Source organism: Perognathus longimembris, chromosome 15 (genome assembly GCF_023159225.1).
Source record: "Perognathus longimembris pacificus isolate PPM17 chromosome 15, ASM2315922v1, whole genome shotgun sequence".
Classification (NCBI taxonomy): domain Eukaryota; kingdom Metazoa; phylum Chordata; class Mammalia; order Rodentia; family Heteromyidae; genus Perognathus; species Perognathus longimembris.
In genome coordinates, this window is record NC_063175.1 from 42931092 (window position 1) to 44084524 (window position 1153433).

At 36.9% G+C, this 1153433-nt stretch overlaps 1 protein-coding gene and 2 long non-coding RNA genes across 3 annotated transcripts; 2 read left to right on the plus strand and 1 right to left on the minus strand.

Annotated features, from left to right (window-relative positions):
• The first annotated feature begins 5627 nt into the window (after positions 1–5627).
• On the plus strand, positions 5628–966694 carry Dcc (DCC netrin 1 receptor). The gene is made up of 29 exons (XM_048363596.1): positions 5628–5882; positions 360354–360674; positions 461080–461364; positions 484059–484209; positions 485999–486135; positions 590918–591072; positions 594265–594385; positions 667169–667325; positions 676566–676720; positions 701286–701434; positions 703123–703261; positions 710087–710136; positions 790687–790828; positions 799166–799276; positions 822298–822492; positions 852684–852779; positions 858306–858538; positions 863445–863583; positions 869758–869865; positions 876437–876631; positions 882488–882520; positions 900002–900067; positions 909749–909911; positions 919001–919227; positions 925252–925368; positions 936234–936395; positions 943173–943385; positions 962941–963083; positions 966605–966694. The coding sequence occupies exons 1-29, from the start codon at positions 5792–5794 to the stop codon at positions 966692–966694; spliced, it is 4344 nt and encodes a 1447-aa protein (XP_048219553.1). The 5' UTR covers positions 5628–5791.
• On the minus strand, positions 65553–85954 carry LOC125364146. Its single transcript, XR_007213422.1, has 3 exons — positions 85825–85954; positions 67459–67464; positions 65553–65565 (listed from the first exon to the last, which is right to left on the minus strand). It is a non-coding gene; the product is annotated as an uncharacterized LOC125364146 (long non-coding RNA).
• On the plus strand, positions 224005–252218 carry LOC125364145. Its single transcript, XR_007213421.1, has 3 exons — positions 224005–224041; positions 240638–240770; positions 252208–252218. It is a non-coding gene; the product is annotated as an uncharacterized LOC125364145 (long non-coding RNA).
• Positions 966695–1153433: the final 186739 nt, after the last annotated feature.

A 1153433-nucleotide genomic window follows, 5' to 3' on the forward strand; every position in this document is an offset into this window, starting at 1 on the left:
TTAACCCTGCCAACCAAAAACCAGTTGGAAACCTGGAAAAAGCCAAACATTTCCTAGTGGGAAAATAAAATTAATAAAGAACAAATTTGTACTTTTTTTTTCTGTTAAAATCAGAGTTCAGCAGGAAGCCGATACTTGAAAGGGGTGGGTTGTGGTAGAAAGGAAAGGGGTGGATTAATGAAGAGAAGAGGGGGAAAATGCAGACAAGAATCCTGTGTATATCCTACAAAATTAAGAAGCGTGAAAGAAAGGGTGGGTAGGTGAGGAATGGGTGAGAATATTGAAAGTGGTGACACTTATCAAGATATATTGTATTCATAAACTGCTTTGTTAAATGGCAAGTCCTTTGTACACTATATAAGGATAACAATAATAAAAAGGGGAAAAGGGGGACACTCACCTTTGCCTATGTTTACTAATAGTATAATTAAACCTTGTAATCGGGAAATGTAAAGACAATGCTGACACCAAACAAATTGGCTTATTCCTCAGATAATGTTAATAAGACCTGGTTCATTCCTTCCTTTCATATACATTTTCCAGTTTCAACCTCATTTTCACATCCTGTATATTTTCTATTGTTGTTATAACAGATTACTTGAGAAATTTTTTAGTCATATATTGAGCTTTCACTTCAGAATCTGATTGTCTGCCCACCAATCTCTTAGTTTCTGTAGCTTTTTGCAAACTAAATAATCTGAGAGTTTCACCAGTGATCAAAGACTAGCTTTTTTCCCTTTTGTATAACAGTTCCTCATTTCTTCTTTTTGCTATTTTAGTATAAATGGAAGAGAGAAATCTGGCCATAGCTTTAAGTCTTCAACACATTGTTGGGAACTCTCCTTAGTGGATATCCAGATTCATCACTTGCAAGTTCTGCTTCCCACATAACTGTAAGGAACAACAATGTTACATTTTCTGCCTCTGTGCTACAAGGGTCTGTTTCCTTCATAAAATATACTGGAAAAACCTTTGGTTTCATATTTCTGCCAGTAATTGGTTCAAGGCAATCTAGTTTGTTTTTTAGTTTCTATCGTACTTCTTAAAATTTCCTCCAATTTCGGCCTATTGCCCAACTCCAAGGCCACATGCACATTTTTAAACGTTCGTTCCAACAGCCTCACACTTCGTGGTGCCAAAATCTACACTAGCTTCCTACCACAACAAACTATAAATTTATCACCATGTACTGCACATTCAGAGGCTTAAAATCACAACGTACAGCAAACTCGGTGGCTTAAAACCAATTTACAGTCTTATAATTTGGTCTATCACATACCCAAATATGGGAGTTCCATAGTTACAACCAAAGGACCAGCAGGGCCATATTCCTTATTCAGGCTTTGGACAGAACCTGATTTTAGTCTGCATTTGCTCATACTACCTCTACTCCTTGGCTCATGAGCCCTTCCAACAACAGCAGCAGTCTGCCCTGCATTTGTCATCATGTGTCCTCTGAATCTGACTTTCTACCTCATCCCATTTTGCAGGCATGGATTCACTGGACATCCCTGGATAATCAAGGAAAAATGTCTTCTTGAACTTGACATTTGTCACACCTGGAAGTCGCTTTTCCCACATGTCGTCACATATCGAAAAGTTGTGAGGATCAGGATGTACACATTTTGGAAAGTGGATAAGCATTATTCTGTTCCTCAGGGAGACCCAGGAAACCTCAGATTTTTTCTCATTGAGCCTGTTTATTGAAGCTAATATTCCTATACAATTCAGGTGTTAAAGATTTTCTAGCAATGCCGCCTTGACAACCCCAAAATCCTCATTCTGGGCAACCCAGAAAATGTCTCTGAAGTCATCATCCTGACTGGGAAGACAGATGCCACCCTTTATAGCAAAAGTGACTCCAGATCTGCTTCTCAATTTGGTGATTGAAAATGTGAAACAGTGTTGCCTTCATAGCAAACTATCACCAAAATAAAGGGAAAAAATGTTCTGAGTAATTCCTGTAAACACATACATTAAAAAATAACTAAAACCAGTACCAAATGTTAAATAAAATATACTTCATAGTTATAAATTAGCTAGGAGAAATAATTATCAGATTTATGTTTGCATACTTTATATAGATTATATACAGGCCAAATGTCCAACATAGTAATTGGCATTCTTAAATGTTAGATCAACACATTTTAATGTTCACATGATTTGATCTGCAGGATAGTCAAGTCCATAGTCTAATATGTATCATCTACTATGACTAGATATTATTGTTTTGCAAATAAATTCTTAAAATATCTTCTCAAAGGGATCCAGAATCAGATCATGATATTAGAAGACAAATGCATTAAGGTAAGTAATTTTTCCTTTTAAGGCAAGGCCTACACTGTTTTAGAATGAGAACTCTAAAAGGAATTTCATACAGTTAATTTGGCTTATGTTTTGGTGTTAAAGTCAGAAAAATTAGGGTTCTCGTTGACTCCCTCCCCACCCACAAACACATATAACCCACATAATTTACAACAGATGTATTCTGGAGAAATGAAAACACTGATAAATTTGTCTCTAAAGTACAAAAGTGTGTCCGAATTCCATATGTTTCTTTTTTTCAGCAGATGAAAACCCCAAAGGGGTTCTCAACACCAAATGATTTGAAGACTACATGAAGAAAATTCATGATACTGAACTATTTCCTACCAATCCCATTTCTTTCATCTTCCCGTCTTATATTTTGGTGGGCTTTTCTTTTCCTGTTGACTAAGTAGGATCTGAAATTATAAGAAGAGAAATAAAGGAGTGCTATGTTTCTCCATTGTAAGCCAACACGTTTTGGGTCAGAAAAATATCAAACTTTTTTCCAAGTGAGGCTTTGAAACCCAGATGATGACGTTAGCTGTCTAAGATGGAAAGAGTTCTTGGGGAGAGAACACAAGAAACTGTAGCTGCTGTCAGCTAAGGAACCAAATGATTATCTAGGAGGTAGAGAAGTCATTGACCTCCTGTAGATGCACATTGGTCTGTGGACTGAGGGCCTGGGCTACTGTGGACATGAGATCCAAAGGGCCATAGCCAAGGGGACTTGATGCTTGCAGCTGTTTTGTGAGTCTGAGTCGCATATCTCTAAAGAATCCTAAAGAATACTGTCTTCCTATTCTTCAAGGACATCACCTTTACTGACATAGAGAACATAGGACTCTCAAAAAGGGATTTTAATTTCTCCCTTCATCATTACTCTTTTAGCTCATAATCCATTACAATACTTAAGAGGGGGTCATGCTTGAGTTAAATTTGTGTAATTCATGGAAAGCAAAAATTCCCTCCCAATGGGGGAAAATGTGTGCTCGATGACTGGTCATCTTTCATAACATTTCTGCCTGTTGGTGAATTCCCTAGGGGTTGTCAGCAGGGGTCTTCCAGAATGATCCATGGAGCCAGTTCAGATTCTTTGTTGTAGTGGCCCAGCTCTCTTCCTTCCCAGGCTTCAACTTCAGCCAATGGGGGCGTGAATGCTCTGAGAAATATGAGTGTCTAATGTACTTCAGAAGGTTTTGATGTAGTCATCATGACTATTTCTCTCTTTGACTTTACAAGAAGGGAATGAGGCCCGTATCTAAAGACTTGAACACTCTTGTTGATTTTGGTAACACGTGTGTGTCCCTGGTAGTGATTTTATTCCCCTGTTCAGATGGCTATTTCTCTTTTATTCTTTCAGAGCCTGGTGGACTTTAGTGACACAAAAGGATGAGGCAGAGAGACAGGAGGAATCAATCATGTTTCCCTTTTAAGACCCAGAGAAACCTGCAGCTAAGCATCCCTTTAAGAGAAGGAGCTTGTTTTCTGGAGTTTTGCTTTTATTCACCACCCTTGCAGGGCAAAGTCATTGGTTTGCAAGTTCACTTACTCAGCTAAAATAGATTGGCATGTGAGTTATTCCAGGTCCTACTTAATGTCTGTGAGGGGTGCAAAGATGAGCGACATACAACTTCTCCTGTCAAAGGCACTTGGAGGTGTCACCATGGAGAGCAGTATGCAAATCAGCTCAGCTTAAAGCACTTTTCTGAAAGGGCTTTCCTGTTCAGCCTTAAGTTTCCTGCTGGGCGAAGGGGGTGGGGTGCTGGTAGGCTGGGCCAGAGCTAGACTTTGTGTCAACTGGCAAAGTGTCTTTCTTGCTTTCTCATTATGTCAACCATCATATTTACCATGGCATAATGATATTTTATAAGCCTCCCTTTATGCCTCTCTCCCAACTCGCACATAACAAAACATAACAAAACCAGAAACACAGCCCACCCACCCCACCTCCCCCCCAAAATCCTTAGGAATAGAGAAGGAACCTTACTAAATCTCTTCTGTTTCCCAGGTTGATCAGAAACCCCTGGATATGGTAAGCATTTGAAAATAGGTTGAATAAAGCAGCGAATGACATTTATAGAACAGTGAAAAACAGATTAAAAAAAAAAACCTGGCTACCCTTTTTCCCCCCCCACCTCACTCCCCAAAAAAAGATTATAGCTGTGCCAGGAAACAGTGGTCTGGCACTTGGCCGGTTGTGTGTTTCTGAACCTCAGTTTCCTGGCTTAGAAGAGTTGGATCTCAGGTGATTTCATTTGAATGAAAGAAAATTCCCTTTTAAACAGGTGAGAGGAAGGAGGAAGGAAGGAAAGAAGGAAGGAAAGAAAGAAGGAAGGAAGGAAGGAAGGAAGGAAGGAAGGAAGGAAGGAAGGAAGGAAGGAAGGAAGGAAGGAAGGAAGGAAGGAAGGAAGGAAGTAAACGCCTTGGCCATTTGTCCTAAGCTTCATCACCCACCTAAGCTATTCACCATCAAATAAAAATAATCTTCTGAACGTGGAGTGTCAAGAAAAAAAAATAATAATATCAAAGATCATTGCCAAGCTTGCGGATGTTTCTCGGTTCCATTGACAAAAGTGACTTCCCACGCTTGGCCCACAGAGGGCATCTCTGCGCGTCCGCGGCAGCCGGGGCGCAGGCTTCGGCAAGGAAAGCAGGCGGCTCGGTCCGCTCCTCGCCGCCGCCCGGGAGCCCAGGCGCTCCGTCCCCACCCCCTTGCGCGTGGAATCCTTTGCCTGATCCAGTTCGTTTCCCTCCGGTTTCCACATTTTCCCTCCCAGCCCTCCACTTCTCCGGATCAATGGATAGTACTGTTCCAAGTCTCAGCTCACACGCTGCTGGCGGACACCCCAGTAACAAGTGAGAGCGCAGCCCCCCGTCTTGCCTCCCTCCCCGAGTCCCCTCCGCTCTCCGTGGAAGCCAAACGAACAGCACCTCGCGGATGTGTGTGGGGTTTTTTTTTTTTTCTCTCCCCACCTCGCTCTCCAACTTTACCCAACCGACGACATGGATCCAGCCTCCACCTTTTAATGCCCAGTCAGCTCCGGGATCGCTTCGCCGTCGTTGGGTGCCTCCTGGATCTGGGGTGTATTGATGTCTCGCACGCCCCGCGGAGCGCCGGCTTCCCTTTGCTCTCTCCTCCTTGCGTTTCCTTGAGTTAGTTTTGCCAGGCATATTTTAAAACAAACCGGGGGGCTCTGGATCTCTTCGATTGAATGGAACTTTTTGCTGTCTCTTTCTGCTGCTGATTTTTGCCAGTGGACCAGGAAAAAGGCTTGGGAGACAGAAGAGGCACAGGGGAGGTGGAGAAAGAGGTGGAGGAAGAGGACGACGAGGAAGAGGAGGAGGAGGAAGCCGAAGGGGCTCGGCGCGCGTGCGTGCGTGTGTGTGTATGTGTGTGTGTGCATGTGTGCATGTGTGTGTGAGTGCATGTGTGTGAGTGTCGCCGCTGCCCAGGACCCCTGGCCCCGAAGGTGTTGGCTGAAATATGGAGAATAGTCTTGGATGTGTGTGGGTACCCAAGCTGGCTTTTGTACTCTTCGGAGCCTCACTGCTCAACGCGCATCTTCAAGTCACCGGTAAGAGGTTCTTTTCCTTTCTTCTCGCTGCTTCCCGGGAACCCCTTTCCTCTCTGCTTCCCTTTGGCCAGAGTGCAATTTGGATGGAGAGGAAATAAGATATTGGGCGACCGAAGCCCCCTGTTTCTTTTTGGATGATAAAAAGCCAGACGACTTTCTCCACCACCACCCCCTCCACCTCCTGGGGGCGGAGGGTGTCCGTGGCGGGGGAGAGAGAGAGCTGCGTCCCTTCGCGCTCGCTCGCTCGCTCTCTTTTTAAATCTAGTGCTTCTGGCATCTTTGCTTTTGCAAAGACTTGCTTGGGTCGGAGGAGGAGGACCGGGCTGGGGCAGGCGTTGGAGATGGGATTGAAAGGAATTGGGTTGCAAGTGGATGGGGGGCCCCGGGAGCCAGCGGCGATGACACTCGGGGGGGGGGGGGCTCTGAAGAAGTCTGTGTGGGCCGTAGCTGGCGGGGGTTGTTCGTGAATATCGACGCCTCTGAGATTGGATTTTTTTTGGGGGTGGGGGGGGTGGGAGGTGGTTGGAGCTTGCTGATGGATCATCCGGAAAGGGACAGTGCTTGTGTTTGGGCACTTGGGAGAAGGGCCCGTGATGTTTAAAGAGGCGCAGCATTGCCAGAAGGAGGCAAGTGGGCTGTTTTATTATTATTTTTCCCTAAAGCTGAATGCAGGGAGCACGCCAAGTCTCCAAATATCCAAAGGACACCTTTAAACTCCAAATGATTGATATTAGGGAAAACTGCTCCCACCCACCACCACCACCACCCCCGCCCCGCTCAGGCGCTGGCACACGCAGCTTCTAATTAAAAAAAAAAAATAGTAAAACTGTTTGTGGGTTGAATTAGGCTAAAAACAGGAGAAAGGAGGGACACGAGAAGGGTGCCCCCAAGCTCCTGCAGTTTCTGGGTACGGAACTGAGGGCTTCGATGTGCAAAAGAATTTTTAAAAAAGAGCAAAGTGACTCGGTCTAAGACGCACTGGGCTTGTGGGACCCCGCCACAAGTAGACAGGCGGGGTACAGGGGCAGGGAGTCGGCCCGATGGGGAGAGGGAAGACACTCAATTCTTTGAGCCTTCAAATTAATCCCTTCCCAAGAGACCTTTCCCTAAATTGAACAGAAAAGACCAGGGACCAGGTGTTGGGTAGGAGTGCCCCAACCTGCGCCTGGGAAATTAATTAGGAATAGAATTAAATCTCAGTGGCCAAGTCCTCAGCCTCCCCGGAGTCCTCAGTCCCCGCGGCTCCTGCTTTCCTGTCCCAGGGACTTGCTGAATGGCCCCGGGTTGCAAAAAAAGAGCTAAGAAAGGCGCCTCTTTCAGGCTTGCTCGCCCAGAGACCCAGGGCAGGGAAGTAGCAGAGCCGAGAGAGGCTCCCCAAAGCCTGGTGCGGTCACACGCGGGCAAGAGCGCATTGAAGCTTGTGGGTGGACTTCACTCTCCATCTTCCTTTAGCCAGGCAGAATGAACCAGTGTAAGAAGAGCGTGTGTGTGTGTGTGTGTGTGTGTGTGTGTGTGTGTGCGCGCGCGCGCATACACATACACATCGCCTTTGGTGCTCGCATCCTGCACCCATGCGCCTGGCTGCCTGTGTGCCAGATCCTCTCTCTTGGCCCAGTCCCCTCCTCCCTGCTCCCCTGTCTCTCCCAGAGCTTTGTCCTGGACAATTACTTCCGCAGAAGGTGGGCGGTAGGGAGGGAGGACACGGAACCCCCTCTCCTTAATGAATAGATGTCTCAAAAATAATAATAACACCTCCCTGCTGGAGATCCGAAGATACTAACATGCTGCAGGGAAGACCCTTCTTCTGCCCCAGGATCGACTTGGCCCCGGGGTGGCCCTCTGCTCTATTGAGCCCCGTGGACAGCAGACAAGGAGATGAAAAAAACATCCTTTGCAGAGTCTCAAGGCTTCAGCCTCCTGGGTGACTTACGCTTGTGGTTGAAAATATTGCACGAGGCAAACTGTGCAAATATGGACCATGATGTGTTGTCTATTACAGGGCAGTGTTTTAAATTCCTTCGAAGAGAGTGTTGTCTGGCAAAGTTTGGGTTAGATGAATGAAGAGGGATTCAGGATATGTTTTATTAATCTCTAATCGAATGTAATAACCTCTTCTTATTTAAATTTGTTGTTTAGAGGGTCAGAACTCTTTATCTGGAATTGTCTTGGTTCCTCAAAAATGTATTTATTTCCTAAAACATGTTCTCTTCATAGAAAATTTGTGACTGACAAAAGCAGACAGAACTGCATATACAAGGGATTTGCTGGTGGATAGTCTTGTGACTGTTTTAAACCACCCACATAAATCTTTTTAAAATTTGCAAATGAATTGCAGTGCAGTTTGCACAGATTTCAGGAAAGTGGAGGGTCCATTTTTTTAAATACTGATTATTTGGATCACTGTCTCAGGTTTCTAAGGACTACCGTTTGCTTAGTAGCAGTTGCGAGTCCTGGGGAACATGGCAAGGAATTGAAGATAAAGAAAACATAGTTCACTTTAAGAAAGGGCCAGTAGGAGGTGCCCTTAATAAGGCCAAGTGTCTAGTTCACCGGCAGTGAAATTCACGTTCCATAGAGTGTTTTAAAGACTTTGTTGATTGGTAACAAAGGATTGTGGAGCGGAGCACAAAAGCCCAGGGCCCTTCCCCGTCTAGGTAAAGTCTGAAGCTGCTGTGGGTTTGTAGGGGATTCTTATGAACTCACAAAGGCCCCTGGGGAATGGTGTCCCCTTAGGGTGAGGACTTGATGCCCAGGGGAAGGGTAGTGCCTTTTTACTTGGTTGTCTTCACCATGACATCAGCTACTGGCAGAGGCAACTAGTAGTTCTCAGGATCTCAGGTAAGGTGGAAATTGTAGACATTAGGTGTTATTGGATGAAATAGGAGGTATAGACCTTCATTCACTAGTTCTATATGTTTGGATTGCCTTCTGTGAGAGTTTGTGTAGATGGGTAGAGTGAGGAGAGCTGTTTATCCTTTCCTCTCATTTCTGACTCCCCCCAACCAAAACAGGTCAGGTCCTCACTCTAGGCTTCCTGTGGGGAGCAGAGAGCGTGTAGGGACCTGAGGGCACCCGGGCAGGCCACAAGGCCAGTAGTCTGGAAGTACAGCAGCATAAATCACCAGTGATCTGTCACAGTATCCATTTCCTACCCAGCAGCAGCTGCCCTCTGAGTTATGAAGCATGCGCAGCCACGGCCACACGTGTTATATGTGAATATATTAGGCTCAGTGCATTTGCTTTAATGCTCTTAAAAGCTGGGCTGGCGTGAGATGCTGGTAGGCTTTCTCTCCCCCTCTGGGGAAGAGATTTATGACATCTCAGTGTGTAGGACTTATATTTATTCTGGCAAGTTAACCTTTCCGCCAACTTCCTCATTGTTTCCATTGAGGAGGAAGTGCTTTCATCCTGTCTCAGGTCCTGAATGGCGCTCTCCACCTAGAGAAGGTCCCATCCAGTCAGTACAGTGTCATTGCTGGCTTTATGTATAGAAAGTATGACAAGGAATTGGGGGAGATGCTTGGTTTGAGGACAGGGGTATTGTGTTTCTCTAGGGAAGGAAAGAATGACCCTGCATCTTCTAAGGGAACCCCAGCATATTGTTATCTCAAAAAGCAATTTGATGAGAGCATATTTCCCTTCTCATTTTATGAATCTCATAGTCTGAGGCTCCGCAAAGGCTCATGATGTGTTCCCGTGAAGCAATCAACTGCGTGAGGTAGGAAGTCATCTGACCTACCATGAGCACTGTTTTCGAGACATAAACTCTAATTTTAATCTCCACTTTTTGGCCAAAATATATATTTTTTAATCTTCACTAGATACTACATGTTGAGTGGAAGTGTTTCAATGTTTATACTGACTTTCTTTCCATGAGAGACTGCTTGAAGATGACATTTTTTTTTAACACATATAGCTAGTCAAACTATTTCTTTGGAGACTTTGCCATCATAAACTTTGTATATGAAAAACATCTTCTACCCATCGGGATAAAATTGTAAAAAAAAAAAAAAAAAAAAGAAAGAAAATGAAGAAGAGGAGGCGGAGGAGGAAGAAAATGCAGTTGTTTGGGGCATTGTCTTAAGACAAAAATTTACACCTTCAAAGATGAGATGAACTCAACTTCTCCTCCTATACCTTCTCTTCAAAATATATACCTTGAGATGAATTACAATGACTATAATTGTGTATAGCATTCCTGGTTCTTTTGCCCTGGCCATTTTACTCCATGCTTCCATACATCGGATACGTGTTAAGATCATGAGATTCACTCATTCCAAATTAGAAACATGCAACTCTGTTTGGATCCTTTGACTCAAATACTAAACTTTTGCATGACAACTTTTTGATGGATCCATCCATCTTTGATGATTAATTCATAGATGAAGTATGTACGTACATTTTAGGAAAACTTAGCTCTGCTTCAGTGGAAAGAATTATGACATGGATCTTCTGAGGACTACTTCATTAATTAACTAAAGATTTAAAAAGAAGCCACTTGATTCTGGAAAAACAGCGTAATCCCTAAAGTAAAACAGGAAGTACTAAGCATATTTGCAATTCATAAAAATGTCCACGTGGTGTCTTCTCTTCCCCTCCCCCTCCCCATTTCCTTATGATGCAGCAGTGCATTTAAGAATTTCATGAGTTTTCACAACAGTTGTACTCTAATGAATCCTACTAGCTTGGGATCTCACTATCCCATGACTGAAACAGTGAAATAGAAGTCAACATCACAGCCAGGAACTTGCTTGGCAGACTTCTGTGGGCTGCTTGCCTCTCTCTAGTGTCACCCCTGAAGAATCTAGCTCTTCCTCTATGCTGGACACAGTACACAGTATCACTACTGCCTGCCTGATGATCATAGAAAGCTTTATTACTGGAACACCAGACCCCTGATTCACAGGCACTTCATTACACTTTGAAAAACTTTTATGAGTGTTTCTTATTTGTATTACCACCTTAATTGGACTCTTGCCAGTGGCCTCTTAGCCAATATGATTGAAGTGCTAGAGCCCACAAACCTTAAGAAGAGACAGGAGTGAAAATCCTAGGAGAGTAAGACATAGTAACCTCGGTGTGCTATCTGTCTTCAAAGGCTGCAATAGTGGGATTTGAAACTTTCTCAGCTTCCCTTGTCAGACACCAGAGCATTGTGTAACACCATTTGTTAATATGTGGCACTGACCCACAATATTTAAGATCTTTTCCTTCAGAAGATCTCAAGTAAAGCAAATATTGCCCCTAAGCAAAGACACATAATCCAGATTAGTTTTTTTTTTATGGGCAAGATTAAATGATATGTTACATATGCCACATAGCATATAGCAAAAATGCAAATTATTATGCACCTTTATAATTATAGCAGGCAGGTAAATTGCAGCACAATTTTATACCACATTTTTGCTGCTCTCAAATAAGCAAGCACATTGATTCCTTATATTTCTCACATTCAGCACTGTTCTAACATTAAGGAGTACAGGTTGGCTGATTGATCAAAATTGCTATAACTCTCTAAAAGTACTTTGACAGATTTAGCCTAAGGTTTTAAAAAAACAACAACAGTCCCTTTAACCGAGTTGTAGGGTAAAACTGTTTTCCTTTGTATCCTAGAAATGCCTTGACTTTGTCTAATGGAATGATTTAGAAATACATGTGATTAAATACACCTCTTTTTCACTATTGTTGGTAATTTATCAATGGTCATACCAGCTTCTACTGCTTTTTGTAAATAGTTTCAAACAGCCATATTATTCACAGCTTTCATTTCTTGGGGAAAAGCCAAGCCAGGAAACACAAATCATTTCATATTTGTTAATCATATTTTCAAGCCAATTATTATGACCTGAGTGGAAAAATTTCTCTTTTCTGCTAAATTTCTATAGCTCACTGCATATTACCTATTTCTAGTTTCTGTGATATCTTTTGGCTTAATCTCATGTATCTAAATTCCATGACTTCTTGCCTTAATTATTTCATAGTTTCCAGGGAGGAAGGCCCTTTAGACCATTGGTGATTATTACAGTAGAATTTAACAGAGGTATTTATTGCAATTTGGAGACTTCTTTCTTTTTCTTTGCTTTCCTTTAAATACTGGCTCTTGCCAGAGGGCTACTCATGAGACTCTCTAGGACAAAAATGTTCCATGGAATTAATTGAAACTGATATGTTTTAATGAAAATACAAAATGGCCTGAGAATTGTGGCCTAATACGTGGTCTCTGCAATACAACTTTATTCAGGATTATTGCTGGGCTAGATTTACCTCCCCTGGTGCGGGGATGTTAAGCTTACTCCCTTATCAGTGCTCCCCTTTTCACCCTCTCCCCTGGGCACCTGACCAGCAGGTGGCCAAGGTGGAGCGAGGGACACAGGCTAGCCTAAGGTGCACGTGGCCGAACGAGATCCCCTTTTCCTCCCTCCTGACCCACCAAGGAAGCCAAGTGCAGACGGATCTCAGAGACGCTTCGGAGAGAGCAATCCAATTTAATCGGGAGGGACTCACAGTAATATAGTAGTGATGACGAGGATTGAGCATGAGCTGGCGATAGGCCGGCGAGCTTGTCCATCCAAGCGCAGCTCCCAAGGACCTCCCTCATGGGCTAACGTCACTTCCCATAGTACCGCCCTCTGGGCAAAGCCCACCAAAAAGGGAGCACACGTGCTTGCTGGCGCAAGGTGGGGGATGGTCTCAAAGCTACCCCTTCTGGTTACGGACTCAGAAGGAGATAGGTGTAGCTCACTTCCACACTGCCCCAGGGCTGGGAGAAGGGCAGCGTCTCAGGAGAGCTCTCCTTGCCCTTCCCCTCTTAAGGCCAAGATGAATCCCCAACAGATTATCTAAAGTTTTCTTAAATCTCTATTTATGTTTTTGTAAGAGAATGAATTAAGTATGTAATATAAGTGAGATTAAGTTATGCCATTTGTCTTAGTAACTCAAGTTTCTTGTTAATCACCCACATTTTTACATTTCACCATCATTTCCATAGTCTTTCAGAAATGTTTCTCTCCCTCATCTTCCTTTTGTAAAATATGTAGAAACATGATTCCTTGGTTCTTTGCAGATCCAATGCTTCATGTGATCTCAGGTTTTATGTTATGTGACAGGGATACTTTCTGAAGTTATTACATCATATGGTACTGTGTACTCTTTGAAGTAGCTGCTCATATTTTATTTAAACTTTTATTCTGCAATATAAAATGTAATTTTGGAGTCTATTTCCTTATGTTCTCCTGAAATTCTTCCCTGTCTCTCTCTCTTTCTCACACACACACATACACACGTCACTCTCTATATAAGTCTATATACTTGAGTATGTCTATATGTACACATTTATACACATACATGTATTTGTGTATATATATATTTATATTTAACTTTTGATTTGCTTTGAAATAGAGACTGAGTTTTGTTTGGATTTGCCTAAAGTAAAAGAAGATATTCTAAATAAGAACTTGAGTCTCATGATAAAATAAACCCTCCTAGCTCATTTAGACAGATGGGTTTTGTGGCATGTCTGAAATGTGACATCAGTTTGAATGACACGTGGTCTTCAGACAATTTAATTTTCATTGGTAAATGAAAGAATGGACTAGATAATTGTGGTTGCATTACGTGTTTCACCATTAAATAATTCAGTTCAATTTGTAAACTGAACATACATGTTGGATCTGGTGCAATTAATAACAGTAATATTAATGATCATGATAACCATAGTAGTAAAATAAATAGCTGTGAACTCATTAGCAGTTCTCTGGATTTTATGTTCATTAATCAACTGATTTTTGTATCGTTTTGCCACAAACACATGTATATCAGTAATAAATTGTTTTGCCTCTTGTGATTGTAGTAAAAGAAATACCATCTATGTATTATGCTCTAACTCTCATTTTGGCTAAATTTTGAGCATTTATGATTCGTCTGTGTGGGTGTGCCTATGGCTATATTTCAGCCACCCTATTATTTGATATTTCTTGATACTGATTAAGTATAATTCATGTGGTTTACTGTTGGTAGATGTTTGAGAACCCAAACATTTGCAATTGTCAGTAGTGGTACTTTGAATGTTCAGAGTCCGTGTTTCCTAGTAAGACTATGCCACCATACCTGAGGTGCACAGAGTAGGAGTGGAATTGCTGAGTCATGAAAAGGATTCCTGGACTTTTGGGAAGCAAAAACACATCCTATCTATTAACACTCCCACCCCCCAGGAGTGGATGAAAATCTCTTTTGCTTCATGCCTCCACCCACACTTGGTATTTTCATTTGCTTCATTTGCCTTCATCTGCTCAATGTGAATTAGCATCTCATTATGGTTTTAATTTGAATTTCCCTGATTGCTAATACAATTGAACATTTTTTTCTCCATAACTTTGTTGGCCATTTGTGATTTCAGCAAGATAATTCTGTGAGTCAGTTTCTGCAGTGGAGCATCCATTTGCTTTTAGACATGGATAATATTGGTGATTATTGTGTTTCTGTATTCTTCAACATTTTACTTGGGGCATTGATGTTCTTAGTAGGGTGAGTTTTGGGAAGTGTTCCTTAATACGTATCATGTTTACTTTATTCTAGGCTTTACTTAAATACTTTCTCGTATGTATACTAATTTTGATCTAACAAAGACATCCTTTATCCCTGCCAGAACAACACTTGCCTTGTCAGTATCGCGACCCTTACCCCTTATTACATCTATGCAGCGAATCACTTACAGAGTAGCAGGATGCTGGAGCTGCAGCCTTCATCTGAGGCACATTAGGAATCCCTTGACTATGAGATGGAACCAAAGAACAATGGACTAACAGAGCCATAGTGGTAGATAACAAATCCCTGTTAAAAATCCTGGGCTGATCATTTGACCTGAAGTTTGGTTCCGACAGAGAAAAATGTCTGAGTCCAGTATCACCATTAAATTTATGGCATATATGCTTGTGGATCTCAAATAGACACTTTCACTTGCATGTGTGTTCCGTCCTTCAGTTTTTGTTTGGGTTCTCAATGGTTTCACAGCCTCCTGTGGGGCAGGCTAATGAAGGTCCCTGGGTGCAGTAAAGCATCGGATATGCTGGAGGTGGCTTGTCTTGCTTGCTGCCTTCTGTGCTGACTCATTAGAGATGTGAGCCAGGGTCGAGACATCTAAGCAAACCCCCTGCACCCAGAGTCTTCCCTCCATTGTTCGCACATCTTTGCTCAGCCTCATGGGACCCCAGAAGAATATAAATTAGAGAGAAAAACCCTCAAAGCTTTGCCTTTCATGTCTAATGCCTGGGCAGAGCTGTTCCCTAAAGGACAATTTCTAGTTATTTTCTCTAGGGATGCCTTGTTGACTGTTTCCCTCGGGAAATTTTGCAGCAGCATATCAGTTTTTGCTTTTGGAAACGTATCCCACAATGCACCTTAGATTGTAGTGTTGTAAATGTTCTTCTCAACACCTGTCATCTGGGTTCTGAGTCCCACATTTCCCTTTTACAGATACTTCTCTTCTTGCTGAGGCTTGGTAAATAATTCTAGCCATAAATCATTCCTGTTTTCCTACCCAGCCTTTCCTTAATCAGTCCATAAATATTTACTACATTTAATCTTTGTTTATACCCCTCCAGAAACTTTCATAATGTTAGGGTGTTTTGTTTTTCTAAAAATCACTCTAGGTTGTTCCTATCTTTTCAGGAATCAAGATGCCCTGGATTTAGGGAGAATGATGAAAGGGGTAACACTGATCAAGACACACAGTACTCATTGTATTACCTAAAGACAATAGGACAAAGTAAAAGCAAATTAAACATTATGAAAAAGAACCCCAAAGGTACTGTGCCTTTTTCAGTAAGATCTCCCCTGTCCTGCATTATAAAATACAGATTCAGTGTAGACATAACTTATGGTACAGGCAGGGGCACACATTTTATCTCTGAATGCACGTGTTCTCATTTTTTCTTCTGGTAAGACTTTCAACGCTTAACATAATCATTGACATATTATAAGGATCAAATAAGATTTAGAATTTGATTTTAGATAATAGTGACAGGGCATTTACCAAGGCTTCCAAAAAGATAAGTGAAAAGTTTCAAAGTATTTCTACCCTCAAGGGGCTAATTGTCAAGTGGCGGTGACAGACAAATACACAGCTAAATAGCAAAAAGCTGAACAAAGTACTCATTAAAAAGCAATGCAAACAAAGTGGGACCAATTGCGCATATCTACAGCAATGTTTATGCATTGTGTCATTAATATATTAATATTATCCAGATGAGCTGACAAAGTCAATTCTCCTGTCACTGCATCCTTAGATTGATTGAATAATATCAAAACCAGGCAAGAGAGTGTGTGTAGTTGTCAATCATGTTTAAACCAAACAATTGAGACAAATGGTTCTGAGAAGTAGGTAAGAACAAAGGCATTATAGTTTCCTATAGATCTTGGTAATGTGTTGCTTTAAACATCTGCTCCGAATCCTTTCCTCCATATTTGTTAAACATTCTAGGAACCATGTTAAGGTAGTGATGGTGTTTACAGACCAGAAATATAAACATAGTAATAAAATAAAAATATCAAAAATCCATCATTTCCAATGAAAGAGGGCTTTGAAGGTACGTTAGTACTGTAAGGGATCCAGAGAGCAGATTGAAGGCTTCCCTGAGAACATTGTGGTTAACATCTTGAGAATGAATTAACTTCATGAAGGAGAGAATGGTTTTGGAGAGCAGGGGATAGAAACTTAGGCAAAAAAAAGGAGGTGCAAAGTGCCTGTGGTAAGGGGAAAGCCAGTGAACTCCAAGAAGATCAATCTATCAGGGACCAGGAGACTAAGCATGGCAATCGCTTAGCTGAGGCTGCAAACACCTTAGCATTCTATCTTGCCATTAGTGGCTTCTGAGGCTCAGCAAATATTGGTTGAGTAAACCAAAATGAGTTTATATCAAGGAGGTTTTTCTAATCTCAACACAATCATTTCACAAATTTAAGCAAATTACATGGGTAACCCTGACCCTGACTTTCTCATGTGTCAGATGTGAACTTATGAGTCTATCTAGCCTATATACATAGCGAGAGGTTATGTGATCATACCTAATGTAGCCTGGGAAGAGATACTTCACAGAGTATAAACAGCTAGCAAATGCCAATAACTATTTTAGAAAACCACACATGCTTTCACTCTGAAAGCTATCCCTGGGCAGAGGGGAAGCAGGACTTCACCTGTCTGTGAGAATAGTATTGGCCTTTCTTCATCTGATGGACTCCAGGAGACCGTGTTTACTGATTGTTCTGAGTGAACTGAAGAGAAAATTATTCATTCGAAATTTAAGGTTACTCTTTGTGCAGTATGTTACATTTCTTTGTATGAGTATTTCATCACATAGGTTGTCTTTACTTCAAGCTGTAGGTCATTCAGGAACCATTGCCTAGTAAATCTTCCAAGTCATTGGGACCTGCTGCTGAGTCAGTCAGTCTTGTATCTGCTTGTGAACTTTGTAGAGGAACTGGCTATCTAATCCTCTGGTCTTTGGTCAGGATGAGAGAAATGGCATAACTTAAGGAGAAAAGCCTACCAGACAATGGACCTGGTGGGAGCACTTAGGCTCACCAAACCTCAACCCTCCCAAATGTAAAATGATCACAAAATCAACTTGTGCTTCCCAACTCAACTGGGGACTAAAACAATTCCAGTAAGTATGTAAAGTATCTATTCCAGCGCTTTATTAGCACCTAACGTATGTCATGTATACTATCTATTATTAGAATGACTCTCCTACGGGGTTTATTAATCCTGAAATAGTCTTTACAAATAAAAAATATACAGGCACAAACTGCCACTCTAAACCTGGTAATTTCTTTTTTAAGGTGATGTGCAGAGGGGTTACAGTTACATAAATCAGGGAATGAGTACGTTTCTTTTTCAACAGTGTCACTTCATCCTTCATTTTCTCCCAGTTTTTTTCTCCTGACTCTGCCCCTATAGAGTTCATTTCAACAGTGTATAGAGAATACTAATGCTACATTTGTTCACCCTTTGCCCCACGTTTTGTTTTCTGTGCTCCCACTTACATTCTCTAAGACAGATAAACTTAAAAAAAAGATACAGAAAACAAAAAGTGACAAAGGAAAAGCCCAAATCCAAAAAAACAATCCAAATGCAAAATCACAATAACCCTCTTATTTCCATTTCTTGGAGCTCATTTCAATGAACATCATTTTATATGATCATATGCATATAGCTATTGGGCCCTCGTGATCCTCTCCTAGGAATATCCTCCTTTGGCATCACTGTATGAATGTCCTGTATAATGTATTATGTCCAAGTGTATTTTTATCTCAGTTATTATTTTAAAGGCTTAGAAATAAAATGAGAGAGCCATACTCCCTGGGGAATTGTGGCATCAAACATATGGCTTAGTAGTGGCTGCGGGTCCATGTCTTTGTTGAATAGAAGATAATAGGTCCAGCTAATTGACTCTGATAAACTGTAATACTGATCAAACTTTATACCCCATCACCAACTCCTGTGAATTCTGCATTCCATCTTCTTTCCCTGATTAGCTCTTCTCTGAGTAGCAAACCTACTCAGTTTGAAGGCCTAGAAGCTAGTTCTTACTTACTTGGTTAACATACAGCACTAGTTATAATTTGTCCTAACACTCTTTGCTCTGGAGCACTGGTAGTCAGTCATCTTGATTGTGCAATTGATTTCCAGCTTTTCTTCCTGCCACTGAATTTAAAATCTGAGGATATTTTTCAAATCTGCAGGAGATTCCAATATGCAGTCAGAGTTGAGCGCCGTTGTTACATCTTGTTCTTGTGTCATCTGTGGACCAACATCATTCACATCACCTGGGCTCTTGTTAACAGTGCAGAAACTCAAATGAGTCTATAGACTTCCTGAGGTGGTCACTGGTGAAGGCTCACTGCCCTAGGGGACCCTGTGCTCCCTAGTCTTCACAATTGTAAGTACTCATCCAGCCAATGGGGAAAAAAGGTTCTATGCAGCCTCCTTCAGTCTTAGGTTTAAACCTCTTTGGAAGGTCTTCGTGTCAAGAGCTGGTCTTGCAGTGACACACTATGCTAATATCAAAGACGCCTCTGGTTTGAGGTTATGTGGCTGATTCGTTTCACAGAGGCCATCGAGTGTTACAGTCATCCTAACATCAAAACTTTTTGGGGTGTTCCATGTGTCTTTCCCCTTCTTTTCCAACCAATGCTCCAGATAAGAAGGCACATTTCAAAACGATATGCTGGATTTCATTTCACATTTTCCCCACCCTCCACTCTTCTCCCTTAAAACATACTCTGGTTTAGAGGAAAGGAAGGCACTTGAAAGAGACCCTGGTGCCCTGGGGCCTTTCTGCTCCCTCCCTCCTCTGTCTCCTCAGGTCTGAAGCTGACAGAACACACATGCTCAAAGTGAGACCCTGGTGGGGTGACCCCAGACTGAACCTCGCCTTTTGATTGGGATTGGTCTTCAGGGCATGAAACAGACCAAATCGTCGTTTTCCTGTGCTTCTATGGCAGGGGAGAAGGGGTGTAAGTGAGTTTTTGAAAGAAGAGTAAAGCTTTATGAGCAGAAAGCTAGCTCAGTGTGAGGTTGGGAAATGTTTGCTCTGCACTGCCTGAGCAGAGCTTTAACTGGCAGGCTCCAAACTCAAAGCCTAGCAGAAGAGGGCGTGGGGGCTCAGCTGTGCAGACGAAATCAATCTGAATGAAAATCACTAGTGTTCCCCCTGGTGAGAGAAGTTTCTGCTTAGCTCGTGAACTGCAGGCCCTTCTCTGGTCCTGGGAGAAAATGAGGAGAGCTTTTGTGAAAGGTTATGTAAGACTGCTGTTTTCTCCCCCCAAGAGTAAAATTCTATTTATAGGGAAGTGAACTGCCTCTCAAGGGGGAACATACATTTCCTAGGCTATAGCTTAGGAAAGAGAATGTAATCAACAGTCTGTAAAGAATTAAGGGAACAAGAGGGAGAATCAAATCCTAGGCAAGAGGTAGTAAGAAGTCTGGAAAGAAAATAAAGGGAGGAGAGGGCATGGATCCATTGGCACTGGTTGGAACATCAGTTAGAGGGTGACTAATTGTTCCTGGTTGTCTCCAGATAAGCGTTGCCTATGGATTGGGATTCATGTTGTCAATGACTGGACAGCCTCAGATAAATGTGAAGGGTGGTCCTCCTATATTAGGTACCTATGGTTGAGAATGAGGACATTCCTGAGGGGTTCCTGCATGGGAACGACTTCTGAGTACTACATCAGCCATATGGAGGGTCAATGGGTGATGATAAGGGAGCTTCTTAAGAGAGGCTTGTGGCTTTAACCACACAGCAAAGAGGAGTGCCTGATTGGAGAATTAGAAAGAACTTGTACCTCAACCATGTGCCTGGATCATTGAGTCCTTACCTTCTCATCCCATAGCAGAATCACCCAAGTTTGTGTCCAGAACTGGAGGCTCTTCAGTTTTAGCCCATTATTTATCCAAAAATGTCAGAAGCAGCTGATTTTCAATGTCAGGGTATTTTTAAAGGATGATATCTTTGGGAGATGCATTCATTTTGTGTTCCATTGTGCCTTGAAGAGATTCTTGATTTCCATATAATAATTATTCTTTGGCTTACACAGCATTTTAAGTTACCCTCGTATGTGAGCCTCACAAAGCTCAGGTAAAGATTGGGTGAATTTTTCATCGTTGCTGAGTTTTTAACTGCGGTGAGGTTTTTTTGTTTTTTTTTTTTTTTTTTTTTTTTATTCTTTTCACTCCACCTCTCCCTTCCTTTGGCTCCCCTCCACCCCATTGACATGCCACTAATAATAATTTTATTGGCAACATTCCAGAGTGCTTTTTAGAAATTCAAAATTAAGGAAATCCTGTAAATACTAAAATGCAAATGTGTAAAGTCTGGAATTTACCATACCCTTAAGCTCTGGTGCTAATGCATCTAGGGCATTTGCCAACTCACATGTCTGAATATGGAACAATATGAAGAGGTGAATAATTATTTCCCACATGATAATCCCAGAAATTCACTCTGCATTTGCCTTAGGAAAATCATCCCTAAGGACTTAGATGAATCAGAAAATTAAAATGTTATTTTTGTAGAAGTCTGGAAGCCAAGACCAAGAATGTGGAGATGAGAAAGGCACTTCCAATGAAAAGGACAAAACTTGTGTATCAATGCCCTGACCAAATGTTACAGGGCTTCAGCAGTTGTTTTTGATGACTTTCATAAGGTACCAATAAGAGTCCAAAGAAGTTGAGTAATTACAAACTAAGTATAGGCACCATGAGACTGTTGAATATGCCTGCATAAGGGTGGATGGCGAAATTCTTGGCTCTGTAGACATTTAACTGTATGATCCTCATGAGGATTCAGGAGCCTCATTCATAAATCTGGATAAACAATATTCAAATCAATCACCCTTAGAAGTTCATTCACTAAAGGGTGATTGCAGTTCTTGGCACATTGCAAGTATGAACCTTTGCCATTTTTATCCAACTTTGTCATAGGTAGTGGTCAGGGAAATGTTTTCTGTATGAGATGTGTTAACCCCAGTGGTGGATTTGAGAAATATGTAAATAAGCTACTCCTGCTCTATTAGGATGAATAACATGATTGGAACAAGTAAGACTTAAGTATTTTACATATGAATCCCCACTGCCACAAAAAGCAGAATCACCTACCTGGTCATGTGTTGTTATGCTATGAAGAATCACATGAGCAAAGGATGCAGGAAGAAGAAAATGGAATTCAAAAGGATTTTTGAATGTGAAAGGCATGAACAAAGTAACAGAAGAGGAAGGAAGGACGTCCCTATGTAGACACTGTCCTTTAGCTGTAGAGGCTGTGGACCACAAAGAAGAAAGATGGCAGTGCTTGATTGCTGAGTGCAAGGCACCCGCTCCACTGCTTTCCACCAGCTGCTGCCCTGTTCGCCAGTCTCTTCTCAAACAGATGTGTGATAAGGCTGGGAGAAAAAGGCAGTGAGAAATGACAAGGTCATCTGAGTAGTAACTGTGGCAGCATAAATAATGTAATTTTAGAATAAAGAGGCTTTTCCTGCAAGGCTTTCTCCTAATAATTTTAGGGAGGTCTCAAAAGAACAAATTGCTCAGAGGAAGACAGATGCTATCAGACAACATAATTCCAACTCCAATCTGGTAGCTGAGAAAGCAAATTTAGGCCCCTGCATTGCTGGGATAAGTTATCCGCTGGAAATTAATGTTTCTCTCCATTTCCCTTCTGCACAGCTTCAGAACGTATAGAAAAGTTTTGTTAGGGTTGTCAAATCCTTTTGCATGAAAGCGTCAAAGATGTTAATCTATTAACATTATTTTTTGTGTGTGTTTTAAGCCAAAGAGTGGTTATCCAAGTTCACAATTTGCTACATAGATAGCTCTTTGTCTTTTCTCCCCAAAACAGCCCTATAAGGTTAGGTTAATAACCCTAATAATAATTAATAATTGATGAATGGTAGAGGTAATGACAATGCTCTTTGGATGTCTGATACTTTTTTCTCTTCCAAGAGCTTTCAAGTCTGTTACCTAGATTAATCCCTCAATACCTCTAAGTGGACAGAATAACTCATTTGTCTTAGTGGTGTTTTTTTCTGTTTTCAAAAGGTTAATAAGGCTGGTGACCTGCTATTTGCCTGTTCTAGGAGGAAAAGCCAAGTGTGTTATTTATTCGGGAGGGTTGTTACCTATTGTGAAATGTATACTTAAATCTGGTTTCTTTTGTTTTTTTAAATTTTTGTGCAGAGGGGTTATAATTACATATAGAAGGCAGTGAGTACATTTCTTGTCAAACTTTTTACCTCCTCCCTCATTTTTCTGCCACCTTCCTTCCTCCCCCCTACACCCCCCCTCGAGTTATACAGTTGGTTAACAGCATAGTGTCCTGTAAGTATTGCTGCTGTGTTGGTTCTCCTTTTACCCTTTGATGTTCCCCTTCTCTTCCCTAGTTCAGATTAATGTATATACAATACCGGTACCAAAGCAAACACAGTGACAATAGGGGTAAAACCATAGGGAACAAAAACAAAAGAAAAAGGCATAATTTTACACTGTACATTGAAAATAACAATGGCAAACCACTTATTTCCATAACTTGGAATTCTTTTTGCTAAACATCATCTTATGTGATCATATGTTCATAGCTATTGGGATCATCTCCTAGGACTATCCTATACACATACTAATTATTACCAATGAGGGAGGTTCCTCAAAAGGCTACACATAGAGCTCCCTATGACCCAGAAACCACACTTTTGGGCATTTACCCAAAGGATCATAAGCAAGACCATACTAAAGCTACCAGCACAACCATGTTCATTTACCATAGCTAAAATATGAAACCAACCCAGATGCCCCTCAATAGATGATGTTTATTTCTTTTTTTTTTTTTTTTTGGCCAGTCCTGGGCCTTGGACTCAGGGCCTGAGCACTGTCCCTGGCTTCTTCCCGCTCAAGGCTAGCACTCTGCCATTTGAGCCACAGCGCCGCTTCTGGCCGTTTTCTGTATATGTGGTGCTGGGGAATCGAACCTAGGGCCTCGTGTATCCGAGGCAGGCACTCTTGCCACTAAGCTATATCCCCAGCCCTGATGTTTATTTCTTAAACTCACTAGTATATATTGAACACTTTTTAAAGCAAGGACATTCCACTATTTTGTCCTTCACAAATTTCTGAACTTAAGTTTCCCACACAGAATACTGATCTTTATTTCTAGTGATTCAGCCAAAGGAACCTGGTCTCCTTAAACAGCTGATTCTAGGTTTTAGGCAAAAAATATACTTGATAAACCTAGAATATTTTTCAGTGCTGGAAACTAAGGAAGAAAGGACCTTTAAGAATCCATTAATAGGGGCTGGGAATATGGCCTAGTGGCAAGAGTGCTTGTCTTGTATGCATTAAGCCCTAAGTTTAATTCCTCAACACCACATATATAGAAAAGGCCAGAAGTGGCTCAAATGGTAGAGTGCTAGCTTTGAGCAAAAAGAAGGCAGGGACAGTGCTCAGGCCCTGAATTCAAGACCCAGGACTGGCAAAAAAAAAAAAAAAAAGGATCCATTAATAGAGGAAGAAAAATCACTTATTATGATGAAGTATGTCAAGCAACACAAAAGAACTAAGGGGAAAGTTCTCAATGGTCAAATCTGGAACAATTTGAGGAAGAGAGTTAATTGTGTAAATTCTTAGTATAAAACAAAATATAATGTTAGTGTCCATATTGACAAAGTATATGAATGAATAAATAATTATATGGAAGATAAGAGACAAATGCATGCAGAAAAGTTGGAGATAACTTAAATATTTCACACGCAAGGAGTTAGAGTACAGCCCCCAGGTTTTGAAGTAGGTGCTGGGCTTGGTTGTTTCCTTCTGAAGAAGACATTAGTCAGGCTAAGAGAAGAAGAGTGTCTTTACGTGGAAACAGGACAAGTAAAATCTGCACCATGTGATCAAGGTCATTATCAGTAGAGAGAGATCAATCATGTCAATCGGGTGTCAACCTAAGATGAGAATGGCTCTTAGCACTGTTGTCTCCCTCTTTCAAGCCCATAAACTCTTTCTGCTGAGGTAGGGAAAAAGGCAAACCCCAAATGAGATTCTACAGATTCCTGAGATGTTAATCCTGAGAACTGTTAAAGTCTTCAAGAATAAGGAAAGTCTGAGAAACTCATTTATATGAAGATATTTACTTGTCAGGGTAAGACAGTAAGGGAGGGACTCTCACAAGATGAGAAAAGTGAGGTGATAGAATGTGATCCAGTTTCCCCATAGTTCTATGCTAGTACATTGCAGAGGCATGAATCAAATCCTAGTTCCAAACACATACACTTAGAACTATCTTCTAATTCCTAGATAAATTGTAGATGTTGTTATTGGGTTAATGTTGCATCTATGATATTCACTCCCTCCAAATAGATGGTATTTTCCTATGAGCTATTTATTATTTAGACACTTCTAGATTATTGAGCATCTAAATAAAAACTCAATTTTCTGTTAATCATTTTCAAATGTCACCATTTTTACTAACAAGTTAGAAGAGACAGCTTCATGCGCTTTAATTTCTCTGAAGAAGAAATCCACTGCCACCTTATAAAAGACTAACATTCCAACCACAGCTTTGGAATACTAATGCCCTGCCTTAACAACTCAGGCTCAGCTCTGTAATTCACATACGTGTTGCAATTTCTCTTCCATTGTAATGTAAGGGAATTTCACATAGTTTTGATAGATTGTGTAAATTAGGCCAACAAAGTGCTGTGCTATGTCTTCATTAAAATAGAAGACAGTAATAATGCAACCATGTAGCATGGTCTTGCAGGCCTTGAGTTATGAACATTCAATAGTGTCTCTTTACTTGTGCTTAAGTTGGCATTTGTGAGCAGCATATAATCAATTAATCAATAACCCAATTTTCTCTTAAAGAGATGGTGCATCATTTAAGAAAAGAGTCAGAGACTATTGTATGATTTTAGAAAAAGAGCTGTTTCAGCAAAGAAACTTGTTTGAAAAACATTGAAAGCCTTTTTCAGGGATGATGATTTTGCTTAACTAAGCCAAAGTGAAATTGGATACCAATGTTCAGTTCCTGAATCCATTTTATTATTTTGCAACTGCTGGAAAGGAAAGCACCAATTTTGGATTGCTAGTAAGAAGGCATTGTTTTTTTTTTTAAATTCATGATTAGAGATGGGCAAATGGATTCGTTTATGCATACACAAAAAGAAACGATTCCTAAAACTTACCATCTAAAAGCTCCAGATTTTGTCCTATTACTTACAAAATTTTGAGCTCAAAATTTATACTGTTGATGGTGGGTTTCATAGGATGCCACAGCAGTGAAAACCAATACTGCTAGGTTACCACAACGGACAGCCTGAGACTTCTCTAAATTTACACATATTTATTTCCTTGTCGTCATTATATTCTTTTCCTAAGAGTTAGATAGTTCTGATGTGAAAATTCAGGGACTATGGGATTGTGTGCATTAGAGAAGGAAAGTGAGTTCCCATCATCCTTTCATACCTATCATTGCTTTGGTTCAGTATTTTTACTTTTCTCTTTTTCTAGCTTCCACAAATTATGCTTGGAGAGAGCTTTTGTTTGTATTTTACATTGCAATATGATGCTGTGTTCTCTTTCTACTAAATAATCAGAGATACATATCAAAGAGGGAAAAAGCTTCTTTAAATAATTTCATTACCAAATGACATGATTAAGACAGAAATGGTAACTGGATTTATTGGTGCAGACCTGTAACCCCAGAATTTTTGAAGCAGGAGGATGGTGCATTATAGGCAAGCCCAGGCTATGTAAGTAAATAAGTAAATGGGTAAGTAAATAATAAAATAGAAATTTTCTCCAGAAAGTAGATTATGTCCAGGAGAGTCAAGTTCATTGTATATGGAGGGAAAGTATTCATTCTGATGCCTTAGCAATGTCCAATCATCCTTCAGTATCTTGCTGCTCAATGTGAAGCCTAAGGAGCTAAATCAACAACTTCCTATGGCAACTCTTTAGAAATGCAAACACTCTGGCTCTCTCTCAGAATCTGTGTTTTAACAACATCCTCCTGTGGTGTGTATGCAACTCAAACTGAAAAACACCACCCTTGTCCTAGCGTGTTTCCTACCATATTCTAAGACCTGTGAGTTGTCTATGACACTGTAGAAGGGTATCTTCTACTTCACTCCTGTAACTCCCACATGGACTACAAAGGACCCTGGGGGTTGTGTTCACAAAACAATGCCAGGATGATAATAGCCCACCCACAGGCAGTTAGTTACCCTTCCTCTTCACTGGAGTCTTCTTCATGTTCTCTTCTTGCTCCCTTCTGTATCTCGGAGTTCTCTGAAATCCCCAATGGCTTGAAGACTTTTAGCTGCTATTTCAACAATTAGCCACTAATCCCATTTAATTTGATGTTAATCTTCTAACACACATAAACACTGTCTTCAACTGTGTCTTGACCTGCAGTGAAGGAGATGACCACAAATATCTTTTCTTTATTCCAGTTCTTCATTTAGTACTTGGCTGTGCCGACGCGGTGGTTAACCATGGAAATGGTTATAACTCTCTGTCCTTGGAATGTGGTGAGAATGAGCATGGCTTGGAACTTTCTGCAAGGATGACATCACACAAAGAGATGAAGTCTAAGGTTCTATGAACTCTCTGCACACAGGAAAGCAAGACATGGTTCATTTTCTTTTCTTCTCTCATGGCCCTAGGTGCTATTGTGTCTTCACTTATCCTCAATTTTTAATCACATAGATTTTGAAGCATCAAAACACATTTCTTAGCCAGGTGCTAGTGATTCATGCCTGTAATCCTAGCTACCCAGAGGGCTGAGATGTGAGGATCGAGGTTCAAAGCCAGGCAGGGCAGGGAAAGTCCCTGAAACTCTTATATCCAATTAAGTACCTGAAAACCAGAAGTGGCACTGTACTCAAAGTGCTAGAGAACTAGCCTTGAGGAAAAGAGCTCAGGGACAAAACCCAGGCCCTGAGGTCAAGCCCCATGACTGACAAAAAACAAAACAAAAATAATTTCTTCTGCTAGCACCGTGATATTAATTCTGCTCCTCCATGGTACATCAACTTAGTCTTACTGGGTACTAGATAATCAGAATTGAGCTGAAACATCTACCTAAATATTATTAGATGAGGAGAAATAAACTTTACTGCATTACACATGAACTTCAGTGTATTCTCTCCATCCCAAACTCCATTTTTTTTCTGTTCACTAGATCCTTATCTTTATTCTAGTATTGAAATACATTGGATAACTACAAATGTTATTGACAACATTAAGTGAATAACTGTGAATGACTTCCTGAGAAATGTTTTCAGTTAAAACTTAGATCTCTTTAATTGTCTCGATGCTTTGGATTGTAGTTAAAAAAAAATCTATGATAAACCTAAAGTTTGAAAATTTTGTTTCAGAATTACAGATATGCTTGCAGAGTGGGAAGAGAAATGACAGCTCCTCATCTGTCATACAAACTCACTTGACCTGCAAAAATGAATGTCAGGAGTGGAGGGAGCTAGGAGACACTGAACTTTCTTCTAAATGAATCACAAGCTGAACTTTCTATGGCTAATGGATTTTTTCCCGTGTAAAAGTTTTAAGACTTAACTCTTCTTATCTTGAGATGTTTAGGTTGGCTCTTCAGTGGTATAAAAACTTTCCTTCTAGAAACAATGTGCTTAAGGTCTTTATTGAGTGAGGAAACAAGCCTTTGGCTATGGGTGGCATTTTGCCTCTGAAAGCCTTCTCCTAGTAGAGTGAAGATTATCAGTACCTGGATGGAAAAGTCATGTGGCAGCTCATGAATCAAAGTTGTTGTACCAGCCTCTGAGTTCCTTTCTTCCAGGATGGTGGCCATGTCTAAAGATGCCTGGTCATACCCATGAATGGGCTCCTGGTGGTTTAATTAGCTGTGTTAATGATTCTTATCCAACCATTTCCACCTCCCACTGATCTGTGTTTCATGGTTATATTCCTTGACAGGAGCTAGGAAGTCGCAGAATTCTTTCTTGAATTTATGTCAAGATGTCATGTTATTTCATCTCTCTTTGCTGTCCTTCCTAACATAGCTTGCTTATCCACCTGGAAACAAGATTAGGGGTGCAATTAGCAACTGCCCTTAGTTTTTCTGTAAAGGTGATATACAGAGGGGCTACAGTTATGTAAGTAAGGTCATGAGCAGATTTCTTTTTGAACAGTGTTACCTCTTCCCTTACTTTCTCCAGGTATCCACACCTCCAACTCTGTTTTCCCCCAAAGTTGTAAAGTTCATTTCCACCATAGTGTCTAGTGAGTACAGCTGTTGCATTGGTTTCCTCTTTGTCCCACTGTTTCTGTGATTCCCCTTCCTTTCTGCAAATCAGATAAACTTATATACAAGACAAAAGGTACAGAAATCACAAACAGTGACAACAGGGAATAAACTAAAGGAAAAAAAAAAGAAATAACTGCAAACAGTACAGAAAAGACATTTGAATTGTGTTATGGATTTTATCTTCTAGCCCATACATTTTATCTTTCTTCTTAGCTTCTAAAATCAATGCTTGAGGTTTTGATTTGGGTTGTGTTTTAACCCTTCAAACTAAGAATATCAGAGGAGCCTAAAAGGGAAGTGGCACTTTGTAACATTTTCAGATATTGAAGAAGAAAAGCTGAACCCTATCTTTATAATTCTCAGTATGGGTAGTTAGAGAGAAGAGACAAAAGTCAAATAAAATTTCTTTTTGTTCTTTTAGCTCCTACCAAAACCAAAAGAGCATTTTTTTTTCATGGGGGGCTGCATAATGGAAACCTTTTAAGGGATATATTTGGGTGGTTTGAAGTCGAATAGGAGATTCAGATCTCATCACCAATTCCATATTGAGATCAAATTTAGTTAGGACTAATTAATTCAATTAAATAATCAATTGTTTCTGTTTCTCTTTTGAGTTCTCTTCTATTTTGAAATGAGAATATGAAAGTGATGGTGAAGTTTGTGAGGTGACCTATTAAAACCCTTCCTTGCTCTTTTCTCTTCTATAGAACTGCCAGGGAAGAGTATGACATTTCCCTTTTTTTGAAAGGTACGCTGCAGCTATCTTGGGATACAGCACTTCCCTTGCCAATTACTTCTGGCCATATCTTCCTTGGCTCAGATGTTCTATGGCTATATGTATTTTTCAAGCATAAGTGTGATTCACAGGAAGTTGTAGAGCCAGAAGTCATGACAACCATTAGAGCACATCAAGAGAACTAAACTCCACTGACAGAATCAACAAATTATTATTATTATTTTTTTTGGCCAGTCCTGGGCCTTGGACTCAGGGCCCGAGCACCGTCCCTGGCTTCTTCCCGCTCAAGGCTAGCACTCTGCCACTTGAGCCACAGCGCCGCTTCTGGCCGTTTTTCTGTATATGTGGTGCTGGGGAATCGAACCTAGGGCCTCGTGTATCCGAGGCAGGCACTCTTGCCACTAGGCTATATCCCCAGCCCCTCAACAAATTATTGAAACCCACTAACATGGAGCATTATGGAAATTTCTTTCTTATAGTATTAAAAGGTTGATTCACTGGTTAACATATTTGATTTGAGGCTTCCTCATGAACTCTACCTCCTAGGAGACTTGATATTAATCAGATAACATCTCCCCATTTCTAAGATATCACCATTAGTGTCTTGGGAGTGCCACATGAACATTCAGTTCATCTTGGGAAATCCTGGCACCCTTTATGCCTTCAGATTGAGGGTTGGATGGTCCAATATGGCTTGCCTAGGTACTGGCTCCCAGTACCTTCTGGCCCTTCTTGTATTCTCTGCTTCTCTGGGGTGTGATACCTGAGCAGATGGCTGTTTCCTGAGTCACCTTCCGAACGCATCACTGATAACTGCAGGTCCAGGAACATCGGAGCAGTTCGAAGTCTGAGTATTTATTGGTAGTTAACGTTCAAGTGTCATTCCTGTGTGTTGCTTCTCTTGGGGCGGGAGGTGAGGGAATTATCTTTCTTAGAGCCAAAGATGTGTTCAAATAAATGGTAGCATATAATGGTTGGTTCTATGATTTCTCTAATGTATTTTTTAAATAAAAAGGCTTTTCTTGTTTTTTATCTTAATGATCAAAGTTATCATATATAATAAAGAAGTCATTTAAAAAGTTAAGTAAAAAAATCATAAAAATCCCTCATTGTTACATGACAGAGTGAATTATTAAAATTTTGGTATTTATTTTCTGGTTATGAATATATAATATATATGAATATGAATATATAATAGTAAATGGATACACAATTCTTTGTTTAAAAATGTAATCTGTTATGAACATCATTCCAAGATGCAAATATCGAGAAGGAATTTGGAAGTCAGTCAAGTTTCACCTTTGTGCAGTGGAATGAAAACTCTTAGCAATATATCTGCCAAAGACTAGCTTCCCCCTTGAAGTCATGGATGATGGAGGCGCACAGCCTTATTGTGCTTCTCCCTTTACATTTGGATTCTTATTTATTCTAGAACTTTCTGTATTCCTCAGTAATACAGGAAGTACTTATTACCATTGACTCAGTGATTATGGTGTGCTGTCCTTAGCTTGCATCAAGGGAGAGAGATGGTGAAACAGAAAGGACTTGCCTCAGAGTGGTGAGGAGCTGGCTGGGGTAAGGCAATGACCATAGTCTCTTATGAGCAAAATTGGACACAAGAGTTTTTTTGGATGATTTTTTTTGTCAGTTGTGGGGCTTGAACACAGGGCCTGGGTGCTGTACCTAAACTCTTCAGCTCAAGGCTAGCACTCTACCACTTGGAGCCACAGCTCCACTTCTGGTTTTTGAGTGGCTAATTGTAGATAAGAGTCTCATGGGGACATTTTTGCCTGGGTTGGCTTTGTAACATGATCCTCAGATCTCAGCCTCCTGAGCAGCTAGGATTACAAGCCTGAGCCACCAGCACCGGGCTTCTTTGATGAATCGGGATGTAGAAAGTTCAGAAGAAGTAAATCACTTTTACTTATTCTCTGCCTTTTTTGTGTGGAATAGAGTATTTCAGGGAGAATAGGAGAGTATGTGTTAGAAATCACATTGGATTGGAAAATACCTAGGGAATAGTTCATTATGGTATGATATGGTTAAACTTGTCCTCTTGTCATTTGTTTCCTACTCTGGAGAAAATTAACAAGATGATGATATTTAATGCTTGAGTGCTTGGAAGAGCAATACTCTACAGTTGTCGAACACAGGTGTTCCCCTTTGCAATCGTGGCTGACCACAGGCCAGTTCCCATTGTTGTACTCTATTAATTGACTCATGCCTTTATCAAGTGTGGAAAAAAGGAAGTTAAAATAGCAGATGACATGTACTATTCTGAAGATAAGCCTACTTATCAAATTAATAGCTACATAGTCAAATTTTTACTAACAATTCTGAAAGGAATGGCTTTTCTTGACTATCCAGATGTGGGGATGTTTGGGAGTTAGAATGAGAGTTGCTTGAGGAAGATTTAGGGTAAACAGAGAGTCTAGCTATAAGATTTCCACGCAGGATAAAATGGGGATGGAGGGAGGAGGCAGGATGATTCTAAATTGAGTTGTTGTGAATTCATATTTCTACACTGTAGTCAACATTACTATGTGTGAAAGAACTAATACTTCAATATTGTTGTATATTAGAGATTAGCAAACTTATTCGGCAAAGGGCCAGGTAGATAATATTTGAGGTTTTAAGGGCCACACGGTCTGTGTATTAACTCTCTAGATCTAACATCATAGTGTAAAACAACTCGATAATCTAAGTGATTGAAGTTGGGTAATTTCCAATAAATCCTATTTTAGAAAAAAAATAGTTTACAGCTGGCTGTACACCAGTTTGCCAAGCCACGTTCTAGATTCTTGCATCTGGTTCTCAAAGCTGTATTTAGAATATAAGGTTATTGCTTTATTGAGCAATATCTTGTTTAGAATATAGCCTGTTAAAAAATCTATGCACTACTTAAAATTTCGGCATTTTCATACTCTTTGTTGTTTCTATTGGTTTGGGGGTTTGGGGTAAAAGAGTGAGATTTCAGAATGAACTCAATGGAACATTTTGACTCCTGACTTTCCCTCTCTAAAGCACAATGTTAATATCATACAATAATAGGATTTCCTTTACAGAGGGTGCCTGGGAGATTTGATTCAAGCTCATCTTTTCTACAAACCTGCCTCCTATTCCTGTTATGTTGTTCTGTTATTTGTTGAGCTTTCTGAACACAGCTAATTTTTTTTTTTAATTTCTCAGCTCAGGAGAGATTGACGATGCCAGCTTGTGTGTCTCAGGCGTGCACAGCAAACTGGTGCCTAAGTGTGGCCACTTCTCTCTGCTCACACACGCTGCCTCTCAGAACATGGTATGGCACAGAGAACCTGAGAAAGTTCTTTGAATGTAAACCAGTGGGATTCTTGCCCTGAGGGAAGGAGGTAAAATTGACTGTACACAGTCAGGTTCTGTGAGTGTGACTGTGTAGGTCTTGCTCCTGCAGGAGCGAATCTCCCGTGCTGTGCTGTGTGGAGTCAGAGGTATTGACCGCACAGGCTTTGTTCCTCACGCCTTTTTCTTTGTAAAGTTTGTCCCCATCCAGATGGTGACACTTGCAAATTCACTAATAAGCAAACAGTGCTATGAACTTTGCAGTGTTTTTGGACCTTTTCCACTCAGAAAGACCCTGCTGATTGAGACAAGGTTAAGTCTGCTCTTGACTGAAGGCAGAAGAAAAAGATTTATGGTGGATGATGAAGCTCTTTATTCTGTGACTAGATGGTAAACATGCATACACACAATGAGGGAGTGTTCATAAGATGCAATTTGCTTAGCTTCTAGACTTATTTTTGAGTGTCTTGAATTATTTATCTCCACTCTTTTTGTTCTTTGTGGGTATACTCTTAATTCTCTTTATTCCTTTCAGTTTCATTTACAATTGGTAGGTAGTTGTTTTGCCAGCTTGTGGTCAATTGAGGCATTTGGGTAGGAAGAAATAAAAAAAGGCAGATCTATCTATCTGTCTATCTATCTATCTATCTATCTATCTATCTATCTATCTATCTATCTGTTATCTAACTTTTGGCAGTCCTTGGAATGAACTCAGAGCTCTGCACTTGTCAGGCAGGCACTATACCACTTGAACTATACATCTGGCACTACTTGCTCTGGTTATTTTTGCCTGCTGTAGCCTAGAATACAGTTTTCCTATTTATGCTTATCACCATAGATAAGGTAACAGGCACATGGCATCATGCCAAGCTTTTCTTCATGAACCTTTTTGTCTAGGCTTGTCTGAAACTATTACCCCCCTACCCATGTCTCTACCTCCATAATAGCTAAGATTAGAGATATGAGCCACTGGATTTTTTTTTCTTTTACTGGCACTAGGTCTTGAACTCAGGACCTTGTCCTTGCAAACCTGGCTTTCTTACTTGACAGGTGCTCTACCACTCGGGCCACAACTCCAGTCCAGACTTTTACTGGTTATTTTAGAGATGAAGTTTCAATGACTTTTCTGTCCTGGCTGCCTTTGAAGTTTGATCCTCCAAATCTCGTCAGCCTCCTGAATGGCCTGGATTATAACCATGAACCAATAAAGCCCAGCTCTGGCTTTTATTTTTAACCTCAATGGAGGATGTCTGTGCCATTGATGCTTGTTCTCCCAACTGAGAAAAATCATCAGGTTTCCATCTTTATTCTTAGCTCCCTATTTTTCTCCTACGGGAACAAATAGTTCTGTCCTGTGGAAGTGCCTGAGAAAGAAATAAAGAGACTCTAAGACTTAAAAGTGGTGCTTGTAATAGTGACATGTGACATTTCTTCTATGATTTCAGGTATGGTAACTGAGTTGCTTAAACATTAGGCAGTTTGAAAAGTAAGAATGTTCTTTCTCCAAAGTTTCCTCCTGTTCCTTCTCTGGAAGGCAGTGTTAAATAATTAGAGGTAGCTGGTTGAGAAGACTATTCTCAGTACAAAGAGACACTATGTAACTCAAGAGACAGATTCACAATTTCGCAGGTCTGGTCATTATACTTGTGCCTTGAAGTGTCACACTGTACCTTGTAAATACACACAATTACTAAGGGTCAATTATTAAAGCTCTTGAAAATAAGACAAGGACAGATATTAACATAAATTAATACAAATAAGTTACAGCAATAGGAAAATTGGTAGGTCAATTAAATAACTGTGTTGTATTGAATCACAGACATGCACAGACCTTTTTCTAATGACAACAGTGACCAAAGCCATGATAAAACCATAAGAATGTACTTTAGGTGCTTCTGGATTCTGTCTATATTCTAGTTCTAGGGTTCTTTTTTTGTGAGGGAGGCTACTCAGATTTGATACTTCAATGTACTATTTATTAGTTGGTATTTCCCCTTGGAATCTCAATCATCAGTAAACTGAAAATGGCTGAATCACATTCAAAAGGAAGTGTACATTTACCATTTGTGTTGCGTGAACATGTGGGAAACAGAAGACTGAACGGAGGGAATACAAGATCACAGCAAGAAGTGCGGGTATCATCTCTATAGCCAATGACAGCACAGACTTTGAAAATGTGGGAAATCATCAGGCCATAGGCTGGAGACCTTCCTCTCACCCCTTGTTATAGTTACATTTCTCTTTAACACCCTGTGCTGGAAAATGAGATCTGTACAAGAATATCGCTGCAGTATTTATACCCTAAATATTATTGCTCCCAACATTCCTTCATGAAGCTGTACAGAATCGGCCCTGCCTATCTATATCCCAGTGACCTTTGACTTTAATCTCTCACATATATAGTGTTTCTGTGGCACACATATGCCTGGTATAACATTGGCATCAGCATGACTAAGATTGGGATTGAAGATTCATAGAATTGGAGTCATGATCTGGTCTGACGTCAGTTCCTTCATTTTATCCTCAGTTGTAGGAGCTAATTATGAAAAGGCAAATCTTCCTAAAATATAAAACGTTTAAAATTTGAAATGCAATTGATAGGATTAAAACCAGACCTGAACTTATGGAGATGAGGAATGATGGTCCAAGAAAAACCTTGAAGAGTAAGAGTCAGAAATCGCTTATCTATTTTGAAAATTTCTCTGTTGAATGAGGAGGAACAAAAAAAGATGGCAGAAGGAAACTGCAGCTTGTGTGGTGTTTTTTGTTTTTTCTTGAGATTTTTGTACAGTAATAACTTTAGAGCAACCCAATTTGAAAGGAGACAACAGAACATGATTTGGTTAAACAAACAAACAAAGGGCATTCTAGAATTTGGTAAGAATGGGAATTCACAAGTCAGCAGAGTACAGCTACTCCAGACTGGCCACCTCTTCAATGACTGCCATTTGGTGTACTAGAGGGAACACTAGGCTGAATAACTGTTCACCTTACTACAGTACCTGCCTTTGACCCAGGCAATACTTACGTTCTTATTCCTAGTGATTAGAGCAGTGCCCACATGCTAAGCCATTTGTGTATGGTTGTATAATGAGTGCATCATTATACACAGTGACGGACGACAAGTGTTTTTGCCTGTGGATTAAAGATAATCAAAGTGCTGTTTTTATGTTCAACTTTTATTTTTTAATACTCTCTCCATCATATATACATATACATATAAATACACTTATATATGCAGGTATAGTTGACTATTTTATCTATAAATATAATATGTCTAAGTAAGGAAGAACTTCAGATATCCTAAAATATAAAACTTAATTTTTTGAAAGGAGATGTAGTGAACCACTGCTAAGAGTGTGGAGGAAGAGAAATGCTCTATTCATTGCCATTTCTATTCTGTTCGCCCTTTTCCACTTTCTTAAGTTCTTGGAGTTGCTTAGCAGCCCCGGGAAAATGGCTGCCTAACCAGAACCCCTCTTTCTTCTCCCCACTTGCTGTCCGGATGTGCATGGAAACACATCTAGTTCATTTATCATGGGGAAGTCAAATTGATCTGATAGGAGTCTTTGAATAAGCCTAAGAGGTTTCTCCGTGCTTTGTACTAGTTTCCTTAGAGTTACATTTTTAACTTGATGGGTTTTCAGGACCTAGAGAACAGTACCTTCTTTAATTTTATAGCCTTGGACTAGCCCATCTTGGTGTGACCAAGCTGCAGTTCCTTTTTAGTTTGTTTTCTCTGATCATATATCATTTATGACTTGTTGGGATTTGTTGTTGTTGTTGCAGAGTTTTACTACATTCTGCACAATGGGATAGAGAGAATGCTTAACAATTTCTTATGCTCTAAGACAGTGAGTACTGCTCACATAGTACGTTACCTATGTTCTTTTTTTTTTTTTTTTTGTCCCAGCTGTCAACAGGGCTTGAGATATCTGGATGGATGTCCCATTCTGATGGTTGGAGTTCATAACAGTTATTCTCTAAACAGAATAGGGATTTTTTTATACCTGTATTTATATGGTCGTATAAACTTCCTCTTAGATGGTGGTGAGTTTGAATATGCATTTATGGTTATGTCGGTATGCATGCAACAAAACTTTTTGGCATTTATTAACATTGAGGTGAAACACAATGCACCTGTGTAATTTATTTATGAATCGATGAGAGCCTAGATGTGATGTGTTTACTTCATCCTCTCTTTCTCTCTCCATCCCTATTCTCACTTATTGCTTCAAATATCAAAATATTACTGAAGCAATGTAGCTGTTGCAGGTGCACTGAATTTAATTTGTGTAGCTCAGGGCAGCTTTGGGATCACTTAGAGGATGGAATGACAAAAAGCCGAGAAGGCAGAGGAGGCAACCATTGGAAACAATCCGTTGTTTGGATGAAAAGTGCAATGCATTTTATACTAAAAACCTGTACTTAACACCATTATCTTGTTAGGGATGCAGGAGCCTCTATTCCCATACCGGGTTTGATTTTGTTGACAACACACCTGTGGCTTATAATCAAAGACCCGGCTCTCTCTAGCAGTAGAGGTTTACTGTTCAGAAAGAGAATTTTAAAAAATAAACACAGGCAGAGGAAGAGTTTAATAGGAGAAGAGAGATGAATCACTGTGGATTGAGTAAGCTTTGTTTGCCCAAAGTCATGCAAGTCTTATAGTAATGATATTAAGAAGATGGAGACTTTATCCAGCCTTAGTGTTTAATTGCAGAGTGTTTAGAAGAAATAGAGTTGGTCTTTAGAACAGATTCTTCCATGACTGAATCTCGGTGGCAGTATAAGGAGAGGGAGAGGTGGTGCATGTGTGCGAGTGAGTGAACGAGAGAGAGAGAGAGAGAGAGAGAGAGAGAGAGAGAGAGAGAGAGAGAGAGAGAGAGAGAGAGAGAGAGAGAGGGTTCCTGCTGAAGTGTGAGGCAGCCAGCAACTCCTTTCCAGTCTCCTGTGTTCTATTTGGACTCCCAGACTCCAGAATGGAGAGGAAACCAAATGGCATCTCACTCATATCTTTATTACAGTAATGTAAAGGTGGGTAATAATGAATTCATTCTAAGCGACAACCTAGCTCAGGAGGTGGATTGTGTGTGTCCTAAGTCCTCCAAATATGATGATAACTAAAAGTACTTGTATTTGCTTAAACTGAAAATTTTAATATGTGTGTGCGTGTGTATATACATATATATTAAAAATTAAGAATCAGTGAAAGGTAAGCCAGAGACATAAAAATACAGGGTAATCCAATAATTTTATGCTATACAGTGACTATGAGAAAAATATTGCTGGCCTTTCTTTGGTGTATGCAGTTCTATATCTGAGGACATTTTCATAAATGAGTGGCGCCCACAATGTACGGGATTTTCATCTGCATGTTGGGAGTACAGAGATGATACCTTTCAACGTGTAATTATTTGTTGGCTTTTTTCATGGTGATCAGTAGTTTTGAAATCGACAGTTTCTTCTGTGATATACACATCAACAATTCCGTCTTCCTTTCTGACTCAGAACTTGGACTCCATTTCTCTCACTTCTGCGCCTTTAAAGGGAGAAAACAGGCGTGAGCCAGCAGATCCCAGCTTCTCATCACTCTTCACCTTTTTAAACTTTCTCCCTGTCTCCTCCGATAGGTTACAGGCTTTTAAAATAAGAAACCAGTCGCCAGAGGTCAATGACGCACATTTGTTTGCATCACATTTTCTTTTTTGTGTCATAGTTTTAAAACCTGTGGAGTTTCACTAAAGGACCTAAGAATGAACACATGGTTTCAAATAACATTAGCATCTCTAATGAGCATCTTCTTTGTTTGCTATTTTTTTTTTGTGGCAAGAGGATTGGAACCTTGAACATAGAGGGCAAGTACGTTACTACTTGAGCCATGCCCCATACCTGAATATTGAGATTTGCTTCTCATCGCAAGCTAGACATCATTGGCGTCTTTGCTCTAAACTCTTTAGCTCCATGAGAAGCTCCTTAAGGATAGACATTTTCATTTACCATGTTCATTGTCTAGCCTCTTAAATGTGTAACAGTTTGGGGAATAGTCTAAGTACTCATGTTTATCTGAACGGAATAGTTTAAATGCTGTGTATAGATGTGTTTGTATGTATCTAGATAGATAGACAGTTTGATGTATTTGTGTGACTTGATTTAATTATCAGTGAAAGAGGGAAAGACAAATTCCTAAATATAGACTAGCTGAGATTAATCTCTTGAAACCAACGAAACTATTGATGTGCCTGTTGTTTAAAAAGCAAAAGAGTAAAAAGCAGTCAGTAACTTCACATTAGCTTTGAACTCACTTTTATGAACTGTTTTGATTGAGTAGCCTAAGACTCCCCGGACACAAGAGTCTTGAGGCAGATCCAATTCTTTAATGTGGTCAGGAAAGAACAATATAAAGAATGTCTTGTTACCTAGAATCTCAATTTTATCTAGCATGTAGGGAGGTTTAAATGAGTGAAGAAAAGCTGAAAGGCAGAAACAAGTATGCTATAATATTTTCTTTCTTTTTCCCCCCCTTATTGACATCAGCCATCTGAGATTGTTGAGATTGTTGTACCTGAAATTATCAGTCAGAGATAGACTAACAGTGGTTGCAGGAGCATCTTGGACTTATTTGCTCCTTTATGTCTTATTTTTATAATGTTAGTGATTGAATCCAGGGCAGGCTACAAAAAATGTTCTTCCTTTTGTGGCACATGACTACCCTTTGCCAGAATTACTAGGACATGAGTTAAAAAACAAATCTTGATTCCTAGCTTTATATACTAGTCCTGAGTTCTACACAGACAGAAACCATGGCAATGGCATGAAGATTGTAAAGTTCTTTACTGTGAGAGGACACCAGGTATTAGAGAAGTCACAAGGCTGAATCGGTTTAGAACATACCCACGGTAAGACTACATTACACATATTACAGTTATATCCAAGATTGAACAAATTAGGAAACCAAACTTTCTCTGTATGTTTTATTAATAATAGAGGCAAGTAATAAATTGCTAAGCTTAGCCTAAGTCTTTGGAGACATGTACTAATCCTATCATATAATTAATCTTCATAATCGTCATAAAATTTCAAATAACTCTTCAGAAGTAAGATTGTCAGAACGAATCTTGACACTTCTGTGTAACTGAAAGGTACATTTCTCAATGGGCCGATCATGGATGTCATCTTTTATCTTATATTCTTTTCTTGGTTTGGAAAGTAAAGTCTTGTCTTACAAATCTAAATGGAGTTGTAGTGGTTAAAAATCCATGCATCTAGCCTTTCTAGGAAAATCCAGGGTGTCTTGAGACTTCCAGTGGCTAAGTCCATGAGATGATGAGGTCATGGAAACTTCTAGGTTTGCTTGCTTTCTTAGGGAAACCGGGTTGGATCCTGACTCCAATATGGCGAAAATTTTGTGTGATTGGTTTGGTTTTTAGGACATGAAGTCAGTAAGACGGATGGTAAAGGCTGAGACTGCTACAGAATTCCAGAGCAAAGTTGAGATTCCCTTGCTTTGTAGAAGTTAATCACAGGTAATCATTGCTGACTCCTAGTCCAGAAATTCTAGAGGCCAAAGCCCACTGGGTATTCAGTTATGACTTTTGGCAAAATTTTCCTCCTCTTTGGCTTTCTTTCCTTCATCTGTAGGATAATGGCTTGGAATAATATGTTAGCTATTATAAAGTATTATTATAAAACACCTCTGGAGCCTGGTGCTGGTGGCTCATACCTATAATTCTAGCTGCTTGGGTTCTTGAGATATGGAGGATTGGGGCTTGAAGCCTGCCTGGGCAGAAATGTCTCTGAGATTCCACCTCCAAGGCAAACAGCAGGGCTAGAGATGTCTCTATGTCAACTTAGAAAGTATGAGGCCCTGAGTTCTAACTTCAGTGCCACCAAAAAATAAAGAAATAACTCTTGTATCATAATACACTTTCTTATTGTAGGTCCAACTTGTATTTGGAATTTCAGAGCACATTGATAAATGGCTTGTCCTGAAATCTCTAACTAGAAACATGCAGAAAATACCATATAGGCTGTGTCTATGAATACATAAAACCATCTTGACTCATTAACAATATTGAACTTTCCAGTAGGTGTGCAAATTCTTTAAGGATGGAGGAATGGTTTCATTTGCCTCTGAAGATTGACATTGCATAGTCAAAATAGGTAGAATTGATTTCTTTCAGCACCGCTTGTGTTTCACATATGGATTTGCAGTAGTTCAGTCTGACAATCTTGTTTCTATAGATAAAATTCAGTTCAAAAATAATAAGTCTAGGGCTGGGGAAATAAATCAGTGGTAGAATTATTTGCTCAGTATGTGCCAAGTCTTGAGAACAATCCAGTATCACAAAAATTAAAAAGAAAAAAGTCACTTCTGTAACTTTTCCAACAATTTTTAATCTTTATGATTTTGTCCGTGATTTTTTTCTATTTATACATTATTCTCCTTTGGTAACTAGATTCCTTGTGAAATATTTAGCCAATAACCCTGTGTCTACCCTTCTAGGCACTATGTATACATACATATATATATTCATAGTTATATACAGTTATATATAGAGTTCTATATATAATTACACACACACACACACACACACACACACACACACACACATACACATATATAATTTGTCCTCATTCTGAGGCTTGAACTTAGGGCCCATGCTCTTTCTCTGAACTTATTTGCTCAAGGCCAGTGCTCTACCATTTGAGCCATGGCTCCATTTATAGCTTTATTTGTAGTTGATTGGAGGTGAGGTTTGCAAGGACTATCCTACTTTGGCTGACTTGGAAGCACAATCCTCAGTTCTCAGCCCCCTGAGTAGCTGGGATTGCAGTGTGAGCCACCAGTGCCCAGTAGCTCTTTTAATTATATACCTTGCTATTCTCTTCAGAAAATAGGACATACTGTCAGGAATATAGTCTTAGCTAAAAATTCATCAGAGTAAATAAAATAGGAAGTAATAAGACAGGCAGAGGGCTGGGGATATGGCCTAGTGGCAAGAGTGCTTGCCTTGTATACATGAGGCCCTGGGTTCGATTCCCCAGCACCACATATACAGAAAACGTCCAGAAGTGGCGCTGTGGCTCAAAAAAAAAAAAAAGACAGGCAGGAATTCAGAAAAGTAGAGGAGGCAGTTTGAACAAAGGGTGTGGTCAGCAATGTTGTACACCCAAAACCACTAGAGAATTCTGAAGGTTAGATTCTTCCTTCCAGACCTTCTCACACCAATTATATAAGAGGCTAGGTAGACCATGTCTTCTTCCTTTCCAGAGCTCACGGTCTGTGTTTAGGCATACAATCCCTTCGAGGAAATTTACGGCAGTAATCTTTGAGGAATTTCACTCAGAGAAAATTTTTAAACAAGTGCTTCATCTCCATCTTCCATTTCTCTAATTGGTCTAAATGTGAAATTAAATTAGTTACTAATGAATAGTTACTCTGCTGCTAAGGTTGTGATTATTTTTTTCCAAAAGAAAAACACCAGCATCCATTACTGTCCTTGGCATATTTTATTCAAAGCTTTAATGGATCGCTTAGACACGTGCTCAGTTTGTCTTTTCTTAATGTTGACAAGTAAAATGCACATCAGCCCGTGATCAGAGGAGTTTATTTATGATTCTTCTACAGGTTAACATTCACTTAAGTAATTTTTCTCATGAATCTTCGGGAATGGCCATGAACTATCACACTGCAATTTTTTTTCCCTACTATTAGGAAGCTCCTGAAAGAAGACAGAAAAGCAGTGTGATTTAATGCAGGCATTTCAGTATTGTTGTCTTTCATTTTAAGCCATGGGACCTATTTAAAACATTCTTCTCCCTTTAAATAATAATACAGGCAGTGCCTTTGTCACTCATGGCAGAATCCTTGTTTTTGTTTAGAGAAACTGGAAGAGCTAAACAAAGAGAACAAAAAAATATTGTATATCCTACCCTTCCTTTCTTTTTCCTTCTTTCTTTCCCTCCTTCTCTTTATCTTTCTTTCCTTCCATTCCTCCCTCCTTCTGTCCTTTCTTACCTCTCTCCTGACAGCCTTCCTTCTGTCATTCCCTCCCTCTGTGTCCTTCCCTTGCTCCCATCCTCCTTCTCTTTCCTCCCTTCCTTTTGTCCCTGGCTAGTTGGATTTCTGCAGGAATTCGTACCAAGAATTTTGGTAATTAGATTTTTTTTTGTATATACTGTGAATCAAGTTCCAAGTATTGTAACATTTTACTTTCTTTTTTTTTGGTCTTTTTCTTTTCTTAGAAAGGCAGATCTAAGCTACTCTTGCTGATTTAGGAAGTTGAATGTCCTTATTTATTTTCATAATTATTTCATGAAACAATGAACTCAGTTTGATTAGCAATACAACCACCTACCAAGATAGTATTTGGAAAAAATGTAGACTTTTACATGGAGGGGCTTTGGGAAAGTTATTTAATGCCATTACTGAAGTGTTAATAGATTTTAATTCAACAAGCTTTTATGAGTACTTACTATCAATGCAGGAAATCTAATTGATATAAGACAAATATGTCCAATGGAATCAATAGTTGAGAAGTTGTAGTCACACTTGCAGGGCAAGATGTAACAATAAGCATTTGTGTGTGTGTGTGTGTGTGTGTGTGTGTGTATTTGTAGTATGTTGATTGAGTCTCTTTCCAATGGAGGCATGAATATTCTTATGTACTATCATATTATAGTAGGATCATTCTGTAAACAATGGGGTTAACCATATATATTCAATGTCACATTCTCTTGCTAAACTTTTTTTTTTTTGCCAGTCCTAGGGCTTGGACTCAGGGCCTGAGCACTGTCCCTGGCTTTGCTCAAGGCTAGCACTCTGCCACTTGAGCCACAGTGCCACTTCTGGCTGTTTTCTGTATATGTGGTACTGGGGAATTGAACCCAGGGCTTCATGTATATAAGGCAAGCACTCTTGCCACTAGGCCATATTCCCAGCCCCTCTTGCTAAACTTTTACATACATGTTCTTGTAGGAAAGGTAAAGTGTGTGCATAAAAATGTTTATTTGTAGTCACAGAAATGCATAACATTTATAAAGGATTGCATACCTTATTACTACTGTCATCAAATATTGTGCAGCAAATGTTCTTTCTGAAATTCTAGTTTCTTTACACTTATTCCACTGTTGCACTTGTCTCCATTTTTCCTTAGGGTAATTTGAGATGTACTTCCCCACCCAGCTGTGAGAACACAGATTGTGCTGTTCTTATTGTTGCCAAATAGCACATTGAATAAATGCTCATTGCTGAGTGAGAAATCATTGTATAGTGCAGAATGTTGAAACTTGGACATCTGAAGAAGCTGGATTTAGATTTTGTCTCAGTGCTTGTTGGTTTTCAGTTCTTGCTATCATTCCTGTCCCATTATATCATTTCATTAGTCTACAACACTTATTGCCAAGTGTTTAATTTGTTATGTTGTTCAACACCCATCCTCACTGGTCTACTTATTGACTGGTTGAGGCTACAATCATTGTTAGTAGAAATGGCCCTCCTCTAACTCACTTTCCCAACTGCAAAGACTTCAACTAGTGTTTGTACGTTTCCTAAAGTCTTTTCAATAGTTTTATATCTTTTCAACCTCTTGTGGTATAGGGGATTAGCACGTAACTAAAAGTCAAGAGTTGTTTCTCGTCTCAGCATTTGTTACTAGCTCTCAGGATGACTTTGAGACACATTTTTATTTTCTTTGTTCAGGCAAGCATCTATAAATATAAAGTGGCAGCATTAGAGCTGTAAGCATAAATGACTAAGGTTCTCCTCAGCACTTTGATTGGTAAAAGAAAGGAAAGACAGGGAGACAAGAAGGAGAGGAGGAAGGAGGGGGAGAGAGGGAAGGAGAGGAGGGAAAGAGGAAGCAAGGAAAAGAGGTGAGGAGAGAGGGAGGGAAAGAGAAGACAGTACATAGAGAGAAGGAAGAGAAAGAAGAAGCAAGGAGGGGAGAAAGGAAGGGAGAGGAGCAGAGAAGGGAAGACAGTGGCAGAGGAGGAAGTAGAGGGAAGAGAATGGGGGAGGGGCAAGATATAGAGGGGAGGAGGAGAGAGAGAGTTAAAGGAGCTGGGTACAGTAGCTCTGGTTGCTGCTCAAAGTCTAGAAAGGAAGCATGAGTGAAGATCAAGGTTTTGGAAGGCAATGTAGACCTGGTTATGATCTGAATCTCTATCTAGAATCCTTGGATTTGAGCTTTCAGCTTTGAAGAATATATAATACCCCCAGTAAATAAATTTTCTGCTCTTTCATGTATGTGAGAATTTTGTTCAAAACTAGCCATTTGGGAAGAGAACTTAAAATTAAGTTTCTAGCTTGACAATCTCTAGTATATTATGTGATTCAATAAACCGAATGGCTCCTTTAAGGTGATATTTAGGGTACCTGCACACTAAAGCAATAGACATATGGTCCCCATACATTTAAGCAAGAGACAGGGAAAATTGCTAAATTGTCATAACCCCCTGAAAAGAAAATTCTCTCAATTGTGTATTTTAACAATATTAATCATCAGTGGCCACTCCAGATAGCTGAATTGATTCAATGGTAGAATATCTCAGATTTTGAGATGTAACCACAAACTTGATAACTTTTTCTTCCAATATCTGTTCTTAAGTCTTAGTTTCTTTCTCTATAAAATGAGAATATGCAGTCATATAAAAGAGAAAACAACTTGAAAGATCCTTTGAGAAATAAAATTATGGGAGTCTATGATATGCATAGATTCATGTACCTGATGTATGAAGTAGTTCTATCAATTTTTCCCCATCTTATCCATATGGGGCAGGCCAATGGAGTGTGGTTATTCTTCAGAAGAGAAGAAGTGGAGGATTTTTTTCCTTGAACATCTTTCTGTGTGAAGGCAATAAATTCCAGGCTCACCAGACATAAAGAAGCTATTCTAAAGCAATATACCTGCTATTAGGGAACACATACCTATCAATTAAAAAAAAATCACAAAGCACAACTTGATACTTTAACCCTTTCTAGCAGCTTGAATACAACTTATTAATTAGACAATGAAGAAGGTGGCCACTAATTATTTCTTAAATGGAATAATTAGTGTTGCTGAATTTATTAGTTAATGGGCTTCATTAAGAAAGGAAAATCTTGCTTGAACTGTAGTGATACTACTGTGAAATAAATAAATTGCTTTTTGAAGACTGTACTTTGATCCTACAGTAATTGAGAAATTTCTGTTTTAGAGCATTTTTGGTTTACTTAAGGGATACATGAAGGTGATATAGCATTGTAGGAGCAAACATTGTTTGAGGCTCTGAGGCTAGAATCTTGAAATAGTGAAATAAAACTTTATCAAGTAATACATAGCCTCTAAGGATAAAGCCTTATGTAGACTTATATGTATTTCCCTAGGCACAAGATAAAAATGCAACATCAAAGTTGTTCAAAGTTCAGAAAGGCTTGCATGAGTAGCATTAAAGAAGTTAATCGGGTTAGAGGTGTGATTTTTTTATGCCTATTGTATTCAACATAATTACATCCAGTCATATTCAGATACAATTATGACACAGAATTCATTTACCCCCTTCTCCCGCCTCCTGTGGTGGTTTAGCCTCTGGTTTAAACACCAGTGACTCCAAAACAGGAGCTGGACCAGTATTCGCAGATCCTGAACTCCTTTTGTTTGGCACCATCTATTTTCTTTGTGTTGCTTATGGCGCTTGAAATCTGGGCCTGGCACTGTGCTTGAGCTCTTCAGCTCAAGGGTAGCGCTCTATCACTTTAGTTGCAGCGCGTGTTCTATTGGTTTCTCTTGGTTAACTGGACATAAAAGTCTCACAGGCTTTCCTTCTCAGGGCTGGCTTTGAACTACCATCCTCAGATCTCAGCCTCCTGAATAGCGAGTAGTACAGGTGTGAGCCCAGCTGCACCCAGCGGAGTATATTTTCACTGTAGCTGTTATTTCTTGTGTTTTATTTCTCTTCTGCCAAGAAAGTTTATGCTTCAGACCTGAATCTTATTACTGGGTCTCAGTATGTGGTGTAGAAAATTTCTACACAAAGTATTAAAACTTCCCAGAATCATAGGGTGGAACTTCATTATAAAATTTGGGGGTTAGAGTTGATAAATAATGTTTTCAAATCTTGAAATAAAGCTGTTTCCCTAGACCATGTTTTTAGGACCAATTTTTTTTAGGGTAAAAACAAATAAAAAACAAACAGACAAGCACAGTGTTTGTAACTGGCTTTACTGGACTCACTTGCCTTTGGATGGAGAGCTAAGAATGACCCCCTGGTGACCAAAGCAGTGACCGCATGCCACAGACCTGCACATACCACTCACCATGCATTGAGTGGCCTAATTTTTTGTGTATTTCAGGTGTAGGTATAGACAGACATGTGAAAATAAACAGAAAATATTTCTTGTTTTCTTATACTACATGGCTAGTATATGAAACTGACAAGTGGACACACAAGGACATATGTGTTACAATGATTTACAAAATACTGAGGAATTCAAAAGAGAAGGGTGCATTCACAATTCTGAATAGAAACAACTCACATATCACTGAAAGAAAAATACTGCACAGCATTATTTATCATACTTGTACCAAGTAACTGATATTTTTATTCTGAAATTCATAATTCGGCCTCAATGGCTTACCCCTGTAATCCTAGCTATTCAGGAGGCTGAGATCTAAGGATCACAATTCAAAGCCAGTGTGGGCAGGAAAGTCTCCAACTAACCACCAGAAAAACTGGAAGTAGTTCTGTGGCTCACAGTGGTAGAATGCTAACATTGAGCAGAAAAGCTCAGAGATAGCTATCCCAGGCCCTGAGTTCAAGCCCCGTGACTGACAAAATACATAAATAAAAAAGAATAATAAAATTTATGCTATGGACTGGAACATTATTTGCTGACCTAATAGATCACCACCTATAATTTAGATGTCCTGGGAACAGAAGATACTGAGTTTTTGAAGCTTACCTACGAAGGAGCTAAGAAGAATTCAATATCCTGGGTGCATTTTTTTTCTTTCTTACAGTAATAAATCCAATTCTATAAATTATAACATTTTTATTCTCATTGTAGGAAAAATATATTGGCCTTGAAAAGATGAAGAGAGTTTGGAATGGTAGGAACAGCCTGAAATAGCCACAGGATTATTTACCAAGTTAAACATTTTCAAACTTGATTCTATGACAGAAGACCCTTAAATGACTTGAGTAGGAATGCATATTTTTATTTTATGGAGAATTAGGGCCCACTATGTCTATCTTCTAGGTGGATTTTTACTAAAACCTGAGGTCACTGGGGAGTATTTCAAATATGTACAATGTTTTCCTGGAAATGATCCAATATTCTGGTGTTAGCATGGTCATAGTGACAAATGGGAGAGTTTCTGAAGGCAGCCAACAGTGACCGATTTTGCCTGAAATGTGATAGAAATTAAAAAATTGAAGATGACATCCAGGAGTGTGGCCTGGGTCTGTGGGTAGATAGATGGTGACTTTAAAAGAGACAGAAAGCATTCTATAGGAAGTGGATCCTGTATTCAGCATTTACATAATATGTAGTTCTTTGCAATCCATGAAGCAATGTTTGCAAACAATATTTGATTGTTTCTTAATATTCTCTCACATGCGGTATATCATAATTTGTTCAGTAATTTTCCCAATTTATTTCAGGTTCTCTACTATATCAAACATGGAATTACCATGAAAATCTGTCCCACATCTACTTTTACACCTGGACCATTTGTTAGGGTTATGATAGCTTGTCAAAGATAAAATTGCTAAGAAAATAAGGGATATACCAAGGGCTTACATGCAGACACACACACACACACACACACACACACACACACACACGTAGATAATGGTCCCTCAGAAAATAATATACAACTGTATAATGTACTTACTAAACTAATAGAATTTTCCATCTTGCTGTGTTCCACCTAGACACAAGTGTTAACCTGATATAGTCTGGTGAAAAATTCTGTAATGTTTTCAACTGACTGTCTTTTTATATATAAGAATGAGTGTTTTATAACAACAGTATTTTTCAGATCTCAGGCAATTGCATGTGTATGACTTCTATTATTCACCTTGCCAGTCTTTTTCCATTTATATTTTATCTCATTAAATATTACATATCATTACAAACCATTATTTTTATTATTTGTTATATGTGGTATATTCTGTAGCATTATACACACATATACACACATATGGAGACAGAGATGCTATTTTGTTATATGTTAGTGCCAAATAGGTTTTCCACTTCCAGTTCTTGTTCTGTATTCTTTTTTATTTTATTTTATTTTTTGTGGGTCATGGGGCTAGAACTTGGTGCCTGGGTGCTGTCGCTGAGCTCTTTACTTGAAAGCTAGCACTTTACCGCTTTGAGCCACAGCACCAGATCTGCTCTTATGGTGATTAATGGGAGATAAGAGTCTCATAGACTTTCCTTCGTGCGCTGGCTTGGAACCGTGATCCTCAAATCTCTACCTCCTGAGTAGCTAGGGATTATAGGCATGAATCACCAGCATCTGGCTAAGTCTTCTTTTATTTAGGCCATTTTTTTTTCCTTTTTACTATGGAGTTTTAAAATTTTCCAGCTTCCTTACGCTTCACGTGGTTTTTGCATGGCAATCTTTTCTGTGTTTATCTTTTCAATACTAAGTTCCAATCGGTTTATAACATATCATTTTGAACTGCATTTTGCAATCTCTCCTACCCATCCATTAGTCTCTAGGCTACTGTGCATGTATCACAGAAATTTTCACCTTAGTAAACCTCCGTCTTGTTTTTCCTTCACCTGGGTTGACATGAACCCATCATTCTATATGGATCTGAGCAAATCCAGGCAAATCTGATCTATCTGTCATGTAGTGCTTTCTATGACAGTTATTTTTTAAAGAAAATTTGAAATTTCTCCATTCTTAATCACATCACATCTTTTCTTCTTGAAGATGTCTTTTTTTTACTAGTATTATTTTACTGGTGATATTTTAAAATGTCTTAATTATTATTTACTGATTATCTTCACAATTACCTACATGTTTCAGAGAGCAAAGATAACATAGTGTACTTGTTTTTAAACCCCTCACTGGTAGCTCAATGCCGAGCATACAGGGAAAGCCAGCACCACAGGATCTATACCTGATGCTGATTGATTGATACTGTGTGGTCCCCACGATTAGCAGGAACTACTGTGAACTCATGAACATCAGTTCACACAGAGCCTCATTTTAGAACTGAGGTTGGAATTCTCATATGCCTTGCTAAGTGTCTTTGGAAGAATCCATTTGTTCCTTTATCCCAGTGATAATTTGAACCTCTACAACATTTAAATGAATGTTTATTCATGTGACCCCAAAATATGATGGCATGGTTCTATTTATCACTGTGCTTGCATGTATGTGGTGTGAGAAGAATCCACAGGCTTTCCTAAGATAAAATGATATATGTATATCCATATGTATGTATGCATATATAATGCTTATATCACCTGATACATTTACCATGATCCCTCAAATAAACGTTTCTTTCTACAAGTAAGATAGCTTACAGAGATAATAGTAGCAACATGGATAGGTAATTTTTAAAAGGAAAACAACTGTCCTCAAAAATGACTTTCAGGGGTTGGGGATATGGACTAGTGGCAAGAGTGCTTGCCTCGCATATATGAAGCCCTGGGTTCAATTCCCCAGCACCACATATGCAGAAAATGGCCAGAAGTGGCACTGTGGCTCAAGTGGCAGAGTACTAGCCTTGAGCAAAAAGAAGCCAGGGACAGTGCTCAGGCCCTGAGTCTACGACCCAGGACTGGCAACAAAAACAAAACAAAACAAAAAATGACTTTCAATTATGACCCCCCCCCCCATGATGGAAGCTCATAAGGAGAGTTTCAAAATGCTCATATTAGTTTTTCAGTCAGCTTTCCCAAGTTAAAATTACAAACCCAAAACAAAAACCATGGGAGGTATAAAGGTCTCCTAGGGTCCTGTTGGTGTTGCCTGGCACTGGGTTGTAAGTGGATGGGAGAGAACAGACTGTTCTGGACTGTTCTAGAAGTGTACATGGAGCAATTTTGAGGAGACCAGGTATTCTTTCTATGCCTACTTCTGTGTGCTGGATTCAAAGAAATTAACTCATTCAAGTCTGTCTGAAAAAAATAGCAAAAATGAGAGTTACAGAACAAAACACAATACATGTTTGGATCATCTACTCTGACTATAGAGTTTGTTCTACAGCAGTCTTAAAAAAAAAACAAAAAAACTAAGATCCTTCCCATTCACAAGGGAATGAGCCCACTTTCCTTGTAATATAGACAAGCAATAAGATTAATGAAAAGGGAGACATATACCACAGTTTACAATATCATAAAGAACCAATTTAATTAATGAATTCTGGAAATAATTAGTTTGTGGAACACTCTCAGCGCAGAGATGAAACACACAACGGAGTGGCAGAATTATTGAACGGGAGGTTTATTTTCTAGAAGCTTGGATGCCTTCTAGGATGATAAATGGTGTGTAGAGCAAAAGAAAATTAAATGTAAATGATTCAGAACCATTGCTGAAATTTCCCTGAAGAAGCAAATGGAGAGGCCAATGGAGAATGCACTTGGCAGTGTGCTTGTTTTTCTTGTCCCAGGAGAGTGGATGCGCCACACAACATTGCCACAAGTCTTCCATTTCAAATGATGGGCTCTTGGAGCAGCAAGCACTTCCCAACTTCTAAAAAAAAAAAAAAAAGAGAGTCCCTCTGAGAAATAGTTCCAACATATGCAGAAGATTGAGTGCTTCTAGATAAACCATTAGTGGTAGTAGGTTGAGAAGCAGGTGGGTTTTCTCCAGCTGTGGATCGCTTGAACTCAAGCTTGAGTCTACATCTAACCTAGTTACTACTCAATGAGTTCATGCTCTTGTTCTGTAGTGCTTGGTTTCTGTGATAGGGTTGGGAAGGAGAGGAAACATGATCAAAAGGTTGACATTCATCAAGATGCATTGCACATATAAAAGTTGCATTGCCCATATAAACTCAATTGTTGAACCCCTTTGTACAATTGCTTAAAGATAATAGAAATGCAAGGTATAAAAAGAAGACACATTTATTTGATGAATTATGCTAGACATATCTAGTTGAACTTGAGATGTACCTGTGTTTATACCTTTGTAAATGTGTGTAGCATGTTTTGTTTCTTTTACGTTTTTGGTGCTGAAGAGCAAACCCAAGACTCCACACATGCTGGACATGGAAATGTTCTTCAATGAGCTACACTCTCAGCCCTCTATTAGATTCTTTCTTCTTTTCCACTCATCACTACACACACTTAAGTTGCTTCTAGATGCCTGGAATATGCTCAACCATGATATTAATCAATATGAATCATGTCATATTCCCACTTTACAGATGGAAAAAATAAAGGCTTAAGCAGCAGCTTTCAAAGCTGACAGAACAGCATTCCAATGCAAGTGTGTCTGAACTACTGTCTTAGACTACCTTCCACCAGGTACCCTAACAAAGAATTCGGTATTTCCCATATTTTAATGAACTGCATTCAAATTCCAGTGCTAAGATGTTAACAGAGATATAACTTCCAGGATTTTCTGCAAAAATAATTTTAAATTTAGGCCCTGTCATGGAAGGTCATGAGGGGATATTTCAAAGTGCTTGTATTAGTTTTTCAATCAGCAAGTGATGTGTTTCCTGCAGTGATATTCCCCAGTCATTTATTTTCATTCCTCTTCTGTTGATCTAACAGGTCTCTTTCAGTGAATAATGAATTTTGAAAGAAATGGAGTGATATATTAATTAACCAGGCTAATTAGCTTGAAGAGCCTTGAATTTGAAATCCCAAAGTGTATACATTATTTCTGGATAATGTGTTGAGAGATTGTCGTTGAGATGCTTGTCTGTGAGGAAAGACAATCAAGTGATAACTCCATCGGAGAAGCAACACTTGTTTTCAGAAATTAAGGAAGGCGATTTTTGGACATCAGATTTCCTCAGCTGTCTTTCATTTTCCACGTTCATTTTCTGATATAACATAAATTCATACATGGTACTTACATGACATGGACTATATCGTGAAAACTTTCTTTCACTACAAGCTCCATGTTCTCAATGAAACTCACTATCCAAGCTAGTAGTTACCACTGATTACATTTTGGGTATGTCATAAATTGTAGGTAGCTAATTAAAAATCCAATTTGAAAAATATAATAAAACAGAATGTTGTTGGATGCACATAGCTTGTGCCTGTAGTCGTTGCTTCTCATGGGTCTGAGATCTAAGGATTTGGGTTTCAATCTAGCCTGACCAGGAAAGTCTGTGAAACTCTTATATTCAATTAACAACTAAAATTAACAACTGGTGCTCAAGTGGGAGAGCATCAGACTTAAGCAAAGAAGCTAGGAAACAGTACCGAGGCTTTGAGTTCCAGTCTCAATACTAACATAAATGAGAGAGAAAGAGAGAGAGAGAGACAGAGAGACAGAGAGACAGAGAGACAGAGAGAGAGAGGAGAAAAGAAAGTGAGGAGTAATGAGTGTGAGATGTATTATTTGTGACAGATTATATCAAATAGAAGGAAGGTTATTAAAGTGTGAGATCTATTGACCATTTTCTTATTCCTAGTCTAATGTATCTGTCCAATGTGACTTGGAGCCTGGCAGCAGACATGGCTCTGCCCTCCGGAGCCTGCCTACCTTCCATAGAACTTCATGAGTTTCTGCAAACAAATGCTGATGAAATCACAAAGAGCAGGCAGGTGAAGAATGTGGGAACAGAAGGAAGTATAAAAACATTACAGGAGACACAGAGGGGGCCTGGACCATTGCATATTTCAGCCTCTTCTATGTGGAAAAACTGTGTATTTCATTTTGTATATGTTAAAGCTGGAGGAACTGCCCAAGGTATTGCTGTATGTTTGGATGTGAGTACAGCTATCAGGATGAAAAGTAGCTGTGCTGTAATATTTGCATCATTGTGCTCAAACACCAGACAGAAACAATTTGAGAGAAATATTTTTATTTTTCTCCGTCCATAATCCTTGGATCCATTGAATCCTTGTCGAAAGCAGAACATCATAGAGTTGGAGTAGGTAGAAGAGGGTACTGACTTTATGATAGACAGGAAACAGAGAGATGAACCAGGGCAGGAACAAAATTTTAGCTCCAAAGGGAACATATCCAGTGATCTACTTAGGACCCACCCCCTTATTTCTCTAGAACTTTCCAAAATAGCACTACCAGCCAGAAACCAAGCATTCCTCCCACGAACCCACTGAGAAAATTTCATATTCGAACCATAACTTATTTTATGATCTTTCTAATGTAAGAGGATCTTCCTATCTTTAAGCCTCATTGAAGTATAATTGACAGAGGAAGATGATATGTATTTAGCAGGTGCAATGAAATGCCTCATCTACATTTTCTTTTGATTTTGTTCTTCCAAGTTCACAGAAATATTAGAGAAGGTCCTGGACAGTTCTGGATGGTATTCTTCAAGGGACATTTTGATGAGAGTCACTGCTGTATGCACTACGTGGTCATCTATGCTGAGGCTCTCACTGAGCCTGAGAGGGTTCTCTCTACCCTTTTCTGCATTGTTGGGCATGGAATCCTAGAACAATTCTAACATCAGTGTACCAAGGGAGGAGCTTTGGAGGTCCTTTATGTCTGTCATCAACTTGCTTTATGGCTTCAAGTGGGTCACTGAAGCCTCTGCAGAAGACAACTATGTATTAGAAGAAGAATTTGGAAAAGAGATTTCTAAACTCTTTAAATTTTTTTTATCAATACACTGTACATCTTTCTGTCCAATGCTTTTGCATTCATAGTCTCTCATTCAGCAGGCTGTCACCTTGTTCTCAAGATTCTATAACCTAACAAGAGAATTGCCTCTGACTGTTCTTTACCAATTATCCTCTCCTGGTTACAAATAAAACTACTGCCACAGAAGCATTTTCCTTTACAAATGGTACCCATTTCACACTGAAATCCACACTGTATTTTGCATAGCTTGCTCCTGTACATTTAGAATATGTTAAAAACAGCCCCTTTGGTAAGAATGTTTCAGCAAAGCTTTCATTTGGGCTGTCAAGTTTCTGTCACCTTTCTGCAAGTGAACTGGATAAAGAAAGGGAGAATGTATTATCTGGGCTTTTTTCCTTCAAAGACTTCATGATTTGCTTTTAGCGATCGCCTTAAGTACAAGTAAAAATAGGCAGGGATGACTGAATTCCTTCTTTGGAGGAACTACATTTTCAAGGTATTTATTGTTTTGTGTGCAGAAGTGTGTGATCTGCAGATAGACATAGATGGCAGTGTGGTATATAAATCTAAAAATATTCTGACATCTTTGAATAAAAATGTCCAAACACTGTGGAAGTTAGATTAAGTTAATAACTATTATTAGCCGGCAGTCATTTACTACTGAAGTAGCCATTTGTCATGTACTGTGTTGTCTCTTGGACATTAGTGTATATACTCTGCCCTAAGTATATAAGGAAGAGCATGTGGTTCCACCATCACGGAGAATGGTTCAGTTCTGATTGGATACACACAGGATTAGCCACCTCCCACCCCCAGTGTTTCCACATCACTTTCTTGCTGATCCCCCCATTGCAGTGGCTCATACAAAACAATAGTTTGCCACCCCCCCACGCACACACACTCATGGTGAGCATATTGCAATATCTGCAGATGTTTTGTGCTGTCACACTGAGGGGATGCCCGAATTTTAATGTATCTCAAATATCACCTGGTATCTACTTATAATCATTTTTATTACTTACCTGAACTTCAAGTTTAACCAGATGTTTGTTCCATATGGCATCTCTACAGCGATGATGTAGATGTGGACTGGGGAGGGTGCTAAGTATCTTGAAGGGCACAAGACATCAAAGACTCATCCAGACTGGCTTGTCTCTCTAGAATGAAACTGAGAAACCCCAAGGGTGCTAAGACTTTATACGATGACATGAGAACCATCATGAAGTATGGATTTTTAAAAGCAAACTAGTGACACTTATAAAGGAAAATTCTTCTGTGGTAGGAGGCTAGGAAACAGAATAACTTATCAGAATGCCAAAAATATAAGTTAGAAATCAAATTCTCTTATTATACTACTCAATCTTGGGGACTGTGTTCGACTTCTTGTGCCTTTCACCATTTGATCTATTTCATGAGGGCCTACAGCCCTTTTACCTCATGAAAGGTTAGTATCAGTGCTCATCTGATTAACTCAATTGATTAATTCAATGAATCAAATGCCAACACTTGTGCCAAAAACTTAGTAGGTGATGACCTCTGAACAATCACACCAATGTTCCCAATCTAAACATGGTGATGATTTTCCAGAGGTTTTAGATAGAAAGGCCAGAAGTCACACTAGAGCATGCCTTAAGTCAGAGCACTAGCAGTACATGACAGAAATGGGATGGTTCTTTCTCCCAGTTTCTATGTCTTTATTTCCACCAGACATAGATAGCTCAGGCAGCAAACTGTCTTAACAGAAGAATTGTCTTCTCTCTGGGAGGTTCTGATGTCAGATCTTCAAATTGCTGACTCTCCAGCAGATTGTTATTTTGTGAGTTTATTTCTACTCTTTCACAGTTTCTCCGTAGTGAGAGGTGACTGCAGATTCATTGGAGGTAGGCGGATCTATTTCCAAACCAATACCTGCTGGGAGACACCCCATCTTCTCCTCTGTCAGTCCTTATGGGAGCATGCCAGGGTGGAACTGGGAAGAAACCATGTGAGTTCCAGGCTCTTGGGGAGCAAGGCAGAGGCTAACCCAGCCCACAGATATTCTAATTTAGTTGCAATCATTGTGCCTTTTCTTTCCTTGAGAATTGTAAAATGAAGAAGATTGCATGATTTGCTTTAATTTGTGTATCCGATTTCACACTGTAATCATTTGCTTTTGCTGATGAGCAGGTTAGTTTTTATCCTTTATAGCACTGTATACCCTGCAGAGATCTAGGTTGGCATTGCCTCTTTATCACATTCAGCAGGAGGCCAGGGACTTCAAGACGGATGCCCTTTTAGCGTGATGGTGGAAGAGGGGAAAAAAATAAACCAAACCAAACAAAACAGTATCTTCATTTCTGGTTAACTCCTTAGTGACTGTATAAATGGCTACCTGTTACAAGTGGCAAAGTACTCGTTCTTCTTCATAGCCCTGTTTCTGGCTGCATGGATTTAGGAATTATCCAGTTGTATTTATTATATTTTCCTCAGCATAACCTAGTATTGCTGATGTTGTAAGCAACCAGTGTCACTGCCATTGAAATTTCCCCTCCTCATTTTAAGAAATCATATCTCCTTCTTCACCCAATGTCTTGCCATAGCTAGCCTTTCAGATCTAAGAGAGGAAAGGCTTATCTTACTATTCGTGCATTTGCATATAATATTATACATACTCTCAGGCTTCTGTGTTTCACAGATGCTGTCATTTGAGTCTCAAACCAATACTAGAAAGTAATACTTCCATTTTGAAGATGAAGCAGCAGAAGCTGGGGGATACAAACAGACATATTCCAAGGTGCAATTGTCAAAGAAAAGAGGAGTCAATTTGGAACTTGTAATCTCTCGAGTTCCTTCCCAGGAAATTATTTTTTTCCTCTGCCACCAGCGAAGGAATTATTTGAAGGACTCTGAAATGTCACTTCACCATTCGGAATCTCAGTCTCCAAATGCAGTCTGTGCTCATTTTTAAGGAATGCCAACAAGTACACAAGTAGGGGGGAAAGATAAACCCCACTTTTTGTCTCAGAACCATCTAATTTAAATATATAGTTTGAGCACCAAAAAAAAAATGATTGATTGGAGGGAGAAGGTTAAACAGGAGACATTAGGATGTGGGCTCAGCAAAGATGAGGAATCCAGTTTGTTTTTCCTTCTGAGATATGAAGAGAGACATGCAGGGCCTTTGATTCTCTTTACATTTTAGTTGAAAGTAATGTTAACATCTGGTCCTACGCAGACTTTCCTATAGACTGAATTACTACCCCAGCTACAGGAGACTGGAAAGGAGTAAAATAATGAAGGTGTTTACCAAGGACACTGGTCAAATGTCAATGGGTACCATATTGCAATTGAGTACAATATTATGATTAGGCAACTCTGCTCTATTTGGATATTTCTCTGGATCTATTGGGGGTGGGGAACTGGAAATACATTTAACGAGCTTGTACCTCCATATGGTCTAGTGCTTTCTCACCAAATCTTTAGAACGTATCTTACAGATATATGGCTGGGGAAGTGTCAGAAGACTGCTCCGGAGGGACAGTTAATGTCAGACACAAATCTGTGTGTCACTTTTGAGGCTGCCAACATGATACTATGTGTCAGCTATTCAACAACCCAAATTCTTGGCATAAACCCCAATAAGTCAAAATGAAATCTGCTTTATGAGGCATACAGAGTGCCTGACTGTTAGAGCACACATGCTCATTCAGCTATGTGTGAATAAGAATCTGCTGGGTCTATTACTTATGCTTCAGACTCAGGATGAAGCCCTAGGTAAGTGGCAGGGAGAAGATGGATAGCTGCCTGATAAAAATAGCACAATCTTACTGGCATTCTTCATATGCAATTTGGTAAGTTGCAATATGAAATTATTTAGCTTAATAACAGAAATTCCTTCATCTGTGCTATATTGAAGTAGCAGTTGGGTGAGTCACTGTCATGAACAGTTGTGCGAAAATAAATCCAACAGGCAATTTAACCAATTAGAGAGCTTGGATGCGACATTGACACATGTAAGTGCTCTTCATGGAATGGAGGGCTGCCCATGATTTGGCTGAAGGATTATGTCTGAGTTTTCTGGTAACAGAGTTAGACAAAGTAAGAAAGGACAGTAGATGTATGAGCCTAATTTATATTTATTTTGCATGCAATGTTATTTTGTGAGACAAGAAGGAAACAGCACAATTGGGTAGTGCATTCCTCAATATCAGGCTTGAGTGTTTTTGTGTATATATGTGATGAGAGAGGCAACTTGTACTACTGTGCTAAAATTAGCAGATGTGGCCTTAGAAAGTAATTTCTAAGTTCAGGTATCAGTAAGGCTTGGGCCAAATGGATTTCCATCCTCTTTGTCATGGTATTTCTTGCCTGTGGTGAATGTCACATGATGTTGACACTTCTGTGTCCCTTGCTGCATTTCTTGGTGATATATTATTTACTGTGGTATGTCCCGTTTAGTCAGCCAACATAACAATGTTCATTTTGTATGGAAAAGTAGTTACAATGGAAGAATATAAAATGAAGAGAAGCAGAAGACCATGAAGTTGGCTTCTGCCAGGTGATCATTTACATAATTGGAATCAAACTATATATTATCAACAGCATCCTGCTCCTGATATGAAAATGTGGGGAAATGATATTATCTCTCGTTAGGCTCTTCTTCAATATGGTGTAGGAACTAGAGGTTTTTTGTTGTTGTTGTTGCAATTTTAGAAAGATTTTTATTCTTTTATGCATTCTCCATGGTGATGTCAGAACCAACTCTAGGAAAAAAATTAAGAAGTAATTACCTTAGTCATCAGCTTAGTGACTTTCCCCTCTCTCTGTTCTCAGAACTCAGATCAGGGCTTTTATTATGAGATCGGATATGTGGTAGTCATTGACCAGATTAATTCCCCCAAACCTGTGTACTTAATTTCAATTCATGTCCATTTTTAACCTCCAAATCCTTAACCATAAAACAAAGGCTGACACAACCATTCATTAAAAAAGATTTCCTATACCAATGTTTTCTTTCTTTGGCCCTGTAAGTTTGACAGAAGGGCAGAGGTGATGATGTTGATGTTGTGCTAAAAACCATTTTGGAGTTCAGGGTTCTAAACTACATTTCCTCATCTTTGAATGAGCTAGGTTAGTGGCTCTCACACTTCGAAGCCAACTGGAAACCTACTGATATGCAAACTTTGAATTGGGAACTCTTAAGGGGTGGAGCATAATCTATTCTGAACCTTGATATTATCTCCTTTTTATACACAAGGAAGTTTGCAGACCATTGGCTCAGATTGTGGAACTAAGGGCATGGTCCTCATGCTGCTCTGTCTAGCTTTGTCAGGAGCTTGTTACAATTCCAAATTCATGCTTCTAAACCAAGACCGATGATTTCAGAATTTCTATGGTTAAATCCCAGAACTGTACATTTCCACAAAGTCTGCAGGAAATTCTAAAATATGTGGAAGTTTTGAGAAAATCACTGTTCTAGAAAAGTGGTTCTCAAAATGAACTGCATGCTAAAATCACCTGAGGGAGGTTTTAAACAATATAGCTGGCTAAGCCCCAGTTGCAGAGCAATTTTCTAGCTTCTAATACACAGCCAAGCTTGAGAATTACTGGACTAGATTATGTTTAAATCCTTGCTGATTCAGTTCCCATGATTTTCCTTTGTATATGTTGTTTCTTAAATGTATATTTTGGCCCTAGCTCTCTGTCTATAGCTTAATTATTAATCCATACTATAATTCTTTTGTGTCATCACAGCCCACTCTGATGGTAAGCATCTAAGAAATCCTCACTGGGTTTTAGAAGACCTTTTAGAAGACTATGAGCTAAAATCAGTAAGACTTAATGCAAATGGGTCTCCATTTCTTTCAAGGTGTCTCTGTCTTTGGGTCACTGTGTTGAATGGCATTAGATTTTTACATTTTATTTCTTCCAATTCTGTTTTGCAATGAATGTGGAATTGTTTGCACTGATGCTTGCATTAAATTTAGTGCTCTAGTCAGCGAGCAACACAGTTTGGAGGATAGGCCCTAGGAATTATTTCTGGAACTTTCCTTGTTCCTTGTTGTAATGATACATGCCAGTGTTAAGCTTAGTCAAATTGACACTGTTGCCCAATAAACTCTTGTTTTCAGGGAAAACTCAAGATCTCTTATCTACAGGTTTTTAACCTAAGGTTTGCCAAGGCAGGGAGCTAAAACACGTGTGGAAGTGAAGGTTTGTCTTAAAAATAGTTAACGAAAAACTTAGAGAGCTGTTGGGCTGTCTGACAGATTGGCAACTCACTTTGAGAAACAGACCGTCCTCTTTCCAATTCCCAGACACAGCCTGAGGGCAAGTCATCAGAAATAAAATAAACAGGAAAACAGGAGAGAGAATAACAGCACTCTAGGACATCTATCAGTGGTGTGAGCCAAGGCTATTGATGCAGTTACACAGACAACAGTTCTTGGTGCTTATTTTCTATTCATCAAGGTTGCCAACCCCAGCTTTGTGAAGACTAACACCACAATTAAAGGCAGACATGTTCTGGGGAGCTTAGTGAATTAGAGATCAAAGCTGAGTATTTTGATGCTTAGATTGAAATTTACTATTGGCTAGGAAAGGGTATATTTATTGCACCTGAAGACAATAGTATTGTTCTACATCCAGCAATTATGGTCACAAAGCTGCTGAGACAAAGCAGCAGGTTGTTTCAGTGAAAGAAAAAAGCCCAAGGCTTTGCCCACAGCATTGCCTAGCTATGGAGGCTCTGGTTTTCGGGGGCTTAGTGTGTGGCGGGCTTTGGAACTATTATCAAAGTGATAAAGGAACTTTTAAGCTATTTCAAGATTGATAAAATGAGACCCTCTCATTCCTTCTGGAAAGCCACAGAAAGTAAAACCAGTCAAATAAAGTTAGGATTTATTTACTAAATGTAGAGCCCACTAACCAGAACACATTTTCTCTGTACAGTTCTATGCAAATGTCATGTCTGGTTTGTAAACCAATCTAACTGGGAATTCTCAGGCTTCTCTACCCACCTAGCAAAATCCAATCTATCCAGGGTCCAGGATTTCTCTTATGATTCTGGAAAATTAGAATCAAAATCAAAATCTCAAATTTTGGCTGCTGTATATCACAGCTCTTCTAAACTCAAAGGTCCTTTGTTGCTGTGTTCTATGCTGTTTTCTTACCTAGATATCTACTTTCTCTTTAATACAATCTATCCACAACTTGGAGTGTTTTTGTTCTTTTTCATTTTTCTCATAGAACATGTAGTATTTCTAGACACATTAATAAATTCACTTAAGTCAGAGAATATCTCCAGGTAGGAAATGTTATGTTGCATTCCATAATCCCTAATGAGGGCAAATCAACTATGGAGAATGACGAGGTCTCTTTTCAATTGTTCTTAGAAAGGAAAAATGGGTCACCTCTGAACTCAGGAATCAGATGATATCATATAACTATAAATACCAGTACTGAGGCTGTAAAATTGTATGTTTCCATGCCAGTTGTGAGCCCTTTCTCAGATTCTCTATGTATTCATCTTTATAAGAAAAATGCAAATAAATGCTACCATATTTGCATGTTATTTCATTTAGCCACACCTATCTGTTTTAGGCAATAAAGTGCTACACAGTCTACTGATTTGTAAATTTTCATCCTGAGCTGATGCCCCTAAAAGATGTGACACACAAGGGTCAGAAGAAGCTAAGACTTCTGGAAAATCAAGGGGAAATAGAGAAAAAAAAATCTTAAAAAATGGAGCACCGTCCATTTTCCCTGACAATTGAGTGACTCACACATGATGATCTTCAGGTCTAGGTTCCTCCTACTCATTCCTCCAAACTTCATTAGTAATCATTCCACAAAGGAAGCCCAGAAGTTAATTAATACATTATTGTTAGTTCTTGAAAGTCACCCATGATTTAATTCTGAGATAGCCTCAGCACCCCCCATTCTTGAGTGGAAAAGGCTATGTGGTTCGATATTAATTCTTGTAGCACTTACAACTCCCATTGGGATTAATATTTAATCAACAGAGTGGTTGCCTTTTTGATTTCATTATGGAAAAGTTTCAATAATACAGAATAGGGCATGATATTGCAATGAATGACAAGCACTATCAAATTTTCATTTAAAATCAGTTAAGTTGAACCAGGCAGCTGTTTCATAACTGATAGGTCATCTCAATTTAATGAACAATAACTGAAAACATGCAAAACAAATGTCTGAGATGAGATGAAGAACAGAAGCACAGCAGGGGACTAACTATTAACACTCTAGTCTGTACAATCCCCAAAGACAGACCTGTGATTTGTTCATTTTCCCTAGCCAACCAGTAGAACAATACCGAACACATAGTGGGTGCTCAATAAAGCCTAATAGTCAATACTGAACTCATAGTGGGCACTCAGGGATTGAATTAATATTAATTGAAAAATTAATTTCCCTCCTTAGGGAGGGAAATGTATACTGTACTTATTGTAGTTCTCTCTTCCTGAGTGGTAATTATCACAAGTAATTGTGTGCTTGTTCTGCTTCTTTTACAACTTTTATGGGAATCTTTCTCAAAGTTAAGCTTGAGCTTATATCTGAATTACCTGGGAGAGCATAAAGCCAAGATTTGTGGGCCCTAGTTCCAGAGTTTCTGATTCAGTATGCTGGTCTAGGGAGCCCAGAATTTATATGTTCTCAGGTGATCTGATGCTCCATTCTAGATAATTCACTAAGAATTATTGGCTTATAGTAGGTATTTATCTACAGATACTATAAGCCAGTAGAAGTTTCTACTTGTTATTTGTGTACAGATGAATTCTTCTCTTGCGCAGGTCCTCCCATATAGAAAACTTTCCAGGGAATTTTTGCTGACTACACAATTTCAACCTGGATAGTTGAGTGTAAATCCATGCTATTGTGGGCTTCAGTGGCTTTGGTCAATAGAGACCCTTCACCATGAAGGGAAACAGGTCACTTTTGCTGTTAGATTATTTTTCTTTATTTCTCCCTTATGGGATGAACTGTAGTTAGGAGTCTGTTCTTGACACATATTCCTTTCCTTGAGGAATCTCACGTTGACTGTTGGTGGTGCTGCCTATAGGATCATGGCTCTATGATTTTTCATGCAGGTAGAAATTGCTAGTATATTAGGAAGTCCTGGTATTGAAACAAGTGAGTAGTATTAACTCTGACCTCTGCATTTGAGTTTATGCAATTCTGTTTTCCCTTGCTTTTAGTTATTCTCATCCCAGACATTCTTCCTTTTATATTCATGCCCCATCGTCCATATTATTATCTTTATTAGCTCTAATATAATCATCATCATTATCATCCCCACCATCATCCATATCATGATTATCACCCTCATTTTGGGATTGTATTCAATGAATTAGTGATAATATGCAATATTGACTTATTTCAGTTTACATGCTGGTCTCCACTATAATTTTCCTGCAAATGTCATAATTTCATTTCTAAACTGAATATTATCCCATGGTGCATCATATATATATCTGTATATATGACATCAATTTCATAAAATATTATATATGTGTATTATTTTATTTTTAACTGCTAACTTATTGTAACTAAATTTATGTTTAACTAATATTCAAGAAAGAAGAATTATATGCTGGTAGATGGTTATGTTAAATAAGCCTAATATTTACTTTAATCCACATAGCCTTCAACTGTTTTCACCTAAACAACTTTTCCCCCTTTTTAAAATTTGACTCATTATCAAGGAAAGAAAAAAAAACTTTATTTCTCACTCCTCAGTGTTTTTCCCCACCATGATCCCTCCAGACTTCCCACCTCATCTCAGGCCCTTCATGGCCTACTTACTACTTTGTGACATCTTGTGCATGGTTATTTCACTTTTAATGTGAATACATTTTGACTCCTCTGTTAGAAAACGTATTCAATTATGTTTTAGTTCATATTGATTCGGCATCTACTCTGCACAAACACATGAGTGTTATATATGCTCTCATAATCTGTGTCTTCTGGAATTTATGCTCTAGTCATGGGACCAAATTGTGCTCAATCCCATTCACTGACCATAAAATAAAAACAAAACTTTATCAGTTAGTGGTGATAGCATCTGAACAATTAATTCTTTGATTTTATTCTAGACTCACATATTGCTTTACAATCATAGGGATTGAGTGCACATTTTTTTTCATAATTACTTAAGTAAAGTGTGCCGTTTTCTTCTTTTGTTTTTTTTGGAGAGTGGAAGACTCATCAACCTGAGATCCAGTGTCATCTTCCATCCCTACCACCTTACTCTCGATTACATGGAACCCCCAATGACCCAATGTTTCTGATCTGTTGCTATAGCCTGAAGCACAATTTTTGAGTCACACTTGGCTCTTCTTGCCAAAAGAATCTCTGCTTCATCTTAAAAGTCCATCTTAAATGCCAAACTTTTGAGAAATTTTCCTAAACATCTTGAAACATATTAATTCTTATTTTTCTGTATTGTCATAACTTAATGTGATTGTGTCAGTTGTATGTGTCTTTTTTTCACTGCAGAGCAATTAATCATGACTGTTATGCTCATTGGACTCTGAGTTATCAGAGGGTAAGGAGCCAGTTATAGTTATATTAATACATCAAGGAGCCAGTTATAGTTATATTAATACATCAAGAAAGTTCTAACACAATATGCCTGCCCCATAATTGCTGAGCTATATATTTATTAAATGAAAAAAATGAATAAATGAGGGGATACAACTGATCTCAAAAGCAATTAGTGACTCTTTATGGGACAAATGAATAGATAGCAAGTACATACAACCTGTAACAAAAGCCATTCTATAAGCTGCTGTTATCATATTTTTTGTGTTGTGATTTATATATATTTGGAAATGACATACTTATTCAATATAGTTCCTTGCTCAACCCAACTAAATGAAGTTAAATCTAAAGGAAAATATGCCTACTTAGGTTTTGGCACATCCCAAAGCAAATATAGAGGTAGCTATAGCAACCTTATTTCAATTGGTAAGGATAGCAAGAATGATTAAAAATAAAGAAATACATTGTGTTAAAAATGGTAACTTAGAAATAAGTAGACATCAAAGAAGTAGGTATGACATCTCTAATATGTTAAAGTTCCTAAAATTTCTTCCAAAGTCATATTTTAAAGACTCAGTCAAAAATCATAAAGTGTTACAAACATATGGGTCAATGTAAATAATCTATGTCACCCCAAAGTGAATAAATTCTAATGTCCCTTGTAGTTCAAGTGAAAATATTATTGTTTAGGTTTGGAAAAGTTCAACAGAACATGAATCATATGCTTTCCAAAAAAGCACTTATAACTCTTGACTACATTTATTTGGTGCTTTGTGTCAGAATTTGCATGATGTAAAAAAAACGATATACATTTCCCCCATTGGTCTACTTTTAAGCATTTATAGCAGCAGCTACTTAGCCATTGACTCAGAGCTTCTTGCTTCTGTAATGCCCAGAACATGTTGACAATCTGACCAATTTATGGCTCTGAACAGAGCTGCCTTTCTCAAGCCAGCTGACAATGTTTATAGGTTATTCACATGCCCAAAGGAAGGTCATACCAAGCTTGCAACTTTCTAATCATTACTGATTTAGCTGACTCAGTCTTTCAAGAATGACATTTACCAAGGAAAGTACAAGTGTTCTTCAATTAAAACTTCATTACATTCCATATTAAGAAGACTAACAACAAAACTGTCCCAGGCTGAAGAGTTTCTAAAGAAAACTATTTCTGTTTTGAAAAACTATCTTTAAGTAATTGAACAAAGGAGTTGCCTGTTTAACAAAGCAGTTAATGATCAATGTTTATAATCAATGTCATCTCTTTCAACATTCTCACCCATCCTTCCCATCTACCCCTCCCCTCACTTTTTGTAATTTGAGTGGATATGCATTGAACTCTTGACTGATTCTCATCTTCTTCTTCTCTTCATTAATCTTCTCCTTTTCCTTGACCTCATTCCATCCCCTTTCAAGTAACTGTTCTTTGTATTTATTTTGTCAAATTTTGACTGCTTTTCTAAGGAATTACACTGTTTGAGTTCTCCCTTGAATCTACCATATTGCAGTTAATTCATTTGTGCACACTTGCATACAACCCAACCTATTTGTGTTTATAAGCTAATTCTGTCTTCCACGTATGAGGGAAAACATGCATCCATCGTCTCTTTGTATTTGACTTACTTCATTTAATTTTTTCAAGTCCTCCCATTTCTTTACAAATGATATAATATTCTGTCTAAAGTCTGAATAACATTTCCTTGTGTGTGTACATATTTGTATATCTATACATATATCATATTTTATCAATCCATTCATGCACTGATGGGGGGCCTGGGCTGCTTCACTACCTTGGATACAGTGAGTAGTACTGCAGTGAACATAGTTATACTGGTGACTTTCCTGGTTTGTAATCTTTTGAGTAAATACTGGATTATAGCAAAGTACTGTGTTTTGTTTTTTTTTAGGAATCTCCATACTGCTTTCCAGAATGTTTGAAGAAGGTTACATTCCCACCAACAGTGTATTAGGGTTCCTTTTTGGCCACATCCTGATCAGTATTTATTGTTTGTTTCCTTGTAATGGCCATTCTAACTGGGGTAGAATGTCAGTATAAAGAATAATATTTCTGATACATCTTTTTGTCATAAGTTCTCAAAGGAAATTCCAATTCATATCACCGTTGCATGCCATAAACTTAAAATGAAATGTTTTTTTGTTTTTATTTTTACCATGGTTACAACTGTCTTCTAGATAGCAAACATATTGCTTGTAAAATAGGCTGGCTGTTGAGGTATTGCATATGCCAGATGGAACATTAGTTTAGAAAGCCTTTTTTGTTTTTGAACTTTCCTATTGCATATTAGATGAAAATAGCCACCTAGTATAAAGGGTGTACATAACAGAGTTAAATATGACCTTAGCAGGGCAGAGTGCTAACTTATTTTGTAATTATTTAAAGTAGATTTTGGAACAAGCACCTGGCCTGGTTCGAGTGATTAGAATATTCCAGTCTTTAGGCAGGAATGCATTTGAGTAGGCAGTGTTCATGTGATGGGCCATGGTAGTCTATTCTGAACTTGCCAAAGTTCACTGTAATAATTAACTTAACCAATTGCATGTATTATTTCTGGCTTCCTCTCTGCTCTCTCCACCTTTTAAACACTGCAGAATCTACAGCACACTGTGACTTGAAATTTTCAAAAGATTATTATTCTACCTCTTTTTTTAAGAGTTGGCTGAAGTCCTAAATGTTTCTACAAAACGGTTTCTTCTTTTTCCCCCTTCTGTAGTTCTTTATATTCTCTTTAAGTTAAATGGGATTTTTTCCCCTATGGCATTTTACAGTTTGAAATAAGTAACTAATGAGACTCATTTCCTAATCTCTTTTCTATAGCATTTCTTTATATACTATATTTATGAGCTGGAATCATCATTAATTAGTTAATGTTTGTAAAGAGTTTGCAAGAATGAATTTGGTGATAATATGGAGAGCAGAGTAAACTTGGGCTGCTAGTGTTAGGAGGAATACTAATGAATGTTAATCAAGAATGCTCACATGGTATCCTTTGTCTTCCAAGGGCTAGAAAGAAACACTAATTAATCATCATCAGTCTATAGGATGATGACTGAAACTTATAATCAGAAGTTCTGTTGCTGAATTACAGGCTAGATGTATGTGTATTTTTTACAGTGAGAGTGATATAAGGCCATATTATTGGGTGGAGGGATTTAACTGGAATGGCATAGTTGATCATATGCGATCATATCTTTGGATACTACACAAAAGTAAAATGAAACATGGAGTGATAACCTATAAATAAATATTAGATCCTGAAGAATTACTCATTGGAAAGAAAGCTTTGCGTGTGAAGATAAAGCACTTCGCTATTTCTCATTGAGCATTTTACATAAACATTTAGTAAACATCTAGTACATTTTTTCTAGTAAATTTTAAGTAATGACTCTGGAAGCAACCCTCCTCCATAAGGATTGATATTGTAATGATGTGTTCCAGGTAGGCCAAATTAGGTAGCACTTTATCCCAGTCTTTTCTTCCTTTGTTCTTGCCTGTGTGGCATTGTCTCCTGATGCAGGTGGCAGAGCCAGATGCTTTGATACCTGCCATCCCCTGGTGCTCACCAATTCTATTATGGTACTTGTGAGCATTCACTCTTTCTGCCATATAGATGTCAGTCCACTCTGGCACCTGTAGAGGTTCTAGAATACTATTCTAAAGAAGCTGATAAACTCCCTCACTTGTGTTAAACCTCATAGAAGGAGTGTACTAGATAATATATCCTAAAGATCCAATGACCAGAAGACATGGAAACATTTTTCAAAGGCAGCAGCTTAGTTGATGACTTGTGAATTTGGTTTGGCATTCATTTCATTTCTTAAAACTATTTTTTTCTATTCTGTGTATTATTCATTTGATTTCATGGATGATAGGGCAAAGGATATAAAACAGAAAATTCTGCAGGAAAGATTAACTAAGTAGGGCCAAGGGGCAGAACAATGTCTCGGTAGATATTTTGTCCCTGGTGTTCAAAGCACACTGGTCTCTAAATAATGCATCTGCTGCTAATTCAATAGCACATTTCACATTTGAAAATCTTCTGGAGCAGCCACTTGATGCCAACCCTGTGTTTATGAAAGCAGGCCTCCTTGAATGTGTATCTGATGACTTCACTGTGCACTGCAATCTGAAACATTATTTGGAATTCTGTGTGTCACTACACATTACATGGTTTTTAGTCATGGACAATTAGTAAGTGTTGACCCTCACTGTGATTTGCACTGTATTTCATGGGCTTAGAATGACCACTTTCAGGAAGAACAGAAGTATATTCTAGCAGAGCAGATATTCTGATGATGGAGCATTTTCTCTAACTTTCAGACATATGATATGGGATCGTGAAAAAAAAAGAACATCCAATAATGTATGAACATATCAAAGAAAAATATGATGTCATTATCATTTCTGTAAATATGGAGGTATAATTTTTAAAATGGCAATTATGTTCATAGGATTTGAGTTTTTTATTTTTTTAAGATTTATTTGTCAAAGTGATGTACAGAGAGGTTACAGTTTCATACATTAGGCATTGGATACATTTCTTTTTTTAAGTTTTTATTATAAAACTGATGTACAGAGAGGTTACAGTTTCATACGTTAGGCATTGGATATATTTCTTGTACTGTTTATTACCTCCTCCCTCCTTCCCACCATCTCTCCCCCCATGAGTTGTTCGTTTGGTTTACATCAAACAGTTTTGCAAGTATTGCTTTTGTAGACGTTTGTCTTTTTATCCTGTGTTTTGAAGAATTAGGAAATGCAGGATACTTTCTCAAGTTCAGGTTGACTTCTTTTAAGATAGTAGGTCAGTACCACGGACAGCGGCTATTGTCCTAGATGGTGAACATTTAATGCTCAACTTGAATGAGAATGTAGAATAAATAATGACTGTGTCTGTTTCTTCTGCCAGAGTGAACACTATTGTGTCATGAAACATACTTAAATAACACTTTTGTAGCTATGGATTTGGTGAAGGGAGGAATGTTGCCCAACACAGGTCAAGAAAGAAAACCTGTGATAATTCTATTAGTTTTACATAATGTAGAAGTAGTAAGAAGTAACTGCCCCTAATCCTTACAAATGAATAGATTTCTACTTCAGCCAATAGTGGCATTGTCAGAATTTATTCACTAAAGCTATACCAGCACTATTGCTTATTGACGACTTTAGATCTTTCCACAGCCCAATACAGCTCTTTTATACACTGCCATTCTGATTACAGTAAACATTTAAAGATTAGAAAGGTGTTATGTAATTCTGTCATATCTTATCTCTCTCTTACAACTTGCATGTTTGCAAACTTCACATGGTCTTGTGAAATTTAACTAAAACATAAGTCGTGTTGTATAGTTTCCTATTGATATCCACTCTCCAAAGCCTCTAAAATCATTATGAGAGTGACTTAGTGTAGAAATACACCTAAGTGGACATACTGTGCTATACAAATGTCTGAACTCATGATTATTTTTTTCCTTTTGTACATCTATATGTACTTACATTTAATGTCATATTTTCCCCTCATTTTTATGTTAATGTTTTGATTGGGATTCCTTCCAGCCATTGAGAAATCACCATGTCTCTTGAGTTCTCCTACTAGATTGTAAACCCTGATTACTGTGTTCATTTCCAAATATCATTTCCACTATTTTTTTTCCTTTAGGAACATTTAGGGGCAGAGTTATTGGTACCTCAGCTGGGGGTTGATTACTAGCAACCAACTATTTTTACTCCATTGTTGTTGTTATCTAAATTCTCCGAAACTGGTACTGATCAGTCCTGCAGCCATCCTACAGTCAGGGCTACTTCCAACCTGATATTAAGAGAAACATGATTGGGACTTTGAAGTTGAAACGCTTTTGTTAGGCTAGTGGGTGAGAGTTAACTAACGGTGACACAATGAAAAAGGGGGGAACAATATAAAGTAATAGGTATCTTATAAGAGAAAAATGTGTATCTAGTATATGATCAGTTGTCTAGATCAAAAATATTTTGTCCCCATAATTCAATTTGAAATAATCTAGTTATACTCTTTCTTGTTGTTAATTTTCTGATTATATATATATATATATATATTATTCACTGCTTTGTAAAACCCTTCTAAAATAGGAATATTCTTTAATTAATTTAACTTTGAAGGTGTTCTTTCTGCTATATTGAAAAGGGAAGTAAGTCTTTGGGATAGAAATTCTTTACCATTTGGTATTCCCTCCCTCTGGAGCAATATTGGCTGAGAGGTTGAGTGGTGGCATGTGTGGTGATTTGTTCTGAATGCAAAAGAAAGGGTTGGTTGGAGTTTGTTTTTTTCCAAGAAAAATTGTAAATGTAGAATTTTCCACTCTATCTGGATGTTTTTCATTTTCTTTTTCTTTTTTAAGGAGAGTTACAGAGTAAAAAAAAATATTAGGATGAGGACCAGGGTTGTCCTTAGCCACTTTATCCCACATAACCCTACTATACAGTACATTTGAGTAGGAAACTTGCTTAATAAGTGGTGAGTGAGTTACTACATTGAATGCACACATTTCAAGGTAGTCTCCAAATCAATCCATGCTAAATTTATAGAAACAAATATTCTCCAGTTCTAGTCTAGTAATTTTATTCTGTATATTGCTTTCTTCTTTTCATCTTTTCATGCCAAATTTACCAAGTTTACATATGTAGGCTGTTGACATGAATAATCAGTGACATGAATAATCAGTGACATGAATAATAATAAAATTATTTCTAGCTTATTTTTCTTCTTGTCTTTCTTTATTCAGCACCACTTATGGTTTTCTATTCTCTTAATTTTACTGTGGTTAGGGCTTAAATCTAACTGGCTAATTCAAGCAAATTTTGTTCTTATTTGAAAATCTTTCCTTTTTTATGAGAAACTAAGCCTTCTGACTTACAAAAATACATTGTACATCCAGTTAAACTATGACAAGTGTATAAATGACTTTAGCCTTGTTAAAAATCACATATTCACATGTGATATGTAACAATAATTTAGATCATCTTTGTTTCAAAATCTAGAGATACATTTTATACCTGAAATGAAATTTGATTCAGTGCCATTGATTTACATATCAAAGTAGATAAAAGACATTTAATTTTCTTTAGAATATATTTTCCGAGGGAAACACTTTCAAAGAGAAGCTTTTCCTTCAATTTTCTTTGAAAGCATCTGCAACAACAAATGTATAATCCAAAGTGCATGAAGAATTATGAACTGAAATTATAAATTTAGAATTTCACTTTAGAAGTATGAGATATGTTTTTATGAGCTCCCTCCAGTAATTTAATTCCTGGTGTGGACCATAAAACAACTGGTGCTTGTAAATTAATTTATGTATAATTACACCCCAGGTTCTCTAGCCCTGAGTTCAGATGCAGAAGTTGACTGCACAATGATGTGGTTTAGATGGATAGTTTGCTATTTAGTATTTTTCTCTGAAGCATCAGGCATCAATAACTCCAGAGAATTCTATATGTGCCATGTCATACAATCTTAAAACAAACACAATTTTATCCTGTAAGCATTTTTTTAGCTTAGCTGATCATCACAGCCAGAATTGGATTTCTATTCATTTTTAAAATGCATTTTGTAATGGATTTGTAAAATTTCTTGTAAGAAATCATTTCATTTGAAAGTATTTATAGGACAGAGAAAATGATTTGTGTGGGTGTGGGACTGCTATTTATTTACATCAAGCTGGATAACAATTTGATCCTCCTGAGATGATTCTAAAAGCAGCTCACCTTTGTCCCATTAAGGTTAAATGAGTGCCCTTGGCAATAGCCCTAGAGGCAATCTTGACTTCCTACCAGCACAAAACAGTTCTTGCTATAGAGAGAAATATTTTGGTTCATTCTTTCAGGAAAAGTTGCCAAAACAACAACAACAAAAAATACATTCTACACACAACTGCAGTTTTCTGCATTCCCTGCACTGTTGGACTATATCATGCCTTTTATTTATATTATACTTCCCCTCATCATAGATGATAGTTTCAAATGAGCAAAAAAGCACATGGGCAAGTAACCTAGTATGATGGTGCAAGGGATGCTAAACTCTTGAGAATAAGACTGGGCTTTAAATGAGGCTAACTGGCCTTGACTTGAAAAGTGAATATCATACTGAGCCATATGAAATTTCTGATATGCAATACTCTTTTATTAACTTACAAAAAATGAAATTTCATGTAGTTTGAGTTAATACTTCCACATATATTATTTTCCGCAAAAAGGCCACCTGCCTATGGTTGAAGGCACATTAGATTTAGAGCTTGTGGCTTGGGTCTGTGTCCTGGTGATACTACTTGCCTGTTGGATGACCTTTGTGAATTCATTAGAGTTGGGACAGTGACACATGGGAGCAAAGATAAATCTAATTCACAGAGATTTAGTGGTATGGTTTTTTTTAAATTTTTCAGTTAAACTACATAGAGCAACTTCTCTGTGGTAGGGATGTAAAGGTTCAACACCCCAATGTATTAATAACTAATGAGCAGTTCAGATGCAACTATGTCTCAACTATGTCTCTATTGCTAATTATCACTAAGACTTTAACAAGAGGGAAGGCAAAGCACTGTTTTCTTTGTTTTCCAAACAGAGAAAATGAAAGTCAGGGAAGCTAACAAAAAGTAATGAAGCAGCAGATACCACCCAGTGCCAGGAGTGTTCAGTCTCGGATATTGTTCCCCTTTGCAGGGTACCCTCTGCAACCTCAGAGATTTGAGGTCTAGATCCATTTCATCACAGCAGCATCAGCAATCTATCTCCATCTGCCCCAAACCTGGCACTGAGAGGTCTCAACATTGGCTTGCAACATCTGGGGGATGCTTTGACTAGTTTTGTTTCCTGAAGACAGGAGGATGGATATTCTCGTATACCTGGATTACCTTTCACATATGATTCTATCCCAAGGTGGTCCAAGGGTACTCTTGCTAGGATTAGTAGCTATGCAAACATTACTCATTAATTTATTCATTATAGTAAGCAAAGTACTAAAGATTATGGATCCAGTGTCAAATTGTCTATGTTGCACTGTACATTAGTCAAAGCTTTTGGGGCAACCTGCTGGGCACTAGTGTCTCTTGCATCAGTTGAATGGGTATAAGAGCCTACCACATTGGTTCACATCACCCTGTTTCTGGGGGGAATTGTGTTTGAGAGTGAAACTTTTCACAAATAATTTTAGGAGGTCTGATTTATTCAGACTTAAATTACAAGTAGACTTGCATTTGTGAATAAGCATCTCCATCCTTAACATTAAATTTATTAAACATTATTTTGAATAACACATAGATTCTGACTTTAAGTGAGTATATTATTTGACATTTACCATCTCTACTGCTTTCAGTGGGCCTTGATAAGCATGTCTAATTTGTTTAGAAACTTTGAATTTCTATTCTGAATGATCATCTTCTTTGCTTCTGGGCTTTAAAATGATATATACAATGATTACTAGAGGAAATTGACAGAGTACTCAGGGATATTCATGCAGAGTATAATCTTACATGAAAACCTCATCTTAAGGTAATTTTTAAGGAAGCTTTCCTGTATGTATGAGAGACAAAAAAAAATTCAGGCACTAATTTTTTCAGTACTACCTACCTCTTTTCTTTTTCTAGCCATGTCCAGATGATTAAGACATTAATAAAAGAATAACATGGAATAACATTAAGTTGTGTAAAACTACTTTGATATCAATTTTTTATCTTTCTGTGTATCTATTATCCATCATGTCTTCTGATTTTAAGTTTGTGTAGAGAGAGATCTGCCATTATTTATGCCAAATGTTATTGAAAAGTTTTATTGTTTTCTTGGCATTTGCATATGGGATACTTATTTATTTTTGTTACTCATTTTGACAAAATTTATTGATTCAGCTATGCATATGGTGTTGCATCTTGTTAAAGGAGAGAGAAAATGATGCTCTTCTTTATAAGATGCTAATGTAAAGTCACCCTTAGAAGCTTTATGAGAAAGTACTTCTGCGTTTTTATATCATTTGTTTTTAGAAAAGTACTCTTGTAGGTTATAATTACATAATAATGCATAATGTATTTGTGCACATCCATCCATAAGGAATAGCTGGTAGGACAATGATCCTCAAATGGAATAATTTGTCTTTATGTACCACCCTGTGTATGTGTCACCGGGCTTAAAAGTATCCATTTGTGTTTATCACATACCTTTTATCCATTAGATACAGGAAAGTACTGACAATATGCCTGATGTTTAAATGCTTTTCTCTGCCTTGAAATGGACTTGAAATGACTTCTCTTTCCCTTTTGCCTTTAACCCGTCTCCATTGACCTGCTGCTCATTAGCACAGAATTCCCTCTTTACCCCAGGCCCTCAAATGGTCAGAGTAGATGGACAAGCTTCCTTTATTCATGAGGTCAGTAAGATTCTCCTCCTATTATCTCTAGCAGGAGAACAGAGTAGTAAGTTACCTGTGTAGGTAGTTAGGTGAAAAAACAAACAACAACACAAGATCTCAGGACCCCATCACATAGCCTACGAGTCTATGAGATTCATGTCAGCTGGTGAATCTTCATATGTTATGGTCATAGGAGCCTGAATGACTTATGAGTCGTTAGGGAATTCTGTATTCATTTTTATTAACTTTAATTATAGGAGCACTATAAAATTTTCTCATTCTGTGTTGCGTGAAAAATGCAAAAGTTAATTGCTCCTGACACTTAATTGGTTTATGCTTCTCCCTAACACAATCTTGTACTGCAAGAGACGGGAAAAACTAGTTGGCATGTTTCTGCGATTTCAGAGGATTATACACCAAAAAATTAGTCTTTTTGTTAGTTCTAACACTGAATTACAAATGCAGTTTTAGAAGTGCGGGTAGAGAAATAAAATCTGTGAGTCTACGTTCTCCATATGCTAAAAGACTGACAAGGGTTTCCCTGAACATTTACTATGCCTTTGACAGACTGACTGCGAATTTCCCATTATCATCATACAGGTTGAATAATGACATATAATTTATACTTGGGGAACATGCCAGGCTGTTTACGTCCTTGGTGTAAGCCATCTGTACCCTTCCTAACCTTTCCACATATTTTTTTCAAACATCATCTCATCTGGCATGCAAAAGCATAAGGTTGCTGGCTCTTACTATTAATACATGGTGGCTTGAGGATGCTGGGTTTTTCAGGAGGAAAGAGCACTTCTCATTGCAGGAATGGTGAGATGCTCTGGACAGCATCCATTTCCTGCGATGTGTTCCAAGCTCTAAGTGAGAAAATCACTAGAACACTACAAGAAAAAGCGTTGCTAATTTCTATGTGACACACTTATGAAGCAAGGACACATAAATGCAATGCAGACAACATACAAGTATTTCAGTATGCCAAAATGAAGGTGACAGACAAAAACAGCACCCACCCCAGGAAACTGTAATCCAGAGATGAAGGTGGCCCTATGTGACAGCTAAGTACAGATCAGCCTAGGAAATGCTTGAGGCTGAGAGCACACAGAGGGAGTGGAGTGAGAATTGCCATGGAGGGAAACGATTTGGCGGTGCTATGTTCTTGCCCCATGGTAAAGCAGAGCTGGGCTGACAGAGTGAGCAAAGGTCTTTGAGATGTAGAGCGTGGCTTGAGAAGACACAGCAGGGCTGTAGCACATCTAATAGGCATCATATAATTTGTGCTTCCTTTCAGGATTTTCAGAACTCTGGAAAAATCTGTCTGTCTGCCTGTCTGTCTGTCTATCCATCTATCATCTATCTATCAAACCCTAAATGGATTGAGTGCTTTTTTTAATCCACTAGTACTGAAATCCCTAGAACTGAAAAATCAACAAGTGACCAAGAAAGTTGTGAAAGGCGAAGTCCACTTATCCAAGCCTATTTTATTTATGAAAGACTCCTGGGTTAGCAATCATAGTACTGCAAGGTAAAGGAAGAAGAGACATATCCTAAACTCATTTGCATGAGTTGTTCAATAAAGACAAGCAAGTCACTAATATCCTCAGAGGATGTAGCTCTCTATCTATACTTAGTGAAAGTTCCTGAATCTCACACATAAAATTTTAAGTAATACTAGGCATGTAGTTCATGGTCCTCTTCCCTCAGAGTGTCAAGACCACAGTTAGAAATGTTACTGTCCAGGAGAGATCTTTCTGCATGAATAAGATATGGAAATTATGTAAAACAGTCAAGCCAAGTGCTTGACTTGTGCTGACAATCAAGGGATAGGGTACTGACACCTAGCCCATTTGGCTGTTGCCTAGAGACCTCACCTGCAGAGCAAAACAACCGTTGCTTGTTGCTGATATTCTTCTTTCAATCTTCTACCATATCAACCATCATTCTTTCCTCCAAACCATAATCCCTTTATACTTTATATATGATTCAACTATCTTGCTACTCTTCGGGTCTAATAGTCCCATTTCTCGAATGTGTAGGAACTGTTGTATGTTCTTATCTCTGTAAATAAAATACACATTCCTAGGTGTGACTCTATCCCTTATGATGGTACTTTGGAATACTTCCTTAAGAATGAATTTTAAGAATACTTAAATTCAAGATTTTCTCATTTAGATAATAAACTGCAACAGACACACACATATGTAAAATGCTAGAACATAGACATGGCCAAATTACCACGTGAACAATGTTAAACACGAGGAACATAGGATACATAGAAAAACTTGAAGAAGACAATGTCTTAGAAGATGTTAAGGATTTTATTTAGTGACAAGATATAAACACTATTCATAGGAAAAGGGACCTAAAATAAGACCCGAAGGTAGAGTGAAGTCAGTGAACATCATAGAGTAGGCCAAGAGCTAAAAATGACTTTTAATGAGGACTGGATTCAGAGAGAAGAGGAGTAGAAGCTGGTATGGATAGAATAAATGCGACATAGATGGGTTAAAGCAAGTTCAGCGTAAATTCTCTGTCAGATTCATCCATGAATTACAAGCTCCTAAATTAGTGAGTTTGAGGATTCTGAATTACATTTGCTACTATTGTATTGAATGGAGACACTACCTTGCAACATCTACGCTATGATGAGTCATGAGGGCAAAGCACAAGGATATTTTTCAATTGTGTAATGAAAGTCCTAAGCCACATCTGGGGAATTTGATACATAAGATCTGGTCAATTGCTCCAAAGAAAGCACACAGAAGTAGTAATGACTAGTTAAGGAAAGATTTAATCCAAGTGGCCACTTTGGGAAGACAGGAACTAAGCATTTCAGCTAATCTTCCCAATACTGACATGAGTTTTAGTTTATAACTAGGTCTGGTTGACCATCATCTTATTTCTGGTTCTGCAAGATGGCCCCTGAGATGTCCTTACTGTTAGAAGGGACAGTCTGTTTCTCATGCGATGATTGCTCCTGCTAGGGGTGACCTCTTTATGGGGTGATCTGTCTACCCAGCTCTGTTTTTCCTGGTTTGTGTTTACATAGCTTTTAAGCAGTCTGTAACAAGACATTGTAAAGCTTGACAGTTGATTCCTCAGTTACTCTTATCTTTGCACCTTCGGCCTTGAAGGGGATGAGATAGGCTAGTATTCAGCAGGTTTTAGACTGACAGTCCTTGAATGATTAACATGCCTATGTGAAGAGTTGGACCAAGAGTCTGAGCTAGGAGTCTGACCCAAAATAAAGGAGACAGATGCCAAATGGATGCAGGCTTATCAGGATTTCATTCTGCTTTTAATTACCTGGTAGACCCAGGTAAGGAGTTTGCTTTTTAGCAAAAGCAGCTTTTAAGTACTTGCTATAAATGTACTTTGTGCAGTTTGAATTTCATGTGACTGGGAGCTCCTGGAACTTTTCAGCTGAAATGATGAAGCAGGAGTCTGAAAAGAAAGGAGAAGGTAGATATTCTGAAGAATGACATGGACAGGCATTGCAGACACACAATCCAGGTAGGCGGACAGTGCTGTCTGTCTTTCTACTGGTCAGGGACAGTGAATCACAAGTCTGGTTACAGTCCTCCTGTCAGTGCTAATAACTATGACAAGTGGTTCTTGTAGCCTGTCCTTCAGAAGCCCCTTCCCAGAATCCACCTGCCAAAAGTCTCTTTGTAACAATCCCTGACTTTCTGCTCTTCTGACCAGTTTCAACTGTCTGGAGAGATAGAGTTCTTTGAGCTGAGTGTTGCATTTGCTACATATCCTTGAAGTCAACGTTGACATGGACTTGAGAGGGATTCAGCTAGTCTTGGCACTCCAGGCATGTAGAATTTGTTTTGAAAAGTTACCAAGTGGTTCAGACCCAAGAAATATGTCCCATGGATTCCTCAGCCTGGGGGTCCAGTGAGATTTTGAAAAACAGAAGAGGATGAGCCACAGGATGGTAAAAAAAATAACAAAAAACAAGACCAACAAAACCAAACAAACCTGTTTGTATTATTTTCTATTTAGCTATGTGGTGGCTTTTTCTCAGCTTCCAAATACCAAATAGCCACTTAGACTCTTTGTCAGATTCTTTCATGCACCTTTGCCTACCTCAAACCTCATTAATTATTAATGCTCTCATGAGAACCTACCATCCCTGGGAAAGCCATATTACTTTTCAAAGCTTTATGAAATGCCTTCTCCTAATCAGTTGGAATTGTGTTTTTTTAATACAGATAGCTTCATTAAAAAAAAAAACTTTGAGGAATGAAATGCGCAGTAAAAGTCTTTATTTTTCTACTGTTGTTTATCTATCAGGATGTATAGCAGCATGTACATTTTTTATTTGAATCTTGGTTTTGCTTTGTAAAACCAAGGAATAAACACAATTTTTATTTGAATCTTGGTTTTGCTTTGTAAACTTGAAGTAAGGAATAAACACAAAAGAGCAAATTAATAAATGAGCGGGCACAAATTCCAAATGGATGTTTGATTTCAATTCTTTAAGGCCACGTCAAAGTGATTGATTAGCTAATCTGAGAAAACAAATCACGTCACGATGTTTATGGTTGTTAACTCTATCCTGCTATGTTTGCTTTGAAAGCGATGAAGAAATAGTTCTACTCCTATCACAGGTAAAACATGTTTGCACAGCTTTGGGTGTTTTAATTCAATAATACCACATCAGTACTGTCTGCTCTGGTTTACTGAGTCAGTTGCCAAGAATATGGCCTAAGTTGGTGACTAACATTTCCCTTGCACCCTCCTTTATCATACTTCATCTGCAAGATGATATTTGGGATGTCTAGAGATAATTGTAGAGTGAGGGAAAAGCTCATGCTTGCTAAAATTATTCATACTCTTTCCAGGATAACTGAAAAGCCATTATTAACACATGCACAATCCACGGGCAAGTGCTCTGTGGCAGTGGAGGAAAATGGCTGCGGGCTGACGATAAGGGAACCGATGAGCTGGGTTAATTAACTAGAACAACTCGGATATCCTATCAAATGAAGTATGTGGAAAAGTTAGAAATGAGTCCAAGGCAGTCAGTCAGGATGTAAAGGCAAAGTGGTCATCAGCCTGTGCCAGGCTTGTTTGTCATCACAGAATTTTCAAAGTATGTTTGGAGGATCTGCCCATATGGTAGCAGAACCTTTTATTTGAAGATCTAGGATAGGTACAACAGAAGTGAAGCCTGAGGGGTTAAGTTTCTTCTTAATTTATTCAAGAAGCGGGGTTAGAAATTGAAAAACTCATCATATTATATAAGCTCCTTTTCCTGTACATGTAGATTCATCCACTCATTTCCTCAGATGATTAGAAATATCATTCTTGTTGTGGATTGGGCCCTTTATTCAATACTGTGGGGGAAAGGAAGGGCATATGTCGTAGTCTTCTTTGTAAGTTCAAATGTTCATAGGGGAAGAAGGCAGGGTCGTGCAAATATCACATGCAGGGGACTCTTGGCTATGTTCACAAGTGCAGAAACCCAGTGCTACATGACTCCATTAGAGAAAGATCTGCTTCCAGATCAGGAAGGTCATCACAGATGATGGTGTTTGAGGAAGGGATTCTGAGTGGATCTGGCCACTGGGTCATAAAACATGTGGGTCTTGAAGCCACTGCCTCAGGAGCCTCAGGACCACAGTGTGTGAACCGCCCCCCCCCCCCATGGGAACACAGGATTAGCTGTAGGATGGCTCCTCCTTCATATTCTTTTATGATGATTTTCCTGTTTTCAAGAAATAAATGATTTTTCCCCCAAATGGATGGGATGATAAAACAAATTCAGGCACAACAAATGACAGTTGACTTCTGTTTGTACATATGCACCATGAGTCATTTGGAAGTCAAATTCTGTGTGTGTCTTCAGCTGCTGTGGCTTATGACATTAATGGGAAAGAGTTTCTTTGAAAGGGGAAAAAAGAGGAATGCACAGCAGGGGAGTAAAATTGAAGTTTACTTTGAGCCTTTATCACATTTCTTGAATTGAGTTACATCCGGAACTACTTTTGTCATCTTTAAAAAAATACACAGACTTTGTGAAGACAGCAATACAGTGGTGACTTAAAAACAAGACACTGGCAATGCTGAAAATGGAACTTTTTTTTTCCCCTCTGAGACACTGCCTTTCCCCTCCAATCCAATCTAGTGTCGAAGACCAAAATTTGTTTCCTGCATTCCATTTCTGTAAAGTCAAAGACTTGCTTGCTGATGGTAAAACTTGAGCAGAGTCTTGCTCAGGCCCTTGTACGTTTTTATGAAGCTTCATGGCTATACAAATGCAATTAATTTATTCATCTTCTAATTGGATTCAAGCAACATTGGATCCTCTTATAGACCAAAATGCCCTTAATATTCCACATTATATTGAAGGCTACTTTTTATTTAGTATTCACTGTGTATCAAATACTTTGCTTACTTTGCATAATTCTTATTACCGCCCCTTGAAAACTGTACCAATGTACAGAATAGGCCCTTGCCTGTGTCCTTAGACTAGGAACAAAGCAGGGACTACAATGAACTAATGAACATCCTTCTGAAGTTTATTCTCCCAACTACTAGACCATGTTTCTCCTTACTCAATTCAATCTGTTACTTCTTTCCCCTAAGGAGAAGCATGGATATCAAACCACAAAAGCCAGGCATTACTGTAGGTATGTTAGGCTATCTACAATGAGTTTACAGTGGTGTAAGATAATTTTCCTCCCATCGTTTCCCGAGATGTGGATTACATGCGTCAACTCACATAAATGTAACTGACAGTAGAGTTAGATTGGACTTTGAATTCCTCCCGTCTAGTATGAAGTAGTCCTGTCCTGCTTAGCTTCCTACATCAGGCAAGGTCTCACATCTTCAAGATAGCATGACCATAAACTGGACCTTGAATTTGAATTTAAATCTCCAAGTAGAAAGATCTTATTTTTGATCTTATCCTTTTTAAATTGTTCAAAGCCACAAACGAGTTATCCCTGTTCACCTATAACGAGACTAGATGGTTGGGAAAATTTAAGTTTGAAGTAGATACTCCTGTTGGAATTCAGGCCCAGCCAATCAGTGTCATTGTCAAGCAATATTCTTTTGAATTTTTGTTATTTTTTTCTTATACATTTTCTAATTCTTCCCCATTTTTTCCTCCAAAACTTTGGTTAGTGTTGATAACTCATATCAGAACCTGAATATCTCTCTGTAGCTTTAATGAACTATTTGCTATGTTGGAAAAATATAATGTACTGCCAAGACTCATACAATTGTGGTGTTACTTGTTGATTCTCTACCAGAGAAATGCTGGTGAAACATGAAGACAATTGTGTCTAGTTTGATGTGTCTTCCCTTCCTGCTTCTTCTATAACTCTCAGAGCCCTGGTTGTTGAGTCTGCTGAGCTCAATGACGTCCTTGCCTGGACAGATCCCTTTCATAAGCCATAGCTGATGCTGACCTGCTTCCCTGAAGTTGATACATTTTTGTTGCTCCCCTGAATATGCACCATGTCAATCATTCTGCCTGGGCTGGCCTCAAACTGTGTTTCTCCCATTTTCAGCCTCCAAGATACTAGGATTAGAGGAGCAACTGCCATCTAGCTCTGACTGTTCTATATGAAGATTCAGAGAATGTGTCTACTCCGTTAGTGCAAAGAAAGTACAAAAGAATTTTCATTATGTCATAAGATTAGCAAAAACTGTAACAAAGCTGTTTATCCCAATTAAGAGGGAAATTCAAACTTTATAGCAGACAAGAAATAATGGTCTAGGGCTGAAGGGAGATGCATTTGAGTACAAAGAAAATTTATGTTTTAACAGGGAGGATTGGAGCCAAACAAAAATAAATTGTACACCTGCTTTTAGAGTTTAATAAATGATTTAATCAAATGTGCTTTTAATTGGACCAATTACTGTTGTAAATTATTATTGTCATCATTAGTGTTATTGTTAGCAAACTAGTTCAGAGTATGAATTTGGTAGTAGGTATTTTGTGTGAGAACAGAGGAAGCCATGGTAATTACAATTTTTTTAATCTTTATTTCACTGAAATAAAGCACTAAACAAATAAACAGAAGGTTCTGGCTCAGCAGGTAAATTAATCCCAGGACATTTTTCTTAACCCCTGGAAACACTTGTGTGACAAAAAGCTTGTGATGGAACAATGGGAAATTAGCATTGTAACTAGTAAACTTACCTTTGATAAACTTTCTTTGAAATACCTCTTGTCTGAATTGCTAATATTGCCCAAGACAAAATTTTGCCTTCACCCAGGCTTTACCTTCCATTGTTATAATCCTCACCTTGGATTTGGCATGTCAATTCTTCTAGATCAACATTCCAATGCCTTTCTGGAATATATCTCTATCTCTATCCATATCAATTTATATGTGTGTGTGCATGCGTGTGTGTGTGTGTGTGTGTGTGTGTGTGTGTATGTATAAGACAGAAAAGTGTCTGATTTTTACCTGTGTCCTTAAGGTGTGTTTGAGGGCTCATTTCATGAGTCCTAGCAAACTAATATGCATAGTACTTTATATACATTATTTCCCTTAAGCTTCTCATCATCTGATAAGCTGTCGTTATTATGTGTTTGACAATGAGGAAAATGAGGCTCAGTCAGTTAAATATGTTGCTGAAAAGCAAATGGCTAGAATGAAGAAGGTGAGATTCAGTCTGAGGTGTGTCTGAGGTGTGTGTGTGTGTGTGTGTGTGTGTGTGTGTGTGTGCGTTTGTGGCTTTCTATTACATATTACCCTTGAATTTTCTAAAACAACTCAACTGCTTTAAGGGACACTAAAGCTTTCCTTATTTTTATGTTACATAAGACCATATTAATGAATTTTTCTCTATTTTTTAAAATGTAATTGATGAGGCCTTGTGAAAATTTCCCTTGCAAGCAAGTGACGTTATTATAGCCTCCTTTGTATTTCTTGTTTGTAGGTCTGCAAAACATATCTCCCTGGAAGTTTCTGCTGGTTATTTTTTGATAAATAAAGCATAGAATAACTCACAGAAAAGCTATGTTCTTAAAGCTCTACTTAGCGCCTCCTGTCATCCCGTCAGAATAGCAGTCATTCAGACTGAGCCCCCATGACAAATCTTGATTAACTCCCAACCAACACAGTGCGGCATTTCTTTATAACTAATAATGCTTATAGTTATGCTGGGAATCAAAAAGCAATTAAAACCTGGTTCTTGCTCTTAAGAGGCTTACCAAGAAGGAAGAACAGATTTTGCATGAGCAAGTCAAAGGTGAGTAGGTGACTGGAGCTAGAGAGAACAGAAGGCTTTTTGAGCTAGGCCTGGAAGGATCAGCAGGATTTGAGAGATAGATGAGGTATGCATAATTATTTAGAAAGAAGGTAGAAGCTGCTCAGAATGTGAAGCAGATTATGAGAGCACAAAGTGTGCGTCAAATACACATGGAACGCAAGTTGTAGATGAAACAAAAATGAGCTTAGACCAGGTTGAACATGAGGAGAGCTTTATGAGACCCCAACAGAAGCAGCTCAACATTTATCTTCCTGAAAGAGGGAACTCAAGGCAGATTTTAGGCAAGAAGTAAAAGGAATCTGTTTCTTAAAAACACACAGTGCAGAGGGGAGAGAAAGTATGTGGATGTCGCATGTTCAGAAGTAGAGCCTAAAATGGCCAATGGGTGATGAGATGTGGGGAAAAGAGACTCAGTGTTTTTGCCTAAGGTACCTAAGCAGGTGCTGATCCTATTGGCTGAGGAAGAGAGAGGTAGAGACCTTGAGTGAGTCCAGTGGATGACGGATGTAGCTGGATGCCTTGGAATAGCAGAAGGCATCATAGGATGATAGTTCATTTCTTCATTATTGTATCTCCAATCTATACAGCCCTTGGTAAAGAGAAGCCATGCAAAACCTCTGCAAGAGAATCCAGTTTCTGTCTGATACTTCCCAGTTCTGTGATTTTTTTCAGTAGGGAACTTCTAGCTGGAGTAAAACACTGTTGTTCAGAAAGAAAACAATGCTGAAGAAGTTCACAGAATGATTTCAGCAATGGAGTGAAACATTCCCAGTAATAAGTCTTTCTATCTAGGAAAATCCTAGTCTACAATTTCCAACACAGTGCTGCCCCTGGACACGTAACAAATATATGCTATCCAATTTTTTGTCATCTTCTTTTTTCCCCCTTGTTTTGAACTCAGGGCCCAGGTGCTGTCCCCGAGCTTTTTTTACGCAAGGCTCTACTATTTGAGCCACAGCTCCATGGGTTCCTGCTTTTTTCTGCCCAGGATGGCTTTGAACTATGATCCTCAGATCTTAGCATCCTGAGTAGCTAGGAATACAGGCATGAGCCACTAGCCATAACTTCTGGTCATCTTTTAATACCCAAGTTCTTTTGGGAATGCACAAATTCCTTCATAGGTTTGACTACAGTGAGTACTGTAGGTTTATCCCCCACGACTAGAGACGTGAGCTAATCAAAAGATGGGCAAGTATTAATATCTAGTATATGAAGACATTACTATTTGCCATTAATACACTAGACACTGGCTTTCAAAATGTGGTTCTAGATCAGCATTCTAGATCATTATCAACAGACAGCTTATTAGATATTAAATCAAGGAACCTTGAACCTATGAAATCAATGCTTCTAGAGTTAGGACCCAGGAAACTGCACTTTTACCAGTTCACCAAGTAATTTCCATTCCTGCTGAAGTTTATGAATCAGTGGTCTGGTACTACAGATAAAAGTGGATGAAACAATGTACTGAAAGATAACAAAAAGGAAAAAATAAACATAACTTTAAAGAAAGTCAACGTGTGTGTGTTTGTGTGTGGGGGTGTGGATGCACATGTATAACAAGTTAATGAATACCTTTTGGAACTATAATAGTTTTGCCTTTATTAGCATGGTGGTGGTTCACCTCAATTATCCTTAGGAAGTATAACCTGAGAGGATCATGGGACACAGTCAGGGAAACAGTTACTGAGAGCCTCATCTCAATGGAGAAGCTGAGCATAGCATAGTGGCATATACCTGTAGTCATAGCTATGCTGGAGATGTAGTTGTGCATTCCAATTCTGGATCCAGATAAAAGCAAGATGGTAGGTGAAAAATACCTCTAAGTGGTATTCCAGTGGTAGAGTGCTTGCCTAGAAAACACGAGACTTTTGAGTTTGAATCCCAGCAGTTCTAGAACAAGTACAATACCGTTTTGCATAGATCCCTTTCAAAAGCCATTCAACAGCCACTTGTTTAGAATGAGCTTAGTGCCAGGAACTGAATTAGGTGTGTGTGGTATGTAGGTGCATTCTAAAGCCACAAAAGGCTTGATTCATCTTAAAGGTAAATAATACATAGTGGTTTCAGAGAATTAAGTGGACTTGAGTATTTATGATTCCATCACCAGTTGAAATGCTCACTTAACATTCGTGCAGTAAATAGAGTATGAGAACTGAGGTGGGCCCATGAATCCTGAATTGCTAGACCACCAATATTCCTGGGACTGTGGCCAATTTCCCTGGCACACCCATCACCCATCAAATATCTCATCAATAAGTTTCATATACCAGAGATATCAAGCCCTATTTGTTTCATCTTACCTGGCCCATTCTTGCTGAAGGGGAGATGGCTTTCTGTCTTTCCATCCATCTTACCTGATGGTCCCTGGGAGCTCAGCTAGAGAACTCATCTCTCAGACTCTGACATTGCTGTAACCCAAGGGCATCTCAGCAACGTGCTGGAAACATCAGAACTGCCTCTGCGGATGCCTCTTCCCCCTATTTTATCTCTAGCATGCACTTTGCTGCCATGTTTACCCTTTTATCTTTTCTTCTTGACAGCCCTTTTCTTTCTTACTTTCTTTGTGTTTTCTGAGCTTAGAAATTACTACCACTCAGTGTCCAGTCTCGTTTCCCTGTGTGGTCACTGACCTCCAGGCTCTCATTGACCATTGTTTATCTCCAACATGCATGTGTTGTGGCTTTAATAATGCATTGCTCTGGTGGGCAGACACAGAGGGTCTCAGGTCTGCCTCCCCATGCTGGAGGTTTAACTTGCTGGCTTGGGTCTCCTTTGATGTGTGAAGACATTTACAGCTCAGCAGCAGACTTTCAGCTTCTTTGATGTACGCTTCTTATTTTGATTTGCCTAGGCTATGTTTCTTTAATGTTCAAGAGGAGCCACAGAAAGAAATTTCCCTCCTGCTTCTCACACCTAATTTTTTTTTTTGCTGAAGTTCCTTGTGATGTTATTTATTCAAGGGAGTGGTTTTATACACAATGGATAGTATAACTTTTAAAGGGAAAACCAATAATATCAGACAGGCTGAATGGAGTCATTTCTAGGAAGCCCTGTGTCTTCCTCCTTTGCTTCACATTGCATTTTCATAAAGAGATTTTGTTTTGTGTTGTGTTTTTGGTTTTTTTTTTTTTGGCCAGTCCTGGGGCTTGAACTCAGGGTCTGAGCACTGTCCCTGGCTTCTTTTGCTCAAGGCTAGCACTCTACTACTTGAGCCACAATGCCACTTCCAGCTTTTTTTATATACGTGGTGCTGAGGAATAGAACCCAGGGCTTCATGTATACGAGTGAGCACTTTACCATTGGCCATATTCCCAGCCCCATAAAGAGATCTTTAAGACAAGCTACATGTAGATTAAAACATGTCAACGCTGGGCCTCAGTGGCTCATGCCTATAATCCTAGCTACTCAGCAGGCTGAGACTCAAGGATCCAGGTTCAAAGCCAACCAGTGGGAAAGTCCGTAAGACTCTTATCCCCAATTAACCAGCAAACAACAACAACAACAACAAAAGTTAAAATGGTGTTGTGGCTCAAAGTGGTTGGAAACAAAGCTCATGGACCCCAGGACTGGCACCAAAAAATGAAAAGTCAAATATTTAAATATTAAAGGAGATCTAATGCCTGATAATCACTTATGGACATTATGATTAAATGTACTAGTTATCTTTTTATAATGGTACAAATACTATGTTTGAGACCAAACTAAGTGCTATGGATGGTTTGGTCTTGAGTTGTACAGCAAACAAGAAGGCTGCTTGTGTGTTTCTTTGGTCCAGGTGTTGACTGCCTTAGTGATTTGATAGAAGGAATTAGACAAAGAGAATTCTACCCTGAACTTCCTGGCTCCCCCCACCCAGACATTCACTGTTCTGTAACATCTGGCCACGAACATCAGTCCTGACATTTCATCAGGGCAAAGGCAAATAAAAACACAAAAGAATCTTCCATGAATTGTATGTTTGTTACTTATTTTCTTTGATATTTACTGCTGAGAAAGTCAAATAAGCTTATTATTGTTGAGGCCATTATGATATAAGAGCGATTGGCAGCTGACTTGAAAAACTATGTTTTTAAGAAATATGGGCCAAGTGCTCATGGCTCATACCTATAGCATCCTAGCTGCTCAGGAGGCTGAGCTCTGAGGACTAAGATTTTAACTCAGCCCAGAACAGAAAGTCTTTCTGTGAGACTGTTATCTCCTATTAACTCCTATTAACTAGTAAGAAAGAAAGAAAAGTGGTGATCTGCTATGTGAATCATTTGCGGTAAATTCTTATTTAAACTTTATGCATATGTGTTTGAGATCCTCAACCAGAAAAGTTTTGATAATTTTTCTGACCAGAGATCCTTTGAAATGCAAAAAAAAATTTAGAACAGTTGTAATTTTGGGTTGCTTGTTTCTATTCCCTAAATGTGTTGATCAGTAATTTCTATTAAAATGAGAAACAGTTGATGTGTATGGCTTGTGTTAACAATGAATGTTCACCCAGTCAGGCCCTGCCACCCCTGCTCAGTTCTTTTCTCTGGAGCCTTCCTTGATTCTGCATTGGTGATAGAATTGACTGTGCTGTAGAACTTAGAGCATTCTTATGCTAATACAACTAGACATTCACCCATGTCTCCTACACATTGCAATCAAATTTATTATTGTTGTTACTGTTGCTTCATTTTTCTTCCCAGAGAATCAGAATGCCTTGCTAGGACTAAGGGATTTGGTCATGTGGTAAGTTTTCCATTTGGTTGTTAAGCTGTTCTCCAGCCTGAGTTTGTCTTTATGGTATAGTAGCTTCTTCCCCTGTGGACTCATAGTCAGGCCCCCAGAGGCTACTGTAAGTGCTGCTGCCTTTTCAGACCCATCTCTAATCTGCTCACCTTCCTGCCTGGCTAACCTGTCAAGCCTTTGCCATTTGTAATATTTCTCCTTTGACAGTTTTCTCTGCTACCTTGCTGATTGCTTTTCCACACCAAAAATCTCCCAGCCTGGCTTGCCTCTGAGTGTATATGTGTGTAAGAGAGAGACAGACAGAGAAAGAGAGACAGACAGACAGACAGACTGGCAGAGAGCAAGAAGGAGAAGATTTAGGAAGAGAGCAAGGAGGAAGAGAATGAGGAGGAGAAGGAGATAAGAGAGAAGGAAAGAAACAGGAGAGAAGAAAGAATGAGAGAGTCCTGTCTTCGCTCACCAGTTTCCCATCAGCCCCTGCTTTGGAGCAGTCTTTTCTGCAGTCTGAATGGGCAATGGGAACTCCATCTCTTCTGTCTGGCAGCTGCTCTGGCCCGCTCAGAGCGCCAGGTGGACTGCACCACACTCACGCTGGCACTGTGAAATCCTGCAGCTCTGTCACTGCTCAGAACTGCTCCATGCTTCTCCAGCCATGACTGGTTTCTCCACTCCCTCTTGGAGAGCCGAGCTACCCTTTCCATTTATCAGGACACTGATAGCGATCCACCTTCCTGGCCGTCCCTTTGGGCCACCTGCTTGGCTGCCAGCCTTTGAGATTGATACTTGCCATTTCTTCCACCACGTTTGTCCTGGTCTCCCTGGGCATGTTCACTAAAAGGAGCATCCATCTTTCTGCCCTGGGCCAGGGTAGGAAGCTCCATTATCAACTCTCATTTGATCTGTCTTCTGCCTCCTGTCTGAATTAGCTTCCATCGCTCTGGGGGTAGAGGTGGCTGCCCAAGGAAACTTCTCAGGAAGTGTCACCTCCAAAATAATATGCTCTTTTATGCTAGGAAAGGCCCTAGGAAAGTTAGTGGAGTCCCCAGAAACAATCATCCCAATACCCTACTGCTCTCTTTCTTTCTTCTTTCTATTCAGTCAGAATTGTATCTGGAAATAGGTGTGCTTACCATGCACATTTTATCCCCTCTCCTCAACTCTGTTAATTCAGCCTCTGATTCTCTGTTACCCACTCAAAGGGGCTAGCCTTGGAAAAGATGAGATGTGGACTGTGGGCTGAGGAAGGAAGAGAAGAGCTAGTGGGAATCCCCATGTAATATGTGTTAATTTTTTAAAAATAATGCATTCTGGAAAGCTTACTTTCACACATATTATTTACTTCAAAAAACTGGTTCAGTGTGCCTTGTGAAACATACATTATCAATGAAAACCACAGGGGAGGAATTCTTCTGAACTCTCGGGAACAGGAGCAATTGCGTGACAGGTGTCCCATACCACCCTCCCCATTCTTGCCACTTAGGGTCTCTGGCTCTTAGAATTGGCTCACAGGAGTTCTTGCTACAAATGCAGTTCTGGGATCCAGGATATCTTCATTGTAACAAGATTCAGGGTGCTTTGTATGCTTGCAGGAATGTTCTGCTATGTTGCTGCATTGAGTCCTTTGAACAACTCCATGAAGGAGACAGATTTGATAGGTGGTGAAGCTGAAGTGCTGCATGGTAAACTGAAATTGAAATCTACCTGACCAATGGCTGATAGAGTGTGCTCTTTCCCTCCAAGTGCTCTGCCCCTGGATGACTACTTACAATGAAGGCAGTGTTGCTTATGTTTCTAACATCATTTTAAATATTAGGAAAGAAAGTATTCTAGTCTCCTGAGATAACAAATTGCCACATGGAAAATACATTTCAGTAGGATGTAGGGTCTTAACAACTCAGCTGAGCAGAGGCATGAAATGAGTTTGCATTTGACTTGAGTTTTTTTTTGGGGGGGGGGAGAGGGGAGGGAAGAGTGGGGTTCATAGTCATGTGGCAGGATGGGGACACACTGGGGCACTGTAGAGACTGGCAGTCCAAAGATGGGCACAGCAAGATCAATTATGTGTTAAGGAGATAATTACCGTGGCCTTTTCTCTGAACGGCAGCTGGAACTAGGCAGGAACAGATGGAGGCAGAAATAGTGAAAAGTTCACCGGAGAGCCTCAAAGGGGACACAGGAGTCCTCAGAGCAATAGTTTAAATAGCAAGAGCTCCATGGATGGTGAAGGATGGGCCACTTACCTGGCAGATGTGATTACTGCAGGTCTTCTAACTTTTGCTCCAACTAGAGCTTTGAAGTTAGAAGAAGAAAAGGAGCCAATGAAATTCATCTTCCAATTTGGATTTGGGGTCACATGGGATTGATTTATATGTTTGTTTGTTTTTTTCTTGGTGTGTATCTTCTCAGGCAGTTAAGTGACAGAAGCTAGACTGTGTCTTCAGCCACAGGGGAAAAAGTACTAAAATTTTATTAGATACTAAAATGTTCTCTAAACATACAAAAGTTTTTCTAAAAAGTTGTTCTTATACAGATGATGTACAGAGGGATTACGCTTATGTAAGTCAGGTAGAGTACATTTCCTGACTCCCTCCCCCAAAAGTGCTATAGTTCATTTTCAACATAGTGTCTGGTGAGTATCACTGCTGAATTAAGTCACACTTTGTTTCACCATTTCTATGCTTCCCCTTATTCTCCTCCAAACAGACAAACTCACATACAAGACAAAAAGTACAGAAATCAAAAACAGCCCCCCCAAAAAAAGGTGGGGGAGGAGGACACACACATACACAGAAAAAGTAAAATAAATCTTTTGTTTTCATTTTCTGTTTTTTTTTTTTTTTTTTTTTTTTTTTTTTGCCAGTCCTGGGGCTTGGACTCAGGGCCTGAGCACTGTCCCTGGCTTCTTTTTGCTCAAGGCTAGCACTCTGCCACTTGAGCCACAGCGCCACTTCTGGCCATTTTCTGTATATGTGGTGCTGGGGAATCGAACCCAGGGCCTCATGTATATGAGGCAGGCACTCTTGCCACTAGGCCATATCCCCAGCCCCTTCATTTTCTGGAATTCATTTGGATAAATATTATTTCATATGATCCTATGCACATAGGTATTGTGCCTTTATGATCCTCTTTTAAGAATAGCCTCCTTTGATCTCACTATGTGTGAATGTCTAGAGACCTGTAGAACTTATCATGTCCCAGTGTATGTTTTTTCTTTTACTATTCATTGTGCTTAGTTGTAGATTTATAGGCACATTCCAGTTACCACAAATGAGAAAAACCATGGAACCTACGTTCCTTTGAGTCTGGCTTACCTTGCTTGATAAGATTTTTCCCATCTTTCCATAATATCATTCTTTCTTATGGATGAGTTGAATTCCATTGTATGTGTACACCATATTTTCTTGATCTATTCGTTCACTGAGGGGCATCTGGGTTGGTTCCATATCGTAGCTATGGTAAACAATCTAGTAATGAACATGGTTGTAAATTGCTCCACCACTCTGGAAAGCAGTATGGTGGTTCCCCAAAAGACAAAATGAAGCTTCCCTGTGACCCAGCAATTTCACTCCTGGGCATTTATCCACTATAAGACAAACTAGGTCACATTAAAGCTACCTGCACAACAAAAGTACCAAAGTACCTTTCTTGCTCTTACATTTAGAGTGGTAGCAAATAGGACTATGCCTTTAGAAGTATAGGAAGTTGTTTCTCTGAATTTTCACCTGATGAGCTTTAAGTAGTATTTATATGCCATATTGTAAGCCATACTGTCTCCTCCATTCTCTCCTCATCAATATTTATAGTAGGAGACAAATGGAAAAATGAAGGCTTCCTGGTAGGATGGTGTCAGGGCTGGACTCATTGCTTGGATCCAGTGATGTTACTGCTATTAAACATTCATAATTTCCAAAACCAGATTTCAGGAGCTACAGGCTCTTCTTGCTGTGTTCCCTGTTCTCCTCTCCCACCTGAAACACACACAGACAGACAGACACACACACACACACACACACACACACTTTACACTGCTTTTTTTCTGGGTTCTTGAGTGTGACAAAGTTGTTAATGAGTGATTACAACTTTACAATGTGTAAACTTCTCTTGAGTATGGCATTCTTCTGCTCTGGCTTTAATCAAAGTAACATCCATGTGATGTTTCAGCAGATATTATTTTGGGTTACTGATCGTCTAGTAAAAAAAAAAATAAGGCAGTTTAATGGCCTACCTAAAACAATGGAGGAGAGGTTTATTTTTCAGGTTAGCATAGTCTATGTAGTTCATTGATTATATTATTTTTGTAAAAAATGTCTGAAGCTTTCATCACATAGTTCAGAATGCTGTGCACCTGATCTCACTAAACAAAAGTTCCAAAATTAAGTAGAAATGGAACCTTTTGAAAGTTGCAGCTGAGCACTGATGCAAACAAAAGACTCTTCAAAAATCAATCTTCCTAAGAGATTGAAATATAAATTAAAATGCATATTCTTCACACCTAAGCAGAATAAAGCTACAGTAATAAAGCATTACAGTATATTTACTTAGCACTTTGGATTTTTCAACTGCCACCTCTATTTCATTATCACATTATGTACTTCACCTCAAAGCTCAGCAGACGGTCTTTTGCTAAAATGCCATAAAATGTATTATGCAGGCAGTGGGTTATGGGGGTACATTTAAGTAAATTACTCATGGTCTTGCGTGAATAGCAGTGACTCAAAGGGACTTGTAATTCCCACCTTTCAGAGGCCAGGAAGACTTGGAAAGATCAATTGGCAAGGTGTGAACAATGGCTAAACACTTTTCCACTTTTCAGCAGAATGGATAATGAAGTTTCTCTATATTTACTGAGTTCCTGTTGTTTTCTTCAATATGTGGATGCAGATGAGAGAGAAAAATTAGATTGAAAATTAATACATTTTTCCTCCCCTCACCCAAAATGGTTAGACAGCACAACAGGGAAAAGCCCAACAAAACACATCACTCTTAAATATTTTGAGCCTGATGATGGTGGCTCTTGCCTATAATTCTGGTGACTGAGGAGGCTGGGATTTGAGAATCATGATTTGAAGCTAGTTTAGGCAGAAGAATCCCTAAGACACTTATCTCCAGTTAACCAGCAAAAAAGTCAGAAGTGGAGATGTAATTCAAATGACAAAGTTTTGCTCAAAACACAAGCATTGAGAAAAAAAAAAGTCCAGTAAGAATGTGAGGTCCTAAATTCAAATCCTAGTACTGACACAGAAATTATATATATATATATATATATTTTTTTATTTGTTTATTAATTGAACATAACATTTTTTACAAGGTGTTGTGCAAAAAGGGTACAGTTACATAGTAGGGCAGTGTGTACATTTCTTGTGATATCTTACGTCCTGTTTTTCTATCCCTTGTCTAGTTCAGGTAAACATATATACAATATACAATGTATCAAGAACATATACAGTATTCACAGACTTGATCTCTACTGTCTCTCCGTCTCCCTTTGTTAACAGTCATATATCAGGGAGATCATGCCCCTTTGTTTTCTGTGTTCTAGGCTTGTCTCGTTCAACATTAGAAATTATATTTTTGGAACACATGACTCTTAATATTTTGGAAGATAACAGTATAAAAGGGTAATACATATCAGTAAGACTAAGTATATGTTCTGGAAGTTAAAAGCACATGGCTACAGTTCAGTTTTTGACATGGTATTTGATATCTTAATCCCCCACATTTTCTAACTGCTAGTTGATATATATACATGTGTATAATATGTGTGTGTGTGTGTGTGTGTGTGTGTGTGTGTGTGTGTACACCAGAATGAGCAATAGCCATTTTCTTCCTTAAGGCTCAGACCACTCTTGTATTTGCCTAGGTGTTTATAGAGTTTCCATGTTTTACCACCTGGGATATGGTGCTGTACCTTTACTGTGAAGGAAGGTACACAAAGGCTGACGATTGGCAGGAGAGATGGTGGGTGTTTTAGGGTCTGTGAAAGCTTTAACACACAGCTGGTCCCTAGTAGACAGTATACCTCTATGAAGTATTGCATTCTTTCACAGAGAGGAACTTCTTGAGTCTCTGTATTTTCTTTTGTTTTCTTTCTTTTTTTTTTTTTTGCCAGTCCTGGGCCTTGGACTCAGGGCCTGAGCACTGTCCCTAGCTTCCTTTTGCTCAAGGCTAGCACTCTGCCACTTGAGCCACAGTGCCACTTCTGGCCGTCTTCTATATATGTGGTGCTGGGGAATCGAAACCAGGGTTTCATGTATGCGAGGCAAGCACTCTTTCCACTAGGCCATATCCCCAGCCCCTTGAGTCTCTGTATTTGCAAAATGTGTCCGTTTTCATCAATACTTGTTCAGTTAGTGAGTGCACACATGCATAAATAATAGAAGAATTGGGGCATAGCTGTTTTGTTCCCCAGAAAACATGGAGTTTGGATGGGATAATTTTGGGGATGAGGAGCCCACAAGATTATGCAATCAGTATTGGATTGAAGAGAGGGTGGTATTGCCAAAGAGGCAGAATGTGGGCTATTTCAGACCGTGCTCAGAGCAGAGTTCTCAGCAGACCTCACTGTAAGGAACACACCCCTCTATCTCTGGGCTGTGTATCAGGGTGAGTTTTGAAGGATGAGATCTCAAAGGAATTCTATGAGGTAAGAGAATACATCTTCATTCTTTAACACTCTCCTGAGAAAGCATTCCTGTTTACATGCTTCAGATTTGTATCCACAAGAACAGATGTTAGCATCTTGGCAAGATGCAGTTTCATTTTCTCATTTTGTCTTTTTTGTTTTTAATAAGGGAGCTCCATATTTATAGTGTTTCTATATCCATTCATTCCGGGCTTGTGGAACAGACTCTTTACCTGCCCATTGTGTGTGAATTATAGGGCCAGCATTTAATGGTGCAGATTCTTTTGCTCCGTGCCTTTGACAATTTAGAGAGGAGTTAGAAGAAAGTGACAATACAGACACAGTAAATACCTCACACATGGGATTTCTCCCTTTTGATTGGATTCTCTTTTTTAATGCAAGGTTTGAAGAAAATAATACGTGGTCATTGACATGATTTGAAATTGCATGGTTAGAAGAACATTAAGTTTTTCATTTCACACATTCTTCGTCTTAAGCGTCATTGCTGTATAGGGAAATTTGTCATTTTCTGGTGATCCATGGACCTATTTTGTGCTGATCAGAAGTGACTACCACCATGCTAAAGCACTTCTTTCAAGAAACTTCATGGAGGGCATAGAGAAAGCAAGCCAAAAGTAAATCTTTTTATCTGTAACTACTCTGTGTAAATTTACAAGACATAAAGGCACAAGTAAGTTCACAGGACAATAGAAATCTACTTTGAACAGACTCTTGCTACAAACTATGAATACTGGGAGAGCCATCTAGGGATTGCTTGGTAGGGAGTTAATGACAAATATATGGGTCCATTTATCTGCCTCAACTTTGCCTTGAGGCTATGAACATAAGAAAACAGTAATATTGTCCCATGATTAACTTTCTATGAAAATTACTAAGAATCAGGAATCATTGATTTTTATCACTGGCTTTTGAGTAGCTGGAATTTAGAGATATTCATTTACTTGAGACCATTTATGTTAAGAAGTAGCAATTCTTACACATGATGCTGAATTGGGAATTAGAAGAATGAAAGGAAGGAAGGCAACAAAAAAGGGATCAATGGTTGCAATATTAGAAGTGAGAAATGTTTGCATCAATTCATGAACAAAATGCAGTCATTTGTCTATATTTTATTCTCTGTTTTTCCAGCCTCTCCTTTCCCAAGGTCCATGAACTATTGTCATGGATCAGCTCTTAATCTATTTTACTTGTAGTTTAATTGTTAATCTGGAGTATATTGTTATTTGAAATTCTACTAACATAAAACAATAAAATAAAACCAGGACACAATTCTTTCCCCTTGAATGATCCTGTCTTTTCTCTCCTAGTCAAAGCACTTCCTGTTGAATTTTAAACACTAGCATTTTCATTTCCTTCAGCCTGACATAGTCATTTTGGGAAATTTGGTCCATTGAGTTATTTTCTGGAGGGGTTTGATTTCATTATTCCTCTTCTTTCACCTTAAAGGATAGGAAAGGAAGTAGTCAGACAAGTAATAGCCAACTGAAGTTCATGAGAATCCAGATCTCACAAAGGCAAATTAAATGTATTATTCTCACAAAACAAGATTAGTGAATCATCTGTGAGCCCCAGCCACTCTTTCCTTCTTTTTATTCTAATGAGTTTACTATGCAATAATGATGGCCCAGGCTTCATTCGAATTCTGCTGGTGAAGGGGAATTCAAATGAGATCTGCACCATAAACCATAGTCATCCATCATAGAGAAGTAGCTTGTGCCTGATAAAAGGCTGTTTGGACAGAGTCAATCAAATGAGCATTATTAGAGCTTGCTATTACACTATCCTTTGGGTGATGGCGAAGGGATGTAATACAGTTATGAAATGTGATTTTCTTTTTATACCTCTGTCGCTTTTGGAAGTCTAAACTCTATTCTAACATGAACATTGCAGAGTGACATTCCTAATCTTCATTATAAAAAAAGAGACCCTCTCCTATTTCTCATCTGTCAAGAACAGTTAGAACCCATGTAGGGTTTTCATGATATAACGAACACTACAAAGAAATAGCCTTCTAGCTAAAATTACAGCTCATAGATGTTGCTTATTAATAAAAGATAGGCTAGGCTCTTGTGTGAACTAAATGAAAACTGACAAAAATAATTTAACTTTTAGTGTCCTTTGGCTGTGATTACAGATCCTAATCATAATAAAAGTCTTTAAGCTGATAGGTCATTTAAATACCTTCTGATTGAGTGGTTTTCTAACTCTTACTTAGTATTGAAGTCCATTTTTTTTCAGGCAGGTATTTCATGCCACCGGTATATAAAAAAATCATCAAAGTCTATGAGTTTTTATTCAAATGTAGGCAGTGCATCTTTTCCCTTAACTCTCAGCATTCATTTCTCTTAATCAGCATGTGGAAGATCTTGCAATACATTGAAATAGTCCATTTTTTAGTGTATTTTCAAGTTAAGAAACTATTTGGGGGAAAATAGTAATAGATCTACATAAAGCTGCAGAACTTGCCAATTGCAAAATAAACATAAGGATCCAGAAGTCCTCACTTCAGCGCAGATGTTTTCTACACTGGGCGAAGATCCTCTGTCATGCCACTCATTGTACATCATGGGTCACAAAGCTGAGGCCTGAGGGTCAGGAAGGAAGCAGGTGGTGAGTTGAGAAGCTCATATTGGGCATCAAAAGTGCAGATGTGCTTTCAAGAAAGACTTGGATCCCATGAGTTGGTTTCCTTCTTAGCATAATTTGCAAAATGAGAGCTCACATGTAGTAAGAAGAGTAACCCAACAGTTCAGTGGAGTCATCATAATACATTGTTACAAGTAATCCACAGTTATCCCCAGTTAAACAACTGATGTTGAGTTCAATGTTATACTGTTATGTTGTAAAGCATACTAAAATTTGTAACATTCTTATGCTTAGGCTTAAGAGATATGTCTGATTATCAGCCTTATAAATGACCTTTGACACAACTTCATGAATTTATTAAAAAAAAAACAAAACATTAAGCATCATCTTAGGGGATGTGTTTGGAGACTCCTCCTCTTGGATCTTCCAAGGTTTATTTCCAGTGGCGGAGACCACATGTAGTGGCCAAGAGGGACTTGCAAGAAGATGACATTACATGCTGGAGACACATCTAGGGTGGTGTGAGGCTATCAGAAATAAGAAAAAGACTTCTGTGGATTGGGGAGGGGGGAACACTTACCCTGGGGTGTTTGTGAGGCAAAAAAGAGAAAGTCCTAAGCAAGAGAGAACAGAAAACTGACAAAAAAAGAAGTTGAAGAAAATCCAAGGATTGACCCAAGACCTGCAAAGAATTTGGCATGGTTTGAAGGCATGGAGGATAGTGAGAAAAATGAAGAAGAGGGAGATTAGGGCAGACCTATTGATGAAATCCTGTGAAACTACAAACTAGACTCCATAAAACATCTTATAAACTATACTAAGGAGGAGTTTGGACTTTATTGTGTTGTTTTTGAGACAAACATTTACAGCTTGCAAATTAGATAAAGATACCAGATTTCTATTCTCAAATGATGATTTAGATGGGGAAGTTTAGGGAAAGGAAAAGAAAGGACCGATTACTGAAATTGCACAGTTTGTCATTATCTTACTGCAAATGCAGTAAGATTAGAAAAGCATGGCAGAGAGCAATTTGTGAAAGTATAAGTAACAGTATCCAAATGTGGATTGGTTAAGAAGGAGGCCAAGCAAAGAACTGAGAAGGAAAGAGGCTAACGTTTCTTCCTTGGGAGTCTGGACTGATTATGGCTGGTTTAGCCCAGGGGAGACCCCCAAGGGGCAGGTAGAGCTTCACCCCAGCACAGCTGCAGAGCCCAGATGCCAGTGCCACCAAGACTGGGAGATGGTCAAAGCCCTCGGCATGCAGTCACCCACCAGAGGATTTTACCACTCACATGAAGGGTTTTCTTCACTTTTCTCTGGCACATTTCAGACGTAGATTAAAGAAGGACTTTGAAAATCCTTAACATCATCATATGAATGAAAAGAAATACTAATCTAATTAGAAATAGTCCAGTCAGTGCATGAATCCATTGCCAAGAATCTTACATTTAACTAATTTTTTTAGTATAACACATTTTATGACTAAAAACAAACAATAGCAAAGCCAATAAATGCCTTCCAAACATGACCAGGAGTATTTCTCAGCTGGTTTAATAAGCACTGAGCTAGAAGGCTGAGACAAATGTGAACAAGTGCTTTTTTTCCCCAAAATACCAATTTAATATGTTGAACATTTTATCTCTCATTTGAATGTGAAATAGTTGACTTAGGTTTCAAGAAGGGAAAGGTTAAAATATATTTTCATTCCTCTCCTTCTGGCCTACTGTAATATTAAGCCACATTCTTCTCTTGTTGAACTGAGTCTTTTTCTTCTTGAAAGTGTCTCATAGATAGTCATCTCAAAAACTCATCAATGTTAAAGGGAGGGGGTGGATGAGTGAGGGAAGAAAGAGGAGAGAATACAGCTCTAATATTCAAAACATATCCAGTGAAACTACATAAATTGAGGAGAGGGATTGGGCTGGGAGGAATGAAGGGAAAATATAGAAAGAGGTGACACTGATAAAGACACATTGTACTTAAATATGACTTGTTGATTTGGTGAATGGTAACCCCTTTTTACAACTACTTAAAGATATTTAAAAGAAACAAAAAAATTTAAAAAACTAAAATTAAGTGCCTTGGTTTGGAGTCATTGGCTGACACCTGACAACCTAGCTACCAAACTCAGATGGGTGAGATCTGAGGACTGGTCCTTACAAAACAGCCCAGGTAGGAAAGAACATGGGACACTTATTTCTGGTTAACCACCAACAGGCCAGAAGTAGAACTGTGGCTCAAGAAGTAGAGCACCAGCTTTGAGTGAAAAAGCTATGACAGTGTCTAGGTCCTGAGTTCAAGCCCCATTACTGGGTGGCACAATAATTATGATGGTGATGATGATGATGATGATGATGATGATGATGATGATGATGACGACAACAACAAAAACATACCTATTTTACAGGCAATCTCCCTGTTTTGTTACAAAATAATGCTTTATAAGGAAGCATTTAAGAGAGGATGTGACATTCAAAGCAGAAACAAGATAGAATCTATTGAGCTTCTATAATAAAACTATATCAAGGTGAGTAAAGGAGAAAGAGAAGAATCTCACCTGATAACTTTCTGTGAAATCCCCAAGTTATAATTCATCTAAAGAGAATTTATGGCCCGTGATAAGTAGCAAATGACAGCATAGTACACTCAGCCTAAGAATAATAACACCTAGTAATAACCATCTCCAAAGAATGCTGTGGTTCTCCCAGCCTCTGATTTAAAATGTTGGTTTAGGAACAGCGGGAATATTACAAATGATATTTGATTTTCCAAGAGGATTACCCATAAAGAATCCTGCAGCTGCACTTATTTACCTCTCCCTTCATAGCATCATTATGCAGACACTGATACTGAGAAAAACACAGTAACGAAATTTAAGAGACTGCATAATTCTTCATAAACACACCCACTTTCTATATCCACATATATTGTGTGCTCTTCAAATGCAAATGCTAAATGTTGTTTATCTGGTACTTCTCTCCTTGTGTCTCTGTGTGTAGTCTCTCCTTAAGGTAATAATATATTTTCGATGTTGACTTTCTCTTACACAGGGACAGATTTTGAATGTGAGAGTTTGGGGAATTGTCAATGAAGAAAAAGGGCAACAGAGACCCAGATAAGTTTTATTATCTTGTTTGGGAATGAGTTAGCATTCAGAGTCACCTTCATTGTATATCTAGGACCCTTGGTTTACAGTAACTGACCACTTGTGTGGCAGTCTGGGGAGGGAAACAGGTTCTAGGACATGCTAACTCTTAAGATTCCCATAGAAGACTGTGCAGACAATAGCCACAGCCTCCTCAGTTCCTTTTATGACCTCAGCATCTCCATTACGCCTACACAACATCATCAGTGTTCATGTTTACCTCCATTAAAGAGGAAAGAAGACAAATTTTATAGGATATTTGAAACTGTGCACATGGATTACTTATAGCCCATATAACTCCCAAATCTACAATGCCTAGAGATATGAAAAACTCAGAAATACCACCTTCTTTCTTTTTTTCCCAACTTCAATCACTCAGAAGCTACTTCTAGAGTGCACACTGGATCCTACATTGATTTTTAGCCTTATATCTTATTGATGATGTTCTATAAGTGCATTCAGAGGTATGTTTTTCTTGTTTTGCACATAAATGTAAAGAATCATTTCTGGTAGGATTTTATCCTGTGGGCATGACTCGACAATCTCATTCTGTTATGTATTTGGCTGATTTGTGTTCATGTGTCATCTAGCATTCCCTACCACGTCGCACTGCAGCTACTTTGTACCTTGTTAGTAATGATGCTGTTGGGACAATATGTATATGAGTGTCACAAAATCCTCCTCCCCTTTTCATATTGTTGTCATCAAGATGGAAAGAGTGCTGATGTTAAGTCCCTAGGCCGCCCTGTATCCCTCGAAGTTTGTTTTGAGGACACTTGGGAAGAACCAATTTTAAATCTTAGGGTTATGTTAGATTCTGCATAATACCCAGAGAGACATTTGGATTCCATTGATTGCTCTGTGTGTGTGTGTGTGTGTGTGTGTGTGTGTGTGTTGGCATGTGTGTACTATATTCTCAGGAGCACTATTTGCTGGTTTTCATCCTCAGTTCTGTCTGAGTGGTTCTGAGAGAGTTACACTGCACTACAGTAATAATCTCAGAAACAATTTTAAAACAATTCTCTTCTCCATACTCTTAAAAGGGCCTCAAAGACTTCAGCCCTCCTGTGAACACAAAGTATTTCTCATGGATGGAAGAGATATAAGGGATATCTTAGTGTGTCTAAGGACTTCAAAGGAGGAAAATATTACACCTTTACAGGACAAATAACCCCTATTTTAGTCCATAATACTCACTCATCTTGCCCTTTGATATTATTATCAAATACTGTTGAACAAATAGCCAGTGTTAGAAGAAATGAAAGAACCACAGTTATAATTTGGATTCTGCCATCAAGAAAACTTTGCTATAGCTAGAAAGACCACACATAAAATGTAAAAGATTTAAATAAATACAGGGAAGTAATGTTAAATGTTAAAGATTCAGGGCCAGGCAAAGGTTATGATACAAATTGAAAAGTGCAGGACAAAAGTGTAATGTAGGTGGTTGAAACAGGCTTTAGAGAAGGTATCCCTTAACTAGGTCACAACTATAGGCTGGCAGAACTTGCATTAGGTCAGAGGCATTTGCGTCTGCACAATGGTAATGCTTTCAACTGTGCAGGTGAGATGATCATTTGATAAAATACTGTTTACATAGGGTAGGAATGTTCATAAAAGGAATATATTTATAGAAAAAGATTAACAACTGATTATATTATTACTCGAGGGGAATTGAAGATATTGGAAACTTCTCAGGAGAGAGGATTTCTAAGATCTTTTTGCCCAGAATTGATTTTAATGAGAAGGTAGGTGGAAGGGAGAAGACAAGGGGAAACATTTAATTAGTGGGCAGTATATTTCATTAGAGATTTTCAAGTCCATATTCAGATCAAAATGGTAGCAATAAAATTAGTATTCAAATTCATAGGAAACTTCCAGTTCCTAGAGACCCAGGTTGTTCCAAATCATGTAATAGTTCTTCGTACTTTACCTTCCCACCTAGTGTTTCTCCAGCTAACTGTCTGTCCCCAGGGTTTTGCCAAAGGTACCTAATGTGTTTGGGGATGTATTTCATTAAAAGTGGAATGGAAAGATTAACATTTGGCAGTTTTTTTTTTCCTTAGACTGAGAGTCTCAATTGCAAAGCCTTTTGGCTATTAGACAGAAAATCTTGGAATCTCCCCTAGAAGGGAAAAATGCATTCATAAGCAAAATTATACATGCAGTATCAGGAGTTGGGAGAGATCTTAAACACATTTGTGGAAGCTAACAGAAGAGTCATTATAAGCAATTTTTGGTCCATGGTGATTTGAGCATGCGCATTCTTCACTATGGGTAGAAGTGACAGTGGTAACATTTGCTGTCATTCAAAGGAAAAGGAAGCATGGAAGTGATGCTGCTTGGTCTGTCAAAGCATTAAAGGAAGGTCTGTTGAGAGTGTGCTTTTTTTTTTCCTGGGTGGGCAAAAGCCTTTTACAGAAGACACAACAATTTCAGAAGCAAGCCTCTCTCTCCAACGGAGGCTTAAGTAGGATAGAATCACTTCAGTTCATTCCATTTTCCTAAGTGATCTTTCAAGACTTTGGCCAACAGCCACATTATTTCTTCATTTTGCAGTAGGAGTAAGCAAGGCTTAATTAAACTTGCTTCATATGAGTGTAAGAGGGAAGAATTTGCTTATATTAATGACTTAGTGGCTCTTTTTATATTTTCAAAGATTTTTATTCTTTAGGTAGTTGTGCAAAGGAATTGCCATTCAACAAAGTTGATGGTTCATTTCATCTTTTCTCAATGAATTTAGTAAATATTTAATGGGCATTTTTTATGTACTGGACCTGTTTATGAGATGGCTGGTTTGTTCTTGGAAGTTCTAGAATTATGGCGATTGACTCAGTGCAAATATTGTTAATGTCACTCATTCATCTCATGCCTGTAATCTTACTTACTCTGGAGGATGACATCTGAGGGTTGTGGTTTGAAACCTGCCTGGGCAGGAAGTCTGTGTGACTACTTATCTCTAATTAACTAGCACAAAACCTAGAATTGAAGGTGTGACTCAAATGTGAGTGTGCCAACTTTGAACAGAGAAAGCTCAGGGCTAGCACCCAGATCCGTCCTTTAAGCCTCAGGAGCAGCATGAAGTCATGTGCAGAACCATAGGTACATGTGTGTGTGTGTCACACACACAGATAGTGTCTTGTTTTAAGCAATAAGTGATAGGGTTATTCTTGCCTTAGGCTTCATAGGGGGGGAAAATCACTACAGGGAGAAATTTTTTGTTTAACAGCCATCCCAGGGATTAATAACAGACTGTGTGGCAGAGCAGGTATAAGATAAAGATATGAGAAATAAAAAAGATTCCTGGAATAATACAAGACAGTTATTTTTTATCTGACTTGCTTACTCAACTGGTGCTCTACCACTTGAGTCAAGCATTTAGTTCTGTTTTATCTCACTATTTTGGGGATGGAGTCTCACAGACTTTTCTAGGCAGGTTGTGTTCGAGCCTCAGCCCTTCAGATCTCAGCCTTTTGAGTAGCTACGATTACAGGTGTAAGTCACTATCACCCAGGTCTGCTTACATTGTATTCAAGATTTTTCAGTTTTTATTCAAGATTTAAGTTTTCTTTAAGATTCAAGTTTTTAACTAAATAAAATGTAAAGGTATTAAAATGTTTTCCTTAGTTATTCAAGCTTGTGGGAACACTTAATACTGAAATAACCATGCAAAATATTAGAATTTCTCAGCGGGAATGTTGTAAGGCAGGGATTAAAAATCCACGAAGAGGGAAATTGGTGAGGAGCATTTTTGAACAGCACGAGTCAACGTATGTCTTTTCTCCCTTCCTTCTTTCCTTTAGTCAGAATTGTGCCATACAGAGATATCACATTGTGAGGAGGTGACCTAGGGTACATGAGCTGTATTCTTTCTTTACACAGAAATCCATCAAGCTTGGTTATCTTGTTTCCCAGTCCCCAGAAGATTAGAAGCAGAAAGTTGCAAAGAAAGCTGTTAGAGTCAAACAGATTTATGGTAATGGGAGAGATTGAGAAACCACAAAGAAGAGGCGAGGGATTCAAAACGCATCTTTTTTTTTCCTTTGCAGCCATTTGGGGAAGAGATAAAGAACCTTGCACACCTAGCCGCCCAGAAATACTCACTGTATTACACCAGCTCACAGTGGCTGTCAGTAATAATGGCCTTAGGCAATCAAGAAAAGGTTAAAAGTAGGTTTGTCATACTCTGTTCCATGAGAGGACATAGTTTATAACTCTTTTCAGGGAAACTGATGTTTTACTTGGGCACTCTTAATCGCAAGAACCGGATATATCCTAAAGAAATGTATGTGTATGTCTCTGTGTGTGTGTGTGCACACGCGTGTGCTTATGCAAGTGTGTGCAGTATACTTTGCAGAAGATGCCCAGTACTATTTATTTTTTAATGTGCTAACTCTGTTTTTATCAGAGTTGCATCCTTCCACATTTCAGTTCCTAACCCCTTCTTCTAGTTTTTTACTCTAGGACTTGCTTAAGTTTGAGCTGGAACTTCTGCTTCTGTCTTATTCTTTTGTTTCTCTTTTCTTTTTTGTGATTAAGATTCCCAGAGGGAAAATGCAGTGTTTCCAACTCTTTGAAGCACACTGGCGATCTCACACGTGCTGATGATCCTGTGTCCTGACAGCCATGTATCAGGCGCCAGTTCCTGTAGCCAATTGCAGATACAGGGCGGGGTGGATTTGGTTATCTGGTAGGATTCTGCTAATCCACTAAAGAGAAGCTGCAGACAGTCTGGTTGCTCAAGAACTTCACTACAGGCAATGCATTTGGATACCTAAGAAGAGTCCCAAATACATCAGCGGCCTACAGTGTTTTTGAGATTTAGCCTGAATTTCAGAAAATTTGCTTTATGTGGGAATTTATTTTTGTGAACGTTCTATAAATGAAGCCCTATTCTGCATTTGTTTTTTTTTCAAATTTTTATTATCAAAGTGATGTACAGAGAGGTTACAGTTTCATACGTTAGGCATTGGATACATTACTTGTACTGTTTGTTACCTCGTCCCTCATACCCCCCCTCCTCCCCCTTTCCCTTTCCCCCCATGAGGTGTTCAGTTCACTTAGACCAAACAGTTTTTGCATGTATTGCTTTTGTCGTTGTTTTTATTTTTTTTACCCTGTGTCTCTCAATTTTTGGTATTCCCTTTCAGTTTCCTAGTTCCAATACCAGTATACATGGTTTCCAATATACTCAGATAAGATTACAGAGATAGTGTAGGTGCAATCACAGGAAGGTGATACATGGCCTAGTGGCAAGAGTGCTTGCCTCTCTTGCCTACTCTGCATTTGTTTCAGGCAAATTCAGAGTTCTAGTTAAATTTTAATGTGGTTAGTATATATTCCATATTCCAGGGCATTTTATCCCCTGGACAATCTTTTTGTCTAAGTAATTCAAAATATTGCCAATAGCTGTCTTGCCCTACATCACTCATTTTTTTTTTATTTAAACTTTATCGTCAACGTGATATATAGAGGGAAAGTTACAGAAGTCAGGTAATGAGTTCATTTCTTTTTGAACAGTGTTATCCCTTCTCTCATTTTCTCCCACTATTTCCCCTCCCATTTCCGACATAGTGTCTAGTGAGTATCACCGTTGAATTGGTTCACCCTTTGTCCCACTGTTCCCATCACTCATTTGTAAGCACAGTTTTGGAATCCTCTTTGACGCTGCAAGGATAGGTGTGCTCTACCTGTGGTCCTTATTACTTCCTACTCTTCTACACAGAGCATCCCAGTGAGCAGGGAATTTCATGTAGGATCAGGTTGTTCACTGTTCCAGTAATAAAGTATAGTGAGCTGCTATAAGCACAAATACTGGGGCTTGTGATAAGAATACATGGAAGTGCTCAGCATAGTGATTCATGTTGTCATATGATTTAGGTTATATTTGAAGTAAGCTATGGGAGAATGGCTCACCTGCACCCAGTCACTACCCAACAATGATGCCATATGGCAGCAGCTCAGGAAGTTCCAGCTTAAAATACCAGCCAAACTAGAATAGAGACACAAAGTTAATGTTATTTATTTATTTGCTTTAAGTTTGTGCACCAGGTTCTCATGGCTCACATCTGTAATGTTAGCTATTCAGGAGGCTGAGGCTCAATTTTGAGTCAAAGCTAGCCTGGGCAGTGAAGTTGATGTGACTCTGTTCTCCAATGAATGCAGCAAAAAGCCTCCAGCAGAACTGGAGGTGTAACTCAAAGGATGGAGTGCCTGCCTACCTTGAATGCCCCAGAACTGACACATACATTAAACACACACACACACACATTTTGGCAAGTGTGTACATGTGTGTGTAAACTAAAACTTAAGTCATTACATGGAGAGGCTTTAAAGCTTGGATGGCTTTCTTTGTTGTTTTCCATGTAACTTTCAAAGTAAGTAAGAAGGGAGGTTGCCAGGATCTTAAATATCACAAGGACTGGCAAATCTTAGCTCACATTCACCGAGCACTCACTAGGGATTAAGGATTGATCTCAGTACTTCAACTATACTTGCTCATTTTAATCTTCCCAAAAAATGCTGTGGACTAGGGGTGTATGCCTAGCTTTTATAGCTGAAGTTAAACTGGCACATGGAGGTTAAATAAATGGCTTGGGATCATGGAGCCTCTAAGTGAAGAACACGGAGGTCCAACTTGCTTAGCTGACTGTCCCACAAAGGGCCCTGATCTGTGTGTGCCTCCATCTTGTTGTGTCACAGGGCATTCCAGGCCACAGGCCCTGTGTGATTCATTTAGAATCACAGAGTCTCCGTCAAACTTTCTCATTTTATACAAGCAGAAGTTTTTCCTCATAAAGGCAAAGATGTGCGCTTTAGTCATGGAGTTGGTTAGTAACAGAACTAGATCTGCAGGAGGCAAACAGAAGAAGAAAAGGATTCTTTGCAACAGTGGCAGGTCTTGAGTAAAATCCTAATGGTTCAGAAGTGAAATGGTTCTCTTCTGCCTTTGAAGGATCAGGGAAGAAAATGAGTAATGTGAATAAAGGAGTAAAGAGAAAAAGCTAAGATGTGAATGACAATAAATATACTGAAACAGAGATGGAAGTTCATGAAAAACAAATCAAAATGACAGAGACTAGCGTGACCTTTACATATGATAGTAATCTAAGTTTAAATAAACCAAAATGAGCTTAAGAATTATGACAGTGTTTATTTAATAAAAGGTTTTTAACTTTATATATTCTATTTTGGAATATAATTTATTGGTTAATGCTATAACTAAAAAGAAACTAAGGTGCAATGTAGCTGGGCGCCTGAGGCTCACACCTGTCCTTCTAGGTACTCAGGAGGCTGAGATCTGAGGATTGGGCTTTGAAACTAGCCTGTATAGGAAATTCTGTGAGACCCTTTCTTCCAATTAACCACCAAAGAGCTGGAAGTAAATCTGTGGCTCGAGTAGTAGATGGCCAGTCATGAGCAAAAAGCTAATGGTGAATGCTCACAGGGCCTGAGTTTGAGCCCCAGCACCAAGACACACACCCACACCCACCCACACACCCCCCCCACACACCAGGATAAATATCCTTGAAAACAAGTGCACTAATGCAAATGGAACATCTGACTATTCTAGTGGTATTTCAGTACATACAAGAATTTTATGCCATGCTACCCTGAACTAATACCAGCCACATGGCTGTTAGGATGGAAGTATAGACTATAAACTATAGAAATACTTCGTTCTTCATGGGGATTGACAACACTTATGGCAAGAGTCCGTTTCAAGATCCTTAAAAAATATACTAGAAATGGAATTAAACTGTTGCTTTGCCTGAGCTAAATGTCTTGTTAATGCTTCCATTGAAAAGCATAGAGAAGAATTAATAGCACACTCGTAATAAAAGACAGAAAAAATGCCAGTAAATGCAAGCAATAACATTACAAATAAAAGTATTTAATACAAGGTGAGGTCAAGCTCCTAATTTTATGTTAGTACAGTAAGTTGATGAACTGTACAGTGACCATTCAATAGAAGTAGAATTAATTTAACAACGTAATTATTCCTGCTACTGATCACAAAGTAAAAGTAGTTCACAGCAGAATTGGTGAGAAAAAATGTTTTGTTTCTGAAATACTTTCTGCTCCCATGAGATTAATCTTGGACACCTCATGATGTAACATAGCATTGATACACAGCTGGCTGGCTTTGCCAAAGTTATGCCCAAGGTGTGACAGTGAGCTGTGTTATCAGTCTTCCCATGCAATGGAAGTGGGTTTTAATCTTTACTTCTGTGTTTTGTGCTATCTGGAAAATATTTTTCTACCAGTTTTACTGAGGTTTGTTTTAGAACACTCTTGCTCCTAAACACTGTATGTGTGAGGGGAAAAAAATCAAAGCAAGAAAAGTTCCAGTTTTTCTTCATTGGAATATTTTCTAAGTTTTACAGCTGATGCTGTAAGAAGCTTGATTGTGTTCTCTGAAAACATTTAGAACTAGAACTAAAGGAGTGGGTACATGGCTAAGAAATGCTATTAGCACCTTCCCTCACCCCAGAAGAAAGGAAAAGCTGGGATATTCTGTGGAAAGTTCATTGATTCATTTCCTGTGTGTGACTCAGTGACTAAAGAATAAGAGGATTTCTAGTGACTTGTTCTGCAGTCTCCTCCTCTCCCCTAAGATGCAATACATCCCTTCCTTCCTGTGAGCACCATTGTTGCCATTATTGACTTTATCCAACTTCTGGGCTTATATATTTAAGGGTTGGGAACACATGGAATTTGAGATGATTGGACTATAGGAACTAAAAAACAAATTTATCACGACAGTTACGAAGCAAGAGTTTTGTGTTTTTTTGTTAAGAGGAAATAGCTCTTGTATGTGAAATTCAGTCAGCATTTAACAACACTTTAAGTTTTGTTGCTGTACCTTTTCAAAATAATAGGGAGTTGAAGACATGGAGTGGATGTAGAATCTATTCCTGAGGCACTGTGAGTTTGCATAGTTTAAAAAGCTACCAGCCATTTTATTCAATTACTTTGGTCCACAGAAATGCATGGTTAATTAATAAAGTCAGGCCATAATCATTTATCTTGTAATGAAAACCTTTTACAGATAACCACTAATGAAGATCAGACTTTGCCTTTCCAATCGGGCCTGTCACTTGGTGCAGAAGAAACCTGCATGGCAAAGGAGGAGTGTGGGGATGCTTTATGCTACATCATTTAGAGCTGTCATTAAACATCCACATATCAATTATGTTGCACCAAGGTTTATTAATGATGTACTTATCAAATATTCATTGTATGGCACTAACATTTAAAGAATGTGTTCTACGGAGCCTAATGGGTCTGTGCTTTGACTGCCTGGGTTATTTAGTGAATTAATTCCAGGGAACATTTTGAAATCCTGGAATCTGAGCTGATGTAATCTGTCATGTTCTACAAGAGCCTCGCTGCTCTCTTATTTGGGGATAATTATGTGTCTCGTCGATAGAGGGAAGGTAGGAGGTGTGCTGACACAGGAAGAGGGGACTGTGTCCGTGCGTGCAGGCAAGCTACTGCATGCACATTTGCTATGCACACACACACACACACACACATGCACACTTCCTACATACACATATGATGGCCACCAAACTAGGCTGCCAGTTATTAGTTCATTTAAACATGTCACGTGTTTCCATGTCTAGTCTAGTCATTATGCTAAAGCAATCCCAATGAGTAACAGCAATGAGAAGCTCTGTGAGAATTGTACTAATGTTCTCTTAGTTACTCTTGCTAGATCTTTATTCTTGGAGTTTAATAAAAGAGAATTACCACTTTGCCTGCTTCTTTGTTCAAAACAGATTTCGGATGAATATTTATTTAATATACTGTGGGTGTCTATTTATGAAAATAATACTTACCCAAAAAGCTTTGATATATTGCTGGAGGTTTTATTCCCAAGCTCAAGATTCCCATCCAGCAGTAATGGAAATGAATGAAAATCAAACATTAATTTTACTATAAAAATTCATCAATAATATATTATTTGTATAATATATTTATAATTCACTAATTTTTATAATAATTGTTATTGCTATTATTATTATCACATCATATTGCATTTGTCATAATCTATAAAAGGAAGTACCCAAGTGTGTATTAATGGATATTGTCAATTCTTGGTCACTTTCATACGAAACAAACGTAACAAAATAGTTATTTGTAATGGTAGTAATGGACAATAGACTCTTTTCCTTTTTATTGTCAAGATGATATAGAGAAGGGTTACAATTACATACCTAAGATAGTGAATGCATATACATTTCTTGTCATACTTGTTACCCCTTCCTCATGTTCTCCCTCCTTCCCTCCCCCAATACCCCCTCCCTTGTTTTCTTCATTCTTTAAAAAATCTTTCCCTTGATGGACATTATCAATCTAGTCTACAATGCTTATGATTTCTATGATTATTAACAATAAAACAATTCCTTCCAGATTGGGTGATACATACATCTACATTTCTTTCCTTTTGCTTAGTGTCATCTATTCCTTCTTTTTCTCTCATTTCTTCCTTCCTCCCCACTGCCCCTGAGTTGCTTAGTTTGCTCTCATTAGTATCCATTGCAGCTGAAGGCCCCAGTAGATTGTTTTCTTAGCATACATTTGATGTACAGTAAGGGTTATTTAAGATAGTAGATTTTCTTAAAACAATAACAAAGCTTGTACTCAGAGTGTGTGCTTTCTCAGCTGATATTCTACCACTTGCAACATGCCTCCAACTTTGCTTTTTGTTGGTTATATTGGTTGTGGTGACTCTCAGTCTTTTCTGCACTGACTAGCTACAAACCTCCAGATTCCTGCCTCCTGAGTGGCTAGGATTCTACAGGGACCACTGGCATCTGGTTAAAATACTAGATATTTTCATGAGAACTCATTAGCCTCATGACTTTGTTTGTGTTAGACGTTTGGTTTCTTAGGTTCATAAACCCAGTATATCTTCGGGGTTTGGAGAGAAAACATTTAAGCAAACGAGAAGATATCAAAGACCAATGGCTTATAGTTAGTGATGGTAGTCTGATGACGTGTAGAATATATGTATATGAATTTCGTGGAGTCATAGACCTTAACTTGACTGAAGAGCCATCTGGTCAGATTCCTTGTTTCACTGGTAGGCTGGAAGCTGTGAAATGGATTTGGGGTCCCTGTTTTCCCATATGGCAGTTCACTGTGTCACTTCCCTAATGTATTAGTCCTAGACAATTTAGCATCTTTATTTTCAGACTCTTAAAAGAACACCACCACAATATTCACTCTGCTTTGTATTGAAGTGACTAGAATCCCTATTATACAGCACTTTATGGAAATGCAACATGTAAAGAGCTCTTTGTGCTAGCTTTTCATTCCTGGTTCTCTTTGTCACAAAAAGCTCTTCCCTTTTGTAGTTGGAAGCATCAGTAATTATGAATTGTGGTTTTAAAAATTCATCAATGAAATTTTTGATTTAAAATGAGGTGTCAGACGAAACACAGAAGAGGAATGGGTGGAATTTAATGTAATGGGATAGCTGTAAAGAAGCCACAAAGCAAAGGCCCTTTACCTGAATGGCAGAGAAATGAAGGTACTGCCTTCAGTCATATTTTGGAATTTGTTATCACACTATATTTGATGGAGGAGTACACAGAACATACCTTGATGTCACATGATAAATATTTGTCACACCTTGAATAATCTGCTGTGTGGCTTAGAGGGGTTAGAAACAAGTGATTAATTACACAGTGACAGAGGACACACATCCATTCACTCAGTGTTTTGATTTTGTTTCCTATTGTTATTGTATTATTTCTAAACTGTAAAATAGGGATTTTTATGGGCATCATAATTATACCAATAGCTGTTGATAATATACGTATGTACATATATGCATACATACACACGCATATATATTTAAGTATGTATGTTTGGGGTCCATGTTGGGGCTTGAACTTGGGGCCTGGGTGCTCTCCCTGAGAGTTTTGCTCAAGGCTGACACTCTAGCACTGGAGCCACAACTCTACTTCCACCTTTTGTGGTAGTTCATTGGAGGTAAGCATTGCATGGCTTTTCCTGCTTGGGCTGTCTTAGATCCTTAATCCTCAGATCTCAGCCTTCTGGATAGGATTACAGGCATGAGCCACTGGCCTCTGGCATATATTTTAAAAAAATCAAAGAATGAGGACTGAATTAAGCACATATTTAAGATGGCCAGAGAGGAAAGAAAGTGTGCAGATACTTCCAAATGTAGATTTGGATGAATACTTTTCTTACGCAAAGCCTTCAGTTAATGACAGCCCATCAAGCTTATTTTACAATTAAGGTGAATATGATCATCCTGAGACGCTGAATAACACATCATCCTTCATGCTCCCATTGATTTATTCCTAGGAAACCAGAGCTGTCCTCGCACAGGTCTTGTCCATCCTCACACTCTCAAGTGATTTTTAAAACAAAGTCAAACAATTCATCCCAATGTGGATCTGTCCGGCTTTCAGAAGCAAATCTCTGGTAGCTCTTTAGTCTCATCTATTCAATGCTGCTAGAGCTTTTGGCTTTCTGCCATGTGGTGTCACCACAGGTAAAGTCTGTACTGGCACTGTCACATAGCAGTGGTGTATTTTATGGTCAAGTCTTGGGACTTTCTACCAAAAGCAAAGAAGGTGTATTCTGCGTCACGCCTCACACGGGCTGAGATTCCCCCTTCTCAATGCATTGTACCATCACAGGCATTGATCCTGATGATGTCCTCCTGTGATTCTCCAGGCCTTTTTTTTTTTTTTTCACTGAGCCAACCTCACCAACATAATGTCCTCCATGAATATTGTTTGAGAAGACTTGCTGACTCCAGGTTTCAGTGTTGTGTATCAACCTTCCCTGACTTGATTAGAGGCAACAGCAGTTAGGCGCTCGTTTTCATAGAACCTTTAGTAGTCTTTGCTCAGGTAGAGCCTCATTATTCCTTGAAACATCAGGAGGACAAGGAATATGTACAAGGTCATATATTCTTTCTGTTTTCCTATTTAACAACGGGTTCCTTCTTGACCTGAATTGTCATAATTCAAGGAAATAGCACAAGTGATTCCTTTGGAATAAACACTTCAAAGAAACATGGCAGCAATTCTCTGACAAGGAAGGATCTAATTTTAGATCACCGCTCCTCAGTGGTGAATCTTTTCTGCAAGATAGATCATGGGATGTACAGTCATTTTAAAAATAATTTTCTTTTGAGGAAGTTTAGAATTAGATTAACCTCATATGGCTTTTAAAATGGAGGAAGTGAATGTTAAAAATAAAAATAATAATTTCTATTATTGGTATCAGCTAGAATAATTGTGCTGCATAAGCCTTAAAAAGGCAAAGGGAATTTGAGACTTGACAACTTCTCTTATGCTGTGCTATATGATTTGCACGTCATGAAATGTGGTTCAGTGCTCATTCTTGAAGCATATCATAAATTAATCCTAATCTTTTCTTACACTGTGGTTACAGAAGTTTCACAATATCAAAGCCTTATCACATGTCTCTACCCAAAGAATTTCTCATGCTAACAAAAGCAACACCATCTTTGTTTGATCCTCCATCCTGTTCTAAATACTATATTATGTCTGCTGCTCTGTGCTTTATCATATTGGAAACATTTTCGTTTTGAATTCCTCTTATTTAAGGTTTTAAACCTCATTCTTTGCATCAAAAATAATGATATCCTCACTGACCTCTGTATGGCTGGCTATAACCAATGCTTGGTCCTTGAATATAATCCTAGCTGCTCTCTCTGAGAGCAGCTGGGTCACTGTTTCTTCCTTCACTTGGTTTCTCTGACAACAATCTCTGTGGCCATCATCCTTCCTCACTGTTGATTCTGATTTTATTACTGTCTTACTCTCTGGTATCCCAACATTGAACTTCTTCTCTGCTCAAGTTCATCCTTTAGGTGTGACCTATGCCCCATCACGATTTTGGGTGTGATTCAGAGGTTCTTAATTTTATCTCTAGCTCAGACCCTTGTCCCAAAGTCGAGGTTCTTGGTTCCAGCTCCTTTTTAAAATTTTTATTTGAAAATGCTAAAAACAGGGATGACAGTTACATAAGTTGGGAAAGGATTACATTTCCTTTTGGACAATGTCACCCGTTCCCTGGGTCTCTCGGGTTTTCCCTCCCATCTCATCCACAAGTTGTATAGCTCATTTCCAACATAGTGTGTATGACTTTTGTATTTGTTTACTCCTGGTTCCTTCATTTCTGTGCCCCCCTCTTATACTTCCAAAGACATACAGATAAACAAGACAAAAAGAAATGAAAACAAAAGCAGCAAAAAAGAAACACCTTCTTGTTTCCATTTCCAAGAGTTAATTTCAATAAATATTATTTTGTATGATCAGATGCCTATAAAAATTTTCCAGCTTCTTGAGTGTGTTGTGGACATATCCGATCTAATCTGTGCAAACCTGAAGAAATCTCCTCAACATGCTCCTTCTACAGACTTCTCTGAGTTAGGGGAAATTCTAGCCTTTCAATTACTTAGGGAACAACTTTCCTTTTGACACCTTTTTTCTTTATACCCTCCTTGTATCCATCAGTAAATGTTATTGTCTATAACCTCAACTTACACTTAGATTTCACTATCCAGTCCTTATCCTACTCTAGTGAACTATACCATCATCTCTTCTGGGAATTATCTCAGTAATTTCCCAATTTGCCTCTTGACTACAACCTTGGGTTCACAACAACATTTTTTGTGTTGCAAACCATGACTACACTGACCATTCAGGTGTTGTTCCATCATTTTATTTTTGAAACCCTCCAAAGGCGTCCCATCTCAATATGAGTAAACACTAAAGTTCTTCTGCCATGAACACACTACAGCCTTTAGTGCAATTTCTCTTTGAATACCAGATCTATAATTTTCACTTTAGCTAACCCTGCTCCTGATTTACTTATTCATTTTCAGTACTTAGTATTTGTTTTCTATTTGCCTATTCTCCTTCTCCTTCTCTTCCTCCTCCTCTTCTTGATACTGAAACATAGTATACTTTTGGCTTAAAAAATATTGGCAATACTAGAGTTGAAATGCAGGGCCTTATGCTTGCTAGGCAGTCATTTAAGCCTTACCCACAACCATTTCTGTTTGGTTGTTTTTTTAATAGAATCATTCACATTTTGTGCAAGCTAGTGTGGACCTTGATTCTTCTTCTTATGTCTCTAATGTAGCTGAGATCATAGTGTATAGTTAGCAGTCTTGTTAACTTTCTGTCCAGGATTTCCTCCAACTGTGATCATCTTAATTTCTACCTCGCAAGCAGCTGCAATTATAGGCAGGAGGCACTATATCCATCAACTTCTCTATTGCTCCAGGTCTTTGCTTAAATATCACTTTCCATCTGGAGACATTTCTGACCAATTTGTTTTCAAAACCATGTCCTTTCTCCTTGTCTCTATCTCCTGTCATTGCCCTGTAAGACTTGTTATCAACTTACCTGCCATATATTTGTTCATGTGTTTTATTATTTATCACAGGGATTTGGGCTTGTTTTACTTGCTCACTCTAAGTGCCTGGCGCCATTGCTGGCATTTTAATTAAATATTCTGAACTATTTATTGAGTGAACAAATGCCTGTTTGCTTCAGTCTTTCTTGCTCAACTCTCACAGGCTGTAATTGTCACCTTGCACACGGTCCCGAGATTCCTCCATCCTAACTGGTATTGAGTCCTTTGATTCTCAGGAATCACTGATTAGACAACTCTTCTGCTCTAATTGTTGGGTCCTTTTTCTGACTGAGAACCTGTGGGCCTGATTTTTCTGAATTGTGTCCAGTTTAAGGCACAGAACCTTTTCCTACTCTGTGAACTCTAACCTTCTTTGTCTGTTGGCCCCCGCCATGGAATTACTGTAAGAAAGCTAGAGCCAAAGAGTCTAAAAATATCACATGGATGAAGAAGTTGATGCCTTCTTTAGGGATACAACAATATGTGCTTGCATATATTTGGTATGTACCAAGAACTTCAACACTAGATATGAAGGGAATTGATATTTTAATGGGTTAACAATTAGTCCAAAGTCTCACCATGCATTCAGTGAGGAGTAGCTCTAGAATTTGGACCTTAGTAATTAGAACTCAGAACTATATCATCACAAGTACCATGTCCTTAGTTGAAGGGAACTGCTGGATGATTTGACTCAGTATTTTTCAACCATACATTTTCTTCCAGCACAGAGCTAAGGGTTGAGTATGTCACATTCAGCATGTGATATGGACTAAATGGGACATATTGTACTCAAAATAAAGCCATAACAATTGCTCATCAAACTCATCAAGAGTTTTTAGAATGAAAAGCTATAAATACAAGTCATCTTACATTTTCAGAGAGTTTGTTAATACTTTTTTCTGATTTTGTCTTTATATTTTTCCCTTCAGAATTAGGTCATGAAAACTTGTATGGTAGGTCCTCTTCAGGACTTCAATTTCTTTTAAATGATTAGTATTGAACACTTCATATAGTATGTGCAGATAATTGGTATGCATAACTCTGCTACATTATCGGCCCTATGAACACAAATATATACAACTTACTTCATTATCTATTCCCCTAGTTCTCTTAAGATTCTTAGTTCTTTTTTGCTTTAGACAGAATGCTCACCATATTCACTCACTGATTTCCTCTTAGGTAGGGACATGATATTTTAAATGGAAAGCTGAAGGCATCAATGGGTAGAGTAGTTTATTAAGAACCATGTAGTTGGCAGGAAATGAGAACATCTAAATCTCAGTGCACAGGACTGAAGTGTGTAGTTTCATCCCTGTTATCCTTAAGAAAGATATTCAGATGTCAGGAGTAGATATATTTTAGTACAAGTGGTGTAACTAAGCTCCCTGAATTAGCAGCTTAGCTTTGCAGAATTAAGCAAGTGTGTTCCTTAGGATCTATGGAGTGGTGAAGTGTCCATCAGATCTGTGCTGAGAAGGAGAAACCACACAGACGTGTGTTTTTTCATTTGCAGTGATCTACGTTACACATCCAGCAGATGAACATTCAGCTTCCCCACCAGAAGCAAGTGCTCAGATCTACCTTGGCAGTTCTAACACTTTAAACACAAAATATCACTTTCAACTGATGTTGGAAAGAATAGAGACATAGAGAAGCCAGAAGGAGGTTGTCTGTTCTCAGTCGGCACTGCCTGTGTTGTTGTTGTTGTTGATTCCCCTACTTGTGGAAATTTCATCTCTTATTCTTAGGTCTGCAGTGTAAAATGACTACTTTTTCCTGGAGCAACAGAAAACCTGTCTGTGTCATCTACACATGTCTATGAGGGCCATGGGGACTGAAGGTGACTTGTTTTCTGTGTTGGATTTTCTCCTTTCTTAATTGGTTCAGGTGAATCTAAAGGAATCTGTGGACTTTGAAGAAAAGCCATCTTTGATCTTAGTATTTAATCAACAATTAAAATAATTATTATTCTGAACGAGGAGCCATTGTGCGGGTTTCCCTCGGACTGAGGGCTCCTCTGAGACCCAGGACTGCTCCAGCGTTCAATTAACTGAGGAAGCAGTGGGCACATTGGAGTGAGCTGGGCTATGCTAGTCCGGCCTCTCTGCTAAGCTTTTGATAAGGTTAACCCACTCATTAGGAGGTAATGCTGCCCCGTATGTACTAGAACTATTTTAAATTAATCTACTTTGAGCTGAAGAGCATTTTTCTAGGAGTTAGTGTAGGACAAGGATTCCCAAAGACTGGGAGATTGAATCAAGTAACTCCCAACATATAAATACATACTGAGTGGCTGAGTCTGAACCAGGTTTCACTTGCTTAGTACATTTCCTGGCCATGTGTAAGAGACCAGGGAATATTTTCACAGTACATGTGCTCCTGCTGCTCTGCTCTCCTTCTCTCTACAGCCTGTATTTCCTTAGTCTCACAGTCATTAAGTGCACAATAGCCACCTCACATCTCTCAGATGCCTGAGGTTTGTGGAGATGTCCTCAGGGACTTGAGCAACACAATGGCTCCCCGAAGTGGCTGCCCCTTTATCCTGACAAAGGAGCATCTGTCCACGAGCCTTTTGCCTGAAGCGCATCTATTCAGGCCCAGGCTAGCCTTCCTGTTCAAGGCATTTCTTGCAAAGGCAAATACCTAAGTCCTTTAACTTTCCTGGCTTTTTTAGTGGGAGGACAGACCCTAGGCATTGCCACAATGACACTAGTTAGAATAACAACAGCACCCCTGTTACTAACTACTTAAATGTATATAATCTTCCTGCTCCTGTCTGTACTTGTCCAGTACTTGTTTCTCTTAGTATTTTGTTGACTTCTGAATGTGGACACAGGAGGAAAAAAGTGACAGCGGTCAATTATAAACATTTTAGAAATATAATGTGTTTGATTCTTCAAGCTCAGTGGTGCTGAGTTGTGATAACAATTAGTTCCCTGCTGATTGGTCAATTTCATTACCAGAATTGATGACTGGATTGTCTTACTGTTTAATATGCAAGTGGTTTCATAGTTTAAGTCAATAAAAGCAGCCTTCCAGAAGTTAGGCAGACGAGTGGCTAGTAGCGCATCTGTTTCTCAGCACCTCGCCCTTTATAGACTAATAGCGCTTTATAGACCTTTCTTCTGGCCCCGCTTCATGCTTTTCAAATAAGGATATACAGCAGGGGGCCATGAGGACACTGAATAATATGTCCATGGTTGGTCTCACATAAAAACAGCAGGGCTTCTTAATAACTACATTATTTTTATGTTAAATCAACCATGGACATGTTATGAAATAAGATGAAATTTCACATAAAATGGTAATACAGCTCCGTAAACTTCAAAGAACATTCAGATTTGCCTTTTCATGCTATCTCCTGTTGTTTGGGGGAGGTTGCAGTTTAGGGCTATTTTTGTGTTGGGGTGGTATGCTTCTGGGGGAACAGTTTAAAAAATCATTGGCTCCAGTCCAGTTCTGCCTCTTGCACACAGATGCCACAGTTAGTAGCTCTCAAAGGATTCACTGACCTTGATTGAGCTCGTAGTATTTATCTTGTCTGTAACAGCAATATTGGCTCTTTTACTGAAATAATAGCATTCACTGACCTTTCTTCTTCATGGTTTAAATGAGTCTAGATTTAGAATTATGTAGGTTTCAAATTAGAAAACATTGTACTGTGAGCCTTCAGAGTTTCTTCACAAAAAGAAGAAAATGGATCTGATATTTTTGGAGCAATTACTTTTGCTAAAAATTCCACAAAGCATTGTCCATTCATTCATTCATTCATTCATTTTGCTGGTGCTAGGGCTTGAAAACTCAGGACTTGGGCTCTGAGCCTGTGTTTAAGGTTAGCACTCTACCACTTGAGCCACAGTGCCACTTGGGCATTTTCTGAATACTTAATGGGAGATAAGAGGCTCATGGACTTTCCCACCCAAGTTGGCTTCCAATTCTGGTTCTTAAATCTCAGCCTCCTACCACTAAGATTTTATATACATTTTATATACATATTAAACTGCCTTTCTAAATCATCTTAATCTTGAAGATAACAAAACAAAAGCTTAAAAAATTTTAAAAATGTTTTAGGCTGAATTCGGATTCTAAACTTGGGAAGCCCAAGTTTAAGCCAAAATCTTATGTGACTCTTTTTTTTTTTTTTTTTTTTTTTTTTTTTGGCCAGTCCTGGGCCTTGGACTCAGGGCCTGAGCACTGTCCCTGGCTTCTTCCCGCTCAAGGCTAGCACTCTGCCTCTTGAGCCACAGCGTCACTTCTGGCCGTTTTCTGTATATGTGGTGCTGGGGAATCGAACCTAGGGCCTCGTGTATCCGAGGCAGGCACTCTTGCCACTAGGCTATATCCCCAGCCCATTATGTGACTCTTAATGTAAGAGTGTTTCAACAACATTTCCTATAGAGTAATAAGTAGTATCTGATGGTGGGCTATTTTGCTTTAATGGTACTTCTGCATGCATTTGTATTTACCATAAGTCAATTAGTACTTATAGTTTGCTCACTCACTGAAAATGTTTTGAATTGCCTATGTGAGGTGTTAGGAATGCACATCTATGTGTAAAGCAGTATCTCTAAGGTAGTTCTCAGTCTTGTGGTAGAGATGGTTACATAACAAAGTTATCAATAAAGTTAAAACTATAAAATAAGATTCCAAAGTCATCAAATCGTATCAGATAGAGATAATACATACTCTTAAGAGATGAACAGAGACTACAGCCCAGGAAAACGTTGCTCATGAACTTAGATTTAAACTAGGGAATCAAAATGATGCAGTGGCCATAGCATTTGTAACGTTTGTTTCTCATTAATTTCTTCACTTTTCCTAATGGCCAATTTGAAGGTCTACTACTAGTTTACGTGTTGAGCAATGTACACATTTGCATTATTGTAACAGATGCAAAATTACCATCCCAGCCAAGTACATTCATGATAAAGAGCAAAGAAAGAAATACCCTAGTAGAGTTGGATTGAGTTGTCCTCAGAGTACTAGTAGTAATCATTGTTTTCTCCTCCATCATTCTGGTCAGTACATATATTAAATTCTTTGGTTCAATTTTTCTTTTAATTCTTTCTTTCCTCCTACCCTCCCTCCCTCTCTCCCTCCCTCCCTCCCTCTCTCCCTCTCTCCCTCCCTTCCTTCCTACCTTCCTTCCTCCCTCCCTCCCTCCTTTCCTTCCTTCCTTCCTGCCTTCTTCTTTCCTACCTTAACTCCTTCCTTCCTTCCTTCCTTCCTTTTTCCCTTCCTTCTTTCCCTCCCTCCCTCCCTCCATCCCTCCCCCCTTGTTCTCCCTCCCACCCTACCTTCCTTCTTTCCTGCCTTCCTAATTTCCTAACAATGGGATTTGAATTCAGGAACTTGCACTTGCTTCACAGTTAACCACTATGCCATACCCCCAGCCCATTTTGCTTAAGTTATTTTTCAGACTTCTCTCATTTTCGCCTAAGCTCTTCCTTAGACCCCCACCTTCCTTAGATGCTCCTGTCTATGTCTCTTATATAGCTTGGATTTCAGGCCCATACTACCATATCTGGAAGTAACTTACGTTTACCTTTGGCTAAACTACATTTTTATATACTGAAATTAGTAAAGTACTTAATGTAGGAAGAATTTAGACTTTGGCTCGTGTTAGGAAAATATTTTAAGCTTTTTTAAAATGATGCTGCCATTAAATAATAGATAAAATAAACATGTTTGCCAAGAAAGGCAGCTTGCACATTCATATACACTTACAAAGAATGAGTCGAAAATAGAAGAGGTAGCTGGCATGGCTCACGCCTATAATCCTAGCTACCAGGAGTCTGAGATCTGAGGATCATAGTTCCAAGCTGCCAAGGCAGGAAAGTCCATGAGACTCTTATCTCCAGTTAACCACCAGAAAACCCAGAAGTAAAACTGTAGGTCAAATTGGTAGAGTCCTAGCCTTGAGCCAAAAGAACTCAGGGACAGTGCCTTGACTGAGTTCAAGCCCCATATCTGACAAAAAAAGAAGGGTGGGTTGACAACATAAATGACTAAGAAATACAGTCTCATTAATTTCAGTAATTCTACAAATAATGAAATTTAACATAAGTAGTGACATTTTACATTCAGTTAGATTCTCTTCTGACTTGGGAAGGTGCACTAATTAGGATATACTCATTGCTGTAGTGTATCAAACAAGACCTCTGTGAAGATTGTCAATCATTTATGTAAAACATGAGTCCAAAAAGTGACTCAGGGAACCTGCCATCTTCCTGCTAATGGCCATGTGTAACTAGTGCCTCACATTCCTCCGTCAATTCCTTGCCTAAAGCTAGCTGGTAAAGGAGATGAGCACAGGGGAAAAGACAAGCACTCCAACACCTTCACTGAATTCTCTGGTCACACTTTGGTAGCACGACAGGGTAATTAGGAAATATAGGTTTAAGCTCAAGAGGGAAACAAACTGACATTTGTTGATGACTATAGCCCTGCTCCTGTCACAATCACATTTGTGTGTGAGCTTGCAGACCCGGAATAAAAAGGGAAGATTCAGACATATGCATAAAATTGTGGAACTAGAAGACAAAATTCTCTTACAAAAGAGAATAGAACCAGTGAGGGATTCAATAGTATTTGGCATGCTAAAAGCAGGCCTGATTCTATTCTAACCTCTGAGTGTTTCTCAGCTCAGTTACATATATGTCTTTTGTGGGCTTATGGAAATATGTACAGAAGTGGCTTTCCAGCAGGGCTGCAAATAGCCTTTTCTGCTTTGCAGATTTGGGTCCCAGAGAATTTAAAGCAGAGAAACACATTGGGAAAAATGTTCACTCAAGAACTTAGAATATATCTGACAGCATCCCACTTTCTAGCCCATATTCTTGATTTTTCTATCTGACTTCCAAGTCTCCGTTAAAATAGAAAAGAGGATCTAGGGATTTTCACTTAGTTACTGTGACCTGAGATCCATCAGATGGGCAGTATGCCATAATAATGCCCACAGGGATGCAGGAGTACAGTTATAGAATTCTGTAATTGGATAAACACATTTCATCAGAGGTGTTTTCAATGGGAGACTTTCAACTGCACGTCAGGAAGCTCAGTGATTTCCCTATAAATGTCTCTTTGTGTAGGCTAAATCTCAGCACATGAAATATATGGTCCTCAGTGGAAGAAAAAAAATCCCATTTTCTGACAGGCTTAAAATAACACAAAGGTATGAATCATCTGTTGATCTTTCCTAGCACACTTATTGTCTTTAGAATTAGATATTGAGTGCTGGAGGGCAGGGGCTGTAACCTTCAAATCAAATTCTGTGTCACAGACACACTAAACTCTATAATGAACTGCCCATTTCTAGTATCATACGGGCAGATCTTGTCCTGAAGCATCCAAAAGGAAGACTTTCAGCTAATACTGACCTCCAAGTATTGAGGAAATCCTCAGAATGTGCCTCACATAGTTCACTCTTTAAGGCATATTCTTATAACTACACCCTGAGTAATGTATCTTCTTTCAGGCTTGTCTACCTACTGATTTTCACTTTGATGTTTTAAAGAGAACACATGCCAGTATGTAATTATTAAGGTTTTCAGTTTTGCTTCACATTTTCTTAGATGAAACAAATCATCTATACAGGTTACATTCTCTTGACCTCAGTAAATCTAAATAAAACCAAAAGCAATTTTACATCTGAAGAAATTCACTTCAGTAGCACCTAACTTTAGGTTACGGTGAGAATGTAAAAAAAAAAAAAATCATTCCTAAATCTAAAGTGCAACAAGAGGAGCAAGAAATTATGTAGGGTTGAAGGAAGTGAAACTGTAGTAAACATAGACCAGGATAATAACTAAGAATGAATATTTTTGTCACAGGTTTTTCTCAGCTGTGATCAAATGAAACTACAGAGCCCTACAGCCTCCCCCCACCCTCTTTTTTTAATCATGAGAAATACTAGTAAGAATTTGAAACTCTCCAAGGTTTGGTAACACTCTGGGTTACCATGTTGAAGCTTGAGTTTTCACAACTGTTTCACTCATAAGAAAATAGTCTCACCTTGTGCCTTACATGCAGGACAGAGAACAGAACACGTGCAACAGTGAAATCAGCCTTTACTGCTCAAAAATGGGCTCTACTTCCATAGGCCCCAGGAGAGAGGGCCTGTTAAGAGGAAGACTATTCTGGAAGTTTTTCCAAGACTCAAGGGGGAACACACAAAACAATCTCAGAGTCTTTGTCATCGATTCCATTGGCTCACTTTATTCGAGGCTGTGTGGATGAAATTTTGGAAAAATAAGACACGTTGTGCAAGTCTTTTTCAAGGACTTTGCTAGTATGATGAAATGTCCGGAGTATCCGGGAATTATGTTTGCCCTCTCTTGTTCTCTCTCAACTTCAGTTTCAGCTTTGAAGATCTCCTAATCCTAAGCCCCATCTGCACCACATGGCTTTTTACCTGGAGAGAAGCATTCCTGTCACTCTTTTATCCTATCAAAAATGAGTACTTTGAAGCCAGTGCCTGTGGCTCATGAGTATAATTCTAGTTACTCAGCAGGTTGAGATCTCAGCATCTTGGTTCGTGGCCAGCCAGAGCAGAAATGTCAGTGAGTCTGTGAAAAGTGCCTCTGGGACTGTTACAAACCACCATGACCTTCTGTCACATACACTATCACTTGGGAAATTCAGTTTCAGTTACTGACTCAGTAGATTGAATTAGAAGATGAAAGATTAGATGCCTAACATGAAATTCTACATTGAATTTCCAATCGTACTGACCTGATGCCAAATGGTGTATAATATCCATGAATCATTTATTCTTTAAGATAAGAGAAGTTCTTTGGGTGACTTGGCACCAACCATCAGATGAATGGCCTCCCTTTTCTTGGCTTAGGTTTAGGCTTGCAGTTTAACCATCTCAGGATACTCCATGATATATTTATGGTTAGGGATGGCATTTGTCACCACCTAGATGCATGACGAAAGCAGGGGGCCATCGAGCAGATGCCACTGTATTAGCAGCAGTAGTATGAGAAGGGAATCAACAAAATTTTCTTGATTATATGAGTTGTTCCCCTTTATGCCTGGCCTTATCTTCTAAAGTGAAAAACAACAGCCATTCCTATCATCATAGAAAGCCTACAAGTCCAATCTAAAATGTGGATTTTGAAATTTTTCTCTACATAAATTCCTACTGGTAAGGGAGTGAAATTTTGCAGAAGGAATGCTGACTTTTACAAGTACCTGTTGGTTGTAATCCACTAGATGGTACAGTTGCTTTTAGAAGAAAAAGAGACGTAGAAAAAGGACGTAGGACTCAGAACATCTGTGCTATGGAACCTAATACACAGCTCCCAGCCCAGCACTCCTAGCTCCTGGATTGTCCACATAGTAAGGGAAAACCAGGACAAGGTGACTTTCCATGTTGCTTCTTTTATTTAAACTCTAGAATAATAGACATGTGATTAAAATCTTCAGTCTCAGAAGATTTAACAAGTCAATTGGTAATTCCCACAATACACACTTTCCTAAATGCCTCATTCAAGGCCACTTTACTGACTCCACTGCCTTTATTTACTTTGCAACCAAGTCATTGACCATGGCCATTCCCTCCTATGGGTTAGCCTTGAAACTGGGTGTGGAGGGGCCACTAAAGGTCCTCTGCCTTGTGATGTCCTTTTCAGGCTCAGTCATGGCCCAGAACTCCAATTAGAGGAGATAGACACACACACACACACACACACACACACACACACACACACACACACACACATTGAGATAGAATTATAATCAAGCCTTTGCAGGGTCTTTTATCATACTAATCCTTCACAGGGGCTAACAACCATAGCCTAGCCTTAAGCTATATGGACAAGACAACTTAAGCAGGAGAAAAATCACTTTAACTTCCCATACTTCTAATAGGCTTGTCAGAAGGAAAAAAAAAAAAAAAAGGAAAACCATTCATACACTCTTACCATACTGGTTTATAGGTCCAGGCATGGTGGTAGTGAAGAAGGTATCATTGGTGTTAGGGAACTTAAAAGACCTATTTAGAAAGAGATAAAGGGAAAAGCATACAGGATTCCAACATTAACTTTTCATCCCACCTCCTCCGAGTCTTCCTTTCTGCTTTCAAATCTATGGGAATCCTCAGTTGAAAACAGCAGTAGATTTTAATGACAGGCCATGTTGTCTTTTGACCTGGGTTGCTCTGTGTCTGGGGATGGGAAGTAGAGACTTCTATCACAGACTGAACCCACGAGGCTGCCCCTCCAACCCTCACAACTGTAGAGGGTCATGACCTCTATTCGGAACCATCATTCACATACAGCCACAGAATTTTATAGGTGAGGAAATAGATGGCGTGGATAGAAGTGAAATAAATCCTCCATGGATTACATAGCTAGCCAGAGGCAGATGCAGGAAAGGAATGCCTATCTCTGCTCCTGTCTGTGTTCCTGTTGTGTCCCTGTGCCTCTGTCTTGGAGATCAGGAGAAAAGACTTGCTGTTTGATGAAGGATTTAGACTTAATGAGCTTCATTTTGAAAATTCTTCCCATTCCCTACCCTTGTGTCTGTCTAAAGTTTAGGACTAAGACAGATAGTTTCTGACATTCCTTAGAGCTTGCTCAGTTACAAGCAGATATAGGAAATTTAGGATTTCACTGGCCAATCAGATTTTAGTTCTCAGGATTCCACTCCCTCCCTCAGCCATCACATTGACAAGAGCCCCCAAGCCAATCACAGATATTTAGAATAGAAACCCTGACAAGGCTTCACCTGCTTCTACTTACCTTTCTTCATTCCTGGGGAGAGGTATTCCTTAAGCACTGTTATAGGCTATTTTAAATACCTTTTGCTCGTTTTCACATGGAAAATAGAATGTGCTTAAAATGCTCAAATTCAATAGGCGCCATCAGGGTAAAGCTAATAAGAACATTACTTCTTGCAAGAAAGCGAACACAAAGCTCCAGTAGGGGCAGAAATTAATGTGCATGATGTGTATAATAAATAATACCATTAAACCCTTGTACCATTCTCACTTTCTGTCAAGATAAAAAATGTGATATTTATTGCTGGGCCCATAATTACTTTTATGCTTGAAACAGGAAGAAAAGAGGTTGCTGATACAGCAAGGTATTAGTCTAGTGTTTGCCCCACGGGTTGGAATGTAGTTTACCTCTTTAAAGGAAAAGGAGTCAATTTTCCTAGCCACATAGGAGTCTAGAGATCTCAAGGATCATGATAAAATCCTAATTAACATTCAAGAAGCTAAGCTCGAGGTATGGCTCATGTTGTACAGGACCAGCCTAGCAAGGAAGATAAACAAATATGAGGATAAACATTAAAAATAAAAAGTACCACTTTCAAAAAAAAAAAAAAAAAGGAAAAGGAGTCATTCACATCAGTATCTTCTATCAACTAGCCTTCAAAGGATTTTGTCCTTTCTCCAGTATATTGGAATAGATTGATTCTCTGTCATTCTTTTTTTTTCCCAATTTAATTTCATTGTCAAGGTGATGTACAGAGGGGTTACAGTTACATACGCAAGGTACTGAGTACATTTCCTGTCAAACTCTTACACTTTTCCTCATTTTTCTCCCACTTTCCTTACCCCTCAACTCCCTCCTTGCAAGTTGTACAGTTTATTTCCAACATATTGTCTCGTGAGTATTGCTATTGACTTGGTTCACCCTCTGTCCTTTGTCTCACCATTTTGTTGTCCCCTTTCCCTTTCCTAATTCAGATAAACAATGCCCACGGGACCAAATTGTCATTGTGGTTATTATAGAAGACTGAAGAAGAATAAAAAAGGTTCAAGAAAGGTGTGGACAATGAGACAGATGAATGATTAATTTAAGGCCATAATTTCAAATTTTCAAAAGCAATGCATTTTGTCTAGTCAGATTGATTATTTGTTATTACTATAGCTATTTTAATCTTCATTTCAACCAGCATTATTAAACCTCTATTCTTGCTATTATAACTCTTCTCAACCTTCCATTATTTTCTATGTTTAAAGAAAATCATTTGCAATTTCAGCAAGAAGATTAGGCATTCCTCCCTGCCCCGCCCCCGGACACTAGAGAGCATCAGCATGGAGTATTGTAGAAAGAGCTTTTATATCATCTTCAATCATTTGAATGCTGAAACAATGTTAGCAAAGGTCCAGGTCAACAAGTTCAATGTAGCCAGCTCCCTTTCTATAGCATGAGCTTGGAAAAAAAAAATCTGGCTTAAAAATTTTTTTTCAAGGCGAAAGTAAGGTATTTATAACTTCAGCACCTGAGGGCTTACATTATATTTTATATTCTATGTATGTGACCACATTATCTCTTTTCTCTTTTGTTCTTTCTCATTTCTGACAGAAACCATTTGAAGTTTTATTCCATATCATCTGGCTGTGGGCATAATGAACATTAGATGCAGATTTGTGGTTGTTTAGGGGCATGTGTGTGTTTGTGTGGGAATTCATGTGAGTGTTTAATTAAACCGATATGAAATGCTGTGTGAGCCAAAGGCAGTGATTTTTCTTTTACTTATTTAGTGTTGCACGGATTACAGCAAGCTCTCCATTTATATAATCTTTCATATATACCGCTGCATTTTAAGCATGCTGGCTTAGTCAAAAGCTTTCATTTAGATGGGAATAAAAGTTTAATTATTCTCTTCCACCCTTACATATTTGGTACAAATTAAGGTAATGTCTTGAGGAGAAATACATTGCAACAGTAATTGCAACAGCTCCATCCTAGCATGGACTCTGTTTCTAGGTAGTTGTATGTGAGTTCACAGGTGTCACTTTCCATATTAAGGGAGGCCAACTGCCACTAAAAGCAAAGTCAAGCAGAACAGACATAAACACAAACAAGAAATCTCAAAAGTGCATGATGTTTCTCACTTCAGGAAGAGTCAAATTCAGACAGAAAGATCAGCTACTGATTGTTTATTTGCTCTGGGTTTCAGTTATGGGCACTAAAAGCCAGTTTCTATTGGTTGAAGAAAAGAAACCAGGAGCTTCTCTGGAGAGAAGCTTCACGCAGGAGACTGAGCTCTGAGGATTGACTCCAGCAGAAAAGTCTTTGAGACTCCTATTTCCAATTAACCAGCGAAAAGCTGGGACTGTGACTCAAGTAGTAGAGCAACAGCCTTGATTAAAAATGCCAAAGGAAAGTGAGAGGTTCTGAGTTCCAAACCCAAGAACAGAATAAGAGAGAGGAAGAGAGGGAGACAGAGACAGAGACAGAGAGACAAAGAGACAGAGGCAGAGACAAAGAGAGTCAGAGACAGACACACAGGATGAAAGGAGATGATAGAGGAAACAGAGATGGAGACAGAGAAGGAATTTATGAGACAATGATATCCAAGGTACTCTGAGCAACATGAAAACTAGGACAACCGGCCTCCTATTGGCTTAGTGAACAAGGACTAGTTATTTATATGACTATGTAGGATTATTTTCATTGTTCTCCTTTCCTCTTGCCATAGGATGGATTTATCTTCTCTCACCATCAATCAATTCCTTCTACCCTGATATGCAGAGACATAATTCTCATTGCCTCAACTTCTGCATCCTAAATCTCCACCTTCTGCACAGGAATTGACTTGACTATGGAGTTTCATTGTTTGAATCAGGTTAAAGAATGTATTCTGATATGGTTGAACATGATGTCCAATAGGCACCCACTGGTGGGCCCATCAGAGGTTCACTCTGTAACAATATATTGGGTGCTGTGGAGTTACTTGAGCAAAGTACAAGGGTTATCATTTTCTCCCTTATCAAAAGTATCATCTTCCTCAGTACATGCCCAAAGACCCTTGATACCCCATATTTATTCCCTCATCAGAAAATGTGCTGTGCTGTATTATTTTTTTCTTCCTCACATACATCAACTTTTTCTTCTTCCTTTCCCTAGCTCCTTAGATCCCCATTTTCTGCTACATTAATCTGACAAATTAATCCTTGTTGAGGTTTAATGACTAATTAATCCTCTTGGGTTCATTTTTATACAAATCTTCAGTGTTTTTGACTGTACAGGAAATCTCAGTGTTTACAAGCTACTTATTACATGCAAAGGCCTGTGGTAGGAAATATGATAGGAAATACAGAGACAATTGAGAAATGGCCTGTCATGTATAAGAAGGAAATTTGTCTCTGATGTTAGATTGCAAAAATGTTCACCTTTGCACCTGAACAAGTAGCTTGTAGGTTTTCTTTCTTTCTTTCTTTCTTCCTTTCTTTCTTTCTTTCTTTCTGTGCTTTCTACATTTGTGAAATGGTGCAAATAGTTCAAAACAAACAAAAAGCCCTACCTCTAAGATTGTTTATGCAAAGTAAATGATATGTAGAAATATCATTTAGATATGTAATATGTATTTGTAGAGCAATTATGTCATTGTAAAGGTCCAGTGCTTCTTATCTTTTAACATACTAAAATGTAGATTAGTTTTTCTTATGAAGACAGATTCTATTATTTTTTTGTTCCAACTGCATTTCTAGGCATACTTTTGTGTTAGCAGCTAATATAAGTCACTTTCCACCAACGACTCATTTTATCTTCTTAGAAAATCTATCTTAGCACTATGGGATCATTTTGTTCCTACTGCTTCAGTCTTTGATGGAAAATTCCAACTATAGTTTGTGTAGGCATGGTTTGGGGAATACCTCTGAACAATGAATGTTACTGGGGCCATCTGTCAAAATCTCTCCTCTCACCCACCTCCCAGTCATCTACTGACTTTCTTTCTCTTTATTCACTTCTTTCTCTGTCTCCCTCTCCCTCTTGCTCTCTTCCCTCCTGCCTCTGTCTTTCTAAATGAATTTTATTTCAAGAATGTTCTCTTCCACAGGCACTAATCCTAAAATTATGGTTGTTAACTAATCCATTCAAGTGTAATTTGAGGACAAATACTGGCGGCATTTTCTGTTAAATTCGATCATTCTCTACCAATGTGGCTAGGGGAAAAAATTCAATAAGAAACATGAAGAACTCTGCCCCCACGCTAAAGAAAACCTTTAAATATAACTTCCCTCCTTCCCCTCCCCCCTTCTCTCTCTGGTTCTGAGCTCTATTTTAACTACATTAGGGAAGAATGTTAAAAAGCATGCATCTTGTGGCTGGGAATATGGCCTAGTGGTAAGAGTGCTTGCCCCTATACATGAAGCCCTGATTTCGATTCCCCAGCACCACATATATAGAAAATGGCCAGAAGTGGCGCTGTGACTCAAGTGGCAGAGTGCGAGCCTTGAGCAAAGAGAAGCCAGGGACAGTGCTCAGGCCCTGAGTCCAAGGCCCAGGACTGGCAAAAAAAAAAAAAAAAAAAAAGAGCTTGCATCTTCACTAGTACTTCATAATGTCCCACCACTAACAACCAACAGGTTAAACATGCATGGAAAATCAATCTGTGCCACACAGTGCAAAACAAAAAAACAGAGAACAAAACCTTCTTATAATCAGTCATGTGCATTGTTAACACCTTTCTTTGACTATCATGAACTATTTGTGATTTTACACTTATTAAGAGGCTCACAGCCATCAGGCTTGTAATCAGAGTATTGGATGAGAATTGTGGAGAGGATATGGGAGAGGAAAACTGGTTCTCTCAAGATCCAGGAAGAAAAGAAAAAAAAAAAAAAGACACTGGGGCCCCACCATGCCTTTCAAGGGTACAAGGTCAATAACCTAAAGTGCTCCATCTAGGTTCGATCTTGTAATAATCCCATAATCTGCCCCAAGGACAAGACATTTAACACATTCAATAAGGAAAAGGGATAGCTAGGTATTCTTTTAGTTACCAGCCTGTTGTTGTTTTTAATAATTAGATGGTTGAAAATGAAGCTCCTTCTCATGTCTTGGGAAGTAAGGGGGAGATAGGGATAAGAGTGTGGGTGGCAGACACATAAGCCCCTGCATTGTGCATTTCCTTTAGGGAGGAACACTGCTTCAGATGCTTCTTTCGTGAACAAGAAAAGCTTTTCTTCAGTAGTTCCAGGGTGGACAGCTCAGGATCTGGAGCCACCCGTACAATTTGATGGTCCCACTGGGGTCCTTCATGCCACTTTCCTGTGTTTTCACAGGGTTGCTATCAATCATGCCAACCTCATAAGCTAGTGAGAAGTAAATGAGTTGGTTTAACTGTAGAGCAATTAGAATGGCATTTTGTTCCAATAGAGACACTCATAAAGTATTAACTATTTCAGTTATTAGAAAGACAAACAACAAGCATGCCTTTCAGCTTTCATGTTGAGTTTTCATCTTTGGCAGTGGTAGATCTAAAGGATAAGTAAATTTGGAAGTTGTAATCATTTAATTGTATTTGTTTTTCTGCCTTGGCATCCAAAGCAGCAAGTTTACTACGGATTTGAGATGTATGTCTATGCTTAAAATATAGCTGTTTTTTTAAAATCTATTTTTAGGCTCTAGTTATTGCCCCCTTTTCATGTACTTGTTCGCTTTTCCAGTCCTGGTGCTTGAACTGAGAGCCTAGACACTGACCTTGACCCTCTCTGTGCTCAAGGTTAGCACTCTACCTCTTGAGCCACAGTATGAATTCCAGATTTTTCTGAGTAGTTTATTGGAAATAAGAGTATCACAGACTTTCCTGCCCAGGCTGGCTTTGAACCATGATCCTCAGATCTCAGCCTCCTGAGTAGCTAGGATTACAGGTGTGAGCCACCAGCTCCTGCCTGTTTCTTGAAGTCCAAATAACAAGTACAATTTCTTTGAGATTACCAAAGAGTAATTCATTTCCCTTTTTAATACTTTTTATCAAAATATGCCATCCTATAGTTTAAATTTAAAATCTATTACTTTTAAGGAACATATCCCTGAATATTTCATCTTCTCATTTCCTATAGAATGGGGATAATTTCCCTATATAAAGTCAAGCACAACCAAAGAAAGCAAACATACTTATTGAGGTTTAAATATTTTGCTTCATTTTCATGCAAATTAATTTCTTCTAATTCTTAAACTTTCTTAGGCTAGCCCAGGTGCTGGTTCAGTTTATGGGAAGGAAATGTTCCTGGGAGAATTGCAAATATTGTAGAGGTGTGTTCTGGTCTGCCACAGGTAGTTACAAAGCTGCATTGCTCTTCTTTTTAGTCCTGCACACTTGTTGCCTGATGCCTCCCACTGCATTTCTAGGGGAGGTGTTTTGCATCTTCAGCAGTATTGTGTGTGTGTGTGTGTGTGTGTGTGTGTGTGTGTGTGTGTGTATGTACAGCCTCCAGTAGTAGGGCAGACTGATTATTTATATGTCCAGAGAAATTTCATCTCGTCTAATTCTGTATTTCAAAATGGCTCCACTCCCAAACATATTCTCATTGCTAGAAGAGTCAATACCAAAGATTAAATAGATTCCAGTAGTTTTGTACAAATGATATTATATGCATACATAATTTAAGAAGTTTGCTAGTTCTACAAAGCTTGTTAAACAATATGCCATCTTCCTTTGCAAATAACTTTCATTGAAATAAGAAAGGTTGAAGTGTATGTTGAGTACGTAGGTTCCACATCTACTACTGATCCTGTTGTGTAACAAGGTGGCCTCAGTGTCTCTACCAGTCAAATGAGGACAAAATCCCATTGCTGGAATATCCTGAATATCTGACATGTACTGTTATGAATACGATTCAAATTATTCACTTTTCATTATAGAATTATGATCACAGGATGAAGATGCAATAATTTACTTATCAGATGAGTACTGCTAATATCAAGAGGTAATGATTTTTGAATAATTTAGATGATTCTTTGTTATTTTCTACTTCATCCCTTAATGACCATGCTTCAATTGCTTTTACATTCATTTTTCAATTTTAAGGACTGGTTTGATGGACGATGAGGATGTTAGTCATTTTCCCCTTTCTTCCTCACTACATGTAGCTCTTGTACACACACACACACACACACACACACACACACACACACACACTCACTCATCACCCAACCTCCTGTGAATACAGATTACCATACTCTCTTTTGCTGTCCTTTGATCTGTGTATACTACTATCTGTGAGATTTTTTAATTTTGTCCCCCTGCTGTTTCTGCTAGTATGGTATTTTAATACCCAAGAGCTTCTTTTGCTCTTCAAAGATTCCCTTTTATAGCAGTGTATTGTTATTTAAAGGATACAATTTTTTTCTCTTATCTTCTTGGAAAGATATTTACCTTTTTCCCCCCTTAACTTTTCTTCTCTGTCTCAAATCCACCTGCTTTCTTTCTTCTCTCCTTTAAAATTGAATTCTAATTTCTCTTGTTTGAATGTAAGAACATCTTAGCCTGCTAATCTTTGAGTTTGGTGGAACATTGCCTAGAGTCATATTTATTGTGAGGGCATATTGGCATCTGCTTTGGGTTGGCCATTATGTCCTTCTACAATATTTTCAGTTTCACTGTGATTGTTTTGCCTGAGAGAAGTAGACATTATAAGTCCAATTGCTTCTCCAGGGAGAACTCGTATTTTTATTTTTTCCATTCAGTATTCCTTGGTCCACTTTGATTTTCGTACAGCTTAGTAGAAAAGTCCATGCACCACGTGTCAAGAAACAGGAAAATTGGCCAGATTCGGCTGTCTATCATCTTTGAGGAAGGAGAGCAAGTGATTTATCTTCATAACAGGTTGGACCTCTGCAAAGTATGAGGAGTGAACTAAATTGGACATTTCAGAGCTGAGTTAGGTTGTCAGTATGAGACTTCCTAAGCAGTTTTCTACCCAGGGCCAATAGGAAATAGCCTGACTCTCTGACTGCCTCTTCTTCTCCAGCCCATGTAGGCCTCTTTTATCTCTTTCCCCCCGAATTTCTAAGCTTTTATTGTTTGTGTGCTCCTTTTAGAAGATCCACATTCCCTATGCATTTGTTCCCCCACATTACCTGACCATGAAGATCTCCATTTTTATTTTTTGTCTTTGAAATCCAGTGCTTAGGTGTGAAAATATGGTCCTGAGCTTTGAAACTTGAAACATGGAAGTCCCACATGGCTACTTGCTGACGTGTTTTCTTCCACCTGGGAGCACAGAAACAATCCCTTTGATAGCGGCACATGCGGCTTCTTCCTTGGTTCTGGAATTAGTCTATGTATGGTGCTGAGGAGTCTGGGCAATCCACTTAAATTAATAAAGAAATATGGTCACAGATAGGAGGCCCATGCTGAAGGGTTCGAAAAGCTTATAAGGGCTCCAACTGGGTGGAAACGATTCTTAACTTTTTTTAAAACCATAGAATACCTCAGCAGGCAGATGCTTACAGATTAATAATCACTTTACAGCACTGTTGGAGATCAGTTATCCATCATCGCAATATGGACTCTGTTGCCAGAGAGAATTTTAGGAGGTTTAAATGCAGAATGCGCTGCAAAACACAGCACTAAAAGAGTTATTTCTTTCATCCTATGAAGTGTATTTTAGTCTAGCAGATAAATTGCATCATTAGACATTTTTATACACTGTCTGGCTGTGTACTGGCACCAATGGCATTTGCCCATTCCCTACCCCTTTTACAAAATAGGAGAGAACAAATGGTAAGCTTGTTGGGTAGAAGAAGACCTGGGGAACAGTAAAATATATCTAGCAGAATCTCTTCCCACTCTGATATTTGTATCCGAAAAGAGAAAAGAATGGGTTTCCATACTTCTTCCAACTAGCAAAAAGTAAAAGAATGCTCCAGAAATTAGGGAAATTGTTGAATAAATTATAAATATTTGATTTGTTACTTTATATTGGAATAAAATTTCAGAAAATTCAAAGGGATAGCAAAGGCAGATGATATAGCTTAAATTAAAAGAAATGGAATATGACTAAATATACTGCACTTTCTAATCACTTTCTAATCACGAGAATAATCTAAATAATCTAAATGTGGTATATAGTGTATACAATTAATGAAAATAGGACTGGTAATTTTTATTTGATAGTAACCATTGTTTATAATACACATGTAGTATCAAATGTGCAAAAGGAAGAAAAAATATGGTAATATCCATCCTCTTCTTGCTAATATTTATTGTATCCTCATATTTTACACAATGAAGATGAAGTTAGGTCAGTGATTCTCAAACATTATCAAGCTGGAAGAAATGATAAGTGTCATACCCAGGCTTTTTGATTCAGAGGCCTTGTCAGAATTTGGAATTGAATCTGTGTTTGGGTTCTGCTCCTAGTTTCTAAGATGTTCAAGTTCACGCCAGTGCTAAAGTCTCTCTGGCAGGCCACTTTGAGCAGCAGGGGTAGAGTTCAGCAATGGATCCTTGGCACTTGTATCCCCCTTATCTCCTCTACGTGGCCTTGGGAAATGATAAACAGTGGATCTCAAATAAAGTTATATTGCTTGCTATGGAAGATTGTGTGATAGCAAAGAAATAAACAATTAGTGGAGATATTTGTTTACATACCTTTTGAACATAGGTAATGGAGTTATATCACTGTGAAAACTAGAAAGACTGCTTATAGCCCTGGAACAACCCTCTCCCTCACTCATTTTCTTCCAGCAAGTTGTTTTCCTCATCATAAAGATAGAAGAATATAAGCCACAAATTTTGGAGACTTATGTCTGTTAATTATTGACTAAGAGAATGCTTTCCGGGAAATGGTGGGTTTCAGCTTTAATAAATAATGGGGTTGGTCTGCCCAATGACAGACGTGTGTAGTTCTCATTAAATTCAGTGGCAGTTACACAAATGAATCAAAGTAAAATGGTGTCTTTTACAGAATGTTCTGATTTAGTAAATTATTCACTATCTCTCAAACAGTAGAGACATATGCTATTGTTCTGTGGGGGCCAAGACAGATTCTGTAAAGGCAGGATGTAGCTGCAAATTTTAGACTTACAATATGCAGCTGAGAAAAGCGATTAAACAAAAAGGAGTTTTAATTGTTTTACAAGATCTTTCCAGATATTCTATGACAGACTGTGAGGGTTGGTGGATAACTGGAGATATATATACACACATATATATATATGTATATGTAAATGTATATATACATATATACTTATTTCTGGTTTATCTAGACATTAGATTGCTTCAGCAGTGTTTACCACACTGTGACAATAATGAACATCACAATAAATGACTAAAATGCTCAAAGAGAATCCCATTATTGTAAAAGGCAGGCAGACCTATGAAAGCTTTAACGTGCTGACAATTCCCAGTGAGTTAGGGACTGTTAAACTGAACTCTAGTCTTTGTTTAATCATTCAGATGCTCAGTCCCTGGATGGGCTTTCATTAACATACCTAGAAAATACCATGGGCCCACTCTTCCTCGCTGGGACTCTGTGATGAACAATAATGGAAAACGTGTTGAAATAATAGAAAGCATTAAATTAATTAGTCAAATAAATTTTGGAGGAAGCATTTGAGCACTCACTGTAAAAGCTCTTAGACAATTGCATAAACCTACCTTCTGATTGCAAGCTATTCAGAGAATGAATGTCCCTTAGAATGTTGACTCATTCAAACACAGATTTGATCACTAAAGAAGGAAGCAAAGGCTTCATTGGATGTGCATCTGAGCAGTTGTCTCCTTCCCAAACAAATGTTTCCTTAATTCTTAATTAGCAATTAAAGTCTGGGAACAGAAAGAATTCTTTTAAACACTAAATAGATGATGGTGCTGTGTGTCTATTTTTGGTTAGTTTGGATGCACTGAAAATTCAGCCAAGTATTCATGCATGGAAGGTGGCATGCTACCACCTGAGCTCCAGAACTTTCCTTGGAATTTTGTTTGTGAGATTGTGAGATAGGATCTTATTTTCTTTTCTTTTTAATACTGGTCATGGTCTGGATGCTGTCACTGAGTCTTTTTGCTTATGGCTATTACTCGTGAACACAGCTCCACTTCCCCGTTTTTAGTGGTTAATTGGAAAAAGAGTCATGGGACTTTAAAGTTTGGGCCGTGATCCTCAGATCTCTTCCACTTGAGACAGGCTCTTGATAACTTTGCCTAGTTTGGCTGACCTAAAAATCCCGGTCCTCCTCCCTTGATATGCTCCATCATCTCCTCCAGGCAGGAAGAGAAAATTCATGAACCAGAAAAGAATGGTTTTATTAGAAATGGTGTGATAGATAACAAAGAAACAAATAATCAGTAAATATTTGGTTCTGGAATTAGGCCATTTCTGTTCTTGACAAGGAGTCTTGACAATAGGCTTAAATTACTTTTGATCTAGTGGCATATTAGATAGGCCATGCCATCATTGTTTTCTGTAGAATGAGTCCTCACTTCCAAATATTCTTCTGTACTCAAATATATATATGTATATATATATTCCAATATACTTTAATTATATTTTGCTTACTAGCAAAAATTTTAACTGCAAATTACTGATTAAACACAACTCAGTCTTTTTCCAGTATCAACCTTAGCCCCTAATGGAGCAATGGTACTTGAAGGAAAAGTGGCAACAGTCACTGTGGGTAATTTTTTCTTCTCTAGTATTTTAGTATTCAGATCCTTTGGGAATGGGTGTGGTGGCACATGCCTGGAATCCCAGCCTCTTAGGAGGCAGAGATCAGGAGTCAGAAACTTATTAAGATACCCACCTCAACAAAGGAGCTGGAGGTGGTAGCACATAATTATAACCCAAGTTTACACAGGTGGCATAGGTTAGAGGATCTCTGTCTGAGGCTAGCTCAGACAAAAAGCCTATCCAAAAAAAAAAAAAAAAGAATTAATGTACAAAGGGCTAGAGACACAGCTCAGGTGTTAGATCGCCTGACTAGCTAGCAGGACCTGGGTTTATACCCTAGTGTCACTCCCCAGAAATATAAATATGATTTTGTATTCTGCTTAGAATATGATTTGATGTCAGAATGCAAGATGAGGATATAGGAATAAATATGAGGGTAAGAAGGAGAGAAAGTGTGTAAATGAAAATATGTTTGACTGCTGCTTTGCCATTTCCCTATAAGTATTCATGTGAAATGGCCTTGCATTGGCATCCGTTGGGAACCCTATAAACGTATTCTGAAATGCTGTAAAAAGTCTTACCTGTAGACAGCGTGACTTGATTATTTAAATGCAGAGTTTCCACACACAGTAAAACCACCCGCCACTTCTTACTGTTTCTAGGCAGGGGGGCATCTCAGATCTGTTTCATTGAAACAGGAAATTCCAGATCAAAGAAGTTTGTTGTGTTCTCTGCATGCCTCAGATCTGAAAAAAAAAATAGTTATCCACCATGAATTGATATCAGGTATTTAGCTCACTATAGAGGAATTTTGGAGAAGAAATTTGAAACATCACTTCAGTAAGCTATATATTTCCTCCTCTTCTGTCCTTTTTCTTCCTCATTATATATTTTGTTGTACTGATTAAAGTTCCAAGGTAGGCACCTTGATTTTCTGGTCTCTATTAACCCTCTAATTTAGTGTTTATCAAATGTCAATTTAACATGAATTCTCTAGGGGAATTAGGATTCTGAGACAGAATGGAATAGGAAGAGGCCCTACATTCAGAAATCTACAGACCATACAGGGGTATGAATTTTAGATTCATTGCAAGTTTTGGCTGGTATAGGTAGCTCAAAAAGATGTGAATTGAAAGATTCATATTCTGTCCTGCTGTCATTTTCTACAATTATTCATTCATGTGATAATCCTTCAGTTTAATGCCAAGTGAGGCTATGATAGTAAGTATGGAAGACTGAGTGGTTGCCGAAGGCCAAATAAAACTCAACATGTGAAGGGAAATAGAAATAAATTGACATTAGAAAAGAATTGACATTAGAAAAATTGCACTTGAAAGACTGATTCTTAACCATTTCCTAACTTGGAGGAGGGGACCAAAAATTCCTGGGCTTGATCTACTCACAGCTTTGGGTGACATTTGATTTTGTAGCTATTTTATCCCCAGTGGGTACTGCTGTTACTGAGTCTCCCATGCATGCTGCTTCAATGTAAATGAACGTTACCCCAGCTCTTCCAGGTACACATAGAGCACCTCTGTCGCACTGTTCCACAGAACTCACTGTAGAAGCTTTTTCTTGGTTACTGAGTCAAATACATGACATTCTTTTTTATCATAAGGAAACTTCTTCTGAACTCATTCTTTCACGTTTTAGGCGTTACTTCTTTAGCTAAAGTGCAACAGGAATACTTCCCTTGGTGTAAACAGGTATTGTGAGCACCATGAACATTTTCATGCACTATTCCCCCTTTATAAGTTTTCTGTAAATACAATTAGAGTAGCTATAAATCAAAATGATGCCAGTCCTTGTACAGTTTTTTGTAAGTTCCCAAGAGTGCTGTAGGGCTCTTTAATTGCTTACTAATGTAAAAATATCATTGTTAGTAAAGCATAAATCATGGCAATTTTGCCTCACTAGAGGCTAAAAGCAGCACAAGATGTGGTAATTAAGACATACTAATAGACCTGGCAATTTCTATAATAGGAGCTTTTAACAAGGTAGAAAAAAAAAAAGAATGTCATCTCTCATGCTACAGTGAAACAACAAAGAAAATACAAAATTTTCTTCCTGCAAATGAGATCACCTGCTCACAAAACAATAGCCAGACAGCAGGTAGGAGGATGTTAGTTCTTTCACATTGCTTTTGTGTATTCCCAGTCACATGGAAGCTTATGAATACATCTTTAGGTTAGAAATCAGCTTCATAAATTATAAGGGCTAAAAGAGTCTTTAGATAGCAAGTGGTTTCTTTTGTTTTCATGAGCAGGCAAGGGAGACTTAAGCATACAAATAGTTGATCTTAGCTACTTGGGAACAGAGCTGAGACTGCAAACACAACTGCTTCTTGGCAGAGGATTCTTTCTGATTAGACAGACTTGTCTTTCCTAAGGGACTGTAACCACTCTTTAGAATATCTAGGTCCTCCTCTTTATTGCTATGGCCCTTCTCCCTTTGATTTGGTATTGGGCAGATCTGATTTTAAGAATTTTTTGGAGTGGATCATCATTGGTAATTGGGTTGCATAACAGGAAGTGATATGATTTGGAGAAGTCATAGTAGTCCTTACTATTGAAGCCCTGCGACTAGTTTGAAGGATTAGAAAAATGACTAATGCCCAGATCATCACCAAAGCTTCCTCATGATTTCTAAAGTGAATACAGAAGTTATAATGAAATGAGTTGTAACTTCCCAACCTGACATTGAAGAGCTATACAACAACATGATCCATTTCCCCTTGACAGGTATTTAAGTCCAATTACTATTAATTAGAATTGTATACACAGAGGGAGGCAACTTCACTTCCACGTAATACCAGTCCACCCTTACATGGTGCTTTTCATCAGAGCTCCTAGGATATTTTTGAACTATGAATATTCATTTCCTATTTTATAATTTATTCCAATTTGGGGGGAAATCCTACTTCCATTGATCCTTTGGGCTGGAGTCCCTGCTATACATTACCTGACCTGTTCTTTGTCAGGTAATAAGGTTAGAAGATGATTCAGACATATTTTATCTTCTCTGGTGGGCTTTACAGTCTAATGGAGGAAAAAAGTCAGGAGTCAGACATGCAAAGAAATACATATATGATTTAAAACTTGGTTCCAAGCTACAGAAGTTAAGTCAAGTAATGAGAGAAAACTGGCTTAAATATTTTATGGAAGGGCCCAAGGGTAACAGGTTAGCTAGTGAGAGGCTACTTCAGATAAATTAATGAGCCTGGAAGAGAATAGGGGTGCCTACTTTGGGAATTGGAAGAGGCCAGTGAGGCTGGACGGTGGCCATAAGAGGCATAACATAGGTAAATAGTGGGCCTAGGGCAGAGCAGCAAGGAAACAAGATGTAGTTTAGCTAAAATAGGAAGCTAGTGGTGGAAAGGATTTTAAGCCAAGGAATCATAACCATCATTTTAATTTCAAATGGGTTTCTTCTTTGTACTAGTGGCTCCAGGAATCTGTGTGTGATTGAGCGCACCACATACACTCATGTTTCAATATCTATTTCATGGACTTAAAGCATAGGGTAGTAAGGTAAGATGTACTTGTTGGGGGAAATAGTGAAAGGATGGGCCAAGCTCTCAGTGTTATTTGTTCAGATTCCTGTACATCTCCCGTTACTTCAAAATAAAAGTAATTGGGGGGCCTGGGCACCAGTGGTTCATGCCTGTAATCCTAGCTACTCAAGAGGTTGAGATCTGAGGAACGCAGTTCAGAGCCAGCCCAAACAGGAAAGTCCGTGAGACTCTTATCTCCAATTAACCACCCAAAAATAAAAATAATTGGGGAAAAAAGTTCCTATTGTTTACAAAGAGTAAATAAATTTCAGTGCTATTATTTGATTTTATAAATTTTAAAAAATTAATTATTTTCTAACTAATCAAATTTTCTATTAATGTGCTACATACTCATTCACTGTATGTAGTGACTATCTTTAAAAGATCAGTACTTGTCTTTAATTCTTTACAATCAAATTAAAATAACATCATTAATGCTAGAATTAGCCATTCCTTTATGTCTTCTGATACTTGTTAAGCATTTTAATTCTAAATGTAATTTAAACCCACAAAATATTAATTTCCACTGACATAGAATGACTCATGTATCTACCCTGTATTTCCTCATTCCACCTGACATTTCCTAGCTTCTTCCTGCTTAATGAGTTGTCTTCAGAATTTTAAGTTCTAAATTTAGAAGTAACTTTAATGTAGGCTTGCTAGTAACAATTCTGTTTCCCTTTTATGATAATTTGTACATTATGCTTTCACTTTGATACGACTTTTTTCTGTGTAAAGAATACTAGAATTGAAAGAGTCTGTTTCTATCTTTTTTTATTTTAAGAAAAAGGCTGTGTATTTCAGCTTCCAGAACATGCTTCTTTGTGGTTTTTTCTTTTTAAAATATGTTTTCCTTGGTTTATCTTTCAGTTTGATTATGATGCAATATTTGTGGGGAGTACCTGTATATGTATATGTGTAGTGACATCTATCTTGGTGAGAGTTCAGTGAGAGTCGAGTTTTTGTATTTTAATCTGGGAGGGATTTTATTGATAAAATATAAAAGTCCTTCACCATTATGCATTGGGTTTGCTATGTTTTCTCTTTTCTAATAGTATTTCAATTTTCTGATCATTGGGTATTTATAACATGTACAACTATTTTATGAAATTTTCTATATTTTTCACTTTTAAAAGAAATGACTTTTCGGGGCTGGGGATATGGCCTAGTGGCAAGAGTGCTTGCCTCGTATACATGAGGCTCTGGGTTCAATTCCCCAGCACCACATATACAGAAAATGGCCAGAAGTGGCGCTGTGGCTCAAGTGGCAGAGTGCTAGCCTTGAGCAAAAATAAGCCAGGGACAGTGCTCAGGCCCTGAGGCCAAGCCCCAGGACTGGCCAAAAAAAAAAAAAAAAAAAAGAAAAGAAATGACTTTTCTACTCACTTTCTCCACTTTACCAATCCTACTTTATTCAGTGTCTGATAACTCACCTATTATAATCTTAATGTCAGTGTCTCTCTTGCAGGCTCCTGTATTGTGTTTTTTTAGTAATGAATGGAACCTGATGAAATCCAGTTGTGTTTCTGTCTTCTTCAAATTCCCTTCTATTTTCTTAGTAATTATAGTTCTGAGTAACTCCTTGTTTTCTGAGAAAGATTCTTGGCTCATTGACTATTTATTTGTAATGTCATTTTTTAAATTTGTATGGATAATAATTGTCCTACATAGTAGATTGTAATTGGATGTCAAATATTACTTATAAGATTTAAGAGTCTTGACAGTCTATCATGCTGACAAGTTTTGTCTTCATCCCCTGCTAAAATTATGGAGTGGGAACCGATCAGCTTACCTCAGTGAAGGACTAAGCTGAATGAAGACTAACCACTTACTTTGCTCCTGGGATATAATATTCACCATAAGGATGCAGTGATCTTTGGCTTCACGTGCTGGTGCTAGCAGCAGCAAATCTCCAACAGCAAAGGACTGTCAGGAAGCTCCATTTTGCTTCTCAGGTACTTTCTGAAAACCTTCTTTATTCATCCCAGTATAACTTCAGAATCTAGTAAAAGTCTTATGCAGGAAACTGGTAGCCATTTGGTTCTCATTCCATCTTTTCAATGGAATCTAGACTATTTAAGCCTCAACAAATAACCAAAACAACCACAAAACTACTAATCTTTCTGCCTTTGTACTGTAGGCCTCTGCCCATGTAAGGCTTACATTCTCAACGTTTTTTGTTTTATCTGTGAAATGTACCCCAGGAAAAACTTTCAAAATTTAGCTCACCTTCATGAAGTTCTTCCCTCGAAACTTGACCCTTTGGTTCTCATTGCCTCAGCAAATATCTGATGCCTTGAATCACTTTTTGTTGTAGCATTTTCTTGGCAGGAACGGTGCTTTATCATAAACTACTCTATCTTTCCCTAAAAAGTGGAAATCTCAAAACAATGCTTCTTATACAATAAATCATTCCAAGGTGTTTTGCCCTTAAATTGAGTGGGCTTGGGAGCTTATAAAGGCATTGAATGCTGACTACACTGATCAGCAATCTGGAGTTGTGTGATGCATTATTTCAAAATAGCATTATTAGTAGCTGAGATTAGTGAGTTCAGCATCAGACAAATCCAACTCTGGCTGTGACAGGTCAATGTACTAGCTCTTTATTTATGCAATGTTAGCCAAAGTACTAGCTCTTTAGATCTCATTATTACCAGTTATAAAGTATGGAGATCGCTGCACACACACACACATACACACACACACACACATTATAAAATCTGTAGATTCCTACACACACACACACACACACACACACACGTTATAAAATCTGGAGATACCTGCACACACACACACACACACACACACACACACACACACACAACCTCAGCATGGTAGTTACATGGTATATACTAATAATCCAATAAAGGATAGTAGCATATTACTCATCTTGATTTGAACCCAGACTTGGATTTTGTTTTACCAGTCACCTTAGGGTCTATTGTTAACCCCTACCCATTTAATTTCAGAAATATGGGCAATATAAGTAGATGCCAAATATGATTCTTTATGTAGCTTAAAACGTTCATATTTTTGTGTTGCACTTAGAAATAAAGTGTCAAAATAAAGAACGAAACAAAAACTAAAATCTATTTGTTCATAACTCCTATCATCAAAATAGTGCAAAAATATGCAGTGCATGTCCCCATATGTTTTTCTAAGCAATGCAGCTAGTGTAGGATTCAATAATCACTGTGAATACAACAATCAAACATAAACAACAACAAAAAATTAAAATCAGACAAGTCATTGAGACTAAAATGTAAAAATTTTAGGCCTCCTTTTTTGTTGTGTTTTTAGAGAAGAGAGTGGTGGTTAAGATGACATATTGGGTTGTGGCTGATGAACTAAAATCTAGGCAGTTGCACATGTATAGTTCACAGGTTTGGAGCCTGTAGCTTTGGGTTTCAGAAGCAATTCGGGTGGTATTTGCACTTCATTTCTGGCCCCATAGATCTGATTTGATGACATCTGTTAAAGAGACAGTGGAGGAAAGATATGCATATGAAATCTCAGTGAATACCGTCTGCATTTCAATGAGCCAAGGCTGCTGTTACCTTGCCATTTATTTTGTGGCCTGTGGGGCTTTGACAGGCAATACCCAATCTGTTTCTCATCAGGTTTAATCTCAATATTTACTTTTACACGTCTTACTTTACAAACCTTTTAAAAAATAGAAAACTGTGCTTGTCCATGCTATACAGAATTGACACACTCAAAAAAAAAAAAAGGAAGAGATTGGGATATAACATATCAAGTATCTCAAGGAGAGAAGAGCCACTTCCCATATGATGAGAAGACATGATCAAGACGAACAATATAAAAATACACCTAGGACTGAATCGCTACTTAACCTAAGCTATGCACGCTCAGTTTTGACATGTTTTCCTTCTTCAAGTGGTTTGCAATTGTTAACACATAAACTGGAGATTCCCTTTTCTGTTTTTGTGCTATTTGTCTCCTGATTTTTAAATTTTAGGACGAATCCCAAGAAAATTGCTGTTCTTACTAGCTGTTGATTACCTAATCACTAAGATCATTAAGGAAGACATTCCCCTGAATGAAAATCTTGGTCTCATATGTAGTGGATCTTGATCTCGAGCCTCCCTAATCAAGTGGTTGTCCAGGTACAGTAGCAGCACGTGCAACTCATTAGACATGCGGAATCACAAACCGCCAACATTTACTGGAGCAGAATCTGCATCTTAATGAGATCCTTAGTTGTTAAATATGAACCATAAAGACAGCAAAGCAACCCAGTGTGGACCGGAGGTTGACCTTGTTTTCCTTTTTCCCTGAAAAGGGACAGAGAATAAATATTGCAGATTTTATTGGCTGTAGAGTTTGTGTAACAGTTACCAAACTCTGCTGCTCCATTGTAAAAGGGAATATAGAAAATGGGTAAGACAATGACTATGGCCATGCCCTCGTAGAACTTTATTCATAGACATTGAAATTTGAAGTCCATGTGATTTTTTCACATATTACAAAATTTCTAGTGACTTTTTTCTTGATCATTAAAAATGTAAAAATAATAATAATTCCTAATTTACAGACCATATGGGACAAGAGGTGTTGGGTTGGTCTTGTGTGTTGACCTTTGACCTCCATGACAAGATTTTATTTACTTTCATAGAGATGGCATCTACTCTGACTACAATAACAAAAAAGAAAAAAAATCCCATAGACTGGTTGTTTAAGCAACCAGTCAATCTATCTTGCACATATATAGAAGCTGAGAGGTTCCACACACAAATATGCCAGCATAGTGGTATGTTAATTCTGATTTGTGGTCTTTTTCTGGCTTATGATAGGCTGTCTTTTTGTATACTAAAGCAACAGACATGGACTTCTGGTGTTTCTTTCTTGTTGTACTGAGGGTAACAGACTTACATAATCAGGGTTATAATGTGGCCTCATTTAAAATAAGCTACTCAAGAGGCCGAGATCTGAAGATCATGGTTTGAAGCCAGCCCAAGGCGGAAGGCGCATGAGACTCTTATCTCCATAAAACTACTCAGAGGAAGCCAGGAGTGACACTGTGACTCAAGTGGTAGGGTGTTAGTCCTGAGCACAGAGAAGTTGAAGGACAGCACCCAGGCCCCTAGTTCAAGCCCAGGACCAGTAAATGTAAATAAATAAATAAATAAGTAAGTAAAATATTATAAATTACATAAAGGCCCCCTCTGCAAATATAAACCCATTGTGGCTTGAAGGCTTTAATGTGTATATTTGGGAAAACAGTGCACTCATTTCCATAGCATTGTTTGGCATAATTTTCTGCCTCTGACATCTAGGAATGTGTGTGAGTTCCACCATGAGTGTGTGCACCTCCCACAATCTTCTCCATCTATCTTTGATGCCTCATTGTCCTTGTTAAGTCTGTCTCAACTGTGATGCTTAAACCTGACCTTTTAAATTTATGATAGCATATTCTGATCCTTCAGTTAAATTGCAAGCTCTCTGAGCATACACAGTGCTGATCAAGGATTGAGAGGGTCAAATAAGAAGCTTGATTTGCTGGGCTGAGTTTAGCAGTTAATGGTTGCCAACTAGAAATGACACAGACTGACCTTTCCAACTCTTGACTTGGATACTTTATATGATTTCAGGCTCTCTAAGAATTCTTTGGGATTATTTTCTTCATTTCTTAATTAGGGATAGAAGTCAGTCTAAAGATATGTACATCTCCTTTGAAGGGATTAAAAGGCATTCATTAAGCCAGACACTGTGGCTCAAGCCTATAATCCTAGCTACTTAGGAGGCTGAGATCTGAGGATCACTGTTGGAAGCCAGCCAAGGCACTAAAGTCTATGTGTCTCTTATCTCAAATTAATCGCAGAAAAAGACAGAAGTGTCACTGTGGCTCAAGTTTTTGCCTTAAGCAAAAGGATCCCAGGGACAACACCTAGGCCTAGAGTTCAAGCTCCAGAAGCAGAAAAAAAATAGTGATTCATTTGGACCCATTTGAAGAACCAGTTCTCTGTAGTATCTAACTCTTAGATTTCCTTAGTCCCTAGAATAGCCCTTGCTTTTACTGTTGCATTCACTTTTCTCATCTTGTAGAAACAGCAATTCTATTCCTCATCTTTAGATGGGAGAGTCTCTTGTGTCCCTCCCTACACTTCTCCTGTCAGACGCCTACAAGGTAAACATCATTAACAGGAGATCCATGTTGAACAAAGACCTCCTATTGTGTTTTATTTACCATTAATGCACTAACATTGTCTGCAGTCTATCTTAGATATGAGGTCACAGTGAGCAGGTTCCCTAGATGGCCATTCTGTTTTGTTTCCTGATGCATATTGTCTAGTCTTTTCCCCAGTCCCTTTTAAATGGCTCCTGTACAGTGTTTCCCAGACTTGCTTGGAGAATGTATGTATTAGGGATTCATGGTGCCCATAGACAGAGACTTGGGTAAAACTCCTGTAAGTCATTCACAATGGCTACCAATACCATAGTCACAATTGAAATCTGAAGGGAGTCAATGATGTGTGGATACATTCATATATTATGAAATCTGCTTTACTAAAATGGGATCGAAATTGGTATATTAACACTCTTTACTGCTTCTGTTCTTTTATACCTCAATATTTGTGGCTTGGGGTAGAGGCCCTGTTTCCTTTATGACCTTGGACACATGGGCCATTCTAGAAATAGGGCTGTTAGATTTCCTATAGATTTCCTATTCATACTAAGGTGAAATGCAGGTGAAAGGTCATGCTTGTTTTTGCTGTATTGCAAATACTCACCGCCGAGTGGGCTGTACCCTGCATTTCCTCCTGGAGGTGATCTCTTGTCAACTGCCTGCAAACAATGCAACATCAAGTCAGTGGTGCAAGATGAATGCAAAGAATTCATGAATGGTAAATGAAGACTGAACAGCAATTCTTTGAGCAAGAACCATTTATTAGCATCCAGAAAGTGTTCTCTTAGGGAAGAATTCACCTCTTGATTTTTTTTTCCCCATTCCATTTGGATTTATCATGTGCAAAAGCCAGCAGGCCTGTAAGATTTAATTTGGAATAAATAAGACAGAAACAATAGAGGCATTGTAATACTTGTTGCAGGCAGTGCCAAACAAGCTTCCTTTATTCTGCAATTATTTTCTTACTAATACACAAATCTCCAGAGCCCCTGGATCACTGTTGGATATTTCTTTCTCTCCCTTGTCTTTTCATAAAAACATTTTGGATGAATAGCATTTTCCTCTTAAAATTAATCTATGTCATTTAAAATTGGTATAAATTAACTCAAATAATATTCTTGTTATGTTAAAGCTCATGAAGGTTATTTTAAAACATTTGTTTCAGTAGGAGACGATGTTTTATGTTTGTAATCCAGTTGAAAGGAGAAAAGATAATAACATTTCTAAGTCATGTGCTCTTGAATCTTGGTCAAGTGACTTAGCCTTTTTGATTTTCAATTTCCTTAGCTAAAAGTGGGGAATCAAATATTTATTTCCCCAGGGACATGAAAGCTTTAAACAACTTTCACAAAACACAAGATAAAGTCACTGATAGAGGCCCATGTTTGATGTCCTACCATTTGTGATGGCTGCTACAGTTTTAAACAATTAAAAGCTATGATTGTTAATATTATAGTAATAGCCATCACTTCTAATAATGTGAAAGGATATTTTCCTAAATAACAGTGTAACATCAGGCAGAAGGAAAAAAGTCATTTTGTAGTGAAAGCACCTTTATTGAAAATCCTTGCACGTTGGTAATTTTGTATTAGACATTTTGTCCATCAGTTCCTGTTCAGTCAAGTGAATGGCTTTTGCACATTGTTGCTGAAATGATCAGCAGTATCTTTCTCATTCTTAAAGATTCTCTGCACCCTTTTATTAAAGATAGATCAGGGTAGTTGCAGAGAACTGGAGTATAGTAAATCAGCCAATGAATGGTATGCCAGTATCAATTTACTGCACTCTCCTAAATACCAAATATAATCACGTTCTCTGAAGTGGTTTTTACCATGAACCCCTAAGCACACCTTATATGCATGCCAAATGCCTTTATGGACTGCCTATAAGCAGAAGTTTAGGCCACAAAAGAAGTGGGGGGAGAGGGAGAGAGAGGAGTCAGGATGTTTCTCAAAATGAATTTCAGTCTTCTGAAATTTTACTCAGGAAAGGAGAGCAGATGGATTCAGCCTTATGTGTATCTGTGTACCTGGTTATTTCTGTAGACTTTTAACTGGCAAGGAAACTGAATCATAGCTAGCATGCTAAAAAAAGCTACTTGAGATTAGAGGAGTCAGCATTTAAAGCCGTATCTGTTTTCTCTGATGTCTATGTTTCTTCTCCATGTAATAACTGCTAGCAAAGTTGCTCAGTGAATATTTCTCCCATTTTCTCCTGGAGAAAATCATGTGATCAGATTGAGGTGTTTGCTTCTTTGGCCTGCTTTACATGAAGGTTTACATTGTCTTTGTATAGTCTGTGTTATCATGATTGTATGAATGGAACAATTAAAAGTTAGATCTACATACTATGTCCTCAAGACTTATAGTTGTCAGGAAAAGAAGAAACTTAAAAATTGTCAGAACATCTCATTCTTCAGAGTACAGGTTAGCAGATAAACAGGAATTTGCAATATGAGTCATTCTCAGATCCTGACCTATAGCTCTGCAGTTAGTTGTATATTTAGAAGTCATTGAGACTTAATAATTGAATTTTTATACTTGCAATGTGTAAAAATTTGTTTTTCACATATTTCAATGGGTTACTTAGTTCTAAGCATTTAGGCTTTGACAAGTTATAATTATAGATATTCTGATTACAAAGAGAAATATCAGTATAAGCACCGAGAAAATGTTCCATTCACCTCTGTGAAAACAGGAGCATTGATGATATCTCAAAAATGGTAAATCCTAGCCAGGTGCTGGTGATTCATGCCTACAATGCTAGCTACTCAGGAGGCTGAAATTTGAGGATTGTGTTTTGAGCCAACCTAGGTAAGTGTCTCATGTGACATTTATCTACACCTGGAAGTTGTACCATGGCTCAAGAAGTGGAGTGCCGATCATGAATGAAAAAACCCAGCAAGGGGGTAAGGCTCTGAGTTCAAGCCTCCGTACTGGTGTACATGTACCCACATATCCACACATACCCCCTACATCCTTCCCCCATACACTAAATTTTGGTTTCCCTACTGTCTGTGTTTAGTGCTAACTCATACACTCATAGATCCTAAAATTTGATTTATTACAGACATTATTTGTAAATGACTTGAATTTCCACACATGGTTGGGTAGGTTTCTTTTTAAGACTTTTTATTGTTTTAGGTAAAATGATGAGCTATACCAGGCCACTGCATAAGAGCTGATGGTTCCATTCACTGAGCCACAGTAAATGACATTTGTTTCACACCTGCAGAGAGCAGAATTACAAATAGCCATTCACTGTTGCTTCACATTTGGAAGCTTGACAAATACTTGCTTTACTGCTCTGCCACATGTGCAGTCTGTCTTTCTGCCTACCTAGCACAAGTCACTAACCTACATAATTCTTGCAGGATTTTTTAAAAAGCCTAAGGCAATAGTTCATACTGTATATATTTAGCATTCAGAACCTCATGTGAATGTGTGTTTGGTGACAGATTGGGAAGATTTCCAAATATTCTTTTGAAGTTCATCCACTTTACTTTGTGCTAGCCTACTACTGTTTGCCTTTGTTGTATGTTTGACATTTAAAATTTTGATTCAGTAATAGAGACTGCTGTATTTACACTGCTTCATTTCCTGTTGCATTTCACAAAGTGGAACAACCGAATCCATTGTCTCACATTCTCTTACTTCTTTTAGTTTTGTTTTGGATATAAAACTTAATTTCTGCTTTCAAAAGTCACTTTGAGGGCTGGGAATATGGCCTAGTGGTAAAGTGCTTGTCTCGTATACATGAAGCCCTAGGTTGGATTGCTCAGCACCACATATATAGAAAAAGTTGGAAGTGGTGCTGTGGCTCAAGTAGTAGAGTGCTAGCCTTGAGCAAAAAGAAGCCAGGGACAGTACTCAGGCCTTGAGTTCAAGCCCCAGGACTGGCAAAAAAACAAAACCAAAAACAAACAAAGAAACAGAATCACTTTGATTCTAAAGTAATGTACATTGCTAGTAAAATGATGAGAATAATAGAAGTTACAGGGTGAGGCCCTATATAATTAAATATTTATGACATTCATCAGTGAAAAGGTTGGCATTAATCATCTTACTGTGCTTGTTTCAGGCAAATTGGGGCTGAGCGCCACCCTTCTTACAGACTTGTCACATTGGTGATCTGAAAATGCATGACCAGGTTCTCAGAAAGAACACTAAGAAAAACTAAAAAAAAAAAACCAACCCCAAACCCTCTAATCCAATGTATAGTGTTAGTTTTAGCTGTTTAAAAACACATAGTAAGAGAAACATGAGAAGGTGTTTAGAAACCCAAACTGGAGGTCAGTTTATTTTGTGTTCCCTATAACTTCGGTGTCAAGAATTCTGTCCTTGTTTCTATCAGCAGATGGGAACTTGTACTGATGGGTCTTTCTGCTCTTGGCATTTGTGCCTACTCTATGCTGAAATCTTATGAGGGGACCTTGAGTGACTCAATTCAGCCTCTTGATTGAGAGACCCCATTTTAATCATGAGGAAACTCTTGGATCACTTGGGTTGATGTGTCATTTATGCCTCTCAGGGTCACTTGGAAAGATAAATCTGGTAAATTCCTGAGCCTTGTTAGGTTATTCTGGTTGCTCAAGGAAACTGGGATATGTATGTATGTATGTATGTATGTATGTATGTATGTATGTATTATGCATGCACGCATGCATGCATGTATGCTTGGGCATCCTATGCAATTGAGTCTGCTCTACTATTTTATGCTTTGGGGGACATGTTTAACTGCTTCAGATGGGAAGCTGAGCCAAACAACTCAATCTTCCATGTTCTAAATAAAAACTTTCCTGTTCTGCTCTCTTGACTCTCGCCTTTTTCACAGCTGACTCTTACCTTTTACACAGCCCTCTGTACCTTAATTTCAGAAAATCTCTGCCTACCATCTGCAGGGTAGGATTGGGAGGTGGTCAATAAGTGATGGGGATCCTTTTTGTTTTTGTTTTTTTTTAAATAGCAGGATAAGCCTACCTCTATGAAACCAAGAATTGGAAAACTTCATTTTCTAGTTTCCCCTTAACATAAGGGAGCTCATGAGTCTAGTAGTCTCAAAAAGAGGGCCACACAATAAACCCCAGTGACTTGAGAAGCAGAGGTTGGAAGATCATATCCTATGTTTGAGGCAGCCCAGGGCTGCACAGAAAAACCCTGTGTCCAAAACAAATAAGCAACAATATCACAAAATAAAACCCACACTAGGAAAATTTAACCCTTACTTATGTCTAATCATCCTCGTATTGTGTTCAAGCCCCCCAAAAGAGGGCACACATGATTTCCAGTGTATCCTTCACATAAATACACACTTTACCATGGCAGAGATTTGCTTTGCAAAATAACATCTACAAAAATAATAAAGCAGAAATTGGAAGAATAGCCCTGCCTGTTTGGCATAACTTATATTTCTCAAAGGTCATGGATTTTTTAATGAAAGAAATTCTGAAACAGCTGTGATATTTTTGGAGCACTTGTGAAGGCCTATCTGTTATGTGAAAGAGGTCACTTATAAAAATCTGCAAATTTTATTGAAATATTTCTTTTGGTGGTGAGAAACACATTTTCACATGTAGGGTTAAGGAAAGTGTGAATTTCTTAATATGATCCCAACACCACAATTTGTATTTCCTATAGTCCCCTAGGACTTTCCAAAGTCCCCTAGGAAAAGTATTAGAATAGTGTTTGTTTCCTCTGCTGTCGTGCTTTAGTCAATTTGATTCTCAATCATTGCAATTCAGTGGGTGAATTACTATGCGTAATTCTAGACTATGTGATATATGTTTAGGGACTAATTGACAAAAATAGAATACCTTCTTATTGTCCATAATTCAATTCAAAGGCTTTCATCTCTTAGTTTAGATTTATAATCTCTTAGATGTCTTTAAAATGTATTTGAGATTGCTATGTGGACATCCCAACCCATATAAACATTATTCATAGTATAATGGAGTTTGGCGGGATAGACTATAGTAATAAATAAAAGGCACACAAACACTTAGAATGCACGAGCATGAAATGGTGAGCTTATATTATGATCATTACTTTTATATTTGATTTTGGTTGTACGTTGTCAGAATTAATAAAAGACTAGCTACTGTCTGATATTAGAAAATTATTAAACCGATGGTGTTTGCCAGTGTTACTTGGATATTTGTCAAGGTGATGCATTGTGTATATTTTTTTCCTCCTCCAAAAGTCCATATTTCAGTTTAAAAACCTTTCCTCCTTCCCCCTTACCTCTCTCTGTGGAAGTAGACAATGTCTTTCCTACCAAAGAATAGTTAATTCAACATAGCTATTAATGAAACCATAATGACTAGATATTGCTATTTTATCATCTCAGCTGTCACTGGTGGCCAGAGATATAATTATTTCTCCATTTCTGTAAAACTTTTGAAGAACTATTATTAACAATTACGTATATGGGGAATTTAAAGTGACCATTGTTATAGGTGTCTCACTGATGTTTTAGATAATGGCATTCAAAGTTCAAATTGGTGATGGATTGTATTGATTAAAACGTGAGAGGCAGATGGAAATAGATCTCTTCAAAGACAGATTTGGAGTCAATCCAGAGGTAATATACTGCAGGAAGCAAGTGCACACCAAAGGGTTAAAAAGCTTAATATACCAAGGCTGTTTGTTAACTTGAGATAAGATGCAAATCCGTTGCAACTAATAGGAATTTCATATCCTCTTTTAGGCATCTTATTCTCTGTTGGGCTTTAGTATTTCATTTCTGTTGGGCTTTAGTATTTGCCTTATTATTATTAATATTATTATTATTATACTGAGCCAATCAAGGTTGAACTAATTAATTTCTGTCAAATGACGCAAAGTCTAGTGAACAAGAGAAAGATGTTATTTTTCTAATCACTTCAAATTTCCCAGAGTTAAATATATGAACACAGTGCTTGTGAGTATGTTAATATAGGTCTTGATTGCACTGACGATTTGTGAATAAAAAACTGTGCCTGTGAACAGATGAAGCATTTGCATTCTTTATATGCAAATCACAGATAAAAGATTGAATAGGACAATGGTGGAAACTAAGTGAGAGACAGTCCTTAAGAACAATGCTACAGCGGTTTCTTGGGCTGAATTAAAAACTTAACCTATCACTTGCCAAACTGGTAAGTCTAGCTACTGCTGATAAGAAATAAAGTGTTATATTTCTGAAGATTCAGGATAGGGACACAGAAGTGAAAATGACCCAAGACTATGTCTTCCCCCATCAGTATGTTTCCAAACTAGACTTTTCTGATTACTGTTATCAAATGAATAAAAACCTACCTGGTTTCTGGGGGGAAGGAATGCTCAGAGGATACTTTACATTGAAGGCAATTATTTCTTTTCAGCCTTTGATTTCACCAAAACCTATAGGAATCTTTGTCATTTTTGGTAGTACTTGGTTGAACTCAGCACTACTCACTTAGCTCTACTGGGGATCCATGCCTTCTGTCCTTTAAGGTGTGGACAGGGATGCCTTTTCTCTAGCTGGCTCCCGTGTGATAGATAAAAGGGACATCTCATTTTCTGTTATATTTTATTCTTAAGGAAATGCTTCAGGCCTGCTGATCATCTAAACTTCAATTTTCTTAGTTGCAATGCAGTTTCAAAGGTAGAGTGGGGAAATCGGCATGAAACAGACCGTGTTAGTAATAAAATGTTAGTGCAGTAGCTCAAGAATTAAAAATTTTTGAGAGTCTCTTTATGTAACATAGGCTAGGCTGGAACTCATGATTGCCCTGCTTAGCATCCCATTTTTTAAATATCAGTTGATATCAAATTGGCAATTAGTTGAATATACTGTGAAACAGATTAGTAGAAAATAATTCCTTTTTAACCTTTTTAAAATGTGTCAACTCCAAAACTTAAAAGTAAAAGTACATGCATGGTTCATATTGGGTGTTTTATTTCTCTTTGTAAAGGTATATCCAACAAGATACTAGAATATTTTAGTTTTACTATGAATCGGATTAAGTTGTTGATAGAAATTGAAACAAAAGGCAAATGGAAATCCCTTCAATTATTTGTTGGGTAAGCTATGGCCACTATGTCTCAACATAAATACAACAGTTAAAGTTTAAGCTACAGTCTAGAGAGATTTAACAGAGGAAAAACTGTAGCTAGAAGTCTTTAGGACAAGATTGGAAGGAAGAAAGAATATGATTCCCATATGTTGGCCATGCAGCTCTTCAATATGGAAGAGGAAGCAAGATATTCAAAGAGGAGAGTGATGTTACTCAGTAGCAAATAGTGGTTGTATACCCGGGGTACACATGCAATGTCTACAGATACTTTGGGGTCAGTCCCTGATTATCACCAGGATCCACTGGCACCAAACACACAAAGGCTAACATTGTGGGCATATTTTCTATGATGCACAAAACAGCCCCTTAGTCGAGATTTATCCAGCCCCTTGTGTCAGAGTTATCACTGTTTTAGAATTCACTTAGATTTTACTCTTACATATGAATGGGTTGGGAATCACCCATATTAAGTGTCTTATTTAAACTAATTAAAACTAATCAGGAATGTGAGTGGACCAGAACCAATGAGTCTCCCTCTTGGGGCTGGCTTTCTCATGCTTCAATGTATCTTCTCTCTACTGTCTGCCTGCTTTTCTGAATGTAGAAGATTCATGAAGCTAATGACAGTGTGAGGCATGTTTCCTGTGGGTTTTTTTTGTGGGATTATTATTAATTTTTTTGTTTCTTTGTTTTGGTGTTGGTCTGGGCGTAAACTCAGATCTGGGTGCCGCCTCTTTTTTGCTCATGGCTAAAGCTCTACACTTGAGCCACAGCACCACTTAGGGCATTTTTTTTTTTTTTGGTGGTATATAAAAGGTAAGAGTCACAGACTTTCCTGCCCTGGCTGGCTGGCTTAGAACTGAGATCCTCAGACTTCAGCTGCCCAAGAATCTAGTATTATAGACATGAGCCACTGATACCTGAATGTTTTCTATGTTTTTATATGATATGTAAAACTTCTGATTTCTATGAGAGTGAGTATCTTCAGGAACGTTCTCATTTGACAGTACTGGAAGGCTACAGGAGGTCTATATTTTCATGTCTGCTTTTGCATAAAGAAGCTGATGATCACATTGTGGAGAATGTTGCCAATGTTATGAAAGTATGTGTAACAGATTTAGAGCACAGGGCATATGATCCAAGGTATAGGGCTATTGTACTGCTTTGTTATTGTGATTATTTAGCCTTGTCTAGTGGAAATGTCTACACTTGTCCCTGTCCCCTATCTAGGCTTCATTAGCAGTTGCTATCTAACTGAAGAAATAACTTCTTTTGTTATCATTATCACAGTTTCCCACTTTCCTGCTTTCCTTCATCCTCTATGTAATCACACTATTTTAGATCCATAGAAGAAGGCTCAATTACCTGGACACCTGTTATTAGCTTCTTGCCTACCCATGTCCTTTCTTTGCTCCTTGTAGCTAGTTCTCAGGGCATCACAAAATACTTTCAAATATTATATTTTAATTAAAATATTACTTGCATGTTCTATTTAATTTTAGTTGTTTCCTGGTGTCTGTTATACTTAATATATTTATTGTCTATACTGAACATGTGCTGGATCAAAATTGCATGGACTTGAAATCACTCATATTTGAAAATATGCCTTATTTAAGGTATTAAAACTAATGAGGAATGTGATTGGGCCGGAGTACAGAAAGTAACTCTAGACAGGAATGAGGGTCCCTAGGAAAAGGTCCCATCATTCTGAAGTGTCCATTCTAGTGCAGGTACAGATAATTAGTAAGTAGCCATAAAGCAAGCACGGAGGCATTAACAGCTGGGTAGGCATAAGACCATGACTGAAACCCTCCTACTTTTGGTGGATGTTAGAAAACAGCAAGCAGAGGACCGGTGTCAGCAAAATGTAGTGCAGCAGGTGCACATGGATGCAGATGGAAAGAGCCCCGTTTGATGCATATTTCCTTCAGATCTCCCTTTTTTTCCCTCTTGCTCTGTTTAGGTCCTGCCTGAAAAATGGGGAGAGCTGGCCATTATTAAGATTGCTTTTTACTCATAAACTGAGAATGCTTGACAACAGAGATAAGGAACAGAAAAGTCACTGGAATCTTACAGTGTGTTTTGTACCTAGTTGCTATGTATATATATATATTTTTTTTACTTGCCCCTGCATGCTAGCTTTGGGTTTTCTCTCATCTTACCTTTCTTGTAGGCAAATTAAACATCTGTCTAAACATTGGATGTCCCGATGAGTTTGTGATCCTAAGGGAAGGCCACTGAACTTTAACCATGGCCCTAGAGTTGGCATGGTTCAGAGGGTAGATGAAAATCCATCTTGCTAATTATGTTTCTTTTTCTCTGGGTAACAGATGAAAATACTGTGCAGAAAGATTTTTTTCTTCAGATGATGAGATCTTTCTGAATGACAACTTTCTTGTTTATTAGCTCTACCTGCCTTTGAAAAGATCATTCGTGTGGGAGTGTTCTGGAATGTTCTTGGCAAATTGGGAGCTGACCTTATGGGAGCTCTTGCCTATCTACAGCTCAGTCTGCAGCTTTGCAAGATGTTTGTCCTGTTTCTGGTCTTTATGCATCAAGTAAAACCTTACATGCCCCAAGGAGTGGACTTCTTTGTAAATGTGAACTGCAGAGCACTGGGAATCTTTTTTATATGTATTAATTTTTAAAGAGAAGCCAATGAGAGGAGGAAGGGCCCCAGGGATTAGATGCTTCTATGGAAAGCTTGATGATAAAGGAAAAGAAAATATTCTGCACTTTAAAAGTCAGCAGCAATGGTACAATCATCTCGACAGCCTTCACTTATTTGGCATGTTCTGCACAAGTTGCAGAGAGATTCAGGCAGACACTTTGCGCTGGGCACTGGTAAGAAAGGTTCAGATAAAGCCAAGTGATCAGAGAGGAACAGAAAGAAAGAGGATCTGTTCACATTCATGTCTGCCTGGCGAACCTTCTGGCTGTACATCAGGTATTTTACAGGCTTATAAAGTGGGACTCTGTTGGGATCCACCATGGATTTTTATCATGCTGAGACTACATAATGTAGAACTCAAGATGGAAATAGGAGGGCTGACATCTGGCTAATTGCCATTGTGATTAGGGGATGCCTGGCAATTGAGTGGAAATTGCTTGGAGATGAAGAATTTTGCAGTAATACGTGATGGACAGCAATAGCTGAGCGGAGAGAAGGTATGGGGCTTGGGAGGAGAGAGGACAGGGAGAGATATCTTGCTGTCATTTTCCCTCATTTAGCTTCTCTTCCAGTTGGATCTCAATAGTAACAGATTCCTCATTTCGTGTGTAATTGTTTGCAAAAAGTAAATAGAATGATCAAGAGGCAGAGAGGAGTTTATTAGACTGCTACTGCAGTAACTTGCATACATTTTGCCTTTATCTAAAGACCACCTAGGCACCAGCCACCCAAGGGTCTTTTCCTGTCTGCGAGCTGTCCAGTCCCTGAGCTGTCAAAAAGTATCTCTTTTATGCTCTCCTCTACAATGGCAGCATCTAGAGCCAGAGAGGAAGCTTTCCTTGGGTGTCAAGAGCTATTTTATCCATGGATGGTTATTTCCGGGACACCTTATATCATATGTGGTTGTTACACCAATGACATGAATCTGCATTAACTTACCTAAAGAACATTTCTTCCTGAAAACCTTTATTGATCCTCCCAATGGAATCTTCATTGTTAAGTATATGTATATGTATATGTATGGCTTTTCACTATCACTATATGGAAACCATTGCAAATTGTTATCAGCACAGAATGCTGACTAACAAATGAAACTTTCCTTCTGTGTTGATCTACAGGGATATAAAATTTCATATTACTCATTACCAAGGTCCAGGCCTTTCTAGGCAAAACGAATTGCAGAGTTAGTGCTGCATTTTTATAAATGTTTGTAGGAACAATTAATGCATAATTGAAGCCAGATGTACTAAGCCTAAAAGAAATCTTAAAAAAAATCAGTCCTCAATCTTATCAAATGCATATTTTCTCTGTGTAACTTAATTTTCTAAGTACAAGCAATAAAGTATAAATTACCACGTTTTTGTTTTAGTTTTTTATTTAAGTTTTGTTTTCTGTGTAGTTCTTGGGGCTTGAATTCAGGGCTTCTACTGTCCTTAAGCTTCCCTTGCTCAAGATAAGCCTCTCACAGACATTCCTGCCCAGGCTTACTTCAAACTGTGATCTTCCGATCTCAGCCCCTCGAGAAGCTAGGAGGATAGGCATCAGCCAGGAGCACCTGACTTAAACAAATTTTGAGAAGTAGAAGACTCAAGAAACAAAAAGGAATGCAATGAAATGAGTAAATAATTATGCAGCATTCAGTAGTAGGACAGAGTGTTGGGTTACTAGCAGGTAACATGGCCCCCGGGCAATTTCCTATACATACATCTTGGTAATGTTTGCTTTCACATTTGATTGTGTGTTTAAAATAATTCCACAAGTATTTTCTAGGTCTGGATACCCTAGCAACACTGGACATATACAACATTAGATAAAATAGCCAAGCTGAGAGATGCTTTCTTTTACATACCCTCAATGTCCTGGTTGAGTAGCAGACTGACACACAGCACTACTTCAAGTCCCAAGCTTATGTGCTTCTATGTTCTCTCTCTCTCTCTCTCTCTCTCTCTCTCTCTCTCTCTCTCTCTCTCTCTCTCTCTCTCTCTCTCGGTCTATCTTTCTGTTTCTCTCTGTCTCTCTGTCTCTCTCTCTCTCAAAGAACATTCCGAGATCTAATACACTACACTTAGTTTCATATGAACAATTTTATCACAAAATATGCCCACTGTTACAATTACTCAAGTTTTATATTTTAATGAAAGTTTAAAAATGAAGAATCACTTCTACATTTATTATATTTTTTTAATTAACCACCTTCTTCCAATCCTATCTCAATTGCCATTTTATCACTGCATATAATTTGAGGAGCTCTTTCAATAGTAGGAGTTTATTTGAAAACACAACATCAATCTCAGCTACAAATGTCTAGTAGCTAGATTATGTACCAACATTAACATACATGTATTCAAGGGCTGGAAGCTATGATGTATGTCTGTCATCCCAGCCCTTCCAGAGGTGAAGGTGGAAAGTGGAAGTTGGGTTTCGACTCTAGAATCTTAGGAATGGGGCAGGATGGATGTTTTTCAGAAGTACACAAAGAAATCTCACGTTGGTAGCTTGAGGAACACAGCCTGGGAAAGTCAAATATTTGACTGCTTCCCATTTAATTCTTAAATGTACGTTTCATACAATATGCAGAAGAAACATGTACCTAGAGGTTCCAATGCATCTTATAACAAACCTACAAAATGCACACAGCCTGGTTTCAGAAACTGTCTATATGTTGTGAATGCCTCCAGTTACTTGTTTACTGGGCAAAAACTTAATCTAGAAATACTTTCATGAATTTTCATCATTTTTTTTCAACAAAGCCCTGTTGCAAATGGTGAATTATGCATTAACATATGTTCATGCTAATTTATATACCAGTGACAGATTTTTGGCATAAGATCAATAACTTGCAATTATATTTTTAAAAGTTCATTTATTTAATACCAGCCAGGAATTGGGACGACCATTTAGACAACAATGAGTCATCTGAACCCAGTGTTTTTAAAAAAAAAAAAAAGAAAAAGGAGCAAATTCTGCAGTTCTAAGATGTTGGCATGCTTGTCTAAAGAACAACAAATGAATCTGAAGCTAATGAGATAAATGGCTCCTGCTCCTCTCAATTAATAGTTTTATAGCCCTGCTGGATTGTCTAATGTTGGTGCCTTGCCATCAGACATAAAAGCAGGATGTTGTTACATGAGTTTCTCTAATGTTCAAATAATTATACACTAGCCTATTTAGGTCATAACACTTCAGGTAAAAATTACGATTTTGACTAGCCAATTCAGAAAATGTAATACAGCAGTTCTTTCTACATAACCTCCCAAGGAAAACACAAGTTCCCACGGCAAAGTAACAGCTACGATTTTTAAATTTTATTTTATTGTAATGGTGATATACATTGGCCTTATGGAGCTTCGTGTATGCTTATGTCTCTCCACAGTACTTTCATTTTAAAATGCAGGTTTTTAAGCAAAAACGTGTGTGTGTGTGTGTGTGTGTGTGTGTGTGTGTTTGTATGTGAAAGAAGGTGCATGCATATACATGTACCAGAATGGTGCTTAAACCCAGGGTCTCAAACGCTTTCATACATTTTTTTTGCTCAAGTTTAATTTCTACCACTTGACACACACCTCCACTTCTGGCTTTTTTCTAGCTAATTATAGAGAAGAGTTTCAGATTTTTCTACCCAGTCTAGCTTTGAACTGAGATTCTCAAATCTGACACTTTTGTGTAACTATTATTTCAGGCATTAGCCACAAGCACCTGGACAAAAATCTCTTTTGAGAAGCACTGGGGTATAAAATTTTTTTGACTAAGAGGATGAAGTTCATGACTTATAAGATTGAAAGAGATTCTGCTTTAAAAAATATAAGTATAAATCTCTTGAAGAAGCTTCTAACCTATTATACTGACTTTTCTTCCAATTCTGTGATAATCTTTTAGGTAGTTTATTCAGTAAATGGAGACTCATATTATCTATAGTTAGCGAGTATTTTATTGATATTACCATTTATTTGTACAGCCATATCAGCTACTTTATGGATTCATCCTATCCCAATATTATTTTGAACAAAATAAAGTTCCTAAGACAGGATCAATGATACACTCACTTTATCCATCCAGTGATTTGCAGTGGAGACAAAGAGATCTTGGGAACTTTGATTGTCTTGTGTTCATTCAGATCAACATCTCTGAGAATGCCCCTTGCTGGGTGATAGGAGAGATGGAAGAAAATGAAATAGTTTTCTAATGAGCAATTTTATATGCAATGCCACAATCTCATGGAAGGTCAAACAAAATTATTCCTACAGATAAGTCACTGAAAGAGTATTTCTGTTTTATACATCTTTTGCTTGATTTGATTTTAGAAGGAATATTGTTTTGCACTGTAAAGAAAAGCTGAATTGAGATCTTGGCTCTCTGAATTGTTGGTAGAGTTGTTATTATAACTTCTGTGAGTTATTCTTATCTTCAAAATAAACAGTAGCAGGCTCTTTCTATGGGTTATTTTTAAGGATATAGCAAAATTGTCTTTAAAAGTGTTCTAAGCCGTGTCTGGCATTTAGAAGGCAATTAGTCACCATGTAAATGAGCATTTCCTTCTACCATGACATAAGGAAGATTTTCTCCTGCTGCAGATTTGCAGCCAAAGTATTCTGTCTGCCCTACCCACCATGTGGATGTTTGGGGAATCTGCGATCAGTCTGTATTTGTTGGTAGATTGCTTTACCTTGTTTGCTAAAGGAATGCCAGCATCCAGACTAGCTCCATAGAAACGATAGCTTCTTGCATGCCTGATTTCTACCTTTTCCAACTCCACTTCTATTTACCTATAGGTATTTATTGCCCAGGTTAGCAAACTATGACCTGTGACCCAAACCCAGCTACCCAGACATTTTTTCAAATAACGTTTTATTTAGATATTCTACCAGTCACTAATTTATAGAGAGTTTATGGATGCTTTTTTAATTTTGTTGTGGTGTTTTTGTTTTGTTTTGCTTTGTTTTGTAATAAGGATGTTGTGGCCCTAAAAAGCTTAACTTTTTTTGTATTGTTTGGCCATTTCTAGGCCAGTACAGTACAGGTAAACTTTTTAAATGTAGTCTTTTTGAAATTAAGCACTTGTTAAATCTTTTTACTTTCCTACTAACATTGGTCATGGAGAAATAGTACCAGGGGAAAGAAAGAAAGCCATTCACTATCCTTCACTATTGAACCTTACTTGGGTTATAATACCTTTTTGAACCTCATTTTTATCATCTAATAAATGAAAATGTTCATTTTTGCCCAATGTAAATTCACACTGTCCAAAATTATGATAGCTTTATAGTATGTAACTGTTCTTTGGAACTTATGACCTGATTCAGATGTTTCCTGTGCAAACAGTTAAGAGTTCACTCATTCTTCTCTTTCAGAAGTTTCTGATGGAGTCTTACCCTTGGGGAAGAAATAGATTTACTTCAGCAAAGAGGAAGCAAGCACTGGAGGCAGTGTTTGGGGAGGCAGAAGACTTAGCCTGAACCAATGTTCTGAAAGGGCCCAGTAGAAAAAAAGCAGAGGTACAAATCAGAGAAGAGAGTGTAGTTCATGGACACAGAGGAGGCGCTAAGGGAGAATATAAGTGGCTATTGGCCTTGCAATTAGAATACTGTGTCTGGTGAATTTAGCTGTCCAGATTCAGGCCTTCTTCTACATATAGGAGACCAAAACGAGTTCTTCAGGTCCAATGGGGGCAAGTGAACCTGCAACTCAGTAAACAGCCTGCTTCTTTGAATGCTCCGAATAAGGATGCAAAAGACTTGGATTTGAAGCTAAGCTTTTCTGTTTCATGTCAACATAGACAACTATCAGAATCTTCATCTGTAGAGTTTCATAACTGTGTAATTCATAACAATTCAAAGAGGCTAATGTGCCTAGATATGTTTCAAAACATAGTTCAGTATAAGCCAGCATTGTTTATGATATCTGCAAAGGTAATAGGACATGGGTTTCAGCTATAGTTCCCTTAGCGGGTTGATGGATGTGTGTGGACGCAAATGTTCACACAGTTTTATTTCATAGAGCTATCTTTTCAGGTAATGTTTAACTAGAACATAGTGAGACCATCATGATACAAATATCAAGATAAATCACTGGTTTTCTGCTTTTGGTAGAAGTATGAACTCGCTAGGCAAAGCACTGGCCCTATTATCCTATATCTCCAAGCACTTTTTTTCTTTAGTTACTTTTTTAAGACAGTCATTTTGCTTTATGCCCCAGTACCATCTTCAGTGATCCTCGACCTGTTCCTCCCACGTACTGAAAATACCCACATGTTCTACCACACCAAGCTTGTTGGTTGAGATAAGACCTTACTTTTTGTCAAGCCTATCTAAACTATGATCCTTCTGGTGTCTGCCTATGGGATTACTGGCAAGAACTACTGCATCCAACCTCACTAGATACATTCATCTGTAGGTGGCAACATTTAAATATCTAATGTCACACATCAATATATTTTACCCAGTGAGCAAAAGAAAGCTCATGAAAATGCTTGTAAAATTGTAGGTTGGATACAGTATCATTTTGGCTAGTGTATAATCTAAGGTGTCTTACTGGATTTCCATCTACTAGGATTAGAGTAGAGCTCCACTGCAAATGTGTCTTTCTTCTCTGTGAAGGAAACCCTTCCTGTGAGGTGGCATCCTATAGACAAGTAGGCTTAGAGCAATTTTCCTGCCCTTTTTCATTCAACTGGACAGTAGTATATCCAAACACTGTGAAGGCTTCTGGGAAGGACCATGAGAAAGAAACAAACACAGCCTTTCTTTAAAGAAATGCTCTGTATTAATACAAAACAGTGGCTCTCTTCTTACAACAGAAGCCTACCTCTTGATTCCCACCGATGAACCTTTCCTTGGGAATGTTTTATTGGTCCTGATTTATGGATGACAAGTTTGAGTAATTATTAAGCTTAATTACACTTAAATGATGGTTATATTTTCTCTCCCAATAGTTTATCTTCAGGGCAAAGATGAAAGCAAATGCTTTAGAGAAATGTAGAGTTCACTGGCTGCTAAATGAGCTTATTAATGTTTACATATGTAACTATTTAGGCCATTAATATGGGATATTGGAAGGAGTTGACCCATTGTGTTAGTCGGCAGCAAGTCTTGCACAAAACCATCATTTTCTCTGCAGATAAACATACAGCCATTCCATCTCAATCACAAATTCAGGTTGTCCTGAGGTTAATCTGGGTCTATTTGTGGCTAGTAAAAGTATTTTCAAGGAAATGAACTTACTCTACCAACTTGGCATTCAGTAGGCTGTTAGGTCAAGAGCATCCAGCCTCAGCCGGCTCTGGAGAGGGAAGGAGATGACTGGGATCCTCTAGAGCTTTGCCTTATTTCCAAAGAATCATGTTCCAGGTAGCACGTTTTTACCTTTCATACCAGGGGTCAGCAAGACAAACATAGCTGCTTTGGCCAAAGCCTAGGAGGAAATACTGAATTTCTAAGGTCTAAAATCTTGTCCTTGTTCCTTATTATAGCTAATGGTGACATTGAATCTTGTTACAGACTTTATGGTCAAAGAGAATGTGGTTTCACATTCTCTTATAAAGATACTTGTGTAATGAGCTGATCGTGTGATAGGCTGGTTTGATTGCATGAACAAAAAACGGTAAAGATTTTTCCATTTCCCCCCTTTATTGCATTCATTCATGAATACATATTGTTTAACTTAAGTGGTAGATACACATATATTTAATATACATACCCACATATATGCATATATGTATTTATATATACATATATACACATATATATATATGCACACACATATGAGAGACATGTACATTTCATGATCAAGGTGCCCTACAAGTTTTTAGGGCTAGGAATCGGGATTAACTTACTTAGCTTTAGAAATAGGACATTTATGGCAAATATACTTGTAAAAATAAAGGTGCTATGGACTGTAACCTTGTGTCTGGGTTTCATACAGGAATTGAGAAAAAAATTTAAAAGGCCAGGTTTTAAAGTAGATAGAGTATGTTTAGTAGCCTGACCAATTTCCTAGAAACTGGAGCCTTGGCTCAGGAACTGGACATATGATCTGTGACTGTCCAACAGCTCTGCTGAACTGGTAAGCATATTGCCCTGTCCTGGAGAGCAGAAATTCCTGGCTCGCACTACAGGGCGTAACCAGTAGGGAAATACTTGCTGCATCTCTGCTCATGCTGTACTAAATGTTATTCTGATTCTTTTGCTTACTGCTATTTCCAGGATTCATTCTTAGGATCTTTGATGCTATGTGTTCTCTTAGTTTTCCAAGGTAGAAAATATGATTGGCACAGTCGGGGGGTTGTTTATGCCACTGGTTGACAACAAATGGGTCAGCCATTGGTGGCTGACACAGACTGACTGCTTGAGTTACATGTTGGAAATCAATTCCTCTTCTGTCAGGAAACCCTAGCAAACCATCAGCTACATTCACTAGCACCACTGCTTCCAGGAGTGTCTGTGGGCATCCTTGAGGCACAGCCTGTCACTGCAGTTTTTCAATGGACCATGATGACAACTAGGAATGCTAGTCTTTGGGTTTGATATTCCAGGATAAAAGAGGGCATATTTCCCTATAGTTTATCAATATTAAAAATGATTACCAATAAAACACATTTCTGTTCCCACTGTATTATAAATCTGTTTATGGTAGTAGCACAGTGCTAATTTCTCAGGACTTCAGCATCTTTCCATGCTATACCTGCTTCTTGGAGTTTCCAGTCCATAGTTTGTTGTGCATACTCACGCTCAAGACCTGTAGATCAGCCAAGCAGCAATGGCTCACGCCTGTAATCCTAGCAACTCAGAAGCTGAGATCTGAGGATTGTGGTTCAAAGCCAGCCCAGAGAGAAAAGTCTCAGTGAGACTCTAATCTCCATTTAACCTCTCAGTAACCAGAAGGGGCACTGTGGCTCAACTGGTAGAGTGCTAGTCTTGAGCATAAAGAGGCTCAGGGACAGTGCCTAGACCCTGCATTCAAGCCCCACAACCCCCCTGTATCCACCACAGAAGAACTGTAGATAAAAGAATCATTCCAGACTCTGAAAGCCCTGACCAGAAGAGATGTCCAGTCAGTAGCTTCTTTCTTATTAAGATCTCCTTTGGGATACAAAGATAACAGTATTTGCTTTCAGCAAACTTGTGCTGAGGTTCAGAGAAGACACAGCATCTGCCTATCTTATGGAGGAGTCAGACACTATCTCAACTCAAAATCTGAGCCCCTTTTAGGTGCCATTTAAGTTCTAGGAAAGGACTATGATTAATCCTTCTCTCTAATCAAATGGAAAATTTTAGCAAAGTTTTGTAACAAAACTTTAAAAGAGAACAATATAATCAAATTAAAACTCAAAATTTTTATGCAGCTAAAAAGCTACTGATATGTCTTAATAAGGTTAACATATATTGTGTAATTAGTACTATTAGATATATAATAGTAACAGATATTTCAAGAATTTTTAGTTTATAAAAGATTTCATGCACATTACAGTTTTATTATTGTGTCAAATGTTAAGTGGAAAAGAACCATCATATCTTCTCTGAGAAATGGCATATGCTACACAGAAAAAGAGAAGAGACAGTGGGAAAAGATGAAAGGAGAAGAAAGGAGAGGAGGGGAGATAGGGGGAAGAGAAGAGAAGAAAAGGAAGAGGAGAGAAGAGTTTTTTTGGATGAGGAGTTAAGTAGCTAGAATTAAGTGACCATCCAAATTTATTCAGCAATAAAAGCAGTAGGTTGGAATGACAGAACATATGCTTTTTATTGATAGGTCTCCAGGTTTCAATAATATCTTTATCACTTTCTAGGTGCAGATTGTGGTGTGGTAGATTTCAGCATTGTAAAGGAGTCTGTTTTCACACAGATGCAGGGTGAGGATTGTTGCCAAATTGTCCTAAAGACTCAGAACCAACGTATGTACAAGGCAAAGGGTGCCTAGGAGAGACTCACTAAAATGAAATAAAAGCTGAGCTTTGGTCTTCTGTGTTCTCTGCTCCACTATGTATCAAGAGTGACATCTCACTATTTCTCAGAGAAAAGGAATCAAGTTACCAAAAACTCTAAGACCTACAACTTCAGTCTCTTCTTCCAAAAGCATTCTCCTCATACCGGAAATCATATTTTACAGCAGAGAAGAAATAGCATAATAGTTTAACTTCTTCCTTTCTTGTGCAATGGGTGTGAAGGACCAAGATCTGAGCAACGTCTTGGGAGCATGCATTAGCTTTCCATGATACCAGTTTAGGTCATTTCCTGAGGCTTTAGTGAACTCCAGATACTCAGGCAGATTGTTCAGTATAAAAGACCTAGACACTGACATTTCATCAAAAGGGATTATAAGAAGTAAAAAAGACATTGTGGTCTCTAATGCCTTCCCTATTTATTTTCACTAATTACAGAGATATTGGGGTGATCTTTAGAGAGCTCACACATCTTTTCTGAATAGTCATTGCTTATAAACAGTCTCCTCTCTTCTGGGCTTTTGTGGAGGAAATCCCTTTGTCTCCTGGGCTGGCTTTCAGCAGATGAGTCCAGTTATTACAGAGTGTATTATTAATCCCACAAACTCACTCAGAGATGTATGATGCATACCAACAATAGAAACCTATCTAAGGCTTTGCTGTACAAGGATTCCTTATGTATTTTGCTGCAGAAGAGAAATAACCACTATAAATCCTGAAAAGCAGACTGAAAAAAAGACTGACATTCTATTCCAGTTTTCAAAAAAAAAATTTAGATCAACACCAGCCTTAAATAAAGAAATATGATAGTCAAAAGATAAAACAGTTGAAATATATTTAAAAGTAGGGCAATATATTCATTACAATATGGTTTGCATTTTGCATTTAAAATATCAAACTTATTTCCCAAGAGAGGTGCTTAATATATCATACTTCCTCCTTCCTACACGTTGACAAATGAAATATGTTTCTTCCTTGCTGATGTATAGTCTGTCTGTCTCCTCTGGCTTAATGAGTTTTCCTTTTTTCTTTCTCCCCTCTTTTCTTTCTTTTCTCTTTCATTTACTTTAACTCTTCCTGGCTGGTAACCTCACTCAGTACTATATTTTAACCATCTGCCCTAACATCTACTCTCTCTTTTGTTCTGGAACCTAAAAACCACACATGTATGAGGGAGGAGGTAACAAGTTGGATGAGGAATGTACTCATTGCCTATGTATAAAACTGTAACCCCTCTGTACAACATTTTGACAATAAAAAACTATATATGCAATAAGAAAAATAATTCAATCCCCCAAACAAACAAACTGTCTTCTGGAACCCTATATTTAATTGCCTCCATGGGTCCATCTGATCTCCATAGCTACTTCCAACTCTTTCACTTACATGATGCAAAAGGTAGAGTTGTGACTTTAATTTTTATTTTATTTTTGTGGTGATCTTGACAACCGTTATCAAATCTGTAGCTAGATCCTAGTGGTTTCTGGGTTTATGTAGGTATTGGAGGTTGTGTGCAAAGCTTATTCTAAATCCAAAAATTATTATTTAGCTTCTTCTATTAAAGAAAACATTCAATAATTTAGGGAGAAAGTTCACCAAAAGTGTGGTTGGTGAATGTATTCTGTATAAGATGAATGAGAGGAATTCGTCTTATACAGAATATGTTCACCTACCATACTTTTTTTTCTTAAACTTTGTTCCAAGGCTTAAACTCAGGGCCTGGGCACCATCCCTGAACTGGTTTTTCTGTGTTTTGTTTTGTTTATTTTTGTTTTTGGCTCAAGGCTAGTTCTCTACTAAGCTACTTTCCAGCTTTTATTTGTTTTTAAGTAGTTAATTGGAGACAAATGTCTCAGATACTTTGCTGCCTGGGCTGGCTTTGAACTGTGATTCTTCTATCTCAACTTCCTAAGTAGCTAGGTTTACAGACAGGAGCCACCATTGCTTGGCAATGGTTTTGTGTTCTTTTTTATAAATTGGTGGAAACTAGAGAGATCACAGGCAAAGTTCACCAAAATAACTTCAAGACACTGACTCATCATTGCAAAGTACTCAGTATAGTACTCATAGAAAGTGCAGATTAACAGTAACTTGGATTCAAATGATCTTTTGGGCAAGTGTTTGCCCAAAGTGTTTGACAGGTATCCTAGGAACTTGAGCTTCTATCCTCATACTCAAATGCTATTTACATAGTACTAGGAAGTATATTAAATGTCGATATATATTATCTCATCAAAGCTTATGATCTAAGGCATGGTGTGCAAACTAAGAATTCACACATTACATAAGGGCTTAGGAGGATGAATTTCAACTGGTCTTTCAACTCAGGTTATTTTATTTTTAATTTTAATTTTAATTTTATTTTTGGCCAGTCCTGGGCCTTGGACTCAGGGCCTGAGCACTGTCCCTGGCTTCTTTTTGCTCAAGGCTAGCACTCTGCCATTTGAGCCACAGCGCCACTTCTGGCCATTTTCTGTATATGTGGTGCTGGGGAATCGAACCCAGGGCCTCATGTATATGAGGCAGGCACTCTTGCCACTAGGACATATCCCCAGCCCCTCAACTCAGGTTATCAGGTGAGCATTCTACCACTTGAACCACACTCTCAGCCTTTTGTTTCTTTATTTTTCAGATGGGGTTTTGTACTTTGGCCAAGGGCCAAAGTAACATACTGATATTTCTATCTCTGCCTCCAGTAGTTGGGACTACAGGAATATATAAGGACTAGCTTGTGTCTGTAAACATAGTGTGTGTGTGTGTGTGTGTGTGTGTGTGTGTATGTATGTGTATGTGTGTGTGTGTGTGTATGTGTGTTGGATGGTCCTGAATTTTATTTCTGCCTATAAACAAAATCTTAATTCCTCCAATCCACAACAGACAACTCTCTATATTTTCTTTAGATGAGTTCATACACTTGGCATGCTTGTTCTAATGAGGAATTTGTGTTTGAGAGAACTAAGTTATTTTCTAAGTCATCTTGCCCATAAAGGAAGTAACATTCATTTACTCACTACACAAATATTTACTGAGAGCCTTATATATATTAGCCCTATGGTAGGTTCTATGATTATGAAAGGCTAATTGACTTAGCCCAGGTCACAAACTCAGCAAAAGCAATGATTAAATATTTCATTGCACATTGAGAGAAAAAATTCATCACTAATACTTATTACCTCTGGATCCTAATTAGAGCAATTGAGGGAAAATATTTTAAATTTAAGGTAATTCATTAGTGATATTTGACAGTATTTTTTAAAGGTAAGTTAACCAGTAAGCCTTGTTTTGAAAACATGATTTCCATTAGGCTTGTCAAATGCATTTAATTTTACTGGCAAAGAATCTGGTAGCTGACATATTGGCTTCTTATTGTAAGTTTTGTCCAACCTCATTATGTATAGCTGGAATGCAGATATTGAATGCAATATATCATTAAGTCACTAATAAACTTCAGTCACTCCTTGACTACTTTCTCCCATCCCCCACTGTCAATGAGTAATTTATCTTTCATGGCAATATGCATACATTGCCTTCAGAAGGAGGGACCAAGCACTATCAGTCACTGCATGGACGAGTTATAGCCAGCTCCATCATGGAAGAGAACAGATGATTACAATCAATAATCAATCAAAGAGCAAGTGACAGTAATCATACATCACCTTCCACTGTGGAATCTTCTCCCAAAGCATAATATTGCAAGATCTAATTTCTAGGTGGGTTGGGGCTTTGCCATTGTCTGAAATCTGCCCTTGGTTTGCAGTAAGACTGAAATGTGCAGCGTCTTTATTGGGGCTTCCATTGTTTCAGAAAGTTTGTATCAGTAAGGCAATATGCTATGTGACAGAAGAAAAGAAAGAGTTGTTTTGTGATTGTAAGTCCTTATTGCTCCTTGCACCCCAAACTGGGGGTATGGGAAAACTTGAGTTGGGCATGTCATCTATAGTACCTTGTTCATTAAGCCAATGCATTTTGTGCAAGTTGCTGGCACAATTTTTATAACTAGATGTTGGCAATCATGTCCAGCAAAATATACTGTCCAATAAAAAGGTATGATGCTCATAAAATTGGAATTAATTTGGGAAAATTGTCTGGGAGGCTTATTGGAAAATGAATGCTTTTGTAAAACATGGAAACAATTCTTCTGAGTGACAATATAAAAGTTCAAAATCCATTCCATTAGAAAACAAAAAGGAGATATTCCAGCAAAATTGGTGGACAGGAAATTTCTAAACTCATTCTCTAGAACTGAAACTTCTACAATATCTTATAAAATATGTTATGTAAGAATAAAACAAATTCCAGATTACAGGATGACAAATACTTAGTGCCGTGAGAGATCTTGTTCCAACCCCAAGATCTGACTGATAGTACCAGGAAGTAGGACAAAACACCATGGTACTTTCAAGTAACAATATGACCCAGGCTTGGAAAATGGAGAAAATGATGGGTATTTGGAAGAAGTGGTGAAATAGAAGCATACAAGTGTCTTGGAGCCAAATTGCAAAGGGCTTATACTCCACATGCTCCAAGAGGGAAGACAAAAATCGATCAGATTGGCACTTTAAGAAGTACTTACCTGTGTAAAGAGAAAAACGGAATGCCTTGGGGCAGGCAGACTAAGGAGTGAGCAATTGCTCCTACCTTGAATATTGTCACTCAATGCAATTTTTTAACTTTCTCCATCAAAGTGACTTAGAGATACACAGCACAGCAAATATAACTTCCTTCACAAATCTAAAGAAGAATTTATTGATTGGAAACAAGACACCATTGAATCAATTTAAAAAGAAAATCTTCGGGGCTGGGGATATAGCCTAGTGGCAAGAGTGCCTGTCTCGGATACACGAGGCCCTGGGTTCGATTCCCCAGCACCACATATACAGAAAACGGCCAGAAGCGGCGCTGTGGCTCAAGTGGCAGAGTGCTAGCCTTGAGCGGGAAGAAGCCAGGGACAGTGCTCAGGCCCTGAGTCCAAGGCCCAGGACTGGCCAAAAAAAAAAAGAAAATCTTCAGTAAATCTCAAAAGTTTCAATCAAATTAGAACTTGCTTGTTTTTTGGGAAAGATGGCTCTTATTCCACGATTCCAGAAATTTGACATGGCTTCCAAACTTGGGGGGACAAACAGACAAACAGAGAAAAGGCAAAACTTGCTGTACTATTTGGTTTAATCCTGTAACTATATCTTCTTCTAAAGTGTGCAGAAATTACTCCAGTTCCTGCCACTCCCCAGATATGCCTCCTTCCTTTCAAAATAGAATGACTTTTATGTCTTTTATTACTGATTTTTATTCTCTCTGAGGAAACATTTCCATGTTTTATGAAAAAAGCTTAATTCCCAAGAAAAACCTCAAGTATTTTTTTTACAGAGTTTGATGTTCAAATTCTGTATTGCTGACATTCAGGTCTTTTGACAGAACCAGGTTTGATGACCATTTTCTTCTTCCAAGGCTGAGATTCAGCATGGTGCCTCTGTGATTTTAATTGCCCTTAAGGAAATAGAAGGTATCAATAAGAGATTGCTGCTGCCTGCTCTCCTAAAATGTGAGATTAATGGGTTTAATCCTTCTCATATATATACAGTTATATACATATATGTACACACACATACACACACACACACACATACTGAGTTTCTTTCCAAGTCCTTATTATCAGAAAACGATCTCTAGTCTAGAGGACACACACAAATTTGAAAAATTTGAAACAATAAGTTGCTGTGCCTTTTACTTCAGGAAATAAACCAACAAAGAAATAAATGCAATTATAATAAGTAAATGAATGGAGAATGTAATAGTTAAAGTTTCCTTTAGGGTCTATTTAGACTTGGGTTGCAAGACATAGCAGGACTGTTGGAAAGAATTGGGAAAGGATTCGCTTTCATAGGGTCTGAAACTAAGGTGTTTAGTGGAGTGAAATTTTGGATATTCACTTTTTAAGTTTGATGTTTTCCATTCAATGTGGGAAAGTAAACACAGTGTCTGTGGAAGCTGTCACCTGCAGGCAAACACATAGTTAGCCGAAATCTTCCTGGATATAAATATCTCCCAGGATTTGTAACTTGGAGACTTCATGTCATGGTCTAGGGGAGGCAGGTGCAGTCAATAGCTGTCTACGTTTTTGTACCACCTATGGCCACCTCATTACACTAAAAGCTACAGAGAGAGAGGGAGAGAGAGACAGAGAGAGAGAGAAATAACACACAAAGAACAAAGACTTGGCTTCCTAAACACATGAAGAACACAGAGACTTGGATTCCTAAAGGCACTATCATATGGCTTTCATGTGTCTCTCAATATCAAGTGTTCTGTCACTCTTGAAAGAAACCGTGATTATGACTCATGCTAGTTTTTCAAGGCCAGTCAGTGGGCTTTGTAGGTTTGGAGCATCCCTGTCCCTACCCCATACACTTGAAGCCCTATATGCTGCTCTACAGTTACTTTCCATTACCCATGAATGTCAGGATTTTCTGTCTTCTTTTCTTAACTGTAGGATTCTGTTTTCTTGCCAACAATGAAAACCTTGTGTTTTCCTTAGGTTCTACTGATGTTCACTTTACTGAACCTCTTCTCCCAGATTCTATCAACCCTTCTTAAGGGGTTCTTCTTAAAACAGAACTAAGCAATTCATTCCAACAATTAACCGACTACTGGATTTAGCCATGATTTCTCTGTCCCCACAATGGCATGGAAACCCCACATGCCTCTTTCTGTCTCTCTTCCTTTCTCTCTCACTTTACCCTCTAAACTTTTCTGTTTTTCTCTCTCTGGTACATAATACACAAAGAACAAACAATAACACATGTATTAATTAGCTCTATTGTACAGCATTCATGTTCTAAAAAGATATGTCCATGATAAATATATGTGTTATATACATACATTATTTATTATTGATATTATATATAATTTTTATCAGTTAAAATAAGTAAATTTCTTTTTTTCTCTATGGTGGTGCTGCTATAATTTATGACCTTCTGTGTGGTAGACAGACAATCACATCTCCACCTCTTTTTATTACATTAATCTATTCATTTATTCTTACTGTAAAGGAGTTACAGTTATGTAACTCAGGTAATGAGTACATTCCTTTGTGAACAATGTCACCTCTTCTCTCATTTCTCCCAATTCTTCCCTCCCTATATCCCTCCCCTGCAAGTTGTGTAGTTCATTTCCAACACAGTGTCTATGGAGTACCACTGCTGAGTTAGTTCACCCTTGGTCCCACCATTCCTGTGCTTCCCTTTCACCTCCGCAAATCAGATATAGTTATATAGAAGACAAAGGGTACATAAATAAAAAAAAACAGGGACAAAAGGGGAAAAAACAGAAAAACATATACAAAAAGGAGGTAACAAACAGTACAAGAAATGTATCTAATGCCTAACGTATGAAACTGTAACCTCTCTGTACATAAGTTTGACAATTAAAAAAAATACAGAAAAACCCCACCTCCTTTTTCTGTTTCTCAGAGTTCATTTTAATAAGCATCATTTTACATGATCATATGCTCATTACTATTGAGCCATTGTGATCCTCTCTTAAAAAGAGAAAAACAACTACAAAAGCAATACTTGCAAAACTGTTTGGTGTAAGTGAACTGAACACCTCATGGGGGGAAAGGGAAAGGGGGAGGAGGGTGGGGGGGTACGAGGGAGGAGGTAACAAACAGTACAAGTAATGTATCCAATGCCTAACGTATGAAACTGTAACCTCTCTGTACATCAGTTTGATAATAAAAATTAGAAAAAAAAGAATATCCTCCTTTAATCTCACTGTGTGAATGTTTTGAGTCCTGTTTCATTTATCATGTTCAAGGGTAATATTTTTTTGTCTTTTACCATCCATTGTGTTTACTTGTGGATTATAGTCACAATCTAATTACTACACATGAGGTAAAACATACAACCTATGTTTCTTTGGGACTGGTTTATTTTACTTAATATAAGTTAGTAAATATTTTTAATAGAGCCTCTAGTTTCTTCACAGGATTTCCCTGGACAATGATCCTTTAGACCTCCACTTCCCAGTGGACAGACATGGGATTTAATGAAACGACCTACCATATGTATTCTCGCAAATAATTATCTTTAAAAATTCTAGTTCATTTAGGAACAAGTCAGTGGGAACCCCAAGAGTTTAAATCACAGATGCTCATCAATTCTTAAGGCTTGCTTGCAGTTCTTTCTAGTTCTTTTTTATGATGTTCACTGCTATTGTCTTGTTCGTGGTGGGATTTTTTTTTTTTTTGTATTAGAACCACACTGGGGTTTGTTCATTTTCTTCAACTGCACATCCTAAGAAGCTAATGTTTCCCTGGACTTTAAAGCTATGTCATTCCCTTTTATGTGATATTGCATTTTCCTTTTTAAAGGTCATTCAATTTTAGTGGCATTAAGGCATTTGCCTTCAAAGTATGGTGACTTCTCCTTTCCTAAGAGCTCACAATGGTTAGACAGATGCAATATCATTCCGTTAGTGGAGAGAAACAAGTATGCTCTGATTTGAAATATAAAATTACTTTACAAAGAGCTGATGATAAAAGAGTTAGAGCATATTGAAAGACAATCCTCCATCTTAAGAAGAAGATATTGGGAATTAATTATTTATTAAGGCTACCTTCCTTACCGTAATACTAACTCATCTAGGCCAGTGGTACTGTCATGACTAACCTAATGTCTTTCAGCACTTAACAGGGCCTTGTTCAATTGCATGGAATTTGTGTTGATGGAAAAGTTAGTTTTTAATAAATGAAAAACCACAGAAAATAGATACATGTGACAAAACGATGTGAAGATAAAAGAAAAGCAGGAGCTGTGATCTATTTTGTATCTTACCAGGAAAGAAGGTAGTCAATCATACACTTAGACATTATTGTGCAGTAGCAGGCAATGTGCCATGAAATGCAGAGAAAGGTGTGAACTACAGTAGCCAGGGAGTCTACCGTCTGGCAAAGTCAAATCGTGAATCCAGACTTCAAGGAGGTATAGAATTTCAATCAGCAGAGTGGAAAAGAGAGAGAAAGAGAAAGCAGTAAGTGAGGCTGTGCAAGTATGAGACAACATGGCTGCATGAAGGTTAAGAACCCCACCCTGATGGTGAAGAACAGGTGTACAGATTGAGAAGAACCACAAGATCAAGTTCACTATAAGGTCTGTTGTCTTTTCACTGAGGAGCCTTGAATGCCAATCCTGAACATGGACACTCAATAGAGCATAGCCCTCTCACCTTTAAATATACATTATTAGAGGTAAGGTTCTCATTGAGGTTATCTTTGTGAGCTATGTGAGAAATATTAGACACATTCTTCTATACACAGTGTGGAAGATTGTCTTTAAGTGAGAAAGCAACCAGGACTGGTGGGACTGTGTATGTGAGTGTGTGTGTGTGTGTATGTGTGTGTGTGTGTGTGAGAGAGAGGCTGAGAGAGAGAGCAACAGAGACAGAGAGCCAGAGACAGAGATCAAGACAAAGAAAGACAGACAGACAGCTGAGAGCCTTATCTCAGACTCAGAGTAGGTGGCTAAGCAAGCATTTTAAGACAGTTACTGGGGTTATGGAGGGAAGAAAGAACCAAGGCTTCTGATATTAGGAATAAAAATAAACATAGACAACAAAGATGGAGGAGTGTATTCTTGAAACCTGGAGAACTCTTTGCATGCTGTAAAGATTGTAGAGTCAAGTATACCTCCTGAAGAGTTTGAGTCTCATAGTTCTTCTCCACATTAGGCCTCCTTCAAGCACAGGCCATTGGAAGCTGGGCAGGCAGGGCTATAAAAGCAAAAGTCCACAAACGTGTCACCTCTTCTCCATAGTTGCATCATTGTCACACATTCTCTACTCTCAGGTTTCTGAGACACTGAAGGAGGCTTTATAAAGTAGTTCTTCTCTGACCCTGCCAGCCCTATACATTCTACAGATGGAATTTTTAATTTAGTAAATTAGAACTGTCATTCTGATTTTATCCTTTGGTTTAGATGTGTTAGTCTTATGCTCTCAATGAAATTACCATGGGATTCAGAAATGCTGGTTGAATTGAATTTGTTTCTCTGCTAATGTGTCCCATAAATTTAGTCAGGTGAAAATTATTATGATTAAGATGGCAAGTTAAAACCAGGGAGTGGTAGCTCTCATGCCTATAATCCTGGTTTCTCAGGAGGCTGAATGCTAAAGATCATAGCTTAAAGCTATCCCAGGCAGTAAACTTCATGAATTTCTTTTAGGTCCAATTAACTATCAAAAAGCCAGAAGTGGAGCTGAGGCTCAACTGGTAGAGTGCTAGCCTTGAGGGAAGAAAACTAAGAGACAGTATCTAGTCACTGAGTTCAAGCCCCAGCACACACACACACACACACACACACACACACACACACGCACGCACATGCACACATACACACACACACACACATACACACACACACTGGTGAGTAATGAGAGATGGAGGCACTTAATGTCAAAATGGTATAAAAATGAGAAGGTAGGAAACCTCAAAGTGGAGTTCCAGAACTCCTAAAAGTCTTTTCCTAATAAAAGTCTTCAGGCAGATCAAATAGTAATCTGAAGAAAATAGAATGTCTTTCTAGTCTTCCTGCTGTTGACATCAATCTACTTTGGCTCACTCATTAAATTTCATTTCAGCAATCCTATATTTTCCCATTATTGTTAACTCTTTTTTTGTGCCATCTTTCTTTGTCAGAGGATGAGGTGTGCATGTCTATGATGGATACCCATGGTATACATGGCTACAAAATGAAGAAAAATATTGATATTAAAGTGGGGCTAAGAGCCAAATCAAACTCTAATCTTGTTTATATCTAAACATACCTCCTGACCATTGTAATTTATTTATTCACATGTTAACTGTGCTGTGTGGATTATTACTCATCATTTGATTTTCATGAAAATTACTCGATTTCTTGTTTAAATGAAAATAAATTAGTGACATATTTCTGAGTCACATTCAGGATGTCTCTGGAGATTTTAGTCAGATATTTCTGTTATAAAGGGATGCTCTACTGCTTTGATTTTGTTGTTGTTAGGATGATTATCTGTCATGAGCTTGGCACCAACTGTAATTTTCATATTTCCTAAAAATTCTTCTTCTTGTAATATATTTGTGCTTGTGAGCTGCTAGACATTGTGACATTGGCTGAGACCTTTTCAAAGGAAAGATAGTGAAAATGGGCAAGGTTGATGGGAAAGATCGCTGGGGGTGGTCCTAGCAACACTGAAGTTTTAGAGTTGATGGTATAGTCTCCCTGAAATTGGACAGGAGATGTCAGATCAACAGCCTACACCTGAACCATGCTCTACTGTCCTGGAAGTCTTCAAAAGCATGATGTCATGTAGTCCCCATAAGCATCCACTAAGCTGAGCAGGGAAAGTCCCCATTCCCTGAAATGATAGGAAGATGGCTCTGTCTCTTCATGAGATGTGCCTGTATAATATATTGTACAAATGGAGACACCAAGAGGGAAGCTGAGCTTATTATTTCTAATGTAGCATCTTCCCACCATTCTCAGCCACCTCAGTGCAAACTCATTCTTCTTCAAGCACCATATGGCTTCCTCCTCCTGCTCTAGTGAGCAAGAGCAAGTGGGCTCAGAGCTGTGAAGATCATTTTAATTAAATCTCCTCATTATCCTCAAAACTGTTGGTGATCTCTTTAGTGCCAAAATAATAATGGTCCTGGTGGTGGTGGTGGTGATGATGATGATGATGATGATGATGATGATGATGATTGACTTGGATGGATTAAAATATTTAAGTTCCATTCTCTAAAATGCTGAGATAGAGCTTTTATACTCTTGAAGAGAGAAAATGTAAATTCTACTTCTTAAACTTCTATGTGCTGACACTGTTATCTTTGAAATGTGATTTCTTTTTTTTTTTTTTCAAATTTTTATTATCAAACTGATGTACAGAGAGGTTACACTTTCATACGTTAGGCATTGGATACATTTCTTGTACTGTTTGTTACCTTGTCCCTCATACCCCCTATCCTCCTCCCCCTTTCCCTTTCCCCCCTGAGGTGTTCAGTTCACTTACACCAAACAGTTTTGCAAGTATTGCTTTTGTAGTTCTTTGTCTTTTTTTACCCTGTGTCTCTCAATTTTGGTATTCCCTTTCAATTTCCTACTTCTAATACCAGTATACACGGTTTCCAATATACTCAGATAAGATTACAGAGATAGTGTAGGTACAACCACTGGAAGGTGATACAAGAACATCATCAATAATAAAAGCTACAGATACAGATGGGACGTTGAAAGTAGTTACAACTGTGATATAACAATTGTTTCCATAACATGGAGTTCATTTCACTTAGCATCATCTTATGTGTTCATAAGGGTATAGCTATTGGACTCTTGTGATGCTCTGCTTTGACTTGCCTAAATCTGTACTAATTATTCCCAATAAGGGAGACCATAGAGTCCATGTTTCTTTGGGTCTGGCTTACTTCACTTAGTATATTTTTTGAAATGTGATTTCTTTTTTGACTTTGAGTGAATTTGGAGAACCAAGGGTATGCACAGATGAGTGCAAAGATCCTTTCTAGCCTCAATATTTTCTAAAGTTTTCATTTTGCTTTGTATGTGTGACAGAGTGGTGGATTTTCCTTGGTCTTAATCCTTGCTTAGCAGCCATGATTTGGCCTTTTCATCCTTGACATTCTTGGTAAATGCCATCGGCAGCTCTCAGTGTGTGAACTTGACTCCTTCACGTTTTATAAGTGAGCCTGTGGCTTTGGTCATGTACCCAGACTCTCTGGATTGCTCCCATCCAGTAGTGTACTATGAGAGTGGTTTAAATGTCTCCCTGAGTCTTTTATGTCTAAAAATGTATATGTATTTTCCATTATAGAGCTCTACTTTCATACTCATTATGATATTATCATTATTGCATAAAGAAGGAAATATTACTTTGTTCAAGTAGGCTCTGGAGGAAAAAAGTGAAAGAAAACGCATAGTTCCCATGAGAGAGTGATTCAGCTCTCATATTGGGAGCAAACTGTGAAACTAGAAAACTTGAAACATGTTTACATCAATAGAATTCAATAAAAATTTTTGACTGAATAAGTGAACATAATTGCTTCATGAGCACACATTTAGAGTTCATGATGAAGGCCAGGGACATGTTATCATTTTTACAAATAAGAACTTTGTTTTTGAATTAATGAAAGAATACAACGTGAAGTAAAGGTATTCTGTGATAGTTCATTTTCCTTTGAGAGTGAATAGCACCTCAGCAACCTAAGTCTGTAATCTGACATTGGAGAATGTTTTGCTTTGGAAATGTGAATGTTTATAATTCTATTTAATTTATCATGTCCAAGTGTAATTTTTGACTATTCTCACCCACTGTGTTTACTTGTAGATTTATAGGCACATTCTAACGACTACAAATGAGGGAAAACAATGGAATCTCTGTTTATTTGATCAGGTTTACTTCGCTTAATATAAAAAATTTCCAAGTCTTTCCATTTCCTTATGAATGGGGTAATGCCATTCTTGCTGACTGATGAGTAGAATTCCATTGGGTATAATATATACAACATGTTTTTTTGATCCATTCATCCTCTGCGGGTCGATTTCATAGGTTAGCTCTGGTAAACAAGGCTGCAATGCACATGATTGTGCTGGTGGCTTTCGTATGGCCTTGTTTGTGTTCTGTTGGATAAATGCCCTGGAGTGTGATTGCTTGGTCACAGGGAAGCACTATGTTTAGCTTTTTGAGGAACCCCCATACTGCTTTCAAGAGTTGTGAAACAAGTTTACACTCCTACCAACAGTGTAGTAGTGCTCTCTTTTGGCCACATCCCCCACAGCACCTGTTATTGTTAGTTTTCTTGATAATGGCCCTTCTAAGTGGGATGAGGTGACATTTCAGTGTTGTACTTCTTTTATGGCCAGAGATGTTGAACATTTTTCTTTGTGTCTAATGGTTATTCTTACTTCTTCTGAGAGTCTCTCTTTAAGTCTTTAGCCCATTTATGTATTCACACAATGAAACCAAAGGATGACAGTCTTAGGAGAAGGCTCAGTAGCCATGTGCATATGATCATCAAATGTTTGTGGAAAATGAACTCCAAAAATATGGAAACAAGAGGATTTTTAATTTTTATGTTTCTCCACCTATGTTGCTGTTTTTTATTTCTGTGCTTTGTATCTTGTATGTAAGTTCATCTGTGTAGGGGAGAGTAAAAAATGGTGGGACAAAAGGCAAGCTAATGCATCAGTGATACTCATTAGACACTATTGAAAATGAACTACACAACTCGTTGGGTCAGGAGAGAGAACTGGTGGAAAAGGTGACACAGTTCAAAATGAAATGTACTCATTACCTTACTTATGTAACTGTAGCCTCTCTGTACATCACATTCATAATAAAAATTTATTAAAAAAAGAAAATGGAAAAGCAAAAAAAAAGATACATTGTATTCATAAACATCTTTGTTAAATGGCAGCTCCTTTTTACAACTACTTACAGATAATTTTAAAAATTACTAGGAAACTTAAAGGGAATACCAAAATCGAGGGACACAGGGTAAAAAAGACAAATGATTACAAAAGCAATACTTGCAAAGCTGTTTAATGTAAATCTACTGAACAACTCATGGGGGGAAAGTGAAAGGGCAAGGGGGGAGGGGGAAATGAGGCAGGTGGTAACAAACAGTACAAGAAATATATCCAATGCCTAAAGTATGAAACTGTAACCGCTCTGTATATCAGTTTGACAATAAAAAATTAATTAATTAATAGTAAAAAAAAAGAAAATGGTCCCTATGTTATCCAAATAAGAGTACTCTCTTGAATAGTAGCAATGTGTTTTAATGTTTGAATCACATTTTAAAATGAAATAAACATCACCAGACATTATCTAAATTCAACTACATATCCAACATATGGAGCCATAAAGTTAGTCACTTATACTGTTAAATCACAGAGATTAAAGTGTGTTTCTAATTAGGAAATATTGTAATGAATTAAGGATATTCAGGTACAGTTCAGAATCCATGATCTAAAACACCATGGATAAATAAAGAGCATCTAGATAAAGGATTATAATTTGTTATAGAGGGATGAATTGAAGATGTGAGTGTTTATCTTGGAGAAGTGACATGAAGAGCTGATAAATGTCATTGAATGTTTAAATTTTGCCAAGAATCTATTGAGCTTACTGATTTGTAGTTACATGAATCCATCCTAAAGGTTAAGGAGATCAAAAGACATATTCCAAATCCATATAGAGTTCATTGGTCATATTTGTTAGAAGGATAAATGGTCTTGCTGGGAAGGCAGAGTTCTTTGCCAGATAAGAGGCTGGGCTGAAGGGATTCCAGTAGAACTGCTCAATGTACATGGAGCAATATGTATTGTTCTAAAGTTTTTCTACAAGTGTATTGCAGAAAGCAAAAGAAACAGATGGTGCTTACTGCATTCTGATGCATGACATTACCACTTCCACATAGGATTAATAGATAAATATAAATAAAATATTTTATATTATCTGCTTTCTACCAAGTGTTTGCAAATCAGCATATATTTTATACTTTTTCCTCACCTCATTTTGGAGTAGCAACATGTCAAGCCCACAAGAGAGGCCTGTTGCTGGCTTATGTTGAATGGATAGTATGGTTTTGGAAGAAGAAATGATAAAGACAACCTTTGATTGCCACAACTCAGGAAGTTACTCTTATTTGTGTAACATAGGGACAGAATAGGGACCATTTTCCAAACAGAAGTTCCCCATGTCAGATTGGATATTTAAGCTGATGGTGTGTTTTTGTGTATGTGTGCACGTGTGTGAGAGTGTGTGTGAGTGTGTTTGTGTGTGTGTGAGCCCACGTGCCAGTCTTGAGGGCTTGGGTGCTGTCTATCAGCATTTTTGCTCAAGGCTAGCACCCTACTACTTGAGCCACAGTTCCACTTCTGGATTTCTTGGTAATTAATTGAAGATAAGAGTCTCCTGGACTTTCCTGCCCAAACTGGCTTTGAACTGTGATCCTCACAGCATAGGCTCCTGAGTAGCAAGGCTTACAGATGTGATCCATCAGTACTTGCCTTGATCGGGTACTTTTTAACCTCACAGAGGAAGATTAACTCTCACAGGATACATTTATTCTATGTTATACTCTGCTACTAATTCTTCAACAGAGGCCCTCCAGACAAATAAGAACTAAAACATCTCATGGCCTCTGTGCCACACCAGGAGGAGAGCTTAAGTAGAGTGCCGAGTGAAATCAGCCTCATTCTTGCCAGGGGGCTTGGATCCTCATGAGTTGCTTTCTGCCAACACTGTATATATGGCCTGCCAGGGACAGCTTCTGCAGTGACTACAAATTGAAATTGTTAGCAGTGATTTTGAAACTTTTATAGAGCACAGAATTTGAGGAGTGCCACAAACGTTTTGCCAACAAAAACTTGATAAAAATTCAGATTGGGGCTGAGAATATGGCCTAGTGGTAAAGTGCTCATCTCGTATACATGAAGCCCTGCGTTCCATTCCTCAGCACCACATATACAGAAAAAGTTGGAAGTGGCGCTGTGGCTCAAGTGGTAGAGTGCTAGCCTTGAGCAAAAAGAAGCCAGGGACAGTGCTCAGGCCCTGAGTTCAAGCCCCCGGACTGGCAAAAAAAAAAAAAAAACAAAACCAAACAAAAATTCAGATTGGCAGTGGTTGGACTACCTCTTAAAACATAAACATTTTGGAGTCTATGAATGTTTAATTAATAAAACTGGCCACAAATTCAGATGATTCTGTTTCTTATGAAGGCTTTCATTTGATTCTCTTGTCTGGAGGTTATGGAGGCAAAGGACAGGAAATGGCAAGAGGAAATGACATCTGTATTCTCCCTTTGCTTAAAATACCTTTCAGAGATGAGTCTAGCATTACCTGTTTCCCTTGTTTATTTTGCCAAATCGTCATTTTTTTTCCCTCTCTCTCAGCTCTTGGAGAATTTTCCTGTGCTGTCACTGGCTCTTCCCTGAAGTTCTCACCTTGTCGTGCTGGGGAAAGAGCACCTGGTGATAACTAAATTGAAGCCCTGAGTGTTTTGACACCAGCCAAGGCATAGGCAGGTCATTTGGTCTATTTTTAATGTCATCCCATTGGCATTTCTTTCCTACACTTTTTTTTTATATCTTGTGGCACCACAAGATGCTTTCTCCATGCTGTCTGCCTCCTGTGGTGCTAAATGCCAATGATCATACAGGTCACATTTTATATCAAGAACAATTGGCTCAGCATGCTGGGACTTTAGTTTACTCCCCTAGATCTTGCTCTGTTTGGCCCTTCTCTGCACATCAAGATGTTAGAACAGAAAAAGAGAAAGAAAACATGAGGTTTTTTTAGTCCTGGTGTAAGAAGTTTGCAATGTCATGTAGAAGAAAACACACACATACACACACACACACGCCACATATACACAAAATGTGAAATGTTCTTTCCTAAAAAATACAAAAGGCAACTTTAGTCTTTTGGATTGACTGAATATTGTCTGAAAAAGATAACATGTTGGCAAAAGGTAACAGATTGCTTTTTGCACTTGAATTATGACCATTCCAATCATCCATAAACCTAATGATGATGAAGTTATTGAGAGTGATACTGGACTATGTTATGCCTTTTAAATTGCTACCAGTGTTCAGTTGGTGATAGAAAAATTAAGAACTCATGTAAACCTACTTACCCATTCAGAGGTGTGTGATGAAGAATTTGAAAAGAAACCTCAAAGATTGAAATAGCACATTAAGTCTACAGATATGATGTTTTATTACATGTTAGACACAAAGACCTGTTTCACTGAGTATCATTTTATACCTAGAAAGAATGGCCTTGGAAAATTTAGTTTATAGATTTCAGAGCCAGATTATGGTACAAATGCACACAAACATACACACACACACAAATGTTTGTTTGTGTGGATGTATGCTCTCAGATAATTATAATAAGATTCATCTTTGGACAAAGGATTACTTCTTATTGCCCCACAAATAACTCCATAGGAATACTATTTGTATCTTGAGACCCTGGATCCTGTATTTTGTAACTTTGTACTTGAACAATGGACTCCCATATTATTTCTTCAAGTGAGTGAGCAATTCTAGAATAGAATAAGGTAACTCTTTGTTCTGCACTTGCCCATCCTGAATTCATTTGCATACTCTTTCTGACATCAGTGGTTGTTTACAATAAAAACATTTCCAATCCTATGTTATGTTGAATGAAGTCTGGAGTTAAGAAGTTCAGTAAATATCACCTCATGGCTGTCATTTAAATGTCCAACAAACATTACTTCTTTTCTGCTATGAATATAAGTAGAAGAATTTATTATGTCCTCTAAGGGATTTCTAAGAAAGCTAAACAAAATGATTCCTGCCCTCCTAGGGTAGAAGGAAGACTTTCCAAATGCTTGCATAAAAACATGATGGTATATGCCACAGAAAACCATATCAGAGAGCTACAGTGGTTATATACATATAAAATAGATCCTAAGTTAAGTCATCACAGAAAATAAGATAGGTTGGGATACATAGATCATTAGAGCTTGTTTGTTTATACCAAAGAACAAATGCTGTCTATGGAAAGCAGCCATGCCCAGGTGGTTCAGAACTGCTTAAGCAAGGCACCTTTCCTTTATCAAACTGCGCCTCCATCTGTCTGTCCTGGAGCGTGGAAACCTATCAGATTGATGCTCATTGCCTGGCATGGTAACAAGGTGCGAAGATCTTAATATTGTACCAGGGTGTGGTCACCATCCATGCCCATCCCTCATTTGCAAAAGAAATTAGAACTCAGAGAAGATATGTGTCTTGTTTACATTAATTAATAAAACTTAAATTAAAAATTGATTAAAATTATAAAGCTAGGATCAGAACCCCAGTATTCTTTCTTTTTTTTTTATTTTTGGCAGTTGTGGGGATTGGTTTCTGGGCTGGGTGCTGTCCCTAAGCTTTTTTACTCAAGGTTAGCATTCTATCACTTGTGCCACAATGCCACTTTCCATTTTCTGGTAGTTATTTGGAGCTAAGAGTCTCATGGACTTTCCTGCCCAGGATGGCTTTGAACAGTAATCCTCAGTTGCCTTAGATGAATATTTGAACATCAAGTTTTTCATCAGTATACTAATTGAATGTAGAATCCTTATAAAGAAACACTAACAAGTTGTAGGCTATAACCTTGACCCTAATTTATGAGCAGGGGGATATTTGTAGGGGAACAGGGAGCACATTCCCTTGGCCAAATTAGCAAGCTACTTTGCTACAGACTCTGGTGCTGGCGTTCATCCTTGTAATACTATATTTTATTGGAACATATTTTATTATTCTTAATCTTGTAAGTGAAGATGTTACTGCCCTGTCCTGTTCATGGAGTTATTACAAATTGAGAAGGACAGGAAAAGAACAAGTTTGAAGATTGCTGCTAGACATATATTTAATTTTAGCCAACTTATTCCATTTCTTCATTTACTTGAGTGCATGGCTTCTCTCAACACTTTTTTTAACTGAGCATCTACTCCTAAAGATTTATTAGAAATATTAGGAGATACAAGGATAAATTCTGCCTTGCAGGAGCTGAAAGGTTCAGGTGCTCAAAATCATGTATATAAATACCTAATACAGGGCTGGGGATATGGCCTAGTGGCAAGAGTGCTTGCCTTGTATACATGAGGCCCTGGATGGCCAGAAGGGGCGCTGTGGCTCAAGTGGCAGAGTGCTAGCCTTGAGCAAAAGGAAGCCAGGAACAGTGCTCAGGCCCTGAGTCCAAGCCCCAGGAGTGGCCAAAAATAAATAAATAATAAAAAAATTAAAAAAAATACCTAATACATAACAGATGAAGGATTAAGCCCTCTGGAAGACCAGTGGGAGAATATTTGCTCATAACCGGAAGCTTGATAGACTTCGGAGGCAAAATGGAGGTTTTCAGTACTTGTTGATTATGGAATGGTGAAAATAAAGAGAAGGATATTTTAAGTTGAATGAGTAACATACATAGAGAAACAAAGGCAAGGGTGCTGAAGAGATCTGTATGTGCTGATAGAAAGTTGAACAGCTTCTTTTTAAATAGAAGTTTGCCAATATTTTCTTGGTACAAAGCCAGGTAGTAAATGTTATCATTGTTTTCCATTCAAATCATCTCAGACACAACCAGTCAAATCTGCCATGTAGTGCAAAAGCAGACACACATGCATTAACAAATGTTCAGAACATCCATAACAAATGTTGTTATAATGCAACTTTATTTGCGCAAATAAGCAATAGGCTAGACTTGACCTTCAAAATATAACTTTCTGAACTTGGGTGTATGTAGAGAGAACAGAAGGAGTAGTTTAGAAAGGCTGACTTAGCCTTCTACTTCCTATCTTAATTTTAATATAATGCTATTAGTTTTCTCTTTTCTGTTAGACAGGTGATTCAAATTTCCAATTGATTGCCTCTTATAAACACAAGAATTGCCCCTTCCAAGATTATATAGCTAACACTTTTTCATCCAAACTTAATGTGGGTCAGTACATCACAGAACTTTTGAAAAACTGATTGACCCAAGGACATGTAAATAATTGATATATGTCCCCATTAAATGCATCAGTGCCAACATTTCTCTCAAGAGCTCTAGCAAGTTCCTTTCCTCAAAAGCAGTACTTCTATCTTAATACTCCTTCCTAATCCCTACTCCAGTATGCTTCTGCTTAGGCACGTAGCTTCTAAGCACAGCACATTTTTGTATCTGTAAGTGATTTTATTCATTCTATAACCTTGTCTTTGTGCTTCCTTCCCAAGACTTAGAAGAGGTCTTTATAGCTTGTTTTCCATTGAGGGGACCCAAACTTACATGCTGATCTCTATGCTCTCTTTCTTGCCACCCGTACTAGGACGAACACCTGGACATTAGATATATAAAGTGAACAACCACACTCTAGGATATTTATTGTAATGTCTAATTCCACCTTTGACTGAGAGCATCTTCTTTTTGATCTAATATTCTTGTTAACACAGAATTGCATCTTTACCACACACACATTGCCTGATATTTAAAATAAAGAAATGATGGCTTACACAGGTGACATTTGTCTTATAACATCTCTCTGTTCCAGGTGCAGCTCTTGTCCTTTACAGAGATTATCACATTTAATCTCCATGTCCTTATGTGTTATGTGTGATTACATTTCCCCTTCTGTAGGTGGAAAGAGAAGCTAGGTTATAGACAGCTTAACAGATCAAGTCATATATCACACAACAGCAGAGCCAAAATCTTAACTCAGCCGGGATGGTTGTTATAGTGTCTCCTGTTTTTAAATGGAATCACTCTGGACTCTGGCATTCAAATTACTCAGAGCCCCCAAGCACTTATTATAAGTGTCCCTTCTCATCCTGCCATCTATAGAAGGAGAGACATGATTGATAGTAAAGATTACAACCCGAACACTAATTTATTTCACCCTGTACAGATAGCGCAGAGGATACCACTGTCTCCCATCCCTGGTGTTTGGTGTGGGTGCTATACAAAGTAAATAACTTGTGAGCCCATACTGATGTTCATCGAATACACAGGTAGAGGAGAAGAGGCATATACCTCATGCAGATGAAATTTAAATAATTTGTATAGATATGGTCCTCTCTCCATGAAGTAGAACTCCACTCTCCACTTTTGAAGTGAAGCTAACTTCTAGAGAATCAAGGGTGAAACGAGTAGGGAAAGAGTCACTTTATAGGGGAGAAATCCGAACCATGCCAAGTCAGTTAAGTGGTGTGGATGGTCCTGCATAGTGGGAATTCTATGGAGAGGATGAACTTTCCACATAACTTGAGGAGAACGACATTCCTGGGATATTCCTCCCTCAAACTGAAACCCCAAGACAGTCATGAGAAACATATCAGAGAACTTTCAATTGAGCAAAACAATACCAAATACCTAACAATTACTTCCCAGCACTAGCACAGTCGTCCAGATGAAATATCTGAGAAACTGTCACAGGCACAAAAGACCTCAGGAGACCTGAGGCTGAAATTAAATGTGCCATACATAAACAGAATAGGGATATTAAATCATTAGTAATAACAAAACATAGGCTTTATTTAATGACAGCACATCAGAACTAGTTATTTGGGAGAAAAAGAATCACACTAATGTAAATAACAAGGAAGCTAGGCACATGGTATATAGAAACTGTATTACCATAGCAAAATTTGTAATGCTAAACCATTTTTAAAGTAGGGAAGCTTATTAATTTTCTTTTATAATGACAGTAAATGATATAGGTAATCTGGAATAAGAGGTACAGATGCAGGAGTTAGGGACAAATACATGTGTCACTGTGAATTAAATGTTTCTCCCTTTCAAATTCAGAAATAGTTCTGCTGTGTACAGCATAAAACAAGGTCAGAGGAAAGGAAACAATCCAACAAGGAAAGAATGTGGTCAGTAGCAAAAGTACTAGAACTTTGTGCCAATGACGAAGGTCACAGACTAGCGGACACCATGAGGACTTGGCAGGCATATTCTCCTAATTGAAATGTCAGCTCTGTTGGGTACGATCTATGTATGAAGGATCAGAATAGAAAAAGAAAGGTGGAGAGGTGGCATCATACCTCTGAAATATTAATAGTGACAATGAACTTCAACTTGACAACGAAGTGGATAGGAATGCATTTAGAAGAGGATACAGGAAATGAAGACAAGAAAAGCAAACCTCAGTGCAGTTCTCCTACAGATGGCAATAGTGATATAATTACCTTTGAGGAAGTAATCCGTGAATCACCAAAGGCGCCCCGTGAAACATAGGAATTAACAAGGTCAAAAGCACTTTTGTTGATTAGATAATGAGTCAGAAGTCCAAAGTAGAAAATGATGTTTGACTACATTTTTGGTCATAAGACTGAGCAGGCTTTGGAAAGTGTAAGTAGATACTCAAATTCATAAAATGATGAATTAGAAGACAATGTGAGTGGTCATGTGTTCCCTCTTTACAGTAGCCCTCCACCATACTTTTGTCACTGAAGATGTTTGAAGAGACATTGAAAATGGTGAGAAAGTCTGCTTTGATAATTTGTCCAGTTGGATTAGATATACACCAGTGGGCAGCACCTTCTATTCCAATGCTTAATTTGCAGAAAAAGCTTATAGTTTCCTTTTATTTCATTAAGCTACACAGAATTTGGAGAATTGAGGATTTGATGCATAGGATACTGATACACATAAGAGAAATAGACATGAAAATGTTCTATGCTGTATTTGTAGATATCAAAGCATCTAGGCTCAGAGAAATGTATCATTGAGAGAATGTCAAAAGAGAAACCAGCTCACCAAGTAGCTGGACATGAAATAATAAAGAAATAGGTCAAAACAGTACTAGATGGATGATTACACACTTGGTATAATGTGTTGCAGTCAAAGAAATTAGGCTTAACTACCAACGTTAGTAGAATGAAGACCTACAGGAATCAGAATTACAAAGCAAAGTGACCAAACATCCTTACAAGACATGGAAGTCTACACATAAGACCTAGTTTCCAAGAGAAAGAAAGATTATAGTAGGAAACTTACAGGATTCCTGCTATTTGAAACTGTTCTTTAGATGTTAAAAAAAAACAAACAACTCTGTCTTTTAAGTTGAGCCCATATCTTAAATAAAGGTTTACTAGAAACAAAACCAAACTGATTTGGAATTAAATAAATAGCATAGTAAAAAGTAAATATTTTTAGTGAAAAAATTAAGCTCTTTGTTGAAAACAAAACTAAACAGAAGTGTTTGCTTATCAAACTACATGGTACAGATTTTATTTTTGGAGATGATTTATAATAGTTCACGTTATTAAAAAGAAATAAACTCAAGTGAGTTTGACCACGTGACACATAAAAGAATGGACCATGAGGTCGGTGGACCACTTTCCAATGTGAATTACTGTTCCACTAACATTTGATTTGTTCCTCTAAGAGCGGAGCACTGTGTTAATTTTTGAGAATACAAGTGAGTAAGGAACACTTCAATATGAGCACATGCTATGGGAAGGAAACCAAAAATAGCAAACAATAATAATTCTGTGAAGAAGCTCACGAAGGTATGTGGAATCCCTTAATGACAAGCAGAAATGGAAGCCATGTACACTGGTAAAGGATGAGTAGGAATTTTTTAAATGGACCAGTGGAGCAAGTCATTTAAGACAAAACATCATTATCTAATAATGATAGTGCACTCAGGGACATAACACAACCCTTCGTGCAAAGACATATATATGTATACATATGAAAGCCCTGGTGGAACATATTCTGCAGTACCTCATTGGAGGTCATCATGTGATGCTGGCTATCACAGCAATGAAGAGCACAGGGTTGGAGGAAATAATTCAAAATTAAAGTCTCTTGCCACAGTTTACTGAATGGTCCATTACAGAACCTGATTTTTCCTGTCTTTAAAACAGAGCTAATAATAGACTAAGGCAAACCTCTATTTGATTTAAGTGAAATAGGTGCTCAGTAAATATGTTACTTTCATGAGAATTAAAGATGTGTGGCTAGATTACAAAATAGAAACAGCTTTAAGGTAAAAACAAAAACAAGTTGAACAAATAGAAACTGGAAAGTAAGATGGCTGTAATGTTAGTAAAAAGTGGCATCACACTTGTAATATATCAAATGTATTAATTAAATATCACTACAGAATCAATATGGAATACTCAGTATTTTCCACTTTGAGAGGACAGGATTTAGTGACATGTCACAGTTTTTTTTTTTTCTTAATCTTCTCTAACATTTCAGTCCATCTGGATGAAGGCTTATGAAATGTGCAGATGACATGAAATGTGAAGGGCTGGCTGTAATGATTCCAGTTTCATTTTTAAGGGGCCAATTATGGCTGATTGAATAGCTAACACATCATTTCTAGTTGACAAGATGAAATTTAAGTTTTAACATAACAATATGAAGTTTGTAGTTTGGGTTTACAAAATGTCTTGTGACAGTTTAAGAAAAGTCCTGATGAAGATGACCAGAAATTTAAGTGAATCTAAATAATTAGGGATGTTAGTGGCTGTCACACTCAATGTTGCTAGCAATCAGGAATTAATGTGATTTAGAACATATACAAGAAATGTATCCAATGCCTAACGTATGAAACTGTAACCTCTCTGTACATCAGTTTGATAATAAAAATTTGAAAAAAAATAGAACATATAAATAAAGTCGAAGTGGCATACCTAGACTGATAAAGTCAGGAGTCTCACTCTTCTCTGTTTTAGCCAGTACAGCTCCCTACTGCCAAATTCTAAGAAATATTTATGGATTCATTAACCTTAGTAAAGAAATATTTTTCTCCATTAAGAAATGTCTAACAGATATAAAAAGGAACAGACTGGCAGTGTAGTTTCTGCCCTTAAGCTTGTGACACATGGTCATAAAGCAAAGGAATTAAATAAACACGTTGACTTTAAAGGTAGAACTTAGATGATTGAATGTTGCACAAGAAATGTACCCCTGCCTTACATATGAAACTGTAACCCCTCTGTACATCACTTTGATAATAAATAAGTAATTATTAAAAAAAATAAAAGGCAAAAGACAGAATTGAAAGTGGGCCTCAGTAAATTTGAAGTTATCTGAGTTCACATGATGGAAGGTGGAGAGTGACGAGTAGAACATTTCAAGCAACATCTTGTTATACCAGGTAAACAACTAGTAGAAGCCACTGTTCCCTGGAGAGAATCAGCCTGCATGGCTTTTAAAGTTTCCAACTTGAAAAACATCAGATTCTGTGACAACTAACATCTTTGACTAAAGAACGCTAGCAAGCCACATAACAGCAAAAGCAGCTGTTTTCCATGTAGATGGAGCGTTGGCCCCAGAAAGTTTGACTTGAAATGTAAAGGAATACTAACAGTGATCAGAAAGATCACTTACCCTAGGAAGTCAAAACCTTTCTAGGTTCTTGTACCAAAGGAATTTTCAAATAAGGTTTGAATTCTAATACAATGTAATGTTTATTAATCTGAAGAATTGATAGCATGCATTCTAGAGTCAGTAGATGTTTCTTGATGTAGGGAATGCAAAAATAATAAAAATGCAATTAGCATTTTTTGTATTTTGCAATGCCAGCAGGGTTCTCCATGTTAAAAGTAAATGGAATGAGACGACCTACTTCTTGTTTGTGTCATTTAATCTTTGTGTGGTCACCACAGAGGATATAGTGAAGCCAATAGAATCATTATTTCTATATGGCCTGCTAGCACTATATGTGGGAAATAGAATACTCAAATTTGTCCTTTTTCATGGAGATTTTGGCTTCAGAATTTGACTCTAAGTAGATGTTGATTTTTTAAAAAAAATCTATTATCATTTAATTATATCCAACCAAAGAGTAGCATATGGTCTTGATTCATTTAACCTTAATGGAAAAGAACAAGTCATTGTATTAAGGAGTGTTTTATTGACTCTGCTATTTCTGGTATTTTTAGAAATCATTTAGTTCTCTTCAGACTGATGTGATATAATTATTCATTATGTAATTCTTCTTTGATGTCTCTGGAGTCATTCTATTACCACAGCCATCATGCATTGTTTGCTGAAATGTAATCTATAGCTCATTAAACCATTATACCTATTAGTATATAGCCTTTTCTTTAAGAATATTCTATTTATTTTGGACCAAGTCACATGAAATAGTTGGTGGTTATGAGGTGGAGATTGTTTCATAATCTATGATTCCAAAGTGGGAATATGGAGAAACTTCCCATGCAGTTGTTGCCCAAGCTACTTTAGCTGTTTATGGTATTGCAGCTAGATCAGTTTTACTACAGATGATCAATAGCCATAGATGAGAAGTCATAGAAACCAAAAGACCTCAGGGAGATTATTTTCTTAGAATACAGTATCTGGACTTAAAACCATCTCATTTTATTTACCCAACCCAGATCACTACCATGCCATTGCTTTGTACAATAACATTTACAGCATAGTAAAAATTTTGTTAAAAAACGGAGATCATCTCAAATGTTAAACTCTATTGTTATTTTGGTGCTCTTCCCCTGAGAGCTTAAATTAATATAATAACAAATATTTGATAAGTAATTCTAAATATTTCCCCATTTCTTACAAAAGGAAACAGGTACAAATTGTCCTTAAGCAAATACAATATATGAAGGTCATTTATAAAGCACTATGCCAGTGTGTATATTTATGTGTAGCACAAAAGGTCTTATTCAAAAGAGGACATAGATCAAAGTTGCTTTAAATGTGGAGCCTCCAACCCATTGTAAAATGAAAAATTAGAGGATTCAAACCTTAAAGAAGATACCTATTATGTAAATTAACATACATGTTTTTTACTTTAGTCATAACTTTGGTGAAAAGAATTAGTATGTGATTGACTTAGAAGTCTGGTTGGTAGGCAGGAGGCATGAAATCAAGAATTTCGAATCTTAGAGTTTATCTGCAGTACTATTACTTGCTTTGGTCAAATATTTTTAATAAATTATTTTATGATATAATTAAACTTAGGTACAATTTTTAAAATACTCTGGGAAGTTTAAAGTTTACTCTTTCACTTACATAGGCACTCTAATGAAGCTTATACAGGTAGAAAGAACACCTAACTATATCATATGCATGGAAATGTTATGATAGTAATTTAAAACATATAAAGCCATAGAGAATTGTAAGAAAATTTGTTTATGGTAATTATCTCTATGAAGTAATATTGTACTTCTAAGTTTACATTGTGTGTTGTTAGAATATAAAAGACAATGATTATGTAGTACTACTAAAGAAGAATTTTCTTCTTAATTTCTCCATGAAACTACATTTTAAACTTTCTTTTGAATTCAACATCAGACATTTTAGCATTTAGCTTTGCATTTAAATAACACTTTAAGAATAATATATACAGACCTTGTATTCTTATGTATATCTGTAGCATTTTAAATAATAAGCTTTGGGTCATGTTTAGATAAAATTTTTATGATTTTCATTTTACTAAGCACAGTATTTCAGATGTAATCACAAACATTTCTTTAAATATTATTAGATGCTTATACATATGTAAATTATTTAAGCAAGAATTTCTACTATAAATATATAGTTAATTAACATGAATATATATTCTCTTTATATCATACATGTACATTTAAGGTATTTGTCTTGCCTATTAAATGAAAGATTAGTATTCCTATAACTGCTAATGAGGTAGACTATCTCTTTTCCAGATTGTATATCTGAAAATTACATTACCAATATTTTGCTCATTTCATCATATGATTTACTAGGAACTTCCTAGAAGCTTAGGGAGACCAATAGAATCGAGCTCTTCCCTCCCATCAGCCATGTCTTCTTTAACCCAGATGTGAATATTGGATCAGGGGAAGAGGAGAAGACTCTAGGCCTTTTGATTCCTAGTTTATATCCATCAAAATTTACATGACCAATGAAAACCCTATAATCTAATCTTTAGTCAGTCTTTGTAGTCTGAAGTACAGCAGACATTTTACCCATAAGTAAACTGGAGGACACATCATGAGAACCAGAACACATCAAGATAAAAATTATAAAGCCAGGCTCATGCCTGTAATCTCAGACCAGGCAGAAATGTCGTTGAGACTCTTATCTCCAATCAACCAGCAAAATGCCTGAAATGGAGTTGTGACTCAAGTGGTAGAATGTCAGTCTTGAGTGAAAAAGCTAGGCCAAGTAATGGCACAAGAAAAAAAAAAGTACAATCCTATAAAATGGCAGGGAACCTTGATTAACTGCATTTGTCATTCGAGGATGAGGATGGAGATGTGGTTTGCTGAGGGCCAGGTAGTCAGTAAGCGCAGAACTAAGAGCAAAGGCTTTGATAACTGGCCTTTCTACTACCCCAAACAAGCTACTGTCTATGCATGTCTTCAACTTAAATACTAAGTTAGTTCATTATTAAGACAAGTTTTGTTTTGTTTTAGTTTTCTGGTCCTAGGACTTGAACTCTGGGCTTGAGCTCTTTCCCTGAGCTTCATTTGCTCAATGCTAGCACTCTACCACTTGAGCCACAGCATCTCTTTTGGTTTTTCTTTTCATAGGAGATAAGAGTCTGATGGACTTTCTTACCCTGACTGGCTTCAAACTAAGTCCCTCAGATCTCAGCCTCCTGGCTAGCTAGGATTGCAGGCATGAGCCATTGGGTGCCCAGGGAAAAAATTGTTTTTAATATATCGTTTTATCTCCATAAACTTATTGCAGATAGATTCTTATAGATATTCCCTTTCTCATTTTTAATGGCATAAAAGATTTAGACAGCCATAAAGTCTAGCATGCAATACTGACAAAATATATAAAAGAATCAAAATCAAATTAAGAGAAAAAGAAAACAAGTATGAAGCAATGTAAATCATGCACAGCAAACCTAAGAAAATAGAAATATCCTGTTCATGCTTGATGCTCTAATACAGTGCAAATTCAGGTCACAAATAACTTATCCTTAAAACAAAGACAGAACCCTACACTTGATTTATTTTCTCATCCTAATAAGGTTTAGAAAGCTGTCAAAGCTTTCACATATATTTCAAATATCTTCCCATATTTTGGTGATGAGAGAAAAAGAAGACTTCCTTATTAAGCTAATCAGGTGTAGGAGTAGTCAACATTTAACTTCTTTTATTTTATTCTAATGAGTTATGTTTTTTGGTCATAAACTATAGCCAGTCACTTTGGTGCCTGTACAACAGTCATTATTTTCTACATTTCAAATGAGGATTTCTGGAACTAGAGGCATGGCTTAAGTAGTAGAGAACCAGCCATGAGCAAAACAAAAAAGCCAAGAGCTCTGAGACCCTGAGTTCAAACTCTAGAACCAGAATGAGCAAATGAAGAAATAAAATAGTTCTTACTGCCCATCACTGATTTTTGTTAGGAATTTTTTTTTAATTTTTTTTTTTTTTTTAATTTTTTTTAATTTTTTTTTTATTATCAATTGAACATAAATTTTTTTTTTTACAAGGTGCTGTGCAAAGAGGGTGCAGTTACATAGTAGGGCATTGTGTACATTTCTTGTGATATCTTACAACCTGTTTTCCCATCCCTTGTCTAGGTCAGGTAGACCCATATGCAGTATACAATGTATCAAGCACATATACAGTGTTCACAGACTTGGTCTCTACTGTCTCTCCATCTCCTTTTGTTAACAGTCATATATCAGGGAGATCATGCCCCTTTGTTTTCTGTGTTCTAGGCTTGTCTCACTCAACATTATTTGTTCGAGTTCTGACCATTTCCCTGCAAATAACAATATTTCACCATTCCTAATCGCTATGTAGTATTCCATTGTGTATAAGTACCATATTTTTTGGATCCATTCATCTGTGGAGGGGCATCTGGGTTGTTTCCAAATTTTGGCTATTGTGAATTGTGCTGCGATAAACATGGAAGTACAAATGTCCTTTTGATATCTTGGGTTTTGCTGTTTAGGATAGATGCCTAGGAGTGGTATGGCTGGGTCATAGGGTAGGTCTATATTGAGCTTTTTGAGAAACCTCCATACTGTTCTCCAAAGTGGCTGTACTAATTTGCACTCCCACCAACAATGGAGAAGGGTTCCTCTTTCCCCACAGCCCCTCCAGCATTTGTTGTTTCCTGAGTTCAGAGTATAGGCCATTCTAACTGGGGTGAGGTGGTATCTCAGGGTTGTTTTTATTTGCATTTCCTTTACTAGCAGGGATGTTGAGCATTTCCTCATGTGTTTCTTTGCCATTTTTATATCTTCTCTTGTGAAGTCTCTCTTTAGCTCTTTTGCCCATTTCCTAATAGGTTTATTGGGCTTGGAGGGGCTTAGTTTTTTGAGTTCTCTGTAGATGACAGATATCAGGCCTTTGTCTGTTGCTGTGCTGGTAAATATCCTTTCCCATATCGTTGGCTGTCTTTCTATTTTGGTGGCTATGACCTTAGCTGTGCAGAAACTTTTTAATTTGTAGTAGTCCCATTTGTTGAGTCTTTCCCCTATTTGTTGTGCGCCTGGGACTCTATTCAGGAAGTTCCTTCCTGTGCCTATAAGTTCTAGTGTCTTTCCTACTCTGTCCTTCAGTAGTTTCAAGGATTCAGGTCTGATGTTGAGGTCCTTGATCCATTTTGAGTTGATCTTGGTGCATGGTGATAGGCTTGGGTCTACTTTGAGTTTTCTGCATATGGCTGCCCAGTTCTCCCAGCACCAGTAGTTGAAGAGGCTATGTTTATTCCATTGTATGTCTTTAGCTCCTTTGTCGAATATCAGTTGGCTGTAAGAGTGCGGTTTTATTTCTGGGTCTTCAATTCTAATCCACTGGTCTTCCGATCTGTTTTTATACCAATACCATGCTGTTTTTGTTATGATGGCCTTGTAGTAGAGCTTGAAGTCTGGTATGGTGATACCTCCTGCACTATGTTTTTTGCCTAGAATTGCTTTGGCTATTCTAGGTTTTTTGCTGTTCCATATGAATTTATGGATTGGTTTCTCTATTTCAGTGAAGAATGTGGCTGGGATTTTGATAGGTATTGCATTGAATTTGTATAACAATTTGGGCAGTATGGCCATTTTCACTATATTGATTCTGCCTACCCATGAGCATGGGAGGTCTTTCCATCTCCTTGTGTCTTCTTTGATTTCCCTTATTAGATTTTTGTAGTTTTCATTGAATAGGTCCGTCACGTCCTTGGTTAAGTTGATCCCTAGGTACTTTATTCTTTTTTTGGCTACTGTAAATGGAATCGTTTCCATAATTTCCTTTTCTGTTTGTCTATTGCTGGTGTACAGAAAAGCTGCTGACTTTTGTGGATTGATTTTGTATCCTGCTACTTTGCCAAATTGGTTTATTAGATGTAGGAGTTTGGGTACTGAGTTTTTTGGGTCCTTGAGATATAAGATCATGTCGTCTGCGAATAGGGATAACTTGATTTCTTCCTTGCCGATGTGGATCCCTTTGATGTCCTCCTCTTGCCTTATTGCTATGGCTAGGGATTCCAGTACTATGTTGAACAGAAGTGGGGAGAGTGGGCATCCTTGTCTTGTTCCTGTGTTTAGGGGGAATGATTTAAGTTTCTCTCCATTTAATATGATATTAGCAGTTGGTCTGTTGTATATGGCTTTTGTTGTTTTGAGGAATGTTCCATCTATTCCTGTTTTCTCCAAAGCTTTTAATAGGTATGGATGTTGTATTTTGTCAAAGGCTTTTTGGGCATCGACTGAGATAACAATGTGATTCTTGATTTTAGTTCTGTTTATGTGGTGAATTACATTGATTGATTTACGGATGTTGAACCATCCTTGTGACTGAGGGATGAAGCCTACTTGGTCATGATGTATGATATTCTTGATCACTTTCTGGATCCTGTTAGCTAATATTTTATTGAGGAGCTTTGCATCTGTGTTCATTAGTGATATTGGTCTGTAGTTCTCTTTTTTTGTTGGATCTTTGCCTGGTTTGGGGATGAGTATGATATTAGCTTCGTAGAATGAGTTCGGGATTTTTCCCTCCGTTTCTATTTCGCGGAAGAGTTTGAGGAGTATTGGAATTAGCTCCTCACTAAAGGTTTTGTAGAATTCATTGGTGAATCCATCTGGGCCTGGGCTTTTCTTAGTAGGGAGGTTCTTGATTACCTCCTGTATCTCACCGTAAGTTATTGGTTTATTTAGTTGATTTATTTCTTCTTGGTTCAGTTTGGGCAGTTTGTACTTCTCTAAGAATTGATCCATTTCTGTAAAATTATTGTTTTTTGTTGAGTAGAGGTTTTGGAAATAGCTCCTTATGATTGTTTGAATATCGTGTGTATTTGTTGTAATTTTTCCTGTGGAGTCCCTGATTTTACGAATATGAGTCTCTTCTCTTCTTTTTTTTGTGAGTCTTGCAAGGGGTCTGTCAATTTTGTTTATTTTCTCAAAGAACCAGCTTTTAGTCTTATTTATTTGTTGAATGGTCTTTCTATTTTCAATCAGATTTATCTCTTCTTTAATCTTTGTAATCTCTCCCCTCCTAGTCGTTTTAGATTCTGTCATTTCTTGTTTCTCCAGTTGTTTTAGTTTCATCGTGAGGGTATTCACCTGCTCTGCTTCCATTCTTTTAATGTGGGTACTGAGTGCAATGATCTTGCCCCTCAGTACTGCCTTAGCTGTGTCCCATAGGTTTCTTTGTGATGTGTTTTCTTTGTCATTGTGGCTTATGAATTCGTTGATTTCATCTTTAATTTGATCTGTGGCCCAAGTGTTGGATAGCAGCGTGGGGTTTAGCCTCCAAGAGTGTGTATAGGCTCTGTGGTATCCTTTGTTGTTGAGGGTTACCTTTAATCCACTGTGATCAGATATAATACATGGGATGATGTCAATTCTTTTGTATTTGCTGAGGTTCTTTGTGTGGGCTATGACGTGGTCTATTTTGGAATATGATCCATGGGCTGCTGAAAAGAAGGTGTATTGGGTCTCTGTAGGGTGGAAGGTTCTATATAGGTCTGTTAGATCCATTTGGGCAATGGTGTTATTTAGGTCCTCAGCTCCCTTACTAATCCTCTGGGTGTTGGATCTGTCTCTTGGAGAGAGAGGAGTATTAAAGTCACCCACTATGATTGTGTTTGCATCTATCTTGCTCTGTAATTCTGTGAGAATTTGCTTGACATATGTCGGGCCTCTTTTGTTCGGTGAGTATACATTTATCACCGTGATGTCTTGATTCTGGATTTTTCCTTGTGTCAATATGTAGTGTCCTTCTTTGTCTTTTTGAGTGGACTTTAAAGAGAAATCCAGCTTGTCTGAGATCAGGATGGCTACACCTGCCGTTTTGGTGGGTGCATTTGCTTGGTAGATCTTGCTCCATCCTTTCATTCGAAGCCTGTTTTTGTCCCTTGCTGTAAGGTGGGTCTCTTGTAGACAACAGATGTCAACTTTTTGCTTGCGGATCCATTCTGCCAGTCTGCTCCTCTTGATCGGGGAGTTTAAGCCATTTATATTTAAAGAGATCAAGGATAAGGGTGTTTTTTCTCCTTCCATTTTCTTGTTGGGCTGTTTTTTCCTGTTGTTTTTTTTTTTTCTTCTTGTCTTTAGTGAGCTTGTGTTTCTGCTGGACTTTGGCTATTGAAGTTTCTTTCTGAATCTGTCTGTGTGTCTTTTACGATCTCTGTTGGGTGGGCTTCCCCTCTTAATATTCGCTGTAGGGCTGGTTTTTTATTCACATACTCCTTTAGCTCCTCTTTGGTGTGGAAAGATCTGGTTCTCCCTTCGAATGTGAACTCCAGTTTCGCTGGATATTTGATCCGAGGTTGTAAATTGTTATTCTGAAGTACTTGGATGGTGTTCTTCCACTCACTTCGAGCTTGGTAAGTTTGTGTGGATAAGTCGGATGTTATTCGAATCCTCTTCCCATTGAAAAAAGTTTCCTTCTTCGCTTTGGCTGAATTCAGAATTTGCTCTTTAATCTTGAGGTCTGTAGTCTTGAATATTATGTGCCTTGGGGTGGTTTTCCTGGGGTCTGGCCTGCCAGGTGTCCTATAGGCTTCGGTTACCTGGATGGGGTCCCCTGTGAGATTGGGGAAGTTTTCTGCAATAACTTTATTGAGAACATGATTAAGCCCTCTGCTCTGATATTCGGCTCCTTCTTCTATTCCAATTATACGCAGATTATATCTCTTGTCTTTGTCCATTAGTTCCTGGAGTAATCTTCCCTGAAGCTTCACCTTTTCTTGGAGTGTGGTCATTTTCTGGTTGTTGTCAGCTGCTTCATCGTCCAGGCGAGAGATTCTGGATTCCATATGGTCCACTCTTTGTGTTATGGTTTCAATTGCGGAGTTTATGGATGTCAGAGAGCTATTCATGGTTGTCATATCAGCTCTGATCGTGGAAATTTCTTCCTTTAAAGAGTTGTATTTTAAATCTATTTTTTGATGCATTTCAATTCTCAGGGTGTGGAGATTTTCTTTAAAGGCGGCTTGCATTGTATCCATTTTTGCTTCCATTTCTTTAAACGAGGCTTGCATTGTATCCAGTTTTGCTTCCATTTCTTTCTTGGCTTCCTGGGTGTCCTTCCAGATTTCCGCTCTAAACTCCTGGAATTGTTTTCTGATTTCATTTCTGACGGTTTCGATCATTCCTGTTAACATGTCCTCATTTGCTTTTTTATTCTCCATCTCCTCTCCAGTCGTGCTGCTTTTTGGAGCTGGCGAGTTGGCTTGTCCTTTGATGAACTGAGTTATGTTTCTTTGTGATTTGCGCATCTGGAAGTCTGTGTAGTTCTTCCCTCCCTTCTGTGTAGGCGTGTCTGCGTCAGCAGGTGCTGTCGCTGTGGCCCCGCCCACCAGTGCAGGGCACGCCTATCAGAGCGGGCGCTTTCGCCGGGGCCCCGCCCTCCTGTGCACTGTGAGTCCCCTACAACAGGCACTTAAGTGGGGTCTGCCTCCCAGAGCGAGCCCTGGGTTGTTGGGTTGTGCTTGCGCCCTCCCGCGAGTCCATTGGGGGGGGGAAGCAGTATGTGTGGGGCCCAGTGGGATCGACTGTCCGGGTGTGGCTTGGCACCCTCAGACCTCGCCTCCGCTTCGAGGAGGGGGAACGAGATCAGGCTCAGGTGACCCTGCTGGGCTGGTATTGCCCACCAGCGCCTGTGATTTTAGTTGTAAGAGTCCGCAAGGTCTAGGCGCCTCGGGTGGGGCTTGCCCTGCCGGCCGTCCCTGGCCCCTGTTGGGAAGGGGACGGGGCCAGTTCTGCCAGATCAGGAACCTTTGGGGGCTTGGGGCTGTTCCGCCCTTCCCCTGCTAGACTGGCTTCCCAGCGCCTGCTGGGAGCTTCCCGCCTGATTTGGGGAATCTTTGTTCCCACGGGAGTGGGGAGGGGGAGGGAGGGAGATATATCGTCTTTGTCGGGCTTGCGTCTCCCGTTGGGGGAAGGGATTATGGGGGACTCACTTTTGCTGCTTTGTGTGTGTGTCCCGCACCGCCGTTGGCCCTTCAGGGGTTGGCGAAGTGTCGTGGTGGCTCCCCCGTTCCCTCTTTCTGCCGCGCTGGGTTCCCTTGTCCGAATCCGGTGTGGACCCGAACTTCTCGTCGCTGCTGGGTGTGTCTTGGTCCGCACCCTGCTTTGTGTCCGTGGGGTCTCCCGCTATATGGATTCTGCGCTCCTGGCAACCTGTCTGCCGATCGCCGGGTTTCCCTTTCCCAGCCTGACCCTGTTTGGGCCGGGGTCGGCTGGTGGGGGGAGGGTGCCCCGATTAATCTCCGGCTCCGTGTAGGTTTTCGGTTCTTCTTTTTTGCTCCTTTTTGTTTTCCTGCGTTTCTCCAGTGCTTCTGGATGCTGGTTTTGCTGGGTTCTTGGTGGAGTGTTGGGTGTTGGAGTTCCCAGCTCGCTATTCAGTTGGTGCGAGTCGGGGTGCCTCCCTATTGTCTCGGCGCCATCTTTCTCTTTTAATTTTTATTTTTGTCAGTACTGCAGCTTGGACTCAGTCAGGCCCTGAACCCTGTCCTTGGCTCAAGGCTAGCACTCTCCCATTTGAACCACAGCACTACTTCCAGCTTTTTCTGTTTATGTGGTGCTGAGGAATCAAACCCAGGGCTTCGTGCATGCTAGGCAAGCACTCTACCATAGGCTACATTCTCAGCCCCATGATTTTTGTAAGGAAGGTATTTTCAATGGCAAAAAAAATTCCAACTCTATTGTTTTATTTGCTTAAATGTGTGGTTAACTTTCTCTGTAGAGTCAGAATATAAATAGTTTGTATTTCCTGCAGTGGGGATATATGTCTCTATTGCCATGATCATATATGTTTCTTTTCATAGGCTTACAGCCATAGGAATATATGAACAAATGAATTTGATTATGCAACAATGAAATTTTCATTTTTAATCACTGATCTTGAATTTGATATTATTTTATATGTCACGAACTCTGGGTCTTTTGATTTGTTTTTCAGTTATTAAGATATAAGGGAAAGCAGAGTTACTGCCTGACTGTATGAAAGGAAATAGATCTGCCCAGAGGCCCTCATTAGCTTCTTATTAACCTGAATAACCTTACTGTAGGATTTTGTTGTCTTTCATGCTGGTCCCTTTAAGAAACAAGTGACCATGTCTGTAAACTATTTAGCTTCTCACAAATTATGTCACCTTAAATTCTTTTGTAGAACAGAGAAACACATGAAAGAGTTGTATGTGCCTTACAATTACTTCTTGACTTTGATCCTTCTTGAGTAGTTGTTGGGTGTATCACTTACCACTTATACCCTCTCTGTCTGATGCTATCATCTTTTTTCAGATGAACTGTCACTGTGCATCAGCTCTCTTGAAACTTAATCATTTCTGAACCTGGAAATGCTTTCTTAGGGCATAAAAATGTACCATAGTGTATATGAGAGAGTGATCTAATGTATGTGATCTGATATATATACTCAATACATATTACTATTGCTAAATAACCTAATATAAACACAGTTTTAACTTCCATTGCTTAACAGGGAGAATAAGCCAGATTTTTATATTTTACTTAATAGACTTCTGGACTGCTTTTTTAGTATCATGTTGTCCATGTATGAAAGCAAGCATCTGGATATTTGGAAACATATGGGAGGAAGAACATTTGCTTTTTATATCCAGATGTTTGGTGTTCTTCAAACCTATGATATAGAGGAAAATAATCTGCTGAGTTAACTTTGCTCCAGGTTTTATTAATTTAACTGCCCATAAAAATGATAATTTACAAACTTACAGATATTATCAAGCATTTAAATTTAGTTAAAGGTGATTTTTATGTGATGCACGCCTAGATAATGGTTTAGACTAAAACATCTATTCATATTTTAAAAAGAAACTAAGTCTTTGTAGTTATACATCCACATACCACTTCTGAGTTTGATATTTTCTTTCCCTATTTATACACTTATGTATGAATATGTTGAGTGTTTTGAGTGTTCCTGACTAAGTCAATATGGAAACACTAAATAAGTAAAAATTTTGGTTTCAAACCAATAACCATGCTAGGCATTCTAACACAAATGCTTTTTTCCAGCGATCAATCCAGGCCTTTCATTCCAAAGAACCTCGTACTTAAATCTAGGATGAAATTTTATGGTGCTATTCAGCAGGTGGTGGATTTTATATTAAATGAGAAAATGTGTGTGGTCATTGCTTTGTAAATTGAAACGGGCTCTACCAATAGTTTAGTGGCTATCTCTTCAACTTTCCTGAAACCATTCATTTCTCTTCTCCATTTTATTTCAGAAACTGTTTCTAAACCAGGATGTAAGTGTATTCATCATCACTGGCTTTCTTTTATTTACTAGGCTGTGGGGTTCATTACAATTTTTCTTATTTTACAATTATTACTTAAAATGATTTATGAAGGAATCAATCTTACCTCTACATGAAAGTACTGTGCAGAGCTCCTACATGTCAGAGCTGAGATTCTCCATAAGGGGAGGATGGTTACTTAGGGAAAGGAAACCAATGCACACTTGCACAACTCTGTGGTGTTGACTTCAGAGGAGGAATACAGTGTGTGGCAGCATCACATTCATGGATGAGTTAGGATTTTATCCTGACGTTGCAGGAGAGAAAGAGAGCTTTGGATAATGTCATCTGCATATAAATATTTAAATTTTGAGGCATTATCACAATTCCTTTATTATCACTCCTGAGGGAGCAAGCATGAATTTGATAAATGTGTCACAATTTGGTAATGATGTCACAGATAAAGGTGACATCATTATGGAGCTTAAACTAGCTTTGCTGCCAGTTAAAGGGAGGGACTATTCTGTGTGGGGTCCAGGTTTTCTATGGAAAGGGCTTATTAAGTTGCTGCTCTCATTTTATTTAGCCAGTTAACTTTTCATTTAAATGAAGAGAAAACAGAAAATTTAAAATGACCCAGGCACGTTTCAAAGAAATGCAGTGTTGCCCGACAATTGTCCTATGAATCTTCAATTTCCTTTTTACCTGTATTTGAACAAAATAACAATATATTTTTCAAGTCCAGACACTGCTGCTGCATGCCTTTTCTTACATATTGGCATGATTATGACAGAATAGAGGTATGTAAAAAATAGGTACAAGATATGTCTCTAAGTAGATTAGAGAGCAATAGAGGAGAATTCCATCATTTTCTTCAAATGAAAACAATAATGTGCATTAGGAACCCATTAGAGGTTCACATGAAAACTTGGAACATCATTTTAATATCTGTAACTAGCTCCAACCCTGGTTTATTAAAACAAAATTCACCTCTCATTTAAGTAGAAGTCTTCATTCCATCCTCAGTATTTGAAAATGAGTTATATAATGGGAAAAGAACATAAGCCAAAATTTAAATAAAGTAAAATACAAATTTTCTAAAATTAAATATATTTGGGTAATCAAATCATATATATATATATAATATGTATATAAATACATTTTGGCTTTCAATACTGACTTCTACTTTACAACAAATGTTAGTTTTATTTTAATTATATTCATCCCAATTGTCAATTCATTCAATTGTTCAGCCTTATGACATGAATATGGATATCAGGAATAAAAAATGCAAGCCTTCTTCAACTGTTTATCATGTCAGAAACCATAAGTATGAAAACTAGTACATTGTCTTTAAAAATTAATTGGCACTAGTGAGAGTTTAGCAAGTTCTTACTTAGGCATTTATGTAAATCTGTAGAAGAGGTGTGTCTAAATATTAGTAAAATTCCCACAGGGCCTTTCCTCATCAGTAACACATTTGAAGCATCTCTCCTTAAGTAGGCATACATTAGTAAAAGATATGAAAGGTGCCCTTTGGTATAAAGTTCTAGAATCTCCCAAGAATACTGAGTTTAAGGTCAGTTGTTCCCTGGTGAATTTGTCTTCAGCATGGAGACAAATTTAGAAAGAATTCAAAGGGCCGATTTGTCATTAAGTAGAGATTGAGTAGTTTTTCTATGTTGGCATTAAAACTCATTGAGTTTCTCTATGCCTATATTCGACCCTATTTTTACAATAATTTCATAGAATAATAATAATTGTATTAGCACTTTCTGTTCCCGAGTCTCATTTAGTAGGTTCCATTAAACTTATGTAATAGGGATCTTCCATCTATCAAAGAGCTCTGCACCAAAATCTCAGGGAATAAATCCCCGTGTTCTGAGTAATTGACTCATATAAGCAAAGCTTTGGGAATCCATGAGGAAAGGCAGAACAATGTCCCCATGAAGCGTACTCCTGACAGAAGAGAGAACAGGGAAGGGGAGTGCGGGCCGCTGCGTTTCAGGCCAATTTCCATCCACTCTGCAACCATTTTCTTTGCTTCTTGTGATCTGTTTGAAATCCTCCAGCCTGCCTATTAATGCCACTATCACTAGACCATGTTAAAAGTTTTCTCCTTGCAACTTTATTTTCCCCCAAGAATTCAGTTCTAAATATAGTAGAAAAACAACCACAGAAATTTCTGAAGAAGCCAGTGAGAGAATGGAATGAAACCATTGGCTTCACCCTCATTGTTCTGAGCTCTTTCCGAGGCAATGATGGGATTTGGGAAGAAACTAGTGCATGGACAATCACTAGCTCTTCTTCACATTTGCTAAATGTGAGGGTTTACACTACCTGCACATTAATAGTTTTCTTAATTTCTCATATTTTCAGTTGTGGTGATAATGCATACCTAAACTCATTACAGTGTCTTACAACTTGGATACACATTTCAGAAAATGACATACACACACATACACATACACAGACATATATTCATATATGTTTGCATGTGTGTGTGTGTTTCCATGTGTGTATTTGTGTCTGGTTCTTCCAACAAATATTAAGAATTCTCAAGTAGCAATAGTGCCATGAAAAAAAAAAATGTCTCCCAAGTTTCAATGACCTATCTTTCACAGATCCCCAGGGCCTGGGTTTGTTTTTCTTTTAAGTATTTTGGAAGAAGGTGATCTCTCTTGCTGTCTTTTGAAAGCCAAAAGGCACATTCAAGAAAGGTTTACATGTATACAAATGCAAGAAATATCCAAGGTTTTGTGGAATTCCTTCAGTTTATGCAGGACTAGGGAATCCAGTCAACAAACCTTTGCACTGTATTGGGGGAAAAAATCCTTTATATAGAAGCACAAAAACTTGGGGACCTTCTTGTAAGGCCAAGTGGTAAGGTTGTTAGAGAAAAGATCCTAGAGCTAGATCTCTGCTTTCGTATCCTACCTACCACACACTACAGCTGTCTATTAATTCCTATTTTCATAACGGCATATCTGAAAGCACAGGCATTAGATGAGGGCACTTTGAGTAGCCAAGTTCTCACTACTAGTTTTACAAAGTAAAAACGTGTGAGAATTAGATTTACCATATAAACCAGCAATTCTACTCATGAGTATTTTCTTAAAAAAATGAAATTTTATGTCCTACTCCTCTCAAAACTTGCAGATGACTGTAGCCATTCTAATAATAATCAAAACAAATTAGAAGCCACCAAAATGTCCATGAACAAGGGAATGGGTTTGCTCCCTGCACTATGTTCAGGCAGTGATAAGTGGCTTCATAATAGATATGAAAAAAATATTGATGACCAAAAATAAGTAAACAACTAAGTGAGAAAATGAAACAGTAGATCTTCACAGCATTCTTGTATTAACTAAATGTGGTTACATCATACAAGTAAAATCCTTGATTCTGACTTATAGTGAGTACTTTGTAATCAGCGGCTATTGTTTTTTGCTAAAAACATACGTTTCATTTCAGGCTCTAAAAGCTCAATTTCATTTTTTCTGAATTTCAAAAATGAGGATTTATATTTGTGTGTTTTTTTCTTTTCTTTCTTTTTTCTCTCTTTCTTTACCTCCCTCCCTCTCTTTCTCTTTCTTTCTTTTCTTCTTTCATCCTCCTTCCCTCCCTCCTTCCCTCTCTCCCTTCCTTTTTTTTTGCTAGAACTGGGGCTTTAATGTAGGCCTTTAAGTTTGCTATGCAAGATTTCTACTTGTTGAGTTATGCCTCCAGTTATTTTGGGGCAGTTTATTTTGGAACAGGGTCTCATTTTTTGCCAAGCTGCACAAAAATATTGTCACCTGTTTATGCTTCCTGGGATGACAGGCAAATGCCATGGTACCTTGCTATAGATTAAGATGTGTGTTTCATTAAAATTTTCCCAACTTGCCTTGAACCATGAACTACTCAATCTCTGCATCTCAAGTAAGGTAACAGATGTGGCCGCAGGCACCTGGATTGTGTGTATGTTTTTCATGTGTTTAGTTACTATGCATGTGAATCTACTCACAAACCCCTCCATCTTCATGTAAACATACACATAGGCACAAAGGGTGATCCAGTTCAACAGCATGCATTGAGGGTATACGATCTTTGTGCCCATGAGATTCCATTGAAAATGATATTTTATTTTTTAATTTTAAAATAAATGTTTGAATTTTCACTTTTATTATGGTATGGGGAAATTATCCTTATATTGGAATTTGCTTGGGCCATAGAAATACTGATGCATGTGTGTGTGTGTGTGAGAGAGAGAGAGAGAGAAAGAGAGAGAGAGAGAAAGGGAGAAAGAGAGAGAGGGAGAGAAAAAGAGAGAGAGAATTTCTCATCCTGCTATTGAGACCCTGGCAGAACTAACATTTACCATATGTGCTGACTGCGCAAAGTCAGCTTTTATGATGGAGTTGTTATATTTGGAAGAACATGCTTTGAATCATTTATAAGTCTGTGTAATAACAAGCTATATCATAGCAGGATTTACTGGACTTTTATTGCCAGTTACACAGCCAGCCAGCATTGATCCATCAGTATGTCCTGTGTGTGATGTGCTAGCTAGGTAAAAAAGTGTGTGACTTTTGAGTGCAGGATTTGTCGTAAGATTTGCCTTAGTTCAAATCCTGGCACTACCATTTGCCAGGTACACTCATCAATACTTCCCATCCTCCATTTCCTCATCCATTTGAATCAACACAGTATGGGTCATGAAAGAACCTTACCAGTAAACAGTGAGCTAGAGGATATATCCCAACATCCAGCATGGACAAAGTGCTCAGTAATGTTAGCTGTCTTCATTATGATGCATGCTATAATCGGGGGTGGGGGTGTGTGGGGAACATGATTTAGAGATTTAATGAGAAAGAATTACAAAGTAGAATGAAATTACATAATCTACACTTACATACAGAAGCCATAGGAAGTTTAGGAGAGCATTAGTTAAACTCTGGGATAGTTGCATTAAACTTCATAAGCAATATGGCCTTTCCTCTTGGTCTATAAGCACGTGACACATGGTGGAGTGAAATGGGCACATACTTCCTGAATCTGTGCTACCAAGTGAAGAATATGAGCAACAATTGATCAATGGAAGATGGAGTCAGAATGGGGTGTAGGTGACAGAAGAGGGATCTTAGATCAACAGTAACTAGGTTATAGCTACTTAGTTCATGGAGGTAGTGCTAGTTTTGAAAAATAGTGACCTCCTCTATCACCTATTGGTGCTGTTTGCACTTTCCAAGAAACAGGGACTAAATGTAATATGTTCATTTCATACATTCACATATACACATATGTTCCAGTTAAGTTTCAGAACAATGTTAATGTCTGTAATCTTAGAATCATAGTTGAACACAAAGAAGAAAAGCAGAGTGCACTGGGATAAAAGTCAAAATACTAGGCTGCTAAGAACTGGTGAATGGATCATTTCAGGGCCCTGGTACCTAGCTTCCTCAGTTATGTGCAAAACATGGTTTATATCCCCCCTCACACACACGCACACACACACACATACACACATTCACACACATTGGCAAATGCTTTTTTAATATCACTTAAGACAGTTCTACCAGCTTTTTTTTTTCCTACAAAATTTAACCAAGTAGTACTCATTGGACATTATTAATTTACTGTGACTTATTAAGCAAGTTTTCACTAATAATTTAAACTGAAAGCTCTATGGAATTAGCAGACCTCTCATGCATCTGGCAGATATTTTGAAGGAGCCATAATTAGACACATTCTGTGTATTGGCTTATCTGCTGTGGTTGCTAGATGGTTTGAAAGCAAACACTAAATGGTACTTAAATCAAAATCCCCATCGGTGCCCTTAGGTGAGAGCAGGTACTGCTCCTGCTTGTACAGAAATATTTAGCTACTAGGAAGCTGGGGAGATGTGGAGTTTAAAGTGACAATTTGATTTGTAGTGTTTCTGTGGCTTATTAGTTTTGCATAAAACTTTAATGTGAAACCAAATACTAAAGAGATTGTCCCTTGGTATTTCTGGGTGAAAATATACATTAAGTATATTAGTTCCTTTTCGTAAAACGATGCTTGGGTTCATTAGCAATGATAATGTAATGAGAATTTTTTAGGAGTACCTAAAGTTAAAACAAACCCTGTTACTATCATTTTTTCACATGTACACAAACTATTTTGGTGTCATGGCACTTAGAACAGAATAAAATATTGAATGCAAACAGCATTTATTTTCACAATACCAATCTCATTGAGAGATCACAGCAGACTGATTTATGAACATAAAATTTATGTATTTATAAAGATTAGATGGCTTGGCCTCTGTGTGTGTGTGTGTGTGTGTGTGTGTGTGTGTTGTGTGTATGTGTTTAAAATAATTGTCAGGAAATGAATAATTTTTCTTCTGTGTTTCTATACTTTGCAGTATGTGCCAAAGTGATTTGAATGCTATGTTTTGATTACAATTGTATTAGAGAATAAGATTAATTACAATTTTCCAGCTGATGTCTTAGATCTATAGTTCATTTGTACTTGTGTTGAGTTTTAACTCTGATTTTATGTCATGACTTGTTTTAAGATACATGAACAAAGTTTACTATGGTGAAGGGGAAAATATCAATTTCATTTGAAAGACACTAGGATAGCTGGAGGATGTGAAGAATATAAACCAGAACTGCCATCAACTTCACTCCACTCTAACAACTTCAATATGGGGCTTGGTTGAAAATTGAAAATGTTCAGGGGGAGATTGGTAGGGTCCTTCGTGTGGGAGAGCACATATCCAGCATGTATGAGGTTCTGAATTCAAACCCAAGAAGGAAAGCAAGGAAAGAAAAGGAAAGGGGAAGAATGGAAGGGAAAGGACGAACGGGAAGGGGAAGAAGGGAAGGAAAAGGATGAACGGGAAGAGAAAGAAGGGAAGGGGAAAGAGAAAGGGAAAGTAAAGGAGAAGGGAAAGGGGATATATAAAGGTTGGATGTGAATACCGTCCTCAATGACACGCATGCTGTGGGGAATTCTTCAGTATGGAATCAGAGAAAAGAGGATGGAAGTTTTGCTACTCTTAAATTCCCCTTGCACGGCCAGAAGGGGCGCTGTGGCTCAGGTGGCAGAGTGCTAGCCTTGAGCGGGAAGAAGCCAGGGATGGTGCTCAGGCCCTGAGTCCAAGACCCAGGACTGGCAAAAAAAAAAAAAAAAAAAGAATCCCATGTTCCCTTGGCCCAGTCTCATTTTTCACCTCTTTGCTTCTCTAACTCTGCCCAATGGATATTACAAGGCAGCAGGGCCCTGTCTTTACCTGATGCCCGAGGTCTGAGTGAACAACAGCCAATGTGAGTTCCCTCATTCCCTCACAGAACTCTGCCTTTGGAAGTGTAGACAGGGACTAAGAGCATCAGAGTCTCCTGTAATCAAGGGCTTTCACTAGACTGGTTCCCATGGGACCTGCTCTTAAAGATGTACTAAGGAGAAAGTTAATCAGGGAGCTATCTTAAATCTTAGGGAGGGAGCCAATATCCTTGGGTCCAATTAGAAATGCCAAAGAGAAGGGCAAGTTGTCTTCTTGGGAGCAATATGGGATGGATAGGGTGGGGGAGAGGCCAGGGCTCCTTACATTAGGAAGAATTGAATGTGGAGAATAATCCCTATTCCCCCAGGGCACATTTTAATAATGCAAGTGACGGATCCACTTAATGTCTCCCTGATTTGAACTGTGCATTGACTGGCTTTTCATTAATAATGAATCCACAGGTAAACAAATGCTTCCCATTAAATGCCTTTTAAAAGTGTTCAGTGTCTGCTGCCAGGAAACCTATTAAGCTCTGTGGTCTAGGAAAGGCAAAATTGAGCAGAAGCTGTGGGAGTTGTGGTGGAAACACTATTGTCCAGTTGACTTGCCATGGGAAATTCCCATATGCCCCTTCGTTGTGTGCTGTGAAAAGTTTCGCCAAATGTCTTATTGGCTGAACAATACAAATGTCATGTATAATAGCATATTAGTAACATTTTAATATCAATAGTAAATGAATTAAAACACATACTTCAGTACACCTGGCTAAATATCGTGAGTATAGAATGAGAATTGGGGGGAGGGGGGCACGTAACTCAGCTTGGCTATCTTGAGCCCATAAGGCACTTAAGTCACATGATCCTTGAAGTTATTTCAGCCAAAGTAAAACAAACTATGGAGAAATGTTTTAAGGACTTTTTAAAACCACATTTACTTAATATAGCCATGTTAATTAAGTTCTCACAGCCCAATTAAAAGGCAACTCTACTTAACAAATGTAAAAGTGTTCTAAAATCAGAAGCTTGGAATTCAGTTTTCTTAGAATTCCCATTCACTTGGGTTTCTTTCTTTCTTTCTTTCTTTCTTTCTTTCTTTCTTTCTTTCTTTCTTTCTTTTTTTCTTTCTTTTCTTCCTTCCTTCCTTCCCTTTCTTTCTTTTTAAATTGACTTTTCCAAAGGCTGAATTAACCTTTGAGGAAATAATCTTCTGACTCTTTCTGTTTAATTGACTGGCCTGGCCCTGCAACTCAGCTATCAAAAGAAGAGAATTTTCTAAATTTGGAAAAAAGGCCATGCAGATGATCTTTGCATAGTGTTCCTTCTTTTAAATCCATGAAGAAGGCAGTCCCATTAGGTTGTTTGTATCACAATAAGGTGTGTGTCAGAAGTTTTTGCATTCTGAGTTTCTAGATTTTGACTTCCATATCTTTCTCTCCTAGGAGTGACCATATCTTACCAGTTCAGCAGGAATTTCTTGACCTGTAATCCTGAAAGTTTTGTGTTTTCAGAAGCTCCTTGGTCTTGGACAAACCAAGATGGATGGTTGATATACTTAAACTAAGATGTCTATATTATCTGTAGATCCCCCTTTTCCTCTTGATTTCTAAGCAGTCTCTCATGGAATTTTAGAGCTTGGATAACCAGCAAATTTATTCATACATCCAATATGCATTTCTAAAGTGGGTTCCACTCTATACTTATTTTGAAATTCCTTTCATTCCTTTTTTTCCAGTCTGCAAATATTTAGGTATTGACAATGTTCAGTGTCATTTCATATCTTATTTAATCAAATTACTATAATGTTTAAGCATATATTGAGTGCCTCCCACTTTATTTCCTCTGTGTAATAACGCTTTTTATTTTTTAAATCCATCTTTATTTCACTAGCCATTTATGACAGGCACATGTGAGGATAGAAGCCTGTGTTTGAGAATGTGGGTGTGTATAAAATGAAAATGCACACTTTGGCATTGGAGACAAAACAAAATTTGATATGAGAGAATTCATAACAGCAGTGAGAATTCTAAGGCACTGTTAATATTAGCAATATTTCTTTCCAGTAACATACTTGTTCCTTAAGGCCACTGAAGCATAATATAAACTTTTTCATAAAGCTGTTAGGGTAGAGGTATGATATAGTTCTCTAGAACCAAATGTAGAAGAGTCCAGGATTTGAGAAATGAATTATAAAAGTAGACTGATTTAAGTGTAAGAAGAAATTGTGCCCAAATAAATTCAACCCACCGAATCGATGCAATCATAGGTTTAATGTAGTTTGAAACTATAAAACTTTTATAGTTTTAAGCTGTGAAAATAAGGAAGCAATTCCTCCAAAGAACTTTGTTGCTGTGTGTGTGTTTGCACGCATGTGTACCATGGCTCATTGTTTCAAAGTCACTTATTTTATCCCTTTCTGTCACCATGGTATATTAATATTTGTGTTGCCTAACATATGACTTAGCAAGTAAGAGTAAAATTTCACTGGGAGCGCAAGATTCAGCAACTTTTCTTATATGAATAGGCTTCTGTAACAATAAAGCACATTTAATATGTGTTTAGAGAATCATGTCCCCAGGCCCTCTGAAATTAGCTAGACTGTACTTAGTATATATGCCAACTTGATAAAGCTGCATAAATTCTCCAAGGCTCAGATGTTTGGTCCTGACTATGGCAGTAAAACTATTATGTATCCCATGGAGATTATTATGGGTTAGAAGAGCTACACATAACCAGCACACCTGGAATTTAGCAGCCCATTCTCTTTCTAAGTTGCTTTTAGTGTTAATATACAATTGTACAGAGGGTTACAATTACATAAGTCAGATAAAGAGTACCTGTCTTTTTGGACAATGTCATCCCTTCCCTCGCTCTCTCCCAGTTTTTCCTCCCATCCACAATATTTGTTCACCCTTGTCCCTCTGTGCCTCCTCTTATCCTCCCAAAGGCATAAGCAAACACACAAGATAAATGGAAGAGAAAACAAAAATAGCAAAAAAGGATTTTAAAAATCCTCTCGTTTCCATTTCCTGGTGTCCATTTCAGTAAATATTATTTTGAATGATCAGATGTATGTAGGCATTGCACCTTTGTGTTCCACTCCTTTCGTCTCAATGTGTGTGAATGCCTACAGACCAGTAAAGCATATTATGTCCTGATGTAGTTAAGATTTGTCTTCTGCATATGAGAGAGAACACATGCGCCATTTGTCTTCTGGGCATTAGCCCACCGTATAGCAACCCATTCTTATTTCCATATTTGTTGGTAGTTTTGAATGTTGTTAAGGTGGCTAGGTAAGTCAAGTCTCACTGAAGCTATATTTTTGGATCAATTCAATGTTGTTCTATTTCATAGAATTGATTTCCATTCTAGAGAAGAGCTAAAAACTTATTAGGTATTTTGGCCATTTTAAATAATCAAGTTACTACCTGATACCTCTGTGCTGATACTAAAGAGATTATACCACATAACAACTGAGGAAGCAAATTTCTGGAAACATGTTATCCTGTTGAGGAGAAATATCCATGGTACAGACTGTGCACAACTTAGTTCATTCAGGAGATCCACCTGTTTCCAGAAGGTTCTAGAATTAAAGTATTTTGTGGGCAATTCTGAACATCTATGAATTATCTCCACACAGATTTTTTTTAATTTCCTAAGATCCATTCCTAAGATTATATTTTTTCCTGTGACATAGAACCAATGAATTATGATTTCCATCTTTTCTTTTCATCATTTAAGTTAGTTCTTTTGTTGCCTTTTTTCTGCCCTTATTTAAAAAAAGAACCACACTTGCCTTGTAATTTTTAGAAGACTAATGATAATAAGTGCCTTAAAAAAGCAAAGAAATTTATGGTTTCCATAGTAATTCTCATGTGGTATCTCATTTGATAATCATAACCGCTCTGCGGAATAAAGGCTTGGTTGTGGTTCATTGTTTTAGGTGTGCACTAGGGTAACAGGTGTGAGACTGTGTCAGCCCTTACGGTATAGTTCAGTCCATTCTTTGCCTTCGAGCAGGTCAGTGAAGAAGTGTGGTAAAGGCAGTCGATATGAATCATAACACAGAATATTTCTAGTGATGGGCAAAAGCTAAAGTTGGCACTCATACTTGCCATTCACATGGGTATGCTAAGTAATATCCCTCCCCCAATTTCTTTATCACAGAGGTGGCTTTTATAAAGTACACTGTTCACATGTTTAACAACCTAGTCTTTTGTAGTTCTTCAGGATTTTTGTGGCCCAAGGCTCTTAAACATCAATCATTCCTCTTCAGCATGGATAAAGACATAGGGAATCAGTTTTTACTTACTAGAAGTCATTATACGATATGCTAAATGTACAAATCCTCACAACCCAATAACCAAATCAAAACTTAAAGGTATTGTGGACAAAAGGCAGCAGTCTTTTGGTCGTAGAGTTTTTTCTATCCCTTTGAAAACTGGCAAGGGGAATAAGGGACAGATCGAGATGGGTAACTTTTACATTGTGAGCTAGAGTATATCCAGAGAATGATTATAAAGAGAATAGCTACCGAATCCTATTGGGCCAGTAATTGGGGTACTTCCAACTTCCCAGGACCTACTGTATAATTTCTCTCAGCTGTAAGTTCAATTCATCTGCTTCATTCTTTCCACCCCCTGCCCAAAACAGTGATCTGTGTTTTATATGTTGTCTTCCCACTGCTTTTATTCACCATTATGCTTGTGAACTCTAGCACATTTTAATTTTACGTGTGTGTGTATGTGTATGTGTGTGTGTGCTAGTCTTGGGGCTTGGGACTCAGCTTGAGCACTGTTGCTGGCTTCTTTTTGCTCAAGACTAGAACGCTACCTCTTTTGCCACAGCTCTAGGCATATTTTGAAGGTCATGTTTTTTGTATCTTGTTGTCCAACTGTATATACCTGTATAATATTCCATTTTGTGATTATATTACAGTTCACCAAGGCATCCAAGTATTGTGTGTTGGTAGTTTACAGCTATTACAACTGTGTCGCTCTGAGTGTTTTTGAGCATGGATCAAGATGTATTTGGAATAGAGTTTCTTTAGTATACTCAAAAGATGTGGACAAAGTAGGCTACCTTCAGTTCCTCCTCATTTATATTCCATTAGGAAAGAATGGTAGTCCATAATGTTAAACATGCTCACCATCACCTGCATTGCCAGTCACTTTAATTTTTGCCAATCTAGTGGATGGTTAATTGTATCTCAAGATAATTTCTAATTTGCATGTAATCAACCACTAACAAGGTGGGATAGTCTCTCGTAAGCTTATCAAATTCCAGGATTTCTGCTTTTCCGGCTGAGCCTTTTTAAAATAATCCAGATATCTTCCCATTGGCTGCACAGAATTATCATTAAAAATTCAAATAAAATGCCATTTGAGAGTTTTCTGTGTTGACATTTACAATAGGGAGTTCATGCAGAATCCCAAAGATGAATTCTTAAGTTGATGGTTCAATAGTTATTTTTAACTGTCATATAATTGAGAACTTTTATTCCCTTCAAATCTCTTTTTCTAGATGAAGTCTTTGACAGTTCTTTTTCTCATTTTCTTATTCCCACTCCCCCCCTTAGATGAAGTAATGTAAGGTTTGTAATTTAGAGCTTAGAATAGGCTTGAAATAAAGAGCTTTCCTTTGCCCCTCAGTTCTGGGCAGGGAGTATTATTGTTTCAACTTCTTCAAACTATAGTTTAGGTCAGTGATGCCAAGAAGATGGACAGTGTTTGAGTGAACATGAAGAGCATAGTGACAGGTAAGAAGGAAGGAGTTGGTTTCTCCCACCAGTGCTAAAAATGGCTTAGGAATGATCTCATTATACCCCTGACTATCACCCAGGATCACCAAGGCAACGACTAGGATTCTTCACACATACCCTTCAAGCTTTCTATCCATCTTTTGAAGCAATCTTGCTTCAACCTGAGAGGAATGCATATGTTGATGGGACAGAATGTGCTAGCTACTTCCCTAGATACACATCCACATTTAAACTCATTACTAGTGCTCTGGAAACCTAGGGGCAAGTTTGCTCCATTATACTTAAGGTGCGCCATTTTGGTAGAAATATGGCCACCAATTTGTTCCTTTCATTTGCTAAAAGCAGAGCAATGATTCAGCCCTAGCTGTTATCTAGACCAGAGTCCTCCTTAGTTCTTGGCTTTTATTGCCTACATGTATCATTGTGCAGAAGAATTAAAGATGTCTTGGAAAAAATAATTTTTGTGGATTTGAGTTTCCTATCCTCTAATAAATATTTATTATATTTTCGTTGTTGCTTCTTGTATGAGCTGTGTGTGTATATGTGACATTCTTGTCTAAAACTCTTCATATCCATGATGCCCATCATTGCTTTTCATCTTGTATTCATTATTCTTTGTGCTTTTACTTGCTTCATTTCAGTTAAGCTGTTGTTGAAGTCTATGGCATTGGCCTTACAAAATTATTATTTGAAAGTACCCTGTGAAAGAAATTGCTCTAAAAGTATATTACCAACCAGAATTAGAAGAGAAACTGGGTGATCAAGCAACTGAACTTTATATAATTGAAGCAACAGCTTATGCATTTTCAAATTATCTTGCAATGGATGACAAAATACATTCACATGTTTATAACTTAATGTTTCCTTTTAACCTTCGCTCACATCCTTGAAAGAGAAACAAATAATTTTTAAGCAAAGTAGTTGTAATCATTATTTTATCAGGTGAAATAAAATATTTCATTTGCCTTCATGAATGTTTCAGGTAGATTTCTGATTTTATTTCCCATTGTTTGTTTGGAGGATTCTTTCATAAGAATGAAAACATACCAACCATTACCAAGGAGACTTCTGGAATAGGAACCTGGAGAATCATAGAGTATCCTGTTAAAATTGTCTTCCAGTGTTGCCTCCTGGATTTTGTTCCAAACATGTTTTACAGAGCATAGTAAGAACCAGAGCAAAGACTAGAAGGCTTTCTAGTTTCTTCTTATAGCTAGGAAAGTAGTGACACACATTTTATTCCATTGTTTACAAGTATGTTTGCATATTTACAAGTCACAGTCATCACTACCTTACATATGACACCGTAACCCCTCTGTATATCACCTTGATGATAAAAAAAATTTTAAGGACCCATATTTCATTAGTAAAGAATAGAAGCCTCAAGACAAAGACTGTGGTAGGAGCTTAAATCTTGAACTTGGACTGTTCTTTATTGAGTTCCTATTTAATCTAGTCCTAACAAATTTATGATCAATCTGTCTGGAAAGTATTCCAAAAATGTAAATTAAAGTCTGAAATAAAAAGAACAAGTTAAGAAGGTACAACTGACTTTAAACAAACAGGAACATCTCAGTAGTTTGACATAGAGAGAATTTTTTAAATCAGAATCACAAATTCAATACCAGAACATTTCTGGAAAATTGTAGCTGATCAGGAAAGAAAGGCAATGGTATATAAACACTGAGCATATTATAGAGAAGGACAGTAGATTGATAATCATCTCTGTGCTAATATTTTAGACATACATTCTCATCTCACAGGTGATAGTTGCTCTACTCTGGGTGCACGATGTTGGGAAACATTCTGCTTTCCTTCTAGAGAAACTGTGCCTCCTCCTCCAGCTCTTGACCTGTGTAGAGGAGATTGAGTTCAGTTTCCACAACAATATACCATATGGCTGTCCTAAGCCTATCATAGTCTCTTATACTCCTGGATATAATGATCAACTCATGGGTACTCTGTTATTCAACTACAATCAAAGGCACAATGAGAGCATTTTAGAGAAGGGAGGCTATTGACTCCTTGTGCTCTGGGAAGAGGGCTAGTTTGAGAATGGGAGATTTCATGAGACAGACAGACAGACAGACAGACACACACACACACACACACACACACACACACACATACAGAGAGAGAAATTCCACTGTAGTGTACAGGCCTAAGTTTGACCACTTAATGAAGCTATAGTTGAAGCCACATCTACTGTACAATTTGCAAATTGTGCAGAGAAGAGTAATGACCACTTTTATTTTGCTCAGGATTGTTCCATTTAACCATCATCTACATCTTTAATATATATTTTGTTTGTTTTTTTTGTTTTTTTTTTTTGCCAGTCCTGGGCCTTGGACTCAGGGCCTGAGCACTGTCCCTGGCTTCTTCCCGCTCAAGGCTAGCACTCTGCCACTTGAGCCACAGCGCCGCTTCTGGCCGTTTTCTGTATATGTGGTGCTGGGGAATCGAACCTAGGGCCTCGTGTATCCGAGGCAGGCACTCTTGCCACTAGGCTATATCCCCAGCCCATATATTTTGATATATATTCATTTGTTCTTAGTTTATATTCATGGTAACAAAAAGTCTTGCAACCATCAAGAAAAAAAGAATTATCCCTATTCCATAAAGGTTTACTGTATAACTTTGGAAAAAATAATCTAAACTATGAATTATGGCCAAATAATACCTAAATCACAAGATGACCATGAAGGTTAGGTAATTTGAGACAGAGCTTTGCTCCTACAAAACAGTCTACAAGGGCTGGGAATGTGGCTTAGTGGTAGAGTGCTTGCCAAGCATGCATGAAGCCCTGGGTTCGATTCCTCAGCACCACATAAACAGAAAAAGCTGGCAGTGGTGCTATGGCTCAAATGGTAGAGTGCTAGCTTTGAGCAAAAAGAAGCCAGGGACAGTGCTCAGGCCCTGAGTTCAAGCCCCAGGACTGGCAAAAAAAAAAAATCTACAAGAGATTATTGCATTTTTATCCCCTATTACAGTGAAGTTATGAATCTAGTTTCAACTTGGTAAATATTTATAGATTAGAATCAATATAGAATCAAGTGAGAACCAACTCACCTTACAAGTCATTCCTTTTTCTGTTTTTCTTTGGAAGGAGGCAATTACTGAAGCTTGATCTCCGGCTTTCACACTTGCAGAAAAAGTGCTCTACCACTTGAGTCACATCCCATTTTTGCTTTAGGTTATATTTTTCTTTCAGGTTTTATTTATTTACTTATTTAGCTTTGCCCTAGTCAAGCCTTGGCCTGAGATCTATGGTTTGGATGACAATAATAAACCAACACAATGAGCTTTTGATATCCTGGCCAGCCTCCTACTATGATCCCCCAGCTCTCTGCCTCCTAAATGGCTGAGATTATAATTACATGCCACTATACCACATTCACCTTTTTGCTTCTATTCTATTTTCTTTATTCCTGTTCTATTTTCCTTGTATTTCACCTGTAAGTTTTTCATAAAAGAACAACAGTAAATATTTCAAAAGCATGCTGATGTTCACAGGCTAGAGAGTTACAGTTTGCAAATTATTTCTTAACTATCACAGTGTGCTCAGACTGTCTCTAAAAGTTGTACTAAATTCTTTTTGACCTTCAGGGTAAATGCCTTTGTTCAGGAAATGGATGTCTCTAGCCAGAAACTACCAGCTAGGCATAGAATGGGAATCAACTGCTGATGCCATTAATCTACTTAATATACCAGGATTCAGACCAAAAGACTTCCTCCCATTAATTTCTACCACATGCAAATTTTTATTATTCCTTTTATAGTCCATCAAGATAATGCAATGTAAATAATCCTCTTGACATGAGTACATTTACAAAGCTCTGTTAATTTTTTATGAATGTACTTATGTGATGAGGCACTGTAGTTACTATCAGACATAGTTATTTTGTCTGGATCCTAAATATGTGTTGCTTAACTGAAACTCTTCAGACCAATTTTCGTCAAGTCCCGAGATTTGCAGTTATTCAAAGGTAACTAGTTATAGAAGTTTTCAACTGTCTCCCTATGTGCCCCTCCCACAATTGATTAATAAAACGGATGTTTCTCCCTCTCATGGGGGCCTGGTTTCCATTTGAGACTCTCTGACTATTGCTAATGAAAAATAACATACAAAATGGAGGCTCCATGGCATTTAGAAATGAAACTTTAGCCTGCCTACTCATCGTACTGTAGGTTATTTAGCCAGGAGCGTTCTTTTGAAATATGTGGTGCCTTGATTTATAGCGTCCACCAATAAGCTAATGCACCTGTGTTTGAAGTGGCTGGGCCTTGCGAGCACTCGTCATCAGCCCCAAAGCTTCAAATCAGAGAAAACGGCCTGTGCTTGGAATAGTGCCGGCTTTCTCTGCGTTTTTACTATCTAATTCTCTATCACTTTGTGGAAGCTAGATAAAAGATGACTTAGGACAGGGCCATTACTTTCTTTGACGGCTTTAATATATCAAAACAGGGCAGGCTTTCGTGTAAAGTTCCCTAAATGGGGACACTCTCTTTTATAGCTAACCACCAGCTGTGAAATTGAGACTAGTCAGGAAGTCAGTGAAGAGGGGAAAGTTTTAGGGTGGCCCTGGGAAAGGGAGGGAATGTAAAGAATGACAACTTTTCATCCTGATGTCTTTTATGGTTTGATACCTTCTCTTTTGTGGCACCTAAGAACTAGGCCTGAACATGCTGTGGATCCAAGGACCATGGCCAAGTCCAGTGCATGTGTTCCTAAACATGAGTTGTGAGTTTATAATCCACATTATAACCATCAATATCTAAGTAATGCAGATTTCAGGCGAAGACTTGTGGCTAATGGCTGCCCCTAAAATTTTTGTTAAAAATTAACAATTTTAGGTAGACATGGTATTTTTATAAGCTCAGGAGAATATGGGCTTGTTTCAGTGTACTTTTTTTTCGCTTGCCACATCTATGTTTCCAATAGCTGGCATAAAATAGGTGCTTTATAAATATATGTTCATCAATTTACAATGTAATATACCATTCTGGGGAGAAGTTGTTCATTTAATGGCTGCCTTCTGAATTGTTCAGAAGTATCTGGAGTAAAATTTCCAGAAATAAAGCAGTCTTCATTATATCAAGCATTCTTGAAGACGTCACAAAATCTCAAGTATTAACTAGAAGATGTTTTTATCAAATTAAAATTTTACTTTTTCAAACTTGAGCTATGTAGTTTAGATCTGTATCTTTCTGTATTTCTCTCTCTCTCTCTCTCTCTGTGTGTGTGTGTGTGTGTGTGTAAGAAAGATATTTCACTATGTCTTGATAATGTCCTGCTACTGTCAGGGACAGAAGAATGTTCCATGGTAAAATTTATTGTCATATTATTTCAGTTGAACAAGGATACTTTTAGTAATAATTTAGGATCATTGTTCTAAGACAGAATTAATGAAGAGCAGAGAACCAACTATGTAGAATTAGTATTATTTGTGGTAGTTACAGATCTCAGATTTCACAGTTGTCTGACTTATGTGTGTGAGGTTTGTGAAAAAAATGTTTATAACTTGAAAAACCCCCAACCAAATATCCAAATATAACTCACCTTGTATAGCAATGCCCCATTTCCATAACCTTAATTGCATTCTCTCTCTCTCTCTTTCTGTCTCTCTCTCTCTCTCTCTCTCTCTCTCTCTCTCTCTCCTTTCACTCCCTCGCAGCTTTGCATCATTCTTTCCGAGGTGTTTTGTTTTTCCATCAAAGGCCACCTACATTCTAGAGTTACTGCCTAGACACATATAATGAATGCCTCAAAATTTGTGTTTCTTTAAGCAGCATTGCTTCCTGGAAGAATTGCAATAATTTGAGAAGCTAATGCATCTGAAACTTGCAATAAACTAGGGGAGAAAAAAAGCTCCAGTTTCACTTGTTCAGCCTAGATGCTATCTATCCTATCAGGGCTAATTTGTTTTTATGTGCTGAGTTCTACAATATGAAAAATAGGTGAGGTCAATTGAACACTAGGAAAGGATATCTAAAAAGGTTTGTGGATTCCTGCCCAGTACTTGCTCTTATTTTTTCTAGAAGGACAGATATTTGTCAACCTACCAACCCATTTTGGAAAGAGTATCCATTGTATAGATGTAAATAGATGTAAATAAGAACATTAGACCTAGCCTTGAATAGGAATATATCAGTTTGGTCAAAAAAACAAAAACACAGAGAAGGGAAAGGGCAGAACTGAATTAAGTAAAACAAAATGACTACCAGTCTGTACATTTTAGGATTTTCTTTGCCACAGCTTGTGTGCTATGGTGGTTTAGATGCTAGCGCGATTATTAGTATAACAAGACAACCTTGTTCTGATTCCCAGTTTCTTTCTTTACTAGCAAGTTATTGCTCTTCAGTTTTGCCATTTCTAATAATGGCAAGAAAAGTGTGGCCCATGTAGTTTGTAACAGGATAATTAAATGCATTAATGCATGTAAAATATTTTAGTACCTGACACGCAATCAGAACTAATGGAAGATAAGATCCTGTTGCTATTTTTCCAGTTTGGCAGAGGTGCAGATTGTGGAGCACTCACTTCCAGGTTGGAAAGATAGAAAAGTCCATCAAAGGTCTGTGTTGATGGCCCTGGGGCAAGCTCTTTCTCCCTTTATCCCATGAGAGTAGCTGCAGTCTTTCTGTGAAATGAGTGTATCTCTCCCTATGGATTGGAGGAAATTGTTGGTGAGTTCCAACATTTCACATTGTTGGTGAGATTCAACATGGGGATGCTGGCAGGCAAAATTCCTTAGACACATGAAGCCCATAATAAACCCTATCAAAGGGTCAGTTCATACCCGACATCATCCTCTATGTGACCTGTCTATTAAGTACTACACAAGTTCACAAACTGTGACCCTTCTGTCAGCAGTTCTATCCCTCCCTCCATGAGCCTTACATCCTCCCAACTTTGCTCCCCTTCCATGTAGCCTGCAGGTTATTTCTATCAGGAAAGTGCAGAAGTCAGTGTGGCCTCTTCCCTGTAGGTAAAGGACAAAGGGCCCCTATCTCCCACTTTGTCTGACATCCCACAATCCAGTACACAGGATCTCTCCGTTCACTCTGCTTATCTGACCCCAAATTTCTCAATCATACCTTCAGTGAAGTAAAGGTTTGGTTGATCTTGGCTTCATAGTTCTTTCCTCCCAAGATAGCAATATTCATTAGAGACTTGTATTAACTAGTGGTTATGTCTTGGGGAAATACACACATGACAAAATATATATCCAGAATCTTCTAGATCCCCCTCAGACCAAACCTGGGCTAGACACATGATACATACTCTACAGGGCTGCTCAGAGTTGATGTAATTTAGTAGCCTAGAAAAACCGTACAATCTTCTGCTTCTCTGATATTCTCTATAGAGGTCTTCTTCCATTTACTCATGCTCAAGTTTCAGTAAGAAAAACAATGTGATCTTGTGTCTTCTCTCCCCATCATGGGTTATCCGTTCTATCTATAGTTCTAAAGACAATTCTGCTCTGTACACATCAAATACTTTCTGATTAAAATCATTTGAATTAATAGGATTCTTAAGTTTAAATCAGTTAACAAATCTAGTACATTGGTTACTATTTTATTCTGGTATTAAATCTTTCTGAAATGGGGTTTTTCTCAAGCTATTTGGCATATGACAATTTATTGATAAAGGCATAAAAAGAATTTTATGTGTCTGTGAATGTCCCATAAAATTTAGGATTTTGGCCAAGCATAGTGAAACAAATCTGTAATCCCAACAGATGAATTTGTAATCTCAGATGCAGAGACAGACAGGCCTTCAGTTTGAAGCTAAGCCAGAGCTCTATAGTTACAAACCATCCCCTAAAAATAATTACAGGGATTTTGTTAGTATATCATGAAAAGATTATTGTCTAGGAAAATTTTATATCTATGTACTATCTTTTATGCATATACACATATGTACTATGTAATCACAGAGTAAAAGATCATACTACATTTGAATTAATTTTGTATGTTTGAATTTCATAGACTTTCTTGTGTCAGATCATAATATATGAATAAACATAAACATGAGATAGAAAGCCAGACTGCCTAAGGCATGGAAATGTTAATGTATGTCACAGGGGAACTTTACCCACAGGGGACTCCTATGTCCTACCCAGACAAGACACTGTAAAAGTGTCCTTGTATTTTTTTCACACAAAGTAGGTATCAAATTCATAGGAAAAAAAAAGGTGTAGTGGTTGTCTTAAGCCTCAGTATTTGTGAGTTTCAGTGTGTGCCTGTGTGTGTGAGTCTTTTAGAATGTCAATAAAATGAGAACCTTTTGGTCACTGAAACCCAACAATATTACATTGCATCCATATGTCCATTCATATTATATATATATATATATACACACACACACACATACAGTGTGTATAGTGGTAGAGTAAGGTTTGAGCTCACACCCTTACACTTGGTAAACTGGCATTCTGCCACTTGAGCCACAACTCCAGCTATTATATAGAAGGTATTTTTTAATTAAACTGGTAGTTTATGGAGCCCTTATTACATATTAAACTTTGCAGTAAACACTTTGCATACATTATTTCACTTAATTCAGTTCAATAGGTACTATTAAGCCTGCTTATACAGGTGTTTATACAAATGGAATTAATAATAGTAAGCAAATAGTAAGACTCAGAGAGGTTAAATGATTGAGGCGATAACACAGTTAATAAATGCAGACTAGGAACCTGAGCTGAATCAAGCCTGATTTGAAAGTGCCTCACTACACACTGTTCACAATCAGCTCTGATTCCATCTCCCAGGGCTGAGGCATAACCTTGGATAAGAGGGTATAGTCAGAGTGTTTGTCAATGTTCTTAAGTACTCTTAAAACAAACACATAAGAAATATTAGAATTTTGGGATTTATTCGAGTAGGATGGCATCTTTTCCTAAAGATATTGAATAGGACTAGACAGCTATCCAGAGAAACTTTTACCAAGCACATGGTCCCTGCAAAGGTGTTTACTTCATTCTCTAATACATAGGAATAAATTGAACCTCAGCTTGGAGATCTACCTTACCATAGGGTCTGCTTTTTAAAACCATATTTTCTAATTGTCTTTAAGGAGTTGTACAAAGGAGTTGCCATTCAACAACACGGTGTATGAACACAGTGTGTCTTGATCATTGTCACCTCATTCAAGTTTCTTGGTAGACAGCACAGCACACAAACTTGCCACGTGAGGAAAGTTAGTTTTGATCAGAGTGGAATCAGAAGCCAAGGCAGTGAAGATGTTCAAGCTCTCTTATTCCTATATGTGGCCACACCCCAAAGCCTACATGGCTAGACAGAAACAGTAAGAATAAACCTTTTCTCTCAAGTTCATGGAATAACTGGTATCAGATAACATTCCTTTGGGGGGAAAAAGAGAATTCATGTGAAAAGTTGACATCTTCCTACCATAGCAGTAAAAATCATTAACAGTTGTACACATTTAAGCTGTGTTTTGGTTATCTTTCCACGGGAATGACTAATCACACTGTAGTTTAAAGGAAATCTATACATGAATGTCAATAAGGGAAATGTTGGCCAAAGATCGGCCTTGATGGGAATGCTAAGCAAATCAGTGTGAAAACATGCGTAATCTTTGCTGGACATATATGTCTAAATTGATGGCACTTTCTTCATCTTCTCTCTTCCAGTAGTTAAAATCAGTGAGAGAAATAACAGCAAACTAAAACCAAATTATTTTTCTTAGTGCTTTCTTCTACAACACAATGGGTAAATCAATACATTTTCATTGAACATAGGTAATCCAATATAAACAGTATTGATGAATGATTGACAAAATTAGTCATTATCTTACTCTATCCACCCGTAATGCTGTATTTCTATTTGAAATAACAATTCTTGGTTTTATTATGATTCACATTTCTGTTCCTAACTCAAATCAATAACAGCCTAAATTTTAACTATGTGATTTTTACCTTTCTTATTCTGTCACATGGACCTAATGTATGTGATTTAAGCATTTTTTTAATGGAAGGAAAAGCAAATCTACTCCATCATAAAATTCTGACTTTTTTCATGTTACAACTATGGATATCCATCACTCTGGTATCCCTGTCTGGGAAATGAATGAAAGTTCTTACTATAAAACTTGGAAAATTGATGTCCTTCCTGTTTTAGCTTAGAATCCAAACAAGGGACTTTTTGGTGCCAGTTCTGGGACTTGAACTCAGGGCCTTCCTGCTCTTCTCTTTTCTCTCAAGACAGGTACTCTACCACTTGAGCCACACTTCCACTTCTGACTTTTTATTGGTTAATTCAGGATAAGAGTCTCATGAATTGATCTGCCTGAGCTGGCTTTGAACCTTGATTCTCATATCTTAGCCTTCTGAATAGCTAGGATTGCAGGTGTGAGACACTAGATGCTGGCTCTACAAGAGAGATGGTTGCTTTTTTTTTTTTTTTTTTTTTTTAAAGAGAATGCCCCAAGATCTAACTTGGTTCAAGAGGATGAGTTTGGTGGGCATACAAAGTACATGTGGCTTGAATGCTGGGTGAGGAAGGTCACACAGTGCTGGGTTAACACAGTTGCAGGGACTGCACTCATCCATATATGGTTTCTGTCATTTGTCTAGTCACCATCCTGCAGGTCTGCTCTTCTTCACAGTCCTCATGTGTGTACGAAGTCATTCACTATGACATGAACCTTATTTCCTTGAGTTTATACAATGCTTAGGGTTTCCCACTATGGGATTGTTGTAGCTGGGAACAAAGTGAATATGTATTTTGTTTCATATCCATTTCCTATAAAACCTGATGGCAGAAGGTCCTTTAATAACTTATTAACACATACATAAGTGATTTTTTTTAGCTTTGTGGAGGTTAATTAAGTGGTAGCTCTATTGAAAGTCTGTCTTGAAGAAAGCTGTAGGTTTTATTCTCACTTTGAGTTCCCCCTTGAAACGATGCCTTCAAGAAAGCACAGAGCACAACTGACTTCTTTTGATTCAATAATTCAATAAATGTTATTGAATTACAGCAGATATGGTAGTCTGTGTTAGATACTGGACTTAACACTAGTGAATAAATGTCAGAATGCTGTCTATTCATATGCTTCTTAGAGCCTAATGAGGAAGAAACTATTATGCAAACAGTTACACCAATGAATGCATAATTACCAATAGTGACAGTTGCTAGAAAGGGGTACAGGTCTCTTCTTAAACTGGGAAACTTAAGCGAAGACTGCAAGAGTAGGTTTAGGGGGGGAAAATGTCCATGAAGAGGAGCAGATAGGAATAACATAGCAGCTTCACACTGTGGGAACAAGAAAACCTGAATACAAGGGACTTTTAAAACCTAGCCTTCACTCTAAAAGCAATGAGATGCCATTTCTTGTGAAAGAGATCAAACAGCCTGTTTTACTATTTTGAGTAATCAAAAATGCTCAACTTCCTGAGCTATTGCTGAGGGAATTGAGATGACATAATATTTCTCTCATTTTTATGGTAATTAAATCCAATAGAATAGCAATTTGGAGAGAGGTTTGACATTGAAAAGTGGATGTCCATGGAAGGACTTTGATTTGTATCTTTTTGTTTTAGTGGAAGTGATTTAACTGTAAAATACTTCTGATTATGCCAGTGATCCACAAAATTAATCCTAGCTACTCAGGAGGCAGAGAGATCTGAGGATCATGTCTCAAAGCCAGTCCAGGCAATAGAATTAACCAGCAAAAAAGCCAGAAGTGGAGCTGGGGCTCATAGGGTAGAGCACCCAGGCCCTGAGTTCAAGCCTCAGAACTGGCATGCACACACACAAGCTATTAGTGTTAATTCTGGGTAATTCCGGTATCTTCACTGGTGAACTACAAATGATCAGAACATCAAATCATTTTCTGCAATTTATAGAAGACTGTAAGGGTTGTATGTTTGTATGTATGTGTGTGTGTGTGTGTGTGTGTATGTCTGCATTTCTGCGTGTGTGTGTGCGTGCGTGTGTGTGTGTGTGTGTGTTTGTATGCTGGTTCTAGGGCTTGTAATCAGGGCCAAAGTATTGTCCTTGAGCTTTTATTTCCTTTCAAGGCTGTAGTTCTACTCTACTTGAGCCACAGCTCCACTTCAGGCATTTTTCTTATTTTTTGGTGCTTAATTAGAAATAGAAAGCTCATGGACTTTTCTGCCCAGGCTGACTTCTAAGAATGATCCTCAGATCTTAGCCTCTTGAGTAGCAAGGATTATAGGCATGAGCCACAATCACCTGGTTCATAAATGCTTTTCATTTGATATTAATAATAAATAAAAGATATTTCAGAAGCAAAATGGCCACAAGGACTTATATATATTGTTATAAAATGAGTGCAAAATGTTCTATGACATATTATAAATATTCCCAAGAATGATCACACTCTGTTTCTAACAAGCTCATTTTTTGAATTTCCCCAAAGCCCTTTATTTTGATATTTTCTGGAAAGACAGACTATGTGAAATATTTGGATGTGTTCTTAAGACACATGTATAGGCTTCATTTATTACTTGTCAGTCTGAGAAACAGAGAGGGATGAGCCAGCTTTGTGTTTGTTTAATCACGCCTCTCCGTAGGTTTTGCACAATCCTCTTCATTCTGCCTAATAACATGCTGCTAACATTTTACTTAATCTTAAATACAGCTCAGAAATAAAAGGACCATATAAGCCTTCTTGTGTTTATAGTGCCAATCAATTGGAGCCTTCAAGCCATTATTGACTAATTAATAGTTATCTTAGGGAAAACAGAGAACTTATTAGGGATTTATACATGGAATTAAGGCAAGTTCCCTTGTATAATCCTACTGCTGGAAGAGCAGCAAATCCTGGGATACTGCTCAAGGTTTATAAAAACAAGTTTTAGAAAATTTTATGAGAATAAAAGTAAGAAATCTTGAAGAATCTTTTCTTGTTGATCTATTGACACCATTCAAGGTTAAGAGTAAGCTTTGGGTAAAAGTCTATAGTATTGTTTTTAAAATAAATAGTCTGTAATAAAATACCCTGGTACACTGTGAATTGCTCAAAGATCATGCATGCTCTATTGAATGAAAGTGAAATAGAGAATTCTGATTTTTTGTTCTCTTTTTACTCTTTACTACATAAACTAATATGCCTTGGCTTAAATTATGCCTATGGCACGTGTGAATGTGGAACAATGAAGCCTATTGAGATTGGTGAAAGAGAGAGAGAGAGAGAGAGACAGAGACAGAGAGACAGAGAGAGACAGAGAGAGACAGAGAGAATGAGAAGGAGAAGGGATGAATTAGAGTGATGGAGGAGGTGAGCCTGGTCCAGACATATTCTATAAATACATGTACATTTCCCAATCAAACCCCCTTGGATGACTAATTGATGATAATAGAAAGTATGGCAAAGTTCACCCAAAGCCTACATGCATATTTTAATCTGGATAGAGATTAATTTGGTCCCATATTTTGGGTTTCACCTGTTAACAAGAACAACACAGGGGGACAGCAAAGGTCCTCAGAAGCATTCATCTAATTCGAGCCAAAGATTCGGACATCCCTGTTTGCTTTCATAAGTAGCAAAATCCCCACAATTCTTTGGCTGCTACATTTATACTGGGCCAACGGCTCACCAGAATAAGGGATAAAGAACTCACAAAATGTATTTGTGTCCTCCAACAGTGTATGAGAGGGAATGGTATCATAACTTCACACGTTAGGAGCTTCACAGGTGGTGGAATGAATGGAGTTGTCTCTTCACTACCTGTTTTGTCAGTGTAAGCAGGGTGTTAGTGCTGAGATGGCAAGATATGGAGTCTTGTAGCTGTGATTCTTAAGATACTTAAGCGTGGATGTGGCCTGGGCAGATGGATGTGGTCATTGACAATGCATAGAGCTTCTTTGCAGTACTTGCCTTCTTAACACTGATCACTGTACTTAGCACTGTGAAAGCCCCTGATAAATGCTTGTTTAATTAAGTTCTACAAAGTAAGATGCACAGATAAGTCTTTACTACTTGCAATTGACCAAACTTTATAATCTTAAGAGTTGCCTTTCTTCCTTGTTAAAAGACCATTAAACTATTAGAGTAATGGATTATATACTGTTGATTACCAGGAGATAAATATCTTCAAATAAGTTGTTCCTTTAAGAATCAATAGTGAATGCAATTTAGCCAGCATTGAATGCATTCTATAGTTGTATTGTTGAAAGCAAGAAAGATTCAGCCATACTTCCAGAAGAAATGTTTATTTCTTATTTTATTTTGGAAAATGTAGACTATTGTTTCCAATTGGATACATTAATTCTATCAAGAGGAAACACAATTTATATGTGCCAAGCTTCTGTGAGCTGAAAAGGTTACTGAATCTAAGAAACTTTCCTCGTGACAGATTTTAAAAATAATTTTTCTTTAAAACTAATGCAAAGTCATTATAGTAAGATGGGACACATCTTTGCATTAAAATTTAAAAATCTATTTTATTATCACTTAACACATTTCCTCATTTATAAAAATAATAAAATTTCCCATTGTATTGTGAATGTGTTAGAGTATACCTTCTAAGGCTTTGTAATGCATATGAAATAAAATTACAATTAAAATTCCATTTTCCGGACTGTTTTTCTTCACTTATTACATTGCTCTCACAATACAATTCTTTTTCTTTTTGGTGTTTTTGGGAATTGAACCCAAAGCTTTACACATATTAAGCAAAAACTCTACCACCTAGCTGTATTTCCAACCCCACCATTCCTGTTAACACTTAAAAGTGAATTATAGCCTCTAATTCTAAATTTTTCACTTTGAAATAATGAGGTTACAGTTCTTGCCTCTCTGCTCATATGATTAGAAAGTTATTAATATAACTTCATGAAAATGTAATTACTTGGTCAGTATGTCCACCCCTTTAAGGTCTCCATTGCACACTGGCAATTGACTCCTTTCACATTTTAAGCATGTTGTAGGCAGCCCCTGACTGTGACAAGGAAATGTTGTCATGGTGACATATTACTTGGATGAACAGAAATGGGAGTACATTTTTTATCTTCTAACCAAGTTTTTTTTTTAAAAAACAAAACAAAACAAAAATATAGTCATTTGTGGTTTTGGTTTTCATATCTGTCAATATTTAAATCTCCATGGGCAAAAGGGAAAATGTTTGAAATACAAGCAGGTTGAATCTCTAATTTTTCTGACTATTCTTTTTCCTTCTCATCCAGAAATGAAAATAGCCAAATTACTAGTTTCCTCTTACACTTCAGAAGGAACTTGCTTCAGAGAAAAACAGAGAGCGTCTTTCAGACGTCCTCAGAGCTGATTTGATGTAATTATTTAGCTGCTTCCACTTCTTCAAGATCTTGTGTCTAACCTGACTCAAAGAAACAGACATGCGTATTCCCCAGGTGAGCAGGGCTGTGACTTTGTGATAGAAGTCAGACACTGCCACTTAATGTTCTAGTGGAATTCACATCACACAGGCTCCTCTAATAACCCCTTGCTCCCAGTAAGATTGCAGAAACATTGACTTTGTCAGTGGCTTGAATAGAACAACTAAAGGAACTAGCGATCTGCAGAATTTAAACCTCTCCTTTGAGTTCCTTGGTGGATATAATAAGAAGAAAAGTTCACATAGAAATTGGGGAGAAGGCAATGTCTTCGCATGTCTGACATTGTCTGACTTGCCTAATGAGATACTGAAGGACACATTTTATTTCAGCAAACCAAGCTTGGCTCAGTCAGTGATACAGGAAAGCATTTTATGCTCCTAACTTCCTCCTTCACTGAAGTCCTTTGGCTTTAGTTATTGACCAAAGGTTTCTTCAGTCTTAGACTCAGGTGTGATCTAAGATTCATTTTTCTCTATTTACATGAACATGAACAAAATATTTTATTTTCATTCTGGGTAGGACTCATGCAACACATTTTTGAAACTGAAACGCTGGTCTAAGCTACTTTTCTGAAATCCATTTTTCCCATCATATTTTTTAACATATTTACATAGTTGTGCAAAAGTTGCCATTTAACAAAGCAATTTATGAATAGTATATCTTGCTCAAAGTCATCCTTTTCAGCATTCTTATTCATCCCATCCCTTCCCGACTCACCTTTTCCCTCACTTTTTTTTTAACTTGGAGGGATATACATTGAATTCTTGACGACATTCTCTCCCTCTTCTCCTCTTCATTTGCCTAGCCTTTTCTTCTTGACCCCACCTCACTCCTTGCATGTACCTCCTTCCTGGTGTTTACTTTGTTGAATTTGTCCATTCTGAGGAATTATACCATTTGAATTCTCCTTGAATCTACCGTATTTCAATTAATGTACTTATATATACTTGCATACCAGCCAATCTGTTTACTTCTAAATTATACATATAAGGGAAAACACATATCCTTTGCCTTTCTAGGCCTGACTTCCTTTGCTTAACATACTTTTTAAATTTTATTTCAATTTATTTACAAATGGCACAATATCATTCTAATAGATGGGTAAAATTCCACTGTGTATATTTGGATATATATATATATACATATATAAAACAATACACATATATATGCATACACATGGAATTATATATATAATATTTTCTTGTTTTTCCGGAAGCCAATGTCTGGTCAGTTTTCTAAAGGCCTTAGTCTGAATTGTGTCATCCAGACAAACTGATTATTCCCATGCTATGTTCTGTATCCTACCCACCTTATACCCTGTCAGTGCTAGAAATTTCCCAGCTCCAAGAACACAGATCACAAAGTGAAGACTTTGGGTTGAAGTCTATTAGGAAGAAATTCCTTCTCAAATGTGCAAGAACTGTGAACAGTTAATTCATTGGATATTTGTTTAGTAACACTTCTTTCCTTTGATGTTTTCCCTTTAGTTTTTAAAAGCATGATTTGATATCACTTCAATATTTTAAAAACTGATTTGTAAATACACCATCTCATCTCAGTGCATTCACTTCTTATTGTTGGTCCTAGGGCTTGAACTCAGGGCCTAGGCTCAGTCTCTGAGCTCTTTAGCTCAAGGATAATGCTTTATCACTTTGAGCCCTTTTTCCTCTCTCAGGGACTTTCACCCCTCTGGCCTGGCTCTGTATCATGATCCTCAGACTGCAGTCTTCTGAATAGCTAGGATTCTGTAATCCACAAGCACTGGGCTGCTTTGTAAACCAAAACTTTTTGACCTACCTATGGCAGGTCAGGGTACACATCAAATATTACATTCCTAGAAAAGCAAAGAGGAAGCACTTGAATAGGAGAGGACTACCATCCTTTTTATTATTGTTATGTTAATAAGTACATCCTCTCTTCAAAGAAAATGTGATGTTTCATCATATCTCTTAAAACACTCACAGAAAGTAGATACCCTAGATGTGAATAATGTAAAAGCTGTTTCTTTTGCAGGTTTTAGATCAGGAATTGACCAACATAAAACTGGCGCTTTAAAAATGGCTCAGATTAAGCACTTTGTTATCAGCAGAATGGTCTACATGAACATTGTAAGCTTCCACTTCTTCATTCTTGTCTCCTATTATGTTGCCTATTTCTCCCAGCGTGCATGCTCTTACTTTTTCCTCAGTATTGATGCTTCTCTTGCCTCTGTCTAGATCATATCTTAGTGACCTCCAGACATGGACCTTTCACAGCTGGTGGAAGATCAAACAGGCCCTGAAACCTGATTGTTCCCTGAGGTTACTGCCCTGGTCATGGGAACTTGGCCCAATTCTTCCTTTCCCTGGGAGACTAGACAGGGTTCTATGTCTCTTGCTTCTTTGAGATCTTCTTTGTTGGAGAACATATGAAGGTTCAAGAGCTAGTTTTTCTACGCTGTTTATATTACCATGTGACACACCGCTACGTTTTTCAATTCTTCCACAGGGTCGTACTGTCAGTATCTGCTGCCTCACAAGAAGGCATGGTCCTTCTTTGAGAAAGGTGAACAAGACAAAGTAGAAAACTTACAGGCACAGGGTTCATACATTATCTACTGAAAAGTATTGGTTAAGCAAATGATCTTCTCTTTTCAGCCCCTTTAAATTTAATCCCCAAAGAAGGCAGGTGCTCTTTCACAGACACCCTTTAGGAATGCACAGAGTCCTCAATGGAACTATTTCTTGAAATTGTTCATGCATTGTGGAGATGAAAAGTCTGCTAGTTTATGAGTGCTGCAACTTAGTCTTCATATAGAATGGGTGACCTTCTGGTCCTTATTAGAATAGCTTCTCTTTAGTTTATGGTGAAATCGTTGGGCAAAATTATCTTCTCTACTCCAGATTTTAAGCTCATCACGGATATGTTTATGATTCCTGCTGCACTGAAAATGCATAATGTCTTTGTTCAACGTCATAGATTCATTTGCAATATGCAGTGTCCCCATTTCCTTCCCCAAAGTAGCCCTTCACTTGGTATTCAGTCTCCCTCATGTGGAAGTCATCACTTTGTCCTGCCATCCCCACTCAGCTCTGTGACTTAGACTATTTTCAAAATAACTGCTGTCAGTCACATTGTCTTGGTTTTATCCCAATGCCTATGAGATCATTTTCCAGTCAACACATTTGCATGATTTTCCAGGGTAGATCTTCACAAACATGACATTTAGATGCATGTAAATCTCTAACCAGGAACAAAGTACAATTTTGTAGGACCAACGTATAGGTACAGATCTAGTGCCACAAGGTTTAGCCAGGACAAATATCAGTCTAGAAGTGTATTCTCCATTAATTTCTTGGATGCTTTTGTTATGAAGTCAACAGATTTAATACCGTCATTTCAATCCATATACAGGTACTTTATAAAAGATTACAACCTGCACAGACTAGAAACATTACAACATGATATGTGTTTTATAACTATTGGCTCCCATTTGCATTACTCAGCATTTACATTCTATTTTGGTGGTTTGTTCATTTCAATTATTTATAGTGTTCACCTAATAGTGACCTTCTTATTCATTACAATTTCTAAGTAATGGAATATTCCTATACTGGACTGTATCCACATTCACACACATCCACTACTGGACTGCACACACACACACACACACACACACACACAGACACACACTGCCTTACTATGAAACTGTAACCCCTCTGTACATCACTTTGACAATAAATAATTATTCAGAAAAAGAAACATGTTTTTAATATAATATGCTCAAATAAACCATCTATATTGCTACTCAAATTGATTGATTATTTGAACTATCTCACCTCCCTGGTCTGTCCATCCATGTTTCTAATACACAAAGAATCAGCAGAAACTTTACAGATAAACTATCTTGATAATTTTCCAAGTGTAATATTTCAACTAGTTCCCATCTCCTGAAACTTACTTGAGATGCAAATTGTGGCTGGCTCCTATACCATGAACTTGGGGCCAGACAATCTGAATATTAACCAGCTCTGAAGATAATTCTGATAATTCTGATGCAAACTTAGAACAATGAACTGATCCATTCTTATTACAGAGAGGAAACTAAAAACCAGAATAACTTAAGTGGTATATTGAAAGACAGGATTGAACCAGCTGATAATGATATAATGGAATGAGAATAAATCCCTAGATGGGCACTGGTGGCTCACAACTGTAATCCTTGCTACTCAGAAGGCTGAGATCTGAGGATTTTGGTGCAAAGCCAACTTGGACCAGAAAGATTATGAGACTCTTAGCTCTAATTAACTACCAAAAAACTTGAAGTAGTGGTGTAGTTCAAATGATACAACACCAGCCTTGAACAGAAAAGCTAAGTGATAATGCCCAGGTCCTGAGTTCAAGCCCCAGTACAGGTACGCACACACACACACACACACACACACACACACACACACACACACACACACACAGTCCTAATACATTTTAGGTCTTCTTCACCATTTCCATCATATTATTTTATACATATTTTACATACACATTTGTACATATGGAAAATTAAAATCGTCTAATTTTCAGCAGGCATAAGGTTGAGATCAATCATTTCATCCTACCTAAATTTGAATGTCATAAGCCACTCAAGAGCATCCTGGATTTATTTTAATCTTATACATTTGCTTTCCTTGTTTGGATATGTTGTTGAGCATAAAACCAAGTATATTCATCCGTTTATTAATCACCTCTCAGCTCTTTCTTTGTATGGAGATTTTGTAACTTTTCATTTCCTATTTTGTTTCATCAACTGTTCATTTTGAATCTGAATCACTATGAGTACCAAGAAAGAATTGGTGAGGTTTCTTTGTGTGTGTGTGTGTGTGTGTGTGTGTGTGTGTGTGTGTGTGTGTGTGTGTGGTGTGTATGGTCTGAAAAGTCAAGCTAAATGCAATCTCATCTCCTAAAGTCAATTTGCAGGAGGCATCTTTGAAACAACCTATGAAATTGTGAGCAAATGAAGTTTCATCTTGCTGTTAACGAGGTTGCCTTGCCAAACCTGTCAGCACTGAAGCTGACCCTTTGGTGTTAGAGTGTCTGCTCCAGCTGGTGCTATTGGCTGTTAATCAGAAGTGTTTATACTTTTTCATTCTCACTTGATTTCCTCTGGCCTGCTTGACTTGATATTCAGAGTTGGTTCATTACAGAGAATATTGCTGCAGCCCTGTCCTGACATTGCACTGTCAATCGGCAGTGATGGGTCAATATTGCTGCTTCTACTCTTCTCAAAGTAGAAAATATGCAATCACACCAATTAGGTGGTTTAAGCAATTTTATTTTTCTGCTCAGTCTTCCTTTTAGCTGCCAGATCTGATCTGGAATTGAAAGGGAGGAGAAGGAATTATTAGAGACCAAACCCTTGGCTTAGGGTACTGAAAAGATTAGTCTAGTGAAATACCAAAATCTTTAGGAGGGCAAACATCAAAGTCGGGAGCCTTGGGAATCTGCTGCAGATGGAGTGATCGATCTTTTGGAAACAGTCTGCAGGAACTCAAAGCTGCTTATCATTAATGATTTCAAAGTGGGACACTGAGCAAATGCTCAAGAGTCTGCTCAGTAGTCTTTTCTGGGATTCATGCTTGGGAGCTTGTTTGCAGAACTGAGGAATAATAAAGATATTCCAGAGTTTCTGAGCTTATTTGATTTTAGTAGCACTGAATAATTTGGATGTGCCCTTTTGTCTCTCAATGTAGCCCTTTGTTGTTGTTGTTTTGTCTGAGTATTTTTGCCTAGTTCTCACATCTGTACCTAGGGAAATTTTTTTAATTTCTTTATTGTCAGAGTGAAGTACAGAGGGGTTACAGTTTCATAACGTAAGGCAGTGAGTACATTTCTTATCCAACTTGTTACCTCCTCCCTCATTTTCCCCTGCCTCCCCCCTCCCTACTTCCCTCCTCCCCATGAGTTGTACAGTTGGTTTACACCATATAGTTGTGTAAGTATTCCTGTTGCATTGGTTTGTTCTTTTATCTGTGTCTCTCGGTTTTGATATTCCCTTTCCCTTCCTTAGTTCTGATACACGTATATACAATACCCAGGGCACTACAATCAGTTATAGTGATAGCAGGGAATTTTTAAAGCTATACTTTGGGCATACTGACATTGGAAAATGCAAATGTATGCAGTCAGTGAAAGCTCCTCAGTCATTTCACTGCCTTTGGTGGCCCTTAAGCAAGATACCCACCTTCTCTGAGTCTATTTGAATCTCATTGTTTAAAATTAAAAAAAAAAAATAATAATAGTTTGAGCACAGTTTATGGGGAATTTTGTTTGCTTGTTTGTTTTACTTTTGCTATGTGCCAAAACATTATTCTAAGTTCAGAAGTGAAGAGAATAAATTAAAGGGATGGTTGCTTAGCCAGAAGATTCAGAACTCAGAGAAAGGTTCTGTATTTCCATCAAAGAACTTTGATGTGGTTTCTTGATAAAAATGAGTCTCAAGAAAGTAATGAGGAAGGGAGGTTTTTAAAAAACTGAATAAAGATGCTATGGAGCTCGGAAATGCGTGGACACTCTGAAACAAGATGAGAATGCTAAACTACATAGCTGATATAGTTGTGTGGTAGGAGGGAAGAAGTGTCCATAAATATGTCTACTGATGTACTTTAAGTTGAAGTGCTCAGATTTATTCTTCTATGAAGTAGCAATGTAAATATGTAATTTCGTAGTTATAGACCAATTTGCATTTTGATGATGTGTTAGTTTGTCTTTTGCTACTGTAACAATATACTAGAAAATGTATAATTCCTAAAGAATGGAGATTCATTTTCTTACTGTTGTGGAAGCTTAGACATCAATGTGTGCTGTTGTCCGGTGGTGGTTGTTTTCTATTTCTAAGATTGCACTGTAATACTGTGTTTCCCGGCAAAGAGAAATACTGTGTCTTAACATGGTGACAGTCAGAAGGGCAAAAGAGACACACTTCTGTATGCCTCTAATATAGGAGGAACTCATCCCACTCAAAAAGGAGCCTTTATTGTCTAACCACTGCCGTAAAGTTCTACCTCCCTATGATGCTACTGTGAAGAGCAAATTTCAATAAGGAGACAAAAACACACAAAGCAAAGAAAATAAATTGCTTTGATGGCACTCTGAGTAGAACAGAGAGACTCAGAGGGAGAGATTTTGAGATTTTCTTTAATTAAAAAATTATTACAATTGGTTGCCTCCCTCATGTACCGAGTAGATGAATTAAAGGAGCAATGAAGTGCTTTCTAAATCCCATGGAGGACAACAACCTTTTTCTGTGGAACTATGTGTTTTTCTGGGGAACTATGGTTTTTATCATAACTACTCAACTCTGGACTTGAAGCCTAAAACAGATGGGGTCACTATGAACATGAATTAGCACAGCAGCAGTATTCCAAAGATCCAAATTTGAAATTCATGTGTATTTATAAGTGATATAAAGTAGTATTCCTTTGATTTGTTGTGTAAAACAACAGCAGCAGAAAAAAAAAGCTCAAATAAAAATCCATAACAATAAAACATTATCAGCTAAAGACCAATAACTTAGGAAATAGGCAGAGATTGCAGTTGGCCTGTGTGGTGGATTATTATCCCCATTCTCAGGATAATGTCCCCATTATCCTTAATAACCATGCCATTTCCCTTCCCCCTGTCCTGCAGTACTTGTGACCTGCTGTAGACTACCATGACATAAACTATCTCTTCAACTATACACAATATAGTTGTATACTTATATACAATGCCAAATTAGAAATTAGTATGCCAATTCATATTCTTCTAAGTGTTTAGCCAGTGTGGTCTTACTATTTGTTGGGATATGTTTAATGACCAAACTCACTTTTTGGAAACATTATGACTTGCTGAAAAGAGCATAGAATCTGGGGTTATTTTTTAAATTGAAACTCAAGTCATTCCTCTCCCTTTAAAAAGCTGTATCATAGTCATTGGCTTGCCATGCAACAGCTGAGATTTGTTTCCATTGTGCAGTCCTGGGCACAAGAATAAAACTTTATTAGGTTTGTTTGAGATATAAATGTAAAAATGCATACAAAAGTGTGCTGTAAACAATTAAGTACTATGCTGGAAAAAATAAGCACCGTTCTTAATATAATATTTCTTCAATTCTCAAAGAGAAATAGGCTAAAGTGACAGGTTTGCAAGAGGCAGTGGAAATTATTCTCCTAGTGTTATATGACATTTCTTTTAAAGTGGTACAACTAAACCAGGAAAGAGACAGCAATTACAACTAATAAGCTATTGCATTCGATTTGTTAGGCTTTCATGACTGCTTCTACAGTTGCTAAGATTAACTTGCCATTTGTTCCAATATTACTGTAGCAATGAGCAGCATAAATAGATGTGGCACTTCAGAAGAAATGTAGAACTCCAGATCAGAATAATAGGCACTACTCAATGAGGAATATGGAACACAGAGTAGAGCAAACTTATAAGTGGACAGTAGCCATCAGCCCTATTGATGTTCTGATGCAAAATGAAGAGTGGACTTCACCATATCTGATTGCAGTTGGCTATTGGTTGCTCTCCTTAATTCAACTCTTTTACTGTGCTTTTATTAGTAGTTTGGTTTTCTTTGGGATATCAAAGTGAATATTCACGGTGTAGGAATATCATTGATTAATGGTAATGGAAACAGAAACATCTTAATTCAGCACTCAGTCCTCCTTGGCTTTATTCTTAAGTCTAGCCAATGGATTTCAGCCTGACCAAGATGGTATGTGGTTGAAATCAGATACACAGGGATACTATCTTTTAAAGATAGTGGGGAAAAAGCTTACAGATTATGCTATCCAAACCAATTTTAATTCACTAAGGAATATAATCTTTACATTAAAAATGAGAGGATATAAGAAAATAATAATGCTTATCATAGATTTTTTTGAAAAATTTGTTGTGTCATTTGATTTTCAGGGAATATTTTAAAAACTGTTTAAATAGACAAGTGAATGTAGCATTTGTATAAAGTTCTTTGGCAGATTGAAAATACACTCCTGGAAAATTCCATAAGAATATAGGGATATATGTGTATGTGTCCATAAACATAAGTACATATAAGTATTTATCCATATATGGATACAAGAAAATGAGATGTGCTTCTTCTGTTTCAGCTCTTTTTTTTTTTCCTTCATTTCCTTAGTTACCTGTGACAATGGCTTAACAACAAAATTTTCTTATGGAGTGTCTTCCCCAGATCAGTACCTCCCTCCATGGTACCTGTTCCTTACACTAGATATAGTTTTCAGTGTTTTCCACAGTTAATTATCTAATGGCATCTCATTTCAACATGGGTTTCCATAATCATGATGATGGAGAAAAACATGCTGGAAATGTGGTCATGGGCAACTCATGAATTTAGATTTGAGCCATGGTTAAAGTAAGTCAAGGATATTCCTAAATTGAGAATTCCTTATGAGAAAACTGAATGCTTGAAAGCTAGTTGTACCTGTAATTGAAATATAAATGTCTATCCCTGATAATTTAAAAATTTTGTGGTAAATTCCTAATTCAGCAATTGAAGTAACATCTACAGCATCTCAGCTGGGATTAATTTGCCACCATGAATTACAGATACATTCAAATTGGACATCTAACACAATTAATCTCTCATCTTATGTGGTCAAGTGAAATCTATCTAGAAATTCCAAAGGATGTATAAATTTCATGACTTTAGAGAATTCAATAACAATCAAATTTTTTACTATAAAAATGAATTTTAAATGGTGACACTTAGAAGTAGTTGATGGGCTAGATATGTGACTATTACCTATTAATATCCTTTTACATCATTCAAATCTAATCTGAGCAAGAAAGTCCCTGAGATGATCTCTAATTAACCACCAAGGAACAAGACAAGGAGATGTGGCTCAAGTGGTAGAGCATTAGCTTTGAAGTAAAAAGCTTTTGGATAATTCCCAGGCCAAGACTAGCACACAAAAATTGTCTAGTTTTTTTTGGCCCTGACTGAGATATAGAAGATATGTTATGTAAGTAGAGTATTGGCAACAACAAACTGGACAGTCCATATTAACTAAAGTTAATCAGTGGAGAAATAATTGAAGAGTCAAGTAATAGCCAAGCTATCAGAGCTGCAATGATTTCTGATTTAGCTATTGTTTGAAATGTTCTTCTTTGTCAACTCATTTTGAAATTTGTGGGAATTAGGTAATGAGAGGAAGATGGGAACAGAACACTGTGTGAAACTATAATTTGTCATGCAAATGTTAAAGTAGATTTTTGCTCTTCTTGTCACAATGTCCTATGTTACTGTCAGTAGCTGATAAACAGCAAATCTCAGTAACTTTGCACAACAATGACAATGTGTGCAGAGTAGGTTACGAGTCACCTGGTTCTTGGTATCACTCAGGAGTATAAGCTGGAAGAGGCTTCTGGGAATCACAGACTTTGACAGAGAAAGAGATCACCACTCAGTCACTGACTCCCATATTGGCCCTTTGTTCAGGACTTGTCATTTAGTCCTTAACTGTGAAGCTCTTGTGTTTAACATATGATTAGGTAGCCATCTACTAGGGGCATTTGCAATCTTTGTAATATCTGGCTAGTAGAACCTGAAGACTAGATTTCCAAGACCAAATTAAGGTAAGTAAAGAAGAAGGGAGCAATGTTGTTGTTAGCACAATCATTTGTTTGCATTTTGGCATTACTTGCTAAGCCAGAGGTCTATAGCTCAAATCTGAAGCAGACAAATCCTTAGGACAAGCAGATGTTCCCTTCAGGGTCTTCTTAGGAATCCTGCATTTTGTTTGTCAGGACAGGAAATACAAGAGAAACATAAAAGTAGCCATCTCTTCTTCTCCTATGAAATATATAATATTGTGGCTGAAAAAGTGATTGTACTTGACAATATCTGTCCATAAATTCAATGTGAAATGATGTGTAAAATAATGTAAAGAACTCTGGAAATAAACAAACATGGGGAGACTGGACATATAGGTATTTGTGAAAACAGGAGATTTCCAGGCCATAACATTACTTAAGTTGGGCCTTGAAATTGGATGAGCAGCAGAAAAAGATGGATAATATTTTGGTGGGAGGCAAGCAATGTATGTTGTGGCATAAATGTTGGAATGACTATGAAATGCTCCATTGCGGAGCCTATTCATAGTTCCTGATCCTATTGTTGGAGATATTTCTACCTCTATTGTTAGGGGAACTTCATTATAGAGAAGTGACTTTTTATAGTGTATCTTATGAGCATCTACTCTCTCTTCTCTCTCTCTCTCCCACCCTTGATTTTACTTATAGATATCTTTGCATGTTATTGCTTGCCATTCTTTTTTACTAAATCATGAGTCATAATTTCCAGTGGACTAATAAGCAGCAAGAGTTCCATCCCATTAACATTAGTCACCACATGTATGTGAGAGGAAAGGAGGTTGGTAAATTAACAAAGCATACACTTCATTTTGAGTGTCTCAGAATCAGCTCAGGACAGTTTCTCTGATTTCAGCATATGCCAGTACAGGGGAAAAGTAGAGGACTTCTAGAGAAAACAGTCTTTACACTGATTTCTAAAGAAAGAGGAGGAATATTTCCACTTGGAAATATCTGGACTGGAAGAACTGTGTGAAGAGTCATAGAAGAGTGGAAGAAATCAAAGACAACACTAAAAGTTGACTTACCTGGCATTTGGTATTCCTCTTTGAGAGATAGTGAAGTAACTGATATTTGATAGCATAAATGGGAACTTAGATAACTTGAGTTTTTATCAGTTTTTTTAAAAAGTATAATTTCTGTCATTTCTGGAAAGCAGCTACTTCTGGCTTGGAACCCTTCATTGAGACATCATGAAGTACCATAAATACTTAAATTTTTCCTGAGGAGACATTTATAGAGGCATCGCAAGAACCAAATTGTGCTTTGTGAAGCTCTCTCCCACAAAATGCATTCCAGCTCATACTAATTGCATTACAGAAAATCCTACCAGCAAATGATTATCCCCATTTTCTCCAGCCATAAATTTATGATGGAACTCTGGAACTATAGCTAGGCTCACAGACCTCCAGCCAGTGGTAGAAGTACTCCTGTCAGACTAAGAGTCAGTGTCACATTTTTCAATAAGATAGGAATCCAGGCATGCACAGATTGAGACATGTTACTTACAAGTGTAAATAAATATAAAATACATTTTTCTATTTTTGACAGGAAGGAATATTTGATTCATATGTTTAATATGCTTTGCCTCTTTCACCTGGGTACAGACTCAGAGAATGCTATTCATCATACAGAAAAGTTTCAGAAACAGATTCGTTTTCATGAATCTGAACACAAATAAGAGAAAGGAAGGCAAACAACTGAATTGCATTTTTGTTAAGGGAGGAAATTTAACTGTGATGATAATTCTCTGTGTTTAGGGGTTTGGAAGAGTTTTAGAACTGAGATGATGAGGCAGAGGACTTGATGTTATTTCAACATAGCGTCTGATTTCCTGAGTGAATTGAGAAACCCACACTCTACACATCCAAGCTTTGGCAACAGGTCTGAATCGGGTCTGTGTGGCATTAGATGGAACCTAGCAACAGGAAAAGATTCTTTGCATAGCACCCGCAAAGACCAACTTTCACTAATTATAAATGCTAGATTGTCTGGGGCATGATAACTTAAACATCTTTCCCTATTGATTTTCCCCAAACCATTATTGCTTTATAATTTCCCATCTATTTTTTTCTTATTTATTGTCAAAGTGATGTACAGAGAGGTTACAGTTTCAAAAGTGTTAGGCCTTGGGTACATTTCTTGTACTGTTTGTTACCTCCTCCCTCATTCCCCCTCCCCCATCCCCCTTTTCCTCTCCCCCAATGAGTTGTTTAGTTGGTTTACAACAAATGGTTTTGCAAATATTGCTTTTGGAGTCGTTTGTCTTATTATCCTTTGTCTCTCGATTTTGATATTCACTTTCACTTCCCTAGTTCTTAATCTACTTAATCTTTGATAAAGGAGCTAAAAAAATAGGATGGAAGAAAGATAGCCTCTTTAACAAATGGTGGTGACAAAACTGGTTCAACACCTGCAACAAACTAAAACTAGATCCTTATATATCACCGTGCACCAAAATCAAGTCCAAAGGGATCAAAAACCTCAAAATTAAAACAGATACCCTGAAAACACTAAAGGAAGGAGTAGGAGAAACACTTGGGCTCCTTGGCACAGGACAGAACTTCCTTAACAAAGACCCAGCAATGCTACAAACCAAGGAAAGGATGGATAAATGGGACTGCATCAGACTGCAGAGCTTCTGCAGGGCAAAGGACATAACTCGCAAGATAAACAGAAAGCCCACAGATTGGGAAAAGATCTTTACCGGCCATACAATGGACAAAGGCCTCATATCTAAAATATATGCAAAACTAAAAAAATTAAATTCCTCCAAAACAAAACTGCAAAGAACCAACAGCCCCCTCAACAAGTGGGCTAAAGACTTAAAAAGAGACTTCTCTGATGAGGAAATGAAAATGGCCAAGAGACATATGAAAAAGTGCTCTACGTCACTGGCCACAAAATAAATGCAAATCTGATTTCCCATCTGATATATGAAAAAAAACTAAAAAAAATCTTTGTCAGATGATGTATTTTGAATTTTGGTTTGGTAGAAACAAAAGATAAAAATGCTAAAGCCTGTGCGTTTCAAAAGAACTGAAATCCCTTATAGATTGTAATCTGTGAAACAAGCAACAAGTGTCTTGGATGCTGGTTTCTTTTTCACTGTATCAAGTAAACATGATAGTCCTACTGTCTGAGTGTTAAAAAGAACTTCCATCATATCTAGATGCAAAATAAGTACATGTATTCTAAAGGAGATACCCAAATGCAAAGCAGATGGGTGTATTTCTAAAGGAGATACTAAGAGATATTTGTTTTCTTTATTTCTAAAATATGGTAGATCTTCTGTTATCTTCTGTGAAGATAGTAGATCCATATCGCATAAGATTGACCATAGTGCTGAAGATTAGGGAGTTATTAAAGGATTGAATCGAATTTCTTATTTCGCTCAAAGGAGCTGTATCACAAATCTCCTGAATCCTAGGATACAGAACTCCATTCGTGGGAAAAACATACAGCAGAGCCACTACTGGAGTTAACATGGGCCTTTACTAGGGCTTTTCCTAAAGCAGCTGAGAGAAACTTTTTAGGCTTCGCTGGGCACGCAGCCTTGGTTTCAAGTCACCAGCCCCTGCTTTTGCAATGTAAAAGCAACCAAATGCAAAGGCATGAGTGTGCCTATGACTCCATCAATAGCGTATTGACAGACTCTTACATTTGGATTTCATATAATTTTTACACAGCTCATGTTTTCTGCTTCATAATGATTTTCCCATTTATATGATTACCCAGGCTTTCATCAAAAAATGATGTATTCTAATACTCATTCCATTTATCCTCAGATTATATCAAGATCAAACTGGTGAAATTTATATTCATGGTTACTCCAAAACCTTATGTCTCTTTGTCTTTTGTTCAATACACATCTCACGGTGACGTTTCATAGGTTTTCAGCATGAATTATGAGTTTTTCAATTTGTTTTTCGGTATCTTGCATTGTCTTTCTTGCCCTCTTGATTCTAGGCAACAATACTTTCCTCTTGTTAGTTTTGAATCTGGAGTACTGACAGTTGCATTCCTTTTATATTATATACTAAGCATTCTTTAAATGAGCTTTGTAGTGGACTGTTTATTTTTCCTTTACAATATATAGACCTACAGTGTCTATGCATCCTTAAACATTTTACTGTTTTTACTTATATAATCTCTTTCATAGCACCTGGATAATTAGTGGACAACCTAATGACTAATTAGTACAGTTTATGAGAGAGTAAGACTCATTCTTCATATTTTAAGGTGTTTACCATTTAATTCCTTAATTCTTGTCATTTATTCTGTTGCTATTGCTAATATACAAAGAGTATGAAACAAATAATCCTCTGTCAAGTATCTCTTTCTCTTCTTTCTCTGCTTCTTATGGATAGATGGAATGATTTAGTGGTAGCCATCAGATCTCTAAACAAGTCTCCTCTGAAAAATTCAGTAATAATGATTTTATAGGCTTTTTATTCACACATCATATACCTCCTGGAATAATCACAACTACACAGTGATATTTAGGAAATTACTTCACCTAAAGGTGTGTGATAAGAGTTGTACGGTGTCTTACAACTGTAGGCATCTAGGAGACATCAAGCTAGCAGCCAGGTAGAATGAGAGCTGGTCTAATACTTTCCCACTTACACCTCTCAAGCCCTTCATCCTTTTGCTTTGTTCCCCCAACAGAACCAATAAGTTTCTTAGTCCAATAAACAAATAGTATTATCATACCCAGGGAGGAAGAAGCGTCTAAGCAAAAACAGAACAAAGGGACCCATTTAGCTCCTATCATGTCGTATCCAGAGCATATGGAATAGAGCACAATGCATTAGAATTCCAGTTAGAATGGGATTGTTGGGACCTGTGCTGGTATTTGTGGCAGGAGGGTAAAATCAGAGCAGATGAGTTTCCTACTCTTCCAGATTAGATTACCTACTACTACCACTTCACAAATGTATTCCTTGGTTTTTCTGACAGCCTTTTTGGAATCAGAGTGGAAAAATCTAGCAACCTTTGCTTTGATTGATTTCTAAACTTCTTTGGCATGAGATCAATTCCCCTTAGGTTTAATTCATATAATTTAATGTTATCATTAAGAGGAAAATGATGACTTTCAATGACTAAGAGAAAAAAAATGGTTCTGGACTATGGACTATGAGTTACTGAATTTGTAAAACTCTTTGTAGATGATTTATTTATTGTGTGACCTTCCCTTGGAGCTAAGACAGATGGCTGTTGCCCTCAAAAGCGCTCTAAAGAAGCAGATTGCATAATGTCCTCTAGCAACCTGCTTTTCTGAGAGTGAAGGAAAGGACACATAGTAGCCCATTCTTTCCAGTTGAGCCTAAAAATAGCAACGAGGTTTTTCTAACAACACTGATGGCTGTGCTAGCAATTCAGTGTAAGATATGCATTCTGACATTTACCTTGAGGATAATACCTCAGCCCTACATTGCTTGCAGAACTTGGAGTTGTGTTTTGTTCTTTGTACCTTTTTTTCTTTAAATATGTCAGAGAGAACGAAAAGGTATAAAAAACAATTGGCAAACATTTTCTCTGTCAATAATGAAAACATGACCATAAAGACAGTCCCATGGTGAATAAAGACCCTTGAATATAAAGCATGTTATACTTTATCTCAGATTTCAACAACACAATGACATAAGTGTTTCTATAATGTATCCTTGGCTGATAGTATCAAGGGACATAAGACATTTGAGAAAGGAGTAACAAAAATGAACATCAGGGCATGTCATTTATAGTGGCAACTGGGAGAATACTATTTGTGAGCAAGAAATGTTTCCTCTTTTTTTTTTTGTTAAACTCCATCTCTAACTCAGCATTGAATTAAAATGAAAGAAAAGGAAATAATTTCTTTTCCTTTCAGCAGAAAATGTCATGGAAATGTCAGAGTTCTTTCTATGTGATCACATCTCTCTTAAAAGTCGATAGCTGCAAATCATTGAAACACTAACTACATGGGGAAATATTAATTCCAAGAAAAGCACCATTTTCCATCAGATGTGGGCTGCCTCACAGGCTTTGGAATGGTGTTTCAGAATGGAGTATAGCCTGGAACCAATGAAATGCAAAGAACAGTCCTTAGATTCTGATGCAGCTATAAAATGCCAGATTTGTGCAGTTTTCTTTTGTTGTCCTGCCCTAGGGTTAAATCCTTTGAGTGTTTGAATCATTCCTCAGCTGGCTGCCATTTAGACACACTTACAGTTCTCTTTTGAAGTCATTTAGTGTTGGGCATGCCTTCTTTGGGAAACTACATTCATAGATACTGCAGAAATGAGCGAGGCACCTTGAGCAGCTGTGCAGTCCTCCTGGCTCTCGGTGGAATTGATCACATGTCATGCAAATCCACATCTCCTAGTACTTTAAAGACCCCTGTGTCAATGCCTTGATCTTCTTGTACATCGCAGGATCATGGTAGGTGAAGGATGCTGTCTGAACTTCCCTCTTCACTTTGGATCCCTAGCTGCCGATCTCTTATGTAACAGGGTGGTGAATTGTAGGAAGTTCTATAATTATCAAGGAAGTTTGGTTTTAATAAACCCTAAAGTGGAAGATATCTGGGGAAGAGCTCCCTAGACTATTAAGAAATACCCTGCTTGGACCCTTTAAACAGAACTGAATCCTAGCAAGAGTGGGTAGGGCAGGGGCAGAGCAAAGAATGGGTAGCTTGGACATAGAAGCCTAGATTAATATACACATATTTTGTGTATTTATAGATAATACAACATTTATAAAATTTAGCTGGGTATTTAGTGGCTCATGACTATAATCCTAGCTACTTGAGAGACAGACCTGAGGATCACAGTTCAAAGCCAGCATGGGTGGAAAACTCAAATTAGCCACTAAAAAGCCAGAAGTGGAAGTGTGGCTCAAAGATAGACCATTAGCCTTAAGGGGAATACAAAGCTCAGGAACAGTATCCAGGACCTGAGTTCAAGCCCCGGGATGGGACACACACACATACCCCCCCACACAAATATATATATATATATATATATGTACATCTACACACATGTAGATATATAACATATACTATTTAAATATATAAACATATACTATATAATATATAAAGCACATTTATGAGTAACTTCAGAAAAAGTGCAAAGATAGAATAGATTATGTCCATGTGCCCTTCCGCAAGGTTTCCTCATTAATGGTTAACCTTCTCTTACCAGGGTATAAAATACCACAATTTTGAAAAAAATGATGGTGACATAGGAAAATTCAATAATGATTAAACTCCAGGTTTATCTGGATTTCACCAGGGTCTTTCTCTTTCCTTAAGAATTCAAACGAGGGTACCACATTGCATTTAGTAAACATACCTTCCAATTCTCACTGGCCTGTGACATTTTCTCATTTCTTTCCTTTTGATATTATGAATTTATACAGTATTGTCCAGGTAGGATATCTCAGTTTTGTTTAGACCTGACTGTCATGTTTTCATACCTGAAAATGAATCCAAGTTGCTCACCAAAATGAGATTGCTCCTGTAACACAAAGAAACCTGAAAGTAATGAATGCCAGACATGATTTGAAGAGGAAATTTTGGGAGGTATAACTGAGTGGCTGAAGGTAATATTTAAGGAAGAAAGCTTTTCCTGTGTGTAAACTTCTTAAGCTTGATCTATTTAATTAGCTAATTATATTTGTGTTAGGGAAGGAAAAATACAATAACTATTCTGATTATCAATGCACAGGTACTTAATATTGATTAAAATCAAATAGTTTGGGACATCCAGAAACTGTTTATATTGGAAGAAACAAAGCACATCTTGAAAATTAAAACAGATAAAATCCTGAAGTAACTGACAAAGGTAGATGATTTTCTGTGGAGTGATTTAGAAAGCAAAGGTAATAAAAAAAAATAAGTAATGTCAATGGAGGTTGGGTGAATGGAGGAAGGGGGTATGTGATTCTAAACATGGGAAAAAAGAATGTTGGGCTTATCTTTGGAGGTAGAGAGGTAGCCCAGAATAAGAAGCATAAAGATAATTTGTAAGCCATGTGACTAGAAAGTCAATTAAGCAGAGGTTGAACTAAGGGCTCTAAATATCAAGCTGAGCTAATGATTTTTCTTTTTAAAATTTTATTTACTGTAAAGGTAACGAGCAAGGGGGTTATAGTTACGTAAGTAAGGTAATGCGTACATATGTTTTTAATCATTGTTACCCTTTCCCTCATTATCTCCCACTTACCCTTCACTATTCTCCTCTCCCAAGTTGTAAGGTTCATAGCCACATAGTGTCAAGTGAATGTCAATGCTGCATTGGTTTATCTTTGTCCTGCTGTTTCTGTGAGTCCCTTTCCCTTCTACAAATTTAATAATCTTATATACAAGATACAAGGTACAGAAAGCTGAGAAAAATGAAAATAAGACCAACTATATACAGGATATAATAAGGACCTCTTGTTTCTCTATATCAAAGTTCATTACATAAGGTCATTATATATGCTTCATTATATGTGGTCTTATGCTCTAAGCAATTGGGTTGAGATCCCCTGTTAAGAATATCAAAGACATATTCTAGTTCTTACAAATGAGGAAAATCATACAACTCACTTTTATTTGTGTCTGGCTTACTTCACTTAATATATTTTTCCCAAGTTGTTCCACTTCTTTATGAATAAGGCTATGTCATTCTTTCTAATGGAAGCATAGAACTCCATTGTGTATATAAACCACATCTTCTCATTCCCTTCATCTATTGCAGGGCATCTGGGTTGGTTCCATATTTTAGCTATGGTAAATAATGCTACAATGAACATGGTTGTGGTGGTAGCTTTAGTATGGCCTTGTTTGTGGTCATTTGAGTAAATGCCCAGGAGTGCACATTTTCAGTAGGCAAAGTCGGCCTGAATGAGATTAGTCTAAGTTCATGCCATGATCAGATAGATCTCAGGAAGGGGAATCTAGCAGGAATGTGAGTCACCACACTGTAGGTGGGACAGCATTAGCTCTCCTCATGCTACTCAGAATGGGAAAGAATTGGAGCTTCTGTATCGTTTACTTTTAGAGCTTTCATTTATACTTCGGAGAGTGGTTGACCATACTAAAACCACAGAAAGGCAAAACTGACAGAGTTCTAGTGACTCATGTCTGTTATCCTAGCTATGCAGGCGGTAAAGATCTGGGTTTGAAGCCAGCTTGGACAAAAAAAATCCATGAAACTCTTATCTCTATCTAATGAACAAAAAAACCGAGAAGTGTGTGTCAAGTGATAGAGAGTTCACCATGAGAGAAGAAGCCAACCAAGAATATGGGGTCCTTGAGTTCAAGCCCTACACACACACACACACACACACACACACACACACACACACACACACACACACACACAGAGAAAGCTAAGCTGTACATAAGTGAAACTGTCATAACTCTGTCTGCATGCCTACTTTTTATAAGATGCTCTCTTCCTAATCCAATTTTGGGAGAGAGGAAATAGGTTGTTTTTATTTCCTGTATTTTCTTTCTATGTGTTCTTTAAAAAATACTATTGAAACATACCAGTGGATTTTTAAAAAAAGAAATAAATAACAGGCATAAGTAGTGCCACAGATTTTCAATGAAGCATGAAAGGAAGCTTATTTTGCTTACTATTTTAGGCAGTTTTCAATTGTAGGATTTAATGGACTTGGTTTTAAAAAGCTGTTTGCTAGATCAAGTAGAATTTCTCATTCATTTGATAAGTTTCTATATAGCTTGAGGCCTGGTTCAAAGGTATAACAAAATACCTAAAATGAGAAATTTAATTTTATCATATAGTAAATCCATTCAGAGTATTAGATTAAACATTATGGGAAAATAATTTCAACTTCTACGTTAAAGATAATTTTCCACAAATACTTTATATTAGAGATTCCTCAGTCATTGAATTTGCAAGCTTGATTTCACTATACTTTCATAGGAAATTATCATTCACAGACTTTATTCCTCTAAATTCCCCTCTGTCTTATCATCCTTTAGAATAGAAAAATGTTACTTACAGAATCATAAAAAAAACTCCAATAGAAGAAACTTTACATACTGCAGAGTATGACCTTCTAAACAAATTAACAAAACTTTTGAATAAACTTCATGTTCAAAGCCTTATGATTACATGTGAGATATGTAGAATAAACTGTATATAACCCCTTTGATAACTGAAGACTCTAATCTTCAACAGCTTTCTTGTTTAACAGATGTCTGTCTCCAACTTCAATCCCTTTGTTGCAAGATCTCTTTGTGATACATACAAATAAATTTCACATCCTATAAAGCTCCTCACAAAACATGATAAAAAGAGCCCACATTCACTCCCTGAGCCATCTTTGCTGACTGTGTACTGTTACTCAAATGATAGTTTCCTTTTTCCCTACAATTCTGGGCATCTTGTTTGGGGTTATCTTTAATCTCTCAGGTGTCATATCAAAATTTCATACTAAAAAACTTACCTAACTCTCCTGTATACTAATACATTTTATACTCCAGGCTGTGTTTTATTTATGACAGATATCTTTGCAATATCTTTTTAGAAGCTCTCTCCAACTTTTAATTCAGGTACACTTTTGGATCAACAAATTGCCAGATAGTTTTCATTTCAACTGTTTTCAAAACAGTATTTTTCTGGTTACCTTCATCCAAACAATTAGCTTTAACTCTAAAAGAGACATCAAGCTAGATTTCATCTTCTTTTCTTATTTTCTCTTGAAATATTTCCTCTTGAGATATGCTTGAAATTTTTTCATGTTTTATTAAAAACATTTTGAGAATAGAGGTCCCTACTATACATGATACTATACATGAAAGACTTTATTTCTGCTTATTTACTTTTTGCCACCTAGTAACTTTTATCATGCTTGTCTTAAAACACTATACTTGGACACAACAAAATTCCAAATTCCACTCTTCTCCAGTAAACATGTTGCTGACTTTTATTTGTGTGTGTGCGAAAGAAAAGAATATTTTAATTATCTATATTTGGTTTGAAACTTTGAGTGCAGTGATCCCATCTACCAATATATTTTGAATATAGCTATTATCTAAATATAAACCCAAACCCAACTAACTTTACCAACATTGGTCTAAGACCTTCTGAAAATATAAAGATTTGCATAGTATTCGTATTACTCTGATACAGCCTTTTACAAAAAGAAATCTTATCCTTATCTTATCCTTATCAATAATGATGAATATACATCAGGAATGCCAGACCAAGTTTTTTTCCTACATCACAGACGTTTCTGTGACAACTTTCCTTCACTGACAAAGGTAATTTTTGTCAACAATCTGTTATAATAATCAGCTATAAAGCTGATTATAACAAACAGCTTTATAGCTGATTATTAACACTTCTGCACTCTGTGCCAGAAAGCAAGAATTTAGGAAACCTGGCAGTTTGAATTAAATAATTACTTCCCCCTCGAGCTGTAGAATCACCGGAAGGGCCATGTAGACTTTGCAAACTATGCTTGAAGAAGTTGCAAACCTTATTTCTTCTGAAGTTAAATGATTAGAAATTGTCAGAAATTATCCCCTCAATTCTGGTCCAGGTCCTTTTGATAAAATCCTTGAGTTTGGAGAGTGAATTTATTTCTTTATCTTACTGAACTTAGTTTGATGACTTGGGGCAATTTTTCACCTCTCAAACACTTTTTCTCATCTCTGGGGTGAAGGATTAGATAATTGTGATCCAAGCTTCCAGCTATAACTTTTTATTCATTGAAGGGAAGGGCAGGGGAGTTTCACTAACTACAAGTTTGGCTTGTTGAAATTTGTATTATTGTTCCAGAGAAAAGCTTACAGAGAGGTTCTGAAACTCAGACTCAGTAACTACTGAAGTGGGATGATGTTTTGTTATGTTTAAAGTCACTGAACTTCAGTATGTTCAGTAATAAAACTGTTCCCTAGGCAAATCTTCATAACTCTGTTAATGTTACAAACAGAAGGCACAATTTTGGGGTGAACAGAATTTTCTTAAAATATTTGTATCTGAGATGGATAGATTTTTACTCCCATTTTAACTTTGTCATTCTCCTTTATTGGAACATTTTGAGTTATTCTTTAATTACAGCAAGTGTAAGTGATATGACTCATAATGTAGTTTTTCCAGTATTTCCTTAAAGTGTTTTCCATCTTTCAAAAGTAGATACTTGGAAAAAATCATATTAACTGAAATGAGCCAGAACCAAAGAAACATAGATTCCATCGTTTCCAGCATTGGTAATTAGTACTTGTATAGGATAGTCCTAACAGAGGATCACAATAGTTCAATGATTATGTACATATGATCATATATGACGATGTTAAGTGAAATGAACTCCAAGATATGGAAACAAGGTTTTCTATTGTTGTTGTTATTTTTAATTTACTATGTGAATTTTTTTTTCTTTTTTCTTTCCTATGATTTATCCCTTGTTGTTACTGTATTTGATTTTGTTACCCTGGGTACCAAAGGTTATATATGTTTATCTGAATTAGGGAAGGGAAGGGGAACATCAAAATGGGGAGACAAAGGATAAAGGAAAAACTAATGTAATAGCAATCAATACTCATGAGACAATATGTTGGAAATTAACTGTGCAACTCAGGGGGGAGAGTTGATTGGGGGAAGGGAAGGTGGGAGAAAAATGAGGGGGGGGTAACAAGTATGACAAGAAATGTACTCACTACCTTATGTTTGTAACCTCTCTGTACATCACCTTGACAATGAACTTAAACTAAAAAAATGAGATTGATCATCAAAAAAGTAGATAATTTGATTTAAAAAAAAAACTACAGTGTGTGACTTCAGAAATTTCATAAGGAAGGGTATATAAAATGTTCTAGACAGGAAGTGAATGAATATAAGCATGGAATTCTTATTGCCCTCTTCAAGGTAAAATTTTCTAACTAGGGACATATTCCTCAGAACAATGACTTTTCTGTCTCAGCTGTTTTTATCCGCATGTTGTTGAGAAGGCTAGGTGAAAGATTTGTCACAGAGTCACTGCAAGAAAGCTGCAGGGCCCAACTTTTGGCATGCTTGTGGTTTGTGGGTGAAGCTTATAGGGCCTGGCTGATGGCTGCTAAAGCTACTCTTTCTCAAGCAGAGTTGACATTAACTACTTCTGCTTTTTTTGTTTCACTTAGTTAATGTGTTTTGACTCAGCTGGAGTCCAAATACTGGAAATCTAGCAAACTGAATTAATCGATTTTCCTCTAACTGCATTGTCCTGTAGAAATGGATATTGCCATACCATACTGCAAGCTACTTAACAACACAGCTGAAATAATTGCCCTGGTGATGAACTTGAGTTTGAAAGGGGGATTAGAACTCTGTGACTGAAGACTACCAAAGGAAGAGGCTGTTGCAGAGTTGGGATCTCAGGAGGACTCATTAGATGAAAGTTAAGTAGGCAGTCTCGTCTTTCTCGCCTCCTTCCTCACTGTGCCTTATTCCTCTCCACCCAAAGCTTACAGCCTTACTTTCATATACTTTCTGTGCTTCAGGGTTTGATCACAAGTAGAGCAATTGGGAAACTGGAAAGGGGACTACTTATTTTTTAGGGAGAAAAATCCTACTGAACATCTGATCACGTTGGAGAGAGAAAAGGCATTTGCAGTTGCTCACAAACCTCTCCTTATTGGGTCTCTAGGTGCTCCTTAGCAATTTTTTCTCATCTGGACACAATTCAAAGTGCGAACTTGGATGTTTACAGGTCTCTTTCCTTTGGGCCAAAGTTGTCTTGGAGCTGATAATTGCAATAGTGAGGCTATCTCACACTTTACTTTGGAAGAAGTACTCGAGTTCTATACTTGGGATTACTTTCAGTGAAATACAGGTGAAAACTAGCTCCTCTAGAATTGTATAGTTTCACGCTTGTTGATGTCTGATGTGCATTCTTTTATTAAATGGATTTACTTACCACATTTAACTATTGTTTGCTGTTGGTAAAATTTCATGTCTCATGATCTCACTCACAGGTGAGCCAGGATTAGATTAGAAAAGGATTAACCAGCAAAAAGAAAATCATTAAAGAATGGGCATATGTGGAATATATAATTTGTCTTCAAATATAAGTAGTCAGGAATTCAGGAGTACTTTTTAATTTTTCCTTGTTATTTGTTTTAAAAATGATTCATTTTATTAAACTTTTTTCTTTATTGTCAAAGTGTGGTACAGAGGGGTTACAGATTCATATGTAAGGCAGTGAGTACATTTCTTGTTCAACTTGTTACTCCTCCCTCATTTCCCTCTTCCCCCTCCCCCTTTCCGTCTCCCTCCAAGACTTGTGCAGTTGATTTACGACAAATGGTTTTGTAAGTATTGCTTTTGGCATGGTTTGTCTTTTTGTCCTTTGTGTCTCAATTTTGATATTCCCTTTCCTTTCCCCAATTCTAATACCTGTGTAAACAGTATCCAGGGTATTCAGATGAAATATAGTGGTAGCAGTGGTACAACCACAGGAAGGGAATACAAGAGAAACAAAACTAAACAAAACAATCAAACAAGCAAACAGACAAGAAAAAAATACAAAAAGTATGGTTTCACATGGAATGTTGAAAGTGTTTCATTTATTAATCCTTAAGGAGTTGTGCAAAGGCATGTACTTTAACAAAAGAGTCTGTGGGTACAATGAATCTTGATCTGTCACCCCTTTTATCACTCTCATCATTCTCAATCCCACTGCTTCCCTCGATGTTCTTAATTTTGTAGAATATGCATTGAATTTTAGAATTTTGTGGCTTCACTTCCCACTCCCTCGCTCTTTTCACCACACAATACTTTTCAATGAAATTTTCTGACACCATTTTAATTTGTGCTCGTGTTCCTGTCCTAAAGACCAAAACTTCTCCCCAGGAATGTACTAGAATGTGAAAGTGGTTACTGATACTCAACCGCTGAGAGAAATAGTAGTGTCTGTAGAATGAATAGTTGAATCTCAAATTCTTGTATTTCGAAGGAGCATTTGGAGGGCCTATAAAAACATAGATTTCTGGGCCCTAGTCACAACACATTTCATTTGGTTCATTAGGCCAAGGTGGCTATAGGAATCTGCATTTTCAGCAAGATCTCAAATGATATTTTTGCTATGGACACAGGGTCCAGCTAGGAGAGTGACCCTTCCCCCTGAATTAGCAGATGTAGTCATGGGGTTGCACCATGGGTCCAGTGGCTCATTTGGAGAACTGGAACCCATTCTATCATTGCCTCCTGTTTAATACACTTTCACTGTTACAGGTTTGACGTGATATAGAAAAAGGGAATCAGAGAAGGAATATTCATTCATGGCTATTCTCATATCCCATCATCCTGTACTTTTAGTGGCAAACCTATGAATTTATAAACTCATGAAGGATATGTGAATTCAAGAATAAAATATAAGGGCTCTCATTTTCATCTAACATGTCCCAAACTTGTTTCTATATCTCTTATACTCTAACCCAGGAGTCTGCAATGTATAGTCCACAAGCTGGCCATTGATTTGGGGAAAGTTGTGCTGCCCATGACAGATTTGAGTAGTGGTAACTAAGGAAAGAAAAATAAATTGCAGTTGAGATTGAGGAAGAAATAATAAATAGCTGAATTGTTTTTATCACACATATCTTTTAGGTACCAGGAAGAAGGCGACTCTAGAGCAAGAGAGAATTATCAGTAGAGTTTATCCTTCCCTGTAAGATCACATCATTCTTCCATCATAGTAAAAAGAGCATTAGGAACTGATCATGAAAGCAGATGCCCTATCTTCTGGTGTGCAGATGGGAGAAGCTGGGGTTTGGCATTTGCATTATGAGGAGGTCTTCTTTCCTAATTGTTTATTTCTGTGGGGTGGGGAAGAGAAGCTTAGATTATAATTATGCATTTCTTCTTTGTTTTACCTTTCCAACACTCAGTAGACAGCCATGTTTTCTTAGTAGGTTAATCTCATTACACAGTTGCTCTGTGACTAAAGCCTTAAACTAACAACGTAACAGGATTACACAGATTGGCTATTTTTCCAACATTTTCCAAACAAGGTTATTCAAGGATAATTACTTGGATAGTATTCTTGACCCTTATGTTCTGTTTTCTTTCCATTTTCAAAGGTTTCCATTTCATATTTTACCACATTGTCCTTCTATTTACTTCTAACCTTCATTTGAAGGTATTTTCTACAAGCAAAAGCATCTCTCTGTCTCTCTCTCTGCCTCTCATCTGTCTGTCTGTCTCTCTCTGGATTGCTCAAAAGCTTATGATAATGTGAAGCAAGGATTTATGAATTAATCAGCAATGCATATGTGAATATTGAATACATGGGAAAAGAGATTTATGACAATAAGCCAAATAAGGTTTCTTTTTCTTTCTGAATCTCAAAAAATAAAAGGCTATATGAGAGAATGGCAACCTCTCAACCATAATTCAATGGATTCACATTCAAGGGCTCATAGCAATGTCTACTGTAAATCACACAGATGAGAGCCTTCAGGAAAGCACTTTTTTCAGACACTGTATTAAGCAAGTACATCTTCGTAAATTGAAATAAAAATTGAATTAATCACAGGCTTATAATTAACATTTCATATATTAATTAACCTAAATATAAATCCCCAAATACAATTTAATTGTTCCCTTCCATGTTTTCACTCACCTTTAAAGAGAGGGTGAATAAATAATGCCTTTTTTTGTTATTTCATAGTTCACTTTAGAATGGATAGACTCATTACTTTTCAGAAGGGTGACAGGAATGGCTAGAGCTTCAACAGTCCTATAGTGAAGATGGGGCAAGATCGTAGTATTGATTTTAGCATATTTTTTAGTCACTGAAACAACTGGAGTTCTTGTATTCACTGAGGTCCTTATATCTACCTACCTATCAATCAGTCAATCAATCTATCTATCTATCTATCTTTCATCTATCTATTTTCTATTTGTCTGCTTTTTTCACTTATTTGTTCTCTAGATTTAAAGGTCAGTAGCTAGATAGTAGTTTCAGTGATGTTACAATTTTCACCTGTTGGTTTGTTTACCAGAATACATGTTTATTTCATCAATTGACTGGAGATAATGGGATATTAATAGTGGTATTTAAGGACAGGACCCAGGAACCTACTTTACAAATAAAGTCCTCTGTTAAACTTCTATTCTGCAGTGATAGCAGTGATGGGAGTCCTGGGAGTATGGGCGGAGCCTGTATCATCTCATTTAGGGGGAGAAATTACACATATGCCTAAAAGCATAAGTAGGGCAAAGAGATGGGCATGAATACAAGGAACTTATGGTAATAACATGACCTGAATTCAGAGAAGAGAAAAGCAGAAAAAACTGTTAGCATGATGTAAATTTTGAGATTTCTCCAATTAGTTAGATTGTAGGAAAGAAGCATTCACTTGAAAACCATGGGCTTTATTCAAGGTGTCTTGTACTTTGTGTTCCTTTGGGGTCTGCTTCCTGCTGCTATGAAGGCTGGCCTTCCACTTGGGAGCTGTAATCCTAAGAAGGTCTTCTGAATTCTCCAGTGACCTCTCTCACTATCAATAGATACTTTGGCTGTGTCCTTTATTAACTAAATAAATAGATAAAACCTCACACCCTAGTGCAAAGCTTCTTGAGGGAGCAGTCCTCTTGATCTCATCATTTCATTTTACACTCACTCTTAGCCTCCCTCCCCATCACATCTCTATCAAGATGGCAACACAACCATTATAGATCAGCATTGATTGGTGGAAGCCAATCACCTCTGAGAGATAAACCCCGAAGTCAATTCTCAGGTCCCATCCTGCCTCACATCCCAGCAGAGTGAAAAACTTTCATGGCTTCTCTCCTGTTACTCCTGTCATCTGCTGATTTCATCTCCCTACACAGAACTTGAAAGTGTTTGCCTTCCATCATTTTTCTTTCCTCACATTTTCTCTGCATGATCATCCAGCATTCTGGTATTTCATTTAGAAATGGATGACATAGTTAATGTTTCTCTCCAGCCCTGCCCTTCAGCTGCCAGTTTGGCAGCTCTACATGCATGCCTAATAAACATAACAATCTTTACCCTGAACACAATTCTTTGTTTCCTTTTGTTTTCTTTGCTTCTGTGGATCAGACCTAGGGTTTTGCTCACATTAGGTCCGCATTCTGACTATGAGCTGTGTCCTGTCACAGAGCACAATTCCTGCCTTCTCATCATGATAGACTCTTACTTCAAGTAGGTAACTAGGTCCTGTCCTACAATAGCATTATTTTGAAAAGACAGAATCTCTATTTCATCTTTTACTTCTGTCTTCCCACAATTCATTTCACAAGTAAATCCAAATCTCTATTTCATCTTTTACTTCTGTCTTCCCACAATTCATTTCACAAGTAAATCCTCCCAGCTCCAGCTCCAGCTGTAGAATATATTTCTACACCAACCTCTTTGTCAGTTTTAATGCTTAACCTGATACAAGCTGCTTACAAGTAGAAAGCTACTGAATATTACAGTAAACTTGTTGGTCAGTTCTTCACATTTGCTCACGTCATTGTGTCCATTCCCAGTCTTCGGTCCACATATTGGGCAATGATTTGTGGACAACCTAAATCAAATAATTGCTGTTTTAAAATCTTTCCATGATTTCCCACTGCAGATGAAAGCTCAACTGTTTGATAAAATCAACAGGATCTAGCAAATCCCTTGGACCTTTTCAAAGTAACACAAGTCATTTATTTCTCAGTCCTTTCCTCTAATTCTGGCCCTTTCTGTGTTCCTCAGACATGCAATGTTGGTTTATATTCCCGAGTCCTTAACTTGTGGAGATAATTTCTCACATGTTGACTTTTTGTGTTGTTTTACTATGTTTTAAATCTTTCTTCTGCATAGAGAAATTGTTTTTGCCCACATCATTTGTCAGAAATCCTAAGTGTTTTATTATGCTATTTCTTTCTGTGTCCTTGCTAGCATTTGCCGCACAATTTGAAATTACTCCGTCAATTCATTGAACTATTTCTTTTTCATCTCCTCTTTCCAACATTAAGGTCTACAATGCTAAAGGCCTCTTTCTTTTCTGGTTACTGCCTTATTCTGAGCACTTGGAACGGGGCCTAGAATGAGAGTACTAGTTAACTAACACCACATCTAGGTTGCCTGAGCACCACCCATGATTTGGTGATTCATGAGGTACTGGGGCTGTCTTCAGGTTATTGACAATGCAATAAAGGATGAACACATTTTCCATGTAGGTTCTCAGATCCCACACATGTAAAAGGCTTACAGTTTGATATGACATACTATATATAAAGATAGGAAACAACCAGGTATTGTGTCTTATAGAGTCCATGTTGTGCCATTGGGGTTCCTCATTTTAACTCCACAGAAAACAACCCTTTTTTTTCCTATAAAGAAAAATGAAATGCATCCAATTAGTTGCTCCTTGAAGGGCAGGAGGAAAGGCAGCAAATACTGCTCTTGTTTTGAAGATTACCGAGGCAGTCATCATCAACAATGGCAGTCTTTATACACATTCGTGTGAATGCAGCTTTGAGCCATACTTTGGAGCCTAGCTGATCGTCCACTGGATGTCACAACCTCACACCATCTGCCCACTCTGCCTCTAGTTGCTTTGACCACAGACATATATCCTGGTCTCAGCACCCAGCTGTCCTTGCTTTCCTCTGCTATTTTAGCAACTTTCTGGAGTTCCATACTTTTATCATTCCCTATGGCCTTCACTATCTGTTTGAAGACTTCAGTGTTCTAGATAATTTGGCAGCTGTGTCTTGTGAGGTATTTGATGTGCTTAAATAACTTTGTGGGAACAAAATTTGCCTTTAACCTTCCCAAGTTTCATTTCTCTTTCCCCCCATCTGAGATTGTATCAACAGTAGAAATGGCTTACATCTTTACTTTGTGTTTTTTTTTCTTGTGAATTCCTCTTAAATTAGAGCATTTCAATTAGGCTGACCTTGGAGGCTTATTTTCTTTTTTCCAAAGAACAGAATCTTTAAACTTCTCTGTCTTGTGCTTATAAAAAATTTAGCATTGTTAGAAGCTTTCTTTTATGAGGAAATCCCTAAGTAGAATTAGGATCATTATTAGGAAAATATTAAATAATCCAGTCATGGACAAGAGAACTCCCATCCTACTTATCTTGTAGTTATAATAAAGTCTTGTTTTAAGTATGCCCCAGTCTTTATGGCCACATTGTAAAGTATAGTGTTTATTTTGTCAACAAAGTAGGCAGCTGGCAGTAAGCAAGTGTCTGTCATAAACTTGTTCTCATTTATGTATATAGCCATTCATGTATTCATTTTTATCCACCGTCTGTTATTAAGTACAGCCTTACAAGTCTACTATGGCTTGTGAATATGCCATTGTGCCAAGTGATAACCATGCACCACCTCCACTTCTCAGCCTCAGTTTTCCAAAATAATGCTTGGGAGCCTTGGAAGAACAGTGATCTATGGGAGAAGAAGAAGTTGTACAGGTTGGAATATAAGGAAGGGGGCAACTTTATTATGGAATGGAATCTGATCCATATCATTCTCTCTGAGAGCTGATTTGAGCTACAGCTCCTTGCTCTCAACCAGTGTCACTCCATTACCCTTTACCCTGGAAGCTGCGGGTATTGGTTTTGATTAACCCAAATGAGATATCTATTTAACCTTTTTATTTTGACACTTTTAGTAACATCAGTTGGTCATAGAAATGGGTTACATTTTTAAAAGTTCATGTATGTATATGTGTGCCTTAATTATACTCTCTCCATCCCTACCTCAAGTGAATTTGAGACATACCTTCTTGTCAAGTTTCAAGAAACATACCCTTCGGAGAAAATATCTGCAATTTACAAACTTTTTTGTGTAGCTGGATCCTATGCCTATAGCACGCTGCTCCTAATAGTTTTTTTTTTTCAATAGGTAGCTATGCTGGAACCAAGAACAAGAGACCCTGTGGCAAAACATCCCTTTTCTTGCTGCCTCTTAGGTATTTTAGCCCACCAATCTCTAGCACTTATTTGTATGCTTATTTTTCTATTCAATTTTAGCCCATGGACAGTGAGCAATATGTTTATTTTAATAAAATGATTTAAAAATAAATGCATTCCTAGTTGAGGCGTCGTTTTCCAGTTGCTATTTATTATTGGTAACATGTAGTTGTTATTTAATTGTATGTTTATATTAAACATTTCCCATACTGACTGGATAGCCACAGGCTCGGCTAAAGAAAGGGAGAGGGAAAAGGGAGGAAGGAGGGAGGCAAAACTTTGAGAGAAGATGTGCCAATAAATGGAAATGAAATTGTTTATTTCAATAAAAGGCCCCAAATGGATAGTTTATGGATTAAAAAAAAAAAAACCATCACTCTATACAGCCTGTGTCTCATTCTTGGCTGAAATTCTTTTATACAGCAGCTGCTCTCAATACATTCATTCAACTAAGATTGAACTCAAGTCTTATACCAACTTTAAATTTATTCACCAAGTCTTACTAATTTAAGGAATCTTAACTAGGGGGAAAGGCCCATTCCTATTCTTGATTTTGAACTTTGGTGTCTCACCTATTTCTGCAAAACACAAAGGCTCCATGGGAGTTTAATATGCCCAGGTTTTTTCCACTATGGCTTTCAGGCTCAGTGTGGATGTTACTTATTTTGTCATATTGGTCTGAAATAGAAGAATGAGGATGACTTGCTTTTTAACTCAATGCAAATTAGTTTATGCTTTGAAATGTGCTGATCTTCTCACCTCAATTGGGAAAATGTCTGATTATATTGATTGGTCAAGCCAAGGACTCACTGAGGTCAACTGCATTTTAGATGCTTCTTAAATTGTCCTCAATCATTCCTCTTTGGAAAGCAAATCTCTGACAATAGCATTAGGATGAAGAAAGCACTGTGCTATGGCTCCTGACTCTATCTCTAGGAAAGTTTTTTTTTTTTTTTTTTTCCCTTCCTAGTACAAACCATTGCCCTTCCACAGGGTAAGAATCTCCGACAGAACTTTTTTTTGTTTTTTTATTTTTGTTTGTTTGTTGTTGTTTTTGTTTTTTGGCCAGTCCTGGGGCTTGGACTCAGGGCCTGAGCACTGTCCCTGGCTTCTTTTTCCTCAAGGCTAGCACTCTACCACTTGAGCCACAGCACCCCTTCTGGCCATTTTCTGTATATGTGGTGCTGGGGAATTGAACCCAGGGCTTCATGTATATGAGGCAGGCACTCTAGGCCATATCCCCAGCCCCTCTGACAGAACTTTTTTTCATAAACTTCTTCATTCCTTCAGAGAAATTTTACCCAATTCTCAGCCCACACTGATCATGCCCAAACCTTATCATAGAGCAGTGTTTCACTAAGAACAAATTATTATGCCTGTGGGTACACGTTCATCAGGATAACACTGCCTTCAATTTTATTTTACCTGTTTCCTAAAATACCATAAAGTTCTAAGAAAGTAGAGCTGTGTTCGGTTTTGCTCAACATTTTGTCTCTAGTAGTTGGTGGACTACATGGCAAAGTACAAACACTTAGCAAACATATTGAACAAAGGAGTCAACAATGCACTGGTTTTTAAAAATTAATTTCCTTTTGGGAAATTAGGAGTCAGAGAGAAACTGATCTTCACTGAGAAATTGTTTTAGTATGTAAGAAGCTCCTTACCATCTACCACTTCAAAGTCAAAATTCTTTTAAAAATAGGTAGCCCTCAATAAGTTCACAGTCAACTAAGATTTAATTCAAGTCTTCATTATTGGACATTCCCTCCTGTTTCCATTTTCTTCTCCATTTATTTTTTCTTTGTTGTTTGTTGGTTGCTTGGTTTGTTAGTATTGAGGTTTGAAGTCAGGGTCACATTTGCTCTTGACTGATGCTCTACAACTCGAGCCATACTTGACACTGGCTTTTACCCGATGGTTTTCACGGTTGGAATCTCCAGGACTTTTCTGTTTGTTGTTGTTGTTGTTGTTGTTGTTGTTGTTGTTTTCTTTTTGGCAGTCCTGGGCCTTGAACTCAGAGCCTGAGCACTGTCCCTGGCTTCTTTTTTTGCTCAAGGCTAGCACTCTGCCACTTGAGCCACAGCGCCACCTCTGGCCATTTTCTAATATGTGGTGCTGGGGAATCGAACCTAGGGCTTCATGTATACAAGGCAAGCACTCTCCAGGACTTTTCTGCCTGAGATAACATCAAATCACTACCTTCTAGATTTCTTCAGCAGCAAGGATAACCTCTTTTTCTCTCTTTCTCCTTCTTTTTCTTCTTTTCTTTTCTTCTTCAGTGGTGTTGGTGATAAACACAGCCAGGTCTTTGGTTCTTGGCCGTGTCTGGCAAGCATTCTAACACCAAGCTGACCCTGCTATTCTTCTAATCGAGAAAATATGGCCTGCCTTCTTTTAAATTTCTGCATTCTAATTATAAACATTTTTATAGTTTCACGCTTCTTTGTTCTGCTCTTTTGCTAATGATCCTTACAACTGTTTTGCACTTATTTTTACAGGCTGCCTAATCTTCTTTACTGTGTTGTTTATACTTCTAAAAAGCATCTGATTGATTGTCCTTCTCCTTGCATCCCTGCTAGGCGTAATGGTCTCCCTTGCCCTTTTCATTTCTAAAGTTTAACTGAGATGAATTTCAATTTCACTTTCAGGAACCAACTCAGAAATAGAGAGTTTTCTTTATTTCTCACAAAGATATTCCTTGGGGATAATTCTATTTAAAAAATAATTGGGAATTATAAGTCTTTCTGCAACTTGAAATAATACCTAAATGGAACAAAAAAACATTCGTTGTGGATAGAAGGATCAAATATTTCCTTCTGTTTTAAGTTTCTTTGTAATGAACTGTTTAGATGGCTGAAGAGACATTTGAATGTTTATCCTGGTTGAGCCCCATCAATAGGCTATAGTCATTTTGGCTATCCTTGACCAAGAAGAATCTCTTCTCCTACTAAGAAAAGATGATCAGCAACAGGCAATACAAGGACTGCTTATGGCTGTAGGACATATATTAGTTCTTAAGATGTCCAATTGTGACTGGCTGCTGGTGTTTTAAGCCTATATTCTCAGCTATTCAGAAGGTGGAGATCAAGAGGATCACAGTTACAGGCCACTAGAGAAAATAAATAACTAAATATATAAAAACAAAAATTGTGAGATCCTTTCTTGACAGGAGACTCTGGGTGTGCGTGTGCATACCTGTCCTCTCAGCTATGTAGCTACAATGGAAAGTTCAACCCTTTGGTACAGGTTTGTGTGAAGAAAAACAAGCAGTGCAAAAAAAAATGGCTGGAGGTATGGCACAAATGGTAGAGTTCCTGACCAGCAACTAGGAAGCCCTCAGCTAAAACTCCAGCATCATTAATAAAACAAAACAAAACAAACAAAAAAACACGAAAAGAAAAACTTTTCCTTTAAAGTCCTCATTGTCTTTTCTTTTCTTTTTAGAGAAAAGAAAATCGGCCAAATCCCGCTGGTCATAAGGAACTATCTCTTTGTCTCTGCACCTAATAACCCCCATTGAGAATGTTCCACTTTATATGGTTTCATTTGCCCATCAGTAAATTGAAGGGGCAAAATGACATTAATTCAAAGACTTCACAGTCTTAAGGATCCTAAGAATATTGATGAACCCCATGTTCTTGTTGAAATCAAATGCATGTTGCACCATTTGCAACAATATTCACTTATTTTACTGTCTAATTGTAGATCTGTAGGAAATGAAATCTGTGTTAAGAAAGTTCCACCCTGACATTCGGAGAGTTTTTCATTCGACTCCAGAGAATAGAAAAGACCCAATTTCCCAATCATACTGTAAAAAGTGCTTCAAGTGCACATAGCAGATAGATTAGAACGCCTTGCAAAACAGTAAGTCAATGGTGCCTAAATTATAAGGCACTAGATAATGTCAAACTAGAAACAGGACAGAGAGAAGAGAGCTACTGTTGACTTCAATGCTGGTATTGTACTTGCCTCTCAGAGGGAATTATCTACAAAAAGAGAGAAGGAGCCCCAGAAAGAGTAGAGGGCAGCTTCCCGCAGCAGGTGGATGTGGTGGAGACCCTTTGCCATACAAGACATCTGTGGAGATGAGACTGTGCTACTGGGGGATTCCTTTGTTTAGAAGAGTCATTCTATCTGGCATAAACATCTCATTAAGTGTCTTCCTTAATTTTACCAATGTCCAGGAGCTTTCTGAGATAATCTGAGCAGTCAGTGAACTGATGTGTCTGCCAGGGCATGAATTGCATAGATTGTTCAGTGTTTGCCCTAGGTCTATCAGCAGCAATAAATTTTAATCTGTTAGGCACTTTTCAAGCATACGACTATTTGCCAAACACTATTTTTGGCAGGCATCTGTAACAAAGCCTTATGCATTATGCATATTATTTCCACTGGTATTTCATTGTATTAGCACATGTAGTATTTGTGTGGAATATTTGCAAATTCATTACCAAAGTATTATCATATTAATGACTCTGGTTAAAAAGTATTAGAAAAAATATTAATATTCATAAGGAATATATATCCTATGATGAAGAAATGGGGATAATCTATTATCATTTGAATTTCAGAAAAACATTAGCATTGGGTATAGGAAAATAACTTATAAAAGTATGCAGCCAACATGAAAACATCCTAAAGTGCTTTCATGTTTCCTTGAAGACTGGATGTTTAATTTCAGAAATGTAATGAAAATCAAATAAGCTTAAATTATAGTAAAGGATTGGTTTTAGTGACAGATCTGGAAATGTTATTTCATTTATTTCTTGTTTTTGATATACTGATATGTTAAATTGTATTTTATCTTCTTCTTCCTTCTTTGTTTTCTTCCCTGAGGTCAGAGTGCTTAGGTGTTTGAACCTTGTTTAACTTTTCTTCTCTATCCTCCTAGGACAGAGAAAGAATATACCATGGTAAAAGTATCTCTCCTGACAGAAACTACCCCAGTAGTTCAATTCTCCAGGGGAGTAAAGGATCTAGCACTATTAAATGTCTCTTCACATCATGCGTGCCATTCTTATAATATGGGGCTATGGAAATTAGTAATGAATTATTTTCTCTATTCTACTGGAAATTGTATTATTTCTAGTGGTTCCTAGCACCTTGATTTGTCTCATTCCTCTAAATTTGACAAATAATGTCTAGAGCACTCTTCTTCTTAGAGACTATTTTACAACACAATAGTTTCTTACTGTCAGAAAATGTTATAACTACTCTTCTTTTCACAGGTTTTGATTCAGATAACACCTCTCTCCAAGGAGCTCAGAAATCTTTGCAAGTATTGCCTTTTCTAGCTTCACAATAGCCCTTTGATGCAGGGAGATGTGTTCTAACCAATATTTAAAAAGTGAACAACTTGCCCAACATGGCACTTGGATAGAAAGCATGTGACTAGAACACTCAGTTTACCTTCTAGGAACCCAATGCCAAAGCCACACATACCTGGTTAGTTAGGAATATAAAATGCTCCCACTCTACAGCATAGTATAAAATTTTTCCATAATTTAGAGCAAAAAAATGACTTTTAAGCAATATTTCCTGTTTATAAAAATACCCGTACATTTTATATGTGATTCAATTTTTTCATATTTTTGGAGTTTGAGCTTAGTGTCTTAAACTCTTGATACTCTACCATTTGAGCCATGGCTTCAGCTCTTCATACTTTTGGTAGTTACTCAGGTAGGATCTCACATTCTTGCTCACCTTGTACTTAGACCTTGATGGTTCTACTTACAACCTCCAAGGTAGCTGGGAGATTTTAAGTAGAGTGTTCAAGTTGTACTTAGGTCAGCCTGAAACATCACTCTCAACTTGTTTGTTGAAATGAGGTATCAATAACTTCTTGCCCCTGGCATTCGATCTTGAGTCTCCATCCTCTTGTTTTGTTCACATTTGAGTTGCACACACAAATGGAGTCTTCATTCCATCCCATTCATAGCTATACAGCTATGCAGTGCATATTTTTCTTTACTATTTTTATGTAGACATTTCTTCTTGCCTCATGTTCTATTCTGACTATAAAAAGATGAGCAATGAGGCCTTGACCTGTCACTCTTCTGTTTCATGTGCTAATTCTAAAGTAGAATTAAAATCCCTCTGGGATAGAAACCATTACTGCCTCAAGCTTCTGCCCCTCAAAGCTAGAAGTTAACACCTTGGGTACAAATAGGGCATCAGCCAAATAGTTTTGTTCATTTTGTTTTCAACTTTCTTAACTTGAAGAAAAAATATACTGAATTTTAATAACATTCCATAAGAAGACTTTCTTTATACTGGTTTCCTTTGAGGGAAAGGGAAATTAAATCAGTCAGGAACTGAAAATGGCTATTTACCCAAACCTCTCAAGGAAGTATGTTTTATAAACACTCAAAAGAGATTTCAATGTCAAAACAAAACAAAACAAAAGACTATTTTGTAGATGGATGGAAGGCTTCATAAGATAAGGGCGGAGGAATCAATATCCCAAGACCACTTGACATATAGCCTGAATATTTAGTTGTAATTTAAACGGAAAAGTTTCTGACAGGAAGGTTTTCTAACTGCCAAATTTCTAGGCTGTTGACCCAGTTACCACAGGTATACTGGGAAGCTTAATAGCTACCCTTCCCAAAGAAAATGTGGTAGTTGGTTTGAATCAGAAAATATGATACATTCTCCCTATGTTTTGATACACAAAGAATGAGCAAAGCCTTTGCTTAGAAAATAAGGGGTAAGGCACGTGCATGTGCGTACACACACACACACACACACACACACACACACACCAGACTATTTCTCCAGAACTTCATATTGAAGTGCTGACCATCAGGATCACAAAATGTGCCTGTGGTTTGAAATAGGTTAATTTTAAATATTGTAAGGTAAGATACACCAGAGTAGAGTTGCCCCTAATGCCATGTGGCTGGTATCTGTATAAAAGGGGGGAATTTGGACACAGATACACAGACAGGCAAAATGCCATATGAAGATGAACGCAGCGATCTGGTCGGTGCTTCTTTAAGCCAAAGACCATCAAAACACCAAAGAGCATCAGCCTATCATCAAGAAGGAAGGCATGGTATCAAGTATCACAGTCCTCACAGGAAACCCAACCTTGTTGGCACCTTGTCCATGGACTTCTAGACTCCACAACTGTGGACAATGAGTTGCTCATGGTGTAGCTACCCAGTTTGTGATGTGATTTTTAATAAACTAATATAAAAAGTTTGAAAAAAAAGAAAATAAGGGCAAAGAAAAATTAGAAAATACTTGGAAAAATATGGAATCTAGGGGAAAACATTCATTGAAGTCAACCTAAATGATTCTTCTCACATTTTCTCATTCTGATTATTCATTTCTAAAATTGTAATCATCATCTAATTTGGGTCTCCCAACACCCCACTGCTACAAATGATTGATGCTTTAAAAAAAATCAAAAGAAAATAGTATGTGTCCTGGGTCATAGACAGGTTTTGTTAGCTGGATCAAAGCATATATGGATTTATGAACTTCCCCTATGTTCCATGGGTGTGGAACTAAAACCCCAAAGAGGCCTTGAGTATCAGAAAATAGAAGAAAGAGCACTCCCAGCAAACACTACCCATTTCCTCCAACATTGGCGTGGTCAATATTTCCATAACAATGGTCCCAACAAGAATAAAGGGTTTGGGCTGGGAATATGGCCAAGTGGTAATGTGCTCGCCTCGTATACATGAAGCCCTGGGTTCGATTCCTCAGCACCACATATATAGAAAAAAGCCGGGGGCTGGGGATATGGCCCAGTGGCAAGAGAGCTTGTCTCGTATACATGAGGCCCTGGGTTCGATTCCCCAGCACCACATATACAGAAAATGGCCACAAGTGGCGCTGTGGCTCAAGTGGCAGAGTGCTAGCCTTGAGCTAAAGGAAGCCAGGGACAGTGCTCAGGCCCTGAGTCCAAGGCCCAGGACTGGCCAAAAAAAAAAAGAAAAAAGCCGGAAGTGGCGCTGTGGCTCAAGTGGCAGAGTGCTAGCTTTGAGCGAAAAGAAGCCAGGGACAGTGCTCAGGCCCTGAATTCAAGCCCCAGGACTGGCAAAAACAAAACAAAACAAACAAACAAACAAAAAACAGAGGGGGTGGAAAAAAGACTACAGGGTTACAGGGTTTGTTTGGCTCTTGCTATGATACATCATGGAAAATCACAAGGAAGTTTAAAGTGAAGAAAATGTTTCATTCTGGTCTGAGTTTCTACTTCTTTGACTGTCTCAGAGAATTGGAGAATGGACAGAGAAGGTTCGTTTGAAGGAGTAAGTCACAATGACATTACATGCTGGGTTTCCCAGGGACTCATTTGTTCAAAGATGCATTTGAGTCATAATCTGTATCTGCCTGAGGAAACATGGCAGGGGCACAGACAATGAAGATGAGTATTGCCTGCCCTCTTGAGCTGTGTCAAAGCCTAGGTCTTCCATCTATAGCATGAGACAGTAAGATAGCTCAACAGCCAAATGAATACAATTTGGTGAAAAGAACTGCTTGCTAGAACATATCAAAAACTTTACTCATAGCACTGGAGCCATAAACAGAGGGTTGTTCTTTGAATTCATTTTGTTTTCTATTGGGAAAAGAATGAACCTGAAAGGAGGATCTTGTATTCTTTTTATTTGTTTCAGTAAGAAGAACGTTTACTCCTTGATTTTGTTCTACCTTTAGTTTCCTTGAGACATGGCCTTTGATTTGCCTTTGAGTAGACAAAAAGGACTTCTAGATTGACATATTCAAGGGAGTTAAAAATGGAATATGGATTATAATTGAAGAAACAATTCAACAAGACAATGAGTTCTTACTAACATTATCAAAAGAATGCTCATGATTTCCAGGTTGGTTCTGAATCCACAGTAGAGAGTACAGTCCAACATCTACACATCTACACTAGGTACTTAGCATAGTAGGTCAGCCTCTTGGGAGCTGTTCTTTTGTATAGCATTTCAAAAACAGTAGTTGGTCTGGGATAGACAGTTACATGCCAGTGAATATCTTGTTATATATCACAGCAAGAGAACATTGATTGAAAAGATCCCCTTGGACCCTGGAAGTCTTTAGCCCTATAAATTTGGTTTTGAAAATCCAATAAAGCTGATGGAGGAAGCCATCCCTGAAATATTCTTGATGATCAAAAGGGGGTGAGAACCAGAGAAGACAACTAAATGTCTAAATGTGGTCTGGTGGCTACAACTAGTATTCAGAAATACAACAGACCGTGAATTATTGTAATTTATGTTACTGTCTGTATAATCTTATATCAAAGAACACATATATTATATTGGGGTATTAACTGATTACAAAAAGAAAATTATAAGAGATTTTCAAATATAAAGACTCCATATATTTCCTGGCTCTTAGAACATTTTTTTAAAAAACGGTGTTAGTTAGTGCTCTGGAGTTGCTGTTAGGTAGTTCCTGAAGTGCATGAAGACTCTGTTTATAACAAGTGAATGGACTCTGAGTATGAATTAATTTGATGGCAAATACTTGATTAAGGAAATTCATCACAGATGGTTGCTAAATACACAAAGTGGTCAGTGTAACTTTCAATTTATGTAATGAGTAATCATGTGAGAGTTGCTAGGTGTTGATTCAGAATTGAGGATAAAATGGCGAGCAAATATTCATGTAGTTTACTATAACACATTCCTATAGAAGGTGATAGAAGGCTGACAGGCTCATTGAACTGAAAAATGATTCTTAATAATACTTCTTTGTTTTTCATGAAATGCGATAGAAGAGACCTCCATTTGTTCAACAGACAGGAACCAAGTTTTTATTGCTTTAAATTTAAAAATATAAGAAGGAAAAGAATTTAATCACAAGCACATAGTGCTATACTAATTGAAAACCACGTGTTGCTTTTCAGCACACTGTACATCAATATTTTAAATTTAACTAGAGTAATAATTACTCTATAATGTGATAAAATCTATCAGTGGCATGCACAAAGGACTCTGGGAGTTCCAGGAGGTTTTGACAGAGATCTAGGAAGATGACTGATGAGTAGAAATATTTCCAGAGAAGAAAGAACATTCCAGGAAAAGTTAGAATTTTGTCTTTGTAATCATTTCCTTGTTTAATTATATTGCTGTAAGCCATTTGCCCCAGGACTTTTACCTTGACTGTTATTCCTGTAGAGATTCTGTTTATTAATTTATGATGCAATGTTGGACTAAAGATTTTTGTTTTCTTTTTTCTTTCTTTTTTTTTTTTTTTTGGCCAGTCCTGGGCCTTGGACTCCGGGCCTGAGCACTGTCCCTGGCTTCTTCCCGCTCAAGGCTAGCACTCTGCCACTTGAGCCACAGCGCCACTTCTGGCCGTTTTCTGTATATGTGGTGCTGGGGAATCGAACCTAGGGCCTCGTGTATCCGAGGCAGGCACTCTTGCCACTAGGCTATATCCCCAGCCCTGGACTAAAGATTTTTAACCAGGTAGATTTCTCTGCTTTTATGGACCAGAAAACTACATGCAGAACATAGTTTTAAATTTCTTGCATTTTTTTATCTATGTCTGTTTATGGTTTATAGCTCTAAGCCTTTGTATTCTCCTCCCCCTCCTTGTTGATAAAATTTAAGCTGCATTTTTTAATTTATTTTTTTCTGAATAATTACTTATTGTCAAAGTGATGTACAGAGGGGTTACAGTTTCATACGTAAGGCAGTGAGTACATTCCTTGTAAAATTTGTTACCTCTTCCCTCATTTTTAAAGCGATGCATCTATTCCATGAATCTCCTAGCTTACTTATACAGGTCTCCCCCTGCTGGACAAATTGATCCTTCAGAAACTTAATACATACCTTTATTGAGAAGCTTTGAGAGTCCTTAGTACCAGGTTGCATCAGTACAAGATGACATTTTCTATAGATGGTCAATAAAACAACAATGCAGATTCTTTCTTGCTACCTAGTACAGGCTATGTTCTACCCTGGGGGAATCCCACAGTCTGGTTAGGGAGAATCACAAGAAAAGTAAAGGTGAAGATGTTGGGGGGGGAGGGGGAAGGTTAACACAAGTAATTAGTTCAGTCACTACTGACACTGATAGGAGCCCATTGGCTTTGCATGGTAGACTGTTAGTGTAAGAATGTAGAGGAGAAAACCACCTCACACTAGTACAGCTGTTTTGGTTTCTGGGGCTGCCAAAGCAAAATACCACTGCTGACTGGATGACTTAAACTACAGAAGTTTATTTCGCCTCTGTAGTGGTGCCTGAAAGGCAGAGATGAAGGTATCAGAAGATCTGATTTCTTCTGAGGCCTCTGTATTTGGTTAATGCATAGCCACCTCCTCTTTGTGTCTTTAATATAAGGTGTTTCTCTCTCTCTCTCTCTCTCTCTCTCTCTCTCTCTCTCTCTCTCTGTGTGTGTGTGTGTGTGTGTGTTTGTGTGCATTTTCTATAAAATAACATGGTTTAGAATTGATTAAGGCCTACCCTAAGGCTTCATGTATTACTTATGTACCTCTTTAAGGACCGTAGCTATAGGGCTGGGGAATGTAGTTCAAGTTCACTTGCCTAATAATTGCATTGCCCTGAGTTCAAACCCAGTACCATCACCATTAATTATAATGAATAACAGTAAAAACATCTCCAAACACAATCACACTGGTAGCTACTGGGTATCACAATTCTCACTATGAATTGTGGTGTAGAGACACTCATTTCAGCTTATAACAAACCCTTCTTTCTGCATGAAGTAAGGAAGAGAATTGTGGAAGCCTCAGAACTTTATACCCCATACAAGTCACTTGAAAATGCTGCCTGTTGCTTCAAGATTGAGGACTATTCCTCAAGCCAAAGACTACTACTTTCATTGTTAAGCTACTGCTGCTGTAAATTCAGCACCTGGTCTTAAATCCTCCATGCATTACTATAAAATAAATGTATCCCTACTGAGTTTTGGAACAGAAATCTTCCTAACAGTAAATGTACCACTTTGGCTGGTTGAATCTACACCTACGCGCATTAACTCACCCACCCCTGCACTTTCAAGCAATCCTCTGCTTTTATTCATATGTTCTTCAAAGAAGGGGGAGGGGGGGAAACAAAGACCCAGAACATTACATTAAAGTTCATTCAAGCACAGTTGTTGTTGATGAAAAACACAGTTCTGCTTGGTTGAAATGAGACACCAGGGGCTTGTTAAGCCTTCTCTTTATGACTGAGCATTGAGAGTCAAGCTGTCTAAAGGGGAGGTAAGACCTATCCCATTTAATGCTTTGACAAATTCATAATGGAGTTAGGGAGAGTCTTACCTTGGTTGGAAACGATGAGGCATCAGTGGACTTGGGAACAGGATAGATTAAGTCTCTGTTGCTGATTTGTGTGAGCTTGGACAAATAGCTTCTCATTGTCTTCAGCTGAGCTCATCCCCTACTCTGAGAGAGGATAGAAATTGGATTGATCGTTTCTCCTTTGCCTATTTTAAAGAAGCTCCAAAATAGAAAAGCAACAAAAGCAAATTCAAAATGCTTGTTGTTACTTAATGCCGTGTTGAAAATGGCCTATAAACCTGTTTTTTATGTGCAGATTAAATAAGTAATGATATTTTAAAAGACCTAGAAAATGTTATTATGAATAAAAGCTTTAACATTTTTTCTCCAGTAAAATCTTAATAAAATTATCTACATTCTACCTCGGAGGGAAACAAACCAAAAAAAAATAGTCAATCCACTAAAATAAATGGAAGAAAACACCCCACAAATTCATTTAAATGGCTCCAATGATGGACTTTTAGTTACTTCCTAGGATTCTGACATAGAGGGACGTTGATGAGATCTTTTCTCTAATGAAGCATGTTTTTAATACTAAGAAAATTGCTCCTGCCTGAATTTTCCACTAAATGTTAATAAAGATTTCTATAGAGCTATGTCTTCATTCTTTCTTTAGAAATTCTTCCTTCTTTCTTTACATTTACTTAAATTCCACACAACACTGGAGAAGTGATACCTCGATTTCAATGTCCTACAGAAACATTCTCCCTACCTGGTAGGTGATAATATACATCTTTATTAATGAAATGCTGCTAAGACCTGACCTTACCTCTTTCTAGAAGTACACATGATGGTGCAGAAAAGTCCATTTTACTTAAATTTATTTCAACCTTGCCTTATTTACTTTATATACTAACATATTTATGTTTGTAGTATAACCGGGTTTTTAGACTCTGGAGTCTCACATTAGGTCCAGCCACCTCAATTAAATATGCCAAATACAGAGACATGGTGACAGGTAGTACAGGAAGATTTCTTACCTGGCAACTCATCTACAGTCATCTTCATGGGTAGAGAGATTGGCATTGGGTTAATAGGGAGAGTTGAGATACGAGTTGAGAAAGGTATGCATAGTTAAAACAGTCTTGAGCCATAGTTCTGGCCTGGTTGACCAGGAGCTCAGATTTTGCCTGGGGAAGCCGGCTGGGCTGTCTGTAGTGATTGGCCATTCCTTCAGGATGATGAGAAGGACTGTTTGCTTTTGTCTTCAGATGCTTCTCAGTGAATCCTGTTCTTCTGGGAGCCCAAAGTGATTGTAAAGTGACTACAGCATGGAATGGCTCAGATCAAAGAGCACAGATGTAAATGAGTGGGGAGGAATAGCCTGCTTTTCATTAATTCACAGGCCCAGCAAAAGAATCTTTTAGTTTGCTTTTTATACTAGGCACACACAGCTCCCACTAACGTAACTGAAGGGTCCCCCCAGAAGGATTTTCTGTTCTTCTCTTGTTGTCTTCAGGTCCCTGGAAACCTTACTACCACTTAACCTCAGTGCTGCTAAGAGGCTTCCTTCCTTTGTGGATTAATGATCAGGAAAAAGATTACTTGTACCATCTCATAATCCCTGAAACTCTCGTCTATACATTGCATTGTTATTTGGTCATGAGTCTTTTGCTATCCCTAGACAGTAAAGCAGCTTCCTCACAAAGGAGAAGAGGAATTGGAAGTGGTTTTCAGCATTGTCCCCTAACTCGGGCTAACAGTGAGACTTACTACAGTGCTGGGATGTAAAATCAGTTTGCTAAGAGCATACTGTGAATCAAGGCTAGGGTCCTTGATGTTGACACACATATGATTGCTATTTCTTTCTTGTTCTTTTCTTTTATCTTTGCTCTGAGTTATAAGTACTACCATTAACCTCATGAACTTCCCAAGAAGATTGTGTTTGAGAATGGCAATCTAAGTACAAATTCATCCTTACGACAAGAAAAAGAAAAAAAAAAGTACATCAGAATGCATGTCCTCATATATGATGGATCACAAATGTCTCTTTCTTATCTCTTGGACAGCACACTTTCCTGTGGTGACTTTTCTGGAGGGCCATTTAGAAACTCTATATTCTGTATTCTCTTTCTGAATAGAATATTTTCTATTCTACCATAGTCTTGAAGATGAAATGTGATTGCATTAGAGTTTGTTGTTCTTCCTGATGTTCTAAATGGAGAAACCACAGCATAGAGGATGCAAGGGAGTGCTCAAGATCCTACAGCAGAATCACATCTTTGCTGAGACAAAAACCAAGCTGTTCTCTGAGCCCAGTCCTCAACTCACTGTGCTGCGCTGTTCCTCTGCTCCTCAGAGTGGCTGTGCATACGTGACCATTGCAGATTCGTAGTCTGCACAAATGCTACAATTGGCTCTGTCCTTTCTCTTGCTGCCTTTCCTTATGAACAATTGTTGGTGGAATTTAAACTCCTGGGTTTTACCGCATGGCAGCGGGGTGTTTCAATGTTACCTAGAAAAGTTTAGGGGGAATTTTTGTTTGAGAGAATTTGCTGAGGGCCTCTTAGGAGGGGGTTGTCTCTTAAGAACAGGTGAGCAAAGTGTTTTATTTACAGTTGAGATTAATTTTACACAATAGGGCTTTGCTATTTCTCACAAGTAACGTGAAATATACTTGAACTGAGATTAAACGTTCTCTCACTATAATCTGAGTATCTTGCGTCCAAGAGATCTGATTCACTTTGAGCTGTTTTCAGTGTGTTGATGAAATCTAGGCTGATGTATGAGCTACTGGTAAGCTAATACATATCTGAATTCTATGGCATTGCAGAGACTACACTGCAATTACATGTTAGTACATTTGTTTATGCATGGGACAGTAACCACATCATATGTAAGAATCATCTCCTTCCTTGGTACACACATTTTTCCAAGCTCATAATTGTTACGTTTGATGACCACCTAGCCTTGTTCCATGTAAGGAATGAACATGGAGCTGGCTGATCACCTTCCTTTCACTGTTTTAATTCCACAATTCAACATTTTTATTTTTTATTTATTTATTTTTTTGGCCAGTCCTGGGGCTTGGACTCTGGGCCTGAGCACTGTCCCTGGCTTCTTTTTGCTCAAGGCTAGCACTCTGCCACTTGAGCCACAGCGCCACTTCTGGCCATTTTCTGTATATGTGGTGCTGGGGAATCGAACCCAGGGCCTCATGTTTATGAGGCAGGCACTCTTGCCACTAGGCCATATCCCCAGGCCACAATTCAACATTTTGATACCTGTGGTGCGGTGAAAGCTCTGGTTTTAGTTTTCAGCCAAGTAAGGGATGAGCATATTCTTTTATGAGAGATGAACACACTCTCATTTGCCATTTATATCTTGTGCTCAGAATTGAATTAGCCATTACAAACTGAAGGAACACTGAGTATTTTCCTTAGTGTCACTAAACAAATTTGTGAAATGTAGTTAGGGCAACAACTATCGTTGGTCTAGCTTTGCACTGCCTGTCTCCTAAGTTTTGAAAAAGTTCAAGAAGTGGTTAATTAACATAGAGTTTAGATTACAAAAATCTTTGCCTCATTTTTCTCTGAATAGATGATCCAGTAACCAATGTCTTACAAATGCTTCACATCTTAACTTAAATCTTTTTGTTTTTTAGTCTAAATAATGCTGGTTACGTTTTGGACCTTTCATTATCGTTGATTGAGTGATGTAAATAGTCACACTTGCAGCTAACTACTTTGAGTTGTGATCATTGATTTAGGACTTAAAAACAATTCTTAACCTATCCTATATTTTCTCTATACTTTCATGACTACAAAATATCATTGCAAGTTAATCTGATATACATGGCTGGAAGGTTAAAATTAAGAAGCTACATCTGTTCTGTCGATCTGTACATCTTTATTCCACTAGAAGAAACAGTAGCAGAGACTTCTTCTTTAACAAAAATTATAGGTTTTTCTATAATCGGGAAAGATGGGAGTTCTAAACAGTCACTGGGATCATCTGTTTTGTATGTTTCTGTTGGTATTTGTACACTTACGCAAAGCCTTAACTGTTGAAAACTACTTTCATGTAGTTTAACTTTTAGCCAGATGCCTTTCATTTCAATGGAGGTTAGAACAGTATTTGTCATTCATAATAACTATTTACTTTTCTCTAGATGAGTGGCTCCTTGTTAATTGAAAAGATACCTGGATAATTTAAAAATTGAAAGAAAGTTTTCTGAACTGACCATAATTTAGTCTGTGGCAATCACTTCTAAGAAATGCTCCAGCATTTTGCCATTTGTTCAAACCAGATTTACCTACCGTTTCCTACCCCCAGGATAAGAAAATACAGTAAGAAAGTTAAAACAGAACACTGAAGTGTTCAGAAAAAAATAAATATTCAAGATTAAATTTGTCTATGGAGTTATTATGAAATAATGAAATGCTATTTATGATTTTAAAAATAAGCCTTTTTTGGGCATAAAAGAAAATCTAAACTATCATGATGTCAGCCTCCAGAGTTATGTAGGAAGCACAGCAATAGGAGCCGAAGCCTAAGAATGTGATTTCAGGGAGAAGGGAGCCTGCTTTACCTTCCCTAGATGAAGCCTCCCCAGCTTTGCATTCAGGGAATCAGTGGAATCTCTTAACCCACTGATAAGGAAGCTCACTTACATTCTCTAATACCTCATTTTTATTTGTTTATGAAATGCTTCACTGGCTTAAGCTATTTAAAATTTTAATCTAAAAAGTCATCTTCATAAGAACTTATATAGCCAGTAAACAAATGTACCAGGCCAAAACAAGTGCTACTATTGAACGTGTGCTTCCTAAGCTTTGGAATGCATTAAATAATGTAGCTCAGCGATGATGTTCACTTATGCTTTAATGACAGCTACACAAAGCATTTCAATCGCTGAACCCCATGCATGTCCTGCTTTCAAGTAGATACTTTAAAACTTAAATTGAAGGTAAAATATTAAAAGGAGATGAATACTTGTGGCCCATGCTTGTAATCCTGGCTTCTCAGGAGGTTTTGTAATCTATCAGTCCCATTCTACAGATTAAAGTGCTCATCTTAAATGGTTCATACTTTCAGGTTGTGTCGACAGTGAAAGGAATCCAGAAGCTCTTATCTAAAAAACCTTGAGTTTTTCCTAGTCCCTCAATGTAGAAAGCTATTAGGAGTCAGGCCTCCAGAGATAGTCATGAGTTTTACTATGGTACATGTCACACTTCTGAGCCGTACAAACATGAGATTGGGAAAGCTAGGTCTCAATTAGATGGTCCCATCTCCTCCCCAACTTACAAATACCTATTTATGTAATTACAAATTTACTCCCAGAAACACATTGTATTTATGTGCTTGACTCGTTCCCACTCACTCTTTTTCTTTCCTTTTCTGTGATTAAATATGAAAAGAATTGTCATGGGGAGGGAAACTGGTAATCAATTCAAATACAAAGCACCAGAATAGGAAGCTATTAAGTAGAAGCACCATCCAATTTCCTGCCCTGTGGGCTAACTGGACTAGCACTGACTGTAGTAATGCATCTGGCCTGCAACACTCTGATTCAAATTTATAGCTCTTTGGGATATCAACCTAAAAGACATAAATGTATCTGGGGGTCACCCCTAGATTTAAAGTGGTGAGCTATAACTCACTGAAATCACAAATTAAAGGGGAAAATGTGCATTACTGCTTGCTTCTTTACTGGTCATTCCTATCTCTTTTATCTGAGCAAGGCTATATCTGGGGATGCTTGGTTCATTGGTGTAGCCTGGAAGATTAATTAGGTACTTGTTGTGGACATGTAATATTTGCTGCTCATTAAAAAATCCTTAAAGGAAAAAAAAAGACATAAAGGGAACTTAATATTGGGCACAGACAAATCAGGGCGGAAGAAGTATTTTGAGAGGAAGAAAAATCTAGATCCCTGATGAAGGTAGTAGGGTCTCAGTGGACTGAAGCAATCTGGAAAGCCACTTCCGACCACACTTTCTGTTGAGACATCCATGTGAGATGATAGAACTCCTCACTACAGTTTGCAAATTTGGCGAAAAAGTGTTATTGTTTCTCTTGCTGCTGCTGCTGCTGTTGTTGTTGTTGTTGTTGTTGTTGTTGTTGTTGTTCTTCTTCTTCTTCTTCTTCTTCTTCTTCTTCTTCTTCTTCTTCTTCTTCTTCCTCTTCTTCTATACTATATCTATTTAAAAAGTTACAGCTTTATACATAAAGTGTGTACAAATTCTTAACAGCAAAGTGTCCCACTGACAAAATCATACTCTATGGTTTGGCCATTAATTGAATGTGGCCACCATACACATGCAATTCCAAATGGTTAGATGCTATACCTCTGTCTTCCCTCCAGTATAGAAGCAGGATAGCCTCTCAGATGGCATTCATTTCCTCATTACATTTCTGATGAGACATGACTACAAAATGTGGAGTCTTTTTTTTGTGGTCTCCTTGGTAATTGACCATGTAAAATTATCAGAAAGACTATCTTGTGGTTGGACCTGCTTGAACCCTTTCCAATTTCCAACCAGCTGAAACCAAAGCTATTAACAACTAGATTGATGTGTGGTTTTTGGAAAGCAATGGCATCTCCAGAGCTGAGGACTGATGGGTTGCAATGTTGGGATTTGCTTTACCATTTAACAGCGATACTATTTTTGTTTTTAGGGTATGACTTGCTACTGTTATACGAAGAGCAGTGCTATGCTTTGGAAAAGCTATTTGTTGATGAAACACTAATTGTAAAATAGTTACCTTAGAGAACCCAAGTGTAATTTCATTAAGTTTAATTGCATATCATTAATTATATAAGATATTTAAATTATTATGTTGAATTGTGCTGCACTAGTTGCTTTACATTTTTGCTAGTGTGTGGAGCAGATGTGTTTGAGGAGTTTGGATGTCATCCAGAAGTTAGTGAATTGTCACTGTTTAATCAGAGCCTGTTTTATACTATGTATTGAAAAACAATAGATATTTTCGGTGATGCAATAATATTGGGCATAGTGAGGATGTGGCTTCTGCCTAGGTGGTTATTTTTGTTAATTATAGCTTATCACTAACTTGAAATTTAACTAAGTATAAGGAAGACGAATCCTACTTTCTCCTGTGGACCAAGAGCAGTGAAAAACATTTCCTATTTATGCTGGGAGAGAAATTTTCTCCCTGCCCAGGAAATAGACATTTTCTCTAGATTACTTGAATTGCCAGAGATCTAAGGTTCAATTACATGCCTTGTTTCCTTGAAGCTCAATTTACCATCCATTAAAAAATATTTTAAAAAATTTCATGAGTATCGAACTCACATTTGAAAATGTGACAAAGTTTGTATATAGAGAGGATAAAAATATAGTCATCTAAACAAACTGGAGATGTTGCTTTTCTAGTACATAAGTATAAAATGTAATATAAGATCTGCTACTGATAAATGCCATGATTGATCTTCAGTCTCTGTAAACAAACAGAAGTGCTGTAACTCCCTCTCTTAAGGAGTTTGCTTTCATATTTACATCCATTTGAAATAGAGCAGAAGAGAGAGAAACAGTCATTTAAACAAATGCTACTGAAAGGAAAAAAATATTTATGACTCTTCTTTCTGCCAATCAAATATGTAATATGACTTAAAGTATTGTTTTACTTCTCTCTATTGTCAGCCGTTCTTTTGCTCAATTCAACTCACTCTATTTTGACAAAATTTTCACAAAATTCGGAAAGCACAGAATGAACTTCTCTAAGAGAAGTAACTTGGATGCCTCACCAGCCATAAGTGACGAAATGTCACTCCTGCTCTTTTAAAGAGGATCCTTTTTTCAATAAAGTTCATTTGGGGAGGTGGGATAAACAGAGAAGTTCTATGTTCAGAATGAAGGCAAACCCCAGTGAAAGGAGGAACTGCCAGCAGGCTTGTGTTGGGCCAGATGTAAAGAAGTTCAAGTTTCCACACTGCCACCCTGCGGGGTTCCTAGGACTGAGACAACTGTGGCCTGAATACATGGACTGCTCCAAATCCTAACTTAAGGCCGAAATTCCTGCCTGCCATATCTATGACAATGTCCTCCAAGCAGCCTCTGCATAAATAAATACTCCAGGTGATTTATTAAACAGTTATGATTGTGGATGGATACTGTCTGTCATATCTATTTTGAACTAAAGTTTGCCTTCCAACCATAGCACCAGTTGTATGTTATTTCCTAAAACCTTGTGATGAGTTTGGTCTGCTCTAAACCTCTTCCTGGCTCAGGCCTGCCAGGAGACTTGAAGGCCTCTTTGTCTTCAAGCAACAACAGAGGCATCTCTGAGCTCATCTGAGAATCCCCTTTCCTCCTGGCTATGACAGTTTTAGGAAATAAGCACAATTTTTCTCTGACAGCTTCAGAAACACTATCTCCTAATTTATGCAGTACTTCTCTTGGATAATTGGGATCCAGTCATGTTCTGCATAAGGGGCTTGGGGAGGGCCCAGGCTTACCAACTGCTACCCCTGGAGGAGGAAGAGCCAGAGGGTGAGCAGATTGTGCCTTTTCAAAACAACAAGAAGAAATGAGGAGTAGCAAGGAGGTGGGGAGACAAAAGAAAGAGCTTTTGATAGGTCATCTGTCAGCAGGCCTTGGTAGAGGCTGGTAGAACAATGGAAACCCACTTCAAAGTGAACAATGCAATGCTGAGAATGTGCCAGTTTTATGGAACAAAGAAGACAGAAAACATGTCAGCTATTAAACACTGTTCATTAAGGGGGTGTCTTTGTAACTCCTTATTTGTTCTAATTTCTTTTTTGAATATTGTCTTTTTTAAATGAACGGATCTATCAAAGTAGGAGGAAAGTGTGAAGTTGGTAACTTACTAGAAAATGGAGCAGGATGTTTGCATGAATTAAATGTTTCCTGTTGGAGTGAAAGTTTTCTAGAAAATGCATAACTTCAGGTAACCTCATATATTAGAAAATTCTAATATGGGGGGAGCCCCCAATTGCTTTTCTATTATATCTGAAATGAGACCAGATTTAATTCATGATTTCAGGTTTAGAAGAATAAGCAAATGATATATTTAATATTTAAGCTGTAGAAGAAGACTAAAAGGCATTTTCACATCTTCTCAGGCTACATTTTTTGTGATAACTGAAAAAAAAAGCAAAAGAAAAATTTAATTAAGAGCTGTTAGTTTAGGAAATGATTTCTCATCTTCAAAGTGTCTGATGTGGTAGTTTATGCTATGAATATTGGATGAAAGTAGGAGTACCAAAACATAGTAAAAATGTTTCAGTATTCTAAGAAATATTTTTACTATCTAAGAATTTTCATGTGGGTTTAGAACAGTGATTAACCAACCCCAAAATCTATCTTTGACAGTGAAGCAAACTACAGATTTTCTTTTGAGTACTTTTCAATCATGGAAGGGTTGGTTAACAGAAATAGTCCAAATATCTGATATACTTGGCAAAGGTTTTTACTGGGTATCCAGGTAGAAATGGAGAACACTTCATTTTTCTGCCGTCCATGGGTGACTTTTAGCAGAAAACAAACTCTCTACTTCCATGAGACTTATTGTTATGGATCAAGGCTACAACAACTAATAGCAAGTAAATCCAGAAGAGAATGTAGGTAGCACGAAATGGTTTGAAGAAATAGAAAGTATTTTACTTTGTAGCTGATGTTCTCTTCATGTCTGATGATCAGGGCCAATCCCTTCATAGAAATAAGAATGGAAGAGTTACCTAAATGCGGTAAAGAAGTCACCTGCCCAAATATCTTGAAGAGAGAGTGTTGTCTCAAAGGAAAGAACAAGCACTGAGGCCCAGAGAGCATATGGCCAGATATATAAACAGCAGAGAGCCAGTGTCCTGTGCTTTCTGATCAAGGTGGGAGATGACAACAATTACATTCCCTGAGCCCTTAGATAAATGGGGAAAGATCTTAAATTTGTTAATTTACAAGATAATACCATCCACCTTACTGATCCTATTTTGGTCTTTGACATTTTGGACAGTTTGGGGACTGATTTCCTACGAGATGTATTTGCAATGAAAAGGTCTGATCCTTTCATTCATCCTATCTGCTATTCATGAGATTTATCAAAACCAAGTTAATTCATAGCTGAACAGGACAGAAACCTTCAAAAAGGATGGATTGAACCAAGAGAATGGTAACTTATTTTATCCACCCTCCCCCTCCAAAAAAAAAAAAAAGGCAAACTGACAGAGACCTCAATGAGATCAAAATCTGTCTAAATGAAGTGGTATGACCTCTATTGCACTCAAGATATTTAGTTACATAGAGTAAAATCACAGATAGAAAATCATTACTTATCTACTGCCAGCACTCTTTCCTATTTAAATATCAATATATCATATCATTTTAAAATATTTCACCAGACTTATCTACATGAGATTCTAAAAACTAAGACTTTTAGACTATCACCCCCAATTCTGTAAACATGACACGCTGCCAATAATGGCACTGACGTTTCAATTTTGACTCTGTGCAGAAAAATTACCTTTATGACTGAGAAACATTTTGTGATTTTTTTCCCAAAGCTCACCCAGCAGGGTCTTTAAAATTATTCTTTGTTTCCTTCCAGGTTTTCCATCGAAACAATGATTACATTTCATTACAGAACTGATATTTATCATTAGCTGAGTGACCCCTACTGGGGAGGCTTAAGATAATCATCTTTACATTGAAAGTTTGGTGTTTCCACAAAAAAAGAGTTTGCACCTCAAATGAAAGTTCCTCCTAACCCAGGGTCATTGGTTTTTCTCATCAGTCACCAGATCTTTTCACTGGAAATTTTCAGGGGGACCCTGTTTCCCTCAGGAGGGAGCAGACCTTGGCACATGACGTAAAGTGCTACCATTCAAAGAGGAATTAACACAGTTTTCCTGATATGTGTTTGCTTCCCCATGTCCTCAGCTCTTTTCTGTGCTATTCACCAAGCGACATTTCTTCATCTGTTTCTAGTATGCCTTTATTTAAAAAAAAAGAATCAGAAGGCGCAGATGATGCCATTTTCTATCAGAACTTTCTTCTCTCACCACAATAGCATGGTTCAGGATCATATGCTAGCCTTTCTCTCATCCCATTTGCAGAGCTAAACTGTTGAAAGAGAAGTCAACACCCCACAGAGCCAAGGCCTTGTCTTATTGTGTTCATGAATATTCCACGAGCCAGATGCACTTTTGTCAATGTGCATGCTTCCATTTACATATTGCCCCACAAGTGTTTAAACTATTCCCATCTACATTGCAGGCCACTCTGCTAAAACAAATACATTTAGATAAAGCAGTGAATTATACCCTCAACCCAACTTGAATCTTCATGTGCAAAGAAAACAGCAATGCTTTCACTGTGTTGATGTTTCAGGATATCCAAGGATAATGACAGAAAATAGGTGTTAGAGGATCTCTGATTTGCTAGAACTAACCTATCATATTAAATAATTACAAGAAAAAGTGAATAATTATAAAAATAGCGTGGGTCTCTATGTATATTTACATTTTAATTTGTAGACTAGTCAACCATAAGGCATCAACAGGTAAATCTTAATTAACTAGAATCTCAATTAACTAATGTTTCTCTGTAAATTCAATTTTAATGGAAAATCAGTGGAGGGGGAAATTTTGAACAAGACAATAAGCACAAAATTATTTGTCTCCTTACCTCCCTTTCTCCTTCTCTGTTCTACTTTTTGCTTCTTTCTCTCTTCCCCTTTCCTTCTTCTCTTCCTTCTTTCTTTCATCCCTCCCTCCTTCCCCTCCTTCTGTCCTTCCTTTTTCTCTTCCTCACTCCTTCCTTTCCTCCCTGGCCATCTTTTCCTAGTGAAGAAGACTTTAAATTTCTTAACAGTTGCACTTAACGTAATGTATTCTGTCTTTAGAATGTGGTAAAATCTTTCTGACTGTTCCATGTAATGATACTTCTCTAACTCTGAGTAGATAAAATAGGTTAAAGAAATTTTTCCCCCTATGGGTTAGAAAAAAGATAGTGGTAATTGTTATATGACAAAAGATTCTCCCAATTTTAAAGTAAAGTCAAGACTTCATTTAGATTTCACCAAGTTATCATTAAAGTCTTCTCTCTGTTTAAAGTTCAGTCTAGAATCTCAGATTGTTTTTCTTTGCTATGCCTCTTTAGCCTTCTTCGGTGATGATTTGTTTAGCTTTGTAGATTATTTTTAAATCTCCTCTTCTTGATCTTGTTGGTTTTAAAGGGTACATTCTGTTTAGAATCCATTTGCTCTATGAAGACAAATAGTAGAGAATGAAGTCTTTCTTATAATCTACCAGCAAAAGGACAAGTTATCATTACGATTTGTCACTAATGATGTTAATCTTTATCACTTACAGAAGTGTTTGCCAATATTCTCCAGAATAGAATTATTATTTTTTTTCTCTTTCCATACTCTAGTGTTTGAAAGTGGGTCACTGATATATCTCACACTGAAAAAGTGATGAGATAACCCCAGTTACAAGATGTGGGAGAGATACACCTTGATGGCTAGAAAGGAGTAGACAGGCAAATGCTGTATCCAGGTTTGGATCCCATTTGTTTCTTCATGGAGATTCCTGGAAAAAGGAATATTTCCCTCTTGACAGCTGACAGAACAAGAGCAAACCAACTCCACAAGATTGAGAAAACTCATCTACAGAGGTTTTTTTTAATTGATTTTTCATAGCCATAGGTAATGATGATACCAGGTTCTTGGAAATAGTGAGTTCTGGGTTCCACAGCTAAAGACGAATTCAGTTCTAGTAGCAATAGACAGCAGGACCATTGGCATGTCTCATCTGTAGGTAAACTTATCTAAAGAGCCAAGATTAGAATGTTCCACATGGGTAACACAGCTTTCTACAAAGAACAGATCTTGCTTGTGTCATACTTGCTAATTCAATATTGACTCAAGCAAATCCAAGCCCACAGCCAAGCAGGAGGTATTCTGTTAACTGCACACACTGCTTCAGTGAAACACGACAAAGCCTCCTTCTACAAAGAAACTTGGAAAATGTAGCTATATGTAGTTGGGGAGGAGGAGATGTTTGACATCTTTAAATTGATAACCTAGAAGAGCTGTTGGTATAGATTTTAGTCTAAGCTAGAAGGCCTGAGAATCAGGAACATGAAGGGCAAATTAATATTAGTATTTTAAGTCAAGTAGTCAGACAAGAAAGACAGTTGAATCTTCTTCAATTTAGTCCCTCACCAGATTTCATTCTGTTCAGCCATACTGCAGTGGGTGACCTGTTTTATGCAGACCACTAATTCAAAGCTCACCTCTTTCAGAAGTGCCTTTGTATACAAACCCACAAATAGTGCTTCATCGACACTTGGACATTCTATCATCCAGTCAAGCTGACATACAAAATTCCATCACAGAAACGCAAGGGAATGGCTTACTAGAATCTGTCTTACATAAATCCTTACATTTGCACAGCAATTAACTAATTTTACTCTCAGTAGATGACAAATAAGTTACAATTTAGGACCTTTTCCATTGTACCAGAGTCTAGCCAAGAAATGTATTTTATTCTTTTATCATGTTTACTGAAGCTATAGATACGCTGCTTCAGAAAAGGTTTTTAGCAACAGGGGTTGACACAGGAAGAACTTTCAACTTCCCCTTTTTGATAATTAGTGAATATAGTGAACAGTGTTGAACATTTTACTAGTTTAATATGTTAAAAATGGAGAAAACAATTAGTATAGCATTAATTAGTCTATGTATCATCTCTAGCTTTTTGACTGGGTAGCTGGATAACTTTCTACAAATGATTTATCCCTTGGGCCTTGCTTTAGTCTTAAATGGTCAATCGCCTTTAAATGTTAATTCACCCAGAAAGCCCTGTGAAATATTCTTTATTAGATTATGTCTTTTCTGTTAGCAACCCTTTCATTTAAAAGTACAAGCTTGAGATATCCAGGTAGATTCAAGAATGGAAAAATTAGCAGAGGTAGTGCTTCACAGGGATAAGACCCCATGGAAGTAGAAAGGGATTCAAGTCAATTCTCTTCCTATTTGCAGAATTTATGACCCTATTCCATAAAAGACTGTAAGGAATCCATCACCAGACACTTAGAGATGATGAAGACTTTCAGCAAAGTAGCAGACTACAAAATCAGCACACAAAAAATTGGTAGGATAGGAAGGAAATCAGGAAAAAGCATCGCTGTTCAACATATATGTATAAAAAAAAGCTTGACCAGGCAGTGAACTTGAACTTGAACCTGACCTGGGTACAAATAAGCCCTAGCTCTAATCAATGAAATGATTTCTACCACCGTTATTTCTGCTACTTACTTTTCAAATGAGTAAATGGAAACCGACACTTTTTGAGTCATGTGTCTCTGTGGAAGCACAGTCATTACTCCATGCCAAGTGTAGTGTAATTCCGCAGTGGCTTGCTGTGTTTTACTGCTTTCTTTTGGGGTTTCTTTCTGTTGGAAGCTGGCACAGCTTAATTCACAGAGATCAGAAGATAGAGGCAGATGTATTTTACTCACCCAATGATGTTTTTTTTTCTTAGAGGTGTTTCCTGGCATGAATTAAAACCATTGGGCGGTTATAAATTCTATCCATTGCACTAGACTGTTAAATACCTTGAGAACAGAGGCACCCTTTTGGATGTCTTTGTTTTTCCCAAGCATTTACTGTAGAAACTTGAACACAATACGTCCTCTAAAACTTTTTAATGTAGAAAGAGCTCCAAATAACAGAATGATGCAACAATAAATTTCCACAATGGACATTACATAATCCACATGACTTATGGGTGGTCTTTCCTTATTTCCTAATGCAAGGGTTATAAAAATCTATTCTTTGTTTAAAAAATATTGTAAAGGTGATGTACAGAGAGGTTACAGTTACCTGAGTCAGGTGATGACTACTTTTCCTTTTCAACAGTGTTACTCCCTCATTCATTCTCTTCGGTTCCCCCTTCCTGTTTTAGCCCATCCCCCAACTGCATAGTTCATTTCCAACATAGTGTCTAGTGGGTTTCACTCCTGAAATTCTGTTCTTAAATGAATTAATCACAAAGACTGCCCACCCTCTCTCTCATCCAGGTGACTCATTAGAGCTAATTCACCAATGGTAGAAGAAACATGGCCCCATAATTAGAAGGAAGTAGACATACACTTAAAAAAGGAGGTAAAAGGTAAATATGGAAAAGTCTGTATTTGATTCTGTTCAAAGGCTCAGAAAACTTGCTGGAGACTTCAGAGTCCATGCAACAGCAAAAAGTGAGAGCAATAGGTGCTATGTAGTTGGGTTGCTCTGCAATACTGCTTCTTTTTCTAATGATTATACTCTTTTTGGTATTATTTAAATGGAACTTAGTAATTCATCTGTCCTGTCCTCTTTCCACAAATTTAACTCAGCCTTCATTGGGGAAAAAAAAAAATCTTTTTTTTTTCTTTTTTGGTAATGAAACCACTAACAACAACTTCCCATGACAGCTGAAAGATGGAACCTCTCCCTCCCTTCTCCTGCCCCACCTTTCTTTCTTCCCTTTTCCTTTCCCTCCCTCCCTCCATCTCATTTTATTTCTGAAAATATAGAATAGAAAAAAAAATATCCCTGCCTGAAGAAGTGCTGCACTGTGTTGTTTTTGATTTTCCACATGAAGGAATCCTATTTAAGCACAGAAGGGCCTAAGTTACGCTGGCTTCTTGTTGAGCCAGTATGTTAATACTTTTTCTCCTACAACTTTTTCTCCTGATCAGCAGCAATTATTACAGCCACTGGCACACTCCAGAATTCTGAAAACAAATAAATCATGCACTTTCTAAAGTAAGGCTTAGACTAAATATACGACAAATAAAAGGCAGGCATTGACTACAGGCATTACCTTCTAGTAGAAATGTGTCTATAAACTACACATATGAGCAGAATAGGCTGACAGTGATAGAGACAGCATGTCACACCTCAAAAGGACCACATATTCTCGGTTACATTGATGAACATTTGCCTTTTAGACGGACACCAAAACTTCACTCTCCTCCTCAAGTCCCCTACCTGCTGGAATCTCTGGCATTATGGCAAGATTAATGTCAAAAAACACACAAAAGGCAGAAGACAAATAGTGCTTCTGGCATCTTCTTGGTTGGGTCTTCTGGGATGATCTGTAATCATTCTTCACCTTAGAAATCAGCCCTCATGCTCTTCAGAGCAGTATTGAAACTCCTGGGCCCTGTAGGTTTTGTCTCTTCCATTGTTTATAAAAGCTCATTTGTTTTGTCATTAATTTTAATAGGGATTTAAAGGAGTCTTTTTTGTTGTTGTTGTTCTTGCTGCTTTTGATTTTAAATTTTGGAGAAAATAAAGGAGAGTACTCAAAAGAGAAAACAAACTCTGACTCATATGATTTATTTGTGGGTCAGCAGTGTTAAAATGTTTTCTGTTTTATGTGTAAGAAGCTTAAAAAATAAATTATTGTCCTTGTTTTTGTTCATGCTCTAAACTGTCAATGTGGAAAGGGATGTTAAGAGAAAATCATTATCATCTCTGTGTGTTTACAAAGAACATGCATGACTATATACACGTGCAGTCAGAAAAGTAGTTTTTTAAGAATTCTATGCCATGAAAGATTTAATTAACCTTTTCACTAGGAAACCAATTCTGCTCACTGCCTTCATTATCCCTGTTTTCTGTTTCCATCCTGTGTCTCTCACACTTTTTTCCTTTCCTCTTTTATTCCCGTCTCCTTCCTACCCATTCTTCCATCAATGATTCTTTTGTTAAAATTTCCAGCTGGCATTGCTGCATCTTACACCCTTCCACCTCCAACAGCAACCACCTTCCTTCCACACTCCAGATTTAGCTCTTACGAGCTTAACTGCATCCTCCATTCCTTCTACATTTTTAATTGGCAAAAGGAAAAATACATAGAGTGTCCCTGAAGTATACAATCCACTGAAAACTTTGCTAGTATACTGAGGATAAAGCTTTGAAATAGCATCTATCCCACCGGCATTAACACTTTGACACAAATGTTCCATGAGAACAAAGGCAAGGGAAATCCACTATAAGGAGCAACATGTATTGAATGGTGTCAGGAAGGACTTTATTACTATAATTACCATGATCATTAGACTATTATTATTTATGTTTTCATATTAAGTTTCAGATAATAAAACAAAAGACCTAGGACTATAGGAAATGAAAGCTCTTAGCTAGCACTTGGACGGTGCAATTGCTTGTAGATCAGCTTTGTATTTTTTGATAATGTGCTCATTTTCAAGCAAACTTCCAGGAGTTATCCTTTTGTTGTTGTTAATGACTTGTGGCTGTTTCCCTCCCTACATTTCTCTCTAATCTGTTTTGAAAAGAGAGTGAGGATATATATTAATATGTAATGCTTGGACTTGTTGGTTGCTAGGTAACAGAATAGTGTGAGGGAAGCAGGGCTCATAGTATCTCTGAGCAGAAATGAAGAAATCTGCACGGGAGAGGAGTCTTCTGAAATTCTTTGCATTTTTTGCTGAACTAACCAGAATTATTGTTGCATGACCAAGTACCACTTAACTTTATGGAACTTCCTGGCAGTTTTAGTTTAATCATGGCTGTAAAGAATTCATAAGTCTTTCTTGGTTATTGCTACAAGATGGTGTGGTGGGTATACTTCACTAAATCAAAACTTCGTGATCCAGGATCCTGACCTTCCCAGGTTATATTACAGTTTATCTTATTAGTTACTTTAACTGAGGTGTTAATTACTGATGTCCTGCATTCTGGTAGTATTTAAAAATCCTTTTATTTTTAATCAATCATTTTATAGAGCGAGAATTTGAGTTAACATTGCCCTTGTATTTCACCACTAAAAGTTATCCACAGATACCTTCACTCCTGATCAAAATAAATGCATTATGCAAAAATCTTATGTCAAGGTTAGAGTGAGGTAGATGAATGTGGAAAACATGTCCCAGCAAAGAGAAAGCATCCTGACTTCCCAAGTGGAGAGAGAGCATGAGCACACACATACACCATGCTAATCGTTTAAGCAAAACCTAATGAGAATGTCTCTAGAGCCCAGCTGGAGCAGCAATCAAACAGGGCTCCAGGAGCTAGCTGATATTACAGGATGCATTTCCTAGGGACAGAGGCTAGTGATCATTGCTGCCTCCCCAAGTCTACTTGTACTCCTCCATTAACAAAATAACTACTTTGGAAGGAGGTCTTCCTTGATTTCTTTATCTTAGTGAGTTTCTCTGTTACATCTTCTCCCTGTTCCTTATGCCTTTCCTTCAGGTGACACCTCTCAGTTTATAATGATGTATTAAACAATATGATCTCATACTTTCCTTATAATGTGTACATTTCTCCATCATTATACTCACCTCTCACAAGGCAGTGACACAGGATTGTGTTCTCTTTGCCCCCATAGAACATATACTTGCTTGCACACAACACTCACCTAGCAAACGTGAACTTCTAAGTCATGTCAGGTAGGGAGCTGCCTTCCTGCTACCATAGGAAGAACAGTGGCCACACCTGTAAGTCCCTCTCTTGAGCATTGCTCAAGTACACTGCCATTTCTACCTCAATAGATTTAAGCATTTGACTCCTATCTATAACATGATAGAGTACACACTTAGATGAATCCTATAAATACATCAATGCAAAGAGTAAATACTAGTTAGATTTTGCATGGACCACACTAGAGTCTGAAGCCGTAAGTGAATTACTGTAGATGGAGGAAGAGTGGTGATGTTTCCTAGTGCTCTCTCCTCAACCTAAACCATCTCATTTAATTGCTACCCCAACAGTGTGATGATGGCATCCTATGAGTGTCATTACTGAGAAAACAACACCAAGTTCTAGACTAGATGCACCATATTTTCTAAGCTCCCTGTTAGTGATCAGCAAACCTGCATGTGTACCCCAAGTCAGTTTTTCCCTCAAGAATCTATTTTATTTCCACCACTACACATTTCCTCTCATCATCATTTAGTATCTGAAATCCTTATGACCTTGATTATTTTCAGAGTTCACATTTGCTGATCAGCTTCCATGATATCTGGGAGATGATGGGCCCCTTGAAAACACACAAAATATTTTAATTATATTCATTTATTTGAGTGGTAACTCCAAAATTTCCTTATTGTGAATAGGGTAGTTGCAGAGGAAGTTGACAAATTGTCTGGATGGATTAGTTGTTTGGGGAAGAAATCAGGCTTTAATGCCTCCTTGAAGTAAAGAACATTTCCAATTTGTCTCTTTCATTAGCATATGTTAAATATTGTGGAGTTGCTGCTAATTCTGACTTCTTTTGGGGAGCACCCTAGGGGTTCCCCTAGTAGTTGACTAGAAATGAATGCACTTGGATGAAATTACAATTAAGCCTTCCTTTCAGCCAATCTGTGCAGTAAAGTGATTACAATGTGAAGAGACAGTAGGCTTAAGTGCCACTTTTGTGTTGCTTCTAATATGAAAAACTTGACTCCTCTCCCAGTTTCAAAATAGGAGTGTCCCTCCCACCCCCCAAGAAAGTGGTTCCAGTCATTGTTATAAAGTATTTCAGGGTTAATTTTGCCCCACTTAAATCTAGAGGGTTAATAAATGTTTTTAATATAGTTTATTCTAGAAGCTTTGGAAATTTAAGCAACTTAATTTGTACTAAAAGCATTTAGCCTTGTGAAAGCCACACCCAAACTGCCATTGCTAACTGTATAGGCAGAGAGGGCAATTTGCTAATGGGGCTCCATGTATGGCAGTCTATGGATTACCTAAGTTTACCCAGTTTGCTCATACAGGCACTTCCAGATATGAACCAGTCAATGTGAAATGTTGAATGGATCTTAACTCAATAAAAGCAAACATTACCTCCTTAGGTGTAAGTAAACAGGCTGGTCACATCAAAGTGACATTCTCCCTGTAGAACTGTCATTGCTGATACAGAACTGAATAGAACAAGGGAAACAAAAAGTCTTGATTTTCATGAAACAAACATTAATCAGACAAGGACTTGCAGGCAAATACAGCCACCAGTCAGGACCAATGGAATGGGAAGGTAGCCTGGTATATTCAGGGAGCATGAAGAATGGTAGTGGGCTTCGAGAACCAAGAACTACAAAACACAAGAAAGATAAAAAGAAAGCAGAAACTAGAACCTGTGGAAATGGAGCATTCATGTACTTGTTTTCAATAGACACCAATTATTTTCTATGAGGTGTTATTCTGGGGGTAGAGAAGTAGCCCCAAATAGAAAAAGTCTTAGAAACACAGATAATTAAAACCAAATACGTAAGAACAGAAGGTATCAGGTAGTAACATGTTAAAAAATGTACTCACTGCCTTACAGATGAATCTGTAACCCATCTGTACCACACTTTGACAATAAAGAAAAAAGTTTAATAAAAAATAAAAATGTAGAAAAAAAGAAAAGAAAATATTTCAGTGAGATACAGACATCAGACACCAAGGAAGGTAGTAATTTATAGAGGATATGGGAGCATATAGAAAGGTATACAAAGGTATACAAAGGTAAACAAAGTAGCCCAGAGCAAGTGTTTTAGACTTTCTCTTTAATAGCAAGTGCTAAATCATTAGAAGGTTTTGGGTAAAGAGCTGATATGTTTAGGGATCATACTGAAAGATGATATAATTTGTGGTCATCACATTTTGTCATTGTGACAAAATAAGAAAACACATTGAAAAGAGGAAAGATTCATTTTGAGTTAAGGGATTTTTGAGTGTTAGGTTAAAGTTGTTTGGTTCCATTGCTTCTGGATCTATGGCAGGGATGGTATGATAAGGCAAAATGAATGAACTCACTCAGACAAGGGGCAGATAGAGTGAGAGGTGAAGGGCCCTGAGTAGAGACACACCTTTCAGAGTCTTGTCTCCATGGATCTGTGCCTTCCAACAAAGCCATACACCCCATAATGCCCATTCCATTATGAACTCACCAATGGATTGATCCATTAATGGGTGACATTCATATAATCCGTTTAGCCCACCACAGCATTATCAACTGGGAAACTATTCTTCAATATGATATTCCACATTTTATGGAAAGCCACTTAGTACCTAAACCATAATACCGGTGTCAAGTTATAAAAGAAGTTGAGCATGGAAATGACAAAGAGGCAAATGACATGGGCAATTGTTGCTAGGAGATATGATAGTTCCAGCAAAACAGGCAAACCAAGAGTAAGAAAAAAAAAAATATATATATATGGTCTTTACCTGTTTTACTTGGAGACATTTTTCTGTTTCTGGACTTCTTCAAAAAGTCTGTAATGATTCCACTATTTTCTACTCTTCAAAGGCTCTGAAGAAAAAAATACAATGTGTTACATCACAGAATGGGTAAACTGTCATTACTCTTCAGTGGGTAGGTGAAGCACTACAAATCTTTTTGTATAGTAGAAAATAGGCATACACTTATTCTTCTAAGATTCCAGAATGAATATGTAGACAGTATAAAAGAATCTTCGGTATAAATTATTTTATAATTTAGTGTATGAATACGATTTGGTATAAATTATTATAATGAACTCCACTGACAAATATCTATATTCTAGTAGTATCTAAACCATGGATGATTTAACCATATATTAAGTTTGAGTGTGGAGCTAATGTTCCAGATCCAGAGTTTCATCCTTCCAAAGCTCCCTGTTTAAGATTCCTACAAGATCCTCAATGACAGAAAGGAGAGAAAATGTTATCTTCAGATGTCCAGGTGTCTTGTAACATCCCTTTGTAGAACCCATGAATAGAACTCCCTCTTTTGAGTCTGGATAATGCAAGTCTATTGTCTTATGTAGATAGAAGTCTCTCCTTACCATTAGTTTTTATGGTACCCATTACCTCTTCATCAGACATGGTCCAAATTAATAAACTGAAAATTTCAGAAACAATGTGTAAGTTGTAAGTTGTATGCCTTTCTGAATAGTTTGATGAAATCCTCTGCATCCTCCTTTCTGCCCAAGGTCTGCATCATCCCTTTGTCCCGTGTGTCTTTGCTGTATGTGTTACCTGCACGTTGATTTCTGAGCCACCATCTTGATTGTCAGAACATCTGTTGCACTATCACAAGCAGAGCTTGTGTTAAGCAGCCCTTTTGTAGTAGTCTAACACAAAGTCCCAGGGCATACACCATACACTTCAATTCATTTTATCCTACTGGCATTGTATCATCTCGCATCATCACAGGAAGGGTTGATATAGTATAATAATGTGGGAAGGGGGAGAGAATGTGAGAAAGAGAAATCATGATTTTGATTATTATAAACATTAGTTCAAATATTAGTTATTGATGCTAATCTCTTACTAAGCCTAATTTATAAATTAAACCTTATAACAGATATGTGTAAATCCAGAAAAACTATCAATGGAGGAGATTGAAGAAGAAAGACTTCAGAAGGAGCCAGGTCCTGGGCAAAAAAATGAGACGTTTAGGTGGAAAATAAAAAGCATGGAGGGCTGCAGTGAGAACACTTTCCTAGCAAACTCAAGGGCCTCAGTTCAAACCTTAATACTGTAAAATAAATAACAAAAAAAAATAAAAATAAAAAAGAAAGGATGAAACAAAAGGAAAATTCACAAAGTTCCATATGTAAAAATAACTATTGTAATTCTGACATGTAGTTTATATTGTTGCATTTAATACAATAGATGATGGAATCTCTAATTACTAATTATAAATTTAGTAAATTTGTCAGGAAACATATATAATGCTCATCCTAGTGTATTACTTTGTTTCTAATAGGGTTTATCACTTTGCTGTGTTGATTTTAATGAAACTCAAAAACAAATGAACACAAGACATTTTATTACTTTGTCTTGTCAATGGGTGTTTTTGTGACTCCCTCTTGCCTACTTATTAAAATAAACATTTTGGATAGATTGGTTTATTAGCTTTGTGGCAAGGGTACAATCCATGGATATCTGACCTTTGTTAATCATTATGTGGTCAAATGGAATTAAAGCACACAGACAGAAGCCATGAATACCATTTGGAGTTCGTAAGTTTGATGGAATCACAACCAGTAATTTTAAAATGTGACTGAATTCTTCCCACAATTAAAATCTTTCATTATGCTACTTCAAAGCTAATTTCTTTCTTGTTTTTCTGAATAGTTGCTTCCATTAATCTCACTCTAGGTAATGATGGTAATGATACAATTATATGTAATCATCGCCTGAATTCAATATGCAACACATCAGTTCCTTTGTGTAGTGATTGTACAGCTCTCGGCAATTCTTGGATTTGGAAAGCTTCCATTCTGTCATGGCAAGATCAGATTCAAAAGTCTCTGACATTTTGCATAACATCAGTCAATCGAGTATTCCAACTGTCCCTTGTAGTGATTGGGCAATCTCACCCATCAGGTTGGTGCCTGTGGAAACTAGGAATGAAAGCAAGAGGCAGGGTAAGCAGGGCTTGCTATTTACATGTTTCCAAAGCACTTACAAATATTCAGAAAAGGAAAATAAGTACAAGAACTTTGTAAAAGACCTTCAAGTGTGCAGGTGGCTAATCTGCTTAAACTACTAATGACACAAATCACAAACTAAGTGAATGTATTATAGTTTTATGCCAATTGAAGTTGTCAGAAATTTAAATCTATTTACCTAGCATGTACAGCGAGTCTTGCTAGTAGTTATTCAGTATGATCAATTCCTTAAAGTTCTAATAGGTAGATGTATATTTCTAACTCTTTTTTTCTCACAAAGCTGAGTAGTTGTGATTTTCTTCTTAGTGTTTTAAAGAATAATTGTGTGCCAGATGCTTGTTTATTCAACAGAGTCCATTAAGATATAATACTATTTATATATTCTGACACACTAGAATTAAACCTGTCCATATCTTCTGAAAACGAAACAATAAACTGAACATGTAGCCTTAAGTTGTTAGCATTCTAATATTCCACACTGAAAATTTGTCCTTTGTCTTTTTATTTCTTTATTGTTTTGGTCTCTTTTTCTTTCCTCTCTCTTAGGATGTATGTGAGGGCTTTGTTGATCCCTGGTAAATATTTACAATTCATAATTGTACCTTGGTCTGTTAATCTGATTTAATGATCATTTCTTTTGAAAGAAGAGCATTAACAAGAATATACTGTAACTAACTTTGGGTGGGATTATTACATGGACTAACAAATATGAAACAATCTTTTCTTTATCCTTTTTTTAGCCATTGTAAATAGATCTTCTCTCTACAAAATTCTAAAACAAATCTTTTGACATATTCATATCAGCTTCCTATTTAGCCTTTTGTAAATTTAAAGGTATTTCAGAGTCTAACGAAATAGGCCCCCTTGAGCTTATTTCTTTTTTTTATTTTTTTTTCAAATTTTTATTATCAAACTGATGTACAGAGAGGTTACAGTTTCATACGTTAGGCATTGGATACATTTCTTATACTGTTTGTTACCTTGAGCTTATTTCTTAAAAATTGATTTCTTTCGGGTCTTTTTCATAGGTGAAATAAATACTGGCTTTTACTAATGACTCCAGTTCAAACAAGCAAACAACCAAAACCCAAGGCAGTAGAGATTCTTTGCTTGCTTCTTGGCCTGGCCTCTCAGCACAGCCATCGGGGAGTCTAGCTCCCATCTGGTGTGTACCTAATTTACCCCACCTCTTCCCACCTCTAACGTCCTTTTCCACTGCCTGCTGACACTGCCATCTCTCCCTTGGACTGCTAAAATTATCATGTCATGGATTCCATCTTCCCCTCTTACAGCAATCCTTTTACAACACCAAATTCATTGTATGCATTTTTGATGAAATCTTGGGATAAAATCCAAATGCCTTGAATGGTCCCTCAAAACTCAACATCATGTATTTCTCCTCTTTCCCAAGCTCATCTTGCTCTCCTTGCCCTTCTCTCCTACCAATCATATTGTCCTTCCAGGGGTATCTTTGAATACTCTCAACATTCATCTTGCCTTTGGGATATGCAGCGTACATTCCCTATGGAAACTCTGAGAGTGAGGCCTTCTCACATCCTTAATCTCCTTCCCTCCTGCAAGTCATCTTTGTGTGTATGGACAGATCCATCCTAAAACAAATGTGGAACTCATGAGAAAGCAACAATTTCTGTTCACAGTTCTAGATTAAGTGATTTTTCACAACTGTAGGGGACAAATACATTAAGGATGTACAAGCTGAGGGGGGGGGAGAGAAAAAGGAAGGAAAGAAGGAAGGAGGGAAGGAAGGAAGGAAGGAAGGAAGGAAGGAAGGAAGGAAGGAAGGAAGGAAGGAAGGACATGTGTATTGTCTCATTCCATTCTGGGAATTATAACATGATTTCCTGTATCATTTATATACAACAGCAATTTATTTCTTACAGTTTCTCAGGCTGGAAAGTCTAACATCATGATTCTGTCAAACCATATTTTCTTCTTGTCGTGTTCTCATATGGTAGAAGGATCAAGTTATCTCTCTGGGAATAGCTTTGTAAGGGCAGGAATATCATTGATGAAGGACAATCCTTATGACCCAACTATTTCTCAACAACTTCATAAAACCAACACCTAAAAGTAACATATGTTTCAGGTTTGAAGGGGTAATGGGCATTCAGATAATTGCACAGTTTATGTTAATTTTTTAATCGTCTTCTGCTTTATAGATTTCTTCTTGCTGTTTTTCTTTTTCAACTAACATGTAACTTATATTAGAATGAAGGGCCTGATATCTCATGTTTATTATTTATAAGGACTGTCTAGATGTGTGCCTTGTATATAGAATGAGTCCGATGGGGATTGTGTGTGTTCGAAAATACCTGTAATCCCAGAAACACTGGAGTTGGGGATGGGAGGACTGAAGTTCATGGCTAGTCCAGGCAAACATTAGATAGACTTTCAAAACACAAGCTGGGCATGGTGGTATACACTTGTAATTCTAATGGTGATTTTTCTTCTTAGATTGACTGACATCTGTCAACTTCCTTAACCATAAATTGTAATTTAGTTAGTCACAAATTAGCCCACCTCAACATCTTTAATCTTTCAAGTGATCTATTCTAAAAGTTTATTGTAGTAAGGTTTTTTCTAATTTCCTACTATGACAGCCAAACTTTCTCTGTTGGTATAGTAGCTAGTTAAATTTAAGCTTTATACTCACACATATACACAGCATAGCAACAAATTCTGACACCAATTTGTCATGTACTATGGACCACAAAGAGAATAGAATGTAAGAGTCAAATTTTAAAACTCTATATGAAATAGCACTACTAAATGTGTCATGGGACTTGGCAGTAACACTTAGAACTTATTGTCTTTAGAACCTAACAGGTGAGAGATACCATTGATGAGACCGAGAAACACAGTTCCAGTGTTGGCAAACATGACTGTCAAATTCAGAACAATGAATTATTGCCCTCAAAAGGGACAGGAAACAATCCATAGAGAAGTGCTTTTCTTTTCATGGCCCTTCAATTCTCCTTGACATTCTTCCTTCAGCCTTTCTGCTTCACAAATGTCTTTGATTCAAGATTATATTAGGATCCACGGAAGTCTAAGGAAATATAAATTGTCCACCATTTTCTTTAGCTCACAGTTGGATGTGGCCAGCTGGGAACTTGGTTTGCTTGAAAATATTCTGAGAATATTGTGCTTTTTCTGTTATAATGTAGTGATTAATAATGAATTTTTTCCCTAAATCTTAATGTTGTTTTGATGTTTTTTAAAGAATTACTGAGTAGAGAAATGTCTGTAGGCACCGCTAGTGGAGATAGAGAACTGAGGCGTGTCATTTTCCCATTTACTCTGAAAAGTAAATAGCAATATCTTCGTTTTATGGATGAGGAATGAAAGCCAAGAGTGACTGCAGTTTGCCAGGTGGTAATGTTACAATTTGACTTCCCCCAGGTGTACGTGACTCTAAAGCCAAATTATTTCTACCATCTTAAGCTCTTTAAGGTGTTTGTCAAAAGAACAAAATAGTCATAGTTCTTTTTGTATAGTTATGGAGAAATACAGCATATTTAAATACCTCCCTTGCTAAGCTTCTACACCAGGCAACAGAACCTTATTAATCTCCCTCAGTAAAGAGCAAGGCACAGTGCATTTATTTTGATTAAAATAATTGATGTAAATTTTAATTCACATTTAGCTCAGCTTTAGGCACCTAGAATATTAATTCAGAATCTAGACCTATTAGCCTACATTCAAATACATGGAATTTTGGCCAAGGACATTGAAGTAAACATTTTATCTTTATTAACCATCAATTGGCAAGGCATTTATTGAGTGACTTCTAAACATTGGGGAGGAGCTTGGGCCCCAAAGAAATTACCATCTGTTGGGGCAATATGACTAATTCTCATGAAGTAATTTGAGAATAAAAGCAAGATAGTTCATAATTAAGTGCTAATTTGCAACAGAATTCAAGGAGGCAGAAGGTGATTGAACACACCAGGATTCAAGGAAAACTTCTGTGCCGATATTTCATTTGGGGTAGTCTTCAAAAAAAAAAAAATCAAGTAGGAAAGCTTGTAAATGGAGTGCTAAGGATGAGGGATTCACCAGGAAACAGTGAGGACAATGGTTTGTCCTTTGGAATAGGGAATAAGGATGGATTAAATTGATGATATCCCAAAGAATGCTTTTGTTATTTGTTCTCCTGCATAGATTTTAAACTAATAAAACAAGGGACCTTTCACCTTGCCTATTGCAGGAATTTTTTTAATGTAGTGTGATACTTCACTCTGAAATGAAGATTGATGAGTCTGGATTTGATGTGGTAGGAAACAAAAACCACACACTAGGAGCATAGAAACAGGTAGCAAATACTTTCGGGTAGCAAATATTTACTGGTAATATTTTTATTGAAAAGGTTCTGTTATTTTTTTAGTTTATTTAATCGCTTCAAGTATGCATAGTTATGGAAATGTGAGTAGTCTGGGCAGTGATGAAAATAATCCAGGTCATTCCCCTTTAGCTTCACATTTCTTTATTGTAGCTCTTCTGGGTGATCTTCTTTTCAGTTTCAAATAAACAAAATGATGGGCTTTTCATTTTCACTCCTGAGCATCCTTCAATGTACATGAAGTCAAATCTGTGTTGACAAAAAGAAGCAAGATAGCCCCACATGGAAAAGATATTTAAAGATAAATGTGACATAGGGATTGAGTCAGTGAGTCACTCTGCCTCTAAGATGGCTGACAATGAGCTCTGTCTCCTGGTCATTACACCCTTGTGTAAATGCCTTGCACTGTGTATGAGTTCAACTTGGTAACTCAAATTCTAAAGAATAGAATGAGGCAGAAATGAATGATGAGTTGTGACCGGGAGACTAGGTCAAGAAATCAGTAGCAATGCATGGGTGTTCTCTCTCACTATCTCCCTGTCTCTGCCTCTACCTCTTTTCCTTTATTATTCACTCTGTGGGAATTTGTAGGTGCTGTTTGCAAAGACCTTGGCCAGAAAATAAGGCAGACAGATGAGGGAGCTGAGCGGCAAAGTTTCAAGCTCAGTCAATCCTTCAAAAGCATCTTTCCTTATCTGACAGCATGACTGTAGTCTCATGAAAGACCATGAGCCAGAATTACTCAATTCAGTGACTCTCAGTTTCCTAAACCTCATAAACAAGTGAGATAGTAAATGTGTTTTGTTTAAAGCCAGTCAACTTCCTTCACATCATATAGAAGGAGACAAGTGTTAACCAATGGGATATAGAGGTCAGAACTCAATTCCTATCCTTAAAGAACTCACAGTGGAGCATAGAAGAGAGTGCTTTTGAACACACAACCACCACAAAAGCCAAGAGGAATAGAATTGGGGGAGCAGAGAAGTGTCATGGCAGAGGTAACATTGGAGTTGAGTATGGAAAGAGTAGTGTGTTTTGGGTATGTAGACACCAGGGATACCATGCAGCAACCATGCTAGTTTATGGTGGCATGAAAAGACATTTCAGAAATGGACTAGTTGAAAAGTGATGTACATAGTATTTATGGAAATAATAAAATGAATTAACTGTGTGGTTTTAACTATACTTCCATATGCAGTATTTAACTAAGTAAGAGCCAGTTATATAAGCAGGGTCAGCATTATTTTCTCCATTTTATCAATCAGGGAAACTGAGGCTCTGAAGGAGTCAACGGTATCTCCAAGGCCCCACAAGCAATAAGTGGCCAAGACACTGATTCTGCTTTGTGAAAACAAATAAAAGGTATAAAGCAAGCTATACTATGAGAAAACCTCAATCAAGTTTTTAAAAAGTACTAGAAGATTCGGAAAAAATAAAATAGCTTTTGTAGAAGTTTTTTGTTTTTTTTTTAATCTGTACTGTGAAAAGCGCATCAGTCAAAAAAGCTGGTGTTTTCTTCCAAGCATCCTCTAAGGGAGATGAATTTACTGATGTCAGAAATCAGGTGTACCATGTTGGAGACTCTCAAGCCTGGCTTAGCTAGCACAGAAGTAGGCCTATCTCTTTGGGGAGCACTGGTAGTGGCAGGATGCAGTCAGATTTGTTAATTTTCAATAAGAAATATCACAGAATGCATAGCCCCTGACTTAGCCAGCACATTTCTTTCCTTCTAGTCAGCCATTCCAATGAAGCCTTCCTGTGATTTTATAAAAGCTGCTCCCAGTTCTGTACTTGGTGATACCAGCTTTATCTGGTATTGCTCTGCTTATAGCTATACAAGGCCAATCTCTGGCTTCTATCTCACGGGGACTGGATTACATCCCATCCCTATCTCTTCTTACAGTCACAAGTGCCAGAGAGGAGAACTAGAACCTAACACTTTGCAGGATAAAGGGCAACTCGTGGTATCCTCTTCGCCTGCGCTCCTACTAGGTCCAAGATGGATTCTGTGTGGACTCAAAGGTTCATTTAATGAGAGATCCTTTCTATCTCTTTAACATATCTTCACTTTAGAACTGACCTCTTACATCTTTTTCTTAAGACAAAAAGAGTAGGATGGGTAAGAATGCTATACCACTAAATAATTATTTATTGTTGTTTTCAAATTCTTCCTCTACTCCTGAGCTCACAGTGAATTCCTGCAATCAATGATCTATGAAGAATCCAATGTTACAGATGAAGGAGTGGTCCTGGAGATAGACAAGAGGTTAAAAAGCAAGGATAGTGCCAGAGGGGTCTGGAAGGATGGTGTGCACTCATGCCTTACCATGTGCACTAAGAACAGGCCTTGTATTCTTGGAGGGATTGGTGCTATTTTAGTGTTTAGTCTTATTTCCAGTGTGAGCAATATCATCTTTGCCCTCAAGCTCTGGACTTGTGTAAAATGTTGCTGAAAATAACACTTCGGAGGAGCTCCCTGACCTTCCTTCTAACCTGAGCAGCACTTTCTCGTCCCCTGACATGTTGTTTAGTCCTGCATTCTGGTCTGAGCTGGACTTTCCCTTTAGTAAGTCACATTCATTTATCACATTTCTCAACTCATGGTGGTGAGGTACTTGTAATGAAACCATTTTTCAAATGATGTACTCCATTAATAAGAACGGAAGAAAGATGAAATACAATACCAAAAGCCAGAAACAATAAGCATGGCTGAAGACAAAGGAGAAACAACCATCAGAAATAAAAATGCTTTTCTAGGGCTGAGGATATAGCCTAGTGGCAAGAGTGCCTGCCTCGGATACACGAGGCCCTAGGTTCGGTTCCCCAGCACCACATATACAGAAAACGGCCAGAAGCGGCGCTGTGGCTCAAGTGGCCGAGTGCTAGCCTTGAGCAAAAGGAAGCCAGGGACAGTGCTCAGGCCCTGAGTCCAAGGCCCAGGACTGGCCAAAAAAAAAAAAAAAAAAAAAATGCTTTTCTAGAAAAAAAAAAAAAAAAAAAAAACTTCTCTCCAGTTTAGAAGTCAGATTTTTGCCATCCCTGTCACTCATGATTCTGTGCAAGTGACTTTCCCTCTCTCCTTGACTTTACTTTTTGGAAAGAGAAATTATTAATAAGCAAATGGATGGTGGATGATAAAAAGAAGATTTCTTACTATTAAATTAAGAGAATTTACAGCCAAAGTAGGAGGTGACTTGAAAGAACAAACACTGTGGTTTTAGATTAGAACCAGAGGCATTAGTACAAAGTTCTGATTCATTTAACAAAATGATGGATTTCCACTTAATTATATGTGTGTGTGTGTGTGTGTGTGTGTGTGAAGATACATAGATTATTACATGTCCATGCATTTTATACCTCTGTCCAATGTAAGGAATGAGAAAAAGGCATTGTGCCAAATGCAGCAAACCCAAGTGTCTCAATCACAAGTTTTAAATACTGCTCTCCAATAAAAGGAATTGTGGCTCACTGGAGAAATGGCTGATTTTAAAGTTGGGGCAAGGAGAGTAAAAAAGATGGGCCAGGAGCATGTAGTCATTGTAGAAAACAAGAGATCACTAAAAAAAAGAAGAAAAAGTAAAAAGATGTCAGACACTAGAGCCTCCAACTGTCAATGCTAGCGCCAATTTTAGCAATGCAGTATATATTATAGACTAAGTTATTGGAGCACCAGCGACAGTACAAAATAAAATACATTTTGTATATATGGATATAAGCAAACAAACATTGATAAATAATGGAGAAGATACAAATCTTCCATATAGAAATATTATCAATAAAGTAACTGTGGACGGGGTTTACTGACACAAATCCAGTAACACAGGGCAAAGGGTGAAAACCGTAACTGTGTGAATGAGTAACTTCAAGGTGAGAACACGTGTAAAAAGGCAAGCAAGGCTGATGACGTCATCCTGACAGCAGCTAGCCTCCATATGCGGTAAGATTTAAGAAAGTCGGGGAGAACTTCTCCCATCCTGGACCTCCAGTCTACTCAGAAGATAAATAGGCAGATGGAAACAGAGAGATTACAAAACTCCCCAGCAGCAGTATCAACAAAACTGCCAGAGTAACCAGGCATTGGTGGCCCACGCCTGTAATCCTAGCAACTCAGGTGGCTGAAATCTGAGGATTGTAGTTCTAAGCCAGCCTGGACAGGAAAGTTCCTGGGACTCCTATCTCCAATTTACCATCAAAAAGCTAGAAGTGGAGCTGTGACTCAAATGGTAGGACACTAGCCTTGAACAAATTTAAAAAAGAAAAAAAAAGCACAGATCCCAGGCCATGAATTCAAATACCAGGACACACACACACACACACACACACACACACACACACACACACACACACAATAATAAAAAAAGCAAATAAGGAAGGAAGAAAGGTAAAACAGAAGAAAGAAAGGAAAGAGGAAGGAAGGAAGGAAGGAAGGAAAGGAGGGAGGGAGGGAGGGAGGCAGGCAGGCAGGCAGGCAGGCAGGCAGGCAGACTGACTACCAAATAGAAAAGAAGAAAAGAAGATTGAAACTATCATGGATTTGTAAAGACTATGGAGACTTTTATGCTGAAAGTAATTTAGCCACTTTTCATTGGATCCTGAGGTCAAAGGACTCTAGTGCACAAAATTGGTGAAATTTAAGTAAAATCTGCAGTCTAGCAATAAGAGAGCATTTTTATTTTATTTACTTTTTCAGTAGTTGTACACAAAAGTTTCAGTTCAAGTCAGAATATGGATATAATGCATTTTGATCAATGCCACCCATACCATCATTCTCCATTTTCCCCATCCAAGGCGATTTGAAAGATAAAACCCCTTCTCTACCAGCTACATTATTTTCCAGTGTGCTATGAGTGTAGTTAACTACTGTGGTAGCTTAAACATATGTGTTGAACTTGAGGACTCTGCACTTTCTGTGTTCCACCTTTGTTTCCAGTGGTACAACCTGAACTCAGGGCCTGGATACTGTCCCAGTACTTTTTTGCTCAAGATTAGCACTATACTACTATAAGCCACAGCTCCACTTCCATTTTTGTGATTAATTAGAGATAAAAGTGCCATGGACTTTCCTTCCCTGTCTGGCTTCGAGCCACAATCCTCCAATCTTAGTTGCCTGAGTAGCTAGGATTTCAGGTATGAGCCAACCTCACCTGGCTTATATGCTTCTTTCTTTCTTCCTTTCTTTATTTTAACTCTTCTCTCTAAGTTATTTTCTGCATTGTTAAAAAAAAGACATGGCGTTGTATCTTCCTAAAAGAACCCAGACACTACACAGCAAGTTCTGATGAGAAACAGGAGAGATGAATAAGAGACAGGGCTCAGCTCTATTGTTTAGCGGAATCACATTCAAATCTCATCTGCTGATTAGCAGATGGCCTTGGATAGGTCACATTCTTGTGCCTGAACTTTAATTGGAAAGTGGAGAATTAACTTGGGAATTATCTAAGGTTCTACTTATATTATTGTATAATCTCATTGTTTCTCTATTTGAACAAGTGTTAGAAATATCAAGAATAGAAGATGCTCTCTGGGGCTTGAAAATGTTGCTCTTTTACACACCACAGTGCCACCTACTGGAATGATCAAGACTTACATCCTTGTGTTGGTTAGCTTGGAAAATCAGGTCTTGTGGAAAACATTTGAAGAATGAGTTTGGGTTTCAGATGTAAAGCTGGATAAACCAACTTGTAATAAGTGAATTTTATCAGTCTCTTTCTTGTTTTCAGGAGTTTCTTAGCATGACTCTGACACTGCTCAAAATTAGCTCTGATAATGTAAGCAATGATCCTTAGCTACTATGTATAGACCTCAATGTCTAGTTATAAAATGGAAATTGAATAAAAGATAATTTCTTTGTGTTTATTTTTATGAGACCAGATTGAGCAGAAACAGCTCCATGTGTGCAATTTATTGTGTAAGTTTTGATTCGGATACATGATAGTTGAGCCTTTCTATCCTTCCAAAAATCACCAAGCTTTAAATGGTAGTTGTCTGTTAGTTTGGACGGTAGAGAGGGTCAAAGAACAAATCTTGGCTGTTTACATGTTTGCAAAACCCTGAATTATGTCAGCAGGATACATTTACTTTTTCCTTATATGAACTCAAAAGATTTGATGAGGTAGTTGCAAAGTAGTAGTTTGCTGAGTAAGATTTCCAGTTCTACTCATAAGTCAGTATGTGAAAGTCTCTGGCAGCTTTTCTCCTGGAGGGTCCAGAACAGCAGGAGATAAAAACACAGTTGTGGATCCAATGGGAGCCTTAGTGAAAGATTGAGAACTTGGGAATATTTTGAATGTGTGTTGACTTCTGTTAAGTTTTCAAGAATGGTTGTTTTATAGCCAAGGATGTACATTGGCATGTATTTGTTAGTGTGTGTGTGTGTGTGTGTGTGTGTGTGTGTGTGTGTGTGTGTGTGTGTGTGTTGGTAGTGGGGCTTGAACTCAGAGCCTCAGGCTCTTCCTTGTCTTTCTCACTCAAGGTTGGTGCTCGACTACTTGAGCCACACCACTTTTGGCTTTCTGCTGATTAATTAGAGATAAAAGTTTCAAGGACTTCTGCTCAGGCTGGCTTCAAATCCTGATACTTAGTTCTCAGCCTCCTGAATAGCAGGGGTTACAGGCCCCTGGCTCCTGGATGGTATATTCTTACTGAATTGTGAATTCGATTTTGAAGTATAAGCCCCACATTTCTTCCCTCTATATATCATCTCTCCTTCTCTTTGTGGCCATAGGAAGAGAATGAACTAACTGCAAAATTCTTCTGAAACTCAGACTTCTTGTAGAACATCTAGTTACAAGAAGTCTCTGCTGCCAATTACACATTCAAATATAGTTTTGAAAGGGCAGTGGAGAAAAGGGGATCACTTCCACAGAACTTGAGTTAGAAATAATTCTCTGAGTATTCTTGGTGCTAGCTAGCTAGATAACTATACACACACACACACACACACACACACACACACACACACACACTTTGGTTTATCTGTCCTATTTTAATGTTTAACATTTCAATTCATTTTGCAAGTGACAGTTACTGGTTCATTTGATAATCACTAAACATTATTATCACCTTCTTACATGGGAGAAAAATGAGGTACAGAGAAATTTGATTTATTCAAGTTTCTAGCAGAGCTAAGATTCTTTTCAATCTTGAGTCAGATGACCTATTCCATGCTCTCACAGTGACCACATCATTGCTGGATTGAAGGTTATCATTATTAATATCTCATGGAGCCCTTTTTGCTAGCCCAGCAAACTTTTCTGTTTTCAAATTTGCATGAGGCCTTGTAATTTGTCACATTTACAAGGTCGCTTAAATGTTATCAGTGATAAGAAACTTAACAGAAGATTCGGAATTATTCTGATTTTACTAAATGTTTTTACCAGCGCCAAAATTCAGTATAATGACTACTGAATAACTGTTGTAGAATTACTAGTCTATCTAAAAACTGAAACTAAATCTGAAACTTCTAGGACTTCCAGTAATCTTCATGAGCTGGCTCAAACTTCTCTTGTAACATCCCTTCCTCTAACTAATTGATTCTCCCTATTTTGAGAAGACTCAAATCTCATTCTGTAAGATATCTCTGGTTAGCAACCTACAGGTATAGAACTAAAACTTTATGCAGATTGAAACTTTCTTCTAGACAATTCCCAGTGACATAAAGCCCATTGACTGATGTTTACGTAGACTGCTACCTCTACGTGATTGCCTTTACTCTCTTCTGGCCTTTACCCTTAGACTGTCATGATTTGCTGTTAGCTGTGCACCTGATGTTATCTCCCAAATCCTACTTTTCTTTCAAGTTTAAGTGCTCTGTCATCCATAATGCTTTGGCTAATTTTTTCCACTATGATTCTTTTTTTTTTTTTTTTTACTTCATTCTCTTAGAAAAAATCCGAGTTCCTCGCTCACAGCCTCTTCATCACAGCAGAGTTTTGAGTGTAATGGTAGTAACCTCAGAACACAGAGATGAGTATTTTACTCTGGAGAGGGAATAAGAGAGCTCTTCCTATTTCACTCTGGCCATAGTATTTGGGACAATTATTGAGTGTGTTTTGTCTTAGTGTGTTCCTATCATGTCCTATCATGCTTGAGCCTTGGCCGCCCAGTTTTGTGTGGAAATGAAGTAAAAGAAAGTGTTTGCCTCGTTTAAACAGTAGCACAGAAAGGTTTCTAAGCTCCTCACAGTCCATATCCATCCCATGCTAGATAAATCTGTGAACTAAGGCTATTTCCCAACTTGAAGATCAGGTTCACTAAATCCTGGCCATTATTTGAAATTATATGTGTGTGAACATGTTTGTGTGTGTTTATTTATTATAAAAATGGCCCTTTCTTTGGTTTTTACATTTACTTCAGCCAAAAGTATCTCTGGGCTGCTAGCAATGCCTTCATTCGCTGTCCAGATTAAGAACTTTTGAGCAGGGAGATTGAAAGCATATAGATATATTCATGCATTGTTAAATAGAGAATTTGCAAATGCCATACTTCTAAACATAAAATTGAATATGAAATGTAATCATTTATCCCAGAGATTCCATTGAGGAACAGCTGTTTAAGCCTTCTGGAAGACGTTTTTGGAAGTATGATTGGGAATCTATTTTGGATTTAACAGGCACCTTCTTGTATTTTCCTATATTTTTTTCTTCAACCCCATTAAAGGGTATCATCTGCTCTTGGTTTGGTATTTAACTTTAAATTACACTCTTACAATAAGGTCACCTCTCTTATGGAGTTCTGTGAAATTAAATCTAATTTTAAGACAAAGGAAGAACTCAATATATAGATACCACTCATCAAGTTTATGAAGGCTTATGTTGAAATGAATGTCTTGTGTTCTGTCACTTCTAGTGCCAAGAAATCATTTCATTAGTCCAATTAAATCCATTAGGGAATAATACAGAAAGTCACATTTAAGGGCTAAGATTTGCTGAGAGGATCCAGGTAGCCCTAAGCAACCTCAAGCCATGAGTGAGTTTGAACACTCTAGAACATTCTTACTGTTCAGAATGACTCAATAATTTGAAAGGACTGGGAGTGCCTGCCTAGGAAGCCTGAAGTCCTGAATTCAAATCTGATACTACTAGGAAAGGAAGGGGAACAGTTCTACTCAGACCAGAAAATGCCTCTCCTGAACTCTCAACCACTCAACACATGATCTTCAATCATTAGCACAAGGCTATGACAAATAAAAAGAATTCCATAAAAAAGACCCTAAAATTCAATTAAAAAGATCTTTCTGATAACAGTATACTAGGCTTCTCTTTTCTTCTATAACTTTGAAAAAATATGAATTAATTCCTAATGCAGAATGTATATGCCTCAGACCTGATCTACTTCAGAAAATAATGCCTACTTTCTTTTAGGGTTGGAGAAGTGATGGAAATGTCCATTTCCTCCTCCTTCTATTCTTCCTTCTCGTTTTTTTCTGTACTGATTTGAGTTCCAGTCCTGTCTTCATACTTTATCCAGTGACAGCCGACAGAACTGGTCCTGTTTCCCAAACTCATGAGGAACTCTGGCTACTTATTGTTCTGTAGTGTTCTCGTTAGTTCTTGACAATGCAAAAATATCTACCACATGAAAAAGAAGGTTTCAGGGACCTCCAAAAGAAGGAGTGCCTCTCCCATGGCATAGGAAGTAAAGTGCCAGATGAGAATCTCATGTTTTAAATACATGTGCATAAATAAATAAATAAGTGAATAGGCCTATGGACTTTGCCCAAAGAACTAATAGTAAAGTAAATGTACAGACTTTACTCATAATACAGTGTGAATAAGATCTTCCCACCTATAGAAGACTCAGAACACAATAATTCTACAACCCACTAGGTTCCCACTTAGCAAAAATGTGACGATTGGGAATGATGATGGTAATGATGATGATTGATGATGATGACAATGATAATGATTCTTTGTCTCCTTCGGGTGCTGAGGTTGGAGCCTGAAGCCTCATACATGCTGAGTAGAGCCATAACCCTTGCCCAGGATGTGAGATTTGTAGGATAATTTAACAGCTGCCACTTTCTTAGAAGTTGTAGTACAAGCTAAATGACCACCCCCGAGGCTTTTGCTTTAAAGTAAATTTATATAATCAGGAGGCAGATTTGGACTCACCTCCAGGATCCTGAAGGAGCATGTCAGCATCAAACCAGGGCACCCATGTGGCATGTTCATTTCGCACCTATCCCATCCCCTCTCTCGACTTGAGTATGATGGCAACAGTGCGGATGGGACATGTGGTCACTCTACTTGCCAAGTGGTTTCAGGAGGAAGAAATTTAAAATCACTGGTACTCATCTCCAGATGTTTTGATCATGAAGGAACCTGCTAATCATTGGCTCAAGAAAATGACAAAGAAGAGGCTGTCTTTTTGCTGGCAATGTCCCTAATTACAGTCAGTGTCCACGGGGATGTAAGTTGTCAGTCATACTTGGTAGTGTTTTAGGGGAAGAAAATAGGCACCCTGAGTTTGAGGGTAGTAGACAGTCCCTAGTTTCAGCTTCTTTTTCTTTCTTAACATTGTATTGGCATAGTTAGGATATTGTTATTTTTATTAATACTGAATAAGAAATCAGTAGGGCTGAATTCTACTGCTATAGCTCCAATTCAGTTCTCCCTACATCTTGGAAACAGCTTTATTGAAAATGACATTTACATACCATAACATTCATCACTTTAGCCATGTAAAATCCTGTGGGGGTTTTTCTCGTATATTCAAAAGCTGTGCTCATTCTACCCATTAAAATGTTGCGTTGCTTCAGATAAATCAGTGACTGAGTTTCCTCACATGTAAATTAAGAGTGGAGAAATACAGTCTTCATTCTTACTTTCAGTGATCTAGTTTCTGTGAAAAAAAATCCACATAGTATCATCTATGATAAATAGTTTGCCAGTTTCTGCTTTGTAAGATTGTCTGTCTGCCTGTTTTTCTCTATGTGTCTCTTTCTTGTTTTCTGTTCATACATAACACACATATTCTTTTTCCATGGTCTCTAAGCTTTTCATGTAAAACCCATTTCCATCACCAACCCTCCTTACTAATGCCATTCATCTTATCATAACAGAGACAGAGATTTGGGCTAAGAGTTGAGATATGGCTTGATGGGATGTCTTTAAGTTATTGTCTTTATCTCACACATCCATTTGCCCCCTGAACTCAATAGATATTATTGACTGTCATATACACAGTCACTCAGAAATAAACATATTTTAAAATGTAGGAAATGTTTTTCTGTGGCTAAGTGCCAGTTGGCTTTAAAAGGCTCAGCTATTTGGAAAATTTAAAAGTAAGAAATTTGCAGGGCAGAACTTTATTGTGATCACAGGATTAGTGTGCCATAAAGGACAAATATTATTGTTTTGAGTATCACATGATCTTGGTTGATTCATAATACAAGAACACAATTGCATATTGCTCTCCAGTAGGGAGTTATTTGTAAAATAAATGCATTGTCATAGTAAATTTTATTGGCCTGGGTAGCTTGTATCCATGAGATAGCCTCTGATAAATGACAAATATAAGTTGGGATATTTTCAAGCTAAGCAACATATGGTGAGTTCTGATAAGAACTTGTCTAATATAATAGATGGCTGAAGTCCATTTTGCAATGCAATCAGTTATATCCCTAATGTATTAATTATTTCCAAATATTTTACCTTAGCTTTGATAAGTAGACATTTCTGCTTTGTCTTGTTTATTTAATAAGGTATGATGTGATTGTTATTCTAGTTTTAGCATCCATAATACTGAACATGTTGACCATTCTGAAAGATGGGAAGAACATAGAGAGTGATTGTGTTCCTGTTAACAGAACTAAAAGACTTGGTGTTTCTTTTGCTGCAGTCTCAGTGGGATAACTATATCAGCACACAATCATAGAAGTACACACAGAAACTAGGTGTTATTTTCCTGCTGGCCTATAGATAATACTACAAAAATGTGATGCAATAGCAAACTATAATATGAAGTGAAATGAGAAGAACATATTTTCTCTTCTATACCAGGTTTATTACCTTTCAGGAAGGATAAGATCTGATGGCCATAAAATGTCTCTGAGATGGCTCATGTCCTTTTTGACACCTCAACTTGCATATGATGTAGCAGTCCACATCTGAATGTTTGCTCTTCACCCTTCCATTCTTCTAATAACATGAGCAGGGACTTGTTTAACTTTTATCATTTTGGATGTTTATTACTTCTTTTGGTCCCCTATGCTTTCAGTCCAGTTCATCATCCTTATTTCTCTAATACTGTTGTGCCAAGTCTAGTTGATATGGCTATGTACCAACCTCCACATCGCTCTCAAATTCAGACGACACATGGAATTTGACTTTCCCCTCATCATGAACTATCCCCACACTAGACTTTTGCCCAGATTGTTTCATGTCTTCATGTCCAATGACAATCCCATGCACCTTGAGTATAGTTCCTACATACCCAATTTTCTCTGAGGCAAAATCCTAGTTATGTCTGTTCTCACAATGTGTTTATTACCAACTTTTCATATGTTTTCTTTTTTCTGCTCTTTTTTTTCTGATATTGAGCTGTTAACCACTTCTAAACAATTGTCTTCCTCAAATTTAAAAAGAAACAACAATTGGTATATGTAGGGTCCATCCCTGGGAGGGCTCCCGGCAGATGCCCCCACCTGTTTAAGTCTGTGCCCAGTACCTGTGTTACCTAGGTACCAGGACACCTGGAAGCAGTTACCACCACCTTCTCTGAGCTCATATCCAATCCACCTGGCCATACCTCCTGCCTTTCCGTATATAATCTGGCTCAACATGAGTCCCCGCTCTCTTTTCCTTTTCTATTTTACTCTCTCTTGCTCCTTTCTCTCTTCTTCCCCTCTCTCTCCCCACACCTCCATCTTGTGTGGGCTGACAGTTTGCTTTCCCCCCAGCAAGCTCCTTTCTTCCTGAACCATTTGGTGGGTTTCCTTTCCTTTCTGGTGAACCTTACAGTACAATTTTTTTTCTGTTTAGTTAGACTCTAACAAGTCTACATAGGCTCCTATCAGGTTTTCATCTTAAACTTTTACACCTTTAGTTTGTAGAGCTTTTATACTGTAAATTGTCATCCTTAAGTCAAACCAATCACCTATTTTTCAGGTCTAAAATCCAGATATATAGGTCTTTTTCTTCTTACAAATTTGTGCTATCTATTCTTGGGATTCCAAAATATTAAGAATATACCATTTATATGGCATTGGTCATTTTCTGCTCACATTTCCCATAACAGCTATAACAAAACTTCAAATTACCTTTCTCCCTATTTTGTAGTACAAATTGAAGTTTTCAGCGGTAAACTACCATGCATAGACAACCTGTAATTCTTTTCCTTCAGCATCACAGGAAAACGAAATTCTTATAATGGAAGGCTGTTCTTTCTCACCATGATCTTATCATTTTAATTTTCCCTAAAATATTCCATCAATTCTAATTTATCTGTGTGGTGGGAGGGAGAGAGAGTGAGAGAGAGAGCAAGAGAGAGGAAGAGAGAGAGAGAGAGAAAGAATAAAGGGGTTTGAGTTCAGGGCATCACACTTGCTAAGCAGGCAATATATAACTGAGCCACACCTCCAGTCCCGCTTTTTTCTGCCAGGCTGTCTTCAAGTTGTGATCCTCCACATCCAAGCCACCTGAGTGGCTAGGGACAGAGAAATTAGTCATGAGTACTTAGCATTCAAATTTATCTTATTCACCTAAATGTCTAATATGTCTTTCTCTATATGCTTGTTCCATACAGATTTGACATAAAGTAAAAGCAAACTTCAGATGGCCCCAGCTTCTCTTTTGTATATTGCCTTTTCTCTAACCTCTTTCTTAAATCAGTCTTTACTTCTCCACTCCCTGTTCATCTCAGTGAGTCCTTCTTGGCAAATATTGGTAATTAACTTCTGTGTTTTTAAAGCACACCCGTATCTTCACAAACCTCATCTCATAGATGATTTTCATGACATTGATGACATAATTTAATCCCTTTTTATTTTCAGTATAAATAAATTTTGCTTTTTTCTTTACCCCTTGTTCTTGTTAAAACTCTCCACATCAAGGAAGATAAATGAATAATAGAATGGAAAGTGGCTGTTGGCAATGGCATTTATTTTGGATTTGGGGGTGTCTAGTCTTTTTGGGGGGGGCCCTCATGGGGCTTGAATTTAGGGCCTCAGCACTGTCCCTAAGCTCTTTTGCTCGTAGTTAGAGCTCTACAACTTTGAGCCACAATGCCACTTCCAATATTCTGGTGGTTAATTGGAGATAAGCCCAGGCTGGCTTTGCACCTCTGAACCTCAGATGTCAGCCTCCCAAGTTCCTAGGATTATAGGTGTGAGCCACCTATGCCCAGCTGCTTTGGTCTATTGACATCACACTGCTTCCTATACTGTTTTCCTGTTATGTCAGGGAAATACGCTACTTTAAAATTGGTGTGAAGGCTACCTTTCAGAAAATATGTTCAGGTGGCATGACTGTTGCATTACAATTAAATGAAAGCAAAGTCAAATAGAAAACCTAAACTGATAAATAAAAAAAGTCAATAAATATAGGTCTCTTTCATTTCTCTGCCCAGGCTAGCTTTGAACTGCAATCTTCAGATCTCAGCCTCCAGAGTAGCTAGGGTTATAGATGTGAGCCACTGGCACCTGGCTTTCATATCTTTATACATCTAAGAATAAGTTTTATAAGACAAAGTTAGTGGTTGACTTCCTTTGCCCTTCCTTCCTTTTCCTCTCCTCCTCTTCTTCTTTTTCTTTTTCCTCCCTTCCCTCTCACCTATCTTTTTTTCTCCTCCATTTCCTCCTCTTTCTTCTTTTCTTCCATTTTGTGTGGTTTAGGGGCTATAACTCAGGACCTATGTGTTGTCCCTGAGCTATTTTGCTCAAGGCTAGAACTCTACCATTTGAGCCATTCTTCCACTTCCTGCTTTTTGCTGGTTAACTAGAGATAAGAGAGGCATGGACTCTCCTGCCTGGGCTCCCTTGAACCATGATCCTCAAATCTCAGTGTCCTGAGTATCTAGGACTACAAGCATGAACCTTAAGCACACAGTTTGGTTGACTTTGGGTTTCATTACAATGCTAAAGTTCTATGGGTCTATAAAAGTAGGGCCAAAGCAGTGCATAGGCATGAAAGTGCTTTGTATTTTGAATGTGATATTACAACTCTCCTCCAAAATATGCATAAATGTCTCAACTCTTATTCAAGATAAAATAATTATTTTTACATCACATTAAAGTATGTTATTTTTGCACACCACAATTTATTATCTGACCTTTGCTCTTCCAACATGAGTAACCTATTTATTTAAGAGGAAGAAGATGGTGACAGCTGGTAGTTCATTTATTTCAAAAGTGGAGTTCCTATTTAATACATAAATATTTGAGACTTTCAAAGCAATCACAGCAAGTTTTCTTTCCACAGGAAATTTTTAAAGAAAATGATATAAGGACTGATTCCAATTATATTGAATATTTATGAGAGATTTTTTTTCTCTTCCCTTGAAACTTCATATTTTATTAAATAAAGATTGTGACTGAAGTCTTCCTTGCTTTCTTCCACTCAAATACATGCATTTTTTTTATTCACTGTGGTACTGGGGCTCATGTTTCAAATGAAATAAATGGCATGCCCTCTTGACATACAAACAAAATGCCAGCTCCTGTACATCAAGAAAGAATACATAAGAGTGGAGTATCTTCTGCATTTCTTTTGTCACTATGAGTGTTCCCTTCTCTTCTGTAGATTCAGGATGCTCCAGAGTACGTGGCATCTCGGTTGTATTGATGCTTTCAGCATTTGCATCTATGGATGCTCTAGACTTTTAGGATTTGCTTTCAATCTTTTTCATTTAGCCTTTCTCATGTCTTTTCTTTGAGCTGGAGGATCTGTTGCAGCCTGGCCATTTATATTCCATTTCTCATTTATGACTAGTCATGCCTCTGGAAATCTTCATGCATCTTAATATGGAGCTTAGGGGGCACTTGGCTTTTAGTTGGTGCAATTATCCTGGGTATTGTGTCATCCACAGCTGTTTCCCTGGCATTGTTTCTTAGGATCCCCTTAAGGGATCAGCTGTGCAAACTGTGAGTCTAATCTAACAAGGCGGGTATTTTGATCTATCTATCTATCTATCTATCTATCTATCTATCTATCTATCTATCTATCTATCTATCTATCTATCTATCTATCTATCTATCTATCTATCTATCTATCTATCTAACATCTACCTACGTACCTACCTACCTATCTATGTATCTTTTTCCTTTGGTCTCTTAAGACATTTTCTATTTACCCCATTCTCAGGGTTGGTGCTGACAATTATCACCCCTTGCTCAAACAAAGATGGCCGTTTTCGTGGGAATTTTGTCCTTGGCATCTTATGGTTTCAAGATTGGCTCAGGATGGGCTGGGGATATAGCCTAGTGGCAAGAGTGCCTGCCTCGGATACACGAGGCCCTAGGGTTCGATTCCCCAGCACCACATATACAGAAAACGGCCAGAAGCGGCGCTGTGGCTCAAGTGGCGGAGTGCTAGCCTTGAGCGGGAAGAAGCCAGGGACAGTGCTCAGGCCCTGAGTCCAAGGCCCAGGACTGGCCAAAAAAAAAAAAAAAAAAAAAAAAGATTGGCTCAGGAAAGGAACCCTCAAAATGAATTTCTTGGAAAATGCAGGAAGAAGGCTAGATGATTAGAGGAGAGTAACAGTTTCTGATGCATCTTGAATATAGCACATGAGAATTTATGTCTGGAAGAAGCCGATACATGTGTATGAAATCGTGCTGCTTGGATGCACTGCTTGCTGTATCACCAAATGAAGTAGTATTATCATGGACTTTGCTGCCCAGGCTGGTTTCAAACCCTGATCCTCAGATCTCATCCCTAATCTTCATGCAGACAGGGGGAGCTTTGTGTCTTATATTTCTCTTAAATACTTTTAATTGATCTGAAAGAGAAAAATGGGGCCTACAAATCTGAAAACACCAATCCAGATCTAGTTTTCATTCTATTGAACTATGTATTTGTGCACAGATCATGGAAATACTTCTGCTTGAGCCCCACAGAAAGGACTAAAATGGGGCTGAGAATGTGGCCTAGTGGTAAAGTGCTTGCCTGGCATGCATGAAGCCCTGGGTTGGATTCATCAGCACCACATAAACAGAAAAAAGTACTAAAATATTTACTGAAAGATAAATTATTTTTAAGATAAATCTATCATTAAATTTGACACTGAAATTTTGAAGCTTAAACTTCATGTCTGAGCCACTCATTTTATGATTTAATGTTCACACTTACCATGATGACAGTGAGTGCAGGGCTCTTGAGTAGCTTATGAATAAGGATCATCACCCATGAGCTCACTTCTAAATTTAAGGATGCTGAGAATATCAGAGAGATGTCTCATCTGTCCATGATGTAAACTCCCGCATCTTAGGTACTGATAAATCTGTATTTGGTGTAGAAATGAAGAGGAGTTATAGAATGTGGTTGATCTCTACACAATAACAATAAAAACCCAAAGTGGAAATAATTCTACTTTGGGAAAAGCCTCATTGGGTCAATAGGCCAGAAGGTCCAGATGCACTGGATTGGTCCAGCAGATCTGGGAGAAGACAGCTCTCTCTTGATGAATATTCTGTATTTTTCCTTACAAGAGGACCCACACAGAGTAAGTCTGAGATTATATTTATGATGGACAATAAGTATATGATGATAATATTTTGGATTTCATGAATTTTTTTTTGCAAGAGTTGTTATGTTTCTGTTATTTCTTGATAGCTGTTAGTGAGTATTGCTCTTTTTTTTTTTGACATGAAAAGCTCCTAGGAAGCTATTTCCAAATATTGTTCATTTCTTTTCTTCTATCATCACTTTCCAGCCCAATTTTTACCTTAAAATAAAAAAACTCAGGATGCTGAAAAGTCTGTTGCCTCATTTCCTGACAATGCTTGACACATTTCTCTATCATTTTCTTTACTCAAGCCTTTGATACTCAACACCAGCACTGTGCTGAGTATTTGCTATGCATTGGGAGGGAGAGATGAAAATACTAGGTGCTGTCTTTATGGAGCTCACAGACTGCCATCCATAGCCAAACAGTAAAGCACAGTGAAAAAAATTATTGTGATAAAAAAACCCCAAAGCATTGTAATCATATACAGTTTTGAAGCTTGGGTGAGAAGAAATGGCCAGAGAAAGATTCAGGAAGAGATACTGTCTAAACTGAGATTTAAATGAATGAGAAGTTATAATCACATGGGAAGATATTATTTATATTACACAGGGAGACATGTGGACAGGCATGAGAGAGAGAAAGCAATACTCTTTAGTAAACTAGATTTGGAGAAATTAGGAGTTTATTTTATTGAGATACAGGAAAAGGTTAACAAAGATAGGGAGAGAAAGAGATAATATCAAAATATTTTTTTCTCATTGCTACTCAATGTTAAACTGATTACCTATATAACTTAAATCAATATCTATATGACTTATTTAATTATTTATTTAATTATTATTCTTTGCTTGGTAAAGAGACAAGCTGTGTTTCTACATCTTTGCTTTAAAATTAAGAGATTCTACGTAAGATTCTAAGTACCAAGTAAGATTTGTTATATTGGGCCTCTTTTTTCTCATATTCAATTCTAAGTTTCTTTTAACTGGTAAAAATAAAATTATGTAAGCTTTTTGTAGCTCCAAGGCTGTGTAGCCGTTATCAAAGATATTATGGACATTCTGAAAAATATTCAAAATAGAGTATCATGTGATTCAACAATGTTACAACTGGGTAAATATATACCAAAGAAAGGAAATCAGAATGCTAAAGAGATAGCTTCTCCCTCCACACACACACACACACACACACACACACACACACACACACACATCACAGCATTATCCACTATAGCTAAGATTTAAAACTCAACATAGTATCAGTGAATGAATGGACAAAGAAACTATGCAACATATACACCCTGGAATTCTATTCAGTCTTGCAAAGAAGGAAACTTTGTCATTTTTGACAACTTGGGTGAACCAAGAGCATATTATGCTGAGTGAAATACGCCTGGCACAGATAAATACTGCATGATCTCATTCATATGTGGAATCTACATAAGATGAATTCACAGAAGCAGAGAGCACAATAGGAGTTATCATGGGCTGGGGAAGGGGAGTTGATTGGAGGGGTTCTGGTGAAAGGATATAAAATTTCATTTAAGAGAATGAATTCAAGAGATCTATTTTGTAGTATGGTGACTATGGTTAATCGCAATGCATTATGTACTTGAATTGCTAAGAGAGGAGATTGTAAGTGCTCCAAATAGCATAAAATGTAAAGATAAGTAAGTGAGATAAGGCGTACATTAATTAGCCTGATTTAGCCACTCAGCAATACGTATAAGTAGGTGTGAATGCATGTGTGTGTATCATGTTTTGTACTGTGAGTATATACAACTTTTTAATTTAAATTTTAAATATTTGAAAAACTCCAAAATCAGAGATAGACCCTGAGTAGTAGACAGTCATATCTTGTAGCAGAGGCCAAAGTTTAAGGATTTCAAATCACATTTGTTTCTAACACTTTGCAGGGCAGTTGGAAGAATGTCATTGTCAACAAAGAGGTGCTTCCGAGTGTCAGTCAGAAGTAGCCAGCCATTCACAAGGCCCTGGTCACTGCTTGGGAGTCGGTGGATGGCTTAGCCTATAGAAGGCCAGTTTCATGTTCCTTGACTCATTTGAGATTGCATCATTCATATTCTAAGAAGAAATTTAAAGCCATTTTGTTTAAGTAAACATTTTAGTAACATACCATGTTGCAAGGAACCTGAATCAAACTTCTAAACTATTGAGGGCTCTTATTGGAGCTCAAGGAAAAGGATATGGGATAAAATGGAGAAGTAATCATGACCTGGAAACCTTTTCAAACATGAAGGAAAAGCTACAGAGCTTAGCAGAAACGATGTCATACCACTGGTACTCCTGTTCCTAGGAAGCTAAGTACTGAGTGAACACATTAAAGATTCATGTTGTGTCCAGCTTGTTTCTGGCAAGCTGCTCTATTCACTTCCGCTATCTCCATGCCTTCCTTTCCACAGCAAGCTGTTCATGGTACTTTGTAGTGCTTGTTTTTGTTGGTTATAAGCTATTTTTACATATCTCCTTCTTACAGGGGTGAAAACTCATCCTTAGAGACTAAATAATGTCCAGTTTCATATCCTGGAACTATTAGCATGTTGGCAAATTGCATAAGCACTATTTGTTATCTAATTAATTCCAACCTCATGTTTGATACCACCTTCTATTTCTTGTCCAGGAAGACTGTTCTAATATTAAAAAGTAAGAATGGGAAAGCTCTGGTTTAGCACCCCCAAGTTCCTGAGTATAACACAGCAAACACACACACACACACACACACAGACACACACACACTTAGAAGGGATTAATATAATCAGTAGTATCAAAGGAAGGCAGAGATCAAAGTAAAACAAGGGTATAATCCAGAAGCATGGCACCAAGTCTGAAACATAGAAAAGGGCCAAGAGTCTATGCCATATCTGTGTGTGGATGTGGGTGTGGGTGTCTTGGTGTGAGTGTGGGTCTTGGGGTGCATGCACACATGCTGATACTCTGTGAAAACACCACAGCACCCTCTATTTCATTCCATTGGTCAGAATCAACTGCTGGCTTTTAATCTTCTAACACCAGATGATTTTAAGAGAATGTATGCTATAGCAACTGTATTTTGAAATCTCCTCTCAGTTAGCTAACCCAAAGATTAAAATGAACATTTACTTTAAAGTAAGTGAAAGGATTTTTTTGCAGCAAAATTATTACAAAGTAAATTAAAAAACAGATTTCAAAACAAATGATGTGAATTAAACTATTCAGAGGAAAGAAACCATATAAATGGGTGATATCTATGAAGAAACATTTTCAAGTCAATGAATAAGTAAATGAATAAGATTTTAATAGCAGTGAAATAGTTTTTTTTTCTACTGTAGGAAAATAGAATTAAAAAGGAGTAATGTGTTTGTTCTCCTAAGATTGTATGGAAATAGACATTTCCAGACTACCACATGAGTTTCTGGAAACCAATCTGGCATTTTTGGAACGTCTTGAAAATTTTTATTGTCCTAGGTCTCAATCAACTATTTCTCTTTGGAGCCTATTTTACAGAAGCAATTAGAGATGTGGGCCAATATGTATTTACAAAGGCACTGGTTGCAGCTGCCTTTCAACAATGAAATATTGGAAATAGCCTAGACATACTCCATGTGAAAGTGGCTGATTAAATAATAATGTCATCATAGGACAGAAAATCAACTACTTAGTCAGGTACCATCCAATAATTTTATTGTACATAAAAATATACTCAAGATAAGCTTTTGAGATATGAATGAAAACCAAAGTATTCTGAGTGTGTATGTGTGAACATGAAGGGAACACACCAAAATGTTAATGAACCTTGAAGTTGAGGTTGTAATTTTCTTCTTAGCCTTTTACTATGTTTTCCAACTCTTCTAAAATAACATTTCTCGTGGCGCATGAATGGAATGGTGTCCATTATTTAAAATATACATATTCTCTATAAAGATTTTTGTAAGAGAGTCTACTTTGGTTAACTGATCTTATAAATAATTCCAGTGAATTCTCAGAAACAATTTCCCTATTCTACTCCTGACATTCACATCTATGACAGAAGAGACAGAAGATAAATGTTGAAAAAAAAAGTCAATGTTCAAGGAGAAGAGGGTATCTTAAAGATTTTATGTGATTAATTAATTAGGAGATTTTTTATATAAAACTAGATAGTTCTAATTCTTCCAATACACATAGGAAAATCAAAACTTGATTGTACACCTGTAAAAAACAATTCTGCTTAAGATGGATAGTTCATCCCTAACCAGTGTACCAGTCATTATCTTCTGACTCAGATTTCCAGTGGCATTTACCATTCTGCTCTCCTATAACACTACTCATTTGTTCGTTGTCTACCTCCTGTCTTTAGACTATAAGAAACATAAGAAAAAATGTTTTCCTCACAAGTGTACGTTCATTGCTGAGGGCACAACCTAACATTTAGAAGAATCTCAATAAAGTTCTTGTTGGATGATAAATGATAAAAATGAATTCTTTATTGTCAAGCTTTTGATCTGTAGATTTTAAATAGTTTGGTCTTGAATTGTTAAGCATATTGGTGTAGTCTCTGACTCAGTTTGCCTCAGATTTAGATGTGGGAGTTTCATGGCTGCTGTTACCTCAGCACCTTGATTCTACCCACCAAATTTCTTTTTCTTTGAAGCAGAAGGCCCAGATGAGAAAGGTGTCAACTTTGGGGTACCTTGTGATGATTATATGCTGCTATTTTTTTTTCAATTTTAACTTTGCTTTCAAAGGTTAACTTTGTCTTTTTACCTTTATGGTACTGAACATGAAACCCAGAGCCTTGCCGGTATCAGGCAAGTGCTGTACCACTGAGCTCCAATCCTGCCCCAATGTTGACCTTTATATGGTACAAGCAACTCCATTACATGTAAATTTGACTGCCCCAGTACATTTTGCACCTATCTTCGGTTAGAGTAGAAAAGGTCTCAAAGCCTGATAATAATCATTCCTACTTAATTTAAATCTGTTCAGTAGCCATATTATGTGCACTTTTACATGGGTATAATATAATGACCTATTTTTCTAGCTAAGTTATTTGATTTCAATTGCCATTGGTAAAATACCTAATAGACGCTAGCCTGTTGTATTGCTTGTTTTGTATGGTCTACTAGCTCAAACTTTATCTTGACTTGATGAGGAGTGTGCTTTAATTCCATTTTTCAGATGCAGAGAGTGAGTGTAATACAATTCATTGACTCTTCTCAAGATAGATAGTTGCCTTTTCCTATTCCACATAAGGACATCTGTGTTTGGAAATACAACATTTTCTAAATGCTCACAAACACTAGGAACTAGATGTAGAGACCCTAGCACATAGTTAGGTCTCATTGAGAAGCTTGATTTTTTTTTTCTGTTGGTATTCCTCGTTTTTATTATCCAGTAGGAGACAGATACTAGTCTTGCCTGTCATTGGTGTGACAATTGACACCTCAATTGGTCCACTTTAAGCTGGTAAGCAAATGACATAGAAAAGGCAGAGAGGGAATCTGTGAAGGTGGTTTCCTTTGGGGAGCTCAGACCTGGTGTGTTGTTGAGCAAAGAGCCTTGCGCTCACTCTTTTCTCACTACTTGTCTCCAGTGCTGGTCTTCAGCCTGCTTGCCTCATTCTTCATACGTGTCCTCTAATGGAAACAGAGTTCACTCTATTCCATCTTTTTGACTTTTGAATTAATTTCCCTAATTGGTACAGAGAGGCCATTTGGGATATAAAACCACTTTAGTGCCTGACTGGGAAATTCCTGAAAGCTGTCGATGGAGAGTGTCGAGGGACTTGTCGAAGTCGATGCCCAGTTCTTTCAGCTTGGCTAGGTCAGGCCTTTTTTCTTGCACAGTATGTCATTAATTTGTCATATTTGGATATCAATACAGACTAGGTAAGGGGAAAAGGACAATTTGTAACCTGCACTTACATAGGCTCACAAAGAAGGCAGTACAAAACAAGAATGAAAAGAGGCTAATAATAAAGAGTCACAGAGTTCAAGAAGCTCTGAAAAACCATGGAAACCAATGATCCATTCTAACTGAATTTTAATTCTATAAGGAAAGGAGAGCAGAGGAGAGGAACAGGAGAATCTATAGCATAAAGGACAAAACATTCAGAGACCACTGTGGCAACCTGGGCAACATTTGGAGTTCTGGCTGCTTGATGACCTGACAATATTTTGAGGTGCCATCTGTAACAAGAAACCCAACCCAGGGGCAGCCCCCCATGCTCTTGATGGATCTTTTAAATCAGCTTCCTGCAGGGGAGTGTTTAATTGCATCTGTGATTGAGATGATCACTTTCATTGTGTTCAGCCCAGAGCTAGGGAGAGGGGGCCCTTCCTTGGGCAAGATTTGAATTGCAGGTTATTTGTCATAGCCATTATCAGTAGCGCTGTGACTGTCATCATCATTATCATCAGAAGGGAAGCGTTAAGCCTGTAATTACACGTGGCAGAGTGCTAAGTGAAATAGAAGGACGCACTTGGTTCTTGCAGGCCAGATGTGCATAATCATAATACACTTTATTCCAGGGCAGTCCAAGAGTAGAAGTTCATGCAGAAAGGAGGGTGAAGAGACAGAGTCAGTGAGCTGGTCTTGAAAAGATATAATTGTCTAAATTCTTACTTGAGAGCACCAAACTATCAGTGGAGACTTATAGTCTCTGAGTACTACCTCTAGATGACTGTATTCTTAGCATGATACTAAATACTGTTTTATTTAAGGCTTGTAGCAGACTTCCAAGGCTGTGGTTATTCCCAAACTACTTACTAGAGAGCAATGCTAAAGACACAGGACTAGTGAGAAAGAGAAAAGGGACAAAACCAGCCTGTTTGACATCAGGTCTACAAAAAAAGGTTCACATTGAACCTCCCTTGAAGCCTTGGCTCCACTCCATTGCAAAAACCCTTAGGGGACAGATTTGACTTATATCATATTACTTACTAGGAAATCCCAGGGAGCATCACATTCACAAATATGCAAAGCCTAACTAAACATAAAAAGCATGAAAGAGTGAGGAAGAATGAGGCTGACTTGGGAATAGTAGAACTTTTGAGATTAGCTCAGTAGTTTTCTTTTTCCTCTTGTATTTCAGTAATGCGGGAGAGGGAATAAAAAAGAAAGCAATGTAGAAGAGGAAGTGGTTAGTGTACTGAAAGTGAAGGAAAGTATTGCAAAAGTAACCCCTTCTACAGGGAGAGTGATTGAAGGCACTTAGAGGGGTTTGAATACTCTGAGAAGTAAAATGCAATTAAATCTGCTTTTATTCTGATTACTTACGTACACATGCATCATGGGTCTTAAAGTTGGGTGATAAGTAGGTTCAGGTTATTCTATTAGAAAGAATCAGTGATTACATGTTAATAAAACATCATTTACAACTCGATACCACATGTTCTGTTATATCTGTTCTCTTTTCCGTCTTTCTGTCTGTCTCTCGTTCCTAGTGTTGCATTGCTTTGCTTCTGCTTAGGCCTAGGGACCTGACACAGGGCTGCAGGCACCAGATGCTCTCCGGTTCACTGTTGTCTCATCATCCCTTTACAGAGGCTCTTGTTGGTCCTAGCTTGCCTGCCCCATGCCTGCAGGGTGTGTCTGCAGCAGCAGCAGAGCATTGAGATCCCATGGGTGCCCTCTTTCCTTTCTTCCTTTGCATATGAAACAAGCAATCTGTCATGTTGGCAATCATTGATACCTTGTGAACCCCAGACTTCCTTGCGTGTGCTGTTCCCTTGTCAACATGTGATGGACAGGAGGGATCAGGAAGTGCCTTGGACTGCTGTGGTGGACAGCTAGGGAGCACCCGAGATATAATGGGATCCGATGGGGTCACCTGCTCCCTGAATCCTCTGTAGGCTCATGAGGTGGTTGACTGAGGGTCTGTGTCCTGTACTTGGCAAGATCTTCAGTGTGACGAATGATGAAGATAAGTAAGTGTGATGCCCAATTAAGATCACTATGCACTTTCCCTTGTTCTTACTTAAGCCCTGCCTTTCTAGAACAACTTTACCCTTACGGGGGATAAAGATAGGATTCTGCATTGGGATGTTGAGGAATAAATAAAACCACATTCCATAGGATTCCATGATCCTTGTAAAGATGACATTCTCTCTTTTGGTGGTTTCCTTCTATGTGATTTGCCCTTCAGGTACTCTGAACTCTTTATTATTTCAGTGACAAGATTAAGGTTTGAAGCTAGCTTAGGCAACAGAATTTGAAAGACTCTTATCTTCAATTAATTCACCAAAGGGTGGGCTTGGAGGTACGGTTCTAAGGGTAGAGCACCAGCCCTGAGCAGAAACAACCAGCCAAGACTTGGCAAGGTTCTGAGTTCTAGTCTCAGTACCAACACACACACACACACACACACACACACACACACACACACACACACACACTCCAACAGAAACAACTCTGGAGTTTTTTGATCATTTGTTAAAGACTATTAGAAGCCATTAACAACAGAGCAGAAGACAGACATGAAAATGGCATTACAAAGTGCTTTAATGCCAGAGTTTATGCTGTCATGCTATCAATTCTTCACCCCCTAGCCCTGCAGTGCTATTTGCTTTGTTCACTCGTGTTCATTGTAGGGTGATAAGCACTGTGAATCCTCTCTTGGGGAGAGAACCAACTCCTGGGAGGACGCAGGGAGAAAAGTGAGCTGAGCCTCTGCGAACTGCCCCAGAGTACTCTAGGCTTGTCAACAGGATGGGCAAGACTAGCCAGCAACCTTCAGTGCAGAGGGGAATGTGATATTTATGTGATATTTAGTGGAACAAGCCTTATAAAGCTAGATAAAAATGTTTTATTTTAGGTCATTAAACTGTACATCATATAACCTTTAAAACAGCATACACTGTAAATCAGAAGCTTGGGTTTATAAGGTAGCTTATCATTCATTTAATAGGCACTATTATGGCATTTAGAACTCAGGTCACTGCTAACCTTTTTCTGGCTTAAATTAAGACATGATTCCCCTCTTGTTTGTTCCAGCAAGGAAAGGTCTGCCTGCTTGTGGGCTTCTGTAACTCCCATCCGGCCTGGTGCTCAGCCAGTGTCTCTGGGGTCATAGATACTGAGAGCTGAGTGCTCAGCGTGGAGCATGAAAAGTGTAGCATCCTCCACAGAGCACAGGTAGCCTCCCAACTACATTCCCATGTAAGGAACGCCTAATATAATACTTGTCCCTGGGGGCCACTTAACCCATGGACAGCACCCATTTTCAAATTTCAGTGAATGGATGGAATAGACATGTCTTTAACTGCCTTTTCAAAACACATGAGGTGATTTAAATGGATTTAAATGGATTTAAATGGTAGACGTCATATCCGGGATTCCATTCATTTTCTGTCATTCTTATTTAGGTCAAATCTGAAGCCATGTTTGGCATCTGTGGCTCATGCCTGCCATCCTAGCTACTCAAGAGTCTGAGGCCAGAGGATGGAGGTTTGAAGGAAAGTTGTGAGACTCTTACCTCCAATAAATCAACACAAATGCTGAGGAAGAGGTGTGATTCAAGTGGTGGAACAGCAGCTTCAAGTGAAAAGACTAATGGACAGTACATTGCCCTTGAGTTCAAACCCTGGTACAAGCACAAACACATACTCACATACACATACACACCACACAAAGGCAGGACACTTAAACCCATTGAATTTTATACTTGAAGATGGGAAAATGGTAAATTCCATATTATGCCTATTTCACCTAGACACACACAAAGAATAAAGACAAAACTCAGTACAACTCATATAATGAGTTCAGAGTGTGGGGACTTGCAGTGGGGTCATGCATGGTAGGAGAAAGACATGAGTGGGCTTTGAATGCTGGCACACTTCCATTTCTAGCCCTACAAATACCTCACTCTGCACATTCATTGAGCTGGGTCCTATGACTCACACTTTTTTTTTTGAGTTCAGTGTTTTCCTTTAATAAGACATTTATCAAATTAAAAATAGTGCTCCATAAATCTTCATTGATTTGATTTAATTGGACTGGGGTGTTGCCACAAGTATGAAAATTAACTATTCTTCAGCTGCCCCAGGGATTTGGGCAGAGATAATTGAATAAAATTATGTCACTGAATAATATTCCCATTATTTCTTTCTTGCAAGAACTGAATTAGATTAGGAAACACAGGGCAAGGTTTTGTTGTTTGTTGTTTGCATTTAAAACACAATGCTGCAGCTCTTTGAGGCTGCTCTACATCTTTGCAGCTGTGAATGTACACCCATTGGAGTGACAGCCAGGCAGTGGGGATCCACCAGTGGGCTGCCCTCTTATATACATATGCTGTCCTTCGATGTTCTACCACTGAGGTACTCTGTGAGACTGTGAGCTGCCTGTTCAGGGTGTGCTCTGGAAAGGATGGTCTGCAGAAGCGGGCACATGCTCTGAGGAGACTATAGGGAGTAACCCACCGTGACCTTGGAATACCAAGATTTGAAATATACCATCTTCCTGTGCCTCAGCAAAACAACTTACCAAACTTAAGTCCTGTCTCTTGATCAAATTCTTGTTTGGGATGTTTGTGGAGGAAGTGGTAGAAGCGAGAGAACAGTGATATTACTTCTCACCAGACTTTCTACTAATTTTCTAAGACTACCATACGAAAGTGCTACCGAATTGCACACTTAAATGGATCAGACGATAAATTGTATAGTATGTATATTGTACACACAGGACTGGGAGGGTCTTGAAACAAGAAAAATTAATTTCTTCCAGTTGTGAAGGAGAAATGTTAAAAGCAAGTTCACAGGAAGCCTACTTTTCTTCTGAAACATGAGAGGAAAATTTTTTCTTATCTCTTCCAACCTGGAGAGGCTCCTGTAGCCCTTTTCATTCCCGGGTTTGTAGCTACATCACTCCAACCTCTACCTCATCTCCATGTTTCATTCTTCTCTGTCTGTCTGCATGTCTGTCTTACAGGGGAAACCATCTTTTATTTTAATCTTGAGATATTTAAACCTATAATCTGTGACTCCATTCCCAAATGAAGCCACAGGCTTTGGAAGGATATTAGTTGTGAGAGGACCTCCTGCAGATACTGCCTGGAAAAGAAAATGAAAAAAGAACATTTGTATTAAAAAGTTGCTGCTGCCTGCAATAACTATAAGTGATTAAGGAAAGAGTGATTAAGGAAAGAGAGCCTGTTTTTGTTTCTCAGAGATTGCCACGGTCTGGAGTGGGAGACCAACCCATACTTCCTTGTTCAGTGAGTTATTATTAAGCTTCTGAGCTGTATCACACACCCTGCCAGGTACTGGGTGGAGGGTGGTAAAATAATCTGTCATCGTGACATTTATGGCCCAGTAGAGTAAACCAGTAACACCAAATCTGTTGGTGCGAATGATTTAAAAGGCAATAGAACATATCGTGAAAGACAGTCATATTGAAAGAAAGCCCAGATTTTGACATGGAGACTGCTAGAAAGTTTCCTCAGAGGAAATGATATTTAAGCTTCAAGCAATGGATAAGGAGGAATTAGCTGGATGCAAACTGGGATGTTCAGGTACAGAGGAGCAGTAAGGAAGCCACTATGGCTGCAACACTGCCCCATCGGGGGTCACTGCAGGGCACAAGAGGAAAAGTGTGTCACACAAGTCCAAGAGATGCAGGAAAGCTTTCATCGAGACCTGAAGAATCTCTTCAATAGCAAAACCTAGAAAATTTTAGGCAGAGGACCAGTAAGATCTGAATTGCATTTTGCGATGATCTCAATAAATTAGGAAAGTAATAGCCACAAGAGCAATGGGAGAAAAGTAAAATAACTTGGAACCTTGAGAGACTTCTGTGTCAAAACCATCCTGCCACTTTAGCTGACTGAGGGGTGTGTGTGTGTGTGTGTGTGTGTGTGTGTGTGTGTGTGTGTGTGTGTGTACCTCATGAATTATTTCTCTTAACCTGGTTTAAGAGAGTTTGTCTATCTCTACCATTAACAGACAGTTGTCTCTTAAATCAATCAAATGAAAGTGATATTAAAGTGGATCTTATCTAAAGTGTCCTAATGCCATTTTATCTTTTACTTTGTGTTTATTTGCTATTAAAACTTTTGAAATTATTTCCACCTTTAGAATCTAGATCTAGAATTTCATGTGTGTAGATGGGCATATCCTACTAGTTAGTTTGAATCTGAACACAATCATTGAAGAGCCTCATGGAGTAATAAGTCTCTTGGGTATATAATATAGTGCCTCTGACCCAGCAGATATGTTGCAAGAAAGCTGTGGGACACATTCCTTAAATCTCAAAGAAACACTGTTTGGCAAACACTTATTTTCCATCTAGGCAAGTCCTGAGTTTTAAGTGAAAGGATGAGCATTTTAGGAATGTTAGATATATAGAAATATGTGCCCTAAGGATGTAAATAATTTTATAACCATTCACTCTATTATAAACCATACAATCATGATCAGGTATGATAATTCACATCTGTAATCCCAGCTACTTTAAAGGTAGAGTGAGACAGATTGCAAGTTCATGGTTAGCCTGGGCAAAGTGAATGAGTGAGACCCTATCTCAAAAACAAAATAAAAAACAAAAGGCCTGGGGATATGGCCTAGTGGCAAGAGTGCTTGCCTCATATACATGAGGCCCTGGGTTCAATTCCCCAGTACCACATGTACAGAAAATGGCCAGAAGTGGCGCTGTGGCTCAAGTGGCAGAGTGCTAGCCTTGAGCAAAAAGAAGCCAGGGACAGTGCTCAGGCCCTGAGTCCAAGCCCCAGGACTGGCCAAATAAATAAATAAATAAACAAACAAACAAACAAATAAAAAACAAAAGAACTGAGGACATGGCTTAAGTGTTAGAGAATTTGTTTAGCAAGTCCAAGGCCCTTGGTTCAATCCTTAATATGACAATAAACAAACAAATTAGTCAGCAAATAAATCATTGAAAGAGAGAAACCATGCAGGCACAATTCTGATCCCCTAGTTGGGCGTGAGATCGCTCATAGAGGATTCGTGGGTGTGATTTCTTCCCATGGCTGAGCTTCTCACTGACTGAGCCAATGCTCTCATGGATCTATAGCAAACTGGCAGACAACCATGCAACAGCTGAACCCCATGGTCCTCTCAGCAGAAGTCCTCTTGTATGGCTACGCCTACCACTGGGCTCCCTCCCCATCCATAAAATGATGTATAGCCTCCACGTATTCTATGAGATATGTGAACAGCAGAGGTGGGCTTGAGGAGATAGCCTTGGCAGAGGGCCCCAGCACCGCCGCCCCCATCTGTGTAGTATTATTCACATGAGTAGGTTGCCTGCATTGAAGTCCACAAGCCCGTATGGCGACGTAGGGATCTGAAATTATTTCAAATGGGTTCCTGTGTAGTTACAACTCTGGGCTTGCAGTCTTTGTGATTTCAATTTGGAAAGTCACTCAAGTGAGTAATTTAATGTTGGGCTTTTCCTTCTATTTTCCTTTCAAGCGCACAAATTTCTAAAAATAATATTATCATGAAGAAACTTTGGCTGCCTTTAACAGGACAGAGGGAGATTTCAGTGCTGTGTGCTGCATCTAGACAGGAAAGGTTAGGTTAGACTGGCTAGGTCCTGGGTTTTAGCAAGACAAGTGCTGTAGTTGTGATGCCAACTTTTAACTATCTCAATCTGAGAGAGATAAATCACTTTATCTTCAAATACACAACGAAGCTTCATCCGAAGGCAAACTTGACACCTTCACTAAAGGACACTATTTTCTTTGTTAGGATTATACTAATACTCCTCATTTATATCTTCTGCCTCCAGTTGTCTCTCCACGTGTGATGGAGATTACAGAGATATCTCTGATCGCTTTTTAGAATCACCTAGAATTCATCTGGCTTCATTTTCTACCCAGGTGAAACATGCATATAAGTTGAAAGAACTTTAACATTCTACGAGGCCTTTATCTAAATACCTTTCATCTGCACTTTATTCCTCTCTTTCCAATAAGTAATTAATTCTTATATTCCTATAATTAGATCCATCTGGAAAATTTCTCTATATCTGTAAGTAATATGTTTGTATTATTCCTTTTATAATTTTACATTTGAGACCTAATCTACTGACTTCCTGTTTTGACAAACATAAATGTGGTTTTCCTTTTTACCCCTTCATGCATCTGCCTTCACCAGGTGTATACCTTCCTCTCATCCCAACCTGGTTATGCCTTCATTTTGCATCAAACAATATTTAATGTTTATCACATTATTGAATGGGGCTATATTATTAGTCCCAGGTGTTAAAATTGTCTGTTTTGTTTTCATGGTAATTGAATGTACCTTTCCATCCATCACTTACCTAACTTTATATCCTTCCAATTGTCCATAGATAACTGACAGCCTTTTCTTCTTGAAGAGTGATTATACAGACTCTTGATTTTCTCTGTATGGATGGGTTGGCTGCTACAGAACTGGCACTTTTGTCACTACCATTAAAAAGGTCCCCTGCTCTTCACATGCCCACCACACACACACACACACACACACACACACACACACACACACACACACACAGTCTATATGATCTATCTATCTATCTATCTATCTATCTATCATCTATTATCTATCTATATATGTTGTCACCCATTCTCTGAATCCTTCAGCACGTTTATGAAGTAGATTCATGCAGGATAAAATCAAAGTTTTGCATATCAGAAAGCTGACTGCATTAAAGCTGTTTGCACCAAGTAGGGGAAGAGCTACTATCTGTGTAGTGTATCTTGGTTGTCAGGGCTCCTGCTTGATCTTTTCAAAGGATTCCTTGCAGGCAGCTGCCCACCTTGTCACTGTAATAGCAGTCTATTGTGCAGCCTGTGATAAGGAATACCTGTCAATAGGTGGACAGAGGTTTTGTTTTCCTAAGACTGAGGCAACTTATGTAGAAAAAAAAGAACACTAGACCCAGGAGAAGGTCTCCTAACCAAGAAGTGCTCAAAAAGGTAGTTTGTGTCAGGGTTAGAGCACTGGTGATCAGGTATTACGGTAATCAGGACACATCCATTCCCACTGGACACAGAATTTCCCCTTATAGTCCCTCTCTGTCTTTAGACTGTTAGCAGTGGAGTTAATAGGCAAGGATTTTATCTTTCTAAATTGGAGAAGCAATGGATTAAACAAAGAAGATGGTCTGCGTGCTGGTGGCTCACACTTGTAATCATATCTCCTAACTATTGAGGAGGCTGAGATCTGAGGATTGTGGTTCAAAACCAGCTCACAGGAAAATCTGTGAGACCCTTATCTCCAATTAGAGTTGTAGCTCAACTGGTAGAGTGGTAGTCTTAAGCACAAATGCTCAAGGACAGCACCTGTGCCCTGAGTTCAAGGTACCAAGAGAAAAAGAAAAAAATAAAGTTAATTTCATATTTTTCAAACGTATCACTTTCCACTGTTTCCCAGGCTTCATGGTGCACTAAATTTTCTAAAAATATTTGGATATATTTCTTTCATTTCTTTTGTTATTTTGGAAAAAATCTTTAAAAGGTTTATATTTGAACTTTTATACTAGAACCCAGGTCTCCTAACTCCAAATGTCATCATTTGATGCAAAATGCAACCAGTAGTGTCAGGAAGGCTCAAGTTCATGTCCTCAGTCAGCCACCTTCTTTTAGCTGACTGGCATGGTCTTGAGATGGATGAGGTGTCTCTCTTTGTGCCAGACTTCACTCTGAAGTACAATGGAGATGATGGCAGTAACTAAATAATTGGCCAGATATTGGGAAATTTTAACTTAAGCAGAAGACTAAAAAAGTGACTCAGAAAAGGGAATCAATATTGATGTTATCATCATTATTTATCAAAATTCTGGACAGAATACTGCCAGGTTTGGGAAACTTCCGGTGCTTCAATTTCCCTTGTGTCAGAAATTTCTAAGCATTAAATAAATAGGTGTCTCTCCCATATAATGCAAGATTTGATAAAGATTTTCCCTTAGTTTGATACTAGAATTAGTGGCTTTAATATTGTAGCAATAATAGCTATTATTCAAAAGAGAAGTCCAAAGATTTGGAAGTCAGTATTTTACTTTTATTTGCCTATGGGCAGGTGATATCCTTCACCCTTTTTCTGTCATTTGATGTTTAAAATAATGTTATTATTTTGAAGATAACTATGGTTAATGAACATTTTTAATAGGCTTAACAGAGATGTGTTTTATTTTCCTGGGACTATTATGGGCTAGTTGACTAGAAAGGCTACAAGAGTTGGAATAAGGATTTAGAAACAAGACAATGCGTTTTGACATGAAGCTGACAGTTTAATGAATAACAGATTTTCAAGATCCTACATTTTTGATTGCTTTTCCTATTTTTTGTTTGCTTCATTCATCTCATGGAAAAAATAATCACATTGATAATATTACCAAAGTCTGCAGTTAGATATAAAAACATTTTCTTTTAAACGACAAAACTATTGAGCTTGTGAGTTTATGACCCAAAGATACTTTATTTTTCAATTTTAATTTCTTTATGTCGAAATTACCAAACCCACTAAACTGAATGAAAATGAGACCAGGAAGCACTGCCTCTCTATCAAGTGCAACCAAATACAGCTGGATGGGAGAGCCCAAAAGACTAATTATGCCAGTGGTGCTGGCTAGAATGGCAGCATGCTTTACGATTTGGTTATGTCTGGACTATGGTTTTTAAAATATCTTTGAGTTTTGAAAACCCAGAACAATGTATTTATAACCCATGGTCCATCAGCTTTACTGTGGCTTTCATTTTATAGACAAAGAATGGTTTTGCATTTGCAGTGAATTAGTTGTTTATTTTCCCAATTCGCCCATTTCATTAGAGTGATACAATTTATTTACCTAATGGCAATCATTTTCTCCCCCACCCCAATTCCTGATCAATGCTTGGCTTAAACTAAAGGAGTTTCATTTTGGAGATGTTGAGCGGATAGGGTTAAGTTAATACCATTTTTGCATTGATTAAGATTTGAAGTGTCCTGTGTGATTTTTTGTAAAATTATAATTCTCTCTCTCTTCCTGTTATTCTCTCTCTCTTTCTCCAAGAAACTGTTTGAAGAGAAGCTGATAAAAGCATTCATAGTTGTTGTTGGTATACATTATTTGAGCTCTTTGGCCTTTACAAATAAACATCTCTATGTTATCACAGGTAGCTCATAAGCGATGGCATTCAGCGGGTGCCTTACCATGTTTAAAGGTTTCTCTGCATGGTGTTTTTATTTCTATCCTCTATTTCTTTAGGAAGGTAGTTTGTCTTTCTTCTCCCAAGACTGTAATACATGCAACTGGGAGGATCATTTTACTTTAATGCACCTCCAACAACTGTTGAGAGGCAATGAAAACACATGAGTACAAACTAGGTGAAAGATGATTTCCTTAACTCTGTTAAGATAGATGCGTTACATAGAGAGAGACCACTCAAGTGTCTGGATATAGAGAATTACAGTGTTGTGTCTCTGTCATGTCATTTCATTTTGTACTCACATGAGCAATCACAGGAATGTAATAGCTAGCATATCAGTTATGAAAGGGCCTAAATGAGGGCCTATGGATGGATGAGTTCCAGTCACCATTAACTAGGGTCTTGAAGGATGATTGCATTGACCTGTTGCGTCTTCATGCAAACAAGTATCTGACAGCTGTCAAAGGGACAGATTGGTCTCTAGAATCTCCAGGGATTTGTGGGAACAGCCTCTACTTGGAGAAGTGACTACAAACATTAATGGTCTCTGAGAACCACAAATATGAAAGCATGTAATTCTGAGTCCTGCTTAACCAGAGGGTCAAATTCAGGGGAAAAAATGGACTTTCAACCAGTGAATTTGCTTAGTTTCTTTTACTTTTCTTTCCTTCTAAGAATAATGTCTATCTTGAATAAAATTGTAATAATAAAAAATATGAAATTTTAGCACAGTAGGCAACAGAGGGAGCTTAATTTAATAGTCTGTCTCGTTGTTGTTGGTTAATTTTCTGGCTTTATAATCATGTCCAAATTTATAAGGCAACTCAGGCTAATGCTGACTCTTTTTGTGATCCGGGTGATTCTGTTTCCTCTATAAATTTGTGAAGTAGTCTAAACTTTGCTGAGTTACCTATTCAGATTTGTATTGCATTGAAAACTTTTTAGTGTAATTACATTTTTAGATTAAGCTACAGGCAGTAAGTTACTGATCTTAGAATGAAGAGCTGTGGCGTACAATGGATTAGCTATTTAGGAGCTATATGGACAGTCCAAGTTAAATCTCGTATTTAGATCTTGAAGGGACTCAGCAATCAGCTTGCTCAACATTTTCTTTGCCAACCAAGAAAGTGATTACAGGGAAAAGGAATTGTTCAAGGCCACCCATTCAGGATGGGATAATCAGGAGTAGAAATCACAGCTTTCAATATTTTATGAATGCCCTGAATTATTGACTTAAGTGTTGAGAAGACCCACTTTATTTCAAAGAAGATTTCATAACAAAATTTCTATATGCCCAAATAATCTATTCCCAAGATTATTGTATGAATCTTCTTGAATATTGTATGAAAGGTTCCCCAGGGAGATGTTGGTAATAACCAGAGAAATGTTTTATTGTTGCAAAAAGAAGGAGACATAAGATACTATCAGCAAGGGAGTAGAGAGCAGATGTTCATCTCCCTGTAACAGTTCATAACAAGCAGTTCATCTCCCCATAACAAACAATGATTTAGTTCATGGTGACACATGGGAAAAGATGGACTACAGTGTCATTTGAAAGAATACTGCTACATTATTTATTATTATTATTATTTATTAAGAATATTGCTACATTATTTACCGCTTGCCTTTATTTATTGATCTATTATCATTAAAAAAAAATCCAATACCAGCTATGGTAGATAGTTAAAAATACTCTTAGAAAAGTTTCTGAAATAGTTATTTGCAAGTACTGGTCTCTAAACATGGGATTCTGTATGCTGACTTTACATAATTAACTACTGGCATTGTTCAAGGGCATTCTATCAAAGCTGGTATTGGCTGAAGGCATTATGACCATTGAGGCTGACACTGGCAGAATTCAGACTTTCTTAAATAGATGGACATGTATGTATGTGTGGAGATCAGCAAAACAAGTTGTGACCTCGAAAGATTAGGAGACTTGACCAAGTCTTACAATGATTTTGTGCATGAGTCCTGGAAAGCGGCATTGCCTGGCTCACACAGATGGTCACAGTTTATTGAAAGAAATAACCCACCACTACTCCCTACCCTAGAAGTTAGGCATTTTTAGACATCATTGGTTTTCTGGAGCAGGCTGTTTAATCTTTATCCTGTTTCAAACAAACCACTAGACTGACAATACCACCCAACAAAAGAATAAAATTTGCCCATCTATCATTAAGATAATTGTTATTGATTAGTCTCCATGTGCTTTTCTGCTTTTTTTGTTTTGTTTTTAAGTGTTGGTTATAAATCACATCCACAACAGGCACTGAGCCTGTATTTGTGTCTATTATGTGGCTCTGATAAGGGCTAGCAGCATTTCTCACCTTCCTGATGGGAATTATTGAGATTGATTGAAGCTCTTTGCTTGTCCTATCCCAGACACTGTGTAATGAATGCTTCATCATTTTAATACATGCAAATGTGAGGGTGTGTGTTTGACTGGGAGGTGAGAGAACAAAAGGGATTAGGAGTTCACTTGGAAGTACAAATTAATTTATTGCATTGCTAACTGGCCTCCAAGGAGTGAGGGGGGAGAGTCTTCAAAATGAAAGGAAAAATAAAATACACAAAAGAAAGCATTATGCCATGGTTTCCAGAGGTTGATAACACCAGTTAATGGTTACAAAAAGAATACTCGATCATATGTCAGAGACTCAGTTTTGTGTTGATTTCAGCAGTTTACATCTCTCACTGTATAGCCAGAGGGTTAAGATGAGATTGCCAGATAGTATTCCCTTTGTATACACAGAACTATATATGCACATACATGTAGATTACAATGATACTGAAATTTTGACGCAGTCACGTGCATCCTATGGCCAACTTTATGATATTATTTATTTATGATATAGCAGGAAAGGAATTTTACTCCCTAAGCAATGTCATTCACAATCTACAACAATTGCCTATTATACATGTTTCTTCCTTGACTTCGCATTGATCATTTTGATTGTTTTCTAATATTTTGCTACATTTATGCGAGGTAATTTTCTTGTCTATCTCCCTAATAATAGACAGTCAACCTATCACTGTTGTCTTGGATTTGCTATGATATCAAACACTATAATGAGACATTTTTATATATTCTTAGTGAATTTTTCCTATTGTCTTCTTGAAATACTTTTTTTTTTTTTTTAGGAATAGTGCCCATATCTTTTTACGGCTTTAGATATGCATTACTGTCTTCAGAAACATTTTCTGCTCCCAATATCTAGCATAGCAACTCCATAAATGGTTGCTGAATTTAATTAAGCGTAGCCTTCTATTAAACTGTCATAACTCTTGATGTTACCCCACTAAGTCAAACAGTTATAGCTACTCATGCCTTAAGCTAAGTAAAAGATTTTGACTCCCCTCTTCCACCAGATGATACTATTTTGAATAGGTTTTTAAAAATGGGAAGTGAACCTGTACCCTGGCAGTAGAGAAGTCGCGACAGATAAATTACGTATTCATGACCAGCCTGGGCAAGCCTTGACAAGATTTCAGGGAGAGAGTCATAATATTAGTATGAAGGTATTCAAGAACTTTTGTTCCGTGGGGTCAGGGGAAGATTTGGGTGTGAGAAAATTATTGAAAGAAAAGGCTAGGGAACTCCGAAATAAACATAGATTGTCTTGGATCCAGTCAGGATTTATTCTCTAAAGATATTTAGAGGAATCACTAAAAGATATTCACACCTCTAACTATTATGTGATCTGCTTATTTGCTTTTATTTATTTATTTATTTATTTATTTATTTATTTATTTTTGCAGTCCTGGGCTTGGACTCAGTGCCTGAGCACTGTCCCTGGCTTCTTTTTGCACAAGGCTAGCACTCTGCTACTTGCGCTACAGCACCATTTCTGGCCGTTTTCTGTATATGTGGTGTTGGGGAGTTGAACCCTGGGCTTCCTGTGTACATAGCAAGAACTCTTGCCACTAGGCCATATTCCCAGCCCCCTATTTGCTCTTATTTCTACACGTTACTTCTGAGCAGGAAGTTGGCTGTCAACATGTACTCATGCCATTTTCTTTCCTACAGTCTGTGGCTATACGAATAGTGCTGAGTTATGTGATCTACAAAGGTAAAAAAAAACAACAAAATTCTATGTAGCCCTTTACAGAAAAACTTTGCAAACCTCTGTTGATGAGGAATGAATCCAGGATGAGAGGTCTGGAGCCACAGATATTATGCAAACTTAAAGTCAGTGACTACACAAATTACAAATAGCTGTAGACTTCAGCTTCAGTTTCTTGCTTGCTAAAATCAACATAAAGATACTTTTAGCAAATGATGGGTGTAAATATTGAAAGAGGTAACATCGATCAAGATGCATTGTATTCATAAACTGCTTTGGGAATGGCAACTCCTTTGTACAACAACTTAAAGATAATTAAAAAATTAAAAAGTAAATTGTAAGCATAAAAAATATAATTTTTGTGACAGGCTCATGTGTTAATCCTTTGTTCTTCCTTTAAGAAGAAAATTCCAAAACCAGAATTAGCATTTATCTAGTAGTTGCTTGCAAGCTGACATGATGGGGTCAATTGAAGATCCATGAACCTATGTACATTTTTATTTAAAAAGTGTATGTGAATGAGTAATTCACAAAATCTAAACCACCAAAGCCGAGCTTCTGTAAACTTCCTCATTTTAGCTATGGCTGCGCTAAACTCCTAGTTGCTGACATCAGCACTAACTGGAGAGCTTTTCTGGGTGTATCTGTCAGTGTTAGATCACTGAACCCATCACTACTAGGCAGAAGGGCAGAAAGTGTGAGTCACGGAGCACAATGGAGCGGGAGGCCCCTGAGATCCCAGCTCCATGCTTCATCCTGCCATCATTCTTCATGGAAAGGCCCATGGTGTTAACAGGGTGTAAGTACTTGCAGTCCTTTCTACCATGATTGGTGTGTTGTCTTTGTCATTTTTCACAGTCACTTTGCAGATTGACAGGGAGATGTGCTGCTTTTCCATCTATAATCTCCTGCCCTCAGACCAATCATGTTTTTGGCCCATTTGGTTTTAGTTCATTGCCAGTCTGTGCAACCAGCCTGTAGCCAGCACTTGGTAGCCATTGCCAAGTGAAAGTCCAATCAACACTGGCCTTTAATCAGCATTTGAAGAAGTGTCTACTAATGAGTAAGCGGCATTTTGATAGGAATGTGGCATAATTACCTTTAATATAAATTGAAGGACTAAAAATCTAGAGGGAGAAAAAATGTTTTACATGATATAAAGCAAAAAATCTAAATATTCAATTTCAATATAATTAATTCCAGTTCTTACTCTTTAGATAAGTTTTAGGCTATTACTATACATGAATAGTGGCTCAGGAGAATATTGCTTTGCTTTAATTCATAGTAAAATTTTCCTTATTAGGGACAATATGAAAATTTGTTGAAGATTGAATAAGGTAATTTCAAGAAAATTTGCTAGGTAGACACTTATTCAAAAATAATTGAAAACAAGGTTACATAATGTTAGGAATTTATGTGATATTGACATGGTACCGTGGCCAGGATATGTCAATTCCCAACTCCAAGAGTTCCAGTGACCCAGATTTCCTAAAAATCAGTGAAAAAATTCATGTTGCAAGAAGCTTTTAGACCATGCTGTCTGTATTTCAATAAAAAATGGAAGAAGTGCTATTTCCATTCATTGTATACATCTTTCTGTGTAAATTAAAGAACAAAGTCAATTAACCGTTTTCACATTCTTTAAGGCATTATGAAAATGATGATAGGGAAATAATGCATGATTTGTGTAGCATCAGTTGTCCAAACGTATTTTCCACAAAATTCCTGATCCGCATTGCCCAGGAAACCTTTGGGAAAGGACGGCAGGCCATATGTGTGTTTGACTGGGATGAGATAGAGAACAAGGTCTGTGGTCCTTGGGCTGAAAGACTCTCAGTGGGAATTAGGAAGTTGGAGTGTTTAGATATTTGATAGTATGTGCGAAGGAATGAATGGATGCATGCATGCACTTAATGGACAGCTTCATTTGTCTGTATAGCCTATTGACGCACCCTGTGGTTAAGGCTTATAAATATTAATTTCATTCCCAAAGAGAATGGAGGGAGGAAGAGATCAGGGTACATGATATCAGCTTCAAGCTTTGATTCCACTCACTGTGAAGAAGAGCACCATATTTGAAGAACATGGGTCAAATGGACTAGTGAACAAATAGAGGCCACATTTATACTTTTCCCATTGTTTTTTTTGTAACAATGGTTTATATATACTGTTTGTTTTATGCATCCATATATTACCTCTACTTTTGCACCCTGGTATACAAAGCCAAAAAAAGCTGGCCCTTGACACACAAAAGTAGTCATCTATTATCTCAGAATATGTAATGACTTATTACCAATATCAGTATTAATAAGCTTTATTTTGCTTGGTAATAAATTTGAACATTCTGGTCATTGGTTGAAAACCAAAAGAATATGGCCCCAATTTGCTTTAAAACTTGTGCTGTGAAATTTTTCAACATGTTATTCCTCCCAATTATGTTTTAGTTGGCTTGTATAAAAGATATGTATTAAATAACTCTGTGTTTTAGAAGAACTACTAAGGACTGTGAAAGATAGGCCAATATGATTCATTTCTGCCTCCTGGACTTTTTGGTAAAGTAGGGAGAAATTCTGAGATTTGCCCTGTAGGAAAATCAAAGCCACAAGAGATAACTGGATCTATGACTTCCAAGACCTTGTTCGGTCACTGGTCACTCCTTTTCAGTGACAACTTCTTACTGTCAGAAAGGGCCTAGAAAGAGGTATATAGCTATGTTTACCACTTTGTAAAATGGGAGGGCTGGGAATATGGCCTAGTGGTAGAGTGCTTGCCTCACGTACAAGAAGCCCTGGGTTCAATTCCTCATCATCACATATATAGAAAAAAGCAAGAAGTGGCACTGTGGCTCAAGTGGTAGAGTGCTGGCATTGAGCAAAAAGAAGCCAGGGACAGTGCTCAGGCCCTGAGTCCCAAACCCCAGCACTGGCAAAAAAACAAAAACAATAAGATGGGATCCCAGTAACAATATTATTTGTTATTATTTTAAACTATATTATTTGTTATTATTTTAAACTAATACTTGTGATTTAAAATGAATTCTGCAACACAGTTGAGGTCAGATTACATGGGAAGTCTAGTAACTTCCTTTAGCATGGGGCTCCAACCTGCTGGTATAGTTGGTGCTGGGTTCTAACCACTGAATTCCAGAAAAGGCTACAATCAGAACATTTCTACAAGTTATAACAGCTAACTGCTGCATGCAAATAATAGTCCTTTTAAATAAGAGTCACACATGTGACTTGTGTTTAGTTGTTTTTTTTTCAGGTGAAGACATATGACTAGAGTCCTTTATCATTAAAATTCACACAAAGTTTGTATAGCATTCAGAAGTTTTGATTTTTTTTCCTAACTTGCAATCCATCGAACCTAAATCACCATCTAATAAAACAAGTTGATTGACAAGCATCTCTAGCAAATGCTGACATCCTGAGCATTTTAAAACTCACCGACTCTTGGTTCCAAAGCTGACGTTTGTTTCAGGTATTATTGTGGTGGATTTCCTTCTTGATATCATTCATAGACTAAGCAGGAAAATACCACCTTTCTGCTGAGACAAGATACAGAAAACAACACGACAAAATGAATGACAGCATTTAAATGAAAACTTTGGCTCTCCATTTTGAGAGAATTGGAACTTGTTATAATACACATGTTTTATCAGTCTGAATTTCTACATCAGATATTATGGCACAATGTCAACCACCAGGTTTGCTGAACTTTTAAGGTTTACTCTAGACCTGCCAGACTTTTATGGAATTAATCCTTCATCATTGTAATAGGAGCTTCCACAGATGAATACTTCATTTCTCATGAATCACAATAAAAGCAGTACATGCTTTGTCAGCAGAGTGACCTCTGTGGTCCTTTATCTTCCAGAGAAAAAGATTAGACTCTCTGTTTTATGGCTAATGAGGTAGGCAGTTGTCTCTTGACACTTCCAGTAACTGTACCTCTTTGTGGTCTCATTTCAGTCATGATAAACTGATCACCAGCTACTTACAGCAAATCTCTCCATATTGTGAGATTACTCCTAAATCTGAGGGCAATTTTTCACTAAGTAGCAAAAAGTGGCAGATGTGAAGACCTAGATTACTATCATTATGGCAATGACAATATCTAGAAGTTAGCTAGTCCAACCTTCCTTTTGGACTAATAACTTGATTGATTCCCACTAGTATTTCCCATACTCAGAAGGTCAGTGAATAGCAGGTCAAACAAAAAAAAAATCTCCTTCTCTTGGACTGAAGGTTTTTATTTGTTATTGACAGAGTTTTAATTTTTATATATGAAATATATATATATATTTCTTCATTTCATTCTTTATCACCTGTGCTCTTGCACTAGAATATAAGACCTAAATAGGGATTTTTGTGCTGAAGTAGGTTTTTCTTTGTTGTTTTTTACAGTTGTACCCCCCATCTTTAACAATGCCTGCTACAGGCTATCCTCAATAAGTAATAGATGGATGAATGAATAGTATGGGGATATTTTTAAGATCTTTCCTACTATTATTAAACATTACATTAGAAACAAATTAGTATTTCAAACTGCATTATTTCAATTACATTTTATCAATGTGCTTTTTCCCCTTTGGACTTCACATAATTACACTTTCATACTTTACAGAAATTTCTGCCCAAATGCTATAATTTACCACTAAAATACAAGTAATTTTTTTCTAAAATTATAGAAAACTATGGCACTCAGTACCAATCAGTTACCCTTTAAGAAATATATAACATAGACCAATAAAATTTGAAAGGTTATGGAAGAATCTTTATTTTTTAATAATGACTCCAATATAGGTTATAAACTAAGAACACTAGCCTATAGATAATAAAGAAAATCACTATTAATAAACAAACGAATACTTTATTGGAATGAAAGCGTTTCTTGGGAACAGTTATGGGCAATGATTATGGTTTTTCATTTTCTGCCCATACTTTCTTATTTGTACATAGTAAACATGAGTACCTTGATTCAAAATAAGATACTAGACGTTAATGGGTACCTTCATAATTATGAACATTTCAAGTGCTTGTTCGTTTATTTACCTCCCATTCCAGGGGAGATGTTTCTATATCCTGAGTATCCACTAAATCATACAGTTTTTTCAAAGTACTCTTAAGAATCCTATCATTATTATAGTTGACTATTGCACTTTCATAAAATGTCATCCCTTCTTACACTGGGGAATAACACAAAGGAGGAGAAAGCTAGCTTACATTTCACCACACTGAGAGAGGAAAAGGTTTAAAGCCAGGGCAGATTAAGCAATACATCAAAGTTTCCTTTTAAGTGTTAATTTTGCATGAGGCCTGGGATATGATAACCTAGATGTTAGGCTATGTTACCTGTTGAGCTGGAAAAAAAAATCCATTACAATCTTCTGAGTATCACACAGCAAAATCAAACCTTGGTTTAGATATTTAGCTCCTGAAAGTAGAAAAGCATGAGAAAGTGACTCCTGCCATTCCAACTTTGCCCTTATCATTTCTCTTTACCATAGGATTTAGCCAAGGGACACTCAGACAGTTGCCTGGGGCAGACTTCTTGCCCTATTAAAAAAAAGCCTCAGATCTACACCACCAAGCTTTCTCTGCTTTTCTGAAGATACCTGTGTACTCTGAATTTCTAATGTGGAGCTTCTTTGTGGGCTCGCTAAGAGATTTCTGCTGGGGCAGCTGCTTCTTGAACTCTACATCTTGCATTTCTATTTCTGAATTTTGTTTCTTGTGTTGTAAAAGGAAAAGAAAAAGAAAATTCACTGTGTGAAGAGTAAATCAGGTTGAGCAACCATTCTGGGACATTCGGTGGAGGTGTGAGAGGTCAGGAACATGCCCTGATGTTAAAATCACTTTCTGATCGAGCTACAATAGCATTCCCAGAATTCACTCGTATCTGTGGTTCTATGACAACTGAATAGGGCATGACAAATTCATGTGCTGAGTCCTTACTTTTTTCACGGTCTCAAGAAAGAATTTTATGGGGAATAGGCTGGCCAGAAAACATGCAAGATAACAAGGCCCAGTTAAAACTTGCATTTGAAGGGCAAGGGTGTAGCTCAGTTGGAGTGCTTGCCTAGTGTATTTTGTACTTTCATCATCAGTGTGACAGAATTACAGTCATAAGCAAGTTAAAAGGAGGAAAACTTTATTTGGGCTCACAGCTTTTAAGCGAGTTCGTTCGATGCTTGTGTGGCCCCAAGTGTTTGGGCTGAACATCACTGCAGAAATGTGTGATGCAGGGGCTGGGAATATGGCCTAGTGGCAAGAGTGCTTGCCTCGTATACATGAGGCTCTGGGTTCGATTCCCCAGCACCACATATACAGAAAATGGCCAGAAGTGGCGCTGTGGCTCAAGTGGCCAGAGTGCTAGCCTTGAGCAAAAAAGAAGCCAGGGACAGTGCTCAGTTCATGGCCTAGAACTGGCCAAAAAAAAAAAAAGAAAAAAAAAAAGAAATGTGTGATGCAGAACTGTTCATCCCATCGTGAACAGGGAGCAGAGACAGGACGGGAAGGGGCCGGAGTAGATTTGCAAAAAGACAAGCCAGGTGAATGTCTACACTGCCCATACTCTGTAAATTACAATTTTATTACTATGCTCTGATCTGAAAGAAGAGTCATGTGTCTGCAGAATACTGTATTAAGTAAAAATTTCTTTTGAGGAGAGGGTTGTTATGTTTATATCCAGTGAAACTCTTTGGTAAATTCTTAAATAAATTCCAAGGAATGTTCTAAATGTCCAGTTCACTGTGGAATTTCTTCTTGTGTTGAACTGAGTTGCATCACTGTTACCAGAAAAATGGATACAATGGAGGAGATACTAGATATGGTAGCAATAGTCCTCTTTCTGGTCATTTTTCTCCGTTTTTCTTCAGCCTTTCCAAAAAGTACGGAGTGAGCTTTTGATAAAATTAGTACTGGAAAAAAACAAAACACACCAGACTCAGTTATGTGCCTTTCTAGTTATTCTTATAACTTTCATAGCCCTATTAAAAAAAACAACAATTAACCCAAATGACACGGATGTTCCAAACACATAAAACTATGATAAAAATCTTACCAGGAATCTCAATATCATAGTCTGACTAGCATAGGAATATCACATTCTACTCTGGGTCAGCAGATGCTTTAGAGCGTAGTTCTCAAGTTTTAGTGAATTAAGAGTTCTCTTAAAGATGTTTAAAAGCCCAGGTTACTGGGCTTTCCCTCCTATTCTTGCCAATTGATAGGTGTAGGATAGGACTGATGACTGCATTTCTAACAGGATCTAGGTGGTGTCGCTCCTGCTACTCTGGGGACATGGGTAAGTGAGGTGTTTTGAAACCTCTTGTTTCAGAATTTATGTATTTTTAAAATCACAGTAAATATTTTAGTTTGCATTAGCATCAACTAGCTGTGCAAACATTCGTTTATACACACAATATATTTTATGAGTCACCACTTCCATTCTGTTCCCCTCACCCATCCAAAACAAATCTTGGCAAACTTCATTATTCCATTTTCATACATAAGCATAAAGAATTTTGATGATATTTGCCTCTTTTACCATTCACCTCCCCCACACATACTAGTTCCCACATTCCAGAAGGGTACATTTTAACCTCCAACATCCAGTTTTATTAAAGTACATGTTATTTGCTCAAAGGGGCTTTACCATGTCAGCACACACCCGTAAAGCTATGTGCATCTGTTTAGTTTACGAACTCGTTTTATGCAACCTTTGTCTTGAACTGGATCACTTGGGTTAAAATGGCTGTCTTCATAGTCATTCATTTTCCTGAGAATACCATATTTGCATCCTTCCTTGGGCCTGCATAATACTGAACTGATATTCTTGCATCCTAAACTCAGTATTGTTTGTGTATACTTAGTTCCAATTTGTTTGTTTTAAAAATTCCCTGCTCTATTTCTTAGCCTTGTAAGATTTTGTCAGGCCTGAAGACTAGAATTACAATTGCATCTATCATTTAGGTTTGATGCCTAAAAAGTGCATTTTACTGCATCGTCCACAGAGTTATTTTAATTGCTTTCAATATAGATCTTTTTATTTATCTTAACACAAAAAGAAGCAGATGTGGTGGCATGTATTTATAAAAAAGAGGTGGGTGGCAGACTTTTCTAAGTTGATTATAAGGATTTGGGCATTATCAAAAATTACAAGCATCCCAAATGAAAGTATAATTCAAAGGAGATGAAATTATGCAAAGCAAGCACTATGGGGACCTGTATGACATTTTTTTTAATCTTAAAACCTTTCTGGAGCCTCTTTCCACTTCCATACTACATATCATAAGTTTCATGTTTTACCTTTTATTGCCTTAATAAGGTTTTGCATTTTGGACTTCGTAAGGGATTTCTGACTCCATGGGGAATTATTTTTCATGCTCAAAAATATTTGATGTTGTAGATAAAATGTCAAACCTTAAAAACCCCATTTTAGGTAAGACTTGCCCTGTGATGGACTGGGCTTTGAAATGAACGAGAATGTGATAAAGAGAGCAAGCACAAAGGGATGGAAGCTTACTGGATTCATTTATTTATTTCAACTTGATCTTTAGGAAAGACTCTAAAACACATTGAGTATTGTTTCTACTTCTAGATACTCAGATAAGATAAACTTGAAATGTCCTTGTCAGGAATTATGTCAGATGCTTATTCATATCTGACAAAACTGACATAAAAAAATCGGTGATTGTATTTTCTCCTCAGTTACAAAAAACGAAACAAAACACCTCTATTCTCTTGGAAAACATGGTGTTTGTTTCCCCAATCTGTTTAGAAACTACTCTTTTAGAGAAGAAGAAGCAAAAGAGAGAAGGAGGAAATTATCTAATGATGATCTAATTCTTACATTTTGTTTGTCTCAGATCAAAACAGATGAGGAAAGCTAAGCTGCTGAACATTGTTTCCATACACAGATGACTTTATGTCTACCCTCAGTATTTCAGGAAGAGAGGTATAGAGAGGCGTTCTCTCTCTCTCTCTCTCTCTCTCTCTCTCTCTCTCTCTCTCTCTCCCCCCCCTCCCTCTCTCCCCCTCTCTCTCTCTCTCTGACTGATGCTGGTAGTGTGGCCTATTATTCTACCACTTGAGCCACACCTTCAGTTCCACTTTTGCTTCTTGCTGGCTAATGAGTCTCTTGTATTTATCTGCCAAGGCTAGCTCTGAATTGGGATCCTCAGATCTCAGTCTCCCAAGTAGTTAGCAGTACAGGTGGAAGTAATTGACAGGTTGAAACAAATAGATTCTTCAAGTAAACTCTGCATCCCTTTTAGGGGGACAAATTTCTTAAAGGATGAAAATTTAGCTTTTGGTATTTGGGGATGTATTTCTCCACAAATATAATTGCCTTAAGTAATTTTTATAACAGGAACAAAAGGATTGCTTCTTTTGTGTCTGTGTGGTGCTGAGGATTTTGAGCCAGAGGTTTGCACATGCCCTTATTAGCTAAATTATCTAGCATGAAGTTTCCACTCTAGCCCACGAGTTGCTTACTTTATGAACTAGGCTAGGAAATGTATTTCAGAGTTCAGGGGAATCCACATCTTAAGATCTTAAAAATAGAAGTCAAGCAAAATCTTCTTCCAATAGGTTTTCTCCTGGATAAAATCCTACCATCTTGTTTTCATATGAGCTCCTGCTCAGCACTGTACAGTGGGCAGTGTAGTATGTGCTCTCAAATGCTTGCTTCTGTTGATTTGTAATGACCTCTTGTCCTCAGGGCCCTGTATGTCAGGAGCAACTGTATGTTTAGCAGTCTCAGAGTCTAAATCCCAGACGAGAACTTTTTGAGCTTCACACTCCAAAATTCTTTCTAAAACTTTTGTACATTCACATTTTTCATCTTTCTTTTATATTCTTCCTCTCACCAAATATAATTGACTTAAGCTGATTCTCAGAAGAGATTATTTTATAAAATAATTTAATATTAATATATGATGTGCTGGTGGGAAAAATATCTCCAAGAGGAACCAATACCTATGAGAAAAGGAGAAGTGGTATCTTAAACTGAAATCAATGTGGTTATTGTACAACTGGGACATTTTTAAGACATGTGAAATACTTTATGAAAGAATTAGAGGAGTCTTGTGCCTAGCGTTGGCAAAAACTTTGGAAAGGAGACCATTAGAGACAAGTTTACTATTTCTCAAAGAACTCTTTTTACTTAGGTTCACTTTTCCCCCTAACAACTCAGTATGTAACACAAGTTATTGAAAGCAAAGAGGTTCCTTTATTTCGAGTCATATATTCAAAATATAATTGTTATAAGGAACACTAAAAAACTCAAATTGCCAGCAAATTACAAGGGTAATTGTATAACAGAAAAGTTAATCTTTATTTAACTTTCCTAAACCATGTTCTCACAGCAGTGAAAACTGTCATAACCTCACTGTTTCAGAGCAAGTGGATTATTTATTTGTGATAATAGGCACATATGCTCATTAGCATGCTGTCATAAACAGCTGTGTTAAATGCATTGTATGCTCTGTGATATAAATAAGGTGCTCCACATGGGGTTATGTTTAAAATATAGGCTTGAGGAAGAACAAAAAAGCAATAAATGCTTTTAATATAGTTGCCTGGCCTTGCACTCTAAATTTATTTCTCCTGTATTAGTGCTCCTTCTATGGAAATTGTGGAAATTACTCTAGTGAAATATGTTGGCATTCACCTACATTAGAACTTGGTTCTGCTTTCTCATCTTTATTGTGTCTCTAGCCAGGTGTTTGCTGGCTAATGTTTATTTCTTGTAAAGGAGAACACCAGAAGAAAGTAAAGGAGGTGAGGAGGGCCTTATGACAAAGTCGATCCACAATTAAATCAGCTTAGAGCAAGATTCAACTAAGGGGTGTGCTTCCCATATTGTATTGTCAAATATTTCCAAACTGGATGTTGAGCTTCAAGATCATCCAGTTCAATGTCCCCATTTTGCAGTTGGGAAAACAGAGTTCTAAGGGGTTAAACAAGCTTTCTAAGTCACACATGTTCAAATAATGAAGCCAGAACTACAGATTAGAGAATCAGACTCCCACTTTGATCAACTTCCCATGAAGAGAACAGGTTGCTTCACTATCATGAGCTTGGCTACACAGAAAGATCTGCAGAGAGAAAGAACTTAATTGACAGGGAAGAGAGTAGGCTGATAGCCATTGGGATCTTCTTCGATATTATTTTGCATAGATTTAAATACTCATGTTTATCTTGCTTTTTATATCAATTTGAGCCAAGTTCCAGATGTTTCTTTGTGCATGTGGCCTAGTTGGATAGAGTGAGTATATGCCAGGGAGAAACGGAAGTCATAGGGGTAAAGTAACAGATTTTGAGCAGGAGAATTACAGGTGTATCTTTATTGGAAATTCGGATCCTTGAACTCAGAGCCGATACAGTCCATTAGCTTTTTGCTCAAGGCTGATGCTCTACCACTTGAGCCACAATTCTATTTCCAGATTTTTTTGGTACTTAATCCTCCAAGAGTTTCAAGGACTTTCCTGCCTGGGCTGACTTAGAACTGCAATCCCCAGATCTCAGTCTCCTGAGTAGCGAGGATGAGCTTCTGGCCAGGTGGTGCTTGCTGTCAAATGATAGAAGGCTGCAAAGTTTTTAGAAAGTATACCTAGAAGCATTCTTATTACAGATAAATTAAATACGTTAATGAAATTGAGGTTATCATCAGAGCAAAATGAAGGTTAAAACATAATTTAGGGGTATTTTTAATAAAATGAAATGATGCTTCAAAAGCATAATCTTCACAAAAAAGGAAAATGTCCATTACTTCTACACTTTCATGAAAATTGGTTCAAGATAAAATGTGATTAAACAGTGTAAAGAGAATTCAGTTCAGCTCTACGCATGATCCAATATTGAAAACAAGATATTAAGGGTCAATATAGAATCTTTACTCACAGAAATTGCTCAAAATTAAAAGTACTTGGGCATGAATTATTTAGATATACCTTTATTTGAGCAAAATGTCAGCCCTTTGACCTCCTAAGCTCTCCTCAAGGTCTTTCAGTGGATAAGCAAATCTTCTGACAAATGCCAATCTTAAAAAATATGCATTTTAGTTATGTTTGCTTCATTCTCACACACATAACAGGCACTTAAGTGACTTTTTAGTCCTCCTGTTGATTCCTTGTGTTCATTTTTATTTATGGAAAACAAATCCAATCCAACTTTAATGTCCTTTTACCTATTCAGGCCCATGACAAACATTCAGATAGAAATTAAGGCACTTCAGGGATTTTGCGTAGTAGCTTTATTACTTGTTCCTGCCAGTGAGAATAACCTGTTTTCAAATACACCTGAGCTTTGCTCTAAGAAACTTCATCCACAGTTAATTTCAATTTTTATAAAATAACACTCAGTGTAGATATTATAATCAGAATGCAGAAATATAAAGAGTTTTCTAAAACTTAACTAAGACATTTTTATGTTTCTACTTTAAAATATCTTGTTTAGGCTGGGCGCTGGTGGCTCATGCCTGTAACCCTAGCTACTCAAGCGTCTGAGATCTGAGGATCCTGGTTCAAAGTCATCCCAGGAAAGTCTGTGAGACTCTTATCTCCAATTAGCTACCAAAAAGAAAACAGAAGTGGCACTGTGGCTCAAGTGATAGAGTGCTAGCCTTGAACTGAAGAGCTCAGGGACAACACCCAGGCCCATACTTCAAACCCCATGATACCCCCCCCAAAAAAAATCTGTTTATGAAATCATAACATTCAATGCATATCATAAGAAACTAGGAAAATTGAGGGAGATGTGACTTTGGGAATGATAGGGGACAACGTTGACAGGCAAAATCAATCAAGATGTCTCATAAACTGACATGACAACTGAAGACAGTTTTTGCAACTACTTCATACAACTTTTTTTTTACAACTACCTAAAGATAAATTTTTTTAAAAAGATTTGAAGAGAAAAACAAACACAAAGTAAATGGTGTCATTTAATCTGGAAAATAGTCATTATTTTAAAATTAAATTTCAAGTATTGGTCTGTATGTAATGATACCCACTATCTGAGAGTTATAATTCTTTTTTTAAAATAACAATGTAAATCTTTACTGCTTACTTTCTACAGTTGTCATTTACTTTATATTTTGAAACTTCAGCCCTTAAACATGTCAAAGCATTGCATATTCCATTCCATCTTACATATGCCTTTAATTTATTGTTTGAGAATTGGCTTATCTTTATGAGTAGAATATGCAACCCACTATTTTTGCCTAAAGTAGAAGTAGTGTACACATTTTTTTTTGCTAATTGTCTTGCATTCTTTCTCAAGTTTTAAATTCTTTTAAAGTCGAGGCCACTGTTTTTTTCTGTATGACTGGGGTCCTGCTGTTCACATTCATTATTGCCCAAATAGGTACTTCTCTTGTTTATTACAATGTCCTTAAGCATATTTGTTCTTGGACACTTTTCAAAGTCCTCAGCTGTTTGCAAGGGTTTATAAAGGAAAAGCATGGGATTGAAGGCTGAGATTTCCTTAAATGCATGAACATGTTTCCCTGTGCTTTCTTTCCTAGGATTCCAAATCAAAGCTTTCACATCCCTGCGCTTTCTGTCTGAGCCTTCGGATGCCATCACCATGCGGGGAGGAAATGTGCTCCTCAACTGCTCCGCAGAGTCCGACCGGGGAATTCCAGTGATCAAGTGGAAGAAAGATGGCATCCACCTAGCCTTGGGGACGGATGAGAGGAAGCAACAACTCCCAAATGGCTCTCTGTTGATACAGAACATCCTCCATTCCAGACATCATAAGCCAGACGAGGGACTGTACCAATGCGAAGCGTCCTTGGGAGATGCTGGGTCAATTATTAGTCGGACAGCGAAAGTTGCTGTAGCAGGTATGAGGGTCTCTTCTTGGCCTCTTCCCACCATCTTTGTTCCTCCAGCTCTTTCATTTGAATGTTTTAAATTAAGTGTATGTTTATAATTTCAATCTGGCTCCCACCCACGAGAGAAAACATGGGCCCTTTGTCTCTCTGAGCCTGACTTATTTCACTTAACATAATTTTTCCCAGGCTCAACTCTTTTCTTTATAAGAGTTAAGAAATCATCTTAGTAGAAAAATAACATTTAATTTTTTAAAAAAATTAATTGAAACAATTGTCTTGTAGGTATTATAGTTTGATATTTTGATATATATAATATGCATTCTAGAAGGCTCTTACTGAGCTCATTAACACATACATCACCTCTCATACTTATCACTTTTATGGTATCACTTTATTCTCTGCTTAATTTTTAGATTCCTTAAGCAAGTAGAATTACACAACATTTGTTCCATGATGGACTTCCCTAATTTAATGTAATTTCCTGTAGGCTCACCAATGTTTAAAAAAAATTAAGATTTCCTTGATTTTATGGCTTAATAATATTCCATGGTGTATATATTCCACATATTATTTTTTCACTTGTGAGTGCAACCTTGTTTCAATTGCTTAACTGTTGTAAACAGTGCTTCATTGAACAAAAGTAGTTGTACCTTTACTATGCTGATCTCTTTCATCTGTGTGTGTGTGTGTGTGTATCTACTTATACAATTGCTACAACACATATCAATTCTTAGTTTTCTGACATGTCTCCATACATTTCCCAAGATGGCTAAACTTAGAAATGCCCACCAGTGATTACATTTTTAACAGATATGAAGTATGTTCAACCATTCACATCTCAGCTTTTGGTTTACTTTTCTGCTTCAATTAGCTTGGGAAACAGTAGAAAAATAGCATAATGAGTTAAAAAACTTTTTAGCACAACCAAAGCAAATTCAGGTTCATTTGCTGTTATATCTGTGGGAAGACCTTTTATTAAAAGAAAGATATTTGGGAAATTTTTTCCCAGTTATAAAAGTTCAAATTCTCTTTTATAGCTTTGCCAAGGTTGAACTTTTGTAGAATTGTGGGGTTTCTTTTTTGCCTTCAGAGCAATTAATTTTATTTTAATTGGAATGTCATAACCTATCACATGTAAATCTCCAGGGAGAAACAACAATCTTCACTAGTGCTTCTACATATATTTCTGCTTGCTGACATGTCAGCTCAAAAGCACACTGTGAAGATGAACATACTTCTTTTCTGAATGTACTTGTCATGTAGACCCCGAGTGAGTACTGTAAAATATCCCAGATTAAAAAAAAATCCCAGATTCCATAATGTTGCCAGATCAGACCCATTCTTTTTGTGAGGAAAAAATATTGCATTTCTTCTGGACCCTGCTGTGTGGGACCAGTTATGAAAGGAATAATATTTTGTTTATGATTTTTCTATAATCATTTGACTAAATGTCAGGGTATGATATACGTATGTATATATATGATATATATATATGTGTATATATAATATTAAATTAGACAAATGTAGCCTGGGAAAAAATCTTAACCTTAAAATCATAACCATAAAAATCTTAAATCATCAAATGACTAAACAGATTTGAAGGACTGTCTACAAACTCATTCTTTAAATTTCAACTTAAATAAAATGGAACTATAGGCTGTTCTCTAGCCATTTAATTTGATCCCAGGGGTTCCTGTGAAGAGCTAGAGGAAAGGAGGCAATAATGGCAATGATTAGCATGACCGGCCAGGACCACTGCTCCCTCATGCCCTTTCCTTGTCGCTCAGCTAAATCAAAACCCAGAAGAGGTGATTTTGTCAAATAACGGACAGTTCCCCAAACCCTCTTTTCTGTATCTTCTTTTATGACTAATGACTCTAACGGAATGTTTTCTATGTGGAAATTCTAACTCCAAGGTTTAGTTCTAGAAGATGAGGCCTTTGGAGGTAATTAGAGCATGAAGGTGATCAGTAATGTCAGCAAGGGGAATCCAGACAACTCTCTCCCTCTTTCTGTCCTGTTGTAGAACAATAGAAAACCTGCATTCTGTGGCTCAGAGGAGGAACCACCCCTGAAACCAGACATGCCAGTACCTTGATCTCATGTTTCCAGCTTCCAGGACTATGAGAAATCAACACTTAGTGTTTATAGGCTACCTACTTTATGATGCTTTTTAGCAGTCCATACTAAGACAAGCTCTTTCATATTCTGTTAAACCAGATGTGACTTCAGCAGAGGAACCTGGCTGGGTAGGGGCTTCAGCCTCAGGTAGAATGTTTGTTCATTCTGGTTTACCCTGCATTGGCCTGAGCTTACTATTTGAAAATCCTGTATCCAAGGAAGCCCCTCAGGTAGTATGTTTCGTTCTCCTACCGGGAGGTAATTCTGCCTGCTGTAGCAAGAGCGATCTTCCAAGGTAGATGAGGTGATATGCTGATAGGACAAGCAAGGCTTAAACCACCTGGTATTTTTTAGTGATGGATGTGTAAAATTTGATTGATGGTGCATAAAGTGTGGAGAGAACTGAAAAGGAATGATAATTATGATTGATTAAGAGGAAAAAGTGGGAAACAAAGTGGCAAAGGGAGGGCAACAGTTGAAATTCTAGAATGCTCCATAGGAAATGGGAAGAGTGCACTTACACTTTCTGTAACCAGTGAATTTCTACAGTCTCCAATCCCACCCACCCTTTGCCTACAGTGCCAAAGCAGCTCTGCTGATTCGAATGAATCAGGCTGGCATTTTGATGCCCTATTACAAAAGGCAGCTGCATCTGCACCGTTAATGAAAATGGCCCGATTTGTTGCCGTTTCTGTTTCCCTGCAATCTAGATTCACTTTTATGGGCTCACTGTTTCAATGGTAAAATGAAGAATGATTCCTTGACTGTGAGATATTAAAATAAAGTGGCTTTGACTTTAGTATTCTGTACAAGGATAGGCTCAGAGATTCAGTGGTTGGGTTGCAATCTAATATTAGATTGTATCATTTGAAGGCAATAAGGCTGTTCACAGCATTTTAAACACTCACCGTGCTGTTTGGCAACACAGAATACATCAATGTTATGTCTACTGAGGTTAAGACTGCCAAACCACTAGAATTCACAAGGGGCATATATCTTCCTTGTAATAAAGACCACAGACCTGATTTAATCATCTCATTTTTAAAGCATTAGTTGTCAATAAACCAGTCATGACTAAAAGGTAACATCAGCTTTGCTCAGGTAAGAAAAAAATACACTCTGTTCTGTACCCTCCGTGTGGGGCTTGCCCCCAGTTCCATTTCCCAAAGCATCCTTTGATAAAAGAAAGCAATGTGCTAAATTAAATCTGTCTTTAATCAGAGTGGCTCATGTGCCATTTATTTGATTCTCTTGAAACTTCTTAAGTACTTTTAAAACTCATTGGGTACACTTGGCTGGAGAGGGAAGAGAAATAGAGACAGATAATTGGAGGACTATCATTGTATCCCATACCTTATTAAAAGCCAGAATGAAAACATGTGAATGAGCGTGGGTAATTCTGTTCATTTTGGGTTGTTAGTAAAGAATGTCTAGGCTGTCAAACCTCGATTCAAAAACAACTCCACCAGTCTTAGCTGAAACTAAACGTTTTATTTTTATAAAATTAGTTCTGATCTAAAAAAGAAAAAAAACTGTAGTCTCTCTTTTCCAAATGTATCTCTGTTTACTACTAAAATTGAGTTTGGAGATAGAAACAGAACTTCTTTCACCCACTACATCGTGTATCAAAAAAAACCCACCAATTATTCTTATACCATGTAGTAAAGCTTTAGACTTGTTATCCTTCTTTCACTTCCCTCTTTTTTCTTTCTCTTTCTCTTTTCTTCTTTATTGGATTTGACCAGATTAAACTTTCAAACACTTGATAGACTAAGCTAAAATAATTTGCTTTCCATCTCAATACTCTACAAATTGATCAACTATGAAGGATTTGGGGAATTACAAAATGAATATGCTGAAGTATTCATATGCTACCGGAGAAGAAAAGACATTCATCAGTTCCACTGCCCCTACTGTTAAGATAAACTTGCAGGGCTGGGAATATGGCCTAGTGGCAAGAGTGCTTGCCTTGTATACATGAAGCCCAGAGTTTGATTCCCCAGCACCACATATATAGAAAATGGCCAGAAGTGGCGCTGTGGCTCAAGTGACAGAGTGCTACCTTTGAGCACAAAGAAGCCAGTGACAGTGCTGGGGCCCTGAGTTCAAGGCCCAGGACTGCTTCCCCTGCCCCCCCCCCCGAAAAAAAAGCTAAACTTGCATCTGGCTAAGTACATCTTCCCTAAATCAAGATGTTGATAGAAAACAGAACAGATGAGGGTAAGCAGCTTCGTTTGGGCAGAGTGGAAATCAGTTTCTCATTCTGGATGCATAGTATTTCCTTATTTCCTTGCTTCTTAGTACAAGGATTTGAGTTGAAGGCACTGAATAATATCTTATTTAGTAATCAGGAAGTCACTTGATTTTGTTGAACTAAACTCTCTACAATATAAACTGTGGGAAAATAATAACAATAGGAATTGATTTTACTTACCAATTTAGTCCTTTCAAAGTATCAATTCTATTGGAAACATTTGGAGGTTTTCAGCATATATTAAATAATGCTACATTATAAATCTGAAAATCTGAGAACATGTAAGAACTTTTTAAATCAAGCTTATAAATAATCTTCTAAGAACCCAGTTTGGTACCTTTGACCTTTGAAAGTGATTTTATGATTCAGGCCAAGTATGCACACCCCCTCCCCCCCTTCTTGAAGATCAAGAAATAAAAATAAAAGACCAACTAAACTGTACTTACCTGAGTTGTTATTTCATTCATGGACATGTTTTTTCCTTTTTTATAATAATAGATGTTTCAAGATGCAAATTATCCCACCATGCTTTTAAATAATACAGGCATTGTAATTAAAATTCCCCTGTGTTTTTTAAAAAAATAATTAGTTACTTGAGGAGTTTGTTTCAGTGAATTTCCTTCTAGAATGCCTCCCATTTAAATGAGTTATGAAATAATTAGCCAAGGGATATTATGGTGAGAGAAACTAGAAAGAAGCATTTTTGTGAAATGATAACCTGACCTTTACATTCTTGCTTAAAATGAAGCAGGGGGAAAAAGAGCTTGTCTAAAGGGAAAGGAGAATAAACTGCATTGCCTTGGGTCACTCAAATGTTATATAAAGGAAACAGCGAGAAAAATGCTCATATTCCTTCTCTCTACAGGAGCAAATATAAGAATCTTACCGAGAAGGTCAAGTTCATTCAGTGAGGTAGTTTGGAAAATGCATCCCAGGGCCCTTGAATACTTAGGAAATTCTACTTAAGTAAGCTTCAGTTACAGAGGAAAGCTTTTCATTTCACACAGAAAGGAATATTGTTTATGTACACATGGTGAGCAGGGAAATAAATTGTTCTGACTCTGTCATTCTTAATGATCTTAATTATCTCCACTTAGCTAAATGTGCCTATTGTTTTGTGGTTGAAACATGAAAAAGGATGAACATGTAAGAAAGAAGTGTAGTGTTATACGCACCTGTTTTGTGTATATACTAACATTATTTTTTAGTTCCACTGTCAAATAAAACTGCAATAATCACCAATATTGCCCTAGTGCCTACGCACCCATATATCCCCCATCCACAACCTAAATAATTGCATTTTACAGAACAGTGTTTTAGTTGTCTCATTCTAAGTCCATTAACTCTCCAGTAGAATTAGAGTAGAAAAGTATTCCTGAAAAATATGCAAATATGCAGAGTGGAACGACATCTATATTACAGAAATTGCAATAGAGAAACTTGACAGAGCTTTTATAGAAAAAAACACCAACAAAACAACTTAAAAAATTTTTCCAGTCTTTCCCTTTCTTTTCTTTGTTATAAATTCTTCCTCTTGTTACAATAAAAATAGCTAATTATTCACTCTACATTTAATCAGTATCTTAAGAGCACTGTTCTTTTATGAGTCTCTTAAGTTATCCAATGTAAGGTCATGGCTATGACTGTATTGAACACAGAGGTATAATAACTAAAATACATAATCAATCATATCCACCAAGAGCTTTTCAATTCTGGAAGACCTTTTCAGGGTATTAAAAACTTAATTTCCTTATTAAAGGTGAAGCTAACAAAGGTTTAAATCATAGGAGAGAAAGAGTAACATCTCTCTAATAAAGGACAAATTAACAAAGAAATGTATATATATTTTACCATGGTGATAGAAGGTTCTGGCACCTTTAGAAGTGAAGAGACAAAGACCTAGATGTATGAGGGAAAGGCTAGGATCATATGTTGTGTCAGATGAAGGAAATGAAGAGTGTGGACAGACAAGATCTGACTATCTGAGTCATGGTATGATGGTAAGAAACCAGAGGGAACTCAGCAAGGCTTGTTAATACCAATGCATTTCTGTATCTCTCTCTTGTCTTTTGTCTGGGTTTGGGGTGTGCCTACCTTATCTGAGGATCTTATAATATTTTGTTAGGAGTGGTAGATCACAGAATTCTTTTACAGACTGCTCTTACATAGAAAACCAGAAATCAAGAAGGCTTCCCTGATGATATTATGACTGATAATAAATTCTGTAAGACATTTTTACCTCTATGAATTGTATCTACTATTGGTATTCCCCCCTTATTTTAAAGGCCACATAAAAATTTACAATTTAAATGTAGTATTATATCATTGTTTTGAGTTACACTATTTATATTACATACAAAGTTTTCTATAAAGTAAGGGGATGCTCAAACTTAGAGAATGTTCAAAAAATAGTAAATTAGAACAAATCCTGGAAAATTTAAATGTATATGCTATCTAAGCCATCATAATCTCTTACAATAAACATATTTATTTGAAAAAGGTCACTACAAACTGTAAACTCAATTATTTACTCCCTCTCAAAATTATTCTAATAGCCTAACTTCTTTGTATAATCTCTATATAATCTAAGAAAAATAACTAGTTGATCATTTATCACCTAATTATTGGATGTCTATTGTTAAACTTGAGAGAAATATTCAGAAAGAGCAACTAGAATTCCTGAAGCAGCCACATGTTCTTAATATAGCAAATAACTTTATTTTTGGACCTGAAATGATGAATGTAGCATGGAATACTGACAAAACAATAATCACAACCTTTGTCTGTTGGTACTAGAGTTTGAACACAGGGCCTTGCATTTGCCCTGCTTCCTTGGCTGTCTGTCTTCCACTTGAGTCATGCTTCCAGCCTGGGGTTTTGATGGTTATTTTGGAAATGATGTCTCAGTGACTACTCTACCTGTCATGGTTTCAAACCATAATTCTCCAGATCTCAATCTTCTTAGTAGCTGGACTTACAGGTTGGAGCCATCAGCATCAAGTTGACAAATATTTTAAACAGCACTTAAAATAACTATATTAGTCCTCAAGTTTGTCTCCTTATTTTACAGTACACTGAAAATGAATACAACCCCCCATCCTCAGTGCAATAGCCAAAAGATGTTTGGGAAGATTCCTATTAAAAGGCAAAGCCATAGTATCAGAGGTCAGAATATTTCCCACTGAAAAGCCTGATTTGCAAACCTCCCACAGCACCTGAAGAGCAGCCCTTTTGTACACAGAATTCATCAGGGTTCCTTAACTGGGGCTTATCTCTGCATGGAACTCAGGTAAGGAGGCACCTGTGCTAACTGGATCATTTCTCTCATTTCTCTGGGGAGAGTTAAGAACCAGGATTTTGTTCATCTGAGTAGTAGTAGATTCTTATCTCAGAACCATAGTGTGTATTAATCAGAGAGGAAATTTATGTGGGGAGTTTGATAGTTATCAGTATGTAATGGAGGTATGCACAGGAGTGGATTTGTATTTTACTATATTGCATTGTTTTTATATTTCCTATTAGGCTTGCTAAATGATTGGCATTACACTCTTTATATCCTAATGTAGCCCATTTAAAGATATTTAGACCCAACTACAGAATACAAACATATACTTTTCCAATTAGGTGTCTCTCTGTAAGCCTCTGTATCTATTGAACATCACAGTCACAAAATCCACGTACTAATATTATTCCATTACAAATATTTATAAAAATTGCTTTCAATACAAGAAAAAAATAGAACAAATTCTTGTTGTAACCCTGAGGCTTTACCACCCTTAAAAAAGGCTACTTATCAAGTTCATTTACTAAGTTTCTACCTGGAATGTTGTGGCCCCAATGAGAAGCCTACTAGAGGAAGCGTATTAAAGATTAATAAAGTCTATATAACTCTAACATTAAATTTCAGTGCTGGTTGATTTTATTGGATTGGATTTTTGTAGCCGCTTTTGCAAGGGAATTCATTTCTAAAAACTAGAACATGACATATAACTAATCATTATTTCTTTGATCAGGGACTTGTTCCAGGGGTATCTTTCAAGTCCCACAATGCATTGAACACTTTATAAAATAATTCTGTGGGTATTTCTTCAAGGTTATTTCTGTTGTAGTCCTATCTCAGAGGGTACCTAGCTTTAGAGAATACAATTGGGGAAAATGTGAACATACACAAGGACTTGTCCCAGGCATGTTGCACGCATCTGAAAAGTGCTTACTTGTTTTTTGTTGGCGAATCATTCCTATATCATAAAGTTTAACCTCTGAAAACATAAAATCTTATCATTATTAGTCATAGTGTTTTAAAAGAATCACCACTAATTTCTACACATTCACATTACCTCCGTTCCTTCCTTTTTCTCACACTCTGGAAAGCAATAATTAATATTTGGCCTTTACTGTTTGTTTAAAACATAAATGGCAGTGTCTCCTTACCACATGAATATTATCCATGAGCTATACTTTCACTTAATGATACATCTTAGAGATCTTTGGATGTTCTTCTGGATGAGTCTCATATGTTTAAATTCGTGCCTAGTAGCTCATGGGCATTCAAATTATAATAGTTTTATACTTGTTGCTAATTTTCCGGTGTTGCTAATATTAGTGTATCAACCTGAATTCTATTTAATATGCATCTTTTAGACATGTTCTTTAAAGAAACTAGCAATGTGTCTGCTGAGTCGGGATCAGAGCATTTTAGTAGATCCTAAGAGATTCAGGAATATTCTGTCAGCTTGGACCTCAAATCTCAAAAGCCACAATTTCTCTTATTTTCATGAAATAGGCAAATACAGCCAGTGCCTCCCTGACTTCTGAGTGTCATGGGAATCTGTTGTTTGATTCATAGGAGTAAGGATGACGTGTCAGTCATAGAGCCCGAGGGGGATAATCTTACACAGACTGTGCTAGAGGATTACATCTTGTCCTATCATTCTATAGTGCTGATGATTCTCTTTTCCTATTTCTGTGCAAGTATCTAGTTGCAGTACTGAGTGAACTGACTTCAGACTGAGGTCTATGCTGAAATTTTCTAAACTCTACATGCTGTGTCAGTGGCACTGATTTATGTTAGTATAGCATGAGAATTTGTTCTGGTGAACAACAGGCCTATGCCTCCACATCCTCGGCCAAACACACATATCCCTTTAATTTTGCCAGCACTTAGCTCAACATACATCTTGTGGTGTGTACAGCTTTGCACACTTCATTCTGTGTGTCTTTCCCATCCACCATTCTAACTCTTACATTTTGTCCATGACTCAGTCTCACAGCTTCACTTCAGGAATCTTGAACTGCCCTGGAGCTGAGGAGAGGTTACCTCCACATGAACCTGGTAGCCCTGTGTTGTATCGTGGAACTTAACCACACTGTATCCTTATAATGCTTTTACACACGTGCATCAACCCCTCAGCTGCTCAGTAGCTTTATAACAAGGGGACAGTGTTTTCCTTATTAGGTCATTGTAACAATATAATACTTACCAAAGTACCCGGAAAGTAGTACGGATGACTAGGTTTGTACCAGGTGGTCCCTGAGCAGGCATGCAAGGTCCTGGGTGCCTCTTAAAAGCTTTTAGTGCCACAACTGTAGGATCATCATCAGAATGAAGAAATCATGATGACTACACTAGAAAATAACTGAATAATATTCAGTGTGTGAGTTTACTCTTGGATGGTACTAGAACTTATCTTTTAATTCTGTTAGTAAAAGTCAGATGTATAGTTGTCATTTGCAGAGATTTAGCAAAACCTGGGACTTAGTCTCTTCTCAAGAAAGAAGTTGGCCAGTGACTAGCTAATCTTTATCATTTTGTGAAAATAAATGATCACTAAAGCTAGACACAAGTTCCTTGGGTTAAGAGATTCAGGCTAATGATAATTTAGATTATTTTAGCTATGTTTTCAGATAAATTTTGATTACTTTGAATTGATAGAGAAAAAGTATCCTCATTTTATGCTTGTGGTCTACTTGTCTTAAAAATACAAATAGTTATCCTGATTTGCCAAAGGACCTAAATTTGTTTCTACCCACAAAGCTATCTTTTCTTTATCCTATTTCCCCCTGAATTTGGATAAAAGTCTATAATACAAATGGGTCTGATTGTAAAAGGCTCTTTGGAAGTCTTTTCTTAGAAACTATCTTAATGGTTACCAGTATTTATGTTGTTCATGTAGTGATGTAAATAATTTTTTTACATTACCAAAATGCTTATAACCTAACATACCTTTAGAAAAATGTGAATGGGACTGCAGGATAATGCTCTCCCAGTACGCATTTTAGTGCCGTTCAAGGGAAATGCAGGATGGAGAATGTGTGCTAGGCCTAAGGACCATAACAAGGATGTTTATAAATGAAGTAACACTACAAATGGCACCAGAGTCTGGAGGAGGGAAGCAATTTGGTGAAATATAAGATGCTAAATGTTTTAATTTTCTTCTGTGCCAGTAAAATCTTGTAAAACAAGGTGACATATTAAATTTTCTATACTACACTGGCTCCAAGAGCCTGTCAACATTTTCATTATAAACTCTATTTTCAGAGCTTTAGAACTCAGCTTTAAGAATTCACTCTGGCCTGACATTTGGAGTGCAAGGTCTTACCTGGGGAACATGTGTTTCCCATACTTTAAAAATTATGAGTTTATCCATTGCTCAGTTCATAACAAGTAACCTTTTCATACGTTAGTGCTTGGCTGCTGAGCTTCAGAAATTGGAGGCACAGGGTTTACATGGGGGGAGGTCACCAGTGGAGGAAAATCTACAGATGTCATCAACACAGTTCAGGGCTACCAATTTTTATTACTAACTCTTATGGTCATTCCAATAACTAAGCCAGAAACAGGAGGGGTAGTAGTCCTGCTACACTGCCCTCAACATTTTGGAGTAGGTTTCAGGCTAACCAGTGTACATGGTCTGCTAAATATCCACAAATAAGAGTCTGATGGATGGGAGAATTATTACCATAAAAATCTATGTTCCTAAGTTGTTCTAACATTGCTCTTTTTCTTTGCTGTTTGTTGTTATTAGTGGTGATTGTGTGTGAGTGTGTGTGTGTGTCTCTGTCTGTGTGTGTGTGGATGGTTATTCTCTTCTCTCCCTCCATTGCTGGTTTGTTATTGTTGTTATAGTGTGTGTGTGTGTGTGTGTGTCTGTGTGTGTGTCTGTGTCTGTGTCTGTGTGTAGACGGATATTCTCTTCCTCCTTTTGGATGTTTCCTTTACTTTTGATTCAACATCTTTCTATGCAAAGAAAAATATTTATTATCATGAAGACGCAACCCTTGATATATCTTGAATATCAATTACCTAAAATAGCTTCCCCAAAAAATGGAATGTGGGCTATGCAAAAGCACGTGGCATTGTCACCCTGGAAATGGGCCAGCAAGGCTTTAGTTCTAGGTTATTGAGGAGACCTCTAAGAAATCAGCATTTCCTAGTATAGATTCAGCATCACACTTTCCAAATTTACCTTATAAGATGGCTGACAAGTTGGCGTTAGAAAAATTTCAGCACATGTTCTTTTTGTTGTTGTTGTTGGTGGTGGTGGTGGTTGTAGGACTTGAACTCAGGGCTTGGGCACTGTCCCTGAGTGCTTTTACTCAAGGCTAGCACTCTACCACTTTGAGCCCCAGCTCCACTTCTGGTGTTTGAGTGGTTAATCAGAGATAAGAGTCTCACAAACAGATTTTTGTTGTGGGGCTGACTTCAAACCTCAGATCTCAGATGTCATACTTCAGCCTGAGCCACCTGTTCCAGATTTCTTTTTGTGTGACGACCAATACTGCATCATTGACTTAAAGCTGTGATGTATACTCCCACAGCTGTTCTGCAAATAATGTCCCTTAGAAAAGAGACTGGGACCTAAGTGACTTGCTATTGAATAGCCATGCAAGGTTCAGAGCTTAGGTCTTTGGGGATCTGTACTGTTTTCTCTTCTCTATCATGCCTTTCTTTTTCTTTCTACAATCACATCCATTTCCCTTTGCAAAATTTCTTTTTGCTGTACTGTACTCAATGCCTTGCATATTCCCAACAGGTGATCTACCACTCGACCCATTCCTATGGTCCTATATTTCATGCAATGCCTACCTTGTTAGGTTGACTTCACATTTCAGAGGAGATTTTTTTTTTATTAATTGGACATAAATTTTTTTACAAGGTGTTGTGCAAAGAGGGTGCAGTTACATAGTAGGGCAGTGTGTACATTTCTTATGATATCTTACGACCTGTTTTTCTATCCCTTGTCTAGGTCAGGTTGACATATATGCAATATACAATGTATCAAGAACATATACAGTATTCACAGACTTGGTCTCTACTGTCTCTCCGTCTCCCTTTGTTAACAGTCATATATCAGGGAGATCATGCCCCTTTGTTTTCTGTGTTCTAGGCTTGTCTCACTCAACATTATTTGTTCGAGTTCTGACCATTTCCCTGCGAGTAACAGTATTTCACCATTCCTAATCGCTATGTAGTATTCCATTGTGTATAAGTACCATATTTTTTGGATCCATTCGTCTGTGGAGGGGCATCTGGGTTGTTTCCATATTTTAGCTATTGTGAATTGTGCCGCGATAAACATGGAAGTACAAATGCCTTTTTGATATCTTGGATTTTGCTGTTTAGGATAGATGCCTAGGAGTGGTATGGCTGGGTCATAGGGTAGGTCTATATTGAGCTTTTTGAGAAACCTCCATACTGTTCTCCAAAGTGGTTGTACTAATTTGCACTCCCACCAACAATGGAGAAGGGTTCCTCTTTCCCCACAGCCCCTCCAGCATTTGTTGTTTCCTGAGTTCAGAGTATAGGCCATTCTAACTGGGGTGAGGTGGTATCTCAGGGTTGTTTTTATTTGCATTTCCTTTACTAGCAGGGATGTTGAGCATTTCCTCAGAGGAGATTTTTATAGTATAAGGATTCTCAAATTAAAAATGTTAATATAAAATCATGCCAAGTTGATGTCTCAAAGTACTATATCTTTAAATAAAAAAAAACTTAGAAACAGAATTAGATTTTACATCACTTTCTTTCTTTATTGTCACCTCTTTTCCCCTATTCCTCTTAGTCTACAGGAATGGAAACATATCTAACCAACTAAGTGGACAGGGAAATGTGAATTCAACCTCTTTCTGTCTTCCCTGCCTTCCCTTTCCCTCTTTCTCTCCCATCTTTCTCATTTTCTTTATCTCCTTTTCTCTATTTCACTCACTCACGCACTCTCTCTCTCTCTCTCTCTCTCTCTCTCTCTCTCTCTCATTCTTTCACCAACTGTCATTATGTGTCAAAGTCCATCCACCTTGGCACAAATAATAGAATGTATTCTTCTTTGTTGAATAACATTCCAAATATAGCTACTCGTCCATTAATGGATGATTGGATTATTTTAATAACAGTGTGTAATCTTTCTTGATCAACTTCTTTTACTTGTAATGCACATGAAAGGGTCTCTTGTATCTTTGCATGGCTTAAACTTTATTTCCAGCTTCTGTCATGGCATATAGTTGTAGTCAGATACATGGGACACTGAGACAGAAGAAACATGTAACCCCAGGAAATTGAAGCCAGCTTGGGTAACCCAGTGAGGCCCAATTTGTAAAATGTAGCACTAAATAACCTTCCTATTTTAATACTACATTTTCTGTTAGTCTACTGAAAACATCTTAGTTGCTTTCATGTTTTGGTGATTTTAGTTTACTGTAAACATCACAGCAAGATTTTGTGCAGGCTTATTTTATAACTCATCTGAATAAATACCATTGAGAATTATTGCTAAATAGTATGAAGAGGTATGTTTAGTTTTGAAAGAAACTTCAAAACTATCTTCCAAGATAACTTACATTTTTCATTCCCCCTAGCAATTACAGAGAGTTCCTGCTGTTGAGTGTTCTGCACTGAGGACATTCTGATAGATGTAGAGTGACATTTATGTGTTAATTTAATTTTCAATAATATAATGGCATCTACAGAAAGTGTCTTCTTTGGTCAGGTTCCTATTCATGCTTTTTGCTCAGTTTTAAAATTGTATTTTTTTTTTTGCTCATGTTTGACTAGTAAGATTTTATTTGGTCTATTTTGCATGCCATTTTATTTCCAATTATTTATTATACAAATATCTCCCTGTGTATAGCATTGGTCTCATTCTTCTGACTATGTCTTTCCCATAGCAGGTATTGCTTTTTCATTTTAATGTAATTTAGCCTATCAATTGTTCCTTAATGGGTTATGTCATTAATGCTGCCCCAAAATGATTCTTAGACCTTACTTGTTTAGATTTACCCCTGTGATGTCTTCTGGGAGTTTTATAATTTCACATTTTACCTTTAGTTCTGTGATTCATTTTTGAGTTTAAATTTTCCAAAAATGTGTAAGATCTAAACATAGATTCTTAGTATTTTTGAATATGGATAGCCATTAGATTCAGTGGTAAGTTTTTTTAAAGTTTCTACAATATTGCTTTTGTTTCTTGTTCTATAAAACGTTGGCTTCTTCATCCTCTTGATTATTGTTACCATCAAAACAGAAGCTAAGAACATTTCAACTCTACTTTGTCTGCAAAGGCCTATTAATTAACTTGCTGTCTATTTCATACCTACAGGCCAGATTTGACCTTCTAAAACATTTGAAGTTGTTGAAGGATTAACTTTTTTTTTCTGGAGAGAAAGTCAGCCTTTAATTTAATCTGATAATTCTGTATATTCTGGCTTTCTCCTCCTATCCTTACTTACTTTTGCTTGTCCTTCCCGTGTGACTTTCTTCCTGCCAATTCCATCACACATAACCATCATCCATAATGGCTTTGGTGTTCCTCTCTATTTAATGTGTCTCAGCTCATTCTTATGGGTGGTATCTGGAGATTCTTAACTCAGTGGCTTTGGTTTAGTTTATTATTGTGTTCATTTTACGAAGCTCCATACAGATGTCACTTTCTCTGGCACTTATTGAGATTTGGGTTCTAATTGATCGCTCTCAGACACTGTGACTCGGGGGGCCTTCTCAGAATTTACCGATGGCAGTATTATCATTGCCTCCCATCTGCATTCTCATTAGACTGTGTGCTTGTGATCCTAGAGGAAATCACCTGTCTCATCACCACTGCTGTGTTCACAGGGAGCACACTGTCAATGTCAATGGGCGTTTCACAGGATGTGGACCCTGCATAGACTCAAGGAGTCAGTTAAGTGGCAAGAATGGAACTACAGAGGAAAAGAGTTTAGGGTTGAGTTTGTGGTTACAAGAGTTCAGAATTTCTCTTTACTGAGAATCCAGTAATGAAATCACCAAGAAAAAGACTTAAGTGCCAGTGTGTAGTGCAAATCTAGAGAGCAGGGATTTAAAGTCATAGCATTTCGATTTGGAAAAGATAAATGCCCAGACTTAATATGTAATGATCTTAAACCTAGAGCATTAAAGGACTCAAGGTTCATCTTCCTTGTACATCCTGAGGTTCATCTTCCTTGTGCGTCTTACAGTCTAGAGATAATTCTGTTTCTTATAGATGGTTTCTGATATGCTCAGGAAGATAAGACAGTCAATGTTCTTGGCCTTTCAGCCCCAACAGGACTTCACATTGAAAGAATGGGAGCTTTAATCTTCTCTGTTTTTAAGGAGGAACCTATTTTCTCTTTCTGAAAGCAGTGTTCAAATATTCTGAAGTTTCTTTTCAAGCTTCAACAGGCCAGATTTATTCAGAGTCCACTGGGAAGAAATGAGCCCTGGAGTGGCCTGGTGTTAGCTGTTGTCAGCAAAAAGATGGACATAGAATGTGGCATGAGGTAGATAGAAAGGGAGACCCCACACACACACACACACACACACACACACACACACACACACACCATATAATATGTAATACACTATGTATATTATATATAGTTAAATGCAGTAAAGGAGAGTACTTATTCACAAAAAAAGTCTTTCAAATACAAATATATGTATATATAATGTCATTACTCTTCAATTCAGTTTTAAAATTCACATTTAATTTAGAAGGAAATATGTCTGGGTGAGTTCCTGGTTAGCTGATGTTTGGGATTTCTCCCTTAGATGGTCATTAGCCTCTTTCTAGAAAGGAAGAATAGCCTTAGTTTTCTCTGTTATAGTCCAAGTGTGGGCAAATTATCTGAAAATAATTTAGAGAAATACTCGTTTAGTCAAACACTCGTTAGCCAATGTCCAGAACCTGGAAACATGTGTAGACCATTAACATTCTTCTCATACAAGTTATAGAGTTTCCTAATGAAGTTTCCTTGATGAACCTGATCTATTTTAAGGAGATGGGAACTTTTCCCCTTCTCTTAGTCTGTCACTTGCTCTCACTGTCTCTTCTTTACTTCTCTTTCTCCCTCTTTCTATGTCTCTTTCTCTCTCCCTGGCTCGGTCTCCTCCGTCTCTTTCTCTCCCTTTCATTCTCCAGTTAACCATTCTCACATTGTGATCATATTTAGTACTTATGAAAATTACTTATGAGAATTTTTTGAAAACAAAAGATCAAAGCCACGTGCTTCAATGAAGTTGTCATGTTTTCTAGTTCTCTGGGTGATTTTGCCATTTATCAAAGATAATATGCATATAATTTCAAGTTTCCAGAAAATAACAGCAAGTTTTATGGCTATATGATTTCTTTTAATTTCTGCAATACAATTATGAGCTATATGATGCCTTCTTTTATATGGAATTATTTTACTACTAATTATAAGATCCTATTTATTATGAAATATCGAAATGATGACCACTTGGGTAAATGGTTATTTTGTCAATTCATACTGAACACTACTTGGTTTGGGAACTTTATGTCAACTGTCATTCTTTCAAGAACATTCCAGGCACCATGATTAAAAACACTCAGTAAACCATGAATATCAAGAGAATAATAGCTACAGGTTTATAAGTGTGAATTGTGTGACACTCGCAATTTATTTTTGAGAGAACCTGATTATATGCATCTCTGTGGACCACAGTGGTTTATGGAGGAAGTGATATGCTGATTTGTGTTAGAGTTTTAATAACTTGAGAGTTTAAAATTTATTTCGCCTTTAGATTGTTCTCTTTGGCTGATAGTTAAAGTCTAAAGTACTTAGAGAAACCACCCTGGGAGGATGTAAAGGATGTAATAATAAGCATAAAAGGCAAAGGGTGAAAGCACTCTTGGGTCTATGTCATAGCAAGCTATGTTTTTTTCCTTAAAGAGGTAACAGCTAAGATTCGATAGAACTCTGCCTTCAAAACATTTCAGTCCAAAAGAGCACACGATCCATCACAGAACCATTTTATTTTATTTTATTATTTGGTTTTGTTGGTTGTGATCATTGCTTATTCCTTCATGGTCAAGATTCAGGGACAGCTAAAATTCCACATGGAATGTTTTAGCGTCTTCTGTGTGTTTGAAATTTAAGTCATTGCAGCACAGTATGTATCTTCCTCCTTGTTTTCACACAAATTTCCTGCTTAAAGATATACCACATTAGGAGTAGATATGTGGCTCAAAGGATAGCATTTGTCTTAAATGTAGGAGGCCCTTGGGTCTTAGTTGGTTAGGAAGATTATCAGACTTGAACTCTGCTTACTATAAATGGATAAGGAACTCAGTATGGTTCTGGCAACCACTCAGCACCAGAATGCAGTTGTTTGCCGAGTAGGATTTCTTGAATCTACTAGTGTTCTTTGAGAAAATCCTCTTCTTTGATTTTTTGGGATTAAACAATATTCTCTAAGTATTCTCTAATAGTAAGTAGAAAGGAAGCCAACTGTAGATACAGCTGAGTGGATACATCATTAATATTCCCTCTGGTGCACTCTTCCCTGATACCATCTAGGATTTTGGGGGGACTCAAGTTTCTTTGGAATTCCACCAAGCATATGAAGATGATCTTTCCCAGCAACCCATGTGAGCATGCTCTAAGGCAGTTAGCAAAACACTTCCATGTGCCTCAGAAACGCTTGGAGGGTTCATTGGAACAGACTGCATCCCAAGAGTCTCTGCTTCACTCTGCCTGGTTGGGGCCCAGAAGCTTGCAGCTCTGACAATTTCCTCAGTGATATTCATGTTGATGATAAGGATACACACTCACAGAACTGTTGTTCCAAGCCACAGTTTACCTAACTAGCCTGAATATCACAAACATCTGGGGCTTTTATTCCAGAAGTGTATCCCAAGCCCCACAGTAATTTGGTGATTACTAATTGGTACATTTAACAAGTATCTCTGGGATTGTCATCTGGGAAAATTCTTCGACTATGACTTTATCAGCCTTCATTCATCTGTCATCCCTGGCATCTGACAACTGTTTTTGTTTTGTTTTAAATTGATTGTTACCAGCATTTGTCTGCACCCATGTACCTGTGGATATGATCCCCAAAGGGCCACATTAAGGAAAAAAATACAAGTTATTTGTCTCTGAGGTAGAAATGCTTTCTCCTTTTCGGGGTGCCCTATTTTTGTATAACTGTTTCCAAAACTGTTCTCTCTCTCTCAGAGTGTCTCTTATAAAGACAGTTACCATTACATTCAGGGTTCATTTGCATATCTCTAAGTGATTTCAAGATCCATGATTTAATTATATCTATCATCACATCTAGGAAGCTGTGTTGTTATTTATTTATCATTTGTTTGTTTGTTTGTTTGTTTGCCAGTCCTAGGGCTTGGACTCAAGGCCTGAACACTGGTCCCTGGCTTCTTTTTGCTGAAGTCTAAGTACTCTACCACTTGAGACACAGCACTTCTTCCAGCGTTTTCTGTTTATGTGGTGCTAATGAGTGGAATTCAGGGCTCCATGCATGCTAGGCAAGCACTCTACCACTAAGCCATATTCCCAGCCCGGAAGCTATGTTTTTTAAAAACATATTTTCATGTGCATACAATCTGGAGACTAGAATATGGACAAATTGTTTCCCCTCTTGGGGAGACAAATAGTGCATTCAAGGTTAGAAAATCAGAGATAACAATAATAAAGGAGGAATTCCATAAAAGCACCTGTACAGATGACCTGAACATAGCCTATGACAAACCATAGCCAATGCAAATCTATGAGACACAGTTCCCACAAAAAAGAAATTTGGTAAATTTGCTTGGATTTTTGAGAGAGTGAATAAGAGTATACGTGTACTGTAAGCAAAAAGAAAGAAAGAAAGGATATATCTGCCTAAAAAAATTCAAAGATAGTGCAAAATACCAAAAGTGTTTTTTAATGATACTTGGTAATGCAATTAGGGATGTTTATATAAATCTAAACATGTAAACAACATAAGTTCTGACCTCTGTGAGTCAAGCTACATACAAAGAACAAGCTAATATTAAGTCTCCATTGAAATGGTAACAGTGTCTATGGCTGGAGTTAGATTGCAAAATGAAAGAGATAAAAAACAGTAAATATGAATAGTACTAGCTTCTTCTCACTAAATACTCCTGAACTCAACCGTATTATCTATCACTGATAGAAAAAGAAATACAAAATCACAAGCATACTAATTAAAAGTATCAATGCAGCTAGATGCCAGTGGCTCCCTCCTAAACTCCTGGCTAAACTAAAGGCTGAACCCTGGAGGATCACATTTTAAAGCCAATCTAGGCAGAGAAGTCTGGGAGAACTCCATCTTTAAGTAACCAGTAAAATCTGGGCTGGGCACATGACTTGAGTGGTAGAGTGCTAGCCAGGAGCACAAAACCCCAGAAGAATAAAAAATACTGCATTTAAACCCCAGTACAAGCACATACATACAAAAGTTCTAGTGGTAACCAATATAGCTATTTCAGGCAAAGGAGAATGGGTCATAAAGTGAATTAATTCATACTCTTATCATAGAAGTCAGTAAGTAGTTGATAGATCAAGAAACAAATATACTATGTACAGATGTAGAAAAATGTCACAAAGAGAACTTCTGAAAATTGGGTATGGGAAATTGAAACTATAGCACAGAAGCAAATGTTCTAAATATATACATTGCAGTTTGCTTGGGCATTCCTGTAGGACTTTCATGAATGGGAGAGGAAGCAGGTGTTTATACCATACTTTATGGACAAAAGTAATGTGAAGAAAAATAATATCAGACAAGTAATATAGAGAATCTATAACATTTTCTTCTATTCTGTGGTTTGGTCTTTTAAGGACTCATGGGCTGCCTACAACAAATAGCACTATAAAAATTATTTATTTTAATCTTACATTGCCTATATAACTACTTCTTAAATTATACTGACCATGAATTTTTGGTAGATATTGACTGATATTTCAGAAAAATGCAATGGAATGGAATATAAAATAAAAATATTCTGAATACAAATGAAGCTTTTACATTAGACTCAACACACATAAAATTTACCTGTCAAACTGTTAGGAAAAAATTTAAAAGCTCTGTGTGTGTGTGTGTGTATTTGGTGTAATGCATGCGGGTGACATGAAATTTGCACACTGGAACAACTGAGAAAAGTAAGGTTTTAGCATTGTCCTGTTTTTCAGCTTTTTAAAAATTACTTAATAGTGTTGCTTTTCCCTGTCTCACTTAAGAAATCATTTTCTACCCCACAGTTGTTTAGATATTCTGTTTCATTATGTCCTAAAATTTTACCATTTCTGTTTCCATGTTCAGGCATCAAAATGCTATTCTATGGGTTGGCACATCAAGTTGAAAATTAGGGTGTTTTTTCCCCCTTATCAATATCTACCTCATCAGTTGATAGCATCATCCTTAGCTGGCCAGTGTTCTATGAGGATTTCATCTAAGGGGCCATTGTGATTGGAGGGTTGTGGAACTCAGCCTCCTGCATCAGTGCTCTCTGCATCTAGCACTGTACCAAGACAATGTCAATTTGATAAGCCTGGATCAATAGCACCTAAGTTTGATAACCCAACACTAAAATAACTTGATGATTTTGGAAACCTCTCTTCCTGCCTTGTTCTTCTATAAGTATCTTGGCCTTTGTTAGTCCTTGACATTTCTATAAAACTTCAGTTCACTTTGATGGGTTTTCCAAGAACTATGCTGAGATTTTGATTGGAATTATATTACTTATAAACTCTGGGGAAAGGAATTAATATCTTTACAGTTCTGGGATTTCAAGTCTATGAATATTTATGTATTCATTTTATCTTTTATGATTTTGAGGTATTATTAATTAACTATACAGAATCTGTCTTCTCTTTATTTAGGGTTATTTATACCATATTTATTTTTCACTTATGCTTAAAATAGTACTATGAATTGTCATTTATGTTTACTGAGATTTCAATATAGAGAAGGGCATATATATGTATATATGTACACACACATGTATATATAAGGTAAACGAGCAGCTCAGTTCTTTTATTATTTGAAGTTAAGTGGAGCAAAGATAGTATAATTGTCATGTGCTCAATTGTACATAGTAAGGGATTTCATCATGAAGTTTCCACACATTCAGGAAATGTATTTTAGTGATATTCAGCCATGTTTTGTATGCTCTTATCTCTCCTCTTACCAAACTTATGAGTCCTTGGCATAGTAGAGAAGAAGTAGTAATTCAGTTATTTGTTATTATACTTCCTTGGCTTGACCTTGTACAATAATAATGTGAAATAAGTAAATCTCATTGAAGTTTTAAGCAAATAATTGTTAAGCCAGTTTTTTAAAAAAATAATTACTTACTTATTGTCAAAGTAATGTACAGAGGGGTTACAGTTTCATACATAAGGCAGTGAATACATTTCTTGTACAATTTGTTACCTCCTCCCTCATTTCCCCCCTCCCCCCTTCCCCTATCCCTCTCCCCCCATGAGCTGTTCAGTTGGTTTACACCAAATGCTTTTCTAAGTATTGCTTTTGGATTATCTCTCGATTTTGATATTCTCTTTCCCTTCCCTAGTTCTAATACCAGTATATACAGTATCCAAGGTACTCAGATGAGAAACAGTGATAGCATGGGGACAACCACAGGAAGGGGATACAAGAGGATCATCAATAACAAAAAAAGCTACCCTTTCACATGGCATGTTTAAAGTAATTACAACAGTGATATAACACTCATTTCCATAACATGAAGTTCATTTCACTTAGCATCATCTTATGTGTTCATAAGGGCACAGCTATTGGGCTCTTGTCATCCTCCACTGTGACTAAGCTAAACCTGTGCTAACTATTCCCTATGAGGGAAACCATAGAGTCCATGTTTCTTTGGGTCTGGCTCACTTCACTTAGTATGATTTTTTCCAAGTCCTTCCATTTCCTTACAAATGGGGCAATGTCATTCTTTCTGATAGAGGCATAAAATTCCATTGTGTATATGTAACACATTTTCCTGATCCATTTGTCTGCTGAAGGGCATCTGGATTGATTCCATATTTTGGCAATGCTGGGGGGAATGTGGCCAAAAGGGAACCCTACTTTATTGTTGGTGGGAATGTAAACTTCTTCAACCACTCTGGAAAGCATTATGGAGATTCCTCAGAAGGCTAAACATAGAGCTTCCCTATGACTCAGCAGACCCACGCTTGGGCATCTACCCAAAAGATTACAAACAAGAACACACTAAAGCCACCAGCACAACAATGTTCCTTGCAGGTTTTTTAAAATTTTATTGTAGAGCTGATGTTCAGAGGGGTACAGAAGTAGTAAGTACATTTCTTTTTGAACAGTGCTACCTCCTCCCTCATTTTCTCCTACTTTTACCCTCCTGACATCCTCCTCCTCCCTTACTCTTTATGATTCTTTCTTTCTTTTTTTTTCTCCCTTTTGTTTATTCCCTAAACCAGATTTTTGTCACACAATATCCTCTTCTTCACGCATGGCAATATTCATGATTTGAGTTATCTATAACAAACCATAAAGCAATGAAAGAAAAAACAAAATTATCCAGCTAAAAAACTTATAGACAAAGCCATCAAAAATGATGACTGATAGAAACATAGAATTCTATGTACATTTGTGTGAAGGCTATATGAAGATGGGCAGACATGCAGAAATACGAAAGAGTTTGGTACAATGGTACTAAATTGAGGGTAACTTAACCAAAACAGTACTCAGATTCTCTTTGACACACTTATCCTAATCACTCCTTCTTTCCTGTTTTAAGGCACGATCAGGGTCACAGGTTCAAAGTACTTTTGGGGAAGTATTCTCAGAGATGCCACAGAATTCCTGAAATCTTGCTATATTACCTGGATGAATATAAGTCATAGGAAAGAACTGAATTACACAGTGAATAAACATCTATTGAATATTGATGGGGTTTGAATAAGCACTGGGAGGTCTTTCCCTTGACATGGTAAATAGCATAGAAGGATAGGTGGAAGGAAATGAATTCCAACTTGTATTTACATGGAAGCCAACTATTTTGTACTTTACCCTGCACTTTAGTGTCATTTTACTGTCTAGATTCCAGTGTTATTTTTCTTCTGCTACTGATCATTTTTGAAACTGTGATCACTTTATTACATTTACCACTTTATTACATTTTATTACATTTGTCTCTCATGAAGATGAATAAACAGCCATAGAAGTCCTTGAGATTTGTGTCAGTTTGAAATACTGTTTTCACTTGTAGCTTTAAAGGATTTAATGGATGTCCTCGAGAACTACAGCAACAACAAAAACTCCCATCACTCCAAAATGGATTTTATATCCATCTATATATATGTGAATAGAGCAAATATAGCTTACATACTTTGTTTTTCAAATGTTACCAGGATGTTTTTTAAGTCTGAGTGTTTAAGCAGAGTTGATTGGTTATTGTGTTTGAGTAACCAACAATTTGCAGCAATAAGGAACAATGAATAACTTTTCAAAAGAAAAATAATTCCTGAATGAAGAAAGGCCATTTTCTCATGAAGATAGTTGACTGGAACAAGGAAAGAAAACACATTAGAGTCAATGCATTTCCAGAGCTAAGCACAAGGGTACTTCCTAAACAAAAGGATCTTTACAAATAAGGTTGCACTTCAAAGAAACTCTTTTCAGGGAAGTCTTACTTAGTTGAACAACTTTCTTCAAATGCAATTCATTCTGAAGATCTGGAACGGAATGATACTGTCTCTAGACAGCCAAGAAGACAATGTCAGTTTTACTGTGATGGCTTTGGTAACACAGGTTGTTTTGCTTTGAACTTTTTACCTTTAATCGTTGCAAGAGAAGTGCTTGCAGTATTCAGACATCAAGAGAACAAATTTGAACTTCTATTCCTTTTTCATTTTTTTGTGTTTCATTTATATTTTTATTATCTTTAGTTGTACAAAGGCATTATTATTGAACAAATCAGTTTATAAGTTCCAAGTATCTTAATCAATGTCATTCCCTTCATTGTTCTCTCCATGTTCCCCAGCCCAATCCTCCCCTCAATTTTCTTAGTTTCACAGAATATATACTGGATACATTCACAGAATATATACTGGATACACTCTGCTCTCTTCTTTGCTTCATTTGTCTACCCACCCTTCTTTAATCTTCCCCCCATAACTTTCTTTTTTTTTTTTTGGCCAGTCCTGGGCCTTGGACTCAGGGCCTGAGCACTGTCCCTGGCTTCTTCTTGCTCAAGGCTAGCACTCTGCCTCTTGAGCCACAGCGCCGCTTCTGGCCGTTTTCTGTATATGTGGTGCTGGGGAATCGAACCTAGGGCCTCGTGTATCCGAGGCAGGCACTCTTGCCACTAGGCTATATCCCCAGCCCCCCCATAACTTTCTAATACCAATTTCCTGGTGGTAGTTTTGTTGGGCTGTGAGTTACTTTTTTTTTCTAAGAAATTATACCATTTGAATTCTTCCCTGCAAATACTGTACTCCAGTTGAATACATTTGTGTACATTTGCATGTAACATCATATGTGATTACTTGTATATTTATAAATTAGTTCTAGCTTCACATATGAGTGAAAATGTTTATCCTTTGTCCTTTTGGGCCTAGCTTACTTCACTTAATATACATTTTTTAGGTCTATTCATTTCCTTGCAAACGATATAATATCCTTAATTACTGATGAATAAAATTCCATATGTGTATGTTTGTGTATATCACATTTTCTTATCCTTTTGTCAATTACAGAACATCTGAGCATGTTTCCTACCTTGACTGTGGTGAATAGTGAAGCAGTGAACATGGTTGCCCAGGTGGCTTTACTGTATCTTGGTTTATAAACTTTTGCATAAATGCCCAGAGGCAGTATTACTGGATCATAGGGTAGTTCTAGTTTAGTTTTATATGGAATATCCAAACTGCTTTTCAAAGTGATTGAACCAGTTTACATTTCTACCCCAAATGTATTCAGGCTCCTTTTACCCCATATCCACATTAGCATCTGTTATTGTTTATATTCCTGATGATGGTCATAGGGTGAATTGTAATCGCTCTGTTGTGGAGATTTGTATTTTCTTTATAACCAAGAGATGCTGAGCATTTTTAAAGTATCTATTGGCCATTTTAACTTCTTCCTTTAAGAAGTTTTTACTTACTTCATTAGCTTGTTTGTTAACTTTGTTGTTGATTCTTTAAGTGTTTTGTTTCTTGCACTGCTTTTACATTCTGGATATTAGACCATTATCTGATGTAAAGATGGCACAGATCTTCTCCCATCAGTATGTTATATTTGTAGCTTGTTAACTATGTCCTTTGCCATGTAGAAACTTCTTAATTTGATGCAATCTCATTTGTCAATTCTTCCTGTGATTTGCTAAATACCTGGAAATATATTCAAAAAATTCTTGCTTGTCCTGAGAAGTTCTTATGTCTCTCCTAATCCTTCTTGTAATATTTTCATGATTTCAGGTCTTACATTGAGGTCTTTTATCCATTGTAAATTGATATTAACAGAATGGCAGCTTGGGATCCAGTTTCAATTTTCTACATATGGCTATCCAACACCATTTGTTCAAGAGGCTCTATTATTTTTCTTACATTTTTGCTTCATTATCAAATATTGGATGGCCACATACCTGTGGATTTATTTCTGGATCTTCTCTTTTGTTTCACTGGTACTCAGGCCAGGTTTTGAGCTTAAACAAGCTTCTTGTTGTTACTATAGCTCTGCAGTACAGTTCAAAGACTGGAAATAGTATGCATTCAGCACTACTTCTTTTTAATATTTTTTCCCCCAAGATTGCGCTCATGACTTTGGACCTTTCATGGTTTCCTATGAATTTGGGGATTGTTTTCCCTATCTTGAGACTGATATTAGAACACAGAATACAAAGTTTTGGCAAATATTGCTTTCTTGGCTACAGGTATCATCAGATTGGACATGGATAATCTGAGCTGAAGAGAAAGTAAGCAGGGTGAGTGCTGGTGGTTTTACAGGGATTTTCTTCTCAGTTGAAATTATAACACTAAAATTGGTAATCAAGGAGTGTGTAAGTGTGTGTGTGTGAGTGTGTGTGTGTGCGCGTGCTTGGGGCTTTTGGGCTAGAGGTATCATGAAGAAGTGAAGAATTAGGGCAAAAGATAAAAGAAAGGAGAAGACAATAAGAGAGGATTTTTAGTCGATACAAGACCTCTGATTCAAATGTTTGGTTAATGTTTGAAACAGAACAGTAACTACTATTAGCAATTCCCATGACATAGGTATAGGTTGTGAAGTTTCATAAACATTGGCCTGGTTCTGTAATTCTTGAAGTCTGAAAGTAGCTTCTTCACAGCTATTGATCTGTCATCATTCAATATAGGACAGCAGTCTCTTCTGATGTGTATAGTAGGACATGGTACTCTGTGTTGAACTGCAGTGGGTTGTACTGCTTGGTGATTTTGAAATCTGTTGAGTATTTAACTCTTCTTTTAGAAAAAAAATTTTGAAGTGTGATCAAGGGTAACTCAGCATTTTTTGCTCTATGATATGATGAAGTTTTATTCTTGAATGGACATTTAACAAGGAAACCCAAAAAGAAAGAAAAGATAGAGAAGCATTGGGACCACCTCAGTACTGCACAGCTATTCACAAAGTATAACAGAATTTGAACTCAGTTCACCCCTCACATCATTGTGCTTAATCAGGACCATCAAATGCTGTATCAAATAATTTCTACACTTTTACTTAAAGATCTGAACTTAACTCACTTTCAAAATACTTCTGTGGAACCCAGCTGGCCCTACTGATCAATAACAGAGAAGATTTCAAATGCACTGGCACTCTAGTGATAGAATGACTGTTGCCAGGAGCTTAGCATAATATTCATTTCTTAATCAATTACAAGAAAATACTCCAAGTTATAGTGGTAACTTGATCTCTTGTATTGCTAATAGCAATATAATTAATAGTAGCTATTATAAGTGAATTAATTATAGAACCAGTTTTGACAATGGCAAGGTTTGGGTCACTACAAATGGAAAAGTACTATTTTCAGATAATTTTCTTCTTTTACTTGTCCGGAATCTACTTAAATAAAAGAATGAAATGTTCTCCACCTTAAATCATTAACAACTATCAAGGCATTAAGATAAAATAGATGTCAACAGCAGTTGTGAAATTAGCTTAACATTCTGGATTGCATTTTTCATGATGACTATGACAGTATTCACTTGTGTGTGGTATTTAGTGGACTGGATAAATTCATTGTTGCAGTTGTTGCAAAATTAGTTGTTCCTAGTGAAAAAAGATATGTGTAGGTTCTATTCAAAATGTACCTTAAGCAAAATTTGTTATGGAAATCTAAGAGTTCCCCAGTTAATACTTGTCATCCCAGTGCTTACAGAATCAAATGCAATATGGCATGCAATGTTTTACGTATAAACTGTCAAACAAAATATATTCTAGTATTTTGAATTTCTGTTTAGGCTTTAGGGACAATGATGGATTAAAAAAGAAAGTGTTCCACTTTTCTAATGGGAAATATAAGGCAATGTTTTACAAAACGACATTCCCAGTGCAGTTTGAATAGCATTCTATCTTTGCTATATGTGTGTGTGTGTGTGCTTTATTCGTTGACTCAGGGTTTCTTTTCTAGAATGAGTGCAACAAAGCTCAAACATTTGCTAGGATTTAGACTGGTGTTCTTCTTGGCTAAAAATGAAGTTGATGATTTGATTATATATGGATATAAATATGTTTGAAAGCAATCTTTGTGATAACATTTGCAACCCCAAACAGATGTTCCGTACTTTTTTATGGATCACTGACTGCTTATAAATAGCAAAAATATATGCTATGTTAACATATTTTATTGTATTCAGAAGGGCATTGTGTTCTTGAGAGACAGCAATGAGAGTTGATTAGGATTGAAAGCATCAGGGTACTTTTTCCTAATGTATCAGATGCTGTGGCATAGCAAACAATTTTAAAAATCTGTGGTTGAAAACAACCTTTCATTTCATGATTTGGTGTGTCAGCTGAATGGTTCTTCTGAACTAATCAGACCGGTATACCTGTATTCAGCTGGTATATGGAGAGGGGTGGCTTGTTTATTATGGGGTTGGCTGGAAAGGGGAGGATTTTTCTCCAGATTTTCCTATCTTCCAACAAGATCCTTTAGGATGTTTAAGATGTCCCATAAAGATGGCTGTGTTAGATGACTGAGAGTCTAAAGTGCACCAGGTCTCTCTCTCTTGAGCCCATCACTGGACTTCAGTGAAGATTCTGCATGCTTAGCTAATCAAACTACCAGAAAGCCAACCAGATTTTAAGGAATAGAGAAACATAATCCTCCCATTGAAACAGGGAGAGTCTACAAGTAATTTTACATTTGATCATGATTAATATTGTAATTTCAAACCAAATATCCAAGAAAGTAGTTTTAGTAATATTCAGAAACACAGCTATAATTGTAATAGCCCATATAATATTCTGGGAACTCACTAAATTCTGGACACTGCTGAATCTGTGGATGGATTTGCTCAATTTGCACAAAACAATACATGGTAAATACTATAGTAAATACTAAATATTCTATGGACTGTCTCACATGGGGTTATTATTGTTACAAAATGGTAATATGTCTAAAAATAGATTTCCTCAGCCAAATAAATATGGAGAAGGTAAAGTTTTAAGTGGCTAAGAAAGACACTATCCATCCTGTGCTATCCTCAAAATTACCACTATAATAATTATGTACAATAAGTCTTACAGAGGGAAGACTATGAACCATGTTTTCCAAGTCTGGAAGCTGGGAACCTGCTTTTCATGGGTGCTCTTTTAGAATTTCTCCTGTTAGAGATGGTCTGTAGAACTCAACTTATACAGGGCTGTGATACTGAATTTAGGGTTGACTGGAAACCAAATAACTACAATTTTTATAAGGACTATATGTCTGCCACTGACATTATAAAGAAATAGGTAAAATGGAGTTATTAACTTCTTCAGTCTTTTTGTCGGCATAAAACACTGATCTTATAGCCATGTTCAAGTTAAGCCAGAACTCTGAATCACCTGCAAGGTTTTTAGGTAATTTTATCTGCATTGTAATATTATTTCCTTTTTAAATTAGCTTAAGTTGATTGCACAGGGGAGTTCAATTATGATATGTCTATACATTCATATAATAAACAGTCAATTTCTCCCCCTCGATTATACTTTTTCTCATCTCCATTTCAAAGCAATTTCTCATAGGTTACATTATCCTACTTTCAGCATGCATATGATGTACTTAGATTACATCCACCTCTCAACTTATCTTTTCACCTCCTTGTACCCTACTTTCTTTCTCCACAAAAGTCCCACCATTTTACATACCTGTCAATAACTACTGCCTTTGCAGTTGCTCTTTATGTTTCAGAGTCCTGCACAACATCATCATGCTAACTTGGCTGAGAGCAAATAGTACTGCAGCACAGCAATAAGATTCTGAGCTCAAATTATACCTGTGTCAAATTTCTTCTGAATCATTTACCTCAAGATAAGTAAATTAGGCAGATTACCTCTGAACATGCAAATGAGGCTAGCTTGAGGAAAGTTATCTTCAGCTCTTCAGTGTTTAATATCAGGTATTTAATATTGCTATTGTTGGAGTAACCAAGTTGATTCTAAAATCAATGTTAGGTTAGATACAAAAATTTTAAATAACCAGGCCGAATAGATAAAGTATTATCACAAAAAGCTTCACTTAATCATGTGTGTTTATTTGTGTGTCTATGTATGTGTATGTCTCTCTGGTTATTTATATATATTTGGCAGTTTTCTTTTGAGAGTCAGTACATTCTTTTGTCTCGAGTGTTCACTGGTTTCTCTGGTAGTTTGGTAAATGATAAATAGTTATTTATTTTAAGTGGAAAAAATGTCTTTATTATATTTAACCCTCAAAAACCACATAGGGAAATTTATTCATCATTAATTTTTATGAATGAGAACTGAGACACTGAAGGAAGGATATAAATTCTAGTTACCCATAGAAAAAGTCAGAGGTGAGATTTCATCCTGAATCTGTTTTCTTGGAAGACCTAGAATTTAAGAAACCAGTGGAATGAGTAACAGGATATGTTCATTATGCCCAGTGCTGAAATACCTGATTTGTGTGTCTCCACGGTGGGCCTGGAGTCCCTGGACACAGCTTAGCTGTGACCCTAAGTGTCCTGTTTTTACTTTCAAACATGTTTTCACACATTATTTCCTGGACACGTACATGGCTGTAGCTGATGAGACGGGGTGGTGAGAGGAATGGAGGAGAGTCTCTGCACTTGAACCTGTGCACCAGACCAGAAGAGAAGGCCAGCATACCTGCCAGTAAGCAACTTTAGCCGAGCCTTATTTTTTCAGAGAAAAATCTTAAATCTTTTATTTCACAGGAAAAAAAAATTGCTATATGTGAATTCCAGTTTGGAGGTGAGACGGAGTTTCAAAAGATTCGGAATCCTATTTTAGCCCAGAAGCAGCAATAGTTAGGTTCACTCAAGGCCAATTCAAGGCTTCTGGCTGGCTACCTAGAGCTCTGTTCAGTGTCTAAGAAACAATTTGAGAGCACAGGGTAAGGTAAATGGCCCATTATATAATGAGTCCAGGCTAACCATACAGAAGTAATCACAATCGTATTCATGAGCGGTTACCTAAACTTGCTGTTAATCACTGAGACACATAAACATCCACACATGATGAACACACTAAATTTATTTATATTTGAATGTGCTTCAAAAGGAACCAAAGTCAATATCCTAATACTGGTTGCCTCACAGAGCTATGGCAAGGCTTACCTAAAAGTGCACACCTGTCTAGCCACCTGTTCAACATATTGGAAATACTCAACGTGTAAGTTCTTGCTTTCCTTGTACTTAGCTCTTTCAACTCAAATATGGTTGTTTCAGGATGAGTAAAGTTGAACTTACATAATCAAGTAAATGATGTATTATCTTAATGTCTGGTACCAAAATTTACCCTAGGAAAATTTATCAGTGATAACATCTTAATAAACCATTGTGGGAGATGTAACTCAGAGGACTGAATATCAAGGAAAATAGGAAGTAATAAGAGAAGATTAAATTAATAAGAGTGAGAAAATTGTGGGAATGATGGCTTTGCTCCCACCAAAGGGAAGGTGGATGGAGTAGATGGGGAAGCTGAAGAGCTGAGGATAGAGAGTGAGGTGAAACCACACAAGCTAAATGAGAGGCACAGTTCTTTTACAGAAGGTTAGAGAAGGGCATCTTAACATGGAAACATCTATTTTTCCAATTTAAAACTATTTATATTGATTTCATTGAAGTTCTAACAAAAATCAAATCTTAAGCTTATGACACTGATAAATAACAGATATTATTAATATGTTTCATGTCCTCTCTAGATGATCATAAGGATAACAGTCATGCAAGAGTGGACGTAAAATAAATTTCAAGAATGTAAGACACTCTAGCATTCTTAGAAAGCTGAGTATATTGAGGATCCAATGCTTTTGAAGGAATCTTAGGAGACTGGCATTTTCAGACTATGCGGATTACATATTTCATTGAAAGTCCACTTAAGTGTAGTGGTCCAGAGATAGTTCAGAATGATGTTTGTTTGTATGGAGACACAAACTGAAGATATTAATATTCTTAAGGGTTATATATTTCAGGTATATTTGAAGTATACTCCTTAATTTTTGACATCAGAATAATTGTGGCTTGAATAAACCAGAAGTTGCAGTGGTGAGTCAGTTTTGGATCTCTTTTTTCTTGGTAGACTCTATAAAGGGTAGTTTTAGGTTCATAGCAAAATTGAGTTAATAGTAGTAGATAGGAGAATTTCATTTCATTTGGAGTCTTGACACATTCAAATTTCCTTCCCTGTCCACAGTCTCTACCCTTCAGTATACTTTTTTTGCTTGATGAAGAACCTGTGCTGACACAGACGTGTAACTCATATTCCATAGTTTACAGTAAGTTTACTCTTGGCAAATTTTCAGCTTTTATGTAGTTTTATTTTCAGTTGACACCTAATAATATATATCTATGAGATGCAGTGTGATCTTTCAATCCAGGTATTTATTGTCAATGATTAACCTTGGTGATTTAGCATATCCATCACTGCATGCATGTACGTATCATTTCTTAGAGGTAAAGACATTTAAAATCTTCCCTTGTAGCTACTTGGAAATATCAGTGGGAGATATAGGAGAGGTTGGTCAGGTGGTACAAAGTTACAGTAACGAGGAGGAATAACACTTGCTTTTTAATCTACAAATTTCAATTAGATTTCTAGGTTCAGGGAACCATCTTTATTGTGACATCTCTCCTCTGGCTATGTAACTATAGCAAAGCTGTAGATGGGGAAATGAAAAACACAGCTATTTCTCAGACACATCATCAGCCTGGCTGTGCTATTAATACATTCATTTATATTACACACTGTGTCACAAAGAAAGCTGTGAACATATAAACTCTCCTAGTTGATTGTTTTAAAATAAAAGCAGCAATGATAGCAACTATTAGTTAGCAAAGGATCCACAGACAGCAGCTGCCTGAGGGTTTAAAGGAGAAACATTATTACAACTGTATCCTCAGGATCTGCTTTTCATTAAATATCATCCTGAAATAAATCAATTCCATCATATTCTTCCCTTTTGCCCCTGGACTGCTTTCTACAAAAATCTATAATAATCTTATAACGCTTGGTATTTCTGAACCAACTATCTACAAACAGGTGTTTATCCTCCTTGCCAAATGCTGCCTTCACATAGGTGTGGGTTTAATATGATTTTATGCTTTCCTGTTATAAATAAAAGATCATCCAATTATATGCCCCTACCTCAGTATTCCTTGTGCATGCAAGGGCTGGGGGTTGGGAGTATCTCTTGGTCCAGGCTTCTGAGATCCATCCTTTCTCTTGTGTTAATTCTGACTGATGTTACATTAACTGGTTCAGCAACCCTGGCTTTGTGGTTGCTATGGCCACTGATACTTTGGGTTGCTAAAACCCACACGGCTTCGGTTCTGATGGCCAACTGACTACTGTCAGTCCCTAGCAAGCCTGCCTGGGGATGAAGGCTAATTTCAGAAGCTTAGGTGCTTTATGAGAAGTGGAAAAGGCAGACTCACACAATTATATAAAATTTAGGAAGATCAGACTTTAGATACTAGGCACCAGAATTTATTACAACTTGAAAGAGCTTATTCTTTTCTTTTTGCTGTTTGTTTCTTATTCAAACTCTTTGAGCTTCATTTTTCACAGGGACTATGTCAAATGGTATATGGTAGGAATTGATGTGTAAATCGTTAGGAATGACTATGTAGTGACATACTGGTGGACGGCCTGTAACTCTGAGTGATTCAGTCAACATTTGGCAGGTTTTTCTCTTCCTCTATTTCCCGCCCAACGAACCAAAATTTCTCACAACCTTTGGTGTTTTGTCGTTTGTCATGAGTAACAAAAAAAAATTGTTCTATCAATGTAAAATATATCAGTATGAGAGAGAGAGAGAGAGAGAGAGAGAGAGAGAGAGAGAGAGAGAAACTGACCATACAGAGAAAAATAGAAGCTCCATAATTTGGAAAGAATAAGGATAAAGAACACTACTCCAAAATTCCTAAGCCCAAAGGCATATCTACTTCCACCTGCTGGTGGCAGATACCTGTTGCCTTGCTATATGGCTGCATCACTTCATTCTTTGAGATGTCTTAACAAGCGTCAGCCTATAAAATGATGGTCCTTTCCCATTTCACATCCTTATTGGTGTTGATCTCCCTTTACCTTTGTTTGGCAGTTTCTTTATTTTTACTCTTTTCCTTCCTCGTTCTCCTTGCTTTCTTTTCTTGCTGGTTCAAAAGCCATGAGGTATTCAGGATTTTTAGCTGACTCCATAACTAAGTGTAGGTTTTATAGCTATGTGGTCAGATAGTATTAACTAAAAGTATTTTCACTTTTGCTAAGTCTAGGTTTTCATCTACAAAGCTTATGCCTTTAGAATCCTGCTTTCTAGACTAAATCACATGCTAAACAGTAATTATGTTTCTCTTGGAATTACTATAATTACCTCAGGTATGGGTTTGAGTACAGCAGGATCCAGAACTTATATTTAATCCCAGCTGTCAAATATCATTTTATTAAAAAATTAACCACCAATACAATAAATGAAGGGTTGGTTATTGTAGGGCTCACCAGGAATCCTGGCTATTCTGGAGGGAGAGAAAGGAGGATTGGGATTGGAGGCTAGTACTAGCAAAAGTGAGCAAAAAGAGACCTTGCCTCCTAAAAGAAAATAACCAAACCAAAACTAGAAATATGGTAGATTTGTGGGATGGCAATAGAAAGGCCTAAAGCAGGGAAGAGATCCTAGCAGCTGTCTATGGGAAAACTGTTCATGAAGGAGGTGTGTGGGATGGCCAAGCCACACAGGAAGGGTCTTGCTTTAGCATCGGAAAATGACCAACAGTTTGGTACATGAGGTAAAACACAGATAGGTGATAAATGAAAATGGTGTAGAAAGTCATCTTATTCAGTACATATAACATTCATTTGAAATACAGTAGAAGGCCCATGTTGCTTAAGAACTGAGAAACACTCCTTCCCCAAGAATCATTGCAGACCATATGGTGATTTCAGAAGTAGTGCTAGTGTCAGCAGTGATTGGAGGGCCTGATGGAGTTGAGAGACCTTGGGTATTAGGAACCAGGAGTGTTGTCCTTACAGCAGGAAGAAAACCCAGCAGGAAGAAAAGAGCACATTAAAGAAGTACACTGTTTAGGGTAAAAAGTAGGTTTTATTAAAAGTATTCCTGTGAGGCCAACACATCGTAGAGGATTCCAGTGGCTGCCACAGCCACCAGCTGGGTCCTTTGTTGGATAACTGAGCAGGGAACATTTTTGGCATGAAACGTGGGGTCTGTCCTCAGCTCTGCCTAAGTAGGCCTGAACACATGCATGTGCATGTATCGCCTCGAGGTGGGGAAGGTAGAGTCTGCGCAGTGGAGAGAAAGGGGCCAGGTACACACTTGATAAATCCTTTTTGGTCTCCTGTAGGAGATCATAGGTCATATGGTAGTCTAGGGGTCATATAGTGGTCTAGAGGTCATTTGTGGTTCTGTGGTTAAGCATATACACACTGGGTCTTGAAATGAAGGTATTGATCCTTCTGAGAACCTAGGGTGGTTGTTAATTTGGACTTTCTCAGATGTGGGGTTCATATGTAGGCCTTCTTTTCTTCCCATGCATGTGTCTGGCTACCTACTTATCTAGCATATGTAAACAGGATCATTTTGTGACAGAAATGATGAACCATGCAGTTTTCTTCAGTACTTGGGACTGAACCCAGAACCTCTTTCCATTTGAGCTACATCCCTTGATGTTCCTTTGTGCTTTGCAAAAGGGTCACTGTGAGTTTACCTGATGAGCTAGGCTTAATAATAGCTGTACAACACCAGGTATAGCCTTGTTCTTATCACCTGCCCTACACATGCATTCTTGTCAATCAGATTGCACTAAGCTTGTGATAAAATTTGAGTTCATATGTTATTATGTGTGACAGTCTTTGATGGGTTGGGTTCACTATTGGAATGAGCCAATTTATTTTAAGGAGATTGATCATGAAGTGATTCAAGGAAAAAAGAATGTCCAACTCAATTGGTGTTAGAGAATGAGAGCACTTCATATTGTGGAGGTGCTCATAACTCAGGAACAAATACCTTAGAAAGCTAATAACTACATTGGGGCTGCAAATATTTTCATACGTTGAATTAGGTGGTGGATAGAATATTACTTTTCTACTTGAGAAAAAAGTTAACAAATTTAGCATTATATAACAATCACAATCTTAGTAGACTCAAAAGAAAAAGAATCAATATGGTCCATCACCATACTTCATGTTTCTTTATAGCTTTTCATTATTTTTTTATCTAAGATCTGAATTTCTTCTTAACAGATGTTCCTGCTTCAACTCTTACTCTAACTCTCTTACATAATTTACATCAATCACACTTTCAATTACCTTTACCTTATCAACAAAATATATTTGATGAAGCCAAGAAAAGGAAAAAAGAAATACAAAGCTAACCAAAATTACAACTCAATCCATTTGGAATGTCCTTTTTGTAATCCTAATTTATGTTTTGTATTTTGTGAAATGAGGAAACCCAAAATTATTTTGAAGAGTATCTTCTAAAAAAATTCTACTTTTAAATTGAGAACCAGAGAAAAATGTAAGAATAATTTGAGAAGAAAAATAGGGTTTGTTGAGTTAGGCAAAAATAACATTTTAGAGGTTGATTGCATAATTGACTGAGAAATAATTCAGTGTAGAGCATTTTGTCTTTTCATTATTTTTTTTATTTTTTTATTTTTTGGCCAGTCCTGGGCCTTGGACTCAGGGCCTGAGCACTGTCCCTGGCTTCTTCCTGCTCAAGGCTAGCACTCTGCCACTTGAGCCACAGCGCCGCTTCTGGCCATTTTCTGTATATGTGGTGCTGGGGAATCGAACCTAGGGCCTCGTGTATCCGAGGCAGGCACTCTTGCCACTAGGCTATATCCCCAGCCCATGTCTTTTCATTATTTAGGGGTACAAAATGGGAGATTTCTAATTCATCTCAGCTACACTTTCTGATATTATTTTCATTGTGTATTTAATAGATATGTTTCACTTCACTTTGCATAAAAATCTATTATTTTAAATTATTTGCCCTTCCCAATGACATATATATACACAATAATGATATATATCATACTTATAAAATATAATTTTTTTCTATACACTTAGGTTAGCAAAGTAATTGTTATGTCAGCCAATGAGGAAGACAAGTTTCTCTAGTAGAACTAATAATTCACTTACTTATGTTTGTGCTCACCTTAACGCCTTAAAGCCCAGAGAAGAGAAAACTTGGCAGGAAAAGTTATCATCTCAACTTAAAAAATAATGATTTCATCTGATTGCCAAAACCTGGGAATAACCCAAGATCTCTTTTCAAAGCCCAAGGGCATGTATTTCCAGAGAACTCAGCAGTTTAAATAGTGCTTAAGAGTTTACATTTAATTAAATTGGATCCAGGTAATCAGGGCCTGGGTCTGAGTTCTCGCCTGCTGTGTGCTAGCTACACTGTCTGTACCCAAAGGCAAAGCTCCATTAAAATTCAACAGATCTTAACAACTGCTAAACACTATGGGGTTGAGTCTGATAATGTATCAGGCTGGGAACTTAAGCCTCTGGGTAAAGACAGGCCAGAATTCAGAGAGTGTTAGCAATGATCACCAGGAATCCCCAGGCAAAACCCTAGTCTCCTGAAATTACACAGCAGGTGAGGTCAGAGGTCTTTAGTGAAGGGCTCTATTTGGTATATGAAAAGAGCAAAAATGTGCCGCTTATAAAACTGCAATGAAGGCAGTGAATAGGCTAATAATATGCATGTTTCAAAGGAATATAATGTATTTCTCTGCAATAAAGCTGAAATTATTTAATCATTCTCTATAAAAACATCATATAATGTCTGGTTGTTTTGCTTCATAATCTTAAGTATTTTTTTTTTTAGAATTGAGCATTGATCTCTTGGTGATTGTTGCTCTTTTAAAGTATTGTACTTCCTAATCTTGAAGAACACCTAATGCCACATAAATATGAATGCCCATTTTTGGAAGGCATTTACTTGCATTTGCAGATGTTATATGCATGTTTACTAAATTCTCAGCAAAGACATATAGTCTTCGGGATCATTTTAGGAAAATGTATCAGTAAAGGTGTATCTGTGCACTTAAAGTGAGGCACAAAAGGTCCCTGGACAGAAAGATGTGCTAGAGACCAAATAATACAGGGATACTACCTGTAAATCTGCCATGTGATAACTGTTGGAGGGAGAGGGGAAAATACTTCTTTAACGGGGCTAAACTATAAGAGAAGTTTGTCCTCTTCTGTAATTAAATAAAAATTAATCCTATGAATTAGTAAGTTAGTTGAGGTACTTGATCAATGGCGAATATACAATTAAGGAATATCCTTTCATTAAAGAAACTAACTTCAAGAATTTGGACAAAACTGACCTCTGTAAATGAAGTATGGTCTAGGCAAGTTTAATAACATATACAGGATTTTCCTAGTATCTATGATATAAAAGAAATCATTTTCTAGGATCAATATAATCTGGATACCATTTAATATCTACTACTAACACCAAAGGAATCCCATGGAAATCCTATTTGAGTCATGAGTCCAAAGAGTATGTAAGTGTACCATAGATATAAAGTCAAATATTTGACAAGTATTTGACATACATGACCTAAAGGATCTCACCTAATTCTATGACATGTTCTCATATTTATAAGGAATAGAACAACATTATTTGACTAAGACATAGAAATATAGACAATTATTTGAGAAATTCTTCAAACAAGTAGGTAACAAGCAGGTGAAATATCTGTTGGATCGCAATGAACTGGGGTGAATAGAGTTCAAGGAGACAATGTGTATTAGGGGAAAGGCACAATGTAGAATGCAGGGTGACCCAAAAGATGACCTTCTTGCCAGTCTGCCTGCACAGTGTGTCCCTTCAAGAGTACCACCTGTCCTGGGGATGACTGGGGATGTGGGCTGTTTCCATGTCATCCATCCTCAGCATAAATGCAGGATAGTGACAATTTTAAAGCTAGGATGAGTAAGATGAAGGTATTGCATGACATTTGTATCAAATTAACAGGTCATGGATTTCTCAGGGCTATACTAAATGTTCTTCTGGCTATGTGTGAAGGTATTCTGGATGAAAGTAACATTTTATTCAGAAGGCTAAGTAAAGCATATTGCTTTCCCCAGTATGGCAGGGCCTCATTCATTCTGTTGAAAGCCTGGATCAAACAAAAGTTACCAAGGAAGAGGTAAATTTGTTTGCCTGACTGCTAGGTTTGCCTTCATCTCATTCAGATGAAAACACTGATTTATCTTGGATCTCACATCAGCCAGCCATCATCCAGGAGGAAGTCCCACTGTCAGCATTCTCAGACTGAAATTGGAACTGTACATGGATTCTACTGAGTCTTCAGCTTGCTGTATGTAGATCTTTGTTTTTCTTAGCCTTCTGATATGTTTTTATAAATCTTTACAGCATTCAGTTTTTTTCTGAGAGATGGGAGGTAGTGGGTTTTGAACTCAGAGCCTCATGTATGTAGCAAGCTGACGCACTACCACTGAGCCACACTTTCAGCAAGAAATAAATCTTATTGGTTCTGTTGCTCTGGAGATCCAATATGGGTCCTTATTCAGTCATTCTTCTGAAGATGTGCTATACTTGGGGAACCGTGGGACTGCATTCTAGTGTAGGCACGCTGCCTATCAGGACTCTCAGAGAGCCACAAGACCCACTTATCAATGAGGGTGCTAAAGTAATGGATGCCAGCCAATCTGTATTGGAAAAAAGACTTGTATACACACATTGTGTTTCATGGATTATTATCATCACTTGGCTGTTGGAGAAAGCCACAGTACAGTCTCTCCTTGGGAGAAAGAGACCTTGCTGCTAGCTGGCATCTGATCCAGACAATCTGGATGGAATACCAGGGTTCCTTTTATACCATTTTTATCCTTTTATCATCTGACAATGGGCTAGACGTGATGACCTATGAGTAACATGATGGAAATTATGATGTTTCCGAGAAGCACAGCAACTAAGAAATGGTCACTATAGAAAATAAAAAATAGTAATAGTAGGTTCATTATCTGGTGCTCTTGATCCTCCGCCCACCTCCCATTTTTATAGTTTATAAAGGATTTGCATTGAAAAGTAGTTGGAAATATAAATCAATTCAAATCCAAGGACTTTGGAATACCAAGAAGGCTTGGTTAATCTCAGTGTGATGAGAATGTAGAGACTTTCAGCAAGTAATAAAATAAAACACAGGATTGTATTAGAAAAAGTAATTGAGTGTGCGTGATTCTCTGGAGAGAAGAAAACACAGGCAAGCAGATTAGTGAAGATGCAGCCACAGGGATCCATCAAGTGACTAGGACTCTGGGATGGGGTGGTGACAGGGTTAATAACTAAGAAAGGGTAATTCTTAGAGTTGCCCCCATAGATGGGTCAATCAAATGTGATTCGTTGGAAATGGATGATGAAGGACAAAGGACAAAGATGGCTTGAAATTTGAAAAATGGAGTGACTAGAGAAAATGTAATTTCAGTTAGGAGCATCAAATTAGATAAATCTTTTGCAGGCCAAAGATGGTAAGTGATATTGTGGTGAGAGGCAACATTCAAATAAGACTAAATGATGTAAAGAATGACTGAATGGAAACTTAGATAATGACATTGCTTCAGTTGTGCCCCACCTCCATTACTATTTTGAAGCCCTCTTGATGAATCTGTGTTTGGAAATTGGGTAAACAATAAATGGTAAGGGTTAAATGAGGTCATAATAGCCAAGGAAAGAGAGGAGCCCTCAACCCCCAGAACCAAGTAACTCTCACCTTGATTTTGTACTTGTACTTTCCAGAAGTGTGAGAATATTTTGTTGTATTGTTGTTTAGGTCAACCAGTCTGTGATTTTTTTTTGTTATGCAGGCCAAGCTAATGAAATAGAACAAGCTTATGAAATAGAACAATTATATTTTATGCTGTCTAATGAATAAGTTGCCCTTTAGGTGGGGAATGAGATCGTATCAACCAAGTAAATACAATAATGATTTACTATTTACTATTTTCTAGATTATATGAGGATGTTATGGAAATATTGTGTCAAAGACATTGATAATGCCAGATGAACTTACTTTAGAATATTTTAGCTTGAGTATCACAGAGAGTGATAGAATATTTTAAAAAATCATGACATTTACACATTTACAACTGAGAACAACTTTATTGGAGCACAAGTAGCAACCACTTGTAACATAACTAGCAGAATGAAAAAACAACTACTGTGTTGGAATAATAATGATAATAATATTCATTACTGATAATTATTGAGCACTTGGTTGTACCACGTCTTTTCTATGCATTCATATCATTTGATTAATTTTTAATATCTTAGTATCTGTTTCTATTCTCAGGGGAACTGAGGCAGGGTGAGAAGCAGTAACCTGTTCAAACACACACAGGTATAAAGAAAATTAGGAGCAGTGATAAACAAGACTTATTTAGTTATTTTTTTTTTTTTTTATTTCTGGTCAACCACAAACACAAATTCTGAATTTGTAGGTAGGGAAAATGAGGTAGAGTTTAAGCCATATGACAAAGGCAATGTAGATTTCAAAATATTGCCAATGCAATTTCTTCCTTTAAGCAAATTTCTTCTTTTATCCCAGGACCAGTCAAGAGAAAATGTCTTTCTATACTCAAATTAGTGCATTTGTTTTATGGTTTAGATAAAATATGATAAGAGATTGTATTTAGTTTTAAAAGCAGTATCTATTATCTCAGAACTTTTAGTTCTTACCTGCCAGTCTATCTGCCTCTCTGCTTCCCTCTTGTTATATGGTGGCCCCTCCCCACTTCCCATTTGTTGGCTCTTCCCTGTGTCTATCTCACCAACCTTCCCACATGTTCATTACTTCCTTTCCCCTCTTATCAAGCAAGACTCACTCCTCTCCTTTGTCCCTGCATATTTTATTTCACTACATGTGAGATCATTCCTATCAGTCTAAAAACATTGTAATGGCTCCCATTCTTGGTTGCATATGCTCTTCAGGCATGGTTCCATTTTTTTCCAGTTTTAATTTTTTTTTTTGTATTTCTCAAAAGAGAAAATTTTTAAAACTGATTTTCTCAGAGTGCTGTCATTTCATCCTTGTCTCTCTTCTTCATCATTTTCATTCTGATACTAGTCCTTTTCTGTGAAGCTATTCTTTCAACTTCCTTTGAGACTGGTCTTATGAAAGTCATCAATACCTCCATTATGCCAAACCCAGATGCCAGATGCCTGTTTCCATCCTCATTTAGTCAACTTTTCAGAAACTTTTTTTTTTTTGGCCAGTCCTGGGGCTTGGACTCAGGGCCTGAGCACTGTCCCTGGCTTCTTCCCACTCAAGGCTAGCACTCTGCCACCTAAGCCACAGCGCCTCTTCTGGCCGTTTTCCATATATGTGGTGCTGGGGAATCGAAGAGAGAGCTTCCTGTGTAGGAGGCAAGCACTCTTGCCACTAGGCCATATTCCCAGCCCTTCAGAAACTTTTGACTTGGTGGATTGCTGCCTGTTTACTGAAATGTTCTATAAGTTTATTTATGCAACTGTTTTCCTTTTGTGCATCATTACTAACTTTCTCCATCACAAGAATGTAAGAGCTGTGTCTGGGTTGTTGTCATTCTTTTTCACTTTCTTTTTACTACAAAGTTCCCAATGCCTAGACAAGTAGCTGAAGAATACTCAAGGAAGGTGATTTAAGAAGTCACATACTGGAATAATACACACATAAAATCCTGAAGTCATAAACACTGAGTTAAAACATAGATCAACTCTTTGGGAGTCAGAGATTTCTTACTGATGCTGGATCTAACCAGCATCATCTTGGCCACGTGGTGGATAGGAAATTGGGTTTAATAGGCACCATCTTATCCTCATGGTAGAGGAAGGGGAAGTCCACCTCCCAGGTGATGGGCATGTGTGAATTCCTAGAGCCAGGGTTGGGGACTTGGATAAAAGGCTAGTGGACCTGTTGGTCCTGTGCCTTGAACTTGGGAGTCTCTCTTTTCCTGTAACTCTGCTTCCTGACCCTGACAGTATTTAGGCCTTTATCAGCTCAGGCACCATTATGCAGTGCCTCATGTTCCCATGTCCCCTGTCTCCTGACTCTCCTCCAGGCCATTATGGTGTCCCACTTCAGCTCTCCATTGTAATTTATCTGGTTTATTGATCTTGTTTTTCAGCTCCCTCTTTCCTCTCCTGCTCTCATGGCTCAGCTTTCTGACAGTGTTACGTGTATTCAAGGGGCTGCAGGTCTTTGTGACAAGAGTCTACCTGCCGTCACTGGTTTTCCAATAAAGACGCCTGGATTTGGCCTCTCAAAATATGGCTTGTGTTTCTCATGACTGGGATACCTGGTGACATTACCATCTTCTGTCTAGAGCTAAAATCTCTCAATTTACATTCATCATAGAGCTGTGGAGTCTCTTCATTTACCCATGTAATAAATCTACCCAATTTGCCCACAGAATGAGCTGGCTTAGATGGAACTCTGTGCAGTCTTGGTGAGCATCTTCTCAGAAGCTGTTAATCTGAGTTACTGTCCCATGAAAGCACTAAAGACAAAATTGGTCCTGGTTTTGTACAAATATAACTCAGCATGAGAAAGACATACAATTTAAGATTGTTCTAACAGGCAACACCCCTGGAACACAGTGGTCCTGCCGTGCAGCCAGTAAGCTGGGAGAGGTATTAACAGATAGAATGTGAGAGATACCTGTTACTGTCCCACCTCCTCGTATCCCCAGTTTATTCTAAATGTCTCCACCTAGCTGTTGACCTAAATAAAACCTAGGTTAAGGGTACAATTGAGAAGTCTATTTATAGTTCAGAGAAAAGTAATAGCTGAGTTGAAGCATGTTTGCTTACTCATCATCCTTTTCAGGGTATAAACAACCTAGGATTGGAAATACGTGAAAATAATATTTCCTCAAGCCACAGATTCAAACCCTGCTTTTTCCACTTAAGCAGCAAATACAGATGAGACACTTCGTGTACATCAGCTACTCCCTCAGGTGGAGGCTTTGGAACTTCTGATTATTAATGAAATCATTTTAAAGTTCAGCCTCATAGAATTTCATTTTTACCACAGGTAAAGATGCTGGCCTTCAGTGTTCAAGCTGTGGAGTAGGTGGTGGGGATATGCATTTCTTCTTTGTTTCCATAAGTTGATTGATTCACAGGAAGTCATCCACAAAGAATCTGACTAAGATCTATGTATGCAGATGCTTAATGAGGTATAGGGTTAGTTATAGCACCAATGAATCATCAAAGCAATTACAGGGAGATTACTGAAGCACTTCAGTAGTAGAGTTTTTTAAGATTATAAACCCCAAGAAGAAAAGCTAAAATTAATTAGAACTTGTGACTTTTTCAATTTTCTTCTCCTTTTTGGTGGTACTGGGATTTGAACTCAAAGCCTTGTACTTGTTAGATTGTTTGATTAGTGGTCTACAAAAGGAGACATACATACCCCTAGTCCTGATTTTTGTTGTTTATTTTTGGAATCAAAGTCTTATGAAGGTTGTTGTTTTTGGTCCAGGCTGACCTTGAACTTAGATCTACTGGGTTTCAGTCTCAAAGGTACCTATGATTATATGTGTAAGCCATTAGCACCTGACTCTTTTTTTTTTTTTTTTTTTGGCCAGTCCTGGGCCTTGGACTCAGGGCCTGAGCACTGTCCCTGGCTTCTTCCCGCTCAAGGCTAGCACTCTGCCACGTGAGCCACAGCGCCGCTTCTGGCCGTTTTTTCTGTATATGTGGTGCTGGGGAATCGAACCTAGGGCCTCGTGTATCCGAGGCAGGCACTCTTGCCACTAGGCTATATCCCCAGCCTGACTCTTTTGTTTTTTAAATGCAATTGACATTAAAATATATACTCTGAACTCGTCTGAACCCTGCATGAATTTGTGAGTACAGATTATCCTTCAATTGTGAGTGTTTTATCATATGTACTGAAAAGATGTACCAAGAATATTTTTAAGCAGTGTATTTATAGTGTGCTCTCTAGTCCAAGGTACTTGGCCCAATTTTCTCCATTTTCTGCGCAGTTTCTTTGAAAAGGAAAGATTTTTCTAGAACAGAAGAATACTTTAAGTGTTAAAAGTTATTTCGTTTTACCCAAAGAGCACTGGTGGCTCACACCAGTAATCCTAGCTACTCAGGGCACTGAGATCTAAAGGTCATGGTATGAAGCCAGAATGGGTAAGAAAATCTGGGAGATGCTTATCTTCAATTAACCACCAAAAGGGTGGAAGCAGAACTGTGGCTCAGGTTTTAGTGGTGAACCTGTTTGTCTGTTTCATAAGATTTTTTTTTGTAATAATAAAATTTAAGAAAAAATGCTTTTTATTAATGGTGTTTAACCAGGTAATACAGAGGTCACAATCACAATCCTGGTTATGCTTTATAAATGTGAGACTTTTTTCTACATATGATCTGTATCGACAGAGTAGAGGCACAGGAAGTAAGAGAACAGATTGCTAAGACTTAAACAATAGGTTCCAGAAGAAGGATGTATTAAAGAGAGATAAAGCAACATGGAAGTTTCTACTCCGGAATTGACACATTCAACAAGCAATGGGAAATGGCAGTGGATTAAGGTGCCATTCTTGCTAAAACCGAGAAGGGAAGTTTTAGCAAAATCATGAGCGGATTGTCTTTGGAAAAAAATAAACCACAAATCTCTGGCTAGTTGAGATTCTTCCATGTAAACGCATCTCTCTAGCTTACTAGTTTTTTTCCTCAAGATGGTTTTGACATTCTTCAAAGTGAGTCACTTGTTTATTTGGATGAGAAATGCCCCCCAGTTTCAATAATTTGTAAAAGGAAAAAGTCCTTTCTCCACTTCCATTCTATTCTCTGAAAACAAAACACAAAAAGCACAAGGAAGTTATTTTGTCTCTTCTGTTCTCAGATCTGTGAATGATGGCTGACTCACTTCAAAATTAGAAAGAACAACCGATATATAATTCACAAAGTGGTGTATTTATTCTGAACATTCATGAGGAATGTTCTAGAAAGGCTACCTAAATTGTTGACCCCAGTTATACATCATGGGGTGCTGACAGGATCTACTGGTGGAAAGTTAGGAGAAACATCTTGATTGCATTCAAGCTATATTCATAGCCATCCTCTGGTGTGTGATTATACTTCAAAACCATTAGTCTTGAAGGGAAAACACCCTAAAGAATCATTCTAATGCCTGGGCATTGAAGGAGAAAGAAAAGCTAAGAGCTTAATCTCCTAGAGCAGCTGCAATTTTAGAGATGATGAAACCCTTCATCTCAGCAATAAGCAGTTGAAGATTTAAAGATCAGATACTTGTTCTTGTGCTGAGAAATGGTAGCTAAGAAATTCACCCAGATACTTACAGCTTGAGCCATTCATTCACTCAGCCTCTTGGTTTACAAAGGGTACATATCTTTGTTCTGATATCACAAGGGTTGATGACTGCTAGGTGAAGATCAGTAAATTAAGAACTAAAAAGAGGCTGGATGTCAGTGACTCACACCTGTACTCCTAGCTACTCAGTAGGCTGAGATCTGAGGATTGTGGTTCAAAGCCAGCCTGGGCAGGAAAGTCCATGAGACTCTTTTCTCCAATTAACCACAAGAAAACCCGAAGTGGTGATGTGTCTCAAGTGGTAGAGTGCTTGCCTTGAGCTGAAGAGCTCAGGGACAGTGCCCAGACCCAACGTTTAAGCCCCAGGACTTACCAAAAAAAATAAATAAATAATAAAAACCTAAAAAGAGGACATCAAATCTGAAACACTTTGTTTACTTTGTATCCAGTTAAATGAAGTTGCTTGAATAAGCAATTTATTATGTTAAATTTCTATGAAAAAAATCACTATATAAAGGGAGGATGGTACTGTAAAGAGAACACACTCAGCCATGCTAGGCGTACATCTCAGCTCTAACCTGCCCCATCCCTCCCACCCCCCGCCCAGCTGTGTGATGTGATCAATGTACTATATTATTTTTTTGATTTACTACTAAAGTGGGCACAGATCTACCTAATGGAGTTCTTATAAATATTAATAGGGATATAATAGCTCCACACTTGCTGTAGGGAACTTTATTACTATTATTATTATAAATGAAGCAACTCATATTAATTCTAAATATGATATCTTACACAAAAACCTGCCTCTGACATGTAGAAATTGGGATAAAGAGCTTCAACCTTCTTTCTAAAGCTAGACTGTACCATTACAATGTACAGTGGAAATCATCTGTTCATTCTTTCGAAGTTGGTGACCATGAATGTAAACAGTTCAACTCTCTGAAGAAGTGTCTCTGCTCTGGTAATTTTGGACTAAAGTTGCCATAAGCAGGCCCAGGAGCCAAAATATTGAGAACATTTTGACAATGTGTCATTTAGAAAGTTTTTCACTGGAGGAGAAAGAACTAGGTAATACAGTTACAAAGAATCCTTAAACTGAATCAGAGTTTCACATAACTGTTTCAAAAGCTGCCCTTGAATTTTACCTTTTGATTTTAAAAAGCACCTGAATAATAAAATATGTTAGCTATGGCCGTTTTTCTCTTGGGACTACCCTGAAATCATTTACTGAAGAGCTACCCTTTCAAAATGTTTACTCCTACTTTGTAGATGATTCCTATTCCCCATACAAGAGAATAGCAAACCAACTTTCTCCTGTTCATTCTGGCACAGATCATGTGTTTTTCTGCCAAGGCTCTCTGAAATACTATTTGTCACGTAAGAATGGTTTTGGGAAGTCATTCCAGAAGTTGTGAGGGCAGAGAGATCCTATTAGGTGTCTTTGTGCCTCCACTGGAAAATGAGGCCTGCTTTGCTACCTGAGAGAGCTTTGCTTTGCTCTGGCACTCAGCAGCCTTCACACCTATAAAACCATCCTGCTTCCCAAGCAACCACATACTTAATTCTTCACAGAAAGCACCCCCACATCTGTACTAGGGAAGCATCTATTACTGGGTGATTTCAGTTGAGGCACTGGCCTTTCCCATCTTGGATATGTGTCAGTGTTATCTTATGTTCATTCCCTCGGGATAAAAGCAAAGTCCAAATCTAAATTACTATGCTAGCTGTATAGAATGAGTTAGCCTTACGTCTCTGAAAAGTTAAAAAAAAAAAAGTGGATTGTTCTCTTCATGTTAGTTGCATCTTCACAAATTGTGCCAGAATTTTAAGTCAAGTAGTGTCATTTTTAGAAGCACCACTCATAATACTTTTGTTGGTCATAGCTCAGAACATTTTGGAGTCTTACTTTTAGTGCTGAAAAGGGAACATTACAAGTTTGGGGTGTACTGATAGAATCATTCTTTTGATTAATTTATTCTTTATGAGGATATTTATTTTCTTTTTGAAGGAGTCTTCTTTAAAAATAGTCTCTTACATATGTATTTTACAGTAAAACCAGTTTTTCTTCTTTGGTGGTTAATTATTTATTTGAATGGTGATATAACTAAGCCAGTTTGTTTGGATGTATGAAATGCAGGAAGAATTAAAATAAAACACATCAGTATTTCCATCATGGTTAGTCTAGCATACTCATACAGGACCCAGAGGAGGGGCTGTTCAGCCTGGAGCCGAAGAAGACTGTTAAGTTTAGAAGGTCCTTAAAGACCTTGACTTCTATAGTCCTTTTGATATTTAAATTTCTTCTAGACCAGAGGTTCCTAACCATTGATAAGCAGAATTTCCTAATTACAGACTTTAATAAGTACAAATCATTGAGCCTCACCTCTAGGCAGAGGGGCAGGGGATAGCATTTCAAAGGACTTCAGGTGACTTCCAGGCAGCAAGTCTAGAAATTATAACATCACTACTGGCCTAGGCAGTCCAAACTCTTGAGTAGGCTTGATCAAAGATTCCAGCATGCATTACAAATATACTTTTATGGTTTCTTTGCCATTGAAATAAAGTCATTTAATTTGGAGCCAATGGAGGAAAAAAAGAGTTAAATCCCAATGCATATAGTATCAACTATTGTATTATCAACTATGGTAGCCAATAATATGTACTCCTGTTCCAAAAAATACTTCTTTCAAAACAGTTTGTAGTTTCTCAGTCTTTATGTGGCCTGGCTTAAACACAAGTATGTGCTCCTGATTCTTGTCTGGGTTTACTATAAAGGTTTCTAAGGAAATGAATGCCCTGATTCAGTAGGTGCCATTAGAACTGAGTTCCTGGGCTTCTGACTCGTGCAATCTCACAGGTTAGATTCCCCCACCTTAGAAGGGCTCTGTGTGTTTTGCTATGATCTGGTGTCATCAACTGTATGTTCATACCAATTTTCAAATAAGGTTACTTCCATTTTTCAGTGTCACACAAATTAGGCAGATAATACATGCCCTAGCTCTACTCTGATCTAATTGTAGCGATAGCTCCCTTCTCTGTTATCTGCATCAAAATTCCCTGAATATGTTAACTCTGCAGTCACATACCTCTGTTCAGTCCGTAATCTATACTCAATCAAAGGCAATCCCGAGGCCTTATTTTACTGAGAGATTTTCAAAATGGTTGTTAAAGACAAATGCAAAATGTTATGTTGATCAAAACTAAGAATCATGTTTGAAGATGTGTCCCATGATTCCCGACCATTGAGATCATTTAGGTTCTGATTGCATTATCCACTATTTTTGTTACTGCTTTACTGCATGCTGCCAAATGACACACTGACTCTATAAAGTTAGACAATTCATGATAGAAAGCATTAAGGACACAGGAATAATAGAGTCAATAAAAGTGATCCCTAAGCTGAGACTGTTTTAAAAAGCACTTAATATCTCCAAATTCAGTAGCAAAATGATGATCTTCTTGCCTAAAACCTTTGATAGTCTGTATTGCCATTGTGAATTTGGATGTGAAATGATTTCAGCAGTAATCAGGACTTTTCTTGACAAAAACCTATTTCCAACAAAATAGCATTACAAATTCGCTTCCCAGGAGTTATAATTATTTAACGTGAATATTGAACATCTTGTGTTCTTGTCTGTGTCAGCAACAAAGTCCTCCTGGCTGAGATGATGCTGTTAAATAGTACCTATGGTCAATATGCTATTGCTGTGTTCAAGTAGATACCAAAATCAAGGTATCAACTGGAGGTATCAAACTTCATGATGTCATACAAGACATTTCTTTATTTTTTAATAATAATTACTTATTTATTGTCAGAGTGATATACAGAGGGATCACAGTTTCATACGTTAGGCCATGGGTACATTTCTTGTACTATTTGTTACCTCCTCCCTCATTCCCCCCTTCCTCTTTCCCCTTCCTCTCTCCTCCCATGAGTTGTTCTGTTGGTTTACACCAAATGGTTTTGCAAGTATTGCTTTTGGAGTCATTTGTCTTTTTATCCTTTGTCTCTCGGTTTTGATATTCCCTTTCACTTCCCTGGTTCTAATACCAGTATATATAGTACCAGAGTACTCAGATGAGATACAGTGATAACACGGGGACAACCACAGGAAGGGGATATAAGAAGATCATCAAGAAAAGAAGCTACAGTTTCACATGGCATGTTGAAAGTAATTACAACAGTGATATAACAGTCGTTTTCATAAAATGGAGTTCATTTCACTTACAATAACAAATGTTTGAGGGATGTGGCAAAAAGGGAACCATACTTCATTGTGGGTGGGAATGTAAACTGGTTCAGCCACTCTGGAAAGCCATATGGAGATACCTCAGGAGGCTAAATATAAAACTCCCCTACAACCCAGCAGCCCGACTTTTGGGCATCTACCCTAAAGACTACAAACAAGAACACACTAAAGCCACCAGCACAATTTGTCATAGCTAAAATATGGAACCAACCCAGATGCCCCTCAGTAGATGAATGGATCAGGAAAATGTGGTACAAATACACAATGGAATTTTATGCCTCTATCAGAAAGAATAGCATTGCCCCATTTGTAAAGAAAGGGAAGAACTTGGAAAAAATTATACTAAGTGAAGTGAGCCAGACCCAAAGAAACATGGACTCTATGGTTTCCCTCATAGGGAATAATTAGCACAGGTTTAGGCTAGTCACAGCAAAGGATCACAAGAGCCCAATAGCTATGCCCTTATGAACAAGTCATTTTTTAAACAGTTAGTTGCTTTTACGTCAAGTTCATAAAGGGAAAGTTTTATGAAAAGTAAACTATCCCAATAGGACAAAGACAGCTTTGATTTCAGCCACCTTTATAGTGGGTGATGAAATATAAATTAGTTTTCTCATATGATGAACAAAAGCATTATGCTGGGTGAAATATTAGCCTGACTACCTATGGTTCTGTTATGAACAGTTGTCTACTTTAAACATATCTCAACTGGACCTGAGAAATAATTTACTCAGAAATACAGAGAAGAACTTTCCATAAACCAACATCATAATATTACATTTGGATACACTTTTCTTTCTTTGTTTTACAATTTTTAAATTTTTATTTATTTCATTAAAAATATTTTTGCCAATCCTGTGACTTGAACTCGGGATTTGTTTGCTGTCTCTGAGCTTATTGTGCTTAAGGCTAGTGCTCTCTCACTTGAACCACAGATCCACTTCAGGCTGGCTTTTTAGGTAGCTTATTGGAGATAAGAGACTCAAGGAGGCCACTGCCTGGACTGGCTTTGAACTATAATTCTTAGATCTCAGCCTCCTAAGTAGCTAGGATTATAAGCATGAACCATCAGAGCCGATCTTGGGCCTACTTTACTTTTGCTACATCAAGTAGTAGACGTTACAGGAATTTGTTACTCAGTGTGCTTTCTGAATTTTCTTTTTGTACAGTAACTGATACAAAAATTACCTATAGTAAGATAAGTGCTAGAGGGGGCACCAGAGTTCTAGTTGCTGTGTGTATAGAACTTGAAAATTGGCTTTAGATCTATTATTTACTCATCATCCCTAAAGTGAAGGCATTATGATGGCACATCAGTGAAGTCTCTTTAATTGCCAACATTGTACACATCTATAAATTTGTGAAATGCCCCCAGAGAGAAGGGACAGTATCAGTGTTTTATATTATTGATTCACTTGGCAAGTAGAAGGGCTGAGCTCAGAAATAAAAAAGGCAATTTTCTTCTCACAGTTCCATAGTGTGATGGAACCACTGACATCTCAACATGTATTATGTAGAAAATAAAATGACAATTTTACAAGCACATATAAGAAAGGCATTCACACACACACACACACACACACACACACACACACACACTCACTCACTCATCCATTCACCGGAAGTTATTGACCATATGCTTTCTCCCACATTCTATTTAGATTCTGAGAATATAGCACAGAATGTGACCAGAAAGTTCTCTGATTTCGTGGAGAGAGGAGAAAAAGAAAACAGAAAATAATAATGATTGCAAGGCAAAATGGGGGCTGTGGGGAGGGAATTCTACTTTAAATATTATGGTCATTGATGTCATTGCTGAGAAGGAGACGGAGGTTTGGAGGTCTTCAGGAAGTGAGGTACAAGCCCTGAAGATTTTTGGAGGGAGAATTCTCCAGGCAGAAGAAACAATAAGTACAAATTCCCTGAGGTGGGAGCTTGTTTACTATGTTTGAGAAGTAATAAGTAAGCCCAATAGTGATAGAGATGAATGAGCTGAGAAGAAGCAACTGAAGTAGAGACAGAATGGGAAATATATTGTGAAAGGTCTTAGTAGTCATTTAGGAGTCTGTAATTTTTTTAATTAGATTGAGAAACATTAGTGGTTTTATTGTTTAATTGGATGAGTCACACTGGGTAGAAAATTTCCAGGGTGTGAGGGCAAAAGCAACAGGTTAGTGGATGATTTTCCAGTCAGGCATTGTCTTTTCTTGGGGATAAATCCCTAGCCTCATGCTGCTTGTAGCTTGATATTCCATTATAGACTTAGTCACTAATTTACAACTATAATGCAGTTACTGCTTAGTACAAAATGCTGCTGTTCTAGTTATTCTAAGTTAAATTAGCTTAACTTTTTAAAAACTTTTCATTACTTTCATGTAGTTGTATATAGGGGTCTTAAGTCCATATCCAAATAGAATATGAACTTAAAAGGCCAGTCCTCCTATTTTAATAGCCCCAGGGCAATCCATTTCTTTCAAAGGTACATTTACTGAGCACCAATTTTGGGTCCCATGCTGTTCTAGTGACTTGGAATATTCCAGTGAACAAGGCACTGATATTTTTTGCCCTGATGGAATAACATTTTAAAAACACAGAGAAAAGAAAAGAAAAATAATGGGTATAAAATTTCTTGAAATATTATTAAAGGATTGTGAATGTAATGGGAAAATAGAAAGAAAATTTAAGTAGATCAAACTAAGAAGAAAAAGGCAAGAGTTGATGTTAATAGAATATTCCAATTGGGCCTTGTAGAAAAATGATGTATACCCAACACTGTAGGGAGGTGAGAAATGTATTATTGGGGATTCCTGGAAGAAGAGTATCTTGGGCCTCAAAAGCATAAGGTGGCAGCAACAGGTGGTTCAAAATCTCCAAGCCAGAAATATGACGATAGCCAATTCATGGTGATTCAACAGAGTGCTCAGAGCCGAAGGAATTGTGGACTTAGCTTGGTATGAACTATGAGTGTGAGTGAGAGGCAGACCATGTAGATGCTTGTAGGTGATTGTCAGGAGTTTAGATTTCTCTTTGTTTGAGATTAAAAACCGAAAGAGAAGACACAGCATCTCACTGGCAGCTGTATGTTTACTATCATGCAGGAAGTAAGACATGAACACAGGGAAGCTCAGGCCACAACCTAGAGCAGAGATGGTAAAGGTTAGGACATAGGTGCAGGCAGCAGAGGCAGACAGATGTGGTAACATCCTCTTTTTTTTTTTTTGTAGCTAGATTTAACAGCATTTGCTGATTTGAATGGACTGTGTCTCCTGAAACAAAGAGAGAAATCACTAGCACAAAGAGGTTTGAGAAACCAGAGGGATAAAATGACTCTCCTCCCACAAGGGCAGATTGTAGTAGCTGAGGGTTTTGTGTGATCCCAGTAGCTTTGGATAGGGTATCTAAGTAGATCGGTTGCCCAAACAGTTAATGCATACTTCTGAAGTTAGGAAGGAGGCTTTGCCTGGAGATATAATCCCTACTGAGTTAGGATTATGTCTTATATTAGTATTTAAATCTGAGAGCAGCATTTGGTCTCCCAAGAAGGATCTAAAGTGGGCCAAAGACAAAGGCTGAATAATTCCAAGTTAAGCGATTTGAAAACACAAAACCCAAACCAATTATATCCCCCAAATCCATGCCACAAATACCTAAGCTTTAGACTTGGTGAATTATCCTGCTGTGTCAATAATGACGTGTTATAAAACAGTTTAGACTCATGCCTCTAATCCTAGCTCCTCACAAGGCTGAGGTCTGAGGATCATGGTTCCAAGCCAACCTGGGCTGGAAAAGCAGGTGAGACTTTTATCTCTAATTACATACAAAAATGCCCGAAGTGGAGCTGTGGCTCAAGTGGTATGGCACTAGCCTTGAGCACAAAAGCTCAGGCAAAGCGCCCCAGCCCTTAGTCAAGCCCCATGGCTGGCCCCCACACAAAAAGTAGTTTAGATTCATTCCAGACAAACTTGTTTCTTTACCCTTGTAGCATGTTTCTTTTTGTCTATACTTAGTACAAAGAATTTACAAAAATGTGACTCAATTTCCCTTTATGTGCCAACTCTAGATTTCATTCTAGGGACATTGACCCATAGTTTCATAAAGAGGCTTTGCAAGGGAAAAAAAATGAGTGAGGGGTTGTGGCAAATATTTGTTTATTCCAACCTCATATCCAAGTTCTTCCTTCGGGGCCTCTATCTTTGGGAGTCCTTTAAAAATTTACTTGAATTACAAAGATTACCTACGAGGAAACCTACATTTACCTATGTGTTCCTCAACATTTTGATAGTTGTAGTTAGACTTCTGAGAGGTTTTCCTTCTACTAACTGAAAAGAAAAAAAAAAAGCAAAAGCAACCGCATAGCAGTCTAACATTACAAATTTTCTGTCAGAAGTTCTTCAGCTTCAATAGTGCTAAAAGTTTGTACACTTTGTCTACTCTTTAGAAAGTCATCAGGAAATAGTCACTCTACTATTATCATCACTTTATGGAGAAACTTGCCAAGAATCATTAAAAGTTACTTTGCAACATCATTGCCCTTCCATTGGCCATTGACTTGGCAAACAGAAGCTCACCATGGGCCAACTAGGACATGTTTCACATAGTTTCTCAGTTTGGTGGGGGGGGAAATCTTTTAATTACTAGTATTGTTAGCAATGCTAAATAAATTGATCATCCTGGAAGACAGATGGTAATTGTGAACATTATGAGTACTCTTTTCTCTCAAATTTTAAACTTATACATCAATGATGTAAAACTACTTTTTGATCAACCATGTGTTACACTCTGCCCTAGCCAAAAAAAAAATAGGATTTTGTGTCTCTGATTGAGCGTAATACTGAAGTTTGAGGAACTCTGATCACAAGGAAAGTATGCCTAAATATCACTGATACAAAGCACCAAGTGAATTTGTAGAAGAAAGTCTCATAGATAGCTAGGTGTTGGTGGCTCATGCCTATAATCTACTCAGATCTGAGATCTGAGATCTGAGGATCGCAGCTCAAAGTCCAAAATCTGTCTCCAGTTAACTAGTGAAAGAGCTGAACTGCAGTTGTGCTCTAAGTAGTGGAGATTTGTCTTTAAGTGAAAAATTCAAGAAGGGGCATGAGGTCTGATTTCCGATCCAGGTACCAACACCAAAAGAAAAGAAAAAAAAAAAGAACTATTCAATGAAACCTACTTTTCATGAAACTTGTTTAGCTGTGAAATTAGCAAAGAGATACCTACTCTGACACCATTTTATTTATTTAATCTGATATAACTCTTCCTTTTGGATAAATAAGATAACTATACCTTGCCAGTGTATTTAGTAGACCTTAGACAGGTAAGAGAATAGAAGACTTTTTCTGAAAAAAAAATATGACTTAAGTAATTGACTTGTATATATGTTACCCCGTTTTTGTATGGACATAGGTGTATTCCCATTAATACATATGGTCTAGATGTGTTTAAATAGTTCATGTATCTAATAGATATTCATTTTAGATTCATGCCTAGATTTAACACTATTATTCCTCTGTAGAATTTTTTCTTAGACCAACACTTTTTAAGACTTTAATTGATAGATCATATGCTAACACAGATGACAGTATTTAGATTACTTAACATTCTATGGATGTTGTATAATTAATAAAGTTTGAAGTAGTGAGTTATTTAATACAATGTCAGATATGGCCAGGGAACAACTTGCCATTTCCATAAATCCTGGAAGAGATTTCTGAGAGAAACACAATTTATCTTATAGTTCTCTTTGTTTCCACACAGAAGAATTCTTCAATTTTAAAGTACTACTGAGAACACCATGCCATTTCGAAGTGATTTACCTCCCAGTTTTTTTTCTTCTCACTTTCAAATTTGTTTTCTTTTTATTTCAAAGGAGGGATTTTTAACTGAAAAAAACTATTGCTGATAGATACTTGTTTCACTGAGAGGTTAAAATATACTAACATTTTTGCACTGGAAATATTTAAGGAGATGTAGGTGAATATTTTTCTAAAGCAGATTGTGTTTGATGTTGTTTATACTATCATAAAATCTTATTTTGGCCTGACAACTTTGACCTTGAAACTGACATTGTAGCTTCAAAGAGTGTCTTCTCTTCAACAAACTGAAATAGTTTCAAGGTAAATTCATTAAAACATTTTTTGCAGATAAAATAGACACTTGTAGACACATACTCATACACTAATTTCAAGTATATGTCTCTATATAATGTATATGTATATAAATATGTAATTATTTCTTAAAAGAAAGTTCATTCAAAACTGATTTTCATGCATAGACTGCAGGTGTCACATCATTTTGACTTAAAATTTTTATCATAAATTTTATTGTTAAGGATACCTTTTTAATCTCAGAATAACATTTCATTAAATCCCATTGAGCGTCAAATAGATACTCTGGAAAAATATAAAAGATCATTTGTATTATTTTTCAAATAGATCATCAACAAGATTCATGTGGTATCTCTCCACCCTTCACTTACAATTATTATACATTTTTACTTTATTTCAGGTTTCAGAGGATGATGTCTTGAGTGTTTTCTTTTTGCTCTCCTTCTCTACTTCTCCCCTCCTTTTATCTGTTTCTAATGAGTTTCATTATGCTATTTTCATACACACATACACACATGTATATTTCAATCTCCATATTCACCCTGTCCTTTTACCTTCTCTCTTCTATTGTTTAATTCCCTGTCCACCTCTTCCCCTCCCACAGGGTACTTTCAACCCTCCTAACAGTCCTCCTTTTATAATCAGATTATATTATTATTGTTAGGTATAGATTCCTCACGGGAACAAAAGCATGCGATATTTGTCTTTCTGAGCTTGACTTCTGTCACTGAGCACAATGACCCATTTTCCCAAAAACCAGATCTTCTTTCCTCATCAGGTGTTGGGCACTTGGGATGCTGCCATAGCCTGGATATTTTGAATAGTGGCATAATAAGCCTAGGTGTGCAGGTGGTGTTATATATGTGTCCTTATTGAAGAAATAATCTTAAACTAATGTGTCTTTTCACCTGAGAAAATGATGTATAGTGACTGCATTTGAATTCTTTCTGATCACTGAGGGATATGGAGATGTTTCAAGACACTAGTGTTTGTGTTAATTTAATATATAGGATGACGAGGTTGTGGAGTTACATATCAGTGTCAGTTATTGCACTGGGGTTGTCTTTCCTTTAGAAAAATCTCAGAGATGGGGAAGGGAGTTATAGAAAAGTTGAGCGCTTAACAATGGTGGACTAAAAATGTGTCATTTGCTAAGTGCTTATTAAAAAACCCTTTAGTATGGGCTGGGAATATGGCCTAGTGGCAAGAGCGCTTGCCTCCTACACATGAAGCTCTCGGTTCGATTCCCCAGCACCACATATATGGAAAATGGCCAGAAGGGGCTCTGTGGCTCAGGTGGCAGAGTGCTAGCCTTGAGCGGGAAGAAGCCAGGGACAGTGCTCAGGCCCTGAGTCCAAGCCCCAGGACTGGCCAAAAAAAACCAAAAAACCTTTAGTACATCAATTTAACAAATATTTATTTCATACTACTGGCCACAAGTTATTTGAAGTGTGGGAATTGAGGGATACTGATATTTAAAACTTACCATACGATAATCATATAAAAAGGTATAATCATTAAAAGCAAACTATTTCATAAATAACTAATGAGCCAGTAAGTTGGGTAGGAATTCAGAAAGATCAAGCCATGAACTAAGGGAAGTAGTACTTAAATGTGAATGTGAAAGGTATACTAGGATTTGAATTTAAATGGTCATCTTTTGGGAAATGGGCAGAAGCATGGGCTCTGATGGTTCTGGAAGGGAATCACAGCTTAGGAAGAGATGTCAATGACCTATGCTCATTGCGTCTATTCATTGGAAAGTGATAAGGTTATCTTGGCTCGATCAGGAAACTTTGGAGAGATCAAAAGGTAAAAGCAACAACAACTAATGGCTATACCCTTAGGCCACATTCCAGTTCTATTAAAAGACATTTTGTATAGCAGAAGAAAGAATAATACTAGTGAATCCACCTATCCAAAACACATCAGAACAAAGTGTTGTTTTAATTGATAAAAAAAGTTCTCCATTAAATAGAGTGATGGAACATGTGCATTCCAATGCATGTGTATTCAGACGCAAGAGTTTGCATGTGAGTGATTGAGGCATCGTTTATCACAATAAAAGGCGGTAGCTACCCACCTAATTAGGCATGAGACAGCCAGCAGAGGGAACATAACATGAGTTGTCTCTCTTGGCTCCTGGGACACCTTTGTCTCCTGTACTAATCAGCAGTGATGTGTCACATCATTGTGAGTGACAATTACAGATCTCTCGTTAGTGGGGATTGTACAACAAGGCAGATTGATGAGTAGATTGGTGTTGCCTCAGAAATTGAGATCCACCCCAACAACTGGGTGGAATACACATTATCAAATACTCATTTAAGGCAATTCAGATAGAGCCCTCTTCACCTGGCAAAACAAGTTGTGATTGCTTAGAATTTTTATGCTGTGGGCAAAATCAAACCCATCTCACTGAATGCCATCATCATCCTTCTGGAACAATTGATGCTATCTTTGGTTTGTGTAAACTGTACTTTGTGATGTTGAAAATAAGGTGTTGCCTTTCTCTTGACATTCAAAATAGCCACAATAGGTGGACAAAGTGTTTCCCTGAAAGTTGATTGCCTGACTAAAAGCTGGATCTCAGATACAACATTGTTCCATACCTTGTCCTTCCAATTACATTTTGCTTTAAACAAAATGCTACTTGCTTTTTGATCACAGATCAATGGATTCTCTCTAAGCCTTGGAACAGAGATTGACAAAACATGAGCCAGCATCTGAATCATTTGCAAGGCTGGTTAACACAGAGTATACAGCCTTACACCTTAAGTTGGTGCAGCTCTCAGTTAACCCCTGATCATTTTATTTTCCTTTGAAACATGTCTAAAAATGAAGTTGATGTTGAGACCTAAGTTGTTGCTCTGAAGACCAACAGCCACCGAACCCTGTACAAAAAGGAACATTTCCATGGTCATACATTGTTTACAAATACTCATCTCCTGTTTGCTCCTCCAAAGCGTCCTGGACCTCAGTCCTGCACAATTGTACTTTGCTAAATATCTCATGGGCTATTTTGCCTTGTGGGCTCATGGTAGATATCTGTGAAGCAGACAGAATTTCTCTATTAAAAAAGAAAATATCGCAAGTAGTATTTAGTAATGTCAGTTTTCTGACTTGCTATTACCCAGGTACTGATGTACTCTTGTTTTGCCTAAGTTCTCAGTGGCACCAATAGTTGCCAGATCATCCTAAATGTAATAATAGTCACACAAGCAGTTTGAGCCATTAGATAGGGAGGACTGGTAGGAAAACACAAAATTATGTATTTTTGAATATGGGGTTTTCATCCTGCTCCTTTAATGTAATTATGGTTCTCTATTATGTGCTGAGCAACCAACATCCAGTGGTGGAAGTATTTGTTTTCTTAACTATCTTAAAAAAATTGTCTTTTGAAAAGGTGATGAATGGGGTTTATGGTTACATAAGTAAGGTAAGGTTTACATTTGTTTCTAGACAATGTTACCCCATTGTCCATTTTTCTCCCATTTGCCCCTCCCTCCTCCCCTTCCCACAAGGTATAAGGGTGATATTCAACTGATTGTTAAGTGTATAATTGTTGAAGTAATTTGTCCTTTGACCTGCTGTTTCTGTGATTCCCTTTCCCTTCCCCTAGTCAAGTAATCTTATATATAAGACACAGGTACAGAAAATTAAGAAAGATGGAAGAAGAAAAAGACACTAAAAATTAAAAAAAATTAAAGTCTTTTTTTTTTTTGGTCAGTCCTGGCACTTGAACTCAGGGCATGAGCACTGTGCCTGGCTTCTTTTTGCTCAGTGGCTCTTCTGGCCTTTTCTATATATGTGGTGCTAAGGAATTAAACCCGGGGCTTCATGTATATGAGGCAAGCACTCTTGCCACTAGGCCATATTCCAATCCCAAAAAATTAAGTTTAAAAAAAAACAACAACCTGTGTACAATACATAATAAGAACCTTTTGTTTCTATGTCTTGGAGTTCATGTTGGTACACTTCATTATATATGATCCTCTGCATTAAGCAATTGGGTTGTTGAGGTCACCTATTAAGGATATCATACGGGGCTGGGGATATGGCCTAGTGGCAAGAGTGCTTGCCTCTTATACATGAGGCCCTGGGTTCGATTCCCCAGCACCACATATACAGAAATGGCCAGAAGTGGTGCTGTGGCTCAAGTGGCAGAGTGCTAGCCTTGAGCAAAAAGAAGACAGGGACAGTGCTCAGGCCCTGAGTTCAAGCCCCAGGACTGGCAAAAAAAAAAAAAAGAGTACCATAGACATATTTTAGTTCTTACATATGAGGGAAACCATGCAAGCTACTTTTTTGGAGGTTTGCTTACTTCATATAATATAATTTTTTCTAGGTTTTTCCATTTCCTTTTTTCCTTTCTTTTCTTTTGCTAGTCCTGGGGCTTGAACTCAGGGATTGGGCATTGCTCCTGGCTTTTTTTATTTTTTTGCTCAAGGCTAGCACTCTACCACTTGAGTCACAGAGCCACTTCTGGCTTTTTTTTTTTTTTTAATATATGTAGTGCTGAGGAATCGAACCCAGGGTTTCATATATACGAGGCAAGCACTCTACCACTAGGTATATTCCCAGCTCTCCATTTCCACTAGGACCTGACTAATGACACCGAGCCATCCATACATATCTGGATGCTAAAGATCATGTTAAAATTTGGAGCAATGTTAGAGGAAGAGCTCTGTGAAAGAGGAAAGAGGAAGCTGCACATGTTTTTAAGCCAGACAAATCTGGAAATTTGGAGTTTGATTTTTCTTTTGAGTACCTAGGAGAACCATCAGACAGTAACCGAATATGCTTTATCCTGGTAAGATTAGAGATTATTCTGCAGGTGGATTAAAAAAGGCAAACAATAGGTTAAAGGCATAGTCATGATTCTAATCAAGCTCACATTGGAGGCCACTGTAAGAGTAGTTTTCTAATAAATTATCTAAATGAGAACTCCTTTTTTGCTTTGCTAATAGGGCAGGCAAGTAAATCTAGAGAAGGGATGGAGGAAATTCATTTTTTTCTTAGATGCTTGGTTTTAATCATCTAGATAGAGTTTATTATCTGATGATGGTAAGAGTTAAAAAGATGTAAGTTTGGGGAGATCAAGCATACTCTTTTCAACATGAATGGGAGGATGATATGTTTTAGATTTCCAAGTGGAAGTAGATAATCAGATATTCCAGTACAGAATTCATGTTACTCGATCAGGATTAGAGTCATGTATTTTACAGCCTGCATCCTACATGTAGCAAGAATTAGTTTGGGTGTGGGAAGGGCACATTCTAAAGATATTACATGTATTGAAAACTACACGAAGGAGGTCACTGTGACTTCTTTCTCTCAAACAATCCTTTATAAAGGATTGTAAAAACAATCCTTATTGATTTCTAGAAGGGCAGATACAGAACAGAAATACATATGAAAGTTAACTTTATTCACTTACAGGTAGTTAACTTTGTTAACCGATAAGCAGATTTGTTGAACAGTAACTCCTTTGTGCAACTACTTACAGATAATAAAATCATAATTAAAAATATGACACAGTGTTCTACAACTATGCAAAAAAAATTTTTGGAAAGACTTTGCTAATTACTAAAGAATTCCAGACTGACATAGCTTTAGAGATGTATGAAGAATTTTTTCACCTTTTTATACCTGATACACAGAACAAGCTTTTTATGGAAGGTGACATTTCACATACATATGTTTGGATCCCAAAAGAACAGAACTTGAAAGATTACGAGAAATTAAGTCTGACCCATGCACTGAAGCATAGAAATACAAAGATCAAAGTTCAAAATCATCTGCTAGTGAAACATTTGCACAAACATATACAGAGATGAAAGTACTTTAATTGTAAAGAAAAGGGTACTGAGTTGTAAACGATCCGTGTGTGTGTGTGTGTGTGTGTGTGTGTGTGTGTGTGTGTGTGTGTGTGTAATACTGGGGTTTAAACCCAGGACCCTGTGCTTACTAAACAGGAACTCTGCCATTTTAGTTGCATTTTTAGCTCTTTTGCTTTTGTTATTTTTTGAATAACACCTCACTTTTTACCCAATTTGTCTAGATGGTGAGCCTCCTGTTTATACTTCCTAATTAGCTCAGATGACAGTTATTCAGCACTGTGCAAGCTTTTAAGTGGTTGAGAAGTCATGTGAAATTTTTGTGCAGGTTGGCCTTCAACTATAGTCCTTTCAATCTTACCTCACAAAGTCTCTATGGTTATAGGCATGAAACACTGTCCCAAAATATATAGTTATTTCATACCATCAAACAAAGCATATTTAAATATATAACACCTCTGTGAATGCCCTCAACAGTATTGTTTCCTTCTGTCATCACTTCTTGTTTTCTTGTATGAGTTTCTTTTCATGAATTTAGGAAGGGGAAGTGGATATTACAAGTCTATCACATGCTATAAATTTCATCCCTCATTATTAAGACACCATCTGCATTGCACACATGCTGGCTTCAATTGTGTCACTTGCATATGATGCCAGATTTAATCCATTTTTCAGAATCTAGAAATGGATTTTAGGTATTGTTCTGCCATCTGAACACTAAGACAGGTGAGGCAAGACAGGAAGCATGTAGGGAATAGGAGTACCACTGAGGCTGATTCATCTTTCAGCAGTACTTTTTCTGTTGACAGCTTAAATCCTTCATAGAACAAGATTGGCATGATAGACTGTGGTGCTTACATACTTGTATTAGATGCAATTAGTTAGTTCTGCCACCTACCATTTCAGTGATCCTAGGTAAGGAAACTTAACTTCTCTGACCAATCTATGAAGTTATCTAGTATAAACACAAAACAAAACAAAATCAGAGCAAATATAGAGCATTGAAAGCATTGTTTATTGTATAGAAAACAATGCTCTCAGCTCCAGTCCACTCTTCTTCCCTTTTGAGCTTCACAACGGTGAGTGAAGCAAGCATGTAATCTGGTTGACAGGTCTGTCTGTCTGCCAGGAAGGACATTTAGTCTCTATGTGCTACTCTGTGATATGGAATGGTAACATACATGTTAAATGACATTTTTTTTGTTATCTCTATGTAGTTGGACAAAGGGATGACCATTCACGCATATATTTTTTAAATAAAGGATGTTGCCATGTTTCTCTGCTTCTAATAAGCATTGACTTCTTCTTTGCCTTCACAATCTAATTTTTGCTTCCATTGATGGTAGAAAGAAATACATCAAGTAGCTTAATTCTTTTTAATCTGGTAAAAATGTAGGACTGGATAGCATCACTTTTTGTAAGTTTCTGTTTTACAGCCTTTCACACCAAAGCATAAAATGTTGTAATCGGTCATATCAAGAGGCAATGTGGTGCACAGGGATAAGCTGTAGAATTGGAATTCAGGAGTGTATATTCAGTATTGCTTATACTACTAATGGATCTATTTATCCAATATCTTTGGAGTATGCAACAGAAGATTAAAAAATAATCACCAGTCTCATCGAATTTTCTAGTGACAGTGTAGAGAAAATTAACAAGTAGATATGCTAAGAAAAATGCAAATTTAGTACAGAATCAAAACCAATGGAGGAAGTATTTTATCTGATTAATTTATATATAGATATTTTTAGACTGTATTGTAAAAGTGATGTACAGAGGGGTAATCATTATATAAGCCAGGCAATGAGTACATTTCCTTTTGAATGGTGTTACTTCCCCTCATTCTCTCCCAGTTTTTCCTTCCTGACTTCCCTCTCCACCTAGTTACATAGTTCATTTCTAAGATATTGTCTAGTAGGTTTCACTACTGAATTTGTTTACCCTTTGTCCTATCATTTCTGTGCATCCCGTTTAAAACAGATAATAAAATAGTTCTTGGACATTCAAGAGACATCTTCTTCTTACAATAGGAAAATATGTACATTTGCCATAAGTATATACTAACTTGTAGAATAATTATTGTGTTGTGTAGCACACTGCAAAATGGCTAACCATTTTATGCATTGGTGCCTTTATGTACCTAATATGTTTGAGATTACACAGTATGCCCAGAAACCACATTGGGAGGTCAGTATTATTATTATATATTATATCTGTAATGTATAAATGTATACACACATAATTAAAAAGAACAATTCTAGATAGCCCTGAAGACAGAATTTATTGTTTCTTTTTTTCATGACCATTCTTTGTAAATATGGGCATCAATTTATCAAAACAATGACGCATCTTTTGATATTTGTCACCTGATGACTTCAATGAGAGAAGATCTGATCTTAGCCACCAACTACCTGTGGAGGAGAAGTTCTGAATGAATGAGTCTGGGTTTGTGCTTTATAGTCAGGATATTCCATGGAGAAACAATAGAAAATGTTCTTTGGTCAAGAAAAGAGAAGAATTCACCAGTAAAGACAGGCAGTTTTCTGCAGAACACGATGCAAAGACCTGTCCAAAAGGTATTCATCTGTGCAAGTCCCTGACCTTTTCTTGACAAGATGTCAGTGAAAAATGAACTCACTGAGATGCATCTCAGATCCCTTGGGGAAAGCCAGACATAGAGAGGACAAAGAGTAAAGCTGCAAACAGCTCATGGGAAAAACCAAACTATTTCCAGGAATGCTTCCATGCATTGTTAGAAAAAAAGGTAACACGTTTAATAATCAGACATATCCAGTCAGCTGGCGTCACTATATTGTCCCTCCCTGATGATGTAGATTCTCTTGAAAGAAAGCTTTTTATTGATATAACTGAAATGTGAAAGATAGGAAAGCTAGTAAAACACAATGAATTATCACTATGGATGTGCTCAACAGTTTTCCTCTACTAAATAACCAGCATGCCACCATAATTGCAGTAATGACTCAAAGGCAGAAGTTACTCCCATGGAGATGAAATTATGATTCTGATGGCACTTTGACTGAATCCTAAGAGAAAGTTCCTCAAAAAAAACTGTAGTAAAGAACGTCAGATAAGATACAACCTGCTGAAAACACTGGCAGACCTCTATTATGTTGACCAATTACATGTAAAAAGCTGCTTCTCCATTAGACAGAAACAGAGCCACGAAAATAAATTTGTGAATAGAAGTGATAAAAGTTACATGTAATACAAATTATATGGATACCTATGCAGATTATACATAGCACAGCTTATTTATATATGCCATAGCTTATATCATATATATATATAGATATATATATGTATGTGTGTATTATAGCTTACTTGTTCAGCTTTTGTAGTGTGAACACTGGCCTTTTTATAGCTTAGAAGTGAAAGTGAGAAACTACGTATTTTCCATTCTTGGACAGCATCTGCTGGCATGTCCCTAGTTACAGGTTAGTGTGTGAGTTCTGACTGGTAAGGCTTAAGTTTTGTTGGACTGCTTAAATTAGAGATTATTTGTTTACATAGGAGCAAGAGGAATTGGAGCTGTCTCCATGTGATGGCATCCCAGTTCGTTTTCTTGTTACAGAGCAGAGATAAATGACATAGGTAACTACGTTAATTTCAGGTGCCCATTATAGGATTTGATTGGTGGCTGTAGAGGAACAAATTCCTCCACATTTCTCATGTCTCTCACAGGAATCATGTTCTGAAGAAAAGTACTCTAAATTCCGCTTTCAGCCATAGAGTCATAGAAGAGAGAGTTTAATGAAGAGGCTCTGAGATTCAAAGTATTAACTTTTAACGCCTCTTCTGCCTCATATAGACTCATGCGCTAGAGGTTTGTTCCTTCTCTTAGTTTCTCATGACAGGCAGAAAGCCTTCTGAGAGGGCCTCATGACAAACACTATTTGCAATATCAGTGTAGAAGGTGTAGAATGGCTGATAGCAGAGCTCCATCTGGTGAATGGGATCCTTCAGCAAAGTTCAGTAATGGAGAAGGGGGAGGTATGTAATGGATATCGGCCATAGATCTATGCAGTAAGTGAAAATCCCGAGTTGTGGATGGGCCTGTGGATCTGCCAGAGGGTTTTGAGAATATGGACTGAAAGAGTATATTATAGAATTGAGCATGACATCTGTCCCATTCTAAACTCTCAGCAAAATATTAGTTATTATGGCTAAACCCCAACCATGATCACATGTTAAAAAATGTTCTTCCTGCTGTTGACTTTTATTTATGTTTTAAAGTTGGTTGTCATTACTTTGTGTTGATGAGTGTGTGTGTCTGTATATGTCTATGTCTGTTTGTGTTGTTACTCCAAGCAGTTCTGAGACAAACTCAAGTATCTTATCTCCTATACTTTTGTTGAAAGTTGTCTCAGTTCCTTCTAATTCCCACAATTAATATTACCGGGCAGGAATCCTTTTCTTTCTAGTCTCCTCCCGACTAAGCTGTGGTTGTCATCTGCCCTAGGTCATGCCTGCTCCCGTTAATTATGTGCTCTTGTTCCCCCTGGGAAATAAGCTAGAACTTCTTTGCTATTTAAAATAAAATATGACTCCCTGCTGGTTCCGCTTTCACAAACCTTGTCAACAGTGGATAGAATTGGCCAGTTTTGTCTCTCCTTGTCTAACTCTATGGGGGAAAGTTCACTAATAATGGAGGCTGGGAATAGTGCCCCTAGCTGAGCAGCTGAGATTAAATCTAGAAACTGTGAGTCAGTGGAGGCCTAAAGAGAGTATTGGAGAGATTAAGGCACAATTTACAGCTATGTGGCATCTTTTCTCCTGTTACCAAAACACAATTATGACCCTCTACCCCAGTAGTAAACTCTCCTTAACAATAGAATAGGCCCCAACAGCAAAACTCATTAAAAACTAGCTTTTGTATAACTTGATTATTTATTAGAATGTCTCTCCCTGTTTTAGGGCAGAAAATCTAGCCTAGAATTTTATAACTGACGAAGGAATCAAAGGGATATGGATTGCCTTAGTAGCAGCTGGTGAGCTAACTTTCACTCTCACCATTCAAATTTAGGAAGTTTAACAGAGGTGGCATGAGGTTTATTCAACCTTCTGATTTTATTTGAAAGGTAAAGAAAGAAAGATATCAAAACCAAGAAAATGAACCCTATACCACCAAGTCACAAGCAAGTCACAAGCAAGTAGTTTATTGCCTTTGGGCACAATGAAATTGGATACAAATAGAACTAGAGATCATAGTACCTAGATAGTTGTAGGGGTTGGTTTGTGTTTTTCAATCTTCACACTAATCTCGGGTGGTAAGAGTTAAAGTTCCACCACCCTGAAGTCAGATCTGCTAGGTCAGAGTTTGTTTCCCCATTTCTACTCACACGTTGAATGTCTCTCGCATCATATACCCAAGGTCAACATTTGAAAAAATACTTCCCATGGAAGTGGAATAATCTGATAGTCAAAATTTGGCATCACTCCCAGTTCTTTGGAAGTAAAGTTAATTATTCTGGAGGCACATCATTTGTGTATAAGAAATTCAAGAGAAGTGTAATTAGTTCAGCAATTAGCTTTAACTTTTCAGCAACATTTCTCAAAAACACACATTAAAATCTTCCCCTCCTCTTTCTAATGATATTTTTAACTAGTTGATTACAGCCAATTATTAAACATTCCGTCTCATTGGTTGATCATGTCAATGAGAGGAAAAGTGTCCATTACTGGCTTGTTCTATGCAGTAAATTTCTGCTTTGTCTGAATTTTCAAATGGAGATTGCTATTTGCTCTTAATGGACACATGAACCTAATGCTTAGAGGTCATCCTCAAACTTTTTGAGTAAAGAATCAATAACATTACCAACACTTTAAATAATAATTCTTCCTTGAAGGTTGTTTTCCTTCTGCTTATCTATTGCTTAGCATTCCTTACTCAGCAGGTCCTCTCATCCTCTCACTTTACCGTTTATAATGACTTTAAAGAACACATAGCAATTCAGGTCGGTTGGGAATGACACTTATTTTGAATCCTGTGGCTTCTCAATAATTTTTCAGAAAAGATTTTATTTCAGACTAGTGAATGCATTTCATATCTAACAGTGCATTCATCAAGGCTTGTTCAGATAAGCTAGTGACTGCTATGGTTGTCTTTAACATGTCTATCACTTCTACATAACAACATCATGATGGTTCATAGTTTCAATAGCACTTCAATTTTGTTAACATGCTTATACTTGTGGTAACAAATCATTGATCAAGTGGGTTTTATTCCTATTATTTCAAAATTGCCAAGATAAAGTCCACAGTAGGTAATAATAATATAATCTGCTACTTTTGATGTATATAATAGCATATGTATTCAAACTGGGGTTATCACTCACAAAAAACTCTTTCACAACAAGTTGAAATGAAATTTGAAACTAAATACTCCATATATAGCCTTTTGTAACTATACTGCTCTGTTTTCCTTTTTTTGTATCTTGTTCATAGGTCATTCTTGCTTTTTTTAAATCCTAATAAAATTATGAAGCATTGTACATATGTATATATACATATACATAGATGGGTGGATGGATGGATAGATAATTTCCTTGAAAAAGTCTTAGATCAGAAAATATCACATTTTTCATAAAGTGATCCAATTTTTACAGCAAGAGAATTCCAAATCAGTCCAGCAGTCTCCCTGCTTGTGACTTGGGACACAGAGTAGAAGCCTTAGTCTCTATCAATTCTATGAGTTGTACACCAAGTTGGTAACCCCTGGGCTACAGAAAGATATTAGGCTAAAGCTATAGTCATAAACTTGTTGTTTCACCTTTGATTGTTCATTTACTTTTGCCAACAAAGCGAAATTCTTTTGATACTCTTAATTTACTTCTCTCTTCTACATGAATATAAAATTGAGGTAAAAAGGAACCTGAAATGGGCAATGTAAAGTTTAATGATGAAAATCAACTGAATCTTGGTGGATATACTATAATAACATCCTTTTGACACATGCTCATTGAGAATTCCCTTTATATTTTATTCTATTCCAGCTGTTTCATATTGAAAAAATGTGCATTGTAAAAAGATAAACAATGGCAAAGGAATTTTATTGTAATATGCCTTATTACAACCTTAGTCTTCCAAATAAGTTTTAAACAAGAATTGTGTGAAAAATCTTACAAATCAATGTATGTCAGACTTTAAATTATGTAGGTAGGATAATTAGAATATTTATTGTAATGTTCTGCATATATATGTGCATATGTATACACACATATTCATACCACTCAAATACATATCCTTCTTTAGATATACTTTGAACAACTGAGCAATTTTATTTTTTCACCTATCAGTCACATTTATGGAATTATGGTAATGTAACTTCAACTGAAAATTGGCATTCCAATCTAAAGAAAATATAAGCAGAATTATCAAAATAAATATCAAAATTCTCCAGTTCATTTCACTGGACTTAAAGGGATATCTAGGGAAGAAATCAAAGTCATTGTGTTTTTCAATCCAGGATTTGCATTTTATTGACATAAGGATATTGCCTCAGTGTGCTCCAGCAATAGTTTTTATGTTTTCATAGTGTTTTTTTCCTACTACCCCTATCAAGGTAAGATGGCTGTGATTTATCTTTCATTCAGTGTCTGGTGGTGCTACCCAGCTCCTTGGTATTCTATTTAACTCTGATTTATTAACTCTTATGATGGTCACAAGAAAGAGTAATTTTCATCATTATCAGTGTCTGGAAGCAGGATTTCTAATAGCTGACGATCAGACTCCCACTGTTCTTTGAAGAGGGATCAAGACCATAGGGACACCTATGAGCTGAGTGTGTACAGGCAGTCTAATATGCAAAACAAACACAAAAACAAAACCAGAAGCAGCACTGGTACTCACAGTGAGGCCTATCCAACATTCACAGGGCCCTGTTTCTTTGTTTTTTTTTGATATTAAATATCTATCTATCTATCATCTATCATTTGTAAATGAGAAAAGACAAGAGTTTTAACTAATACTCAAAACTCTAGCATGAAGAAACCTGAAATTCAGTTCTCACTGCCCAAATCAACAGCCATCCAGGGTTTGGAAAATTAACTCTCGGACCTCAGTCTCCTCATCTGATAGAATAGGAATGTCAGCTGTTAGATTATTGGACATAGGGAATTTTATGACATTTCATTACTAGAAGTGAAGCTGTTTAGTCTTCTCAGTGTCTTTAATGTCCTCCAATCCAGCCTATTGAGAAAAATCAATAGTCCATTTAAATACACAGGCAGGTTGATTTCATTTTTATCCTCTTTTGCATTGTGAGGACAAATTATAACCTCTTGTTTAGTCATAGCTTATAAATGTACAACCAGTGGTGTGGTAAATGTAATAAATTTCTGAAATACTTCTTATTCTTAGAATGATTGGTATGATATTTGAGATTGGTTGACTGTGAGATGGAGTAGGAAAGATATCTGGAGAGAAATGAACAGTTTCCCAATTTTTCTAGAACTTTAAGACAAAACCAACAGCAATCCCAGGAAATTTACATAGAAAATCCCTCCCCCATGTTTTACTCAGAAAGAAAATACATTTTAAGACTTGGGGGGGGGGGCACATGATGTAAGGTGGGTGGTAAGGCAGGGGAAAAGAGCAGCAAGTAACAATGTTCAACAAGAATTATACTCATTTACTTAGGTATATAACTGTAACTCCTCTGTACATCACCTTTACAATAAAAAGATAGTCAATCACCAGGAAACTGTGCTTGAAAGGAGTGGACTGGGGTCCAGGTGAAAGGAGTAGACAGATGAAGAGCACAAAGTGGGGGAGGTAACTCAGTCGAGAATCCAATGTATATTCTACAAAATTAAGAAGAGTGGGACAATGGGTAGAAAGGGGAAGAGTGGATGAGAAAGTTGAAAGGGATGAGATTGATTAGGTTGCATTGTGTTCATAAACTGTGTTGTTAAAGGGCAAATCCTTTGTGCAACTTCTTAGAGATAATAATAGTCATGATAATGATAAAGAAAGTAAATCATATTAAAGTTCTATTATTTAATCATTAACATGAGATCCTACATCCAAAAGAAGTCATCCGCGGTTAAACTTACATGCACTCTCTAATTGCTATAGGCAGCTATTACTTCTTTTCTGTTTTCGAAGATCAACTCCGGGACACAGAGCAATCTTCACATGTATCCCACACATGTATCCCTCCAGCAAGTTCAGGCTGTGTATCATTGTAGAACAGAAACCTTTGGTGTCTTAATAACCCACAGAGAGGTTTTGCAAGCCTAGACTGGTTTTACGTTTTTGTTGATGTTGTTAAAGATAATTGATCCCCACAAGAATGAAAGCCATGACCTGGGCTTTCTCAGTAAGAGACAGAAATGGCTTCCAGGAAAAGACCAAGTCTCACCAACCTATGGACTCTATTGCTGATGGTGAAGTTAGGATGACAGAATCCATTGCCTTGGAATCAAGGAGGGCCATAGTGTGTGCGCTATGGCTTTCCTGTGGTGCTGTCCTCTACAGAGTTGTCAAATATACTCATACTCTGGGCCCACGGATCTTCAGGCCTTTTGTCTCTCTCTCTCTCTCTCTCTCTCTCTCTCTCTCTCTCTCTCTCTCTCTCTCTCTCTCTCTCTCTCTCTCTCTCTCTCTCTCTCTCTCTCTCTCTCTCTTTCTGTAAGCCAGGCACACTTTTCTTTTGGGTACTGTTGCAATTCGAGGTCTCTCTCTCTCTCTCTCTCTCTCTCTCTCTCTCTCTCTCTCTCTCTCTCTCTCTCTCTCTCTCCCCATTTCTAATTTTTCTTTCCTCCTTGTTGCAGATTCCACAACTCATACTTACAGCATTCCTGACAGAGTGTAGCAATTCAAATTTCACCTATATGGGGAGTAAGAATAAGTCTCAAGACAGTATTTTCTATTGCTTTTCATCCAAGCCTATAATTTCTGGATTCACAAACACCATAGTAGCCAAAATAATGCCCCAGTTTTGCATAGGACTTCATAATTCTGTGTTTGTGAATGACATTCTGGATAACATAGTTTTTATCAGAGATGGTATGACCACTCTGTGGTACAAAGACTTTGGAAATCATGTCATGGATTCATTTTCCACTCTACCCAGTGTTTGGTACCACATATAAAGAAAATAGCCTGTGAATCTGTGTACCCTGGCTGCTCTCTGTGAAGTGGGGATAACCACTTCTACCTTGCAGAGTTGTGATAGTGTTCAGTGAAAATACAGGATCTCACAGAATGTTTCTCAGGATGGTCACTAGAGGAGGACCTTATAGAAATGGCATCAAAATCCAAATCTTTACCTTAATTTAAGTGAGTAAAATGGGCGTAATTTTTCAATTCAGGACAATACAATGCTTTCTTTAAAAGATTTTGACCCAAAATTTGCTCAAGGAATTGCTTGCATGCTTTAAATTAGAATTTAAGTATTTCATACAGGCATTCATGGATCCTATAAGTAAATTGACTTCTTGTGTTTGTAAAGAAATCTTTTGAATTTTTTTTTTAGGAAAGTCAAGATGATGCAAGTATTTCTTCAGTAGTTATTAATCTAAAGATGAAATGTGACAGGGCCCATTATGAATTTTGTATATATTGATTCAAGGATTGCTTTCTTTAATTCTAAAATTTGCAATGCACACCAACAGATTAGGAATAACTAATATATACAACAAATTACAACTAAATAATTATGAAATTCTGACTTTACCTACCATATCTCCCTCTCTGTGTTTTTAGTGTAGATCTGTCTTTAAGTCAGTGGTTAAATTCCACATGCATATGCAGATCCATGTCTTTCTTTTTTAACTTTCTTGCCTCACAAGTATTTTGCTATTTAACTGATCTATCACCATTTCAGGAACAAACGGTAAATATAATATCATGCATATTCCTTTTTAAATAGATAGGACACTCTGGTGAAAACAAATACTAAATGTCTAATGAGGTGAATCTGATTGGAAAGTACTCTTAGTCCATTCAAGCTGTGGATGTGTTTAAGTAACATTTTGCTATTTTTTGCTTTAAAGACCCAGGCTAATGGATGGGCTAGAGTAGCGTAATATACTCACTCCATTAAATTCATTCTTTTATTCCTGTTAAATATCCAAAAGAGAAAGATGGTCCACTTAACTAGGGGAAAAAAGTTTTATTTTTAGTGCAGTAGAAGCATGGAGAGATGCATATTTCCTTTCTAATTTAATTTCTAGCCATTAGGACTCAATTCTACAAATGACACAGCACAGCATTTAGAGATTAGAAAAGTATAAATGGAATGTCATTTGAATTTAGCTGCCTAGACACCATGATGCTATATAGCATAATTTGCATTTAATAGCACATTTTCATGAGACCACCACGCTAAGACCCAGTTACTTTTATGAATAATTACTCACAAGCCCCTTCAGTGATACATAAAAACTGATCTCTGTTGTCTTAATTAGGCATCAGATTGTACAAGACTTGGGGTACCAATGATTTGAATTTTTTTTGTAAACAGTTTCACTCTCAGACTCATACAAAAAAAGGGTACATTCAGTCTGTGGGCTGCAGAAAAAGGATTATAGCTCTAATGAGCCAAATCTGTGCAAATGGGAAAATAATAATCTCCTCATAATTAGAACTCTCGTTTTTAGACTAAATATTGGCCATGGGGGTTTCAAATGAAGAAAATCATTTCATTATTTGGTTAAAACAATATATGTAAATGAATTCCAAAGTGCCCGCTTAGGAAGGGAGATTTACAGGGCTTTTGCTTGTTTTCAAACTATGTACAATTGTTGCAACCTCATCCTGATTTTCTAGTAAAAACCATTATTGTTCTTTTTCATATAGTTCAGGTAGCAGATACCAATATGTTGTCTATGCAAGAAGCAGTTGATGTTTACTATGCAAAATAGTCGGTTTTAGTCTTGCAGAAGACACCCATAGCAAACAAGACTAGCAGACCCATTTCACAGATGAGGAGATGGAATGTGACATATGACTTACTCAAGGTTTAGAGGGATGTTTGAACTCTATTTAGAATCCAGAAAAGCTGACTTATATCTGACATGTAAGATCAACATAAACTGGGCAAACCCAGTGATAGAGTAGCTGAGGTGATAGAATATCATCTGCTGAGAGAGGAAAAACAAAAAGCACAAAACATGTCCATAGGCTGTATATATTCAGTTTATAAGAATATTTTATTTGGAATTCTGACAATCAGAAGTGTCCACATCTGTGGGATTGGGTGTTCTAGATTCCTAAGAACATAGTGACATATTGTTTAATAGAAGCACAAATGTCTTCCAGAGTTCCTATCTCCTCTCTCTGCCTCTCCTGAAAGCTCTTGCCTTATCTATCTATAAAAGTTGACCATTCTGAAGGTTTAGACCACAAATGCTTAGAAATTCAGTTCCAGGTAAATGTCTTATAAAGAAGGAAAGCTCTAAAGAGGGACTTTGAAACTCAGTGAGAAAACTGTAAACCGGATTTGTCCATGTTTTAGAGATGGTAGGGTATAGTGGTTTTGTAGCCTCAAGATCCCAAACACTAATCGTGTGAAAGCTTAACTTGATATTCTCATTCTTGCCTTTTCATTGAGAAATAATAAGTTGATCTGTTACTGATCTACTTCGTTAAAGACATAAGAACCCTGCCCTGTCCTAGCTATTTTCTCCCATCTGTGGGAGACATGTTTGATAAATTGAAATACGTCCAACAAATGCAATAAAGTAAGAACATCCCAAACAAAGCTTTGGGCTATGTTGGCTTGTTGTTTCTGAGACTAACAAAACATGAATGCACTAGTCTGATAAGAATATATTCCAGATGAGTTGTAAGAGCTCAGTGATTATATGACAAGTTGGGAGAAAAAAAATCACTATTCATCATTTTGCCCATTTGGGTCACTACAAGTGAGAAATACAAGCTGTAAAAATGAAATGTTTTATTATAGACAAACTGATAGCAAAAGATCTTTGGAAAATATCTAGATTTACCCAGTTAAACTGTGTTAGTCCTTTTGTCATTTTATGTGTGATACATAAATAATACTTACTATGATGTTCAGGTATTTCAACTTAGGACCAGTGTCCCACTGATTTTGAAATTATTACAAGAATAATGCCATCTTCCTGCAAGTTTTACCCAAAGCCATCCCCAAATAAGGGAACAATTTTAATATGCAGAGGAACTATGATACAACTGTTTGGGTATTTTAGTGTCAAATTTCTTCCTTTCCTTCTTCCACCATTTGCTGTAATCTATTCTCCATCTGCCAGTACGTAGCGTATAAAAGGCAAAACATTTGTATTATTTATTCTATATAGATCTAGGTTTATCCAAGACTGTATTTGTGGTTATTACTGTCATAGACAGAGAGCAGGGATGTAAAAAGTGTAGAGACAACCATTACCAGGTACATAGATCAATTTTCCATGGATGAATCTAGAATACAATGTATTAGGTTATTTTTTCCCTTCTCATTCACTCTGGACTATGGGTTACCATTTAAAGTGCTCTGGCCCTGCATGTAGTATAGGTCTGAGTGGACAGTTATGCCAAAGGAAGCTGTTTATTGAAAGTCTTACAACAATGATATACAATGTCTTCATAATTAGAACTGAGATAATGTTCATGACATGTAAAGGGAAACTAGAGGAGTTAACAGTAAAATGAGGCTCATTTTGCATGTTTTGTTCTTTCTTAGCTACATTGCTGTCTCATTGGTGTACAAAAATCATAGTTAATAATTTATTAATGGCATAAATAGATGAGTGCTTTTGAGATAGCTGGTGTTGGAATTGCTCTTAAGAATTTGGACAAGGGAGAGGTAAAGGGAACTATGTCTATGAGTAAACTATGCATAATTGCTAGTAAGTGCTAATTTCTTAGTTCACTATTTTGTGAAAACTAGAGGGTAACATGGGTTTTTTTTTCCCTACTGGGTTATTTTAGAAAGAAAGGTAAAAGGATATGCTCTAAAACTACTTTCTTTTTGTTTTCCCCTTTCTTCTCCAAACATTATTCTACTTTCTCTCAGTTAGGCTACTCACAATCAGTGAATACTAGAGAGTCAAAAGGAATTTCTTTTCTTAATCACCTTAAGGTTTGTTCATTTGAACCTGTACAAGATTTTGAATGCCCACAGTTAATCAGGAAATTAGGTATACCTTCCAACCTCACAGTAGTTACACAAATTATGAAATTCATTGAAGAACCAGATGGTTCCATGATAAAGAGACTATGCTGAAGGAAGAGTGAAGTAGGGGATAGAAGAAAGCTCAGATGAAGGATTTTCGGGAGAGAATAATGTAGCCTTAAGTATAGAAATTTTTTCTGGGCTCTGTTGTTAATCTTCTGGAGAATCTAGGCTTTTGGTAGATTAGGGAACTTCAGAAAAAGTCCCTTTCAACTCTTAAGTGAAGAGAGATGGGAGGATTGGGAGGAGGGCCAAAGAGATCATAATTCCCATTTAGTTGGAATAATCTCATATGCCAAAATATCATAGTTTGGGGGCACTACTATCTGATACCTAAATTATTTTATAAGGCTTGTGTTTTCTTCATTTCTTTTGCAGAAGAAAAACTTACATCTCATGGGCTGAAAGATGGGGATGAGATTTTTTGGGGTTATCTCTGGAATTTAAACCTTATCATGAACTTTCTAAAATTGTCTAAATGGATTAAGATGCCAGTGCATCTTGACATCTTGTGAAATGCAATGAAAAATACTAAATGTTATCATTATGCAAGGAGATGAACTGAATCACATCTGCTTAGCTTATAACTTATTCCAGGGATAACATCTATATAGATTACTAAAGCTCACTTAATGTACATAAGTGATTGTATGACTTGCCACATTCTAATTCTACATAATAAGCTATCATCATTAATTTTTTGTGGTCAAAACTGACCATTGTCAGTATTAATGTGTTATATAGATATTTGGGTACAAAATCAAAATTACTTTGAGGTTATAAGCACATTTCACATTTTATTTATTTATTTATTTATCTATCTATCTATTTATTTATTTATTTTAGGGTCTTTTTTTTTTTTTTTTGGCCAGTCCTGGGCCTTGGACTCAGGGCTTGAGCACTGTCCCTGGCTTCTTTTTGCTCAAGGCTAGCACTCTGCCTCCTGAGCCACAGCGCCACTTCTGGCCGTTTTCTATATATGTGGTGCTGGGGAATCAAACCCAGGGCTTCATGTATACAGGGCAAGCACTCTTGCCACTAGGCCATATTCCCAGCCCTTATTTATTTTCTTTTTAAGGATGCTTTATTTGGACTTTTTTTTTTTTTTTGCTAGTCCTGGGCCTTGGACTCAGGGCCTGAGCACTGTCCCTGGCTTCTTTTTGCTCAAGGTTAGCACTCTGCCACTTGAGCCACAGTACCACGTCTGGCCATTTTCTATATATGTGGTGCTGGGGAATCGAACCCAAGGCTTCATGTATATGAGGCAAGGCACTTTTGCCACTAGGACATATTTCCAGCCCTATAAGCAAATTTTAATGTGCCCTTCTTTATTCTCAATTGTCAAAATAAAGGGATGAATTTCTTTTGACACATCTTTTCAGGTTTAATTTTTCATCTATTTCCCAAAATATGACTACTTTTTCTCCTTTTTAGGTTCCTAAAAAGGACAACAATAATAATACAGCTAGAAGAAAATAATAAGAGTAATAATAATAAAATGATGATAATGATAGGATATTTGTTTTCTTTGAATTCTGAAACTTTCTGGTACTTTTTAAAAATATGAAATGGTTTGTTGGATTTCATCAAAGGAGGAGGCAGAGAAGAATGTGGAGAAAATGGTCATCATATTGAAAAGTCCTAGAGATGGGAGGCTTGTCACTCTATTCACATGAAAAAGAGAACAGATCCTTCAGAGACTGTTTTGCAATGTCCGTAGGAAAAGTGATGGCATGGCAGAGAAAATAGTAGGGTTAGTTGCATAATTACTGTGGGTTTGGACTGTAGGCTCATGCCCAATTGCCTTGCAACTAGACTTGGTATAATATAGACAGAGGAATGTAGAAATAGGTGTTAGGAATCTGAATTGGGTATTTTGCATATCAAATGATCTTTTTTGCAAACTTGGAGAACCAACTAGCTCCAAGAACAGCAACCTCTCTTTGCCAGAAAGAATATTAAAGATGTTAACATGTTGTAATACATAGAAACAGAACATATCCATAACTCAGTCACTTCTTTTCTGAAAAATAAAAGTTACTTGCAGTTGTTCCTTGTCAGAATCCATAAAAATTACCCTCAAAACTTAAAAAACAAATCTTTTCCCAACTTTATTATTTCAGTATGACCATCAGTGCAGCACTAAATGTAAATTTGTTTCAGTGTTTACTAAAGAAAAATTGGTAGCATTATAATCAGTCTTCATCCCTGGGAGAGACATAGATATGAAGTGAAAACTTTGAAATAATTTTCTCTGTATACTCAGAAAACACTAAGAAGCAGATACAGAAAACATAATCCTCAGGAATCAAAAGGAATGCTGGTCTTAAGCGTCATCCCAGCTATTGATAAAAACTAAACTTGCAGCCAGGGATGCTGTGGTATAAAATATTCATGTTGTTACTTGTGCTGAAGGCAACTACTGATTTATTTGCAATTGGTGGTAAAGCATTCATAGCAATGCCAAGATGCGCAGCCCCTAAGAACCCTAGGAGGCTTCTGTATTTTTCAAGTTTCAATTCTGTAGCCATTACTGTTATTTCTATAAGGAGAAAGGAGCTAGGCCTTGTCAGAGCTGACTACATTGCTTTTTGAAGTCTTTTCTTTCCAAATTAAAGCTAAAGGCAAGGCAATTAGGCTGCCACTCAGAGGTCAGCTTGCTTCCCAGATTTCCTAGCTAATCCTGCACGGAGAAAGGTCTCTCACTCCCTTCTGGTGGCTCTTTTGCTTCCATACTCTGGTGTTGAAGAAAGCTTTCCCCACAATGGATAGTTGAACTATCCCAGACCTTTGAATGAGAGAGAACACAAATGAAAATGAAAGAGTGTACTCTCATTTCTGCCCGGTCCTCTCCACCCTCCTCCTCACCATGAGCACCAGAGCACAGGTAACTTCTACATTTATTTCATAGCAAAAAAAGGGAAGTACAACAAATAAAAATTCTTACATAGTAACATTGGTTCTTTTATTTACCAGCTAACAAAACAAATTGTTACAGTTACATAGCCAGGTAATGAGTACATTTCTTTTTGAGACACTGTTACCCCTTCTTCCTTTTCTCCCACTTTTTCCCCTCCAAACTCCCCCCTCCCAAGTTTGGAATTTCTTTGTGACATGTGAGTACTCAGGAAGATAGAAGAAATCAGAATACTTCTAGATTTTATATCAGGTTTTGGAAAAGGGGAGTTCTAGATTCTGTGGATATCCTTTAAGGAGAAAAGCTAACAGGAGAAAAGAGGAGGAAGATTAGAAGGAGGCTTTGCTTCTGAGTCTCCTCTAATATCCCTCATTTCAAAGGACTCAGCATGCCAAGATGCCACGTTTAAAGTTCCTTTTCTTATTTATTTACAAAGTCATGTACAGAGGGGTTATAGTTTCATACATAAGGCAGTGAGTACATTTCTTATCAAATTTGTTACCTCCTCCCTCATTTTCCTCCCACCCTCCCTCCTCCCCAGTTCTCTCCCCCTGAGGAGTTGTGGAGTTGGTTTACAGTGTATTGTCTTCTAAATATTGCTGTTGCATTGGTTCTCCTTTTACCCTTTGTCTCTCCATTTTGATGTTCCCCTTCCCTTCCCTAGTTCTGATAAACATATATACAATGTCCAGGGTACCAAAATCAGTTACGGTGACATCAGGGGTAAAACCATAGGGAAGAACAACAGAAGAAAAAGACATAATTTCACATAGTAGCCTGAAAATAACAACAACAATAATAAACCACTTATTTCTATAAGTTGGAGTTCATTACCCTTAGCATCATCTTAAGTGTTTATATGTACATGGCTATTGAGCTCTTGTGATCTTCTGCTAGGATTATCCTAGACATGTACTAATTATTAACAATGAGGGAAACCATACTATTTCTTACTGCCTAACATCACAGTTCCTTCCCATATTTACTTTTTCCTGAGTCAATATATTCTCTCACATGCTGTTTTTACTTGTTTATGATAGTCCACTCAGAGGTACATACTTTGTAGTAGTAAAGGTTGATTGCATATTTCCTATAGCATTTGCTGTTATTTCTGGCACATGCTAGGATTCAATAAGTAATTGTTGAGTAAATAATTGAATAAAGTGCTAGAACATCTGAAGGCACTGGGAAAGGAGTTACTCTCATATATATTTGATCCATGGGAATACGAGTGGAGTAATTTTGAAGGGATGAAACTTGTTCAGCTATTCCTCAGACGCAAACTCATCAGTTTATAATCCTATCTCAAGTTTCTTCCCCACAGAGGACTTACGAGGAAAAAGCTGAAAAATCGCACTGATTTCAGTTTGGAAGGAAGGACACTGAACAAGCTACTCTTGCTTGAGCTGCTATAATATCAGGTGCTACAAATCCCACAATTGCTGATCTAACAAATATTATATGACTTTGTTACCAGGAGAGTGGTGCCAGAAATCAAATTGAAGCGAAAGGAAAGTGGAAGAAAGCCATTTCATAAGCCTGTGCTTCTCTTTCCTGTTCCCTCTTTTATTACCTTCCTTGAGCTTGCGTCTGAGGAAAGGAAATGACTCTGGGGCAGTGTGAGCGCACAAGATTAAGGTATTAAGCAATTATTTGGAGTTGATCGCAGAGGGAAGATATGCCAGGTTAGGAGAATTCTCTTCCATTCACACTGATCAAACATTAATGAAACCAACTGGTCAGTTTGGAATCCTAGAGTGGCCAACTTTTCTTCTCAAGAATCAAGGTAGAAATACCTTAGAGTTTCTAGAACAAGCTTCTGGTTTCAGGGAGAAGAACTACTTAACCCTGCCTTCATAGCTTATCAGTTGCCACAGATGTAAGTAAACAGGTGGGCATGAAGGTGGTGTAACTAAACTTTGTTTCATGGCTTGTGAAATTTATCCATATGTAACTTTTACATGTCATGAAATACTATTCTTAAAAAAATATATTGTTCAGCTATTTTCACCTTGTGGGACTCACACAGACAGAAAGTAGATCATATTTAGTGCTGACCTATCCCTTCCTACAGTTAGCTTTTCCACAGAATATTGATCTTTTCCTATGACAATCTGAGTAGGACCTGAAAACTGGAGTAAACAGAGTAACGAGTAAATATAAGTCAGATCCTGGTCATGTTAGAAAAATAAAATAAAATAAGAAGATATTAAGTCAGACAGTAACTTGAGACATGTTTTTAAACAAAATGCTCAGTTTTTTCTCCAGTTAAGATCTTTTGAAACACTCAGCTTTCTTTAAATCCTGCTCACACTCTACAATTTAGGACTTAATTAATGCAGGCTCATTTGTCCTTGTACTAACTCTTGTCCTAGTATTTTAGAAGAAATTCATCAGTGATCTTTTTGTAAAACTATCACTGGCATGTATATGCAGAAATGGAAAGATAAGCAGGTATTTCCTCCTCTGTGTTCTGCCTAATGTTTTATGTGGTGTGTTCTATGCTAGTGTCATCTTCGCTGCAGAAAGATAGATAATTCTAGCAAAAGGTCAAGATATTCAGAATTTAATGCTATGCAATTAAGACATAAGGACACTAATCTTGTAAAGTTCCATGTCTAGCTCTTGTCTATCAATGTGCAAGCAAGGGTCACTTGCCCTGTCATTCATTAACAAATATTTAAGTAAATTACTTACAAATTACCTAATCTTTACTGTTTTAATAACACATCTTAAAATTTTTCTAAGCTCTAACTTTATGCAACTGTTTGTCTTAATTTCTAGGACCTTTTCCAAAAATATAAATAAAAGTTGGGGTTTCCCCACTATTATAATCATGCTTATCCAACTATTAACATTAGCTTATTTTTAATCTGATTTGACTTGTGGGATCAGTAATACTATTCTTCAACCATCATAAGGTCATGGAAGACATACCTGTAACAAAAAACAAGTTATCAAGAAAAAGAGCAAATGCACTGATTGAAATCTAAGTTTTAACTGTGATGTGGCAACCTTCAGAAATGAAGACCCTAATTCTACAGGGGGAAAAAAAAAAAGCCTATTTTTATATTTAGATTTTATTAAGATTGGATAGCCATGGAAATGTTCGAGGGAAGAGGGTATGAACCAATGGCAATAGAATGGGGAGACAAGTCACCAAGGCCTGATGTTCAACTTCTTGGGTTTCCTGTGATACCTTCTCTTCATGTAGGTATGGGGAGGGACCTCTTGGAATGAAGGTCTTCAAAGTAGAAGAAAAATTGGAAAGGTGACCTCTTCTTGATTTTATAGCTTGTTTTGTGTGACCCAGCTAGGAGAGGAATAATCATTGTCTCTATGAGGTACTTTTGGAGAGTAAAATAGGATGAAATAGGACAGAAAAAGGCCATAGATGGTACTTCTGAAGCCTTCCTCTCCCCTTTTATTGATAGTACTCAATATTCCAAAATGCTATCTTTATGGCATTATTTTCTGAGCTTGAGCATTTTAGAATTAAACAGCTCACACCTTCTGTATTTGACCAACCTATCATCATACTTCCTGTGTGTGTGTGTGTGTGTGTGTGTGTGTGTGTGTGTGTGTGTGTGTGTGTGTGTTGTTTCTAAGCAGGGCACCTTTCTTAAAATTCACCCTGAAGAAATGAGTACTTTTATCTTGGCAGGCAGAAACTGGGTTTATTCTTTCAGAAGAAATCTCTTAAGACACTGATAATCTATTTTCAATAAGTAAATTTAGCCATTATCAGCTAATAAATTAAATCCACTCTATATACTTTATATCACAAAGGATTAAGATCTGTCTTTTATTTTAATTGGAGATTTGAAAATATGTTTTCATCTAAACGTATTAGCACCAAGCCCCCCCCCCCCCCCCCTCTGTGTCTTCCTGTTTGAGAAGCCAATTAAATGCTTTCATTGCTGATTGGCTGGAAGCCTACACAACTTCCTGGCTGCAGGCCATTAACACCCTGGCCAGAAGTGCTGACAGGAAGATGAAGAGATTTACACCTTCTGATTTCTGTATTAACAACAAGGACAAAACAGTATGTGGTCTTGTCAGTGGATAATACAATTTAAAGATATGATTTCTTTTTCCACAGGTGCATTTGTCTCTGAAAATTAGCAGTTCAGCTTGGTGTGAATAATAAGGAATCTTCTTTGATGAGTTTGAATCACATTAAACAACCTGTTATGTACTAGTTCAAGACTGATAAGACTATTTCCATTTCTCCAAATGATAGAACTAGAATCAGCTTGTTGAATAAAATTCTGATTGCTTAAAAAATACTTGAAAAAGACCAAGAAGTTGGAAAGCATTAGGTGGTATAACAAGAAATTATACAGCTTTTGTTAGTCAATTATTTAACCTGAAATTAACTTCTAGCAATTATGAACAATGAACTGTAATAACATGATTGATTTTTTTTCCAAATTGGTTTTAATAGTCAAGCATATATTTTTGCAGGAATATATGTGAGGTTAGATGTATATTTTTACATAACCTACATAAATTATAATTATATGTATGTATTTGAATAGTTACATATACATACCTCTCTCTTTATATGCCTGTATATCCACAAATAAGCACATATTTAATCATGTACTTATCATATATTAATTGTATGAACAATATGGTAGTATATCATAAAGATACACTCTGATTTATATACTGAGAAACTCAGTATATAAATGTGGAACCAGGAATTGGAGACAAAGTAAAGAGTATTGATATTTATGATGAATATTTTCCCCATAAATGAAATGATTGAATATGTTTGATCCCTAAGGCATCTTACTACTTCCTATTGATGGATCCAGGATATGTTTATCTTCCTACCTCTTTTGAATTCTAGAATAAATGGTGGAAGATTGTTGGGAGAACAGAAAGATGGTGGAAATAATATAAAAAAAAATATCAAACTTTCAAAGATTCTGGGTGGAGCTATGGTGAGGGAAGGGAAATTGTAATTTTCTTACTTTCAAAGAGTTCATAGAATGATTTTAGAAAATCATGTAGACAATGGACTCAAGGCCATTGAGATAAAGCATGGATTGATAATCATGGAAGAAGATTCATAATTAGATCTTGCATTTCAGAATTAAGAGAGATCAACAAATAATGCAGCCTTTATTGTAAATCTTATAATACAATTAATTTGCTGATAAAACTTGATCTTCATAGTTCATTTAAGGATAACCTAACTGCAGTGCCTAGATTATTATGATTTATAAACTCTAAATTACAAAAATGAATGCTTACCTTTCCCTAAATTGAGGTCCTCACCAATTCTTTAGTGAAAAAAGACCCATCATCAGAACTTAAACATGAAATAAAGCAACTAAAGTGGAGTGTGATACAATTTTTTTAATTAAAGGAAACTACACTCTCTTTGCCTAAATGAGCAAAGCAAAAAAAAAAAATCACTCTTCAATGTGAAAATACAGAGATATTATTTGGTGTCTTCATTATGAAAAAACTGAATGATCACAGAAATATACTGCAATATATCCTATCTCAAACTGAAATTTCCTTAAAAAATTATCATTAAGTAGTTGTACAAATGAGTGGCCATTCACCAAAGCAAAATATCAATACAAGGCAACTTCATTTTTCCTGTTTCATCACCCCACTATCCCACACAACTATACTCCTTCCCTCAATTTTCTTAATTTTATAGAATATGTGTTGAATTTTATGAATTCATTTTCTTGTACTTCCTGTCTTCATTCATTTGCCCCTCCCCTTGATCCCACTTCTTTCAAGAAACCAATCCTGATGTTTATTTTATTGTACAGTAACTTAGTCTTTCTGAGGAATTACATGGTTTTAGTTCTCCCTTAAATCTGCCATATTTCAGTTAATACACTGTGTACACAACGTACCACTCCAAAGTGTTTATCTTTTTGTTTTCCCTTGCACAGGCCCTAGGTCATGAATTCAGTACTTGGATGCTGTCCCTGGGCTCTTTTGCTCAGGGCTAACTCTCTATCACTTGAACCATGGCTCCACTTTTGGCTTTTTGTGGTTAATTGGAGATAAGTATCACACAGACTTTCCTGCCTGAGCTGGCTTCAAACCACAATCTTCATATCTCAGCCTCCTCAGTAGCTAGGTTTACAGATATGAGCCACTAGTACCCAACTGTTTACATTTATATTTGTAAATTAATTCCAGGTTCCAAATATGTGAGAAAAACATATATGGTTTGTCCATCTTGGTCTGAGTAACTTCACTTAACATGATTTTTGTTCAGTTCCTTCCATTTCTTACAAATATGCAATATCATTGTTTCTCTAATTAATGAGTAGATTCCACTGTGTATGCAAACCACATTTTCTTTATCCATTTATCCATTAAGAGGCATCTGTGCTGATTCCATCCCTTGACTATAGTGAAAGATGCTTCAATGAGCGTGTTTGTGCATGTGGCCTTACTGAATTTTAGTTTGCTTTTTTTTTTTTTTTTGATAAATGCACAAAAGTAGAATTGCTGGATCATAGAGTCATTCTATGTTTAATTTTTGAGGAATCTCCATACTATTGTTCAGAGTGATTGAACAATTTTAAATTCCCACAATAGTGTTTTAGGGTTCCCTTTTGCCCACATCCTGGCTAGCATCTATTAGTGTTTTTATTCATGATGATGGCTGTTCTAAATTACGTGAGATGGAATCTTAGTGTTATTTTGATTTGCATTTCCTTTATATGGCCAGAGATGTTGAACATTTCTTCATCTGTCTGTGGGCTATTTTTACTACTTCTTCTGAAAAAGTTTATATTTTGCTTATTAGCCCCTTTATTAATTGGGTTGTTGATTTTGAGGTTTTAGTTTCATTAGCCCTCTCTATATTTTAGATTTTTGGCTTTCTTTGATACACAGATGGAAAAGATCTTCTCCCATTTTGAAAGTTCTTTTTTTAGCTTGCAGACTGTGCTTTTTCATGCAAAAACTTCAGTTCAATGCAATGTCATTTAATAATCATTCTTTGATTTTCTATGCTTCTAAATTTATACTCAGAATTTTCTTCTCTATGCTAAGGAGTCCTAATATTTCTCCTCTTTCCTTTAATGGCTTCATGGTCTAAGGTCTTTCATTGATTTTTTTGATCCACTTTGGATTAATAGATAGGAATGTAGTTTCAGTTTTCTGCATGTGAGTATCCAATTATGCCAGCACCATTTGTTGAAGAGGGTGTCTTTCTTTCATTCTGTGTTTTTGAATCCTTTATCAAAAATTAGATGGCTGAAGGTCTGTGGATCAATTTCGGAGTCTTCTCTTCTGCTCCATTATTCCTCAGGCCTATTTTTGTGCCAGTACCATGCTCTGTAGTATAGTTTGATGTTTGGAATTGTTATACCTCCAGGACTACTTTTTTCTGCCCAGGGTTGCTTTTGTGATATGGGGGTCTTTTGTAGTTACATGCATATTTTTGGATTGTTTTCTCTATCTCAGAGAAAGAAGATGTTGAGATTTTGATGGGTATTGTATTGATTTTACAGATTGCTTTGTTCAGCATTGCCATTTTTATAATATTAATTTTGGCAATCAAGAAGCATGGAAGAGGGACTGGGAATATGGCCTAGTGGCAAGAGTGCTTTCCTCCTACACATGAAGCTCTCAGTTTGATTCCCCAGCACCCCATATATGGAAAACGGCCAGAAGGGGTGCTGTGGCTCAGGTGGCAGAGTGCTAGCCTTGAGTGGGAAGAAGCCAGGGAAGGTGCTCAGGCCCTGAGTCCAAGGCCCAGGACTGGCCAAAAAAAAAAAAAAGAAGCATGGAAGATCATTTCATTTCCTTAATGTCTCAATTTCCTTTTTCAAGATTTTATAGTTTTGGGTCTGGGGATGTGGCTTAGTGGTAGAATACCTGCGTAGCATGCATGAAGCCCTTGGTTCAATTCCTCAGCACCACATAAACAGAAAAAGCTGGAAGTGGTGCTGTGGCTCAAGAGATAGAGTTCTAGCTTTGAGTGAAAAGAAGCCAGGGATAGTGCTCAGGCTCTGAGTCCATCCCCCAGCACTGGTGTGTGTGTGTGTGTGTGTGAGTGTGTGTGTGTGTGTGTGTGTGTGTGTGTGTGTGTGTTTCTGTGTATTTGGGTTTTCGGGTTTTTTGGAAGTCATAGGGCTTGAACTTCGGGACTGGGTGCTGTAACTGAGCTCTTTCTCTCAAGGCTAGTGCTTTAACACTTTGAACCACAGCTCCATTTCTGGTTTTCTGATGGTTAATTAGGGATTAGAGTCTCATAGACTCTCCTGTCCATGATGGCTTTGAACTGTGATCCTAAGATCTCAGGCTCCTGAGAGGATTATTACCAGTATAAGCCACCAGTACCCAGCTTACCTTACAGTTTTTATTGTAGAGGTTTTTCACATCCTGTGTTAGATCTGTTCCTTCCTATTTGTTTTGTTTCATGGATTTATTGAAAATGGAATTGCTTTTGATTTTTGTGGATTTTTTTTTTACTTCACTATTTGCCAAAATTTTTAATCACCTTCCAGAGCCTGGGGAAGGAGTGTCTAAGGATCTTTTAATTAAAGATCATGTCATGTGCAAATAGGGTCAATTTCACTTTTTCCTAGCCTATAAGAATACTCTTTATATCATTTTCTTGCCTTGTTGCTTCTTCTAAGAATTACATTATTATTTTGAAGAGTAGAGTAAGTGGATATCCTTGTCTTTTTCCTGAACTTAGAGAAGAGTTCATGGGGCTGGGAATATGGCCTAGTGGCAAGAGTGCTTGCATTGTATACATGAAGCCCTAGGTTCGATTCCTCAGCACCACATATATAGAAAAGGCCAGAAGTGGCGCTGTGGCTCAAGTGGCAGAGTGCTAGCCTTGACCAAAAAGAAGCCAGGGACAGTGCTCAAGCCCTGAGTCCAAGCCCCAAGACTGGCAAAAAAAAAAAAAAAATACAGAAGACTTCATGAGACTCTTCTCCAATTAACCATCAAAAAGGCACATATGGACCTGTGACTCAAGTAATAGACCCCTAGCCATGAGTGAAAGAAACTATGGGATAACACCCAGGTCCTGAATTTAAGCCCCAGTACTGGCACAAAATAAAAATTTAATTCAAAGTGAATGTGAACAGCCTGGCAAACTTTAAGCAAAATAAGGCTTTTTTTTTTTTTTTTTTTTTTTTTTTTTACCGTTTTTGGTGATGGGACTTGGTGCTTGGTGCTTTAATGCTCAAGCTAGCTCTCTACCACTTTGAGCTATAGCACCACTTCCCAAAATAGAAGCATTTTAAGTTTATAAGCTTGTTTCTTTTTTAAAAAGCCAAATGGCACGTAAGCAATAGCATTCTAGACTTCGAGAACCAGAGTCCATTTACATAGCCAAGAAATTAGACTTTTATGACTCTAAATTAATGAGAAATCACAATAAATGGCAGTTGTTTATCAGTGATTACATACAAATGAAATGGCTGGTTTTATTATTTTCAGTTAGTTGTTGGACTATTGCTTTGTTTATAGATTCTTGTTTATCATAAGTTGTCAGGTCCTCGTTATAGGCCCCTTATGGTAACTGCTTTCTGATAAGCTCTGAATTTTTTTCTTTGATCAGTACTTCTACCAAGACAGTGGTGGAGAATGTTTTATTTGTCTCTGAATATCACCTATTATATTAGTTTTCTTACATATTGATGAATATATGTACTATCTGGTTTCTTGGTCAGTTAAGCAGAATCACAAGATTATGTAATTTTATGATTGAAAGGCTTCTAGAAGTTCATATCTCTAGAACTCCCTTTTTGAGGATCAGAGGTTAAGGTTTGATAATTTGCTTAAGCTCTTACTCTTGATCAATCTTTAATGTGACATCTCTTTCTGCAATCTACTAATCTTGCTGCTTTTCAAACAACCACATTCACTCATAAAAGAAGCAAAATTGCAACCTAAATATTTAATTCGGAAACCCAGTTCATTTTCAAACCCATCAATCTCTCTAACAAAGCACACTTGAAGAGTTCCTGTTAACTATACCTCAAAATACAAGGAGACGGCTTGTTTTCATCCTTTCCAAGTGCTACTTCCCTGGCCAGAGTAATATTTCTTTCCATGTTCACTGCAGCTAAACAGAAATATTTTTGTCTTTTATTTTCATTGTGGTGTGGGATAAGCATGAAAATGCACTATATTAGTTCAAATCCCCCCTCAGCCTGCACTTTAAAATAAACCCACGTGCCATAATTCTACCATTTAAATTCTTATTTCCATTGGGACTAGCTTGCTTATTTTTCTATGGGATAGATTTTATGGGAAGAAAATATATATTAAAATTCGAAGAGGGAAAAATGGGACTTCTTTCAATAAATATTTATTTCTTTGAGGAACTGCCTCTGAGTTACAGGGGCTAAGAAAGAAGTCCCAAGATCTTCAGTTGGCTAGCTGGAGACTTACCTAGGAGAATTCATAGTATAGTTTTAGTTTGAATGTGAAGGCCAGTTGAGCAGGAAAAGATGATGGTAAAGGTTCTAGTAAAACTCTGACCCAAAAGTCACATACACACCATTTCTTTTTCTCTGTCTAATTTTTTCTATTCAAATATCCAGAAAATTAGGTGAAGCCTACCCACAGTTAAGAAAAGGTTTGAGTTTCATAAAGGTGCTACACAGGCTCAGCCAGATACTCCAATATCAATTTCAGTGCCTTCAATTTACTCTTGAAGTTCTTACCATATATGACTTATACCTGTGCATCAATGGCCCTGATACTTTCATGTTTGATAACCAAACAGGCACGATCAGTCTTTATCTGTTTCTATTAGACAACCTAGAAAAATGATTCTATGAAAACTTGATGTCCTCGATCCTATTTAGGAATTAGGCGATGATTTCAAAGTGTGCTCCCAAACTTGAAGAGCTAGGTGGGTAAAAATGATTTGTCTGTTAATTTCCCTATACTGTTTTACTTTTCCCTTTACATTTCTCTATTGCAGCATGTATCATTGAACTAATTGACTACAAGATTGTTTATTACAAGATCATGATACTGGAGAGACCTATCAGACTTGCTTGCTAGACCTATATTGTAATGTCTACATATAAACATTTTCTCATCTACTAGACACCATGGGAGTCTAACCAGAAAGAGAAGAGGAAAGAGAGAGAGAGGCAGAGACAGAGGGACAGAGAGAGATGAAGAAAGGAAGAAAGGAAGGAAAGAAAGAGTATGCTAAGAGCCTGGAGTGGGACAAGATTATTTTTTGCTGTTCTCTTTTCAAAGAACTAAATATCCAGAACTTCTTTTCTGTCTTGCCTTTATTCTCCACCCTGCAGTTAGTTTAACAATTAAACAGGGGCAAATAGAGTCTGTCTTTGAAGGGACATAACCTTCAGGCTTTAATTTTGAGCAAACAAAGCATTTCTAAAGGCAGCTCTCATCTTGGCAGTTCCAGAATATTACCAGATTTCTGAATATTTAAAAGCAAGGCATGATTCCAACCCCAAGGTCTGTCCCCCAATTGATAAGTCTCTTTTTATTAAATGAACTTTAATTACTTAATAATTAGACCTTCTATAAGAGAAGATGTGGGTCCTGATAATCTGCCAACAAGGCTGGAGGGCAAATAAGAAGAATATGCCATTTTCCGATTAGAATTGAGAAGGCACAGGCCCATTCTGGGGATGTGTGGGAGGAGGAGGAGAAGCTCCTAAGAGGCAGCCAGTCTTGGCATAAACCTAGACTATGAAATTCTTTATTTCTCCATTTGCTTAAAACCCAAAGTAGTTTAAGATTTAATGGAGAGTACCTGTCTAAGCCATTCCAGCTTTCTGACTGCGTGAATCTGATGGGAAGATTTCTCTCTGAGTCTATGTGGTACATGCGTGTGCCTAAGTGGAAAGCTAGGGGGGGGAACTATTGTTCCCTTTATTTTAATTCTGAGAGCCCAACACTCTTGATGTCCCTACAGATTTAGCAGCTTTCTATTCATTGCCATGGTGATTTGTTACTACTTTTTTTCTCCTTTCCTTTATTATTTTTCAGCATCACAAAGGAGAAAAGCTGAAATGAAAAATGTTTGCAGCTTTTGCTATTAGCATTTCAACTGTCCTGATGATAAAAACATTTTGGCTGGGCCTACCATCTGAGGAGATATGGACTGTCCTGCAGGAAAGTGTTGGCTAATGTCCTTGCCCAGGTTGTCCCAGCTGGAAAGAGGCTTGCCTTGGCACCTCTGATAACTTTATTTTTCCAGAAGTGATTTAAAAGAAGGATGGGGAAATTCATTTGCAAGCATCCACGAGAGCCAGGGGCATAAAGTGCATTGCCATAGCATATCTCTTTCTCTCATAAACAGTCTACTTTCAAAGGAAAGGATGTATATCTGGGTGGGCTTCACTTTGTTTCTTAGTATTAGCTTTTTCTTACTTTCCATGATGAACTTACTGTATTTCCCTCTAATTCTTTGCTTCTCTAGTTATTGTTATCCTTCTTGGATTGACTAATGACAGAGAGACCTGTGATACATGCTCCAATTATCTTTCTAAGAAAAAAAATGTTATCGATAGTTAAACACAGTAGATTGAACAAAAATGTTTGACTTTACTCATCAAAGACCAAATTTAAATGACAAAAAGATAAATATGTATGTAAACACACATACTCAAAACAGAAGAAAACAGCCAGGCATTGGTGGCACATGTCTGTAATCCTGGCTAGTCACTGAGACCTGAAGATTGTAGTTCAAAGCCAGCCCAGGCAGGAAAGTCTGTGGTATTCTTTAATTAACCACCAAAATGTCAAAAGTAGAGCTTTGATTCAAGTGATACAGTGCTATCCTTGAGCACAAAAGCTCAGGGACTGTACCCAGGCCCTGAGTTCAAGCCCCAGGACCAGCTCTGTGTGCATGTGCATGCACACCCCCCCCACACACACACCAGAAATTAAGACAGGAAAGTAGATGAGAGATATTTCCACTTGTGTAAAACAGAAAGCATGTTTATAAACATGGTACCTAGCAATGCAGCAAGAGGAGTACACTGTGTGGTTTCCTATTTCTATGGACATTTCCAGGAGTTGCTGATATCAGATGATTCTGAAGTCTATAATTCGGTGTGGGAATAAAACCAAAAGTAATTATCTTTTAAATAGTGTATAGTATAGTTGTACTTGAAAACCAAGGAAAATGGAAACAAAGGAATTAAAATCCAATTTTAATATTAACCAGAGAGGGGGAGAAAAAAGAGAGAGAGAGAGGAGGAGGAGGAGGAAGAGGAGGAGGAGGAGGAGGAGGAGGAGGAGGAGGAGGAGGAGGAGGAGGAGGAGGAGGAGGAGGAGGAGACAGAGGATAGAGAGAAAGTTCAAATTCTGTCCAGTTAGGGAAGACCTCTATGAAGAAATGAGAGTTACTGTACAGTACTGGCTTCATTCAATCCCATACATTCAAACACTCTGTTCTTCCAAAAGCTACAGGGAGTCAGCCCTCAGTCTTTCTTGCAGAGCTAGCAAGTATTCTAGAAACCAGTTGGAATTATGGGCTGCTTACCTTTCCAGCAATACTTAACAAACTAGATAAAAAAGAGACTTAATGAATTGAATGAGAGCTTAATGAAAACTTTGAACATTAAAGTAGCATAAAATTATAACTGAGGAGTCATTTATAGAAATAGAAATAAAGAGTGGCTATTTATGGCACAGTTATCTTTTAAGGGCTATGCATCTCTTGCTAATGGCATGTAATGCTTACTATAGAATCCTAATCAGGATTGGTGACATTAATGGAATTTCTAAGGTTGAGGGCTAGGTACTTTTATTATGGTTTTTGTTTATGCTTTTTCAGGAGAGGTTAAAATGGAGTTTCCACATATGTCTGACTTTTTCATCTGGAACACAAAGTGCTCTTTTTTCTCATTAGAATTCCTCACTCACAGGTTCTGGTCTTTGTTAACTCAGAGAGGTGTAGATTATATCAAAACCTATGAATTGATGGCAGGGTGGGGCAGCTGAAACAGGTTTAGGTGTTCCTAGAAATAAAGTTAACATAAGTTTCCAGGCCAGGCTAGGTGGGAAAGTTCAAAACTTGTTTACAGTTCATTCTTGAAAACTCTCTTTCCTTAAATCAGGGAACCTTGCCCAAAACTAAACTAAAACTAAAAGCAGGTTTGTAAGTTGTGTAAATAACACTGAAGACCCTATCAAAGTTTATCTATAAGAATATGATTATAGGGCTGGGAGTATGGCCTAGTGGCAAGAGTGCTTGCCTCCTACACATGAAGCTCTCAGTTCGATTCCCCACCACCACATATATGGAAAACGGCCAGAGGGGGCGCTGTGGCTCAAGTGGCAGAGTGCTAGCCTTGAGCAAAAAGAAGCCAGGGACGGTGCTCAGGCCCTGAGTCCAAGGCCCAGGACTGGCCAAAAAAAAAAAAGATTATGATTATAGCTAGAGCTCACAATTATCTCTCAGTAATCACATCTTCTCTATGAAGAGTTCATCTCTCACTTAAAATGGCATGGTATTTACATACAATCTGTACACATTTTTCCTGTATTCTTTACTTCTACATGATTAGAGAGTCATGAAAAGAAGGATCAGTTCTGCTTAATATAAGCACTTTATATATTGCATATATATGTATATATATATATATATATATAACATTTTCATTCTAAATTAGTTGAGTCCTCGGATGTGGAACCTAGGCTTACACAAGCCCTACTGTACCTACCTTACAACAAAGTTTACCTACATCACTTCTGCAATTGGGAGCCTTAAGAATGAAGATTGTTAACAAATAAAAGACATTCTTTCTTCTCAAAGCATGTGCAACCTAGATTGCAAATGAAAGTATTTTGAAGAAGTATAGTACTTCAGTACTAAATCTATTTGATAATCATGCTGCAGTATACTAACTGATTTAAAAGAGTTTTGCCCCCATAAGTTTTATACATAACATGCAGCTACTACTAATAATGATTTAAATAACTCTGGTGATCTTAAAATGTAAGTTAGTGGCTGGACGCTTGCCCTGTGTGTACAGAGCCCTCCGTAACAGCATACCCACAAAGGAGTGAAGAGAGGAGCAGAGGAAGGAAGGAAGGAGGAGAGTCATTGTAAAGATTAAAGAGAAAGTTTTTGAAGGCAATTAGAGTAAATTGTGGAACTGAGAACTGATGCACTCAACCAACTGTGAAGAGGTGAGGTAGGTGGGCAACCCCCAGGAAACCAGGCCTTCTGGTACATAAATATCGATCATCCCAAACTTGCTGAGTTGTTGCCACTTCATAGAGCCCAAGAACACAAATACAAACCCCATTTTCAATGTGCAAATGTTGCAAAGCATTGAGAGTCACACAGACCCTCAGCAAATATTTATGCTTGTTTTTTTTTAATCTGTCAGTAAATATTTAATATACCCTGTGGAAATAAACTACAGAAAACCTAACAGAAACATGCAGACCTTTTCAGCTTTTATTTATATACTTAGCCTGTGTTATGGCATCTGTAAATTACGAGTGCTATAAAAATTTAAAAGGTAGGTGGTTTCTGGTAGGACTAGAAAATAGAGTAAGTTTTGATAGGTATATGTTAAGGGACAGAACACTCATTTTTAGAGGAAAGACCACAAGAAATACAATTCAACAATGAGCCATGTTTAGATTGGAGACAAATTCAATACTTCTGAGATGCATATTACCAGCATTGTGGAAAATGAGCCTAGAAGGCACATTATACTAGATTTTTGGATGCATAATTAAGCAAAAAAAACTTGGCCCAGTATTTGGAGAGAAAGACACTGCCAGACACATTTGAGAATATCAGAGTTAGTTTCCTGACTGAACAACAAACAAGTGATTTAGGAATACCATTTTTGTGTTTGGATGGGATTTGAATGAAGAAACGACAAAGGAAAGAAAATGTGTGATCTGATGAGTCTGAATTGGCTCTTGTTGAGCAAGTAACAATTTCTTATGAGAATCTTCTAAACATTGTAATTGCATGAAACACAGGACATTTCCTTCTTGCATTAGAGCATGAAAAAACTTCTGAAAACGCCGCATTTTATTCTTACAAGTAAAATGATTTGAGCATTCATTTTTAGATACTCATATTCATACATTGAAAATACACTACGAACCCAGGCAAAGCTCAGGAGGCTAAGATCTCAGGATAGCTGTTCAAAGCCAGCCAGGGCAGAAAAGTCCATGAGACTTTTTAATCACAAATAAACTACTCGGGGAGGGGGGTGGGGGGAAGGGGAAGAAGGGAAGACCAGAATTCCCTTGAATTGTGTTTCAGATGCAATATAAATATATAAAGATCACCTTGTATTATCTTTGCCTTCTAAAAGCCATTATTCAGTTAGAAGAAGAGGAAGAAATTTCAGGCACAGAATATGTGTTCTAATAGCCTAAATGATGGTGCTTGCTGAGTCTTGGTTCTAAAGGTACCAAAAGAGGAAGCCAAAGTTCTCAACTGCTGCATACTTTGACAAGGAATCTATTTTTGTTTTCCGATCTATATGTATGACCTAAGTCAGGTAAATTACACCTGGTTTACTACTTTAACATTTTTTTATGCAGACAGTCTGTTATGTACTGTGGTTTCAGATGTGCAGTAATTTGTACAATGGTTTATTCCCAAGTATGCCTTAAGCAGAACAAATGTGTTTTTTCTATATAGTTCCTTGCCTTAATAAATATGTAATATAAATTAAAAAAATAAAAATAAAATAAACTACTCAGAAAAAGCTGAACGTGGCATTGGGGCTCAAGGGGTAGAGCATTAGCCTTGAACACAGAGTCTAGGGACAGTCCCAAGCTCTGAGTTTAAGCCTCAGGAATGGCAAAAAAAATTTTTTTAAAAAGCAAAGGAAATACACTACTAAATTGATAGTGTATCACTTCTTTGAACTCTGTGACTGGTTTTGGGCAATAGCATGAAAAAATAAAAAGCATGCTAAATTTTTGCCCAATGTTGGAGTGTTAATTCAAACCATACAAACTCTTGTAAACTTGACTTGCTTTTATAGTAGGTAGAGTTTTCTTTGTAGAAACAGAAAGAAAATATGACAAATTATTTTTGTAATCTATCACTGTATTAAATAATCAACTATTTGTGCTTTCCAAACATTTTATTTTCAGCATTTAAATAGCATGAAGTTTTGTACTCTATATGTTAAGTCCCCATAAAGTTCATATTGAAATAGGATTCAGAATGAACACCATTTCATTAATTCCAATGATATTAACATGAAATGTCAAGGCTCATAGGAATTCCAATTCCTTTTTATATTTTTCCTGTGCTATAGAGTTAATTTGCAAGTCCATTTTCACTGACTATAGCTATTCAGATGTAAAATAGATGAACTTTATATAGGTATGTTACTTACAGAGGACTAACCATTTGCATACTTAAAGGTCTTGAACAATTTACCAAAAACATCTTATTTTATAACTTGCATGTGTCAGAAAATTATTCCTATATTTTAACTACAAGAAAAGAAAAATAACTAAGGATGAACAAAGTTGAACATAGAGAAGATAACTAGTTGATTGAAAATGCCAAAAGTTTCTTTGGAATTTCTTACTCAACACAAGCCTTACAAAATATTTTTGGTGTGGTATGCACAAACTATTATTTTTTTTAAACATTTTTGTTCTCTTTGTTTTTCCTCTCATATTCCCTTCCCATGGTTTTACCCCTGTATCACTGTATTGGATCTTAATACTCTGGATACTGTATATACATGTATTAGAACTAGGGAAGGGAAAGGAAATACAAAAATCAAGAGACAAAGGATAAAAAGACAAACCATTCCAAAAGCAATCCTTACAAAACCATTTGGTGTAAACCAACTGTGTAACTCATGGGAGCGAGAAGGAAAGGGGGAGGGGAGAGGCAGGGGAAAAATAAGGGAGGAGGTAACAAGTTGGATAAGGAATGTACTCACTGCCTTAAGTATGAAACTGTAAACCTTCGGTTACTTCATCTTCACAATAAAGAAGAAGAAAAAAGTCATTCATGGGGCTTGAACTCAGGGTCTGGGTTCAATGCTCAAGGCTATTACTTAACCACTTTGAGCCACAACTCCACTTCTAATTTTCTAGTGGTTAATTGGAGATAAGGGTCTCAGGGACTTTCTTACTTGGGTTGGCTTTCAACTTGGATTCTCAAATTTCAGCCTCTTGAGTAGCTAGGATTACAGGTGTGAACCACCAGCCCCCAGCACCAAACTATTCTTTTTTAAAATACATGCTTTGACTCCACAAATTAGGAATCAGATAAGTAATTTTAATTTATACATATATATAAATTCCATTGATATGTTGCCATTTGATTCAATATTAAAGTTTCTCTATTTTTCTACTAATGACATTAGTTTTAAACAATAACCTTAATATTATCTATAGGATTTCAAGATGTGTGTGTGTGTGTGTGTGTGTGTGTGTGTGTGTGTGTGTGTGTGTGTTCTGGTAACAGGGCTTGAACTCAGGGCTTAGTGCTCTCATTTGTTTTTGCTCAAAGCTGATGCGCTACCATTGAGCCTATCATACCTCTACTTCTAGCCTGATTAGTTGGAGATAAAAATTTCTTGTCTTCCCAAAACCTTAGGTGGATTACAGGTATAAGCCTCTGGAACCTAGTTGATGTTTGTTTGTTGTTTGTTTCCTTTTTAATGTAAGTATAGCTCAGATGATGTTACCTTTCAGCAACTTACATTCATTTCATCTGTGACATTGATAAGATTTTCTAGTCTGTAGATTCAGTTACTTTGTGGACAAGAAATTCTACTTTTGCCTAGGGCATGTTTTCTATGTATTTTATTGTCTCTCTTATTAAATTGTGTTTGACACAGGCCTTTTTACCTTTGCCCGTCTGTCACTTGCAAATTTTTTTATAGGTTTCTAGAGAAAATTAGGTTTCTGAAAATTAATAGACCCAAGTTCATACTAATAGCAAAAGTGGAACACAATAGGATTTGTTATTGACTAATGTTGATGGAAAAATCAAAACTTCTTGACAAAATTTAATTCTGGACTTGGGAAGTTTTGACTTAATTAAAATGAACCTCAAAACATCACAGTACCATCAGATATGATTAGGTCAAGCTGATATAGGCTGGAAACCAATGAAAGAATCAATATTTTATGAAATGTGCAGCCAGTGAAAACTATCCCAGAATGATTAAAATGAAATTGGGATTATCATAACATACCTATGATAAGTAGAACAAGAATTCAGGAATTAGAATCACTGGGTTCTGGGGCTGGGAATATGGCCTAGTGGCAAGAGTACTTGCCTCCTATACATGAATCCGTAGGTTCGATTCCTCAGCACCACATATATAGAAAATGCCAGAAGTGGTGCTGTGGCTCAAGTGGTAGAGGGCTAGCCTTGAGCAAAAAGAAGCCAAGTACAGTGCTCAGGCCCTGAGTCTCAAGCGCCAGGACAGGCAAAAAAAAAAAAAAAAAAAAAAAGAATCATTGGGTTCTGTTAGGTGTAAAGAATGTATTTGGGAATGATTTATCAATGGTGCTTTATTCATACACATTTATTCATAATAAAAAATATCCAAAATATTTTCATGATCTAGAGATTAAAATCACAGATATTTATTTGTTTATAAAGGAGTTGACAAGGGCAAGATCAAATTGTTTTCTACCTTTTCTCTGTACAGAATTAGGATGCATAGAGACTTCTTACACACCATGTTATACTTAAGCCTGATCAGTTTTGATATTTTCGTTTATCCCCTTTATTTCTTTAATCACCCACATAAATGCATAATTTTCACATTATTTTATGGGAATATCACAGTGTCCTATGAGCTTACTACCATCCAGTTTCATAGCCAAGAAATGAAATGTTACAAAAAGTTTCACAGGAACATAAGATATTCTGATTTCAACTTTATGACTTTTTTTTTAACCATAACTTCACCCTACCTGCTTCTAAGTGATGCTCATTTATCTTAAGCAGCCTGAGGAAGGTACTTTTCTGCTTCTTCCAGTTGGCAGTGGATAGAGCTCTCTTCTTTGTTAAAAATGCCTTGGGTCTTGCTGGGTGACCAATCCTTCATGAATCTCCAGGTCTTCATAGATTTTGTCCTAGGTTGGGTACCTGCCAGAACATACCACCAGAACAAAGTCTCCTCAGCTCCACAATAATGAAATGAACTTGCCTGTGGAATATCACTTTTCTGAGCCTCCCTTTCTTCATCTACAAAATTAGAACAAAGCCCTTTGCTGTTGTTTGTTTGTTTGTTTGTTTGTTTTTTGATATATTATAACCAAATCTAAAACAGTAAGTTTCGGGAGATGAATGGTGATATCTTCGTTGTTGTTTTCCACCAAACCCACTTGGAGCACGTCTGCCATGTGATTTGTGTTACTTTGTGAAGAGCAAATGAATTGATGTGAGGAAAACATCCCCTGAACGGCAACTTTCCATTGTGAGCATAAGGTAGGATTACATTCATTGGCAATTACTGGGGCTCTCATGTTTTCCTTCTTTGTTTCCCCCCCTGTAGGACCTTTGAGGTTCCTTTCCCAGACAGAATCTGTCACGGCCTTCGTGGGAGATACGGTGCTCCTCAAGTGTGAAGTCATTGGGGAGCCCATGCCAACAATACACTGGCAGAAAAATCAACAAGACCTCCCTCCAGGCTCAGGAGACTCCCGCGTGGTGGTCTTGCCCTCCGGAGCATTGCAGATCAGCCGGCTGCAACCCGGGGACACTGGAATTTATCGGTGCACAGCTAGGAATCCCGCCAGTTCGCGAACGGGAAACGAAGCCGAAGTCAGAATTCTATCAGGTATTTCAGCGGGCTTTGCTCCCTACCGCATGATGCTGTCTAGACAGAAGCAAACAACAGTTTGCTTTCGGCTATCTGTAGTTTCAGGTTCTGTACTGTTCTTTGAGTTTGGTTTTATTATATGACTTCCTTCCTTGAAGGCATAAGAAGAGGGTGTGTCAAAAGCTGTTATTTTTCCAGGTTGTGCTGACGTTTTCTGGAGAATCAGGCATGTGATACTGTGGCCTTATTCATTCATTCATTTATTCATGCATTCATTTACTCACCTCATTAATGTTTGCTTTATGCTTGTGTGTGTGTGTGATGCCCATCACTTAATTTCTTATGCAATAATTGCTTTTATTCTGGTACCAAAATGAGAATTAGTGATTTGTCTCTAAACTAATATAAGACTACAAGGTACCTATGTATTTGCATATTCCTTCTTGAGAAGAATTGCTAAATCCAAGAGAAAAAATAGCTAAGGCTGACACAGAGCCTGGCTTGTGTCAGAAGTGAACTTAGATAAACAGGTCATGACAATAAACTTTGATTAATATGATTGTAGGGAATGTTGTGTTACTCCGTCTCTTATTTCCTTTTCCTTGAGAAAAATCTTGAAGACTCTGTGCCCATTTTCCTCTCCTAAATAATGAGGAGTTGGATTGAATGCTCTATAAAATCTCTCTTTCCTCTTTGCAATCAGTATCTTTATTGCATGACCATGTAATATTTGTATTATCACTTATCTTACACTGGTAAGGCTTACTTTGAATGACTTGCTTGAAACACACACACACATACACACACACTGCACATGCACACATGGACACGCACATTACATGTATCTCTGTAACTGAATTAAGGGCTTATTAGATGTTGGGGCCTCTATCTGTACTTCCAATTATGTGATTCTAACACAAATATTTTGGCATAGAGGATAAATTATTCAAAAAACAAATCAGGAATTAAATTATTTTAAGTGAGGGTATTTCTCTTTCCTTTTCCTCCCTTCCCTTCCCTTCCCTTCCCTTCCCTCCCTCCCCTCCCTTCCCTTCCCTCCCCTCCCCTGCCCTCCCCTGCCCTCCCCTGCCCTCCCCTGCCCTCCCCTCCCCTGCCCTCCCCTGCCCCCCCTGCCCTCCCCTGCCCTCCCCTCCCCTGCCCTCCCCTGCCCTCCCCTTTCCTCTCTTTCTTTTCCCTCCTCTCCCCTTCCCTCCCCTGCACTCCCCTCTCCTCTCCTCCTCTCCCCTTTCCTCCCCTCCCTCCCTCCCTCCCTCCCTCCCCCTCCCTCCCTCCCTCCCTCCCTCCCCCTTCCTTCCTTCCTTCCTTCTTCTTCTTTCTTTCTTTCTTCCCCCCCCCCCCATCCTGGAGCTTGAACACAAGGCCAGTGTGCTGTCCCCGATCCTCTTTGTGCTCAAGGCTAGCAATCACTTGAGCCACAGCGCCACTTCTGGCCTTTTTGAATAGTTTATTGGAGATAAGAATATGATGGGGGGGGGGGGGGCTGGGGATATGGCCTAGTGGCAAGAGTGCCTGCCGCATATACATGAGGCCCTGGGTTCGATTCCCCAGCACCACATATACAGAAAATGGCCACAAGTGGCACTGTGGCTCAAGTGGCAGAGTGCTAGCCTTGAGCAAAAAGAAGCCAGGGACAGTGCTCAGGCCCTGAGTCCAAGGCCCAGGACTGCCCCCCCCCCCAAAAAAAAAAAAAGAGAAGAATATGATGGGAACTCTTCTGTCTTGGCTGGCTTCAAACCACCTTCCTCAGATCTCAGCCTCCTGCCTAGCTTGTATTGCAGGTGTGAGCCACCCAGACTCAACAGGGTGTTTTCAATGCCCTTTTCTCTTTTGTGTGCTCCATCATCCTCTAGTGGCAGGGATATGGACTAAAATGTGTTAATGACTTTTGGCAACACTGTTATGTTCTATCCAGTTTGCAGTGGCAGATGGAAATGTAGCATTTATTCCAAACACATCCATGCATTTATTTAGGGATCCACTACATCCACGGAAATTTAAATATTTATAATCATATATACTTAATATTTATTGCATCTGTTAAGTCAGATGGGAAGCCAAGAAAAGTCTCACAAAAAGTTGGCAAGAGTATGCTTGATTATTTTAACATGACAAGAGAGATATGCTTTCTAATAGGATTAAGGAAACATGTTACTAGTCACATTTTAAATTGTGAAAGTTTTGAAAGACACTTAGCACTCATAGTCATCAAATTGACATTTACTCTTACAAGCTCACTTTGAAAAACATGTTTTTAAGGAATTATACGATTTGCACTCTCCAAAGAGAATATTCCACTTCAGTTAAATCCTTTGTAATCACTTTCTTACCACCCAGTGTGTTTACTTGTGGATTTATAGACACATTCTAGCTATCACAAATGAGAGACACTTATGCCATCTGTTTTTCTCAGGTTCTGGCTTATTTCAGTTAATAATTTTTCTCCCAAATCTTTCCATTTCCTTAGGATTTTTCCTAGTCTTTTTATTTCCTTATGAATAACACAATATCATTCTTTCTAATGGATGAGTAGAATTCCCTTGTGTATATATACCTTATTTTCTTGATCTATTTGTCCACTGAGGCTGATTCTATATCTTGGCTATGGTAAATATCCCAAAGAATGTAGTTGTACTGGTAGCTTTAGTGTGGTCTTGTTTGTGCTCTATTAGATAAATGTCAAGAAGAGGTAGCTCAATGTTAATTTTTTTGAGGAACCTGCACACTGCTTTCCAGAGTGATTGAACAAGTTTACATTCCCAACAACAGTGTAATAGAGTTCTCTTTTGACTACATCCATGCTGACATGTGTTATTTTTTTTTCTCAAATTTTTATTATCAAACTGACGTACAGAGAGGTTACAGTATCATACGTTGGGCATTGGATACATTTCTTGATGTTAGCCATTCTAACTGGGGTGAGATAGACTTTCAGTATTGTTTTGATTTGCATTTTCTTTATGGCCAGAGATAATTGTAATCCATTTAGATTAATGTGAAATTGCTAATATGACTAAAAAAGACAAAAAAAAAAAAAAAGAGGTCAGGCATGCATCATTCATGCCGGTAATCTTAACAACTCAAGATGCTAAGAGTGAAAGGATTATAGTTTGAGACTGAAAGCTTTATGGGATTCTACTCAAAATATTTTAGCAAACAATAAAACAAAGTTGTAGGTGGGCTCAAGTGGTAAAGCACCAGCCTAGCAAGTTCAACAAGCTCTGCTCAAGCAGCCATAACAATGGAACAAAAACCAAACCAAAACAAACAAAAGCCCTAGAAACTGTTGGTATATTTTGGAGAGGTATAGGTATTTCTTACCTAAGTGGAAACTAAATTAAAATTAAAACTAAAAAAGAATCATCTAATGAGAATTTTTATGAATTTAAATATAAGCTTGAAAAATACATAATGGACATAGGCAACTACTACATGTTTCTTTCATACTTGGCTAGGCCTTTTCCATTTACTATTGACCACATAATGGACCAGCTCAAGGATGATGTCTTTAAAGTATTTGTGGTCATGTTTTTTAAGTTGTTTTAGAGATGGAATACATGAATTTGCAGTAAGTACAGAATTGAGGGAGAGAATAAGTGAATGGACAACTCATTTTAGTTGCCCCTATTTGCCTAGTTACAGTTATCATTTTAAAAATCACATTATATTTTCTGCATAAATTTCCATTTTCTATAAATACATTTGAAGTAATAATAAATTACATGCATATGTTGCTTAATCTCTTTTAATTTGTATTTGAATAGGGAAGATAGAGGTACTGAAATGTCAGTCCTTCATATTATTAGCATAAGAATCTTAAAAGTGGTACCAGAAGTGTTAGCATACTAAATAATATATATTTTCCATGATCACTAAAGTACCATATTGATTGATAAACTTATATATATTTCTTAGTTTTGTTTAAATCATAAGTGCTAATGTGAAAATATAAAACCCTTCCCAACCTTTTTTTAGCACAGTCAATTAAAAGTGAGTATTTGTGAATGTGTTTATAAACACTTACCTAATTCTAAATAATACTTAATTTAATGTGCAGCAAAGTCTGTGTGAAACATAGCTCAATTTGTACCAAATACATATCAGGTATCTAAAATCACCAAGTAATTGAGCCCTATTACATTCAGATTTAAATAAATATTTACTAGTTTAATTTGATCTTTTCAGGAGCCTTTTTAAGTGTATTCATTATAGAAATGCCACAGGTAATGTTAGATACTTGACATATGACTTCTATGCCTATAAACTTCCTAGGAAAGAGAAGCTGAAAGACTGACTGGAAACAGCTTGCAGTTCTGTAAGGGGGTCGGGGTGGGAGAATATACATAAGGCCCTGTAAGGGAGGAAATCACAGAACACTAGCCATGTACATAGGAGAGAAATGGCCGGTGCTGTGAGAAAACTAACAAAGGACTGCTAGTGATGCTGGTGGCTGGGGCGTTTTTAGGCCAGGTCTTGTATTCATCTCAATGTGGCTCATGAAGGACAAGATGGAATCTGTGGTAGTAAGATTGGAGTGAGCAAGGACTGTTACTTATTTAAAGTAAATTATATATTTTAAGAGGTTTTTCCCATACTATTTCATACTTTCCAGATGAATCGTATTACTATTTCATTCAAAAGTAGAAAAATCTCCTGATGTAATTTGCTGATTAATGGTTTAAGACAAATTGAATTTTCACTTGTGAGGAATTACACGTTTTAACAGAGTAAATTCCTAGTAAACAGTTGTAATGAATTTTCAAGGGGGGGGGGAATTTGAATGAGAAGTACTCAGTTCATGTTGACATGCTTTGAAACGTCTTATCATATGTGATGGGAAATGGATGATGGACTGGAAGAGCCATAGCAGTTGTCAAGTTCACTTTGTTCATGGTTCAATGCATCTGAGTGCCAAGCAGCAGATAGAATTGCAGAATGGATAAATCTGCTTTAGACATCACGTTGGCTAAAAGAACTGGCCCCTACCCTGGAATTCTTATTTGGGTTCCTCAATGTCATAATTGAATCATTCTGTTAGTAACTCAATCTATTTTTCTTTTGTTTAACTAACTGAATGACCCTCAGTCATGTATCGACCTGAATTAGATATCTGTATAATTAGAACCAGGAACTTCCAGTGGAATAATTTGGATTACACGATGCATTGGTTTTTCTTTGTAATATTTTCTTTTTATTAAAATACATTCTGGGCTGGGAATATGGCCTAGTGGCAAGAGTGCTTGCCTCGTATACATGAGGCCCTGGGTTCGATTCCTGAGCACCACATATACAGAAAATGGCCAGAAGTAGCACGGTGGCTCAAGTGGCAGAGTGCTAGCCTTGAGCAAAAAGAAGCCAGGGATAGTGCTCAGGCCCTGAGTTCACGGCCTAGGACTGGCCAAAAAAAAAAAAAAAAAAAAAATTCTGATACAGCTCCTATTAATACTTGTAAGTAAGCAATGTCATCTTTAATCTTAAAGATTTCATTCTTTTATTAATAACTAATAGGGTGTTACTAACTCATTGCCATAATAAGTTTTTGTTTGGTGAAGTATTACTTATACTTCAAAGTTTATCACAGGCTTACTTTCGAGTAAATGCTCGACTATGGCAATAAGTCAACAACAGACTAGAGCAAGTCACACAATATTTGAGTTCCCAGATAAAAATTATAGTTACATTATTGCATACATGATTGCTAAGCAATAGCATTATGCAAAAATGGTATGCATACCTTAACTAAAATATTTTATTGCAACCAAAAGGAATGAGCCTTTAGTGAGCAATAATCGCTCTGATGTTGGAGGTTCTTATTTTAGTGTTGATGCCTATTGACAGATTAGGGCAGTAGGTACTAAAACTTTGGATGGCTCTGGTGATTTCTTAAAATGAGACAGGAGTGAAGTTTGTCATCCTAATGAATCTTCCTTTCATGAAAGATTTCTCTACAGTGGACCATGGTAGTTGGAAATATTTTAGCTGCAGCAGTTATGTTTTCCACTTAGAATTAGCTGTCTCAAACTCTGCATTATCCACCAAGTGCATGTCCTATTCGAAGCCCTGTGTTGTCACTTCTGTAGTTTTCGCAGCATCTTCAGAATGGGTAGAGTCTATCACAACAAGCCACTATCTCTTCCACATACATAAGAAGCAATTTTTTTGGCTATTGGAGTTTAATCACAGTCTTGTTGCAATTTAGTTACACCTTCAGACTATATTTCTAATTTTAGCTCTTTTGCTATCACCACCAATATGTAGTACTTAACTCCACAGACGTTTTGAACCCTTCAAAATTGTCCATTAGCATTGTCATCAACTTCTACTGAAGCTTTCTCTTTGCTGATATTTTGACCTTCATCCACACATCACAATGATCTTAATAGCACCTACAGTATGCATTATACCCAAGACAATTTTGGTTTAACTTGTCCCGCCCATCTATAGGCACACTATGTATGGCAGTGATGAAATTTAGTTCCTCTCAAAATATTTTTAGTATCTTTTAAGTAGTTGTACAAAGGATTTCCCATTCAATAGAGCAGTTTGTAATACAGTGCATTTTGACCGATGTCACCATGTTCAACATTCTCGTTCATTCCTCTCAGCCCACATCTTCCCTCACTTTTCTTAATTTTTCAGAAAAAGTGTTGAATTTTATTTTTGTCATTTAACAAAGCAGTTGATGTGTACAATGCATCTTAATCTGTGTCTTCCCTTCAACAATTTCACCCCCACTTTGACCCACCCATCTCTCACTTTTCTTATTTTATTATATACACACTGAATTCTTTTTTGTTACATATTTTGAGTTTTATCTTGAAACAAGATAATCTTTTAACAGAGTACAGTACAACCGTTCAATACCAGCAATTGTAATTGAAAGCCCTACTGAATGTGGTTCATTGTCTATACTTTAACTGTTCCCTTTCTGTGAAAACTACAGAACATAGAAAAAATTCTGTCCACCTAGATCATTCACACATCAGTTTCTATCCACATACAAAATACATCCACAGTATCTGTCTCTTTTATAATAGAATGCAGAACAATTTCATTTGAAAAATGAGTTCCACTGTAAAACCCTACACATATTTCAGAGCCATATAGGTAGTGACTTACAAAGCACCTAGTGAAATGCAAAACAATCTTCTTAGAGCTGTTATTTTTGTATTTTGGTGACTTGGAATCTCATAAAGGCAGTGACATAGCTTGCCAGTGCTGGCATTATTGTTCCACCCTCCTTCCATCCCCTTCATTTGTATACCCCTCACCCCTTGGTCCTACCATCCACTTGCAAGTGCTCTAGTACTTACTTTATTGGGCTTTGACTTAATCTTTAAAGAATTGTACTATCTGAGCTCTCTATAGAGTCTAGCTTACTTCATTGAATCCATTTGTAACTATTGCATACCATCTGTTGTGATTAGTTATAGATTTATAGGCACAATCTAGCCACCACAAATGAAGGAAACTGATGCAACCTTTGTTTCTCTGGGTCTGGCTTACTTCATTTACTGTATTTTTTCTACGTTGATCCATCTCCTTACAAATGGTAAAATATCATTCTTTCTGATGTCTGAGTAGAATTCCATTGGGTGTATATACCACATTTCCTTGATCCATTCATCTGTTGAGAAGCATCTGGGCTGATCCAATATCTTGGCTGTTGTAAATATTGCTGCAATGAACATGGTTTTCTTAGCTACACTAGGGAGTTTAATTTTTAAATAATAAGATTTGAAAGTGAAATTATTAGCCCTTGATTCATGGGCTTCATAATAAATGATCATAGCTAGAATTTCTAGGTAGTCAGATATTTCCTTTTTATCAGCATTTGCTGCTACAGATTATGCTTTTATCTTTTATGTTGCATCTTCTTTAAGCCCCACAAGCCAACTTCTATTAGCTGTAAACTTTATTTTGTATGTTCTTCTCCTCTCCCAGCCTTTACAAAGTTCATATAGGGTTTAACTTTTGTTCTGGAGAGTGGAATTTGACTTCTAGGAGTGCTGCAGCTGGTTTGATCTTCTGTTCAGAGCACTATAATCTCTACTTATTAGCAGAAAGGTAGTTTTTAAACTTTCTAATCATTTGTGTGTCCATTACAGTAACATTTTTAATATCCTTAGAGAACTTCCCTTTTGCATTCACAACTTGACTGTTTCACACGTGAATTTGGACTTTCAGCCTGTCAACTTTTGACATACTTTCTGCACTAAACATTTCTAGCTTTAAGTTTAAAATGAAAGGTGTGAAAGTTTTCCTTTAACTTGAATGCTTAGAAGTTTTCGTCTGGTAGAGGTTAATGGCCTAATGTGGGTATTGCTTCTCAGAGAATGTAGAATACTGAAGAGAGGAAGAAACAGGGCAATGGCTAGTTGAAAAGAACAAGCAGAATTCACAACACTTATCAATTAATTTTGCCATTTTGTCTGGCATGATTTATGGCACCAAAACATTCAAACAGTGACATCAAAGATCACTAACCACAAATCACTATGACACGTATAATGATGGAAAAAATATTGTTAGAGTTTTTTGAATGTAACATAAAGACATGATGGAAGTGCCAGCTGTTGGGAAAGTGGTACTGACAGACTTGATGGCCTATGAAAATACATAAACAAACAAATAAAGGCACCCTCTACAAATACTTCAAAACACAGTAAAAGGACATGAGGTATGTTTGTTATGCTATGACAGTCTGTTTTTGAAATGCTTACTGATCTGAAGGGAGTAAGAAAGATGACATATAATCTGCCTTCTAAACTTATCGCCAATTCAGGCATTCATTCATGTGACCATCTCATTAGTATTAAGTCATTGAGGGGTAAAGTCAATTAAATATATTTAGTTTCAAATCAGCACACAATAGGAGTAAGACAGTTCTTAGAAGAAAATCTGAGATTCCTGAAATGTGGTTACTTTTTTAGATTGTGAGGGGAGAACTATTTGTAAGACAATCCCAAATGATAGTAAATGTGGAATAAGAAGTCGAACTCATCATGTGAGAGCCTTGAATTTAGTGTCTAAGAATATAGACTGTTTTATGTCATCTTTGCTGATGACTAGAAGGCCTCCAAAGACATTCATTGGTTATCCTGATATAAATATACCCCCATACAGAAACAAAGAAGTAAAGAACAAGTAAGTCAGATTAATGTGTTGTATAAAATTTTGTCCCAGGGAGCTGGGAATGTGGCTTAGCAGTAGAGTGATGCTTAGCACATATGAAGTCCTGGGTTCGATTCCTCATCACCACACAAGCAGAAACAGTCAAAACCGGTGCTGTGGCTCAAGAGGTAGGGTGCTCAGGCCATGAGTCCCAAACCCCAAGACTGGCCAAAAAAAAAAAAAAAGTCCCTTACTTTATGTCATTAACGGACTGGAAGAATTATCTGTAGTGTGTGTGTGTGTGTGTGTGTGTGTGTGTGTGTGTGTGTGTGTGTGCGCGCGCACGTGCGTGTGTGTGTGCGCGTGCATGCATCAATCTAGCTAGGGCTTGAACTCATCCTTGGTATGGTCTCTGATAATTTATGCTCAAGGACAGCACTCTATCACTTTGACCCACAGCTCTACTTCTAGCATTTTAGTGGCTAATTGCAGATAATAGTCTCACAGACTTTCTTGTCCCAGCTGGCTTTGGGACCATGATCCTTGGATCTCAGCTTCCTGAATAGTTAGAATTGCAGATGTGAGTCACTGGTTTCTGGTCATAATTTCTTTGTAAATGCTAATTTTATGCAATGTTTGCATCAATCTAGAAACAATAAGTTCTTAGCCTTTCATAAATTTAAGATAGATAAAATTATTTCTTATATTTTGTACATTTCCTTAGAAAAGAATGGATCATGTTATATTTAAAACCATGTGGTATCTATGCTTTCTAAATATGATTTTAGACTTACTGTAGATTGCATGGAAGTGTGTACAATTGGACTACCACACTTTTGTCATGGACTTTGTTCATGATGAGTTAGTATAAATGAATTAATGAGAATTTTATATTTCTAATATATTACTGTGATAGGTGTTTAGGTTCATAGGGCCAGGCAAGAGATTAAGTATAAATGTTTCATCACCTGCAAGTTATAATACTTAAATTCAATTTTAAACAAATTATATTGCAAAATGGAGTCAGAGGTAGTATACATTTTGTGCTGTGATCAGAGTTTGACCAACAAACAATATTTTCTGAAATACTAAAGTCTTTAGTAGATATTTATGTTATTTGGGGATTTTAGAGACTCTTCCAATCCCAAAGAGTTTATTGTCATGTCAAGATTATTTCCATGCCAAAAAGTTCTTATTTTATTTTATAATCATACATTTGTCTATTGGTAGTTACTTAATTATAATCTATCCTGTTTCTGCATTTCTTTTGTACCTAAAAGAAGACAAGATTTCCTGCAACTGTTTCCTCTCCAGAAACCCACTGTTGTGTGGCTTCCATCCTTACTGTCCTTCAATCCCATTTCTCCTGTTGTATGATATAATTCAAGGAGCACTGGTATACAAACAGGAGTAAGACCATAAATAAATAAATGAGACAAGTTCATCCTTTTTGAATATTTTCATGGCCAATAATTTTATTTACTTTTGTACTCCACATTCAGTCCTGACATTTCCTTTTTTTATCCCAGTGTTTAAGAGTTCCAGTTTTCTAGAGAAACCCTAATTATATATATATATATATATATATAATTATATATATATATATAAAACAAGATCACAAAAAAATGCAATAGTATATTAATTCATGATCAGTAACCAATTGATCAGGTTGCATTGTTTACATAACCTGATATAAGGAATTTTAAATTTCTTTGAATAGTTACTTAATACAAATATAACCAACTTCTCCAAACATGGATGTCTTACTTTTACATTGATTAACAATTGCTTAAGGATGGTTTACATTGTCACAATAAAAGCCTCACCGAAACAAAAAAGACTAGCTATCTTTTGAAATATGCAAAAGACCCAGACTTATGTCATTAAATGCTTCTCTTTGGCAGATTGTACCTTTAGTCTGTTCTCTTTGGGAGTAAAGGCTAGACAGAGTTCAAGAGTTAATTGACAATTATGTTCTATCGGAATTAATTATGGTGGGTCAGATCTTACAACAAGGTAATATAACAAAGCTAACCATTCTTATGCTTGGAGTCCATCAAGTTACATATAGATGCAACAAATTCTAATACATTAGCAAATTATTATGGGTACATATATTCATAACAATGATATATAAAGCATATCAATAATAATGTATAAAATGAATTGCTGTGGATAAATGTATCATTGCTGTTCCATGTGAATTTGTTGAAAAGTAATTAATTGCCTTCCGGTGCTATTTGGGGGTGTGTGAACCTACATCAGGATTCCTGGTTGAATATCAAAACACTGAGAATCTCTTCTGCTCTATGTCATATCTATAATTCCAGTGTCACCAAGTTTTGTTTTTTATCACTTAACCCACTCATTTGTTCTATTTTTCACCTTTAACATTGAGTAGTGTTAGATACTGCTTGTATAGTCTTCTAATAGTTTACATTTTCTGAAAAAGTTATTATGTCCAAAAGGTCAAAGCAAAAACAATATATTTAGCATTGTCCTCCATAAAAAGTGTCTCTTTGACATCATTCTTTTCCTAGGATGCAAAAAGTAGTCATATGTTTGCTTAGGTCCTGAGCACAATTTCATTGATTAAATCTTGATTAAATAATAAATAGACATAGGTTTAGTTACCAAATATTAGTGCTCAAATCAAAACTTGTTAACTCTTTGGAAAGTTTTAAATGCTTTCTTATGGATATTTACTACAATTTTTGGATTACATAAACTAGATTGACACTTTATAAATGCCAACATTTGTTTTCTAGAATTCTCTCCACTATACTTGTATAAAAAATTCTAAAAATGAAATATCACTTCCTCAGTCCTGCTGCAGAATTGTACTACTAGACCAAAATTTGTCTGTGAAACAGAAGGAAAAGAACCATATGGCAATGATAGGAATAGATGTTCCATTTCTTCCTTCAAATTCTAACTACAAATAGCAGTTTGTGTGTGTGTGTGTGTGTGTGTGTGTGTGCACGCATGTTAGAAGAAAGAGGAAATATGAACAGATGTAGGAATATTTACAGAGAGGAGATGTCATTTTTAGTACTGAATTGGTATAAATGAGGAAGGAAAATAATAGAATCACAGAGTGAAGAGAAAATAGCTCCTGAGAAATGACTCCCTTCCTCCTCAAATCTCCTTGGCTTACAGCCCAGTGGAGCTTTTCACATTTTTTATGAAATAAAATTCTGATTCCTTTGATTAGCCTGGATTAGTTTAATTTTCAATAATAGAATGCTGAGCACAAAGTTAGAGGGTGTGTCATGAGTTCTTCACTTAGAGAGCATATTACTTCCCATACCTGCTGATATTGGAAGATACCTAGTCCCAATGAAAACAAAAGTGGAGGGAAAGTGGATACAAAGTTAGCTTGAAATTGAGGGTGCACACAGAGGAAGGAGCCATTATTCCTTGGAAATAATCAAAGAGAATGCCCACTGTAGTTTATAGCCCTTTCAATTCCAATTTTGAGTATGTTTGCTATTCCACCAAGGCAGGGACTTAATTAAAAAAAAAAAAAAACAAGAAGTATACACTGACAGAGAAAGGTTTGTATTCAGAAAGACAAATAAGAAATTAAAAGCAACCACTGGTTATGTTGAGGATGATGATCACTAAACTGTGAAAACTTGTACGTTTTTCTTGCTGATACAGAAATCTACAATCCATACTTCAATTTCTCTATGCCTCAGAAACTCTTCAGATTCAGCACTGGGACTTGAACATTGAGCTTACTGAATCATAATTTTGCAGGATGCATCCATTCCAGTTTTTCTGGAGATAGCGGTGATTGAACTCAGTGTCTGTAGGCAATGATAAGGAAGAGTTTCATAGGATTCGGCATAATGTCTTTGTGTTGGATGATCAACATAGCCACCTTGCCATCGGTCATGAGAGCAAACCTCATGTGAAGTTCTGAATCACTGGAGAAAGTCTATAGGCAGAGGACAGTCCAGGTCCCACCTGGCTCCACAGAAACGACCATGGCTCACAATAGTCTTTGCTCTAGGCTGGTGATATGTTTCAGTACTAAAATGCTTGCATAACATTAAGTGATGCCCTTGGATTGTTATCCAGCACCACAAGAATAAGCATTGGTTTTAGAAAATATCTTTAAATAGAAAATATTGTCCTCACTTCCTTTTTAAGTTTTTACTGTAAAGGTGATGTACAGAAGCATTAAGTCAGGTATTCAGTACATTTCTTTTTAAACCGTGTCACCCCATCCCTCATTTTCTCTCATGGTTTTCCCTCCTAACCCTGCTCTCCCCCAAAATGGATTGTTCATTTCCAACATAGTTTTTAGAGAGTAATACTGCTGAAATAGCTCACCCTTTGTCCCATCATTTCTGTGCTTTTCCTTCCACTCCCCAAATCAGATACATTTACATACGAGATAAAAGGCACAGAAATCAAAAACAGTGACAAAAGGGAAAAAACAGGAAAAATATAAAACAACTCGTTTCTCTCTGTTGGAGTTCTTTGATAAACATCATTTTAAATTATCTTATGCACATAGCTATTGAGCTCTTGTGATCCTCTGCTAAAAATACCCTCCTTTGGTTTCACTGTGTGAATGTTTTGAGTCCTGTATAATTTATCATGTCCAGGTATAATTTCTTTTTTACCATCCTTTGAGTTTACTTGTAGATTTATAGGCACATTCTAATGATTACAAGTGAGGGAAACAATGCATCCTGCTTTTTTGGGTCTGCCTTATGTCACTTAATATAATTTTTTCCAAGTCTTTCCATTCCCTTATGAATGGGCAATGCCCTTTTTTCAGATGGAAGCATAGAATTCCATTGTGTATATGTACCACATTTTCCTGATCCATTCATCCACTGAGGTGCACCTGGGTTGATTCCATATCTTAGCTGTGGTAAGCAATGCTGCAGTGAACATAATGGCTTAAATCCCTGAAAACAAATCCTCAAACAAACAACATCCCAATTAATAAATGGGCTAAACTCTTAAAGAGAGACTTCTCCGAAGTAAGCATGGCCAGTAGAAACAAGAAGAGATGTTTAACATCCCTGGCCATAAAAGAAGTGCAAATCAAAACAACATTGAGATTCCACCGCACCCCAGCTAGATGGTCATTATAAAGAAAACTAACAAAAACAGAGCTGGCAGGGATGTGGCCAAAAGGGAATTACTACTATACCGTTGGCGGGAATGTGAACTTGTTCAACCACTCTTGAGAGAGATATGAAGATTCATCAAAAGACTAAACATAGAGAGCTTCCCTATGACTCCACAGTCCCACTCCTGGGGGTTTATCCAATTATTCTCCTTACTTTTACTCATACACCTTTCCCATACTTCTTCAGGAACATGCCCCGAGGTGATGACTTGCTGTTGTACTTCTACATATGTGTGTATAGGTAAATGTGCCACACTATTTTTGCTAATGTTTCCATTGTCTTTGATTAAACTAAAAGATAATCACTGGGCACTTTTAGGTTTTGTACCACCTTCCCAAATGAAAATAAGAATAACAATAAGAAGCGTAGAAAGGAAAAAATAGAGTAAGGGAATGAAAGAACAAATAAAAATTAACTTCTACTTGAAAGGTATAAAATTTCACCTTTGTGCAAAAGAAATAGGCTTCTTGGTTGTCTCAAGAGTCACCTAGCTCATGGAAATTGTGACCACATCATTTCTCAAAGCTTAGTCCATGGAACTTTTGTGTTTCTTTTTTTTTTTTTAAAGTTTTTATTATAAAACTGATGTACAGAGAGGTTACAGTTTCATTTAGGCATTGGATACATTTCTTGTACTGTTTGTTACCTTGTCCCTCATACCCTCCTCCCCCCTCCCCTTTTCCCCCCCCTGCGGTGTTCAGTTCACTTACACCAAACAGTTTTGCAAGTATTGCTTTTGTTGTTGTTTCTCTTATTTTACCCTTTGTCTCTCAATTTTGGTATTCCCTTTGAATTTCCTAATTCTAGTACCAGTACACACTGTTTCCCATACACTCAGATAAGATTACAGATTGATGATGTTCGTGTATCACTTTCTTGTGATTGTATCTACACTTTTGTGTTTCTTGCTAGATCCTTAAATCATATCAATTTTTTGTACTAACATGTTATTCACATCACCATATTATCTTTAAAATGTCCTTGAGAAAGTAGTGGAAAATAGTAACTCTATTAAATAGTGATCCTAAGATTTATACCTTTTAAAAATAATCAACATGCCAAAACAGGAAATATACATGAAGGAAATCAAAACGAAATGAGTTTTTCCCCATTGGCACTACTGAAAAACATTTGAATTTCAAACTGAACTAGCTACATCCACACCCATACACCCTCCTTTAGGAAACATTATTTGAAAGGACAATCAACAGGAACACTATAGCTTTTCAGGCTTGGAAACTTGTTAGTTATTTTCTGGAGAAAAAGGACAAATGATCAGGCATATTCAGAGGAAAAAATATTTGTTGCCAAGGATGAAAGTTAAACTTTTAACCTAAAAGTAGAAACTTGAAAAGCTTGCATTGATCACTGGGAGCATGAGAGTTTCCCAAAATTGAAGTCCTTTATGATGGGATTAGTCATAGTAACATATGAGAATTTTTTTTGTTACTCTAGAGGCAACATTTACAAAGCTTGTCCAATAAAGTCTATCATTCTACATGACCACTGATGGATGTCACAAAATCATGCATGGATAGAAGATTCATTCAATGTATGAGACAGACAATGGATTTTTAAAGCATATCACAGAATGTTTAGTGATACAAGATCAGATTACACATAATGACTAACTTTCAGGAAATTGCTTATTGGTATTTGGGGGACTGACCTGAAAAGCCAATCAAAATATTCTTTTTCAGCTGTGTATCTGTTTGTTCTCATTTAATTAATCCTAGTATATCAGAACAATGCCAATACAGAAAGTATTGTAATCACCAAGTTGTTTTTATTTAACCACTCATTGAAGAAATTTATAATAATGTAAAGAACAATTACTATTTGTATTGGCATTTTTGTTCTTCCGAATACATTGGTTTCTGACATATTATTATTAATAAAGTACACCCAGTAAGCCCATTTTTAATTTTGGTGTGGAAAATATTTGTATTACCTAAATATATAGAAGTGTTTTGGGATCCTTAGTAATTAATACATACCATTTTGACAATCACTATCAATATCATTGTTTGTTTGTTTTTTAAAAAGTTGATGGTAGATCAGTCATCTCCAACTCAGATAACATGAAAGAGGTCAACATTTCCATTTAAAGATGTAAAAACAGAAGTGAAAAGAGTGGGAGAAATAGATATAGGTATTAAGTTGTCACATAATGGAACTATTTTTGATATCTTTCCAGTTCAGAAAATGTATCCTTGTAATGCCTATCTTTTCTATATTTACCTGTCCTTGTGAGCTCTGACAAAGGTTTGCTGTATAGACTCTCTGATGACAGAGTGACCATTTCATAGCATCAATTTTCATTTTCTCCAACAGGAACAACCTGAACTAGGCTGGGATCCAAACTAATCATGACTGATTCTAATCAATTTAGAAAAATCGTAGTATCATTTGCTAGTATCATTTTAATGAACAACACATTAAAGGGGCTGCTTTGAAATTTTTAATTTAAAAATTTGACTTTGGAAACAAACCTGTTTTTCTAGCTTTGATTGCAAAGCCATTACTGAATATGTTTTCTGGGATGTACATTGTTATCTTCCTTGTAGTTTTATTTTAAAATATGCTATTCATGCATAAGATAAATAGTACATGTAGATGCATAGATAGGTAGGTAGGTAGGTAGATGATAGGTAGACAGATAGATAAAAGAATGAAAACATGTGTGTACCTGCCACCCAGTATATGATGAGACAGAACATTACAAACATGTATTCCATTACCCTTTTGGTAATAAACCATGTTCTTTAATTCACTTGAAAATTCTTCATGTTATGTTGGTGAAATAATTATATTTGGATATGAATATGTGAGTGCCTATGTAGTTAGAATACAAATGACTTTTATGAGCAATTACTAATTTTGTCATAGTTCAATGAAAATCAATTTAGTTAACAAGAACCACATCTTAGAATTTGAAGATCAGAACTCTTAAGTCTTTCTAGTTTATACTGTTATGGAGTATAGATTTGGAACTTTGGTTCTAAATATTTTCCTTGACTTTTAGTCATTAACTTTTGTGATTTGTTTGCTCTTTGTGTAATTTCTATACACTTTATAACACTAGAGTTTAAAATAGCACTACACTCCAAATATATTACATATGTTTTTAAAAACATTTAGAAAATGCACTAAAACTCAGAGACAAAAATAAAAACTACCTGTGAATCCATCACACTATGCTAATCTTGACAGCCGTATTTTCCCAAACTATTTTTAAAATGTAAGTATGCCTTCTAAAAGTCTGTAAAATTCACATTTGAAGGAGAAAAATAAAGCAGATGTCAACTTGAGTATTATCTATGTAGATGGTAAAAATCATTCACCATAATGGAATCTAACGTAACAACTCACTAGCATATTTACCTGAATTTCAAATTATGTGATCAATTGTTTTCTTTTTTAATATTTCATGTATTTTGTATATATGTATACACACATATATTGCTGAATCACAAGCTAACATAAAACACTACATCTTAAGTTAGTGACAATGTATCATTTATAATTCTGGGCAACCTTAAGCAATATTTTTGAGTAGTTTTGGATTCATGTGTATATTTGGTATGTTCATGATTTCCTTATTCAGGTATCTGGAGTTGGAATAGGCTGAAGGCTGAGGAATTCAGTTCTCCACAGGCTTAGTCATTCTCTTGTTGGACACAGGAACACTGAAGTCTCAGAGAACAATGGCCAGAGCTGGAGATCTCTCCAGTCTTTGGTTCTAGAACTCCAAAACTTTTTTTCACCCAGTCTGAATGACATTGGGCCAAGCCAAACACTTGAAGCACAGGAAAATAAACACTACTGGATTTTCAGGAACTTCAGTTTTTTCATCCTCCAATTTAATCTTCCATGGCATTGTATAACCTGTTAACTATTTACCTTTACAGAAAATTTATATTTTTTTATGGAAGGAGGGAGGAACTTTCCCCAATACTAGAATTTATTATACAAGCTATAAGAGAAACATCTTTTGGGAAATGAAAACATATTTTTCTGTCAAAATGATAACCTTTTTTCATACATGTCGTCAGGATCACAACTCCAATACCTCTGAAGCCATATATAGTTATTAAATATAAATTGAAAGGATCCATATCAGAATTTGGTTAACCTGTAATATATAGTTTGATAAAAAATGTTTGTAATATCAGGAGGTTACTTGTGACAGTATAAACCTAGTGATATTAACACCAATGATATATGTTAAAGTAAAAATGAAAATTAAAGTATGTTAAAGATATCAAGTAGGTTTGGAACAACCTATTCTAAAGTTGGTAGAGAAAGAAATAAAGATGTGAGCATACAACTGAGGAAGACTTATAAAAAAATCTGAGAATGGATACTACCTGTCTCAAGAATTTACAATACAGTTACAATAGTCAAGAGAGTATAGTCATGGTTAAAAAATATATGTGTATATAAAGAGAAAGATGAGTATATTTATATCTCTCTATATATTTATATGAATTCATTTATATATCTATATAGTATCTATATGTATGCATAGATAATATATAGACACATATACAAATGTGTCTATATACATACACATGTATATATACAAATAAGTTAATAAACAGAATAAAATTCTGTGAATAGACCCAAATATAGTTGTCTTGAGAGTACAACCTTAATACAATAGAGAAAGGATAATCTTTTCAGCAAATATGTGATCAAGAACTTATATCCAAAATGTAGAATGAATCTCCAAAACTCAATATTAAGGAAATACCAAGACACCTACAAAGGCCCAAAAAAAAACACCTCATAATAACAGGAGAGCTCTGTCAGATTTGAAAATCCAGGAAGACATGGCCTGATGTATTTAGTGGCTGACAAGAAACAACCGCCAACCTAGATTACCCTGCTAGCAAAGTTACCATTCATAAAGGAAGATGAAATAAAATTTTACAGGACAAGCAAAAAGCTATTGCAATTCATAACCACTTGAATAGCTCTCCACAAGACACTCAAAAGCATCATTCCTACAGAAGAGGAAAAAATAAGGGAGACAGTAAATATCACTAGATGAGTAGAAACACAAGTGGAAAATATTGAAGAAAGAATCAAACACTATAAAACAATACAATGGCAAGAATTACCTCAGACCTTTTAGTATTAATACTAAATGTTAATGGTCTCAATTCGCTCACCAAGAGATTCAGATTGATGAGCTGATTATCAAGCATGACATAAAACATCTGTTATCTACAAAAATACTTATCTCAGCAACAAAAACAAATTACTTATTAATATGTTGGAAAAAGCAAGTAGACATAATAAAAATAGTAGTAGCTAGTTTATATCTGACAACATAGGCCTGCAGTAAAATAATATGCAGAAGAGTCAAGGAGGATAACTTCATAATAATAAAGTAAAAATACAAAAGAGTAAAAATTCTTAAAAATTCATATACAGCAAATGTCTGTGCAACCAATTTAATTAAACAAACATTACTAGAATTAAAATACATAGACCTCAACAAAAACAATAGTGGGAGACTTTTATATCCCACTTATTATATATGGATAATTCAAGAAAAAAATCAACAAAAATACTAAATGACACAAATAGTTTTTGACGGACATTTACAGTGTCTTATCTAGGAGTTTCATGATACACACTTTTCTCTAAAATAGTTCATATTTTAAGATATAAGGCTCACCTTAGCAAGCCTTAACTATTATTAATAAAATGAAATAACACCCCATATTCAATGAGACCACAACAGAATAAATCTAGAATTAGGACTCAAGAACCCAAAAATCAATGAAATTCTTAAAACACATAAAGACTGAACAATATATTCTTAAATAACTAGCGGGTCATTAAGAAATGAGAAAGGAAATCCAAAAGTTCATAAAAATTTAACAAACATAAGCACAGAGAATCCCTTCCAGAATCTTTGGTATTCCCTAAAGCAAATTACAAAAGGAACACTTATTGCATAAGGCATGCTTTTTGAATATAGTGATATGACTTCTGGGAAGGGAGTGGTAGAGTAGTGAAAAGATCAATGATTGCTTGAGGTTTAAAGTACAAATAATAAATACAAAACAGAGGAATAAGTGAGCTAAATAGCTTTTTAGGCGTGAAGCTTCCCTATAGGATACCATGCTAGTTACCATGACATGGTCTTTGTCAAAACCATCAATTTCATGAATTATACTAATGGAAGACAATGATAAGAGAATTTGAGTGATAGGAGAAAGAGATTTAATGATATGATATATAGAAACTTTCTATTACCCACTCAATTTTTTTGGTAAATGAGAAATTTAACTGACATTCTAAAAATGAATCATTTTGGGTTTTATGGTTTTGTATTGTAATGAACTGAGTATAATTTAAGTTACAATGTTCAATCCTCAGTAGGCAAATGCTTTACATGTGCATGGTCCCAGGTAAATCTTCTTTATCTAGAAAAATAACTTAAGTACGCTACTCTTGATGCTTTCTAGAGGTAATATGAGTAGCAGATGGTGAACATAATTTATTATGATGACTAGGCCTCCATGTTGAGACAAGTTCTTTGTAAATACACTGTGGATAAGAACTTGTCTATTTCAGAAAAAAAAATGCCAGTCATAATATCTTTAGAAACACATTTATTTAAGCTTGAAAGGGAAAATCCAAACATATCACTAGCAACTTCCAGAAGTTTGGAGGCAATTTTCTACAATGTTGGTTTCATAATGATAACACATTTGGAAAATACTTTCAATATTTTCATTGTGAAGACTATTTATTGATGTTGCTGCAACAACCATAAGCAGATGTAGAAATCACAAGAAACTGTGAATTTATATTTCTCTACACAGAGAGTATTTTAGATGACAGTTATTAGCTCAGTGATTCATTACTGTTCTTTCTTAACCTATGGTCAACATATAGGGAGTTGGTCCTGAACAAGGACACTTAAAGATAGTGTTGAAATATATCCTGCTGTGTTCTCTCATATCACTTCCTGTTTAAGCTCCAACAGCCTTTTTTTTTTTTTTTTTTTGCCAGTCTTGGGGCTTGAACTCAGGCCCTGAGCCCTGTCTCTGGCTTCTTTTTGCTCAAGGCTAGTACTCTACCACTTCAGCGCCAACTCTGTTTTTTTCTTTATTTTCTGTATATGTGGTACTAAGCAATCAAATCCCAGCTTCATGTATGTAAGGTAAGCACTCTACCACTAGGCCATATTCCCAGCCCCCAACAGCCTTTTTTCATGGACAAATGTATATAATCACCCTCAGCAATTTTCCTTCTACCTCCATCCTGGGTTTTAGGATTTCATTGCCTCATTTTCTTTGCATGGATATTTTACTTTGACTATGCAGCATGGTATATTATAAGCTAATTCTGCTTAATGCATTAAGTTGAAAATAGTCTTAACTATACATTCCTAGAGAACTGTGGATTTTAAAAGGGATGAAGAACTAGAGCATTTTATGTTAAATAAATAGACTATGAGACAGGGAATTTTAGTCAACAGGTGAGAGGGCATATTAAGGGAAGGCAGTCTAGATAGGTCTGTCTCCAGAATCACTATGAGTAGAATTTACATAGTACAAAGAAGGCATACTGCATACTCTAAAGAAGATTTCCTCAGTGTGGAGGCCTGTACAGAGGACTCAAAGTTTTATTCTTCTTATTCTATCTGATATAAGAACAATGAATTTATATCAAATAAGTTCTTAGGTTGTATGGTCACTGCTACAATTACCTGCCAGTAAACATGAATAATGCTGTATGGGTAGTGCAAATACATTTTGGAGATGAAATAGAAGTAAACATAATATTTCATTCACCAAGAGTTTCAGCTCTGGGGCAAGCTCACTCTCTAGAAAAAAATTTAAAAATTAAAGAAAGGTTAGAGATGGTCTGATTGATTGTTGCAAAGCTTACAAGCAAATTTAAGTTATACAAAATGCCAATGCCTACATGAAGAAAGAAAATATGGTTTCAAAACCTGTCATGTTGGAATCCCTTGTGCCTGTGTGTTATTTAACATAATTTTAATGTTTGTCTATCTTATCTTATACACACAGTACACAAAGCTGAAGAGGATGGAGGACATTTTAGTGACACAATAACTGAACCTGTCAAATATTTGGGGGGATCATATTTAGAAAGGCTATTGATTGTATTGTTTGGTTCTTCAGTGATGTCAAGTAAATAAGACCTCTGATTAAAATGAGTGACTTAGGAGTTATGAGTCACTTGTCATGTTCTAATCCTCATATCTGCAATGGAAAAAGTCCTTTAGGAATTTACACATATATTTCACTGCTATAATTCCATTTTCTCCTCTTCGTCTTGGGTTATTTTATGAAAGAAAGCATATAAGCTATATCGTTTATCTCTTTGCAATGTACTTCATGAAATATGGAATCTTATGTTTTCTTTCTGTAGATCCAGGACTACATAGACAGCTGTATTTTCTGCAAAGACCATCCAATGTCATAGCCATTGAAGGAAAAGATGCTGTTCTGGAATGCTGTGTTTCTGGCTACCCTCCCCCAAGTTTTACCTGGTTACGAGGCGAGGAAGTGGTCCAGTTCAGGTATGACACCTGTGGCCCTTTTGTGAAGTGTGTATCACTACCCACCATTTTCCAAATTGACAGAAGCATCTAAAGTGCTGGCTTTCTCATAGTAATTGGAATTCCTTGCACTTCTTGGAATGATAACATAAGAAAAGCATTTACCCATTGAGATGAGAGGATGAAGAAAAAAGCCAGTGTTTATGGAGTCATTTTTGAATGAAGATTGAAAAGGCTAGGGTGGGCCTTGAGGTGGATTTTAAATGATTTTTCCACACACACACACACTCATACACACACACACAGACAACTATATGAGGTGGTGTATAGGTTAATTACTTTGGCATGATAATGATTTAATAACTAATCTGTATACACACACCTCGCATTTTATATATGAAATATCAATTGTCTACCTTAAGTCTGTGAAATGTCATTCTCTAATTATAGTAGAAAAGATGGAATGAGAAAAGAAACCAAAATTACCTTAGTTCAATAAATAACATGTCATTAGAAACCTGAGTAATTATTTTAACTTTAATTGTGACTCTCACTACCCCAGTTATAACAAATATTTTAGATAAGACCAAGATCAAGACTGGCCTTGAATCATGTGAGCATTAATAATAAGACAGAGTTAGAAAGTAGGCCTAAAAATAGAATGGAATACTCAGTTTAAAACATTTTTTGATTAAATGGGTCTCACTTAAGAAATTAACTTTATCGATTTGGAGGACTGCTGTACTTCTCTTAATGCATTTATTTTCTACCATGAGATACGTCAACAGATCATAAATTCACCTTTAAATTTTACCCAATTTAAATATGGACTTAGCCAACAACCATGCATGCTTATGCATTCACAACATTTTTTAAATTATAAAAAGTGTACAAGAAATGTAGCCACAGCCTCAGAATGTCATAGTGTGTTCTCCACATATACCGGGAGCTCTTGATTCAACTGAAATGTCACATTATTTAAGATCACTGAAGTGGATGTCAGGGTACATGGCATTCCCTTCTCTTGAAAAGCCAAAATGACTCCATTTTCAGGCAGCCCCCATTTTGTTGATTGTTTAAACTATGAGTAACCCAGAGCCCACCCAAATTCCAGGAACAGAGCTGTTTGTACCAAAACCACCAGACCACAACTACCCCCATTGCACAGAAGGCCCAACCTCTTTGGGGACATTCAGGTCGCTTTGACCTCCCTGGAATGTCCCTAGACCACCCTGGAATGTCCCTAGCCCCGAGCCAGTCAGATTTGTACTCGCACCCCAGTCCTGCTTGCACATCTGGTTACTGTAACTTTGATTTTTGCCTTTATATACCCTGTAAGATTTCAGCTCGGGACCTTCCTCCTAACCTCCGCTGCGTGGGGTGGGTAGGATGAGGTCCGGGTCCGGGCTGCAGCTCGCCTGAATAAAGCCTTGCTTTTGCATTTTGGAATGTCTGGCTCTCGGTGGTCTCGGTGGTCTTCTTGCGACTTGGGCATAACACTCTGACAAACCACATTTCAGTCATGAATTAGATGTAATCATCTGTCAGTTTCTTTTCCACCTGAAGTTTAGTTCCAAGTTTTATCTATTCGGTCTCTAGACTACCACCACACACAGCTTCCCAATGAGAACAATGTAACTTGAATTAAATATAGTTCAAGAAGAGACTTGTCATAAAGCCTTTATAATGTAGGATTCCTTTTTAATTTTTAAGTCAGGCTTTTGTAACATTTATTTATATTTCTGAGTATTTGTCCTGTACACCTATACACTAATTCACTGCTTAAGTATATATGTCCTATGTCTTACAGGTCTAAAAAGTATTCTTTATTGGGTGGAAGCAATTTGCTCATCTCTAATGTGACAGATGATGACAGTGGAGCGTACACCTGTGTTGTCACCTACAAGAATGAGAACATCAGTGCCTCTGCTGAGCTCTCAGTCTTGGGTAAGTGAGATCAGTTTACGGTGCACTCTTCAAAACACATCACCATGATGTTGTAAATGCATACCGCAAATCATTCTGTGAGTTTGTGAAGTCTCAGCATTCTCACATACCCTGACTCTATTCTGATTCATTTCACAGGGGTTAAATACAGTTTTTGAGAACTTGATGGTCAATTGAAACTTAGATATAATACTCCTTAGTGTACTTTAGTGATAAAACTAAAAGGAACAACAAGTTAGTAATTGAAAAACAGGCTGAATAACATTAAAGAGTTCCAAAATACCATATCTGGGAAAAACAAATGGAGAAGAGAGTAAAGGAGATACACAACATTCACATCAGTAGAAAAGCAGATGTTACTTGATTTGTGATGTTACAGGATCTCTGACATTAAATTCAGGGTGTTGGCAAGATTCATTTATTATTATGGGACTACAACTCAAATAGGATATGTCTAGGGAATCATTTGAAAGAAAGAATATAACTTTAAGAAATTAAAGGAGCCGAATTTTCCAGGACTTAGAAGTTAGTTATCTAGGTATCATTACAAATGAACAACTATTATGAATGGTAAGTATTCAGACAAGTACATATTTTATCATGCATTTCAGATTTCTATATGCAGTTTGATTTGAACCATGTAGTTGGCGGTAACACCTTATAACATTTGGGTTTGTTTTTTTTCATGAACAGCTGTGAAAAATTGCTTTCTAATCTTTTTCTACTGTAGAGAATCTAGGAAAAATCATAGTCTGCTTAACTGTTACTTCTTAGAAATGAAATATATCCTCTGTTGCTTATTCTACTAGATTACGTATGCTATCATACTACCCATTTTTTTACATTAAAGTTTATTCAGAAGGCACTTCCATCTTTGGGCTGGATAATGACGTTGATTATGGGTTTGGCAACAGACTCACTTATTCTTTCATCAAGCCAGAATTAATCATTTAGCAATGAACAAGACTTTAATTCTTTGGATAAAAAGGTAAAATTATTTTAGCTACAATATAAGCTGCCTTTAACATACCAACAATTTAGCATAATCATATTCTGTATTTTAGTGGATCAAAGAATTTAGAGAACTTTAAATTTATACTTTCAGCATATAACAAGCACAGAATGACTACCAAAGGAATGACTTGCTAATGTGTATTACTGATCATATTTTTGCTGCTGCTTTTTTCCTTGTTATTTTGGAGATGGAGGCTTTTTAATTTTTTGGTTGTGGGGCTTGAACTCGGAGCTTAAACTTACATGAATCAGTAAAAAGTAACATGCTATCATTATCATGTATAATGTGCTATGCATAGTTGTGCTAGGTGTGTGTGTGTGTGTATCACAGGTATGTGATACACATATGCCTATTTATGTTTCTTATCAAATGTATCAGCTAAATACATTTCCATATTTTTACACATGTATGTACCTATTGTATGATCCACTATTAAATACATATTGGGGTTGCACATAGATATTAGAACAAGATTTTCAGAAATTTTCATGAGATAAGAAGAGAACAGATTAAGATGTATAAGAATGCAGCTTGGTGAGTGTTGCCCTGCTCTAATCACAGCTTCTCAGAAGAATGAGGCAGGGACATGAGTTTAGGACTTGGCTGGGCTTTGCAGAGCATTTTTTTCCCCCTCACAAACACCGAGATAAAAGGAGTTAAATACTTTTGTTTTTTTTTAAGCATATCATTTTGTAATCTAGTACAATCAAGAAGTCTACTTCCATAATAATATTTCATTTACTGCTGAGATATGCATCTGGATCATAAAAAACTGTCTGAGTATATATGTATAGTAATCCTATCAACTATAGGCCCAGATATACAATGGAACTACTTGGCTTGCAGAAAGCTGGCAGAGGGTTTGGACATTGCATGAATTGGCAAGAGGAAGCTGATTTGATCTGAATGGAAATTGTTGGGATGCACAGCTGATATTGGTACTCAGTTTCCACCAATGTTAGTAAATTTTCTTAAAGACAATGAAAAATTATTTACCCTGTGGTTTACTGGCTATTTTGCCTTAGCTAGGTATGTAATCCTCAATTGCTTAATTCATAAAAATGTGAAAATTGCTTTCTTCTAGTATTTAATGACTATTTGGGCATGAGAATTGGGAGAAAAGGATTCACATGAAAAAGTAGAACTATGAATAGTCTGGAAAATAAGTACATGTTTCTTCAAGATCTCATGAGAAAATTCCATCTATATAATATATGTAGCAACCCCAATAATGCTAAACTACTCAGGAGACTGAGATCTGAGGATCACAGTTCAAAGCTAGCCCAGGCAGAAAATTCCCTGAGACAATTATCTCTAAATATCTAGCAAAACACCAGAAATGGAGGTGTTTATCAAGTATGCAACATCATCTTATAGTGAAAAACATAGCAAAGAGCAGTACTTAAGTCCTGAGTTTAAGCTCCAATACCTGCACACACAAAAATTATACTTTACGTTAATTTAGATTGTCCTTCACAATGTAATTATTGCATAGATTATATCATTCCTAAATAGATGATGGCAAAGTCAGTGATCCCAAATATAGGCATTAAAATATAAGGCAGATTTACCTCAAGAACAGAAATTAAAATCATCTATGAAAAAAATTTCCCATTACTCTATACATTTCCTTTCTTAGTTACGTTTCTTGAACTGAGATTATGGTTTTTATAAACATAATGAAAAGTTATATGCCAAAAAATGTCTAGATGATTCTGTTGAGTGAATATATGGATTTTCAAAAAGGAGAATTATAATTCAGGCCTCTTAGTATTGCGCATTTATTTATCCTTGAGATAGTTACAAATAATGGGTGAGAAGAACATGAAAGAGAGGCTATGTGCTAATTATGTACTAATTCAGAGGGTTGTAAATGGCAATCTTTGGATATGATTTTAATGAGTCCTAATCTCCTAAGCAAGGTGAACTGACCATGTGTGTCTGAGGAGGAACATAATTGCTGACTCATGTGGAAAGCTGCCCCAAAAGGCACCTAGGCTGAAGGTGTCCTAAAGTAAAAATATCACACATTATCCTAGGAGTTTGATTCTCTCAGCAGACTCAGGCTACAACAGGCAGAAATGCTGTACTCAATGTCATCGAGAGTTTCTATCAGTTGTGCATGCCAATTTTCAAAGGCTAAGCAGGAAATCTTTTGTAGACATTTCTTCATCTACCACTTAGGAAACTATCTGAGTTATTATTTAATAAATCTTGGTATAATCAATTCTGTAATTTTTACATTGAAAGGCATAACTTTATCTTTATTACAGATCTCATATACTGCATCTTAGCTGGAAAACTCAAATTCAAACAGGACCGAACGTCCACCAACAATTGATAATAGTACTTCTAAGGGACAGCAGCAGGATCTTGAATAGTTAAGCCAAACTGAGAATAACTCAGCTCTCTGGAAGAACTGAGATATTTTTACTTCTGCCTTTATAGATCCATTTTTTCACTTGCTCTATAAAGGTGTACAAACAATCCAATGGTTTTCTTAGCTTAACACTTTACTTAAAAGCAACTGTTGAGATGTAATTTAAATGCCACATCATTTTTTTAAAACATTTATCTTTATGCTGGGCCCTGGTGACTCATGCCTGTCATCCTAGCTATTCAGGAGGCTGAGATAATCTGAGAATTGTGGTTTAAGGCCAGGCTAATCTTTGAGATTCTATCTCTAATTAACTATCCCTTACTCCAAACAAAACAAACAAACAAACAAACAAACAAAAAAAACCCAGCCTGGGAGTAGAGCTGTGTCTCAAGTAGCAAAGCACAAAGCTTAAACCAAAAAGCTTAGGGACAGTACCTAGGCACTGAATTTAAACCAAGTACAGGTGCACGCGCACACCCACACCCAAACACATGCACAAATATAAAAAAAATGACAAAAATTGAGTAGCTATACAATGGGGTTTCAACTCAATATGCTAGTTTATGAGAAGGACAGTGTATCACCCATTCCATCATCTCCCCCTTATCAAAGTGTAGGCTTTAATGGCTGTAACATCATCACAGTCATGTGTGGTTATATGTTCATGTTAGATCACCTCCATTGCCTCAAAAGGAAATCCAGTGTCAATTACTTACCACCCCATACCCTCATATTCTTACTAGTACCATGCCAACCCTCTCTTGCTATCAAATACTTAACCTACTATTTATTTCTATAGATTGTCCTGCTCTGTATATCTCATATAATAAATGAAGTCACAGCACATATGTCCTTTGGTGACTGCTTCTTTAACATAATGTTTTCAAGGTTCATCATGGTTGTAACATGTACCAGTGATTTATACATTCTTGTAGCCAACAAGTATTTCAAAATGTGCATATATTATATTTTCATTCCTCAGTTAATAGGAATTTGGATTATCTTCTTCACCTTTTAGCCATAATGAATGATATACATGCTTTGTACAAGTTATTGTCTGAATATGTCTTTTTATTTCTGTTTAGTATATGCCTAGGAATAGGATTTCTGGGTCAAATACTACCTCTATGTTTAATGAGCTGAGAAATTCTCTTAAAAGTACCTGCATCATTTTATACTCCTATCATTACTTTATGAGTGTTGCTAAATTCTCTGCCTCCTTTCCAACACTTGCTATTAGTTGACAAATGACATTTAGTCTGCTTTCTGTGTGTGATGTTATATTACCTCATGGTTTCAATGTGCATTTCTTTAATGCCTAATGACATAAAATATCTTTACATATTTGCTTGTTTTCCATTTACTTACCTTTCCTTGAGAAATGTCTAATTTTTTGCTTACTTTTTAATAGAGTTGTCTTTTCACAATGGAGTTTAAAATTTTATGGGCATTTGTGAGGTAGTGAGGCATGCTACTTGCATAGCAGAAGGGTGAAGGAAATGTTATGTGAAGGAATAGCGAAGGGCAAGATGAAGTGATTGGACACCCAGGTGAAAGTGTTTGTTCATGTGAAGACTGTTTTGTCAGGTTTGATCACCCTCTTGAACTGATGATACTCAATTGTGAATATACCCTGACTTGATCATTACATTTGATGTTGTATTCATTTGGGAGGTGCCATTTCCCCTCTCTGTGCTTCTGTATTTCCTTGTTAATTCCAATTATCAACAAAAATATTCTTTTTTTTTTTTTGGCCGGTCCTGGGCCTTGAACTCAGGGCCTGAGCACTGTCCCTGGCTTCTTCCCGCTCAAGGCTAGCACTCCGCCACTTGAGCCACAGCGCCGCTTCTGGCCGTTTTCTGTATATGTGGTGCTGGGGAATCGAACCTAGGGCCTCGTGTATCCGAGGCAGGCACTCTTGCCACTAGGCTATATCCCCAGCCCCAACAAAAATATTCTTGTTGTGAATTATAATTCAGATAACCCAATTGATTTCTTTTATCATATCGTTAAGTAGTTATACAAAGCTGTTTCAGTTTGTTGTTTGCTTATGAGTGCAACGCATCTTGAGCATGCCATCCCTTCTGCCATTTTTTTCACATATATCCCATCCCCACCTATTTCTTCAAATTACCTGGCTACACTGTCCCACATGTACATTCAATATTACGAATGCATTCACTCACTCTTTGTCTCTTCATTTTTCTTCCCTCTTCTGCCTAACCTCAATGCCCCTGACCAAAGGTATTTTGGCTTCTTAGTGTTGTCGTTTGTTGCTCAAAACAGTCACACCAATTAGTTTCTTATCAAACAAGATTGTAAGTCAGGCATATTTATGCACCTAAAAATGTACTATATTAGGTGTCATGGATTAAGTACTTCACAAATGTGCTTTTAAAATTCCCTTCATAATTAAATTTGAATTTTCCTACTAAATGAGTTAAGCTATTTAAAGGCCTGGTTAATTCTATGCCCTGTGATCAGGCACTGAAGCTTTATGGCCGAAGCCTTATGGTATTTGTAAGTGGGAGCTGCAGCTGGTGAGTTTTATTATTATTATTTTTTATTGTAAAGGTGACGTGTAGAGTGGTTGCAGTTACACAAATCAGGTAATGAGTACATTATCCCTTCCCTTGTTTTCTTCCAGTTTGGATGGTGATTTGATCACTACCCTTATGAAGGATATGCCAAAGAGTTTTCTGGCCTCTCCACCATGTGGAGATTCTGACGAGAGGCAGCCTCTTGTCAGAATTCAGCCTTGGGTTCATCTTGGGTTCCCAGACTCCAGAATGATATCAAGAAACTTTTGGTGTTGTTTTGTGGCTACTGATTTGATTATATTTTTGTATGGCAGAACAGAAAGCATAAGCTACTATTCTTGTGGCAAAGAACCATATATACAGTCCTCAGATCGATAGCCTTCTTACTTTCAGTTTGGATTTGTGTTCAGAAAAGCTGCTGCTATGCATGTAGCTTTTACCTGTGTCACAAGGAAGACACAACAGTGTGCTCTCAATAGCAATCTTAATATTTTGGTAGTTACTCCTTGTGAAACCTATTTTGAGTAGAAGTGTAAATAAACTCAAGAAAGTTAAATATGTGTAGCTATAATCAGTGATATCAAATATATCAAAATTTGATATCTATATATTCTTAATTACAAGATTATCTTTAAGATTATGTATTCCTAAGAAAAAATACAGGCAAGGTATTTTATGTTTATGTTTATGCCAGTTTGCATATTTAATACCAGTGAATACTGTCAAAGTAAGTTCATAGAGTGACATAAAGTATCAAGCCTATTGTCAGAGATGTCAGCATTAAGATCACAGTTTCATAACCCTAACATTATTAAATCCAGAAGAGTTCAACCTTCGAGGTATAGATCAATCCTTTCCACTTGGTTTTTATTCTGCCTTGCCTCACCCAAATTCCTACTTATCTATGGCCTGTCCCAGTCCTGTAGCCTTCTAATATGTGTCTTCTTCTTCTTCTTTTTTTTTTTTTTTGGCCGGTCCTGGGGCTTGGACTCAGGGCCTGAGCACTGTCCCTGGCTTCTTTTTGCTCAAGGCTAGCACTCTGCCACTTGAGCCACAGCGCCACTTCTGGCCGTTTTCTGTATATGTGGTGCTGGGGAATCGAACCCAGGGCCTCATGTATACGAGGCAAGCTCTCTTGCCACTAGGCCATATCCCCAGCCCTAATATGTGTCTTCTAACCCTGCTTTACTACATGCCACTCCTTCCAGAATGATCTTGTGAAAAGCTTAATCAGAATATGGGGTGCTTGGGCTGGGAATATGGCCTAGTGGTAGAATGCTTGCCTTGTATACATGAAGCCCTGGGTTCAATTCCTCAGCACCATATATATAGAAAAAGCTAGATGTGGCGCTATGGCTCAAGTGGTAGAGTGCTAGCCTGGAGCAACAAGAAGCCAGGGACAGTGCTCCGGCCTTGAGTTCAAGCCCCAGGACTGGCAAAAAAAAAAAAAATAATAATATGGGATGCTTCATTTTAGAAATTAGAATTTGGGGCTGGGAATATGGCCTAGTGGCAAGAGTGCTTGCCTCAAATAAATGAAACCCTGGGTTCAATTCCCCAGCACCACATATATAGAAAACAGCCAGAAGTGGCGCTGTGGTTCAAGTGGCAGAGTGCCAGCCTTGAGCAAAGAGAAGCCAGGGACAGTGCTCAGGCCCAGCCCAAGGCCCAGGACTGGCAAAAACAAAACAAAACAACAGAAATTAGAATTTGAGGGCCTCACTTTTCAAAGACTGAACTAAAATCTTGTTTTCATACCTTACAGACCACAGTGTGTATATATGTGTGTGTGTATGTGTGTGCTGGGCTTGAACTCAGAGTCTGGACACTGTCCTTAAGCTTTTGTGGTCATTTGAGCCACAGCTCCACTTCCACTTTTGTGTGAATAACTGGAGATGAGAGTCTCATGGACTTTCCTGCCCAAGCTGGCTTCAAGTGATGATCCTCAGATCTCAGGCTCCTTATTAGCTAGGATCATAGATGTGAGCCACAGATGCTCAGTATTATTGGCATGTTAGTAAAGCTGTGTGAGTTGGGAAAATAATAACACTCATTTTCTGTTGTACAAATTACAAGGCAATATACCAAGGGAAACAGAATCCAAATTATACTGACAAAATGAACACTATCACTTATTTCTAGAACAAAATCATATCCAAATCTATGCCTCCCATTCTTTGAAGACAATCTAGTGTGCTGGTATAGAAAGAGAGTTCAACAAGTGAGCCAAATGTCAGAAGTCGCATGAGAAAGTTAAATAAATAGCATGGCATGGCTTTTTAAACATTTGAACAGAACTAATAATGTTTTTGTTCTCTTCAGTATGTTCTGGTACAACCATAAAATAGAATGGACTGGAAGGTTAACACAAATTATCAAAGGAATAGAATAGACCAGATGAGCAGTTTTCAGTACCGAAAAAAAAAAAAAAGCTGGGTAAGAAGGAACACAATCAAATTCATGTCCATGAAGGATATAAGGAAGTGGAACATGAGCTTGTTCAACAAATTCAGGAATATTATAGCTATGAGAACTCTCTTGAAGCTTGAAGGAAATCTTAGGACAAAGAAAGAAAGGGTAAGACTTTAAAAAATTATGTATCTGGTGGTAAATTTAATGCTTTTGTTTTCTGTAAGAGAAACACAAGCTGGAAAGATAATTTGGCACCTAAAGGACTATTTCTTTATGTAAGATGAGATTAAAAATTGATTATAAAAGAGAAATTACCGATTATTCTGAATCTTTTCTTTTATACTAAATAAATTCATGAAAGTATCCAAGATTACACTTCTTCATGAACTATAAAGTCCAAGAATCAATTACTGATGTAGTCTTATACTCTTTAGGTAACTTTAACACAAATATACACAGTCATATAAATATATGTAAAAATGTACTTTTTTTTTTGCTTTTGTAGTCATTTGTCTTTTTATCCTGTGTCTCTCGATTTTGGTATTCTCTTTCACTTTCCTAGTTCTAATACCAGTATATACAGTGTCCAATGTACTCCAGTAAGATACAGTGATAGTGCAGGTACAACCACAGGAAGGGGATACAAGAGTATCATCAACAATAGAAGCTATGATTTCACATGGCATGTTGAAAGTAATTACAACAGTGATATAACAGTCATTTCCATAACATGGAGTACATTTCACTTAGCATTATATTATGCATTCATAGGAGCATAGCTATTAGGCTCTTGTGATCCTCTGCTGTGACTAGCCTAAATCTGTGCTAATTATTCCCTAGGAGGGAGACCATAGAGTTGATGTTTCTTTTGGTCTGGCTCAGTTCACTTAGTGTAACTTTTTCCAAGTCCTTCCATTTCCTTACGAATGGAGCAATGTCATTCTTTCTGATAGAGGCATAAAATTCCATTGTGCATATGTACCACATTTTCCTTATCCATTCGTCTGCTGAGGGGCATCTGGGTTGGTTCCATATTCTAGCTATGACAAATTGTGCTGCGATGAGCATTGTTGTGCTGGTGGCTTTAGTGTGTTCTTGTTTGTGGTCTTTTGGGTAGATGCCCAAAAGTGGGGCTGCTGGGTCATAGGGAAGCTCTATGTTTAGCTATACAAACTCATATATACACTCATAGCTATGCATTATACATGTATAATTCTGTTTTTAATAAAGTATTTATCATTATGAATGTAATGGTAGGACTCAGTGTAGGTCAATTTTAAAGTATATAAAACCAAACCAAAAAGTTCACATGCTTCATTCTCCAAAGGGAACTATTAAGATTTTACTATGCTATTTTTATGTATGTTTATAATGTTCAACTTTATGATCTTTAAGAGTAGTTATTGAATCCTGGATTTTGCCGGATACGTTGACTATAGGTTTAGGATAGGTATTTTAACCACAATAATATGAAATTACTAGTTCTAAAATATATTTGAAGCTTTGCTATATTTTAAGAATAAATTTAGCTTACAGATTTACTTTATTTTTAGTATGGTTTAAGAATTCAAGTTGGTTATACTCATCATTCTGTGATTTTGTAATTCAATATTATTATTATAAAGCTACTTTATTACAAGTATTTTTTATGCATTCTAATATTATTGTACTCATTGTAGGAATCTTGCTGGCAATCTGTCTTTGAATAGCATATGAATGCATTCTGTGCCTTTTCCTATCAAAATAATTTGAAATGGTTTTCTTTAAGAAATAATTTTTTTCTCATTTATGTTTTTGTCATGAAATAATCAAATACTTTAAAAATTAAGGATAAGCATTGAGAATTAGTACTACTGACTACCTATTTATTAATGTGTGGAAACATTTAAATTACATATTAGAGTTAAAACACTATAAGGATTGGTATGGAATATGCCTCAGGTTGTTATTATTTCAATTTCTTCCTCTGTATTATTTGTCTAGCTTTCAATTTAATACAATGGAGTGTTTACTTTGTTTTGTATTCTAGTATGTTGGTATTTCGGTGAGGTTTAATTTTATAGGCAGACTGACACTATTACCAATTTATAGGCAATTAAGTTTTTTTTTAATTTATTATCTAATTTATGTCAGTCGTGGGGCTTGAACTCTGCATCTGGGCTCTGTCCATAGCTCTTTAGCTCAAGACTAGTGTTCTACCACTTTGAGCCAGAGCATCACTTCCAATTTTCTGGTGGTTCATTGTAGGTAAGTAACTTAAGCACTTTCCTGCCCATGCTGTCTTTGAACTGTGAAGCATCGATCTCAGCCTCCTCAGTAGCTAGGATTACAGATGTGAGCCACCAGCATCTGGCTAGGCAATTCATTATTGATTTAAATGACTACTGTAATCTACACATCCAAATATAAAAGAAAAAAAAGAGAAAATGGAATGTTACGGTTTTTTATTTCTTTGAGAGGATGGATATATTTCATTCTTGTTTTTACTTCAGAAGTTTACTTGTTTACTTCTTTAGTATTGATTATTTGAGAGTCAGGCCTGGATGTTTCAGTCTTGTCATCCTATCTATTTGAAAGGCTGAGATTGAGATGGCCACAGTTCAAAGCTGGCCCAGGCCAGCTCTGAGGCCAATCCCTCTTAACCAATATCTAGACACAGGAGTAAAAGCTTGCCATCACAATAAGATATTCCTGACCTCTTTTCTGGTTGAAGCTTCAGAGCAGTGACACAACTTACTCAGGGCAAGGAGTAATCACAGCTTTATATGTGTGTGTGGGGGGGGGGGGGAGCTACTTGGTAATCGCTATGTTGGAGAATGAAAATCTAATGTCTATGATTGTTCATCAGTGTTGGTCGCTAACTCCAAGCACAGAATTGCTTGAAAGACTTGCATTATGAGCAAAATCACCACATTGGGCATTAGGAGGGCCTGGGTTGGATTCATCTATTTCCTGCATCTGTGACCAACGTGACATGGGACCTGAGCTCTCGGTGTTCGCTTTCTTACCTGGAACATGTAGAGCAGTGCTAACATATACCATGTGAGGATGAAAGCAGGGATACATGTATTGTATTTATTGGTAGTATAATTCTAAAGTAAACTGAAGGCCTGTGGCAATACAATCATAAAATGAATGTAGAAGTAGGCCTGGCCCGCAGCGATTTTAGTATGACCGGAAAGTACTATGGTGCCTATGAATCCTGAGTTGAACATCTATGAGCTACATAGGCAAGCCACACAACCCCAAAAAAGATCTACAAGGCAAGAACATACTTTATGGAACACCTAGTTGCTCTTCTAGGTATGGGACACAATTAGCTGCTTGCTTGCCTGGATGAAGTTAAATTTCCATCTTGCTATGTATTATTTAGAAATTTTACTGTTGGCGTCAGGTGAATGTAGATGATGATTTATATTTAGATCTCTCGAAGTTATCACTGGAATACAATCTTTAAAGGAAATCTCAAGAAATATGAATTCTCTGTACTGTTTTAGTTAAATACAATTTTTTTATGACTTTAGACTCTCTGGCTGTCTATCACAAGCTCATCAGTGATGGCTTCCAGTCTGGCCCTTACTGTGCAGTTAGATCTAACTGATCTTTGCTTTTAATAAATCAGCTTACCATGTTTAACACCAGAGTTTCAGTTCATCAAATAATCTAAATTGATGGCAGAATTTTAAACAAGTTTTATTTTAGGCAAGAAAATACCCAGTGGTGTTGACCCCAGATTCATATGGATTTGCAACAATACATTAAAGAGAATAATTTTAGTGGGTTACAGATGTTGTTGTATCAAGGAAGAGTTCTTAGCTATGGCTTGCCACAGTGTGGGCAACCAGTTTTTACCTTCAGTGTCTCATCGAAGGTTTTACTCTAAAACATTCCTTTACTTGTTGCTTATTCCTGCATTGCCAGTGAGTGAGAAGCCACTAATCTTTAACATTCCAGTTGAGAATGTATAGGTCTTGAATAGTTGGGTGGCTTACCTCTTTCATGGAGGGGTGTGATAGCTCAGAGATAAGAATCTTATTTCCATTACACCAGACCATGACTTTTTATTACCCTGCGCTGACTCCCAAGGGCAAATTTATTTTATATCGTCCTTGAAAATAAATTGTTATTTGCAAAACAGCATTGTAGGCTCTTAAGGGAAAATATTTTACTGTGAAGATAATTGAGTAGTCTGAATATTTTAATTAATGTTTTAGTATCTTCCTAATATGCAGTCATATTTCTGATAGTATTTTGTTGTCACTGATTTGAAATATACCATTAGCATTTGTGCAAAAAACACAAATAATGAGATAGAAATATGCAATCCCTAATTTTCATGATACAACAAAGATATCTAAGTGTAGAAAATTTCAGAGGACTACTATTCCAGTATGCTCAACATACAAGTTATTTGGCTTATGTCTGTCTACTCCTGACATATTTGTATACTTTATTATCTTGCACAGTCCAGGTGGGATATACCTTTCCTCTTTCTCTATACTTTAAATTATTTATGTTCTTATTTTCCTTTGGGAAATATTTCTCTTAATTATTTCATGATGAAAGTGTATGCAATTTCTAAAAAGCACCTTAAGCATCTCAACTATGTAAAATGAATTGCAATTGCTCCCTTTAATAGTATTTATGTCCTACTTCACTGGCTAGGGGCCCATATTTCTGTTGTCATTCCATCTTTACCAATCATGCTTATAAGTTAAATAATCAGGAAAGGGCTGATATTGGTACAGAGGAAGAAGAGGCCAGTTCACAGCTTGATTTTTTAAAACGTGTCTTTAAGATAGCTGTTCAAGATGGCAATATATTCATTTTATAGTTATGAAACTAATTCATAATTTCTCTTCTGCTTTTATCCCACAATTGTTGTAATGACCACACAGAATGGCTATATATAAGTAGTAGGTAGAGAAAGCAGTAGGACCTTAAGAATATCACTGTCTATATACTGCTCTTTTCAGCTCAGACTTCCCCTTGAGTCTTGTTATCTTTAACTTTTGTTAGTGCTTAGCTTCACTCTTTATTTTACTTTTTTTGTAGTATTTTTTTATATTGATTTTTTTTTTTTTTTTTTTTTTTTTTGGCTTGGAGCACTGTCCCTGGCTTCTTCCTGCTCAAGGCCAGCATTCTGCCACCTGAGCCACAGCGCCCCTCCTGGCCGTTTTCCATATATGTGGTGCTGGGGAATCAAACCGAGAGCTTCATGTGTAGGAGGCAAGCACTCTTGCCACTAGGCCATATTCCCAGCCCCTTTTTTGTAGTATTACAATCAGGTTCAATCACTTATTTTGAACCGCCTGACATTGCACTTACACTTCTCAGATTTCTCACACTTGGTTATGTGTTTACAACTCCCAAATGCATATTTAACATAATCCAACCCAGAAGGACAGAATCACAATTCATTGTTTTCCTTTTTAGTTCCAGTGCTAGGGACTGAACCCAACATCTAACATATGCTCCCCATACATTCCATCAGGGAGCTATGTCCTTAGCCCTCAACATTTATTTTAATTCAAAGAAGATGTGCCTACCAAATATTTGTAAAGTTTTAAATGAATTAACAGACAGGTGGTTGAATTGCAGATATAGTTTTCCGTTGTCAAGCACATGCTCTGTAAGTGATTAGATCATTTGCCTTTCTTTCAGAAGCTAAATTTGCCATTCTCCTCCCTCCCCTGAGCTACCTGGGACCTGAGAACAGGACACTTAACCTGGGACATCAATGCATAGTATTGACTGACTGCTTCTCTTAGTATTCTTGCCTCTGTGACTGAGCCCACATTCTCACACATAGTACACTGAGTGATTCCTACTGAGTCCAACATCTGTCTGCCAGGTCCATATGCTAATGGAGTTCTTTGGACTTTCCAGAGCAGGGTCCTCTCTCTACCCCTACTAATCCATCCAAATGCAGCACTGAAGGTTAGGGCATGTAGCTTCCCCATTTGTATCACTGACTTTTAAAGCCTCTGCAACAAATGGTTCCAGCTGGATTTATTCCAAAGTATTGACTGTATAGCAGACAGAAAGCTTCCTGCCAGGCACTTATATTTACTACACCAATTTGTCAGGTTAGTCAAACATTTCATTGTGTTAGGAGCAGGTATTTTGAGCTGATGGATCTAAAGGGCCCAAGCATTGTGACAGAGACATGGGAGCAGAAGTCTGCATCACAGTGTGGGCAGGACTCCAGAAGGATCACTGAATACATGTTGCTTTGGAGTGACACTGTTGCTCCCTCCACTTCAACTCTCTCCTCTTCACCCTAGCTTTGCAAATGCAATCAGGAGCTTCTCTGAGTGCTGGCAGGTTTAAGCTAACACACAACAGCAAGGTTAGAAATCTTGAAGTGACTACACAAGCTTAAATTACCCAGCAGAAATATCATCATAAACCTTGAGCCAAATCCTGGTATAGATTGATTCTTGAAACCTTGTGCCAGCTTGAGTATTACCTTCTACTTTACCTATGCTCTGGTCATCTCCTCTGACAGCAACATGGAAATTTGCTTGTTCTGCCCATTTCTGTCAGTCTCTTTTCATAATCTACCCAACCCTAAAGACTGTGGGGATACCAGTAGTATAAACCTAGAAAACATAGCTGATTAGTCAGAAATATAGAGTAGCCCTGCATGGGCTTGACAAGTATTCTGTTGTTCATTTTTTTGTTTTGAGTATCTGTTAATGGGGAGACAGCCACACAGCTGGTGATTGTCAAAACTATTAACAAGCTTGTGCCATTTTTTATTTATTTCCTATCATTTTATATATCTGATTTTTTCCTTTATTCTGCCAAAAATCTGAATGTGGGAAACTTATTGAGGTAAAACACACAAACCTTTCAAGTAGAAGAAAATGTAGGGATATATTTGAGAAATATCTGACATACATCTCTGAGAACTTTTACATATAAGGCACAGTCATGGCCCCATTCTCTAAAGGACTGTTGTCACATTGACAAATGGTTGGTGACTTAATAAGCAATGGCTGAATAGCTACACAACTCTAGTTCATATAATGACTATTAATGGTGCTGATGGAGTTGGGAATTTTCTTCCTCAATCCTCTTTAAGTATGTGATAGGTGAGTCATTATGTACAAAGAATTATATAAAATATTTTATTTCAATTTCTCTAAGTACTAACAGAAAGACCAGTCTAAACTGAGCCGTTGTTATGCTTTATCACCTTTATAAATGAATGTACTTTCCTTTTAATGAACTTTTATGTTGTTTTGGATACCTTACTAGGGATCTTGTATGGATTATTCAGTCATTAGTTCTGTATTTGCACATTAACTGTGTGTTGAAAACACACCAGATTCCACTGATAAAATAGATGACAACTTACTGACCAAATAGACATTTATAAATAATAGTAATATAGTAACCCTAGGGGTGGAGCAATTGTATATTTCCAAAGGAAATGATAATTTGAGATAATCATGCAAATACTATTTGTGATTTTATCATCAGAGTGAAAGAGATGCAAGAGATTAATTAGTATTTTCCATAAGTATTTTTAGTTAACTTAATATTTAAATACATATTTAAAGTAAATATCATTGAACCTAGCACTATGGAGTCTGAGGAAGGAAAATAGAGCTTAAGTACACTCTGGGCTACATGGTGAGTTAAGCCCAGTCTTGGCTATAATAAACCTTGCTTCTGAACAAAACAGAACCAAGGTTGTAATATGAACCTGATAATTGCATTACTGGTATTTGGTTGATGTTCCTTTTATTTGTAATATGTAAGACTGTTCCATCAAGGCATTTCAATATTTTCTTTTTGTCTATCTTCCTCTCATTCTCCTCATTAAAAATATTTTTCCGGGCTGGGGATATAGCCTAGTGGCAAGAGGGCCTGCCTCGGATACACGAGGCCCTAGGTTCGATTCCCCAGCACCACATATACAGAAAAAATGGCCAGAAGCGGCGCTGTGGCTCAGGTGGCAGAGTGCTAGCCTTGAGCAGGAAGAAGCCAGGGACAGTGCTCAGGCCCTGAGTCCAAGGCCCAGGACTGGCCAAAAAATATTTTTTTTTCCTAGTATTATAAATTTTCAAAGGTACACGCAATGGACCTCTGGCACTTCATGTTGGTATAATTATCATGCTGTCAGCAGTCTACTTTGGGGACTGAGATTCTGGCTTTAGTTTTGGCCTATCAGCAATGATACCATAAACTCAATATATGGAAGTTTTTATCATTTACTTATGAATAGTGTAACTTGGAAATATGAGCATGGGAAAGCCCTGTGGAAGGGAAGCCTTAAGCGAGGAACTGGTACCCATGTAACACCCAATAAACTACATACAGCTCTTTGCATTGAAATATACACTTTAAAAGATAATTTTGATGTATGTTTAAGCCATAAACTGAGTTAGGATAGAGGAGGCAGGAAGAATGGTTAGGAAACATTTTAAAACTCTGGGAATCCTGGACGTGAGCATTGCCAAGGAAAGTGGAGCTATAGGAACACATCAGAGACAGAATTAACAGGAATTGGTGGCTATAGGTGTTTGAGTTGAAGGAGGAAGACGACTGAAAAGACTTACCTGCAGGGCAGAAGTGATGATGCCCATAGATGGAGAATGTAGGAAGAGAAATGGAGGCATGAATGGACATAGTAAGATTGCTTGTAAATATACTTCACATGATATGTAAAACAGACTTTCAAAAAAATGTTTGAGGATGGAAAGAAGGCTCTAGATGTTATTGCATGAATAAATAACATTACCAAGGGGGATAACTCTCACTTTAAGCATGTTAGAACTAGAATAATGAAGATGAAATTGAGTAACAAGTTTTAAAGTAGCTTAATTGACTGCATTTACTCTGATAGCATGAGGAGGTAACCGGGTAAACGGAGTTGCTTTTCTATCTTGAGTGCCCAGAGTTGGGCCATTCACAGAAAAACACTTCCTGTTAACCAAATCTCAAAAGAGAAAGAAAGATTCTTAAGTTAACCCACTAGAAGGGTCCTGTTGGAGGAGTTATTGATTGAACACTAAACGTGAGCATTTTAAAACTTTTTAAAGCAGAAGGTGAAATTTTTTATTTTTTTATTTTATTTTTATTTATTTTTAACTTTTTTTGTTTATTTGTTTTTTGTTTTTGCTGCCAGTCCTGGGGCTTGGACCCAGGGCCTGAGCACTGTCCCTGGCTTCTTTTTGCTCAAGGCTAGCACTCTACCTCTTGAGCCACAGCGCCACTTCTGGCTTTTTTCTATGTATGTGGTGCTGAGGAATCGAACCCAGGGCTTCAGGTATACGAGGCGAGCACTTTACCACTAGGCCATATTCCCAGCCCCAGAAGGTGACATTTTCTTTACAGTTTGTAAGCATAACCTTTATTTAAGCAGCAGAGTTACACTGGACATCAGATTCCTTTCAAAAATCTCTCAGAGAATATCGAGTGGCAGGAATGTGGTTGGGGCCACAGATGGGGATTATGAATTATATTTGAGCTATGACTCCCCCCTGGAGGATTTTATTTTGACTGTGTACAGACACTTGAGTGCAAAGTGCTCCGTACTCATTGCATTCACAAGAAGTCAGTGCCAAAAAACAATCTCAAAATGGAAACACAGAGTCCTTTTATAAATGAAGCTAAGATGATACATACATATACATGATGTGGATATGTACATGTAAACACAGAGACATATACACACACAAAGGCAAGTATATATTCAGATCCATATATGAAGATATAGATATAGCTATATATGGAATATAGATGATTGTATTAGGATTCTATATATATGGATGGATGCATGCATGCATATATATGTGAGTATGTTAAGTTTAATATTGGTCAGAAGACATCAGTTGTTCTTGACAGTGTTTCCAAGGGAACTGAATGATTTCACGACCAGTTCATGTTTCATCCAGTGCATACTTTCAGGTATGTCCATTCATGTCTGTGACATCTCTCATTTCCCCACCCGCGGCCTCATCTCAGTCTCCAATTACTATGTGATTATAAATGTTATATGGGTTCAAAATTGTTGTTAGAAACCAAAATTTCCTTGAGTATGACATTCATAGATCTTGGAATATCTGTGGCTTTTGCCACTACCCCTTGGTGTTAGGGAATGACAGATTGGTGGGTGGGTGTTGGGGGGGAACTTTGTCAAGTGGATATCCCTGAAGCTGTTTTCCTATAATTAAACATTTTAATAGTTTGTGATAAATTACATAAATTATTACATTTTATACTGCCTACAGAAATAAATTCAAAGTTCTACGTCTTCCAATGTTGGGGTATGCTACTTGTTTCTCTTAACTTCTACATTTTTAATGCTGCTTTAGGCTTCCTAGCTCTTTCTTACTAATTGGCATACATTCTTTTCTCTTTGATTTTTGCCCATCTGAAATACACACACACACACACACACACACACACACGCACACAAGCATTCTTAAATTTTTTTTTTATCATAGTTTATCAGGAAATGACTTCAAACTTAAGACAGCACCTGGCTTGTAAATGCTACTATATTCCAGCCACTCAGGAACACAACAGAAGATCAGAGTACACTCAACTTTATGTTTCTGATATTTTAAGCCAACGTTATTACCAAACTGAGCTTTGAAATTTGCCTTTATATTGCCCACTTCCATAGCTTCAGCAAATTGCTCTCACAGAGCAAGCCAAATTCAATTTCTAAAAAGTCTAAGGTATTTTTTAAAATAATACATTATTGCTATAGTAAGATTACAGGTAAATGAATAATGGTGTAAAGTATTTTGGTTATACTGAAGTCTTATTTTATAACATTTTTAGGTTTTGTATGATTAAAAGAGGTCACAGATTGAATTTTGGTGATGCCTCATAGATGGTCATACAATTTTATCAGTTCCTACAATTAGGATGAATAATACTTAAAACATACTTATTAATTGAGTAAACTAAAGTAATATCTGTGATATTCTAGCCCCATTGAATTTAACTTTTTATGTAGTATGCTAAAAATGTGTGTGTGTGTGTGTGTGTGTGTGTGTGTGTGTGTGTGTGTGACAGTACTAGGACTTGAGTTTATGATCTTATTTAGCTTTCTTTTTCATAGCAATCATTTTACTACTTAAGCAACAATTCCAGTCCAACGTTTTGCTGGTAAACTGGGAAGAAGGGTCACAAACTTTTCTTTCCCATTTGGTTTAAAACCATGGTCCTACAGATCTCAACATTCTGATTAATGAGGATTGCAGGTTTGAGCCATGAATATATTTGTAAAGCTAGGCCAAGTGTGAAAAATATTTTCCAAGGAAATGATAATAAAATGAATATATATACACACATATATATAAAATCAATATACATATATGTATATATATGTATTACACATACATATATAAAACCATGCATATGCTCACTTGGTTTTATATGCATATATGTATATACATATACATAATATGCATTAATATTAAATCTGATTGCTTATACATTTATGTATATACATGTATATGTATCATATATGTTTAATGATGAATTATGTTTTAAAACCAGAAAACATGATTATGAAGTAAAGACTGCAAATTACGTTCAATTTGATGCAAGGAACAATGAAATTGTACAGACATACACAGCAGTTTGGACAGACCCCAAGCATTGACACATTAATGTAACATGACAAGGCCAGAAAGAATATTTCTCAAGTAGGAAGGTATGACATCAAGGTAGGAAGAGAAGTACAGTGATTTGTGATCATATTATAATAATACCACAAATAGCTAAAGCTGGTTAACAATAGATAAAAAGTTTCCTGTTTCTCAATTTAGTTTTCTCTCCACTGGATTCATTAACTCAGTGATTGAGTTTATATCTTAATGCAATTAACAAACTACCCATGAGCCTCTTCCTTTCATCACCTAGTTAATCTGCAAGCCAGGAACATTTCCTACATACATTCAATAAACTGTGCTGATGTATTTGGACCTTCTGGGAGTTATCAAAGATGATTATGACTGTCATCCAAAAGTACATCTCTCCATTGCTAAAGGACTTGAAAATATCTGAGATGCACGGCTAGGAATTCTTTCCTAAGGAAATCCACACATGATTGCTCATAGTAAACAAGCAGTCCTATCCTTTCTAACCTTTCTTTCCCCTTTCTTGTTTTGAAGCCAAGATATGCCCTGAAGCAAAAAAAAAAAAAAAATGTTTGAGCAGGGGGTTATTCCATGGTCATGAATTAAGAAATGTTACTTATATATTTTGACAAGTGGAAAGATTCACTTTTCAAAAATGAGCTGCAGAAGGAGAGCATTTATTTATTTATGTTTTAAAATACCCAGGAGATCACAAATAGTTTTTGGACTGTTCTTGGATCGCTTAAGCATTCCATCCACTTTCGAGAAGTGGCTAATGTCCTGAGCAAGCTCATTCATTCTGCTCATCGCCAAAGCCATACATTTTCCTTCTCTGTGATATTGTGTGTCCCTGGATACTGAATTGAACTTGGTACTGAATCATATAGGCTTTCTTGGCTGCTGGTACTTGCTAAATTTTCCCAGTGTGAAGTATAAAGAGCCAATAAAGGACTGAAAAATTAGAAGGAAAGGGTTTCAGGGGACTTTTATTCTATTCTGCTTGTTGGGAGGTACCCTCCACTAGAACAGTTGAGTCAGAAAGATATTCTCCCTGACTGCTGCCCCCTTTTACTCTTCAGGCCTAGTAGTGGTCATGGTTTCCTGTCTGTGGATGGTCTCTGGTTGTGTCTCAAACAAGCCCACAGGTGTGTGATTTCTACCTTTATTAAACCTTAGCATTTGAACATCAACATTGAATTTTGTTTTCCATTAAGCCTATATCCTTGGTGACCACATATCTTGGTAAGTAAGAGTAAATTCAATAGCCAATTGAGTGTCTTCACATACTTCCCATATTTTGCTTCGTCCTCATCCTTCACCTGCCTCTGATTAGCCCATCCTGCCTTGGCAAGGGTGCAGAGGGGTGGATATCTGCAGCAGTATACCCAAATCCTTCTGGATATACTTGAGTTTATTTGTAGTGCATGATCTCTCATTTCTAGAATTTTAAACTCTATGGAGCAAAACAGCCTAGATAATGCAGGTAAGACACATGCAGTTTATACTTTAGCTATTTGGAAGATCCAGAGGAAAGCCAGGTTATGAGGTCCAGTTTTGTTTTACCCTCTTGCATATATAAATGTATTCTTTTTCCTGTCATGGCCTCATTGTCTTAATGTAGCAAACCCTGCCCAGATAATATGTAGATATTCCTCTGAGGAAGAGTTAACTGAGTGTGGTTGATCTTTATGATCAATACTGTTTATCTGATTTCCAGGTGGTTTTCTTAGTGACAATATTATATCCCAGATATTGGGAACGCCTTGTTCAGACATGCAAGTGAATATGCATATGCTTAAAACTAGGACCTCTAATTTGTTCAATTTCTGGATTATGTTTTTGGTCATTTTTATCTATAGTAAAAATAGTTCTTTGTTTTGTGTCTCCCTTTCTCTAAGCTCCGCCTCCTGAAGTTACGATAGAGCTCTACTTAGTCTTCCGTGTACTATCTTGATTTTGTTTTGCTACTTTCTCCTTTCCTGTTACATTTCTATGACAAGCTTTCCCATTCAATAAGTTCAAAAATATTGGAGTGCATTTGCTGTATTTAATGTATTTGTTCAGGGTTAGTAGAGGTACATACCTTCTGTAGTAACAGAAAATTAAATACTGAAGCCTGGATTATCCAACCATTCAACTAAGGCAATCGGGTAATGTTTCATGAATGCTGGGTGATACAGTGTTTGTCTATATGCCTGTGTTGCAGTCTAGTTAATCAGAATTAAAGAGTTTGGATCCATTTTAAATTTTATTTTCCCTAGTAGTCATTAGATTCTTGAATTTTTTCTTTTTGTATTTGCTATAAGCAGTATATGAGGGATAAAGTAGCATCAGTTGGGAGAGAGTCCTATATTCTTCGAGCATTACCATGGACAGTGGTTCAGGAAACGGGTATCATACAGTTTAGCAGAACAAAGGACCATTCTCCAGTTGTGCCATGTCAAGTAAGAGACACTTAATGGGAAAATGATAAAAATCTGAGGATAAAGTCTGAGGATACAGGTAGAAGCTGTTAGAGTGACATAGTGCAAATTAATGGCCAGACACATTTCTTTTTCTCTTTCCTCCTTCCCTCCCTCCTTCCCTCTTTCTCTCTGCCTTCCTTTCTTTTGTGTTCTGTGTGTTGAAAGATGAACCTAAGTGCATTTAGACTTCCTTTCTCCCTCATCCCAATAGTTCTGCCTTTCTGTCTTTAACTCAGACTTTAGGTTCACTCTATATACATCCCTATATAGCCCCCTTATTTCACAACCAAATCAAAGAGTATCTTGCTTTTCCTGTTTATCCATCCACTGTTTGGCTATGGCAAGTACATTTAAATAAACCAGTAAATTTATTCTGTCAATTTGACAATGCAGATGCTACTCTAGCCAGACACAATGATGAGTTTTAAGTTCTCATATGATTTAAACAGAATTGACAAATAAAATGTAAAGTAACCTGTATTATAAATAGTAACTTTAAGTGGGAAAATTTAAATTTCAGATGAGATGGCTTTTTTTTTTTAAAGTGTGAGCTTGTTCCATGTAGCATGTAGCGTTCATGGCACGCCTAAGTTATTTGCTATTTATCTAGAATTCCAAACAGGCTAGAGACTATGTTGTTACTTACTAAGTCTAGCAACGCTAATATTTCTCTTGATCAACTGATGCTCTTCGGATCATTCTATTTGCCTCTCATCTAGCTTGTAAGTTGTGTTTGTTTTATTGGTTTTTCTGAACTATCTTGCTTGTTTTCTTCTTTCTTCTTTCCTCTTTTTCTTTACATAGATAATATAAATACACACACGTATCAACATTATTTTCTAGTAATTTAATTCACAGAGATTTGCTTCCCAACCCCCCTCAAGTGGGAAACTTGAAAACCTTGTTTAGAAAAAAATGGTAGAAACAGAAGTCCCTTTTAGAGATTGAACATAGCTCAAAGCACTGTTACCTACCAAACAAGTGTGGCAAATTTAACCTAACCTTTCAGACAGTGCATATGAATGAAAGCAATTATATGCAGAATGTGGGAGGAGCAAGTTACATTCCTTCCATTAAGAAAGGAATCTCTTTTGGCTTTCGGTAAGCCTGTGTGCTGGGAGAATTCATGTTGGATAACAAAATTGTTTTTTTTTTTATTTTATTTGAAGCCTATTTAGTTTGTAACAAGTGGAGCTTGGGGTATTATTAGGCAAAATTACAACAGTGATGCACTGCTGTGAGGAGAGAAAGATCAGGACATTTGCTCCATGCAGCATCTTTCAAAGTCCGCCTGCTAAAACTAATGTTGTGAAGCTTCAGTTCTTTTGAATTGAAACTCCAGGGAATAAGAAAGGTTTCTAATTATTAGCTAGGAATTGAAGCTAAATTTGTTTATTCACTGATTTCCCAACCACTTTCTATAGTATGTAAATGAGACTTTTACTTAGAAAACCCATTCCCACTCAGAGACAGTTGACAGCTGTTCAAGCCTGGAGAAAAAGAAAACCAAAGCTTTTTTCCTTGGCCTTTTCTTCCTCTTTTGTGGTGTTTCCAAAGCCTCATTGAATTTTCGCAGAGAGCCCTGTACAGGAGCTTTCAAATTCTGATTGATTAGTCGTCATATCATAGCCTACTGCCTTGTCGTTCCTGTTCCCTTGTCACCAATTGAACATTATGAACTGGGTCCAGAAAATTAGCTTGCTCAGCACCATTGGGACCGTGGCCTATTTAGCAATGGATGTCTAATTCCCTATGATTCTAGTTAGTAGAAATGGCATCGGGATGATAGGAACAGAATGTTTTCAGAGAAGCCTGAAAACTTTGAAAGTTTACAGTACTCTCTTCATACACAGGGAGTGGGACATACACACACACACACACATACACACACACACACACACACACATACACACACACATTTCCAAACTTACTTCAATGGGAATTATAGACTAGAGAGGAGAGGATGATGTCTGTCAAGGGGATTTGGTTTCTCTTTTGCATCCTTTCCCCCAATATTCTACAGTATACCTCTGCAGGAGACTCAGAGATCCCACTTCCAGTCATCCTCTCCTGAAAGTCTCTTCTGGTAGCACCCTGCCAGGTTCTTGAGACAGTCAAACTGTAGAAGGTTGACCTTTGTCAGTGACAATCAACCTCAGATGCAGCATGCGCCTCCTCTTTAGTCCTCAGATAGTTTTTCCTCCAGTCAATACTTCCTACACCCCACTTGCCATCTCAATCACATGATGTCAAGTTCTCTGTGCTCTAAAAACTACGTACTTCTCTACATAAGCACTCCATTGCCACTGGTAACCTGATAGAAAATGAGCTCATATCAATGTGAAGTAAACATGTGACCTATTCTGGGTGATGTGGATTCAAAGTAGAGCTGGGAAAAGAGACAATTTGGGAACATAAAGGAATCCAATCATGCTCATGCATGCAATTCCTGGTAGGTATCTAAAAGAGAAACTATTGGACAGGGAATTTTGCATTTTTCTTCAGATTCTGAAGTAGTATTGACAGTTAAAAATGTAAATCATAGTTCTGAATTGAAGGATTATATTCTTTTAAACTGTTGTGTCTTTCACACAAAACTTGTCTCAATGTGGATTTGTGTAATATAGCAACTAGCTAAAATGTCATGAAGGAGAGATAAATAATAGTTCCATTTTAGGCTACAACAAACATGCAGAGAAATAGCTTCCTAGTACCTGAAACAGGCAGTGATGGTGTCTTCCACTAGTTAACATATACTTGTATGTGAATGAGTATGCATGCATCTATGTGTGCCGAAAATTTACTATCATTTAAAAAAATCATATTCTTCTAATGTTAACTCCAAGTAAGAATCAAGATAAGTATGCACTTATTAATACATATGCACTCATGAATACATGGCCAAGCACTGAAACTCTGAAGAAAAGTACTTATGACTCATTTGTGCATTCCTCTCAGTTCAATATTGTCAGCAAACTATGCTTTTCTGTAGAGAGCACATGGTGGAACAGCTGCCCTCCCTTTCCAGTAGTACTTGAAGTTGCTGTTGAAGAGGAGACATGCTATTTATCTGATGCTCAGTGTGAAGTGTGCTTGGTATCAGTGGCTGCCTTGCATCCACCTCAATGGATGGGTTTCTCTTAACCATCCATTTTGTGTTGGCACACTGAACAAGGGAGTGTACAGCCACTGTCTTCCAATTGAGAAGGAAAGAGTCACAGTCCAGACACAGAGAAACAGATTTGCTCACAATGCAGAACAGGGCAAATCCATCAGTCATAGTTTGCCTCCATACTTCTAGGTGTTTGTTGTTGCTGGATTTGTTGTGATTGTTACTTGTTAACAAAGTACTGGATCTGAATAGATGCTTCATAAATTTTGGGTGAATGTGCAGACCAGTGGTAAATAGATGCATTATGTGTCTTTAGAGGTGGTAACAGCATAGTATGAAAATGGAATTATGTTATTATTAAGTTTTAAAAAAGCTTTTAAAGGATTCCAGTAATAGAATTTTTAAAAGTCCAAAATTTTACAAAATCCAAGATTATTACTATTTGGTCATTTTAATTAAAGGAATCATAAAATCTTCAAATTAATGTGGGCCATAATTGTGCATATCTGTAATTCCAGCCCTTTGAAAGCAGAGACAGGAGTTTTATGAGTTCAAAGCCAGCCTTGGCTACATAGTGAATTCCAGGTTATTGTGGCTGTAGATTAAGGCACTGTTTAATTTTATTTATTTGCCAATCCTGGGGCTTGAACTCAAGGCCTGAGCACTGTTCCTGGCTTCTTTTTGCTCAAGGTTAGCACTGTACCTCTTGAGCCACATTGCCCATGTCTGGCTTTTTCTGTTAATGTGGTGCTATGGAATTGAACCCAAAGTTGCATGCATGCTAGGCAAACACTCTACCACTAAGCATTATTTAAAAGAACATCATTAACAACAACAACAATTCTTCAAATGAAAATACTAGGATTTAAAAAAATATTGTAATAGTTTAGAGTGAATTTTTGAATCACTATTGAATTTTAATTTTATTAAGTTAGTACTACATAATATTATCTATATCTTATAGATTGTTTTTCAAGTTTAGTATACAAATATGTACTATGAAATGTACACATTCCCATATAACATCCTTATCCAGTCAGAGGTGCTCTGTCAGGGTAAATTTTGTTCATCTCTCCCATCTTGTTGTTCCTAAAGAAATCACTACATCCTTACATTTCTTATTCCCATGTCTCCAACTATCTGCTTCCTCTTTTTTGGCTAGAGTAGCGTGAGTTTAGACTTGCCTGTGTGTCTTAGGTTTAAACAGAGATACATCATAGCATCTGTGGTCTAGTTGGCTTGTGGTAGTACAAAAGATGCCATCTGGGCTGGGAATATGGCCTAGTGGCAAGAGTGCTTGCCTCCTACACATGAAACTCTCGGTTCGATTCCCCAGCACCACATATATGGAAAACGGCCAGAAGGGGCGCTGTGGCTCAGGTGGCAGAGTGCTAGCCTTGAGCTGGAAGAAGCTAGGGACAGTGCTCAGGCCCTGAGTCCAAGGCCCAGGACTGGCCAAAAAACAAAAAAAAAAGATGCCAGCTTTACCATTTTATATTTGAAGTCCTTGGAATCCTGAAGGGTGAAGCTGGAAGGTTCTGTTGCTGCTGTGAATAGAGGCTAGCATTTCAGAAGCCTTTTTATTTAATCAATGCATGTTCAGTGGAGGCTTGTTCATCTTTTATTTTTATGAGATAGATTCTATATGATTCACAAAAGTTCTTCTGAAGAACAAAGAAGACCCGTTGAATCATTTTTCTCATGTGCAGTTAGCTGTGGACCCTCACGTTGGGGTAAATGTGCTTTAAATAAAATTGACTACATAAGGTCAAAGCATAGATGCAAAGTTAGTTTGCTATATTAACACCTTTATAGCAATGCTTTTGCTAATTAAAAAATACTGGACAGTACATGTAGACAACAGTGGTTTAATTCAGATTTAATTTTATTTTCTTCATAAAGAAAGAATTTGACTTCCCAAAATGTGTCCAGTGAAGGACAAACTCAGTTTGTTATTCTGCAGGTTGAGATTTCCTGCAGGTTGTATATTCTTGATAAAACTTGGCAGTGGGCACAGGGAGTATTTAAAAAAAACAACACCTCACAAATATTGCTTATGTAGGTAGAAAAATGTCCTTACAGACAGGTAAGTCATTCATGTGTTGGTCATATGTGAGAGATGAAAGTAAACTAAGTCATCATTAAGGACCATCTCCACTTAAGCAAAACATTAATGATATGTTGACTGTCAGACAGAAAATGTGAATTTTGTGAGTTTAAGGAGTCACATTACATTGAAGCTGCCAGAAAAAAAAACAACTCTGAATTTTCATTTCAGAGAACTTGCAGCAAATGAAAATACAAATGCTCTGAAAATGAATTTACAAGAGAAAATGATTATTTTGCTTGAAACTCTATTGGCTCTCCTGTAGAATCTAATACAAAAAGACTTTGAATAAACACTAATGGTGCTATCAAAGTATACATTGTAAGAGTAATCCTAATAATTCGGTATGTTCCCTTGTCATTTTCCACTTAAAACATAATCCAGTAATTTTTGTGTTTTAGATTTTCATTGTAAAACAAAACACAAAATTAATGATGTATGGTAAAAGGCTTGAGTTTGTTGGGAAGAAAATTGCAATGTAGCAACCAATCTTCAGCTTTAGCCTCTCAAAAGTATAATCAGGGCTGGGAATGTGGCTTAGTGGTAGAGTGCTTGCCTAGCATGCACGAAGCCCTAGGTTCAATTCTCAGCACCACATACACAGAAAAAGCTGAAAGTGGCACTATGGCTCAAGAAGTAGAGTGCTAGCCTTCAGCAAAAAGAAGCCAAGGGCAGTGCTCAGGCCCTGAGTCTATGACCCAGGACTGGCAAAAAAAAAAAAAAAAAAGAAAGAAAGACATAAAAAAGTATAATCAGACCATGTATCAGTGGCTCATGCTTGTAATTTAGCTACTTGGGAAACAGATCCAGAGGATTATAGTTCAAGACCAGCCTGGGCCAACAGTTTGTAAGACCCCATCTTACCCCATAGTCAAGTGCAGTGGCCCATGTTGCTATCCCAGCAACAGAGAAACTGAGATCAGGATGATCTCAAGATTTCAGGATAGCCTCTGTTAAAAAAAAAAAAAAAAAAGTTTTCAATATCTCAACAGAAAGAACTGGCATACTAGGACACTCTTGTATCCAGAATATAGCAGAAAATGTAAATAGCATTGCAATCCTAGAGGCATGGTTTAAGTGGTAGAATGCCTTCACTAGCAAGTGTGATGCCATGAGTTCAAACCCCAGTATCCCCCAGAATATAATTGACTTGAGTAATCGTATGCTCAATTCTATTTTTTCTGTGAGTTAGGTCACACATAAAATAATCCACAAATCTACTATGCGTTATGTGAAAAGTGGACCTGTGGGTTTTCATTTCCAAGGAATTTTATATATTTCTGCTCCATGTCACTCAGTCCCACACTAACCTCTTGGGCAAAGAGTAAGGGCAGTGCCACGTTCCTTGATTTCCTGCTTCCTTCCAGCCATCACTGCCGATGCTGAAGACCAGGATCCATCTTTATATTGATCTTTTCCAGCTGCTTTAACAGAGCATCACACACTAATGTGATCGAAGAGCAGGTGTGTTTTTTTCTCAGGGTTCAACAGGTGGAAGGTCCAAGATCTAGGGCTGGCAAGGTCAGCATCCATCAAGGGCCCCATTGTTAGCTGCACAGTCTTGCTTGCCCATTTGTCTGTGTCCCTGCATGGAGGAGAGATCTACCTTTGTTGTCTTCTACTAACCTTCTCGGAATGCCAGTCTTCTAGGATTAAGACCTTGTTCACATTCCCTCTTGGACCCTTAATTGTCTACCTAAATGCCTTGTCTCTGAATACAGTTACCTGAGACAGGGTTTTTCAGTATTTGAATGTTGCAGGATCCACAATTTTGTCCATAGCAAGTCTTTAAAATCATTTCCACTCCTACTGATATATGATTCAACCTGAAGTTATTTTGTCATTTTCTTTTTTTCAAATTGAAAAAAACAAAAAAGAAACGTAAGTCCAATAAGTTGGATTTGTTTGTTTGTTTGGTCCTCCAGGAAATTCTATGCTGGTGTCCAGCTTTTAAATTCAAGTCCACATCTTACTGAGAAGATTGATGGCTGCCATCTAATTACTGTCTTAGATATTCAAATACATGGAGCTCATTTCTGAATCTCAATGTGAAGGGTGCACAGTCCGTCCTTCAATTGAGTTCTTTGAAGAAAATTACAGTATTTCATTTTATTTTTGAAAGTTCTTTTAAGGTCTAGTATACACCCACTTTGTTCATGCTGATAAATTTTTGATAAACCTCTTCTAGGGGCCCATCACACTCTTCGAAGAATCGGTCTGACATTTCCCCCTGTAAGGAGTTTATAATGTCCTAGTGAAGTTAGAAAATTATATGGTCACCCTCTCATGTGAAATAACCTCTTTGTCTAAGTGTGCATTTTTGGTTATTGCTTTTATGCCATCTTTTATGCTTGGCATTTGTTGCTAAGCTCAGTCTTTTTTTTTTTTTTTTGCTAGGGAAAGGTAGAGAGAGAAATGAAATGGCATGTCTTATATAATGTGGTCATCCATAAAACTATGGGTTAGTCAATAACTCTACAGGTTAGTCTATACCGTTGTTTCTCAGTCTTAGCAACCCATTAGTTTCTAGAGGAGCTGTAAAAATAGACCCTGCCCAGCCCATAGAGATGCTGATAGATTTGGTCTCAGTTGGGACCTTCTCCCAGGAACAACTTCAAAAGATACCTGAGTGTTTCTAATGTGATCTCCACGAGTCCTCAGAAGCTTCCAAGTTTGTGCCTCCACGGATTTGCAGATCTTCTTTCGAAATCTGAAGTTATGATATAGAATAGATTAGAAATAGCCTTCTTGTTACTCAGCGCATGCATACTGAAGAGGCTATTAATGATGCTGTCACGCAAATCCCTGCTTACCCATCATTTAGGATAACCCTCCTTATTCTCTGATTTGAATAAAAATCAGTGAGATTGATTGATGAAATTTATATAATCACCAAATCCTCTCAAGGTAGTCTAAAGTATGAGGCACACAGAAAAATGTATGTTACTGATATTAAAACAGAAAGGGAAGGTTTTATATGTCATCATATATGCTGCAGGATTTTTAAGGCAATATTTTGCCTTTTTGTGAATTAAAGTATTAAGTGTAGCACAATGAAATGCCAGGAACTGGAGACTTGAAAAGGGTGGGTAAGGTCAAGAGGAAAGAGGTAGGCAAATGAAGAGGAGAAGAGCTAGAGAATGTACTCAAGAATCGAATGCATATCATACAAAATTAAGAAGAGTGAGTCAAGGAGTGGATTAGGACAGAGATGGGTGAGAATGTTGAAAGGAGTGATGGACCAATATGCCGATTGCTTTGTTAAATGGCAATTCCATTGTACAACTATTTAACTATAATGATAATAACTCAAAGAAAGGAAAAAGAATCAAACATTTGAATCAATCAACAACAAATAAAGGATTAAGTGGAGAGTCTTAAAGTCTGTTTTATAAAGACCAGATAGAGCCTGGTGCTGGTGGCTCACATGTGTAATCCTAGCTACACAGGAGGCTGAGATGGAAGGATCAGAGTTCAAAGACAGTCTGGGCAGAAAAATCTCCATGAGAATCTTATCTCCAATTAACCACTCAAAAGCCAGAAGTGGTGCTGGGGCTCAAGTGGTAGAGCACTAGCCTTGAGCAAAAAGAGTTTCAAGGACAGAACCCAGGCCTTGAGTTCAAGCCCCACAACCTAAGTGGCTGGGTACCATTGACTCATGCCTGTAATCATAGTTGGTCAAAAAAAATGAGACCTGAAAATTACAGTTCAAAGCCACCTAGGGCAGGAAATTGTGGGAGGACTTATACTCCAATTAACCACTAAAAAACTGGAAGGAGAATTGTGGCTTAAGAGGTAGAGCACCAATGAGTGAGAAAAACAGGGACAGTTCCTAGGCCCTGAGGTCAAACCTCAGTACTGGCACAAACGCGTACACACACACACAAACACACACACACACACACAGAGATTTAAAAGAAAATAAAATTGTCTAGCTTGTGTAACAATTCACATGAGGATCAGATAAGATGCATAGACACAGCAGGAAATGGAGAAAGGGAGAAAGATTCATATCAAGAGACATTATAAATAAACATTTACCTGGAGTTTCAACTTTTGCAAATAAGTGGTTAGGTGGAATCATTCATTCACTGAGAAAAGAAAGAGGATAGAGGTAGATTTGGGTAAGGATTTTAAAACATGCTGAGCTTGTAGGCTGTTAGTGGAGAGTTGTGGAGTGTCATCAGATCTCGAGGCAAGAAGCCTGAGCTACAGAACGCATTGTTTGATTTAACAGCTGCTTGGGAAGGAAGAAAGATCGACAGAATTGGCCCTACAAAGTGTCTGGTTTTACAAGAGTCATAAATAGAAGCTTTATGAAAGGGGAGATGAGCAGATGGCAATAGAGGAAACAGAGCAAAGGTGTACTTGGGAAAAGTGATTCTGAAAGTTGAACAGGAAAATAACTTCAGCAAAAAGAGGGGTAGTCAGGCATGTCACAGTCTGCATTAAGGATGGGTAATAATTGCTAAATGTATTGAGTACCAGACATTTTTCTCATGGCTTAATGTGTATTAAGTCACTTAATTCACACCATAACTCTCGGAAGTAGTTTTTTATGATTAACATTTTTTATGGATTTTTTAAAAAAAGTGCAGATCATCACTTGCCAAAATCCACATAACTATTAAATAGAACTGTGAGGGTGGGTGTTTAGAGGATCTCATTTTGGAAGCCCAGCCCTTCATGGCCCTGCTGAGCAGCCCAGAAGGTGCAGAGCAAGGTCTGGACAGCACCCATTGTAGGTGGACACCAAGAAGGTACCTCGCTTAGGGAAGATCTCAGTGAGGTTGGATGTTTGAACACTGGACGGTGAGAGAGACCGGGAGGGGAGGAAATGCATTCTTTGAAATACCTTTTGTGTGAAAGAAAGGCACAGGGTCGTGATACAGTGGGAACTGGAGGGCTACTTACTAGGGGCCTCTGATGATGTTTGAAAATGGAGCAAAGGCATATCTTTAGAGATAAAGCTGGAAGAGTTGAAGATGGACACACAGGAGACAAGGCATTGAGGGACTTAACTCAGAAGGTAAAGGCCAGGGGAAAACCAGAGTATAAGGGAGAAGGAAATTATGACTGTCTGCCTTATCCAGAAGAGAGGGGAAAAGGGGGATCCTACATGTAAGAGCATGTAAGGAAGCTGAGAAGTCATATTTACCTGCTTCATTTCTCCCATGAAATCAGACTTGCCAGGGCCAGTCCTGGTGGGTGACTTGTCTCTTTGCTACTCCTCAATGTTCCCACTTAAAAAAAACAAAAAGCCAAGAATCAATATTGCTAACATATCCATTCATAGAGTATAGTGTTCAAGTTTTGTATATTGAATTTAAGTTTTCCTCTTCTCTGTTTTTATTTATTTTTTCTTTGTGCTAGTCCTGGAGCTTGAACTCAGGGACTGGGTGTTCAAGACTAGTGCTATACCACATGAGTCACAGCTCTATTTCTAGCTTCCTTCCATCCTTCCTTCTTTCCTTCTTTCCTTCCTTCCTTTCTCCCTCTCTCTTTCTATTTCTGTCTCTCCCTCCCTCCCTCCCTTCCTTCCTTCCTTCCTTCCTTCCTTCCTTCCTTCCTTCCTTCCTTCCTTCCTCCCTCCCTCCCTCCCTCCCTCCCTCCCTCCCCCTCTCTCTTTCTTTCTTTTCTCTCTCTCTCTCTCTCTCTCTCTCTCTCTCTCTCTCTCTCTTTTAGTTAATTGGAGGTACAAATCTCACAGACTTTCCTGGCTGGGCTGGCTTCAAAGTGAAATCCTCAGATCTCAGCCTCCTGAGTAGTTATGATTACAAGTGTGAGCCTCCTGCAATGGCAATTTGTCCTCTTCTTAGTATGGAGGGAGGCCAGTCCCAAACAAAAGCTCATCTCAAGCAAAGAATAGCAAAGAACTGGCTTTCACATAACTTGTTCCTGGAGTTCCCCACGAGAAGTCTGACATTGATTTGCCCTTTGCTGCTACACCTCAGTGTAATGAATTAGAAGAGTACCAACGGGGTAACACATCCAAGTTGAATTGGCAGTGATTGGCCCGCCTGCCGAAAGGATGTGAACTGCATTAATAACATTTTGAACCAAAGCTGTTAGAAGCATGGACGAGAGATGCCTTCAAATCCCCGATGCAGACTTTCACCCCTTCTCATTTAACAGACACTGTGGAGGCAAAGGGCAACCGCAACAACGTTGGCAGAGACAGCCCTATCGCTGTCAGTCTAACTCGCAAAGGAAAGGGGATGCATGTTGTCTGGAATGCAGTCTTCCCTTGAGAAAGAGGCATGGCTTTCCTGTTCAATCATTGTGTTTAATTCAATTATCTGCCCCCGCCACCCCCATGTGTCTTCTGCCTTGCAAGGAAACTTTGGGAGGAAAATGATGCTTGATGCTTTTGCAAATCCCCGAAGATATGCATTGGTTATTAGGGAATTCAATAAAGGATGAGCTCTTGCTCACCCTGCTGCCTCCTCTGGGAAGCCATGAAGGCGATCCAGCTAAGAACAGCAGGAAAATGACAGGGTTTATGAAAAGCACTGGATTTTCTTTCTTTGTGTGTTTGGCTGGTTTAGTTTTAGATTGGATTCCATTACTTGTCTTTTTTTTAAGGAAGATTTATTTCAGTTGTAAAAAGAAATTAATATTTTGGAGTATGAAGACTGTCATAGCATCCTCTTCAACTGTAAAGTTTCCAGACTCCTCTTTATCTCAAGTTGTAAGCTTAAAGATCTCTTTGTGTCATTTTCTTATCTCTCCTCTTGTTGGTTGTTTTCAACAAGTAAGTTTAGAGTCTCTAGTACAAGCAAGGAAGAGAGGAAATACCATCAGAGGTCAAGCACAGATGCGTATTTTTCTTTAGTAGGAATTTCAGTAAAATAATGCAATTAAATGAAAATGAAATTAAATGAAAACTACACACATTGCTATACAGTAAAAGAAGGAATCTTACAAAAGACAGAATCTAGGGTTTTCGTAGATGAATGAATGTAAACCCTGTCAACACTTGAGTCAGTTGCTAGTTTCCCTTCTTGTAGTTCAACAAATCAAGACTGGCTGATTGGTGAAGAATATTGCCTCATTTATCTCATGAAACGAGAAACTCATAGAGTGAATGAAAGAATTGCGTAGACTGTAGCAAGGAGCATCAATTAAAAAAATGTCTAATCTAAGCTGTGCCTCAGTGAATCACAGATGTCCCAATTGTTTCAGAGTCCAAATGCCTTGCTGTTACTTTCCAGTAGGAGAAGCAATAATACCTGGGAAGATGTGCATGAAAGCCAGTGAGTCTTTAGGAAAAGCTATATGAAACCCTCATTAACACATGCTTTCTTCATCCTGGCTAACAGAGTGGGGTCTTGTTCCATGAAAATATCTTTTAGGTAAGAATAATATCTTAAAACTATAATGTTTATTTTAATATGGTAAAAATCATAGACTGATTATAATGAAATCTAGGAAACAAATCAATCCAAAAAATATATCTTTTTTGTGCCCATAGACTCAGATTGAAAAACAGTACTCAAAACACTACATTTAAGCAGCACTTGAGCCTTTACAACAATTCCTTTTTCTTCTGTATGTGTATTAGGTTACCAACTGTCTCTGACTCATATTTAATTTAGTATCTGAATTATGCTGTTTTCCCATCCTTGTAAGTTCTGAACAGTAATGGAGAGATGGACAAGAACAATGAATCTCTTCTGAAATTCTTTCTCCAAGGAGTTGCATGATTGATTTAGATTTTTCGTCCACCCAAACTAAAAAAAAAGTCTCCTTTGAAAACTGATCTAATTAGAAGCTTATTGAATCCTCAATATATCTCCAGGTGTATTATCAATAACATTTGTGTTGCATAATGGGTTAAATATGAGTGGGTGTGGCAGTTAATGTTTTAAACGATCAACGAATACTTTTTTCCCCTTCATTTTTCATTATAAATGGTGATTTGCCCTATCTGTCACAGTACGATGAACCAAGAAAGCAAGGCTTCCTAATTTTTGGAAGGGATGGAATTTGAAAATTCCATCCAGAGTGAGAGTGGTGGCTTGCTTTTGTTTGTTATACAACAAAATACTTAGGGAAGATGCAGATATTCCTTTCCTAGCCATATTTGTCCAGGAACAATAGGAGCAGGACAGGAGATGTCAAGTGGAGGTTGGCTGTGAAGCAAGTCTTCTCTTGTAAGTCTGCAAATATGAAGATTTCAGGTCTCTCCCTTTGTGTTCCCCTCTTCTTGCTTGTGCACTATCTTGTTGGCATTGAATGCACTTCTTAGCCTTGTACCTGTGATTAGGACATGAGCCTGAGATCATTTTTAGTTGTGGCAGGCTTGCTTGCTAGCATGCTCAGAAGTATCATGAGATGCTCCTCACCAGGTGCTATGAGGAACATTGCTCCTCTAGAAAATGTCTCTAGTCACTGCCAGATGTCTTATCCGGTGCCTCCCCGCAAATCAACCCCTCTAGAAAACCACTGGTTTGGGGGAACACTGTTAAATGTTAGGCATTATGATAGGAAGAAAGGGGTTCCTTTCTTTATGGCAAGATCCTCATAAAGCAATGAACCACTAATAGGATAAATGTGTTTGATATACCTTCTCCATTATCCTGTTTGACTCTTTGCTTTTAGTTTATTATGTTATCTGACAATAATGTGATACTATTTATATAGACAGTGGGTAGTCTATATCCTGGGTCTACTGGGACAGTCTTGGTTTGTACTTGTTTTCCCCTTTCCTGTCTAGTTTGAACTCCTTTTATTCTCTGAAGTACCCAAGAGGGTATATGATAAATATGATTATTATAGTATGGAAAAATTATAAGAATCATGAGAAGGAAACCAGGAAATGCTCTGAAAAGTGAGGCAAAGGAGTCACCTGACCCTCTTCTTCTAGACACCCCAAGTAATATTTTCTAGAAGAGTCACTTGAGTGAAGCCTTGAATAGGACATTAAGAGTTAACCAGGGAAAGGAGAAAAGGTAGAAGGAACAGGGTGTACATATAACACACACACACACACACACACACACACACACACACACACACACACAGAGGTATCATGGATAAATTGAAGTGTTAGACCAACAGGCAAAATTCAAACCCGAAAGTCATTTTTGCTAACTTGACTTCAATTTTGAATTTACTTATCAAATTGTTATCCTATCTGGCAAAATGAGCAGTGGCATTTGAGGCTATAAATTCTAAATGCGACCAATATTTATCTTTTTATAAAAGAAAAATGATAGGATGGATTGCTATAAATTGTCCAAGAGGGGAGGACAGTCAGTTCCCCAGCGAGGGGTTTGAATGTGCAGGGAATTAACATGCAGCGATCACCTTCTTTTCTTTTTATCTGAATGTTTATAGCTGAGACATAACTACAGAAGACCTGCACACCATTACACATATAGATTTCAAAGACTTGGGAAGAAATCTTATTTCAGCATCTGTAGTTGGTTTTATTAAAAGCAGTTTAAATTCCCCTGCCTAGAGCAGTTTGGAATTATAGAGATGGGCTGCAGAAATTTACATTTTAATTGAGGCAGAAGACAAAATAGGGCATGGTGCAGCATTCACACATTACAAGGAAGAATAAATAAGATATGTATCAGCTGGGAGAAAAGCAATGGCTGGTCGTTTTTCACTGCCTCCTGCACTTAATTTTTCCCCCGCTATGGCAGTGAGCTGAGTTCGGCCTGCTAAGCCAAGACAATTTTTTTTTTCCAATCAAAATGTTTTCACTGGCAGGAAGTTCTCACATGTTAACATTTTCACCAGTATGGATCCAGTATACAAAAATTTAAGTCAGTGTATATTTGTGTGTGCAAATATAAATGGTGGTATTTATTGTATAAATATAGCACCTCCAAGATCTGCTCATATAAATAGCATGTGTCAATAAACTGGGCAATTCTTTTCAGGTGTGGAGAATTAGAGTAATTGGAGACTAACATCTCTTTTAAACTTTTTTTCTTCTTTATTTTCAAAGTGAAGTACAGAGGGGATATAATTTCATATGTAAGGCAGTGAGTACATTTCTTGTTCAACTTGTTACCTCCTCCCTCTCCCCTCCCTCCCCCCCTCCTCCTCTCCCTCCATGAGTTGTACAGTTGTTTATACCAAATAAATGGTTTTGTAAGTATTGCTTTTGGAATGGTTTGTCTTTTTTATCCTTTGTCTCTTGATTTTGGTATAAATAGCATGTGTTAATAGCTAGGAAATTCTTTACAAGTGTGGCGAATTAGAATAATTGGAGACTAACTTATCTCTTAAACAGCACAGTTTGTGTTGTTGCTTTATAGTTCTATAGAAACAGAATGCAAATTTAGTAGGCATGGAAAATTTCTCTGTGGAAACATTTTTTTCTTCTATGATTAATCTGGGAGAGTCAATGAAATCAAGTAAAAAACAAAGGTTTCAAGGTTGAGGAGTTAACTGGGTTTGACAACGGCTTTAAAACAATTGATATTATTTTCTTTAATCACTGGATATTATGTTTATTCACAGTGGATTGAGTTGAGATTTCAGTCTTCATAAAGTAACATTGATACACATAATAGGTATAATATGAGGCTTTCAAAAGTTGTGATATTAAGGTTGAAAATAATTTTTAGAAATCTTCTAAAACTATGCACATTTACCTTTTTCTTGAACTTTCATCAACTTTATGAAATTTTCTATCAGCCATGAAGGTATTTTTACCTTCATGCCTGCACTTCATTAGCTACAATTATGGATTCACTGTAAAATAAAAACCATATAAACAATAAATAGTACACTATCATAGCATGTTTATCCAATTACCCCCTATAGGAGGGGAAAAAATACAGTGCTTTGACCCCAAACATGTGCTGTTCTGAAGTTACAGATGTCAAATGTAATCTCTACTTTTAGCCACCAGTACGGAACTTAATTTGCTTTATAACTTGATTATGCTTTCCTTTTCCACTGGATTTTTAAAATGATAGTCTTCTAAAAAGTAATAACAAGCTTTCACCTTATTGCTGAGATTACATATTTTATTATTATTGTTATCATTATTACAAAAGGGTTTTAGTTCCAAATGGGATGTACATTTTTAAAATTATATACTAGTATAAAAGTTGAAGACATTTTTCTTAAAGTTATCATTTTCCCCTGTGTTATTTTCTGGAACTTTATTTTAACTTGTGTTGGTGATTGTTTTTTCTTTTTTTAGTTTTATTCTTTAACTGTCATTCAGGATTATTTAACTCCTTTTACTTAACTTCCAGGCATTTTTGCTGATGCTTGCAGTTTTGACCTTTGTCTCTTCCATATTCAGGTTGCTTTTGTGTTTTCTTTCTTGTTGTTGTGTTGTTTTTTAAGTTGGATCATGAGCAAAGTTTCTGAAACATATTTGGAAAGTAAAACTTGTGGGTCCTTGTAAATTTCAGATATCATTATTTTGTCATTTAATTGATAGTAGAGCTAAAATTAAGGCTTGAAATGCAAAATGATTTCTGTTCATAAATAGGAAGACATCATTTTATACTAAATAATTTAATAATGCTTTCAAATAATGTTTCAAAGGAAACATAAAAGCAATCTGGTCCTTATTCCCTTTCTTTGGAACTTGTTTTGGTACTCGGTCTAGAAATCTGATATTTCACTGACATCAGTGGATCAAGAGTCTGTTCTAGGTCCTGTTGTTATTTTGAAGAATTTCTGTCAATTATTTTTAGTACTTAGCTATTTTATTTAGTACTTGTCTATTTTTCACCAATTGAAAATAATTTTAGCTTATATTACTTGTAAAAAATAGCTTGACTATGACGTTTTCATACATGTATAGAAGGTATTGTGACCATGTTTAGCCCTCCCCTCCCCCATTAATCACAATTATTTCCTTCCTCCTATTTCTTTTCTATTCCTGAAACTTATCCTACTTTATCTTAAAAAAAAAAAAACTTATTTCATAGGAAATACCAAGTCCTTGTGATTCTAATTTATTCAATCTAACAGGATTATTGTAATAGGGAGCTCAGATCTGGCCAGTGCCATCATTAACTGTGGAGGGGCGTCAGATTGACTCCAGGTCAGATTAGAGCAGAAGCCAACTCCATCTTCACTAAGATCTCCCCCGCCCTATCCAGGGAAGTTCCCCTTTGCTGTGATAAGATTGTGTAAACTGCTTGACCAGCTGAAGCCTGGAAGTTTCAAGGAACGTTCAAGGTTAAACCTGTGCCCTCCCATGAGTAGCTGTATCCGCCTGCATCATGTGAGCCCCGCCAAATCAATGCGCCAATTCTAACTAGAATGATAGGTTGGTTCAAACAGATGCTATGAGACAGACTGTAACTCCATTGGCCACCTGCGTGTGACCAGGCATGCTCTGTAAGTGTTGGAACCTCATTGGCCACCTGCTTGTGGCAGGCTTGACCATGTGGTGTTTGCCTTTATAACCTGACCCTGAGTGTGGCCCAGGGCACGAAGTCCCAGCTCTGGAGTCTGGCCAGTGACCCTGGCCAGTAAGTATACTTTTTACTTACCCAATCAATCCATCTTTTTTCTTGAGACTGTCTCTGAGTGGTGGACTCTTGGATCCCCCCGCCCTCGGACCCTGTTACATTGTGGTCCCCTCCCTTGGGGGGACCCCATTAAAATTATCTCCTCTTTCTTTTTATATTGAAATGTTTTTTTTCTGTATCCTCTTAAAATTTTATTAGAAGGTCATTGGCATCCTGGGTAAATTCTCTGTAATCTGTTCAACTGTTTCTTATAGTTCCCATGCATTTAGTTTTTTGTTCAATGAAAGTCTAAGATATTTCAACTGACTGATTATTGAGCTTTGCCCTTTTTTTGGCTTACTGCTCTGGTTTTATAAATTCTGAAGGTGTACCACAAACACTCTAGTACCCCAGACACTTCTTGTCTACTCTTCTTTTCTGTAATTCCCATGATCATTCCAGAATTCCTCAACTTGCCTTGTGAGCCTTGTGAGCCTTGTGAGCCTTGACACCAGCCCTTTTTGCTTTATCTGTTTTTCAGATAGAGTCTCAAGCTTTTGTCTAGGGCTACCCTTGGACTCTAAATAATCCTGAATTTGAATGCTTGAACTTGTATTCTTGTTTTGTTCTTTGAGATAAAGTCTGCTTAATATTTTAAACATTTTTGCATGGACTGACTTTGAGTCTAAATTATCCTATTTATAACTTCCAAATAGCTGAATTACAGGTGTGAACCTCAGCTCATGTCTATCACTCACTAATTTGACTAATGCAACATAGAAAATATTGCCCAACTTTCTAAACAATTACATATGACATATTTTTTGCCTAACCTAATGTATTTCCTTTCTACTTATGTAACAATTTTCTTTTCTTATCAATATGGCCCACAAAGAAGCTCAAACTATTTAGCAAGCAAAGTTGCCAATATTTATAACCTTTTATGCCAGCACAGGAATTTAGGTAATTTGTTTTTATGTTAACTAGTTAATGAATATTGTGCTTGAAGATTTACTTATTCATACTCCACTTCATTCCATACATAGACTGAAGTGTCTTGGATGTTACAGAACACAGTATGAAAGACTTACAGTCTGAGAAATGTTGCATAATGAAAGTAAATTTTGGCCAAAAATGTTACTAAATTGAAAACATCAAATATTTATATACTATTATGTTTTTAAGTTCAGGGTGCTTCTATAACAGTCTATATATTCTCTCAATATAATTATGAACAAAGATAAAAACATAAGGTTTATGCAGTGTAGTACTACCTGTTTTATACTGAATCATTCTGATGATTGACAGGTTTTTATTCTATTTGTAGAAGGATTTTTTCCTAAAGGTGCAACTAAATTCATATCAGAGAGATACTACATGTGAAAAATTCAAGCACATATCTAAAATGAGAACATTCTCTGTTATATACCACAATCTAGTTTTTATTCAGTTCTTCAGAGTTATATATAAGTATCATTTATAAATTAAAAATCTATTGCTTAAAAAATACACAAGCACTGTACATGATATGTGTGCTCAATATTTGTTTCTATTAACATATTTTTACTTCTATTTATATATTATGCATATAAATATATAAATCTTTAACTTTTCTATCAGGAAGGAGAAAGATGTAAATTGTGTTTGAGATGTCTCTCTCTCTCTCTCTCTCTCTCTCTCTCTCTCTCTCTCTCTCTCTCTCTCTCTGTTCTTAACCTAGCCTTGGTTGTGGTTGAAAAATTAGTCAGTGGGTCATGCTCCATCCCAGAAACAATGTAATATCTATTATTACTTTGAATAGATCTGTAAATGGAAAAGGACTATGGTTTATTTTTACATGATTACTTTGAAAATCCTAGCAGGCATCCTTTAATCTTCTGCCAAAGTGCTGTAATGTTTACTACATACAAAATGGATTTTTAAAAAGACACGCATAACAATAAATACCCATTCTATTTAACATATCTCAAAATGATGTAATTCTAAAGCCTTCTACCTGCTCTCTTCTAGTAACACCAGGTTTAGGGGAAAAAAGAGAAGACATAAATTCATATTATTTTCTCTCTCAAAATAATTTGATTAAATAAGTACTGCTTTAAGTGTCTTTTTTTTTTTTTTTTTTTTTTTGCCAGTCCTGGGGCTTGGACTCAGGGCCTGAGCACTGTCCCTGGCTTCTTTTTGCTCAAGGCTAGCACTCTGCCACTTGAGCCACAGTGCCACTTCTGGCCATTTTCTGTATATGTGGTGCTGGGGAATCGAACCCAGGGCCTCATGTATATGAAGCAGGCACTCTTGCCACTAGGCCATATCCCCAGCCCGCTTTAAGTGTCTTAATCATCAGTTTACTTATTATAAATTTTGTTTTAAAAGATTTCTTTACTACTGAAATTTTGGTAAACGAACTATACAGCATGTGGATAGCATATTTTTGAATTTTTATTTCCATAAAAGAATAAAGAAGTTTCTAAGTATAATTAACGCCACATGTAAGAAGCTTTGGGGTTCAAAATATCCAGCAAAACATACTTAAACACACACACACACACACACACACACACACATACACAGAGAGAGAGAGAGCACAAGGGAAAGAGAAAGAGCAAGGAGAGAGAAAGTTAGTATAGGTAAGACATGAACTTCATGAATATACACGTATCTTGATCACTGACACATCATCTTCTCATCTTCTCTACAGTGCTGGGCAAGTCAGATTTTTTAAATAAGAAGAATGATAAAACTTATCATTTGACTTAAATTTCCCATTAATTGATAAAATAGGTGTTTTACTACTTCAAGTGTTGCTGGTTTGACTGAAGTGACAGAATGCAGTGTAGGGTTGTTGGAACCTTATTGGGATGAGAGGTGTGGCTAGGATACCCCAGGCCCAGTTAACTTTGTGGAGAAACACATCTCCATCAGCTCCTCTAATCAGACAGTATCTAAGATGGTAAAAAATAATACTCTCTAAATTTTTATCTTTACCACATTGGAATAGAACTCTACTGAATGCCCAATGAATGCTTTTAGTTAAAAAAAAAGGGGGGGGGAAGGGTATATTTTAGAATGAGATAATTTTACAATGATATACTTTTACAATTAGAAAAGTAAAACATATATGAGTTTATTCACCCGGTATCTTCCAGGAAGTTAGTGGTAGAAACTAATGGTAGGAATGGTGGTAGGAATACTAATTCTTATATAGTACAATGAGCTTACATCAACACTAACTTATTCTCCTATCAGATCAAAATAGCAAAAATTAAAAAAAATTGACTGTCAATCATTTTTATACCAATTATTTTAAATTTTTTACCTACCTCTACATCACAATCTTATTTTACCTACTGATGCACATTTTGATATTATGAAGGCTGCAATTGGAAGTATAGATTGTTCTAAGTTCTGTGTATAAATAGTTTTACAGAATGACACACTGAGTAAAAATACTGTAAACACCACAATATGCCTTATTAATAGCAAGGTAGTTACTGTTACAGACTATAATGTCTGGATATCAAGAGACTTGCCTAAATTCCATCTTAACTGCCCTTGGGACCAGTGGTAGAACCATGAGACTCAGTCATGCTGTTTCCAGGGGGGCCTCCTTAGCTTTTATACCCAGGGAAGAAAAATGTGTTTTATACAGCTTTTAATATGTCTATAGTCCACAGTATAGGAAGGAGACACAAGAAGCCCCCTAATTGTTCCTTATTTGACAAATAGCATTAACTGCAATGTATTAAAACAGGGAGCAGAATGCAGCTCATTGTAAAAGAGGATATTTTACCTAGCCCATCTGGGCATAATGGATCATCTTGTTGCCTAGAAGTGCTATAGCAGGTTCTTGATGAAGTCTTGTCTGGGAGATACACAGGATTGTCTGAACAGTAGAATGTTTGAATAACTCTTCAATTCTGCATTTCTGTGGTTCTTTCCTCTTGCAGCTCATTTCTTTCATGCCTAGAGATTGATACTTACTTCATCATTATTTTTCTTTTTTTGATGTTCCTGAGAGCTCAAACTCAGGGCCTAGGCACTGTCATAGAGCCTCTTTGCGCTTAAGTATATAACTTTACCACTTCAGCCACAGCACCACTTCTGGCTTCTTTATGAGTAGTTTATTGAAGATAAGAGTCTCATGGACTTTTCTGCTCAGGCTGGCTTTGAGCCATAATTTTCAGAGTTCAGCTTCCTGAGTAGGTAGGATGAGATACCAATATATACTTCATCTTTTCTTAAATATACCATGTTTAAAAGCTACTATTTACAAGAGACAGCCTTAATATTTAAGATAATTATGCAAAGTCCTCACCAGTTAACGCATTTCAAGTATACAATCTTCTAAACTATTGATCTTGGGATCTCCTATGCGATGTTTTATAACGTATCTTGTTAGATGACTGAAACTTTGACACCATTATTTTCCTAAATGATTGTTCTAGTTTCCATAAAGAAAACTTTCATAAGGCTAAAATTAGAAGGTATCTTTGACAAGAAAAAGACAGTGATTTTTGAGATGTCTAGTGGGGCCTATAAAAATTCTGAAGAGTGGCTGCTATGCTTGACAGGATAGTCAAAGGTAGGAAGGATGCAAAAAGTTTTACTCTGCTTTTATTTTTATGGAGGGACTTTTAAGTGAGTTCTAAGCCCAAATTACAAGAACATTTGGCAAAGGCACAAAAATGTGCTAAGCAGTGGAAGAAAGTGACGAACACAGTATATAATTCTAGAATATTCTACTATTGGTATACAGCAGGGTATAATGAGTACTCCTTGTCAGAGCAACACTTACCACCTATACCATATTATCTCTTAACATAAAATTTTAAATGAGAAGCTCTGTCATTTCTTTGTGTATTCATGAGTTTGAGCTGAGAAAGACAATGATGTGGGATTACAATCTGGAATACTTCAAGTTTAAGTTTGGATGAAGGTTTTTTTTAAAAAATGAATGCCATGCGTTCCTAATATATCCAGAAAACAGTATAGATTGAGAACCCACTGTGCCATCTCCCTTGGTACATATTTCTAATACAGAAAACATCTACCTATCAGTAATACATAGCTCATAGTTTCTATTTGTGCAAGTTCCATTTGTGCAAGTTTTATTTTCCTCCACCATCTTCCTCTCATGTTTGAGTTAAGGTCAATGAAAACTTTTGGTTGAATCAGGCAAGTTTTAAAGTTCACAAACTTATTCTGCCTTGAATAATCAGGCATGACAACAAGAATGTGTGTTATCACAGAGATAACCAACTTGACTGTGGTCCCCCACCAACAAACTCTCTGTCCCAGTTATGTTAACAGAAGAAATCTCTACCTAGGTGAGGATAGCAGCGTGCATCTGAAAAGAGCTCTGACAAAATGCCAAAATTAGTATCACCCAGCAGACTTCCTATAAGAAGCAGCTATCTAGATCCTTTAGGTTTTACTGCTTCCTTTTCTTGACATTTGAATGGATTGACAGATATTCTTTTTAAAAAATCATCTTTCAGGGAAATAAACAATACAATAGAGTTTTGACAAACCTTTCTCATAATTTCTGCCAACTCAGGAATGGGAGGGAAGTAACGGAGATCTCATTTGAATCCCCATTACTGGCTTTCCCTGTGACTAGAACACGTCTTTACAAAAATAAAATAAAAAGTAAAGAATACGTATCCTTACATCAAGAAAATGGAATAATTTCCTTGCAAATTATAGTTGTAGGTGGTTATGCTTAGGTTTCCTGTTGGACAGGAAATTATGGTTTTCGAACTTCAGTGAGACAGTATGTTATGTAAACATTTCTTTAAAGACAATTAGTAAAATAAATTAGTGGTGCATATAGCATTTGCCTTGCAGAATAGAAATCACATTTGCTGGGAATGATATTTTACATAAATTCATTTTTTAAAAAAGCTTTTGACTATTCTAGTGTTGAAGAACCAAAATACTTCTTAGAGTCTACAGAGCCCTTCCTATTTGAATGAAACAGTATTTCAAATCCAGCACTGTAAATAAACTGACCATAATAATTTGTGATTAGTTTCTCTCCTTGAGAATTGTAGCATGGTTAAGAATACTTCAATAACTGATTGTCACAGTTTTTCATTTATTCAACAAGAGCCAATAAAAACAAGTAATGAAAAATCTCATACTAATGTGTATTATTCTGTCAGGCTTGATTCTCAATTATATTAGAAAACAGCATGTTGATATCTTAAGTGGAAACATGGTTTTAGAAGTAGGAAATTAATTGATCAGAATTTAATTATTTGTCTGTGAAGATGTTAAGAAAGCACTATTTACCATAGCAAAGATATGGAATCAACCCAGATACCTCTCAGTAGATGAATGGAACAAGAAGATGTGGTACATATACACAATAAAATTTTATGCCTCCATCAGAAAGGATGAACATTGCGACATTCATAAGGAAATGGAAAAACCTGGAAAAAAATATATTAAATGAAATAAACCAAACCCAAAGAAAAGTAGGTTGCATGAGTTCCCTCATATGTAAGAACTAGAATGAATCTATAATATTCTTAACAAGGGATCTCAACAACCCAATCGCTTAATGCAGAGGACCATATATAATGAAGTATACCAACATGAACGCCAAGATATGGAAACAAAGATTCTTATTATGTACTGTTATAGTTTTTATTTAATTTATTAAATTTTTAGTCTTTTTTTCTTTCATTTATTTCTCTTAATTTTCTGAACCTTGTGTCTTGTATATAAGATTATTCGAGCAGGGAAAGGCAAAGGGAATCACAGAAACTGCAGGTCAAAGGATGAACTAATACATCAATGATGCTAACTTAACAATAGGTTGGGATATCAAACTTAAAAATTAGGGGGGAAGGGAGTAGGGATGGGTAAGCAGAAGAAAATGAAGGATGGGGTAACATCTAAAAACAAATTAATCATTTTCAATAAAGATATTTTTTAAATAAAGTTAAGAAGGAAAATACTTCTACTGTTGGACATAGGTTGCTCAACACATATTATAGGCCCATAATTACATTAAGTGAACAGGCAGATGAAAATCACATAGTGTACATGGCTCTTGGACAAGCTGTTTCTTAAGTGAAGGCCTTAAGACAGGAAATATAAAGTTAGCAGTTACAGCTAATGAACTGGACTGACTAAACCCAATTCAACTATATAATTGCATGAATCAAACCCTCTTTTGCTCTCCAGTGCCTTTCCAGCCTTAAAATTGTCTCCTGTTTTTTTTCTCATTTCTCTCTCTTTGTGTGTGTGTGTGTGTGTGTGTGTGTGTGTTGAAGAAGTGATATTCAAATCATGCTGAGTGTCCCTCCTGTTATAGTTGTTATTACCAGATAGTGACTGTCACCACTTTAATATTAAAATATTTGCCTTTGACATAACCCAAAATAGTTTCCTTACCTGTCTCATGTCAAGCTGAAACTGGTTGGAGAAGGGGTCTAAGAAGAAAACGATGATAAACCGCAAAAATATAGGTCCCAAAATTTCTGCAGTGCAGCTTGGTAAGTCAACTGTGAGGATTCCAGTACAATAGACCTTTGCTAACTCAGACCAACAAAGTGAATACCAGGAAATCTAGCATTTGAAAGGTGTTGAGAGAGAAAGCAAAGGGGAAGAGGGATAATGAATGAAGTAGGGGGGGCAGTGGAAAGCACTAATAATACTCATTATATGTCCTACGAAATTAAGAAAATTGAAGGGAGGGGCTGAGTTGGGAGGTGTGAAGGGTGAGAATGGGGTGACATTGATTAGATCAAGATGCATTGTGTTCATACAATAATTCTTTGAATGGTAACTCCTTTGTACAGCTAGTTGTAGATAATAAAAATATGATTAAAAAAATAGAACCCTTCTTTGGGGTGTATTTTACAACTAGAAGAGAATAATTATGAAGTGTTCTTGGTGGCTTTGGGGAAAGTCTGGTGAAACTCGAGAAGTTTTGTTGACCTGTCACCTCACATCCAGGATCATTCGCTTTACTTGAGAATACCAAAATTATATACATTGTTTTTGTTTTTTAAAAAATATTACTTATTTATTGTCAAAGTGATGTACATAGGGGTTACAGTTATATATGTAAGGCCATGGGTACAATTCTTGTACTGTTTGTTACCTCCTCCCTCATTTTCCCCTCCCCCCTCCCCCTTTCCCTCTCCCCCCATGAGTTGTTCAGTTGGTTTCCACCAAATGGTTTTGCAAGTATTGCTTTTGGAGTCATTTGTCTTTTTAGCCTGTGTCTCTTGATTTTGATATTCCATTTCACTTCCCTAGTTCTAATACCAGTATATACAGTATCCAGGGTACTCAGATGAGATACAGTGATGACGCGGGTACAAGAGACATATGAAAAAGTGCTCTACATCACTGGCCATAAAAGAAATGCAAATCAAAAAACATTGAGATTCCACTTCATCCCAGTAAGAATGTCCTTTATCAAGAAAACTAACAATAACAAATGTTGGAGGGGATGTGGCCAAAAGGGAACCCTACTTCATTGTGGGTAGGAATGTAAACTGGTTCAGCCACTCTGGAAAGCAGTATGGAGATGCCTCAGAAGGCTAAACATAGAGCTCCCCTATGACCCAGCAGCCCCACATTTGGGCATCTACCCAAAAGACCACAAACAAGAACACACTAAAGCCACCAGCACAACAATGTTCATCGTAGCACAATTTGCCATAGCTAAAATATGTAACCAAACCAGATGCCCCTCAGTAGACAAATGGATCAGGAAAATGTAGTATATATTGTCTTGTTCCTATAAGAGCTTCAAATAAAACTAATCTAACTTTAAGGCCAGATTCAGAAATGTGACACATCAGTCTAATATCAGCTTGCAAAAGCTACATGGTATACAGATAAGGTTTTGAAAACATTCATTATGAAATTTCAATTATGTAAGCTTATACATAAAAGCATTATGTTGAACACAAAGTAAATACTTATAACCTGTTACTTTCTACATAGTACATTTTGTTATTCGCTGTGTTCTTGAGATTTTGACATCTACAGTTGGGGTGTACTACATGATGATATATTCCTGTGCATCTCTTTCCAACTTCGTTAAATCAAGTGCCAAATTCAGTGAAATCAGATGAGTTGCTTAACATCAATCATGGTAGGAAAACAGATCCCAAAGGAAACTGGGAAATATTACGAAGAAAGGCTTTCACTTTTCCAACATTTACCCAAGCTTGTTGTTGTATTTTCTAAGCTGCCATTGATCAATCCTTATCTAATTGTCTGCTGTTTTATACCTGGGGCTTTGATGACTTTGAATAATACTCAAGAGTATGGGTATAATGTGTGAAAATGGACCTTGAACAAGACTATAAAGGTTTTTTTCTTTACAAGAGAATTCCAAGAAGATATGACATAACTGCTTTAAGTCCAGTCTGACTTTTATGAATATAAAGGACTTATATAAAGTTATATAAATATAAGGAGTTACATGGTTATATAAATGTAAAGAAGTTTCTAGTCTTTTTAAAATTAAAAAAATTTTAGGGAACAAGATGCCACCATTATTCTTATGACTTAGGTCTCCTAAAATGGATCAAGGTTAAAAACTTTATAACCTCTTCAATATGTTTCCCTTTTTGCCCAGATTTACACTATTGAGTGGCAATTAATGGAGAAAAACAAATCATATTTTGTATTTGAACTACAGCTTTTCTCTTGGGTGACTTTTCTGAAAAGTTTCAGTACTAGCTTTAATGTATAAGAGGCTGATTCTTACTTAATTATACTAACACTGATAAATTTCTCTGATATATTTGAACTAAATTATAGACGATTTGGCTCTCTTTCACTTATAATGATCGTTTCTTCAAAGCAATGAGGTCAACTACACTGTAAGGCAGACTGAATGAATTGTATGTGGATGAGGTCTGAGAAAAATCCTCCTAAATCTTATTTTTTAAATTTTATTTGTTATGTTCTGATTGCTCACGAGACAGGGATCTAATGGGAAACTGATCCTGATGACCCATTATAGGGAATTCTGTTGCTTTACTGTAATTTCTTATCTCTTAGCAACTATGTTTAAACATCTGAGCAAATTATTAAGCTCATAAAAAAGTATTGCTAATGTTTTTCCCATGTAAAACACAATTTAAAGAACTCTCTTTTATGTCTGTGTAATTGAACAGAGAAGGCAAGAGTAGGTTTGGGGGAGATACAGCTACTTTGTGAACATTTACTGCCTAGAGTTGGATGAGTTTAAGTGACACACTAATATTGTGTCTTTAGCTATGCATACGTGTCCTCCAGTTTCACAGCCACTGAAAATTTTGTCTTCTGGTGATGTGTAAGCCTCCTTCATTATTCAATAATGGGAAGTGTTTTCGGGGCTATATATAGAGTGCAACTTCATACTTTAATGGTCCTAGCAATATTTTCTGTGTGAGGGCAAAAGCGTATTTCTTTTTATCATGCAGTGTTGATTTTTAAATAAAATAACTTTTGCTATGAATTCAATGACTTTCTTTTTGGATCATCTAGGATTTATTGTTTTGCTTGGGATTTTCTTTTTTTGTTTTCATTTTTGTGCTGGACCTGGTGCTAGAAGGACTCAGTGCCTAGGGACTGTCCCTTAGTTTTTTATTGCTCAAGGCTAAGGCTCTACCTTGAGACCACTTCAGGACGTGTGTGTGTGTATGTGTGTGTGTGTGTGTGTGTGTGTGTGTGTGTGTGTGTGTGTGTGTGTGTGCTTAATTGGAGATAAGAGTTTCACAGACTTTCCTTCCTGAGCTGGTTTCCAATTTTGGCCTGCAGATCTCAGCCTTCCTGAGTAGCTGAGATTACATGCTTGAGGCACTGGTACCTTGCAATTTAGCATGGTTGTACCATTAATATTGTCATAGCCTAAATGATTTTTTAGTCCAAGATGATCTGGGAATGTGGCTTAGTGGTAGAGTGCTTGCCCTAGCATGCATGAAGCCCTGGGTTTAATTCCTCAGCACCACATAAATAAAAAAGGCCAGAAGTGGTCTCTGTGGCTCAAGTGGTAGAATGCTAGACTTGAGCAAAAAAGAAGCCAGAGACAGTACTCAGGCCCTGAGCCCAAGCCCCAGGACTGCCACCCGCCCCCCCAAAAAAAAGTCTAGGATGAACAAATAATTCACTACAGACCTATGATTGACAGTTGGCATTTGGTGAGGTGGAAAATTCAACTCATTTCTAATAAGACATCATTGCTCTGCAGATTATCCCTTGACATACTTTTTATTTTTCAAGAACTTTAATAATAAGCACGACAGATGTTGTAAGAGCACTTGTTTCTAATGCAGTTTTAGCCTTGAAAAGACAAAAGGGAGAAATTGGAAGAAGAAGGATACATTTGCACCTGACAAATTGACAGGCAAGACTGAATGTCCTCCAGTAAGGACCTATATTGGCATATGCATGGCCTTTTAGAAGTTCTAGGAGTGGACGCAAATTCCATTGTATTTCATTTTTTTTATAGACACAGGCATGGATCAAGGCTCCTCAAGGGAGAAAGAAACCTCCACTGTTTTATTGAAGCCAAGAGCACAGAGCTTTAGGGCAAATACTATTGGTAATGTATTTGGCAACAAATCTCTATAATCTAATTCTGACTGGACGGAGTAGGAGCATTGTTGTCCAAGGTGCAGGTGTGGAGAATCATGTGATATCATCCTTACTGCATCTGCCTCTCTGTTTCCTCAGCATTGTGGCTTCTCAATGACCAGAATGTGGAATAACTCATTAAAATGCTGCAAAAATCTCTGTAGTTTAATTAAGTAATGGATTACTGAAGACAACCCATTTGATACATGATTGAAATGCAGTTCACCTAAGAGGAATCCCCTCCTCTTGGACCTCTACTGTATATTAAATGTAAGAGCATGACTTTAAGACCACTGATTGAAATGGCATCAGTGGGAGATTGAATGAAACTACACAGATACAGTACAGCAGGTCAGCTGCTTCTCATCACAGGTCTGCATCTCTGTGATCTAACGCTGGTGGCTATGAATTCTACACACTTTTCAATCAGGAAACTTATTACGTGTGGATGTAGTATACACCCGTTTATATTTTTATTGTTGCTAAGTAGTTGCACAAAGGAGTTGCTATTCAACAAAGCAGCCTGTAGATAGGATGGATCTCAATCAATATCAACCCTTTCAGTCTTCTCAACCATCCCTCCCAAAGCGCCCCTTCTTCCCTCATTCTGCTTAATGTTGTAGCATATCGTTGAATTTTTGACTACATTCTTCCTCAACCCCATTTCTCTTTATTCATCTACTCCTTCCCTTTGACCTCTACCTCATCTCCTTCAAGTATCATTTCTTGGTGTTTATTTTGTTGAACCTTGATTTTGCCTTCCTAAGGAATTACACTATTTGATAGTATACTCCTTTTGTTTGATCAGAATGAGAAATAACACACTGGTAATCCTGAGGCTTTCTAGCCCTGTAGAACTAAAAACTGTAGAGAATGAACCTTAGGCTCCTTTGATGGTGATGGTCCAAAGGCAGGGGCAAGAGGCAAGTTTTTTTCTTAGGCATTATTTCAGAAGTTTGTAAGAGAGGAAACAGTGCTTGCATGCAAACATGCAGACACCCAAACACATGTGCACTTACACACACACACACACACACACACACACTCTACACAAAATCATCTCCTGCTACTGGATTCAGAAGTGATTAGTTTTCATATCTATACTTATTCAGTGTTTCACTTCAGTGATTCTGTCACTCAGACTTCTACAGAGTACATTTACTTTTAATTCCTATTCTGTATGTATATATATTTCATATAGCACTGATATGGGTATCTCACTCAGCTATTCACTTTTACTTGGATAAGTGTGTTTAGGCTACATCCAATTTCTTGGAGCTTCAATTTCTCATAAATACAATGGGATAAACCACCCGTTATGTTTTTTAAATATGAAATGCTTTGAAATTAAGTATTTACAAACATATTTAATTCATTGTACATGCTTGTTAAAAGGATTCTTTTTGTGATTAATGCTGTAGTCTGAAGCCTCTGAAAATACTTGGATAAGTTTCTGTATATATTAAAAATTATATTTTTGTTTTTTTATTTGTTTTAGCGAGGACTGGGCTGGGTGTTGTCTTTTAGCTTTTTCCACTCAAAAGTTGGCACATCTGCAATTCCAGTTTTTTTTTTTTCTGTGTAATTGCAGATAAGAGTGTTTCAGATATATCTGCCCCAGCTGGCTTTGAATCTCGATTTTCAGATCTTAACCTTTAGAGTAGTAAGATTATAGGTTTGAGCCACTAGTACCCAGCCAAAAATATCTCTTACATAGCAAGTTTAAGACTTTCAAAGGTGCTGTTCACTCTGTGTCTTACATATCAGTTACTATTATTAAAAGATCCGGCTGGGGATATGGCCTAGTGGCGAGAGAGCTTGCCTCGCATACATGAGGCCCTGGGTTTGATTCCCCAGCACCACATATACAGAAAACGGCCAGAAGGGGCGCTGTGGCTCAAGTGGCAGAGTGCTAGCCTTGAGCAAAAAGAAGCCAGGGACAGTGCTCAGGCCCTGAGTCCAAGCCCCAGGACTGGCCAAAAAAAAAAAAGATCCATTTTATTTAGTCAATATATGTTTGTTAATCATTTCTAAGTCAACATGTATGTGCATGTATGCCTTCACATACCTATGTGATTTATTTTGTTGTGATTTGTGTGTGTATGTCTGTGTGTTTTCCTCCCTAGGCTTATTTAGGTAGAATTTTTTAATTAAGACTTTTTAATTAGCATGTAACATTTGTACAGAAGGGTTTCATGTTGAGACTTTCATGTTTGTGTTCATGCAATCATCCCTACTGACTGTCTCATTCTATTAATGTGTACTTCAACACAATTTCAACACATTTCATAGTTCTATTTTCATACACACACGTACGCACATATGAATGACGACAGTATTTTTACCCCTCCTCAGCTTTTCTTCTTGTCTTTCCTGATCTGCTCATACTCGCCGTCCAGCAGAGCCTGCTTTATTTTCTTGTCATTCACTTTTTAATATATATTAATCATACCAAGAATTTACACCATTTGATTTATTTTATAGTGCATGTTATATTTTGAGTTATATTAGAATAACTCCTCTCTCTCTCTCTCTCTCTCTCTCTTTCCCTCCTATAGGAATCTTTAAAATATCAAGGATTTGTTTTATTTATTTTGACCCAAATTGTTTGCATAACTAACTTCTCTGGGTAGTATAATAATTTCTTAGGCATATACTTCTTTTGCGATTTTGACAGATTTAAAAACAAATACAGGAGCAAAGCAGATTTTATGGCCAAGCTCTGTCCACCAGCCCCAACTCCTAACCTAGTGATGTGGAAGGTGAAACAGTCTGTGTTACAGATGAGCTTTCCTTGTCTGGCTTCTCAGAGCTGTTCACTATGGTCTGTATTGCTCCTTCGTCTCTTTAATTGTGATTCCCAGTATTATCATAAATTCATGAACATGTGTTCATGAACTCATTTTTCCTACTTATATCCAATGAAGAAAAAAGCATGTTAGAAAAGTTTATTTTATGATAAAATAATGGAAGCCATTATCATTTTAATTAAGGCACCCAAAGCTGTTGACACTGGGATCTTTCGGAGAGTCATTTATTATCTGCTTCCCCATTTTACACATTAATAATACTGTAGGTAAGAAAATCCATGGCCCTAAACATCCTGTATGTTTTTAAATCTATCAGTGTTCACCAAGGTTGTGTATGAAGCCTGTCAACTTGAAAAGAATCTTTACTTATTGTGCAATATAATCGGTAATACTGTATTTCCCAACTCATTTGAGTTTAATAGCTATTGATATGCAAACAATATACCATGCTTTCACTTGACTCATTGTTTGTCTCTGGTCTTCTCTCATGAACAAAGTCCATTGTTCCTTTGGTATAGGAATTGGTAATTGTATCAGTGAAACTCCAGTTGCCTCTTCCTCCAGAGTAAAATCTTATTAAGGAAAACTCAGGTATCATTGTACAAGATGGTGACAAAATCACAGGAACCTAAGGTAAACTTATTTCTGGGGTTGGTGTCTTGTCTTTTCTGTAGCTCACATTTATGTGTCTTTAGTTGTAGTTTTATTCTCTGTTCAGCCCCCATTAAATCTTAGGTTTCTTTATGTGTCTATCAAAATATTTTACTAAATACAAGGAACACAAAATATCTAGACTGGCTCTGTGTTCCCTAATAAACCAACTAGAATTTCTCTCCCCCATTCCTAAAATTATATATATATATATATATATATATATATATGTTATATGAACTAGACTTTCAGCTCAGCACTCAAGTGTCCCTATATAGGCAGATTGTTTAGAATAATTATTCCTAAGTATGATAACGTGATCTCAAATCTTTTCCTGTCCTCTGATTAGTTGCATATATAAGACAATAACATACATTCTTAACCTGTAACAACCAAACCCAAGAATGTAAAAAGAAAATTATGGTCAAAAGGAAAGTATTAGAAAAGAGAAAAATAACTTTAGAAATGCATTTTATGTTAAAGTATTTCATGGGAAATTATAAACATGGAGGTAAATGTATGTATTCACCTCCAGCACAAACATGCCAAACTCGAGAATTCTACATGAGTGCTGTACATCGCAGTATGTCGATAATAGTTTGACAAAAGGAAGCCACACCATGTTGTACTGTTAGTTTTGACTTGTTTAGAGGTTGATCACTCATGTAAGCCAGACAGGAAGCAAAGACAGATGTCAAGCTATTGTGCAAGCACAGCTGTTTGAATTAGTTTCATTATTGCCTATGAGCCATGCTGTCCTTGTCAGTTCTGGTGAGTTGAGCACTTAAGTCTTGAATCCTGTCAATAAAGATCTGGCAGCTGATCCTCTTCCAAAAGGGCACTGCAAGGTCATGTTTTACAACGTGACTTCCCTATAAACAATAACAACCATGGAGTCCAAAGAGATCACTTTGTAACATATGATGCACCATTTATCAGACATGACATGTAAGACTGAACTTATTAATTGCTAAAGTCAGATTTGAGGAAGATGATGGCGTTTGTCTGTAGGAAGGCAAAGAAGCTTTAAAAATAAACAAGCAATAAACAAAAATTATTCCTAACTGAAGTGAAACAACCAATTAAATTGTTTACATGTGCTCCAAGTTTCACACATAGGACAAAATTAGTTGCATCTGGCATTATGGAAGGTAGCTAGCCTCAGTAGGAAAAGCATTGAAGTTGAATTATAATTGTTATAATAATTCATGGAGATGTGGTTACTTATAGAGAAATCCAAGTTGACAATGATAAACTACATAATAAATTTACGGTAAGTTTGGATGTGGGTGTCAGCCAATTAAATAAGCAATCAAACCACAGATAGAATTAGTTTTCTTTGAACTGCTAGCTCCATGGAGAGCCCCATTACTTGGCAAAGGCAGACAACTTATAGAATAAATCCATCAAAATATATTGTCTGGAACTAAATAAAAGCTGAGGTAGCAACTGTGTTTACAAGGGAGAAGAAGCTAATTTGGAATCAAATTTAACTATTAAGTTTTAAGTAAGATATGCTGAACTCAGAGGCAAGTTACAAGCTTGAAAATGGAAAGTAGATGTCTTTTTACTTATATGAATATAGATAAGTAATTGAAATGCATTCATTAACATGCATGTAATATACACACTTGACAATATGTATATGAAATAATATGTTATTATATGTGCATATTAGATAGGAAGTACCACAAGTATGACAAAATTGCATTCTAGAGACTGCAAGCTCAAATGCTTTAAGACCAGGAAAATTAACATGGCTGTTAACAACAAGGGCCAGAGTTCTATGAAAGCAAAATGTGAGGATCCTAGCCATGGGTAGAACTCATCAAGGACTTGTAATTCACTTGTCTCATATAAAATACCTTTTTTAGGGCCAGGTCAAATGATGGTGATTTGGACCAAAAGATTTTCAGATCTGAGAACCCATACTGAGAGTATCCAAAAATACTTGGGTGTAATTTACCTCAAGACATATTATGTAAGGATGATAATTTTTTTACTATTCTCAGATTAAAACTTAGGATGTAACACCAGGTTTAGACATGATTATTGATATTAAACAAATCATCTGAATCACATACCTCTGTCTTTTACCTCTAAGAAATCAAGCTGTAATAAAGAAATACTAGATGTTTTCCCAGGTGTTTTCAATTCTGTGGGTTGAAGTTTCTGCTAGTACTTTCATTCCATGAGCTTAGATCCTACTTTGGTGTTTATTGATAGCTAACATTTTGCTTAGTTGTTTTGCTGACTCGTGAATCACTGCTACCATTGATCATTAGTATCTATTCTGCTTAATTACATTTCTGTTGATATCTCAGTAATTTCTAATTAATTTACTGCTGAGGAAGTCATTAGAAACTAAAACTTGAAACTGTGCATTGCTCTAGGATATGCTTCTGTCTGGTTGTATTTACTTGTTTTCAGAAAGGAATATGCTCCACGAAGAAAGTAATTACACCTCTTCGTTGTTCGACCTAATGAGTGCTTACACTGGCATGCTTAAGTGAATTCTCAGGATTTCAAAAACAACCTTTTTTTTTTTTTAAACTATATTAGCAATCATCTCAGTATGTGAATGTCAAATATATTCATCTGTGGATATTTTTCTAAATTAGTTTAGTAGCAATATTCACCTTCCTGGAATATGCCATTTCAACTCAATAAATACTTGTGAATAGACAGAGGAATATATCATACTTTCAGGTATTAATAATAGTTGTACACTATAAATTTAGAAGCAATTTATCAATAAGCTATATTAATACTGAAAAATATCAAATTTGGTATTGACAAAAATGAAGGCAATAATAAATAATACTGATATTTCTTAAACTATTTACATATTAAATTTAACATGTAATAATAATACCAGGAAAACTAATGACAACGAATGCATATTCCACCTCCTAATGCATACCCATAAGCATAAAATGTGAACTTTTATTAAGGATGTAAATGCACTTTGCTTAACACTATGGAGAAAGAAGAGATTTAAAAACTAGGTTATGATAATAGGGTTGGAATAAAATAATCTTTTTCCATTCCTTTGGTTGCTCATATCATGTCATAATATTTATGAGCACTGGGATAAGTTATCTGATTCTGAACTGAGTATAACTTTTTAATCAACTGATGGACAATGCTTTTCCTTATTTATTTGGAACTTACACTGAAAAAAAGACAGTATAAATTTACATATAAGTTTAAAATAACTAACTTTTGAAATTTTCTCTGATTCAGAAAGCCTATTTTTGAAGAGATGGATGCAATCTAGTTTTCTTTATAATATAGCAATTGAATACAGGGAAATTCTCAGTCCTTGTGTTAAATTGATCCTGGAATTACCTTTGATGCCTGGGATTGGCTATATATTGTGTGATGGTATGCCTGAGACAGGAGAATGTCCATTTTGTATGTCATGCAAGAGGAAGTAGTGTAATGCCAGATTCATGGGAAAAGATACTTCAAGCAAGTGAAGAACCCTTGTGAGCTTTGAATTCGGGTTTGAAGCCAAGGCTGCCTTCTTTTACAACCCGCGTGTTTGAGATTACTATCTATCAATATTTCTTCATCTGCATAGGTCTGGATTGTGAAGTAAAATTAGTCTGCTCTTCATAGATATTAGTACCAACATAATCAATATGCTTAATAACCATGCTTAATAACCATATTAACCAAACATTTTACATTTTTTGGTTTTCTATTCAGAGGCTTGGGAAATTTTCCCTCTCATTGGTCTCTGGATGAACCCTGGCCCAGTGAAACATCTTCTCTATCATTCTCCAAGCCCACTGTTCCCACTGTGCCTTGAATTTTACTGGTAACCCACAGAGTGATTTCTCTGGGTAGATGCCTCGAGGTAACTGAAATAACTCTTGGAAATACCTGTGACAGATGCTTTGAAGAGCAATTCCATCAAAGACGTCTCCTTTAAATTCACTCAAAATTGATTAAACCTATTTGTGTGATCTTGCTTCATACTGGTTTTGTTTAGTTTCCTTAATGTTGCAATTAATCTTTGCAAACATCTAATTCATCCTCAAGCTTTTTTTTTTTTCCATGCCCGGATCTGGTTGTGTAAACCTGAAATAAAATACCCTGTCTAATTTGATCTGTAGTCATGATTGAAAGTGGTAAGCTGATATTGCTTTCTTTCTGCAGTGATATAATTAAGATGCCCATGCTCCTCTAATTAATCTAATCTAAAATTGCTTTGGCTATTATATATCCTAAAAGAATGTAATGAATTGTTTTCCTTTCTTATCTGTGTCATTAGTCAGAAGAATTAATTTTGCCAAATATAAAACACACAATATTTATTCACATATCTAGATCTCAATTTAAGCTAGACTTATTTACCAAATATTATCCATCACTTATTAAATAGAATTAATCTCAACCTCATGGACCAATTCAATAACATTTAAGCACAGTGTATCATAAATGCAATGTATTTTATAGCTGTTATGCTTTTATATATTTATTTAATATTTAATATAATATAAATTCTACATTACATCCATAAAACACACCCCAAATAATATATTTAAAATTATGTTGCTATATAACACAATGGGGTATTTACCACAATATATTAAGTAATGTATCACAAAAATATATTTAGATATAAAATTAAGTTTCTATGAATCACAATTAGAATATTTATAGTTTGTAAATTGTACTCTAGTTAAGTAATTTAAGTGTCATTTACATTTCCCATGCTAAGCATAAATCATAAAAATAATAAATATCTAAAGAGGAGAAATACAGTCAATAGGTACTTCATTTTGAGCATATTAATGGTCTTCTTAGCTCAAGATTAATTTTGCTTTTTTTAATTGTAAAGGTTATGTACAGAAGGGTTACAGTTACATAGCTCAGGTACATTTCTCTTGATCAGTGTCACCCCTTCCATCATTTTCTCCCAGATTTTTTCCCTCCTGACCCCTTCCCCTCCCCCAGCCCCCAAGGTGTAAAGTTCATTTCCAACATAGTCTCCAGTGAGTATCACTGCTGAGTTGGTTCACTGTTTGTCCCATGGTTTCTGTGCTGCCCTTTCCTTTCCCCAAATCAGACACACTTACATAAAAGACAAAAAGTATAGAAATAAAATATGGGAATAAAAGGAGAAAGAAGTAGAAAAAAACTCACAAAAAGTAAAATAAAAACTACTATTTTTCACTTCTTGGAGTTCATTTTGATAAGCAATTATTTGATATGATCAATAGCTATGTGCAAATGATCAAGATTAGCTTTTAAAATAAAAAGCGGTGCTATTATTTTATCAACAGTATCTCAGGTTAGAAGAAAGGCAAATAGCAGCTTTTCATTGTAATGTTATGTAACAAAATGCTACTATTCAAACCTGATATAGATAGTAATGCTTGCATTAAAATATATATTTAATTAAACGACTCAAACAACTACTATATTCAGACTAAGAATTAATATGTTGATGAAAATACTTTTGAAGAAGTAATTATAAAGCCATTTTGTGAATACTCTGACTAAATATTACAAAACATACAAAAATAGGTAAACAGTAGTAGAATTGGGAATATCAACTATTAGTTTTAAAAAATTTTGAGAAATTGTTTGCATAAAGTTTAAAAAGACCACTGCATCCAAAGTAATTTGTACGTCATGACAACATTTTTAAATATTCAAATTATTAACTGAAATAAGGTAGATTCAAGGGAGATCTCAAATAGTATAATTCCTTACAAAGGCAAAATCAAAGTTTAACCAAATAAAACACCATGAATTAGGTACTTGAAAGGGGAGGGTTGGCACCAAAGAGGAAAAGGGTAGAAGAATGAAAAGGGAAAGGGGAAGAGGTAAAGAATGGGACAATAATGTTCTTTCTGGTGAAAATATATATATAGTCTCTCTCTCTCTCTCTCTCTCTCTCTATATATATATATATATATATATTCTATATGATCCATTTGTCAACTGAGGGGCATCTGATCTAATTCTGTATCTCGACTATGGTGAACAATGCTGTTATGAATGTAGTTGGGCTGGTAGCTATAGTGTGGGCTTGTTTGTGTTTTATTGTATAAATGTCCAGAAATGACATTTTGGGGTCATAGAGAAGCTCTAGGTTCAGTCTTTTGAGAAACCTCCATACTTCTTTTCAGAGTGGCTGAATAAGTTGACATTTCCACCAACAGTGTAGTTGTGTTCCTTTTTGGCCACATCCCTATGAGCATTTGGTATAGTTAGCTTTCTTGATAATGGCCCTTCTAACTGGGGTAAGGTGGAATCTCAATGTTGTTTTGATTTGCATTTCTTTTATGGCCAGAGATGCTGAACATTTTTTCATGTTTCTTTTGACCATTCCTACTTCTTCTGAGAAGTTTACCTGAGTTCTTTATTTGGAAGTTTATTTTTCTGGGGTTTAATTTTTAGGCTCTAAGTATATTTTAGATATGAGTTCCTTAACTGATGAATAGTAGGTAAAAATCTTCTCCCATTGTGTGGTTTTCTTTTTATTTTGCTAGCCTTTGCCATGTGGAAACTTTGCCATGTAGAAACTCTTAAGTTTGATGCAATCCCATTTAGGGAGATTTAAAAAAAATTGTGATTTGGGATCTTTATTTAAGACGTTCATACCTTTGCCATTAAGTCCTAATGTTTCCCCTATCTCTTCCTGTAATATTTTCAGGTTATCTGGCTGTACGTTGAGGTCTTTGATCCATTTAAAATTGATTCTGGTGCAGGGTGATATATGAGGCTCTAGCTTCAGTTTCCTGCATGTGGATATCCAATTCTGCTTAGCACCATTTGTTGATGAGGCTGCCTTCTTTTAGCAAATCTAATGAAAAAAGAAGAGAAAACACCCCCTCAAACTAAAATTAAAGATGTAAAAGGGAACAACACAACAGAAACAGGATATTATTACTTTGCAAACTTTTATGAAAACACATTGGAGAATCTGGGAGAAATGGAAACATTCCTAGAAAACTCTGATATACCTAAAGCAAACAAGAAGATTTGAGCCAAATAAATAGACTCCTAGCAAGTAATGACATTGAAATGGTAATAAAAGACCTCCCACTTTTGTCCTAAAGTATATGCTTTATCAAAACTCAAAAAACTGTTAATACCAGAGAGAAAAGCAAACCATGACAATAGTATACCTTCTTTTTACAGAAAATCAATTTTCTGGATTTTAACATTGGTAAAAAAAAAAAAATTCAGAGATTGTCACAGATGTATGTAATCATAGATATATTCTTCATATGTCAAGTTATACCACTATAGGAATGATTCCCATATTCCTAATAGAGGCATTAGTAAGATAAGTAAGAAGAGTGTTGTTGTTGATCTTTATAGGCTATGGAGCTCCACCTCTAATACAGGCTCACTGATATCACAGGAGGACCTGTCCTTCACATCATATGAATTTGTGCTCCCTATTCTACCTGTGTTGATCATATGGCCAAACAGCTGGCCTACTGGGAGTCAGTTGCATCACTATAGTGAATGAGACAGATTACTCACTTAGTGGACTACCATTAGAATTTATTATGCACACACATATAGTTAAACAATTCTTTGGAAAATATGAGTAATTACTTATGCCTTTTCAGTGTAAGTATTTAGGGTAGAAAATGAGATATAGATTAGAAATATATAATTTAAAGAGAGGATGGAAGAGATGAGAAGAGGTGCATGTACAAGAAGGTTTTGCTCTTGGATATTAAAAATAAATCATTAGGAAAGACTTTGTTCTCAGAATGTATTTATTAGTAAGAAGAATGAATGAGATGCCTCACATACATCTAACATTAGCGAAACAAAATTCTTGGAGACCAAAAGAAGGGTAGTCCAGAAATTACTTTAGGGCAAAATCTGTATGATTTTGCAATCCAGTTAGCCATTTAATTAAAATCCCTAAGGATATAAAATGTAATGCATATATTTCATTTAAAATGATTTCTTCCCCAAAGAATCATAATTAGAATGCAACTAATACTCTGCTAAGGGAAGGAAAAATTTGATGTAAAATTACTATCCTTTCAATTCCCTTAGAGGCTTAGTAATTGAAAAAGGAAATGTCAACAATTAAATTTAGATTCTGGAATATCAGTGCATTTCTCCTCCTGATGATTTTCCTGCTTTCCAGGATAATAATTGTATATAAGCAGTTTAATAAAGTAGATTACTAACTGATTTTTAATTCATTTACAAAATTGCATATGGCAAGTTCACAATATAAAAGGAATTGAAATGTTCTGCTCCAGCCAGCTGGCTGCACTCATGGAAGAGAGAAGTGTAGGATGAACCCAGCTTTTTTCGTAGCTGACTTCCAAACATTTAGTGTGCATTAATATCATTCATCTTTGACAGTCTTAAATACAAATGCAGTTTCTGGTTTTCCCCAGCTCAAGTTTGTTGACATTTTATGATGTAATTTAATCATTAATTGGTTATAATCAGTGCCTTTAGATATACTTTTATGTCTCTATAACATTGTGGGGTGGGCTGAATGTAGTTTGGAAAATACTTTAAAATATTTTTGTGTTATTTCAAAGAGGCTGTATTTTTGTAGAGAATTATAATTCTTACAGGCTTTTCTTTTTTTCAATGCAGCTATATTTCTGTAATAGAGACCCACAGAGACTTACTTTATCCCAATGACATAGAAAACCTAAAATCATTCCTTATGATGTTATCTCAAGTTTAAACAATTTTATTTAAACAGTTACTCTTAGGCAATCTATCCTAAGTCACAGTTAGGGAAGTTTCATGGCAGTGTACAGATGTATGTGTTGCTACCATTGATATGTTCCTTAAATATAAGGCCATGTCTCTTTCACAAGAATGTGTAGAACTGTATGGTGAGTATTTTTTAAGTTTAATAATTTTTATGGCATTAGTTGAGTATGATTATCCACAGAGTCAAGTTCATCTCTGTTTCATTTTAGTCTGTATCTGAATAATAAATATCTACAGAGTTGATCAAAACAGGGTCATGTTTTTAGAATATATGTCTCTTAAAAATAAAAACAAATTTGCTTTTATATTATCTTTATCTGCTGCATCTAATTAAAGAGGGAAACATACAGAGATGGATGTGGATATGAGGGCCAAATATGTTAATTCAGAACTTTTCAAATTTCAATGTAGGATATAAAACCATTCAGATAAAGAGACTAATATCTTTCATTTAAACCATTGCTAAAGATGATCTGCTATAACAAAGCAAAAACATCATGCCTTTGGAAAAGTAGATAACATGTTTGAGTTATGTTTTGAGTTAGATAAATGCATCTGTAGATCATTACCTTTGCTTCAGCTCTGTCTTTAGAAGTAATATAATTATGAAAATTCACACTTTTAGCACAAAATTAGCAAACATTGTTAGATTCGTTTTTACTGCATTATCGGCTAGAAATAACACAAAATATATTACCTAATGTGTTCAAAACTCATAACCTGCCCCTATAGTTCTAAATACATAGTAAGAATTGTTCTGCTTATTTAATTGCATTAATAGTAATGCACTTTCTTTTTAGAGACGAGAGAAATAACACAGAGAAGAGTGCTATGAAATCAAACGATGTTTCTGTAGAAGTGAGGATTTTAAGGCAATAGGCAGGTATCTTACAACATTTATTTCCAAAAGACTTTTCACATGCCTACTTTTTTTTTTTCTTTTTGAGGAGTGGGGACTGGTTCTAGGGCTTGAACTTAGGACCTAGATGCTGTCCCTGAAGCTTTTTCCCCCTGAAGATAAGTGCTCTATTACTTGAGCCACAGCTCCACTTCTTGCTTCCTGGTAGTTAATTAGAGATAAGAGGCTCAGAAACTTTCCTGCTCAGGCTGACTTTGAACAGTGATCTTCAGATCTAGTGGTATGAGCCACAAGTGCCTGGCTATTGCCTTTTAATATTTAGAATTAAAAATCAAATTAAGCATATAGTAAATGGATTTCCTTACAGTTTGTTGTTAGTTAAGAATTTCCTATGTAAAAACCTGAGAAATAGCAGGTCATCTTCAACTTGAGATGTATTTATGTCAAGAACTTTGAAAAATTATTTTTAGGGCTTTTTATTCATTTTAGTTTTGTGAAAGTCAATGTGTTATTATACAATCATGGTACGTTGTATTTTTTTAAGTTGGGTGGAGAGTCCATAAACGTTCACTTTATTATTATACTTCAAAGCATGCAAATATGTTTTCCATAAGGCAATTTATGTATAAGCAACTTATACTAAAAATAATCCAATAACATTCCATTAGCCATTCTAAAGCTTACACATTTTAAGCAGAAAATCTTATTCTATTCCAATCTTTATTAAGAAGCACTATTTCCTGTGATTTCATCCCCAGTTAACTGGGGATGCTAATGGAAGATTGTTAACGAACAGGTATAGCAAATCTTAGAAGTCTGAAAATTTACTCAGTAACTCAGTATCTGTTTGGAATTTCAAATCCACAATTCTGGGACCCAGTAAACAACCTTTAACTGGTATTTACAACGTTCCATAAACATAGGTGGTAAAAAGTCAGTGAAGATTATACCTCCCAGGAAAATATGTACTTATTCATTTGCTGTTCTAAATTTAGTTGAATAATGCCAGATCTCCTCAATAATTCATTGCTGATAGATGCAACTCAACAAACAAATGAACATTTCCTTAAATACTTCATTTACTAATGCATATGTATTGCAGCATCCTAAAGTTGGGGTTACCATAGCCATAGCCTTAATTGCCCCATGTCAACTCAGGCATGGTAAGTCTCTGTCTCTCTACTACAAGATCTTAATCCTCTTATTTAGAGGATTTGAGATACAATAATATTTAGCCATGGAGAAAAACAATCTCTTCTCCACTGTTATACACGTATTCAAACTTCATGACGGATCTGACTTCTACAAGTAAAAACAGTAGAAACTGCATAAAGACATTCCATGAATTACAAGTTATCACTGTATTCTTTTTTTTCTTTTTCTTTTTTCTTTTTTTTTTTTTCTCAAATTTTTATTATCAAACTGACGTACAGAGAGGTTACAGTATCATACGTTGGGCATTGGATATCACTGTATTCTTTTTCTTAAGCAAAATGATGTCAGCTCTCAATCAAACAACAAAAAGGATATATCATTATATCAAATTTCAAGGTGCATCACCTTTATTTAAACTTTGAATTAAAAAAATGCTGTAGTTTCCCCGCCCCCTCCAGCCTGGATTTATGTGAGATTCATTCTTCAGCCAAGGACACACACACACACACACACACACACACACACATCATGTATCATTTGTGTGTGTGTGTGTAAAATCTGTATCTATCTATCAACCTATCTATCTATATACAGATTTTACAGATTTTCTAGTTCTTCAAACTGGAAATTGGCACACTAAGCCTAAGGCTTGTGGGTCAATTTGAATCCAGCATTCATTTTTTTCAAAATAGTGTTATTACATTACAGTCATGTCAAGTATTTTATATATTATGTATGCTTGCTTTTATATAAAAATAGCAAAGCCAAGACTTTACAAGTCTTACAATTTTGAAATACTTCCTATCTGGCCCTTTACAGAAAAGAGCTTGTTTTGATACCTGATTCAAAAGTGAGGAATTCCTCAGTGTGAATATAAATAACACAGAGGAGTGAGTAATGTTTCATATATACCAGAAGTTGTAATAATGGTGTGATTGTGGGAGTATTTGTTAAAAGTGCATCAGACTTGGTGTGAGAAATGGTGAAGGATGGGGACCATGGGGACACATCTATAACACAGCTCCAGTTCACCACACCTCACGGATGTGTCAACCTTCATCTGCTCGCTTTCTATTTGTATAAGAGAAACTTGAAATTTACATTCTTAAGTGAAATATGTGATTAAAAATTTTGATGATGGAGAAAAATCTGTCCTAAAACCAAAATATATTTTGGCCTGAATTAGGCCACGGGTTGTCTGTCTATAATCCCTGCTTTAAAAATATTCGATTCCATTATTTCTAGGAAGCCAAGATTTAACCCTGTTGTAAGGCCAAGGAGAGATTAAAATTTTGTAAGTGCTTTCATGGTTTTTCTCTTAAATCTAAATATTTACAATAGTTTATAAATACCTTATTAACATATTCATTAAATTACAAATAGCATGCATGAAGTACATACAGATATTTTTTAAAGTTGAATTTGTGTCAGAATTTATCTGGAGCTACCAACAGTAAGAGAAAGGCCATACTGTTCCTAATCAATGCGCTGTATCCCATTTTTTTTTATTAGTTCTTAACCCTCCATATAAATGTTCAAGCACCTGACCATACTTAGAGAGGTCACAAATATTATTTCATCCTCCCGCATCTTTGAAAATATTTCTCGGGTCAACAAAGTTTCCATTGGGTAGGGCTTGCCATATGTATGGTATAGAGAATACATCAGAGTCCTATTATTTTTAGCTGGGGAAATGAGTAACTTTTAATAGAATGGACTTTTAAAAGAGGGTAAAGTTTAAACAACAGGAAAATGCTGAAATGCAGGTTCATAAAAGCCCTCCCATCTTAGCTCATCACCAGCTCTTTGTCAGCGAGCACACAGAGAGAACAGGGCCCCAGAACCTGGAGTGATATTCTATATGGTCACTTGACAAGAGCTTCTGGGCAGAGACAGAACCTTAGAAAGCAAGTACCAGAGAGGCAAATATCCTAACTGTTGGTCTCCCTCCCCTTGCAAAACCCCCTGGAAGCCTGGGGTAAGAACTGGTGGAAACAGTCCTAGAGGATTAGAGCAGCATGTGACTATGGGGGAGATTGGCTCTGAAGGCTCAATGAGGGAATATTGAGCCCATTGGCTTTTCTGGCTTGAGGCAAAAAGTGTTCTTTTGAAAATTGTATGGTCTCCCAAAGCTGAAAATAGTAATGTGGAACATGAATCAGAAGGGTGTTTTTTTTTTTTCCTATAAAGCGATTGAAGTGAATGAGCTATGAGTGAATACTTGTGCACAGAGAATCAGAGTTGTCTGCTAATGACTATTATTGCATCTTGTTCTGTGATGTGGGAAGTGAACAGGGAAGTCAAGTGAAGGTGACAGAAGAAGTGGTTGAAATTGTGACACGCGGCACTCCTAGCATTTTCTCAAAAAAAAAAAAAAAGTACCCAAGAGAAAATGGTTGGTTTAAATGAACTTGAATGTCTATGCTTTGGAGAATAAATTTCTATGGAGAGAAGGATAAGAAGTTGTGTAGTTATATATTGAAGCATTCCTCAGTACCAAACTCAACAGGCTATTTAATTTTGAAGTTCAATTGATTGCTTTAATCAAACCATGCTCTTGCAGGTGTTTCTGTAATAGAGGGAAATAAAACACTTCACTATTAATTCCAGTTGTAGGCTGGCCAGATAAGGAAAATAAACTCGGATGACTTGATGGATGTTGCATCATTCTAGAGAACCTTAATTAGTGTTTTGAGGAAAAGAAGCAACTGAATACTGAGTGCAGAGGATTTTATCTGGATTTTATTCTAAAGCCCTCAATTCAACTACAAATCACTGCATGGGACATTACTCTTTTTTGCAGTCATTTACAAAGTTGGTTTTGGTAATTTAGGTGTTATTAAACATGATTGAATCTCTATTCTAACCTGTTTCCAGGTTATGGTAATATAAATAATATGGTAATAATAAATAATATGAAGTGGGCTAACCTAACAATATATACTCTTAAGATTATGTATCCAGTCATTTTTGGAGAGCTAGTTTTCTAGGCATCAATTAGTACACCACCCATAATCCCTGTTCTTGAGAGTTCAGTTATATTCCACTGTGTTTCAATGCTTTTTCTTTTTCATTTTACTTATTGTCAAGGTGATGTACAGAGTGGTTTCAGTTTCATACATAAGGCAGTAGTACACTTCTTAAAGCCTTTTCTTAAAGTTTGTAACTATAAATTCATCATAGTAATTAAAATATAGAAAAATAAAAGGATTTATTGGTGTATACAAAAGCTATTCACAATCCATAAAATGTTGCATGGGAAATAATTATTTCAACATTATTCTGAAAATACAGTGATAATTAAAATCTGAGGGATTTTTTTTTTGATTCTAGGACAATCAGACCCTATGGACTCCAACTTACATTAAATTTTTTAGTATTAGCATATAAACTACAAACAACCTCATATGTGCTTTATGTGAGTTAATACTTGTGCACAGGGTATCAGATTGTTTTTACAATACCTAATAGAAGATAGATGCTGTACAGAATGTTGCAATAAGATTCTAGCTGTGGATAGATAAGAAAAATATGTATATTTTCACTATGGATATATCTTTTTCCTGAATATTTTCTATCTGTTTTTGGTGAGACCAATTATATGAAACTTTAAATAGGGAAATGAGTGTAATAGAATTTTACAAATAAATTTATATTTAATACCAGGTCATTTCTAAATATTTTTATATGGTTTTGTTGTTGTATTCCAGTTTTGACAGCATGTCATTAAAGCTAAAGATCTGGGCCCTGTGATTAACAAAGCAGTTTTAAATATGCATTGGCATTTCTCAGCTGAGTGAATTTAGTAATCTGTTTGTTGCTTCATACATTATAGCATTTAAATTGAATGTTGGCTATAAGAATATAAAACTTATGAAGGTTTAAAGCAATCCTGCCTGTAGAGTTTTCTCCAGTGTCTACCACTTACCAGTGGATCAACTGGGTGATCTGCTCCTCAAGATTGAACAAGGATGGTTCAATCCTTGCTAAATTCTTGTGATGGTTATCAGCATACGGAATTTCACATGGTCTTCTAGTTAATATGATTATTTTACTCCTGTCAAATTTTCAATTTTATGTAAACTATTTATTTGTATGTTATCAATTCATTATATGAAAGATAAGTTAATTTTAAAGGATGTTTGGATTCATAGATAGGAGGGATACAACCTTTTAGATCTTGACTGGGAGCAGATACGAATTGTTAGGTGTAGATGGAGAAAAGAGATTGAGATGGCCTGAATCTCAATATGTTTAGATTTTTTCCAATCAAGTAGCTTATTCAAGTGTTTTGTAAAAGACACACCATTACAAAATTAAAGTAAACCTATGAATCAACATAGGAAGAAAATCGTTTGAATTTAGGAGTAATGGATATGATTATATTTTGAGGCAGAAACTTGTGCAAGTAAGTTCACCAACCCGATACTCTGTTTCCCTCTGTTTTCAGCATTTAATGCTCCCATATAAAGTAGTACAAAATCATACTGTGAGAGCAATCTGTAGAGTTACTCTTTAGTAAATTATAGCTACACAGCCATTAATAGTAAATGGCATCTTTTTCCCATAAATTAGTCAAGGAAATTTTCCCATGTTCATCAAAAAAAGATGATCAGAGTTTTTTCTACTTGATCACAATGAATGGAAAATTGTAATTTATATCAGCAAAAAAGATCAAATAGTAATTCCTTGTAACTAAGCCTGGGACATTTTCACAGTAACTGGATTCAAGTCCTTTGATCAGTTTTGAGTAATAGCAAGAGGATAATTACTAATGTAATTAAAATCCATCAGCCTTATAAAATTACAAGTGTTATTTTCAATGTTAACAGATGTTAATTTTTTTATGAGTTATGGGTTAGGGGATTGTAGCTGTTGTTCCTTAATAGGTATATACTGCCCACTTCCCTTATAGTTATAGCACTAAACTTTTCCTATTATTTATCGTATTAAAAATAAACTTCTCTAAGCTGGAAACCAGTAGCTCACTTAAAATTCTAGTAACTGGGGAGGCTGAAGTCTGAGTATCAAAGTTTGAAGCCAACCTGCCAGATAAATCTGAGAGGTTTTTATTTGTAACCAGCAAAAAAGCCAGAGTAAAGGTGTGGTTTGAGTGGTAGAACACTAGCCTTAAGTGGGAAAAGGTAAACCAAGAGCACAAGGCCCTGAGTCCAAAGCCAGTATACACTTTCACAATCTTTCTTAACCCACTCTTTTTGTAGTAGAGGAAGAAAACAAACATCATTATAGACTTCTCTTTCATAGCATTTTAATTTACATAAGTAGTATATGAACACATTCATTTTACATAAAGCATTAAAATGATTCAGAGAAGGCTGATTCCTGAAAAAGCCATCATTCTGCAAAAAGATCAGAAACCTGTTCTGCTTTTTTAAAGAAATAAAAACGTCTTGTTTCCATTTCCTGAAGCTCATTAGAAGGATTCCAGGTATTTGTTCATTAGACTACTAATAATGATTATGACAATGTATATTTTACATTTAATTTCACTACTTCTAGCCAACAGATGTGTTGTTATGAGTAATTAACCAAGTCGATTATTGGTGAAAATTCTCCCTCCTACTGCTCCTAATACATATGTTTTTGATGGAATATATTGAATCTTGAAGGCACAGCTTTCAAGAAAGAACAGATAAGCTGCACTCATATTTTCCTACAAAAATTGCTGCAGAAAATAGAACATGAATCTAAATGATTATATTTTTAGGCTTCTGAAGCAGTTTTTATACTCGACCATTTTTATTCTACTTGTTCAAGTATAAATTTAATGCATTGTACAAAAGAAAATCCAATGAAAATGTGATAATACACAAGATACATGCAAAGTCAGGAATCAGAAATTTCTTTGCTAGCTAAAATGGTTTCATGCCTAAACAACAACAATAAACCTGATGGCTCAGGCTGGGAATGGGACCTAGTGATAGAGTGCTTGCCTAGAATGCATGAAGCCTTGGGTTCGATTCCTCAGCACCACATATACAGAAAAAGCCAAAAGTGGAGCTGTGGCTCAAGTCCTAGCCTTGAGCAAAAAGAAGCCAGGGACAGTGCTTAGGCTCTGAGATCAGGCCCCAGGACTGGCAAAAATAAATAAATAAATAAATAAATAAACCCAAATAACAAAACTGATGGCTCACATCTATTATCTTAACCACTAAGGAGGCTGAGTGGATCATGGTTTAAAGCCAGCCTCAACAAAAAGAAGTCATAAGACTTTTATCTCCAATTAACCACCAAAACCCAGAAGTGGAGGTCTGACTCAAATGGTAGAGCACCAGTCTTAAATGTAAAAAGCCAACTGACAGCACAAGGCCTTGAATTCATGCCCAATACTGGGCACACTCACACATACACACACACCCACACACACACACACACCCCACACACACCTAAGTATATTAAATTGATCTGTTCATATCAATAGGCAGCTTTACTATTACTGCTTCTTTTCTCCAGGAAGTTGAGATAAAAAGCCTATTACTGTACATTTGGAAATGTTCAGTTGGTCTCATTTTCACTCACTATCCATTTCCCTCATTATGGAAAGCATGATGAGCTCTTGCCTCACTATGCAGTATGGTTATACAGTTAAAATTACAGGTACTTGGACAATAAAGTGTTTTATCAGTCAGACTATTACTATGATGTAATTATAGGTACGTTTTGTTTGACAGTATTTACTTATCCTGACTACATAATTTGCTTACCTCGGGGCTAATTAACAAGTCTTCAGAATTTAGCACATTGTCATTTTCTCTTTTGTTACAAGAGACTCATCAGCATTTTTCCCCCTTTGGAATAATTTCTGATCTGAAAAAGAAGGGTGGGATATTGGAGACAGCTATGACAGACAGCCAAGTCACATAAAACAAAAAGTGTCAATTCACTGAAACTGTTTGCTAACTAGGTGTGGAAAACTTTGTACAGGAACATTCTCCTCAGTAGTATTTTGTATGATAGAAAGTCATGCTGGACTCCCCTCATCCCCAAAGCAAGAAAATGCTAGCTTTGAAAATGCTGAAGCAATTTATTTTTTCACCGTAAGAATCATCAGTTTGAAATAAAGATACGGTATCTTAAGAGCATTTTAATTGAAAAAATAATCATCAGTTTATTTTTATTTTAGAGGAAGTTGAGGCACATCACAAGCACAGAGCTTAACCAATCAATTTTAAGTATTCTATAAAGAAACTCTGAACCAAAAATGACGGAACCACACAAAGCATTCAGTAATTATCTGAGAACCCAGGTAAACACTTTGGATCTAGTTCCCATTTGCTGAGAACAATAATATGTATAAGTGCTGCCATGAGCCCTGCCAGGGTATAGTTGAGGAAGCTAAGATGATGCAATTAGTCCAAAGTCATGTATGTTTCAGGAGGAAGAGTCAATCCCAGTAATAATAAATTCTTGTTCATCTTCCCTCAACTTTCTTACTGTTTTCCAGAATAACAGGAGCTTTTATTATAGAGAGTCTACAGAGTAATGAGTATACCATTGAAGAAAAAAATGGCAGAGAATGCAAAAATAGTGCTAATTACATATTCCAGGATTCAGCAAATGATCATTTTTAATAGGACATCTAGACTAAAAATATCCAAAGAATTAGATGCTACTTGTGGTGGAAAAAGTAACTATTTGTCCACAATATATAATTTTTAATTCATCAAGAAGAGGAGGAGAGGAAGAAAAATAACCCATACCACCTCAGGCTCAATTACTACTCTCTGTAAGCCATGATGATTCTAAATAAGGTTAGAATTATTTCTAAAAGGCCAACTCATGTTGTTGCTGTAATTTGTCTCTCCCTATATGAATTGCCTAATACTGGATTATCACTGAGTTGAGGTAAACAAATTATTGTCACATAGTGACTTACAGAATTGTCAAACAGTTGTTTAACAAGCATATTATAAGCAACAAAATAAGGATTAGGTTGAACTAGAGAAGAGACTTTGGTGAAATGATGCATCTCAAGAGAAGAAGACTCTTCCTGGGTGAACACAGCATGAAGAACAAAATCACTTCCTGAAGACCCACAAAGTCGGATTTCACTTTCCTAATTTAAAGAATTTAGAACAGTTAGAAGCATTTCAAAATATCCATCAGTGTATAAAGTATGCTGGATATATTCAGGTGATATAGGGTAATATGATTATAAAAGTAAAACCTAACATTCCAGGGATTAAAATTCCCTCTCTAAACATTGTCTTCAAGAATATATTAATGCTATAATCAGTCATGTTTGTCAGAATTTAAAAGTGGCAAGAAAACTACAGTTCTATCAGAGCCATAATGCAGAAAAATAAAATCTCAAATGTTTATACTTTGTCTGAGAACATAACAACAGATGAAATATCTTACTTAACTGTCTTATAAAAGATCATCCCATGGCCAAGACTACCAAGCAATTATATAGTCATGTGTCTACTCCGGTCTTCATTTCTAACTCAAACTCTAACTGTGGTCTTTATAGGCAGCTGCTATATTACTCTTTGATTTCCGAAGGGCCTCTTCAAAGCCAACAACTATTTAACTTTGAGCAATCTCTTCAGGACAGGCAAACATGGCTCTAAGATAGCCACAATTAAATTATTTAGAAAGAAATATACATGTAATATATATAAGGAAATGGAAGGACTTGAAAAAAATTATACTAAGTGAAGTAAGCCAGACCCAAAGAAACATCAACTCTATGGTCTCCCTCATAGGGAATAATTAGAACAGGTTTAGGCTAGTCCCAGCAGAGGATCACAAGAGCCTAATAGCTATGGCCCTATGAATACATAAGATAATGCTAAGTGAAATGAACTCCATGTTATGGAAACGAGTGATATATCACTGTTGTAATTACTTTCAACATGCCATGTGAAACCGTAGCTTCTGATTGTTGATGATCCTTTGTATCCCCTTCCTGTGGTTGTACCTGTACTATCACTGTATCTTATCTGAGTACTTTGGAAACTGTATATACTGGTATTAGAACTAGGAAAGTGAAAGGGAATACCAAAATCTAAGAGACACAGAATAAAAAGACAAACGACTACAAAAGCAATACTTGCAAAACTGTTTGGTGTAAACAAACTGAACAACTCATGGGGGAAAGGGAAAGGGGAGGGGGGAATGAAGGAGGAGGTAACAAACAGTACAAGAAATGTATCCAATGACTAACGTATGAATCTGTAACCTCTCTGTACATCACTTTGACAATAAATAAGAAAAAAAAGAAAAAAAAAGAAAAAATAAATATATGTAATATATAAAAAATTATATAATATATATATACATATATATATATTTATATTTCCACAATTTCCCCTAGCTCTCAATCTTCCCAAGCCAGTGGAAAAGCATTTGCAATGGCCACTGTGAGAAGAGACTCTGACTCACCATGCTTGGTTTGGATTTCCTTGATTTCCCAGCCAGTTGGATTTCATGAACCTTATCTCTTGTTTTACCTGAAGTATTCCTTGTATGAGCTAAAATAATTCACTCTAGCAAGACAAACTGAGAAAGTATCGGGGGTCCCAAGGGTGGAACCAGAAATTAACATTCAAAATATTATCCTTCTGTATTTCAATCATATGTCACTAGACTGGACCACCAGAGAATCTTAGATGAGATGGAAAAGGAGTGTTTCATAAAAGTGATGCTAGGGCCATCTGATACCTCACTGGTAATAGGTCATTTTATAGTATCTCTTCCTTCTGCCAATTTTTCTTCCCCTCTTTCTTTTACCTTCTCTCTGTTTCACACTCCCAACTCTTGTTACATCTCTTCTGAAACTGGCAGTGTAGCTTTGGCTCAGAACACAAGCACTTACTGTTTTCCAGTCTTCAACTCCTAGTAGAATCTGGCCAAATGACTATAACACTAGGAAGGGAGCATGGATTTCATAGGAGAGGAGATTAAATATTCGAGTGGAGACGAAGGCAGTTTAGCATGATTAGTGATTACTTATTAGTGATTACTTATTAATACTGATAAATATTAAAGAACATGTATAGGTAATGCCATAGCCATGGTAGTACAAATGGACATTTTTATGGTAGCTCAGGTAACTCATCTGAAATATGCCATGTGTCCAAGTTAATAGCATCCTAGGAAACACATTGCTCACGTTGCCTGCACAGGTGAGTTCAGCTCAGACAAATAATGCTATAAAGGCTAATTGGAAGTGCCAATATCCTGATCAAATGTGCCATAGGGGCCATTAACAGCAGCACAGGATTTTGTTTTTTTTTTGCTATCTAAAGTGGAATTTGCATTAATTTATTAAAACTGGTCTTGTATTAGAAAGAAATTAATGACTACATTTCCTAGTAGACAATTAATGATGCCTTTATCTCCCAAAACAACATCCTTGGCTCTTTCCTCACTTCAAAACTAGAAAGTTGTATAAATAGTTTTCCCACTGCATAAAACTATATCTATACAATATTCAAAAACATTTGCTGGAAACAACACAGTTGCCTTAGTATGTTACCTTATTATCAGTCATCTTTGGTTGTTACTAAAATTCAGTAACAATGAAACATCACTTTAAATAAGGCTAACTGAAGTCTTTCACAAGACTCAGAATTTTTTCATTATTCATTGACAAAATTGATTTTTAACATGTTATTATTATCACTTAATTTGAAAGTTCCTACCGAAGATGAAAGTCCAAACATTAATCAACAACAATCTCAAAAATCCTCCCCATAGGCTTTTTTTTTCCTTTCAAATTTTTATTATCAAACTGATGTACAGAGAGGTTACAGTTTCATACGTTAGGCATTGGATACATTTCTTGTACTGTTTGTTACCTCGTCCCTCATTCCCCCCTCCTCCTTCCCCTTTCCCTTCCTCCCCCTCCATGAGTTGTTCAGTTCATTTACACCAAACAGTTTTGCAAGTATTGCTATTGTAGTTATTTGTCTTTTTTTTTTGCCCTGTATACCACTGTTTACCAATATGCATGGTTTCCAATATACTCAGATAAGATACAGAGATAGTGTAGGTACAACCACAGGAAGGGGATACAAGAAGATAATCAATAATAGAAGCTATAGTTACACATAGCACGTTGAAAGTAGTTACAACAGTGATTTAACAATCATTTCCATAACATGGAGTTCATTTCACTCAGCATCATCTTATGTGTTCATACGGGTATATATATTGGGCTCTTGTGATCCTCTGCTGTGACTTGCCTAAACCCGTGCTAATTATTCCCTATAAGGGAGACCATAGACCACAAACAAAATCACACTAAAGCCACCAGCACAACAATGTTCATCGCAGCACAATTTGTCATAGCTAGAATCTGGAACCAACCTAGATGCCCCTCAGTAGACGAATAGATCAGAAAAATGTGGTACATATACACAATGGAATTTTATTCCTCTATCAGAAAGAATGACATTGCCCCATTTGTAAGAAAATGGAAGGACTTGGAAAAAGTTATACTAAGTGAAGTGAGCCAGACCCAAAGAAACATGGACCCAATAGGCTTTTGATGTCATGCTAACCTATGAAAGGTCCCTCCTACCTGCAGGAAAGCTCCTCAGGAGGTGATAGTAATGAACCCATGAGCACATTGCAGTAAATAAAAAAAAAATACTATATTGATTCTCATGAGCAGTAGAATTTTTGAAGTGAGAAAAAGAAATGTTACTTATCTGAAAAGAACTTTTTTTTCCTCCTTTTTTTAACTTGAACTCAGGGCCTGAAAACTGACTCATCCCTGAGCTCTTGTGCTCAAGGCTAGTCTCATCTTCATTTCTGACTTTTTGGGGTGGTTAATTGGAGGCAAGAGTCTTGTGGACTTTGTTGCCAGGGCTAGCTTTTTTTTTTTTTTTTTTTTTTTTTTTTTGCCAGTCCTGGGGCTTGGACTCTGGGCCTGAGCACTGTCCCTGGCTTCTTTTTGCTCAAGGCTAGCACTCTGCCACTTGAGCCACAGTGCCACATGTATATGAGGCAGGCACTCTTGCCACTAGGCCATATCCCCAGCCCCACCAGGGCTAGCTTTGAACCGTGATCTTCAGATATCAGCCTCCTGAGTAGTAAGGATAAGAGACTTGAGCCACCAATGCCCATTTCCTCTTCCTTTGTAACCATTGTACTAACACAGGGAATGCACACTTATCTTAATCTACCCTTTGTAATTCATTCATAAACAAATGAACTATAGCTTTTAGCTACTTTTTAATAATTTAATACTTTATAAATATTAATAATAAATAAATGTAATACTCAATAAATTTAATACTTTATTGAGAAAGAAAAATTGGATTTGTAGGAGTAATAATCTTGCTACATGAGGTAAAAATAGCTTAAGATAAAGCTGGGAGTTGTTAGGCAATAGAGTCACCTGGTCATAAGGTCATGTGTTATGATTTATAAAATTATGTTATAAATTAATCTAAAGATGTATTATTTAATTGACTGGTAAATATGATAAAAATACTTTATGTACTTGTGTAAAAATGAGACAGTAGCTTGTTGAGATTCATGTGGGGAGAAATGGGGGAATGAGTTGGATCAACATACCGTCTATGCTTATCTGTGTAGGTCAAATGAAACATCTTTGTATAACTAATTGATGCTAATAAAAACAGTAGAAGAAAAAGGATTTGAAATTTTCAATAGGTTCAAATACTATGAAGATACTTTCCTAAGGGTTTTTATAATATCTTCCTGTAGCTTCTGTTTTTACTTACAATAAAAAATTGAAATAAATGTACTGAAGTATGTAAGCATGGATATGTCAGTATACATGAAGATTTAACTAATTTTAATGTTCAACCATTTTTCAAAATGAGGGAGAATTCAATGTTCTTGGTTGAATTTGTCTGGTGATATAAGAATGCTTTATTCTGTTAAAGATGCAAACTCTCTAGCAGACAGGTTTAGCCGTGAAATATGTATATCCTTTCCATGTTAGCCACAGAAATTTGCGCTGTTTGGGTTCAAAAGAAAGTACAGATAATTAATACAAAACACAATTTTTTCCTTTTTCTTTTTTTGTGTTTGAATCATACTGCAGAGATTTAGACTCTATCAGAAGACAAAAAGACAAAGAAAATCTAATAGAATGAGAGAGGGGAAAAGAAGAGTTAGGAAGGATGTGGGAAGAGAGGAAGAAGCAATATTACTTCTGTTTTATTTTTTTCTCTGTGTAAATTCTTTATTTGGGAGGATAAAAAGAATGGAGAAAATAGTCTAAGACTTTTCACTTGAAAGAGATAGTTTTCTGGCAAATAGAGAGACTCGGTGTGTATTTTTCCCATTCAATTTCCTTGATGTCAGTACTTTGAATGCAAAACAGAAGCTTATTGATCCAACCTTTCTCTCATGAAATATGGGGTGATTTGTGTTCTGACAAACATTTGCATGCATGGCATGGATTTTGAAGAGAAGTCTAATTTATAGCTACAGGGTCTCTGATGAAAGACTGTGTCTGGGAGTTACGAATCTTTAGTCCTATCCATTCTGTCTGCCCACTGTCAGATTTTGTACAAATGGAAATGGGAGACCTCAAAGCCCCTACATTTAATATTTTTGCATTTCTATAGAGCAATAGATCAGGGAAAAAATGTTCTTGCAGAAACCCCTGGAGAAGAAGATCTCATGTCTCAAGGGGTAATGCAAAAGCTTTTGGTGGCAGACTGCACACTGCTCGCCAGGATTCTTCTCTGAGCAGAATTTTGAGCACTGAAGCTAGAGAAATAAGCTAATAATAAAAGAAAGAAAACCCTGCCGTTCACATCAGCTACCAGATGAGGTGGAAAAGAGGAGTCTTCTCTAAAGCTCCCTTTGGCTCTGGGTCTGACTTTTCTCCACAAGCCACAGGAAATCACATATATATATATATATATATATATATATATATATATATATATATATATATTCTGGTTTCTCACTCAAAGTCTTCTAATGAGTTGAGCATGTTCTGCTTTAGTGTGCCTTATATAGAAAGACTTTAAAAAAGAGTTACAGTCCCAGTGAAAGTTAGGACTTACAGTGTGGTAAGTGACTGGAGCCTCCCAACTGAGTTACTTCCAGAAGGAATATAATGGAATATGATGACTGGAGAAACAAGACACTGTGGATGGGGCAAGCTTTGAGTGGAGCACAGTGAAGGACAGCAGTAGACGTAGGTTAACTCTAGTTGTTACACTATGCATCCACTCCCGAATTCAAACTTGAAGAGAAAACAACACCAAATCTATTGACTGCCCATGCTTGTTCATGACCATGGGTAGCTTGTCAAGTGAGCCTCTTCAGATCTTCAGCGATGGGCTGCATGTCTCTATTCCATCTGCTTTCTCATGACCTTGGGGGATTCTCTCACTGTTTCCTTTTCCCTCATGCCTCCACCATATCTATCCTTCCTCCCTTGTCTATCGTGATCTTGCTTTCATTTTACAAATGAATGGAGGGATTCACAGAAAACATCCATGAGGTTCTACACTTAATTGTGCTTCCTTTACAGGTGGACATCCTAAAATCAAGCACTCCCTGCCTACTCCATTTCCCATCCTTTCTCAGGTACCTAAGTGACCAGTAGCTGCAATACATATTTTCTTTCCTTTCTATAGCACCTGCTTTTCCTGTCTGCTACATCATTTTTAATTTACACACAAGTGTAAGCTAATTTGCTTCTACTCAAAGCAGTACTTTTCCAACCACCATTCCCTTCATCTTGAACCTCTGTTGTTTTTCCTTTCATTTTTTTCTTTAATTGTCCTTTAGTGAAATACTTCTCTAAAGCATTTTCTTGCTCATTCTGCCTTCATGTTTTCCTCCCACTGTGTGACATATTGTCCAACCACCTGGGTGGTCATTTCTCAACATTATTAGCAACATTAGCATAGCTGGCACGTCTTCCTTCAGGAAAATCTTTGTTTTGGGGATCTCTCAGTTTACTTTTTTTCAGTTCTGTTTGCAAGTTCCTCATCTCATTTCTCTGATGTCCAATATGGGATTTTCCTAGTTCTTAGTTGTTGCTTAGTTGTTCAAATCAAAACAAAGTACAACAAACAAAATCACAGAACCAATTAAACCTACACACACACACACACACACACACACACACACACTTACTAGTAAATTTCACTTCATTGATCTACAAATACTGCTTATAATAACTTTACCATGTTGCCAGAATCTAGAATATCCACTGTAGCCAATGTAGCATTAGGAGTAATAAAGACCTCTGGTCTTTTGCATTGCTCCCAGATGGTCTCTCTCGGCTTATTTTCTTCCATCCTCTACTTGCATTTTACTGCTAGAACCAATTATGATCAGTCTAGTGGTGTTCTCATATAGTCAGAGTAGAAGCCTTCATCTCAAAATGGTCCACAAGGCTAGGGAATCTATTCTCTGAGCTCATGCCTGCTTTGCTCCTTGAGCTTGCTGCTGCACCCCTACGAGCTACCATTCCTGCTCCTTGGGCAGTTCAAGCACATTTCAACATCAAGTTTCCCATGAATACACCCTTCTCTTCAACCTGGCCCCTTCCACTCTTCCAATTGACTCTTCAGACTTCCTCTCTTTTTTTAGAGCATCCGTTTTTATATCATTTAGCATCACTTGATATATGTTTTGTTTTGGGTGAGAATGAAAGCTTATGGATGATTGAAATTTATGTTGTTTTCTGCTAAATCACCAGTCCTGAGTATGAGATTTCAAGATTAAGGCATTAGCTCTTATCCAAGGATTCTGGATTTTACTATGTACAGTACTAGTTGGTCAAACTGGACTAATCAGACTTTCTCATACCATTTGGAAAAGAAAAAGAAGTTTCTTTACAGAAATTCAATATAATTGCAATTGTCCAGAAGGTCAAAGTTAAAAAGTGATACCCAAAGCATTATTACTATGTTTCTCAAAGCCTCTTGCTCACAAAGTAACATAATAGTGATAAAAGAAAATATTGTAATTAACATAAATGAACACCGGAGCTGGCTCCATTCTTTGGTACATTTGTTTAATGGATTAGCGGGCAATTTTTATTGATGATATTATCATCTTTAATGACTTCACACTCATCCTAATTAATTTATATAATCCAGTCATTATGATATATTTGATTCCATGTTTCTCCACTCTAAGTAATAATGGATGCCCTTATGCACATTGCTTTGTGCATTTGCATAATTTGTTTCTACAGTATTCATTCTTATTTTTTAAACCAAAATTGCATGTATGATTTGAAAACATATATTATTAGTCTCCATTTCTTTCCTGTGAAGTTGTGTTAGACATCTAGAATTTCACTTTCACAAGTAGTATTTCAGAGAACACTTCCATTCATTAATCTCTGTCTACAAGTCTGTTCATTTTCATTAGCTGTATTCTTTGAGTCTCTACACTTGACAAAAGGAAAATGCATATTTTGTAATGTTCTTTATATGACTTACAGTATTTCCTTAAAGAAAACAGTATTCAATATGTCTATCAAAATTTCATGACTGTCCTTATAGTGTCATTTCAATCTTAAAAGCAGTTGATATTGGGGCTGGGAATATGGCCTAGTGGTAAAGTGCTCGCCTCGTATACATGAAGCCCTAGCTTCGATTCCTCAGCACCACATATATAGAAAAAGCTGGAAGTGGCGCTGAGGCTCAAGTTGTAGAGCGCTAGCCTTCAACAAAAAGAAGCCAGGGACAGTGTTCAGGCCCTGAGTTCAAGCTCCAGGACTGGCAAAAAAAAAAAAAAGCAGTTGATATTATGTTAAACAAAAATAGTAAAATAGTTGTTTTAAAAATTATTCATGGTTCCAAATATCTTTTATCATAATATATTAGGCTGTATGCCTGCATCAGCTATGGTGTTGATAGTTATGACTTAATACATTTTTTGAAAAATTGAACTTTTTCCAAACTGATTGATATGTGATAGAAAAACTTGAGTATGATTTGTAATGTACATTTTCTTCTATGTGGTTTCATTTTCAAGCAATGCTAGGTGAATAGAGAAAATTGTACTATGCTCAACCCAGCCACAAAGGAATAGAAAATGGAAATCTCAGCCAGCTACTTTAATTCATCACTTGTGTTCTAAGGCACACCATTTCATCTCTTTTTGGGTTGCTTCTCTCTTAATTCAGATAACCATCTCTAACACGATGGTAGCATGGAAAAATTTAAGAATTTGTGATAGAATAACTGGCCCAGTGGTATATCATGAAACAGTATGAGCTATATTTAAAATGATTGCTATTAGTATTGTCTGTTAATAACCTAGTGAGGTAGTGTTTGTTTGACAAACTTTGTAAATCACTGGTAGAGGTACTGGTAGAGGAACCCCTGACTCAATTTATGACCAAACCCCACTTTCTGTTCCTTCACCGTACATTGAAGAGGCAAATTTGGAAAAGCAGAAATTATAAAGGTAAAAGAAATTCTCAGGATGATATTGAATCCTTTTAACTATAATATTCCAAAGATTTAGTAAGCCTATTCAAAATACTTAGGAGAACTTTATAAAATCTGCTTTCATCTCAAAGTAACTTTTGCCACAACAAAAAATCATATGTAAAGGCTGCACTTTGACAAACTGTATTTGAATAATGCTATTTAATCATGTTATCTGGGAAATAAACTTACTTCTTCTAATTTGATACAATTTAGCATCAAACCTCAACAGTAATGAATGAAAAATATTTTATTTTCTGTTTAACCTCTGACCTTCAAATTTGTGTGTGTGTGTGTGTGTTTGTGCAACCAGCCAACGAAGTGCAAAATGCTACTAGTAGAGACAAAGAAAAGTTCTGAAGACACTTCAGACAATGCTCTGGGTTGGTGTTAAATACTTTAAGCAGTAATGTGGTAGAGTGGAAAAAGCATGAGATTTGAGTTTTAAAACCTGTGCTTGGACTGCAAAACAGGATACAACAAAGGCATCTGTATATTCACATTAATTTGGAAACAAGCTGAGATACTGGACTACAGAAGAATGGATCAAGAAATGTCATCTGTTGATTGACCTACTGATCAATCTGTCTAAATATATAAATTGTATTCAGCCATCAAGAAGAATGAAATGTCATTCGTGGGGAAATGGAAAGTATACTGAGTGAAGCATGTCAGGCCAAGAAAGTGACAGAGTGAATATTCTTTCTCATATGTGGATCATATTCTCAAATTACAACCTTCCTGGCAAACACACACATGGATATAACCATAAGCATATGTATATGACCAAACTTTCTAAAGTATAGTACATGCAGAAATGAAATTCCATGGAGTCAATCCTTTGAACAACAGCTTAACAAAATGAATTATCAGGAAAATGAAGTGTGTTTCAACTATGAGGCAGGGGCTTAGTGGAAGAAGGGCAATGAGTGGAAATAGGAATGGCGGAGTCCAAATGTATATTTATAAAAGAGGAAGTAGGAGATTTTATGCCATTGAGAGGAATAAGAATGATGGAAGAGATGATTATGATCAAGATTCACTGTACATATAGATGGACATGGTCATTGTATCAGCTAAGTATAGATAAAAAATAAATTATTAACAATAAAGATAAGGCACTAGAGCAAGACTCATATCTCTTCATTACAACTCTCCAACACAGGCCGAAAGTCATCACTATCAACCAAAAGAGCTGACATTCTGTTTCAATAAGAAATGATTCCAGGGACATCAGCAAACATCCTTGTTCAAAAAAAAAAAAAAGATTTCCATCCCAATCATTGATGCTTAAATAGTTCTGTGCTGCAGTGAAAGATTAAACTCCAAGTTCAGACATCCTTGGATTTGGTTCTTGTGTGTTCTAATTTAGATTCAGGTAAAAAGGACATCATGTCCATCTTTAAAATTTTTAAGGACGAATGAACAGACATGAGTAGTTTAAGAGGATAGCTGGGAGCATCAACTGGAAGTAAACATGAGCCCAGAAGCAATATATACTGTCTGCTTATCAGGCAGATGATGACCTTCCTTTGTATTACATTGCTAGGTCAGTGTGTGTGTGTGAGTGTCAGACAAAATAGAATCTCAGGTGATTTGGGGTTGTTTTTTGGTTTGTTTTTTTTTGTATCTGTCATGACAAATATTTCCACAGCTAGACACTGTGTTTATGTCTCATAAAAGGTTCTCAAAGGTTTGGATAAAAGATTATTTAAAAAATACAAACAGTTGTTTGAAGATTGAAAAATCTAAAACTTACCAGTGCTGAAGGAATGAGAACTTTTCATGTTGGTTTGCAAATTCAATGAATACGTAGCAAGCAGTAATAAAAACCTTGGTATGGGAAGTTATTAAAAGTCGCTCTATTTACAGATAAATGGAGTAAATCACTTTACTCTCATGAGCCTATCTGTATCATTAAACTTACAACTAACTAGAAGACTTCAGTTTAAAAAAATTAAATAAGATAATGTTGTGTGGAAAAGTTGTATTATCTCTGACACTTGGGAAAGATGGAATATAGAGGTTAACAGAGTCATAAAACAACAACCAGAAAAAAAGTTAAAACATATAAAACACAGTTACACCTACTAAAGTATTTCTAAGTTCAGAAACTACTAGAATATGCTGCCCTAAAGAATATATTTATGAGATCATTATCCACATTTAGTAATTTTGTCTTCAAATTCATGCCATTCATTCTAATGCTTCTCAACATATATTGATTATTTCTATGGCATAAGTTTGAGTTCTAGAGGTAAAAGAAATTGACACACAAACTTTTTCTCCCAATTTACTCACTTATAAAGTAAGAAAATTGAGATAAGTAATTAATTAGTTCTCTTTTGTGTGAATATTTTTAAGATGCTGATTGTTATGGTTAATAGCAATGGTTAATAATAGCAATGCTACTATTTTGTTAGAAATGTTTGCTGAAATAAAATACCATGGGTTTGATATCTTAAATATCAGACAGTAATTTTTCATTGATTTGAAGTTTGGAAGGTCTATGATAAGTTTACCAGAAGATTTGTTTCTTGCTTAAGGGCATTGTTCCTACCTTGTACTACCTTCTCACCAATGTTGCTCACATGACCTCTCTGTGTCCTATACTTGTTGGGCATAGTAAAATACTCATCTTTTCCTTCTTTTAAGGCACTAATCTTATCATAATGAATCCATTCTCATGACATAAACTAAATGAAATTACCTCCCAAATATCCTACCTCTGAATGTATCATTTTCAGAGTGAATGTTTCAGCTTATGAATTTTAGGGGGATACAAATATTCACCCTATATATACTCTATATACTGTCATTGGAGCAGAAGTTACACAAGATTTTCTCTCACTCACAACATAATCTCCATTAGATAGTTATTTGTACACTCACTTTAAAATGGGGCTTAAATTGGTGAACATCCTATAACCAGTACATAGCAAGGAAGAATTCAGATTCTGAATTTGCACTGTGGTTTCTCAGGTTAGGTTCTTTTAACCAGGTAACATCGTGCCGTTAGTTATTATTATAGCATAGATTATAGAGCATCGTGAATGTTGAGGTGTTGGGAGAATTTAGTCAATTGGAAAAGACAAATTTTTCTCTCAGATCAGTATAAATATTTTTTTAATTCAAACATAAAAATAAGGATATTGTGAACTAGAAAAGTGGACATACCCTGCTATTTTATCTAATCAGCTGTCACTACAAGGAAAATATATGGTGGAACAATGCTGTGGCAACTAAAAATGAATGTTTAACAGATCCATGTCATATCACATGCCCCTCATTAGTCTTAGAAACTTCTACACATATTTACAATGGAATGTCTATCTTTCTAGCAATGTGGATTTTCTTTTTACTTTTTAGAGCCTATTGATCATTTGATCAATTGATCAACTGGCTTGAACAATTGAATGTTTCTGTACTGGTCAATTTCTATTTTGTATAAAAAATATTGGCCAGATTAATCTATTTTTCCCATTGAGTTACCTTTCCCTTTTGATCCACGGTTAAAACTATATCTGTGTGCATATTTCTAATGTCTCCACTCTATTGCACTGAATGGAATAGACCTAACTATGCTTCAACACAATTTGGAAATATGGAGCTGATTACTATAGTAGTGATTTACATATGTACATGTACATATATGTACACATATAATTTCAAAAAAGAGTGAATATATATGTATATGTGTGTATGTGCATATTTTATACACACACACACACACACACACACACACACACATATACAGCCAGTCCTGGGACTTGAACTCAGGGATTGAACACTGTTACTGGCTTCATTTCGGCTCAAGGCTAGCATTCTACCACTTGAATCACAGCACCACTTCTGGCTTTTTCTATATATGTGGTACTAAAGAATCCAACCCAGGGCTGCATGCATGTATGAGAGGCAAGCACTCTACCACTAGGCCATATTCCCAGCCCCATAGAGTGACTATAATTTTATTTATACAAACTTTTAGTCCATAGATCACAAATCAATAGCTACAGAAAGAAAATACATGATTACAAGAGATTCACAATATGTTTGTTATTATTGATTGTGATAGATTGACATTTGTGGATGTACATATTTCATACATATTATGTGGGTGTGTGTATTTTAAAGCTTAGCAACTTGCACATTTGAAATGGATGCAAAGTGATGTATGTAAATTATACTTGAATAAAGTAATTAAAAATGCAAACAAAATATTGGCCAGGGTAATGTCTATGCTATGCTTTCATAGAAAAGAATATTTTTAGAAGATATGATTGTGTATTCATGATTTTCTGGTTTTTTAAAATCAGAGTTGATGAGTTTGAGTCCCAGGACTGGCAAAAAACAAGAATTATATGAGCCAGGTGTCCATAGCTCTCTCGTCTGTCATCCTAGCTAAATGGGAGGCTGAGGACAAGAGATCCAGCCTAGGAAGAAAGGTCTAAAGACTTCATCTAAGTAGAAGAAGCTCAGTGTGCTGGCCCATGCCAGTCATCCTAGCTATGACAGAAAACATATATAATGTATACACAGTATAGGAGTATGCCTGGTCAAAAAACTAACCAGAAGATAACTAAACCAAACTAATCACCATAAAATAGGGCTAGAGAAGATGTTCAACAGTGGAGTAAGCATGGGCTATAGGTTCAACCCTCAGCACTAAAAATTATATATATATATATACACATGTATGTGTGTATGTATACAATTTTGACCACTATAAACCACTATATATGTATACATGCACATATATTGTGACATATATATGTATGTGCATACATATGTATGTACCTATATGTGTGCGTGTGTATATATACATACACACATACACACATACATATATATATATATATATATATATGGTGGTTAAAATTGTATATTCATGGTGTCTCACCACAAACCTGCTACTAAATCCAACGCTCTGTATGGAGCCAAGGGTTCCAAGTGTTTTAAAACACAATAATCAACTCTCATGCCAGCTAAAGCTTTATAAATATTGTATTTAATTTGGCTTAATAAATGCTTATGAATCTTTTGTAATGTAAAATTTGGCAAAGCTGTAGAGATATTAAAATAGATTCACTTCCTTCCTCCAAGAGTGACTGGACTGATGAGATTTTTTTTTAATTGAAGAAATAGACCATAATAATGCGCTGTTTCAATTGCTTACATGGATTCAGAAGTACCTAGAATTTAGAGGAATTAGTGACTCTAGCAGGGGTAAATTTAAAGTGTCAGAGACTGAGTCTAAAACAGTTAATTGTAGATGTATAGCCCCTTAGCAGCACCAGAGTTAAATTGGATGACCTCCCACGTAGCGTTGAAGCTGAAGGCTCAAGTGGAAAGAATGCCAGCAAGGCGATCTTTTAGAAGCAGCAGGTCAGGAACAAATCACTGGAGATTACTTTCCATCTAATATTTTTCTTTTTCAAAGCATCATTCCCTGTAAAATTGTACAGGTTATTCTAGAACCAACGAAATTGCCCTTTTGCAAGGTTTAGCAGTTCATGTCACTGTGTCTGTTTACTTTGCCAAAGGAGAATTTTGAAAGTGATTTTCTTGTCTTCTGAAGTTTGGGGCTGATATTTATATCAAAGAAGTTTGTGATATCATTGAATAGCAAAGTTGTTCTGAAGTATGTGCCTTAATAGTTTAATATTCTAATTAACTCTAATGAGATTTTTTTTATATGATTGAATTCTAGCACTCCATTATGTGCATCAGTAAGTATCCATCTCTGCTTTTGCATTATCCCAGGCCCTCTGTTGGCTCCTCTGTAGTGCCCTTTACTATCTTTTCCAAAGCATTGTTTTACTGCCTATGAATATCCAAGTGAAAACAAGATAAGGGAAACCTATCTAGAAATGCTACACTTTCTCTGAGTATTACGAGTAATGATAAAGACAACTTCAAAAGTTTTTATGCAGATTATGGTCCTGTTCTTCCTGCTTATTAATAGAACGATAGTGAAGAACTAATACAGAGTGTTTGTCTTCGAGAACAAAAAACAGTATCAGAATCTTTCACAGAATTCATGTGTATTTCAAAAATATAAAAGAATAGGTTGTAATATATGACCTGAAACTTTGAAACTACCACAAAAAATAAGTAAAGCACTAAAACATGTGGACAGTAATAGCTTCTTGAACAGAACTCCATTTGCTCAGAAAGACTGAAATATGAGATCAAATCAGACTGAAAACCTTCTTCACAAAAACTGAAATAATTTCTGTACTGAATGACAGCCTACAGTTTGAGACAGAATCATTGCCAGCTCTATATCAACAAGGGAATAATAACAAGAATATATATACAAGAAGATAAAAAAAATAAATTCTCAACAAATCAATAACCCAATCAATAAATGGGCACATTAACTGAATAGAAAATTGTCAAAAGAAGAATGAACCAATGGACAGTAACAAAACACTTAACATCTCTAGTATAAAGAAAATGAAAATCAAAATGACATTGAAATTTTGTCTCACTTTAGTCAGAATGGCCACCATTAAGTACAAAAGCACCAACAAATTTTGCCAAAGTTATAGGATAAAGGAATTTTTATACACTGTTGGTAGGTGTAAACTAATGAATCCACTGTACAAAACAGTGTAAAAGTTACTCAGTTAACTAAAAATGTTTGAGTCTATGACTCTTGATACCTGTCTTGAGCATATATCCAAGGGAATGTAAGCCAGAGTGCAATAGAAGCCCGTGCACACTCAAGTTCATTGCATCACTATTCAGAAAATACAAGTTAGGAAAAGAAATCAGATGCCCTATATATGAATATATATATATATGAATATATACACATGTAAAAATGAAGGTCTATTGCCATGAAAAGAATGAAATTATATTACTTGCAGGTAAATTGACTTAACAAGGCCATTGTGTTACACAAAATAATCTAAGTTCAGTAGAACAAAGGTCACATGTTTTTACTCATATGAAAGCTATCTTTAAAATATACACTGCATATGTAAGCATACGCACTATCTACATGTGTGCATGTGTAGAGAGACTGTAATTGTAATTGTGGAACGTTTTTAGGAGATTAGGGGAAGTAGAGAGAGAAAAAGAGTGTGTGAATAATATTTGAACAAATTGCATTTGAGCATCAGGATAGCATGACCAAACCCACATGCTTAAATAAAATTTAAATAATAAGGTGGAAGGAGGGGAAATAATTAAGGCAGTGAATCTGATTAGTGTAATAGATACAAGTGTGAAATATCATGGTGAAATTTATTACTCCCCTCTAAAAAAATGGAAGACAAAAAATGCAAAACGGGTTTCACAGGACTTGGAAGAGCCAAGAGGGAGGGCATAAGTAAAAGATGAGAGAGGACAAATTTGATCAGTGTAATATAGTTGTTTTATATCATACATGTATGAAAACTAATGAAATTGTCTCAAGAAGGGAGGAGGAGGAAGAAAAACGGAAATGGTTATTCTGGTAAGAGTACACTGTAAGCAAATATAAACATGTCAAAATGAAACTGCCTTGTAGAAACAGAGATAGTGGTAAAATATATGAAAGAGGAGAATTTTGATGCTGATAACATTCTCCCCTTTCAGTTGCTTATATATAAAGCAAAAATAATGTCCCCTCTTCCTCCCCTAGCAAAACAAGGGAAATGAACATGTTTCTTACCTAGTAATCATAAATCAATTAAATGTACTGATCATTAACATATTTTGATACCTTATAACGTATTTGATATCTTGTTTGGTAAGTATTGTTATATATTATTTCGCAAAAGAGATAAACCATTGACTGGAATTCTGACAGCCTGGGTGCTGGAATTGTCTCATATTGATGAGCTATGTAAGTGAAGAAATGCATGCATGCATTTGTCTATTTTATTTAGAACCTAAGGCAGGAAGGAGTTTCATGGTGGAATTCTTCTTAGCTATTAATAGGAATCCCTCTATCTCTTTTGATATGAGCTGTTAAATACAGCTTATATCTGGCTACTTTAAAAAGTTTTAATTTATGCTTAAGAATATGGGACTTTAAAATGTGTTGCTAATTCTTCTCAATTAAAATGAACTTTTATGAAGTCTGAGTGATTTCATCCAATTTGGTCCTTTGAATCACAAATCCATATTTTAAGAGAGTTCCTCCTTGGTTCTTAAATATTGGTTAGAGTGTTGAAAAGGAGCATTTTCTTTTCTTATATAAGATGCTATTGAGGTTTATAGATGGGCTCTGCCTATGTGTTTAAATTCGATAAATCTACCTCCCCTCACATGAATATTCATGTACGCATGTGTGGGTGTGCACTCACCAACTTTTACTATGGTTTCTGAAATCCATTCTTGAAAGCATGCAGTCACCATAAACTCTGGTATTTTCTGCAGTAATAAAAAGTCAGATTGTCTGAAAACTACACTATAATCAATGCTGGAAGTATTGTTTTTACCAAATAATCTTAGATATGAATCATGTGTAAATGTGTGCAGAAATTATTATGGTTTTGTGATAAGTTGTCAAATTCATTACCCTTGACCTGCCTTTGAGTTACTTGTTACATTTTTTATGAGATGTGTAGGTTCATATTTATTGTTTGAAGCAATACATTAATGCTATTCAAATACTGTTTTGGTGGTGGCATAAAAGCAAAGTGGTGACTTTATTATCCTTTGTCTTCCTTTTTAAATCAGTGCTATATAAATGACAATGCCCTATAACACTAGACACCAACATGTCCTTGCATGGTAGACTCACAGAATTCTAAAACTGAAAAAAAAATAAGCTTAAGGATACTTAAGTTTTGTGAGAAAACTATATTCTAATGCAGCCCTTAGCAACTGCTGATGGTCTATCCATTATCTACCAATATGACAGATAATCAGGAAGCTATTTGAAGGGGAGAGAGAGAGTGAAGGATAGAATCACCCTACACTCTTAAAGGAATTCTCTAAAATTTAGAAACACAGTTGAACTTCATTTTCTCTATTTACAAAGTAAGAAACTCAAGTCAAGGAAAGTTCAGTTCGTTGTCTCCTTCCACGATGGGCTGATGTTCTGGTTGTGAACACATAGATTCCAAATCAACTTCCCACATTTCCAGGAACCCAAAACCAAGGACAATTAAGTGATTTTCTGTGAGTTCATGATCTGCTCTGTCAAAGAGTCAATGACAGTGAGAGTTCCCGGCTCTCCTTTACTTCATACAATGGCTTTTCTAGGTCATCCCATTGTATTACCTCTCATCATATTTGAGAGAGAGGAAAAAAAAATACCTGTCACTTTTACCTGTTCATGATTTTCCTCAAGTTTATGTGACTGTCACCGCGTGGGCCGGGGGGGAGAGGGAGAGAGGGAGAGAGGGAGAGGGGGAGAGAGGGAGAGGGGGAGAGAGGAAAGAGGAGAGAGGAGAGAAGGTACTTCTCAGAGGCTTTTTCAAGTCTCAGTGGAAAAATATGACAAAAGAAAATCAGATAAAATGTTTCATTGTTATTTGTAGCTTATGTTAATATTTTTTAAAGCTCTTAAAATTTTTAGTGGCTTCTCCTACTATTTAAGGGTATACATGAGCATAGTTAGTTGATATTTTTTAAGTTAGTACTTCCTTTTAGCCATTGGTAGTTTTTAAAATACAAGAAGAAAGCATCCACTCATACATGTAAGCCTAACTACTCAGGAGCCTGAGATCTGAGGATGGCAGTTCAAGCCAGCTTGGGAGAAAAACCCATGAGATTTTAATTTCAAATTAATCAGAAAAAAAGCAAGAAGTTGAGGGTGGCTCATGTGGTGGAGTACCAGGTTTGGGTGACAAAACCACGTGAGAGCATGAGACCCTAAATCCAGGCCCTGATTACCGCCACACAAAATAAAAATTAGAAAATATAAAAGGAAAGTAAATCTACTCATACTTCCGTAAATAGTGTTGAAAAACCTTGGCTTACTTGTCTCCAGCCTTTTTCACATGAACACACAACATTCACACATACAAACACAAACTTCCACACGTACAAGCTTAAACATAAACTTTCAAACACAAGCTTTTACACAAGCCTACACACATTTTACACATATGCACACACATTTGGCACATGCACATAACATTCACACAGAAACACACACACACATAGTAACTCTCACACAAAGTCAGTTCTTCTGAAGAAATCACTCAGCTTTCAGAAAGATCATTATTTTTTGTGAAAACATCCCCTAGGAACTAGAAGTTTGCTCAACTCTCAGAATTTTCTACATCCTTCTATGTAATGATAAATACTTGGGCAGAAATGGCAAGCATTAGGTAGAAATCCACTTATGACAATATAGTATGCTACAGATGACAGCATTGTTCAGTAGTTTATAGTTTACTGTTTTCAGATCTGAGCTGTAGAGTTCCCTGCTAGAGAGAATGAGATGGCAGCTTGCTAATGTGCTGTTTTGATCTCATGTAGGTTTATAGCAGTGTCATTCTCTTCCATACCGATTGTTTCTGATATGTTTATTTCCACATATATACATATATATATATATAATTTATATGTGTATATGCACATGTGTGTGTATCCAAATTAATTGCCAGGTTTTTTTTTTTGCCACTTCTTGATGGTTTTCTTAATCTCATGGGTTTTCTTGGTAGGCATTCAGGAGAGTGTAGTATTCTATCACCACGTGTATAATTGAATATGGGCTTTGTATAGAAAAGATTTGTGGGGCTGGGGATATAGCCTAGTGGCAAGAGTGCCTGCCACGGATACACGAGGCCCTAGGTTCGATTCCCCAGCACCACATATACAGAAAACGGCCAGAAGCGGCGCTGTGGCTCAAGTGGCAGAGTGCTAGCCTTGAGCAGGAAGAAGCCAGGGACAGTGCTCAGGCCCTGAGTCCAAGGCCCAGGACTGGCCAAAAAAAAAAAAAAAAAGAAAAGCTTTGTGTTTACATGGTGACTTCCTAATACTTAGGAAGTGAAGAGGGAAAGGATGGCAGTTCAAGGTCAGCCTGGACAAAAATGAGAGAGATGCCTACCTGAATGAATAAGCCAAGCATAAGGGAATGAGCCTAAATTCTAAGCTATCCAAGAGGCTGTAGGTAGGAAGATCCTAGTCCACAGTTAGTCCTGACAAAATATCTAGACCTTTCTGGAAAAGAAAGCAAAAAAGTCTGGGAACACAGCTTCCTTGGAAAAGTAATTACTTTTTAAGTGTCCGTGCCACCAAAATAATAAAAACAAGCATAAAAGAAAAGAAGGAAAAACAAAGCTGCAACCGCACAATTAAAAACCTCTTGCTTTTATTTCCTGAAGTTCATTTCGATAAATATCATTGTGTATGATCATTATGTTCATACCCTTATGTTTACTACTTTGTTTTTACATGAAATTTTTCTCCTTTTTTGAGTCATTTTCATTACTGTTGTCTGCATTGTATTCCCATGTGTGTCATATATATTTTATATCTTAATCATATTGAGTATATCGATCCATGCATGTTATTTATTCACATTTAGGTTTGCTCTATCCTTATTTGTTCCCTTACTGGGAGTATTGGGCTATGCTTTGGAGGCTAGGTGTTCAGGCACTTGTAAGCAACCAGCAGGAATAGAAAGGGAATGAGTTCAGACGAAACAATATTCAACTTCCTTTAGAATACCCAGCTTCAAGTCAGTGCATTTCCTCACAAATGGGCAATGTCATTCTTGCACCTGCACTAACACCTGTGTCTGTCTACAAAAGATGGAGCTACCATCACGTTTCCAATCAACTCCTCAATTATTTGGCTACCTAATTCTTCACCTTAGTCAAAGTTATCTCTTTCCTTTATGTTTCTCCTCATTAGCAAATGTAGCAGCTTCTCTTCAATCTGGAAAGAAAATCATATATTCTTTTTAAATTTTATGTCAATCTTTGCTTTGGGATGTTGGTAGGGATTGGGGTGTAATGGGAGGTACAGAACCATATTCTGACAGTTTTATCCTACCTTAGAAATAACTGTGCAGAATTAATACATATATGCATACATACATGCATACATACGGTATACGTAAATGCTTATGCTTTCTTGTTGTCCTTTTTCTTTTATTTTTGTGATTTATTTATTTATTTTTGTGTATGTGTTCTGGAATGGAGGTATCACTGCAAAATAGAATGCCAGCTGTGAAGAAGAAATTCAAGCCAAAAACAGGCACAAAATATCCACAAAGCATTATTTCTGTACATTTGTAATATTTACCTCTTTCACTCTCAAGCACCAAGAAAACATACTGGAATATATTTGTCTGAGGGAATATAATAGGTCTCAAATTCCTGTTCCTATTTTAGGACTAGATGATTTGTTCCTAATGTTAGGAACCAGAAAACAATCTTTTAGCCATGTATTATTTTTGTAGTTAGCACATTCGATTGAACATTTACATCACATCTTCCTTAAGGATGTTTTATTTTCAAATTCTAATTAAAAATCAGAGAAAGCTAAAGTTTTATAAATGGGACATGTATGGATATATATTTGTCTTTCTGTAGATTCACATTCTATTACAAATGTAGGTATTCTCACAGAGAAGTAGAAAGAACATAAAATGTCTAAAAATATGTATAAGTACACATATAAATACGTATGTCCTCATTTTTATGCACACACAGAGACAATCACAGAAACACCCCCCCCCCCCACATACACACTGTTGGTTAGTTGCCAGTGCCCACTGAAGGCTTTCTATGGCACATGGATCAAATATTTAAGCCCAGTATTAACAAAGTGATGCAGATAACATCCATGTGGGCTCTTGACATAATACTCACAGATTGAAGCTTCACAGAATCATGGTCTCAACTTAGTCATAGGTTCCACACTTGAAAAGTGAATGGCAAGCTTAGTCTGGGTTTAGAGAGAAACACCCTTGATTACAGGAAGAACATAACCTGAAGAAAGACAATGGGATTATTTTTCCGGAATAGAAAAATATGTAGAAAGATCTGAAATAATTTCCTAGTGTATATGAAGGACTTTAAAAAAGGTTAAAGATCAGTTGGTCTTGCTGTCCATGGCACATAAAACAGAATGTTTGGTGAGGAGAAAGAATGTGTTAAAATACTGTGCTCACACTGGATAGTATTAATGAGATATGGAAAATAAATTACCAAATGGCTAAATATTAATTTATTTAATTTGATTAGATTATTGCCTCTGCCAACGATAGAGTAGCTTAGAATATCCTTCATCTGTAGTCTGCGGTTTATTCTTTATTTAAGCAGTTGCTCAAAGTTTCTGTTATGTAACTTTCAGTATAGAGATGTATTTATACATGTACATGTATATAAATATGCATATACAGTACATGCATGCACATATTGTACATCTGTGTGTACAATTAAATATACCCTTCAGCCTTCAATTTACAGCAAGATAAAAGGTAGTTCATATTTTAGTGTTATGATAATCATCTAAATCCCATACTCGTTTTTCTTTTTCTCTGTTGGAGTAGATTGCAATGGCCACTTGAATGAGTGTAGACATTAAAACCATATGTAGCTAACAACATTTCTTAAAACCAATGGACCCGAAAAACATTAATATATAGAGCAATGATAACTCAGGAGGGTTTCTATTTATTATATGTAACATGTTCCCATCATCTAAATATACAACCCAAGTTAAACCAACCTAAACTTTTTGGGGAGTATATGTACAAGAGAAACTTCAGTAGGAAATCAAATGTAATTCTCCACAGCTAGTACTGGAAAGGTTAATGGGTATATGAGTAATGAAACATAACCCAGGGAAAAACGTTAAACAGATCTCAAGGAATTTAACGTAGTAGAAAAGACTTGGACAAAACATTGGATTAGACAGAAAATGAATCACATCACTTCCTTTTTTTTGTTAGCTGTTTGGTTGGTTAAAAAAAACTGTAAGGTGTTATTTATTTAAAGATTAAATTGGCTGAATCCATTTATTTTGTCAACAAGACTTTGTACAGACAGAAATTACATTGTGGAGTATGTAATTTTTCATCACTAACTTGAGGAGTTCACTAGAAACATTTTTATGTGGAACTGGGGTTTTGTTGAAGTATGTTTAATGCAGAAGCCTGGATTTACACAGAATATTTCCCTCCTGTGATAAATTATCACTAAGCCCACACTCAGTGCCAGATGACTGCCTTTGTAGTCATCCAAATGTGATTGCACATAAAACAATGGCTCCTGAGCATGAAGTTATCTGTGGATGCAGTTGCTATAGTGCCCTTGAAGGAGCCTATTTGGTTTGGACCCCAACCAGGCAGCACATAGGTTCTAGATATTTTATGGTGTTGTTATTCTTTTCAGAAACTTTCATTCCAGAGACAAACAATGAGTTTATGTTCGCTGTTTCAACAACAAATGAATAAAGTGAAAAGAACCTGGAGAGGTAGTCAGAGGTGTACCACTGCAGGAAACTGGCTGCATTTCCACTATTCTCCAGGAAGAACTGCAGCTATATACATATCATGCAAATTTTTGTTTTTTCCCAGTCAACATTGGCCTTTTTCAGATTTCTGAAAAAGACACCACAGACACCAGTGATCTATGCTGCCCGTTGTTCATTTAAACTGTCATTTATGGCTTAATAAAAATGCATTTATTTGTTCGTTTTAAAGAGTCATGGTAACTCTTCAAAATGCATGACATTGTCTCATCGTCCAGGTAATAAAATATTAACTTTGTGTATTAGTGTAGTATTTTTAAATGGATTCATATTTACTTTACAGTCCCTGAATGCAAGATAAACAGTAAGCTATGTAAAACTGATAAAGACTCGAGGCCAAATTAGAGGATTAGGAAGAATACAAAATACTAGACATCTTGTAAAGAAGTTATGACATTAACTAAATTCTATAGGCCTGCGTAGGTGTTTGGTGAGGATTTTAGACTAAAGTTTAGATGATATTTTATTCTGTGACTTTCAATAATTACTCATAGAATAGAAATTGTTTAAAGGAAAACCAAATTCACTCAGTGAAAACTTTTACCCAATGCTAAAGATTATTTAATCAAATTAAATTATTTAAGGTAAAAGTAATACCCAATTCTGAAGATTACAATTTATAGAAATACCTCATCTACTAGTATTTTCCAGGTCTGAGAGAACCTTTGAAGGACAAAATTCCATTTTTTTTATATTTCTTGTTCTTATTAGTCAATTTGATTACTCTTACATTATCCTCAGCCCCTTCTTTGAAAATTAATCTTTTTTTCTGTACTACTTGCACTTATAAATGTCCTGTAAAAGAAATTTATTTTGCAAATATAAATAACCTATTACCAATCATGTATGTCATTTTTATATGAAGGAAAAAATAATTAAAACCAACCTCTAGGCTAAATTGTTGTAACATTGTACCTGTGTCTAAAAGGAAGACTATATAAATGGGACAATTATATAAGCTTAAATTTTTTTGGTACTTTGTGTTAGTCATGAAGATATTACTGCCAACTAAATCATTTTTCAAATTGTGAAGTTATTCCTTCCACATAAGTAAGAGAAAAGAGGAACTATGTAATGTGTAGAGGCTTAAAAAATAAAGGAGCATTATTCAGACCTTTTATGTAGGAATCTTAATCTGACTTAATCTGGCTCATGAATAGTTATAAATGTGAAATCTTATATGAAATCTAAAACTTGAGCAAATTGGTAGAGACTAATGGAACCAAAAAAGATATCATTAGCTCCATGAGAGACAGCTTCATGAAAATGATTGGTCCAGTTTATCTCTTGGAAAATATGCCGAATTTTTGCCACCTGAGAAACATCATCTAGACAGGGGCATTTAATTAGAACCATAGTAATAAATGTTGTATATCCATAGCCATAAACAAAAGTAGTGTTCTCTCTGAGTTCAGTCCAGTTATCTCTATCATTGTAAATATTTGTTTTAAATACCAAATAGTTTAGTTAAGGTCTACAATTTGTTTGGAAGGAAGAGATGAGTTCCATGAAAACTATGTAAGAAAGTCAGGAGAATTATAATCCCTCTATATATTCTTAAATATACATCTATAATTTTGTCTCTATTCTGTGGCTAATGAAGGTTCACAGGCAATATTTTGAAAGACAAGTGACATAAATAAGGTTTGATAGTAATAAAAATGTGTTTGCCTTGTTCTTTCAACTATATTGCTTTAACCAATTATTTTGAGGATATAAGATCCCAATTCTGTGCAATGTATATCATGACTGATTATACTTAGGTCCCAAACTCTAAGTGACCATTCTAAAGTGATATGCAAAGATATTAATCTCCTTATCACCAAGAGACAGAGAAATCAAAGAGAAAGCAAAAACGTGGGTAAACTTCATTTATCTACTTCCTTATAGAACAGTGTAATCACTCAAAGCATGCTAAGTGACAAACTGATGTGTAACAGGCAAGGTTCTTATTGCACAAAGTTAATATTGGTACTGTGATAACAATACACAAATAAACAGAAAAGAGAAAACTATGTCCCATGTCATAAATTTTTAAATACAATTGTATTATCTTTAAGTAGTTGTACAAAGGAGTTGCCATTCAAAAAAGCAATTTATAAATACAACACATCTTTTTTTTTTTTTTTTTGGCCAGTCCTGGGCCTTGGACTCAGGGCCTGAGCACTGTCCCTGGCTTCTTTCCGCTCAAGGCTAGCACTCTGCCACTTGAGCCACAGCGCCGCTTCTGGCCGTTTTCTGTATATGTGGTGCTGGGGAATTGAACCTAGGGCCTCGTGTATCCGAGGCAGGCACTCTTGCCACTAGGCTATATCCCCAGCCCCAATACAACACATCTTGATGGATGCCAATCCTTTTGACATTCTCCCAAGTCTCTCTCAACCCTACATGATTTTCTTAATTATGCAGGATATGCATTAAATTTTAAGACTTAATTCTCTTCCCCTCTTCATCTCTTCATTCCTCTATTGCCCTCCCCTTGATCCAACCTCTATCCAAGTACTCATTTCCTGGTGTTTATTTTGTTGGACAATCAGTTAATACATTTGCATATACTCGCATACCACCCAAATGTTTATTTATATATTTATAAATGAATTAGCTCTAGCTTCCATGTATGAGAAAAACTTGCATTGTTCCCAAAAAGAGAATGCTCCTCCTCAAATTGAGGAAGTGGAAAATGAAGTGATCATGTTTATGTCCTGGAATAAAATGGAAAACATAGGATGACAAAATAGAATGAAATTAGAAAGCTACCCTGTGTTCTTGTTTAAATTATGCCATAGGCAGTGAGTATTCCTTATCCAACTCATTACCTCCTCCCTCATTTCCCCCCGCCTCCCCCCTCCATATTTCCCTCTCACCCGCCTTACATATGAAACTGTAACCCCTCTGTACATCACTTTCACAATAAAGAAATGAAAAAAAAGTCATAGGTGTGTGTGTGTGTGTGTGTGTGTGTGTGTGTGTGTGTATGTGTGTATGATAAATTTAGGAAAATAGGCAGCAATTCAGCTATCAATTACTTAAAAGCAAGGTTGAAGCGCTTTTACTTAATCTCTAATCCAACTGGAGCTTATATTTTTATATCTTTTCACAATCCCTTCCCAAGGTATGCAGGAATTTTAATTCCCTTCACTCAGAGAAAGTCTTAAGAATAAGCTTGCTTATGATTTCTGAAAATTATTCTAAAATACTGCATATTCAGTCTTTTCTCCAAACAACCATGTAACCCTATTTCTTATACCTTTAGTACATTTTATACATTATCCTTTGACATTTTCTTTATCATAAGATAATATGAGTTTGTCATTATATTATTTCTGTAAAAGGGTTCAAATTTCTCCACTTCATGTTACATCAATAGTCCCATAGGAAGAGATGAAAATGTTTGGGGCTGGGAATATGGCTTAGTGGTAGAGTGCTTGCCTAGCATGCCTGAAGCCCTGGGTTAGCATCACACAAACAGAAAAGGCCAGATGTGGTGCTGTGGCTCAAGTTATAGAGTGCTAGCCTTGAGCAAAAGACGCTCAGGGATGGTGCCCAGGCTCTGAATGAAGCCCAGGGAGGGGGGCGGGGAGAGAAAGAGAGAGGAAAATGTGCATCTTATTGAGGTCATGTTAGAATCAACAGCAAACCTTTCCTGAGCTCATACTGAGGATTAAGCACTGTTTTAAGCCTGATATATAAAGAACTCTTATTCTCACATAGTATTCTGGGGATAGATGACACTGCCTGAGTTAGAGAGTATTTTTCAGGAATCCTGTGACATTGCTTCACTTAGGATTCAATTTGTCCCATGCAAGTGAGAGAAGTGACTTGTTTTTTTTAACCTATTAATTAGTGTAATGTGAAAGTTGGAGAACCAAATATTGAAATGAAGATACCAAGACAACCAGGAAAATACAGGCGCCTAAGATAATTCTGAAAGCCTAAGAAATGAGAGAAAATTACAGAATACAGGGCAGAACTCGGGTATAAAATTTTAAGCAGGAAGTAATCATTGTGGGATACGTGGAGCTTATACTATTTCAACTATAATTGTATGCTTAAATTGAATTATTCCTTTACTTAATCATAGGTTACTATATTTTAATAATCAATAAAACAAAACATTTTGTGAATCCATTGTGTGCTTGGCTTTATATTAATTACCTTGTTCAGAGATCATGAATAGTTAGATGTTCCCTAGCCCTCCAATTAAGGAAACAGAATGCCACGATGTGAAGCAATTTGAAAAATAGCAATCATTTAATACCATAATTTGCTTCTAAGAAATCCTATTATGTAAAGTACAGTTTATTGACACTGAATAGACAAAAATATAACTCCAATTATAAATCAAGAAATAAGAGAATTGAAAGAGAAAATTAAGAGGCTATAAATCAACATACAAAAGATGTTTTCCTGTACCCTGTATTTATTTATGTATTTGTGCATACATATAATAATGTTTGCCACTGGCCATTTGGAGAAATGAATTGAAATCCAGCTTAATGTGGCTCTGGCATAGTGGTTCTTCTTGAACCTTTTCTTCTCTTTTCTTTCTTCAGTATAAACTGTGTTCCTTTTTTCTCCTGCTCTAATCCTGGTTTTTCCTATTCGTATTCACAACCTCATTGATTTCTCACTCTATCCTTTCTCTCTCTCTCTCTCTCTCTTTCTCTCTCTCTCTGTTTCTCTCTTGCTCTCACTGTCTCTGTCTAATGCACATGTGCAAATGCATATAGAGACATGCATAAACTTATATACTTAAATTTTGATCTCCACCTAGAATGGGTATACTGGAAGATATTTTGTGGTGAGGGGGAAGAAAAAACTAAAGGGAGAAGAGGCCTGGACAATATGGTATTTTTTTCTTTATTTCTTCCTTTTTTGTTACCGGTCCTGGGGCTTGAACTCTGGGCCTGGGCACTGTCCCTGAGCTCCTTCCACTCAAGGCTAATGTTCTATTCCTTGTGCCAAAGGGCCACTTCCAGATTTTTCTGTGATTAATTGGAGATAAGAGTCTCACAGACTTCCCTCCCCAGGCTGGCTCCCATCCTCAGATCTTAGCCTCCTGAATAACTAGGATTACAGGCGCATGCTACCAGTATCCATCTTAAAAATAGTTCTAACAGCGTTATCACCATTATTTCTGAGACTCCAGAAGTATTTCTGAGTTTCCATTCCACTGGGCTTTGCAAGTTGCAAAAGCCACAAGAAGAGCAAAGAAATTCTCAATGCAGACCAGGAGTCAGACTGTCCAGCCCTATAGTTAACAAGCTGTGTAATTTGTAGGAAATTTATGTAAACACCTTGTAACTTAACCTCTACATTTGTGAAATGGAATAATGTATGCTGTCTCTGAGAGTTGTGGTGAGAAAATAAATACAAAGTGCTTAGGCTAATAAATTGTACATTGTTGGGCTCTCAGGAAATGCTGGCTGTTGGCCAATAAATAAGCATTTGCCCCCAAATTGAGATAAAACTAAAAGCAGAATCAAGAAGATCCAACTAATATATCTCCTCAGAGGCATTAAATCAACCTTCCAGACAACTTTTGCTTCATTATCAGAGGACTTGATGAAAGAATCAGAAAAAAATATCATTATGGTAATAATTTTATCAATAACAACAAAGAACATATTTTATCCCTCTCTACAATGTTTAGAAAGGCACCCAGACACATTTCTTTTCATAAATTTAGTACATGAATATTAATGCATCCTGGCAGCACCATCTAAATCAATTTGACCCTCTCAATGGAAGATTAAAGAATTTTAAAAAAACGATTTACTACCAGGGAACTAAATATTTACAAATTGAGACTGTACATCATGGGGAGAAGAAGCTAGAGAGAGAACCAAGACTCAAATCCCACGGAAATCACCCCTGCTGTTCCTTTGTCCTACTATGGTGACCTTCAGAGAGAGGTAGAATATTTACTTCCATGTCCTCAGTGTTTTGCTGTTAGTGATTGGAAAGAGAAACGTATACCGTTAGTTGAAGAAGGAAAAAGTAATAGTCACTATTCATTGAGCACAATCATGACAATGACAGAAACACAGACTACCTTGGAAGATGACCACTAAACATAGCTGTCTGCTTCTTTGGGATATGCTATTGTTTCACATTATTCCCATTGGACATCCTGAGAGCCAGGTTACTGTAGCACTGTGAATTTGACCTCACTTCTCAGACTATATGAGTGTTTTAGGTAGACTTTACTTAAGTTTCCTCATGGAAGGGGCTAAAAAGCAACCCTAATCCTAATGACTCAGGAGGCTACGCTCTGAGGATTGTGGTCCAAAGCCAGCCTAGGCAGAAAAGTTTATGAGACTCTTATCTCCAAATAATCAACAAAAAAAAGCCAGAAGTGTAGGGGTGTCTCAAGTGATAGAACACCAGCTTTGAGCAAAAAAGCAAGAGCAAAGAGTCCCTGAGTTCACACCCCAGTTTCAGCAACAAAAAAAAGAAAAAATATTCCTGTCCTTGGCATAGTTTGAAGGACTAAGGGAAGAAGTGTTCTATTTCTTATTTTTTTTTCAATTGCAAATTTCCAGTATTGAGTAACTAGTGCTAAAATAATTAAGAAATTAAATTAGTATATCACACACCATGTTGAGATGATAATTCTACAGTACAGTAATGCACTGCAATCAACAGTTGCTAGGACAATAGTAATGCATCTACAATAAAGATGATACTGGCATTCTTCCTGTCCAGTCACTACAGAGGTTTCAGTAGAGAATAAATCCATATCATTAAATACTTGAGAAACCCTAGAATTATAGGGACATTAAGCTTTCTCATCTTCTGCTTTTGATTATTTCAGTCCTGTTAGTATCTCTTTCTCTCACCACTAAGTGCAAATACATTTGAAGAGGGGGGGACACATTCTATAGTAACTTCCATCTAACCAGCAAAGGTCTTGGGGAATGATTTTAATTACAAGTATATTCTGTCCCAGTGCTGTGTTCTCCACTCACTGAGGAAGTCAGCATGCACATTCACATTTTCACTCACTGGCGTTTGTTTTTCTCCTGTCTTTGCAGTTCCGCCATGGTTTTTAAATCACCCTTCCAACCTGTACGCGTATGAAAGCATGGATATTGAGTTTGAATGTACTGTTTCGGGAAAACCTGTGCCCACTGTGAACTGGATGAAGAATGGAGATGTGGTCATTCCTAGCGATTATTTTCAGATAGTGGTAATTATTCTTCTTCTTTTCATACTAGCTTTACAGTCCCATTTATTGTTTAGCATTTTCTCACTTGCTTTTGTCTTCTGGGCAGAAGGTTCCTGGTGATGAACTTTATCACATGTTAAGAAAATTGTTCTCTCAAACTTGAATGATTTTCTTGAGGTAGAATTCAAATAGTCCAGACTTTTAATTTTATAAAGGCTCTGAGAAAAACAAAGGTAAAAATAGAGGTCTTGAGAGCTCTGTTTTTCAAATATTCCTATTGTTACATCTTAGAATAGAACTCAGTTCCAGATTGTATTAAGTTATAATTCTCTCATTTCTTTTATTTTTAACAATTACAATATCTTTTCTTTTCCTGATTTTTAATTTTTTTGTTGTTGTTCTGGTACTGGGACTTGAACTCAGAGCCTTGCATTCTTGCTTGGCTTTTTTGTTATTGCTGTTCCAAACAGTTGTCTGTGACTTGAACCACAGTTCTCTACCTCTAGCTTTTTGCTAGTTAATTGGAGATAAGATTTTCTCTTTTGCCTGGCCTGGCTTCAAACCAGGATCCTCCAATCTCAGCCTGCTGAGTATCTAGGATTATAAGTATGAGCCACCAGTTCCCAGTATAATTCATTTTCAATATGATGTATTACTTACAATTATGGGAGTCTTGAATCACAGATGGCTTTTGCTTAGCTGATCCCACAAGCACAGTCACAGTAGGAAGAATAATGGTGGTCATAGCAGGGGTTGTGAGGCCATGGAAAACCAGGGCTCAAGTCACTTGAAAATTCTCAGTGTTGGAAAAGTTAGAAGTTCTGAAGGATAGCTCCTGTAATTCCCTGTATATTTTAGTTCACATTCTACATCTATCCTTAGGAAGATAAGAGGAGTGTGGATCCTACATGCTGAGTTGCCCTGGTCCAAAGGAAGTCTTTGCTTATCGTTATTGTTTTTGAAATTTACACCCAAGTGCCCTTTCTTCTCTGTAGGTGTGGCGTTACAACAAAGGTTCTGATTTCTCAGGCCTTTATGAGAATAAATGAGAAAAACATTTTAAAAGTACTTCTCCATAACTAAGGAATTGTGTAGTTAAAATACAGAGTGTTAGGTCTATTTGTATTTTATGTTTGGGAAGCAAAGATGATCTTGTCAAAGAAGAGCTGTCATGAAAGAGCTGTCTACCGGTTGGGAATGGGTCCAGAGCTGGGTGCTGGGAGTTTATGCCTGTGATCCTAGCTACTCAGTTGAAGATTATCTTCTGAAGCCAACCAGGACAGGGAAAAAATAAATAAACAGAGGGCTGGGAATATGACCTAGTGGTAAAGTGCTCACCTTATATACATGAAGCCCTGGGTTCAATTCCCCAGCACCACATATGCAGAAAATCAGCCAGAAATGGTGCTGTGGCTCAAGTGGTAGAGTGCTTGCCTTGAGGATAAAGAAGCCAGAGAGAGTGCTCAGGCCCTGAGTTCAAGTCCCAGGACTGGTAAATAAATAAATATAAATAAAATAAACAGATAAATAGATAAAGGAAAACTGTGGGACTCTTATCTCTGATTAACCAGCAAAATGCCAGAAGTATAGCTCAAATTGTTATTAAAATGGCACAGTTCAAATGGCAGGATGCCATCTTTGAACAAAAAAGACAAGCAAGAGCAGAAGGTGCTCCAGTGCACACACATCCTGGGTCAGCATCTTGGTTCTCAGCCTGACTCAGATTCTCTCTTATGTAGTTATGCTGGCTCCTTTTGGCAAATGGTAAGGTGGTGTTCAGAAACTTTCATAATCTGTTGAGGCATGAATTTGGGTAGACTACATTTTCAACGAATAAATCCATGAATTGTATATTTGCCACTTTGATCATCAATTTCCATTTTTCACTTTTAGCTATATTTATTTAATTGGTTGGGGATAAAGTAAGAGAGGGCACATTTTAACTTTTGAATGCCACCTCAGTCCATTATTTCTTTTAAATGTAGTGCTGTTTCTGTGACCATTGAATTACAAATGACCTGCCATAGGGCAACTTAAAAATTGTTGTATGTGCCTAAAATATATGCTGCTTGCATATGTACCCTCAAGGACTCATGATAAAATACAACACTTCTTTTTTTCTACAGTTTGAATAATCTTTCTCCCAGCATGAGCCATTACAGTCAACTGATTTAAGTATTTCTTTTCTTAAGGTGAAAGAAAATGTATGCTATGTGCCCTATTCACATTAAGTTGTGCTTAAAAATGTTCCCTCAATTGTTCCAGAAATATGAAAGCCATTGTGGGCCGCACAGGTAACATTGAATGCAATAGTAACTTCTATGAGAATTGTTAATTAGAAGTTAGCCAGCTTAATCTAAGAATTTTACATCAGCTGAGAATTGACTACAAGACACTAAAAACAATTAAGAATTCCCCATGAGGTAATATTTATCTCTTAATGACTTCAGGAGAAGTGATTTAACACGTCTCACTTACTGAACTAATTCTTGCACTAATATGGAAGATAAACTTAGTTCATATAATTAAATGCTATCTCTGGATCATTTTATCATCCATCCTTGAAAAACGAAGGTGGCTCAATTTATACACAAAAGGAGTTCACAATGTATTTCCACTATGGATTGCTGAAGAGGAAACATTCCAGCAGTAGAACAAAAACTGTGTGAGTGTAAGATACCCACCGTAACTTCCACTTCAAACCCTCAAGAGTATATGTCAAAGCAATTGCTATTTTAGAAGGCTTTTCAGACTGTCTGGGTAAACACTTCCAGAAAATATCTCATCTAAATGTCTTGTCCTTTAGAATTGTCAAAGATGGATGTTTTTGTTTCATTTTGACTTTTCTCTTTTTATATATATCCTATTTGTCCTCTCTTTTTTCCCTAAATAAGAAATAAAGGATTGCGATTTCTTTTGGTTTTAATATATATTTCTTCAATACTTGGTAAAGGACTCTTCCTATGGCTTCACATTTAGATACTGAGGATGAACTGTATTTCTGCGAGCATGTTTTCATTGTGGAATGAGGCTGAATTGATTCCCATGATTTCAGAAGAGTATAGGAATGCATGGCATTTCGCAGGTGATAGAAAATATTTTCTGTGGTACTAGGAACCCTTATGCCCTCCTGTGTGGTTTCTTCTGGTGTTTACTAGATTTTCTAGAGAGCTTTGCTTTTCTTTTTAAAATGTCTTTTTTTTTTCTACCTAGGGAGGAAGCAACTTAAGAATCCTTGGGGTAGTAAAGTCGGATGAAGGTTTTTATCAGTGTGTGGCTGAAAATGAGGCTGGAAATGCCCAAACCAGTGCCCAGCTCATTGTCCCTAAGCCAGGTAAGATGACAGGAACTTTAGAACCTGTCACTAGAGGTTTATGGTTTACTTATAAATCCACCTTGCTTTTCCTTTGCTTCAAAGTCGATAAGAAATTAGCTAATCAAAGTCTGCATATGTGTATGGATGAACTATTTTTCTAGTAAATTTTGTGTGTTTAACTTAACTGTCTACCTCTCATGAAGCAGTCATCATAAAGAGTAGGGCTCCTGGTCTCTTGTGAACCGGCCTTCATTCTTATGAAACATATCATATAAAAGACACAGGACATGCAAATTTCGTTGTATGTATGTATACGCACATGCATACACAACACACACATGTATGTATGCAAGGCTGAGAGTATGGAAAGTTGTCCTAAAAATAGCAAAAATAACAATTTAAATTTCTCTGTTCTTCTTTTAAACAAATTTTGATAGAGTTTTCTACTGTTCTGAAGTTGATAAGGTTTTAGTTTCATGTGGTTTTTAATCTCTGAGAGGTTTAATGGGATGGTGTCTTGAAAATTAGCAGAAGATCACAATATCTCAATAGTGATGTACATATGACCATATAAGATGAAGCTAAGGGAAATGAAATCAAAGATATGGAAACAAGAGGTTTTTCATCGTTGTTGTTATTTATAATGTACTATGTGAAACTATTTCTTTTTTCTTTCCTATGGTTTATCCTCTGTTGTCACTGTTTTCTATTTTGGTACGCTGGGTAATATATATATATATATATACACACACATATATACATATATATGTATATGTATATATGTTTATGTGAATTAGGGAAAGGAAAGGGAACAGCAAAATGGTGAGACAAAGGATAGAGGGTAAACCAATACAACAGTGATACCCACAAGACAATAAGTTGGAAATTAACTGTACAATTGGAGGGGGGAAGTTCTGGCTAGGGGAGAGGGAAGGTGGGAGAAAAACAAGGGAGAGGGTAACAAGTATGACAAGAAATGTACTCACTACCTTACATATGTGATTGTAACCCCACTGTACATCACCTTGACAATTAAATTTTAAAAACCCGAAAACTATAGTAAGCCTATATTATACCTGTAGTAGAATATTCCTACAACAACAGCAACAGTACAGTTTCTCCTGACTTATAGAGAAAAAGAAAGAACTAGTTATCAACTCTGAAATATTTCATATTAAGGAAGGTAAAATAAAACACTCATTTTTTAAGAGATTTGAAGAGTCCTTTGCATAGATCCAAATGTTATTTAATATTAATGCTTCCTATAAAAGCTTTCAGATTGTGTTAGATAAATTTCAACTTTTAGGCAAGTTTCCTTCCTGTTAACATGGCTCATGCCTATCTTAATCTTTCTAAAGTAAGCTTTAAAGAAAGTAGCCAAAATTATGATAGTTCTACTTTGTCATTTATCATTGAAATTGGCTCTTATAGTCTAATACTGTATACACTCTAGTCATTACCTGATGATTTTCATGAGCAAGCTCACTGAAATGAACTTTTTCCTAAAAGAGTAAAAGAACTAAATGAATAAATGAGTAAAAGAACTAGAGGAACCATCTATGAATTAATAGAGATAATTAGACAATTAATTTGGTATTCTAGTTTCTCTGGTGGACTCTTTCTTTTCTGTCCCTTTATTGTGCTACCTGTGTTAGTGTAACTTTATTTGTCTTCTGAGGAACAAGTAATGGCTAAGTAGGAGGAAGGAATCCTCTGAAGTCAGAGTATCTAAGCCAATTCATGCTTTAATAACAGTATACTGTATCATTAGTAGCAACAATTATGATTGTTTTTAAGCTAACCCCAATTTTTACACAGTCATAGAACAAGAAAATTCTAGTCCAAGGATTGTCCTACTAACAAAACATAGAGAAACTGTGAGATAAGCAATAATCATTCTGATGGACTGCACCTGCTCATAGGAATGGAGATTCTTTAAAGTTCTGGATTCATAGCATTAGACATGTCATGGTATTTCCCCTCTGCCAGAAGTAACAGTGTGAAGACACCAAGAACATCATTTGGACAAAAGAGAGAAAGAGAGGGAGAGAGACAGACAGACAGATAGACAGAGAGAGAGAGAGAGTGTGTGACAGACAGACAGAAAAAGACACAGAGATAGAGAAGAAACAGAACAGAGAGTGGATGGGAGAGAAAGAGACAGAGATTTACTAGGAAATGATTGTGAAACTTGTAAATTGGCAATGAACCAAATACTATGATCTTAGAACTATCTGGAACTGCTCACATTGTAAAGATAAGAAATGAGATGGAGCAGTGGGAAGAAGTTCTATTTCCACCTTGGAGAGAGCAATGGTGTAAGTGAAATCAGATTTTTAGACCCCAGGTCTGAAATCTAGGGGTCTCAAGCTATGTCTATCCACTTGCCAGTCATATGTCCAATTAAGAGACATGGTGAAAGTCAGGGAGAAGAAAGTTATTAAATAGCATCCATCCCTGATAATACAGCACTTGAATACATCTACAGATTAAATATGGAATCTGCATAGTTAAAGTACTGACAAGTCACAGGTGTGGCCTGCTCGACTATTATCTGTCTTTGTTCCTAGAGGAGTACTGATGGAGATTTTATCTCTTGAGATTGAGACTGTGTGTGTGTGTGTGTGTGTGTGTGTGTGTGTTGTTTTGTGATGATAAGATATTGCCTATCTAAGGGATACTGTTTCTTTCACACAGATGCATATTACTGATTTTGCTCATTCTTTCCAGAGCACAAGGTGATTGCCTAGGGACTCTGGCAGAGAATAGACCAGATCTAGTGGGTACAAAGTTGGGGCTTTTAGTTAACTCACCAAAAGTATCTTTCAAGTTGTCTCATACATAAGTACCTCTGAAAGAAATTGGGTGAGATTTTCTTGGTAAGAATGCTGGACAATCTGGTCTGCTTAGGTTCCCTCACCAAAAGACATTGGAGGGACAGCTCTGGCTATGTGCTGAGCCAGACCAGTCAGAGTGCCAAGTTTAGGGAGAGCCTGGTAAGGGAATTCTTAAAGTGTGTTTTCCTTGAGGAACCTCAAACCAGCCCCCCAAGTTTTGGAATGGGAGAATGTTGAGAGCACATGCTAAGAAAAATACCATTTGCCTCTTCACCCCTCTCGGACTCTTGAACAACTCAAAGCAAAGGGAAGAAATAAACCCAAGAAACTGAAAACATACCTGACAATCCTATTGCCCTTGGGGTGGTGGTGGTGGGGACTTTAATGTGAATACTAATTTAATGTATTGATTTAAATTCCATTGGCGTGTGTGTGTGTGTGTGTGTGTGTGTGTGTGTGTGTGTGGTCTTGCATTTTAATAAATTCAACTTCACTGAAGTTCCTACTCAGACCTGTATTAGTGTTGTCTAATGATTGGCTCCTTGTTCATTTAGGTCCATAAAGGAACAAACATATCTTCAGCAAAAATGTCATTTGCCATCTCAGTAAAGCCAGCCCAGGAGATCTAGATAATTCACTGCTGTTCCATCTGCTTTAGTAGAGATGGTCTTGGCTAGTGTCTACTGAAGTTGGATCTTGGATTAGAAAGAAATGAAGACAGAAATGCAAAAGCAGGATGGAACACCATTGTGACTATCCCACAATGTTCCCTGATCAATAATGGATTGCTTTTTCCTGGCTATTTAATCAGGTCTCCAAATAATGTTACTCCCAATCCCTCAGAGATGCAGGGTAAGCAGTGTGCACAGATGGTGGAGAGACCAGCTATAAATATAAATTAAGCAATGAAGCTGACCGCTGCGGGAAGAATGCAACCTTCTCTGGTTAAATTTGACAATGAGTGGTCACCATGTAGTGTGAGGCCCATTGAGGGTGCACGCATCCCAGCTGTTCAACTTTGGCCTGAGCACAGGGCTACAGTTAAGGGGAAGTTATTCTTGGCATTCACGGCCATTAGACTCTCATAAAGGATAGACAAGAACCTGTTTAAACAAGTGTCAATTGTCAGTTGTTAGTGGATGTTTACATAACTCTAATGAAGTTTCCACAGGGTTTCTAAAATATGTACTTAGTTGTTCTCTCTTGAGCAACTAGTGGTTGGGGGAAAAAGGGAAACATAATTAAAATTCCAGAAAATAAGGTGCACAATTTGGACATGCATGCTGTGTAAAATGTGAGATGTATACTTACTTTCTTCTTAGATACAAATCAATTAAAAACTCCTTATGCTATAGAAAGTTCTGTACAGGTGCTGTGACATAATACATACTCCACAATGATAGTCTGTTTTCATACCCATTTAATAATACCCATGCAGCTGTATAGACATATGTGCATGTGAAGTGAGTGACCTACACTTGTAAGATTACATATGCACAAAAAAATACGTAGCCCTGTTATATAAACCACGGTGATTACAATTAAAACAGTTCGTTTTACTTGTAACATTTGTACATCTCTGAAATGCCACGAACAATTTATTTATTTTGGGACTGTTGCTATTCATTTTAATTAGTTTTGGGGGTAAGAAGGGTAGGATATTGATGATGAAGTCTTCTTCTGCAAATAAAAGAGGGCTATGGACAGCTTCACCTCTACTCCTCAGTGAATGGCTGGTAAAAAAAAAAAAAAGTCACATCAAGACTGTCAAGATTAAGTTTTAGTAGCCAAAATTGCAAACAAGTTATTAGAATCTCATTGGCCTCTCATTGCTGATGAATTAATTATCTCCTGATCACCATCCCTCTAAGCTGGAATGTGGGTAGGTAGTAATTAAACAAAAAGATTATTTGGTAGCTGGGAAGAGAAGCTAGTAATTATTTGTGATTCAGAGTGACAGATGTGTGGGGAATATATAAGAAAAGATAAGATATATGTAAGATATTGGTTATCTCTAATTAATTATTTGATTCTAGCTTCTAGGTGACATTCAATTTTTTCAGTGCCTTCACTGGCCAGATCATCTGGAGAAACTGAGAACAGTGGACTGGGAATACACCTAATATAGTCAGGAATGTATTTTTTTTTTATTTTTAGCAGAAGTGACTGGAGATAGGAAACAATTATATGGAAAGAAATGATGTAACCCCATACTCTACCACATATAGAGAGGCTATAGGAAAAACATCCATACATGATCACTAGTGCAAATAGAATAAGTACTCTTATAGACATTCCCTAAAATGTGAATTAGATTGGGCAAGCTGTTAAATCATACCTTCTGTATGAAGAATAGATGTAGAATGGGTATGTGACATAATAATATTACATATTTTAATGCTGCATTTTTTCCTTTATAACATGGGGGAGCAAAATAGAATTTCCCTATAGCACGGAAAATATATTGGTTAGACATTTAGCAAAATGAGAGCTGTTATCAATTACCTCTCCTCCCCTTGTAAAGGTTACTGGTTACAAATGATGTTGAATTTTGAGTATTTTATTGCGGCAATACATCATATAGCTTAGAATTAGTGAGTAGATTTAAATCTGATCTTCACACCAACTCATAAAATTGGAAGACTTTTTATTTGCTTTTTGAAGAGTCCCTAATTGTACGCAGGACTATCTAGATAAACACTCAAGAAATTATATACTAACTGAAAGCAAAGTGTTTTGAGTGAATGTTCACTTTCATTTAGTAACTTTACTGGATTATGTGAAATAATGGAAAATTGTACAGTTAGTTTTAACAGTTCATGATCTGTTTGAATTTAATAAGTGGTTACACAATTCCTTTATATGAACTAAGACACTCTCTTGAACCACAAATATCTGACTTCCATCAATAAATAAAAGAAGGACTTAGTATTTGGTCACATATTTCTTTCTTTCTTTCTTTTTTTTTTTTTTTTTTTGGCCAGTCCTGGGCCTTGGACTCAGGGCCTGAGCACTGTCCCTGGCTTCTTCCCGCTCAAGGCTAGCACTCTGCCACTTGAGCCACAGCGCCTCTTCTGGCCGTTTTCTGTATATGTGGTGCTGGGGAATCGAACCTAGGGCCTCGTGTATCCGAGGCAGGCACTCTTTGCCACTAGGCTATATCCCCAGCCCCACATATTTCTACTATAATGATAGGATAGTTCATAAGCCAGCTGAAATACTTTCCTCTTTAATCTTAGTAATTAACATTTTTTCCAATAAGTTACTAACTTCAGAATATGTTTCCATAAATTTTTTCAAACAATTTAAAGCTAATTCTTCCAAGTACAAATAAAATAAGAAGAAAATAATCAGTGATTCTTTATTTCAACCTGAAAACACTAAAAAAAAAAAAAAGTTGACCCTCCAACTGAAACTTTAATAGTCTATGGCATAACTCATTCATTACATTTTTGTTGATATAAAATATGCCCTCCCTACATCCTTACCCCTTTTACTAATATTTAACAGTGCATTGGAATATAGACTATATCAACAAACTGATTTTTAGGCAGTATTAACTAAACTTTCGCGTATCCATTTTTCTCAGTTGTAAAATGTACTAGATGATTGTCTCAAGGTTTTAGTGCAATAAATGTATTTAAAAGAGATTTGTAGGTTGCAAATTGCTGCATGAATGTTAGCCATTATAAAGGCTTCTCTTGGTTTTGTTTAGTTCCAAGAAAAATAGGTGTTTGTTTGGATAGATTAAATGATAGCTTTATTTTAGCATTTTCCCATATTCAAGAACATGGTTAATGACCAAATGTTTCATTGGCAGTACTCACTTAACGTTTAGCTCTGTGAACAAGGTGATGGCAAAAAGTTGTTCCTCAAAATGATTATGCGTGGAAAGAGGTACAGCAAGGTTTCCCGCTTCACTATAATGACTTGCTCATAGGTAGTTCTTGTCAGCAGAGGTTCCTCAGCAAATAAAGGCTTGCCATGTACCGCAGTCCTTCATTCATCTAGCATGTGCTTCAAGCAGGAAGCAGTGCATTGCAAATCAAGAGAATATGGGTGTGTGGCAGGCTTTGAAATTAGAAATGAATTCTGCAGTGATATGAAATACACTGAGGCCAGTGATAGCTATAACTCCATTCAGTATGGAAAACTTGATAGGCTCATAAATATTGAGTATATCAGAAGATTATATCCTATGCATTTTTTAAAAAGCTGTCTAATGGGAAATGTAAGAAAAATATTGATTCTTTTTCCATTGAATCCAAATGTTCTACACTTTTTATATTTCTACACTTACAAATAAATCACACTTTAATTAAAGGTACATTCACCTAAAACACACACATACACACAAACAAACAGATATACTAGTATATTCTGGTATACTATTATATATACTAATATAATATACTAGTATATTCTGGTATACTATCACAAAATTTTAAGAAATGAGAGAGAAAGGGATAGAATTCATCGACTAAAATTATATTGATGTAACTATTAACTGCCAAAGTGATAATATAGTTATGATTATGAAAGAGTTCTCACCTACATTGTGTAGAAGGAAAAATTTAAATGTATTCACAACAAATGTCTTAGACAAGCTGAGATCTGAGGTTCCTGGTTTGAAGCCAGCCTGGGAAGGAAAGACCATGAGGCTCATCTCCAATTCAACACCAAAAAACCGGAAGTGGCACCATGGCTCAAAGTGGTAGAGCATTAGCCTTGAACATAAAAGCTTAGAGACACTGCCTAGGCCCTGAATTCCAGCCCCACAACCTCTCCCTGCCCTCCCTCCAACAAAAGTCTCAAATGATCATCTAGGAAATTATGGCTCTATAAGACATTCTACCGAGAGTGGGTGTGACCTATAGAAAAGTGACTCCATTGAGCATTTAGATTTAATCAATATTGCAAGGACAGATTTAGCACAGAGCCCCCAACCAATAATCTCTGTATCAGGTTGAAGTAGATCTGGGGTGGTGTACCACAGTGTGAAATGTAGTTTTCTCCTTATGCCATACCACAATGATATTGATTTAAGGTTCTTAACTACATTAAGACAGAATATGAAAGAGTTAATGGAGCCGTGGCTCATGATTGTGAAGAAATAGTAACTTTCCATTCCTAGTGAGTGAGCATGTTTGTATTATTTGATTATGAAGAGATAATCAAGACCATAACATTCTTTGTCAGTAAGTCTTAATTTAAAGGTAAAGAAGATCAGGTTAATCATCTCTACCACAAATATGTCACTAAGCCAGCCCCAGTAGCTCCTGTCTGTCATCTTATCTACTCAGGAGGTATCTGAGGATCATGGTTTGAAGCCAGTCCAGACTGAAAAATCTGGGAGACTCATCTCTAAATAACTTATGAAAAGAAAACGGAAAGTGGAGCACAAGTGATAGAGTACTAGCCTAGAGAAAAATAGCTCAAGGACAGCTCAGCCCTCAACTGAGGTCACACACACACACACACACACACACACACACACACACACACACACACAGTGGCACTAAAAACTGCAATGAGAATGAAATTAAGTTAAATGCATTCTTGCTCGCTTTTATTCACAAATTTCTGTGGTGAGGCTTACATCAATGTAGATAAAAAGGAATACACCAAAGAACCCGAGGTCCGATTCTCTATGCTTCACTCTGTCTGTACTTTCAGGAGAGTCAAGCCTAAAACTAACTGTTCTGATTTCATAAATTAGAAGATTGAACTTCAAGGAGGTCAGAGGTCATCCCTAATACCAAATAACTTCAAACTTGCTGAACTCAATTTTAGAAACAACTATTGAATCTTAATTTCAGCTTTCCAAATGTTGAATGTCATGCTTAGTCAGAGCTTTATTTATTTATTTATTTATTTATTTATTTTGCCAGTCCTGGGGCTTGGACTCAGGGCCTGAGCACTATCCCTGGCTTCTTTTTGCTCAAGGCTAGCACTCTGCCACTTTCTGTATATGTGGTGCTGTGGAATTGAACCCAAGGCCTCATGTATATGAAGCAGGCACTCTTGCCACTAGGCCATATCCCCAGCCCTAGTCAGAGCTTTATTGTCAGATACTTATTAATTTCTCCGAAGAATTAAATGAGACATATATACTTATTTTTTCCCTTGCTTTGATGATGAGGAAACTGTTGCAGAGAGAAGATAACTAACTGGTATAAGGACACAAAGTTAGAAGGAAGTCTGAAGTTGCAGCTTGCTCTATCACCACTGCGTTATGATGATTGTGGACACATGCTCTGTCCAAGTCAATGGGCAACGCTGGTAAACGGAGTCTAGGTAGTTTGCAAATAGTTCATAAAGGAAGGCAATTTGGACATTTAACGAAAGTTCATAGGGTTCTGTCATACAAATTTCCCAGCATGCCAGAGGCTCATGATAAAAGTGGACTGGATGTATGTGTTTCAGGATACCTAAAGATGATCATCATATATCCTCTGTGGACCAAAAATCTATGTCTAATTTATAGAACAATTTTAAGACAGAGATCTCGATTATCTACCAAGTAATATTAAGCTATAGTGAATTCACAGCATATATTAATTACTCAATAATTATCACAAAATTCCACAAGACTGGAATGCAAAATGTTGAGTGTGGATGCCATTAAAGGAAAGTCTGATTCCTTGAAGTAATGACTTTTAAAGTTTAAACCATCTAGGCCTTAATGTACTATTTTTTTCTTCTAACCCTATTTTAGAAGGATGATAGTGCCATTTGTCACACCTAATGACAAGGCTTCCATTGTCTTAGAAAACTCTTTCACTTATTGTTTTATTTTGTTCCCAGTTTTAAATGAAAAGCTCTAAGTTAAAAAATAGGTTTTTTAAAAGAGAGAACTTTTTTTCACTTAAAGTATCAACTCTGAGGTCTTCAATTTCAATGGGTTTCCATATTATAACTGCAATAATAATTATCTAGTAACCCTAGATGTCTGGTATGTACTATGTATGGTTGTCTGTGTTACTTCAGGTTAATGGGTAGTTACCATAAATCCCTGACCTTAGCTTTCTCTGGTAACACAACACAATATATTTGTTTATTTGGATGATTGAATGAACACAAAATATTCACTTGAAATGTAACAAAGACCATTTTTAAAATGAAATGCATAACTTTATAAAACAAAGAAAAGTAAAATAGAAAGTACATTTCCCCCGTGTGTGTGTGTGTGTGTGTGTGTGTGTGTGTGTGTGTGTGTGTTTTGGTAGCTGAGCTATTTTTCTCAAGGCTAACACTCTACCACTTTGAGCCACAGCACCACTTCCAGATTTTGAGTGGTTCATTGGAGATAAGACTCTCATAGTGACTTTCCTGCCTGGGCTAGCTTTGAACCATGATCCTCAGATCTCATCCTCCTGAACAGCTATGATTACAGGTGAAAGCCACTGACACCCAGCTATTTCTTTATCTTTTTCTAACCCTGTTCCTGTTTAAATAATGACTTATGTGCTGGGAATATGGCTTAGTGGTAGAGTGCTCGCCTTGTATGCATGAAGCCCTGGGTTCGATTCCTCAGCATCATATAAACAGAAAAAGCCAGAAGTGGTGGTGTGGCTCAAGTGGTAGAATGCTAGCCTTGAACAAAAAGAAAGCCAGGGACAGTGCTCAGGCCCTGAGTCTACGCCCCAGGACTGGCAAAAACAAACAAACAAACAAATAAATAATGACTTACATGGTATTGAGATCAAATGCTCTTTGGTTATGAAAGCATGTACCTAAATGTTTGTATGTAGTAGAGCAGAACAGTTTTTCCCTAATAAATGATATTTTGTCTTAGTTATTCTTCCTAATAGTATGATACTTATTAAGAAGAACAAAGAATTTAGCTCATTTCAGAATGTTCTTGTCTTGTTTTCTTGATTTCAAAAGTGGAGTGTGAAACTATGGATCTCATGAATTGTATATCCAACTATCAACTTTCTTGTTATATTAAGCCTTACTTCTCATAATCTAATATGAGCCTTGGGGCTCAATTTCAATCAAATAGTTTGTCTCTAATGTGCTTGTCTAGGTAGTAAAAGAAAGTGCCTAGGGAAAATTCAATTGAAAGAATAGTAAATATGTATTTTGCTCTCCTAGATCAGGAACAATAATGACTATAAAGCTTTAAACTGAGTATGTAATTTCTTTTCATGTAAAATGGTATTCTAGAGGAAATTATTCTGTGTTGTCTGTGTAATAATGACATAGAACGATGAATTACAATTCCCAAGTGTTTAAAAACATGCTGTAGGAGTATAGGGCACTGGGGGGCTTGCGCAATTCTTACCAGTGGGAAATTGGGGGCACTCAATGATGAGGATGGGATACTTAAGCTGAAAAGAATTTTGAAGTAGGGATATTATTTTTGCCAAGCTGTCAAGAACAACAAAATAAAACATTAGAAAACTGAAAGAAGTGCTGGACTAGTGGGAGGGGGATGGGCAAATGGAAAACAGAACAGGGAATAAATATAAGAAGAATTCTCAAAGTACATTAGGGATAAAGCAAGCGGGAAATGTAAGGGATGGAAGAGATGGGATGTGAGAAAATGTTGGGAGGGGAAGCTCTGATTAAGAAGCTCTATCTATTTAGATGGACACATTACATTGTAGGCCCCTTGTACAACCATGTCAAGTTCAGAAAAGTAAAAAAGGGCAAAAAATGACTATAGAATGAAGAGTAAACACAAAACTTAGAGCAGACACAAATGTATTTGTTTGCTCTTTCATGCTTTGTAGAGAGATGAAGAATTGGATCACAAAGTATCTTTTGGGATACGAACATGAAATGGGAAAGTTTTCCAAGTTATATGGGATATTGATGATTTCAATGTAAAAGATAGGTCAGTTTCTATCTGTGTTATTAAAAGATCATTCCGGAAGCAGTAAAGATGATGAATGAGTTGGTAGCGTGACAAGAAAGACTGGCAGAAACAAAACTAGGTAGGTAAGAGTACCATCAAATTGCCTGATAAGAAAATAAGACTACCAATTCTTATGAGTGCTAAAGGAGCAAGCAAACAGTATACATTATCAAAACAATACATTCTCAAAAGCCAATATATTATTAAAAACTGTAGATTATTATTAATAGGCCTACTTTGTTAGATTAGTAAGTTAATCTGATTCCTACCTTTATGTTGAACTGAGTAGACTCTAGAATCAGAGATAAGAAAACTGGAAGGCTGAGAAGGATCCCTTACATCCATCTTCATCTTGGCTCAAATAGCTCTCGTGGCTTGACAAAAGAGCTTGGACTGGAAGTTATTTGAAGGAGCATGTCTTGATGGACTGTTAATTTCCAGCACCTTAGTGAAAAATCTGATAATGGCAGACTTAGAATGACCATGAGATAGCATAGTTGTGTTGGTTATGTGATAATGCCAGCTTGTAGATGATGATGTACTAAAAGGTGAAGGAAAAGAAGATAGTGGGGATTTCAGGATGTACACTTGAAAACTCTATAGGTGAAATAAGATTCATGGGCTGACGAACAAGCCAGTTTTACTGTACACGCGGGACAGATTTCAGCAGAAAGAAAGACTGATGCAGGGTATCTGTAGTGTCTCCAAAGGGAATAGTTATGATCTGAAAATGCACAAATGAGTAGCATTTCAGACTATAAGCTCCCGGAGAGAAAGATGAAGTCAGAGAATGAAATAGTACAGTTTGCATTTGAATTGAAGATCTTTTGAGGCTGTCTGGGAATGCTGTACCTTCCTGGCCTCACGAATGGTAATGAGAAGCTTGAGGGAGAGTGTGACGGAGCTGTAATATGCATCTTTAGTTCCTTGATAGGATCTAAGTGAATCATTCTCCTAGTGATGAAATGATCCCCCTTGCCGGACATATTTCACCCTGCACCGAGAGGAAGGGAGGCATTGCTCTGCCATCTTGGAATAACAAGTTAAGGGATTCTGCAGTAACATAACTGTGAGAGCTGACAGTGCCAGTACTGGAACATATTGGTTTGATTAGTCCTTAAATATCAGAAGGAAGGAATGATCACATCTGTTTCTTCTCCCTCTTCTCTTTGTACCTCCTTGCCATCTATAGCAGGCACAGATAAGAACTGAGAAATAAGCTAGAAGTGGAAATGCCTAACTTGGCTTTCTGCCACATGGAAATAAAATCCATTTAATTTGTGCTGACTATCTTGTTATAGTGTTAAATATAGACTAAATAGTTTAATATGGATTTAGGTAATGAGTTCACAAATTGAGTTTTCAGAGTGTGGCTGTTTTCGGAAATAAACATCTGCTTATTGTGGCTCGAATGACACACCTCCATGTGAACTCATCTTAATTGGATGAATACACTTTCTTAAAGATGATTCATAAGCTAACATACAACCATTTTATCATCTCAATATTTATAAAATTCCAGTAATGCAAAGTAAAACAAAAATTATCTGGAAACTCTGGCTGTGTCCTAGGAAAAGGTGAGTCAGTTGGGTATTGATTCCAATGACATGGTTAAACAAACAAACAAAATATCTTCATCCTCTCTCTGTAAAAGCCCACTTTTCCTTTCTCCTTACTAAAAATATAAAATTGTAGGCAGCTTATTTACATAGTAATTGTGTAACCTGAGCTGTGTGCTACTAATTTCTAAAACAAAATTTCCTTAGAGGTAGGGTGATAAATCCATAGGTGCCTCTCTAATCCAGGCTACTCCTGTCCTCTCTCCAGTAGCAAAATTGGACATAATTGTAATTGTTGGTTAGAGGACAATGACAGTATCAGCCAATCATTCTAGGAATGGCTACTAAGATTTGTAATTATAATGCCATTTATTCCAATTTAAATTCCATAGTGCCTTCACATTACTATTCTTTTCTATAAAACGTGGAAATCTAGGTATGGGGGCTGGGATGGCTAAAGCAGGGCTTTAACTTCCTGAGATGTGTACTTTTTTATAGTCTGTCCAATTTCTCTAAGGCATCACAGGCAGAGGAAGCTAGCTATCAAGAATGGTAATTTACAGCCTCAGAGTGCTTAATCTAAAACCTGTCCTTGTCAAAGGAGAACACTTTGATCCCCATGCAGCAGCAATAGGAATTTTATTTTAGCTCTATGCTCTAAATTACCCCCATAATTATCAATTTATGCAATGTACAATTCTTAAGGGTCTTTCACATCATTCTTTTAAAATTAAACAAAAATCCCCACTAAATATAATTAATAGTCTCATCCACATGGAAACCTTAAAAATCATAACAACAAAGTGATTATGGATTCTGACTGAATCTCGCTTTATTGTGAATTATTTAACCCAGTGAGTAAAATTTAACTCTTCAAGGAGACAGGACTGAAATTGGATTAGGCAGACAGGAATGAAGAGTAAATATATACAATGTTTATAACTGATTTTGATCAGTAACAAATCAACAAGCATCATATCAAATAAAGACATTATCAATGAATGGCATGCATTTCAAATGAGTAATAGTGTATACTTTGATTTAACTTTATTTAACAGCCCTTATTTTAGGAAAAAGATAAAGATTGCCCTTTTTCATAAAATCCATGTAATTTGTATTCATTTGCTCATTTTACTTCTCCAAACATGTAGCCTTACTTAATTGTTCGTGGCTTCTGGGCATGGAATTACTTAACTAGTAGTATCTGGTTACTTTGTTGTACTGAATTAAGTTTCTTAGTATTCTATTTGCATTTGTTTTTAAAAATTCATCTTTATATCTGGTACCCCTTTGTAGATATAATATATACATACATACATACATACATACATATCAATAGATATAGACAGGTAGGTAGATGATAGATAGATATAGATAGATGATAGAGAGATCAATAGACAGACAGACAGACAGATAACCAATACAGATAACACTGGTCCATTCTTTGCTTCATACCACAGAGAAAAGCTAAAGTGCCCTTTCTGGTAGTAAATTTCTATTCTGAGAAGACATGGAAAATCTCTTTCTTCACATGTGTTTAAAGATCTGCCAGAAGCTTTCAGACAGTGATGTCAAGAGTTCAAATTCCTCCACGACAATGAAATCTCTCTCCTATTTTTGCGGACATTCAAAAATTGGAGGAGGTGGAGGAAGGGCACAGAATCAGTGGGAAACGGGTGAAAAAGTCCAGCAGTGGAGCCACCTGCTACACTGGACATCGATGAAAGTGAACCAAGCAACTCATGGGTGGAGATAGGAAGGAGGGAACAGCTGATACTAAACAAAAGAAAGGAAATGTACTTATTACCTGATATATGTAAAGTTATATTTCACTTCTAAAACAACAATGAGTTAACTGTAAAAAAAAACTTGGAGGAAAATAAGTAAATGACTCTAGTGTAGGGAACAGAAGTCTTTATGCTCAGTTTTGTTCTGTAGCAGAAAAATCTAAGTGAAGCTGGATGTAGTATATTTTCAGTGCACCAATTTAGGCTGCATAACAACATTTTGTAGAATGCACTTCCCTTCATATTGCCTTCAGCAGATGATGTGTGATGACATGTGGCAGCTCCCTAGCCATGCTTCATTATGGAGGCTGATATAGGACCTGAGGTGCTGCTCAGCTACTAATTCACCTGTTGCCCTGGGATAGCAATTCTGCTAATTAATCTTACAGTGCCTTGCCAGGTCTGCTTTATCTTCTCTGACTCCTACATGTAAGGGTGTGTTCTAGGAGTGAAAGGATGTGGCCCACCATGATTTCTAGGTTGTCCACAGATTTCTCTCTAATTCAGATTTAACCTTGTCATTTCTTTCTCAATGGCCTTCCCATCAACCTTTGCACCTTTCTGCTCCTATGAGTGAGTTCAGGCTCAGGAACATGATACGGAATCAACCAAACTGTGTAAACAGCTCCCACAACTGCGGAACATACGATCCTATGATAACTCCTCCTCCTCATTATGCCGACACTGTGAACAAACCCTCAATGGTACAGTAGACAAATGGAAGTGGGACATGTCACTGAGAAAGTACAGAATTCCATGAAAGACTATGAGGGTTGTGTGATGCAAACACAGTCCAAATCTCTAAGGGTGCCAGAAGGCTGTATATATATACACACACACACATACATACACACATATACATACATACATATATGTATATACATATATATGTACATATACATGTGTGTACATATACATATACATATATGTATATATATATATAACAGATATATGTGCACAGGATTATGAAAATAACAGAGAACGAACTCCTGAGGAGCTATCCACAATGGAGCTGTTCCCATCCTTTGGCTCAAAGTGGAGACTCAGGAAAGTGATGGCAGAACGGGAAGGACACAGCCTTTCAGAAGGAGATACTTGAGAAGAGTTGGTTTATACTGAAAGAAGAAAGCCAGCTTCTTTGTAACTTGTCTAGGAACAGGCAAGAATTGATATTTCCAGTTTATTTCTCATTCTTTCTTTAGATTCAGATCTATTTTCTATAACAGATGCACTCAAAGAAAGCCAAAGTTCCAACTGAGTTTGTGGGATATTTAGTGTGTGCTGATCGGACAGCCTCTAGGGTGGAGAAGCATACAACAATCCATCTGTATGGCTTTTTACTTTGAGAAGTGACAAAGGAATGTGAGCAGGAAATCACAAATGCACAGGGTAAATGATCAGTGTATAGACAGAAGACTGCTCCTACAACCATATATGTCAATATGCTACACTAGAACTTTCCAATACAGCATACTCCTTTATGAGGTGGACTTAACTCTCTATGTAAGTGGTAACCAGTTGATTAGAAGCAAGAGGATGAAAAAATGATCCAGGTGCAAATGCAATGGTCCTTATACAGACAAGAAAAACTAAAGGAATGTCAAGGTGATGTGATAGGAAGAAGACTGGTATGCCATTCTGGCTTTCAGGATAGAACAATGTCCCACAAGCCAATGAATATGGTCAGAAAAAGCTTGAAAAGCTGGAAAAGAAAGAGATGCCTATCTTTAAAGCCACAGGAAATAAATTCAAGTCTGCCAATGTCTTGATTTAAAAAAGCAAGAGCCATATTCAGAAATACAGCCAACAGAACTAGAAAATAGCAAATCTGTGCTATTTTAAGATATGAAGTGTATAGTCATTTGTAGCATTCTAACAGCAATTGAAAATGAGTACACTTGATTCAAGTTCCTTCAATTAATATTGCCACTCTACTCCAATCATCTTAGAGAGCTCTCATAAACATTGCATATCATTGAGCAAGTCATGTTTTTCTGAAAAAGCAAGAGATTCTACCCTGCTATTTCACAAGAAGACTTACATAACCATGAAAAGGAGGGATATTTTTGTAGGTTTTTTATTTCCCCTGAAAAGGAAGAAATTTCCTATCAGCTAGTTTAAAAGGCATCCCATTATCCAGGTACTCAGAGAACCCAGCTCCCAGAATAGAACAAAGGCTCTGCAGAAAGGACCCAGGAGTCAGAAGGCCACAGGGAATTGCCTGCAGGTCCAGAAGCCCAATATACATCTTGTACCTAATAGCATTTCCTGGAATTAATAAGTGAAAACCAGAGGCAGAGTGCTTGCCTTGCAAGCCCAAGGCCACTAGTTCAAACTCCTATACTGAAAAAAGAAAAGAAAATATGAAAGCTGAGTTATATCATAAAGATCTAAAGAAAGGATTTAACACCGATGAGACCACACAGGAGAAGGGAAACCTGTACAAGAAATCCAATGCAAATCACACCTAGGCTAAGATTTTATTTTCTTTTAGCAAAACTAAAGGTCTTCACCTGTAGTTATGACTAAAGATGTCCTTGAGCATTTGTGCTCAAGGTGAGCATCCCACCACTGGAACCACTGTTTCACTTCTAATTTTATTGGTGGTTAATTGGAGATGAGTCTCATACTTTACTGTCCACATTTTGTTTTGAACTGTGATCCTCACATCTCAGCCTCCTCAGTAGCTAGGATTCCAGCCATGTGCCACAGTTGCTCAGCTACAAATTATATTTTATAAATGGTTTTGTATCAAGAATAATATGCACTGGAACTGAGGTTCAATTATATTGCTTTTAACTTTATTATTAAAAACAGAATCATCTTTATGGTTCCATAAATCTACTCTAGCTCTTGTCTTGGTGTCTCTTGGGGACAATATTTAGATAAGCCCTAGGATGTAGGCACATTCTGTTATGATTTTAGCTAATTGGCCTAAGGTCTTAAATGCTTTCCAGGCATTGAATACATAAGATAGTACATTAATTATTTTGTTATCTCAATTTTTACATTACATAATAATTCATTTCGTTTCAAATCACTTCTATGACATAAATGCACACTCCAAGGTTATGCCTATTAATTTTTTAAGCAAGGAAGGATTCATTTCATTAACTTATGGATATTTCAAAATAAATTGAAGATTTCACATCAATATCAAGTTCACACTTCATCTTAATTTCTCACCACTCTTTCCTCTTATTGTCTACTTTTATCTTCTAGGTCCATGTTCTGACATAAATGCACTTGTCACCAATGACGTTTAAAATATTGAGAAATCTTTTTAATGTAAATATTGCCTATGGTTTTACTTAGAATATTATTATCTGTTTTTTGACAATACAGGAACATGAGTAAATATTTTTAACATAAAGTACATCTCTCCAGACACACAGAAGAAAATTTGTCTACATATTTTAAGTAGACAATCGAATTCTAAATATTTGATGAGGAAGATGCATTCTCTTACTTTCTTTTTGCTATTTTTATGTTGGTCCTGAGGAAGGAACATAGGGCCTGAGCTCTATCCCTAAGCTTGTTATTTATCCTCCCCCTCCTCCTCCTCCTCTTCCTCCTCCTCCTCCTCCCTCCTCCTCCCTCCTCCTCCCTCCTCCTCCTTCCTCCTCCCTCCTCCTCCTCCCTCCTCTCCCTCCTCCTTCTCCTTTTTCCTCAAGGCTAGACTCTACCATTTGAGCCATACTCCATTTCCAGTTTTTCATATTTTATATTTTGTTGGTTAATTGGAGATAAGATTCGCTTAAACTTTCTTTCACAGGCTGGCTTTGAACAGCTAATCATCAGGCTCTTGGGTAGCCAGGACTAGAGGCATGGTCCACAAGTGCCTTGAGCACTCCATTCCCAGTAGTTAAATATATCCTTTCTGTCTGCCAGGGATTATTTGGTATAATGAGCTATGCAGTGAAAAGCAAAGAATTAGCGTTTTTAGGGCATTTCAAAGACTTACTTTTTTATGTTATTTGGTGTAACTTATTACTGTCTTCTTACACATGCTGTCATTGTGAGTGAGACATATGTGTGTGTGAGTGTATACATATATATACATATACATGCATGTTGCATAATATGATTGGTAAGTGATCAAGAGAGCACTAATAAAGAGTTTTCTCTCCTTAGTCCAATTGAGCCTATGACATATTTTTGAACTCTGACCTCAGCAAAGAAAGCTTTACCCATGGTAACAAGATTGATCGGCCAAATCCCACATGTCTGATCTTATTAGGATACCTTCTGGATTGAGATTCTGATCTTCTATAATTTTGGCACCTATTTAATTTGTCATTTCATCCATAACCAATCTGGTACAGCTACTATGAAACATGTAAATGCATCACTGTTGCCAGCACAGGCTGATTGGCATTCATGCTTGAGTGTCTTTTTTTATTTTCTCCTTGGCTGCTGGGAGTTGCCTGAATAGCACAGAAACTAAAGAGCTTCATCTATTAGGCATGACAGATTTGTATTCAGCGGTAAACGGCTGACCTTGTTCAACTCTCTCATCCATTCCCATCATCCTCTCGCCAGATCAAAGAGGCTGTTTCACTCCTGCTTCCTGGCTGTTTCCTTGGCAACGATAACTGATTCAGTCTGAGAAAATCACCGATAGAATATGTGGGTAGTGTGATGGGCGGGAGGGGGTGAGAAGCATTCATCATTCACAGAATTGTAAACGAAGGATGCGTAAAAATGAAATTTGACAATAATGCCAGTCAGCCACATTATGGTTTTCTTACACATTCTATTTTGTATTTGTGTTTACAAATTTTTTTCTGTGTATTTGAACTGGAGATGGTAGAGTGTTTAAGCACATGGTAAGCATTTCCATTAGTTGATGAAAACAGGTAAGTTTTGAAATAAAATTTGTATGCCTCTAGATATTGAATTTATAAATAGAGGTAGGATAGACAGATAATATCTCAACAGGAAGAAGAACTTTATAATGAAATTTTAGCTATATTCTGATTTTTATCTCTTCAAAGTAATGTGTCCTTTTAAGTAATTATGCCTGGAAAATCATAAACTGCCAAGTTGCGTTTTTCATTAAGATTTTTGTCACTTTTAGCCTCAACTTCTCCAATCTGAAAGATTCATCAGCATTCTTGTTTTGTATTATATTTTGACAACACATCACAAGGTTGTCAAAAAGTCTGAGAATCCCCATTGAATTCTTAAATTTGCAGTGAATTTATAGCATCAACTGAAAGTAAGCTCATAAATTGTTCAGCGAAACTTCATTGGAATTTTATAGAATAATTTCAGATTATGAGCTAACATGAATGCAAATAGCTAAAAAAAAATCCAATACAGAAATTTCCAACAGAGAAACCAGAGGATACTTAGATAAAATATGTTTCACCCAGATACCTCTAGTGAATACAGCCTCAGTTTTGTCATAGTTTTGAATAAAATTTAAACTCCTTCTAAATTGTATATCTTTTCCTATTCTAACATCTCCCATCTTTATAATATACTGAGACTACTTAATATTGGATGACCTTAAGTTGAACTGTTGAATATTAGTAATAATTATACTATATTAACCCTAATGTAGTCCTACTCTAGAATTCTGTATTAAATGTCAGCTTAGCATCACTTTCTGTGATGATTATGTATGCCAGTTATGAGTGTACAGTTGACCTGTATTAGAAGAATAACAATTATAGTTGGCAACAGAATTCAGCAAACCTTATATCTGTTTGCCAATGAAAACAAAAATTAGACACTTTTACTGACATTTAATGTTAAGATAGAATTCCTCATGCAAAATCTTTTCCTAAAAGCTATAAATAATTTTTTCTCAGCTCTTATGGCCAATGCTCATTTCAAGAGATCTGTTTAGCCATAAGCAGTCTGAGAGGTGAACCTCCCTAGGTTTCATATCAAAGGTTAGAGAAGCCTGAGTTTATAAGTCTTTATGCAACTCAGCATTCTGTTGCTCTCCCCATGAGAATCCTGTCTTTCACTGTGGAAACTGCTCTCTTTGCGGAAAAGTGTTCTTAGGGAAATGTTTTCAAGTAGTGTTTTTGAGGGTTTTTTTTCTAAGAAAATGATAGATGACTGCATTGATTTCTGATTGCATAATAATATATTGCTACATATATAGTGAGTTAGACCCACAGAAGCATTTTAGCTCAAATTCTGGAGGTAGGAGTCTGAAGTTACTCTAAGTGGTATCTCTGAATTACTTGGCTCATTCCCTTTCCTCTAATTACTTGAAATACATTCACTTTGGCCCAGTGATTGCACAATGCTCACCTTTATAATCTGGGATGACCACCTTATCTCCAAACCCTTCATTCAATCATGTGTTAACATATTTGCAGTTTCTGAAAAGTAGGGGGTATTTATTTTTCTTTCCTTCCATTTTACTGAGGTAGCAACATGATTCAATCTAATACAAAAACTATTTGTTCTAAACTGTGTGCCAACTAGATACTCAATAAATGTCTCTCAAATCAATATCAGAATTAGTTTAGCTTTCCATGAGAACTTTAGATGCATAGGGGATGCACTGGAAATTTAGATTTTCAATCTGCAGTTGACTACTTTGTTGTGTTGCCTCTGATATTTGTTCATTTTCAATGGGAAACTCAAAATTGAATACAGTAGATAGAAGTGAAAAAACACTGCTGCAGAGATATCAAACAAGATATAATGCTGGTTTGTACTTTACATTGGAGTTTATATCCGTATGATAGACTACATATGCTCTCTCTCTTTTTCCTCCACCACATGTCAATAGTAAAGAGATAAAGAGAATTAAAAAGAGAGAGAAAGGCAAAATTGAAGGAAAAGAGGGATTTAGCAGAGAGCTCAAGCAATTGTTTAAGAATCAACTTGCAGTTTATGATATGATAATTATTATTATGCTTCTTGCCTATGATAGCATTACCATAATTACTATTCTAAAAATATCATAAGCAGTTTATAATGAAGTAAAATGTATTAATATTTGGAGTGGCACGTCTTACACCAAGTATATTTCCAAAAGGCTTACAATGCCAAATAATGGGGTTAAAATACATGCCAAAAGGAAAAAAGAGAAGTAAGAGTGGAAGTAAAACTAAAGCATAACATAAGGTTGTCTTTTTTAAAAACAGTATTTTCAGATAAGCATTTGGGCTTATCTGCTCAAAGGGCTGAAGAAAACTAATGTGACAGACACAAAAATATTAGATTGTATATCTGGGCTTAGTATAAGTGGGCTTAATTTTATATTCTATCATGTGAGCATCTAGAATAAGCAGTCTTTGACTTAAATGTATATGCATCCTATTTGCAGTTTTCTTTCTGAGTCAGTATGACTGACTGGTGAAGACAGGTAGTCACTTCCTGTCCACACTGGACTACTCATTCTATACTACATGTTAAGATGATATGCAGTTGGGGGGAGGAGAAGAAGAAGGAAGAGAAGGAGGGTGAAACAGAAGAGAAGAAGAAATGGATGAGGAGGAGAAAGAGAATGATGAGGAGGAAAGGAAAGGGGAGTAGTTAGAGGAGAAGGGGAGAGGGAGGGATGGAAGGAGGAAAAGAGAGAGGGGAGGAGCAAAAGGAGAAAGAGTAAGCTGCTGTGTGGATAACCATAGTTGTCCTAGGTCACATGATTATTGACACTGGTACTGTATCATGATGAACTGCTAGCACTGAAATCTCTTGCGCAGAAAAATGACCTAATTTTAATATTTATAGCCCAGAAAAGGCTGCAATCAAAAGCCTAGGGGAATGAGGAAGTCTGCATGAAGATAGCAAAATGCCCCCCTTTTATTGCTCACATAAGAACCATTGTCCACAGGGGTATATTTTGTGGGTTCACTTTTGACTGGATGTGATTCGGTACTGCCTATACATTAGTGGTAGAGTAAATGCATCTGCGAATCCCAAAGCCTTTCCCCTTAATGTGGTTCTACACAATTTGTACTGGTTTGAGTGGTTACCATTCAACTTCCTGGACAACAGTGTAATTGGGCTTTATAGGTAAAAATACAGCTGGAACAAACTGAGGGAGGAACCAGGACAATCCTGAATAACTCTCCAGGAGTGGTGTCTTCCTAGATATAGGATAGTAGCAGTAGTGTGTTTCCTCATGATGTAGAAGGAAACCACAAGAGCATCAAGAAAGTGATGGGTTAAGGCTAGCTGATTGTACACACACACACACACACACACACACACACACACACACACACACACACACTTATTCATCTTTGGAGCCATGAAATAATATATAGGACGAAATGGTACTAAATCTATGAATGCTCGTGGGATTGTTTAACAATGGTACTAACCAAAAATACTATAAGACCTGAAAAAAAATAGGCAGGATGATCTTACCATAAATAATGATCTGGAGTGCTAGTTACATATGCATATACCCAAAACAATATGCAAAAAATGCAGTCATCAAGGTATTTATTGAAAATATTTGATTTCCCATTGGGCTCCTTAGCTAAGATATCATAGTAGAACACTCAGGCTTTCCTTCTAGATTTGTTGTCCTTTGTTCCACAGTTATTCTCCCAAGATGGGTGTCACATGTGGGATCTTGACTCTGAGTCAGTGTTTGTCTTTACCTAGGATGTCATCAAGTTCCTGGTGATTCCCTAGGAAAAAATGGCAGTGACATTACCTCTGGGCTGCTTGTTGTAAGAACATTGACATTGATTTCCTTCCTCTTGGCATGTAAAGTCCCAAGTGCTCCACTGACCTGTTATGTGAGCCTGTAATTACTCCAGGAGCAGGGGATGAAAAGGGCATCTCTCTTCTGTTACCAGGGAATGACAGACTCAGGGATATAAGCAGGCCCTGTATTAAGGGATGTCTCTTGGGAGAACTTAAAGACTCCCAAGGCGTGACTCCTGCATTTTTTGTGTCAATAGAGGCCAGGCTCCTTACCAATATGGAACTGGCAAATGATGCTGAAGTGGCTTTGTCATAATGATAGATCCTAATGTTCACATTAGAAACCCAGGCACAGAAAATATAATTGGTATAATTAGCTAGTTTCCTTTCTCTTCAGAGTACCACTAGTTAGTAGCTACTTCATTTTTTAAAATGCATAACATATTCTTGATTTCTTTGAGAGTGAGCTGGTTGTTCACAAGGTATTTATAAGCACATATTCATTTAGTATTAGCTTGCATAGTTATACAAGAGGTGATTTTTTTGTTACCGCTCTACTCATGTTTACAAGGTCTTGCAATCACTTCATATTCCAGCTTCCTTTTTAAAAGCATTTCTAAGTGAAACAAGTCATTATTGCGTATTTTGTTTTTATTCCTGATGAGGACAAGACTTTGTAATTCATGGAAACCATTTCCATCTCCACACTCCACAAGGTGCCCTGTGCATTATATTAAGTGGCTTCAGTCTAATTTTTAAGTCTAATATTTTAAGTATGCATTTCTAACTAATAACAAAGCTATATTCGTGTGCATGAGCTTAGCTCCCTCCATTGGGTAGATGGCTAAGCTGATTTAAAAATTAATTATGGTACAGAGAAATCTAAAGGTCAGACCTTGTCTGTTTTCCTGGCTTGTTCAATACTATGAGCATATGGGCCCCAGATAAATCCCTTAACTGCTGACCCAGCTAATAACTTCCCTGTACACCTTAACCTAGTTTTGTTGCAGGAGTTTTTTTTTTTTTACTCTTTAGTGTGCTTTAGGATCTTTAGGATGGATTATTACAAGGAACATCCTCTACAAGCTTCCATGGAGATCCCCTTCAGAATTTCAAATTATGAAGTATAAGGCTATCTTTTCTGCAACATGGCCCCCAACTTTTCTATGTGGTTCATACATTGCCTGGATTATTTCATTTTGTCTTTACTGCTCAAGGAGAAAATTAAAATTTTCAGAGAATTTAGATACAAATATACAGTGTTTTAGGCTAATCATTTAGGGGTGGCTAGTTCTCAGCTTCACAGTTCTTTATTTATTAATTCATTCATTTGCTTCATGCATTTGTTTTGTGAGTATTCATTGTTTGTTTATTTGCTTGTTTATTGAGCAGTGCCTTGGGTACACAACTCTGCTAATTTTCATGAGATACAAAAATGCAAGAGACACATAGCCTGTAGTAATTACATGCTCATAATCTGAACTAAAATCTAAGGCTCAGCTTCTGTCTATGATAGAAACAGGATATATGCCTTATGTAAGTTAAGATGACAAAAGCTTGAGGAGATTTAAATGGGTACAGGTAATATAGGGAGTTAGAATCCTGGATAGTATTGGTTTTATTGGTTTGTTTGTTTTTGTTGCCAGTCCTGGGGCTTCGACTCAGGGCCTGAGCACTGTCCCTGGCTTCTTTTTGCTGAAGGCTAGCACTCTACCTCTTGAGCCACAGCGACACTTCCGACTTTTTTCTATACATGTGGTGCTGAGGAATTGAACCCAGGGCTTTATGTATACGAGGTGAGCACTTAACCATTAGGCCATATTCCCAGCCCTCCTGGATAGTATTGGAAACCATATAATTTGTGTTTAATTAGGTTACACATCTCTTTTTAAAAAGAAACTCCGAATGTTCACATGTAATTAAATTAATGTGATAAGATTCTATGAAAATTTGTAGCAATTGTTTGTAATAAAACAGCTTAACAGATGAATAAAACATAACTGACAAAATTGACATAACTAATGATAAATCAGCTTTCCACAGATCACTTCTATTGTGGTTCAAAAATGCATGATCATTTGAGGATTATTTCTTGTTTGCTTTAAATTTATAGGTTTTCAAATTGTCAAAACACAATCGTATTATGGGGAAAAGGGGTGTGGTGGTACAAATCTATAATCCTAGCACTCAGAATGCAAAGACAAAAGGATTGCAGGTTCAGAGTTAGCTTGGCCTGCATAATTCATAGCAAACTCTGTTTCTAAACAAACAAAACCAAACAAAGGATCAAGGGATGGGGAGGAAGAAGGAAGGATGGAAGGAAGGAAGGAATAAAGGAAGACTGATTTTAAATAGATATGCATAAAATGGTTGATCTCCTCTGCTCTAATTTTCTACTTGTGTAAGGTTACACATATCATTGTGTTGATTCATTTGTCATTGTTTAACTAGAGCAATACATGTGGGCATAGAGGAACAATCTAGAAGTGGAGCAAGTGAAGAACTGATCTGACTTACAGAATTTAAAGGGTTAATGAAGCACTCAAATGAAAACAGCACTTTAGGACAGTCTTTTTTTTTTTTTTTTCATGTGGTTTGGGCAGGTCAGAGCTGGAGTTTGTGGGTGGGAGAAGGAGGTGGATTTTGACCATGGCAGGGTACGGGTGGGAATGAGATGCCCTCCTAGCCTTCAGAGGCCTTGCTGCAGATTGAAAGCAGAGCCTGTGGGCGAACTGTACCATCTGCACGCAATTTACCAAACAAGTTCTATGACTTTTTTTTTTTGAGGGGCAATAATTTCTATAAATCAAAATTAATGCGAGATCTATGAATTTAATTTCAAAGGCTTAAAGGAGTGACTGGTGTTGCTGATTTTCCTCTTGCTGTATGCTCCACTGTGGCTCAGTGTGGAACTGATCTAGAATAGGGAGCCCATGGATTCTGCAAATCATAGCATTTAACCTCGGGTTGAAGACTTCTAAATTTGGGTTATGTCACAATACAGAGCCTTTTTTTCCTTCATATCTGCCGCCTTGATTTTTTCCTGATAATACTTTGAGAGATTATATTTCTACACTGCAATATTGAATCTGTGCTTGATGAAGGACTACCTTTGAAAAAAGTGAAGTGACCCAGACCCAAAGAAACATAGACTCTATGTTTTCCCTCTTTGGTAATAATTAGTATAGACTAAGGTAGTCCTATCAGAAGATCACAGTAGCCCAATAGTTATATACACATGAACACATAAGATGAGGCTAAGTGAAATGAACTCCAAGATATGGAAACAAGACAATTCGTTGTAAACGAACTGTACAACTTGGTGGGGAGAGATTGGGGAGGAAGTAAGGTAGGAGAACAATGAGGGAGGAGGTTTGACAAGTTTGACAAGAAAAGTACTCACTCCCTTATGTATGTAACTGTAACCCCAATGTATGTCACCTTAACAATTAAAAAAAAAGAACTACCTTTGGCAGTCAAATTGAAAATGTGGATTATTTAACTAGTGAGTACATAGCTGACTACATAGCCCAGAATCTTCCCTTCCTTCTTTCCAATCCAAGGTTCTTGCCACAGCATTTGAAGCCTAAATGCTAACAGGAAAATGAGCTTATTTATCATTTGTAACTACTTTTATCTATGCAGTCTCCAAGGAAGTTCTATGGAAATTCACCTTAACCTTCCAATACAAAATGAATGTGCTGCAGGAAGAGAGACAAAGAAAGGATATATTAATTCTCATCTTAGATTATGTAAATACATTCAAGTTTTCATGCATACATTTAAATTGGTTAGCAATCATAGTTTTAAAGACTACTGGAAAATGGCACCATTTAGAGATTTGTAATTAAATGTGTTCCCATATTAATTGGCATGTTTAGAATTTCAGATCTTGATAAATAAGGTGAGAAGATTCTGTGAGTAGAATGCCATATGTATGAGGGACATGTGTCTTCCTGAAGCTGTGCCTTACCACAGAATTGGATTTATTTAAGAAACCTGAAATATGCCTTGAGATGCTTGGTTAAGGATCTAGGAACAGTAAGGACACTCTCACCAGGAATTGAAAATATGCATGTTTCATGTTATTTCAGGAGCCCTTGAATTCACCCTCAACTGTTTTTGGAGCTTCTGTGTCTCTAACATATCATAGCCCTAGTGTATGCAGCTCTGGATCTACAAGTTTTCTTCTAGTGTAAGCTCTATATTAGGAAAGGGTGTGTGTATTTATTTATGTTTGGTTCAGTGGATTTCATACTAACCAAGTAAGATCCAATTTTAGTTTTAACTTTATGGATTTTCACTAATTGTATTGTTCTCAAAAAGAGTTATGATTAAATTCACACTCTAGCTAAAAGAAAAGTGCATTCTATAACAGGATACATTAGGTGATATCACTTATCCAATCTGGTTTCCTCATACCTGCATATTCCATTTTTATAAGACATTTTCCCATCCTGGAAAGCAGAATGCATTTTTATTTTGCAACCAATAGGTTATTTTCTTATCAGCTTCTGACAATTTGTAGTCTCACACCCTTGCTTTCTGCCATCATCCCCGTCTGAAAGAATCATTTCAGTGTGACCAACTTAGTATATTTGCCAGAGCTGCCAGAGGCATTTTGTCTGGGCACTTTCTGTATCTTTCGCATCATCCTTTACACCTCTCTGTGACCTGAGAAGCAGAGGTGGTGAGGATGTTTCAAACTCTAGCCTGGCTTTGCTCAATTTCTGACATTTTTTTATATTGTTTGATGGTGGCAGTTTCATTGGTATATGAGAGCCCTGAGACATCACTTAGGGAAAGCTAATAAAATTGTGTGACAGATCAGATGGTTTTTCTCTTTCTTTCTATTGAACTTTTTGGCAATTTGGCTTGATGGGTTAAGACTCAAAGGAGTTCTTTTATTTCCCACTGGTGGCTTAAACTAGATCCTAAGCTAAAGACGGTTAGATTCTTAATACATTTTGCCTTGTGTATATGTTGTATGGAATGTCCCGCTTTCTGCCCTGGTTTGGTTGCTAGTTTCTCTTGGGATCCTTTTGCCTATGTGCCTGGTTCAGACTATGTATCTATATAGTATTTCATTGCAAGATGAAACACTGGGCAAATTATACGCTCCAGGCCCTGCAACACACTCTTACTTGCCTTAAAACATCTGTTCAGGCTGGGTTCCAATGACTTGTGCCTATAATCTTAGCTATTCAGGGGACTGAGAACTTAGGATCATGGTTCAAAGCCAACCCAGACAGGAAAGTCAGTAAAATTTATCTCCAAATAACCACCCCCTTCCCCCAAAAAATCCAGAAGTGGAGTTGTGGTTTAAATGGTAGAGTACCAACCTTGAACACTATAATAGCTCAGGGATAGTGCCCATGCCCCTGAGTTCAAGCCCCAGGACCAACACATAATTTAATAAATCTTTTCAGTGGATATTGACTTGAATGGGGACCTGAGAAGGTGTGATGGAACCTGAGGAGAAAATGCATTCTGGGACTTCTAAATAAGGTTTACAAACTGAAGAACTGGCATAAAAGACACTAAGTAGAGATACTCATAATATTGGCATGCTGAACTGAAAATACTTTTTGCAACTACTTAAAGAAGTGATAGGAATCAATGACTTACAGAAGTTGAAAAAGAGTCACAGAGAATCAGTCATTTATTCACAACTTGTGGTAGGATTGAGAGATTATTCTGTCCCCTTGCTTACTTCTTCTGTGAACAGAATTCTTCTTCTTGAACAGAATTTTCTGGTCATTCCAATGGAATATTTGTCAAAGTTTGATCTCCATGCACAAAATTGGATATGATAGTTCTTTCTGCCTATAATCTTTGCTTCATAGTTTTACTGAAATCGAAAATGTATGTGAAATAAATAAGACTAAAAGCTGGTTCTTTGAGAAAATAAACAAAATTGACAGACCCCTTGCAAGACTCACAAAAAAAAGAAGAGAAGAGACTCATATACGTAAAATCAGGGACTCCACTGGAAAAATTACAACAAGTACACACGATATTCAAACAATCATAAGGAGCTATTTCCAAAACCTCTACTCAGCAAAAAACAATAATTTTACAGAAATGGATCAATTCTTACAGAAGTACAAACTGCCCAAACTGAACCAAGAAGAAATAAATCAACTAAATAAACCAATAACTTACGGTGAGATACAGGAGGTAATCAAGAACCTCCCTACTAAGAAAAGCCCAGGCCCAGGTGGATTCACCAATGAATTCTACAAAACCTTTAGTGAGGAGCTAATACCAATATTCCTCAAACTCTTCCGCGAAATAGAAACAGAGGGAGAAATCCCAAACTCATTCTACGAAGCTAATATCATACTCATTCCCAAACCAGGCAAAGACCCAACAAAAAAAGAGAACTACAGACCAATATCACTAATGAACACAGACGCAAAGCTCCTCAATAAAATATTAGCTAACAGGATCCAGAAACTGATCAAGAAAATCATACATCATGACCAAGTAGGCTTCATCCCTCAGTCACAAGGATGGTTCAACATCCGTAAATCAATCAACGTAATTCACCACATAAACAGATCTAAAATTAAGAATTACATTGTTATCTCAGTTGATGCCCAAAAAGCCTTTGACAAAATACAACATGCATACCTATTAAAAGCTTTGGAGAGAACAGGAATAGATGGAACATTCCTCAAAACAATAAAAGCCATATACAACAGACCAACTGCTAATATCATCTTAAATGGAGAGAAACTTAAATCATTCCCCCTAAACTCAGGAAGAAGACAAGGATGCCCACTCTCCCCACTTCTGTTCAACATAGTGCTGGAATCCCTAGCCATAGCAATAAGGCAAGAGGAGGACATCAAAGGGATCCACATCGGCAAGGAAGAAATCAAGTTATCCCTATTTGCAGACGACATGATCTTATATCTGAAGGACCCAAAAAACTCAGTACCCAAACTCCTACACCTAATAAACCAATTTGGCAAAATAGCAGTATACAAAATCAATCCACAAAAGTCAGCAGCTTTTCTGTACACCAGCAATAGACAAACAGAAAAGGAAATTGTGGAAACAATTCCATTTACAGTAGCCAAAAAAAGAATAAAGTACCTAGGATCAACTTAACCAAGGACGTGACGGACCTATTCAATGAAAACTACAAAAATCTAATAAGGGAAATCAAAGAAGACACAAGGAGATGGAAAGACCTCCCATGCTCATGGGTAGGCAGAATCAATATAGTGAAAATGGCCATATTGCCCAAATTGTTATACAAATTCAATGCAATACCTATCAAAATCCCAGCCACATTCTTCACTGAAATAGAGAAACCATTCCATAAATTCATATGGAACAGCAAAAAACCTAGAATAGCCAAAGCAATTCTAGGCAAAAAAAAATAGTGCAGGAGGTATCACCATACCAGACTTCAAGCTCTACTACAAGGCCATCATAACAAAAACAGCATGGTATTGGTATAAAAACAGATCGGAAGACCAGTGGATTAGAATTGAAGACCCAGAAATAAAACCGCACTCTTACAGCCAACTGATATTCTACAAAGGAGCTAAAGACATACAATGGAATAAACATAGCCTCTTCAACTACTGGTGCTGGGAGAACTGGGCAGCCATATGCAGAAAACTCAAAGTAGACCCAAGCCTATCACCATGCACCAAGATCAACTCAAAATGGATCAAGGACCTCAACATCAGACCTGAATCCTTGAAACTACTGAAGGACAGAGTAGGAAAGACACTAGAACTTATAGGCACAGGAAGGAACTTCCTGAATAGAGTCCCAGGGGCACAACAAATAGGGGAAAGACTCAACAAATGGGACTACTACAAATTAAAAAGTTTCTGCACAGCTAAGGTCATAGCCACCAAAATAGAAAGACAGCCAACGATATGGGAAAGGATATTTACCAGCACAGCAACAGACAAAGGCTGATATCTGTCATCTACAGAGAACTCAAAAAACTAAGCCCCTCCAAGCCCAATAAACCTATTAGGAAATGGGCAAAAGAGCTAAAGAGAGACTTCACAAGAGAAGATATAAAAATGGCAAAGAAACACATGAGGAAATGCTCAACATCCCTGCTAGTAAAGGAAATGCAAATAAAAACAACCCTGAGATAACACCTCACCCCATAGTTAGAATGGCCTATACTCTGAACTCAGGAAACAACAAATGCTGGAGGGGCTGTGGGGAAAGAGGAACCCTTCTCCATTGTTGGTGGGAGTGCAAATTAGTACAACCACTTTGGAGAACAGTATGGAGGTTTCTCAAAAAGCTCAATATAGGGCTGGGGATATAGCCTAGCGGCAAGAGTGCCTGCCTCGGATACACGAGGCCCTAGGTTCGATTCCCCAGCACCACATATACAGAAAATGGCCAGAAGCGGCGCTGTGGCTCAAGTGGCAGAGTGCTAGCCTTGAGCGGGAAGAAGCCAGGGACACAGGGACAGTGCTCAGGCCCTGAGTCCAAGGCCCAGGACTGGCCAAAAAAAAAAAAAAAAAAAAAAAAAAAAAGCTCAATATAGACCTACCCTATGACCCAGCCATACCACTCCTAGGCATCTATCCTAAACAGCAAAACCCAAGATATTAAAAAGACATTTGTACTTCCATGTTTATCGTGGCACAATTCACAATAGCCAAAATATGGAAACAACCCAGTTGCCCCTCCACAGACGAATGGATCCAAAAAATATGGTACTTATACACAATGGAATACTACATAGCGATTAGGAATGGTGAAATATTGTTATTCGTAGGGAAATGGTCAGAACTCGAACAAATAATGTTGAGTGAGACAAGCCTAGAACACAGAAAACAAAGGGGCATGATCTCCCTGATATATGACTGTTAACAAAGGGAGATGGAGAGACAGTAGAGACCAAGTCTGTGAACATTGTGTATGTGCTTGATACATAGTATATTGCATATGGGTCTACCTGACCTAGACAAGGGATGGAAAAACAGGTTGTAAGATATCACAAGAAATGTACACACTGCCCTACTATGTAACTTCACCCTCTTTGCACAACACCTTGTAAAAAAATTTATGTTCAATTAATAATAAAAAAAAAATTAAAAAAAAACTGAATCAGAGAATAAGGCCTGAGTTCAAGCCCCAATATTGACATATACACACAAAAAGCAAAACATTAAAACTTCCCTATGATTTACTTCAGTATCCTTATTTAAAATTTTTATTTTGTATTTTTTGCCAGTACTAGAGTTTGAACTCAGGGTGCTTGGCTTGCTGGTTCATGGCTGGCACTTCACTACTTGAGTTGCATCTCCAGCTGGATTTTGCGAGTTAATTGGAGATGAAGTCTTAGACTTTTCTGGCTGATTGGCTTTGAATTGCAATCCTGCAGGTCTCAGCCTGAAGAGTAGCTGGGATTATAGGCATTGTTGGGCTCTGGCTATACCTTTAAGGGGCAGTCCCCAGAGGCCTGCCTCTTCTCCCGCCCTGTGGCCGCTTGGCTATTATCCACTCCTACCCCCTTCAGGGTCCAGAACCAGGAGAGGTAGCAAACCAGCCCCGCCTTCCACCTCAGGCCATGTGTGGATATCATAATGGCACCCAGCTGAGCCCAAGGGGGCGGTTCTGTAGGCTGTGATCTCCACCTCTGGGGGAAGCTCCATGACATCACTGTGATGGACAGCTCAGATTAGCCTGTCTCTAATCTGAGCTAGCAACTCCAGGTCCCTCCCCTTCCCACCGTCATTACTGCTATAAATGTATTTGCCCTTCCCTTTATTAAACGGAAGCTCCAGAAGCTCACCCTGAAAAAAAAAAAAAAAGAAAATGTATGTGAGAGACAGAAGAGGAGAGGGGAGGGGAAGGGAGGGTATAGGAAAGGAGAGGGGAAGGGAATGGAAGGGAGGGAATAAGAAAGGAGAGGGGAGGGGAAAGGAAGGGAGGGAAGAAGAAAGATAGAGGGGAGGGGAAAGGAAGGGAGGGAAGAGGAGAGGTGAGAAGATGGAGAGAGTAAGAGAGGGAGGAGGGAGGGAAAGAGACGGGAGAAAGGAAGGGAAACAGAAGATGAGGAAGGGAGGGAGAGAGGGAGAAAAAGAGAATGGGAAAGAGGAAGAGAGGGAGGGATTTAGATAAGGAGGGAGGAAAAGAGCGAGAGAGAACAGGAAAGGGAGAAGGAGAGAGGATAGGAAGTGAGGTAGGAGAGGAAAGGGAAATGGGAGAAAGGAATAGAGGGGAAGAAGAGAGGAGGAGGAGGAGAGAAGGTAATGTTTATTACTAATTTCAATACCCCCCTCCACACACATACACTGACTTACAAAGCACTTCCAATTGGCTAGATCATCTAATAAACAAATTATTCTGATATAAGTTAGCATATACATTGATGATAACAAGACTTTCTACACCATGAGGATGTCAAGTTTTAACTAGTGAGTACTCATGGTCATGATTGTACCTGAAGGATATCTATAGAGAATGAGATTTATTGTTTTCCTGTATTTCTTATGTTCAAAATATTTATTAAACTGACTATTCTATTTAATTTACTATTTTATTTGGCTTTTCAATTCTGAATAATTAACTTCTTTCTTTTTGGTGACTTCTTTATATTAATTGTACTTTCTGTTTCACATTTTGTTTTCTCCTTACTACCTTTAATCAGTAGAGGAATAATGGTTCAGAACAAAAATTAATTAACTTTTACCCAAGCATAAAACTCAAAATATGTTTCAGAAATTACAATAAATAAATAAATTTATAGTAATGGGCTTTTGTTTATATGATCTACAGATTTTATTTTCCATTTCCTTTCCAGTATAATTGACTTATGCTAAAATGACCAGACTCTTGAGCAACAAGCACATGACTTTCAGTTGGGTGTGTACATATGAGCTGAATTGAACATTTGTCAACCTCAGTAGGGGCTGCCAACCTGGTGGCCAAAATAGCTAGTTTAGATTAACACTCAGTATTCATGCACACTGTTATGATTCTACATTCTCACAAACACTCTCAATCCTTTTACTTCTAGCCATTATTAAGGATGAATATAGTATCCACTGTGGCTTGGATTTGAAATAGCCTAGAAGGCTTCCAGTTCCATTAAGAAGTGACTGGATAGAGAGGGTGCTGTCATCATAAATGGATCTGCCCATTAATGAGCTCATAGCTGAACAAACTGTTCAGTGGGAGCCTCACTGGACAAAGTAGGTTAGTGGTGGCCTACCTGTGCAGATTCCATATTGTTCGCAACATGCTCCTTTCCAGTGTGCTGAGAAGGTTCATCTTTTGTCAGTAATCATTTTTGAAAACAGTGTTTAAGAAATCAGATTCCAGTTTGGAAATGAGCTATCTTTCCCCAAATGAAATCATAGGGCTTTTAGTGTGCAATTACAGAGAATGAGATAACCAAAAACTAAAAACTGGGCTTCGATCTATAGTCCTGCTTACTCATTGAGTGCAGCACACACACACACACACACACACACACACACACACACACACACACAAATGCATAGGCAGAATGCAAATATAGCTAGATAGATGTTTGATAGCTATATGTGCATATATATACCATTGCATGTATAGCCATATATATGCAATAGTGTGTGTGTGTGTGTGTATTACACAATTAGGAAAGTGTGACATGGCTAACTTCTTGCGCTTTCACAGGTCCTAATCATAAGATGATAGTCTTCAAAGGCATGATGCCACCTCATGCTCAGGCACTCATATTTTTTCCTCACCTATAATAGGTTTCTTGGACTTTTCACTATACTGTGGACTCAATTCTCTTTGCCTATTACTTTCATTTCAGAGTAATTCTTCACTTTGTTAAAAAACAAACTTTCTGGGAAAGAATCCATGGATTTATGCTTCACTTTTCTTGGTTTTTGGTGCTAGTCCTAGGGCTTGAACTCAAGGCCTACGTGCTGTTCCTGAGTTTTGCTGCTAAAGGATAGCACTCTACTACTTGAGCTATACCCCCCAGCTTCTTAGTATTTACTTGAAGATATGAGTCTTGCAGACATTCCTGCCTAGGCTAGATTTGAGCCTCAGTCCCCATATCTCTACCATCTAAGGAGCTAAGATTACAGTTGTGAGCCAGTGGCTCCCAGATCTTTTGTTTTTAAGCTCTGTAGTACCTTCAAGCAGAGTTAACTGAAAAATTTCTCCATTTATTTTTTCCAGTGATTCTTAATGTGATGGAAGTTTAAGTTACATAGTTTGGCATTACAAGGAGCATAATCTTATTTTATTTGTTGTATGCATTTCTTAATTTATTTCTAAATAGAATTAACTATCTCAACATTGAAAAAAATCTGAAAATACTTCATTTTCTGAAAATACTACAGCTTCAGTTGCAGTATTGAAATGATTGCAGATGGTGATATATTTGGCATCATATGTTTATATTCAAAAAATAATCATTCTTCTTTGAATGAAACTTTGAACAAATTTGCAATAGATGATATGGTAGGACATGATTCTATCACAAGGAAACTCCCTTGAAATATTAATACAAGCTAATATAAAATAGAAAAACAACAAGTACACAGTAAAATCTATAGCAACCAGTGTTTAAGCATAAGGCTAATAGGGCTGCCAATTTAAAGTGTGACTTCTTTTTACTCAGTTACAGCAAATAAAATCCACTCAAATATCACTATTTTGGTCATAAACAAGGATTTTCATGACCTTAGACTGTAATTCTGCTCCTCAGCAACACAAATGCTTGTTTAAATTGCTTTCAAAGAGGAAGGAAAAACTCATTTCATGAGGTTTATATACTCAGTCTTAATTCTGAGTGCTTACGTTGACAGAATAAATACATGTCCATTTTCTAAATTTTCTCTGCAAATTTGCAACCCCTTTGGAATTAAACAACTTCATATTCAGTAGAAACTCAAAAGATAATGAATCAGAAGACAATTCAGAAAATGGAAATTCAGCTCATCTCCAGTCACTTCAGACAATTTTAGTTGTTTTGCAATTTGTAGTTTCAAGTGCTGAAAAAAATTCTCAAATGTTTCATTGTCTCACTTATCCACCAGGGCATGAGAGCTGTGTTAAAAGGAGCAAAAGAAGAAAACACTCATTTTTATCATGGCCTAAGCATTGATTTGAACCAGTACTGCAGTCTGTTTTTACTCTCATTTTTGGCATGCATTAAGGGGCTCTAGAATGAATTTAGAAGTCGAAATGGGAAACACTTTCCCCCAAATCGTTAAAACTTGGCTTTATATCTAGAAGGTATTATATCAGGGGTATATTTGAAATATTGTGGGACATGAAGAAACTGCTATATAGAAATAGATAGCAACATGAATATTTGAACTCAAGTCTGATTAATCATTAAACACATACTTCTTTGTCAAGTGTTGGTGTCTATAGAGTTATTGAATCTGAGTATCTAAATGAACTTATAAGAATAAACTATAGTCTACCTGTGGACTTAGGCTACCCTTAGATTAGCTAAAAGGAGCTGGAGACATAGTCATTAGGTGCTGGAGAAACAGCCTTGAAATTATGGGAAGGCATTCTATTTTTTTTTCCCATCAGAGATCACATATGGCCAGATGTTCTTCACATTCAGAAATTCACTGGGCAGAGAAAACAGAATAAGTTCCAGGATATTGAGAGTCTTTACTACTTTGAAACCTCAAGAGTCAATAGTATAATTTTTCTGTATTTTAATAATTGTTATTTGTAGGTATTATCATTTAATTTCAAAATTGAAATTAAAATATTGACTTGTACCTCTAAAAGCCCCTAAAAAAATCTCACTCTCTCATTGTTATTCTTGCTCATAACTGATTCATAGACTCAATAGTATTCAGGATCAGCATCATGAGACGTTTTCTTTCAAATGACTTTCCAGGGCTATCCTGATTTAAAAAAAATTCCAATTAAGATGTATTTTAAAAATTAAACGAAACTCAACAAATGGTACATTTGGGAGTGCTCACTTGAAAACAATGTAAAGAGAAGGATAAAGAACTTAATGTATATTTTATTGTTTTTGTAATATGTATATAGAATGAAAATTCAGTGCGTTAAAATATTTTATTCAAAGGCTGCTCAGAGCATAAATGATAGTACATAGAAGATTCATTTTCATGCAGCTCAATATAATATACTTACTCCATGCCAATACCAATGAGAGGTTATAGTGATTTAACGGTAGATGTGATAATTTATATAGCTTTATATTTATTTTCTTATTGGGATGCTCTGGATTAACCACTACATAGCAATTAGTATTAACCTTGACCTCGTTCTTCTTTTTCCCACTAAATCAAATCCAGTCATTCTTTCTCCCTTTTGTTTGTTTTGCATTTATTTTGTAAACACCATTTTTGACCTCAGTAGTAAATGGAAGCAGAAATCGACTTTACACCAGAAAAACACACATTATTATTAGAAAATTTAGAAGGCAGATTATTTTTACAATTATTCAAACAAAAGCTTTGATTCCCATCAAAACCTTCTTTGCACTTGTCAACAACAAACTAATAGCAATTCCCAGTGATTAAATGGACAATCTATTCGCCATATTTCCTTTTCATTTTAACATACACATTTGTGCCCCATCAGCTTAATTTTCTGCTTTACTATGGATTATTTTGATGATCAGCTGTCAATATGACAAAATACTTGACGTTTTCTTATAAGTGTCTAGGGAGGAACATCTTCTTTAGCTTATGTTTAAAGTCTCAGCTCATGCTCTCTTGACCCTGCTGAGCACACAAAAGAACAAAGCTGCTCATCTTAAGGCAGCCATGAAGTAGAGAGAAAGAAGAAACATTAACACCAGTGCCTTCAAGGGCACAACTCCAAGTATCTATCTTCCTCCCAGTAGTCACCTCCTCTAAAGCTTTTGCTGCCTTCCATTAGCATTACAGGCTGTTGATCAAGGCCTTAATAAAAGATCTTTAGGGGCATTTAATACCCAAACCATAACATTTCTCATCTAACATGTGCATCTACTGTATTCACATTACATCTTCTCTGTGGCTCTAATTTTTTTAACTCTGAATTTTCCTTCTCTCTGAATTGTAAACAGAACAGCACATTATATATTCTTCCTTTGGACCTTTACATTAAAGACAGGGAAATAAATTCCTAAGTGAGGAAAGAAGACTGAGTCCAATCGCCTGCTATAATAATATAGCTATAATATAATAATATAATATAATAATATATAATATAATTATAGCTATAATAGCTATAATCTTTCACATTTCAACCTTATGGATAATCTATTCATGCTTATGTAAATGGTATCCTACTGAAGAATCATCTCTAATACCAACGCATGGTACTTTATTGAACCTTGGCTATGATTTATTTCTAAAACTGTATTCTTTTCTAATAGCTACCTCAGTCTATATACACAGAAGACTAAGTTAGCCCATGTACCTGGTTAGACTGAAAGATTGGTTTATGGCTTCAGAGAGATCAGCCCATGATTGCTTGGCCCCATTCACTTGGACAGAAAATTGTGTTGGCAGGAGCAAGAGACAGAGGTTTTCCATTTCACTTCATTGTGAACCAAAATGAAAAAAATGAGGAAGGGACAAGGGGCCAACTATTACCTTCAGAAGCACCGGCACCCCTCCCCCCAGGATATATTTCCTCCAATTAACTCTCACTTTCTAATGATCCAAAAGTCTTCCAAATTAGAGCCACTAGCTGTGTATCATCAGGAGCCTGTGGGTGATATTTGATCTCCAAGCCACAGTACTATAATGCCTCAGGGATTCAACATTTCACAATGGAAAGTTCAAGAATTTTCACCATATCACACATAGCTCAGCCTTTCAGACTCTACTTTGAAATTAAGGAGAAGCCCCCACAGTCCCATACATTTACATCACTGATGCATGTCTGTAAAAACAGCAGCCTGCGCTATCACCCATGCCTACATCAGCTTGAGCAGTTGTCAGCCCCTTTCCGCTTTGGACCATATCTGCAGTAGCCAGTGAGGTAGTAGCTGTCTGAGCATGGTGAAGTGCATTCTGGGGGAATCATTCTTTAGCTGGCCCTAGAGCACTTTGGAGTTCTCTTCGCAAAGCAAAACCTTTTGAATGAGTTAAAACCGTTATAGCCTGGAGTGTGGTGTATAGATTATGGCTAATTCCTAAGATTTCGCCTTTTCTATTGTCCTGCTGAAAACTAGTGGCTTTTTAAAAATGATTTCTTTAGAAGCTAGTGTCCCTAACTTTAAAAACATACTTTTTCTGGCTAAACTGTCTGGGTTTTGTTGTTGTTGCTATTTTTAATCTTTCCATTTTGCTTTTTGCTCTTTCTTCTCACTGCTAACCTAACTAAAAGCATGTGGTAACAGTTTTGTTTGAAATAGTCAAATTTTCCTCCTGTCTTGAAATTTCCTCCACAAAATTAGTCCATTACTTTTAAATTTAGAAACAGTTCAGATGTCTCAATACAGCAGAGACATCCGCTTTTCCACAATAACGCATTGCTTATAGTCCAGCTCACACTTAGAATCCTATTTCTACCTAAAACCTTGTGAGAAGTCTTGACTGTCTGTTTCTATTAGCATGTTAGTTCTTCTGAGCACTTACCAGAATCCCCACTAACTTGAACTTACAGCATTCTACAAATTCCCCAGCTGACGTAGTTGAAAACTTCCCAATTCCTTTCATATACTACTTCCAAAGGCTTAAGTACCTATTGGTGAAGTTTTCTTACAGCAAGGACTTGAATTCACTGCTACAGATTTTCTGTAATTGTTTTATCATTGCTGAGATCAAAATCCCTGACATAAATCACTTAAAAGAGGTAGAATTTCATCTGGCTCTTGGTTTCAGAGAGTTTGGTCCACGGGTACTTTTTCTAGGCACTGTGGCAGAACACTGTGGCTGTTGGAATGTGGGTGGGTGGGGGTATTCATGTCATGATTGGCAGGAATCTGAGAAGTTCTGGGGACCAGATATAACCAAAGAGGTTTGTGTGCAGAGACTTACATCTCCTTACTAGACTCTCCCTCCTAGAGTTTCCAAAACCTCTTAGATATTAGCACCTGCTGGGGACCAAGCAATATACACAGGAGCCTGTAAGTGGCATTTCATATTCAGACCATTACAATAACCCATCTCCATTTACCTTAAGGCCTTAAAAGATATTTTATAAGCAATTTAATTTAAAATATATAAGTATTGTTTCTTTATCAGAAACTTAACATTCAGGAGAGAAATGACAGCCCACCATGCTACATAACACACTCTCTTGAGTATGAGAACTTGCATATGCTAACATAAATCATAACAAAAAGTAAGACTGTGTATGAAGCATATCCAAAGGTGTATCACTTCCACCTTAGCTTCAGCATATTTTAAAATCCAGAGTGACACCGAGAGAAGAGTTTCGATGCTGTTATTTTTTAAAAGTAGAAGCGACAGTATTGAAAAAGTGGGCCTTCAGGGAAATGGGTTGGACTTATAAATTTATTTTTAAGAAAGTAAGAAAAGAAACCAGCTCATTTATTTAGGGCTGAATGGAATACAGATGAAGAAATTGCTATGTGCTATGTGCTTGACGAAAAAAACATGCCCAACTGCAATTATTATTTTGAACTTTGAAAAGCAAGCCCACCTGCCTTGGATGTCAGCCTGTGAACTCTAGCATTCTCTACCTGGAAAGCTGTGTTCTACTTTAAAATGTGTTCTAACATTCAAGGAGGCATATGCATTTTTAGTGATTTATGTTTAACTTAAAAATGCTTGATATTTATAGGCTCATAAGTGATTTGGAGAAAAGATTTCTCATGAGAAAGGAAAGAAAATCACACATGTGTTTTATTGAATAGTGTTATCAAATAATTTGTTGTAGGTCTTGATAGAACAAAGTAGTAATTTTCTAAATGTGGGAGAGAAATAAAAGTATTTCTGACTTTACAAATATAGGACTAACAAAAACACACAAGAAATAAAATTGAAAGTTCAAAAATTAGTTTTGCAGGTCTTATCAGTACATTTAAGTTGGGGGGTGTGTGTGTGTGTGTGTGTGTGTGTGTGTGTGTGTGTGTGTGTGTGTGTATTTAGTGGTGGGAGGAAAAGAGCTAGATGGAAATAGTTACCTAATTTAATGAAATAATCAGATGGACAGATTTCTAAATCCTATGTTTAGTTAGGCACTGGTGGCTCACACCTCTAATTTTAGCAGACTGAAATCTGAGGATGGGAGTTCCAAGTTGCTCAGACAGGAAAGTTCATGTGACACTTTTCTGTGATTAATCAGCCAAAAGCCAGAATTGGAGCGGTGACTCAAATGGTAGAGCTTCAGCCTTGAGAGAAACAGCTAAGGAACCAGGCCCTGAGTCCAAGTGTCACTACCAGCACAGAAACACAAAGCTGCTGTTTTGGAACTGATCATTGCGTCTCCCTCTTAGATTTAATTATCTTTTTAATATTATAACTTGTTCAGTAATTGTGAACAATTAAGCATGGGGTGGTGGCGTTAACAATAGCTTTGTAACATTTGAGTAACAAGAAATTTCACCAGCTAGCTTCAATCTCATCCCTGGGGGCGGGGGGAGGGCGGGGGCGGCGCTAAGGCAGATAGGGCCAATCTCAATTTGTAGCCTGGGCTGCACAAAGAGCTTATCTAAACAAAACAAACAAATAAATGGAGTTTACATAACTGTGTCTTAGTAAAACATTTATATACACTCATAGATGATGAACATTTATATTAGAATTATACTTATTTAATACATACAGTTAGGGTTCTAGCAGGAGACATCATTTTGTACTTGCTCAGGAATCCTTGTGAGGTATTTTTATGGTTAAAAACTAGGACTAGAAATTAGGGGCTCACGTTTGTTAAGCAGGAGCTCTACCACTGTACTTTTGCCTCTAGCCCCTTTCTGTCTTGGTTATTATGTTTTAAGTACTGTCTTGCTTTAGGCCTAGGCTGGCCTCATCTGTGATCCCACTATGTTTGTTGCTCTGTGTAGTGGAGGATGGCAGGCTATTCAATTATTTAAAAAGAAAAACAATCATCTCATGGATATATGCTATGATTCTTTAAGGAAATAGGGTGTCGGGGGGAACAGACCAGAGGCAAACTCTTACCCCCATAAAAGAAAGTACAGTTAAAATAACATGATTCGCTGATGAGTGAATCCTTAATTTCTTCTAGTTTGAGAGAAATCCTCATGGTGTCCTAAAGAATGTGGCAGCAAATGTAGACCTGTGAATAAGAAAGAGGTCAAAATGGAGTCATATTTGAACGAGCTGGAATGCCTCGAGCTTTAGTTAAGTGGTTTTGTGTACTTCTACAGTGCATACAATATCCCTTTCCATCTGTGATCGTTAGGTGCATTTTCTCTGATATGATCCAAATATATGCAAATTTCCAACTGCTCATTATTGAGGAATTAGTAAAAATGATTTGTAGGGAAAGAGATTATTTTATAGTTTGCTCCACACTATGTACTTCTCTTACTTTGTTCTTTTCAAAACTGAAATCAGAGGCTCTACTTCAATGTCAATTTAAGATTTATCTCACCTTCCCTTGATTTATAATATATATTTCTAACCTTTTACAAATATTACACATTCATCTCACCCATTTCCCTAATTCCTACGTCTAGACCTAAAGGGCAGATCTGCCATATTAAGTTAGCTCTGAACACGTAAAACAAATTTCTTTTCTCTTGTGATCAGTACAGTTCGGATTTTCAACCAGCCCATCAAGTGAACTTTCAAATAACCAAATTCACATTGAGCGTATTTTTAGAAGGAAAGTTATAATCAATGAAAATCCAGTAAAATGCAAATACAAATCCTCCAAATGTCAAAAGGAAATATCTGAGCTAAGCTTTGAATACTAAACATTATTTTTTTCAATCTAAAGCATACAACTTTCATTAAAGTTTGCTTATATGTGATAAGTTAATCCATTTCTAAATCAAGAGTTATTTTATCTTGATTGCATCAGTAAAACTTTGTTGCATGAAGCAAGGGATGACATTGTCCAAGGATCATTGTACTCATGACCTGACTTATGGAACTGTAGCCCCTTCGTACAACTCCTTAATAATAACAATAAGAATTGCCCATGCAGTATTTGTCCCCAAAGTGTGCTTGTACCTTATGAAATTGCTAAAGTTCATTGGTTTTTGACCAACAAAAGCAGCAATTCCATGTACTTCAAGCTAAAACTTCCCTTCCCAGGCTTTTCTGAGAATTAGAGGAAGAGTAAAAAGAATGAGGCTTTGAAATCAAATCTTCAGGTTGTCTTGTGTTCTGTGCCTCTGCTTGTCTCCTTATTGCTGGATATTGGGGACCTACACTTGTCAAATTCATGTAGGAGCTCCAACATTGATCATTTCTAGTTTGTTACTTATATATAGACAACTGCTGTAGAGGAAAAGAAAATTGGGACTTGAAAGAAACCAACATATTGAATTAGGGGTATAGTATTCAAATTCAACTATTTCTCAATTAAAGAATCTTTCCACTGTATGATTACTTTTCCTGAAAGAGTCATATAGGGAATAAATACATTGAACTATGCAAGCCAGGTCTCTATTCCATCTACTCCACTGGGCAAACTTGGGGCAAATTTCATCAGGAAATCATGTGAGTGAATGGATATGTATGTATTGCAAAAGAATGCAAACTGTATGTAAATTTTATATAATTGTCTCTGCTATAAAATATTATTCTTCTTTTGCTCTTACCTCTATTTGAAAATGCAAAAGTATTTTCTATTCTATGAGCCACAGGAATCATTTGGACAGATAGATTTGTTATGCAGGCTGTAGTGTTCTTGACCCTGCTTTTTGACATTCCTGACATAGGTCATACAGCATCCTCAAAAGCTTGTTGATTGACTGGGAGATGACTCCTATAAAAGTTAGCAGTTTCTGAATTTTCTGTCTGTATTTATTACACACATAGTACTGTTGTCTTATATGTCCTAATTTTCATCAAGCAAAGGAATAAATAGACCCCTAATTACATTGAAGTGATATAACTTGCATTATTTTCTTCCAAAATCTGTCAATTATATATGTGTGTATACTTAACTATTCTCTTTATATACAATACTATATTCATAAATATGTAATTTTATAACTAAAATATTACATGTAATGACTAAATCAAATCTCATTTGAATGACCATTTCAGTCTTTTCGTACATTTAGGCTATCTTCAGTTATTATCACTTATGCTAATCCCCTTTTTGCATTATTGTTCAATTTCCCAACATTTATTTTACTTCTTCACAAGATTTCCAGATGTAGGATTATACATTTTTAGTGCAAGATCATCTTAATTGCTGAATTTACTGATATGACATTGCTATCATGGTTCCTGCATTAATGGGATAATGTATATTAAGTTCTTTCTATCCAGACAATATGCTAAGCACTTTAAATCTAAACCCTACTTGAGCCTTCACAACAACTCTATGGAGTAATGTCATTATCTCTGTTCATAGGAACAGAACCATGACTGATACTGACAGTGTCTAAATTAGAACATAGTACTTTCTGACTCTAGAGCCCACATTGAGGAATTCTATCGATCAATCAGTCGATCCATCCATCCATCCATCCATTATTTTTACCAAATTAAAATCTACAGTGCTGATCCACTCATCTGCTAGAATACTATTTTATTTTTTTCCTTCTATCTGGTGAAAACCACCTTACACTTTAGGTTTTATTTTAAGGTTAAATCATCCATGAATCTTTCTCTAAACCCTGTGAGGCATAATGTATTTGTCACTCCTCCATGCTCCTGTCTACTGGAAATAGGGCATGTAATAGTCTGTTATTTTTATCATCTTGAGGAAGGTATGGGAGTACCTTGTATTGCCCTTCTGAATCATAAAAATGCTTTGCATAAATTTAGAGACCTATGTATGCCCACAAATTACAGTTGTGTTGAGTCAAGATCTGCTTTTGGAAACTCGCTATCATTGATTTAAATCTTTTCTCTCCAGTACAAGAAGTATAGTAAACCAAGTGAATGGATCTTGTCTTTCTAGTACCATCTGTGTTCTTTTTCAAGTATTTATTTCCACCATTGCCACTCTCCTGCCACCAAAATACCATTTTTAGGCTCTCTGGTGTTCCCTTCAGAATGTGTTCTGCCCCGGCTTCCTCACCTGCAGAGAGCATGTGGATGAGCATGTCATCCGCCCTTACCTTGGGGCCTGGTCTGCTTAGGAAGTCTGCAAAAGAGATAAGAGTTAGTCTCAGAGAAATGGAAGCTCTAAGCAAACTACAAACGGCCAGCACAGATTTTGACTTGCACACTATGTCTTATAGAACCCTGTTGAAATAACAACAGGTGTAAATTGAGTCAGAACTGACCTAAGAAGGTATATACTATATATAAATCTATCTATCTAACATCACCAATTTTGTGATGTCTAGATAGTATCTTTAAAACACATCTATACATATTGTGTGAAAACCTTTATTAATTTCATTTAACTATTTTGACTTAAACATCTTGGCTAGGAAGAGATTGAAATAAGAATTCAGATACATATTGTACCCAGATAACAGAGAAATGGAACAATCTAACGTAAAACAGAAACTGTTACTAATGTAACATAGTTCTGGAAAAATCAGATAAGAAATGTATTCACTACCTTACATATGAAACTGTAACACTTCTGTACTTCACTTTGAAAATAAAGGAAAAAAATAAACATAAGAAAACCAATTTCACTAAACTAAAATCTTGAGTGAATTCGTTGGTTTTAAAATATTATCTTTAAGCATTGTGCCTCTGTCTTTCTCTCCCAAGTGTCCTCTTCCAGTCTTACTTTGTATGAGTATCTAGCATCTTGTATAACTTGTCTCTTCCCAGTGAGTTTTAGATCTAACTTCCACAGAGCAGAGTGACTATGCACTGTTTTTCTCTCTTAGCTTGGCTTACCTTACTTACAATGATTACATATTGGAACAAATTTCAAGATGTGGAAACAAAACACTTCTTTCATTTTTATTTCTTAAATTTCTAGTCTAATGATTTTGTCCTTTTTTAACCTTATGTATGGTGTATTCATGTGTGTATTTTGGAGAGCAGAAGACACAGGACTCGAGGGGAAAAAGCTGAAAAATTGCAATAGTGGAGATCACTGGACACTGATATAAGTGAATGATACAACTCATGGGTGGAGATGGGCTGGGCGAGGGGGCCCGGTGGAGAGGACTGGGAGAGAATGAGGGAACAGATGATACTGTATTGAGCATATGCACTCATTACCTGACTCGTGAATTGTGATCCTGATGTACCTGGCCTGTATAATAACAATAAGGTAAATTAATTTAAAATGTTATCTTTAAGTAGTTATACAAAGGGGTTTAATTGGGCTTTATTAGTAATTTAAAAGAATCATATGCTATATCCTGAGATATTTCAATGCTAATTCTTCCTTTTAAAGCCTTCCTAGAAAGCTCTAAGCATAAACCTCAACAAAGTAATTTCATGTAAAAAATTTTTGTGTTTCTTCAAATTGTTGAGTAGAAAAGGTTAATCCTGAAACCTCTTCATGTATTTTTACTTCTTAACATCAAGCAGAATGAATCTATATAAAATATTATTCATATCTCTCAATTAGCATGCATAAACAAGTATTTATAGAATTAAAATGCATTTAAATTTAGAATGCAATCTTGAAAGGATAATTTTATTTTTAATTGTTGTAGACTTTTTTAAATGGAATGCATAATTTATCAGAAAGTCTTCAGTTGAATAAAAAGTTACAGCTTTGTTCTTGAATACATATAGCAGTCAAATCTTACTTAATAACTGGAGCTGTATGTACACTAATGAGAAGGTTGAACAACACATTTTAACTCTGTGTTCTACTTACTTTTATGCTGAGCAAAACTCTGAATTTACACGGAGATGTGGGGTTGCTTTGTTAATAAGCATAGTAATGATTATGAATAATGAATATTGGAATGAATGCTATTATAGAATAAAGTAACAGCCACTATGTATCTTGTTGTTGAATTATTTAAAATGCTGCTTGCTAATTATATACTTGTTTTAAGTCTACATCTGTACATGCTAAAAACTAGAATCACAGTCAGTAATCAGTACCAATTTTTCCTTTTTGGCTGATAGAAAGGGAATGTTTGAAATAGAAAATACATCTGCTAGAATGCGAAAGGAGGACTCAGATTTAAATTAATAGTTTTTTGTTTGGGGCAAGTTTGGAAAATTTTAGAATTACATTGAAGTAACCCTATGGTGGTTAACGGAATTGTCGTTCTACTATATTCTGTGGAAGGAATTAAGGAGAGAGAGACCATTTTTCCACGAAGGAAAGGAAATAGGAATTACACATTTAACACTTCATTAAATATGTAGATTGCCATGAACACTGGTGAGAAAGTTAAGGATAGTCACATTACATCAAGCCATCAACCCACACATATTCATTCACTAACAACCCCAATCTACAATTTCTCTCATAATTTAATTTGTTCTCTGTGAAGACCTGTTGTTTTAATGGGGAACACAGGTTTCATTATGGTATAGATTTGTTCAGCAGGTTTTCCCATATGTTCCCATATGTAAGCTGAAAAGTACTTTCTTTCTATTTTATCATAAAATTGAGTTGTTTGTTGGTACATTTATATAATACTCTCTATTGAGCAGTTGTTAGAAACAGTTTTCAGGTTGTATATGCACAGCAAGTCTCTGGATAAATCAGATATTTGTGACATTATCATATTGCCCATTTATTGCTTTATTTTTATTTGTGCACTTGTTTGTTCCAGAAAAAAATTAAATATGCAGAGAATTAGAAAGGCGCTCAGTCTAATATCTCACTGACAACTGTGCATTTTGAAGTTTACATTCATTGTTGTCATTATCTTCCTGTAAAGGCAACATCATCCAGATGCTGGGGTCAAATGAGAGTGCAAATGAGAAAGAAACTGCTGTGACATTTGAGTTGACAGTCGTAATTCTGACATGTAGGAATCACTGGGAGGAAAAGCAAACAATGAAATTCACAAATGAGAGCTTAAGTGAGGATCATGCTGCCTACTTCAGAAGTATTTGATGAGATATACAATAGTTGATGCCAAATGTAATGAATTTAAGGCCTTGAAAGGCCTTAAACAGGAAAATTGAGAGATGTCTTAAGCGCCAGTCTGGAAGAACAGAACTTCATCTCCCTCAAACTAAACATGTACCACAGATGCTTCTCAGTGCTGCTGTTGGAAGGGTTCCCTATTGTTAGTGATGCTTCCATAAAGACTTGTCTTGGCTTCTTGTTTGTGACCATAAGGTCATACAGAGCTTCTTCTATCTTACTACACTGAAGATTGACATACTAAGAACCTATTGGTTGACATGATAGTTTCATAGTTTCCATCAAACTGGATCAAAATATTGCCAGTGTTTCCTAGATGCTAGTGGCTCAAACCTGTAATCCTAGCTACTTGTGAGGCTGAGATCTGAGGATTATGGTAAAGCAAGGCAGGAAAGTGTGAGAAACTCTGCCCACTGATCAACTAGAAAAAAGCTGGAAAATGGAGCCATGATTCAAGTAGTAGAGTGCTAGCCTTGAGCAGAAAAGCTCAGGAACAGTACTCAGGCTGTGAGTTCACGCCCCAGGTCCAATAGACAACACACACACACACACACACACACACACACACACACACACACTCATAACACACATCATATTTGGTGCTAAAGCCAACAAATGTGATGGCAGGAGAACCTCTATGACCCATATAAGCATCCTTTGAGCATTTGAGTGGTTTTCTTCTGTTTAAGTTTATATCTAGCAGACCTGGTTTTGACTGGTAGAAATCAAATGTGTGACTTTGCACTGGTGAGAATTCTTACCACTAAAAATATTAACTTCCATATCTCCATGAATATTTTCTTTGAAGCAGTTCTATTGCTTAATGACTTTAAATGTTTGTTTTTTTTCCAATTCTACCTATGTGAAGTAGCTCTAGTCACAAGGTACCTTGGAAGTAACCACTGCTTCGAAACCTTCAGTTTCCTTGCTTATCCCCTCAATGAATCCTAAAAGTAAGACATTGAACTAAATCTCCAAATTATTTAATACCTACAGCACTTAAGGCTGCGGTGTGGTTCAGTATAGCGGTCTTGACATGCGTGAGACCCTCAGTTTGCTCTCCAGCATACACCAACATGCATGGCTATGTACCCCCCAATTCTCCACATACTGATGTGTAGCTCAGTGGTGGAGCACCTTTTTTACATTCAGAGGTTCTGCATTCAATTTCCCCAGCACTCTAAAATAAAAATAAAATAAGTAAATGATATTGTAAAATAATAATACATATAACACCAAGTTACTTTTGCCCATTTTTCCTAAAAATTATTTTTTCTCAAGCACAAAATATTTTATGCTTGAGAATATTAATATTAATATACAGCAGATAATTTCCCAATTGTTTTAATTGCCCATAAACTTCTCTTCAATACTCATGTAAGCTTACAAAGTAAGTCCTGAAAAATAAAAAATAAAAAAAAAACAGCATTCTTCCAACTTTGTATTTGTCTTAAACTTATGAGGGATGTAACCCTAAGGTTACACTGTCCATATGTCCACAAAAGCAAAGTACTCAATTTCTTTTCTCACTTACCTTAGTGAGAATGTTAGCACACGTTTTTAAAGTTTTTCCTGTACCCTTCACTTTTTGCTAAGAACTTTACATAAATACAATTATTTTCTACTACATTTTTGTTGCTAGTGATGTTGCTAAAAATAATATGTCCAATCTTGAAGAGAAGTATAACAGAAAATTAATGAACGAATTCTGGTCAATTTGGCTTAAAGTACAACTTTACTCTCAGATTTCAGCACAAGTGAGAGACCTTCTGCCCCTCTCTCTTTTCCTTGCATATATCCTATCCTAGTGACTGCAGTGGCATCTACAGATACTTGTATTTATGGGGTATGGATTTGAAAGATATGGAGGAGAAAACAGAGGGAAGGAACAAAGAGCAATTGTAAATGTTCTGTTGTGGGTGACTCTCTTCCCTAAGAAAATCACCTTCAGCATCTCAGTTGTCTTCTACTATTTGCCCCCACTTTACTAAGTAATGATTATATATAGACAATATCTCATTCTCATATTTCCCATTGAGTTCCTGTTATGACAGATTAATACTTTAATTCTCTGATTCTTCACACTTCCCTGCCTCTGTGTTACTTTTTGTTTTAATTGGGATATCATTAACATTCAATAGATGCCTACATCTTAACTGTTTATCCCACTGAATTTTAAGTTGGACATGTCCATGTAAAGATCATCCAAAACAGCATATCGGCTATTTTTGTTCCTGTAGAAAGTTATCTGAAGGTCCTCTAAGTAATTCTTTTCTACCATCTGCTACATATAAACATGCAGTAAAATCTGATTTACAATGCCAGTGAATCTTTCTGGTTTAGATTTTATATAAGTGAGATCCATTGTTTCTTCTACTGTTCTGTCTTTTGTCCTTACAATAAAACTTTTCTGCTTATTCCATGGTGATGTATTTATCAGTAGCCTCTAATTTATTACTCTTTTATATACACAAGTGACAGTTTGTCTATTGTCTCATTTATGGATGCCCAGACTGATTCACTTTTCCCACATTTGTATTAGCACATACAAATTATACAACATGGGAGTTTTCATCGTGATGTTCTATGTACATGCATATGATTGTATTTATTGCCTCTTACAACTTACTCTAACCTCACCTCCCTCCACTTCTTTTCTTTCTTGCAATATTATTAAATGGGTTTCATTACCAACTTTACACTCATGCTACAATATACTTCAATTATATACTTTCCCACACTCCTTCCCCTCCCCTTCTACCGGTTTCCTTCCCTAAATGATATTTCTCATAAAATCACATCCATCTTACCTTTTTAGATCTAGCTTTTGCATATGAAGGGAAAGTATTTGTCTTTCTGAGTCTGGCTTATTTCCTTTAACACAACAATCTACAGTTCTGCCCACATTTTTCCCCCTGAAAATAATATAATTCAATTCCCCCTTCACAGCTGAATGGTACCAACTATGTTCCAAATGCTGTAATCCTAGCTGCTCAGGAGGCTGAGATCTGAGGACAGCAGTTTGAAACCAGCCCAGAAAGAAATGTCCATGAGACTCTACCTCCAATTAGCTATGAAAAAGCCCAACATAGAGCTGTGGCTCAAGTGGAAGGACACTAGTCTTGAGCAAAAACAGTGCAGGGACAATGACTAGCTTCTGAGTTCAAGCCCCCAAACTGGCAAACACACACACACACACACACACACACACACACACACACACACACACTAATACCCAATTCAGTTATTGTTCATTGGGCACCTGGGATGATTCTTGTGAAGTGTGCTGATTTCACCATTAATGATAATACTGAACTGACAAGCCTTCACCTAAAGATCTTTGTTCACAGATTGTGGATAAATGTTTCTAACTAGAATTTTCAGGATGTAGGGAAGATGGATGTTGACTTTTGCTAGTAACTTTAAATAGTTCTACAAAGTGGCTAGAATCAAATGCCACTTTATAATTCTTTCAGAAATTTATTAATAGTGCATTCATCTTATCAGTAGCTGGTGTTTGAATTTAGCCACTACATTTCTTCTCATCTCTTTTTTTGCAAGTTTCTTTATACATTTTTGTCTTTTTTATATTAGTTGACTCATTATATTTTGAAAGTCCATACATATATGAATTCATATGAGTGTTACATATATGAATAAATATATAATATTTATATATAACTATATATTATTTTCTGTCCTGGCCAGTACTGGTACTTGAACTCAAAACTAGGTACTTGCTTGGCTTACTTGCTCCTGGCTGTTGCTTCACAACCTGAGCCAGGGCTGTAGACCAGATTTTTTGCTGATTAATTGAAGACTTATCTGTCTAGGCTAGATGTAAGATGCAACCCTCCAGATCTTAGCCTCTGAGTAGGTAGGATTAGAGGTATGAACCCCCTTCATCCAGCCTCATTCATATTTTTAAAATAAAGCACTATGATTTTTATTGAAAACTGTGTTTATTGGCAGAATAACTAAATGAGACTTCCCAATTGCCATATAAAATTTCAAATAGTCTCCTATATAGAAATGTTTTATAGCCACTACTCTGTGGTAGTTCAGATTCTCCAGAGAAAAACTACTCTGATCTGCTATGTTGGGTCTCTAATTCCATTTCCCAGGTGCTGAGAAGAAGAGGATAAAAGTTAAGACTCCTGTTCAAGTGCCTATTGTGCTTCCTCTCTCACACTGCCCCTTCCTAGTCCATGCATTTGGTGTCCCCTAAGATAGCCATTAATATCTAAGGATTTAGAGGATGTATTTCTTTTCACCTGCTTGAGTAGAGGGAGGCTTTCAACTTGATGTCTAAGGCAGAGGTAAGAATAGAGAGTGTTCAGTGCCCAAGCATAAGATGCCAGTCAGTTCGCATGTTCTTTTTTGTTCCTGTTCCACCACACTCTTCTTTGTACCAGGCCATCCCAAGTGAGTGGGTTTTTGCTTTACCTCAATGCCTCACCTCAGCCTCATGGTTGATTTTCCTTCTGACCAACTAAGCTCTACATTACAGTCCATCCTTTTTCTCTCCTCATATACTATGATCTTGATTACATGTGTCTATTATTTCTTGATTTCTTTTCTATGAAATTGAACATGATTTTAATTTTTGGTTTTGCATGGCTTTGCCCAAGATGTTCAATTACACTGTACTTGAGATGTGAGAAATATTGCATTATAGGAGGAGAAGCAAGTTTAGTGCTTCTGAAGAGGCAAATCTAACAGGGTTGTTCCATTTCTTCTCAAGAATGCATAAAAGGCTGCTTTAGAAAAATGACAAAAAGGGACTTCAGAGGCAGAGATTATGGGTGGCACAGTCTCCCTTTATCATCCTGAGGGCTTTGAGGGTAAAAGTTCAGACAAAGGATACATTCACCTTTAAAATGTAAATGAACTGCAACATCAGCATAATTTTCTTGTACTATCTTTGAAAAAAATAAAAATACACTCATGGTTTTTCTTTATTCTCTCAAGAAGGGCTTTGAAAACCCATAATTACAGAATATATTAAAGAAAAAAATTACTAATAAATACTGTTCAAGAAGAGCACTCAAAGGTTTAAAATTGCTAGGCAAAATATCTTATTTTTAGACTGAATATTGGAAGGATGCTTAAATAAGCATCACTGACAAGTCATAAATTAAGCATATTGGAAATAACGGGGGGTAGGGGGGAAAGAGCTGACAAATTATTGACATTTGAAGAACAACCAAGGAAGAGTTTACTAAAATGGCACCCTGATGATCAGGCTGTGTGTGTGACTGTTGCTGTGTCTGATCAGAGAGAAATATTTCCCTCATATATAAATCAATATATACAATTAAGAACCCATGACATGCTAGTCACTGGGTCCTTTATGAAAAAAAGAGAGGCCCACCCATGATTTAAAAAGAAATTAAAATATAGGCATGACATAAGGAAATACACACTCAGTGCCAACAAAGTGATACAAACAAGTAACTACTACCCTAACCTAGAAATGACAGAGAAAATTGTAGGCCAAGAGAGAATGAAGGTTGTACAGGAGATTCCATCTTTGCCATCTCTTGTAGAAATAAATCAGCACCCACTATTCAAAATAGATCCTCTAAATTTTTCAATGTGTGAAGAAACTTGGAAGACATGCTATCATTATATCTGAAGCTTTTTTCTTTATTTCTTTCTTTTATCCAGTTATTACATTTTGGCTCAGGCTAAGACAGATTCATGCAGCTCATCAATGTCTAGTAGAGAGCAAGTTTTTAAGGCACTTGCATAGTGAAATTAAGTCATGCTGCTTTATTTATATCGTTACATGATCATCTTTTCCATCATGATCACAACCTCCCCAACTTGAAGATACTGGCAGATGGAGATGATGCCATATTCATTTTTTTTTACATTTGTAAAAAAGGAAGCATATTTCCCAAGGAGAATTTTAAGACAAATTTTAAGACTCATAACCAGTGCTGGACTGATAATGAAAACATCCTTCAGTTGTACAATTGGCCAGTTTTTGTGGTGTAAATAGTTCACGTGGCCAATTCCAGATCTCCAAGTCAATGTTACTGAGGCCTGGATTGGGAGTCGTTGAGTAGATAAAGCTGTCCTGAGCTGGCGCAAGCTACCAGCCAGGGAGATGTGGGTAAGGATGATGTTTGACATATGAATTCTATTTCCATTGCCCTTCCCACTTCTTCTTGATTCTATTCTTTTATTTACTTTTGAGCTATATGGCTCTGTGACAACAGTCTGAAAGTCAAAGATGCTCTACCCTAATATGAAGGTTGCTCATTTTCGGCTGTCAAATGCAATTCCCTTCGTTGTGGAGAATAGCAGTGTCTTTTTGCTTGAGCAGAAGCGTGACCGTGATGTGAAGAGCAGAGGAGGGCAGGGTCAGGGCCCTCTGAGACAGGAAGGGGCACTGCAGCTGTTTATTCTGACCTCTGCCCTTTACACGCATGTGCCAGTCCAAGGTTTGTCATTTCAAAATTGAGGTAGCGATTCCTAAGCTCTCTATTGAACTGTAGAAGTGAACCACTAATTGCATAATTCTAAAGCTACCCAAGAACAAATTATGTCTCATCTCCTTTAATGAGCCTAGGGCACACATCATAGTGGTCTTCACAGCCTCGTGTCCCTGTAGTATAGGGAGGCCTCTCAGCACTAGGGTTGACAAAGTCCTGTCTTTATGAAAAGATTTGTGAATTGGAATCTTCAAATTCTGAGTGAGCATCTAGTTGGGATCTAATTATTTCCCCCCAATATCCAATTGAGGTGTTTAGAAGAAAATGTCCGTACTGTTAAGTACACATTCTTTCCATGTTCCCTTCCACATACATGTAGGCCACTTAGTGGCTGCTTGCATTTGCACCAGAGGTTACAACAGCCACCACATCTGACAGAACCCTTACTGTGATACAGTTGTCTGCATTGGTTAGGCTGATACCTGAGCAGCCTCATGTGAAGCCTTACAACCATTCTAGATATGTAACCTATAACTAATAATACCTTGCACACTAGTATGGTGGTAACATGATGCAAATGCCATGAATTTGTAAAATGCCTTGAAGATGTTAGTAGTAAATTCAAGCATCATTTTAAGGTGTTTGCTTCCCTCCCTCTACCCCGCTCCCTGCTGCCCTTTATACTTGTCCAAGGATTTCCTTTTTTATTTCATAATGTATTGACCAAGACATTTCTCAATAATATTATCTACCATTTTAAGGGGCCAGTTAAAATTGTGGAACTATGACAAAAGGAATAAACAAACAATGTCTAATTTGTTTAGTACAAGCTCCACACTGGCTTTACAGAGACAGAGTCAAAAGGAAAGCTATATTGGCTAAAAAGCTACAAGTCATAGGAGGCTTCCCTCCCCAAAGTCTGAAATGAGAACAACATATTCAAGCTATGTCTAAGATCAAAGCCAAGGATCAATGCCAGTATGCAATAATAATGACACCACTTGTAAGGCATTTGGGGAGATGATACAAAGAATGAAATTGAGAATTCCTGAAATCAGGAATATGAGTTGAATCAGCTATCGTGGCTAAGAGGGGAGTCCATGAATATTGTTACAGAGCTAGAGACTATTTTATAGAATGTGGGGTAGGTTGATGAAGTCAGATAGGTGAAGCCTATAAATTTATGTATTTTTTTCAGGCAGTCATGCCTGTAATTGTGTGAAAGGATAAGTGGAAGCATCCTCCTAAGGAAGTACAGATTTTCAGCATGCCTTGTTGTGCTGCAGGCTCGTTACCACATCCTCATATATGCTGACAAGGCAAAGGTATATTAAATATCTTTATGGATAGTCAACCTTAATAAGGCAGGACGTACACTTAATTATAGTCATTTACTGGTGACTTTTCTAGGTTAATTATAGTTTTATGTAATCCAGGTTTGATTTGGTTGAATAATAATAAAGTAGCATTTATATGCTGAACATGGAAAGGGCAGGCTCAGGATCACTTATATTTGTGAATTAAACTCTCAATCTGGACATATAAAAGACAAACACGTTTCTCAAGATTATTAGCTTACGATAACCTCTTAAATACAAAGGAAGATTATTTACAAATCATTAGAGTTAGAGATCCATGGTATTAACGTGACAGACACATTCTTTATCCACAAATCTATATCTCTTTTAGCCTCTTGGCAAAGCACAACTAAAGAGTTCAGTGAAATGGTTCATGTCTTGGTTTGGAATTTAATTCTGAGGTGAGAAGATTGTAGTTAAATCAACTTGTTTTCTCTTTGACATTAATCGAAGACTTCTTTTTTTTGTAGTCATTTACTTAGTGAATTTACATATGCCTGGTTATTTCAAAAGAAACTTTCAACAGATGATCCACTGAATCCAGAGTGTGATGCTGTGGCTAGAGGTGGAGTTCCAGAAGCAAGAGTGGCCCGCTCCTTGAGGAAATACTAAAGATGGTGCAAATGTCAAAGACAACACTGGAATATTTCAGTCTTCCAGTGTTGCTAGAGTCTGTGCAGACATGCTCCCTGCACCCAGCCTCTCAACTTATTGGAATGACTAGAACAAAACCTTTACCATTCCTTTGGTTCCCAGAGCTTGATATAACTTGCATTGGGAAATGATGGAGAGGAGGCAGTTAAGATGATATCTGTCAGGTATGGTGGGTAGCATGAAATAAGATATTGAGAAGACAAGAGTCATCATACAAATAAATTTCCATTGCATATATGGATTTAAAGGTCATTGATCAAGAAGCTAGACAAAGAATTAAGTTTACTCTATGAAGGAAAGACAGTGGAATATGACATTTTGATTTTTACATTTCCTCATTCCGAATCTGCAAAAAAGTCCTCTAGAGTTGTAAGAATAGCATTTTTTCTGTGTTAGTGTGACTGTTAAAGTACTAATTCAGTCTTCCTTACCCTATGTAGCTATAGCCAGGAATATTGTTTCCTAAGAGTAAATGTCACTGCTATATTTTGTCTTGCCTTTTGTTCTCTAAATATTCCCAAGTCTTTCTGTATAACTACCTTCTCTATCTTCTTTTCTTTATCTGTCTCTATCTCTATCTTTATCTGTATCTATCTCTATCTTTATCTGTCTATTTACATATCTATCTGTTTATCTGTCTATTGTTCTATATATCTTCTATCTATCTGTCTGTCTGTCTGTCTATCTATCTATCTATCTATCAGCTTGCATGTAGAAAAAGAATGAAGAGGTTAGCAATACAGAGATGGCTAAAAGGAATAGAAAACTGATTTCCTAGAGGGCATTTGCAGATGACTGAATTGCTATCAGTTTGTAAACCATGGTTTTACATTGTGTTTCTATTGATTGTCACTAATGTCACCCAAGCTGTGTGGCTCACGCTGTTCAGATGCTAGGACAGAGGCACAGCAAGCAACCTCTCTTAATAAACTAGAAAGGCATTAATAGAATATGTGTCCTTATTGGTTTTCTAGGATATGATGTCAATACTGGGAGCCATTTACTGAATAAACACAAAACAAACATTTGATCATATTTTCCATCGATTTTCCCCCAACAAGCATGATTGGTTATTTGTTTATTTTTAACAAAAAGTATTTATCTATGAGTAGATATGTCTCTCATGTATGTATACTTCATCTATCCCCTCTATACATACTGGTTATACACAAGCATGCATTCACATGCACACACATACAAATCCATTCCTAAATATGGTAAATATCATATGCTAATAAAGAATAAACTACCTATATTATAATATGAGCATTTTTAGGTGACTACGAAAGGAACAGCATATATAAATGCTTTGCTATATGTGTGGTTATTATCAAAAGGGGGCTTGCAAAGGTATTGTACCTCATTGTATCATTGTTTCAGTTTCCCAAGAATTAAAAAAAATGCATCTACAGAATGCTAAGGGAAACAATTCACATAAAAATACATGTGTACACTGGGTTAAATTTCTAAGATGGACACACTGAATGTGTCATGACAGGGAGCAAAATACAGGCTTCCCAAAGTATGAGTGGTGGACTGATGGAACACAAAGGGCCTGAGGAAACTTTTGGAGATAGAAGATACTGCCTATCTCTTAAAAACAGGCATAGTTAGGGACCTCTGCGAAAACTTCTCTAATCAAATACTTCTAAAGGGAAAGCTGATTGAACTGAACCCCACCTCAATAAAGTTGCTTTAAATTGAAACTAAGTCTCAATATGTAAAAAATATATGAAGAATTACTCTGTATTTGCCATGTCTCTAATAAAGCTAAGTGATTTGCATTTAGGAGCACAATATATTACTGCAGATATACTCTTTGGAGGAATTTAATCAACAATTTTCTTTTTATATGATAAATGCTCAATTTCCAAAAGGCTATTCTGGAAAAAAACAAACAAATACACAAACAAACAAAAACAGGGTTGGTGTTTTTTGTTTTTTGTTCTTTTTTCTTCCTAGTAGACTCCTTCCTTCAGGTTCTCAGGCAGAAAAAGACAATAAATAACCTTTTGAATCTTTATAATGTTGACCACCACAAATTTCTGTATTAATATTCTTTGTGGGGTTTTGTGGGGTACATTTGAACACAGGGCCTCATGCTTGCCCAACCATCACTTGCTGTATTAGCTGTCATCGCTACTTCATGGAGATCACAGACTTGGTCACTTTACACAGCACACATTCATCCTTCCCAGAGTTCTCTGCCACGAGGATCACTCCATAAGCAGCTGAGAGCATGGTAACACACTTCCCCAGCCCAAGGTAGAATCTCCTCCTCCTCCTCCTCCTCCTCCTCCTCCTCCTCCTCCTCCTCCTCCTCCTCCTCCTCCTCCTCCTCCTCCTCCTCCTCCTCCTCCTCCTCCTCTTCCTCTTCTTCTTCGACTAGGCTTCATAAGATGGGCCTTAGTCTAGAGAGATACTACTCATACCCCTGCTACATAATGTAATCCATTCAAAATTGATCATCCCATCAATTTTGCTAAGTTTTATTGACAAGAGATCTATCTGCATTCTGAAGAGCAGTCACCTTGGTTAAGATGAGCCACTTAAGGGCATAGCCATTGACCACAGTTCTTTTATACAAAGCCTCTGTAATATAATATTCCTTAATAATATATTTCAATGAAGGTACATCTCTAAGCAAATATACAAGTAAATATTACAGTTTAAAAGCAGAGTATGATTCAATTTCAGATAAGCAAATTGATTTGGTACACATTCCTTTAGATTCTATATAAAAGTCTCAGGGTTATATAGCTATTGTATCAAGTCAGGCATGTACTTGCAATGTGCCAGGCAACAAAGAGTTAATGTACCTCTCTCTAAAGTGGTTGATTTCAATCTTTCTCATCAGGAAAACAAGACCTATAATTTGCTAAATGAGTCCAAGTTCTTGAACAGTGGCTGGATAAAAAAAAATCCACTGAGTATTTTAATAATTATTTAAATTATTCTATGGTTCCCTACTGTTCATAAAAATCAAAAATATATTATAAAACATAGATCATAATATTAGTTACAGATGTCAGTTTCTTCCTTTTTTATTCTGAAGAAAAGGTGCTAATGAATTCCTCGAGACTGATTTCTGACATAATTACCAGGATTGTACAATATATCATTCTACATTTATGCCAGCAAATTAGCATCTGTGATTCATACAGTGGTAGCTTTCTTAATTTTATCATGCTTTAAATACATGTTGTTTAGGTTTTCAAAATAACAGGTGGCTTATGCCTTCTAGACTGGAGAAGATTTAAAATCCAGCCAGTGAATTAGTGAATATTTTACAAATGACACAAATGATATACCTAGAAGGTACAGCAAAATAAAGTCTGTGACACTGACAAATACTGAAGGATGAATCAATAATTTCAATGTGAGAAATACGAGTTTTAATGATTCTATCGTTCTTTTCTATCTAGCATATTTTTTCAGGAAAAGTATACAATACTCAGCACTTAATATTCATTTTCTGATACCCAGAAGGCAGCTATAGAGATATCAGTAGACTCACAGACACACACACACACACACACACACACACACACACACACGAGTAGTGTGTACTTGTAGGAACTGTGAATAGTAGTATCATTGCATCCAGGGAATCAGATTTACATGCTATCACTTTGGGTTCTGAACTTTGCATCTCTGCATGTCCTAAAGCCTTTGATGATGTGAAATTGTAGTAAAACTGTTAAGTGCAGTAAAAGTAGGGACTGATTTGGGCCTTATCAGATTCATAGGAATCACTCACAGAAACAATGGTGATAGAATTCCTCTATGCTGCCCAATCCAATTTTTTTTTTCTTTTGGAGAATAAACTGCTCTCTTGGGACAGCTATCTCCCAGGGCCAGGAAAAGCAGTGTGTTCTAGCTAACTGTACAGCAATTTCCAGCCTCAGTTACCCAGCCTCTTTCTTTCCTTAGAGAAAGAGGAGATCACAGTTGAGGTTATTTTGTTTGTTTTCAACATGAAGAAACAGGTGCAGAGGATGATTAAAATATTTACCGAGTATTACTCATGAGTGAAAGTAAAATCAATGCTGGCTTATCTGTGAACTAATTTCTAGATTGGCCTGTGTGTTTTTCTCTTCTTTTTGTGCTTTTTTTTTTTTTACCCATTTTGTATTATGTGGGAATCAGTTGATCTGTGTGTGATTTATAAATATTAACTTGGTGACACTGAAATTAGTCCCAGGACTTAGATACTACTGTCATCACATTTTATCAGAAAAGAAACTTACTAATGGAGAGGTGAAGTAATTGGTATGTAGATATACAATGACAGTATGGTCAAGACAACATAGCTACTGTGCTGTGTCAAGTGCTATTTCCACATGTGGCTTGCCTTTATACTCTAGGTCTGAAACAACATCGAATAATGGCTTTGTTCCCCTATCTCCATCTGTTTTCCATCCTATAACAAAATATTTGGTGCTGGATAATTCATAAAGAGAAGAGATACACCTGGTTCACTGTGGTGATGACTGGCATGTCCAAACTCCTAGCAACAGAAGCCTTGTGAAGATCTCCTTGGACGTATTACACTATGATAAGGAACAGTGATGTGAAACAATCAAAATCAGAAGTGACCAAGCACCCTGGGGTGGCCTGGTTCCAGAAAGCTGCTCTTCAAAGAACTAATTCAGTGAAGGAGACCTAATCTAATTCAGCAAATTGGTGTTGATTCTGAGGTGGGAACTACTCTGACCTAACTATATATCAATAGGTCCCACTTCAGGATGATTATATTGAGGACCAAGTTGCCAGCACATAAACCTTAGGGAAACAAGCTATATCTAAAACCAGGGGATAGAGTAGCATTGGCTCATGTTGATTCTACTCAGGTCATCCTATTGAGTCAGTGACCCACAAAGGTGGAACTAAGATAGCACCAAGATGGTAGGAGGTTACCTGGTTTACTTCATTTCCATCCCCTTAAACAGTGCCTGGTACATGGAAGGTACACAGCAACAGTATTTTGAATGAATAAGTGATCAGGTGGTTTGGCACATGAGTAGATAGATAAATGGTTTCATACTTTCTTTCAAGGAAGCTTCCGCTTGCGATGACAAACCTAACTTACAGAACCAAAGGTTTTAGATCTTTTTATTCCCTTCATTTTCTTCTAAGAGTCTGTCTGTAAATAAAATTACTTCAATCTGGGTTAAACAGATTGGCTCAGTTTTAAAATATATATTAGAAAAACATATGTTGAAACCCCAATTAAGCAAGCTATTATCTGCATGGCTCAGTCTCAACTTAGATTAATTTGGTAGAGGTGAAAATGAATTCTTTCACAGAAATTATCTTGCCATATTTTAGAATGATGTTTCCGTATGGAAGACAATTTCATATCCAACAACTATGGAGCAGAATAAAGAATCTTTGGAGACAGTTGTTGGAGGTGTCTTTATCTTAAATACCATGAAAAAAAACATGACCAGAAATACATGGGGTTAAGAGGTAGACAGGACTTGATAATTTGGGTTTCACAGTCTTGCCTTAGTCATCATATAAAAAATAAGGTAATGTACTTTTAAAACTTTGAGTCCTATTTTTTTCTTCCTTATTGTCAAAATGAAGTACAGAGGGGTTACAAATTCATATGCAAGACAAGTACATTTCTTATCCAACTTGTTACCTCCTCCCTCATTTTCCCATCTTTCCCTTAACTCCCCCTCCCTATGGGTTGTACAGTTGGTTTACACCAATTAGTTTTGTAAGTATCACTGTTGCAATGGTTTGTCTTTTTATCCTTTGTCTCTTGATTTTGGTATTCTCTTTCCCTTATCTACTTCCAATACACGTATATACAGTGTATATACATGTATATAACTAAGATCAGTTACAGTGATAGTAGGGGTAAAATAACGGGAAGGGAATACGAGAGAAAAAAATGGTATGGTTTCACATGGCATGTTGAAAATAACTACAGCAATGATATACCACTTGTTTCCATAACTTGGAGTTCATTTCACTTAGCATCATCTTATGTTTTCATATGAGCATAGCTAATGAGGTATTGTGATCTTCTGCTATGACTATCCTAGACATGTGCTAATTATTCCCTATGAGGGAAACCACAGAGTCCATGTTTCTTTGGGTCTGGCTCACTTCACTCAGTATGATTCCTTTTCCAAGTCCTTCCATTTCCTTGCGAATGGGGCAGTGTCATTCTTTCTGATGGAGGCATAGAATTCCATTGTGTATATGTACCACATTTTCCTCGTCCACTCGTCTACTGAGGAGCATCTGGGTTGGTTCCATGTCCTAGCAATGACAAGTTGTGCTACGATGAACATAGTTGTGCTACTGGCTTTAGTGTGGTTTTGCTTGTAATCTTTTGGGTAGATGCCCCAAAGTGGGTGAGCCATTCTATTTTGTTTTGTTTTTCTAAGCGAAGAAATAAGAACTTAGGAAAGACCTAATATAATAAGAGAATATATTTTTGTATATGCTGAAGAATAAAGAAGCTGTCAGTATGTGGTGATGTATGGGTTGAAATGATTGTTTTAAGATTGACAAGACAAACCCCCAAAAGGAATTTTAACAGAATGTATAAAAACAAAAACATAAGATAGAATACACGGCCTTTGATTTATTCAACAAATCCCAAATATTCCACACCATAAGGTCCTGCTCAGAATTTAGTAGAGGTTGTTTAAGCATTTGTTACAACTATATTTCATAGCATGTAATAAATTCAGAGAGAAATGGTGCAGGAAGTTTTCTAATAAGACATTAATATGAGTTATGAGATTTTAAATATACATTCTTAAAATGAGCAGTTGTTTCATAACATTGTCCCTGGTGAAAACTCTCAGAGAAAAATCTACCAGATTGTGATTATTGAGTTTACTACTTCCTCTATTCATACATAGTTAGAGAGAAATTTTTATGAAAGTACCTATAACCTTAATCTCCTCTTTTCTAAAATTGGGCTAAATTGGGGAAATTATTTGAGTAAAAGAAATAAAAAAGAGAAGAAAGTTATGCAATGATTGTTATCACTCTCCTAACCCTAAATTAATTGGCAGTGTTATTGAGCCAATAGATTTGAAGGATAAGGTGGACAAAAGTAAATATAAATGAAATTAAAAAGGATTGTCACACTACTAATAGGTACAAGAAGTACAAGAACGTCTTAAAGCATAAAGAAACAAATTTCTAAATTAGGTTTGTTTCACAGATAAGCTGTAACCCTAAATTGCCACATTTAAATAATACTATCACTGTATGTTTGTTACAGAACAATTACAGAATATTGAACTATGTATTAATAGCACAGAAGTGAGCCCTGGAATCTACATTGGCAATCTTCTCTTGTATCAAAAATTTGGTTAGGAATTTACGATTTTGCCTACATTTGTTATTAATTTACTTTGTTGTTATTGTAGAAGTGATATACAGAGGGATTACAATTACATGAGTCAGATAACGAGTACATTTCTTTTCTTACAGTGTCTTCTGTTCCTTCATTCTCTCCCTCCCATCTTCATCCATGGGCTATATAGTTCACTGTTATCAATGTCCAGTGAGCTCCACTACTGTACTTTTTCACCCTTTTCCCCTCAAGTTCTGTACCCTCTCCACAATCCTTATGAGGATGTACTCTTGAATATACTACACATAGGTGAAGAAGACAGAATCATTAAAAACTAAAAACTAAAAAAAAAAAAAAAAAAAAAAAAAAAGGAGGGGGGTTGAAACAAAAAGCCTTTGTTTCCATATTTTAGAGTTCATTTCAGTATGTGTATTGTATTACATAATTATGAAGAGGCACTTAGTCATTGTGCCTTTGTATTTCTCTCCTAACAGTATCCTCTTTTGGTCTCACTGTGTGTGTGAGAATCTAGAATCTTGTTTAATTTATTGTATCCCAGTGTTCCATCGAATTTCCACATATCAGAGAGAACAAGCCGTTTGTCTCTCTGAGGTTGGCTAACCTCACTTAACACGATTTGTTCTAGTTCTATCAATTACCCTACAGAGGTAGTGTGGTAGTGTCTACATTTTATTTTAAATAATCCAAGATATAAAAAGATATGATTGTTCCCTTTGCACGTGAATTATCACGCATGGTCACATGATTGAAGATGAAATCTACAGTATTTTATTTCTTACATTAACATTTGTTACATTGATATTATTCCTTTTCTTGGAACTTATAGTTACTCTGAAGAGGGTATGATAAGAGGAATATTCAACAATTTTGAAATGAAATTCCTATATAAAAATACTACCTTCTTATATTTCTATGGATAATGTAATTCATTTGTGAGAGATCGTTGCATATTAGGAATGCTACTTCTTTATTCTAGTATTGAAACTTTCACACTAGGGTATCACTCCTACTTATGTTTTATCTATGATGCTCTTCTACACAGAAGTTTGGGTTTCAAAGTCCTATTAATCAAAAATTTTCTACATTGGTTCTGATTCTTTTCACTGCAAAATAACAATCATTGTATTTTGCCAGATAAAGAATAACAAATCATTTATGATGAAGTACATTAAAGCAGGGGCATTTTCAATATTATATTGTATTTTGCATTTTGTATTTTGCATATTGTATATTGCATTTTCAATGTTCTATTGTAAAAAGTATTTATTTCAAAAATACTTCAAGAGACAATATAAATGTAATCCGTTCCCCTAGTACTTGCCATCTAATCTTATTTATTTTTACTTTTTTCCTTTATTGTCAAAGTGAAGTACAGAGGGGTTACAGTTTCATATGTAAGGCAGTGAGTACATTTCTTTTCAACTTGTTACCACCTCCCTCATTTTCCCCCGCCTCCCCTTTCCCCCTTTCCATATTCTCAGAAAAGTCTCATTACATGACAAGTGCAATTGTATTCACTTCTGCTTTTCTTGAGTAATTTTAAGATATTAGAAATATTTCTGAGCACTGTTTTATGATAGTGTTCTTTCTAGCCCTCTCTGAAACATCTAAACAAAGGACTGCAGAGTAAGTAAATTACCTCATGCAGGGCTACCTGGTTGTGATTAATTAGTTGTAAACACCACTACCCTGGGACCAACCCATAGAGTAGCTGGCTGGTGCTTGCCAATGCTGTTGACTTGCCTCTCACTTGATGGAGATTTGGAGATGAATTTCAAGCATGAATTTTCATCGTAACATCATTGAACAAGCTATGTAGCCTGGTATTTTTTTTAAAAGATGGTAAATTAATAAAAATGGGCTGGCTTTCTCTGTATTTTCAGGGTCTGAAACTCAAAGTACGCTGGGAACGCCATCTACTATACTCATTTCTCTGATGTATGTAGAGGAACACGTATGTATGAATACTGAAAAAGAAAGCCAGGGAGGAGATGTAACTGAAGTAGGACTCCATTATTTTAACCTCATAAGTTTAAACTTCCTCTGTATCATAGCGTCTCTAGAGCCAGTGTACTCTGGTGTAAATGTCGGTGTCCCTATACAATTCCTATCAAAACCTACTTGCCATTGTGGCAGGTATTAAGAGGGGTGATTCTTCAGGATTCACTCATCAGAAACTCACAAAGGCTCTGCCCTTGTGAAGCGGATTAGTACCCTTATGAAAGGAGCCACTTTGCCCTTTCTATTATTTGAGCTGAAGAATAGGGTGCTCTCACATGTGAGAGGGCCGGGGTAGGAGAAAAGGAAGAACTTCTCCCCTCCAATGCATTCATCAAAATGCCCCAGGAATCAAGCTCCTCCCAAGGGCCACACTTCCCAACACTGCTGAAATGTAAGGGATTACGATTAAATATGACATTTAGGTAGGAGATGAATAGCTAAACCTTGCTCCTAATTCCAATTCCAGGATTCTTTTCACTTCACTTGTAAGACAAAAAGAATTTTACCAATCATGTATCTATTTCTCTTCATGTTGGATGATAATGAACATTTGAACACAAGTCAAAATATACATTGATTTAGCTACTATTACGACCAAAAAGAAACTTTATGACTAATGAGTGCCTATATCCTGTATTTCAAAATTTTATAGGCACTGTGTTAAATTTTGAACCCTTTAATAAACTTTATGAATAACAATTCAAATCTATAAGAGATTTCAGGTAGATAACACATATAATGATTTCTCTTAAATGAGACTTTGAAAGACACATCTATTTTGTAGGAATGAATAATGTTCTATTTCAAATGACCAAGGAAAATACTTGCATTTGATGCATAGCTATGGTTTATGAATATATGTGTTTCTATTATTTAACTATACATCTCAGGTAGTTGTGTCAGGTAATAAGGGCCATTTATGCTTTCCAGCTTTACTATCATTTTTACTGTAAAACCTGAAGAAGGAAAAGGATAAGTTTACAGGAGTGATCACTTGCTATGCTTGCATGAGCTACCTGCTCAGGATCCCACTTCCTAGAAAAAGGACTAGAAGAGAATTGGTCAGAATTTGTCTTTCTCTCTCCATCTCTTTGTTCTGTCATGGCCTCAGGGTAAACCTCAAATTTAAAAGGGAACGAGCTTTGTGCTTCATGTGGATTCTCCGTTCCTTATTTTTTTTTGCAGGAGTACCATAGCAGACATGAAATCCCACTTGCATAAACCTAACTGGGATAAGTAATAATTTATCTTAAAAGTTTATACCCATTATTATCCCTTACCTTTTTATTTCCCTTTAATTTGCTTCACTGGCTATAAAATTCAAGGATGCGTAGCAAGGGTTTAGAGCCAAGTGCACTATGCAGATACTTAATGAACCTCAATGTTTTACCCTGCCAATGCATTCTTGGCCTGCACCACTTCTGTACCCACCGAACACCCTCGACCAGCGGAAACACGGTACTTAGGAAGCCTGTCATTCCAAAACTCTGACTCTCAGAGACATAAGAAAAAATAAATCAGATAGACCCATCCTGGCAGTGAATGTTGCTACAGCTACACTTGACATCATACCTTAAAAGAGATTATCTGAACTTCATTTTAAATTCCATGACAAGGTTGGATGTTTGCCATTAGTAGAACTCGCCGAGCCATCAAGTGTGATGGGAGCATTTTTATGGAGCTACTTAGCATCCTAAAACAGTAAAAGTCGTTCTTTAAAGTACTCATACTGCTAAAGAGGATAGCTTAAACCTTTGATTGTTCTTACTTAAGTTTTATTATCTTCAACTTACTTTTATTTACACTTCCTGTTATAGCTTCCAACGGACTAACATGTGTGTATGTCTTCATGTGCCTACATATATATGTATATATTCATAGGTATACATGCAAATATGCACATGCATATGTATATATGTGTGTATGTGTGTGTTCTCAGTACTGATTCATTTTTTTCTTAACAATACAACTTGTCAGTCAGTAATTTCAATTTCCTTTCACCAAAGGAAATTGCATGGAAAACACTGCTCATTGCTTCCCAGGCCCTGCCATACTGATCTGTATCAGCAATGTGAAGATTCTTTGGATCTTCTTCATGGACAGATGACAGGACTGCATGGCAGCCTGGGACAAAGCACCATATGGCTGGGAGGAGGGGAAGGATTATACATGTGCGTGTGGGATGGGAGGAAAGATGTCACAGCTTGTCAGTCTTTATCCCCAGAGGAAGATCTGATGACAGATCTGATGACATTGAAATGGCATGGGTTGGGGTCTCTGGGCATGGAGAAGAGATAAATAATGACTGGAAATTCAGTGACATCCCCTCAAGGGAACGGGTGGGCATGGATAGAAGCTCAGCTTCCCTGTATCTTGGGAAAATGCCAGAAAGAATGCCAGAAGGAATCATTGATGGGAGAGATGATAAAAGATGGCTTCAAAAAGCCTGCAATAGTGACAGATAGAAAGGGTACAATGATTAATAAGAAAATAAGGGGAGAGGAAAGATATCTGAAATGAAATAAACTTTAAAAATTATTTAAGGTAGGCTCTTTTTTTTCATCTGCAACTTGATAAAGGAGCTAGGGAATGCAACTGGGGTGGAGCAGTGCTGTCCTTATATAATGTAAACACCTCCAGCCCCAACTTACTTTGCTGGAGTTTTATCTCATGCTTTCCTAAGGGCTCTGAGGTCTCTAGTCAGACATTGTAAAACTGAGATAGTAAAAACAAGATTTTTGTTCTCTGAATCTAATGATAAGCAAATAATACAACTGTTCATTGAATACAAATCATATGCTAGATGCTTGAGTATCTCTTAAAATCCATATTCATCTTCACTTAGTAAATGTATGTTACGTATTTGCATCAATTTTATAATGTGATAAGTAAAGCTCAGAGAAGCTAACTAACTTTCTATGTCACCGAGTATCACAGAAACATAGTACTAGCCCTTATGCATCCTAAACAGTTGAGAGTTTCTCCAAATAGAGGTCTTCTTGGAACCATAGATCCATGTAAACATTGTATTCATATACACATTCCATTTTAGACCTCTATTCACTATAGCTAAGAAATGAAATCAATTATTCATCAATGGATGAATAAAGAACATCTTGTATCATATACATAAGGGAACGCTATTTAGCCATAAGTAGAATGAAGTTATGTCATTTTCAGCATCAGTAGTAGATTAGGTGGACATTAGATTAAGCAAAATTACCAAATCAAGACAAATACAAATGCCTCATGATCTTGGTTCAACTGTGGAACCTTAAAAAGTTAATTTTATGAAAGTGAGAGCAAAATAGCACTTCTTAAAGTTGGAGTGAGGGAAGATAGAAGGCTGTATAAAAGGCACCACAATTCTGAGCTAGGAGGAATACGTGTTCTGTTGCATCCTAGGTGATTGTGATTCACAACCATTTAGCACATATTTAATAAAGAATAGAGATGTGAGGGGCTGGGGATATAGCCTAGTGGCGAGAGTGCCTGCCTCGGATACACGAGGCCCTAGGTTCGATTCCCCAGCACCACATATACAGAAAACGGCCAGAAGCGGCGCTGTGGCTCAAGTGGCAGAGTGCTAGCCTTGAGCGGGAAGAAGCCAGGGACAGTGCTCAGGCCCTGAGTCCAAGGCCCAGGACTGGCCAAAAAAAAAAAAAAAAAGAATAGAGATGTGGTTGAAGCTCCAACAAAACTGATAAAAAAAAATTTAAGGACATAAAAATGTTAATCACTCTAATTTAATCATTGCATATTATATACACATGTATCAAATTACCAGTGTCACCAAAACACAAATGATTTTTACCTTCAGTTATAGCATTTGGAAATTGGTAGGCATACAGCAAATATTAGTTTTATTGATTTCAGATGATATCCCAATATATTATTTTATATAAATATGAGATGTTATATTACTTTTCATTTTACATTTATTTTAAAGTGTGTTTTTTTAATGTCTTTAAAAATAATTTTTAATTTTACTAAATTTCCTAATATACTATCTCTGAAATCAGAATTTTGAAGCACAATGTGAAATTTCAGGAAACATTTGTAATTTTTAACCATATACAGCTAAGTTTCTTTGAGAAAATTACAAAATTTAAATAATGAAAGAAAAGCTTTTGTTATCTAGATTGTAGCTTTATAGAAAAAATAGTCCAAGAACATAACTGTTGTTAAGGCTATTGCATTGGAAATGATACAAACATTTATTTTTCTAACTTATGTTCTGGATTTTTATTTACTTTATAAGTCATCTCCATTTACTATGATAGTAAATTTTTCGGTGTTTTCCGAAGAAAAAGACTATGTTGTCATAGTAAAGCCAATTCACCTCCCTTTCTCCATAACAACAGATAAAGAAGCTGTAACCTTGGCAACAGTAATAGGACAGAGAGATTAGGGCCAGACTGGAGATTAGGCCTCCAAGGGCAAAGAAAAGAGGTTATGATTGGTTCCTTGTCGAGACCTTATTTGAAGACAAGTTACCGTTGAAAAAAACCATAGGGGATTAGTAAGAACAAAATTAATTCCTCTGTATAAATAACTGTTCCTTTTTAAAAAGTGCCTTTTCCCCTAGTTTTATGTAAGTGCTTTAAATTGAGGTAAAGAATGCTTGATTCACTCTGTTCTGTGCTCTGTCTACACTGTCTAGGTATAGACAAACTTTCTTAGAAAATATTCCTCAGAGCCAAGGGAGAATGTGTGGATTTGTGTGCAATCTCCTATTGCTGTCTTTCTGAACAGGCCTTGGATTGGTTGACATTCTTGTTTGTTTGTTTGTTTTACTTTCTATTTTCCTTCTTCTTCCTTTTCTTTGTCTTTTGCTGTGGTTAGTGGGATTTGAACTTAGGGCCTTGACTTTGCTAAACTTGCTTGCTTGCCTTGTACTCTGCAATTGACAAATGATTCTAGCCAGAATTTTGCTGGTTATTTTAGAGATGTAGCTCTTGGATTTTTCTGCCTGGACTGGCTTCAAATCCTTTTTTTCCAACTCTCAGCCACTTAGAGCTAAGCTTATAAGTGTGAGTTACACGTGCTCAGTTTCAAGCTCACATTTAATGATGAGACTTGAAAACTTCCCTCCTGTCATTTCTTTAATTAAGTAGTTGAAGAAGGGAGGTATCATTTAACATGGCAGAATGTGAATACAATACCTATTGGTATCACACCTCCCTGTCATTTCCAAATTTATTTTCTAACTTAAAAATTATTTTAAAGGTTTTTCTAAATCATTGTTAAGCACATTTTAAAATTCTTTTAGTATCTAAATTTAATTTTAGTTTTCTCTAAACTGATAAATTGTACAAGTATTATATTTTAAGTAAATGCGTGATTTCAGATACCAGCAAAGAGGAAGGACAGATAACCATTTATTGTTTGTCAAATGATCCATTTTTAGAATTTCCAAATAGTATGAGTGTTTTTTATTTTAAATTTAAAAAAGAATTGACTCCTTCAAAAGTCATGCAAACAAATGGAACTCATTTAAACCATCTGACCCTGTGTGAAGGTGCCTTACTTTGGTCAGGATGAGGTAATGGCACCTTTTAAAGTCTTGCAACTGAGGGCTGGGAATATGGCTTAGTGGTAGAGTGCTTGCCTAGCATGCATGAAGCTGGGGGTTTGACTCCTCAGTGCCACATAAACAGAAAAAGCAGGAAGCCATAATTCAGCCTTTGCCTTGTTCCAGGATAAAAGCAATCCATTGGTAGTCATAAAAATAATTTAATCTGCTTTGAGATCACTAGTATAAAAAAAGACACTAGTATCAAAAATGCCTCTGATCCAACATATTTTTATCATGGCTTGATGTCATCAAAATAATCTTTTAACAATAGTAAATTACATCCATACTTGTGATTTACCTGAAATTCATGTCCTTTTAAATAAATTCATATTACCCACTCTCCTTTTATTTTGCCTAGACACATTTTATTATTGGCATAGATTCCAGGAGGAAAAAAAAATCCTGGACAAATAAACAATGCTACCATACTTGTATTAACTAAGCACCATTTTAAACTCAAGGAATTTGAATATGTCTTTGGTTTCATGTCCAGTGTTCTTTATGCTGCTATAGGGCTAGCCTATAGGATAGATAGTAGCTTAGCTGTGTCTGTATTATGTAAGTGTTGTCTTTTTGCCTAATTCCCATGATGGCACCAACACTGCTGACCGTCTCTTCTCCTCTGTCCTCAGCTATTCCCAGCTCCAGTGTCCTTCCTTCTGCTCCCAGAGATGTGGTTCCTGTCTTGGTTTCCAGTCGGTTTGTCCGTCTCAGCTGGCGCCCACCAGCAGAAGCGAAAGGGAATGTTCAAACCTTCACGGTCTTTTTCTCCAGAGAGGGTGACAACAGGTGGGTGCTACTGGTCAATTCCATCCCAATCTACCACACTTTTCAAGGTTTCCCATGGGACACCAGGGGCCGAATCAGCAGAGAACTTGAAAACTCTGAAATCTCTACTCTGTATCCATTACCAGGTAGGGACATGTTGTTTGTAAAACCGAATTGCCAAAAGAACCAAATTAAATTATTGTCTACAACTACCTTTTTAAGTGAGGCAAAAATGTGATCCTATGATAACAGTTTTTATTTCCTTGAGTTTTCAAAATGATAAAGGAGATAGGTAGACTATACACTACTATGACTGAGCATGGAAAAGCATCCTTGTGCTGTTTCCCAAACCCAGCATCATTGTTGGCATCAAAGGAAGAAATGATGCTTGCCTTTCAAATGTCTCTTAGGATAAAATCCAGCTCACACATATATAGATCAGAGATTTGATAGAAGTGGTAACTGTGACTATTCTTGTTGACCAGGAATGAGTGAACTGTGTCAGGTTTCACGATCACCATCTCTTGCTTTGGGGACTTATCCCTTTCAACTGCTCTCTCACCGTGTTTAGATTTTCAACTCTGATTTCTAAGTTTTAGGTAGATATTAGCTAAGGCCCATTTGAGACAAAGCAGTTTCATGTGTTAATCTTCTAATCTCTCAAATGAGTGTTTTGAACACATGCAATCTTTAAGGAATGTACTTTCTGCCTTACATATGAAACTCTCTCTATACATCACTTTGACAATAAATAAATAAATAAATTTTTAAAAGAATCCTGAAGATTCAGGGGGAAATGTATAGTTTGTACTTATCAGGTGAGCCTCGGTTTTAAATGCTAAGTATGATGCACATGCAGTTCAAAACAACTTCACTCAGGGTGGGTCTCAAAACGATTCTCTTTTTAATGGTTAACCTCAGTTAAAGTCTACCATTTTAAAAGGTTTTCGTTTCTCCCTTCCAATTTGACTTGACTTTAAAATGAAAATCATACATACACCCAGCCATCTTCCCTCTCAATCATTCATTACCACGAAAAGGTAGCCATTTGTGTTAGCTTTACCTCTGCTACTGTTTAACTCCATCATTCATGGTGTCTTATAAGTTTGGAAATTATAGTTTGTACAGTTACAAGAATGAGATATACATTCTTGCCCAATTTTCATGCCTTAATATGGATCTCCTAGACACACTGTAAATTCAACCTGTCCCCAAACCATGATCAGTGTGCCCTCCATAACTGTCTATCTCTATACTTATATAAGAGTATATTAGATATACGTGTGTGTGTGTGTGTGTGTGTGTGTGTGTGTGTGCATGCCTCTTGTTTTTTATGCTATGCCTTCTGGATGAAAGGAAAAAAGAAGGACTCAAGTCATATTTTACTCTTCCTGTCTCTGTACATTGCCATTCATTTTTGAGTCTTGTCAAGTCTCCCTCTGACCAAATCATATATGCTTCCCTTTATTCAGTCACTGCCATCATTTTTGCCTGACTCTGGGAATTGCTTCTCCCCTTTGAGTCCATCTTCACACTATCTGGACTTACTTATGTGAAATACAGTTTACATCACTTACTCCACTGTTGAAAATATGAGTATTCTCATGATTGGCCATGATGAGGAAAGGTACATGATGAGGAAACATACTTTCACAAAAGCTTTCGAACACTCTTGAATGAAAATCTTGCTTGAATCTATTTATAGACAGAAGCTCCTATAACCTATAGTGGCTAATAATAATACATCTAAGTTCAAATAACTGGGTCTAAAAATGGCACTATCATTTATCAAAAGCGTGACTTTTCTGTGTTTCATCATTTATAAAATATAAATAATACTTACAAGTTAGGAAAGAGAAAAGATCAACTCTGCCTCAAAGGATTTCTGTGAGAGCCAAGTGAAGGATCAGGCAAAGCACACAGGGCAGTCACCGTCCCCAGAAAGAGTGAAGAGAATGCCATGAAACAATGCCACCATAACAATTTAGAATAGAGGCTGAAAATAAGGCTCAGAACATGGGAAGGAGATGGGGAAAGAGAAGAGAAATAAAGCAATAGAATGAGGAAATGAGAGAGACAGAAAGAAGGAAGAAAGGCAGGGGAGAGAGAATTAAAGGTAGGGAGAAGAGACGAGAGGGGAGGGGGAAAAGGAGGGGAAGAGAAAAGAGGAGGAAAGAAAGAGAAAGAAAAGAGGGGGAAAGCAAGAAAGGAAGGGAAGAAGGGAGGAGAGGAAAGAAGGAAGAAACCAAGGGCAGAAAGCATCTGTGGAGTGTGTGTGTGTGTGTGTGTGTGTGTGTGTGTGTGTGTGTGTGTGTACTTTCCTGGGGTCCTGAGTGCTGTCCTTGAACATTTTAGCTCAAGGCTGATATTCTTCCTCTTGAGCCACACCTCCACTTCTGGCTTCTTGGTGGTTAATTGGAGATGAGGATCTCAAGAGATTTTCCTGGTCAGGCTAGCTTCAAACCTTAGTCATCTGCTCTCAGCCTACAGTTTAGTGAGGGTGAGGGAGTGAGCCATGGCACCCAACTTGTCATTATGTTTTTGATTAAGACATTTGTTTTCATAATTCCTCAGTTTCCTGAATATAGTATCATTTTGGTCTTTTCCTCTTCTATCAAAATCTTTCTTTTCATTCCAGGCACCATTCCTCCCTCCCAGGTTCATTCCATAGCCTCTATGACATTAATCACTGCAGTATTGGTTTCAGACATCATCTTTTTAACTTGGTCTTCAATCCATTGTCCATTCAGCTCCCTTCTTACAACAATCCACAGAGACAGTCTATTGATTCTATGGCAGCTACAATTTCTTGTTCTTTTCCTTTACTTATTATCCATGAAAAATCCAATGGTTAGTAGATTATCACTTTCCATCTACTATGACATTTTTTTTTGTGCTTGAAGTCAGCTGAAAGATTTAACTGTGTTGATCCACCTCACCTCCAATTAATAGTTACTAATCTCATGCGAACTACTAACACTTTTAGCAGCCATGATAAATTTATATCAGCCTCTTTCATATGTACTCTTAATGATATTTTAGGGTTGTTTTTTTTTCTCTCCTCAAATCTTCAACATTTTCTCATTACCTTCATTCTTTATTAACTTCGCTTCTAATTTCATAGAAAATCAGAAGGGAAGTTCTATAAGCTCCTGTGTATGATCATCTCAAAGGGTGTCTATTAGGATATAATCTATCTGAGCTCAAATTTCTATGAATGAACTTAGCTTTTAGCTTCTGACCTTTTAGCTCAGAATCCTTGTGCAATAAATCCTACTCTTTCCATATGAAAAAAAAAATCTTAACCACCCTTTTATCAAGCATTATCATTTTCACTCACTGGAGTAACTGTGTATCTGAAAGCAAGCATTTATTTGTGACTTTCCTCATAACAAATTCTAACTTTATCCTTCCCTTTCCTCTACCATTCCATTCCCTTCCTTTTAAGACATGATTCTTGACTTGCTAACTTCCCTCCTCCAATATTTCATTTTCTAATTATGGTCTTGTCTCTAGTATTTCATTGTAACTCTGATTTTAACAATGCTTACCATTGGCTTTCATGTAGCTCATGTCAGTGGTAATTCCTGCCACTCACATTACTTGGCCATTAGCAAGTTGTATCACACTTGATGTCCCCCCCCCCCCGCTTTTTTTTTTGCCAGTCCTGGGCTTGGACTCAGGGCCTGAGAACTGTCCCTGGCTTCTTTTTGCTCAAGGCTAGCACTCTGCCACTTGAGCCACAGCACCACTTCTGGCCATTTTCTGTATATGTGGTGCTGGGGAATTGAACCCAGGGCCTCATGTATACGAAGCAAGCACTCTTGCCACTAGGCCATATCCCCAGCCCTGTTTTCCCCCATTCTAAACAATCATTTGTTCATCATCTCAATGTTAATCCTGGGACTGTCATTTTGGTCTTATTTTTTACTTCAAATCTCCCTGATCTATAGATACTGAATTGCCCTAGGACTCAGGACTTGAAGATCTCTTCTCATTCACTTCATAACAAGTCCTATCAATACATTGTTTTCTTCCAGATTTGAATCTCTAGTCCCAACTTCTCACCTGTTCTTCAGAATCATAGCAAATTCCTTACTGGATTTCTCAGGATGCCCCAATGGAATGGGAAAGTTATGAACAAACCCAAATGCCTATTTTTCTTAAATTCTTGAAATGGAGTGAACTCTGAAGCAGACCCTGACCAAGCTTTGTCTCAAACCAAGGCTCATTTACTAAGCAAAAATGACCAACCAGGGCTAACTCAGCTCGGGAGTGAGTAGCCCCGAGCCTCAGTTGCAGGCAGTTTATAAAGGCAAAAACCACAAACAGGTGCAATCAAGCTGATTCACAGATGAGGAACTTAGTGGTTATTTTGCAAGCAAGCATGTTTACAGAAGCCCAAAGGTTTCAGTGAGCTTTATCTTGACATAGAACAGGCATAGTAATATATCAGCCATTGCAGACATGTATTCCAGGCAGGCCATTTGGTGATAAATCAAGAGGTCATACTGAGGTCCTGCCTGGTGTCCACAGGAGTTACCAAATTTCCCCAAAACATGACATGAGAAGAATAGGGGCTGGACATTCCAAGAATTGTGCACGTTTACAGACAACTGTGACCTAAACACTGGGAAACTCCAGGCATCCTTGTCCTAAAGCAAATGAGGGCCCCATGCTTATACTTCCTTTCATTCTAATCTCTGCCAGATACCTATTATTGAGGATTATCTTTCAACTTATTAAAAATCTTCACTTTTCTCACTAATTAATCCAAAGTCTTTGGAATCATTCCTATATTTTCTCCCTTTGGTACCCTATGCCAAATCCAGTCCCAAGTCTTCACAACATCATTAGAATAATGATGACAGAAATAATGATGAAAAAAAAGTCTGATTCCTGGTATTTGATATAAGCTTCTACAGAAATATGGTTATGAGTTTATATTTTCCCCTGAGTGATGGAATGGAAGATGTTCATCCTATAATCCTAGCTTTGTATTATTTTGTGTTTATGAAAACTTAAACCCTATATGCAAGCGAAAAGTAAAACAACACACCATATTCAGTCCTATCAATTCTGCTTCCCCTTGCCCTTAAAATACATCTCTAGCTTAGGAGAGATGACACAGAAAATAACCTGGCCAACACTGGTTTAACCACAGCAGCTCAGTCAACCTTTTAAAGTGTAAGTTGAGTTTTGCCATTTATGTGCTTTTAAACCATGACTTTCTGCCTCATTCAGAGACTTAGCAGAAGCCCTTTCTGCCCTGGAGGTGTGTTCTCTCCGCATCCTGATACTACCAGTTTGAATCTATTTGTTTGCTCCTCTCCAGTCCCACAGGCTCTTTTATATTTTCTAAGCACACCAGCACAGTGGAACCTCTCTTCAGTGCTCCTAGCATACCCTTTTCTTCAGCTCCATGGAGATCATTCTCTCACCTCCACTAACTCTTTGTGAAATATCATAGGCTGGACAGTTCCACAATGGCTGTCTGTGCTCTCCCCAGCATAGGAAGGTAGTAGCTGCTCAATTATACAGGTTCTGAGGCTTAATGCTTCAGAAGAAGAGCCCATCTCAGTGTGAGGCTTAGGGTCGAAAATCCTCCTCGGTAGTGAGGTGAGTCCACCTTGATAGACTGAATAAGCTAGCATGATGTTCACAACCATGGCACCCGCAGCCATTCTAGAAGAGTGAAACTGACATAACTGGCGGGCCTACATACTTCTGCTGTCTTTGTTCAAACCAGACACCCATTCTATTGGATACTGCAACCCACATTTAGGGTGGATCTTTTCCTTAATTTGTTATCCCACATGCCAATTGTCTTCATAAAGCTCCTCACATATACTCCTAGAGGATGGCATTAACTGCTTTTTGCTGTTTTCATAGGCCTTTCCCAAGCCAGTCAATGGATTAGCAATCACAGCTGGTGACTTTGGTTCCTAGCATGGGATAATATGGAAACACGATGTGGAAGGTCATGAGAAGTATTAAGTAAATGTTCTAAAAGTGTTGAAACATTTGTTCTTTTCCCAGTGCACCAAAGGCACTCAATTCTTGTTAGCTAATGTCATGTGCCAATGATTGTGTGGATTTCAAATTGAAATGAAGGAAGTATAGGGTATTTCATGACTCAAAGAGAGAAATGTGTCACCTTCACAAGCAATAGCCCATAGATCCTCAGGTAATGTAGTTATGATCATCTCTCTGTTACAGGGAAACATGTTCAGAAAGACTAAAAAAATGCTGCCTAAGAACCTATACATTTGGTAAATATTAGACTCAGGATTACAATACAAGGTTCCTCCTCCAGTGATCTCTTCACTATGCATACAATGCAAAAGATATTCCCTATAGAACTGCATAGAAAGTGCGCTGGGAGTTTAGTTGAGAGAAATGGAATACTTTTATGGGCATCATTCAATTTAATCCTCACAATAGCACTGTGAGGGAGGGAGATAAGGGACTGGTATCTTCATTTTGCAAATGAAGCAGGGAAGACTTGCAGATAGCCTCTGATGTGTTCAAGGTCACACACTCTATTTTGCAGCAGAACAAAGGCTGAAACAGGTCTTCCAACTTGCAGCACTAATGCTCTAATGCTCAGTATTTCTTCATGCTGTTACAGAAATCAGTGCTCAGCTGCATGAGATTAGAGACTAGCTTTTCAGTGATTGACATGAGAGAGTCATGTTAGAATGCACTGTGCATTACATTCTCTATGTGGGGTTTACATATTCTCTCCCCACTCTTTTGGGTTGAGGATACAGCAGGTGATAAAGCTTGTTATCCATGAAAGGAATGCATTGTGATGGAAAGAAGACAAGAGTCACAATCCAAAGCAACACAGTGGCCCTGTCTTAAAGCTTGGCAAAGTCAGTCCTCCTACTAAGGCAAATAAAACACAAGGGATTTTTCTTTCCCCAATAAAAATATTAGAGAAGAAATTTGCTTTGATTAGATGCTACTCTTTTTTATCTTAAAGAAATTGAGTCCTGAGAAGTTAATATATCATGCTGAAGGTAAATTAATTAAATTAGGAAGGAATTAGAGATCTAATGAAGGTTTCTAGGCATTTGTAAAAACATATTATGTAGAGATTTAATGAAATGATTCTAAAGTTTTCTCCTTTATTTATTCCTTATTTTTAACAATGAGCATCAGCAATAAAGATAGTCTATCTACTCCCTGGGTATATACTGAGAGTGAATAAAGTATGAATGGAAGATGACTTCTCTTCTGAAATAGAGGAGAAGATGGTGGGAAACAGCCAAGAGATTTCACATAAATTAGATTCAAGTTCGATTTTATTTAGAACAAGTTTTCTTTCTTTTTTTTATGAAGAAGGAAATATTGGGCTGCCCAATGGTGCCTCACATCTCTTAACAGTTACTTTAGGAGGCTGAGATGTAAGGCTTGTGGCTCAGAGCCAACCTGGGCAGAAAAGTCCTATGAGACTTATCTCCAATTAACAAGCAAAAAGCTGGAAATGGAGCTGTGTCTCAAGTGGTAGAGAGCTAGCCTTGAGTTAAAAAGCTGGGGGACAGCATGCCCAGACCCTGAGCTTAAGCCTGGCACAAGAAGAAGGAAAAGGAGATGAAGGAAGATGGAGGGGGAAGGTGGGGGAAAGAAGGGGAGGAGGAAGAGGAAGAGAAATGGGAGGAGCAAAAGAAGGAGATGGGAGGGAGGAGGAAGATGAGCAAATAGGAGTCCAGAGAATTGAACTTCAGCCCTCAACTAAAATGAGGCCAAAGATAGAGAAGAAAGAGAAAAGGCACAGACAGGCAAATGCAAGGGTGTGGGAGCATATGACTTGTAGCAGGGAAGTGTCACAAGGTTTATACCATAATGGAAATTCCGTTGATTTTCCTGTGGAAAGGAGATTTCATTAACTATGGAATGGCAGACAGCCCAAATCTGTGAGCAGGAGATTGACAGGTTATGTATGTTAAAATCAGATCTGTCAGTACAATATAGAAAGACCTGGGGAGGTTGTAGATAACAAAGAACTAGGAAAAGCCACTGTCCTAATATAATACGTTGTAACTTCAGACTACGGCAGAAGCAAGTCTCTAGGTCCAGGTGTAGGGAATTCACACAGAGTTAGGACCCAGGGAAACTTGCACAAAGCTCTATTCCACACCAACCTGATTGGCTTCATGCTTCAAAATGTGTCAGTGCTAAAGACTTACAGAGATTACATGCCAGGGAAGCCTAATGCTTTCTGCTGTACCATATTAAGAGTGTACATGGCCCAGAAATCCCTACCCTGGCTCTTGAAATCTATTTCACTTTAAATGTCTCCAAAAGCATGGCAAAACTCAATGACCAAAGTAAAATGCACCACATGTAATTCATCTGAGGGATTTAAGGTATCAGCAAGAAACAACTGAATAGATGAAGAGTTTGTTCATCATTCAGTTCAATCAAACGTATTAGAAGAGTACACAAAAGGACTGGACCCCTGAAAGATCACATTAGTAGTTCTCTTTTATGTCAGATCCCCTATCTAGGGAGTGTTTTTTTTTCATCATCTCTTAATGTGTATTATACATCTCACTATGATCAGCAGATCAACTTATGTGCATCATGGAGAATATTTGTATAAATTGGTGGGTGTACACACTTAGATGTATCTTGGTGAACGAGGGAAGCAAGCACATGTTACTCTTAATTTTCATGAGGAAAATAATTTACTTTCCTTCAGTAACTCCACATAAACTAACCACGGGAGCCAGAGCTCTGGATATGCACAGGAACCCTTAGCATCTGCATTTTCCTTCCTCACAATGAAAGAAGATGCCTACATGCATTTGTTGACAATACTGACAAGGACCAATTTGTGCAATAATTGAAACCTTGATTTCTACAACTAGCCGGATGTTTACAAAAATGCATCTTCCTGACTCCATTCCAGATGTTGCTGCTTATTTTAATAGCTCTTTGTTTCCCATGAATTCTGAATTTTAAATTCTGAAGTGTTGAAGGAGAAAAAAACAACCCTTTATTTTATAAGTTTCATGAAGAATGACTTAGCTTGAACATCCTTGAAACCTTACAATATTTATTTGTAAGTTCTTTCAATTAGTTTATGTTCCCTTAAGTAACCCACAAAGGTCTTGAATTGTGTCCAGAGTCAATATTAAATAACAAAGGAAGTAACCTTTTGGTTACTTGTTATTCCTGTATATCAAATGGAAGTTGGGGCTAAGAGCTTTCATTTTGGCATAACCTTTCTCTGCAATGTTGATTTCCTAGGGAACGAGCATTGAACACCACCCAGCCTGGGTCCTTGCAGCTTACTGTGGGAAACCTGAAACCAGAAGCCATGTACACCTTTCGAGTTGTTGCCTACAATGAGTGGGGGCCCGGGGAGAGCTCTCAACCCATCAAAGTGGCCACTCAGCCCGAGTGTGAGTATGTCAGTGGGTGGGAATAGTAAGAAATCCTTGTTTTCATTCACAGTAGCCTGAGTCATTCACCTCTTTGAGGTGACAGAAAGAAAGGGAGATTTTTGTTTGCTGTATATTTCATGGGAGCATTTTTAAAGGTGAGTTAATGTTTCCTTGAAATGTGGCCTCCTGACTTAGGTCAGAGTTCTTTTTTTTTTTCCCCAAAAAAGGTCTTTATTAGCTGCAAGTAGTTGTACAAAAGAATTTCAATTCAATATGTCAGTTTGTGAAGATAGTACATCTTGATCAACATCACCCCCTGAATTATTCTCCCCATCTTTCCCAACCCCACTCATGTCCCCAATTTACCTGATTTCATTTTAATATATGTACATTGCATACTATGACTCCTTCACCCACCCTTTCCTATAATGGCAAATTACCAACTCTGGAAGCTTAATTCACCCATATATTCACACTTAATTCAGCCCACATATGAGCTTCCTAAGAAAGGCACTGATGCTTATTAGCACAATTTAATCAATATCATTGGGATTTAGCCACCCCCTTCTTGAATGTTTGCTATTTTAAGATGGTTTCTGTCTATGAAGAGTGCAACATCAAAGTGGGGAAAGACAATGACGGAGAATGTCTAAAGCTAAGGATTTATTAAAGAACACAACACAAGAAGCCACCAGAAGGCAAGCAGACACAAGAAATGTAGGCCAACACCTCTACTATACCATGTCATTATCTTCTAACATAAATCACTTCGTTGAACTACTTGATCAAAAGAAAAGCAGATGAGCACTCTTTGACAAATTATAACTCAGTAATTTCTACTGTTAGGAAAGGAGAGGCCCCAAGTTGTTCATTTGACAACCATTTCTGCTCCATACAAGATTTTCATATTTCTAATCCATTTTAATTTTATTTGCAAAGCTGAATTACAGATGAGACTATCTTTATATTATGTCTTAAAAATTTATAATCTAAAAGTTACAAGAAATGACTACTTGTAACAAGCTGCCTTATTTTAGATACTTAATCTCATCTAGTCATTTCAATGAATAATTAGTACTTGTGTGTTTGGTTTACTTTATGAAGCAACAGAACTTAGGAAATGAAATGGTGTGCTTTTGGAGGATGAGTTACAAAGTAAAAATACTTATTGGTAAGGGTGAGAAAATGATCTTTGTGTGGGGTCAGATGTTGGGTGATTTGAATCAGCTCATCCTTCCTGAAGAAGGAATGGACATCTAGAATGTATCTGAGTGTTGGGAGATCTACTCTTAGCAAAGCCTTCCTTCTTTCTCCCTCTCAGACCAGTTTTCAAAGACGAAGATTAGAGTATTGATTCAGGGAAGAGGAAAAGCCTAGGCCTTTGGAGTTGTACAAATATTTGCTCCACAAAAACAGTCTCAAATAGCAACTTCAAAAGCATAGTGATAGGTGGGTTTTAAACAATTATACAGGCTTCCAGGTCCCCAAGGAAGACCAGTTAAATAATGCACAAGACTCAGTACAAAATACTTTGACTTGAAACCAATTTATACAACACTTAAGGACAACCAGAGGGAACAAAAAGGAAATACAGAGATGCCTTTTGGAAAATTTTAAGCAACTATGAAACATCACCAGCAAAACATTAACTCCTTTATCATGCAGAATCCTTCTAAACAGGAGACCTGTGTAAGCTGTGAGTTTGCTCACCCATTCCCATGTTTCTATTCGTGACAAAATTTTATTGCTTTGTGGATTCAAATAAATAATTCCATTTGGGTTAACATAGAATTTAACTCATCAATTGCTTTACCAACTTCTCTCTTTCTCTCTCTCTCTCTCTCTCTCTCCTCTCTCTTTCTATATATATATATACACGCACACATATACATTAACACACATATATAATGTTACATTCATGAAAATTTGGCATTTTTCAATTCTTTTAGTGACAACAAATATATACTATATCTCATATGGTATACGGACTGATTTTTCACTCTTCAAAATTCCATAAAGAAAATTCTCATTCAAATTCTGATAACAAAATGTGATTTTTTTTTCTTTTTATTGTCAAAGTGATGTACAGAGAGGTTACAGTTTCATACGTTAAGCCTTGGGTACATTTCTTGTACTGTTTGTTACCTCCTCCCTCATTCTGCCCCTTCCCCCTTTCCCTCTCCCCCCATGAGCTGTTCAGTTGGTTTACACCAAATGGTTTTGCAACTATTGCTTTTGGAGTCGTTTGTCTTTTTATCCTTTGTCTCTCGATTTTGATATTCCCTTTCACTTCCCTAGTTCTAATACCAGTATATACAGTATCTAGTGCACTCAGATGAATACAGTGATAGTGCGGGTACAACCACAGGAAGGGGATACAAGAGGATCATCAAAATGTGAATTTTTAAAGCTGTGTTTTATTCTCTAGAAAGGTGGAATCTCTATGAATTACTTTAATTCTTTTTTCTATGTATTTGCCTTTTAAATTTTCTTCATATAATTTTAAAAATTATCTTTAGTTGTGCAAATGGGGTTTCAATTCAACATAGTAGTTCTGGATGTTGCTGAGTAGTATAACCCTTGCCTAGCATAATCAAGGCTTTAGGCTCAATCTTAAGTACTGTAAAAATAAAACAAAAAAACTCAGAAAACAGCATGAGAAATGTGTACAGACTAACTCACTGGATACTAGCTTTATAAAAATTTACTTTGACAATGAATAAGGATAAAGTAAAAATGGCAAGTAAGCTCCCCATAGGATAAAATATTGCTGACTGATATAAGCCTGCAATGATCTTCTTTCCTAAAATGGAACATAGGGTAGCTTTCCATCTTAGAAATACAATGTAGCCTTGAATGAATTTTCATTAATGGCAGCACTAATAGCCTTGATATATTCTTTGTTTTTATTTTTATTAACACCACTATTTATTAAATTACTCTTACCAAAGTACAAAATAAGAATTGTTTTGTTTTGCTTTGGTGGGTTATTTATTTTTAGTAGGACTTCAGTCTATTTCATGAGCATTGTCATTGGTAATTCATTTTTTACCACAGTTCACAGGTAGATGCCACAACGCAGCCTATACAAACAAGTAGGCAGAATTTCTCCCTTATTTATGAGAGGTACCTACATTTTTCAATGGACAAAATTTAGCTCCATCTTAATTATTCCATAGCACATTGTTATCTTGACTATAGAAACTATAGTAGGTAAATTATGTTATGTTAATAATAGGTGCTACATGTATAATTTATGTTCTGTTCCTAACAACAAATGCTATTCTTGCAATGTAAAAAATGTTCTTTTTTTTCATTTTTTTCTTATTTATCGTCAAAGTGATGTACAGAGAGGTTACAGTTTCATACGTTAGGCCTTGGGTACATTTCTTGTACTGTTTGTTACCTCCTCCCTCATTCCCCCCTCCCCCCACCCCCTTTCCCTCTCTCCCCATGAGTTGTTCAGTTGGTTTACACCAAATGGTTTTGCAAGTATTGCTTTCGGAGTCATTTGGCTTTTTATCCTTTGTCTCTCGATTTTGATATTCCCTTTCACTTCCCTAGTTCTAATACCAGTATATACAGTATCCAGTGTACTGAGATGAGATACAGTGATAGCGCAGGTACAACCACAGGAAGGGCATACAAGAGGATCATCAACACTAGAAGCTACAGTTTCACATGGCATGTTGAAAGTAATTACAACACTAATATAACAGTCATTTCCATAACATGGAGTTCATTTCACTTAGTATCATCTCATGCATTCATAAGGGCATAGCTGTTAGGCTTTTGTGATCCCCTGCTGTGACTAGCCTAAATCTGTGCTAATTATTCCCTATGAGGGAGACCATAGGGAATAAAAAAGAGTGTTTTATGTCCAGCTCTGCTCAGTGGTTCATCAAATGGTTAGAAGTTGGAAGGTTCCAGAGATTGTACGATTTTCTTCCATTCTCCCTCTGTCTTGCTATCTCTTTCCTCCCCTTTGTTTAAGCACATCTTTCTTCTTAGAGGAAGGACAAAGGCTGATTTCATTATTTGGCCACACTATCAAGATTTAGAGGCATGAAGGGAAGGAAAATTTTGTCGGTATTTCCCTTTCAGACAAAATGATCTTATCTTTTGAAAATGGGTCTCATCCAGGGATGCATTTGCTTGCTTCTTTTATCACCATTTTTCTAAATGTGATGTAGTAATTGTCCACTAAAATTACATAGCTTTTATACAAATTGAATTTCAAAGTTTTCAAATTATTGAAAATATCAACTCCATTATGAAAACCATCTTTTCAAGGAATAAAAACTGATGGAGAATATGTCTGAAATATAAATCAGCCAGCCACTCTTTCTACAAATGCATACATTTTATACTAATCATTCAGGGAGATCAACAATCCGAGATCCAGTTTATGGAATAATCACCTGCAATAGAAAGGCTTGATTTATATGAAGGCTTGTGTCCTCTGATTGTATCTTTCTTTCACCAAACCTTTGCCCTATCTCTCCTGCCTTTATGGTATAATTTCTCCCTTGTATTATCAGCTAGAATTGAAGTCCCTGCCTGCTTAAAGACATGTCTAATCTTTTCATACCACATGTGGTGAATTCTGAATTATGATTTGAGGTCCTATAAGTTGCTTTTAAGTCAGTTTAATCATCAGAGATGTTAAAATGGACCACATACTGTCTTGGAGGGCTTAAGTTAGAATAGGAAACCTGTTTGCTAGACCACAACCCAATCATGTACAAAAGCCTTTTGTATTTAATAGTTGTAAGTAATATTCTTAAGTCAGTTATATTATTATATTCACTACAGGATAAGTAAAAGCAACATCCCAAATTGATTTTACAAGACATTATGTAGAAGAGTTGTTGTGTTTGCTTTTTCTCCTCCTCTGGATTAAGAAAACAATCTAACAGGTCTCTGTCTGCATTATGGTTATAAACACAACAGAAAAGTTGACATCATGTTCGCACATTCACTCTTGTATTGTAGACTAGGGTCTTTAGTCTCTGAGACTTCGATTTCCTAAAGTCTATAAAATGGAGTTAGCATTTTCTCTGCCTCTGTTGTGAAGATGAAATGTGGGAACAGGAGAAACCTCTGGAATTATCTTGTCATCTGGTAGGCAGAGAGTAGCAGGACTCCATTTTGTGACCCCATCAGACACAAAGGAGAACCTAATTCTAACAGAGCTCACTGAAATACAAAGTGGGACACACATTAGGATAATCATGCATGTAAATAAGGCTAATATAATAACTCATTGACAGTCTGGAACTGGTGTGATTACAACCAGCACTTTTATATACTTCATTACTTTCCTTTAATTAGTCTTCCCATTGGCAGAATGTCGCAGCCTGTCTTGTTCTGTAATTCTGCTGGTTATACATCTTCATAGCCCTAACTAAAATTTGAAGTTTTCTGCTCAGAAAACACTACTACTGGCCACATCATTACCATTGTATGGATGATTGGCTAAATGCTGCCAGTAGAATATGTTTATACTTAATATGTTACTGAGATGTGAAATATTAGTTATGGTGATTTCTACAAGATTCCATGCACGAAGCACACCAACTTTGTTACACTGCCATACATACAGCTTATTTCTTTTATCAGTTGAGCTAGTTTACAAAAATTAACTGTAGTGCAAGGTGAACTGAATGAGTATTTGTGGGGAAAAATTGATCACTTCCCAATTAACAATAGGCCAGTTATATGGTCCTGAATGTGTTAGACATGAATATTTGAAAGAAATCAGTCATCACTGGCATTCCATTTGTTTTGCAAGCATAAAGCCACTGATGGTATTTTTGAAAGTCTCTGATGCAAGAGATGTTTCCAAGTATTACCAACATGATATGCAATATGTTAAGGCTGGTGGTTTGGCATTCTTAGTAACAGAAGGCATAAGAAATCCATTTGGATTTAATGGTCAATTAGGCACAATATTATATTTTTCATAATTATATACATCAGTGAAGAAATTAGAACATAGGCTTAGAAGAATGGGGTTTTTAATCACCACTAAAACAATCCAAAACAAATATTAGCCACTATATTTTTCTTTGATTCACCCAAAAATTATTTTTTTTGAAAAATCTAGAACTACACTATCTGTAGATTCATTGTACCCATGTGTTTATTCAAATTTAAATGTATTGGAGTAAAATAAAATTTAAGATTTTTTTCCACTTTATAATAGCTACCTGTTTTGTAGCATTAAATTTTAACTAAAAATCTAAAAATAAATGTCAGAGTCTATCCTATTAACCTACTGGCTACTACACTGTAGAAAGATCTAAACACTGTACTAGTCAATTAGGATATCAAAATTTAGGCTGTCTTCATTCTCGAGGAAATAATGGTCTCCTGAAAGGAGAACTCAATGAAAACATATTTAACAGAATTGTTCCTCTCAGATATTAAACAATTGACTATAGAGTTAAAAGATTTTTTTAAGTTTCAAAAGCTCAGAGAATCCAAAAGGAACACAGTCTCTGATTAGTTACTTAAGTTATGTATCTGTTTTCTCACTTTTAGAACAAATGAGGGTATCTATCAAAGTTCCATAGGAAGTAAAGGGCAAAGAATACTGTGGGTTGAGCTACAAAGTGGTGTCACATAGTTCAGTTTTCCCAATAAGCTCTGTCAGTTTTGCTCATATTTTGCGGACACAGGATAATTCAAATTCCATCAGTTCATATCACCAAACAGCTAGAAAAGCTATCTGCCTCCTGGAAAATAATACTGGAGTCTCTTCTGTTTACCCGACCTTATGGGAATATGAGAAAAGGGAGCATGCAAATGTCAAGAGGATCCCTAAGTCGTTTTGTTTGGGGTTTAATTGCTTAGTTTGATTGTGTAGCCTACTAAAAATAAAAGCAGGTTGTTTGCTAGACTGAATTAGAGCAAAAGCCAGCTTGAACATCTTCAGGGATATTGTCATCCTGCTGGGGCAGCTGAATGAATCTGTACTCCAAAGATAAAAACAGCTGAGCTGAGCTGTTTTAAAGGAACTCCTTCTATAGAGTGCTAATGAACAGGAGTGACAGAGAGGAAAAGCAGAAAGAAGAAGAGCGTGGAATTTCACTTCAGATGTATTTATACACTCCCTCATCACATATCACTGTTGATGTTTCCTCAAAAACTCTCATGTGTCACGCTTTCTATAAAAAGTCACCACAAGGATAGAGAATAAGTTAAGCAGGGCCGGATAAGTTCTGTCTGAGTTTCTTTCTGCTGCTGTAACAAAGTACCCGAAACTGGGTGGTTTACAAAGAACAGAACTTATTTCCCACAGGTCTGGAGGACTGGGAGATATGGGCAGTTTGGGTTTCTGATGAGAATTGTTCTTGTCACTGCATTCTTCAGAGGACACAAACACCACACTGTGTAGAAGAGGCAAAAAGGGTGAGGGGAAGGGGAGCTGTTTTTATGCAGTGTTTTATAGGAAATGAATCCCAAAATGATTGGCTGAGCCCTCAGCTTCAGTACTTCCTCAAAGGTTCCACCTCTTACTATTGTTGCATTGGAAGGGATGAACTTTCAACATGAATTTTGGAGAACATTTAAATCAAAGAAATTAGGGATTGAGTTTTTGATGAAAATATATCTGAAAAGGTAAGCTGTGGTAAATATATTGTGGGACTGAATTTCTTTCATCTTTTTCATCCTACAGTTAGTGGTATAATTGAATTGGGTATTACCAATGTGAAACATAATTTACATAGGACAATACTCAAAACATGTTGGCTTTTAGTATAAAGTATTTGGGTGTATTTTAGAAAGTATCACATTAGCTAAGCTAACATGTGATAAGCTTGGCAAGATGGCAGATACCTAAAATCCCAGCAGTCAGGAGGCTGAAACAAGTTCAGGTGGCCCACGCTGACATAGAGAGAGCCAACATCGTAGACAGATAGGATCAAACAGGACAGGAAAAGGAAAGAATGAAAAAAGGAAGAGAGGGGAGGTAAGTTGTAAGAAGGGAAAAGAGGGAACAGGAAATGTTAAGAGAGAAAGGAAGGTGTAGGGGGAGAGGAGAAGTGGGGTGGGGGGGCGGAGTAAGGGACCATTCCACAGCTAATATAATGTAACATCCACCCTAAATTAAATAAACCTCACTTTTAAGTAACTTTACTATTTTATGAATTCTGTTCACTGCAGATGCTATTCTGCCTGCTGTATAACTGATAAATCTTATGTATTACACAAAAAGTCAATAGTGTGGCAAACTATTGTTCTCAGTATCCAAGGTTCTCACACTATATTATTTTAAAATTGAGTTGTTTTATCTACTTTGGTGGAAGGGATCTGGCCTGAGTAGTAGGAGTACAATTGTTTTCTATTTTATAGGGACTCTGACTCAAGCAAAATCTTTCCCCCTTGAGGGACCCTAAAATTCTGTCAAATGAAGAGTTGTATTAGGATGCAATTTGTTTTGTAATTGGAGGATATTTTACAGATAGAAATATTATGAGTTGTAAGACTGCTTATAGGCCTAACTCTTAAGCTTCTTTTGGTTTGAGAAAGGAAATGACCAAGGTTTGATAAGCTGAAAGTTAACCTGTGGAAAGATATTATTTTTTAATTTGGTTGGAACTGATCTCCTAGTAGTTTTATTTTTTAATAATTAAGTCATTGAATTGCATAAAGTGGATTTGATTCTATATGTCAGTTCGAGTACAGTATATCTTGATCAATGTCACCCCTTAATCACCATCCTTTATCTCCCACAAGTCCACTTATCTTCTTTAGTTACCTGGTTTAACTGTAGATTTTTAAATCACTATCAAATATTTTATTTCTATTATAAAGGTATATACAAAGGGGTTACCATTCCATAAATCAGGTAATGAGTACATTTCTTTCTCGACAATGTCACCCCTTCCTTCACTTTCTTCTAGTTTTTTCCTCCTGTCCTTGCCCACAAGTTGTATAGTTCATTTTCAAGAGTGTCCAGTGAGGACCACTGCTGCATTTGTTCACTCTTTGTACCCCATTTCTGTGCCCCTTGACACTGTGAAGTTCTTAAACCCATGGTCAGTTCATGTAACATTTACATTGTCATCTTGGTTAAGCTTAGAATCAATGTATTCCAAATGGGAGCAGAGAGAACAATGCTGAAGATCCATGATTCAAAGGGTAGGCTAGGTTTGAATTCTGGCCATTTCATTGACTAGCTGGCTGGCATAAGATAGATTTTGTAAAGGAATGTCCTCCTATGAATAAAGAAGAGGGAATATATCTTGCATGGGTGTTGTAAAGATTAATACGAGAGCTTTAAAATGGGAGTGCCATAGTTACATCTTCAAACGGAGATTCTGATGATTAAATGAGATATTCATTCTGTGCCTGGCACACTACCAGCCCCTAATAAATGCTAGAAAATGCTATAATTTTCCATTATTTGATTCTAATTATTCCTCACATATTCATGTATCTCTAAAATGCTTTTCTAGTTCTTTAGGCTAGTTCTTAACTCTCTTCTATTTCTCCTTTAAGGTTTTTATTTAATATTCCTAATGGGAGAAAGCTTATCCTGGCTAATTCATCACATGGTTCAATCTTTTAAGTGTCATAAGTCCATTTTTTTCACACTCTAAATGGAGTCAGAATCAAATTATGTCATTGATTCACTCATACATTCAACATGTCCTATTATGTGTCTTCTTTGGGCTCCACTGTAGTTCTGGCAACAAGAATTGAGACAAAAAGCTATCCACTGCAAAAAAAAAAGTTTATATTGTAGTGATGAATGGGAAAATAGACAAGAAAAGCAAAGCATTTAGCATAACCAAACTGCTTAGAGAGGCAGAGATAGGGATGATTCTAGATAGAAAGGGAAGTATTCTTGGGAATGAAGGACACCTAAGAGCCAAGGAATATCTTGGTGACTGGGGAGGGGTGCTGGCAGTGAGCTGAGAGGAGCTATCTAAGGCAGAGCCAGCATCATTTCCCAAGGCGCTGGGGAGGAAGAGGGAAACAGAGCTGGACTGCAGCCGAGTAAGGAACAGGGCTGAATGGGGCAGAGCCTAGCCCTAAACCTTGGAAGCCACAGTCAGAATCTAGATTTGATTGTGTGGTAGCATCAGTGTTTAGGGAGAGAGTCTTGGTCTAATTTTCATATTTAAACAGAATTGAGGAGAGGAAAGGGAAAGCTAATACATTAGCTTAATCCAGAGACAACTTACGTTTCCATGGTTATTTTGGAAGAGTTTAAAACTGGCAAAATTCGGAAGATAGAAACAAGACATCCTAATGGATATTCAATGACAGATAAGACAGCAATCAAATTGACACACATTTTGAACTTCAAAAAGTAGATAAATGGGAGCTGTTTTTATTAGGATAAGAAAACTGAGTGGAAGAGGCTGACTGAGGAGGATTTGTAGGCAGGGATGGGTGTGGGAAGAGATCTGGAATATTTTTTTAAGATATTAAGCTTCACTGCTATATGTATATATACACATATTATTTAATTAGTCTATAAGTTCAAATAAGTAGCTTGTTCTTAGAATGTAAAAAATTAAAAACTGCCATATCTATCCGGGCCAGTGCTCAGTAAATTACAGTATTGGCATTCCAATAATGACATAAGTAACCAGATAGACAAGAATGGGAGAATTCATGTTCTAAAGTGTGAAGCCTCTATGCACTTCATATTTTCAATGGACACTTTACAGGGTATGAAAAGTCCCATGCATTGAAAATGCTTGACTGTTTTCAGTTGTGGGAAAGAATTCATTTTAGAAATCCTTCTACCAGACTTGTGTGGTGTACGTTAATATGGCTGGTGTTGAAAAAGAGAATCACCAAAAGGAAGGCGTATATCTGTAGTTCCATCTTTTGGCTGCCATAATGTTCCAAGAAACCTGCCCACAAGTGGCTTGACATGCCAAGAGTCAGCTGACAGCCAGCTTGTTTGTGGATGTGTTGTTCACATATGTTCATGGAGCGAATACATGTGTTATAATGGATTATCACCACATGAATGGTCCACAGGTTGACTCGTTGTTCTATGAGAGCACCAGAATTCTATTGATAGAAGCCTGTTTACAGCCAAATGAAGGCGATAGAATTGAGGACTTTTGTTTGGCTTTCAATATCCCTGTTCTCTTTATCTCTTCCCATGTATTGGTGAGTTTTAGGTCTTCCATTCCATTAGGAAAATGAGAATCCAAAACATTTACCCCATAGTCACACACATACTGTGCAACCCATAAAGAACTTTGAGAAAGTAGCATTGCGCCCCAGAATTATATGAAGGATCAACGTGACGGGCAGAGAGCTTAAAGACATTCACAATAGAAATCTAGAAATGAGTGGGATCACTAGATCCAGTCGTGGAACAGATCAGGTTCCTTTGCTTTTGTACTAAAGAGGAGGCTGCAAATAATGAAAGTGGGAAGAGCATGTAGTGAAATAAACAACATCTGTGTTCTCGAGTGAAAATTGTCTACATCTTTAAGATATATTCTTGAGGAAGTCACTTATCCTTTCTGATTATCAGCTTATTCTGACAAAAGTAAAAGGAGAGATGGGGTGGGAAGGTAATTTCTGCTTGTATTAATTTAATTTCATCAGCTGTCCTAACACAGGTCATTAGAACATTCTTTCACCATGTTAGGACATAAGAGGCTGGGATCCAGATGTTAGCAGAGCCACTCTTTACAGATCCTCAGAGAAGTGTCCTTTCCTCTTCTGGCTTCAGTAATAACCAGAAATCCTTGGCCTTCCTTGGCTTGTATCTGTATCACTTTAACCTCTGTCTTCATTTCCGCACAGCCTTCCACCACCTTGTCTAGGTCTCTGTGTGTTTGCTTTCTTTTTTACTAGGAATAGTAGTCATGTGCTTAGGATTTATTTAATCTTTTGTGACCTAGTCCTTTCTAACTGAATCTGTGAGGACTCTATTCCCAATTAAGCCACATTGTAAGTTTCCAAGAGCATATATTTATTTGAGTCATTCCACTACCCTGTTAATGGCACAGATTCCTAGTCAGAGCCAATGTAATATAACTGAAGAATAAGACCACTGAGAACAATATTTATGTATATATGTATATGAACCTTTAATTTAAGATATTACCTTTAGTTTTATTAAAAAAATAAAAGGATCTTTTCGTTTAAGCTAGAGGGTCATCTCAGCAATAGAGCATTTGGCCAGCATACAAAAAGTCCCAGATTTGATGTCCAGTAGCCACACCCCCCCCACACACACACACCCCACACACATATATACAAAAATAATTTCAGTCATTGTCTTCCAAGATATTTTGGCATTAAAAGATGCCATGAAAATCATGTTTGCTACACTTCCCTTCTTCCACTCTCCCAAGTCGTGCCCCTGCCTTGCAGGCTGCAGGATTCGGGACTGTCAGAGGGCTGCCAGATCCCGAGCTTGCCTAAGGTACTGAGATCCACCGCCTTCGGGCATCCACACTTCGCTCTTCAGTGGACCAAACTCCCATGATATTTCTCCCAGATGCTGACACCAACACCTGGACTCTGATTTCCACAGCTCTAACCTGAATTAGTAATTATTTGTCATGATCATAACATCTGTCAACATCAGCCACACCAGTTCTTTACACATGCAAAACATTCCATGATCTGGAATTCTGACCCAACTGTACGAGAATCTGTGTATGTGAGTGACAAAACTGTGTCAGAGCAGATGTGTGAACCTACAGTAATATTCAACGACATTGCTGTAGGGGTGGGGTGGAGTGAGGTGGGTGTGTACAAACTGAGACAATTTGGGGAAAATGGAAAAAATAATCAAATATGAACTGCATTTTAAAATGGTCCTTTAATGAGTTAAAAGTCTTATTTCGGGGCTGGGGATATAGCCTAGCGGCAAGAGTGCCTGCCTCGGATACACGAGGCCCTAGGTTCGATTCCCCAGCACCAAATATACAGAAAACGGCCAGAAGCGGCGCTGTGGCTCAAGTGGCAGAGTGCTAGCCTTGAGCGGGAAGAAGCCAGGGACAGTGCTCAGGCCCTGAGTCCAAGGCCCAGGACTGGCAAAAAAAAAAAAAAAAAAAAGTCTTATTTCATCATTGCTAATAATCACTTAAGAAAATATAACATTAAAATTTTAAATAACATTAAAAAATTCCAATTCGTTGTACTTATGCCTGCCTGCATGGCTTATACCAACACTTATTCTGAGTAACATCTCTAAGATTACTGTCTTCATTAAAATCCTCCTACTTCCTTGCAGAGAAACAAGAACTAATATTTACTACTTCAGGTTTTCTAGGGGTTTCATTGATTTGGAGCACAGAAATATAAATTGTCCAATACTCTCAGAACTGAGCTGATGCAATCAACAGTGGTATGTTTTGTCTTGTAATACTCAGGTATGAATTACAATATGATAGATTTAACATCACTGATACTCTAGCTTATTCAGTGCTTCAATTTCACACTTTAATTAATATTATCACACTGAATATGGTTTTCTTTTTGTCTTCAGTATGCATTTCATAACTTTGCCGTTGTCTTTGGAAATAGTGAATTTCTCCCCATTCCCACCCAAGGGTGTTTGAATTATTATGCCTGCATAGCAATCTTAAGGGCCGCAAGTGGCTGTTGTGTATTTGAAATGTGATTTGCCTCAATTTGGTGTGCTGGATGTAACAAACATATTCTATGTTGAAGATCTAGTATGAAAAAAATTACATAAAATGTCCCATTGGTTCTTATACAATTTAAATTTTAAAATGTTATTGCTTTAGACATTATGAGCTATGAATTGTTTTATTTTTTTTTATAAAAGATCTATTAGTAAATGCAAACTTACATGTGTGTTTGCATGGCTCACAAAGTAAACACTTATGATCTAGGTCAGTCAAGGAAAGTTCTATAAAGCTGTCAGTCCTATGTTATATTCAGAGTTATTGGCATTGGCATGCTATGGTTCAACTTAAACCGTCCCAAAGAATTGTTCCTGAAAGAATGATCTAATACTTAAATTTTGCTATTATTTTCTTTCCCCTTTATTTATCACTAACATTCATAGTGTTGAATTAGTGAGTTAAGCCCACTAATTTTCAACTGATCTGATACTTTATCAGCCCAAATAAAAGCAAAGGAGATGAGACTGGGGAACAGAAAGTGGAAATTTTGATAAGAAGCATCACACTAGCATTTCCATGTTCAGTTTTGCCTAGATATTCTCCAAACTTCTAGGAGATGATTTACTGCCAAAGTCTGTCTTCCTGCTATCTTTGAACAAGCCCAGATCTTCCAAGTGGTTAATAAACTTCTTATCTCTTGAATGCCAAAAAATAAAATAAACTTAATACACAGGGTTGGTCAGTCAGCAGACCAATAGCCTTTAGATGCTTCTTTGAGATACAGGACAACCAGGTTTTCTGTCCTGTGTGATTATCAATCTTTCCCTGTGTGCATGTATGTGTAAGGGCTTTAAAGGTGTTTCTCGGTGATAAATGTCAGCACAACCACAAAGTGAATATTAATTTCAAGATTGTCAAGGTCAAATGTATCCTCAGGTTGATTGTTGTTGGAATTTTTATTGTTCCTTCTGCTAGGAAAGATATTTAATTTTTGGTTCTTTTTTCTCCAAGTATCAATACAGCAAATGAGCAAAACCTTTCTCTCTCTCTCTCTCTCTCTCTCTGTGTGTGTGTGTACACACATATATACACCCATGAGAAAAATGTCTTAACATTATCTTGCATATTAATTAAGGTAATTATTTGAATGCCTTAATAAAGACTGAGGTGTGGATTTAAAGGATCTAAGGTGTTTAGAAACAGAGCAAGCAGATTCCCACAAGATCTGGATACCAGCTGATATTCCTGAAAAGCAACCAATTATATATAGATAAAAGGAAGGAGAAAATTGTTGAGGAAATAAATAAAGTTAAATGTTTATGACGAACCCATTTTCAGAAGTAGGGTGTGAAATTAGCTGAGAGTCCAAGAAAGGAAAAGAGAAGGAAACAAGGAGAAAAAAATACTAGGTTAGGGCAATTTATATGAAGTTAAATCGCCAGCTGGACATTTCTGTATATAGCAATATATCTCAAATGCATACAATGACAAAACTGTGAAATCCACGCATCCACGCAGCTCCACCTACAGCATTACCCAGTTTAGACTATTCCAGAAACAACACCTAAATCACCCAACTATGTAGGGCAAACCGGTAGCATCTTTGTTGAGATTACCATAGTCATCTCTCACCTGTTTCCTACCCAAGCCCTTAGCACAATGCTTAAAATCCATCTACTTGTGTCTACACCATCCTCATCCCAATTCAAAATGTTAACATCCCTCTTTTGCATTTTCTCATTGATCTACTAACATACCCATCTTTTCCTTTAAATTCATCCTGTGTTTGGCCTAATGACCACTAAATATGAAACCCCATCAATTTCTCTTTGATTCTCAAAATTCCCTCCATCTTGTACAAGACTTTTAAAGCCTGATAGAGTCAGGCCTTGCCAAATTCTACCTTCTCCCTTGGGCTCTTCTAATCCCAGCTTATGTTGATCCTTATCCCACTGGGCTGTCAGTTCTGTAGAAGTTTCCATTGTTTCCCTTTAATTCTCATTGTGCCCAACAAAGATTTGATTAATATTTAGTAAGCATTTCTTTTGTGCCACGCACCCTCCATAAATTATTTATTAATAATCTTCACAACAAACCTACAAGCCACCTATGTCTACCAGACCCATCTTATTTTAGACACGAGAAAATTTAAGCTCAACCATGTTACAAAGCTTGGCCCTGGCTGCAGAGCCCTAGTGAAAGATCTCACTTGGAAAGCAGAGTCGCTGATTGTGAAGATTCTGTTTATCTCTGCTGGCGTCTGTTGACATGGTTCCTAGATGGTTATGTGGCTACTCAGACGACAGAGCAGCCCAGAACTTTGACATCTGTGAAGTCCATGTGATAGGAGGATGAAGTTTAAAACTTCTCCCTTATTTCTATTCCATTCTGAAAAAGCCAGTTCACTCTTGGCAGTTACTTTTATTTTAATGCTTAGAAAGAGATCGACAATATATTTCTTCCTCAAAGAGATGGTGTCTTTTAAGGTATAATCTTTTCTATCATTACATAGAAAAATCTGCCCCCCTGACTAAGAAAGGCTGCTATGTCCTTCTTTTCTAACAAATGACAGCAGAGTTCTTTTATAAAAGCAATCTATATATTGTTTATTGCTCTATTTAAACGACAAACCTATGATATTGATTTTTCCCATACCTGACACACAACAAGCCAACTTTGAGAATGGATTCTGGGATTTAGTTACATTATCACCATGGGAAACACTCTGGGCATTGCGTGAACTGAAGGCACCTGCTTCTCTGGTGCATGTCTGAGTCCTGTGTCAAGTGATACAATCTTCAAGTACATATGAGTTTCAACTCAGTGTGAAACAAGAAAAAAGCCAGCACATCCAATTCCTGAAGATTTCTACTTTGACTCTTACAAGAAATTGAACATAAATTTATGCTTTATCTAGTCTAGAAATAAAACAACAAATGTAAACCAGGGACCAGTGACTCACACCAGTAATCCTAGCTACTCAGGAGGCTGCGATCTGAAGATTACAGTTCAAAGGCAGCCCAGACAAAAGCCAGAAGTGTCACTGTGTCTCAAATGGCAAGTGCTAGCCTTGAGAATAAAGAGGCTCAGTGACATTGCTCAAGCCCAAAGTTCAAGTCCTAGGATAGGCAAAAAAAAAACAAAACCAAAAAACAAGCAACAAATTAATGAGATGTGGATTATTTATGAAGAGATGGAAAGGTTCAACTCGTATCTGTGATGAATTTTCAAGCAAATATTAACTTTTTTTTCTTTTGAAGTGCTGGGGTTTGAATGTAAGGTTTTGTTCTTTCTAGCGCAAACACTCTACCATTTGAATACAGTCCATTTAGTTGTAGTTATTTTTTTGATAGGGTCTCACACTTTTTACAGGGGCCAGCCTCAGATCACAGTCCTCCTATATCTACCATCTGTGTGTCTGAGATTATAGTTGTAATCCAACTTTCACATGCTGTCAGAGATTGCCTCACTAAGATATTCCTAGACTAACCTTAAATATTGATCCTCTTATCTCTACCTTCAGAATCACTACCATTCATTGCCGGCATGAGCTATCCTGCCCAGCTAAACCTTAGCATCTGCATTGGGCATTCTCTTGTCCAGATTTGGTTTGTACACAATCCTGGTGTGGGCTCATGCTATGCCTATTAGGCATCTACAGATGCAATCTTCCTGGTCTCTCCTAACATACAACATCCCTTTACATTACAGAAATTCTGATTTTTTTTTTTTTTGGCCCATCCTGGGCCTTGGACTCAGGGCCTGAGCACTGTCCCTGTCTTCTTTTTGCTCAAGGCTAGCACTCTGCCACTTGGGCCACAGTGCCACTTCTGGCCATTTTCTGTATATGCAGTGCTGGGGAATTGAACCCAGGGCTTCATGTATTTGAGACAAGCACTCTTGCCACTAGGCCATATCTCCAGCCCAAAATTCTGAAATTTTACCACACAAAATACTCATTGGTTAGAGAGGGAAACAATATTTACCTAGCATATTATTTTTGACATTTCTTTTTTAGATGGTGTCCGATAGTCCTCAGAATGGCTTTGTAACATAGAAATTGTTATTCTCTGAGAAAATTTGGCTAAGAATGTTGGTGTCACATGACCTGATATTATATAGGAGAAAGTTTTTATAGAAAAATCAAAAGTCTTAAAGTGTTTCATTTCCACTCAAGATTTTTTTTAACCCTCTAATTATCTTAACGTTAGTTTCTACCTTTTCACAGTTTCTCCTTGAGATTTCTGCAAAGTTTAGGGCAATTTCTTTGAAAATTCAGTTGGAAATTAGAATTTTCTTTTGTGAACACTTACATGTAAATTTTTATACAATCATTTGAGGGTACAAGTGAATTTTTTAAACATTCTTTAAGAATCATGAGAAGCACTATTCCTATTATTAGTAAAATATTTATTTGTTGATAGTGCCCAACAAAAAAAGAAAATAAATTTAATGATAATTATATGCTTCAAGAAAAAAAGGTGATGACAGTACCATCATTAATTTTGCATACCTTATGTTTATTTTTATCATCAGAAACCTCTTCCTCAACTGAGATGGTAGTTTTGCCAGTGATAATTAAATATTATAAATGTATAATTGTATAAAATGTATAATTACTACTCTGGGAAGAGCCATTCTCTGAGCCATTTTCAGTCACATTTATTCATATGAATATTCCTAACTTTGAAAGTGTGTTCTTCATCTTTGAAAATTCCTGTGCATTTTTTCTAACAATGGAATGGCTATTCTTCAAGAGACATTCTTTCAGTCTAGTTGTACAATAAGTTTTGTTTGTGATGCTATGATGCATGTATTTTGATTCCTCTATTATTCTCTTTGCCTCACTTTTTTTTTTGCAGTTTTTAATGGGTTTCCACATTCTTGCCCATATATCCAAATAATTTACTTTCATCATATCCATTCTTCCTTGCCTTCTCTTTGTACACTTTGACCTTCCTGCTGGTTTCATTCTCTGCTTAAAAAAAGTTCCCTGTCACATTCTTGCTCATTTTCTATTCTGGACTAGGTTTTCCGTAGGAGAAAAAACATGGGATATGTGGGTTTGCCTTCAATGTGTGACTTATTTTAGTGTCCTGTGAGTGGCTAACTCTCCCACAGGAAAGCATGGGCGCACTGAATCTAAAGAAGGAATAGGTCAGGACAGCACCAGGAAGTTGGCTTGCTCCAGCGACTATACTCTAAAGAAGGCTTTAAGAACCTGAGCTGCTCTGAGCTCTAAGCAGTTTCCTTTTTGTTTCTCTGAAAGATACAAAGTTAATTTTTTTTTTAATTTTCTGTATCTTTGCTGATTTGTTTTACGAGTGTCCTTGCCTCCCATTCAATTCACTTGCCTGTCCCTGCCTGAATTTGTTTTTAGATTCCTAAAGATTCCGGAATGTAATTGGTTTGCCTGAGGATCCCTTTAGATAGCAAAATATGTGTTTGACCAAACTCCCTCCTACCAGCCCTATTACAATCTACTCATATCTACTCATGTCAGATCTACTTCAAGAACTGCTACACATTTATTTATCTGTTCTTGATTTTAATGGTGTACTATTGAGATCAAGGTGTTTTATACTTGTTTACTCACTTTTAATAGGCTCCTTGAATTTTTTTGCTGTGCACAGAAAAAGATCAGTAGTAATCACCACACACACACACACACACACACACACACACACACACACACACACGGAGACAGACAGTATAATTAGACTTGCACAATAGCTGAAACTTTTATCTAAACTTTTGTTCACTATGGAGAATAACAAGATCCATTCTATTTTTTTTGAAATTAGAAATAGAACTTTCATAAAATCAATATATTATGTATCTATGACCTCAAATTATCATTAGCATGTAAATATAACAGTAATATGTAAAATTGAGTATAACTGTCAGAATTTTTGTTTTTATCTCAGTTTTGGTAATTTCGATTTTGAAGTCATAAAAGCAGCTGATGTACATATTACTTGGAAATCTTTAACTTAAATTAAGATTTCAACCACACCTCAGGAATCTTCACTATACTTTGCAGTTGAAGGTATTTCCTCTCTTTTACAAAGTGAAAATCAAAATATTTTATATACTTCATCAAGGTATTTGATTGCGATGCATTCCCAGAAAAAAACTTGAAGACAATTCTCATGATTATCTTTATCATCAAATCACTTAACATCCAAGATTGAATCAAAATAAATCTACCTCAAGACTATTTTCTTCAGAAAGAATCATTAGAGCTATTTATAGAAAGCTGTTGCAAAGTATCCGTCCCTTTGCCTGGCATCAAGGCGTGTCACACCTGTCATCCTAGCTACTCAGGAGGCTAAGATCTGAGGATTATGGTTCAAGGCCAGTCAGGGACTTATTTCCAATTAACCACGAAAAAGCCAGTAGTGGGGCTGTGCCTCAAGGAGCAGAATGCTAGCCTTGAGTGAAAAATGTAAGAGATAGTACCCAGCTCCAAGGACTGCTGCAAAATACTATTACTATTATTAATAATCACTTTACATATTAGCATAAACCTATGTGCATCCAAATATATGCCATGCATATCATACACATTCTGTATACATGTTTGCACAATGGCATGGTTGGGTCTATCACACGCTACCAGATAAAACCCTATTAAAACCTGAAGCATATGAACAGGTAATCACTGCTTTCTCCAATCAAATCTTGTCAGACTTCTATGGTTTCCTAATAGAAATAGACACTATAGTTTTTGCTTTTTCCTTGCCAAATTACTGTCATGTCTCCTAACTATGTATAGTTCTGTCAAGCAGGGGTTTCATTATGCTAATAATTACATTGCCTGCAGGCTTTTTGATGTTGCATTGCCTGTACAGAATAGAAACAGATTTCATAGAAATATCATTAGGACTGTTAACTACAGGAGGAAAAAAAATCAAGGAAGCAATCAAAGCATGTACTTTATTATCAATAAATTCAAGTAGATTCAGCAATGACTTGAACTTGAAACATGCTCATTGACGAAATCAGTGGCAATAGAAACTGCTCTCAAGGAAGAGAGAAATTCATGTTTTAAATCCATTCAAATCATTATAGATAATGGCTCAGATTTCTTCTTATCCACATGTAAAAGCAGGATCAAGAATCATTTTTTATTAATGAACAGGGAAAGAGATGGTATCCTCCTTAGAATTCTCAGCTGACTTGAAGGCATGTGAATTATTGGTCATTATTTGAATGGCAGCGTATTCAACTGCCTTTTTTTTTTTTTTTCAAATCCACTGTTTCTTTAGTCATTTTGAAGTGTTCATTAAAGTGATGATTGAGGAATATTAGAACCCATCCTATTTCTCAGTCATTTGAAATAAAATCCTTTGAATATTCAAATTTTCAACCACAGAGTCTTTCACACTAATATTTGTCTTCATTTTGGCTTCCAGCTGAGAAACATCAGCAAAATGGCCAAGAATGACCAATCTCATTCGCTATTATTTAGAGGGTGGCACATCTGATCTCTCTAAAGTGTTCTCTAAAACCTTCACAGTGACCTGCTCATTTGAAAGAAATTACAACCTATGATTGTTCTCTGAGATACATACTTCTTAAACTATAATTTGGGTTTTAGGAAGGCACAGGTCAGGTGGGTAGATGTTTGAATAAAATTAGCAAGAAAGAGAAAGGAAAAATTCATTTCATTTATTTTATATGGTTTCTTGATCGAGAGGTGTAATATCTTGTAAATTTAAAATACTATTTTATGAAACCAGGGGAGTTCAGATGTCTTTGGAATTTTACTCATAATCTTGAAAACGAAAAACTTATCAAACATTTATAATCTCTGGAAACACTAACAGTTGAAGATTTCTTTTTAAAGTGAAATTATTGCTATATTTCTCATCCTAGCACAATTAACAAACAGTATAAGTGTGTTGATAGTAAAAATGTTCAAAATCATAAGGAAACAGATATTATATAAAGCATTGGGGTCATTACATGTGTAATTTTAGAGCTCAATGGAAGAAAGGATGGAACTAAACCTTACAATATAGGTACAGCAGTACAATTTCATGAATTTCAGAGCACTTGATGTTAAATAACAGCCTTATCATGATAGACTAAGAACAAGAATACCATACTTCTTGTCATCTATAACTAGTCAACTGTGGTTTATTAAACTATGGGGGTATATTATTTCTCTTTCACTCTCTTTCACACATGTTCCCTATATTCAATCTGATTATAATGTGTAAAATTATTCATGTTTTATTATTTGTCTATCTTTTATATGCCATTTTTTATTTTAACATACAACACAGTCTCGTCCTAAAGGTTTTTTTTAATTCAATAAATTTATACATATATATTTTATATATCTATATATATGTCTATACATGTACATATAGTGTTAGAAATAATTGTACTTAGTACAAATAGCGATGTGTCATAAATCTTATTTATTCTAACATAACTTTAATTTGTTCTTAGATACAGGTGTTATAATGAATTTCTACTGTAATATGATATTGAAATTCAAACAAGGTATTTGGCTTGGCTGACATTGATTGATGAGTTTCTTGCCTAGATTATGTGTCTATTCTGAAATCCTTCCATTCTTTGAAGAAATAGGTAATGTGATGGAGATGGAAAGAAATTGTATTCAGTTTACCACAAAATTATTGTCCAACTGAGAGGATCAGTTGAAATTATCAAAGATACCTTAAAAGTGATGCGCAGTTTAGTCCATTAAGTTTCCTGACTGACATACTAAACTGTAATGAAATGGAAGTCTGAAGCTGTTAACGGTATTGATTTCACATCTAATTCTCATTGCTGAACATTTTGAAGTCTCCTTTTTTTCTTTTTGTCTGGCTTGCTGCTCATATACATATAACATATCCCATATGAAAAGGCATATTAATTATACTTTATTGTATTTTATAGATACCGGTCTGGATAACTGCACAAGTGTATAGAGGCTTATAGATTTCTGCATATATACCCATAATTCATGTAAAACTGTATATTACCTTCATAAATAACTTAAGGCTATAATTCAAAGGTAGAATAATAAGAACTTTGTAAACTCGATTTTACAGCATTTTCGTGAAGAGCAAATATTTAAGAGCTAGGTGAAATATAGTGTCTTCACCATATGCAAGAAAGTTGTGAAGAAAAATGTTTTAAAATATTGCCTGTACATCTCATGTGCAGGCAATATTTTAATCTGAATCAAAAGGTGATGTCTTTTGAATGAAATATAAAGGATACTTTAATGCTTGACACATATGCTCATATCAAAGTAGGATTTTAAAAAAAACAGATCACAACGTAAATTATATTTTAAGACAAAAGAGTTAAAGCAGGAAACAATTTAAGTTTCTTGACTGGCGAACATTCCAGTAAAGCAAAACAAAACATCAGGAACAACAAAAACCTACCTGACCCTAACAACGCGAGCATATCTTTTTGGTTGGTAATTGATGAAGAAACGTTTATTTATGAGTATCTGAACTAAAGTCTCTGTATCTATTTACTTCTGTTATCTCTGCTGGAATTCTTCTGGAAACCCAGGCACATGCTTTTCCCTAAGAACACAACTCCAAACATAGAGAGGTAGATTAGAAGGTACCTAAAAATTACATATGCAGTATGTATGGAGGGGTACATACAACTACATGTGTTAGTAACATGTCTCCATGCATGTTTCTCAGTTCTGTCAACTAAAAGGACTTAGAAATGGAGGCACTCAAGAAGCAATGGCACACAGCATTAAGATCTTCACCTTCAAAGCCATTGCACATTAGAAAAAAAAATACTATTACAATGTTAATGCAAGATTATCGTGAGCCTCTAATAGATGATGCCAGACAGAAAAGAAATGCTCTTATCAGTGAAGTAGCATGTCAGAAAGACAGAGGAAGCAATTTAAGGAAAACTTCTGCGGTCAAGTATGGGTTCATTTGAGCTACATATGCAGGCTGAGGCAGAAAGATGGCAAGGTTGAGTGAGAATCAAGTTAGTCTGGAGGGCATAAGGAAAGACTATCTTGAAAAAGACACGCAAACAACAGCCACACATTTAAATAACTAAATAATTGAAGCAATGACTCCCCCAAATAGGAATTGAAATGCCCATTAAAATTGTAGCTGTACAACAGAAGTGTACCCTCTTAGAAAAATCTGAAAATTTCGGCAATTTGCACACAACTGAACAGAAGGGTCTCAATTGAGTGTGAAATGATAAGCAACTTATGTACCCTTTAAGAAATTTTGAGGGGCTGGGGATATAGCCTAGTGGCAAGAGTGCCTGCCTCGGATACACGAGGCCCTAGGTTCGATTCCCCAGCACCACATATACAGAAAACGGCCAGAAGCGGCGCTGTGGCTAAAGTGGCAGAGTGCTAGCCTTGAGCGGGAAGAAGCCAGGGACAGTGCTCAGGCCCTGAGTCCAAGGCCCAGGAATGGCCAAAAAAAAAAAAAAAAAAAAAAAGAAATTTTGAGAGAAAATAAAATATTAGAAAGTGAAATTCTAAAAGTTATTTAAAGGATACAGAATCAGGCAACATATTAAATTGCTGACTTAACAATATGATATATCACCAATTGTTTTGCTGCCTTTTTGAATTATAAATACTCAGACTATATAATTCCTATAATTGAATTTTGCTTTTTTCTGCAATTATTAGTAATTCATAGACAAAGGCAAATGGGTGGAGTGGAGACATATCCAGATTAATAATTTGGAATCAAGAGTCAATTAAAATCATCCATTTTACTCATTGACTTAATTCAATTAATATAACCTTTCTCTTGAATTCTAAAATTAAATGATACCCAAAGTTTCATTATATTTAATATTTTACCCAGATAGATTCTTTTAAATATTTTATACAGAGATACCCTTTTTCTAGATGGTACTAGAATTGTGCATGTTGCTATTATGTCCCTGAACTTCAAAATGTTTTGTTTGGGGAATCAAACTTATCTATCTTCATCAATGTGTTTTGTACACAGTACAAGTTCCAGGGCCAGTAGAAAACCTGCAAGCTGTATCTACCTCACCTACCTCAATTCTTATTACCTGGGAACCCCCTGCCTATGCAAATGGTCCAGTCCAAGGTTACAGATTGTTCTGCACTGAGGTGTCTACGGGGAAAGAACAGGTAGGTGCAGGAATGGGCTTTGTGGGATGTACATCTATTTGATGCCCCTAGGGCTAGAAAATATGGGATGAAGTCTAAGTCATTAATACCATCCATTACCCAGCATATCCACCGAACAGCTGATTGGTTACAAAGCACTTGTTACTGAATGAGGTCGATTGGACAATGAGACAAATTCTGTAGGAGGAATTCTGATTTTCATGCTTGAATATGCAGTAGCTAGTCCCATTCACCAACCCGATCCCAGAGTCATTTGTCTTTTCACTCTTTATCCTAAGAGATGATTATCTTTATATTTGATGATCTCAGGCAAGCTGGTTTTTCATGATGAAAAGTCACTATCACCTGTGACCTATGATTTTTCAATGTTTTCAGTAGAATTTTCTCTGTAGATGTCTACTCTATCGTTTTCTTTGTATTTAATTTCTAATCAGGGATTTGTACAGATTCCTGAAAAGAGGCAAATATAATGCTCAGGTAAAGTAAGACTAAATAAGACTTTGGGAAGACAAGTGAAACCCAACAATTCTATTTGGTGACCCAAGTACATACATACACAAATAATGTATCATAAAGGCTATAAATTCGTAGTTTTGATATTACATATATGACATATACATGATGTTTATTAATACATACTACATGTTATATTTGACAGAAATAGATAAATAGATAGATATCCAAGTTTTCAAATTCTAGTGAAAGATAGGCAGAAGAATCAATAGATAGATAGTAGAGTGGTCTCACCATATTAGAGGTCAGTGTGTGGTAAATGTTGCCAAACACAGGCTAGGGGTCATGCTTTTATATGAGCTACATGATGAGGATTTTTCATCAGGAAAAAATATTGCCGTAGTCCTTCTCAGAAATAAATAATTCAAGTTACATGACAGTCCCAAATCTCTTGACCAGGCAATATTACAAGAGCTGATTCTGAATTATCAGTAATTTCACTTTTCAAAAAATAATATCCTGGCTATTTTCAGATTAGCTTCAACCTTTCAACGATTCTACCCACTTTGTACACTTCCATTTTACCAGCTCGTTTGAATAAATTCACAAACAGCCGCATGCAATATTAATAAATATGGATGAAAGAATCCCCCTGTAGAGGGGAAGGATTGGTCTTCCAGTGGGATATGGCTCTGATTTCCTCAGTAACCTTCACCTCGGTACCACTCACCTGCAGCTGTAAAGTGCACCTAAAGTTCAACCCATATCACAGTATTTCAGAACATAAAAACTATGACAATGTACTTGTCAGTTTAAAAGATGGGGGTACGTTTATCATGGAAAGGGACCAAGTTGTGGTTTCACAGGGAATAATTACATTTAGGGTACAGGAGCAAATCTTTGTCCAATGAATTTACAAGTTACATTCTGCCTGCCAGGGTTTTGGCTGTGGTTGGGATAACCCATTCTTTTATATACGCTGAGTGGTTAAACAAGTTGGAATTTAATGACTATAAAAATATCATGGTGCTGTGTTAACAAAGTGTCTCCAGCATCATTTGGGGCTTAGTCAGGGAGCATGTGTCACAGTAAGGTTTTACAGCAACTCATTATAAGGATAGAATGTAGTGGTATGAGGAAGAGCCTAATATCCAATTCACTGATTGCAGAGAATGGCTGCCATTTCTGCTTCAATGTGCTTCCTTAATAACACTTTTGGCATTTTATGTCTCCAGAATATAGAGGTTGATGGACTATCTTATAAACTGGAAGGCCTGAAAAAATTCACAGAATATACTCTTCGATTCCTAGCTTATAATCGCTATGGGCCAGGAGTATCTACTGATGATATAACAGTCGTTACACTCTCTGATGGTAAGTAATAAACTGAGATTTCATTCAAAGAATATGTCATTGTATGTGTGTGATAAATGATACTCTCAAGGCAGCCAAACTAAAATCTTGTGGAGTATTTTAGTACTAATGATAAGTTTGGCTAATTTACTCAGACATCTAGTATAGTCAAATGTCAACTTTCTACACAGCTACACACTCTGAGACAGACAGACAGACTGACAGACAGATAGATAAAATAGGTATATAAGAGATAACCTACAAAATGTGACGGTTGCCTAAAACGTTAGATTATTTTTGTATATGCATTTGTTTCTGCCAGTGGTTTGTACGTGTGTAGGCCTGTCTTACATTGTCATGTTTCTTTCTATTTTTCATTCTAAAATGTCACAAATGAATAAAAACTATAAATGATAGATAATCTATACCAATACTGTGAAATGTATACCATGAAAATGTGGGCCAAATTCTTCAGCACTGGTAGTATTGAGAGCGAGCATAAGGATGTATACTCTTATTAGTTTTACCTGGCCTAAAACAAAGGTCAGAAACATCTTTTTTGAGAATGCAATAAAAAAAGGAAATCTTAAGGAAACAAATGAATTTGATAAAGCTGGAGCAGGGGAATTGTAGACCTAGGCAATGAGTGGTAAGGAAAGGTTGGGGAACTTAATAAAACATGAAAACACTCACAGTGCAGTGTGGGATGAGGCCAGTGGAAATTCTAGCATGTGCAGAAATACAGAGATGACCTCGTGAATATTAAAAAGGCAAGAAGCTGGCTCTTTTGAGCAATGAGTTCCATGTTAGTATATTTAATTCTATAAATTATTGATCTTTTGAATTAAAAAATGACTTTACCTTATGATTTCTTGACTGATCTATCATTCTTTAATCTGGGAAAGTATCAAGGTGTGTGTTCCACAGAATACCAATGGGATGAGAAGGGCAAGCAAGTGATTAAGGACAGTGTAGGAGGGTTGCTCATTTGAAATTTCAACTTAAGAAGTGTATTTTATGTGTGAGACCCAGTTCAATGCCATTTTAAACGTAATTCCTCTACCCACCCAGCTTATTGAAGACAGGACAGAATATTTACTGGCAGAATAAATTACTTCACAACTCATAATTATAAAAATAAAAGAAAAACAAATGAAAATGAATATTTTACATAATTTATGGAGATTATATTCACACTCTGAGCTGCAATACCGTGGCCTTATTCTTCACTTTGGTTTTAAATGTCATAAGTGAGAAAGATAGATTATTACTCATTAGTCAAAGAATTATCTTCTGAAAGTATTGTGGTGCTGAAAGCTAATCCTAATAAACATCCCTATGGGAAAGACAGTAAATTCCTTCTTGTCAGGGGCATTGATGGGAGAAAGCAAAGACTCCAGGGTCCTCTTGTGATAGGCACCTTGGCCTCATGGACATTCATCTTTGCAATCAACTCATTTACTTTCATTTCCAGCAGAACCCTGCCCTCCTGGCTTTCAGTCTCTGATTATCCAGTCTCCGTCTGTCTACTTCAATATGATGTGTTTTTCCTCTCTACTGAAGCTATTCATTCTGAGGTCACTGATAAATTTAAATGAACTGATTCACCTTTAATAATCACCTGCTTTCCAGTTCCTTCTCATGCGCACTCTTTTATTTTGACTATTATTTTATAGGTTATAACAAAATGATGTGTGACAAATGAACTCTTCCATAAAAGCACATGCCCTGGATTTATATGCGTAGAAGTTATTTTTGCAAATATATATGTGTGTATTTATATATATGTACATATATCCCTTTTTCTCATTGCATGAAATGCTTCTAAATCTAAACAATATTATATTAATAGCTATATCCCCCCCTTAATAAACGACTGATGAAGTAAATAGCTTTAAGTCTTCCAGATTGTGAAGCTAATTCATTATATAATGGTGTCTGCATGCATTTTCATTGTCACTAAAGTGGACATATCTCTAAACATTTTAGAGGAATCATGACCTTAAAATTTTATCTTGAGAACTGAATGTTGGGAGCTCCCATTTATAAACCTAACTATTTACAAGGCTGAAATCTGGCAGGAAGTGTTCAAAGCCATTCTGGGCACACAAATCCAAAGACTTTTATTTCCAACTAAAAAACAAAATGCCAGAAATGGAGGAATGGCTTCAGTGGTAGAGCATCATCCATGAATGAGAGCTTAAGGCCATAAGTTCAAGCTCCATTTCTGACAAAAATGTATGTATATATGTGTACACATGCAGGCATCCAACCTGTATATGTACATACAGAGAAAATGAAAAATCAAAAATTCAATATGAGTAATTTTCTAAATTCATTTTCTCAGTGGGTTCACAGTTTTGCTAGCATTCTTGCAAATGTTTATCCAGATTACTGTCATCTCTATTTTAGCCATCATTCTGTAGCTTTTCTTGGTAGAAGTCACTTTTCATTCCAATCCATCCACTCTGTGTATCATTGGTTTGGTTTAGAATGAATCACTTCTCCAATTCCTTGAGATTATTTTGTGTGAGTTCATATCTGTGTCTGCTATTTTCTCCAAAACATTTAATATTGAAGTGGTTGATAAGAATATGCCTTAATATTATTTATGAGTGAGTCAGCAATTGTAACTTCATGCCAGCTCACTGTTTGAGAATAAGATTCAATTTCATAGACAACCTAACAATAAGACTATGCTCAATGCTGTTACGACTCATATTTATTGAGTCATTTGTACTACAAGGAATTAACCTTTTATCCTGACAGTTGTAACATTTTCCTATCTTAAGTTCCAATGGGATCTGAAAAGCTAGCAAGGAACAGAAACATACCATATAACATAGTGAGTTAAAAGCACAAGTCAATGTGGAGACATTTCTTTTTCTGTTAGTGTTCCATGTTATTGTCTCAAGCAAAAAAAAAAGTTTATATTTAGATGCATGCTATTTTGATCTCAAAAATAGATAAGAGGAAGTCAAGTGACTAATTATAGACAGTAATTTACAAATGTGGGAATTCTCTCTGGCCTCATCACTGCGAGCATAAAATGGGTGTCTAAACAAGCCTATTGTGGGAATCTCTAGATGCACCTCAGATGGCTTTGATGGATCTATTGCAAATCATTATTACTTGACATTTGAAGATAAAAGTGCCCTTTTGCCTCTTCCTCTGAAGGGATGAGGTGTGTTGGGAAGACAGGAAAGATAACAGATAGAAGCTATGCTCTGCTCCATATTTCTACCAAGCAGTGTCTCTTATCTACTGTGTCTATTGGTGGAAATTGATACTAGGATGGAGTGAATAAGCATTGATCACTTAAAATATTCCTGGAAGTATTTTCTACTTGACTGGGCATGACATGCATGAGGAGTGAAGCCAGGTGATGGTGACTCATGCAGGAAGCTGAGATGTGGGGATGGGGTTTTGAAGCCAGCTCGGAAAAATGTCCATAGGACACTTACCTCCAGTTAATCAGCAAAAAGCCAGGAGCAGAGGTGTGGCTCAAGTGGTAGAGTGCCAGCTTTGAGTAAAAGTACAAATGTACATGAAACACTCTGAGTTCAAGCCTCAGTACCAACACAAGAAAACAGAAAATTAGACATGTTTATATTATAGAAAATAAACAATGAATAACACCATTTGTACTTCAAGGCATAAAGGTTTTTGAGTTTTATTATACCTATTTGCTTTCAATCTCTAGTAGGGAAAATAACCTTGATACTTCTAAAATTTTGGTAGTTACAAAAACAACAAATATCTATCTGAGTTTATTGTATATTCTTGACCTATTGGAAAAACAATGTAAATAACCCTTGTAAACTTAAATTAGAATGACATTTGAGGGTAACATATCATCTATGCACATGTTACCCCTAACAAAACAGATGATATATCTGTTACTTTCTCCTTTCTTCAAAATTCAATCACTTTCCATAAATCCTGAAATTGTTTTTATACTATCAAAACTTGGGTATGATTATTAACAAATATATAACATAAATATTATAATGTCACTCATAATGCATACTTTTATTAAGTATCATTTAATATTGCCATTATTTTCAAATTTTCTTTTAATGATAATTTTTTTGAAGTTTGTGAAATTGTATGATATGCAACTTGTTATGCTCCAATTTCAAAGACCTTTTAAGACTTTTTAGTTGGCTCAACTAAAAAGATAAAGTTGCAATTCATGCCTTAAGTGCAAGATGTATAATTAAATAAAAATTAATAACTTATAAGATGGCAATTTAAGCCTCAATTTAAAAAGTAAAACTGCAAAACTTGTGATTAAAATCCTAACTACCAAATAGCCTGTATTATGGCCTGATAACCTTTCTATATTCCTATTCAGCAACTATTTATTGAATGTGCACTATGAGTCTGAAAATTCTTCTCAGTGTGGGTAAAGCAGTATCAGATTTTTTTAAAAAAAACTTGGCCTATGGTGGTTATCTTCTATACTTAATTTAAAACAAACTTAAACTAAAATAACACATGATGAAATATTTGAATTATAGTATAGTTTGAAATACTTGATGTGTTGCATAAGAAGCAGATCTCAGGTTAATATTTTGTAACATACCACACTGGCTCTGATCTTTATCAAGCACAAAGAAAAGATGTTCATAATCGCAGCAAAACAAATTTTGGTAATTTTCCTTCAGGTCCAGAAGATCTCACTAAATCATTAATTGAGTACATACTAACTGAATGTCAGTTTGGGGGATATGAAGATAAGTCAGATATATGTCAGAGTGGTTGGTTATTGAATACTTTTAAGAAGGTAAAAATCAAAATTAGGGCATTTCTACATCTGGGATAAAATATAAGACCCTTATGAAGCATAAATATTGCCCAAGTTATAGTTTAAATAGGGAAAATATTGTCGGTGACTTTTGGAGCCACACATTAGTTTAAAAAAAGAAAGAATTTTTTTTTTTTTTTTTTTTTTGCCAGTCCTGGGCCTTGGACTCAGGGCCTGAGCACTGTCCCTGGCTTCTTCCTGCTCAAGGCTAGCACTCTGCCACTTGAGCCACAGCGCCGCTTCTGGCCGTTTTCTGTATATGTGGTGCTGGGGAATCGAACCTAGGGCCTCGTATATCCGAGGCAGGCACTCTTGCCACTAGGCTATATCCCCAGCCCCAGAAAGAATTTTTTAAGTGAAAAGATACAAAAGAAAAGGAAGGAAAGAAAAGGAATTTTATTGTTGTTTTTGTTTTCTTTTTAAGAGACACCATTAAAAACAAAAATAGCCCGCAGCTAGGCAAAGGAAGAAATCTTTGGTGTTGCTACTGTTCTCATTCCTGCAGCTACTGCTTTTCTGGTAAAGGGTTGGGGCCAGACTTTTGTGGGGTTAGTGGGAGTTCTGCTGATTGGCAGTCTCTTATTTTATGGACACTATTGACTGATTTTCTCCTTTTTAGACCATGGTGTGAATCTCGAGCATTCGGAAAGATCTTGAGATCTGTTTTCCAATTTATGTTTCATCTGAAACTTTTCATGGTCTTGGGCTCATTTCTGCGTTCTACATGGCCCTTGATATTTGTCTTTCCACCACATTTTCTTAAATGGGTGCATTTAATGAGACCGAAAAATGACTGTGATTCTTTACAATGCCCAAGAGGATTTCATTTCCATCAAACTCGCCAGTTTTATTGTCACAAATAAAGATAGGGACTACTCTTTGTAGAAATTCATAGTTGACAAGATTCCCTGAATACTAATTCTGTTACTACAGTGGTACAGGGAGCTTTATTTTATTTTGTTTGTTTGATTGTTTATTATTTTTACTGGTCCTGGAGTTTGAACTCAGGGCCTGGGTGCTGTCCCTGAGCCTTTTTGTGCTCAAGGCTAGTGCTCACAACTTGAGCCACAGCGTCACTTCCAGATTTTTCTGAATAGTTTATTGGAGATGAGTCTCATGGGCTTTCTTGCCCAAGTTGGCTTTGAACCACAATCTGCAGATCTCATCTTCCTGAATATCTAGGATTTTAGGCTTGAGCCAATGGCAGTCAGCTTTTATTTTATTTATTATTCATGCCAGACACCTAGAACAGTTTCTGACACATAATAGCTACTCAGTAAATGACTATTGTGAATTATTCACATGATGGAATTTTAACTTTTTTGATATAGTGAGTATGCATTAAAAATGGATTTTGCATGTTCTTCTTCCATAAGTTTCATGCAGTCAAAACACAAGCAAGAATGTGAAAACAGAGAAAATACACAAAGTAAACTAAGCCACTGTTTCTTAAAAAAAAAACCAACAAAACAGAATTGGTAGGTTGAATGTTATTTGGTAACCTAGTTGCATCTATGACACACAGCTTTATTTATAAATATCTTACAAAAGAAATAAGATATTTCTTTTCATTTTTTAAGAGATAGTAAAGATTGTGTGAAAGAGATTAAGCATCCTGGTTGAGTATTATGATGTATTTCCTCGTAAAACTATGAAAGATAATAAAATATTCAATATCATAATGCCCTAAAATCGTGGTTGGAAATATGTATATTTGTGCTGGTTTCTCTGAGAAAGGTATCACAAGAAAACTGTAATTAAATGGCAGTTTTTGGTATCCCAGCAGGTGTTCTTTTGCCAAATCTTTTAGGGTTCCCCCCTAGATGGATACTAACAGTCCCCAAGTGACAAAAGAAAAAGTAAATGTAGTCATTTCTCATCTCTCTAGAAAATCTTGAAGACTACCTACCTACATGAGCCTCCCTAATTATCATAAATAACCATGAAAAAGATATACTTTCTCTTTGCAACAGAGGATTAAGGTTTCTCTTTGAAGACATTAGCAGTAACTACCAACCTTGTTTGATTTGTTCTAGTGCCCAGTGCTCCACCTCAGAATGTCTCCCTGGAAGTGGTGAACTCAAGGGTAAGTAAGCCAAGCCTTTATTACTCAATTATCTGTTGTTTACTCAATTGTGCACTGTTCTGCTCACACGGCTACCAGGAGATTACAGGACATAGGCTTCTGTGTGGGAAAAACAACGTATTCCAGAACAATATCCTAAACAGTTTTATGCCCTCTTTGCCTTCCCAACAAACTCGAATGAACTCAAAAAGGGATGTATTTATTTCTAGAACATATGGTTTTGGAGAAGCTAGGGTGGCTAAAGGCTACTCCAACATGAGACAAAGATATCTCTTTGGTCCATAATCACAAGGAAAAGACACGTATGTTGTAATGTAGTAAATGAGTCAATTGAGAGAAGTAGAGTAGCAAAAAACTTCATTTGTTAACAGATTAGAGTTAATACTTCATCATCCTCTCCATCCTTCCTTATGAGGATGTAGTTCAAAATCCATTCTTAAGGATCACAAAGTAATATTTATGAACCTATGCTATCTAGTCATGAGTATTTTCCTGGCCTAAAAAGTTGCCAAGACTTTCAAAAAATAAAAGCTTATGCATGTGAAGAATTAAATCAGTTTTTTTTAAAAAGATATCCATTTTTCAAGAATGACTCAAGAGGAAGCAAATCCAAAGACTCCTAGAAGAGAAGAAAAAGTACAAACTGATTCATGAGATACTAGGATTTTGTAACTGAGTGTAAATAGTTTCAATAAGCCTGGGCCTCAGTTTACTCACTTCTCAAGGGAACAGATTAGTCCAAATGGTGAGTCTGGGAGACAACCAAGAAAGTATGTGAGCCTTCAATATAGCCATCATCAGGATTATAGTCCTATCCTTCCTTTTAAACAATTACATGTAATCTTAGTAGATTCCATCAGCATACCTCTTTCTATACTCAAATAGTAGATGCAAAACCTTTCCTTCTTGGCTGATCATGAGACAGTAGTAATGTTATATATGCAAGAGATCTAATTCAGCATGAGCAATGAGCATTTCGTGCATAATTCAGTGTCATATTTTGCAAAAAATAATCCCACAATGAAGCTATATTTTGTGACTTTGGTCACATTTTTCTATGTTAAATATATTAATTATCTTTTGCAGAAAATTAAACGTCTCTGAAATTGTTCTCCACGTTTGTAGGCACAATATTAGATAAGAACAAGTGAAACAAATGTGTAGTTCACGTAATGAAAATAACTGAACCTAAGGAGTAAACATAAGATAAAGAATTAAAATCAGAGATTAGCATAACTCTAAAAGGGAAACTTTGGTTGTCAAGCACATTAAATCTTTCACAGCTGTCTCATTTAAATTAAGAGATTGCCAAGACAAAGTAAAGCATCTTTCCCAATTAATGTATATATGTTGTTAATGAATGCAAACACATTGTAATTTCTCTTGTTTAATGACTCATTATTATTAGAATTTTTATCCCACAATTTTCATCCAGGGAAGGACACAGAACTCATAGATAAGTTATTCTGTACTTGTGTGCGGGTATCCTTTAGAAGTGAATTCCAGCAAAGGACTATAATGTGTTCTCTTAAAATAGGAATGCAGCAGCATCCAATGACCCTGGATGTCCTGGCTGTATCTGAAAATTATTTACTCTCTTTCTGAAGAGAGAATTCCTAGAGTGCAAAATCGATCAACCATATTAAATACATCCGTTGTGATGCATTTTAATATGTACAAATAACACAGCTTATCATCTCCAATAATAGGCAGTGTTTCACACAAATTTGGGCACTTTTGCTTCTCTACTCTCCCACATAGAACTGTTGTTGAACTTGTTCATTCACTTTCTGTAATGGATGAAGTTCTCTCCTCCTCCCTCCCTCTGGTTAGTTTATTTCCTGACTCCTGAGGAAGTATAAGTTAGATGTATGTTTTTCTTACATTTTTATCAAGAGGAAAGAAAGTATATGATCAAGATGCTATGTTTAAATTCACCCCATGTGGATTCAAAGAAGGCCAAAAATAATATTCTATTTTGCTGTTCATATTTTGATGCAAATGAAAGTTCTCAACCATATTAACATTTACCTCTGAATATTAAAGCAAAAAACAAGATGAATCAAAAAAGTAACATTGTATTAGAATAGTTCTTTTGTATCTTTTTTTTTTTTTTTTTTTTTTTTTTTTGGCCAGTCCTGGGCCTTGGACTCAGGGCCTGAGCACTGTCCCTGGCTTCTTCCCGCTCAAGGCTAGCACTCTGCCACTTGAGCCACAGCGCCGCTTCTGGCCGTTTTCTGTATATGTGGTGCTGGGGAATCGAACCTAGGGCCTCGTATATCCGAAGCAGGCACTCTTGCCACTAGGCTATATCCCCAGCCCCTTTTGTATCTTTTGACTAACAAAATTATGATTTCTTTAATGTGGTTGACTTAATTTGGGATTTTCCTTAGGAAGAAACAGTCACATCTTGATAATTTATTCTATATAATATAATAGTATAATATGTGGAATATAGTATTCTTTGTATAATAATATGTAAAATATATAGAACATGTATTCTACATATTATAAAATGTTTTGCTTTTAATTATAAGAGGCAATGATCATTACATTGACATCAATAAGGAAATGTGGTGTTGTTAATATTTTTGAAGAAAGATAGCTAAAATTTCTGTACATAATACTGAGAGGTCATTTTGAAGTGTAAAATGGACATTTATGGACGTTTACTAGGTTATGACCATCATTGGGCTAAGAAACCAGGCTTTGGGCTAATAAAAAAATCACCCAGTTAAATAAAAGAAGTAAAAGAAAGTCTCTATTGTACCTTTAAAATCAAAATAGTGGTTTGATGTTTGCCTAACATCACACAGCACACTAGATTCACTTTATGTGAACATATACTTTGGTTAGACATAGAGCTGATTTTCACGTACTACATTTCATAATGGATGATGATGATAAAATCACTTTTTCATGCAAAAAATTATTCTTTACAAAAGTAACATCTTTTCAGGGAAACAATAATAATTTAAAAGTCCACACATTTAGATGTGAATGCTTTATTAAGAAAGCTATTTATCAGGATGGTTTTCTTTGATTAACTCTGAAATCCAATTACTTGAACAAATAAATATTATAATTCAATGACTTGGCTAGAAAGCAAACACAGCATCTAGAATGCAAAGTGTGCATGAGAGCGCCTAGATACTTTCATATGTTGCTATTCCACATTGTGGGATTATGGATATTTCAAGTCAACATGCCGGGCTTCGTTGGTTAGCTCTTGGAGAAATTGGGAAGTTATTTGTGTTTTAGTTTTTTATGTTCATTCAATATTTACTCTATAGCTTACTGTATACCACCATGTCTAATCCAGACCTTGCCTTAATGGGTCATGCAATTGAATAGAAAAATATAGAAGAGAAATTCACCATTCATCCCACCCTGTGTAATTGATTGTAACAAGTCAAAGTTAGCATTATTTCCTGGTTGTCAAGATGGGAGAGCCAGATAAAGACTCTAGAATTTCTTAGAACGAATATCTGCAACTCTATTCAACTTTAGGTCTCTGCTCTGTGTAGACTTAGGAGAGAGAGGGAAAAAAAAACAGTGCAAATAAATTGCCAAGAGTTCAGTGGATTTAACTCCCATGTTCAGATGTGTATTGACTGGATGGTCCAGGATGACGTTAAGGAATGAAGGATTAACCCCTCTCCCTCACATAAAACAATGCTTGTCTGGCATGAGATGAGGGTCACTGTGCAAGTAAAGGCCTTTAAACCTAAAACTAAACAGTGTAGAGTAGCGTTATCATCTCACCTCAGACCATTCCTGTCCTGGAAATCTTTATCTCCTCCATGAACACCAGACACATCTACTTGAGTGAATTTTTCATGCATCCCTAAAACCTGGTCCCCATTTTGTCACTCACAATACACTGATTGATAGGATGTCTTCAGTGGAATAGAAGGCAAGTACGTGGTATCATCTCTAGTTTGTCTTTCAATCTCTATCTATGCATCTATCTATCAATCATCTCTATCTGTCTATCATCTATCTATATATCTATCATTTATCTAATTAATGGTGGTGGTGTTTGAACTCTAGGCCTTATGCTTGCCAGGCAGGTGCTTTGCAACTTGAGCCCTTTCCCCTACTCTTATTTTTTAGCTATTTTTGGATAGGGTCTTTCACTTTGGGCATACACTAGCCTTCTTTGATTTTCTCCTCCTACATTGCTCAGATTACATGTGTATCCAACATGGCCAGCTTATTTGTTGAAGCAGAATCTTGCTAACTTTCTGTGCTGGCTGGCCTTCAACCGAGATCTTACACATCTCTGGATCCAAAGTAGCTAGATGTATAGGCATGCATTACCATGCCTGCCTTTCTGCATCTTAAAGTACCTACTTCCATTTTCAGTGCACCTTGGTAAGCTTATAATACTTGATTATGAGTTGTACAAACGTATTACTCCTTTAAATTAGAAACTAATAGAAGGAAAATTACGAAAGTAATTTCCATGAAAGAAAACCTATGAATTTTGACCTTAAATATTTTAACATCTTTCTGTCTGATCTGTCCCTTTTTTCCTCCCTTCCACTCTCCCTTTCTCTCTCTCTTTCTCTTTCTCTCTCTCTCTCTCTCTCTCTCTCTCTCTCGCTCTCTCTCTCCTGGTCTCTTCCTCTCTAATGCATGTGTGTGCATGTGCATGTGTATGCACACACAGAAAAAAATACAGAGGAAACCTGGATACTATATTATTGAATAACTGATTTCTGAAGATGTGCTATAACACGATAGATTTAGCCTGACATTTGGGCTAATGACAACTCTAAGAACACAAGTCTTTAGCTAAATGGTGCCAATTAAGGAAGATTGCATAGAATACCTAGTTGGGGTTGAAAAAATAGAGAGAAGAACTAGAGGTATAAAAAGTAAATTGTTAGTAGGTGTTGTGATATTGATTTTCAGGTACACTATAGGTTTTGTGTTGCTTTGTATTCTTTTCTTTTCTGGAATTTTGATTGTTCTCTAGGTTGGGCAGAGACTACCTGAATTCACTGTCTTCCCTGTGCTGCAACTCTTCACACAGGTGTTCTGGACATAGAGCTATAGTCTGAATGTATTTCCAGTGATTGAGGCTGTAGACCTCAGGTGGTCTGTGGAGAAGGTTCTCACTGCTTTCTAGATCATTATGTATTCTTCAGAAAGAATGATTTGGCCACTGACTTTCTATGCCCAGAACATTGAATCTTCTCTTTAAAAGAATCAGTTAGTTTTTGAAGTGATTGCATCTAAAGAAGTAGTACCTTTAGTGTGTTTTTGTTTGTGGTCTTTTGGGTAAATGCCCAAAAGTGGGGCTGATGGGCCATATGGGAACTCTATGTTTAGCCTTCTGAGTAATATCCATACTGCTTTCCAGAGTGGCTGATCCAGCTTACATTCCCACCAACAATGAAGTAGTGTTCCCTTTTGGCCACATCCCCTCCAACATTTATTATTGTTAGTTTTTTTGATAAAGGACATTCTTACTGGTGTGCGGTGGAATCTTAATGTTCATCACAGTACAATTTGTCATAGCTAAAATATGGAACCAACCCAGATGCCCCTCAGTAGACGAATGGATCAGGAAAATGTGGTACATATACACAATGGAATTTTATGCCTCTATCAGAAAGAATGGCATTGCCTTATTCATAAGGAAATGGAAGGACTTGAAAAAAAATTATACTAAGTGAAGTGAGCCAGACCCAAAGAAACATGGACTCTATGGTCTCCCTCATAGGTAATCATTAGCACAGGTTTAGGCAAATCACAGCAGAGGATCACAAGAGCCTGATAGCTATGCCCTATGAACACATAAGACGAAAATGCTAAGTGAAATGAACTCCATGTTATGGAAACGACTTTTATATCACTGTTGTAATCACTTTCAACATGCCATGTGAAACCATAGCTACTATTGTTGATGATCCTCTTGTGTCCCCTCCCTGTGGTTGTACCCGCACTATCGTATCTCATCTCAGTGCACTGGATATTGTATATATTGGTATTAGAACTAGGGAAGTGAAAGGGAATATCAAAATTGAGAGACAAAGGATAAAAAGACAAATGACTCCAAAAGCAATACTTGCAAAACCATTTGGTGTAAATCAACTGAACAACTCATGGGGAGAGAGGGAAAGGGGGAGGGGGGAGGGGGGGAATGAGGGAGGAGGTAACAGTACAAGAAATGTACCCAAAGCCTAATGTATGAAACTGTAACCTCTCTGTACATCACTTTGACAATAAATAAGAAAAGAGATAAAAAACTTTCACTTAATAAACTTCAGTTTTTAAATTAAAAAAATGTAGTAACCGTGAGAGACATCAGATGGTTAATTTCATTAAGGATCATTTAGAAACTAGGATTTACTTGCAGATGGGCAATTTCAGTACAGTAATGATTGTCCTCATAAACATGACATTGGTGTTTGTACTGAATCAACACAGAGAGCTTTTCTGTTTGATGGCTATTTATCCATCAACTTGATTCAAGATGATGTTGGTCTCTTGTATTTATTTTAATTATTGATCCTGTCTCTGATTTATTAGGTGGCTATTCTTTAAGCATTGCTAATGATGGAGAGTCTTAGAAAGGGTATAGAAACAGGAGTACAATTTTAAGAAAGGCAATATTCCCTGCTAGGTCTTGCTAAATGCTCTAAATGTTCTACCACATACACCATTTCCTTACCTTTTCTGATTTTGTGATTTTTCAGGTAGGATCTCATATTTTTGCCTGTGCTCAGCCTAAAATGATGGTCCTCTCAATAACTGTCTCCAAATAGACAAAGATCACTTTCATATATGGACACCATATAGACCAGAACTAACCACTAATTAAATTATGTTTCTTCCCATCAATTAAGTAATTTCATCCCTCTAAAAGTACATTCCTATGTTAGTTAATTTAATGAAAGTATAAATTAATTAAGTGAAAAAGTAGAGACAAAATAAATTAATAAAAAGTTAGAAGTGAGTCAAGGGGAAGAAATGAATTGAGGCACTATTACAAAGCATCTGTAACTGGATTAGGAAGTTGAAAGCTCCCTCTGGTATCGGTGACATGATTTATATGTTAGATACATGAATACATTTCTATTCCAATATGAACTTTTGCATAAGTAGTACTTTGCAAGAGATTTTCCAGAACTCTCTCATATTACATCTTCCAAATATTGAAAAAACACAGATCGCTCTTCTGTGTTTTGAGGGTAAGGTAGTTTGCCGTTTACAAATTTATTATTGTCATTCTCTTTTAGTATAGTAGTATATAGGATTTTGACAAAGAAAGTAGACTATATGAGCAAATGTCATTGCCTTTTGAGTTCTAGTCTCACTTTAATATTACCTTATATTTTTACTTTATCACACATTAGTTGTAATGGCTCCATTTCTATAAGGCTTGCAGGTAAAGCTTATTTTAGCCTTTCTATGAAGTTTAATGAGATTTCCTTCAAGTCGTACCTTTTTTTGAAAAGTGGGTAGTTTAATAATGGGTTTAAATTAAATGAACCTAAGTCTAGTGATAAGGTCTCAATTTTAATTTAAATCATAGGAGTTGTCCTTATAGTCAGAATGGTTGTTTAGTCAGGGATCATGAATAGGTTTAGTCCCGTCAGTTGGTAAAAGTAGTCACACTTATTAATTGCAAAAAATGAAACTACGATAGTTTTAAATGTTGCTTATATTGGTGAAGTGCAAGCACTTTATCTGAAAATTTTAGCACACTAATGTGTTACTGTCACACATGACTGACCTATATTTAAGAAGCACACAATGATACTTTTAATAATGGCAATTATGGGTTATTTTGGCCATTATTCCTGAGTTTATACATGCTAAATATTTCAGTTATCTTATCCTGTCTCTATAATAGTTGTAAAATTATTATGCATCACAGGAACCACTGAAAGACCAACTTTGAACTATGCTTATTGGTAGGAAAGCATGTAATTAAGTCAAGGAAATGTTCTTCTTTCCTAAAGCTTACTTTTATTCAACAAAAAGATCAAATTATAAACAAGTAAATAAATGACCAATAGCACAAGACAGTGATAAGATTTATGGAGAAAATTAAGTGCAGTATTGTGGTAGAGCATTACTTATTTCTTTAAGGAGATGACACCAAAGCTTAGACATTCAGCATAAGGCACTATGAGTAACACTAATTTCTGGTACAAAGCTGTGAGGAGAAAATTATCTTGCATGATTGTGAACCTGAAATGACAATATTTAAAAAAAACACAGAGATTGCTGAATTTGGAGATCATGCAGCGTTTTGTCAGGCATGGTAGGGCTTGGGAAGCAGGAAGTGGCTCATAGCTGTAATCTCAGCTACTTAGGGAGATGGAGTCTGAGAAAGACTATTCAAAACCAGTCTGGGCAGAAAAGTCGGAGACTCTTCTCTAATTATCCAGCAAAAAGACAGAAGTACCTCAAAGAAGTAAAAGCACCAGCCCTGAGCTAAAAAGCTCAGGGACAGTCTTGAGTTCAAGCTTCAGTACCAACACACACACACACACACACACACACACACACACACGCGCGCGCGCGCGCGCAACAACAAAAGAAAAAGAAGCTAAAATTCCATTCTGTATGGAGAGGAATGGTTTCGAAGACCTTTTTAAGTAACACATTGACTAGAAAGTAGTAGTAGACTTGTTGGCAATAAAATAAAACTACTATAATTAGCAGCATTGGCTTTGAGCCATTAGGAAATGCATGTTCAGACACACAGAAATTGGAAACCATACCATTGTTAAATCTTTTTTCTAATTAACCATCCTTATTTTCAATAATGTCACTAAACTAAAAGAGGATAAATTAGGCAAGTATAAAAGAAATACTGTCAGGTAATGGAATGGTTCACCCATCTAATTAGGGGTATAGTTTAAGAAACAAGTTCTTCAGTTAATAAAATTTCTTGCTAATTATCAATTAATTAATTAATTATCAATCTCAGTTTGATAGACCTTACCTCTAAAGTCATTATAGTTTAATCTCTTTAAGCATATGCATGTGAAAAAATAATCTGTATGCATGCACTCTGTACATAGTCTCTATATCATTCAAGATTGAAATCAACTCATTTCATTTATATGTTCCTCTATAGAAAATGATGGCCACAATTGTTTTGTCAAAACTGTTCAACATTGTCATTCTGTCCCTTGAAAAGCTAAGTGAAAGTGACAGACTCCACATTCATGTTCATGCTCCTCAAATGTTTGTAGTGTTTACAGATGGATTTTTCATGTGCATTGGAAATATTTCAGAAAATTAGATGAGGGATCTTATACTATACCTTGTTAAAATACAACTAAGAGAAATTATTTCTGTTTTCCATGTGTAGCTTTGTCACAGAGTAAACAGAAATTCCATTCTCTTCTCTTCTATGTATTGATTTACTTCCACTATTTTTTTTCCAATAACTGAAGATCTTTCTATGAACACTTCTCGTCTTTCAGAGAAATCTGCTTGACAGACCATTTTGTGTGTTATCTGAGAAGCAGGCTCTTTTAAATAGTTGTCTATTTTATGTTTATGTGGATAAAGTTGAGGAGAAAAAAGATTTTGATTTGAATGAATGCATGACTTTAAATAAAAATAATCTCTTCTTAAAATATGAATCAAAATGTAGATTTTTATTTTGTGAGATGAATCTGAGTTTTACTAAAAAACAAATGCATATGTATAAATGTCCACTTTCCATATGTTCAGTATCAAAATATACTTCTCCCTATTTGTCTATATTTTAAGATTTTCAAAATGTTGAAAGAAAACCATATGAATAATTCATTAATATTTAGTGCACATATAAAATAAAATAAAAGATAGTATTATTTAAAGGCAGCAATGTTTTAAAAAAAATCCAAATATTCTCATAATTTACAGGTTCTGTTAGAGAAATGTAATGAACTAACACATTATTGCTGCTATAATCTTGAGATAACTAATTTATTTTTATTCATCTGTGCGTTCATTTGCTTAAAAACATTCTTTTTGCATACAGCATATATCCCTTCCTAGGCAACCATTTTAGTTCCAACCAACTCCATAAGAGACCTACCTCCCTGTGGGTAGGCAGTCACAAAAACATCAGCACCTCCTTGACAGTGTCCATCAATGGGAAATTGATGAATGACAGCTCTGAGGACTGAGAAGCATTCTGCTCTGAAGATAAATGAAGCAGATTCTTGATCTTTGCCTGTGATTTAGAGAAGGTTTGGTACTTTTTGACAGTCCTTAGCGTTAGTACAGTCAAAGGTCTTTGGGATTGGGAGGAAACGGGTCTGAGCCAGAAGCTTAGCTGCAGGTGACCTTGAAGGCACTCACTGAGCTGCTGTCTTGGAAATGAGACCTAATGCACTGAAACCAGCAGGTGGAAGCCTCCAGTTCCAGCATGGAGAGAGGAGAACCTGAGTGAACACAGTCCAAAGTTCTCAAGCCTCAATCAACATATGACATCCCTTAGATAAGTACTTGCTCAAAGGCAAAATGTCTTTGTCCTGGATGCAACAGACATCCTTTAGATCCAGGAATGTGTGTTTACAACCTGCAGTCCAAATGAGATGAGTAAAGATGTGCAGATCACCTGGTAAGAGCCTTGCTAAACAGATCAATTCCAAGCTTCTTTCATGTAACATAATCCACGTTTGAAAACAAAGATTTATATGACCTCTTGGTATAATACACAAAAGGGCAAGCTCTGCAGAAATAAAGGTGGCACCACTGGGTGATGGGCAATGGTGGACCAGAATCAATCTGTATTGGTGGCTGGCTTCATTTTTTAGGACGGAGGTATCATGAATTTACATTTAAACAAAGTATTTTAAACAATAATGTAGGTATGTTAAACGTTCCACTTACTCAATCCATGTTACTCTAGTTACTCCATTTTTCTATTATCTATTAGAGTCTATGTACTGTGTGTTTGTATGGTAGAACTGCCACACAACCCTTTCCAATGTTGTTTCCAGTGCTCTGGAACAAAGCCAGAAATTGACCTTATTGGCACAGAACTCAGCAAACGCTAGAAATCAGGGTATCTCCCCATGCTCATCCCCAGAGCTAAAGGTCTTGAACATTTCCTCAAATACCAAACATGCATGCTAGGAAGGTCAGCCTCTTAGCTCCTCCCCCAGTTCCTTTAATAGACTCTCCAGTACACCAGGAAACCCGTACAGAGTTATGAAAAGACAGAATGACGACCTATTTATTTCATAGCTGTGAACATGAAGTTTAAAGAAACAAATAGAAGAAATAAAAAAGGTGAGATTTTTTTTCTCCCATAAATGGATGTGTCTTCCAAATTTGATCTTCAAACTAAGATTTGTTAAGATGGGGATCTAGCTCTGATCTAGAGCCCTTGCCTAGAACATGAGAGGCCATGGAATTAAAAAGAGTAAATGACTGTTATTTTCACATTTTCTTCATGTTACTTGGAAAATTAGAATAGATATAAATAACCATTATGTTTCCAGGCTTTCCCCTCCCCCATCTCCATGACTTGATGATGATTACTAAGGTAAAGACATTGTGCTTATAGAAATACCTCCAAATTATACCTTTATTTGTCTACTCCCAAAGGTAGTTCTGCCATTTCAGTGTGGATGAATGGTAAGCACCTCAGGACCTTCTATGAGATACATGTGACTGTCTTGCATGATAAAACTGCACCCTTATATTTACTTCAGTAAATGTATTTATAGATGTTTTTCCTTCCTACTTACTGGAACCTATGGTTTTGTCTTTAACACTAACATATAATTTGATTTGTCCCTCAAGTGGAAGAATTAGAGTGCCTCTCATAATATCTTTATGGCAAATATAAATAATTTAATTAGCAAGAGATTATTTCAGCCTCGTAAAAATGAGAGGATCAGAAATGTTTGTGTTATTGAGAAAAAAAAATCAGCTTATTTCTCACCATATTTGATACCAGTATCTAATTTTATACCATAGTATGAACTCTTTCATCTGTCATTTAGGTATTTATTCAGTTGCTCATTACTACTGATTCTTTTGTTCAAGAAAGAGTTATTATGTACCACTTTGTTAATAATTTGATACTTACATCCTTTATGTGATCTATCATGAAACAATTAGTAATGTAGATCCTAAACAAAAGTTATCTGAATTCTAAAATAATAAGCCAATGGGAACAGTGTGTGCTTTTATCCTTTCTTGAATTATGTACAAGGGGACAAAATTCTTGCATTAAAAATCTTCTCTTGAAAATGGTAAAATATTTTAATGTCTTCTAAAACCAGATGGAGTTTAGAACATCAGATAAAAGTATGAATCTTAATCACTTGTTTGATTTCTGACTACAGTTGACATTAGCTTTGGTTAATTTTAGAAATAGCCATTAATAAGACATTGTGCTGGTCGAGCTCTAATTTTCCTTAAGGTATAATGTAGAAACTTAGATTTTTTTAAATTATATTTTTTAATCAAATGAATGCATTTTTGTAGCACCTTCCTAGAATCTTAGCTTTGAGTTTAGAATGGATTTTTTTTTTCCCTCCATGCTGAGAAGGACATGGATGTCAGGAACTTTACTGTGGGATACAACTTGACAGAGGGTTGCACACAGGTGTCAGATGTTACCAATCAGAGAATGTACTTATCCTCTGACATGCTGGCCTTGCGAGAAGCTGACATTGATGGGAAGTGATGCTCTTTAGCCAAAGGGAAAAGCATCTATCATGCTGTCATATCATATTTGGCTCAAACGAAATAAACACTTTTGTTAGGATGCTCTTCATAGGAAATGCATTTCTTGTTGATGCCATTTTTGCCTTTTCGATGAGAAGTCATCACAGGCTATAAAGTATATAAAATAATACCAGTCAAAATAAGCACATGATAAATGAAAGTTATGCTATTGGTAGCTATCAGTAACTGATAGGTGAAATCAACAATAAAAGAAGGGTATTAGCAATGCACCCTATCTTATATTCACCTCAAACCCACAATCCCCAGAGCTTTGCATACCTTTGCCAGAGTTGGCGACTAAGAATGCAGCAGACTTAGGCAGTCTCCTTTTGTGAGTGAACTAGAGACTTATTTCAGTTCCGATTTCCAGTACCAAAGAGAATAATGCAGCATCCATTAATTAGACAACCAATTCTTTTTCACTCCCAGGGTATTAGATAGGTGGTTCAATATTAATTCTTTTAATTCCCTGTACCTTTACCAGCTTGCTATTTTCTGTTACTCACACATCAAACATTTAAAATCAGTAAGAATTTAACTTGAGCCTAGAATTTACTTTGCTGATTTATAATATATGTACCAAAAGGGTTTTAAAATTCTCATTATTTGACCGTGTATCCAAAATTTGACTCTCTTTACAGTACTTGCCTCAAAATTTCATGTTCAAATTATTCTAATGTCAGGGAATTATTTTCTCACTAAGTAGGCATTTTTATCATTTGTACATCTAACCATCAGCAATTTATGTTCAAGGCGTTATTCTCCTATAAATTTCACTCATTCATTGCAACTATTTCTTCTGGGACTAGGAAGAGCAAAGATAATAATGTTAGTGACTTTCTCCTATAGAATGACTGTCTGACTCTTCAAGGATATAAGCCCCACTTCTAGCCATCAGTCCTTTTATCCTAAGTTTAATGTTCTTAGGTTCTACAGGTACTTCTCAGTTACTTTTCAACTCTTCTGCATGATTTACAGATATTGTGACTATTAGCCTTTACTGATGACTTTCTTATTTTAAATGTACATTATTCATATCACGTACAATCATACCAATGATGTAAGTGATCACGTTCACGTATGGAGCCGCCCAAAACATTTAAATCTTTAGTGAATAATGCTGATTGACTGCATATCTTCAATCAGTTGATGGTAGACTTTGTCTGACATGCAAGGTCTTGTTACATGTTGTCTTAACATCTTGTCTACAGCCACAATCTCTCAAGGTCCCTTGGAATTTCTTATATACTTATTCAACATTATGAAGAAACAAAAATTTATTGTACCCTCTGGAATGTGTCAGGCAATATGCAAGATCTTCCCTTCTCCTTGAAGTTCACTTGAAGAGATTAACAACCTTGATCTCCAAAATGATAGCTTCTTTGCCTTCCACATCTGTGCTATTTTTACTTTCAATAACTGATGCCAATAATTATTGTATCAACTATTAATCTCTCTCTATGTATATATATTTACTCCTCTCTCTATTTTATGTCATTTGCAAAACTAATTCAGATATTTGCTCACCTTGCAAAGGTCAAAGAGTACAGAAGGCTATGTTGCTTTGACCTAGCTCTTCACAAACATGTTTTCTAGACGGATTTAAAGCAGACTGATTTAGGTAATTGCTTCAAGTTTCCATTTCTCTGATTTTCTGAGGTTTGAAGATCAATGTATTTGTCATATCTCACCCAAAGTCATAATTAAAGGAAGCAATGACCAGCCCCTTTACTATAAATCTTTTCAACTGTATATGATTTTGCATAAAACTCCAGTATACTGTGTTTTTTTTTTTATCAGTTGCCCACCAAACATGTAAACCAGTTCTTATAAACTGGGTGATTGGCGTAAGAATTCTTTTGTATGGAATAGTCCAGGGAGCAAACAATAGCGAGACACAGGAATGGAGGAAATATATTTGCCATTAGTTCTAGTCTTCAGTTGTACTGGTCAGTCATTATATTTTGTCCTGCCTCTGCACTCCCAGATCACACAAATCCAGACCCGGTGCACCATACAAATCCTCCACATGTCCTCCAGAAAACCATTGTTCTTCTGAACAGTGACTTTCAGCTACATGCTTGGAAGAACTTTAAAAAAAATTTCACCTCAGCCCCTGGTTTGAAATTCCATTTGTAATGATAAAATGGAGGCATTTCTAAATTTTTCACCAACCCAGTGACAAACCTGAAACACACACTCCAGACTTCTTAGAGTAAGGTATCTTCTTTGCAATACGGGAATAAATTTCCAATTTCTCTCTGTCTCTCTGTCTCTGTCTGTCTCTCTTCCTTCTTTTCACTCTCTCCCTCTCCTTCATTATATGTTTTAACAGCTACCTGTCTTGAGAAAGTAATGATTTGCTTCATAGTGACTGTGTTAAAGATGAAGCTTTTGATAACCAGGTCGTTTGTTCGTCCTTTCCCCTCTTCTTCCTTATAAATATACTCTTTATTATTTATACAAGACAAATATGTGTAACAAAGAGAGAGACACATAATTTTTGTTTGACAAACCTCTTCCGCATGAGGAAGAATGCCCTCTAGATAGCCAATTTCCATTCTCTTTATCCTAATGCTAATGATGTTATTTAAAGTTATTGGATGCACAGCATCAAATGACATTATTTCAAATGACTTCATGACACAGAGGGTATATTGTGGAAGGAATATCAAATAGAGGTGCTCAAGTGTTTCACCCTTTAAAATGCAAAGGAAGAAATGCAATTACTATTTATTATTTAGTTACCTAATGCCTGCCCATCATGTCTTTTTGAATTTGCCCAGTAACTTATAATTAAAAGAATCATTATCCCTGCTGGATGTGGGCACCGATTCACATTATTTCCTTGGAAACTTGTCTGCTGTCTGGCTTTAATGAAAATTTAAACCTCTTAGAGTGACATGTGGTACCTGGATTATTTTTCTTTTGTCTGAACAGTCACAAGAGGAAAGAACTCCCAGAAAAAATACAAGTTAATGTTTCTTTCTACTGATTTTTTTCTTCCAATCACTCATGTTCTTCGTTTTTAAAAGGATTGATGAACAAAGTGTGAAGGTATATAAAAACTGTAAGTCTGTAAGTTAATAATTCAGAATTAAACCTTCGGGTCACCACACCATTAAATAAAGACTTAGTTTGTGAGTGTGTGTGTGTGTGTGTGTGTGTGTGTGTGTGTGTGTAGTAAAATATACATAACAACCTTTGTCACTATCACAACTTTTTTATAATGCCATTTCTGGAGCTTGAACACATTACCTGAGCTTTAGGTGCTCAAATCTGGTGCTCTACTACTTGAGATATAGCTCCACTTAGAACTTTTTGTGATTAAGTGGAGATGACGTCTGGCCTAGCTTTAAACCACAATCCTCAGATACCAGCCTCCCGAGTAGCGAGGATTTACAAACAGGAGGTTCTAGCGCTTGTCATTATCACAACTTCTAAATGCACATTTGAATATAATTATATTCATTCATATTGTTGCACATCTGTTTTTATTATTCACCTCCAGAACTTTTCCATCCTTTTGGGGACTCTGTACCTCTTATATAAAGTGTTCTATTTCCTTCTGCCCTCTCTAGACTGTGAAACTCTATTCTATGTTCTATCCTCATAAATTTGCCTTCTGCAGATATTCTCTATGACTATATCTGTCCTAATTTCACTTGTCATGTCTTTTAGAACCATGCTTTGTTTTATAGTGATTTATTTCTTCTTATTGCTCTCTGCAATTCCATTATATGGGTATACAAAATACATTTATCCATTCTCATATTGACAAGGTATTGAGTTACTTCTACTGTGGGGTTATTATAAACAAATGTGCTACCACTTTCTGGGACTGGTCCTTCATGAATATAAATCTTCTCTTAGAAAATATTTAGAATTAAGATGTCTGGGTTCAAATTGAAATATATATCTCACTTGATTAGGAATTGTTTTCCAATATAATTACACAATGTTGAATTACCCCCAGCAGTGTATGGAAGTTCCATTTGTCTAACATTAAACACCAGCCCATGGCATTTTAAGGGTTATTAATTTTAACAACACTAAAGCAAGTCTACTCATCATCTCCATGCACCTCTGATTTGTATTTTTCACATAACTGAAAATATTGAACATTGTTTTATGTTCATTGGACACTTGAAATTTTTATTTCAAGAGTTTTTATAGATTGTGTTGTCAATCTTTTTGAATTACTGATCTGTAGACATACTTTATGCTTCTGAAGAGGTTCATCAGATCCTGACATTTCAAGCATCTTCTCCAAATGTAACATTTTCACATTCTTAAGCTGGTTTATTAATGTGCACAAGTTTCTAATTTTGATGAAATAATCCTTTTGTTTTATTAATAATACCTCTTATGACTTCTTAATAAAATACTTTTTCTGAAGTATGAGGGGATTCTTGTATGTCTTATTAGCTTATTTGTTCTATAATCCATCTTGAATTAGTTTTTGTGTATGTATTGAGGAAAGGTGTAAAGCTTGTTTTTTTTACACGTAGATATTCAGTTTTGTTAGTGGCATTTATTAGAATATTCTTCTTTCTCAGTGAATTACTTAGTTCTTTATTGAATGTCAACGGACCATATTTACTGATGTCTATTTCTGTGTCTAGCTCTGTTCCATCTATCTGCTTATCACTTTTGAAACCCGCATTGCCTATTTTGCTTCCTTTTCACAGCTAGTCTCAAAACTAGGTGATTCAGGATAAGAATACCTAATCTCAAAGTTCAAGGTCAGAAATTCTCTAAAGTGTGAAACATTTGGAGGGCAGACAAATGGAAAACTTCCCCTCTTGAACTCATGTAATAAATCATGGTCAAAACACAGGTGGCACTAACTACATTGTGTAAGCTAAGTGAATAACATATAGGTCAACCACTAATGAGGATTTAAAACAATATATTTTTGTTATCTGTAAGTAGTTGTACAAAGGAGTTGCTATTCACCAAATCAGCTTATAAATACAGTGTATCTAGATCAGTGTCACCTCTCACCCATCTATCCTCTGCTCACCCCCCTTCCCTTACTTACCTTAATTTTAGGTTGTCTGTTGAAGTTTTGCCATTTAACAAAGCAGTTTTCATGCATAACACATCTTACTCTGTGTCCACACTTCAACATCTTCACCTCCCTTCAGATTGGATCACATTCCCAATAGATCTTCTATGCCCATGCAAAGATGTCAAATTTTGAAAGTTTTTAATATGAATAATTTCCAGTCTCACCCATTTCAGAGAAGGGATACTCAACCTTATGTCCCAAGATGGTCATTTCTTTTTTTTTTTTCTCTTTTTAGATTTTTATTAACATCAGTTAATTGTACAAGGAAGTTTATTTTAACATTTCCATTTATCAAATGATGCGACTTTCAGTTTCCTATTACAAAATACTATAGCTATTTAAATTGCTTTTAGAAGGACAATTAGTGACATATAAAAATAAGAGAAAAAATAAATAAAGAGAGATGTATTTTGGTCCTACCTCACATGTATTTCAGGGCCCTTTATTTCTTACAGTAGTAGACAATGGAAATGATTCACATGGAATGGGAAGTACCATCACACTTAAAGAACTCACTGCCTATGTAAGTATGACAAGCAGCTCCATGTTTGAGATTGAATTTAGAAAAGCCCAGGATAGAGATATATTGAGAGACAAGGAGACACTGACCTATAATATGGCACATTTTTCCTTGCAGAAGGCAAGCTTTGAACAGTCAGAGAGCTAATGTTTAACAATAGACATCAATGTCTGTTTTATACATGCTTTTGGTATAGCTGATCATTTAAAGAATCACAAAGCTCCAGAACAAAAAATTGTCACTATTTCATTTCCATTTTATAGTCACAGAAACTGAAGAACACTGAACAGAAAGAGGGAAGATGAACTGTTCTTCAAGGTTCCTCCCATTTATATCTTGTTGCCATTCTTCAAACCCAAAACAACCATGAGTCACTGTTGTTATCTGTCTTGGATTCTGTTACTAATATTCTGTGGTCTAAGCTGTTTAGTTCTGGGTTATGTTGAATACCCAGGGAACGGAGCTAACTGTTTTTCTGATGAATGACAAGCACATTTACAGAGCTAGCAAAGGAAATGATTGTACTTAAAGTAAGACACTTCGATTGGTGGATTATGGTATTGGGCACATGTATTGTTGTCTCATATAATTAACAAGAAAAATTCCTGGGAATGTAAAACAAAACATCTTAGATTTCCTTCATTTCAGTGAGGGTGCTTAAATACACTGTTAAACTAATATTTGATCCTAATAATTGGACAGTTATATTGATTTCTCTTGGTTTTACTCCATAAAGTAGGAAAATTAATTTCAGATGGACAACTGAAGACAGTATTTTGAATAGTTGGGCTCTAATAAAATACTATAATTTATGACTTTGCTCTCAGTAAGGGAAATGCTACTTACATAGAATGATAGCATTATATATATGTATATATATATATATATATATATATATCAGAATTAGGATGGAACTATAAAGACAATGCTTGTCATTTTAATTTTGTTAGATAAGAATGGCAAGTGAAGCAGGATAAACATTTATTTGTAATGATTTTAGTTGTAGAGCCAAAAAGTTGCTTCATCACCAAGGTATACAATCAGAAACAGGCAAGCCTCTACTATTTACTAGGACAATTAGAGAAAACTCTATTTTTATACTGGATACTGTTTTCCCCCCCAAGGGAGATTTTCTTTTAAAGAAAAGGGAATAAAATTGCAGAGAAGTGCTAATTTTAAAATATCTATAAATAAAGTAGCATTTCCCCGTATATATTATATATATACAGATATCATATTTGTCACTATTTCACACTTTATTTATTTATTTGTTTATTGTCAAAGTGTGATACAGAGGGGTTACAGATTCATATGAAAGGCAGTGAGTACATTTCTTGTTCTACTTGTTATCTCCTCCTTCATTTCCACCCCCCTCTCCTCCCCCATCCCCTCTCCCCCCAAAAGTTGTGCAGTTCTTTTACACCAAATGGTTTCTAGGTGTTGCTTTTTTAATGGTTTGTCTTTTTTTTCTCTCGATTTTGGTATTCCCTCACCCTTCTGCAGTTCTATTACCCATATAGACAATATCCAGTGTACTTGGATGTAATACAGTGGTAGCAAGGGTACAGCCACAGGAAGGGACTACAAGAGAAACAAAACTAGACATACCACTCAGTCAAACAAACAGACAAGGAAAAAGAGGGAAAAAAAGTAGTACAAGTCCACATGGCATGTTGAGAATAATTACAACAGTGGTATAACTCTTTTTTCCGTAACGTGGAATTCATTTCACTTGGCATCTTCTTATGTGGTCATATGGGTGTAGCTATTGGGGTATTTTGGTTTTCTACCATGACTAGCCTATTCCTGTACTAGCTATTCCCTATGAGGGATACCATAGGGTGTATGTTTCTTTGGGTCTGGGTCGCTTCACTTAGTATGATTATTTCCAAGTGCTTCCATTTCCTTATGAATGGGGCAGTGTCATTCCTTCTGATGGAGGCATAGAATTCCATTGGGTATATGTACCACATTTTGCTGATCTAATCATCTACTGAGGAGCATCTAGATTGGTTCCATGTTTTACTAATGACAAGTTGTACTGCGATGAACATAGTTGTGCTGGTGGCTTTAGTGTGGTCTTGCTTGTAGTCTTTTGGGTAGATGCCCAAAAGTGGGGCTGCTGGGTCGTAGGGAAGCTCTATGGTTAGCCTTCTTAGGAACCTCCACACTGCTTTCCAGAGGGGTTGAACAAGTTTGCATTCCCACCAACAATATATTAGAGTTCCCTTTTGGCCACATCCTCTCTAGTATTTGTTATTATTAGATTTCCTGATAATAGACATACTTACTGGGGTGAGGTGGAATCTCAATGTTGTTTGATTTGCATTTCTTTTATGGCCAGCGATGCAGAGAACTTTTTCATGTGACTTTTGTCCATTCTCATTTCCTCTTCAGAAAAGTCTCTTTTTAGGTCTTTAGCCCATTTGTTGAGAGGGCTGTTGGTTCTTTGATTGTTTGTTTTGGAGGAATTTAACTTTTTGAGGCCTTTGTCTGTTGTATGACTGGTGAAGATCTTTTCCCAATCTATAGTCTTTCTATTTATCTTGGAAGCTATATCCTTTGCCTGCAGAAGCTCTGCAGTTTGATACAGTTGTACTTGTCCAGCCTTTCTTTGATTTGTTGGATTTCTGGGCCTTTGTTGAGGAAGTTTCTTCCAGTGCCAAGGAGTCCTAGAGTTTCTCTTATTTCTTCTTATAGAGTTTTCAGGGTGTCTGATTTTATTTCCAGGGCTGGGAATATTTGTTTTTTTTTGCAACTGAGTTTTTTTTTAACCTCTTGGAGTTGTTCAAACTCATCCTTCAATGTGGAAGAAAATGATGGGGTACATGCAGGGGCCTATGATATTTATGTCTGGCTGGTGAACTTGCAGGTTAAAGCTTTCACTTTACATTGCTCAGTTGGAGATATGACAGCAGTGTAAGTGAGAAGGAAGAAGAGTCACAGCTAGAGAAGTTCCTCCGAGCACTTACACCAGAAGAAACACTTTTGACACATTGAACAGATACAATTCAAATCTGGGTATTTCTGGATTCAAAAGAGAAGCTGGATAGTGAGGAAAGCAGTCCTGCCTCTGTGAAAGCTGCACAGATCCTGGCTGTGAAAGGAATGACACTTAAACTGTCAAGGATTTGGGTCCTCATTAGAAACACACATAACTCCTGACTACAGTGTAGATATTCTGGAGGGGGAGAGACATGGAGAACATCTTTCTAAAGAAAGAATCATGTTGTAATAAGCACAGCTTGGGGAAGATGTATCCAGAGTGGCCATAGAGAAACTTATTAATCTGAATCCTGAGAGTTCAGGAAGGTACAGGTACTTGGCTTATATCTTCCACAAACATGTTTTAAGAATTCTCTTGTGCCAGACACTGAAAATCACTTCAAATACCTACAAGGAGATGTGTGTTATCCTGAAGTAACCAGAGGATTAATAAATGTGATGGAGTAGAGACCAGTCACTGTTTGGTTTCTGAAACATTAACAGTAGCTTCTACATTGATTTAGTCCAAGGATACAGGCCTGGCAAGCTCTGGGCGCTCTGTGGAAAACAATCATTTGCTGGCAGATCACATGTTGTAAGAAGCTACAGAGAATCTTGAGTCTCCTGGACATGTGAAAGCTATTACAAACTAGATCTTAAGCTCTATCTTTTGTCTATGTGTGTGCCAGCACTGGGGCTTGAACTCAGGGCCTTGCATTCTCCTTAGGCTTTTTCTTTCAATGCTGGTCCTACTTTGGACTTTTGTTTTCCACTATTTGGAGATGAGTCTTACAGAATATTCTGCCCAAGCTGCTTCAAACCTTTATCCTCGGGTCTCAGCCCTTAGACTAGATAGAATTAGAGACATGAGACACCAACACTTGGAATATAATGCATTTTCAGTAAGATCAATTACCTATGGATTATGGTGGTTGAAACCTTAATCATAAACTGCAAAAGTTTGCCTTGCTGAAATGAGGTGAAGCCAATGGGTCTGACTACAGGTTCAGTTGATTTCTCAGAAAGAAATTAAGTCCTAGCTCTTCTTTTTATTAATTTTGTAGTGAATTCAACACTCATTGGCCTTTTAGTTAAAGAAAAGAGCCGTCAATCTAACTGACAAGAAGCTAATTTGTCCATTACAATGTCATAAAATTCTTAGTCACCACAAAGCATCAGATGATTATGAAAAATATAATGTAGCCCCTGTATGAAATATACAGTTCTTTTCCATTGAGCATTGGTTTACTACTAATGCTCCAACAGCTATATAACATATAACATCTTCTTTCTATTTCACAGAACTATCCTTTCCACCATGGTGAACTGGATGTGCTTTATGAGATATTTGATACTTTATTGCTTCAATTCCATTTTTATAAACTTGAAACATATTTCCCTTTAAAATTGGAACCATCTGCCGAAAGATGACTCCTAGTTTATTATTGATTATTGTAAATGCATAGACACAATCCAGTGATGTGGTCGTTATGACCACTTAGCTCTCTCTGTATGACCTTCAGGTCCATTTTTGGTGCTATGTTGTTGAATAACAAATGACTGTGAAACCCACTGGCTTCAAATAACAAGCATCTGATTATCATTGGTGGTTCTGTTTGTTCAAGGTGTTCAGCTATGTTTTGCTTCCACTTCATAAGGTATAGGCAAAGGTTGCATTTGTGGACTGGACCTGATTAGAATATTTACTGTAACTTTCTCAAATTGTGGGTAGTTGTGGCTGGATTTTCTGGTAATTCATCAAAGACTATTTTCTCTCTTCTACATTTGGTCTCCCTTGATGTTTAATTTGTCAAGGATTGGCAGTTGGATTTCAAGAAGACTTATCCCATGTATGATGGGATATATAGATTGTACTGGTAAAGCAGAAATCACAACTGAAGTCTGCTTACCTGCTCCATATACATCTTTCAAACAGCAGATAATACAGCCTATAGCGTAACAAAATTGAGACTCTGTATCTATTATTATTATTATTATATGAAGTTTGGAGTCTAAAAAAAAATCTGGACAGGTGCTGGTGGCTCACACCTGTAATCCTAGCTACTTGGGAGGCTGAGATATGTGGATCATGGTTCAGTGCCAACCTAGGCAGGAAAGTGGACTCATCTCCACTGAATCACCAGAAAACCAGAAATCATGGTTCAGTGCCAGCCTAGGCAGGAAAGTGGACTCATCTCCACTGAATCACCAGAAAACCAGTAGAGCTGTGGCTTAAAGTAGTCAAGTGCTAGTCTTGAGGAAAAGATCTCAGGGACTGAGTTCAAGCCTCACAAATGAAAAAGAAGAAAAAGAAACAAAGAGACGGAAGGAGAGGGGGAGGGAAAGAGGGAGTAAGGAAGAAAGGAAAGATTGATTAAATTCTGGCATTTTAAGTAATTTGAAATTTAACAAGCTATTCCCAAATATAGATTAACATCAATGGAGATTCGGATAACCTGTGATATTTAATAGTTTTCTCTTCTGCCTAAACTTTGGCATCACAAGCTTAGTATCATAAAATAGAATTCTGTCTTGGAATGCACACCTGAAAAGGGCTATTAGAATTTTTCTAATTCATTGCCAGTACTTTTGTAGACCAAAATACGAGACATGTAACGTTATAGCTCATTCAGCTCTTCTGCCTCATTTCAATCAGAGATGCTCCTCTGTTATCAGTTTTGTAAATTGTAACTCAGGTATGATTTTATTTGGGATCTAGGCCCAATAAAAATAAGCTTTGAGAAAGAGGCAGCACAGTGCTAAGAAAAGAAACACTGGAACTGGCATTGTACTGTGATCATAACCCTCTTTGCCTCATTTTTTTCTTTTGTTTCGCAGAGGAGAAAACAGTAGCTTCCTTAGAAAGCTTTATTAAACTTTATGAGTTTATATTGATAATACAATTGCAATCATTTTTCATACACAAAGTGCATTATATAAATATGAGTGATGTGAACACATTGTACTAGAAATAAAGGGAGTGGCAGAGAAAAGTCAGATGTATTGTTTCACTGTTCAAATTCAGTCCCTAGAAAGCACCTGTTTTCATTGATGTAACTATATTTTAGATATGCACAGTCTCCATACTAAGAGTATATTTGAAATCATAAGTCTCTTCACCTAATAATGGTGAAATATTCCTTAAGTTGGAAATAACAAAAAAATGTCTATTTAATGACCTTCTACAATAAGGTTATCTTATTTTCTATTCCTATACAACCCGAACTAATGTGATGCCTTAACTTCTAAACTTCTAATTATCAAATTCCTATATGTCACTGTATGTCTTATTTTTTTGCCAGTCCTGGGACTTGAATTCAGGGTATGGGCTTTATATCTTCTTTATCCCAACCACCTGGAGTCTTCAAGTCTGTGAGACTTTTGTAATACTGCTTAGAGTTGTTTGAGCATTTTGAATGCACTCACTGGTCTTGCTGGGTAAGAATGACAAGACTTTCTCAGGTTCGTATCCCACAAAATTTCTACTAGTCAAATGGACATAATTGTGCTGTTAAATAGTGTTCTGTGAGGCACTGTCACTGTGATTCTGCCTCAGGAATGAAACCATACACCTATGTATCTTTCAGATTCAGGTGAACCTCTAAAATATCTATCACTTGTCATTATTATCCCCCAAATCCACCCAGAAGCCAGGCTGTTATGATCTTTTTCTAGTACTCATTAAAATCTATTTTTCTTCTTTTATGGCTCAGATAAAATTTATTATCTAATAGGAATTGTTCATTTATACTATTTCCTTTCAATCCAATATTTGGAGCCCTAACTATGAGGTGGTTCCCTTAAAATTATATGTTATAGATAAAGCATTCCACTCTTCATGTGTGTATGTGGAGACTCTGGTATCAAGACATGGATGTGGGCTAGGGTCCATCTACATGGAAATGCAATGATAAATATTACAGTTCCCATTTCCTGATTTAATATGATTGTATACTGCAGAAGAAAATAAACACATGAGTTCAAATTAAGAAAATGGTTAAAGAAGTCATAATAACAACATAGGCCATTCCTCCACACTAATTATTTTAGGTTGCAATTCTCACATCAACATTTTAGTTTTCAAGAGAAATTACATGAAATATTATAAACCAAAACCAAGAAAGTGATGAATAGAACAAGACTGAAATACCACAGAAATGCTGAAATCTTCAGACAATTAATTTAAAATATCCAAGGTTGGCACGGTAAATGGTGTTATTATGCAACAATTGTATACAAGGAGAAGTGGATGACACAAGTAGAGGTATGGACACTACAAAGAAAAAAATAAAAGGAAATACTAGAAAATAAACAGCAAAATAAAAAAATGAAGAAATTTTTTTATTTTTTTATTAATTAAATTTTGTTGACAAGGTGTTGTGCAAAAGGGGTACCGTTACATAATAGGGCAGTGAGTACATTTCTTGTGGTATCTTACACCTTTGTTTTTCTTTCCCTTTCCTAGATCAGGTAGGCATATATACAATACCCAGTGTACCAAAATCATGTACAGTAGCCACGTGGCGTACGCCAAAGGAAATTCACCTAGTACTTTAAATATAACGACAACAATACAGTTTGCTTATCCTTGTCTTATATGATCATATATACATAGCTGTTAAGCTATTGTGATCCACTGAGAGGTCTATTTTAGACCTTTCTATGTTTAGTAGTTGTTTGGTTTTAGATACATAATGTAAGGTTGCTGACCCAAACCTGTGGAAATATTATTTGAAAAGAAGTTTTTTGTTTTGCAGACCTGGTCTCTACTGTCCCCCCTCCCCCACCCTAACAGTCATATGTCAAGGAGACCATGCCCCTCTGTTCTCTGCCTCCACACTATTTTTAACCCCAACAATTGTTCAGATCAGCTAAAAGAATTCAGAATTTAGTACAAGGATGAGTTGGTCATGGATAGTTATGAATAAAGTGGTAATTGTTAAGTGGGATGACAGCAAAGAATTAATTGAATATGTAAATACATGAGAATGGAGACTTGTAGTATAGTTTTTGTACTGGAATATCAGAGATCATGACAGAAACCCCAGATATTACAGAATTGTTTTTGCCAATACCAAATACAACACTTATCTCAAATTGGGAATTTGTGGAAGTAAATCAAAGCTGAGACTCTAAAAGTAATTAGAAACAGAGATGGTCTATTTAAAATTTCCCCTGGTTGGTAAGCACTAGTACACGTCTAGGATAGTCCTCACAGAAGATCACAATAGCTCAATAGCTATGTCCATATGAACACCCAAGAAGATGCTAAGCAAAATGAACTCCAAATTTTGGAACTACGTGGTTTATCATTGTTGTTACTTTGAACATACCATGTGAAATTATGCCTTTTTCTTTTGTCTTTCTTCCCCATGGTTTTACCCCTAATGTCACTGCAACAGATTTTGAGACCCTGGGTATTGTATATACGTTTATTGGAACTAGGGAAGGGAAGGGGAACATCAAAAGGGAGAGAGAAAGGCTAAAAGGTGACTCAATGCAACAGCAATACTTAGAAGACAATATGCTGTAAACCAACTATACAACTGGGGGCATAGGGGAAAAGGTGGGAGAAAATGAGGAAGGGGCTGGGGATATAGCCTAGTGGCAAGAGTGCCTGCCTCGGATACACGAGGCCCTAGGTTCGATTCCCCAGCACCACATATACAGAAAACGGCCAGAAGCGGCGCTGTGGCTCAAGTGGCAGAGTGCTAGCCTTGAGCGGGAAGAAGCCAGGGACAGTGCTCAGGCCCTGAGTCCAAGGCCCAGGACTGGCCAAAAAAAAAAAAGAAAGAAAAGAAAATGAGGGAGGAGGTAACAAGCTTGATAACATATGTACTCACTGTCTTACATATGAAACTGTAACCCCTCGGTACATCATTTTGAAAATTAGTTAATTAATTAATTAATTTTAAAGAAAAGGGTAGTTTAAGGTGGCAGTAATTTCAGTGTTCCAAGGAAAGGAAACTGGGAACACTGGGCAGAAATGAATGTCTGAAAGGGCTCAGAAAACACAGAATTCTACTTCCAGTGAGCTGAAGTCTTCATGGAAGAGAGTCCCTTCTGGTGCTATAAGATACTGTAAAAACAGACTGGATGAGGTTTAGGAAATTGTTGTTTCTTGACAACTGCACAGTGACACATGCACCTTTAAATGAAAAGACACTGAAGTGTATTTTTCTTCTTCCAACTTTTCATTAGCCAGACTAGCCTTTATTCTGACAGTAAGTGAAGCTGAGAAATGAGTTTTATCTACCTGGTTGCCCAGAAAGAAGAAACAGTATGCAGAATAATAGTATTTGAACTGTTAACATTAAAATCATGTTCTTTGAGACAAGGAAAGAGACATATGAAGCCAAAGATGTATTTTTGTGTGTGCAAAAGGCAGTATTTTAAGCAAAATTATATGTTTCTCTAAATAATGAAAATTGTTCTTATTACCTGAAATTTAACTCATCTCCCATCAGACCTTGGCTTTAAAAATGTAAAAAAGTACGGAAAAGTGCCTAGCACAGTATGATCTTAGATAATTAAAGAGGAAAACTCCCATCCACTCATTTTTCTTAAAATTTCCTCTTTTTTGTGACAATCTAAGAGGTATGTATATAGGTTTGGGATATATGGAGTTTGTCTGTTTCTTCAAGCACATTAGACATAAAATTCATGTAAAATAAGATAGATATTATTGTCCTAGGAAAATTGAGTGATCTGTATTGCATAACTTATTTGCGTTTCTTGCCACCCATGGCAAAAAGCCAACAGTGAATTACCTATATTTCTCTACCTATAGTAAGAGAGAAAATGGCAATAAGAAGAACCATTTCAGTTCCCCAATAATCCAATTTTAAATAAATGTATTATAGAGGTAGATTACTTTCTGGGCAGGTTTGAGCAAAAATGCAAGTGTGTGTCTATTTGGACAATCCTTACATTGGTCTTCAATAAGACCTAAGAGTCTCGTGATTCATTGAAAATCCCTAAGACAGTGAAAAAGAAGCAGATGTGATTGATGCCTTCCAGGCAGGTTGCTCTCTCAGGATCAGATTTTCACAAGCATAAAACCAAATTAGATTTTTCATTATAGAATACTCTGTTCCGATTTTAATTGGGTTTTTAATAGGAACTGTAGACAGAATCTGAAAATAAAGCTTCTCCCAGGTACCTGAAATTTAGATACTCTAGGGTGTTAAAGAAGCCATTCATATATCTTAAAATGCAGACATTTGATGTAATTCTAGCCATAAGAGGGAATTGTTCCAATTGTTAAAAATTGAAGAAGATTTGAATTTCCCTCAGGAAATATAGATATATTGGAGATACTTACCATTGATCAGAATAGATACTTTCCATTCTCATAGAGTTTCCCCTCGATATATTGGAGGTGTAATTCCAGGACCTTCTGATGTTTATATCTCTTAAATAAAATCACATGCTATTACAAGATAATCTACACATCTCCACCCATGTACTTTAAATCAACCCTAGATTGCAGCACTTAAGACAATGTAAATGCTGTGTAATAGTTGTCATATGATATTCTTTAAGGAACTATGACAAGGGGGAAAATTATATAAATGTTAAATACAGGATTTTAAATACATTGCTTTGTGCCAGTGATTCATGCCTATAATTCTACCTATGAGAATCACAATTTGAACAAGCCTGGTCAGACAAATCCAACAGATTTATTCTCCAGTTAACCAGCAAAAATCCTAAAAGGGAAGGTAACAACCAGCCTTGAGTAAAAAAGTCAAGGAAGAGTGCTAGGCTCTGAGTTCAAGTCCCAATACCAATACACACAGCCAAAAAAAAATTGGCTTAATACAGCTATGGAGCCTATAGATGCAAAGGGCCCGTGTGATTTCTTAATAATAAAATATTACCACATAGAAAATACGAATTCTATTCTGCATTCCATAAAGTAGTGCGTTGTCTTACTGTAAAATCTTTTATTTTTGTATTGAAAACAATTTAAGGGAAAGAAACTATGAAAGAACTGTGAATAAATAAAAATACGGAATGCTGTGAACATATAGTGACAAGTCCAGAGTCTGGAAAAAGCACCTCAACAAGCAGATGATATTTCTACCTGACCCCGATTTCTTAAAAACACTGCAGATCATTCTTCATTGCTTCCTCTGACCTGATGTTCACCCAGCATCAGACCCTATTTCCTTCTCCCTTCCTGTGGCAGTGTACAGAAAGCACCCATTTTTCCCAGTGCCATTTCTACCTCGCTTTTCTTTCCCTCAAGTCTTTAATCCCCCCCTTCTCTTTCCTTTACTTCTCCCCCATTTTTAATATTTTTTATCTACTTTCCATGGTCTCCTAATTTCATGGAATATGATTAACTGCTTACTATATTAAACAAACAAACAAACAAAGCTGTAGTGACTTTACTTTCTAAGGTATTATCCACATGTAGGTCTTCAATTCTGTTACCACCCCTATTTTCTGCAGTCCTGCTGCCTAGCTTCTGGTACATAATTTTCCTACCAAGTTTATCAGTGAGCTCTGTTCTCTCTGAACTGATGAGCTTCGCTGCATGTGGTTTATTATTCCTGTTGTTGTGAATGAGAGCATGGGGTCTTGTCCTTCTAGCTGAGCTTCCAGCATCTCCTCTGTGGCTTTCCACTCTTTCACTCACTCTTTAAATGGGAACTGCCTGGCCTCTTGTATAGTGGTCTGCAGTTCCATTTCCTCATCTCTTTACTAGAATCAGTCTCCTCCTCCTCCTCCTTTTGAACTGCTATAGATAAAGCTCTTCTCTAATTATGTCAGATTTCTTAATAAAAGTTCTCAAGGACTCCCTACTCCTACTGGCAGCCTGATCTTATCCTTGCAGAGTAAGATTAGCTGTAATTATTTTCATCCCCTAATATAGAACCTGTCTTTTATTTTTGTGCTATCTATTCACACAGAACTTCCCTCACTTTGATATGGAACTATGTGCTGTCATTAGAAGGACCAATACATAAATATGTTTCTCGCATTCATGTACTGAATAATCAGAATTTTTTCTGAAATCATTCTATCCCCTTAGATCTCAGTCCATATAAAGTCTTGCTACACTATTCTTAACCCTAACTGTCTCATCTAGAAAAAATTTGGAATATTTCTAACATTCCACGCATTTTTCTTTGAGTTTTACAAGTTATATAGAATGTTGTCAGGGGGCTGGGGATATGGCCTAGTGGCAAGAGTGCCTGCCTCATATACATGAGGCCCTGGGTTCAATTCCCCAGCACCACATATACCGAAAATGGCCAGAAGGGGCGCTGTGGCTCAAGTGGCAGAGTGCTAGCCTTCAGCAAAAAGAAGCCAGGGACAGTGCTCAGGCCCAGAGTCCAAGCCCCAGGACTGGCCAAAAAAAAAAAAAAAAAAAAAAAAAAGAAGAAGAATGATCACAGAATGTTGTCAACTTGTGTGCATGTATGTATGCAAGCAGATACATCACCAAGTGGATATAGGACTAGACCGTGACAGAAAAACATATCGAAAGTTATTAGTCATAGGGAGATGGGTTCATTCATGAGGCCCACATCCTAGCATCCTCCAGGATCTGTTTCCGTGCATTCTTTATTTATATGTGGTATAGGACTTGAGCTAGTCTTCTAAAAGTAGAGAAATGGAAATAAAGTATTAGGGCACAATAAAAATCAACCAATGGTTAAGGCCAAAGAAAGAATAAGATCAAGAAATAACACTACAAGTTTTAGGTGGTTGGTGTATCATGATTTGAGTAGGAAATGCCCCAACTAATTCAGCTATTGAAAGCCTGCTGCCTGGTTGGTGCCAATGTAAAAAGGTGATTGTATTATTAAAATGTAGTCATTTACATAATACCAAAGAATGTACTGTACTTTGTGTCTTGCCCCTGGACCCTTGCTGTTTCTCACACTGCTTCCTGAAGTACCACGAAATAAACCCATTTCCTCCATGTGCCTCTTTTTGCTGTGATAGATCTTTGCCATAGGCCTGAAATCAGTGAATCCCAAACTCAACAACCTTTGAAATGGTGGGCCAAAATAAATATTCCCTCCAACATTATTACTATTGTTCTGCCACATTTAAATGATCATATTCGCAGGGAGAAACAATTGTAAACTTGAAGTTTATAAGTTTTTTTAAATAAATTTTAAAGTGAAATTTATTATTTATCATTCCGATGCTGGTGCCACATACTTGCAATCTTAGCTTCTTGGGAGACTGAAGTTATGAACAGTACAGTTCCAGGTGAGCCCAGGCAGAAAAGTCCACAACACTCCACTTAATTAGTGGTACACTCCTATCATCCCAGCTAGAATGGAAAGCATAAAATAGGAGTATTATGATCCAGGAATAAAATTGTGCATAGAATTAGATTCCATTTTGAAAATAGCCAGTGCAAAAAAAGAACATGTGTCTTAATAATAGAGGGACTACATGGAAACTGCTGCCAAAAAAGAAAGAAGGAAAGTGAAATGTATTGCCAAATCTACACATATTATCAGACCTCCGAGGAAGCAATTTAAAGGGTTCTGGGTCAAACAATCAGTGCAATCATAAAATAGTCAATGATTCTCTGGAAGATCATGACATTGTGCTGGGCTAGCAAAACTGCTGAGGAGACAAGATGCATCCGCTTTCTGGAGTTACTGATCCCAGATCTAGAAGGATATCTGCACCAGATCAGTACAGAGAAGAGTAAAACCCCTCAACTGGCTTAACTAAACAGTTTAGGTACAAATAATCTATTTCAAACTTGAATTTATAATGATGACTTGCATTTACACAGTATTTTACATTGCATTCGGTGCTCTCACTTTGCTTTTAAGTGAGATAAGAAAATTAGGGTATAGAAACACATGACTCTGCTATCCCAACGTCAGTACAGCTAATGATAATAATAGGTTTCACACTTGTATTTACTGACTCCTATCAATTGTTCCTTTTATCCATACTTATTTTCTCTAAAGTAGTTAATTAAAACCCATCTCATATCGAGCGTAACATATAGTTTAATAAATAGCCATACCACAGATAAATATGACAAGTAACAAGTCAGGTACATCCAGAATATTTTTATCTTGATCTAACCACAGTGGTTTTTCTTCTATTCTAAAGTAATTAATATTCCCATCCATCCCCTTTTACTACCTTAATAATCAATACTCTTTAGACTTCTTTTATGTAAAAGTGATAATAACATATGTTATTAGTTTATCTTTCATCTTGTTACCATTTCTCTTTTGTTCACAGTAAGTGAATTTGATTTCAGATCTACCTCAAATCTGAAAAATGAATCGTATTTTATATTGCAATACAAATACTAATAATTGATTCAATATTAATCCTTTGTTTTTTAGATAGAAATAAAGTTAAATAGTACATCAAAAGGGGTAATAAGCAGTTTATAGGCATTATATCATGTAATCTTCAAAAATTAGTGAGGTAGAAATTGATATCTCTTTTAGTTGAGGAAGGAGCTAGAACACATTTGCAGTTCCTATCCAAAGTAACTCAAATATTACATATAAGAATCAGGGGTGTTTCTGAGTGTCACATTTAGCTGACAACTTAAAATCCATACCCAATTCATGCTTCCCCAAATAAGGTATAAGTCTGCTTTTCCTGATAATAACAAAATTTGCATTAATATTACCCTTTTCTAAGGAACTGAAAAGTGTTCTGAAGAAATTATCTAATTAATTGCAATGGCCATTATACTGGATTATTTCTCTCTTTGTTTTTAATAAGAAGGGATTGTGAATTTGCCAAAACCAGCAGGAAAATGTTGTTCAAGTGTCTCAGACTACAAAGTGTCTGACACAGACTTTAGCAGCTACACTTAAGCTAATTACAAATCCATGGCATTTTAGTTAGCTCCATATAAGAAATGATTCCCTCTCCCAGCATCACTTTTTCATACTGTCCTATATAGCTAATGAGTTAATTTGAGAGCCCATGTTTTGTCTGAGACAGGGTGATGAAAGATATGTGGAATCACTGTTAGGTGGCAGGTGTCTAAACAATGCCTGATTAGTTGAAATGTGTTTTCCTTCAAATGTATTAACATGAAGTGTCATATAGTCTCCGAAGTCAAAATCATCAGGAAAATCATATAAGCTAATGAGTGTAGAGATCTTTTCTAGAGTTCCCTCATTGTAAGAAGTGCATGCTTACTTACTTGGTGGTCAACTATATTTATTTCTCCTACTAAGCACACATACTCAGTGTTAATCACAGAAAGAAATCATTTGAGCAACAAGGGTTATTCTAACCTTCGGGGATCTTTGTGTTTAAATAACATAATCCTCAAGAAGTAGACAACCCATTCAGAAAACCGAATATTAGGAGTTAATGAGTTTACAATATAATTATGTTCATTTTAACTGACATATGAAACATAAAAATAGGATAAACTACTGAGGAGTAGCCAGTGTAAAATTTTGAAGCATGTATATATCCTGCAATGCTTAATTCTGGTACATGTATTATTTCTTCATAGGTAGCAACTTTCCAAATCCTTTCCTTTTGTTGAAATGTAAGGCGTATTGTGTCCCCCTATAGTCACTTAACTGTCCCCAGGATCTTCCAGGCCTTCTAACTATAATCTTGTACCCATCCCTTTCTTCTTCCTTAACTTTCCCGGTCCTTTGGAATGACCATATTTACTCTCAAGTTCTGTAAGATGAGCATTTAGCTTTCCCAGTTAAAGTCATATTATTTCAAATCACCAAATTTCATTCTCTTACATGGTGTGAAAGTCTTATGTTGTGTATACAAGGGCTATACTTTCTGTGGTTTGATAGTATATTATATATGTAAGTGCTATATTTTCTCTTTACACTCATCAGTTGATGCACAGTTGTGTTAACATTTGGGTGCTATTGTACATAATGTGGCAATGAACAGGAGAGATCAGATGTTTCTTGGCATACTGTTTTGTGATCTCTTGGATATGTATTCGCCATAGGATTATAGGTATATGATAGGTCTTAACATTTGCCTTGTCTCTAAATTGGTAATGAACATCTGAGAAATACTAGCCTCTTGATGGCCTGGATCTCAATTCATATTAGACATATTTAGCTTACTTCTCTCAAATACAGAGAACCAAGAAACATCAATACCATTAAAATGTAAATTTATTGTGCAATCTGGTCCAAAGGAAATTCCCTTCAACTGTGAAAAGATGGCACTTTGATATTGTCTTTCTTTTACTACCCCTAGCTGGTTCTTTTTCATTTTCTTTTCAGGATTCTTTTCATGATTATGATTATCCTAAGTAGATGTACAGAGGAGTTTCTTCTCCATTTGTAAGCACAGTGCTGTTTCTTTATTTTATTTTATTTTTTATTGTCAAGATGATGTACGAGGGGTTATAGTTATATAGGTAAGGTAGTGAGTACATTTCTTGTCAAACTTGTTACCTGCTCCCTCATTTTTCTCCCATCTTCCTTCCTCCCCAATCCTCCCCCAAGTTTAAAAGTTAGTTTACAACATATTGTAAGTATTGCTGTTGCATTGGTTCTCTTTTTACCCTTTATTTCACCATGTTGATGTTCCCCTTCCTTTCCCTAATTCCGAGAAATATATACATAATACCCAGGGTTCCAAAATCAAATACAGTGACAACAGGAGTAAAACCATAGTTAAGAAAGCAAAAGAAAAAGGCATACTTTCACATACTATACTGCAAATAACAACAACAGTCAAACCACTTATTTAAATAACTTGGAGTTCATTTTGCTTATCATCATCTTATGCGATCGTATGTACATAACTATTGAGCTATTGTGATCATCTGTTAGGACTATCCTAGACATTTACTAATTATTACCAATGACAGAAACCATAAAGTCTATGTTTCTTTGTGTCTGGCTCACCTCACTTTGCATGATTTTTTTCCCAAGGCTTTCCATTTCCTTATGAATGGGGCAATATCACTCTTTCTGGTAGAAGCATGGAATTCCATTGTGTGTACATGTAGCACAATTTCTTGATCCAGTCACCTACAGAGAGGCTTTGGGGTTGGTTCCATATTTTAACTATGGTAAATAGTGCTGCAAAGAACATAGTTGTACTGGAAGCTTTAGAATGGTCTTTCTTGTGACCCTCTGGTAAATCCCAAAAGTGGATTTGCTGGGTCATAGGGGAGCTCTATGTTTAGTGTTTTGAGGAACCTCCATACTGCTTTTCAGAGTGATTGAAGAAGTTTGCATTCCCAACAGTGCTGTTTCTTTATCACAGTGTGATGCTCTTGGCCAACCACTCCATCTACCACTGGCTTTCCAGTACATGAGCTAGGAAAGTTCCTTTAGGAGGTATACTGACAGAATTTTTTTTTTTTTAATTTGTTAATATTCTATGATTTAATTTTTTTTTTTCTCAAATTTTTATTGTCAAACTGATGTACAGAGAGGTTACAGTATCATACGTTGGGCATTGGATACATTTCTTGTACTGTTTTGTGGAGGTTGTTCTGATTCTCATTGGAATTAACTAAGGGCTTAATAATCACGTGATCTTAGTCTTGAGTAAAGGGTAATTGTTGTCATGCCTAGATACATACAGCATTTATAGGATTAATAACAATATGCATTCAGGAAAATGTCTGTGTGGCATATATGAGTATTATAACAAAAAGAAAACATTGCAAATTCTAGTTTAGCATTCCTTTGATGCTTCCTTTGTGTGTAGGCCTTCACTATTCAAGTCACTCATAAAAAAGAGATACCCTAGCCCCCAGCCTGAACTAGTCCAGCATCAACTCAGTTCACTCCAGTTTATGCTAGAAATGATGAACACTTAACTGCTTAGTATCATATTTCTATGTCTAATTTTGTTCTTCTGTTGATATAAAAGATATTCCCAGAGTTCTTTTGGGAAGCAGATAATGTCAGCCACTTGGTGTCTCTGTGGGAATATAAGAGTGTGTGTGTGTGTGTGTGTGTGTGTGTGTGTGTGTGTGTGTGTGTGTGTGTTGGCTTCAGCCCCGGGACTAAGCACTGTCCCTGAGCTCTTTTGTTCAAGGCTAGCACTTTCAGCTTGAGGCATAGCTCCACTTCCAGATTTTTGGTGGTTAATTCGAGATAAGAGTCTCAAGCACTTCCCGGCCTGGGCTAGCTTTGTACCATGGATATAGCTAAGATATAGCTAGGATTAGCTAGCAATAGCTAGGATTACAGAAGTGATCCACCTGTACCCAGCTACAAGGTGTTTTGTCTCCATTCCATTTTTTTTTTATGATGGGCATATTGGGGGCTTGTGTGCTCTGTTTTTACCATGGTATCAAGGGAAAGTGTACTATCAGTGGTTCAGCAGGTTTCATTTCAAATAAGGAAGTAGATAATGGTTTCTTCCTTTAGGCCATCTTAACAATCTGATCAGTAATTTTCTCTAGTTTATGCTTTTGAAGCCACAGTCTCAACTTCATGCTGAGCATTATGGTAATAGTAGAGTTGACCGTCTGTATGCCAGGTACTGTGACCACAGTTCAACTGACTGTGAAAAAAAAAGAGAGAGACTACTTAACCTGTTCAATTTTTAGTCACTACTCACTGACAGCATGTCACTGTACTAATTATGTCCAGGTATCTTTTTATCATTATTCACTGATACAGCATAATTAAGGACTCAGTCCATGCTTTACACATGTCTGTGAAGTCAACTATTTAATTTGCATTTACATTGTATTATGTACTTAAAGTAATCTAGAGATAATTTTATCTACATAAGAAGGTCTATACAGGATATATACAAACAATAAATATATCAAGGAATGAGTGAACATGTAGGTGTTTTAATACTGGGCAAGCTACTAGCTATCTATATCTTTTTGTATACACACAACATGCTTGTTTCATGTGATTCAATGTTTCCAGTTCTGACAAGATATTTAAAACTTAAATCTTGATGGATTCTGCAGATCTTTTAATATTTTCAGAGGCGATAATGTTTGTTAAGTTTTAATGCACATTTTTAAACATGCACTGAGCATGGCTCCCCCGGGAGTGGACGGAGTTGGAGAGAAGATACATAATTTAGTAGCCATTCCTTTTTTCATATAGTAAAACACAATGACAAATTCTGAAAGATAAATAAAAATGCTTTGGAGCCTACACGTTCTCCCTTAGTCCTTGATCCAAGGTTTCCTAGCTGCTCTGAATTTTAAAGGCAGGTTAGAAAATGGTAAAATAATCACAAGTATCTTCAAGAGGTCAATAAATTCATTATTCTGCTTCTAATAAACTATTGAAATACATTTCTGCCTGGAGTAAATTTCATCTTACAAGAAAATGAGAAGCATTGTTCATGGACATAAAGGTTTACAAATACTAGATGGTGATGTTGTACAGATCCTTAAAAGTACAATTTTGTGTTTCTATCAATCTCATTGATTTTTTTATTATTGACATAGGGAATGAAATTTTTAATTGAGAACTTAATTGGGAGGAGCATCAGCTCTGGTCTTTCTAGCAAAATCAGAATTACTCACATGTATATTGTGTGCATTAAATATATTCATGTTATATACTTATATACATGTATGTACATATATACTATGTGTAGAGAGTGCACATATATGAATATCTAACATTATAATTATTATGCATAATTTATAAGCTTCAATGTGTATATTTCTCCTAATGATTTCATCATTATATGATTTTGGAAAGCTAGAATTTTACACCAGGTTTAGTTTTCTTTATGTTCTTTAAATTTTAAGACAGTCAAGTATTTACTAGACAGCATACCTGTTAGGAACCTTAAATTTCACTAATAATTATATGATATATGTGACCTGTGTATGATTTTTTAAAAAGCTTTTCTTTTCTCATACTTTTCTCAATTTTGGCTCTTTTCCTTTTTACGTTTTTTTCTTTCCCATTTTTTAATTTGGAGAGTTGTCAATTATAGTTGACATTAATCTCAAATTTCAGGTTTATTAACTGCAAAATAATGATTCATAAAATATATCCTCAGAGCCTAAAAACAGTTAACTTAGAAAATGCCTCTTCCTACATTCAGGGATATATGTGTGTATGCATACGTGCATATATCTATGTATATATATATGTGTGTATGAATTTGTTTGTTTGTTGTGCCTGTACTGGAACATGACCTCAGAGCTTCACTTCATTTCATTGAAGGCTGTCATTCTACCACGAAATCCAGGAGTCCATTATCACATAGATGGAGTCAACGGTGCCTATGAATCCTTTCTAATTTGGGCAAAGCTGCTATCAATCCTTCAAGTTGAGCAGAAGATAGACTTGCTGCTCATCATTTAGCTCATTATAAAGCGGTTGTCAGGTGGACCTTCCTTTAGCCCAGTAAATATCCTCATTTTCTAGTGAGCTGAATAAGATGAAAAGAATCAGCATAGACTGAGCAGCATGCCACAAAGTCAAGCAATGTGATGGGATCTTTCCCAGATTGCAAGAGAAATGGCATCTACCTTCAAAGGATATTCTTGGGTACTCTTGTATAATTTTTACAAGGAAGAAGAGTCTTGCGCACAACTTTTATGTCAGTGCTTCTCATTTAGACAGGAACTGTCTCTCTACTCACAAATATTTGCTGAATGTTACATTTTTTTGAATTCCTACAATGCCTAATGTGTGCCCAGAAATGAGCAGTGTAAACAACCCTACAGTTTATCCATTATTGATATGGATCTGTGTAAACAAGGCATACATCCTTTCAGAAGTACCTAGATGATATTAGGGATGCAGTCTATGGGAAAAAGTGTAATCTTTGCCAATGCTAACTAAGGTTCCATAATGAAAACCCAGGTCACTGGCCTCATTACTGCTAAGATTTCTGACTTAAACCTTGGCTCACTATTGTTAAAAGAAATGACAGCCTGTGAGAAATTAGAGGGGAAAGGTGAACTTCCCCATGTCATAAATAATGTCGAGTGATGCATTTCAGTATTATGTGTGTACGGTGTGCTGTATAAACATCCAGGGAAAAGTAGCTGACTAGCTATCAGACACCAAGCAGATGTAATGAACAGAATAGGAAAGCTTTTTCCCCAAAGAAGAATCATGGTGTGGGAGTTTGAGGATCCTATTTAGATTCCCTCTCCCCCACTGATCACAGACTCTTGTTTTCCTGAATTTTAATCTATGCGAGTTTATCTGTTTTCATTGACCTTCCAATACTAACGGGTAGCAGAAGGAAGATGAATTACATATGATGTAGTTTCACATGTAGCACAATACAAAAATAGTGTCTGAGCTAATAGGTATTATTATTTTTTATTATTATCATCATCATCATCATCATCATCAAATTGATCACTACCAGAGGTGAACTCAGGGGCTTTCGCTCTTGCTCAGCTTTATCACTCACAGCTAATTCTCCACCATTTGAACCACACTTTCAGTTCCTGGATTTTGCTGGTTAATGAAAATGAGAGACTTTTCTGTCTGGGCTGGTTCTAAACTGTGATCTTCATATGTCACTTAAGCAGTTAGGATTATGGTGCCTGATTCCCTTCCCTCTCCCTTCCTTTTCCCTTTCCTCTTCCCTTTCCCTTCTTCCTTCTTTTCTTTCTTTTCACCATACTGGCAATTGAGCCCAGGATCTTCAACACACCAGGAAACCATGCACTCTTGAGCGCCTTGCACCCAGCCTTTTAAATTATATTTTGAATATGAGATAACTTTGTCCAAACTAGCCTCAAAGTTAAGACCCTCCTCTCTCTCTGCCTCCTGAGTTACTGGGATTACAGGTATACACCACTACAACCAACTAGGTGTCTTTTAACAGACATGCTCACCTCTGTTCTCATCCTTGAGTTATTCAGAGGATTCTCAGGGACTTACCAACATGTCAAACTCAGGTACTCACCCATGGAATTTCAAGCCAAGAGCATCCCATAAACTTGGCTAGTATATTCAAGAATCCATTCTGGTTGAATGAGACCTGTGTGGTTTCAGGTTCCTCTGCTGAGTAGATTGAGCCATCTTTTGAGTTCCTTACTATTCACCAGATACCTTCCTTATACTTATTTCCTGCTGTCTGATCAACTATTCTCACCAGTGGTTCAGATGCAAGTCTGGTGAAAACTAAAAGAAAGCCCAGGGAGCTGGAGAGGATTGCATGGAAAAACATCTACAACAAGCACAAGCTAGGAACCAGCCCATGGGCACATCGCCAAGCACTGTACCTTGACTAGCTGGTGTTACATAAAGTTTTGGTGCTAAACCAGGGCCAAGGACCCAGAGATTTTCTGTGATGCACATGCATGACTACAGAATCCTAGTCCATATCAGTGCCCGTCCATCTGCCCTCTTTTTTCTTAAGCTCTGCTTTGCCACCCTGCCCTGTGGGAACATCATGCATGTTTCTTTGCTTGGGTTTTTGTCTTAGTGCAAGATTGTGATCTTCATTTCTTCCCACATATCTAAATCCTAACCAAGCACCTGATCAATGAAGTCAGATCTGTATCAACTAGAGTTTGTTTCCATGTTCTCTGCTTTGTAATCACCAATGTGTGTGTGTGTGTGTGTGTGTGTGTGTGTGTGCTTTCTTTTACATCAACTTGCTTCTCTTTCATGCCTGTCACCTTCCACATGAGATTCATTGATCTATCTGTGAGTATTTATTAAGACAGAATCTGAAACAACTCTATGTTTTGTTTTCACCTTTTTGCTTGGCCAAAGGTAAAATGAGACACAAAATGAATTATTTTATTTAAGAATATATGAGGCTCAGACTCAACCTAAACTCTCTGATGGTTTTCCTGCGTCCTTCCTTCTTTTTAAAAAATAGAATTATTGAAATATAGTAAAATGTAGTGTGCCATAAAATTCACATATTTGTGCCCAACTCAGTGGTTTTTAGTACACTCACAGAGTTGCACAACCATCACCAAAACCTGGGCGGATTTCATCATGTATCAATTGCCAGTCAACAAATTTTCTAGCTCTAAGCAACTATTTCACTAATTTTTTGCCTGTGGATATGTGTATCCTGAACATTTTCTATGAATGAAATCATTCCAAAAAATGTATGTTGCCACTTTCTTCTTTAACTTACTGAAATAAATGTATTCAAGATTCACCAGTTGTCTTCACTATGCATGTTTATTTTAATTCTAATAAGGTGAAGAGATCCAGGAAGGCTATAAGTTTATCTTGGATCCCTTTAGAAAGGAATATTTAAAAGCAGCTTGCTTTATTTATATTGCTGATGATTCTCAGATAATCTTAGGTAGAATATAAATGTATCCTCACACAAACTGAGTAACCAAACCAGGAAGCACATAAACTCAGCTACAGTTATTGCTAAATATAATTGTATAGCTCTCCTCCTGTAAGATTTGAATACTGGATTCTAATTTTGATCTTATTCTTTCCTCCCTTTCTTTTCTTATGTCCTTCTTTTTTTTGGTACTAGGAACTGAACCTAGAACCTTGCTCATACACTTGAGCCATGGTCCAACAATTTTGTTTGTAATTTGTTTTTGAAACAGGGGCTCTTTCTTCTGTTCCTTGAAATCAGAAACATGAGTCATTAAGCCTAGCTACTGGATTTTTTTTCTTACTTTGCTTTTGGTATTTAAATAAATGTTGTCACTGACACCTGTGACAATTGGAATCTTGAATTCCCAAGCATATCATCCATATGTATGCAGACTGGGCAATTCTTTTGAGATGATAGAAGTCAAATGCATTAACTCTGAGATGCAGATTTCCAAAGTCATATAATCCAAACCTGGCATAGGTTGATTACATCTAAAGATGATTCTTTTATATTTTAACTACAGATATAGTTATTTTGCAGTCATAAGATAAAAGTACTTCAAAGCACTCAAAGATTCCGTGGTGGGAACGAACACCTTATTGTAAATGTATTACTCTGAGTATTGCTGAGTTCTTCTATTGTACCTATAATATTCAATTTCCCCTTGAACGCAGGTGGCAAAGATGAGTTTGTATGGTGTCTCTGAGGTAAATTTAGTCAGAAACAAAATTATTACTAAGTATTTTCTCTGTTCTTTTCAGAAAAATATTTTCCCAATGTATATGGGAGGAAGGGGTCATTTGCTTAGTGCCATGACAAATTACTATTTTTACAGATTTACCCAAAATAAAATTCATCACCTCAAATTGAGCTAAGTCTAATTTACATAGTTATGTAAATAGAATTTGTGATAAATGTCCTGAATTTAAATTACCTTCACATAGATATGAGAAAAAAATCATTCTTTCACTATTAGTAAAATTAAAAAAAAAAAGCACCACTCCCTTGGGCACACTGGATGAAAATTAAGTATTTTTTCTTTTCTTTTTTCATCCAGGAAAATGTTAAACTATAAAATGTCTTCTTACATATTCAGTAAGTTCCTCTCTGGGATGTGTCTAATCAGGATTTCTCAGCCTTCAATTTTCTCATTTGCAATGCCATTCTCCTCCTTTATTCCCTCCTTCCCTTTGTTATTCTACCTTTAAAAAAATGACAAGATTTTTATCTCTGTCCTACAGCTGAACTCTTCTAAGTTTGAAATGGCAGTATTTTTATAGGGGAATCGTGGGGCTGTCAACATTGATTTCCAGATGCCTTGTTTCTGCTTTGTCCACTCCCAGTCTTAATTATGACAACTTGAACGGGATAAGCAGCACAGATGCTGCGCTTGTGTGTCAGCCAAAGAGCAGAGGTGCTGTGCACACCGGGGCAGGAACTGTGCGGAATGGGGATGGATGGGAGCTGGGAAACAGACTCCAAAGAACAACTTTGGGATAGAGGACAATTGTTCTGTGCAGAGTATACTGTCCAAGACATTGGGTATTTATAGAGGAAATAATATAATCTATCATGGCACACATGTAAAAACATCTCCTCAGAGGCAAGTTTTATTCACATTTAGAGTTTGCACTAAAAAATCTCTGATTTCTTACTATCCTGATAGACTGTGCAAATGCCTATGAGTTATTGTAAGTTTGCATACTCAGTTGGAAGAAATAATGTTTTTCATTTATTGGTTAGAAAGCAATAGACAATATTTTAGAAGTTATAAAATTTTAATCATCTCCATTGTACAATACTAATAAACATATAACAATTTTTCTTGGATTCGTCAGATCCTAAGAAGAGGCATGCTGGCATGTTAAGTTTAGCAGCAACATTCTATTTTGCACTGAAACCTAGTTTTCCTTCTTTAGGCATAAATCCACCTCTCCCACACAAAGGCTGTGATCAAGTTATCAACTGGAACTCTGTTCTCCTTTCCCCAAGTAGAGGGCTTGACCTATAGCTGCTAACAGTTTCTAGGTCATCTGACTACAGGCCAGAGACAATAGTTCCTCTATGGAGAAATCTATAGGACAGCTAACAATACAGCACTGCTGCTTTCCTCAGCAAGACAGGACAACACAAGGTGCAGTGTTCATTACATGCTATTTAGCAGGCCCAGCTCATACTCTCAGGAAGGAATACACAAGAAAGCAAGTACTAACTGGCAAGGTTCATTGTGTATGGCTTTGAGGCTGCCTACCAGTGTTTCTTGCCTTGTAACCTGAACTAGTAGTGCTTAAAATAAAACTGAATCATTGAATCTATTCATGGACATGGAGCTTATTTTCTACTTGAAGGTTTGTATTTTTTTAGGTCACTTAGGTACCCTCCATTAATTTCACACCAGTTTCTGTCAGTTTGCTGTGTTGTGGTGAGATGTTTTAAATTACATCTTGTCTTCAGAGTAACTGATTCTTCACTATAAGTCCGTTTAAGACTTAGCATTTGGAGGTAGAATTGAATGGTTAATTTGTTTTAACAAATGCTTAATTTAGGCAACAACTGACTTGACTTAGTAGAATCCTTTTAATACAGGCTTGTTGAGCTGAGCTAGCCAAATGGAGTATTCATTTAGCTTTAGGTCAAAAAAGTTCTAAGATTAAGTATTCTCCAGCCTATTTCTTAGATTTTAGTAAGGAGACATGTGGCCAAGTGTGATGTTATAGGATTTCAGTCAATGACAGTTTACATATCAAAATGGTATTTCAATAAGATTATATTAACTGAATTAATATATCACACTTTTGGGTTTTCACACAGTAATAATATCACCTAACAATGTGTTTCTTGAATACAGCAATTTCATTGAATAAACATACCTACCACTCTTGTTTGGCTTTCTTACCCAAGCCTGGTGCATTCCACTTGATCCATGACTCTACTCTAGGATTTTTGGTTGAAGATAAAAGTCTCATGGACTTTCCTACCTAGGCTGGCTTTGAACCTGGATCCTTGGGTCTCAGCCTCCTGGGTAGCTAGTATTAAAAATATGAATCACTGCCTCCTAAATATAAAATATATTTCTATTGTTATTTTGTCTGATGATTTTCATCAGAACAAGATATCAAGTTTGTTTTGAAAGAAACTAGCCAGGGCTCTGTTTATTTCTATGAATGCTTTTCCAAAATGTGTGTATATTCTGGTTATCATTACAAAATGATTTTGGATTTGTAAGATGAAATAATAATAGACTTACTTGACAGGTCCACTGTTTATATTCTAGGCTACTTTTGTTTCTTAATAAAAATTATTCATTCATTAGCTCATGTATTCATTCAGTTATTTTTGTCCAGCACCTACACTAGAACAAATACAATTATAAGTACATATTGTAATTTTGTATATTTTCCAGTGTATCCTTCTAAGTATAAGAGTTTTTAGTACCTTCCACTGAATTGACTTACCAATGATTATGTCTTCAGATTTTATTAGAAAGCAAGCTTAAAATAGTTATGTTATTCTTTTTCAGAAGAGCTGCTTTTTCTAAAGAGCATTTAAATACCACTGACAATTAATAATGATTCTTAAGAATGAAACATACTATGGAGATAAATAAAAGAGTCAGCATAGATATACAAATATAGATTATCCTAGGGGGGAACTAAGCGTAATTACTGGTGAAACCCAAGCTTTGAATATGAGTCAGTAAGAAATAGTGAGAGGGAAATAATGACCTATTACTGAATGGAAATAATTTGATGTGATTACTTCTGCTTTTTTAAGAATGGCAAGATTAGCTACATGTAGACAGATGGTACAGGCTTGTGAATTAAATGTAGTGGCATTAAGATTATATTTTAAATACCATAATCACATTTACTCTCATGGAAATGAAAGTATGTGCTCTTGTAATTAACAATCACCTTACAATTTTATGGTTGTAAAATGTAATTCTAGAAAAGCCTCGGAGAATTGTGCTTTGGTTGGTGTCTGTTGATTTTTTAAGCCCTTACCATTATTGTATTGTATACCTTTTTGTATGTGTGCATGAAATGCGTTTCCAGGTTCATTATACGCACACACACATGCACACCACACACACACACACACACACACATACACTATCTCTCTCTCTCTCTCTCTATATATATATATATATGCAGAATTGAATGATTTCAATAAAATAGCACTGGATTCACAGAGTTGAGAAATTATGAACTAGTAAAGACATAAAAAACAAATGTCAGTACGAGGTGCTGATGGCTCACTTGTGCAACCCTAGTTAGTAGGGAGACTGAGATTTGAGGACTAAGGTTGGAAACCAACCTGGGCAGGAAAGTCCCTGAGAGTCTATATCCAATTAGCAAGCAAAAAGCTAGAAGTGGAGCTCTAGCTCAAGTAGTAGAACACTAGCTTTGAGAAAAAAATCCAATTGAGGATTTCAGGTTTACAAGGTCCTGAGTTCAAGCACCAGTATACACACACACACACACACACACACACACACACACACACACACACAGAAAGAGAGAAAGAGAGAGAGAGAGAACAACCATTAATTTGGATACATTTTCTTTTTGAAAATCACATTCAATTAATAATCCTTGGGTCAAGCAAATATTTTGGTACTAAATTCTACTTCATAATTAAATAATCAATTTTATGATTCTGCCTGAGTGTTATTCGCCAGTAAATTCTAGATTTGCTTCATGATAAAGACCTCCATGCCATTAAAAATACTATTTTTCTACACATCATAACTTTTTGACCTATACTTTGTTTCATTAGTTATATCTCTCTGCTACAATTTTAAAAAAAACTCAGATGATTTCAATATAAATTTCTCAATTCAGCAGCACATCGGGGTACACTCCACTCGTGCAAGTGAGCTATCTCGATTGAGTCCACAAAGCACACTTGTGAAATCACAGCATACACATACCACAACTGTAGAGAGGCAAGAGAGAGAAATCAATAGGGCCCCAGGCAAGCCTGAAGAAAAGAATTAATTAAGGGATATAGAAAAGAAACAGCACCCCAACCAGCAAAAAGATAAATTTAAGGGATCTTTTTTTCTTAATTTATTTAGAACAAGAATTAGGATAGAGGACAGAGAATGCAGGAAGGAAAGAAGTCGCGCTCTGCTTCTTGAAAAATAGTATTGTATATTTCTTTAATAGATTGCAGATATATACATCTGTCTTTCAGAATTGGAATCACTTTACAATTCATTGAGGACAGTGTGTGTCTGGGCTCTTACTGATTCTATAGAACAATAATAACCCATCAATCATGTGTTGCTTACAAGGACCGCATTTCAAGAGTTGTGATTGTTTCTCTGCAGTATCCTACCATCAAGTTGTAATTCTACCATTTAAAGTTCTCATTCTGTTAGACGCAGACTTCCTATGGTAAACAATGATTTTTTTGGTGGGGTTATAAGTGACAAAATACTGTCTTTAGATGTGATTCTAGGTAGGAAGTAAATCCTGAGCTCAACACATAATTTACCACTCATCTTTCCCATGTGACTTATGGCTCATGACTCGCATCAAACAAGATGTAGAAGGAGTCAAAACTTAGATCTTCAATGTGTTGCTCCTACTGCTGTTTCTTAATCTCTAATTAGGGAAAGGGGAAGAAAAGAGTAACATAAGGGGGATGTAACTCTTCCATGAGTTCACATTCACAAAGGAGTAGGAGTATTGGAGAATAAAGGGAGACTATTTAAGGTATGAGAAGTTGCTAACAAAATATCTGATCTGATAAGTGAAGAAAGAGATGAAATTAGATAGTCACAGTGGAAAAGTTCCCAAAGAACCTTGGAGGCCATGTTAGATGGTTCAGTGATTTTCAGTGGCAAAGATGCCTGTCACATGGTTAGAAGACTAGATCATATTTAGCATTGGAACAACTTATAATCTGCAGGAGCATAATATTGCTTGTGAAATTAGAAAAAAAATATTATTTTGGAAAGTCTACTTCAGTTCCTCTTTATAGTACAGTTGCTCACAACTCCTAATTATATTCAGAAGAAGTCCAGATTGCCATGTTGCTTTATAAACACACCATGTAAGCCCTTGCTTGCCACTCCACGTGTTGTCTCTTGATCTCACGTAGGATCTCATTTGAAGCATGCTGAGGCTTCTGACTAGCCCATCTTCTGTGATGCCTCCATTTAACACATTACTTCGGTCCCAGGGAAGATGTTTGGGAAGTTCTGAACCTCAAACATTTGCATCTTGCATAAAGTACACTGTAAAAACCAGGAAAAAAAATGTTTCAGCTGCAATCCAAATAATCTTCAGTTAGAAAACCCAACAGAACCCAACGGAACATAGTAGATGGCTAATAATGCAAATGACAATAATCAGGATTTTGTGTTTCTGATGCACATGCAGAATAGTAAGGTATATACCAAGTATACCAAGAATTGAGGTCTCAACATTGAAAAATAATGGAATTATTTTCTGTCCTACTAATGCAGTTATTATATTCATTCCAAAATCTACTAGTGAACAATATGAGTCCATTTTTAGTCAACTGCTTCAGAATTGATTTTCTTCTTTCCTTATTCTGCTCTCATTCCCTCATTTCAATTACTACAAATTTATACTGACCTTTGGAAAATCCAGTGAACTATCTGATTTCTCCCAGCCCAGAGTTCTAGAATGTAAATAAACATCTTGTAAGTAAAGGGTTTTTTAAAATTATTTTTAAGCTTGTAGCTATTTTATTCCACTTTCATTTTCTCTAGTTTCCTTTAGTTGTTGTATTGCTATGTAGAACAGAAAAAATTAGGGGGAAAAACTTTTTACCAAATACTATGCTTTTGAGTTGAGTAAAAACAAGCTGTTTTGAGATATTGGTTATAAAACAGTGAGCAACAACCTACTAAACAATATCAAGCTACAGTGTTGCTAATTTCCTGTTGCTTTTGCTGTTTGAAGTTTACTTTTTCCCAGGAAATTAGGTAATAGTTGCTACAAAAGGGTTATCTACAATGTAGATGGTAATTTAAATCCTTTTAAATAATTTTAAGCTCTAACTATTTGGTTTCTTGATATTACAGCAACAATGTAAAGATGTGGTCCTAGAATTAAAGTAAATTTTCCTAACAACAATTACTTTTAAACCACCAATAATGTATAACTTTGGAAAAAAAATAAAAAGTATGACTCCATTATAAAGACAAGATGAGCATATCAAATATTTTATTCATCTAATTAACTAGTGACATAACTCAGAAACTACGGTAAGGTTGATATTTATAGGCACATTCATAAAGAAATTTTAGAATAAGATTGCTACTTAGGTTATAAAAGTGGTTATCACCCAGAAGAGTAATAAACTATAAAGCTTGACATTTTCTCCCTGGTTTGATAGATATTTGCATTTCTACAAGATGGAAAACTTTAGGAAGTAACCTATAATTTCACTTATTGAGAGTTTGTTAATAAATAGAAAAGAATGAATTTAATAAAGGACATTATCCTTTATAATAAATTATCTTTGTTTGAACAAGCTAAATCCCCTTGAAAAAAAAGTTATTCTGTGCCCTTTTGAGTTATTTCCAAATTTTTAGTATGTTTTTTGTTTGTTTGTTTTTTACCATCACCATCCTAAAAGAGATCACAAATTAATGCTTGTTCATCCTTTATTGTCCTTTTTGCTTGGAGTAAATACCCAATAATTTGGTTCTGAATTCCTGGAAAATAAAAGCAGCATTAAATCACCTTAAATTTTATTTATTTAGTATCCTTTTCATATTGGGCCAGTCCTAATAAAATGATGAACAAGTTAGAATTTGTTGATGTGATTCAATTTCCATGTTTGGAGCTGAACCAACATGATGGCCTTGGGGATGGAAAGAAAGGATGAGATCACAATATATCTAGAAAGTAAGAACAAAAGGACTTCAAGTCTGACCACGTACAAAGAAGTCTGGAGATGGGAGAGCCACAACTGATGATAACAGGACACTTACAAAAAGTATAATGTTTCAGACCCTGTGTGTGTAAGACAGCAAAGAGATATTGAGTTTAAGATATGGAAACGGCTCTTGGGAATTTGATGGACAGTCATTACTGAACCAGGATCACAGATTTGGCAGCATTAACTAACAGTAATTCTTTTTTCCCTTTTATTTATTATTATTTAGCTTATTTTTTATTATCTTGAAGTAATTGTACAAAGGAGTTGCCATTTAACAAAGCAGTTATGAGTACAATGCATCGCGATCAGCATCAGCCTTATGAAAATTCTCAGTCACCCCATCTAGTCCACCCTTTTCCTTGCTTTTCTTTTTCTTTAGGCTACATATTGAACTTTTGACTATGCTCTCCCCCTTCTCCTCTTCATTTGACTACCTCTCTCCCCTTGACCTCACCCTGCCCCTTTTTTTTTTTTGGCCAGTCCTGGGCCTTGGACTCAGCACTGTCCCTGGCTTCTTCCCGCTCAAGGCTAGCACTCTGCCACTTGAGCCACAGCGCCGCTTCTGGCCGTTTTCTGTATATATGGTGCTGGGGAATCGAACCTAGGGCCTCGTGTATCCGAGGCAGGCACTCTTGCCACTAGGCTATATCCCCAGCCCACCCTGCCCCTTTTAAGAGCCTGCTTTTGTGTTGTTGCTGTTGAGCTTTGACTTTGTCCCTCTAAGGAATTACACTCTTTGAGTTCTCCTTAAAATCCACCCTATATCATTTAAGTAAATAGTATCGCATAAGCTCATAAACTGATTGTAGTTTTTACATAGGAAGGAAAATATGCAACCTTGTCTCTCTGGACCTGACTTACTTCACCTGATATATATTTTTTTCCAAATCTTTCCATTTCTTTACAAATGATACGACATCAACTTTTCAAATTAATGAATAAAATTCCAATTTGTGTGTATATACCATATTTTCTTGTCCCATTTGTCCACATTGGAGATTATCCTGACTGATTTCCTATCTTGACTATGGTGAATTGACTTATCATGAACATAGTTGTGCTAGTGACTTTACTGTATTCTGGGCTGTAATCTTTTGGATGAATGTAATTGGTGCTTCCTTAGGTAGTACACTGTTTTATCTTTTGAGAAATTTCTGTACTGCTTTCCAGAGTGGTTAAGCAAGTTTACATTCCCATAGACAGTATATCAAGGTTCCCATTTGACCACACCCTCATCAGCATCTGTTGTTTAGCTTCCTGATAATAGCCTTTGTAACTGAGGTGAAGTGGAATCTCAACATTATTTTGATATGCCTTTCCTTTATGACCAGAGACGTCAAGTATTTCTTCATGTGTTTATTGGCTAGTTTTAATTATTCTTCTATTATGCCTTCCTTTAGCTCATTAGCCTATTCATTAATTTGTTTGTTGGTTCTTTCAGGGTTTATTATTTAAGATCTCTGTATATTCTGGATATTAGGTCATTATCTGGCAAATAGCTAGGAGAAATATTCTCCCATTCTGTAGGCTGTCATTTTAGCTTGTCAGTTATGTCCTTTGTCATGCAGAAACTTTTCAGTTTGATACAATACATTTTATCAAGTCTTTGATTTGCTGTGCTTCTGGATCTTTAGTCAGAAAGTTTTGACCTGTGCTGAGGAATCTTAATGTTTCTCTCCACACCTTCCTGTAATAATTTCATCAGGTCTTATACTGAGGTTTTCGATCCATTTTGAATTGATGATGGTGCAACATGAAGTATAAGGATCTAGTTTCACTTTTCTGTATGTGGACATCCAGTTGTCCCAGCACCATTTATTGGAGGTTTTCTTCCAGGCTCTATTTTTTTGGCTCCTTTATTGAATACTAGATAGATGGTGGTAGATCTATGGATTTATTTCTGCATCTTCATTACAGTTCCATGGGTCCTCAGACCCATGTGTATGGTTGCCAGGACAAGCTGTTTTCAGTACAATAGTTATGTAGTAGAGTTTTAAGTCTGGTTTTGTTATATCTCCAGCACTACTTTTCTTGCTAATAAATGCTTTTGTGATTTGGGGTTGTTGTTATTTCGTAGAATTTTTGGATTTCTTTCTCTTTCTCACTGGAGATTTATGTTGGTTGTTTGATGGGCTTTGTATTAAATTTGGAGATTGCTTCAGGTGGTATTGTCATTTTCAAGGTATTAATTCTGCCAGTCCAGGAGTAGAGAAGGTCTTGCCATTTCTGTATGTCTTCTATAATTTTCTCTTCAAAATTTTTAGTTTTTAACTATAGACATTTTCACATTCTTAGTGAAGTTCATTCCTGCATTTTCTTGAAACTATTGCAAATGAAGTTGCTTTCCTGATTTCAGTCTCCATTTCCATACCGTTGACATAAAGAAAGGCTACTGATTTTTTGTGGGTTTATTTTATTACCTGCTAATTTATCAAAGTTTTTAATGAGCTCTAGTAGCTTGGAGGAGGAATCTATAGGATGATAGTTATTTTGAAAGCCATGGATACTAATAAAAAAAAATAGTCACGCTAAGAGGTTCTCCTGAGAATACAAGTCCAGATGCATCAGATCTAGACACCAGAGAAAGAAAAAAGCTACACAAGACAGACAAGGAAATCAGAATGTGGTGATCCATGTAACATTAAGATTAATATAAAACTGTAGACAAAGTACATAATTATTTAATCATACATGTAGTAGCTAGTACAATATCACAACGATGAATATACTGTATTTCTTTCCAAATTACTTTCAGCATTAGTTAAGTATCTGAAAAGCTCTTTTAAGTCCATGAGACTGTTGAAAATAGAAATGAGTCATGTAAGTCCTGTTTCTGTAGCTCATAACTGTAATCATAGTTACTCAGGAGGTAGAGATCTGAAAATCTTTGTTTGAATCCCGCCTTGAAAACAAATCCTGGAGACTTATCTGCAATTAACCAGCAAAAAAAAAAAAGCACCAGGAAAAAATGTGACTTGAGTCATACCAACCATAAGCATTAGGTAGAACAGGAGGTATTGAGTTCATGCTTAAGTACCAGGTAAGTTTGTTTATTTACTAAGCAAATAAACTTATAAAAAATAAAATAAATCAACTAAACCAGTAGCTCTTTCATGGCTCTTCCACTAAAATAAGAGCCAACTAAGGCTGTATCTGAGACAAATAGAAAAAAATAAAATCTGAATTTGAAGTCTATATAAAGTCAACCAGCATTCAATTTTTTTCAGGGATCTGGACTCTATCTGTGTATATTGGAAGTATTTATAGTGGATTTGGGTAAGCTGTGTGTGCTATTTGAAATGTCAATTTGGAGCTCTGAAAACTCTAAATCAATAATTTTATCAGGTACATTTTACTACAAATGACAGCTTGAGTCATCAAAAAAAATATGCATTGTCCAGCTTAAATGTCAGCAAAGAACATGATCCAGGAACAGAATCAGAAGTCTCTTTAGCTGTGAGGCCATGGAATACACAGCGAGACTTCCAGGCAATGACCTTGTTCATCACTCTCATTGTTTGGGGTGACCAAAGGTGATTTCATATTTCTTGTTATTCTGAACACTCACCACTTCTGCTTGCCAAATACAAGCCTGACCTGTGTATTCACTCAGTCCTGTCAATTTTCCTAGAGCTGCAGCATTCCAGTAGTTGATTTGACAGCAGATACAGTTTTGGTAGAATTAGAAGATCTTGTAGAATAAGTTTGCCGCATTCGATTTCTGACACAGTTGTTAAAGGGTTGTTTCCCTGATCTCTACTCTCCCTGTCCTTTGAAGTCTTGTTATTATGCTGGAACTGAAAATCAGTGAGCTTCTCTTCTTGTGAAATCTTTTCTCTAGCAGCCCTATAGTCATTTACAAAAAGAAAGCCCCCACTCTAATGAAAATCATAACTCCACAGAATCTCAGCGCACAGAGCAGATCAGCACCCATCTCATTACCTTCCTGGCCAGTGGGACTTCTGATCCTGCTTCTAGCCCTGCTTGTATTCTGATCTATCTAATTTACTTATTATTTATTTATTTCTCAGTGCATTTGGAAAGCCATTACTTATAATGACAGTAGTGGTAATTTTCTCCTGCTGAAGTTTCCAGGCTAGATTCTGGAGGGAGAAGGCTGGGGAGGTAGCTCAGCAGAACACTTGTTTAGTATGTGCAAGAGCACTATGAAAATAATAATAGTAAAAGTACTAGGTATGATCCCATCATTAAGGAGTCTGAGACAGGAAAATCTTAAAGCTTGAGGCCAGCTTGGGCTATATATATGGTGAGACACTGACTGATAGAAAGAAAAGACCCCAGATCTGATCTAAGGATCATGTCAGCCCTGGCAGGAAAGTTCCCTAAGACACCTGTCTTCAATTAACCTCAAAAAGCCAGAGAGGAAGCTGTGGCTCAAGTGGTAGAATGTTAGCTTTGAGTACAAGCCAGGCCTCAAGTTCAGGTCCTAGAACTGGCATAAAAAAGAAAACAAAATGATTCCTAAAAGAAAGATTGTGGTATACTTCAGACTTGAGGCTGTATTTTTTTTGTTCTTTTTGACGAATAATAGTGACTATGCATTTTTTTGTGCTGAGATATTATATACTTGCCACAATAAATACAACTTTTATGGGTATTTAATTTGAGATTAAAATAAGAATAGGGAATAAGAAGTTTTTCTTAAAAATACTGATTTTCACAAATCACAAAACCTAAAGATACTTATACTAATGTCACTGGCCTACAGTATACTGTGCAACTGAAAAAAACATGTAAATATTTGTGTATTTAGCATGTCTATTAAAATGTGAATCATTTTATTTCTGCATTTTTCACTGACAAAACAAGAACTGTCTGTAGCTAGGATGTGAGAACAAGTTCTGTTCTCATTTTGTGAAAAGTAGAATTTTATTTGGAAGGAAAATATTTCTTTCTGATTGGAACCAATACTGATTTTGTAGAGGAAGACCAACTGAGTAACTTTGCACACATGACTCGTAGGTGTAGGAAATGAGAATTTAGCCCACCATACCATCTGTATCTAACTTTATTATTATATATTCTATTATAAAAGGCTCCTTTATAGCTGGCTACCCCTTTAATGGACATTGGGTTAAGATTTACTGTTTCTGAATTTTGATGGCAGAAGCAAAGCAGGTCCTCTTTACTGCTCCTTGTTTGCTTTCTGATGCCTTTTTATTCCTGTTAATTTCCAAACATGATTTTAGGCTAAAAAATTGCTGTGACACTATCATTTCTCCCTAAAATAATTTATTTCGTTCTTCCTTTGAGCATTCACTTTTTGTCTAAGCATTGAGCACCACATAGCAGGCATTTTAGAGATTCTGACATGCAATGTCTCACTCAATCTGCACAGCAGAGCCCAGTCTCTATTGTTTTATCCAAGGTATGGATGGGAAATGAGATACACAGGGTCAATGGTGGTGTATTACACAGGTAATAAGTGCTAAAATGGATTCAAATGTATTTTTGAAGCCTATGATCAATTTTATGTTGCCAGTCCTGGGGTTTGAACTGAGAGCCTGGGCGCTGTCCGAGCCTCTCAGTGCTGAAGGCTAGTCCTCTAACACTTGAGCCACAGCACCCCTTACGGCTTTTGCTGTTTATGTGGTACTGAGGAATCAAACCTAGGGCTTCATTCATTCTAGGCAAGCACTCTATCATGAAGCCATATTCCTAGTCCCTGATCAATCTATTTTATTGTACTGTCTTTTACTTGTTGAATAAATGATTCTACAGGAAATAGTTGTATATGATTGACTGAAATTTAGTTATATGCAGCTGATATTTTTAATATTTTTCCTGTCATTTACGAGTAATGCTTCTTTCCCAATATTGAATTTATTTTATAGTATCCTAGAGTCTCTTTTCTATCTGGATTTTAGAGATGTTTGTAGATTTATTTTGTGTGGTTGTTTTTCTTGCTTTGTTTGTCAGAGTATATTGAGAAACAAAATTTCATGAAATTGTAGAAGAATCTTTCTCTATTGTAATATCAAATCTTGTTGCTCATTTTGAACTTTTGAACATCTACTTGATTTAAATTCCTATGTGAGGATGTCTGGCCAAGATGAAGAAGCATGCTTGAGACTTCCTTAGCATTCTGTTCTTTCCCTCGAACCCTCTCCTCTTTTATTTATGAAGTTGCCAATCTCTAGTACAAGTACTTCTTCTTTGACAGGTTTTTCTCCATATGAAATACTTTCTTGTCTCAAAATCAATACTAATTATCAATTTGGAAAGACCGAGCAATATTATAATCTGGATCTGATTATTGTCATTAGGAAAACTACTATGATATCTCAGCAGAAACATATAAAATGTCCTGAACTTTATGTTTCCTCAATTATACCAGTAATAAGTAGACTAGATAAGAACTGAAGACCTTTCTACTGTACAGAATCTCACGAAATCATCACTTTTAAAGCCATTTAATATGGTCTAGCCTGAGAGGTCAATGATGTCATAATTTGATAGTAAATACATATATGTAGTTATTTAAACAACAAATAGCCATACCAGACCTCTTCCTTTTGCAAAACCTCTCTTCAGAAAATCCTTGAGACACTGAACAAAATTTGTGAAAAATTTCAAGTCAGTAATTGAATGAGGAACTTTAGGAGAATCTCAGAATCCTGAACTTGAAAAATCTTATAAAAGGCCACTGATTTTCAAATGTTTATCACATGATATAGTGTGTGATTATCATTGTGTAATTAAAACCAATATACCCAACTGTTGAGTGTACCTAAAAATAACTACATTTGCTAGCTTTCAATATTTAATATGTTTTTATCTCAGATGATTTCCAAATATCAGACCTAACTTAACTTCTTTAATTTAATTCTTTAATTTAATTCTTTAATTATTCACAATAACTTTGATTTACCATGACACTGTTTTTTTATGTTCTTGTAGAAGTTCTTACTAATGGTAAAGGTTCTCCACAAACAAAAATATTATATGACCACCCAAGTTTTAGTCTTTTCTTCTATAAATACCCTTATTGCTAGGCAATAAGATTTTTTTTAATGGAGAGGCACAGAGAATGACATAGAGGATGTAATTGATTCGAATGCAATGAGAACATGCATGGAGATGTAATCAAGAAATCCTCCCTTGTATAACTAATATAAGGTAATAAAGAAGATTAAAATGTTGATTCACATTAAAGCCTCACCCCAAAGGATCCAGCAAGCAATGTTAATATACTGCTCAGTGTAAACATGCCCCATTCTAATTCTTGTCTTGTAACTCTTCCCTGTCACACTGACATCGTATGCTTTCTTGATAAAACATGAAAAAGGTGATAAAAGCTAATCATTAAATATTCAAGAATTATCCATGGTAGGAGTATGGACCCCAGAGACATTGGCAGAGGCTTACTGTGGCATATTGGGTGCTGATTTTCCAGATACTGATTTTCTAGTACATCACCCAAATGTACAATGCTGGTAACTACAGTCAAAGATTTAAACAGTTTTACTTCCTATTAGTGCAGATAGTTTTATTAAAAACCCAGATGAGCTGGGGAAAAACACAGAAGCTGAAGAATTAGGATTAAAAACTTATTTTTAAAAATTAAAACATCGTGTCCAAAATTTCTGTTTCTCCTTATCAGCCTTTCCAGGGAAGTTGGTAAATTCAAGAGGGGAATTCTTTTAGATACCACCAATAATGTTTAACACTTTCATAAGCATTATTGTGGGTAAAATTTTCAGGGAATATGTAATTGTATCATAGTACAGTGTGTTTTCTCATTTTAATTTTGTTTAGCTTTTGTGTGTTATTTTTTAAATCTCAGTTAAAAAATTAAAAGCACAAGGTCATCAGAGCTAATACTAATGGTCCCCTAGTCTAACATGATTTGACTTACATTTGTTTGTTTTCGGAGGGTGTACCAAAAGCAAGGCACTTTCAAGATCTATAATACTTTTCAAGTGGTGAGTTTTCACCTTATTTCAGACTAACATCATGCAATGGGATCCTCTCTCCCAGTAATCCTCTCAAGGCAAAACCAGCCAGTATTTCCCAACATGCCATGTCACTAAGCTATGATCTTCAGTAAGTGAGGGATATTGAATACATTCTGAACTAATGACTTTTTCACCTCATGATGGGTTGAAAGTCAAGGAGCATCTGGCTGCCCTCTCTACCAAACCTACTTAGACCAGGACTTCTGATGAATAAGACCAATAATTTGAGTGCTATTTTCTGCCTTAATTTCATTATATCTTTGTTGAAATTAACTGACATACCCTGAGTAACAAGAAGCATTCTTGAAGATTCTGAAGTCGATATTTAGAAAAATCAATGATTTGTATAATCCATACCGCCCCCTCCCCCCAAAAAAAGAAGAGTATTTTAACTTGTCCTCATTTGCAAAACAGCTACAGCAAAGAAAAGGAAATAGCTAAAAATTACCTTCGGTTTTTGGAGTTTATTATATCAAGGCATTTTATAAACTTAGAACATTGGGATTTCTGCTTAAGAACATCTGGCCACACCCTTCCTACTGTTCCTCGATTACAGATTCTTTTTGTTTAATAACCCTGTGTTTTGAGGTTGGCAACAGTAAAGTGAAAATAGTCAATATACTTTATTTTCTAAAAACATATAACTCTTTCTTTGCCACCATATCTACAAATGTCCATTTTATTTATTTATTTTTTTATTTTTGCCAGTCCTGGGCCTTGGACTCAGGGCCTGAGCACTGTCCCTGGATTCTTCCCACTCAAGGCTAGCACTCTGCCACCTGAGCCACAGCGCCCCTTCTGGCTGTTTTCCATATATGTGGTGCTGGGGAATCGAACCAAGAGCTTCATGTGTAGGAGGCAAGCGCTCGTGCCACTAGGCCATATTCCCAGCCCCAAATGTCCATTACTAATGTTTTAATTCCACAATAATTTAGTTTTAAAAAACATTTTATTGGTATTCCCTTTCAGTTTCCTAGTTCTAATACCAGTATACACGGTTTCCAATGTACTCAGATAAGATATAGAGATAGTGCAGGTACATCACAAGAAGGGATCATCAATAATAGAAGATCATCAATAATAGAAGCTATGGTTACACATAGCACATTGAAAGTAGTTACAACAGTGATATAACAGTCGTTTCCATAACATGGAGTTCATTTCATTTAGTATCATCTTATGTGTTCATAAGGGTATAGCTATTGGGCTCTTGTGATCCTCTGCTGTGACTTGCCTAAACCTGTGCTAATTATTCCCTCTGAGGGAGACCATAGAGTCCATGTTTCTTTGGGTCTGGCTCACTTCACTTAGTATACGTTTTTCCAAGTCCTTCCATTTCCTTACAAATGGGGCAATGTCATTCTTTCTGACAGAGGCATAAAATTCCATTGTGTATATGTACCACATTTTCCTGATTCATTTGTCTACTGAGGGACATCTGGGTTGGTTCCATATTTTAGCTATGACAAATTGTGCTCTGATGAACATTGTTGTGCTGGTGGCTTTAGTGTGTTCTTGTTTGTGGTCTTTTGGGTAGATGCCCAAGACTGGGGCTGCTGGGTCATAGGGGAGCTCTATGTTTAGCCTTCTGAGGAATCTCCATACTCCTTTCCAGAGTGGCTGAACCAGTTTACATTCCCACCAACAATGAGGTAGGGTTTCTTTTTGGCCACATCCCCTCCAACATTTGTTATTGTTAGTTTTCTTGATATAGGGCATTCTTACTGGGGTGAGATGGAATCTCAATGTTGTTTTGATTTACATTTCTTTTATGGCCAGTGATGGTTTGTTTTTGTTTTTTTTTGGAGGAATGTAATTTTTTTAGTTCTGCATATATTTTAGATATGAAGCCTTTGTCCGTTGTATGGCCGGTAAAGATCTTTTCCCAATCTGTGGGTTTTCTGTTTATCTTGCGATCTATGTCATTTGCCCTGCAGAAGCTCTGCAGTTTGATGCAGTCCCATTTGTCCATCCTTTCTTTGATTTGTAGCATTTCTGGGTCTCTGTTAAGGAAGTTCCGTCCTGTGCCAAGGAGCCCGAGTGTTTCTCCTACTCCTTCTTTTAGTGTTTTCAGGGTATCTGTTTTAATTTTGAGGTCTTTGATTCATTTGGAATTGATTTTGGTGCAGGGTGATATATAAGGATCTTGTTTTAGTTGAATACCAAAATCGAGAGACACAGGGTAAAAAAGACAAATGACTACAAAAGCAATACTTGAAAAACTGTTTGGTGTAAATGAACTGAACAACTCATGGTGGGGAAAGGGAAAGGGGGAGGGAGGAATGAGGGAGGAAGTAACAAACAGTACAAGAAATGTATCCAGTGCCTAACGTATGAAACTGTAACCTCTCTGTACATTAGTTTGTCAATAAAAATTTAAAAAAGAGAAACTGATCTCATTGCAATTCTAATTTTTAGGCACATCTAGCGTATCACATACTATGCTTTTGCCAAAAAAAAAAAAACACATTTTATTCTACAGGGGATATACAGATGGGGTTACAGTTGCATAAGTAAGTTAAGGAGTAAATTTCTTTTTGAACAGAGTTATCCCACCTCCCCTGCCCCTGACTTCCCTCCCCTCAAGTTGTCCAGTTCATTTCTAACATAGTATATAGGTGTTTGGGGTTTGATTTTGTTTTCCAGAAAGGAGAGGTAGATAGTAAAACACCTATCCATGATTTGAACTTTTAAAGTCTGTGCAATTACAGGGTCTTGGGCTGATTCTTGTCTCAAAATTGTGTTCCATTGTGGTATTTGATTTACTTTTGTTTCCAGATGGGAAGAACAAACCATAGAAACACAAGAAAAATGGCAAGTCAAAGAACCTCAACTCCCACTCAAAATAAATAGGAAATAGAACAGTCCATGAAAGACTTAGAAGATAGTTCTCAAAATGATTTTAAAACACTACTGGTAAATATACTGGATGAAAAGATTGAAAAGTCTGCATATGGCTATGCATGAGCATGATAGGCTAACCAAAGATTAGTAGAGGGATTCATGGATTCCACAAGCAGAAAGCTGGATGAATTTCAACAGAAGGAAAGTGAGTCCAATGAAAAAATAGTCACTCTGAGAAAGTATATGAGAGAGACAACAGAAAATCAAATCAAGGAAGGAAAGTCCATATAAGATCTAAAATAAACCTCTAAATAAAAAAACTGAAGCCATCAAAAATGACCTATTAGGGGGCCGGGAATATGGCCTAGTGGCAAGAGTGCTTGCTTTGTATACATGAAGTCCTGGGTTCCATTCCCCAGCACCACATATATAGAAAATGCTGGAAGTGGTGCTGTGGCTCAAGTGGTAGAGTGCTAGCCTTGTGCAAAAAAAAAAAAGAAAAGAAAAAAGAAGCTATGGACAGTGCTCAGGCCCTGAGTCCAAGGCAAAAAAAAAAAAAATGACCTATTAGACAGTAGGGAAATAACAAAGTAGAAAGTCTTGAGAGAAGATTAGACATTGCAGATGTTAAAAGATAGAATGGAACATACTTTAGATTTTATAAAAAAAAAAAAAAAAAACACAATCCCAGAAACAAGATGTCCCTAGAAGAGCTGCAAGACTCAATCAGAAAACCTAATTTAAGGCTAGAAGATATTGATGAAAGTCTAATAAAGTACTTTTAGGTCTAGTATGATCTATATTGATGAAGGTCTAGTATTAAAGTACTTTTATCTTTTAAGATCTAAGATTCACAGGCAATAATATACTCATGCTATTGAATTTGAGGAAGGACTAAAGGAGACTTCTAATTAAGCAAATGCCATTTCAAGCTGAATTTAAAGTACAACCTGAAATGACCACCATTTAATTACATATGAAATACATATAATATATACATATATTAAATTATATATTACATATATTACATTATATATGTAATATACTATGTATTATACAGTAAAGTAGAAGAAGAGAAGAAGGAAATGAGAGAAAGAAAAAGACAAGAGAGATAAGCTGTTGGGTGTCCAATTCTCTGACAGCTCATGGTCATTTCCTCTCCATGTAATGTGCAGTGGATATATTACATGGTCTTTATCAGACTTGCTCATAATAAAAATAATAAAAGGGACATAGGAAGGAATCTGTACATTAGCACCCCCTTTATTATTTTAAAGTGAATGCTTTCACAACTGGCCTGAAGGCAACTCAGGAACAGGGTAATACTTTTGTAGAAACATTTCAATATTTCATGTGAATTATACAGCTTAGAACAAAAAGAAGTAGCATTCAGCCAGAATTCATGAATCTGATAAACTCCAAGTTTAAAGTTCATTAATGCCTATCTGAAGACTAGCTTTGTCATGAGAACATGGGAAATGTATGACAAAGTTTATTAACTATTTGGCTACAAAAAAGCATATCCTGGTTTATTCGGAGAAGAAAGAACTAAGAATCTCTTGCTCTATTTTCATCCTTCTCTCTATTTTTGACAACTTACCATTTAGTCTTCAATTAAATTAAAAATGATAACTGAATGTGTTAATGGCTTTAAAGTCTATTAAAGATGTTTTCATAATATCTAAATGTAAGTTAGAAAGCAAAAACAACAGGTAATAGATTTAAATCAAAAGTACAAAGTAGAATATCAGAAGATGACTTCAGGGTTATATTTCTCTCCCATTATTATAGTGTTCCTTTGTACTACAACAAAGGGACTGAGATGTGTGGAAAGCTTCGAGTTCATATGTAGAATCTGTACCTAAATATAATGAATGACAGATGTATGAAATGGAGGGGACTTTTTAAGTTGAAGACCAGTGAAAGGTCAGAGCAAAAGGCATTGAACGTGATAGAAGTATTTTATATACATGTATCAAAATAGAATAATGGTATCTGTTAAAAACTGTTTTGAAGATTGGTGTTTTAGATCAAGCCTGTACTCTTTGCTACTTTGGAAAGATTTGGGAATTACAGTTTGAGACCATCCTGGACATAAATAGTTCATGAGACTCCATCTCAGTAAATAGCTGTGTGCTGTTGTATGTGTTTGTTATCCTATCTGCAAGGAAATGAACAGTGGCCATCCCCAATAACAATAGCTCAATCCAGCCTAGCATAAACAGAGATCCTACCTTAACAACACAGGAAATGGCTGAGGTATGGCTCAAGTAGTGAAATGGCTGTTTAGTTAATGTGAGTTACCTATAAGGTAAACATATATGTATGTATAAAATTTTATATATATACATATACATAAATTTATGCATATATATTTATTTGTATAAGAAAAAACATATACATTTATTTTTACTGTAAAGTTAAAATAAAGAGATACACAGTTAAATAAGTCAGGTAATGAGTACATTCATTTTTGAATGGTATTATTTGTTCTGTAATTTTTCCCAGTGTTTTCTCTCCTAAAACCCCTCCCCACAAATTTTATAGTTCATTTTGAACATAGTGTCTAGTGAGTCTCACTGCTGCATTTGCTTGTCACATGATACTTCTTATGCAAAGTAATGTTTCATGAACTCTAGTATGAGTTTTTCAAAGCTATAGACCCATTTGGCTGCACAGACCTTGAGTCTGGACACATCACGCCAGTTGACTGGCCCACTCATGGGTACTGTGGACCCCATATTTTCTTGAAATACTTGCTCACCCCTTCCTCAAAAAATGGCAACTGACGTAAGCTGGTAGAAGTTACAGAGAACCATATTCAAATTTCTTGCTGGAATTCATTTCAATTGCATTTTGATGATTACTTTCCTTTTTTGACTTCAGAATATAGTCCTCAAAAGTTATCATCTCGGGTCTGGGAATATGGCCTAGTGGTCAGAGTGCTTGCCTCGTATACATGAAGCCCTGGGTTCGATTCCCCAGGACCACATATATAGAAAATGGCCAGAAGTAGCACTGTGGCTCAAGTGGCAGAGTGCTAGCCTTGAGCAAAAAGAAGCCAGAGACAGTGCTCAGGCCCTGAGTCCAAGCCCCAGGACTGGCAAAAAAGAAAAAAAAAAGTTACCATCTCTTCTACCATGTCATTTCTTTCCTCCATCCTCATTGTACCAAAATCAGACCCAAATACTTCCTGAATATGATACTAATGGACATGTTGGTAACAAGGTTCAGGAAAGAACTATGATTTGAAGTAAGATTTGAGTTGATGAAATAGGCCCATTAAAAACTATACCTATCAGTATAATAACTTCATAGAGGGGATAACCAGCATCAACCCTACATCTCTCCACCTCTCAAAAAACACTCCATGTGTGTAGGCTGGGATTGAATTTTTCTGTCTTTTGTTTTACAAGAATCATTAATAAAAGTTGGAATCTCTAAGGATTTTCAGTAGATTTTATTACTGCTCCTAAACAATTAAGCTCTTGGCAGATGCTCGGTGTTCTAATCATACCTCCGTTTATAGATGTCTTCAAAGGAAACCCCTGAAGCAATGGAATGTGACTCCTTTGACTCTGTGTACTGTTGTGTAAACAGCACAGAGCTCAATGACCAGTGTCATCCTCATGTTTGTACCATGGGACAGAGCATCACACTTGAAATGGAGGATAAGAAATAGATTTGAGTCAGACAGTCTGGAGGCATAGCTCAAGAGGCAAAGCAATTTCTAACAGGCATGAAGCCCTGACTTCAAGCCCCAGTACCATAAAAAAATAAAGAAAATCTTCCATCCAGAATCTTTGATGGAGTACACATACAAACACACATGTACATTGAGCAGTAAGCAATGCATGGGGAATTTGATGGTGAGTAGAATGTACAGTGTTATAATTGGTTGTTTTTATCTGTCATATCTTTGTATACAGTATGTAATTTATACAGCATATGATTCACCCATTTAAAGTTGTAAAGACATCCCCAAAATAAACTTAATGACTTTAGCATTCCTAAAAGAAAAAACTATCCCCTTTGCCCTTCCTCCAGCACCAGCACCAAGGGATTTTCCATTTGTACTATATATTCTATAGACTTGCTATTCTGCACATTTCATATACATGGAAATACATACCCTGTGGATTTATGGTGAGTGGTATCTTTCACACAGAATGAAGCTTACCACAGTGTATTTTACAGTACTACTCATTCTTTCTTCTGCCTAAGTACTATTCCATTCTATGAGCATATCACACGTTCATCAGAAGACAAACATTTGAGATGCTACCATTATGAACAATTCTGTGATGAGTGTTTGTGTGTAAGTTCTATGCAGTAGGTTTTCAGTTCTTTTCATTATGCACTTAGGAAGCAATTGCTGGCTCAATCAATGCTTTGTTTAATCTTTTGAAGAATTACTAGCCTTTTTTTCCCCAAAACAGCTGCAACAAGTTACATTCCCAACAGCAGTGTATAAAGATACTAATTTTCACATACCCTCTAATATTTTTACTTGCCTTTTTTCATTATAACTATCCTCATGGTAGTTAAGTGGTGTTTTATACCATTCTCATTTTATGTTTGAAGCTAGACTAATAGAGAAGTTGAAAAAGGAAATATGATGAAAACAGTCATTTGCACAAAATATTTCATTTATCACAAAAGATTGTCAAAGTCTTGCATTGTTAGTATCTCGAAACATTTTTTGAAGCTCTCAATCCTCAAAACATTATACTGCAATTGTAGAAAACTGAATAGATCTTTTATCCAAGTTGGAAGAATTACAAACCCTTTCAGACTATAGATGTGACTATAGTTTTCTTCAGGCCTTCCCTTTGTTTTGTGTAGAGAAACAAAATCATGTGGTAATTTACATATTGAACCTGTGGGAATATTGTCTATTTTTAGGATACATTCATTAAAGTTGACTTTCTCTTCTAGGACAAAAACTTGCAATAATTGTTAATATTCTTATTATATCTAAAAAAGTGATGCCAACTCTCTTTTGAGGATGAATGTTAACCAAACTGGCCCATTGGGGCAAAACACCAACAGGTCCTTTTTTTTTCCTGAGGCATGAATATTTAATAAAGTAGGTTACAGATGGAACTCGTTCTTATCTGTGTTTAACCTAGGCCTTTTATCTAATGACTATTCTTTTAATACACAATGACATATTCTGAATTACTTTTCCATCTTCCAGGAAAATGGCAAGTTAGTTGCATTCAAAAAATTCTTGGACAGCTGCTGTACCAATGTAAGAACAAATTAAGGAAAATGTACTAGCATCTCTTAAAATAAAAATATTTAAAGAAAGATTTCATTGAATTGAATATCACCTCAACTTCTATTGTCTAATCATTTTAGAATAGTTTAATTCTTGTGTTTATCATCTAATGGTGCTACTGTGGATACCATTTTAAGTAATCAGCCATAATTTGTAATCAGTAATTAAAATTATAGCCAACTACAGGTGCTGCTAATTGTTAATCAATTAGATGCATAATGATTGTATAGTTGATTGAAATACTGATTGTAATATTGATAGTTACCCATACTTTTGGTCAAATTACACTCCCTCTTACTACTTAAATTGGACTTAGCTGTTAAGATGGTATTGCCAACTTGCTCTATTTGTGCATTCTCTGAACTTCAGTGGAGGATGTATAGAACCTTCATGTAAAGATATAACCAGAAGAGTTATTCTCTTTGATTTGATTGGCTGTTGAATGACTCTGTGAATTTTAGTTTTTTACTTAACTGTCAAAAAGTGACATTCTTCAGAGAGTTTAATAGTAGATCCTGAAGTTTCTAGAAGTGACAAATTTGGGGGCAATTGTACAAGAGTGCAACTGACATTACACCAGAATAAAACTCTGGTTTTGCCAGGAGGCTGTGATTGATATTACTCTCAACCTGCTGATCTGCTTTAAAAACCATTAATTAATGTGTATATTTACAGCAATTTGGTGGCTTGGATAGCTTCCTGACAAAGATCAATCTGACATTTGTCATACCTTTTCAGGAAGAAAAGTCATTGTTGAAAGGACAAGTACATTTCACACATAGAAACATTTTAATTATATCATCATAAGTAAAAATAATTGTTTACCTTCTTTTTGTTGAAACACAGGAAAGCAGCAAGAATAAGCAAACTCTGGGCATTGAGCATGTAGTCACATGCCTATAATAGAAGCTAATTAGGAGACAGATGCAATCATTATGTGTCTAATTGATTAACAATTAGCAGTATCCAGTTTCTAGAACAATGTGGGGAGAAAAAACATAACACACCATCTTAAAAAGAAAAAAATAAACACACAGCTGGGCCCGGTGGTTCATGCCTACAATCCCAACTACACAAGAGCTTTTTGTAGGAAAGCAGTCTTGACCTATGCAAAAATATAGTACTTTATCTAAAAAATAATTCAAGCAAAATGGACTACAGATAGAGTTCAGGTGTTTGTGTAGCCAGGGTAAGATCCTGAGTTCAAACTCTAGTATTTCCCCTCAAAAATAAAAAAGAAAGACAAAATATCTCAGTGTAATATTATTTGTATTTTATGGTTTGTCAAATAGTGTTGGTTCTCATTTATAGGCATCGACTCTAAACAGAAATCTAGATTTTTTTTTCAAAAGAAGACCAAAGTACAGTGTATCTAGTTAGCTGAATGGATCTAAGTAAAGCCAAGATACCAATAGTGTCATCAAATCTACTACCATAAAATTTTGTGTTCTTCAAGCAATGTTTTAAGTAAATATAAATCTATTTGGGCAGCATGCTGAGAACATAACAGACACTCAGGATGTTTAAAGAATAAATTAGTAAAACAATAAATATTAAGAGCAAGGTTCCCCTAGGGAATCTCCAAAGAAACTCAGTATTTAACAACCATCCAAAAGATATTTTGTAAAAGTTTTAAATCACCAATCCAAGCCAAGAATGGGGTTGGGTGGGGGATGGGAGGATGTAAGATCCTCTTCTGTAATCCATTTTCCATGAGATTGAGGCAGGAGGACTGTGAATTTCAGACCAACCTGAGCTATATAGTTAAGTTGAGGCCAGCTGTGACATTATAGTAACACTCTTTCTTAAAAACAATAATAATTAAAATAACAGCAATACAATTTTGAGGTCATTAAGCACCTCTTCCTGTGCAAAGAACCAGGTTTCACATGCAACAAATACAGAAAATATTTCCATTATGTATCAAAACTTACCTACTATACAAGTAGGAATTTGTAGGTATAGCCAGGCACTAGTGGCTCACACCTGTAATCTTAGTAACTAAGAAGTTTGAGATACAAAGGATCATGGCTCAAGGCTTACCTGGGTAAAAAAGTCCACATAATCCATCTCCAAAATAACCAACTAAAGTAAAGACCAGAGGTGTGGCTCAAGTGGGTAAAACACCAGCTATAAGCAAAAAAGTAAAACAAGTACACAAGGCCCTGAGTTCCAAACCTCTATATCATAAGAGGGGGAGGGAGAGAGAGAGAGAGAGAGAGAGAGAGAGAGAGAGAGAGAGAGAGAGAGAGAGAGATGGAGTTAAGGAAGGAAAAGAGGTAGGTAGGGATGGAGAGAGGAAAAGAAGAGGAAAGGAGGGAGGGCCTTTCTGTACAGAATTATGTGGGTGGAAGCAACTCTAGGGGGGAGAAAAACAAAAAACACAACTTGGAAAATTTTTACTGGAATTATTTTATTTAAAAACTAAGAATGTGTTCAGATTTGTGTAATCCAAAAGAGAGGCTCTGACAATCTGAGCAAGAGTCATATTTTCATGAAAAATGTTGATGTGGAAAATGTTAAGGACGTATTCTGTTTATTTGCACAGTATGTCCTTTGTGACAACATTGCATATGACATTGGTTTTAATCCAGCAACCTTATGGACAGACACCTGGGTATTTATGGTCTGGCTGGATGGTGTACGTTGTAAATTATGCTGTGGGCTGTCTTCTGCATTTCTTGAAGATTGAAATTGAAGAGAACAATTCCATTTACTTCATTCGTGGAGGGAGCATTTGTCAAAATGTCTCAAATCTCCATTTCTAACAGACCATCTCAGCAAAACATTTGGGTTTCTGGGAGCAGCCAGCTGTTCATACCAGTTATGTGAAGCTGACCTATAATCACACCTGACATTTGAAACTCAAATATTTTCCCTTATTTCTCCAACACAATTAAAATATTTAGTCTCACTTCATTTTATGAGACATAAATAGCTATGTAAGTACTCTGTAATTACTGTACATTGTAACAAATGACCTCAAAACTACATTGTAATGTCCCGTGTAATTACATGGTAAGTCTTGTCTTTGAGATGGCTGCTCTGAGATTGAAAGCCTGCTGGTTTCAGAGATTAATTACTTAGGGTCTAATTTGACAGTTTGCATCAAGATATGCCTTTGTTAAATAGCCACTTCTGTTGCTTTTAGAAAGAAAATGGTTACATAGCAAGCCCTCATTTCCTTATTTAATGTAGAACCAGCTGTATGTCTTTATGTCTGAATGTTTACCAAGCCTAAATTTTGTTGTATACAAAAGCAAAATAAAAAGGGGGGCATCTCTCTGTGCAGGATGAGGCCGATCTAAAATTATATTCATTCCATCAAACACTAGCTAGATATTGCTATCCTACAGAAAATTTAAAGGCTCTGGTTCATTATGTTAAATATATTTGCACTATAAATTATTGTAAGAACTATAATATTTAGAGTCCAATATTTATAAGCTAGACAACTTGAGTTTCATTTTTAAGAACCCAATTTGAGATTTTTATGCTCATTTTAATTCGTTTTAATGAATTATCATTAGCAAAACCTTGAGTTATTGCATTTTTATAACATAGGTGAAAGACTTCTCATTTGGCATGAACCAGTATCTAAACTTTTTCCTCTCTAATATGGGAAAGATAAGTATCTGGTGAAATCAATTTCCCCAGTCATACCATTCACTTTACTGCTCAAATGATATCTTGCTTTCTATATTACATTAGAGAACAAAAGAAAACAAGAAACCAATGGACGCTCTATTCCCTGCCTTAAATTATATACGGCCTATATTTTTACACCTTTCAAAAGTATAATTTACACATCCCTCCCCTCACATGTTTCTACTCTTGCTTGCTTTGCTTTACTGGCTCTATGAAGGCTATTTTATTGCTCTTCGTAGTTTTATTTAGTAGATAGTGAACCATTTGAGAAAGCATCTGGTGATTTCAAAAAGTTAATGGTCTAAACACAGCTCACTTCCAGGGAATGATTTGGATCACTGGAGGGTCAAATTCATTGATATTGACAAATTTGGAGATGTATTACTAAATGAGATCATTTGATCATCAGCTCTAAGGAACAACCAAAATTGTTTTATTGTAATAGAATTTTGTAAAAATATGAGTACAGTACCTTCTAAAAATTACATTCTGTTTGTAGGATCTAGAAGAAAGCAAACCTGAGTACCAGAGTATGCATATTACAGGAAGGAAATTTTATTTAAATTCAGAATTAACATGAATAAACAGGTACACACCAGCCCTTCCTCCTCTTCTCTTTGTTTCCTTTGAGGATTTTTCTTCATGAACTTAGAAGCATTAGGTTGATTTTTGTCTGGTTGTGCTAGAAAGCATGGATGCTAGGAAAAAAAAAACGAGTTGATTTTTTTCTGATCTAGAAACTCTCCATAGTATGGACTCCAACAAGATTTTGGTAATCAGCAGAGAAAATGGGGTTTCTATGAGCAACTCATGAGAATATTGACCATGAAAAAAAACACCTCTTCACCTATCACACTGAGTGGACTATGGTTTTCAGTGCTGAGGTTTGAACTCAGGGCCTTATGCTCTCACTTGGCTTTTTCATGGATGTTCTGCCACCTGAGCCACATCTCAACTTCTGGCTTGTTTTTCCACTTGTTATTTGTGGGTCTGATTATTGAAGGTTTGTCTGCTGGACTGTCTCTGAACTGAAATTCCCAGATGACAGCTTCCGGAGCAGATAGAATTATAGATTTGATCCACCAGCACACAGCATACTGAACAGATTTTGAGAGACTAAAGAATACTGTTTTGAACAATGTTGTTATCTACTTGTTGGGAGCACAGAAAGAGCATATAAAGGCAATTTAGCCACAGTTAGAATCACTTACTCATCTATTTTTAGGTTTGCAAAACCCAGACTTGCAAGGCCAAAGTAACCCGATGCCTCAACTCGTTATAAATTTTATTGTATTTTCAATTCCCTTTGATATACTTCAAAAGGGGGTTTAAAACCACCACTAGAAACAATTTTGATAAAGTAAAATGTTAAACAATGGCATAAGACTTTATATTTCACAATGTCTTACATTTCTTAAACTCTCCTTCATTGATTATCTCTCAACAAGAAACTACAAGATGGATCAAATCATTCAATATATAACTTATGCTGTTATGAGATTCCTACTATGACAACAAACTATTCAAAACCTGGAGATAGACAATTAGGCTTTCTGCTCAGTCATCTTATTATATGTTTAAAAATATCTTTTATTTACAATATCTTCTTCCTTTTCTAAAAGCAAACATCAAAACTCATGTTAGATAGAACACTTAATGAGATTTACTAAGTACAGGCACATAAATTAAGATGGTTCCATATATATTTCTATACATATATGCTTTACTTAACCTTTGGGGTTAATCTTTACATAATCACTAGTGTTTACTGTATAGAAGAGTGGATGTGAAAGTTGTTCCAGAATTTAATTAGTCTTAATCTCGTCACTACAATGGAGAGTCACTCATCAACTTCGTGCTCTTTTTTTTTCTAGACCCCACATTTCACTTTTAAATAACACAAGGAAATAGTTTCAAAATGTTACTTTTCAAGCATGTAAAATACTGCCCTAACAGAAGACCGAATTGCCAATCTACATGGGGTGCCTATGATTCTGTAAATAGCACTGGAGTGAGGAACTCACAGTGAGGATTTGGAAATATAATTGATTCTGATTTACTGATTCTGCACTGCTGTAATGAAGTGAGCTGCTGATGTTTTTGGTTACTCCATTTTTTTCTTGGAATTGTGAAGGTTTAGCTCTAAGAATTTGACTAAAGAAGCAGAGAAATGTGGTGATATGTCATGTTTTCTAACATCAATTTAAATGTAGCTCAGTTTAACTAGGAGACATAAAAATGGGACACAGAAGAAGCAACATGTTCCAGATGACATTCTTACTGTGTGTAAATGGTATTTTAAAAAAGAAAAACTTGAGATCTGTTTTTTGGGTGCATCTTTAAAAACAAAAAGTCCTTAGTAGCATTCACTCATAAAGAATGGTCCTAGATGCTAAAGATAGGGAGTGGCAGACAACAGTAGTGCCTAATTGGAAAGGGTCAGAAAAGGACAAGGGATCATCTCTGGTGAGGAATCCAAGGGTCAGTACCATTTGCAGGTATGGAGTAGACAGAATGAATAGATTAAGAGCTAGGCAATGAGGAAGTCTCAGATTCACAAGTATCACCAGCTGCCTAGAGAACTCAGTCTTAATTGTCTTGCAGATTAAACAAGGAAGGAAAACATTCATGAGGAGGCCAGGTACTGTCCCTATACCAAGGGAACCCTGGACTGGCCCTGGGACCAAACCAAGGCAGATGTTTGGAGGTTGAGCAGGACTGTCTGGCTGGCTTCACTTATGGCATGACCAGGGGCTAGCAACTTTGGACACTCTTCACCCAGCATAGCAAAATAGGTCTTAATCACTACATAATCGTCTCACACATACTAGTAATGAGGATGATAAAGGGCCAGAAAGGCAGAAGTAAATGTTTGACTATTGGACAGTCGAATACATGTACAAATGAACAATTAGTTGTCTTCTTATGGACATGAAGTAGGCTCACCAGGTTAGCTTTCATTTTGGCTCACATGATAAAGCAACGTTTCTGGACTGAATTAGGACATGCCCATAAAACTTTATTGACTGTGAAATAGTTTTTGATTTGTATATAAATATGATGTTATGATAACACAAATATTTTACTCAAATCACACCTAGTAGTGACAGGCAGGCTTTACTCTGGCAATGTGTCATCCTGAATGTGCTACTAACATGACTTCCTGTTACCCTGAATAACAGTTGCCTACAAAAACTCACAAATGTCAATTTTATTATTCTTCCATCTTCCTAACATCATTTATTCACAAGAGATTATTTATTTATCATAGCAAAGTAAAAATACATCAACCCTAAAAAATAGCATATAAAAACAGGAGAAAATATAGGTGATGGTGATTTTTGTTAACATTTTATAACACCTATACTTGGTTTGCATGAAAGTTTAAAGATTTATGCAACTAAGAACTTAAATGTGTAAGTTTCTACAGTTTGTAGAGAAGCAAAATATTTTCTGGAAGCTGTTAACAAGTTATGCATGTAATCAAGTTCAAAATACTGTCTCCTTAGTAGATTCATTTCCATTCTGGCATCTACAGAATATTTATGCAGTGGCTAGACCAACACTAGAATTTAAATATTAAATGCTGATATTTCATAACGATTATATAAAAAATACACAATTTACTGAAAGTTTTGCTATTGATAGAACTTATTCTAATTAATAGAAATAATATAGCAGCATAGGTTCCTTTTGTTCTATGCTCTCTGCGGCTTGCTTGCCATTGATGGACACTCCACATTAAGTTGGTCCATTGAGTAACTATGTATGGTGTGTGTGTATATGTGTGTGTGCGTGCGTGCGTGCGTGTGTGTGTGTGTGTGTGTGTGTGTGTTTCATAGGGCTTGATCCTGGGGCCTGGATGCTGTCCTTGAGCTTTGTATTCAAGGCTAGTACTCTACCACCTGAGCCATAGCTCCACCTCCTGCTTTCTGGTGGTTAATTAAAGTCTCATGAACTTTCCTGCCTGAGCTACATTTGAACCTTGATCCTCAGATCTCAGCCTCCTGAGTAGCTATGGTTACAGGTATGAGCCACCAGCAACAGTCCCGCTGAGTATTTTTAAGTGGATTATTTTCAGACAAAAGTTACTTTGCTAAATGCATTTTAAACTACTGAGTTACTTATTTCTGAATCCTGTGTCATTCTCATTGAATTTTTCAACTTTATAACTAAAATGCAGTAAATCACCAAGTCCTTTTAAATCTGTATCCAAAACCATCTATGATATCCTCTTTTTTTTTCTACACCCTGCAATCTCCATCTTTGTGCCCGAAGTCTCTGTTGTCTCTAATAAGAAATAGGAACAGTACTCCTTACAGAGAAATATGCTCAAGAACTTTCACAGAAGAATAGGTATTAAGCAAGTGGCAGTCAATGATACATCTCTCTTAGTGTTTCTTTCATTTCACAGTTGGAAAGCGGCATAATTACTGGGTCAGTAAACCAATAAGTGGGACCATCTTCTGGATATTGGGCATGATCTTGCTTACTTCCTTCTATCCTATATTATTCACTTTTGCTATTTTTCTTAGCTTATACTGGTTGTGCAAAATAAATATATTTAATTGTGATATTTTTAAACATGTATACAATGCACTTGGATAAATTTCATCTCATTGCCCTCTCTTTTTCTCCTCTTTCCTCTGGCTGGTCTTGCTGCCTATCAACTAGGCCCTCTTCTATTTTCATATCTTTAAAAACATCTAGATTCTACATATGGGAAAAACATGGAATATTTGTCTTTCTGGGTCTGGCCTATTTCGTTCAACACCAGTTTTACATATAGTTTGGATAACAACTCAATTCATTCTTCTATAGTGCTGAATAAAACTCCATTCCCTATGTACTCAACTGCCTCTATCTATTGGATTGTTAATGGGGCTGTAGGCTGATTTCACGACTTGGTTCTTTTGAATAGTTCCCCAGTAAACCACAATTCAATTTATATTCCTAAGACCTATCTCCATTTACCTCCTCACCAGAATATGTTGTGTGCCAACAATATGACATTGTAGGTTTGGGGAACTATTATCTATAGTTATATTCTGGGAAATAGACAAAATAAGCCTGAATTAGACAAGAGGCAGAGAGAATTTAAATAAGGGGACAGGTAGAATACAACGTAAATGAATGCATAAACATGAGAACTAAAAAATTCATTCTCTAAACTCCTTCATATAAGATTCAAATAAGCAAGAGTAATAAAAAGAAATATTGGACAGTCTCAAATCAATATCCATTTTATTTAAGGATGTTTAGATTCCATCTTTGCTCCAATCAAGAAATTCTTAGCTATCACAGGACCTGATTTCAAATGGCGCCTTCAGATTCATCTCTTTTGCAAGTTATCCACATAACACCATTTTTAAGGCTTCTTAGTGGAGTAACTAAATTTGTTTGGAGAAGACCGAAAATGGGCTTTTCTTTACCTGAAGGTGTCTCTACAGAAAGCAAGACCAAATGTTAGAGTATGATGATACATGTCAGGTTAAAAATAGAAACTTATGAACTGTGTTTTTTTTTTCAGAAAAATAAACGTTGATTTTGGACTTGTCTTTATTTTTCTTCTGTTTTCTCACCTATTACTTCTGTGCATCTCACCTATTACTTCTGTGCATCTAGAAAAAATACTAAGTAATGAATTAATGAGGGCCATAAGAGGAGAATTCTCCATCACTGAGCTGGACAAGATGGAAACAGGGACAAGTAGACCCTATCATTTAAAATAGTAAAGTTCACCATCATCCACTGCTAACCATTTTGTTTTTTAAAAATAAATCAGATTATGGTTATCAAAAACATAGAGAAGGCATTGGCTGATGCTAAGTTTCCAATTCTTCCTTTTTTCCTAACCTGAATTAAAAAGTGATATTAATTTGTTATTTAAGATAGGAAAAGAACTGGTTTCTCCCTCATAAGTAATGAGGTCCAAAAGTTAACTTGTAGCTACTAGAATTGATTATTTTTAAAAATCAAAGGCCATGTGTTAAGTACTTTTAATAAAAATCATTACCAGGCTTGCCCTTAAAAGTGAGTTGGCTTTAAAAGACTATTCTCATAAGTGGAGACTACTTTAGTGGGTTGGGTAAAAAAGTGGAAATGAAATCTGATATTCTAAGTAGTGGTGCAGTAAGTTTCATATAGGAAATAAGATCTACCATTAAGAAAAGGAAATGGATGAATGCTTTCATTTACTTCCCCAAAGAATATAATCTGAAAAGTATCCAGTTATATCATCTGCAAAAGAAGACTAAAACATTTGATCAGTGGAGTTCTTGCAATCTTCTGGCACTTGCCTGAAATAGATGAGATAGCATAAAAGATGTTCATAAATGTAGCTCCCACCGATGAGGATGAATAAAAATGATCAAAATTACTTCAAAAAATGAATAATAACCATTGAGGGGGCTCACCTCCTAGCACATAGAGTGTATAATTGATTCTATTAATTAATTGCTACTAAGCATTGACAGGAAGGCATTGGGTGTGTGGGAATCGTTTCTGCAATCACTGGAAATCATGAAATATGATAAAGGAAAATTATTGCCTGTCACAAACTATTACTCACATAATCATTAGTATAATTAGGATTGCCAGCTGATTTACAATCATTTGGTAGCCATACTAAGCACATTTATTCCCCTTCTTGCAATATGTACATTGTGCTTGAGGTTATATATAAAACTTACAGGAGGTTACTCAGCAAAGCTATGTAGGACAAAACTTTTACGGTAATTTGAAAGGTTCTACTTCTTGATCTAAAGTTCAGAATTTACATCATATTCATTCCGTTTTGACTATAAGAAGTTAGTGAACTATGATTTGAATAATTTGTTAACCTCAAGAACATATTTTGTACAAATAACTACTAAAAGAATTAGGTTCTCAACCTCTTAAAATTCCCTTTGGAGACAATATTAAATAATTAAAAAATCAGGTTTGGACTCATGACACCTCAAAAATGTACTTCTACCATTCATGGGCTATGTGTCTTTAGGTTACTCAAGCACTTTGTGTCCAGTTGCATGACTGTATATGAGCACAATATTTTAAAAAACTTAATTCATAGAATCATTGTGACTATGTGTAGACATTTGCCAGATTTATAATAGGTCCACAAGGGTTACAAGATATTAATAAATGTTTAATTTCTCACATGTAAAGTGATATACACATATACACATATGTATATGTGCATGTATTTGTGTGTAAAATATGTCAGTGGTACCTTATTTTTCAAATATATAGTAAATACTTTAAAATGCAGGTCAATTTTATGTAGTTAGATTCCATAAATTGTTAAAATTACTTTATTATTTAAATAATACAATTTACATGTTTGCAATTAAAATTACATATTTTCACTACTACTGTTGAGCCTCATTTTTTGCAAATTTTTACCAAAATTTAAGGTTCAACCACTCGAGTTGAAACATTGGTACCAGCAAAGAAAATAACAAGTAATACTAAATAATAAGTTGTTTAAGTTCTCAGCAAGTACAGTGTAACATTAGATGTTTTTTATCTTTTTTTCCAAAGATTTATTTGGTTATTTGTAGATGCAGGCTGTTTTATATTAGATTTGGAAAAGGAGTCATGAACTTCATTTTTCCTAGAGTACCATCCTGTCTTGATGACTGGAAAAAGTCCAGAACGCTATGGGATGGCTGTATTGAGCAATCAGGTCCTTGATGTTAATTCTTTTATCTTCCTTGCACTTGTTATTTTTCTTCCGCTTCAAAAGAACCAACTTCATATGTTTAAAATAATAATTACTTTAAATTCATCGTGTATTATGTGCACATTTGAAAAAGTTAAATAGCCCCACAGACGCGTAATGAAAATCAAGAGCCCTTTGCTAGTCCAGTTCCCCTTCCTTAAAAACATCACTTTTAGTTTTCCTCTCTTTCTCTGGCACGTATGATTGTGTTTCTCAATAAGCTCTCCTGCTGATGTCTCTTAGCTCATCAGTTTCAGTCTAGTCCTGACATGATTCCATTTTCATATCCCTGATCTTCTTCCTTTTCCTCTCCTCATTCCTTTCCCTCTCCTTTGCCTTCTTTGCATGAAGTATAAGTAAACAAGTGAATCTCTTCTACCTCCTTCTGTGCTGAGATTAGAAGTGTGAGCAACAACAGAGAGCTTGTTTCATTGATTTCTTTTTTTACTCTCAAATTTTTATTATCAAGCTGATGTACAGAGAGGTTCCAGTTTCATACATTAGGCATGGGATACATTTCTTGTACTGTTTGTTACCTCATCCCTCACACCCCCCCTCCTCCCCCTTTCCCTTTCCCCCCATGAGTTGTTCAGTTCACTTACACCAAACAGTTTTGCAAGTATTGCTTTTGTAGTTGTTTGTCTTTTTTTACCCTGTGTCTCTCAATTTTGGTATTCCCTATCAATTTCCTAGTTCTAATACCAGTATACACGGTTTCCAATATACTCAGATAAGATTACAGAGATAGTGTAGGTACAACCACAGGAAGGTGATACAAGAACATCATCAATAATAGAAGCTACAGATACACATGGGACGTTGAAAGTAGTTACAACTGTGATGTAACAATCATTTCCTTAACATGGAGTTCATTTCACTTAGCATCATCTTATGTGTTCATAAGGGTATAGCTATTGGGCTCTTGTGATCCTCTGCTATGACTTTCCTAAACCTGTACTAATTATTCCCAATAAGAGAGACCATAGAGTCCATGTTTCTTTAGGTCTGGCTCACTTCACTTAGTATAATTTTTTCCAAGTCCTTCAATTTCCTTACAAATGGGGCAATGTCATTCTTTCTGATAGAGGCATAAAATTCCATTGTGTATATGTACCACATTTTCCTGATCCATTCATCTACTGAGGGGCATCTGGATTGGTTCCAGATTCTAGCTATGACAAATTGTGCTGCGATGAACATTGTTGTGCTGGTGGCTTTACTGTGAAACATATGAAAAAGTGCACTACATCACTGGCCATAAAAGAAATGCAAATCAAAACAACATTGAGATTCCATCTCACCCCAGTAAGAATGTCATATATCAAGAAAACTAACAATAACAATTGTTGGAGGGGATGTGGCCAAAAGGGAACCCTACTTCATTGTTGGTGGGAATGTAAACTGGTTCAGCCACTGTGGCAAGCAGTATGGAGATTCCTCAGAAGGCTAAATATAGAACTCCCCTATGACCCAGCAGCCCCACTTTTGGGTATCTATCCAAAAGACCACAAACAAAATCACTGTTTCGTTGATTTCTAACTTAAAAACATGGTGGGAAGCCAAGTACCTCTGCCTCTGTCCTGTAATCCTTGCTACTCAAGGAGCTGAGATCAGAGGACCTGGGTTCAAAGCTAACCCAATCAGGAAAGTCCAAGAGATTCTTTAGTTAAAACACCAAAAAGCCAGAAATGGAGCTGTACCTCAAGTGGTAGAGCACTCATTTAAGAAACTTTAGGAAGAGTGTCTAGGCCCTGAGTTCAAGCCTTGGGACAGCACTAAAAAACAAACAAAAACAAACACTTAAACTACCTTGTCAGGAGCCTGTTACCTAATGCACACATTCTTACTCCTGATTATATTTTATGTGAACAATTTTCTCATTGTGGGATCATTTGCCCCCAGTTCCACCCTTCACCAAGCTCTACTAATTTACTGTTATGTAATTAGTATAATATTGATGTAATCCTTTATCTTTTATTATGTGAAACATTACAGATGAGAGTCTCAAATTTGCAAGTTCTTCCAGTTTTGCAAGAATTTTATTAGGAAGAAGAAGTATATTTTTGCTATTATGTTTGTGCTTTTTCTTCTATTTTTTATTGACTCGTCATATTAGTAGAGGTTGGAAATTTCAAAGTAAATCTTTAATTTATTAACCTTTCCCCAATTCCTTAGGAATATTTCCCTATCAAATTTTAGAAGGCTTCTTTTCCTATATCTTCTCAAATAATTATTGATTTGTAATTTATGCAATGAAATTATAGCTACTATAACCTTAAAAATATTTCAGTATCTTATATTTTGTTATTTAGGGTATTTTATTTTTGTGTATATGTATGTATATTTACATATTTATACATACATATATACATAAACACACACATACATATATATATATATACATCATACTCCGCTTATAATTCCTACTACAGTTTCCTTCAGATCTCATTACTTTTTTGTGTGTACTTTTTTCTCTACCTTTTATACTACAGGCTTTCCTGGACATCTGTTCACATTAAAATTAAATCACATTCAAATAAAAGAAGCTGATTACAAACTGTAAAAACTGGTGCCTGAATAGGACTTATTAAGTGCTGACCTCACTGTCTGGGATTGGTTGAGAATGCTTTCACAAGGGAAATGTTAATTTCCTGTAGATTTGGATTACTTGACAGGATTCATCCTGAAAGAAGCATCTATCTGATTGCTCTAGGTATCAGATGGATGAAGAAGACATGAATGCGTCATATGTTTGACGTAGTAATCTTTATCCATTCCCAGCTACTCCAGTCACTCAGCAAGTTCTATCTAGGACAGCTCACTGCCTGCAGTAGGAACTGGGAATTTACCTGATCCTTGTGATGTCACTTTATCTCCTTGTGACACCAGGACTCACTCACTCTATTAACTTCCAAGTTAAGAAGGAAGTGACAATTTCTCAATTATCCTGGCTTTTATTCACATCTTTTTTCTTGTTTAAAAAAAAAATCATGTTCACTTAAAAGTATTTAGATTTCAGCTTCTACTTTTTCCTCAGTCATCACACCTCCCTTTAATTCATGGCTAGCTTCTATCTCTCATCAAATACATTCCTGCCCTTTGTTTTTTGAAAGACCCATTTACCATGTTTTGCCATCCTTTCAGAGGGGCTTTTTTTTTTTTTTTTTTTGGCCAGTCCTGGGCCTTGGACTCAGGGCCTGAGCACTGTCCCTGGCTTCTTCCCGCTCAAGGCTAGCACTCTGCCACTTGAGCCACAGCGCCGCTTCTGGCCGTTTTCTGTATATTTGGTGCTGGGGAATCGAACCTAGGGCCTCGTGTATCCGAGGCAGGCACTCTTGCCACTAGGCTATATCCCCAGCCCTCAGAGGGGCTTTAAAGGACAGATAATCATGCAATCAATCCACAATAAATTGTATATCCTTTATTGAAATAACACGACTATAAATAAAAGCTCTTCTAGTATAAGAATGGATTTAGTCTCGTTTTGGAAGGGAATTCTATAACATTTCTTAATTCTCCTTTCTTCACACTTGTGTTTGGGCCACTTTTTTGCCTCTGTCTTCTTGCCCTCTTTCTCACCATGGATCTTAATTTACATTTATTATTTTACAGAGTATCAAAGTAAGCTGGCTTCCTCCTCCATCAGGAACACAAAATGGATTTATTACCGGCTATAAAATTCGACACAGAAAGACAACTCGCAGGGGTGAGATGGAAACACTGGAGCCGAACAACCTATGGTACCTATTCACAGGTGAGTTTGCAAACAGCACAGTTCGGCAAGGTTTTGATGAATTAAGTGCTTCAGGAATAAAATACACTCTTACTTCAATGGAACATTGATTTTTTTTTCTTTCCTGGCAGATGACATTTATTGACATCAACGAGCATAACCTTTCTATTTTTAAGATCATATGTTCTATAATGCTTTGACTACGTATTTTTCTTTTCAACCCTCATCTTCATAAAAGAATGGCACATGGATAGTTATCCACATTGCTTTCTCAGGATTGATGATTCTATAACATCTAATTAACTAGCAACTTTCTAAAATCCTCTAGTATCCTGGCATCAAGTTTAAATGAATTTACTTCTCTCAACCCCAATGAACAGTTTTAAGATAGGTAAAAATGGTGGATTAGGAATAAAAAGAGAGGTAATGCTCATAAATATAAAAGTAAGTCTACTCTCACAGAAATATTGGTCAAATTACAACTCAGTTAAAATTCTTTACAATACTGAGCCAAATTTTTATGAAAAGAATACATCTTATATTTTGTAATATAAATAACAATTTATTTCCTTAAATATTGCAATTTGCAATATAAGATAAGTCCAGTTTCCCTAAATCAAATGTAGGTAATGTTCTCAAGATCATGTCATTGAAGGTAAACCCAATAAAGTTTGAATGAGCAAGCAGGGAAAGAAAAGGAGGGAAGAAGGGAATTAGAAAATTATGGTATATGTTTTGAGTTTTTCAGGTAATACCCACTTGCTGTGTTTCCTGGGATGTCTTTTGAGAAGCCCCCCCAAAATATTTGGTTTTATAATCTATTGCTGAATGGGAGAAGCGTGTGACTTCTCTCGTTTATCACTGGTCAAATAGGTATGTGGTTAGCTACTGTAGCATTCCAGGAAGGCCCCTGCCAACCAGTTTCTGGTGAGTGTGTGCAAGTGGCATTCTCTCTTCTCCATCATTAGCTTTATGTGATGGTCACATGATCATGGTCAGAGGAGGACTTAGAGTTCTACAGTCCTATGAATTACAAGAAATGTGGCTGGAGACTTGAGACAAACAATCCAGCTGTGGCTCATGACAGTAATTACAAGGTGAAGTGGGCCAGTTGCAGATGGCACATACATAAGTCATACAACTTACTTTATTTGATGGACTAAACTATCACTGGAAAAGAGGAAGTAAAGGACTGCATACTCCGGAAAAATTACATGGGAATAATAGCGTGCACGCACACACACATACACACACACACACACAAACACACACACACACACACACAGAATTTGTAATCTGTTGTTCAACCTGTAATCTGAAATTTCATAGGAGCCTAGGTGTTTATTCGTTTGGTTTTTGGAAGGGGACCATTCAGATTTTTGCCCATAAAATTTTAACATAGTGTTGAGAGTACTTCCAAGATAAATTTTTTAGCAATCACATTGCCTCCTTTAAATCTAGACAAAATTCTCCTAGGAAACTATTACTGAATCTAAAAGAAAGTCATTCTACCATAATATTTTTAAAGCTTTCATAAAGGAACTAGAGGCATGGTTCAAGTACCAGAACATTGATCTTGAGCCAAAAAAGCCAGACAAGAGAGAGATCAAAACTATGACTTCAAGCCATAATACAAACGTAATAAACAAGTTAATTAATTAAATAATAATCAATCCCTTAAAAAGCCAAGCTCCTAAGATTTTTTTCCTCTTCCTGTCTAAAATCAAGTTAATATAATTGCTAAATTGAATATTAAATTATGGATAATGCTGAGGATAATTTAATAGATCTCTATCTCTCTCCATCCTCCCTCTTTTTGCAGTGATTTGAAGCTTTAAAATCATCATTATTTTCCTTCCTCAAATGAAAAGCAATAAAAGGTATAGAAAAAGCTATGATTATAAAATAAATAAAGGATAAATATTACAATAGGAAAACTAAGGATTGGATCTTCAATTCTGAACTATGAGTAGCCACTAAATATGATGAAATGTTCAATCTCACTGGTAAATAGAGAGATGCAAGTTTAAATGAATAAGCATTTTTCTTTGATTAAAGAAATAAAGGGTAAAAATGAATGATAATATTCTAGCCTAGAAAACATAAGAGAAGTATAAACTCTCACATATTATTTTGGGACAGAATTTTCTAGTGTTTTTATGAAAAGAAATATACACATTCACATTAGGTATATGTTATATGTGTGTGTGTGTGTGTGTGTTAGATACAGATATATGTATAAATGTGTATGGGATTTTGTTTTCATTTACTTTTATTCAAACATTCAACACAGTTTTCCAACTTCTAGGATTTAACATAGGGAAAATAGTATGTTCATAATATTTTAGCCTAAATGCATGCCTATGACAGTAACATTTTATAGTTAATAATTTTGAAGGCCTAAACTTTCAATAAAATCTCCAGATATAATAATGTCATGAAATACTCTGCCTTTTGAATCTGATGCCATATATGAAGAATATATGCAGTATATGTCAAATCCCATCCCATCTTAAACATTAAAAACATATTAGCAAGTGCTAAAAAATGCGTGCCTGCGTGTGTGTGTGTGTGTGTGTGTGTGTGTGTGTGTGTGTGTGTGTGTGTGTGTGTCCTGGGCTTGAACTCGGGGCCGGAGCACTGTTTCTTAGCTTCTGTGCTCAAAGAAACCACTGTACCACTTTGAGTCACAGCTCCATTTCTGGCATTTTGGTAGTTCACCGGTGACAAGGGTTTCATGAACACTGTTGCCTGGGCTGCCTTTGGACCATGCTCCTCAGTTTTCAGCCTCTAAAGCAGCTAAGTTTTACAGGCCTGAGCTTTCAGGACCCAACACTTTTAAGTCAATATTAGTACCTAAACTCAGATTTACAAACAAGAGTAGAATCTGTATTCATAGGAAAATATTCAGAGCAGTAAGTATGCTAACTATTAAAAATCAGGGTTTCTTACTCCTTCAGCAACAAATAAAACCCATATAAAAGTAAAAAGCATCAAAAAGTGTTGTCAGATGGGATAATGCATTTTTGTTTATCATAAACCAAGGAATCTCACCCAGTAGAACTTAACGCTCTAGCAGCTGGGAAACTAAGACAGGAAAATACTAGGAATAAATGGAGAGTAGTATCACTGGCCAGCAGAATTTGCTGGGTGAATTGCTTAGGATTTGACTCGTTTTGGCAAATGCATTTTGACACATTCACATCAGTTTTACAACATTGAGATTCCTATCTTCCAAACCATACAACATGTTTGAGATTGTAGAGAATTCAAAATCATTGAGAGAAAGAAAGACACACAGAGAGACAGAGAGAACAAGTATTAGTCTTTTCACTGTTAGACTGTATTCATTATTAAGATGGCACAACAAACAACAAACGTTCTCAGTTCAGGAGACCAGAAATCTAGAAAGAAGTTATTGGCAAGACAGGAGGCTTCGAATAAACACCTCTGGTTTTTACTAAGAGTCCTCAGTGTTAACTTCACTGCGGAAGCGTTTCTCCAGTCTCCTCCATCTTGGTGCCATCTTTCTTTCTTCATAGTTTCCTGTCCATCCCTTTTCCATCTGGGCACCAAGCACTTGATATAGGCTCCATCCTAAACCCATAAGAAGTGTATCCTGTGATCCTTAGCAAATTACATTCAGACCTTATTTCCGAGTACAGTCATTTCATAAAGTCCCACTCACCCATGGATTTTGTAAGATGCTTTTTACCTCATGACAGATTGCTTTTATTATTTCTTCAAGGACAATTATTTTGCCTGGCATCCCTCTAATACAATTCACTCTTTTAATTTTAAAAAAAAATCTCAAATCTACATTATTATTCATCTAAAACACTTGGGACAATTAGAGCTTCTCATCAACATGAGGCACCTATCACTACTCCTGCTCAATGTCATTCCAGCCAAAGCAAAGCAATGGGGTGAATTCATTAACTTATTACTAGGAATGGCTCACAAAGGCTCATTCCCATCTCTATAGATTTGTAGAAATCTGATTTTAAACTTTGATACGTAAGTTCACAATGCTTCTTTGTTTCAAGAGTTACAAAAATGCATTTTGGAAGAAAACATAATCTAAGCAGCTGGATTTGTAACAATTCCAGACAATTATTGCAAAAGTCGCAGATACTACTTTTCAATTAGATTAAAAGCCATAGAGCACAGTTTATGAGTATTGTCCTACTCTTGATATTTAGTAATGTACTCTGGCAAAGCTTCTGTCTTTCTTTTATTCCAGGACTTGACTTCTGAAAAAATATCCTTTAACATTTCTAGACATCTTGGAAATGTTTTAACATGCATTAGGACCCAGGAAGTTCTGTGAGCTGGGAAATTGTTTTATTCTATTCCCAGAGACATATCTGGTCACCATTACATTCTGTACTAAGTTGAAGTAATTGGTTTTCCATATAGATTTACAGCACTTTAAAATAAACAGGATTTGTCCCTACATACCCAGTTCCTGTAAAATACAAGGATATATTGATATGGCTGTGAGAAATGTATAAATGCCTGAATGCTTTTTGTGTATGATGAAATAGCCAAGTGTAAGGAATAAAACTGATTTTATATAAGCCTGTATTTGTTATACAGGTGGTTTTGGTGTTATATGTGTTCGTACCTGGATAATGAAGCATCTGCAATAATAAAAAAAATAGTAATTTAGAGAGATAAAAAGGATTTTAAATCCCTGCCATCAGTTTTATTGTAGGAATTTATGTCACGTAAACTTTGAAGTACTGTTTATAATTCCTGAGTGCTCTTCAGTACAGGTTGTTTGAAAATGAATTTAAGAGCATTGTCGTATTTTATGGACAATATAGAGTAAACATAAAGATAAACATGCATTGATACGTTATGGACTGAAGAACTGAAACAATAGCTCAATTTTAATAACATGGTTAGCATTAGGAAAGTAAAGAGAAATAATGTTGCTTAACTCATATATCATCTCTTGCCATAGCTAAGAAATTAGAAAGAGTAAAAGAATTATAAAGCTTCAAGTTTCTTAGAATTGGGGATAGATTGAGTAATCTATGTCAATAAAAGAATTCTCATGACTATAGAAACTATTATTAGCTATACAATATTTCATTTCTTTACTTATTTCATTTATTTGCTTATTTACTTAATTTATTTCTGGTGGTACTGGGATCTGAACTTGGGGCCTTCTTCTTGCTATAGACTCTCTTTTTTACTTTAGTTATTTCTCAGACAAAGTCTTGTATTTCTGCCAGGGCTTTTCTTGTGTGTTTCTATAGTGCTTTACACTATTTGCTGATATCCCATCATAGGTCTAAACTAGACTACTGGGCATATAAAGAGAAGAGCAGAGTATTTAGAGCTGGGGGAAAGCATTGGCTAATTTTTCTGTGCTTTGTTAGCGTCATCTCTAAAATAGTAATAACCTCATGTTATGTAATCAAATCAGCATATATTGGAATAGTAAATGACAAAAAATCACTACATACAACCTCTGTAATGATGTTCGTTATCTCTGAACCTATTTGATGTTTGCTTTTATGACTTGTGAGAGATATATCATTACTTTTCACAAAAACACTATAAGGCAGAAGCATGCATTGCACAATAATCAGTTCACATGGGAATCTGAAATCCAAAGAGCTTTGAGAACATCTAAGACATGCCATGTCAGGTACCCCTCACAGAAATGAAACAGGGATATCTTCAACATAATGTCCTGAAGGTGATGCTCCAGTTGCCGCTCTGAAAAGCCAAAATGTCTGGTTCTGTCTATCATAGTATGTGAAGTTACCTAGACAGAGGGAAAGGTCACAGGTCTTCAACTGAAGAAGGATTGGTTTGGAAAGCACTGAATTTAGAATCCAAAGATATGAATTTGATTTTTTAAAATTCCCCTTGGATAAAGCCTAGGCGCTATCTCTACATAATACTGTGGTAAAGTGAAATTGAAGAACTTTTCAAAAAAGGAAACTTTTGTAAATGGGTTCCTCCCATTGGTTTCTATTTCTAAGGACATTCTTGGTTCCTTGATTAATTTACAGGTCACTTTGTGAGGTGTCTAGCACTGAATGGGTCATTTCACTAGACATTATTTAAGGTGTCCTTTATTAGTCAGATTCTGTGTACAAATATAAAAACTTTTTATATCTGGTCAGGGATTTCAAAATGTTCATCATGAAAAAGGAAGTTCTCTAGCTCAGATGATCACAAGAATATAAAATATAAAATCAATATTAAAAGTAATGCATAGTAGCCACGTACCAGTGGGGGCTTATAATCCTAGCTATGCAGAGGCTGAGATCTGAGGATTACAGCTGGAAGCCAGCCCAGGCAGGAAACTCTGTGAGACTCTAATCTCTAATTAACAACTAAAAAGCCTGAAATTGAGCTGTGGCTCAGGGGTTAGTACACTATCCTTTAGCAAAATGGCTCAGGGGACACACTTATGACCTGTATTCAACTCTCAGGAACAGTACCAAAAAAAAGCTTAAATAAATCAATTAATATAATAGTGTAAAATAATAGGATATTCAGAGTGATGTAGGTAACTAATATGAGAGCAAATATGATAGAGAAGATATGAAGAGCTCTCCCCCCTCCCCATTACATATAGTAAGCCAGTGGAGACTCCATTGGGAAGATAATCATGCGATAGTAGATTGTGTCTAAAGTGCTCTGTATTGTTAAGCTGGAGTTAAGAAGAGTTTTTGTTTTCACTCAAAGCTAAATTACTGGCTGTCATATGAATGCACAACTAAAACACCAACCATATTGATGACAACAACAGCACCAACAACATTTTCAGTGCCTGGTGGAGCTTCTGGTCTAATTTGTAAATATGATTTTCTAGAGCATAGAATTTTTCTTTAAAGGAAACAACAATATGGGAGATTTTATCAAATTGTTTTTACCCATGGTGCTATTTATGAATGGAAACTGTACCACAGCAATACCAAATTCCTCCAAACTACCACTTTAAATATTACCAGCTGTTAACAATGACTCAGATTTCTACTTAGTACAAAGTACTTTTCTTCCTGTACAAAATGTTATATAACATGGTACATGTTATAATATTTTCCCCCAGCAATGTGTTTCATTTCTATACTATTCTTTGTAACTAATATGTATAAGGAAAAGACAGAAAAATTAAGCAAACTATACTTCTATCTTTATTAGGATTATTCAACTCCTTGAGATTTAAGAGTTTGTCAATTTAAGCCACATTCCCAATGTCTTCTGTTTATTTTCTGCTGGATAACAGAATTGCACAGTCTTGGTAGCTCAGAAACACTAGGAGATTATTTGGTTCGTGGTTCTGAAGGGTGGGAAGGCCTTGGAAGGATCTAGAAATGTAGGGAGCCAGCATCTGATGAGGGTCGTCCCATGAGAAGGAAGGTAGTAGTACAAGGGAGTGTCGAAGTCAAAAGAAATATCGGGCCCAGCTCCTCTTCTTCTTCTTCTTCTTTTTTTTTTTTTTTGTATTGGCAATTCTTTCCCCATAACTAAGCCACTGCCAACATCATGGCACTTAATTCGTGAAGAAAAAGCCCTTTGGCTTAGTCATGTGTACAAGATGCCTTAATACCATTATACTGGAAAGAATTTCAACATGAGTTTTGGAAGAGCCACTCACAACAATGCAACAAATACTAATTGGTTCATATTAAGATCTTTGGGATACATACAGAAGTTATTTGCAGCCAAAATGTATGCATACAAGACTAGTGATTCATGGTTTTCTACTTTACTTACATGCTGTAAAATCAGTGTTGTGTTGTTTTCACTTGTATAATCTAATGTGTCCAAATGATACAAGAGATTAATGTCCTTCAACTCTAAGGTGGAGGCTGATGCAAAGCAAAGTTTGCAGGAAAGATAGTCTCTAGAGATGAGAGCCTGGCTACATTCTGCTGAAGCGCCATGCCTCTGGATTCTTCTTTCTTGGCTCAAAGTAAACATAACTGCTGACCTTGAATGAATGATAGAGACATAAATTTTCAGATTGACTGTTCTTGATTTATAGGCAGGGCTTCTCTGAGCAGTGAGGAAAAATGACTCTTGCTATTTTTGATTATTTCTTCATCGTTCATATTTTATAGTCTGCATGTGCCCTGGGGCTATTTTCAGTGGTACATTTTTATAAAACTGAAGAAAAAAATACGTGAGGATAGATGAAACATAATTTGATTTCTTGCTGTGATCGTCTGCTCTTTTAGTCAAAATAACAATAATTACCACAAGGATCACAAACAGTGCAAAGCATGTCAAATGTGGTTAAAATTTTGCTAAAACTTTTAAAACCCAGCTGGAAATTCTTGTTGTTCAATAACTTTTTTTTTTCCTTGATGGAAAATTCTTTAACAGGACTGGAAAAAGGAAGTCAGTACAGTTTTCAAGTGTCAGCCATGACAGTCAATGGCACTGGACCTGCTTCCAGCTGGTATACAGGAGAGACTCCAGAGAACGACCTGGACGGTAAGAGCTCACTCCTAAGGTACCATTCCCGGTTCTGCCTGCTGTCTTCCTCAGTTTCCAGGGTCCTATACAAAGTTTATGAACTTCAGATCTGGGGATATTTATTATTATATGTTCAGACACAAAGCCTATCAAAGAACAATTAATACATCCATGATTCAGCAGCACTATTCCAATAGTTGTTCACCCACAGGAGATCATCCTCACAAAAAAGTTGCTATTTTTTTAAGAAAAAACAAACAAACAAACATAAGTTGCTATTTTCTTTTTGTGAAATATCTTTTATTATCTTCAAGTAGTCATACAAAGATGTTGCCATTCAGCAAAGCAGTTTATGTATACAATGCATCCTGATCAATGTCAAATCTTTCAACATTCTCATCCACCCTTCTCAACTCATCTCTTCCCCCACTTTTCTTAGTTTTTAAGCTACCTATTGAATTTTTTTCCTATTTAACAAAGCAGGTTATTTATATGATGCTTCTTGGTCTGGGTCATCCCTTCAAGACCATTCACCCCAACCCACCCCTTTCCCTATATTTCTCAATTCTATCCACTGAATTCTTGCCTGCACTCTCTCCCCTCCCCCACTTCCTTCTTCTACCTCTCTCCCCTTGGTCCCACTCTCCCCTCTTGCAAGTACTTGTTTTGTTGTTGGACTTTTTTCTAAAGAATTGTACTATTTGAACTCTTTCAACCTAACGTGAACTTAGATTTCTTTTCTATTTATTTTGTTTAAAATAATTGTTTGCTACCATTTTCTTTGCAATTGTTGCACTTTCTGATGACAAACCTAAAATATACTACTTTATCTTCCCTGCCTTTAAATTTTTTTTCTAAAATATCAATGTTTCTTATCTGATAATTGCACCAACATTTATATTTGATAATATGGTTAAAAGACAATCTAATTTATTTGCTTACTCAGTAGTTACCTTGAGACATCCTCTGTAGATGATACATCATATTAATATAAAATTCATTTATAAATAAGTTTAATCTGAGCAAAATCTTGAAACTCATTGATCAAGTCTAGCATAGACACTTTAGGTAAAACGACAGAGAATGACAATTATGATAGTAAATATCTGTGGGACCTAAATCCCACATCCCCCCCCCTTTTCGCGGGGAGACGCCAAGCCCCAAATTGTGAGGGGCAGTCGGCTCTACTTCTCCCACCAGCAGGAGAGACAGAGCGTGTCCCTATCTGGATAAGCCAAGCTGAGGTAGGATGTCGAGACCTCCCCACTTCCCCCTCACGTATCAAGAGCAGACGCGGGACGAAGATTTCGGGGAGCTGGTCTGATGGACTGCCAGCCTCAAAGGGTTTTATTCAAGGGAGGAGTTTATATAACAGTAATAGTGGGCAGGAAGAGGAGGGACTAACTGAATATTAATGATTGGCTAATGGTCTGTCCATCAGATGATGTCATGGAACTTCCTCTATGGGCGGAGACCACAGCCCCCCAAGGACTGGGTCTCTGGGGTCTCCAGCGCCATGATAGCACACATGTGCTCACCCCCAGGGGCGGGGGCTTCTTTTCCGGTTGAAGTCGGAAAGAAGCGGGACAGGCTAACTAGGCCATCCCCTCTTAAAGGCACAGCCACCCCCGACATCTCCCTCTCTCTCTTTTTTTTTTTTTTTTTTTATAAATTATGACACAGGAGGACACCAGGCAGGGAGTATGGGTTATGGTCATTTCTTCTGGAGCTACTTGCTGCTGAAAGGGGGCGAAGTGGTCAAGAGCCCTCGATTTGCCTGGCACCGTCCAGTGTGGTTGGCAAAGGTCGCCATCATTACCACGAGAATGGTCACTAGGGCCAGAGGATGCCATGGTCTCCTCTGGCCAACTCCTGCGTCTTGGGTATACCCAGAAGTTTCTAGGGCTGGGGCCTCCAGGGTCCAGGTCTGTGTTAGGGTGACGGCTATGAACGACAAGTTCCCAGGTGGTGATCTCAGCAAGAGATGTTATTCTGTTGAAAGAGACTTTTGAAAAGGTCAGGCAAAAGACTGATAAGTTTATAGGGCTAGTTAATATGAATGACATAGAACATACCCTGGGCATAAGCCAGAAACGTTCCATTTGGAGCATAAACCCAATTGTGGTCAATTACAAAGAAGGAAGAATAACTGAAGAAAGTGTTTAGTGACAGAGAACCGGTTTGGAGTAGCCAGTCAGAGGCAAATATAAATATATATACGTATATACATCTGGCAGAAAAAAGAAAAATGGACAGGTATTATTTCTCTTGATTTCCCGGCTTTGATCAGTTTTGAAAGGGCGAGACAAGGCAACTCTATTTAGGATATGACACCATTCTCCTCTCACTCCAACCCACATCCCTGTCTCCTGGACTGGCTGAGTCCCAGGAGTTCAGGTGCTTGTTGCTGGGATGGCATGGTCCCCTCCGCATTCACGGGGCTTGAACTCAGGGCCTGAGCACTGTCCCTGAGTATTTTTGCTCGAGGCTAGTGCTCTACCACTTGAGCCATGATGCCACTTTTAGCCTTTTGCTGGTTCTCTTGAGCCAAGCTCTTAGTCTGGCTCTTTGCTGGTTAACTGGGAGGTGGAGTTTTAGAGAGATTTTCTTTTGCCCAGGCTGGCTTTGAACTGCATCCAAGGAGTCTTGGATATAAAAGCCCTTTTTATTTCCAATTGAAGCAACAAGGAAAACAACAGAAATAACCCATTTGTAACTTGTTGAGAACTGACCAAAATCTGCTTGTCAAAGTTTTGTTGTAACACTTAGAGAACATGAGATCTACGTGCCATCAAATTGAATCATCATTTACTCTTACTGGAAAGTGAAAGAGAACACAAATGAACAACAATCAGAGGGCAGAGGGTTAAAATAATGTGAAAGTGGTTGTGTCTTTTATGCCAAATTAGCAAGCTCCATGCCATGCGATGGAGTCAGGCATGAGAGATCTGGGCAAGTCTGCAGTAGCATCTCAGAGAGTCCTCTGGATAAGGCTGTCACATGTCCTTTTTGGTTGCCTGCAAATTCTACACAGACTGGTTAAGATTTTTTAAATTCTCCAGCATTCCTGGCTTTTGTAGGCTGATGCCCTTCTGGTTTAAGCAGGATAAAAGGATTTTCTTAATCAAAAAATCCACATGGCTAGCTCTGTGGCCACCAACATAACTATGATGTTTTAACCTGGAGTAACTGTTAGGATAGAACTATTAGGAACCCAAATCTAATCTTGGGACAAGATCGTTAGTAGAGAAACCAGGCAGTTTGGGAACAGACTGTGGTGGCTTTTTGCCACAGTCCATGCACGTTGGACCTGCATCCTAGGAAGCAAAATGTTAATTTTGGGTCAGGAAAATTTAGGTTAATAGTCACATTTGTATGAAATGATTCAGATTCCTTGATCTTAAGAGTTATGAGAGCACAGGAGAGAAAAATGGGAAGGTAAAATCTTAATTTATACCAAAGAATTGTCAGGACAAGATGTACACTTGACTTTTTAACATACTGGATATAAAGAATAACACACTGGTTTTATATCAATATACTTATACCACATGCTGTATATTTGAACTTTTTGGAGTTTTTTTAGACACATTTGCTTGTACCCGAACATGACTGGTTTGGGTTGAAAAGCTATTTTTGTTCTTCTTTTAAGTTTTACCAACAGACAGACATACAGACACAAACCACTCATAGTCATAGAATCCAAAGACAACTCTGTGGCTTCCAATAGCTGTGGTGCCTTTGATCTGGCAAAATGTTAGCACTCTGGTTGTTTAAATTTCCATTCTAGGAATGTACTTTTAGGCCTTTGTCTCAGCCTTATTTGCACCCAAGAGACTCTGAACTTAAATGACAATTTTTCTTTAATGTAGGAATCATAATTACAAATTTAGATACTTATCCATTTAGCTTTCCAATAAGGTACTGAGAATCATTAGCTTGCTTTGCCATATTTTTCTACATACAGAGCTAAAGAGAATTTACTTTTATCCCCACAGGTTAATTGTACATACTTTAACACATTTGCTTGATTACATGTAACTTAAGACAGGAGTCTTGATTATTGCATCACCGTATTTACATAGAATTTGGTACCAAATCATTAGACTGACAACCAAGATATCTGTGATAAAAGTACCTTCAACCGTGCTCACCAGAATTATAAACACAAGGGTGGCCTTAGCATCTCACTTTTCTAATATCTCCAAATTGTGAGGGTAGCACAGGATCAAATCACATCAGATAAGCAAACTTTCCATCCATCCAGAAAAACTCCTCCAATTTCTAGTATCTTTGAAGTGGTAGCCTTAAAAAATCCAGTCACATCACTTATTGCTGCATTAAAATTCTTTGTTTCCTTTTTTAATATTCCATTTTAGTTGGAAATTTGAGGCTTTCTTTTGTTTTCTGCCTGTAAGCTATAAGTTTGACACAGAGTAAATGACAGGCCAGCCTGCAGGGCCACAGTTAGGGGTTTTTTCACAGACTGTTCTAGGGCTGCAGGCAGGCTGCTGGCCCCACCCAGCTGTGTGGCGGGAAAACTTAACACAAAGCTAACAGGATACAGACCGCCACCGCTGTGAAGCGGCCAGTAGTCTGCCATTCTGGGGCTGTAGGCAGGCTAGCAGTGGCGCGTTGGGTTGGAATCCCGCCCACCACGCCGCTGCCTTGTCCCCAGAGCCCAGCGCATGCCACTGCTCACGAACCTGAGCCCGGGCCCCTGCCGAGTGGCCACAAATGCCCTGCAAGCTGCCGCCACCAGAGGCAGCACGGAGCCCAGATCGCCTTCCACACAGGCTCCGTGACCCATTGATAGATCGAGACCTGGAAATGTCAGGTGGGCGGGGGCTCCCAGGCAGGACGGCAGCATCCACTCCGGCACCACTTAACCCTATGGTGCTAAGCCGAGCTGAGGTAGGATGCCGAGACCTCCCCCCCCCCCCGTCCCCCTCACATATCAAGAGCAGACGCGGCACGAAGATCTCGGGGTACTGGTCTGATGGACTGCCAGCCTCAAAGGGTTTTATTCAAGGGAGGGGTTTATATAACAGTAATGGTGGGCAGGAAGAGGAGGGACTAACTGAATATTAATGATTGGTTAATGGGCTGTCCATCAGGTGATGTCATGGAACTTCCTCTATGGGCGGAGACCACAGCCCCCCAAGGACCGGGTCTCTGGGGCCTCCGGCGCCATGATGGCACACATGTGCTCGCCCCCAGGGATGGGGGCTTCTCTTCTGGTTGAAGCTGGAAAGAGGCGGGACGGGCTAACTAGGCCGTCTTCTCTTAAAGGCACAGCCATCCTCGACAAATATCTAGTTAAATATTTTTAATATCCTGTTGTCCAATCTATGATGGGTGGTGTATAAATGAATAAATAAGTAGATAGTAAATATAGAGATGAATGGATAATGAGTCAGGTAAGTAAGTAAGCAGATAGATGATAGATAGATAGATAGATAGATAGATAGATAGATAGATAGATAGATAGACAGACAGACAGTGAGAATTAGCTATAGAAAAGTATCCTTTAGGAACTGATAATACAAAGGATAGAGTGATGTAAATCCAGCTGGGACAATGGCACTGTTAGGAAAACTGAGAAAAGATGATTAAATTTGAAATAAAAAGATACTTTACGACGAGGTTTAAACTGAGGCAAATTCTAAATCTGGCAAGATCATTTTTAGAACTAATTTTGAACATTAGTGATAATTAGACTTGCATTTTGAAGAGATTAAACCATAAACATGTATTAGCAGTGGGCAAGGCCAGGCAAATCAGTTAATTCAATATTAGACATAGGATATGAGAGATGCTGAGTTGTCTTTGGGTATAATTGACTCAAAATCCCACTCCCAACATATCTTCACCAGCAGTCCAGGGAAAATTCACAGATGTATGTATTTACTCATAGTAATTCTTGTTACAAGTCTACATATGTCTGGCATTCATTTAAGTATTAGGGGAAAGTAATCAGTGAGATCCCTAATCTCCAGGATTATAAATTCTATAGCAACTGGTAGTAGTAAATATGCTAATGAAAAATAAAGCAGGGTTGAGACTCAGAAGACTGGGGAATATTGTTTGAGATGGAAAGGAGGAGATCTCTTTGATTCGGTAGAATAGAGCCCAAGGGAGGATAGTAAGAGGCAAATGATCAAGGCATACAAGAGCCATCCTGAAAGATCAACAAAGTCAGAGTTCCTGAGATGAGAATCCAGGCGATGCTTGAGGTTGGCCAGTAGATCAGTGATGTAGAACCTAAAGTCATCTCACTTTGGTACAGAATGGAAGAGTGTTTAGGATAAGGTCTCCACCTATTTCATTTTTCTCATTTTACTTGAGAAATAATGTTTGAAGTGTATGTATCTGGGCTTTATCCTCCATCTACCTTTATGGAGCCTATATTATTAGTTCAAGAGGGGTAACTTAAACTAACACATTTCTCCAATTTGATCAAGGCAACTTGGAGCCACAAAACTAGACTCAAGTCTGGGTTCTGTGAGTTCAGGTTCAGTTCAGGTGATCAGAGTAAAGCCTCCACTAATCCCACAGCACTGGCCTGATGACAAAAGTCAGTGATTCAAGGCAAAAAATTCTAAGAAATGAGGTCATATCTTTTACCCAAACCTCAGGGGCTATATCTCTTACTGGAAAGAGTGAAAATAAATAGAGCAGAGGTGCTGGCGATCCTATAAAATATCCAGAAAGAATGAGATTCCGCACTTGACTTACGTGCTCTTTCTCCTGACTGAATGAGTCACAATCTAAGTGGAATCAAAATACAAAAATCACTGTTTAAGGTGCTACAGAATATCCCTTTAACTTCTTGCTTATTCATATCCATGCCTTTCTCTCCATCCATTTCATACAACTATTATAGTGAAGAATATGCATGCCATGTCTATGAGTTACTGTTGTAAAAAGTGCTTGATTTGGGTTTGATTGAATTCTCCTGTGATCTTGCCGTAAGGGCATCTCCTTTCTACAGAAATCATTCCTGCTTACATTTCCCTTATTTGAGTGTTGATGCATTATTAGGGAAAATAATTAAGAGCCGAGAGTGTACTTACTCATGGGGAATACAAATATGAAAATAATAAACTCTATGGATGCATAGCCAGATAATGGCTGTTCTGAGTAAGAAAGCTTTATGAAAACAAGTAGTATGCACCCAAGAAATTTTAGGGAAAAAGGTATTCTGACAAGTAGGATTATGAGATACATGAGAGACAGTATATAGACATTCTTCAAATGGCATGCCTTTAGGAGTATTATTTCTGGACATTGCACTGTTAGTTCAGAACACATTCTCAGTTATCCAGTTGTTACTGTTTTGCTCATCCATTATAATAATGTATTCTAACACATTTCAAATTGCACCTCCTCTCTCATTCTTCCACATCTTCATTTGGATGGTAATTGCTAAGACAATTCTTGTCCCTTCTCACAATATACACATTACCATTCTGAAAATAAAAGGTAAATAACAAAGCAAGTCCGTGGAGTAAATACTTCTTGCATATAATATTGTTATAGATGACGCTTTAAGCTTGTGTTTAAGAATGGAAACTAAAACACATTTCAGATAATTTAAATCTATAAAAATTGGAAGCCAGCAGGTTGCATTCATTCTACAAAGCAATGTCTCACTGTAAACATTAAAGAATTAATTGGATTGGTCCTAAAGCCTTCATACCTTACTGACCCATAAGCAGTTTCCACTGACACGTCCATAAAGTGATTTTGATTCTTCCCCCTTCTGCCTGGTTTTCTTCTTTGGACTGCACCATTTAATTATGAAAATGTGAGTGCTTGTTAGGAATTAAAGTATGGATAGATGGACAATCTACATAGTGTCATGAATTGCTCCAAAAAGTATACTAAGCATGTATACACACACACACACACACACACACACACACACACACACACACACACACAAATACATACCAGTTTAGCAAGGAATATTTTTGTCAAGTGTTTGTCTCACTTTAAGTTGTTTATTTAGATGCCTAAATGATCAAATTAACACATAAATGACTTCCACCACAGTTTTCCATGCAGATGTTGGAGAAACTTTGAATCCTAAGCTTTCAACTTAGAAATTTTTGCATAGAATTGCTCTGATTTTCCTCAAATCATGGGTAAGGAAACTTGATTTTGAAAACCATGAGAAAGGAGTGGCATTCTTTGCTGTAGCCAGAGAAATCTGGATAGAAGGGACCTGCAACATTGGCACTCCTTGCATGCAGGGTGTTACATAAGGCAGTCTCCCGACTCTACCTCGAATTTCTTTGCAAACCCAGAAGTGATCTATTCATAGCTGTAACTTCGAGCTCTGCCTGTCAGCTAAACTAAGGCAGCACTATTTACAGGTCATCAGAGGCAAGTCCCCACCTCTCCTTTGACTTCTGTTCCTTTTGCCGTCCCTGTTTGTTCTATGCAGAGTGAAGTTGAACAGTAACTGAAGAAATACCCCAACTCCTTATGGATTGCCCTTTTAATTAGAATGTTTTGTTAGAGTCATTATGAAGCCAAACTACACTTTGTTCAGAGTTCCCTGGAAAGCATAATCCTATTACTGACAGCTGGGAAGTTTTAAAATATTTATATTGTGCCTCAAATTTTTCAACTTTAAAAAAACCCCAAGATCATTAGAATTCCCCAAGGTTCTTCTGTAAATTCCTGGCACAAAGTAATGAGAGAATTTATGGTGAAGTTCAGGATATGTTCCCTCCAAGAAACTGAGCCCCAGGATCTGTTTGTGCTACTTGGGTTTCAAAATGAACAGGTAGAAATTGCTTTACACAATCAATAATGATATGACTTAAGACTAAATCTATACCCTTAAATGGAGCAGCTTAGCTAGCAAAAAATCAGCTTTGTAGAGGCTTCTAAAATACTAACATGATGCAGCAACAAAAGAAAGAAACTAAAGAAAGGAAGGAAAGAAGAAAATAAATCTCAGAGCTGCTCTAGTTTTTTGCCCCCAGGAAATAGGAATTAGCCCGATTATCTTGACGTGCTAATGGGAAGATCAGCTCACTGTATACTGATTTCACTGAGAATTGAGCCACAAAGACACTCCTGTGTTTTGGAACTAGCACAAGGTATGCCACCCTCACAGAACAAGCATTTGAAAATTAAAAGCTTAAAATATTAACCTTCTTTTCATAATAATGGTGTGATCGACGTTGATAAGACCACCTTGGATATTAAAACTGTCCTATCTAAAAGCCACTCTCAAAACATTGATCTCTCTGATGAATGAGACACAAGGAAAAGTATAAATTATTAATAAATCTGAAAAAAATGACAGGAAAGCAACAAAAAGGAATAAAATATATATGAGTTACAATAGGCTTAAGAGCCCCCTCTGCCAGACTTCCCCTCAAATGCATTACACACTAATTCTTGGCACCATTTCCTATGAGGACACGCTATCTTACATGGTAAAAGACTGAAGGTCTGGTAAAAGTTGGAGTCTCCAAATGTGGAGAAATATTAAAGTGAGAACAATTACTTTGTACAATGTATGCTAATAAGGAGCCTAGAGAACATTAGGTTTTAGTTCATTTCTTTAGATAATTATTAAGTCTGGTGTTATTTAATATGCTGTATATTTCTCATTCTTGTTTAATTTTCTTTAAATGTTCTCGACTCAGTGGAAATCCAATTTTTGAGCTTCTCATTTATAGTATCATTTTACCTTTGTTAACCTATTTCGTGCATAGTGCTCATCATTTTCATAACTTTTGGCCTTGAAATGATGTCAATATAAAACTAAAATGTAGCAGCAACATACATATTCTGGCTATGGAAATTTAATTGGTACAAATATGTCTGTCATGGTCAATGCTTCAAACATCAGATGACTTTTTTTCTTCTGGTCTGGGATTTGAACTGGGGGCCTCATGCTTGTTTTCACATGGCTGGTGCCCTACCGATTAAACCATGCTCCAGCCTTGCTTTTTGACGCTACATTTGAGATGGAATCCTACAGATGGCCAGATGGCTGCTCACTACGCTCCTCTGGACTTTAGCTTAGTGACTAGATAGAATTGTGTTCATGAGCCACAGTACCTACTTCAGATGGCTTTTTATTCTTCTGATAGCTGTACTAGTGGCTCTATCACTGGTCTACTTGGTGACTTAAATGAAAACTGTCCACATTAAGTGTATTAAATGCTCATCAAGGAAATGCAAATCAAAACAACACTGGGATTCCATCCCACTACAGTTAGAATGGCCAACATCCAGAATACAAATAGCCAGGATTGCTGTCAGGTAAATAAGGAAGGAAAGACACTAATAAAAACCATTGGAGTGAATGCAAATCAGGGCAAGCACTATGGAAAGCATTGTGGAGATTCCGCACCAAAAAACACCATATTTTCTTTTTTTGAAGATAGAGCTTTAAAAATTATGGCACTTAAAGAAATTTTATGAATGTGGTATGCAAACTAAAATTTTTTTGTGAAAAGAAACTGTGATCATATAGAGAAAAAATATATTTTGGAGGGTAAAGAAACTAGAAATATGCAAGGTGTAAAGAAGAAGCATTATAAACTAACCAGTTTCAAGAGTTTGGTTTTATTGTGTGTGTGTGTGTGTGAGTGTGTGTGTTAATTAAGAGATATATTTAATTTAGAATACAAGTTGTATTTAAGGGCAAACTTAGAATTTTAACAGGAGAAAAATATACTATGACTAGTGTCCCATCCAATACAGTAGGAAAAATATAATGAAAGAAAAATATTTTAGTCTGTCAAATGGTATCATTATAAAGAAAAAATAATGGTTCATGAAGGACAAACAGAAGATTAAAAAGGAATAGGAGAGAAGATGTAAGTGTTCATTATTATATTTAGCTATCATGTATAAGCTACAAATCAACACAAGTCTCATCGTCCAAAATCATCAAATTAGCATTCTGTTTTGACCATACTAGTAAATGTGTATTTGCAAACACTTGAACATATTTCTGTGTGTGTGCCAGTCCTGCATCCTGTGATTCAGGGTTTGGGGACTGTCACTGACAGAGCTTTTGTGTTCCAGGATAGGGCTCTGCCACTTGAGTCACAGCACCACTCCTAAATTTTGGGGGTTTAATTGGAAATACAAGTCTCACAAACTTTCTTGCCTGAGCTTGCTTTGAACAGCAATCCCCAGATCTTGGCCTTTTTAGTAGCTAGGTTACAGGTGTGCACTATTGGTACCACCTAAGCACTTGAACTTTTACATACCCTACCACTTGAGGAACATCTTCCATTATTTTTGTTTTGTTTTGAGAAAGGTTCTCACCCTTTCGTTTGCTCAGGCTTCAAACTAATGATGCTACTGACATTACCTCCCTACTATCATGCTGACAGGCATGTGTGACACCAGGCTTAGTTCAAATTATCACACACATACACATACACACACACACACACACACACACACACACACACACAAAGATAAATTATCATTTAAAAAACTTGGCATTCCTGGGCTGGGAATGTGGGTTAGTGGTAGAGTGCTTGCCTAGTACGCATGAAGCCATGGGTTCCATTCCTCAGTACCATATAAATAGAATAAGCTGGAAGTGGCTCAAGTGGTAGAGCACTAGCCTTGAGCAAAAAGAAGCCCAGGGAACAGTGCCCAGGCCCTGGGTTCAAGCCCAAGGACAGGCAAAAAAATATAGTACTCTTAACACCTTAAGTTCATATTCTCTGAGGTGTGTGTGTGTGTGTGTGTGTGTGTGTGTGTGTGTGTGTATGTATGTATGTATGTAAATGCATACAGGAACTTAATGTTTTAATGAATAAATGTATAGCATACATAATTAAAATATGATTACAAGTGCTATGCTATTTTAAAGCTTTTTTTTCCAATTATTTAATTTTAATTTTTGTAGATTGGGTTTTCCTAACATTTTGATCATATTAAAATTTCTTCAGGTACCCCCAAAGTTTAGCTTGCAAGCCTGTAAATTTGTTTTAGTTTCTTTGTTTTGTTTTGTTTTGCTAGTCCTAGGGCTTGAACTCAGGGTCTGAGCACCGTCTCTGAGCTTCTTCTGCTCAAGGCAAATGCTCTCCCACTTGAGTCACAGTGACACTGCTGGCCTTTTCCAAGTGGTTTATTGGAGATAAGTGTCTCATGGAGTTTCCTACTCAGGCTAGCTTGGAACCATGATCTTCAGATCTCAGCCTCCTAAGTAGCTGTGGTTACAGGTGTGAGCCACCAGTTCCCGCTTGCCTGTAGTTTTTATAGCATTTAAGCCTCTTAATTTTCCATTACTTATTTTATCAGCAGAACTGTTAGTTTCATATTTTGGTTCTCTGGAATATCCTAAAATGTTCTGACATCTGGTTTTATCCAGTTATTTCTCATAATGTCATTTAAGTTGTTAGTTTACTTTAACTATGATTGCTACATTTTTGCAGCCTGAAATTTATGTAGAAATGAATGTTATATCAGGGATTGTTAAGATATGTCTCTTAGAATTTGAATAAAATGAATTGAAATAACAGATGTACTTGACATATAGGAGAAACCTGATGACTGCTTTACCTCTTATATTAAAAATATTGAACAGCTTTATAAACCGATTTTTTTTTTCAAATTTTTATTATCAAACTGATGTACAGAGAGGTTCCAGTTTCATACGTTAGGCATTGAATACATTTCTTGTACTGTTTGTTACCTTGTCCCTCATACCCCCTCCCTCCTCCCCCTTTCCCTTCCCCCCAACCCCCCGAGGTGTTCAGTTCATTTACACCAAACAGTTTTGCAAGTATTGCTTTTATAGTTTTTTCTTTTTTTACCCTGTGTCTCTCAATTTTGGTATTCCCTTTCAATTTCCTACTTCTAATACCAGTATACACGGTTTCCAATATACTCAAGATTACAGAGATAGTGTAGGTACAACCACAGGAAGGTGATACAAGAACATCATCAATAATAGAAGCTACAGATACACATGGGACGTTGAAAGTAGTTACAACTGTGATATAACAATCATTATAAACCAATTTTTAAAAATTTTCACAAAATCAGACATTATATTTAAAAGGTACTTCAGTAGATTTTTTCAAACAAGTCTATGACAAGCCATTGAACTGCATCTAAATAAAAAATTTCAATCAGAAGTAAAAAATAAGGTTTGGATAATACAAGATAGAAAGGAATATGCTCTTGAAATTGAAATTAATGTTAACATAGTATTTGGAGAGTGTAAGTGCCATGTCATAAAATGGATTTTTTTTCTCATGGATTTTTTTTCTTCTGGTCCTGGCTTCAAATTGTGATCTTCAGTTCTCAGCCTCCAGAGTAACTAGCATTACAGGCGTGTGGTACCAGCACCTGCTATCTCATAGATGTTTTGATAGGAGCCACTTATGGTCATATATGTTCCTCACTGAAAGAACACACTGGAGAACCTATGGAATAATACTGAAGTGTTCTTTTGTCAGTCAAGTGGATTCATCTTATAAAAGAAGTGAAGGAGGCAAAGACAAATTAATTCTTGAATGCAATTTAAAGTCTTCAGTCCTTGGGTTAGTACTATTTGGACTCTCAGGACTGTGGTGTACAAAGGCTGATTCCTATTATTTATTTGGGGACAAATATTCCAATATTCTCATTAAAATATTAAAAGGTAATCATGGAAACTTTTTAATTTTCTCATAGAACACCTTCCTCTGACTTGGCTTGGTGGACATAAGTTACCACTTATGACATAATTCACAAACAGGAGTGTGATGGGTTTGAGAGACTTAAGAGCTAGATTTGAACCATCTTCATTCACCATAATGTGATTTTCAACAAGTAACTTTGATTCCTCAAGCCCTGAGATTCTTCATCCATAAAGAAAATGAAAGAAGAGCATGCATCTCTGTAGGTGTTTGTGAGAATTTATTAAGACAATCACAGCAGAGAGCCTGGTAATAACTTGCTGATTTGTGTGATTTTGATCAAGTAGATGTCAGACTTTGACCCTAGTTCTTTTGGAGAGTGAAATACTCCTCATGTTAGGCCATGAAGCATCTCCTTGTTCACACTGATAAAGTTTTATCTGCATTAAAGGGAATAGTTTTACTCACTTCTGGTATAAAAGAGGGCAACAATCTTACAAAAAAACAAGTATCTAATTAAGGAACCATTTTGAAGAATGTCTTACCATTATATATCATTAGATGTGGAATGACATTTTGTAGAATTAGTCATTAACCGTATTTTGTGTGCGCTGGTCTTGGGTCTTGCACTCAGATTGTGGGCACTGTCCTTGAGCTTTGTTTGCTCAAGGCTAGCACTCTGCCACTTGAGCCACAGTGCCACTTTAGGCTTTTTCTGACTAGTTTATTGAAAATAAGAGTCTCATGGACTTTCCTTCCCAAGGCTGTCTTCTGAACAGGATCCTGAGATCTCAACCTCCCAAGTAGCTAGGATTACAGGTGTGAGCCATTGGCACTTGGCAGTTATTAACATTTTTAAAAAATTAATAAAAATGTTTAAAAACATTCAGAATTTTATGTGCTTTTTGAGAAACAAAGAATAATCAGCATGCTACATAGTGAAATGCTAAATGTGTTTTCTTTAAGAACCCAACAGGCCTGAAAAGTTACCTAATATTTCTGTTACTCAAAGCAATATAGTGCTTTTTTGCAAGGAAAAGTTTTATTATTTTTACACGTGATATGATTATGTATTTGGAAATTCCAATAAAACTATGTTAAGATGCAATTAAAGTAATCATAACTGTTAATAAGATAGTTTAATTCTCAAACTACATGTAGAACAATATTGCTTTTTATAAAAGAAAAAATTAGAATAAAATTGAAAGAAGTACATTTACAAAGCCACTTATATTATAACTACTAAGACAAATTTAACATGATGTAAGGAAATATATTTAAAATTTTTATTTTAAGATATAGGATAAGATTGGAATATGTAAAAGAGATATATATGTAGTGAATAGGAAATATAAATATCATATAAATTTTAGTTTTTCTCAAGTTAATAATTAGTTTAACACAATTCCAATTAGATTGAACTTCAGACAATAAAATATAAAAATTACATGAAACTTTGAAGAAATACAATTAACATTTTCTATCAAGCATGATTGAAAATCAATATATTACAGCCAGGCCTAGGAATACATAACTAAATTAGAGTAACAGAAGACATAAGCATTTCTTGCTATTTTGACAAATGACTAGAAAATGAGGTTGGCATGTCAACTATTAAGATTTTTCACTAAAGAGTGCAAGACCATTGCCACTACTCTGGGTAGCACATATTTTTTTCTCTGACATCAAACAAGTTGATTCTGGTGATTCATTGGTTGTCGATTCTGGTGATAGAATTTGAAGGCAGAGGAGCATGACCTACTCTGCCTATCTTCTGAGTAGTGTTGGAATTCATCCTCTCTATTCATTTCCACCAACATGTTGAGGTCATCATTGTTTGTCACCTGAACATAGATTTATACCTATTCTTGTGACACCGGTTATAGCTCCCAGTCATCTGGGCTCCAAAGTGTTACCAAAGTGATGATTCAGAGTGAGAGTTGAAGATGTCATTACATTCCTACCCTCCTACCCTCTCCTCAGCTTTACCTTGGATGTTCCATCATGTCTCCTATCCTAACCTTCCCTACAGGTGCATTACTTCATCTGCAGCTTGTCTCAAGCTTTTGGCCTCTATGTACCCTCTGCCACAGAGTCATTCCTCACATATTTCATGCCTACTGGTCCTGCAGAATTCATGAAATGCCCTCCACCTTTACCTCCACCCAACGAATTTCATTCAGATGTCTGTCATCGAAACCTTCGTAGCAGTTTTAGTATACTCTATCTTTGAGCTGTCATATTTCTCAGTAGATGATAACTGAGGACCCTACTTTGTCTTGAACTTCTCAGTTTTGCCACAGTGCTTGTTAGATTGGAGACACTCAATTAATATTGAGTAGATGGGTGACACTATCAACAGTCTTCACTGGATATTTATGTGAAATGCATGTGACACATGCAGATTCACTTTTCGCTGATTTCACAGATAAATGCGGTCTATACATATCTGTTTGCTTCTTTGCTATGTCTTTTCCATTATTATAGGAATGCACCCATTCCTCTTGCCTTAGAAATTAAGAAGATCTGGTTTTCTCCAAAGTAATTCATCTCAATATCTTAAAGATATGGTTGGTGTTTTTGTACATTCTGGAGCAAGATAATAAGCTTATGGTTTTGAGAGTTTAGAACTTGAGTATAGTTAAAGAAGAAAAAGAGCCTGAAAAAAATCTTTTAGTACATGATTCGTCAAGAAGAACCCCCCCGACACATACTCACAAATTCAGAATGAGGTTTATAATTTACAAATATCTAGAGATTATTTGTTTCAAATTAAATGATCAAACACATTATGTTAGGAGCATACAGGTTCTAGTGAGGATTTATAGTATCTGAAAATCATTTCCATAGTGAAACCAGACTCCTGAACAGTGGTGGGCTTCTGTCCACAATGATTCTAGAAAGCCACATCGTAAGTATTTATTCTAACCATCCTGCTTAGAGTCTCTCATTATTCAGGAACTCAGAAATTTCTCAGTAATATAACGTTCTTTGTGCTTTATAAGATGTTTCGGTTAGCATGCCTACCTGCTGCCCTAGATAGGGATTTTTACTTCCTGCTGTTTCGTTAGGACTTGACAGGTGGTGTCCATGTTTGTCCAGCTTTCGGTCTAAACAAGGGCTGATTTAATCTGAAATGGGGAATTTGTGGTTTGCTTAGTTAAGCATCACAAAAGTTAAGAATTTTGTTTAAATTTAAGCTAGAGGCATCTCATTGAAGCTTGTGATGGAATATCTTGTTTCTCCCTTTCTTTATTTCCCATTGATTTACCATATGATGTGATAAATGAGGCAATATTTAATACATGTCAAACATGCATTATGCATACGATGCAGAATGTGTATATAAACAAATTTTCATCATTATTGTCATAAAAGAAAACAGGTTACAAAAACCCACATAGTTTTAAATTTTATAATGCTGGAAATAAAGACATAAAGATTACATAGAAAGATATATATTTGCCAAGGGAAAAAAATTAAATTCCCAGGTTAAAATGACTAAGGCGGGTTTAAAGAGAAGGCTGATTCCAGTGGATAAACATGAGGAAAACTGGAGGACAATGGAACAATTCTGAATCCTGATGGACATGATACTTAATTTTATATGTTCCTCTGAACACATTGAGTGAGTACCACTGAGCCCATTGTGGTACTTATAAACTGTAAAAGATATTAATACTGAGAAAAACCATATGAATAGAATGGTTTAAAAAAGTGGAATAGAGTTCATTGGTGAATGAGAGAGGCCACCCATTACCATTAAAATAGAAGGAATGTTGTGGAGTTGGTAGCCTAAGGGAGACCAAGCCAACTGTTGGATTCAGTCACTGTCAATACAAGTAGACACATTAGTATGCATCAGGCCTGCCTGAGAAGACAAGGATGAGTATATCAGTTACTTTATGTAATTTGCTGTAAAGAAATACAGACTGTTAAGAACTGGAACAGAACTCTAACAAAATGCCCCATAAAAATGCAATGCACTAAGCGGAGAACAAATATGTGAGTATTTATTTGTCAAAAGTACCTGCTTTCTGACGGCACTTGCCAGTGCCAAGAGCAGCAGACAGTAGAGAGCAAATCATTTTCATTGAAAAAAAAAACAACAGAAACAAATCTTCTCAGCTGCTGAGAGGAAAAAAAGAGGTCTATGAACTATATATTCATTGCATTTCATTTCTATATCGTTCTTTCCTTTCCCCTGTCTAAATTCTTATCTGTGATCTCTCTGTCATCTAATCTCTATCTATGTATCTATGTATCTATCTACATCATTTCATAAGAAACACACATCCTGTTGCCAAAATTTTTTAGCACTTTGTGCCAGGAACTGTTCTATTTACTGCAGTTATAGAACTTAGGACAGAAGATGAGACCCAGAGTAACAGAATAATCACATTATATAGGTAAAAAAAATAATTGGTACTAAGTCCTATAGGAAATAATTGAGAGGAGGCTAGGAATGGTGAAGAGAGGGTTATAATTTTAAATATGGTTGTAAAGGAAGCCTACAATGAAAAAACTGACAACAATCTTGATGCAGTAGGACAGGCACTAGTCACTCAGAAAGTGAAAAAGCATCTCTATGCTCCCTTTCTTTTGCTTCACCATCCCTGTGGCCAGTAGGTACCTGGTATTTCTGAGAAGCAGCGGAGTATCCATTGTGAAGCAACTGGCTAAAATAAAGTCACAACAGTTACAGGAGGCAAGGTCAGAGAGGTAAAGGAGAGGAGGCCCAGATCACAATTGGTCTTTTGTTCCATCTTTCATTGTGGTATACAACAGTGAGCAGAACATGAGAAGGACAGCAACATGATATTATTTGTATTCTACTTATTTATACACATACACTATACTTAGATTAAGTACCACTTATAGGTTAATGACTTCCACATTGACATCTCTAAGCATGAGCTTTCTCCAGTTCCCCACACTTATATACCCAACTTCCTCAAGACCCTTGGACCCCTGTGGAGTCCTTGAAATTAACATGACTCAAAGTGAATACAACTAGTGATCCTTTTCTCAGTGCATCCTCTTCTGGTTGCCCAAGCCAACGGCCTGAGAATGATAACTAAATCTTTACTCAAGCTGCTAGCAACCTATTGTCCTCATGCTCCAAAATCTCTCCACTTTGCTTCTTCACTGGTCACTCAGCAGTGATAAAGCATCTCTGTGGTCCCCTTTTCTTTCTTTCCCATCCTGAAATATCCTTTCCTCTAAAAAATAAGTAATTAGTAAAAATAACTTTTCTTACTCTTCATAGAAAAAAAACTGATTCAAGATCGTCTCATGATTTAAATAAAATTATTTACCTTGATTTGTCATAATTAGTGGAACTTGAATTCTGGGTCTTGATTTCTTTTTATGATTGTGTTTTAAGATCTACCATGAAATTTACTATCTTAACCATTTTTAAGTGACATTAATTGTGTTCACATTGTTATGAACTACAACCACTACACATTTCCAGGATGCTTTTCATTTCGCAAACCTGAAAGGATATACTCGTTAAGCAATAACTTCCCATTCCTTTCATCTCTATTTGTTGTCCCTTAAAACTCTGCTTTGAGTTTACCTGTATTGAGTGTTTCATATCAATGGATTCATACAGTTTGGGGCCTTTTGTTGCTTGTTTATTTGGCTTTTTTTTTTTATTAGTTCACAGGACTAATCTACTAACCTTTCAAGGATAAAATATTATTTCATTGCATTAATATATTATATTTGTTTATCCATTCATCTGTCGCTACATACTGGGATTCTTTCACTGTTTTTTCAAGTGTACTTAATGCTCCTGTGAATATGAGTGTACAAACACATGTCTGAGTTCTTTCTATGGTTTCTTCTGTATACATACTAAGGAGATGAATTACACGATCATATGGTAGATTTTAATTTTTTTTTGAGGAGTAACTACACTTCTTTCTATAGCAATAGTACCATTTTATACACTGGCTGGCTGACTCTTCTTACCTTCTTATTTTTATCTCCCATTTACATGGAAGATAAATGACTTCCTTTGGTTTCTTTAAATACCAAGTTCATTCTAGCAGTAGATCTACCCCTTGCCTTCAACTCTTCCACCTTTGACATTTATAAAGTTGGCTTTTTATGATCTAAGAGGGGAGGCTTACTACGTAAGTCATTTGTCAAGTTCTTAGGATTTCCTTTTATTTTCCTCCCCAGCAAAGTACCAAAAACCTTGACTGGACTGTAAGACATGCACAGTAATCATTGAAAAATCGTAAAAATTCATTTGTTAAATTGTCTAGGATACTACATGGGAACATTAATCATTAGTGGAAAACTGTAACCATCAGACAAAGGATAGAATACATTTTTTTTAGAACAAAGTAAAACTGAAGATCCACAAATCCATATTGTCATCAAGCATGGGGAGTTGTGGGAGATGGGGGAAGCATACAAATGAAAAGGCACTGGAGGAGCATTTGAGAAGGTCCTGATGGGACTAATCTTCCAAAATTGTGAGAAAGATAATAAGAAGGTATACAGGATGAATAAAAAAGTAATAAGATGGTGAATGTGACCACATATTATATGTAATATTATATATGTTATATATATATGTGAGTGTGTGTGTGTTGGGTACATACATGGCATATATATATATACACACATGTGTGTGCCAATAAGTTCTCTCACATTGTAAAATGTATACCAGCTAATAAAATTGTGTGGGAAGAGAAATGGCACTTAACCTAAACATTTTCGACCATTTAGATGCCAGTGGAAGTTTAGGTATGATTAGCTTGGGTATTGTAGGCCAAATGTAATCCCTTTGGTTTAAAATTACTTCAATAATTCCATGGTATGCCTCTACGAATTACATGTACACACTCCTTAGTTCTGATCCTTGTAAAAATTTTCAGGTACTTCCGAGCATCAGTGTTCAGTTTCAGATCCAAAATAAAGTGTACTCATGTCACATGCTTCTCACAGAAAAATTACTAAATTGATGTTTTATGGCTCATTTTAGTAATAACCATTTTCATAACCCATAAGGTCATCTGTATTAGAAAAAACTCACTTAGGTAGCATAAAAGTAAAATTGTGATTTTTGTCTCTATATTAAAAAGTGACTGGGTGGACATGAATTGATCATTTTGGATGATGGACAATCTCCTGGCCTACTTACCATTCTGATGAGGCCATATATTATGGATAACTTAATTCTAATGTTGCCTTGAAAGGTGCTGTCCTTTGGGGCCTTGAGCTTAATCGTGTGGCAAACGCCCACTGAATATGTAAATGGAGAAGCAGCATATATTCTCATGCATTAATACTCTTACTTTTTATAATGTTAAAAATGTATTGGGGCTGGGGATATGGCCTAGTGGCGAGAGAGCTTGCCTCATATACATGAGGCCCTGGGTTCGATTCCCCAGCACCACATATACAGAAAATGGCCAGAAGTGGCGCTGTGGCTCAAGTGGCAGAGTGCTAGCCTTGAGCAAAAAGGAAGCCAGGGACAGTGCTCAGGCCCTGAGTCCAAGGCCCAGGACTGGCCAAAAAAAAAAAAAAAATTGTATTGAGGTAGGCATCTAGGATGAAAGCTATTGTTATGAAAAGTGGAGAATATAAGGAATATTGGTTACTTTTCTTCTTCAATATTTAGTTGGTATACCCATTGCCATAGTACAGTTATACCCCGATGGCTTAAACTTCTGTTTGTACTAACTTAACCAGCTTACAAGAGATTTAATCTATAGTTTTCAGAGATATGAGGGAAACCTTTTTGTTCTGAGAATATGTTAAGTTTTTTTTCCTTTGGTTGTAAAGAATGTTGAATAAATTCAAATGGTTGTACTTTCATCTTACTTTTAAAGTCAGTGTTGAAAAATCTGAAGATCACTTGGTTAGTTTCTTTAATATAAAATTGTGTCTATTTCTTGGTTTTCTAATATTTATTGCAAATTTTCAAGTATGTTAAACTGAATTGATTGTAGAGCTTACTACATTTCAAGAGCACTGGCAGACTGCAGCAATAGCTTTGAAAAATACTAATCCATCCCCTTCATCTCTTTTATGACTTATTTAGGGTTTATAGTGGAAAATACTTCACCAACATCGTGTTTCTGCTATAAATGTTTATATCCACATTTTGACAGGTACTTTTTTATGAGGCCTTTGCATATTATATCACAAGCTTCTTTAAGGACCCACAATAATACCTTTTCCTTCTTACTCACAAAGGGACATCATTAGAACAATAAAAGTAGTTTGCGAAAGTTCTGTAGAAATATCATCTTTAGAGAATTTTAATAGCTACGGTATGGAATACCAACTTTAATAATGTTAATGAAAGATATACTTCCGTCTACTATATATGTTAGAAATTTGCATGTTGCATATAGATAAAGTCAATAGAGTATTCTTTCAACTTTTTTCACTAAATTGCAAAGGAAAAGCAACCATAATACTTACTTTAATAGCAATATATTTTGCACAAATGCATTAAACAGTCATTCCTGTGTCCTAATCATGATGAACAGAGCATGGCCCACTAAGCTGCTCACCTTGACCATTTCTTATGAAAAACTGGTAAATTTATTTTCAAATTATAATAAGTAGCTGTTGGGCTAGACAGTTGCATGTCTTATTTCCCTTTTTCTTATTTGCTTAATTAGGCCATTATTATTGGTAACTCAGAGGAATTACATGAAAACAAGGAAAGCTCTATTGAGATAAAGATGTATGCTGTCACAATGCCTTGGGAGTGGAACGGAGTACATCTTGATACATAAGCACACAAGCGGCGATGATACCCACTAGACACCATGTTGAAAAGGAACTATACAACTTGTGGGGGCAGCGGGATAGGAGGGAAACTCAGGGAGAAAATGAGGGGAGAGGTGACACTGCTCTTCAAGGTCACATTCCTAAAAAAAAAAATTATAAGACTAGTTTTTGACTTTTCATCTAAAGTGGGATTCTTTTTATTATTTTAATCTCTCACTTATTTAAGACAAGGTTATAAGTGTGAAATGGATTGATTAATTTGGGGGAAATTTTAATAATGATTTTTCCAATAACTGTGTGCCTGCTTCCATGCATATTTAGAGATTAAAATAAATATGCTTTTGGAAATTCTCAAAAAATTAAAAACGAAAAATACTCAATACCTGACTCAGGCAACTTTAACCCCTCTGGGCATCAACTTTACAATGACAATAAAAAATAGATTTGAAGAGAGACTTTCTGTCACAAATTCAACATGGAAATGTGGTAGATGCTGAATAAAGGATTTTCTCCTCCACCTGGGCAATGCATGAAGTATTGTTTGGGCCTCTGTGGCAGATGGTACTTGTGTTGTTGTACAGAGGGGACTGTCTCCTTGCCCTGTAGACACATGAGACATACTGAAGTTGGCTCTTTTTGAATCTTTAGAGTCCCAGGTCCCTGATCAGCCAAGCTCGCTTCACGTGAGACCCCAGACGAACTGCATCATCATGAGCTGGACTCCTCCCTTGAACCCCAATATTGTGGTGCGAGGTTACATAATTGGCTACGGCGTTGGGAGTCCTTACGCTGAGACAGTGCGCGTGGACAGCAAGCAGCGGTATTACTCCATTGAGAGATTAGGTGAGTAGTGAGATCTTTATACTGCTCAAACAAATGGTGATTCATTTAAGAATATCATTTCCTGGCAAAATATTCTTGAGGGTAATGATTTTAACATTTAACATGAATTCTTAAAACTATTTCCCTACACCCACTCCTCCTGCAGTGGGAAATTTGGGAATTGGTCTAAAACATGAATTTACAATAGTAAGTGTCCAGATGTGTGCTCCTAGATGGACAGAGTGCATCTGACCATTTTTTCTCCTACAGTTGGTGCAAAGCTCTAATCTTACTGACTGTTATGAAAAGAATTTGAATATACTTTTCCCTTAGATGTTCTCACAAGGAAGACTTTTGTCAGTTTTTCTTTAACTCTACATTATCTAATCACACTCTCTCCCTCCCTTTGTATCCTGGCATTCATGGATGCACTGTGGCTGTGTCATTATGATTTAAAACAATGAGATAAAAAGAAGAGAAATAAATTGAGGATTACTAAATCCCTCCTACTTCTACAATTATTACCTGCCAAATATGATATCTCTTCTTTTATTTATTTATTTTTGCCAGTCCTGGGGCTTGGACTCAGGGCCTGAGTACTGTCCCTGGCTTCTTCTTGCTCAAGGCTAGCACTCTGCCACTTGAGCCACAAAGCCACTTCTGGCCGATTTTCTGCATATGTGGTGCTGGGGAAATGAACCCAGGGCTTCATGAATACAAAGCAAGCACTCTTGCCACTAGGCCATATCCCCAGCCTGATATCTCTTCTTGCAGCCTACTTGCTCTATGTTTTCTTTTGTTTTACAAATGCACTAACTTAATTGTGATATTTCTGAATTCACTGAAAATTTGAGAAAGTCTACTGTGTGCATAAACCTTAAACTCAGTTTATATCTGACTTTCTATAGTGCCATAAGAGATTATAACATTAGCAAAGGAATATAAAATCTATATATACTTAACATATTGGGATGCCAATAAGTTTAACAATTTTCACCAAGGAGATGGCAAGTTCATTCTATCATAGTAATTTAATAACATATTATTGGCAATAAAGTACAATCATCCCATTGGAAATGCAACCCTATTAGAAGTGAAGGGGGGCACAACTTATTGGCAGTGTCTCTTACAAACACAGCATTTGCATGAAAAGCCCAATTTGAATTAAAGTAGCTAAAATTCTGTAGCAAGGAAAGATTTTCTCAGTGAAGGTGGGAAATGGCACCCAACAGCTCTTGCTGTAATTGCTCCAAACACTAATAACAGAAGCAACTACTGAAACACTCCAGTATTTCAGTTAGCTTGACATTTAGAAATAATATCCTCTCAGTTAGTCCCTGTGTTTGAATGTGAGGGCAATCACAAAGCTCATATTTTATGGCCGTCAAACCCATGTCGGGGGATTCTCGCTTATCTATTATTCAGACTACGTCGTCATCTCTGACAGTTCGCCCTGATGCCACTCAGCAGATAAGGGAGGAGGTTACCATGGAAGTGCAGATGCTCCTGGCAATAATAAGGAACATGGCCCAAACTCCGAAGGAAGCTGTGAAGGAAAAATGCATTATTTCAACACCATGTCCTTTAGATAATGATGCTCTTCATTATGAGGAGTCTAGACTTCCACTATACCCATGTAGTAGTTTGTCCAATTAAAATTAGAAAACATCCCTAAGTGCTTAATAAGAGAAAAAGAAAAATCTTTTTAAGGAATAATATAGAAAGCAAGGAATCAAAAGGGGCGAAAATAAAATAAACAGGAGTACAACCTGTCTCAAAAATAATCAGATAATAAGGCTCTGTAAGACTTACTCTAGAGAGATTATATGCACATATTTAAATACCACAAGTTGATATGTTTTTAACATAACAAAGTCCCCTGTACCAAAAACATGACCTTAAATAGGTTGTCCTTATTGCTCATTAACTCCTCTCATGGTTTGTTTTATTTCTGTCTATTTAGCCTAAGTGTTGCTGATATATGCTATAAGCTTTAATTTTTAGTAAGACGACTCATGCAAGTCTACATTCAAACTCAGCAATGAAATGACTGTTTTATTCCTTCTTTCAACTAATGTAGATGGGAGGCATTTTCTTCCCATCTCCATACAAAATAGCTGAGAAAAGAAACTTAATGGAGGATAAGTTTGTTTTGGCTTCCGGTGTAGAAGGTTTGGGTAAATTACATTGGGGAGACTCCGTCAGAAAAGAAGAGCAGCTCCCATCATGGTGGCCAGGGAGCAGAAAGCAAGTGACGATACAGTCAGCTTTCTTCTTTTTCCTTCTCTATTCCAGGCTGGGTTCTGCCTATGGGATGGTACTGCTCACATTCAGGAAGGGTGAGCTGCCTCCCTTACTTCAATCTAGCATTACACCCAACCTACCACAGAGATGTGTAGTAAACTGATTTTTATAAGCAGTTTTTCAATCCAATTGATTAACAATCAAGACTAATCATCACCATGTGAAAATTTCGTTTCTATGACATCTTTTTGGAAAGAAATGTATTTTAAGGTTAAAATTTTATAAGCACTGTGTGTACAGTAAACAAAAGGAAATTTGTTGTTGCTACTTGTTGGTTTCATTGGTCCTTTGGAAATAAGAGTGTTGTGGACTTGTCAGCTTGGACTGGCTTTGTCAAACCACAGTCCTCAGATCTCAGCTTCATGAGTAGCTAGGATTACAGGTGTGAGCCATGAGCACCTGACAAAATGTGAACTCCTACTTTTACATAAAATGAAATCCTGACTAGAAAATCCTGAATGGGAGAGTTCAATTCCTTCCACATGAGCACATTTTGCCCAGAGAGGAGGGAGAAAAGATAAGAAAAGGTCACTTCATGAGATCATTACTCAGAATATATGAGGAAGAATGTGTTTTGTCTTTTATGATTTTTTTCAGGTTAGTGTCTTCAAACCTATAGGCCTCTTCCTGCAGTCTTTAAAGACAGCTGCAGGGTGATTCATTAATAATGCATACATTCTATTTGTAACTTTTCTCACTCATTGCTCTCTGAGGTCTGAAGCACATGCATTGTCTTATACCTGGTGAATTTTTTTAAAGCTATTTGGAAAAATCCGTTACATAAAAAAATGAACACGATTATTGAACAGAAGGAGAAAAGATACTATTATTGGAGCAAAATTTTGCTCTATATATATTTGATTAGAAATCTCTAAAATCTGCTCTCTTTTCTTTATTCATAAAATTAACATTTCACAACTTATATTTTATAATGTATGTTGTCATCTGTAAAACCAAATCATAAAAATAAAATAGCAATTGAGCTATTTAGTATCTCAATATTAGATTGAATAATTCAAAAATTTTAAAATAACTTTTCAATGCACAATGACTCAGTGAATTTCTTCAAAGTACTGTACAATTTTCAGTCCATTTCTTCATTTTCTCCATGACTCCAGGTACCCAAATTTACAAATGAAGAATGTGAGAAATAACATAAAAAATTAAAAGCTAATTTATTAAATGAAATAAGTGTCAAATATAATACAGAATCTCCCAAATAAATACAACATAAAATGGAAAATGTCTGAACTTTTCTTTTTTTGGTATGGAGAGGAAAGCATTGTGTCAAATTCCCATGATCAGGATCTACAAGCAGAACACAGAGCTATAGGAAAGTCACACTTCATACATGCTCCAGCAAAATCACATCTCAATTCAACAATGAAATTAAATCATTCAGCTACATAGAGCACAGTCCTAATTGTCCTAATTAATCAGATTCATGTACGGTTCTCAGATCTTAAACACTTTCCACCCTCTGACTTACTAGCTGTGACTATCTTGATTCTTTCAAGTTGCCTGGAAATTCATAATATGTATCTTGAACCTACAACTATTGACTATAATGAAGCATAACTCCATTTCGCAGGGCTTTCCTAAAGTTTCCTCCTTACATCGCTGACATCTTTTAAAAGTTAAAAACAATACTACATTTGAGTTCTAATCAGACAGTTAGTTTTCCCTTTTAACACTTGCATTCATTCTTCCTGGGTCAGATCAGATTCATAGATTCTTTCTTCTTCAAAGTCTTATTTGCTATTCCTTGGAAGGGCAGTTTGGATGGTGATTAATTTTTTATCTTTAGATGTATGGAAAGTTCGAGGGTTGTGGGGGTTTTTCCCCATAATTTCCATTGACCTAGATTTCAAGGTAGCACATTTTTCTTTTATTATTTTAATCCAGCATTTTTAATATTGCCTTAGCCTCTATAAGATTATGACACGTATACTTATTTTTGCACCTCTCTACCTGTGAATCTCTCTCCTTCTACTTTAAAAATGCTTTTCTTTTCCATTTATACTGTACAGTGGTGGGTTGATATCTTGTAGCTCTCTTTGTTTCCTCTTCTTGAAGTGTATTGAGAGTCTTCATCATTTGGTTTACAGGTTTTATCAAATTTGGGGATATTGGGGCATCATATCCTTGAATGTTTTTGTCTTTTCTGTCCACTCTCAACCTTCTCAACTTGGAACACAGGTGGAAGAGATTGTTATGCATTCCAGATTCTACTACAACTCACACATTATGCATGGGTTTAAAGTCCTTTTGTTCTGTGCGCTTCATTGAGAAGAGTGTTTTGCTCTATGTCTTTAAAGTCACTACTTTGTTTTCCTTTATAGTTGAATTAGTATACATTCATAATATAAACAGATTGTATTGTGAGTTTTCATGCATGTGCACAGTATATTTTGAAAAAGTCACCCTGCTGTATTCATACATATACAAGTATGTGAAAAGTTAAGTTTTAAATTGGCGAGTCTGATATCAGTCCAATCAATTTTATTTCTGCATTTCACATTGCCTATTGCATTTAGGGAAGTTAGTTTTGGCTCTTTTTCTGTCTGTTCCCAGTCTATTTATGTGCTCAGTCTTATGTCCACCATCTTGGATGTGGGCAGTGTCTTGTCTGGGAATTATGTTATCAATATCTCTTCTAGGCCAGTTTCAGGTTATTAATTTTTATCTCTTCTTTGAGATATTTTTGACTGGATGTGTGTGAGTGTGTGTGTGCATGTGCGTGTGTGTGTGTGTGTGATCTTTTGGAATACTATTTTGTGCTTTAAAAAGTGTTCTTGAGTTATGTTCTAAGTTGCAGTTAATTGGAAAAATAACCTCGCTGAGGCTTGCCTTGCCTTTGATCTAGTTAGGGGAAGGTGCGTAAAGGTGTGGGTAATCGGATTCACCCCTTTACTAAGAAAATAACTTCCTAAGATCTTTACCTAAAGCCTCATAAGTTACTTGATTGTTCACTGCCGCCTGGGATGCCACTTACTCCAGGTCCCGCATGGGCTTCAAAGACTGTTACCTCAGCTGCTAAGGGGTAGCTTTTGACCTTTCTTGTGAAGTGTCCCAGGCACAACTACCAATAAGCACTCAGGAACGAACAAAAGAGTAACAGGGCTTCTGTAGATTGCCATACCTCTCCTGCGCATTTCTCTGCTTTTGGATGCTACTCTCCACCATTTTACATGTTTAGGTCACCTTAGATTTCTGAGGGCTTTTTGTAGGCTGCTTTGTGTATCTTTTCTGAAATCACAATATACTTTATGTCGTCAGTGGAGAAATCAAAAGATTTCCTTCCTTCAGAGATCCCTTGTTTATCCACTGCCTAAAAACCATTGCATTAGACATTTTGTCTTCTTTAAAAAATTCTTTAGGCAGGAGGAGTAAAGTAAGACCCTATAAATCCATACTGATTCTGACCAGAATTGAGGCTCCTTTCATAACATTTGAACAATTCTTTTAATATTTAAGCATGCCAGATTTTTCAGCCATTTAGGGACACTAGGAATGCCAAACTACATTATATCTATTTCCTTATCTCTGACACAAACCTCATCAAGAATAAAGCCTGTCATATGGCATTTTTCAGGAGTAAATTTAACTTGAGTGCTCTTAGAAATAGGTCTTCTAACCTGCAGAGAAATGAACCCTTATAACTCCCCGAGTGCATTCTAAGTTCAGTGAATTCAATGTAAATTACAATGTTAAACTGCATCTCCTCCCATCAAGAAAAAAAGCCCCTTCATGCATGGAATATAGAAGTTTTGAGTTTATGACATGCAAACATTTTAAATCAGAAAAATCCATGTACTTTAGCTGCCTCAAGAAGAGTTGACATACATGAATAAAAAATGAGTCAGCACCATGGAGAGGACATTTTATTATTGTGAAATGAAGTACATTATAGGTTTTGGTTAACAAAATTCTACTCTGTATTTTTTTTGAAGCAGAGTGCAAGAAGAATTATGGAAAGTGATTTTTGACCTAAAGTCTGAAAAACCTAATTCCAAACACCCAACAGAAAGAAGTCATTTCATGGTAGCAAAAATAAAAAGGGAGGCAGGAACATTCCTCTCCATTATTATCTTAAATATCTTATTTGGAACATTTATGAATAGCTGCAACACTGAGCACAAACTCTAGCTGTGTTTCAGGCCAGGGATATGAACAGATCATTGAGAAGTAATCCACTACAGGCAATTGAAACAATTTTAAAAGAAAGGCAATTTTCTTTCATTTTATGAATTTGTAATTGTGTTGTTTACACCGGAGTCCCAAGTTAACGTTAGTGGGCTCTGCTTTTCCTGTTTTTAATCTGTTTACCCTAAAGCAAAGTTTTACCTTGGTTCGATTGTATATGTTTTTTTTTTAATCTTACATTGCATATAACCTTTCCCCACCAATAACATTTTTCCAATGCCTACACTGTGGTAGAGAATAGAATATAGATACTCATGAATCCAAAGTAAAACCTGTCTTCTTATTTTCTTAGTATTTCATATGCCCTTTGAGGTTCTGCCTTGCATGATCCAATGCTTTGGTAATTAAATTCAATATATACACTTTCAAATTCAATATATTACACTTTCATTTTCCAGTGGTCATGCCGTGTGGCTAATCTGAGTCAAAATACTAATTTGGTAAGATTTTCAATTGCAAGAAATTAATAGAAAAACATTTTGTGGTAGAGTTATGATTGAAAACCAACTTTTTGCCAATTTTTACTGAAAAGATTGTGTAAAAATGACTCGTTGGATGACTTTTATGAACAAGGTACTTTATTGAAGACAAAAGGGGGTTACAAAGAAAAGTAAGACATACAGTTGGATATATTCGAGGCTCTCCTTGTCTTATATCATAAATAGAGATGTTCTTCTTGAAAAGAGTCAGTTCATGTGATTTCTGCAAGCACCATTATACATTTGTTGGAAAGGTTCTCTTGATATATGTTTGCTAACCAGAAAATTTTGACTCAAAGCTTGAATAGGATTAATTCTCATAGGAGGATATTTGAAACAGGAGGTACAAGACAGAGAAGCTAGGAGAGACAAGAAGAGATTCAAGGTCTGAATAGATCAGTTGAAACATCATTGCAAGTCCTTATAAAGCAGATGCAGGTTTCGTGAATAGAAAGATAATTTCAGAACAAGATGTAAGTAGGCTAAAAATTGTAAACTTTGATATTATAAGATATGCCTATTTTCTAAATATTCCAAGTAGCATGCTATGTTTTTTGGGGGGTACTAAGAGAATCAGAAATTCTGAGAGCCTTTGTGTAAGTCATTTATATCATATAACTTTTGAACTTGAGGGCCCTTGCTGTACTGTAGCACAGTCTGGTGAGCTTCAGACTCGTGGTGCCTCATATTCCTGAGGTCTGAGTTTACAGATTTGTACCACCTGACTATTTTCTTGAGAATAATAATTTTTATAAGTTTTGAATAAACTGAACTTCAGGGTCAAAAAAAGAAGCAAGCCTATTCTATGGTAGTCTCTGAGTAGATTAGACCTCTCCAAGATGTGATTTGTTTATTTTTCTTTTATGTTACTGGTATACAGTAATTGCAAAACCTGATGGCTTTCATCGTGACATTTTCGTATATGTATATATGATCATATTTATACCACCAGTACCCCCATCTTATTCCCTCCATCCTAATGGAAGATGTAATTTATTAATGCGTTAGTCAGTATTATCTAATACTGTGAGTAAGATTATTGATGTTATCCTCCCTCCTCACAGAATATGTTCTAAAACCTGCCTCATGGAAGAGGGAAAGAACCAGTTCCTCATGACTTCCTTATTTCAAGTTGTCACTAGGAAGTTGTGTACTGTACGTTGGTCCTACTCTTTAAGTGATTTCCTTAATCTTGAGCATTTCTCAAGGGGAAACACTTCATATTCTTTCAATGACATCCAAATTAGTTTTTAATGCCCTTAAGTACTTAGTCCTGACTCCATCTAGAAATGCTAGTGACTTCTTCCCTGTCCTGACTTGTAGAATCAGTGTCTTATGGTATTCTGTATCCTGCTTTCTTTATCTCTCTGGGTCCAGATGATAAAATATTGGAATACTATACACATTCACATACATACACACATACTCACAACACAATGTGTGTCTGAGCCTGAGTATTTAATTACTTTTGAGTGCAGTGGACATGAGGTAACTTAATAATTAAGACTTCTATATTTAAGAGTTTAAAGAAATCCAATGTAAAAAGAAAGTGACAAATCATTCCACTACACACTTCACCTAAATTTTTTTTTTTGGCCAGTCCTGGGCCTTGGACTCAGGGCCTGAGGGCTGTCCCTGGCCTCTTCTTGCTCAAGGCTAGCACTCTGCCACTTGAGCCACAGCGCCCCCTCTGGCCGTTTTCCATATATGTGGTGCTGGGGAATCAAACAGAGCTTCATGTGTAGGAGGCAAGCACTCTTGCCACTAGGCCATACTCCCAGCCCCTGCCTAGAAACTTTTTGAAGATATATGTATCTTTCTGTGTGTGTGTGTGTGTGTGTGTGTGTGTGTGTGTGTGTTATATCTGTGCCTATTGGAAACCAGAATTTTGTACAAACATGAAAAATAAGTTACATGCTAGTTAGAATTGTATAGACAATTTTGTCAAATTAAAGAAGCGGTAGCATAGAATCTATTATCTCTAACACTGTCAATCTTAGAACATGTGAATTAATCACACATCTGTTCATTCATTATGTGAATTGTTCACATAGTTTCTTCACACAATTATTGGAATGCCTTATTTATACTCCAAATTTCAAGGAAGTTTTGTAGCTATAATTTGAATTACATGTTTTTCTGAGCAAAAAAAAACAATAAGGAACCACTATAAAAGTACTTGAAAAAATGGTACTTACACAAAAAGTGCAGATTTGATTTTATATAGTAGAAGTAGTAGTAGTAATAGTAGTAGTATTGCAATTATACTTGCTATATTCTTCCAGCAGGACTTTATTCCTGTCAGCTTGCTTTTCCAATATACTATTGAGTAAAAATTTAGTATCCAAATGTTACTGATTTTCTATTTATTTTGCTATTTTACATTATCTTTTAGTACCTTAACCTGTAATAAAAGTTGAGGGGCAGTGTTTCTGACCACCATAATGAGAGATGAGTCTCGGTTGGATCACATACAAGAATTCGAAGTCTGGGTAAACAAAAGATCAAGTAAAAACATGGAAAGACATTTCTGTAATGATGGAAATGCATATACAGCTCCTGGTAATGTAATAAGGGTCCATTTTTGTTCTTGACATTCTTTTGCTACTTGTCAGTAGTTAAGTTTCCAATGTACAATGCATTAAGTTCTCTGCTGGTGGTCAAAGTTACTAAGATATGGTGTCTTGGCTTCCTCAAACTGGCAAATGAGTATAAAAACCAGCCCTGGGTTCACATGAAATGTGGGAGGAGAAGGTAGATCCTGCCTGCCTAGTGCAGAATGAAGTTATTTTTGAAGCAAGTATCAGGAAACAAAATCTGAAGTTTTGGGTTTTTGTTTAGTTTTGTTTTGTTTTCCTTTGTGCCAGTACTAGGGCTTGAATTCAGGGCCTGTGTGCTATCCTGTAACTTTTCTCCTGAAGGCTAGTACTTCGTCATTTGAGCTATAGCTCAAATGGCTAATTGGAGATAAGAGTCACACAGACTTTTTGCCTGGGCAGGCTTTGGTCCTCACGTCTCAGCTTTGTAAGTAGCTGGGATTTCAGGTGTGAGCAACCAGAGCCCAGGCAGAGTCTAGAATTTTAGTGTAGTTTCCTCTCTATTTTTACAATAGACATTCAATGAAAATCTAATGGAACTTCATACATTGTAAAAACAAGACTGTGATTTTCTGTGACCTATATTGTACTTTTAGACTTTGGAAGGAAATAAGGAAAATTCACCCCACACTATTCAATAAGGTGAGTGAATCAAGTCCCTCCTATAATGCAATAAGGTTCTTCTGCTGCCATTACAAACCGTGCCAAGCTTAGATATCCCATGATCATTTTGATAGTTAACATTTACTGAACACTCACTGTGTGCTATGCTCCACGCATTTTATGTGCAGTACCTCGTGCCATCCTAAAAAGATGAACTCTGACTGATGCCATTTTAAGTTAACATTACAGAAGATTATGCTGAAGGCAAGTCTTTATTGACTAGTGTCAGGTCTGTAACTTAGAATGTATTGAAGTGATAGAACCAGAATTCAAACTAGCTGACACCAAAGTACATCTCATTCACTGGGCTATTCTACACCAGGTGACATGCCTTGCACCCCCTATCGTGGGCAAGGAAAATGCAGCTTTAAAAGTAATCTACATATTGGAGCCACTGAAGCCAGTCCCTCTGAAATTCAAATTCTCAAGTATTCTGAAGCCCTTGGCCACTTCTGTTGTGGTATTTGGTAACTGAGGCATTCTCCAAAGATTATTTCTGTTTTACACTAGCACTGTGCAAGTGTAAAGTTAAGGCAAGCACTGTATTATCCAGTTTCCAAAGGGAGGGATGTTTTGCCTATCCTTTGGAAGTTTGTGATAACTAAAGTTAATGTATTTTATAATCAAAACTTAAAGAATACAAAGAAAGGGACAGACTGCTCTATCCTTATCTCTCTCTCATCTCTCTCTTTCTCTGACACACCGATACCACATGGACTCACATACATTACTGTTGTATACTCAGGTGGGCCTTGTACCCATGACAATAGTGACCAGCACTCAGTCAATCAGGCTAGGAGTCTTTATTTGGCTGGGCAGCATCTATTCTCCCCCATGGGGATGGAGAAGAAGAGCCCTGGGCCTCAGTAGGGCTGGGTTTTTCAAGGCAAAACTCACATGTACCATGTACAGGTGGTCACATATCATACACAGTTGTTCAGGCAAGTTAGGCAAAGCAAGCAGTTTACAGGAGCGAGATTTTTGCTGTTAGGCTAACAGGACATTAACTTTTACCTCTGTTATCCCATTTGGCAGATCAGCATCTAATAGTACATTCTTCACTTTACAACTTAACTCTGCTCTTTCTAAACCTCTTGTTTTCTGAACATCACAGTAGACAGAATTGCTTATCTTGTAACCTTTGTTCTTTAGGGCTAGCAGGGACCTGCTGGAACTGCCAATGTTTGTCTTCCCTTAATTTGAGAGGGGGTGTCTCATATTCAAGTTGCTTTGGCTTATGTCGGATGGCTCAGCCTCTTTGGCTAGGACTAAAGGTGAATTTACTTGGTCTGGATGTCTCAATTACGTCTCTGAATTTCACACTTATACTGCTTCATCCCCTATCCTTCATATGTATTTTTCTTCATCTTCAAATTATACTCTAGAGAGCTGCGAGCTCAATTCTCCAAAATTGCCCATATGTATGTATGCATGTATATATATAGAGAGAGAGAGAGAGAATTATCCCTAATAAATGTGTATCCCTAATGAATTGTAAAAATATAGTTAACCAAGCAGTAGTAGTTTTACCATAAGTGTACTATATGAAAGCTTGTCAATAGAATGGTTTGTTTTTGTCTGTAAATAAGTTGTTTCAAGCTTAGGTGTGGTGTTTAATGACTGTAATCCCTACTACTTTAGAGATAGATGTAAAAGGATTGTGGTTCACAGGCAAACTCCATGCAAAACACTAAAAACTTAAAGTAATGCAAAAAAAAATGGCTAGAGGACATGCTTCAAGTGGTAAAGAGGAACCCTGCATTCAAACCCCATTCCTGCTCCAAAGAAAAAGAAAGTTCCTTCGTTTGTAAGTGTGGATTTCTAATCTGCCCTGATTACTGGTGAGCAGTGTAGTTATTATGACCAATTAGATACAGAAAATCATAATAAATAAATTGTTTGAGATCACTAATGTTATAATAACTGCCAACAAAGAATTACCTTGATAAATATATCAAGCTAATTATGTCAGTTATTGGGGGCATTCATGTGTTTGGAATTTAATGCTGTGAATCAGCAATTCAGTCACCATGAATCAAGTACAACAAAAAGAAACAGTAATGAAAATGAAAGCTAAGTAGAAAGACTTGACTTGCAACCAAGACCTGACTTAGGATCTAGGCCTGCTGCGTAAGAGGTGAGAAACTAGCGCCATTTAATGGCACCTTTGCCCTCCACACCCATAGCTACACTGCCATATTTCAGATGGCAGGGAAGATTTTGTGAGATGGTTACAAAGATGAAAGGAGCTAACGCATTTAAAACAACAATGTGTCTTAAGTAAAGCTGTTCTACTTCCCCTTTCATATATCATCCCTGTTTACTCAGAGAAATGGAGTTGCAAAATCGTCTGGGAATGATACACTCCATTCTGTCATTTATGATGTTCCTGAAAAGGATTTAGTGATTTTCTTACATTTGTTTTGGTGTCTTCAAAGAGTTGTACACGGGGTTTTAAATTCAACATGTCAATGCATGTGTCTAATATATCTTGATCAGTGTCACCACTTCTACGAATCCCCCTTATCTCTCCCAAGCCCATCAAATTTCTAGGTTCCTTTCAAGTTTCTTGCTTCTATTTTCCCATATGTACATTGAGTAACATGACTGGTTGACTTACTAAGGAAGAAGTACAGAATGGTCAGTGAAAGAATACTCTAGGCATCTGCTAGCAAACCTGCCAATTCATGAAATGCTAAGGGATTTGGAGAATTTAAAAATTTCAGCCTTCACAGATTCTTTTTGCCTCATTAAAAATAGAAATGTGGGGACTGGGAATGTGGCTTAACAGTAAAGTGCTTGCCTAGCATGCACGAAGCCCTGGGTTCGATTCTTCAGCATCACATAAACAGAAAAAGATGGAAGTGGCTCTGTGGCTCAAGAGGTAGAGTGCTAGCTTTGAGCAAAAAGAAGCCAGGGACAGTGTTCAGGCCCCGATTCCAAGCCCGAGAATTGCCAAAAATAACTAACTAAATAAATAAATAAATAAATAAAAATAGAGGTTGTGACTGGTATTTAACACTATGTGTTTATAATTATTTTCTACCTTCTCTCTTTCAAACATAGATAAGTAAAACTTGATGTTTTTAGACTTTTCACTTACCTACTTCTTTTCACACATATATGATTTTCTTACTTTAGGATTTAGAAGGGTTAGAGGTGGACTTGGAACGCTTCAACTAGTCTACATCTGTTCAGATAAGCACCTATACTTAGGTACACACCTGAACAAAATGATACTAAAATTGCAATTTGTAGATGTACATGAAGATGCCTTTTACATTAAAAAAATTGTCCTTTGAAATATTTAGCAACCTCACTCTGAATTCTTATGATCAAGGATAAAGAAGAAGAAGCAAACGTTTCATTTCCTAAGATAGAATTCAGAACTATGGACTGCAGCCTAGTTAGTCTATTAACACATTTAATGGCTTGGGAAGAAAACAGGTCACAAATGGTTGTGTCTGATGGATAAAGGATGTGAGTGTTCCAATAGCAAACATTGTGAAAACATTCATTAATCATAGGTTAACCCTACTATTTCTAATCATAAGCAAAAGTGCAGGGTCCTGGAAATGAGCCCTCTTGCTGGAGTTATTCAAGAATCAGTCAACTACAGACTTGTTTCACATCAAAAAAGGCTGAAAGAACAGTGTATAATTACTTAGGAAATTTATGAGACCAACATGAGTATTTTTCACATACCACAGAAAGAGTACAACAAATTCTTGGCTGACAAAGCTAGAGACATTGCAGAGTTTACATTAGGTTTACGGAGGGAAAGCTTCTCTCAAGGCAGATAGCTTGTTTTTATTGCAGGAACTTTCTTCTAGTAGATTCACTTAGGAGGAAGGTTTCCGAGTTTACCTGCAGTGGGTCTTGACTAGGGGCAGTAAGCTGAAAGTCAAAGATGTTTTACATTTACATTTGAGCATTCAAATATTTTTATTTCCCCCTTTTTTCATTTAGGCAGTCATGTTTTTATTCAGTGAATAGATCTGAAATTTCTACTGCATGCCAAGAATTATGGTAAAATCTGAGGGAATTTTAAAAAGAAAGGGAAAGGGGAAGGAAGGAAGGAAGAAATGAAAGAAGGAAGGCAGGAAGGACAGTATGAAACATTCTAACAATATTTCATTCTCTTTTACAAAGAACTTTCTGTAAAAATCACTCTCCTGACTCCCTCTAAAATCAGTGGCTTTTAAAATAAACCTTTAGTAAAACCTGAGTTCAATCACAATACATGAGTTTCATGGACTTCTTTCTAGTTGTCAGAGTCTGGTAGCTGAGTGCTGGCCAGTAGAGTTTAGGCAACAGGAGAGCGCCATCCTTGGTCTAACCCCCCCTCACAGAACGCCAGGAAATGTGGCAGCCAGGGCTCGGTCCCCTTCTCTTACCAGCCAGAAGTTGTCCAGAAGTCAAACCCAGAAGCAGAAACCACAGAAAAAATAAAACTACACCACTAACACTCCCGTGTTCTGAAAAACTTATTTCTATGGCCTGGAATGTGTAAGTAAAATATTCATGCCATATTTTCGCCTTGGATCTCGGAATGGTCAAGTGGGTGAAGAGACAACATTGAAAATGATGTTTCGGTTCACCTCATTTCTAATGTACTACTTAAATATATTCCTTTAATTCTACTGCTCTACCTTGATATTTTCCCTCTGAACCCAATTATCTTAAGATTGCAATGCAGCATTAACTGTGTATGCATTTGAAGGAAAAACGAAACGAAAGTTTGCCTTTGTTTATAATCCACTTATTTCAAGTAACTCCTAGTAAAATAAAATTATTGAAAGCCACAAAACAATTAGGACACATTTGCCAGGACTTGCACACTTTTTCAATGTTTTAACAGTATTATTTTTTAAGTTGTCTTAGAAACATTTCAGTAATTTTGGTATTTATAAAGTCTAAAAGTGGTTTGATAAATCATATATGATTTTGTTTCGAAATTTCATGGCAAAAGAAAACAGTCATAATTCACTATCATAGCCATTTTAGGTTTACACTTTAGAGCTGTAAGATACGTTTTTAATATCGTACAGCCATCACAACCATCAGTCTCTCAACAAAGTCATTTTTGTTCTTTCCTATAGAGTTAAAACTCTAGGCTCCCTGCTTCTTTCCTCATCCTGGCAACCACTATACTAGTTTCCACTTCTATTATTGTTTTAAAATTCCTCTGGACAATCATTTTCTTTCATAATTTTGGTGACAAATGGCATATGCTAGTTGGAATAATGTGATATAATATTTTAATCTGATACACACACATATTCAGGGAAGCTAGCATTTCTGTCTCCCAATATACTATTGTTTTAATGTACTTGGAGCCTTCAAAATGTGTAATTAGTTCTTATAGATGGTTGTCGTCGTGTTTTTTTTTGAAAAATTTTCCTAGCTTTTATAGATTTCAGTGAATCTGTAGATAGTACTGACAACTTGATACATGGAAGTATAAATCATTTCTGTATACTGATATCTAATTTCTTCCTGAAGTAGTTTCTATAGTACAAATCTTGCATCTCCTTAATTAATCCCTAAGTATTTTATTCTTTTGAGGCTATTGTAAATGTGCCTTCATAATTTTCATCTCTGATGTTTCATTCTTTGTATATTGAATTGCAATTGAGTTTTCTGTGTTGGTTTAGTAGCTATCTATCTTTAGGAATTCATTTATTGATGCTAAGTGTCTATTATTGAAATACTTAGGCTTAAATACCTATCATTTCAGAACAAATAAACTTGATTTCTTCCTTTCTATATTGATTGATTTTATTTATTTTTCATACCTATTTTCTGTGGTTAGAACTTTTTGTGTTATTGTTCGAAGAAAGGACTAAAAGTGAATATTCTTTCATTGTCCTTATATTGCTCATTAGTTAGAAGAAAATATTTCAGTCCTTCCCCATCAACTATGACAATTTCTGTAGTTATTTTCTGTACAGCTTTTCTTATATTGAGATAGTTTCCTTCTATTTCTAGTTTATGGAATATTTTCATCATAAAAGAGTACTGAATTTCATCAAATACTTTCTGAATTAAGATGATTGTGTGTGTGTATGTGTGTGTGTGTGTGTGTTTGCTTTGTTCTATTAGTGTAGTATATTAGATTGATCGGTTTTCCTATGTTGGGCTATCTTCAACTTTATGGAATAAATCCCACTTGACCCTGTGGTATAATATTTTTAATATGCCGTAGCTTCCATTTTTCTTAGAATATATTTCTTTTCTATGTCCATGTATATAAGGGATATTGATATACCATTTCAACAGGGCTTCATTTGTGTATAGCTGCTTCCAGTGTTCTCTTTTATTTTAACTGAATTTTTATCATCAAGGTGATGTGCAGAGGGTTTGCAGTTACATACATAAAGTAGTGAGTGCATTTCTTGTCATAATTACACCCACAGACATTTGTCTCCCAGTGTTCGTTTACAATCAGTTCTGTTTTGTAGAATTAGTAATACGACCCCATTTTGACTTCTAATTGTACTAATTTGAGTTCTTTCTTATTCCATCCAGCTAAAGACTTATCACTTCTGTTGATGTTTTCTTTTCAAACAACTAGCTTTGAGACTCAATCATTTTCACTTCTGTTTTCTGTTCTGTTTCAGTTTATTGTCTAATTTCTACTGCTCATTTCCTGCTATTATCTCTGTGTTTACTTTCCTCTTCATTTATGATTTCTGTAAGTTATTGTTCTGTTTGAGATTTTTCTTATATTTTAATGGAAACACCACAAATGTAAATTTTTCATTAGCCCTGCTTTCTCTACAACTGATAAGTTTTGCTACACTGTGCTTTCTAGTCATTTGACATTCCCCATGAGGCTTCTTGTTTGATCTCCTTGGTTGTTTAAGAGTATGTACTTTAATTTTCACAAACGTGAGAAGATTTCTAGTTTAAGTTCTGGTATTCATTTTTAATTGTACCACATTGTGGGTCTAAAATGGATATGATCTCTTTTTTCTAGCAATCTATTGATCTTTATTTGTGGCCTACCATATGGTCTATTCTGAGGAATGTCTCGAAGAATGTGCCTGCTGTTGTTGTGAACAAAGTTTTGTACAGATCTGATAGGTCTTCCTTGTAACTATATCTTCTGTTTCCTTACTTACAATTTCTTCTTACTTATAATACATGCTTTAACTAACCAAAAAATGTTGTGCTATATTAACATGCCAGTGTGGTCTATTCTAGATAATCTTCTTGGAATATGAACATTCATTTCAAAGACATTGCTATTGAAAATCTTTTTTTATTTCATAAAATATTATTTTATTTGTTCATATGCACATAGTGAGAGAGGATTTTCTTTAGAAATAACATATGCTTTTAAATTCCCTATTAATGAGATTTTTTTTATTCGAGTATTTGACTAAAAAGTAGAATAATTCAAGACAAAATTTTATAAATAGGTTGAGTGAAAAGCTATATAGTGGAATTTCCTCTCAAAAAGACCTTAAGAATGGTAAGACCATCTCTTTACTTGAAGCTTATCTTTTAGCTCTTTTCTTCCTTTGAGTAATGCATCCAAAATATCCAGGCACAAACATCAGAGACATAGCTCATTTTATAAGTTATTCCAAGGCCAATACTTCTGGTCAGAAATATAATACCAACTCACAGTCTTCAAAGGACTAAGACTGGTAAGTAGCAGGGAGAGATAGTGAGTAAATGGAAACATGATTGTATTTCCTCTTATAATGCACAGTGGCTTGCCCTGTTATTGCATAGATCTAGAAGTGTCATGAAACAAAAATTGTGGACAAAACCATCAAGATCATAGCTTTCAAATGCTTTAAAAACCAGAGGGACTGGATATGCAGCTCCATGCTATAGAAGTTTCCTGACTTACACAAATCCCTAGGTTCTTTCCCCACCACTGCTGAAATAAAATGGAAAAACAGAATAGGTATGGATCCTAAGAATGTGCTAAAAAGTGTATGTCTAGTTTATATAGTTACATAACTAATTAAATAAGTTATTTGAGAAGCAGTATTTAATATAGGTCATCACATACAATTTATTAAAAATCAGCCCAATATCTAGATATTTTAAAAGGCTATACCCATAGAAGATAGGTTACACAGACAGAATACAATTAATATTTGCAGATTAAAGAAGCCAAATAAGAATTTAAAGAGTTAAGAAAACTGCTCACAATATGTGTCTGTTAAACAGTTGGAGATTCATTTCTAGTTCAAGTGTGTCTGATCCCAATGTTGTGACCTTTTTGCCCTCTCGTACCTGCTCAGGGACAAACCTGGAAGAACTCTCCTCTTCTGGGGCTTGACCTTGAAAGCTTTGTGCTTCTCACTGTTAGAAAATGGTCCTGGGAATTTAGTAAAGTCATTTCTCTTTCTAAGTCTGTAGCTTCATTTAAGTTTGCATGTCTAAATATGCTCCCCTGCCTACATTCCTTGTTTTAGCTCCCACTAAACACAAAGCTAAAGAAATAGCTGCCTAACCAAATGTTTGTTTCTCCACAATAGGAGAACTCTTTTTCTGTGGATATTATCCTTGCCCTCAATTTTCCAATTATTCAGTTAGATTAAAATTTAGTCAATTTAAGTCAATCAAGTATAAAATTCTCTATTAAAATCCAAATACATTACAGCAATGTGATTGCAAAATGTTTTGCTGGGACCCTAGGTCTCTTATGCATTTAAATTTCCAGATTTCCTCATACTGGCATTAAGTATATATTATTTCTAATACCTACCTTTGGTTGCTTCTTCTTTCAATTCATGTTAAGTCTGTCTTACTCCGTCTATTTTTGTCTCCTTCCATCTACTTTTTTCAATAATCCAAGATGGTAGCTAAAATGCTAGTTTATGTTCTTGAGAACTTACATTGGAAATTACATTTTTATAGTCACATGGCCTAATGGTATATTTTCTCTGCCATTTATCATTAGTAGTTACTATTTTTGCCAGATCTTTTCTTTCTTACATAATTATTCTGACTTCATTTGAACATGTTTTATTAAATCACAAGTTTAAAAATGTTTTCAATTTTATAGCCACCTTAGAACTATCATTAATTTAGTGCCCTTTTCTATTATTAACAACATTTTCCCTCCATTTATGCATATTCAGTGCAGAATGTATACTTAAGTGAAAAGCAATTCTGCATTGTGGAGCACACAGTGGTAAAACACAAGTACTTGAAAGGTTTCTCAGTTGAGCCAATCATACTGCCATGAAAAATAATTATCATGTGTGAATGAAATTCAGTCAGCTATAAAGCAAACTCCTTAATTTTATTATTTTCAAGTACAAAGTAAGGATGCAGCCTACTAAGTTAAACTTTTACCCACACTATATGTAGGTCATAGCAGATATATATGGTGAGTTATGTTCTATTTGAAAAGAAAATTAGTACCAAAAATATTTTGCACTCAATTTGCTTAATGTTATGCACAAGCCTTTGCTCATATGCCAACAGTCAGGTTACACAGAGCTTCTATATGACTATTCTGTGCACCATGAAAGCCACTGTCTATAGTGGGCTATTTATGCTCATTAAGATCAAATACACTGGAGCCTGTCCTGTGGCTTGGTAAGAGAGTTGTCTAATATAAACAATGCTGTGTTTTGCCTTCACACACGTGTGCACACGCGCGCACACACACACGCAAATAAATTCATTAACTAAATGAAATACCCATCATTTCTTCATTGTTCTACTCACCTCTGGGTTAGAACAATGCATGAAGCTAGTGATTACCATGATGGACAGCACACACACCGGACATCCACACGATTTTAACACACATAGGACATTTAGGTTGAATTATTCTAACTGACATAGTTGTTTTCTAGTCTTCACTGTTACCTTAAATTGAACTTTGAGAATAATATATGAAAGAAGCCATACCTAAAGAAGTGATGGACGTATTTACACATAGCTACACTTAAATGTGCATGGCGTTTCCAACATTTGTGGATTCATTTTTGACTGAGGAAGGTCAGCAGTCAAACATCAAAATGGAGCAAAACAGCCTGGTCCAATACATATATGCATCTACACAGTTGGACACACACTCAGACTCCCACACTTGAATACAAAAGCAAAATTGGAATAGCAAATACTAGTCATCTAAAATGCTAGTCATCACACACCATGATATTAGGGGGGAATTTAACAGTATTTATGTGCTATGCCACTAAAAGGTGAACCATTTGATCTGTCATCTGCTTGGGTGAGGCACAGTACACCCCCACATTCATCTTGTGTAGAAGTAGAAGGACTTTTCAAAGAGAGTGCAAACCATTTGGAACCTCTTAACCCCAATGTCCTAGTTTTTTGTTTTTTTGTTTTTATCCCCCACCAGTGGTGACCCATGAACAGACTGAAAAGCAGCACAGCCTGGCTTGCAATCCAAATCCTGCTAGTTACTGAGCTCTGCAATGTTCTAACAGTCACTCTATTCTTTCGGGGTCCTAAGAAGGTAAATTCAATGAAACGCTCTAGGTCTGGCCTCGGGCCCAGCAAGTGTCCCTAAGGAGGAACTAAGGTCATCACACTGCATCCAGCCTCCATCCTACCCAGCCTCTTTGTTGACAGGTGCTTATCAGCTTCTCTTTCCATGCCCTGTGTTTCCTGTGCTCAGTCATGTGCTCCTTTCCTTTGCTCTCGAGAGTCCTAAAGCAATGAGCCCAGTAGGAAGAAAGAGAATGAGACCCCAAAACAAAGAGCTGGGAGAAAGGAGGTGGGAAGGGAAGAAGGGAGGCTCAGTACTCACAAAACCATATGCTTCCTCTTGTGGTGTCTGAAAGGAAAAACACATTCGATTGTATTCTATTTATACTCATTTGATTATATTCTATTTATACTCAAGAGTCCTTCTCACTGATTTTTTTTTAACCATAGCAATGATTTGATTACTCGAATTCACCAAGTGAACAGTACTTATATTTCTTATTAATTGAGTCCTGAGGTGGTTGTATGAACTTTTCAACTCGTGTATTTGATTCGATTTTGAGTTATGTGAAGGAAAGGAGGAAAGCCTGTGTGTTTGGAGTATGTTGTCTCTAATTTCCTGCTGGAAAGCTTTGCTGAGAAATGGCTTCATTAAGCACTCCACTTACAAAGCCGTGTGTGAGGCTTTGTTGTCTGAGCACTTACGTGGTCATTTCTCTGAGGCTGAGGGCTCCTTGCCAAAACGCTCTTTACCAACCAAAGCAGGTAAAGAATATTTATTCTGTTTTAATTCCTGAAGAAATGCAGCCCTGTAGAATGTTAGGGAATAGATCCCAGGACTTCTCTTCCTATGGTGAGCACATGAAAGCAGTCACGTCCTACCTGGGTTTCCTCTGGTATAAATGAGTAGACCCAAATCCCATTCTCTCTTATTTCTAAAGTAGAGATGGTCATCCCTGTCCTTTCTACTTTGCAGCATTATTGTGATAACTGATGACAGCTTGTTAACATCACTGCACAATGCACCTGAGAGTTACCATTTCTTCTATTCTATGAAAGCTACTATATTAATTCGGTCTCATTCAGCAATTTGAAGGCAGCAACCCTCAGCAGATTTTCACTAGTTTGAGACTACATAACCCCAAGACCAATTTCCAGTGGAAATACACACACACACACACACACACACACACAGGAGATATGAAATTATTTGGAAGAGTAACTTCAGTAGATGGATACTTTCTCCTGGCTCAAGCAAAGAATCCTCTAAGCAAATACCTGTAAGTTAATTACAAATAGATCTTACACCGTCATCATGGCTTAAGGCAGTCAGACATTTTTATTTAGGATTCCTTTTCCTGACTATAACAAACAGATAGGGCAGAAATTTCTTCTCTCACCATTGATATCCTGGTTCTAGGAATAATTGAGTCTAACCATAATTCTCTATTTTTTCCCTTTCTGAATGTCTCCCCAAATACATGTTCAATTTCTGTTATAAGCATGTTTTCATTTTCATCCATGCTCTCTCCTTCCTGGGTTCATGGCCCTAGGACTATTGGATAATTATAGTAGACTCAGAAATATACCTGCTGCTGACATCTTTTCCATTTTTTTTCCTGGATTGTATAGTTCTAGGAGATCAATTTTCCTAAAACCACCATCTGACACTTGATCAAAATGTTCTGCAACTTATCATGTTTTATTTGACACTTGACCGAAATGTTCTGTAACATATCATCTTTTATTCAATAAATAACAAGTAGTTCAAGACAGTAGCAATGAGGGGACGAACACTGGAAGGGGTGAAACTGATCCAGATGCAATGGCAGTTGGGCCCCAGTGGTTTACACCTGTCATCCTTGCTACTCAGGAGGCTGAGATCTGAGGATCAAGGTTCAAAGCCAGCATGGACAGAAAAGCCTATGAGGCTTAGCCACTAAAAAGCCGAAAGTTAAGCCTGGTTCAAGCAGTAGAATGCTAGCCTTGAGAAGAAATAAAGTACCTCAGGAATAGCACTTAGGCCTGAGTTCAAACTCCAGGCCCAGCACACACACACACACACACACACACACACACACACACACACACACACACACACACTTTCTCCTAACCTGACTTTTGGAATTGAAACACCATTTTACAACTATTTAAAAAAAATTAAAAATAGAGGATCTGACTCACAGCTTTGGACTTAGACAATTTACCTATAAAACGAGGGTAGCCATTTATCCACTTAGGAAGTCTCCCATTGATGAGCCTCAATTGTAATTTATGACTGAACTGAGAAATGACATAATGAAGACTTACATGTGAACATGTGTGCAGGGACAGGAAACATTCTAGAAACCCCTTGCAGCCATTTTCCATGAATACGTGGGTCACGTAGGAGAGACATGGGCCTTAGGAAGGCAGAGTTCCATACTCCAACTATTAGAGACCTGCTGTTTGTTTCTTCATAAGAAATTCCATCTTTCTACCTAATTAACACTGAGACATTTCTTTCTGAGATTTTTACCTGATGTCCACCTTGATAATAGACCTGAATCAATTAAAGAAAATTTGCTTTCATTCTCCTTCCTTAGAATCAAGGAAGGCATGCTGACTAGGCAAATTTCTAGCATCTGCAAAATTGGTCAATGAGCAAATCTGCTAATCAACTGACCATTATTTGGACCGTGTTCCTGGAAAAGAAAAGGGAAAGATAATCTTTATTAGTGTGCTAGTTGGATTAGCAATTAATTCAATTTACAAAGGATTATGTGTAATGAAGTAAAAGTGAATGCATTATATTAATTGCCTTCTCTTTAAATATGAATTGTTCATTCTTTTAAGAGATCAATGCTATCAGCTATATTTGCTTTCCACCCATTACACTTAATTAAGCAGTGCAGGTTCCATAGGGTCAAAGGTATCCAGGAGTTATTTAGCATCTGACAACCATCCTCCCTCATCCTGTGGTTGTGCTAGCCCAGGTTTAATGCAGGGAGCAGAAGTTTGTGTTAGGCAACAGCTAGGACTCTAATTTTCTCTAATTGACTTGTTGGCAGTGTTCGCAGAGATGGGAAAGAACGCAAGAACATAGAGCCTGGGCTCTGACAAGCACTTGGCATGGATGGGGCCACAGAGTGAAGTATATAATCTGTGATGAATAAGCGACGTTGGGCTGTCAATCTGGCACATACCACTGGCATTTAATTCACACAAAGCATTAATTGATAAATAACGATGCCCTTCCCACTAGCTTTTGTTATCAAGTACAGACAGCGTCTTGGTCTAACCCTGAAGAGCTATTTGCAAATCTTTTGATCCAATCCCGCAGCCCCAGAGAGCAAAATTCATTTAGCAAATACCAAACAACACTCTTAGAATAATGGATCCCTTTCCCAACAGATCTCTAGGGGAGAAGAGGCAGGATTTCTTCTAATGACCCATCCCTTGTCGTTTACAACCCCTGTAATCAATAAGTGTTCACTTAGGCCTCCTCTTTCCTGGCCACACAGGCCCTAACTGGCCAAGAGCCATCTATTTTTGGATACTCAGAGTTATTATTTCTTCAGCCTCCTTCATCCCAAATTGTTGTGTTCTAGAAGAAAGACTGGCCAATCAAAGATAAAAATCCAATCAATAATTTCTAATCCATTAAATCACTCAGAATTTTCATAACTAAAAAACATTCTCGTGGTCACTTGCCAAAATCTCCACCATACAAATCACAGGAATTCAAGTCAGAAAATAAGACTGTATTTTATGTGCAAAGGCAATCAATACATATTTTTTCCAGCCTCCATATTTGTAACATTTCAGCAAATAAAGAAAACTAAATTTGCTGTCCTAATTGTCACTAAGTGTATTCCTGAACAATGGGGTCTGACCATAATTAATGATTAATTCATTTGGAATTCATTATTATAATATTAAATGTGTTTAACACATTTGACGCTTCTATAGAGGGAGCAATTCTAAGCAATTCTATTGTGATTTACTGATTTTAAAGTTTGAGTTCTGAGCATGTGCGAGAAAACAGTTCCACATTGCCCTCTAGTGGCTATCTAACAAATTGCATCCTTTTGTGAGGGAGAAGAGAACCCCTGAGCTTAAAGATGCTCTGAAAGCCTCCTTCCTCCTCAAGATACTGTCAGTTTCCACCATGGCCAGAGGAATAGGAAGTGGCCAGATGTAGGCAGCCCCGTTCCCATTTATTCAGAAAATAATTGCTATTTTAATTCTGTCACTTACATAGATTGAGTATCGGATCGAGTGCAGTAAGAGCAGATGAAAAAAAAAAGTCCTTTTGTTTCTTTAGATGATCAAGAATAAAGATTAACAGAAGTATAATGCAAAGGCCAGAAGGAATCTAAAAGCTCTGAGGGAGCAGGTGGATTGTGAAGAGCAAATGAGCTAACTTCTTGGAGAGGGCTGTCTCATTACCTGTTTTGCTTTTATTATTCTGTGTTACATTAGAAACACCAGTCAACTCACTGGAGCCTCAAATAACTAACACTAAGAAAAGACTGAAGCAAGACATCTCCAGGGCTCCCTCTAGTACTATGGGCTATCCTCACATCAATTACAAGTGCGGTTCACATGCATGTATGTGTTCTCTAAGGGCCACATCATCACATTCCATTATTTAAGATGGAACATCTCTAAAGTGTGCACAGTATAGTTTTATTTGTGGAATTGTGGTGACTATGTTAATTCATTCACCCAACAGCTAGAATCCAGGACATTTTGGGGGGAGGAAGACACTCCATTAGCGGTAAGGAACTTTTCTCCTACCTTGGGCAATTTTCATAATTTATAACATCATTCAATAAAGGACAAGAGGTCAAAGGCAGCTGGAGAGATCAAGCCAGCCTGTTTCAACATGTACCAAATGATTTATTGGGCTTTTCTTCCTCACCCCTATAACTGTACATGTTAGCATCCAGACTTCTCCCCCCAGTACTAGGGGATTTCGTTCAAGGCACCTGGGCACTTTTCTTTGGCTTATTTTCTGATCAAGGCCAATACTGTACCACGCAAGCTACACACACTTCCTGCTCTTTGATGGCCAATTGGGAGTGTGAGTCTCACAGACTTTTCTACCTGCTGACTTTGAATCAAGGGCATCAGATCTCAGGCTCCTGAGTACCTAGGATTACAACCATGAGTCACCAGTGCCCCGTTGCCATCCAGATTAAGGTAAAAATTCAAACCAGTGAGAATAAAACAGTTACAAGACGTGTGTGTGTGTGTGTGTGTGTGTGTGTGTGTGTGTGTGTGTACCAGTCAGGGGGCTTGAACTCAGGGCCTGGGTGCTATCCCTAAGCTTTTGTGCTCAAGGTTAGAGCTGTACCATTTGAGCCACAGCTCCACTTGTGAGGTGTTGTTGTTTTTTTAGTAGTTTATTGAAGATAAGAGTCTCATGGACTTACCTGTCTGAGCTGGCTTTGACCCAGGACCCTCAGATCTCAGCTTCCTGAGTCAACTAGGATTACAGGCTTGAGCCACGCATGCGCAGAGCGTTCTGCTACTTTCTAATAGTTAGACCCTTTACTTTTTAAATGTGAAATAATAAGCACTTCCAAAGAGTGAAGGGCAATACTCTAGTAATGCTAGGGAATCTTTCGCAGAGTCTGTTCTTCAGAAAAAGATGTGAGTGAAGCAGGTGGGAATGAAGGCACGGGTGCTGTGTTCGCTGGAGCAGACTGCCCACCTACCTGTGAGTCCTGACTGCGAACATGGAGTCGGAAGCCAGAGGGCCTAGCCAGAAGGCCACCCTTAACTCACAATCCTCGTGTAAATTGGAGGTGTGGATGTAAAATAGGGATACCCAGTGCCATTGCACAAATAAATATCCATTTTATTATCAGTGTGCATCCATCTTCCTTGCCACATAGTATAAAGTTTTTAATTTGAGGCTTCTGCTATTAGGGTGGATATCTTGGAGAAGACCAGAATTCAATTCCTACCTTGCCATGAATGTGCGCGTATTTACATATGGAGATATGTATAGGAATCTATCCAAGGTTATATACTAATGACCACCGGCTTGTATTCAGCAGCAACTACAAGTCCATATATAGCAGCCATAAATTCCATGCAACTATTGATTTTCTTTAGCCAATACAGGTGTATTTTATTTAAGGTCTCCACCAACAGTTAATGTTGATTTCACATACATTCTAGATGTCCAAAAAATCCAAGATTCGCCTCCTTATGCCAATTTCTTAGACTTCTAAATAGTGGCTTTACCAGATGGGATCTTTGTGTGCTATTTTCTCTTATTAAGTATGGCCAGATTTCTCTTTCTCTTGCCTTAAAAGCTAGACTAAAAATAACCCTTCAGCATGAGTTTGCTGTTCCTGATCTCATTCTTGCTCCCTTGATAAATACCTAGCTAAATGTAAATACATAGACATATGAGGTTCAGCCAAATGGAATTTGAACCACCAAAAAAGCAATTTCATATATGATTAGATTCAAACCTAATATAAATGTTTATATTGCCATTGTGTAGATGAATCATATGTTTGAAATTAGATTTAGTCTCTACTGCAATAACTAAAAAAGGATATTCATAGTAATAGAGAAGTGTTTTGCTGGCCTCCCTACATGGATTTTTCACTATTTCCCCTTCTCTGAGCTGCTTTTTATATCCTACCATCCTTTAACCCTAAAAGCTGCCTTCTTCCAAAAGCCCTTACTCTACATCAACCAGAAAGTCGTTCATGACTCAGTCCCTCACTAATTTTTCAGACCTCTGAATTCATATAACATTCAGACCTTATACCATTCTTATCATATGCTGATTAATTTTATGTTGCTTTTCCCATTTATTAAGTTACTAACTTGCTTACAAAGGTCCATCTTTTACAAATATACTTGTGTGTTGAAGAAGAGCATTTGTTCTCTGCTGATTTATTACTGTCCTAGTAAACTACCTTGCCAACATAAACTGAAATACATATTCTCTTATGGGAAGAGAAAACATCCATTGCATGGCAGTCATCTGCCTATGTGAATTATAAACCCATTTTATGTGTTTCTTACTGTATTTTGGCTTTGAGGTGTGATATAAATTCCAGATACATAAAGCCATATGTGTGGAATGTATAGCTTATTGAGCAATAATAACTTAGAATGTTATGTGTTTCTTTGTTCTCTTGCCTATAAATAATTACCTAGACCAATGATCAAACTAAGTAGTTTTGATCCTTCTGACAGTTCCAAAGAGAATCATATTATCTTTTGTCAGGGTGTACTTAGTGTCTGTTTTTTCTCTTGGTTTATCTTAGCAATTACTAATGTCTACTGCCTAGATCCATACATTCACTGGATGGGCTACAAAATAGCAATATTTCAAATCGATAGCTTCAATTTCTGTTAGAATAAAATTTACTATTCAATTACAACATGGTGAGGCTTACTTAGGAAAGGCACGATAAGTGATCAATTCCTCACTGGTTTCACAGGTAATAATTTGGTTCTTTGTCAACCACATACATGGCTATTATTAGCAAATTAGTACTTATATGATTCCACACATTTGTGTGTCCTTGGTGGCTTCAATAAATCCAAATGCTACCCATGCACAGATTGTCCTCAGCCCTCACCGAGGGGACACTCCCTAAACGGACGCCTAAATTCCCTTGACCTGCTCCTGTCTTTGGTCGTTTCCTCTGTAGCACATCATGATGTTCCCGCTCAATCAGCATGCTTCCTCCTTCAAACTCCACCAGTTTCGCAAGAAACCGGTGTCTCTTCCCCTTGGAAATACTTTCCTCAGACCTAAAGTCTACATGCTAGAGATACTTTCTACTGTTGGTCCCTCCACTTCTAGCTCAGGACTCTTAAGTTCTCTTACAACACATCTTTGCCCTTTCCTTGCACATTAGAAGACTAGGCCTCAAGGACACAAGGGCTGGTGCAATTAGAATTTATCAGGTTGATTCTTATCATATTAGTCCCAGCGTGAAAATGATTGAGCTATAGTCATCAATAATAATTCTTGGAACATTTGTTTGGCATTCAGTGTTCCTATTCTCTCTTAATTCCATTTTACCATTGCAGTTTGTCTCTTTGTCTTCATGTCCATTGCGAAATAAAATCTGTCTTCTAATCCTCACTTAGTTGTAGTTCACACAACTAATTATTCATCAGTTAGATATTAGACCAATGGAGCCTCTAGTTATCTTGAGTGTCAGAAGTACATTGTTTTCCAAACTCCTGGCTATCTGGGGAATGCTTTTATATTTACTTAAAAGTAACTTGGGGTTTGATTAGCTCATGCCTTATGTTTCCTCTTAACTTTGGTTGACTGAAATCCTTGAACTGTATTTTCTTATCTAGAAGATCTGAAATAAATTACTGTAAATCCTTCTGGCATAAGATGTTGCTGTCAACATGCCCGATAATGATCTAATTCCTACTGATGTCAGATATTATTTTTATCGACATGTCAGAAAAAGGAATATTTTTAGCATTCATTCTATTCTCTTTCTGTTTTTATTCTCCAAAGAGTCTGATTATCTGTATGTCAGGCCTTTATTACTCACTTTAACATATATAATCTTCTCCCAAATATTTATTCTTTATTTGTTTCCTTCTAAATGTGTTTATTTTGTTGGTTGGTTACTTTTATTTCTAACATACTAACTCTTCCTTGAGTTATGCTGTTTCAATTTTAGTTTTTCTAATTATGATTCATGTAGCTGTTTCATATCTAACAGTTCATTTTTGAATAGCAAATTACAATTTTAATCTATTTTCTCATATATTCAATCTGCTTTCACCCTTTTTGTGTACTTGTCTTTATTCTCTTGTCCTCTGTTTAATAACAAATCTTTGCGTCTCAAAATTATGAGTTGTTTACCCTGTACTTCCCGAGGCTCAAACACCTTTTCTACACCCACCAAGTTTCTTTTCCTCTCATTTGTGCTAGACCAAGAGTCAGCTAGCAATAGTCAGTTCTCAGAGATCCCTTTGGTCTCTATGGACTCCTGGTTTCTTATCCAGGTTAGGTACTGTCCTGGAGAGGAGAGCTTGCATGTCATTTTCAAGCTTGTACTTCTGGCTTTCCCATCTGATTAGCTGTGTTTTCCAGCATTGCGTGACAGTGTCTTTAGGGTTATTCTTATTCCAGACTTAATGCTTGCCTTTTTATTTAAGCACAGATGTGAGAAACACACAGATCACAAGGTGATTGGCTTCTTGCATACTTGTACTTGTATGATTTGAAGACAGATCTCTTCTCATGGTTTTATTATGACTCGAAGTGCCTTTGGTTTCAGAATTGTCTATATCTAGTTCATATCTAGACCTTCATGTCTAGTTATTCAGGTATAATATCTAGTTCTTTAATTCATTTTTCCTATGGAGAACCAAGTCCAACGGCCACATGTTCTCAGAAGCCACTCATTTCCAAACAACCATTTTCTTAATAGGTAATTCTAAATGTGTGTTCAGGAAAATGTTTACCCTGAATATTTTAGAACACTAAATAAATCAACATTTTCAAATTGTTTCTGTTCTTCTCTAGAGTCAAGCTCCCATTATGTAATCTCCCTAAAAGCTTTTAACAATGCAGGGGAAGGTGTCCCTCTCTACGAAAGCGCCACCACACGATCCATAACAGGTAAGTGAAACTCATTCACGCACTTCTCACAAGTCAGGGTTTGAACTTTGGTGGATAGGGACAAACTGAAGCAAAATAAAACCAAATAGGAACAAAGATTTTTTTTTAAATCTTAAAACTGTATAAGTACAGTCCTTTCCTTAGTGTTATGAGCAGTATATGCATCTATCGGTGTTTATGTAAACTCTGTATGCACATAATACTTTTTTTTATTTCTTTTTTTCCCCCTCAGTTAAATGGAAGGAATGCTTAGGCAATGTAGGTCTCTCTTCCACTGTCATCTTAGTCGCTCTTTAGTAACGTTGAGGCAGGGAAGTCCCTTATCAGAGGTAGCTAAGGCCCAAATGGATACAAGCTTCTTTGAGCCAGGTCCCTAAGCTTGGCAGATTCAAAGATTCAATTAGCTCAAGTAAAGGTTTTCTGAGTTGGACAGTAAAAGCAGCATCCAAGAGCACAAAGGCTCATAGAAACTAAAGATAGGATGGGTAAAAGGTGGAGAAAACAGACATTTATGGAAGCTATTTGTTAATGTTTGTGCTTACTCAAAAAACCGCCTAAGTAACAAAACTATGGGATTGTTCAGAGCTCTGTCACCCTGTCCCCTAAGAGACTTAAGTGCAAAACATGGAAGTGAAACTCAAGAATTTTATCTCTTCTATTAATACTCTGAGCCAACTCTTCCTAAACTCACATCCTTAGATCTCATTAAATTGCCATCCATTTTTGCTTCATGAGAATGAAGGATCTGAAATAGTAAACTGTAGATCCTACAGCAAGATGATCAGAGAGTATGAAATATGGCAGAAATATGAAGTCCAGATGAGTAGTAATAAAATGAATTTAGAAAATGAATATTGAGATTTTGGGACTTTTGTGACTGCCAAGATATATGGAAACGATGCAATTTGTTTTTGAAACCCACAAGCTCCTTGTGTAGACATGTCTTCAGAAAACTACTTACACATACTTGCAGGTAGGCCGCTCTGGTTTCTAAAAACTACGATCCCTTTGTAATTTTGACCAGATTCTCTTTTAATATAAGGTTGTTATTTTGGACTCCTGGACTCCTTGACCCTTGGTTGCAAGGGTTGAGACCTGCCCAAAATCAGATGCAAAATATAGGGCACGGGGGCATATCTTGTTTTTGTTTTTCATCTATTTGGAGATAATATATAGTACTCTGTGTCATCAACATGGATCCTGACTCCTCACAAAAGAATAAATAATAGTTTGCCTTAGAGAATATTTTCAAACAAATGTGTTATCTTCAGAAATACGAGGCAAACTAAGGGCAAGGATTGAAAGTAATATATAGTATGGTGGAGGAGTACCTGGAATTATTGTTTCCCCTTCATTCTCTTGGTCTGCAAGAAGTAAGGATCTCTGGGATGGCAGGTTCCTTTGATTCATACAAGGTACCCATCTCCTGCCTCAGGTAAAGACCCCAAGGAGATGTTCCTTCGCATAGTGACCTGGATCCGTGATCAGGTCACACCAAATCACACTGAGACCAGATTGTCAAACCTCTTGTTCTTCTACCACACTCAAAGTCCATATGGACCATTGCACTGATAAATAAGAAATTAGTTTTCCAGCCAGACAAGCGTGGCTCATGCCTATAACTCTAGCTCTTCAGAAGGCTGAGATCTGAGAATAGTGGTTTAGAGTCAGTCAGAGCAAACACATTCTCAAGACTGTTCTTTCCAAATAACCATCAAAACACACAAGCAGGGATGTGTGGCTCAATTGGTAGAGCAGCAGCCATAAACTCAAGATTGTTAGTTCCTGAGTTTAAGTCTTAGTACCAGAAAAATATGTATGTATGTGTGTATACATATATATGCATGCTCATCTTCCAGCACAAGTGAAGAAAAATAAATATTGCAGAGTTCAAATGAATTGAAGATAAGTCACTCAGGAAGAACCATGATCAGTATTATCAACTTCTTTCACTGTGACATTTGTTGTCATTCTTTAATTCTCTGCATCTGTCATTCTCAGAATGGTTTCTGAAGACCAGTGATCCATAAAAGCTTGGTTTTATTTTCCTAATACAAATCTTATCCTCATGGATGAGAGAAATCAAATGATACCAAAGTTAGAAATTGTATAAGATGCTTTCTTATTAAAGAAAAGCCAGTAATAGGTCAGGAAGGAATTATATCTAGCCAGCCCATTCCAAAAGGAAAGAATACACTTTTCTTGGATATTAAAGAATTATTTTATTATGTTTCCACATACTGTGGAGAACAAAGGACAAATAAATGAAACCAAAGGTTAAGGTTCTGCAAGAAACTCTATTGATAAATAAGTGTGTCATAGGAACACGTAAAAGACAATCTCTGCTTTTGAGCTCCTGCAAAATATTCCCATGAGCAGTCTTGGAGAACCGCCAGTATAAAGTAAACACCGAATAGATCAGAGGCAATAAAAGCATTGAGCTAAAGTAAGCACCAGGCTCTGCAGCTCCTAAAATGCATGTGCTGATAGGTTTGGGACTCTTTATCCAGACTAGACATCTCAGTAGTGTAGCAGTTCAAAGTTCCACTTGAGCATGTGCAGGAAGAGTTAAAGTTGTTTTTCTCTAAAGCTTTTTGTTTCTTGTTGTGGTAACAATATGTTTTACATTTGGAAAAGGCCAGGAGGCAAATAAATATCAAAGGGATAATGAAGTAGATTGTATGAATTTGCTTATGTTCCATTGTTTTGTCTTTGTTTAAATGAAGGACAATTCAGATGTAAAATTATATTAAGTTTTTTTGGAATTTAAATATAATGTCTGAAAAATCATGAGATTTTAATACCACATGTACTGAAAATAAGTTTCTTGCTCAGCAAAAGGTTTGAGTATATAAATGGACATATAATGTCACTATCTATTTGTCATTACCTATCTATCATCTATATCTCTCACTCTGATTATCTATTGATATTGTAAGGCACCCAATAGGAGAAAGAGAAAAGAACCTGGAAACAAAGAATTTTTAAAATTAATTACTCAAGCAACTTTTGACCAAAGATGAAAAAGATAGACATATATATTTATACATATATATGATTATATATGTGATTTATCATGTTTACTAGCCTCTGAAATGTTCCACTATGCTGGACATGGTAGATATCTGCTCAATTCAATTGTGAATTCTTGTGACCATTCAGTACTTAAAATTGCCTAGGGCAGTGGAATAAGCAGTTTTTAAAATATTTTTTATTTATTGAATTAAAATGCAAATGGTCATTGCATTAAACAAAGCAACTGCAGAAGAGGTGGTGGGTAAAATGACAAGCTACGTGTGAAAATCTTATCTTCTACAAAGGAGAAAGAAATGAAATGCTTTGATTATGAGATATTAACAGGGCAGATTGCTGGAAATTTGAAGATACATGTTGCAAATGACTCTGAGAAGCTCAGTAAAGTTCATCACAAATACTTTGCTATTGTAAAATCAAAAGTAGAAGGGTCCCTACATGTCAAAGAAAGGTCATAAAGGTAACATTTTTGCTAACTCAATTCAGACAATCAAGAGATTGTAGCCCTGAGCATGAGAAATTGCAGACCCCTTCCATGGGATTTAAATTTGTATAGTCAGCTGAGAATAGGAAAAAGTGAGTCAAAACCTGCTTTGGCTTGACAAAACAAGAAAAAAAAAATTGCACTGCTGCACAAACCTGATGAATGACTCAGAACCTGGAAGAGGCTGGTGTTGGGGCAAGGAGATTCTCTTCCCTTATTCCTTTCACAAATCCACTTGGGTTTAAAGCAGCACTTAATAAAAAGAGACATCAAAGGAAAGACAGAAAGCCTGGGCTCTGCCATTAAATTTTTAAACATTCTTTTTCTCTCCCTCTCTCCCTCCCTCCTCCCCGCCCCTTTCTCCCTTCCCTCCCTCCCTCTTTTTGTTCTGTTTTTGCTTTCAGTTTTATAGATAGTTCCAAAGACCACTGAGAAGTAAGGCATGGTAAATAATTCACTGAAAGGCAAAATGGCGAATAGGGGATAGGACAAGAGTTTGAAAGGCAGGGGACCAAGTGAAGTAGTGAGAATCTTCCAGAAGCCAGTCAGTTCTCAAAGAGGCTGTTTAAATGTAAATAAATAACTATGTGCCTACTGCTGAAGAGAATGCATTACAGCAGGTTCTGCCTCTTATTCCCAGCCTGGGAGCTGTGCTCTCTCAGCTTCATTGTTGTGAAGGAGAATACACATTATGTAACATGAAGCTTCATTTTTTTTTAATGTGAATGCATTTAGTAAAAACAACTCAACAGCAGACTATTACCATTGTAACAAAGAAAGCTGCTTATATCATGATCCCCCAGGATGAAAAAGGAGTCCAGGACATTTGGGCAAACTTATTTAAAACAAAAACATATTATTATTCTCAAATATGTCTTATTCTCATGTATGTGATGGATCCATGTGTATTTGTACCTCAGGCTAGGCACAGGTGGCTGACACTTAGAATCCTAGCTACTCAGGAAGCTGAGATCTGGGATGGATGTTGGAAGCCAGCCAGGGCAGGAAATATTAACCATCAAAAAGAAGCTAGGAGTAGATTTATGACTCAAGTGGTAGAACACTAGCCTTAAGCAAAAAAAAGCTCAGTGCACAGGCCTTGAGTTCAAGCCCCAGATGAGCACCCATAGATAGACAGACAGACAGACAGATGAAAATATCTTGTCAGCATGAAGGTAGTTTGTTTTGTGTTTCTGTCCATTAAATTAGTCTTTGCAAACAACTTGAAGCTTCAGAATAAGAAATGTGAATATAGGAAAACCAGAAAAACTAAAATGTGAGCTATGAGTTGGTCAAGAATAGGGCTGACCTAGGTATTTCTATATGTTCTTTAAGGATTATAATCTGAGTAAACTCTGCTATATCAATTGCTCTTTGAAAAACAAATTATCCAATAAGGACTGACCCATGTGACCAGGTGCATTTCATCATTCTGGTTTTCTGGATGTTCTGCTCTTGTTTGTTTCTTGCCTGAACAATATTTATATAGATATGTTCTAGGCAATAATGAAAGCACTGGAGTAACACAATCAAGTTAGAGAGGGAAAAGAAACTGAAACATTGGCATTTCAATCAACATTCATTTTCTTGGCAGGAAGAAATAAATCAGAGACACTGTTTTTATGCTGTTATTTGAAATCATAAAAAGTGATGAAACTGATCAATATTATACAAAAGCCTTTTAAGAGGCAATGTGAAACATTCCAACAAATGGGGGTGGGGGGGAGAACGCTTTGAAAACATCCAGCCAGAAGTGACAGCCGAATTGATTTAAACGAAATAAGAAAACGACTATAGGCAAATACTGTTGATTTTGTAGCATAACAATACTGCTTCTAATGTGTTTTCTGATTGAATTAATTGCACTTTTTCTGTTCTTCTCATGTTCCCTTTCCATCATTACTGCCATGCGTTTAACCCATCGTGATGTGTTACCACTGATATTTCTTTCTTAACGCCTTTGTTTGCATATGTATTCGTTTGTTTCATTTGGCGGGTTTGGAACCCAGATCCCACTGATCCAGTTGATTATTATCCTTTGCTTGATGATTTCCCCACCTCCGTGCCAGATGTGTCCACCCCCATGCTCCCACCAGTAGGTGTCCAGGCTGTGGCTCTGTCCCACGAGGCGGTGAGGGTCAGCTGGGCCGACAACTCTGTCCCTAAGAACCAGAAAACATCCGACGTGCGACTTTACACTGTCCGGTGGAGGACCAGCTTTTCTGCCAGCGCCAAATACAAGGTGAAGATTTCACTGATTGCATGAAGTTTAAACTGAACTGCCGTGGGTTTGATAGGCTGTCTTCAAGAGCTTCCTGAACTGTCGCGAAGTATTTGTGAAAGTGGCTTTACATAGGAAAAGAAAGCATTTTAATAACTCACAATCTAAAATTAGTTCCCAAAAATTAGATCTTAGGAAACAAATATTAGACATAATAAAAAAAAAAAGAAAAAAAATCAGGAGACATAAACTGCTATTTGAATTTAACCAGATGCTGGGTATGTATCCATAACTTGATCCTGCATGGGAGAACACCATTTTACTTTATATAATAGCAGGTAAAATAAAATTTTATTGATCACATTTTCTGATAAAATTTATTGATAAATTACTGATAAAATTTTCTCCTTTGGCTTTACTGTTTTTCTTTCCATTTGGAAACTAGTTTGACACTGTTAATAATAGAGAGAAAGAGACTCATCTTATGGAAAATGTAACTAGGAATAGATACTAAGGTATTTTTGTGTAACTCTTTCCTTCTTTCCTCCTTTCTTCCTTCTTCCTTCCTTCCATCCCTTCTTTCCCCCCTTCCTTCCTTCCTTCCTTCTTTCCTTCCTCCTATCTTCCTTCCCACCCCCTTTCATTTTGGCCAGTTCTAGGGTTTTAACTCAGGGCCTAGGTCCTGTCCTTGAGCTGTTTTGCCCAAGGCTAGTTCTCCACCAACCATGTCAGTTATGGGTCCACTTCAAGTTTGTTGGTTTGTTTTTTTTTCGGGGTGGGGTGGGGTGGGGTGATTATTAGAGATAAGGGTCTCATGGTCTTTTCTGCCCAAGCTGGTTTGGAAACTTGATCCTCAGCTCTCAACCTCCTGAGTAGCTAGGATTACTAACCACCAATACCTGGTACTATTGACTTTCTTTAACATTGACTTCCTTGTCTACCTTTGAAAAGACTTTCCTGTGGTAAAGAAAATTCAAACTACTAATACAAACGATAACAGCACATGTCCCCATCCTCATTGCTGAGCTACATCCCAGCTCCTCTAAGCACTCTTGGTACACATTTGAGACACTGCCATTGCCAATTTCAAGTCTCTACTGGCCAACCTCTGCACCTCTATCTAAGAGTTATTAACTAAACAATTCTATTACCCAAGTATAAACAACAACAAAAAGATCAACGAGTGATTGTACACTCATTCTCCAACTGTAAAGTTGTAAAACATAGAGAAGTCATTCATCTAGAAATAAAACTTGCTCTTGTTATCTTACTTCATGTGTTGCATATAACTTTTGAAATGAAATATCTGTTCAATTGCATCGATATAGTTGAAAGGATTCTGAAGCTATTCAACTGGGATAATATTATCAACACACATTTCAAACTTAATGCTTTGCCAGAGTATACCTGGGAGTAAATATAAATCTTTGGTAATAAGAAAGAATGTAAATAACTCCGACAATAAAGGGATACCACCACTCAACCCTGGCCCTTCAGTTTCAGAGCACACACTTTCATCTCTATTCTTTGCCCCTAGCATAGAGTGGCTCTCAGGGAAAATTATCCAGCATTTCTTCCACTGAAATACTATCTCCCTTAATCCAACCTCAAGCCAGTGATGATTGGGGTTGGGGAAGGGATGAAAACGTCCTTTGGGAATTTCTGCCTCCAATCTGAAATCCCATGGATAATTCTGTTAAGTCTGCTTTTTTTCTTCCTGTAACCATGCTGGATCTGATTCTCATCTCTTTCAAATTTTAAATCACATACAACTCACATTTCACCACAAATCAAATTTTAGTGGAAAGCATTCAAGAAACATTTTTCTTTAGTTGTGCTGAACTGTTAGACTAGGAAACAAAATCTCCAGGCAAGTCCAGATAGTGTCATTGTTATAACATACATAGTAATTATCCCATATGTTTCATTATAGTACTAGATTTAAGACTCAGCACAATCATAAATAAAGGTAACATTATCAGAAAGGACAATCAAGAAAACATATGAAAGTATTAAAAATATCTCTTTATAGGTTGTCCAATTTTAAGTTTACTTTTAAAAGATGACTTTCTCACTTTCAAATTTTTATATGCATAATTGCTATAGTTTGTAGGTTCATTCATTTCACAGAATGGCCACAGACCCTTTGCCAGACTTTGAAATTTTCTAAAGACAATGATTATTTTCTGAAGAATGGTTTGAGCTCCAAGATTTCTTGAGGCAAATGATTTCAATTGAATAGTTTGTACAGCAGACGAGGAATATTGAGCCTCATAAAGAATGCCTGTAAAGTGAGACTCAAACCCAAAGGGATTTGATTTTAACTATGCCTTTTCCCATTATCCTCCCTAAGGCTTTCAATTACTATTGTGCCATCCTTCACACACACACACACACACACACACACACACACACACACACACACACCATGCTGTACCTACTCCTGAGATAAAGAGCTTTAGAAAAAAAAGTAGGATATGTTGAGTAGCATAGAAAAATAAAGGATGTAGGCATTCTACCAGAAAGATACGTAAACAATTTAAAGAAATAATAGATGCTTTTGTTTCTGCTTTGCTATTTTCAAATTACTGTCTTAGCAAATGCTTCATTTCTCTTACCAATATAGCTTCATACCATAAACAAGGCAAGAGAGACAAAAAGAATAAAGAGAAAGCAAAACTGTACACAAAATAAAAAGAACTGGGCTCAAACATTAGCTATGCTAGGATATTTCATGTTAGTTATCTGAGTCTCCATTTTCTTAGCTCTAAACTGGAATCTTCTTATAAACTATAAGAAGCCTAAGTAAATACGCATAGTTTATTATGGGCATAGGTGTATGTGTATGTGGCTTGATGGAGATATGGGTAGAGGGTAACTTGACTAATTTCTCTGCTGAAGCTAAGCTAGAACTAATATTTTTCCCTACAAGAGTAGCCTTAGAAATCTTTAGTCCAACCAAGCCAAGCCACAATCTTGATATTCATGTTTAGTTATCCAAAGCTATGTTGTCACTCCCAATTAAATGAAGGAATTTTCTATCATTTCTATTAAGATATTTATTCTTATGCTGTTTTACATGAATGTCCACATTTGTTAACAGTTCCTTAGAATTCTCCAGATATAATAAAAATGTACAGAATATTGGTGGTGGTTCAAGACTCAGTCTCCTTCCTCAAGATGAAACTCAATAAGAAATTTGACTCCCAAATTGCATGTAACATTGGATAATTCGTGAACCATTGTGACTGACATTTATTTAATTCTAACACTGGACCTCTAACTATATTACATGACTTATTTCACATTCAAATTAATGCTGATGTGAGTACCATGTTTACCTCCTCATTACAGATGAGGAAACTGAGCATCAGAGTACCACTGTCTGGGGATTCTGTGTTTCCAAAAGCAACTTGCCATAACTTCCCAAAGTGTGGCTGGGCTTAATGGTTTAGGATAAGTACTACCCTTCTGCGAGTTCCCAGAGCTAACTGAATACATTTGTGCTAATTATAGAGTGCAACTCTGTCATTCTAAAACTTAAGTAAAGATTATCTTGCTTAGTTGACCCTGTAATGGTATCTCATTTCCCCTCTTAGTTCCAGGTAGAAGACTTAGGTGTTAGAAATGATCACAGCCCAGGGCATATTTGATGTTCTGTTTCACCCTTTCACTTACTTGCCTGCTACTTTGTGTTTTATTTGGTGGGATTCCATCATCTTGATGATACAAAGTACTTTAATGTTTATAGAGGCCATATTTTACAGCTGTTTTAAAGATCTTCTGATAAATGTTTTTGAAGTCATCAATTTAACAGGATAGACGAGCATATCATGGGAATGTTATTAGTACAGTTAAATATTTACTTAGTGTCATAACAAAATATAGGACTTTTCATGGTTATAACCTAACCTAAGAAAGATTCACGATAGAATAAGGAAGATTTACCATATTACAGTATTAAGAGAGAGATAGATAAAATGTCTGTCTGGGGGTGAGGATATACAACAAATGTAATAAGTAGAGAAGCAAAAGTCAATATTAAGTTTGGAAGAAAACCAAGTTCTAAATAGCACCCATAAATAGGCCTTTAAAAGAGACCTAAATAGTTTCAAATCTGACAGATCATATGGGAAATATGCTTTAACCTAGGAGACTGATATGTTTTCACATCATTACCACATTGACATTTGCACAAGCAATAAAGATGTAATATATGTCATTTAACTTTATACTAAAAATAACTTTAATTTTCGTAAATGGCAAGGATGGATTCAGAAGGCTAAAAACCTACCATTTTCATACCAATAGCATCCTTTAATATTTATCTAGTTTGTTGTTCCTCTCTGGATCAATTGCATCCATTTCCATCCTTAAATGGTGCTTTAGGGTGAAGTATGTACAAAGAAAGACAATCACACTGAACAGAACTCCTTATAGACTATGGAAAAAGCAAAGTTTGTAGATTTTAGAAACATGATAAGCAGTAGAGTGTTCATAAACTCCTTTTATTACCAGTGGAAAATGATAGTGTTAATCTACATAAAATACATCACATTAAACTCCCCTCTCCCCAGATTTAAATTACAAATAAACTTAAGTTTAGATCAGAGCAGACAACCTGCAGAAATGGCATTAGCAGATCAAAATGAAGTTTTTCCAGTTGTTCAGCTATTATGTCACTTAGGAAAATTAGATCAGCTAGTGGCCTCTTTGAACAACATAATGCTTGATTTTATTGATCATGTTTATTGTGTATAATCAGCATACAGAAACTTGTCAATGGAGAAGCAGAGTCTGTGCTGCTACTGTGTTGAAATTCATTTTTCCCTAGCTTATTTGATAGTCTGCTGCTTGCATGATTTGATTATTTACTGAGTTGATCAAGTTCATTTGTTTCATCTGTGCTTATTTCCTACTTGTGTAGTCAGAAGACACAACATCGCTCAGCTACACCGCAACAGGCCTGAAGCCAAACACAATGTATGAGTTTTCAGTCATGGTAACAAAGAACAGAAGGTCGAGCACGTGGAGCATGACAGCACACGCCACCACCTACGAGGCAGGTATGTGAAGAAAGACTGGGCGCCTCCGATTCTGCAGGAGTTCAAACATGCACACTGTGGCTTCCCAACCACATCGTCTCCTACCGGGAATGGTGTATCCTTTATATTCCATAGCCCATGAGAAACTACTAGAATTCTCTCTCAAAAATGAATCTCTAATGGATGAAATAGTATATTATATATATGTTGTATATAATCATATCAATGATATATAATGCGCATAGTATATTATATATTATATAATATATTTATATGTTTTATTATATATTAGACAATAATATGATAATATATTCTATATTATTGATATATAATATAAAATAAAGTTAAAATGTTGCATATTTTACAATTTTGTGTGACAGATTACAACAAAATAATATACATTACCTATTGCAATAACATAAATAATATATGTAATAATTTATATACATAATGGTATATACAAAAACTATATAATATATTATATATAATTATATATAATATATACGTGCATATAATACATACATGTATATGACTTATATGTATGGAATATATGTAATCCTATATATTACATATATGACATATGTATACTATGTATGTAATATGTAATACATTTGGAATAATATAGTATGTATTATAATATTAAATGTACATTATATATTATATGCTTATTAGTACCTGTATTATATATATCATCTATATGTATATATAGATATAGAAATAGATGTGTGTGTGCACACACACCATTTACTCCATTGGAGAATTAGTCATGTAATGAATATTATATATAATCTTTAGAATGTTAATTTATGGGACCTGAATATGAATCCTCCTGTCAATACATTTAATGAAAGAGTAGAAATCTATCTGATGATCTATATTCAAAAGAGTTGTGTGATAGAAATAGTCATGACAGATATTTGTTGTTTTGAGAAATTAGATACAGAAGAAAATTTTTCCTTAAAGTGTTGTTTCACAGATAATTTCTCTACATAAGGACAGCTGCATATGGGAAGACATTTCCAAGTGGTCTTGTTCATTCTTTGGAAATGGGGCAACATAGTAGAAAACTGTTATACAAATTGAAATATCTCAGTTCACTGATGATACAGTTCACTGTATAAAATTCACTGTAAATTTCCTTGGCCCATTTATTATGGATCATAAATATAGAGCTTATAACACTAACAAAGATGGGATGTATTTAATTTAGAAGTCACAGAACTCCACATCTGAAAAATGCATCCTTTTACACTGGTTTTATAGTATCGTATCATATCATATAGGCTAAACTACAGTAAGAGCATACAAGTTTTTAAAAATCCAGTGAAACTCTTCTCTGAGTAGACTGAAATTCCATCTACCTTAGAATTTGTTTCATAGCATTAAAATATTATTTTTTCTATTTTGGATGACTACCTTACATTTTTCTACCTTCTGCAATATAATTTTTCTAGTTAGTATAACCACACCCTTTTCCTGTCACATGTCATATATATGTGTATGTATATGTGTATATATATATATATCTGTCAAAATTTTACTTTGGTCTCAATGGATAGAAATTCTTAAGGAGTTTAGGACTAGCTAAATGAAATATATGAAATGAGAAGTATAATAGATCTCCTCTACCTTTTATTACTTGAAAATAAATGAATGAATTTAAATGAAAACCAGTAAAAACAACTAAAATTATACTAAAACCTCTCTTTCTGACTGTAATGAGTAGTGATTTTTATCTTAAAACAAACAAATTCATGTTACCATTTCATAAGTATAAAATGCCCAACATCTTACTTGATAAATGTACCTTATTGTTCTATATTCATCTGCCTGACATTGTGAAGGCACCAATGGTAAGACTCATTACAAAGCAAAAGATATTAGCTCTGGGAAATGTGATTAGTAGAAAGGATGATTGTCAAATCAGAGAATGATCAGGACATAGGTGGAAATAGCATGTGGCTGAGATCCCAGGGTGATGATGAGAAGCAGGAAGTAATTCGCAAATGTCTGCAGGCTTTATAACTGTGAGAAGGAAATTAGGTGAATGAAGGAACATTAGGGTTTGCTTCAAAGTCTACAATAACATAAAATCTCTCTGGGGTTTCATAGGCTGGATGGCTTATGCGCAGGATATGAGTAGCTGGAAAATACTTGAAAGAACATACTTTATGCTGTGCAGATGTTATTTTATTTTGATTCACTTTGGTAAAATAAAAATAACAGGAAAGATACTGGAATAAGTAGGCTTTGGAAAGGGCCAGGACCTGCTTTAGAAATGAAAACTTATAGGTGCACCCTTTTAGGGTGCTGTGATCATGTTGTAAGGTGAATCCCGTCAGCCAGCTACAGAAAATCCACATTTTGAGAGATTGAATTGGGAGGCTTTATTAAAAGGCCACCATTGGCAGCAGACTACTGTCACAAAGACCTGCAGCCTCATGAATATGCTTAACACTGTTAGAAAACCGAGTGGTGAGAACAGGAGAGAAAAGAAAGAGCAGAAAAGCAAAAGCAACAACCCAGATGGATGCTAATGGAGAGCTGAAGTGGGATGCTGGGGTGCTGGGGTGACTGGAGCAGAGCCAGGATAAGGACACAGCACAGGAGGCATGGCGTAATGCTCTCTGAGCCGGTCTGACCCTAAGGTAGGGTCAGGTCAGGGGCCAGGGTCACAGGAAACTCAAGAGTCTCCCAAGAGTCTCCCAAGTTCAAGGCATAGGACCGACAGGTCTAGTAACCTGTCATCCAAGTTCCAGTCCTTGCCTCTGTAAATTCAGGCACGCCTATCATCTGGGAAGTGGGCTTCCCTGAGGCTAAACAACATGATACATTTATATATCCTCTCTCAGGATCTAAATCACACGGTGTATCTGCAATTCAAAGACTGGCTTTTCTCACCTCTAGGCCTTTGAAGCCAGGTGAAGAGCCTTATCCGCTGGTTAGGTGACAGGATGGCTGTGGGAACAAGGTGACTTACTTAGACTTAGTCTTTCCCTTTCTTCAATCACAGTGCTTTGACTCTGTGCTTTCCATCTTGAGCCCAGAGACTCAACTTCTCAGAAGAGAGAGCTTTACTGATATCCCTTCAATTAAGAGATCACACAGCTAAAGACAGGGTGGGACAGAGATCATTAACTCTCAACTCATGTTGCTATCAAGCTTGTATGACTCAGAATGTTTGTTCTTTAAAGAGCCCAGTGCTTCTCTCTAAGGAGAGGAATGCAGATGTGATCTTGGCAATCCAAATACAAAAGTCCTGCTCTGATCTCCATAGCAGAAATATTCTAAATCTTGAATGTTATCCTCCATTCATGCACTCACTCAAGAAATGCAAGGGCAGAAAGATAGTTTGAAAGCTAGAAATATCAGAGAGCAGGGTTTATGTAGTTGAACAAGTTACTCATCACAGTCCAAGCTTGGTTCTAATAATGTTCACCAGGCCCTGAGGCAAACACTTTGTATCAGAGGTAAATACAATACAGGTTATATCTTCGAGTGAATAATAATCCAAAAGGAGAATAGTAATTCAAAAAGAAGAAAAGGATTTTGACAAAATCCTGCAGCAACGTGAGAAATAACATTCAAAAAAATTAGGGTAGGTTGAAAATCACAACAAATGGATGGAAGGACAAATTCTCTGTAGTGAACAAAGGGAGGTTGTTGGAGGGAGAGGATGCTTAGCTATGGGCGAGGTGGCTCATCAGGGACCAACCTGCTACTGCATGATTTTCAAAGGAAGAGAGCAGCATGGAAAGCAGATGTCACAAAGATTTATTCGAGATAAGAATGGCTCAAAGTGACTAGATGGCAGTATTTGGGGGACAATGGGAAAACAGGCCTGAAAAGAAAGTACAAATCCTAGAAGATGTGCTTTTTATTACCATTGGTGTCTGTGGAATAAAGGAGTGCTCAGGGAGTCAGTAAAGTAGTACTTGTGTACATTTGGGATATTGTGTGTGTGTGTCCATTTGGTCTATGTGCATGTGCATGTTGAGGAATGTAGAAGAACTCAGCCAAGCTGGTGAATAGAACCATCACTTCAGGAAGTGATTTTTTAATGTCAAAAGTGATCATTTTACATTAAAAATAATAATTGAACATTAAAATGTTATACTCTTTTAACACTTTTTAAAACCACAGGACATTATTATGAACTATGGTTACCATCCAGTATAACAGATACTAAAGTTTATTTCTGTCATGTAAGTGAAACTTTGACATCGTGATGAATAGCTTTTCCTTTCCCATCCAAGTCTCCCTCAATGCACCCACTACCCCCAAGCCACGGTGTTCCTGAAGCAGGCCAGAGATTTACTAGTGATAGTAGTAGAGATAATGGCTGTTAAGGTGATGGGTTGGTTATTCATATAATAATCTTAAATATTTGAACCATTAATTCTATCCAATATTGCAATTGGTAAGAATTTATGTAGCACCCAAAATAAATGGGCTGTTTGGGGAAGAACTAACTCTTCCACGTGTTTTGAAGGCAAATGTTGAATAGTTACCTCTTTTGATTGCTAGAACCTGTTAAGTGAAGCAACCTAACTGTAAGTTGTGTTTTCTAAATAAATATCTATTTGAATTTTAACATAGATCAGGAAAAATAATCTGATTACTTAAAAAGGTCCTTTAATTTCTTTCTTTCTTTAAATATTCCCTTTTATGCTTGACATAATTAAGTCAAAAATAATAATCTAAATCAAAATGTAACTCTATCTTACTTTCTACCCGTGATGTTCAAACTGTGTTGAATGAACTCTTTAGGAGAATAATGCTTCTTTAAGAGACCATTGCCTCTATGGTATTTTGCCCTAACAAGTCCGGTTTTCTTTCCATAGTGTCTTTTATTTGAATTCTTTAACCTTTGGTTTCTCTTTATTCAAGGAGCAGCTATGCTTGACTTACAGGTTGTCTTTATTCTCTCCTCCTCTTCTTCCGTGTCTTTCTCCTTTTCCCCCTGTTCTTTTCTACCTTTTCCTTTGAGCCTTCTGTCTCCTACATTGTTTTTTTGAAGATATAAATATGTTCAGTACCCTGTAAAAATATTAAAATGAGATATAAGTTTGAATAACTTAGAACCCAGTACTCTTAAGGATCAGAACAGTATGAGTGACATGGTATATGGAAATCATGAGAGTTACTTTATTTTAGCTCATATTTGTAACTCTATTCAGGAAGTTACTTAAAATAGAGTGTAGATAAACACAGATTTACGGCTATCTGACAAACAGAAGAACCAAAGAGAATGGGTAGAGATGGGTTCAGATTTAGAGACCATGTTCTACTTGTCTTGCAAGACACTGGATTCCTATTTAACACAGGAAAATACAGCTTAGATATCCTCTACATTTGCCTTTGTCCAATTAAGTGAATCAAGAAGACTGAATATTAGACTTGGAGCACTGTTAGCTATTTGATAGGAAAACATGTTTCTCAAAATACAGAAAACTAGAAAACAGATGGAGAGGTCTAGGAAACATACTGTCCTGGATTGGCCAGTATATTTTCTCTCGAAAAGTAGATAGAGCAATCTATCAATAGATAGAGATATACACACATATATACATATATATAATTAAGCATAATATTTTCAAGAAGTAGCTCCCCAAAAAGCAGAGTTTCATATTTATTGCATGCCAGAATCATGTCAAGATGCCCTTGAACTCCTTTCCTCCATACTTTGCTTTCTTGTTTAGAAGATGACTAGTATGTTATATAAGCAATATATCTTAATGCAAATTGTAACTCATTGGTTTGTTTTGTATTTAAGGAAATATAGTAGTATTTTATTAAGTTTTAAAAGACAATTGTAGCAGAATTTTTTTCTTGCAGATAAGTACCCATCAATCTCACTATCTATATACTGTCCTTGTTCCTATAACGGTTTTTCAACTCTCAGTGTGAGCTCACTTTACAGCACTTGCCAATGCACATTCCAGATTTGGAGTTGTTTTATTCCACTTGAAGTCACACCTTAGAAATCATGTATCTTACATGGATATCCTCTAGGTTTTACATTTTTTTCGTTGCTTGTGTAAGTCAAATCCTTGTAATAGACTGTCAGTGGCACAACCAACACAACACGCTTCATGATAGATTCTAAGTGCCAACATCATGATTAAAAGTTCCACCATTGTCTGGTTCCTTTCACAACCATTGACAAGGCCCTGTGTGTTTCTCCTCTCACAGCCCCCACCTCTGCTCCCAAGGACTTGACCGTCATTACTCGTGAAGGGAAGCCTCGCGCTGTCATTGTGAGCTGGCAGCCTCCCTTGGAAGCAAATGGGAAAATAACTGGTAAGCACCCAACTTTCTTCCCCAGGTTTCCCCAAAGATTGCTTGCCTCACATTTTTCTCTTTCCCTGAGTGTTTGAGTCTGTATCCGCAACTCAGTTTGCTTCCTGACCTTCCCTGTTTATCCTTTTGTGATCCCCTACTGACTGAAAATTCTCTAATGGTGCATACACAGACTTGAATGTACTTCCTTTGAGCGGCTTTTTGCAAGATGTGTGTTTCCATTAGGATAGACCTTTGTTTTTCATCTTATAAGGCATTAAGCTAACCTTCTCATAAAGTGCCTCTGAGAATAACTGGCTCCAAATAAGCTGGATGTTTGGTAATTATAAAATACAAAAGATGCCTAATGCCCATGCATTTTTGTATAGCATATATGAAAGAGGTTAATCTGAAATTTTTTTTTAATTTTGTACTTAGCTTTTTAAATTTCTATCCTAGGTTTTAGCTTCTTACTTAAACCATAAGGTTCAGAAAAATACTTAATATTGACTGACAGAAATTGAACATAATGAATATTTTACAGTGACAGATTTTATTTTGTCAAATATTACTGATAACATCAATGCCTAATTAAGCATCCATTAGAAGCCTGTAATGTTAATTCAGTATGAAAAATATAATGGGATTTCATCAGAGATTTTGCATTTAAATGATCACTTTAAGCTTTTAATAGGTGTCTCCATAGCATATAATTATTATGAAAAATATTGTATGACTCCAAATATGCACGTTATAGTCCAATTAACTGGAACCATCCAGTTAGAAGCATGTAAGAATCACCCTGCTTCTTCTTTTATGCATACAAGACGTGGCTAGCTGTACTGCAAATTAACAAAGCAATTCTGTGTCTAGGTGACCAGAGAGAAGCATAGAAATTGCAGTCTCAGAAGGCACAGTTACCGTGTGTGGAGTTACATTCTCATATCTACAGAAAGAAAGAATAATGTGAAAGTTCCACATGTGATTGAAATTTAAGATTTGTCTTCTGTAGGAAATTGCTTTTAGGGCAAGAGCAAGCCAAATTTTCATTTGCGCTGATAAATATGAAAAAAGAAGAAGAAAAGCATAAAACTCCCTCCATATATTTTATGTTCAGTTGTTAGTATGTCAGGCCTTTTCAAACTGAGGTTGACTCATTCCAATTTACTCTTTTGCTTCTCAGTACCATCATTTCCTCACAACAGTTCTGTTTCAGTGCTTTGGTAGTTTTGCATTATTTATATTTTATTTCATGAGAAACAGTTATTTGTAAACATAAATCACTATACATAAATTTAGGAAGGCAAATGAGAAAGGCAACCAGAGGGTCATGCCTATAATCATAGCTACCCAAGGGAATGAGATATGAGGATCATAGTACAAAGATAGCCTGGGCAGATAAATCCAACAGACTGTTATCTCCAATTAATCAGAAAAAAGCCAGAAGGGCTCAAGTGGTAGAACACCAACCTTGAGTAAAACAGTCAAGCAAAAGCACAAGGCCTTAAGTTAAAGTTAAAGACCCAGTACTGGCACCAAAAGAAGAAGAAAATATTGGTGGGTCTGACGAAAAAATATTTTTGATGAAAGGATAGCAAAAGAGATATTTTCCATCACTTAATTTATAATGCTTATTTAAGTAATTCTTTCCAAATAGTCAATATGAATCAATAGACTACCATTTCAACTTAAAGGCAGTATAATATTGATTTTCCAAGGGGGGAAAAAAACAGAATTCTAGCCAATATTGAGAAGTACAATTTAATTTTCTCAATATCATTCTAGGTGTCAAGATTTCAATACTTGTATAAGAAACCTTGTTCTCATATGTTAGAGATATCTGTTCAGTCATTCTCACTAATTAAAACCCATCTTTCACAGTGGAAAAGCAAAGGTACAAGAAGCATTTTTTTTTTTGCCTTTAAAAACCTGCCTCAATTATTAAAGCAAAATTAGGATTGTCAAGTGATATGTTGATTGAATTTCCGCAGGGAGCAAATATTAAGAACTCTTCAGAGAAAATCTGTTCCATGTAGACTTTGGTTCTTACAGTCAAATTCTTCCCCCAAATAGGATAATAAAATATTCAGAAGATTGTTCTAGGCCACCAGGCAAAAGGCAAGATTTACTCTTCTGAGCTGGAAATGGAAATGCAAAAGAAAATGTGAGCCTTTTTCCAGTGCAGTATATTCTTCTAAGATGCTATGTCTCTTTTCCAAAATGGACAGTAGTATAAAATGCTGCTAAGAACCCAGGCTACAAAGGGGATGCTTGGGCAGCTTGTTTAACCTTTTTTATTTGTTTTGTACCTCCTCCCCTGAAAAATAAGGACAGAAACAGTCCCTTCCTCAAAGAATGACTCTTGTCTCATAAAATCCCTAAGCCATTTTTCTTCCCATTTTAAGACAGTCTTCCCACATTTTCTTAATGCTTCTCTCCAGAACACAAGTCTTTTGTTCCTCTGATTTCTTTCTCTGGAAAAGGATCTGGACTAGAGTCAAAATGATTCATATATGATACTATATATTATGCAAATATGATTCTAATATGGGAGTGCCTTGTTGGGTTAACCATCTCAGAATGTTTTGCAGACTAGATAGCACATAATATTTTGGTTTTTTGGTTAATTAGGGTGGATTAGAGATAAATGAGGTAGAAAAATAAGGAGGAGGAAATAATAGAAAAACAAAGGGACTTGGACATGCAAAACTAAATAGGTAGACATGTGAAAGTAGTGAGAAACAATCATTTTATTTCACCCTACATGATTGTGTAGAAATCTAGAATATAAGACTTCATCAATAAATTTAATATCCTTTTAATAAGGCAAGCTTACACAACTAAATTACGTTGCATTTTTTCCTATTGCCATTATTGGGATAGAATCATGTAAACTGCTTTTCTTCTCTCACTACCTAGTTCTCAATTTTTTTAAAATACAGACTTCCCCTTAAAAATTAGGAAACCGGGCTGGGGATATGGCCTAGTATTCCTCAGCACCACATAAACAGAAAAAGCCAGAAGTGGCGCTGTGGCTCAAGAGGCAGAGTGCTAGCCTTGAGCAAATAGAAGCCAGGGACAGTGCTCAGGCCCTGAGTTCAAGCCCCAGGACTGGCAAAAAAAAAAAAAAAATTAGGAAACTGGCTGGGCATCAGTGTTCACGCCTGTAATCCTAGCTACTCAGGAGTTTGAGATCTTAGAACTGTGGTTCAAAGCCAGTCTGGGCAGGAGAGCACATATGACTCCAATTACCTACCAAGAAGCCCAAGTAGTAGAGTGCTAGGCTTGAACATAAAAGCCCAGGGACAGTGCTGAAACCCTGAGTGTGTAATTTTAACATAGATAAAATCACAGTGAGGGTAAATATTTCATTCTCATTTGAAAAATGAGGAAATTCAGAAGCAAGGGTAGCTGACCTAAATGGTCTGTTCTGCAAACTTCATCTCCACCATACAGGACAACAGCCAATGAAAACTTGAGCGAGGGCTGGGAATATGACCTAGTGGCAAGAGTGCTTGCCTCCTACACATGAGGCTCTCGGTTCGATTCCTCAGCACCACATATATGGAAAACGGCCAGAAGGGGCGCTATGGCTCAGGTGGCAGAGTGCTAGCCTTGAGCAGGAAGAAGCCAGGGAAAGTGCTCAGGCCCCTAGTCCAAGGCCCAGGACTGGCCAAAAAAAAAAAAAAAAAAGAAAAGAAAAACAAAACTTGAGCAATTTCATTATTGTCATGAATGTAACACTTACATACTTACAGACTACCAAACTTCATTTAATGAGTTTCAGCAGCTATTATGTGAAGACCATTTTATTAAGTTTTTCTGAGGAATAAAAAAGTAATACAAAATAGGGTTCCTGAACTAAAATAATGTTTTTATCCTTTTGAAGAGATAAGACATGCACATAATAAAAACTTATTTTTTTACCCCTATTAAGGCCTTCTTTTCAATAGATAGGACTCTTTAGGGATTAAAACAGAGAAAGACGTCGCCCAAAATATGAAGATTTGTTAGTGATATTTAAGATGAAGACTGGGTTAGAAACGGTTATCCCTGAAAATTACTTTTTCTTATCCAAAGATATTTTGCAATTCCTGATCCAATGATATTTCACAAAATAATTTTGAAATATAATCTTCCAATTTTAATATTTATCAGAGGCAAGCGTTAAAGAGAATCTTCACATTTTGAAGCATTCTTTACATTAACAATTGCCATTCCTATGCTAGAACGTCAAGCAACTTCAAGATATTTGTATTTGTATCATTGACATTGCAACAAATGTGTATGTGAGTATGTATGTATACATATATGTACATATGCACATATATATTTCAGATAACAACTGAGATAATAATTCTTTGACTTGTGATCACAGAAAAAATCTAGGAAGCAGATTAATAGGGTTAGCTTTAATTTATTGAACTAGGTATTTGCTATACAATAATATTACTGTGAATTTACACTTTTTTCTCAGTTTCTGTGTGTTTGAATCTCATCATAATTAATTAACTACTGTACTTTAGAGCTTCTTGCAAGACTTCAAGTCAAGATGTGAGTCTGACTGGAGCATGTTCTTTGACTGTGAAAATATCTGCTTCTAAGCTTATTTGGTTGTAAACAACAGCCTGTTTCTTCTTGATTTTTCTTCAAAAACCATCATCATTTCCTGCCATGTGGCCTTCTTAAGTTTACTTTATCAAAATTAAAAAATGAAGAGAATCTATAGACATTGGTAGCAAATAAAAACATAATCTTCTATAACCTACAACCTATTCAGGGAAGAGCTATCCTATAACAGTCACTATATTCCACTTGTTAGATGCATGATTTAGAGCTCACTTGAGCTTAGATGGAGGGACCACATGGGATGTAATATCAGAGAGTAGGGGAAATTGGAGTGTTCAACATTTCTTCTCCATAAAAATTCCTGCCTCAAGGTATAATTTTTATGATTTTTTTATTATTCTGTAAATTATACCAATGCTTGAGATAAATCATGAAAGTAGTCTGATTCAGGAAAAGGCAAATAGGGGGAAAATGAAAGCCACTATATGCCAAGTTTTCAGTTCTGATCTTTTTAGGAAAAAAAAATGGGTTTCTGAATGTTGATGTTTGTAAAGAGCTTAATCGTATAAAACCACAAGTGAGAACTATCCAGTTCAGAATCCAGACTGATTCCCACAGACCCATCTATACTTCTACTAGAGACTATTGATGAGTGGCACAACATCATTAAGTGCTCTTATCCTTTACAATGAGTGGCATGAAGATTATAGAAAGAAAATCTCATGATTGAAGAAGGTCTTTCTAAGCTAGGTATAGGTAAAGTTAGACATTATGCATGAGTACAATTTAAGTAAGGAAAATGATAGAAATTATGATGCATGCATGGTGTGTGAACAGGAGGGAAAGAAGGATAAGGATAATAGTCTAGTTGTGAAGAACCGTGGGGGATGCAGTATGCTGCATTATCACTTTGAAAGGGAGGAGACCTTTGCAATATAATTATGACACAGCCTGTCACTGGACTTCTTTCGTCGCTATTCAGGCAAGAAGAACTCAAAGGGAATGAATAGGATTTTTCTAATCAATTGTTTTGAAGAGAACAAGTTACAAAGCATGTAATGGAGTGCACAACCAAGGGACACTCATGGTCATGGGACAGATTACTGTAATATTTTGGTAGAAATGGGGTATTCATGTTGCATGGTCAGGTACATCCACATGGGATAGCTACCACACAAATTGGCCACTTCTAATGCTAGAAAATGAGTATTTTATTGAAACACCTGGATTCATTGCATTGCATTCTAGAATATCATAAATAAGGATGCTATTAGCATTCAAGTTACACATCCGCTATCACATAGAATGAACACCCTGCAATGACAAATCATTAATACTTTAGATGTTAACTAGGTCACCTATAACAATCCTGACTGGTCATATGTATTTTCCTTTCTAGGCTGGAAAAGAAGACATGGTTATTAGAGATTTATATGTAGTGGTAGAGGATATCATTCCAGCTCTTTACCTAACTTTCTTGGGCCACCTTTAGCTTTATCTTTGAAAAGAGAGCAGCCAGGGTTGGGCTGAATTCGCAGATTTATTGCATCAATAAAATATGATTCTTTGTTTTTATCACACTTTAACCATGTACAATTCTTTATGCTTTCCAATATATTTTTATTATTTCAGTACAAGTGAAAATAAACACTACTTATTTTCATTATTGTACTGCAGCAAAAATTCAACTGACTTATCTCTGTTTTACATGTTTTATCATGCTTATTTATTAGAGCAAACCAATAATGAGGCTTTGTCAGTAGAAGAAAGCATACTTAAAATTGTGACTGATATTTTTATTTTTAATGGCTTATTCCATTTTTTAATTGTGTGCGTTCACTCAATCCTTTATCTAATCTTTGCAGTGATAAGAAATGCTTGACAAACTGAATCATCTTGTTTCATATATGGTGGACATACAATAATCATTAGAAAGTATATGTGGTAAATATGAATAGGTGTGAGGAGAGCTAGAATATGCAGTCTATACATTAAACAAACTTACACTTGCCTATTTACACAGCTTACATCTTGTTTTATACCTTGGATAAGAACATACCCATCGATGACTGGATTATGGAAACAATTAGTGGAGACCGGCTAACTCACCAAATCATGGATCTCAACCTTGACACCATGTATTACTTTCGAATTCAAGCACGGAATGCGAAAGGCGTGGGGCCTCTCTCCGATCCCATCCTCTTCAGAACTCTGAAAGGTTTGAATCATTTCCCATGCTGCCTTCCTTCGGTGGTGGGATTATTAGGAAATAAATTTGCAGTCTGTATTGAAAGCTTCCCTATACCATTGCTTTTGGCAACATAGCTGTCTGTGGTGGCTATCCAAACTAAATTAAAATGTCCATTTATGATCACAATTTACACATCAAAGAATAAATTCTGTTAGCATGTTTTCTGCTATCAGCATAAGGCCAGCATATTTGAAAAGTCCTATTGCACATTTTAACTGGTCCTGTGTATTTTGATTCTATTCAAAATACAATGAAATCCTTCAGTCATTTCTTGAAAAAGAATATTGTTTAGATGGACTGAATTATATAAATAGCCTACTTTATTTTATTTTGAAAACTAATATATTTTATACATTAAAGGAAATTTTGATGTAGCAAGACAAAAGTTGCAAAGTCTTATTTTAAGAGCCCAGAGTAGCAACAATGAAAAAATACCTTGCTATGTGGTTATTAGGAGGAAAGTCCATATGCTTGTGAGAATATAAATAAATGTTCAATTTAAAATAGGTACATACTCACACGAAAAGAAACTCTGAACAATATTGATTACATCAAAGTAATTTTCATATTAACCTTACTGTTTTAAAGCACAGTATTATTTTTCTGAATGACAAATTTTTCTGAGCCTAACACTTTAATAATGGAAAGTAATTTGAATGTTCCATGGCTGATATTTAAAGATGTATTTAAAAATGCATTCATGGCACTGTATGCATCGTCTTAGAGGACAGCATGGCCCTAAAGTCTGTTACTATCTGATACCTGTATAACCTTATGAAAAGCACTATACATGAGAGCCAACATACTGAGATATTTAAAGGACATAGATGATGAACCTTTATCTGTAGAAGTTTTTGTTGTTGTTGTTGTTTGTTTGTTTTTGCCAGTCCTGGGGCTTGAACTCAGGGCCTGAGTACTGACCCTGAACTTCTTTTAGCTCAAGACCAGTGCTCTACCACTTGAGCCACAGCACCACTTCTGTTTGGTTTTTTTTTTTCTGTTTATGTGGTACTGAAGAATTGAACCCAAGGCTTCATGAATGCTAGGCAAGTACTCTACCACTAAGCTACAATCCTAGCCCTATCTGTAGATTTTGACATACAAATTAATAGTCTTAGAAAAATTGTATATTCAATTTCTCCTAAGAAGTTACACAAACTCACAGTGGACTTTTGCATTCTCATGAGTAAGCTATTCAAAGCTAGAATTTTGTTTACCAATGATCTGAAGGTTTTGTCAAGAGTGCATGAACAATCATTCATCCTAAGCCTGCATGACAATTCTTAATAACAAAGGAGTTATAGGGGGAGGCAAAGAATATAATTTCTCATCACTGTCCAACTTTTGAAGATATCATGACTAAACCAAGCTTCAATCCAAATGAGAAAGTGAGAATCAGCCAGCTACTCATTATGTGGGAGCAAGAAACATAACTAACTAATGTCTCACAAATGTTTCAATGCTATCTGTACATGAATACCAAATTAAGTTTGTGCTCCCAGCATGTGCCAACTAAGACATTTGACAGGGACTTAAGACAAGTAATCAAAAGTTGTAAATTGCATAACAGTTATTTATCACTGGACATAGGCACACATTAACTTGGTTTTCATTCTGGCCTTTTTTTTAACTGAAATGACTTTCAGAATAGAATCTGATAATCAAATTGGAAGAATTTGGTTATGAAATTCAGGAATTTGTTTTATGTCAAAACAGCCCAGGAGAGTTATTTCCAATGACCCAACTTATTGTTTATTGTGCCCTATCCTTATTATGGAATGCTCAGTAACAAAATTTTAGACAGATACAGCTCATATGATAAATAAGTTTCTGATGCCTTGAATGCATTTTAATTTACTCACAATATGGATATTGTCTATCTTTGCAATAAAAGCATTGGACACAGGAGTACCCAGGATGTCATTTTTCAAGGACAAAATATTCTAAACCAATACATTTCTCACCATAATAAAATTTAAAACATAATAAACCAAATCTATACCTAACACATAAAATCAAGCTATTGTGCTCTGATTTAAGATTTCCTGCTCCCAAAGCTACTTCAAAACATATGACCTAAAACAAACAAACAAACAAATAAATAAATAAATAAGACCTCTGTTCATCACAATGTAACATGATTTGACAGAAAGGTTGAGATGTTTTCCTGTAACTAGAGAAACTCCCAGTCGTCTACCCAGCAATAGGCAAGTGTTTCACTGTAAAGCATGCCCCATGCGAGGTTCCATAGAATCCTTCACCCAAACATAGCAGCATTTTATACTTGAGGCTGGAGTTTCACATATTTACCATGTGCAACCATCTAGAGAAGCTCAAAAAATTATAGTTATCACTGGTTAAATAAAGAGATATTTGTAACTAGAAAAGAAGGTGATGGTTGCTATATTTCATGTACATAGATATGTGTGGTCTACCTAATATTTTTCTTAGGATGAAAATTAGAAGCCTTTTGAATTTGATTCATTAACAGCATAGGATTTTGCAGTTATCCATTCCCAGTCTTCCACATTAATATGCTGTCTCAAAGCACTGAAAATTGTGTCCATCTCTGATCGTTTGTTTCCTCCAAAAATGCTTGTGTCTCTTTGTTGGCTTATGAAGGATGTTCATGATGGAGGAGACTAGAGAGAATCCCTATCTAGAGGGAATTATTTCCTACACACAAAGGGGCACTGTGTTCAGCAATGAATGTTCAGTAGAGAATTGTCTTTTCTCTTGTCATTCTTAATTGTTATTCTGAAATGCAAACTTCCTCACATTCAGAAATAAAGCACACCGGAAGCTGTTTAACAGGACAGGAAATAAAAATGTTTAAATAATTTTGCACGCAAAATGTATCATTTTTAATGTGTAAAGTGAGCATTTAAAAATTCTAGTGACAGGGCTGGGGATATAGCCTAGTGGCAAGAGTGCCTGCCTCGGATACACGAGGCCCTAGGTTCGATTCCCCAGCTCCACATATACAGAAAACGGCCAGAAGCGGCGCTGTGGCTCAAGTGGCAGAGTGCTAGCCTTGAGCGGGAAGAAGCCAGGGACAGTGCTCAGGCCCTGAGTCCAAGGCCCAGGACTGGCCAAAAAAAAAAAAAAAAAAAAATTCTAGTGAAAGGCTGGGAATATGGCCTAGTGGCAAGTGTGCTTGCCTCCTATATACATGAAGCCCTGGGTTCAATTCCCCAGCACCACATATATAGAAAATGGCCAGAAGTGGCGCTATGGCCCAAGTGGCAGAGTGATAGCCTTAAGCAAAAAGAAGCCAGGGACAGTGCTCAGGCCCTGAGTCCAAGGCCCAGGACTGGCAGAAAAAAAAAAAAAAAGCTGTTCTAAAAATTCTAGTGACAACCCACAAGCATTGTAAACCATATTTTTCTTTCATTAAAGTTAATTTAAAAAATATTTGGGTCTCTGGTGAGAAATACTCTTCAATTAATAACATGTTGGAGACAATAAAAGATCTCAAATTTCATCCACTGTAGTTTTGCTAACACATAAACCCATACACAACATCTTTATTTTTTTTTATTTGCTCACACTATCTTAATCTGCAAATAATGCATAGGATAAGATGAATGAATGATAAAGGAAGAGACAAAGAGGATAGGTGGAATACAGCTTTTTTTTTCTGTTTGTTTTTCTACTTCTTTATTTCTATTTTCTTAATTCTATTTCTTAATTGTCATTCCAAACAACTTGCTAAATATGAAATGCTGAGCAGTATAGTTTCAGGGCTATTTCCTGCTCTGACTGTCAAACTCATATGCTTCCCAGATTGTGTGAGTCCTCTGTTCCTGATATATTCTTTATTTTTTTGAAGGTTCATAAGGAGGTTTAATAGTGGGGCCATAGTTCCCACGGGAAAGGGAGCTACATGGTATCTGCACCTTTATATTCTACTTTCTTCTTTGGGGAGACCCAGTAGGGAACACCTGACCACCATGTTCTTCCTCAAAGGGCACTTTTTCCTAGACTAAATACAATGTATATGTCCATCAAAGGCCTTTTCATTAACAAAGCCACAGTACAAAATGTATTTGCAAAGTTCTAAACCTTCAATGAGCAAAAAAATTAAGATAAAAATTAAGCAAAAAAATTAAGATAAAAATTAAGTTATAATGACTAGACTATAAAGAGCCTAAGGAATTAAAGAAATGTTAAATTGTGAGAATATACAATGACATTTATAAAACTCATGTAAAAGCTCACAGAAAAGACACAATCCACAATGATGAACTATATATAAGGAAGGGTAAAAAACCAGTAAACTGGAAATGGTGCTGTGGCTCAAGTGGCAGAGTGCTAGCCTTGAGCAAAAGGAAGCCAGGGACAGTGCTCAGGCCCTGAGTTCAAGCCCCAAGACTGGCCAAAAACAAACCAAAAAAAAAAAAGCCTCAAAAACCAGTAAACTCCATAGATCCACTCTAGAGTATTATTCCTGTAGACAAAAATATGGTATTGCAGCCAGGCACTGATGGCTCATGCCTCTATTCCCAGCTACACAAGAGGCTTAGATCTGAGGATCAAGGTTCAAACCCAGCCCAGGCAGGAAAGACTGTGACACTCATAGCCCCAATAAACTACTAAAAATAAAAAGCTGGAAATGGAGCTGTGGTTCAATTGGTACAGCACTAGCATTGAGGAAAAAAAGCTCAGGGACTTACTCACACCCTGTGTTCAAACCCAGGAGCAGCACACACACACACACACACACACACACACACACACACACGATATTTCATACTTATAATTTACTAGAATTGTAGATCTTATATTTTATTACAATCACTAAAATAATAGTGAAGGAGGTAGGTAGGAGAAAACTTTGAGAGATGAGATATATGTCTGCCATATTGAAGCTGGTGATTTTCATAGGTATGTACCCCAAACTCATATATATATATATATATATGCATATATATATCACATAAAGTTTTGCTTATAAATTATATGTCAGTGACATGTTTTCTTAAATCATAAATGGCTGATCAATTTAACAGGCATCCTGACATTTTCATTGCATGTTGGGATTTGTATTGCAATTAAATTATAATTATAGTAATGTTATAATTAGATTATGATATCAAATTTTCATAGGCTCCTACATATTAATTAAAGAATTAGCACTAATTTCAGAAAAAAGATATTTTATTCACTTTCAAAGAAGACATGTCTAAGAATGAAGTTTAAGAGTAAATTAATTTTTGATAAACTCAATTTTAAGATCAGTTCTACTTTTTTTGATCATCACTTTACACATCTGAAATTGTGAACAAGTTAAGAGTTATCTTACAAGATTTAAATATTTATTAATCTACTGAGGTTATTCTATATTGTTGATGTGCCATTATTTTTCCCTACAAATTTAAGAATCAGCTAATTTCAGTTATTTCAAAAAACCCTATATATAAAATAGATCCCTGAATTTATTTAAAAAAATATGAGTTTATCCTAACTTGTTTATTGCATCCATTTTATTTTGTGCTTAATCCTAGTTTTGATTAAATTACATGTTATTCAGAGTAGATAGAAGGATATGTCAAATAATATATTAAAACACATTTATGTAGATTGTTTTTCAATTTTACCCTCTGTTCATGGAATAGGCATAACACATATAAGTTTGGATATTTGTCACTCTTTTGTCAATTTGCCAATTTGGATATTTGGTTATTTGTTAATTGATTACAGTAAAATTCAGCAGTGGACTTGGTATGAAAATCTGCTAACAAAACTGTTGATTTGATATGTCAGTTTTCGGGTTAGGTGCTGTCAAAGTCTAATAATATTATTTCTTTTTTTGCCCCGCAGTGGAACACCCTGACAAAATGGCTAATGACCAAGGTATGGTGGCTCAATCTGTCATTCTTTTTCCTCCTTGGATCAATTCTATCTGTTGGAATTGTCAGTCATTGCTTGGTATTCCTCTTTTCACCTGGCTCATCCACCTGATGGAATAGACAGCGGCGTGATGATTAATCTTGTTAATGAAGTTCTGCTTGGCTGAGACTGTGGGTCTGATAGAGAAGATGTAAATTTTCTTGAGAGGAAATTGTTTTGTCTCTATTCTGAAGGACCAATTAAAATGTCAAGCTTCTTTGTATGAAATAAATTTTTAGTCTCTGTCTGCACTTCTGAATAATTCACATTAAGTATAATTAAGCTCAGCATAATTTTCAAGCTGCTCTTGCACCCTTTCATGAGCTATGGATTAAACTTCTGTATCGCTACATAAATCATGGGTGCTTTGCCTCAGCAGCGAGATTCCTTTAATAAATAAAAACAAAGTTCGGTCAACTTTTTCAGCACATCATCATCGTTCATTTCGAAGCCAAATTTTTTTTTTGTCAGTTCATGAATCAGATGTTGGTGGTACTTGAGTATTTTCTTTCTTTTTTTAAAAAAAACTATTCTTTTACTAAAAGGTGATTTGTGTAGGAAAATGGGAATGGTTTTACACAAAGAGAAATAGAGATATTTAAATAGGAATTTTTCTCTCCATTCGGCAGTAGATGGAAAATTGCTGCAAACATGATTTATAAGCTGATGGATCAATCAGGGTTCCATTCTATTTCCAGCAAAGGTGATTAAGTGTGAAGGGGAACAAGAAGTTGATGGGCTTCGGGTTTTTTATTTTTATTGTTTTTTTAGAGGTGATATACAGCAAGGTTACCTTTACATATACCAGGTGATAAGTATGTTTCATTCCTTTTGCTTAGTATCAACTGTTCCCTCCTTCTCTCTTGTTTCCTTCCTCCCATCACCACTCTTGAGTTGCTTGGTTCACTTTCATCAATGTCCAGTGCACCTGATGGACCCCTCTGCTTTACGTTTTCACCTATATTCCACTGATTCTGTGCCCTCCTCCCACCTTCCCTCAGATGTGCACGTTTACACACCATATTTGAGGTAAAGAATGCAGTCATCTAAAAATGATAAAACAAATTAAGAAGAGGTCCTTTGTTTCCTTGTTTCGGGGGTTCTTTTTAGTTTGTATATTTTTTCTATACATATGAAGAGGTGCTTGGGTATTACAATTTGGTGCCTTTCTCCTAAGACTCTTTTCGTCTCACTGTATATGGGTATTTACTTTGTGACATCTTGTTATGAGCTTCAAGTTTTAAGGACATGCTATTATTTGAAAGAGGACTTTGGAAATACTAGTCACACTTGTCCACATTGCATTTTTGTTGCTTGCTTCTCTCTGTCTTTGGATGATTAGGTATTATTAGCAAAAATGACCACAAGTGCCATGTCTCATAAGACAACATATTGTGAGATTAAAGGAAATCATTTAGGTTATATGGATTCTTTGGAACTTTTGAAAAACATGGAACCTCTGAAAGTTGAGTCTTTCTCACCACAGAAAGCTGCCTACATAGACAATATCTTCTTCAATTATCTCATGTTCAGATTTTCCCCCCTAATTTCCTATTCTGGACTTCAATTTAATACAACATGGTTAGGGGTGTACATCTAGAATAATAGAAATTTTACTCTGTATGGAAATATTGATTCAAGGTTAAAATATTCGAGCTCTTTGTGCCTGCTTCCAGAGAAAACACTCTTGTAAGATTAAAACCCACTAAATGGTAATATGTGCAAACAATATTAATGATGAGTAGTTATCCTTTAGCATATGTTAACATAGATAAATTATAATTCTAGCCAAACCTAAACCAGAATAATTAATTGCCAGATGCTGTTTTATTACCACAGTTATAAAATAATTAAAATGACCTCTCTTAACCTCCTTCAATGAAGAAAATTTGGACATTCACAGAAGATACCCACTAACATCTGAAATTATACTCAGAAAGAATAGAAAAAATGCAAAACATCAAGGTGTGTGGTAGGATCAAGGGGAAAGGGATAGACAAATGAAGAGAAGAGGGGGAAACCACAGACAAAAATCAAACATATATTCTACGAAATTAAGAAGAGTGAGGGAAAGGGTGGGTTGGAAGGGATAAGTGAGAATGTTGAAAGGGCCAACATGGGCCAAGATGCATTGCATTCACGAACTGCTTTGTTAAATGGCAGCTCCCTTATATAACCATTTAGAGATAATAATAAAATGTTTCAATTAAAACAAATAATAAAATTTAAAATTTTAAAGGAAAAATAGTGATTACACTTAAATATTCCAATATTAGTCACTTACATGATAACATGCCCACACTTTTCCATAAACAGATCCCCATGTTTCTGCATAATGTTGTTTTATATCATTTTTATAGTAATATTTTATTTCATATTATTACTTTTTGGTGCTAGAAATTGAACCAGGATCTCATATTGAAAGGGTCGAGAAGCGCATCCACGGAATGGAGGACACCAAGAGACGTTCTCATGCAAAAGCAAAGGGTTTATTAGAGCAGGCTCCGGCTCACAGCATGACCGTAAACCAGTCAACAACTGAGAGCCCTGAGCTTTTCTGAGGGTGAACTTATATAGGACTCTACTATCCATTAGGGTAAAGCCCGCGCATTTGTAACCAATAGATTTAAAATAACACATCGTGGTCTGCACGCAGGCAGCCAATCATTTTACACTGAGTCACATACTTTTACCAATCATTTTAAGGAATCCTAATTTAGGCTGGTAAGGGATACGTGGCAAGCTGCACGTGTGCGCGGATTCTTGGAATGGGGAAGTGACCTTTTGGACACCATTTCCCGGGATAGGGATGGTGCCTTTTGTTTGTTCCCTTCAAGGTGGGGTTGGGTGACTGCTTGCAGGCTACAAAGTCCAGATAACTGCAAAGTCCCAGATGACAATAGATGACAAGATGGGGGGTTTGTTCTCGTGTCCCGGAGGGAGAGGGGCTTGGGTAACTTCCTACTCAAGTAGCCTCTTTCAATATATACTAAATACATGCCACCGGGCTGTATTTCCAAAATACCATGTAAAATTCTATTTCAAGTTGTCAAATGTATGCATTGTAAATTTACTGTTGGATAGTAGATAATCATTTCCTCTTCCCTCTGATTACACTACCTACAAAGATTGTAATCCATTTTTCACATCTTCAGTAAAAGTGGGCTAATTTCCAAGAACAAAAGAACATCTCGAGAGCTACTACTCTATTAATATACTTGGTCACTTGAACTTATTTCTCCAGCTAGTATTTCTGAGAAATATTTTTCCACACATTATGCTATTTTGGTGTCATTTAGCCACAGTTGGACTTGATTAGCCATATTGGTAAGCTCTACATTTTATATCAAACTGAAATCACTTACCAAATCCACAGGGAGTGATGACATCTAATTCAGTAGTGATAAGTAATAGTTCCAAATTCCTACAAAGTAAGCACATAAAGTTTATTGGACACCAAAACTTGTATAAACAAAACTTATCCTCTTAGGTGATACGCCTAAGTGTTTCAAAATATTCCAGATGAAGAATTTCTCTAAGATTGAGGAAAACGATGGCAGAAGCCATTCTAGAGACTCCCACTCCACCCAAAACAACTCAGCTGATTTTATTTTATCTGTGATCTCAGTTAGATCACATTTCCATGGAGAAATTTTCCTGTTGTTCCTTTTGCAACAGGAGCTGAGAGATCATTCTACCTGAAGGAATGTAGCATCCTGAGCCAAAGTGAACCTGGCAAAGAAGAATGCTAAATCGAGAAGCAGAAGGTTGAGTTTGAGTGACAGGGGAGAACATGAGAAATTTTTTGGTTATACTGAAAACTGCTTTTATGCATTCTTGTCATAATGATTTCCTGCATGAAACCATAGCTCTGTTGGAGAGAACATACACAAGAAAACATAGAGTCAATTATATTGGAATCAGGTTTTATTTGTGGGCATTATTTTAGGCATTATTTCATTCTGAGTACTAGTAAAAAAATAGCATTAAATTGAGAGAGAATTCTCACAGAACTCTTCATCCTTCTATGTAAATTGAGAATATATAATATTGTCTTAACTTTCTCATCTTGAACTATTGGTAATTCGTCCTTTTTTATTTGTCCTCCTCTCTTGCTTCTTATCCTGGCTATTTGTAGAAACTATAGGTATACAATTATAGGCATGACCAATAAGTTTGTAAGTAACTGAGATTTAAGTGATTGATCACAGGCTAATATTGTAGGGAAATGGCTCAGTCCACATGAAGTGGCTATACAACGTAAAGAATATCTGTACCTTAGATTTTTTTTTCTTTTCTTTCCTTTCCATTTTTTTTATTTAAATTCCTTCAGCTTGGCTCTGTATCTGGTATGTGTGGATGTTTGTAATGGTTGGATGTATCTCTAAGCAGCTTTTTACCACTAGTTGCTATTCTACAAGCTGATGATTGATTCATGGAATCCTGCTAACAGTCCTGAAATTGATGTCATTATTACAACCCTTTGAACAATAAAGAAGCAGAAGCACCAAGAGATTAGATTACTTGCCTGGAGAAAAGCAATTAAAAAGGAGCAATGCCCTGATTCAATATACTGAGGAACAAAGCAGATAACCTTTCACATGGGGCCACAGATTAGTCCCAAGTCACAGTATTGGAAACACTAGCACAAAACACCACACACTGGGTGCACTGAAATACAGAAAATTATTTTCTGAGACTCGGGCTAGAAACCTAAGATCAAGATTCAATAGTTTGGTTTCTGGAGAGAGCGTCCTTCTTTGTTTATAGATACATTCCAATGCCTCTTCTCATAAAGATCTATGTTATTCATACCAGAGCCTACACTTAAGACTTTTGTTAACCTTATATCCAAATAGAGTTATACTGTGAGTTTGAGAATCAATATATGGATTTGAACAGAGGGGCACAATTTAGTCTATATTGTCCACATTCATAAAGAACACTGTTCATTTGCTTCTTTGCTAATTTTCTTCCAAGTTTTTCAGACAAAGAAGCAGCAAGTAAATGATTTTTTTCCCCTCAAAAAAAATTCTTGCAGAATTGGAGCCCAAAATACTTCTTTTTTTATGTTATGGTCTTCTTTTTTTTTTAAGTTTTTATTATCAAACTGAATTACAGAGAGGTTACAGTTTCATACATTAGGCATTGGAAACATTTCTTGTACTGTTTGTTACCTGGTCCCTCATTCCCCCCTCTCCCCTCCCCCTTTTATAATGACACATCTAGATAGTTCACCCTCTCTGAATCTCTTTGTTTCGGTTGCCATGAAGATTAGTTTTAACTTTGGATTGGGACCTCTACACAACTGTGGTGATTAGGTCAAACTTTTAATCTCAAAGGATTTTTGAGATATTTATGTGAGAATGTTGGTGTCCTTTGCATGGTAATGCCTTGGTGCTTACATATTGTGGCAATCAAGCAGGTGCCCTGACAGGGAAAGCTGACCTCACAGACAGACAGCAAAAATCTTAGTGCAATGATCGATGTCACTACTGACACGGTGGCAAAAGGAAATGCTCTCACTTCCCATACCTTTGAAGTGTCTTTTGTTCCCTGTGGCCTAGCAAGGGTTTGACCTGAAACACTGGGCTTGGAGAAGAGGCCAGTTTAAAGAGCCAGAAAAAGGAGCCCTTTGTGAAACTACCCTTTCAGCAGGGAAGGAAATTTTTTATCCCAAATCTTTGTAATGGCTGATAATGCTCTGGCTTTGTCCATCAGCAGTCACTGCTGTGTGCTGTAAGAGCTCTGGAATGGAAGGCGGTCCTTTACATTCCAGCACAGTCTGGTGATAACCTGCTACACAACTGTGAGCATGAGAAAGCATTTCTCGCTGCATCACACCTGCGAAATAGTGAGTTGAGCCCCAGATTATCTTTGGCTTTCTTTATAGATTTAAGTTTCTCAAGCTTCATGATTGGTATTACAATTCCAAAAGAATCCAGGCATGCCACCTTTGCATAAGGTAATGTGTATTAGTGGCTTTCCCACTACATTCACGCTGTTGCTTGTACTATCCTATTTGATTCTCTTATGAATCTTATAGATGGAAGACATGAGACAGAGAAGTAAAAGCATTCTCCATCATTCACAGTATGTAAATGATTAGACCCCAGAAACATCCCCTGGTATTGAACCTTGAAGACCTTTACCCTTCACCAATGTAAAATTTCTGGAAATGTAGTGAGTTCATTGGATCCTACATTGTTATCAAGAACCCTAAACTTGCCAGACTCACACCTGTAACACTAGCTACCTAGCAGGCTGAGATCTGAGTATCATGGTTTGAAGCCACCTCAGACAAATGTACGAGACTCTTATCTCTAAATAACCAGCAAAAAGTTGGAAATGGAGGAGGTATGTCTCAAGTGGTAGAGCACCAGGTCTGAGATTTGAAAAACAAAACGAAGCAGGAAGGTGAGTCCAAGCCCTAGAATATTCTGTGTGTCTGTCAGTCAGGCTGTCTGTCACACACACACACACACACACACACACACACACACACACACACACACTTAATGGCAATCCCCATAAATTTACCTCCCTTGAAGGACTTTCTCCTCAATAGGCTATTCAGGAAAAGACAATACCATACCTGCCATTTCATACTTCAGCAGTTTTAATTTCATGAATAAACAGAATTTTAATTGTTTTCAATTTGGGAAAAGTAAGGTTTTCAAAGGCCATGTAGTCAGGCTTGGAATTTAGTTAATTTAAGCCAGATTTTGTGGTGTTTGAAGGGGCGGAGGGAATAAAACTTTTAGCTCCATTTGATACAAACTAGCTAATGGAAAATGAAAGCTTTTTCTATCCTATTGTGTATACTTTCAATTGGTTGATTGTTGTTGTTTTTTTAATACAGTGCTTGCTATACTCACTTGAGAAAGTTATTCTCACCCATGATTTTCTCAGGGCCAGATTTTAGCCATTCTGGAAATGAAGACTGCTAACAAAGCAGAAGCAGGAAATGAGAAATGTGCATTTAATAGAGTGTTCAGTGCGTATCATGTACCCAGGCAAATAACTCCTTAAGTCAGCCTCTCTGGAGGTTTTCTGTTTTAATAGGTAACTTTGAAAGAAAGAAACAGGGTTCCTAAGATTCTGATTCATGTAAAATTTTAACCTCTGTGCTTCAAAGTAGACAATTTAGTTTCCAGGCCCTCAAATAATATGGCTTTGTGGATGCCATTTTCTTGCTCTAGATATTAGCAGGTACAGGATGTTCTTGGTTATATTTTCTACCACCTATGCCTATTGGTTCTGGACTCTGTATGCTCAATTTTTTTCTTAAAGGAAAGATGGGTCACTGCTGGTTGCTGAATGAACTGAATTCTTTGGTATCAAGAGCACAATTATGGACTACATGTTCTCTTTCCTAGTCTCATGACTAGTATAGTTCAAGATATATGCTGAACGTTAATCACACACACACACACACACACACACACACACACACACACACACAATCTACCTATCACTCTGGAAAAATTATGTTTTTCATGACTCTGTGTGCTTTTAACTGGTACTATCTTCTTGCCTTAACACTTCTTTCTCAAGTGAGCAACCTTCAGACATTTTAAGATTCCCTTCCCAATCTATTATTTTCCTTTCTTGCCTTCCTAATCTTTATTCTTCTGTATGTCCATAAGACCCAATTCATCTCTCACTATACTGTCCATTTCTGATAGTTTGCTGTTGATGTTCCTAGCTTAATGCTAGGTTTTAAATCCTCTGAGGAGTAAGGACTGACGAGATTCTCATTGTCATTTCTGCCTCTCTGCACAACAGTCTCTAACTTACAATCCATCATCTTAATGCCAGCCAATAAATGCTTATTGATTGACCCATGACATAAGCATTTGAGAAGCAATTGTAGAACCATCTTGGAAGATATGATCCACTGTCTGATAAAAAGTGTAAGTTAGCAGACACAAAGTCCTCATGCTAAGGGTTATGAATATGATACATGTTACTGAGAAATGAAAAAAGTATAAGAACATATTTTCAATAGAAAAAGGTATATTTAGCTATCACCTACTACAATAAAAGAGCAACGGAAAGAAAGAAATTTCTTTGTGGTTTAAAAAAATGTTAGTCTCCCTTATAGATGATTCTAACCTCCAGTACCTTTATCTTGACCTCTACCCTTTCTGTTCTTTGTTATCAGAAAAATTTAAGTTAAAATTCACTAGCTCCTTGCAGATCTAAAAACAGAAAAGAGAAAACACATCCAACTGGCACAGATTATGTGAAAACAAATCGGCTCATTTTTGACAACTTGTTGATTACTGTGTAAATATTAGTATAAGACATGGCTCATTATATAGTAGTTGAGAAGCAATAGATAAAATATTTCTTCAGTTCAATGCCAAGTCTTTGAGCTTACTGGTTAGGCATTCTACCAATTGAGCCATGCTTCCAGACCTTTTATACTTTCATTATTTCCAGGTAGAATCTCATGTTTTTGCCCAGGTCAGTCTTGGACATGAATCTTCCTACTAATTCCTCCCAAGTAGTCAAGATTACAGGCCCTTGAATCCATATATTTGTCAAGATGGACTGTTCTCAATAACTTTTGTCCCAAGCTGGCTTTGAACCTCTATCCCCCCAAATACCATCTCCCAAATACCTAGAATTATAGCATGGGCGCTTTTGTTGAATATGATCTCTGCAGAATGGAATCAGCACCTCAAGTCATGCATATCAAAATCTCACACCTACACATCAGGTTCAACTCTTAGAAGTGCTCTGATTTCTCTTCATTTCTTTCTCCCTCACAGTTATCTTACTATTTGTGAACAATAAGGTCTTCATCACATGATACGCAGAGTCAGATATTTCAAATGTAATCCTAAGGATATGAATCTTATTGAGTCATAGTTTACTCATCTATGAAATGAGACTAATAAAGTCTGCTTCTTGGATTCATAATTAATATTCTAACATGATTTATTATAAGACTTACTTCAAGTTAAGTGATGTTTTTCACACCAGTGCAAAATCATTTTTCTAAAATATATGTCATTGTTTTGCTTAAAATGTTTTTCAGTGAAACCCTTTGTGCCCTGCCTCATAAATTCCATACGCTTTGATGAGTATCTGGAGAGTATCATCTTTTCATCTCTATCTTCCTATGCTCATGTAACTCACTCTTCTCTGCCTGATATATTTCTACTGATCCTGTAGTTTTCTCCTCAAATTCTATTAATTTTGAAAAACCTTCATACATTTTTATGGGCCTAAATAGCTAATCAGTCTGTATTACCAGTATGAAACCTTCTTAAAGCTAGATATTTTTTCATTTTATGAAATTACCATGTATTTATAATTATCCACTTCACCGCTTAATTTCCTTTTGCATTCATCTATGAGCCACTACAATAGCAATTGCAGGCTGTATATGGCTAGAACTGTGGATCCACTGAACAGTTGTTGAATGTTGCATGGAGTGTTGACAGATCCATGGAGAAACAAACTCTGTGCTCCAACACTGTCAGTATTCTCTTGTACCAGCAGTGCATTGCACGAGATGCTTATGCCATTCTGGAACTGCAACTGTAAACACAGAAATACTCAGAGAAGAAAGAGCCCTCGAGCTTTACTTCCTTCTCCCTGTATTGTTTGCAACTTCACTCTGACACAAACACACTCACATCTACCTTTCAGAGGGCTGTGGACTACACAGGAGGAGAAATCAAGGAGAATCTTGTCACCTCAGAGAAAACCACCACCAATTCTGCTTTGTCCTTCAGATGGTAATATGATGTTTGAGATGGATCTTAGGAAGTTCTAGTCATCTTAGAAAGTACTCAGATGGAGAGTAACAGATTTGTTCTTGAGATTTTAATAAAGACACAACTGTATGGAAAAGTGATTTCTGAGAGCCATGTGGACGCCGTTATTTCCAATAAGCAACATGCAAGGAAACCGAGTAAGACACCCCAGACTAGGGGCTATATCAGAGGTCATCTTCAGCCAACATGTCATTAGCAATTAAATCATCTTTATTTCCTGGTAAAAAATTAAGTTAATTGGAATTTATTATAAATTATTGGGAATAGTAATTACAACTACAAATAAGCTCTGTTGGCCTTAGATATGTAAGAGGTTGTGATGTGATGTTTAGGGGCAATTAACAATTTTTCCTCAGCAACCACACTAAACAAGGATGAAATAGTCACAGTTAGAGTCACAGGAATTGGCATTTAGCCTTTTTCTTACTTGACATATTTAAAAAAGATGTGAACCATATTTCAATGACCAAAACACATTAAGGAGCCAGTAATGGTAGTGCATATTTATCATCACAGAACTTGGGAGTCTGAGGAAAGAGTACTGTAAGTTTTATGGCAGTGTAGGATACATAGTGGGATAATTGTTTTCAAAAAACACCAAAACATAGATATTGTTTTAGGTTCAGGTCATTGGATTGCTAGTGGTCCACTAATAGTTTCCTTTTCTGTTTTCACTATATTTGTGAGATGTCAAAAATAATGTGGCAATGAAAAGTGGTAGAGTTTATAGAATATACACACATATCTATATATACATGAATATATACGTGTATATACATATTTATACATATACATATACAATATACATGTTTGTATATACATATACATGTTTGTATGTACATATGTAAAATTATACATATGAATATATATTACAAGTGTATGATTACTGAAGTAGAGTATAATTAAGTAGACATACAGATTGATTAGTGAACTAGTAGAAGCTTCTCATTGGCTAACATCCACCAGCCTCACATACAGGAATCCTGATAGGTCTGGCCTAGTGTTGTCTTCACCCTAATGCTTATTTGTAAACTTCTCTCCTACTTTAGAGGATTTCTCAGGCTACGTGTCTTCACCTGTCAGTTGCCAAGCTCTGCAGGAGACCACACCTATGCCTCAGGCTGTCAGCACTCAGAATCAAGCTGAAATGTGAACCATGAGCTGGAAGTGGGATACACAATTGCTTTGTTTCTATTACCTTTCCATCACAAGATGCCTAGATTGTGGGATTTTTGTCCGGAAATGTCTTGATTAATACTTCCAAGCAAAGCATCCTTTTTCATTCCTAAAGTGCACTAATTTCTCTGGGTCTTTTGTTCGTGACATTTGTGAATGAAATTCTAATCCCAGATACTAGTCTGATTCCTAAAGATAATTGAAACATAAGTTTTATTCTTGGCAGAAGTGTGCTCTGCTAATATTTTATGGCATACAGACAAAAATTGTAATTGTAAACTGTAATCTTTTATGGTTGAGGAAAAAATGTTCAAAATGGCATTGTGTTTCTCTTACACTCTAGTGTGTGACTCAAAGTAGTTTACCAAATACATTCCTGTTCTGCACATTATTGCCTTTAGAACTTATGCAGGTGTCTGATATAACCAAAGGTTTTTAAGAAGGGAAAGCAGGATGGATTTATTATTGAGTATCAACATTTAATATATAGTAGCCATAATAGCTGTTTTGCATACAGAGTAGTAATATTTTCTTTCATCCAGTGATCTATCTTTTATGTGCATTTGAAAACAACATATTGTATCTAAGCAAAGGGTAAGGATAGCTCATTAGTCCTTTATTACTAATCTATATTCAAATTCTCCCGTGTTATTAGTTTGTTTCCTAGCTTTTGATATACTGATACCTTTGTTCAGTCAGCAGTGTTTTCAACTACAGGATAGATTAAACTCCCAAGTTTATTTTCCGCCTCTGACAAATCATCTGTTTTAACTATATCTCAATATGATCTGTGTGTTCTACAGTAAAGCTGTATTCAGGTAGTATGAATGGATATTTTTTATCCACTGCTATACAACATACAAAATCAGTAGGATTTCCATTATTATTACCAGAGTTCTTCTCAGTAAACCAGTTCTAAGATCAATGAGATTGCTTCATGTTCTGCTCACATGGAAGGAGGTATACTGAATGTTTGTTTGATGACCAGTGGGTTTATTGGATTTAGATTACAGGCCATATCTATATTTCCTAGGGATTGACAATGTGGCTGTTATTCTGGCTGACATTCTAGGTGTCTGTGTCACTCCCATGCAGAGAAGATGGGATTAACGAAAAGATTACAATAGCCACATGCAGTTTCTTCTCTGTCCTCTGCAGATTAACTTTCCACTTTCTACTCCTTGAACATACAAACATCCCCAGAGAAGAGCTAGACTGTAGCACAGATCCCAACTGAACTAATCTTTGCTTAGGGCTAAAAATTGTTTATCATGGGAAATGGTCTCCCGTCTGTGCTGCAAGTGAATTCAAAATAACCATTGTGATTTTTACACCCTCCCCACAATTAAAGTATGCAAACAGGAAGTGGTGCTGTGGCTCAGGTGAGTAGAGTGCTAGTCTTGAGATGAAGAGCTCAGGGACAGTGCCCAGGCCCAAAGTTCAAGCCCCACAAATGACACCAAAAAAAGTATGAAAACATTGTCAAGTGACCAGGGAGAGCAAAAACATAAGGAATGCCTAGCAAAAAGTCATCACATGTGTGCATGTGAGCCTCTATCAGGAAGCATGTCTGTGAACATGAGTCAGTCCTCTCACAGTGAAAGCCCAGTGCCCATGTCACGTGATCAACACCACAGACTAGAACAAGGAGACTTCCTAGAGGACATGTTATCTGCCCATTTTCCTCCAATCCAGAGAGTGGTGGGAACGCATGGGAAGTTTAAATTCTGTTCAAGGAAGCGTTAGGCCATTGCCAGCAAGGGTGAAAAGTAGGCTTCTTGTGAATTCTAGTCTTCAAATAAAATATGAAAGAAACTTTTACTACTTTGTAGATTATAATATCTCAAACATGACGTAAAAGATAGGAGCATGAAATTTTGACTTTAGGACTATATGAAGAAGTACCTAAATAAAAAATTATACATACATAAGTACATATAAATACTATCTTAATAACATAAAATCAGCTGCTTAATTCTTGTCAAATAGCCTTATTACCTTTGTTTTATTTTTCTCCTTTTGGAAACAATCAGTGTCTGGTTTTATAACCTAAAGTGATAGCAGAAAATATTTGCTGTAATTATAAAAAAAAAAAACCTCCTGAAAACTTACCTGACAAATTTTTCTAAAATGAAATGTTACATACCCAAGTGATACATACTGACTTCTATAGTGGTTGTACTAATTTACATCCCCACTAACAGTGTCGTGGGATTTCTCTTCCTCCACATCCTGGTTAGCATTTGTTGTATGTATTCTTGATGATGGCCATTCTGACTGGAGAGTCATAGATTATCAATGTTGTTTTGATTGACATTTCCTTTTTAGCCAGTGATGTTGATCATTTCTTCATGTATTTATTGGCATTTGTACTTCTTCTGAGAAGTGTTTGTTTAGCTCCTTTGCCCATTTACTAATTGGGTTATTGATTTTGGGGTGGCTTAATTTTTTAAGCTCCTTGTATAGCCTTGTTATTAGTCCCTTGTTAAATGAATAGCTGGTGGAGATTCTCTTCCATTCTCTGGTTGTTATTTCAGGCAAGTGACTATATCCTTTGCTGTGCAGAAGGTTTTTAGCTTAATGCTATTCCATTAGCCAGTCCTCACTTCTATTTGCTGAGCTCTTGGAGTTCTATTCAAGAAGTTATTACACCAATAAATTCTGTGCTTTCCATGTTCTGTCCAGTGAAATTTTCACATTAGAGTTTTCTGAATTGATATTGGTACAGCATGAGAGGTAGGGATCCATTTCTGGTCTTCTGCTTGTGGATGTCTTGTTCTTCCAGCAGCTTTTGTTGAAGAGGATTCTTCTCCCATGTATATTTTAGGTTCCTTTGTCAAAAATCAGTTGTCTGTGAGATTATGGATTATATCTGAGTCTTCTAGTCTACTCCATTGGTCTTCAGGCCTGTTTTGGTGCCAGTTGTGTGTAGCTCTTTTAACAATGCTGTATAAATCAGAAACATTTTAATCAAATATAATAGTACTTTTGAGTAGTAGATGGATGGCTATACTTACATCTTTAAAGACAGAATAAATTAAAAACCATTCCTAGTTGACTACTATTAACTAATTATGAATATGCTTATTTAAGCTCTAGATACAGTTAACCAATTCTATCTGTCATGGCAGAATTCAATGCTAATCCATCCTTCTATACTCTTCATTCCCTGTGGATCTAGGATTATGCTTTTCATATAGTAGGCATTTAATAAATGATGTCTGAATTATTGCCAATTTAAAGCCTTTTTAATAAAATTAAGACAACTGAGAGAGGCCAGGCATTTATCTCTTTGCATTAACTAATTTTCACTCCAACCATCTTCCTAATGACTTCTCTATTTCTCCGTGTCAGTGCCTATGAAATTAACCAGCTGAACACATCAACTATCATTTCATAGCAACAAACCCTTACAGCTGGGCACCAGTGGTTCACGTCCTAGCTACTCAGGAGGCTGAGATCTGAGGATCGTGGTTCAGACCCAGCCTGGGCAGGAAAGTCTGTGAAACTCTTTTCTCCAATAAATGAATCAGAAAAGGTCAGGAGTGGTGCTGTGGATCAAGCAGTAGTCTGCTAGCCTTGAGTACACAAAGGCTCTGGGACAGTGCCCAGACCCTGCGTTCAAGCCCCAGGATCTGGGGGAAAAAAATCAGCCCTTACAGATACTTTGGCCTGCCAAGCAGTATCACTGAAGATCTTTTGTCTTTTTTTTCCAGGTGCTATATATTTAGTAACTTTGTGGGTCTTGCCTTAAAGCAGAGGGAGAATTATTTGTCATCATTGTTGTTATTAGTACTATTTTATCATTAGTGTTCTAGTAAGAAAGCTATCCTGATATTTCAAAGCTATATTTCACAAACATGGAAATGTAATACATAGAAATCTACTTTATTGTGTTTAGATCGAGGCGCCAGGATCATCAGTCCTCTGAAAATGGAGTTTTGTGATTTCCTGCTGAAGTGGTACAAGAATTCTAAATTACCATAAATCCAATCTTGGCTGGTTGATGTTATCACACTTCATTAAAGCAGTTTCTCTTGAGCTTGTTAAGAATTACTTAATTTTCTTTTGTACCATCCATCTAATTATAACACAAAACAGTTAACCCATGTCAACACATCAGATTCTGTTTAAAATGCCCATGGTTCAAGTTGCACTTTTATTTAGAAGCTTTTTCCAAGACTTACTTTATCTTTCCTAACACTCAAACCTGCATGAAATTGGGATTTTTTTCTAACTATTGAAATTCACGATGTAATCAATAGCCTGACTAAATCTAAGGGGTGCTATACCCATAGAGCATTATGTCTAAGTAATATATGTATATGCTTGTGGCTTGTTTTTACATCCTCCCACAAACCAGCAGAGAGAGCTGGAAACTTCATTAAAAAGACATTTGTCAGGATACTAGAGGAAAAGGAAAACTCTCCACAGGCCATCTACCTAATTTCCAGCCAATACAGGATTACTCCCAATAGGAATCATTTATTGCTTTTACTGGCCTAAGTGATGAGGTTATTAGCATCTCTTTTAGCTGACTGCTTTGCAATCTAAGTGCCTTCAGTTGCTTAAAAAAAGTCATCTTAATATTCATACAGAACTTCTGTGTCACTTCATTTCTTCCACCGTTGGTCTCACACTGTCTTGTGGCAAAGCTCATCCTCCGAGTGTTGAACTTTGAAGTGGCAGAGTTACATACACAAGGTACTTCGAAAAAGGTTAGACAGGCTTTGCTCCTTCAAACTGTCCTTTTCACAGCCTAGAGCACTGTTGTCCTCACACCTTAATCTCACTTCCTTACATACTTGTGGGCATTGGCCTAGCACACATTGAATGTGAATGTGTCTTTTTTTTTTTTTTTTACATTTTTTTATTGTCAAAGTGATGTACAGAGGGGTTACAGTTTCATATGTAAGGCAGTGGGTACATTTCTTATATAACTTGTTACCATCGCCCTCATTGTCCCCTCCTTCCCCTTTCCCTCGCCCCGCCATGAGTTGTTCAGTTGGTTTATACCAAATGGTTTTGTAAGTATTGCTTTTGGAGTGGTTTGTCTTTTTATCCTTTGTCTCTCGATTTTGATATTCCCTTTCCCTTCCCTAGTTCCAATACAAGTGTATTCAGGGTACTCAGATGAGATACAGTGATAGCGCCAGCACAACCACAGGAAGGGGATACAAGAGGAACAACAGGAAAAAGCTATGGTTTTACATGGCATGTTGAAAGTGATTACAACTATGTGAAAGACAAAATACAATGAGATTGGTTTACATTTGAATTCTTTTTTAAATTTTCATCTTCAGTAATGACTTGACATCAGAAGACTTTTTAAAAATTATAGATAGTGAAAGAACAAATTGCAAGTTGTTCTCTTCCATTTCTTTTGAAAATAAAGTGAGATCTTAGGAAATAAATTGTGATAAAAAAGGAAGTTCTAAGATCAGGACTATGAAGTAAAGTGAAACCTATAGGTATAAGAAAATAATCTCTGTTATTGTGGCTGATTTTCACCAGGATCATCCATGGATAATAACTGATTCAGAAACAACCCTTCAAAGCAAACTCAACAGAAAAATAGCTGTATTATGATATGTGTGTGCACATAGATCCAACTATTCAAGTGGCCCACTTAGATATGCTTAAAGCTCAAAAGCTAATCAAATAATTACAGTTCTACGTATGCATCAATGGAAAAAGGGATTACTTGTGGTAATACACACCATTAATTAAATTTTGTATAATAGTGTAATTAATTCTGGTTAATTTCAGACTCGATTCCATTAAATGCCACTTTCATAACTGTTGAACACCTTGGTGGAAGGAAACATTTCCCAATCATGTGACTGCTAAAGGAGTCTTCTTCCTTTGCATCGTATTTGTAATAGCTACTCAGATAATGTGAGCCAAGACCTGTCCACTCTTGTTACCTGAATCCACAATGTCAGTCCCAAACAACAGATTTGACACATAACAAAAATAAAAAGGAAAAACATCTTTGAGGCCTAGTTATAATACGAAATGCTTAACCCTGATAAATTTGCCACTAGCTCATGTCAGAAGTGTGAGTAAATGCTAGACTTAAAGCTGAGACTTAAATGCTAGACTTAAAGCATTATCTCTGCAAGCAATAAGTTCACCTTTTAGACTGATACTATTGCCATGCCATTCTCAGAAACTGTAGTAAAAACACCAGGGCAATGAAGAGAAAAAAAAAAAGGGGATTGCTTCTCGGAAATGATTTGATTTTAGCTTGATTAAGGGAGTGGATTCTTGTGAGGATTTTTCTCACATAGCAAGAACATTTTCTCCCCGGTACAATGGTCTTAATATTAGGAAACTTTTTTGGAAGGTGACCAAAAATTCTTGCTACTTTAGCTACTCCATACTTTTGAATATTTATTCAACTTGAGTATGGTCTCCTTTGTGCTTTCATAGGGAATATCAACTGACATTCTGATGTGATTTCAATACACAGGTCGTCATGGAGATGGAGGTTATTGGCCAGTTGATACTAACTTGATTGATCGAAGCACTCTCAATGGTATGTATACAAATTGGATTCTCCTGGACTAATCATATTAATTAAATAGTTTAATTCTAAAGTGTTTGAAGCAATTTTTATTGACAAATGCTAAGCACCCTGGATTATGGGGAGGAAGGATGAAGAGCAATGCATACATGAACTTATTAGCAAACCTGTGGCACATTTTAGCAAGAAATGATACCAATGACAAGTGACAAGTACATTAAAAAAATAGAAAATTCCACACAGCACATTTTAAATGCTACGGCTGTTAAGTTACCAAACTTTAGTTAAAGTGTTGTAATGTATTTTAAATATTTGTAAAACTAATTTTACTGAAAAGAGGTGATAACCGAGGTTGACTGAGCTGAAACCAACTATGTTTCATTAATTAAAGTTATTGAGGCTTTTCATCTGTACAGTACATTTTACTCTTTAAATCCTCTAGCATTTTACTACTGATTTGTTAGAAATTATTTTGTTCTTCCTCCTGAAGCTTGCCCACACAGGGGTAGCTCTTATGATAACCAGGTAGGACTAGCTAATACTTAGAACTGCACGGATAAACCAGGATAAAACAGGGTCTATAGGTCTTTGTCTTTATTTGATTGAAATGGGATCTTTGGAATAATAAATATTTATCTAAGTTTCCAATAGGCCTATCTATCTCTCTATCTCTCTATCTATTTATCTATCTATTATCTATTTACCTACCTATCTACCTATCATCTATCTACCTATCTATCATATATCTTATCTATCTATCTGTCTATCTGTCTATCTCTCTATCTAATTAACAACTATGTGACAGACCCTTTCCTTGCTTTAAAAAGCTATTGCTTTGTTTGGTTTACTGAAATATTTATCACATATTTAAAATATAAGATGAATACTTGATGAGTCACCCACAGGTTTAAGCTATTAAATATTCAACCTTCCAAGGTGAGCTCATATTTGTCTGTACATTTGCTTGTGTTTGAAAAGAAAAACCTTCACATTCCTTTATTTTTGCTGTTGCATAATGTGTCCTATTTGGTAAATGAAATTTATTTATCCAATCTTTTTAGTAGTTATTTATAAGAATTTTATTACTGAGCTGATAAACCTCGATTTGGACTGATGTTGTAATTAAAAATCCAGTTGGAAGCCAAAGTTGTAATGGAAAAGTTGTTGGCTGTGTGTTTACCTAGAAAAAGGAAGTGAATTAAGTGATTTTTTCTTGTCATAAGCTATGTAAATGTATCAATGTTCCCTAAAATAGTATATGTGTGGAACATTCCAGATGTTTGGGCAAAAGGTTGAGTGCCTTTCTGCTCTGGCCAATGAAACAACTCAGAAATATATTTTTACATGTTGACTTTCCTTCCAAATGTTGACATTTTGTTGACATTAGTACTATCCCCCATGCATAGACAAGAAATTTTCTTCCACTTAAATTTTAGCTGATTTAACTCATTTTGCTACAACAAAATAACTTAGCTGAGCAACTTATAAAGAATAGTAATTGAATGCTCACAGTGTTGGAGGCTGAGAAATCCAAGGTCCAAATGCCAGTGGGTTGATTAACTGGCGAGGGCTCATTCTCTGCTTCATTCTTTAGACCTTCTAACTGTGTCCTTTAGTAGTGGAAGGGGTCACCAGGGCCCCATTTGTGGAGTTCATGTCCATGACTTTATCACCTATCATAGGATTCACTTGTGCAGGGCACCGGTTGTTCATGCCTATAATCCTACCTACTGAGGCTGAGATCTGAGGGTCACAGTTGGAAGCTAGCTCGGGCAGCAAAGTTCCTGAGAATCTTATCTCCAATTACCTATCACAAAGCTAAAATGGTGTGTGACTCAAGTGGTAGAGTGCTACTCTCTAGCAAAAACAGCTGAGGGACAGCAGCCAGTCCCTGAGTTCAAGCCCCAGGACCAGCACGTGTGCATGCGCATGCACACACACACACACACACACACACACACACACACACAATCAAAGGATTCACCTCTTAATATCACTATTACAGGGATTAGTTTCCAAACGATAAGCTATAGTGGGAAGTTGCATACATTCAGCAATGGCAAGCTTTCTGAATAAAACATTCTAATCTCGTTTACGGTTTTCTTCTTGGATGTTCTCTAGGCTTTCACACTTCTACCTTTATTTCCTTCCTTGTAGAGTAAAACTTGGTAAAACTAACTTTTAGTTGTGGCAGTCTAGCAGCAGGCAATGTGGGAGGTATGTGTTAAGATTGAAGACTGACCAATAGAACGATCTGGAAAACGTATTTAGATTGTGATCGTTCTTTCCCCCGAGCTTTACACATTTCATTAACTCTCTTTCATGCTTTAATTTTTATCTTAAACCTCAACAGTACACCAAACATACTGCTTGCATTGCAGGAATCACTCAAGAAATGTTAGCAAGCCCTCACAAAATGTCGGAAATTAACAAATGAACTATGGGCCCAAGTGAAATGGCAGGGGCAATAAAGCAGAGATGTGAATTATCCAGGGGGACATGGCACAGATAACACTCTAGGAAGATGAAGCAGAATATGGAGAATCCCACAGATGGACGGGAATTTGGAAGGGAAAGTTGTAGAAATTGTGTGGGCAATGAAAATTTAATATTTTAATGCTTTACTAAGACACTACAGTTCATCTGGAGTTCGTGTGGAGGAATACACATTACTTTCAGAACCATCTAGCTAATTTTAAGATGATATGTCTACAGGATGTATCAACTTCAAATTTGCCATTAGTTTTGAGCATGACCTCTTGAAAGGACAGAACACCAGAAGATGAAGGAAAGAATCAGTATAGATGATGGAGAAAAGACAATGATTCCAGCACCGATTTCAAATACCATGAGCTGTCAGGCTGAGGATTAATAGTAAAGCAAGTATAAACCACAGAGATAGGACCATGAGCTCTAGAACCTTCATGCCCTAAAGGACTCTATTCATGGATGGAAATATCCAATTTTGCACCTGAAAACATAGAGATGCCTAGTAAAATTATAAATCAGACAGGGAAAAACTTTCTATCTGAAATATATGCAAACAGAAGCAACAAGAACAAGTACCCTACTGTACCAGGGCTCACCTGTATTTTTAAACACCAAATCTGGAGATCTCCATTCTGAAACAGGTTTATAAGTCTGGTGTTGACTATTTCAATTTGCCCTGAAAGTTAAAATGTACTTTGAGCTCAAAGAAACTCCAGCAAGAATTTAGCGTGAACCTAAAAGTCAATAGAATTTTCCTTTTCTGAGGAGTCAGACCTCAGAAGAAAATAACTGTAACTGAGAAAATTGCATGCTACTGGATTGTTTTTGTCATTTAATATTAGATTCCTAGTGAGAAGTAAGTCATAATTAAATTTGATCTGTTAAACATTATCTCACCAGACAAAGTCATGAAGATAAAGTAGACTGATGGTGTTGGCTTAGGGGAGTTTATGTAAATCATTGGCATGGCCCTTTCTGCATCACTTCCTGATGGTCTGGAAATTTCTTGTTAAATAGAAAATTTGAACAAAGCACTTGAAGTACTTCTAGATTCCCTACTAGTGTAACAAATTGTTTCATTGCTAGATCACAGTGAATCAGTAACCTCAAGAGACATGGGTGGTGAAAGCAAAATTAATCTCACTCCTCTATTCTTTGCTGACAATAAATGGTGGAGTATATGTAATTTTAACTTTAGCTGAAGATAGAATAAGCAAATCCATAAAGGTCTCTGAAAACTGAGCTTCCTAATTAACATTCTGACAATGTCTTGAGCTTTCAAGAGGAGTTGTATTTTCCAATTAGATATATAAGTGAGGGCCCCAAGTGACCAAGACCCAATTGAATCTCACCTATAAACATAGGATGCATCAACACAAATATCTTAAATTTTGAGTTCTTCAATTTGTATATAATGAAACTTCACATACATCTGTTAGAGAGACAGAGTTATAGCCAATTCCTGACTCTTCCTACGCTTGCTGGGCTTCATCCTTCAAAGCATTTTAATGGAATAATAGCTTATTGTCAGGATACTCAGGCCAGCTGCAAATAAATTTGGATGCTTCTACTCCTTTATGCTCCCTTTCAATATGCCATTCTTTTAACAATGTGCTTTTCGAACTCAAAGAAAGACAAACAAAGCTATAGTTCATATTTACTCTAATAGACACAGACCCTTAACTAAATTGTAGAGAACGAAAGGGCTTCCTAAATATTTCTTGACGACAACTAGAAACAAAGCAAATATTTGGTGATATGGTAGTTTTTACTCTAATGATACATTCACAATTTTAGACTGTGTACACTTTTTCAATACTAAAAAATCACCCACTTCTCAAAATACTGCACAGCTTATATTTGCGTCAGTGACAACTATGGTAACACCTTCAACTTATTCCTGCTTTTCCCACTGGGAAGCTCCATTTTCCTTTGTTGATAGTTTTACTTCATAACTTGCAAATCCAGCTTATAAATTTGATTAAAAGACCTATAGCTGGGCGCTGGTGGCTCATGCCTGCAATCCTAGCTACTCAGGAGGCTGAGATCTAAGGATTGTGGTTGAAAGCCAGCCTGGGCAGGGAAGTCTATGAGACTCTTATCTCCAATTAACCACCAAAAAACCACAAGTGGTGCTGTGGCTCAAGTGGTAGAGTGCTAGCCTTGAGCTGAAGAGCTCAGGGACAGTGTCCAGGCCCTGTGTTCAAGCCCCACAACTGACAAAAAAAATCTATAGATACTATTTGATTGACTTTACACTTTGCAAATAAGGTTAAATTTGACTTTTTTCCCTGACAGTCCTAGGACTTGAACTCATGACCTGAGCACAGTCCTTGAGCTCTTCTTTTGCTCAAGGCTAGTGCTCTTCTACTTCCTGAGCCACAGCTGCACTTTAAGCTTTTTAGTTGCTGATTGGTGACAAGAATCCCATGGATTTTCCTGCCCAGGCTGGCTTTGAACAATAGTCTTAGCCTTCTGAGGAGCTAGAATGCAACTGGCTTGAACTTTACATATTTTAATGCTTTGATTCCTCATTATTAATCAGAATTATTAATTAATCAATGTCTTACAATGCCAATTGTTTGTGACTTGCAAATCTCCTTGTGCATTCCATGGTCATTCATAAACACATGCAAAGCAGAAATTTTCAATCACCCAGGGCTCACATTCTCAAAGCTGAGGCTGCTAGAAGCTTTCTAGCTTCCATGATAGAGTGAGCAAGCATGCTTTTCATGATGGACTTAGTACCAGGTCTTTTGTTTTTTAATCTTTGTGCTTTGTGGGTGCTCTTACTGTATACAATAGCCCCCACGTGATGCTGAGGCAGTTTCTCATGTCCCTAAGCATAAACAGAGTATGTTGTGTCTTACAGAGAAAAGACACCTGTTAACCTTTGTTACAGCACAACTTACCGTGGGGTTTGCTGTGAACTGAATGTTAGTGAATCAATGTTTCATGTTAAATAGGGTGCCTTTAAATAAAATGCACATTAAGTTATACATTGATTGGTTGATATGAAAAAAAAATGTTGTTTGCCAGAGGCTCACAAGGATCTAACGCATTTCTTTGAAGTAAATGCAAAAAATTACTTCTAGGAAATCTTATATATTTTTCATTATAATCAGAATCTTTTAACAGAGATGATGAGTTAGTTGCTCCCTCAGGACTTGGGTTCTATCAGGCATGCTTATTATTTTTGAAGAAATAATGAATCACTAATTATGTGTCTAAATTTACATAACAATCTTTTCTTCCCTTTTTGACAGTAATGAGGTTTGAACTCAGGGTTGTGTAGTTGCTGGGCTGGTGTTCTATCACTTGAGCCATGCCCCCAGTCCTTTTGTACTTTAGTTATTTTTAGTTATTTTTCAGGTAGTATCTCACACTTTTGCCTGGGTTCCTCTTAAACAGCAGTCCTTTCCATCTCCTCTTCCTAAGTAACTGGATCGACAGACATGATCCACTCTACTTCATCTGATAACTACTTTTCAAACAAGCAATAATAGTTAGATAGCTTGTCAAAAGACATGATTTCTACTCATCAAATACTCAACTAGAGACATTGCTCAACATTCACTAATTCAGTATTTATGGCCACTTTATAGAACAATGACAGCACCTAAGATGAACTGACACACCTGAAAGCATTACACTTGATTTCTCAACATGCCACTTGATGTCTTATTTTATGAACATTCATACTCTGATTGGAGGATCAGAAGTTAATGAAAGATCTGGAACATCAGATTTCAAATGTATAGATACTTTTATAAGGAACCACAAAAATCCAGCATCCAACCTTTATAAAAGAAGTTCTTAGGCAGCCTAACTCTCCAAAGGAAACGGTATCAGTATAATGTAATTGTTGTTCAGAAGGATCCTGAACTATTATGTACTAAGTGAAAACATGATGTCTTCTTCGTTGGAAAGACATTTGACTAATTCTGCCTTATCAGGTGTCCTAATGTGTTCATCAGGCATGCTACTAATATGATTCAAGGTAAAATTTATAAGCTCTTAAACTTAAACCCATCATAAAAACCATGAGATCCAAAACTATCCTTTTGTAAGCTCTCCTATGAAAGGTTAATTTATTCCAATCAATTAATTTAGTAAGCCCTGAAAAGGAATATTAAGACATAACTATAAAATTACTATTCAAAGATTAAGCAAATCTATGGGACAGAGAGTTCTGACCTTCCATTACCTACCCCTTTCTTTTGTAGTAAATATGGAAAAAAACTACTTCCAACGAATCTTATTTCTCTCATTTACAGTCAGAATCTTCAGATGAAATGTGCTATTTTAAGACTTTTTGATGAGTTCATCCCTCTGTGATTCAAGTTATTTCAAGCACGCTTATTATTTTTCCAGTACTAATGAATGGGTAATAAATTATCTAAATTTAGGCAAACTATCTCTTTAAATAAGTGATATTTCTTAGATAACCTACCAAGAGACATCATTGCAGGTCTGTGAGTATTCATTTATTATATTCGTTTGTGAAGGAAAAGGATCATTTGTCTTTCATATTGAAGTTGAATCCTAAAACCCTTGCATTTCAGGGTTGTTGTTATTTTTTTAACCAGTCCTGGGGCTTGGACTCAAGGCATGAGCACTGTCCCTGGCTTCTTTTTACTCAAGGTTAGCACTCTACCTCTTGAGCCACAGCACCACTTCCAGCTTTTTTCTGTTTATGTGGTGCTGAGGAATCGAACCCAGGGCTTTATGCAGGCTAGTCAAGCACTCTACTGCTAAGCGACATTCCCAGCCCAACCTTTGTCGTTTTTAAGTCCTTCATACAACATACCAAGTTCTGTGGTAAATAGTTAATTGAGGCCAGATTTTATGACATTGTTACTTGGGCCTGACATATTACTTGGGCATAGAGATGATTGCTCTATGTTTATTTACTCCACACAATAAGTGTTACTATTTACACTTGACAGATAAAAGGCATAGGTTCAGCATGTCTCCACATATTGCCAAAGGGGTACTGAAAACTACTCTGTGGCTCAAGAAAATGAATAAAGCTGATTTGCAGGAAAATAACTAAAATCATTGTCTTTTTCTATGTTCGAAATTAATTTGTAAATAAATTATCAAATTATAAGTGAATGTTATCTTTGAATTGGGGGTGAGGTGTGCATGCATGAACCTCGAGCTTGGTTCACTGTCTCTAAACTTTTATGCTCGGGGTTAGCCCTCTACGTATTGCGCCACAACTCCACTTCTGGCTGGTGGTTAACTGGAGGTGAGAGTCTCACAAACTTTTCTGCTAGGGCTGGCTTCAAAACACAGTCCTCAATTCTCAGCCTTCTGAGTAGCTAGGATTACAGGATGATCTACCAGCACCCAACAACTTTGAAGCTTTTCAGGGCAAATATGGCATGGAATCAGGTACAATAAACGTATTTTATCAATAGATATACTACACAAGTTCCCATGTGCATATCACATAGCTAAATTGATGTGGAGAATCTCTTGTTTCTGGTAATTGTCAGTTGTGTTTAGAACTTTGTATTGTATGCTGAGTAAGTTTATTTGCCCTTTAATTTTGTGAAACTATGCTTCCCCAAAACCAAATGGCACAGAGAAAAGAAGGAAATGGGTTTAAGTGGCATAGTGAAAATTTAAGATGTGCTGAGTGGTGTTAAGAAGTTGAAGTCGGGCACTGGAGGCTCATGCCTATAATCCTAGCTGCTCTGGAGGCTGAGATCAGAGGATGGCAATTCAATACCAGCCCAGATAGGAAAGTTCATGAGACTCCAATCTCCAATTACTCAGAAAAAGGTGGAAGTGGCACTATGACTCAAGTGGTAGCCCCCTGGCCTTAAGCACAGAGAGGCTCAGGGACAGTGCCCAGCCCCTGAGTTTAAGAAAGAGAGAAAAAGGGAGGGAGGGAGGGAGGGAGGGAGGGAGGGAGGGAGGGAGGGAGGGAGGGAGGGAGGGAAGGAAGGAAGGAAGGAAGGAAGGAAGGAAGGAAGGAAGGAAGGAAGGAAGGAAGGAAGAAAGAGAAAGAAAGTTGAGTGATGTATGTTATGGGAAAAATGAATCAAGCATCCACAATACAGGACTGAATTCTAGGCACCCTGGGAGTCTGAGGTTTTCCTCAATGGTCATCTCCTAGGATCCAGGTATCTCAGATACCAACAGCCTTCCACATTTAACAACTAATTAACCACCCACTGAAGGCTTACAGAAAATGATTTAAAAGATCGCTGTTCTTAAATAGGCAATTTACTTTTTCTAAATGTCTTGCTATTCTGATCTTTTCTGCCTATTTTCTACCATGAAAACACTCATAGAGCTAAAGAAAACACTGGTATCAGGACTTCCTAACACTTTTTTGAACATCATGGTCGCATTTATGTGGGATTCATACAATCTTGACAGGTTGAAAATTAAATGTGCTTTCTTGATAGCATCTTAGAGGAGGAGAAGTGAATTGTGAGTGATTGGTGTCAAAAAGTTGGTCTTGCACAATACCTTAGTCTTAATATGTTCTCGCAAACTGGAGCTTCTCTTGTCCTTATCGCTTTAGAATTCTTTTAATACCAAGTAGCATCTTTCTCCCACTCTTCCCATTCCACTCCATGTAATAGCTTAGATTATTTTTATAGAGATATAATTCACATGCTATAAATTCACCTTTAGAAGGTGTATGAATTAGTTATTTTCAGATTCTTCTACCATCACCACTGCCCATTTCTAGAACATTTTTTATCACCAGAAAGGGATGAAATGAGGGCCTGTACTTGTTAATATTCCTTCCTTGCTGACCTCTCTCCTGGTCATTGGCAAGCATCAATCTATTGTCTATCTCTATAGATCTGCCTATTCCTCATATTTTATAGGGTTAGAAAAATGTTTTCATAGTTCATTCATAGTGTACATCAGAACATTGTCTCTTTTGATGGTTGGGGAATACCATTTAAAAGGATATACTGCCTTTATCAGGGTAGGGGAATTTACCTGTTCCCCTTCAAGCTGTTCCAAATGAGTGTGCCTATGCAAGTTGTCCGGTGGACATGGTCGTTACTTGTCATAGATGGAGTGGTGGGTGTTTTCTTCTCATTTGCCATTGCCTGGCCCAGCTTCAGGAATGCTATGAACAAGAAGAACTCTACAGTTTCTGCAGAGCTTCTTAAAGCTGGCAACTCTGCCACCCAGACTTGAGCCCTTGTGTGCTTGTTTTCTCAGAGCCACCCATTGGACAGATGCACCCCCCACATGGCAGCGTCACCCCTCAGAAGAACAGCAACCTGCTGGTGATCATCGTGGTGACTATTGGCGTTATCACAGTGCTGGTGGTGGCCGTAGTGGCTGTGATTTGTACCCGGCGCTCCTCAGCCCAGCAGAGGAAGTAAGTAATGCTATCAGATTCTCAGGCAGGAAAGCTGTCACCATCTTCTTGAGTTGTGTTCTTTAGAACTCTGCTTCTGGGTTCTTTTATAATTCAACAAGTGTTCCTTATCTCCTGACCCTGGTCAGCCTTGATTTTTGGGTAGTTGTTGATTTGTTAGTTTTTAGCCATTCCTCACCTATAAGTAAGGAATGGGTAGACCGTAGGTCTCTTAAATGAACTCCTGGACATATACTTCCATTTCTGTTTGCTTTTATTTCTTGGGGATAGTTTCTTCCTAAATAGGACAAATCACCTGTAAATACCGTTTTTCTGCTTCAGGCCATCGCTGCAATTCTATAGAGTTAGAGACAGTACTCCTTTGTACATATTTGCATAGTGCTTTTCACTGGGATGCCCATAGGCAGGTAATCAAAGCTTATTGAATGGATTACTAAACATAGACTACTAAGCTCAATGTCTTTGCAAAATCATGGGGTGCTTACCTCAGAGGCAGAAAGGAGGAAGAGAATATCTAGAAATCAAAAAAGGGTCCATATATTTTGGCTAGGTTAAACCTGGAGAAATCAGAATTGTTGAAGAGTTCAAGAGTGTATCCATATTATACAACTCAAGGTGCTAGTACATATAGAGAATGCTGCATCAAAGCTCAGAGTTTAAAATGGGAATGCAGTTTTAATGGAGCTCACTAGAGTCCTGCAATGACCAGAGTACTCACCTTGTATACCGCAGTTGTGGGAGATGCATAAATCTCCTAGCTGTTCTCTGTCTCTTTGCTTCTCTAGTCCTCTGAAACCAAATATAACATGTTTTTCTCAACTCTATTCCCTCACTGGGTTGAGTGGTTTGTTTGGTTTGGTTTGTGGCCTTAGGCATAGTGCTGGCTCTGAAAGCCTGAGGCATAGGGCCCAGAGGTGGCTGGTTTGACAACAGTATATTACATTCATGGTTGGAAAAAGATTCCCCAGCAAGTATTTTTCCCTCTTCTCTTCCTAATAGAGACTTTCTCTCTTTTAAAAATGCTCTGACTGTATTTGTTGCTCTCTAGGGCAACCCCCCCCCCCCCGCCCCAGCATTCAGTAGGAAGGTCTTTAGAAATAGAATAGGCAAAGAGCTTTGTACAAAAGAACATGACAGAGCAGTATAAACAAAATTTTTGTGTTTATTTCTATGGCTGGATAAATCTTATATCTAGCTGCATTGATGGGATTGGATGATTTTAAAGCTAGTAATTATTAGAATACTGGTCCATGGTACCCAAATGAATGCTTATTGTGATATGGTTAATGCAAACAGTCTTGGATGAAAGATCCCTGAGACAACACTCACCCATAGATCATCCAGGGGGTGAGTCCTTCTTCTAGAGGTGAAAGAACTGAGTAAGTACATTCAACTGTTTCTTATTGCTGTAAGAAAAATTTCTGATACTAGATCATTTAGAAAGAATTAGAAGTCAGCAGTATATTATGTTCATTGTTGGAAAAAGATTCTCCAGTAAGTATTTCTCCTTCTTCTCTTGCTAATAGAAACTTTCTCTCTTTTATAAATGCTCAAACTACATTTGTTGATCTCTAGGGCATCCCCCTAGTGTTGAATAGGAAAGTCTTTAGAAATAGAGTAGGTGATGAGATACACCTGTTTGGGGCTTTCAGTTCTATACGTTCAGGGACATGTCACTAGCATGTGCTGACCTTCAGGTGAGGACTATGTGTACTAGACTAATAAGTGGACATAAAGAGAAGAGTGGTCACAAGAACAAAAGGCAGCAAGTGATGAGATGTGACCTCACTTTAAAATAACTCGCTCTCAGGATAATGAACCCAGTCCTACAAAGACAAGTACTCATTCCTGCAGTAATAGCACTCATCTCTTTTAAGGGGCCCCCACACTGTCAACACTGTACATTGAGGCCCAAACTTCAAACATAAGTTTTGATTTAGACAAACAATATGCAATGTACATGGACAGTTTTCATGGAGCAATATTCCCAGGAGACAGCTATGGATGTCAGAATATCAGGGCATCAGATCTGTGACCCATCTGACTAGAACTCACATAAATGAAAGAGAAGAGCAAGCACCCAAACCATGTTTTGCCTATGTTATACTTGGCGTTTGAGGGCTGGGATGTAGCTCAGTGGCAAAGCGCTTGCCTAGCAAGTGCAACGTCCTGGGTTCGATCCCCAGTACCAAAAAAGAAAACACACAAAAAATACAGTTAAAAAAATACTTGGTGTTTGAAACATTTATGCATTCACCAGGTTAAATAACTAAATGAAACCCTTTATAGCAGATTTATTTTTGGATTTTTTTCCTCCCTTACTATTACTATAAGAAGAATACTTGATGGTCTTCTTGCTGATAGACTGAATTTGTGGATGTCTTTTGCTTCTCTAGAGAGAACAAGTTAGTTTTCTCAGTGTGCAAAAGTGAACATTGGTACTATGTGGAGAAAGGCTCAAATTATCCTACATCACACATTTTGGTAAAAACATGAATATTTTATTTAGAATGATTCTTAGCCATAAATGTACAATGCTTTGGAAATAAGGAAGTGAATAAATAACTGAAAGAAAGAATTTGCAGTTCTCTTTGGCTTTTTGTCACCTTACCCCTCAGGTGTATTTTCACACTTTATTTCATAGATTTCCTCAGTAGACAACTTGACCTCCATCTTGCTCTCGGTATTTGCATTTGTTAGCTAAGGTAAAGAGAAAAGGACAAATTTCTCTTTAAGGGTTTTTTTTTCTGAGTTTTAATTTAGATTTTCTTGATTTCCTTGAAGGTTCCCTCCCCCCTACACACACACACACACACACACACACACACACACGTGCACACACACACACATATGCACACCAGCACTATTGAGGCCTTTAGAGCAAATTGAGTAATGCAGATGAAAGCAAAATCAATTCCAATCTCAAACCACAATAAGTTCCTTCACAGAGCTCTCAGAAATGGGAGCTTAGTGTAATTAATAAGGTGATGGAGAAAACACAGTCAGAACTTCTTTATTATCTCTTTGTCTGAAACTGCTGGAACTTAAATTTTTTCCTTGTGCTTTGTTGGATTACTTGAATTATTGCATCAAAGTGATTTAAACACGTTTATGAGCTCTAGGATACATTATTCAAGTGAATGAATAATCATTTTCTTGTTCATGGTTTTTTAATATTTCTCTATATATTTACTAATGATGGGGGCTACCTGATTGAGTCAGCCCAGTGTCTAAAATTCCTTTTTTTCAATATGAAATGGCATACCAGAGTTAGAAGCCAAGTTCCAATTAATATCTTTAATTAAATAAATTGTGTCACCTAAAGGATGAAAGAACCTCAATTTCTTTAAAAATATTAAGAATTGGGATCAAATACAGAATCAGGTACAGAATTCCCCTGGTGCAAGAGTAGTAAGCTATAAAATCACATGGTATCACTGAGCTTTATGAAATAAAATAATTCATTTATTTTTTAGTTATTTGTGAATTAAAATTTTTATTCCATTGAAGAAAATCCTCTGAGATATTGTCAATTAGTGAGACCAGGGTAGAATATCACAATACAGAATAATTATGTTTTATGATAGCTTACATTAATGTATTTTGTCCTCTTTTATAAGGTAGTTACATATTCTTGGCAAACATTGCATGCTATGATAAGTTTGAAGCTAGGTTTAGATCCTAGAGACAAAATATTTGACATAGAACACAGCCTAAAAGCCTAAAACACATGATTATATTGTTACTCTCAGGCAGTTATCTGGGTAAGACTATGAACCTTGTCTGAATACATATTCAATTTCAACATGTAAACAAAACATGTATCTCACTCATTGGCTGGGGGTTTTGGTTCATTTTACATGTACCTAGCAAGTTTAAAGATAAACACAGGTTCAAATCTTGACAGAAGATTTTAAATACTTTTTTTAGTACTGAAGATCAAGTGTTTAAATTCACAAGTGAGTCTATATCTTCACATCTGTGGGTGATTATGTGTCAACTTTTGAGATCTTCATTGTTGTTCAGTAGTCTCCTCACAGGCCTGTTAACTGGCAAATTCTTAGGACTTTAATAGATATTAAACACATTTCAGAAAGTTCAGATAGACTTTGATTGTCAAGAATTTTCCCCAAGAGTCTAATACAAGATGTATTATGTTGTTTTCAGTATCTATTACGAGAAGGATTTTTTTTTAAAGATCAATATAGAGGATAGAGAAACATGCCATTAGGCATGTTTTCCAATCTGGCTATCATTTCTTCATATTCACTCAGGGTTCTCCCCTTCAAAACCTTCCCAGAGCTCTTGAATTAACTCTCATAAGACGTTGAGCATGTCTTTGACCTCTGGAATTAGTACAGACCGACTTATTTGCCTGCTTGAAAAAGCTTACTGAGATGTTGAAAACTGAATGATTGATTACAATGTGGCAAATGCACCTAAGAGATGAATAGCAATATTTAGGACTTCACTGGACAAGGGCCCACCTGCCACCTACTGAAGCAAAGTGAAAAGGAATCACATCTTAGATGAATGGGTAATCAGCAAAGTAAGGAGAGGTGGAGCAATAAAGAACCAGTAAAGAACCTAAGAAGTTTTGAAAAAAAATCTACAATGGGAAAATGCTTTTTTGAGTATTAGTTCTTAAACCTAGCTCTTTATTTGGTTCACCTCTGATTTTCTACCATTTGATTCATAACTCCACTTCCAACATTTTGCCAGGCTATTATTTGGAGGTAATAATCGAGGATTTGTGCTTGGAGACCGGCTGTGAACTATGATTCTCAGGTTTCAGCCTCCTGATTAGCTAGGATTACAGGCATGAGCCATTGGTACCACCCTCAGCATGTTTGCTATTCAAATTATTAAATCATTTTATGATCCGCATGGTACGAAGAAACCTTATTGGGGTTAATTCTAGAGCTAGATATATTTCTACAATTTTCCACTGAGCTCTTGGTCTAACTTGTCAGAAGTTCCCTGAAATTGTGCTATTTTTTCATTGATCTGTTAAGTTCCTAAACATTTTACCCATTTTTGCATGTACAGTAGGTAGCATATTTCTTAGCCAGTAATCAATATTCCTCAAATGTTCACTGGATAAACAACAAAATTCATGTTGTAAGACAAGTACAGAAGTGAAGAAAATGCTTGTCTTAGGATTTCTGTTTCCTCATAGAGAAAGCAGCTGAGCAGCTCAATAAGACACCTGGCATTGAATGCCACCATGAGCAGTGTAGAGAGAGATGAACAAAATGACTTACATCGCCTAAGAGTCCATTGATCTAATGTGGTTAGGAAGGCCTCCTGGAGAAGAGAAGCTTGAAAGGGAGCCTGGAATATTGAGTCATTTGTAAATAAATAGGAGTACAGAAGCATTCTTGGAAAAACTTAACCAAACAATCACAAAAAGTAAACACAGAATGTCCCCATGCCTGACCATTCTGTAGAGTCTCTATTACAGACAGAGAAAGATGGAAAAAGCAGAGAGCCTTAGAGTAATCTTTGTTTGCTTTTCTCAATAATTCATATGGTAGAGAGCCTAATTTTAAAACTGTTTGAGGAAAACAGAAAAATTACAAGTCCCTGTGCATAAGATATATTTGGTATTATGAAAAGGGGTTAAACACAGTATTTCTTTGAAAGAAGTACTATCTTTAAGATAAAAACAACCAAATGAATCACTAGATGGTGCTTTTTAAACTGTAGGTGTATTTATATCCTTCTCTAACCCCAAGGCCTGTTAAATAGCAGATTGTTGCCCTCCACCTCCAAGTTCCTGGGTCAGTCATTCCAAGCAGGGATCCGAGGATGTGTATTCCTAACAAGCTCCCCAGTGGTGCAAATGCCTCAGGTGCTGCGACCTCCACTTTGTAAATCAGTGCACTACAAGCATGGGCATAGAACATTTGAAGATTCTTGAGAGTGAAACACAGCAACCGAGTGCTGAGATGTTAAGCAGTTGTTCTGTTAGGGAACTGGCAGATGGGCAGAAGGTCAGGGTAACAGCTGCTTCTGTAGGCTTTTATGAAGACAAATTTCAGAGAATTTAGTTGTGAGCACTTGTTAGGTTTATTACACACCTGCTATCATTGGGGTGGGGGTCCTAGATGGAAAGCCTTTCAAAGCTACAGAGAGCTCTCATAAAAAAAAGAGAAATTATAGGAAAGAAAAGTTGTTGATGGTTATTGAGAAAAATATATACAAATAAATACAGTCTATTTAGAGTTCTTCAGTTATTTACTGACAACCAGGTGGCTGAGGAAAAAGCGTCTTAGGAGAGGTTTGGAACCTATTAAAACTCACTGAAAAACTTTTTCTGCCTATTAGCAGGAATAATAACATTTTTTCCAAATGAATCACATGACTCAAACACAGAGCTTCTGCCAGAGTTCAAATTTGGAACTCCTTGTAAAATGGAAGACACCTGAAGCGCTGAGCCTTAGAGTATAGGACTGGCAAATGCATGAAGAGGCCTGTGTACAACCAGGTGGAAACTACAATTAATAATTGATTAATAGTTTCCACTGAGTTTTTTTTTGGCTCCATAGCCTATTTAAATATTGAGTTATCATGAAGTTTCATGACTGTGTTATCCCAGATACAAGAACTACTACTGATACTTCTCTGTATAAAACCATAAAGACAGTGAGAAAATTTGTTTAGCATTTTAGTCTTATAGAAGGAAAGAGAAAAAAATGAAGAATCCAATTTTCAGAATGAAATTCAGTTCCTCATGTCATTGGTCAATTTATGTGAGTTATGAGTGAGTGAAAGGGGTAGCTTAAATACAAGGAAATGGATTCAGAGAACAGTGGTTACGAGTGAGTTAAACATGGAAACACAGTCCATAAGTTATTTGAGCCCATTTTCTGGAACAGTGTAGAGCTGTTGGCTGGATATCAGCAAAATGCAGGCAGTTGTTGGGAAAATATTAGAGCAGCAAATACACATTACTTCTTTACTGAACTCAAAAGCCCATATTAAAACTGGAGATTTTTGTCCTCTGTCCTCATCAGCATGCTTCAAGGAAAACAGGAAAGTATGTTGGGAAAATTAAGCAAATCATCCCACCAAATAGTCATTCATCACCAAATATTTGCAAAGCTTCTTATTCAGTAATTGGGAAGGCAAAGACATGGCTTTGCACAGGTGATGAAAGTTTTAAGCCATAACAAGAGTAGTCTGCTTGAGACATGTAGCAACAAAGAGAACTCATTACCTTAAAAAAAAAAAAAAAAAAAAAAAGCAGCTCTTGGGGCTGGGGATATGGCCTAGTGGCAAGAGTGCCTGCCTCATATACATGAGGCCCTGGGTTCGATTCCCCAGCACCACATATACAGAAAATGGCCAGAAGTGGCGCTGTGGCTCAAGTGGCAGAGTGCTAGCCTTGAGCAAAAAGAAGCCAGGGACAGTGCTCAGGCCCTGAGTCCAAGCCCCAGGACTGGCAAAAAAAAAAAAAAAAAGCTCTACTGTAAATTAAGAAAGTTATAAAGAGATAAAAGGTAAGGTGAAGTTAAAAATGCTTTGTATTCTGTCCTCTAAGTGGCATTATAAAAAAAAGAGAAGCTAAGCAAACTGAACTGCAAGTTATGGAAATAAGTCATTTTTCATTGCTGTTATTTTCATCATACCATGTGAAATTATGCCCCTTTCTTTTGTCTTTCTTCCTCATGGTTTTACCCCTGATGTCACTATAACTGATTTTTGGTACCCAGGGTATTGTATATATGTTTATCCGAACTAGGGAAGAGAAAGGGAAAATCGAAATGGGTAAAAGGAGAGTCAATGCAACAGCAGTACTTAGAAGACAATATGCTGTAAACCAACTGTACAATTCGGGGGGAGGGGGAGAGTTTGGGAGGAAGGAAGGTGGGAGAAAAATAAGGGAGGAGGTAACAAGTTGAATAAAAAATATGCTCACTGCCTTACATATGAAACTGTAACCCCTCTGTATATCACTTTGACAATAAATTAATTAAAGAAATACAAAATGCAGTCAAAATTACAAATTATAATTTGTAAATCATCAATTCATTTATAAATGTTTATCATCGACCAAGGGTCAAAAAGGATTTCTGAAATGGTCCAAATAAAAAATAGAGTTTGGGATTTTCCAGCCATAGAGCCTCTATCACAACTATTTAGTATTACCACTGCAGGGCCAGAGAGAGAGAGAGAGAGAGAGAAAGTTTGACTATATTTCAATAAAACTTCATTTGAAAGACAAGGCTATGGGCAGATTTGGTCTGCAAGCCATAGTTTGTGACCCCTTGCTGTAGACAAGTGCTAAGAACGGCATTAACATCATCAAACTCCTCTGCTTCACATGCAGAAAACCTTTGACTCTCACCAGCCCACCACATGAGGTGGTCCCTGGGGGGGAAAAAAATCAATCAATAAATTCATGATTGCTAAATCCTTACTGTAGCAAATAAGAGATGTTGGAAACTCATTTCCCAAGGAGAGTCCCCTTTCTTCTTTCTCCAAAGGATGACTTTCATTGTGTTAGAATCCAGACATTCATTTGACTCCAAGGCAAAAGTGTTTTATTTGCTGAAGAATGTCCTCTGTGGCCTTCTGTTTTCAAATAACAAGCTTCCCAGTTGCACATTAAATTATACAGCTGAGATATAGACTTTCTTCTAAGCCCGGATCCTAGCTGTTGGCACAGATTCTGGCCTTTTCATTTCGATCTGCCTTTTGAAAGCTACTCCTTCATTTATCTGCTAAACAGATGTTGCAGCCAGGTACCTTATGCCTCGCTGCGAAGATTGGCATATGGTTCCATCTAACCCATTGTCACCCTGCGTGTGAATCTCCAGCGGACCAAGCTGGAGTAAGGAGTTTCCTGGCAGTCAGCCGAGGCCCTGGGGATTCAGCACCACATCTCCTCGAATATGGGGAAAGAAGCAGGGGAGAAGGGAAAAGGCAGCCAAGACAATTGTGTCTGCCAATTTTTAGGGTTTCACAAGGTTCCTTCTGGGAGTCCTTTTGTTTCCTTTCCGGTTAGCAACTTGAATTGACTGAGCAGAGGTGGAACTATTGAGTCGAGGCACTCACATTTTCCTCCTCATTTGGTTCCATAGGAAACGGGCCACCCACAGTGCTGGCAAAAGGAAGGGCAGCCAGAAGGACCTGCGCCCCCCTGATCTGTGGATCCATCATGAAGAAATGGAAATGAAAAACATTGAGAAGCCATCAGGCACTGACCCCGCAGCAAGGGACTCCCCCATCCAGAGCTGCCAAGATCTCACGCCAGTCAGCCACAGCCAGTCAGAAGCCCAACTGGGGAGCAAAAGTACCTCTCATTCAGGTAATTATCTTCTCGTTGCCACCTGGGTCAGAGAGGCCATTCTGGGTCACAAATGGAATTTCCTTCTTCTTCTTGGAGGAGGCGGTATTTCCCCATCAGTTTGCATGTCAATGTAGAAGGGGGTTATTTATTAATAATTAAAATATTCATATATAACTTTGATTGATGAACAAGTGACACATATCTTTATATATATGACATATACATGTATATACGTGACATATACATGTACATATTATTTCCATCATCCTACTACCTGCCTTGTATAACTTTAATAACTAAACACCCTCAACAGCTGGAAAACAAGAGAGATAGGACATGTTGATGAGAGATGCCTAGACCAAAGGGATATTTTTTTTCTTTAATCTTGAAAATTTTATCAAGACAATAAGTTTGAAAGAACACATAAATATTTTTACTTCTTAGTCTGTGAAGAGTCTAAATCTGTTGTCAATCCCTTGTGTTCAAAAAAATAATAATCTAATTGGGTCACTTGAGTATAAAGTTTTGGCCTTTGTTTCCATGGGGATCAGTTCTCGTCTGCAGATAATTATATTATCTGACTACTAGTTTGATAAAATCAGAATGGAATATGAAGAGGGAGAAGGCCTGTTTCTTAATGAACTGGCACACAACCACTATTGATGTCCAGGGATTACTAAGAAATCTGTAATGTCTTCAGAAGATACTTTATTTTCTCTGACTTACTATGTTATCTGAGTGATTATGAGAAGGAGAATGTTTACCAAATGCTTATGAAAAATGTCTTTCTCTTCTCCCAAAGTTATTACAGAAGAAACAGTTTTTTTTTAAAGTAAAGACATCAGTTATTTGAATGTAGAGCTTGTTCACTGAACTTTACCATCCCAGAGTTGTATGAATAAGGATTTCAAATCTGGATATTCAGCCATAGACTAAAAATCCTTTTTTTAGCCATTAAGTGAGAGCTCAAGCAGATTGTTTAACTTTTATTTTGTTACCTGCAATAGGTAAAGGGAAGTCGAGTTCTGTTGAAAACTATAATCTAAAAATTTAAGTTAAAGCTAGACTTTTGTATCTGGGGACTGAATTATAACAGTTGTTCTTTCTTTACCTTCAGATAGAGAGCAGTGTTATAGCTCCAGAAACATCTTCACAGCTTTCCTCCATAACTTGACAGCTTCTTTTCACCGCGACATAATACCTAAGATAATGAGCCTAAGAGAAGAAGAAGGCTTCTTCTTCTCTTTTTGGTTTACAGTTTCAGTCAATACTAACCGGAGGCATCCTAGTCCATGATTACAAGATTACAGGGGCAAGAAAGCATGTTCACCCCACATTGATCTGTAATTATAGAGAGAAGGAGAGAGAGAGTTACATAGTGACTTGTGATCAGAGAGAGAGAGATTCGGAGACAGAGAGAGAAAAAGAGGGAGAAGGAGAAAGAGACAGAAGAAAAAGAGAGAGACTGAAAGGGTCTTAGTACTAGAGTCCCACTCAAGAGCACATCTGCAATGCCCCTGCTTTCTCCAACTAAGGCTGCACCTTTTATGGGCCTATTTTAAAGAATTTCATGACATTTTACATGCGTGTGTAACATTCGTTGATCAAATTCACCTCCCCATTAGGTTTTCTCGCCTCCCCTGGGCCCTTCCTCTTCTGCAAAAGTTCCTTTTTTACTCTTATGTCCCCTTTTCCCATTTTCATATATACATCCAGTGTATAAAAGCAAGAGTGAAATAGTTGTCTTTCTGAATCGTCCTTTTTCTACTTTATATGGTGATCTCCATCTCCATTCACTTGGCAACAACTGACATGATTTTCTTCTTTATCACTAAATAAAACCCTGTTGTGTATATTATACACATTTGCTTTATGCATTAATCAGTTTATGGCCACCTGGACTGATTCCATATCTTGACTATGGGAGTAAGTGGTGCAATGCACAAGAATGAGCAGCTATCTCTATGACATGCTGACTTAGACTCTTTTAGATTACTTAGACACCCAGTAGTGATATAGTTCAATCACAAAGCAGTTCTAGTTTGTTGTTGAGGAACCTCCATAATTATTTTCATAGTGTCTGTGCTAACTTACAACTTCAGAAATAGTGTGTAAGGGTTCTTACTTTCTAAAATTGCCAGCAATGCTGTTGTTAGTTTTCCATTGTTAGACATTCTAACTGGGATAGGATGGAATGTCAATGTAGTTTCTATAGTTATGATAAAGTTATCACAATTCCATATATTACAGAGCTACAGTAAGGAAAACAGCATAGTACTGGCAGAAAAACAGAAACCTTGGCCAATAGGATAGCATGGAGGACCCGAAAGTTAACCCACTCCATGACAATCATGTGATTTTCCAAAACTATTTTTCAGAGAAGACAATCTTGCCCACAAAGTATACACTGGAAAACTGTACATTCACATGCAGGATCTGAAACTAGATCTCTGTCTCCTACCTTGTTCTAAATTCAAATCAAATGAATCAAAGACGTTCAGTCCTAACACTGTAAGATCTAGGCATTGACAATAACTTTGAAAATAGCCTAGGAAATAACAGCAAGAATTAAGAAATGGAATTTCTTGAAGCACAAAGCTTCTACAGAGCAAAGGAAACAATGATTACATAGAAGAAACAGCCTACAGAATGTGGCAAGCAGGACTTTTTGACATGACCCTGGGTGTGTATTGCTCACTTCCTCTGTGAGTGATGTCAGATGTGGAGATTGTCCCACCAGGCTGAGCTCTTCCTGTCAAATGCAGAGGTTCTCTGAGAGGTCTCAGCGGTTGAGTAATTTCCAACAGGAGAATCAAGCTTTACCAACTCTCCACATGATAGCCATGCGTTTTATCCATACTCAGATGATCTGTGTGGCAGCCACACTAGTTTTAATGTCTCGCAATAAGTACTGTCAGGCTTAACGACAAATAATGACTATCTTCTTTATAATCAGGGGACATTGCAGCTGTTTCTTTCCTTTTTGGGATCTATATTGCTTATTTTGTAATACAAAGGGAAGTGACCTGCAAAACCCTTATACCTTGCATTACATTTAATCTCTGTGTTGTTTACGAGAACAAAGCTTAACATTGAGGAATAATTTTACCAGAAGCTTACAATGAATGATGGGATTTTCAAACAGACGAAAATTGTATAAGGAAAGAATACTCTCTGTTAAGATCTGTGTTTGGTATTTTTGTTCATTATCTTATTTAATCCCTACAAATTACTTTGAGATATGTGTTGATATCCTCATAAAATGAAAGAAGCAGCCAAAGTTAAGATAATTTAAGTAACATTCTCTGAGTCTCAGAGTTAGTTTTTAGCTATGAAGCAATAATTTATGTTTGGAGTAGTTAAATTGACAAAAACTATTTTCAAGTAGAATTTTTTTTATTTTATGCACTTCATTTTTTTTCTTCTCACTTGAAGAATATTAGCTGCTTAAATTAAACCTATTCTATTTCTTAACCACTGTAAAATAGCGGCCTAGTAAAATAACAAAGACCTAACATGATAAAAATAATCTCTTTATGATATATTTTTACACACAAAGTAAGTTTCAACATTCTGTCATTTATTTCAATACGTATAACAAAGAAAGGCAAGAGTTCAGGTCTGTTTGATCTCCATGACTTCTAAATAGAATTTTCTTTCTGTTAATAAAATTCTAATGCAATCTTACTAAAATAAACCATGGGTCAGTTAAAGTGGCTCTCACCTGTAACCCAGCTATGCAGGAGGCAGGGATAGGAAAAACTTGGTCTGAGACCACTCTTAGACAAAAAAAAAAAAAAAAAGTACAAGAAGAAATCTTAAAAAGAAATGAAGCAAAAAAGACTTGATATATGGTTGAACTTGTAGAACACTCAAGAATAAGGACCAGTATATACTCAATACCTGAATTGTGTAACTATAATCCCTCTGTACATCACCATTACAATAAAAAGAAAAAGAAAAGAAACATAAGCTTGCAGCAATAAAAAGCATAAGGACACACACACACATCAAAACAAAATTTTCAGCTCAGAGTTGATGCCTTTCTTACATATTAGAAGCATGAACATGATGGCATTTGAGGTGTTATTTTTTTTTAAAGATGATCAGTTTTAATAAATAGTATCTTGTAAAAGACTACACAACACACAATAGGTGGGTGGAATCCTTAACTATTTTTGAATTATTTTAAACTAATTGTATACTCACCAAACATTATATTTCCAAACTCTGTTTGGACCGATAGCAACTAATGTCAGAGATTCTCCTTAAGAGAAAAATTAGAAAGCATTCCTCCTTGCTGTGGTTTGGATAAATGCTGTATGTCTATAAAGCCTTATAACCCTCAGAATATTATGCTGCTGAAAAGAGGTGAAGCCTTGAGGAAATGGGGCCTAGAGAGGGGTCTTGAGATAACTCGACTCCAGTCCCTTCCTCACTCTCTTTTAGTTCCCCTCTATGAATTAAGTGGTTTTCTCATCATAGGATTCCATCATGATATTCTGCCTCTTCACAGGTCCCAAGCAAAAGGGCCAATCAACCATGTACCAAAATCTCTAAAAGTGATCCCAAATAAGCCTTTTCCTTTACAAGTTGATTGTCTCAGATAATCATTATAGTAACAGGGGTGAACATATTAGAAAAAAATATTTGTGCTTCAAAATAATAACAGAATCAAAAATTCTGTTCAAGTTTTCAATGGACATGTTGAATTCCAAGCAGTGCATTTCTAGAACAGAACAGAATGGCACAACCAGAAGCAAGTAGAAAAAGAAGCAAGTGTAGGCAAGCACCTGATATGAAATTGCTTATCAGAAAACTGTTTCACCAGAGTTGGTTCGAGAATTACTTTTTTCCTTCTCTCCTTCCTTGATTCCTTGTTTCCTTTCTTCCTCTGTCCTCCTCTCTCCTTTCTTTCCCTACTTTCCTTCCTTTCTCACTTTCCCACTCTCTCCTCTCACTGTCTCTTACTCTCTTATTTTAAAGAACCCCATCAGATAATGTTCTAATCTCTACTTCTACTATCAAATGTAATTTTAAATATTGAACAAAAGGAAAGGCTATTGTAATTAACTTATTTTTTTACTTATTTTACTAATTGTTTCTAGTTTTTTTTATAATTTTTCTCTCTGTTTAGACAAACAGACATTCTAGTAATTGGTTTTGGAGGATTATCTTTAGACAAAAATCTCTTCATTTCTTTTATATCAGAAAATCACTAGATTTCCTCCTCACCCTTGAAGTTTATTTTTCCTGAATATTGCTCATTGAAAGAAGCATACTATTAACTAGTTGTGTTGCCTTCCTATATGTGTTATGTACATATGCCTTTTACACACTACTCATACATAGACATAGGCAAAAGTATATATGTATAATACAGTTTTGTATGTGTATTACCACAATGAGTATACAAGGAGAATTTTACTTTTAACATATTTTATCAAAATAATGTTTTAAATCTTATTGTGTCATTCTCATTATTTTTACCACGACTTAAGTGTGGTATTTTATTTCTGGTGGAGCTTTTTGTACTTTCTTTTTCATTATTTTTACGTAGTCATACACAGTGGTTTCATTTCAACATGTCAGTTTATGTGTACGTTGAATGTTCATCAATGTCATCCCCCTTCATAATTCTCCTTTTTCATTTGTAATAAGGTTTAATATCTTTGCACTTAACATATTGGTTGTATAAATTTTAGTAAATTGACACAATTGAATATTACCTAACTGTTAAAACATGGTATTTTTCAGCAGATTATAAATAAAATGCATGCTCTATTTGAAAAAAAAGTCACATATACATATGCAAAAAATATAAGCATGAAAATAATAAATCGATCCTAGTCCTTTCTGGATAATGAAATAAACTTTTTTTTTCATTAATTTTTGTACAATGAAGATGGTCAACTGAAGGAAGTTTATGTTATCTATTTTCTTTTTGTTATGTAGGAGTAGAAAGACATCGGAATGGTTGGCTAGAAGTCCGGGGAGTGTTGCATCTTGAAAGAGTATTCTTTAAGTGTTCTTGGTTTTCAGGTCAGGACACAGAGGAAGCGGGGAGCTCTATGTCCACCCTGGAGAGGTCGCTGGCTGCACGCAGGGCAACGCGGGCCAAGCTCCTGATACCCATGGAGGCCCAGTCCAACAATCCCGGTATGTAAAGCTGGGGGCCTCTGTCAAGAAGCCAAATGTTTCCCATTGGTTGCTTTTCTATAAAGTATTGAGTTACCAGAAATAATTAGAATCTTTTTCTGAACTTTCCAGGCAAACCAAAGTAATGAAATATAACGAGAGCCATATCATTTGTAATTGGAAGTCATAATGCATATTCCATAATTATACTTTTATGCAATTACATAGTCTGTTAGCAAACAGATGGCTATGAGTTTAAGAAATGATTCAGTTAAATTTAGGTAGAAAGAGCCAAAGGTCCACTGATACTATTAATTTTTTTTGTAATTTATAAATAATTCTAGTGACTTGATCACAAGTATGAGTGATAATTTTATTAAAACTATTCTTTGGAAATATAAATTTATTAAAAATCACATCATTATATATAAATAATTCTAATAATAGATAATTCTAATTATTTTTACTTTTCTTCATGGTTCCAATTTTAATACTTAAGTAGTCTAGCTCTATGGAAACAAAGATTGTCAGCCATTCCCTTTCTTGTTCCTCTTTATTGAAGGTTTTCTGTCTACCTCCCACATTCATAGGAGATATTAGCATCTGGGGATCACTTCCTTCCCAATTACCTCCACCATCAATCTTGGTAATTACACCATTCCTGAAGATAATCCATCTGATACTCTGAACTGTTAGTTCCTTAATTTTACCTACACTGATATTGGCCCTTTCCCTCTTCAATTTGTCAATTCCACGTCAAACCAAATTGGTGCCAAATGTCAGTCTCTATTAGCTTTCTGTCACCTCATTATTAGCTTCCTGTTCACGTGTTTCATTACCCCTTTGCAAACAGTTCTTTAGCCCCTCTAGGCCTAGACTACCAATTCATTAACTGCCACCTTGCCTCTATGGACCATATTCTTCGTGTCCACAAGTTCCTTCAGACTCAGCCTCTCATCATTTATCATATTCTATCTCATCTCCCTTGGTCATCCTTCTCCATCTTCCTTGAAAAATACAAAACAAGGGGCTGGGAATGTGGCCTAGTGGTAGAGTGCTTGCCTAGTATACATGAAGGCCTGGGTTCCATTCCTTAGCACTGCATATACAGAAAAAGCCAGAAGTGGTGCTGTTGTTCAAATGGTAGAGTGCTAGCCTTGAGTAAAAAGATGCCAAGGACAGGACTCAGGCTCTGAGTTCAAAAAGAAAGAAAAGAAAAAAAAGTCAACCATGGTGAAATTAGTACATCCATCCATTACTACAGTGTGCCTAGCAGTTAAATGTGTCTGGGGAAAAGAACACCTGGCCTCCCTTCAGTGTATGAATTGCCACAAGCCTGAGATTGGCATCCATCTATATGGAAATAGATGGCTTTCAATAGTGGCCCACCATTTCATTGTATAACATAAATATTTTATATTTTTTCTGACTTTTCGGATTTCATTACTTCTACCCTTGACTTCTCTTGATTAATGATCTTTCATCTTGCCTTACTAAGAAAAGAGAAACATTCAGAAAATAGCATTGAAAATCTAGTTCACTGGTCAACCACCCACCTGAGGATGGTATAGGCAGTCCTTGTCACCCTCTTAAGGGCTCGTGTGTAATTAACCCATCCGCTGCCTGTACTCAGTTTCTCTCTTTCTTGATCACTGAAGTTCTAATGCAAGCATTCACACTATATCTTCACCCTTGTTCTAAAACATACTTCTCTTTTGATTCTTTCCAGGCTTTTGATTGGTTTTGTGAGGATTTTCACAGTTCCACTCATGTGAACCATGATTGTCAAGGCTATCAGTATCCCCATGTCTTCAAGTTGAAGGATCCAGTCTCATGGCATAGACTCTCCCACTATTTTTCCTCAAGCACTTTCACTGGGGCATAATATGTGAAAGGCAACTAATTTTATTCCTTCTCACTAGCTCCCCCACCCTCAGTATCATTTCCTTATACCCCTTCTCTGGGTGATATCTAATAATCAGGGAACAAAAATTAGTCTTCTGCTTTCTAGTACTAATGGCCTTTCTGCTATGTAGGCTCTGGCAGTTTGCCAATACCGTCTCCAGTCTCATCCATTTCCAGAATCCACTCAGCTTTCTTAGCAATGTCACCTCAGCTCCTCTAAGCGGTAGTCAGCAATGGACCCTATAGTAACTATGACTTCCCCTAATTCCTTCTCCCTACCTCCAAGCCAGGCATTGTCTACTTTCTCCTTTACTCTCACCAGAGATCTAGCTTAATTCTTCATTATTTTGATTTCCTCACACCTCTCACCTAGTATTCATTAAACCCTGTGCTACCTGACTTCAAAATTCAAACCAACACCTTCCCTTTCCTTCTTTACCCTTTACCAACTCCTTCTCTCTCTCTCTCCCTCTCTCTCTCTCTCTTCCTCTCTCTGTCTCTCTGTTTCTTTCTCTCTCTTTCTCACTTTCTCTTTTGATACTGTGGAGTCTAGATCTATAGGAAAAGCTGGCCTGGAACTCACTCTATACTGGAGACTGGACTCAAATTCACAATCCTGCTGCATTCTCCTGAGTGCTGGGATTACAGATGTGAGCAAGACTCCTCTGATTTTACCCTTCTTGTTCTGCTTCATTCGTCATTGTAAATATCTATCACCACCCTACTTGCATTTTGTCTTTATTTTTCTTTCCATATTTCAATATAATCCCTATAAAGGCAGGAATTTTCCTGGTTTTATAATTTGGGGGGGTTTAATTATTATTAAATTTTATTGATAAGGTGATGTGCAGAGAGGGTATAGCTACATAATGTAGTAAGTACATTTCTTGTCATATTTGTTACACTCTCCTTCATTTTTCTTTCCCTTCCCCAGTTCAGATACACATATATACAATATCCAGTGTACCAGAATCATATACAGTGACCACAGGGGGTACGTCAAAGGAAATTCACCTAGTGCATTAAACATAATGACACCAGTAAAATCCTCCTGTTTCCATCTCTTGGAGTTCATTTTGCTTAGCCTCATCTTATATAATCATATGTATGTAGCTCTTGAGACCTTTTTATGTTTATTTAGTAATTGTTTGGTTTTAGAGAGATGATGTAAAGTCGCTGACCAAAATATGTACAAATACCATTTGAAAAGAAGTTTGTTGCTTTACAGACATGATCTCTACTGTTCTCCCCTCCCCCTCCAACAACCACATATCAGGGAGACCATGCGCCTTTGTCCTCTGTGCTCTAGGCTAGTCTCGCTCAATATTAATCACATCATAACCCTAATTCTTGAAACAGTACCCACTACATCCTAGGCACTCAGTCAACTGAGTGAATAGTTTCAAATCATTACCTGTCATGTCTCCACTGTATTCCAGTACATCTTCTCTGAATTTTACTATGCTAAATACAATGGCATGTATGTCTTGTTCAATGCATGCCAACTGTTTTACATGGAGTAAATACTATTATTACACCTGATTTACTAATGCAAGAGTTGAAAGATGAAGTAACTAGCTTATAGTCACACCACTGGTTAATGGTATAGCCACACTGCCAGCTGGCAAATCTTGTTTCAGAAATCAGTGTTTTTAAGCAAGGCAACTCAGGCCTGGATTCTTAGCTACTCAAGGGACTCAGATTGGAAGGTCTGTGGTTGCAGGCCAGCTTGAGCAAAAAAAAAAAAATGTTTATAAGACTCTATCGCAACAGAGAAAAGGTGGACCCACGGTACATGCCTGCCATCTTAGTTATGGAAAGGCAAAATAGGAAGAACATGATCCAGGGATGGATATGGACAAAAAGAGAGACCCTATCTCAAAATAACCACTGCAGAAAAGAGCTGGTGTCACGACTCAACGATAAAAAGACTAGTTGGGCAAGTGTAAGGCCCTGAGCTCATGCCTCAGGAACACCAGAATAAATGAATAATGCTGCAGCCTTTATCATCATTCTCCTAGCTGTTCTTCTCCTTTTCTTCCATGTGATTGGCTACACAGAATGGTAGTACTCACTTCACTGCCTCTTCTGTTAACATCTAGTTGCTTTCCTGTGGTAACTTGGTGTCTATTTAATACTGCTTTCTTCTTCATAAGAGTTGTGTTTCTGAATCTTTATGGGGACTTTCTGTCTTACATATAACTACTTCATTCACAGATTCTCATATATCACTGAGTTTTTGTGCCAGTATCTTGCGCATCCCTGGCTAAACTCTCAGGTCAGTCATACTCTCTTCTCTTCTCTTTGACCTCTACTAGGACCTTCAAAACATCTCCATTCGTGCCCTTTATATCTTCAGCATCTTCCAGACTCTTATAAAACTTGTTTTTCTGGTTTCTTCCTAAAACAAATTAAAAATGGTATTTTGTTCCATAAACTTCTCAAATGACTCAATTTATTGTCTGCCTAGAAAAAAAACAATTCAGCCTCTGTAGCCTATCAGATAGGTTTCTTATTGCTATACAATTTTATGTGCCTTCAACCTTTGCTAAGCCAAACTAACTAGCATTCCATGAATACACATTACTCTTCATCTGCTTTCACTCTGCTGACTTCTGTCCTTTTGGAACAAGTGAATGGGAGCTACCTCAGCCTTAAAAAGTTTGAATGCATTTTTCAAAGACCATGGCAGATACTGATGTTCTGACAAGTTATAGTCTAATTACTTCATCCAGAAAGTATGACTCTCTTTTTCATATCTGAATGACAGTGTTTATATCATTTTGTGGCCTTTATTACATTCACTACTGCCTTCTATGCTTAGGTATTCAAGTCCAAATGTACCCTTCGCTAACAAATTGTAAATTATTACATGATAGGAAGGTAATGTAGCTAATTCATCTTCATATTCACCCACTGTATAGCTCAATACCTAGCACAAAATTGGTGCTTGTCAAATATTCATCAAATTCATGAAAGGATAGGTAAATATATTATAATAATGTCTTCCTTGAATTTGCTATGTATACATTAGTATTTGAGGGTTCCTTTTTTCTTTCCTCGGGATTTGGTATTGAATCCATGGCCTTGCAACTGCTAGACAAACACTCTGCCACTTGAACCACACTTTAGAACATCTTTACTCCAATAATACATGCACTGTATTCATGTAATAAATAACATGCAACCATAAAGACAAACAAGCTAACATGGCACAAGCAGTATGGAGAACTTCACAGATACAATATTACATAACAGAAACCTGATAATATTCTCTTGTTCTGGGTGCTGAGTACCAAGTATTCTACTTTGGAAAATCATTAAGCATTCCCTTTTAAATAGTCTCAAATTTCCATATGCATTCTATACTTCAGTTAGGAATGAAGAAACAATAGAATATGCTGGCCCAGGTGATGAGAGATTGTAGCCTTCAGTCCACACACTTTTGCAATCCCACTGTGTCACGCATGTCATGCGATGTTTTGTTGAGAGGAAGAATGTATACAAAATGGGTTTTAGTATACTTGTGACTGAATTAGCATTGAAGACACAGTTTCGTGGCTATTTTATAAATAAGTGACATTTCAAATAAAATTAATTGGTTAGGAAACTGAATTATTAAAATAAGTAGGTTAGAGGAACTGTGTTGACTCAACTAGCTACATCTTTCTGAGTTCACAGACTCTTGGACTGAAGGCTCTAGTCTCACTATCTGGGCCAGTATTTCCCCAAAGGGGGAAAAAACAACACCCTGGCTTCTTCAATCAGAAAGATCAAGGCCTAATACTCCTTCAACATCTACCCTTGAAAATAAACAACACTTTTTTTCTTCCACATTCTACTAGTCAGCAGGACAACCCCAGTAAAAATGTGTGAAGGAATCCCACAGAAACAGAACATACAATAGGTGGGACCTTCTTAGAAGAAGCTCTCTGACAAACTTTCTATGACATTATCCACTACCAGATGAAGAACCAGGCAATGGTCCCAGGCAGTTTTCCTTGAGCACTTGCTTTTCCAACCTGTGTTAAGGTAACTGCAAAGCACATATTTATGAATGCTAGTACTTTTCTGAAAAGAGTCCTTCACTGAGCTTGAGGATAGCACTGAATGTTATCCTGTAATAAAGCTTGTCAAAGAACACCTGGAAAAAAATACAAAGAAAGTGTGGGTATTTATCAAGGGCCATAAACACTAAATTTCTAGATGTTACAGGTTATATAAAGGGCATTATATACAGGAAAAGAAACGTAGAATGTGAAAACATTTCACATACACTCAACATATCATTACTTGTATTACATGTGTCTCCTGTCTTCAACAACTCTATTTTTAAATTTTAATTTTATTGTCAAGCTGATGTACAGAAGGGTTACAGTAAATCTGTCCATTTTTGCCAAATATCTTGTTGAGAAACACCTAGGGAGGCTTTTTAGTTCTTAACATTTGTAGCATTTAAAAATAAAAATGTTCACTTTAGATTTCCTGTAGGTCGCATTTAGTGCTAACATTTTAAAGACTGTTGTTAGTTTTCAAATACCACTGTGCCCTGTTCAGGGAGTAATGTAATTTGGTCAGGGAATTTGTATTTGAGAAATCTTTGTGCATCAGTGTCACAAATAAATTCAAATGTCAGCTAGCTGTGTCAGAAGAGATTTCTTGTCATATTTGACCACAGAGAGGAGATTCATAGAAAATGTTTGAAGATATCACTCTCCAAGTTGCTTTACATAAACCAAGTAATGCAGTGCATGCTTTAAATTGTGTGTGTGTGTGTGTGTGTGTGTGTGTGTAAATGTGTAAAGGTATACATGCAAATACATGCTTCTCTGGCTCCAAGCACTGGTAGCTAGGAACAAAAATACAAAAAGATAGTTCAAATAAGGCTTTATATAACTTATTTCATAATGACTATTGCAATGTCTATGTTCTAAGTAAATATCAACTTCCCACCCCTGAAGAAATGAATAATGGATAAAAATACCTCAAAACAAAAGCTTTGAAATAGGATTGTTTGTCAGGAAATAAGACAATGAGCATTGTCAAGGGGCTGAAACATAATGGATTTGTTCTTTTTCAAAGAACTCTTACTAATTGCAAACCCTTGTACTCAGGTCAGTAGTGAAAATGTAAATCTATCAGAAAGTAAAGTTGCTGTCTTCAGGAATGAAGGACCTGGAACTGGAATGGACATTCGGGTTCTTGAACTCTCCCAGTTGCCCAACTTATGGATTCTATGGCTTGCCAAATTCTTTTGTTTTTTCATCCAAATTTATTTGGCTCTGTATCAAAAGATACTTTGGAAACTTTTTATAAATGCAGTGTGAAAGATTGGTTCATACTAACATTGCTTATATAATAATAATATCATAGTAATAACAAGGAAATATGTATAATATATTACATGGGGTTGGGGTTGTCTTTTAAGTAATCATTGTCACACTAACAGGAGAAACAATTGTCCATAGAGTTGGCACATATATTGCCAACTGTCTATCAACACATGCTTACTCAGGATCTTATTTGATTAATGACATTAATAAAATAATAAGTAAATTGACTGCCTCAGAAACTGAGAATTTGATATATAAGAATAGATTGTATGCAAGGTAGTAACCAAGTTGTTCGTCTATTATCATTATTATAGCCATATAACTATACACCGCAGGGTACTAAATAATACATCAAATCATTTTAAAAGTCTCCAAGGAGTTAAAATGCCATGTTTCCAAATAGTACTTTTCTAAAATCCTTGTTATTAACGCACTGGATAAAATTAGGTATCTCTAGCATAGTACTGTGAAAAGCACAAAGACAGCAAAATTATAACCTTTTTATTTAAGGAATTTATAATCATTTTACCTAAAACCTGGCTTTAATCTCATTATTTTCTTTAAAAAAAAGTCATTTTAATAGTTTTCTTTTTTTAACCTAGAGATGCCCATGTGTTTGTCTGTCCATAATTTACTCCTTTTGGCATATTGTTATTGAAGCATTGTGTCATTTATCATTCCCAAATTTTCATTTGCATCTTTTCTAATAATTTATATGATCTGTGTTTCTTCACAGTACTTTAAAATTTAAACATTTTGTTGTAAATTAAATTTCTGTGAGAGATGAGAGTTTCCTGATATACTATCCTTTTATATTCTTTTCTTTCTTTTTTTTTTTTTTTTTTTTTTTTTTTTTTTTTTTTTTTTTTGCCAGTCCTGGGCCTTGGACTCAGGGCCTGAGCACTGTCCCTGGCTTCTTTTTGCTCAAGGCTAGCACTCTGCCACTTGAGCCACAGCGCCACTTCTGGCCGTTTTCTGTATATATGGTGCTGGGGAATTGAACCCAGGGCTTCATGTATAGGAAGCAAGCACTCTTGCCACTAGGCCATATCCCCAGCCCCTATACTATCCTTTTAAATGAGTCTCAAAACATACAATTACCACTGTACCTTACTGTTTTCCAGCACCCCTTCATCACTTTTGGAAACTCACAAGGAAGTTCCTCCTTAATAAAGGTTTAGATCACTCCATTCTCACTGTGAATTTCCATCCAAATAATGCTTTATGTAACTTAACTTAGAATGACTATTGCAATGTCTGTGTTCAAAGTAAATACCAACTTCCCACCGCATAGAATAATGTGCAAACATGGCACACTCATGCAAATTAATGTTTATTTGATCATCTATCTACAGCAAAAAGCAACCTGAGTTCTTTTCTGTTTTTATATATATATATATATATATATATATATATATATATATATATAATTATCAAACTGAATTACAGAGAGATTACAGTTTCATACATTAGGCACTGGATACATTTCTTCTACTGTTTGTTACCTCGTCCCTCATTCTCCCCTCCCCCTCCCCCTTTCCCTTTCCCCCCCACCTCCATGAGTTGTTCAGTTCATTTACACCAAACAGTTTGGCAAGTATTGCTTTTGTAGTTGTTTGTCTTATTTTACCCTGTGTCTCTCGATTTTGGTATTCCCTTCCAATTTCCTAGTTCTATTACACTTGCTAGGCAAGCACTTTGCCACTGAGCTACATTCTAACTCCTGAAATTTTTTATGTTTCTGCTTCCTGTCACTATAATTCTCTGACTTTTAATGTTTTTCCTGGGTTGAGTTAAAATTGTAATTAGTATTTCTTCACAGTTGAATGTAAAGCTAATATTTTATTGGAATTTTATCACTTAACACCGTGAATGGGTTTTTTAAATTGATTTACTGTATTGTTATTATGGAAGTGATATACAGACGGATTACAATTACATGAGTCAGGTAATGAGTGCATTCCTTTTCTTACGTTATCTTTGGTTCCCTCCTTCTTTCCCAGTCCCTCCTCCTGTCTCCACCCACGAGTTGTATAGTTCACCTTTATCAATGTCCAGTGAGCTCCACTGCTGTACTTTTTCTCCCTCTCCTTCAAATTCTGTGTCCTCCCTCCTCCAAAGATATACACATGAATACACCATACATAAGTAGAGAAGAAAGAAGCATCAAAAACTAAAAACTAATGAAAGAAAAAGATGTCTTTTGTTTCCGTATCTTGAAGTTTGTTTCAGTATGTGTGACTATGAAGGGGTTTTTGATACATTAATTATACATTCCCATGTATGACTGCCACTTGTTGCCTATACCACATTCCAATGCTTTCCTTTTACTGATATAAACACTGAGGAATTTATAGGTATATATGGATGACTGTCATAGTAATGAGATTTGATAGCAATCATCTAATGACTTCAGTTTCTCTTAAGTCACAAGCCGAAAGAACACTGTAAAATCACACCCATCCATTTTTAATAATCTTTCCATTCACTATTAAATGAAGTCTTATATCACCTATGCTGAAACCAAAAGCTTTAGTAAATTCCTATAAAAACAAATTTGTTATTTATTCTTTCAAATATAAAACTCTACCAATACTTAACAAATCATTATAAAAATAGACCGTATGATTTTTTATTTACACACAATAGTGCAATGCAATTTATATCTAAAATTGTGCAGTTATTAATAAAATAGGCAGTATGTTTTAAGTAAAGGAACACTTTTCTTTGCTAAATATGCATACATGGGTATACTGAATTCCAGTGATTACTACTAGAAAGTAACTAAATAAAAATGACATGTATGAAAGAAGTAACATTAATTTTTATAAATGAATAGTTGCAGAGCCTGACTTAAGTTGCATAATTTGATAATAAGAGGCAGAGAATACTAAACATTTTATAAGGTGATATGAAATGAAGATTAACTTCAGTGAGATAAATATTTCATATTATAATGTAATTGAATTTCTGGGGGATAATGGAATTGAACAAAACTGTCTAAACCTAGAAGATAAAACTGTTTCCATCTGTGGGTTTCAGTCCTTGCAACAAAAATTGTTGGTATTCGTAGAAAATGTTCAGTTACCTTTGAAGTAATGTGTCACTTGCCTTCACAACTTTGGCTACTCAAGGGATTTTCTATTTAAAGATAAATCTCAGATGGAGATGTCCTTGCTTTTGTGTTTTCGGGCTGTCTCTCAACCAAGGTCCATTCATTTCCACAATTTAAAAAGAAACCCTAGAACTTCCTAAGACCACTCTACAAAACATATACGCTTTCTGAACAACCTTATATTTCTAAATCCATCTTTATCCTGGGAGGAAAGAATAAGGCAAGCAAGCATACATGACTGAAAATATTGAGGGGGCTTTATATTAACTTGTTTAGTCATTTCTTTAGAACCTGCTACAGCTTTAGCCTCCAGGGTAAAGTTCTGAAGTGAAATGCTAGAGAGAGAGAGAGAGAGAGAGAGAGAGAGAGAGAGAGAGAGAGAGAGAGAGAGAGAGAGATGTAGAGAACTTGCTTCAGGACCGGGGTAAATGCACATGAATGTGAGTAATTTTGCTTTTCTCCTTTTCCTCTTAAGCTGGCTAAGGTGTAAAGCAATGATAATGATGATAATAATAAATATCTTTGTTTTGCAGCTGTTGTGAGCGCCATCCCTGTGCCAACCCTAGAAAGTGCCCAGTACCCAGGAATCCTCCCATCGCCCACGTGTGGCTACCCCCACCCGCAGTTCACTCTCCGGCCTGTACCTTTCCCAACGCTCTCAGTGGACCGAGGTTTTGGAGCAGGAAGAAGTCAGTGTAATGCATTTTCCTTTCCTTTTCATAAGAAAATAAGAACAAGAGCAAGATTCTGTTTTTTTTGTTTTTGTTTTTGTTTTTTGTTTGTTTTTTTTGCGGTCAAATCTAATGTTTCTCTCTACTTAGCCTTTGGATAGACCCGTTGACCTATGACCTTGGGACTAGAATTTTCTCTTCCAATATTGCTGTCTTTGGAATTCAGTTATTGGGCTTTCAGAATGCTTTCTAGTAGTTTTCCCATAGCATCCTCCTCTAACTATATGAAGCATGGGGGGGGGGGGTGGTCAATGAAGACCATATTGTTCCAAAAAAATAATATTATAGTACCTGTTTGGAAATCATATGTCCTGTTAACTAGAAAGTTAACAATCAAGTGATATCTTTGTCTTTGTCATAGTTCTCATTGATTCCAGGTGAGTCAATATCTGATGAATCCTGTGCCTTTCTTTAATTATTTAAGCAACATATTTTATCATTTAGGCAAGGAAGCGGTATTTCCAGAAATATTTCCAGAGTCATATTTCAGCTATCAGAAAGAAAGCAGGAATAGAGGGAGACCCTTAAGCTATTAAACACTGCCCAGTGATTTCTCTTGTGCTTTATTTATTTTTTTTTCATTTGAGCATAGCATTTTTAAATCGATTTTATGGCTTTCATCTCTTAGTTAAGAATAGGTGACTCAGCAGCTCATGTGAGAGAGAATGTTTTGTAATAGATATGATGGTAACAGCAATACGATATATTTGTGAGATAGGCTGTATTTTTCCCAACTCAACAGGGGAAGCTCCAAGAAATCATAAATCGCCTAGCTGTAGAAAGGATGGAATTAAAAGGCATCAAAACCTGCTCAGGGAGAATTAGATTCATTTTCCTTCTTTCTCACTGCCGTGGTATCCACAGAATAGAATTGTGTGCATAAACTCAAAGAAAAATAGACCCCCAAGCCATGGTAAAGGGCATTAAATCAGAAATGTGTGGGAAATCTAATCCCCCAAAATACCCAAATCTCAAAGCAACTCTCATTAGACTTAACAATTCCAGTTAAAATTTTCAGAGTCAATCAGTCCCTTCTGTTTGGGGGAGAAGTGTTGTTATTTTGTATGTTCCTTGCTGGGTCATTGTTTGCTATATTAGTTTGATTTCATCTGTATCTATGACTTTAAAGGGACATGGTAAAATAGATGTGGAATAACCTTTGTCAGGCCCCTCTGGCATGATGGAGGCAAGCTGAAGTTTGCTACTCCTTTTTATTCATCATCATTTGTGGAGTGTGTGTGTGTGTGTGTGTGTGTGTGTGTGTGTGTGTGTGTGTGTACTTGGGGTTGTACTTAGGACCTGGGCACTTTCTTTTAGCATTTTTTTCACTCAAGGCTAATACTGTACCACTAACTAGGATTACAGGTGTGAACCACCAGAACTTGGCTATTATTTGTTCTTATTTATTGTATATCCTTATTTCTTTTTTTTTTAATTTTCATTGTCAAACTGATATACAGAGCGGTTACAGTTTCATACGTTAGGCATTAGATACATTTCTTGTACTGTTTGTTACCTCCTCCCTCATTCCCCCTCCCCTCCCCTTTCACTTTCCCCCCATGAGTTGTTCAGTAGATTTACACTGAACAGTTTTGCAAGTATTGCTTTTGTAATCATTTGTCTTTTTTACCCGGTGTCTCTGAATTTTGGTATTCCCTTCCAGTTTCCTAGTTCTAATTCTCCCTTTTTAAAATATATGCACTGTGCTCCAACATTCCATTTATACTTTCTGGTTTTGCTCTTGAATTGGCGAGGTATGTAATGCTGCCCTATTGAAGGATGGGGGAGCTAAATGCAAAAGTCAAAGCTTGAAGAAAAACAAATAGACTGGCATAACCTTTATGATTTATCTATGGATAAAATGTGTTTACTCACACATAATCTTCCAGAGTGAGACTTTTCTAATGGAGAGACCGAACACAGTAGCTATGTGGAAAATCTCCATACCTTCCACACAGTTTTACCAAAACCTAAAATGCCCCTAAATATGAATGAATTAAGCAAAATATTTAATCTCTTTAGCAGACCCTTTAGCTTTTTAATATTTTTAAAATAATGATTACTAAATAAAAGTGACTCTATAGATATTATACAACGTAAGTTATGCAACAATTATTATATGATGCTATACAAATAAAGCACTCATTAAAGTGCTTATTAGTTTCATTCAACTTCATCTAAAATCATAAGGCAATAAAAATTCCTGGGCAAGATTATGTGGAATATATATATGTACATATACATATATATGGTCATTTGACAAGTATTTTTGAATAGAGCATATACAAAGAGAAAAGCATAGTATCTAATATGCATTTCAAGTGATTGCTTTGAAAGGAAATGGTTAAGCACCCTCTTTCCTAGGAAAGAAAATGTTCTCTAATTCACTGTCAGTAGCAGTTAACTTCTAGCCATTCAGTATCAGTTTCTATATATCTTGGAGAACATTAAGTATCACTCTTCTCTCTCAAGCAGAAAACATTTCATGACTCTGGGTGGAGATGTCTAGTTAGTCACCTTGAGAAACAGAGAAAGGCACAGTTAGAAAAAGAAAAGAATTGGCTTGGCTAAATGTAGAGACTCTCTTTCCTCCGAAGTTATCTGAAAAATCTTTGAGTTTCTGAAGAGATGAATCACTAAACTTGTGCCCCAAAGACCCACTGCTTTCTGAAGTCATAAATAAAGCAACAATGTTCTCCATCTGTAAGAAAAGCGAAGATCCACTAGGTACATCCCACTGCACCCATTTTCTGACCCACAGCAACATTTGGTGTTATTGCAATGGACAAACATTTTTCTCTTCCTACTAAGTAACTACAGTTCTGGGAAATTGCAAAGAGGATTGTACTTGGAAAACCTTCATACACATTCTTGAGCTCTCCTTTCCACAAATCATTATAAAATGGTGCCTTCATTTCCTCATCTTTGAGTCAATTCTATGGTAAAGAAATGGGTAGTTTCTACCTTCCTTTCTGTCCTTATGTGATGGGAAGACCTGACAGTTCCATTCATGCAATTCTTTTGACAGAATTCCCCCTCAACTTGGAAATCAACTAATAAATAGAACTAGATAAAAAGCATCCACGCAATGGAATTCATGATGTGTTCTCTAGAGTATTTTCAAGAATCCCGGTACTTCAAGAACTGAGATCAGTCTAGAAATGTTGCAAAGTGCTGCTCTTCTGAGATAAATGTGTCAGTTGGGTGTTTAGAGGTGCTCACATCCCAGAGACTTTTCTTAGAGCCACTGTTGTATAATATAGCTATCAAATTTACCATTTCTAGCTAGGAGGGGAAAAAAATCCTCATTTCCCTTTTTTGCAATACTATTCCCAGTTATTCGGTAGCTATTATTTATGTGTGTTGACATTAATTATTACAAAGTGCCTTGAGATTTCAGTCTGCTGTGTAATTGGATGCCATTTGTACAATGAATTCCAACTATTCCATCATTTAAAACTGAGGGCTTTGCCTTTGATTCTCAGTCTATACTCTGATTTGCAGGGAGTCTGCAGATCATGGTGAAAGGAGCTTTTCTTCACTTTCAGAGCTCTTAGAAAAGCTAAATGTCATGTCGCTGAGCCAATTTGTTTCACATAGGTGTCTGAGAGCTGACGAACGAACCAGCCAAATGGGCTCATCTGAAGTGAGAGGATTTCTCTGGTAGAACAGTTGCTATTGTGTTTGTTTAAGGGTTTTCACTGCTCTAAATGTCAACTGACTCTGAGAAGCATTTATTTTGCTCCATTTGAAATATGAGAATGATACATTTTATATGGAAACTCTTGTCCATTTTATTCATGTTGAACAGAACAAAACCAGTCTCTTATGGATTAGGAATCCATTCGGTCTTAAGGATGAGCCTTCCCACCTCGCCTAGGGCTATGGCTATTTTGCCTTCTAACTGTGGGTTGTGATAAAAATGGATTTCCCCAAGGAGTTGGTCCACACAGTCAGGGACCCCAGGGGGCATCACAGGACCTACCTAAAAGGTTGTGAATACAGGATTGAACATGGAGAGATAATTTGTGGTTGTTGTTTTAGAGATACCTATGAGAGGTAATACCACAAAAGAAAAGAGAATTGTGAGTGGCCAAATAAATTTAGTGATCTCATGAGAATTCATATTTTGGTGTGACATATGGAGTCTGTCAACCTAGGATTCTGGCTAAAGGCACATGTAAATTGTATTAAATTCATGATCATAATAATATGCTACTATAGATCTTATTCATTTCAAAACTGAAGAAGAAAAAGAGAAGAAGCAAAGAAAAGTAAGACATTGCAAATGTATCATTGTCCCTTTAATGCTAAGACAGTTTTTAAAATACAGTCTGGATGAATTAACAAAGGCAGATTTCTAAGGAAAATTATGAAACTGTGTCATAATTTTTTTCATATATTTTATTTTATTTATTATTATTATTATTATTTTTATTTTTGGCCAGTCCTGGGCCTTGGACTCAGGGCCTGAGCACTGTCCCTGGCTTCTTCCCACTCAAGGCTAGCACTCTGCCACCTGAGCCACCGCGCCACTTCTGGCCGTTTTCCATATTTGTGGTGCTGGGGAATTGAACCGAGAGCTTCATGTGTAGGAGGCAAGCACTCTTGCCACTAGGCCATAGTCCCAGCCCCTTTTTCATATATTTTTAATCTTATGATGTGAAACCCTTAATAGGAGCCAGATCATTGGAAATAGAAAAGGACCAGAGATAAGCAGCTTTAAGAACTTGATTTCTGAGAGTCATAGTTCACAGAACAAAAGACAGAGAGAGAGAAAGACAGAGAGAGAGATAGACAGAGAGAGAGAGAGAGAGAGAGAGAGAGAGAGAGAGAGAGAGAGATCCTGAAAGCCAATGGATTTCCTCCAGGAGATTCTAAAACCCTTGTGGTGAATAGTTTTCTCCATCCAAAGGATTATCTCTAGAGATGTTCCTGAAAGGTCTTGGCTTTCCTTCCTAAGTTATTTTTGCAATCTAACAATTCACAAGGATCCTGTGGGACCTGTAGTTAGAAAGAATTATAGGCAAAATGATCCATATTAAAGTCTACCTTCCAGGGAAAACTTGAGTATAGAACTGAGCCATCACTCTCAGACCAATGGCAGGCACAAAGATACCCATGTTAGAAGTTGGCTAAGTCATCAAGTCTTTATTTGGAAAATTGGCCTTTGGTCATTCTTTCATTGACAGGAACTAAACATGCAAATGAACACCTGCTAATTTTCTTTGTCTGTAAATCTGTATTACTCTTCACCACCTCACCAGACAACACTGGACAAAGAAACACAAGTGTTTCGTTAGCTTTCAGGTTCTTGCAATTTGCTGCCCTTTCCCTTGGTTGAAGAAATCTTTTGTGACCTCTCTGCCTATAGTGTATTTGACTCTGAATAGCATGTGGCTACATCCTGTTCTCAGCCAACTCAACATTTTCCTTCCTCCAGCTTTGACAGAGGTGAGTCTGGAGGCTGCTCATGCTCCTGAGGACCTCTGACCCCTTCTCCATAAGGAAGAATGAGTACAAACACTCTTAGAAGACACTTTCCTCATCTGCATACCTTTAATATAATGTCTGGGTCTTTTGTATCTTTAATCTCTAATCCCTTCACCATTATCAGATTTCCATTCTAGCACTTCTACCTCTTGTTGACTTTATGAGGCCTCCTAAAGACTTGTGTTAAAATGATTTCCCAAACTCATTATCTGGAAATATTTCCTGCTTAAAAAAAAAAAGGCCTCTTTAGGAAGTGAGATGTTATCTCTTTGAGATGCTATCTTCTATCATTGCATTTTTTTTCTAATCTACTCAACTAAACTTTCTTTAAACATAAATCAGCGGATAACCCCTCCACACAGGGTTAATCCTTCTACTTAGTAGGGAATCCTGTCCATTTGCATTCTACCCCATACCTATTGACTTTGAATAGGAATCAAAAATTAAAATTGGGTCACAGCATCCTTAGAGAGAGAAATTGCCTAGATAATATTTTATTCTTACTCAACTGTACTCTCCAGAGGAAAAAGATGCATTTCCATATACAAAGCTGTCCAAGTGCCCATGGGCTGTCACAAATGACTATGTGAGTCCTCTTCAGCTATAGTAATCTGCCTGAAAATTACAAGGTTTGCTATGAAAGAGGAAAAAAATCATAATTCTGTATTCAGGCAACTTGCTCCAGCCGAGTCATCTCTCGTATAACTTTTAGCTAGATGTGCTTCTATTTTGTTATGGGAGATAATGATAGTGGTTATTATTTGTATCATTTTATTAGCAATGCCTCTGAGCACCCTGTAACTCTGATTTGTTTGACAGTTGACATGGCATGTTTAAATCACAGGAAAATTGGCATATTGGCTGGTAGATAATAATGCAGCTGTAACCGGGTTTGGTACATTGAATTTTACTGACATTGCTACTTATGAAAGGAGAAATAACTCTTTTTTCTTGCTTCATCACTTATGATTACAGGGCCCAGACAGTTCAGGCAATATAGTCTATGCGGAATACATTTTACTACTCCTCCTGAAAGATAGATCCTTGTCCTGGCAGACCTCTTTCTGTTGTTTAAAGGGGACGTGCTAATCATGTTCCATGAGTATAGGACAGTAAAGGAATAAGAATGTTCATAGCCTGCCTGAGAGCTTGGCTAGATCCTGTCATTTCTCTCTGAGCTGATTCAGGAGACCTAGGGGAAATAAGCTTTGTCTGGAATCCTGACTGAGTTTCTTATCTTTGCTGCAGCGGCAAGTGAAGGACCAACCACGCAACAGCCGCCCATGCTACCCCCAGCCCAGCCTGAACATCCCAGCAGCGAAGAGGCACCCAGCAGAACCATCCCCACCGCCTGTGTTCGACCAACTCATCCACTCCGCAGCTTTGCTAACCCTTTGCTACCTCCACCGATGAGTGCAATAGAACCGAAAGTCCCTTACACACCGCTTTTGTCTCAGCCAGGTAAAGTGCCAGAGGTTCCCATTTCAAGTCACTGTTATCCTTGATGACTCGCCTGGGTGGTACATAGAGGTGTCTGAGGAGACCCAGATGTCCTACCTGTTTTCAGTGAGAAATATCTTCCAGTATGTTTACATTTGCCATTGATATTTGTTGTGCGGCTCTAAATTGTCTACTTTACGGGGAAAAATTGGTGGATAGTTATAGATGCTTGACATTCATTTGGAGAGGTGTCCAGGAATCTTCAATGCCAATCCATCACCTTTAGTGTGTGCTGTAGGTGAGCTCAATAGAGAATGCTGGGGATATTCCTGATCCTCTGGGCTTTCCTTCTCTGGCATAGGGAGTCTTAAGACCAAAGTTAAATGTACAAGGTACAAGAAAATATCTAGTACTAATGATACTTCTGGTACTAGAAACAGAAAGAAGAGTTAGTGTCTAATTTCCTAATTGTTGAAATGAGCTAATATTTAAATAGAAATCAACATTTCTATGACGGCTTTCTAGGAAAGTCAGATGACAGGGGTGGGCCTTGTGTTGCCAATGCAGTGATATTTTAATTCAGCAATTATTACCTCAGCTGAACTAGGACTGAACTAGAGCTCAATCTTATTTTTTTAAAGACTGGGGAAAGGAAAAGGGAGACAGAGACAAAGGGCAGAAATGGAGGAAGTAAAGTAGAGCATGTGAATGAATGATAGGATAATAGATAAGTAGGATATGCTAATAAGGAACTATGTAATGCTTAAGACCATTTGAAAGTTTAAAGTAATTCTAAGGCAACCTCATTATATCAGGCATAAGATGAAAATATTCTGTATTCTAAGTAACCAGGAAGCTAGAGTGGGGTACTCTACATTGTGTACATTGTATATGCAGATAATTTTTTTTCTGATTCAGGTCCATGTGTACAACAGTGTGATTGCATTATCACACAATCATTGTAAAATCCAGAGAAACGATTGCCAATGAGCTGTAAATATTAATTATCTTTATGTTACTAGTAAGAATCCAGCTTGCTCCTAACATCTTCTTAGTTGATTTGTATACATCCTCTCTGAGCTTCTCCATGTGGTGTATGAAATAGATAGTCAGTTACTCACCCTATGAAGCAGCTATGAGCCCCAAGGCAAGTTGGATTCCTTTGGTATCTATGCTGAAGGACAGTCTTCCCTGAAACAGGCTCAACACAAATCATGACTTCATTCCACAGGAGATAGCCCTCCTAACATCAACCTCAAGTCCCCTCCAAGATCTACACTGTCTGATCCACCCTGTCTATTCAATGTCAATTCCCATTGACATTAAGGAGAATATCTGCTACTTTATATCAACCAGTAACTCTCTGGTTCTAGATCATTAAAACAATTTGAATCAAGGGAGCTCCTTCAAGGAACTCTTGTCTCAAGAGTATGCTCTTTGGTAATGCTCCTATTTCTCCATTCCAATACTAACCAAAGGAAAAGACTGGAAGTAAGCTGGTTGATAGATAACAGGACAGATGGCAGGTTGATTACACTGCCTAACAATAGCTCTCCTTTCATAAACCTTCAGTGGACAAGCAAGCATTATTTCACTGGCACCTCAGAGCAACTTTGGTGAAGGAGCTGTTACTCACCATTATGAGGAAACTGAGACCCAAATAATGGAAGGAGCTTCATTAAGTCTAGAAGGCTGACAAGCAGTACTAAAGCAAGCATACCTATTTCTAGCTTCAGAGACCAGGAGTCCTAAAAATTTCCAAACTTATTTATGCCATTCAGTTTATATCTGACTTATTCAATGACAAAAAAATCAAAAAATATTGTATTAAATCATCCCAAAGTCAATACAAAGATAAACAAAAAAAGCATTTTAATTCATCATGAGCTGAGGCACAAAGTGCTATAGCCCTTCACACTATTCCATCCGCTGGGAAGTTATGTCAGTCATATTTTATTGCTATTAAAAACTGCTATCAAAAATTCCACAGGTTTGGGTCAGCGACCTTATATTGTGTATCTGAAAATCAAACAGCTACTAAACATAAAAAGGTCTAAAATAGACCTCTCAGTGGATCACAATAGCTCAACACCTATGTATATATCATCATATAAGACAAAGATAAGCAAACTCTATTGGTGACATTATATTTAAAGTTCTAGGTGAATTTCCTTTGGTATACGCCACATGTCTACTGTATATGATTTTGGCACACTGGGTATTGTATATATGCCTACCTGATCTAGGAAAGGGAAAGAAAAATGAGGGTGTAAGATATCACAAGAAATGTACTCACTGCCCTATTATGTAACTGTACCCTTTTTGCACAATAACTTGTCAACAAAATTTAATTAATAAAAAAAATTTTTTTAAAGAGCTCAGGAAAAAAATGCCCATGATAATCAACTCAGAAAGAGAAAAGTGCTATTTGGGCTCATGGTTTGAGGGGTTCTAGTTGGTTTGGGGGTGTGGCAAGGGAGCACACATCACGGTGGGAATGTGTGGCGGGACAATCTGATTATTCCATCACTAGCGAGAGAGACAAGGAAGGGCTGGGGGTGGCCCTGTCCACTTTGAGGACATGTCTACAATAACCTAAACACCTCCCCCTAAGCCACACCTCCCCGCACCTCCCACTGGCTGGGGGTCAAGGCTTCAACACACAGGGCTTTGGGGGTACATTCAAAACCCAAACTCTTACAGTCACTATTTCTATACAGCAAAAATGCTTTTTTGAATTCTATTTTAAGTGTGTTTTTGTTCTTTTTTGTTGTTGTTGTTTGTTTTTTACCCCTAAAGCAGTGGTGTTCAGTTTGGTACACAAAGTTTGGGAATGAGCCTGCCATAAGAAAATGATCAAAAGGAACTTAAAGTTTAGAAAGAACATCCATGATAAGATGGATTCCAAGATGTCATTTTCTCCTGGTAACAATAATACCAAAGCTGTGTTAAACAAAATCTGATACAATGTAACATAAAGGAGTAGATTAGGTCCTTCAGGAAGAGGAACAGTCACTTGTATTGTCTCTGTACCAATTCAATGAAATCCTAAGCATTTCTGAAGAGCCATTCTCTGATCAAATGTCGTGCAGACAGAATCTCATTTTCCTTTATTTCCATTGTACACCTAAGAGCCGCCTTTGTTTGACTCTTTTTCACAAGCCATCGCTTCTTTCATATTTTCCCATACCTCTGGCTAGAGATCATAATTTGACTTTTTTTCCCACCGTTCCCCTTTAAATGCCCTCCCTCCCCCCTCAACATGAGGCATATTCTATCATCAGTTTGGAATTATTAAATGCCTTCCCCTTTTATGTCTCTCCTTCATTGTCTGCATGTGATTCCCGTGCATTTCATAATGCCTTACCTCATGATTTTCAAATAAGTCTTTCTGTATTGCTCTTGACACATCGTAAATAGTATGCTTTTAAAGGGGGCTGGTGTTTACTTATTCTAATAGAAAAAGAAAATTAGCAGACTGACAAATGTATTAGCAGTGACATTAACTACATGCTTCTTAGCCCCAAAGATGAAATACTTAGAGCTTTCAACAAATTTTAATTCTAAGAAAATCATTACTTTAGTCAAACTGATTGATGAAGTAAAGGCATTCGCTTGTCAGCTTTAAAAAGAAAATACCTCAAATAATCTTACTCTGGATTTCACAATAAAGCACTGTGTAATTAGTCATAAATTTATCTTTACTTACCGCAAGTAATTACCTCAGAATATGATAATGTGAAGCATTGCTCTAATTTTTAAGGATCATACTAAATAAGAAGCTGCTTCCACTTTGAAAGCTTTGACATTTGGATCAATGGAGAAATTCATTCTACAATCAAAATTCCTTTTGTGTGTAGTTCTCCTAGGCAGAGCTAAGGGTACATGCTTCAGTTTGCCTCTGACTGTGGCACATGAGCTGTTTGTAACAACTTTAAATATGAGGCTTAGGGCAACACACACTATCCAGTAACAATCTCACAGGGATTAAGGAGCATTTTGCATATTGCTATAGTAGGCAGTAATTAGAAAGTCATCCTGTTGTCATAACGACTGAAATTCTGTCTACCTGTGAACACAGATTCATTCCTTCACTTTTTTTTCTTCCACCTGCTGAGTTGGAAATTTGTTTTACTATGCATCAAAGTATTTATAGTGTTTCTTATAATTTCATCATTATCTCATGGTAGAGTGGATCTGTTTCTCACTGTTTCATCTCTGAATGTGAATAACTGTGTGGTCTTTACACATTTTATGGGATAATTCATTGCATTTTTCAAATCACAAGCATGGACATATAAGTGATTTGGCTTAGTCCCTGTTCAGGTTAACTAGAAAATGTTTGATGGAGTGTTAGACTTATTGCATTATAGGTCTGTCATAAATTACATAAAGATCTAAGTTAAGCTGTGTGTGTGTGTGTGTGTGTGTGTGTGTGTGTTTCTTCACTAGTGAAAGTTCCTTTTAGCTTTGAAATGATCTACTGTACTGTAAATGAACTTGGATCATGACGCCCTTTGTCTTCTGGAGCTGTAATTGTATAAGGACAGAAAATGTGACCTCTTAAATGGTGACTTTACATTGCCACATTCCCTTAGAACAATGGCCTCCTATACCTCTTGCTTCTTGTAACACTGAATAGGTTCTAAATTGCCCTCCATTTATATAACATATATGTGTATATAATATCTGTTACATATATATATACGTATATATATATATATTTATATATATATATATTTAAAATGAAAAACCCAGAGCATTCTGATCTTTAGTGTTGGAGGGATCAATATGTCTGTGGACATGACAGGACCAGAATTCACTTCATTGTACTGTGAAATAGAGTTTGATTTTCCTTCTGCAAATGGTAGCTTGGGCTTCCATCTGTCAAGGGATTGAGAACAAGGTGTAGGTGTATGTGGATGACAGTGGACAGAAAAGGCGTATGATTTATATTTTATGGCTGGTTGGGAAATCATGTATTCCTGCTGTAGCCTGATCTTTTCGGCAGGCCTCATTTCAGTAAATATGTCATCACACAAGACTGCCAATAAGTCACTACAATACATTAATACAATTGCTTTTGCTGAGCTGTGCGTAGGTCACCAATGGGAGTGTGCATCCCAGATCCCACCTGCGTGCTGTATTCCGCTAAAATCAGTCACAGGCAGAGGTCACGGGAGATCAGACTTCCTTTAGCAGCTGAAATAGACGGTCATTTTTAAGACAAGTCAGAGCAAATCAATCATTGGTGCAGCTGAGTAGAAGAGATGTGTTATTTGGTGTTATTGGAGCCAGTATTTCCAATCAATTCGAGAGTAGAAGATTACACTACATCTTATTACAGACATTTCAACTCAGGCGGAAGCCCATCTGCTTCTTTTATATAGCTGTCTCCTTGAAATTCTCCTATCTTCATTTGTAACAGATTTTTTTTTAATGGATGAAATTTGATTTGATTTTGTGTGGTCATCCCTAATTATCCTTTGGTAAAATGTAATTAAGGCTGATTTGCTTAGATATTACAAATATTGTTGACTCTGGAACTACTTGGTATTTAATACAGATATGCTTATTTCCTCTAGTGTAGCATATTAGCATATAATTAGGAAAGCACTCTGTTAACTATCTCATAGAGGAAAATAATTTCTAGAGAGATCTTTATGAGTAAGTCAACTGAATGAGGCCTCATTCTAGATGAGTTTTGAAAGGTTAAGAAATTTACCTACCCATGGTTAAAAATTGAGCAAACAGCTTTAAGAAATTTAGAGAAATTTAACATTTAAGATAAACATAGGTTTTGTTTTTGTATGTTTCTGTGTGTGTGTGTGTGTGTGTCTGTGTGTGTGTGTGTGTGTGTTCCAGTATTGAAGCTTGAATGCAGGGACTCATACTTTGCTTAGCTTTTTTGATCAAGGCTGGTGCAATACTACTTGAGCTACAGTGACACATCTGACCTCTTGCTGTTTGACTGAAAATAATAGTCTGGCTTCAAGCCTCAGTTCTCAGATCTCATCCTACTGAGTAGCTAGGATTACAGGCTTGAACCACTAGTGTCTAGTTTAGGTTTCTTTTTATTCAGTTATGTCAAGAGTTATTCTTAAATAACTTTTTTCTCCTATAAGGGGAAATTTAATTTAATTAATTTTAAATATTAATAATTTAATTAATTTTAACTTTAAATATTACATATCCACAAAGAATAATTATGGAAGGTAGCTTGAGTTATTTAGATTTATGAGTCAATATTCTATTCCTTTATGTTGGTGTTAGATGGGGGAAAATTATAGCAAGTGTGCCAAAGAGCCAGAAAACTCTGATATAGCTACCATCTGTCTTAAACTCACCTGTCCAATATATCAGTTATCCTCTTACAATAAGGCAGGAAGCCAAGGCCTGGCATCTGTTGCCTTCAGCCCCATTGATGCCCAGGTCTTTGGAGTCCAACATGGAAAATCGAGATGAGCAGAAGGAGGTATAAAATAAAAATAGAAGTTAAGGCACATGGGAATATTATGTGCACACGAGGGCTATAGAATGGGAAAGAAGAAATTGATAGGAATAATAGTATTTAGTATTTTCAAGATAACAAAAGGCTAATTGGAACAGGAAAAAGAGAGTGAACAGAGTTGAGTCTAAACTTGAATCCTTTTGGTAATAAGCTTGCCCAATTAAAACATAAACGGAAATTATGAAGAACTAATTTCTTGAAAATCAATCGAGAATTATTGCATCCGGAAATGTGTGCTGGTGGCTCACACCTGTAATCCTAGCTACTTAGGAAGCTGAGATGGGAGGAATCAGGTTAGAAATTAGCCGAGATAAGAAAAGTTTGTGGTACTCTATCTCCAGTTAATGAGAAAAATATCCGAACATGAGATATCACTCTAGTGTTAGGGTACCAACCTTGAGTGAAAAAGCCAACTCAGAGTGTGAGACCCTGAATTCAAACCAGTGTACCAGCACAATAAATAAATAAATAAGATTACTGCATTATATATAAACTTGAAGTTCATTATCGAATTAATACAAGTAAGCTCAAGGTTAAAATAGGAATTTTCACTTTAAACAGTCATAAGAGAGAATAAAAATACCTGTCGTCAGAACTTTATGAAAAGACAAATGGTAAGCTCTGAAGAATGTCCTTATATTTTACTGGAGAGTAGGAGACTCATGAGTGGTAGAGAACAGTGAAAGAAATGATGATCAGTTACTACTTTTCAAAGCAGTACATAATCTTTCACATTTCTTACAAACCTGAGAGGTCACAAAGATAACTATTGCTATATTGATTTTATCATTACTTATTAGGCATCTTGGAAATCAAAATGTTTAATTATCAACTTAGATGAAATGAATAAGATTAATGATTTATATTTTATCATCCTATGAAATACATGAAGCATTACCAAGTAAACTCAGGTCTACCGGAGAGGAGCCACTCTTGTCACCAATTAATGATACAGACGTGGAATCTCTGGTCATTTTTCCAGGATCTTGGAGCATTATTCTTACATCTAAATTCTTACATGTAATGGACACTCAAATACTTTTTGAGTTGGTCAGGATAAAATAATGAAAGTGAGAGCCAGGATTTGAATGCAGTTATTCAGTTGATGACGACCTCAGGTGAAATAACATAAGAGTTAGTGGAAGGATTCAGTTTTGATGAGAAAAGCAGAGAAGGTGAAATAACTTCTAGATCTATAACCATAGGGTTATAAAATGCTAAGTGATCTGAAGTACAGAAATCCATCCGATATCAAAGTTCAGTTGAATTACACAATTCAAAAGACAACTTGAAGTCATGGCCCATGGAAATTCTATTTGATAATGTGTCTACATGAAAATAAATGACTTGCAATGGTAAGTCATGAACTTGGGGCTGGGGCACTGTCCCTGAACTTCTTTTACACAAAGCTAGCACTCTATCACTAGAGCCACAGCTCCACTTCCTGTTTCTGCTAATTAATCAGAAATAGGAGTCTCATGGACTTTCCTGTCCAGGCTGACTTTGAACTAAGTTCCTCAGATCTCAGCCTTCTACGTAGCCAGGATCACAGGTGTGGGCCACTGGCACCCAGTAGGGTATTCTATTCTTGTGAAAGTGTAGGCCAATGGAAGTCAACGACCTTTAGGGATAGACTCTGTTGAGCCAACTACTGAAATTTTTGTTGTTGTTGTTTCTCCTTTGAGTCCTACTTTACTCATTTGTGAAATCAGTTATGGAACCTGTGGACATGTACAAAGTTAACTAGTGTGTTAAGAAATGTGATTATTCTTTCTAGATTCTTCACTTTGTAAGACTATGAGTCAAGAAACACATACTCTTTGCTTTTATTAACCATCAAGTCATTGTAAAAAGGGGCTTCAATTCCACCTGTTAGCCTATGAGTACGGTGAATCTTGATCAATGTCTCCACCTCCTATAGTTCTCCCTGAGCTGTCCCATGTTTGAACCTTGTGTGTACCTTCTACTTATTCTAAGTAGTTGATAGAGTTCACACACCAAAAAAACCCTCTATTAATGGGCTATTGAAATTGTGCTATGGAAAAAAATTGAACACACTGAAAACAAACAAAACAAAATCTCTGTAATATTAAAATAAACTGAGCAACTAACAATCCACAAGTATTATTCCTGAAAATAGGACCTGTAATACTGTAAAGATTATGAAAAGATGTGGTCAGGTCCTACTTCTTCTGAACATTTATACCTTTTATCTTACTGGTGGGGACCTTTAGAGAATTATGTGCCATGTTAAATATCTTCTGAGTTTCCCTACACTTTCATCTTAGACTTGAAGGAGAAATGAAGTTCTTTTTGCCAGCATCTCTTTATTACCAGATTGCCAGGACTCTCAGATGACAATTCCTTGATCTTTTGTCATGAAAAAGATTCCAACATTTTTGTATATGAAAAAAAGTGCTATGTGGATAAAAGGCTCAATTTCAAACTGAAAGACTTATTATGACATGACTGCACATGCCGACCTAATTATAGGATTGCTATGATTGTTCATTTTAATGCCTTTTCCAAATTGCCATTCTTAAATATTCGTCCTTCAAATTTCCTAATTTTCAACCCTGTGAGTTGTGTGTACCTTCCTTTCTCTGTGGCCACCTGAGTCATAATTTCCTAACCCAGTCTTTACTTTACAAATTACATGTACATGTGAACATCATACACTTCGAAAGCTCAAATTGCTAGGTTAACCTTTATTTCCACTCAGTCTTTCATTTAAATTATAGTTGTTTGTTTTCTCTTAGACTATTGACTACAAGGATATCTTAGTTAATAGCAACAAGTTGCTTTGTACACAGAGGTCTGAGCTAACATTTGCCAAAGTGTAGGGCCAACGGCTCGGGCATTGCAGTAATGGAAGGCCCCCAGTATGGACTCATGTTGACCAACTGTACAGACTGGAGAGCACAGGCCTGCTTCCTCTCCCTTATCCTCACTGCATCTCCACGGCTGGTCCAGACAGAGGATCAGTTTAATGTAACTAAAGTTTGTGGAATTTCTCAGCCCTAACAATTAACTCCTTCCTCCACGATTCTCTTGCTACAACCCCAAAGAGAAGAATAAGGCAAAGAGGAGGAAGTTAAGAGCAGAAATAAGCAAGGTGGATATGGAGCTCATTTCTCATCAAACTCACATAACCATCACAGAGATCTTGCTTCCCTTTTGTTTTACTGTGAATGTTAGACTAGGGGTCCTTTTCAACTGGGAATTGAAACATCATTTTAATTCTAAACTCCCTCTTACCTGTTGGCTACTAATGGCCAGGAGTTGTATATGGCTATATGGCTGGGAATCACATGCAAGTCTTATTAAAATATGGGTTTCAATCCATGGATCTAGAATTCCATCTGTTGGAATTTCTTCAAATAGTCTAGGTGATTCAAAGGCTGCCCTTTTGCAGGGCCCACTTTGAAACACTCTGGTTTCAAAACATTTGTGTTCTCATACTCTGGTGATCATGGAGGAACTTCTGAGTTTGGTAACATTTCTGTGTGTGTGTGTGTGTGTATGTGTGTGTGTGTGTGTGTGTGTGTACATCAACATTTTCAAAGTGGTACATATTTATAGCAAGTCGGTCTGTAGCTTTCATTAAAAGCTCAAAATGTTCATGATTTTTAATAATTAAAGAAGCTTTAACTTGACTTGGGACATCACATTCTATTTAGGCTCTGTTGTGAACATCAAAACCGCAGGCTGGTTTTCTTTTACTTTCTTTTGATTTTGTTTTGTTTTGTTGTTGTTTCCTTTTTTGTTTCTCATTTTCAAGGCTAGGATTTTTTTTTTTGCCTCCAGCCTCATTAATCTCACACACACACACACACACACACACACACACACACACACACACACACACGTACTCCTTAGATATTTAGTATCCAGTAAATGATTTATGATAATATCTTTTAGGGAATTATAAAATAATTTAACTTCCTGAGTGCTGAAATTAGTATTTTTTAATTGCCTCTCATTTGCTGAGCTTTACATTACCACTTTTATATTCACTTACCTTTACCACTATCAGGAAAAAAAACATTATATTTTACAAATTGCATATACTACCCATCCTGGCATGCAGTTGGCTGAACTAAAATGTTCACTGAATGGTATATCATTGCTTGATAATGTGTGTGTTAATCATTTAGCCTCTGTAGGAGGTGCTCATTGCCACACCACTGGACTGTGGGGACCCCAGGACAGGTTATAATGAACCCCAAGAATGAGAACACACCCAATTTCCTACCTGAATTCATATTTTAAAGCAAATTTGCCTAAGAATTGTAGATCTTATCTATCTTCATTTTGGCAACAGAAATAAAAGTTTGAGAAGTAGAATCCCCTGAAGACATTTATAAGTGCTGTCCTTTTACTATAAAGACTCATTGGTTGTGTGATCTCATAACTGGTGAATCTGTATTTTGGCCTCTCCTTATTAAGGTATGTACTACATGTAAAGGTACTTTCTGATATCTCCCTTTTGTTCCCCAAGGATATATAATAAAATCTCTAGAATTTGTGTAATATTACAAAACACAATCCTTCACGTTCTGCATTTCCTAAGTGAAGCAAAAAATTCTTTATTTCTATTTTCACTATTAGTTACATTTTTACTGTTTGTTGTCACATTTTTAACTTTTGGTATTCTTTCCAAATATACATCATTGGTTTTTCTGTTTGCAGTGGCTCAACACATCCAACTGAATAAAGTTGAAAGTTTACTTCTTAATAGAAGGCTAAAATAAACATCTTCATAGATGTTAAAACCCCAAAAATATGTGCTTATTTTTAAGCCTCGCATAGATAGTCAATAGCCCATGTTTTCAGAATTAGTTTGTAATCATTTTATAGATATCAAATATTAAGAAACTCCTTGCAGCAGAGTATGTTGAATATTGAACAATTTATGAAACATTGCATGAAAACATCTTTCCCTCATAAATAATTTCCCGTGTGTGGACTTGAGGAATTTTTTTGACCCAGCATGAAAAGGATTAAGTCGAATTTTCCATTGACATTTAGTTCCACTGCAAATATGGAAGGACATAATCTTAATGAACTACCCTCTTTAGAGAACACATCACTCTAATGAAATTACATTTCTAGAAGCTCAGGCCAAAGTAGAAAGCATTTTATAAGATACAAATGCTTATTAGTTGCCAATTTTACGACTTGTGAACTGGAACAGACAGTAGTGACACAGGTAGTCCTGTGGGTATTAAAATTTGGTTAGTTTTTGCCTAACAAACACCACCCTTCACAAAGTGAAAAGGCCTGAAAGTTTGTAGATTTCTTTCAACCATATATAAGTTCAAACACTTGAGCAGTGATCACTACTTATCACTTTTACAAAAGAGCTGGCCCAGCAAGAGATAACATAGTGGTGTCCCAGAGCAGTTCCTTCTTCGACTGGTGAAAAAGATGAGGAAAGGGGAGGAAGATGGAGTGTCTGATGAGTAGGTCCCCAGTGGGCAGATGTGCTATATTTTATACCTTGAGAGAAGAAACAGAAAAAGTAGATGATAGCAAAGCTTTTCTTCCCAGGAGCATCATTTGGGTGTCTATCACCCTAAAAATACAATGTGCTCAAGGGCTTTAAGAGTAAAGCTGAAACCTATCTATATGAAATTCAATCATTTATGGGGAATGCCTGTAGCTGTTCAGGATAGATAAATGCATCCCCTCTTCTTCAATATTTCGTGGAAACCAAATGTTAAGGATTACGGGTTCCCATACATATTTCATATATCTCCTATAGCCTCAGAATCTCTTCGGATATAAGTTTTAAATGGAAAACACGTGACATCTCCACATTCCACCAGATAACCTGAGTATAGATTAATTGCTTAATAATAGATACACAGAAGAATAATATGGTTCCCCAGGATGCTAGCATGTGAGAGATTATTTGGCATTACAGAATGGATAAAAGATGTAAAAACGCCAAGCCAGCCTTCTATCCATTTTAAGCATATTCTTAAAGATGAAACAGTGAAAAGTGAAATGGGATGTAATGAAAAGTAAGCCACAGTGTTATTATTAAGAAATCAAAAACCTGCTACACACTGGACTCTTACATAACTTACGTGAGCTCCTGCTTCAACCTAAGGTGATGTTTCTCACCCAAACTGCATCATACCAGGAATAGACTTTTGCAGGTTGCATGTGAGCAGAATTCTGCACCTGGCAGTCATTTATTTGGTACCTAATAAGCAAATGAAATGTTTAATAACTGTGCTGTGAAAATGAAGCTTCACACAGTGAATTCATGCTGAGGCTGCTCTTCTACCCCTGATTCACATGGCTGCCCCATCTCAGAAACTTTAACACTTTTGTACTTCCCCATTACTGGGTCCTGCTGAGGAGACAACATTAACTTCAAAGTGACGCTCACTTAATTAGTTGTAGATCCATGTAAAATCATTTACTTAGCACACTGACATCCAGTGTTCCACCAATAGGTCGCCCAAAACATTTCTCCAATCTGCACCTCAAGCGAGGGGAACTCCTCTGTGGTTTCAGCAGAAGGATTTCTACAATTGAAGTTATTTCAGTTAACTACACATGGATCATTTAAACTCAGAGAAATTGAATACTGCCTATTTTTTTTAGCTAAATTGTCTATGGTTAGTTTTAAGTAAAACCTTAAGTTATGGAATTTCATTGATGATTTTGAAGGAAAAAGATTATCTTTTCTAGAAAACACTAATTGAAAGCCCAACTACTAGCCCCAAGCAACAGTGTCCTAGCTACTCAGGAGGCTGAAATGTGAGGATTCCAGTTCTAAGCCAACCTGGACAGAGACGCTTACCTCCAAAGAACCACCAAAAAGCTGGAAGTGGAACTGTGATTTAAGTGATACAGAACTAGCCTTAAACAACAACAACAACAAAAATCTTAGAGACAATGCTCAGATTCTGATTTCAAGCCGTAGGAACAGCACACACACACACACACACACACACACACACACACACACACACACACACACACACACACCCCACAGCATCCTTTATTCTCTTGTGGTGAGAAGGCTTTGTTGGGTACATGCTTTCTGGAAGATATACAGTTTTTCCTTACTTTTTGATGTCAGTTTGCCTACTTTGTTTTTCTAGGGAACTTCCAAATTCATGAACTGTAGGATTGTCACATCAGAAAGCTGTTAAGCTGTGTAAGCAGCTTTTCACATAGGGTCAGCTAACTTATCTTGAAAATGGATCACCACTGATTTTATTTTCCACCTTCACTGTCCTTCTCATGATTAATACCTGAATGATCCAATTGTTAACATTTTTAGCTACTGAAAAAATATCTAGATCCCAAGAACTTAGGCTGTTGTGCCAAGGTCACTGTGATAGTAGGGGTTCTGTCCCCCAGAGGCCCTTTTTACAGAGGCTTGGTTACCAGTGTATATGACACTATTAGGAGATGGTAGAACCTTGAAGAAATGGGGCCTAATGAGATAAAATTAAGTCACTTGGAAGTGTGTCCCTAAAGGGAGTATTTGGGTCCTGGCTGCTTTCTTTATCTTATCTTTGTTTCCTGGCCACCCCAAGTTAAGCATTTCTTGGGGCACACAATCTCATTGTCATGTACTGCCTCAACAAAGGCTGGAGATCCTCAAGTCAGGTAACCTGGGTCTGGACCACTGAAATCATGAGCCAATATAAAGCTTTCTTATATCCCCTCCTGTCCTCTGCTCTCTCTCTACTTTCCTCTCCTCTCCTCAAACTCTGTTTTTCTTGCTCTTTTTTTTACTTGATTACATTCTGCAGCTCTCAGGAAAGACCTCAGAGGCTCTTGACTATGGGGTTAAGAAATTCACAGTTCAGAGTTACAAAGAAGGGATTCTTTTGGTTTCTGCCTTTTCTTTTTGTTTGCTTTGAGATATTATACTGGTAAAGCACATAGAAATTTCCTTTAAGTTGTTGATGCTTGCATTATACTGGTAAAGCACATAGAAATTTCCTTTAAGTTGTTGTTGCTTGCATCAATTGTCATTGTTAGGAAAGAAACCCGGAGACTTTCCTATATATAGGATGCTATATATACACCAAAATAATGTAGGAAATGTTGTGAAGAATTGTGTCAGTACTTGAAATTGAAGAACAGCAGTTTAATACCTATAAGTAATTGTTTTCTTTCTAATATCTACTTCTTCATGAGTGCTTCTGGAGGGGTGAACGTCAATTCTCCTTCAGAGTTGCAAAACTGCCTACAGCACAGCAAAGCTTATCAAGTCTAAGGCAATCCATTGTGCAGAAACTACTCGGAAAGAATGGTTAAGGCTAGAGGAGTAGTGAATACCTGTGATGTCATTATCTAGGAGGCAGAGATAGGAGGATCTTACTCTAAGACTGGCTTCAGGCCAAAGGTCAAGATACTATTTAGAAAATAAACTAATGCAAAAAGGGCTGGGTCAGGGCTCAAATAAGTACCCAGCTTCAGTAAGTGCTTGCCTAACAAACAAAAGACCCTAAATCAAATCCAATTACACAGAAAGAGAGACAGAAATAGAGATGATAGAGACAGAGATAGACAGAGAGATAGAAAACATGTGCCCTGGGTTACAAGAGAAAAGTTATATTTTAAGCTGGCTTCTGCAACCAGATAGTATCTACTACAGAAGTATAGAAAAGCCCTATCTGCAATTGAAATCTCAGAATGTTTACTATAGAGAATAGGCTCTGGGTAAATGATCACCCAACAATCCTAATTCATCAGCAGGTGAGAGGCAACAAGGTGGTTCTCAATGCTGTTTTCTTGGTTTAGGTGAAGGTTCCAGACATCACTTATTAATCTAAATGCCAGATGATTGTACTGTTTTCTCACTTGAATATAGCACACAACATGATACTGGTTGTTTTCTATAACAATACCGCCTTAATGTAAACAGTGTAGAAAATGCTGTCCAAATTTAGCCCTCGGGGGAGGCAGCTAGCTGGTAAAATGTCAGAACTAGTGGAAGGATTAGTTATGATTCCATCCATGGAAGAACTAGGATGCAGATTGGAAAATCAAGACAGAAAATCAGTCACACACCACATTTTTAAATACATAAGCTAAGGGAAAAACATAAGTTGGGAAACTTTTAAAGACTGAGGCGCCCAGCAATCAGACTTAAAACATGTGACATTCAGAGAAGATTCTGAATCTATTCCATTACAGAGAAAACATAGGGGTGGAATAAATAAACGCACACTCAAAAGAAATACTTTCTTGGAAATATTTGCTTTAAACCATCTTTTCTTCTTTAGAAAAGAGCAGTTTTGAGACCGGCATTTTCTAATTGGCTGTTAAAATAAAAATCTCTCCTAGGAAATTGCCCTTAATATTCTTTAACTCTCTGTTAAGGAAAAGAAAGCAAAAATCATTTAAGACCCTCAAGGATGCCAGTCAAACCCTGATGCTAATGAACTCTGGGAAACTGCTCACATTCTTCTTGTCTACTAGAATTTTATTGAAATGAATTGTATCTTGGTGTTTGGGTCTCCAAGGACCCTGGAGTTCTCCTCAAGTGCAGAAAGGAGGGAGGTCCAGGTGCACCTTGAGGATCCAGCATGGTTAGTGTCTGTGATGCTATGAATACTTGTTGAGAAAGGGCAAGCCACTTGTGGTTTACACACTCTGTGTGGCCTCTGAGCCAAGACAATGTCTTCAATCCCCTTTGTACAGCTCAGTGTCTTGCATTGTTCAACACCCACTCCATTGTGAATGAATAACTGTTGCCTGGTCACTAGAGGAAATCAATTGTTACCTCAGTCTTCTTTTTAATAAGCTTGAATTGAGATGCTCTTCAAGCCCCCTGGTGTCCTGTTAGAATATAGGCAAGACAACTGCCCAAGTGGCAGAAGTCTAGGGCAGAAAATAAATCATGACTGTATTCTACATCAATAACTAGAAATCTAAGCATTCAGTTCCTTTACCTGTAAACTGCCAACGATTTTGTAAGAAAATAAATATCATGGATTATGTCCATGAGTCTTGTAAATTCTAAAAGGATTTATTCTTGTAGGTCTCCTAGAATAAAAATGGTACTAGACCTACTAAAATTTCCTCCATAATAAACCATGCAGTTGCCATTTACCTTCTCTTCTAGTTACATTGACTTTTTCTTTGTAAATACTCATGACAGAGACCACTGATTTTTAGCATGTATTAAATACATTCCATGTGTCTGATTAAATGTGTAAGATGTAGGTAAGTTCCTCAAATTTTTTAAAAAAATCTTAAAAATTAAAAGTGAATAATAAATTTAAGGGTCAAAATGCATAAATATGTAAAAAGGGACATATACAGTGAAATGTTGTCAATATAAATCTCTCTATTAAAGAGGGCTGGTCCTGGAGGGTGTAAAGGACAGCTTGTGTGACAATTAAGCAAATTCAGGCTTTACCCTATGGTCCTTCTTGAACAATACAAACAAAATTCAGGAACTGTCACTCAGAATAGTGGTTCACCAGATATGTTCTCAAGGTTGTAGAGTCCTCCGGCTTCAACTTTTAAACTTAGTGAATTCTTTCTAAAACTTTGTACCTTTACTTAAATGACAATCTGAAATAGTAGCGAGAATTACACATACAAGATCACCTGGAGGATAATCTGGTACTGTGGCTCTGCCAGGAGAGAGAGAGAGAGAGAGAGAGAGAGAGAGAGAGAGAGAGAGAGAGAGAGAGAGAGAGAGAGAGAGAGAGAGAGAGAGAGAGAGAGAGAGAGCCATAACTTGAACTTGGGCTCTCACTCTCACTTGACTTATTTGCTTATGGCTGGGGCTCTACCACTTGAGCCATACCTCCAATGAGGTCTCACACTTTTCTGTCAGAGATGGCTTTGAACTGCAATTCTTTAGTTCTCAGCCTTTTGAGTAGCTAGGATTTCAGGCTAGGATTTCCCAAGGTCTTTAGGGCCTACATTAGTAACTATAATGGCACAACATTATGTCCAGACTCAGAGGCTAAAGTAAGAAGGACAAAGGTGCCCATGATGTGCATGTGGATTGTACATATGTACACTTGTGCATGTGGATGTACGCATGGTTTCATACCCAGGGAAGAACAGATGAAATGACAACCTCCATATGAATGAAGGTTTACCTATCACTCGGGAAGAGCTTAATGGTAGTGATCACAAATAACAAATCTAAAATGATTGATGCATTCATACCAAATTCATCCAGTAATATTGTTTTAGGCCCCCAAACCTTCTTCATCAAAATAAATTAATGATTATAATTCACGTTGTACTACTTGTAATGGCACTTTCCATTTTACTTTGGATATGATTTGTTTTTATGGCCCAGTATAAGAGCTTTGAGTTTTGAAGACTATGACCATGGCAAGCTGTAGGTTTATATATTTAAATGACGTGATAAAAAAGATTCAAATTCATGGTTGAGTTTTATTATAATGAAGTTTTGTTTTTCCTTTTAAATGATGACAATTCCGTTTTGAGAGTCGCTGATGTAGTTAGTAGTTTCATTCCTCAAATTATCAATAGTCTTTGAACTAGATTTCAAGTTCATTCACATGGCTTCCTGGAAAAGTTCATTTTGGTTAGCTACATTGATATATTGTAGCAAAAAATTCATTTGCTGAGCTGAGTTAGATATAACAGTGCAAACTGATACCTTACTGTCCTTTTCTAAATGCATTAGCCTTGGCAAATTTACTTAGTTTTTCTCCAATTTTGCATTCATACGTGTAAACTTGGAAAATAATACTTAGAATTGTTTTAATAATTAAATAGAAATAATAGCTATGCTTGTACAAGTGAATAAGTGTCAGCCACTTAAAATATAATCTTTTGTAATCCTCATAAATTACTATTATCAACCTTGCTTTACGAATGGAAAACTGGGTCAAGACAGGTGTAGTTAATCAAGAGATTGCACAACTGATATGGAGTCGATTAGTAGTATCTGATTATAAACTATACTGGCTAAAAAGTTCAAAGTTCTCTTTCACTGCAATTATAAACTTTTGATACCTAAGTATCAGCAGGGAAGAAACGCACACTTGTGCATTTGTGGCTCAGAAAAAGCTGTTTATTATAATGATTTTTTTAATTTACAGTAACTAGCATCTAACAGATTGTTGATATGTTGTATTATTTATATTATTTCCCTACACAGGAAGGACCCGAATTTCTCTCATTGTAGATGCATTAACCTTTCAGTGTGATCAACTAGCATTCCATTTTCCAAAGTTTACTCAAAACAATTTGAGAAGTACCCCTAGTCTGTAATTGATTGGTAGCAGAAGAGAGCTGTGAAAACGTCCATGACTTACTTATATCCATATTCTGCCTGAGTTCATGGTTACCACACTAAGAATACCACAACTCCTTAGTGATGTGAGGAGTGCCCCTTATTTAAAAAGGCTTTATAAAGTTTTACCTTAGATTATTAAGGACAAATCTGTAATTTAAGATCAATGTCTATAGGAGCCTTTGTTTATAGTAGACAGAAAGGGGTTCCAATAGAAACTCTTCATTTGTTCACCTGATTATTGTCAGCATCAAAAATCTTCTACTGACTGAAGTATACCAAAGTAGAATTTTATAGTTTTTTCCAAAACAAAAAAAATGCATAATGAGGTTCTCTCAGATTGTTTTACTCTTATATTGTTTTGTAGACCACAGCGACCTTCTCTAAGTTCACAGATTTCTTTGGCTCTCTTAGATACTTTAAAGCTTACCTATAGAGTTAAAAAAAAACAACAACAACAGCCCATCTGGCCCACAGTGAGTCCATTGCCACTGAGAAGGAGCTCACTTGGCCCTTTATAGGGAGCTATAAACATTCAGAACTCCAAGACAACTTTTGCAGCCTGGTTTGGAATCCATTTGAAATTTGGAAAGAGTGAATCATCTACTGTCTATTTCTACTTAGTAGAAATAAAATGAGCTCATTTATTGTGACTGAATTACTTTCTACCATACAGAATGAACAATACCAAAAATCAATGCCAACCCACTAGATTGGATTTACGTGCTAGAGAAATTGCATCTTGAATGGCTTCATGCATTACTTCCCTCACTCTATGTTTTCTATTTCAGGGCCTACTCTTCCCAAGACTCACGTTAAAACAGCTTCTCTTGGTTTGGCTGGAAAAGCACGATCCCCTTTGCTTCCTGTATCTGTGCCAACAGCCCCTGAAGTGTCTGAGGAGAGCCACAAACCAACAGAGGATCCAGCTAATGTAAGGGAATCTTTCAAATACATGTTCCAAGAACTGTGCAGCACACCCAAACTGGTTACCTTCCACCATGTGTGCCTATGTACACATGTGTACATATTCTTTATATATATACATTTATGTATACGTATATATACTAACGCATTTTCCCAATGGAGTGAAATACCTAGGCATCAATGGAAGTAAGACAATATCCTCATCTTCAACACAAAAAAAGTAAACAGAAGCTATTCTCTGAGGAGTTTTCTAAAGGTATAAAGCATATTACACCTAATATAAAAGAATCCAAAAATATATAATTGAGAAGAATATACAACATGAAAAAATGAAAGGTCTTTAAGAAGAGAAAAGGAATGGACACATTTATAAAATAAGATGGACAGTTTTATTGTTTAAGGAGGCCAAAAGTTCTGTATTAAGGGAAGAAGCTGAAAATGCTAAATGAGAACACTCAGAGGGAAAAATCAGTTGTGAAAGAAAAGCCATGAAATTATCGTACTTCATCTTCCCTCTTCATATGAAAGTAACAGCAAAACTGGCTATTTTTCAATCCCTCTTAAGCCTTCAATACACATGGCTGTATCATTCAGTCACCCATAGATTCCTACAGGTTAATACCATGCATTGTGTGTGGTTCCTCAGTAGCAGATATGCTTTTTCCACTTCTGTAAATTCTGCCAACACTCTTATGGATCAATGTGCTTATTCGGTAGGATGAGATGTATTCTCTGCCATGGTACCAAGCTATGCATCTTGATTATGCATAATAGAAATCATGGCTCAGGCCCATTAGTTCAATCATTCGGGCAATTGGATAACACAACCAAGAATAATCAGCAAGATCGTGTCTGTATTTATCAAAACAAAACTACATATATAATATACATATATATACATAAATATATTATACTATATATTATTATATTCATATATAGTATACATGTGTGTATTATATATAATGTATGATATATTATTATATAACACATATTATACATACATGCATTATATATTATATGTATAAATATATATTAAGAGGAAAACAGGAGTAAGAAGCTGACATTTATTGAGTTCTTATCATGGTCAAAGCACTAATGTGTTGTGGATTTCCAACCACTTATTATCTGTTATTCCCAGTGGAAAAATAAAGAGACTATCTCAAAAACAGAAGGTATATAAAAAGAGCTAGAAATTAAGCCAACAATATTAGCCAATACCTTGCTGAACCAAAATCTCTGTGGTTAGCAACCTGGGAATCTGTGATAACTAAGAATCCTGTTGCTCACTAATAACACATTAGTGATTCACAGTGCTAGAGACAAAGTACTCACTAAAATGTCTGCAGTTCATGCTTTCCTTTTACCCACTGTTCAAATCTTGTTGCAAGAATCTCTTCACATCTGAGTCCAGCACTAACTCTGCTTTGGTGTATAAACACTGTTTCCACACAGGAATGTAAATCATAATCCCTAGGTTTCTTATTGGTCAAGGTAAAGACCATAAAGTTCTCACACATCATATTATTAAAAGACAACATATCATATAAATTCTGTTCATAATCTTGACTGTTAGTCTAGCCAAAAGGGAAAAGAGCTAATGGGTTGAAAATTATCCACACAGGTGAGAAACACATCACAGAATGCCTGTAAAATAGGTATCAATATTTGGAAGATGAAGAAAACTATGCATCATAGAAGTTTACAAACATCTTCAACATCACAAGAGCTGGTGATTTCTAGAGCCTGATTTAAAAGAAGATATATTTTATCATGAATTTTTTCCTTATGACAGTTACAGGGAAAAGGTGCAAGAAACAGCTTGTAAATATTCCTCAACCCCTTCTTTAAAAAAAAATTGTCTTCAAATAGTTGCACAAAAGAGTTGCCATGTAACAAAGTAGTTTATCTTCATCAGTGTCACCCCTTTCAACATTCTCATCGATCCCTCCCCTACTCATCCCTTCCCTTACTCTTCTTAATTTTGTAGTATAGGCAATTAATTATCTTTTGTTGTTTTTGTTGGTCCTGAGGCTTGAACTCTGCCCCTGAGCTCCTTTTGCTCAGGGCTAGCACTCCATCACTTGAGCCATAGCACCACCTATGGCTTTTTCTGTGGTTTAATTTGACATAAGGGTCTCACACACTTTACTACCCAGTCTGGCTTTGAACTTTGATCCGTAGATCTCATCCTCCTGAGTAGCTAAGATTACAAGTGTGAGCCACTGCCACCAGCGCCCAGCTGTGCAATGCGTCCTTGACTGCATTCTTCCCCCTCTTCTCTTCATTCTTCAATCTCACTCCCCATTTCCTTACTGACCACCATCCTGGTGCTTATTTCGTTGGGCTTTGATTTTGTCTTTCTTTGAAATTACCCTATTTGAGTTCTCCCTAGAGTCCACCAGATTTCAGTTAATGCATTTGTAACCTCTTGCATACCACTCAACATGTGTACTTATGGATTTATAGGCTAATTCTAGCTACCACAAATGAGGGAAAACATGGAACCTTTTGTTTTTCTGCATCCGACTTACTTCACTTAATATTTCTCCCAATTCTCTCCATTTCCTTATGAATGGTACAATATCATTCTTTCTGATGGATGAGTACAGTTCCATCGTGTTTATATTCCTCATTTGCTTGATCCACTCAGCCATAGAGAGGGATCTGGGCTGATTCCATATCTTGGCTATGGTGAATAGTGCTGCATTGGATGTGGTTGTTCTGGAGGCTTTACTATAATCTTGTTTTTGAGATTTCGGATAAGTGCCCAGAGATAGCCAGGCACTGGTGGCTCATGCCAGCAATCCCAGCTATTCAGAAAGCTGAGGTCACAGGCTTGCCATTCAAAGCTATCCCAGGCAGGAAAGTCAGTGAGACTCTAATCTCCAACTAACCACCAGAAAACAGGAAGTGGTGCTGTGGCTCAAGTGGTAGACCATTAGCCTCGTGCTAGAAGAGCTCAGGGACAGCGCCTTGGCCCAGAGTTCAAGCCACAGGACTGATCAGGAAAATAAAAAATGCCAGGAGTATAACTGCTGGATCATAGGGTAGTTCTATGTTTAGTTTTTTGAGAAATCTTATCTGATTTCCAGAGTGGTTGAACAAGTTTCCTTCTTTTCTGTGGACATCTTCTTTCAGATAATACACTGAGGATAGTCTTGAATAACCTGCCACTATGTCCAATATAAGAAAAATACTCACTGACCGAAGAAGCTAGAGCCCCTGCCTTAACAAAATGAATGTACCAATACGTATGTGTGTGCATGTGCATGCACCAATACTGAGGCTTGAACTTTGGGCTCACATTATCATTTGTACCAAGGGTGATGGTCTACCATTTGATCCACATATCCATTTCTAGGGTTTTTGCTAGTTAGTTGGAGATAACAGTCTTACTGGACTTTTCTGTCCAAGCTGGCTTCGAACTAGTGTCCTCAACACTCAGCTTCTAGAGTAGATAGGATTACAGGTGTGAGCCTCAGTACCTAGTTGAATGTATTACTAACTTTTCTTTCATTCTCTCTACAGGTATATGAACAGGATGACTTGAGTGAACAAATGGCAAGTTTGGAAGGGTTAATGAAGCAACTTAATGCCATCACAGGCTCAGCCTTTTAACATGGATGCCGAATTGATTGGGTGAATTTTCCAGGAACTCTGCAGCATACCCACTACTCATAAACAGAATACCTGTGTCCAGTGTACAGGTTAACCATCTGGACCACTTTGTCTCCGAATGTCTGAAGCAGTCCAGGAGGAATAAGCATCCCTTCCTTCACAGGCATCAAGAATTGCAAAACAGTGCCTATGAGGGCCTAAACAAAAGCAAAGATGCATCTTCATGGCAAAGTCAAAGTTGACGCTGCTAGAATAGTCCTGGGTCTTTGCCCCTCAATGACCACACTGTCCAAACTAAATGCCTATGTTTGCTTTCATTGAGGCCTGTTGTTGTATGTGTAGGTCTAGTCTTACTAAATGCAAGTGCATTATTTAAGCCTGTATCATGCCATGGCAAATCAGTACAAGCTCACTATTCTGTTCTCAACTTTAACATACAAAGGTCCCATAGAAAGTTGCATACTCCATAACATCAAAAGATTGGATGTTTCCTTGACAGCACAAAAAGTAAATAAGCAAACAAGAGGCACCACATGCTTATGTTTGTAACTTAGTCATTAATCTTGCACAAGTGGCAGATATTAGTAAGTGGCTATAAAACCACCATTTTATTAAGCATTTGCAAATCCATCCTTGGTAAACATTTATCTCTGACGTACAGGAACATAAAAATCTGGTGGTTTCCTGCCAGCCGCAGCCCATTTCCAAAAGAAGATACAATAAATGCAGTCTTCTCAGATGCATGGTAATGTGTCTTGTCATAAGACACTTTTCTATTTGGGTGGCTTTTGTGCCATAACACACTGTGATGATATGTCAGAAGTTTCACTGAGGCATCTTGTTCAGGAATTTGGCCAGGAGAGTTCATACCCCCACACACATGCACACATACACACTTCCTCTATCCCATCCCCCGTGGAAATAAAAGGCTTCCTGAGAGCAGGCCTTGGAGAAGGACAGGAACATAAATGATCATTTTCAAGGGTACCTTCTCTTGCGTGCTGCTACTTCTACATATAGCATCCTTCCTGAATTATGCCAGGCAGTAATGAAATGAGTTGACCACCAGGGTCTTTTACCAAGGGGGAACTTCTAAACCAAGCCTCTAACAGAATCAAGAAGAGCAGAGGGGTAGGTGCCACTTGATATCAAACACATCATAATTTCAGTGGACATCTTCCAAAACAGCATCTTAAACTATGGGTGAAGATTTTTCAATTTCTATTGCCATGTTATTATCTACAGCTTGGAACTAGCTGAAATGAAGAATATTTTATGTGCACCCTTTGAGTTTCTGAGTTTTCAGCCTACATTTGGATTTAATCCCTGTTTATGCAGCTGGGTCGCCAAAAGGGAGCCAGTTTGCATATTTATCAGTTAGGTGACTTGAAAACCCAATGAGAGAGTTTCAGCTGAATTATTCCTTTCAGCTATGCCTTTGATTTCAAGCTTCAGTAGGTCATAATTTTAAAAGAGCGTGGAAAGGATAGGATCTTTACAACCTAATAGCTCCTTTTATTAGGTGGGTAATTATATATGAATCCCTTAATGAAATATTTTGAGCAAAATGGCACTGTAACAGAAGTAATAATTCAGATTATTTTTTTACAGTTTTATGTCAGGAAGGAAATCTGATGTCAAAGAGAGAGGTTGTTCAGATGGTTCATTAGAAAGTCCGGTCCATTTGCAAAATCGTTCCTTCAACAAGAGTGCTTGTTCAATTTCCCAAGATTTGTAGGAAGTCCTTTCAAAACCCTATGTCATGTTATTCAATGGGACAGAAATTTCTTGTTCAATATCTGGGCATGTAGGAAGACAAATCTACACGAACTAGAAAAAAAAGCATTTCCTGAGACAATATTGATTTTTTCCAGATACAATCATTGTTTTAAAAATCAAATGTTTATTAAGCTAGTCTATGCTCAAAGCCCTAGAATAGCATCCTCTTTCATATGTTCACAAGTAACATTTTTGAACAATATTTGTTCTATGAGGACTATCTCCATTTGGAATTGGCTAGAAATCCCAGATGCCACTGACTGAGTTGTAACTTCAGTCTGTTCTGTGCAGAATGAGCACTTGTAAGAGTGTCCAAGTCAAACCAGATGCTGGTGGCACACATGTCTAATCTGAACTATTCAGGAGACTGAGATCTGAGGTTAATGATCAAAGCCATCCCAGGCAGAAATGTCCATGAGATACTTAGCTCCAGAAAAGAGCCAGAAATGGAGATGTAGCTCAAGAGATAGAGCTCCAGCCTTGAACAAAAAAGTCAAATGAAGGGTCAAAGCTCTGAGTTAAAGCCCCCATACTGGTACAAAAAACATCCACGCCAGTGATTTTAGAAAATGAAATCTTAAAAATTGCAGTCGTGTTATCTATTTTTAGTAGGAGTTCCATTTCTGCTACACACTTTGCACATTTCTTCATCAAATAAATACTACCTTGGTTTACTTTAGCAATTGGTAAGTCTTACTGCCATGATTCAAGTGTAGAATACATGCCATTTAATTATCCTCAGGAAAAACTCTATTGTCTGGTTACCTGATGATTTTTATTATGCTATTAGTTCACCATCAGTTTTGCTCCCTAGCCCCTCAAATGATTCACATGTATAATGAACCTGCCCAAGTTTTTAGTAACTTTTAATTTCCTGATCTCCTGATTTCTTGACAAGAAAGAATCGTATTCATATGATAAGGTAGCCACTGATTTTGCTCCTTCTCTGAGTTTAGTTCAGGACATCCTGGGCTCTTTAAGCTCATAAATCTCTCTGACTCCCACAGGGCAGGGCTTGACAACCAACCACCAGCCTCTGCCTCCAGCAGTCATTTCTCTCTGAGAAAGAAGAAAATCAGACTTGGCAGGGCTTGCTTAGGCCTCCCCTACACTGTGCTGAACTGTCAGGCAGGAGCTCCCTCTTGCAAAAGTTTAGTATTTTTTTTTGTATTTCATTCTGATAGCAATGCTATTTTCATTCCAGTAGAAATCTCTGCATTTGTTAAACTCATAAAAATGCAGATAGCACAAATGTGTACAGAATGTTTGAATGCTCCTCTAGCTGAAAGTTAAATATTTCTCAGCAATTCACATTCAATAAGAAATTGGTCATAGTGGCCCCTTTATATAGCTGATCTATATTTAAATAATATAGCTTTACAGTTGGATATTATAAAATGCATACTCAACTGAACAATAAAAAAAAAACCCCAAACCAGATATATCAGTAGATTTATTCATGCTTTCAGACATTTGGTGCAATACTACTTTCTTTAAAATAAGAATTAAAAGAAATAAAGTGTATGGCTCATTCCTCTGCCTTGGTCATAGCTGCAAAAGGAGAGCCAGGGCTAGACAGATGTCCAGACAACATTCAAAACTTAAAGCTTGTCAACCATTGGCTTTCCCAATAAAGAATCTCTTAACCTCTGGTCTTTCTGGAAACTAGCAATGCTTGAGAAGGGTCATGGAAACTCATCGACCCTTTGGATCCTGCTGTTGATTATAATTGAAGAACCATCTTAAAGTCACTGCTAAGTGGACTAGTGTCTCTCAGACAAGGTAGATGGACTATTATCCTCAAATCAAAAAGCTATCTCTAGAAATGGTAATCTTGATATTTTAAGATTGTCTCCCTGGCTTAGAGTTCTTGTGGTTCATTTCCAGTCATGTGATCTGTAAGATAGAGTGGCTTTCCGTACTTCTGTCTCCAGTGTACCAGTGTACTCTGCATGAACACAGGCTGTGCTGAAGGCCCAATTATACTATCCTGGCCTGTTTATCCTCCTATGTTCAATGGATTCAACCCCAGACACACACCTCTCGCTCCTTCAGAATCACACTCGAGGCAACAGTTTACTCAGAATTTGTATTTTTTGTTGGTTTTTGTAAATCATTTAAATATTCAGAAAAGCTTGTTTTAAAGTAAATTGGATACTTGGGAAAATTACAGATTGATGTTTTATATGATATTCTATCCCATTGAAAAAGATGCATCCCCATACCTCAGTCAAACCTTGTAATCTAAACACTTGCTTGCCAAAAGAATTGATTCAGGTCAATGAGGTTAGATAGGAGACTAAATGCCACTCCCATGCCAGCCAATGAACATGATTTGTGATCCCCATTGTCCCCTTGTGATGATTTGTGTTCCCCATTGTCACACTAGATAGCATTTACTTAGTGGACTTCCAGTTGCACTCTGAAGGACTTTTTTCTCTTGCTCTCAGTAGAGAGTCTTTTGTACATTGCCATCCTATGTTTTTGTTGTTGTTGGTAAAAGAGCTGTAGAAGAGCTCTACAAGATGTCATATACATGGAGTCATGGGCCAAGGAATCTCACTGTGTGCTGAACGTGGATTTTGAGATGCAAGAAAGGAATGTTGGAGAGGAGGAGAAATGCTGTTTTTTTATTATTGTAGGGTAAACCTGACAATTCTAAACTTTGTGAATTGTCAGCTTGTTTGGGGGAAGGGAGGGGTGGGTCTGGGGTGTACTTTTTATAAGTAATATTTAATTTATTATTTAGAGTGGCTTCTTTTTTGGATAATTTATGATAAATAAAAAGGGAGATCTGGTTGGTTGGTATCTAGGCTAGGTATGGCTGTTAAAGCTGCAGTGTTCCGTAGCTCAGAGGGACATTGCTGGAAAATGAACTGTCCATTGCTAAGAGGAAATGTCCAGTCCAGGCAAAGCCTTCACTGAAATTCCATCACCAATGCCTTCTCCCTTCCTAGGGCTATTCAAAGAAGATGAATACCAAACCTAAAAATCATTTGGATAGCATTTTGCGGATCAGTGCTAGTCATTCTTTTAAAGGGCTTTGCAACTCAAGACAATTGTTAGTGTGATAGTGGTATGTTTATATGGTAGAAATGGGTATACTACAGCTTTAACTAGCCTTAGTGGGAATAAAAAAGAAAGAAAATTTTTGTTGTTTCAAAATGCCTTTAACTCAAAGGTATTCTGATCCCACAAAGAGTTTCTTTAACTTGTCAGACTCTAGCATTGTTAACCAAATTAGACTAGTGATTGCAATATTTAAGTGTAAATCTTGTTCTATGAAAAAGGAAACTTGCTTACAGTTTAAAACAATGACTGTTTCTACACACGATCTTGTATACTACTACACAAGGAAAAAGGGGTTTTGTAATCACTGTAGAACAGTCCCATATCCATTTTTATAGAAATGTTATTCCAATGGTGCATTTTTGTTTAATAAATAAAGTTTTGATACAAAATTCTTCTTTCACATTATTTATAGCAAATGACTGATTCTACCCCACAATCAGCATCAATCCCTAGCTGGTCTGTCCTTATCATGAAGATAGATAATGCATTTTCTTAATATCTGTGATAGACGTTCTCAGTATTCCATACGTCCCCCTTGGATCCTTTTTTCACCATTTTCTGCACAATCCCAAGTATGTTTTCAGTCCCAGTAGTCAATACCCACATCTTTTATTGGAGAGCTGCCTCGGGCTGCTAAAACTTGTTTTGTGTGCCTGCATGAGAGAACTGAAAAATGTTTGATCCTACCTTATCCACAACAGCGAAACAGTTCATCCTCTTTGTTCCTGATGGCAACAGCTCTCAGGAAATATTCCAGTTTCATACCAGTGCACTCCTGAAAGGCTGAGCTAAAACCACTCAGGAGATAATGCTCCACAATATTGTAGGCATGAGAACACAGACCTACTTGGCTGATCTTTTCCTTCTCCTCTTTTGTCCTTCCGCTAACGGTTTCAAATGGGGGCCCTTCACAACAAACCACTTTCACGGATACCTGCTTATTGGGATTTGTTTCTAGAAAATTCACCCAAGACAAAATCATTGGTATTCATTCCAACATGCAAATATTAAATGCTACAACCCCCAATTCCTCCTTTTCACAATGTTGAAGAAGGACATGGAAGCACATGTATGTTGTATAACATATGGACATGAATATTGAATGGTAAAGTTAGACATCTAATCTAAGAGAAAGTCATATAGGACCACAAGTTTTGTTCTTTTGGGTAAACAAATAATTCATACAGCTAAAGAATTCTATTCAGTAAGTTCTTGTTTCAAGGGTCATATGGCACTTCTGTTCTCATCAATATGTTACTATTCTACATGGAAAAAGTGTGTTTAAGCCAAGTATCATGAGTCACACCTATAATATAATATTAGCTACTTCAAAGACCAACAGCAGAAAAAACATGATTAGAGGCAAGAAGAACAAATTAATGGTATCTCATCTTAATCAATAAAAAATTTAAGCACAATAGTATGTTTTTGTCCTTCCACATACACAAAAAACAAAATGTAAATAGTAGGATGATGGGTCAAAATGGCGAAACGTAAGACCTCATTAAAAGACCACTAACAGCAAAAAGAACTGAGTGGCTCAAGCGGCAGACTGCAAGACCCCTATATTCAAACCTCAGTACTGAAAAAAAATTAAATATTGTTTAAAAATTTCTTCATATGTGAAGAAATTAAAACCCTTGTTCATTGTTGTTCATCTGTTGTAATTGTTGTGGATATAATACATAATCTCTAAAACATAGACTACCATATAAACTTGTAATTCTGTTTCAGAGACTCAAGTTTCAGACACTTATTTTCAAAAGGGATGTCATTCACCATAGCTAGGAAAAGAAAGTGGAGAAAACTCCAGTATCTACAGGCAGAATATTAGATAAGAACAAAGACAACAAAAACCTTTGTGAATTCTGCAGAAAGTGTGCTTTTTAGAAATGATTTCTTCTCTCCCTCACCCCGCCATCTTTCGTCTTCTATATTGTCAAAATATATCAGTGTTTGAATGGGAAATTGGGGTGTACTTTGACATAAGACAATGAGGTTGCTGAATTCTACATATTTTTGAAAGTAATTTTTATCCTACCTTCTATTTGCCCAATTCTAAACCTAATCTGTGTTTATTTACCAATTCCTAGCTTTCCTATGTTTCTCTTTCATTTGTATCTAATCTCTCTCACTCTCCCCAACTTCAGAAATTCATAATTTGATTCAATAAATACCAAAGCAATTATTCCTGAGATAATCCAAATGTTCTCATTAGCAGTTCAAAAGGTTTCTTGAAATAAATAACAGAAGTAATTTCTCCAAGACTCCTCTCAGGTTTTAATTAACATTCCCCTTTATAAATTAATGACAGTTCTTTAATTTCCCTGTCTTTGTTAATATCTATTCTGACTATGTAAGTTTGACAAAATACCAGTTAGTAGAACAGTTTTTCACCTTCTTAATATTTCTTAAGGATTTAATTCTCACACTATTCTTCGAGTCTGTTTTGGGTTCCCTGAGCTACTTTCTTTTTCTCTTTATTCAAGCTAAAATTGCTCTGGTGTGGAGCTTTCTTAACAATAGTACCATTTCAGATTTGTTGGTATGAGTCATTTGTCATGAATTATTCCTATTTCTTCCCAAATAGGATGCTTCAAAGAATTAACTATAGCATATACTTCATAAGGTTTTCTAGGCTTGAATTTAAATTCAGTCATGTATATAAATCCCTCTGTACAATGTCTGGTTCTGGTAACAAAGCCTTATTTAATTTACTTCTCTGCTTTCTGTGTCTACACTTCATCTCCACATTGATGTTTACGAATCTTTTCATGTATGTTTAAAAAGACTGATGTGGCCTGGGCCTAACTCTAATTACATATGTGTGTATATGTGTGTGTGTTCATATATATAAGTATGTTATACATATATATAATTTTCAACACATAGGCAGATTAAAGAAGCAGATTCAACGTCGTTGATATTGTAATACAATATCTTAAAGTACACCTAACCATTACTTAGTGCCTTTTATTCCTATGCAAGACACTGTGCAGGGTTATCAGTGGGCTAGCATACACCACTACATCTTCAATCTTTATGCACAACCCATATATATGTGTGTGTATATGGCTACATTTCAAATGACTACATTTCAGACAGGAAGGAGAAAATTCTACCACCATCAAATCAGAATCAAATCCTTAAAGCCTCATAGCGAAGGTGGTATTGGAAAAAGGCTTTTAATAGTAAATAAGGTGAAAACCCTTAAAGATATAGAAAGGTAATTCAGGTAGGAGAAGTTATGGGAGCAGGAAGATACACAGGCTGGAAGTTATGAGACAAATTCTAGAGTAGTGAACATCTGGGGTGTTTTTGAACCAGTGTATTGTATGTAATGGAAGACAAACCAGGAAGATCATTTGGGAAACTCAGCTGAGGTTTATAAAGGTCATCTAAAATATTTAATTGTATCAAAACAAGTAAACATTAAACATGAAAGTCTTGTTCTTTAATTCACAAATGTCTGTAGAATGGTTACAGTGAACCAAGGGCCAAATTGATACTGAAAAGAAAGCCATCGAAGTGGATATAATTCCTACTACCTTGTGGAGTTGATCATTTATTTGTGAAGACCAAAAACAGACAGATGGCCAAGGAAGAACAATAATTGTGATTGCAATGAGTCCTGAAACATAAAAAGAAATCATCATTTGAAAGTAAGGTAAAGATACTATTTACTATCCCTCTTCACTTTCCAAAGAGTCCTCTTTTAAATGCTCATTTATATGGCCATGCTGACTCTTGGTGGCCAAACCAGGAGTAGTTACAGTTAAATCTTTTCAGTCAGGTTAGAATGATCAAAGACGAAATGGCAAGTTATAAAATAAATATATAACACCTTTATCTATTGGAGAAGATAAACAATGAAAAATAGAGTAGAACATAAACATTAATGAAAGGATAAATGGATTTTTTATTTTTTAATGAACTGTAAGTTTACTCACAGTGATATTTTTGGCAACCAGAAATTCCCAAGTCAAATTTTTCTCCTGCATAGAAGAATCTCAGAGAAAATAGCCGTGTGGTTTAAGGAAAATACCTTCAGGCTAGACTAGGCACAATCGGCAAACACTCTAGGCAGTGCTATGTGAGGATAGAAGCTGCCCTGCTTTGAAGCAGGAAATTCAGCCCAGCAGGGTCTCAATATAGAAAGATGCTTCATGCAGCCCTGCAAGAGAACAGAGATGCAAAGTCCAAGCGCCTAAGGCTGAAAATGGTACCTTCAGATATCAACTTCTTATGCCTAAAATCTGTGCATGTTATTTTATATGTAACAGGAAATGGTGCTTGATTGTTATATGACTGAATTCAGAATTATGAGACAGTGTGGTTATCTTGGTGAATCTGGATGACTTTAAGATAATCTTATGGGTGTGGCTGAGATCTGATAATAGTGACATATGAGGAAAGAGCAATGTGACTGTGAAGGTAGAAGTAAGGACAATAGAAACACATGCCATGAGAACTTGGTGGCAGCAAAAAGCTAGAAACAGCAAGATTCTCCCCTGGGGAATATGGAGGAAGAATGACACTGTTGACACCTTGATTTCTGTTGGATGCCAGACTTCGATTTCCAAAAACATGGGAACAATGCATTTCTGTTATTTTAAATACACTGAATGTAATCAGTAAAATGGGACTATTTTACAACAGGCACAGCAAGTGAATATGCCAGGAATAAATAAAGCTTGATCTACTCACGACCCTGAAGTCTTCAGTCTCTTGAGGGAAAAGTTGAAGACCCAAATGCAGGAAACTAGAGGGTATGTCTTCGTGGCCAGAGGCATGGTTTTCAGAGCTATTCACCAATAGGCCTGGATTTATATTACAAAGGGGTTGGAGGGTAGATGGCGATCTTGCACCAGAGTCTAGAAGATCAGCTCACAAATGTCCTGGGACTTGGTGAACTCCTCAGGTTTGACACCAAAACAATGTTCCTGAGGAAGTTTCTGGGGATCCACGTGTCTAGAACTAGTCTGACAGTTAGTAGTCCCTGGGCCTTGTGCAGATGACCCAATTTCCCTTTTACCTTCCCTTCGTTCATTTTCTTTTCCTCTGTAACACAAGACCATTACTATTTGTCTTGCCGACTTTGCAGATTTCTTATGTGGATGAATCTGATAGCACATATAAAAGCACTTTATATGTTACAAAGTGCTACTTTATGGCTTACAAAGCAATAATGACATTGTCAGAATATATGCCAGAAAACTGTAATCTACTCTTCCTATAAAAATCTAAAATATAAACAGGAGGGAGAGTTTCCTGGAGATTCTCTAAGAGGTCTATACCCAATGAGATTTGTATGGCACTCCCTAAGAGTTCTGGATACTCCTGAGGGGTAGGGTAGAAATATCAGCTCAAGTTCTTGCTTCTGGGCAGTCGTATTCCTGTTGAGTGCTTCATTCACTCAATTATTTTCTATGAAAACTAAACAAATGTGCCAGATACTGGTGGCTCACACCTGTAATCCTAGCTATAAAGAGGCTGAAATATGAGGATCAAAGTTCAAAGCCAACCATGGCAGAAAAGTCCAATTAACCACCAAAAAGCTGGAAGTGGAGCTGTAGGTCCAATGGTACAGTACTAGCCTTGAGCAAAAAAGCTCAGGGATAATGCTAAGGCCCTAAGTTCAAGTCCAGGACCTGTTAGTATGGGCTAATTAATTAAATGCAAAAAGAAAAAAGATATAAGCAATAGACTTTACTGGAAACTGGGGTGAATTCTAAACAGAGAAATAGGTCCTATGAATGTTTTCTAGTAACTGCAGCAATGTAATTATTCCTATTAAAAAAAACAACATTAGCTAGGCATGATGGCACACGCCTATAATCCCAGCGAGGGGGCAGTTCATATAGAAGGATGTTGAGTTCTTGATCAGCCTGAGCAATGGTAACATGATCCTATCTCAAAAACAAAATGGAAGGGCCAGAAACTGGCTTGAGTCAGACACATCCCTGGCAAGCACAGGGCTTTGTATTTAATCCTCACTAACACAAAATTAAACAGATAAATAAATAATCGTACAAATTGTAATAAGTCGCTTTCTAGGAAGGAAAATTCCATAACACCTGGAACCTTGTTATTACACAATCTCTTGTGTGACTATTTCTTTCTGATCCCTTTATTGTGTCTGTGTTTTGTTCTGTTCCTTAAGGGGCTATCTCAAAAATACAAATATATGTTATTCCTTCAGGAAAGCATCACTGTTTGTATTGTAGTTCAGCCTACAGCTGACACCCAGTGCTTTAGGCTCTCACTTCACTTTGTAAGCCAAGTATTTCATTAAGTTCTCTCTTTCAAAGATTGTTTTCTCAATAGAAGGCATCAGTGGGCAAAGGTTACAGAGTGTGTCTCTCTGCACAGTCACATTAAATAAAGACTTTCTGGCATTCTCTTCTCGCATTTATCTAGCGAAATGAAAGGAAAGATCTTTATGAAGACTTTACAGTAGGTAACAACAGTATCTCTTCTTCCTCTGGATTTTCTTGGATCAAATAGAATTTTAATGGAATTTTAATGCAATTATGGAAGGTGATTACTGCTGGACTAAATTTTTGGCCTTTTTAATATAAACATTTCCTTCTGTACACCAAAGGGAAATTGACTTAAGTTGTTCAGTGAGCAAATTTTAGTTACATTTATTGTTGCATCATAAGGGCTAAATATTTGGCAATAGTAATAGTAGTAACAATAATAAATTAAGCAAAGGTTGTACATAGCCCATTACTTGATTTTTTTTTTTACAATTATAAGACCATGAGTAAAACATCTTCAGTTTGAGCTGTTTTCCAAATGTTTCAGGAAAGATTAACTTGTTCTAATAATCAAATCAATAAAATAGTAAGTATTAATGTGATGAAATATTCAATATGTGCAACATGTTATGTTAAGAGACTTGCATAAACACTCTCATTTACTATACATCTAAACCTTTCAACTTGTGAAAAACTGTTGTGAACTTACGGAGGAAAACACAGAAACTATAACCTTGCCAAATGTCACCAAGCTAGTAGATATAAAGCCAGGCCTTAAACCTACTGTGCCTAAAATACAGATCTAAAATACAGATTTTTTTATCACCACTTTGAGCACTAGTCAGCTGGTACTCTTAATTAAGTCCCTAGGCTTTTATGTTTCTCTAAACTTTCACATTTATCAAAGCTGCCGGGAACTCTTGGCGGCCTCTTTTCTACATGATATTGGTTCAAATGGTCTGGGGTGTGGTCTGAGAACCTGTATTGTAACACATTTCCTCTTTAATTCATGTTCTCATATCATATATGTCCATAGAAAAGAAATTTGCTGCATTGTTTGAAAAATCCATCTCCAAACACAAACCTAAAAAAGAATCCACAGAAATCATATTGATATCTGAACAACACTGGACTAAATTTGCTTCAGATGCATCTTTATCCTCAGAGTTCAGGGGAAGTTCCAATGAAAGAAACCTTTTTCCCAGATAAAGGAAAATGTGCTCCAGAAATGGATCTCATGGGCTCCAGCTGGATAAATGTAGATAATGGCTCCACCATTGTCTCAGTCACGGTAATTGCAGTAGTGCTTTGCTATTTCCTTAGACTGTCCTCTCACTCTTCTGGTAACCCAGGGGGGGTGTCCACTCTATTGAAGGTCAGAGGATGAAAGCAGAGAAGGGGTAAGAGCTATGGGTTCATCACCAGAAGGTAAGAGAAATGGGTGGCAAAGTTACACTAGATTCCTGTAAGATAAAATGAACAGTTCACAAGAACAAATTACATCAAGAATTTATCAAAAGCAAATAGCTGAAAACCTGTCCTGGTCTGAGCAAGGATAGTTGATGGTAAGTCACTGCTGTCCAATTCTGTACACTAAGGCATATTATTCCATAAAACTGGAATTTTTTATACTTCTTATGTCTCAAGTAGATACATTTTATTATATTCTTGACTACTTTTATCCCACGCAAGAGGCACAGAACTGCAAAGTCTTATCCTGGACAATTCTCTGTTGCTTTAAAAAAAAGTCTTAAAAAAACATATATTTATTTCCTCTGAAGTTTTCTATACTCATACTAAATTATCAAGTTAGCTTTTTGGAAATTCTTATTTTGGAGTCTTAAGAAGGAATTGTTTACTAAATTAAGATGAAAGAGCTTTACTGCCTCTTTGAAAGTTTCATTTAAAATTGGATATACTTTATCACTAAATATTTCCTAAAATAAAACTTTACAACCATCTGGATTCACTGCTTTCTTGCTGGTATTTCTTGTAGATAAATGGTTTCTTAATGACTCTTTTGATCTCAAAGGATGTCTTAGACTCCAAAATTATGTGTTTAGATAACAACCCAAAAGGAGCCACTTTGATTTCTGCAGCTCTTTTACCTATAACATGCCTCAAAATGCAGAGTACACCAAGGTATTTCTCTTGGAAGTTCTTCATCTTGAAACAAATCAGTAAATCAGTTTCTTACTATTATTACACAAATAACAATATATTTTATTGCTTTGTGTTGTTCTAGTCCTCTTTTTTAATGACTAATTGCTAAAGCTTCCTCTTGCTCTGCAATTCCATCTTGTACCAGAGATTAGGGAATATTAATTTTTCTTACACCAGAGGAAAGCTAATTATCAATTAGTGATTTTCCTTCCAGCAGCAGCATAAACCTAGATATAGAATAAAAGCTAAGTGTTCTGGAACTCATCCCAAGGTATTTTATAGAGGAGAGAATATCTGATGATAATCCTTTCTAAAAATTTGTTTTGTATAGGCATTTAATTAAATATAGGTAGATGTTCTTTAAAGAATAGTTCCTAAAGACTATGCTGCACACATAAAGTCTGAATATATGTAACCACAGAAGTGTAGAATACCGTGTACGTAATTTCCCTCCCTTTCTAACATAAAGTTATTGTTGTGTTAATAGTAAATGAAATAATATTTTTGGGAGAATATATTAGATAATTACTTTGTACACAGGTGAACATCAGGTTTTAAGCCACTAAAATCTAAGCCACTACAAGGGGAAAATGCAATCCATTTTCCAGCTCTTTTTTGGGCTTGGAATCTAGGTGAACATTCGTGGCACAGAATACTCAGTAGCTTTCCCACATCTTTCATTCCTTCTGCTGCTGACAAATTCTGTACCTTGCTGTTGCACCATGCAAAAACCAAATTGCAACCAAAATAGAATGGCAAGAAGGTTAAAATTAAGCTCTGATGATGACATGAGAAATTTAAAGAATAAAACAGAACAAAATGAAGTAGCCTTGAGCTCTAATTTTAGACCAATTTTCTTGAAGACCCAAAGATATTTCATTTATCTTCTGAGGCTTCTATCAACAGTCTAATAGGGTCTCGTCTAGTGCCAAGGAATCAATATAAAACTTCAGCAATTTCATTAAATTTTTAGTTCACACACATTCAGATGTTAATAACGTTAGGAAGCAGGCATAGTTATATGACAAGCGCTCCTCAGCCTGCCTGTTCTGACAGTTGGAACATGACTAGTGCTAGTGAGTCCTCAGAGCACTGGGCCAGGTCTAGCTAATGCAATCCCTGGAAAGAGCTTAGTTCTGGCCACCTGAACTTATTTGGACACAATATAGATGCACAGAGTAATAATTGACCCATCCTGAAGCAAGCCTTGTGCTTGACAGTTACGATCACAACAATCTTTGAAGAGGGCTCAATTATGGGATAGAGAACAAGGAGGAAAACAAAATGTGAATGGACAGGGACGTAACTCTATGCTATCTTTCAGAAGTAACTCTTCTACCAGAAAATAACCAGCATCGTCTATACTGCCATCCTTGATGTTAAACTCCTACATCACAAAGATATAAAAATGAATCTTCAAGAAAAAAAATCCAGTCAATTTCGGAGGTAGAGATGGAGATGCTCATGTTTCAACACCAGCTTAGGGGAAGGAAGTTGACAAGAGCCCCATCTCAAACAAGGGGAGCAAGATGGTGTGTTTCTATAGTTCCAACTATGAAGATTTGACATTCGTAGGGGGATGACAATCCAAGGCAAGTTCTGGGAGGAGGGAAAGGAAACTGTCTGAAAAATAACTAAAGCAGGAGAAGCTTTGAACACAGGTTAATGGGCAGAATGCCTGGGTAGCAAGGGTGTGGCCCTGAGTTCAAATCCCAGTACCACATATTACACACACAGTCTCTCTCTCTCTCTCTCTCTCTCTCTCTCTCTCTCTCTCTCTCTCTCTCTCTCTCTCTCTCTCTCTCTCTCTCTCTCTCTCTCTCCTGTGTAGGCTGAAGCATTCTTAACTTCTGTAGAGATTTGATTCTGCATAGTCCCTTTGTTTTTCTAGTAAATGACCTTGTTTTAAGACCTGACATTTTCCCAGTACTGAGATTTGGTTGAATGTTCCCCCAGAGGTCTGTAAGTTCGAGGTAGAGCAAGAGGTCCTTGGTTCATGGAAGAGAGGCTTTTAAAGGTTTCAAGAGCTCCTTGGGCCTAGCTTTTCTGATGATTTCTTACTCTTTCCTGGTTCATGATGGAAACAATCTGTTCCCCTATATGCTTAATGGATTGCTTGGTCTTCCATTAAAACTCCAGAACTTCAAAAACAAATTAATTTTTTTTTCATTTTGGTAAATTAATTGCCTCAGGCATTTTGTCATGGTAACACAAAACCATTTTCTGAGCATGCTCTGAGCCTCCAAAAGCACATTCAAAAGTGGCACCGTTGCTTTGAGGCTCTGTCTGTCCAAACTTTTTTCTTCAGTATTCAAACATTAGTGCTTGGAAGTTTGTTCTCAGTAATTTCAAGTAGTTGTTTGTGACTTACTCCCCAAAATGCCATACTCACTATTTCAAACCCATGAATGGTGGCACATTTTAAGATCTCTGGGAGATTTCAGACATTATTTATTAATTGCCCATTGCTTGAAATTGCCTATCATTTGAGAGAAACACACTTATAAATTCATGGAATTTCTGTCTACTAGGTTTTATCCAGATTTAATCAAAGTGGGTTTTGCAAAGTGTAGATAGACTGAGACCTATAAGTTGAGTTCTGTATTAAACATAGCATTTCTCATATACATGCTGGAAAAGAAACATTGAAGAAAGTTTGGCAGCTTGGCAAAGTTTTAAACTTATGTTTTGGTGTTAGAATGGAAGAACATAAAACACACGTATGTCTTGTCCTTGTACATATACTCTTTTGAAAATTACATTTTTTTATATTTTAGCTTTTTCATAAAGGAATTCACATCCAACAAAGAAGTATATGAATATAAAGCATCTTCCTTACCAACCCTAACCCCTCTTCATCTCCATTTTCTTAATTTTATAGGATATGCATTGCTTTTTGTGACTGTTTCCCTCTCCCTTTGCTTCTTCTCTTCATTCATCTACCTTTGAAATTGTTCCTCTGCAAGGTGGATTGAAAACAATATCGACTCATTTCAAAAGCATTTGCTGAGCTATTATCATGAATGCCATCTACATGGTACATAAGCAAAGCTTAATTCACCTCACTAGGATTTCCTGAAAAAATACTGTTTTAATGAAGAACAAATATTGTGAACATGGCTTACAATCCATATAGTCATTTAAGCATTTCTTGAAGAGGTCCTCTGTGGGAGGCGACTCAATAGCCAGCAGGAGTGCCATCATAGTCTTAGCAATAACAGTAATCAAGTTATTCAGCACATCCCAAGGTTCTTCACTGCTGCTAGCCAGTCATTTTCCCACCTTCTTTCCCTCCAAAAGGCAGCCACAGACTCTACTAGCTCATGGGTTCATTGTAAGAACATCTTTTAAAAACTACAAAGCAGTGCCTAAGTTGCAAAATTCCATGCACATTATTGGTATAATGTTACTGTCAATATCTCACTTCATACTTCTCAAGTTTTTACTTCCTCTTCCCATTCTTCTGTATGGCACTTATAGAAAAATCTACTTTTTGTTTGTGCTTTAAGCCAAGAGAAGCAACTAAACTGCTTCAACATCTTCCTCACCGGAGCTGACTCATTCTGAGTTTTATTGGTCCCCTCTTAGCCCATCGTGCAAGTAACTTGCTTTGTGGGATTTGAACAACTGTGCTGTGGTCTTATGCCTTCTGCTGAGTGGCCATGTGCCAAATTACTCAGGCAGAATTTCTCTATCGTGCAGAAGATGTGAAGAGAGATGGGGCTCAGCCACTGCCAAGAAGCAGAGCGAGAAACCTGAGGGCTCGATTAAATTTGCCATTAACTCTGTTGATATGCCCCTACTTGACCTTTCCACGGCTGTGTCTCTCTGCTGCCCCTTGGTCAGGAAAAGTCTATGAAGCTTCTCAGTGGCTCTACATGTTCTATGTAGGTTGGGATATAATCAAGAGTCTACCAAGCTTCCGTCAAACTGGCCATTCACAGGCAGTTAATAGAACAGACTTGAACTCCATGAATTACTGAGCTTTCAGTGACCTCATGATTATTATTAGACATGAGTATTTTTTAGTAATTAAGTTCAACTCATTGCTTTGATTAGACAGTGTAGTTATAGTCTTGTTTTCAGAATACAAATATGACTTTACTGTAACAATTGATTATCATTTTGCCTCAAAAAAAGAAAAGAAAAGAAGTACCTGTGCCAGGCATTAGTGACTCATGCCTATATCCTGGGCACTCAGGAGACTGAGCCTGAGGATCACAGTTCAAACTTCCAATTAACTACCAAAAAGGCCAGCAATGAAGCTGTGGTTCAAATGGTAGAGCACTAGCTCTGAGCCCAAAATCTCAGGGACAGTCCCTAGGTCCTGAGTTTAAGTCCTAGGACCAGTCTCTCTCCCCCCCCCCCCCCCGCCCCCCACCCCCAAAGACACAAAACGTACCTGATTAGGTTCGCACATGTGGTAGTGTCTTCAATGCAAGTATTGGCTTTTTACAAGGTTACTAATTTTTAATCACACTTTTACCCTCTTCTTGTCAATTCGATTCGATGAGGTCAATTCCTTTACTGAATTAAATTAGGCTGTAACCCCTATGCCCCAATCCCTCCCACCAAATCCTGCTCTACTCGGTTGCTGAATGCAATCTGATCAGAAATAGGGTCTTTAAAATGTGAGGGACCCTTACAAGATGAAAATTTGGACACGGATACAGGAAGGAAAGGGCCACGTGAAGAAAGCAGCAGACTGTTATGCTGTCACAAATCAAGGAAACCCTAAGAATAACAGAAATTAGGGAGAGGCAAGGAAGGTTTCTAAGAATCATCAAAGGAGCAGGGTGCCCCAGGGTGAGTTGGTAGCTTGATTTCCCATGTCCACAATCCTGAACTGTAAGAGAATAAATGCCATTGTGTTCAGCCATCCGGCTGTGCTGCTCTGTTGTACTTAGTGTTGTCCTCTTAGTTATTGTTGTTAATGTCTTACTTGACAAATATATAAATTAAGTTTTATTGTAGTCGTGGATATAGATGCATAAACTTCACACATGGACCTCAATACTGTTCACACTTTCATGCATCTCCTGGAGGTCTTGCAACATAGCTGCCATAAATAGGCCTTACTATATTTAGCCATGGATGGGCGTTTGTCTTTCTTGCAGTATGGGATACTATGAATAAAGATCCTAGAAATTTTTGTGTGAAGGCATCTTCTCATTTATGCTCAGATCTGTCTAGGCACATAGCATCAGATGGTTCATGTGCTAAATAAATGTGTGCTTAGCCTTCCAAACTATCAGAGGTTGTCCCAAAGATGATTTTTACTATTTCATATCCCTATTGCAGTGTAGGACAATTCTGCTTGTTCTTCATCTTTATGTATATTTTATATTGTCATGCTTTAATTTTAGTCATTCTATGCATATACAATGGCATTTCATTGAAAGTATAGCAAGTGACACCATCTTTAACGAAGGTCCTGTTTGCCCAACTATTTATTAATTTATTCAATATGGGTGTCTATGTGCTTTTTTATAGGTTAAGAATTTTAAAAATAAATTCTTGATACAGGTATTTTTCTTTATACCTGTAGCAGAATAATTTACCCCACTTGATATGTTTGCATTTCATTTTTCATTTGTTCTTGGAAGAACAAATATTTTTAATTTTTAGAAGTCTAATTTATCTGTGCTTTTTGAAATGATTTTCCATACACAGTTTGCTAAGAAGTTATTTCTTCTCCAAATCCATAATTATTCTTACCTGTGTTTTCTTCTAGGAGTTTTATTGTTGCAGCTTCTATTTTTAGTTCTATCTTTCACATAAAGTTAGTTTTATGTGAGCTATTGTTAGGTTAAGTTTTTTCCCATATGGATATCCAATTCTTATAGCACATTTGTGAAACAGACATACTTTCCTTGCTGATTGATATTAGTCCCTCTTTCTGAAACTCAGTTTATCGATGTATGGATTGTATTCTGTTTCAGAAGTCACTATATCTTTTTCTTTCAATGTACTTGTTTTGGCAATGGACAGGTAAAAATAACCCCACTTTATTTGTTTGCTAGTCAGTTCAAGAAATACATAACAACTACACTATGTCCAGAGTATTAATTAGATTCAGTGGAGAACACAAACTAGGTTGAGATGGGCTCAAAAATTAAGTACTTTTAGGACACGGTCCAGATCTTTTCACAGAGATTATGTGTACATTGTAAAGAGATTAAAAGAGAGGCTTGGCTTTGCTTTTTGTCTGTTGTAGCTTTTTGGTGTGTGTTTATTTTCTTGTTTTATTTTTGTCTTATCTGTTTATTTATCTGTCTTTGGGGAGGGCAAGTGAGGCACTGAAACCGAGGGACTAAAGGTGAACAATTGTAGCGGCGGTACTCACCAAACACTACATTGAAAATGAACTATGCAACTTGTGGATGGGAAGGGAAACTGGGAGAGAGTGGAAGAGAAAGAAGTACGTTTCTTTGCCCCAAAATAAATGTACTCATTGTCAAACTTATGAAATGGTAACTCTCTGTACATCACACTAAGGGTAACAAGCCTTTTTTCAAAAGAGAATTCTTGTAATCTCCTGAATCTCTTGTAATCTCAAATTTTGGTATTTGTGTTGTTTTTTAGATTCTCAGAGACATAAGGGACCAGTTTCCCAAAGATCAACTTCTGCAGTAGATATGCATAATGAGGAAGGAGAAGAAAATGTTACTGTCAGCACTCCCAAGATATATAATGATGGAATTAGTAACAGAATTATGAATGACAGAAAGCCAGTTAGTTAATGTGATGTCTTCAAAACAATAAGTTCTCTGACTGAAATACTTTTTGCTTTACCATGAACTTCCACTTAAATAGCTTATATGTACAGGACAAGTAATCTAATTCCATACTTCAACCTTATGAGATGTTTCTAATCAATGTATACAGTCATATACCTTCTCTTTGATTCACAGTAGATGTTTTCTCAGAGCTAATATTCCCTTAATTTATTTATAAGACTCAAATATGAACAAGCTAATGTCATGTTAAAACCAAATCCACAAATGAATATTTAATAGATGAAAAAAGTGAGCACTAACAAGCTCAATGTTATTTACTTTGAAAATGGCATTGAGATACTCGATGACAGCAGCAGTGATCAGAAACCACAGAGGTTACACTATATATACATAAAGTATAAATACACACACAATAGCAATGCCTACCTCATTGCTATGCATCTCAAAGCAGAGTATTGTGTCCTAGAGAACAGCCATAACAAACACCAAGGTCCTTCAAGGAAGCATCTGTATACAAGGATTGCTTTGGAAAAAAACATAAAAGCAAGTTGAATGCATGATTTAGAACTATACAGTCATGCTGTCTTTTATTATGGCATTAAATATTTCTCTCTCCATGTTCTTCACTGGAAGCCCCTTAAACTTCCAGCCAACTTGTATTACTATCAAGTCCACGTTCTTCTATCTTAATAGGTGGGCCTGTTAAACTTCCTACCTCTTGAGTTTTTTCCCCGTCTACTCTCTTCAAATGATTGTCATCTGTCCATTGTACATCGCATCTAAGTAATTTAGATGAGCACTTGGGCATGAAGTAAATGCTTCCCTACATGAGATAGCTTTCTCTGCCCATGGACAGATCCCCAGGTATTAGAAAGGGAATAGAACTGATCTCCTGAGAACTATGTGACCTCATTTATGACAACTTAATCTCTTGCAGGCTCGGCCCTCTCCTACACCAAGTGACTGTGTATCAATCTGTTTTTAGTGGCTAGAGGATGGTGTGTGGAAACAAATTGTGAACATTTAGGGTGAAAGCAGAGTGTTCTTTGGTAATAACTATATTTTTAAAATATAGTAACGAAGACTTCTGATATGATTGTGAGTTGCCACGTTTTTTGATTCTCACTTGTTCCATGACTCTTGTTTTCATTAGGATAATCACAACACCTCACTATAATAACCTTGGTTTGGATTGTGATATCTCCAAGGAGCCCCAGAGCTCCAGGAGCCATTGGCAGTCAGGAATTCAGGTATCACAAGGCAAAAAACAAACAAACAACAAAAAAAAAACAGCAATTTTTTTTTTGTTTGGGCTATCTCAATAAGATATTCTTATGGAAATAATAATAAATAAGCACTGCATCTTACCTAAGCATATTCTACATATAGATAAAACTTCACTGATTAGGGCCACTTGGAGAAAATAACCATTATGAATATGAAACTAAAGCACTTACATAATATTTGTAAAAGAGTTCAGGTTAATGACTTTCAAGTAAATATAGAAACTTGAAGAAGGTTAATGAATCATTATCAAGTAGAATTCTTTGATCATTGGCTTTAATGAAAGGATAATAAGTAGACCTCTTTCAAAGAAGCACAGCAATTATTTATATGTTAATGGTCCTTCTATGGTGCTTTAAATCAGCCAGTCCTACAAAATAGGCTAAACATTTGCCCTACAATCTTAATTGTGCAATTAATTTACATAGATATCATTTGATTCTAAATACAAGCACAGTACAAAACTGGATTTTATTTCATTTAAAAGAAATCTAGCATATCAATACACCGTTTTTGAAGATCTCAAAACAGTCATAATTTTGAAAGACTCATGGTGTTTCTGTTCATGATATTTGCCTGTACATTGTATGAGTAGTTTTATACATGGTTGTGTATCTGAAAAAGATTACTTCTTAAGATTTCCTGCTTTGAGAGTCACTATTCTCTTCGGATCTACATTTTTATATAGACAGATAAAATATCAGAGAAATAAATATGGTATTGAGAATTCGTATTTAGAAATATGTAGATAGGGGCTAAAACACTAGTTCAGATGAACAAAACTGTGTGACTATAAACCAGCTGTTTAATTTCCTAAAGACTTAATTTTCCTCATCTGTAAAATGAGAACACAATAGGGTGGTAAAGAAAGGATTGGAAGAGAACATGTAAAGTTCCTAGCACAGTGTGTAACAAATGACAAATACTCAAGAAGAGCAGATAATCATGTTTTGGTGTTGTTAATTTTATAGCTACATCATGGAATAAAAATAATAATACTAAAATAAAAACCCATAAAATACAAATATGTTCTGTCCTTCTGCCATGCAGAGATATGACAGTTATGTAATACAAATACTCTGAGCTAAGAAGAAAGGACACAAAGTGGACAGATTTGTCATGTCACCAATGTAAATAAATATCAAAATCTTATAAATGTCACAACAGCTCACTTTTGTAATCCAAACAATTAGAAAGTTATTAATGTGTACAGGAAAGAACTAAGAAGCTTCAAGGTGATCAGACTTGATAAATCTCTGTTATGTCAATCAGTCAGATTTCAGGATATAGAAACAAGTACCAGCTTGTTATAATTTTTACATGCTGACCTGCTTTACGAAAAAAAAATCACCATTTGGCCACAAGAATGTCTGAAATGGATAGAATTTATTATTACCAGGGAGAAATGCTATCTTTTTGTACATAAAGTATAATATTCCCTCTTGAGCAATAAAACATTTTCCATGGTAAATTTATTAGAAACCCACCATTTTCAATCCAGTCTAGAATCTTATTGTATGCTATTTATCATGAATTCATTTACTTTCCTCTCATAGCTCTGTGTTTAAATATGATATAAGAGATATGCTTTCATTGATCCCTGATGACACGTTCCAATAAAATTTCCAAGTTCTCTGAAAAATAGGGAGAAAAGTGATCATTTGGAACTCATTCTCAGATCTATCCCTGGGTCATTATTTAGAGATAATGTCAACAAAATAGAACATTTGTGAAGGATAATGGTCACCAGATGTTAAATTTGGGTTCACATAAAAATAGATTTCTTTTCAAACTCAACAAAGCTAAAAAGAGATGCTTATTTACAAAGTAGAGGTTAAATATCTTTGAGAATGTTTACTTCATCACCTGTATAACACATTTTTTCATAAATTGCACATAGAGCTAAATAAAAATGTGTCTCCTTAATTCAAACTGTTTGCATGTAGCCTACAAACATCTTCGAATGTGTTTTAAACCATGTCTGTATTACTTATTTAAACAATGTTAGTGCTTTGCACATAGTCATGAAATTGTACACTTTAAGAAATAATGGTACATTTTTATTTAGTTTTCTTGTAGTGCTAAATGTTAGGTACATATTAAACCCAGGGCCTTAAGCATGCTAAGAGTTTATCACCAAGTTATATCAGTCTGGAAATAATGTCAGATGAAACTGTATATATTCAGCAGGGATAGAATATTTTTTGAGTAAGTTCAACCATTTTAAGAACCTCAAATGCAGAGCCTGGAAATATGGAGGGCTGATTGTAAAATGGTCTCCTGTAGGGATTTGTCATGCTAGAGTTACAAAGGATTATCACCAACTATAACACAGTATTTACTTACACATCACATGCCATTTTCTTATCTAATTCTTACCTAACACATACCTTTTGAAATCTGTCACACGGTTAAAAAAAATGGAATTACTTATGAATATTAGAAGTGATGCTACTTAGATAAGGGCTTGGGTGTGACTGTCTATAGGCTAGCTAAGGATTTCTTTAATTTTACAGTTGCAAACTATACTTTAAGCAGCCCACTTGCAGAACGAGAGTATGAAAGAATGGAATTTCAGAACACTAAAATCAGATGAATACCAAATTTTCAATTAAGAAAGTTTGTATAACTTGGTGACGCCCATTGAATCTAACATCAATTTTAGTAACAAAGTTCTTGTCAGTCTTTATGATATTACATTTCTCAATATTTAAAGAAACATATTAGAATTGTAATTTGGGGGACACTCAATCTCATACACTTAAATATTCAGCAGATTGCAGCTAATCAATCATGTCTGACTTTAAATACATGCTAAATGAGTGTTTTTGTAAAATTGCAGGCCTCATGCAATGAAATATTAAAAACAGAGCCCTTTATCTTTAAATGTTGATTTCAAAGGGGAGCCTCTTATCAGTCAGAATTCAGGAGAAAAGCAGGCTCAGCTGGAAATATATGTTAGCAGACTTATTTCAAAGAATGGGTTATGTATACTGTGGTTCTGGTGATCAAAGCTTTGTAGGTTTAGAAGAGACAATGTAGGCTGGAACTTTTGGTCATGGAATAAAGTCTATCCATAAACATAATTTCTACCTCTTTCTGAAAATGTCAGTTTTACTTTTACTGATTATATCAGACTCACCCTTACTATAGTCAACTGATTATAAATTTTAATCACATTTAAAATACCTTCCTAATAGCACCTTGATTGATGAAAATGAAACCAAAAAAAACTCATCACAGATATGTAAATGACTGTTCATCCTACAAAGTTAATCTAAGGTTTTAGGGATGAACATAATTTGATGGACTCTTAACAAATCCATGTGCCAATTCTAACAGGCCTCAAGTACCCAAGGGCTTTTTTTTCTATGGGATCTGCTTCACCTGAGAAACTCACATGTTCCCCCAGAGACTCTGACTCCAGATAGCCAATTTAATACTGGAGATCTATTGTCCACATAAACAAGGGCATTTTCATTCATGGATACAATTTCTCCGTTCTGTATAACGTGGACTTTCTTATTTTCTCTCATTTTTAGCTTAAAATTTGAGAACTTGGTCTCCTTGAAAATTAGTAAATGCTCAGAACCTTAAAGGAGTTGTAAAACCAGGAAGGACAGTTTAGGCTTAAGTTTAGGCTTGAAGGAAAAAAACAAGAAAAAGTGAAGAAAGGAGGGAGGCTATGCCAACTGCCTTCTGGTGCCTGTTTTGTCTGTTGAAGGCATACATCAGCTGAGCTCTGAAGCAAGGCAAAACAGCTAGAAAATTAGATTCCTGCTACTGTTACTTCCATCAAGGATAATTATATGTCAATTCAAAAATAAGGCACATTTTAATTGGTGTTCAAATTCCAGGAGGAAATTAAAGCATATTTACTTTTAATAAGGAATTTTAATTTCCTTATATTAAAATTAAAGTAAATTAAAATTCATTACAGAAACCAAAGCTTAGCCAACTTTCATGAAATTCATAGGGGTATAGTGGAAGGGAATTTCTTAAACTAATGTATACCTTCATTGGGAAATATTAAGTTTCAAGCAAGAGAGACAACATCAAATATTTTAGCCCAAAATAAAACTTCATTGTGAGGATGTTTACCTGCATTATATTCCCAGATACAACATGAAACTCAGAAACAGGAAGAGCTACAACTCCAACCAATTCTCATCTGCACCTTCTCTGAACATGATGGAATTCATTTGCTTCATTCTTCATATTTTTCCCATTATTTTTCTTTAGAAACCCATTTTCCTATGTCTGCATTCCCGTGGTTATTATGGAGTTGGTTTCCATGATACTTTCAGCTTAAAATACCAAGGAGGATCAAGGGAGGATCTTAAAATCCTCATTTAAATTATTGACCCACAGTGGTCTAATGCTATCTCTTCTTCAGCCTACCTCCAGTTCCAGTTCTTTTTTATTAGTTTATTTATTGTCAAAGTGATGTACAGAGGGGTTACAGTTTCATACGTAAGGCAGTGAGTACATTTCTTATCAAGTCTGTTTGTTACTTTCCACCTTCCTCACTTCCCTTCCCCCTGATGAGTTGTACAGTTGGACTATGGCATATAGTTCTGTAAGTATCACTGTTGCATTGGTTCACATTTTACCCTTTGTCTCTCCATTCTGATATTCCCCTTCCCATCCCTAGTTCCAATAGACATATATACAATACCCAGGGTACCAAAAGAAAAACAGTAACAGTGACATCAGGGGTAAAACCTTGGGGAAGAAATACAAAAGAAAAATGGCATAATTTCACATGGTACACTGAAAATAGCAACAAAAATGGTAAACCACTTATTTCCATAACTTGGAGTTCATTTCACTTAGCATCATCTTATGTGTTCATATATACTTAGCTATTGAGCTATTGTGATCTTCCGCGAGGATTATACTAGACGTGTACTAATTATTACCAATGAGGGAATTTCCCAGAATAAAAATGAGGGCTTCTCCATCCGCACATCCATCTCTATCATCATTCATCACAGCAAGGGTGATGACAGGATACTCCAAGATCAGGGCAATTTTCAGAGAAGGATAGCAGAGGTCCATGCCACATTTTTTTTTTTTTTTTTGGCCAGTCCTGGGCCTTGGACTCAGGGCCTGAGCACTGTCCCTGGCTTCTTCCCGCTCAAGGCTAGCACTCTGCCACTTGAGCCACAGGGCCGCTTCTGGCCGTTTTTCTGCATATGTGGTGCTGGGGAATCGAACCTAGGGCCTCTTGTATCCGAGGCAGGCACTCTTGCCACTAGGATATATCCCCAGCCCCCCATGCCACATTTTTATATTCTGAGAAGTATAACTAAAACCATACTTTCTAAACTTGGGAAATCTCATGTCTTGTTTTCCTAAGAAAACTTTAAAGGGCCTCCTTGTTCCAGTGTGAAAATAGTGATTGCTCTCATTCCCCAAATTGTGTTTCTTCAGAAGATAAGTGTATGGGTGTAGCAAGTATTTGCCAGAATCGAAAACATTGCTTTTTATTGCAAGGTGGTGATTTTGTTGGAGACCTGCAATAGACTGATAACCATCCCACTGCAGCTGCATTTAAATGCATAATTGAACCTATAAAGGGATTGGTTTTGTAATGCAGCCAGAAAATCAGTAGAAATTCCATAAATGACACTGAGAAATGAAACAAGTCATAGCAATAAAGGACTTAAAAAGAGAAATGGGCTTAAACTAGCAAAATAAGTGGCAGGGAAATCTTGCTGCAAGAACTGTTGACATCAAGGTTCCTGGATTTTCGTTTTCTTGTCCACTCCTGGGGCTCAAACGCTGGGCGTGGGCATTGTCCCTGAGCTCATTTTCATTAAAGACTAGTGCTCTACCATTTGAGCCACAACACCCCTTATGGCTTTTTCTGTGATTTAAGTCTCAGGGACTTTCCTGCCCAGGCTGGCTTTGAACCACAATCCTCAGATCTCAGCCTCCTGAATAGCTAAGATTACTGGTGTGAGTCACTGGTACACAGCTACGTCCCTGAATCTTCTGAGCCTAGCTCTTTCTACAGAGGCTCCAAAGAAACTATTCCAGCAGTAGGTAAAATACTTGAGGCTTTGCACCCTCAATTGAGCGGGGGAAAAAATGTTCCAAACGTATTCACCTGATCCATTTGTTTCTGAAATAGTTTTTATAATGAGATTTTCTTATAAATTCATAGAGATAGCCAATTTCCCCAGTGCAGAGGACTCTTAGGAGTCCATTGTAGCATATTCTTTAATTAGGGAATATGTGTTGCCACCAATTGAATTTCTCACATTCAGAAGGTCAACTAACTCAATCTTTCTCTAGGAAAGTACTGAGTCATCATTTGAAGAAGAAAATCACATTACTTAGTAGTAAATGTTAAATGAGCAATTTGGGCACAATTTGTTTGTAAGACAAGAAAAGACTGAAAAAAAAAAGAACTTGCATAGATTTCCTGTGAATTATACCTGAATTTTCTTACAAATGTGAAATAAGAGAAAATATTTCTACTCTCTTTGGAGACATTTCTAGCAGATGAGATTCCAAATCTTAATAAAGCTGAGGCTTAAACCTATTTCGCAAATAGAAATGAGCCTTCAGTGATGAAAGGGATTGAACATGTGACACGATTCTGACAAACTGCATTCTCACATCACTTGCATAAAGAAACCTTGGGCACTGTAGAACTGATTGTGACAGGAGAAGACATCTGGAAGTCCAGCAGGAGCTGGCCCTGTCCAATGACCTCCTCACAATTGCTTTGGTGTAACTACTTTTTTCCTCTTTTCCCTGCATTCTTCCTCCAGTTTTCTTAGGTCTTCTTTAACCCCAAGGGAAAAATACAAGAAAATGGTGCATACATGGTCAGAAGTTGTTAACTTACTGTTTTTCTGTCTACAAAGTAGGCCTGTGGTAAAGATTCAAGAGTAGAAACAAACTAGGCTGATAGGAAATCTGTATCTCCATGGAGATTGTTAGGTCCTCCAGTTATCAACATTAGTTGCACTGCATGACCCATAAAAGAAAAAAAACTTATTCTAAAAAAGTAAGATAGGTAAAATAAATCAGCAGTATATTTTCCAATGGCAAAACTTCTATTATCTTAAGATCAATGAAAAGACCATGATGGAAAAGCTGAAAACCTCACTGCTGCTTTCAAGCCACGTGAGCCTCAGGTTCAGTCCCTTCTCCCTTTGTGTGCTAGATAATATGGCAGCTGATTTTTCCCAAACATGATTCTCCATGTCCCCAGAGACTGTTGGGGATTCCCTCTTGATTCCAAACCTTAAACAAGTATCAAACCCTTTCTCCTGTATCATCCGCTACAGCCTACAAGATACTGCTTCTGCCATTTTTGTCCCTTGTAGTTACATTAGTGGTACAAGGCACATAGAATATTTTCCCAAAATCACATAATCTGTTGGCCTGCAAAAATAAGTATTTAGTGCTTGTGTAGACACAATTATATGCAAGTCTCTTTGGCCAAACACACTGAAAATATTGGGGATATAAGCAAGAATTAAAGTAAATGGGGGAGGGGGAGAAGAATATGAATTCCTAAATAGCACATCTGACAGATTCTAATGCATTCAGTTACTATGGCACTTGTCCCTGTGGTCACTACCACTAGAGTGGAAAATAAAAGATACCTGTCTGGAATCATCTGGATGAAGTGTCTCCCTAGGTCAGAGTTTCTCAGGAAAGATGATCCACGCCATAGTCAATGTCAAACATAAACACTTTCAGCTGGAACCAGCAACTACTTTCCTCAGCTGTTCCTATGGAAATTCCTGTCTGGAGGAAATGAAAGCATGCAGTGCTTTCCACAAAACATTAAGAAGGAGACTGTAACTGTGAACCAACTGATTTTAGACATATAAATGGATTCCAGTGTATATTGGTCTCAATACTGGAACACACAATTGGGAGGTCACTACCCAGGATCGCATCATCAGACATTTGCAGGTTGGAGAACAAATGATTGTCATTATCTTTGATGTTCTGACCTCTGGCCTTCCTTCTTACACACACAAGCATGTGTATATAGACATGCATTACCTCCTCCCTGGCAAACGCTGCACTTGGAATTGCAAATGGGAGGATTTTATTCACTGTAGGTGGTAGGTAATGAATCCCTTTCCAATACTGAAGGATAGCTCTGTTAAGGAAAGCTATTTCATAGGTTAAAGGAAGAAATTATTTTGAGGGAGCCCAGCGGAATTCCAGGATTCAAGCCTACATTTTTCACTCTGTGTGATGATAGTCATTAGGCCCCAGGATCAGAATTTTTAGTTCATAAGACACCAGGAGATAATTCACATTTCTCAATTTACTGAAGTCAAAACGCCTAGGCAATTTTATGATATTACACTGCAGTTAATAAGGTGAGACAAAAGATCACTTAATCCATGAATTTCCAAATGTGAACTCAAGTGAGCTAAAGCTCCATTTTAACAACAACTTAACATTTCCAAGAACCTCTGTTGAAAAGTAGAAACCACGCCTAATGTATGAAACTGTAACCTCTCTGTACATCAGTTTGATAATAAAAATTTGAAAAAAAAATATTAGAAACCAATAGCATCTTTCTGGTTATTTTACTCATAGACCAGTTAATAAGCACGTTCACATGGATATTCATCTTAACACCCATAAAGAAATAGTCTTGTTTATTCCCATTATTCAACTTGCTCCTAGTGTAAGTCAGAGATCTTTCTCAGGCTAGGTTTTCTCGATCTATGCAAAAATATCCATTACATACATCAGGACTCTCCTCAAATGTTCCTTTCATATCCCCTCACAGGGAAGCAGGTCACTAAGATACCTGTTATTGCCTCTTTTTCCTTAAGATCACAGGATTTCCTCTCTCAAAATGTATGATTTATCTACACTAGTTTTGTTTAATGGCTGCAATTACATTCAGTACCACCAGATGGCAAGAAGGCTAACAATCACATAACTATACAATAAACACATTTTTTTCTTTGAGAATTTCCTTTTGTCGTTAAATTCTTTGTCTAAAAGAGATTTCATTATGCTGGCTGGTCCAGTAATGGTAACTGTATGACTTTGCTCTAACCGTTGCAGCAATGTATTCTCACATTTCTCAAGCAAGTCTCTTTCACAGTAAAATAAAATCACAGAAGCTTTTCCTCAACATGGAATGATTAGAAAAGGGAGGATGATAAGTTTAAGAACACTGGTAAATGAAGTAAGTTAGTTTTTGGAGGACTCAAAGGGTATATTAAAATGGAAAATGGAAAATACAAACTCCAGCCTCTAGAATAGCATGATTAAAAGACTCTGGAAAAGTTCTTTCCTCCAAAATTCCATCTCCATCTTAAGTCATTCTTTCATCTGGAAACTTGTCTCTATAATTGATTGAATCATCTCCTTTCTCTTCACTTTACTAGAGGCTTTGAAAAAATAAGCACTTAAAAATTATTCACAAAGATCTTGGCAGAATACCTAGCATGCTAGTTCTAAATCAGAAGTATTCATTTTCCCATATTTAACATATATAATTTGTCTGTTACAGAGTGGAAAATGATTCTAGAGTTCTGCACAAATTGAATAATTTGTACCACAAACTAAGTAGCACTACTACTGCTCAAGATTTCTAGTGAATATATTATAGCTTTAAGAGAACATTGTATTTGGTTTAAATGGGATAATAAAAATTAGGAAATGCTCTGACATAGTTCTCTTAATCATAAATTTTAAAGCAGCTTTTAAGACTTTCTTATTCCCTTAATTTGGCAAGCTGGTTTGCTCAGAGTAGTGGTGATTTTACACTAGTGAATTAGTGAATCCATTTTTATTATTTGAACAAGGTAAACTGAAACTGAACAGTTACTAAGAATAAGCTTCTGACATACAACCTTTAAATTTTTTCCTGCTTTGGCATAGAATTATGTCAGTTCAATTCAGTGTGGGGGAAATGGATGCTAATAATATAATAGCTAGTAGGTACTAGCTGACAGACATTGTGTTAAATCACTTAATATTGGCAATGTTATCAGGAGTCAAATTGCTCTTGCTTTATAGATGGTGGTAACTGAGGCTACAAGCCCTTTTCTAAGTAGTTTACCTATGGTTTTAATGCTCCTTCTCCTAACATTTGTCTCATTCCCTTAAGTATGTTTTGGGGGAAAAAGTGACTTACCAATTCTTTTACAATTATATGTAAATCTAAAGACAACTTTTGTAATTTATTACTTAGTGGAAACAGCATTTCTGAATAATCATACATTTCTGTGTTGTTTCATTTTACATTTTCACCATGTCTAATGATGTTGAACATTTTCTTGTGTATTTATTGGCCATTTGCACTTCTTTTGAAAGTTTTCTCTTCAATTTATTTGCCTATTCATTGATTGGATTGTTTATTCTGTAGTGTTGAATTTTCAGGTCTTCATATTTTGAATATTAATTCCCTGTCAGATAGTTAGCAAAGATTTTTCTCCTTGTCTTCAGGCTGCCTCCTCACTTTGGTAATGGTTTACTTTGCTGTGCAAAAGTTTTTAATTTGATTCATCCATCTATCAATGTTTACTCTTCTTTCCTGAACTGTTAAGAGTTCTTTTGAGAAAGACATTTCCAATGTCTATATCTTGGGGTGTTTTGCTGTAGTGGTTTCAAAGTTTCATGTTTAACATTATTCTCTTATCTATTTTGAATTGATTTTAGTACAGAGTAAGAAATAAGAATTTAGTTTTACTCATCTTCATATGGATATTGAATTTCTCCACTCTGTTGAAGATGTCCTTTCTCCAGTGTAGGATAATGGCTATAGTTGTAACTGATTGTTGTTGGGTCTGTCTCTATTCTATTTTATTGGCTACATATGTTTATTGTTATATCATAATGCTTTTGTTCCTGTAGTTCTGAGATGTAATTTGAAATCAGATATTCTCAACTTCTAGTTTCATTCTTTTAAGCTTATGGTAGCTTTGGCTATTTGAGCTCTTTTGGTGCTTTCCACATGTGAATTTTAGGATTATTTTCCAATTTCTATGAAGAGTGCTGCTGGAATTTTGATGGAGGGGGGGTGCACTGAGTCTCTAAAGTGCTTCCCATAAAATAGTTATTTTTGCAATACCAATTTATGGCTTCATGGGTATGAGAGTTCTTCATATCTCCTAATTTCTTCTTCAATCTCTTTTTTTGCTGTTTCTATGTTAGATGTCTTTCATCTTGTTAATTAGTTTTATTCTTAATTGAGGCTTTTTTTTTTTTTTGGCCAGTCCTGGGCCTTGAACTCAGGGCCTGAGCACTGTCCCTGGCTTCCTTTTTGCTCAAGGCTAGCACTCTGCCACTTGAGCCACAGCACCACTTCTGGCCGTTTTCTGTATATGTGGTGCTGGGGAATTGAACCCAGGGCCTCATTTATACAAGGCAAGCTCTCTTGCCACTAGGCCATATCTCCAGCCCCTTAATTGAGGCTTTTCTAAGTGGGGTTGTTTTGCAGGTTTCTTTCTCAGAATGCTGGTTATTTGATTAATGGAAAAGCTACTGTTTGGAGATGTTGACACTTTATCTTGCTGTATCACTGAAAGTGTTTACAGGTCTTATCCTTTTTGTTGATAAAGGATATTTAAAGTATGAGATTATATCATCTTAATCTAGGGATACTTCAATTTATGCCTTACCCATCCATTTTACTGTCCCCTCTTGCCTCTCTTCTCTGGTTAAGAATTAAACAACTATGTGGAAGAAGAAAGAAGAATGCTGAATACCCTTGTTCTGAACTAGAAAGGCAAAAACTGGAGAATCCTGGTACTCTGCTTGCTGATGTCGGCATCTTCCAACGTCTGGGAGGGAGGAAGTAGGGGACAGTCAATGATCTGCTGGCCCAGGGCTCAGAGCTCTTAGTCTCCTCAGTAATCCACAAGTAATGAGGCCTCAACTTCTACTTCTGAACTCTGTCTGGTTTCTACAGACTCCCTTGACTTGTGATTATTTTTCCAGGTTTCTAGGGTTCTCCAACCTATCTTCCATGTTTCTTTAAGATATGTTTTCTAGAAATTTTCTAATGGAAAGCATCCTGTCAAGATCCAGTTTTACCTTCTTTATATGCAGTCTTTTGATTTTTCTGAGTGAAGTATAGTATTTCATTCCTAAGATATAAACATTTTGTAGAAATCTTCTCCATTTTCTCCAGTTACTGTGTGTGTGTCTTGTTTCTAAGTTCCTATTAATTAATTTCTTTGTGCCCCTTTGGCAGGATGAGGGCTCAACGAGCATTCTAACACATAAGCCACACTTTGAGCCTTTTTTGCTTGATATAGTTCTCAAGCAGAAGCTTCCATATTTTTCCTTACACTAAGATATTCTTTTTTATTAAATAGTTATTTTTTAAAGTTATTGTCAAACTGATGTACAAAGAGGTTACAGTTTCATACATTAGGCATTGGATACATTTCTTGTACTGTTACCTCCTCCCTCATTCCCCCCTCCCCCTACTCTTTCCCTCTCCCCCCATAAGTTGTTCAGTTGATTTACACCAAAAAGTTTTGCAAGTATTGCTTTTGTAGTTGTTTGTCTTTTTATCCTGTGTCTCTCGCTTTTGGTATTCCCTTTCAGTTTCCTAGTTCTTATACCACTATACACGGTTTCCAATGTATTCAGATAAGATACAGAGATAGTGCAGGTACACCACAGGAAGGGGATACAAGAGGATCATCAACAATAGAAGCTACGGTTTCACATGACATGTTGAAAGTAATTACAACTGTGATATAACAATCGTTTCCGTAACATGGAGTTCATTTCACTTAGCATCATCTTATGTGTTCATAAGGGTATAGCTATTGGGCTCTTGTGATCCTCTGCTGTGACTAGCCTAAACCTGTGCTAATTATTCCCTATGAGGGAGACCATAGAGTCCATGTTTCTTTGGGTCTGGCTCACTTCACTTAGTATAATTTTTTCCAAGTCCTTCCATTTCCTTACGAATGGGGCAATGTCATTCTTTCTGATAGAGGCATAAAATTCCATTGTGTATATGTACCACATTTTCCTGATCCATTCATCTACTATTCTATCTATCTCCTACATGGCTTGGAATTCATATGTGCAGCTCCATGCCTCACATATTGGTTGGGATGGAGTCAGTAGCTTTCTGCCTTCAGATGCTGTGTCCCCGAGTCCAGCATACCAAAGACACACCTTCTCCATAGCAAAGTCAGGAAATTGCTGGCTAATGACTTGAAGTAAAGACATCAGATAAATAATTGCTCCATATTGAAAGCTGGAACCTTCTATTTCATATGCAGTTAAACATAAACTCTGTTGACTCTCTTAAGTCAGTTAACTTGCCACATACTACAGTAGCAAACTGTCCCCATTCCCAGTATCAAAACTTTACATTAGAAGCTTCTATGTAGAATTAAGATCTTTTTTTTTTCTTCTTTGTCTCCTGTGGATTTATACTTTATCTTTTATTGCTATTTTGCAAAGTATCTTGATTAAGTAGATATCAAAACATGCTCATTTAAGCATATTGAACTGGAAGTTCCTAAATCTTTACTGTAAAATCATATGCCTTAAAAAATCATTATAATTCCATTAAACATAAACTGCTAATTGTTTCTAGAATGAAAATGGTAATAAAGCAACAATACTGCTCAATAGCACAGAAATAGATGTACATAAAAATTAAGCTAAACGTTACCTCAGAAAATTAAGTAAACAGTATGAGGGTTCATAGTGAAATGATTCCCTTTGTATTTTGTCTTTAGCCTGCTATTATAGAGTTACTTTTGCAATGAAACATGATACCACAAATGGAGAAACTTAAAATGGCATGCTTATTACTGTGTAATTTGTAGGCCAGGAATTGGGCAAGGGGTAGCTGTATTTTCTGGGCTTCACTGGGCTGCAGTGTAGACTCTATTTGGCTGAAGTATCATCAGTCAAAGATTCAAGTTTGGATGACTCTACTTGAGCATTTGTAGAAAAATTCCTTTAACTTCTAGCTAGAGGCCACTGTCAGTTTACAGAGGCTCATATGGTCCTTTATCATATGGGAGTCTCAAGATGGCCCTTACTTTATGTTGGCTTGTTTCTTCAAACTTATAGAAGAAAAATCATAGTAGAGAGCTATTTTGACAAGCTTTAATCATGAAATGTAACCATTATAGTAGTGGCTACTCATCATCTTTTGATATTCTCTTATTAGAGCAAGTAGAAAGAATTGAATTACATAAGAGCATGAATAGTAGGAAGTGAAAATCATGGGAACTGGCTTAGAGTCAGTCTACTACACCAAGATTAAGGAGTATAATGATGGACTACTGTTGTAGTTTTAATATAAGGCTTTGTGATGTAGAAATGTCCTCAAACACACATTGGTTTCCATGAATACATGTCCAGATGTGTCAAGTCAAGCTCAAGCTATTCAGTCTGCAACTTAAAATTTCCCCTGGACAAGTTCAGAATACTGAAAATACTCTGAGTAGCACCTCACAGAGCCTGTTGCTTGAGGGATAGAGCACAAGTCCCCCATGAAATGACAGGCACACAGTCTGGAGATACTGATAAGATGGTGTGATTGTAAAAACAGCCTACCAGTGCATATTTAATTATTCATAGCTCCCAAATCCAATAAACAATGTAGAGAATGTCAATAAGAGGAGAAATTAAAATCTATTTTCTTAATAATTTGTTTGTGACCTTTCAATGTAAGTTATTGTTAGTAGTAGGGCTGGGGGTGGTTCTGAAGATGACACTGGAGTGACATTTGTGGTTGTTTCTGAAGCCACTCCTATGGCACCCCTAACACAAGAAATCTGTGCCTTTGTAAGCGATTTTTATCTCAGGCTGAAGTATCAGCACCCTCAGATGGACATCAGCAGTGATAAGGATAATAGCCTTGCTTTGGTTAAGTTCAACTATCACTTATTCTGCAACAACCATTATTAAAGAAGGTAACAGCTTAGAAGAGCCACCCAGCACTGAGTAAATCTAGGTACTACTTATTGGTGTGAACTCAAAATTTACAATAGTCACAGAATACTCTGCAAAAGAAATTGAAGGAAAATTATAGTTCTCCAAGAATGCTCCATTACCATAAGAGGAAAATATAATTTAATATCTTATTCTTGACTTTCTAGTTATTATTTCCAGTAAAGAAAACATTAAGTAAGTGATCTCAATTTCAATTTACAGTGAAGTAAATGTTTTTATTCTCATTTTGCCAGATAGGAAAATGAAGTTTCAAATAGAATAAAGAATTGTTTCATGATAACAAGTTATTAACCCGCTGACTTAATAAGCTTTGCCCATAAACGACAATGTCTAAAGGACAGCTCCTGGAAGTAAACTTAGGGTCTATGGATACATTGTGGACCAGCCATGTTAAGAAAAGATGTGATGGTTGCAGAGCCATTGGCTTTCTCCTTTCTCCTAGTCCAGCATTTTATTTCCTTTCTTCTTAACTTATTTAAACCTCATATGTCTTCAACTCTTTGTAGAAAGTAGGACCCAATTCCTTTCTTATGTACTCCACAATTATTTTTAACAGAGGCATTTTTTCTTTCTTTCTTCAGAGAAAAGATTAGTAATTTGTTCCTCAAAGTGTTCTTTTAAAATTGGAAGCAAGGAATTCATAAAGATAATGTATACAAGAGGGAAGTAATCTGCTGAGAATTTCAAGCCTCCTCCATGGCTCAGAGCAATGATTCTCAAACTTCAGAGATAATTAAAATCACTGAGAAGTCTGGGGTGGGGAGACCTGAAACTTTGAATTTCTGACATTGGTGCCAGGTACTATAACTGCTATCTGCTAACGTATACTTGGTTCCACTTTTTCTTTTCTTAATTTTTTAACTTGCATTTCCTTTAAGGATAACTTTAACAAAATGAGAATCAAGCATGTCTGTATCCAATATAAACCTTTTGTCAGAGAGTGTAGCATGAAAATGAAACATCCTGTTTTTTCTTAGAAGATAAATAAGATTGGTTTCTTTTAATGGAAAGAAATCAATTTTGACTTTAAAAAAATCCGAAGTTGAATAAATAAAGAACATCAAAGTTGGAATCTGAAATAGTTCCCAAAGTGATTTGGAATGTTTTAGACATAGTTGCTAGTATGCAGTGCTTCTGAGAGGTAGTGTGCAACCTTTAGGAAGTGGAACTACTAGAAGGAAGTGAGGTTGTTTGTGGGGCAGGACGTGGAAGTGAGATTTTGAGACATTAGCAGTAGCTGTTACTCTTCTTCCTCTCCTCTTTTTCTCCTCACCCTCTTTCTCTCTTCTTTCTCTCCTCCATCTCTTTCATATACCTATATATACACACATATATGTGTGCATAGATATGTGTGTCTGTATGGATGTGTGTCTATCTTTTTGGCCACCATAAGGTGAGTAGCTTTTCTTTATCTCATCCTTCCACCATGATGTTTGATGCCTCCCCACAGACACACAAGGCAAAAAAGTCAAATGACCAAAGACTAAAATCCTCTCGCACCATGGGCCAAAACCTCCTCCTTTTCAGATGATTTTCTTTAGCGTTTTGTGATGGAAAGCAGACTAAACCAAAGGCCAATCAATGAAAACAAGCAGTTATTTTTTAAGAGCTTGTTAGCAGCAGGCTTTCAGCCACAAACATAAAGAAAGCTGTATAGTATACAAAAGGAAAGGGCCACAGCATGTTTCCGTTTAGGTCATTTATGGGGTCAGCGTTGGAATCACTAGAATCAGGTTAACTAAAAGCAAAACATCTAGCAATTGGCTTGAAGATCGTGTTTAGCTTTCTCTGATTGGTTACGAATTGGAAATGAGAGCAAAAAATAAACAAGGAAGCTGGCACTGGTTGACCATTTGGGCCCTATCCTGAAGAAATGATTGTTTAAGTGTTACTTTAAAGGGAAAACTTAAAATACTAGGTGGAATAGGCCTACTGTTGAAGGTCTATGGTACTTTTAGTATATTATACACATGTGTAAATTTATTTTAAATCATAAGAAAAGTGAATTTATGTGTTAAAAATGATTGAATGTATGAAAATAGCTGAATGTATAGCTATCTGATACTTGGCCCCAGGGATAATTTTGGGCATGGAAAATATTGGTCTGGAGTTGGCAATAGGTTCATTCCAGGCTATCCTGGATTTCTTCAGCATATGTTCTGTCTTCGGGAATTAGCAAATCCTAAGAGAAGGAGTCTTTTACTGCATCTTTAAAGCTCTAAAATGCAAAGCCACAAAATATGGAGAATAGGAAAATACAATTAATATACTAATGGTCCCATGATGATTGGATAACAAATAATCCTATAAGAAATTCAAGAAAGTAGTTAGAACATTTTGATGTGAAATATAGATTGCCATTCTGGGGAGTGGATTAGAACACCTATGGATGTCATATATAGTAGATCCCTTCCTGGCCATAAAACATGGAAAATACTCTGGTGCAAAATTTTGAAAGCAGTGGGTGGACTGACATCACCACTCTTCATCAGAAGATTCTACCTCTGGGCTCCTAAAAGTCAAATGAGCTTCCTCCTTTGTTCTGTTAATCTCCTGCTCATCCTGGAACCTGGCTTTGCCTTGTAGATGCTGATTTTCTGACCTTTACATTGCTCTGGTTCACAAATTCCTTGTTTAAAACCTGACATTTGTCTGGACATCATTCCCTGGGCCAGCTACCTGATACAAGGAGAATCACTTGTGATTGTTTTGCTTATATTTTTTAACAGAACTTAAAACATTCTGAACTTAGATGTAAAATTTCATGAGTTACTCAAAAAAGCAAATTCATTAGTGCAACTAATTTTGATTTATTTCTAATTACCTGTTGATACATTAATATAGTATGAATATTTGATCCAAGCAATAAGCATTATAGACATATTTTGAATATTTAAAAAGTTGTTATGTATTGTTTCATTTAATCTATATTTTATTGTTTTTCAAATTGTAATTTATCTTGGTCCTCTGCTTCAGAAAATATATCAAATATAAGTTTTAAATTTTAAGAAAATACTTTATGAATTCCAGTTCAGACACTGTTCTTTATGGTGTCCACAAAGCATTAGTCATTGACTGTGAGCTTCAAAGTCATTAATTTCTCTTTTTCTCTTGCAGAAAAATGTCAAGTTACTCTTCTTTACTCTGCAGGCTTCAGAGAGTATTTGTTTTCTGATAAGTAGATTGAGGTTTACCCTTTAGATATTCAAATGAATATAACCCTGGTTTTCAATCTTTCAGTTCTTTTCCTCAGTAGCTCAACAGGAGGGGGTCCACTGTTTTTGGAGAAGACATTTGAATATTTTAAATGCTCTTAAAGATTTGAGATCCTCAGGGTTTCTGCATGGAAAGACTTATTGATTCTCTGAAAGGAGTTGTTGCAGTTTATAATCAATCTCTGTGGGAATGGGGAAGGCAGTCTTCAGGAAGAGAAAAATATTTTAATGAATTTATGAACTCTAAGGAATGGGTTTAAGATCTACTGGTAACCAAAAATTTTGGATAGATAGAAAATAAATATCTCATTCCAGAGAAATCTCAGAAAATAGGAAGCAGGTATGGATTGAGAAGGAGGAAAAGATCAATTGAGAAAGATCCGGTTATAATATTTTCCTAGTTGTCTACTCCTTGCAGACATTGTTGATATTTTAGAAACTGAAAAGTATCAAAAAAATGTATACAGATAACTACTGAATTAGGATGATACTGAATAGTTTAACACTCCAAATATAGTCATATAGCATTGGAATATATTCATAAAACCGGGCAAGAAAAAGAGATAGTTATTAAAAGGTTAAAAAAAAACTCTACTATCAGGGGCTGGGGATATAGCCTAGTGGCAAGAGTGCCTGCCTCGGATACACGAGGCCCTAGGTTCGATTCCCCAGCACCACATATACAGAAAACGGCCAGAAGCGGCGCTGTGGCTCAAGTGGCAGAGTGCTAGCCTTGAGCGGGAAGAAGCCAGGGACAGTGCTCAGGCCCTGAGTCCAAGGCCCACGACTGGCCAAAAAAAAAAAAACAAAAAAAAAAACTCTACTATCATTTAACATACAAATATTTTTATACCTAATTTTAAATTTTGATAATATATCTGTAATAACCTTTCATAAGAACTCTTCAGACTTTCTTTCATAGCAAACTTTTAACTTTAGAAACAGCAAAGTCATATTATTTTCCCTCTCTGAAACCTCTGTGGTGTTAGCAATGCATTGAAGTTTGATTAAAAGAGCAGTTAATGCAAACATAAATCCCTTTAAATATTTAGTGCACACAAGTCTCAACCCATCTTGTATTTATAAGACAACCTTTTAAAATGAGTATCTCTTTTAAAAGGAGGCTATTAAGTTGAGCAATTCCTTCCCTTCTCAATATAGTATTAGACAAGCAGAATATATAAATCTGCTTTATGTTACTGTATCGATGGTGGATGTCCAGTGGAATTTTGTTATTAGGACAATAAATATCTGACAAAGGAATAAACATCATATGGAAGGAAATTGACTGTAACTATAGAAGGTGCTCTGAATAGGATTCCATTGAGTTATCTTTTTAATCTTTGCTCCTATTGTTTGGGCTTTGTGAGCCTTGAGAGTGTAATTCATTTTCTTAAAACAGTTGGCAGTTTGGAAGGACTTCAGGAGTAAGCTTGTGTTCTCATCATCCCCACTGATAGTTCCTAAGCTCCTTCTTAAAGCTCCTGTGTTAGTTGATCTAGAAATGCATTATGCATGCTAAAACAATAATGGTGATGCCAGTATTTGTAACTGTCCTATTTCCCCAATACATTTTCTACACATATCTTCTTTTTATGTCTTGGACATTACACATAATCAGAATATACAAGTTACACATTTCTCTTTCTTCTCTGAACTCGTTTTCTTTATTCTTCTTTATTCTGCATTTAAATTCTTGTTCGATTATGGTAGGGCATGTTATGACCACCTGCCAATACATTTAAGTGATTATTCATGACAATCAAATGAGATTTGTCCCAGGGATAACGTCAAAGAATTCACCAAAAGCTATTACAACCAATACATGGAATTAATAAATGTTCAAAATACTAAATCAACATACAATATTTAATAATAAATGTTATAAATAGTTGCATGCCAATAGCAAATCATCAGAACTATAACTCAAGAAAGCAATCCAATTTGCAGTAGCCACAAAGAAAATCCTAGAAATAAAATAAGGAATGATATAAAGTACTTTTACAACAAAACTGTAAACTACTAATAAAGGAAATTAAAAAGGTAAAAACATGGATTAAAAATCAATTTTACTAGAATATCTACACTAATGAAAATTATATACATGTTTAATATATTGCTCCGAAAATGCCAGTGATGTTTTTCACAAAACTAGAAAAAAGACATCTGTATAAAAAATATTTTAAACATCAAAATCTCTTGGAAACAAAAGCAATATTGAGCAAAAAATAGCATAGTAGAAGGCTTTATACTATCTGACTTAAAAATAGATTAGCAATATCTTGGCATAAAACCACCGTTTAGGCTAAAACAAATAAGAAATAACATAAAGTCACTTGCAATGGATTAACTAATGGATCAATGAAAACTTAGAAAGTAAATTTATAAATTTCTTAGATGAAAATGGATATGTATATTGTATTAGGAAGACATAATGAAGATATAAACATATTGAATATAACAAACACAAAATTCCAGACACATAGACCAATAGAACCAGAAGTGCGAGCCTAGGTGCTAACACACACATCTGCAGCCAGTTGATTTTCAACCAAAGCTTCCAAAAACATATGAACGAAATCAAACATCCCATCTCCCTTACCAATCAGAAAAATCAGCTCAAAACAAATTAAGACTTACATGTCAGACTAGAAACTGTAAATCTACTAGAAAAGAACATACAGGAAGCATTGTTGATTGTTGCATTAACTTGTTAGTGCAGTTGTAAAAAATGTACCACACATTGGTAACTTAAAACAACAACAACAAAAAAATGTATTCTTGGACAGAAGCAAAGATAAGAAATCTGAAGTCAAGATGTCCCTTTCAGACTCTGGGCAGAATTGTTCCTTTCTAGCTTCTGGTGGTGAACATTAATTCTAATAATTCCTTATAGTTTCTTCCCTTGAATCTAGCATCTGTCATCAGATAGCTTTCTTCTATAGTCCTTGGTATTACATGGCATTTGCATGAGGACAACAATCTTATTAAATCAGATCCCACCTTAATGTCTGACTTCAAATTTGACTCCAGATTTGTAACTTCCAAGGTTAAAATGCTATATATGCTCTCTCTCTCATGGATATAAGGAGTTCGAGACCCATTTTTTTAAGGGAGAGAGAAATAATTGTACTCACAAAGTTGCCTGTCATGCTTCTCCCTAAAAATCACTGCTGCCTTCTAGCTTTGTAAAACTATTATTCCAAACACAAATGAATTCATTTTATTCAAACTTGATCAACTGATTTTTAGGTCAAACATTTTCCCCCAACTCATTCTCAATTTTAAGAGCATGGGCCATGCCATTGCTGTCTTTTGTGAATAGTAGCTGAACATAAAGAGCTCCCTAAAAGGGTTCTGGAGATGTTACCTCTGAATCATTGATAACTAATCTCATGGATCTCCACATATCTGACATCTGACACAAATAAAATACCACCTTTTTTGGCTTGTTTATGAGCATATCTTGAAGAGCAATGTCAAAGCCTCTCTGAAGGAAAGATATATTACACCTATTGCTTTTCCTATCTACAAACCTGGTCACTCTGTCATAAAAGAAAATGAGATTGGTCTGACATTATTTCTTCTTCCTATGGCCAGCCTGACTATTGCCCAACTCTCTTTGCTAGTTTAAAAATCTAAAGAGCGATAATATGCCCACAAATATAACATTTTGCTTAAAATGTGTGACAGCCCCAATATTATGTATTGTTTTTTTGAAGATGCCTATTTTAAACCTCTTGGATAAATGCTTTTGTCCTTAACTAAAAAACAAAACAAACTTTCATGATTCTCTTGGAAAAGTGAAAATTTCAGACCATGCAAATCTAAATTTCTCCAACATGTTTTTAAAAAGCATCCATTGAACTGTTTATAAAAACTAATAAAAGAATGGAGCATTAAAACGGAAAAAGCCTGGTTTGGGTGGCTCACACCTGTAATTCTAGCTCCTCAAGAGGCTGAGATTTGAGGATCATGGTTCTAAGCAGGCCTGGGCAGGAAAGTCCATGAGACTTTTATCTCCAATTAACCACCAGAAAACCAGAAGTGGTGCTGTGGCTCATGTAGTAGAGCCCTAGCCTTGAGCTGAAGAGCTCAGGGACAGTGCCCAGGCTCAGAGTTCAAGCCCCATGACTGACAAAGAGACAAAACAAACAACCTGAAAGTTAGAACAAGCAAACTACACAAAATTTTAAAAATATCTTTTCTATTTTTAAGATATTACAGAAATGTCATATATGTATACTTCACCTTATCTTCTTCAATTTCATTTTCATGTTGAATGAAATCATGTCATTTTTCACTCACAGCTGATTTGATATTAAAATAGATAATTATCATTGAATGCAAGTATTTTATTTACTAGTAAGTAAAATTAAATTCCACTAGTAACTAGTTTATCTGGGAACATTTAAGTTACCTAGGAGGACATTAGTAGCTTGCCATAGTGGATTACATTTGTCTTTGCCCATGGCTCAATGTGAAGGAATCTTGATAAATTTGGTGTTGAAGTAGAGTGGGGGTTCGCTACAATGAAACAGGGTTCCCCCCAAGGGAGGGGATTCCTGGTTCCCCCAAGAGTCCACCACACAGTCTCCAGCTACAAGGTGACAAAAAGACAGTTTTATTGGGGAAGTAAAAAGTGAACAAAAAGTGAACCGACAGGCCTTGGTCGCAGCCCGGACTCGGGAGCCGAAACTGCCAACCACGTGTGGAGCCCAGACTCGGGAGCTGGGCTTGTACACACCTGGGCGGCCCAGACTCGGGAGCTGGGACCGCCCCCGTGTGGCCTTCCAGCCTGGTTATAAGGCAAACATCACAGACAAACTTGTCACACGCAGGTGACCAATGAAGATACAACACTTACAGAGCATGCTAGGCCGCACGCAGGTGGCCAATAGAGTTACAGTCTGTCTCATAATATTCATTTGAACTAACCTATCATTCTAGTTAGAATTGACGCATGGATTTGGCGGGGCTCACATGATGCAGGCGGATATGCCTATTCATAGCTGGTTTCCTTGAAGCTCCCAAGCCTCAGGTGGTTAATCTACATAACTTATCATAATAAAGAGGAGGACACAGGTTCCCTTGAAGCTCCCAGGCCTCAGGTAGTCAATCTACATAGTAAAGGGAGCTTCCCTGAATAGGGTGGGGGAGGGCTTAGTGGAGATGGAGTTGGCTTCTGCTCTAATCTGAGCTGGAGTCAACCTGAAGTCCCTCCACAGCTATTGATGGCACTGGGCAGATCTGGCCTCCCCACTACATTCCCCCGTTTTTTTCTTGTACATGAAAATCAAATCATTGATTTCTCTAAGAGCTTTTTGCCTGGACTGTAACATGGTTCCATCCACAGGTTTTTGGGGAGAGCAAGCATGATACAAGAGCCAGTCTGATGTTACTGCTGTTCTTAGGCTTGTACCCAGAAAGAACCTGGTTATCTATGAGGTCCACCCCCAGGGCAGTTACAGGTGTTCTCACCTGTTTTAAGTCTCCATCCAGTTACCTAGGTAACTGGCATACCTCCTCTGAGGTCGCACCCTAGTTCATCTGGACACCCTAATACACTTGGATACACCTCCCACTCCAAGCATTTCCTGGGAGTGACTCTGTAGCCTGCCACGCATGTTTTTCTCAACTCCAGTTAACTTAGAGGAGTGGGAAGGTTACCACAGGAAGAATGTCTCCCCAGTATCTTAGATTTACTACCCACTATCACAGATGACTGGCAAGTTCCTGCCCAGTAGAAAGACATGGGCATTTAGAAAGGCATGCTTATAAACCATTCTTTTAGGACCTCCCGGCTCCAGTTAACTTTTGAAAGGCCAAACACAGGTGACTCTGAGATCTGACACTGTCTCTGCCATCCAAGCAGTGGCTTGCTGCCTCTGGATGCTCCATTTGTCCCAGGAGTGACTTTTCCACTCAGAGGTAAATGCACCTTTGGCATTTCTCTTGGTCCGTCACTGGACTTGGACTCAGGGCTTGAGTGCTGTCCCTCAGCTCTCCAGCTCAAGACTAGCACTCTACCACTTTGAGCCTCAAAGCAACTCACAGCTCTGTTCCCAGCACTCTGCTGGCTGAGTAGAGACGAAGACTCTCACAGGGACCTTTCTCTGCCCGGGCTGGCTTTGAACCGCAGATTTCAGATCAGTGAGTCATATAAGAGGCCACTTTACTCCAATTAAAGCAACAAGGTGGTCCACACAGAAATAGTTTTTAAGTATGCTCTTACCTGGAACTTGCTAAGGAATCACCTGTCCTGTGTGGGTCTGTTGAAAACTGTTACAAAAATGCCTATAGACAGACTGGAAATGCATTTTTGATTTTAAAGTCTTTTCCTCAGTTCCTCTTTTGACAATGTAATAAACCTCCAAAAATTTGGTAATGCTCAAACTCCAAGTTCCATCTTAAACTCGTCCATTCTTACTCTTTATCAAAGTCACAAGAACATTACTAGTTCAAATGTTTTACAAATGTCCATTTTAGTGGGTCATCACCAGATTGCAATATCCTCTAGCATTTTGTCCATTTCAGGTATATAGTAGAACCGGCGGATTAATTCCGCTAGCTTGCTCTTTCCTAGATGGGTTCCCTGGTGTATTTGCTTAATGAGAGTCTGTCCTAATGCTCGTGGAAGAATAATTCTTCCACTGTGAGTCTGTTTCCAGTTTCCCTTTTCACTTACATTGTGAAGAGACTGGAGAAACTTTTGATCTTCAGAAGAATACTGGGGCTTCTCTGGGAGGGCTGGCGTTGGGAGAAGGGCTAATGCCATCGGGCCCCTATCTCTTGTAGCCACTTCCCGTGCAGCCTCATCCGCTCTCCGGTTCCCCTTTGCTTCCTCTGAGTTTCCCTTCTGATGTCCTTGGCAGTGCATTACAGCAACTGCCTTTGGCAACCATATGGCCCGAAGTAGGCCTAATATCTGTTCTTTGTTTTTGATGGTTTTGCCTTCTGCTGTCAGCAGCCCGCGCTCCTTATAAATGGCCCCGTGTACATGTACAGTGGCAAATGCATACCTGCTGTCCGTATAGATGTTGACCTTCTTGTCCTTTCCCAGCGTCAGAGCTTGGGTTAGGGCAATGAGCTCAGCTTTTTGCGCTGAGGTGCTCACTGGTAACGGCTCAGCCCAGATGACCTGGTCCCCTTCCACGACCGCTGCTCCCGCTAGCCTTACTCCGTCCATCACGTAGCTGCTCCCATCGGTGAACATGGTCTTTTCCGCGTCTGGTAGCGGGACATCTGTGAGGTCTGGTCGAATGCTGTGGACATGGGCCACAACCTCCGCACAGTCGTGCAGCACTGTCTGATCAGTGTCTGGCAGCAGGGTAGTAGGGTTGAGGGCTGTGGAAGCTCGGAAAGTCACTTTAGGCTGATTGAGCAACAGGGCCTGGTACTGTGTTAGCCCGGCATTGGACATCCACCGGTCCGGGGGGCTTTGCAACAAGTTACTTTTGTCCTTTGGTTGGTCATCGGCCCTAAGGCCTGCTTTAAAACTGACATATCTGCTCCAGTGTCCACTAAGAATCTGACTGGTTTTCCCTCCACTTTTAGAGTTACCCTAGGCTCTGGGAGGGGAGAGCCCCGACTCTGTCAATCATCCAAGGCCAGTGTTTTGGTTTCCCTTCTCTCTGAGCATTCTCCTCTCCAATGCCCTTTCCTCTTGCAGTAGCTGCACTGATCCTTCTCTAACATCCACGCTCTTTCCCTACTTTTACTTCTACTTCTCCATAGTCTTCTCTCACGGGGCTCAGAGCCTGTTTTCCTCTTCTGTTCCTCTTGGGAGATAGCAAAAATCTTAGCCAGTTTCCTAACCTGTCTCTCTTCTGCAGAATCCCTGTTGTCAAAAACTCTGATGGCAATCTCCACTAACTCTGACAAATTTTTTCCTTCAAACCCTTCAATCTTCTGAATCTTTCTTCTAATGTCTGGAGCTGCTTGTCCCACAAATGCTACATTAATCGCCTTTTTATTTTCCTCAGCCTCTGGGTCTATAGGAGTATAAGTACGGTAAGCATCAAGAAGCCTTTCTAAATAGGCTGCTGGGGACTCATCCATTCCCTGTCTTACTTCCCCTACTTTAGACAAGTTCATAGGGCGCTTTCCAGCAGCCCGGAGACCACCCAGAATAGTCTGGCGATAAACCTTTAGCCGCTCCCTACCTGCTGATGAATTCGGGTTCCAGTCCGGATTCCGGGAGGGCAGGGCTTCCTCTATCTCAAGGGGGTCTTCCGATGGCCTGCCGTTGTTTCCTGGGACCAGCTTCTTGGCTTCCCGGAGAATCCTGTCTTTCTCCTCAGTGGTGAAGAGGATGTCCAGGAGTTGCTGGATATCGGCCCAGGTGGGTCGATGAGTCATAAAGAGAGTTTCTAACAAAGAGGTTAGTGCCTGAGGCTTCTTTGAGAAGGGAGGGTTCTGTTGTTTCCAATTTAATAGATCATTAGAAGCAAAGGGGACATGAACCTCATAAGGGTGAGCCTGGCCCTCTTCAGGGGGTCCCACCTGTCTAAGTGGGAGTGCAGCAGGGGGAGGAAGGGGATCCCTACTTTGGTGGGCTGAGGGGCGAGTCTCTCTCCTGTCCCTTCCTCCAGCCTCCCCATATGAAGAGCCAGAGCGAGTATGGGATGGACTCAAGAGGACTTGATCTGACTCCCTGAGGGAGAGGTCAATAGGCACCCTATGGCGGACGCGCGGGGGGATTGAGTGGGGTGTGAGCAAGATATCCTCCTCCTCCTCCTCCTCCGGCGGGAGAGGCAGCATGCCCTTCAGCTGTTTAGGAAGCAGCGGCGGCCGTGATTTCAAAGCCAAAACAGTGGAGGTATTCTCGGGAGGCAAAAGGGGTTTCAGCCACTCTGGAGGTTCCTCTATTAAATAGCGCCATGCTACGATGTAGGGAACCTGGTCCAGATATTCTCGGTCGCTGACAATCATTGCCTGGGATTCATAAACAAGTGAGAGATTAAAGGTGCCTTCTGGGGGCCACCCAGTACCGAGGGTGGGCCATACCAGCTGGCAGAAAGTAGTCAGTTTTCCAGGGAAGACACAATCACCAGATAACTTTGCTCTCTTCTCAAAATCTTTAAAATGTTCTAAGATCAGGTTTAGGGGGAGTTTCTCAGCAGAAGCCACTTGTCGTCCCATATTTTCCTGTAAAACACATCTGATAGCAACAATTACCAAAAGCAAAACCAAGAACAGACACAGGTAGAGGAGCAGTTCCTCAGTGGATTTTGGTCGTTCCATGCTTCCCTGTAGAGGAAAGTCAATCATAGCACTAGCAAACAGGAGTAGGAGTATGAACAAACACAGATAGACAAGACCACGTGCCGAACAGGGAACAAGGTCAGAATTGCTGATTTTTTTACAAAATTTATACATGTCCTCCCCAATGAGGACTTCCAGAAGGGAGTCAAGGCGTCCCTTGACCACCCCGGCCTTAGAGAGCTCTGCTGCGTCCAGCTTCTCTCTGTCTTAGGCCTACAGACGGTGCCAGCCCGGACTCGGGAGCCGAAACTGCCAACCACGTGTGGAGCCCAGACTCGGGAGCTGGGCTTGTACACACCTGGGCGGCCCAGACTCGGGAGCTGGGACCGCCCCCGTGTGGCCTTCCAGCCTGGTTATAAGGCAAACATCACAGACAAACTTGTCACACGCAGGTGACCAATGAAGATACAACACTTACAGAGCATGCTAGGCCGCACGCAGGTGGCCAATAGAGTTACAGTCTGTCTCATAATATTCATTTGAACTAACCTATCATTCTAGTTAGAATTGACGCATGGATTTGGCGGGGCTCACATGATGCAGGCGGATATGCCTATTCATAGCTGGTTTCCTTGAAGCTCCCAAGCCTCAGGTGGTTAATCTACATAACTTATCATAATAAAGAGGAGGACACAGGTTCCCTTGAAGCTCCCAGGCCTCAGGTAGTCAATCTACATAGTAAAGGGAGCTTCCCTGAATAGGGTGGGGGAGGGCTTAGTGGAGATGGAGTTGGCTTCTGCTCTAATCTGAGCTGGAGTCAACCTGAAGTCCCTCCACAGCTATTGATGGCACTGGGCAGATCTGGCCTCCCCACTACAGTGTGAAAGGTAATCTAAACTATTTAGTTTTACATTAGTAGCCAGCTCTCTGGTTCTTGCCTGCTTTTTGAGTGAGATGTTTACTGTTTTAGCATTTGATTCAAAGTTATTTGTCAACCTTTCCTATTCTAACTGCATGTCTCAACTTTTCATAGGTAGTATTAACTTCCACATTTGCCTTGTGGCTTATTTCACTGTTTAGTCTTCTGCATCCCACTTATTGGCCTTTTAAGCAATTCCCCTCAACCCACTTCTAGAAAGGCCCTCATGAGGTTATCTTCAACTGTCATTAAGTTATTGGATACTCAATTTTGACTGTACGCTCCAATAATTGCTATTAACAGATGGCTGGAAACTGAGCAGTCTGAAATGTTTAAACCTCGTTTCATTTTTCAAATCCCACATGTGCAACAGGTGTGTCGCTCATCTTTGGCACTTGATTCCATTTTTTTTTCGCTTTTTTTTTCCTGATCTGAAATTGTCTGCAATATCACAGGGATAATTTGTCAGCCAGTTGAATACACATGAGTTTGGCTTTTACAGGTATTCAAAGATATTCTCTATGTGTGTACCAAAATGTAAATTGAAAATAATTGACTGAGTGACATACTTTAATATTTGTGTATACAAAATAATTCATTAATAGTGCTTTCATTTAGAATTTTATTCAAAAAAGAAACATGATCACTATCTCATCTGAGTACCCTGGATACTTATATATGTGTATTAGAACTAGGGAAGGGAAAGGGAAAATCAAAATTAAGAGACAAAGGATAAAAAGACAAACAATTCAAAAAGCAATAATTACAAAACCATTTGGTGTAAACCAACTGTACAACTCATCGGGGAGTAGAGGGAAAGGGGAAGGGGGGAGGCAGGGGGGAAAGTGAGGGAGGAGGTAACAAGTTGAATAAGAAATCTACTCACTGCCTTACATAAGAAACTGTAACCCCTCTGTACTTCACTTTGATAATAAAGGAAAAAATGCAAAAAAGAAAACAGAAACATGATATAGGCTATTTAAGTGAGAAAAGGCTCTCATATTAGTTGTTGTACATTGAATGGATAAAATATTCAGGGTTTTGTTGTTTTTATGTTTCATTTTCTTTGTTGTTTTTATTTTGCTTTTGCTGTCCCTGACCCCTTTTCAGTACTTGGGTATGAATGCATGGTTATGCATTATGGAGAGAGATGCTTTACCCCTTGAGCCATGCCTCCAGCCTTGCTTTTGCTCTATAAAAATGGACTATCTTCAGTGCTTCTTAAGTTACCAGGCTTCAACTCTATACTTTCTCCAAGCAAACTGGGCTTCTTACATTGCCTCAATTACAGATTTTTTTTCTTTTTTACTCTTGCACAGATTGTTCTAAATTGCCTAAAATAGTTGTCCTCTCTGTCTGTACAGGTCTATTTTCCACTCCTCTTTCAGAGCTCATTTAATACATAAGTTTTTTCACAGAAGCTTTTCCTGACTCATTAAGTCTAAGTGTACATTAACTGTATATTGCTGCCTACCCATCAGACTCTAAGGAGCTTTTACCTGCTTAGGATTGCACTTGCTACCATGTATTGTGACACTCAAGCTCCCGTCTCATTCCCTTTCTGGACAACTACATGAGAGCACAATACTCATGTACTTCTTTTAAAATGTCATATAGTCAGCCAGTTGTAGTGCCTGAGTTTGTAACCCTAGCTACTTAGGATCCAGAGGGCAAAGGATCAGGTCCCACAGGAAGCTGGGGAGGGGGGATTTTGGGGACTCATCTCAAGCAACTTACTATTTGTGGTGGTGCAGTGGTGACACAGGCCTATCATCCCAGCCAGAGAGAAGTACAATGGCATGGCACAGTGATGCACACCTGTTATAGCAGTTACAGGGTGAATCACTAAGAAGAATTGCAGTCCAGAGACTCCCAGGCATAAAAGGAAACCTTATTTCAAACAATAACCAACAAAAAATGGCTAACCCAATGGTGCAAATGTTATTATGCTAACTTAGCAAATATGTGGCCCTGAGTTCACAAAAATATAGACAAAATTTGAGGATTACTTATTTCCTAAGCTTTTTCTTTCTCACACTTACATTGGTCTCCATTGGCTTTCATGTTTCTCTATCTCTGGCTTACTCTCTTAGAAGAGTAACGGATCAAGAAAATGCAATATAGAATATATATATATATGTTATATAGATGCAATGGAATTTTATTTATTCATTAGAAAAAATGATATTTTATCATTTGGATATGTGGTTGTTGGGGGGAGAGAACAGTAGAGATCATGTCTGTAAAATAACAAACTTCTTTTCAAATGGTATTTTCACCTGTTTTGGTCATCAACTTTACAGTATGTCTTCAAAACCAAGCAATTACTGAATAAGCATAAAAAGGTCTAGGATAGACCTATCAGAGGATCACAGTAGCTCAACAGCTACATACCTATCATTATATAAAATGAAGCTAAGCAAAATGAACTCTAAGAGATGTCAACAGGAGGATTTTATTGTTGTCATTATGTTTAATATACTAGGTGAATTTCTTTTGGCATACGCCCTGTGGTCACTGTATATTATTTTGGTACACTGGATATTGTATATATGCTTATCTGAACTAGGGAAGGGAAAGAAAAATGAGGATGGTGTAACAAATAAGACAAGAAATGTACTTACTACCTTATTATGTAACTGTACCCCCCTCTGTACATCACCTTTTCAATATAATTTAATTTAAAAAATTAGAAATGGAAGGACCTGGAAAAAAATTATGTTACATGAAGTCAGGCCCAGAGAGACAAAGGTTGCATATTTTCTTTCATGTGTGGAAGCTAGAATAAATATGGGTGGTATGTAATTGTATGCAAATGTATTAAGTGAGAAATCAAATGGCATACATCCTTAGAAAGGCTAAATCATAGTTCAACAAAATTAACACCAGGAAATATGTACTTGAAAGGGACAACAGAAGAGAAGAAGTAGGGAGAAAGCATAATCTGTAGAATTAAGTGAAGTGAGGGATTGGTGAAAAAGTTGAGAAGTTAATCAAGATGCTTGGTATTCATAGACTTTGTTGAGGGCCAAGTATTTAAAGATAATACAAATATTTTAAAACTAAAACAAAAAGTTAAAACATGATTTTATGAAACAGGAGGCAATTCATGACTTTCCTCTACTCACAAAATGTCCAGTGGCTCCTATAGAACACTAAGACCCTGCAGTAAGCCACAATGTTCTATGGGAACCAGCTTCCACAACCTCCCTGGCCTCTCTTCCACATTCATTCCTGTCCTAATTTGATTGCAGTTGGTTCTCTTGCTGATCTTTCGGTGGATCTTATTCTGAGGACTTTGCCCACTATACACATCTCCTGGTAGTGGTTTCCCCTCAGATTTTACACAGCTTCAATTCCTCCTATCCTTTGGTTAAATGCTACCTTGTCAGGAGGACCTTTCTACATCATCTTTTAACTTTTTTTTTTTTTTTTGGCCAGTCCTGGGCCTTGGACTCAGGGCCTGAGCACTGTCCCTGGCTTCTTCCCGCTCAAGGCTAGCACTCTGCCACTTGAGCCACAGCGCCCCTTCTGGCCATTTTCCGTATATGTGGTGCTGGGGAATTGAACCCAGGGCCTCATGTATACGAGGCAAGCGCTCTTGCCACTAGGCCATATCCCCAGCCCTCTACATCATCTTTTGAGAATTGTCCTTACCATTTGAAATTACTTTTTGATCACTCTTGTTTTCCTTTCTCTTTTCCATACTTCTCTTTTACTTCTACTACATTAGTTTATTTACTATTCATTTTATTTCCCATCTGTGTTGGTTGTGTTTTCTCCAGTGGAGCATAAATTCCATGGACCTGTGATGGTTGACTATTTAGTAAACTACTCCATTTCCAGTGACTAGAACAGGATTAGTATTTATGCATTCAATAATATTTGTTTCAAAATGGTTGACACTCTATAGTTGAAACAGAAATAAGAATTTCTCCATCAAGTTCATAGTAAAAACAAAACCAAGGGATGATGCTTACCATTCCCAGTGAGAGGATAGGTTTTCAGGTTTTACAGACTCACATTCTAGTGTTTCTACAAACACAAGTTGTTTTAGCTTTTAAACCGGTTTCAGCTGACCCATGACATATACCAACTGGAGTCCATGCTTGCCAAGAAAATTCTGCCTAATCACATCAAACAGATCTTACAATTTAAATTACCCTAAAATTTAAAGCATCTCGAGCCAAATGATTTTTAAAAATTCATACGATGTAAATTGCATCTCCATTTTTCCTTAGGACTCTCTTCTAATGGGGAATTTTTTTTTTTCTGATTTGGTATACTTCATGATTTTTTCCCAATCCTTGAAATTCTATGATCCTCTTATTCTAGGCATGTATATGGATATTTATTCAAGAAATGTATAATTTAATAATAACTCACTGCTTCTTTGGGGCCTTTGCTTAATGGAAATCCTTTCCTTGATGATTTCTGCATAGGCAACAAGCACTGTCTGGCCACTGGTGCGCTGTGCCCTGGCTTAGTGATGAGGAAAGCAGGAATTCTCCAGGCAGGATAAGTAGAAAGTAAATTATCTGGTTTTGTTCAGAGACCATAGCTCAAGTAAGAGGCACCATCTGAACAGCTTACTCCCTACTTCTCAGTGTTGAAACCCTATTAAAGGAGCCACTAGAGCAATTGGCATAAATATTTCAAATAGAACGTCACAGGAAAACAGTACTGTTGGAAAACAATCAGGGCAAAAACTTACCACTTGATCAAGTTCTAAAGTTGATCATTTAAGCCCAGACAGCTTTTCAATGCAATTTGTCGTGAGAGGATTGTCTTGCTCCATTTTGTTTAAGCCATATGACTATTTTAAAACCCATGCATTTAGTGTCCAGGAACTAACTGAATTTATAACTGCAGAACCAATCTTTTCTGATTTTGTTTCCAAGAATTTTGCAATTTGTAAACATTGCCTTTAAATTGGGCTGTGTATCAGAGCTGGTTGAAGTCATTAGGGAATTTAACCCTAAGATAAATCCTTTGCCACCACAGCCAGCAATAAAAAACACTGTAAATTGAATAGAGATTTGTCATTTTGCCACTCATTCTCTAATGGGCTTACCGGTTGTTGCAGCGAGTCCTCAGGGACCCTCTGGAGTCTAATTGCAAAAAAAAAAAAAAAAGTCACTGGCCCAGAGGTAAGGGCAAGCCAGTGCAGCCAAGGAACAAGTCAGGTCAGGCTCCTGTCCTCTCTTGGAGGGCTCACAGCAATCTGGTTTTGTTGTCACACAAATATAGATACTGTTCTCTGACACTGCCATTGGTAATCTCATTCTTCCACATAGTCTGCCACACTATTGGAAATCCACAGCAAAATTCACTGTGGACATCAAGGTCACACAGGAGAAAAGAATATGAGTTGCTGCGGTCCAATCAATGATTTCCCACTTGGGCATTTAAGCTCATACTGTTCAGGCGTTAACTTTTCTGCCATCGGGGCATTGCATTAAGTATTTCTTTCCTATATGAGATTTCACAAATTAAACTGGGGCTATCTAGGCCAAGTTTTGCATGCAGAGGAAGGAAACAAACAAACAGAAAAGTTATTTTGCTGGTATCCCTTCTCATTCAGAATGAACTATAAACCTTCACATCCATCATATGTTTCCATTACCAAGCTTGGAAGAGAACTCAGATATGACCGTTCACCAGTGCCTATCCCAGTGCTGAACCAGCTGCTCTAGTGCACGACTCACGATGAACAATTATAGCTGAGGTCACACTGCTGAAATGGCTGCTCCCCCCCGCCCCAACCTTGAACTAGTACCTCTTCCAAGTAGAAATGCCCAGAGCACACCATGTGCTCTGTCTGCATTTTCATTGTAACGTCTATGGTTTTTCATAAAAGAAAATAAATTTGGCTGGAAGTTGGCCTTCCTCCTTTTCTTTTCCTCTTTAAATTTATTTTCTTAAATTGTCTTTAAGTAGTTATACAAAGGGGTTTCGATTCAACATGTCAGTTTACAAATACAATGCATCTTGATGAGTGGTACTTTCATCTTTTTCTTCTAAATTTCCCAAACCCACACATTCACTTAATTTTCCTAGTCCCATTTTCATAGTAAATTGAATATGATGATTACTTTCTGCCACCCTTCTCTTTTTATCTACACCCCTCCCCTTGACCTCACGCTTCCCTGATTCCTTCGGCTTCATTTTTCCAAATCATTTGAGGTGTCCATCCAGAGGTTTCTTTGTCAGTGGAAATTACTCTCAGAGAGATGATAAAGTTGCTCACACTCATTTAACTAATTTCCCTCATTTTTCACTTATTCCTGTGCCCATTCTCTGCTGATAAAAGAGAATCTTATGCACAGTTCATGGAGAGATGAACACCATTTGCTTATACAGAGTTAAACTTAAAACATGGAATTCTTATGATATATACCATTGTCTCAACTTTTCTAGAAAACAATTTACTAGCAAAATCTCTAAAAGTATGTTCATGCTTTACTCCTCAAAGATTCTAGTCTCAGAGATGTATCCTAGAACCATAATTTAAAAGATAGTGAGAAGTACAAATCAATGGTTATTGCAGCATTTTACAAAAACCAAAACAAAAGCAGATGACCATAAGAGAGTAGTCCTTTGTTTTACATCAAATCCACCAAGAGGATATTTTGTAATCCTAAATAATTATACTATAATGTACAAAAGTGCCTGGTAATACAAGATAGTATTTATAATGTTTTAGGTAATTAAGAAAATGTTCAGTTGACCAAGATACATTATACTCATAAACTGCTTTGTTGAATGGCACTTCACTGTAAACTAAAGATAAAAAAAAGAAAGCATAATTTGTACAGTTTATCAACATTTCAAAAAAAACACGATAATATTTAACTTTTACTCCTAAGAGGAACTTATGAAAATCATCTGTAAGTTTAAAGACTATAAGTGCTTAATATAAGCAACAAGGTTTTTTTTAGAGCAATCACATAATATTTAATTTCATGCAATGAAATACTTGTACTTGTTCAATAGCATGCACCAACTTGCATGTCATCAGTGCCTTCTTCCTTCTTCCTACAAACAATTATGGTTTGATATCTGGCTGATATATGGTTTGATGCGGTTTAGCCAGGTGCCCAGCCGAATATAAAAGGAGAGCACGAGTCTGTTTCTTGTGGTGACGTTATGAAAATGTTTGAAGTGCTCCGCCCCTCATCCGCAGAGGCACACCAGCTGAAGAAGCTTGGAAAACACAGGAACAGATGTGGTCCTGCTGACATGGTAAACCATTTTAGGGAAAGTTAAAGAATCTGTGGTTCCCGACAATTTATCCTAGGTATATACTCATGTGCTCAAAGATATTTCTCTATATTCTCTTGTGGTTTTTTTTGTTATTGTTTCTTTGTTGTGTGTGTGTGTGTGTGTGTGTGTGTGTGTGTGTGTGTGTGTGTGCATACACCCCACTCTTGAGCTCAGGACCTGGTTGGTCATTGTCCCTTAGCATATTTCCTCCAAGGCTTGTTGAGGCACATCTCTACTACCTCCACTTCTGGCTTTTGTTTGTTTGTTTTGGGTTGGTTAGTTGGAGATAAGAGTCTAGTGGACTTTGCAGCCTGGGCTAGTTTCAAGTAGCAATCCTCAGATCTCAGCCTCCAGAGCAGCAACAGGCATGAGACACTGGCTCCCAGCTATACATGCTCGGTGTTCATAGAAATAAGTCTGGAAGGATATGCCTGGTAGCCTTGGGAATAAGGAATAACAAAAGAGCTTTGACTTTGAAATATCCCCAGCATGAGATGGAAATGTTCCTTTTCCTGTCATCACTGTGTGGGCTTCCATATGTGACAGTGCTTTCCCAGCCTCACTCGCATCATCTCTATGATGTGCTTAGTAACACTGCTTCACACTAACATTGATGGAGCTGCAGATAGATATGCAATGCACCCACAAATGACCACTGCATGGCAGTCCCTATGAATATAGAGGCCATAGCTTTTAGGCATTTTATTATTTTTACTATTGACTTGACTTATCAGCTTCCTGTCACAAAAGCATATATAAGAGGTCTGATATCACTATACATTGAATTTCCAAGTGAAATAACGTTTGTGTTAGATGAATCATTGCAGGGACTATAAATATGAAAACATATTGCATTTTATTGCACTTTATTAAATTTAATAGCTCATATTTAAGTTCCACTTAAAAGAATAAATACTCTCCTTAGTCTTATAGTGAACCTCTATAGTTAGTGATTTGGGAAGTTATTAGAAAATAAAGGATATAGGTCCTCCTTTTATAAACATATTATTCAGCTAAACATTGTCCTATAAGTTATTAACTGGATAGATCATATATTTGGCTCCATTGACTGTGTCCTTATTCACAGTGATTAAAGTCCTTTGGGAGATACATTTCAGTCATAGCAAAGAGAGATGTACCTTATTCAATCCCAAATTTGGTATCTTGTATGGCTGTTTTTAACTAAGTATCAATATTTTCAACTTAATTGTGGAAAATAATGTACAGATTAAATAAGATATTATGAATTAATGCCTTAATATAGTGGCTTGCAAGCTTTGGTAGATAGCATTATTGTCAGCCTAAGAGTGATTGGCAACATCTTCATGCCTGCACAACTTGGTATTATGATTGCATGTCAACACTACTTCTTTACCTCGAAATAACAATTGTTAATCACTTATAAAAAAACATTATTTCACTTGGAGAGTCAATGGATAATGAAATCAGAACTTTTATTTATGCCTTCTGAATTCATAGCAAATTGATTAAAAATTAATAAATGTCTAAAAGTTATGGCCTGTCTATTTGCAGTGGCTGCTATGCAGGAGTCATGATCTGGATGTTGGATGTCTAATCATTGTGTAGATATTGTTCTAAGTCACTTCAAGTTTTCTCTAAAGCTCAAATCTATTTTTAAAGGGGTGAATAATGAACATGGTTGTTAACCTTTAAAGCAAGCACATAAGAAGTTTCAAAAATTGAGCAATATTTTATGTGATGTCATTACTGTTAAAAGGCACATAACCTTTCTCAAGTCATATATTAGGAACCAAAAGTGAATCAAATAGGGAGCAATATATAAAAATTAGTAAACTGAATTCAACTAGCTTAGTCTTCCACCATACCTCAACCATAACCAGTAAGATATTAAAGAACATAAAAGAGCTTACCAGGAAGGTTATGCCTCAAACAACCACAACTGAGATATTATAAGACAGCTATTAGAACTAACTACCAAAGCCTGTCTATACTTGAAAAGAAAAAAAATGTACATTGTATTGGACGTGAGGAAAACGAGAATGGTTGCAAAGTCAGCAGTGGATACTGGGAATTTGTGGTTCTTGATTCTTGAAATATGCTGAACAGGGCCTGGGGATATAGCCTAGTGGCAAGAGTGCCTGCCTCGGATACACGAGGCCCTAGGTTCAATTCCCCAGCACCACATATACAGAAAACGGCCAGAAGCGGCGCTGTGGCTCAAGTGACAGAGTGCTAGCCTTGAGCGGGAAGAAGCCAGGGACAGTGCTCAGGCCCTGAGTCCAAGGCCCACGACTGGCCAAAAAAAAAAAAAAAAAAAAAGAAATATGCTGAACATAGAGGCTATGAGGAGAAAACCTACTCTTTAGTACTAAACCAATAGTGCACTAACCCCAAGGACAAGCACAGTCACCAGTGCCCAGCTAATCATAATTTTAACTTCAATATTTTCCTCTTACGTTCCCATTTGAAAGAAAAAAGGACAGTATTTTAATTTTATGAATAATAATGTATATTCAAAATGATGTCTACTTATTCTAGTATAAGATGGCTGGGTATATTTCCTAGTGAGTTAATGTAGTGTATTATCTGTCACTGAGCATTTTAATGCACGATTGATCTGTGTACTGGTGGATATTCTTTTCATGGAAAGTCAATAAAATGTCAAAGTTAATTGATTTGCCTTTCTTCAGGCATAATTAAGTAAGTTACCTCCCTGCAATGTACATATGCTCTTCAAATAGTCTACCATAGCACTTAGATGATAATCAAATGAGGAAAACATGTGACTCTCTTTTTTTTTAGAAAAAGAGCTAAATAGAAAATATAAGTCTTAAAGATTGTCACTGAGTTAACAATTGTCTAACTTTTCCCAGTAGACTAATTGTGGGCTGTTCAATATGAAGAACCTGTTTTAGTTAAATTTAACTATATTAAAAATTTCATTCCAGTAGTCACATTGCAAGTGCTCAATAGCCACACATGAGCAGTGTCTACAGATTTTGACAGAGCATATATAAAATAGAGATTACCCCCAAACACTGAATTTGAATCTACTTCTCAACACAGGCCCCCAGTGGATTTAGGAATTCCAAGTTTGAGAAACACTGGTAAACCCACTCAATTACTTACCATTGGCCTCACTGTGGCACAAAACACTAAGTTGATTTGCAACATACTGAATATTGACCACATTGTAACCACATTATGTGAGCATATTCGTCACACCACATTATGTGAGCATATTCGTCACATAAGAAAAGGCAATCTCAATTTACTTGATAGTAGTAGGGAAAACACTGTCTTCTTAAAAAGAAAATTCCTTATTTTTCTCTGTTTTCCTGTCAATCAGCTCATATTATTACTGTTCTCAGAAACACAGTATTTTTTACAAAGACTGGTAAGAAAGTTAGTAGAAACTAAATTTGAAGTCTATGTTCTCATCCTTGCTATTGATCCACTGAATGTTTTGTGGGGCATCCTTTATACTAAAAGTTGGGCACATGTTGAGAAATGATACTCCTATAAAAGGGCATGAAAATTTAAGAAGGCTAAGAAAGTCTGGGAACTTAGAAAATGGTTGTGATCCTAGGAAGTTTTGAAGTGAAACATAGGCACCATACTCAAGGAAAACATTGACGTAGTTTCTCATCAAGATATTTTCAGAGCTTGTGTTTTCTGCTCGTCTAGGAAGCCTGGGAGAGAAGATCTGATGAGCTCTTTTAGCCAATATGAAGACATAATGCATTTTTAAAAGTAGAAATGAAATGACTTAAAATCGAAACTGACAAGGTTTGTGTTCTAAGAAATACAAACTCTTGAAAGCCATGAATTTCTCCAAGAGACAAATATCTTTGAGGACAGCTATGCTTGTGGTTTCTGCATGTCCATGCTGGAGCTTGTAACCAAGCAGACATTCATTAAATATTGGTTGAATTAAATTCCATTGAGTTGTTCTCCTTTGTTCAGTGAAAAGAGAAAAAAAAAGAAATTTTTACTCTGTATGTATAACCACATAAAAGACATAATCAAGCATTTGATTGTGTTCAAATATTCTAAAATAAACTTATTTTCCTATGGTAAAAAAAATGAAAATTTTCATCACTCAGAAAATGGAGTAAAAAGTGAACTATTAGACAGCTCTAAACCAGCATAGTAGAGATGCACCATTTGCATTCACAAACACTTTTGAATTCTTTTTTTTTTTTTTTTTTTTTGGCCAGTCCTGGGCCTTGGACTCAGGGCCTGAGCACTGTCCCTGGCTTCTTCCCGCTCAAGGCTAGCACTCTGCCACTTGAGCCACAGCGCCGCTTCTGGCCGTTTTCTGTATATGTGGTGCTGGGGAATCGAACCTAGGGCCTCGTGTATCCGAGGCAGGCACTCTTGCCACTAGGCTATATCCCCAACCCCCACTTTTGGATTCTTTCCAACATAAAAACTTCACTGAAAATGTATTGGAGTTCCTGCCCTTTCTTAAAGAAACACATTGAGAAAATATTAAGGAATTTATTCTTGCTAAAGAAAGGTTTGAAACATAATAAAGGAGTATTTTGGAAACCTTTAAGCCAACAAATTCGAGAACTTGGAAGAAATGGATGATTTCCTTGAAAAAATTCATATCCCCAAACTCAACCATGAAGAGTTAAACCTTCTAAACATACCCATATCCAGTATTGAAATAGAAACGGCAATAAATGATCTCCCATCCAAGAAAAGCCCAGGTCCAAATGGATTCACAGCAGAATTTTCCAAGGCCTTCAAAACAGAACTCACACCAATATTTCTCAAACTCTTCAATGAAATTGAAAGAGAACGTTCACTACCAGACTCATTCTATGAAGCCAGTATAACCCTCATCCCGAAACCAGGCAGGGACTCATCATGGAAAGAGGACTACAGACTGATTTCCATGATGAACATAGACGCAAAAATTCTCAACAAAATTCTGGCCAATCGACTTCAACAGGTCATCAAAAAAAATCATGGGACTGGGGATATAGCCGAGTGGCAAGAGTGCCTGCCTCGGATACACGAGGCCCTAGGTTCGATTCCCCAGCACCACATATACAGAAAACGGCCAGAAGCGGCGCTGTGGCTCAAGTGGCAGAGTGCTAGCCTTGAGCGGGAAGAAGCCAGGGACAGTGCTCAGGCCCTGAGTCCAAGCCCCAGGACTGGCCAAAAAAAAAAAAAAAATCATACACCATGATCAAACTGGGTTCATCCCAGGGATGCAAAGTTGGTTCAATATACACAAGTCAATTAATGTAATCCACCACATCAACTGGAGCAAGGTCAAGAACCACATGGTTATGTCACTCGATGCGGAAAAAGCATTTGACAAAATCCAGCACCCATTTATGCTAAAAACCCTGGAAAAATTGGGATTCCAGGGAACATTCCTGAATATAATCAAGGCAGTTTATGACAAACCAACAGCAAGAATAACTCTAAATGGTGAAAAACTAAAGCTATTCCCTTTAAAATCAGGAACAAGACAGGGATGTCCACTCTCTCCCCTGCTCCTCAACATAGTATTAGAATTCCTAGCCAGAGCAATTAGGCAAGAAGAAAATATAAAGAGGATCCAAATAGGAAAAGATGAAATTAAACTTTCTCTCTTTTCAGAAGACATGATCCTATACCTAAAGAACCCTATAGACTCTACCCCCAAGCTACTAGAGCTGATCCAAAACTTTGGCAAAGTTGCAGGGTATAAAATAAACCCTCAAAAAATCAACAACCTTTCTCTATGCTAACGACCCGAAGACTGAGGCTGAAATCAGGAAAGTAACTCCTTTTGCAATAGCTTCAAAAAACATAAAATAACTAGGAATAACCTTAACCAAAGAAGTGAAAGACCTCTATCATGAGAACTTTAAAAACAAGAAAAATGAAATTAAAGCAGAACTAAGGAAATGAAAAAAACTCCTATGCTCCTGGATTGGGAGGATTAATATAATCAAAATGGCAATAGTGCCAAAGGCTATCTACAAATTCAATGCAATACCCATTAATATCCCAACACAATTTTTTAATAAAATAGAGGAAGCAATCCAGAAATACATATGGAACAATAAAAGACCCAGAATACCAAAAACAATCCTAAGCAGAAAGAACAGTGCTGGAGGAATTACAATACCCAACTTCAAGCTGTATTATAAAGCTATAGTAATAAAAACAGCTTGGTATTGGCACCGGAACAGGCCTGAAGACCAATGGAACAGAATTGAAGACCCAGAAATGAGCCCACAGAACTACACCTACTTAATCTTTGATAAAGGAGCTAAAACAATAGTTTGGAAGAAAGATAGCCTCTTTAACAAATAGTGCTGGCAAAACTGGTTCAACACATGCAACAAACTAAAACTAGGTCCTTATATATCACCCTGCACCAAAGTCAATTCCAAATGGATCAAAGACCTCGAAATCAAAACAGACATCCTGAAAACACTAAAGGAAGGAGTAGGAGAAACACTTGGGCTCCTTGGCACAGGACGGAACTTCCTTAACAAAGACCCAGAAAGGCTACAAATCAAAGAAAGTTTGGACAAAAGGGACTGCATCAAACTGCAGAGCTTCTGCAGGGCAAAGGACATAGCCCGCAAGATAAACAGAAAGCCCACAGATTGCAACAAGATCTTTACTGGCCATTCAACAGACAAAGGTCTCATATCTAAAATATATGCAGAACTAAAAAATTTACCTTCCTCCAAAACAAAACCGCAAAGAACCAATAGCCCCCTCATCAAGTGGGCTAAAGACTTACAAAGAGACTTCTCTGATGAAGAAATGAGAGTGGCCAAGAGACATATGAAAAAGTGCTCTACATCACAGGCCATAAAAGAAATGAAAATCAAAACAACATTGAGATTCCATCTCTTACTCCAGTAAGAATGTCATATATCAAGAAACCTAACAATAACAATTGTAGGAGGGGATGTGGCCAAAAGGGAACCCTACTTCATTGTTGGTGGGAATGTAAACTGGTTCAGCCACTCTGGCAAGTGGTATGGAGATTCCTCAGAAGGCTAAACATAGAACTCCTCTATGACCCAGCAGCCCCACTTTTGGGTATCTACCCAAAAGACCGCAAACAAAATCACACAAAAGTCACCAGCACAACAATGTTCATCACACTAAACCCACCAGCACAACAGTGTTCATCACAGCACAATTTGTCATAGATAGAATCTGGGACCAACCCAGATGCCCCTCAGTAGACGAATGGATCAGGAAAATGTGGTACATATACACAATGGAATTTTATGCCTCTATCAGAAAGAATGACATTGCCCCATTTGTAAGGAAATGGAAGGACTTGAAAAAACTTATACTAAGTGAAGTGAGCCAGACCCAAAGAAACATGGACTCCTATGGTCTCCCTTATAGGGAATAATTAGCACAGGTTTAGGCAAGTCACAGCAGAGGATCACAAGAGCCCAATATACCCTTATGAACACATAAGATGATGCTAAGTGAAATGAACTCCATGTTATGGAAATGATCGTTATACCCCAGTTGTAACTACTTTCAACATGCCATGTGAAACTGTAGCTTCTATTGTTGATGATCTTCTTGTATCAGCCTCCTGTGGTTGTACCTACACTATCTCTGTATCTTATCTGAGTACATTGGAAAATGTGTATACTGGTATTAGAACTAGGAAACTGAAAGGGAATACCAAAATCGAGAGACACAGGGTAAAAAAAGACAAATGACTACAAAAGCAATAGTTGCAAAACTGTTTGTTGTAAATGAACTGAACAACTCATGGGGGCGGGGCATAAGGGAAAGGGGAGGGGGGAAGGGGGAATGAGGGACGAGGTAACACACAGTACAAGAAATGTATCCAATGCCTAATGTATGAAACTGTAACCTCCCTGTAATTCAGTTTGATAATAAATACTTAAAAAAAAGAAAGGTTGGAATTTTTAAGCAAAAGTTCTGAACCTCCTAGTACAAATTTGAATTTTACTATTTTGAGATTTATGTAGGTATTCTCTACATTTGTGGGCATCCACAGTTATTCTATTTTTACTGGGTAGAAAATAAGCCTACAGTGCCAGACATGTAGAAATGCTGAACAGGAGGCCAAATATCAGCATAAAAGACAGGACTGTGATGAACCAACTTGGATAATTTTGTTATTGATGTTTTCTCTTGACATATATGTTGATATCTTCCTATAGATCACTTCTGAGACTTTGAGAGAGTCACAATTACTTTGATTTAGTTTCATCATCTGGTAGAGAATACATGATGGATTGGACAAGAAAATAATAGGAATTGGAAAAGAGAACAGCATATATTAACCACCTGCAGAATGGGGGAAGGTGGGCCCAGCTAGTTTTTAAATGTTTTATTAATACCATTATCATTTGTGTTATATCATTTGTGTTATAGAGTCCAAACGTACATGACCACCTCACTGGGTCCTATATCGTATTCTTCTTAAAAATGTAACTCAGAAGGTAAACACAGATGGAATTCCAAAAAGAAAAATAATGAACATTAGTAGAACAGGCTCTCAGTTCCCCTAAAGCAGATTACCCTTGACAAATCTTCACTACAAAAACAATATTCCACTTCACTGCTTACTTCACTAAGAGCTCACATCTATTTACCCTTAACTTGGCATGTAGCCTACATTCAAGCTCAGAAGTCATTTAGAAATGTGAAACTCATAGAATGGGGAGGGAAGAGCTTTTTAAAAATCATCTAGGCCTATCATCAATCTGAATGACTCTCAGATGCTTGAACAATTCCACTGATGTAAAACTCACTACCCCCTCAGGCAACCTATTCTATCTGTGGACCAAGTCCTTGCTCTCGGAAGAATAAGAGTAACAGCTGTGCTTAAGGTTTATTTTTATGTTAGATTGATGCACAAACTTTCCTTCTCCAGTCTATGGTAAGTTTCATGGTGGAGTTGATAGCATTCTGTAAAGAAATGAGTAGTTTCCAATTAGATTGCTTTAACAAATAAAAATACAAATCTTCCAAAACAAACACAATGTATGTGAAATTTTCATAATATTACAAGCAGTCATTTATCAATAATAATGAATGCCATTGCCTATAACAGACATAAAGAATTATTGGAGGTACTATGTGTGGCTAGCTATGGTTTAGTTTCATTCTTCCACTTTTAACATGCCTTAAGACACCTCATCTCGAAACAGCATGAGCAGACAGATAACAGGAAAATAATCTTTCTTGGTTTCTTCAAGAATCCCTTGTCAACTTGCTGTGATTTAAAAACTCAAGATTTTTGTCCCTTTTCTTTGGTGGCACAATGTTACTAGTGAACTTTGCACAATCACCTAATAAAACTGTGTCTTTAATCATCCTGTGTACCTGTGCCTTCCAAACCCATTTGTTTCAAGAAGTGAAATATACAAGCTAACAATGACCAGAACCTACATATAAATAAAACTAACTCATAATCTTCAGCAACTTCCTATGGAGCCAAGTCAGAATCTACACAGCCAGTTTGTGGAAAGATCATTTGTAATAAGAAGGGAGCCAGTCATCCTCTATCAGTCAGTGAGGAAGTCAAAGACTAAGGCCTGGAACAATCAGCTCAAATAGGTAAGACTCAGTTCATAACAGAAATCTTAGCTTTGTCCCTGCTTACAAATTAGGACCAATGTGAGGAAGTACCCCCTCTACAATGACATTTAATGGCTCTTCTAGTTGGCCTTCCTTCCGCTTCATGATGACAATAGAATCCAACGAGACCTGCCATTTTTCCCCTACCATAAAGTTTTCCACTCTTCTGAGTGTCTCTGAATCTCTACAACACAGCACAGTGATTGTCATGATAGACAGTGAATAGACAGACTTTGTATGTTCTTCACTTGGTTGATAGAATTGTACTAGTGAATTTCTAAATCTCTTGGCATAGTAATACCATCACAAACCATGAATGATATTAGCAAAATGATTTAATTCCTGTAAGTGGTAAAGTACTTACCCTTGCTCTTTTGCTGATATGCTTATCAATATACTTACTGGAATATTTTCAAAGCCATATATTACATGATAAGTAAATATGATGGAAATTGGATCTAGTAGCTCCTTTCTTTGATTCCTTCTTTTAAAATGCTTAACTGGATCTAATTATTTATTCCCAAGTTATGTTTCGCAGGAGTTCTTTTATCTCACCAGTGCATATTTTTGTCAATGAAACTGGCACGACACTATACTATTGGTTTTGTTCAACAGATTAACATAAATTAATTACAAATAAACATTTGTGTCGATAATTTCCTACCAAACCTCCAGATATTTTTCATTCACTTATTTTCTATGAAGTATGTACGAAACAATCCACTATTTTTTTTGTGGGGGGATCTTGAGTTCAGGGCCTGGGTGCTACTCCTGAGATTTTTGATCAAGGTTTGTGCTCTAACATTTGAGCCACAGCTCTACTTTAGGTTATTTGGTGGTTAGCTAGAGAGCAGAGTCTCATGGACTTTCATATGCAGGCTGGTCTTTGAACCTTGATCATCAGATCTCAGACTCCCGAGGTGCTAGGGTTATAGTTATAAGCCACTAGTACCTAGGGAAACAACCAATTTTTTTCACAATCTAAAGGAAGCACCTTGATTGAACAGTATTACACCAAATCTGCTCTCCACTTGTTTCAAACTTTGCAAAATCAATTCTTGCCATTGAGGGAAGAACTTCCATTTTCATTGCTTCTTTTCTTGGTTCCCTACTGTGAAAGTTCTGCCTGAGCTCCTCAAATAAAAGAGTAAATGATAATAGAAACAATAACTCCCATAATGCTAGTGGAAGTAGCATCTGTTGAATTTCCTCTGGCTTCTTCAAAGCTCTGAGAGAGGCATCTATTGATCACTTATCCTGTGCTCATTTCCACTTCTCATATAGCACAGGACTTTGTTTACTTCTATTAAAATGTCTACACTAAGAAGTTGGTAAAGGATGAAGAAAGTGTATGATCAATGACATTTAATTTTTTATCTCAGTAGTTTCCTACATTTCAGGGGAAAAAAAGACAATAAAAACTTTGCCGTCTTCAGTTTTAGTCAATTTTCATCCCAGGTCACTGTTTTATGAAATTGATGTAACTGAGTTGTTTGGGTATTAAATTTGGGAAGGCAATAGAGAAATACTTTTAACAATAGCTTGAAGTAAGCATGAAAATGAACTCAGAACATTTCTATTGCTGTATAAGCATATGTGTTGGTAGAAATGTCAGCCAAAGTTCCTGCAGAGAAGAAGCAATTCTACTCTATAGATGGGTCAGAAGTCTACATTTATTTGTGGAAGTCGGGGAGGCCAAGATTCCTGAAAGAAGTGGCTATTACCCAAAACACTTTCTCTGTAAAAATCAAAGTTGTTTTTTTTTTTTTTTTTTTTTTTTGGCCAGTCCTGGGCCTTGGACTCAGGGCCTGAGCACTGTCCCTGGCTTCCTTTTGCTCAAGGCTAGCACTCTGCCACTTGAGCCACAGCGCCACTTCTGGCCATTTTCTGTATATGTGGTGCTGGGGAATCAAACCCAGGGCCTCATGTATACGAGGCAAGCTCTCTTGCCACTAGGCCATATCCCCAGCCCCAAAATCAAAGTTTTAACTATTATGATCACCATCACTTTTTGAAACAGTAGATTCACTAACTCAATAATAAACTAAATCAACTCATCACATTGATTCCCTTTCTTCAAATGCTCACTTCCAACAAATTATGCCTTTCCAATAAATAACAGGTGTTCTTTGGTTGGAAGTTTGATTCTCAGATTTGGTCCTCAGACTTTTAAATCCTGCATCATGCTTTCCTATGTGTTTAAATAGTCTTGATTATCTTTAAATAGATCTAAGCACACAGTCAGTATAAACACTTTGGACCAGTGCCTGCTTGTTTTCAGAGCCCACATCATATTTATTTGTCCCAGTAACTGAGGAAGAAACCACATGTGCTCAGAGCAGCCCAGAAATCACAACAGTTCTCTGTGCATGCATTGGCTGACAGGCATCTGTATTCTGGAACCTACTTGAGGGCCTAGGGACCTTTAGGAGCTGGAGAGATGAAGCTAGACAGACAGACAGAGCCAAAGCCCGGGCCTTGGTATCATTGAGCCTCAGCCTTTGGTTGGCAGAGCCCGAGACCACTGATGATGTGGACATAAGCAGGCTCCTCAAGCTCGAGGTGGGCAAGGGAGGCAAACTGGCCAAACCCAAGGCTGATGTCCACTGATTCCTTGGGTGTGGCCTCCTTAAGGCCTTCACAGCCTCAGCACTAGTACTCCTGCCCTTGGTATGGTTAGTCTGTACCACCTCCTCCTCCTCCTCCTCCTCCTCCTCCTCCTCCTCCTCCTCCTCCTCCTCCTCCTCCTCCTCTTCCTCCTCCTCCTCCTCCTCCTCCTCCTCCTCCTTCTCCTCTTCCTCCTCCTCTTTCTCTTCTCCTCTTCCTCCTCCTCTTCTTCCTCTTCCTTTTCTTCTTCCCCCTCCTCCTCCTCTTCCTCCTCCTCCTCTTCCTTCTCCTTCTTCATTTAACAAAGCAGTGTATGAAAACAAATATCCTGATCAATGTCACACCTTTCTATAAACTTTCTTGCCTATCCTTCTCCTACCCACCATTTCCCTCTCTCTTCTTAATTTTGTAGGATATACATTAGATTCTTGTCTGCATTTTCCCATTCTTCTTTCCTTCATCTTCTGGAATGAGATTCACTCTTTTAAGTGAATCTGTGATTGGAATTTCTTGATACCATTACTATGTCATTCCCACAACTAATTGTGTATGATGTAAGCTTTGGATTATATCCTTTCAGCATTCTACCCTATGGCTTATATCTCACATCTGAGAAGGACATATTTTCATAAAAATAAGGCACAGGATATGTTTAAATCCTCTGGAAAGCAATTGAAGAGCATAGCATTCTAATACAATCAGAATAGATGGATGAATTGGTGTAGTTTCAGTTTTGTAATGTGGAAAGAGTTTTAGAGACTGGCTGAAGTACAAGGTAAATATATTTAAGATTATTTGAACTTAAAATTTATGGAAGTGGTAGTTTTACATTTCATATACTTTACCACATAAAACAAGAAAATAAATAAAAATAATTAGAATGTAATATTTAATAACTACTAGCTGAATAAGGTCTGTAAATATAACTCCCTCGCACATATGCAAATGGTCACAAAACCACGTCATGTCCTAGTCTGTTACCAGTCATAACCTTCATTAACCTTGAAAATCATCTTTGTCCAAACCACTACCAAATAAACTATTCGATTGACATATCCAGGTTATCCAGAAATTGGAGAAAAACTCCTTTTACTCCAGATCAGCTCTTTCTTTGGAAATATCTTACTGCCCTGTGTGAAGTTACTAGGTTACTGATGAGAAAGGAAATTAAATCATAGTGAAAAAGAAGAGCAAAGGTTTAGGGGAGATTTGATAAACTACTCAAAGAATTCCTTCTTCCCTTTTGGGTTCCCATCTGGCTTATCCAGAGAGAGAGAGACTCATTAAAAAGTTTATTTCCCACCGAGTTTAAAGTCCTGGGGAGCTACGCTCTGTCTTTCTTACCGAAAGAAGACAGAAGATAAGAGTGTGGAAAAATTGGGTTAGCCCACTCATTATTCTGGTTTTTCTTCAGGTTGTACTATTTCTATTTTATGTTCACATATTTTAAAAACTACATTTGCAACCTGTTATTTCAACTGATTTCATGGCTCCTTTATCACAATCATGTGAGATAGATGTCATTGCCTTTATCTTACAGGTAAGGTAAGTCACATTCTAAAGAATTACTCATGTGACTTAGATCTAGAGGGTGGCAGAAGAATCTTTTTGTACATTTTAATTCCAAAGATCCTTGTTCTACTCAACTAAAAAATAACACAGGTTGATTTAATCTTTGTTTAGTATTTCCCAGAAGCTATAAAATGGCCCATTCCTTAGTTCATTTATTTGCCATAAAGTCCTAAGATCTTGCCTGGTAAAAGTGACTAGTCTACTCAAATGAATAAATTAACAGGGTTTTTTGCTAGGTACAAATCACCATTTAACGTAGCACAAATAAAGAGTAGTGCGTACTAAGCCTTCAGGAGAGATTTTGCAGGTATTTGTTACAAAAAGAATATGTTTTAGCTGGGCTGGGCCTTGACCAATAACTAGAATTGGAGCTAGAAGGAGCCTTGGTATCCCCCTGACATGACTGTGCCCAGAGCCTCCCAGGATGGGAGCAGGGCTCCATTCTCCTCCTTCCAAGCATTGACATACAAGTTCAGTGTTCTCAAATGACAGACATACATTTATCATGTTCTAAGCCCCCATTGCAGAGAGAAGGAAGTCCTGAGAATCAGCTCACATTGATGTGGGTTGACCACAATGTTCACGGTAGATGTTTCACTTCTTGGCAAGTAAACAGGTGAATGAATGAATGAATGAATGTGCCTTCTGTGTCATGGCCTTTTTCTGCATCTGTGTATCAATGTGGACTGAAGTGCGGTTTGCTCCTAAACATAAAGCAAAAGGTCTTAGCTAAAATAAATAGCAAGAATATGCAACTTGAAGTGGAATTCCACTCAACAAGCATGACTTTGGCATAGACAAAGAAGTCTAAATAAGTCAAGTATGCAGGAAGATGGACTAAGCGGGAACTTTAAACAACTGTGCATCACATTAATGAGACATTTTCCTATAATTATAAAAGTAGGCAGTATGCTGCTCTGCAAACCAACAACACTCCTCCTGATTGTAGTCCCTAGCAAAACTCTTGCTCCTATGCTGTGCATGTGTAGGCTAAAGAAGTATGTACAAAAATCTCTCCAAATGGTACTACAGGAAGGGGTCTCATTGGAAGTTGAAAATGAAAAAGAGTTAAAGTAAACCCCATTTTCAGGCAGCCCCTGTTTTGTTGTCTGTTGAAACTTTGAGTAACCCAGGCCACCAATTATCGCGGCTAGCAGGACAAGCATATTAGGGCCCAGCCAGTCAGGAAACTCTCTGCTTAACTCTAACCTTCCTGGAATGCTTAACTCTAAAAGCCCCGGAATGCCTCGAGCCCTGAGCCAATCAGATTTGTACCTGTATCCTAATCTTGCTTGAACACCTGATTGCTGTAACTTGTTTTTTTTGCCTTTATAAGCTCTGTGAAATCTTAGCTCCGGGCTTCCTCCTAACCTACACTGTGTCGGTGGGTAGGACGAGGCCCGACCTGCAGCTCGCCTGAATAAAGCCTTGCTTTTGCATTTCGGAACGTCTGGCTCTCAGTGGGTCTTCTTGGTGGTCTTCTCGCGACTTGGGCATAACAGAAACAAGTGTTTTATTTTATATTTTTTCATATGTAAACATGTGCTAATTGAATGGAGAACATGAGACCCTTAATGTAGTCAATATATATACTTCAATATTTTGTAAAGTTGAAGAAAAAGACAATCATATAAACAAGTAAAATAAACAGAAAATCTTTTCTCCTTTAGAAAACAAAAAAAAGTTATCTTTTCCCATATGTCAATCACTGACCAAGCATGATGCCTCTCCTCCATCATTAAGACCACTCCAAAGGTATTTCAATATGCAAATGAGCACTAGGAGTAAAAGAAGGACCCCTAAGAACCCATTCTTCTTGCTTGCTTTTTTTGGGGGGGAGGGGGCTGGGGGGAGCATGATCTACTGAAGGGTATCTCCATACCAAAAATAGTAGGAACTAGCTTACAAGGCTAAGCTCCTAACCGTGTCAGTGGGATTTCCAGCCACCCCAAGCTTGATTTCTAAGCAGCAGACCACATGTTTGTAGGTAGACTGTATGAAAACTCCACATGAAGTCCTTACAGACATGAAGCTGTGGCAACAATAACTTTTCTATCAGGTTGATGTGCAATACAATCTTACCGTTGCTTTTGGAAATGTATCCTCAAACCTAGACCTTTCCTTCTTTCAAAAATTAAATAGTGTAAGACATGTACCCAAGGCCTAATGTATGAAACGGTAACCTCTCTGTATGTCACTTTGACAATAAATGGGAATAAAAAGCAGAGAGGATCTGCTTTGTATCACATATCACAAAACATATGGAATGTAATTTACATAATATTCTTAACAAACGTATTTAGCAAATAAAATGCAGACAAGTTAAAAAAATTAATGAAACCACTCAACAGTTTTTTAACCTTTCTATTGTAAATTTCACACAGATTCAAGAAAGTACAAATCAAACTACAATTTAGTGAATTTTTACATTTTAAAATACCCTTAGCCACCACTGCCTCAGTGAGAAGAATTGCCCTTCTGCCCTGGCAGCCAATCACTATCTCTCCGTCTAATTAAGAGTTACAGCCAAGATGGCTTTTAAAGTTATTATTTGCATGCTTTCCTTTATAGATTTATCACCAATGTTTATCCTTTGTATACACAGTATACTTTACCTTTTTTGGGTGTATGTGTTGGTACAAGAGGTTGAATTTCGGGCCTGGGCACTGTTCCTGAGCATTTTTGGTAAAAGCTAGCACTGTTCCTGAGCATTTTTGGTAAAAGCTAGTGCTCTACCACTTGAGCCACAGTTCTACTCCCAGCTGTTTTGGAAGTTAATAGGACCTTAGTGTCTCGTGGACCTTCCTGCCTGGACTGATCTTGCACTGAGGTCCTCAGATCTCAGTCTTCTGAATAGCTAGGATTACAGGCGTGAGCCACCACTGGACTGGCTTACTTTATTTTTAAAAGAATCTCTGTGCGGTGGGCCAGCCGCAGCACGAACAAGGATTCCGAGGGACAAGGGATTGATGATGAAGGAGACTGAGAGAAGGCTGATGGCACAATTCTGTTTATTTCAGCAAAAGCCTTTAGTCATATACACCTTCTATATTTGACACAAGTTTGCATAATGCTGTCCTAGGACGCTCTGCTGGGAAAAGTGCAGACAGCAGGCATCCTTCCTCATTCTATTTCAATCAATCCTTGTCTACCACGCCTCCCCAGATAAACCCCCAAGCCCAGAAGCTGAAAGAAGCACTTCCCCAAAATGAAAGGGCAAACATATGCAGCCCTGAGGGTTGGAGACAATGAGGTGGAGCCTTTGCTCACACCTAGCCAACTCCTGGCACCTCATGGTCTGCACAAAAGGTCAAGTACTCGCAGCCCTGAGGGTTGGAGTCAATGGAGGTGGAGCCTTTGCTCAAACCCTGCCAGCTTCTGGCACCTCAGGGTCTGCAATATATCTGTGTAAGTTTCTTTTTGCTTTTCCTCTGCCTTTTTCCATCTATCTGAAATGTACATGTTAGATAGCTGGATTGAGCCAAATGCTGGCTGATGGATACCTGTAATCCATCCTAATCTTAACATTGCTTTTGGAAATGTAGCTATTTAGAAGGCTGAGATCCAAAGGAGAGTGGTTCAAAGTCAACCTGGGCAGAAAAGTATTGGAGACTCCATTTCCAAAGTAACCAGCAAATTACTGGACTGGAGGTGTGGTGCATATTATAAGTCTTTATATGTTCTATTGTTCTCTGTGTTCCATGTAAATTGAAATTTACATATGAATAGTTATTTACATATAATTTTAGGTAATTATGGTTCATGTTTTGGTACATCTGGTTACTGTTGCATTTTTCTACCAGAAAGCACACCGAATTTTATTTCATGTAATGAGTTTACCAAACTTGACATCAGTGGCTCACACCTGCAATCCTCGCTATTCAAAAGGCTGAGATGGAAGGACGGTAGTTCAAAGCCAATCCAGACAGAAGAGCTCATGAAATTTATCTCCAGTTAACTAGCAAAAAGCCAGAAGTGGAGGTGTAGCTCAAGTGGCACAGCACCAGCCTTAAGTGAAAAGGACAAATGAGAGTGTGAAGCACTGAATATAAGCCCCGCCCCATTTCTGGCACACACACACACACACACACACACACACACATACACACAGCTTTTAATTATCAAATCTTATCTGCTAAAAGGAGCAATGTTCAAAGTCAATTATTTCTCCTGTTATTAACTTGAGTACAACTATCAAGAGAGATTTCTCTACCTCTACTCTGTAGAGATAGAGTAGAGAACAATTGTTCTCATGACTAAGAACAGCCTAGTTCCTTATCTTTATTTTACCAGACTCCAAAACATTCATTTTTTTAAATTCACCTCCAAAGGCTGCCTGCCAATGAGCTTTCTCATAAAGTATCATTTTGAGCTCACATATTTAAATGTATGTGATATTTACTAAAAAGCAAATATAACTCCATTTTGTATCAAAGTTCCATTTTGGACAGGTTCTTGCAAAATCTTGCCCATCTTTTTCAGACCCCGCTCACAATGTCTCTGACAAGACCATGGTACCAGACTCTTACATGTCTCCTTGAAAAACCCTACCCTGGTCAGCATCTTGCTCTAATCTGGGATGATTAACCATCTGTCAAAGGGGCCAATGAATGACCACCTGTCCTGTTCAACCACCCTCATTTCTATACTCTATTTACCCTTATTAGCCTTTATATATGCCCTTTATAGCTCACTCCACCCACTCCATAGGGCTAAAGCTGTCTATGACATCTATCCCTTTCTTCCCTAGTCTAGTCTGACAGTCTTCAACCAAAATCTTCCTTCAAGTAAATCAGTTTTTGGCCTGTTGCTTGTCACTCAGACGTTGGTCAGTTGTTTTTTTGGTTTTTTTTCCACATCTTAGTTGCCAGCCAAAGCCTTTGATTTAACATTCACCAACCATTTAGTTTTTATCTTTACATCATAAGAATGAAATGTGATTTCTGATCACTTTGATACCATCCACAGTGACAAGATGCCTCTGGATTTTTTGTTATTGTTGTTGGCCATAGGGATTGAACTCGGGGTCTGGGCAATATCCCTGACCTTTATCGCTGAAAGATAGAGCTCTACCACTTTGGGCTACAATGCCACTTCTGGTTCTCTGGTGGGTTAAGTGGAGATAAGTCTCATAGACTTTCCTGCCAGAGCTGGCTTTTAACTGTGATCCTCAGATTTTTGCCTCCTGAGTAGGTAGATTGTAGGCATGAGCCATCAGCACCTGGTGCCTCTGGATTTTGAACAATGGTCCCAGATCTCAGGAATCTGACATTACCCCATGATGACTTTGTTTGTTCATTTGTTTTAAGAGGAAAGTTGTGTTTGGTAAACTTGACCTGGGTTCCACCAATGAGCAAGCTAAGACTCTCTCTCTGTCTCTGTCTCTGTCTGTTTCTCTCAATGAGGAAACACATTTCATGCTGTAGTTTGAATATGTCATGTTTCCTATGAAACTTAGTGTGTAATAGTGTGATAGTGTTAACAGATGGGGCCTTTTAATGATGATTAGGTTGCTAAGTAAGATTGATGGCATTCTCAATGTACACAATTAGTTATCAAGAGAGCTTTCCCTCATGGAGCTGCTCCTCCTTGTGTTTTTGTCTCTTTTGCACACTCCCTCTTTCTCTTCCACCAAGAGATCTGCACCAGAAACATAACAGTGCTGTCACACTTGCACTTCTCAGAAAAATTAATTTATTTTCATATTTAACCAAATCTCATGTATTTTGTTACAGCAACAGAAAACAACCTATGAAATATCATAATTCCAAAATATTGTTTTCAATCCAACTTCAGGAAGAGAGGGTGTTGTCAAAAGTTTGTTTATCTGACATGCATATTTCATTTCTCTATCCTGAGGAGCTGGTTTTCAGATGACAAGGGAAGAGAAATAAAATGTTACATTTTTATGGGTTTGTTTTTGTTCAATATAACATTCTACTTACAAACATCTATGGAGAACAATATCAGTATTAGTGATAAAAACTTTCACTGTTACAAATGAGGGAAACCATGCAACCTACATTTCTTTGGGCCTGCCTTCTTTTGCTTAATATAATTTTTTCCAGGTCTTTCCATTTCTGTATGAATGGGGCAATGCCATTCTTTCTGATGGAAGCATAGAACTCCATTGTGTATGTATACCCCATTTTCTTGACCCATTCCTCTACTGAGGGACATCTGGGCTCATTCCATATCTTCGCTATTATAAATAATGCTGCAATGAACATGGTTGTGCTGCTAGCTTCCATGTGGTCTTAACACTGTCTCCAAGCTTTTATGCTCAAGGCTAGTGCTCTATTATTTGAACCATAGTTTCACTTCTGGCATTTTGTGGTTAATTGGAGATGAGAGTCTCATTGACTTTTCTACTCTGTCTGCCTTCAAAGCGCAATCCTCAGATCAGCCTCCTGAATAACTGGGTTACAGGTGTGAGTTATGGGTGCCTGACTCCATCAGGAGCTATTATTAAGTGGTAGAGCTCTAGGCTTGAGCACAAAAGCTGAGGGACCATGTCCATTCCCTGAGTTTAAAGCCCCCCAAACACACACACACACACACACACACACACACACACACACACACACACACACGAATGAAAAAACTGTGAGTTTCAATGAAAAGAACAGTACAGAACTCTTTCCGTGAAGAGATGCAGAAGGAAACTGGAGGCAAGGCCCTGTCCCTGCATGATGTTTTGGTTAAGTTAAATAATGGCTTGTCTAGTCTCCACTACTACAAAGGCATTTCATTTTGTTTTTTCCCAGGTAACACTTTAGAAATAAACTTGGAAGTCTTTCCCTCCCCTCTTAACAAAACCTTCTGCTTAGTTTCTCCTGGGAGAGTTTCTGTGAAAAGACTGGCAAGAACCCAACAGGTAAAGCTGGCTGACTCGTCACCAGTCAAGATGATTTAGCACTTTAATCTGACATGCACATTATGTTTAACTTTGAAATGCAAAAATTCCATATTTTGTGTGGTAAATCAACAGAGATTTGACACTTTCTTTTGAGTAGGTAAAGAGGGAACCTCTTGTACAAAACATGTTTTTGGGTTCTAATATTGTCGCTACATTAAAAACATCTGTCCAACTTCACTGACAGTATTAATAAAAGAAGAGATGATTAGAAGGGGAAAATAGATAATAGTATATTTGAAATAAATACTAAAATTCTAACTGCTGCAAAAATTGTCTCATCAATGGCAGAATAGTTACCAATCTCATTTGTAGCACATCAAAAGTAACATAAAACTAGAAGTAACTATTCCAATAAATGTGATATTAGAAGATAGTTTCCAGGCCCAGCTCCAGTGGGCCATGTCTATTATCTTAGCTAATCAAGAGGCTAAGACTTGGAGGACTGCAATTCAAATACATCCCAGGTAGAAACACTTTTTTTTCATCTTCAATACATCAGCAAAAAGTCATACTGGAGGCATCATTCAAGTGGTAGAGTATCACCCATGAGCAAGTAAGCTAAGTGAGAGCACAAGTTCACATCATGAAACTGGCAAAAGGAAAGAATTTAAAAATTTCCAGAAAATATTAAAATCATGATCTCTTAAAGATATAAAAATTAACATGCTAAAGATTTTATTTTACTCATTTAATATAAGCAAAACATACTAATAGTATTACTTTTAAAAGAAAATGAAAAAAACACAAATTTGTATAAAATAAGGGAACACTGATTTTGATTTACAAAACTGAATTGTCCAAATAAAATCACCACTTAAGGCAGGTATGTGTCAGTGGCTTACTCCTGTAATCCTAGCTACTCAGAAGGCTGAGATCTGAGGACCACTGTTGGAAATCAGGCCATTCAGGAAAGTTTATGAGACTCTTATGTTCAATTAATCACCAAAAAAGAGCCACAAATACTGCAGTGACTGAAGTAGAAGAGCACTCGAGCACAAGAGCAGTACAGTACATAGGCCCTGAGTTCCCAGTACCCAGGATTGGCACAGAAAAAAATAAAAACCACTGTAAAACAGATCAGCAGTTATAAATTGTTCAGACATCTGAGAATAATAAATAATTGAATAACTGAAAAAAATTCAAAGATAATGTGTATAAGTAAAATCAGATGTCCTGGAAGTTGATGCTATAAACATATATAATTTTCTACTGAAACATATGCAATATAATTCTACTGTATTTACTTATATTTAAAATGGTACAAACAATTGTCATTGATACCCACTTCTCGGTTTTAATGTGCTAAACACACTCAATTATGGACATTTTCAAAGAGCAAAAGAAACTGTTTTAATGTTTTATTCATTCTCATCTCCACTTTTGTCACTACTACCATGTTTCCATATTTGACTTCATTACTTCTTCCTCCATAATATGAGGGAAGGGAAACTAAGGGACAGGCAGATAATTTGATATAAAACTGAAATGAGCAAATATTTAAGTAATAAGTGTAAATTCATAGGGTTATTGCAAAGTTCTAGATTAAAAATATTCTTCAGGAGATAGCCTTCCATGTCAAATCTTATCTCTTACCCACCAAAAGCAAATGATTTTAAAAAACCAACTACAACACGGGGGTTATTAAAAATTAGCCGTGCTAAACTATGAGGGAATTTAATATTAACTGAAATTAGATTAGCTTATACAAGATCATGGCTTATTTGGTTGGCTGGTTTTGTTCTACCGTAAAAACTTGGCTTAGGCTCCAACTTTCCTTAATAACTTCAACGCTATAAGCTAAAGAAATGGGAATACATGAAGAGAATTAGAAAATGACCAAGATGTAAACTAAATCTCATCTCATTGTGGAGAGCATAAATAAATCAGGCTCAGAAAGGATTTTGCTTTATTTAAAACAGTTCATTTGGACTACAATTGATCTGACAAATCTTGTGTTGGTAGCATGAAGCAGAGGATGAGGAGAAGAAATAACACAGCCATGATTACATAGACTGTATATGGTTTCCCGAATGGATCATCAGATCACAAGGCAGGTGATAGTGACGTAGAATTTTTTTCTGTGACCCCCAATAATTTCAACAAAGCATCTGAAATATGAGAATTTCCAAGCAAAACATTATCTACTTCATCTTACTCTTACCATAGGAATGATATGAGAAACAACTTAATCTACTCTTCTGCCTGAATATTTTAAATATCCAGGAAATAGGGGACAATACTTGGAAATGGAATGAACAGATGGTCTACAAGGGTCAAAGCAACTATTCTCGATAGATCTCAGTGTTCTTTATTGGTTAGCTGAGATGTGGTATCAACCTATTAGCTCATGCAAGGTTCCAGGAAGTTTCTACAAATTTGGGGATGAATTAACAACCAAGGTGAAGCCTATTTGCCACCATGGATTTAGATGATCCATCATTGATTCTGTACTGCAGAGACTTGAAGTTAAAGGAAATGGTAAATCAAAACCTAACTGGGGGGAAAATGAGTTCTATTTGCTACATTTTCATGAACAGTTTTTTTATTGGCTTCCTATCACCTAGGTTTAGTGTTCATTTGGCTGCTTGAATAATGATGACTGATCCCATGGGAGCCCATGTAGGGGTCTTTGAGCATCCTAAGAAACTTGAAGAAGGAAGCAATTGATGTAAGTGGAGAAAGTTGACAGCTCCTACTCCGTTAATACCTATATTTAGCTTCTCATAATGGGAGACCACATCTTCTAAAACTACTCAATTTCACACTTAAGTGCTTTCCCTTCCTCTGTGTCTTTCTTTCAAACTATAGTCAGACTGTCTGATGCTAGCACATATTGTCACATTAAGTCAGACCCTTGTAATCACTGTGCTGATAAAGTCTGTCTTTAGCACAGTGCCTACAGCACAGTACTTCATTGCCTAAACTGTGAAAAACATAGTATCCAACCTGATTTATTTGCTGCCACCTGTATAAAGCCCTTTCTTGACTTCAGAACAAAGCAGCTCAGCAGAGATATGCTTTTATCACTCTTATCTTTTTCAATCCTGTAGTGTCGTTCTAATAAGGGATACATAACTGTGAGCATGGTAGCTCATGAGGACTTTCTTCCCATGTTCATTTTCCAGTCCTATATTTCCCAGCAATTATAAATACTATACTATATGAATCCAGGGTTCAGTCCTGAGACAAGGGGACCGACACAGAGATCAGCCACAATGGCTGGCAGGAGTGTGGTAGTGGATATACACCATTGCATAATACTCAGGTTTAAGCTTTGTCACTGCAGAATAATTCAGACACTGGGTACATGTCTGGGGATTTTGCCTCACATCCCCTCCTTACATTCTTTCCATGCTCAGCTCTTCCATTTCCGCATTCATTTGTTTGTCTTCCTCCTTGCAAATATTTTAAGTATATAGAATGTGCTACACACCCACATATAGAAGAGATAACAACGTCTTATATTTCAGAGTGCCATAGTTCAGTGGAAGAAAACAGATTAACAAAACAACAACAACAACAACCACTAGGACTTGAGGCAAGGGATGCATTGCTCTCAAAGAAACTTTAAAATTTGTAAGGAAATGGAAGGACTTGGAAAAAATTATACTAAGTGAAGTGAGCCAGACCCAAAGAAACATGGACTCTATGGTCTCCCTTATTGGGAATAATTAGCACAGGTTTAGGCAAGTCACAGCAGAGGATCACAAGAGCCCAATAGCTTATGATCACATAAGATGATGCTAAGTGAAATGAACTCCATTTTATGGAAATGATTGTTATATCACAGTTGTAACTACTTTCAACATCCCATGTGTATCTGTAGCTTCTACTATTGATGATGTTCTTGTATCACCTTCTTGTGATTGTATCTACACTATCTCTGCAATCTTATCTGAGTATATTGGAAACCGTGTATACTGGTATTAGAATTAGGAAATTGAAAGGGAATACCAAAATTGAGAGACAAAGGGTAAAATAAGAGAAACAACAACAAAAGCAATACTTGCAAAACTGTTTGGTGTAAGTTAACTGAACACCTGGGGGGGGGGGAAGGGGGAGGGGGAGGGGGGTATGAGGGACAAGGTAACAAACAGTACAAGAAATGTATCCAATGCTTAACGTATGAAACTGTAACCTCTCTGTACATCAGTTTTATAATAAAAACTTTTAAAAAAAATTCTAAGATTACAATGCTGTAACTCCTCTAAACGGCTCACAAACAATTTAAGCAAAACATTGAAAATGATTGTTTTCGGGGGTAGGAGAGGCCAAAGTGAAGGAAGAGATAAATGCAGAGATGAAGGATTGGTGAATACAGTCATTATATTCAATGTATGTAAGTGAAGCTGGAGCCAGGTAACTTAAGGGTGTGGGTAGGCTTGGGAAAGATGAGAGAGAACAATGGAAGGAACCAGGATGCATTGTACTCATGAACTGATTTGTTGAATAAACCTTTTGTACTGCTGTGTAAAAGTCATAATTAAATATTATATTAATATATAAGTTGGACTGTTTGAGAGGCCACAGAAAGTGGGGGGAAGCAAAAGAAGAAAATGATAGGCTATAGGTGTTAAATTCTATCAAAATGTCATATAAGCATATATAGAAACATAATGGAACCCTTTTTCACACTTCTATTAACAAGAAATTGGTAAAAGGAAAGTAATGTACAGGTTACATAAATACACACACACACACACACACACACACACACACACACTAGGGGTGACTCAGGTTGATAACAAAAGAAAGTGAATATCTCCAGTGTCTTTAGATATATCTTTCCCTGCTGTAGAACTCTTATTCTGGGAAATCACTGTTTCTTTAGGAAAGAAAAGACTGAAAAACCTTCCTTCAGCTTAGCTTCCTTCCATTCTAAGATATTAGCTAACTGCCCCCAAGTATTTGATGCAAAAGTAGCTATAGATGCAAAAACAGCTAAGATTATAGGGATGTAATCAGAGCTACTCAGGAGGCTGAGAGCAGAGAATCATGTTTGAAGCCAGCCCAAGCAGAAAAGTCTGTGAGACTGGTATCTCCAAAAAACTACTCAAAAAAATCCAGAATTGGTGCTGTGGCTCAAGTGGTAGAGTTTAAGTCTCAGGACCAGCAAAATAAATAAATAAATAATAAATAAATACATAAATACATAAATAAAACAGCTATAAATTAAACTAAAAAAAAAACAGCAAAAAGAACTGAAACAAGCAGGAAAACAGCCCTGAGTTGTGAATTCTACTCAAGGAATCCTTTTAGATGTCCCACACTGTTGGTATTAAAAAACAAAGACAGCCCAGCACAAGCAGGGAAAAAAAATTGACCTCACAAGTTCGAGAGCCCTGGGGCTCCTTTAACAGTTCCTTGAAAAGTGCAGTGAAGCTGGCAAGCTTGACTGAAACAAGGATTCTGTGAAGACTCCTTAGCAAACAAAGGCAGAAAAGCCTTCCCAGAGCCACAGCTCATTAAGGTGTTTTGTATTCAAGTGTTGTTAACAGGAAACTACCACTGTTCTCATATGAAATGAAAACAATGTGAATCATCAACCATCCTTAAAGCCAAAGAAGATGGAAATAGATTCTTTCAGATTCAAAGAGCCATTTACAACCTGAAAAATACACCTGGCTATCTCTCATCCTGCAGGGTTTAGGGTGAAGAGGATCTGTGATTGTGAAGTGTCACTTCTCCACTTACCACCAGCCAAGTCCAGCCCTAACCTGGATTTGCAATTACAAATTAGATTGATGGAATTGAGAAATTGCAAATAGCAGGTCCTTCATCTTTCTGCTTTACTAGCTGGATGGGTTGAAGCCAATCATTTCATCTATGTTTCTCAGTTACTTCACTTGGAAAAAAAAATACTTTACTGACTTCTACACTACCAATTGGAAAGTTCTAATGCATTGCAATTTCCCTCTAATTATATAAATTTATTAAACAAATAAAATAAAATTATTTGAATTTAGAAGAGGTATACATTATGACATCTCTCAACAAATCCTGTTTCTCTACTGGGTACTAGGTACTGTTTGAAGGATTTTTAAAATAATAATCTCATATTCAATGGTTGAGATCCAATAGTTCACCATATGTTCCTTAAATATGAAAGATGGAAAAAGGCAAAAAGGCATTGGGGGTTTGGGAGGAGTAAAACAGCAAGCACTTTATGGCATTCAATTATTTTCTGCAAGAGATATATGTTGTATTATATGTGATTTCATATTTTTCCCAAGTGCTTTGTGCATATTAACCTTGAGTCTCTCGTTGATATTAGTTCCTCAGTAACTGAAAATATACTGTACACAGTGGTGGTGGTGACACCAGACTTTTAGGTTTGGGGTCCAAACTCTTAGAATTCCAGGTCAGGTCCAGCCATTCACCACAATATTCCAAACAAAGACCTACGACTACAGACAGAGAAAGGAGGTTTGGTTACTAGGCACAGACAGCCATGAGAAGAGGCAAAGAAATCACTACAACTCTGTGACAAACTTTGTGGCAGAGACATGAGCTTTAAGCTTAAGTAGACAAAGAACTGAGAACAGAAAGGAGAGATATGCATACTTCTTATACACGCCTGGTCAAAATGTGGTCTGGTTGATCATTATGGAGGGTTGAGAAGTTTTTTGCCTGGTGGGTGGTCTGTGGTGGGGGCCTCTTTTCTTTCTTGCCTGGGAGGCAGTTTCCTCTGTCCCTGACTATAAATGAGTCATCAATACATCCTGTCCTTCCTGAAACCCAAAGTGGTTACAAAGTGGTTGCAGACAGGATGGTTTAGGGCAATGACAGATACAAAATGTAGGTAGAAATGTTAAGCTTTTCTCATGCTTTTAGTTCATTCATAGGCCCAAGGAAGGACCCAGTGCTTTTCAGCAAAAGCAGCTTCAAAGCACCTGTTATAATAGATAAGTATTTCCTGAGTTATCAAGCGATGATCTAGCTTTCATCTCAGAATATCATAAAGGTGAACACACACCTCTTATAGCCCCTTTGACAATACCCGCTCTTTTTCCTTTTCCTTTTCTCTTGCAGTGCTCACAGGATGACCTCATCCAGGGCCCTTCTCGGGCATGGATGAACCATGAAGCTGAGAGTGATTGAAGTCAGTGCCCTGCTGTGAAGAAACCATCCTGGGGAGGGTCTCTTTCAGCACGTGGCCACTCAGGATGGCTAACATTACCTGCACATTTTGCATTGAAGTGACACAGAGTAGAAATGTCATTGCATATCTGATGAATGCCATACTGATTTGTGAATCCCTTAAGATTCACCAGTTGATAAATGAGTAAGAAAATATGTTCTCTCAGTTAACATATATTTCAGGGCCATGTGTTTTCACTGGTTGTGAAGCCTCAGAAATTATTCTCCCAGCTTTTCATTGTGATGTTCCAACACAAAGGGAAAAAAAAGAACAGAACAATGGACCACTGATATAATACTAGTTCAAATCAAACTTGGTTTACATTTTACTATTGTTAGCATGTATGTATGACACAGGAAACATTTCTTCTGAATGATTCAAATGTATGTTTCAGACATCATGATATATCAATTCTAAATACTGGATCACACATCTCTAAAAAAAGTTACTTTCCTACTAAACTGTTCTTTCCATTATCATCTGAGAAAGCGATTTTCCCTAATAGTATCACTCAGTACTCATTTTATATGAAATTTTACTCTGTTATGCCTAATATTTCTCTTATACTGTTCTGCATTCTTGTTTTTCCCCCCACATTACACCTTAGTAACACTTTGAGTATCATATGAGACTCATTCATACCCTCATTCCTTAAAAGACAGTGAGCCCTGAGCTTCTTCCAGGTCCTTGTTCTTTTTTTTTTTTTTTTTTTGGGCCAGTCCTGGGCCTTGGACTCCGGGCCTGAGCACTGTCCCTGGCTTCTTCCAGCTCAAGGCTAGCACTCCGCCACTTGAGCCACAGCGCCGCTTCTGGCCGTTTTCTGTATATGTGGTGCTGGGGAATCGAACCTAGGGGCTCGTGTATTCGAGGCAGGCACTCTTGCCACTAGGCTATATTCCCAGCCCCCAGGTCCTTGTTCTTGATCACTGTGTCCCTTCTCTAAATCTCTCATCTTGAGTCCCTAATAAAACCAAGAACTTCATGCAGGAGTTTTGGTTGCATTTATTATTTACAACAGAAGCAGTGAGTTTTGTCTGGATAAAGAGGAAATAAATCATACTTAGATTTTATAGTACTACTGACTTAACATTGAGTTGAAGAAGTAAACTCTACTCGAAATGTTGGAAAGACTTCATGTAGCAAGTTTGTCAGGTCTGTGTGGCGCCACAGCAGTGATGATAGTCTTAAATAGAATGAAATCCTACAAGCCAGAAGCAAGACATAACAGATTGCCATCTGTGAGTATCCTGTTTCCAGATTGAACTTGGGACTGAAACCACATTATAGCATAATTTATTACAGGAAAAAACAAAGTACATTTCAACAAAACAGAGATCTTATAAATGCAAAATGAAAGAAAAAGCTAACATCACCAATAGCAGCATAAAAACAAGTAGCTATTGCCCCTCAAGAGAACAGACATTCTGTAATGCTTGCCTGTCTTCCAATCACCTCCAAGCTGAGATCTCATACTGGATATATGATTTTTCCTTCTTCTTTTCTAGATATAAACAAGGACTAAGACAACAAATTAACTTCAATCTGTACATAATTGCTTCAGACTTTTGGGAAAATACAATCTCATTTCCAATGGTCAGGGACAATGCTAATGCTTAAAATCTTACATTTTATTTTCTTACATTTCTTACATTTATTTTCTTGCCTCAGAATAATTTGCTACATAGAGATATCTTAATTGTATGTATCACCAGCACTTAAAAAAAAAATAAAAGACGGGCTGGGAATGTGGCCTAGTGGTAAAGTGCTCACCTCATGTACATGAAGCCCTGAGTTCAATTCCTGAGCACCACATAGATAGAAAAAGCTGGAAGTGGTGCTGTGGCTCAAGTGGTAGAGTGCTAGCCTTGAGCAAAAAGAAGCCAGGGACAGTGCTCAGGCCCTGAGTTCATGCTCCAGGACTGGCAACAAAACAAAACAAACAAAAAATAAAAGAGCTTTAAGTTATTTTGTGGTCATTCTAAACTCAGGAGCTAAGTCTATATAGTAAGACCAAAAATAGAGGACAGAGCAATTATGTGAATCATTCTGGTAATTCTCATTAATTATTTGTATAGTTCATGTTTCAATAAACATGGATGAAAAATTGGCCCTTGAAGCCGGGCACTGGGGCCTCACACCTATAATCCTAGCTACTCAAGAGGCTGAGATCTGAGGATCAGGGTCCAAAGCCAGCTTCGCAGAAAAGTCCATAACACTCTTATCTCCTATAAACTACTCAGAAAAAGTCAGAAGTGGTGCTGTGGTTCAAGTGGTAGAGCACTAACCTTGAGTACAAGAGGTTCAGGGACAGCACCCAGGCCCTGAGTTCAATAATCAGGACTGGCAAAAAAAACATCACAAAACAAAACAAAAACTGGCCCTAGTAATGAAGATGTTGGTTTAGGAAAGCAACAACAATTTTATTAGTTACCTACTTCCATGTTTATACTAAATGAAGCACTAGGAATACAGAGACCTGTAAGATTTTGCTTTTGTTCTGGTAGCTTGGACTCTACTGAGTTATTTTCATAAATCACTCTGTATTTCATGTACATACCACAGGCAATATTTTCAAAAGTCTTAGAAACTTAGAATTCAGAGACAACTCAGTAACAGTTTTAATGTTTCAGGACATGGATGATTAAAGTTGGAGAACTTATTGCTGAAAATAAAATTAAGGACATCCTTTACCTTCTATATTGAGAGAATAAGAAAAATGTGCATTGTCATCTTCTTCATTACATCTGTTGTTTGTGTATGCCATTAAGGAACGGACTTAAAACCACTAGTTTTATTTAAGCGGGTCTATTTCTTCCATCTTGCCTGTATGCATATAGGATGGTTAAATATCAAAGTATGTTTCAGACAATTTTTTTTCATTCATGATCTCTCACTACCTTCTTTTTTTGTAATTTATTTATTAATGAAACAAAAATTTTTTGACAAGGTGTTGTGTAAAAAGGGTACAGTTGCATAGTAGGGCAGTGTGTATATTTCTTGTGATATCTTACACCCTGTTTTTCTTTCCCTTTCCTAGGTCAGGTAGACATATATACAATACACAGTGTACCAAGAACATATACAGTAGCCATGTGGCCTACGCCAAAGAAAAGTCACCTAGGGCTTTAAATGTAATGTCGACATTAGGCAATATGTCGACAGTAGTCTTATATGAACGTACATACATAGCTTTTGAGCTGTTGTATTCCACTGAGAGGTCAATTTTTGACCTTTATATGTTGAGTAGTTGTTTGGTTTTAATTGGTTTTAGTTACATAATGTTGGGTTGCTGACCCAATCCTGTGGGAAATACCATTTGACAAGAAGTTTTTGGTTTCACAGACCTGGTCTCTACTGTCTCCCCATCACCCCATCATGCCCCTTTGTTTTCTGTGTTCTAGGCTTGTCTCGCTCAACATTATTTGTTCAAGTTCTGACCATTTCCCTGCGAATAACAATATTTTACCATTCCTAATCGCTATGTCGTATTCCATTGTGTATAGGTACCATATTTTTTGGATCCATTCATCTGTGGAGGGGCATCTGGGTTGATTCCATATTTTGGCTACTGTGAATTGTACAGTGATAAATATGGAAGTGTAAATGTCTTTTTGATATCTTGGGACCTGCTGTTCAGGATAGATGCTTAGAAGTGGTATGGCTGGGTCATAGGGTAGGTCTATATTGAGCTCTTTAAGAAACCTCCATACTGGGCTGGGGATATAGCCTAGTGGCAAGAGTGCCTGCCTCGGAAACACGAGGCCCTAGGTTCGATTCCCCAGCACCACATATACAGAAAACGGCCAGAAGCGGCGCTGTGGCTCAAGTGGCAGAGTGCTAGCCTTGAGCGGGAAGAAGCCAGGGACAGTGCTCAGGCCCTGAGTCCAAGGCCCAGGACTGGCCAAAAAAAAAAGAAACCTCCATACTATTCTCCAAAGTGGTTGTACTAATTTGCACTCCCACCAACAATGGAGAAGGGTTCCTCTTTCCCCGCACCCCCTCCAGCATTTGTTGTTGCCTGAGTTCAGAGTATAGGCCATTCTAACTGGAGTGAGATGGTATCTCAGGGTTGTTTTTATTTTCTCACTACCTTCTGCAGCACAATTCCAAGTGTTTCTTCTAGAATTGGATAACCACGTACAACATGGGATGGTGTCATAATTCATTGGGGGGGAAAACACCAGAATCTACAAATATTTTATCTTAAAAATTAAAACAAATTGCTGTGCAATTGTGGTTTGAAGCCAACCCAGGCAGGAAAGACTCTTACCTCAAATAAACTATTCAGAAAAAGCTGGAAGTGGCATTGTGGCTTAAGTGGTAGACTACTAGCCTTAAACAAAAGAAGCTCAGGGACAGCTTCTAAGCCTTGAGTTCAAGCCCCAGGACGGGAAAAAAAATTAAGCAAATGTAATACTGTAGAACCAAGATACTAGGTAGATGTTCCACAGAATTACTTCCATTAGTGATATTAGTCGAAGTAAGCATTCAAATATTATGAATGCAAGAAATATCCCAGATAGCAACATTCTTATTAATTACCTACTTCCATATTAATACTGAGTGAAGCTTTTAGTTGGGAATCACTTAGCATTAGGAAGGATGTGTGAGTAGAAGAAGGGTGGGTAGGTATCATGGAAAAGGAATGTGGAGATGGACAGCTGATCACAACTGAAAGCACTTCTACAAATACATTTTAGAAGAGATGACATAGGGAAATTGAAGTGTTAAAAATTGATTCTGTTAACACTACGAGCATCAAGGTACCCCTAAAGAGGGGCCTAAAGTACTTTCAGACAAAAGGATTCCTCAGTTTGAACTGCCTCATAAGCTATAACCTAGGAAGTTATTTTGGACATTTTTGTTGTTGAGAATGTTTGGTATTAGTTGAAGACTAATGTGAAACAATTCAAAAAGGAGATAGGTACTGAGAAAGAGGAAGATACATCAAAGAAAATTTCAATAATTATCACAGTGCTACTAAGTTTGAGAAGATAGGCACAAGTTACTCATCTGGAACTCTTACCCATGAAGCAAGTGAATCTCTTGCAGTTGTTGAGAAGAATTTGACAAGATAATCCCAGACACAGAAGGGGAAAAATCAGGGAAAATTCTCCATAGAGGAATAGTCTGGGGAACTTGCTTAGAGAATTGTTTATTACATTTGTTGTTTACTATGCTGGATTTCTTTTCATCTAAAGAAATACCAGAGGGCTTGGAGTGAATCATCATTTATCTTATGTCTTGTCACAACTAGACTTAATTATCTTTCTGTCAATTATTTTAAAAACCACTTTGCCCTCCAGCTTTGTATGTAAGTTGTGTTGGCATGGTTACCGAACACATTATTCCAAGTGTATTGATCCTATAACTCTTCAAAACAATAAATTCCTTTTCCAATACCAGTCAAATCAAGGTTCAAAATTATAGGCCATGATATCAGGTTCTGAGTCTAGAAATTCATTACCATGATGAGGTTTTTGTAACTAATGGCTATATTCTCTAAATGGCTATTAGAGATTCAACAAAAAACATATTCAAGAGATAACATAAGATGGTATTGAATCTTGTAAACCACTGAATTAATAGTGGACAAAACAAGAGTTGTTTATAAATACATCAACTGTCAAGTAAGTCTAGCATCCTCAAAAAGCCCTAGGCTCTAACAATAATTCTTCAAGCAAAGACTGTTAGCTGAGTATATGTCTAAATGTGTCCTGGATCGCAGGGCCCTCTCTATAGAGGAAAACAGGTCTCAAATATTTATTTTGGAGGAAAAGGTATGGAAAGTCTGGTGAGATCACTTGCCAGAATGAGATATATCACTAAACAAAATAGGAACATAAAAGTTCTATTTGAATCACATTGCATAAGAAGAGACCCTAGGATTTGGAACAAACAACATGGCAGCTGTTTGATTTCAGTCAAATCCCATAGCTTCCTGTGAATCCGTTATTTTATGTGAACCAGAAACTTTCATTTTTGAAATGAAAGTGGACATTTGCCAATATCTGAAATCAATGGCCATGACAACTTGGTGGTGAGCTTGCTAGTGTCTCATAGATACACACCAGGCCTGCTGCTCAGCACGTTAAAATGGACAGCACAGTAGCCACAGCAAAGACCCTTGGTCCACATGTCAACGGTGCTGAAACTCAGGAGGAACCTTAAAGGAACAGGTAGAGAGATGCTCAGCCTGCCCTGCCTGGATGGAAGTTTTAGCACATTACAAATAACAAATCATATATTTGATAATTTTAGGATTTGAATATTATTTAATCCTGACGAGGCATGGAATTTTTTCCCTTTGACAAAGAACACCAGGCTTGCATATTCGTCTCTTTTCAGGAAGTTTTGTTCTCTTTAATTCAAAATTTGAGGCTTCCAGAGGGTGAGAGAAGAACAAAATGGGATGAGAATATTAAGTCCTAGAGCCAGATTTTCTTTATTACCACTCAATTGCCTTTATATTGCTCCTTGTTGGCTCAGAGATCACCATTGTATTTAAGTAAGAAAATGGAAGTTATGTGCCTTTGGCTCACAACTGTAAATCTAACTACTTGGGAGGCTGAGATTTGGAGGACTGTAGTTTGGGGCCAGTCCAGGAATATAGGCAGGACTCCTTCTCAACCACTAGTTGTGTATAGTAGCTCCCACCTCCCACACAGTCTTGGAAGTGGGGGCTTAACCTAGGAGCAACAAACTTCCAAATCAATCATGGCATAAAAATTTGTGAAACTCAATGCCTACAGAAAGTTGGGTGTGGTAGCCTGGGCCTGCCAACTGAGCCACAAGGAGAAGCCAAATATAGGTGGATCTCAGCTGAGTCCCATATCTAAGTAGGAAGCAAGACCCTATCTAAAAAATTACTAGTACACAAAGAAGGCTGCAGGAAGGCTGATGTAGTAGAGTGCTTGCCTAGCAAGTGCAAGGCTTGAGTTCACCCCTAAAGGAATGAAAATTAATAGAATGATTGAAGGCAGAAAAAGTTCAGTTGTAACAGAAGAAAAAAAAAAGAAGCAATTTTATTCAGAAATCTCTGAGCATCTGCAAATACTATACTATCCAAGTCCACCGACTCTACCAATACTTTTTGGCTTATTATTTCAAATCACCTTTTTTAAGAAGTACATCCTGTCAGAAGAAAAGAATAAATAAAATAAAAGAAATAACCAATTCTTTAGGGGTTAGAGGTATGGTTCAGTTGGTAGAGTGCTTGCCAATGAGCAAAAGTGCCCAGTACCCACTTTTATTCCCAGGCTTGGATCTATAAAAACAAAACAGAACGAAAGAATGAAAGAACGAAAGAAAGAACTAAAGAAAAAAAGAAGAAAGAAAGAAAGAAAGAGAGAGGGAGAGGGAGGGAGGGAGGGAGAGAGGGAGGAAGGGGGGAAGGAAGGAAGGAAGGAAGGAAGGAAGGAAGGAAGGAAGGAAGGAAGGAAGGAAGGGAAGGAAGGAAACTCTTTCCATGATTTCTTCTCTCCCTGGCATTCCTTTGTGTCACAGGAATGAACAGAACACAGTGACCTTTACAGGTTTGCCTGCATCATATGTTGACATACCAATCTGGTGAAAACCAAATCATTTTCGGTATATGAGAAACACACTCACTCATCCAAGCTCAAAGGACAAGAAGTGCAATGAAAGCTAGGTGTTGATGGTGAGCTTGCAAGATCAAGTGTTTGGTAGGCCGGAACACCCAGAGCAGTCACTGCAAGTATTTTATCCTTCAGTGAAACAGATACACCCCTTGGTTCCAAATTGGGTGAGTATGATGGGGCAAACAAATTTCCCAGATCTCACCTGATTTTCACTGTCTTCCTATATGGCATTTTACTGTTCTTTGTCCCTTGGCCCTTCCCTGACATCCTGTTAGCTTAGGTTTGGAAGGGCTTGAACATCACAGTTTTAACTACGCAGGCAAGCTCCTAATAACTTTTAACTCACGGTCAGGTCAGATTCTTAATTTGAAAATGGATCACTGATAATAATTATTCTTTACAAGGAAATTTGTTGACATATTATCAGAATCGATGCATCAGAATTAGAGTTAGACTCTCCAGGGCGATGGATCAAAAAGGTATGTTTTGTCTTTGGCGATTATGAACATCACAGTAATAATGCAATTGGTTGAAAGGGCAGATTTTTTTTAAGTATTTATTATAAAACTGATGTACAGAGAGGTTACAGTTTCACACGTTAGGCATTGGTTACATTTCTTGTACTGTTTGTTACCTTGTCCCTCATACCCCCCTCCCCACTCCCCCTGTCCCCCCCTGAGGTGTTCAGTTCACTTACACCAAACAGTTTTGCAAGTATTGCTTTTGTTGTTGTTTCTCGTATTTTACCCTTTGTCTCTCAATTTTTGTATTCCCTTTGAATTTCCTAATTCTAATACCAGTACACACTGTTTCCCATACACTCAGATAAGTTTACAGAGATAGTGTAGATACAATCACAAGAAGGTGATACACGAACATCACCAATAGTAGAAACTACAGATACACATGGGATGTTGAAAGTAGTTTCAACTCTGATATAACAATCATTTTCATAAAATGGAGTTCATTTCACTTAGCATCATCTTATGGAATCAAGGGGCAGATTTTTAAACGAGGAAAAGTAAATAGTTGATGTGAACAGTCATTTATTGGGAATGTCATTTCATCAATGAGAGATGTTAGTAATCCACAGGCATATTATGCATTGTCTGCACAATTTAAAGGACAGATGTTACCCATCAGAAATGTCCATGCAGCTTCCAGTGTGTCCTTCAGAGCCCTCAAAACTTGCAGCCAATCAGACTAATGAAACTATCACCCCTCCTCTTTGCTTTTCCCTCCTGAAATTTAAAACCTGTAACCACAAATGTTGAGCATCCATATGGCACTTTAGGTCTGCACAATGTTTTATTTCCATTTTATTGGTCATTTTAGCAAACAACACACCAAGTAGGTTTATGTCACCACCCTTAGGTGACAGATAAAGAAATAGAGCCACATCGAAGGTCGGGGTCAAACAGCAGGACGAAGGCTGATTTTATCTTCAGGTCCCTGTTGCTCCTGTCTGATATACTGTCTCTTGCTGGGTTGCATAGCTTCTATTGGCCCATAGCCTTTCTCCTCTGCCTGAAAGGCTCCCCTCTTTTAATAAAGTTCCTTGACTCCAGCTGGCATTTGAATTTGGCTTTTTTTGAGGAGCAGGGAATTTAATGGAGAGAGGAAATTGGGAATGGAATATTTATTTCCCCAGTTATCTTTCTGAACGCTCACATAAAAATAGATGCAACCTTGTCCCTAAAAAATAAAAAAATCACTGTTTCTTTGAAGGTCACAAAGGTGACCTTGAAAATATAGTAATGACTCTCCCTCATTTTATCCTTATTCCAGAAAATGGTAATGACTGCTTCGTCCTGATTAGTGGCTCCAAAATGCTGCAGAAGCCCTGTTTTGCTTTACGATACAAACCAATTTGTAAATTATTTCATATTAGACATTCACCAAACAACACTAAGCTCGCAATGTGCTTTCGTCTGGGCTCCCAATGACTAATTCAAAATTCCTATGCAGCCACCATGAATTTGCAGGTATAATTTGTTCAACAAAAATGCAATATAATAAAGTTTATACTTATCAAATAAAAGCTTTAAGATAAATGATTGCATCCTCTTTAGAATTTCTTGAAAGCTATGTTGTTTCATTCCCAATGTGCTCTCTTTCTCTCTCTCTCTCTCTCTCTCTCACACACACACACACACACACTTACATTAGACTTAAAACAATAGTTTCATAAACTACCTGAAGCTCATCTGATGAAGGCAAGGAAAACAAACTCAAGATGGTATTTGATGCACAAAGTATGAGAGGTATATGTTTCAAGTCAATAGACAATTCCTGGGAGAAATGGGGATGAAATTCAGACTTACCCTTAATTTTCACTCTAATGGTTGCTTTTCCTCAACCATGAGTATAAATATGAAATTGATATTTGTTAGTTAAAAATATGGAGGGATTTATGCAAACAACATACTTCCCCTCTGTATTTTTCCATTACCCTTAAATGGATGTGGTAGTTCATAAAATCAGGCTCACCTGTAAGCATCTCTCTTACAAGAAATATATAGAGCTGATGGTATAAAGATACGCGAAGCTGAGATTTTATTTTCTAGGTTATTTAGATCATCAGCAAAACTCAACTATGACTTTTATTTTTGATAAGTCTAAGATTATGAAAAAGGCAAAGAGATATTTAATGGCCCAGTCTCTGCAGTAGAATCTGTCTTAGGAAAGGGGGAGCGGGAGGGAAAGGGGAGGAGAGAGAGAAAGAGGGAGAGAGAGAGGGGAGAGGTGAAATGCTCCTATGAAACTGAGTCACAGTTTGGGTTGGTGACATTCAGGGACTAGGGTGTGAGAATTATCCTTTTCCACTACACCTGTACTGGAACCATGCTTAGCTCTGCATTCCTAGAAGGTATGCTTAGCTCCGCATTCCTAGAGGGTAAGATCCATAAAGAACATTGGCCAAAGAGAGTTGCTACTTGAGATTACATCAGCAAGGTGACAAGGAGCCTGATGGCCAAACAAGAAAGACTATGCAGATGCTATTAGCACCCACCTGATTGTCTGAAGCCAGTTTACAGGTGGGGTGGCATGAGAAGACATTTTGTTAAAAGACCTCAGAAACATAATTTTACTGTTTCTATTTTTTTGTATAATTTGTACAGCATTTTATCATATTAAATTCTACCCTAAATTGATTTGAAGCTATTTATAAGCCTCATGTGACTGAACATAATTTCCGCTGCAAATTATTATCTCAAATACTGGGTATGTCTTCAGATCTTGCTAATAATATTATGATTATATATAGGACTTATGTATTATATTGCTTTGCTAAATATATTGCTGTAAAAACATCTGTTTCCAAGGCTTCCGATAATGTAAGATAGAACTGTATTTCCCATAAGATACAGAGATGGAAGCCCCTAGAATGGACATAGACTTACTTGCTTGCCAGGTTCAGGAAAGCAATCCTGTGAGTATGAATTGGCTTAGGAGCCTCAAGCCTCACAGTCTCAGCCATCATTTCTAATGTTTGAAATTCAACAATGACTCACTGTCTCATTCTTGCCTCTTAGTAAATAGACCGTCACAGAAAGAAAACACTTAAAAGCTATTGTATATGCTTTGTAAAATAAGAAAGCTGTCCATGAGGACACCTACTGACTGAAAGAGGTTAAAATGGAAAACCATTTCATCCATGAGGATCTGTACATCTGCCCAGGAATAAGCATGGCCCAACATCAAAAGGAAAAGCAGCTCATCCCCATGGATATGCATGACAAGGGCCAAGAACACCCTTGAGGATGCTCTGTACCCTTTCTTTTGGAGTCTGGAGATCAGAATAGCTTGTCTCAATATGTCAAAGAAGATAGTATTGAGATGCAGGCTAACTCTAAGAACGCTGCTACTTTTCAGAGTGGTTTTATTCACATTTTTAAGGACCCAGAATGTGCACATGTTGTTTCCATTTTTTCCTGATGAGTGAAAGGACAGCAGTATCAAAATTGTAAAGTGCTCCCACATTTCACAAAGGTCCCATTTACATGATGGCAATACAATGGCTTTTGCTGAAGGAAGTTTACAATGAGCTTTATACCATTGCATGTAATCAAAACGACAGGCTTCAGGTCCGCCATCCTTAGCCGAAGTTGGGGAAAAGACAATCAGGTAAGATTCCTGATTTCATCTTACTTTGATTGCTTTAGTTGAGTTGACTTAGATAAGGTTCTGTTGTTATTGTTGTTGTTTATTTGTTTGAGGAATGATTTTACCCTGAATCCAGGCTGGCTCCAAATTTTTGATTTTCTGTCTTACTCTCCTGAGAATTTGGATTCCAGACATGTACCCCTATGCCTGGTTTTAGCTGACAATGTTGAGTACACTAAGTATAGAGTACAGAGCAAAGGAGCCCTATCTAAGACCATCCAAGTGATTATATCCTAGCATTTCCAGAGTTCTTTGAGAAGGAAAAATGGGCAGGGCAGAAAAGTAAGAATTTAGAAGTAACATTGATTCTCTAGGAGTTAGAACATACTGGAAGGAATTTTCCCTAAAGCATGGGACAGCAGGTTAATTCCCTCAGCAAACACCAATAATACTCTAGTTAATCAATAATCTATTTAATCAAAGGGAAGGGAGGCATGTCCCATAGTGTTGGGGTTTTTTTTGCCCCTCCCGGCTCGGACTCTTCCTTCTTTCTTTCCACCCTCCTTTCATCCTCTCCCCTAACCCTCGGCCTGCAGGTAAGTTAGAGTGGGACGTGGGGGTTGTTCCGACCTGACGAGCACGAGATCTGCCGTAGATGTGAGATCGCCTGCAACGAACACATGCAACGGGCTTCTTAGAGCGAACTAACTTTATTGAGATAAGGACAAGGGGAGATGATTCCAAGGGAGGGGTTTGGCCAGGATGTCGATAGGCTGTAAGGTATCACCTGACCCCCAAGGGCGTCACTCGAGCTCGCCGGGCTGGCTAGAAAGTTGGGGGCTGTTTGCCCAACCGGTTCCTCTGGATTCCAATCCAGAGGGGGTAGAAGGGCCGCATTCCCCAGGGCTGGGGGAGGTGCATCAAGCCCCTTCCATCAAGGGGAAAATGGATCCCAACACCATAGGAAGAAAATTCTGAACTGTTGTATAAGTGAGAATAAGTTTCACATTTTAACTCATTTTTGAAAAAATTCCGAAGATTGAGAAGGTCTATTTAAATCAGAGCAGAAGAGGATATTGTATATTTTCACAGTTTTGAAGACTTTCTTCTTTTCTAAATCCAACACTATTCTTTGCCATTATCGTTTATATTTTCTGTAATGCTCCAGTTTATCTCATAATATGGTGAGAAATCTATACCACTGAAAGGAAATATATTTCCTAGAAGTGTTCACTTATTTACTCTAAGTAGGACACAATCAAAAAGTGCCTTAGGACAAATCCCTTAGAATTGTTGGTTTCAGATTGGGTTCCTACTGGAAGTCACAAGTCAAAACCTCATAAAAACAAAGAGAGAGAAAGAGAAAAAGAGAGAGAGAGAGAAATGGAATTGCTTTTTGTGAAACCATATCCAATTGTCTTTTTTTTTTTTGATTGTCAAACTGATATACAGAGTGGTTACAGTTTCATACGTTAGGCATTGGATACATTTCTTGTACTATTTGTTACCTCCTCCCTCATTTCCCCCTCCCCGCTCCCCCTTTCCTGTTGTTCAGTAGATTTACACTAAACAGTTTTGCAAGTATTGCTTTTGTAATATTTTGTGGTTTTTACACTGTTTCTCTTGATTTTGGTATTCCCTTTCAGTTTCCTATTTCTAATACCTGTATACACGGTTTCCAATGTTCTCAGATAAGATACAGTGATAGTGCAGGTACAACCACAGAAAGGGGATCAAGAGGATCATCAACAATAGAGGCTATGGTTTTACATCGCATGTTGAAAGTAATTACAGCAGTGATATAACAGTCGTTTCCATAATATGGAATTCATTTCACTTAGCATCATCTTTTGTGTTCATAAAGGTATAGCTGTTGGGCTCTTGTGATCCTCTGCTGTGACTAGCCTAAGCCTGTGCTAATTATTCCCTATGAGAGAGACCATAGAGCCCATATTTCTTTGAGTCTGGCTCACTTCACTTAGTATAATTTTTTCCAAGTCCTTCCATTTCCTTACAAATGGGACAATGTCTAGGAATAACCTTAGCCAAAGAAGTGAAAGACCTCTATTATGAGAACTTTAAAAACATGAAAAACTAAATTAAGGCAGAAATAAGGAAATGGATAAACCTCCCATGCTCCTGGATTGGGAGGATTAATATAATCAAAATGACAATAGTGCCAAAGGCTATCTACAAATTCAATGCAATACCCATTAATATCCCAACACCATTCTTTAATGAAATAGAGGAAGCAATCCAGAAATTCATATGGAACAATAAAAGACCCAGAATAGCAAAAACAATCCTAAGCAGAAAGAACAGTGCTGGAGGAATTACAATACCCAACTTCAAGTTGTATTATAAAGCTATAGTAATAAAAACAGCTTGGTATTGGCACCAGAACAGGCCTGAAGACCAATAGAACAGAATTGAAGACCCAGAAATGAACCCACAGAACTATGCCTACTTAATCTTTGATAAAGGAGCTAAAAATATAGGATGGAAGAAAGACAGTCTCTTTAACAAATGATGCTGGCAAAACTGGTTCAACACATGCAACAAACTAAAACTAGATCCTTATATATCACCCTGAACCAAAATCAATTCCAAATGGATCAAAGACCTAGAAATTAAAACAGATACCCTGAAAACACTAAAGGAAGGAGTAGGAGAAACACTTCGGCTCCTTGGCACAGGACGGAACTTCCATATCCAATTTTCTTCCCAACAGATGAGCAAATGAATGAAGGTTCTCTTTTTTTTTTTTTTTTTTTTTGGCCAGTCCTGGGCCTTGAACTCAGGGCTTGAGCACTGTCCCTGGCTTCCTTCTGCTCAAGGCTAGCACTCTGCCACTTGAGCCACAGCGCCACTTCTGGCCGTTTTCTGTATATGTGGTGCTGGGGAATCGAACCCAGGGCCTCATGTCTACAAGGCAAGCACTCTAGCCACTAGGCCATATCCCCAGCCCCATGAAGGTTCTCTTTGACAAGAGCCATTCCCTGCAAACTTAACGAAACCAGAGTAAGGAACAGATGATTGTATTGTGACATCATCTAAAATGGCTTATACAAAAGTGTTTTTTTTCCCCAAAAATGAAGAGTGGAGGAAACATGTTTCATTCACAGTGTCTTCCATTCTGTGGAAGTTCCATAAATTTTCAAACACTTGCAATTTACCTATCTATAAGAGCAACTTATGCTCCATTGATTGAAGATATAGTAGTTTTTATAAACACACATATAAAAATACTCTTGAAGTGTAAAACCCAAGACATCTTGACTTGCCAGGTGAGAGTGAGAAGAGATAAATAGGTTACAGATAGCCTGAGTGATTTTGTGGCATCTACAGAATATCAAGATTTTCAGAATTGGAGTGGCAACTCAGGTAGACTCCTTGAGACGATCTCTTTGTTGTTGGTTTTAGAAATTCCATTTTTCAAGTCTATTGTAGTAGCAACCACCCCAAAGTATGTCTTAAGGACAGAATGCATTGTATCTTGTCAATCTAACCTTCAATGAGCAAGGTAGGTGGTATTAGGATGCCACCCTGCAATTATATCAGAATGGATCAAAATTTTTCATCTGTATACTACAGCTTGTCTAAATAATGGTAGCTAACTTGAAAAAACACAATTTCAGATTCTTGCCACTAGGCTAGTCCCTGCATAGCAGCTGTGTTTAATGTTAGGTTGAAATTCAAAAAGAGCCTTCTTTGGTCATTTCTGTCATTTGAAATGTAACTTATTTATCACTTCTTGGGAGAAAAGACCAAAAATAAGAACACAAATGACAAGAGAAAGTAAACATTAAAACTCTACATGGGGCTGGGGATATAGCCTAGTGGCAAGAGTGCCTGCCTCTGATACACGAGGCCCTAGGTTCGATTCCCCAGCACCACATATACAGAAAACGGCCAGAAGCGGCGCTGTGGCTCAAGTGGCAGAGTGCTAGCCTTGAGCGGGAAGAAGCCAGGGACAGTGCTTAGGCCCTGAGTCCAAGGCCCAGGACTGGCCAAAAAAAAAAAAAAAAAAAAAACAACTCTACGAAAGTGTTTAAAAATGTTTTTACAATCTATTACTAGGAAAGAATGCAGGGTTAACAATAACAAGGCTATTAAAGATATCAATTTTAAGTACCACTGGCACATCCTCCACCTCTTGCTTAAAAACTTTTCCCATCTGCTGTTTAATTTGGGTGTATAACACTCAACTCTACTCTGGAAGAACTCATTTTTTCCTTGTGTTTTAAGAACAATCACAAATTTGGTTGTAACAGAGAGGGTTGGGTATTATTTTTTTGAGTTTTTCTGTAGCTAGAAGGAAGAAAAAAAAAGATTTTCAGATGGTTCTCACACTGCAGTAAAGCTAAGAAAATGTTCTTTATTCCTGAGAGGCCTGTTGTCCTATTATTTACTAAAGCAGATGTCAGTATCTGGAGATTAACACTCAGTCACCTGATATACTGGATTGGTACTGTCATTTGAATCCTGGAATGGATAATGAAAATTATTACTAAATTTACTTTGTCTACCTGTATTAGTTTGGCAAAATTTGAATTCTGGAATGAGGAATATTAAAATAAATACTACTAAATTTTCTTGCTCTACCTATACAAAAATAAAACCTGTAAAACCTACAAATTAAATACTTGATAGTGACATTTAAGAAATACCTTGCATAAAATATTTAATGGATAATTTAGAACACCTAAGTATAGGTTTGGGCACACTGAAAGAAAAGCTTTGTAATGAAAGAAACATGCCATTCAAACTTGCAAATACCAACATTCTAGCCTGGTTTGGGGGGTTCTTTTTATTCTTTCATAAAAATAAGTAACTAGCAAGGATTTTATTTTATGTAAATAAAATCCAATTTATGCTGGAAACAGCCAAATTTTAAATAAGAAGATGAAATATAAAACATTAACAGTAAGGAGAACACTCATAAAACATTAGGTATCAAAAAGACAAGAAAACAAAAAGTATATTAAAAATTATAGCAAAATTAACCATGGAAGGATTCAAACAATAAAATTTAAGACTGATGTTGGGCATATGACTATCACACTAGCCACCAGGGGAGTAGAAAATGGAAAGATCCTGGTTTGAGACCGTGTTACAAAAAAAGTTCCCAAGCTCCATCTCAACAAGAAGGGCTGGACGGGGTGACATGCATCTGTCATTCTAGCTATCTATGATAGGAATAGAGGTTTACAGATCTAGACAGGCCTGAGGGGAAAGTTTTGCCAAAACAAAAAGTATTAAATTGTAGGGAATATTCTGGAATATAATAAGGTTGCGTAGATGTCAATCACATTTCTTTTCAAAAGAAATGTGGTCATGTTCATTTTTTTTTCTGTTAATCTTTCAAGAAATACCCACGTTCACATCATATAGAGCTGTGTTCATTGGGTTTTTTTTCTTCTTTATTGTCAAAGTGAAGTACAGAGGGGTTACAGTTTCATATGTAAGGTAGAGAGTATATTTCTTATCCAACTTGTTACCTCCTCCCTCATTGTTCTCCATCTCCCCTCTCCCCATTTCTCTCTCCTTCCTGTCAGTTGTCTACGGCCATACCACCCTGAACGCACCTGGTCTCATCTTCCCATGAGTTGTACAGCTGGTTTACACCAAATGTTTTTATATGCATTGCTTTTGGAATGGTTTGTCTTTTTATCCTTTGTCTCTCAATTTTGGTGTTCCCTTTCCCTTCTCTAGTTCTAATAAATGTATATATAGTATCCAGGGTACTAAGCTCATGTACAGTAATAGCAAGGGTAAAACCACGTGAACGGAATAAAAGAGGAAAAAAAAGTAAAAAACCAGTATGGTTTCACACGGCATGTTGAAATAATTAAAACAATAATATACCACTTGTTTCCATTCATTTCACTTAGCACCATCTTATGTGTTCATATGGGATATTGTGATCTTCTGATTTGACTAACCTAAACATGTACTAATTATTCCCTATGAGGGAAAACATAGAGTTCATGTTTCTTTGGGTCTGGCTCACTTCACTTACTATGATTTTTTTCCCAAGTCCTTCCATTTCCTTACGAATGGAGCAGTGTCATTCTTTCTGATAGAGGCATAGAATTCCCTTGTGTATATGTACCACATTTTCTTGATCCACTCTTCCACTGAGGGGTATCTGGGTTGGTTCCATATTTTAGCAATGACAAATTGTGCTGTGATGAACACAGTTGTGCTGGTGGCTTGTAAGCTTTTGGGTAGATACCCAAAAGTGAGGCTGCTGGGTCTTAGCGGAGCTCTATGTTTAGCCTTCTGAGGAATCTCCATACTGCTTGCCAGAGTGGCTGAACAAGTTTACCTTCCCACCCACAATGTAGTAGGGTTCCCTTTTGGCGACATCCCCTCCAGCATTAGTTCTTATTAGTTTTCCTGATAATGGACATTCATAATGGAGTGAGGTGGAATCTCAGTGTTGTTTTAATTTGCTTTTTTTATGGCCAGTGATATAGAGCACTTCTTCATGTGTCTCTTGGCCATTCTTATTTCATCTTCAGAGAAGTCTCTTTATAAGTCTTTAGCCCATTTGTTGGGGGGGGCATTGGTTCTTTGAGGATTTGTTTTAGAGAAATGTAATTTTTTGAGTTCTACATATATTTTAGATATGAGGCTTTGTCCATTGTGTGGCTGGTGAAGATCTCCCAATCTGTGGGCTTTCAGTTTATCTTGCAAGCTCTGTTCTTTGCTGTGCAGAAGCTCTGCAGTTTGATGCAGTCATATTTGTCAAACTTTTCTTTGATTTGTTGCATTTCTGGGTCTTTATTAGGGAAGTTTCATCCTTGCCAAGGACCCCAAGTGTTTCTCCTATTCCTTCTTGTAGTGTTTTCCAGGTATCTGTTTACTTCGAGGTCATTGATCCATTTGGAGTTGATTTTGGTGCAGGGTGATATATAAGGATCTAGTTTTGGTTTCTTACAGGTGTTGAACCCGTTTTACCAACACCATTTGTTGAAGAGGCTGTCTTTCTTCCATCCTATATTTTTAGCTCCTTTATCAAAGTTTAAGTAGCCATAATTCTGCAGGTTTATTTCTGGGTCTTCAGTTCTGTTCCATTGGTCCTCAGTCCTGTTCTTGTGCCAATAGCAAGCTGTTCTTATTACTATAGCTTTGTAATACAGCTTGAAGTTGGTATTGAAATTCCCCCAGCACTGTTTTTTTCTACTTATGATTATATTTGCTATTCAGGGACTATTATTGTTCCATATGAATTTCTGGATTGCTTCCTCTATTTCATCAATGAATGGTGTAGGGATATTGGTGGGTATTGCATTGAATGTGTAGATAGCTTTTGGCAATATTGCCATTATGTTCAAAGCTTTGATTTCTCAGTATTATCAAATGTCTTGTCATAGTTTTGGATTTTGGACTTAAGTATTTTTGAGTGAGTCAAGATAGAGAGGATGGTCTGCATTGCTTAAGGTAAAGATGGAGATTCATGATGTATATCTGGTACCAGGTTTGGGATCCCGGTTCATCATGGATGAACACACAATTGTAGTTAGATGTTTCCTTTTAAGTGTTCTTGACCCCACAATTTTAATGGACAGTCTCAGGCAACCACCTCCTACATTGTGGGAACCCTGGAGGCCTGTGGGGACTGCGATTGGCTGCATGAGATACCTATCACAACCACACTTGTCAAACATTCATCTCATCTTCTGTGTAATATTCTATTACTTTGCAATCTGACTCATGGCTCATTCATCTTCCTCATACCCTTATTTTGAGGATTATAAATGATCTCCAGATAATTAAAGACTAGGGATTTTCTCCTAGTTCCCATCTTTCCACATTTCTACTCAACCTTCAGGGTTGAGTATCACCTTGTAACTAAAATGAACTTTTGGAGGATTCTTTGCTAAATCGTTTGCAGACTTTATTCTTTAGCACTCTGATTGTCTTTGCCAAATTTAGATTTAGAGACAGACTCTTCTGTTTAGACTATTAAATACTGAAATTCTTTGAGAATCAACCTCAAATTTTCATATCTTTTCACTCAATGCTCTTTTCCTGGGAAATCTCATTTATTTGCACATTTAATTACTGTTTGTAAACAGGCAACTCATAAATACTTATTTTCAGTCTAAGCTTCTTTTCTCAGCTACAGACCAGCAAATCTGAATGCCAACTTGAAATCCCTCGAAATCCCCCTTAAAAAACTCAGAGAAACCTCAAAGTAAACAAGGTCAAAATAAAATCAGTTTTCTTTTTTTTAATCTTCCAGAGTTTTCCAATCAGAATAAATGGCTAGAATTCATCCAGTTTTGCAAATGAGCTATATGGAATTCAAGTTTTGTTTTCCACACATCCTGCATCACATGATCATGACATTTTACCCCCTATATATTTCTCTATCCTTCTCCATCTATTTATTATCAACTTGATTGCTACCACCATGTTTTTTACCTGACCATTCCAATAGCATACTCACCTGTGTATTTGGCTTTACTCTGTCCCCGGTCCTAGTTCCAGAATAACACTGTCATTGTCATTCCTATCACCTGACTGAATCTTGACTGGCTTTGCATGGTCTTTATTAAGAAGCATAATTCCTTAGCATGAATTATGAGGCCCTGAATAAAGTAGCCCAGAACTAATGCTACCTGCCCAATCTAGTCATACACTACATATCCACTGGGCCCTCTTGACCTGTGCCTGAAACTTGGCTCCTGTCGTGTGCCTACCTTGTCCTCTCACACAAGGTGGTACATCTCCTGGCCTCTCTTCCTTGAGTGTATTTCCTCTCACAAAGTACCTAGAGCCTGCTATCCTTCAAATCTCAGCCCATGGATCACTTGTTCAGAGGTGTTTTCATGACTTTTATGAATGAGTAAAAACATAGCCAAGCTTTATAGATATTATTATCACTATTCCTGCTATGTCATATGTTTGGAAGACTATCCTGGATTTATCCATGTTTTCCTTATAATAATATAAAATGTAAAAAGGCCCTGAGCACAACCTCTTTTCTGTTTGTTACTAGTATGAAACATAGGATTATTACTAGTATTTAACATAGCATTAAAACATTTAAGACCATTTTGGATATTCCTTTATTCAACAAATAGGCTTCATATTTATATCAGATATAAATATACCCCAGTCAATTATCTAATAAGTTAAAGTACAGAAACATATACATGTCAACTTACTATTTACAACACACTGCAGCAGTATTTTCTGACATAACCATGTAGAATTTGTATTCCTTTGCTATGGTGGTTAGTAAGCCTGGTTTCATGTTGAAATCACTTGATCAATTTAAAAATATGCATGTGGGGCTGGGAATATGGCCTAGTGGCAAGAGTGTTTGCCTCATATACATGAAGCCCTAGGTTCGTATTCCCCAGCATCACATATATAGAAAATGGGGAGAAGTAGTGCTGTTGCTCAAGTAGCAGAGTGCTAGCCTTGAGCAAAAACAAGCCAGGGACAGTGCTCAGGTCCCAAGTCTAAGGCCCAGGACTGGCAAAAAAAAATACATATATATATATATATATATATATATATATATATATATATATATATATATATATATAAACTGTAGGTTCTCATTCTTTGAGACTAGCCTAGTATACCACAATTTAGGGCAATAGCTTTTTCCACTAGTGATTCCATCAGCCACTCTCCAAAGACACCAAAATGATGGCTGATGACAGTCAGGGTGAATAAAGATTTGACTAAAACTTTAACACTCCAGGAAGACTGAACTGGAATTTTATAGTTTGTCATTTTCTAACATTTTTATTGATTAGAGTTCAGGAATTATTACCTTAAAAGACAGGCTAATTCAAGATGACTAATTTGATAGCTTCACACATGAAGAAAACACAGTTAATTTCTTCAGAAAAACACATAGCCTTCTTATTGTTCAAGAACAGTAATGTCCCTGTAATCAATTTCATGGGATTAGGAAAATTGAGCAAGAGACATAGCTTAGTAAGACACTATTTTCTGACTCTCTGTGCAAGGCCTAGGTTTTGGTTCCTAATACCACAATAAAAGAAAAACAAACAACAACAGAATTTCTAAAAACACAAAAGTATACACCTTCTTATCTGCAAACATTTCCTTAATCTCTTATGTCTCCTCTGTTTATTTGCAGTCTCAAGACAAATAATTCTTTAGGTGCCAGCTGTAGTCACAATTAAATAGATATATCTTTACAGCTTATTTAAAGGATGCCATTTCTCAAAGAACAAATTTACAGACTAAAATTTCTATACATCAGAGTCTTTCAATCCCCTGCCATTCTGAAGTGATTGATTCTCAAGATTACAATATGCACATACTCACATCCCAGAATCTTTAATTAATGATGCTGTCATTATCATTTGTATATTTAATCTCAGGCATTTTTCTCTTACATTAGAACCTTAGATCACACTAATTCACATTTATTAATTTATTACTCATTTTTATAATTAATCAAGTAAATGTTCATTAGACTCTATTCCTTGTCAAGATTTTTACTGCCTGGAAACATAAATAATTCTTACATTGACATACTTGTAAAATCTGATTAGTATTAAAAATCAAACAACTGCACTGCTTCTATATATTACACATAGTATTTAGAATATGAAATGGCAAGAAATCGTGAACACAAAATTTTCTACAGATACAAAGTAAATAATAAAATATAAAACCAAGCTACTTCTGTCAGAACTGAAGATAATTGTCTATCCCTCGCTTTCTAAGAAAAGACATTGTCTTTGAAGATGAGACTGGAGTAATTGATGAAAAAATTTCCACAAATCTTAGGAGAGATGAATTATGGAGTCAACACAGGAAGGATGCAAAAGATAGACAGGAAGAAGGTAATTTATTGAGGACATGTGAGACGTGTTCTTTAATGAGAAGGCATCTAATCCTAGAAAGGAGAAAGAGTCCTTCCTTAGAGAAGAATATTAGGAGAGTGAGAGGTCTAGTAGGAAGAAATGTCCAGTTTCCATCTTTTTCTTGAAGAAGACTGAGTTGGCTGTTATGATTGTTTATTAAAAGGATAGGTACATTTGAAACTAAATGAATAACTTCAAAACAATGCTTGGATTGTAGAAACATAGATAACACACATATGTCTATGATCAAAAACCATATTAAAGATTAGGCAAGGTACTGATCTGACTCAAGATTAAAGTAAAACATAGGATAGACTATTTTAATTTGGTACATAGAAATGGTGTGCTCAAAAAAGTGAATTATCTTCCCTGGAGAATATCAGAAGATAGAAATCGTTTAGGTATTTAATTTCTGTTCTTCCATACTTTAAGAAGTTTATGAGGGCTGGGGATATGGCCTAGTGGCAAGAGTGCCTGCCTCATATACATGAGGCCCTGGGTTCGATTCCCCAGCACCACATATACAGAAAAATGGCCAGAAGTGGCGCTGTGGCTCAAGTGGCAGAGTGCTAGCCTTGAGCAAAAAAAAGAAGCCAGGGACAGTGCTCAGGCCCTGAGTCCAAGCCCCAGAACTGGCCAAAAAAAAAAAGAAGTTTATGGAAGCTTCAGGATATTCTTCATGTTTTCTTTTATCCTGTTTCCTCTCTTTTTGTTTCTTTCCATTTCAAAATATTTTATTGTGTTTAAGTAGTTGTACAAAGGAGTTTCCAGTCAACAAAACAGTTTATGAATACAGTGTATCTTGATCAATGTCACTCCTTTCATCATTCGCACCCATCCCTCCCAGTCCACCCCTTTCCTCACTTTTCATAATTTTGCAAGATATGAACTGAATTTGTTTTTGATATTTAACAAAGAAGTTTGTGAAGATATGGATCTTGATCTGTGATACCCCTTTGACCTTTTTCACCCACTTTGGACTCATCCTTTCCTCTATCTTTCTTAATTTTTGCACATAAGAAATAAATTCTTTTTCCCTATGTTCTCCACTGGATTATCTTTTTTTCAATTTCTATTTTATTGTAAGGGTGATGTAAAAGAGGGGTTACACTTATATAAGAAAGGTAATGGGATAAAAAATTAATTCTTGTCTGCATTTTCTCTCCCTTCTCCCCTTCATTCCTCTATATCTCTATCTCCTCCTTTCCCTGGTGCTTATTTTGTTGATATGTGTGTGTGCATGTGTGTGTGTGTGTGTGTGTGTGTGTGTCCTGAATTTTTTAAAACCAGCACCAATGAGCTAATCATTATAGAATAACAATTATCCAATGCTACTTTACAGACAAATTAATATGGCAAACAAATTGATTACAGTGAATTACATGTTTACCTGAAGTTCTTACAGGGGCTCTGCCTTAATACAATCAAAAGGAAACTATTCCCTAAACATACACAGACACACAGACACACACAGACACACACACACACACACAGAGAGAGAAAGAGAGACAGAGAGAGAGAGAGAGAGAGAGAGAGAGAGAGAGAGAGAGAGAGAGAGAGAGAGAGAGAGAGAGAGAGAGAGCCTGAAAGAGAAAGGGAAAGAGACGGGGAAAGAGGAGATATTTGTCTCCTCTTACAACAGTAGAATTCATTACAATTTATCTAGTCACTCAAATTAGAAATCTGAGTCACTTTTGGCATTTTCTTATGGTTTCTAATTTTTCCTGGTTTTTCTCTTTGAAATTCATGCGAACCAAGGGTAAAAAAAGCATATAACTACCTCCTTCCAAAGTTTTGCCTTACATAAAACATAATATATTTTCCTGCTGATCATGAATTTACTGTCTAATACCTCAAAATAGCACAACTTACAGACAAGAGCAAGGGACTGGAGTTGATGCCTCCAAATTCCTCTTTCCTCTTCTCAATGAATTCTTCCTTATGTCTGGGTTTCATTTCCTTTCTGAATTGCCAGAATGATCTCATGGCTAGTCCCCTGTCCTCTAGTCCTGACCTTCTCTATCTTATCCTCAGTATCACTAGCAGGAATTTTTTTTTTTTTACTATTAAAACTGTCCCTTGATTCTTATTTCTCCATCAAAGAACTCAAAATTTTCAGCACAGCTCACCAACTTATCCAAATCACTCTCACTTTTCCCACTCCCTTCCATTGCCTATCTTCCAGCATGACCAAACAATTTGCAGGACCTTGGTTTTGTCCATCAGGCCTTGCCCATGTTCTCCCTAGACACATCCCCCTCCACTTGCACTCCAATTTATTGCTTCTCTGTTCCTCTGCTAGGTAACTGATTTCTCAAAGAAGTATTCTCAGCTCTGTTCCACTCCACCCCTTCCTCACAAACACTGTTATATATGCTCCAATGTTCTCACCCCATGGTCCATGGATGAAAATTTTCCTAGTGGTTATTAAAATAATATCTCTCTAGAGAACTAGCTTATAAGGATACACCCTAACCTATGGAGATTGAAGTCCCTATGTCTCTGTACAGGGTTCCTTTATCAACAATCCAATAAATGTTTATAAGCATCACCTAAGTGGAAATTAAGGTAAGTAGTCTATTATTTAGTTCCATAAGTGGGAGTCTGCAATCAGTTTGTATTCATGGCTAAGCATTACATTACAGCCAGGGAGATCATCGATTTCACCTGAGGCAGTATGACCCAGAGCAGAGGCTCAGGACAAGATTTTCCAATTGCCATCAGGAGGAGGAAGTACACATGTTGATGAGTTATAGCAGCTAGGGTGTAGTTTAGGTAAGACAAAGGGCAAAGGGCAAACCAAACCAATAGCTATACTCACAAGACAATGGGTTGGAAATGAACTGTACAAGTTGGGGGGGGGGGAGGCGAATTGGGGGAAAGAGGGAAAGTGGGAGAAAAATGAAGCAGGGGGTAACAAATTTGACAAGAAATGTACTCCCTATCTTACATATGTAACTGTAACCACTCTGTATATCACCTTGACAATAAAATTAAATTATTCTTTAATGTCTAGATAGCTCAGACAACAGATATTTATTTTCTCGGGGTTTTACAAGCTAAACTTTCAAAGTTGAGGTGTCAGTTGTCTTTATTTCTCTTTCTCATGATGTTCTCATAAAGTTACTTCATGTGTGTGTTTGTGTATGTGTGTGTATTTTAATATCAGCTTATCAAAGCTCAACTCTATTAAATTATGACTTGCTCATAGGGCCTTCTTTTACTTTAATCATCTCAGCAATGATGCTGTGGGGTTAAGGCTTTAATATATGAATTTTGGGAGAACACAATTCAGTTCATAACACAAGGCATTGTAAAAAATCAAGTGTCCTTTAATAATCTCATTCCTAAAAGGATAGATTCTCTGTGATTCCATTTAAGCTGACACTCTGGGAAAGGAAATGCTACAAGGAAGAAACATTATTGAGAGCTAAAAATTAAGGGCTGATACAGGATTTGATGGCAAGAGTGAACCCTGAGGAATAGGGGACAAGGATGATTGAATTGTTTTGTAGTTTGATTTATTGTTTCCAAGAGTCTATTTGCCAATACTCATAGTTCCGTACATCAGAAGGATAAATTGTAACAGGCAGAAATTAAAACAAATTTTAGGACATGTGCAAAAATGTACATAGGACATGTTCCCCATTGTATTTTTTAAATATATAATTGGTTTCTGTAATATATATCATGAATTTTGCACAATTACACATGTATGTCCTTTTCTGTAAGCAATTACTGACAACATGTAAGAAACTACTCAGAATGGTGACTCATCAGGACATAGATGATTTTCATCATGTATTTTCCTATGTCATTTGAATTGCTTATAGATTCTTACATTGCTCAAATAGAGACACTACAGCAAACTATGTAAATGTGACGATGTTGTAATTTTGGAATGTAAGTTGTATTTTTTACCAAACTCTGAGTATCCTCTTTCTTTGAATGTGATGACAATTAATCGACAAAAAGGTTCTCAAAGTTACATGGCAATGGTACTTGCTGAATGCCCAGGTTGCCATCTTTCTGTATTTTATATGAGAATCTAGCAATTACTCCCAGATAGGCAGCCAAAGGCCAAAATCAATGAAAGTGAACACAGCAGGTTGTTCCATGATGGAAATAGCCCCAGTTTTATCAGTAGTAGCCAGCATAACCTTTAAAGTACAGGAGACTCAGAATGAAAAATACAGGAATTTAGTCCATATGATGTTCAATGTGGGAGAAATCAAAATTGTGGGTATATGTACATAGCATACAGAGAAAGAAAGAGAGAGAGACAGACAGACAGACAGAGACAGACAGATATAGAAACAAAGAGATTACATTCTATGGACACGTATTACATCTATTAAATTATCCATCTACCAGTGAAACCATTCGACAGGGTAAATTATAATTATTATGATTATACTATGAGTTACAGATGTAGAGTTATATTGTAAATGTAGCACTAACTTTTCATTAAGGAAACATAAGCCAAAGGTCGGGGATCAAGGTGGATGTGTTAAGTCTCTACTGACTGGCAGAGTAAATGACCTTTTGAAGGCTATGAAGACCCTGGAAAACAGAGTAATGACTGCACCAATGACGCACTGCAGATTTTTGAGCTATCCAAAGCAATAGCACTGATTTCAGTCTAAGGAGAAAGTATTGGTGCAATACCTTAATTTAAAAGTTAAGAGTAGTTGTCTGTTTTTAAACTATGTCCATAATCATATGCCTATAATTGGTGATATGTTTTCAGTTGCTGTACACTTCTGAGTCTGATTGTAGATAGATTTTTATAGGGGAAACTTCATTCCCTTTTGTCTATCTTTTCCTAACAACAAACTGCTTTGGTGGGTTATGAAATTGGCTAAGTAATCCAGTATGGAATGTTACTACTTTTTGTCTGTGCATTATTCCCAAAGAAACTCTACTAATTGTGCTGGTGGATATATTCTACTTTTTGTTTGTTTTGTTTAATCTTTTCTTGGGAACTTATCACACAAAAAACTGCATGGATTGTGGACTACAAAGGATTAGCCTTATATAGTTACAATGTTAGTCTTTTAGAAATTTATATGATATGTACTATGTTTTCTCCCAATTTCAGTATGTCTTTCAAAGGGCAACACTAATGGCTGTCATCGAGGGCAATATATACATTTAACTCAAAGCTAATATAAATTATCCCTGTCAAATTTCCCAATGTTTTTTTCCTACATTTTCTTTTAGAGTCCTTATAGCTTGAAGTTTTAGATTGAAATCTAATATCTACCTCCAATTAACTTTGTGTAAATTCTGAGAGGAGACTTTGAGGTATATTTTTGGTGGGAATTTTTGAGTGCTCCAATATCTCTTATTAACAGACTTTCCTCATTTAATTATTTTGTACCACTTTAAATATTTGAAAATGACTGAACATGTTTCTAGACACTGTGTTCCGTGGCATTAGTTTTTATGTTGTAATGCCACAGTTCTCATTCTTAAGGGATTATGGAAAGTTTTGAAATCACTTACTGATTCCTCCAAATTTCTAGGTCTTAGTATGGTATTTCATCATTTTGTTTCATAACAAGTAGTCCATCAGATATCCTAGGCACTTATCAGAATGGTTGAAATAAAATGAACCACTTCATATGAATTATCAAATAATCAAACCACAGAACACAAAACAAAAAACTAAAGAACTCTGCTCTTAATGTTTCCAATGCTGAATAATCCTCTATCATACTCCACTTTCCTGAGAAGTTAGAAAAGTAATTTTCTACCATGTCAACAGCTCCTTGCTAATTGTATGCCCCTCATTTTTCTTAGCTTTTAAAAAAATGTGTCCAAATTGTCTAATCCCATCATTTGTAGAAGCAGAAACCCTGCAATTCATTCTTAACCAAAAACTGGTTGCTGAGAAGGAAACACTTTGCAATGATGATGCTAAATATTTAAATCAAGTAATAAAAATGTGTGTATACTATATAATCTTAATATTTACATCAGGTTCATTTTTTAAAAGTTTGGTGTTCATTTCTTTGGGCTTTGTTCATTTCCTTGGAATCCATAGAATTTGATCTGTGCCTACTTGCTACAAAATAATACCACTAAGGAAACAGTGAGGGAAGAAAATAACTATGAAGCTACATACTAATTATGATAAAAATTGGAGTCACAGATGTAAGTATCCACCCAAATCTGAAGGCCTGTGAGTCACAAGAGCTGATACTACAAGGACGGGATAGATGGTGCAACCATCACAAACATCAAATTCATCCTCCCCCCTTGCTTTTCTTCTATTTAAGTCCCCCATGAATGTGAGAGTACCTGTTTGTTTTATTGAGAGAAGTCTTTTCTCAGTCTATTAATTCAAATGCTCATCTCTTCCAGAAACTTTCATACTGACACAATCAGACAAAAAGAAAAAAAACATTTTACTAGCCTTCTGAGCACTTCTTAGTCCAGTCAAAATAACACATACAATCTACAATCATGCAAAACAATCTTAATAATGGTTGAAGAAATAATGTCTTCATCAGAGAAACTACAACAGTTCCTTGTAAAGATTGTGAATAAAATAATGAGTAGTGAGCCTGAAACATTGTTTGCCACTAGCCTATTACATACTTGAATCTTGTGAAACCTGGAATGTAACAGGCATGAAAAGATCAAAATGAATTTTTTTCTGGCTTTTATTCTTAGTTACTAAAAAGTATGCCTTAGTAGTTTTGATAATTGTGCATAATATTAGTGGAGAGTGTATTGGATACAGAATACACAATGAAGATTGTAGAAGTATAAAAATCATAAACCTATTTTCTTTTTTGCAAAATAAACTGTAGGAATGACTTTCTGTCTTTCCTTGCATGCTAATATTTACTGACTAATTCTTCCATGAGGAGCAATTACCTAGTGCTACATTAAATTTTGCCTGGGCTGGCTACTGAATTTCCTGGGGACCATGTTAAATATTCAAATAAATAAGATGTTTCAGAATATGAAGATGCTTAGAAATTCTGTGTGTATTAAGACAATTGAACAGATTGGCACTTAAAGCTGTCCTAATAAAGGACTTTATTTTTTGCTGTTACATAAATCTCACAAGACCAGTACCTCTAAATCTCTAATAGCCTGTAAATGACCAATTATGGCCCAATCACTTAGAGATTTATCTAAAAGCTTCCTTATCTTTAGGCCAATACAATCTTCAGGGAGTTTCAAGCTTCATATGTGTCTGGAGAGTTCCTAGCCCTTCAGATGTAATTATGTTTTGTAGGGTGCAATAGGGAAGTGTTTGGTACTTGTGGTTTAAAAATCCATTTACAGAAAACATTGTAGTCCACTAGTTTCTGTTTGACACTGGATATTTTTAAAAGTCCATAACTCTGTTTTTATTTGCTATCAGATTTTGTCAGATAAATTAAGGATGAGATCATTTCCACCTTAATGTGCTTTCTTAGTTTTGCTTTACTCATATTCTAGTAAATTCAGTAAAATTTTTATTCTCTACTCCAAAAGAACAAAATTGCTTATCAACTGGGTTTTTCCAATGCTCCTTCAATTCTCAGTACATGAAAATAACACAGCAACTTTCCAGCTCAAAATTGAGCTTTTATTCCTCTCTTAGAGTTACTTTCCATTTTTTCTCCTATTGGAAATATACAAAGAAAAAAAAAACTCTAATAACATTCTTACTTGCTGTGGGAGTTAATGGCTGCTAAGGATAATAGCCAGGCAGAGCACTGTAAGGTATAATAGTGCTTCCATGGTTTCACGGATGAAAATTTAATTGGATAGTCAGAAATTTGAATTATGGAGTTGTAAAAGTAAGAACAAATGAGGATGATTGATAGAGAAGGTTTCATGAGGTATTAGAACAGTTAATATCTACTAAGAAGGTATGTACATGTACATACATTTGCTAATTTTTATGTTTTGGAGATTATTGTAAATAATAAACTTTACAGATTACCTCTTTGGGGATATGTCTCATTCTGTGTTTTTATTCAAAGGTTGGATCTGTTATCAAAATGTCAAGGAGCAGGGATGTAACTCAGTGTTAAGAGTATTCAATTAGCATGCACAAGGCTCTGAATTCAATGTCACCAGGGGGAAAAGTCAAACAAAAAAATTAGAAACATATATCATGATCGCAGACATGACTTTGCTCATGATTCAAACTCTGAAGAGAAAGGCCACACTTCCCTTTTTACCTTATCTCCTCTGCCACACTCATGCAGGGGTAAGGGGTCTGGGAGCGAGCTATTCCATATATAAGCTGAAATAGCTCAGAAGCCAAAATCGTGCCACGAAGGCTTAGTGAATGTGTGGTAAAAGATTCGTCACCTATAACTAAATCTTGCCATCAGCCTGAAGTTGAGTCTAGTGAGCATTAATATCCCAGGTGTGGGTCATGGGAACCCTTCCACTCTCACTAAACATTAGAATGTCCCAGACAAACGAAACATCTTCATTACAAACCACTGTAAATTTTGCATAAGACCTCATGCTAGTCTCCATTTATCATTTATGTCTTATGCAGATCATCAGGCAAAGATTACAATCAAGAAAAGTATTTATAGACTAACATACTGCACTGATGTTTTCCATTGCCCAGATTTCCTTGATAAGCTGTCAGCTCCCTTTATTCTTCTCACAGCTGTAGGTAACCTTTTTGTGCAAAGAAGAGTTGTTAGCAAATATCCAAATATATCAGCTTTATTTCAATTATGCTAGCATTTTGTGAAGATTATCTTTTCAAACTGGAAATAGAATGAAGAGGAAAGTGATAAGATATTCATTTGATTTATAATTGTAAATCTGAAATACAGTGTTTAGTAATTACACATAATATGCCTTTGAAGAAAAAAGAATACTCTGTTCCTGAATTATTTACAATTTTTTCACATTGTTGGAGTTATATGGATAGATATTAAACTTCTAATTTCACCTTTTAGAGTTGCCCTGGCCCGCGGGGTTTCGTCAACAGGAGCCCGAGGGGGAATTGACCTGAATGAGAGACAAACCAGACACAAGGAGGGAGACCAAGACAGGATTCTGATCAAGGTCTCAAACTTTATTTTCGCAGGGCAGCTTATATAGTAATCAGCAAAGGGTAACTCACACAGACAGGGTCATTAGGTTGCTAGGTTACAGAACCATGGGATGGTCCTTCTCAGGACAGGGACTGAGTAAAGTTTACAAGGTTGTTAATTAAAACTAGACAAGATGTTAGGCTTAACAGGCAAGGTTGTAAAAGCATCAAACATTCTTATCAGCTAAGACTTATAGTGTCTTCTTGTTAGAGCATGACAAACAGTGCCAGATTTTCTTATCAGTTAAGTTTTATAGTTTCTTTATGTTACATCCTTACAGCCAGCACCAGACATCCTTATCAGTTAAGTTTTGTAGTTTCTTTATGTTACAGCCTGACAGCCATTTTGGCTCCCGGCATCTCCTCCCTTTTTATTATAATTAAAAAGCCAATTATTACTTTGGTGGGGGTGGAAGGCCCAGAACATAGCCAGCGCTTTAGAAGACTGTTTTTGTACAGTTATATCGGGAATGGGGGCATTAACCCATGGAAGGAAGTAGGGACCCATCCCCCTAAAGTGTTTTAATGATCCTTTTTTGAGGGGAGAGGATTTTAAACGGATCCAACCTCTATGCAGATGGGTATGCTTCCACGAGCCCGAACGGCAATTGTTTATAGCCCTCGCCGGCAGATACCGCTAGGTTCTACCCTCCCATAGGTGCCCATGGCATATGTGTCTAGCCGGTCCGGGTTCCGGCCGCCTTGGAGGCACAAGGCTCTCTGTCCTGGCCACACAGGTAGCAGGACACAGTGACCGAACCGCTGTTGTCCTGCCTTTGGCTGGCCAAATCCAGCCTATGATAGTGAATTTGAAGGGGTTTAGATGCAAGGGAGTCAATTTGCTGTTTTACAAAGCTCATAATTCTATTAAAAATACAGGGGCCGACAGCCACAAAAATTAACATTCCAAGCAGAGGGCCTAGTAAAGGGAGAAGATAGGGAAGGAGTCCGTTCAGTCCGGTCCACAATGGGCTGTCAAACAGTTCTCGCCTCCGTTTGATCAGGTCCTCCTGGAGCCTTTTGACCTTGTCTCTAACGATCCCAGATTTGTTGGCATAAAAGCAGCAGCGTTCCTGTAAAGCTAAGCAAATCCCTCCCTGTTCTGCAGTAAGTAAATCCAGTCCCCTCCTGTTTTGTAGGACTACTTCAGCCAGGGAGTCAATTTGATCTTGAAGATCGTTTATGGTGCTGGATAGTGCTTGAACATCCTCTATTAATTGATTAGACAGTTTTGTATAAGAATGTACAGCTACTCCCAGGCCTGCAGTTCCCGAGCCCAGGGCAGCAGTTACACCTAGTCCTGCCAAAAGGGGTATAAGTTGAACTGCTCTTTTCTTTCTTCCTCCTATCATATCAAAACTAGGAATGGGTAATGGTTCACTACCTGGAACAATGTCTATGTCTGGAAGTAACAAAGCAACCACACACAATCCGGTCCAGTTAGCAGGAAGCATAGAGAAAGCCAAGTTTCCTCCACATACAAATATCCTTCCTTTTGGGGGGCAAAGGGGGCTTGTGGGAGAAGAATAATTAGTTACTTGTAAGCATTTGCCAAATGAGATCAGGCCCACATCTATATCTAGGCTATTATTTTGGAAATCACCATATATGCAAATAGAAAAATTACCAACAGGTTGTATTTTAAAAGGCAGACTTGGACTGCAAGTAAGATTGTTATCTGTAAAATTAATTAAGTTATCAGAGGGAATAGCAAGGGGCATGGGCGTTCCTAAAGATATGCATAACCAGCAATCATTAGCCAATTCGGGGTTGGAAGTATTTAGGATGTTAAGTGTGGCCTTTAAGATATCCGAGGTATGGACATCTAGATTTGTTTCCTTGGGCCTTGGGAGGGCCAAGGGGTGGTAATCAATTTTGGGGTAAATTTGTCTTTCTAGTTCCTCAAGCCTTTTTTGTACTTCAGCTTCTCTAATTATATCTATAGGTCCTCCTCCATCAGAGATATGAATAGGGGCTTTAGTGGGCCAACAGGCATCAGCACCTGGGGTGCCCATGCAGGAGGCTTGAGTGTATTTATTGTTGCCCACTATTTGAGGAAAATTGGACCAATCGCCTCCCTGAACTGCCAGTTTATTTTTTTGTAATATGGCAGTAAAATATCTTTTGCCATCCGTACCAGTGCATTCCTGTACAGTGGAATAACAAGAGGAGTGCATTTGGGTAACATAGCTACAACTCTGGGGACATTTTCCAGGAATACCATTATTGGATGGTATAATTTTTGGTTTATTGATGCATATCCATTCTTGTTTTCTAAAACCTCCTGCATTACTAGGCTCCATCTGAAGGTATGCAGTGCTAGTGCCACAGTCAACAACATTAGTATATCGTTTAGGAATGGTCTTAAATCGTCCTCCCTGACACTCACATGGGGGACCAAAAAGGGCTTTAAGCAATTCTTGTTTGTTTATCGGGGCCCCCAATCCAGCATGAGTTGTGAAGGGCAGGGCCAACAGGATTGTTGTTATAAAGGTCCAGGTCATCATTGTTATTCCTGAAAAAGAAAAAGGTGTTCTCAGGGGATCATGTTTCCCTGGAAGATAGGTTATGATCAACAGGTTTAATCAAACGTTCAGGAAGCCAGCGTGCTGCACCTTCTTTGTTGTCAAATATACAAGCAGACCCTCGACCCCAGATTAATACAGGGTCCGGGCCTTTCCATTGAAAGGTCAGTGGATCTTTCCACATAACAGTAGCATAATTATGAATTGTTTGTGGATGCCAGAGACGATCGGCTGCAGATTTTCCATTAGCGTCTAAAGTTAAGAAATTAATGACAAACAAGGCATGATGAAGAATATTTTTGGGGGATCCTTTTGTGGGGTAAAATTCCCCCGTTTTTAATTTCTGAAGAGTATTTTTAAGAGTTTGGTGAGCTCGTTCAACAATTCCTTGGCCTTGAGGGTTGTAGGGAATGCCAGTAATATGTTTTATTTGTAATTGGCCACAAAACTGTTGAAAGTTTTTCCCTGTATACCCAGGGCCATTATCAGTCTTAATGAGTTTGGGCTTTCCCATGACTGTTAGACAATTAAGTACATGGGCAATAACGTTTTTAGAGGCCTCTCCAGTGTGGAGGCTGGCAAAAATAAAGCCACTAAAAGTGTCAATAGTGACGTGAAGATATTTAAGATTACCAAAAGAAGGGACGTGGGTAACGTCCATTTGCCAAATTTCATTAGGGACCAATCCTCTGGGGTTGACACCTAAGTGAGGGATTGGTAAAAAGGTGACACAATTGTGACATTGTTTGACAATTTGTCGTGCCTGCTCCCTGGTAATGTTATAGAGGAGGCGCAGGGTTTGGGCATTAAGGTGATGCAGAGAGTGAGCTTCTTTTGCTCGAGCTATAGGGTCACATTCGATCAAAAGGGCAAGTTGAGTTGCTTGATCAGTTACTTTATTGCCTGCTGTCAAGGGCCCTGGGAGACCAGAGTGAGCACGAATATGTCCTATATAAAAGGGACAATGTCTAATTAAAATATGTTGTTGGATTAAGGAAAACAATGGAGTGGCATTTGTAGTTGGTTTAATATAGGATACCGTTTCAAGTAAGGGGATGGAGTGGGCAATATAAGAGCTATCTGTATACAAATTAAAAGGAGTATTAGGTAACTGAATAAACACTTGTAAAACAGCAAAAAGCTCAACCATTTGTGCAGAGCGATAAGGGGATTGTAGGGAAGTGGTTTGGTTGTCAATAGTAAAGGCTGCCATTCCATTTGAGGAACCATCAGTAAACACCAGGGAAGCGTGAGAAAGAGGTTGATGAGAAGTTTGAGTGGGGAAAACAAGGGATTGGTATTTTAAAAATTGGAGGAGTTTATCCGCAGGATAATGATTATCAAAGATTCCTTGAAAAGAAATGCAAGACACCGTCCAAGCGTCATCATTTTGCATTAGCCACTGAATCTGAGTGGGAGAATATGGCAATATTATTTTATCAGGGTCTCTGCCAAACATTTTTCTGCTATATTCTCTTCCAACTTTAATTAGTTCTGCCACCCAGGTGGCATAAGGGGTGAGAACTTTAAGCGGGGAGGCAGGTAAATGTACCCAAAAGAGGGGTCCCTCTTGCCAGAAGACTCCAGTAGGTGTAAAGCTGGTGGCACAAATAATAAATTGGAGGGGTTTATTGTAAGAAATAAAAGTTACTTCTTGATTTGTGATGGCAGTTTCCACTATCTTTAAGGCCTCTTGGGCGGGGGCAGTTAGTGACCGACTAGAGGTTGGATTTGGGTCCCCTTTAAGGATGTCAAATAAAGGCTTAAGTTCACCAGTGGTTAGTTTAAGATACGGCCGAAGCCAATTAATGTCTCCTAAAAGTTTTTGAAAATCATGCAAGGTACACAAATGAGAAGTCTTAATCCGTAATTTTTGACTAGTAAAATAACAATGACCTAAAATAAGACCAACAAATACTTGCCAGAGTTCTGCTGTAACACTTAGAAAACAGCAGACTGAATGAGATCCATGTGCCATCAAATCAAATCATATTATTTAACCTTACCTTACCAGCAGGTGGAAGAGAACACAAATGAATAACAATCAAGAGGGCAAAGGATCAAGACAATGTAAAAGTCTCAGCTTCAGTGGATCCCAAGTGGCTTATGTCTTACATCCCGAATCAGTAGGCCAGCAGGAGGGATGGGTTGGATCTGGGCAAGGCTGTAGTGGCATCTCTCTGAGTTCCCTGAATAGATTGTCACACCTTCTTCTGAGTTTCCTGCAAATTTCTACAGACTGGTTAAAGACATTTGAAACCTTCCAGTATTCCTTGGTTGTTTACCCTGAGTACTCTGGCTTTTGTTGGCTGGTGCCCTAATGGTTTAAGCAGGGTGACAACTTTAAAAGATTTTAGAAGGCTTGGGCCTTTAACCATCTTCTTAGTCACAAAATCCACAAAGACCAAACGCCAACAAAGTCTTCTCTCTGCAGCAGCCACGGCAGTTTCTGAGACATGGGGGGGGGGGCGGGGGGAAGATACCAATGCTTCCCCAATGCAACCCTGTGGCCACCAAACACAACTCTGATGCTTTTAACCTTGGAGTAAATCTTGGTGGCAACTCTGTCATGATAGGCCTGCTATAAATCCAACTCTAATCTTGGGAAGGGGTAGGGCAGAGCTGGGCCTGTCAAAATCTTTACAGGACTCCTAGATTTCCTGAGCAGTTTTCCATGAAAGAGAGAGAGAGTAAGGAATCAGTGAAACCAGGCAGTTTGGGAGCAGACTGTGGAGGCAGCTTCCTGTAGCCACGGACTGCCACAGTCCACACAGCTAGCACATGTGCATCTAGCACATATGTCGACCTGAATCCTATAAAGCAAAATATTAATCCTGGGTCAGGAAAATATAGGTTAGCAGCCACATTTGTATACTTGTTTTAAAATGACTCTTGTCCCTTGATCTTAAAGAGTTTATGAGAGCACAGAAAAGAATGGAGAAGCAAAATCTTAATCTATACCAAAGAATTGTCAGGATTAGATGTACACTTGACTTTTAACATAGATAGAAATAAAGAATAAAACACTGGTTTTACATCAAGGTACTTATATCACGTGCTGTATATTAGAACTTTTTGGAGTTTTTCTTAGATACACTTGCTTGCACCCAAACATGGGTTTAAAACCTGTTTTTTTTTTTTTGTTGTTGTTGTTGTTGTTTTACTTTTACCAACAGACATACAGACAGACAGACAAACAGACATACAGACAGTTGTGCACAAGCTTTGGGGCGCGCTTAGAATTGTTTTTTAATTGGCCATGTAAATTTTCTGGAATTCCAGTAGCAAAATGATATTATTTTGCCCATATTTTAGAACCACGTGGTTAGAAAACAAAAAACTTTTTCAGCAAACAAAAATTTTCACAGATTATCTGAGAAGCCACATTTTGAGAAAGCAGTTTAGCTCCAATGAGGAGCTGAAATGGGACACTATGACCAGAGAAGGTCCAGGAGATGGGAGACAGGGCATGAACAGAAAGAACACAGACATGTGGCAAGGCATAATGGCAAAGGAGCTGGTCAGAGCCTTAGCAGGCTCACAGCAAGACAGCTTCACCTCCCAGCATTTGAATTGCAAGGCACCTTTGAATTGCAAGACCACAGTTCCAGAGTTTAGGGTGGGCTTCCACCTCCAACCAATTCTATTGTCCACCATGTGCTGAATGCTAGAGAAAACTTAGGATTTAGCCAAACAAGCAGAATTTAATGCAATCTCCAAACTTAACAAACATCAATAACAAGAATAAAAAACCTTTCTTTGTGTCTTTCAAAACAGATGCTAAACAAACATTGGTACCTTTGGAAGCTAGCACCAGCCCATCACATATCACAAGCAGGCAGGCAGACAGAGTTTAGATAGAGGCAGAAAAAGAGAGAGACAGAGAGAACTTTGTCTGCCCAAGCACTCATAGAAGTTAAATAAAATATTCCAAATTTGTAAGGCTGGGCTCAACCTTGAACAGCTTTTAGATTGTGCTCCTCCCATTGTAGAGCACTCGGTCAGGAGAAGTTACCTCAGTGGTGTTAGCACTTCCCTAGCCTCAGTAAGACGTCCGATAAAATCACTATACAGTTCATGGGGCACTTGTCGAATCTTGGCGAGGGAGGTGATAGCAGATCCCTGAGAGGGAAGGCTTTTCCAGGCTTTAAGGGCTGCATGCTGAATTTGAACAAGCAGACCCGGAGGAAATTTAGCCTGCTTTTCATTAGCATTAAATGGTTTATCGCCTAACAATTTTTCTATGGTCCAGGATTTAGAATGGCCACCAGCAGACATATTGCGTCGGGCTATGTCCTGACATCTATCAGCATAATCAGCTTTCCATAGGAGGAAATCGCCCCGTGTTAGGGTGGCTTTGGTCAGCATGGCCCAGTCATTAACTGTAAGCCATTCATCACTTAGCGATTCTAGAAGGGAGATGGTAAAAGGAGCAGTAGGGCCATATAAAGAAACTGCATTTTTTAGTTCCTTAACATGTCTGAATTTGAGGCGGCGGTATTTTTGAGCTCTGATGATCAAAGCCTCGCTGTCCTGTTCCTCCTCTGAACTTTCTGGCTCTCCTGTCTCTGATACCTCTTTTTCACCCTCCTCTTCACCCTCTGCCTCAGCCTCCTCTTCCTCCCCCTCTTCAGGTTCCTGAGTTGGAGTCTCACTGGGGGTATTCTTTGTTGATTTAATTTGGGAGCAAGTCACAGGGAAGGCGTGAAGAGTTTGTTTAGATTTCGGCTTAGCTTTGCTTAAAGAGGTGGGAGGAGATGTTAACTCTAAGTCAAGATCTCACAACTGTTTAAGTAGCTGAGACCTTTCCTTTTTGGCTTGAAGAAGGGCTTTTAAGGACTGAGCCTCCCGGGAAAGTTTAGCTGTTGCTTGTCTGGTTATTTCCTCAAGATCGGGGGAATCGGCAAGAGTGGGAGCACAAAAGGAAGGTGCTGTATTATAAGGAGGTGGCCGTGCGCTGGAAGCGGCCAAGGGGGGCCAGTCAGGATTATGGTATTTGGCTATCTCCTCCCCTAAAGTGGCCCTATCTCCCGGTGGAGGCATATCATCATTAGAGCCACCAGATTCTAAACCAGAGAGGGCCGGGTAAATGGACTTTGGGCCCCTAGGCTGGGAATCACTGCTGACTTCAGGCATGGGAATGGAAACAGAAGGACAAGGAGACATAACAGAGGGAGGGCGGGGCGTTTTAGCAGGCTCCTCGTGGAGAGAAGCCTGGCTCCCTTTGAATTTTTCTTTGAGGAAAGTTTCACTATCCTCAACTACCTTGGAAACATCCGCCTGATAATGGCGGACTTGTAGAACCTCATGTATAAGATTCCAATAGGAGAAGGCCTGCACAGGTACCTTCTTGGGACCAAAAGTCTGATAATAGTCTTTAAGGCAATCTCCAACACGACATCATCTTTTTTCATCTATCGTCCCTTCTTGTGGGAACCATGTACAAATATCTTCCAAAAATATAAAAATCTCTACTAAGTCTTTTTTCTTAACCCGTACTCCTCATGCCTTGACAGAGGCCTTTAGCCCCCGGAGAAACAGCTCATGCTTGCTGAGTGTTTGTCCCATAATTGCGTCGCCTCTCTTACCTCACGGATCTGTATCGCAGATGGGCGTTTCTGCGGTGATCTCAGTGCGGATCTTCACTCACCGGCTGGGTGGCGATCCAATGAAGTGTGCAGCGCTGCCCTATGAGGTCGACGTTCAGACCAAACTCCGTTCCTCGAGCCCCACGTTGGGCGCCACTCTGCCCTGGCCCGCGGGGTTTCGTCAACAGGAGCCCGAGGGGGAATTGACCTGAATGAGAGACAAACCAGACACAAGGAGGGAGACCAAGACAGGATTCTGATCAAGGTCTCAAACTTTATTTTCGCAGGGCAGCTTATATAGTAATCAGCAAAGGGTAACTCACACAGACAGGGTCATTAGGTTGCTAGGTTACAGAACCATGGGATGGTCCTTCTCAGGACAGGGACTGAGTAAAGTTTACAAGGTTGTTAATTAAAACTAGACAAGATGTTAGGCTTAACAGGCAAGGTTGTAAAAGCATCAAACATTCTTATCAGCTAAGACTTATAGTGTCTTCTTGTTAGAGCATGACAAACAGTGCCAGATTTTCTTATCAGTTAAGTTTTATAGTTTCTTTATGTTACATCCTTACAGCCAGCACCAGACATCCTTATCAGTTAAGTTTTGTAGTTTCTTTATGTTACAGCCTGACAGCCATTTTGGCTCCCGGCAAGAGTAAGCAAAGTCACAGGATTCATCCTGACTAGAATACATTTCCTGATAGTTTTCACATCATTTTCATTCCTTCATTAAAACTGATGGTGCTGATGGTCAAGAAGTGAAGATCTACACTGTAATGGATTTACAAACCTCTCCTGTTCCCTGGAGTGTAACAGTATAGAACTAAGAATATCCAGCTTTCCCAGGTCTCTAGAAAAGAGCTCATCCTTTCCGGCTCAAAAGCGAAATGGATGTACATAACAATCAGAATATTTCTTCTTTGCAAATAGACAGGGTAAGGAGAATGTGGTGAAGCATGTCAATTTGTGTCATTGTCCTCAGTATGAATGTGAAATATAGCCAGATCATAGGAAGGAGGAAGCCTTGTTAAGGTAGCATTCCTTAACAGGTGCTCTTTATCTGGATTTAGAGCTAGTAAAGAGTTTTCATATCCCCATATCTGATATTTTAAACCACCAGAAAATAAGCAAATGAACAAATCAAAAACTCATTAGAAGAAACTACCACATTGGAGAGTTAGCTATACAATATTAATGAACAAAAATATACATATATACACACAAAAGAAAAGACATAGTATTTTGTGTATGTGTGTTTTCATGAGTATATCTGTGTTCATACAGAGATTTGATAGAGAATGTGATCAAATTCTGAAGCTATCAATAATCCATATTTTGCTGAATCTTTAAAAGTTTTTTATTTACAGTGCTGTTCAAATACTTTTCTTAAGTTCTAGTTATGTAGTTTGGTTGCCTCTGAAGTTAAACATTTCTACGATGAGAAAATATAAATGTATCTAATTTCCTCCAAAATGAACCTTAATGCTTAAAGTGTCTCTCATATAATTTACCATTATATTGTCAACTTGATACCCTTCACCAGAAAAATCACCTTACTTTAATTGATTATTCATGGGCATATCTGACCAAATTAAAGTTTTCTCTCTCTCTCTCTCTCTCTCTCTCTCTCTCTCTCTCTCTCTCTCTCTCTGTTTCTCTCTTCTTCTCCCTCTCCCTCTTCCTCTTTCTCTCCTTCCCCTCCTTTCCTCTTCCCACACTATCTCTCTTTATTACAAAAAACTCTCCAAAGAAACTATCACTGTTTGTTGATGCTAAGCAAACCCAAGTGCTGATTCCAATCTATCAACATAGAGCCCCATTATAAGCTGTCACTGTTCCTCTTCAAATTTGTCTTACAAAGCTTTGAAGATTTGAACCAAATCCCAGTGCTGGAGTGGCAGGATATTTGTTTGCTTGTTTGCTTGGTCAGTTGGTCAGTTTGTTGATTTGGATGATTGATTTGGGTGGTTTATTTATTGGTTTGCTATGCCTTTGGATTGAAGTGAACATGATTGCAATGCTTTTAATATTACATTCTATTTAGGAATTATTCTATTTGGGCTCCAAAGTCTTCGATTACTAAGAATTCACACTTTATCCATCTATGTGTTTGTACTGTGTATATACCTGTAATACATATACTATATGTGTAATATGCATACACATATAACATATAAACACATAGTACATGTATAATAAATGTACATAGATAAGTGCATACATCTCTATCATATATAATACATTATTCTTAAATATTCATGCATCTATATCAGAAAAGCTCTCCTGCTTTGAAAAATATTGGACCTGAATAATTTCTCTCTTCATGAGTTTGGTAGTCATTAATCCAGGTCATAAAAACTATATTTATGTTTCTTATAAAATTACTTCCTCTTCAGAACCAATAATAACTTAGTTGGAACCATGTTAATCTATCACAGAAGATCATTATAATAAAAATGAATCTCCAATGAGAATTAGTTAAGAGTTTTACTCACTTTCTGCCAACGAGGTGTCCTATGCTTTATGTAGAGTTATCCACTTCTTCTCACAGATGCATCTATATTACAAGGAATGATGAAAGAATCATTTGTGTGAAACCACATAAAGATAGTGTTACATATTTCTCTATAGCAATGGGCACCTATTTATCTGAAAAGTATTTTTAAGACAAAACTCACAAGATCATTGCCATTGTAACACAAAAAGAGTTCTAAAATGGGTTACTGTCTGAACCTCTAGATGTAGAAATGGGTAGTGTGATTTTAAAATTAGTGACGAAGGAAATGCATGGAAAGATAGATCAATGGCTCCTAAATTGTAATTAGATAGGTGTAGGAATTTCTGGTGTGACATTGCACAGTAAGATGCCTATTGTGGGGGAAAAATGTGTTCTGTGTATCTCAAAGAGTAAGAAGAAAGGATACAGAATTTTTCATCCTGAAGAAATAATAAATGTTTGAGAAGATATAGTTAATTTGTACAATTACAGATTATATAATACCTGTTTCTATCAAAACATCATATGCTACCCATAACCACATACTTTCTGTGCATACATGTACCAGTTTAAAATTTTTAAATTATTTTCAACAAGTAAACAAGTAATAAAATAAAATTCCATTTCTCTCCTCAGCATTCAATCGAGATCATGGTAGTACCAGTCAAACAATTCCAAGGTGAAAAATTATTCTCTCAACATAACCCCCGGGATAAACTCCCATGTCTATGGCACGGATTATATTGGGCTTTGAGAAAATAGTTATTACTTTTTTAATGTAACATAACAATGTTAGCAAAATAGAATAAAAGTAACAGAAGGATATTAAGTATTGTATTGATATAAAACTCCAATAGGCTTTTCAATTTTTTTCTTTAACAAGGAACTTGAGCTTGCTTTTGTGACAATGAGATTTTATGTTTGATTTTATGAATGAGCTGCCTACAGGCAATTCCTAATCATGATTTTTAATGATAATCTTTCCTCATATCCTTGAGAGTCACATCAAAAAAACACTCTTTTCATATATAGATAATAAAATCTTTTAGGACCATTTCCTGCTTTTATGGCTGCTTAAGAACTAGTAAATTGAAATTACATTTTTAAAAAAATCTAAAAGCTCTTTCTTTTCTCTCACTTACTAATGTGATTTTGAATTTTTTATAGCCATGAAAATGTATTTCAAACACAAATAAACATTTGCATATGAAACATTTCAAAATAATGCAAATATAATTTGCAGAATAGACATCCATTTTGCAAGTGGTCATATTACAGTTATATGGGGAACCACATTGGCACAAGCCTGTGTTTCCAGACACTCAGGATGGGGAGGTTGTAGAACAGTGTTATACTAGCCTGATCAACAGCATGAGACCTTATCTGAAAAATGAACTAAAAGAAGACTGGAGTATGACTCAAGTATTCAAGTGTTTTCTCAGCAGGCAAGAGGCCCTGCATTCAAACCCCAGTATAACAGACCCTTGGTATCCTGCTATATGACTCAGTGGATTACACATTGAGGAAGGCTTGCACACACAGGATGTAAAGTTGAGCGATGTACTATAGATTGTAGATAAATGATTTGTTTTTCCCACAATCCAATCTAACTTCCTCTAATAACATACTTCCTTTCAACACATCTGACTGTATTTTATCACTTAAATTAAGATTACTACATATCATTTATGGTTTCGGAGGATTAATGTAATGTGCTTGAAGGGTATGATTTGCTTTTGCAGCAGTATGTTTTCATAAATGAAGAGAACCACTCAGCAGATCACACAACAATTTCAAACTATGGACAAACCATGCAATTTGACTGCAAGCCAAGCTGCATCAACTGAGCTGTACCATGCATAATTTAAATTTTATTTTTGAAACTTGATTTGACTTTTAAAAGAAATTATTATTGTATTTAACCATTCTTTGTGAAAATCACATGTAATAAATTTGCAAATAAGCCAGGCAAACATATCACCAAAAAATTGTGGAGATAGATTTGTATTCTGTCAATAGAGATGGGATGGTTTCATAACAGAAAATTTGAAGCATTCTTACCAGAACATAAATATGTGCAAATGATTGGTGAGTATCCAAAAAATCCCAAACCTTAATCCCAGCCTAAGCAACTGTTAAATATGAACTACGAAGCACTAAAAGTAGCATGTGTTAGGACAAAGAGCCCCAGTCTAGCTGCTGGGGAACTTGCAGAATGAATCCTATTATTTTAAGTAATCGTACTGTGTTCTGAAAGAAAACTTGCACTTCTCTGAAATTCATCCTCAAGTACATTAAGTAAAAGTTTCTACAAAAAAAAGGTGGACAGACAGATTGATAAGGGAAAAAGAGAGCAGAAGGAAGGAAGGGAAGGAAGAAAGGGAAGGAGAGAGGTAGAAGTAATGGAGGGAGGAAGAAAGGAGGAAGGAGGAAGGAAGGGAGGAAGGGAGGAAGGGAGGGAGGGAACGAAATCATTTATTTCAAGCTGTTTGATGCTATTATACAAACTTTGGACCTCCAGAAAGGTGGCAAATCTTTAATTGCCAATGTTAGGTGACATTAAGTATCTCTCTAACAATGAGAGAATGTTTTTTCTTTCTTTAGTATCCCAAGATTTTCCCTATGACAAAAGTCTAATAATTTCTGGGATTTACTCAAAGAATCAGCATTTAGTTAGTTTTGTCCTCCTTGGTCGAATTACAGCCCAAGACCTTGGAGGCTTGAGAATTACACAAGCATGATGAGGCGTAGTGGAATGCACAGCTGACATCTTGTGATACAGCATGTTGCTACCAACTTCTGCACACGCATACAAGATCATAGTTGCATTCAATATTCCCATTACTAAAGAAGTCATCAGTACAAATCCAAGGCATAATAATTTTTGAAGATGGTGGAAAGCAAGATTCCTAAAATTGTTAAAGATTTTTAGTAACAGAAGTCTCTTACTCCACATTAAATCAAGTGGTCATTGTCTATGAAAATGCCCCCAAAATACAATGTTAAGTCATTAGAGGACTTTTTTTCCTCAGCATCAGATTGTGTCCAAGACTAGCTCTTCCTTAGTATAACTGAAGCCCTGTTTACACTCCTCATGATTAATTTCTTGTTCAATTGTACTAAGTTGCCTGTTGTCCTTCATCGTCTGCTAATTTCTGAAGTTGTACTTTGTTTAGAATATGCCTACAGACAGCTTTTCATCACCACCACATCCTCAATTGTATCAGGGCTTGGTCATTCAAATAATTCTCTTATCTGCTCCATCATCCTCTACATCTCCTCTTTCTGTGATTTGCTTGAGGACTTTGCCTCAGCAAAAACAGTTAACAGAGTACATACTCCAAAGTGTTGACATCCCCAACACATGATAGAGAATCTCTGTAGGTAAATTCTAGTTAAAATGGACAATTACAAGATAAGTAGCTAGCTAGAGAAGACCGGTCTGCCTACCTTTATGGCTCTTCTACATTCATGCATACATAGACATATGCACATATACATGCATATATGCAGAGATATTAAAACAAAAAAATGAGACATATTTGACAAAGGAAAAATATTTTTAAGAACTGTTGAGTGGCTAGGTAAGTGATATTCTTGAGACTGCATTTAATTTTCTATTACCATGTTTTTAAATGGAAAATATACATGTATTTTAAGATCTCTACAAGATTGTTTCTACGTTTTTTCTTATATCAACTATATCACAATGTTTTTGCTTGGTAAACCACTTCTGCTTCAGAATATGTCTTATGTGGTCTTTAGGGGTTGGATGTTTTTTGTTTTGTTTTGTTTTTTGCAAGTCCTAGGGCTTGGAGTCAGGGTCAGGGCATGGTCCCTGCCTTCTTTTTGCTCAAAGCTAGCACTTTCCCTCTTGAGCCATAGCGCTACTTCTGGTTTTTTTTGTTTGTTTTGTTTTGTGTTTATTTTTCTGTTTATGTGATGCTGAGGAATCGAACCCAGGGCTTTGTGCATGCTAGGCAATCACTTTACTGCTAACCCACATTCCCAGCCCCTTAGGGGTTGAATGTTTTTGCATATGTACAAGCCAAATTGGACTTCCATCAATTTTTTTTTTTTTTGGCCAGTCCTGGGCCTTGGACTCAGGGCCTGAGCACTGTCCCTGGCTTCTTCCCGCTCAAGGCTAGCACTCTGCCACTTGAGCCACAGGGCCGCTTCTGGCCGTTTTCTGTATATGTGGTGCTGGGGAATCGAACCTAGGGCCTCGTGTATCCGAGGCAGGCACTCTTGCCACTAGGCTATATCCCCAGCCCGACTTCCATCAATTTTAAGGCAGAATTTGGGGTGTTCTCATCTCCCCACAAGTACTTAGCTTTAAAAACAGTAGAACTTCCAGATGCCTTTGGTGACCGGACCTAAGGTATCTGTGATTATGATAGTGATTTCTGATCCTCACTCTAGTATCCTCTTTGAGGAGGATTTTGTGGTCAAGGTCAAACTTCAACAGCTACCTTAAGCACTATTCTGACACCCTAATCTCACATACAGATTTCTCATTAGAACTTGGCAGTATTTTATAACTCACGTTGTTTCAACCTTGTTAAAGTTACCTTTTTCGCATGAATTCATGTGAATCATGTCACATCTACTTAAGGACAAAAGTTGTCACCATTAATTTTTATTGCTATTTTCCCAAGAGAAAAAAATTACTAAAGATGTTAGGGGTATCGGGAGTTTGAGGTCATAAAAGGAAATTTAAACATTTAGTGAAACATTTCACAGTGATTTTTTCTTGATATTTGAAAATAATAATGAACATTATTTATAGGGATAATGCTTACCTTTGTTCTGTGTTTTCTATTTGAGACCCCTTTCTACAAAATTAACAGATTATCCAACACCAGCTTTTACATGACCAGCCACCTGACTTCTATTCAGAAGCTGCTGCTTTACCTAAAATTGTGGTACTTCACATCTGTATCATTTCATGTTTATATGGGTATAAATTTATAGGTGGAGAACAATTTTTTTTATTTCTCTATTATCAAAGTGATGTACAGAGGGGTTACTGTTTCATAGGTAAGGCAGTGAGTACATTTCTTAACCAACTTGTTACCTCCTCCCTCATTTCCCCCTCTCCTTCCCTCTTTCCCCATGAGTTGTACAGTGGGTTTACACCATATAGTTTTGTAGGAATTGCTGTTGTATTGGTTTGTCTTTTTCTTTTTTTCCCTCAATTTTGGTATTCCCTTTCCCTTCGCTAGTTCCAATACACACATATACAATACCCAGGGTACTAAAATCAGTTACAGTGATATCAGGGGTAAATCCAAGGGGATGAAATATACAAGAAAAAGGGCATAATTTCACATGGCATGTTGAAAATAACAACAACAATGATATACCACTTGTTTCAATAACTTGGAGTTCATTTTGCTTAGCATCATCTTATGTGTTCATATGGACATTGCTATTGAGCTATTGTGATCATCTGCTAGGACTATCCTAGACATGTACTAATTATTCCCAGTAAGGGAAACCGTAGAGTCTATATTTCTTTGGGTCTGCCTCACTTCACTTAGTATCAAGTGCTTCCATTTCCTTATGAATGGGGCAATATCATTCTTTCTGACAGAGGCATAGAATTCCATTGTATATGTAGCTCGTTTTCTTGATCCACTCATCTACTGAGGGGCATCTGGGCTGATTCCATATTTTAGCAATGACAAATTGTGCTGCGATGAACATAGTTGTGCTGGTGGCTTTAGTGTGTTCTTGCTTGTAATCTTTTGGGTAGATGCCCAAAAGTGGGGCTGCTGGGTCGTAGGAGAGCTGTATGTTTAGCCTTCCGAGGAACATAGAGAACAATTTAGATGCTCAAAGACTTAACCTTTATATATGAGGTATACTCTTTCCAATCGTGTTATCAAAACTCTTTTGGTAAAATATCTACCCTACTAATTTTATAAATTTAAAGATTTTACATCAGTTTGACATTGTTAAATTTTTAAATGATAAACTTAATTAATTACATGAATTACAACACAAATATAACACTTGTGCTATAAAATGAACAATTAACATGCATTTTGAGGATATTGTTCACAAGATGCAATTTAACTGCTTATTTATCATCAGAGCCTATAAATTATAAAATATGAATTGTATAAATTCTGGAAAAGAATGTAACATTTTTATGGACACTATTTGAAACATATGCACATCTTTCATTCAGAACTTTTTATACTACTTGCTCCTTTAGAGTAGCATGGAAGCAAATGACTTTCCAAAAGTTTTAATTGTTCTGCTACAAATCTAATTATTACTAGTTGGTCAGGGGAGGCCATTCAAGTCCCATTCCTTTGTCTGTAAGATGTACTGTTGAATATTTTCAAAGAATTTGGAAAGGAAAATAATTCTTTTGGGATTAAAGCATATATTCAGAAGCCATGAGTGTTAATTATTAGAAAATGGTATTTTAAATCAAATTAAGGATGGTAGAAGTTCATGTTTTCTCCACTGAGCACTGCTAAGAAATACGCTTCTATATTGTCACTGGAATCTTGTACCCTCTGTTAAGAACTCTGTGTCTCTTATAAGAATAAAACAGAAAACACAAAGATATGTAGCATTTTTCAACAGCATCTTCACAGTTTTAAAAGAAAATAGAAATAAAGAGTGAGCAGCCCTACTCACTTTTTAAAAATGTCATCTGTATGCTCCATTAAGTTTTCTCTTTGCAAAATATATAAACTATGGCATCAGTTAGTGTGTGGTGCTTGAATTAGAATGCATATCTATTATATAGCCACATATCTATTATACACACACACACACACACACACACACACACACACGATGTTGTACTCAGGAAGCAGTAAATACTAAAATTTAGAAACTTAAATTGAAAGAATCAACATTTTACTAGAAAAAGTTTTATGTTGAAGTGCACTAACATTTTTTACTTGAAAAATTTGTCTTTCCTAACATATGTGATCTGTCTTAGCTAAAGGCACAAGGGGAAGATAAAGGAGGAACAAAGCTAACAAGATTTCTTCCAGCCCGTTGTTAGCAACAAGATCACACAGAAGAGCTCTATTCTTCCTGAGAGGGCTATGGGGGTCATGAGGGTTAGCTTTTATAGTAATGTATATTCTCTATACCTCCATTGAGCTCTGAAAATACTAGCTGAATAGTTCATGCCATAAAGTCTGCTAGGGTCCTGAACATACCTTGGTTGGTCCTGCCCTGTTAACACATTATAGACAGCTGTCTACATTTAGGTCAGAGTTAGAGATATCTGACCTAACCAATGATAATTAATGCCAGCAATACAGCAGAAATGTCTAGATACTAAGGAACCAAAGAAGCCAGTTAAATTACTGTTCTAGTGGGTCAGTTATTTCTGTGAAATCATTATATAACATTTTGATAATCCTATTGGCATTACTCTGCCTATCTACAGAATCTGACAAATATTTTCTGCTTCTTGAATCACTTCTTACAGTTTTTATCCTACCTACTCTCTCATGGTTCTTCTTCAAGCCCAGCTGGTTTTCCTCACCATCTTAAACTATAAAGATTCGAGTGCCTCAGGCTCAGTTCTCAGATCATTTCTCACTATAAATTTATTCCTGAGGTAATATAATGAATCTATGACTGCAAAGTATATCTATGTTCTCTGACATAAACTGGATTTACTGCACAAACACTTCCTTAAACATCAGGCATGCTGTTTCTCTGGAGTGGCCAGTAGGTCTTGGACCTCACTGAGCTCCTAGGAAGTCCTGACTTCAACCTCCAACATGAACACCTTCCTCCACAACCTTCTGCCACACCTTCCCAAAGGTTTCCTTTCTCAGTTGCTCAAACATGCTCAGAACATGTTCTCTTCATCATCAAGTCCCTTTCTTCCATAACCCAAACCATGAGTGGACTCGTTGGCACTATAGTCAATATCTAGATGCTCCTTGTCTTATGATGCACTATTTCCAGAAAAACTCACGGTAAGTTGTAAATACTCTAAGTCAGAAGTGAATATGAATCCAGTTGACTGAACTGTTTCTCCTGTATATTTTGTAGCCCCTTCATAAATCTGAACAATCATTAAGGAGAAGTATTGTTAATGAATGGAGTACCTCTATGCATGGAAAAGGCAAAACTCCATCACTATACAAAAATATAACCCTCCCAGCTGATGGGGATGGTTGCTCCTTGCCCATTCTTGTTCACTATCCATTCTATTCCCATTCACCTTTAAAGTGTGAGTCAGATAAGAGTACTCCTTTGGTCAGAATTCTTGGGTGATCTTTAGTTCACTCAGTACTGGAATGTTTAAAAGATCTTGGAAATTTTTCCTCTTTGTTCTTTCTCTTCAGTTCTTATCTCCCACAGCTCCTCCATTTGCTCTACTACAGTTGACAAAAAGGTTACTCAGGAAATTAAGAAATATGATGACTGAACAATTACGTGTGTATGTGTGTGAGTAATAGTATTCAAAGTCTGAATTTTAAAATAGATGAAATTATTGGAAACAAATCCATCAAATATTACCAAATGAATATTACATGTTGTTTTATTTTGCTTTCACTGTATTATTTTATTTTCTATAGTTAGCTTCAATGATTACTTAATAATTTAAGTTGGTATATGAGGAAAACAACTTGCTGAAGAAGAATATGTTCCAAATTTTAATTACAAATATGGCAGTGATGTGAATGGTGAGATCCTTATGAATGAAATTAATGTCCTTCTTAAATGGACCTCTGCCCATAAAGAAGATACACCATTCCATAAAGAGATTGACAGTGTGAATGGACAATTGGATGGTTGCAAACGTTGTTTTCAAAACTTGTTGAATCAGGACCTTACTTTTTAACTACCTCATATCTGGACAACCCTCAAAGTAAACACTTTCATAGACTATAGTTGAAAGATGAGAACACAAAGAAAATGTTTACTTTAAAAATGTTTAAGAAACTTCCTTTTAGAATCTTCAGAAGTAATACAGTAGTTGTTGGGTGCTTAAAAAAACAACAGCAACATAGTTTTAATAGAATAGATCCAGAAATTTTCATAGACTTTGAATTTCAGAACACACAATTTACAGTAACATTGAGAATCTTATATTTCTACGAATATTTTTTAAATATTTAAAAGTAATACACAAAGTGACCCTCAGCCACCAGGATCTCACTGGGTTTCACTAAACCATTACTAACTAGATCACAACACATCAAGAAAAATCACTAATTACCACAAGTCATGAAACCTAGAAATCACAAAAATTCGAACTGTGAAATCTACACAAGCAGTTGTTTTACTTTATATTATATACAAGTTATTATAATAATAACCAAAACTCTCACATAATAGTAATAGTGGAAACAGTAATTAACAATACTATTAATTCATGTGTGCTAATGTTTACATTTTCTTTTTTAAAAAAGCTTTAATCTTGATATTGGCAGATAATTTACAGATATGCAAAATAAAACACATAGAGACTTTCTCAGGCTCAGAGAGTGAACCACTTAGAAATGGCAGGAAATGGCTAAAGGGAACCCGTTGGAGTTTGAAGGTTCTATAGGAAGGCATAAGGCTGCTACACTCATTTTCTAGTGCTGCTGTCCTGAAGTTCCAAACCTTGGTAACTTCAAACAACAGATATTAATGGCATCACAGTTCAGACCAGAAGGCTGAAGCCAGTATGGGAGGAACTGTGCTTTCTCTGGGAAATCTAGGGGGAAATCATAATTGCAGCCATTGGCTAGCAAGGCTTGGTGTTCCTTGTTTGCTGATAGGTCATTGCAGTCATATGACCATCTATTGTCCAGCAGCTCCACGTCATCTTTCCCATGTACATGTCTCTAGCTACAAAATCTCCTTTTTTTAAAAATAAGGATACAATATATTTGTTATATTAGCACTCATTCTAAGATGAGATCATTAGTCTTGTTTAAATTAGATTCATCTCGAAAGACTGCATTGTTTTCTTCTTTCTTATAGAGGAGGTAGAGGTAGAGTTCTAGCAATTAAACCTAGAATGTGCACATGCTAAGCACACACTGTACTACTGAGCATTCCCAAGACTGTATTAAAACCAGGCAACAATGGCTCATAAGCCTGTAGTGCTAGCTACTTAGGAGATTGAGATCTGAGGGTAGAAGTTCAAAGCCAGCCCAGGCAAGAAAGTCCGTCAGACTCTTTGTCTCCAGCTGATCTCCAAACACCTGGAAGTGGATCTGTGACTTGAGTAGTAGAGGGATAGTCTTGAGAAAAGCTCTGGGACAGTGGCCAGGACCTGACTGCATTAACGTCATTTCTAAAGAAGGGTACATTTTGTGCTCCTCTGGACTTAGATTCCCAACTATTTTTTACTCAAAAGGGGAAGATATAATTTAATCCATATCTGCTATCTTATAAAGGATTTTCTTCCTTAAGTATTCAAAACTATATTTAAATGTGGAATATTGCCAGCATTGCCAAAAATATTTTTTATAATATACCAAAGTACTTTATTTTAGTTCTACAGATATGATTATAGTTATATATATGAATGCACACACACATATACACATATATATGTTAATCATTTTGAAAAGAGAGAAAGAAAAAAATGTTGACATTAAATTCTTATTTTCCTGGTGATTAGCTTGCCCTTTCACATTCATTTAAGAAAGGAAGAGCTGAAGTATGCATAACTACCATGTCTAGGTAGACTTTCAGAATTCTTTCTTCTCTAGGAAGACTTGTGCTGGGAGTATTTCATTAACAACCCCATAAATGTTAATGTTAATTATCTCAATGCCTGAAATAGTTTGCAGTGAATTTTAAGAAATATATATGTATGTATCTCAATACCTTCTTCATTAAGCTTATCCAGCATGATTTATTATAAGTTTGCTTAATATTCTCTACAAAATGGTGTGCTGGACATTGTAAGAAACTCCCCAATACCTGGTAGGCTTTATTTATACCACAAAGAATGCTACTGCAATATCTTGGCACTGAAAACAGGCAAACCAAAAATTTATCCTAATAAGATACTTACTATGTAATTTATTCACTGACCACTTTGAATAAAACTTTAAGTTATCTTATTTTAAAGGTATTTAAATTGTAGTAAATATGTTTCTGGAAAATGAAACAAATAGAGATTTATAATTAAGTTACAGGAGGAAGGAATGCTTATTTAGAAGTTCTAATGCCACCAGCACAACAATGTTCATTGCAGCACAATTTGTCATAGTGAGAAGCTGGAACCAACCCAGATGCCCCTCCATAGATGAATGGATCAGGAAAATGTGGTACATTTACACAATGGAATTTTATGCCTCTATCAGAAAGAATGACATTGTTCCATTTGTAAGGAAATGGAAGGACTTGGAAAAAGTTATACTAAGTGAAGTGAGCCAGACCCAAAGAAACATGGACTCTATGGCCTCCCTTATTGGGAATAATTAGTACAGGTTTAGTCAAGCCATAGCAGAGCATCACAAGGCCCAATAGCTATACCCTTAGGAACACATAAGATGATGCTAAGTGAAATGAACTCCACGTTATGGAAAAAAGTGATATATCACAGTTGTAACTACTTTCAACGTCCTATGTGTATGTGTAGTTTCTATTATTGATGATGTTCTTGTATCACCTTCCTAAGGTTGTACCTACACTATCTCTGTAATCTTATCTGAGTATATTGGAAACCGTGTTTACTGGTATTGGAAGTAGGAAATTCAAAGGGAATACCAAATTTGAGAGCAACAGGGTAAAAAAAGAGAAATAACTACAAAAGCAATACTTGCAAAACTGTTTGGTGTAAGTGAACTGAACACCTGGGGGGGGGAGAGAAAGGGGGGGAGAGAGGGGGGAATGAGGGACAAGGCAACAAACAGTACAAGAAATGTATCCAATGCCCAACGTATGATACTGTAACCTCTCTGTACATCAGTTTGATAATAAAAATTTGAGAAAAAAAAACAAAAAAAAAGAAATTTGGTAGGTTTAAAAAGACAAATTTTTTTTAAGTTTTTTATTATAAAACTGATATATAGAGAGGTTACAGTTTCACACGTTAGGCATTGGATACATTTCTTGTACTGTTTGTTACCTTGTCCCTCATACCCCCCTTCCCCGTCCCCCTGTCCCCCCCTGAGGTGTTCAGTTCACTTACACCAAACAGTTTTGCAAGTATTGCTTTTGTTGTTGTTTCTCATATTTTACCCTTTGTCTCTCAATTTTGGTATTCCCTTTGAATTTCCTAATTCTAATACCAGTACACAGTTTCCCATACACTCAGATAAGATTTACAGAGATAGTGTAGATACAATCACAAGAAGGTGATACACGAACATCATCAATAGTAGAAACTACAGATACACATGGGATGTTGAAAGTAGTTACAACTCTGATATAACAATCATTTTCATAAAATGGAGTTCATTTCACTTAGCATCATCTTATGGGATCATAAGGGTATAGCTATTGGGCTCTTGTGATCCTCTGTTGTGACTTGCCTAAACCTGTGCTAATTATTCCCTATAAGGGAGACCATAGAGTCCATGTTTCTTTGGGTCTGGCTCACTTCACTTAGTATAATTGTTTCCAAGTCATTCCATTTCCTTACAAATGGGGCAATGTCATTCTTTCTGATAGAGGCATAAAATTCCATTGTGTATATGTACCACATTTTCCTGATCCATTCGTAAAAAGACAAATTTTGGAATAAAGTTTTTTTTTTAATTTCTGCAAAAAAAAAAAAAAAAGACATTCCTGGACTTCAGAAACGTATTTCATCCTGGTTTCTCTTAAATAACAAATAAGAAATTACCTGTAATTGTAAGAGCAAGCAGACCCTAGAAGTATTTTATCCTCAGTTCCTAGACTGGTTGTCCACTGCAAGAATCTAAATCTCAAAGAGAAACTGCCCATTTTCATAGAAACACAATCATTAGCCAAGAGCTGTTGCCTCATGTCTGTAGTCCTAGTAACTCAGGAGGCTGAGATCTAAGGATCAGAGCTGAAAGCCAGCCAAGGCAGGAAAATTCATAAGACTGCTATCTCCAATTAACTGACCAGAAATCCAAAAGTAGACCTGTGGCTCAAGTGGTAGAGAACTAATTTTGAACACTAAAGCTCGGGGACATGAGTTCAAGCCCTAGGACTGGCCCCAAAATAAATAAATAAGTAAATACAACCATCAGTCAAAATTTAAAGTAAAAATGACTTTTAATATGGTACAAGTTTGGGGCAAACTGAGAGTTGAAAAACTCTATAGTGAAGATATTGTATTCACTCCTTTGTTGAATGGCAACTCCTGTGTTCCACTACTTAAACATAAACATAAAAGTAAAGAAAAAAGAAATAAATTTCTCTCTCTTCCATCCCTGACATCTCTCTTCCCTACCCCCTCCTTGTTTCCTCACTACCACTTAATTCTAGTGCTTTCAAAAACTGCTTAACTGAAACCAAAAGTTCCTTAATTGCATTAGCTACAAACATATATTTTTACATTGTTAATTAACATCCATTATTTGTAAAGATTTTATTTTGATATGTCACATGTGCACGCAATAAACCTTGATGAGATTTATTTTCTCTGTTGCTCTTTCTGTTTTCCCTTCCCATATCAATCTTTATTCTAATAATAGAAGGTAGCATACTTTCTCTTCCATTTTCAACACTGTCTCAAACTTGTTCCAGTCCAAGAATAGATGAATGTGGACAAGGCAACAAACAGTACAAGAAATGTATCCAATGCCCAACGTATGATACTGTAACCTCTCTGTATGTCAGTTTGATAATAAAAATTTGAGAAAAAAAAAAAAAGAATAGATGAATGTGGCCTCAGTGGATCATGGCTGTATTAGCTACTCAGGAGGCTGAGATCTAGAGATCACAGTTTAAAGCTAGTCTGGGCAGGGAGGCTCATGAAACTCTTACCTCCAATTACCCACCCGAAAACTAGAAATGGAGCTGTGACTCAAAGTGGCAGAACACTAGCTTTGAGCTCAAAGGCTCAGGGACAGCACCTAAACCTTGAATTTAAGTCTCAGGATAGACACACACACACACACACACACACACACACACACACACACACACACACACACACACACAGTCTTTCCCAGTCTGACCTCCAGCAATGTGTTCTGAAGGAGCCTGCTCAAAATCTTGAAGAAAATCCATTCTTCCCCTAAATTCTGAAGCCCTAAAATTAAATCCTGTCACCAGTTATGGTTTCACAACACATACAAATCCAAGGGAGATCCCTGTAATAATGCATACTAGAATCAATCTACAAGCACCCACCCTGGATGGTAAAAGAATAACAAATACACTGGGACCTGATAAATTGCACAGGTGTCTGGGCATTCACAGAGTGAGACCAAAGGAGGAAATTCTTAGAAGAGGATCACAAAAGTGTAATAGCTATGTGCCTCTGAGCATACAAAACAATATTTATTAAAATGGACTCTAGGAAGTGGAAACAAAGGAGTTTATTTTTTCTTTGTTGCTGTTTTTTTATTTCCAATTCCTTTTGTTTTGATCATTTATTTGTCGTTGTGAGGGTAAGGAGGTGGCACAAAAATAGAGGAGGAAAGAGTAAACAATGTAGCAGCATTACTCACCAGACCCTATGTTGAAAATGAACTATACAACTTGGGAGTGGGGGAGGGGATAGGAGGATAAATCTGGGAGAGAGGGAGAGAGGGAAAGGGTGATATTGTTCAAAAAGAAATGTACTCTTTGTCTGACTCTTGTAACCATAATCCCTCTATACATCACCTTTAAAACAATACATTTTTAAAAATCACTAAAATGTCATAGCCTATTAATATTACTAAATTTAAATTCTAGTACAGACATTGCTAGGAAATTGTTGTATATTTAGTTACTTTTAGAAAAGCTTTTATGATGAGAATAGCTTATACTTTCCTTTTGTTTTTCTTGAATATATACACTGGAACAGGAGGCAAAACAGAAAGTGAGACAAAAGAGCTTAGTTAGATATAAGCTCTGAGTTTTAGCAAGAAATTAATCAGAAAGCACTATATTGTTTAAAAGTCTAAATTACTTGGCTTGATCTTTGACTAAGGTAGAGTACAGTTATTTTCTAACCTCCAAGTCCCCAGAAAAGGGAAGCAAAAAAGGATTTGTATAAAAGGAACATAATTATGTTTCAGATTACAATTTGTTTAAGTATTTGTTCTGAACTTGAGAAATAGCTGAGACAAACAGATTTCTTTCTTGTACTTTTTTTTTTTGCTTTTATTGTTGACAGAAAATCTTAATCACTCAATGATGTTAAATTTTTCTCTTTATTAATTAGTGACTATTAATTGTACAAAGGGCTCCATGATGATGTTTCCATATGTGAATATAAAGCACTTTGATAAAACTGACTCCCTCTTTTGCTTTTTCATATCCTTCCTTCTAAAAATAATTCCATTTGCATTTTCTTAATGGCCAGAGATGATGAGCATTTCTTCATGTGTCTATTGGCCATTTGTACTTCTTCTGAAAAGTCTCTCTTTAGCCCATTAGCCTATTTATTAATTGGATTGTTGGTTCTTTGATGATTTAATTTTTAAGCTCTGTATATTCTGAATGATAGGCCCTTGTCTGATGTCTGATTGACAAAAATGCCCTCCTATTCCATGGATAGTCTTTTTAGCTTACTGGCATTATCCTTTGCCATGAAGAAACTTTTAAGTTTGGTACAATTCCATCTACCAATTTGCTGTGCTTTTGGACCTTTACTCAAAAAAGTTTCCACCTGTGGCACAGAGTCCTAATGTTTCTCCTACTCCTTCCTGAAATAGTTTCATGGTTTCCACTGAGGTCTTGGTCCATTGTGAATTGATGGTGGTACAAGGTGATATGATGATGGTACAAGGGGATATGTAAAAATTTAGTTTTCATTTTCTGCATGTAGATATCCAGTTTTTCCAGCACTATTTGTTTATAATGCTGTCTGTTTTCCAGCCTATGTTCTCAACTCCCTTATCAACTATTAGATGGCTATAGGCCTATGGATTTGTTTCTGAGTCTTCTATTGTGTAACATTGGTCCACAGGCCTCTTTTGGTGCCAGTACTAATCTATTTTAATTTTTATAGCTCAACAGAGTTTGCAGTAAAATATGGTATTGTTATACCTCCAGCACTTTTTCCCTGCTAAAGATGAAGTTTCAGTAAAGCCACAAGCACAAACATGTTCATTGCAGCACTATTCACCATAGCCAAGGATTGGAGAATCAGCCCAGAAAGCTCTCAATGAACAAATAGATGAAGAAAATGTAGCATGTATACACACTGGAATTTTACTCATTCACTAGAATGATATTGTACCATTTGCAAAGAATGTGAAAGACTTGGAAAACATTATATTAACTTGAGTAAATCAGGCCCAGAGAGACCAAAGTTACATAGTTTAGCTCATATGTGGAAGCTAGAATTAGACTAGAAACCTATAAGTAAACACAATGGGTAGTGTGTAAGTGATTACAAATCTATTAACTGAAATATGGTAGATTCAAGGGAGAACTCAAATATTGTAATTCCTTAGGAGGAAAAAGTCAAAGCCCGGGCTGGGGATATAGCCTAGTGGCAAGAGTGCCTGCCTCGGATACACGAGGCCCTAGGTTCGATTCCCCAGCACCACATATATAGAAAATGGCCAGAAGTGGTGCTGTGGCTCAAGTGGCAGAGTGCTAGCCTTGAGCAAAAAGAAGCCAGGGACAGTGCTCAGGCCCTGAGTCCAAGGCCCAGGACTGGCCAAAAAAAAAAAAAAAAAAAAAAAAAAAGTCAAAGCCCAACAAAACAAGCACCAGGAAATGGGTACTTGCAAGGGATGGGGTGAGATAAAGAGGAGAAGGTAGATGAATAAAGAGAAGAGGGAAGAAGCTGTCAAGAGTTCAATCTATGTCTTTTGGCCATTCTCATTTCCTCATCAGAGAAGTCTCTTTCTAAGTCTTTAGCCCACTTGTTGAGGGGGCTGTTGGTTCTTTGCAGTTTTGTTTTGGAGGAATTTAATTTTTTTAGTTCTGCATATATTTTATATATGAGGCCTTAGTCCATTGTATGGCTGGTAAAGATCTTTTCCCAAACTGTGGGCTTTCTGTTTATCTTGCAAGCTATGTCCTTTGCCCTGCAGAAGCTCTGTAGTTTGATGCAGTTCCATTTGTCCATCCTTTCTTTGATTTGCAGCATTTCTGGGTCTTTGTTAAGGACGTTCCATCCTGTGCCAAGGAACCCAAGTGTTTCTCCTAGTCTTTCTTTTAGTGTTTTTAGGGTATCTGTTTTAATTTCGAGGTCTTTGATCCATTTGGAATTGATTTTGATGCAGGATGACATATAAGGATCTAGTTTTAGTTTGTTGCATGTGTTGAACCAGTTTTGCCAGCACCATTTGTTAAAGAGGCTATCTTTCTTCCATCCTATATTTTTTAGCTCCTTTATCAAAGATTAAGTGGGCTTAGTTCTGTTAGTTCATATCTAGGTCTTCAATTCTGTTCCATTGGTGTTCAGGCCTGTTCCGGTGCCAATACCAAGCTGTTTTTATTACTATAGTTTTATAATACAGCTTGAAGTTGGGTATTGTAATTCCTCCAGCACTGTTCTTTCTGATTAGGATTGTTTTTGCTATTCACAGTCTTTTATTGTTCCATATGAATTTCTGGATTGCTTCCTCTATTTCATTAAAAAATGGTGTTGAGATATTAATGGGTATTGCATTGAATTTGTAGATAGCCTTTGGCAATACTGCCATTTTCACTATATTAATCCTCCCAATCCAGGAGCATGGAAGGTTTTTCCATTTCCTTAGTTCTGCCTTAATTTTGTTTTTCAGGTTTTTAAAGTTCTCATCATAGAAGTCTTTCACTTCTTTGATTAAGGTTATTCCTAGGTATTTTATGTTTTTTGAGGCTATTGCAAAAGGAGTTGCTTTCCTGATTTCAGCCTCAGTCTTTCGGTCAGTAGCATATAGAAAGGCCATTGATTTTTGAGGGTTTATTTTGTATCCTGCAACTTTGCCAAAGTTTTGGATCAGCTCTAGTAGCTTGGGAGTAGAGCCTATGGCGTTCTTAATGGCCAAGAGCCATATGAAAAAGTGCTCTACACCACTGGCCATAAAAGAAATGCAAATCAAAACAACATTGAGATTCCATCTCACCCCAGTAAGAATGTCCTATATCAAGAAAACTAACAATAACAATTGTTGGAGGGGATGTGGCCAAAAGGGAACCCTACTTCATTGTTGGTGGGAATGTAAACTGGTTCAGCCACTCTGGCAAGTGGTATGGAGATTCCTCAGAAGGCTAAACATAGAGCTCCTCTATGACCCAGCAGCCCCACTTTGGGGCATCTACCCAAAAGACCACAAACAAGAACACTAAACCCACCAGCACAACAGTGTTCATCACAGCACAATTTGTCATAGATAGAATCTGGAACCAACCCAGATGCCCCTCAGTAGACGAATGGATCAGGAAAATGTGGTACATATACACAATGGAATTTTATGCCTCTGTCAGGAAGAATGACATTGCCCCATTCATAAGGAAATGGAAGGACTTGGAAAAAATTATACTAAGTGAAGTGAGCCAGACCCAAAGCAACATGGACTCTATGGTCTCCCTCAGAGGGAATAATTAGCACAGGTTTAGGCTAGTCACAGCAGAGCATCACAAGAGCCCAATAGCTATACCCTTATGATCACATAAGATGATGCTAAGTGAAATGAACCCCATGGTATGGAAACGACTGTTTTCTCACTGCTGTAATTACTTTCAACATTCCATGTGAAACCGTAGCTTCTATTGTTAATGATCCTCTTGTATCCCCTACACTGTACCTACACTATCACTGTATCTTATCTGAGTACATTAGAAACTGTATATAATGGTATTAGAACTAGGAAGGTGAAAGGGAATACCAAAATCAAGAGTCACAGGATAAAAAGACAAACAACTATAAAAGCAATACTTGCAAAACTGTTTGGTGTAAACCAACTGAACAACTCATTTGAGTAGTGGGAAAGGGGGAGGGGGGGAAGGGGGAATGAGGGAGGAGGTAACAAACAGTACAAGACTTGTGTCCAATGCCTAATGTATGAAACTGTAACCTCTCTGTACATCACTTTGACAATAAATAAGAAAAAAAGAGTTCAATGTATAGCTTAGAAAATTAAGAAAAGTGAGAGAAGGAATGAGTTTGGAGGAATGGGTAAGAAAGATGAAAGTGGTGACAAAAATCAAGATGAATAGCTAAATGGCAACCCTTTTGTATAACTACTTAGAGATAATGAAATAAATAAATAAATAACATACTTTCAGTAGGTTTTATCATTCTACTTTCATACATACATATGAAGAACTTTGATCCTATTCATTCCCGTACAGACTCTCTAATATACTTATCCTCCTACAGGATTCCTTTCTTAAATCATCCTCCCATTTTACTTTTATTCATTCATTCATTCATTCATTTGGGGGTCTAGATTTCACCTTGATAACAAGAAATCCTTTGTCTTAATAGACACTTATTTTTGCTAGCTATTTTCTTTTCTACAAAACCACGAAAGCTGCAATTAGTTCTAGACCATTTCACTAAGAAATGACTCTCACAGACAAGGTTCTAGATTGGGAATTCTCAGTGATGGCTGCCACATTAAGGGAAATGGGGAATTTGGAACAAAGACAGATGTCAGATATTCTGACCTGGTTTGTCTAGCAGGTGAGGTGCAGGTGTGGAAAGTGTTGGCATATTGATACAGGAGCTAAAACTTTGAGCTAAAACTTTTGCTTTCAATATAAAACCTTGCTTTTCTGTCTGGGAATGCATGGACTATGATCCTCCTGTTTATACATTCTACACAGCTGGGATGAGAGGCATGTGCCACTGTACCCACTTGCCCACCTCATATAGTCGAGATAGGGGGTCTTATGAATGCTTTTCCACAGCTGTCCTCAAACTGCAATCCTCCTGACCTCAGCCTTTTAACACATTTGGTTTATAATTTTAGTCATGCAAGAAGGATTGTCCTGATCTCTCATCTTAGTTTTCATTTCCTTGCTGGCTGGTGATGTTGAGCATCTTTCATTTATTAATGATGCAAGTCTAGTATTTCATGAGTTTATCCACATCCTTTTTCCCATTTTGCATTGGCTTTTCTTTGTATTACTGTTTTCTTGGAGTCTTTAATGAGCTCAGAATGTAAGATCATTATCAGGTGTGTTTTGCAAAGATTTTTTTTTTCCAGGTTGTGGTTTGCCTCTTTTGTGCTTATTTTTGTAAAGGGAAGGCTTTTGTTTTTAATGAGATTTCTTCACAGTAATTCTTCCATAAGTTCATTCTTTTACATTTGATTTATGGATTATTTGCCTACCTCTGCATCACAAAGGTATTATCCTAGGACTGTTTTTGCACTGATAATGTTAGCTAGTGCATAACACCTATAATCAATGTACAAGGTCTTAAAATAGTTGTTATGGCACCTTTTTGATTTTATTATTTTGGATGAAGGGAAACATTCCTATATTAATTTCTACTGTTTTGGAAATATAATCACTAATAATTTAATTTTATAATATGACACTTTCTATTTTACTGACATGGTACTTTAATGGTTATTTTAAATTATGGTGAAAATTTTGGATGTTAGGAAATATATATATGCATATATACATACATATAGTTCTTTTTAATTGTTTAAGAAGTCTACTAGTAAAAATGATTAAAAATTGACTCCAGATGTGTGTGTGTGTGTGTGTGTGTGTGTGTGTGTGTGTGTAATTGCCTACATGTACACTGGCACCAGTACTGGGGTTTGAGCCCAAGGCCTATCACTGTCCCTTAGCTTTTTTTCACTCAAGATTAACACTCTACCGCTTGAGCCACAGCTCCACTGCTGGCTTTTTTCCAGTTAACTAGATGTAAAACTTACAGATCTTTTTGCCTGGGCTCATTTCAAATCTCGATCCTCAGCTCTCAGCAACCTGAGTAGCTGGAATTACAAGCGTGAGATACTGGCCTCCAATCAGACTTTTGTTCTTATGAGTGTAGCATAGCATTGTTGAGTCTTCTTTCCATATTCTCCTTTCTTGAGCCATTCTGATCTGCTAAAAGTTTCAGAACCAGAAGTTTATATTAAATCTAAGCACTGTAGACTCCACACTGGATAAAGTTCAAAGCTCTGATATAAAAACTTATTTCCAATAGAATGTGAAAACTGTATAAATCTCAGTTCATTATGGATTATAAAACTCTCCATGAAATAGGAAACAATCTGTGAGACCATCTGTAAGTAAACTAGGATTATGAAAGCTTAGTGCTTACAACCATCTGGGCCAACTCTTATTTTGTGAGACTGTAACTTAGAGGTTATCAGAGTTGTGTTTTATTCCCTGTATTTCCATACTCTGAAACTATTTCCCATTATAAAATTATTTCCTTGTTTATCATATATTAGCTGCACAGAGTAATAATTTTCACCACAACATTTTCATGCAAGCTTGCAATTGGCTTGGATGGTTTTCACCCTTTCTGTTTTTCCCCTCTCATTTCTTGCTCCACTTTTCCTCTTCCACAGCCCTTGTAGATACTCTCCAGGGTCCACATCTTTTTGTTTCTAGGTTCCACGCATGAGAGAAAACATGTGATACTTGTCTTTGAACCATGAGTAGCACAATTCTACTGTGTGTGTATACACACATTTTCTTTATTTTTATGGGCACCTAAGCTGCTTCCTTTTCTTGGCTACTGTAAACAGTGTCAGGTAAACGTAAATATGCTATTACCTCTAATATAAGATGACTTTGGTTGTTTATGGTATATGCCCAGAAGTAATATAACTACATGATATGTTAATTTTATTTTTAAATAATACTAATTTCCAAAATGGATGAACTAATATCTACCAGCTGTGCAAAAGAGTAACATTATTCCAATTTATACAACAACATTTGGGGCTTATTTGTTTTCTTTCTGATAAGACATTCTGACTAAGTTAAATAGACTTTTAAAAGAGCTTTGATTTTTATTTCCTTGATGATCAAAGATGTCAGACCTTTATATTTCTTTTATTGAAAAGTATCTATTGGTTTACTTGTTCATTTATTGATTGAATTGAGTTTTTGTAGCTTAATGTTTTTAATTCCTTAGGTATTCTGTATGTTAATTCTCTGTCCGATAAACAGCTGGCAAGGAATTTCTCCCTTCCTGTAAAATGTCTCTTCACTTTGTTTCATATTTTGCAGCAGTTTCTTCATTTGAGGCAATCCCTGTGTTAATTTCTGCCATTATTCCATCAGCTATTAGAATTCTGTTCATAAAGTCTATGCCTATATCATAATGTGTTCCCCCTAGTAATTTCAATGTTTCCATCTTACATACTAAAGTCAGTAGTCCTTTTGGAGTTAACTTTTGTATGCAGTGAGATAAAGGGATCTAGCTTCAGTCTCCCATATGTGAGTATCCAACTTTCCTAACTCCACTTGTTAAAGAAGCTGTCCTTTCTTTATCTTACCAGTATATGATCTAAAGTATGGCTACTCCCAAGTTTCTCCCCATTAGTTCAAGTCAGAATATCTGTAGTCTTCATTTCTATAGACACAAAATCAACTTCAATCTCTTCCTTATTCAGTGTCTCTTTAATACTTTAAGATGGTATCATATGTATGGATGTCCAATGGTCTTCTAGCTATTCTTTGTGTAAAGTTAATTTCAGGGAATAATATCACCAACTAATCTCATAAAGTCAACTCTAACTTTGATCTACTGTACTTCAATTTTCATATTGGTTCCCTAAATCGTGTCCTACCAGATGCTGCTATTACCGTCATCTCGGCCTTCTATTTTGCACATCTTAGTTACGTTATAAAGCCAGTGAAGATGCTCCATGCTCCATTAGCCATCATTGTGGTGTTGCTTCATATAGACTAGAATATTTATAACGGTTAACAGAAATCAGTGCAATGTGTCCTTCTTCGGAATTCAAAACTGACACTCTATAAGTACAAAAGTAAAAGAATTGGACTGAATAAAAGCACACTGTAAAAGCCAGGATTTTGTTCCATTTACATTAACATAATGGAATTCAGGAGTGAACAATTGTCTAGCACTAACTATACACAGATATTGTGTATTTATTAGAAAATTTCTTTCCCTCAACTTTGCAAGAGGGTCTTGCTTTTTTTTTTCATTTTCTATTAAAAAATTTCTGGAACCATTTTAATTTCTATTTTAACATATAAAGAGCTTGAAAATGGAACCCATCAGAGAATCAAGATCTCATAGAAAAATCTATTATCATGGCAAAGATCAGCTGACATGAAGTCATAAACTGAGAAGAACATTTAAATTACTAACTTTCACAGGGCAAGGCAGGGTGGAGGCTGCCCTGAAATGAAAATTTCCTAGACACACAATTTCAGGGGAGTTTACCAGTACAAGCCGTAAATTCTCATATATTAGATCCTAGTTATAACGATGGCTTTCATAATAATTAACCAGAACTAGAAAGCTTCACCTAAGTATAATGCCCAACAATACAAATGCTAGTTGCATCTAAGATATGTTGTCTTGTTTCAAGAATGTGTCATCATTACCAAGACAAAAGTTCCTACTCTCTCAGTTCTGTTGTCTTTTTTGTGAACTTGTAAAACTATGCTAATTAACTGTGGTAATTAAGAAAGGTAAGTCATTTCTCAGGGTTCTAAATTCATTTTGACAGTCAAAAGGTTATGGTTCTACCTTGTCAGTATAATTGCCAGCACTGGGAGTTGCTAGGTAAGGTACATTGGAGGAGACAGTCGTATTGTGCAGACTTGATGGGCACCCCTGGAGGCAAATATATTTAGAAGATTTTTAAAAGAATTTAAGGAAAGCTGTAAAATCCAACTAATTTATTCACATGGAGGTTGGTCTTCAATTTTCTTTTCCGGTGAGTTTTGGCTCAATTTCTCTATAGAAAATATATGTGACTTTTGCTAAGAATTGAATCATCATCTCATCTCTCCCTCTCTTTTCCCAGGTATTTGAGGTTGGCTCTCACCTTGAGTTCAGTAATAATTCACCTGTATTCTCTACATTTTCTTCCCTTTAAATGGCCACTTTCCTATCTGCAATCTCTTATTTCTAGAGTTGTGACTTTCCTCTCAGGAGAGAGTTAGAATGTTTGTCATCTGATCTACTTCATCTATCCATGAAGGAGTTAGGGTAGAGCCCACATAGAACTGAGAATGGCTATACCACATACAACAGAGCTTTCAGAAAAGTTAAAAAAATATATAAAATTCAACTTGACCTGTGTCAACATCTTCACTTCTTCACCCCCTTTGACCCATCCCTTTCCTTTTATTTTTCAATTCTGTGGTATATACAATAAATTCTAGCCTGCATTTTCCCTCCTTCCCCACTTCATTCTTCTACCCCTTTCCTCTTGGCCTCATCCTCCCCTCTTGCAAGAACCCATTTCCTGGTACTTATTACTTTGAGCTTTGTCTTAGCCTTTTAAAAAGAATTATACTTTTTGCACTCTCCATAGAGTATTACACTTCAGTTAATTCACTTGTAAACACTTGCATACCACCCAGTGTATTTACTTACAGATTTATAGACACATTCTAGCTACCACAAATGAGGGAAACCAAGATACACTGTATACATAAACTGCTTTGCTAAATGGAAAAAAATAAAATTCAATACACAATCTAAAAATTAAGAAAACTGAAGGTAGGTGTGGGCTGGGAGGGATAGGCGAAAATGTTGAAAGGGGAAACACTAATCAACATACACTGTCTTCATGAACTGCTTTGTTGAATGGCAACTCCTTTGCACAACTACTTAAAGAAAACAAAAATATTCAAGAAATAAATAAATCAGGACATTCATGAAGAAAAAAAATCCGAGAGGATATTCTGATCAGACATCTCCCAAAAGAAGCAAAGTCCCAGAGACTCCAGTGATCAGTCAATTTTTCCATTTTTTCAGATGTTTTGTTCCCTACTTACGAACAACTTGGATGGATTATATTTAGGAGAGAGCCAAAATTAAAGAAATTGTGGACTGGGGGAATGTTAATGTTTTCTTACTTTCTTATAATAAGCCTTATTCATGTGATCACATGACCACCATGTGAGAAATAATAATATTTATTTGAATCAAGGAAATAAAAGAATTGACTTACTTTAAAAAATCACAGAACATCAATATAATCAGAAGGCATGACGGAAATACAGGCATTTTAAGATTAACAGCATGCAGTTTCAAAATCTACACTAGAGGATACACAGATGAAGAAGTTCCTATCTGAATGATGAAGGGTTATGAAAATTTGCTAGTTTCCCACCTCTTTTCCACCCATCCAGATACATGTTGCACATGGCCTGGATTTCAGCTGATTCGCCCATCTGACTCAGTGTACCTCATTAATCTTGGAAGTATGTAATCAGTACAGACATGGATTGTGGAGAAGAGTCCCATTCACTAGTTTAACACATATCATCCTCAGCCTTACATGGACCACAGGTACATTTCTCAACAGTCTATACTACAAGTAGAACAAAGCATCAATTATCTGTGCTTTGCAGAGCGTTCTTCCACAACTCCTGTTAATGGTCTCTAAGGTCTGTTCAAATATTTCTTATTTTGCTAAACTGCAAAATGTTCATGCTTTCATTTCCATGATACTGCCACAGGCAAGATAAAATTAGTAATTCTCCTAAGATTCTGAGTCTTTTTTCTTTTGGTTATTGCTCATAGTCCTTTGTTTCCTTATGTTCTTAGTTATTATGGTGGGAAATATTTACTAAAGATGAAAGTGAGTTACTTGTTTCTACCAAGTGACTGGGGGAACTACCAGTTAGGAAAGATTTTACACATTTACAAATCTTCACAATGCAAATTTCATACAGTCAGCAAATTTTTCACATGAAATCTAGTTCCACTATTTCATTTTTTCCCCTTTGGCTTCCTACCTTTGATTATATTTCTAATATACCTTTCTTTTTCTGCAACTCATCACTTAATTGCAAATCATTAATAGTTATCCAAATATATTCTTCCTCAAATCAGTATCTATTCAGTTACCAATGCCACTATTTAACTGGAAATTAATGTTTTAAACAAATTTCTAGGATATTCTGAAGTCTAATTCTGCCATTTTTTTCGTTTTTATTTGGTTTCTTCTTTTCTGCCATATGTTCCCAAATTAGGAGAGTAGAAATTTGACATACAAAAGAGAATATTTCCTAGTTTGACAGGCAAAGAGAACTAAATGTGTTGTGGGTACTTAATATGCCTCATACATATATACACATTCCATCATTCACAATAAAATTTGTTATACAATTTTCTGAATCTCTATCATTTATATTCCTTCAACATTTCTTGAATTTATAAATTATTGGAAGCATATCTTTTTAAACTCCCTTGGTTAATTAATCATACCAAATCTTTGGGAATATACTTACCTCCTTCCTAATGATTTCATGTGGTGAAAATGGAAATATTCTGCCTTGGTCTCATTTTTTTTTTTTTTTGGGGGGGGGGCAGTCCTGGGCCTTGGACTCAGGGCCGGCCTGAGCACCTTCCCTGGCTTCTTCCCGCTCAAGGCTAGCATTCTGCCACCTGAGCCACAGCGCCCCTGCTGGCCGTTTTCCATATATGTGGTGCTGGGGAATCGAACCGAGAGCTTCATGTGTAGGAGGCAAGCACTCTTGCCACTAGGCCATATTCCCAGCCCCCCTTGGTCTCATTTTTAAAGAGTATAGAACGTCCAAAGGCTTTTCACCTTTTATAAATTTTCTTTAGCATTATCTAAAGTTTATTTAGAATAAACATGCTCCTTTGATCCTCTTAACTTCCTCATGCATTTATTAGCTGAATTATTGATTCACTCAGTTATTGCAGACAGTGAAATTTTTACCACAATTTATTTGTTGAATTGCTAAATTATGTGTACTGGGAAGTATTCTTTTAGTTTCTTTGAGATTGATTGAATTAACTGAGCTCTAGTTGATAGTCTACTGAGAAAAAAAAATTGAAATGTGAAGTTTGAAGACTTCATTAAAATTGTATAACTTCACAGAGTGGCAGCTATACCATCAATAATAACAAATTAAGGGTTTTACTAAAGTTACTTAATATAGACCATTCCTATGTGTTCACATTATATTAATGCTAAAACAAGTGCTCACTCCAAGTCAAATTAAAAACAAAAATCACCTACAAGTTGAACTTTTTTATAAGCATTCATTCGATGTCTTCCTTGATTTAAGTGCAAGACTCATTATCTGAGCAAAGAAATCACATTGTCTGCTCTATTTCAAGTACTATAAATAATACACCTGCTCTAGCTAAAGGAATGTCCTTTCCATTTCTGAACCCAAGGTCTTCTGGTCCTCAGAGCTGAAGATTCTTCTAAACTTCCCTGAACGTCTGATGTTGAAAAAGAGAATCTCTAATCTTCTCACATCTTTCAGGACCCATAATCATATTATAGAATAGTCCTCTGTCAGGCAATGGGCAGGATGAAATGAATTAGGATAGTCACACACTTAGATATGTGTATCGAAATTTGAGACATTTGTTGGACAAATAGTTTTCTTTTTCACTTTCTGCTTCATTTTCATTTGTTCTAATGACTCTTCATTTAAAAAGTAACTTACTAGCTTCACAATATAATAACAACTTGCTTAGCCTTAGATTCATTCACTGAAATACCAACGCAAATAGTGATTCATGTGCATGATTGTTTCCATCTGAATTAGTCCATGGATTCAGATTTTTACCCCCTTCATTCTGAAGGGCCACATTTCCTGAATAAAGCAATGGCATTAGAGAAATAATTTAAATTGCAATCTGAAGTTAGGTTTAGAAGGCTTACCACAGAACACTGTTAGCTTTGTCTGACCCAAAACTACTGAGTACCCCAAGACTCCATCAATGGGGCTGAGTAAGTGTTTTTAAGTTGGCTCGGATGTGGCACAGCCAGGTACTGGTAGCTCACGGCTCAAATCCTCACTACTCAGGAGGCTGAAATCTGAGGATCACAATTCAAAGCCATCCTTTGTAGGAAAGAGCATGAGACTCTGGCTCAAGTGGTGGAGTGGTAGGCCCTGAGTTCAAGCCCCCGGACTGGTTAAAAAAAAAAAAAAGGCATGGCAGAATTCAGTTGCATCTTTCCTCTTATTTATTTTCTACTATTGTTCTGTTTTGTTTTTTAAATTTTTATTAATCTCAATTAGTTGTACAAGTGAACAAGGGGATTTCATTTTGTCATGTCTATGTATTTATAAAGTATACCCTAATTAGGCCCCCGGTCCTCTATTATTCTCCCTCTTCCCCTCCTTGCCTTTCAGAAACCCAATCTTTAACTTTGCACATGTGCATCAAGTATTTTGAGTATACTCTGATGCATCTTTATCATTTCTAAGAAGTTGATGCCAGGCAAACTTACATCATTAAATATTGTATTTCTGTTTCTAAAATCAATGTGACTAAGTAGATCTAGTTTTGCCAGAAAACTACCCAGATTCAATTCGTATTTTTTTCTGAGTCCTGTCCTCCCAGATTCAACAATATAAATCCTTTTGCAGTCTGCCAGTGTTGTGTGTTTTTCCTAACCCAAGGTTTATAAATGTAGCTGTGGAGACCAAACATTGGATCTTTTTTAATTGCAAAGCAACACACACACACACACACACACACACACACACAGAGCTGATATTTCTCTGCATCTAGCTTTAAAAATATCAGAACGGTAATTTGATGAATCAGTTTCTTCTATTTTGTCACTTATTTTAAGTCACAACATAATGTTAGGTATTTTCTCTTCCTTGAATAGAAGTAGAGTTGATAAATCTTAGAAAGGATAGAAATTATTGGTCAAGTATTCAGTATCTCCACCCTAACATTCAGGAATGGAAAGTCAATTTTACAGGGTATTTTCTAAATGCCCATATCATAAATACTTCATTTCTTAGATTAATTTTCTTCTGACCATTTTTTCCTTTTGACATTCTTATTGATATTAGACTCAGGGAAATAAAATACGCTGAGAATGAGACATTAATCCTCACCTAACTGAGATGCATGGGAACTGGATTTAGCATGATAAATTTTACAGGTTTACATCACGTCTTCAAACTGGTGTTCTACAAAAACAGGTATATCTCTGATGTTTTACGATTTCCACCTAGGTTTGTGGTGGCTGGAAACTGAATGAGACTTTCCCTCCACAATTACTTTTGGAAAGCATTGGGATATTTTAATTACTATAGAAATTAAAATGTATTCTTCCTTGTGCTCATGTCTAATTATTTCTCTTAGGTAAAACTATATATATGTATATTGGTTTTCTGGTACTGTTGTAACAAAATATCACAAATCTGGAAGTTTAAAGCAACAGAAATTGGCCCATTGTTTGTTTGTTTTTTCCCAGTACTTTTTATTATTACAACTTTTTGGGTGGGAGGGTTTCAACTCAAGACCTGGGCACCATTCATGAGTGTTTTCGCTTTCCTACTTGAGTTGGCTTGAACCTTAATCTTCAGATCTCAGCCCCTGAGTAGGGAGGATTACATGAAAATTTACTTGGATAACATAGGGAGGTCAGAACACTTTGGCTGGTCCAAAGAATACAAAGGAAATTAGCAAATCAAAATAAAATTTATAGACCAATGCAAACTGCTTTTGCCTTTAAGATCATTTTCCTCCAATTGTTTTTTTTTTTATCAAATTAATTGTCCTTTTTTTTCCTTCATTCTTTTTTTTTCTTATTTATTGTCAAAGTGATGTACAGAGAGGTTACAGTTTCATACATTAGGCCTTGGGTACATTTCTCTTTTTTTTCTCATTTATTGACAAAGTAATGCACAGAGAGTTTATAGTTTCATGTGTTAGGCCTTGGGTATATTTCTTGTACTGTTTGTTACCTCCGCCCTCATTCCCCCTTCCCCTTCCCCCTTTCCCTCTTCTCCCCGCACAACAATGTTCATCGCAGCACAATTTGTCATAGCTAAAATATGGAACCAACCCAGATGCCCCTCAGTAGACGAATGGATCAGGAAAATGTGGTACATATACACAATGAAATTTTATGCCTCTGTCAGAAAGAATGACATTGCCCCATTCATAAGGAAATGGAAGGACTTGGAAAAAATTATACTAAGTGAAGTAAGCCAAACCCAAAGAAACATGGACTCTATGGTCTCCCTCACAGGGAATAATTAGCACAGGTTTAGGCTAGTCACAGCAGAGGATCACAAGAGCCTAATAGCTAAGCCCTTATGAGTGCATAAGATGATGGTAAGTGAAGTGAACTCCATGTTATGGAAATGACTGTTATATCACTGTTGTAATTACTTTCAACATGCCATGTGAAACCGTAGCTTCTATTGTTGATGATCCTCTTGTATCCCCTTCCTGTGGTTGTACCTGCACTATCACTGTATCTTATCTGAGTACATTGGAAACTGTATACACTGGTATTAGAACTAGGGAAGTGAAAGGGAATATCAAAAGCGAAAGACAAAGGACTACAAAAGCAGTACTTGCAAAACCAACTGTGTAAACCAACTGGCCCACTGTTTTAAAAGTTAGAAGTCCAAAGTCAAGCTGTTCATAGAGATGGCTCATTGTGAAATGGAGCCATTTATTCCATATCTTTCTCCATTTGGGGTTCCTGATAGCTATACTGGGGTTCCTTATTGGGTTAAGGCAGTCTTTAGTCCCTGCCTCTTTCTCTACACTGTATCTCCTCAGTTTTTGTGCCTAAATTGTCCTCTGCTTAGAGACATTCATCCCTGGATTAAAGAACAATTTATAATCCACTATTATCTGATCTTAATTTGACAATACTGTGAAGACTTCTATTCCAGTTAAGGAAGTTCCTGGTGGCTTTGAATTTTGCACTGACAGCACTTAATTCAGCAAATGAGTTCTTCCTCACAGACACAGAGAAACAGATATAAAATAGCCACCTGGATAGGAGAAGGCCCATGGCCAAACACTAATCTCTTACCTTATCTTCCTAAGGAACCTTGCTCCAATGCACTTTTAATTTTTAGCTACATTTGTTTTTAGCTTTAAGTAGTTGAGTATGGAAGTTACCATTCAACAAGTCAGTTTTATGAGTACAATACATCCTAATTGATGTCACCCTTTTCATTATTCTCCTTCATCCCTCCTAACCTCTTCCCTCAATTTTCTTAATTTCATGGGATATGCATTGAATGTTATGACTGCATTCTCCCTGCTTCCTCTATTCTTTGTTGGCCCCGTCCCTTTCCCCCACCCACAGACACCTTTCAAATAGCAATACCAGTTTTCTAGTATTGATTTTCTTGGACTGTGAGTTTGTTTTTCTAAAGAATTACACCATTTGAATTCTCCCCTGCAAACACCATGCTTCAGTTAATACATTTGAGTACACATGTGTTTGCTTGTACACTTATAAATTAGAACTAGCTTCCACATATGAGAGAAGATATATGTCCTTTTTTGCTCTGTACCTGACTCGCTTCCTTTAGCCTAAGTTTTTCAGGTCCATCCATTTCTTTGAAATGATGTGATATCATTATTCCTAATAGACTCTTAGGGTTTACATTTAGTTTTATTTTAACCACATATTTCTAGTTAAAAACCCTTCTTTGAATCACTGCATCTCTTTATTATTTCTTTGGTATCAGACATTTTTCATGGCGACTCCATGAGGAGTACATAGTTCTCATTTACCCAATTTCCCCCATGCATGTGATAAAATCTAGAGGTACTTCAGAACAAATGGGAGTGCTTGCCGTTTTATGATACTGATTTTCACAAACATATATTCATCTCTAGGGTATCCTCAAGGGATTAGTTCCAGGCCATCCACCCCCAATGGATACCAGATTCCTCTGATGTTCAGTACCTAGCATAAAAATGACTTAGCCTGTGGAATTTAAACACACCCTTTCTTATACTTTAAACCTCTCTAGATTACTTACAGTATATTAACAAAATGAATGCTATGTAATCAGTTTTTATACTGTATTGTTTAGGGAATAAAGATAAGAATAAAGCCTGTCCATAATCAACGCAGATGAAGTTTTCTTCCTTGAATATCTTCTCCCTTCTGAAACTGTGAATATATAGAGACAAATGTGTATGGTATTCATTTACTCTCCTCCTCAGCCTCTGTTAAACTTATTCCAATCTCCTAACACGTGGTTGAACTTCTAAGACCACACCAGCAAAAATACAACCAAATTTAATATCGAGGTTGCTTTGGGTTATATTTTAACATACAAGTGAATTGTCCAACACAGCACCCAGTAGCATAAAATTCTCTTTGTCAGGAAAACCAAGATATTTTATAATACATTTTGGTGTAATCTGCCATACTCAAATATTTTTCAACACAGACTAAAATCAGGAAGCAATTGCATTTTAGTTTTCTGTCATTTCCTGTTCCAGCTGAGCTCTTCTCGTCTGTAGTCCCTGTGTTCGCTAATGATACACTTAACTCTAGCACCCATGTCCATAAAATACTGATTTGCAGAATTCCACTCACATACACTTCAGAAAGGCACCAGTGAAACTGCTTTCCTGTGGCAATTATTTTTATAAGCCATTTATTTAAAGGAACTTGTATTAACCAGTTCTCTCATGGCTATTATATGGCTTACATTTTAGAAAGTGCATTCTTTTGGAATGAACTTTAAGAGGAAGTGAATGGATTCACCTTAAACAATTGGTAATGACTTTGGTCTTTATGTTTCATCTCTAGACCATCCAATTTCTATCTTTTTCCCCTGTACTGAAACAACTACTAGCATTCACCTTTAAATATTTTTATATACAAGATCATTTGGTAATCAAATATTATAAAAAGCTAGGTTTCTGAAGCATGAAATGAATATATATATGCAGCTCTGTGACCTGTAACATCCAATTTTGAATCTTTTATCCAGAAATAATGTCTTAACAGGTAACTCAAGATTGAATTGTAAGCATTCAAACACATTAGACACATGGAGTGAATTTGAGAAGATTCAATCATTTGACACAGTTAGGGAAGATAATAGCTTAACCACCTTTTACAAAGTAGTGTTCCTGAATTTGTAACTTGGGGTCTTTTAAAAATAATTTATAGTCTTAAAAGAAATAAGGAAATAGCAAGAAGACATCAGTATGTAAACATTTTGAAAGTTCTAATAAAATATTTGCATTGTCTGTTTAGTTAGCCTTGCTTTTCAGTCTAAAGGAATAGAGCTCAAATCAACTGAATGTATAATCCATACAAGCAGATGAAAAGACAACATTCAGTTCAACTAAGAGGTGTATATTCTCAATCCTTCATCCTTATTATAAGATGTAACTGTCCTAAGGTCGCCTGTCTTTGCATTTAGCCTGTCCTGGAGGCAGAAAAGGCTAGTTTTCATTTTCATTTAAAAAATGGGCAGCATTAGTCATTCATATACAGTAAATGACCCTTTAAGTTACCATAGCAACCAGAGCACATAGTAGCTTGAGCACACTTGTATGTCCTACTACCAGGAAAAAAGTTTACCTAGCCATCTTCTTGAGAACCTGCTTGCCTTACAGAATTAATAGGTCATTTTTAATATAGTTTAACATCAAACTTATTTGATGTCTTTCCTAGCATGTAAGTTTCTATATTGGTCCTTAAAGCCTCAAAAGATTCAAATTACTGTACCCTGTGAAAATCTCAGGGAATAGGATATGACTAACAGTAATATGCTCAAAAGACAGAGTTATTAGACTCCACTCTTCATTGGGAAGTGAAGAGGGCATTAATATATCTATCATAAACATTGGTAGTTTGTAAGGTCAAAGGTGAATAATTCATCAATTCTTTGAATACTTTTTCTTATATTTGTATTTAAGATTATATAACCATCCACTTACACTGCTCTCTTCCTCAGAGATTGTAGAGGAGAAAAAGATATTGCCAAAGATCTGAAATAAACTATCTCAAAAGAAATCTTCTTAAGTTTTAGCTAGTGACCATTCTATGGTGGATAGGTCAGGATAATGCATATTTCTAATTGTCAGTAAGTCATAAATAGTACCCTGTGTACTCTGTGTGTATATATACATATATATTATAATTAAGAGAAGAAGTGTAAATACAAGGAACCAGTACTGCTAAGCTAATTGACTTCTTCAGCTTTTGTCCACTCATGGTTTTATTTACCTCTTTGTTTATGTGTAAGTCAGTGAATATGGCTGTGTCTCTGCACAAATCATAATGAACAAATTGTCACCTTGTTCATGCAACCTAATTCTTCAGTCTCTTTGGAAATCACATTATCCCATGCAATTCTGAATGTTCTCATTCTGACCAGCAGCAACAATCCTCCAAGTACTAATCAGTACCTCTCTAACCCAGATTCAGCCTCAAATCAAAAGCTTGATACTGCCTTTGAAGGAGTGCTGGAAGTCCAACAGTGAACTGAATGTATCTGTGTTAAAACACTGAATTACTTTTGGAAATACATTTAGAAATTCCTGTTTGACGTTTCTGTCCTTCATGTATTCCACCTTGGTGAATGTCTAGTCCCAGCAGAAGACCTGGAAACAGTGCTGCTATTGTCCACTGTAATCCTATTAAGCATTTCAAAAATCACCTCATTTTTATGAATTCCATATAATAGAACCTAAATTATTTGGAAAAAATATTGAGAAGAACAATGACTATTTGAATACTTGTAATATAGGCCTCCCAAATCAAGCTATTTGTTCTCTTGCCAACATTTTACCTTTAAGCAACTACTTAGTTATTTTTTGTTCTGAAATCAGCATGAACAGAACTGATCTTTAGGTAGCTTTGACTTTTTACTTTAAAAATTGGCAGCATTATGCATTTAAATATGGTAAATGAGCCTTTCCGTTACCATGGCAACTTGATCACATCAGTAGAAAAAATATTTAACTTCCTATTCTGTATCAGTTCCACTTAGCTTAACATTTGATATATTTTCAACCTGAATGCCCATTTTTGAGAATTCACATATTCTGGCCCATTCTGAAGTTGCTGTTTACGAAATAATCTGAAACAACACAATGGCAACTTAGTTGAGCCATGAGAAAAATCAGCCTCTCACTGTCTTTTACTCTATTGTGTGGAAGTATGGCTGATGTTGCTGGAGAAATTTCATGTACTCTTCCAGGTTCTTTCCCTTACTGGTATATATAAAATCCCTAAGGATTTGATGGTGTAGATTTCTGAGCACTTCAATGTAAGTACACAGAAGAGTCCCTCCTCATGATGCCTTTATAGCCCAAACTCCAGATCAATGATTTTCCTTTAATTCTGTGAAACCATGAGCAGCAAATCCTCTTGCCTGAAAAACTGAGAAATAAATACTGACCATAATCAAGCTTCAGACATACCAAGACTACGCTTTCTGTACATAGCTTAAACTGGATGCACTATAATTAATCTGGCTTCTGACTTCTAGAAACACTCATACATATCTTTACTCCCTAAGGTTATAACCAGGTCATCTTAATCAGTTCAAAAGCATTGTCTCAAAATACTAGACTCAATCATTAGTAAATAATTTCTTCAATCACTTACACAGATGATTAATCACTTCCAGCCATGAATACAAAGACCATGTTTGTGCAGTCTGTTACTAAATACTCAGTACTTAAAGCCATGTTCAATATATCCTCCAGCCAAATAAGTAGTGAATTGTGACTGCGGATTTCACTCATTTAATTCTAAGAAATTAATCTCATTTCTCGTAAGCTGCATTTTGAGCAGAGGTCATAGCATTGTCTCACATATGCACAACATCAATCAATTAATTGGGCTGATTCTAAATAAATTGGTGGAGAGAAAACAGCAGTGAATCAATAAGACAGTCTACGAAACACGGGCAAATTCTGTTTCTTAATTTGTTGCTATATTGGGATAAGTATAGATATAAACATGTTTAGATAAAAACTAGGAATAATACCCAGGTTTATATATATATATATATATTTTTTTTTTTTGGGGGGGGCAGTCCTGGGGCTTGGACTGAGCACTGTCCCTGGCTTCTTTTTGTTCAAGGCTAGCACTCTGCCACTTGAGCCACAGCGCCTCCTCTGGCCATTTTCTGTATATGTGGTGCTGGGGAATTGAACCCAGGGCCTCATGTATAGGAGGCAAGCACTCTTGCCACTAGGCCATATCCCCAGCCCGGTATATTTTCTTTATAACATATGTAATATCAAACTAGCTAAGAAAATAACCTAAAAGATTAGTAGTAAAGAATCGGTTAAGTGCTATTAAAATGTATCAAGGACATACTACAAAATCAAAACGTATGCTAAAAATGATAAACATTGACCAATGAAGGCTGATATGAAAATTTACCAAGTTATACAATATTTAGTTCACAGATAAAGGACTTGTCGCAAAGAAAATGATATAAAAGGAATAGTTGTGCTGGGTTGAGGGAATCATACATATTTTTCTGAAGGTATTTGCAGTCCGTTAAAAGATATCAGCAAATTGTGCTGTCATTCTCCATTGTCAAAACCTTCCTTTTTTTTCAGCTGAGAGGATCAGGTTGCTGTCACCTTTACCAGATCTAGAAAAGACACATGGTTAGCTTACATCCATGGCATGTTCTGTTCTAACCAGAGTTATTTAGTCCAGGAGTAAACATGTTCACTTAAAATTATATTCTGAAAATGACTATTTTTAGCCTTGTGCTTGGTAGCAGTTATCTTAGCCTGGATTTTCTTGAAGCCTTTACCAAAAGCTAGTGTTGACATTTTATTTGTGATAATGAAGCCTTTGGTAGGCAGGAGAGGAAATAAAAAAGGAAAGCAAACAAAAATCAGTGTGTGCACTTCATGACACAGCAGTTCACTCTGCACGCTGCACACGGTGCCAAGACAGACTGCCTCTTCACAGTTCTTCGCAAGATGGGGTCCTGCTGAACGCTACATTTCTCCGTAGCAATTTCTAAGCAAAAGCTAGAGCATCTCACATCTCCTCACATTGTTCTGCTGTATTGATGGGGTGCATTATAATCAGCATCAAGCTTCCTCTACTTTTATTTCTTTCCTTGACTGATTCCTCTTGAAATTCTTGTCTCAGAATTTTGGCCCCCATGACCTTTGCCCGTTAGGACTAAATCTGTGTCTCCATTATATTAGGTGGAAGGAGGAATTCTGCAAGGATGATTAAGCATGCTTAGCAGTTAACTTAATGTAAATTATCCTGGCTTGTAGTGTAATGATATTACAGGAGGCCATAAGGCAGAAGAGGAAGCCTGAGAGTTTTGAAGCAGTGAGAAAAACTCAACTCACTGTTGTTGGCTTAGACATAGAGAAGTCATGTGGAAAATGTGAGGAAGAATTGAATTCTGACAACATCTCAAATAAGCTTTGAAACAAATCTTCCCCCAGATCCTACAATACTGCACCTGTCTCTACAAATACCAAAATTTGGGCCTCACAGCATGTTAGCCAAGAACTCAATCAAGCTGCCCTCTGCCTGGACTTAGGATCCATGGAAAGTGAGATTAGAAATGTATGTTGCTTTAAGCTATTGTGTTCTTGGCGAATATGTTGCAATAATTACAGAAAACTCAGACTAAGAAACAAGGTTGTATTAGCCTAAGGAAAAGGTGGGGCTTGCAATCCAAACCCCAAATCCATAAAGAGACCAATATCCTTAGCCATTCTTATAAAATAAGTACAACAGGTCATTGTAAGCTTAGGAATTATTTATTACATCAAGTAAAAACCAAGTCAGAATGAACCAGGCACCAGTGAGCCAGTGACACATACCTATCACCTTAGCAATTCAAGAAGCTGAGATCTAAGGATCACATTTCAAAACCAGTTGGAGCAGAAAAGCCTGTGAGACTCTTGTCTCCAATTAGCCATTCAAAAGCCAGAAATCAAGCTGTGAGTGCAGTAGTGGAGTGCTAGCCTTGAGAAAGGAAAGAAAACAAAGCTCAGGTACAACACCAAGGCCCAGAGGTCAAGCCCCAGTACTAGCGTGCATGTGCGTGCTCACACACACATGCATCGTCACGCACACATGCACCGGTCTGAAAAGGAAAGATTACTGTTATTTGTATCTGTGTGTGTGTGTGTGTGTGTGAGAGAGAGAGAGAGAGATAGACAGACAGACAGAAAGACAGAAAGACAGAGACAGAGAGATACACACACAGAAAGTAGCTATCATTAAGCAATGGGCCTTATGAAATCTTTTTTTTATTATTATGTGTATTTCATTTGTTTTAACTTAGATTCCTGGATTGCTCTCCAAATTTGCCCACTATCTATCAGAGTGTTAAATTTCCATTGAATTAGGAAACATTGCACAGAATTGCAAACAAATTCACGTTTCAGCCATAAAAAATTTGTTACTGAAAACAGCTAAAATTACAGTTCTGGTTGCTATAGACAAGGAAATTATATTTCTTTTCATTATGTTTTGTGATCAACAGCTATCTTCCACATAATTTTGGAAAATACATTAGAAACAAATATACAGTTAATTGTTTTTAATCTCCTTAAAGACACAACAACAACAGCAACTCAAAAACTGACAACTAAAAAAGCCCATAAGTATTCTGAATCTTTTAGGACATTACAAATTATAATTAGATTCTCTAGTAATTAGACTTCAGTAATAGCCTTAATTATTGGGCTAGGGCCTTCAATTATACTGTCCCTTTCAATTTTTTTTAGTTCATAAATGAAAGGCTTTCCTTTTCTACTCTGCCTTGATTTCTCATGAAAACTAAATTTTTTTCTCAATTTCTGATTTTTTCCTCATTAAATGCTTAATAAGGGGAAAAGCTAGTATTCAAATGATATCAGACTCTTCAAGTGCCATCATTGTAAATCACATTCCCATATTCAACTATTCTTCTGTCTAAAATAACAGGCTACCATTTGAAGCAGAATTATTCCTAATGAAAATGTAAGAGGGTCACTACCATGATGAACACTGTTCCTTCCTTGTTAATTTGTATGATTATTAAAAGAGTGGATTTCCTTTTATTTGTCAAGAGCCTGCCTCTAAGGAGCCAAAAGCTCTGAGTTTCAAATCATCAGCCTAAGGAGAATGTAGTAGTCATTCATATAACTTGGGTTTCAAGGCTAAGTAGCTAGGGATAGATACAGAGGACAGGGGACAGAGTATACCAAGACAAATTTTAATTTCATTTTTGTGCTTGTACGAAAACAGCGTCAAACTGTAATCTTATTTTCTTTTTGCTTCCAGTTTCCTAGACTAAATTCCATTGATTATTGCCCATCAGTCTCTGGAGTGCCTCTCACTGATATTATTTCTTCCTCTGGGATCTTTAGGTGCTTTCCACCTGAGGCTTTCCTTCAACAGATGTGGCTTTCTATTTGCATTTATGTAGATATGTCTTTTCATCCCTAGTACATTCTAAGTAGGTGCAAAGGGAGACATGGAGAAAGAACCAATGCTTTTTAGTAGCAGGTATGTTACTGGCACTTGTAATGTCTGGGGGAAGTGGATTTCTAGAGTGCTAATGAATGTAAGGAAGTCAGAAGCAGGGCCACATGAACACTATGCTTACTCTTTTTTGAAGAGAGAGGAGGCTGACAGAAATACAAGAACCTGGAAATTCCAATATTTGCTGCCACGCCCACAAAACACATGATCCTCCAATACATTTCTTCCTTTATAATTTGAGAAATGCTTTTTAGCACTTGTTTTGAACATACATTGCCCTGATGTTCTTTAGATCTGTAATTGTTTATTTCCTTCTCACAGTTACCCCATGAACAATAGAACAATATCCACTTAACAATAGAAGCAACAGAGATACAGTAGGGCTGGGTAATTTCCAAGGATATCTGACTGGAGCTAGAATTTAAAACTGATCACTCTGATTATCAGCCCTTATATCTAAGCATCAGGCCCCTGCTCCCATGTAAATCTCTATTACAGAAACTCTACAGTGTAGAAAATCTGAAGTCTCTCAGATCTGATAAGCATGACTCATGTATACAGTACCACCAGATGCTATGGTCATTTCTTTCCCTTATAGCCTACTAAGGTCTCTCCCCCATAGAAACTTGGGACAAAGAAAATATTGGACATCTGACTTGAATTTCTCCTTCATGTATTTAATGTTATAAACGATTTTGCCATTCTTGCCTGGTTAAATTAAAGAGTAATCTGTAGCAATGCTTTCTTCTTACTAATACTGTTCACCAGAAATGCTGCAAATATTTAACATTACATAATTATCAGCCTCAAAGATGGCCCAAATGATAGATTTTCATCCTGATATTCACACTTTCATAAAATCCTCTTCTTTAGAGTGTAGACTGACTGGACTTTGTGACTCACTTGTACTGAATAGAACTCAGGGGAAGTGATAGATAGGGTTAGATTGTATAAAGACATGATGTCATCTGTCTCAGGTTTGTTTCCTATTACTCTCTAAGACTGTATCACTCAGAAAAAGAGAAGCCAACTTCTATCACTGCGAAGGAGCCAAGGTGGAAAGAAGCCAAGCCTTACCAACACCTCTGTTTGGCAGGATGAAGGTGGAACTTTCTATGTTGTCCAAGATGATCTCCACTCTGTGGCCCACAGTTATCCTCCTGCCTCAACCTCCCAAGTAGTGGAAACTACAGATGCACAGCATGCCAAAACATTTCTAAATGTGAGAATCATATCATGAATCCTCATGGATTCATCATGCCAAAAACTAAGCTGTAAATAGGATAAAACAGCACATGTTTTCTCTCCTACGTGGAAGCCACATCTAAAGCACACTGGGATATAGTAAATTGTACAGGTCTCTAGGCATTCACACACAGCAAGACCAAAGGAGGACAATTAAGAGGGGAACAGAAAGGTGCAATGCCTATGTCCACTGATCATACAAAATAATATTTATGGAAAGGAACTACAGGAATGGAAACAAACATGTTTTTTTTCTTTTTTACTGTTTTTGTTTTCTTTTCTTTTTGTTCTGTTTGCTCATGTATTTGTGTTTGGAGGTATAAGGAGAGGCCCAGAAATGGAGGGGAAAGGGTGACAAAATGCAGCAATGGTACACACTGGACAGTGCCTTGAAAAGGAACGATTTTACCTGAGGGAGGGAAAGAGAGGGAAAAACTGGAAGAGAGTTATGGGAAGGGTGACATTGTCAGAAAAGAAATGTACATTTTTCGTTGTTTTCCTTTTCAAAAATTTTATTGTACAGATGAAGTACAGAGGGGGTACAGTTACATAAGTAAGGTACTGTGTACTTTTTTTTCCTCGCTCATTTTCTCCCACATTCCCCCAAGTTCCCTCTCCTCCCAGTTGTAAAGTTCATTTCTAACATGGTATCTAGTAAGTATCACTGTTGAATTGGTTTACCCTTGTTCCAACATTTCTATGATTACCTTGCCCTTCCCCAAATCAGATAAACTTGTATACAAGACAATGGATAGAGAAATAACAAGCAGTGTCAACAGGGAATAAACCAAAGGACAAAATGAAAGAAAGAAAGAAAAAAGAAATAACTGCCAACAGTACAACAACGACAAAGAACGCTCTTGCTTCCATTTCTTGTAGTTCATTTCAATAATCATTTTATAGAGTAATATGCACATAGGTATTGAGTCATTTTGATCCTCTCCTTTTTCAACCACTCTAGAAAGTAGTATGGAGGGTCCTCAAAAGACTAAACATAGAGCTCCTCTATGACTCAGCAATCCCACTCCTGACATTTACCCAAATGACCCCAACAAAGGCCACACTATAGCTACCAGCACAACCACATTTCTTGCAGCGTTATTTGTTATAGCTAAGATATAGAATCAACCCAGGTGCCCCTTAGCGGATGAATAGATCAAGAAAAAGTGGTATGTGTGCGCAATGGAATTTTATGCTTCCATCAGGAAGAATGAACTGGAAAGACTTTGAAAAACAAAGCAAAGTAAACTAGACCCAAAGAAATACAGGCTACGTGGTTTCCCTCATTTGTAATAACAACAAATGTACTCTTTACCTGACATATGCAACTATAACCCTTATGTACATCACCTTTATAAAAGCAGTTTAAGAAAATAATGGGCAAGTACTATTATTCATATCTAATAATAACAGCTCTATGGGAAGTAGATTTCCCATTGGGGGGTTACTTAGCCTTTATGTGTGTCTCTTTTAGTGTTTAATCTTTGACTTCTGGTTTATCTCTGTCTCTGTCTGGCTGGCTATCTCTGTCTCTCTGTCTCTGTCTCACTCTCTGTCTCTTACTTCTGATCTTTTAGGGCCTATGATATCCCATACGTAGAATCAATATGAGATGTCCAGAGATCTGTTAGTCTCAGTCATACATCAAATCTGTGCGATGTACAGTCTGAATATGATGAAATTCATGTTAAAATCTAATCCTCATGGTGAGAATATAATAAAGCAAGAAACTTGGGACATGACTGTCATGAGTGTTCCAGCTATGAATGAGATTAGTGCCTTAGGAATGAGGTTGAAGGGTACTGCATTGTCCCTTCTGACATGTAAGGCAGCAGAAGAGACACTGTCTAGAAGGAAGAGATCCTAACTAGACACTGACTCAGCTAGTTCCCTGCCTCCAGAGGTGTGGAGATGCATTTCCATGCTTCATATATCACTCCGTTCAAGGTGTTTTGTTATACTAATGCATGCATATCTAAACAATCTGCCTGAGGAATCACTGTTATTTCCTAGGTTTCTTTTTGACCTCCTGGTCATGGGAGTTCTATACCGTGGTTTTATGCCATCCTAAATCTCCATCACCTGCAACTTACATGAGCCATATTCATAGAAAACCCCAATTCAATGCATTACCAAAATTGATTCTTTCAATCCTGTGTGGACCAAGTATGTGGGCTGAAATATTATTCATATTTAAAATTATTATTAGTAAAAGGGATACAAACGTTCCCTTACTAGAATGCCATCAACTACATTACTGCTCCACGTGCATTAACAATTTCATACTAACAATCGAGGACTTTGAATTGAATCCACTGCAGAAATGAGCAGATTCACATTTATAAAGCTTAGCAAGCTATACAGTGTCAAAAGCAATGAGGTAAAAAAGGAAATCTTTATCCTGGACTTCTACTTCTGCCTATAATGATGTACCTGGTGTCATATAAAATAATTCCACCCAAAACAATTGCAAAAGCAGAGTGAAACTCAAAGCAACAAAATAAAAGCAATGGAGCGGCACCAAGATGTCCAGACATTGCTATTGTGCCCTTGAGATGAGTGGCAATACCGCACTGGAGAAGGCAGAGATGCTGAAGGAAAGGAAGTGGCCCAGAGATGGTGCTAGTCTCATAAGGCTGGAAAAGCAAAATCTTTAATCTGGGAGTTACCAAGGCAATCAGGACTTGAGAAGCCATGTTCCGAAAAAAAAAAAAAAAAGAGAACACCTGAGAAATAAGCCAGATATTCTTTGCACATTGTCACTTTCATATATTTGCCACAAATGGCTGCAAATGTATCTGTCAAGATACAGAAAGTAAAGGACTAAGGAAGTGTGTGTTTGTTTTTTTAATCCTAGAGAGGCAAAAAAAATCAAAATAAAGAATTCATCAAAAACAAGAAACATTACAGGCAACTATACTAGTACATACCTGTAATGCGAGATACTCAATAAAAATGTGGTTCAAGGAGAGCTACTCCAAAATAATAGAATAAATATGACTCCAAGCACAGTGGTAGCCACATGTAATCCCAGATATGTGGGCAGCATAAGTAGAACGGGGACAATCCATGGTCAGCCACTGCCAATACACAAAACATTACCAAGATAAATCACAAAAGATTAGAGGTATTTCACAAGAGCATAAGGCCCGGAGTTCAAACTCCAGTACTACTAAATGGTGGGAAGACACTACGAAGCACTTCCAACTGTGCAGCTGGAATAATGAAAGGCAACCTCAGGATCAGGGAACATCTGGAATAGACATATCTAGACAAGGCAAAAGAGATCTAAATATTCTCTGACCACCTTCCAGGAAAACAATAATAAACCCTCTCTGGAAAAAAAATAATGACACTTGAATACTTTGCAAATTTTTATACCCACTCAGACATTGCATTCAAAATAATAGCTCTTTTAGGAAAAAAATTCTGGATGAACAAATTTTGAGAAAAATGTAGGGAATGGTATGTAGTAGTTCTAGAGATGTGATAAAGATCTTGAGGTAGCTTAGTGGTCAAATAATCACCTAATGTGCACAAGGCTCTAGGTTGAATTCCCTACTCCATGAAAATGAAAAAAAAATGGTAGATGGTCACTAAGTAATTGTGACCTATACACATATAAAATCAAGTAAAGAATAGATGGAAATTTCACCAGAAAATTGGAATACATTTTAAAAAATAAATAGGAATTCTAGCAATAGAAAATAAGGATACAATAATAGATTTGATAGCAGACTAGATAGAGGAAAAAGATGGTGAATTGGGCAGAGTGAATAATGCCTAACACAGACGGAATTGGAATTGCAAAGGGCAAAGAGTGTCCCAGAAGTACTTGAAAAGGTGTGGTAATAGTGAGGCTAATCTTAACTACTGAGATCAGAAACAAGACATTGCACTATATTATTTTTTTAGAGCTCTTTTTTTTTGCCAGTCCTGGGCCTTGAACTCAGGGCCTGAGCACTGTCCCTGGCTCCATTTTGCTCAAGGCTAGCACTCTGCCACTTGAGCTACAGAGCCACTTCTGGCCGTTTTCTATATATGTGGTGCTGAGGAATCAAACCCAGGGCTTCATGTATGTGAGGCAAACACTGTCGCCACTAGGCCATATTCCCAGCCCCAAGACATTGCACTATATTGATGTCATACAAGAGCAACAAGAGGACAAAAGAGAGAAGGAGAAGGGAAGGAAAGTGTGAGGGAAAAGGACACACATGATCAAAAACCCGGAGACCTTAGTATACATATGCACATGTGTACATAAACACACAGAGATGTACATATACAAACATTACAATAACCCTTGCATTATAATTTGAGATGGTCAAAATTGGGAACAACTCAAATGCCCACCAATAAAAGACAGAATAATTGCACTGCAATCCAAAGAAGTGATTCCAGATAACCGTAGAAAATGATATGACACATACTACCAGGTGGATGACATTCAGAGACAGCAAACAGTGCTAAACATAAAAGAACAGCTACCATGTGATCCCATTCATACAGTATTAAAACCAGTTAAGATATTTTGAGGGACAGTGAATGGCAGGCAGCACAAGGCAGTTCTAGGATACTACTTGTTAGAATATGTAATTTTGTTTATACCCATATTCTGTAGGAAGATGTACACTCATGGTGGATGAGTAGTACGAGGGATGACTGAAAGAAGGCTGGGGAATTTGAACGCTCCCTAGAGCAGCAACATCCAATCATGGAACTGCGAGTTTCTTTTCAAGCGCAATCACCTGGTGTTCCAACCAGCAACAATGCTTTCCACAGTCTGAGGAACAATTTTGTTCTCTTTGTTCATATTACCTAATTTGAAGCTTAGTTTATCATCCTGAAGTGACATTTATCATGCCAATTTCCGTCCATTCAGAGTTCAGGCTGTAGGCATGCCCATACAGTAGAGAGGTCAGATACTATGGGAATCAAATCTCATTTCTAACATATTGCCTGTGTGATTTCATGTCAGTTATTCAACCTCTCTGCACTTACATTTCTCCATGAAAACAGTGGAAGGCATGAGGCCATTGTAAGAATTAATATAATGTTTTGTAATACTGGGATTTGAACTCATAGTGGTGTCCTTACTAGGCAGGACTCCTCCACCTTTGGTTAATTTCAAGATCGGGTCTTGTTTTTGCCCTGTGTTTGCCTAGACCACAATCCTCTTATTGATGTTTCCTACCATAGCTGGAATGGCTGGCATGTACAACCACACTCAGCAGGGACTGTTGAAATGGGGCGGGGGAGGGAGTCTGAACCCGCCCCACCCCCCCATTCTATCCTGGAATCTCGGTCCTCCTTATCTCAGCCTCCAGAGTAACTGAGATAACAAGCATAAAACTGCACCAAGGTGTTCGCTGACATGAAGGTTGCAGAAACTTTTGCCCGGGCTAGCTTCAAATGGGAGTCCTTTCAACTTCTACTTCCCAGGCAGCTGGGATTAGACACATGCACCCTGCAATCAAATAGGATTATAATTTAATTTATTTTTTAACATAAAACATAAGAGTTTTTACATATTTACAAGATACCATGAGAAGTTTCAGTGTATAACATTTAAATAAAGGAAAACATATCTCACTGTACATTTACTAATTCTTTATGGTGGAAACACTCAATTTTTTCTATAGCTTTTTGAAATAAATAAGTGTTCTCTAGAATTTATTGTCATCAAGCTATCCAATACTCCTGCTGGCCTCTGCTACATACTATTCTACTCTCAATGTCTATGAGATAAAAATTATTTTGGGTTCCATCAATGAGTGAGGTATTCTTCATTCTATTTATGTTGTTACAAATAACAGGATTTCAACTGAATAGTATTCCATTGTGTTTCTGTACCATATTTTTTTTGTCCATTCATTATCTGATAGACAATTATATTCTTCCCATTTTCTGACTATTGCAAATAATGCTGTGATAAGCTCAAAAGCAAAGCTCAAAATGCCTCTTTGATATACTGATCTCATTTTCTGTGGTTAGGTACTCAGTAGAGGAATGGCTGAATCATAAGATATTCCTGTTTGTAACTCCCCAAAGGGATCTTCCATACTGCTTTCCATAATGGTGATGTAAATTATTATTTCTTCCACCGGTGTGTAAGGGTTCCCTTTTCTTCATATCCTAGTCAGGTCTTCTTATCTTTAGACTTGTTGATAATAACCATTCATGTTGGTTTGGAATGATATCTCATTCTGATTTGATTTTCACTTCCCTAATGAGTACTGAAGGTGGGTGTTGTTTCTTAATACTTTTGACCAGTTGTATGTCTTTGGAGAAATTTCTGTTGTGGTCTGTTGCCCATTTTAAATAAGGCTAACTTTTTTGCGACTGTATTTTTTGAGGGTTGTTTTTTTTTTTTTAATATAGTCTAGATATTAACCCCACGTTAGATGGGTAGTTTGCACCTATTTTCTCCAGTTCTGTGGCTTATGTTCCCTCTATTGAGTGTTCCATTTGGTGTGAGGTAGGCTCATATTGACCTGGATTAACACACACACATATACATACATATATATATATACATATATACATGTACATTCTCTTTGTGAAAATTCATGAGACAGCACCTTAACCTTTTGCACATTTTACTCATGCGTGTTACATTCAACAATAAAATTCTTTTTTTTTTTTTTTGGCCAGTCCTGGGCCTTGAACTCAGGGCCTGAGCACTGTCCCTGGCTTCTTCCCGCTCAAGGCTAGCACTCTGCCACTTGAGCCACAGCGCCGCTTCTGGCCGTTTTCTGTATATGTGGTGCTGGGGAATCGAACCTAGGGCCTCGTGTATCCGAGGCAGGCACTCTTGCCACTAGGCTATATCCCCAGCCCCAACAATAAAATTCTTCAAGTAAGAACTTCAGCCTCACCCCTGCTCCATCACTGGTGTTCTCTCTGGTCCTTGACCTGAAAAACCAAGGCATTCGTTTAAACTGCTTTTCTGTGTGCCTAGTTCTCCTGTCTTATCGAATCTTCTGAGAGAGATGTCAGCTTTCTTATAATTAATTATCTTCCACTCTTTCCATCTGTTCCCATGGCCAACTCCTGTTCCTGCTTCCTTTCAATTTTTGTTATAAACACAACCTTAGGGCTAAGCAGAAATGCAGAGCAAATACTGGTCTTCAGATGAAATGAATAAAGCAAGAATCCTCTCCTTGTCCTCCTGGCAGAATACCAGCCACCATCTCCAAGGGGAAGATTCATTTCAAAGTGCTTCCCAAAGCAATCCAAATCATACTTCAACTGGAGGAGCACATACTGCACGGAACAGATTGTAGGCAATTGACAAATCCTTCATGGCTAAGCCAGTGCATTGGCAGTAGATTTTTTTGAAAATTCTTTTCTTCTTCTTTTTTTCAACGTGTACCTCTAATACTAGGGCACATTCCCCTTAGTTCCAGTTGATTCAAGCTGCAATATTATTAACTGGGGACTTAACCATAGAGAAGAGAATGGTGTAGTAATTATGCCTGAGTTCCTGTTAGGAGAAACCACAACCGTTGCATTTTTTATTTAGTTGGTTTAGTTTGCTTTAAATTTGCCTCTATATTAAAAACTATGCCTGTTCCTAATGCAACTGGGAGAACCAGAGGTGAAGGAAGGAGAAGTTAGAAGGAACATAATATTATTCAACTAAATTAGAACTCTGTGGGAAAGTACTGCTGATTAGGGATGGTAAAGTCACTCCGGGTGAACTAACCAATTTAACCTAGGGAACTGTATGCCTGTACACTAATTGCCTCTGATAAAATATTACTAATAAAATGATGAATTTCAAATCTAATTCACTGAGCCTGCCACATCATACAGAGACCCTAAGTCAGTACAATCGCAGACCCCCCACAGTCTCAATATGTCTTTGCCATCCAGAGACCCCACTGAAGCAAAGCCTATAATAGAATTATCACAACGTGCTGCTTTTGAATTTCCCATTTATGCTCCCTCCTTCCATGTCATATCCACATACTAATCACCTGCACTCACCACTTCATTTAATAATACCCCAAACAAAGAGGCCACATTAAAAGAAGCAAGTGGGGATAGAGGAAGAAAGATGGAGGAAAGCATGTAGGTTGCTGTGTGTAAGGATGAATGGCGATTTAATCAGTCAGGACTATACGCCCAGGCAAACACCAAAGCAGAAGCCAACTGCTACAAAAACAAGTAAAATGGATTTTGACAATGGACGCATGCATGCATTCAGACTAGTTTTGGCTTCTCATTCTGCTCATTATAACCTTTTTAAACAGCTGGAGAGACCACTCAATGGAAATGCCCAATCATTTGCTTGTTGGTTGGTTTTACTTTATAATATTTTTGTCAGTGTACCCTACGTTATACCCTGGCAGTTTAGTGACACTTGTTCAAGCTGGGCCTGAGATTGCGCCTGTCACTCTCCCAATTGGAAAAGTCATCTCTGGCTCACTTTAGCACCTAGCTGTCACTAATTCTATTCATCTTTCTCACTTATTGTGATCTCCAGATAAATCTGCTCACAGTAGCTCTGATATTAATTTTTTGGTCTCTAAAACTTTCAGTAGCTTTTAGAGAAAAACTTATTCAGTGTTACTTATGGAAGAGTGGTAAGGAAAATTGTATTCAGGATCAGAAACATAGCCATACAAACCATAGTAAATGGCATTTTGTAGTGGTAGAGATTGGACTGAACTCTGGATACAGCTTAGGCAAATGAAAAGCCATTGCCAAAAGGGGCATCAAGCATTGGGTGCTCTTGCTAAACAATGTAGTAGAGCTCTTGACTAATGCTGGATTACATGAAAATGTATATGTGGTCCAATGATAAGGTCTAGAAACCTGACTAGATTCTGATGAAGCAATGAAACTTATCATTGCCTAAAAGTTCAATTCTACTTCCAACTTTCCATGTTCTGATTCAAAATTTCTAATTTGCCCTAACTGAAGTACCTCTCCCATTGATGACTAGAAAACCTAGTGATTTTTCTAACTCTTGCTATTATGTCATTATATCCCTAATCTTACACTCTCTTCACCCCAGGCCACCCAAACTTACCTACATTTATTCTCACATTTTATTTTTTCCTCTTGAATGTTCCTCTTTGGGGCCTACCAAAATACTTTCTTCTTAAACTATAATGTTTCATATAAACTATATCGCACTTAAGAATTTTTCTAGACAAAAATGACCTTCTCTTCTCTGAACACACAGTACATATTGCTTTCTTTGACAATTAAACACATACTTCTATTGTATACCTTACAATGCTGTCAGTGTGATTATTTGATTTTCCAGACTTTTTAAAGAATACTTGTCTCAATTACCTGGGAATTTTATGGAAATATATTTTTGGTTCAGATAATCTGAATAATACTTCGACTCAGCACTTAATTCAACATAGATGTATCACTTATCTTTTAATGTTCAAATTACCACATATTAGTTATCAGACAAATATTATCTACTCAGATTAATTTATGTAACATAACATAGATCTAGTCACACCCTATTCATCTCTGCATAATTAGCTCCTAATTTGTGATCTCATTAGAATATTAGATGCTAATTTATACACACAGGAAAAAGAGTAGGAGACAATGTCTCTGCACTAAAAGAGGTAATAAGTGTCCTTATCATAGAAAATATGCCTTTCATGAACTTCTGTCATGTCTCTTTAAACTTATCTTCAATACCACTTTCTTCTTATGAAAGTGCCTTTTGTACCAAGAGACAAAATCATGTCTAAAGGGCATATAATTTCAAATAAAAAACATTTATTTTGAGTATAGACTATAAAAGAATGTTCCAAATGTCAAAGTTATGCTGCCAGTAATCATTATAATTTTCCTTCAGCAAGGTCAGTAGTGGGACTAGGGCTCTTTGGGATTCCCCAGAAAGGAATAGAGACAATAGTCCTCACACAAGGAACAAAGACTCCGGTGATAATAAGTTTAATTTGAGCATTAAGACATCAGAGAATTCATAAAATCTAATTAATTATGAGAAATGGCTATTTTACAACCAACAATATGACTCAATTTCTTGGGACAACTAGTGTCTTTTTGAAGAACATCCCAGCCATTAAATAGACTCGGATATTCATCGTTAATAGAATTTTTTTGCATATTGTCTCTCATTAGAAATTTATTTCTATATTAAGATAATCTGTCTTATTTTAAACAATAAATCATCTATGATAACAAAATATCTCAAAACTCATAATCTAGTATAGAAATTCATTTTGCCTAATGTTAGAAAACTCTCTCTTTAAGAATTAGGGAAAAATAACCATTATCCAGTTCTTGGTTTAACATTTTTGTGTGTCTTTGTTCTAAGACTTTGGAGACTAGCTTGATGTTTGCTTGCCATGGAATCTTCTCTCCAGATGTTGCTAACATATTCTCCTGACCTCTTGAAACCAGACAGAATGACTATTACTTAAACGTATACCACTCATTGCTCCCCATTCATGATATTCTTTAGCAATATTAACTACAATAGCAATACCAGAAAAAAAATCCTCACAAAATACTTAATGATCAACTCAGAACCTGATTTTTTTTTTCCAGTCATAGTGATTGAACTCTGGACCTGGGAGCTCTTCTTCAGTTCTTTTTGATCAAGGCTTGCACTCCAGTACTTTGAGCCAGAGCTTTACTTTGTTTTCTGGTTGTTAATTGGAGAAAAGAGTCTCATGACCTTTCCTGCCTGGGCTGGCTTTGAACCATGGTCTTCAGATCTCAGCCTCCTGAGTAGCTAGGATTAAGGCATGAGCCACAGGCACCTGCCTTTTATTTCTCTTTCATGTCAATTCCAAGACAAATGTTCTCAAGCTGGAAAATGTACATAGTCCATTTACAAGCACAAATTTGTAGACTAAGCTCCATCCAGCTAATAGTGGACCAATTCTATGCCTAGCATATACCTCATTTCCCACTTTCATTTCAAAGAACTATGAAGGGCATCAGAAATTGGAAACACAGGCTCTATGAACAAATTTTTTAAATGACATATGCAAAAAATAATAATACCATATGCAAAATGGCAGACACAGGAAAGGGGAAAGTATTTAAACCATAGATTCCCCTGAGCTTTCCAGGGTGCTGGGAAAATGTGATTGGCTTCCTAAAGGAAACACCAAGAAAATTTAGAATACAACATGTGCCATTTCAGTCTCTGAAAGACCAAAGAAAAATGGTAAAAGCATGGGGAGTGGAAAAGATGGGGAACATAAAAGTCCCTCTACCTGGAATATAAAAGTCCTCATCACGTTGAATAAGGCAAGCAGATTTCCCCAAGTGATGTCTCCCTTCTACTTCCCCATTATTTACACAGACAAAGGTTCTTGACTGGATTCTACCAAGAATTTTCTTCACAAAAATTTAAGCTGCTAAAATACAAAGAGACCCTGGACATATCTTGGGCAATCCTAGTCTACACATCCATAACTCCAACTGCTTCATCATATTCTTCATTGGATGTAAAAATTCTAAATGCATAACTTTTATTCTTCAGATAATATTTTCCTGAAATTGTTTTTGGCACTGATTTCAATACTCAATAAAATACTATGGGAGGCTGGGCCCAAAAATGTAATCTAGCTACTTAGGAGACTGAGATCTAAGGATTATAGTTCAAAACCATCTCGGGAAGGCAAGTACATGAGAATTCTTTTTTTACATTTCTAATTAGCTAGCAAAAAGCCAAATGTAGAGGTATGGCTCAAAAAGAACACTCTTTGAGCAAGAACAAACACACAACCTCAAGGACACTGCCCAGGTCATGGGTTCAAGCCCTAGGGACACACACACACACACACACACACACACACACACACACACACCATATGGAATACATTATTTAGCTACAAAGGTAGAGCATTCTCTACCTTCGGTGAGTCTTTACACATAGCACTAACTAGCCAGGACTCTCCGAACTAAATAAATTGACAATTTTCTTTTGAGCCATCACTTCCTACAACACCTAGTTGGCCTGGAGTCATTTCACTTTCTGTCTCTAGTAAGCCATGGTCACAGAAATCCAAAGACTTGACCTATTCGTGTGGATGCTCATGAACCATAGCTGCCAAGTCAGTAGGACTGCCTCTGTAACTTAAATGAAATCATTACCCAATTCTCCCCTTTTTCAGCTTTTACTTTCTTCCCCTGCAATGCTTACAATTCCCATTGGCTGCTTCCAGTGTCTTCCAGAATTATGGCACTCATACCTATGACCTGAATAAAAAAGTTGGCACAGGAAGGTTCTAGGCACTCCCTTACAATAAGCATCCTGGTAGGGGTTGCTTCTTTGAGCAAATTCCATTTCAGCTATCATGTGAATTGCACATGTAGCATGTTTTATACATTTACAAATGATGAACAAGTAATATGAGATGATGTTAAGATTTTTCTTATTATTCAAGAGTTCACAAAGGAATGACATACTTACTCACTCAAATTTAAATTTAGGTAAATAGCATCCCTCCACTTGTAAATGAACCTTATCCATGCAGGTCATAAAAGAAGCTGCTAGATGTCTGAAGTTATTCTCAATTTAAAGCTGCAATGGAAAGTAATTAGATTGAATTGGAGCTATAGCTTCAAAACAAAGATAGATAGTTCATTTGAAATAATAAAATGTCAATATTTGCAGAAAATTGAGACTCAACAAATAATAAACAGTGTTAGTCCCTCCACAAATTATGGGCCAGCTATTATAAATATTGAAACACAACCATACATCACTAGAACTATCCTTATTTTAGCTACTTTCATCTGGTAATAAATGGAAATTGTGTTTGGTGGATAAAACTAGAAGAAGGAGAAACTGCTCTGCCCTTTTCCTTTTTCTTGATGAATTTGGCTCAGGGTAAGAATAGCAAATTATGTGTTAACAGAGAAAATAACTTGGCATGCTGAAAGACCAAAAAAAAAAATGTTACAAAACCAGTCACCTCACTATCAGTACCACATGCTATATAATCAGACTGAGTAGAAAAAGTCCCCTAGGATATAAAATCTAAACAGGTTATCTTGCCAATAAAATGATGGATCTGTATATCTTTAGAATGCCCAATTTCCCCCTCATGTTTCTGCTTTTTTTGAGATTTTGTATTTATTCATCCATCATCTTTTATTTGACCATGCAGATGCAGTATATTTTCTTCCAATAATCCAGGTAAAGAATAAAGTTAGTACATGCTGTGTCGTTTTAAAAGTTGCAACTTCATTAAAATGTTTTCCCATAAAAAAATAGAAACAAAATAGCATGACAACATATATTTCAAATTGCTAGCCAAAAAAAAAGGAAAAGGAATAGAGCTCTATTCCCTTTATGTGCTTCTAGTTGGACACAGTGATATTACAGGGTAAGTTATGACATTAATGCAGAAAGAAAGTTGTACATCGGTCCATCTGTTAGTGGGAAAGCTGTCAGAATCCTCTAAAATGTTTACCAACCACTGTTATCTAATGTTTCCCCAGCATACCCAAATTCAGGGCTCAAATTTCTTTTTAGGTCCTAGGTTTTTTGAGGTTTTGTTTTGTTTTGTTTTGCTAATTGTGTAGCTCTTTGTGTGGTGATCCCAGTTTCCAGAACACACAGAAATGTGTACAGACAGAAGTACAGCTCCTCTCTCCATGTTGACAACAAAAGTTAGGAGAAAGTGTTCTGCATCTCTATGGAGTCACCCTGAGCCCCTGAACCAGGCACAGGACAGCTACAACATCAACTATTGAGTTCATGGCATGGGAAGATGTACTGCCTGTCTAAGGCATGCTGCCAAATTCCAGAAGAGATATCCTGGCACACATCAAGGTATGGCTGCAACAAAAGTAGAAGTCACAGAGGAAGAATTTCTCCCAGCAAGCATTATTTATACGCAAGAATTTGGGTCAAAGTGAATCAAGGAAAATATTAACATTCTGATATGTTTTGTGATTTTAATAGTGCTACATAGCCAACAACTCTGATCTGTCTTCATTCCATAACTCTTCCTACAATCAAGAAAAGCTAGAGCCAGGTGAACAAGCTGACTCTACTCGTGCTCACAAAGACAATGAAGACTCTAAATGGGGAAGGCTTTCCTTTGAAGCTGCGCACCAAAGGCTCTACTCTCCCTATCTCTTCCTCACTTCCTCCATTCTGCCCAGAGGAAAGATACCCTGCTCTCTTAAAAAGCCAAAGTCCTCTCCTAGGAAATTATGGCTGACCATTGTGTAGACACAATCACTTGTAAGGCAATGTTTCATGCCCTTGCTACAAAATCTGAAAACAATAGTAATGTGAAAAATTGTTTTGGAATTCAGTATTTTCCAAACTGAACTAAGGGAGTGGCAAGGTTCCTATCCCTGATCCATTCCAGGTAATGAAGTATCTTCACTTTCTACCTAATTGGGCAGGTCAGAAGTGTAGACATCACCCACTTCTTTATCTCTAAATCTAATCATAAATGTCTTTTAATACCACAAAATCCTTTTTGTCTTTCCCTATTTTGATCTTGTTTCCTTTCCCTCCCCCATCCTCACTTCCTCCACGAAGTTTATCAGTAGCCTGTTCTCTATGGAGCTATTTATACTTTGATTTACACTATCCTTCACTTTAGCTAATGGAGCCCACATGCATAGAGTTTTAAGACATTCTGTTCTTAGATATGAGGCTTTTGAGGAAAACATATAATTGGGAAGTCAGTGAACATACCAAAGCCACAGAAAGAAATCAATTTGGAGGATACCTGGGTGATACAGAGAAAAAATATATATACAAATAAAATTATCACTATCCTCAGAAATATGTGAACAACGTTCCATAAAAATAGCATTCTGATAAGTAGGATTAAGAAACTCAACAGAAGACTTAAGAGCTAAATTCAGGGAAATCTGACACAAAGAAGGAATAAGAAAAAAAGAAAGACAATTATGGAACTAGCAAAATAATTTCAATTGTAAACCATTTCATAAATCCAAGTCAGAAAATATCTATATACTTAATCTCTAACTTTTTGGACAATATAGCAAATATGTCACCCAGTTTAAGGCTACAAATCAAACTTGTCCCTTTGCATCTTTTAAGAAAAGAATTCAGGCAAAATACAAATATAGCAAAGATGATAAGACAGTGTATTAGAAAAAAATGTGGCAGGGAACTGAGAGCACATGACATAGACATGCTACTGGAAGAGCAGGTCAGCCCAAATCAGCCATTATGAACCATCTTCATCCTTGCAAAGTATGACCTTGGGCTAAACAGTGAGAATTGGAGTCCTTGACCATGGTTTTCTAATCACCGGGTTTCTTTTCTGTTTCCTGTAAGACTGGCCAAATATTTTTTTGTCTTGTCCTTAATTTCTCATTATTTTATCCTCCTTTCTATCTCATTCTTTTTTGACCCTTTGCCCCCATTTCATTTGGAGTTACCAGCTTATCCTGTCATCTACATATTCTTTAGACCAACAATTCCCTGACTGCATTCTACCATTCTTATCAATAGCAATAGATATCAAAGAAAAATAAGAAAGATATCACCAAAAATATTAAGAAAAAAAGCCAAAATGTAAGAGCACATATTTTAGATTGAATAGACATGAATTCTTATTAACAAGGTTAAATTCACAAAGAACATTTTTGTGAAATTTAGAATATTCATATTAAGAGAAGGTATAAGGAGACATGTAAAAAAAAAGTCACATAGGATTAAGTTTTCAAATGTCTTTTGATTTTTCCACAGTGATCATGACTAACAAAAATTGAAAATACTGTCAAAATTACACAAGATGTTTTACTCTAGAAGGTTTTTGCCCAAGACACATTATGGTAAATAGTAGAAGAGGGGAATTTTAGGTCCAGGAAGATCTTTTAATATGTATTTATACCACAAGAATATTTAAAGGGTATTGGAAAATATACTCAAAGTAACCAAAAAAATGAAAGCATAGAATTTATCACCAAAGGTAAGCCATGGGAATTGCTAAGCTGGTGAGAAGAATTCTCTGGATGGAACTGGATAGTAAATCTAGAAACTTAACCATCTAAACAGAAGTAGGTAAGATGGAGGCTCTAGAAAAGAATCTTTCCAATAGAATAAAATTGATACAATCTGTAAACCATGTTAACATATTGACTAGGAATTTAGTGTTGATTCTGTAAAAGAAATTAGGTAAACATGCAGTGATGAAACATGTGTAGGAAGAAGTTATTGTACATGAACAGAATATGTAATCTCAGTTCAAAATGCAGGGTGAGAATTTACCTGGGTAAATTTCCCCAAATATTTACTGATGGCATAGTTATCTTACCCTGGGAGAATAAGGGCCAGGGACTAGAAATATTCATATGTAAGTTTGGGATGGCTTAAGAAAGCTAAATTATCATCATTAACAGAAGGAAGTACATAAGCAGTGCCTGGATGTTATTCAGAAATGGAGTCAAATGTCAAAGTCATCAATAACACTGAAAGCAATTGCTTTGGAAAGTAAGAAATGGCAAAGTAATGAAAATGATGATTTCCATAGCAAGCCTAGATAGTTTCTGAATAACAAGCATGTGTTCTACCTTTGGATCTGACAGTTTTAGGCGTTACCTACTTTCTTCCTACTATGGGAAGTGATATTGACCATTGGAAATTCACAGGTGCATATTCCACTTTGCAGACATTGGAAACAGAGTGGCAAATGATGCTTTTCAATATTTCCATTAATCCTTTTTGTAAATATTATATTACTGAACATTTCACTTAGTTTGCCTCTAAATCTTCTCTACACCCCTAGATAGTGATCAAATGATGGATAAGAGTAAAGAACAATTGCATGTCAAGTGACAGATTATATTCAAATCCAAACATAAGCTGGCTAATAAAGGAAACAAGTACATCAATAAAACTATGTATGTGGCAACTGCAACTGACTGCAAGTTCAAACAAATATAACATCATCCTTTCTTCTAAAATTTCTTCTAAAAGTCCATGCAATGAATGGTCAGCGAGGTATAAATAATCTACAGGGAAGCGACTAACAAAAGTATGTAAATTCTATGTGGTATAAACCAACTTTTTATTAAACTGATTGGTGGCATATTCAGTCCTTCCATTTGTTGTTGTAAGGATCTGATTTCTCAAGCCTAAGAACATAATTTCTCAAACTTAGATGAAATGAGAAAATAGAGGAGAGGGGTACAAAGCATTAGAAAAATGTGTTTCTTTCCAATTCATTGTCAATGCCATCCTACTTTGAAACAATGTGCTTTTGATTCTCCTATTTGGATGATACTTCTGCTTAGGGATTCACTCACATTTTCATCTTTCATTTCTTTTGGGGACAGCAGTGAAAAGTGCTTTTATAAGTTACAGTTATGACCTTTTTAGGATTCTGTTATTTGATTAAAAAGCATCAGAGGTGTGCTATCGGGCAGTGTTTATTGCCTGTAACAATGCAACCAGAAATGCAACCAAAGAGTAATTTGTAAGGGGTGATGGATTCATTCACAACAAATGTTTATTGTTACTGGTGCAATTCCATGCTGAAAATGAAATACACCAGAGATGTGTTTGTCTTCCCCTCTTGGGTCCTTTGACAGTACACTATAGGTGAAAACAATTTATATAGATGACATTTGGCTGCTTGAGAGATTCAAAACCCTTGAATTACATGCAAGTGAAACCTTGCTTCCTAAGCTCTCTCTGGAGAAGGGTGGTACAATATAATGTAAGGGCTGTTCTGTGTCACTCTGTATCTCTTCAACAGTGTAGTCAGCTGATACTGAAGGCAGGGTAGTGGTGTCCCTTAACCTTTGAAGGTAGTCCATGAGTTCAAATTATTTCACATTAATATCATAAAGTTTATTTGTTCTCATTGTGTTATCATTTGCCTTGATGGTACAAAAGCAATGGCAGGTAAAATCCCAGTGCCTGAGAATAAATCAAAACATGGGCAACAACTTGCTGTAATTCATCTTCTGAACAACTATTTTAGATGTCTTTAGTAGATTCACAAATACATTTATTCACACCTACATCATTGTTAGAACATTTCCTCAGCTCTAAGAAAATGTCTTTAATCTTTAGGCCTCATCAACTTACCCACAAGTTCCCCAGTCCCTCTTAGCTCGGAGTAATCAATCTACTTTCTGTCTTTGTAGCATTATTTTTCTGGACATATCCTATAACTGGTTTCTTTCACTTGCCAAAATGTTTTCATACGTCATCCACATTTTAACACTTCATTTCTTTATAGAGACAGATAATATTCCATTTTATATATCATATTCTATACATCGATTCATCCATTGATGGACATGTGGGTTGTTGTAAGCTTTTATCTATTATGAATATCGTTGCCATGCCTGTCTAAGTTGTTGCATGAGTGTATATGTTCTTTTCTCTCACAGATAGACCTAGAATCTGGTGAGCTGTGTAACTGTTTAGTCATTTGAGAAGTTGCCAGATGTTTTCCAAAGGGACTATTTCATTTTATTCCTACCACTAGTAAAAGAAGATTCTGGTTCTCCACATCCTCACCAACTAACAATTCCATTATTCCATTAATTCATTCTGAAGTGGATTTGACATATGATGTAATTCTATGGGATTCTTGTGGAATGCAGAGTACTCTAATCATGGTCTTGACGCATTTACTTCTGATGACTACTGATGAGAAGGACGTCTTCAAATGCTTATTGGTTGCTTGTATATTTTCTTCAGAGGAAGGTACATTTAAATCTATTGCTCATTATTTAAGTGTATTTTATTTTTACTGCTGATTGTTCAAAATCTATTTTATAGTCTACCAAATATATTACATATTTGTTATTTTGTTATATTTATGTATTTATACTTTATTTAAATATTTATATTTTATGAAATATTTCTGTCATAAATATTACATAGTTAATTTATTTGCTTTTATACTGTTAAGAATAGACAGACTATATGGACTGAGGGCAGAATTAATCTTAGAGGTAGTGTTTATCTTATGATAAAGGAGTAGCAAATGCATACTAGGATCCAGAACTCAAAGGATGAATCTAAAAGGCTGAAAAAAAAAACAGGACCTTACAGAACCCTGAAATTCAATTAGAAGAAGAAAGTAATGAGCTGGCTAAGGAAGCTAGGAAGGAGTGGCTAGAACCGCAGTTGGGACACAGTGTTCCT

Coding starts and splice junctions, on each gene's coding strand:
- Dcc (XM_048363596.1), top strand. CDS start 5,792: ATGGAGAATAGTCTTGGATGTGTGTGGGTACCCAAGCTGGCTTTTGTA. Junction 701,435..703,122: donor TGTCTACGGGGAAAGAACAG/GTAGGTGCAGGA, acceptor TTATGTCTCCAG/AATATAGAGGTTGATGGACT. Junction 936,396..943,172: donor TGGAGCAGGAAGAAGTCAGT/GTAATGCATTTT, acceptor TCTTTGCTGCAG/CGGCAAGTGAAGGACCAACC.